A 1,153,433-nucleotide genomic window follows, 5' to 3' on the forward strand; every position below is an offset into this window, starting at 1 on the left:
CATCGAAACTAGTCAGTGGTTACGACCCTCTCGTTGTAATTGAGAGCCATTAGGGATGCCAATTTCAGCGGATTGTCGATGACATCACGTTCTTCGGAGGAGATGTAATTCAATATTCTTCGTGGTATTATCCAGGAAAGTAGTTGTTTCCTCCTTTGAAGAACAGCAAGCCAACATTTCGAATAAAAAAATTCGAAATAATAGGTGGAAGCTTAATTAATTTAAAATACGGTATATAGATACCCAAAATATATCAGAAATATGTATTAAATGGAATAATTTCATAATTTTGTTTCTCATTTCATGTGTTACGAACAAGTTCGCAAAATGGGTCCCTACGCCGGCTCTGTTCAGCTACAATGGAATTTCACACTTTAGCGAATTCACGCGGCGCCTTTCATCTACTTTTTATAAATGTCGGACGCGCCTTTAATGTTTGTTTTTATCACAGCAGGCGGTTTATTTGCAGTATTTCTTTTAAATAATTTCTAGAAAGGTCTATTTATTTATTTCTTGTGTTTCTTTTTGTTCTAGAACTTTGTAAAATTTTATTTAGGTATTTAAATGAATTGTGTAAGCGCAATTATTTTAGTTTTAAATAAATAGTGATAGTGAACAAATCGAGTTGGTAAATTAGTCAGAGAATTTAAATAAATTAATCAAGTGAAAGTGATAAGTAAATTATCATGAGTTAAGTGTATTATAAAGTGTGTAAATAAATTAAGAAAGAAAGCGAAAGTTTATTAATTCACCCTCACGAACAGAAAGAGTGTAAATAAATACAAAAAAAAACATTACAGGAAATAGACAGAAAATTATATTCCTTGTAAAAAGTACGCGGCCTTAAGAACGTGAAATTTAACTAATAAATTCTTTGAATAATACATATATAGACATTATGCGAGAAAGATCGCGCGTGCCTGCGCATATGCATACAGTGTTTGTATATCGTACAGGCGTCTGCGCAAAAAGCCAACCGCAACGATGCAGACGAGGGATTTTAAACGCCTACTAACTTTAAACTCAAGTCTTGTATACAATGTTTGTAGCGATAATAAAAATTTGATTCCAAAGTTTAATATAACGTGTACCTATTTAAATACATAATTGTAAAAATATTTTGAATGATTGTGTGTAATAAAATAATTTAAAACTCACTTTACTAGGTATTAACAACAATTTAGATAAAAAAAATATGTTAAAATGAATCATGCACTTGTACATAAACGAGATCAATGTACCGTCACTTTAAAATCGAAACGAAATTTATTTAAATACTTACGAGACTGAGTGAAATAATCACATCATATTTATTCCACACGCTAAATATGTTACCTTCAACGTGTACCAAATACGTTAAAGACAATTTAAATAAAATAAAGTGGGATTCGGCCGATTGGCTTTAAATTTTTACCAGATATTCTATCAGAAACTAAATCTTTATATCTAAGAGGATTTTTGGCGCCTCGCGAGGGAAAGAGATAAAAAAAATTTCTTAACATAACCCTAACCAACCACGTATTTTCAGCTACTAAATTTTTAACACCTTTCGAGATGAAGTATTAAATAAATGCAACTACATTCTTTAGAGTCTTTTGGCTTCCTTTGTTGTTGCTTTTAGAGGTGGTTAGGTTAGAAAAATAATAAAATTTTGCATTTACATGACCAGTAGAACTTCATAAGCAGTTCGGGTGGACAACTTCTTTTTAATGTTTATAATATATTTAATATACTGCATAAGAAAAATCATATGCCTACTACGCATGCGCGTAACTCCCAGAATTTTGCGAAAATACCGAGGCGTTTCACTAAAAATCAACATCAACAATATGTTATTAGTTATCATATCTGACCTCTAGATGGCGATCGCATCACATCAATATTATGCGCATGTCCGCGAATGAAGCATAAGCACAAGTGGAATTTTATAAATAGATGTTATATGTTACCAATTAAGCATTTTGAAAATATAATTTTTAATTATTTGTTTTTTATAACCGTGTTATAAGTTGCTCTCCCACTACACTTCCCCATTACAGTCCCAGCGCTTGCGCACAACGGATAGAGTCTGAATAAGTGAAATAGAAGAATGCAGTTGCTGTCTCTCCTGTTCGGCAACACTCATATATGAACAGTTAATATGAGAAAAAACGCCCCTACGGTGTTACAATATTCATTTTCTTTCTCGTTCGAGACACTTTATCTATACTGCGCATGCTTGAGAATGCGCAGAACTAAGTTGGAACCTCGGAGGATAGAGAAAGCGTTATCATTTTGTCTTCCTTAGTTAGAACAACTTCCATTTATAGAAACTGTCGATATAGAAGTGAACTAAACTGATAATCTGAAAATGACACTAGAATTTTTGAACATAACCGGGGGAGAAACTCGGAGCATGTTAGCTTATTGAGGAAGGGTAGTTTGTTTTGGGTCGAGGTAAAAATAAATGTATTAAAAAATTTATTATAATACTAATACATATATATTACATTTCTTCTTGATTTCTTGGAGGTCTCAAATAAGAATTCCTTTTAATGCAATCTACTAACCATCGTATTCCTTCATCCACACCATCACTGTAAAATCACAATTTAATAAAACTCATGCGGCAATTGTCAAATTACGGAATAATGACCATTGATAGCTAAACCGTGAAATTTCATGATTTTTGCGTTCTACATTACACGTCAGTTGTCAACTTATTGAACATTGACTATTGACGGATGACACATGATTATGTTTTGATGTTTTCCATCTGTGATGATTAAGATGATACAATTTTATTGAAAAGACAATTTATTTTTGAATAACAATGGATTAAAGCAAGAGAATTTGTTTTCAACATTTTTTTTAAATTTTGACTTGAAAAGAGTGTTAGAAGATTATTGACTAAAATTGACTTTGTTCATGGAATATTTTTCTATTTAGGAAATCAAGTAATAAATTTGGTAATTCTTAGTAAAATATTTAATACTATATCACATACCCTGTCAATGCTGAAACTGGCATGACCATGCAATCTCTTTTACCAATAAGATGTGCATTTTTATTGAAAATTGGTTTAACTTCTCTTACGCCCATACATTCAGGTATGTCTTGTTTATTTGCCAATACTAATAGAGGAATACCTCCTAAGGATTCACTCGCTATCATTTTATCTGGAAATATTAATTTATCAACATAAACATATATTTTAATCACCTTCATAAAAGTTAAAAAATCACAGTTATTTCAAACTATAAGCAAAATCTCAAATTGAACAGAAGCAGAAATTTTGCTGTCATCCAGCTACAAAATGGTTAACTAGATGGCATACCTACATAAGAATAATAATCGATTACAGTTAGATCCTTAGATATGGTATCCGATGAAAAAACCATCCAAAATTTTGAAAAAAGTATTGATTAAAAAAGAAATTTATGAGTATATTATTTTTAAGGCTATAAAGGGGCTAAAGTGGGAGTGCTTTTCTACACTTACTTAAGAAGAAGAGAAAACAGCAATGGTTCATCATTTGAGCATTTACTAGTACCTCAATATAAGGTACAAAATATCTTTATGATGATCCCCAAATTTATATCTCATAATGATTCTAAATCCAGACACTGATAGATAGGTTAAACACAATTATTTAGTTTGGAAAACTGAAAAATAAACGCTTTTAAAGCACATCAAACTAAAAATTATTATTAACTTTTCAGTTTTTTAACTGATACATCTCGTCGAAAATTGAATCGAGCCGTAACTGTGTAATTGGTAAGGTTGTCGAAGTGGTTAATATCCAACATGGAAATCAGAGGTTCGAATCCTCTGTTAAAACAAAATTTTTACTACTGAGTGGAATTACACCACTCCTATCTCTCTACCTCAAATAGGAGGAAAACAATAGTAATTTCCAAATATTTCTGTTATTTTTTTGGATTTTGGGAAACTTTACACAGCCATAATTATGAAATTATCCAGGAACCTCTACGAGAACAATCTTCATACCAAATTTCGTCAAATTCTGAGGGGATCAAGTAATTTTTTTACATTTAATTCTAGTTATTAGATTTAACCACCCCAATGATATCACTTAAATAATTATACTAAGATTGAAAAAATACAAAACTGCAACAATTTCAAAGCAAGTAAAATCGCACTCACCAAATATTTCTTTGGATTCATTTATTCTTTCTCTATCTGAAGAATCAACTATATATATGATGGCATGAGATTCTTCATAATACTAAAAAATACATAGATTGGATGGTTTAATTTATAAATTTTGTATCAATCTGAGAAACAATTACCTTATCCCAAAGGGACTGTAATTCGTTTTGGCCACCTAAGTCCCAAAAATTTAATCGAATTCCCCCTACATCTACTTTACCAATATTCAATCCAACAGTAGTTGTTATTTTACTATGATGAATCGCTTTATAGTTTTTGGTTAATTTTGTTTTTGCAGCTTCTAAATATGTCTAAAATGATACGTTATTTCACTCAACACATAAAATTCTAAAATATATTTACCGTTTTTCCAGCATTATCCAGGCCTAAAATTAACACACAATATTCATCTTTTTGTACCATATGCTTATAAAATCCATAAATTAATGTATACATTGCTTACAGCACGAATTTTATAACAGGTTACATTACTTGTTAAAAAATTAAATTATCCTTTTATTTATTTTGATGTGAATGTGTCAAATTATAACCTATTTATGAATAAACATGATTCTCCTGTCATATCAAATATACATAAATACAAAAAGAAGACAAAAGTTATATGTGGCCTTTTTCTGAAAGGTTATTTGAGACCCAATAATTAGTATTAAATAAATATTTACAACCTATTTATATTGAGGACTAGATAAATGGGATAGCATATTAAGATAAGAAAAGGAAAATTTCTTTATTTACAGAAAATCTTTTTTCAAATAGCTGTAGAGTATATACAAAAAGCGTATTTTTACTGTAAATAAACTATTCTCAAAAAGAAAATGAAGTTATTTGAACCAAAATATACAATTAAATTTGAGATGTAATATTAGTTGTATAAGCTTCAGTTGCAATGCTTGTTTTGATTGTACATGTGCTCTTCGATTAGCCGTTGGTCGTTTCACTCGGTCTCAACATTTCTATACCGTGTATTGACATTGAACGAAACAAGACACGAATCGTTGAACCAATGAAATTGAAGTATTTATAGGTTGAAAGTTATTTTGAGATATTACAAATACCAAAAATAATCAACACTCATTCAAATAAGAGTAATAGACTTTGAGTACGGTAGTTTATTAATTTGAACAAATTCTTAAATTGTAGTTTCCAACAGGTGTGCGGTTTGTTGTGAATGAAAAGTTTGTTGTGATTATACTTACAATGTTTCTAATAATATCACTATTATCGTATGTTTTTCTATAGTTGTACAAATATACTTGCCTAATCGGAAGTTTGATCAATTGTTAATATGTTGATAATATAAGTATTTTAAAAACATTCCTCTTAACTATTTATACACGATGGTGTCGTTAAAATGTAAAAAAATATTTTGTGTAATTTATTCCGGACTTCTTTTCGTAAGTGATAAATAAAGTTTTATAGTATGTTTTGTATTTGGAATATATTTTTTTTAGATCTCTGGAATTATTTTAATAGTGGTTTCGTCCGTGTTACTTTATAGATTTTTTCATCATTTCGATTATATGCCAGGAAGTATAGTTGGTCCTTTGATAGTATCCTTATTATTAGGAATTGGACATTTATTTTTAACTTGGTTAGGAATAAAAGGACCAACTTTAGAACACACATTTCATATAATTTTGGTAAAATCCGAATATAAAATCGGCCTTGAAATTTTTTATTTTTATATATTTGCTTTTAGTTCATTATTTTCACAATTATACTTATTATTATCGAGTTTACTATTGGTGTATGGTCGATGGTTCTACGAGATGCAGTTGGGACACACTCTGTAGATTTATTGACTGAAGCATTTAACGATATGATCCAAGAAAAATATTATAATAGTAATTTTGCCAAAGTACAATCAGAGGTAAGTTTCATAGGTAAAAAAATAATTCTAGTTCAAAGGCAGCGTGGCCGAGCGGTCTAAGGCGCTGGTTTTAGGCACCAGTCCGAAAGGGCGTGGGTTCGAATCCCACCGCTGTCAATTTTTTTTTCTACATACTAAATACTGCAATGACATTACACATTATGTATTCATTTGTAATTTTTATACAGGGTGATTTAGAAACTATAAATATGTTGAGTGTTATTTTTGCTGCAATTTTAAATTAAACGACAATACATATATAAATAAACGATTACGTAATTTCACTACTCCTGTTATATTGATAATCATTGGCGTGAATAAGTATTTAGAATTTGTCAAAAATATTTAACAAAAAATATATGACATAGTCGTCCAGTTAATTTGTAAACGTGCTACTTTGAAAAACATGCAAAGCCACATCACAATTACGAGGGTAGTCTGAAAAGTTAGGAATATTATATTACATAACGAGTTTGGAAGGTGATACATTTTCTAGTTACTGTGTTACACTGAGTGTTGACAAGTAACGAGTGCGGAATACACTTTCCAACGATTTGTGTACACTATTTTTCCTACGAACACGTAAAAAATTCTAATGTATGATTTAAAAAAGAAATTCAATTAAACAAAATCACAAATGTGTTGAAAAGTATATAAAAACGTGTGCTGAAAAGTTAAAAAATTTTACATTAGTAATAACACTTAATTTTAACGTTTAAATTATCTTGCAGACACTAGAATGTATTTGAACACAAATCACAACAAACTTTCAATTTTTATTGTAAACACTAATATAACCTCAAAAAATCATATTGTCTACTTCTTCGGTCTTCTTAAATTTGGACTTTTGCCATCCAGCTAGATTCATATTGTATTCGCGTATTCCCTCTATTGTTCGAGACCATATGTAACATAAGAAAAAGAAGCATTTATTTACATGTATGTTTTGTTATTTTTTAGTAAAAATGAGTGTGTAATCTATCATTTTCATAAGTGGTCCAGAGAAAATATATTTAAGTATGCGTTGAGACATTCTCACTAAAATTTCAGTAATTTTCTACCATTATTTTTTGTATAATTCCTTAGACCCCATCCATCGTGTGACTATACCTCGTGTTATTGCCAAACCTTTCATGAAGTCTGTGTTATAATTATGACCCCGTATAATTAACAAACGTTACAATATATTATAACGACGTTACTGGTGAATGGGGTTGGTTACCCTATGTTTTGGATGGTTGCATATGACGTCTAGTTACCTCCAAAATACCTTATGGTTTCGTCCATGTAACTACACCTCATATATACCCTTTTTCATATGTCTTTTTGGTATCAAACCGCAGCGTTAATATCAGTTTTTTTACATGTCTTCACGACTATACCATGTAGACGATAAAATGTCGTTGTCTTGTTGATATCAACCATCACCATGATATTTTCATTATGCTCCGTATAAGTGATTAACGTCTGCGCCCTGTATACAATGAAATTCTTAGACTATATTTCTAATACCGCCGAATGACAAACATTCACTTTCGTCCAAGGACGAAAAATAGAAACACCTTGATTCAAAGGGACTGGACCATCAATTCGCCAATAAAACTTATGAAGTCAGAGATGTTTTCTATATATATTTTACAAAATTATCGAAGCAATCCAAGGTTAAGTCCAACATCCGACATACCAGGCAAATATGTCGATAAAACAACGACAGATACAGAATAAAACGCAAACGTTGTAAATCAATTAATAAAATAATTAAGCAAAATTTTCTTTGTCCGAATTGATAAGTTTTTTTTTAAAATACGAATAAGTATGTATCTATGAATTACCTAATAATTCACACCAATTCTGTTTAAATTCTTCTTTCGTCTTCTTTTCTAATATAATAATTTTTCGTTATTATATTATGGACATTTTTGTTTCGTACGTGGAGTTTTCAAAAAAATACAAATTATAGCCGTTAAAAATCCTTCTTCAATGAGAATTATACAGTAAACATTGATTTAAATTAAATCAATTAATCAAATATGGAAAATGTATATAAATAATTAGAGCAAATTGCGTCTATGTTAATCAATAATTAAAAACGCGGGCAGCGTGGCCGAGCGGTCTAAGGCGCTGGTTTTAGGCACCAGTCCGAAAGGGCGTGGGTTCGAATCCCACCGCTGTCAACTTTTTTTGATATACAGATATAAAATAACTTAACATGCTAATATCTCAACTTTACAAAAAAAAGTATACAGGGTGCACCACTACTTCGAAATTACATATTAACAGAAGAAATTATGATGATGTGAATTGATACAGAAATCTCGTGGTAATTACAGGGATGTTGTACAAAGTTTTGTAGAAAATCCTTATACATATATCCATTGTAGGAATACTAATCTAAGAAGAATGCAGGATTGATTTTACTAGGAAGATACATCACATTTTAGTATTTTTGTTTGACAAAAAATGAAATAGTTGTATGGAAGGGGCACAATTTACTGATTAGACTTTTGTATCAGAAGATACTAAAAAAATATTCTATACAAAATAAAAATTATCATACTTATCTTATCCACCATAGCACAAAGCATTTTTATACGACCACCTAGTATAATTAATACTGCAGTCGTTCCTGCATTTTTGAAAAATAAACGGATGCGTTATTCAAAATTTTATTGTTATATTTGTATTATGTATTAAAAGTATAGATAAAACTAAGTGTGATTAATCAACGTTTCAAAAAATACTCTTCAGATGGCGCCCTTCCCAATTAATGCATTTTTCGAGGCAATTTCTGAAATTGTCCCTCACGTCATGAAACATTCTCTCAAGATTTCCAATCGGATTCTCTCCTTGAGTTCTTCAGCTGTAGATCGTTCTTCGTAAACTTCGTTTTCCAGGAATCTCCACAAAAAAAATCACATGATGTGAAGTCATCATTCACTGCATGTTGACGAAGTTAAAAAATAAAGATTGACTTTAACATTTACGAATTCCGCTCTGCGTTCATGGTAATAGATTGCCTCCTTTCATTTTCGAAAAATTCCCGATGAGGACATGACACCGAGTGGAGAAGTTGTTAATGAAGTTGAAGAGTATGATCACTTCAGTACCTGAAGTTTAGTTTGCTCCAAATCCCGAGAGATGAAAATGTACCTCGTCACTCATCTAGAGGATGTGAACAAGCTCCTCATTTTCTTCAAACATGTCCAAAAACGTTTCGCTGGATTGCCGTATAACTTCAATATACTTGGGCAGATCTGTTCAAGAACGCGGGCTTTTTCCTACATCAACTTCTACCGCTGCCATCTCTTTTGGTCGTTATTTCATCGATATTTTCAAATATTATCACCCCCAACTTGAATTCATATCCTAATGTAAATTGCCTTATTGGGATTAACTTCAAAATGAATACAAAAACAACTCTGAGCTAATGCTTTCACTGCAAACGCTTGGTGTTGTTTTGACCATTGTTGACAATTCATCCTCTCCACTTGTAACCGAGTTTGTATAGTTTTTCCATTTATAATCGCTGCTATTTTTGAACTTCGGCAACTTTTTCGTTTTTTAGTTGGAGTGTTGTGGTTTGGAAGGACCGATTAATTACGTTAGATACGAAGAAGATGCTATCAAATTGTCATATATGTCTTGCAAAGACAATAAAATACCCAATAATGGAGGAACCATTCAGCCATATCAAGACGGTTGCCAAGACGTTTTTCCGTCCTACGTTCAATTACTTCTTTTGGAATGTGCTATATTGGCATTTGTCTGTATTCTCTTACATGTAAGTATATCTGTGAATTTGATTTGCCAGTGGTAGGTTCAAGAATTTTGTTTCACCTTTAATTTTCATGTTACTTCAGTATATATTGCTGTTATTGTCTTTATCATCTTCAATTTCTTCTGTAACTAAATTCACTGAATATTAATCTTATCAAAGACATTTCAAGGTTATTGAGTTTTGTTTACTTTTAAATAATTGAATATTAGTTTTTTTTTTCTGTAATTTGGTATGAAATCACATACAAAGTATCTGGTAAATTCAATATATTTGATTCCTATCGCTCAAAAAGGCTAACAACATGCTAAGTACGAAAGTAGATGAAAAACTAAATGAGACAATCAAGCAGCTATCGAATACCTTTACATCGGGGTTGCCATATCTCAAAACTTAGGTAGCAACCTTTGTATTTTGAACATTATAAATAATAAGTAATATACCTCAGTAATTTCAGTATTGTAACTTCTGTCGCATACTGTATATATTAAATAGTGTGGATACCATCTACATTCCGGCTTAAACCCTCCAGTAATTTTTCTCATTATCTTTGAACCTCACTCCTCAGCTTGTCTTTATTACAAGGGTTGTCTAAAAAAAGTTTCCGACCCTAACCTGCGAAAAATCAATATCGCAAAAACTCTAAATGAGACAATGTTAAGATTTTTAGAATGGATTGAAAAACATTTCAGACAAACCTTGTAGAAATTGTCGTAATTCACAATGAAAGACCCCGACTATACCGAAATTTATCTAAAGAATCTAGTTATTTGTAATCACATTATAGTGTATAACGTCAAAATAAAATTCTACCGAATGTAAAGCAAATAATTGAATTTGATAACATCATATTGTTGATAAAAACATCCTTGCTTACTAATAAATTTCTATTGTTAATTATGTCTTCCGTTTTGTAATTAGTCACGCTATTTACGGATTAAACGAATTTGTGAAAGAACAGTTTAGTGTGATATATACAGATCGACAAAAAATATGCAATATCTTTTGTATACAGGATGATAGTGATGAGAAGATCATATTAAAAAATTCAAATAATAAATTGAATTGACTATCCATATCGTTTTCTAGTTTATAGTTGTATTTGATAAAATAGAATCAAATTTGAGTACAGAAATTCGTTAAATTTTTAATTGGTATACGTTTTTTCTAACTGGATTCATAAAAATCGGGGTAATTATACACTTTCACGGTCACCTGGTTTTTTGGCTCTAGAAAATCGAAAAATGGATGGATTTTAATGATCTTGGTCTCAAAATGTTCCATTTTACGCCGGATTTATAAAAAAAATTAGTAGAAATAGCTGGAATGAAAATTTCTCATAGTTTTACTGTTTTAAATCGTAAAAAAAACGGTTTTGCAAAATAATCCTTTACAAAAAATTATGGTATTTATACACTTTCGCGGTCACCTGGTTTTTTGATTAGGTTAGGTTAGGTTGGCTCTAGAAAATCGAAAAATGGATGGATTTTAATGATCTTGGTCTCAAAATGTTCCATTTTACGGAGGATTTATAAAAAAAATACGAAAATTAAAAAAAATAAATATTTTTTACAGTTTCATGAAATTAACTTTTTTGAAATTTTTCTTTCAAAATATTCATTTTTTTATGTAAATTGCGAACTTGATTCCACGACGTCAGAAACAGTTACGAAGGATTATATGTAGAAAGTCATTTTTTTTGCATTTAAAGTCATGAAACTGTAAAAAATATTTATTTTTTTCAATTTTCGTATTTTTTTTATAAATTCGCCGTAAAATGGAACATTTTGAGACCAAGATCATTAAAATCCACCCATTTTTCGATTTTCTAGAGCCAAAAAACCAGGTGATCGGTTAACCCTGTATATATATATATTTTCGTAGCTAGCATTTTCCTCTTTAACAAAAAGCATTCACTATAAGAAAAATTCAACCAAAAAACTTTTCACGACAAAGTTAGTTTGTTTAAAACGCCTCAGCAAATTGTTTTGTAATAAATCATGAGTGTTATAATCTAAGTTTTAATTCTAAAAAGGATTAAATTAAATAAAATAACATTGATCCGACGAATTGTTGCACGTAGACGCTTCAAATCGGCCTTAAAAACCATTTGACCCTCTGCCACGAATTCATGGCGATTCACTTTACGAAACAATAAGTATTTTCTTGATTTTCTACAGACTTATGACATCCATTTTTTTTGCTGACTCTCCTTCTTCTAGAGATTCGTTTATATACACTATCATCACTATCCAGAATCTTCTATTTCCTGGAAATCTCTAATTTGCCGTAAACAAACAAATAAAGTCTTTTTAGGAATTTTCTCTATAAAAACTTCCAAAAAAATATAAAGTGAATAAACATACTTTCCAGGAAATACCCGTCGCATCCACCAAACTTTATCTTCGACAACATATTGGAACAGGATCGGCTTCACGGACTTTTTCCATGTACGAGATCGTAACGATTATAATCGCTAATAAAACTTGTTTCTTGTTTCATTACGTTATCAATAATTTCATATTTTTGTTTTTAGTGTTTGGGTCTGTACGTGATTATATCATTCTATAGAACTTTAAGCCAAGAACGATCAAAGAGAGCAGAGAGAAGAGCCCAAATACAACGTCAGTTATCGGGACAGAGCCAACAATCACAAACGTCATTACCTCAGCCTCAAATAGGTGCAGTACCTCCTCCAGCGTGCGTTACTCCATTGTTAAGCACACCCCCTCCATCAGAGATGTCACAACCAGTGCGACCGCCGCGCGAACGTTCAGCTACTCCTCATTCTGCCCCATCAGCGCCACCTAAACATAATTGAGTGCACGGAAAAAAATATTCACCCAAATAATTGATAAAGAGTAGCAGATTTTCATAAAGCACTTGTCTTAGAGATATTTCAAATTGTCGTAGACAACCTGGTAGTCGTCAAACGACTAGATCGAGTCGTTGAAGTGAGTGGATTCTTCATATATTAAAGTTAACCTAAAAGGAACCATAAATAAGAGAGCATTCAAACTTTTTCACGCTAAACCTTCTTAGTGGGTTAATCTAGTTTGATCTAATCATATTTTATTCGATTGGTCAACATGTCTCGTTTCTACTCGGTTCTAAATCTATTATTTCCGGAAGTTTTTCAAATATCCATCTCTATTCTACGCAAAGTTTGAGGCCAACTTTTGGGAATGTTGAGATGTCTTGGAACCTCTTCGATGATCTTCGTCAGTAATAGGAAAAAGGTTCCATTCTATTGTTGCCAAGATAACGAATTGTTCGCAGAGTTTTGAGAATTTTCGGGTAAGTAAGCGTCGTTCGAATATCTCGCCAGCCGGGTCCCTTTAAGCTTGGAGCCCTGGGCGATCGCCCTACCCTATCGCCGCTTCTCACTTTGACCAAAAGGAGAGGTGAAAAATCACCAGATTTCGAAAGCTGCGGACCCATCACAATATTTAGCTGGGGAAACTACACAAGGGATCCAAAGCCGAGAAACCAGATGGACAACGACCAGCAGTACGTTGGTAAAAATCAAAAAAACGCGGAAAAACGACTGAACATATATGTAGGGTTCTGATTTATGTCGTATTTTTGGAATAAAACAGTTCGTGGGTTTAGATGAAAAGAAACACACCCAAAAATAAACGTTAACAATGTTAAGTTTAAAAACACTATGGAGACATAAACGTAACAAAATAAAATAATGGTTTATGTTTTTGGATTTAAGTGATCCGTCGTCTTTACGTCTTCACAGAATATCATAAATCATTTGAAAATCTGCTGCTTATTTTCAGATTAATACAATCTTCACTTTGTTTCCATGACAATATTTTTTTGTAATTTTTAACAGGCTGGTTACTTTTGTTTTTATTTATTAATAAATGAAAATTTTATTATAATTATAAGTTAATTTTAATTCGTCACCAAATACATATCTATTTACCATTTGCATCAATACAAATTATTGGAGTCTTAGGAAACATCAAAGTGTAAGTTATTTTGATCTGATTTGCAGGAGGTCAAACATCCTCTGATCCTTTGAAACCCAAAAAATAACAAAAATTCTTCAAAATAAAAATCCTTTTGATACATTAAGTTTAAATCTGAACAACTTGATTTTTACTATCAGGTTCTAGTACTCTATTCCTAAATTGCATATACTTGCAAAAATCCTTCAACATAAAAATCTCCTTTTGGTACATAAAGTTCAAACCTGAACTATTTGATTCTTACTTTGAGGTTCTAGCACCCATTCTCAACTGCAGTTCATTATCTAATTGTATTAATAGCTTATATTTAAAGGGAATGCCCAATAGTACAAGCTTAGTAGCCCTGCCAAGGGGGTTTCTCAAATTAAGTTAACATTCCGTTGCAATAATACTTTATTGAATAGGAATTGAAATTTTTTGTTGAATCCTATCTTTTTGATTACATTTTACAATGTTTCTTCAAATTAAATGCGATTTAGACAAATTATAATGTTTATGCCTATAATATGCTCTGAAGCTTTAATTTTCTTGTCATAATTGTTTCAAAATGAAGAATATTGACAAAGCAATTCATCAGACACAGTCCGAGGTTCAGTGGTCTACATTATAGAAGACTCTATGTGTACATCAATATGGCTACTCATTTTATGGTCTGGAGTTTGTGCCTTTTTGAAAACAATGAAATGTTATACTTGAGCCCTTTATTGTTTTAGCACAAAACCAAAAGCAGATATTCTACTTCAGAAATATTCGGCTTAATACGGAACCTCGTACCACCATAACACCAAATTTTACAGAAATCACAAACAACTTGACGATGAAAAAAATTTATGGAAGGCTTAACCTGTTTTTTTAAATAGATGATAAAAATAGTGGCCAGATATCAAATTTAGAGAAAATAATTATAAAAAAACAGTACAAGTAAATTAAGTACCTGGGAGGTTTTCTATTTATACTTTTAAATTTTTTTTGTTTTTCTGTTAAATACGTTCAGAAATTATGTATCCAATGGTATCAAAATAACGTATCAAGAAAAAAACGGAGTTCCGTGGTTTGCAACTTTAGCCGACGATAAGATCTAAATAGAAAACCATGATATTTATGTTTCAAAGTACGAAGATTGTACAAATGAATACAAATGCTCCAAAAATTAACTGACATCAACAATTTTACGTATTTGTAGAAGTGTTTTCTTCTTCTTCTCTTTCGTAGATAGCAGGCTCGTTTCCAAGCTTTATTTAGTTCGCACATTACCCATCCCTAGATGACCTCTGTGGAATGACTTGATTATTTTAAAATTTCGTTAATGCTTATCGTTAGAGAAGATAAGAGAGAAAAGAAAAATTGTTAGAGAGTAATTATTTCTTATATAAAAACGATTCTAATTTATTGTGTGAAGCTGGCTTCCTGATTGAGTTGGAGATTTAATTTAGCGGAGGTCTCTAGCTTATAGTCGGGAGGAAGAACATAACCATTAATATCTTTATTGTCAATTTTTGACAGTTGTCTTAAATATAATTGGATATAAGATTTAATATGTCGGAATTTGAACGAATTATTCCTATAAAAATAGAAAAAGGTGAAAGTAGTTCTCATGAAGTCTCAAGTACTAGTGAAACTAATAAAGATTGCCAAAAGAAAGACACTCTTCAGTCCGCTTCTCAGCAAACGAAGCCACATGTTCAGATAAAACCACTTAATGAATCCAAAAGTTACGAGTATTTAAAAAAATATTATGTCTTCGAAGAACGTGGTAAAGATCCAATTGTGAACATAAATGTTCCTGAGAAGATAATCCTTGTAATAGATCGAGCTCAAGATGAACATTGTAGTAACTTTATAGCAAAAAATATCAAATACACACCTATGACTATGTTAAGGAAATCCTTACATCTTTTTGTCAAGTTAAAAAGTATGATTAATAAAAATCACGAATTTGCTATAGTACTTTTAAACGAGAATAACGCTTCTTGGTATATGAACTTCACCTCTGACGTACGAAGAATAGATAATGCTATAGGAACAATTACACAGTGTGAAGTCGAAGATACCTTTGATATAAGTCTAATTTTTGAAGAAATAATACCAAATATAAAAGTACCAGAAGAAACTGTTGCTCCTCCATATATAATTCGAACTGTGCTATTTTATGGGCGCTCCTATACAGTACCAGAATTAAAATTTAGTGAAGACATTCAGGCGTTGTTAGATCGTCCATTTTTTATTTTTGATGTGTTAATGACTCACGAACCTATTGATAAGAGTAATCATTGCAGTAAAATATTTGAACGTTTACAAAATATCGATAAAAAAGGAATTTCATATTTTTTTCCAGTTGGTAGGAATACTCGAAGATTACATAATTCTATTGCAAAACTTTTGGGTCACGGATTACAAAGGCCTTTGCAAAAATTACAAAAAATTTGAATGCATCATATAAGTGTTATTCAAAACAGTTTTTGTTTTAATTGTTTGACTATAATTTCCTTACAACTTATATTTATTATCTATATGTATATACTATAGGAGAAACCTCAGTGAGATCTAAAACATTCTATAGGTTTGTTCCAACCCATTAAAAGACCATTTTGATATGGTGACTATAGAGATTACATGTTTCAACTAGGCAGTTACCGTTATACAAACAGTTCTGTTTTGTGTTCCAACTGACTTATTTATCATTTGTGAACCGTTTCTGGGACAGTCTTTTAGATACTTGGTTGAATGTAAGTATTGTTACAAGAACTGTGAAATTGCACAGAAAATATCATTTAAACGTGTTCCAAGAATGGTCCAGATTAGCAGGTTGGAATAAACCTTAATAACTCTTAATTGCTGATTTTGTAAATTAAAATAAATAACTAAATTAATAATTAATTTCTGTAGACAAGCTTAGGTTTGTTAAAATTGACTGCTTTAGGTCTGCTATCTCCAAAGTTTTTGTAATTCAATTTCTACTATAAACTAAAATTTTGTGATTTTGATTAACGTTAAATTCAATCCATGTGCATAATGCACCCCTATTTCAATAGTGCTAGAAGCACATAAATGCTAATTTTACAGGAAAGCCAAAACTATTACATCGGGGTTGATAATTTTTAAACAAAAAAAATAGTAGTAGGATGAAACCCATTGGAAAAGGGGAAAATATTATAAAAATAAAAGGGAAAGTAATTTACCGCAGATTTAAGGTCGAAATAAACCGTTTTTTACACCTCTATATTCCCTTGCTTTTCTAATAGATTTCATCCTATTATTACATCCTACATACAGTTTAAAGATATTTCTACTGATTAATGATATAAAATGTAATTTTAAACATTATCTTGAAGTATACATTGAACAGAAAATATTAACTTAATTAACCTATTTTCAGATATGGCACTATTGAAATAGGAGGGATGTATTATGGGGCGAAAATCAAATGTGAGGAAAAATATTTGGAATAGGGTGATGTTAAAAATAAATTAAGATACATTTTTTATAGGTACTTTATTTAAATATATTTCCTTTGTAAGAATTTAATATTTTTAAAATTATAATCTACAGAATAAAAACATTGAAATATTTGTACTTTCACTTACAACAAAAGAATGTAAATAAATTGTGTAATAAATATGTATGATCAATAACATGATTTTTTTACAACTATAATAATTAGTGTAAAGTTAATTTTATTCTAAAATGGTTGACTTTAGTGGTAGTGGAAGGATAAGTAAACAACTGAAGATAATGTTAATGCAGTGAATAAGGTCAAGACTGCTAAGAAGGTAAAAAGATTGAAAGAACTATCAAAGATCTTTGATCACAAATTAAATACAGAAGAACGCGTTATGAAGCATCGACATGTTCAGCTAGGTGTTCATGGGTTGCAAGCATAGTGTAACAGCGTCTTTAGCAGCAAATTTGTATTGATTCAGTTTAATCTGCTTCCAATTTCAGGCAATAATCTATGCCAATTTATCGTAAAAGTAGCATTGATGACAATTTCTCAAAAATGTATTTAGTAAAATATATAAATTAGTCGAATTAAAAAAAAAACAATGCTGTTTGAATTGATCTCACGACTTAATTTTTGTTAATTACATTGGACAGAAAACAAAAAAAATATGAAATGTATAATTTATTTCTTGAATACAGTAAAATTTCCTTATTCGCGCTTCCTTCATTCACGTTTTTTTCACTATTTGCGGAGTAAAAAAATGTAACCTAATTCCTATATTCGCGGCTAAAAATTTTTTTAGTTGCGGATCTAATAAGTACATACATAATAATAAAAGGATTCCAATAGATACTCAACCCAATATCCTTTGTAAATGCCCTCTAATGTACTAATCAAAAAGTAAATTAAATAGTAAGTAAAATAGATCTTATAAAAACTTTGCCTAAAGTATGTTGTTAAATGATATTGCCGACGACTTTGACATAAGCCGCCTTTGCTGCAATGTTTTTTAGAAACGTGACATTTAATTTGAAAAATCTTAGTGAAGGTTTAAGAATGGCAAATGAGCTTTGCGATTTCTTAATGAACATTGATGCGTCCATGGAACGAAGCCTTATTTTTAAGTGGCAAATTGCTAATACGACTGCTCCATATCAGTCTGAATTGAAGGAGCTTTTAAAAACTGCCAAGCAAGAGAAAATTACAACTCTACTACTACAATTACAATTAAAATTCTTCAAAACATTGCCTAAGCCTAAAGATAATTAATCAAAATGTTCAAAAACTTAAATAAAATTAATTTATTTTGTCACCTAGGAACGTATCCCCCATAATCCCATACAAATTACCATTCCGTAATCAAGGTTTCTGTATTCGCGGCATATTTTTAGAACCTATACCCCGCGAATAAAGAGCTTTTACTGTATTGTATAAAAAAATGTGTACACAACTAGGGAATGCAATTGAAAATAAGCAAAAGTACACTAAAAACTGAGATCCAAAACAACATTGAAAAGCTCAAATACTAAAATGTAGCATAAATAAAGCTAAAATTAATAAATTAAATTGTTGAATATAACTTATCTTTTGATTACTTCTAATGCATAACAAACTACATATTCCAGCGATATTTTAGTGCAAAGTCTTGTCCATTCACAGAATATGTTGTGTTGAATTTTTGATAGCTCCTTGGGATTATTTCTCACTGACTCTCTGTCGATAAGTAATTTTTGTAATTTATTTTTCAGCCAGATATCTATAAAATTCACGATTAACTTCTTATTATAGTGGTGAAAACAATAACACAGATAGAATTTAATTTGGGACATAGACAAATGAGTTCTTAATTCTTTTATTGTCACTTTTACTTTGTTATGCCAATATTCGTAATCTTCAGTTTCCAAGATCTTCGCGGCACTCCGGTTTATCAAATATTTCTTCAATTCACTATTAAGTCGATTCTCAACAAATTTCACTATATTTTCTTTATTATCATCGATGCAACTTAATGTAGCAACGATTTCGTCTAAAATCGTACAATCTGGAATGTCAGAAACAGGTATTTCATCGTCATTATAATGAGCTCTCTGAATAACTTTATTATAAAAAGTTTCTAGTTCTTGTTTGCGTTTATCTTCTCTCATTTTACGATTTAAAACATTAACTTTGTACTTATATGGACTCATTATTTCAAGTTTTTTAATTCTAAATACATTAAAACACCTACAATTTCAATTCTCGAATTGAGGTTAGATAATTAGAACTGTTACTACTTTGGGTACATTCCAGTAAGCATTCACGACGGCTGGAATACTCTAATGGACGTTCCACATAGCGACTACGATCGTAGTGGTTGCGACGTCATAACTAACGTTCACGACGATCCTTATCATAAGGTGGGTAGAAGTGAGCGTTGAAATAATTAGTGGAAATTTTAAAACTCAAGAAACGCAGATTGCAACCATCAGTTGAGAGAGAAAAAATTTTTCAACCGTTGAAGCTAAGCAAACGAGAAATTTACGAGTTTAACTTGACATACAAAAAAATCATTTGGTCGAAGGTACCTACAGCTAATTATTCCAGCTTGTTTAGTCGGATACAAAAATAAACGATGAATTTTTTCTCTAGAAACACTAATTCAGATTTCAAATAAAATATAGTATACCGAGGTAAACAAATTAATATCACTTTAAACTTAAGCAGTTCATTGTTGAAAATTTCAACGAGTTCCATACAAAATAATTTAGTACATATAACCCAAAATAAATTTACCCTGATACTAATGTGGCGCCATCTTATTATACGTAGTGTTTGGGAAAACGGGTTCAGCCACAAGCAAACATACGAACTTAACAGAAGAAACGGAAACTATTTAATCCCAACTATTGAAGATTACACAGGTTATTCTCCTTCTCTCTACCCTCAGCAAATTGATAACCAAATACGAATACGATGAAAACACTTCTTTGTAACTACGTTTTTCACTTTGGATTACCTCCTTGCACCTTCTTATAATCTTTATTGAGTAATAATCCATATTTCTGCATCCAATAATGTAGAGAATGTTTTAAGTAGCCTGGTTATGATTATAATTAAATTATAATTCTGAATAAATCGAATTAAATGCCTACATAACCTCAATAGACAACCGTATCGTGACGTCACGGCTTTAAAATTGTTATAGTTAACTTTCCAAACAAGTGTTCCAGAAGAATTTTTTGCTAAATTCGTCAAAGAAAATACAAAAAAAACACAAATTAATAAACATATATACGTTCTTCAAAGTACTTAAAACTTCTTTATCTACTTTTTAAAACTCTTGAAGACCAAACATTTATCTAGTATTTGAGGGGTAATGTGGAAACGCAGCTGTTTTTGACGTATAGATTTCAAAAATGACAATTCGGAACATGCGCCGTTTGCAGCATGCGTACGCACGTTGTTGATTGGGTTGTTAAATCGTGCGATTGGAGAGCAATAATGGACTTCGAAACTTCCGTTTGGAAGCGGTCTAAACGACTGTGAAAATTAATGTTGGTAGTCTGTTTTATGTTTTTGTTTCTTTGTATAGATAACAAGCTTCTGTCTCCGGTATATTTAAAAAAACATTATGTAATATTTGAAAAATTATTTATTACAAGTGTACTGAAACTGAATAACTTAACGATATTTTAATTAAATAATTGATGGGGCATCTGCTGCTTTAAGTAATAATTAGTTTATTGTATTATTATTTGAAAATTAAATCAGATGACATTTCTGTATTCTATTTGGCGTATATATATACAGCTTTAGTATATAGAATGAATTTATATACTTCATAGTGACAAACAACAGATTGCAAAGAATACGATTATTTCTATAAACTTTGAAATGATTTTTCTAGTGATACTTTTTATTTTTTATTGTTTGATAGCAGGTTAGTACAAGTTTACTATCTCTCATTAAAGAGTAATTGATGAATATTGCACCATTATCTATGAAAAGTATATTTATAAAGGTCCAATGAGACAATATGTTTTTTAGTCAATAAAATAAAAAAAATGTATATAAATGGCTTTTTTCTATAATTTCATATTCCTTAGACTTTTTGATATGTTTATGCTTCTAAATATTTTTGATTTTAGGTCATTAGTTTTTTTTTTAATTTTTTTTAAAGACAAATAAAGATTTGACGTTTCGACCTGTTGAGGTTTTGATAAAACAAACTAATTTTGAGTCAGAAGAGACCTAAAATCAAGACGATCTAGAAACATAAGAATGATCTTTTCAAGTTTAATCATTTCAAAGTTAAGTTTGATTTAAAATTAGCTTTTTTAAATAAAATTTGGCCAAAAAATGAATTGTACGAGTTTAAGTTGAAGAAAATAGATTTTTGAAATTGGATTTCTAAAGTTCTCTTTGATCAAAACTGTTTATTTTGTATTTGATTGGGTGAAAAAGTTTCTTCTTTAAGTTGAAATTTGGTGAAAAATTGGCTTTTATAAGTTCAGTTTTTTTTTCAAAATTGGTTCTCTTCTACTCAATTGGGTATGAAATAATGTTTTTACAATTCAATATGATCGAAAATTGATTTGTATAAGTTCAGTCTGATCAAAATTGGTTATTTTGTACTTTATTGGGTCAAAAATATGCTTTTATAAGTTCAATTTAATCGAGAATTGGCTTCTATAAGTTCAGTTTGATCAAAATTGGTCCTTTTGTGTTTAATTGGGTATGAAATAATTGTTTTTTAATTAAACATGAACGAAAATTGTTTTATACAATAAGATTTTCTAAGCTCAATTTGATCAAAACTGGTCTTTTATAAATTTAGTTTGCTAAAAATTTATTCTACTCTCCTCTATTGGGTCTAAAATATCCTTCTATAAGTTCAAATTTAATAAAAAATTGGCTTTTACAGGTTAAGTTTGTTCAAAATTGGCTCTTTTGTGCTTAATTGGGTCTAAAATGAGCTTTCTTAAGCTCAATTTAACTTTTATGAGTTCATTTTGGTCAAAATTCGATCTTTTGCGATTAATTAGGTCTAAAATAATCTTTAATAATTCTGTTTGATTAAAAATTGGTTTTTACAATTTCAGTTTGGTAAAAATTGGTTCTGCTTTGCTCGATTTTGTCAAAAATTTGCTTTTTTAAACACAATTGGATGAAAAATTGGCTCTTATAAGTTCAGTTAGGTTCTAATTGGCTCTTCTGTGCTTAATTGGGTCCAAAATAAACTTTTTCAAGTTTAATTTTATCAAAAATTGGCTTTTACAGGATAAGTATTGTCAAAATTGGTTCTTCTTGTTGTTTGGGTCAAAAATAAGGTTTTATAAATTCAATTTTATCGAAAATTGGCTTCTCTAAGTTCAGTTTTTTTTTCAAAATTGGTCGTTTTGTGCTTAATTGGGTATGAAATATCCTTTTTCCAATTCAATCTGATCGAAAATTGGTTTTTACAGGTTCAGTTTGATTAAAATTGGTAATTTTGTACTTTATTGGGTCAAAAATATGCTTTTACAAGTTTAATTTTTTCGAAAATTGGCTTCTATAAGTTCAGTTTGATCAAAATTGGTCCTTTTGTGTTTAATTGGGTATGAAATAATTGTTTTTTTAATTAAACATGATCGAAAATTGGTTTTTACAGGTTCAGTCTGATCAAAATTGGTTATTTTGTACTTTATTGGGTCAAAAATATGCTTTTATAAGTTTAATTTTTTCGAAAATTGGCTTCTATAAGTTCAGTTTTTTTTCAAAATTGGTCATTTTGTGCTTAATTGGGTCCAAAATAAACTTTTTCAAGTTTAATTTTATCAAAAATGGGCTTTTACAAGATTGATCAAAATTGGTCCTTTTGTGCTTAATTGGGTATGAAATAATTGTTTTTTCAATTAAATATGAACGAAAATTGTTTTTTACAAGTTCAGTCTGATCAAAATTGGTTATTTTACACTTGATTGAGTCAAAAATAAGCTTTTCAAAGTTAAATTTCATCGAAAATTTGCTTCTCTGCCAAAAATAGGATTTTTCCAGTTTAATCTTAACAAAAGTTAACTCTTTTCAGTTCAATTAGGTCAAAAGTAGTAATTTCTAAAATAATTTCGTCGAAAAATAGATTTTTTTATTTCAATTTGGTAAAATATTTTCTTTTTTCAATATTTTTAATGAAACGTCTTTAATAAAAAATTTCAAATAATTTTTTTTAATTAATTCTTGTTCTTTCATAATTTAACTGGTCGCTTTTCTGATTTGAATTCGATCAAAAATTGTCTTTATAACTTTAATCTGTTTTCAAATCTAAATGATCAAAAATTGATTTTCCCAACTTTTAATTCAGTTAAAAAAAAGTAAGAGCTAACACTGGACACGATTTTCAACATACTATTTACATAGTGATAATCCACGTTTACTTTACTTCATCTTCATCTAAATTATGAATGCGAATAATTCAAATTCCTCATTTCCTCTTTAACAAATGTTGTAGATGGCGAAAAAAGAAAAACTTATTTTATCTTAATATGATCAAAGGGCATCGTGTTTTAATAATAACATTATTATATATTAGAAAACGTCAGAATCCTTTGTTATTTTTTAATTTTATTCCTTCAGTTGTTGACCTATTTTCGATTTCGTTAGTAATTTCACCTTCAGCGTTATTTTCCTTTTGTTAATAATAGTTTAAAGCCGAGTAGAAACGGAAATGAGCTGATTTTATTCTATTATACGCCTTATGTCAAGTGTCAAATCTTCTTTCTTGATGTAGATTGCTTAGATTTGGAAAAACGTTATGAATATGAAATTTCCAGCAAAAATTTAAGATGTTGCTGTTGTATTTCGTCACGGTAACATCCTACGTTTCTTTTTAATTTTAGGTTGTAACTCGGAAGACCCATTTGTAACAATTCCTCAAGGTCACGTACAAGGATATTATAAAAAATCTTTCAACGGTCGAACGTATTCCGCTTTTGAAGGCATACCATACGCCAAACCACCAGTTGGACATTTGAGATTTGCTGTGAGTGTAATTATAAAATACATAACTCAATAAGCCCTGTGACTAACTGAAAAACTTCTCGTTTCTCCAATTTATCGATGCCTTGCTTGTAGGATTTGTCTTTTGTCTCAAAATAGCCTCCAATTTCAGTAATTGCTTCTTCATTTCTTACCTGTGAGCATTTTTGAGATTAGCGAATAGGCAGTAGTCACTGGAGGTCAGATCTGGACTGTACGGTGTAATTCTTCCAATTTAACAATCGTTGTCTTGGTGAAACTGACAAATGACAAAAGTTGTAGGTAATGAGAAGATTTACAGCTTTTGTATTTTCACTTTTTTCACATAACCTCAAAATTTATGCGAGAAATTCAAAAAATCAAGATTTTTATCACGAAATTTGAGGAAAATTTATTTTCTGATGTCCCAAATATTCATTTGAATTGAAATATTTATTTTTTTCACGTTATTTTGACATATTACGGTAAAAGTACCCTAATTTTCGAACGAAAGTTCTCAGTCAGTCAAAATAACAGATTTTTTTTTAAATGTTGGTGAGATTTTTATTCGTTAAAATCTCTATTTTTTGATGGTGTAAAAAAATATTACCATCACCATGATAAACTTTCTTAGAAAAGGTAAAAGAAAAACGGAAAAAATTCGGATCCGAAAATTCCTTTATGTATAATTTTTAGATGTTTATTAAAATTTGACACTCCAGTTACTTATGTTAAGCAATTTAACATGGAATCTCACGTTTTTCGTGTAATGAGAGTGAAAAAATACGATGAATAACTAAAAATTGTACATAATGATCAAAAAAAAATTCGGGTGTTTTTTTTTGTCTTATTTTTTGCCTTTTCTGAGAAAATTTACCATGGGGATGGTGATATTTTTCCACACCAACAGGAAGTGTCAAAATAACGTGAAAAAAAAGTTTTTTGTGTAAAATAAAAGTTACAAACGAAAAACTTTTTTGAACTTTTCACATGAATTTTGAGGTTATGTGAAAAAAGTAAGCATACAAAAGTTGTAGATCTTTTTATTACCCACAACTTTGCTGTTTGACTTTTTTTCCTAAGACTTGTAGTTTTACCGGAAATCTGTTTCTTACCCTTAAAAACTCACCACCTTTCCTTTCCTAACATCAGATCGCCCGTAAATTATTTTTCCTTTCATTTTTATCATATTCTCCTCTTTTTCCAATGGATTTCATCGTACTATTATTTTTTTTGGTTTCAAAAATTATCAAATCTTGTTTAAAAATACTGAACTGAACCTTCCCTTGTGCCTTTGGATGCTTCGGACCTGGTTCACCAGCTGTAGTCCACTCAGATAAAGATAGTTTTGATATCGGAGTGAAGTGATGGCTTTATTTGTCGTGTCAGTTTTCGTTTTTCGTTATTTTTACAATTTATAATCCAAGTTACTATCTCTTGAACATTTTTTAGGAACCGGAGGCTGCTGATAATTGGAATGGAGTGTTAATTGCCAATAAAACCTACAGATGTGCATGTTATATTCCTATTGTTGGATTGAGGGGCGTTATGGGTAATGATTGATTTATTATCATTTTACAGACAATAGAATATTATAATATTCCACTAGTTTTGACCGATAAATATCCGGTAATTTAGAGGTACTTGGATCTGAAAATTCTTCGACATCTTTATCTTTGATTTCAGTGACTTTATAGACTTCTTGATCGCACTTATTCTAACTAATGAAAGTTTTCCCGGACTTACGGAGTTTCAATCCTTTATCAAGGCTAAAAATATAAGATACATTAACATAAATTTGAAATTTCTGATTGTGTAAATATCGGGTTTTAATGAATATGAGAAAGTTACGACAGGAAAATTTAGAAAAATATATAAATAGCAGGAAGTTGGAAAGGCAAACTCTCTTTGGTCTATTTTGTCTTTTCTGTCTCTCTTTTTTTTTCGTTCTTGAATGGTGTTATTTGTTGTTGCTTGAATGAGAAACTGAGAATTTACAAATCTTCTTTATGGAATTGAATATAAACTAGAGGTTAGTGAGTTTCATTTATTGGTACCAATAAAATGAACAAACACATCGAAAAAATAAATTTCCACTTACATGAAATTCATCTCAAACGCTATGGAATCCTGGTAATCGTTTTCGCGGTTACCGGACTCATCGCTGGACTGAATCCGGTTACAGTCCCTGTTTTTGGGGACTCTCCATTATATCAAAGATACTTGCTATTCAATTTTTTTACAATCATATCGTATATTGTTTGATAACAAAAACCAAATCAATAATAAATTTGCCGAATCAATTGTTCACAATAGTTTTGACGCGGGCAAGAATTTTAAAGTTGCAGCGCGTTTTATGATTAAGTTACTTTAAAGTATTAGTTTTTTTTTAATTACTCTTTTTATAGTTTAATACAAAACTAGAGAATCCTCTGGGCGTCACTACCTTAAAAAAAAAGCTAATTCATCAGGTCAAATCCTAGAATGATCCTCTGAGTGTTGTTAAAAGTTTCACAGTTGCAGATGATATACGTCGTAGTTTACTCTATCTTGTCGTTGATCAGAATAAGGTTGTTGTCTTTTTCCACAACTTAAGGTGTTTTTCAATATGTGAACAATGGATTCCCATAACATTTCGGTTTTTATCAGCACTTGAGTGTCTTCAAGATCGGCTAGGTCATTGGCAATTTCCAGATCAGCGTTTTTCAACCAAACTTTTCACTGCTAGTATTATTTCATCAATAATTTCTTAAATCCATTAGAATGCGTTAATGGGACTATTTTAGTCAGTTGTAACATTCAAATGTTAAAAATCTTGCGAACGATTTTAGGGATGGTCTGCAAGCATTCAACATTCGTCTAGATCTACTAAAATATGGCAAAGCTGGGAAAGCTTCACTGATTTTACTATAAAAGGGCGTCGTAGTAAAACGTCCATTAGCTAGATCTGAATAACGGCCTAGTCAGACGACATTTCATAGTTTCCTTCTTTGTTCTTCTTGAAAATCCTTTCATATCAGAGATGATCCTTGGATTGGCGTCAGATTGCAGTTTGGCTAAAACGCATTTTATAAGATATTCGTCTTAACCAACAGAAGTAGCAATAGAGTGTGTATAAACTATGAACACAACTTGGAACATAGAAAATAGTCAAACAACCATTTAACAATATTCATTAGATCCTGAAACAACTCTTCATTCAGAGGTCCTTCCTGTGTAGTAGAAAACTGTCAAAAATGTTAGTTAACTATTCGTTTATATTATTTGATTGTGGAAACGTCCTGATCTTTACAGTGGATAAAGCTTGTGACTTCTTGCTTTTCTCCATGCCCATGAACTCTTAGTCTAACGTCAAAAAATAGTCGGATGTAGCCAGATCAGGGCTATATGGTGTTCCTTATCATTGAAAAGCGGAGCAGTGTGTACTGGAGCATTGGCATGAAGCATACTCATACCTCAGATGATTTTGCCGCATCTTTTAACGTTGTATGTGATTCCTTTACGTAGATCGAAAAGATACTCAAAATATTGTAGCCATTACTTTTCGTTTCATAGTGAATGAGCATAGTTCAAATACTAATTACAATTGAATTGATTAAACTTTCTTGGTCCTCGTGGCAAAGTTCTGAAAATCGCTCACAACTATCGATTCGACGCTGATAATTCCAGGCCCCCATTTTGCCATATTTTAATGTTCATTAATACTTGTTTTGGAAATATTAGTCTGGGCTGCAGTTGTTTGTGTCATTTAGAACAATTTCTTCCACCAAATGTAATGTTTCCTGGAGTAATCAGCACGTGGATCATCTTTTAATGATTCTAGTCTCCAGCGAAATAACTGGGACAATTTTTTATACTTCAAAACTCATCCTTAATAGTCTCCATTGATTTGCGTTGATGTTAATCCTTTTTAAGTTAAAATTCCAGCTCTGGATCGAAGCAGCAAGGGTTGTGTAAACTTGTTGAAGCTTGTCATTACCACGTGTAAAAACGGTTTCAATACATTTTTCATACCAGAAGGGAAATTTCCTAATTACGTTATGAACAATAATATAATTTTTTTCTTACCAATTGCTCTAATCAATTCTAGGAGACGAAAACTGCTTGTATGTATATGTATATGTGCCTTTGAGGAGAATTGTGGGAGACGAAAATTTGAATGTAATTATTCATATACATGGTGGAGCGTTCATGGTTGGTTCTCCTGGACTTGTAGCCGGACCTGATTATTTATTAGATGAGGATGTTGTGTATGTTTCATTTAATTACCGTTTGGCTATTTTAGGTAAGTTATAGATTGATTCTTTATTTTAATTACGTCGACTTTCTTAAAGTTTGAGTTTAGAAAATAATCACTGGGGACTAAATCTGATAAATGCGGTGGGTGGTCAATCCATTCGTGAAATTTAGTCATGGCGATCACTGAACTGTGACAAGGTGCGTTGTCCTGATTTTTGTTGTCCCATTTTTTTTTTAATATTTGCAATTTTTCCTTTTACCATATATAGCTACAACTATCTCAAAGAACGGTCGCAATCACTTTTCCAGTCTATGAAACTGTCTTTGCATATTTTAGAGCAGATTAGCTCTTTGGTGCCAGTGGAGAAGTTGTTGTGTACCTTGTTTTGGGACAAGAAAGAAGTAATTGCGGTTGATTTTCTCTTGAAACACCGAACATTAACCGCGTAATATTATGGTGACTTACTTAAAAATACAGTGAAGTCTGTCTACAGATCAAAACGACGCCATGTTTTAATCTGTAGTGCGATATTGCTGCAAAACAACGGCAGACCGCATACAGCTCGGTTTAAGATGAAAACGTTGAACGAAATCGATTGGTAAACGCTGGAGCACTCTCCTCATAATCATGATTTGTCCTTTATTACTCATTTGGTCCTTTAAAAGAGGCACTTGGTGGACTGTGATTCGAAAGAAATGCGGAGGTAGAGTCCTGGTTACGTGGCAAGCGTGTGTAGAGTTTGACGAAGACTTATATTAATGAGTACTGACATCTTTGGTTTGAGGCTGGAAACTCTTCAGGCGAATAATTCTTGTTATAAAAATTCACGTAACAAATTTAATGTTCACGCCTAGTTTAAGAAATGCGATTTAAACTTTATAGGATTTTTAAGTACCGAAGACAACGTTGTATCTGGTAACAATGGTTTGAAAGACCAAGTTATGGCTTTAAAATGGGTTAAGGATAATATAAAATATTTTGGTGGAAATCCCGATTCCATTACTTTAACTGGATTTTCAGCTGGTGGCGCAAGCGTTCACTATCATTACCTTTCACCCTTATCGAAAGGTAAGTAAGATGGCAATCATAATATATGTTTAATTTTATCGAAAACTGTTGGGATTATGGATTAGGTAACGATGTATTTATGAAAAAAAAACTATTTACGTTATAAATTCAAAGATTATTTTATTTATGTTCGAGATTCGGAAGTATGTTTTTATAATGTTAAGGATCGGAGAGAGTTAAACTACCTACTACCTAAACTTAATATATTTTTATATTTCCTCGTAGAAACTAATCAATTTTTCATGATTTAGAAAAGTATTTACTATAAATTAAGATTGTTTCAAAGCCTCAAGTCTCAAGCCAAATAATGATATCGAACGAGTAGTACATGTTTGCAGATACCTATCATTTAACATACACCTTTCAGGTTTATTCCATAGAGGATTATCACAAAGTGGAACTGCGCTCGTTCCTTGGGCAATCATAGAAAAACCTTTAACTAAAGCGAAACAAGTAGCGTCCCATCTCGATTGTCCAACACATTCTACCAAAGAAATGGTTGAATGTCTTCGTAAAACTACCGCTAAGGATCTTTTGACAGCAATGTCAAAGCTATTTCTATACTTTAAAATAGTACCGCTCATTATTTTCGGTCCGGTTATAGAGAAAGGGGATAATCCGTTTTTAAATGAACATCCATATACATTGATCAAGCGGGGTGAATTTCAGAACGTTCCATGGATTACATCTAATGTCAAAGACGAAGGAATTTTCGTAGCACTAGGTAAATATTTCTATTCTATTCTATTTCTGTTTCTGTTTCTATTTCCATTTCTATTTCTGTTTCTATTTCCATTTCTTTTTCTTCTCCTTTTTCTTTTTCGTTCTCTTTTTCTTTTTCTATTTCTAATTTCTACTCTACTTTACTCTACTCTATTTTACTCTAATCTACTCTACTCTATTCTACCCTACTCTAATCAACTCTACTCTATTCTACCCTACTCTAATCTACTCTACTCTACTTTACTCTATTCTATTCTTTTAAATTCAATTGGGTTCTATTCTATTTTACTCTATTTTATTTTTCTCTGCTCTATTCGATTCTTTCTATTTCTATTCTATTCAAGTGATAAAATTTATGTTACATTTGTTACATAAATGTTACATTTAAGTCTTTTTCATAAGAAAATTTCCCAAACCCACAAAAATTCGAAGGAGAGTTGACGTACCATAACCATGATTTTCAAATATTGGAATCGTTGCTCAAATTGTTGTCTCAAGACTGAGAGAAAAAGCTACTCGTAGGAATGTAGGAAGAAAGTTTTTGGAACTTCTGCAAAACTCTGCCTGTGCCAAGCTAAGTATAGATGGCGTGAAAATCATGTCGTGCCAAAAAAAATGTCTCATACGACCTCTCCTTTCTGAATTATAGTTATAGACTAGAGGAGGTTTGTGCTCAATGGTTAACAATCCGTAACTTTCACAAGGACAATCTGTACAATCTAAATATAGCAATAATGAATTTTTCAATTGATTTTCAACAAAAAGATATTCTTTGCTTAACTCGATAAAACTTTTGGTTTAGGAGATATGTAGATTTTTAGATCGTCGTACATACTAAGAAAACCGTTCGCCATAAAGAGACATTCTGAAGAAAATTATCATAAATTGTAATTATTTATTGAAAATACTTATAGGATGTTGAGTTGAAGTTTAATTGGAGTTGTTTAGCCTCAACGATTGTTATAGACTCACGACTTCTACGAAGAAGAATAGTCGTCCATAATCTTCTTCTATTTCCGTATTCACTTGTTGCTCACATCAGTTTGTGTTATACTCAGAAGAGTTGATGTTGTATGATGTTTTTTTCTGGAGGTTTCTGGTGTCTTTGAAATTAATCGTTGGTTTTATGTCATCTTGATACTATCGGATTTTCACTCCAAACTGTTCACTTGTCGTTTAATTTTCCTTATTCTGAACTCTGTACTTTGTATTATTATAGTTTACATCGTAAGCAGCTCCTTTTAATAAAGACTGCAACTCTGTACTTTCAAAAATCAATATCTCGAAAACGAAATAAAAAAGGGAATATTCAATTCAATTTCTTAGACCGTTTATGTTTATAAATATTCTTGATATCAAGTCTCTTCTGTTTCAAAATTAGTTTTTTTTTAAAAGATAGAAATAAATTGACGTTTCGACTTTTCTTTAAGTCTTTATCAAGAATATTTATAAACATAAACATATCAAAAGGACTAAGAAATAAGAAATTTTAATTGACTTTTGAAACGAATTTTGTATAACACATCTGACACTGACTTAAACTTTGAATCAACATTTTTAAACGTCATTTCCAGCATTTCTTTTTCGTTCTCGTCTAAATTTCTTCAAGTTTTTAAGTTGGTTTTTATTTTTACAGGTATGATATTAACTCGTGCTACAAACGAGGTAGATAAAAAGTGGGATGAAATTATACCATATTTGCTCGATTTGTACGATACAGTAGATGAAGCTGATAAGATGGCGGTTACGAAGAGTATTAGAAAGTATTATTACGATCATAAACCACTAGCCGAAGACAATCTTTCTTCTATGGTGGAGGTGAAATATTTTTTGATTTATTTAGTGATATGTATAATCAGTATTATCATGTTTTTTGGAAAGCCACACAATTAACAATATTGAATGTTTTGTAATTAATATTTCGTTCATATTTACTCCAATTTGATAATTTAGCAAAGACGTCCGATATAATTTGTTTATTTAAATTATTGAGACGAATAATCGATGAGGACCAGCTTCATACCATCTTGTAGGTGGTTGGGATGTATTCAGTTTTTCTTCCTTTGCAATCTTCACCAACTGTCGTCTGACATTCTGTCCACGTGGTCTTTCCATTTCCTTCGCCGATTTCTCGTCCATCTCACTACATCCTGGCTGTCACACATCTCCCTTATTTCATCATTTCTCTGTGGTTAAATAATGTGTGTCCCGCCATTGATCTCAGCTTCTTAGTTACGATGCTCTCTGCTCTGATCTCTATCGAGTATGTCATTACTGGTCTCACACAGGTCCTGTATATTTTGACTTTGCTCCTGATAGACATAAATGATATTAATAACGCTCCTCTTTAAATTTCTGTTACTTGTAATGCTCGATTCTAGATATTTGATTGACATCGCTTGTTTTGATCGTTTATTACAAGTTTACATCTTATCGGTTCTCTGGATACTGTAGAATATTCAGGGATATTTGCATGTTAAAAGCTTTCGCTATTTATTCAAACCTATACAGCAACCTTTGAAAGTTTTCTTCGTCTTCTGAAATTATTACTGCGTCCTCAGCAAACATACTATTTTTATTTCTCTGTTTCCGATTCGGTATCATCTTCCAGCTTGCTTTACCTCGTTTATAATCTCATCCATTATGATGGTGAACAAGATCTGTCAGTCGGGCTGAGGCTGTCTACTTGTCTGATATAATGTGTAATTAGAGGTATTCGATTACTTTTATTATGTTGGAGTGAATCTTCCTTCTCTTCACTAGAGTGTTACATCCCTTAATCGTACCTTATCAAGTGCTTTGGTGAGATCAATGAAGCACATCTTATTGAAATCTATAGCCTTTTCAGTATCACAAAATTAGCATCTATAGCACAGTTGTTCTTTCTGAATCCTTCTTTCTTCGAGCTAATAACTCGATAATTTTTAATCAACTATTGTTCTAAATGTATTTTCCGCATAAATATGTTTCAGTTAATCAACGATAGGTTCTTTTTTACCGATACGGAACAAGCAATAAGATTACAATCGGCGGTTAACAAGAGCGAAGTTTATTATTATTTCTTCACTTATATACCAACTAATCCATCAATACCGTACTTTGGAATCAAAAAAGGTAAATCTGATTTGACTGCAGTTGTTTTCAGTGAAACTTTACACTAGCTACTTTTCTCCTAAACAAAACTCCAGTAAATAAATTCTTCAGTTTTACGTCCATTTCGGTAACATACCAATAATATGTTCACGATTTTATTGTTTACTCTCTGGATGCTAAACAATAAATAAAACATCCCTTCATGTTTTTCGCAAAACCAGATCATTTTAATACCAATTTATTGCATTTGGCTAGTGCCGATGTTGAAGCCACTACTGTCTTTAAGAGGACATGTCATATGCTGCTAAATTATCTTCCAATCCTGTCCATTCGCTACCACGTCCTTATATACCAACCTCTCCTTGACCTTTCTTTGCTTCTTCTCCCCTTTGGACCAAAAATATTCCCATAGTAGATACCTCACTTACAATTTACAATAAACGTGAATCCCCAAACGTCCTCTTAGAAATTTTGCATAAAAAATCCTGCGACCCAATTTTCTATACGGATGCTTCCAATCGGTTACGCAGACATTACAAACCACGAACTCATAAGTTCTTTCCAAATTTATCCTCCCCAACCATCCAATTGTCCAGAAAATGTACGACAAACTATCTTGATATAACAGTCTCTTTTATCCGGTTCCATCGTACACTGGATTTGCTGGAAACGAATCTGCAGATCGCCATGCCGAAGAAGCCACGAAGAATCCTCCTGAAGGATTTCAGGAGGTTGAGCTTGCCAATGATCTGAAGACTAACTTCAAAAACCTCTTGGCGTGATATATGGAGCATTACATAACATCTACCCATCTACTTCTCACATTTTCCGAAACTTTTTAAATAGGAGAGAAATTGTGACAATAAGATCGACCACGCAAAACTTCCTGTGTCAGTTAAGCACATCCTCAACGACTGCAGAGAATATTCTACCGCATATCAGCAGTTTGATATGGAAACCAATCTCAAGGAGAGCCACCAGTTGAAAACCCCCAGAACTACCTGTGGAGTATGTCCAGTTTACCTAGTTTTTTTATTTCGATTTCTGTTTTTGAGTTGTGTGAATTAATTAAGTAATCTCCTCATTCGATTCTCTCTCATACCCTTCTATTTCGTGGTAATAATCCTATGTAACCCAACTTGGAAACTTATGCTAACAAAAGAACTGAATCTTTTGAAAAAAAGTCATTTATTTCAATGCAAATTTTTTTCTAATTTCGTTGTAGGCGTTTGTCACGGCGATGACGTTGCATTATTATTTAAAACAAGTTTTATTCCATTGAGAAGAAGCAGTAGGGACGAAAAAATGATTAAAATTTTCACACAATTCATTGCTACTTATGCAAATACCAGGTAATTATTGTATTGTATACAATTTAATTTGCACTAAACTAATAGCAGTGCTGCTACTTTTTCGTTAGCTCCTTCAGCAATTCAAAATAAATTCATAAAATTTTCAAGATGAAGATATCGGTGAAGCTAATTTATATCTTTTTATTCTTATTTTAAGTGCTTCTAGAGATTCAAAATTTTCTGAAGTGAATTTTGAAAATTCGGATGCAGAAAAGGTTAATTTATGTCTTCTTTTTCTTCTTTTGTATGTTTCAATAATTTTGATATGAATTCCTGTCTTTTTATTCTTATTTTAAGTACTTCTAGAGATTTTAACTTTTTCTGTAGTGGATTTTGAAAATTCGGATGCACAAAAGGTTAATTCATGTCTTCTTTTTCTTCTTTTGTATGTTTCAACAATGTTGATATGAATTTCTATATTTTTATTCTTATTTTAAGTGCTTCTAGAGATTTTAACTTTTTCTGTAGTGGATTTTGAAAATTCGGATGCACAAAAGGTTAATTTATGTCTTCTTTTTCTTCTTTTGTATGTTTCAATAATTTTGATATGAATTCCTGTCTTTTTATTCTTATTTTAAGTACTTCTAGAGATTTTAACTTTTTCTGTAGTGGATTTTGAAAATTCGGATGCACAAAAGGTTAATTTATGTCTTCTTTTTCTTCTTTTGTATGTTTCAACAATTATGATATGAATTCCTGTCTTTTTATTCTTATTTTAAGTACTTCTAGAGATTTTAACTTTTTCTGTAGTGGATTTTGAAAATTCGGATGCACAAAGGGTTAATTTATGTCTTCTTTTTCTTCTTTTGTATGTTTCAACAATGTTGATATGAATTTCTATATTTTTATTCTTATTTTAAGTGCTTCTAGAGATTTTAACTTTTTCTGAAGTGAATTTTGAAAATTCGGATGCACAAAAGGTTAATTTATGTCTTCTTTTTCTTCTTTTGTATGTTTCAACAATGTTGATATGAATTTCTATATTTTTATTCTTATTTTAAGTGCTTCTAGAGATTTTAACTTTTTCTGTAGTGGATTTTGAAAATTCGGATGCACAAAAGGTTAATTTATGTCTTCTTTTTCTTCTTTTGTATGTTTCAATAATTTTGATATGAATTCCTGTCTTTTTATTCTTATTTTAAGTACTTCTAGAGATTTTAACTTTTTCTGTAGTGGATTTTGAAAATTCGGATGCACAAAAGGTTAATTTATGTCTTCTTTTTCTTCTTTTGTATGTTTCAACAATTATGATATGAATTCCTGTCTTTTTATTCTTATTTTAAGTACTTCTAGAGATTTTAACTTTTTCTGTAGTGGATTTTGAAAATTCGGATGCACAAAGGGTTAATTTATGTCTTCTTTTTCTTCTTTTGTATGTTTCAACAATGTTGATATGAATTTCTATATTTTTATTCTTATTTTAAGTGCTTCTAGAGATTTTAACTTTTTCTGAAGTGAATTTTGAAAATTCGGATGCACAAAAGGTTAATTTATGTCTTCTTTTTCTTCTTTTGTATGTTTCAACAATTTCGATATGAATTTCTTCGTGAATTTATGTCTTTTTATTCTTATTTTATTCGCTTCTAGAGATTTAAAATTGTTTGAAGTGAATTTTGAAAATTCGGAGGCAGAAAAGGTTAATTTATGTCTTCTTTTTTTTTTCTTTTGCATATTTCAACAACTTCGATATGAATTTATTCATTAATTTTGAAGATTTAAATGTTAATGAAGCTAATCCAAGTCTCAACTTTCTTCCTGTGTTTATTTTAAGTTATTTCCAATAATTTAAGACAGTTATTTTTGAAATGAGACATATATGCAGATGAGGTTAATTTATATCTGTTTCTTCTTTTTTTACGAGGTTTCACTTGTTTTTATATAATTTTGTTCGTATGTGATATTCCTCTTAATATGAACGATATTCTTTAGTATAAACGTTTTACATCGTTTGCTTACAATATTACGAAACTTCTTCTACCTTTTGTATTCGTTCCTATTTTTTCCCTACCTATTCTTCATCTTCATCTTTTTCAAGTTGTTTCTCTATTAGTTGTAGTGCTTATGATTTTATTTTTAGTGTTTATAACCAAATTATATTACACTGTTACTCTTTGATAGAAACAATTAATTTCTCTTCAGTAAACCTTCATTTAACAATATTGAATGGCTACCGGTTACACCTGGAAGCAAATTAATAGATACTATGAAAATAGAATCACCGACTAAAATGGAAATGATAAAGATGGAGGCAATAGGATCTTCAAAGTTTTGGGAAGATTTACCAATCAAAGAAAACCGAAAGTTATTTCCTGTTCTTCGTTAAAAAACTGTTGCTTAGAATAGTATTTCAAAAATTGTGAACTGTTCTGTTTATTTTATTGTTATGTAGCAGATTAAAACTGCATTTTGAAACACGAAAACGTTGTTTTTATATATTCACTGCTTCCTCTATCGAATATGATTATTAAAAGAAACGTTTTAATGTTTGTCATATTTCGATAGTTGATATTTCTCTGAACAAATTCCCTCAATAAAACTATAATCCGTCCACACCTGATTGATCGATACAAGATCCAAAAAAGTCCAAGCAATCTTCTTAATATCCAATTAAATTAATCCTCACCAATATATCTGACTTTGGGAAAAACCAGAAACCTTCTACCTGTTCTACCGGAAGTCAGTAAATTCAATTTCTGGTATGCCAAGTTAGTGAGTTTCTAATATTCACAATTACTCTGCCTGATGCGCGTTTCGATAACAAAGTTATCGTCTTCAGAGACTGAAGGTAAACTAAAATCTAAAGCTAAACTTGTCTTATACAAAATTATCCCACCAATAAACCTTCTCCCGCGAAAATTAATACTCGCCAACGGGATTAATTTTTAATGGGAGAAGGTTTATTGGTGGGAAAATACATGATAAAACGGGTATTTCCTTCATATTTTCCTTCGTTTTTATAATTTTCTCATCGTTAGAAAAGAAAAATCAAATTTTATCATGAAATAAAGTTTATTTGATTCGAAATTACATCATAGAACGTCATTATAAGTACAATCATTATCATCATAGCCCTGTTAATTATGTTGTTTGTCTTGGTCTGAAAGTTTTGCCGGAAAATTTTATGATAACGTCTTGAAATCTCATGTTGGGAGTAAGGAATTGCTGTAAAGTATCCACACCTTGTCTGGGCTCTCGATCGAATGGAAAACCCATAGAACGACGGTCAGGATAAAGTCTATCCTTAACACCGCAGAAACTATCAGCATCGTTGCAAATACCAGTAAGATCTTGATTGACCTGCGAAAATATAATACACCAAATTATTTTTTCATCAATTCATGATGAAATATAGTAACAAAAACCAAAATTTGGGGCCTGAAAAGAAAAAATCGCACCTGCACAAATATCAAACAACAAAATTATTAATGAAACTAAAGAAAAAAGATAACGCCAAATAATAAAACAGTTATGACAAAATTTCTTGAAAACATAAAACGCTGCCTTTTGTCATTTACCAAAGACCCATCAAACATCCTGGAAGAACTGGAAATACTATTTAGTTAGTAGCCATGATTCTTTATTTTAATTTTTATTGTATGAAAAATATTTGGATACAAAAGGATAATAACAGGACAAAAGTAAACGTACTATTGGAAAACCCTTCAACTTCAAATGGCGGCATGTGTCAAATTAGTTTTGACATTTAAAAAACGAACATAAATACATAAACACAAGTCATGAGTTGGTTTACTCCGCAAAAACGCTGAATATTTATCTCCAATTTTGTGCAACAATTTGTCGTAAATTTCCTGGTCATTCGACACCAACTAGATAAACACTGCGACAGGAGATTTTCCCAAGGTTGGTCGCCCTCTGACCAGCCGTTTTGCTGAGAATATTCCTTGCTCAAAAGGAGCCCGGAACATCGACCAATTGACATGCCACTCAAATGATCATTATCGACGATTCTTGCAGAATTTGGACAAAAGATTAGAAGATGTTTCCTTACATTGGAAAACCCTATAATTTTTTCAAATATCAGCTTGTGTCGAATCGGATTTGACATCTATGGAGCAAAGAAAAACACAAACCATGAATTGGTTTACTTCGCAAAAACCCTAAATAATTGTCTTCAATTTTGTGCAACAATTGGTCGCAGATATCCTGGTCGACACCAATTGAACAAAAATTGCGTCGTTTGATCAACCGTTTTAAAGATACTGGAGCAACAGGAGATTTTCCCAAGGTTTTTCAGCCTCTGACCAGCCGGAATATCGCTGCTGTTGCTCAAGAGGAGGCTGGAACTTCGGCCAGTCGACGTGTCACTCAATTGGGCATTGGACGGTCTTTAATTAGAATTTTGGCAAAAGATTTGAGGATGTTTCCTCACAAAGTACAGAGACTGTATGAGCTGTTAGCTGTTGACTCCCAAAGGTGTTTAAACTAGGCTTAAGCCATCCTGAATTTTAACGAAGAGGAAAATTATTTCCATTCAGCGGCTAATAATCGTATCTGGAATACCCAAAATCATCTTTGCTAGAGAAGACATCAAAACGTTTCTTTCTCTCCTAGCTGTGGGCTAAATATTGGGATTGAAGCATGTATTTCAATCTCTTTATGTAGTGGAAGGGCACTTCTTGAGCTACAATCGATATTTAAGGAAGGATTTGAGGTTTACAAAATTACTCGTATTGGAAATTCGCACTGGCCGGTCAGATAACCAGACTTAACCATGCTTTTTATAGTTTTTTGAAAGTTGACGCTAACAAGTCTCAGGCTCTTGGAGTTTTTAAGGAAAATAATACGAGAGCCTGTCGCGCGCGAAAATATGGCAAGAGTGATGGACCCGAATCCGTATGGTTCAAATTTTTCAAGCAGAGCCAGAATCTTTCTCATACAATAGTTTGAGTGAACTGAAATTGGAGAACCAACAACCCAAAGTGGAGAACCAATTTCCATGTTTCTAATACTTACTCCGTCATCTGCATAATTAGAAATCATAACGAACAATTCACATCGGAATCCAGGGTTTTCAGTATTTCCTTTTGGAATTAACATATGCTGCGGCCAGCCACATCCGCAGAAGTTGAATTGTTCCAAATTACCACCGCCTTCTGGTCTGTTGGTATCCAAATCGCGGAAGGTTCTTTCGAATGGAATCGTTACAGAAGATTGAGTTGAAGCTCGGATTATTGTATTTTGACCTTGTTTCACTGTAATCAAACGTAAATTTATATTTGTATAATATATCTATGGTTATCAATGAGAATGGTTCCACCATTTAAAAAAAAATGATTATTCAACGAACGAAAACATTTTTAAAGACAAAACATGCCAAAAATAAAATAGCTTGAGGAAACTGTTGGATGTTTTTATCATAATGGCTTGAAAATGAAATGAATCCAAAAAAAATCTCAACAAAATATCCACGAAATTTTTATTTATATTTTTTCTTCCACTTAGTGTTTAAGGCTCTTTTCTAAATAAGAACCATTTGGTTTTTATTTAGAATTTATTTTTATAGAAAAAATTTGATTAATTCTAGACCCTGTCTTGTGACAGGTACACAGCCGTATACCACCTGATTTTTTCGAAGAATTTTATTTTCATTAGGTAGAAAAAAAGTTTGATTTGGATGAGCCAATCATTTGGTATTGTTCAATCTCGAACTTATTATGCAGACTTCATTTTAGATTCATCGAGATCTCTGATTATATCTGAATTTGCTCTATTTTTCTGTTCATAGTTTTCCTTGAGTTACTTGAGATCTATTGAGTATTAAGTAGTTTAGAACCTGGAAGATCAGCTGTTTTTGTGAGAGACGACGTATCTAATTAAATGAATCTAGATGTTTGATCAGATCATTGAGCTCTGATTTCAACTAAGAATTTTTGAGTACTTGGAAATTCCTCTCTACGTCTTTACAATCTTATTCAGGGTACTGGAAGATCAGCTGTTTTTGTCACAGATGAAAACTTTTCGGAAACTACACCCCGGTTTAAGGTAGATCAGCTGATTGAGTATTTCAACTCAACTCAGAACGAGATGTTTAATAATTGTCATTGAGAATTACCCACCGATCTACAAGGGTAGAAATGATCAAATCACATAACTACGATCCAACTAACTCGATCAGTTTCCGAACAGGAAAACGTGATCAGAGTTAGTTTCCGGAAACATCCAGATCATGATCGGGTTAACCGATCATAGTTATCTCATTGAGTTGTGATTAACTGATCAATTTCGGGTACAAGGATCTCTATTTTTCTGATCATAGCTTTTTTTAGAGTTACTTGAAATCTATTGAGATAAATGAGCAAAATAGCACTTGCTCACATGAACCTTTGGTTTGCTCAATATCACACATTAACCAGAAGGTTAATTTTTACTTTAAATATCGAAAAAATACTTACGATCTACTCTGAATCTATCTAATTCAATAAACATGTGCCTTTGGTCTTTGAACAACCATGGGTTACCCCTCTCGTCGAATTTAGGCGCCATAAATATCCTACAAGTTCCCTGTCTGGCTTTACCGCTGTTGTTTACTGTGATTCGGTAGTTGAAAGGCTGATGATTGAGATGGGTAAATCTCACAAATACGGCACCACGTGGTTGGAAGTCCATTCCTCTCGATAGGTCCACGTCGGATTCTTGCCAGAAAGTGTTAAAAGTATTACGAGCCTTTCCTGATTCTACATTGATGCTTTCAACAGTGACTCCTGGGTAGTTCAACTTGAATGTAAAATATAAAAATACAGAAACCGAGACATGGATCAAAGTGAATGAAAAGCAATAGAGCAATGAGAAGAATTGAATGTATAACCAATAGAAAATTGACAGGAAAAAATCAACATTAGTGGTGAGGACAATAACATAGAAAAAATTTGATTCAATTGTCACAAACAATTTTGATCTTTATTGTACTGTTTAGTATTGATACTATTCAGGTAGAAGATTGTATAAACCTTCTTGGTATCATAGGAGGTATCATAAAACTATTGTCTTATTAAAAACAGAATAGGAGGTAATTTCTTCATAGTATGGTCCTTGCCAATGCAGTTATCCTAACGTTGAATGGAAGCATTTTTGCAAGAGTCGGTTGGAGCAGAATATGGTGGAATACCGACAAACAGAAAAATTTTTGCCTGCTAAAAACTTGTAGTAATAGATATTGTCATAATGGAAAAGAATGCGGATGGTTTATTATCTAAGATTTATAATTTACGAGCTCTGATTGTACTGAGTTCATAGACATATATCAAACTTTCATCTTCACTTACAATTTCGGCTTTGGAAGTCTATGATCAAATTTGGCTGTCGCGAGTTTCCATTGTGAATATTTGGGACTCCATCCTGTTAAGTTTGCGCTTCAAACGACGTTGTGTTTTCAAGAAGTTAATTAGTCATTTGATCCATTAAATTCTATAACTTATAACGGTTATTCTCTAGGTGATCAAGACTAATTTATAGTTTCCCTTTGGAACGAATTGCTTTTGCCTCAATCATAGCACATGATCACCAAGACCTTGATGTTTGACTTTGATTGATAGGTCTAATTAGAGCAGGGTGAGACACTTTTCCAATCTCCAGTAACACTTTTGGTCATGGTCTGTATGAGGATGATACTTCAATCCGTATCTATTGAAGAATGATTTCTTTGGCAGTGAATGTCAGAAGTCTTCGATCAAAGTCATTCATCTTTAGTGAATCATCTGTTAATTTGGTGCATCATCTTTTAAGTTTGTGCTTTGAAAGGACTTTACGAAATACGAGCACAAATATTAAATTTTCCACGGAGGTCACCGTATTGTGATGAGTGTCTTCCTTGAATTCGTGGATACGTCAACGTATTTCACCCTTACTTTCGAAATGTATCACCTCCTTAGTTATTCAGGGTGGAATACCAAGTAAGTAATTAACTGAACTCACCTGGAGACCATTAGAAAGAAATAGCACTTTATTCAGAAGTAACAATCTTTGATCAGTCTGTGTTTTCTTAAGTTAATACATGCAAGACTGAGCAAACATTTCAATCAGCACAACCCTTAGAAGTAGAGATATAAAACACATGGATTAGAGATGAAAGCAATAATTGCTGTAATTGCAGTATTTCAATTTTATAAGAAGCGATTTCGATTACTGAATGGAAGATTAATCTTTAAGCTTTAATCATCTAGAAGAAGCTTTCATCCTGGATCAATGAAGACTGATTCTTATTACTTTATATTTGTGTTGAATCGAATGCATGAAAGTGAAATACAAACAGTAGTAATTGAAGACCTGGACCAAGTTAATTGTGTTATAATATAAACCATATGGGTATTGGATATAAAATAACTTTGAAAATTGAAAAAATTGAATCTTATAAAAACAGTAACAAAAACGTTGATGCATATTAAAAATAAGAAGGCCTCGTAGATCTTATTGTAGTCCTCTTGGTCGTACTAGTCCATGGAGGCTCCCCAGAATTGGAAAATCCTTCAAGTGTCGCTGGTTTTGAAGCAAGGCTTTCATACTAAGTTAATCTATAGGATTTTCTTCTGGGTGTTAATAAGAACTTGACAGTAGCAGTTTACCATTCCACAAAATCAGAGGCTCTACCTGTATTTTATCTTCTCCCGCGTTATTCGACCTTCTAGTTTCTTTGCAGCATTTGTACTGCATAGTACGAAAGGTTTGGTCTTACTTATAAATGTTTTGACCTGTTAACTAAGACTAAATGATGTGTATGAAAACAATAAAAGATGCAATACTAGTAGAGTATTATTATCTAAATCTATTTACCTGCTCACTCGTATATCTTGGTAATATAGACTTAAATTGCTGGAAGATATAATCAATGAAAGCGTGCCATCTGTAGAAAATTGGATCACGCATAGCAGTTGCTGAATCTCCAATTACACCAAAAGATTCCTGCGAAAACCATTACGTTAAGAATTTATACAGAAATCAATTTAATTCAAATTATATTTACAAGATGTCTATGGTCAGGATCGTGGATGTAAGAGAGGAATACATGTCCCATATTGTGTAAATCTCCATATAGATCCCTATTTGGTGATAAAATACTAGATTCGATCATGTTTCCCAATACATCAATACCTTCAAATTCTGTCAACTCTGTTGTAGTACCATCAGGCTGAAAAATTTTAGAAAAAAAATGGTTAGATGTTATTCAATCTTCTATTGAATCAATTCTTACATTGGTAACTCTTCTAGAATGGATACACTCAAGAATTCTGTCTCTCCATCTTTCCAAATCATCGACATCTTGAACAATTTGATCTAATTCTCTCTTAAGGTTCGATAATTTTTGATTAGCAACACGAGCAGGATATGATCTGCTTGATACTGCGCTGTCGAGCTTTGGGAAATAGGCTTCCGGGATAGCTTTGCGCCAATCGATGAATCTTTCAACTCGTTTCAATCCAGTACAAAGCCTCTCGAAGTTATACCTGGTAAAAATACCTTTTTTATGATCAAAAAAACTTTTCGAAGGATTTACAGACGTATTGGAAATAATTTGAATTGGAATTATTTCGAAATACGATATTTCGAGAATATATTCCGGTGTTCTTCAAAGGAGAAAACAAATACTTCCCTGGCTAATGACTCGACGAAGATTGTATTACATCTTCTCTGAAGAGCTTGATTTCAATCGACCTTTTTGTCGATATCAACATCCCCAATGGTTTTCGGTTGCAATTAGGGGTTTTGACGTTATTACGTCTCCTCAGAGCGGTTTAACAACCTTCGTTCGGGTCTCAAGCAGTGTATTGAGAATTCTTAGAATAATTTGAATTGGAATTATTTCGAAATTTGTTATTTCGAAAATATATTCCGCCGTTCTAAAAGGAGAAAACAACTACTTCCCTGGCTAATACCTCCCTCGACGAAGATTCTCTGATTTCAATCAATCAATGGTTTTCGATTGCAATTAGGGGTTTCGACGTTAATACGTCTCCTCAGAGTGGTATAACAAACCTCGTACGGGTTTGGATTCTTTTGGCTAGAGCTCAGAAATTAGGAAAAAGTAGATTCTATTTACCTTGCTATAATTTGCTGATGCATGTAGTAGAAAAGTTCTCCTCTTCTGTTTTTGTTAACAACTTCTAGTGCAGCTTCAAATGGGTAAACTAAATGCCAGTGCCAATGATGAAGATTGATACCTAAATCTTCCCTGAAGTAAGCCAAAACATGTTCAGGTTCTAAGTTTGAAGCAGTGAAATCCTTCGGAATTTCAATTGGTGTCTAAAAATTTGAAAATAATATAATCAATACAATATTAATGGATAAGAATTTACCCTTGAACCAGTCGGTACCAGATTGGCTTCTTCTCTAGCTTGCGAAGTAATTTTACTATCGACATACTTGTCCGGGAAAGATCTAATAAAAGAAGGTAAATCTATATTTTTGGTATCCGATCTATGTAGGAGAGCAACAGAAAGGGCGTAGTTGAATAAATACGGATTGACACGATCTCTGGTATATACAGCCACTGATAGAAGATCATCAACAGAACGCATACCTAAAAAAAAACAAGAATATATTTTTTATAATACGCGTTATTCTTAAGTAAACAAATTCGTACCTAAATATATGTTAATAAGTTGACCAGCAATTTTTCTATGTTTAGGTATGAATAAAGAAAAATTGTCGTCTCTCCTTAGTTCCAAAATTTCTCCTAAAGGAGGAATAGAAATCGTTGTGACTGGAATTTTGCCTCCTGAAGCTTCCTCTCCAAAACGAGAAACTATTTGATTGCCGACATTTTTGTATTTTTCAGGCTTAAATAAAACAAATTTGGTCATCATTTAGAGAATATTAAGAAAGCTTTCATTCGACCTTGTGAATGGTATTTGTAGGAATTATGGACTTTACTAGCCTTTCTCTATTCATAGATAAATGTTTGAAACCAAATTTTTTAACTTTTTAGAAAAATTAGAGACAAAGAACATTGGGTTAGAGCATTTCTCTTTCGTCAAAAATTTTTATCACTAAATTTTGAAACATGAACTAAATTTTATTTTTCAAAGTTTTTATTTTCGATAATTTTTTTTCTTTTTTAATTTATGGTAAAGTGGAAAGGTAATTTTATGAATTTTTTTATCCTATATGTGGAGAAACTTGAATTGAATGAAGGTAACATCAGACAGTTCATTCGTACGAATGATCACTCAAAAGAATTCCACACTTATAAATATCAAACACACACAAAATGATCTTCATTTGATCGAAGAATTGGTAAGGAATAAGCAAATACCAGATACCCTCGTCACACACCTTTCCATACGTTTTTCCATTGATTGAAGCAGTGCTGGAAGTCTTCTTTGGTGAAGGCCTTTAGGAGCTTTGCCGTTTTTTGCTTTAGCGATTTCATCGACTCAAATCGGGTCCCTTTCAAAGCCGATCTTTTTTTTAACTTTTCTATCCTTTCAAGGAAATCTAAGCAGACCAGTTGAAGCAAGATCCGGATGCTCATTCGACGATCTGCACGCACAATTTTTTTGTTTTTGGTTACCTGAGCGCTGGTCATCTTCAGTGCTCTCTTGGACCTCACTAAAGCGCTTACACCACTTAAAAACACACGCGGGAGATAGAGAATTGTCCCCATAGGCCCTCTATGCGCGCAGTCTCGTTATAAAATATCCAGACCTCGAAGATCACAGATCTAATTAAAAAAATTCTATGAAGATTCAGAAATATGCTCGGCTCTGTTTTTGGATATAGTAGGTACTAGCATTTGATAGGGTCTAGTAAGAAGAAATTCTTCCAAGCCGGATAGATCTCAAGAAAGTTAAGACCTTAAGTTTAAACAAATAAAAGTAGGAGTGCCACTAGAGAGGGTGTTTGGTTTTATACATACGAAACACATTTAATATACTATTGATATGATTAACATAAAAATCGACATAATAATAGATGATACAACTATGGAATAACCTACACAAAAGCTACAAAGAGCCAATAATCTACCAAAAACTGTAGAAATGACTCTAGATGCTTTGCTGAGATGAAAGTGGCAAAGGAGCTAGATGCTAAATATATGAAAACGTTTTAGAGATCTGGGGCTGTGCTAGATCAATCAAAAAAGTACTTTCTATTATTGTTGATGCTCTATATTATATTCGAAATGCAAATCTGGAGATACCCCAACGTAGCAATAATAATAAAAGGTCGGAACCTTCAGACGCGGTGTAAATACCAATGGAAAACGTAGAAGGAAAACATTGTGATAAGAAAGTTCACAGATAAGTACAAGGGGACACTCAACTTAATTTTAAGGATTGTATTTATAATTTAGGCTGAATTGATCGGTTGCGACCAGGTGTGATGGAAATTCAAAGTGCAAATGATGTTTGCTGAATGAAAAAATCTTACAACCTTGGATTAGATCAGTAAGATCATCAATTTTTTGCTTAGACGTTTCATTATTAATGGAAAATTCGAAATGAATGAAACCTGAACCCTGAACGAAATCGGCAATAGGAATAGACTAGTAGTTAAGAGTAAATCAACTCATTTTGTTCAATTTTCAAGCCTACAATACAGATAATCAAGAATGAGATTTGTCATAAAAATAGTTACAGAAATATTAATATTATTCTTACCAAGTATTCCTTAGGTACATCAAAAACAGTGTTGTCGTCTCCTTTAGGCATAACAACCAATTCCTTTGGTCTGTCAAAGAGTTTGACAAGATTTCTCTTTGTGCTACTCATAATGATGAGATGATTCTGAAACAGATTATTCAATATTGTTCAAAAATAGAAAAGTACAAATAGTATCTTATTTACAAATTTTTTCCAAGCAGATACATAATCTTCAAGCAGGATTTGATTTCCTTCTAGAACTCACGCAATGAAGCTAGAAAGGACTTTTTACCTAGTCTTTAGAACAAATGAATTGAATGAAGTTTTATCTTCGAGTTCCAATTTTACAGTAATATTTCTAGTGAAAAGAATTACATGTGACAAATATCCAACGCAAAATTGAATGTAGTACCAATCATCTGATTAACGAACTTAAAATAAAATTAAATCTGGTACTTGTTCACTAATTTTGAAAATAAAATGGAAAACGTTAAAGCTAAAACTAAATAGACAGATCAAAATTTTAAAAACAGATAAATCTGTTATTATGAAAATATATTATAATAACAAAATTGAAACTATTGATTAATAATCTTATTCGATCTTAAAAAGAACGACTTTTTATTTGGCTATCAAATGCAAAGAAAATTAAAATTCTTGATGGCTTACCCCATAAAATATATGGTCTACTAAATTTACATAAACCAATATGACCCCATTTTCTAATTAATTGAAAGTTAATTTTGAGAAAAAAATAATACCAAAACAAATATTATATTAAAAACACATAAGATTTAAAAGAATAAATTAAAAATATCAAAATTGCTGGAGAATATGTAGTAATTTCGTTTTTTGTTTATATACAAATATTACAATCATGAAAGACATATTGATAAAAAAATGGTACAAAATGAAAGAATAGCTAGACAAACCTCAAAAACCCCATGATACGGCCCGAGGGCCGCTTCCGGCCCTTGGGCCATATCAATAAAGCCCGCGATCGCATTGTGTCACACACAGAAGAATAATGTTTTTTAGAGCTGTTATTCAAGCCTTTGAAACGAAGTGGCTGTGAGAAAATCAGGTAAAAAATCAAACTTTGGACCTTTTCCCTTATTTAAAATCATTGGGCACGATGAACCAAAAAAAAATTGAATGAATATTCTTAACTTCTGTAAAATTTTATTACGGAATTCAACAATCGTTTTGAAGACTTTCACAAAATGAATGAAATGAAATTCCCAATTTTCAACAATCCATTCAGTAATTTGAAAGAGAAATTTAATTAGATTGAACTTACTTACTTCCTCAATCAATTCTTAAAATAACTACAACGAATATGATAACTGACATCAATCAACTTGTCAAAACCAAAAGAAGAGAATTGTCAGGATCCTCGAGCTCAACATCTCAACATCTTTTATAACTTTGATATGATTTTTAACAACCATATATTATATACTTATATAATTTAATAAATAAAACAGTTTTTATTTTCAATCTGATCCACCTACCAATTCAAAATTTAATATTCGGCCCTCTGCAAAGTTGAGTTTGATACCTCTGCTTTAGAACTAAAACTCACAACAACATCTGCAAGTATGAAAATAAAATATACAGGGCGTTTTCTAAGTAATCTGAAATATTGCTATTGTCATAAACAATTGTTTATGATAAATGAGCTCTGACTGTAAATCTAATTTAATTTTCTGGTAACGGCCATACTTATTATATAAAATGGACTTTGAAATAGTTGTCAAATACTGTGTCAAACCTAAAAATTGATGCAAACACGAATAACCAATTTTTATCATAAGGATTTTTTGTGTTAAGTTAACAACGATGTCTGCACATCGTTCCAAATGTATTCAGCGTTATCCAAATAATCTTTATACGTTTATTAAGACACATATTCGTTTATAAGCGACAGGAACTTTTGCTAAATCATGGTATATTATTCTGCGACCCAGAAATGTGAGAATACCAAATTAGGAGAACCAAAATCCAGAAATGTTCAATATTTGCTACCTCTGTCACTGGATTTTAAATAATTCCATTTATACTGCTGATATTCTGTTTAAGGATCAAACCAACTTTTCAAGACATGACATTATGAGTTTTCACACGTGGGCGAACATAAATCCACACGCAACAGTTGTAGCATGATTCCAACACTCCTTTTGGGTCAATGTTTGGCTTGGCACGGTTGACTGGTCATCATTTCCTAGAAAATGAGCTTCCAGTTCACTTATTATTAGAAGGCGCATGTAGTTCATGCATGACGGTGCTCTTCCACAGTTTTTAAACAACGAGGAGGATCTCCCCTAGGTCACTTGGACAAAATCCTATCTAAAATCGCTCATTAAACTCAGGAAATTCTCAAAATTGTATTAAACAAAACGGTGATGTTATTTCTGGTATCTTCGAACGTATTTGGTAATCCAGAATACAATGAACTGACACCATATCAAAGTGAAAACAGGTGAGTTGATATCATTAGCTTAATTTGAAACAAATCAAATCATTTTCAAAGGGAAAGTTATGAATGTTAAGTCATATTTTGATATAAAAACCGAAATAGACCGAAACGTCATTTTAAACTAATTTTTTATCAAAAATCATGACGATTTATTATAGAAAAAAAATAATTTTAAAAACCTCAAGATCAATTTATCGATCGACAGCTGAAAGAAATTAAAATATCTCATAGTTATAGAAAAGAAAGTAAAAAAAAAACAAATTCTTCAATAATGTGAACCAAAAACTAAGATTTTTAGAAGAAATTTAAAAATCAGTACAAAATGAAGACGGGATGTTTGAAATTTGTTGCGAAATTTTGATTTGCTAAATACCAAAAAGGCATCCTTGTACTTGTTGATGAAGGAATTGAATTTTCGGAAAATTTGAAAATATAAATTTAACATAATATATTAAAGAAGACTAAATAATCTTACCTGTAAAATTACGCACGAAAACCGAGGAACTATTGCACTGTGAAAAGAGCCGACAAAACTCGAAATAACAAAAATGTTTCAGGACTTTTATACATAAAATAAGGAAACGATGTCTTATCAAAGTGGTTTTTCAGAATAAGACTTCAAAACATGCAGGTTAGTTAGCGGTTTTCAAAGTAAACAACTTTTGAAGTAAATATGATTATGAAATATTTCATGATATTTATATAGATTGTTTGGTATTTTCTGTTGAAAGCGAAACCTAAATCTTGAATACGTTATTTGCATCTGCATATTTCTCACAATCACTTACATTTATCGTATAGAGCCACAAAGGACTCGTGTAATCACCCATTATAAGAGGACTGCCCTAGAAGTACCTGGCCTGACCTAGAGAAAGCGGTAGCTCCTTTTATTTGAAAGGCCCTAGCCCAACCAATATGAAAGCTGAACTAGATTCTACTCGTGGTGAGACTGCTCCTTCGTAACCAACAGTAAAATATTGTGTAGCACAGTTTCAACGAGACCGTACAACTTACGAAGACCACCATCGCAGTGGTTAACCAAATGAAATAACGACGACTCCCGAAATGTTGAAAAAAAGCACAAAAGGGTATTTGACGTCTAAAGTGCGCGAGCTAGAAGACATAGTAGACATTTTAAAAAGTTCAGTACATCGCATACTATAAGAGAATGAAGATATGCGCAAGACGGGTGCTGCGTTTGCTCTCAATGGAATAAAAACAGCGCCGTGGAGATGTTTCCATCGTGTGTTTGGCAATGTTTTACGCCGTTTCATAACTATGGATGAAATGTGGGTCCACAACTTCTCACCATAAATAAGAGGTTAATCAAAACAATGGATTGAAAAGGGAGAGCCGGCTCCAAAGAAGGCAAAAATCGTTTCATATGCAGGCACGGTTAAGGTTAAGAAGAAAGTATTGAAGAAGACAGTGCACCAGCTCACACATATTTTATTGCAATGGCCAAAATTAATAAATTAAAGTCTGAATTGCTATCTCAAGCACCCTATCCTCCTGATTTAGCCCCCTAGGATTATTTTCTGTTCCCAGACTTGAAAAAATGGCTCAATGGTCAAAGAATTTGAAATATTTGACGTTTCTTATTATAAAAAGGGTATCGAATTTATTGAACATTGCTGGAGCTCAAAGGAGATTACGTTGGAAAACAAATAAATGTTTTTTTTTGTGTTTTTTTTTTGTTGGACGAGATACTTTTCAATTTAGCTTCTTGGATTACGATTTCAATATTTTTCCACAATTCGTTATTATCAGGGTTTCTGTGATTGTTAACCAAATTTGTAACAATCTAAAATAACTGATAAGAATTATTGATTCAAGTTATCTATATTCACACAAAAGTTTCAAATTTAAAATGCAGGCATTCAAAATAAATTGAATTAATGAATACCTTGTGAATCTCTGAAAAAAACTCTACCAAATTTCATAATTTATGTTTAGCAAATGATTGAATTCATCTTTTTGAAAATTTCACTCTAAATTTTCTGATTTTTTTTATATTGATTGCTTACGGTAAAAAATACGCATTTATGACAACACCTTTGAAACTTTTTGTGTCTGATATTTGGGTGGAATCGGACAAATGTCAATATTGGCGTATTATGGTAATGGGGCGATTGCCTGTCAAGCTGTCACGAAGTTGTCAATTCGATGCAAAAAAAATGTATAACCACATTGATAACTTTATTTTATTCAATACTTTTTATCATATAATTATCTAAAAAAACCTTGTCGGACAATTTTTACTGGGTATATACATCAAACTTGCCAATTTTCTTTAAATCTTCTATCTGCTATCATGGGATTATTTCAATTTTGTTTCTTGACATGTCTAATGCATATTGAATCTGTTATTCGACAAAAATAATGAGGCTTTTCGATACAATTTGAAAGAAAAGCACTTTTTCCAACTTTGAGATATGGCAACAATGATATGTCAATATGTCAAACGTACTCATAACGTGTTTAGGATTAATTTCGCCAAGGTCGTTCAAAAACGGCTGTTGTACCAGAAAACATGGATGCTGTGCGTGAACTTGGGCTTGCAATATCGTCATGTGACATAGCGTCAGATTGAGGTGTATTGATTAACCTGTTTCATCCCTGGAATCCCTGGAATCTAATCTGTAGAAGGGATAGGTAGGATTTTTTGGGAAAGATACAGAATTTAATGTTTTTATCACAAATACGTTTAAGCCGCTTTAAAATGCACTCTGGTGTTCAGTTCTTTCGCAAACATTTTCATTTTATCTCAAATCACGGTTTAAGGTTTTGTTTTTATCATTTATAAATGTTAGATCTGAAATTAATATTAATTTTTACATAACCTTTTATTCTACTGACTAGCAACTCAATAAACACGTTTGTAGTGCTGGTTGCCTATAGAATTTAACGAAAATCTATGAATATACAGTGTATGGCAGGTGCTAACGATAAGAACTATTTTTTAACTTCTCAAATTTTCTTATTTCAATCTTCTTCTGTTTTCTTTAGTAACTTCATTACCTATTCACAACATATAAACAATCACACTCTGTTATTTAAACAAATAAAACACCAAATTTATCGTAACAAAAGTTTATTATAGAATTAGTAATCGACAAACGTAATTTTGCAAACAATAATTATATGGTAATTTGGCCCACTCCTAGTACTAATGAGATTTTTAGCTCTATTAGCTATACCCCGGATCAAAGAATCGATCAAATTTTGAGATAAATTTGTCCAGCTTTGAATGACGGCTTCTGCGAGCTCATACGTTTAAGAGGATGCTGTAGACATTTAATTGTCTAGATATCGCCGTTCAAGTATATTCTATGTAAAGGTATGGGGTCAAAAAATTCGTATACTTTTAGATATTTTAGCAAGTAGAATAGGCGTTCACTGAGAATGTTTTTAAATGTAATTTTTTGGGGAGGATACAGACTACAATGTTTTTACCACAAATACGTTTACGCCGCTTTAAAATGCACTCTGGTGTTCAGTTCTTTTGTAAACATTTTCATTTTATCTCAAATCACGGTTTAATATTTTGTTTTTATCATTTATAAAAGTTAGATCTGAAATTAATAATAATTTTTACATAACCTTTTATTCTACAGACTAGCAACTCAATAAACACATTTGTAGGGTTGGTCGCCTATAGAATTTAACGAAAAGCTATGAATATACAGTGTCTGGCAGGTGCTAAAGATAAGAACTATTTTTTAACATCTCAAATTTTCCTCGAATCCTATTTTTCTTCATACTACACATAACAAAAAACCACCAAATTTATTGTAAGAGTAGGCGTTTGACTGAGAATGTTTCTAATTGTTTATAGTAATTCGACAGTTGTCAAATGTTCCAAGTATGAACATTACGTCTTTGTTTATTTTCAAATATGAAAAATATAAAAGAAAACGAACGACGACTCGTTTTATGACACAAGATTAATCACTTATAAGAATGGGTATAGTCAGACAATCAATTTACGATGTCTGTCGGTGTGCTAAGACATGTATTTCGCTTGAAAGAAAGTCAGGATCAGGCAAAAAAAATTGCCAAAAAACAAAACGAAGAAGACATAGGTTTTGGTTGATAATGTTCACGGAAAACACTACTGTATGATATATTCACTAGGAATTTTGCATTTTCTATGTTGATATTGATTTCCATTTCCAATTGTATTCAACTATGTCCAGGAGCCTTTTTGTGCCTTTTACTTTGATATCTAATTGATGACCCTAGAAGGCTTCTTGAAAGATGTTTTCAGACTAAAAGTAAAACAGGAGTGGAGTGAGGACAGATCCCTGTCTAACACCTCTAAGGATTTTCTAGCCGCAGCTGATTGGTTCCAATACAAATTTTCAAAACAGAGTATATCTTACTGCTCTATGAAAAGTCTGTACGTTCATTAAATTTTTCGTTGCGGTATCATCATAACTCAGTTTTGGGATTCCAACTTTTTACTATGTTTATGGATTAAAATCAAACACAGAAGTATACACAGAAAAATCTTTATTATTGTGTCAAACTGAGCAATAAATTTAACTACAATTACAACTCATTTTTTAATATTTCAAGATTATGTTGAGCCATCTTTTGCTTGAAAGTATCAAGAATAAATCTTCAAGAAGCGAAGTATCACGCTATAGCAGTCCCGATCCCTCCTCCCGAGCGGTTTCTACACTAGATCGGTTACAAAGTGCAAAATTTTATAGCCAGCCCTGTATAATTATTATGTTTTTGACGATTGACGGCTAATCATTGTTAATAGATTTAGTATATGTTAATTGACGTGTTATTTCACACAAAAAAACTTTTTATGGTATTTATATTCATATTCACTAACCTAAAAAAGTGAATTACATTTCATTATTTACACGAAATAAAATTACTTTCATCTCAATTTACAACGTCCTAAAATCAAAAAGACAATTAAAAATCTTCTATTTGCATGATGCATTTCATTCCACATTTTTGTAGGGTTAATTTAACTTTATTCTAGAACCATGTATTAAAATTTACCTGTTTCAGGATTTTTTTTAGACTTCACGCTATATTAATGTATACAATTTTTACTTATTTTTAACGCCTTGGATACTATTATAAATTCCAACGAGACCCTAAAATACTTCAAACCAAGGGTAAATTTTAAGTAGGGTGAAAACATTATAATGATCGTTAATGCGCACTTGTTTCTTTTTGTCTTCTTTCTGCTTCTTCCATTCGTTAGTTCTCCCGCCAGCTTTCTTAGTTTGTAAGGTAACACAGAAGGGTCGGAGTAGTTGTGAGCACTGTTGCCAAGCATCCGCTGTTGTTATAAAACAACGAAAACTAAATTGAAAATAACTTTTTCTAGAAAATTTTCAAAAAATATCACAATATTTCAGTCAATAATTTTTTAAAAATAATATTCACATTTGCTCAGAATAATTTGATATGTCTACTTTATTCAAAAAGCGAAACAAAAATCCATCAATGACTAAATTTTCAATTATTTTTTTGTTTATTTTTGCTCTTATTTGATATTTTTGGTTTGACAAAATTTACCGAGAAATTCTGTAGATTCTTAAAAGCATTTAATTTTGATGCGAAACTAGATAAATGGCACAATTTCGAATGGTTTTTTTGGATGTTTTAAAAATCCTATACCCTCTACAAAGTAAGTTTTATCTAATTTTATGGGGTCTGGAAACGATATAAAAACGTGTGTAATTGTTCCGTTTAACCCTCAAAGCTTCGATGACCTTGAAAATTTAAGTATGTTGTAGTATTAGACTTTTCTATTTGTATCATATATTTTCATATAAATTTGGAGCAATTCATTAGGCAGAAAAGTGAAGAATGATTCCACAGTATACATTTTTCGAGCTTATTAGCAATCGCGATGCAATTATTGACCTAACCTAACTTTACCGAACCTAACTTAATCTCACCTAACCTAATCTAACGTAACCTAACCTTTTTTCTTTGGTGTCCCTTAGCGAACATCAACTCACATAACCTAACCACACTCTATACAAATCATCTAATTTTTGATGACTTTATGTTCAATTAGAAACTTAATTGCATGTGTGTATATTACTAAATGTAAAATTCGTTTTGAATTTCCTTTGGCCTCGTTTAAACTTTTTAATAATATATTAAATTGAATAATTTCTTCAATCTCATAATTTCTATAATTAAGTAATTTTCATAATTAATCAATGTTTTCCATAAAATATGATTTACACAACAGTAAATCATAACACATATGAATTCTCCCACTTTCAAATAAATGAGGCAACACTGTGCGAAGTCAAGTTGGTCGAGTAGAAGTTTGGAATTCCACACAATCACTACTTTACATTACTTAGAGAAGGAAGTGTCCGCCACGAGTGTATGTATGTGTTCATCTAACGAACACTAAATTTAGCGGTTATTGTAGTTTTAATAATTTGTTTTAATTATTAAGTAAAAGACTTTAAAGGTGGTGATAAACAGTGAAATACATTAAGTGAAGTGCGTTTTGTTTGTATTTTGGTAATTCTTAAGCCTATAGAAATGAAGTACAATACAATAAGTTCCAGTAGTCTTGGCAACGAACGAAAATCTACATTAACGATATACACTGACACGGATGTATCACCAAACAAGGTAATTTATTTTTTTTTGTAAATATTTGGAATTTCATATATAATTATTTTAAAAACAAGTTCACTATTGAAACGGTTATTTGTGTTTATCACTCATTACGTATTTGAAAAAGTGTGTAAGTAGATAAGAATATAGAACGTACTCAGGTAATTTTAAAAGTATTTAAAATTTTTTTTCATAAATAAAATTATAGGAATGTGGTAGTTTTGTTAGAATGTCCATAAATTTAAAGCAATTACATAAAAGAAGCTTCGTCATTTTCATAATAATAAATACAAATTTGATGGATTTTTTTAATTGTTAACTTATGAATTCATAATCATTAAATAATAACCATTAGTATTTACTTATGTGTAACTTTATGAAATATTGTGATTAGCTTGAAGATAACGTTGGTATGATAATGGTTTTAGACCCATCAGTATTATTTAGCATTTTTCTAATAGTTGAACAACAAATTCCATATTATTATTGTTTAATTTATTAATTTGTAAGTTTTCAATATATAATAGTATATCATTTTTTAATTCACACTATACTTTCAAGGACAAAAATCACTTATTTTGATGATAATAAAATTACTTAATAATATTTATATAAAATATATTCTACTTAAAAAAAAATCCTAAAACCATCATATTTATTTCCGAAAATTGTTAATGCTTTTCTTAGGCAAATATTTTTGTCCAAAAGTACATTCAAAAACGAACAATTTAAAAAAAAACAAAAGCCTGGGAAGATGAAGTTGATCTGATTGTCCATGCAAGATCTTGACATTAAGGCTGCTCTACATGATGCAAGATTAAAATATTTCATAGATTAATATTTCATGTCATTTGACATTATGTCACTGCATCATGGTTGCCATAAAAATTCCAAAAGTAAAATTAAACATTTTCCTAACCTCAAACTTTATTTAATATTTTGTGGACAGTTTAAAATAACAAAGCTACTTAAAGTAAACAAGAAAAAAGTGGCCAGTGCATTACTGGCAATAATTATATCTATATTTGCCTTGCTTTTTGAGTCTGATAGGCAGATTAGCTAGTAAATTAGATGAGAAAAACATAGAAAAATTAGTTGAGAATGGATGAAGAAACATTTGAAAAACTCTTAAGGAAAATGAAACGTAATACCAGCAAAATTAAGAAACTCATTTGCGCACGCTTTTGATCAAGAAATATTGCGTCTTGCATTGCAGTGCACGTTGTCTTGCATCATGTCAATCGGCCTTTATCGGTTTTGTGCCCTTTTTATTGCGTGCAAGCTGAAATCTAGTTACTTTTGTTTTAATTTAACAGATCAGCTGACTTTCGTAAAAATTAGCTTTGTTATTTTCATTATTAAACTTGGTACAAAATATTAGTAAAAATTTGAGGTTAGGAATTTGTTTACTTTTACTGTTTACAGCGTAATTTCTTGAACGTTCTATTGTATGTCAAGCGCCCTTAATAAATATGATAATTTAAGATTAAAAATTTGTTAGGTTAGGATTTCCTTTGTTCATGCTTTCTTTGTAACGTTGAGTTTCACAATGAGTATAAAAAAATTATTTCTTGTTGTTAATAGTAATGATACGATTCATAATATGATTTTCATGTTTTTATCAATCAAGAAAGTGTCGAAATTTTGATTTTCAAACTTGAGTCTCCTTTATATCTTAAATACATTATAATAAGTAAAAAAATGAAAGAAAATTCATGAAAATATTGATTTCTCGATGTTTTATAACCAAAAAATAAGGTTTGACTCATTTCTAAACGTTTACGTGAATTTGACATGGTTGAACATAACCTCACAATAAGTAAGATTATTTGTAGTAGTATTAATTGGTTAGTTTTAAAAGCTTTTCAATAATTTGTCCTGGTTGTACTGGTTTAATAATAAAAAAGTAAAAATCGATAATTGTAAACAATTACATCTTTGACTTTATTTCTCTCTCTACTCAATTCCTCAGTCATGAAAGTCGTGTTCTATTTGTAACGTCTTTATTTCTTTTCTTATTTACTTTTTCTAAATTTCCCCTGGTATAACACCACGTGAAAGGATTGGTCTGTGATTTGTTTCATTTGATCCCGTCTCATAAGAGATCGGTCTCTACTGTTTTCCCTGTACTTCTCCAACCACTATTGCAACAATTTCTTCGTCTACACATCCATCTATGTGGGTTATTGAACCCAAATATGTACTGTCTACATATCTATTGACATTTTTTCGCAAAAATTTAATATTTACCTATTGTTAATGATAGAATTGATAGAACAACTGACATCATTGCTATTTGTGAAAACTGGTGCTAGCAACTTATCTTGTATTTGTAAACAGATGATTAATATTTTCAACAATAAACCATACCGCTTTGCGCAAACATCAACAGACAATCTGAATGTTTAATGAGTAAGAATATAAACAGATTATATTACGAACATACGTGTCTTGTGACGAATAAAAAATTAATTATAATGATGAAGTTACATTTCTATTGAAGTTAATTCTTTTCAATGCATAATAGATTTTATTATCTTTAGCAGACGATTTTGCAAATTTACGAGGATTGCTACTGAAGTATTGAGATATGACAACACTGATGTCACTATGTCAAATCTGACATAAAGTTTGACATTTGAGTTGTATACAGATACTTGTAACATTCATCTTGGTCAAAAATAGATGATTTTCTATGACTCTCGACGTGGATTAAACCAACAGCAGTGTGCCGATCAAATCGCTTCCACTTTTGGCGATTAATCACCATGTCGATCCACCTGGTTTTGCGAGATCGTCCAAAAAGTAATTGAGCTTCCCCGTGTTGTTGTCTGCTCATGACCATTAGTTTTGGTGCCAATTTCATTGATAGAGTTGACTACCTCTTGTATACATGTTGATTTATAAATTCAAAGTTACAATTTTTGGATTTTTCAACTTAACAAAGTGGATTTATTACTAAATTACAGGTAATTTTCTCAATGAATCCGACACGAGTTGTATTATATACTCGGTGTACCTTTTCGGTTACCGGAAATATCCTCGTCCCGAGTTGGGTTAGGTTAGGAATTGGCGTCAAAATAACTTTGACATTGACACGACTACGAAGTACACAATAAGCTGACAAATGACAATCAACTGTCAATACTGACATTACTTTCAATTTCCTCTTGATATACCTACTAGAAATTTTTTATTCGCTACAAGGAATTGTGTAAAAATGAAGACGAAGAAACTTACGAAGAATAAAAAAATTGATTCATCAAGGTGATTATATAAATAGAAACACGTATGAGACTTGCGAAGGATGTGGTCGCTGAATCAATTTGGTTTTAATTAATATTTTTTTTAGAATGTATTCATTCAAGTACATTAATTGTATGAAAATAGAATGAAGAAGGTAACGCCGTATACTTTTCAAAGATGTTCAACTAGCCCAGTCAGATTGGCTTTAAAGAGGGGCGGAGATTTACGAAATCTCTAAGCAGCAAATTTCCTTCGGAATTCGTTGGGGAGGGGGTTGCTGGTAATCTAATTTCAAAAAGTAGAGGTACCAGACTTGTTTTTGCATCCGCGATCTCGATTTAAAGGGTTATTTTTTGTCTCTTGAATAATTCGTTTATTTTGAATTTTACACGAAAAATAGTTTTCACAAAAGTTGTCTAATATTAAATTTCCCACAATTTTGGTTCTCATCAATTTTTTCCTAGGATCGATTTTTAACGATTTATACCCGAAAAAAGGGGGTTAACCTAAGTATTCTATTATCGCGTTTATTATTAATGTTGTATTATTTTTTCTGTTTGTCTTTTTGGGACGCACGTTAGGGGCAAAGGAAAAGAGAACCTAAATTGCAGGAGATTTATCGAATTATTCAATGAACGAAAATTCTCCCCCACCTCTTCGCAGGTATAAAACGAAAAATATCGATCCCACGAAAAATTGATGATTATCAAAATTGTAGAAAATTTAATTTTGAACAACTTTGTTTATTAAAATTTTTCGCGTAAAATTGAAAATAAACGAGTTATTCGATAACCAAAAATTCATCCCCTATTTTCGAGTATAAATCTAAAAAAATCGATCGAGGAAAAAATTGATGACAACCAAAATTGTAGAAAATTTAATTTTGAACAACTTTGTTCATTACAATTTTTCGCGTAAAATTGAAAATAAACGAGTTATTCGATAACCAAAAATTCATCCCCTATTTTCGAGTATAAATCTAAAAAAATCGATCGAGGAAAAAATTGATGACAACCAAAATTGTAGAAAATTTAATTTTGAACAACTTTGTTCATTACAATTTTTCGCGTAAAATTGAAAATAAACGAGTTATTCGATAACCAAAAATTCATCCCCTATTTTCGAGTATAAATCTAAAAAAATCGATCGAGGAAAAAATTGATGACAACCAAAATTGTAGAAAATTTAATTTTGAACAACTTTGTTCATTACAATTTTTCGCGTAAAATTGAAAATAAACGAGTTATTCGATAACCAAAAATTCATCCCCTATTTTCGAGTATAAATCTAAAAAAATCGATCGAGGAAAAAATTGATGACAACCAAAATTGTAGAAAATTTAATTTTGAACAACTTTGTTCATTACAATTTTTCGCGTAAAATTGAAAATAAACGAGTTATTCGATAACCAAAAATTCATCCCCTATTTTCGAGTATAAATCTAAAAAAATCGATCGAGGAAAAAATTGATGACAACCAAAATTGTAGAAAATTTAATTTTGAACAACTTTGTTCATTACAATTTTTCGCGTAAAATTGAAAATAAACGAGTTATTCGATAACCAAAAATTCATCCCCTATTTTCGAGTATAAATCTAAAAAAATCGATCGAGGAAAAAATTGATGACAACCAAAATTGTAGAAAATTTAATTTTGAACAACTTTGTTCATTACAATTTTTCGCGTAAAATTGAAAATAAACGAGTTATTCGATAACCAAAAATTCATCCCCTATTTTCGAGTATAAATCTAAAAAAATCGATCGAGGAAAAAATTGATGACAACCAAAATTGTAGAAAATTTAATTTTGAACAACTTTGTTCATTACAATTTTTCGCGTAAAATTGAAAATAAACGAGTTATTCGATAACCAAAAATTCATCCCCTATTTTCGAGTATAAATCTAAAAAAATCGATCGAGGAAAAAATTGATGACAACCAAAATTGTAGAAAATTTAATTTTGAACAACTTTGTTCATTACAATTTTTCGCGTAAAATTGAAAATAAACGAGTTATTCGATAACCAAAAATTCATCCCCTATTTTCGAGTATAAATCTAAAAAAATCGATCGAGGAAAAAATTGATGACAACCAAAATTGTAGAAAATTTAATTTTGAACAACTTTGTTCATTACAATTTTTCGCGTAAAATTGAAAATAAACGAGTTATTCGATAACCAAAAATTCATCCCCTATTTTCGAGTATAAATCTAAAAAAATCGATCGAGGAAAAAATTGATGACAACCAAAATTGTAGAAAATTTAATTTTGAACAACTTTGTTCATTACAATTTTTCGCGTAAAATTGAAAATAAACGAGTTATTCGATAACCAAAAATTCATCCCCTATTTTCGAGTATAAATCTAAAAAAATCGATCGAGGAAAAAATTGATGACAACCAAAATTGTAGAAAATTTAATTTTGAACAACTTTTGTGAAAACTATTTTTCGTGTAAAATTCAAAATAAACGAATTATTCAAGAGACAAAAAATAACCCTTTAAATCGAGATCGCGGATGCAGAACAAGACTGGTACCTCTACTTTTTGAATTTTGACTACGAATAACCCCCCCCCCCCAACAAGTTTCGAAGATTTGCTGCTTAGAATTTTCGTGAATCTAAATGACTAATTCGATTGGGCTAAATGTAATATTAAAGAAACACGACATGAATTATAAAACTTTTCAGTACATTGTATTGCAACTAATTTATTTAAAAAAAAACTATTACATCACTACATTCCTACGCTGCTCTCTATTATATTACTTTTTAACTATCTTTAATAATTTATTTTGAAACGGCATTGTTCGAAATGAAAAATCCAAGTAATTGTTTAGTCAAAATAGACATAATAAATATTCCCACAGAGCTGAATTTTTGTGTAGACATTCATTTTACTACACTATCAAACGGCTTAATCAAATGCTTGAGGATCCGATCGATGGGCGCTTCAATCAACACTTCAATCTTTTGATCAAAACTCTCATTCGAAATTGAGAAATGGAGGAATGTAGTGCGTATAATTATGTCAAATGTAGATTAGGGGTGGCTGGCTTTAGCATTGGTTGCTGTGAAGTGGAGAAACCCCAAAAAGAAAAAAAAAAGATGGTGGTTTTTATCAATCACCAACAATGCTTGGCTACAAGATACAAACGGATTTCTAAACTATCAATCACGCTTGATACAATCAATTTGCTCAAATATTTGATCAAGCCGCTTGATAATATAGGGTCTACTTTAGAAATAAGTTCCCAGAAGCTCCCCAAAGTTAATGAAAGATCAATATTTGTGCTTTTTGATTTTATAGCAAAGATTTAACGTTTCTAAAATATCTATTTATCACCTAATCAAACTTCTTTTAGTTCCTAAACATTTGAAGGCAATTTTTGTAAAATGTTTAATTTTTCTGCAAGATATATTAAGATAAGGGCTTAAGCTTTAACTATTAAATAATGTTACGTTCATAAATAGGAATTTTAATATAAAAACTCAACCTAAAAATGACTGTTACAATAAGTGACTCCATCATTTCTTTAATCGTATTATTAACTGTATTCTCCCAGTTTTCAGGACTCCCAAAAAAACTGTTTCATATCACTTTTTAAAACAATTATTTTTTTCTTGAAATTTCCCCTTTTATCTATGCCAAACAGATATTACAAAAATTTCGTAAAGTTCTTTGATGATTCCATATTTAAAATCCCTAGCTGCATAATCTTCCGTCACGAGTTGTCTAATCTTCATGACAAGCACGATCACTAGTTGGCACATTGTAACAGAATTCAAAATATTTAAAATGACCAAGTTTCGGATTAGTAAGTAGGTTTTGTACATAAAACTAGACTATAAGAAAGCGTAGGCCTAATCACAAGACACGCGGAAGTTTTTGGTAGGGCCGATGACCCGAATTGCCAATTCCGTCAAATAGGTGAGGAAATTAGGATATCCTAGTGCTTCAAAGCCAATAATGAAGAGCTTCTATTAGCGAAGAGACAAAGGGGACGGATTAGGACGGAAAATGCATCCCCATTCTTAGTTAACAGTAATATTAGAAACATTAGTTTATCGCGGGCAGTTATTACTGTACTATATCTGTCGGCATCATTGAATAAACAAATACGGGTGTTTGTTTAACCTTCACGACTGTTTCAATGAAAATGATGAGTAACATCAAATTTACCCTTATGATTTAGTTTGCGTTTGATATTTTAGATTAATTTTAATTAGGTTCAATTGCTTAGCCGACTGTACTTATTATTTCAATTGAACCGTTCATTGACGCTGGTTTCTTCATAAATGTTAGACCTCAAAAGTTACTACGTTTTTTATCAATCCATAAGCAAAAAGGATGGCCGGGGACTGATGATATAAAAGTTGTAAGCCAAACTAAAGTTGGTAATTAACTTTACCAATACTCTTTTTCAAATTATAGATCTTCAAAATATTAATTTAGTTTTTTTTTTAATTCCAGTATTGTTCATTTTTATATTGTAAACAAATTTACAGTATTACCTTGAAGACAGAAAGGGACTTCTTGTAAAGGTTATTGATTCATAATTTCTGTAGGGATGAAATTATCAAAAAAAGATTTTCCCACGCTTTAAACTTACAAAAATGTACTCTTGTTCACATTTGATGAATTGCGTCGTTTGGCTGATATTGTCCATTTGATTAATGCATTTTCGAATATTTACTTACTGTAATAAAAATAACTCACGTGGAGGTGTGAAAGAGAGGATCATTCCCCATAGTTCTTTTCGCTTATTTCCTGTCTTCCTGTCAGTTTCTAACTCCTACTGCTTAGATCGTCTTCATCCATTTTGTCCTAGGCTTGCTGCGTCTTTTCCTACAACCTGGATCCCATTACATCATATTATATGCTGTAGATTTTGTTCCTTTTCTCCATATGTGCTCCAGTGGAATATTTACCGATTTTCCGCCTCTACAGATCTCTGAAGTTCGATATCTTCGTAGTTTAATTGAAAAACCTTACAACACCTTTTTGCGACATCTTAACTCGCTGAATTTTGATTTTTTTGACAACATATTTCGCCGCTGAGCTCGTCAGTTATTTCTTGGATCGTTCTTACCCTATATTCCCCTTCAATAACGTTTACTGGTTCCACTGTTGTTCTTATTATATTTCTTTCAGTTCTTCTCAGTTTTTCTTCATCAATTCTTCTTAGTGTCAGCTGATTAGGTACATCATTACTGGTTTAAACATCGTTTTATATATATAAATTGTAACGAGCTAGCTATATTATGAGCGGTTTCTTGTGGGAACGTAGCAATGAAACACCAAAGTGGACTAACTTTAATATATTTTCCAAGCTTTCGAATACTTATGTATTCATTGTCTGGGACTGAAATTACAATAATTAATTGAGATTTTCGGTGGCTTTGAATCGTATTCTTGTGAAAAATTTTAAAATTGATAGGTTTCAAAATTCAATATTCATATTGACGTTGATAGAATTATTGATTAATTGAAACATTGTTTCTGGTTATAATAGGAATTTTCATTAATTTTCAATTGGTTAGATTATGAATGACGTTGAATTTTTATAGGTTAGATAAGGGTAATTTGTTGTGAATGATGTTCAATATTGATTGGTTAATTTATTGGTAACATTAAATTTCAATAGTTTATGTCGTTTTGAATGTAGTTAAATATTCATTGGCTAGAATATAAATGACAATAAATTTTATAGGTTATAAGTGAAGTTGAAATTTATAGGTTAGGTGAGGTTAGTTGGTTGTTAATGGCTTCGAATTATTATAGGATTTGTTTTTCCAAAATCTAAAAGATATGCATAAATAACACTAAGGTTATTTAAATCAGTTTTCTTGATAATTTTTTACAATTTGAATAATGAATTTTGAAATTTTTTACAAGAATACAAATTTTATTATTCTTATACATATTTCTTATATTGTATTTGACCATAATTTCTGTGCCAGACGAAGAATACATAAGTATTCGAAAACTTGGAGAATATATTAAAGTTAGTCCACTTTTGTGTTTCATTGCCACGTTCCCAATAAGAAACCGCTTATATATGAGTTTCGGGAAGAGTTTACTTTCCAATATCTCATTAGAACGGAAGGCCTCTCCTTTATTATTAATAATAATGTCAATGTTATTAAACTTTTCTGTTTCTATGAATTTGTACTCGCCAATTTTCATCTATCCGCTTCCCCTCTGTAATTATCTCGTTTAAAATTGTCTCCATTATAGATCTTCTATATCATCAACGTAATCGATTACTTATCCACCACTTAACCTCAAATTTTCTTTATGTAATCAACGATCAATATTATTTTTTTTCCACGAATCTTCTTTAGGAGGAAAGTGTTGATACCCCAACCACCCCATTACAGGCTTCACTTGCACGCGCCTACTAATTAATTTAAGCGCGTTCCTCACCTTTTTTATTTGCATGATTACTCAACTAAATATTACATCAAAATTATCCTTTTTATTCACCATCATCCACGAGATTGTTTATTACCCGTGGGTTGGGGATACCAAGGACACTTATTGTTTATGTATTACATTGACAGGACACAAATAAAACTTCGTCTATATATATGCTAATGTTCTTTATTATATCAGGTCAATGTATTGTACAATGTATTCTTATCTATGACTTATAATTCCGCCTTACAACACCAAACTGATATTGTCGTTTCAACAATATCGTTTCTCTTTGTTTTAGTAATAACCGCAATACAGGATGTACATTGAATCATTCATGTGGGGACATCCACTGACATGTTTTTGGAATCGACAAGTTTTGTATTTGGTTTACGCAAACTGAAAATTTCTGAGAAATTCCAATGTATTGGGAATTCAAAATTCAGTCCCACACTCTATAAATACACCAATTACATTTTGCAAAATACCAAAAAAAAAACTTTTCTTTTGTCTCCTTATATTATATAAAATATAGGTAACAAGTTTACGCAAGAAATTGGAATTTGTTCAATCAATTATCTAGGTACCTACCTTTCCAATAAACACTGATTAGTAAATAAATTACATGTTAGACATGTTACATTTTTACACAGTAGCATTTCAGAAGAAGGAACCCAGTTCCATCCAGCAAATATTTCGATCGATTATGGCTACTTTATAAAGAAAGAGTGTAGAAAATTTTCTGCTAAAGATGCAGGAGTACCGCAAGGAGCAGCTCTATAATCCTCGCGAACTTAGAGACAAGAACATCATGAAATTACTTCAAAACGACGAATAGTCTTTGAACATAGAGATGAGAAACAGTAAAAGCAAAGCCGTCCTCTACAAGAAGAGAACGGTCAACCAATCCGATCAAAACATCGAAATAAACGACGAAGACGAAGAAAATCATTGGAGAGACAAAAAGGTCAAATACTTGGGCGTAACAATCAACCAACGATTCGCTTTCAACTAACACGTGAAGAACATCGTGGACAAAGAGACAGTCGAGTGCATATCTTAGAGGATTGATCGGTAGAACTTCAAACTAAGGTTTGTAAAAGAAGTACTCTCGAACCGATACCACAAAAAGGTTTGTGATCGGTGACTACCGCTATATCGGATAATGGGTTCTAGGCTCCAGCAGGATTGGCTTGACCGGAGCTAGCTTCTGCGGAAGACACCTCAAAATCTTTTACGCTTGAGGAACACGCTACCGCCAAGGTATTCGCTGTGATGGAATGTGGAAGCGCGATACTCAATCGACGTCACAAGATCAGAGTAATCTTAATCTGCTCAGATAGCAGAGCTGCCATATAACGGCCAAAAGGTGTGCTCTGGAGTTCAAGAAAGTCCTACAAAATCTTGTGAGTGATTGCTACACGATCCAGCTAGTTTAAGTGCCCGGTTACTCGGGCGGACTCATTCTTCAAACTGGGATTGGCGAAAATACCGATGTAGCTAAAAGTTTTGCTATCGCCTCTCTCAACGGTCTTCTTACAAGGAGCGTAATCATAGATAGAGATGCCTGGCATAAGACAGCAAAGGCACACATAGATGGACCTTGTGCTTCTCAAAGGACATGAGCCTTTGGTAACTTCAAGTGAGGCACGACGGGCCTATCTGAAGTATGAAGATAAACGGTGAAAGTCTACTAGACCACAAGTTACTAAAAACTGAGACCAAAAAGGAGCTATCAACAGTTTCAGATTCAAAGGAACTACACCAATTATATTAGAAAACTCATGAACGGGGGAAACAACTGCTACGATAGGTTGAATTAGGTTAGTTAGAAGATCCAAAAAACAACAAATTTAAGACATAAGAATGAAAAAAAAAAACAGAAAAGACTCTATAAAATACATGAGAAGGTAGAAGAAGGCGATGGACCACTCAAACTAGAGCTTTTTTTACCAAAGAAGATTAGAGATACGACAATATAAAGAATCGTGATGACAAGGATGTACAACCATCGGAGCTAACTCACTAAGAATCGAAAAAACCTCCTAGAATCCCCCTCAGACCTAAAGGGAGAAGTCTAAGTGCGACAATCCAGACTAAAACCACGATTAGGTCTTGTCAAAATTAAGTTTATGATCGAGATCTGTTTAAGGTAAGGAATATTGTATTTAGGTCCTAAAATTTCACGTATTGTTCCGAGTGGTAGATTTGAAGATGATCTTTCTGAGTTAAGAGATGGACATTCTGCGATTATGTGTTTTATAGTCAATTTGCAATTGCAGATGCTACATTTTAGTACAGTTTTCACATCAAATAAGTAGCTATGGGTCAGTGGCGTATGATCTAAACGGAGACGCTTTAGAAGAACTTCAAGTATGCGATTTTTCGGTAGTATCGACCATGGTTTTACTGAGTCTTTCACTCCAAGAAGTTTGTACATTCAATGCAATTCCATTAATTGAGCAATTTATTCTTTAAGATTGTTTTAATATCGGCAGAAGTTGAAAAGTTCACGCATTCCACACTATCACTATTTACAGCTTCCTCAGTGGCCCAGTCTGCATTCTTCGTTGCCTTTTATTCCAGTGTCTGAGAGGGGATCGGAAAAAAATTTATTTTTTTGTTGTTGTCTGTGTAAATGTGTACAAAGTTTTTGTACCCATTGAGTATGTTATTAAAGTGTCCTTCGATTAGCGTTTGGTTGATGTGGTGTTTATCGAACTGGATAATGAATTTGGTGCCTTCTATTGTCCATGGTGAAGTCTGAGAAGATTCGATAGAAAGTCATTCAGGAAGGAAGAAATTTAATTCACTTGGATGTGTTTATTTAAAAAAATATTTGGGAATTTCTTGGAGAATATAATTAGAAATATTGGATTTTATGGCTCCCCTGATTCGTAGTACAGACTTTCCACTAGTGTTGTTTTGAATGCACCTGTTATCAAACGTAAGGCTGAATTGTGAAAACTGTCGAGTTTTTTCAAAAACGATTTTTTAGCTGTTACATATACAATTGATCCGTAGTCTAGTTTTAATCGAATAATTGTTCCGTACTGTCTTGAAATTGAGAGTCGATATAAATAGGTCGTAGCTGGGAATTAGTCTTTTAACTTGAATATACAATGTGTTGAACAAATTATTAATTACTCCCAGATTGAATAAAGAGGGACGCCCTCACATATGGGAAGAGCTAATTCTTGATTTTGTGAAAAGAGAAGTGAATAAAGCTTTCTATTATTTTGCTCAGAAAATTTAGACCCGGCATGTTCTATATGACAAGGCTACTAAACAACAACTAAACGCCGGATTTACCGCCGTATTTTGATAATCAACTTTTTTACTCGGTTTTTACTTATGAAAGGTTCGGAAAATCCTCAATTCAGCTATTCCGCCCAGCAATAAATTCTAGTTCTCCTACGCTTATCTCGTTTAAAATAAAACTTGTTGTTTATATTTGTTATAAATCTCTCGTACCAGCTGCAAGTCTATCTAAATTTATTTATCGTTATTTTTTGAATTAATTATCTCGCTTTGTAATCCGTTGAAGTAACTAATATCATTTAGATCAAATTTAGATTCCTTTATTAAATCCTGATGATACATTCATAAAGAATCTCGAAGACGATCTTGTACTGTTAAGACTTGTTTTTATATATTATGATGAAATGCATACCAAACTTAAGAATCACGAACACAAGATTATGTAACATATTTGAAACCCTAAAACCAGAAAGCGAAACAAATTTACGATACGAGGCGTGTCCAATATATTAACACGCTTACGAGGATTTATCGATAAGTTCCATGCATAAACAAAATATGGCGGTACCATAGCAACGAACAATAACGTATTAGAAGTGTAAGTGTAAAGTTTGACGTCAAAAAAGTGAACCAGAGTTACGCAATAGATTAAAAAAAAAAGATGTCTACCGAAATTGTGAAAATCGAGCCATCATCAAGTACCTGTATTTAAAAGGGTTAAGAGGTAAGCAGATTTACGAAGATATGCTTAATACCCTTGGTGATGGTGGGAAAAATTGGACTGCAAGCTTCAAAAGAGGTAAATTTCCCATTGAAGATCGGGAAGGCCAGTTTCTGTGTCAGTCCCCGAAAACATCGATGCAGTTCATGACATGTTTTTATTAGACCGTCGAATTGGGCTAAAACGGATATCTGAAGCACTGAAACACGTCAATTTGGACATAGGAAAATTTTCCGCAAAATGGATTCCCAAATATTTGAATGTTGACCAGATCTGTGCTCGATTTGAAAACGAGGATTTATCGATAAGTTCCATGCATAAACAAAATATGGCGGTACCATAGCCACGAACAATAACGTATTAGAAGTGTAAGTGTAAAGTTTGACGTCAAAAAAGTGAACCAGAGTTACGCAATAGATTAAAAGAAAAAAGATGTCTACCGAAATTGTGAAAATTGAGCCATCATCAAGTACCTGTATTTAAAAGGGTTAAGAGGTAAGCAGATTTACGAAGATATGCTTAATACCCTTGGTGATGGTGGGAAAAATTGGACTGCAAGCTTCAAAAGAGGTAAATTTTCCATTGAAGATCGGGAAGGCCAGTTTCTGTGTCAGTCCCCGAAAACATCGATGCAGTTCATGACATGTTTTTATTAGACCGTCGAATTGGGCTAAAACGGATATCTGAAGCACTGAAACACGTCAATTTGGACATAGGAAAATTTTCTGCAAAATGGATTCCCAAATATTTAAATGTTGACCAAATCTGTGCTCGATTTGAAAACGATGTTGACTTCTTAAACCGAATTGTTACTATGGATGAGACTTGGGTACATTTCTACGACCCAGAAACAAAGCAACAATCGATGGAATGGCGACACTCCGGTTCTCTAAGACTTAAGAAATTTCTTGTCCAAAAATCTGCTGGAAAAGTTCTTGCTTCAGTTTTTTGGGATTGTCATGGAGTAATCATGATTGATTTTTTGGATAAGGGTAGAACAATAACTGGAGATTACTATTCGACATTACTGACCACTCTACAAGAAAAATTAAAGACGCGGAAAGCTCTCTAAAGGTGTTTTGTTTTTGCAGGACACAAATCGCATGTTGCCATTTTAAAAAATTCGTGATTTAGGGTTTGAATTACTAGAACACCTCCTTTATTCACCAGATTTCTCTCTGTCCAACTGAAAAAATAATTAAAAGGTCTTAAATTTTCTTCCAACGAGAATATAATAAAAGCTGCAGATGTCTGATTTGCAGAGCAAGAAGAAACATTTTTTTTTAAAGGTCTAGAGACGTTCCAGGGGTTCGCTGTAATAAATGTATCCAATTAAGAGGAGAATATGTTGAGCAATAAAATATTTTGATATTGAAATTTTGTTTGGTTTCGAACCTCCGATCTCCGTGTTGGAAATCAAAAACTTCGACAAACAAAGCGCCCCACACTTTTTAGTTTGATGTGTTTTTAAGTTTTTTTAAATAAGTTTCTACTATCATGGGATTTTGTTTAATACTCTGAACGTTGTGAAAGAAACAACGTATACTCCAAAAGTGAGTAGAATTCGACTATGGGGGAAGCATTCACCAGGCTAAATGCAAACCAAAATTCACGTCTAACGTGATAAGTAAACGGTCAAAACATTGTAAGCTCAATAACATGGGGTTAACAGAAGAAGCTTTGTATGCATTATGTCAATCAGAGGAGGAAGAGGACGTTTCATGTTACTGCAGTAGTTTCCATGCAATTCGCAGTTTTAGACCACCATTATATGTCCAGTCGAAGTCACCTGTATCTGTTTTACATTGTTTTTAGATGTAGTATTGGTGGAACGTTTCCCGTGACTGTCATCCACGTTTGTGGAACGCAACGTCCGCAGTATATTTTCATGTCTCTGTGTAACCGTGTGTGCTTTTCAACGATGTCCAAACACGTGATTTCAAAGAAAAAGACAATCGTTATATACCACCATTCCCTTTTCCCAATATTAATAATAATTGGATTGATTTGGGCTTAAGTAGATACTTCTTGGCAATATTTTTGTTTGTTTCTAAAGTTAAAAGACAGAATCTGGGACTTTTGTACCGAGCAAAATATAATTCAAAAATTCCAATTCAAATTTAGACCCGGTCTTCCTAGTGATAACACCATCACCAATCATCAAACTATCGTAACTCATGCAGTAAACCGAAAACACTGCGCCGTTGCCATCTTCATAGATATCCAGAAGGTTTTTGATCATACCTAACACGTCGGACTAGTTAGGTAACTTGAAATATTGATATATTCATATTTCATCATAGCCCCCTTTCCATGCATCATTTATACGTATGATCCCCCAAATACTCGTCACCAACTAATTGTTTCCGTCCTAGACATACGCTCTCAACGTCAAATCTCAAAATTTCCTGATTCAATTCCCGTTTGGTGCAGGAGGTGGAAGGGGGCTGTGAATTCCCAAAAAAACTCAAGGCATCATCTTGAAACACCCCAATACCCGGAGAAGACCATTTCCGCCTTAAAATTCAACTTGATGTTTTGGGGAAAGAATCTCGAGGTTCGCAGGGAGTAATATTCACTTACACGTTCAGATGGACGGCTGATCTGAATGAAAGCGAGTCATGATAATGGCACATCAAGAAAAATCACCCTCTCATCCTACTTCATACGTGTAAAGCCCACATCTGTTCCAAAATCGAATATAGAGCAAATGCTTACTGCAGTGTACGTAACCATCTTGTTTTACGAGCGGTCCATTATCAGGTACTACTAATACGTGAACGGACCATCGAATCAACCAATTCCTTTCCCAAAAACAACCTTCACGTTCCCAAGATCACCACCCTTTCCTCACAGCCTTAAGAAGAAACTTTCCTATCCCCCCTTCGGCTGCTAGCCTTTCTTTTCCTTTTTCCTTCTTTCTTTTATTCTCATTTCATTTCAAATTTCACCATTATACATTTCTAAATCCACAACCCCAGCCCTTTGGAGGAAAATTGTCCTATATCAGAACCATACCTAAAATATTCCGACCCAACTTAATTTCGGTAATATAAATTACAAACGTGGTTCATCTACCTTTGAATACGATTTTATTTCCATATTTTAGCATGTCCTCTATATTTTATTATAATCAGAAATTTGATAAATGTTACCAATGGAAAAGTATATTTTGGTTACTGATTACACTGGCCGACAAGATTTTCGTATCTTTATATTTATTAAGCTTTAACACGTACCACTTTTCAATAGTTAATTATCCCTGTTTATAAACGGGCGGTTGAAATCGGTAAATTTTATGGCCGAAAAAGTACCCGAACTGTATTATTCAGAATAATAAACATAAAAATTAGTATTTTGTTGAGTTGAGTGGTTCTCTGTTAATAGTGCAAAAAGTGATTATAAAAACGAAATCGAATCAAACGCGCTGCAGCTGCAAAACTTCTCCTCACAAATTTTGCTATATTCGTGGAGAGTTTATGGTAAAATCACAAGCTAGGCCATTTTCAAGAAATGTGAAAAAAGCGTATTTCAAATATTTTGGAACTTTAATTGGAGACCAAAACAAAGAGTCGGCCCCCCACGCGTGCTGTGTAAGCTGTAGCGTGTCATTGGTGCAGTGGATCAATGGAAATGCCTTTTGAAATTCCAATGCTATGGCAGGAACCTACTAACCATGACGACTGTTATTTTTTTCTAAGGTTATTCTAAGAAAGGGAAGCACAAAATCGAGTTTCTAAATTTGCTATACGACCTGTTCCCCATAACGAAGATTTACCACCGCCTTTAGATCCGCAAAATATTGTTTTAGAAGATACTGGAGGCAACGTATCATCAAGAAGCTCCGAAGAACAATGCATCGACTCCAAGTATCAGTTCCAGCGAGTTCAAAGTGAGTTGAATGATTCAGCACGTGATTTGGGATTATCAAAGCAACAGTCTGAACTTCTTGCTTCCCGTCTTAAAGAACGAAACTTGTTTGCCGAAGAGACGAAAATTACGATCTTTAGCAAAAAGAAATGCTGCATTTTCTAAATTTTACAGTATGGAAAATTCGTTGAGTGCGTGTACGGATATTGATGGTCTAATTATCCTTTTCACTGCTTCATGAGGGCCTCTCTCACTTAAATTTTTTGTGCTGAGTATTTCTACATCTAGGTTTAGGTTTTCATTCAAATAATCATCGTTTCTACTGACATTTCACATTTATTGGAAATAATTTCTTTTAGCATTAATTCGATTGAAAAGTATTATGAATCAAGTTCCAAAATTTCATGTAATGTAATATAACCAATAGCGACTTGAGAAAATTTATGGATCTATTTTAGTCGGTAGCACCAGTTGAACATTGAAAATCTTGTGCTCAACTTTAGACATGGTCCGCATCACGGAACTTTCGTCTAGATCTACTAAAATGGACAGTAGCTCTCTGAGAAAGCCTTACTGGCTCTACTATAGAAAGGCGTCGCAGTGAAAAGGTTAAAGAACTTGATATTGAGCATAATCCCAGTAAGTGGCGCCCATTTATTTACTCGTCTATATACAGTTCAAAAGCAGTGTTATTACACAATGGAAATTTAAACCCGTCTATACCAACTGCTCATTCTGTGAGGATGAAAGAAACTTCGCTTGCTTTTAGACAAAATTAACTTCAACTACAGTTATAAGTGGAAACCTGAAGGTGATTTGAATTTTAATGAGACTTAAGAAAGGGTTTACGAAACATTGCAGTTTTCTTTGTCTATGGGACAGTCTTGCAGTAGATCAACACTATGTAAAAAAAATTGGCAAGCAAGAAGTGAATTTCAACTGAGATCTCAAAGTGTTGAGTTTATATTCCTTGTAGATCTCAAACATTTCCTTCTGCCCTCCTTCACATTAAACTTGGATTGATAAAAAACTTTGTAAAGTATATAGATGAAGACGGCGATGGATTCAAATACCTCAGAGAAGTCTTTTCCCAGTTGAGTGATGCCAAATTAAACAAAAATATTTTTATTGGGCAACAAATAAGAAAATTGCTGGATGATGACAATTTCGCAAAAAAAGCTCAACAGACAGGGACTTGGAGCATGGAAACGCTTGTTAGTTAGCAACAATATGGATCCAAACTACCAACAGTTAGTTGATAAACTTCTAGACGCCCACAAATCCCTTGATGCTCGAATGTCATTGAAAATTCATTTCCTCCATTCCTATCTGACATTTTTTCCCGAAAATTTGGGAGCAGTCAGCGATGGACAGGGCGAAAGGTTCCACCAAGATATTAGAACAATGAAAATTCGGTATAAAGGACGATGGGATTTTTTTGTTTTTAATAGATTTGAGGCATGTTTATAAGATTTAAACTATTAATATTGTCAATGTATACGATTTAAAATACGTGAAATTATTTCCATTTTATCACAATTTGCTATTAATTCTTGTCTTACTAAAGAAAATTTCTTTTGTTGACCAGTGTTATTATGTAAAGTATAATTTTTCGTATTCTTTTACGAAATTTTACATTATTCCAGTTATCTAAGCCCCAATCTAGGTCACAACATTTACAAGTAATTAATGAGAAAGCATAAGCAATTAATACTAGTAATCAGAACGTTGCATACTTGAGAAGCATTTAATAATGCGAACACACGTAACGTTCGTAGTGTTATAAAAATCTACACATGTGGGTATATTACGTACCAACGCTATACATAAAATTTCGTTAAAGTACTTAGAGACGTATCGCTATGAATAACAATTGAATAGGAAACTGGAACAAACATTTTCATTGTTAATTGAATTTATATTTTGTCAAGGAAATTGTAAATATTGAATGTTAAATAGTATATGTTTGACAATAAAAACTAACCAAATTAATTTTAAAAACAAAAATTCCTTTTTTCTTTCTTCATACACTTCATTGTTTTTATTTAATTTAATTTTTCAATCTCCAATCTAAACTTACTGTTAACAATAACAGAAACCTTGATAATAACGAATTCTGGATAAACAAAATATTGAAGTCGAGTTTAATCGTAATCTAAGGAGCAAAAACTTTAGAAACAAAATTGTTTTTCAACGTAATCTCCTTTGAGCTCCATGCACTCTTCCCAGCAATGTTCAATACCCTTTTTTGAATAAGAATCATCAAGTTTTTCAAAATCTTTGACCATTGAGCCATTTTTTCAACTCAGGGAACAGATAATAATCCAAGGGGAATAAACCTTGAAAATAGGGTGCATGAGATAGCAATTCAGACTTTAATTTATTAATTTTGGCCATTGCAATAAAATATGTGAGAGCTGATGCACTGTCTTCTTCAACACTACTTTCTCAGCTAAATCCGGCCGTTTTTGCTTGATTTCATCGCTCAAACGTTGCAATAAGTTCGCATAATACTCGCCGTTGATAGTTTTTTCCAAAATTATCCTACGCGCATCTCAAAAAATCGACGCTACGATCTTGCCTGCAGATGGAACGGTCTTCGCCTTCTTTGGAGCTGGCTGTCCCATTTCAGTCCATTGTTTTGATTATTCTTTTATTTCTGGTTTGAAGTGATGGACTCATGGTTCATCCATGGTGCAAAAATTCGGCTTTATTTCTGTGAAACATTACCAAACACTCTATGGAAACATCATCCCGACGCTGCTTTTGTTCCATTGTAAGCAAACGCGGTACCATGTCCAAAAATTCAGTTAATATGCGATGTATTGCACTTTGGTACTACTTTGTGGATTTTTTTTCAACTTTTCTGGAGTCGACCACCACTGCGTCTTCGCAGGTCGTACGGCATCGTTTAAACTCTGCCAACCAATTTCTTACAGCTGATAAACAAAGAGCAGCCTCACCCAGAGTAGAATCTAATTTGACGATGACCAATTTTTTCCATGATTACAAATTCACTGAAAAAGTTCACTATTGATGGCTTCCAAACAAATACTGAACAACGTGGCGTCTTCAAACTTGAAACATATGTTAGATTAGGCCAGGTACTTCAGGGACCCAAATGCAATCTTGTTAAGTTCGTTTCGGGATAGTTTGTGACTAAAAATTATGATTAAAAAATGAAAGTTGCATTCCAACAGAATAATGCGTTTTGGAAAAGTGAAATAGTTAAAATATTATAGCGAAATGATTACTCGGGGGGTTTTCAAGATCGCTGAACACGAATATCGATACGTGAAAGTTTTACGAGGTACCTAGTGCTCAGGGTAAATCACTGAAATCGAAGTTCAATAATGCATTTATCTTTCCACATATTTAATTTATTCTAAATCAAAATTATAAACGAAATATCATAATTAATATATTTCATTTAATCTATATGAAGGTTTTTTAACTGAAATATGACATGTACTTTTGTAATATAAGGAGGAAGGCTTCTTTGCGGTCACTTATGAATGCGAATAAATAATTTAATTAACATAATAATCTAATAACTGCTAAAAGGATTTGAAGAATACGTTATGAGTTGGTCAATATTGATGAATAAAGCCACACGTAAATCACGCTGATTTACTTTAGTTATTTGAATGGAAATTTTGACCAGTGGCTCATCATATCATGTTTGAGGAAAATTTCATGAAAAAAGGAAACATATCCACATGAAATTGTTTGAGAGAATATGCCAAATTTGGATCGTTGTAATTCATTTTTATATGTATTTAAATATTGTCATTATAATTCAAAACTAAATTATGCGAATGATTCATAAAGTCTATAGCTTAACGTTTTATTCAACAGTTGATTAAACGAATTTCTGGTCTGGTTCTGTCCCAGTTTTTGTTCACTTTTCTCACGTTTCAGTTCCGCTACCGCTACTTAGCACAAATTAAAAGCGCTCCCAAACATGGGAGTTTGTAGCGCCAGCGCTGAATGCGGCCATTGCTGATTGACATCTAACGAATTTTTCACATCGTTTCCGTATATTTTGTATGAAAAACGTAAGAAATAATCTAATAATATTAAATCGAACGGGCATATCATTTAGTAGATTAAATAGTGTATCTAGGAGCCTTTAAAACCGAGAAAGGCGGGAATTTCGCAGAGCCGTGGTTTCGACGAGAATTTTCAGTAATTTTGAGTAAGTCAGGCATAGCAAATTGGTGTCGGTATAGCTCGGAAACCTTCCGACTGAAAATAGCATCTTCCAAACGTGTTCTAACTCCCTCGTAACTACACTATTACGAGCTGACGTATCTATGGTAGCTAAACTTGAGAGCATGTTGCAACTTGCTCAAAGACAGTCCTTCCACTCGAGGAATGTTCTTATCCATCACTATATCCGAAGTTGAAATGCAAAACACAAATTAAAAACCATCATGAGAAAGTCTTAAAATCGTGGAAAACTCTTTGGATAACATACTGACAGTCTTTCAATCCTTATCCGAAGAAGTAGAGCCATTACAGTTTCAAAGTGATTAATCCCTAACTCCATTTCTTTTTGAAAACATGATTTTGGTTTTAAATAAAACGAAGGGGTTTGTTGTAGGCGAAATTTCGAAAAAAGATGTCAATGATTCATTCTGCAGCCTCAGCTTTGAAAAAATACATTAGGATCAAAGATAAGGACACGTTGGTCTTTCGCAAGGATTGTAGAAACTGTTTGATGTACATGGAAAATGTTCCTTAACATTCAAACTAACTGAAACAATAAGTTTCCTTAATTCCAATAAAACACCGATCCAGAACAATTCGTGCAACTGATGTCTGATATATTTGACATTTTATTGACTGCAACTAGATGACAGGACTTTCAGAGATATTCTTCTAACGGATCAGATCACTGAAAAACTATTCCAGATGTGATAGATTAGATGATTTTTGGATGGATGTTATCGAAAACATGAAGAGTTGTAGTAAAAAAGATGGTGGAAGTGAAGGTTTTGGTCTCTACAAAAAATTGGTGGACTAAAAGACGTAGATATTTCAAAATAATTTCTTATTTCGTAGACCTTCTGATATGTTTATGTTTCTGAATGTTCTTGACTTCAGGTCTCTTCTGTTTTAAAATTCAAAAACATTTAGATGCATTAATATTTCTCAATATATGATACTGTCTATGAGGAGATATGGCGGAACGAAAAAAATAAAAAGATTTGCTGAAAACTGGAAAAAGAAAACTAGAAAAACTGGAAACAAACAAGAAAAAAAACTCTTGAAGACCTTCAAAAACAGCTGGCACTAGTGGAGCAAGAATAAGTTAAATTAAAAAATAACTATACTGGAAAAAATTTCAATAGTCACATCAGAGAGGCGTAAGCGCTTTAGTGAGGCCCGAGAGCGTACTGAAGATGACCAGCGCCCAGGACGCCCTGTGACTGTTTCCACTCCCGAAAAAGTGACCAAAAGTTACCTAATTGTGCGTAAGGATCGTCGAATTAACATCTGGTTGATTACCGAGGCTGTAAACGCAGATAAATAAACGGTTAGAAAAATTACATATGACAAAAGTTTGTGCGAAGTTGGTGCCAAAAAATCTGATTCCTGACCAAAAGATTTTGCGTCAATGGGTCTGCTCAGATTTCCTTTAAAGGTTGAAAAGGTTAAAAAAAAATCTGCTGTGAAAGGGACCCGATGGAAAGCTCCTAAATGCCTTCACCAAAGAAGACTTCCAGCGCTGCTTCGATTAATGGAAAAAACGTATGGAAAGGTGGGTGGCGAGGGAAGGGTAGTATATTGAAGGGGAGCATTCGAATGTAGAATAATTTTTGTAATAAAACCCTTTTTCGTAACCAGTCTCTTTATTTAATAACCAGACCTCGTAATATAAACTGGTCTCATAGAAATATCTGGTTTTATGCAACAAGAGTGAATTCCTTTGTTATTAAATGTATTCATTATTCATTCATAAAAATGTTTGGGCGGCGTATCAAATCAATTATCTACCTACTTTCTTATACTGCATTATTAATTTGATAAATATCTGTGTCATATCCATTGAAATTGAATATATTTGTTTTATTTCGATTTCAGTAATAGTTTAATAATAATATTGAAGATTTTAACCTAAAATTCTCACCCCCAATATCTCGAATTATGTTCAAATCTGGAAAAAGTACCAAAACGGTCAAAGCGCTAAACATGTATCTGAATATTTAGACTCCTCTTGAGCTCTTCTTGAGAAAATGAGCTCTAGCTCTCATACCAAATTTTGGTGATCTCTTCAACCTCATTTAGTTCTTCATCACATCTCACAACATTCCGAATTCCTAGTCTCCAAAAAATTGGTACCGCATTTTGAAATAACTAGAATTTGTTCTAGGTTTGAACGAAACTTTCAGAGAACATTGAAAAAAAACGATTTAAACGCTGGAATTGCTATTTGAAAGTTATGGGTTTGTGTGTTTTGTCTAACCACTGATTTTCCATGATCGTATTTTTTTAGATAAATTTAGATAAAGTGGAAATCTTTCGGTTGGGCTATTTACAAACCCCTACTAGCTTGAATCTAGCTTAAATCGTATGGCACAACTTTTATAAACCTTCTATGATATCTTTAGAAAATCCAAGAGAGTTCGATAATCGGCTGGTACTGGTATTATATTGGTTATCTGTTATTTCCCTTGTATCCTCAATATCCTACGCAAATGGACTATTTTTGAACGATTTACAAGCTTTGAATCTGCACTATTAACCACTATCAAAACAATTTTACCAACGCTGGGCCGTTAGCTCATTAACTGTGTCTTTCTCTTCATTTCACATATTTTCCTAGTTGCCACGGCTGCAGGAATTTCATCTTTATCATCTTTTACATATTATTTATTGTAAAACCGTCATCAATGAACCAAAAGCGAATGATTTAAAAAGAAAATAAAGTTATTGAAGCCCTGAAAAAACCAGCGTTGGTCTGGCCCCTTGTTTGAACGAGACCATTCATTCACGGATCGGGCGTTCACACGTTTGAAGTTGAAAAATAATTGATTCGCAGCAAATTTTGTTGAAAAAGAAATTTTCATAGAACATATCTGCACTATTACGAGAAGAATTGGTTGATATACTAAAATAAAAGCTAAACGAGTTTGGATAAGAAAATGGAGCTTCTGCTTCTGCTTCTCCGTACAGGTTAGCGTTGCGGGTTACTACTGGAAACTTTGATCAGTTAATTTCACTTGAACAGAGCTCGTATCAGCGCCAAGATGATAATAGATTGTAGATTCATTACCAGGATATTATCCAGTGGCTGTCGTCTACACGCGTCCACAATGCGGGGGTCGACCCAAATAAGACTATAAAGCCTAGTTTATACGAGGCTTGACTTGAAAAACTGTTTACCCAAGGCAAATACCACCACCATAAAAGGTGGTAACTACCAGGATTTAGGAAATTACTATTCAGAAAAAAATTCATTATAAATTGTATCTTCAGAGTTACTAAACACTTGGTGAAGTATTAATCAGCTGCAATGAATTATTCCGGAGTAGCTCTAGACTTGTAAAATATCCTGGAGCATAGCTGTTAGACATAAGTTTATATTTTTTCAAAACTCTCCATTTTGGTATCCATTTTATAGTCTGGATGAATTGATTCGAGTTGTATTCGTCCATCCTTTGCATTAACTTTGTAATCATTTCATCCCCTTCCCAATACGATCACCAAATTCTCTGCTATTTTGGTTCCATATTACGTAACGATTTTAGAGTTTCACATTACTAAATGGTGTCCACGTTGCTATTCGCAGTGATCTCGTTAGGCGCTTACTTCAATTTGAAAACGCTGGTAGGAATTTCATCATTTAAAAACTGACATTACTTATGAAACACACTTTGTAGATATTTCTTATTGCTTATTTGTAATATGAAATTCGATTAAGTATGAAATAATTAGTTTTGTAATACAATATACGTAGTTAACATCAATGTAATGATAGGAAATTTAACGATTACGATAAATACCGTTATTTGAACATCAAATCCGCTAAGTTAGTTTGACCTGCAACAACTCAAATAGTGCTTGTATCACTTTCTCCATTTTCCTATAAGCCATAGAAATTTTATGCAAAATGCAGCATCAAAACGCCGAGATAAAAATTAAATCTTTCTTTTATAGACAGTGTCGGAACATAGAATTTATTTTTCTTTTCATAGGGTTAAACACGTCAAACATTCTTCTTTTCTTAGGGTTGGGAAGGCCTCAGCTGCTAGAGCTATTCGGCCTGTTTTTTAGTAACTCTCCGACTATCTATTTATTCTTCATATTTGACTATACTTACACTGTAAACTTTCAATATTCACCAAGTTTTATGTTTGAAGCAAAATTTTGATATAAATTGTATGTTTCCACTGCTTGGAAATTTAATCTCTGAGAATGGACCGTAAGCTCTATTTGTAGTCTTCAGAGTACTAAAAGAACTGTGGGGAGACATAAGGAGTTGTTTAAGGAGTAGTAAGGACTCTTTGTCAATTTTATTCAAGAAGGACAATGTCGCACAGTGTTTGGATTGAAATGGTACAGAGATAAATTGGCACCCGCGGAAAACTAACGGTTTCTTTTAGAGAATTGATAAATTGCGAGTATAAATTTCCCTTTGACAAGTCAAGTGTTCAAAATGTTTGTCTTTCTGAGAATTAGGATTAAATTAATATTGTTATGCCAGAAAGTTTCTATGTAACAATCATCAGCATCTATTACTTAAATCATTCTTAAAGATCAATTTTACAAAGACTTACGCCAAAGATACAATTTTTGAGCATTTTTCTTACTTAATAGGGTTATAAGCTGTGGACACGAACCATTCAGCTATTCAAGCTATTTTACATTCTGCTCATATAAATTATTCATTTTATAAACAATCTTTGGCATTTATGATGTAGAATGAAGTCGATTAAAAATACTATCACAGAATAAAAAAAAAAATCTGTTACATATAAAAATAAAATTACAAAATTTCTAATTTAATTATTACGATAAAATATTTCATCAATTTTTTATTGTCATCAAAAGCGAGAAAGAATGCGAAATTTCGAGTTATTAAGTTGATTACAAGTTAATGAAAATGTCATTAAAAAATTCCATTTAAACAAACACAGATACATAAGATAAATAACGTGTGGTAAAAGTGCAATAAATTTATTTGCCATTGACAGCTTCCAGAGATGATGACTACAATCACGTAAGTCGAAAAAAGTCCTTTACACATGAATTACATACAATATTTTTTCTACTTGCGAAAATTTAATTAAAGTACAGAAGTTGGTAATTTTACTTTTTTAAAATATTATATATTTAATTAATAAAACTACAGACGAATTGTGTTATTTATATTTAAAAATAATTATTACTACGTAAGTAGAAAAATGAAAAATGGCATCAGCGCGACTTGAACCTGGGACCTCCCGCATATGAGCCTCGTACTCTAGCCACTACATTACAGAGACCTTAATAATACGTTTTTTCACGCACTTAAAGTGTGTTTCTTTCCGCACTCCTTTGGTAACTGTACTTATAATATTCTAAAATTTTGTATTCAGCAACTGTGATTAATTTCTATTATTCTAGTCTTCTGACAGCTGTGATGTTATCAACCAACTTATTGTAAGGTACAAGTGATCCTGAACTTCTGTAGGTTGTAGTGTTTTGTAGCTGATTTGACAGATTACAATTTTTTCACAATTTATCTAATACTGCAAACGATCCAAATATATCTTTGTTTCGTTGACGGTTATATTAACTTCAAGAGTTCCTTTTAATCTTCTATATCTTCAATTTTCACCAAATGTTTCTTCAGGTATTTTGACGTAAAAGTTTTGGCATCTTTAGTCGATGGCCTTTGCTCTGGAGTTGTTAGACTGCTTGCAGTTTCATTTAAATTTTGACATAACGATTGATTGATATAACTGTCATTTCTTTTCAATATTCTCGTCGTAATATAAATACAGGGTGATCTCTTCTCTAGGACAGATAGATACGCCATCCATTTATCCGTAAATAATGATTAATAAATCTAATATTTAAAAACTTATGTTCAATACTATTTGGTACCATTTGTGTAACTGGCGCCATCTATGAGAGTTAGACATAAATACAAATTCATTGGATGTATCAGCTCCGTATAAAATTTCAATACAACGTTGTCGACAAAATCGTAAAATCGTAGAAAAATTTCCGGTTTTCTATCGATCCTAGAGACGGAATCACCTTGTATTATGTGTATAGGTGTATATAAAATATTTTCCTCCGCGCCACTGTCGAAAATGAATATAGAAAAGTAGGTAGGTCACGGCTGGAGGGTCTTTGGGGTTCCACTCTTGTGTCACACTTAAATGGAAAGGAAACGTGATATTATACGTTCATTTTTTATCTGTGGCTTTCATGATTAAAGTAAACTCCGAAAAACTTGGTTCGAAATCGATTCAAATAATACATGTTTCGAAAATATTTACAATCGATCAGAATGGAATTTCATCCAAATAATTTAGTAATTTTTAGTCATAGATACATCATCATCATTATTACCATCAAGCCTTTCATGTGGATTATGGCTATCGTTTTTGGTGCTTTAAATCCTTTTCTTTGAGGTGGATTACTCCTCGTTTTCTAATTTTTATTTTCTTTATAGTTTGTCGTTTGTTTTGGCTGTTTTTGTTATTATTTTCCATTCTTTTCGGTTCCGGCATTTTGCTCTCCAGTTTTCTATATTGAGTGCTCTTATGTCTTCCTCTATTCCATTTCTCCAGAGCTACAAAACAACAGAACTGGAATAAGAGTGTATAGAGCCAGTACCAAATAATCTGAGTTTGAGCATTAAACCAAATATTTTCTTGACATAGAACTTATCGCAAACAAGAGATTATCATTTATTCCGGTAGCCAAGCAATCATTAGAGCTCTGAGCTCCATTATCATAAGATTTAAACTGATTTTGGATTGCACAAACAAGTGAAAATTGCTAGATAAATAGAGGATGTAGAGGGAAATGCAGACCTGCTAAACTAGTAGCGGATAAAACTTTTTCCGCCTACCTCTATCACAAATTATACATTTCCTGGCCTTATTGTAGGGAGCAAAGTATTTTATCCAGTTCTATCTGCTTTTTCTAGTAAATTGCTTGCTCTTCCGAGTCCTCACATGGAAGAGGGAGCTCTGCTCTATTTATAATGCATCTTCAGCGTTATAGGGACTCCCAGGTAAACACACAAACTCAAGAATTGAGTAAAACAAAGCTAACTTTCGAACGTCTCTATTTCCATTAGAGTTTTCGCAAGCTGAAATTTTTTTATTGAATAGGTGACATCCGGAGGTGAAGCATCGGTTGTTGGTACTAATTCGGAGATGAGCCAAAATTTCCAACGGGAATAAATTCTTTCTAATAGATTATACAAGATTTTTCAATTTACTTTAAGTACCTCAATAAAAAAAAATTATATGACATATTTCGAGACGGTTCATAGTTTAATTAAAATTATTAATAATGAAGGTAATGTTTGTATTTGAATTTCCTCCTCTTTAAGAATTTTTATTTTCAATTGTCAAATGTCAAATCTGACTTTGCCATCATAAAGTTTGACATTTTCAATGGACTTATTGTCATACGAATGCTATTTGAGTTGTTTACAAATACTTAAACTAAAACGAACAGTGTGCCGATCAATTCGCTCCCAATTTTCGTGTTTAACGACTTTATTGATTTTACGAATTCAATCTAACCAAATGGTCGCATGTTTTTTTGGAATAACTGGATTTGTTATTCAAAAAAAACTTAAGAACAATTTAGAACGATCAATTCTGGATGGTACACAAGCATTTGTTTTCCAGAAATCAGGAAAACCAATCGCAGAAGACACGCAGTTTAAACAAAAACGTTTTTGAACAGTCAAAATCGGAATGGAAAACTCATGGGCGTAGCCAGGATTTAGTTTTGGGTGGAGGGGGTTTGGTTTGAAGTAAATAAAACAACAAAAATATACTTACATGACATTTAATATTTAAATATTCATCCGAGAAATTTCGACATGGGTCCAGCAGCCAGCCAGAAACTTCCACAAAGCTCCGCTCATTCCGCCTGATGTAATAATTTAACTCTTTACATTCCACGTATTTTCTTAGTATATTAGGTAGTATTTTGCTTATTTCGGAAGGAGTTTGAATCCCCAAAACCCTCCCCTTGGCTACGCCCGTGGGAAACTACTTCGATAATCGGTTCACACATGCCAAAATGTTTTGATCTTAATGGAGTATATTTTGAAAAATAATAAAGCCATAACTAATTAGAAATATTTTTATTTGTCTGACAACTTGAGTGGTAATTCTTGTTTACGCAAAAAACACTATTTTTTGTAGGCCAATTAACTTTTGCGCCCAGTGATCTAGACAACATTCCGTATCGAATTAATTGATTCAGATAATCTTTGTTAAGGTATGTTGAATCGATACAGATTTCAATTTATAGACTAGACTATAAGAGTCTAAATAAAATAGTCGATTATTCGATAAGGGTCGGTCGAGTATAGTCAAATTTAATAAAAAGTTATCAAACATTTCAGCAAATCAATATTTCCATTCGTTACTAATATTTACCCAAACAACAGCTGGCTAAAAATAAGAATACTAAGCTCCTGCCGAATGTCGGTTATTCATATTTCAGTTTTGCCCCTATCTCTTCAATAAAATAATATCCGCACAGCTGTTGTTTATAACTGATGGTTATATTAGACGTAATTATACCTCATAATTGAGGAACACAAAAAATTTCAAGTACAGTTAAGAATAATAGTATTAGTCAGATAATAAATATTTGTGCATTTGAAATTCGTTTTGGAAAATATGTTTTTAATTACGACACTTTCTTAGTACAAAAGGTAGACAGAAAATCTATGATTTCAACGTAAACAGTTAACACAAAGTGTACAGTAATTCTGAGTGTTTTCTTCTTTCCGATCTCCCTGACGTTGGCGATCACCATGGCCAAAATTGCACGGTTCTCTACCAAGCAAACAAAGTTCGTTTGCTCTTTTTAAGCCGGTCCAGTCACAAATATTTCTCCACCACGACTGTTGCTTTCTTTTAACTCCCCTCTATTTTGCCCTTGGAATCGCTCTACTGCTTTCCTCCATCTATTTTTGTTCATGGTTGCGTTCTCTATTCCTATTCTTTCTAAATCTTCTCTAGATGCTTCTATCCATTTTTTCCGTGGACGCCCTCTTTTTCTTTTCGCTTCTTTTCCCCTTAACAAGGATCTTTTCACCCAACTGTCTTCGTCCATCCTGTCTATATCCAAAGGAGAGAACACGCATCCCATCTCTGCGATCGTTCTTCTTTTTCACTCGTTTTGCTCTATTTATTTTGTTTTCTTCTTTTTTGTTCATTATCCAAAACTCACTGTCATACAGCACCGTTGGTTGTATAGCTTGGAGACCCTTGGAATATGTTTTGATCTTAATAGTCTTAATAGAGGGTTCCAAGCGTCAGTCTTTTGTCAGGTATTCGAACTCTTGGACTTTAACAAATCTATACTCCTTGTTTTGCTCTATCGTCACATTCAATTGGTAGCAGCTATTCAGATTCCTTCCCATTTCCATATTTTGTTCATTGAAGCACAGTCCATAGTCTTTTGACGTTGACCTCGGAATTTATTTTTGATCAGCGGTAATACGAAGAAATCCATTGAGTACCAAACAAGGACTGTACGGCGAATGACTCATCAATTTATTGTTTTGACTGTTCAAAAACGTTTTAGTTTGAATTGATGCTTGAGAGCTCGCGTTGTCGTGGCGGAGAATGATTCGTATTCTGCGATTGGTTTCCCTGATTTTGTCAAACATTTCTGGCAAAACGTACCGTTCTACGTTGCTCTAATAGGTGGCTAAATGTCAAGTTATATCGAAAAAACATTATCAGTGATGAATAGCATCTAGTAATGTATCCAAGGACTATTTGGTTTGATTTCATCAGAAATCTTCTACATAAATTATTAACTACGTCACATAAGTCAAAACCACTTTCTATTTACACGATTGTGTTTTGGGATATTTTCCGAGAATAACCAAAACCTTCACGTATATGTTTCGTACTTTTCATTATACTTCGTTTTCGAGAAAAATAATTTCCAAATTTCACTCAATGAAGGTCTAAGTAGAATATAACTTTTTTAAAAATGGACTTTCGAGATCTCAATTTGAAAAATTACATCAAGTTAATATAAATAATTTTAGTTTAAATTTTCCTCTTGTCAATCAATCAATTCCCAAACAACTTAAATTAAATTTGAAGAGTAGGTCAGATTTATAAAAAAAATATGAAATCAATGCCGGACATCGTTTGCTTTTCAATACCAAGTTCATCAAACGTGTTATGAACACGATCTGAACTACCATATGTAATAAGTAGAAAGTTGTATTGGAATTTGTCTTGTACTCGTTGCCAACATCGATTCTTTTTTTAACTAGATTCGATTTCAATATTATTTGGGTGACTTGCACTTGTTGCAGTTCTAATTTTGGAAACAACTGTTAATAAAAAACTATTTATAAAAGTTCTAAACTAAACTAATGGTTCCCATTTCCGAAGATTCAACTTTGCGGAACTCGAAAATTCAAAAAATGTTTACCCTTATATATTTTCTGCTACTTAAGTTTTGACATATGGCAGTACTGATGTGAATATGTCAAATTTGACATTACCATCATGAAATTTGACATTTTTATCGATGAACGTACTCAGAACGTGTTGTCATACGAATTGTTTACAGATTCATCTTGGTGAAAAAGTAGAATTGAATTATTCGTACTTCGTGAAGGTAATCCAGTGCCAGAAAACTTCGATACTTTGGATAAACTGATATTGCATGATTGAGTGAGATTGAGGCATACTTGGGCCTTAGTTCCAATCGCCAGAAGCGGCTCAAGGTGCCAGGTTTAAAGGAATGCAGCTGGCGAGATATTCGAACGAGACTGTACTGCATGCAGCTCATTTTAACAGACATATTCATGAATTTTTGTTTTCTTTATTATACCATGCAAAAATGGAGCTCTTAAAATGAATTTTAAAAGGTATCAAATCGCAAATTTCTACTTCCCATTTCAGTGACTCGACGAGAATAACAAAGTCATGTTTTATTATATGCCTTTTTTTGTATAGATTTGAAGAGCAGTTCTGAGATGCCATAGAAATTTCGTCCAGGGCTTTGATCGTGCTAAAACCGACACTCCATACATTCAATATTGAATGAAGCAAAATATTTGTTCGCTTTGGATATCGCATAATTTAAAAGTCGCTCAGAAAATGTTGTTAAAATGGGAACAAAAAAATGCTGAAAAAATTCAAAAGCGCTACTTCAAAAGAAGTATATAAGATCGTCACAGGCGACGAATCATGGATCTAGGCATATAAAATCGAAACTAAACACCAATCGACTGTATGGGTTATCAAGATGAGCCAAATCCAACAAAAGTTGTTCGCGCAAGAAGCACTTCGAAGCAAATGGTCGTTCCATTAGAGCAAAGTAGAGGGTTAATTCTACACCAGTATTTGTTTGAAAGAATCAGGGAAACCAATCGTAGAAGACGAATCATTCTTCACCACGACAACGCGAGATGTCACACATCAGTTCAAACAAAAACGTTTTTGAACAGTCATAACATCGAATCGCTTTAAAGACACATTCTGAATAAAATTATCATAAATTGTAATTATTTATTGAAAATAATCACATGAGGTATTAAAACACTTAAAGAAAAACTTGATACGTAGAAAAATTTAATTGGTTAGGCTACAATTTATCAAATGAAAGCAAAAACAACTTTAAAAATTGTTCTTGCACTTATACACATTTCCGGAGTCTACTTTGTTTCTAAAACATCCCCGCAAAAATGAATCCGTTGTATTTAATTCAGGCTAACGTAGTGGCCATGCAAATAGACCTCCCAGACCAATCCACCAAATGTTAATAAGTTGATTTTTTGCATCATTTAAAAAGTGGGGAAGGGTCCATCCATCCATCCAATATGGGTGGAAATATGGAAATCCCGTACCCATGCTCTTCATCGATGGTAATTCATATTAATATCGAAATATAATTAAAAATAATTTTCTAAAAGGAAATAGCACATCTGAATTTCTTATCAAGTACGTGTTTGTTGGCAGAGACACATTAATTAATATGACATTCTAATAATAATTATCATTTAAATGTGAATGAATTTGAATGAGATATTAATAACTGCGTCTATGTAGATAATTTAAGATATATCTGAGTCAAATAACTCGTCAAATATTTATGGAATGTTGATTAATTTAGTGAAATTATGCATTCGTTTTTGTTTGAATAGACATAATGAGAAATCAGCTATTTTTTATCGTTATAATTGAAAGGAAAATCGTTAAAACTATTTTCAGTACATTCTTGAACTTTCCCCTCCCAGATTTTTAACCCACATTCAGTACACTAGCCAACAAAATCCATATTCGAAATTGCACAGCTAATTTCAAGTGTACCAGCTCTAATTAATTGATTATTTGATAAATGTCGTTTAGAAAAACACTTTGGGGCGCTTTGTTCCATATTTCTTGTACATCGAGCGCCAGACCCTTTTTTTAATATTATAATACTAATACCTTTCATTCATTATTGTTTTAAACTTATTTTAAAAAAATATCATCAACTTTTTAATTTGTTGTACTTTAACACGTTGACTAACTTTTCCCCACAGCCCAGAGTGGTCCTGCGGATCGCAAGGACTTCAAACCTTGTCCACGGCCCTAGGGACCGTGTGTTTTACAGTTTGGGTCCTTGAAACATTACCCTACACTTTGATTCATTTGATTTTTCTTTCATAATCTTGTTGTAAAACAAAAACCTAACTTTTCATTTTTTTTTTGTTTTCTGGAACATAATTGAACTAATTTTTGATTCAAATTTTCAATTAGAGCTACCTTTACATTACCTGTAGCTATTTTTTGGGAAATTTGGTTTTAAGGGTATTAGAAAATGACAAATTTAACATCAAATTAGTCTTACGAACCCTTTAAGAAAGAGCTCAGACATCAATGAATGGTGAAGAGAAGTAAACAAATTTTTGTTCTTGTTTTTCTTTATTTTTCGTTGTATAAAAATTAAAAAATTGTTTGGGATTAATGGAAACTTCATCAATTTTGTGGTTCAACGTGTTAAAAGAGTGTTTTTTAGTTTTTTTTTAACCTATATTTATTTAATCGATACCACCCTCGAATAATGGCCTCGCTGCTTATATACCTACATCTCGTCGAAACTTGAATCGAGTCATATCGGTGTAGGTTGTCGAATTTTTTGATTTCCAACACGGAGATCTGAGGTTCAAATCCTCTGTCGAACGAATTTTTTATTAAATAAGCTACATGCCCTTAGTCCAAAAACAAACAAGCCCACAAACAAACCTATATACAGGTGAAGCTAATATGACCGTGTTAAAAATATAGAAATAAATGATCAAAATAGGAACTTTCTGATCAGAAATTAATTATAATCCATTCAGTTGTACGTTCAATGTAATAAGAACCAGGCAAATTACTGGGTATGTCAAAAAAGGTGATTCAGTTGTTAGGACAGGTATTATTAACCTGAAAAATGTGTTTTATTCAGTAAAAAATTTTCGTAATTTCATGGAATTTTGTACGAAGATATTTTGGGACCTAATACATCTCTTGAATTTGTTCTTATACCTGAATCTCTTAGAGGGTACTAGTTACACGGTGAGTACTGAATAGTATTGAACGTAACTGTTTTAAGTTCATTCACACCATAAAGTTACTCGATATTGTGTACTATTATCTGAAAATTTTGATTTTTTGTCTCTATTTTTTCTGTAATCCCCTTTATCTTAAATACGTAAAGCGTTTTTTAACTCTCCTAGAAAGGGGATAAACTTTTTTTAGAACACTCCGTATAATCATCTATTTCAGTTTAATTTAATAGTTTATTTCAATTGTATAATTTACAAATATGTCAATATGACAGGAACTAAAGAAATTTACAAGATTTTGAAATAATATATTATTAGGAATGGAGTTGATTTCTTCCATCTTAATATGAAGCTCATTCTGAAATTTTTAGTTTTAGAAAAGATTATTTAAAAAAAATATGGAATTTTTTCAATATAATCTCTCATAAACTCTTACAAACTTACGTTTCGTGCGTTGTCTCTGTCTGTATTGAATGTTTATTTTGTTTTGATTTGACTTGTTTTTTAATTTTTGCTTTGGTCCGATACGTCTATACACAGTTTTTTTTACTACATGTGCTGTTTTACTAAACTTGACCTTGCGTAGTTACCAGCTGATTCGCCCCTCAGATTGGCATCAACAAAAACGCCACTGGGCTCGGAACCCATTTCTGTGTAGTCATCTGTAAGGAATCTGTTCCCAAGACGGAGATGGATGGAAATACTTGGTATGAAACAAGCCAAGGCACAAAGACTGTCTTACCAATCAACTACTCAGGTTGAAAGGCATAAACAAAGATTCGGAATTTCGCAGTTGCATAGAAAAGGACCAAATTGTAACCACGTCATCGGCCCAAATGCGCAAACTTCACAGTTTACCAGTGACTTTATAGGGAACAAAATTAGAGACCTGTTTGGCTTTTGTTTTAAATGGAGCTAAACGGGCCTAACAAGAGACCTTTATGCGTCAATGCTCGTCAGAGAATCAAATCTGGATCCACATGGATATACATTTAATATCCACTAATTATATCAACAAAATATTTTCAAGATAGTATATCTGTTTGTTCATTATAATACTTAATTATGAAATACCTCATGTGTTTTTAACATTTCCATAGTTATAAATAATACTGTTGTATGGCATTTTTTAAGATAATTTTTTATTACTTCCACTAGATGTAGATTTAATGAAAGTTGCACTCTTTGATTTGTCTGCTAGTTTTACGAGTACAAGAGACAGAATATCAATTTAAACGCTATTAAAACAGAATTATAAGTTAATGAGGCAAATATTTATTATAGGTACTTTTAATAAGACAATTAAATTCGTTTCAAACTATTATATCATATATGTAGCAAATTTGGAAGGCTTAATATCTAGCATCAAAAGTTTATTTCCAAAAAGGATACAGGACAAATAAGTCGTGTGACTGACAGACAGATGGCGTTGTCATTGTCAAATCCATATGACGTTTATAAAGTACCAACTTTCAAAAGATTATGTGTAAAATTTTATGACATTTCGATTGGTCAGAAAAAAGTGAAGCTATTTTGTTATTTTTAAAACAATTTCTTGTGTTAATTTATCATTGCTTCTTGATGAGAAAAAATACTGTACAAGCTCAGCAATGGACTCTGTTCCATCGATAAGAACAATTTGTTACTGGTTTGCTGAATTTAAACATGGTCTTTTAGACACCGATAATGGTGAATGTTCTGGTCGTCCAATTGAGGTGGTTACTCCAAAAAACATCAAAAAAGTCCACAAATTGGTCATATCTAATTATAAATTTTGAAATTGTGTGAGATAGCTGAGGCCATAAAGATATTAGAAGGCAGTGAATGAAAATTTGTCCATGAGAACCTTTTTTTCCAAATGAGTGCCACGTTTACTCAGAGTCGATCCAAAAAAAAACAACAACGTGGACAAATATGGATCCATGGTCTTATATATGTCGAAGAAAAAAACCACTGTCGATGACAATGTTGGTTAAATTGAACGAATTAGACTTCGAATAGCTTCCTCATCCACCGTATGGACCTGATCTCAAAAAATGCTCACTTACTGAAGCCTATTTTGGTGCAAAAGACAAATCCTACTAGCACGGCATCGAGAATCGAGAATTTAGAGAAGCGTTGGAATGATTTTATTGATTTGACAAAAAAAAATTGTTTTTCTTAGTTAGTCACACGACTTATGAGTGATATGTTAATATCTTGGACATTATTTGAAAAAAAAAAAACAACCCTTTGACGCCACCGACAAGTAGAGTCTAAACTTTTTTAATTTGAAGCTTTTAAATATCATTCAGGATTATTTAGAATTTTCTCGCAACCCCTTCTAACATTCTAAATTAATATGCCATTGGTCGTATTCTGGTTTTTAGTGTAAAATTTCCAAAAATTTAGTGGCCATAATTGCAATTATCATTCATAGATCCCCCAAAATAAACGTCGTACGATTTATTTTCTTCGAAGTTTCATTTAATTTGATAATGGTAGATTATTTACTACTGAACTTTGATAATAGACTTGTCTTAAGTATCATCATTTTTAGCAGTTTTAGGAAAATAATTTTACTTTAATTTAATACTCATACAATCTTCAATATAGTAAATAAACAAAAACTTGAAGTAAAACCGACTGGATCGGTCACATTATTTATTTTTTGCACATGCCAATTTTCAATTTGGTTAACCAACCGAACCATACAAAAAAAGAAATAAACGTCAGCTGTTCCACTGAGTCGTTTCTTCTTATTTCAAGGCATATGGTTACAGAGGCTTCAGTTCGTTGTCTTCTTTAATGGAAGATAATTACCTATCATTTCATAGGAATATAAAAGGTGTTTTAAGTCGAATTTTAATTTAATTTTGCCATTTTTCAAAACTATAAAGTACTTTTTTCAAAGTAATCTAAAACATTTTAAGCCGGAAAATTGTATGAGTGGGGAGGAACGGACCAAACCAAACGACTGTATCATTACACATTCGAAAATAATTTGAAAAAATCTTTCTCCACTTATACACATCTTCTACCATAGGTGTAGAGGTAATATTTCTTCTTCATTTGGTTATATCTTTTACTTTCGGTTTGGCCCGTCTCCAGTTCAGTTCTCAGATTGTTTGCTATTTATGTATTTCTTTTCCTTCTGCGTCCGCCATTTTATTTTGATTATTTCTGTTGCCCCTATCACCTCAACTGTTATTTACGTCTTCATTCTCACTATGTATCCATCTGTTATTCCAGTTTTCACTTCACTTCGTTTAATTCACCTTCCAACGTTGGCTAAACATAAAAACAAGGTTGGAGCATCTCTTAAACTTTCCCAAAGATAAGAAAATGTGACAAAAAAGTGATGCGTACAAAATGCGTAACAACAAGGACAAGAAGCGTTGGTTCCAGCTTCGTTCCAATGTTAAACGCGGGTCAAGAGAATCTATTTTCCATGGCAAACGTTGGAAGTACAACATTCGTCGAATAACATGCGCACTACGACCACACGATGCGTCCGATCATCAGCGTCTAACCTTAGAAGCATTGGACGCATGTGGTACCGGCTTCAGCTGTTCATTTAAAATGTAGATGTGGATGCAGTTGTTATTTTAATTGTGCGAAAAGGAATTTAATAAAAATAGACGTACTTTGTCTATTTTAGATTGGAATAGTAGGCGAGAAAATCTTGGTGCTTCAAGTACTCTTAAGAAAACTGGTAAATGAACACCACTTCTGATTCCATTTTGGTTTCCAATGCGTCTTTTGAAATGATTACAATCGTTGTATTGAACTTCCAATAACTTAATCATAACACTTACTCCCCGATCTCTTTTCTTATAATTGTTTGTAGCTTTGAATATTACAAAAAATTGTATTACCTGGTCAATGTTGGACTGCAGTTTGTTCTATATTATGTCCAATTTTGGTACTAAATGCTTAACATCTTCGGTTGCCTCGTAAACTTTTATCAAAATGGGAAAATCAACGTTTGCTTAAATTTCAAACGTCTGCTGTTTCTTGAAACATCAAATTTGCTATAATTGCTTTGACACTTTGATTGTGTAAATCCCAGCGAAATGATATTCTTCGATGAAAAGTTAATTGTGGTTCTATTGTACAATAAATATCTGTACTTTCCTTGCTTTTCATAAAACCACCTCGTGGATCTAAAGTAGCTTTAATTACACCATCACGAATTGCTTTATCTACAATAAATTCAGCATCTTCCGCAGCAATATCTTGTGGAGAAATTCTGGAATATGAAAGCACAATAGATTTTATTGCAGTTTTAATTATATTATGATTTAAGAGAATGTATGATGTTGTCTCAATTTATCTCTCAAGATTCCCCATCGTAACTGCTTGGTTTAACTGAAAGTAAGGTGCAAGTGAGTATCTCATTGTAGCTTGTCTAAATATCTGTCTTTCTGGTATAACAGTAAGTTTTCGTACCGTTTGTCTGAAACTTATAGCAGCATTCTGAGAGGGTTTTCTCAATGCTTGCTCGAGATGTTTATAGGTTACACTGTATTCTAATCTTGCAGCCTTAATACGACCAAGGTCTTGCCCACTCATTATTACTAGCTGTTTCAGGAAAAACACACTTGCTCACAAGTTTATCAGCTAGTGTAGATAATTTCTTAATAAGCAATTACATGATAACAACAGCTTGGCTTTCAAAGTCGTTCCAAGTCCAAAAACCATCTTTGTTTTATCATTTGTGAATGCAGATGTTCTATTTTCGGGTCTCATATTAGTATTTACCAACTCTGAAGGAATCTCTCTGTTTTATTGAACTTTAAAGCTCCTATTATTGCTAATTTATGAATCAGCAGGTCTAATTTAACGATAAGCTAATGAATCATGTTTCCATCGTTATGTTTCAATAAGTTTTGAGGTTGGTTATTTCTGATTTGGCAGTCTTCGAAGACAAGTACTACTCATCGACAGACTGTGTTCCATGTATCCAGAATAATTTTCCTTCCAGATCGCTCCACTCCAACTGAATATAATATTCGTACCAATTTCATCTCTTTCACGTTTAAAATTAGACTTCGATGGGGTATTTAAACAGTAAACCGCCACTGTGAACAGTCGAAACAAAACTAAATATTTTATTTAGTTTTTCAAATGGATATTAGAAGGGCTTCTTTAAAACTAATATTGATATATTAGTTATGCTTCATGTTTTATATCCCTGAACGTATTTTGTGTTATAACTCATTCGATGATTTCTTGTTTCAGGTTATATACACCGAAGAAGAAGTCGCGTCTATTAGAGGAGAGCTTGAAATAGTCCAAAAGGCTCTAAAACTTCAAACAAAGCGATGCAGACAACTCGTCACGGAATATACACGTAGACTTCAAGAGAAAGAACACAAATTTCGTACCGAGAAAGCTCTAAGGGATGATCAATTAGCTAAAGTCCTAAGAGCATTGTTGATATTTGAAGCTCGTTTACGTCAAGAACAGAAATTTATAAGTCGCCAGTTGAGCGAAAAAGATACCGTTATAAAAAAACAAACTAGCGATATAAAAAAGTTGTTATCAAATCAGTATTGTAAAAGTTGTAAACAGTATTACTCTTCCAGTCCGGTACAAGAAAGCTTAGATAGTAGTACTGAATACGTCCTCACGGATTGTCAAGAATATCAATCGTCAAATTTCGAATCTTTAGATAGTAGTTGCGAAGCAACGCAATCAGAAAAAGATTACAACAAATCGGAAAGTTCGTATGAAGATAACTCAAAATCCGAAAGCGAATCGAAAATTTATCAAAAAAATAAGAATAAAGATTCTTTAGGACGAAAATCGAAGAAAATTCCACACAGGAAGAGCATCGGAACTTACTTTGAAGTATTAAAGTTGAGAAATGACAGTAACAGCCCTTTATCAAACGAAGATAACACAAGTAACGATTACGACAATTTGGACTCATTACCACCGGAAACTAATAATTATAAAACAAGTGTATTAGCAGAAAATTTGTTTGGTGAAACTGATGATTTAACACTTATTTTACATTCTGAAAAATCTGTTGATAATAGCGAAAATTCCGAAGATACTAACATCGAAGAAGAAAAGAAGCAATCGACTATAACAGAATCTATACCAGTCTTTGAAGGAGGTGAAGAAACTAATGATAACTGGTATGCAAGTGCCAGCGATCAAGAAGACGATGAGCAAAGAGATATTTACAGAAATAATCCCGTGTTAGAATGCATGAATCAAATTTTGCTACAAAATATCAATGATACTTTGAATTCACCTCCTAAAACTCCAAACATTGAAAGAAAACCGGTGAAAAATAAAAGAGTAAAATTCAGCGACGAAGAAAATAAAAGCGAAATTAAAGAAACCGAATTGACACAAGAAAATTTAAAAGAAAATGAAGAAAATAATCATGATTACTACGAAACACCTATACAAAAATCCCCCAATTTTTACGAAACCCCTCAAAGTATATACAGTAATGATTACGAACAGATTCTGAGTAAATGTAACGAAACTTTTAACTCATCCGAAGAACAAAATGAAAACAAAACTAGTCATTACTACATAGATATGGAGGACAAAACTAAAAATATCGATAATGAAAACAGATTAGTCAAAAAAAGTAAAATTTTAAGAACCCCACCTGCTTTACCTCCCAAACCAGTAAACTTGGTATCCAAATATAAGCTACATATTGTTTCTAAATCACCTCCGTCTGAAATAAGCAGCGACAGTACTGCTGAATGCGAACCTGATTATTGTTCGATATCCGAATTGAATTTACCACAAAATAAAAATATGGTTTCCTTTAAAAAGATCAACGTCGTAGCTGAAATAAATGCGCCTACATCTCTTGACGTACTTAACAAAATCAACACGAACGATTCTTCGACTAAATTGGAAAATAGCCCAGAAAACTCTAATTTGATAGTAAAAAAATGCGTCGAAAAATTGAATATTCAACTAGCCAAACAAACCCCCATTAAATCGGAATCTAATTCGCCCAAAAAGAAGATCGATATCGAGATTCCGAAGCTACCACAAGTTTCCGAAATACTAATACCAGAATCCGAAGATGAGGAAAGGGATAAAGAGGACAGAATCGCTCAAGATAATTACATGAGAAACAACACAGACATTTTGAAGCTCAAATCGAACCGAAAACCTATCGTTATAAGCTCGTCCGTATCTAGTCTTATAAATAGTTTTAACAATCATCAAGTTTTACACGAAATAAAACAAAGTCCCGATAAACTTAAATCGAATAAAACGATGTTTTCTAGTTTTGAAAGTATCCAAAACTCAGAAAAACACACAACGACTTCGGTCGATGATTCTAAAACTCCCAATTTTGAAAAATTTGATCTAAGTCAAAATTTCGAAGAGTTTAAATTGGACGATTGCGAAATCGAAGAGTATACCGTCGAAGAAATCAAAGATAATGATATTAGCGACAAATCTAACTCGACCAGAGTGGATCTCATTCGAGTTACAGACATTGCGACACCAGTTTTGAATAGAAATTCGGTAGAACTACTCAAAAAACAATTGGAATTACAGAAAGCGCAAGGAGATAAGGATCATAATAACAAAAAGCCATTTCCGAGACCGAACCAACCGACTTACGAACACTTTTTGGAATGTACGGGTCTAAGTACTAAATCCATATTAACACCATCGAGAATGCTCAGTAATCACAAAGGGATTTTGAAACCTAAGGACGTCAAACTTCGATCGAAAGTTAAAGCAAACAATATGTCAGAAAGGCATAGTACTACTACAATGAAATATTGGTCCGAACCGTACATTTAAATAATATTTTTTTTATTTATTTTATTAACATAGTGTGTTCATAAAGTAACTGGCTAATATTTCGATTTTTAGTACCGTTTAACACAAAACTAGCTTTATCAGAAAATATTACATCGAGAAAAGGTGTAGGATCGATAGAAAACTGAAAAATATTTGAGGTTTGCTCAGTAAAAAATTTTCTTAACAAGATAATTTTCAAATCAAAATATTCCGAAAACGGTTTTATCAAAAGTACATTTTTTATGTAAAATTAAATGATGTACAAGTTCACTTTTGCTTAATAAATCTAATATACAAAAAGTCATATTCAATACTACTTGGTACAAACCGTGTAACTAGCGCCCTCTATGAGAGTCAGACATAAAACAACAAATTTATTAAATGTATGAGCTTCCAAAACATATTCGTATAAAATTTCGATACAATAGTGACAGTAGTTGCGGCAAAAAATTATTTTTTACACGACGCCATCTGAAAGTTGTTCGTTTTGTATTCGTTTACATACCGAAAGTTGCGTTTTGAGTGTTCCGTGTAGTGAAAGTGATAGTTGACAGTTCAGTACTGTAAAACACTTTCGGGACGCTCTGGAGTAGACAATTCAATGTTGACAGTTTCATTTGGAAGATTTTGCATAACTTTCTTCCACCACAAAAACGAATCTATCAACAATTTGTATCGAAATACATATTTCAACTGCATCCAATCCAATAAATATTAATAATTGTCCTGGAGGTGCAATCAACATTACTTTTTGCAAATAATTAATATTGACATTGCAAATATCAACTATTTCAACGCCCTGTATCTTAAATACGGATGGCGTTACGAATTTTTTTTTTGAGCGAACTCCAAATATTTTTCAGTTTTCTATCTATCTTAGAGGCACGGTCACCTTTTTTTGAAACGCCCTGTACGTCAGCAATAATTTTCAAATCAAATCAAAATTTCTGTCTTGAGAAACTCTTCTTTAGGGTCCCAATAAACAAAAGTTTAATTTATACAAGTGCTTATATAATTAAAGACTTTAAAATCGATATTTTCAAGCTAGATCAACTTTTGCCATAAAATGTTTCTATTAGAAAATCGAGACCAATCAAGAACCAAATGCCAACATTTCTATTTGTGATGCTTGGTTCAAAACTAAAGGATTATTTCCTTGTTAGCAACGGATCCAATTATGCTGAATTTTTTAACTCATACACGTCGCTTATCTATCTATGAAAGCATAGAGTTAATATAGAAGATAGAAACATAGAAAAAGGACATCGATTCACTATTAACTTTCCCTGTCAGTTCGAACTTGAAGGTCACGATGTCCATAATAATAATAATAATGCAGGGATAACAAATTTTCTCAGCCTCATTTCAGGACTTTTATCTTGCGAGATTTATTTTGTGCGAAGCTCAATTTTTGTGAGGACGTTTCACTATCAAATTAATCCCTTGTGATGGATCACGAACCTTTCATTTATTCCCTGTTGATTAATGATGATGATTTCACAAGAAAATCGACCTTTTTTGACCTTGTTATGAAATCCTGGCCAAGACGGTCGAAAACCGGACCTACTCGTCGGAGTGTTTGACATTCATCAATACTAATTAAATTTCAATTTCTTAAAATAATATCACGAAATATCTTTGATATTTAAAGCTTGTTTACAGTGTTATTTTTTTGGAAACTCCAAAAAAATGTCGAGTATTGAGGTCTAGCTCTAACAAGAAACGTTTATTGAGATTATTAGCTGTAGCTCAAAATCTGATCAACTGATTATGGGTAACCTTAAAGCAAATATCTTATAAAACTCAAATTTTATCATCAAATTAAAATCTATCGTATTTTATAGCCACCCAATGTTTATTTTAAAAATTGATTCTCGAGAGAATAGAAAGTTATTTGGATTTTTTTATTTTATTAATAGATGAATCTTTTATTTGTAGTATTGCTATATATTTTTTATTTTTTTTATCTTTATTCTCCGAAAATTCAAGTGCTCTGTATAAGAAACTTCAATGTTATTTTAATTATACAACGGCTTATCCTATTTATTTGCGTATACGTTTTTGAAACGTGATATCAAAATGTTATTTTCAAATCAACTTTTATAATGTAATGTTTTCAATTTATAGTCTTATTAAAACATTAAAACACTAACTATTATCATTATATACTTACCTAACTAGAAACCGGTAACTTCATCTCGTTGATAATCAGATAAAAAATGCTAATGACTGTGTACTATTAAAAAATTCATCATATTCAAGCTATCGTCCAAAAATTACTGTCAAAGTGGGAGATATTTTTTAACAAGCATTGTATATCAGCAAATAAGTGCAACAGGGATAATTTTTGTCGCCTAAACTCTTCAAAATATTTCCTGAACTAGCTCTTAACGAACGTTTTTCTCTTAGTCTGAATGAGTTGCGGTTTTCTTTTTATTTTTTTACTTACACAAGTTCTCTAAATGGTGCAAAAGTTCAGGTATACCAAGAAGAACAAGACAGAATCATGGTTGAGACAGCATAATTTATTTTATTTTCATAGAATCATGATTGGCTCTTTCGAATTGTTTAAGAAAAAGATCTGCCTCAACAGTATGGTTCATCACTCCAAAATGAACAAATCTGCATATAACAGATGTTGTTGGATGTTTGAATGCTTAAGAGCTCCTCAATTGTCCGATATTGGTTTATTTTCACTTCTACCCTTGGCATTTCGTTATTTAATCTTGTTGGTCTTTCTGATCGATGCCAAACACACAAAAGCGCCTTTTGGGGATGTAAACTCGACGCAGTACTGCTTGGTAATTCATTTGGATATAGCCACTGCCTTTTGTGTCTGGGATTATCATCTGATATCCACGATATAACGATTCTGCATAAAACCTTTGAAGCAAGTAATGAATTGGTTAACTGTTCGAACAGATTATAAGCGATTCTATTTTGCTGCAGATATTGTTGGATGTTTGAATCCTTAAGAGTTCGTCAATTGTCCGACATGGGTTTGTTTCCCCTTTTGCCGTTGGTCTTACTGATCGGTACCAAACACACAAAACCGCCTTTTGGGGATGTAAACTCGACGCAGTACTGCTTGGTGATTCATTTAGAGATAGCCACTGCCTTTTGTGTCTGGGATTATCATCTAATATCCACGATATAACGATTCTGCATAAAACCTTTGAAGCAAGTAATGAATTGGTTAACTGTTCGAACAGATTATAAGCGATTCTATTTTGCTGCAGATATTGTTGGATGTTTGAATCCTTAAGAGTTCGTCAATTGTCCGACATGGGTTTGTTTCCCCTTTTGCCGTTGGTCTTACTGATCGGTACCAAACACACAAAACCGCCTTTTGGGGATGTAAACTCGACGCAGTACTGCTTGGTGATTCATTTAGAGATAGCCACTGCCTTTTGTGTCTGGGATTATCATCTAATATCCACGATAAAACGATTCTGCATAAAACCTTTGAAGCAAGTAATGAATTGGTTGACTGTTCGAACAGATTATAAGCGATTCTATTTTGCTGCAGATATTGTTGGATGTTTGAATCCTTAAGAGTTCGTCAATTGTCCGACATGGGTTTGTTTCCCCTTTTGCCGTTGGTCTTACTGATCGGTACCAAACACACAAAAGCGCTTTTTGGGGATGTAAACTCTACGCAGTACTGCTTGGTGATTCATTTAGAGATAGCCACTGCCTTTTGTGTCTGGGATTATCATCTAATATCCACGATAAAACGATTCTGCATAAAACCTTTGAAGCAAGTAATGAATTGGTTGACTGTTCGAACAGATTATAAGCGATTCTATTTTGCTGCAGATATTGTTGGATGTTTGAATCCTTAAGAGTTCGTCAATTGTCCGACATGGGTTTGTTTCCCCTTTTGCCGTTGGTCTTACTGATCGGTACCAAGCACACAAAAGCGCTTTTTGGGGATGTAAACTCTACGCAGTACTGCTTGGTGATTCATTTAGAGATAGCCACTGCCTTTTGTGTCTGGGATTATCATCTAATATCCACGATAAAACGATTCTGTATAAAACCTTTGAAGCAAGTAATGAATTGGTTGACTGTTCGAACAGATTATAAGGGATTCTATTCTGCTGCAGATGTTGTTGGATGGATCGAATGCTTAAGAATTCCATGCAAAAGTCACAATAGACTTAAAGTGTCTTCTACACGACTTCAAAGTACATAATGAGCCGACACATGATAGGCAAATACAAGATGTCAAAGGAGGAAACGGAAAAAACAATTCTCGAAATTGAAAAAAGAAAAGACGAAAATAAAAATTCAAATATTTATTAGGTAGGCGTAATCTTTGTCGTTTAAAAGGATGTAATTGAAATCATCAAATGTTTTGCCTTGTAGATTGTTTGTGTCAATAATAAAGCACTAACAGATGATACAATTAGTTCATTTCCTTTGTCCACTGGGTTCCTAGTAATCAGAACTCTCAATATTTGATGATTTAACGCAGATATAATTCTCTAATTAGTTTGACATGATCAAAAAACAAAAAAACTTGTTCATATAGGAGAGACAATACTTTTTGGAAATGTATGTCGACGGCTTTCAATACTATCAATAAAACTTTTCTAACGCTTGTAATAATTTATTCAAATACTCAAGACAAGTCTCATGTCTTTCTTACAGTTTATTAACAATATTCTCAAAATCCGCAAATTTTGAGAATTGAAACTACAGACTATATTAAAAGAGGACATAACGCGACTCGCGAACCATATGCGGTTCCTAACTTGACACACGATTTGGCAACGCCGCATTAGATTATGCAACATTGTACACGTCGCGCGTTATCAGTCACGAAATGCACGCAATCTATACGCAGTTATATACAGTGTATACAGCAGACGCCAGCCAGTTTAACACGTTGACTGCCAAGGCAATTTCCACAATTCCATTAAATCATTAAAAATAATAATTTGAACAAAAACTTATCACTGAAAGGTATAGAAAACGTAGAATTTAAAAAAAAACTTTTATTTCTTTGTTGAATTATGTAGTTATTTTGTAGTTGGCAGTCAACAGATATCGTGGTAGCTTTCTCAAATTGTAGAATTATGAGACTTAAGATAATCGATGTCGCCCAAAAAACGTTAATATAAAGAAAAGAATCGAGATTTTAATAATGACTGGAAAGAAAAAAGAGAAGCCTATGTGTCACATGTCAATCTTTTGAAACTAGTAGCAAGCAAACTTGAAAAATATATTCAATTAAAATATTTGAATATTTCCACGCAATGGGTTTCGGTGGAAACATTTGAATGATTCCATTCTGCTACTTTTTGCGATGTAATGTAATTAGTAATTAACGAAAATTCGTCGAAAACTTCAGTATCTTTATTACAGTCATTATATTGCTTTTCAATCAACACATTCATAGATTTTTGAATATATTCTAACATTTTCTAAATCTGCACAATTAAATATCTCCAGATATTTATTTTTTTTGACATATCCTAGTATTTGTGTAATTTTTTAAACAAAAAATATCAACTATTTTATTCTGTAAATGGTTTCCACACTGTAAGTGGTTCGAAGAAAAAGTCATGGTGTAATATTGGTTAACATGGCTACTTAATATCTTTTACATTGTAATTGTTGTAAATTTTTATAGCTACCGTTGATCCTCGACTATAAAATCAGTAATGACGACATTAAAACTAATTTTTCGAAATGTTTCTTATACAATGTATCTTTCTTATATATTGAAATATTTTTAAGTTTAATATTATAAATTTTTATTATTATACGCATCCTTTTGTTGTGAATACGATGTAAGAAATGTCAAATATTGTTTATATAAAAATAAATTATTGCTCTTGCCACGCTCTTTTGTTTTTCTCTCCGTCTAGTCCTAATTTTGTCGACAGAGAATTTGTTCTAAATCAATTCAGTATTGGGTCACTTCATAATATGTTCCTTGGCTCAAATTATGTCTATCGAGATTAGGAGTGGGCAAAATAATCGATTAATCGGTTGATCGATTAATCGATATATATTTTTGAAAATAATCGGTAATCGATTAATCGAAAATAATCAAATAATCGAAAAATATCGATTAATGGATGTGGAAAATATCCTGTGAGAATTTGGTTTTATAAAATACAATGTTTCTTGCCTATTTTCATTCTCTTCTGTAGGTTTATTATTTGGTTTGTTTTTATCGGGAATCAAACGATAATGTCTTCTGTATGTTCCTAGCAATTTATCTTGTTTTTTGAAGGAATCAAACCATCGTTCTTTTGAAGCTTTATTTTCGATTTTCGAATAATCGAAAATTGATTATTTTCGATAAATCGATTATTTTATATTTTACAAAATATTCTACTACACTGATTTTAACCGTTTTAGAGAAAAACATCATTTTATGACCGTTCACGTGATAATTTAGAAAAATCCAAAACAGTTTCTTCCGATTCAACTTAAACCGTTAGGTTCATGATGTCCTACAAAAAAAATAACATTTACCCAGTGGCGGAGAACTCAGGGGTGGTTGCTGCACGCCTCTAGAAAGTTAGAAATAATCTATTCATGCTAGAACAAGTAGTTTAACAACCTGATAATCGTCAAAAAGTTTCAATAACAATCGATAACACCATTTGAAATTAATCGACAAAAAAATCGTTTCATTTTTAAAACTTAACATCCTGTAAGTTTCCAATCATGATAGGCATAATTTGACCTAAGCACTTTCTCTTAGTACGTAGGTAGTCGAATTTAGGGACACTCTGTATACCTTTTTTGCATTAAGAACGTAAATGTAAAAATGACAGCTGCCATTTTCGTTACTTAACCTAATTTTTGATTTAAACTATTAGGTGAGTGATCGAATGATCTTAAGTAAAAGTCTTCTTCTTCTTATTCATATTTAAGACCTCATGATCTGTTAGTTTTGCAAGTTCTTCTGTATCAGTTCCTGGGAGGTGGACTGCCAGCTGTCCATACATCTCTTAGGTGGTCGTTCGGGTTCTCTATTGCCTATTGGTTTCCATTGACCAATAATAAGACATCTATTTACATACTTTCAGAATGTGCTGCTCTACATGATTCTAAGGTGAGATGCCTGAGAGTGTCTGAGACAAAAACATATTCTTTGGACAATTCTATATTGTTCATTCCCTAAATAAGACTTAAATAAGATTGAGACATAACCAGTATCTAAGTAGCAGAAGGAGGTAAAATCAACCTTCATATGACGGTTGAGCCCTAAAGAAAAGAGGGCTGAATATACAAAAAAGATTTTATCACAAAAAGTAAGGTACAATACAGCTTTAGTCTCCAAAATAATCACCTTGACGATTGAGGCGTTTGTCATATGTGTAAACTATCTTTGCAATACCCTCTTCATAAAATGTGACCACCAATGATGATTGGAAGTGAGTTGTGACGGATTCTTTAAGGTCCACGTCAGTTTGGAAGCGCCGCTCTCCAAGCTACTGCTTCAAATAAGGGAAAAGATAAAAATCGCACGGTGTTAGTTTAGAACTGTATAGTGGATGTTTGTATTTACGATTCGTTTCTTGTTTGTGACTTTATTAACTATAAGGAGTCGCTTGCTCAAGTCTTTTTGGTGAATACGCTGAATGCTACCAATGAGGACCTCACGTCGAATTGAAAAGGCTGCAGCAGGCTGAACTGTTCAAAATAATATTGATGAATAATTTCACTTTCACAAGCTCCATTCATTTTTTAATTTTAATTTAACCCAAGAAAAAATTTGTAAGTATAAGCCACAAAGCAAGAGAAAAACTTTCCTTTCGAATTATTGAAATATTGTATATATTAACTATACTACTAAACATTAAACGTTGAATTTAAAAATGACCAGATTAGCTCAAACACTGTCCTATCTATCATATATTGTTGAAATGAGAAAATATATAAAGTAGTTACATACTGATTAAAATCCTTCATAATCATAATAGAGGGAATGTATGTTTAATAAACAATTATATCTGTACATACAGGTTTAGAACCGAATTACAAAACGTTTAATATCAAACTAATTGCTAATAAAACATTTTATTTTAATTAAAATATATGTTGCCGAAATTAACTTACACCGACATCTATTATTGGGGTACAGAAGCAATAGCATACCAACACTACTTTAATTAGGATAAAGTAGGGATCCTTGTCCTTGAACTTACGTTCGTTTGAAGTATATGAAAGAGATTTATAGATGGCGCGACAAACAAAGCTTTGAATATCCACTGTTTAGTCCTAAAGTAATAAATAGAAAAGACGCTTTTATATATAAAGAATTGAATTATATAAAGTACTAAAATTTATTTGAAATAATGATTTTTAGATGATTAGAATCATGATATTTAACGCTGTATAGATATGTCGAAACATGTTGAAACAATTATAAACTATTATTATACCAACTATATATTACATAATGGTAAATTGAGTAAAGTTTCACGATTTTTTAAAATCTCCACTTTAATTATACTATTTTTAACATATTGAATCATTAGATGTTTGAACGCTGTGTATATGTGATAAAGCATACTAGAAGTTTGGTGCACCGACCATGTTTAGTCCGAAATTCCGAAATCATCATATTAATCTTTCTAAACTAACTATACGAGTGCGTCAATTTTCCTAAGGGTTTTAGAATGGTTTTAAATTGAATATGTTCATAAATTTGGAATTGTTCCAAATACTGGATGTTTATTAATAAAGAATTATTAATATTTGAAATCAACGCTAGATGTCGTAGAATCGCGTTCCGACCATGTTTACTCCGAAATTCTAAAAACACAACAAATAATATTTTTAATGAAGTAAATAATTGTTAAATACATATCAGAATTACTAAGATTCATAAGAATTTTGTAATATTGAATATTCTTTTAAACTTCGTATCATTATCTTAGTTTGAACTCTTCGAGTCAGACTTAACAACATGCATTCCAGTCGAAGTGGTTTTCTTGCAGTCTAACACAACTGCCTTAATTCAACCAATGGATCAAGGCGTTATATCTAATTTCAACGCTTAATATTTATTAATTACAAACTTTTCATGGAATGAGATAACAGAACAATCTTTGAAACGAGTATGGAAGAACATTTAGACAGATTTAAGTAAGAGCGAATGCATTATACACTCTGTCGATGTAGATGAAATAGTGGAATTTAGTTTAGATGAGTGGAAGACGTCGAAGAAATAGTTCAAGAACCAGCAGTTAGTATTTCTAATGATAAGCTCAAGGAATTAACTGAGCAAGAAAAAATCAAAAATATTGATAGTAATTAGTGATTACTAAGAAAAACAAATAGAACTTTCAATGGTGTCTGTAAGAACGAGTTTTACCCTCTAACTGAAATTATCTACCAATTTGTTGAAAATTATCCAAATTTTGATAGTTCAAAAGCAAGACAGGATGCTATAGATATTTTATCCACTTATCAACAATTTCTAACAGAATGGAAAATAAAAACGCAAACTACATTAGATGCCTTCTTAACAAAAAGGCAGAAAATTGGAAACACAAAATAGTCTCAAGGATCTGACTGACTTAGAATTTTATAAGTATATTCGATTATATTGTTTTTATTTTTGTGTGTGGTTTAATTTTTATCAAAAGAAAATATTAAATTTAATAATAATAGCCCCTGCGTTAAGTGTGGTATTACTTACTGTATATTTAAAATAAGACTTGTTTTTTTCTATGGAAATCCGGGATAGTTGCAACCCTCAATTGAATTCCCAGTTGAATTTGTTTGTTTGGGGGATACCGGTTGAGTCCTTAAGATGTGGTTGAAACTCCAGCCTTGCAACTGTACAACTGCGGGAAAAAATGAGGAAGGAAATGGGAACGCAGATAGTGAAAAAAGAACGAGTAGGTAGAATGGATCTGAACAAGAAGGTGGTTATGCTTTAACATATAAAAAAACTGAATATATATTTTTTTAAATATAACCAAATAGAAATCTTCAGTTCTCTTATTGAAATGAATAGAAAATACGAATTTATATGAAAATATTATACAAAATTAACTTAAAATAAAAGGAAATTTATAAACATAACTGGAATTTTTGTGAGCATAATAGAAAAAAGCAAAGAAAAACTTACAAGCGAATATAAAGAATAAAATCACCAGAAATTTGTTGAAATTTACTTTGATTGAAACACTTGTGTTTAGATAGGTAGAGGACGATTTAGAATATATTCGGAGATTTTATTGAACTTCTCGAATCAAGTGAGAGGTGGATAATAGATTAATTTCTTTAAACAGTGGAAAGTTTGAATGAATAGATGAGAAGTGACTACTGTGCCTCAATACGTGAATAAAGGAATATTCAAAATGTTTGAAGAAAAACGTTAGAAGCCGAATGGCATAATATTATTTGTATGGTTCATACTGTATAAGCCCTATTCCTCCGTTGGGATTTGTTTGGGAACGGTGTAAAATAAAAATGAAAAAATTCGGTAGGTAGTTTATTCAGGTTGAGTAAAATACATTTTTCAACTTTTTAATAGAATTTACACAGACATTCGTTATAATCGCCATTTTTACAAGACCATTTATATAAACATAAAAAAAAAACTGATAAAAATAAACAAAATCGAACATTAAACTATGTATATGGCTAAATATATTACAGAATCTTTGGTAAAACTAGCCAATGTATAAAAAAATACAATATTTAACAAAAAAAAAATACACACAACAAGGATGGCAAATGGTAATTTGCACGCAAGTGACTAAACTTTTATATTTGAAGCTGAATATTAATATAAAAATAAAAAGATATCATTAAATTTAAATGTAGATAAACTTTAATATGTATACGAGGACAAACTTCTTCAATGTCTGAAAAAGGAAAAATTACTTTCAGACGGTGAAGGAAAGAACATTTACTATTTACATAATGTACCTATACACAGAAATCCATAGAGTATCTTAAGAATTATTAAAAATTTTTTATGCATTAATATAAATCGTATATATATATAATTTTCTTATATCTCCAATTCTCACATACCTTTTGAGATTCCTAGAATAAATGCTACTTTTTTTTTTCATTTAACAGCGTTACTAAATAAGTTTATATCAAATAGCTACTTTATTGTCAAAATCTTACAATGTAGAATCTTGCACACTGGAAAATCAACATTTAGGTACGAATTTTGGAATGACTCGAATACTTTTCGGCATCTTTTGAAAACCACTAAACATTTAAAAATTGTGTACTAGATAACATATGCCGCTTCAAAAATAAAACATATTTACAGAAGTTCAAACAAAAAATTCACATTTAATATACTAATAACAATGTACCAGTTAAAAAATATTTACTACTCTATATTCGCTATAGTTTTTTAAAAGATTAATAGTTAACAATATTAGAAGATGATGGTATAAAAGAAGCCAAGAAAAAAAACCAAACATATAGAATAAGGAAAAAGTCAAGGTATCGGAAATAGCTTATACAGATGATTTGGTACTAATCTCTAAGGACGAAAGAATTTTAAACAAAAATTTAATAATATATAATGCAACCTTTGAAAACATCAACATAAAGATAAAAAAGTAGAAGAAAGAAAACATAGATATTGATTATAAGTAATAATAAATGAAATATATCTAAATGGAACAAAATCAAATTAAGCTTTAAATAACGAGAAGTAGAAAAATAAAGGACGGCAACGCAAATACGATACAGAGCATGGAGAATTAGACAGGATAAAAAAATACGTACAGGAAAAATCTATAGATACTAAAATAGAAGAGACGCAGGTAAGATTGTTTGGACAGGTTTCAAGAATAGAACAAGACAAAATAGTATATGAAGGAAGAACAGCAAGAAAGGAAGAGAACAGGGACTTTAAAACAATTGTTTAAAAGTAGTATAGACAAAGAATTAAAATAAAGAGATATATAAGATAGAAGGAAATAGAAATTGGACGGGATAATACTTACAGGAAAATTCTAGGGATAAACCCTATAGATTCTAAATAGAAGAAGCACAGCTAAAATGATATGAACATTTTACAAGAATCGGAGGAAAAAAAATGGTTAAAAGAGTGTACGAAACAAGAAAGGAAGACCGAGAAAAAAGGTTGAGAAAGTTAGGATAGAAATATTGAATGATAAGGTTTCGATTAAAACAGTTTCACATGTCAACCTTTTCCAATTGGATCCCCACACTATTTTTTTTACATTTGGTGGGTCAGTCCACCGTGGATACTAAATTATTGAAAATGAAGCTGTCCGGCAGCGTAAATGTATATTAGACTATTTTTTTCTTATTAATATTGAACATATTGTTTGAAATGACGAAAAAATAATCCTAAAAAATTTAGAGCACTTAATATTAATATTAAGAAGTGCCGCGTCGAAAATTTCAATTTTCCATTTGATTAACGTGGGAAATTTTTTTTTTCTAACTTTGGAAATTATTAACTCTTTAACAAGTCATCGGACTAGCTGAGTTAGAACATATTTTTGTAGAAAATTGAACGTTCTACAAAAAATATTCTTATAATTTTTTGATATATTTACTTTTTCAAAAGTTATTCAATGCTAAAGATGTATTTGATTAAAATTTTTCACATTTTTCTAATTTTCCGACGCAACCAATAACTTTATGATAATAATAAATAAAATTTGATATTTTTTACAGATCGTAAGTTATTTATGATGAATATGATGATTAATTTCAAGCATTACAATGAGAACTTAAAAAAAAGCGTTTCTTGCAAATAACTTACGATCTATAAAAAATATCAAAAATATTTTGAGAGATAAGTTATAGGAAATTAAATGTTTTACAAAAAAAGTCCTATTAAATTTTATCGTAAAGTTGATGGTTGTGTCGGAAATTTAGAAAAATGTAAAAATTTAGTTTAGTCTTAAATAACTTTTGAAGAAGTAAATATATCAAAAAATTTATAACAATCTTTTTTTTGTAGAGCGTTCAATTCTCTACAAAAATACGTTTTGACTCAACTAGTAAAAATTTTCCCACAGAGCTCTAAATTTTCAGAATATTCTTTTTTCGTCATTTCAAAGAATATTTTCAATATTAATTAATGTTTTTGAAACAGTCTAATGTATATACATATATTTATTCACAATAATGAGTCTCTTATACATCAATTTCGTTACTAAACATTGAAAAATTTAGATTTAGATTTAGAAAGAAAATAATTGAAAATTTTGTACAACCAAGTCATTCTCACTTTCCACCGCTGTCAGTTTCCATTTCCAATAGTTAATTGAAAACATTGTTATTAGTAATATTATTTAAAAACACTATAAATGTAAATGGAATCATTAAATAGTTCCATAAACAAAAAGCGCTACAATGAAAATGGTTGAACATTGCACAGAATTAACTAAAGAAAAAAAAACATTTAAAATTAATATGTACAAAATAAAAAACAAAATATTGAAGCAAATTTTCAAAAGAGCCTCATACTTAAATTAGACATATCTAAAACATCTGATTGGTAACAAATACACCGTCAACTTACTAATTTATTAAATATTTTAAATAAATGCTTATAAAAGTAACGACTTGCACCATTATATTCATTGTATTGTTGAAAACTATGAGCTCTCTACGTATTGTCATGTAACACCTCGATGCAGAGACCGTTTCGCCTCTTTATTGTACTGTTTATATTAATATATTATAAAAATTAAAAGGGGCTAGGAAAATTTTTATTATATTTCCAATCACGTAACCCAGATTAAGTTACACCCCTAGGATTTTGTTAAAGAAAAAATAACGCCGAACAAGAAAATAAATATAGGGAGCGCAAGACAAAACTTTCAACTTTGAAGTTCCAGAAAAAGAAAAATATTTTATACATCATAGTTTAGCTTCGCATGTCTTCATTACGTAATGATTACATCATGTATTATAAAATTTGCAGAGAATTTTAGTTAAGGGATGGTTTCCGCGCCCTGTACATATTCTTGTTCAGAGTAATTTTCTCTATAGCAAACTGAAATTTTAACGAAACCGGAAGGGTGTAATCTATATAATTAATAATCTAAATAATTACTCAAATTTTTATTGTTGAGTTAATGAATAATTATTTTAAAGTCGAACAAAAACTGGATTTTTTTTAAAGTTTAAACATACAAAAAAGCACCTAATGAAAATCTAATATTGAAAGACTCTTTTCACTACAATTTATATTCGGTGATCAAATTGAAATTTGCAACACCAAATAGGTATAGTAGGACAATTTGAAGAGGTTGAATATTTTGTTTCGAAATTGTTTTTACATCCCTCTAACGCTAAGGACTACATCTTGAAAAACCTTCAACCTTTCATTATCTATTAACTCTGATAATTGATATTTTTGAAACTACAAAACTACCAAAACAGGACAATTTCCATAAAATCAGTTTTTGTATGCTATTTTTGGAAAATATGAAAATCTTTTATGATAATTGATATTTTTGAAACTGCAAAATTACCAAAATAGGACAATTTCAATAAAATTGTGTTGAATCTTTTTTGCAGTTTCAAATTTGTTTGTACATCCCCCTAGTGCCAAAAAAAACTTTTTGGAAAACATCCAAACTTAAGGTTTAGTTTTGAAGCTGCTTTCTTATCTATGCTATTTTAATCGTTTTCATTAGGAAAATACAACATTGTTTTATGAAAATTGGAATTATTGAAATTATTAGTCTTAATTATTGTATTTCAAAATTTTGAGTTAAGTTTTCAATGCAAAATGGAGAAAATGAGGTGTTAAGTTACTTTCCTTGAAATTTAATGTTTTCCAAGCGAAACTAGAAACTGTAACTACTAGAAAATTGAACCCATCTAGGTTAAAAATGACCTATTTTGGTAATTTCCCCAACCTTGTACATAATTTAAGATATTGGGGTAATAAATTTTACTTGTTATTAGGATTTTGGATGTGATAACACGAGGTAGAGTGAGCACCACACTCAGAATAGAATCTTTTAGAAAAAACTTCAGTATAGTGTATTAGTTAAGTAGTTTAGTGAAGTGGTAATCAGTTAATGATAAAAAAATATACAGTATGTTTAATTTTATCGTATCAGTTGAAGTTTATAGTTAAGGATGGAGAGTATGTGATGTTAAGTAACTCTTTTTGTCATTTAAAGTTTTCCAAGGGAAAATATGGATTGGAGCTATTAGAAAATTGACAACTTCTAGATGGAAATTGACCCCTTTTAGAATAAAATTGACTTATTTTGATAATTTCCCCGAACTTGAACATAATTTGAGATATACTACAACTTTAGTTTAGTGGAGTGGTGATCGATTAAATGTAAAAAAATATATAGTATGTTTAAATTTATCGTATCAATTTGAATGGGAATTTGGTGAAAAAATATCACGTTGGTGTTAGAAGTTGTTGGATAATGGAAAAAAATTTTCCTAACCCCATAAACTAAATGCATGTTACCACGCTTATATTTCTAAGTAATCGATGTGTCGAAACCAAAATATATATATATCTACATTTAGGCTATACATTTTTTTTTCGGTATATGGCACTTTGAATAAAGCAATATAATATATCTTACATTATCTACAATTTATGGCAATATTATAAAAATAATATCTAAATCTTCCAATCACAAAATTTTGTTAATATCATACTTTACTAAATACGGTAACTCATTTTGTTCAATTGCACATAATAATGACTAAATGTTTGTGTTTTTTCAATAACAATTGCCTTGGTGCCCCACTGCCTGCTACACCACTGACTAAATAAAGTGGTGGAAGACCTGGATTTTTCAACTGGCACTGTTCCGCTGTATACTATGAGTATTATTGTACAGGTACCAGACAAGTTATTTACAAATTACATAAAGTTTAAAGAGTCCTGAAATTAAAATCTAAACAAGATGTCGAAAAAAAAAATTAATACATTAACAAGTGGCACCACAACTCTAATCACGTGACGATGATCCCAGGCCGATTTTGATGATAATATATCAAAGTTTTCAAAATTTTAATGAAGAAAATAAGGTAATAGGAGGAATCAATATTCAACATAAGAATCCCAACAAACAGTTTCATAGCTTTTATTATAATAATTTTTTGTTATAACCTCAAAATTATTTAAAAAAATTACCAACATAAATTTTGTATTACAAAAAATTTTTTTTGTGTTATGAATATTTTTTTGTGTTATGAGGAGCATCACATCAACAGAAGGATAAAGGAATTTAGAGCAAAGTTTAAAGCAGATTGATATAGAGTACGTTTCGTATTTTGTTAAAAAATTCGGCTCAAATAAAGGTCAGTTCAATTTTATGTAAAAAAATACAATGAGGTAATTTTGAAATGAAAAATACAAAATTAAATGTGAGCTGCTAATATCTGATAGTACATTTATGAGAAATATATAAAGACTAAAGAAATACATAAATAAAAAATGAAAAGGAAAGAAAACAAGCAGAGAAAAAAGATGAGGAAATACATCGATAAAAAAGAAAATAAAAAGAAAACAAGAAGAAAAAAGAGATGAGAAAATACATAGATAAACAATAAAAAGAAATGAAAGCAAGAAGAAAAAAGGAATTAGGAAATACATAGAAAAAAAATAGAAATGAAATAAAACAAGAAGAAAAAGAGATTAGGAAATACATAGATAAAATATAAAAAGGAAAGAGAACAAGCAGAAAAAAGATAGAAATACATAGATAAAAAATGAAAAGAAAATAAGAAAGGAAAAAGAGATGAGGAAATGCATCTGATAGACGAATACAAAATCGGTATATTATTGAGAATATTGTATATGAGACGGGGTAGGTTAGAGAAAACGGAATTTTAACCTATTTAGTGTTAATTGGAAGGCAATGAATCAAAGCATCGATGTGGAGTGAGGTTAAGCTTTGGTACATACGAAAACTCTACCTCTTTATCAGTTTTTTAAAATAATCTAGTACCAAACTATATCCGCCTGATGGGATCCCTGTATTATTAGGACATTTATTCAATATGTGAAAATGCGGGGGGGGAGGGGGCGATTTCTTAGAATAGATTATTCTAGAAAAAAATTTTGTTATATATAACCCCAAAATTATAAAAACATCACCTAAAGAAAATTTTGATTACAATATTTATCAAATTGAATGCAATCCTTCTGAATTATAAATTACAAACAATATTGTTTGTAATGGGATTTAATTGAGCATCATGGATACATTTAAGCGTCGAAAATTTTTTTGTTCATTCCATACGTAATTTTTTGTCAAATTTTGATTTATAAAATAGTCGAAAGTCATTAAAGTATAAACATTATTAAAACTTTTTGAATTTCACCTACAATTTGTCTTTCCAGATTGCTGAAATGTAAAGAAATGGTTTTTTTTGTTTGTTGTTGTTGTTGTTATTCCAAACTGTTTTTTATATTTTTTTTATATTTACAAGATAATTATTTATCATCATTAGCATTCTCTAAAGAAACTCTGTTGGGTTATAAGAATGTTTGTGAAGGTCTGATACTGATTTATTTTGATTAGTAGACTCGAAATTTCGTTTCATTTACAAGATCCTTCTTCAGGGAAAAGAATGTTTAGAGAATCAAATTTTGGATGTTCTATAATTTTTCAATGATTTAAATTTTTTATTGTCACAGCCTTCGATCATCATCTTTGATTATTACATTCGAGTTTGGTCATTTGAGATTCTTTGAAGATCTGAATATCTTTCCGAAGAGTGCTGTACATAAGAAATTCTTTGCTTTCGATTCCTTTTTGGTATTCGTTTATATATAAGATATTTATTCTCTATACGGTTTACAGTAGGAATACCGATGGTTCATATGCTGACTGTAAGAACCAGAATGTGAGAACCTCTTCATACATTTACCGCATTGGAAGGGTTTTTCTCCGCTGTGGAGACGTTTGTGTTCTGTAAGGTGGTGTTTGTGTTTGAAAGCTTTGGTACATTGGTCGCATTTGTGAGGACGTTGGCCTAAAATAGAAAATAAGTTGTTTAACCTACACTCAATTTTACTGTAATTTTTCACAACCATTTTATAAAAATTCAATTGAATGTTATTGGTGCAGATTTGAATTATTTACTTTAAGGTATATGTACAGATATGAAAACGTCCACAGAGATTAAATCAGGGTTCAGCAAATGCTGTTTTCTGTCAATACACTAAATAAATTACAGTACAGTAAGACCCCCCTTAACGCTGTTTCGGTTTAACGCTCTTTTATTTCAATCCCGGGATTTTCCAAAATCGTGATATAAATCGACCTTTTTGTCGATATTAACATCCCCAATGGATGACTAGTTTCGACGTTATTACGTCTCATCAGAGCAGTTTAACAACCCACGTGTGAATATAGAATAAATCGCAAAGACTAGTGTCGAAAAGTTGTAAGAGGCACCTCGCGAGAGTCTGTAGCTTTTTTGATATGTACGTTATATTTCAAGATAAATTGAAAAAAAAAATGACAAAAAAAAAGAGTTTTCTTACCTGAATGTTCATATTTATGTCTCGCCAATGAACTCTGTTTGGAGAAAGCCTTATCACATTGATTACAAGTAAATTGTCCTTCTGCTTCAAGATCCTGGTTACCCAAAACTGGACTGCCGAGACCTTTGAGAACGAATTGCGACATTTTACTCCTACCGGCATTGGAATGTTCGTCCTCTGCGAAATCATTAGACGCGTCTCTTCCGTCTGTCCAAGATCTTTTTTCATTGGGACTCATAGTGGATATTCTATTACTAATCAGCTGTGACAAACTCGGTAAATCGGTTCCTCTGAATTGCATTAATTGATCCATAGGAACTAATCCCATACCGGGTAAACCGAGTTTGTGAGCAGGTTGAGCCAAAATTTGAGCTAATCGGCTACTGTTGAATTCTAAAGGTGATGGAGATCTCCTTGGTTCGGAAGAATTGGAGTTTTGGTAATGGTTTAGGAAAGGTAAATAAGGAGTGGGACTTCTGGAGGTTTTCCTACTCAAATTAACGACTTCGTCATTTATATCTGATAAAGGCCTATTAGGAGAACTGGAAGGAGATGATTCAGCTGAAACTTCTCTTTTAATGGAAAGATCGAGAGGTTGTTCGGAAATATATTGGTTTGGAGACATGGTCATATGTGTTTTTGTAGGTAAATTATATCGAGGAGACGATGGTAATGGACTGTACGGCACTTGTATCAATTTCCCTTCTCTTCTATCTCTAGCTCTAGTATTCTGGAACCACACTTGAACTACTCGAACTGAAAAATTTAACCGCGTGGCAATTTTTTCCAAGTCTTCCCGTTTCGGTCTAGGATTCACTTGGTAGTGGTCTTTGAGTACTTTGAGTTGTTCGTCGGAAATTAAAGATCTAACTCGAACTTTTCTTCCGTCCTCCGAGACATGATCGGTAGTGGTGAATGATTCAGAATCGATTTCATCATTCGTGTTATAATTTCTGTCGTAGTCTTGGTCTTCGCCGCTGATGCTGCCGTTGTGTGCGTCTTCCGATTTGGTAGTAAAGGCGCCTTCTAATTTCGCTGCTAAGCCTTCGCTTTTAACGTCTTCGCATTCGTGTTGTTCTAAATGTTGTTGCGAGTCGAAATTTTTATTACAATTCGTACATTTCAATGTTGGTTTGGGTGATTGAACGGAAGTAACACTTTGACATTCGCTAGATGTGTCTGACGACATTTTTTGCATGTTGGCTTGCAGAAGTTCTTTAGTGACGGTAGCGTTTACGGTTTCTAATATTCTCTTTACTGCTTCTAAATCTCCGGTGTTCGTTTGATTATCGCTATTTGGTTTCGTTTCGCTTTCTTGTTCTCCGTCCTCGTCCATTATTAAATCGCCACTTTCGTTGTTGTCAGAATGGTTACTGGAATTTTCTAAGTTTGGATTGGTTTCGTTTTGTCTAGTACTATCACAGTTTTCGATGAAAGATGGTCTCGCAGGACTCTGACTTGGTTGGTGTTGCTGGTGTTGCTGAAGTTGTTCTAAAATGTGGGTTAACGATGGCATTGAGTACGAAGTCATAGCATGAGCGTTTAGAAGACTAGGAGGTCCTATAAAACAAGGAGGAATCCCAGAATTTTGTAAAAAAGCCACTGCTGCTTCTGGATATTTAGGAAGTATAGACAAGTAAGAATTATGGTTAGGGCTAGTTGCTATGTTATTATTTATAGGACTTATGTTGGACCTCTTTGGTCCTCTTAAATTTTGCTGAGTATTCTTATCTAATAGTGCGTTGCTGGGAGGTGCTCTAGTTCTGCCCAATTTAACGTTCATCACCAAACACTTTTTTGATGTCATGTGACTAGAATATGATCCCGAATGAGAAAAACGCTTTCCGCAGTTGCCACATTCGAAAGGTTTCTCCCCACTATGGATTCTAATATGTTCCTACGACAAAATAAAATTTTATTGACTAGTTTAACTTTGTGCCGATTTTAATTGTTTATTAGACACCGCTTACAAAGGTACTTGCAAGTTCTTGATATAAAAAAATAATAGATTTAATAAAAACATTGAGAAATTGTCTGTTTGATGATTACGACGTTATCGTTGCCGGTAACGTAGCGTGTACTGTTATAATACAGATTTTATTTATTAGTAAGTGAATGAAACTCAATTACTATTAAATATTAAAATAAGTTAAATATGAATTTTAGTTACATTAAAATAATCCTGACAACAGAAATTATTAGATCTCGCAGGATCGTCAAAACGATCGTCGAATTTCTTGGCATCATAAAAATAACTTTATCAGATGTTTTAACCGTGTTATTTTTACATCCTGGTACAAAACACGATTTATAAACCATTTTTCTAATTAATCAAAATTCAGTGTTTATTTTATACCTATAACGTCACGTAATATGACGACCTTACTGAAATGTTTAAACTACCAACAAAATTTTTGAATTTTCAATAATTTTTTCCCTATATTTATTAATCAAAGAATTAAACAAAAATAATAATAAAAGTTGTTATAAACTACCACAAACTATTTTTTTCTCACTACCCTATTAAGAAAATTTCGAACGAAAAAATCGATGAATATCTATTTGGGTTTAGAGAGTATTTACTTTGTGTCATATGTTCAGTGTTTATTTTATTCCTATGACGTCACGTAATAAGACAGCTTTACTGAAATGTTTAAACTACCAACAAAATTTTTCAATTTCAATTTGGGTTTAGAGAATCATGTAGTACCACTGATCAAATATTCACAGTAAAGCAAATCATGGGAAGATGATACGAACATCCATAACTACACAAACAGAAACTAAGCGTCCAAAAAGGCTAAAATTTTACTTTGTCAACGCATCAATTTCTGTCATTTTCAGCTTGTGATAGAAAACTTTTCACACAAACCTCGTATAAATAACGTCAGAAAGAACGGAATGATCAGGTTGGGGTACTACAGTTTTAAAGCAATAACGTTTTAAGATAGAAATGTAGAAAAGGCTTACCTTGAGATGGTGCTTGAATTTGAAAGCTTTTTCGCACTCTGTACATTTGAATTTTCTCAGTACTGCACTTTCGTCATGGCTAATCATATGTCTTTGAAGACGGTAGACGTTGGCAAAAGTTTTATTGCAAACTTTACAGGACTGAAATAGAAAAAACTGATTCAATTTCGTACTGAACCTACCAAGATCGTAACGATTTATCATCCCTAGAAGGGTGATTTGAAACACTGTGGTTTGTCCTTTAAATAATTTTAGTAAATATATTTAAATATAAGTTTTGTATTCCATCCTGTATAAGTGATACTTAACACTATTTTAAGAATTCCTGGAATATCGATTAGATTTTTTATTTTGTGTTCGAGTTTCGGAGGTATTTCCTTACAATGTTAAGGATCGGAGAGCACTAAACTACTTACTTCCTAACCTTAACACATTTTTGGATTTTCTTATAAATTCTAAACATAAACCTATACCTGGTTTTATGTGATGTGATTATTTCTCGTCTTCGAAATGAAATGTGATGAAACGTGAAGAAAATTCAATATGTGATATATGTAATAGACAGTTAGTCCTCATAGAATGTCCAAAGACCAATTGTACATTTGATTTGATCTACCATAGGCGTAGATACCCCATTTTATAAATTTATTATTTTTATAAATACTTTTAAACGATTTAAAAGGCAATCGAATAATTATAAATTATAAATTGGATGGCCGTAATTTATACAGATGCACTTAATTGTAGTCCTACTTGGAAAAATCATTATTATACTTCGTTGACTTGCTACAACTGAATTTTAAATTATAGAACGTAAATTGATGAGTAAAATTAACCTACCGGTAAGGGTGTATGGTTTAAACAGGGTACCAGACGTGAACTGAACCCTTTTTGTACCCCATTCGTCTGTTAGAAGTTCGGTAGTCTTTTATCTGACGCAAATAATCTTGTCGCCATCGAACTATCCTTGACGATTCGGTTATTGCCATTTTTATCAGTTTTTTGCTTATCGCAGACTATCTGGCAGGAATATTTCGAAGAAATTTTGTACATACAACTTCGGCCAATAGAAATGCATTTATGTTTAATATGGTAAACAGTGGAGATAATAAGTCCACGTGGACCGACGGTTTGTTAGATATTTACTAAATTTTATAGGGGGGTAAATATTATTTTTAATTTCTTGGTTTTTTAGTACGATTGTATCAACAGAATTTGTATACAGGCTCTTAATACCACGATATTATCACCAAGTGTTAAATCCACAAGAGTCTCAGTATATTTTATTTATCACTAATTCGTTTTAGGTGTCGAAATTGTTTATATGTTAATTAATATTTCTAATTTATAACCACGCGATGTGAAGGTGACTCTTAAAAAAGTAACAGATATGGAACGGATTTCAAAGAGTGGTGTCAGTCTGTTTCTTACTCATCTTTCATCTCAAATATTTTAACCTGCCTACTGCGTTTTCTCATGAATCGATTTTTATTCGTCTTGACATTCCGAGAAATGTTTTTATCATCGTAGTGCAGAAACCACTTGATGTATCTCAATATACCTTTTTGCCATGAAAGGTAAAGTTACGCAGCATATTGTAGCAATTAAATTTCATATAAACAAACACACAGAGTGGTTTGTGAAAAAAAAAACTAGCGATCTAAATGCGCCTTATGACTAATGCAAACAGGCGCTTAACTTCCATTTAATGCGCTAATTTCAGTCGATTTAAACAGTGGCGCATCAAGTTGTATTCATTCAGGGTTGCCAGACGTCCCGAATTTCAAGCGGCACTCCCGTATTTTCCTAATTTGCCCTGCGTCCCGGAACAAAGTGAAACTGGCGGTGTTTGTCCCGTATTTTACTTTCACGAGTAACAAAATTTAAAAACTGAACCATCAAATCCTACTTTATCAGATTAGTTTGAAAATCAATATTAAAATTGGAGAAAAAGTTTATTTGATTTAGCGGGAAGCATTTATTGTGAGAAGCTTGTGATTAAGGTGATTCCAGGAGCTTGTTGCTTCAATTTCACGTGTTTGTCCCGTATTTTACTTTCACGACCGACAAATTAAAAAACGTAACTATCAAATCCTACTTTATCACATTAGTTTGGAAGTAAATATTCAAATTAGAGAAAAAGTTTATGATTAAGGTGAATCCAGGAGCTTGTTGCTTTAATTTCAATATATGCAGATCCCAGAATGTAACTCAGAAAACAAAGCGTAATTTCAAATAAAAGTAAAACACTTTTACAAAGGATTTATAAAGCAAACAAAATTGTCACACTTTAGAAGAAAATGACGAAACAATCGATTAGAGCTTAGATCGGACCTTTTGTTATTGAAGGAACGGTTAATCAGCATATTTACTTACAAATCCTGCAAACATTCGACAGACTTGTTTCTTTTATATCACGAAAGTGATGTAATGACAACATAGAGCCAGGATGAGGAATGATATCGAAAAATAAACAGAAGGTAGACCTATTATGGAAGGAAGAAGAAGAAAAGCTCACGTAGCAGTACATGCAGCTTTTGGACAATTCCTAAATACTTAAAAATAGGAGACGGATTTTTCAAAAATAGAGGGACGTTCGTTAAGTTCTTTGTGGACTGGACGATTTTTCAAAAATAGTTGAGAAAGAGGGACGTTCGTTGGGTTCTTTGTGGTTTGAAAGAGGACATTATTCATTTCTGAGAAGGGATTTATAAGACTCCTCAGCAGGGCTAGAGTTGTGATGGATGGTAGAATCATGTGTACTGCATAGTATGACAAACAAAATAAATAAAAAAGAAAAAACGCTCGACAAATGAATGGTTCTTCGCAGAATGCGGGTACAACTGTTACACAATTGCTTGACGATGACCATTTGGTGAGCCGATTCGATTCATCAGGTTATAGGAACACCGCAGTAAACGTGAAACACCGACTATTCAAAAATGGAAATACCACGGACGTTACATTCTGTTGGTTATATATTAAAAATTATTTCTCACGCTGATGAAATCATATAGTCTATAATATTTTCCAAATAAGATCGCGATGCTTGTAGAAAAAAAAAATCGATAACTGGATGCTAACCACGGTCTTATATACAGTAACGCGGCTCTTATACTGCTAGGGATTTAAGTGAAGTGTTTGAAATAACCATGCGGTGGCGCGGCTATCTAGGGATGGATACTAAAACAAACTACTTTTCTATAACAATTCATCATTTAATAGAAGACTGCGAGCCTAGGGGGCGACTTGGCGGGTGGGTTGAAAAACGAGTAGTGTTTTGGGTATCTAGATATCTTGTCTATGTACGTCCTAAAACACGTTTCCGTCACTATTATAGTATTTTTGGAGTAGCGGTTTGAAACGAACGCGTTTTTTTCTCAACATGTGTGACGGAAACAAATTGGGGATAATTCTCTATGTCGTGCGCGTGTTTTTGAGTAGTTTAAGCGCTTTAGTAAGGACCGAAATAACAAATCAAAATTCAAGCCAATGTTGATCGTTTTTTTCGACGTATGACTCAATGGATTCCAGAAGGTCAGACTGTCAATCAGACTTACCAGTTGTCAGTTTTAGGAAAATTGCGAAAACGAGTTTGTTAAAAACGGCCCGATTTTGCACCAGGACAACTCACCTGCCCATAACGCGCTATCTGTACTCGCAAACCCACTGTACTCACTAGATTTGGCACCGTGCGACTTTTTGCTTTGAAAGGGACCCGATTTGAGTCGATGGAAGTGGTTAAGCAAAAAACGGCATAGCTCCTAAAGGCTCTTACCAAAGAAGACTTCCAGCACTGCTTCGATCAATGGAAAAAAATTATGGAAAGGTGTGCGGTGAGGGGAGTATATTGAAGGGGAGCATTCGAATGTAGAATATTTTTTATAATAAAACCCTTTATCAGTCTTGTTATTTAGCCAAACCTACTAGTCTGTAGCGATTTAACTTTATTTTAGAATCTTCGTCCACATCATCACAATCATCTGCTAGTTACTAATACATCAAAATGATTTTGTTCGAGGGCCAATGAATAATTTTAATAAAGCTGCTTCTAGTATGTATTTAACTTTGCGACTCATAAATAATACATTGCAAGTGCTGGAAAACCAGGAGAACATAATTAATTTTGAAAAACGTTCAGAGTTAATAGCCTTCAAATCATCCTGTGCTCCACCACTGGTAGTAGATGATTGAAGCCTTGTCTAGGTTATAGCGAAGTTATTAGAACGATCTATGATGTGGTTCTTTGTTTTAGTAAATTTATAATTTCAGTTTAGCAGATTTTTTTTACGTTGGGTTCGTTTTAATAACGATCAATTAGGAATGTCGCCGTCTCTGTTCGACAATTGAACAAAGAACAGAAAAACAACGCGCATCATTACAACCATCACCGTACCACAGCATTTCAAGTAAACTCTTTCACACGCTACGTATTTTACACATGTGGTGTTTCTCTCTCTTTTTTTTGTTATTATTTTTTTGAACCCGCCTGTCAGCTAGCGAGTCGGATATCTTTCGGCCACTCCGTTGGGTGCGATAATTAAAGCTCTTATTTCAAGATATGAAATGTATAAGGCGTAAAAATAGATCTTTACCGGCTCCATTGCTTTTTGCCTCCCAACTTATTACAATCTAATAAAATAACACGGAGAACGGAACGCGGACTCGTTTGGAAATAAATTTTCTAGAGATATGGATGGGTTTTAATTATTTTTAACTTCTAGATTTAATTGTAAAGAACTATACAGAGAACTATACAAAGAATTTTACAGATTCCACGATGTCAATTTAATAAAAACGTTAAGACCGAGAAGATCATCAAATCGAATCATGATTTAGGGTTGACTGACGTCTAGATAGGCGATGTCGTTCCCATTTTTGGGTGTGTTTGAATAAACTTTGTATCAAGAGCAATAAGGTAACAAAATGGAATATTCACATGTTTGATGGAATTTGGTATTATTTGTTTAACTTGAAGTGCTACTTAGTGCAATAAATCAGACAATATGCGCTAACTTTCTGAACTAAAAAGGACATAATTTATAAAAAAATACTATTTTGTAATACCTGAGTGATTAATTTCATGATTTTGCCGAAGAAAATTATAAATTCCAAAATATTTTAACAAATTTAAACAACGAAGTTTAGCTGTGCAATTAGAATTAAAAAATATTTGTTAAATCTGAAGGTGATGTAATTTTGCTTTCGATTTTCACCTATTTTGATAATTTTAGTCCTAATATCTGCTGGAGTCGGATTTCCCGGGGCAGTCCCGATTTCCATTTCCTTATCCAATGTCTTGCCTTGTCTGCCCCAGGGATACAAACTCTCCCGGATTTGGGAGTTAAGCAGTAAAAATTTAACACGAGAATTAATACATTGCTACTAAATCAAAATCATTTTCAATAATCTGCCTTCTAGAGAAAGAGTTCTTGGACTACAATGGCAAGAGCTTGTCAGACATGTACCAGCAAGTGGCTGTCATTACGGATAGCCCTTGAGAAGATTTTAAAATTTTTATCCGCGCTTGTTCCGTATTTTCTCTCTTTTGCGTTTAAACAACTGCTTGGCTAAGAAGATTTCAACCAAAAACATTTTCTTGCTTATATAAGCGCTACCATAGAAAAAGCAAATAGACTTCTTCAGAGAATTAAAACGCTACTGAATTGAAAGAACAATTTTTTGGTTCCCACCGGAGGATGGGAAGAATCTAGCAGATGTAGACGTTGACTTCAGCAATGATAAGAATTAGATGCTTTTCCGTTTCCGTAGATTATCTATTCGACATGGCATTGATTTTTGTCTAATCCTTAACAAGATAATTGCCATACTTAACCAAAAAAAAAAAAATGGGAAAACTAGTGACTGATGAAAAATGAAGAAAATACTGCACTGTTTTCTTTTTCTTTTGGTTCATTTGTTACTTTTTGTGATTATAAAATCTCATTCATTGATTTAGTGTCGCGGATTTCTGTGTCTCGCAGTTGGCCACCCTGCTTTGTATAAATTCAGGATGATCATGAATAAACAAGAACAGTTTTCACAAAACTGTATCTACTTGTTTTGATTATTAACAAAAAAAAGCTTGCATATTTTGTAAGTACCCAGCACTATAAAGATTTATATGTATATCTTTAAAAACGTATCCAAACGGACACCTGGTGTTTATAAATAAGAGATTGTGTTGAAGAAAACTTCGTCTTTACCTGTTTAAAACACCAAATTCAGCATTAAGATTAATAAAGTTCCTAGTTTCTCATTTCAGCTACGTTAGGTATTTTCTCGACAAACATTCCAGAAATAAAAACAAATCTGATATGAACGATAACCATTGACTCAGTTTCGGCGGCATTTTTTCCATATATTCAATGTCATATCATTGTTTGTATATACCTAAATTTTTAAAATGAAAATTTCTATGATAATTACCCAACGATTTTTTTTTTAATTTCTTGCGACATAGAAAAAAATATCAGAGGTTATCGTTCACGGTAATATTAAATTGATTAACGTTGAAGCTTTCAATAAAAGTTCAGAGTTCAATATTCCCTGATATGTAGCAGTTAGTTCTTTGTAACGTTGAAGGAAGTAATTTATTATTCAAATAAATATGTATATTGTTTTAATTATATCTAGATAAAAAAAATATCGAATTGTTGGTTCATTGGTATATTATAGTGTTTTAACAAAAAAAATATTAACTACTACCACTATAACAGATTGTGCAAATTGAACAAATTTTGAAAGATATTTGACAGGTGTTTCAAGAAACAAACAAGTTCCTAAGAACTCAATCTTAAAGCATATTTTATAATTTAATTCGTGCCGTTTGATAAGAGATGGCGTAATTTATATAATATTACATCGTTCCAATATTCCGAACCTACGATAATTTTTTTTTCATTCAAATATGTCAAACTTTGATCCTGAAAAAGTGTTTTTGCGGGGAGTTCTTCTTCGTTACTTTAATATGGAAGTTAGTAAAGTATTTTAGTGGAAGTTTATGATGAACGTGCTGAACGAACGTACCAAAAGTGGTTTGCACAATTTAAAAGTGCTGATTTTGGCTTGGAAGACGATGAACGTCCTGGGCAGCCAAAAATGTTTGAAGATGAAGAACTGGAAGCATTACTCGATGAAGATTGTTGATAAATACCAGAAGAGCTCGCAGAATCTTTGAGTATCACTGAAGCAGCCATTTCAAAACGTTTAAAAGCAGCTCGATATACTCAAAAGCAAGGAAATTGGGTTCCACATGAACTCAAGCCGAGACACGTCGAAAGGCGTGGAACGCCACAGAAGGAAGTCATTTTTGCATCGGATTGTTGCTGGTGATTAAATATGGATCCATTACGACAACCCCAAGCGCAAAAAATCGTATATGAGATTCGGCAGACCAGCCAATTCAACGGCAAAGCCGAATATCCATGTCGCGAAAGGTAATGCTTTCGATTTGGTGGGATCAGAAGGGTGTGCTGTATTAAGAGATGCTAAATCCGGGAGAAAGCATCAATGGAGAACGCTACCGAGCACAATTAATCCGTTTGAAGAGAGCAGTAGCCGAAAAACGCCCAGACACGAGGCAATAATTTTCCATAATGACAACGCTCGGCCCCACGTTGCTATTCCGGTTAAGAACTATTTGGAAAATAGTGGATGGGAAGTTTTACCTCACCCGCCTTATAGCCCAGACCTTGGCCCTTCTGACTACCATTTGTTCCGGTCGATGCAGAGCGCCCTCACTGGAAAACGGTTCACATCAGAGCAAGATATCAAAAATTGGCTTGATTCATTCTTGGCTGCCAGTTCGTTGGGGATAGGATACACAAATTTCCAGAAAAAGTGGAAAAGGTTATCAAACGATCTAAATATTTCCTACTTGAGATAATACGAGTTTTCAGGCTACCTCTTATAACCATGGGCTGTACAGAACAATAGGGTGTCCCAGAAATTGCACGCCAGGCTGACACGGGAGGTAGATCAGCTTTAGATCTATCAAATAAAAGCAACATGACCTCAGTAAAAGTTTTTTAGTTTTCGAGATATTAACACTTTTAGGTTTTTTCAGAAAATCTCTACTTTTTGCCCTATTTTTGTCTGTTATGGGCATAAAAAACCTCTAATTTATAATTCTATGAATATTATACCATTTTTAAAGAGCACTAAGTAGGCTAGTTTTTAAGAACATTTTCTGACTCAATCTGGTACATTTTTTTTTCACAGTCGCTAACCAAATTTTAGTTAAGAATTATAAATTAGAGGTTTTTTATGCCCATAACAGACAAAAATAGGGCAAAAAGTAGAGATTTTCTGAAAAAACCTAAAAGTGTTAATATCTCGAAAACTAAAAAACTTTTACTGAGGTCATGTTGCTTTTATTTGATAGATCTAAAGCTGATCTACCTCCCGTGTCAGCCTGGCGTGCAATTTCTGGGACACCCTGTAGATAAATGCGGGTTTTATTTTTTTAACATTACATCTTCTAAATGTTGGCCGTTACGTCGGACACATTCTCGATATTTCTTGCCACTCGCTGGAGAAGTGCCGCCATTGACGATATTTTCTTTCAGTTCAAAGATTATCACCGGACTTGTTTCGTATAATTTATTTTGGAGATACCCCCATAGAAAAAAGGCCATGGGGGTAAGATCCGGGGACTTGGGTGGCCAAGGGATCTCGCCGAAACGGCTTATCAATTTTCTAAGGGAAGAAATCACGAAGCAGCGCCATGGTCTCCCTATAAGTGAAGGCAGGATGTTGGAAATAAGCAGCACCGTCTAAGGAAATTGACGATTTCCAATAAAATAGAATCCAACTATTCCCTTGCTTGACAATGCACATCAAACCGTCACTTTCGGACTGTGAAATAGCCGTTGATGTTTTAAGCGGAAGTTTTATCTTTTAGAGGACCAATAACGACAATTTTGCTTGTTTCCTTATCCATTCAAATCACTCCAAAAGTGTGCGAAATCGCTCCAACATTTTTTTACAGAAATTTATACGCATATTATGATCATTAAGCTTAAACGCTTGCACAATTTGAATTTGAAATGAATAAAATTCAAGATCCTTATTCAATATTTCGTGCACTATAGTTTTTGGAAGCCCCAGCTAACGGACAGACGCGAATTATCGCGCAAATTCAATGTTTTCATTCGTTTTCGAAGACCTGCTGGATTCCGGAACGTTCGCACCCATGATCAAATCAATTGCACACGAATCATTGAAATAGGCTTCAATTGGAGGAAATGCTAGTTGTTCACCAAAAAAGGTTAGAATTTTTGTTTTATTTTAATTTAGAGAGACCGTAGGTTGTTTTCCACTCAGTAAGAAGGTACAAGTTGTGTAGTCTGAGCAGTAATTATTTCGATAAAATTATTAAATTTTCATCTATGTTCGAGAATTGAATCGATAGCGCTTTTTAAGTTTCTAAATAGTAAAAGCTTGATCCATAACAGTGATGTAGAATACATGGAAAATGTGATGGAATTTTCTTGGAAAAACACGTGCGTAGTATAAAGATTTAATGTTTTTCAGTAAATGTCATTTAATAGTTGTGTTCGCCTTTGATCTAATATTATATCTTCTAGGAAGATCAATAAAACGAGGTCTATTAACTTAAGTACAAAAGCTCTTATCAAATCAATCTATAATCGTAAACATTCCATTACAAATATTTCTTCAACAAAGCACTTTCACGATTACTTTTTATTAGTGTCAAAAGTCACTCGTTGCTCTTAATTGTGTAGAATTTTAAATTTCTTGGCTTGATTAGTGTTTGACTCGTATTAATGTAGAGGTTATGGGGGCTCAGGTCAATTGTTGTGTTTACGTAACATTTTAACGTTAATTTCACCGTTAATACACTCACAAACGACGCGAGGAACAATTGTTTTGTCCTCCCATAGTCACAGCTGTGTCAAAAATTGTCTCTTATTAATAAGTGACGGCTTTTTTCAATTAACCTCTCTTGTTAAAATGATTAACGCAAACCTATTCGGTTTAAGATACATACTTGGTATTTCTCTTTCTCGTGCGACCTCAGACTTTGTACGAAGCGATAATATTATAAGAAACCTTTGCCACAGCAATTTATCCAATTTGAAATACTTGAGAACTTACACAGGACTGTAAATACGAAGAGTTAAAACTATCTGTATATCACAAAATACATATAGTAAAATCATGAAAATTTCTACGTTTAAGTTTTCCAATACGATCTTTTTAACTAAAATATTTTCAAAGATTGCCGACTTTGTTATTTTAAATGGAACATCCTGTATATCAATACATTTTTGAAATTTACGTAAAATTATAGTATACTTTTGTCTTAAAAACTTTTGTCGAAAAATGCATACCCCTGTATATCAATACATTTTTGAAATTTACGTAAAATTTTAGTATAATTTTGTCTAAGAACTTTTTTCGAAAAATGCATACCCCTGTATATCAATACATTTTTGAAATTTACGTAAAATTATAGTATAATTTTGTATAGAAACTTTTTTCGAAAAATGCATACTTTTTGAGTTATTAATTTTTTTGTAAAAAATTTGACCGTTGCAGACCTTTATAAATTATTTTTTCACGAGGATAAGAAAATGGTTTCTATTTGGATGATTTTAGCACAATCAAACGTATTTGGATTGAAAAATTTTTCATTTTATACAGGTTGTATAAAAATTGTTTAAAGTTTAACTTCATAAATATCAAATCTCTTTATTTTTTTAAATAAAACCACTCGGGTTTTTCTATTTTAATACATTCAAGGGTAAAAAATACTTTTTTATTTCTTAGTGCTTGTATAAACAAGTCAAAATAAAATTTAGACCACACATTTAATACCATGAATTTGCCTTATTTTTTACCCTTAGATCCTTAGGCTGGCCCTGTCCAAATATAATGGAATTTTAAAATTCAGCGAATTCGCACGGTATTTTTAATTTGTTTTTTGTAAATGGCGAACGCGCCTTTCATGAACTTTTCGTTCTAGAACTTTGTAGAATGCTATTTGTGGAATATAAATTTTAAGCTTATGTAGAGCAGTATGTTTGGTTTTAAATATTACCAATTAGTAAAAATAATCGCGGAAATTATCTAAGTTATATTTATAAGTAAATTATTATAAGTTAAGTGTATAAATAAATTAAGAACGTAAGAGATAGTGTTTATTAATTCACCCCACGATTAGAAAGAGTATAAATAAATACGAAAAACGTTACAAAATATTTAATAAAAGTCAAAGTAGCTAAAAAATCAAAATTTTTATTTTTAGAAACTACGATTGTAGAAAAAGATAAAACTCACCACTTGAGCATTGGGCGAATGTAGTAATTCGTGCTTTTCTAATTGGTCCTTGGAACTAAACGTCGTTGTACATTGTGAACATCCGAAAGGACCTCCGGTACCGACTAGAGTTGGCGTGGGGGACACGGCGCTGGGGGCAGTTAAGCTGATAGGTTCTGAAACGTTGGAAATCTCCATGTGACAGCATTCCACGTGCTCTTTGAGAGCTTGGAATGTTTGCATCCCTTTCTGGCATTGTGGACACTTTATGCAATAATCGGGGGATATAGGAGTGAGATCTTCTTCTTTTATAGTACCATTCGTGAGAGGAGAAGCTGCAAACAAAAAAATCAAAATTCAGTGAATTAAAAACAAAGTTGAGGTGCTGTCAGTTTTAATTATCATTAGCAGTTAAAGCATAGGCAAACAGCCCCAAGTTTCCCATCGTACATTATGGTGATTGAGATGAAAGTGTGTGAAAGATACCAGATTTGAAAGGTGTATAAGGATAATTTTTTTAGATCTTCATGGAAATTAGAGTAATTTAAAAAAAATCCGATAGGACAAAATCTGACAATGTTCAATGTAAAAAGAGCAGTTTTCTGATACTTTCCAGGCCGTTTTTAGAAAATCGAACACTTTGTTGAGAATGAATGCATCTGGTGGTGGTGGCATAAAGTTCAAAGTTTATTGGGAGAATTATGAATCTTCCAAACATGCAGGTGATACTTTAAAGTTAGAGCGATTTTTGCAAAATTTGAATAGATTTTTAACAGTTTCTTTGGAATGAATGAGTCTGTTTGGAGTTTCAATGGACAAAATTTAATAATGATTATGGTCTTTATGAAATATCCACGCGACTTTTCCAAGTTCGAGGAATTTATGGAAAGTTTGAAAACGTTTTCTATGAAATTCTGAAGAACCTAATAATTTTCCAATACATTTAAGGAAATTATCAAAATTTATGGAAAATTCATGCGATTACTCGGAGTCAAGCGATTTCTGGCAAGTTTGTTAACGTTCTGGAACTTCCTCTGGAAAATTTGAGAAATTCCTTGAGAAATTCCTCAAAAACAAAGTAACTTTCTGATTGATGCTGCAGCAATATCTTGAACATCAAATAATTTCAACATTTTCTTGAAAATAAATGGACACAATCTGATAATGTTCATATTTTTTCTTGGTATTTGATACAATTTGTAACATTCTCAGATATTTGAGCAGTTCCTCGAACACGGGGAGCTTTCTGGAAAATTCCAGCACTTTCACAAAAAACGAAATTTTCTCAAAAATAGTAAGTCTAGAAAAGTTCCACTGAACAAAATATGATAAAGTTCGAGGTACTACTGAAACAATATCTGAGAAAATTCCATTTCATTCCCATAAGTTGAAATTATTTTAAAAAATGTTTTGAATGGTATCATTTTGTTGTCTTGAAAGTTTTATTTATCGTACATAATAATTTGAAGGAATTGCGTTATTTTCCTTTCCTTGTATATTCTCTTTCCTTTAGATTTTTAGATTTTTCAAGCCCTCTTTGTCAGACGTTTTAAATTCTTAGCAGTCAAATGGTGTTCAAGAAAATTAGCTTTCACGTTAAACGTGGAAAAATTAACAAACTAAAAGTTTATCATGGTTCAAAGATCAGAAACTATTGATTACGTTTATTAACCTCGATGACTGACGTCCACTGAAAACTCATCTGGCGCTATCAATATAGTTAATTTATGCAAGGAAATGATCAAAACCGAGAAGCTACCACAATATAAAGATCTACGTAAAACTTATTAATATATATATATAATAAAATAAATAACTGCTGACTAAGCGACCTATGAAACCTAAACATCCTGTATATGAATATACCTTTTTTTGTTTTGTTTTTGCGGTAAAAGGTGGAAATTCTGTTGTGATTCACTTCAGCTTCCCTATTGATTGTAATCACATTTAGATTTGTGGAAAAAATCAACCATGTGATTATACAGTTAATTTTACATAGATTCCGATATTTTACCAAGGAAAAAACTTAAAAATTAAGATGAACGGAATTGGTTAAATCATGCAACAGAAAAAAGCTTATTTATCACTATTTACTCGGTAATTCAATTTTTCTTTTCATACAAAAAGATCTAAAAAACATCAAAGCTGGAAAATGAAAGTGGTAAGGAAAATTTCGAGAAAAATAATGAATAAATGTAAAAATCAAATGTACACCAATTATCTTAATTTATCGTACACAGATTGGATCTGCCTAATTTGGCATTTGAGTATTGTATTATTGACGTAAAACATTTGGAATGTACCTGGTAGCTACCTCTAACATTGTATTCTCAAACAGCACCTGTAAATTGTTAATCTAAATTTGAAATTTTGTTTTAGGACAAGTTTAATTCGTATTTTGTTCAAATAAACTTTAGTGAAGTAATTTTCAGTCTAAATTTGATTCATTTGTAAAAAAATACATTTGGAATGTCTCTGGTAGCTACCTCTGACTTTGTATTCTCAAACAGCACCTGTAAATTGCTAATCTAAATTTGAAAATTCGTTTTAGGACAAGTTAAATTCGTATTTTGTTCAAATAAACTTTAGTGAAGTAATTTTCAGTCTAAATTTGATTCATTTGTAAAAAAATACATTTGGAATGTCTCTGGTAGCTACCTTTAATTTTTTATTTTCATACAGCACCTGTAAATTGTTAATCTAAATTTTAAAATTCGTTTTAGGACAAGTTAAATTCGTATTTTGTTCAAATAAACTTTAGTGAAGTAATTTTCAGTCTAAAATTGATTCATTTGTAAAAAAATACATTTGGAATGTCTCTGGTAGCTACCTTTAATTTTTTATTTTTATACAGCACCTGTAAATTGTTAATCTAAATTTTAAAATTCGTTTTAGGACGAGTTAAATTCGTATTTTGTTCAAATAAACTTTAGTGAGGTAATTTTCAGTCTAAAATTGATTCATTTGTAAAAAAATACATTTGGAATGTCTCTGGTAGGTACCTTTAATTTTTTATTTTCATACAGCACCTGTAAATTGTTAATCTAAATTTTAAAATTCGTTTTAGGACAAGTTAAATTCGTATTTTGTTCAAATAAACTTTAGTGAAGTAATTTTCAGTCTAAATTTGATTCATTTGTAAAAAAATACATTTGGAATGTCTCTGGTAGCTACCTTTAATTTTTTATTTTTATACAGCACCTGTAAATTGTTAATCTAAATTTTAAAATTCGTTTTAGGACGAGTTAAATTCGTATTTTGTTCAAATAAACTTTAGTGAGGTAATTTTCACTCTAAAATTGATTCATTTGTAAAAAAATACATTTGGAATGTCTCTGGTAGCTACCTTTAATTTTTTATTTTTATACAGCACCTGTAAATTGTTAATCTAAATTTTAAAATTCGTTTTAGGACGAGTTAAATTCGTATTTTGTTCAAATAAACTTTAGTGAGGTAATTTTCACTCTAAAATTGATTCATTTGTAAAAAAATACATTTGGAATGTCTCTGGTAGCTACCTTTAATTTTTTATTTTCATACAGCACCTGTAAATTGTTAATCTAAATTTTAAAATTCGTTTTAGGACGAGTTAAATTCGTATTTTGTTCAAATAAACTTTAGTGAGGTAATTTTCAGTCTAAAATTGATTCATTTGTAAAAAAATACATTTGGAATGTCTCTGGTAGCTACCTTTAATTTTTTATTTTCATACAGCACCTGTAAATTGTTAATCTAAATTTTAAAATTCGTTTTAGGACAAGTTAAATTCGTATTTTGTTCAAATAAACTTTAGTGAAGTAATTTTCAGTCTAAATTTGATTCATTTGTAAAAAAATACATTTGGAATGTCTCTGGTAGCTACCTTTAATTTTTTATTTTTATACAGCACCTGTAAATTGTTAATCTAAATTTTAAAATTCGTTTTAGGACGAGTTAAATTCGTATTTTGTTCAAATAAACTTTAGTGAAGTAATTTTCAGTCTAAATTTGATTCATTTGTAAAAAAATACATTTGGAATGTCTCTGGTAGCTACCTCTGACTTTGTATTCTCAAACAGCACCTGTAAATTGCTAATCTAAATTTGAAAATTCGTTTTAGGACAAGTTAAATTCGTATTTTGTTCAAATAAACTTTAGTGAAGTAATTTTCAGTCTAAATTTGATTCATTTGTAAAAAAATACATTTGGAATGTCTCTGGTAGCTACCTTTTATTTTTTATTTTCATACAGCACCTGTAAATTGTTAATCTAAATTTTAAAATTCGTTTTAGGACGAGTTAAATTCGTATTTTGTTCAAATAAACTTTAGTGAAGTAATTTTCAGTCTAAATTTGATTCATTTGTAAAAAAATACATTTGGAATGTCTCTGGTAGCTACCTCTGACTTTGTATTCTCAAACAGCACCTGTAAATTGTTAATCTAAATTTGAAAATTCGTTTTAGGACAGGTTAAATTCGTATTTTGATCAAATAAACTTTAGTAAAGTCATTTTGAGTCTAAAATTAATTCATTTGTAAAATCCATCTAAAATAAATTTCGAAAAAAAATTTATGGGAATTATACTATCCATTTGACATTTATTTCTTGATAAAATTGAAATTGGCAAAGATATTTCTAACTAAAAGACAACCGGAAAAACAAAAATTAAAGTTGGAAAAGACGTTTATGGTCCCAATAGTATTAGTTAAAATTAAATATGGGACCTTATTTTTTTCGACGTTATATATAAAAGCCAAATTAAATTTGGAAGAGATTATTTTGGCCAATAAATTTGGAGAACATAATTTTGAGTTCAAATGAATTAGGGGATGTTTTTTGTGATACTAATAGATTTTAAAAAGCTGTACTCCGATAAACTAAATTCGTGAAAGCCATATTCAACAAATGAAAACTGGAAAAGCCCAATTTCCACAAATTAAATAATAAATTCTTTTTTCCAAAAATTAGAATTGGAGAAACCATATGTTTTTTAGGTTAATTTTAGAAAATCCATTTTGCGTCTAGATTAAATTTGAAAAATCCATTTCGTGATCAATTCAAATTTGGAAAACAGATTTCATCATCAAATTTTAGGTCAAATTAATTTGGAAAATACAATTTTTCTCCAAATTAAATCTTTTATGATAAAATGTTATTAAGTAAAACCATTTACGTCAAAATCAAATTTGAAAATAATTTTTGTCCTTCCTCAATCGGTGAAGCCATATCTGGAAATTTCTTGTACAAATCAAAATTGGAAATACCGTTTTCCCATATTTTGGAAAATTGAATTGGATAAAAAACAGAATTGAATTTTGAAAAGTAATTTCTAGATAAATTAAATCCCGAATAACAGATTCTTTACCAAAAACCTAGTCCAAATTTAATACATTTTATGATAAAAAGTTATTTAGCAAATTGAATTTTGAACTCATATCGAATTTTTCGAAATGCTATCTGGTAAAGCGAATATATGCCGAAATTAAATTTGAAAAAGATTATTTTCTATTCAATTAGGAAAAAGAAAGCTATTTTTGTTCAAATATAACATGGAAAATTCATTTTTTTTATTAAATTTTATTTAGGATAGCTATTTTGATCCAGATTTAATTTGAAAATAAACAATTTTTGTCCACATCAATTACAATTACATTTTCGTCTATCCTGATACTAGTTTTTCTTCTTTTATTTCAAACTTATTCTTTTCATTTTGTCTGTAGCAACATTCCGATTTACTTGTCATCACTTGGAGTGCATAAAATTATTTTATAATTATTATTTTCACAAAAAAAACTCATTCTTTTGAGTCACGTGAGTATATTGAGTGATATTTGACCAATGACTCGACATTTCGTCTGGCCTCTGTTTTGAAGAACCGATTATCCCACCGGCCAATATACCACACTCAACATTTGTCTTTTATGGATTTAATGGTAGCTTTGGCCTCTTCGGTATGTTCATATTTTGTTTATTGACGAACCCATCGAGCTACAAATGCCCATCATAGGTTTTAAGCTGTTAAGAACGGCGACTAATCATATTATATTTGAAAAGAATGAAATCAATATCTCAATTTATTTTGAAATCGAGGAAAACTGTGCTTTGTCAATTCTGTGTCATCATAATCTGAGATTACCTATAAAATTTTATCTGTGGCTTCTCAGGGAGATTGAATAAGTCACGTTTTCACACGTCACCGGAATTCTCATTACAAAAACAGAAATGACCGACTAATTTATCGACTGTTAGTCTTTCTTCCCAAAAACATCAACGTGGTTTCAAGGTTTTTCACGTTAAACGACATTATGAGTGATGCGATTTTTCACTGACGAATCGTTTCTGTTTATACCTTCTACCTACATTTGGACATATTAATTTTAAAACGAAAATTTATTACAGCATTTGTTGATATTTAAATATGCTGGTTTTATTCAAACAAGTTGTTTAGTAAAAAAATTTAGACGAAGTACGCAAGCTAAAAGAAGACAACTGAGGACGTAGTGGCCACAAAATGAGCTGCAAATGTTGAGAAAGTCGGACAGACGTTATGTAACCTAGAACTGGGGATTATACCTGGAAAATTTGGTGTAGCTGAAGTAGATGATCTCAGCAACTTTAATTTGAGTTTCGAGAATCATATTATGGCCATAACATCAGAAGGCGCTTCCGTAATGAGACATTTTGGAAGGGAAACCTCATATGAAATGATATTGTAGCTATATGACTGAACTATTTCAAAAAAGACTGCGGAAAATTCATTTAGAATTACAAAAATTCAGACTCTGGGGATAATAATTTTGCTATTGAAAAAAACGTGGCTGAAGTTACTATTTCTGATGAAGACAAAGTTAGGAAAGTACGATGGTAAGCTGAGATTCTAGGGTGTTAAATTTTCGTAGGAATACCACCTTTTTAAAACATTTTTGTTTTCAACTAAATATAATCATGTTTACAAGGGTTGCCTTAAAAGTTTTTGATCTCAACCTCGGTACCAATCAATATAATTCTGGAAATATATTTATCTCAGTAAAATTTCAGCCATTTTGTGTAAGAGAGTTTTGAGATATGGCAACATTGATGTATGTCAAATCTGACATTGACATAATAACACCGAGTTTCGCTGGTTTTGCGGATTCAATCTTGGTGACACTACGCAAAAGGATGAATTTTGTGATTGTCCCTAAAATCTGCTGTTGTACCAGAAAACTTCGATGCTGTGCGTGTTATTAAGATCGTCATGTAACATACCGTGAGATTGAAGCATACTTGGAGATTAGTTCCACTCGCATATATTCAATGTTTTGGTTGTCAAAAAGATTTGTTCGCGTTGGGTACCCAATAATTTGATTACCGTTCAAAAAGAAGGTTTTCGAAATAAATGGACATTAGAGCAACGTAGAATTCGGTCAATTCTGAATTATCAATATTTGTTTTAATGTTTCCATCTCAAAACTCGAGTAGTATATAATTAAAATGATTAGGGAAAAGAGATGTATGAGGACTTGAAATAAGTGCCGAAAATTCTTTTTGTTTAAAATGCTTGTATCGCCATCTGTTAGTAAATTTTTTAAGTTTATTGTTTAAATTCCCATTTAAACAAATAGAAAATATAATTTTCAAAATTCACATGGTGAAAATAAGGTCTGGCTATTAAATAACGAGACTGGTTACGAAAAAGGGTTTTACTATAAAAAATATTCTACATTTGAATGTACTACATTCAATGTACTCCCCTCCCCTCGCTACATACCTTTCCATACGTTTTTTCCATTGATCGAAGCAGTGCTGGAAGTCTTCTTTGGTGAAGGCCTTTAGGAGCTTTGCCGTTTTTGGCTTTACCTCTTCCACTCAAATGAGGTGCCTTTCAAAGCAGATCTGAGCAGACCCGTTGACGCAATAGCTTTTGATCAGGAGTCAGATTTTTTGGCACCAACTTCACACAGACTTTTGTCATGTGTATTCTCTCGTGTAAAATTTTTCTTTATCGGAGTTTACAGCCTCGGTAATCATCCGGATGCTCATACGACGATCTGAACGCACAATTTGGTTGATTTTGGTCACTGTTTCCGGAGTTGAAACAGTCACAGGACGACCTAGACGCTGGTCATCTTCAGTGTTCTCTGGGCTCTCGCTAAAGCAGTTACACCACTCAAAAACACGCGCACGAGATAGAGAATTTTCCCCTATAGGCCTCTTTCAAAGATTTATAGTACTTAGTTGGAGTTTTTTTTTCAATTTAACGAGAAATTTGAGTTTGATACGTTGCTCCTTCTCGTTATTTAATAGCGAGACCTCGTATTTAAGAATGTTACTATTTTCTAGTTACACCAGTTTCATTGGTCTTACTGCATTAAAATTCCACTTGGAAATATTCCAATTTTGTCGGCTTTTGTTCTGGTGACACAAAAAGTAAACGATTCGTTTAAAAAGACAAATGTTTCTTCCTTCAAAGTAACAAAAAAAATATAGAACAAAACGACTTTTGTCGTTTCTAATCTTTTCTTGGGTAATAAAATAAAACGTGATGATAATAAGATGCAATATCTGTAAAGTTAATAATCTAATAAACGTATTTCACCTGCGATTTAATAAATTGTTGATAATTTACATGCAAATGCTGACGATATACTCACAACATATTTCAAAGTTGACTTTTACTTGTTTAGTTTGGTTTAGATACAAGGCTGCTACGTGATGCTATATCAAAAGATTTTACACGCATTTTATAGGAAGAACGAGTCAACATAAAAGTGATACAAATAGACAATGCTTAGTTTTTCGAAGACAGATAAAAATTGACGTTTCGACTCATTTAATTTCTTATTATCCGAATATTTCACTAAATTGAAATTTAAAACATCAAAATAAGTAATATTATATATCAAGAACTAATTGTGACGCTGTCTATATAGGGCAAACATCTCAGTATTTAGAAAATAGACTAAACGATCATCAATACGATAAAAAAAATTAAAATGCCTTAACGAACAATGAAATATCAAAAAACATAAATTGAATTATGAAAATTCAAAAATTCTTGAAACAAAAAAGACAATTATTTGAAATGGTTCACAATATACGAACGAAAAAGTTTTGAATGATAAAAAAGACCTTAATAAGTTTTAAGAATTTATCTTTCTTTTAAAAACTATCAAAAAAAAACTAATTTCAAAACAGAAGAGACCTAAAATAAAGAACATTTAGAAGCATAAACGTATCAAACGATTTAATAAATTAGAATAAAGAAAAGAAATATTAAGTGACACTAATTCGATTAGATAACTATTCATTTAGTCACTAGTAATATTTTCCAAAAATTACTTTCGCAATGGGAACATCAAGAGAAAAAAAGTACTTTATCATGTGTTAAACTGTTAATTGCCACACAGGATGTCACCAATAACCGTAAAGTCGGTTAATTATTTCCCGTCAAGCATACCTTTGTGTGATTAAATTAAAGGAAATAATGGCAGTATATGGAATAAAATAAAACAGTAACCTGAGAAAACACCGATAATAATCAATTTTGAGGTTTTATATTCCTTGTATTGATATTGTACGATATCCGCTAGATTAGCATTAAACTGGTAGAAATTTGAAAACCGCATTAAATCGAATCATTTTTAGTATAATCGTTAAAGAAAATAATCTGCTATCTTCTTACAGATCTGAGGAAACAAACCGATGATGAATCTACTCATACATAGATTTCTCTTTTAAAACTCGTTCTTCTAATACGCAGTTTTACAAAACTATATAGGGTGTTCACAAAAATTTCATAGTTCAGCCCTACCAGACGTTACCAAAGTCCGATGTCCTTTGAGAAGCAACGAACGTCCATTTATATGGGCCTTCGTCTGTCTCATGCAAGGCGTCTCCATCCATCTCCGTCGAGCCCGCCTTGCGAGAAGGCTGTTAAGAGACGTGATGACAGCGCTTTTGGCCACACCAAGAATGGGTTCTGGGTCTATTTGTGGGCAGATTTACATTCCATTTATTTCGGAGAAGTTGAGGTAAGAAAATCAATTTTTCTCCAAAACTTTCAGGCTTTCCTCACTGAAAAGGTTGCCGATCTCTGCCTCAGCCTCATTTAATTGTGCACTGCATCTGGAGATGTGGCAATATCTTCAATAGCTCTTTTCTTGTGAAAGATACGGCTACAAAAAATGTTGTGGCTTGTTAAAAACTTTTGTAAATTGTAATTTTAGGCTTTCCTGATTGAAAAGGTTGCCGATCTCTGCCTCAGCCTCATTTAATTGTGCACTGCATCTGGAGATGTGGGAATATCTTCAATAGCTCTTTTCTTGTGAAAGAGACAGCTACAAAAAATGTTGTGGCTTGTTAAAAACTTTTGTAAATTGTAATTTTAGGCTTTCCTGATTGAAAAGGTTGCCGATCTCTGCCTCAGCCTCATTTAATTGTGCACTGCATCTGGAGATGTGGGAATATCTTCAATAGCTCTTTTCTTGTGAAAGATACGGCTACAAAAAATGTTGTGGCTTGTTAAAAACATTTGTAAATTGTAATTTTAGGCTTTCCTGATTGAAAAGGTTGCCGATCTCTGCCTCAGCCTCATTTAATTGTGCACTGCATCTGGAGATGTGGGAATATCTTCAATAGCTCTTTTCTTGTGAAAGAGACAGCTACAAAAAATGTTGTGGCTTGTTAAAAACTTTTGTAAATTGTAATTTTAGGCTTTCCTGATTGAAAAAGTTGCCGATCTCTGCCTCAGCCTCATTTAATTGTGCACTGCATCTGGAGATGTGGCAATATCTTCAATAGCTCTTTTCTTGTGAAAGAGACGGCTACAAAAAATGTTGTGGCTTGTTAAAAACTTTTGTAAATTGTAATTTTAGGCTTTCCTGATTGAAAAGGTTGCCGATCTCTTCCTCAGCCTCATTTAATTGTGCACTGCATCTGGAGATGTGGGAATATCTTCAATAGCTCTTTTCTTGTGAAAGAGACAGCTACAAAAAATGTTGTGGCTTGTTAAAAACTTTTGTAAATTGTAATTTTAGGCTTTCCTGATTGAAAAAGTTGCCGATCTCTGCCTCAGCCTCATTTAATTGTGCACTGCATCTGGAGATGTGGCAATATCTTCAATAGCTCTTTTCTTGTGAAAGATACGGCTACAAAAAATGTTGTGGCTTCTTAAAAACTTTTGTAAATTGTAATTTTAGGCTTTCCTGATTGAAAAGGTTGCCGATCTCTGCCTCAGCCTCATTTAATTGTGCACTGCATCTGGAGATGTGGCAATATCTTCAATAGCTCTTTTCTTGTGAAAGATACGGCTACAAAAAATGTTGTGGCTTCTTAAAAACTTTTGTAAATTGTAATTTTAGGCTTTCCTGATTGAAAAGGTTGCCGATCTCTGCCTCAGCCTCATTTAATTGTGCACTGCATCTGGAGATGTGGCAATATCTTCAATAGCTCTTTTCTTGTGAAAGAGACGGCTACAAAAAATGTTGTGGCTTGTTAAAAACTTTTGTAAATTGTAATTTTAGGCTTTCCTGATTGAAAAGGTTGCCGATCTCTGCCTCAGCCTCATTTAATTGTGCACTGCATCTGGAGATGTGGCAATATCTTCAATAGCTCTTTTCTTGTGAAAGATACGGCTACAAAAAATGTTGTGGCTTGTTAAAAACTTTTGTAAATTGTAATTTTAGGCTTTTTTGTGAGGCTTAGAAAAGTTTTTACAGTTTTTGGAAAATTTTAAAAGTTCAAAATTAGTCGAAAAAGCCTCATCATCATCTGCTCGATACTGATATATTACTGCACGTACATTTAAAATGAATGAAAATATTATAGAATGTTTATTTCGTAATAATTTAGATTTTCTATTTATATATTTATTTCAATGAGTCACAATGGATCAAAAATTGCGTTGCGAAGATATACTCGTTGTAGATATGAGAAAATATGTTTACTTTATGGGCCACCCTGTAGATAAAAGTGTTCTTGATAGATGAGAATTCATAACTTTTCTAGATATTTCTCATATTAAGCGTCGTCAAATTAAAAATTCACTCTGTATGTACTAAACAAAAAAACGTTTTTCGGCCAACAAGAATTGAAAAATCCCAAGGTAGGAAGTCGCCGCCGCTGTCGGTATTTTTACCTAAATCTATTAATATCTAACCCAATTACACGAACGACTTGAAATCGGAAAACATTTTTTTTTTCAATTTTATCGTGACTAGGTCATTTCATGCTAATATAACTTACATGTGCCAGGATGTTTGATTGGTTATCCGATAAAAGGTGGAAAATCGGAAATTGGTTACGTATTTATAGGACAGGAAAGGGAAACGCTGAAACGTTCAACGCATACCGGCTTCATGAAATGTTGGTTATCTAAATTCAGGAGTCGAGACACCCGTTACCTAAATATATCTAATTCGCTTCATCCCTCAATCTCGATAGAAATTTGGGTGTATAAAAAAATTATAGGAAATATTTCTATTATATGATTTCCGTAGAAAAAAATGCGATTATACAAATTCTGCTTCGCAAAAAAACAATTAGAATGTAGAAAAGTTATTTTTTATTACAATAAAACAAACTAAAATGAAAAAAGTTTTAAACTAATTGAAGATTTCGATCATTTTTGTTAGTTTAACTTATTGAAAACACCCAGAATTGGTTTTAAATATACGAGGATATTTCTAGAAGTACTTAACCTGACCTAGAGTTGCTTAAAAATACTAGAAAGACGCTACGTTGTTTAGTATTTGTTTGGCAATCATCGACAGTGAAAGTTTTCAGTGAATTTGTCTTCTATTTGGTTCCATTCATGTTTCAGGATATTATATTTCAGTACATTCTTCCTTTCCAATTCTTTCAAATACTCATGCTGAAAGATAAATTTTTTTCCGATCATACCCTGTCCAAAGTGTACTATATTTTCCTTTATTGTTCTTTATAGAGTTTTTTCTTCAAAATCCCTTCAATATTTACCAGATATCCAGTCGCTCTTCCTTAGACCTGTCCTCAAACACTGATCGCTTAGACTCAAAAAATCTCAAAATTTGATTCATCACTCAGTAAAATTTTCATATTTTTTATCTCACTGCAAACTCTCGATTTTATTTTGACGTCTTGGAAGAGAGTCGTTGATAAAGTTAACTGATAAATACAATACGTTTCTTCAGTGGTTGTGGTTTTTCGAGGCCGTCCTGAACGTTTTCTATCGCCAAAGCTCCTGGTTAGGCAATTCTAGCACTTCACAAAGAGGTGTCTTGGAACAAGACGTATAAATTAGAGTCCTACGGGGCTAACTGGGACTAAACTACAATCATAAACACCGAAAAAACCGTGGATGTATGTCGATAACTATGGTACGGTTACTTCTTCCTGGACTATGAAGAGTTGCGATCAAAGCACGAGTTTCATCCTTGGTTTTACCCAAGTCTGAATTTGTAAGAACGAAAACAATTCTTGTACCAAGAGGTGTCTGGTAAAAGAAGTATAAATTAGAGTCCTACGGGGCTAACTGGGACTAAACTACAATCATAAACACCGAAAAAACCGTGGATGTATGTCGATAACTATGGTACGGTTACTTCTTCCTGGAATATGAAGAGTTGCGATCAAAGCACGAGTTTCATCCCTGGTTTTACCCAAGTCTGAATTTGTAAGAACGAAAACAATTCTTGTACCAAGAGGTGTCTGGTAAAAGAAGTATAAATTAGAGTCCTACGGGGCTAACTGGGACTAAACTACAATCATAAACACCGAAAAAACCGTGGATGTATGTCGATAACTATGGTACGGTTACTTCTTCCTGGACTATGAAGAGTTGCGATCAAAGCACGAGTTTCATCCCTGGTTTTACTTAAGTCTGAATTAGTAAGAACGAAAACAATTCTTGTACCAAGAGGTGTCTTGGAGTCCTGCAAGGCTAACTGGGACTAAAATACAATCATAAACACCGAAACAATGATTAATAGTTGAGGAATAAGAATCAAATAAGCCGGTGCTTGCAAGTTTCAACTTGTCAACAAGATGCTGTATAATAAGTCATAGAAATAAATTACTTATTCTCCTGTATAAAATTAATTTCGAAAGTTAATAGCTTTGGATACATAAAGTATTAAAATGTATTTTTTATCGTTACCTACATTTTATCATTAAAATCAGACATGTCATTCAAAAACTAATCGCAAATTTATATTTGCAAAGGTTACACGTGGAAGGAAATTGGCCGATAAAAGCATCATCAGGTGAAAATCGGAAACGGGCAAGGAGAAACGAAATATAATAAGCGATAATAGTCCAAAAGGCATGCTTGCATTTTTCAATATAACGCGATTTTAGCATACAGTTGAAGGATTTGTAGTTAAAAAATATTAAATTTCATTCAGAGGGTAGAAAATAATTAAACACTACCCCAAAAATCACTTGACTTGTTTATTATTGATAACGGTTTGCTTCACACAACCTTTAATATTTATTATCGCGTGAAAAATACAGAATTAAAACTAAAAAAATTAATTTGAACGATTCTAGTGATAGTGACGCAGAATACGTCAAGGACGAATTTTTGATCCCGGCGAGAAAAGTAGGGCATTCTCGCCCACGATTTTTGTCACCAGAGTCGAAGACGTAATGTACTATTTTGAAAATATTTCGAAAACGTGAAAAGATATAATAAAAAAAAAGATCTAAACAAAAAATGTAGGGACTAAAATTTTTTATAAAAACATCTTAAATCACTTTTGACGTATTTGCAATAGAAATCGAGATATTTGCAATAAGGTCGAAATTATAAAAAATAAATAAAAAAATTAATTTTTGAATTGTTTTCTCATAATTTACGTCTACAAAACTTAACAAACGATTATATAGATTTTTTTAAAATTTTTGAAAAAGTTTTTACGTAATTTATTTTGTATTCTATAATAATATAAATGCTGTTTTTGGAATAAATAAAAACAGGAACATTTTTAGTTTAGACCTTTTTTTATATCTCTTCATGTTTTTGAGATTTTTGGGATGGTTTTTAATTATTTTCTACCCCTTGAATGAAATTTTTTAACAATAAATCCTACCAATTTATGCTAAAATCAACTTTATTGAAAAATTCAGATTTGCTTTTTGGATGGTAGTTTAAATCCTCATTTTATCGGACTAAATGTGTTCGAGGATGGAAAGGACCGTAAACGTTTTGAATTTGATACGTTTAAATTCTTAGTAATAAACAAGATATTTCATATATAAAAAAAAAACGTTACTGAAAATGTTTATAAATAAATGTTTCGAAAGAGGTACATACATATCTCTTATCCGTGTAGGATATACAAAATACGTTTTTAATTTGCCAAAATGTGATAAAGCCGTTGAGATAACCTAGTTTCTAGTTTTTCGCATTGCTAAAAATGATAATTTCATTGAACTCTTTCGTTGTAATTTATAAACACATAAATTAATTCATTTAATTAGTTTATTTTTGCGAAAACCTTGACGTGAATCTGTGTCAGTATCAGAAATTTCGTTGAAGAGTTTATCAGACGCCCCGAGAAATATCCTTCTTATATGGCCAAGATTCAAATTTAGGATTATAAGGTGACATTTTTATATTTTTGAAACGAAGCAAGACAACTGTCAATTCACAAAAACTTCGGTACTAAACTATTTTTTTTTAAATTTTCTTCAATCTTCTCTTTGTTAGCGGCTGGTTCTTACCACATCATTGATTAGAGGGATGTTCAAATCGTTATGGATTGTTTGTAACGTACCAGGGAGTTATACTCAACATAAGGAGTGTTTTTTATAAGCGTTTTCCATCAAAATGCAACCCTAAGTACTTGATAACTGGTTTTATAGGAATGGGAATATTACTGATGAACATTTACGGACAGATTTTCTTGTTGTAGTATTATTTGCATTGACGTTAACTTTCCATTGATTGAACCAGATTTTTAAAAAAATTTAGATGGTTTTGTACTTTTTTTGCAGCTACAGTTGGGTCTACATCTGTTGCTATGATCGCCGTGTCGCTTGGAACGTCTTCTGTGAATATCAGATACTGAAAAGGGCCAAATAATTTTTCCTCCATTAAATTACCAAATGAGAAAACTAAGCAACAGTTTAAACGAAGAATTTTTCAAAATTCATTCAAGGAAAAAAGGGGTTGTACATTGGCTAGATATACAAATATACTTCTACAGCATAAGAACGGTTTCTGCGATTGTTGGAAATTAGTATTAGGATCAGAGATAAAACGGTTAGAAAGATATTGAGAAAACACGAATTAGCATTGCATTCACAGATTAGTTTTGGCCATATCTAGCTGGAGAGCAGTTGATTGGAACATGTTCTTTTCCAGATTTGGTCTTTTCACAAATAGTTGTCATCCATAGAGGCGAGGTAAAGAGGTATATCTAATAACACATATGTAGTAATGGGATTTGACCTTATAGAAGAACATAGACGCTAGAAAGAACCTCCAATATGCACTATGAGGATTAAAGCTGATGCAAACTGTGGGATTATTATCTAATCTATTTAAATGGACTGGAATTTTAAATTTTGGAAATCTAAGTCAGAAAGTAGTTCAAATTCTTATTAAAATATCGCACATTCAGGCAAATCAAAACTATTTCAGATTGTCCTCAGAACGAATTTAAAAAGCTTCAATAATTCAGTTGATTTTCATCTTTATCTGCACATGGTTGTGATTAAGATAGATCCAGTATTACTGACACTTCTGACACCATATTATATATCTAGTTTTTTTAGTATTAGGCAACCTATAGAGCAAGGCAACCTATAGAGCAATTTAAACTGGCTATGGCTCGTTGTTTTGCCAGGCACTATACTGAATAATATATTGTTTAAAATACCATTCAAAATTACACTGGACGCGCGTTTCGATTACCAAGTTATCGTCTTCAGAGACTGAAGGTAAACTATCTAATTTACCTTCAGTTTCTGAAGAAGATAACTTAGTTATATCGCCAACGGTTCCGGAAATTCCATCTTAGTTGCACTAAATGTAAAGATCGCTTGCGAATGTATCTAAGTATCTTGGAAGTTATTTAGAACGTTTTAAATGATAAATGTTTGATCGTTTCTTGATGGTTACACTTACATAGTGAATGAAAAATAAATATAAATAACAAATATTGAGCGAGTCTCGAGTCAAAGTGAAAATATTTAGAAACAGAAAACTAGATTGCGAATTGGGCTGGAAATTATATCCCTAACAATCAGTATTCAAGACAGATAAATAGATTTTATTTGTCATTAAAGACACGCATTTATCGATGTTAAATATTTAGGGTCCGTCTAGGATTTACCTAACATAATATAGTGCAATTAGTAAGAAATCGTCGTTTCACTATTAGTAGTATGACTTAAGATAAAACTAACAAATAAGATTATGAAATTAGTAATTTTCTTGTAGTTAGAAAAATTAAAATAATTATGTAGATTGGTCCATAATTTTCACCGTTACTATGAAGAATTTCACTCAATTGAAATACACACATCTCCCTTCTGTTGAAAATGAAGGTTTATCTAATTACCACGTCGCCCTTTGTTTAAATATGTCTTCGGTAAGGACGATAGTGGCCCTTTTCCAGGAAACTGGTAGCGTTGCGCGGGTCGCTTCAAAGGAAACCGATTTATAACGAAGTCACTTTTTGCTAACATACCGAAGGGCAATTTCGAGAGGTACCATCAGAAGGAGATTACACGACGACACATAGCTGCCCGTCTCCAATGGGCTCAAGAGAACAGTGATTGGGTTTTACAATAATAGCGTTTCCACAGTGATTGTCGGTAGGAAAGGGTATTGAGAGGTCCAGGTAGATAGCAACGACTCAATTTTACCAGAGATGTTGTTCCCTATATAATACGGAGCAAATTTCATTATTCAAGATGATTATGCCAGACCACATCGCACGGGAATGGTACAAAACATCCTAGAAGAAGGAGATATCCAAAGAATGAATTAACCAGCGAATTCACCAGATATGAATCCCGTTGAACATGTGTGAAGCATCAGGGTAAATTTTAAAGGAATCGTCAAATATTATTTACGCCCTAGGTAAATTTTTGACATCAATTTTGTTGAAATTTTTGATAATAAATTGCTACAATCAGACCACACACCCTTTGCCTACACCAGCGCTATTCTGGAAGATTTTGGAACTATTATTTATCGTATACAGGTGGACATTTAAGTTTTCAGCCTCCTTAACAGAAGCAGAGAAATGAAATTCTATATAATTAACTTAAATACCGGATGAAGTCGAAAAAAAACCATCCAATTACATTAGATTATTATGCGGTCTTAGCACTTGAATAGATTATAAAAAATATAGAATAATAAAAATATTCGGTTACTATATGAACACACTGTTTACCTTTTGTAATAATATAAAGTATTAGAGCCATTTTAGATGAAAGGATTATTCGTAAGGTGTTTTAATAGATCCTTATTAATACCAATACGTTCATTTATGTCAAAATATATAAGTCGATGTTTGTTTATTATGAACCGTACTATTTTTTGAATTTTATTTATATTCATCTTATTCATTTAGTTTAAAAACATGTTTACACATAAAATGGTTGAACTGTTTCATAAACTGTAGTTATAAACCACCAACTAGTACAATCGAAAATATTGATGTAATTAAAAATATACAACGTATAAAAACTGTTTCAGATACTAAAAAATCGTTAATTATCCTTTTATTTAATAAACAATATTCAAGAAAATACTGGGTAGACTCAGCAACTGTAGTCTCTACGAGGATGATCTCAGAAAGACCTGGTCTAGATATATTTATTTTCCAACGTAATTTCCTTTTTACTTTTCCCAGCGAAGTTCGATGCCCTTTTTATAATAAGTATCGTCAAGTTCCTCAACATAGCAATTAACTGCTAACATCAAATCTTCAGTGTTCTAAAATCTTTGAGCACCGAATCCGAGAACAGAAAATAATCCAAGGCGGTCAGTTTTCCAAATTTTTAGTAAATATGCGACGTACCGCACTTTTTGAAATGCCTACTATGTCTGCTAGCTCGCACAGTGGATTTTCTTCAACATTTCTAGAGTCGTCGTCCTTAATTGGACGACCACTGCGATGCTGGTCCTTGCAGGTCATACGGCATCGTTTAAACTGCTACCGAATACAACGTAACGTCTTCAAACTTGAAAAATATACATTACAGATTGTGTACTTTCTAATATATTCCGGGGCAAGGATTTTTGGGACCATCCTCGTAGTGAATTTTCAATGTAGCAGTCTCGAGGTCGCAACTCCTGGAAGCTCAGTGATCGAGTAGAAAAATTCTCTTGTTGATCTTAAATAACTATTGAGTTTTGGATTAATTGGAGAAAATAACTTTTGACAGCGAAAATTATAATCTGGTTAGATTCCGGAAATTTTCTTTTATGCATCCAACTCCCAGAAGTCATAACTAGCACGTCCATAATATACGAAGCGCGGTCGGTCAAACCTTGATTCAAATATGCATAGTCGTCTCATGTTTCAGTTTCGGCGATAATCTCTTAATCGGCGCAAAATTTCTATCCCGCGACATATTCTTGAAGTATAACAATAAGTAAAAAATCACTGGGAGTAAAATCTGGTAAACCAAATTCGTACAATTTTGATATGGTTCCTATTGATTTGTGATAGTAATAGTGTAATAGTTGCTGTTTTTAGTTATTTCAAGATAATCGATGAATTTTATACCACACGCATCATAAAGTACTGATGCTACTGGACTTTTCCGTTTTTCCACGCTTTGGAATCGGTCCACGTGCAGTCTACTAAGCTGACAATCAATTCGCCTCCGGTATAGAATGATAAAGCCAAAAATTCTGGTTTCTTATGATTAAACAGTTCTAAACATTACTTAGAATCATCAATTCGTTATTGTTTCCAGTCGATTGGGCACCCAAATTAAATAGAGCTTTTCCATACACGAATATTCATTCACTATATCTCTCAAAAAGGTTCTTTCGATATCATTAAGGTCTCAGCTATTCTCAGTCAGCTTCGCTTTATGGTTATCCGAAATTATTGTAGTAATATAAACTTCTTTGATGTTTTCTTCGGTAGCAGTCTCTTTGGAGGGTCCACTACGCGCTTCTTCCTCATTTAAACTCAGTAAACTGCATTTCAATGGTTAATTTCCCTGAAGTAAAGTCAGAATAATCCAGACAAGCTTTGGTGGTAGTATTTTTTTACCAAAAAACAATGCTTCATCAACGCACGAAATTCCTGGACACTCCGTCAGTTACATTTAATGGTATATAAGTCTTTTGAATGTTGAAGCCAATTGAAAATCAGTCTAAGAGCTTCTGAACCTATCTAATACTTCATGATCTTATGACCATGAAAAAGTATTTTCGTTGGTTTTCTTCAACTAGTGCTAAAGATGCATCAAATTCTATGTATGACACCTGCACATCGAATCTGTTTCTTTGACATTATTCCTTGAAGTACAACCTCGTCGTTAGAGAAACGTAAGACGTTTAATGAGGAACGTCATACGATTATTTGTTTGTTTAGAATGTTTTGGAGAAGATTGGTGGATCATGAAGACATTCGAAGCTCCCAAACTTGATTTTTAAGAATTAAATTGTTTCATCCATCCACCATACAGTCCTGATTTAGCATCCAATTGCCGCTTTCAATTCGCGTGCATATACAACAGCAAAAGAAACAGTTTTTGCGTTCAAATCGCATATTTGAGAGTGTAAAAAACGTTTGTCTCTGCTAATTATGAACCCCTAAAGTCTTGTCTTACAATGTAAACGTTAGTTTTAAATTATTTTGTATTGCGGTTTCAGTATCACTAGTTTGGAGTCCTAGCCTTGTTTCTTTTCACTATCATATGAATTTATAAAGATTAAAAGCCTGATTAGATTAAGTTAGTTACCTATTTCATAGTAAAATAACTTCCTTTGTGGTTTTAATTTGCCCCAAATCTTTTAGCAATGCCTACGTTCTAGATTTTATAAACAGATCGAATGAATTCCCCACACGTACTAACTAGGCACTTCCTGTTTTTTTTTCGAAAAAAAAAAATACATCACGTTTTGAAATATTTGAAATAACTGTTTAAAAAGTGTTGTTGCAGATAATTAGTTGGATATTTTGTAGTAATATATCGTTTCGATATTATTTATTGCTATAATCACAATTTATTTGGCACAAATAGGAACAGGTCATCTATTAATGATAAAATATGTTTATCTTCATCACTGTTGCGACACGAACTTTAACAATCTGTGTCACATGTATTAGATTTCCTACAAAAATGTTAGTCAGTACTAAAACATATATTGGGCCAAACCAAACTATTTTTTCTAAATAAATATTATTTGAGATGTTGATAAAATGTGAGTATTTGAGCCCTTGATATTGATATTAAGAAGTCTATCATCGCAGCTTTTGATTTTTGTTTCCGGAGATGGTTTTTGTCTCATAACCTCTAAACCATCAAAGGAGACGAAATTTTTTTGTCAGATGAACCGTTCTCTCATAACCACGCTTTAAAAATTGGTCTGATTTCTGAATTTGATTTATAACTTTGGAATTGGTGTCCGGAAAAAATTCAATAAAGATTCTTGAAGGGAATTTAGTTTTCCACTAAAAACGTTTATTAGCAGCTAAATTCACTCTAAATTCAAACTGAAATTCTTGTTTTTTTCACTGTAGATTTTTTTATAGATAATAATTTTCATTTTATTAACAAAATTATGACGATATGCAAATATTATAATATATTTTGATTTGTTTCTAAATGTTCGTGATGTTATTTTTTAAAAAATTATTAAAAAAAACAAATTTTGAAATAAAAAAAAAGAAATTAAAGAAATTTATTTTGATGAAAATAGCCTTTCAATTCTAATAAATCAAAATATATTATGATTTTTGCATAACTTTGTTAAAAAAAATATTATCTATAAAAGATCAAAATTTTTACTAGGCCCAAATAATTTAAACCTACAGCGAAAAAAAAACAAGAATTTCATTTTGACTCCAACTTTAACTTTGAATAACTTTCAAAAGAGTGAAATTAACTAAAAATGTTAATAGACGTTTTTTGTAGAAAACCAAATTCCCTTCAAGAATCTTTAGTGAATTTTTTCCCGATTCTGATTTTTAAGTCAATTACAAAATTCCGAAGTTATAAATCAAATTCAGAAATCAGACCAATTTTTAAGGCGTGGTTATGAGAAAACGGTTCATCTGAAAAAAAATTTTAATCAGTTTTTTTATAGACTATTACATTCTCTTCAAAAATGTTTCAAGTCAATTTCGTTTACTTTGATGGTTTAGAGGTTATGAAACAAAAACCAGCTCCGGAAAAAAAATTCAAAATTGAGAATATCAATATACGAGCTCAAATTCTCCCAATTTTTTTTGTCATCCCAAATGATATTTTCGATATAATTTTAAAAAAAATAAGTCGAAGAAAATTTGACAAACATTTAGGGCATCGATTTCAAAACGAATGATGCGTTTCATTACCCAAACGTGATTTTTTTTGATGTTATAACAAAAATTTACATCACAATTTTTCGATAAAAGGTTTCTTATTGATTGACTTTTGTAATAGTTAGAGTAATTTTGGAAAAAATTTGGGGACTCGGACATCAAAACGAACGATGCGCGTCAGCGCTAGAACGTAAACTTTTCGAATTTTTTTTGACGTTTTAAAAAAAAAATTACATCACAATTTTTCGATAATAGGTTTCTTATTGATTGACTTTTGTAATAATTAGAGAAATTTTGGAAAAAATTTGGGGACTCGGACATCAAAACGAACGATGCGCGTCAGCGCTAGAACGTAAACTTTTCGAATTTTTTTTGACGTTTTAAAAAAAAATTTACATCACAATTTTTCGATAAAAGGTTTCTTATTGATTGACTTTTGTAATAGTTAGAGAAATTTTGGAAAAAATTTGGGGGCTCGGACATCAAAACGAATGATGCGCGTCAGCGCTAGAACGTAAACTTTTAGAATTTTTTTTGACGTTATAAAAAAAATTTACATCACAATTTTTCGATAAAAGGTTTCTTATTGATTGACTTTTGTAATAGTTAGAGTAATTTTGGAAAAAATTTGGGGACTCGGACATCAAAACGAACGATGCGCGTCAGCGCTAGAACGTAAACTTTTCGAATTTTTTTTGACGTTTTAAAAAAAATTTACATCACAATTTTTCGATAAAAGGTTTCTTATTGATTGACTTTTGTAATAGGTAGAGAAATTTCGGAAAAAATTTGGGGGCTCGGACATCAAAACGAATGATGCGCGTCAGCGTTAGAACGTAAACTTTTAGAATTTTTTTTGACGTTATAAAAAAAAATTTACAAAAAAATTTTTCGATAATAGGTTTCTTATTGATTAACTTTTGTAATAGTTAGAGAAATTTTGGAAAAAATTTGGGGGCTCGGACATCAAAACGAACGATGCGCGTCAGCGCTAGAACGTAAACTTTTCGAATTTTTTTTGACGTTTTAAAAAAAAATTACATCACAATTTTTCGATAATAGGTTTCTTATTGATTGACTTTTGTAATAATTAGAGAAATTTTGGAAAAAATTTGGGGGCTCCGACATCAAAACGACCGATGCGCGTCAGCGCTAGAACGTAAACTTTTCGAATTTTTTTTTAACGTTATAAAAAAAATTTACATCACACTTTTTCAATAATAGTTTTCTTATTGATTGACTTTTGTAATAGTTAGAGAAATTTTGGAAAAAATTTGGGGACTCGGGCATCAAAACGAACGATGCGCGTCAGCGCTAGAACGTAAACTTTTCGAATTTTTTTTGACGTTTTAAAAAAAAATTACATCACAATTTTTCGATAATAGGTTTCTTATTGATTGACTTTTGTAATAGTTAGAGAAATTTTGGAAAAAATTTGGGGGCTCGGACATCAAAACGAACGATGCGCGTCAGCGCTAGAACGTAAACTTTTAGAATTTTTTTTGACGTTATAAAAAAAAATTTACAACAAAATTTTTCGATAATAGGTTTCTTATTGATCAACTTTTGTAATAGTTAGAGAAATTTTGGAAAAAATTTGGGGGCTCGGACATCAAAACGAATGATGCGCGTCAGCGCTAGAACGTAAACTTTTAGAATTTTTTTTGACGTTATAAAAAAAAATTTACAACAAAATTTTTCGATAATAGGTTTCTTATTGATCAACTTTTGTAATAGTTAGAGAAATTTTGGAAAAAATTTGGGGGCTCGGACATCAAAACGAATGATGCGCGTCAGCGCTAGAACGTAAACTTTTCGAATTTTTTTTTGATGTTATAAAAAAAATTTACATCACAATTTTTCGATAATAGGTTTCTTATTGATTGACTTTTGTAATAGTTAGAGTAATTTTGGAAAAAATTTGGGGACTCGGACATCAAAACGAACGATGCGCGTCAGCGCTAGAACGTAAACTTTTCGAATTTTTTTTGACGTTTTAAAAAAAATTTACATCACAATTTTTCGATAAAAAGTTTCTTATTGATTGACTTTTGTAATAGTTAGAGAAATTTCGGAAAAAATTTGGGGGCTCGGACATCAAAACGAATGATGCGCGTCAGCGTTAGAACGTAAACTTTTAGAATTTTTTTTGACGTTATAAAAAAAAATTTACAAAAAAATTTTTCGATAATAGGTTTCTTATTGATTAACTTTTGTAATAGTTAGAGAAATTTTGGAAAAAATTTGGGGGCTCGGGCATCAAAACGAACGATGCGCGTCAGCGCTAGAACGTAAACTTTTCGAATTTTTTTTGACGTTTTAAAAAAAAATTTACATCACAATTTTTCGATAAAAGGTTTCTTATTGATTGACTTTTGTAATAGTTAGAGAAATTTTGGAAAAAATTTGGGGGCTCGGACATCAAAACGAATGGTGCGCGTCAGCGTTAGAACGTAAACTTTTAGAATTTTTTTTTGATGTTATAAAAAAAATTTACATCACAATTTTTCGATAGTAGGTTCCTTATTTATTGACTTTTGCAGTAGCAAAACTATTAGGTTTTGATTCACTGCAAGTGCTTGGCTTTTTGTATTCGAAACAACCCATTTTCCAGTAGCACAAGCTCTTCATCTGAAACTAAAGTTGAGATCCTGACTCTTTTAGGTTAGATTTGCTACTAAATTTTCTCTATCTTCCATAGTTGCAGCATCAAATGACAACCAGCGTAAAGGAGCGTTCGGGGGCGGGCACAAAGCAGCAACATTTGTGTTCTTTTCTTGGCATTGTAACGTAGCTTATGAGGATACTTAGTATGAGTTGACTGGGTATCAAATTATATGCAAATTTGCATAGTAAACATTTGCACTGGAATAGACTCGAAAGATTTGAAAGACTGTGATATTTCTTGGACGTCATTTTATAATTTTTTTCTAGAGTCGTATCAATATTTTTTTTTTCATTTTCCTTATACTGCTAACGTAGATTTGTTGTTGAAAATACTACATCGTTTGATGGAATGGAAGATGTCGTCTCTGCTGTCAACATTGTCACGGTGGAAGGCACTACACCAAAATGATTATTTTCCTGCTTGTTGGTTCGTTTGCTGTCAGATGCTGCTCAAGTGGGAATTGAATATTAAAAACAAAAGAAAATACGATGATAATAAAAGAAAACAAAAACAAATTTTACCTTGATTCTTTAGAACTTTTAGTGTATAATAGTTTTTATTGGTACCGATCCTCTCCAAATATATTTTACATAGAAAAAAAAACCTTAATAATATACCGACCTTGTCGCCAGATGCGAGCTTGAAACTTGTTTGTAGAGTCGAAAAAGTACCAAAAAAAACCTTCACAAGATTGTTTACGGATTTCGTTAGTTTTTTCATAATATTGTATGTTGAAGTTTAATTTTAATAGATTAAACTTTTTTTATTTGAAAATTAGTTTAATTTATAATCGATTTTTATATCAATTCGAATCGTAACCTTCATACAAAAGTCTAAAAGACCGTGATGTAAGAAATAGTTTTTTTTCTTTTTTCAAGTTTGTATTTACAAACAGTCTGTGAATTAAATTAAGAATTTTTTAGTTCAAGGAATTCGTTAATGAGTCTACGTTCATAATTTTGTGGTTTTTATAACAGAAAAAATCGATTGTTGATTTGTATGAGTGAATCGATTTAACGCAAGATATCGATTTGAAAAATCGATTTTATATCGATTCGAATCGCAGCCATCATAAAAAATCGAAGTCTACAAGATCGTTATGTAAAAAATCGATTTTTTTTCAAGTTTGTATTTACAATGTAAATATGAATGCTGTTTATAATAAACAGTCTCTGGGATTTCTTATCAGGAAAATTAAGGATTTTTTAGTTCAAGGTATTCGATAATAACAAGTTTACGGGGATCCGAGAGGTTATGCTCATCACTTGCGATGTTGCCGGTAATTGAAAAAAAAGCGCTTATAAGGAACAGATGACTACGTGTAGAAAGTTACTTTTTAGCAAGTAACGGATGCTAAAAACACAGCCATCTCGCGAGTTTTTGAATAATTGACCGGCAACACCGTAATATTACGAGTACATACATAATTTTATAGTTTTTACCAAAGCAGAAAAAATCGATTGTCGATTTTCACGAGTGAATCGATTTGTAAAGTCGATTTATTTGTTCCGAGTTATCGGTTCCTCGATTAATCGATTTATCATTATGATAAAGTAATAGACAATTCATAAAACGCACAATTTTCATTTTTGAAAAAATATAAAATTCCGTGAAATTTTTTTTATTCCGCGTCTTTTGACATAAATAAGTCATAAAAATACAACGTCAAATTTGTCACTAGTTTATTCAACTTATTCAATTAAGCTTGTTTTTCTGCGATGAATTTATTCAAGTAGAGATCACATAAGAGAAAAAACCAATAAAGTAAATCCCGTTCACTATAGGTATAGATTATGTTTTAATTCGTCCTATTAAGTTTTCTAAATTATCTGGTCGGTTAATCTAGACCAGACTTTTTAAATGTCCCTTACAGAAAAAAATCAAGGGGAGTAATATCAGGTAAAATTTGTGGTCACTCCATTGATTCACTTTTCCTAATCAACTTTGTTTCAAACTGGTTATCCAGAAGTACAAGTTTTCCTAAATACGTGTTTCCAGAATTGCCGAAAATAGGTCCGGAAGCACTGCCATACGAAGACGTTCCAAATATCGGTCAAGTGTTAAATTCCCGCGAAAGAAATATGGACCAATTAATCAGCTCCTGATGATTACTTCCAAATTTTAATATTTGGCGGGTTTAGGTGTGTTTTATCTGAATCCAGAGGGGAATTTCCAGAGCTTGGAACTACTTATTTAGAAGACGATTTGACCCAATGATTACTGACTTATTGGAACATGATGATAATCATTTTGATGATGAATTCAATCTCCTACGAGACAGTTAGGTTAGTCGCATTGTAAAGGTCGAGTTAAAAGTGGAGGTAGACATTGAGGTAATATCACATGATGAGGTGGTTTACCACTCCGTTTTACCAAGACTTGGAGGTCAATGAGTCAGTGTTTACCTAGGTTGTAATGAGAAAGGTTGTTTAATTTTGTTACAGCTACAGCTTGTGAACGGTGGTTGATGGGTACGTTAAGTAATAACGAGTTCAGTGCTCATCACATCAAGTGCGACAAGATCTGGGAGAATATCTTTTTTGTAACTAAAGGAATACCCCGACAAGTTGTAGTGAAGGGGGTGTGATGTCCTTATATGGACAAATCACAGAGAAGTGACGTACCGCGAGGTAGAACGCTAGAAAAGACAAACTAGCTTCTCTTCAAGCTGTCGCGCGTTAACTCCAAGAGACCAAGAGACCGCGAGGTGAACCTGTATATACACCTCCTCACTATCCACAAGCCTTTCAAAACTTGTGGTCGATTACATCACCAGAGTTCTCAATTTTGGATTTATTTTTGTGAATGAACCTAAAACCTAAATAGACGCATTTTCTCCTAAAAAGACCATGAATTGGTTAATCATATTGAATTTGTATATACACGCATTTGATTACTTTGGACCAAAATCGCATTCAAATGAACATTTTTCAGGCTCTATTGACACGGTTAAGTAAATTGAGTCGAATATTTCACATCGATAGTACCTGAATCCACCACTACACTCCTGGTACATAAAAAACCTGTAAGACAGTGGATTACAAATGGGGAATTTGCTACGGAAACGGTAAAGACGATTTCAGCGAGCGGAAAAGGGATGGTGGTAATTTATTGGGATAGTTATATCATTGCTTGATAAGACAAAGGTAGAAATTGCAAAAAACGGCCGCATTTGAAGAAGAAGAAACTGTTTTTTCATCAGGTCAACGCAACCTTCTTACATTTTGATCTACGCTATGAATAATATCAAAAAATTTGCCTCCAAAGACTATTTTCTTTTTCCTAAGCTTGAATTTTGATTCGCGGGATATTTACTCCAGGTGATGACGTTATCGCAAACACAAAAACCTATTTTGAAGAAAAATTACGGTGACTATGGTTTAAAAAGTTGCATCATTGTTGGAAAAAGAGTATAGACTTAAAGGAAAATATTAATTTTTTTATTCATATACTTTTCTAAATGTGACCAATCGTTGTCTAATGGCCTCGAAACTGTAATCCAAATTCATTAATTAAAATCAATTTATTTATTTATTTAGAAATTTTTTTTTTCAGGTTAAAACTAAGAGTTTTGACATACAGATGTTATAAATCAAAACAGTTTATAAACTTTGTTTATAATAAAAGTTATGTTAGTCTGGCTTTTAAGTGGGTATATTTTTCAAACATAAATTTCCTACTAATGGATTTTTTTATAATTCCAATTTTATTATAACCACAATTTATGAAGCTGTGTCCTGTTGAAGTTGGAAATTAGTTTAGTGCTAATATCTTTCGGAATTTTTAACATTTCTAAAACCTCCAACAACTTATAAACAACGTTTTTATGGAATTTTCATCTTATTGTTAAATTAATAGTTAAAACCCCTTTTACATAAAAAACCACAATTATTTTTCAGTTTCATACATATCATACAGACGAAATCACCTTTTTCTTGACACACCTCATATAAATCGAGTTTCCAATTAGAATTAATATTCATCAAATTTAACGATTAATTCTCATAAAATAAAGTTTCTATGTTCATATTCATTCAGTCATAAATTCAATACACACTGTGTTAAAAATCGTGAAAAAAATATTGGAAGACCCCAGTTCCAGATTTTTCGATTTCTTCACTTTATTTTCATATATTTTCCATCAACGGGCAATTCCATCAAGGTCTAATACAATTCAAAATAATTTTTTACCAATATTTGGAATGTAATGTCATTATTTTATACTGTTTTTTGGCATTTTTTTTTTCAAAATTTATTGAGGACATGTTCTCGAGTTGAATTTATTAAATATTTTCTCACAGTTTTATCTTGTAGTTTTTGAGCAAACCTCGTATAAGGCAGTCTGATAAATTTTAGTATCTCATAGTTAGATTTTAGGTTTAAAACTAAGTAAAACTGAAAAATTTGATAATAAAAAATGTCCTCTACGGTCCCAAGTCAAGTACACATATTATATACGAGGTTAAGTCAAAAATGCAGAGTTATTTTAGTTAAGATACTGTTTAGATGCAAAAATTGTGAAATTTTGGATTTTAGAACGTGTAAAATCTCAAGTCAATTGAGCACCTACCATATTTGGCCCTATAGTATACCGGGAGTTTTCAAAATTGATTTAACCGTTGAGTGGTAAGCAACAGACGATTATCTGTTTTCATTTTTCGGTGATTTAAATTTACGATTTTGCCGCAACCACTGGCACCAATGTATTAAAATTTTATGTTTTGGAAGCTGATACATCCAATGAATTTGTTTTTATGTCTGACTCCCATACAGGGCTCTAGTTACAAGGTTCGTACCAAGTAGTATTGAACATAACAAAATTAGATTTATTAATCAACTGTGTACCGTTTTCGGAGTATTTTGATTTGAAAATTATGAGGTGATAAGATTTACAATCTTCGGTATTTCAAAATACATTTTTCGAATCCAAGGTGAATGATTAGTCCTTTTTTGACTGAAATATATCGATTAATATAAATTCTACTGTTAGGAATTTTCTTGAAAATATGTCTCGAACTTCTCTCTTAAACTAATGACTCAACAAAATATATTTAAATAAAATATTTGATTGTGTTAATTCAAGTATAATCAATAAATGTTTACAAAAGTGGGTAATGTTTCTAGATATTTAATATTTTTCAGTTTTCTATCTATCATAGAGACAGAATCACCTTTTTTGAAACACCCTCTATGAAGGTTACCGAAAATGTCACGTTTCCTAATGTCAAGGAGTGATTTAAAGTGTCACATTTGATACAGGAATTAGATAAACTTCTTTTAAATAATTTCCAAATACGCAAATTCGATTATGAGCTTTGATTACAATCATTTAAAATCTAACCCAACGAAGATATAGGCAAATTCAACTCTAAATACAAAGTTTCAAGATCATTTCAGGAACAGATTCAAAACATTGATATCAATAAGTTAAATGAATATTTTTTTAGTAATTCATGTTTCTATGTATGGACTAAATATAGTTTTTAACTATATCCCAAAAATTGAGGTTATGTCACTTGATTTATTAAGCAAGTTGCACAAGTACTGATTTTTCGTGTACGTTTCTTTCCATGTCGATACACAAGTCTTTCTAAAATGTGTATTTCAAATATATTTTTTAACATTCTAACAAAAAGTAAAACTCTGAATATAAATTTCGCATGTAATTGTAGAGTTGATTCAAATTGATATCAATTAGATAGATAGAATTAAAGAAATAGTTTTTCCAATAATTTTACTAAAATTCCTGTTCTATAGTACGTAAGGACTAATTTTTCAACAACTAAATTTCTAAAATTCAGATTATATTTCTTGATACATCCATACATATTTACGACTACAAATACAAAATTTCGCAAGTATTTAAAGATCAGATAGGAATCATTGATACCAATAAGTAATAGAAACAGTTTTATTTATTGATTATACTAAAATTAATGTTTTTATGTACGAACTTAATAATTTCTCCAACAATATTCCTAAAAGTGAGGTTATAAATCACTTGATTCAGTATGCTAGACTGATTTTTCCTGTTCGTTTCTGTAAATGTTGATATACAAATGTGTATTGCAAATATATTTTTGAATACAAAACTAGTTAAATCTTATAATAACAGATAGAAACTTCTAATTTATTCTAACAAAAAGTTTTTCTATTAGTTTTACAAAAATTCATGTTCTACAGTACGTATAGACTAAATTTTAACAACTAAATTTCTAAATTTGAGGTTATATTTCTTGATCCATTACGATCATAGTAATAGACGAAGACAATATTTCGGTTTTGTTTCTATGAATGTTAATCAATCTTTCCAAACATGTTTTTTGTAATATTTTTCAAAAACTGAACATAAGAAAAATCTCATAATAGAAGAATATAAAAAAATATAACTCATAGATTTCTATCTTTTTCCAATATGCAGATTAGATTATAAGCTTCATTTTTCCTAAATTAAGTCAGGTTTAGAAGACATACATTCAACAATACACCCAACAAATTGATTAAATCCAAAATACAAAATTTCGCAATCATTCGGAGTTAAGATTCAAAAAATTTTGAGCGATAAGTTATAGAAACAATTTTTTTTTTAATAATTGTAATAAAATTCATGTAAATTAAAACTCAGGTTTGAAAGATATGATTTCAAAATTTAATCCAATATATCCATATTTTCGACTACAAATTCAAGTTTCGCAAACATTTAAAGATTGAACAGTGAAATCATTGATACCAATAAGTTATAGAAACAGTTTTTATAATAATTATACTAAAACTAATGTTTTTATGTACGGATTTAATAATTTTTCTAACTATATTCCTAAAAGTGAGGTTATAAATCACTTGATTCGGTATGCTTGACTCAATTTCGTTTTAGTTTCTGTAAATATTGATTAATGTTTAATGCAAATATACATTATGACATTTTGACTTGAAAATAATTAAACAATCATTAAATACAAAATTCTGAAAAGAATCTTATTAGAATTGTTTCTTAGAAATTCATGAATGCCTATTCTTCTTCTATTTTACATCTATAGCTACAGATGTTTCCCTACACTTATTGGACAAAAGTTTTTAATTTGATTTATTGCTTATTCCCTTTGAGCTTCTACTAATAAGTTATTAAAATCCACTATCAAAGATATTTAAGAAAATCCAAATTGATAAAATTTCTGTTTCAATATAATTATCAAACTATTCTTTAAACTAAGTTTATATACTCTGAATTTAATGAAGAATGTAGTTTAATCAATATTTTCTGTAGCATCACTAAATTTAGGTGGCAGCTTTTAAAAGTTCCAATTCAAGATTAGAAATTAAAAATTATTGAAATTTAATTAATTTTTTCATAAAAATATAATAACCATTACGTTAGATCACTATTTTTAACGTTAAACACCTGCGCATACGAAAATAAAATCAGCTATGAGTCCAATCTTTTCAAATTACTATATAAAACCATTTTGTATAGATCAACACCTGCCAATGAACAGGTTGAAGATTCAAGCACCACCCACCTGTCCAATCAGGCAAAAACGAGCACAGGTAAGAGGTATCACGTGTGCACAGGTATAAAACCACCTGTGCGGCTTCGATCACAACGACCAATCATAAACTAATGTTCCTAAACAATTTAATAATGATACGGCGAATAAAATCTATATCATATTGAATATAAATGATTGGGTATCGTATATTTATCAAACACATGGTTAATTTTTCAAAACAACAGATGTTTTAAAAATGAGTAGATAATAATGATTATTATTACGTTATGATAGTTTTAGATGAAATTTTAATTAAAAACTTGCGTTAGGATAAAAAAATAATAAAGTAATAACGAATAATAGTAAATTATGAAAAAAAAAATTAAAAATACGTCAAATTAAAATATTTTGGCACACAAATCTCCAAACTGTAGAAATACCTGTGTGTGGGGTAACCCCTAAAGTGACTGACGTCATGGTCTCTCATCAATTGTTTACAAACAACTGTCTTCTTTAATCGGAACAAAAGCAATAGGCAACAACAAAACACGTAAAAACTAAATCACTGATTAAACACAGAACAAAAATGAAAGGCGATCTATGCAGAACAATGGAACGTTTACTCACGTTGACAGGTGTTCCAGACATTGGCTAAACTCCACAGTCTATAGGAGTAACTGTCGTAACACCCAAACATGCTCTCACTACGCGCCACCATGGCAAACTAGTATCGAGAGCGACACGCTCTACAGATGAGAGCTACGTAACTATGTTTTGATCAGGAGCATCTCCATCCCCCTACTTCGCTTCGATGTGTGTGAGTGTGTGCCGTTCCCCCCACCCCACGTTTTATCATTCTATCTCTCTCGCGAAAACGTAGGCGCGCGCCTACTACGTTTCCTACCTACCTACATTCGCCGTGGAGTTGTCGTCCGTACCCGTACACTTGACGGTGATAATCGGAGATGGCCGTGAATCTTTCTCTTTTTACTCTCGTCGCCCGTCCGATGGGACGGACGCGATGTACGATTTGTGAGATGTTGATAACACGTCGATGATATGATGTTGATACTTTTTTTTTGTTGATTTGTTGGTATTTCGTTATACATCGGAAACGCAACAACCGCTGATTGCTATTTACGTAGCTCTTATTGCCTTATGTTTATTATCCACAGAAATAGAAAAGAAAAATGTAATTAACTAAATATAAATCAAGTTAAATGTAAACTGATGATAATGCAGAGGAGACGCGACAACTTATTATACTTTTGTTTTTTTATTTTACTTATTTCTAAGTTTACTACAATTTATCCGAGTAAAACAATGTTAGATAGTTTTCTTTCATCAATTCTTGATTAAGAATCCTTAATCAGGGAAGTGTAGATTCAGTTTTTAAAGAAATCTCTAATGGAAGTTTTGATACAAAACACGATTCACGGCTAGAAACCTGATGAGCTAATTTTGAAAACTTGTTTACGATGGATGTAAATTAATAACTTGACCTGCGGTTTCACAAAAATCGGTTCACTGGTAAATTCATCCAGAAAGTCATAGGTTAGGTTGCTTGATTGTATGCTGTGTAAATTATTTGTTATGTACTTTGCAATGTTCAGTTTTAACAATAACCGATTCAGTTTTTTTCGTTTTGAAATAGCACCATAAAATCTGGCCGAGTTTAAATATACAAATATTGCATTCCAAAGTTTTCTGGCTGAATTTACCATACCTAAAGGTAATCTACTGCTATTTACCACCCCTTTTTTATGTCTTCTGTTTTAATAAATTGATTTTTGATCACTTGAACACAGTTACAGCAAGCAGACATTGATGTCTGGTGAAAAATAAAAAGATAGAGCGGATTGTGTTTCAATAGTTCAGTATTACAAAATTTGATTTTTTCATATTTTAGACTGTGTGAGGATGAGTATTGAAGAAAGGTTTTGAGCAAAGACGTTTCATAGAATTGCTATTGTTAAGTTTGACTCCAAAAATTTTCCATATAATTCCAACAGAGTGTTTGTAAATGTGTGAATTTGAAAGAATCAGCTGTTGGGTGTTTACCAATTTGTACATTACAGAAAAAATTGTTTTTATTTCACTGTGCATAAGTCTTTTGACAATATACGTTATAAGGGTCCATGACCGTGAGTTTTTTCAGGTTTTTCTTCGGGTACAATTCCAAAAGATGAACGCTCTTAGTTGAATATCTGTTGTAACTGTTAATAGTGATCATCACTATTGATTTTACAATTGTACAGTAAAAATGTTAAATAATTGATCGTCTTGGCAGTGACCCCAAATTTTGATGATGCTCGTCGTTGCTTATGCAAAGTTCTGTAAGTGCCCCATTCATTTATATACTTTAGTGTTCTTCAGTATAATTCAAGTTTTCATTTTCCGTTAATATAAGTATTTAGAGAACTTTTCAAATACTGTAGGCTACTCTTTAGACAAATATCATGGTTACACGCTGTTATTGAGAGAACTATTTTCATACTGTAGGCTACTACCTAGATAAATATTATCTGGGCTTTAAACTACTATTTCGACAAGTATTTCAAACCGTTTTAATACTGTAGGCTACTCTTTCGATAAATAGCATGGTTACACCCTGTTATTAAGAGAATTATTTTGATACTGTAGGCTACTATTTAGACAAAGATTATCTGAGTTTCAAACTACTGTATAGATAAGTATTTTCCACTATTTTAGTACTGTAGGCTACACTTTAGACAAATATCATGGTTACACGCTGTTATTGAGAGAACTATTTTCATACTGTAGGCTACTACCTAGATAAATATTATCTGGGCTTCAAACTATTATTTCGACAAGTATTTTAAACCGTTTTAATACTGTAGGCTACTCTTTCGATAAATATCATGGTTACACCCTGTTATTAAGAGAATTATTTTGATACTGTAGGCTACTATTTAGACATATGGGTGATTCCGTTCTAACTGTGATTTTTTGTATTCAAAATTTCAAGATTTTAAAATTTAACTTTTCTAACTTTTTTATGCATATTATTCATCTATTTTACTGTAAAAATAAAACTCTAAGAGGAATTTACTACAACTTCAAAGTATCACGAGCAAGACACAAATGTCGGATTTTGAGTTCCACGGTACTGACTCATTTATCCACGGTACTGACATGGTAACTTAAGATATTAAACAACAAGTGCATCAATTTTCCTCAGTTTGATCATAAACATTAGAATTTATAAGGTAATTAGTTTAAATCATTTGTTACGACAAAAAAAATTAATAATTTATCGGTAAATTCTAGGAATGGACATGACACGGTACTGACATTCAAGTGATGTAGTATAAGTTTTCTTTAAGTGGCAAGTTATATTGTATAAAAATAATGTTTAAATATCTTAAGAATTATTCAATTAACACAAAATTTTTATTAATTGATTATTAATTAATGACTAGTACAAAAAAACAATACAGGACATTGAATATCACAGTTAGAACGGAATCACCCATATACTTTGATACTGTAGGTTACTATTTAGACAAATATCATCCGGATTTCAAGCAGACAACTAATTTAATTCCGTAGTATATCAATAAGACAACTATTGTAACTATAGGTTATTGAAAGCATTTTTTTGTTCTCATTTTTCAGTTGAACAACCCTGTTTATATGATTTAATTTTAGAAGCAAAATGTGTGCGCGAAATTTGTACTCATTTCGCATTGTTCTAGTCAAGTTTAACGCCCGAGCTTGATCCGTGCCATTTCTATCTGTTTTATCAAAATCAAATTTTTGATTTGAGTCTGGGTTGAAGTTGTGTAAGAGAAGTAAAGTACGAGTCCTGAAGAAGATATCTTCTTTTAAAAAATGGAAAGTTCGCATGGATCCTTATGTAGGAAGTGATAATACTTAATATTTTACAGCACCAGGATTCCAAATTACATGGTTTATTTATTTAGACATTGGGTTATTAGTATTATTTCAGAACAAGGTACCAACTCGTCAACTTCGATGTTTGAGTGTCATTGCATCCGGTAGCAAGAGTTTTTTTTCAATTGCTTGAATTCAAAATGCTTCTATAGCACATCAGATGCGAAATCCTTGAATATAAAGTCCTTCAATGTGGTTAATGTATAGAATCTCCTAACATGACAAAGTTCTAAATATTTGTAATCCAATATGTAGCTTCAAAACTCGTTTTATTCACATCTAAGGACGCTTTTAAATTCGAAATTAATTTTGACTTTTATTTTACACTAATTTTTGTGAGTTAGATAGAAAAAAGAACAACAAAGAAACCCAAAAACATAAATTCATATCGTCTATTCCACTAATCTTTCGACCGTTAAGTCAACAAGTATCATACACCGTTGCTGTTTCTTTATACAGTTGAAAGAATGAACGATAGGTGTCACTAGTTGTTTGAAATTCCAAATAAAATTCTGTAGCGGGTAGTTTAATAGGGTTGATAAATTATCAAATCAATTTGAGTGTTGGGAATCCTACGATAACTATCGATATCAGTATAATAAAATTTGATAATTTTAAATTTAAAAAAACCGAGTATAATATACAATTTAATATTTTTTTATATCCATATATACAGAATATAGCGTGAAAAGTTCTATATAAAAGAAATTGAGGACACAGTTATGTTAAAATAACTTTTCTCACGAAGTTTCCATCTTCTTGGGTCTTCATGAAATACTATTAATAGAATTAATTGTACTTAGTGCGATCCTTGAGTACTTAGTCCAACATAAAAAACGATTATTATTAAAAAAACTGATTATTTTTCAATATATTCTCCATTTATTCCCACACACTTTCCAGAACCTCCATAAAGGCATTTATGATATTTCAAACTGGTTAACAGTGGCCAATGAGCAATATAGTTCTAACTTTAGCGTTTCTTAGGTTCTCTCTGATCCTCTTAAGTCTTCTTTCTAGCTTAATATTATCAAAGAGCCGGATAGCCTCGACATTGACATGATGACGGAGTCTTCCTTCATGTCTCTTGGTCAATTTCTTAATGGTCTGGTCCATAGTGGGTTACTACTGCGAATTTACCAAGAGGCATCTACTTGGTTCAATATATTTTTCTTTTATGTCCACACACTTTCCAGAACCTCCATAAAGGCATTTATGATATTTCAATCTGGTTAACAGTGGCCAATGAGCAATTTAGTTCTAACTTTAGCGTTGCTTAGGTTCTCTGATCTTCTTGAGTCTTCTTTCTAGCTCAATATTATCAAAGAGCTGGATAGCCTCGACATTGGTATAATGACGGAGTCTTCCTTCATGTCTCTTGGTCAATTTCTTAATGGTCTGGTCCATAGTGGGTTACTACTACGAATTTACCAAGAGGCATCTACTTTGTTCAATATATTTTTCTTTTATGTCCACACACTTTCCAGAACCTCCATAAAGGCATTTATGATATTTCAATCTGGTTAACAGTGGCCAATGAGCAATTTAGTTCTAACTTTAGCGTTGCTTAGGTTCTCTCTGATCCTCTTAAGTCTTCTTTCTAGCTCAATATTATCAAAGAGCTGGATAGCCTCGACATTGATATAATGACGGAGTCTTCCTTCATGTATTTTGGTCAATTTCTTAATGGTCTGGTCCATAGTGGGTTACTACTGCGAATTTACCAAGAGGCATCTACTTGGTTCAATATATTTTTCTTTTATGTCCACACACTTTCCAGAACCTCCATAAAGGCATTTATGATATTTCAATCTGGTTAACAGTGGCCAATGAGCAATTTAGTTCTAACTTTAGCGTTGCTTAGGTTCTCTGATCTTCTTGAGTCTTCTTTCTAGCTCAATATTATCAAAGAGCTGGATAGCCTCGACATTGGTATAATGACGGAGTCTTCCTTCATGTCTTTTGGTCAATTTCTTAATGGTCTGGTCCATAGTGTCCATTTCCAAGTCCATATGGAGGTTACTACTGGAAGATTGCTAAGCTGCTTGCTTCGTTGCATCCCATAGTCGGTTACCATAGGTCCATAGAGGCTTATACATAGTAATCTTAGTATAAGATTACTATGTATAGACAGTGTGGAGCTTCTTCCAATAAGCCAGTACATTTTTCTATATAATCAGTTCAGTTTTTTTTCTTTTTAACACGAACTTTCCATCGAAGTTTGGCATCTAAGGTAATACCTAAGTATTTTGCTTAATTTGAGTGCGGAATCAGATTATTACTTCTTCTGACTACAATATTATTTGTCCTTTTTGACAACTTTTTGTACCTTGTTGGTTGCTTCTTTTCTATTGCTAGAATGGCAGTGTCATCGGCGAAGGTGTCTATGGAGACAGGTCCTAGAACATTTCCTTTGATACTCCAGCTTTAAGATCGGAATAGGCTTCTTCTTGCTTCATTCTTAAATATCTTTACGATATATATGAATGGATGATGTCGGAAAATTGTTTTGGAAAGAAAATCTTGAGTTTATGTACTAGGCCTTTATGTCAAATTTTATCAAAGGCATTGGTTATTCTATGGACTAGAATGATTTCTCTTCCTTCGATAAGTAGAAGTAGAAGTTTCTCAAATAGTTTGCTTCATGTGGTGGTTTTTCTGGCTTGGGTATCATTTTAGTCTCTGTTGAATCTTTCACCCCTTAAATCGCCATTAACTTTTTGAAACAAAATAGTCGAAATGATCTAGATAAGGATTATTTGGTAAGTGTTCAATATTTGTGAAGCTAAATTCGTGTAGAGTAGCCTTGGAAAGCTAAGCAATGTGAACTGGAGCTTTGTCCAGAAGTTTGGGCATACGTCGGTTGATTTTGCTGCGCCTTTTTATGATAGTTTTTTGACGCAACTGCCTTAGTGAGTCATAGTAGTATGCCGCGTTGTAAGTACTTCTGTCAAAGTCCTAAAACATTGCCGCCCTCACTTTTTTTGGAGTTTTAAAGGAGCTGAAACTTTCCACACCGATTCATTGCTCAATATATTCTTTATTAGTAATATTATTTGATGATAACATGGTATTTCAATATTTATATTGAGATCCGAATAAATCTGTATGGTTATCATTACTGATAGAAATATATATTGTTTATTTTTGTAATCTACACTAAAAACATTAACATTATGTTCTTGACTTGGTATTTGTGATTTGTGATTTGTGAAAATAAGGAAGATAAACAACAGGTTAATAATTGATGTTGGTGTCCTACTACCTAGGAAGATCCTCGGCCCTTTTAAAAGTGTTATCTGTTATCGAAAACACTCCACCTTCACTTTATCTATTTACCAAAGTCAGCGGTGATAAAAAGAAGAATTGTAATTGAAGAAATATGAAAATGAATAGTTTTATTGATATATTACATGCTAATCTACGAGGTTTGTCTAAAAACTTTTCAATCTAAATCTCAAGATGTCAGCAGATATCAATAGGAAATATATTTTCGCAATTTGTACGCTTTCTGTTCGACAATTTTATAAGTGAGTCTTGAATATCGAGTTAATGTTAAATATTTACGTGGCAGTAGTACGTAAAAACAAGTGATATAAACCAAATGGTACTAAACGACCGTCGCGTAGGCATCGGATTTAGATTAGAGAAATCTAAAATCGGTTTATCAAGTCTATTTTTTATCTATTGACTAAAGAATTATGTTATTAGCGCGTGGGGTACCGTGGTTGCTTAATTTGGACTAAAAGAAAATTCGAAAGAACATTTTACTGGTCTTATTGACTCCTTTTAGGTAAAATGTGTTCAAAGTTACCGCATTTGAAGGAAAAGAAAGTAATTTTCCATAAACAACGCACTTTTTTACACTCGATGATCGCCACGATTGAAATAGCATATTGTATTGGTTGACCACCCACCGTATTCACCTGATCTCTTCTTCAGTGGCATTTTCCTGTTTTCAAACCTCACAATTTCAAGTGAAGGAATAAAGTGTCTTTGATTTCAATATGTCCTCCAGTACTTCTTTACAGGATGTGTCCAAATACATGTAGGCAATTATCAAGCCGAAGTTTCTCTTGTTTGGTGTGTCTAGTTATTGAAAATTATATTTACTCTCTTAAATCTCCAATTATGGAAGCGGTTAAAGCAAAAACGGAGAACCTAAATCAGCTTATTGCTTTAAACAATAGAAAACATCAATGGGATTAAGAGCAGTTGGTATATTTTAGTAACTAAACCTTCTACAGCAATTTGTTATTCATAATTTTTTTATTAATTTGCTCTAGTTGCTTAATAATCAGGCATTGTTGATAATTATAACTTTTTTCATCCTTCTTTTTCCCCCAAAACCAACAGCTGCAGAGAAAAAAATAAAGGCCATAATTTATTACCCTGTACATCGACATGCAATCAATAAAGTAAAATTTGTAGTTTAATAGACAAAACGTACAAAATTTTCCTTTGAATAATTAATGTCATAAACAACACAATTTAAAAAAAATCCGCTAAGTACAGCTCTGTACTAATCAATAAAATTGTCCACTTTTAGACATTTCTGGTTCTCGTCTTCCGAGAGTTTTCTAAATGGTAATTTTGTATATTTCAACTTGCACTGTATGATTTTTTACTTTTATTATGATGCCCAAAAATTGTAGTACACCTTTGGATAACGAACTTCGAGGTGAAAACTTAAATTATTTTGATTAAAAAGCACTTTTGAATTAAGTATATTTTGTGAAGATAAATTCAATGATTACAAATGATGATTTTCGTATAATCTTAGCTGTTATTATTCACATCTTCATTAAAAATACGATAGAAAACACTTACCCATATACTACAAAACGATTTTGAAAAATCGACTCGATAAAACGTAACTAATAACTGTGTTATTATTTAAGACAATATTAGTTACCTTGTAAGAATCATGTTTTTATAATATACCAAACTATGAGAGCAAATATACCTTGACGTCGGGAAATTAAGTGAACCCTAGGTCAGAATGATAACATGAACCAGTGGTAGGACTCCAATTTACAATAAATGGGGTTAAAACATAACTTCTTTACAGTCATTTTAGCTAATTTTATAGATACATGTTTTTCCAAATCTTCTATTTTATATTTGGGATTTCCCACCAATTGTTTTGATGTATTGCTGGATTCTAAACCAATTTCAAACCCAATCTGTTTAAAATTCCTTCCAATCCTTTGTACTTACATATAAATAGATATTCAGACCATTTAGGTCCATAGTTTGTCATTTCTCTCCACTTCTTTCGGTTCCTTGCTTTTTCTCTCCAAGGTCTTCTTCTACTACTTTCCTCCATCGTTTTATTGGTCCATTGCATTTCCTCTTGCTCTCGTTTCGAGAGTCTGTCTTCGTCCCTTAGTTCTAAGTGACCTAGCCTTGTTTTTATAAACGCGCTGATTGGTGACTCATTGACAAGTTTGTAAATTTCATGGTTTGATCTCCTTCTTAGTATTTTTCACTCCCAGATTTCCAATTTCTGTTTGGTTTTATTCGCCATTATCCGGGTTTCACAGGCGTATGTCAGATTGGGTCTCAAAAGTGTCTTATAAACTTTCGTAGATCTGGATATGTCTTTCGATGTTAATATTCTTCTGGCAGCACAGCTGTTATCTTTAGCAATTCTTCTTCTTCTTGGCATTTATTATCTAGTAGTACACCCAAATACATGAAATTTTCTACTTCCTCGAATTCTATTAACGTCCCATCGTGTTTCAGTACTTTGAAGTTGCTTTTAGTCCTGCTTCCATATTTATTCTTTATTTCCATAAACTTTTTTTTGTAATTTCTCCAAGCTTTCTTCTGTTTATTGCAGAAAGACTTCTAAAGCTATTGAGTCCAGCTACGTCCCCATTAAAAGTCCTTTCCTTAATGTATATTTCGATTTAAAGTGGAAAGTAGATTAAATGATGTACCAGGAAACGGAGACTGGCCATCTTATGTTGGATGCATGGATATCAAAAAAAAATTTTTGGATATCTTTCAGTGAACTAAGCAATAATCATATCTATACATCTTTTTCTGGTTCCATGACTCTAATGTTAACATTGTAATTGAAAACAATTAACTTAACTTAATTTATCTATATATGGGTTTAAAATTTCCCTTGGGTTACTTCAATGTATCTATAATCAAAATTTATGTTAATAAACAAACACCTCGATAAGCTGAGCAAAGGAAGACGATTGAAAAAATATTTGTTACGATTACGGGTAAATCAAAGTTCTATTTAAACTGATAGTCAACTGATTATTGCAATAGTACTTGAAAGGTATTTCATTATTTTTACATATAAAAAATAATCATTATTTGTAGGAGACTGGTTACAAAACATGTCGATTTTGATGATAGAGTACTCGGTGTTGTACATATTTCGTTGTTATCAGACCAACTAGAACAAACAGGATTAGAAGGCACACAAGTGATCAGCTCTTCTTCAACGTCAACAGGTGGAAATCTTTCTGGACTCATTGTAGTTGTCGCAATAGTAAAAATTATAGGTAAATCCGTCTGTTAGCCAGCTCTACCATAGACTGAGTAATTGAGGATATTACAAGATGGATTCCAGATATTGTTTCATTGGTTATCGCAAGAGGAATATCTGTAGTCAACGAAAACTGACTGGTGGTACCCCATCACGCCCGATTGGATTCAAAACTTTACCTTTAAAAATAATGTTCTCACACACAAACAAAAAAGCGTAAACCTTCATCAATACGAATAAATTTATTTATAATTTGAAAGATTTTCATTTCCAGAGCTAACAAAAAAAATGCTAAGAAAACCTTTTCCTTTTTCCCTTTTCCCTTTAGGTGGTGCTGCCATCTAATGATTTCGCTTACCAATGTGTCAGGTGCAAAAACGATTGTGATTGGTCAATTGGTTTTTGATTTAAGACGGGTACCCCTTTATCTATTTCCTGGATTTTTAATGCACTTTTTATTCGTTTAAATGAGTTTTTAATCTATTTTTAAAATATTAGAATGTTTGTCCTATCTAAAAAGCATCAAAATTATTACAAAAAACTACATATAAGTTACTTTTTTCTTTAAGATACTTTGATTTATAGACTAATGAAATATTGTGGAAATTTGGACTTATTTCTTGAAGACCTTTATATTTTGATGTTTGTCATTTGCGATATGTTTTGTTCATTAATTAATAATAATATTTTTTTATCTTCTGTATGTTGTCCATCATTTTATTTTATCATTCATCATTATTCTCGCATTAGATCCGGAGATGGAAAGTGACTCTAAACACTCAAAAAACTCAAACTATCATCTTTAAATATTCACTTAGACAAAGAATTGTACTATGAGAAATCTTTCTGATTTTTTGATAAGAACGTTTCGATATCCGTTTCATTTGAAATGTCATTTACTCAAACTCTTAATTCTCTATCTCTCTATTCCCTATTTTTGTTCAAATGAGCTCATCGTTTTAATCCATAGGTTATGTACCATGGTGAACTTACCGTAACTATATGAAGGAAAAGTTGGTGGAAATCAGCGTGGACTATGTTTAGAAAAGTTATTTTTCCAAGTAGTCGATGAATATTTAAGCATGCTGCACATTCGGGATAAAAATAAAGAAACAATACGGTTTGATGATGACTCTGAAGTGATTGTCGATATAATCGGAGCGTGTGTGGAGACTGTGGGACGAGAAGATTTATAAGGAATTCTTGGGTGAAATGCGGAAATTTCTTGAGCTTACGTGAGTGGCTACAAAAGTTTTGAGACGAGCTTTTTCTTTGAGCGACTGTCCAACGCCAACAAACAACTCGAATTGCACTCGTATGACAGCACGTTTTGAGTACGTTCACCATTGAAAACGTCAAACTTTATGATGGCGATGTCATATATGCGATATTTCTGATACAACAGCAGATTTTGGACGACCTTCTGGAAATTTATACTGTAGCGAAGTGCGATCACGATTGCATTCGGAAAACCATCGAAAACGGTTGCTCGAGATGGTGTTTCATCACCAAAAGTCGAAGCGAGTTGTCAGCAATCGTGTGACAGCACGTTCTGAGTACGTTCACCATTGAAAACGTCAAACTTAATGATGGCGATGTCATATATGCGATATTTATGGCTCAACAGCAGATTTTGGACGACCTCTACGTTATTTATACTGTAGCAAAGTGCGATCACGATTGCATTCGGAAAACCATCGAAAACGGTTGCTCGAGATGGTGTTTCATCATCAAAAGTCGAAGCGAGTTGTCAGCAATCGTGTGACAGCACGTTCTGAGTACGTTCACCATTGAAAACGTCAAACTTAATGATGGCGATGTCATATATGCGATATTTATGGCTCAACAGCAGATTTTGGACGACCTCTACGTTATTTATACTGTAGCAAAGTGCGATCACGATTGCATTCGGAAAACCATCGAAAACGGTTGCTCGAGATGGTGTTTCATCATCAAAAGTCGAAGCGAGTTGTCAGCAATCGTGTGACAGCACGTTCTGAGTACGTTCACCATTGAAAACGTCAAACTTTATGATGGCGATGTCATATATGCGATATTTATGGCTCAACAGCAGATTTTGGACGACCTCTACGTTATTTATACTGTAGCAAAGTGCGATCACGATTGCATTCGGAAAACCATCGAAAACGGTTGCTCGAGATGGTGTTTCATCATCAAAAGTCGAAGCGAGTTGTCAGCAATCGTGTGACAGCACGTTCTGAGTACGTTCACCATTGAAAACGTCAAACTTTATGATGGCGATGTCATATATGCGATATTTATGGCTCAACAGCAGATTTTGGACGACCTCTACGTTATTTATACTGTAGCAGAGTGCGATCACGATTGCATTCGAAAAACCATCGAAAACGGTTGCTCGAGATGGTGTTTCATCATCAAAAGTCGAAGCGAGTTGTCAGCAATCGTGTGACAGCACGTTCTGAGTACGTTCACCATTGAAAACGTCAAACTTTATGATGGCGATGTCATATATGCGATATTTCTGATACAACAGCAGATTTTGGACGACCTCTACGTTATTTATACTGTAGCAAAGTGCGATCACGATTGCATTCGGAAAACCATCGAAAACGGTTGCTCGAGATGGTGTTTCATCATCAAAAGTCGAAGCGAGTTGTCAGCAATCGTGTGACAGCACGTTCTGAGTACGTTCACCATTGAAAACGTCAAACTTTATGATGGCGATGTCATATATGCGATATTTCTGATACAACAGCAGATTTTGGACGACCTCTACGTTATTTATACTGTAGCAAAGTGCGATCACGATTGCATTCGGAAAACCATCGAAAACGGTTGCTCGAGATGGTGTTTCATCATCAAAAGTCGAAGCGAGTTGTCAGCAATCGTGTGACAGCACGTTCTGAGTACGTTCACCATTGAAAACGTCAAACTTAATGATGGCGATGTTGGATTTGACATATCCACATCAGTATTGTCATATATCAAAATTTAAGTAGCAGCCCTTGTAGAACACTCACTTGTGAAGTGCAAAAACTGTTCAGAAGTATTCAGGGTCATTTAATTTTCAAGTACTAGTATGTAGGTTATTTATAGTTCCTTTTTCTATTTCACCTCTGCCGCATCTTTTTGGTCAATAAAACATCTGGTATTTCCAATGTGAGTACTAAAATCAATATGGGTGTAATTTGTAAGTTTTCGCTGACCAATTCATTTACGACTCATTCCAGTTTCAATGAGAGATTTAGAAGAAACGTACAAATGGTCCATCGATCGTCCTTCACAACAATAATAAAAAAAATCAGGTACAAAGCCAAATAGTGTGGGTATATACATATACATCCTTTTTGAATTGTATTGTGACTGTGAAGAGAAGGAACAGTGTGTGCGACAGATGGTGCTAATAGTGACTGCAATAATAATCGAAACACCTCCGGGACGTGTTAGAAAATGGGGCTGATTTCTCGCTCCCTCTTTCTGTCGAACAGGTCTCTCAAACGACCTGCAAGGGCCCAAAAGCCCATTATAGAATTTAAAGGTATGAACACGAGCCGTCCAGGGACAATTTCAAAAGGGCGTTAGATTGAAACGAAGCAAATTTATGCATAAATTTTTTCTACTGAATAATCCAATCTGTAAATTTACAAATTGAAATATAATTATTTAACATTTACAGATTATCAGACAAAATAATAATAATAATTAGCAGTGCACAACTTCTGGAAGGTTGTTAAGTGACATAGTCATGAAATAGTTCATTATTTTCACATAGTTTTATAATGAAATTATTTTCCCGTCTATACAGGGTTTATTAAAAAATGAAATCCAATAAAAACTGCTTTCGAATATACATTATATGTATATTTATGTCATTATCTACTTTATAATTTGTTTTATACATACAGGGTGTTTCTATATTCGATCGACAACGCTCTACCACAGAGCGGGCTCAATAAATGATCCATTTTGATATAGGATAACGAACTCTTACTGGGCCTAGTTGCTGAGATTCAAAATTTTATATCAAAATCAAAAATATGCCATAAATCGAGAAAGCATCTAAATTTTTTTTTCAAATTTGGTAATCAATATGCTGTTTCATAAAGTAATATTTTGTCACAAACAAACTTTGGAAAAATTTAACCAGTGGCGTGCTGTCAGGTCTAAATAAAAGTCTGCAGGTAATTAAATACTACTCAATATTTCTAAATTACAATCTAGTAGACACTCTGTGTATTTTACACGATTTTGGTAGATTAAATCATAGAATTTCAAATTAGTTTTTACATTAATTTTGACCGATATGTTAATTATTTACGGGGAAGCTCAAAAAAATTGTAGAATAGCAGATCGTTTATACTAAAAAAGATTTCGCAATCGTCGAATCATCAATCTACATTTGCAAGTATTGAAAGAGGGCCGAAAGAAACCGGAAACTTGTTAATTTAAACAAATAATGCTGGAAAGCAACGTACAACAAGGAATGTGCAACTGGAAGAGGCAATACTAAATAATATTTTTGAAAGAACATCTTCAAGTAGTCGAACTGTAGGTCGCTCTTAAGAATTGACCATTTTACTGTATGGAAAGTTTTAAAAAAACAAATTGGTCAGTGTTTGAATTAAAACTTTTCAGGTACGCACGGAATTTTCAAATTGGTATTTACAAAAGTGTCGTGAGAATCGAAACAATTGTAGAAATAGTCACGTTTGGGATGAAGAAAGTCCGCACTTCAGGATAAATATTCGGTTAATGTGAGAAAATCAGCTTCGTTGGTGTATTTTGAGGTAAACATTGAGAAAGCAGAAACTGTTCTAAAACATGTCAACCAAATAGTAAACCACAATCTAATGGAAAAATAAAGATTTATACAGTTTCAATTCACAACATGCCAGGTCTTATAAAACTTTGTAAATAATGCCGAAGGTGGAAATTTTCAATATTTAGAAGGTCAAATAAGACCAATACCAATTAAACATTTTTCCATTTATCCCGCTTTAATATTTTTATAATCAAAATTATTACAATTTGTTTGTAATTTATTTTTATTTATATAATATACCAAACAACAGAAATGTGGGTCGTCCATATACTATTTGTAAAACTAATTTTCAGATTTAATACGCCCCTGACTTATCTCGACTACATTGTAAGAGAAATTTTCTATTACACTTCCTTAAATTTCTTAAAATATCTTACAGTGTGTTCTGTAGATTACGTCTTATTAAAATTTATGATTTTGTATTTGGAATGAAGTAATCATTATCGGTGCTGTTTCGAATTTCATTTCTACAAATCATTAAGAAGAACGTGTAGTTTTTGTAAATATTTTCAAAGTTTTATTACCCACAATAACTATTTAATCTATTTTGTAACACAGTAACTTGATAATGAGATATGCCAAAAATACGTATTTAAAAAACACCTAGTGAAATACTCCAAGTTTATTATTATTATTACAAGGCACCGTTAAATTAGAACTTTCGAATTTTATGAAGTGTGACGGTTTGTAAATTACGATTCTATTTAATTGGAAACCAATATGTTATTGATATTTTTTATTTTAACAAATTTGTGATGAATTTGTTTTTATTTTAAGGCGCAACTTCAGTATAAAGTAAATGCTTTATTGTCAAAAAATTGTTACAATTTGTAGACAAATAAAATAAAATTTCAATATACAGAACAAAAACCACAATGAATAACAAAATTATACTTAATGGTAATAGATAATAACAAAGACTTAAAGAAAAGTCGAAATGTCAATTTTTATCTTCCTTTCAAAAATTTAATAATAATAAAAAAATTTAATAATAATAAAAAAATTATTTACAAAGTAGAAGGCACTTTCCAGGAAATATGCCATCAAATTATTGCGGGATGCGGGATAAGATGATATCGATTTGATTTCTTTTGGCAAGTGATTGTGCATTTTTTTGTATCGTAAAATATTGAGCATTTAACTATTTCTGATCGTGCAACGAACGATCTTTCTGAAATCGCAAACGGATTCAAAGATGAATGAGGAAGTACAGTCAGAATTTTTAATCTTTTGAAAAAGTCCCTGCAGATTCGCAAATTGAGTCGCACTACACGTACCCCATCAGAGATATGACTCAATAAGGGCGTAATAAATTGTTAAGGAGGTGGATAAGTTCGGTTCTTTGGAAACTCATCTTTAAGATATGGCGGCAATATGTAACTGCCATTTCAAGGAATTGTCCACAACAAGCCTTAAGAATATTATAGATTCTATTAATTACATTGTAAAATGTAAGAGTAGCTTAAATAGGGACAAAGGACCAATTCCTTACAGCCCACTCTAAAGTTTAGTACTTAAAGAAATAGATGTGAAGATTCCCCCCAAGGAGTTTTTTTTCAATGAAATTTATTCCATCGGAAGAAGGAAAATTTAGTATAAAACAGGAAAGGTATAAGTCATTAAGCTTTAGTTTACCTACAGTCTAGATTTTGCTAAATACAAGAGCTTACAGATCAAATTACTACACCTAGAAAAAAACTAAGACTAAAACGCAATATGAGCCTCCGGTACCACATAAAGAGTCTGACTATGTTTGATATAGGTAATAACATTTTAATGTAATGGTGAGTTATCAACAACCAGCAACATTATAAAACATCTGTGTCCATATTTTCAGTTTCAGCAACTTCTCATGTAGTCAGTTAATTTACTTCCAGTCAGTTCATCTTCATTCTCTGAAGACGACAACTTGGTTATCGAAACTCGAGTCAGACAGTGTAATTTTGAGTGTTGGTGTAATGGTGGTTTAAACAGTGTATTCAATTTTCTTCTCTTTAAGTTAATTAAGTAATAAATCTGGAAACACTTAATATTGAAATAATTAAATAGTATTGATATTGTACATGGATTGTGTCTAGAATTCAAAAATAGATAATATGCAAGGGGTTACATCTAAAAGTAGAAAGTTCGTATTGGAGACTGTCACATGGAACACCCTGTAGATTAAAATCAACTTGACTAAATGTTTTTTCCAACAGCTACTCATTTATTTATCAACGAATTTTGAAATGTGTTTTACGCGCGAAAATATGAAATCTTTTCGAAAGTAAATAAAAATAAAACTATAACAAGTCGTGTATTTAAAAATCGATTCTACTTACCCATATTAATTCGAAATAACACTACCCGATTTATTGTTCATTAGTTTAGAAATACCCTATATATGGCGATAATTCACCCAACGTTAGGATACACCTTCACAAACCAAGCAAATTATTTAAAATAGTTGCAGGGATACAACCAAATTATGAAACTACCTAAAAAAATAAGGGACCGCCGGATATATACCTAAGGATTTCATATTTCTCTTATTCTTGAAATTGCCAACAACCTGAACTAATAAGAAAAACACGTTGGGAACAGTGTAACATCTTGTGGAGAACAAAGTATATAGTAGGAAGTATCCGACAATTATTATATAGCACGTGTACGCCAAATGTTGTGTATAGCCAAAAACATAATACAAAAACTGCCCTTCACCAGAGGTGTAGTATCTATACAGAATAATATTTCATAGGCGTCACTAATTTATACGGCGAAAACCTCAAAATACATTTTTTTATTGATAAATTAGTAAAAAACAACAGTTGTAATTAGTGAATCATATACTAAAATATATAGTTTGGTTTATGAGTTTTTTGTCTAATATAGTCGCAAAAATATTCATACACGTGTCAGTGACAAGTCCCGATAAGCTTCGATGGTAAATCTCGAGCGACCACTCAGTCAAGTAGCTATGAAAAATGTCTTGAGTTTCGCGCAGTCATTTTTGTCTATCATTTTCAACAATTCAAAGTTGCTTTGGTGCGGACGGGAATCATTAGAAAATGACTCACGTGTAGAAAGTCCATACTCCGGAAAACTTTAATTTAATAGAAGAAATTATTCAGTGAAAAGTCTCAATAAGCTTTACCCAAAATTTCAACTTGCAGCTTCGTTACATTTGTGATAGTAAAGCTCGAGCGACCACTCAGTCAAATGGTTTCGAAAAATGTCTCAAATTGAGTTTCGCGCAGTCATTCTAATGATGTTCTAAGGATTCTACATGAGCTTTCAAATATTATGAAAATTAGTGGGTGCTTCGAATTCTCAGTGCAATGTAGAAGCAGCCTCGAGAAAAAATTTGTGCTGGTCTTCGCAGATCGTAGAACCCAATATTTTACTGTTGATTATGAAAAAGCAGTCTCCCCTAGAGTAAAATCCAGTATAACTTTTTTTTGCTTGTACTAAAGCCTTCCAAATAAAGGTATTCTATCATATAACGATGACCAATTTTTTCCACTTTTACAAATTCACTAACAACGTTCACTATTCAAATACTAAACAACATGGCGTCCTCAAACTTGAAACATATGCCGTATAGTTTATGTACTCTTTAATACAGTGATTTGGTTTTTTTTCAAGCAACTATCGCCATCTTTAGGTCAGGCCAGGTACCTCAGAGACCATCGTTGTGTGTCGACAATGAAGATAATTTCTTTCTTTGTTGGATCGCAAACTAATCAGATAAACCTTGTATATTTGGAAATTACAGGTTTGACTTAAAGACAAAAATTATCATCCAGTTTTGTAATTAATTACTTATTCACTTTAAATCAATCTATAATAAAATGAACTTTGTGTTTCAAATCTGTATATAATTAGTAATTTAATTGTCCACGTGGCCACGTGTATCTGCAAATTTTGCCGAATTGAAAACTTCTTATCAAGAATTAATTAAATTATTCTAATTTCAAAATATGTAAACAATGTTAGTGCGACAATGTTATTTGGAAACTAATAATCGAATAAATAAAATAATAAGCAAAAAATTTAAGTTGAAAAGCCTCAGCTTATAAAATAGACAAAAATTGGAAGATTTAAAATATATACAGTATTGTTTCTGAAAGTAGAATTCTTTTTTAATAAAATATTTATCCATGAAAATTCCTCTATCAATGAGTTTTCCAGTTTGCGTACACTTCCAGGAACGTTTGAAGCGAAAAGCTGGTCAGCATCTGCCTATCGGACCGCCTCTACCGAGCAGTTATGCTTTTTCCTGAGCGTCGATTTCATTCTCAGGAATCTAAACAAATCTATTGGAGTAAAGAAGATTCTGGCTCTTGCGGTACTAACTTCGCTCAGATCCGCACGTTGCTATTCGATAGACGGCCACCCGATCTAACCATGGCAGAATCACCGTATAACTTCTTAATCATGTCGTGAGTTTCATTAACAGTTTTACCAGCTTTCATAAAATTTGATCGCTCATCGTTACTCCAGTGAACGCTCTATGATTTTTTGTCATCATGCAATTCCACGGGTGCTCATAGTACAAGCATTTTTCCCGCGTTTCCAATATCTCCCTACTAGAGAGTCTACACATTCGCTCAGGGAAAAAACTTTTCAGAACATACATTCAATTACAAACATTCAAAAATTCTTAAAATCGAATCAAATACATGAAAAAGATAATTTTCGGAAATGGTTTGCATACATAGTAACGAAATAGCTGTCAATGGTAAAAAACCAATAAAAATAAAATGCATTGTAGATAATAAATAAATAAAGATACATAAAATTAAGATAAATCATCACCGTTTTGAAGTTTTGAAAAATCTGCCACTATCATCAAAAGAAATATTGGGTTGTTTATTTGTTCATTGATAAGAAATGATCCGATTCAGTGATCTCAATCTGCCTACTCCACGCAACGAATCACCCCATTATCCTGGTTGATTCCAATGCCTCAATCTGCCTACTCCACGCAACAAACCACCCCTTTTTCGTGGTTGACTCCAAGGCCTTAATCTGTCTACTCCACGCAACGAATTACCCGTTTTTCGTGGTTGATTTCAAGGTCTCAATCTGCCTACTCCACGCAACGAATCATCCCTTTTTTCTGGTTCTTTTCAAGGCCTCAATCTGCCTACTCCACGCAACGAATCACCCCTTTTTCCTGGTTCTTTCCAAGGCCTCAATCTGCCTACTCTACACAACAAACCACCCCTTTTTTTCTGGTTCTTTCTAATGCCTCAATCTGCCTACTCCACGCAACGAATCACCCTTTTTTTCTGGTTCTTTCCATGGCCTCAATCTGCCTACTCCACGCCACGAATCATCCCTTTTTCCTGGTTCTTTTCAAGGCCTCAATCTGCCTACTCCACGCAACGAATCATCCCTTTTTTCTGGTTCTTTTCAAGGCCTCAATCTGCCTACTCCACGCCACGAATCATCCCTTTTTCCTGGTTCTTTTCAAGGCCTCAATCTGCCTACTCCACGCAACGAATCATCCCTTTTTTCTGGTTCTTTTCAAGGCCTCAATCTGCCTACTCCACGCAACGAATCATCCCTTTTTTCTGGTTCTTTTCAAGGCCTCAATCTGCCTACTCCACGCAACGAATCACCCCTTTTTCCTGGTTCTTTCCATGGCCTCAATCTGCCTACTCCACGCAACGAATCACCCCTTTTTCCTGGTTCTTTCCATGGCCTCAATCTGCCTACTCCACGCAACGAATCACCCCTTTTTCCTGGTTCTTTCCAAGGCCTCAATCTGCCTACTCTACACAACAAACCACCCCTTTTTTTCTGGTTCTTTCCATGGCCTCAATCTGCCTACTCCACGCCACGAATCATCCCTTTCTCCTGGTTGATTCCAATGCCTCAATCTGCCTACTCCACGCAACAAACCACCCCTTTTTCGTGGTTGACTCCAAGGCCTCAATCTGTCTACTCCACGCAACGAATTACCCCTTTTTCCAGGATGATAATGAGTTTTTCGCAATTTTCAGCGAAACGGTGAGTTTTATCATAAAAATACATCAGACAAAAATTGTAGATCATAAAATTATCTACAAAAAACTTATCAATACTTTTTTTCCTACAACACACTGTTTCTGAGATATAATGATTCAAAAAGTTTTAAAAGTTGTATTTAATGGTTTGACCAATATATTTTCATCAGTAAACCTTTCTTACAACATTGAAATGAACCGAGACTTGTAAGTATTTGTAAAAAATTTCTGTTGACTGGTGGATCATAAGTTCAACAAATAAATTATCAATTGACGAAAATGTTGCTAAAGTTCGACGGTGTTGTTTTGCAGTTCTGAAACATTATAACTTTTACAACTTTGTATTGGTACGTTTTTTGTAGATAATTTTATGATCTACAATTTTTGTCTGAAGTATTTTTATGATAAAACTCACCGTTTTGCTGAAAATCGCGAAAAACTAATTTTTTTGACCTTTGACCTTGAATAAAATTTTTTTGCATACATGGGGAATATTAAAATTTTATTTTCAATTGTATATTAAGCAATTTCACTGATTTTCAGCTTGATGGAAATTTATGTAACTTCACCATTATTTTTTAGTCTAATTTGACCGGACTATTACGTTTTCAAACTTCCGCGATTGTGAATGAAAGAACTTACCTTGCTCAATCATCACAAGAAGATTCAGGTATGTATACTTAATATCGTTTTATAGAAATATTCAGAAAATAAATACACAAGTCAAAATAAGATTGGACTGGTTCGATAAAATTCATATCGCGTAAACCGTATCTCAAAGTCAGCTTACTACACACACTCAATTCCTGGTATAGATGATATATTTGATATGAAAAGAAAACAGTATCTGCATCACGTGTTTTTTCCAAACAAAAATACACTTCGGGAAATGAGAAATAAACGGGAATAAAATCTAGGAATAAATTTTCCGCACGAACTCCTTTCAATCGTCGAATCAATGAAAAAGAAATGATGATTCATCGCACGTATACGTTTCACGTACGCACAATAAAAATAAAACAAGGTCATTTTTATTACAATGCTCCGTATTGTATTTGGTGTGTATAAAGGTACGGGTTTTGTGGGGTGACTTTTGAGCACCCCCATCTCATATACGACGGAGACTGACGTCCCCAATCTCATTCAAATGCCAACCGCCCGCATTACGGGGATTCTTTTAATGAATATATTCCAAATACCTGGGGTGAGACTATTAACGGCAAAAATATATAGTGTCAATTTAAAAACCGGTTCTCTTTGTTTTAATTTCTTCTCCATATTCGGTTTGGTAACATACTAGGGCAGTCCGATGCTGAAAATATCGTGTAGTACATTCTGGTAGCCGGCTACTGGAGAAACTCCAAGTAACTTTATTTTTCTTGCCTAATTTTTATAGGCAATCCCAAACGAGTTTGGATTTTATGATATTAGAGCTTAAAGCTTTAATGGGTGCCTGGTTATCGGACAAGATGATAATCTCCTGTTTGTAATATTTCCTCTAAAGATTGAACTAGAGACATTGTTCAATTTCATAAATTTCTTCTTGAAAAATGCTTGATATGTTGCCCAAGCTTTCAGAGTATTTGGTTCTGGACATGGACACTCAAATTCCAGTTCTATCTGAACATTCTAAGTGATGTTTTTTCTGCCACGTTTTTCAGTAATATGTGGAGAGTTGGAAGATTTAGAATCACTTCTAGTGCAGCTGTTGGGTATGATTTCATGATATATGGAATACAGGTACCGAATATTTAGTACCATCCATGATCATGACCAGATTTAAAAGGAGAGATCCACAAATTTCATGCGACGAATCACTTCACCATCTTTAAAATACAATTCAAGTAACTTCTCCTTGGATTGTTCAAAATAAAAGATTTGTACTATTCATCTCTTAAATAATTTTGAAAATATATTCATAGGGGAAAACAACTACTTTCCTCGCTAATGCTTCGACGAATTTTGAATTAGAACTTCACTGAAGAGCGTGATATTGTCGATATTAACATCCCCAATGGCTCGTAATTGCAAGGAGAGGTTGTAACTACTGACTAGTTTCGACGTTATTACGTCTCATCAGAGTGGTATAACAACCCTATAGACACGAACTGAAGACAACGCCTTAAGTATATGTACCAAATAGCGACTCTCTTTGACGTTGTCTTCAGTTTGGGTCTCAAGCCCGAGCGATGGTTGTTAAACTGCTCTGATGAGATGCAATAACGTCGAAACTAGTCAGTAGTTACAACCTCTCCTTGCAATCGCGAGCCATTGAGGATGTTAATATCGATATGACTGGAATTAACAATATATTTACTTAGCGACAGTATTTGTAACCTCATAAAAGTCATAATGGATTCAATGGTTTACTATATGGATTCGATTAATTGTAGACTACCCAGGTCTGAATCTGTATCACCAATCCTCTAAAAATTTTTCTGCGAATCTGATATAAGAATTTTTGTTGGCATATTAATTTTCATTTTTGCTCACCTTCAATTTTGCTGTAATTTTCTGAAGTGGGAAGACAAAGGAGACGTAAATTGTTGGAAGGTACTTTATGGAGAATTTAACCACGTTACAAGCCGTCAAAACTTTGTTCCCGGTGTAAAACTAAAGAGAAATTCCGAGTTAATTTTGTATATTTTGTCTTTCACCGGAAAAACAACTCTATTAGAGTTGAGAGAGTTGAAAAGTCGGGTTTCTGATTGTGAATGTTTGTAAAAGGAAACGGAACAAAACTTTACTTGGATAACAATGGATTAGTGTGAAATAGTTGAAGTTTAAGATTTTCGTACTATCTTCAACCATTCAATTCGCATAGTTTTTTTAATCTTTGATTTATATTTTATTAAGAAAATGTTCATGATTTTGATAATGGAATATAAAAATTTCGAGTTCAAATCTATGATTAAGTCCTAACCAAACAGAAAGATTAAATACAGGAATAGATCAAATATATAACATGATGAATATAGACCTTTCATCAGAAGTAGTAATCAATGACCGTCAAACATAGAGTTGCTAACAATGAAGGAGTGTTCGAACAGTAAGCTCACCAGAAAAACATAAACATTATTTCCGATAGACAAGCGATTGTTGAGACTTTCGAAGCAATAAAAGTATGGGAGAGAATAAATTTGAGAAGCAGTAGCTTACAAAAATACTAATATGGCTACCCACCCACGAGCTTTCCCATGAAGAAGCGGCAGCTCCATAATTTGGACCCAAGCCCTACTGGGTGCTTATCAACAACGAAAGTCTGAGGAAGCTCCCGAAAAAAAAGCCGACATTGGTTCCTATGAAATACCACCTTAAGACGATAGGAATTGCGAAAAATTAAGAGTCATGTACAGAATATCTTTTTGGGTAAAGACAAAATGACTTTTCAAAAAATTTACGAAAATATACAATCTGTAAACGTGTTATAAACAATCCAGCTAATGGATCTTCACTTCTGCACGGTTGTTTTCTTTTAAACTATGAGGTCAAGTTATAAAAAGTCGTTTTCTTAATTTTGGAAGTTGATAATTTTGGCCGTTATATTTTCAAGTACATTTGGTACATAATAATATACAAATTAATACTTATAAACATACGAGGGTTTCTACTTAAGTTTTAAGATAAATAAATTGGATATGACTTAATAGTTTTTCGAAATATTCTCCATTAAGATCAAAATACTCATGCATGCGTTTGAACCAACTGTCGAGGAATTTTGTCCATTTCGATTGATCTCGCAATTCATTTTTGTGAGGACTGTACGGCGTATGACCCACTAATTCTATGCTTTGACTGTTCAAAAACGTTTTTTTGGAGGATGATTCGTCTTTTGCGATTGGTTTCATTGTTTTTGTCTAACAATTCTGGCAACTACATGCTGGATTATCATTCAAAATTGACTGTTATACTTTGCTTTAATGGAACGGTTGTAACTCGTCCATTTATTCCGAAAAAATTGGCGACCATTTGCTTCGGAGTGCTCTGTACAGTCGATTGATGTTTTCTTTCGTGTTAATATGCATAGATCCATGATTCGTCGCCTGCTACAACCTTATTGACCAATGCGAACAAATATTTTTGACAGACAAAATGTTGAGTGTATGACTAATATCAGTTTATTTACAGCATCGATGTTTTTTGGCACAACAGCCGATTTTGGACGACCTTCACGAAGTTCATCCTGTAGCGAAGTGCGACCACGATTGAATTTGAACAACCAGTAGAAACGATCCGGTGAGATAGTTTTTCATCCCAATAAGTCGAAGCGAGTTGATTGACACATTACTGTTGGTTTAATCCACGTCGTAAAGCATAGAAACTCATCGCACGAAAATGTTGACACGTCAAATTTCATGAATTTCATTTAAATCTTATAAAAATAAGCATTTTAGTCTTGAAATCCAATTTGAAGTTGAATAAAATCAACTCGAAACTTTTCTACGTTTTTGTTTTCCAATATGATACAGTAAAATCAAATCATCTTTCGGTGTCGATGGATATTTTCAAGACCGAGTATGATCGAAAGTTATATTGGTATGTTTTCTCTCAATACGGTCCTGACTAACAATCTGTTACACCACACAACGGTGTTCGACATTTTTCAAAAGCTCTTTAATCGCCGATCGAACTTATAGAAACCTGTTGCGGTACTTTGAGGAAATGAACGTCAAAATGCAGAGAAAACATTTGCGAGGTTTCCTGAGAAAAAATCGCGCTTTCGATTTCGTTATTACTAAATGAATTCTAAGTGACTGAAATGTTTAATTTTGTTATTCAATCAAGAATCAAGCGGAGCTATTTTGATATCATTCTATGTTTAATCAATATTGCAGCAACTTTCACATATTTGGATATTTTCTCAACTTTTTGCATTTCTAAAAACGTGCTATTTACGTATTTTTGAAAGAATTTGTGTCGATATGAGTAAATTTTCACTTTAAAAATATTCGCGTTATTCAAGAGCAAAATATTAAAGCACAATTTGAACCTGGTTAATATCTGGATCAGAAGTTAGCCCGAGCTTGCTTACACCATTACACAATGATACATTTTGTTGTTATTTTCCTTCCGGTAAATATTATATGGTCTCCTGAATGTTCAAAGTTCAGACAGCTTAAAAAAATGCATGTTTATAATCTATATACCCACCAAATAAAAAATTTCGGTGACACAACATGTCGGGACAGAACTACACAAGTCAAAATGCAAGAAGATGAATGATTCGAAAAAAATTAGTCACTCTTAGATGGTAGATCGTCCTAGTTAGATGTAAATTTCTTTCTGGCTAGTGATAATCTGAAGTTAAGAAAACAGGAAAAAGTCACTTAGGACCAATTGTTATTTGCTTTCGGATTTCTATGTTTAAAAATGATTTTTCAGTAACTAACTCACTTGTCACCGCCAAAATTGTCATAAAAAGGGGTAGTCATGCTCACATACATTTACAATGGTATTTTAAGACTCGGATACGGGCCAAAATCATATAAAGTTGCAATCATATTGATTGATGAACCAGGAAAGACCCAACCAACATGTCATCTTTTCGTTCAATAATCCTTCTACCTACAATGTCCAAACTCCTTGGATATTACACCTAGAGATAATAACTGGAGATCTATTTCCACAGGACTGGATCCCCTGCCATTTATTTGGATTCCAACAAAAATATTCGACAGAGCAACAAGTCCATTGATTTACGCATAAATAAAGCCCTGGAAGACAAAGAATATTGCTCTGTTGTTTTCGGACGGGCTTTTGACACAGTGTGGCATCAAGGTTTGCTATACAAAACTAAAAGAACTCTTCTCCGAAACTAGTACCTACTTCTGCAATTTCTCACTTCACTTAATGAAGCTATGATTTATCGAAACTTTTCCCACAAATCTTGTATAAAAATACATTATAAAACAAACTTTTGATGAAAAATTGACGGATTCGTCGAAAATGGAAACAGTGAACGACTGGAAGCTCAAATTTCAATTAAAACCTTTTTATTTGTTTTCCACAGAGGTTTATTGTAGCGTTTGTGTGACGAAAAACACATAGTTGCATGGTTTTTTTTTACCGTAATTAAGGTTGGCGTGCAGAAATGTGTCATCAATTGATATTTGCTTTTGGATATCTGTGCTTAAAAATGATTTTTCAATAACTGGCTCACATATTTAAGGTCACATAATCTGAATGTAATTGAATAGAAACACCGGCAGGTAATCTATAAATTTTTCATTCACTCGTTACTAGACGATAAAGTCGATAAAAACGACGACGACGGTAAAGAATTTTATATTACATATTCCAGTTAGTATTTGGAAGTCCTCCATGTAAATTAAAATCTTTATAGGTTTGAACTTCAAGATATCTGGTGATTTGAAAAAGATGAAACTGGACTAAAACACTTTGGGAAGGATCCTCCATTAAAAACTGAAATTTCATTCGTACTGTTCAATCGAGAGGACAAGCTTCTGTATTATTCTTTATATCGAAGAGATCAATATATGTATGTAAATGTTTTATATGTTTCTTTTTCTTTTTAGCAGAATCTGCACGAAACACCCTCGACTAAATTTAGCGTCACTAGGTATCCCTACTGGTGACAATACCCCGACAAGACTGATGTTAGAACTCTCAACTCAGGTTGATACATCCAATAGATCTTCTTTGGTGATGCTATAGCTTAGGTTTCATGTCCTAATTCGCTTATCTTTGATGACTCGCTTTTCAAGTTGACAGATTGAGAATCACTTCTAGCGCAACCCTTGTACATGCTTTCACGACATAAACAGGCCACTATTTGTAATTTCGACATATTGATTCTCGTGGTGTCCAGATAAACTCTATTGCTCTAGATTTCTCCCTCATACGAAAATAGTGGAGTTTATTACTTATGGGAAGTCCAAGATATTTCCAGTCTGTTTTCCAGTCAGTCAGTGGCTAGCTCGTTTCAATTGATTAACTTCATATTGACGTTTTTATTTCTGGTAAAGGTGACTAGAAAGGCCTTGTTTGGATTGACATTCAGTCTCCAGTCAAAATAACAAGGTGAAATTCTGGAGAAAGACCAAAAAAACTTGAAGTGAAAATGTGAAGCAAAATGTTGAAACCCACGGTGATTTGGCTTGAAGTTAAATGAAAAAATAGTACTATAGCTCTATTAGGTCCCAGAAGTACCTGGCGCGATAAAGAGAAGGCGAAAATTTTGAAAATAAATACAAGGTGGCGCAAAAAGAACGCATGAATTTCAAACTAGTATAATTTGCTTTATTTTGATTACATACAAAATGGACTCACATAAATACAATGTTTAGATTATTCAATTTATGATTTTGTTTATTGGAGCCTATTGGAGCTACGAGGAATTTGAAGAATCGACGCCCTAGCTTTGTCGACATTTTGTGAAGTTCGCGATAAGGTATCGAACCATTTCGTGGAACATTGAACTCCGTGCGCGGAAAAGCCCTAACCTAGAAAACAACCAGCCCCCGCTCCTCCCACTTGTACTACACAACCCAAATTCGATGTTCAATAAGTTCGATTCCCTTTTTTATAATAAGAATCGTCAAGCTTCTAAAAATAGTAATTGTTGGAAAAAATTTTTCAAGTCTGGGAACAGAAAATAATCCTAGAGGGCTTAATCTAGCATAAAGTAGCAATTCAAACAATTGAAATTATCCCAAGCGCATCCCAAATAACCGACGGCATGACCTTGCCTACAGATGGAACAATCATCGTCTTCTTGGAGCTGGTTCTCCCTTTTCAAACCATTGTTTTGATTGTTCTTTTTTTATGGGTGTGAAGTGATGAGTCTACGTTCCATCCAATAGTTATGAAACATTACCAAACACTCGATGGAAATATCAGCTTTCTCATCAAAATTTTCAGTTAATATGCGATGTACCGCACTTTTTGAAATGCCAATGCCAATGCTAGCTCGCGTACTTTCAGTCGACGATCATCAATTACCGCTTTGTGGTTTTTCTTCCATATTTCTAGAGTAGTCACCTAATTTGGTCGATAACTGCGTTGCTGGTCTTCGCAGATCGTGCAGTCTCGTTGAAACTGTGCTACCCAATATTTTACTATTGATAACAAAGTAGCAGTCTCATACTAAGCTATGTAGCGTCTTCAAACTTGAAACATATGCTGTATATTTTATGTACTCTTTAATACACTGGTTTAGGTTTTTTTCAAGCAACTACCGCCATCTACTAGGTTAAGCCAGGTACATTCTCATATTATTTGTTTTGATAAAACGGTAATTTTGCTTAGGATTAAATGAATAATTGTGAAATCCACCCTGTAGTCTGCCTCTAATTTTAAGATGTAGTAACGTTTATTTTTCTTGTAGGAGAGATACTTACAGTTGGACAGTTTTGAGGAGGACTAAGACAAATGTAAGCGGTTGTTGTTCCTTTTGTTAATTCCCGTTTTCGTTTCTTTTATAATTAGCGCTTCCTTTTGACTAGGTACATTTTTAATTCCTCAATTCAACCATTATAAACACAACATTAATTATCAATTTCGTCGACAGTTAAAGTTGTGAGGCGCCATTGTTTCCAGTCGGCATTTTTAATTGAGATTATTGCACCATCTTCATTCAAATGAGCATTTCTCTCTAGACGTGGCTTTTCGCATTAAAAGTGTGCATAATTACGACTACGGCCGCCAGAGCGCATTGTCTCTCCAAAATTAGTCATTTGTGCGTTACTAATTATATTCTTAATCTCTTCCTTTTCCCGGCACACCAACCCTATCATTATTTCATTAGCTTGGATTAAAAGTAAAACAAATTTTTGTGCGAAAGAAAACATCTTGTTCCCTTCAAAGAAAGAACTCTCTCAATTGTTGGTTTTAAAACAGATTAATATTTTGGCCGTTGGAAAAATTCTTCGCGAATAGGGGGATGTCATTTTGAAATGATACGCTTCAAGGAATATCAAGTTGGATTCGCTCAAGTAGGATTTAATTAGAGTTGCAATAACATCATCATAATTCTCTTTTCTGTTATTTTATTTCAGCGGTCGTCTTCCAAATTCCACTCCAAGTCTTCAAAATATTTATATTTTTTGGTTTTTTACATTGGTTTCCATACAAACAAGTAATTCTGCACAATTTTAAATAAGAAGCGATCAAATTAACTAATTAATATAATAGTCAAATCATTTGTTAAAATAGTCGAGAAAATTAAAAAAACTTCGAAAAAATTGATATTATCAGTGAAATAAATTGTTTGTGAATACAGGTGAAAAGTTTGGAATTTAACTGTGGAAAAGCGGGGACGCCAGACACGACGGGATTCCAATTTTTTAATTCACAATTTCGAAATATGTTTTTACAAGTAGTAATCAAGTATTTGCTAAAATGAGCGTATGTGTCGAGTACGGATACGAAACATATTGTTTAGTATGAAGGTTAAACGCTTTCTATTGATATAGCAACGTATTAAGCGTGATACGTATTTATATTTTGTTCAGTCCTGTTTCAAAATGTAGCTCCTTATTTTTATTTATTATACATGAAACAACGAGATGTACTTGCACGTACAAACCCATCAAGTTATTTTAAATTTAATTTATGTGTGTTTCAGACCTCAAATTTCAAGATGTCAATACTTATCAATAAAATATCGCTTCGGAAATAAAAGAAGGGTTGGACATTGTCTACGGAGACTGCGCCATGTGTTTTGAATTCAAACGTGGCTTGGGTTAGGTTAGGTTAGGTTCCACTCCTGGGAGCTGTAAGACCTTGAAGTTGGTGGAGTGGCTCAGTACCTTTCTCTCTTCTTGTTCCGTCTTGACGGACTGGTGGAGAGGAGTGAAGCTAAGAAACGGCTCAAAAATCCAAAGGATTAAGTGTTGTACGCTGATGCGATGACAATTTATTGTCCTCCCGGCGTACGACACTCCCAAGGATTGAGGGAGGTGGTTTAGTGGGTGAGAGTCCCTCGCAAACTCACAGCATTTGCACCCGCCCGTTGTGAGAAAGGCATTAGCTTCCATCCCACCTCTGGGCAAAAAGGCCAGGTTAGGTTAGGTTATCTTGACTGACGCCGACAGTTTAGGATGCTTAAAAAGTACGAAAACACTGAGACAATTCACCAAATGAACCTGAACGATTTTGGATTGAGGATAGAAAGATAGAAGGTGCTATAGGTATCTTAAAACGACGCATTTTGCGTATACTGACTGTAGAATTATGTTTTCCTTAATGATAATTTTCCAGACTTTATTGACGTGGTTTAACCATCAGGAGAAAGATTTCAAGAGAAGAGGACGTTATCGCAAACGCCAAAGGTTATTTTGAGTAGAAAGACATGAAATAACATTTGAAAGGGTTAAAAACGTTGAAGTATCCCTAGATTTCTTTAATTTCTTATTTCTTAGACCTTTTGATATACTAATGCTTCAAATTGTTCTTGTTTCTAGGTCTCTTATGTTTTAAAATTAGTTTTTTCATCAATATTTTTGAAAAATTATTAGAAAAACTAAATTTAAAACAGAAGAAAACTAAAATCAAGAACATTTAGAAGGATTAATATCTCTAGATTGAGTATATAGGCTTACAAGTAGACTATGATGGAAAATAAAAATGATTATGAAAAAAATGTTTTGGTTCTTTGTTATATCGGCAATCCTCGTGTTATCTTCATAGATCAATGCGTTGAGTCTACCTCTTCCGACAGTATCCATGGAGTCGAACTGATTTATAACATTTCATACGATCCGAAACTAAAATGTTTAAACCAGTACAACTTATTTTCAACTCAGGGTGTGGAGGTATCCCTTACGAACGAACAAAAAATGTAACGATCTATAATTGCAATCACAGTCAAAAGCCTTGTTTCGCGCTGGTTAGAGTCTCCTCCTCGTGCTCGGACCACGGTGCGAAGTTAGTGATCCACGTTGCACATGGAGCATGAAGGGAAGCAAAGCATCATACACGTAGTAACAGGTGACTTTAAAATGTATACGTAAACCCTGACATCTCTTTAAGATCAAATGAATAATGTTTTTTGTTAACACTAATCTTGTGCGAAGTAATCTTATGATATTAGAGGTTGCATACGATTCTAAATACAGAAGATCTGAGAGAACAATGTGGTAAACAAACTGAAAAGGGAACAATTTGCAAAAATTTTGACAGCACTAAATAGCACGTACTTCCACGTTGCCTAAAATTAAATTCTAGAAGTTATAGAAAAAAATTTTGTGGTAGGACTTTTCTAATTTTGTGAGTTTCTGAAAAAGCATGATATTATGAAAAAATCGTGTAATTTTTGGGACAAATAGATTTTTTCTCACTTTAAAGTAATTTTAAACAAAATACCTAACAAAAATTATATCGTAGACCACGCGCCTTCATCATCATCAAGCCTTTCAATCCTTTGGATTATGGCTGTCGCTTTTAGCGCTTCAAAATCCTTTTTTAAGGTGGATTACTCATAGTTTTCTAATTTTTATTTTCTTTATAGTTTATTGTTTGTTTTGGCTGCTTTTGTTATCATTTTTCATTCCTTTCGGTTCCGGCATTTTGCCTTCCAGTTCTCTTTATCAAGTTCTCTTATGTCTTCCTCTATTTCGTTTCTCCAAGTCTTTCTCGGCCTGCCTGCTTGGTTAGCTCGAGCATCAATAGGCGAAAACGTCCTTGGCTATCTTAGTAGCTCTTACTTTATGTAATAAAATCAAAATAATAATTTGTTCGTACCAATTGGCATGAATCCTTGTACTATAATTCATGGAATATATTCTGAAAAAGACATTGTTTACTAAAAGAAATGTCTATTTCGCTTTTCTTCTAATTATCGAGAGACAGTAGCTGGAACAAGAACAGTATAAAACTGCGAACAATTTACTCATTTTATAAGGGTCCTGGACTAATTTTGGGCAAAGACATTTATAGTTTCGCATCCTTTATATAGCTTTTTAGAAATGTTGAAATTGTCTGTTGTTTGTCCTCTTTTCTTTATGAGACAGAAGACTGGCTCGAGTCTGATAAAAGAAAAACATCAAGAAACTGGAATCCTTTCCGCGATGCTCGTTCGAAATTATAATATTCGGCGTTTCACGTTTCATTTTAGAGCTGTACGCTTTTGTTTCTACTTTATGAAATATACTTTCAAACTAAAATCAACACGAACTTAAATATTGCGAGACCCGCCGTTTGCTCGAAATTCCCAACCTCTTCAGATTAGAAATATCGTATTGTTAGAAATTCAAGTGAATTTAGTATTTCTCCTTAGAATTTAATATGCAAGTCGAGCAATGAGATTACATTTTATTAATATATAGTTGATAATAATAATCCGTGAGAGGGTTCTAGAAGAAAACATTGGCTAGCCTTCCATAATCTCGTTTCCATTGTTATATGGTATATTTATAGATGCTGAAGTTGATTTTAGCTGACGTTGGAAAAGCTTGCGAATCGTCAGTGACCAATATCTTGATGATATACTGGTAGCAAAACTCGTTAGTAAAACCAAAATCACAACCCACAATCAACTAGAGCCGTTTTATCAAAATATCCAATAACCTCCGTAAAGTTGAGACACTATGATTGCAGAATTGAAGTTCAATCTGGTGCTACTATCAAGGAACATAACTGGAACAAATTGAAAGATTACCAAGAACTTATAACTATTATTAAATCTCATAAAAGTAACAGCTAATTGACCAAAATTATATTTTTTGCACATTGGGTAGCCTTTTATAGTCTCATAAAGAATTAAATACAATCCATCATTATGTGGTACGTTTATAGAAGCAGAAACTGATTGGAGCTGATTTTGGAGAAGCTTGCGATTCGTCATTGATCAATAATTTGATGAGATACTGGACAGGAAACTCGTTAGTAAAATCAAAATCACAACCCACAATCGACTAGAGCCGTTTTATCAAAATATCCAATAACCTCCGTAAAGTTGAGACACTATGATTGCAGAATTGAAGTTCAATCTGGTGCTACTATCAAGGAACATAACTGGAACAAATTGAAAGATTACCAAGAACTTATAACTATTATTAAATCTCATAAAAGTAACAGCTAATTGACCAAAATTATATTTTTTGCACATTGGGTAGCCTTTTATAGTCTCATAAAGAATTAAATACAATCCATCATTATGTGGTACGTTTATAGAAGCAGAAACTGATTGGAGCTGATTTTGGAGAAGCTTGCGATTCGTCATTGATCAATAATTTGATGAGTTACTGGACAGGAAACTCGTTAGTAAAATCAAAATCACAACCCACAATCAACTAGAGCCGTTTTATCAAAATATCCAATAACCTCCGTAAAGTTGAGACACTATGATTGCAGAATTGAAGTTCAATCTGGTGCTACTATCAAGGAACATAACTGGAACAAATTGAAAGATTACCAAGAACTTATAACTATTATTAAATCTCATAAAAGTAACAGCTAATTGACCAAAATTATATTTTTTGCACATTGGGTAGCCTTTTATAGTCTCATAAAGAATTAAATACAATCCATCATTATGTGGTACGTTTATAGAAGCAAAAACTGATTGGAGCTGATTTTGGAGAAGCTTGTGATTCGTCATTGATCAATAATTTGATGAGATACTGGGCAGGAAACTCGTTAGAAACACCAAAACCACAACCCACAATCAACTAGAGCCGTTTTATCAAAATATCCAATAACCTCCGTGAAGTTGAGACACTAGGATTGCAAAATTGAAGTTCAATCTGGTGCTACTATCAAGGAACATAACTGGAACAAATTGAAAGATTACCAAGAATTTATAACTATTATTAAATCTCATAAAAGTAACAGCTAATTGACCAAAATTATATTTTTTGCACATAGGGTAGCCTTTTATAGTCTCATAAAGAATTAAATACAATCCATCATTATGTGGTACGTTTATAGAAGCAAAAACTGATTGGAGCTGATTTTGGAGAAGCTTGTGATTCGTCATTGATCAATAATTTGATGAGATACTGGGCAGGAAACTCGTTAGAAACACCAAAACCACAACCCACAATCAACTAGAGCCGTTTTATCAAAATATCCAATAACCTCCGTGAAGTTGAGACACTAGGATTGCAAAATTGAAGTTCAATCTGGTGCTACTATCAAGGAACATAACTGGAACAAATTGAAAGATTACCAAGAATTTATAACTATTATTAAATCTCATAAAAGTAACAGCTAATTGACCAAAATTATATTTTTTGCACATAGGGTAGCCTTTTATAGTCTCATAAAGAATTAAATACAATCCATCATTATGTGGTACGTTTATAGAAGCAAAAACTGATTGGAGCTGATTTTGGAGAAGCTTGTGATTCGTCATTGATCAATAATTTGATGAGATACTGGGCAGGAAACTCGTTAGAAACACCAAAACCACAACCCACAATCAACTAGAGCCGTTTTATCAAAATATCCAATAACCTCCGTGAAGTTGAGACACTAGGATTGCAAAATTGAAGTTCAATCTGGTGCTACTATCAAGGAACATAACTGGAACAAATTGAAAGATTACCAAGAATTTATAACTATTATTAAATCTCATAAAAGTAACAGCTAATTGACCAAAATTATATTTTTTGCACATAGGGTAGCCTTTTATAGTCTCATAAAGAATTAAATACAATCCATCATTATGTGGTACGTTTATAGAAGCAGAAACTGATTGGAGCTGATTTTGGAGAAGCTTGCGATTCGTCATTGATCAATAATTTGATGAGTTACTGGACAGGAAACTCGTTAGTAAAATCAAAATCACAACCCACAATCGACTAGAGCCGTTTTATCAAAATATCCAATAACCTCCATAAAGTTGAGACACTATGATTGCAGAATTGAAGTTCAATCTGGTGCTACTATCAAGGAACATAACTGGAACAAATTGAAAGATTACCAAGAACTTATAACTATTATTAAATCTCATAAAAGTAACAGCTAATTGACCAAAATTATATTTTTTGCACATAGGGTAGCCTTTTATAGTCTCATAAAGAATTAAATACAATCCATCATTATGTGGTACGTTTATAGAAGCAGAAACTGATTGGAGCTGATTTTGGAGAAGCTTGCGATTCGTCATTGATCAATAATTTGATGAGTTACTGGACAGGAAACTCGTTAGTAAAATCAAAATCACAACCCACAATCGACTAGAGCCGTTTTATCAAAATATCCAATAACCTCCATAAAGTTGAGACACTATGATTGCAGAATTGAAGTTCAATCTGGTGCTACTATCAAGGAACATAACTGGAACAAATTGAAAGATTACCAAGAACTTATAACTATTATTAAATCTCATAAAAGTAACAGCTAATTGACCAAAATTATATTTTTTGCACATAGGGTAGCCTTTTATAGTCTCATAAAGAATTAAATACAATCCATCATTATGTGGTACGTTTATAGAAGCAAAAACTGATTGGAGCTGATTTTGGAGAAGCTTGTGATTCGTCATTGATCAATAATTTGATGAGATACTGGGCAGGAAACTCGTTAGAAACACCAAAACCACAACCCACAATCAACTAGAGCCGTTTTATCAAAATATCCAATAACCTCCGTGAAGTTGAGACACTAGGATTGCAAAATTGAAGTTCAATCTGGTGCTACTATCAAGGAACATAACTGGAACAAATTGAAATATTACCAAGAATTTATAACTATTATTAAATCTCATAAAAGTAACAGCTAATTGACCAAAATTATATTTTTTGCACATAGGGTAGCCTTTTATAGTCTCATAAAGAATTAAATACAATCCATCATTATGTGGTACGTTTATAGAAGCAGAAACTGATTGGAGCTGATTTTGGAGAAGCTTGCGATTCGTCATTGATCAATAATTTGATGAGTTACTGGACAGGAAACTCGTTAGTAAAATCAAAATCACAACCCACAATCGACTAGAGCCGTTTTATCAAAATATCCAATAACCTCCATAAAGTTGAGACACTATGATTGCAGAATTGAAGTTCAATCTGGTGCTACTATCAAGGAACATAACTGGAACAAATTGAAAGATTACCAAGAACTTATAACTATTATTAAATCTCATAAAAGTAACAGCTAATTGACCAAAATTATATTTTTTGCACATAGGGTAGCCTTTTATAGTCTCATAAAGAATTAAATACAATCCATCATTATGTGGTACGTTTATAGAAGCAGAAACTGATTGGAGCTGATTTTGGAGAAGCTTGCGATTCGTCATTGATCAATAATTTGATGAGTTACTGGACAGGAAACTCGTTAGTAAAATCAAAATCACAACCCACAATCGACTAGAGCCGTTTTATCAAAATATCCAATAACCTCCATAAAGTTGAGACACTATGATTGCAGAATTGAAGTTCAATCTGGTGCTACTATCAAGGAACATAACTGGAACAAATTGAAAGATTACCAAGAACTTATAACTATTATTAAATCTCATAAAAGTAACAGCTAATTGACCAAAATTATATTTTTTGCACATAGGGTAGCCTTTTATAGTCTCATAAAGAATTAAATACAATCCATCATTATGTGGTACGTTTATAGAAGCAAAAACTGATTGGAGCTGATTTTGGAGAAGCTTGTGATTCGTCATTGATCAATAATTTGATGAGATACTGGGCAGGAAACTCGTTAGAAACACCAAAACCACAACCCACAATCAACTAGAGCCGTTTTATCAAAATATCCAATAACCTCCGTGAAGTTGAGACACTAGGATTGCAAAATTGAAGTTCAATCTGGTGCTACTATCAAGGAACATAACTGGAACAAATTGAAAGATTACCAAGAATTTATAACTATTATTAAATCTCATAAAAGTAACAGCTAATTGACCAAAATTATATTTTTTGCACATAGGGTAGCCTTTTATAGTCTCATAAAGAATTAAATACAATCCATCATTATGTGGTACGTTTATAGAAGCAGAAACTGATTGGAGCTGATTTTGGAGAAGCTTGCGATTCGTCATTGATCAATAATTTGATGAGTTACTGGACAGGAAACTCGTTAGTAAAATCAAAATCACAACCCACAATCGACTAGAGCCGTTTTATCAAAATATCCAATAACCTCCATAAAGTTGAGACACTATGATTGCAGAATTGAAGTTCAATCTGGTGCTACTATCAAGGAACATAACTGGAACAAATTGAAAGATTACCAAGAACTTATAACTATTATTAAATCTCATAAAAGTAACAGCTAATTGACCAAAATTATATTTTTTGCACATTGGGTAGCCTTTTATAGTCTCATAAAGAATTAAATACAATCCATCATTATGTGGTACGTTTATAGAAGCAGAAACTGATTGGAGCTGATTTTGGAGAAGCTTGCGATTCGTCATTGATCAATAATTTGATGAGATACTGGACAGGAAACTCGTTAGTAAAATCAAAATCACAACCCACAATCGACTAGAGCCGTTTTATCAAAATATCCAATAACCTCCATAAAGTTGAGACACTAGGATTGCAAAATTGAAGTTCAATCTGGTGCTACTATCAAGGAACATAACTGGAACAAATTGAAAGATTACCAGGAATTTTTAACTATTGTTATATCTCATAAAAGTGACAGCTAATTATTTTGGGATAGATGTTCTCTAGCTGAATAGATATTTTATGGAGGTCATTCTATGGATTATAAATCTGCAGAAGTATTATCAGAAAACGCAGATTTTAGGAAAATCACACATAATGCTCAAGATGATCATTATATTAATGAAAGAACTGATTTTAATGGTAAAGTGTAATTTATTCATATATCCAAAATTTTTGAAATTCTTTGAAAAAGAATTCAACGTCATCTGGAACAAACTAAATTTGCCTAGCCTATGAAATCTCAACTTCATATGGATTCATATGGACATAACCTAATCTAACCTATAAAAATTTATTGTGTCATAATCTAAACTATAAAAATTCGATGTAATCCCAAAATTTGTCGTATTATGTCAATTTAGAAAACAAATGAACCCTATAAATTCAACAAACTCAATATTTATATCAAGTGTCAATTTAAATGTTGTATTTTGAGTCACATGTCAGTGATTTTCAATATTACTACTTTCTTATACAATGAACAGTCTCAGATGATGAACAAATAAGTATTCGAAAAATGGGAATATATATATTAAAAAGAGTCGCTTTGGTTTTAATTGCCACAATCCCACAATTGGTAAAATGACTCGTAAAAAATCCGAAAATATGGTAGCCATAAAAGGAAACTTTTCCAAAGAATTAGAAACGAAAAAAGGATAAAAGACGATGTGATTCTCGGGGTTAGTGGAATGATTTTTAAAACCAAAGACAAGTATATGCAGATGACACAGTGTTGATAACCAGGAGAAAATAAAAATATTTTTACTGTTTGAATTGAGAGCTTTTGTTTGGCTTACTTGCCAAAGAACAAAATATCAAGAATATGGAAATGGGAAACGACTTTCCGAGCAAAACAAGTTCCAGTTCAATAGACTACAAGATTTTGAACAGTTCCAAAGATTCTAGGTTCTAAAGAGTAGTGAAGATAAGAATTTATATGATACATGATGAATGCAACATGTGAAAAAGATGCAAAAAGAGATCTACGTCGAAAATGATCAGATGCCTGAAAGGACGCAGCCGTGAACAAAATAAATTGGAGAAGACCAGTGCAGAGATTGTTAATTCATTTCCTATTTTTTATTGTACTTTCATAACTTTATATAATTTTTTCGTTTAAGTAATAAATTCCTCTGTAACGTTCACTTTTCCATAGCTTTTCATAGCTTTCACCAAATCGGTAATTGTCTGAATTTTATTCTATTATGTAAATCATATTTGGAATTTCATCTTCCTTCTTAATATTGAACCTTTTAATGCATATTTGACCTTAGGAAAGGGGTAGCAAGATCAAAATTCAATCGCATTCAAAATATCAATACATCAATTTTTGTCCAAATTTAAGGGTTTCAGTCATTAGTTTTGGACACACTTTGCATATTAAAATTTTTATTTAATATTTGTCGCCTACATTCTCTTTCAATTCCTATAGATTCAGAAATTATTCGAGTATTTAGTCGAGGGTTAAATCGAACGGAATTATCGACTTTTTGATGGACACTGTAGACAATGCATTCGAAAAATTAGGCTCGACGCTAAACAGTTGATGGTCATTAACATTTTGGGCATGCAAAGTTTTTCTGTAGCAGCGCCATTATAGTTATTTAATGGCCACAACTAGTATATTCTAAAGTACAAAATATGGTATTGATATCGAAATTATCTTGTATGAATTTCCGTCATTTTATCACTCACTTGTCATCAAGTAAAAGCGAAAATTATAAAAGTTTCTCTACTACTTTTCATTATCCAATGCACGTGATATATTTCCATAGGGACAATAATATACCAATTCATATCCCAGGAATTGTACCAAATTACCTACTTCGTTAAATCAAAACGAAACTTCTCGATATCTGACATTCATCGAATTTTATGAAGAAAATCAAGGTGAATTACGAATCTGGAGCCATCAAATCATCTCCGTCGGTTGCTGAATCAGTGTTCAGAAGGCGCATAAAGTCAATTTTCTAAGGTCGAGAGAATAGCATGAAATAATACGCGCAAGAGTCCCGTATACCCGGGGCGGTTTAGTCGTCTAACAGTCGCATTCCATTCTCTTTCTCACTGGAACATCAGGAATTCACTAAAACGCTCGAACAATAAAACCGTTCTCATAGCCACCTAGTTTTCGAATCTACTCGACGACATTTTTTGCTGATAACAAGATCTGATTATTACTTTTTTAAGTTATAACTAGACAAATAAATGATGTTCCATCCTTTAGCTTTTATTCCCTTAGCTCATATAATTTAATGCGTTTATAGGTTTGAGGTTAATTTTTTACTTGAGCACATTGCGAGCCTCGCCTCTTTCCAATTGGCACACAAACAAAATTTTTAGCAACATTTTATTAGAAGAAATCTCGTTTTATTTTTCATTAAGCTATCTGTCAAGATTTACAATTTTTTTGATATTAATTTTGAGGTAAAATAACCCAAATCCTTTTCAAAATTCAAACACTTAAAGTTCGTTATCAAATTCAGTGACCCTTGATGATGGAACTGCTTCAGTCCACTCTCAACTTAAGAATTTCTTTGGATCAATGTCCAGGACGATTATTCTGATTTGGCCTACGATTCGCTTCTAAAAATTTATGTACGCTAGAACCCTGATCGTCTATTTATTCTAGAAAATCCTTTTCTACTTAACTCGGAAATCCATTGCACTAATCGTTGTTGCTCGCGATCCATTAAAATTGGAGGCAGGTTAAAAGTATGTCCCCGACTAGAATTTTTGTCATGGTGAGCTTAGAAATATCAAATGTTTTATAAAAACGGTGATATAAATTTTTTATTCTCTTCTTTTGATTGTCATGACTCAAAATATCTTGCTACCGCTCGCTTATACGCTTGGAGGAGCTTACGTCTATTTTCAAGAAAGAGGGAGTAATAAGATAATAAAGCATTCGTAATCCATAGGCGTATCACTTATATTTTTTCACCTAATTAACTTGCTTGTAACTGCTGGATGTAGGATAGTGAAATTTATTCTAAAATGTTTAATTTTTCCATCCGGTATGAAGAACATTTGGTCATACTAGTTTTATGGATATAAAGGTTTGATTTCAAGCAACCTCACGTGGGTACTTCTTACAAATCCAAGAAAGAATCTGAATCAGAAGATGATTTATTGTAACCAATATTGTAACAATATTCGATCAGTAATATTGTCAAGTTTAATCGTATGATCAACTGCTTTTTCCCAGTTTTCAGCTTTCAAAAATAACTTTTTAACATTTTAGGAAAATAGTTTCTTCATTAAACTTCTCCCTTTATCTTCGCTCATACCAGTTCAAACGGGTTTTGCAAGTTCGTAATGATTTGGTGGAGATTTAATCACCGTTTTCAACCACTCGGTTGTGGATAATTTTCGAGTGGTAATTTGCATTATCCATTACTATTATTTCTATTATCCTCTAATAATACTTAAAATGACCTTAGTGAGTTTTGGATTAGTAATTAGGTTAGGTTAGGTTAAGTTAGTCCAGCCGAGATATTTTGGGTCATAACGATTAGGTTTACATAAAAATGTATGAGGATTTTTTTTATACAGCTTTTTATTAGCATAATTTTTTGTATCAAACTCTTTCCTTGATATTATCGCAGTTTTTTTTAAGGAATCTGGGTGGGAAAAGAGATTTTTCTTCTAGGGACTATATTCAAAGACAAACTTTGGCAAAAATGTCATTACTACAACTAGTAACGATTTATAATCTGTTGAAATAAGGAGGCGCCAGCTCGGGACAGGGAAATTCCAGGTAAACGAAAAGGTAACCATACATAATACAAAATTAGCATTCTACCTGGAATTTAGAACGTAATCCACTTTGTAAAGTCGGAATATCCAAAAATATAGCCTAGAATTCTTAAACAACATGATAAAGCATACTTCCAAATGGTTAGGTTAAGTTAGGTTAGGTTAGGTTAGTCAAATACAGTAAAAGAATATGAATTTGTGGAACAAGTCTAATCTTCATGTCAACCACGATCACGAGTTGGCATATTCTAACAGAATTTGAGATTTTATGGCAGGTATTAAAATGAAGAGTTGGTTCACACCCAATAGGAGGGTTAATTTTTTTTTGACATTCATCCAGAAACTTATTTATTTATTTTATATGAATCATCCACATTACTGTGAAAATCTCATAAACATCCTTGTTTTTTCTTCAAATAAATCTTGTCCTCTTCTATCTCACTCAAATAGAAGCTTCGGGGTTGAAATAGGGCAGTGAATATTTCTCTCACACCCCTTATATTTTCTGCTTGACCCGTTTATGTAAAGAGGCGATTTTCACCCGATTTTCTTGTCTTATCCTGAAAGACAAGTTTCTGGACGATAGGTATTTTTATAGGTAACAATGGCCCATCATAAAATCATTCCTTTCGAATTTTCAGTTATAAAACGATGATTTATCGACACTAGAGGGTAATTTATTATTGTTTTCGGGGTAAGTAGGGCACAATAAACGGTGAAAAGGGCATAAACTTTGAAATTGCGTTTCACTTTCGATACGGTTATTGAGAGAATGATTAATGTTACTGAAGATAACAAAAACTTTTCTCTATGTTCGATAGAGAAGAGTTATAAACAATAAAAACGTTTCTCGAGGTTTAGGGATCTTAAAATTCACTGTTGATTATTTTTTGATTTTCTGATAATATACTCTGCTTGTCGTCAATGATATGCAACTATTTACGAGGTTTGAAGAAAAAGTCTAAGCACTCATAATGGATCTTCAACATTTAAATTAAATTTTCCTCTAGTGTTAAAGAAGCTTACGAACTGTTAAAATTAGTCCATGGTCCTAGTGTAGTAACTTTGAAGACTATTTACCAGGTGGTAGGAAATATTTAAAAGTGGACTTTAGTCAATTGAGGACTACGAATGTTGAGATGTCTTAACATGTGCAAAAAGTGCTTATCTTCTTTCGAAATCATCCTGTTTTTTGCGTTGGGTTTGTTAGCTATTCGCTATGCAATACCTCTTCAAAAATAAAATGTCTATGAGTTGATAATGTGCCATTTTTCTTTTCACATCAAGTTAAATCGAATAAACATTGCAAAAATAGTTAATTTGATACCCAGACAGTTTATTTCAGTTAATTTGACATCATTGTCAATTAATTTGTTCAATACTACCACTACACCAACACTATGAATCAGGATAAAATTACGCAGAAGTCTTGTTAATGCTACAATGAGATTTAAGAGGTAAAAAAAGAAGAAAATAGGGTTAAAAACATCTCGCAAAAACGACTCAGCAAGTAATAAGCATGACCAGTCACCTTGGCTCTCACTTCTCAAGTTTTGAAACAGACTGTGAACGAGGGAAAGCGAGTGCGAGAGTGTGCACTGGGGCCTCTTCATCTTCTCTCGGCACATTTCGTTATGGCTTCCTTTCGTGTCGATTAGCGGTCAATTAAATAAATCGAGAATGTGGATGTCATGTCGGGAGCCTCTAGGAAGTGTCTCGTGAGAGTCTAGTGTAAGGAAAAAAGTTATTTCTCAATAATCAGTGACATTTATAAGGATTTTCATCAATATGAATTTCCATTCTTTCTAATACATACCTAACGAACTTTTTCCAACGATAAGGTTATATTTCATACCGAAGCTTTATATACAATTTATTATGAAATATATATCGTTGTTTCCTCTCTCTTACGTATAAAAATAAATAGGTATAAACATTATTTATTGTCGAAAGATAATCTTTATAGAGCCGATAGCATGTTTACGGTTGGCTTTTTATCTACCCTCTTCCAAAAAAAATGTAGCTATTATTTTTTCACCTCTGTACCGTTTCAGGTCAAAACCGCCATGATCCAAAAAACTCTTATCGGACGAACGCGGGTCCGCCAAGACCACTAAATCAACCAGCGGTCAGATATAGAGACCGAAACCTGTACAGTTTAGTGTTGTGTATGAGGCGGTTCCTCTAAATAAGATTAAGTAATACAGGATTCTTTAAAACCGAATTACTTTTCATTCGGTTTAGTGTGATAAATCCGATAAATCCATTATTATGGAAATTAACTACAAATTATCATCAAAATATGTATGCTCTTGAATGAATGAATATGAATATGGTAAAAGTGAAAATTTACAAAGGATTCTGCAGCCTTTACGGTGAGGCCGTACTGCAGGATGCTACATGGAGGCTGAATGGTAACGATGGATGGTGGATGGTAGAGTATCCAATTGATACCTAATTCAACATCAATATTGACATCAGTTTTGAATCAGTTTCGATATTAATTTTGACATCAGTTTTAACATCCATTTTGACAACAATCTTCACTTCAATTTTAACAGCAATTTCGACATCAATTTCATTTTGGTGAAATCATCTTTGGGAACTATAGAGGGAATAAAACCGTGGGTGCATACGTTGCAATTTGAAGCGGCATTACACCACTACTTAAATACTAAATAAAATTAATAAATCCTATTTGTACAGTTTGGCAAATTATGTCAGGTAAAATGTTACGCACAGACTATTTACCTTCAAAGTCCTACTTCCAATTTACGCAATTTGAGATTTAGCCTGCAGACCATTTACCTTCAAAATCCTACTTCCAATTTGCGCAATTTGAGATTTAACCTGCAGACCATTTACCTTCAAAGTCCTACTTCCAATTTACGCAATTTGAGATTTAGCCTGCAGACCATTTACCTTCAAAATCCTACTTCCAATTTTACGCAATTTGGGATTTAGCTTGCAGACCATTTACCTTCAAAGTCCTACTTCCAGTTTACGCAATTTGGGATTTAGCCTGCACACCATTTACCTTCAAAGTCCTACTTCCAATTTTACGCAATTTGGGATTTAGCCTGCAGACCATTCACCTTCAAAGTCCTACTTCCAATTTACGCAATTTGAGATTTAGCCTGCAGACCATTTACCTTCAAAGTCCTACTTCCAATTTACGCAATTTGAGATTTAGCCTGCAGACCATTTACCTTCAAAGTCCTACTTCCAATTTACGCAATTTGAGATTTAGCCTGCAGACCATTTACCTTCAAAATCCTACTTCCAATTTTACGCAATTTGAGATTTAGCGTGCAGACCATTTACCTTCAAAGTCCTACTTCCAGTTTACGCAATTTGGGATTTAGCCTGCAAACCATTTACCTTCAAAGTCCTACTTCCAATTTTACGCAATTTGGGATTTAGCCTGCAGACCATTTACCTTCAAAGTCCTACTTTCAGTTTCACGCAATTTGGGATTTAGCCTGCAGACTATTTACCTTCAAAATCCTACTTCCAATTTACGCAATTTGAGATTTAGCCTGCAGACCATTTACCTTCAAAATCCTACTTCCAATTTACGCAATTTGAGATTTAACCTGCAGACCATTCACCTTCAAAGTCCTACTTCCAATTTACGCAGTTTGAGATTTAGCCTGCAGACCATTTACCTTCAAAATCCTACTTCCAATTTGCGCAATTTGAGATTTAACCTGCAGACCATTTACCTTCAAAGTCCTACTTCCAATTTTACGCAATTTGAGATTTAGCCTGCAGACCATTTACCTTCAAAATCCTACTTCCAATTTTACGCAATTTGGGATTTAGCCTGCAGACCATTTACCTTCAAAATCCTGCTTTCAATTTTACGCAATTTGAGATTTAACCTGCAGACCATTTACCTTCAAAGTCCTACTTCCAATTTTACGCAATTTGGGATTTAGCCTGCAGACCATTTACCTTCAAAGTCCTACTTCCAGTTTTACGCAATTTGAGATTTAGCCTGCAGACCATTTACCTTCAAAGTCCTACTTCCAATTTTACGCAATTTGGGATTTAGCCTGCAGACCATTTACCTTCAAAGTCCTACTTCCAGTTTTACGCAATTTGAGATTTAGCCTGCAGACCATTTACCTTCAAAGTCCTACTTCTAATTTTACGCAATTTGGGATTTAGCCTGCAGACCATTTACCTTCAAAGTCCTACTTCCAGTTTTACGCAATTTGAGATTTAGCCTGCAGACCATTTACCTTCAAAGTCCTACTTCCAGTTTTACGCAATTTGAGATTTAGCCTGCAGACCATTTACCTTCAAAGTCCTACTTCTAATTTTACGCAATTTGGGATTTAGCCTGCAGACCATTTACCTTCAAAGTCCTACTTCCAGTTTTACGCAATTTGAGATTTAGCCTGCAGACCATTTACCTTCAAAGTCCCACTTCCAATTTTACGCAATTTGAGATTTAGCCAGCAGACCATTCACCTTCAAAGTCCTGCTTCCAATTTTACGCAATTTGAGATTTAGCCAGCAGACCATTCACCTTCAAAGTCCTGCTTCCAGTTTTACGCAATTTGAGATTTAGCCTGCAGACCATTTACCTTCAAAATCCTGCTTCCAATTTTACGCAATTTGAGATTTAGCCTGCAGACCATTTACCTTCAAAGTCCTACTTCTAATTTTACGCAATTTGGGATTTAGCCTGCAGACCATTTACCTTCAAAGTCCTACTTCCAGTTTTACGCAATTTGAGATTTAGCCTGCAGACCATTTACCTTCAAAGTCCCACTTCCAATTTTACGCAATTTGAGATTTAGCCAGCAGACCATTCACCTTCAAAGTCCTGCTTCCAATTTTACGCAATTTGAGATTTAGCCAGCAGACCATTCACCTTCAAAGTCCTGCTTCCAGTTTTACGCAATTTGAGATTTAGCCTGCAGACCATTTACCTTCAAAATCCTGCTTCCAATTTTACGCAATTTGAGATTTAGCCAGCAGACCATTCACCTTCAAAGTCCTGCTTCCAATTTTACGTAATTTGAGATTAAGCCTGCAGACCAAAGAGATGTGGCATTCTATTATTGACAATGAGCAATGGAATTTTCCCAACTGCCGTGGAAATGGAAACACATCAGCTGCAAATACCGTAATCGTAAGTTTATCCTTATTTTGTTGCAAGCAGTGGCAGACGCTGGCAAGCTGTTCATATAGCTAGTGCTGGAGGACAAAGGAAATTTCCAAACATCATCACTCTATTCTTTAGAAGACGAATAGCTAGATATTCCCGAGTCTAAACCTATCCCATCTAACAAAATACCTCTACTTTTTTGTGCTTTTCGGGGAAGAAGGAAGCCTTTACTAAAATACTTAATTGGCCTTATCTAGCCAGAAACATAGAAGACTAAAAAATTAATTATCTTTGAATGAATGTGGCGAGTCCCGTGCAGGAGAGGAGGTATTTGCGTTTTGCATAACTTTGTATTAACTTATGGAAACATTAATTCGAACAAGACTTTGTAAGGAGAAATTTGGATGTCAAATGCAGCACAGAATATCATTTAGTACAACAGTGTAAATTGATGTGATTCAAATTCAAAATAACTACTGGCTATTCGCTGATTTAAAAAAAATGCTCGCCGGTGAGAAATTTAGCTCAAACTGAGAAGCAATTGCTGAAACTGAATTTTGAGACAAAAGACAAATCCTTCAACAAGCACGGCATTGAGAATCTAGAATCGAAAAGTTAGAGAAGCGTTGGAATGATTGTATACAAAAAATTGTTTTCCTTAGTTAGTCATACCACTAATTAATCCTTTTACTTTGATATGATTTTGATAAACAAACACTAATGATGAAGTAAAGTCCATATATAAAATTTTTATGTGACCCAGCATCTTGATAAAACACTTGTCGATTGATACAATCAGGAACCGATTGAAACGGAGAGAATTGAATTGAATTACGTTACTTACAAATGTTTGCCTGTATTCTCATGTACGATCTGACTGCACATATGTTGTTTAACGTGCTACAAAAATAACGTGTTTCGGATTCAAGCACCGCCTTTTTATTTTCCAACGAATCAGACAAAGAATTTAATGTCGGCGCACCTAAAGAGCCCATCAAAATTCCTGGTGGAAGGAAAGTAGAGGAGGAGGAGGAGGAACAGGTTGTGTCGCCGCCGTCGATGATGTCCGACGCTTGCCGCCGCAACGCCTAGCGTCGTCGAAAGTTCTGAATACAAAATGCACGGTTACGGCGTTTTCATTAAGAGTGAGGTGATGAAGCGCCAGTTCAGGGCTGTACATACCGAAATATTGAAAACCAACTAATTTCATTTCATTCAAATATTCATTTTTGACAGAACTATGAATTAGAATACATTTCCATATTTTATATATTAATTAAATTATTTTAAATGTTCAAATATTAAACGAATGAAACAAGTCGAATACGGGAAGTATTACAATTAAAGATGAAATAATAAACGTACAAGCTGATGCTGAAGAAAGCAATGATGCCAATTTATCCCAAACAAGTACTTGGAATGCATTCAGATGAGTTCAATTATCATTATCCTTATATTAGGAGGAATCTCTACATATAATATACATCAAATCATCTAAGAGAAACGAGCTAAACGAATGGCTGATCAATAGAACAGAATACAACTGATTTATCATCATTGAAATGGAATTCTAGCCGTTCCAATACCGAAATGGTACAAAGATTTTCCAAACACGATTTTCAAGTGTGAAAGGGCATCCATAATACTACAAAAGGAACATTAATTCAATAATCACACATAGATCAGTTCTTTTATATGTAATGTTAACTTCGCCAGCTGGAGATTTTTCCTGGGGAAGTGGTATTCGGCCTCAGCTGAGGGGAGAACAATTAATATTAAAGACGCTTTTCAAGTGTGAAAGGGCACCCATAATACTACAAAAGGAACATTAATTCAATAATCACACATAGATCAGTTCTTTTATATGTAATGTTAACTTCGCCAGCTGGAGATTTTTCCTGGGGAAGTGGTATTCGGCCTCAGCTGAGGGGAGAACAATTAATATTAAAGACGCTTTTCAAGTGTGAAAGGGCACCCATAATACTACAAAAGGAACATTAATTCAATAATCACACATGGACCTAAATTAAAGGGAACGAAAAAGTCACAAACCTGGAAACACCTTATTAATTAAATTGATAAAAACTGGCTTATTTGCTGTAAACAATACAAAAGTCGGAAAATAACGAGCTATGGAGATGTCGAAAACGAGGTGCGACAGCAGGTCCTCAAAACAAATAAAGTAGCAGGATGCTTCAACAGCATTATTTGGAAAAATAAACATTTTACAAAAGAAACAAAAAGCAGAATATATAAAACAACAATTAGACCTATAATGACATACGCAGCAGAGATACGACTAAGATAAAAAGACTACTAGACACGACGGAAATTAAAGTACTCAGGAAAATAACAGGGAAAACACTTTAAGACAAAGAAAGACGTGAAAACATAAGAAATACGTGCAAAGTAGAAAATGTAATTGACTACTAAAACGAAGATAAGAATGGAATAGAAAGAGATGGTGTGACAATCTGGATCCAGGAGGCTCAAACTGAAGAAAAAACAGGTTTAAGCCTACCATAAAAAAAGGAAGAAGAAGGTGTGTAGTGTGCTCAGTATGAAAATCCCGGCTTTCCGTAGAGTAGGAGTAGACAGAGGCCTTGGAATTAACTAAAAAGAGGTACTGAATACAGTTTTACACCACCACTACACCAAAACTGCCTGGAGCGCGTTTCGATAACTAAGTTATCATCTTCAGAGACTGAAGGTCTCTGTGAACACTTTTCCCGAAAAAAGACTGATATTTTTATTTCTGGAGTAAAAATGTATGTGCAAGATACATCCGCTATAATGGAAAAATTAACTTTGATTACGTTTGGTTTGGAGAGCATTAAGTAAACGGTTTTTTCTTTGCAGGTAGCTTTTTAATAGTGACTTATATTTCCTTTATAATCATTTAAAAAACTGAGATAATATTGTAAGCAAAAGTTGGTTTAATCGCTTTAATAGTGAAATTTGATGCTTCAAGATTGTTCGCACTCAAGACATCCACCAATATTCAGATTAAGAAGAAAGCAGTGAAAGATTATCTTAGTACTATGATCATTCTATTAGACGCATTGTCACTTGTGATGAAAAATGTATTCATATGAACAACCCGAACATGGCAAATCAGTGGTTTCATAGAGGACAATTACCAGAGTCCGTCGATTTGAGCGGAAAGTCTTGTTTTGTATCTAGTGAGATTATAAAGGTCCAATTGGTCGAGGTATCAATGCCGAGGTATATAATGAACAGTTGGCGCGAATGTATAACAATTTTTCTGCATCTGAGCGTAACAATGGTTTTACGAAGATCTCAAAGAGCTTGCTGGACGTTTGGTTATATAATATGAAGATGACCGCATCTTTTGTGTTTGATTATGTATGACATTTTAATATTATTTAAAACTATGGTAAATCCTCGGACGGCTCTGGATACTAAGAACCATTATTGCATTATTTGGAATTTCGCCATTTTGTGTGCATACCTAGAACAACGGAAAGCAACGGACCGTATGTGCAGGATACCTTTTCGACCCGATGACCCCCGCTGCTTTTCTATCCGTTTAGAAATTCCGAATAAGCTCTGAGAATACAAAGTTACATTCACAGAAATTGCAACTTCTACTAGTATTCAGAATAATCCGTTAGACATGAAATTTCAAAATTACAGGAATTATATCAGTTGTAGAACTGCATACAAACCAAATATATAAAAAAAATTGTATTAGTTATACTATTTTTAAATGAAAAACGGCCAAACTAATTTGAAAGAAAATTGATGGGATGGTAATTTGGAATTGATAAAATTCATCAAACACGAAAGGGGACAATTTATTAGTCAAAACATGAGTCTAATCGCTCATTTGTTAAAAATGGTATAACCAAACGCAGCTGACACGAAACAACGAAACTCAACTTCTTAACCGTGACCAAAAGTACCGAAGCTTTCCCGACAAGCCGTTAAACAACTAGGATTCGAAACATTGTGATGAGAGGACTCAAAAAGAACAAGAAATTGCACGTGATGAGCGCTTCATTAGTATGGTTCGAATTCAAGCTTCTTAATCAATAGAAACGGCTCGGTTGACAATGTGAAATCGTTCGATCAATAATTAATTTTCGACGAGCAAGAAGGAATTTAAGAAGCTGACTTGAATCGAGCAGCACTGATTACTGCGTTTGCATTGGCATTGAAATTTTCCGGAGAAACGTCAAGTTTGTACTGCTTTAGTGAAATTACCATTACAACATGAGTCATTGCATTCATTATTTCAGGACAAACGTCTCGAATAAAGAAATTTCCTAGCAAACACTCAAAATACAATGATTGTTTCTAAATTACCTAATTGAAGACATTATTGAAGAACGAGAATTAGATCCAAGGTACCATTAACAAATCACCAGGCGAAAGTTTGTGATCTGTATTTGAAAAATCCATGTTAAACTAGGGATTTTTAAAGGCCAAAGATCAAAGGAATATATAGTTCATTTTGAGCGCCATATATGTCCAATAAAAATATTTTCCTCGATCAGTTTTTAAAAGATCTGTATTATTTATAAAATTGTGAATTGAGGTTAGATAATTCAACCTCACCTAACCCAACCTAAACTGGAGGATTTTGAAATTTATAGATTTTCATTTTTGCATATTCCAACTTTACAAAGTGGAACTAACTATATGGACTACCTTTTCGTTTACCTGAAATATCCCCGTCCCGAGTAGGCGCGCTCCAGAAGATTATTCGCTTCATTTGTTCTGGCGCCTGATAATAAAACAAGATGCTGACCAAAAAGAAGTCATTAGAATACTCCTGGTAAGAAATTGAATTAAATAAAATCCGGAATCTGTTCATTTATTGTTTGTAAATATGATAAAAAATAACGTTCAAGCAGATTTTAGTAAATGTCGCTTCTTGTAGTATAACTTTAAATGAAATTGTGAGTCTTGTATTGTAATCATCATCACAGTTTAGATTAAAATGAGAAATTCCTAGTGAATGCATAGCTTGAAGAATTGACTGTTTTCTACCTCAATTATTCGACTGGCAGATCCTCGAAAACACAATCGACCCGTACCTAAAACCAAGTACTGAAAATAGCGTCGGGACGCATTATCAAACGTTACTTTGTCATTTAAATTAAACGAAAGAATGGGCGAATGCCATTAAATTAATAGGTATGAGGGTTCGAGACATAACAACAACTCTAGAGTCGGTGTCGTCGGTCTCTGGCCCGCAACAGAGACCGGGCTTGCGGCTTCGCGATCTGCATCCAGCTCATTACACAGGTAAATTAAACTCGGGATCGTGGAATTACCTGGGGAGGTCTATTCGACTGCAGGGGACGATTTACGGCCGAGACAATTACATGGTGTCGGATACGAAAGCCATGTAGCCATGATTATTTTATTTTCAGTGAATTTGCCGAATTTTATTCTGAACTAAAATGGTAACGAATGATTTCATATGCAATGGAATGGAGGAAGAAGATTTATTGATTGGCCTGCAAAATAAAATCATTCGATGCTCTCAACTATCGATCTCCATTCTTCCCTATTTTATTTTTACTTTTTCCTTATAGTTTTATCATTTCTGTAACATCCTCTTCCTCAAATTTGCATATTGGTACACGTTTTATAATTTCCTCTCGTGGTTTTCAATATGTTGTCTAATATATTGATTTCTGCTTATGTTTTTATGCCTTATGCCATCCGTTTTTTTTACTTGCCATACTTGTAGCTGCTCTTTCTTTTTTTTCTCGACCAATAATTGTAGTAAGCTATTTGCACGTTTATCTTCAAACATTTTAATAATCCTTAATTCATTTATTGTGACCCAGTAGTCTCTATTCTAGAACGACCTCTATCTACTTACATTCTACAACTGAAGTTGAAAATTAAAGTAAATTTATGGTCCTACTATTTTTTATATTCGCTGTTCTTCAGCTGTCAAATCTGGAGGGGGACTACCACCAAGGACCCTACCGGTGCACCATCATCAACATACCAAATTCAATTCCAACAACTTGGAACTCAAAATAGGGCTGCAACCACTCCATAGATAAGTTCTCATTTTCAATAAATGGAAATCTTAACTGTTTTCAACATTATAACTGCTTTTTTTTCGTTGTGACTTCTTGGATATGCAGTGGATGCAAAATTTATTTTTATTCACTGAAACCTCTTTCAATGATTTCAGCCATGAAATTTCATTCGATAAATCGTGTACGAGGATATTAATTTGTTCATAAGTTGTTTTCAGCTTTCTTTATTCACTTTCTTGAGGAAGATTTTCCAGCTGGGGAAATAACTACATCAACTGCATTTGCTTGTTTTTTTACCATTGCCTATCAAAATTTGGATCTTTTCATTGTATTCAATCGATGCTCTTATAATATGTAATGCATCTGCTCTAGACTTTTATTTCCTGAAACCATGTTGACTGTGGAAGCTGTGTATACGATTTTATTATTTTGTAATTTATGCACTTCGCTATATCTTCTTGTTTTATTATTGGAATTTTCACCCCGTTCTTTCACAGTATATAGTTAAAACTAGTAAAAACTAGGAAAAGCCAATCAAGCAGCTTTTAACGTCACTGGGCGAAATATGATGATTCCCAATTGTTGGAACCTCGTACATGTGCAGTTTATCCGATATTACGTAAACGATAAATACATTTAATACATAATTACTTGTAACTTAATGTAGTAGTTTTCATTATCTGACTATGATTAAAAATATTACAATTTCCTGAGTCAACATTTTCCAGATACAATCTTCATTCACTTAGAATCAAATACATAGTAAATATCTTGGATACTTGGTTTTAGAGGCTGCTCTATGATAACTTAGATTGTTTCTAAAGAAAAAATCAATTTTATACCATCAATCAGATTAAAATAATTATCTGATTGCTTTGGTATATAACCATCGCTCAATAAGTCGTGTGATTAACTAAGAAAAACACAATTTTTTGCCAAAAATCGATTTTATTCATCAAAAGCAATACAATCATTTCAACGTTTCATTTCTCGATGCCGTATTTGTAGAAGAATTTGTCGTTTGCCCCAAAATAGGCTTCAGTTCCATCAATTTCTTCTTCATTCGAACCGAATTTCTTACCGGCGAGCATTTTTTTATCAGCGAATAGCCAGTAGTCACTGGAGGCCAGATCTGGACTATATGGTGGATGATGAAGCAATTGGAAGTGGAATTCGTTCAGTTTAATCATCGTTGCAAACGACAATTTTTTCTTCGACCTATGAGGCCGTTTTTCCCTGATTTTTGTCTTCAAAAGATCCAACAATTCTATGTAGTCTTCGTTATTAATTGTCTCTCCGTTCTGAAGACAATCGATGAACAATATACTGAAGCCATAACCTTCCTAACTGACTGTTGTGCCTTCGGACTCTTCGGACGTGTTTCACCGGTTGCAGTCCACTCAGATGATGATCGTTTTGATTCCGGAGTGAAGTGATGGATCCATGGTTCACTCATTATCACATATCGACGCAAAAAATCTGATGTAAACATTACCAAACACTGCTCTGAATCATCAACACGTTGTTGTTTTTGATCGACTGTGAGTAAACTTTGAAAGAAGTTTTCTCATGGTCAAATTCATTCATAATTGTAAATACACTGCCTTCTGATGTCTTTACGGCATCAGTCTTTCATCCAATTTGAGTTTAAGATTCGTGGACTTTTTGATGTTTTCTGGAGTAACTTTCACCATCATCATCATCGGTTTCTGTACGACCACGTTCAAATGCTGCAAATGGTTCTTTTCGATAGATTAGAGTCTGGATAATAGTTTGAAAGCCATTGAAGAGTTTGTACAGTATTTTTTTTTTCATCAAGAAACACAAAAAATAACAAAAGTAGCTTCACTTAAATGGCCGTCACTTTTTTCTGACCAATCGAAATGTCATAGTTTTGTTTTTTATTTTAGTTTTGGACACAGTTTTCTAAATAAATTGGAGTGGAAGTGGCAACGCAGCAATGGAAGGTATCGTGATTTGGCATGTTCGTTTTCGGCTTTCCATTACGAATTACGTCTGTGTTTGACTTTATGTAGCTCGTTATTTCGATGTTCTACCTTCGCATGTTTGAATAAATGCTGATATGGTAATGGGAAATCATCAACGATCGTGATTAAATTCAAAATTAAAAAGAGAGTCTCGTTCGTTTGGCGGTTGACAGAGGCCTAAAAAGTTTATAGAGGGAGGAGTATATTAATGGACCTTTTGTTTTATCTCTGGTCGAAAATATTCATTGATACCTTTTGGCCATCACCATCAGGAACTAATTACAATTTTCATTGTTATTTGGTAATTAAAAAGTTGTTGTGTTTGATGGATATTTGTATGTTCAAAAAAATTATTTAAATTATTATCGAAAAAGTTGATTTTCAAAAGCTTATTGAAGGAATACAAATGTAGATATTGAATAATGATAATAAAAGGAATTGAGAATATTATCTACAGAAATATTTATAGATTCGGAACTAAAAATAAGGTGCAAATAATCTAATAAGAGAGATTTAATAACTGGAAAGGGAAAAACGGTAGTAGAAAATTGGAGAAAAAACAAAATACAAGAAGAAAAAATAGGAAAATGAAAAAAAATTACAGGTAGTGAGAGTTAGGGCTGTAATCAAGATGAGGAGTGAAGAAATTAATGAAAGAGTTTATAATATAAATGTTATTTGAAGTACAAGAAAATATGAAACGAACAAAAGAAGAAAACAGAAGATGCAAGGATATATAGTAAAATTATGTACTTTTGAATGTGAGTACGATACAATGAATATAGGAAGATGATAAGAACAGATTTTTCAGAGTCGATATGTCATCAATTTTGAGGTAAGTCGAAAATAGTATATAGAATAAGGTTGAATGGTTAAATCTTGTAAAGTATTTATAATGTACAACTTATAGATTTCAAAATACAAATTTTATAATTCAAAATCAATTTTTCTTATCGTATAATTACCTTTTAAGTAACTACCCCAAACCCATCATCTTCCCGATCTTTTTGCTGTATAACTTTAACTTTACATTTAGTCCTCTCTTGTTACTCATTACGTTTCACTAATTAATCCGTAACGGCTCTTAATTTTTTCCCTCGTTCAGCATTAACTTCTCGGTTCCCCAAAAACCTCTGAAAATTTGTTTAATATGTAAATGGCACCTTAAATTTACATAACTTAAAAGTGTATTTTTTTGTAACGTCGCTGCTTCTTTTCACTCCACTAATCAGTTAACGTCCCCTTTTCATGATTAAGTTATTCCAAATAGCTTAGAAAGAATTGGGGTTCTAAATATGGAGATATCTATACAGTGTATACGATTTAGTTCAATTCAAATTTGATTTTTCAATAAAATATTTTAAGAACTTCGAGAATATTTGTACCAGGTTCACAATCAATTACATCAAATGTTCCTCTTGGGGAAGAATTTGCTTCGATGTTCGAAAGACTACGTTTTGTGATCTCCCTAGACACAAAAGAATGACGACTATCATTGACCTTGATCTTCTTAAAAGTTACAATAAGAATTAGAAATGGGTGGGTGCTTTTCGACCTGAATACTAGTTCTGCCTAGTCTCAATAAAATGTACCTTTGGAAATATTGAACTCTTGAAACTAAGCGTGTCAAAAGGTCTCTTCATTTTAGTTTTTAACTCGAGATATTGTAACCAAACACCTGTGTACCAAAGGTCATTCAATCCGGTTCAGGTATTATGTCAGTATAGTCAATTCATGACGATTCTACAGCCATTTTGATAACGTTATAAGGGACGATGGAGACCATTCAACCTTGAGGTCTGGAAAATTTAATGTTCAGTAATATGTAAACTTTAACCACCCCAAGTGGCATGTTCTCCATCAAAGTATACAACCCCATAACTGTGCCAAAGCCCTTTATCTGATCTGCTAAATTATGTTATAATTATAAAATATTCTGCTTGTTCGGTTCCTTCTATCTTTTACAGAAAGAAAATGTTATTAAAGCATTATAACGAGAACATTTCTTCATTTTTTATTTGTTTTCCTTTCCTATCTACTTCTTCTGTTGATATTAGCACCGATTGTCTATGAACTCAATTATTTGTTTCCATACCATCTTCTGCGCCTGTATTGTAATTAACTTTAACACTAAGAACCGTTTTTTAACATTAATATTGATTCCAGAAGGGAGACAATACACTTATTATGTATACTGTTAGGTTAGAATCAGCTTTTTGTCAATTTAAGTAGTTTTAGAATGATGTTCTCAGCACTTTCAATGCGACCGCTCGTAAAATAATATGGTCCGATGGGACGATTTTCATTTCAAATTCAAATATTCAAACCTACAAATACACAAACACCCCAAGACAGAAAGATGGGTGGCTGAAGTAGCGAAAGTCATCAAATCTATTACACAGTATCGTTATCACGTAACTAGAATTGTTTTAGGGTAACGATACTGTTAATGACAATAATTCTAACAAAAAAATTGCTCAGTTATTGGAGACTTTTCGACTATGAAAACACAGAAAGAAACGAAACAAAAAACGTGTAAACCTATATTAAGATGAAGAGGAGTATCAAGCAAAATAGAATTAATAAAGACTAAATAAAGATTATACCCTAAATTATTATTTTTTAGTGTAACTAGATTTAACTTCGGTGGATAGATGGTTTTTCTGGTCCCAAGGAAGGGAGAAAAAAGATTTTATCTATGATAAACAGACACGGTGCTCAAAGTATTGATTCCAATTTGATAAAACTCACTAAAGAAGACTTGAAAACATCGAGAATCGGTTGCTAGAATGTGCCATTGATGGAAGTGAAAAATAAATAGGAAAGCGAAATTCCCAGTATGCTGGTTTTTGGCTGTTTTGCACATAAAGAATATTTAATACATCAGCCATAATTTGCTACAAATAATTATCAAGCCAGAAATTTATGCGCTAGACATCAACACACCTTAAAAGAAAAAAGAAAAACGTTCACAGTGACCTACACTACGTTAAGGGTTGAGTACCATTATCGAATAAAGTGATAAGAGTTTGAAATAAAGTGTTGACAAAGAAGTTTTTCAATCAGAATGCTCGTAATGGTTTATTTTTGTGCACAAAAGACCTACGTATAAATAAAACTTTCCACACAAAATAATATATAAATGAACGTTTCAAAATATCAACATTGACTTTCTTTTGATTAACAAAAACGTTGAAATCTCCAATATTTTCGATATTGAAGTGATAAATACAGAAACTGACTTGGTCCAAATTAGATACTATATCTTAATCAAAATACACAAAGAAAAAATATAGAAGTTCAGTTCGGATAAGTTCGATAACGGTATAACGAAAACATCTTCACCAGAAACCAAGGAAATACGAGATTACGAAGTTGAAACAGCTTGGAAGCAAATATCTTAAAGGATGCTGACAGAGCTTTGGGTAATAGATGGAAAGTCTTGTAGTATACAGTTTATGATCTTTGTTGTTAAATGTTGAATAAATGATGTTAAATAATACTCTCCATTTCAAAACAATAAGTAGAGTCATTAGATATAATAATTCTAGCAGAAAAAACACATTAGAAGTCTAAAAGAAATCTATTGAAGAAAGAAAAGACATATATACCTAGTTGGATATTTTTGTGTATCCAGGTAGCGGGTAGATAATCAATTATGATTCAATCGTAGACAAAACTACTCCAGGGATGCTCCCCTGCCAATGCGAATCATGATTTATCTCCCAAGGCCGTATGGAGGAAACTATTGTCTCATCGCAAATTTCTTGATCAAACCTATTGACTCCCTTCAATATCATCATATACGAAGACTACGTTGGCATTGAAGGGGAAGAACAAGGACCTCAACATGGCCCTCCAGGCTTCGGAGCGATGGAAACCATGAATACCAAAATAGATGTATACTGAAAAGAAGGTTTGTGGATCTGGAAACTGGGGTTACCACGATTACTTCTATAGTGTAGTCGACAAAAACCAGTGAGCACAATAGGGAGTGTCTATTTCAATTAGCAGAACGTTGAGGAAATATCTTACTTCGTTGAAAGCAATTAACCAACGCTATATAGAAATTTATCTTACCATACATCCTGAGGAATCATGATATTAAGATACTTCAAATGCAGAGAAGGACGAAATACCAATAAAGATACGTGGAAGCATACGGTGAGGAGGTGAGGAGGTTTTTGATAAAAATGGACAGAATTATCTAAAAATACCTGCGTACTAATAGCCCGGTCAAATTAGACCAAAAAATAAGAGTGAAGTTACATAAACTCCCATCAAGCTGAAAATCAATAAAATTGTTTAAAATATCATTGAAAATAAAATTTTATTGAAGTTCCTATCATTCCCTTGCGTGGAAAAAATGTTATTCAAGGTAAAAGGTCAAAAAAATGAGTTTTTCACAATTTTCAGCAGAACGGTAAGTTTTATCAAAAAAATACCTCGGACAAAAAATGTTGATCATAAAATTTTCTACACAAAATATGTGGATAGTTTTTTTCTACTAGTTATCGATTCTGAGATATAACGATTCGAACATTTTAATCGTTAAAAAATGCAACTCCAACTGAAAAAACTATTTTCTTCTTAAAACTATCTAATCTATTAATTAAAAAGTTTATCTACTATCGAAAAGTGACAAAATCATGTACTATTTTTCACACGCAATAACTGGATGTGACAGGACATCTGCATTTTATAGGAGGGGTAAAATAACAGTTTTAAAAATGTTTGAAAAACAAGATTTAGTTCAAGTTTAAAAAAAATAATTCAACTCGACAAGAAGTTATTACCAACGGCATTCGCTTAATTCTTTCTATGTATGAAGCTCCTAAAAAAACTACCTGCTTAGATAAATATCGATATGCATATTTAGTTAAAAATACTAAAAGTGAAAAAACAAGTTCAATTGGCTTGTCTTCCTCCAACGTCAGTTGCTGCTCATCAACATCTTTTTTGGGTATATTAACAAGTTCTAGTCTTGGTTTGTTATCAGCTAGACCCTACAGACCGGGGTTGGAGATGGTCAACAATACTTTAGAACCCGTTCATACTTTACTCCCAGCACATAAGGGATGTAGTGCTAAGTGGTTGCAAAAAGTCTGATTGTTTTGTTCTCTGGCATGTACCATCTTGTCAAAGCTCTAATATTGAATCACCAACAGTGGAGGATCCGTTTGATTCCAACGAGGCTACAAGAAGAGCTATTTGAAAGTTCCGACTCGGACGATCAAATTTCACAAATTTTTTTTAATTTAAATCCCATTTAATGTGCATATTATGATTACAACTTTTACAACTTTATGAATCATTATATCTCAGAAACGGTGACCCTTGAAAAAAAGTATTAATAATTTTTTTGTAGATAATTTTTTGATCTACAATTTTTTTATCAGAAAACTCACCGTTTTGCTGAAAATCACGAAAACTCATTTTTTTACCTTTCACCTTCAATAGAATTTTTTCCACACAAGGGAATGATGGGGAATTTTATTTATAATTATATTTTAAAAAATTTTATTGATTTTCAGCTTGATGGGAATTTATGTAATTACGAATGTCTAAATTGACCAGACTAAAGCAACTCGTAATCTGATGTTCATAATAGACTATTTCATCGTTAGAGGAAAGACAAAAATGAAAATTCAATTTGTGAAAGCATGTATTATGAATATAAGTGGGTAGTTCAAATATGAACTTTTTATGAATTTTTTAATAAACGCGCGAAAAATTTAGTGTCGTGAAAGTGTTTGCACTGGAAGTTCGACTGGTCTGCTATGTACAGTCATAGTCAAGAGCGACCAATTTTTTTAGTCAAAGTTAATGTAAAATTAATCGAATCCAACAATTCGGGGATGGTTGCTTCTTCAAGTCTCAAATATATGAATGGTGTTACGATTTCCAGCCGGCAGGTGATGTCAAACTTGCCAAATGGGGGTGCCCCGCAGCACGTTTTATCGATGAAAACGTCAGTACTGTAAAAACTTATTTTACGAGCCCGACATAGTTGCGATATGGTTGAGGAATTGGGTATCACCGTAGGTATTAATTTATGTAACGCCAGATGGGTTTCAGTTCGCAACGATTTAAAGAGGAAGGATAAAATTTATTGCACCGAATATTCACAACAAACAAAACTTGCGTATGAAGTAGAGGAAAGACGAAGATGCGCCGGTTACAGCGAAGACTGCAATCTCAAGGGAAAAGTTGTTTTGGTACATGATGGATTTTCTGGAAAACACGACGAAATTTTTCTACAGATAAAAACGATAGAAACATTGAACGAATTGGGTTTGGAATACACTGGAACACCCGACTTGTCTCCATGCGACTATTATTTATTTAGTTAATTGAAAGAGAGACTTGGAGGATTGCGTTTCGAAAGTAATGCGTTCGTAGAATCCTTCGTACGCGAATTTGTAGGTACGTGAAAACCGAGAGATTTTTACTACAAATGCTTCCGAGAAAAGGCAAATGCGTTGAGTGTCATGTGATGTGATTTCAGCTATGTAATTTAATTTAAACCCCCCCCGGTATTAGAACATGTTTAGAAGGAGCTGCAGAAGAAGAACCGGAAAGATACAAGAAACTTTGATTCTTCTTCTTTGATCAAGTGAAAATAGAAGAAAATTGAGTAATGAAAGTGTCGGAATCGATCTAATTCTTGGCAATTTTTATATAGAATGTGATATGTCAATAAGTTTTCTAGTATGAATAGTTTCGTTACCTTTCCAAATGATAGTTCCATTGATTAAACACCTCCTAAGCGTGACCTAAGCTCTTTTACAACCTTCTTCGCCAACAATTCTCCCGCGACATTTCTCGCAACATAAAAACAGTCCTTTCTCTTGTCCTTCGCCGGAACTCCTTTATATTCTATTTTGCATACCGTTTCGCAGGCGGGCTTCGAATGTCTCCTGTACGGAACACGAAAAAGGTGTTTCTCCAACCGTCGCGATTTTAGGATCAACCGATCAAATTAATGGACTACTGTCCACGTGGTATTAAAGCGAAATAATTCACTTTAAGTTGATATTTGCTCTACCTTCAATCTTGCTATAAGATTTCTTGATACAGTGGTAGTTTCCATATAAAATTCGAAAGGGATACTCAAATCTCTTTTGGACAATGGCACATCCTTTAGTAACCGTTTCGACCTATCCCTGCAGCGGATTCTAAGCCGTTGAGTTATGTAATATACATAAAAACTCATTGTGATAATTGTTAATTTTCGTGCAAAATATAATTTAAAAATAAATCTCAAATTCCCATCTCTAAGACAAATAAGTATCTAATAATTTTTCGGGAACTAATGGCACTATTAGATATCAAAGATAATTTATTTTTCCCCAACGGAGAATCAACCCCTTATCTTCTGGCACGTCATGTTCGTCTTGGGAAGGGATAATTAGAGTTCATTAAAAGAATTCTGAGGGTGAAAGTGGGCGAGTTTCGAAAGAGGTACTGGGAACGGACAAGATGCATTGCTAATCTTGAGCTAATTAATTATCTAGTATTTATTCTCACAGAATCAGAAAAGAGTGCGAAAATTAGAAAGATGTGATGAAATAAAAGTAAAATATGAAGAAGCAAATATTTTTACAAGACTATGTGCTAAAAGCAGGTAGGGATTTAAAAGTTTTTGGTTTTTTCAGCTTCTATGATCTTGAAAATAGCTGCGAATCGATTAGATTAGATTAAAGAGTCGAAGACAGTGAATCAATCTTGCTGAAACTTGCTAGTGAAGACTTAACAAATCTTTCTAGTTATAGGAATGTAAGTACTGCAGCTTTTGTCCATGGGCAACATCACTCAAGTGATTGCTCATTTCCTTTGGTTTCTGTCAAACAAGGAAGAAACGGAGCGAGTACGGCGTCACTAATATCATCATAAGAAAGCTGCTCCCGAACGATCTTCCTCGGACCCTTTTAGCATGTGTTTCTGATTTATTGGCGATGTACCATAATGATTAATTTGAACCTTCTTACAAACAAAAAAAATAGTCACAATCTTAGAACGCATCCGTTTTTTTATTAATATACAAACGATAAAAATATTTCATTTTATACTGTGAGAAGTGAGATTCTACTGTCCAATTTTTCGGTATTATACTTTTTCCCTTTTTATAAGAAAATAAATTTTATATTTTTGTATGTTGGAGCTTAACTCTCTTAATGAACTCGAAAATTCATATCACCAAACCCATTACCGACCCCAATTGATGGAAGCAACGGCGACCATTCTATCCATCTACTATTCGATAAAATCTCTTCTTAGACGTGGGGGTAAGGAAAAGGACACACTTCGGAGTTTCCCAACATCCGGCGGAAGTCCATCAGCGGGATCCTCGGGGAGTCGGGAAGGTGATTGCCGTATGCCGAAAACCGGACGAAATGGACGTTGTTTTCCTTTATGTCTGCATAACCAAGGACAAAAGATCGTTTCCCTGATAGCAGTCATATTGCGATGTACAACTGAGGAGTAATAAGGGTTTTTCTTGTACGAAGATTAACTGTTAGAAATAGAATTTTATTCAGAACGATAATAAAAATAGGAGGCTACAAATTAAATCACATATCGCAGAAATTCACATTGTCATAACTACAAATTCGATAGATCAAATGATTCCAAATTATTATTCAATAAGTCATGAAAATACGCATTTTCAGGATGAGATTCACTTCTTATGACTCATAACTGCGTGTTGAATCAATTCTTTGTTATCATATCTCAAAAGAATTGGAATATTACTTGGTTTGTGAGCTATTTCTGAGAATTCTATTCTTTGTACATGAACTTGTCTCCATTGTATTTTATGGTTTTACTCGACGCTCAACTACCTCTTTGGTAAGACAATTCTTTGGACTTATATGGAAAAAATTGTTGTACTACGGTTCCCATATCTCATTTGGATCCAAATGTTTTACCATGAATCTGAATAAATAGTAATCTAACGGTGCAAGGTCTGGACTGAATGCTGAGACATTATTTTTCGATAAAACCTCATATATTTCATTCAGCTATGCACTATATACCTCGGCATTGATACCTCCATCACCTCCTCTTAGCATTGGAGACTACTCTTAACAAGGTACAATGTGAGACGTAGGAATTTTCACATTTCAAAACGGACAAAACTTATGATACACCTCTGTATAATAATAAATAATAATGAAATGTTTTTGATATTTCATAGTTTGTTAATGCAGCTCTAATTTTTTATCGTATTAATGACTTATACATCTAATTTCCAAATACTGAGATGTTTGTCCTACGTTAACAGCGTCGCCATGATTGTCATTTCAGATTTTAGTTTATTGAAACATTCCGTTAGTGTATTATGTTCTCATAGTATCCTCAGATAGTAGCTATATGAGGATCTGGTGGGGTTTGGAGTCCCAATGAAGCTGGTGCGTATGGTTAGAACGACAATGAGAAACACCTCTGGCAGATAGAAGGTATCTGCGACCCACTAACTACTACAATATTCAATTTCTCATTGGAAGGTACTGCCGGAGGATTTATATGCAATAGGCTCACACAGAACCTCGCTCCTACAACTGTAGCAAGAGGACTCAAAGTCAATGAACACAAAACTATGTATATGTGAACCTCAAGGAGATCTCCGACCTCCCAAACCACGTTCAAAGTCAAATATCAAGACAAGAGTTGCTTGGGGGACCAGATGCTTCTGGGCAGTCCAGAGAGCGCTCAAGTTTAAACGGCTCTTACGGAGGTTAAAGTTTACAATTAACAAGACAATAATCCGTCCTGCAGTCACATATGGATGCGAGACTGGACGACAATTGAGCGGATTTTGATCCTACGATCCTCCATAGCCATGAATGGAGTTCCTGGAGGATACCGATTGAGAAGAAGACCGCACCTTCGCTTGTTGAAGAACGTTGAGGTGCACCTGATTCAGCTAGGGGTTAGACTTTGGAGGATAGTGGATAACCTTTCTAGTTATAGGAATGTAAGTGCTGCAGCCTTTGTTCATGGATAACATCACCCAAAGAAATTGGTCACTTATTTTCTTTGGTTCCTAGTAAAAACGGCATTAATGGAGTGAAAATGGGGCGTGGAGGATCCGGAGACATCCTGAGACAGATGTGACAGATTTGGTGGTGTTGATTAGGGAAGCGCGTCGGAGGTGGTTGAGTGTGAGAGGATGCCTTCTGATCGATACCCGCGCATATCCATGTATGAGTTCCTGAAGGATAGCGATTGAGATTGAGAAGACCGCACCTTCGCTTATTGGAGAACGTTAAGGTGGGCCTGATCCAGCTAGGGGTTAGTCTATGGAGGCGTTTTGCACAGGACAGAAAGGATTGGCAGAACGCAATATGGCGAAACGTAAAGATTTTTATCTGTTTTGAAATTAAAATGCAATTCAATTCCAAATCACTCACCCTTAGCAAATGGGTTCAATCTATTTGTAAAAGGTCTACAAAACCAAATTCATCGCTTAACAAAATTAAAGTAGAAATTATTATCTCGAGAAAGACAGGGATAAGGTTTTGATAGAAAGATATAAAATAAAAGTTCACAAACTTCTTTACCAAGCAATTGTTTATGTTTTCCTTCGAAATGTGATACAAACATAATGTATACCTTTATCTGAGTGTATTCCTCCGAACGGGGGACTTCCTGTATCAAAAACATTTTGTTTAGACATTCCTTGTGTATATTCTATCTACAAGCAAAGTCGATGTAACCTTATCGATGTTATCAGAGTCAGGCAACGTCTTCGAGTTTTACGACCCCTCGCTTTCCTCTCCCATTCCGTCTATTATTTCCTGCACAATTGTCAGATATCCTAGCATCACCTTAGTTATCTGTTGTTTTCGCCGAACGACCTGCTCCAGGTCTTTCTCGGATCTCCGGGAGGCCGTTGACCGTTCCCTCAGGATCTAATAGCGGTTACGGTTATCGCTCCAGTTATAGTTTTCCTCCAAGCAACGGAAACCCCTCTTTCTCTCTCTCTCTTTCTCCTTCCGAAGGTACTCCATAAACTCGACTTCAATTTATTTTTACCAATTTTACAAGATGTTTATCATATGTGAATGTGTGTGTGTGTGTGCTGAGTTGATTTAATGGAAAAACCGCCACCGTAGTGAAAGATTTTTTCGATAAAGAAAATGAGAATTCGACGTATTTTTTATAGATATTATGTTTGTGAATGCGTATAGTTTGATCTTGATTACATAATCAAAAAATTACAACCAACATTTCTTGTTATCAAGCTTTTATTTGGAACTAGTTCCAGTTCTCTTAACCATCCGACAGTGTGATCTATTGACAATGTTTAAATTAAAATCAAATATTTAGAGAAGAATAAATCAAAAATTTAAATTTTTCTGTTGATTTTAGGTCTCTTAATGGAAATATTATTAGATTAAATTGAAGGAAGATACAGAGTGGTACACCGATGCTCTGTCTCTCTCTATCAGCAGTTCGGGTTTACCTCAACAAGTTCCCATCTCTATATCTGTAATATTAAATGTTTCAGAGACGTTTCGAATTAAAAATTAGTGAGAATCGATTTAGGGAATTTCTATATAAAGTGTTAAGTTTTTAAATTGACAAACTGTATTATAATAAAGGTACTTCATTTGCTTGTATTAACGGATGTGTGAGCTGGTGCATTATCTTGATGAAACATCACTTTCTTCTTTGCCAAATGCGGCCTTTTTGGCTTGATTTCTTCGCGCAAACGTCGCAATAAGTTCGTATAATATTCGCCATTGATAGTTTTTCCTTTTCCAAGATAGTCGATGGATAATTCACATGCGTATCCCAAAAATCCGACGCCATGACCTTGCCTGCAGATGTAACGTTCATTGCCTTCTTGGAGCCGGTTCTCCCTCGTCAGTCCTTTGTTTCGATTGTTCTTTTGCTTCGAGTGTGAAGTGATGTACCCACGTTACATCTCTAGCTATAAACAGCGCAAAAAGTCAGCTTTATTTTTGGAAAATTTTACCAAATTTTGAGTTATTATATGTTTGCTAGCTCGCGTAATTTCAGTCGCCGATCATCCAGTACCGTTTAGTGGATTTTCTTCGAAATTTCTGGAGTCGTCACCTCATTTGGTCGACTACTGGGATGCTGGTCTTCGCAGGTCGTACCAATAATTTCCATATTTACAAATTAACTGAAAACGATCACTATTGACTGCAAAACAAATACTAAACAACGTGACGTCTTCTTACTTAAAACATATGCTGTATAAACTGTGTGGTATTTTTCGAGCAACTACCGCCATCTCTAGATCAGTCCAGATAGTTCTGGGACCATCCTCATAGTGTAGATGTTTGTTGTAGCATGAACATTGATTTTAACATAAGAAAACCTGAAGATTGTTTGAATATTCGTAAAGAGAAAATAGTATGAGAACAAGAAACATTCTTCAGTAAACAATCATTCCTCTTCTCACAAATCGCACTCCTCAAATCTCTCTCAAACCTTAAAACTGTGTGTTTTTAATCTAACAATCGGTGCATGTTATAAACTTATTTTGTTGCATCTGTTTGTTATTGATAATAATTGAATATTGATTGAACAAATCGTCTATTCCAATATCAAGTTGTAATCAATCAGTTAACATCTAATGTTCAAGGTCTTTTCTGAAATTATTCAGTTATTAATAAGTAGCTTAAACCTGTTAGTGACAGGAGTGAGGTGTCGCTTCGTGTTTCTTGTATAAACTTTCAACACGTTGGCGGTCAGGTCGGAAAATTAGCAATTTCCTTTTACCGGTCGTGGTATGGGCGAGAAGAGAGATATATATCCTCGAGGGAGTTGCTTACTACTCTAGACAACCAATTTATTTGCATAAATAATCAGACAGAATGCAAATCAACGAGGTAGTAGCATTAATTACTTATTATGTATATTTTCTTACAATGAAAATCTTACAAAACAAACAAATTAATATTTACAATTCGTCTATACTCTAGCACAAGGCAGAGGCAATTATTTTTTCATTCCTTACCATTTTTGTAATCGATTTTAACACGATTATTTACTTTCAATTAAATGATTGAACATTAAACGCCAACAAGGCAAATAATAAAAGCATAGAAGTAGCGGAAAAAATCAGAACGGCAAATAGAGTACACTAGATGAAAGGAAAATTTCTGAGGAATAAAGAGCTGAGCGCGTACACAAAATTGAAAATATACAGAAACCAAAGAAAGAACAAAATATTAAGGGAGATGATGGAACCGGTCAAGAAAATATCCAAGAAAGTTAATGAATAACGAAATCTAAAATAAGGTGAAATAGTGATAAACATCAAAAGAATTAAATGGGTTGAAAAAATATAAAGAAGAAAACCGAAAGGTCTGATATGGAAACCAGCCATCAAAGGGCCAAAAGGTCGACCTAATGCTCGCGGGAACAACTGGATAATACCGTTTATAAACCATAATACTGACAAGAGTGTATACTTATATGTACTGAAGATTCAATTAAATGAAATAGTGCTAAAGTAGAAAATTCGTTACTAAGAACCATATCAGACCAAAGTTTGTATATTTGAACCACTCCAGGTTCATACTGGCGAGCCCTGAGGTACACCACTGCCAATTGGTGAATTACTAGAGACCATTTTAAAGGAACACCTCGGATACCATAATAATCAGAATTTCCTGATCAACACAATCGGAAGCTTACACAAAAAACCGAAGCCGTAAAGAATCAATTGAATTTATACAATTAAGTGAGGTATACAAGTTTATTAAATAGAGATTATAATTTTTTGTCACCCTTGTGCAAAGGAACAATTATAGCTAGTTTTACACACCTAGGGAAAAACCCCTTTTTCAAAAGATTCGTTAATCATCACTAATGGAAAATTTAAGGATAACTTAATTGATAAACCATCAATGCCGCAGGATATTTTGTTTTGAACATTGAGTATGGTTTATAATAGCTCAAATCTATCCACAGATCTAAGGAAGAGACTGTAATTCTTTTAGGAGCCTCGGAGATACTTTAGTTAATACTTTTACTAACGTTCACGAAATAATTGTTCGTGTGGGTCGAGATCAATAGACTTTGATGTGTCTGCAAGTTTTTCAATATACAAGAGTGATCTCATATTCTTAGATAAAGTACGTTCCTATCGAATATCTTCAGAAGGATTAATCCAAACATTTGCTCAGCATAAATAATGAAATTTGGTGAAATTTTGTTTAGAGAAAATCCTTACCAACTGATGTTTTTCTTAAGGTGTTACCACTTCGGCGAAAATTACTTCATGGTCAGAGAGACCTGAATTAATTATTAAGTGATTCATATCATGGACTAGAAAACTATATTATCTAGAATTGAAGAAGTCCATATATATTTACCTGAGGCTTTCGAATGATTCAATCATTATTAAAGTCAATGTTCTACTAGTAAAAAGCATAATTTAATATGTAAATATATGTATTAACAAAAATACAAGGGCACTTTTTTTCTAACCTCCGATCGCTCCGTGCAGGCGATACGCGGGCAGAAGAAAGCGGACATGCGCTGTAGGCGACTGCGAAGCTCTCGCACTACATACTCCGCCATTGTTAACATTCAAGCGTCAGTCGGCGTTGTGCTACAGCCACGTAAGAATGCCCGCTATTATTGATGCTTACGCCGAGGGTGAATTGCGAAGTGTGATTCGTTTTCTATAGGCTAAAGGCCATATTGCTGCAGAAATCCATCGGTGAATGAGTCTTATGTACGAGGAAAACTTCATGAGTGATGGTGTTGTGTGTGAATGGTGTCGAAAGTTTAAAGGGCATGATGTGCATGTTGAAGGACGCCAAGGACGCAAATCTGTCGTTTCAGATGACCTTGTTCAACGAGTTGGCAGAATGGTTAAAGAAAACCACAGTTTCACCATTACTGCATTGTCTACGGAATTTCCAGATCTATTTTGTACTCTACTTGAATTCATTGGCGGCAACTTTCTTTGAAGAGGGTATTGAAAAGTTTGTCTACAGATATGACAAATGTCGAAAAGTAACTAATAAGCACCAATCTTTTGTTAATAAAATTATTGTTTTATATGAACTTGTCTTTTATTTACATCCTATCGGAGTTTGAACAAAAACTGTCCTCGAACGAACTAAACAAAAACAAAAGCTAAAACGTTATGTTAACTAAAAAAGCCTTTGATCGTATTCAGAAAGAAAGAAAATTCGGTTCAAGCAATAATAAATGAAGTTCTTACTGATCCGAAAATTGTGGGATGTGGTATTTAATAAGGATTTTCTCCCGGTTCACAATGAAAGCAATAATAAAAAATTTACGGCTACGCAAATGATACAGAAGGGGCGATCATAAAGTTACTGTAAGCGACTGAGAATCAAGACGATGATGTACAGCAACTATTACATTGAATTGCAAAATTATTTAGTACGACGAAATCACCATAAGAAAACTGAATTATTAATATCGTTAATAACATTAAAATCAAAACTGGAAGTTTAGGGAAAAGTTATTTAGCAAAAGATTAAATTTAAGTATTTGGGAATTGAAAGACCATTTTGTGATGACGGTGAAATGTAGGTTAGGGAGCAGACAAGGTTAGGAACCACTAAACTCACTATGGGATATACCGAAAAACTTTAGACAACCTCAATAAGAAAATTTCTTAACTGGAAAAAGCCTCCAAGTGAAGAACTGCAAACCTAAGAAGAGCAAGCAACGTAGAAAACGGTAATGACTTCGTGTCAGGTAGATAAATGTAATTGAACGACCTTATTAGATGGATAGACGAAAATAGAATCACTACTGAGACGTAGAAGCTCAGAATTTCCTCGAAAACGACGAATTGCTTAGTGTAAAGAAAAAATTTGTATATTAAGCATTAAGTTGAAATGAATTTGTTTCAAGAACTAATAGACTCCTTAATAAAATCTATTTGGAAAATCAACTACATGATTTTGCAAGAAAGTCTTGATCCATATTTCATGGTAGATGGATCGGTTGCGAAGAAGCTACCATGATTGTTTGGCCGAGCACCTTAAGACTTCTTCCTAGGAAAGCATCGAAAAATATTCATCATCTGCGTGTACAGAGCTTCAGGTGCATATTTTATGAAATATTATCGAGGATTTCGGGAGAAATTCATCGCTGTTACTTAAATTTTCCAAAGGGAACCAAATATACGTTTTGAAATTGACTCACTATAGATATCGAAGGAGAATCCTTCCAAAAGGAATTGAAAATTAGATTGTTCAAATCTAGTTTGCACTATTTTTCATAAATACATTTAATCAAGTTACAAGTTGTATGTCGAAGTCATTTTTTTAATAATTGACATGATCCTAATTTCTCACCACGTAGACAAGTGTTTTTTTAATTGTGTCCAAGTTTTTTTGTTTTCAATTAGAACTTTTAATTACCGTCAGGCAGTTCATTTGTCAACGCTTCAACGGTGAGGTAGCAAATTAAAATTCATAACAGCGTCATTCTTTAATTAAAGCAAAGCATTTTTCTAGATTCTCAAACTAATTAGTTGTTTACTCGTTCGAAGTTTACAGACTAATCCTTTTATATAAACAACTCCTTGCTTTCCTGTCCTTTCAGTAGAATTCAGTTTCGTCCTTCTTGTAGTGAAAGATTTAAGTGCTTGTTTTTTTCTTGGTTATGGTACAAGGATGCCACAAATTGTTTGGAGTACAAACAACGAGATACACGATTTTGATTTTATAATCTATTAAAGATCTCTTGAAAATTTATCAAACATTAGAACAATATCAAGTTATTGAGATGCCACGAGGGTTGTTTCAAAATTATTCTACATTTTTTTTAAGATTAGGAAGACAGAAAGGGCTACCGGTAGATCAAAAGAATGCATTTGCTATCTACTAACTAACGTTGGATTCACAAAAAGTAAGTCGCAAATTGTAGTGCAGCGGGTATTTCGTGCTGAATTTGGTATTAAACTACCACATTACTCGTTGGTTTAATCAAGAGACTGGAAGCGTGTGTAAACGAAAAAGCACAGGTCGACCGCGTGTATTAGAAGATGAAGACAGTTTAGTTCGCAGCCCAAGTAAGTCTACCAATTGAGCTAGTAGAGAACTTGGAAAACCCCCAACCAACTGTATGGGAAGTTCTAAGACGCCGTTTGCTATACAAGCCCTACCTTTAAGAACACGTGCAGGCTCTAAGCCCTAATGACAAAGAGAAGCGTCTCGAATTTTGCGGTAATGGGCTAGAAATGATGAAGAATGACACATTTGTACAGCTTTCATAACTTTTAGCGATGAAGCAACTTGTCAACAGACACAATGTTCGCATATTGGGGTGGCAAAATCCACATACAACACCGAAGATAAACGTGTTCTGTGCCTTATCACGTACAAAAGTTTATGGACTATTTTTTTTTCGGAAAGAACTCTGAGATTCCCATTGGTATCTCGATGTACGAAGATTTTTAAATGAATCCCTTCCTCAGCGCTGGATTGGTCGCAGGGGAAATGGCTCTACACTTCTGGCCACCGAGATCTCCTGATCTCATACCATGTGACTATTGGGGTTATGTTAAGCAAGCTGTTTTCGTCCCGCCTCTATCAACAACTGTGAACGATTTGTGGAGCCGTGTAGCCAGTTTGGCTACCGCGTAGATGTTTGCCGTGCAGCAGCTGGATTAAAAAAAACTTTGAAACTTCCTATTTTCATTGGTATAAAAACTATTCATGTAGCATTTGTATTTTATTAAGTACGAATTTTTAAAAATGGGTTCATCATTGTGTCCTCCAAGTAAAGAAAAAGTATAAGAGTGAGTTTTAGCTGCTACCAATTTTCAACTGCAAACATATATTCCTTAGAAGTGTCTCACTACTTAATACAATATTGTCTACGCAGTGAAACTTCTTTGCAATCTTATCTCCATTGATAAAATTGAAGACAAACATTAAAAGCCGACTCCCCCTCGAACATCCCCACCGTCAATTACATTAACAACTACAACTCCCCACGGCCTACTACAACAGATCCAAAATATATATTATAAATCAGAGATAAAAGAATGTCGTTTAATCCGAACTGTTAATCATCGTCTACGTTTTGACCGTAGTGGCCATCTTGAAATTGGTAATAAATGAATTGCTGTTATTTTCTTTTTGACTCGAGTTCGAGGATACGCCACGAACTGTATAAAAAGATCCGTGTGCGAAAAGGGTGATAAATCCGCTCGGAATAGATGTCACAGAAATATGTGACTGGTATAGGTGGTATTTTTTTTAACTCTTTATATCGCTACGATAAAAAATATATTATCGTTTTGAAACTGATATTCCATATACATGCAATTAATTACCACTTTCTAAATGATGAAAACAATCTTTTTTTTTCCATTTTTTTTTGTCTTTTGCCTCATTTTGCTAAACCCTCATTCTCACTGTTCTCGTATCTCATCTAACCTTCTATAATCATTTTTTTTTGGTCTTCCTCCTTTTTCATTCTACTTATTTATCCCAAACATTTAAATATATCTGGAAATTTTACATTCCAATATTTCTAAATGATTTCGCTCTTTTTGTTCATACGCAACTGACTGCTGGGTTATTGTTTGGAACATTCTTATTTCAACTGTTCGTAATACATCATTAAAGCCTAATATTTTTGTCCCTATCCCTCTGCTTTGCTGCGTTCTGCTATTATTTCTCCCATTTCCCTTTCGTCATCTTCTTAACTTGTGATAGCAACTCCCAAATGTTCGTTACATGTTTTCCATTAATTGTCTTCTCATTATCTAGTCTATCTTCTCATGCCTTACCTTCCAGTAATTTAAATACACTTTCAACTCAATTCCTGGTTCTTGTGATTTTCTAGCTACGATGTTTATTTCTCTAAATTGAATCTAGGTTTCCATACCAGTTCCTTTTAGTATGATTCCTTGAATTAAGTTGAAGAAGATTGTGGATAATAGATCTCCTTGTCTCAGACCATTACCTATCCTGATTTCGTTAAAAGGATTGCCCTGCAAAGTTGTTTGCTCTCGGTTTTCATCGTATCATCCTATCCATAAACTATTTTGTTGTTTAATCCCAAGCCGTGGGGAGATTTTTTCTCCAAGAAAATCTACTATCCAAATAGATTTTTGTTTGTGAAATTTCAAGTGGATAGATTTAGACTCGTTTATACTTGAATACGTCATATTTTTAACCAGCCTGTCGGGATTTTCTTGAGGAATCTCTGATGAGGGTGATTCGGGTACATGTAGAAGATTAGGTAGCTCATTCAACAAGCTACTACATTGGAGAACACCTGCGTGGATTAGAAGTATTATTGAGTATTCATTTTGGTACTCAACCATAAAATACCGATCTCAGAAGTGGGATTTAAAAATAAAGAAATAATAAATATAGGAATTTACTAATTTCAAATTACAAACAAAGTAGAACCAAGTGCCAGTATTTATCGAAGGCCTGACTAACATCGAGGCAGTGCTGTTTAACTTCCAGATCTTGCATGTTTTTATTTGTTATTTTTTGTACTTGCTTGATGGTAGCATATTTATCTCGGAATCCAAATAAATGCTTCGGAACAACTTGGTTAGGTTAGGTTCCTGATTTATTTTCTAATAATTTGAACCTTTTAACGTACTTCTTTGGAATATCAACTGGATATTTCAAGTATTTTGGTCTGTACGATTTTAAGAATTCGTTAGGAAACAATAAATTCGATTCTTCAACTTTGAAGCACTGTATCTCAAAATCCGGCCAATTTATTACGTTCCTGATTTATTTTCTAATAGTTTGAACCTTTTAACGTACTTCTTTGGAATATCAACTGGATATTTCAAGTATTTTGGTCTGTACGATTTTAAAAATTCATTAAGAATCAATAATTTTCGATTCTTCAACTTAGAAGCACTGTATCTCAAAAACCAGCCAATGTATTACGTTCCTGATTTATTTTCTAATAGTTTGAGCCTATTAACGTACTTCTTTGCAATATCAACTGAATATTTCAAGTATTTTGGTCTGTACGATTTTAAGAATTCGTTAGGAAACAATAAATTCGATTCTTCAACTTTGAAGCACTGTATCTCAAAATCCGGCCAATTTATTACGTTCCTGATTTATTTTCTAATAGTTTGAACCTTTTAACGTACTTCTTTGCAATATCAACTGAATATTTCAAGTATTTTGGTCTGTACGATTTTAAGAAGTCGTTAGGAAACAATAAATTCGATTCTTCAACTTTGAAGCACTGTATCTCAAAATCCGGCCAATTTATTACGTTCCTGATCTATTTTCTAATAGTTTGAACCTTTTAACGTACTTCTTTGGAATATCAACTGGATATTTCAAGTATTTTGGTCTGTACGATTTTAAAAATTCATTAAGAATCAATAATTTTCGATTCTTCAACTTAGAAGCACTGTATCTCAAAAACCAGCCAATGTATTACGTTCCTGATTTATTTTCTAATAGTTTGAGCCTATTAACGTACTTCTTTGCAATATCAACTGAATATTTCAAGTATTTTGGTCTGTACGATTTTAAGAATTCGTTAGGAAACAATAAATTCGATTCTTCAACTTTGAAGCACTGTATCTCAAAATCCGGCCAATTTATTACGTTCCTGATTTATTTTCTAATAGTTTGAACCTTTTAACGTACTTCTTTGGAATATCAACTGGATATTTCAAGTATTTTGGTCTGTACGATTTTAAGAATTCGTTAGGAAACAATAAATTCGATTCTTCAACTTTGAAGCACTGTATCTCAAAATCCGGCCAATTTATTACGTTCCTGATTTATTTTCTAATAGTTTGAACCTTTTAACGTACTTCTTTGGAATATCAACTGGATATTTCAAGTATTTTGGTCTGTACGATTTTAAAAATTCATTAGGAATCAATAATTTTCGATTCTTCAACTTAGAAGCACTGTATCTCAAAAACCGGCCAATTTATCACGTTCCTGATTTATTTTCTAATAGTTTGAACCTTTTAACGTACTTCTTTGCAATATCAACTGGATATTTCAAGTATTTTGGCCTGTACGATTTTAAGAGTTCATTAGGAACCAACAATTGAGGAATAGTTAATAGCCTTTATAACAGTTTAACTAGTATTGGAAGTAAACTGATTGGTTCTTTCTTTAGATTCTTTTACCAGTTCTTCGTGTTTGGGTGTGAGGATTATTTCAGTCAATTTCCACTGGATTGGAAAATAACTAATTCTGAGTATTGTATTATAAATGAATCCTATCATATTAATGGTGTTAGAGGTAGGTAGTTGTTGTAGAAATTTTGTTGTAATCAGGTCGTATAAATTGAAAATGGTAGGGAAATGGAAGTTTTGGATAGCACTGATTATGGTTTTTAGTAATCCATCAACTATTTATTGAATATTTTTTCAATTCACTTGAAAAATTTTATTTAAAAAAGTTTAGTGGTAAACTTTTAGGATTTATTTTTTTTTCATAATTTTTCAAAGAAAAACCTTCATCGACTGGACTTATTATTAATATTATTCATATTCTTCTCCGACAAATGATTTTTTCCAAAATTATTTCTCATACAACATTTCTTGTTCTCTTATTTCACATGATTATTTTTTTAGAAAAAGCTTTTCCTTCACTCATAAAAATTTATTCAAAAAAGTTTAGTGGTACACCTTCAGGATGGATCTTTTTTAATAATTTTTCAAGGAAAACCTTCATCGACTGGACTTACCCGATATTGTATAGTGTGACAATAGACGTATTATTTCATTAGGGATGTTTTCCATAATATTTTGAAAAATGATGTTTTTCAAAATTCACATAGGACTACTGAAAAGTGATATATATTATCGAAAATCTTCTGAAGGGTTACAAGTTGATACAACGCTGTTTGATTAACCGCTGTCGAATGAAAACGTTCGTAAGGGTTAATACCACTTTCGTTTAATTCCTCCAAAAGCGTAAAACAATATAAATTCACTTCCTCTACGTCGTCAATATTATGTTTGCCGATGTGCCTGTGCCGAAGAGCACCACCATCTACTTGATTATGAATATATTAACAGATGTGTGTGCAGAGTATCATCGATGGAAATGATGGAATTCTTAACAACATATCTATATGTTTATTTTAACAGGGATGGTTTCCATTACTATATTAAAGAAGAGCTTACGTTGATCACGAAACAAAATGAAATTATACATTCCATGTCTCGTTCTAGAATTAGTTTTGACTTCAGAGTGAATCTCAAAAACGATACAATCGAATTAAAAATTAAACAGTCAGGTCTTAAAGTTGTTAAATCTATTTCACATCGTAAGTAATTAACAGTAGTATTTACAAAACAAGGTTCCTTCCAGAAACTACCCTCGCAGAATTGATTATAGTCTGAGTATAACGAGATCCGATGAGTCCAGTTCTTTCATTCTTCCATTCCTTTTCTATTATTTGTCTTTAGCAGGAAATCTGGTTTACTTAGATATTCGGTACTAACACTGTGAGTACTTGAAGATCGCGATGGATTATATATTTATCTTAGTACTTTGAACTATAACTGTTAAATTTTCATATGGTTTTTTATTGCTAGCTGTAAATCACGAATCCTATACGTCCAGATTTTCCATAGTACGCTTTGGTGAATTAGGACCTTGTTTTTTGAGATTCAAAACCAATACTTCTTCATGTATTTTCATCCAAATTAAATTCATTTGGCCCATAGAAGTTTTCTCCAGATTAGGTGATTATTCGAATTGATTCCCAAATATTCAACTTGACTTGTTTTACATTCATTCTCATTGTACAAACTCTTTGTTCAATATAGGGTAAAAAAAGCATTCCATTTTGCTCAATGACTTTTTGCGATATTTCTTACAGCTTCGCGCTCATAAAATTTCTGGTCCTTACCAGATCAGGGCTGTATGGGGGATGTGGCATTACTCCCAGCCAAACTCCAATAGTTTTCCACGACTTGCCAAAGCTGTGCGAGTCCTTCCATTATCATGGTGGAACGCTAAACCTTTCCGATTTGACCATTCTAACAGTTTTTCTTAGATTGCTTCATCTAGTTTCATTAATTATTGTTTGCTTCATGATTGTTTTCTAACAATGTTACTGTACAGGATCCATTTTTCATCACCAGCGATGATTCTTTTCAAGAAAGAGTCAGTTTCATTTCGTTTAAGGTGCATATCACAAATTTTTGATTCTTTATGTCAAATGTTATGTCATGAACTTTTTTCAAGTCGTTAGGTATCCAAATATCCAGCTTCTTTACTTCCCCAATATATCTCAAGTGTTTTTCAATTGTTGTGTGCGATACATGTAGCTTCCTCCAAACTCTCAAACAATTATATGACGACCCTCTTCAATTATGACTTTGATTTGGTCAATGTCAACTTCAGTAGGCCGATCAGAACGAATCGCACGGCGCAAGATCCTGCGAATATGGCAGAATAACTACGATTTCTCAGTTATTATGATTTCCAATAGATTTGAGTAATTTGTCTTCAGTTTATGCGAACCTTTTGGTAAAATCTTTAGTGTCATCCACTTTTAGATGTTACCGATTTGCTGTTTATCAGTTTCTAGTTTCAACATTCGCACTAATACTTCACCGATTGTCAAATCGAAGCAAATCACCGATTTTTCTGATTCGTTATTCGTTTTGGCACGAACCAATCAGAAAACACATGCAATCGAAGGAATTTCAAAAATTACTCTCAATCGAATGAAGGTAAAAGCTGTACTGATTTGTTTACTGTGGATAGATGCCCTGCATTCGGAGCAGAAGGTTAGGTTAGGTTAGGTTAAGTAACCGCTGTGGTTTCTCAACATTTGGCGCATGCGCACTTTGTCTGTAACATCGTTATTTCATGCTTTCATACTTTATTTAGGCTTATGTAAATGTCCTGCGAGATTGATGTCTTAGATACAGCAATGTATATTCTCGAATTGCAGCTTTAATGTCAAACACACATTTGTCAAAAAAAAGTTCATAAATATTAAAAACAGAGTAATATACGAAAGTTTTCTGGAAAGCTTCTGACCTAACAAAGAAACAAGATATTTTTTCGATAATCATTTTTATTTTGCAACAATGTTTTCTTTTATTTTAAACAGTTTTTCCAGCGAAGCGTCTCTTCTTTTTCAAGTAACTCTCCAAAAAACGTCTTCGTCTGATAAAAACCTCCCCCTTGGAAGTGAGACATTGAGGTTAGGAAACAAGAAGTTCTTAGGGTGTCAGATCTGGAGAATACGGTGGGTTTTCAACAAATTCTAAGTGCAGTTATTGATTTATAGTTATGGAGATCACCAAGGTGTGAGTTTTTACTTTTTTCTTCTCACCTAACCAAGGTTCTTCTTGGTTAATGTGTTAGACGTAATAACTCCTACATATACCTTATTTTTTATATCTTCCAAACAATTGATTTTTATATAAAATAACTGTTTCTTTCTATATAATTTTGTATGATAAAAAACATTTTCAGTACCATATTATCTCCAAGTCGAACACATCGTTATCTAAATAATTATTTTATCAAATCGCATTTCCCGTGCAAATGTATCCGTTTATTACGATTAAATATATTAGACGTCAACTTGTTCATATCCGAACCTATCACGTATTTAAGTATGGATAAGTTTGAGCCCGATACTGACACAATGAAAATTCTTGACTGGGAATATATTTACTCAATTCCTGTCGAGTATGGCATCAATTCTCAATTCGTATATAAATCGAATCAGGCAGAGGCGCATTTAATTGTGAAAGCGCACCTCTATTCATGGCTTTCAATTTCGCTGCTGCGTGTTTATTTTCACTCAGCAGGACGAATCATTCTGCTCACTGACTGATGTATATATATGTATATATGTGCCTAGTTTAGTTGCGACGATCTCGATTTTCTGTTTGTTTTACGGAAATTTTCCCGCAACTGTGACTGTTGAAAGGAATTTTTACTGGATTATTTTCTTCGTGATTGTTTATTTTTTGCAGATTATATCCGTATTGAGGTTTACGTAATAGTATAGAATGAATGAACGATTTTAGTTGGATTACAACATGTTTAAATTACATGATAAGCATATTTTTGAATATTTATAACAGTGCTTATCTGTAGATCTGCGACGTTATCTGCCAATAAGACATAGCGGAGATTGTTGATTGGTACAACAACAATATTTGTTCTGAGTACAAGTTGAGCAACAACGGCGATAGAATGCAACCCTGCCTAACTCCCCTAGCAATGCCTAAGTCCTGACTCTTCATGTCTCCATATTGGATATGCACTGTTTGATTCCTATACAGATTTTTTATAATCTGAATATCATTGGCGTCGAGTCCTGAACGATATAATAGTTCTGTAAGTTTGTTAATAGTGACAAATGCTTTCTCGTAATCGATAAAGCAAGCATAAACATCTTTATGTTGATCTAGGCATTTTTGAATCAAGACCTGCATCGCAAAGAGGGGCTTCCGTGTCCTATAGCTGCATCTAAATCCAAACTGTGTATGACCTATACGATCCTCTAATTTTGTTCTTATTCTGGAAAGAATAATTCTGGTAAGAATACCTTCAGGGTGTGGCTCATTAAAGTTATCAGCACTTTTTGGAGTTTGCTTTTTTGGGGAGTGGATTTCAACCAGTCGGATAGAATTTGACCGGTGTCGTAGATCTTATTAAACAGGTTTAACACAAAGGGCGGATTCAGGGTCTTGACAAAGGTATCAGGACGAGTCCTCCCTCAAAGACATGGCATTTTAAGCCTTTTACCCACAAAATATAAGTTAATTAAGTTGTTTTTGACAGCACAATGACGAATTTTAAGCAATTTTTACTTTAAACGTCAATTCCCCATCGACTTTGAAACAAAAAACCAAGTTAATTAATCAGGGTTTAAGAGGGGGTTACAGGGTTTAAGAGGGGGGGGGTCATGACCCCCCACCGGATCCACGCTTGTTTAACACGATATTCAGATCGCAATAAATATCGAAGTATTTAACTTGAGGAGCGAAAATTTGATAAGGAAACGTTTATTGAAAAAAGAGAGTCCCTTTAATGCAAAACAGTGCGGACATTTTTGATAGAATATTTCGGTCTTTTATTTTTCTTTAATAGATAAAGTTGTATAGAACCATAGAAAAAGGTTTGTTTATTAGGTTAGATCACAGAGCCGTATCTTAGCCGTATGCTTTCAATAAATAATTACCTATTTGTCAATATAGATTACAAATTTTGTTTTATTTTAATTCCGATGATATCTTCCCAACAAATTTTTCCGAAAATTCGATTTTAGGTTCTTCCGTTTAATAAAAATGTGCAAGTTGGCTATTTTCAACAGTTTAATTTAGTTTGGTCTATTGTGAATTCTAGTGTGATTATGGAAAACGCCACAAAATCCTTTAATAGTCTTATTTTAGTACTATATATATATATATATATATATATATATATATATATATATATATATATATATATATACAGTAGACTGCCACGTATCGTACTTGAAGGGAAACCAATAGGGAAAAGGGAACCCGGACGACCACCTCAGAGATGAATGGACAGCTGGCACCTCCCAGGAACTGATACAGATGAGATCTTAATAATGAAGAAGAAGAAGAAGAAGAAGAAGAAGACGAAGAAGAAGAAGAAAAAGAAGTATATTTATTTATTATAACCAGCATATTTCATCTACCCAATCTTCCATTGTTCGAAACAGTCTTTTTCTGTCAGTTCCTTCAGGACGCGTACCGCTCTGTCATTCACAGCTTTAACAGACTCAAATCTTGTTCATTTTAATGCAAATTTGACCTTAGGAAAGAGCTAGAAGTCGCACGATGCAAGGTCCGGCGAATGAGGTGGGTGGTCTAACATTGTTGTACTTGGCTAGAAACCTCTTGACGGACAGTGCGGATTGAGTTGCGCATTGTTTTAATGAGAAACCATGACTTCTTCTTTCATAATTCGAGTCGTTTTTTTTTTCTTATTCTGTATCTATACAAATTTTTTGCAAACTTCTTGTTGTTCGAATGTGAGGATTTGTATTTTGAATTTACCGTACACATTCAGCAACCGCAAGGATACTTAACTTTCGTTTTTGACGTGGAAGTGATATCCGAACGTGAATCTCTCAAAAACACGTAGACGCGAAAAAAATTCATTGTCATATACTTGTTGCAATAAATTATAAGTTTCAGTTGCAATTCTACAACAATTCGTTGATCTATTTATGATCATCGATCATTTTTACGACAAATCACAAAATATACAAATGAATTTTACTGTAGCATTGCTAATTTTGTTACTTATTACAGTGTGAGCTTTTTGTATGGAACGCCTCAATTATCTCAGAAACGGATTATACGATTTTTATAAATTTCTATGCACAAGAGACTCAGATATTTTCTCTTTCCGGAAAAATAATGAACTTTTTTATTCCAAATGGACAGGAGAGAATAATGTTGTGCTGATCTGGGAACTAGAGCAAGAACAACAAAAATAAAGGAAAACAGTGATAAAAAATCTCTACAGGATCTGAAAAACCGTTATATTATGAGAATTAGAAGTACTCAATATGATCAGATAAATGGGACCAAGACGGCGTTACGACATAGATTATTTATAACGAATGGATGATGATAGGCTTGTTAAGTCGGCTAAGAATAAAAAACTACCACAAAGTATTCAATTGGTACTCCATATAAAGCCAAAAAGTTTTTCTTTATATGTAAATCCACGATATTACCAAAGAAAAAATTGTGCTGACTAAATCTTATCAATAAGCAGAAACATTTTCCTTTTCGACTTTGGAATCAATTTTAAGCCTTTTAATTTCTTTCAATTAATTTTTAGAATCCGCCCCCGAACGAAAGGTCGATTAGTATCCATCTTGATGGATACCTTAATTTAGGATAGCTAATAAAGATCTTTTCCCTATCGGTCTTGCTGGCTTCGACCGTTTGTGCAAAAGAATGACAATTTAATTTCGTACTTGAACTTTTCAAATCTGAATCTACAAATCTTTTATTTCAGGACCGTTCTCCGAAACCGAAAATGTTTTTTGGTAAAGACAGCAATTTCTACAAAAACTTTCTAGATATCTCCCAAACTATTTCCACTTATATACTTTTATATATTCAGACTATGTGTTACGTTACTTTTTACAGAAATTAATTTGTTCTCGGCCTCCTCGACTTAATTCGAGAAAATCAATAAAACCTCGGAATATATTATAAATCGTCCTCTACCTATCTACACACAAGTGTTTTAATCAATATTTTAATTCCACAAATTTGTGGTGATTTTATTCTTGATATTCGCTGTTCTACAGCTGCCAGGTTGGGAGTTTAAAACCACCAAGGACCAACCACCAGACTACAAATTCAACTCATTTCCAACCACCGGGAATTCAGTTGAGGGCTGCAACCATCTCGGGTTTCCATAGATAAATATCTTTAATATATAAATAAATCAGAGTTGTTTTTAAGTCTTAACTGCTTTTGTGTCCGGGGATAGTTGGTAGCGTCCAATATAATATTAATTGTTCACCCCATTTTATCACCAGTTATTTATATACTTTAACTGAATACCACTTTCTGAGGAGGAGTCTCCTGCCGGGGAATTTAAGGTTACAAAACAATATTTATGTTGTCTCATTGGTGAACAGTATGACTCCATTACTGCGTATTTTTTATCAAATTGAAGTCCGGGACACATTCCGATCCGTCTCGGGTTCGGTTTGTCTCCAAAGAACGGATCGGTGCGGGATCGAACGGGGTGAGCACACATAATCTGTTGTGTACCCTTGAAACTCAATTCCTTTTCCAGATCATGTCTTTGTAGTTGGTGTTTCGGTACTGCTCGTTTGTCTGGTCATACAGTACTCACTTCTTCAATAACCTCTTCCGTTTTTACACCAGATTATTGTCAATTTAGTAAAAAAACACTGCAACTCGAAAGGATTATTACAAATCCCAACAGACAGTCGTCCTGCAGCCGTTAAAGGAAGTCGTGTAGGATTGGAATCGGACACGTGTCCGAAAGGTGTTCATTTCCTTCTCTGATACAGTATGATCGTACTCGGATGCATGACAGGTGTTTTCCGGCCTTAGTCTCTTGGTGTTTTATACCTCCCCATCAGAGCTACTTTCGTTGAAGATCTTTTATAGCTCGCCGTTTACTTCCAGGATCATTATGAACTCTAGTTTCGTTGTACTGCATTTTTTTCGACCAAAGCATTTTCTACCGTCTACATTTTGTTTAGTTTAGAGTAGACTCAGTTCGATTAGGTGCTTCCCCACAAATTCTTGCTGAAATGCATCTTTTTGTAGTGGTCTAGAATAATTCCCTTCTACGTTTCGTTGGAGAAATCATTTTTCTCGTACTTGTCTATGCCATAGAAGGTTTTAAGCCAAGTGGAAGGCTTTTGGCAAGTATATTGGCAAATATATGGATTTCCTTGTCACATTTGATTCCAGAAAGACTAAAACCAACTATTAATCTATGAACGATCTGGATCAACATTGAATTGATATTGAAGGATTAAGAATCAACCATATAAGTATTTAAGATGGTCCTAGCAGTACTTACGAGTGAGTATTTACATGTTTATTGGCAATATCCTTGAAGGAAATTTTGACTTCTTTCCGTTTAAAATCAATTTTGGTTATACTATATTGATACTTTTATATTGACCAACTTAGAGACGGTTCTGCTGTATTAGGTATCAAGACGGTATATAAAAAAGGAAGAATGATGCCAAAATTTCGAAAGTAGGGTTTTATTTTCAACAAAAAGTTAGATCGGATAATGAAGAGTTGCAAGTCGCTCATTTGAGGTTTTGAGTGTTCGGAGGAGGGAAAGTTTTACGATACGCCTTGCGTAGGATTCACGGTAGAAAATTAACTGTTCCTCTTATTTCGTATTCATTGGAAAATGTAATTGCCAAGTATCAGATAAAGTTGAGTCGGTGTAGTAATAATCTGAAGATGTTCATTTTAAATGAATAGTAATAAGATTTTAGTATCCAATCGGACTGCGACAACTTGACTTAGAAAGTTTCAATATTTTTACTTTCCTCCGAATAATAACACGATTACATTGAATAAATAATAAGAACAAAGTTAAAAACAAAAAAATACAGTTAGATTTGAAGCGCAAAAGAAAAGGATTGGATCAAAAATAGAAATTTAGAGAGTGAAAGTCAATTCAGATCAGATGTGAGGAAAGATATCTCGAAAAAATTCATTTTGAGTCATAGTATTTCCCGATATAGATAGTAATAGAGACAAAAACTTAAAATACCACAGGAATAAGTTATGCTGCAGATGAAATTATGATAATTGAAGTAGTGGATGATAAAATAATAAATAGAGCTAAAAGCAATATAAAAGAACCGATTACATTGAATAAATAATAAGAACAAAGTTAAAAACAAAAAAATACAGTTAGATTTGAAGCGCAAAAGAAAAGGATTGGAGCAAAAATAGAAATTTAGAGAGTGAAAGTCAATTCAGATCAGATGTGAGGAAAGATATCTCGAAAAAATTCATTTTGAGTTATAGTTTTTCCCAATATAGATAGTAATACAGACAAGAACTTGAAATGCCACAGGAATAAGTGATGCTGCGGATAAAATTATGAGAATTGAAGTATTGGATGATAAAATAATAAATAGAGATAACAGCAATATGAAAAAGAACCATCAAGACTGTCGTTGAGAAAATTAACAAGAATTCCTTCATAGATAATATTTAAAATAATCTGGAAACACTGGAAACTTATTGTACCGAATAAAGATGAAGAAGGAGTGTGAATATTTTGTTCAATACTTATGTAACCTTTGAAAGTTTTCGTCTTCTTGTTCCATCTCTATTTATTTTCAAATATCAGATTAGAATTCTCTGTTTCGATTTGTTTTTGCTGTACTCTTCTCTCTATAGGTAAAACTTTTATAACGTTTAAAGTTTTCTTTTTTCCGTCCTATCTATATCTGAATAACCGATTGTTTTCTTGGGTATCCTCATGACTTTTTATTATTTTGTTGGGTCAATTCTCTCATTAGCTCATTTCTGATTCTGTTCCATTCCATTTTTCTCAAATATCTAATTCATAGTATTACTTAATGATTTATTGAGATTGTTAATTATCTAATTTGTTTTATACTGTCATAAATCTCCGTTTACAACGCTCCCCAATGATTTATAGCCGCGATCTGTTGTAGTCCGTAGTCTTTCTCGCCTCCTTTTACCTTCTGGACCTGTTTAAGACATTCTTTGTACATGACCATATCAGATTAGTTGCTTGGTTTTGATGTCATCATCTCTCGCATTTTATCAATTTTTATCCAGTCCCTTCTGGATTAGTCCGCTGCTTTTCTCCATAATTCCCTTTTGGTTGTCTTTTCTGCCTTATATTTCTGTCTTTGATTGTTGTGTTTTGTGTTATTTTCGTTCCAATGTACCAATATCAGTTTACATGGAGTTTTTGAGTCATGTAGCTTGAATTTTTTCCACATTTTGAGTGCCTGCTTGAATAGCATTGGTTTTGGATCTTTCGTGGCAGTAGACCCATTAGAAAGATCCTGATTTGCTATGATTTCTGAATGTTCTTTGCTCTTCTTTTATTAACTTATTTATGATATTTGTTTGTTTTAGTTATCTACACATTTTACTAAATTGAGCTCTCCACTTTTCTATCTAACTGCTTCTAAATATTCATATCTTGTTATCTTTGTTTTACCTGTCGTTCCTCATGGTTTTATACATTTCTTTCTCTATATCTAGTATCTTTCTTTTATTTTTTGTCTCTACTTTTTAAAAAGTGTATTGATTTCTATCTTCAAGAACTTACGAAATATGTGGAAGAAACTTTACCAAAGTTTTAAACAAGTACTGAAAAATAAACTTCTCAAATTATGGATCTAAAAAGCGGAACAAAAGTTACTAATATATGGAAAAAATCCTTTGTACTTATTGTATTTTTTCATTATTAGTCCTCTGCACACAAAGGAAAGTTGTTCTTTGAGTTGAAATCGTGTAAAGTTCACCCCTTACAGTTTTATAATTGAATCTTCGTCGCGTCGGCGATCCATCGCAATGCTAGTAACGTCAGCCAACACTCACCTGAAACAAGAGAGAAAAGAGTGTTTAATCAAGTGCTACTTTCACATCAGATAATTTACTGTTCATTTCTCTGAAGAACAAATTACGCGCATAACGATGATAGAGATTTTAAAGAGGATGAAATAAAAATAAAATTTCATAAAAATATTAAAGCAAAAATTTGATTGAAAATTTTAAGTTCTGATGGTTTGTTTTTAGTTTATGAGAAAAGTGGTCAATGACGATATAAATCATTTGTTGGCACTATAAATAAAATTCAGTTAACACAATTTTAGTAGCCAATTGAATATTTTTTGAAAATATCAATATCAGTTTCAATCTTTTATTTCTTCGAATTACTTTAGATATTTGGAAATCACGGTTATATGTGAAGAAATAAATATATTAATAGGAAATTTTGATTGAATATAGTCGTCAATCGAGCAATCAAAATTAGAATCAGATTCCTACTTTTGTACTATATTATTTTCTATAGGGTGTCTCATAAGTAATGTCGATTTTCATATAGTTCAGTTTTATGAAGAGTACAATTCAATTTCTTTGTTTTCAATCATTTTTTCTTTGTTTCAGAACGTTTTTGTAATGAATAGTATGGAATGGAATATAAAAAATTGGAAACAAAAGTTCAAAGCAGCTATGGCAGCGAGGAAATTACGTGAAATTGAACAGTTTTGATATGAATGAGGATTCGATGCTTGAAGATCCACGCGCTCAGTTCGTCCACTTATATGGGTTACAAGGGAAACATTAGAAAAACAACCTAGTAGCACTAGGGTCTAGATAGGGTCAAATTGTGCGACCCGAATTAACCGAGACTGAAGCAAAACATCGGGTAGAGATATATAAATAAAATATATTCACAACAGCGATAATCCATAAGCTCGATACCCTTTTTATAATAAGAAGTTCCTCACAACAACCATTAACTGCCAACATCATCTCTTCATTGTTGAAAAATCATTGACCACCGAACCATTTTTACAAGTGAACTGGGAATTGGAAACAGAAAATAATCCTAGGGAGCTGAATCTTGCAAGTAGGATCCATGAGGTAGCAATTTAAACTCCAATTCTTCAATTTTGGCCTTTGCAATAATAGATGTGTGACTAGTGCATTGTTTTGATGAAACAACACTTTCTTCTTAGGCAAATACGGCTGTTTTTTCTTGATTTAGTCATTCAAACGTTGCAATAATACTCGCCGTTCATAGTTTTTCTATTTTAAAGATAGTCAATGAAATTTATTCCACGCGTATTCCAAAAAACCAAACCATGACCTTGCTTGCTTGCTTGCCGGTTCTCCCTTTTCAAACCATTGTTTTCAGCCCACGTGCACGCACAGCTATCTCATGCCCAAATTTTTTGTTAACACGCGATGTATCGCACTTTTTGAAATGCCTACTATGTCTGCCGGCTCGTAAACTTTCATTCGACGATCATACAATATCTCTTTGTGGATTTTCTTCAACATTTTTGGAGTTGTCATCTCATTTGATAGACCACTGCGATGATCTCGTGAGATTTTTCAAACAACTACTACCATCTCTATGTCAGACCAGGTAGTTCTGGGACTATCCTCGTATTCTGTTTAATTTTGTTGATTGCTGTCCATTAGATTCTTATTGATTTCTCCCGATTATTATCCATTGTTATGTTTAATTTCATTTTATTACTCACAAACTATAAAACAGAGTTAGAGAAATGGAAATCACCACTTCTAGTAAGACTTCGGTTTCTTTAAGGCGCGAAACAAACATAAAGTAGTAGTTACGAAACTACTGAATGAAAATCAAGAAGCAACTAACCTAGAAATTCATTGTTTGTTTGATATTTAACACTCTACATGAAACAATCTTTCATTTTCACTTATATATCCCTTAAAATATTGTAAAAGCTTAGAAAATGATTATGGAATGAATGTAAATACTTTGATAAATTATTGTATATTTTGTTAATACCCCTGAATTTAAGCCGATCCAAAATCAGACGAATTTGCATTAGAAATACCTCAAACTGAGTAAAGTCTTAGACCGAGGATAGCAATGCCAAACCATCGCTTGCCGAAAATAACCAACTTTGTTAGAACCGAGAGAAAGGTTAAATAAAGTTTACTCATTTGTGAATGTGTATAACTAGTTTGCATTGTTACATGTCTTATATAATCCCTATTTGTAGCCTTATCACGTCCCCCAAGTCGAGGAGTTTTACTGTTCTATCCGCTACCAGTCTTGTTTGCTTTAATATATTATTAGAAAAAGTTGCCGCAGAATTGGATTAGAATTCGGTTCCTTACCCTAATCAGATATAACAATTTAGTTGTTGTCAACTGTCTGTCTGACTTTCAGTTTAATCATGTAAGAATTTGTTCAGGAAATTTAGGTTAATTCCCACTGTCGGTTTCTGTATACCAGGAATACTTAAATCGATAAGCAACATTCATTTTTTTAAAATTATGCTTACATTGGAGTATTAGCAAACATAGTTAGAGACATACAGAACAAGGAATCGAAGTTTTTTTCGTAACAGCCAACTACTAGAAGCTATTTTGTAAAACATCATACAAATATCACAAACAGGTTAGTTTTAATAATCAAACGTTGTTGTCTTACGTGGCAAAGAATGAGGAGAAACCATGGAGAAGTTACAAAAATATTTTCATGAGGTGTTCCTTGGATTCACTTGTTTTATACTTTCGAAAATGCTCATATGATCGCGGATTACCCTTAACTATAGAAAGTTGCTGTGATGAAAAGCTAGTTTGTATTGAAAAATCGAATTACTATTATTATGACACCATTTCAATCACTGCACTGCCTCAAAAGGAGAGTCGCGTCCCCACTTATGTGGAGCTTAGTAGTAGACGAACTTTTATGCGAGTTGCCTGAGCTCGGCATATCTTAACAAGGATATACAAACGATTATGCTTTGTAATATAGTTGAAATAGGACTCAACTATACAAAAAGGTGGTTTGGATCAGTGGGGCTAAACGTCAATCCGACCAATACCTACCTAATTTCCTTCACTAGGAAGAAAAAACTCAACCTCTAGCTCATCGAGCTAAACGGGGCTGTAACTCAAAGATCCTATGGTGGATGTACATGGCAATTGTGACATAAGGGGTTTGGGGTACTAGAACTAGTCTTAATGCCATGAGGAAGAATCTATATCAAAGGTACAAAGACTGGCTTGCTTATGTGCAGCTGGGGTCATGAAATCTTGCCCAACAGATGCATTAGAAGTGATTCTTAATCTCCCACCTCTCCGCATAGTACTGGAAAGGGTCGCTTAGAATGTTCAGAGACGGAATCATCAAAGAGAACCCGTTTTTAAATAATGACCAACCTTGGGACATGCCTCAGTACGTCTCTACAGAAAAATGGGAAAGAAGTTAGAGCAAAACCAATTATTGGGATAACCTGAGATAGACAAAGACTCTTCTGAGAAATTATGACCATAGTAGATCTGCTAAATGTATCAAATTAAGTAAGAACAATCTAGGAATAATACCAGGAGTTCTATGAAGGCATTAAGGAACTCCAGAGCACTACACAGGAAGCGCTTGAATAGAATCTCTTCCAATTGAAGCCATACCACATTCTAGACTTTTAAAAGGAGTGGAGTAAACACTAGGTTCTCCAGTATCGCAGCAAGAAATTGGGGCACAATAGATCCTTTGGGTCACAGTGTATACGAGATCCGAAAAAAGTACTTACAAGGAAGCAAAAACAGTTATTTTGCCTCGTCAGTATTGGGATTACATAGGTGTTATCTTTATGAATCATTTGGGAAAAGGAAAAACGATTACTGGTCAGTATTATGTCCATTTGATGACAAGTATTGAGTCTGGACTTTAGGTGTTGTGATGTGAAGACAATAGTTGTTAATGGCTGATGATTTTAAGAGTTTCATAACTAAGTCAATTTGAATTATGGGATAGAATTGATAATATTCTTCTGATAGTGTAACAGGATATGTATTTTCAGCTGGAAGGTACATCAAACCATCATTAAAAACATGTTCGTTGTTTAATAAACTAAAAATTCAATATACTCTCGAAAGTAGAAGTATTTTTTGAGCTCATATCTTCAAGGTCGATCAATCGTATATCACTTGATATTTATTTTTTGATATTTATAAAAAATCGTAAGTCTCATAAGTAATTTCGGTTTTTATATGTAAAAATTCCCGCGTTTAATTTAAACATTTCTTAACTTTTTGGGGCTAAACTCTAATTCTATAAAGAATACTATATCTTGGTACGTTTTTATAATAAATAGTATGGAGGACGATAAACATGAAATTCGTGTATTTTTGATACATTATTAAATATAATAATTTGAAGCAGCCGTTTGAGGAATGAAAATGTGTGGAATTTTCAACTAAACAGTTGAGGAAGTCGTAAATTAAAATTTATTTACTCGGCACCTAACCGTAATACGCTAGATTGAATGCAGCGATCTTCTCCAGTTAAATCGCGCCACAATTTTAACCTACGGGAATACGAAGAGCGCGCAGAGATTGGCTACTACGAAATATTAAAAATTATATTTTGAATAAGTGACAGAATATATAATAATTAAGATTATTATAATTTTAATTATCATCATTGCATCGTTTATGCACTAGACGTCGCAATCTTCACCTAAGATAATAGCCAAATCATATATACATAATATAAAAACTAACCAAAATTTTAGATACATTTGACATGCAATATTTCTAGAGATATACGAATAACAGGAGAAATATATAGGAAACTTCCTTGTGGTCGTCGTATCACGAATTCCGCTTGGTGCCTGCCTGCCTGCGCCTTCCGTTTTCCACTTAATGATTTCTCCCTGTTCTAGACAATTAACGAGGGTTAAAAGGGATTCAATTGTACCAACTTAACAGGTGTGGGTAGACTGACCGGAACGAAATTGAACATTTCGACGATGGCAACGAACAGACTATTTATTCTTTAGATAGATGTAGTTAGAATTGTTGACGTCATATAGTCAGTTTTGGGTAATATTGATTGATATTCATCAATGTAATTTATTTTGATAGTTTCTAATTAAGCTGCTTCTATTTCTAGTTTTTTTCAAATTTATCTTTTGACTGTCACTGATACAATTGATTCCTAATGACAAGGAGTGTCAAGTGTCACATTTGATAGCGGATAAACCGTTTCTCAAAGTTCGATAACCTTCGAATGAATTATGGGTGCTACAATATCCTATCCTTGAAAATATAGCTCCTCTGATGATCTGGTATCTATACCAAAGCAGTTTGGATCCACAGTGATTCATAGATACTTCACCGTTCTGGAATATATAAGAGTCATGTGTCTTATTGGCATAATCGGTCTCTTTTGGGTTAATTCTTAGCCTTGCAGGTTGACACCACTGATCTTCATGCTGAAAGCTTTTTGACATTAGATCTCACCAAGCAGCGGCGTCTTTTTCTAGGCAAAGAATAACCGAAGTTTACAAGTTTACCTTGTTAAGATCAACGACTGAATCGTTAATGAACATAGGGCTGAAGACAAAGCTTCATTTCATACATCCAAAAATGTTGTTGAATGTTGACTTCATTATCAATAAAGTCCACCTCTACATCGACTCTTCTATAGCTTAGAACTTCTGTCACCCTTTTTATGTTTTTCAGTTCTATCAGGACTTTTTTAGTTTGATTATTTGCTATACAATTATGTGGTAACCAGGTTTTCCTGGTGGATATTCTCATAATGGACTTTTCTTCTTTCTGTTATTTTCATTTTTTAGTGTTTTCATCGGATCTTTGCAATCATATCTTTTGACTACTGATTCCAGTTCTTCATTGATGTCTTCGTTTTGGTCCACTGACGGAGTATCATTTTTCTGTAATTTCCTCAAAATCTATAATATCAAAAATACTAGAAACCGAGTGCAGGTTGCACCAAATCTTATAATAAACTGAAAAGGAGCCACACAAACCGTGAAAACAAAGCAATGGGAAGATGATAGTTTTTATCTAATATTGAGACAATCCACTTCATGATTCTGTATTCTGTCTGTATAGCAAAATTAGTATCTAATTACGCTCTTAAAGATATCCATCCTAATCCTGCATTAACTTCTTTATCTACTCAGTATTTTTTTAAAAAAGAATTCCAGAATCTTAATCTTCACCATCCTCCTGCAAAACCTGCCATCTTAAGAATATAATGATGGAAACTAATCCAAATGACGAGGACAGTAAAAATAAACGTGAGATCTACTATTATCGAGCTAAAAAAGCTTTAAAAATAGAACTGACACCACAAAGAAAAAGTGTATAAGGGTGCATGACGATTGAGGAAATTTACCTCTCCAGCCTGAAAGTAAGACCCAAAATTTTGGAAAAAAGTTAAGAGTGTAATTGAGCTTGGTTTAGAGAGAGGTAATTTGAAATTAAATTTGGCAACAATTCAGTTCATCTAATAATTTTTTGAATGAACCTTCATTATTTTTCTCAAAATATATGTGGATGTTATGAAAGCAAAATTAGAGACGAATAACATTGATTTTCTCAAAAAAAATAATTACTTATCCCAATTTTCATTTCAATTGTAATGATTGCGTACAGCTACTTTTCGACTTAACCCTATATCATCAAGTTCTACGCGATTTTGAATATATGGATTGATATTGAATGTTCAATTACTGCACAGTACAAAAATTTACGATGTAACAACAGATCCAGTCATAAACCTTTCAGAAATTTACGACGAAAATAAATTTGTATGTTCATCAGCCGTATTTTCAATTTTCCGAAGATATTTTTTCACTTTTTCCTAGTATACGTTCATCCCTTAACCCATAAATGAAGATAAAAATGTTTTCCTTCAATGTATATAATCAAAAACGAGCTACGTATGAAATAATAATTTTTTCTACGTTCGTTATAATATTTACGTTTGAATTTATAAAGAATGTAATTTCAGAATCGGACAAAAACGGCGAAAAGAAGTTTAAAAAGCACATTCATTTCTTGATATTCGTTCAAGATAATCCGTTTTATGTCTAATTAAAAGAAGTGTAGTATTATTATTAGTGATGGAGAGTAATAGTGATGAAAGTTCAAGCTGCACACAAGAAGATGTTGTTGAATCAACAACTGCAGCGACTATGAATCTTCTTCCTGAAAAATCCAAGGAACAGTATTCAAATCCCAAAGTTTCTGTTGCAAGCTCCAGACGATCATTATTTCATGCTTAAGTTAAGACGGCAAAAAATTTTAATGTAAGCTTAAGAAAGGAATTATATAAAATGATATTAACGATATTAATAATACCGAAAATGTTTGAATATTCACAGTATCTAATACAAAAACTCATGTTGAACGTCGATTTACTGTTATTGGTGAAATATCTGATAATATTAATATATAATATTATATATTAAACTTGGTAAAAATTTATAAAAAATATAAAAACCAACGACCCACAAATGTCAAAACAGATCATTTCTTTTTGCAGTAAAGAAACGGAAAATGTTGTAGATATCAATCACAGTTGTACTTTTAATATCATTATTAAAAAATAAAAATTGATAAAAGTTTTGTCGAATTTTGTCTACGGATGTAGAAAATTTTTTGTATGAATTTCGTAGGAATTGCCGCACTCGCTTTCGGCTCGTGCTCATTCTACTCGTGCTATAAAGTATTACTTTACTCACTTGTTGCATAAATAACTATTTATCACTACTTTGAAATTCAATAGAAGTAAAAAGCAGCTACTTATATATATATAATACTAAGTTTGATATGGAAAATTTATGTTCATATCGAATGTAATGATATAAATAAATGGATCAGAATTTACAATCGACATTCGTCGGGATTGTGTAAAGAAACAAAAGTATATGGTAACAATGGAGTCCGACAAATTCTAGCAGTTAAGCATGGCTGAGTATGGATGTGTGATGGTATTAAAGGAACGTGCTTTGAATTAGAAAGTAAGAATCACCGACATTCCTCTCTCTTTAGAACCCAACCAGGATCTCGGAGATAACCTACACTGTATGTACACTGAGAACATTCATTTGAAAACTTAACTCACAGATATATATTCCAAAATTTTATTTGCTCAATCCTTCTCCAATTAAATACTTGATAATAAGGTAAGAATATTCAGTTCATAACATTTGTAATAGATTAAAAATTGAGAAGTAAAAAGTAACGATGAAATTTATAGAGTACATACATACCTAGATCGATAATTTGACTGACAAAAGTAAAATAAGAATCGGAATGTATAATAGAAAACAGACAGACAAGAAATTATAAATTGGGGACGATGTTTCGCAATTTTGTGGAAATTCATAATACAAAAAATTGCACACAATATGAAAAATTTTTAAACAAAAACTATCACATAATAAAATAACGTTAAAAACAATCTCTAAAAGAGAATCGGTAGATGTAATGATGAAAAAATAAACAATTTATTCGCTGTGAATGCTCATATCGTAAAAATTTCAGTTTATTCCGATGGAAGTTTATCAGAACTAGGATGGTGATTCAAATATAAACCGGAATAATTGGATAAACTCGCGAAATATTTATCAACTTGTAAGTGGCTGCACTGGATGTTTTACAGGTGTATTACGGAGCGTAAAAAGTAGAAGGTAACACGTAACCTCACTTTTCGTGTACTTATAACCATGAGCGAAAAAGATGTGATAGTGTCTGTTGCGCAACGCTTCAGTATTTTATGTAAAATTCCTCTCCAAGACTCAAGTGTATGAATAGTGTTCCGCTATCCGAAATGTAGTTTCAGCAAATAATTCCAGTTATCGCAAAATTTAGATAGGTGCCAAGATTGCAACGATATGAAGAGTAAGGAGAAAATTTTTTGCACCAAATATTCACCACATACAGTACTATATTCCGAAGAATAAATTCGTGATTCTGGAGTGGAGGAAAAAAGACCAAGTCGCGCCAGTTAAAGCGTTGTGTACTGTATTTTGGTACATGAGCCTTTGAAATCTGTCTATAGATCAAAACGACGCGATATTCCAATCTGTAGTGCTATATAGCTGCAAGAGAACGCCAGACATCTCGGCTTACGATAAAAATTTTGAAACGAATTGGATTGGGAAACTCTATAGTATCCTATTTATAGTCCAGATCCGTTACCATGCGACTATTATTTATTTGGTGCATTAATAGAAACCCTGCAAACATTTTGTTTGTCGCTACATGTTGATCAGTAAATCTGTTGGAATTCACCGGAAGGTTGTCGAAGTTTATGAGGATGATGTGATGAATTATTGGAATATGTATAAATGCTCTAGGTTTTCAATTAAACGATACTAAAAGTTAATGAGGAAACACACATCAAGACAGAGATGATTTTTTTATTTTGGTCCAGAATAATGGTTCTTTCAAATGTTGACATAGCTCGAGCTGATGCCATGTTTAGAGAAGGACGGAGCTTACGGTAAATAGCTGAATCGCTCGGTATTCAAAGATAGACATTTAATGGCTCCTGAAGTTCGTGGAAGACTTGAAATGGCTCGAAATACACGTCTAAATACAGACAGACTACGGCGGAGACTGATGGAACATGAAATCCTATCAAAGAGACCCGCGACAAGGCCCCAACTTCTGTAAAGACATCGAAGAGAGAGTATTATCATTGTACTCTGGAGAAATGGGGAGAGCGATTTGCTATATGTACCATTCGTGAATCACGGCCTTTTTAAAGAAAATCAGTTATGGTTTGGGGTGGCAATAATTTACACGCCCGTACAGAACTCATTTTATAAATAATGGAGTTCTGACTGCTTGGAGGTGCATCGAGGAAGTTTTCCCAGAGGCTGTGATCCCATTTGCTCCAAATCATTTTAAAATAGGATAATGTTTGTCCATATACCGAATATTTAGAGTGAGTGGGAACCACAGTTCTGGACTAGCCTGCACGATCTCCCGATATAAATCCAATAGAGCATTTGTAGGATAATTTAGGGAGGCGAGTTAGACGTCGTCATTCTCCTCCTAGTGATTTAAACCAACTCTAACTTGTTGTTCGAGAAGAATGGGATTCTATGATGGTGAAGTACGTCCAGAATTTAATTTCTTCGATGCCTGATAGAGCTAAAGCCTTTCGCCATAGCAGAGGGAGTAATACTCGCTAATTTTTTTTAAGAACTTTGTTAATTTTTTTTATTTTGTATTTTTTTTGTAAATAATAGGTATATGGAAATCTAAATTTATCTAGGAAAAGTCTGCAATTTTTATCAGTGTAGAGTAGTAGAAAGACTTGGGCTTTCGGCCTTAACGTGAATGTGATTCATGGTAAGGTTTATCCTAACCTGTTTTTCTTCTCTTCGCAGGATAATCCTTGAGTGGATAAACGACGATGGATGGCGCTTTTATTTCGAAAAAGAAATCAGATACTTACTAACGTAAATCTAGTTTATTAATAGTTTTAATACACTATTGAATCGATAAATTTACTGAGATTTGGACTGTTTAGAATATAAATTTTATCACTTATCAAATATTGAGCGATGTGGCTTTTATACGCTTCAGCAGACTTTTTTTTATAAAATATGTTATAATTTGAACAATTTGCCCTCAACATTTCATTATCTTATTGGCCGAAATGGCCAGTTCTATCCCCCGATTTCACAACAATAGATTTCTTTTTATAAAAAAAATTGAAGGTAAGCTCGGAGAAGAATCTTCTGCACTGGAAGAGCAAGGGCCCTTATCGTAGTCGGAGAGCTGGTCGCCATTTCGACTTTCACAAGACTGAAACTTTTTCTTTATGAGACAATCGAAAAATTCATCTGCCAAATTTTTATGGCCAATGAATCCCGATACTTCAAATTGATCTCAACATACAATGCAAATGAAAATGAACCTTTTATTAAAAAATATGTCAATTATGATGGATCCAAATGACAACCCTGTGAATCAGAAATAAAGCAGCAGCTTAGCAACTAGTTTACAAGATATTTTCTTTAGCAATTAGATTTGGAAGATCGTCTTAGCAATTTTCGATCCAATTTACAGATACTCAAAATTGTCTAATTAAAAATATACTCAAAAACAATTTCACTGTAATTATTAATTCGAGTAATTAAAATTAGTATCTATGCTAGATAGTTAGATTATGTAACTTGAGTTGTAAACATTTCGTTACAAATATATTTCTATAGTTCTTTTTTACACAAAAGTATTTTCTAATGTGGTTGTAGATAAAATATTGTATGATACTCGTGCGTGAAATACTTTCGCTTCACAAATAATTACATTGAGCTCGTTATGTTATTCCGTGCTTCTTTCTCATTTTAATAACTTTCCACATCCAGATCCGAATGATTCCATTAAACTTCCAACTTGTATTCATATGTAACTTCCAATTGGCGAAAGAATTGGCCGCTTCCGATGGTTATACGGTCGTTAAAAGAAGTTCTTCTACTATCAGGTCGTTCAATTCGCACTTAATATTCGAAAATGGAATAGTTGGAACTCCATAAAACGTCAACAGATCGTAACGATGGGATTTCAGCTTTATTTATTTTTTTTTTGTTGAATATACGCGTTGATTTGTTTTATAATAAGTAATTTTATTATGTGTTGTGGATGAATAGTTATTTTTCTATTGAAAGAAGATGGAATAGTTTACTTGTGAAAGTTCTCACCTATTTTATACTAATTTTTCTGATTTTAGAAGAAATTAATAAAGTACATGAAGAAGATAGAGAAACTACGAAAAGTAGTTTGATTCTACGAATTATTATTCATTATAATGAAATTGATCAAGAAAAATGTTAAATACAGTGGGAGTCTTATAAGTAATGTCGATTTTTATATGTGCATTCTTATGCTTTAATTTAAACATTTCATAGCTTTTAAGGACTAAAATCTAATTCTATAAAGAGTTAAATTGCTATATTTTCTTTCAATTATTCTCTATTCTCATGAGTGAACATCACAGCGTTAATTTAATCATCTTGTTAGTGGAGATTTGAATCTAGAAGATCTCAGATCGTCCACCTCTCAGGAAACTAACTTATCACCATAACTCACCGATTATTGGACCTTCTGAAGATTCCATACATCACCTCTTCAAATTATTAAACAAAGTCTATAAAAGTAGAACTTTCTTACGCTAAAAGAAGATGATCAAAAGCAGTGTTTTTCACCAGATGTCTGTTTACAATCCATATTTTATGAATTTAATATAAGTTAGAACCAATTTTAAGAGGACAGCAACTCTTCTTGCTGAAGAAGACTTCTCAGAATCTCCTATAGAACTCAGAGGAGGGGAAGAAGTCTACGCGAAAAACTGTGACGAAAGGAGGATGAGGGTCTGTCGAATTTACAGGGAGTTGGGGGAATGTCATAATTCGCACCCATCCGAGGATTTATCCTGAGTTGGATGTTAGAAAGTGGTGTTCAATATAGTCTTAGAATGGACAGAAACAGAAACAGAAAGAGGTTCAAAGCAAGGACACTCAACTTTTCATTAGAAAATCATCCTAAGTAGCATCTGAATCCAGGGGATGATTTTCATTTACAAATCACAAATCCTTTGCAGATAATGTGTTACTTATGAGTAAAAAAGATAAAAGGAATCTGAATAAGATGTAAGAGTATAGATTGGATAAAGTCCAGGATCACGAATACCTAGAAGTGGAAGTGGAGAACGAAGTAGGCTCGGGAGAAGAAACAAAACGTTCGAGGGACTAGAAGGGACTATTAAGATCAAAAGATATTTCAATTATGCAACCAAGGGAGCTGTATGGCACCATGAAAAGAAAAGAAGAAACTAGAATAAATATATGAGAGATGAAGATATTAAAGAGGATTTTTGGAGGAGTAAAAAAGGAAAACAAGTAAAGGAGCAGACCGAACGCAAAGATCAAAGCTGTATGGTCAAGCTGAAATGGGATATGTAGTCGTAGCAAAAAGACTCTGTTGGATAGACGTAATGGACGAAGATCGTTATTAAGAAGAGAAGGAGTGAGAAGAAATAGAGGTCGTCCATGAAAAAAGTAGATAAAAGCATGTCGATAAGATTTATAAAGTCCGAATAGAAAATCTTACAATGAAACAGCAATAAACAATAATAAATGGATTAAAACAGTACATCGACTCCAAGTTTTATGTATATAAAGCCTGTTGAACTGTTTTTCATATATATTTCTCAAGATAAAACTAGAGCACTGAGTAGAATATATAATTTGGGATGTTCGGAAATGATTTGAAAGTAACCAAAGTGTGTAATAGAATATATGGATAATTTTTGTGTTGTTCAGCGCACAAATATTGCACAAATTTATAACAGATTAGATAATTGTATTGGTCTATAAAATTTGAATGAAAAATTTTCTCTAACTAATGTTTTTTTTTATTGAAATATTCATCGTTAACTTTAAAACCAAAAATAATGATACCTGCCACTACGAGTGACACGCCATTATTTCAATTTAGCCGGTTCTGATATAAATGAGCAAAAACTTCGGGACTTTCTCAAATCCCCGATTTCACTATAAAACAGCGGACTGGTCAAGCGACCTGTCTACGACGATATTTTACTAAAACGACATAAGGAAGACACCTTTCGACCCTCGTTATATATCAATGATCCAGAAATATTCTCTATTCAAATTTACAGATAACTCCAGCAACCTGCTTTCGACATATTAACATTATTTAAGAAAATTGTAGATGAGACTCACGATTTAAGTTAATTTCCATAAACATTACGTGAAATCAAATTAGCATTCGACATTTTAAAAAGAAGGACAGCGGAAGAGTACCCCAAAAGTTAATACGATTGGTGAAACGATTGTGTTAAATTCTAGAGAAAGGATAATGACAAAAGAAGGATCATCTGAGGTAAGACAAGGTAAACACCCATCAGAAAACATTGTTAGGAATGCAGGAAAAAGAGAATTGGGAAAACATCAGAAAAGCCTTCATAGTTTGGTTGGAAAGATCCCTAAGCCTATCATAGTTCATATTTTTCAAAACCAAACTATTTCACGCATTTACCATTCTATAGTCGAGTGTCTGAATCTGAATTTCTCAAAATGTGGAAAACCAAGAGCGGAGATACTGGTAAACACAGCTAAAGATAGAGTCGGGTTTTTCTTAAGAAAATTGACGCGTGAATATTATAGTTCAAAGAGTACCTTATCGCGGGAATTAGCAAACAATGGTTGAAAAAACCGAAAAAAAACGAAAGTGTCCTAAATATACCCCAAACCAATTAGCACTTACACTAAGATGCTGTCGTCAACCAAAGTGGATACATTTTGCTAAGGAGACAGTTCATTGTTATGGATAATGAAGAATATTTCACACTTGCCAATTCGCATACCAAAGGAAACGATTTGTTTTTATACAAAGAAGAGAATGTAGAATATGAAGAAAAAGCCAAATTCGTTAATAAAATCCAGTAAGGGGAGATGCTATAGATTCTGAAAAGAGTGTCGTCCTAAATATATTACAAACCAATTAGCAAGGATACCAAGATGCTATAGTCAACCAAAGTGGATACATTTTGCTAATGAGAGAGTCATGGTTATGGATAACGAAAAAACTACTACCAAAGATTACAATAGAGCAACTACTCAAATTTTCAAACAGTTTTTAAGGTCTGCTAGGTTTTATAATTATTTTGTGTTGTTTATGAATATTTTTCTATCAAATCTGATATAAAAAAGTGTATATTTGCGCGATAGATGTAGCTTGAGTACTTCAACAAAGCCTCGAAGATCATCAACAATATTTTTTCATCATTTTTTACAAGCGGTTCGACCATTATCTTTTGGAATCCTACCAAGTTCTTAATTAATTCTTAAAGTGCTTGTCAAAAATAAAAAAGCACAAAGAACAAATAAAAAAGCCCAGAATATAAATTGCAACTGAGTGGCAAGGTTAAGATAGGTATCATTTTTCTGCGATTTTTATGATAAACAGGCGATTTAGTTCGGCCGCTAATTTCTCAATGCGAAGGCATATATTTGACCACAGAACTGCTTCCTAAAACCTCAGCTTCTTTTAAATATCTAATATAATTGAAGATTCTATATATTAGTATGAAGTATGTCGCCGTTTGGGAAAATTGACCTCAACAATACGTCTTGACATTGATTCCCACTGGTATAATGCACATTGACTTCCTTATTTTGGAAACTAACTTGTATGGATGAAACTTGTTTTCATTTTTTTTTTATTTCAATCCATCTTACTTAAAACGTTGTAGCTATAAGTTCTCAATTGGATTTAAGTATGGTAAATTACCATTCCAATCAAGCACTTCCAATTTATTTTCCCGGATAAAAGTCTGGACCAATTTGTGACCAAGGTTATGTTGAAATATTTCATCAAATGTTTCGACGAATGAACATAAACCGTAGAATTTTGAACTTTTCGACAGAATTCATTATACCTTGAATAATAATTAAATTTCCATTGACATTTGGTGAAAAAAAATCTCCACATCGGTTTAGAAGGATATTTAATAGTATGTCAGATATGGTCTAATGACTTCCACTTCGTCTAACAACATCTAATAGACCTAAACCTTTTGCCATAATTTGCCGAGCTAGAAATTGTTTCTTTCATGTCAGTGGAGCACCATAATAATCATCAATAACACGAAATACTATAATATAACCATCGATCTATTCATAGATACAATCAGAACTAAACTAATTCTTCACGTTGTTGGGTTTCAGTGTGATTTTTTATATTAGCATCTTCTTTTTGATTGTGATTTGAGATCTTCGACCTATTAACCATTACAGTTTACTGAATCTTAGGCCCAATTTGTTTGTTCTCCAAGTTAGTCGTCGGATGAGATGAATTACAAGGTATTTTGCATTTTAATTTTGATGCAGAAGATAACTGTTTAATGTCATAGTTGGCTGTAGGTAACGTGAACAGATTTATTTTCTTTCAATTCAATTGTGCAAGTATTTAGTCACGATGAAATGGTATCTAAGTTTGCTATATTTGGGAAGCAATAGCAGCAATATAATAAGTTGTTGTCGTTGTTGTGTGTGGGAATATCAGCTATGTACTTGAGTATCGGGCCAAGTGCACTCCACTGTGGATGAATTTTGATTTCGCTGGATTAGGAAAGGGTTGTGCGGAAGGTTTCTAAAAAGGCAACCAAACGTTCTTTATATTCAAAAGATGTGTACATAGGTATTAGTTAGCTGGCTTTTAGTATTTATTCTACTTTCTATACAAATGATTTTTCTAGTACTTTCGACATAGCACGTCTTAGACTTATCAATCTATATGATGTCGTTTCGTAAGTTGGTTCACTTGTCTTAGGAATTAGTATGATTTGGACTACACTAGTGCTGGATAGCTCAACCCTATCTGGGTAGGTAATATCCAGTAGATTTTTTGTGATGAAATGATTTTTGACTTGGTTCCCGGCAAATTTTTCAAGAAAGATCTCTAGTTGATACGGAGATTCCAGAATCAACTTTACTTTGAATTTGGAAAACATTTTAGTCAATATCTATTACTAAAATTAAAAAATTGTTTAAAATAATTATATAAATTTATTTAAAAACAACAATATATAAGTTTTTATTAACAATCAGGATATTTTTCACATTCTATGGGTTAATTTGCTGGCGAGTGTTAGATAATCTAACATCTATGTCTTGGTGAGGCTAACATTCAGTGATGCAACCTCTTAAACCTCATATTAGATCGACTTTTGGCCAACTTTTTTTCAGTCTTTTCGCGTTTCGTGGCGCTAACAACTCCACTAGTAGTGGATTTGGGTGGGTTCCTATAATTTTGTGGTATTTGATGATCCTCTCTTGGATAACTTTTTGTACTGTGGGCATTCCAGGTCGACGTAAATGGTGTGATTTGTTACATACCATGAAGCATCTACTAGTTGATGGAGTATTTTAGGTTTAGAGTAATATTTTTATTAGATTTTGAAGCGCAACCCCACAGCTCTAGTCCATATGTCCGTCCATATAGGCTTGATGACAGATTTGTAGATGACATTGTTTTTAAATGAGACTGGATTTTCTTCCTATCAACCAATGCAGCTCTTTTGCTTATATATCAAGTTGTTTTCGTTTTTTTTTGATGTGTTGTTTTCAGTTTTTTGTCTATATGGATTCCTAAGTATTTGGCACCATCTAATAGTGGTATTTCCCTATTGTTTGACTTAACTGGCGGACATGTACCCTTACGTAGCGTGAGTGATTTGGTCTCATTAACTTTAATCCTCCATTATTGTAACCACTCTTTTAATTGGTCAAGATGAGCCTGGAAATATTTTGCTGCTGTTCGTGGCTCTCGACCACCAGAGAGGATGACTTTGTGTTCAACAAAAGTTCCTGTTGTTGTATAATGTATTTCTGGTAAATCTGATGTATACAGTATTTAAAATAGCGGGCCTAGTATGCTACCCTGTGGCACCCATGTTGCCATAGTAAAATTTTCACACTTTTCCTCATTAATTTTTGTTTGGAAGGTTCTGTTGGTTAAATAAGATTTCAGATATGGGTAGTAGTTTGGGGGAAGATTTTTTTTATTTTGTATACCAACCCTCGATTACTCTGTCAAAAAATATAACATATGAATGCGGAATTATGCATCGGTGATTGAGAATTCTTTTTATATTGATTATCTTTGAACATCATGACACTATGAGAACCATATTAAAAAACAATAAAACGCCATTTGGAAACTTACTTAACAATATGATATATAAAATAAGGATAATTAGACAGTTGAAGTGGTGTTTTTCACAATTAATATATAAGAGTGTTTTTATACAAGTTTGAATTATGAAATTTTTCAATAAGCTTCCTCACTATAAAGAATAAGTGTGTTGTTGAACCACATTTTTGAGATAATGTTACAGCGAGAATGGTTGAGATTTCTATTGTTTGATTTGGACCATATTGTAGGGAAATTCATGGAAGCCACTTTTCGAGTCACATTATCATGTAAATTTTCCTTCTTACATTTGCGTCGAATTTAAAAAGACAAGTATAAAGTTGGTGAGGAATAACAAGAACAATAAAGTTTTTTTATATCGATTGAATTGAGCTTGTCTAATGAGTTGGCCCTTCATGTTTAAAATGAGCTTTGAAAGATGAAATTTTTCAATCTTTTCGACATTTGTCTTTAAAGTGAAAACTATTTTATATGGTATTAATTTCCCTCATGAGGTACGATAATTTGCAATAGATTTATTATTTCTATAAACTAAAAATCCGGATTACCCTGTATGGTACATTTTAAGAATAATTTACATGTGCTTGTTGTATGAAAATACTGTATCCAAAATAAATACGCTGGAAAATACGAAGAAGCTTTTAAGTAGAATCAATACAAAAGATGTCCTGCTATCTCTAAGACATTTATCTTAGCCTGCAAGGACACTGCTAGTTACTGGGATGTCCTAGCTCGGAGATTTATAACCGTGGAGAAAACAAGCAAAACAGGTATAAATAAATAAATTGGCGACCGTTTATACACCATGTTTGTATACGAGAAAATAGAAAAGTCAATCTTGTTGTGAAAATATCTCTTTAAGTTCAGTAGCGTGGTTTACACGAAAAATTTATTTCAAACAATTTCAATATTAGTGATTAACACAAATTTTCACCTTCTTGGTCATATTTCCAACGTTTTTATTCCTTATTTCGATGACATCTTTTTTGAAATCCCAGTTAAATTAATTGAGCTCTACTTTACTCATGTATTTAACCATTTCTTAATTAAAACCATCCAATAAATAAAGTGATTCAAACAATAATTGATGCGTGATCTAAACATGATCACCATTCGCCTTTACATCTATAGACTAAAATAAACAAACCTCCTTTCGTTGGCCAATCGGATTTAACTGCAATTGGCTGTTAATTGTTTTTGGTACATCGCTACAGGGTCGGAAGGGTTAGTTTTTATATTTATTTCAATAGATCTTCATTGTATGAAGTTTAATATTTTTAAAATGTCAAATATTGATACAGCTTAAGAAATTTCTAATTTTTGTCACAGTCCATTTGAGAAATAAAACAAAAAATGCATTTTAATATAAATAGAAAAAATTTTGAAATTTCACAAAATGAATGTTGAAGTTAATCCTTCATTTTTAGCCAACGAAAAATTGAAAAAGGTAGGGTGCATTTTTGGAATAGCTCTTTTAAATGTTTATGCAGTGAGAGCCCTCACGAAAGAAAATTATTAATATTGTAGACTGTTTTGAATTAAATGCTATTAAAAGAAAAGTACATCAATATTTTTTTATCTTTTCAAGTTATCCGAGGGAAGCTTTAGGGCTGTTTCGCAGAATATTGGAAATGCTATTGACCATAGGAGTTTTTGAGATAAAACGAACAAAAAAAAAGAACCAATTGAGCTAGCAAAAAATGAATTAATTACATCATCATGGTACTAACAGCGAAGTAACTGAAAATCAAAAGGGAACAAGAAATGTGGAGGAATTATACGAAGATGGTCCCAGAAGTACCTGGCATAACAAAGAAAACACAAAAATTTTGTAAAAAAATATATTTTTCTATTACCGTGCATAGAGTACGTATTTTAGACGCACTTCGACGCACTAATACGAAGCAGTAGTGCGTAAAAAACGTATTATTAAGGTCTCCGTAACGTAGTGACTAGAGTACGAAGCTTGCATGCGGAAGGTCCCAGGTTTAAATCGCGCTCATTCTGTATTTTATTGTTCTATGTAAAAATAAGTATAAATAGGTGGAATTCATGCAGAGATTGATAAATATATTTTATAACGAATCAATAAAAGCGTTAGTGTTTCTTCTAACGAATGATTAAACTTACTTCACGCACTAGTACGTGAAGAAAATCACTATTAAATTTCTTTATTTTGATAAAATTTTTACTAGTAGAGAGAATATTGTATGCAATTCATGTGTAAAGGATACTTGTTACACAAATAAAATAAATATTTTTAACGCAATCTCCCTCTAGATCCATACTCTTTTCTCAGCAATGTTCAACAAGTTTATCATCTTTTATCATAAGAATTGTCAAGGTCCTCAAAATAGCCATGAAGTGGAATATCTTTGACCAGAAGAATTTTTTCAAGTCTGGAAATAGAAAATAATCCGAGGGGGCTAAATCTGGTAAATACAGTGCATGAAGTAGTAATTCAAACTTTTATTAATTAATTTTGGCCATTGCAATAACGGATGTGTGAGTTGGTGCATTGTCTTGATGAAACAACAATTTCTTTTGAACCAAATGTCGCCGTTTTGGCATGATTTCTTCGCTCAAACTTTATAATAAGTTCGCATAGTACTCGTCGTTAATAGTCTCTTTAGAGCTGGTTCTCTCTTTTCAATCCATTCAATCCATTGTTTTGATTGTTATTTTATTTCGGGTGCTAAATGATGGACCTACGTTTCATTCATGGTTATGACTCGCCGTAAAAATTCTGTGAAACATTGCCAAATACTCGATGGTAACTTTTTTTTTCTATAGAGAGCAAACGCGGCACCTGATGTACCACACTTTTTGAAATGCTTACCATGCCATCATCCAGTACCGCTTTGTGGATTTTCTTCAATATTTCTGGAGTCGTCACCTCATTTGGACGATGTTGGTGTTCGCCTCTTTTAAATTCTGTTATTGCTAATAACAGTCTCAGCTAGAGTAGAATATAGTTCATCTGTTAAATTAGTTGGGCTAATCCCTTTCAAATATAAGTAATGATGACCAATTTTTTCAATGCTTACAAATTAACTGAAAACGTTTGACTATTGGTGGAGGCCAAACGAATACTGAACAACAAGTGTTGTATAGATTGTGTACTTTCTAATACATTTCATATATAATTCAATCAACTATCGACATCTCTAGGTCGAGTCAAGCACTTCTTGGATCATTCTCGTAATATCTAAGCTTGGGATCTTCACCTAAATATTATTGAAAACGTTAACACGGGTTGAGTGAATGCCATAACATATAACTGATTTATAAATGATAGATAAAGATATTCATATAGTAATTAACTATTCTGTTGATGTCGTTTGAATCTCAATCACTTAAACTCACTGAAAGTTCTTATTTTTATAAAAAAAAAGAAGTTAATTTACTAGAGTCGATCAACATAATACTTTTTACATGAATATTCTAATCATTTTCTGCTTCTAGTCCCCTTTAACATTTCCAATATCTCCTTCCCCATTGAGTTGAACCACTGATGTACATTACAAATTTATTTCTTGAAATATTTTGACTTCATGATGGAAATCTTTTTATCGAGGATTCCTGCATATCATTTTATTGTCTCTATTCAGCTGACAACGTTGTTTTTGAAGTAAAATAATATCAGTACAGTTATAAAAAGAAAAATGGCATTGTTATCTCCACATGGAGAAATGAAATTTTAAAAAATCAAGATTTATGTTTCACTTACAGAAAGTGATAAAATTCTCCAAATTTACAGAGATATTTCTTGAAATTCACTTGGATTTCATAAGAGGTATATTAAAAAATTTATTACGATACCCATAAAAAATAAAGTGACACCATTAAAAAAGTAAAGAATATCAACAACTCATACAATTTCAAAATTGTGTAATTCTCCATAAAACAGAAGACTGTAGATGATGAAACTAGATCTGTAGATAGATAAATAATTTTATATAAGTGCTGGAAAAAACTAGATCTTTGTTAAAACTGAATTCCTCATGATGGTAAAGCTCTTCGTACAGTCCCAGCTTCAAGGTCAACACTCCTCTTTCAAGTACTTCACCTCGACAAAAAAGCGAATTTATTCAAGTAAGTACCTTCAGCAATAAAAGTTTTTCGTGACTTTTTTTCTACTACTTCAAAATTTAAAACTAATTCATAGCCTTCTGCTAGTCCAAACTATCAAAGGCTGATATCTTTTGAAAATCCATTCTAACATTTCACTGTAAAGTTTGTCAAAATATATCAATCTTGCACCTGTGAGTGCTGGACCTTTGATTTGGTCTGCAATCCGGATCTCCGTGATGCCTAATAACATGAAGATTGCATCTTTGGTGAATATGTGATTGATTGATAAGAAAGTGTGGAAAATATATTCAATTGATTGCAAGAACGATGTGTGATGAAGATGTAACTTGTTGCATTATCAACAACGTGAAGCACAATTTAGAAAGCATGTTACTGATTAGAAAATTATCTAAAAATTACAATGGTATGTGAAGATTTTCGGGAATATCAGTCTACTTCTTCAAAAATCATAAGTAATAGTTTGAAAAACAACGTTTTTTGTTAAAAATTCTATATCAGAAAATGTGATTTTTATTCTGTCTTTATTCAAAATACAATTCATATACAAATGAAGCAGTTTTATAAATACAGACATTGTTATCATATATGATGTATAAATCTCAAATATAATAACAAATTATGATATTGATTAATTCTGTAAAAACAATTTACCTTTGTATATTGAAATGAAAAATGTGACGTTGACTGAACAAACAAAGTATCAACGATTGCCAATAATCCTGTATTCGTTGCTTCCACACCTCTAGCTCATCGGATATAAATGAGTATCAACAACTTTCGGTAGCGACTGTTGTACCGTACCCTACATTCTGTTTTTTATTATGCATCGAACTTAAATACTTGAAATATTGAATATTTTCAGTTAATTTTTGAACATGACAAAAATTATTCATCGTTATGTGATACAAAACTTTTATTTGAAAGGCCTTATCCCAACTAATGTTAAAGCTGAACTAGATTCTAGTTTGGATGAGACTCTTCGTTATCAAAAGTAAAATATTGGATAGCACAGTTCAACGAGACTGTACGATCTGCGAAGACTAGCAACGCAGTGGTCGACCAAATGAGGTGACTACTCTAGAAATGTGGAAGAAAAACCACAAAGTGCTACTGGATGATCATCGACAGGAAGTACTCGAGCTAGCAGACATAGAAAGCATTTCAAAAAGTGCTGTACATCGCATATTAACTGAAAATTTGAACAGGAGAGAGCTGTGCGCAAGATGAGTCCCGTGTTTGCTCTCAATGGAACAAAAACCGCATCGTAAAGATATTTCCTTCGAGTGTTTGGCAAAGACCGTTCCATCTACAGACATCATGGCGTTGGTTTTTTGGGATGCGTGTGGGATAATTTCCATTGATTATCTTAAAAAAGACGAAACTATCAACGGTGACTATCATGTGAGTTTATTGCGAAGAAGTCAAGCAAAAACGGCAGAAGAAAGTTAAGTTAAGTCTTGTTTCATCAAGACAATGCAACAGCTCACACCTATTTTATTGCAATGGCCAAAATTAATGAATTTAAGTCTGAATTGCTACATCATACACCCTATTCGCTAGATTTAACTCCCTTGGAATATTTTCTGTTCCCAGACTTGAGAAAATGGCTCGGTGGTCAAAGAGTGCTTTGTCATTTATAGGTGGTTTGTGGGATCAATATAGCCATAATGGTTTTCTAGCACATTATTTTGCCAACCATTCTTCTCCAAGCCTCAATATTGGGAGTTTCTCTTCGAAACTGCTTCTCAATGTGGCTTCTTGAGTTTGAAATTTTCATTCAGTGTGAAACCGATATGGTACACTCCACAAAAAAAACTTAATTCTGGATGAACTGTTAAAAAATAGTTATTCACGTTATACGTTTTACGTGATTTACGTAGTACGGTACGAGTAGATACTAAGGGACGAGGGGACGAAGGAGCCGGGTCAAGAATATCTAATCGAGTAATAATAACTTCACAGACGTATATGGTAATATGTTATTTTTCATACTGTTTTCAGTTTTGAATAAAAAGCAAAATTATATCAATATATGACATATCATATTTGACATTTTGACGAAAAAAAAAATAAAAATTAACAGAAGACACTAAGGTAACATTGTAAATAAAGAAATACAAAAAATAATTTCCGAAATTATGGCCGATAATTCAAATAAAATTGCTGAGTGCAAATTATTCCAAGTCTTCGAAAAGGTACGACAAAGAATATGGGATGTTTTGCGACTGTCGCAAGAAATACGAGGTATACAACAAAAATCAGACTCTTGAGTTGAATATTCAACTCTGCAAAAGCTCCCTCAATGTCCCTTAGCATAATAAGTAGTTGCCACATCTGACCAAAACACAAAACTTCCTTAAGAATTCTCACTCTTTATAAACTGCATTAATCTAGATCTACCACACTCTTTTTCATATATTTTCGAGTTGAACTTTTTGTGTCTTTTTAAATATACTGCTGAATTTACGCCTTTCTGATAATAATAAGTCTAATTATTTGTCTATGGCTATGAAAGCTTACTTGCTTCGTATTTATGAAATCTAGTAGTACTATTAAAATTGACAACTATTCAACTAACGATCCCAAATAAACTTTTGATCCTGTAACGATTTTTGGTAGAAACGGCTTTGAAAAAAAACTGACGAGTGTTACTTACCCCGTGATTATGACTTGTTGTAACAGGCTCGGGGCAAATTGTAACATTAGGAATTGAAAACCAGTTTTATATTCTATAAATATTTATTTGGCATATTTTACAAACGCTAAAACAGACTTAGACACTTTAAGTCAAATTTTCAATCTAAAAGAAAGCATTCAATAATAAACAAATATGTAACATGTTTTTTATTTACTTAAGCTATTAAGGCATTTTAGGCTTACAGCCATTTATAATCTTAACTGCTTCATTAATCAGACTTTTGATTTATTTAGCATTATAAATTTTAGGTACGTTATAACAAACTTGGACTTTTAAGCTATATTCTTAATCTAATAGAAAAATAATCAAATATTGTCAAAAACATAAACTATAAAGGAACTTTAGGTGTCTAATATATGACTCGTTTTCGATAATGATTTCTAAACCTTTAACCAGCGAAAATTCGTTGTCCTAGAGACAGATAACTTTTGATTTTTGTTCCATTTGTGATTACAAAGAATATTTCAATGCCGATTTTTCAAATACAATTTGTTCCTTTAGAATGTTGCTTACATATTTATTATTGATATCTAATATTCTGCCTAATTTGCGCAAACTAACTCCCAATTTTTGGTAATATACGACTTTTTGTCGATAACGATCTCCAAACTTTTAGTGTTCGAAAATCCGTTGTGCCAGAGACATATAGGTTTTGATTTTTGTTCCATTTGTGATTAAAAAGAATATTTCAATGCCGATTTTTCAAATAGAATTTGTTCCTTTAGAATGTTGCTTACATATTTATTATTGATATCTAATATTCTGCCTAATTTGCGCAAACTAACTCCCAATTTTTGGTAATATACGACTTTTTGTCGATAACGATCTCCAAACTTTTAGTGTTCGAAAATCCGTTGTGCCAGAGACATATAGGTTTTGATTTTTGTTCCATTTGTGATTACAAAGAATATTTCAATGCCGATTTCTTTGATTTTTCAAATAAAATTTGTTCCTTTAGAATGTTGCTTACATATTTATTATTGATATCTAATATTCTGCCTAATTTGCGCAAACTAACTCCCAATTTTTGGTAATATACGACTTTTTGTCGATAACGATCTCCAAACTTTTAGTGTTCGAAAATCCGTTGTGCCAGAGACATATAGGTTTTGATTTTTGTTCCATTTGTGATTACAAAGAATATTTCAATGCCGATTTTTCAAATAGAATTTGTTCCTTTAGAATGTTGCTTACATATTTATTATTGATATCTAATATTCTGCCTAATTTGCGCAAACTAACTCCCAATTTTTGGTAATATACGACTTTTTGTCGATAACGATCTCCAAACTTTTAGTGTTCGAAAATCCGTTGTGCCAGAGACATATAGGTTTTGATTTTTGTTCCATTTGTGATTACAAAGAATATTTCAATGCCGATTTTTCAAATACAATTTGTTCCTTTAGAATGTTGCTTACATATTTATTATTGATATCTAATATTCTGCCTAATTTGCGCAAACTAACTCCCAATTTTTGGTAATATACGACTTTTTGTCGATAACGATCTCCAAACTTTTAGTGTTCGAAAATCCGTTGTGCCAGAGACATATAGGTTTTGATTTTTGTTCCATTTGTGATTACAAAGAATATTTCAATGCTGATTTTTCAAATACAATTTGTTCCTTTAGAATGTTGCTTACATATTTATTATTGATATCTAATATTCTGCCTAATTTGCGCAAACTAACTCCCAATTTTTGGTAATATACGACTTTTTGTCGATAACGATCTCCAAACTTTTAGTGTTCGAAAATCCGTTGTGCCAGAGACATATAGGTTTTGATTTTTGTTCCATTTGTGATTACAAAGAATATTTCAATGCCGATTTTTCAAATACAATTTGTTCCTTTAGAATGTTGCTTACATATTTATTATTGATATCTAATATTCTGCCTAATTTGCGCAAACTAACTCCCAATTTTTGGTAATATACGACTTTTTGTCGATAACGATCTCCAAACTTTTAGTGTTCGAAAATCCGTTGTGCCAGAGACATATAGGTTTTGATTTTTGTTCCATTTGTGATTACAAAGAATATTTCAATGCCGATTTTTCAAATACAATTTGTTCCTTTAGAATGTTGCTTACATATTTATTATTGATATCTAATATTCTGCCTAATTTGCGCAAACTAACTCCCAATTTTTGGTAATATACGACTTTTTGTCGATAACGATCTCCAAACTTTTAGTGTTCGAAAATCCGTTGTGCCAGAGACATATAGGTTTTGATTTTTGTTCCATTTGTGATTACAAAGAATATTTCAATGCTGATTTTTCAAATACAATTTGTTCCTTTAGAATGTTGCTTACATATTTATTATTGATATCTAATATTCTGCCTAATTTGCGCAAACTAACTCCCAATTTTTGGTAATATACGACTTTTTGTCGATAACGATCTCCAAACTTTTAGTGTTCGAAAATCCGTTGTGCCAGAGACATATAGGTTTTGATTTTTGTTCCATTTGTGATTACAAAGAATATTTCAATGCCGATTTTTCAAATACAATTTGTTCCTTTAGAATGTTGCTTACATATTTATTATTGATATCTAATATTCTGCCTAATTTGCGCAAACTAACTCCCAATTTTTGGTAATATACGACTTTTTGTCGATAACGATCTCCAAACTTTTAGTGTTCGAAAATCCGTTGTGCCAGAGACATATAGGTTTTGATTTTTGTTCCATTTGTGATTACAAAGAATATTTCAATGCTGATTTTTCAAATACAATTTGTTCCTTTAGAATGTTGCTTACATATTTATTATTGATATCTAATATTCTGCCTAATTTGCGCAAACTAACTCCCAATTTTTGGTAATATACGACTTTTTGTCGATAACGATCTCCAAACTTTTAGTGTTCGAAAATCCGTTGTGCCAGAGACATATAGGTTTTGATTTTTGTTCCATTTGTGATTACAAAGAATATTTCAATGCCGATTTTTCAAATACAATTTGTTCCTTTAGAATGTTGCTTACATATTTATTATTGATATCTAATATTCTGCCTAATTTGCGCAAACTAACTTCCAATTTTTGGTAATATACGACTTTTTGTCGATAACGATCTCCAAACTTTTAGTGTTCGAAAATCCGTTGTGCCAGAGACATATAGGTTTTGATTTTTGTTCCATTTGTGATTACAAAGAATATTTCAATGCCGATTTTTCAAATAGAATTTGTTCCTTTAGAATGTTGCTTACATATTTATTATTGATATCTAATATTCTGCCTAATTTGCGCAAACTAACTCCCAATTTTTGGTAATATACGACTTTTTGTCGATAACGATCTCCAAACTTTTAGTGTTCGAAAATCCGTTGTGCCAGAGACATATAGGTTTTGATTTTTGTTCCATTTGTGATTACAAAGAATATTTCAATGCTGATTTTTCAAATACAATTTGTTCCTTTAGAATGTTGCTTACATATTTATTATTGATATCTAATATTCTGCCTAATTTGCGCAAACTAACTCCCAATTTTTGGTAATATACGACTTTTTGTCGATAACGATCTCCAAACTTTTAGTGTTCGAAAATCCGTTGTGCCAGAGACATATAGGTTTTGATTTTTGTTCCATTTGTGATTACAAAGAATATTTCAATGCCGATTTTTCAAATACAATTTGTTCCTTTAGAATGTTGCTTACATATTTATTATTGATATCTAATATTCTGCCTAATTTGCGCAAACTAACTCCCAATTTTTGGTAATATACGACTTTTTGTCGATAACGATCTCCAAACTTTTAGTGTTCGAAAATCCGTTGTGCCAGAGACATATAGGTTTTGATTTTTGTTCCATTTGTGATTACAAAGAATATTTCAATGCCGATTTTTCAAATACAATTTGTTCCTTTAGAATGTTGCTTACATATTTATTATTGATATCTAATATTCTGCCTAATTTGCGCAAACTAACTCCCAATTTTTGGTAATATACGACTTTTTGTCGATAACGATCTCCAAACTTTTAGTGTTCGAAAATCCGTTGTGCCAGAGACATATAGGTTTTGATTTTTGTTCCATTTGTGATTACAAAGAATATTTCAATGCAGATTTTTCAAATACAATTTGTTCCTTTAGAATGTTGCTTACATATTTATTATTGATATCTAATATTCTGCCTAATTTGCACAAACTAACTCCCAATTTTTGGTAATATACGACTTTTTGTCGATAACGATCTCCAAACTTTTAGTGTTCGAAAATCCGTTGTGCCAGAGACATATAGGTTTTGATTTTTGTTCCATTTGTGATTACAAAGAATATTTCAATGCCGATTTTTCAAATAGAATTTGTTCCTTTAGAATGTTGCTTACATATTTATTATTGATATCTAATATTCTGCCTAATTTGCGCAAACTAACTCCCAATTTTTGGTAATATACGACTCTTTGTCGGTAACGATCTCCAAACCTTTAGCGATCGAAAATCCGTTGTCCCAGAGACATATAGGTTTTGATTTTTGTTCCATTTGTGATTACAAAGAATATTTCAATGCCGATTTCTTTGATTTTTCAAATAAAATTTGTTCCTTTAGAATGTTGCATTATTTATTATGGATATTGAATATTCTGTTTTTGGTTAGCCGCATCTTTTTTGGCCTCTTTATGCTTTTCTAACTGATCCTGACTTTTTTTCAATCGAAATACCTGTCCCAACAAGCCGCCAGATATCGAACATACACACGAAGTGATTAACCGTAAACTATTTCCCCACACCTTCAATATCTTCTTTTTTGTTGTTTTGTACTTTTTGCTATTTTATCATAAAGTTTCATAAAAAAAGAAATTATTTAAAACGCACCGGCCTAGTAGACACAACCACTAGAAAATCATAAAATCCGTCACAGCCGTAACATGACCAAATGTCAGAGCCGTCGAGGCCATAAACAGGAGTTTTAATCACAACATACCCCATTAGTACACACACAGTACTAAATATACCTATGTGATATTACATCATTCTGTTTGCAATATAAACATTCCTTTATGATTTGACAAATAAATTTCGTACATTTTGCTTTGAAAATGATCATATTGCGCGTTTTCAATTTGATCATAATTAAACGACGACCGACTGGATATAAAACATGAAACGAAATAATTGCTGGCCGAATGAAAATTTGCGCTCGTTAAATCCGTTGTTTACATGCGAATTGCATAATATATACAGAATGTACAATAAACGGTGTGGTTTCTGGATAGCTATTTCCTGTTTCTAATTGCTGTCGTTTCCTTTAAAAAAAACATTTAAATGAATGTACAGTTTCAATGCTCTCGATTATCATTATTCCGAATTGATGACTAGAAAGAAATTATTCTAAGAGGAATGATAATTTATCTCAATTATTGACAAAACTAAAATAACATTAAAGGTACATGGGTTGTTTTTTTTTCACACTCCGATCGCTCTGTGCAGACGCTAAGCAGGCGAAGCTCTCGTACACTCCATCATTATTGACATTCGGTCAGTCGGCGTTGTGCTACAGCCACGTAAACATGTCCGCTATTATTGATGCTTCCGCCAAGTGTGAATTACGACGTGTGATTCGTTTTCTACAGACTGAAAGTCATAGTGTAGCAGAAATCCATCGGAAAATGAGTCGTATGCATGGGGAAAACTTCATGAGTGATGGTGTTGTATGTAATGTATGATGAAGGGGGCCAAGGACGCAAATCTGTTGTTTCAGATGAACTGGTTCAACGAGTTGATAGAATTATTTAAAAAACCGCAGATTCACCATTACTGCTTTGTCTATGGAATTTCCAGAAGTGTCAAGGTTTGAATTTACTGGTGGCAACTTTGTTTGAAGAGGGTATTGAAAAGGTTGTCCACAGACAAATGTCTCAATCTCTCCGGTTATTATTTCTAAAAGTGTATCAAAATTATTGTTTTATATGAAGTTGTCTGAGTAATATGTACGTTCACCATTAAAAATGTTGAAATTTATGGTGAAAATGTCAGATTAGGCATATTCAGATCATTGTTGCCTACAGAGTATGAAATGAGAGGTTTACAGACAATATGAATTGACAGTAAAATGGAAGAAGTTTTGATATAGTCGTTTTTGAAAGGCAGTTCTAATCTTATACAATAATAATTATAAAATTAGATAAATATATTTATGGTTCATTATATTCATAATCAAATAATAAATAATTGAAGATGATACCTTAATGGGGTTGAAGTTGAATCTATAAAACTCACAGAAATACTAAACAAAGACAATTTATAATAACGGTAACTTAAAGCTGTAAGAATTTAGGCATCTGAATTCAAACGTGACCGTATCAGCTTGACTGACGACGAGCGTTCGGGACAGCAAAAATCTTTGATAACCAGTGATATCATAGAACAATACCACCAAATGGTGGTGAAGGTGAAGTAAGTTTTCGAAGGTATATCAAAAGAACGTATTCGAATAAACCTTTCCTAGACATTATTAAAGTGATTCAAGGAAAATTTTTTGTCAATTGTGGATAAAACCTGCATCCAAAACTGTACTTCTAACAAAAATAAAGTGATAGAAAAATTGAAACCACCGATTTTTAGGATACTCGTGATCATCGACTATTACGCATCATTGCTGGATAAAGTGCTGGGAGAAATTGCAGCAAATCGACTGCATTTGAGGAAAAAGAAAGTGCTTTTACATCAAGACAACGCATTTAGTTGATATACGAGGATAAAATTCAGGAACTAAACGCCTATTTTCAGGAGAGCTAAATGAAATAAGTGATAAGGGAATAGGTAAAAAAAAATGATTATAGATTATGATCATCTCTCATAATCAACTGCATTTCTACTATTCTTCACGTAATACGTTTAAATCCATCATTTGAAAGTGTCAACACTCTATTTTCCATTTAAAAAATATATAGTAACCGATTTTCACAGATATTTTTAGTATAATTAAAAATTTATCATATTATTTAACGAAGTAATGTAAACAAAACATTTTTTTTTCTGTTCCAACTTCCACAGTATCCATTACGAGTAATTTGGACTACCTTTGAGAAGAAGAAACCAATATCTATATAAAAAGCACAGTTGCTATTTCGCAATTCCTGTTAAAAATCTACAGTTAAAATTCGACTGGTTTTTTCGACCATTAAACTGCAATAAAACGTTTAAAGTTTCTCAAGAAAGCCACGAGTTGGAAGTTTTCACTTAGGAAATGTCCACCGTTATCATCGGAAAAAAGGAAATGGAAAAGAAGAGCCGTTTTTTAATCATAATTGAGGGTGCTCAACCGCTTTTTCCTTGCTTAAATTCAATTAGTAATTAACGTTGGAATCTGTCTTTATGTAAATGATGATGGTGCCGTCATGGAGCTGTATATTTTATATGGCCCATAACGTTTCCTTCTAACTAGATTTTTAATCATGGTGACACTATTCGAAATTAACAAGAATGAAAATAAGATTTCTGAGTCATCGAAACATTGAGACCTTCATAATAATGTGATTAAAAACAAAACTCACAGTGAATATTGTTTAACAGCATAGAATTATATACGAATTAAATCAATTAAACCTCATATTCTCAGTAAAATAATAAACTTTATTAAAAACATTTTAGCTATTACTCGTGGAAAAACTTGATAAGAACTTAATTAAGAAGAGCTGGGCTTCACAAGATATTAGATTAATTCCCAGTCTCTTTAAATTTAAAATTTAAGTCTGTTTTATATGATGATCAGTTTTCACAACTTACACATGGTTTTAACTAATTTGTTAAAGACAATAATATCAACAAAGTGCTCTAAAATGGTCGTGTCGGTTTTAGAGAGATAGCAGAGGCTCTCTATATTCCTCATGAATATTATCCTCTACACATTTTGGTTGGTGTTTTGGGTACAAGACACTTCAATGTCAAATTCGTATTAAACCAAAGAGTTACAAGAATTTTTGACTATGAGGACGAAACTACCCAGCAAAATAGCAAATGGTGCTCCAAATATGAGCCGAAAGCAACAAAGCCACCTCGAAGTCCATTGGAAATCATCATTTTCTTCAATTATCGTTGTTTGGTTCATCATGAATTGTTTAAATACGTCAAACGTTCAATAATGATTACTAATTGGCTGTTTTGAGGAATCTAGCTTGAGCAATTCGTTATAAACGAACTGATTTATGGACAACAATTCATGGATTTACCATCACGATAATGGGCTGTCAGATTTCAGCATAATTGTGACTGATTTTTCAGCTAAACATGAAACGGGAGTCATCGATCAGCCACCTAAACTAAGTTGAATTTGCACGAAGACCAGGTTGATATAATCCAAAATTATCTAAAACTTAGTTTAGAAATTTATGTAAACAAACAATCTCTATAATTAAACAAAACGTGAATTGTTTGCTACTAGTCTCAAACAAAAACCATGAAAGAAAATATAATATATAGATGATTATTACTCATATAAAACATTTGTATAAAGAATCGTAAATAATTGTGTGTATATAGTCGATAATTGTATTTGATATGTTTATACGTATTCACCTGACTGTAAATTGTTATTTAGTGTATAATTATATACCTGGTGATGTAGAAGATGTCTTTTATTTTCCACCCTGTATTCCCGATTGCGGTAAGACTTTCCATGGAGGTGGCATAAGACGTAAGCGTTATACTTCAACGTAACCATACACCACATACCATATTCGATAGATTTGGTTCCCTGGGACTTTTTCTCAGATATTTACTTTGGGCAACCTACTTAACGTACTAGAGGCCATCCTAGCCATGCTTGTATTGTCTTGGAAGGAGTCTATTTTTAAAACAATAATGAAGATAATAATGTGAAAATTCGTCATTTGATCACATTGTATATCATATCTAGGTAATGAGATTTTTTATTTCAATATAAGAGAGAGGAAAATCCATGAAAACAATCACAGTAAATGTATACAATGCTGGCTGATCTTATGTAGGGGAAGTATATGAGATGATAAAAGAAAAAATTAAATATATGGAAGAAGAACTAATAAAGAACTCCAATCTCTCCAATCAAATCTGCAGATTCGCAAGGAAACTTCCAGAGGGTAGTCCGCCTGACGATGTCAAAATCAAAGAGCAATTTCTTGTACACGGGTGTTGTTATAATTTTAGCCAGGTCAGACTGTTAGTTTTGTTTTATTGTGTGATAAAAAACATTATCGGTACGTGATTGGTTTCTTGTATTTGAAAGGGAAATCACGCATCGATTTCATACGTTTAAATGCCGTATATGTTGACTTTTCTCTTTCGATAGCGACTGTCGAATTGCTTCATAGTATTCATAACTAATTTTTGTTGAGGTACCTACTTCCAGGTGCCCCGGCGGCAACCACCACGTAAGGTAACGTGACAAAAGTTAACAATATCGTATTGTCAGACCGCGGATAGAAGATGCATGAACAATAAGCATTTTAAAAGATCCCGTTCTGAATGAAATTTGGGCATGAAAAAACGTGTTAAGGGACATGACAGTCGACAAAACATGAATTTACCAGAGACCAAAGTTCAAGTTGAAACAGCGAATTCCACCCGGTAAACGTACTCCAATCGGCCAGAAAATTGATGGCCAATAGTTTTATAGAATTCACTACATGGTATATCTGGGGAAGACAAAACGGTTCAGAGCAGTACTATGTTCAATTGTGGCCGCTTTTGACAGAAAAAACCTTCATCCTTTCCACGGTCGAATTGGGTTACGAATCGCTGCCCATTCCATCGTATTTTCCAGATTTGGTTCCGTGCAACTTCTTTATGTTCATTCTTCAGGAGGAAATGTTAATCGGTTAAGAAGATCATCGCCACAACGGATTCCTTCCTTACATACCACAAAAAAAACGTATTCTTCAGACGGATTGAAGAAGTTGGAACATCGTTGGGTCAATTGTATCTAAGTGAGAATTCTGAGAATCTGTTAGTTCCATATAAATCTATATATTTTCAATTGCAGTTTATTCAAAATAATTCATATATTTAATACCATTAATTGGTGGTATAATTAGATTTATTCTTGATAGTTATTTTTCTGTTTTAAAAACAAAACTAGTAATTTTGTTTAATGGTATTTGGAGTACCAAAGAAAATTGAAGATTATGATTTTAATTATTAGACACAAGTTCTATATGTGATATAAGTTTTGGATATTGTCATATTATGACATTACATCAAGCTCGTATACAAGTAGATAAAAAGTATTACAATTATGAACTTTCTAATCAACCTTTTTAATATTCCAACGGCCTAATTACCCGTTAAAACATTCAGAATTTTCCTCTCATAAATAATTCTCACAAAACACCCGGTTAATTGAAAATGAACCTTCATTACGTTCCGTGAAAATTAGGGCCGGACTAAAATTGCGATAAAATAAAAATGAAAATAATATATTTAAAAGCAAAAATTATAATAATGTTTATTCGATCCTATCAAATTATATATTTTTTATTTAATTTCTTTTGAACAAATAATAGTATGATCTATAACTAATTATGAGTTCCATTACCTTATTGGAATAAAAGAGAAAGGGCTGTTGAAAATATTTAGTTTTATGCTAGGAAAACTTGATAATTTAATTAACGAAGTTCCTGATAGGAAATATCTGTCGACAAAGGTTATGGATCGAATCCAAATTTCAGTTTATTTCCAAGAGTAAACTCCCAGCAGTTCATCTTCTCAAAGACATAATAGACCTGGATAGAAGCTTTTCAAAAAGATAAAAAACAATAGTAGTACCGAACCCATTGGGAAAAGAAGAGAAAATAATTAAAATAAAAGGTAAATAATTTAAGGGTAATTTATGGTCGGAAAGGTTATAGTTGTAGGTGATAAGAAGACCTACAACTTTTGTATTTATACTTACTTTATATAACCTCATGGGAAAAATTGAAATAAATAACCAAGCTTTTGCTTTTTTTATTCTTATATTTTACAAAAAACATTTTTTCTTCATGAAATTTCGTGAGAACTGAGCTTTCTATGTCCCACGACACACAGTAATTTATTTGATTTGTATATTCATTATTTTGACTTAATATCGAAAGAGCACCATAATTTTCAAATTCAAAATATCAGCTTTTTTTGAAAAAGCGGTGAGTTTTTTGTTCTTCAAAATCTCTTTTTCTGAATAGCGAAGAAAAATACTACGATCACTATCGTAAATTTTTTCAGAAAAGGCATATAAAAACTAACATGCCAAAAATTTTTCAAGTATGAGTATAATTTTGAGTTATTTATTAAAATTTTACACTCAAATAACTAAAAATTGGACATAATGATGAAACAAAATTTCCGGCTTTGAACCTTTTTCGATTTTTTTTTACTTTTTTGAAAAAATGTACCATAATGATCAGAAATTAGACATATTTTGACCGGGAAAAAATGAATATTTCATATCAAATAAATTACTGTGTGTGTGGGACATAAAAGTAAGTTTTAACAAAATTTGTTGAAAAAACAATATTTTTTGTAAAATTAAAATGAAAAACCCAAAACTTAATTATCCTAATTTTGCACATAAATTTTCAGGTTATGTGAAAAAAGTATAAATATATAAGTTGTAGATCTTTTTATTATCTACAACTTTTCCATAGGACTTGTAACTCCAGCTTTATATGAATACCGAGACTGAAAATGTTGGGTTTCAATAGAAGACATCAGAAGAAGGCATACATTAATAATATATTAATCTAGTCAAAATTGAAATAAAATGATTTTTGAATAATCCGTCCTCATATTAAAGTTGACATTGTAATTTAAAAAAAGAAGGTTGTAATTGGATTTTTTATACATAGGAAGGTACTATTTTTGACCCATCTCAACTTAAATAGGTTCAAATAAACACTTTAAATGTCGTAACTGATATAACTATGATTGAAATCAAGACCCAACATTTTGATGACGAATTTTAAAATCAAAATTCTCCTCGCATTGCGCTGTTTTGTACGTCATTTTTATTTATAATCAACACTTTTCGAATAATCGTAATTGTATGTTATATTTTTACATCCAGTCGTTTTCCCTCGAAATTTTACTACTCCGATCCTGTCTGAAAATGAAGCATGTAAATATGAATATGTATACATATACGCCTACTCCCTTATCATATATGAAGCTTTTTAACTTTTATGACCACAAAAAAATTAGCTTTTTTCTAAATCCATCACTAATTCAATTTTTCTCTCGTTTATCATGAATTTTCACGTTCGGAAAAAATAACTTTCTAATTGAACTCACTTTGTTTTTGTTATAGTTACTGTTTATGTTATTTTAAGTGAGTTTGTTCTCAATTCAATATTCGAAAATTCCAAATGAAAATAACGTGTATCATGATTAGTTTTTCCTTTGGAACCACGTTGACGTCAACAAGGAAAACCTAACCTTAAAATAATGAATTACAGCAACTTTTTTTCAATTGAACTCCATGAGGACTCAAAGTGCGAAAGGTCTTCGATCTTCGCACGAAAATGTTCGAACCGCGAACATTTTCGTGCGATGTTTTCCTATAACTTTCGATGTGGATTATACCAAAAACTCGCTTCGACTTTTTTGATAAATAATCATCTTGAGATACGGTATTTCATTGGTTTTCCGAATTCAATTGTGATCGCTAAAGGATGAATTACGTGGTCGTGTATAAACTGAGGCTTCATTTCAACTTGCATAGATTCAATATTTGGCTATCAAAAAGATTTTCTCGCGAGGTCGATATCACATATTTGGAGGTTGAAAGCTTCTACAATTGGTTCAAACGCACGCAAAATTGTATTGATCTTAATGGAAACAATAAAGACATATCCAAAATTTAAATAATAATATACGGCTTAGAGGTATAGACACTCAAAGAAAATCTGCTCAAATATTTGGAATAGTTTGTGGGTTTATCGCCGTATTTTAAGTTGGATCAATACAGTTAAAAATACCGAGAATTTGAGCGAATCGCAAGGCAAAATAATGTGTAGCAAGATAATAGATCGCCGCATAAAATCATGTTTGAAAAATCTTTGTCAATGGTTTGGGAAATTAACAAATGATAAAACACTGAGTTAAGTATGATTGTCCCTAACGGTTCCAGAAACACCAATTCGATTATCAATATTTTATTTAGTGCCCAACAAAGGGATTAGCCCTCTTAGACGAAATATATAACATACATTCAAGGAAAGTAACTACATGATTTATCAAATAACATAACAGGTAAAGTGATTGTTTAATCAAGCCAAAGTAAGTTTGGATTACGAAAAAGAAACTGTAGAGAGAGATCCGTTAAAGAAGCTTCATAAATTGTCCCATAAAATACACGTCGGAAAGAAAAATAAAGCGTCTTGAAGCGACGATTTCGGGAAAGAGAGCAATCTGCAGGTGATTGAAGTGGGTGCTCTTTCTCGTTTCTTCATCATAAAATTCCGGAATCCTGAAAGATAAACACCAGAGAGTGAATTGATGAAACGAAATAAGTGTTTAATTCCTATTTGAAACGAGAGTTTGAATTTAAAATGCAAATTCAGATTTAGTGAATGGATTAGGGGACAGGGAGAGGTGGATGAAGGAAGGAAACGGCACCTAGTATTTATAATACCAGGGATAACGAATTAATACACAATATAAAAAATTATATTTTTTAAGATGATTTTTTTTAGTATAAGAAAAGAAAAATTTGGTTGATAAAAATTCGAAACGTGAGTTTTTATGGTTTTCAGAAGGTAGTACAGGTATATTTAACTTACCAAAGTAAATTTTCTTCAGTAAAGTAATATCTTAAATTAGTAGGATCCAGTGTTCAATTTGGTAAGTTCAAGTTACAAGTCTTAAATGTGGTTACATGCTAATCATTATTCTTGATCTCACTCTTTGGTTTTAATTCTCACTCGGTTCTTCTTTGAAAATACCTCGGAAGCAAAAGCCACGTGCAGAGATGAAAAAACAACAGCAAGCAGAGCGACAAATGTTTTGAGAGCAGCTGGAGCTCCTCTTTAGATACGACTTTGTTCAAAAAGACATACTACGCTGCAGGCAGCTAGAAGAGCGATATAAATGCAGGCCACGCGCGCCTTTGAAATTGGATTGGTCGATTTTTAATGGTACTAGGCTTCAATATGATCCTTCAATATATTATCGTTATCATCCTTTGCTTTGTTATTGGATCAATTAATGAAAAATTCCAATATTGCGATGCTTTCAAATGGAAAGTTGAAACTATTGGAATGCGTTGTTCCAGTGGTAAAGTTTCACATCCTACTTGGTGAACCAAATCATTAAGAACTTAATTGTTAAGTATTATAAATGAGTCAAAGCAATTTTTAATCAAATTAAGAAAGTACAACTCTTGCTTTCAATCGTATTGATTCGCTAGTATTGCAAATTTGGGGGCTAGAATTTGGTTTCCTCGCGAAGCTATACCATCATATCTTGTTTATAAAATAAACATTCTTGATAATGCAAATTTTCTATAAAACAAATCCACTAAGTTTGGCTGTATCATCCATATGGAACAATCATTTTGAAATCCAATGAAACTCGTGGCCATAAATAACGCACCACTCTTTATTTCAATATCAAAACCTAAAATGTTATTCTTGTGATGCTTGAGACTGCGCAGAACCGAGCTGGAGCCTCGGAGGATAGAGAAAGCGTTATCATTCTGTCTTTCTTAGTCGAAACAGGTTCCACTTAGAAATTGTCTATATAGGAGTATTTCTGAATACTGTATTTGTATTTCTTTCTATATTAAAAAAAAATAAGCAGTTTCTATTGAAATCAAATGTTTTCATTAAGATATTCATGTAAATAGGTGAATTAATCAATTACCACTCGTATATCGAAATCTAGAAGTAAAGCTCCAACAAGTTTAAAGCTTTTGGACAAACATGGACACACCTAAATCTATAACCGCTGCTTTCATAGGATTATCGGTGAACAGATCAAAACCAACTTGCTGGAATTTAATGTTATAATCTTACTTATCGTCAGGACCGGTTTAAATTTGAACAACAAATGTAGAAATTGTGTTCTACTAACTCATTTAAATCTAGATAAATACCACTCAGAAATAAGTTACCGAAAGTAATTGTTGAATAATTATTTCAAGGGACGATTATTATGACTGTATCAAAGTGATTTTAGCTCCTAATTTTGAAATATGTAATCTAAACATAAATTTTGTGAACTAACAGCTGGAATACTCAAGTGGTTTGGTGTAATATAATGACTTATATATACTCGGAGCTAAACCTGTTAAATACCTGTTTTATTGTCGAGATTCGAATTATCAATTTTCATATTGGACAAATTTTGTTCAAATATAAAATAAATATTAGGAATGTTTACACAAAAATATCGCAAGCAAACATACATTTCAGCATAAATCAATTATTAATAGTTATATATATAATCAGATTATCACCGATTTGTTATTAATTATACGAAATCGAATCGAAACAAATGATCCGAATATATAACGGAGTACGTTACATAATTCTCATTAAAATCATTACCATACCCATGAGAATGAATGAAGATTACCAAAAAGTCCTTTGTATGGTTGACACAGACAGCTACACGCGCACACACCAATATACATTTATACAAATACGCCACATTTTAGAAAACAGAGACGTATCTACAATTTATTTATTAGACGACGACGCCATCTCAAAGTTGTTCGTTCTGTATTCATTAACATACCGAAAGTTGCGTTTTGAGTGTTCCATGTAGTGAAAGTGACAGTTCCGTACTGTAAAACACTTTGGAGTCACTCTAGAGTGACTCTAGCCACTTCAATGTTGACAGTTGAAAATTTCACTTCGATGATTTTGCATAACCTTAAATTTTTAATTTTCTGAAATTATTTGTTTTATCCAAAGTTTTATCTAAATTAATGAAAAACGATGAATTATGTTGAAAAAGAAGAAATCAGCGATGAAGTGTTACTCGTATCCACGCCATTTGATGTTTATAATTCTCTATTATTCATTTTCTTTCCTTCTAAAAATAACTATTTATTTATTTACATATTATCGATACAAAAATATTTGGTAAATATGAAGGAATGGCTTTTCCACGTGCAATTCTAATAATAATTGCACAGAATAATAGTAAACGGTTTGGAGTAGCCAAAAGCCCGCTGTATTGAAGATTTTTTCCAATAAAAACTGGACATTTTGTTTTTATTTCGATAACAAGAATGTCTTCCTAAACTTCACAGAAAATTTCAAGAGTTTAATTCAGTTGTAACTTGCAAGGTGTAGTATGAATTCTAGTAGGATTATGGACAACTTTGAAGGAGCGTATAAACGTCAAAAAATGGTTACATTAACAGAGTCATATTGTCAAAAAAAGTATTACAATTTGTATACAAAAGTTTGTAAAAAAACAAACATAAAAACATCTAAATAAAGATACAAATAAACCAGTATGCAGCATGTCCGGAATTAAATATTATTATTAGAATAGAAGTCGTTTACAGATTAGAAGGCACTTTCCAGTGCTGATATCGATTTAATTTCAATTTGCAAGTGATTGTGCATTTTTTGCATTGTGAAATATTGAGCACTCAACGTGGAGTGGGTAGTTGAAGGTCGTGCTAGGCGTTCCGAAGTGGATAGCCCTGCAACAATCTTCTGGAGAAGCCCGCTTACGAATTAGGCAAACTGATTCAAAGATGAATAAGGGAGGAAGTATGGGGATATCTACAGAGTTATCAAAGAAAACAAATTTCAAATAGACCATCATTTGAAAGGAAGACTACGAAGAAAAGTGCAGTTTGTGATGACAAAAATTTCCCTGGAATGAGTCGAGGCTCACTATGGAAATTTTCAAAAGAAATAGGATTTTTGTGGAAAAAGCTTTTCAGTTGGTGAATTTCAATAGAAAGAAACGATATTGTAGTATGCAGAAGAAATTACCTTAAGACTATAAAGGAAATGAGAAACCAAAGAAGAACTTTCTTTCATTTAGATGAAATATAGATCAACGAGGAATAGATACAATTAATTTTGACAAGATGAAACTGCATAAGTCAATACCATCCATTGTACAAATAAAAGGCTTTTGGTCGTTTGTCATCATAGCATTTTGTACACACGCTGGAGGTTCCATTATTATTTTGTATTGTCTAAAACTATATTAAACTACTTTTCTACTAAATTTCACTATAAGAGGAGGATGGATCGTAGAAAGGCCGTGGAAAGGATTCAATAGTTTTTTCATCATCGTAAATATTGTTATCATTCCAGCACCGCATTATGGAGCTTTCAAAAAAAGTTGTGGACTGGCAGAAACTAACACAGACTTTTTTTTGAATAATTTATATACTGGTTCAAATCCCCCATCAGGAAAGGGGCGCAGATTCATAATAGTACACATCGGCAGTTTAAACGGTTTTGTTGAAGGTGGTTTATTGGCTATTGAATCTACTAGTTCCATTGACTAACAAGAGGATATGAATGCTGATGTTTCCAAAGAAAGGAAAGACGAGATTTTTAGAAAAATTGCCCATAACCACATGGTTAAAAGAAGATTTACAGAGTTGGCGAAGTTCAAAAATTATCCCTGGTTCTCAGAAAAAAGAAATTCTTTGTGATCCCTTTTCAAAGAGGGCTATAAAAAATTTGAAATTGATGAAGTCGTAGATGGATAGATCTCCACCATATCATTGCGAACTAAACCCGATAGAACTTATATGGGTACAGTTCACCATTACTCTCAAATGTAATACTGTGGAGTGGACTGTTATTTGTAGCCCTGCGTATTTGACATTTTAAAGTTTTTCTTCTAATTCTAATACTGTATATTCAACATATCTGATTCCCACGTAACAAAGACCCAACCTAACAAAAATACAAGACATTTTTTTCCATGATCGTTTAAAAATTTTTAACATAGTCTCCTTTTGAGTCTATGAACCAGAGATGCTCCAATTTATTTGATGGTTAAGACGCAGGAATAAGTCGTTGGGTACAATAACTGGTGAATAGGGCCGGTGGTTAACCGATTCAAAATACAATTTTAGTCATAACGATCATGGACTATCTCATCCCTTTTCGGAGCAGGTTCGCCCTTTGTAATCGTCTGTCTTGACTGTTTTAGGAGTGTAGTAATGAATCCAGGTTTTCCTGAATCCGCTTAAACTTAAACAACATCTAATCTGCGGATAGCTTCCACATAGTTTTTTTAAGTAATATATAGCAAATGTGTTCTTCTGAGAACCTTTTAGATTTCTTTTAGATAATCTTAATCAGACGGTCGTCCAGTACCATTTAGTTAATTTTTTCTCTGCTGATTGTCATAAATCGCCCGTCATCAGTCAAGTTGATAGGTCACGTCTGAATTCATGTGCCCAAAATTTGAAAGTCATAAATTATTGTGTAAAGTCTCCGGACACAGGGTTTAATTCTTTTTTTCGTGGGAGTATTGCCTTTCAAACAAATATTTAATGCGTTTGTAACGGCTTATAAGGCTGATAAATTGCATTTCTAAATTCAATTTTCCGTAGTACCGCCACTGGGAAAATTCATTTTGTCAGTAAAGCTATGAAATAGTGAGTACGACAACGTAGTAATGGGCAATGACATGCACGGTGCGCTTCAATTGGTATAAAACGTGCTGATTAGTCGGTACAGACTGAAACATGGCAGATATACCGGACTTTTAATATAACATCAGTAATGAAGATCATTTTCAAACAGGTCCGCCGTTCTATAATTATTAGTTCGAATAGCGGGACGAATAATTTTGTACGATATAAACGATGGGTGATGGGATGTTATTAATGTCGAAATGTTTCATTGTTTCGGTTTATATTTTTGCTTGTAGAATAATCACGAGTGAATTTTACGTGATATCAACGAGAGAAGGTGTTAATAAACTTTGGTTTGCTCTTATTGTCTAATAACAAAGCACAAAAAAAAAACTTGGTATAAATGTCCGTCATCAAATATCGAAAAAGTTATCGGAAGATTCTCACACAAAACCATACTGGGCTTACAAATGTGGATGGGGAACTCATCATAAAGAATAGTACTTAATACAACAAGCAAAGATAATTTCGGTACAATTAAATCAAAGAAGAATTTGTTGCTTCAAAGTTTTATTTGTAACTTAAAAAACTGGTAGCAGTGAAATTCTAAAATTTACCAAGTTTTTTCCTTTGTGGTCACTACGATTTAGGAAATTATTCTAAATCACTAGCATCACATTTTCTTCAGAATCATTGACGTTTATATTAATTTCTATCTATTTTAAACTGGTATATGTTGGATTATATTAGTTTTCATTTTTTTACGTGATTTATGACATTTCTCCAATTATCGGTGCTTATATTTGAATATAATTTCATTATAAATTCCATAACGGAAGTGGAATTTTTTGATGAACCTTTAATAGTTCTTGTCTTTTTACTTGGGACCATATTAATTCGTTTGGTAATTAATTCTTTCATCTAGAGTATATTCTCTGGCAATTATTTTTGTTTCTAAGACCTCTAGGAGCTGCTGTATGTTTGCTTTGGAAAAATATTCATTTGGAATTTCAAGGATTTTGTCTTGAATGATACTGTTTGCTTGTAGTGAACCATAATCGAAAAAGGTCCCTTCAATATTAATGTAATATACATATATATTTACTCCTGAAATTCCCTTTTTTTTTCAATTATTATTTTTCTAGACTTTACGAACAGTATAGTAGCTGTTTCATCCAAATAATAGATTTGACTTGCCTCTTTACGACATTGTCAAATTTTTGTTGTATATTCGTTACTCCATTTTATCGAATGACCACTTTCCATTACTGTTTGCTTTTTATTCACTGTTTTACATCTAGAACCATGGTTTTCGGAAAATCTTCGTGTAGAACATACCAAGGATATGTTCGTTGCAATTTTGTTGAATGTAGACTGAGAAGTGTTTGTCAAAAACTTTGTATAACATTTCTTCAGGACATTCCTCGACTACAAAGTCAGTTAAAAACGGTCAAAATCACATTTTGAGCATCTGTTGATAGATGTTGCCGTCTCTTTTCAATCGTTTGGACTTACTTTTTGCTAGGCTCCAGTAGGACGTTTACCGAATCTGCAAATCGACTTGTTGATGGTTTTACTTCATAATTATAAAAAACCTATTTCTAATTATGTATAATATCTTATATACGTTCATTATTCTGGACGTTTTCCAAACAACCAAAACGGCTTCATAGTATTTTTCTTGAAGCTTTGCACAAAAAAATCATTTCAACTTCGCACAATCAATATTTAGTGTCTGCATGTATAAGTGTGATCTGTAATTTATAACGAAGTTATCTTTAGACTGACCTACAACAACTTCTATATATAGGCAAAGAGAAAGAAAGAAAAACTTCACCAACCGATTTGCTAGTTTTTGGTGTTAGGACTTAGACTTTTCTATGTGTTTCCTTCAATACTCATTTCTAGAATTCTGTAATTCCAAGGCAGGATCCCCATCAAAATGACATAAGGACCTTTTCACATCACGTTTATTTTAATAATGTAATCAATCCGCTGTCCACTTGTTTATAATACGTCGAGATTGCTTACAGAAAACATGCTTACGTTTTATAAAATAATGTAAGTACTCCAAATTAATTGAGAAAATAATAAACTTATAAATTAAACATATTATCGTCTTTTTAAGGTTAATTTAATGCTATGTCTACCTTCTTTTTACATTTAATAGTTTCATGAACTTTCTCGTTATGGTTTTAATAATTTCTAATCGAATAAAAATTAGGAATAAAATTCTTCTAAACCGAATCCTTTTAAACGACTGTTTACATAATCAGATACTGATTTTAAACTGTTTTTTTTTCAGTCTCTGAAGACGATAACTTGGTTATCGAAACGTTCGTCAGGTAGTGTAATTTTGAGTGTTGATGTAGTCGTAATGTGAACAGTGTGTTCAGTATGAATATCAACAACGTTTCCAGGAATTCCAGTTTAGATCCCAAATCTATCATATAAACAATTTTTTTAGTTATAAAATTTATAAGACAGAAATCACGTTAGTTATTTTTATTATTATTTGAAATAAAAATTTCAAGCGAAATAATTTAATGACATCTTTATAACACAAAAAAAGGTCTGAGGCATCCCAAATAAATAAAAGATCCATTTAAAAACGAGTCCTTAATGGACAGTCTTCCCTCTAAAACAACAAAATCGAAAAGCAATCAATCTGGGGGCTATCCAGGTCCAATTAAGCTCACGTATAGATCGAATACTATATATATACCTACACTATGTATAAGGTGATGCATTTCGTCAGCGGACGTGCCTGACGAGGTGGACAATCCCCCGATTCCGACGGTGGCTAAGCTTCCAACCGACTGTTTGATGGATTACCTCATCTATTAAAGCCGATTGCCGTACGAAATCCCTGTTTAGCGATCTCCACAGCACTTGTAGTTAACCGTGTGGCAATAGTACAAGAAAATTACGATTTTTCGTAGAAAATAAAAATGGGGGGACCAAAAATCCTTACTACATATTTAAACAGTTTAGTAAGTAAGTAAGCGTGGACTGAGAATGTTATTAATTATTTTTCGTAATTTGGCAATTGTCACATTTCTCTGTTAGGAGTTTAGTTCCAGAAAGAAAGAAAGAAATACCAACGACATTAAATAGTTGCCAAGTTTTATTAATTGAGATCTGAATAAAAACAATTTACGATAACTTTTTTCGTATTGAGATTGACATTTCGATTAGAAGAAAGTCAGGATCAGACAAAAATGCGAAAAAAGGTCAAGAGAGAGGCTTTGATTGAATCGGCCCATGAAAAACTGGGAGTCAGTTTACGAAAATGGGCAGAATTATCAACATTGTCTAAAAATCAAGAAAATCAGCGCTCAAATATTCTGAAAAGCAATAAATTGAACATAAATCATAACTCAGAAGTCGGGGTCGTGATAAACCAAAAAAAAAAAATCAAAATTATAGGTTTTAAACAAGAAAAAAACAATATCCAAACAGGACATCTTCCGGTCGCGTAGTAGGATGAAAATTTGATGAAATTTGCCAAAAATCTTCATTTTAACTTTTTTTTTGTTTAATGTTTGAAGTAGAAGTTTCCGATATGCAATAGTTGATATATATCCTGAATCAATTATGTATTAGTTTGATTTAGGTCATGCCTTAGTTACAAAATACTCCGAATTTAGATATTCTGAGCAAAGCGCTGCATCCAAAATACGTGGACGTTACCCAAAGGAGGCGATTTTTCAAGGTTTTTCGACCTACTTCTCAAGGTGTTAATACTACTACTTTGATCTAAGCTTCTCACCACTCCTATAATGTCACTTCTGTACATCTCGATAAGTTTCCAAAGCTTTTACTTGATAGGAAATATTTTGAATTATCCTGGGACTGGAGTAAGACTAGATCTTTTTCTTTAGTCTTAATATAGTGGCCTGTTCCAAAATATAGAGTCCCTGGTATCGAAATTAATTACTATTCAAATATTTATTCAGATATTTTCGAAACAATGAACCTGAGGAAAATTTGTCTGTACTGGACGCTTATTACATAATCGAATAGAACTCTTAGATTATTTGCAAGTGAAGAGAATCCTTCAACTGAACTTCAAGAACTAGTTTTGTTTATATTGAAAGCGTACATGCTTACTATCAAACTAAGAATTATAAAAACATCACAATCTATGCTAAAACCTTTGCTGCATGTCATCGAATCTGTAGTAGAGAGAAATGGTTTTTTAGCTTACAGTATAAGCCATAACCCACGATAACAGAAAACTCCTAAGAAAGTTCGGACATCGAAGAATTCTAAAGGTACACAGATCTAAGAAGGGAGCTGTTCACGCAGTCGAAAGCTGTGTAACCTTGTCGTGGATGAACCAGGACAAGTTAATTAAGGTTAGTCTCCGAACCTCAGTGCTTTGCTCCTAAAAATGAAAAAATTACTGGTTCAATAGTACGTTTCCATATTTATATTTCTATATTTCCATGCAGTCTTCGTGGTATTCACTAATCGCTTTCTACAATGAACATATGAGGATGCGCCACTCAAATGTTAAGAAACTTTAGGTTGCTGGAACTTTTTCGGTGATCCACTCTATAATTTGATGCATCTGGTCGTGTTCTCAACGTCTTCAAAGCATCAATTCCATTTGAAAATAATAGAATCAAAAACTAGCATCGAATCTGCGAATAATTTCTTTTTTCATTAAAAAGCTTGAGTACCTTGAAGGTGGACATCTAATACATTGGGAAGTGGGACATATAAACCTGAAGAAATTGCTTCCTTAGAGAGGAATCTTGGGAGTATCTTGGGAGGAGAACAATGAGATGTAGAGTCTATTTTCTAGGTATAGATGCAGAGTAAAACCAAAACGGCTACTTTAACCAAACGATTATAATCTTCAAAGTAATAAAGAATTTAATTAACTCGAATTCATTTTATTTGTTAACCTCTTTCGAATAATATTAGTAAATCACCTATATTGACCGGGCTATATACAAGATTTCCTAGAGATCGTAGTTTAAACTGATTGTTACCTCACTCTAGTGTGTTGGTACATCGATTTTAGGGAATTACAAGTAGATATCAGGAATATCTAACCATCTAAAGAGGGATAAGATCCAAATTGAATGTCCGCACCTAGCTACTCTCCAACTCAACTGATTTAAGTGTTCAAAAACTCAAAAGAAAGAAGGTATTTCAGCGAGTGTTCTTAAATCAAAACGAACTCTGTAGCTATATTAGAACCTGAGATATAGATCTTTGAATGTAGAAAAATTGCCAAAAACCTACAAAAATCCATAACTCCACATTGAATGTACGCGCCTAGCTCCTCTCCAACTCAACCGATTTAAGTGTTCAAAAACTCAAAAGAAAGAAAGTGTTTTAGCGAGTGTTTTTAAATCAAAACGAACTCTGTAGCTATATTAGAACCTGAGATATAGATCTTTGAATGTAGAAAAATTGCCAAAAACCTACAAAAATCCATAACTCCACATTGAATGTCCGCGCCTAGCTCCTCTCCAACTCAACCGATTTAAGTGTTCAAAAACTCAAAAGAAAGAAGGTGTTTCAGCGAGTGTTCTTAAACCAAAACGAACTCTGTAGCTATATTAGAACCTCAGATATCGATCTTTGAATGTAGAAAAATTGCCAAGAACCTACAAAAATCTATAACTCCACATTGAATGTCCGCGCCTAGCTCCTCTCCAACTCAACCGATTTAAGTGTTCAAAAACTCAAAAGAAAGAAGGTATTTCAGCGATTGTTTTTAAAGCAAAACAAAGTCTCTATCTTGAATAGAACCTGAGATAATGAGGATAGAACGTGTGTATGTGTAGGGATTCACAAAATTCATGTAGGTTTTTCCACCAGTTTGAAGTCGGCTATTGTGGAAAAAACAACATCGTTTGAAACTCATCCCCGGTATTTTTCCCGTATTGCTCGACGGAATTTCTTAATAATCTCTCAATAAATATGTATATTGATTATTTGGCTACGTGGTAATCATCACAGTCTTCATTGTAGCTTTTCAAAAACTGCCCAACTGTTATTGTTTGTGTTGTTTAGTAAGAATTTTGGGTACCTAACGTGAAAAAAGTTCGGTTTTTCAGTAACAATTATTGATCATGTGATTTTTTGGAAAGTCCATAGCAGGGCAGTAATTGTAAATTCATAGTTTTGCTTTAACTTGTTTTCAATTGCTAGAACCCGTTCATCAGTAACAAAAGACGGGCATCCACATTGCGTACTTAATCACGTTCTTAATTGAACGAATCACACATCTGATTTCCCAAACAGCGACATTTTTAATTAAGGCTGACTTCATAAAGAAGTTGTAGAAGAACTCTCAGCAGTAGCGATCTGAAAATGGCCCTGCTTCAGTCAGATTTACTGCTGCATAGAAATAGAAACGAAACTCAGATTTTTCATGTACCTCGTATTATTATTAATATATATACAGAATTGGAAGTAATTTGAATATTGGTAATTACTTGTGTTTGATTAATACACATGAAAAGTTTGTATTATATCGGGAATTCAGAATTTCATCACATGTAAATATCAATAAAAAATTCATTTGCAGTTATGAAATAAAAGTATGTAAACATTATGGTTTGCACTATACTATTGTATGTAATTTTCTCTCATTTTTCGGCTGAAGTTTTTTTTCCCTTCAAAGAAAGAATGATTTCTAGCCATAATCATCAACCTATCAACGTAGGTGTCTCCTCTAAACCTCTCTCTCTCTCTCTTTCTCACATTTTCATCACTACCCTTCTGAATTACCGCGGGGCTTTCAAGACATCAGAAACTCTAGCGGATGATGACTTCTTGGAAATTGGATGTCACTTGGAGGTGTCACACAAAACAGTGTTTTTCCAGCACAAGCCTGAGGCCACATCCAGCCGCGATGAGAACCAGACAAATCAGCTAGAAACAAATGAGCAGAGCCCGGCTATGCGAGGCCGACTTTTCCTCTTAGAAAACTCGAGGGATTGATGAAAGGTGTTCCTGAATAGGATAGAGACAGACGACTGCCATCAAGATAAAATACACTGAGAAACACCAATATAAAAATAGCTTCTGTTTGTCATTTTTATGAAGTAATATCTATAATTTTTCGTGATGGAAAGTATTATGCATAACTTCATCGAAATACATGTTATAGTTACTTTAAGGTTAAAGTAAATCATATAAAAATTGATTGAATTGATAACTATGAAAATTAGAGTTAGACTTCATTTCCCAGAATCAAAAATACAGTCGACACAAGAAAACTTTGGTTTTCCGAGGAGGAAAGCCAAGGTGTTGTGAAGAAAAATTACTGCTAGTACTTGCCATGTACTTGCTTGGGATATGGCAAGACTGATGTGAATATGTCAAATCTGACATCATAAAGTTTGACTTTCATTTTGGTCAAAAAACGGAATTAAATCGTTCGATCATTTCCTATGATTGTGCCTTTTCGCTGGTTTTTCGAATTCAATCGTGGTCGCACTTTGTTACAGGATGAACTACGTGGAGGTACTTCAATTAGAATATAGAAAATGGTTTCACATCACAAAATTTTAGTAGAAACAAACTTAAAACAAAAATATCCTGTTTGTTTCATCATGATATTGCGCTTCTCCATTCTCCAAATTAGTTCAACAGCATTACGATTTATAGCTTCATCCGCCTTAATCACCACATTTCGCTTGGTTCTCAGTACCGGGCCTTTACTCGCATCAATTTTGATAACTAAACTGAAAAAGATTTTTATTCACAACTCGTTTAACCCAAGCCACCTTTAAACTCTGAGATACCTAGCAGACATGGTAACTTTTAGAAGTAATAGATAATAAAAATATGACTGGAAATGTTATCACAAAAAATTCACTGAACGAATATCTGAAGCTTTGATTCACCTGACACATAATGAGAACAAGTATGTAACCAAACGACCTAAGGTTAAGTTAAGAGGCAAATGGTTATTTTGTCTTGGCCAAAGCTCGGGTGATCATTTGCACGTCCAAGACTAGGTTGGCTAGTCTTGGCGCAAGCTTGGGTATTCAATGAATGGCTAAAGCTGTGCTAGCAGCTCTTGGCCCAAGCTTGGGTGATCATTGGCTTGACTAACGCTGGTTCAACCAGTCTTGGCCCAAACCGAAACTAGGTGTCCCAATACTGTAAGTTTCCTGCATGGGAAATTCCCGTTGTTCTTTATGACTAAAAGTCCATTCAATTATATCGATTAAGCTGATATTTCAGTCAGCTTGTGATTAATATTAATCTAATCACCATTTCTGCTAATCGATTATTCGTTTCTAAATTGAGGGAAATGAAGAAACTGTGACCTCCAAGTAATCCACGATTATTGAAGGTCGAGGTTGCCATTACCAACTTAAACTGATCTAATGTATATGCTTCAATTAGTAGTAGTGTTTTCATAGTCTTACTTTGGAATAATGTGTATCAATTTTCATTTTTATCATAATTCTCAATATTAAATTGATGACACATAACGACGATGTCTTTTTGCCAAAAATCAGCAAAATTTTTACTGGTGTCAGAAACGACGTAAATAACCATGGATTGGAAGGTCCTCTAGTGGGTGGTACTTCTTGTTTTACCATCGTGTCTAGTTTTTTTCTTCTGATACAAACCTCGGCAGATATATTGGGTTTTGTTATACCGAGAGGCGTTCACCACATGCTGATCGATCGGTCGATGTATCGACTTTCATAATTTATTTTCCGATGACAGTTGAGTAGCATAAACATTCAGTTTTATTTACATAAATTTCGGAATAGAAGCTACTTAACGCTCCCAATTTTCTCAGTGTAATAAGCCCACGCTGCTGTAGTGCCAGGATAGGTGCCGTGTGTTGTCGGGAAATTAATCTTCTACCGGCTCTCGAGTTGTGAAATATGAAATTCCGAATTAGAAAAGAAAGTTTTTCAAGGTTGAGACGACCGACCTCGTTGTTTATGTTTGACTGGAGATAGAAATCTAGCGGAAAATTAGAGAAAAATTCTGAGACACTGTATCTTTTGAATTAGATGATGAAATAAATATCAATAATGGATTTTATTCATTAGTCATAAGCATTCATCAAAAGGACTGTTAGTCATATTCTTGATTTGAAATAAGGAAAAAAAACGATAACTTATATATTTACAAAGTCTAACAAATTGAAGATTAAATAGGCCAATTATAATCTATTTTCATTAACGACAGAATCTACTCACAAAATTTCAGTACGGTTGTTTCTAATTTTATCTGAATATATCCTAAAGTTTCCCGGCTTTTAATGGTCTTTCAAAACCATGCACAAAACAATAAGAAAAGGTTTGGATTGGTCAAAAGCCCTGTTATTAAATATTATAGTCGTATCATAAGATGGTGTAACAATTTACAAATGAAGGTTAGGAATTTTGTTTTATTTACCTTTACTGAGATATCACACTTGAACAAAAAAATGTTTCCTTGGTGGTTTCAAACTCCCAACCTAACAGCTGTAGAACAGCGAATATAAAGAATAAAATCACCAGAAATTAATTAAAATTTACTTGATCGAAACACTTGTGTGTAGATAGGTAGAGGACGATTTATAATACATTCTGAGGTTTTATTGATTTTCTCGACTGGAGTGGGAGGTCTATAACAAATTAATTTCTTCAAAAACTTGCTACAATCAAAATTGTAGTGACTAGTGATTTATCATAAGTTATCATAACAAGAAAATATTCAAAATTCAAAAAAAATGTAACTAGCCAAATTGCATGTTACAAATGACCTACACAAACACCTAAATTGAATTATAGTAATCAAAGAACCAGGGCACGAAGTTTGTTCACAATCCTGAATCTTGAAACTAAACGGATTAAAAATGCATTTAATTATGAAAATTGGCTTTCATTAGCATCAAATATAATTATAGTTATATAGTTATACAAATTCAATTTTACTTCATTGAATCCGTTGAATAGTCCATTCAACTTAAATTGTCTCTAACATTTATCGATAAATATTAAAGTAATTAATATCAATTTTTATTATTAATATCATTTTTTAGTGAGCTGGCCAACTTCACAAAGACAGATTTCGTGAATAATTGTTTAAAAATTTAAATCTGGATACCTCAAAATAACAATACGAACGTATTTATATCTTAAATTCAACACTGTAAAAATGTTTCTGATTGGAAATTTTGGTGTAAATTAAATCTAAAGTCATTAACATAGAAATTCCGATTCTTTGTTCCGAGAAGGAACTTCTATTAGTTTCTCATATTTTCGTGATGTGTCCTGTTATGAAACCTGAAATTCCTTCATGAATCATCACACAGAACATTTCATCGAGTCAGTCTGGGAATGTGACGTAATGTCACTTGCCCGGCTTAATGTCCCCACATCTGTGCCGCATATTACGAACTAAGATTTGTATTTATGAACACGGCATGCAAGAGGTGAATGCAAAATTGATAATTTACCTCTATATTAAAGTTTCTTACATATTTCTCGCCCTCGATCATTATCTTCGACTGTCTTCATTTACATTTAAATATTTCATTTCAGCAAATTGATCACTTAAAAGGAAGACCATCGATACTTTATTCTGTTAGTGCTTTTTTAATTTCCTTCCCCTCATTATGGAGTTAATGGTCAATAGGTTCTATATAGAAATGTCCACCCAAATTTGAATGTATATACAATATTTAAAGATCAGATTCTGTAAAAATAAGTTACAAATTTTTAAGTGAGGTTATGGTAAATAAAATTTGTTAAACACATAAGGGTTTTCCATCTCCATCTAGCAATATTCCAGAAGCCTCAATGATATGACAGAGCAAATCTTCTTCGGTACTTGATTCAATTATGCCTAATTAAATAGTGCAACATTATCCATTGCCCAAAAAAATCTAATAAAAACTTCCTTTCACTTGGTATTTCGCATTTTTTTGGAAAAATCTCTTGCTTCAATTTGATCAGGTCTAGAAATCCAGTATTTAGCGGTGCTTCATGTCGGAGCCTCGTTGTCTTTGAGCATACCAATATCAATCAAAGATAACATCTATTCTAGATGCTGAAAATTTAGTAATCATTTGCAATAACTAGCTTTCATTTTAAGCTTAAAATGTATATTTTAGCAAACAGCTAAACAAAGCATCAAAGAAAATAATTAAAAATTTTCTTGACCATTACTTTTTTCTAGTTATGGTAGGTCTGTTTTGATGTTTGTGGATTGCAATTGTAAATTGAGTTCCCATTGCAGGCTTATCATTCAATTACAACAAAATGATCCTGTTGCTATCCTCAGTGCTGTGTTTTAAATAGTTTCTAGTTGGTTTGGGGTAATTTGGGGGACAGTCGCAGACACTATAGAACCATAATCTTTTAACAAGTAAGTTCTTTATATATGTGCATTGGACAAGTAATAAGATCCCCAGGAAAGACTGATGGTCTTTCCATAAGGTTCATACATTTTTGACACCATTGTTTCAAGTGCAGTTTTTGCTGCTTCCAATTAATTTCATGTCAAATATAATTCCAAGAACTTCGATGTTATCGACATAGTTTAAAAATTTGTAATTAAGTTTAAATTATGGATGTGTGGGTTTGTTTTATAGATAATAATATGCATTTGGTTTTCTAAGTTCAAAATTGCATTCCTATTAGTAAGAGGTCTGGCTGTTAAATAACGAGATTGGTTACGAAAAAGGGTTTTATTACAAAAATTATTCTACATTCAAATGATTCCATTGATGGAAGTAGTGCTGGAAGTCTTCTTTGGTGAGAGCCTTTAGGAGCTTTGCCGTTTTCTGCTTTACCGTTTCCATCGACTCAAATCCCTTTCAAAGCAGATCTTTTTCCTTTTCTAACCTTTGAAGGAAATCTGAGCAAACCCGTTGGCGCAAGAGCTTTTGGTCAGGAGTCAGATTTTGTGGCACCAGCTTCGCCAGACTTTTGTCATGTGTAATTCCCTGTGTAAAATTTTCTTCATAGACGTTACATCTTAGGCAATCATTCGGATGCTCTTTCGACGATCTGTACGCACAATTTGGTTGATTTTGGTTACTGTTCTCGGAGTTGAAACAGTCACAGAGTGATGGTTTTAAATATATTATTGACAGCAATAAGAAAAAAGTTGTACGAATGATATTTTCTAGAGAAGTTCAATCAGTGTATTATTTTGAGGTTGAAGTAGTTTTATGGAATCGGACAAGAACGATTTTTTGAAAATTTTGTGGGAATTTAAGAATGTTGCCTTTGATATTTCATGAAGAGTTTTGATGGAGTTATGAAGTCAAGTTGCATTAAAGGCTTTTGTGACATTGATAAAGACTGCTAAGCAATTTTGTTTCCAATTCAATGACAATGTCTAATGCTGATATGCTTAAATGGAAACCGCTTTGTTCTTCTATTATAATATTTCTGTCTTCTAATGTCTGAAGAAATGCAAAAATATAATTAATATCATTGATTATAGAAAAAATCAAAATTCAATATTCGAATTGACGCTTTTTGAACATACTCAGCATATTGATTCTGGTTGCTATATAAATCATTATTAACTTTCATTGGTTAGGTTATAAATGACGATGAATTTTTATAGGTTAGATAAGGTTAGGTTGATGTGAATGATATACAAATTCAACGTCATTCATAATTTAACCAATGAAAATTAATATTGATTTCTATAATAACCAGAATCGATATTTCTAACAAGCTTTAATCTAATATTTTTTTAAATAAATTATAAAATTTATAACAACGCAATTCTTATATAAAAGTATATGGAAAAATGTGTAAATCAGATTAATAGACAAATTTTTTCATGTGAAAATTATAATAAAAAAAGTATATTCGAAAAAAAAACTACAGGAATGAAAACCGCAACGAAGACTGTAAAATAACGTGAAATCAATTTCACGGTGAAAATTTTCTCGTTAATTATTCTTGTCTAATTAAATTAACATCGCAGCTACAGTAAAAAGAAATAGTCGCTTGGAATGAACTGGCTTTCTAACCTCCGGCTATTATATCAGAATTTCAGTTGAATTGAAGCTTAATATCAACCAAAGGAGAAGTACACAGATCAGTTCCAGTTTTAATTCAATTAAGTACGGAACACGTTTCTGATATACGAGAGTTGTCTGAGAAATTTGCGACCTAATAAAGTAAAGAATGAAGACTTTTTTCCATAATTTTAAATCATAGGCGCCTTATAGGTTTATACAATTTTTTTCAGGGATTTTATAGTCTTAGTAACACTTTTAAATGAAAGTAACCGTCTACAAACTAAATAGTTTCAGTAATATCTGGTATAATGATTTTTTCAGAAATCCCCAGGACTATTTTCGCACTCTGTCGCATGGAAGGCGATAGCATGTTCTTCAAGCGAAAACGATTCGCTTGGATCCATTTTTGTACCAGGCTACTCAATTATTCAATATTGCCGTCTTAGGGACCCTCGTTGTTTTCTGTTATTGATGTGTACCTCCAAGCTTTGCGTCATAATTTTGCATGGCCAGTTACTCAAATACGTAACTTGTTGAGAATAATTAACCTCAAGCGTTCTTAGTGTATATATGAACGCGTCAAAAAGATTTGCTCGCGTTGTGTACCACATAATTTGAGAATCGCTCAACAAACAGCTCGTGTCGATAGGTGCGAAGAAATACTGAAAGAATTCAATTGAATTCATTAAACAACAATCGACTGTATAGCTCGTTTTTTTGAAATAACTGGACGTGTCGTCACTGTTCTATTAGAGCAACTTAGAACGGTCAATTCTGAATGGTACATCAGCATTTGTTTGACAGAAGCATTCGAAAAAATCAGTAGAAGATGAATCATTCTCCATTAAAAGCTTTCACACATCAGTTCAAACAAAAACGTTTTTGAACAGTCAAAACATCAAATAATCTTTGAACTTAATGATTTTTTTTATCCCGCAGAGCAAAATTTGTCTGTCTCAAAACTTAAACAGCAACTCTCGCAATCTTGTATGATGGTTTTTTAGAAAATCTTCATATTATAAGAAATATATTATTGCGCTTATAACTATCAAGTTTTTAATAAAGTCGGTTACTCAATCAAAACCGCATTTTGTGCCGATATTCCAATATTAAACCTCTGTAAGGAATTTAGTGAACCCTCCGATGAATGCGCTACCTTTATTCATTCATGTATGCTTTATTGAACAAGAGTGCCGTAATTGAAGTTCTACTAACAGAACATTCTTTGCTACCGAAGTTCTTGCTCTCAATATTATCTATGATGAAGATGAGAATAAGATTCCTGTTTGTTTTTACTCCGCTGCCGGATTTAATATGAAATATTTCAGCTCAAGGCATCCTTACATTGATTTTATAATTGAACTTCGATGAGGGGCTTTAGTAAGCCGGTATTGGTATCTAGAATTTTCGATTAATTGAGTTTATACATTACACGAAACCTTCTAATAAAGAACAGTTATCATTGGAGGTATAATTTTATGGAAACGACGTGAAAAATGGGTTCGAATTTATTATTATGTCAATCAGCAATCCGAATCTCACAATGTAACCAATCCTATTGAGTAGCGCCATCTATCGAATCCAACCGAATCCACCATTTACCTACGTGAGCTCATGATACTCAAGCTTGGCAACGTTGTTTAAACGAGACCTCTTCTAACTTGACATCATAAAGGTTTTTAAATTTCGATTATTTCTTTTTTTCTATAAAGATATATACATATATTTCATTATGATATTTTCATTTTGTAGAACGTGGTTGTGAAGCGCTATTTGAAGAAATAGGTACGTTCGGAAAGCAGTTCATCGTTCTTACAATTCGAAATGAAAGTACAGAAAACTAGTACGATCATTTTAAAGACAAATTGTCTGTATTGCAACAAATAATTCAGGGAAATTGCGGGTAATTGTCAAAATCATTTGGGTATAATTGAATAGAGATGAAAATAACTGAAATTAGTTTAAAAATGTCAATTCAAGTTCCGTTGCGTCGTAGTGGATTTATGTTTTGTTTAACCACTCTGATGAGACGAAGTAACGTCGAAATTGAAAACCTATCCGTGCAATTGCGAGCCATTGGAAGTGTTAATATCGACAACAAGGTAGATTGACATCACGCTCTTTAGAAAAGATGTAGTTCAATATTCGTCTGGGCGTTAGTCAGGAAAGTAGTTGTTTTCTCCTCCCTGGAATACATTTTATGTCTCTTCTGTTTTAAAATTAGCATTTCTATAATTTTTGAAAGACAGATAAAATTTTGATGTTTTGACTACTTTTAAATATTTTGTGGCTTTGTGGCAATTATAAGTACGTTGTGGCATGCAAAATTCTGTGCTTTTCATGAAAAATGCTTGTCATAAATACCCATGCGATTTAGTCCCATGATATTAGAGTTTGCATACGACTCCAACCCAGCTGACCATGTACCCGTTTGGCTAAAAAGCTCAAAAGTGCACAATTTAAAAAAAATTACGTTCTTGTCGTTTTTCTGGTCAGGAAAAATTCCAACTAAGATCTGTAATGCCAATTATCTTATGATAACCGGTCAAAAGTAATTGTCAAAGGAAATTCCTTGAAAATGAGGTTTTGACAGCTGTAGAAAAAACTTCTGGCGTGCGATTGTGATTTTCTGAGAGCTTGCAATTCTAAAGAAACCATGCAATTTTTGAGACTACACCTTGCGGTGGTTGTTTCAGCTGAAATTCCTGCTCCACATAGAACCCAAAGCGTGAATAGCTGAAGCATGTAAAATTCTTCAGTTAGTATGCAGCAAAAACATTCTTTTGATATGACAATATATATCCCTTTTTATCTTTACAACCTCAATCCGACGATCGTTCAGTACCATTAGGTGAACCTTTTCGATGGTATATATATTTGTTGCAATTTTTGATCATTCCGAACGCTCTTAGCACAGTTGAAAGCTTCTAGGCATTCAGTAAATTATTATTCACCATCACATTTTCACATATTATATTTCATCTCTTTTGTAGGTTTTTATATACTTGTTGGTGACATAATGGGTTTCTGGAATTTAAGTTATTTAGCACAGTTTAATTTGTTCGTTTGTTGAACTATTTTTATATAAACAAATTGAATGTTCGGTTTATTTCCTTTTGAGATTGAGTCTTGGTCTACAGGATGCAAGCATTATTCGAAATTTGCCAGACGTGGTATAACTGGTTGCAGAATTAAGTTGCTTGTAAGACCAAAGTTGTTTCCCCTTGGAAGATTCGAGCAACATCTAGTTAACTGTTCACGAATAAAGTTTTTCATGCAGATTGTCGTCATGACGTGTGACCCGATTTTGCTTAAGAAGTCTGCTGCTAACTTCATTCATATTTTCCCTTTGACTGACAACTGATGTGGAATTTTTCATTATGAATTTAGTTATAAATTTTTAAATTTGGCACGAATTTTATATTTGCGGAAGTCGTGATGTTTCCGACTGAGAATTTGACAATTGGGAGATAGTTACCTTTTTTTTTTGGTGTCAGCGATCGTGCTAGCGTGAAGATTAACTTAAGAGATTTCTGCAAAGCGGGATCTTGCCGGCCTAAAGGAGCTTTCCGCCGATTTCAAAATTTCTGGAATATAAAGTTGTTAATTGACTTCTATTAAGATATAGGTTCCCTTCGTTAGAAAAGAAGGGACCTAGATTTGGACATAGAACCTCTATTGGGGCTTAAAACTTAGACGGCTTTAATTTGGATTTAACGCCAAACTTCGACTCGTAGAACTACCAAGTCCGGGACAACTAACTGAATGAACTTCTTTAATTCCTAACCGCATTACACGGATATGGTCCTATTTCTATTCTCCTGACAAGTAGGGAGCCTTATGTGTTGTTAAAGGTCAGATCTACTCATATTAGTCGTGAAATTTACTTCATTATTTTCTGTAAACCGACAAACTCATGAGTTTTGCGGGTTTTTTTATAATTTCAAATTTCAAATATAGATTATTGTACTTTGTTTTTAACGAGTAGCTTTATTCCTAAAGGTACCTCAATCTATTTCTATACCTTTCTCAGTTTAGGTTAAGAAATTGAATGGTGCCCCATTTGGAAATTTGAAAGCATACAAAAATGTTGTACGTATTAAACACAACAAAATCTTGCAATGAACCCTGACAACACACATTAACATGATGAGCTTAGTCGGAGCCCAAAATGTGACCTTTCAGGTTACAGTAATTATTATCATTTTCAATATCTAAAGCTCAGATAAATACAAAATTTAATGTTTAAAGTTTGAAACTACTCAAACAAGAATCTCGCTCACCTACATAATCGGATCTCTTCAATTCTAGGTATAATATATAAACATGACGGTAACGAGCATATAAAACTTAAGTGTATGAGATCTGAAAGCTTGCTCTAGAACGTGGAAATGGCTTTGAAAGAAGACTATTTTATATGTTTGAAGAGGCGTGCGGCAAGAAAATCGACTATCAGGAAGGATTATCTATCTATTTATGAATTTAGTTATAATTTGATAATAGAATGGATTCAGTACGTCAAATTTATGAAATATGTTAAAGGGTAAACGAGATTTTTCAGTTTTTATCATAACTTCACTAGTACGAGGGCTGTTAACTGAGTTTTGAGATCGATAAAAGCGGAAATAATGAGAAATCATTGGGCTTTAGGGCGGATGACCCATCAATTCGAAGTTACGAGTGTTCAAAATCTTTTTGTTTGTGAAACAGCTCGCATTATCGTAGTGGAGAAAGATTCGTCTTCTGCGATTGGTTTTCCTGATTTTTTCGAACACTTTTGGCAAACAAATGCTGGTATATCATGCAGAATTGATCATTATTCGCTACTCTAATGGAATAGTGACGACATGTCTAGTTATTCCGAAAAAACAGGCGACCATTATCTTAGAGGTGCTTCGTGCGCGAAAAACTCGTCTTGTAAGACCCATACAGTCGATTGTTGCCTAGTTTCAGCTTCATATGCATAGATCCATAATTCGTCGTCTGTTACTATCTTGTAGATATCTTCTAAGCATAGTGATTGAATTGAAGTATGCTTCAATCTCACGGTATGTCACATGGCAATCTTGCAACAACAGTTTTCTGGCGACCAAGATGGAATTCGGAAAATCAGCGACACGAGATGGTTCAAAATGGTGCTTCATCACCAAAAGTTGAAACTCGAGTTATTTCTTGGGAAACAAAAGTTACATAATCAAGATTATAATGAGGGTGTGATATCGTTAGAACGCCTATTTTTACCAATAATTCACACATATAAACTGAAGAGTGATTCGGATGGATGTTGTGGACCAAGACCTGTCCATTGATTTCAGATAGTACAAGGAAAAAGTGTCCCATCGACAGCTTCCGGACGATAATATAAAACCTTACTGTTTGACCGTCAGAAATATTTTTGTGATGAACTTAAATATCGAAAGAAAAGTCATAATCAACTGTTCAAGTCTCATCTCCAATTATTAACTCATTCAGCTACTGCCGTAGCTTTGAATGCGAGAGAACAAATTCTTGTAGATTGATTTTTATGTTCACAGGTTAAATTTTGTACACTCGACTTTTTATACTCTTAAAATTTTCCATATAATCAAATTAATATGTTAGAGAGGGACTGGTTATAAGTTTAACTCAATTCACAGTAGATCAGTCTAATGAATCATTGGACTGATCTTTCATGGCATAAAAAAACCATGAGAGATGGTGGTGGAGTCTAGACTATAAAGAAACGGAAATTTTAACAAATTTTTTTTAGTATAAACAATGATATTAATGTAATCTTTTAACATATTTAACCCTTGTGGTACACAAATGTAGAGCAGGTTTTTGCTTATTGGAGGTCTAGATCAACGAGGTCAGGAGGTAGATTGCCAACTATCTTTCCACCGTTTTGTCTTGTTGGTGTCTTCTCGGACTTCCGTGCCGTACGTCATGATGGGTCTGATACAAGTCTTGTAGATTCTAATTTTGCTCTTTGCGCATGTACGGGTTGGACCAGACTATATCTCGTAGGCATCCTGATAGTGCGGATGCTTTGTTAATCTGGCTTCTTAGGTCTTTAACTAGGTCGTGGGTACTTGATATGTCTATGCCCAGATATCTGAATTGCATAATTTGTTCTATGGGATTGTCTTCCACCACCAGCTTACATCTGAGCGGATTGTTTTCTGATTCGGCGATGATTGCTGTATCATCGGCGTAGCATACCATACCAACTCTTTTGTTGCCCATTATGTATACGAGTATACGAGGTTGAGACATGTTACTTTGTTTATAATTTTATCCATGAGGAGATTAAACAAGAAGGGACTTAGACTGTCACCCTGTCTAATTCCTCCTACCTTGACCTTGACAAAAAGAAGATAAATGTGTTAAATGTGATGAACATCAACTAGCATATGACAACTGGCCCCCATTAATCATTAGAGGGAAAACATAGTTATGTCGATTACCATTAAAACAAACACCGTATAATCAAACAAAAAAAAGCTAATTACAGAACGAGCATCTCCAGGAATTATATACGGCCTAGTTAGAACTAAGATGGGAGCTCCACTAGGAGCTAGATATTTGTAGAAGTTAATATAAGCTTCAAATTATCTGAAAGAATGGAAACGAACTAACGCATGAATTTGTGTGGTAATGAATGAAAAAAAATCAGTCAAGTTCAATAGCCTTGAGTTAATTTGATGTTATTTCCGCCTACGCCCCTGCAGACCCGTTTTTAGGAGTCTAAAGAGAGTACCCTTTCTGCAAATATTGTGTAACGATATTTATTACATTTCGAGATTACTGAATTAAACAAAACAAGGACTGTTTCACACTTTACTGATAAGACGTAAATAATATTCTGAGGAATAATGTTTAAGTAACACAAGTGAAGTAAAAGATACTTTGATATTAAGTTAATAGTATTTTTTTATAGTGAATATATAAAGTAGAAACGGTAAAGGGCTTTCATCACGTGACTAATACTTCAGCACAATATTCATATGAATAAAATCAAAATTTCTGACAACTTAGTAGTAATTAAAAATAAATTATAACTTTTATTTAAATATTTCAATTTTACCAACATTTACAAGAAAAATGAATGATAAAAATGTCGATATACTGGGTGTATGATTTACAAAATCCAAAATTAATATTAGCCACGTTGATTTATTACTGGAGAGCTGATTTTTTGCAGGATGACTAAGTTTAAATTCCACTTTATGAACTGATTCATATCAAAACTTTTTGTTGTAACTGAATTTGTCGAATATTCACTAAATTTGTAAGTAAGTATGCTGATTCAACGTTCTTTTAATAAAGAAAGGTTCGAAGATTCCCAGTTTGTATGAATTAGGTAATGACAATTGCTTTCGCTGCAATATCGAATGTTCTGAAGACGGAAGACCTTTTGACTTAAAAAATTATTAATTTATGAAAACTCCTCTTTCCTTAAATAACTCTCTGAAATACAAATAGAACTGCACTCGCCTCGCTTTGTCAACTTCTAAAATGTGACAAATTTTGACTTTGTATGGAGCTTTGTTTGAAAAATTCCAAGTAACATTGTTTTGTTTATATAATGAGTGACAGTTTGGAATCTGCATCTATCGAAATTAAAGCAGCTTAACTATCTGCATCAGTTCAATTGATCGAGGCAAGAAAAATAAAATTACCCGTCTGTGGTATCAGCTACAGAACAATGGAAAAGAAGGTAGACTGGAGCAGAACCAATTATTAGGACAACCTATAAGGGCAGAGACAGGCAAAGACAACCTACGAATATTAAAGGGAGTCCTACCGGGCACTATTACATCAATGACCTAGCAGATAATACGGCGCGCAGATTTTGTTGCATAGTGGATCCACAGTCCCTAGAAGAGAAGAGCTCCAGAGCATTACAACTGGGAGCGCTTGAAATAGAAGACCTCTGGTAATTAAAGCCATTAATGGGTCAGCTGTAAACATTGGTTTCTCCAGTATCATATCAGGAAAGGGAGAGACAATAGATCTTTTGGGACCGAGTGTATACGAGACCTCAAATCTCTCTATACATACATATACATCTGCATCAGTTTTATCATAAGCTTTGATATTTGCTTCTTGTTGGAAGAAATATCTTCGTCAAATACCGTGCTTTACTTTTGTTCGTTGTAGTGTTTGGATACTTTTTTTTGACAAAAAAACCATATTAATCGATCTTTCAGTAGTTCCACAACTTTTATTTTAATACAGTTCAAGTCTACCAAAGAAACATGAGAACAAATTGGTAGTCCATGTAGATCAATGATTTTGAAATTTAGTGAATGGTCTAAATACTGATGTTAAACAACTTATTTTAATAAATATATAAAAATACTAAACGGAAATTTATCTTTAGCCAAGCAAAACTTTTTTTAAGAAAGTGACTAAAAATCAAGACAAATCAACCCGAAGTGAAGAAATTTAATAATACTGGTTAAGCTACGGAAAAGCGAATAAATAGATTTTGAAATTATTTGAAAATTTATACTTAATATGTACCGACAATTACGAAGTTCATATGCTATCTAACACCTCATGAAAATGACAAGATCGAACGTTCTTTGAATTTTTTTTTGGCGTGACTAGTTTTATGTCAATGATTTTCGCATCATAACTAACATTGTTGTATTGCTGTTAAACTAGAAATGTTCAGTGTTTAAAGCTAATCTTTTAATCTCACTTCTTCCATAAAATTCACAATGTGAAATGGCTGTAGGTGCTGAAGATCTTCATCTTCTTTTCTCTTGTAATGTTTTCGAGTTTCGTAGATTCTTCACTTCGAGAGAATACGGATAAAGCTTCCGTTATCTACGTATCAGGACTTTCCATTATTTTTTCAGCTATTACAAATCTTGTTTAACAGTTCTTCGATCGGCAATCACATATCAATATTAAATCCACCTCAAATTACGTGAAACGTTCAATTACTTTTGATTCGCCACATTGCATTTTATCTTGAGGTGCAACTCTCTAAAAAATCAGGCGTAATATGGGTTTACTTGCGAATCTGTGAATTTATCATGCTTTGGTAGTTTTCTCTATTCTATAGTACAAATATTCTATTTTAGTTTCTCTCAATAAAATTTGTAAAATCATCAAATTAATCAACTTTGCTGGTCTCAATTTTTTTTTAATCCGTTACTGTTAAATATTAGTACTGAAGAAATATCAAGTCATCAAGTCACTAATAAGTGAGGGGACGAGTTTTTTGGTATACGTCAGAAACAAAAGCGGTAATTTTTTGCTGAAGCCATTAAGGAGGGCACTTAAGTGGTCCTCGGTGTAACATTGACAGTACATTAAGCATTTGTTTTACTACAATGCATAACAGTATTATTCAGATGATATAATACTGAATTTCTTTTATTTAGATATGGATATAATGTACATCATTCTAAATTATAGCTTATTCCTATTGGAAGATTATTAAAAAAATAAACTGTGGAGAGACTTAGAAATAATGAAAATGAAAACTAGAACTAGTAGGTCAAATAATACAACACCTTGGAATTGACATAATTATTTATGAAGACGTAGAAAACGTGGTAAAGGACAAGTGGAAAGATCGCAGGATTTCTTCAGAACGGAATATAAGACAAGAAAATAGGCTTGAATTTACGAAGAGAAAGAAGCAAAACCATCAGACGATTATCGAATTGGTATCACATACTAAAAAACAAAACATGACAAGAGATAAATCTCCAATTGGAACACGCGTGGAAAGATATCGAAAAAGGAACAAGCATTAGATCTATTATGGAAGAAAGAAGAAGAGAAATGACTGTTATTATGCAAAATTTGCAAATGTATAAAAAACTTGTAACGTTTCAAAGCCTCGAATAGTAAATGCTTTAAAAAAAATTCAATCCTCATATTTTCAAATCACACCTCGTAAGTTTGATTTAATTCCACAAGATTATTTCAGATATGACTTCAACGATCAGTTTTTTGTGTTTAATGGAAACTTGAAGCTTACAGCGTGGTTCAAAAACAAATTTCACTATAGCACAAGATGAGCACCGAAAGGCAAGCAGCACTTTTACATGTATTTCGAGTGAAACCCCAAGTTCTGAGGGTCAACCACATAAACTTCGGAAGCTGCTAGCCAGTCGTCGAGAGTTGTGTAAGTTTCTCTCAACTCCTTTCGAAGTAAGTGCGGATCGTCTTCCGGCCCTCTAGCGCCAACTACAATCAAGTATGTTAGGCATTTCATTGAACATCCACAATTTTCAGGTTAAGTTGAAATTTTGCGAGACTGAATCGGTTAAGTGGATCGGATGTTCGTTCTTAGGATCATTAAGATTAAATTTACAAACTTGTATTTACTTCTAGATTAGCAGTTCTTGCGAAATACTTGACATAATTGATTCCAGTATGGTAAAGTTGAATTATATTGCAAAATTGTTTATATAAACACATTGGTACAGGATGAACAGAATATAGATATTATTAATGAAAATTTCTACAAAATACAAAGAATTTGGAAACAATAAGCGCCAAGGAGAAGTTTCCATTAATTGAAATGTTGATTGTTTGAAGTAAAAATGTATAAAGTTGTGATACAGAGTGAGTTTTATCTATGGAACGCCTCAATTATCTCGGAAACGGCTTGTGATACGGCTGGTAATATGGTGGTATCTACATTGTTGTCAGATCTTTCCTTTTTCCGGAAAAATAATGAAATTTGTTATTTCAAATAGATCAACCAAAATCGTCAACTGACAATTCTTGAACCAATGTATGGTTAGAATTTATTATCACATGAAAATTTCAATACGAAATATCAAGTTACCTTGATATTTGTCCAGTACTCAAGTATGGATCGTTTTCTAACAAGACAGAAACATCTAAAGATTTGTTTTGAGTTGATGCAGTTTTTCTGTGCCATGATTTGGATAAATCTTTTACTGAACCAGTTCACTAATTTACTGACAGTAGATCTTGTTATGGGATTTCGGTTAGGATATAAATTATTAAAGATATTACACCATATCCCAAATAAGAATATCATTTAAAAAGAATATAAAATGAAAGATGGAAGAAAATATAAAATAGAATAAACTACTTGACTATTTGCCCAATGTTTTGCTGAAAATTAACAGATTTTTAAGAGTGTGAAAAAGATTAACTAGCTTCCAATATATTATCAGATATTCCTCAAGTATGTAGATACCACAAAACCGATGATAATTTATATCGTCGTAATATAGTTGTCTGGACTTTTCAATTAGGTTAATGAAAACCAAAATATGATCTAATTAAGTACTTAGAGATGAAAGTTGAGTACATCTGTATCATAAATAACAGCGGTGGTCATTCTCGACAAAAACTGATGCCGTATAATTACGAGAGGGGCAATCGCTATGTTTTATTCTAAACAGACGCAGACATGTGGGAAAATATTTTATATACTTGATATACGTTACATAGTTATGAATAAATTTTCATTAACTGTATTAAATGATGTTTGAACAAAATATGTCTTGTATTCTATATGCAAATTTACAAATATAACCAAAATATTCTGTACTCTTGTTGAGGATGTTTAGTATAAATCAATATTTGTAAGGTTCTACTATTTTTTGTTGGGTTGTGTGAAATTATAAAGAATTATGAAAAAGTATGTCTTGTTTTTCCAAATTTTCCAGACAGCTTCTGTATATTTTGTCAAACATTCCAGATAATACAGAAAGCCTGATTCATAAAACTTTCCCATTTTTCCACAGTTGTCTCTTGAAATTGCAAAATCGTGGTAGATGCTGGACTTCGAGCTCGGATGCTCCATCACAGCTAACTCCACATCTTTCTTGGTCTAAGCTTGAAGTTGCGTGCAAGGTATGACATTATCATGCACGGATCTTCATTTTGGCCTGTGGACACGCCTAGCAGTTTTTACTTGGTATAAAATCGAAATGGATTCCTCTGATAGTGAGTTTGCTGGAAAATGGATAGCTATCAGCCATATGCCGAAATATTCGAAGGCTTTTGTCCATTCAGCTTGAAGCTCGCACCACGAGGTTATCTAAATGGTTAGGTTAGATTAGATTATGTTTCACAACATATAGAGTCTATCCACGCAATTTTCTCTAGTGTAAATTACTGGGTCTTTTAACATTTTTACATTGATCGTTTCCATGAAGGCGTATTCTAGTCTAGTCATTGCTGAACAGTCCCTGGAATGACCTGCGTTTGATAACTAGCTTTCAGCTAACACTATATAACGACTGATATAAACATTTCTCACTTCCTGGAGTTGTTAATTGATATTTTTATGTTGTCCTGAAGAATTTTGCTCTTGGATGGTTTCTTGGTAATGTACCAAATTGTTAAATTATGTCAAGCCCTCATAAAGGTGTTTTCTCTGATGGTTTTTGTATTATATACCGAGAGTAATGGAGAGGTAGTACAATAAAACTATAAAATATCAAAAAAACTATATAAACCAAAATATGTACATCGACAGATAAATCTGCGTCTCCGAAAACGGCGCAGTTTCACTGAGATCTCGGCGTTCGAGATCTGATTGCTATATATAAATAATAAATTTCTCCACCATTCCAAACGCCTCGCTTGGGTTCGTGTAAGTATGGAATAAAGATCAGATATAATGTTTTTGGTTTTTCCCACAGTCAGGTATATTGGAGAGGATCAATTTAATTGTATTAAGAACTTTACTTGGAATTTCCTGGGTATGGTTGAATAATCGTTATATATTCGGAGAAATAATTACCTGTATAAAGTATTTTTAAATGCAAGGCATGACCGCCATCGAATTAAGAGGCTACATCAAAGTGAGGCTCAATTGATAGACAGCCATAGTAATTTAGGAGACTTCTTTCAGATTGGTTCACCACACCAACTGGTGGTAATCTTGATGATTATATTGAATAGTTTGGTTTATTAGAAGTACTCGAGTCCAGATGTATTTGTTGCAAAATCTTTCTAATACTGTGCTATATAATTTTTTAGCGGGAAAAATAATCTAGACCTTCAGAAAAATTTGGATGTAGATTTGGATAACAATATTCTATGAAACGAAGGACTACCTCTTCTATCAACACTCCGAAGATTTTTTTAGCTGAAATTTTCTGCGACTTGATAATGAAAAAAATATTTGATTTCTAGAATTTGTTATTAACATAATTTTTTTGACTTTTTTTGTATATTATCAAAAGTAACACTCACGATTTTCTATTGAATAGAAAAAATAAAACATTTCTTGATAAATTAACCTTAGTTATAATAATAATATACGAAGAGATATTAATGACTATTTTTTAGTACATCCCCACTGGGGTTATGAGGAAGTTAGAAAAGGACAAGAACGAACATAGGCAGGGAAATTCTTGAACTAGAATCTTGAGGGCCAGGGCGAGAGCCTCAAGAGGTTGCGGTGGTCTCGACATCCATTTCTCTGTACATACTCGCAAAAGTTTCTCACTCATGATCTATGTTGCTATTAAATTCAAACATCTTCGGATTGTTGGGAATTGTAATGTATTATCCTTGCCCCGGGACATTTCCGGTTGTTCTTCTTCTCTCACTCTTACCCTGTCATAGAGAAAGATTTATACTAAGTGTTATGTAAGACACCAAAAGGACGTGTTGTTTGTTCTCTATACGTTAACAAGAATTATGAAATATAAAAAGTGTAACAATAAAACTGTGTAAAATGTTTTTAGTAGAGAGATTGAATTATAACAATAGCATTCACGAAATAAAAATTAGAAAGAGAGAGAAATTGATTGAGTGAAAATAACTACTCATTTCTCTAGAGGATAACTTCCGATGTCATACTAGTATAACGAAGCATCGTGGACGTTAGTTCTAGTTTGGTCTAGAGGATGATCGGCGGTTGCCTCCTAATTAAAATATATTCAGTTATTTTCTCTAAAGAGTAAATTTTTTAATTGTATCTTATCTAATACTTCGAAGAAATGAGTAATCAGCTGACTAAAGCATGATGGATGCCAGCTGATGACTCAAACGTAAAAAAACAACGCTCTCAATGATTTTCTCTGTACTAAAAATTTCCCTGATGCAACTATGAATGAATACATTCATAAGCTGGCTAAATTTCGTCAACTGATGCATTTGAAATCATTGCGCAGGACTTAAGCGGAAGCTTCTAGCTCACAAGGTTTCCTTGGACTCGCTGATTTCCAGCTTGCGTGAAATGGGATCCTTCAATCAACTCACACACAACTTTGAAGCATCTCAGTAATTACTGCTTAAGATTAACTTGGTCGTGTGAATCTGTCACAAAAAATTCTGGCTCTGTACTTATATTCAAGAATACTCCATTTTTGTTATTGGGAGGAATAATGGTACTAGAATGATTTTAATACTTCCATATTAAATTGAAATCTATCATCTTATTTTTTGTACTGGAAAAGATGAATTCCAATACTTATGATGAAACAAAATGGATACTTCCATAAATAAAGCAAGTAGCTAATATTGTAATGAAGAATGAATGAAGATTTAAAGGAAATCTTCAGAGTTAGCAGCTGGAATAATATTATAATTAATATTTCAACAGATTGACTACTCTATGGACTGCTACTCTATGCTAAAACACACACCCACACGCTCCAAGTTGTCCTGTCCTTAGTCGTTTCTTTCCATCTCTTGACACCCACTCTATTCGGGTCCTCATCTTCTTTCCTCAACCACATTTATCTAGATTTTATTCTTCTTCTTGTAACACAGGGATCCCATGAAAGCACTGTAAAAGATACTGTGTCTTCTTCCGCACTTTACAGATGCCGTAGCCATTATATTCTTTACTAACTATATCTATCCCTTCAGGTTCCTCCATTATTCCATGATTCACTTTCATCAAATACTTTTGTTTTGAGTCGTACATCCTCAATGAATCCGGTGGGGAGTATATAGCTTTTTGATCCCAAAGAGGGCTCCAAGTTTTTGTGATGCTGCCTTAGCTAATTCGTCCACGTGACGATATCAGAACAAATTTCTTATAACCTCAACACACAACAAGCGAATTTGGTCGAGTTTAATGGAGAGTTGACCTCAAACTTTTCTTAGGTGTGTCCGTCAATAGCGACCAGAAAGCTACCCGTACGATTTTAATATATTCACGAGGTTGGCATGCCACACTCTGTCAAAAGTCTTCGATATGTCCAATGCAATGGCTCTGGATTCTCCATATTTCTCTATGTTTCTAGTTAATACGCTGGTAGTATAGAGTAGGAGATTCCGGTTGATATATGAAACTCGTGTTGATGGTTGTTGATAATCAGTCGTAAGTAGTTTATTAGTTTGGTTTGAACCTGAGCAATTGTTCAATCTACATTTTACCTTTCAGCAACTTTGATTCATCTGAAAATATCAATTTTGACTAGAGTTATCGAATCAATGCAATGCAATTAGCAATCAGTAAATGCTAGGACCATGCACTTCTGGAGTTAAGACTGGAGCTAGTACGTGCCCCTATATCTCATAAATTACTGAATTTTTGATAAAAATTATTAAGATCATTCTTGTAGATAATGAGCTGATTTTTATTTATTTCCTATTAGAAAATTCTCCAAGTGCCTTATTATTTGAAATATTGGTTATTTTTAGAGCCTTTCCGACCTCTTTCATTCAGAATATTTTCGAATTTCAGAATACTAGTGGGAATCTACCGAATAAAATTCGGTTTATGTTGGATTTATTTCAAATTACAGACTATAAAGTTCGTACATTAAGTATATAACATTGTAAACGAAATTAAAGTTAGTATAAAAGAAAAATCAGGTACCAGAAGGTTAATAAACCAATAAAGGTTCACTATAAACAAAAACACATTAACACTAACCCATTTTAACTTATTCGATTTGAGTAATTGCCAATATTCATTATAAAGTGAGGGATTTTATTAGTTCTCGGAGCGTTAAAAATTAGTTGCTAACTTGACAGCCAGACACAACTGATTGCCAATAAGGAAACAAACTCAAATATTGAAAGTTAATAGAGCGCAGCATGATTAAAATCAACGAATGGTGTTGAAACGCAAAGGTTGTAGCGACGAAGCTCGCTTAATGAGGTGTTGAAACATACCATTGTTTGCAGTTTGTTTTTATTCCTCACTCAACTTGCAAATATGAATGACGCTTTCAGTTGATCCAAAAATAAAGTTATTGTGATTAGTTCTAGTTTCTTCTAGTCAACAGCAACTTATGTAGTTTGCAGTAGAATTAAAATAAATTTATCGTAAAGTTAAGTCAATAAACGACATCGACGGGAAAAAATTAGGGTAAAGTTGTATGTTACTCAATTGAGGCTATCACTAAAAGTATATTTTTACAAAAGTTCTTAAAAATCCCTCTGAAGGTCTCCTCAGCCCCCCTCAAGGGATCAGCATTCACGGAAACTCTAATAACTGTTTCTTATTAAATAGTTTATAAAATTACCGTAAAATGGGGCGACTTTGATCATTTTAAAGTTAATTTGATGAATATTTGGTTTGTTTTTTTACATAGTTCAAATTAAAAAATAGTTATTGATAAACTTATATTGTTAAAGTATGAATATTTTCTTAAGAAACCAACGTTGAAAAAATTCAAGCAGAAACAATAAAAAGGAGTTTCAAACTTGTTTTGTCTTCAATGTTTTCAACTTTCCACCCCTAATCTGCGACTGTGAGTTTGTTTTTTAACCACAACTCAACTTGTAAAATGATTGTTGGACGTTTCGGACGTTTGTGTTTTATCGAATTTTTGTTTCAATGTCATAAATCAGTAATATCATCTCTCGTTCATAGAAGAATATTTTTTACAAATTAATTTACAAATTATGTAGCAGTTATCCAGTGTTCTTTTGATGTTGAAGCGTTCAGAAATAATTTGCTCAACTCTAAAGTTTATAGGTTTAAAGAAAGTCCATTTTTTGTTATTTTTCCAATGACATGAAAACAATAAGTGATGTAATATCCAGTCAATGCATGGATAAACAGGCTAATTTTCAGATACAAGGGGTTAATTGTTCTTTTTTGTTTCTTTTTTATAAAAATTTTGGAAGTAAACAATTTTGGGGCTTAATTGCAACTATATTACATAAGTCTTCTAGTGTGGATCGAAAAGTTTAAATATTACATCCATTTTCAAGATTAATCTTATTCAAACTAATTTCGTCAAATTGTCATCCTTGATATTATAAACTAACAAAAAATTATAGATTCCAGACGTTATTATAATCATTTAATACGTCTAATAAAGTGGTAAACATCCCTCCTACTTCTTTTTATATCTTACAATCTTCAGAAATATGCCAAGCGTAGTCATATGAAACATAAGGTTATGGCATCTGGATATCAACCAAACACATAACAGTTTGTCAAAGATAATGATACTGGGATTGGGGATGTTTCGTATCGCGTTGAAAGATTTCATGCAAAAGAGTGGATATACAAGGCCAATTTATATAATCCGGATCTACTAATTTTGGCAAACTAGATACGCCTACTTGCTGGAATAGACGGGATATCACAATGGCATACGAGGAAAATTGCATCCTCTTTTCTTTAAAATACTGTGACTAGACTTATACAACAAACTCGCGCAAATTGAGTAGAAATAAATGGAATTTATACCATAGAGAGACTTTATGACAGGCAATTAGTTTTTATTACTGTTTTGTTTAGCATGTTAATAAGTCGATGCCAAAACTAAGGGTTATTTATTTTTGAATATATTTGTCCTAATAGAAACTAATTTATTACCAATATATTCCGATTCATTTTATACTAGATTTACTTAAATCTAAGATGTGAGCGAGCAAATCTGTTTTATCATTTTATATACAGGTTGCTACGGAACTTGATGCAAAAAATTCGGAAGTGAGTAGGAGACGTGAATATAATACTGTGACAAAAAAAAATTCTCTTTTGGACATTATGAATTTCTAATGGACGATTACTTAATTCTTTGTATTGACTGAAGCTGAATCGATATGTATATGGGAAACACTGCGACTAGTGTTCTGAGAATTTGCTTAAATGAGGTTTCCGAAATGATCGTTTCAGCTAAAATAATGTCAGTTTTCTGGTTATACCGTAAGTGGACTCAAACTTCGTTATTTTATGTTTGGAATCTACAAGAAATTTCGATATAACTTTATATAAGGCATCGTATGTCTAAAGTTAACCATTTTTTAATTATTTCACATTTTCGAAATTTTTGGATACATGCAGCCCTCCACTAAAAAAATTATATTTCTGAGTTTAAGTGAGTCAGGTTTAATATTTTTGAGATTTGGACAAATAACACTTACAGCTTTCAAAATCTGTGAAAATCTTGACAAAAATTCATATAGGGTGTTCAGAAAATGGTGCCGAATTTCGCTATCTAAAAACTTCGAAAACTTTCAAATGGCAACTTCCATTTTTCTCTTTACCATTGAATTCTCCGCTTCGTTAGTAAGTTCATATGTCACAAATTAACGGTTTTTGTAGAAACTTGACAAAAACCGAAATATTCATGGTTTTTAATTGTCGGTTGTCTGGAGCGACCAAAAAAAGCTAACAAAGCAACAAACAAACAATGAAAACAGCTTGACGGTTAAGGGTCGAAGTCTCCTTAATTTAAAGTGTAGAATCCAATGGTGAAGAGAAAAATAGGGGTTGTCATTTGAAAAAATGAATGAAATGTTTTCGAAGTTTTTATATAGCGAAATTGGGCACCATTTTCTGAACACCCTATTTAAGTTTTTGTCAAGATTTTCACAGATTTTGAAAGCTGTAAGTGTTATTTGTCAAAATCTCAGAAATATTAGACCTAACTCACTTAAACTCAGAAATATAATTTTTTTAGTGGAGGGCTGCATGTGTCCAAAAATTTCGGAAATGTGAAATAATTAAAAAATGGTGGACTTTAGGCATACGATGCCTTATATAAAGTTATATTAAAATTTCATGTAGATTTCAAAAAGTTAATAAAAACCATACCATTTTGTTTAAAATAACGAAGTTTGAGTCCACTTACGGTATAACCAAAAAAACTGAAATTATTTTAGCTGAAACGATCATTTCGGAAACCTCATGCATGCAAATTTCAGAACACTAGTCGCAGTACTTTCCCATATACATATCGATTCAGCTCATCGTGAAGGATCCTGTACAATATTAATATAGCAAAAATGTATTTTTCAGTAAATCAGTCAACAAAAAATTACTCTTTGTTTAACTCGATAAAATTTATGATTTGAGGGATCTTTGCATTTCTAGTTCATTATATACGATTAATTAATAATTATTTTTCATCTAGGCTACTGATGATTCATTCACAGAGACTTGTGGCTCAGATACGATGAGGCCCCTCCTCACTTTCTAAATGATGTAAAAAATCATTGGTGGATCCATGGCCACCACAATCCCCTGAATTAAATAGAATGTATTCGTTTCTTTCTGGGATATCTCAAGAGCTTGGCATAAGCAACACCAATAAACACAAGGAAAGAAAACATCGATAGAATAAACTTCCGTTGATTGCCCTTCCAAGTTCCAATATCTTCCTTAGACTCCGGAAGCGTTTAGAAGTGCAAGGTACCCATTTCGAACATTTTTTATAGATTTTTTTTTGTTTTTTTTTTCTTTACATTCTACAACAAGATGTTCGAGAGTTTGCAGTTCCATTAGAAATGATTGATTCTGTTCAAATACCTTGTGTAAGTATTTTTAATAAATAATCACAATTTATGATAATTTTCTTCAGAATGTTTCTTTATGGCGAACGGTTTCCTAAATTATGAATTTTATCGAGTTAAATAAACAGTACATTTTTGTTAGAAAATCGATAGAAAAATTCATTTCTGCTATCGTTAGATTGTACAGGTTGTCCCCGGATTATTAATCATTGGACGTGAGTCGTACCTTGCCTTTAGATAGTATTGTAGAATCATATATTATATCGAAGACAGTACAAAGACATACGTAACCATTTATTAAAAATTTATAATGATCGAATGTCAAATAGAAACTAATCTTTCAAAATGGCTGAAATAGTGAAAATTCATCAAATTATATTGATAAGTACTGATATCTTTAGTTTGAGGTCTGAAACTTTTTAGACAATCCTCGTAAGTTTTATTCCATATTAGGTATACTCGTTTGATGTGAAATTGAATCAGCGATAACGCCACATCTTCAAGCAAAGATTTCTAATATTCATCCTCAATTAATGATACATTAGTAGTCGAACATTTGAAATGACTAATACAAAAAATCACTTTTCTAAACCTTGTCAGAGATAATTATATTCCATCTGCATCCACCAACAATACGAGCTCTTAACAATCGTTAAACTAAAAGTGTACATCCCCGAACACACTTACGATATATCAATCGTTCAATTTCTTCCCACTTAACATCCTCTGTCGCTGCAGTTACGAATCCATAAGTCTTCATTTGTGCCCCCTGTATCCATACTGATTCCTCGGCCCACTGGATGGAGACTAATGGCATCAATTCAAGAAGTTGGCGTTGGAAGTTTCGCTACCTGCGTTCCGCATTATGTGGTGTTTTCGTCAGCACACTGAACTCATTTGTTAAATGTGACGCGACCTGCAAGTTTCCTTTTATTTCTTTTATTTTTCTCTCAAGAGATGAGAGGAATGAAATTTGTTATTGTCATTGTCGAGTAGGGCTCTTAATTATTGACGAAAAGGAAAAGTTTATGTGGATGTGATGAAAAATTTTATGATTTAGGAGAAAGGAAAATTCAAATCCGCAGAAGCAGCTTATTAAAAACAACTTCGTTGTATTGAGTCCGAAGCAACACATATTTCCAAATAAAAAAATTTTTTGCCGCGCTGTTGGAACTGTCTGGTTCTTACTTACAACTAATAGTTCAAATATGGATGAATATGGGCCTTGTAGAGGATTAGAAGCTATTGCTTTTTGGTCTTAAGAGAGGTCCAAGGACCAATTTCTGGGTCGCAGTACCAGACTTTTTTTGTTACCTCATTACAGAATGTTTCTGAGATCGGTATAGATAGTGGTTATCTGTTTCTGCCTACAGATTTGAGTGTTGGCCGAGTTTATTGGAGCGGTTGATTTGAACGACGATAATAGTATGCTATGGTCAGCAAAGCTATAGATCAGATTTGCAATTTTATCCAGTAGGATTCCCCATGTTTCTCTGTAGGAGAAAGAGAGTAGGTGTTAAGATGCATCCCTGGGGAACATCAATGTTGACCTCAAATCTTTGCCTTTGATATGTCCAGTGTAATTGCTTAGGATTCCCCATGTTTTTCTATAGCTTCAGCTCAGGGAATCCCCAGTTAATCTATATTAGCCTTACGAAAGCCATATTTATGGTCGCTGATTCTGTTAACATACTTAAGATATCTCAAGATTTGCTGGGTTACGGCTTTCCCCATGACCTTGGTAATGACTGGGCATAAAGCAATCGAGAGGAACCGTCTTTTTCCTTTTATTGGTATGGGTTGAGCTCAAGCAAGTTTCCAATCTGCAGGGTATAGATTTTTTTTATATAATAGGAAAAAGAGTTTGCATAGGGCGGGATTCTTAGTTCAGCTGCTCATTTTTTAATACGATTGGTGGTATTCCGTCGGTAGCTTCAGTGTTGTTTAAGACTTTGATAACTTTTACTACATCTGGGTGTTGAAATTCTATTTCTGGCTTCGATCAACCAACTTCAAGTAGTTCTCCCAGCGAATCAAGATTTGGATTTAAAGCAAATATGAGACCCAAAAGCTTTCTCCTTTGCGGTAACCGCGATTCTACCATCCTCTCTAGTCAATGGTGAAATTTTTTATTTACAAAAGCCTTGGCTGAGCGTTGTTGTTGCACATCAGAGAGACCTTGATCTATTTGTACGATTTTCGGTACTTGAGCGCCATTTACAATAGGCAGCATTTTTGTTGTTAACTGCTCTAGTGCAGCTTTTATCAAACCGTAAATTATTGTCTGCAAATGTGTTGAAGGAGTAAGAAATATTTGCTTCCATACTTGCCAAAGTACTACAAAAACCTCAATTGCGCACATGAAGGAGCTGGAGGAGCTGAAGGAAACATCATTCCAAATCAACATAAAAAGGAAATCATTTAGATGCTTCCATTTGACCGATCTATAATGCCAAACTTCAGCATGGTCTAGCTGGATACTGAGTTTGGATTTCTAGTTCACACGTTGTTGAAATTAATTTTTGTTCCATGTGATAGATACATGTACAACCGCATTGTACATGCTAAGAGGCTAGCCAAGTCAGCAACTCCATCGAGGATACTTGTTGGCTTGTTGATAAGTTGAGTCAGTCCATCACTATTTAGAAAATCTTCTACATCCCATCCCGCCCCTCATCATCATTTCTCTCTACTTCTCAACCAGCTAACGTAATTAATACTAAAGTCAATAACGTTAAAAATACCTGCTTTTAGGTGGTTTGATCGCAGGTAAACGAGTTTATTGGTTTTATGAAGATCTGTCTATAGCAGGTATCACTAGGAAGTTGTGATTCGTTGAGTCGTTGTTGTAAACCACATCATATCGAATTCTGAAGACGGTGATTCCTAAAGTTATACCTAAATCGGGTAGGAATATCGTATCCAGGATATACAAGGTGACCCTTGCATGTTGTTGGGTTCATCTTCAAAGTTTCTCCACCGCTTCTATAAATGCTTCCAATTTATGAGATATTTATACATAAAAATAGAGTTACATAGCTCCACTAGATGTATAATACAAGAAAACATAATTTCTAATGTCCTTACACAAAATGGTTCTTTCTCAGATTTCTTCGGTCATTATTTGTGTGTAGCCGAAAGCTCCGACACTGATTCCCATTCTGGCGAACGCTCAAAAGGTGCATAATATTTCTCAAGATCCCTGTTCTATTGTGTGGAAACTTCTAAGGATTAAAAACACATCATTAATTTAATATGTATGCTCTAATTCAGCAGAGCGAACGCGCCTTATATTTACATATGAATACAAACGACCTTTCACGTAATATCAATCACAACATCTGAAAGAGTACACCAACGAAAAAATCCTGCTACTCAAGAAGGGCGAAGGTGGCTTAATACGTCTATTTGAATTTAAATCGGGGTGTTATTGTGAAGCTTGTAGATGTGGTATTCATATAAGGATGATTTACTGAAAATATGTAAAGTAAAAATATTGTCAAGATACAGAAATTGTTTCGGGAGGAATCAAGTACTTGAAAGTATGAAATAGAGTGGTTTTAATTATCATCATCATGTACTGTAATTTCTCCATAGAAAACGTAACGTGAAATCGCTTCTGAAGAATACAAGCAACAAAAAATGACCAAATGAGTTGTATGATTGTATTCAATCCTCATGCACCTCGTTGCTATTTCGGTATCTTCGCTGTCATGCTACTTTCCATCCTCCGATTTTTCGTTAGGGACCTTCACCTGGTACGTGCTTTGAGGTACGTGCTCAGTGAGCGGTTTAGTGTATCCTGCCTCTTTCATCTTGTAAATCAAGCCTCGATCGAAAGCTTTGCTTATGTCTAAGAAGATTACTTCTGACTGAAGCCTTGAATAGAACATTCCACTAGTCTCAAGATTTGCTGTGATTCCTCCTAAAGCTGAACTTTCCTCTGGTACCGTATTCAGAGTCCTTGTTAGTTCGTTCAGAACTCTCAGTATAACTAGCAGACTTATCGGTTTATAGTTTTGCGGAAAAGTGGGATATTTTCCGGGTTTTCTTGGCATGATGATATCTGCTTGTTTCTATCTCGATGGGAAGTGTTTCATCCTCATGCCGCTACTTGAAACTCCGTCTATTCTCGGAGCTTTCACTCCCATCGGTATTGCGATTCCAAGGGTTTCTTAAAGCTTCTTGTCTAGGTATTCGTGTTGATGTTTTCTTGTATCATCTCTGAGAACTCATTGTTTTTTTCAGCTCTTCTGCATTTTCTTTGAATAAAAAGTATGTTTTGTAATAAAAAAAGCTTCAATTTCTAATTATGATGAATTAAAATTATTGATTTATTTCTCATATTATCGTCATTGGTTATTGTGATTCAAATTCGTATTCCTTAATGTCCTCAGTGAAACTAAAAGGCATTTTGGGTCACCAATGAGTCGTTTACCTTTCCTATGAACTTTCCAGATTATCTTAAGATGATTAAGTAATGTTATAACGTACGACCTTTGAATTGCAATTTACGTGTACCTTACTTAGGCCCTGGATATTAGTATGCATGCATAAGGGTCTGTATACAAGGCGAGGGCCAGAGTTAAGGGTCAGTTCAAACAGTCTTCATTCCGCCGCAAATCCTGAATTCGACTGCACAATTTAATTACGACAGTAAACTCTGGCTGACCAGTAGGTATTATATGAAACTATCCAAGGATTTAACATCTTCGGAAGTTGCATCTCTAAACTAACATTTAAACTTAGCAACGTCGGCGGCGCTGGTAAATCCGAAGTTATACAACTTACGAAATACTCCTTATTTTGGACCCTTTGAATAAGTTGTTGCACCGCAATTAATTATATTGAACGTATAAACCGGGAGGACGACAGTTCGGTTCTTGCTGCGTTTCAGTTTCAGTTTGGTAGTTAGTGAAGCGAAATTCTCCAAGCTTGTGGCGTGAAAAGTATATTTTTCTCGTCTTCTATAAACTTTCTGAGTCAACTATATGGGTTACCCATATACCCAGTAAAGATGTCTTCAAAAAATGTTCATTTCATAATTGATTTTTTGTTTATCTGATGAATGATCGAGGAAAAATAGAAGAGAGACCAAATGATTTTTTTGACATGAAATAGTTTAACTTTATGTCCTGTGGAAAAATACGAGCTCTGGTTATTAAATAACGTGACTAGTTACGAAAACTGATTTTATTATAAAAATTATTCTACATTTAAATGTTTCCCTTCAATATACTCATGTCCTCTCGCCATACACCTTTCCATACGTTTTTACATTGATCTAAGCAGTGCTGGAAGTTCTTCTTTGGTGAGTGCCTTTAGGAGCTCTACCGTTTTTTGGTTTACCGCTTCCATTGACTCAAATTGACTCTTCCAAAGCAGATCTTTTTCTAACCTTCCAAGGAAATCTGAGCAGACCCGTTGAAGCAGAGCTTTTGGTCTGGAGTCAGATTTTTTGGCACCAACTTCGACTCTTATCATGTGTAATTCCTCGTCTAAAATTTTTCTAATCGTATCTTTATCGGCGTTCAAAGACCTCGGCAATCATCCGGATGCTCATTCCGATCTGCACGCACAAATTGATTGATTTTCGTCACTGTTTCCGGAGTTGAAACAGTCACAGAGCGACCGGGTCGATGGCCATCTTCAGTGCTCTCTCGGCACTCACTAAAGAAGTTTTGTGCACTTTATATAAAATACAGGAAAGTTTTTATAACGATTAATTACAGTTTGTTATGTCCAAAGAATTTTCACTTGAAATTCGTGTTCAAATCACTTTGCATCATCATCAGTAAATCAAGAAATTGATATGAATTGTTTGTACAACCTCTGGCCAAGACTACAAAGATTCCTAATGAATGAATATCATATTTCAAAACTAATTCTGGAAAATATTAATTATCTAAAACACAAGTGACATTAGTGCGCAGATTTAAATTTAGTGATTTCAGTTTTTTTTGATGCAAACGGGCTCTATGAAATATTGTTGTTTTATCTATGAATGGGATAGCAGAGTGCGTTTGGATTATTTTATAAAACAAAACTGTCATTTAAGATATGGTTTTGAGCTTGGCTGCAAAAATGATTAGTACTGTTAAAATTCAATTCATAATATATTCGAATTTAGAATACTGGATCACAAATATTAGAGTTTCTCATTTGATAACTTTATTATTCGACATTTCATTCACTTCCTAGTTGAGATCTCAACAATAATAATAGTAGACATCAATTTCTTTTTCCAATTTCCCCAGGAATGTTATCAAACATTTCTAATGGGTATACTATTTTATTGGCATCACAATGATAGTTTTTAATTCAGTAACTTTTGGTACACTGTCATTTCGAGTAGACAATTTAAACGTTTAACATTGTGGTAACAGATCAGAGCAGCATTTCCTTCTTCAATTGATACATCTTGTAATGTCTCCAACTTGATTATTTACGAAATAGGCACATCTTTCGCGACGCTTTGTTACATAATCCCGATATTGCTGGATTAGATTTTTTTGGATTTCTTCTGGTATTCTTTTTGATTTATTTTGTATACTGAATACTCTGTTTAAGCCACCACTACACCAATACTCACAATTACACTGTCTGACGCGCGTTTAGTATAAATATCGCCAACGGTTCCAGAAATTCCAACTTGGTTATTTTGTATGTTAAATCCAGATATTGCTAATGCGTCTCTTCTTCTCTCTCTCTCTCTCTCTCTCTCTCTCTTCATTTTGGACTTCTTTATACTTAAACTTCCAAAGATTGTCCAATTGTTCAATGTTTGAACCATATTATAAAGCTTTAAACCACAAGTTTTTTAGGTTTTTAGAGCTCGTATCTATGAATTCTAAATCCTAACCAGTCTTTCTTCTAAATTTTTTAAATTTCATAGTTGGACGTTTAATTCTCCTCTTTGTAGTATATACTGAACTATTATTATTCTGAGGCTCTACCAGGTTTCATTAATATTTTCGGGTGAAACTAGTATGTTTATCAGCAATTTTTCTTCAAAATAATAGAGGCTAATGCTTCATCTTTAATATATAATAATTTAATATATAAAGTTTCCATTATTACTGAGTTCAGTTCATTCATAGTTTCATTCTTCTGCTCAAGTATCATCAATTTACTATGGACTTCTATTACTTTCTTTGTACATTCTTGTTTGTTCAGTATAACATAAATCGTATTATAAATAATCGTTAAACTGATATCACGGTCGGCAAAAAATGTATTCTAAAGGTCTACCCTTGTAGGTACATCCCAGTTAATTATTTCCATTGTATCCAACATTAGATGGGCAGTTCCTGGTACTTCCTATTGAAATATACAATAAGGAAAAGACTTTTCTTGAGGATGTAGCTGTCATAGATTCAAGAAATCTCCCGTTCCAAAATTAATGAAGAAGAAGAAAAATTTGCTCTGGTACCTATTTTTATAAAAGGATTTGAGGGAATTTTTAACAAAGTGGGTTTTAAATAGTTTGATAAATCTAACTTTAATTAAAATTAATTATAATTATACTTTAATCCCTAGGATGGAATATAAAATTTGAAAAAGATTGGTATACATGAAAATAGTTGTAACGGAAAGTATGTTGGGCAAACTAAGAGATCTGTTGATGTCAGGTTTAAAGAGCACATAGCTCAACCAAAAGTTTGACCGATCGATAAATCAAGTAAGAAGTAAACATAAATAGTGTGAAGTTGTTGAAAAATATATGCAATAATAAATTTTTGGATGTATTTAGAAGCAATAGAACAGAACAGTTTCGATAGGGGCCAAAGGGTCTATTCCTTACACTCTATAGTTTACAAAGATTCTAGATTTTCATTCATTATCTGTCTATAGGTAATAAATCAGCTATATATTGAGAATTTTGTATTCAAATTTTATTTGATTTCCACAAAACAGAGCTTTCAATTATTTTTAACGAAACATTTTTCATATATAAAAGAAAGAACTGGAAACTCACTGGACTACAAGTATCCCGGCAATCAAAGCTTATTTATAAGTGCAATAATTATTTTATTGTCACTGTTTTGTGAAGCTATAGTCCTATATCTTGATACTTTTGATAAACAAATCGCAACTATATTTTTATTAGTATTTGTTGTTTGTTTGATGTTACAACCGCTATAACCCATGATATACTGAACTTAGGATTGACCTCAAAGGATTTCCAGTCGTCAAACATGAAAATGCACATAATAACCTACGTTCTAATTAATTAAGATGAATTTCATTGCGCTGTTTTTTCCAAACAAGCCATAAAGTATGACGCACGTCCCAAATAAAAGTATTTCCCTCATACAATACACACGACATAATAATCAATTTTAACAACCTTTTGGAGTGTGTCATAAACAAAGTAACGGTCTATAAAAGGATAAGGATAAATTTTAATTATTACACTTTTACATTGAGTAATAATTGAGGTTGTTATGGACCAAATAAAAAGTAGAATGAACCGAATAGAGAGGATAGAAATTAATTTGGATATTACCTTGTACAGCAAAAATTTAATCATCGACACAAGGTTATGATGTCATTAGTTACGTTTTGATGTATTATTCTGGTGCCAGGGATTTCAGGCCCAATTTTAAGCGTGTCTTACATGGCGTTTTTTATTCTATCAACTCCCCTCACTCCATTGTCTAATTATCTAATATTTTGGAACAAACACATGGAATTTAACAAAAAATTAGAAATATCAAAATATATTTATTTTTTAATAATAGTGAAAGATACATTAACAAAAAATGGGACAAAATTAAATAATACACAGACATACTTCAAAACGAATTTATCAAAACTATAGAACTAACATACTTCAAATTTGAGAATGAAATTTATAAACAAATTTATAACAAATTGTTACAAACTCGTCCCCGATATGAAGACGAATTGTTTACATTGTTTCTTTTGAACTAATTTTCAGAAAGGTACATTTATTTATTTGTTTTGTTTCTCTATTTTCTAGAATTTTTGAGAACTTCGTTTTGGATATATAAACGAGTTCATAGTGGACAAAACGAAAGAGAAAAGTAATCGAGGAATTTAAATAAGTTAGTTAAGTACTAGTGATAAGTTCCTCATTTAATAAGTTAGTTAAGTGTAGTGTAAAGTGGGTAAAAAATATCACAATATGAAGTGTTATAGCATGGTTAGTAATGGAAGATAATGGAACTGCAAGAAGTAAACTTTTCATTTTATTCACGCTATGTAGATGATGGCATCACTGCTGTATTAGAAAATGAAATTGAAATTGGAATTAATTGAAATAGAAAACTTCACTTCATAAACCAATTTGAAGAAAATAATAAAATTAAATTTCCTGATGTCACATTATTTAAAATATAACACAATAGTCCGAGAAATGTCAGCAAATTTTCGGTAGGCATTTGAGACCAGCTGGAAACGAAAAAATGAATAGTGGGGCTAAATCAATTTCTAAATTTTCGAGAATTTTTTTTTATTCCACAAATATGTTGAACGAATAAGAAAAAACATAAGCCACGCGATTTAATCAGTTTTTTTAGTCAATAAGCTATCAATTCACAACATTTAGAGCTGTGTTTGGGACACTGGTTATAATTGAAGCGAACTTTTCAAGTTTGCAACGTGATAATCCAGTGGCAGCTGAAAGGTACAAGTACAGACTTAAAGCTTTAGGTGAAGTTAACCTTCTCTCATTAGACGAAAAGAGTTTTATTGAGAATCCTGCTCATTTTCCATAACTCATTCCAATATACTATATTTCCTTCTGGCCTACACTGACCAAACACTGCATAGTGGAAAAAAGACGAAAAAGCCACGTTTCCGGGAGAAAATTTCATAATTATTTTAGTAAGAACTATTTAAGAAGCAATATAAGGTCTAAAATGGAACAAATGAGTTCACAAACCATTCAAAAACTTGAAGCAATAGCATTTATTTACCCCATGGCGGGTATTGTCACAATTAATTAGATTGCTCTTTGTAAACTTTAAAGGTTTAGTTATTTATGAATGGATTTGAGTTTCATATGTTGGATAAAGTTAAACAAGTTTAGTTACTGATGACGATCAATGTTTTGTTTGATTTGTTTGTTCACTGATAACAAGCAATAACAGGTGTTTCTTGTAATTATTTTCTGTTATCAAAACTTTTGCAGAACCATAATCCATAGATTCACGGTCATAAAAAACATGAGAGGCAAACGAGCATCTATCAGGGTATAATTTGATGTCACTTGTGCGAGAGGTTTACCGATTGGTGAATGACCTTTTAGATGGACTAATGTATTTTTCATCACAAGTTAGTTAATATACTGGTTAATTTTAGTAAAGACACGAAACAGACATCATTTTCTTTACTTAGATCTCCTCAATTTTGTTCTCATTGTTATAATTGATAGTCTTTGAATCGAAACCAGCATATTATGTACTACATCTACATGGTGGTCAGCCTTATGCTTTCGGAGGAAATTTTTTACAAATGCTACAAAAGTTTTCCACGCCATCAAAAAAGGACTGTTCTCAAATCGGAATGATTAAGTATCCAACGAAATTCGAAGTTTTAGTTGAATAAAGTTGAATAAATATGTGAGAGCTAGAGTGGAACTTTGTATCAAATGTTCAATACATGAGAGCCGTTCAATTCCGAAAATCACGAGCATGTTTCAAATATAAATCAGAATTTTCGAATAAACGCGCGAAAAATTTAGTATCGTAAATATGATCGCACTGGATGTTTTTGATCAAAGAGTTACAGAGAAATTTCAACCAGATGGATGCCAAGACTTCTGAATTTTGAACAGAAATTCATACGGGAAGTTACACGCATCTCCATAAGGGATGTGAAGAGGAGGGAGAGAATTTATTGTACAGAATTATCACCACAAACGAGACTTGAGTACACTACTATATACAGGAGAGTAAACTCGCGTCTATGTAAGACGAAAGCTCGTCCGTCAATTAAAGAGAAGATTACACTTTCAGCGGAGAAGGTGTTCTGTACCATGTTTTGGGATATGAAAGGAGTATTTGCTGTTGATCTTCTCACTGAAAAATGAACTGTCAAGATGTAGTATTATAATAACCTCCTAAATTCCAATATTCCAATCGGTGGAAAAGTTAAACGATACGAATTGGGAAAAACTAGAACACCCTCCATCACCCTTCCGCCATGCGACAATAATTTATTTGGTCAATTGAAAGAGGCACATTGCGAACTGCAATTCGAAAGCAATTTCTGTTTATATTTGATCTATACTTGTAGTATCAGATAATAACGTTTGTAAGAAAAAAATAATCGATTACTTCATTTGTGATATGTCATTTGGAGCTCTATTTCCGCTTTTGAGAATTATTAAATGTAAATGTAGAGCAATTTAGTCGAGCCACATGAAAGTCTAGTAGTTTATTTGGTATAATCTTTTTAATCTTACTTTAAAAATGAACAAACAGTTTTATCATTAAATCTTTTCTGGAAATCCTAAAAGGTACAACTTCATTAATTTATTTCATAGTTAAAAGTTAAACTCTCCAACAGTTTTATAGTCAGTTAGATACGACGACAGCGCTTATGCTAAAAATCCTCATCTCCGGAAAAAGTTTGCGGCATCGAATCCATGCAGGTTAGCATGTAAGTGCCATAAATATTGTAGACTTATCTCAATTTACACTTATAATCAGCTTAAGAAAAGTGGCGGGTTTTAAAATGTACTCCCCGGATTACGGGGATGTTTTCATCCTCTCTTGCTGTTTTATACAAAGCACTGGTTGGTTTAGGATCATAATTTTGTAACAGTATATCTTGTTTAGTCTCTTGTTTTAGGGATCTTTTCGTATTAGGTGACGGAAACATCGGTTTAACTTGCATAGCTGCAGGTATGGGTGTTGAAACTTCGAATATTATGTTTTCTTTCACATTTTGGAAGCTTCTTCGTATATTGATCGTACTTGTTTTCTTATATTAGGTAACTGTTTTGATTCTATGTTATGTTTCATAGAAGAAAAAATAATCATATTTGAGATTTGTTGTTGTGCTGGGCGACAGATCATCCCCTTATGACAAATATTAAGCTAGTGATTAAAGTATAATAAGAACATCCTCGAGATTATAACAATATAGTGGAGTATTGCTGCGTTTCAATATGAAAATCCTCTGCGTTTGATTTAAGCAGAGTCGAATCTAAGTCCAATTTACATCACCAGCCCGGATCAATTAGAATATTACAAGAGGAGGTTCAAGAAGGTCCTTTATCTAGTGCAAAAGTGAGTATATGGGTGATTCCGTTCTAACTGTGATTTTTTGTATTCAAAATTTCAAGATTTTAAAATTTAACTTTTCTAACTTTTTTATGCATATTATTCATCTATTTTACTGTAAAAATAAAACTCTAAGAGGAATTTACTACAACTTCAAAGTATCACGAGCAAGACACAAATGTCGGATTTTGAGTTCCACGGTACTGACTCATTTATCCACGGTACTGACATGGTAACTTAAGATATTAAACAACAAGTGCATCAATTTTCCTCAGTTTGATCATAAACATTAGAATTTATAAGGTAATTAGTTTAAATCATTTGTTACGACAAAAAAAATTAATAATTTATCGGTAAATTCTAGGAATGGACATGACACGGTACTGACATGGTAACTTAAGATATTAAACAACAAGTGCATCAATTTTCCTCAGTTTGATCATAAACATTAGAATTTATAAGGTAATTAGTTTAAATCATTTGTTACGACAAAAAAAATTAATAATTTATCGGTAAATTCTAGGAATGGACATGACACGGTACTGACATTCAAGTGATGTAGTATAAGTTTTCTTTAAGTGGCAAGTTATATTGTATAAAAATAATGTTTAAATATCTTAAGAATTATTCAATTAACACAAAATTTTTATTAATTGATTATTAATTAATGACTAGTACAAAAAAACAATACAGGACATTGAATATCACAGTTAGAACGGAATCACCCATATGGCAGTTTAGGGTCAAGGAATCATTGGTTCATCGAAGCGAATGGTAGGCAAGTCGCATTTGATCATCAGATAGTCGACTTCCAAGTACTCTGTAATTAGATTTTCAAGATCTTTCTTTTCCCTCTACTTAGTTACAATCTTTCTACCTTTCAAAATGTTTTAAACTTTTGTTTTTTTTTCAAGAGTAATGTTTTCCAATTGAGGTTTAGGCCAAGTCGGCAATTTTACTTTCCCGAATCTCCTGTATCAACGAATCGAAAAAAATCCAACAGTTTCTTCATCAGCCACTCCATCGAGTATGTTATAATCTTTCATAATCAGATTTGAATCGATAGTCACGTTTTGTAAAGCCATTAGTGACGCTGCACTGTCAGTGCTGGTGTGATGGTCTCGTGCAGTAGGCTGAGTTAGAGTAAATATGAAAATTAGCTTGAAACATGAAGCTTTCAAAGGAAATTTGTATAATCCTTCCCCAATCTGCTCGTCTTTGATAGATCAGTGTAGTAGATATGACCAACAGAGTACAATTTGACCTGATTTTGGTCCTATTTGTCTGAAGAAATTAACCTTGAATTTAGATCAAGTAAAGAAATGAAAACCATTTTCTTCAAAGTCCTTCAATAAAATAATAAATATTGGCATGGGAAGTTATAGTTTTCATAGCAGGAGTTCTGTGGTGTTAGTTGTAGGTTGTTTTTTTAGGGAATAAAACAATATTTTATGTCATAATATGATTAACAATTAGAAAACCACACACCACACAGCCATTTTGACTGTAGGCGATCACCACTTAGAGCCAGCAATCATCCTACAGATATCAATTAATAAAACCAATTATTGGACCAAAAAAATGTAGGATAAGCTTAAACAAAAAAAAATTACATGTCAATATGACAAACAAAAAGGGGTATGTAATAAAAATAGATGATGAGCAAGTACCATAAGCTAATACAGCAAAATATCTGGGGCTAACATTAGATGCGAAGTTACGCTGAAAATCTCACATAACAAAGAATCGAGAAGAACTGGGTATTAGATACAAGAGAATGTTGCTGGGAAGACAATCCATTCAGATGGGGATGTGTCAGCAAAATTAACACCCAAATAATCCAAAGATTTCAAAATAAAGTGCTAAGGGGCATAGTTGATACTCATTGGTTCTTTCGAAATAACGATCTTTATCGGGACCTACAAATAGATACTAAAAATCAGATATCTACTAAATTTGTAAAGATTTACGGACAGCGAACATCGAGGCAATCCAGCTCCTGGTTAACAGCATCTAGACAGAAGACTGAAGAGAACGAAGCCTTTTGAGTTAGCTATCTAAGTGCTTAGTGTAAAAGCGGAATTCTATATAGACCCTTGGTTTCCAGAATTTTCGGTATCTTCATTGTCTTGTAGTAGCCTCTCATTAATTGTGGTTGTTCGTTGGGAATTTGCATTCCCATCATTCTATTTGTGTTTGTTTTGTCTTGCTTTCCATCTACATAATTTATTGTCATTTTGGCGTGTGAAGGCATTATCAAAATTCTGCAAAATCTTTGTTTTAATTCAAACTTCATTTATCTATTGATTTGTTTGTTTGGTTTGTTCTTTTGTGACTATTGGACTTTTGGACAACAGTGTGGATAAGTATAATGTTGAAAACTGTTGAAAATCGGTAAATACATTGTATAAACGTCTCGAATTTCCATTGAGACAGTAAAGTAGATCTTTTCCGCTATTCTGAGAATGTATACGTATCTTAATAGAAATTAATTTCGAAGATTAGAACCCCAACTTGGGAAAATAATTTCAATAATCTCGGTAATATCCTTGAAGATATGCGAAAGGCAAGGAAGGCACAGGAAACAAGACGGCGATTTTCCGTCTGTCGTCGGTCGGCCGTTCTCTCTGTTCCATCACGCTCCTCACTTTATGCTTACTTCCCACACTAACGGTCACTGGACATTACGGGAAACCTTAAGATAATGTTTCCCCACAACAATTTCTTGGGTTGTTATTCCGATGCACATTAATCTGCATCTCTAAGCAAAAGGGTGTCTTCAACGACCGGAAGGGCTCACTACCTATATTTACATGAATTCCTTTGCGATTTTAGCAGCGGGCCGGTTTAGCACAGCTAAATATTTTATTTGGAATATTAACAACGAAAAACTATATATTTTGGAGGCTTTTGAAAAAATATGAAGTGTAAAAAGCTCCTTGCCCTGAGAGGAGAAGACGCATTGTTAATTGGGATAAAAAAATAACCCGTTCATGGAAAATCAGTAGTAAGACAAAGGAAAATAACCAGAACCCGCTAAAAACCAACAAAGAGAGATCCATTCGGGCGGAAAGGCTTGTTGTATGTATATCTTGTGGAATTATGAATGTATTAGTGTACCTAGAAAATCATTCTCCACGATGCCCATTAAAAAAACCTCAAATTATCGGTTTTGTCCAAAATAATTCAAATTGGTTGGAAAATACAATCATTTTTGATACACGAACTAGATTTAAGTCCAATTTACAAGTTTAAAATAGTTATCTCTTCACCACTTTCTCAATGGAATTTTAGCAATGGAATTTTTTGTTCAACGACAAACAGTTTCCTAAATAGAGCACTTTTCTTACTTAATTGTCCATCAGGTAACTATGGGATAAGCATTGACAACTGTGAATGCGATCTTATAGTCTACAGTCACTTTAGTGATATATTATTTGCAGTATCTTTCGTGAAACATTAGGACCACTCATATTTTTGTTAATTCCCGATTACGCGCTCCTTTCTTGGTTTGGTAAGAGAGGCAGAAGGTAAATTTATGACTGCTTCCGCTGAGATAGATAGAGACACCTCGCTTGATACTAGTAAAGTCACACATACACCTTCTTACTCTTAAACCAACAGTTGCTATAATTAAATAAGCACGAATTCGACTAGTGACTAGAGTTTGAATCGGACACGGTAATGTTGGACGTAATCTTTATAATATAGACGATCCTGGGTGCTGCTGGTGGATATAACACGACATCGTTGAGTTGCAAGCACATATATGAGCGCGGTTATAATACCTGGACCCACAGCTTTTCTAATGGCATCGAAAGGCTCAAGCCAATGCACGACGGGTCTATCTGAAGGCCTAGGTACTCAACGGGCCTTGGAAATGATGGTGTGATAAAAGATCATGTGAATTGTTTGGAATTTGAGTACAGAGAGATAAGGGAAATCGATCACTCAAGAACGATAACTGTCAGATCTTTGACGATCATATGGAAATGGAGAATAAATTGACAAACATGTTTTTTCCAAAAACGATATTAGTATCATATGGTGTGAGTGATGGTGTCGGTAGGATTTTAATAATTATAATATTACTAGCGAAAAGAAAGTCTGTAGTGCTAAATGCAACGTTGGGTTACATGCGATGCTTGGGGACTACTTTGAAAGAGTTCTTTGCAATTGCTTTAGATAATTTTTAATCACTTCTCGTATTTGGAAGCTATTTATCATAAAATTCTTCCACTTCAACAAATAACAAGCTGGTGATATTCTATTTGACATTCATAAATAAATGTAAAGTTTATTCATTTAGGCATTATCCCTACTAAACAAAAGTTGATTACTAAAAGTAAAAATGTAAAAACTATATTATTGTCTTATTCCAACCAATACCAATTTTTCTAGATTGGAAATTGATTGTTTCCATTTTATATTGAAGCGGAAACCGGCCCTGTCATAGTTATGGAAGATACTAATTCTTCTGAAGTAACTGAAGGTCCAGCACACATAAGGAAATTAGAGTGGGCCGTGCCCGAATTCCTCAAGCGTTTAATTTCGGCCCCGTAAGGTCTCGGCACTCGGCACCAAACATCGACAAAACGAACGAACAATGTTACGGTTGCCGTTGCCTCGCCGCCGTTGTTCCAATAAAGTCCCACGGTTCAACGCACAAATATGAACGTAATTAAAATTGCTAAGGGTGGGTGGGAGGTGGATTCGAGCTCATCCTCTCGTGTTCTCCTTGCTTCTTGGTCGGCCTCCTTCACTTATATTGCCTGTAATAAGGAGACGGTTTTGGTACGCGGCCAGATTATTATTTGTGATGAATATTTTCAACTACACTTATAATATCTTTAGTTCTCAATTGTTGGTAGTAAATTTCATTCGTGATTAGCGATAATAATGATATGCGAGGACGATATGCGTTAATAATTATTTTTATACAAACTCACTACCAGTCTAAATTGATAGACTCGTCAAAATCTAGTATTATTTTATGTCTCTTTCATATTAGAACCATGAGCACTGAAGGAAACTTATTTCCGTTATGGAGCAACAATCGCCAGTGATTTGGATCATATTCAAAATTTAATAATTTCGAAACATTAGATACAATAGACTGAATCGCCTAATTCAGAAAATTGAGTTTTATTGTAGAACCGAAAAGCTCAGACTGCTTTTTAGACAGATTAAAATCACGTACTGAATGGTTTGAATCACTTTGTGTCAATACGTGCGATTCTTTTGGAGTTAACCATATCATGCAACAAGTTTCAGAGTAAAAGACTGACTTTTTGATCGATTCAGAGGCTTTGACACAAGCAGGCACTATGTAGAATGGCTGTTGGCCGATGACAAGTTTGGATACTGGATAATCAGTTAGAACGCCTTTTGTTTGAGGGTATATGTATGAGTTTTTGTTTAGGAGTCTCACATATGCTATATAACAATAATGAGGAGCCCAGGATTCATTACAGGAAATCCGAAATTCAACTAATCTAAATAGAACTGTTCAAATAATGATGAGAAATTCCGAGAAAGTATATAAGATAGAAGTTAATTGAATTTAACAGTAATAGACTATACAAACATCTCAACCTCACAATGCTTCAAATCGTTCTATAACTTTCCTCTATTTATTTCTGTTCTGGCTGCTTCACGTCAATTCTGTATTCCTATTCTTTCTAAATCTTCTCTACATCCATTTTTTCCGTGGACGCTCTCTTCTCTTTTTAACTCCTTTTTCCGTTAACAAGGATCTTTTCACCCAACTGTCTTCGTCCATTCTGGCTATATGCCCCATCCAAAGGAGTCTTTCGGCTCTGACCCCAGAACCCATTTCAGCTTGACCATACATTACAGTATAGCGATCTCTGCGTTAGTTCTTCTCCATTCATTTTTCTCTCGCACTTCTACTCCTCAGTAACTTTCTGTCTCAGATGTTTATTTTGTTTTCTTCTTTTCTGTTCATGATCCAACACTCACTGCCATACAGCACCGTTGGTTCTATAACTGTCTTGTAAATACGTAACTTGGTGGCTCTTGAAATATCTTTTGATATTAATAGTCCTCGTAGGGCTCCAATTGTTTTGTTGCCTCTCGCCAGGCTTTTGTCAATCTCCCTGGTTTCACCTCCTTCGTTTGTCACTGTTCCTCCCAGGTATTCGAACCCCTGGACTTTATCAAATCTATACTCCTTGTTTTGCTCTGTCGTCACTCACAATTGGTTGCAGCTATTCAGATCCCTTCCCATTTCCATATTTTGTTCATTGATGCACAGTTCATATTTTTCCTCTTTATTTTCAAAGAGTAAGAACATTTTTCGTTCTACTAATAAGCACCAGATCATCTGCGTAGACAGAGATCTCAGGATCATTCATAATACAAGGTTAAACAGCACTGTTGATAGTGGATCTCCTTTCTTCAAACCTCTTTATGTTTCAAATTTTTCTGATATGCTTCCTTCGACAGCCACTTCATTCTCGGTGTTATTGGATGTCGTTTTGACCAAATGTAATATTTTCTTAGGTATTTCGTTTGCTGCCAGTGCATGTTTTCTACTTATTGAAGCATACGCCTGCTTGGAATCCTCAAAGAGGAGCTCCAGGTTTAATCCTTGGTTGCCTTGGTCTCCTTAATTAGATCCTTAATCCAACAGATGTTTAGAATCAGTAGGCCTAATTTTCATCATTATTTAACGGCGCGTGATTCAATTGTTAAAGAAACAAGTGCACTGATTTCATGTGCACTTGGACTAGTATAAACTTCGAACAACGCTCCAGAATGCGGTGATGAGGGAGGCAGGGGACAAACCTATCAGTATTAATATTCCGATCTGTGAAGAAAAAAGATATTGCAGCTGGAGCTAGGCAAAGCCATTTAGTAGATTCTCGGATGGATTTCTCAGACAGGTGATCGTTGTTTAAATATAAAGAATGTTAGGGGGCATCAAATTTGCTGGTGCACATAGAAATGTGCACTTATTTAGGAACGTTACCCCATCAAATGTAGTATTTCTCCTAACTATTTCATTCGGATTCACTCAAAAATTGTTCAGTCCTCTGTGGAAGACTGAAATATTGTCTAATTCAGACTAACATAACCTTCTAAACTCCTAAAAAGAAGAATTGATAAAACAAAATGAGACAATTTTTTATGAACGTTACCTCCAATTTCCTATGATTCATCACTCTAATACGTTCTTTCGGTCGTTTTTGTCGTATATAAATATAAAAATTCCCTCTTTTATTTAGATTTAGAGTTGTATTTTCAAAATATATTAGTAGATACTAGAAAAATTTAAAATGTAGCTATAAACGTGTGTCAAATTCTTACCCTCTTCTCATCGTTCCACGTCTCTAAATATCCGTCATCCGGGGCACAATTCGCCAACCTTTTATATGCAAAACGAAAGAATCTGATATGTTTATGGTAGATTATAAAAGTCCATGAGTTGTAAAAATTGTGAGTGACAAGAAGCGCCGGAACACGTCGTCGAGGAAATGAAAACGGGAAGTTAAGTGCGTGGCATAGTGTTCATGGCAGAAGAGACATCGAAGGAGGGAACTGCGAAAGTGAAATGAAATAAATGAAGCCTTAAGAGAAAATGATGATGTCGGCCGTTAATGGTGAGGTAAACAATGAGAAATAAGAAGGATTGGGAAGTTATTACTAAATATTCATATTGGATAATTTTTTTTCACTCATTAACTTTTGAAAATCTCGTTTCGGTCTCGTTTGTTTTGGAAAAAATTAGTTTCAATGCAAACTTAGTCTCATATTTTTCATTTAGTCAGGTCGATTATAGTATTGTTGCGAAATTCTATATTTTATTCGTCCCTTACGTGAAAAACGGAAAGACAGTTGGCGCATAACTTTTTTCATTGTTCGATTGTTAATAGAAAAGTAGGCAGTTTAAGGCTTTGATTGATTAGAGTGAGCAGGTGATGGCTATAATTCTTGAAATTTTCAAATTGATATCTCAAAGGACACTGAACTTCATCACACTAATCAATCACTCTTCTTCATCTTATAGGAATTTTTTTTCTATATGAGTTATCTTCTTATTTTCCCACCTTCTCTTTCCTCCCGTAATATTCTGAAAACTTGTCCTAATCATATTGCTTTTTGTACTCTATTTCAGTTATTGTATAATTCTTGCATATCATCATATATCTTACTTAGTTAGCGTGTGGTATCTAAGAGTCCGTTCAATAACAATGAGTGTTTCCAGGTTTTTAATGTCCATACTTCTTTCTCCAAGCAATGATCTTTACACGGATTTGGTAATGGACATCGTTATACAAACTTCGACAAAATTTACCAAATGTCACGTGGTATGGCTCTTACAACATATCAATATAAGCTTCTCGACAATATGAACCTGATCAGAAGACTGAAGAGAACTAAACCTTTTGAGTTTGTTTAACGTTGTGCTATTTAGTTATTAGAATGTAGGTGATGCCTATAATAAATATTTGGGACCTTTGGGACACTTTTATCAATCTGCGATAGGTTTTAACGAAATGTTTTAACAACATGATATAATTTTTGATATTTTTTCAATATTTCTAAGAATTCAAAAGGAAATATGGATCTTAAATATACTCAAACTATGTTTTCACATACAACTATTCCATTTTAGAATGATTTCTGTATGATTTTGAAAAACATTTCAATTAAAAAAGTTCCAAAGAACTATTCTCACAATGAGGAACGAATTTAATCTGATTATACTATTCCAAATCCTGTGGCTTTTTGAGATTTTATTGTAATGTTTTTATAATTTTATACATTCCTTAAACTCTTGGTAGAAAAGATTGTTACAAAAACTTATTCAAACAAAGTTATATGAAACTATGCAAACATTCCTGACTTTCATATAAAAAAATTGATATTGATCACATTTCGCTTTGTATAAGAAAGACGGAGTTCGAGATGATGAGGAAAAAGACGGTTGTGGAAGGAGGCTAAACCGAATCAAAGTCTAGCGGACTCGAATCGTTTTAATTTTCCTTTACATTTCTCTTTATTCCTTCAGTCGAGAACAAGAATTAAGTTTGGCTTTTGTAAATTAAAACAGCAGCTCAGAGTAGTGGCGGAAAGACTGCTGCAGTGGTTTTTACTCTAATTAATTCTGCTTATAAATTCCGATTTTGGGTGCTGCTTCGGCCCTCCTCGTCTTGAGGGTAACTACAAAAAGGGATTGGTAGAAGAAGAATTTCAGGAAATATTTTAAATAAATAGTCAATTTTGAACAATGACCAACAACTAAAAAATCGCTACAATTGAAGACAAATGCTTGTAAAAACTAAAAAACAAATATAAAAATTAGTAATCTGTGATAATTAGTATATAAGTCCATAGCAAAATTAAATCAGTATGCAGCATGTCTGGAATTAAGTCGTTCACAGAGTAGAAGGCATTTTTCAATAAATATACCCTCAAATTATTGCGGGAAAAGATGATATCGTTCTGATTTCAATTGGCAAGTGATTGTGCATTTTATTCCCATTGTAAAATATTGAGCCCTCAACTTATTCTAAGTGGATAGCCGTGCAACGATCTTTCTGAAATTGGAGGAGCGTGCTTACGAATTGGGCAAACGGATTCAAAGATAAATAAGGAAGGAAAAGTCAGAATTTTTATTCTTTTAAGTTCAGTTAAGTTTAGTTCTTTCGAAACTGATCTCAGCGCGAAGCATGAGGAGCTTAATTTTTTAGATTAAGCGTTTCAAGAAATTGTCTACACAAGCCCTATGAATTTTACAGATTCAACGACGTCAATGGTGGTGTTATCAAATAAAAAAGGCAGCAAATATTTTGATAAAATCTTGGTTGTAGAAACGTTGAAACCCAGAAGATTAGAAAAGCACCATGATTTAAGTATGATTATGTCATTAGATATGATCCTATGAAGTGCCGTGTGATCAGGGTTGTACTGCCTAGTACTAAGCCTTGGGGCACTCCACATTCTATTGGTTTGCAAGAAGACATTTGACCAATCTTTCTATTATCTTAGATAACGTGGAAAAGAGTGAAATTAGGCGATAATTCGATGCTTGATTTTTATCTCTTTTCTTATGCGGAGGTATAATTATAATTGGGAAAAATACCTTGAAATGAGTGAAATATATTATCGTCTTCAGAGACTGAAGGACAGTTTACCTTTACCTGAAGACGATAACTTGGTTATCGAAACGCGCGTTAAACAGTGTAATTGTGAGTGTAGTGGTAGTGCAAACAGTGTTTTCAGTATGAATATCACCAACGTTTCCAAAAATTACAACTTAATTATTATAGAATTTATGCAATAGAAAAATAAATCCCTCATGATGATTTATAATTGACGATACATTTTGTCGCAATTTTCAATGCTAGTTGTTTTCGCATTTCTAGAAAACCTGTCATCTATCGGCATGAAAAATATTGGCGAGTGGTTTTTGACAATCGTCTGTCTGAAGTCGTTAAAGTTTACGATCTCAAAAGTCGAAATATCTCGTAAAGTTATAATATATTAGGGTATAAAATTAATACTTTCATAGTAATTGTAGTAAAATTCTTGTGATACAATTCAAGCGTTTGAAAATTTCAAGTGGGAATTTACGCAATAACTTAGCTCGTAATATTAGGTACATAAACAAGATCAATGTTCTACATACTCAATTTTTATGACACAAAATTATTTTCGAAACTATACAGTAGGACACATTTGTATTGGTAATTCAAAGGCAAAGTTAACTCTCACCTCCCAACGATCTTAAAATGCTAGATTGTTAATATATTTTCTCCTATTTATTACAATTTGTTCCACTGTTTTTGTATTATGATATGTAAAAAATTACTCGTTTGAACTAATTTGATATCTATAATGATACTTTCTATTTTGGTTTGTTCACTACGACTATTATAAACTAATAGTACAGGTAGAATAGGCACGGGTTTTCGAAATTTTGGAACTTGTAACTAAAATGCAATTTTTAAACGCGAATAGCTCGAAAACTAAGAGGAATTCCAAAAACCTGCCCCAACAAAATTTCCTACAAAAAATGTGTCGAGTTATTTTTTCGTTGGAGCCACCATTAAGCCCAATTTACGTTCCATGCGCATATGGAAACTTCTCTATATCTTGGAAAACTACTTCGTTTCCAAAAAATCAAATGAAGAGGTATATTGGTCACATAAGCACTTGAAGTTGAAGTTAGTGTGTTTTGAGCAGTCGTTGCAAGGTTGTCGCAGTTAGAGGTAAGTTGGGTCCCATTAAGACCCCGGACCGGCATTAAGCGGCTCCAAATTTGATACATAACCAAATTTGATACTAGAAAAACAAGAATTTTTTGTAGATTTGGGCTAGAATGGATGAGGAGGAAATAATGAATTGAATAAAGATAGGAATCAGAAATTTACTATGAATCGGATGAAGATTATGATGACGATACCAATGAACTTGTTTCGGAAATAGAGAATAATATAGAAATAAAAAGTGACTAAGATTATTCAGATCAAGAACCCACATCTCAAACCAGCGTTCCAGATTTGAAATTGCCTGTATATAGATCAAAATCTGGTCCAAAATGAAAGAGTTATTTTTTTTTCACACCAACCAAGAAGACCTTAGATACTACAATAATTGGAATGAAAAAAAAAACAAACAAAAACGGTGGTTACCGCTCGAAGAATCAACTCGAGACATGTGGTCCTCAACCGCCATGTCTAGTGAAAGATTTGAGCAAATAATTGGGTTTTTGATCAAACATTTACATACAGCCACATCAATAATAAGTTTTTGTCTTGTATCCTCCAATGTTAAGTGGGATTAAACATACCTAAAAATGGAGACTGTCCATTTTATGATGGATACAATATAAATAATTAACTAGGATGTAGCAGCGTCCTTTTTTAGATACGTCACATTATAATTTATCTCTATTTTTACTACTAGGATATCTAATGAGGACTACTGACCATTATTCTTAATTTCATTTCAAAGATGGACACTAAATTGAGTTCCGATATGAAATTTTTAGTTTCTTCGTATCTAATATGACCCACAAACTATATACCATATTTTGAGTGAATACTGAATATTGAATTGAGTCTAATCTACTTCTTATAGTAACTCTTGAATAGATTAGCCAAAAAAGGTGATTGCCAATTGCTAATAGCGCCCAAGTTTAGCGCAATTTTTTAGATTAACTAATTAGAAGTAATTAGATACTTTAGGAATTAAATAGTTAAGTGCGTTGATTGATTTGATTTATTCCGAGACTTTTAGTTCCAACTGCGATTTACTTTACAGACACCAAACAATTTTTTTCAGTATGCGGATGAAAATAGGTCGTACTTAATAAAAATATATCTACTAAAACCTCAAAAAAGAGTGATTTATTGTACAACATACAAATTCCGAGTTGAAAAATCACCTTAACTCATAACCTAAACAGCCGAGAGTGTTTCGAGTGTGAGCTGCTCTGCCCTATTTCGACAATTGCCTTTCGAATTGGATAAGCGTCAGAGAAAAGTGTTCTATTCCATTTTTTTATATAGACTAGTGAATAAAAAATATCTCGCGAATATTTCAAAGATAAAATTAATAAATATGAAAAATAGTAATAGATTAGAAAAAGAAAAAAATATTAACTTGAGCAACACACTATTTTCCATTTTTTGATACTTTACTCACTTTAAGTTACTTGAAAAGTAATTTATTTTCGAATTTTCTTCCGAAAATTGCCACCCTTGAAAATTATTATGCACGTGCAGGCTTTGGTGCAAGATTGGACCCTGCAAAACCAAGACCAAAACAATAACTAACCTGGTCTTGGTCATAACTAGAAACATCGGACTTCATCCCAGGAACGTTCACATAGGAAAACAAAAATAGTTTTTACCGCAAGTAATTTTATGGTTACAGTTTTGGGATTCTGAAGTTGTGATATTTATTAATATTTCAGAAAACGAAGGAACAAGGTTAGTTAATATTATGATGATTTGCTGATACGTTTCAAAGCAGAACATAAGAAAAAACGTTTCATCAGGACAATCCACAACAATGTTGCTACGAACACTTTTATTATAGAAGTACCTTCAGTCTCTGAAGACGATAACTTGGTTATCGAAACCCGCGTCAGACAGTGTAAAAGCGAGTGTTGATGTAGTGGTGATGCAAACAGTGTGTTCAGTATGAATACCCCCAACGGTTCCAGAAATTCCAACTCAATTCAAATACAGTAACAATATATTTTCATCTTATTTTATGAACTATATCTTATTTGAAATAGGTTGAGGTTTCTATCTGAAGCAACCACAGTTTTTTAATAAAAATAATAACGAATCAATACGATTTATCAACGAAAACAAAAAAAAAGTCTAAGTAACAAAAAATTAACATAAATAGTCAGTTTATACACGTAGAGGGTTCATGAGTTTTTTGCCATATATATTAGTTTGATGTAGTCTTTGTAGTTTTCACACAAAGTTCCAGCTTGATTGAAATTAGTGCAAAGTGGGTGTCTCGAAATCTCAATACAAGCAAAAGGATTGTGGGCGATTTTTTGAGCTTTGCCGCAAGGACCAAGAAAGTATTATCCGATCAATTTTAACAAGGAATGAAACTCTGAAATACGACATATCCAAAAGAGATTTCATTGAGAAGACGTATAAAAAAGAGGAAGTCACAAAAAACAACAACGACAACAACTTTTGATTGACTTTAAGGAATCAAATTGCATCAGAGAATTATCGATCTTGCTTCATGATAATGGTTCTACATTCTCTCGTTGCACACACGAATGGGGTCATAGAGATCGAATATCTACCATACGACCCTGATCTAGTCCTATCCTATCCGACTATTTTTCCCAGAGGTGGAGGGGTAAAGGATTAAATAGCAACGATGAAATTGAACTGGCAATTTCTGGAAGTTTTAACTATAAATTTGTTATTTATTATTTTTTCCTTTTAATGCAGCTTATCATATATATTCAGGATCTTTTTAGTTGGTAACTATATCTAATCACTGAATAATTAAATATAATCACAAAGAGCTTTGATATAGATATAAATAGATATATAAGAAAAAATATAATAAAAGCTAGATATAAATATTATTTTATTATGTTTTGAAAATTTGTTTTGTTTTTGAGAATTAAAATCCATGATTCCAAGGTTATATCAAGTTGTTACAAATTACGTTGAATTTAATATTTTTAATATTAGTTTTTTCAATATCTAAAAGATTAAACTAAATGCAAGTGTAGAAAAAAGTGAAGCATCTCTTTGGAACTCACAGAAATTCCTTTATGAAGAGCTTCTGCCATTTTGTGTAGAGGAAATAGTTATTATGTATTTTGATAATAACGAATACTACAAGAGAAATTGAGAATAGTCGATTATTATTTTTCAATGCTTACAAAACCACTACAACTAAGCTTTCGTGATTTTTGGACAATTATTCGTGAAATAATAAATATTTTCGAAACTCTCGTGAGTTATAACTGTTAAAATTATTGAAGTCATAATTAATAATGTATTCAGAATTCAAGTATGTTTAATATGAACAAAAAATCGTCTTTGTTGACCGTTCTAAGACACATTTCACCGTGTTGAAAAAGTGTCCTATTCCATTTTTGATATTGAAATTGACAAAGGCGACGGCGTTGGAGTATTATGATAATTTCGAGGGCATTGCGTGAAGATTTGTACGCGTAAATGTGAATGCGACTTTTACTTGACTTGAATGTGGCGGCGAGTGGGAAAGCGCTGGTACAGGATTACGTCGGCGACGGTTTTCCGGGCGCCGTCAAACACCGGGAGGCGGCACTTTTTTCCCTGATGAGGGATACTCACGCACTCGACACTTACACAGAAGTAAAAAAAATTGTTTGATTAAGGTTGGAGTTGAAAGTAAACAAACAACAACAATAGCCAGATAAAAATGGCAAGCTGAAATATTTGTTCCAAGTTTGTAGTTTTATAAACTTAATATGTGAATGAACATGGGTAAGGGGTTCAGACGAGACGTTTCGGTCTTGTTAGTTTTCGAAAAAATAAGTCTCGGTCTTATTTTGTCACCAGTTTCTTCTATCATCGTTATAATAATCCACAATAAACAAATTAATGTTCACAAAGATTTTAGATTGTCGATTTTTTTAATTTTCGTCCAACCTGCAATTATACCTAGAAAATTTGCAATAAATAAGTGATTTAATATTCAAATCTTTTAAATTACCAGTTGTTGTTCGAATAATATAATCCTACAAAGGTGTACAGGTTGTAGACATTATAATAATTTTGGAAATTTTTGAGGAAACGTTTTAATGAATCTTTCATGATTGTAAAATGTGAGTCACTTATTAGACGAGGCAACCAGTCAGGCAACCAGTTGCTTACCTCGTTACCCAGAATTGGTTCATATGGAACTTATTACACGAAGGCAGCCAGTTGCGTAGTCACACAACATGTTGTCCAGCCCGGTAACTGCACCGGCAACCAGTCGTCATATGGAAATCGTTGTTTCTGATGTTTGCTGACGTGTCCTAACCTTAAAAATGTCTCAGTATTGAGTGTAGTCGGAGTTCTGGTATACGAAAATAAAAAAGAAGATGCTGAAGAAACTACTGCAACAGGATGTAATGAGAAGAAGAACTGAAAATAGTGCCAGGAGTTAATCGATGAAAATGTGTTTTATGAGGTGGGTCAACACCCTGTAATTTAAAACTGTGTTACTGATCAGTGATCAGTCAAAGTGAAAAAAAAATTAAATGCCTGGAACCAAGTCAGTTGCAATATCATAACGGACTTGGATTATTATCCTTAAAGAATGAAGTGGATGTATAAGTATTTTCCTCCTTTTGCATCCTCTTTTTCAATGAGTAACCACGAAAAAAAATAATATTAATTTCTCATCTCGACTGTCATATTCAGCCAACTTTCTCATCTCTTTTTTCGTCGTCTTTTATAGTTTGTGATTTTCTGGTTGTTCGACTGGTTGCTCGACTGGTTTGGGAAACATCCGCAGCGTCAACGTCTGTGAACAGCCCGAGAGTGATGGATGATATCCAAGAAATATTCGCAAAAAGGGAGAATCCACAATCTCTTATCTACTCTCCATGCATTGTTAGGTATCATGGTGTAAAATGTAAATTCTTCAAATAAGTTTTAGATGAGATTACTTTAAAAAATGGAAGATCAAGAAAAACTGGAAAAAAGAATCAAGTTCGAGCAAAATTGAAGGAAAAACTTTGTTTACTTATTGATCCCTATCAAGTCTAATGACGAAAATACTGGACAGCAATTTTTTGTGCAATAATTAAGATTTAATAAGGCGTTTTGGTGTAATTTCATAAATTATGGTACCTAGTAAAAATGTTGCATGTAATATTTCGAAACTATGAGTTAATACATTCGAATATACTCTTTTATATAGCAGATTCGGTTCATGAAGTTCTTGTACATGGATCTCGAGTAGTTTCAAGGACATAATTGTTCGGAAATTTCGAAAGCTTGTTGGAGTATTGGAGTGATTAGAATTTTTTCTTTGATATTCAAGCCAGTGATCATTTTCGATTTCCAGCGATGATTTATTCTTAGGAATATTCTGCTGATTCTAATACTTGGGCTTCTTGGCATCAATATAAATAATCTAATAGATTCTGATATTGCTGTCGTTATTTTCTATTAAAAATTTGTTTTCAGTACATATTATAAACCCATTTTTTCAAGTCTAAGTACATAGTGATACTCAACTCGATTTGTTACAAAACCATCGTTGTTTGATTCGATACAAAAAAAGTCAGCAAAGCAAGAAGCAGTTTCCTCACCTCGCCAAGCAAATTCTACCGCGGCTATGTGATTTCCATTGCAACCCTTCGGGGGCATTATAATATAAATTTATCATTGTCGTTATTTGTACGGAGCTTTGTTTCCTTTTACAGTTTTCGTCGTATGGAATCTCCAATTCCTTCTACCTATTCAATAATTTCTATAATTGCAAAAGTCCATAAATACTTTCCATTTTTTTGGTATGTTTGTATACAATTTCATTAATTTTCTCGTCCCCAAACGGCAACGAATCAATAAGTCTTTTGCTTGTTTTCTCACAATCTGTGGCAACAGGCATAAATTAACTTCTACCAAAGCCAAAAACTGTTTTTATTTCGATGTTATACACTTTATCGAACAGCCTGATGTTCAAGCAATTGGAACTTGTTGGGAACAAGAAACAGACTAGATGCCGGGTAGTTCTAGTGAAAGTGATTAAAAAAGAAAAAAAAATTATCAATTTTTGAATTGTATTTATATTGTTAAAAGCTTTCTTAGTTACTACTTTTTATTTTGGGCGCAAATTACAGCTTTTGACCCATCGTATGTTTAAATGTAAATTTAAATAAAAACTGATAGTTTTTGAGTTGGAGAATTAGATCAACAATCAATTATTTTCGCTTTTAATATTCATCAAATTTATTGAAATATACTTGTTTCTTTCAATATAACTCTACCAATTACTGCCAGTCGCCACTCGAGTTTGAAAGAAAAAAAATATGGGTGGACAGTTGCGATATCGTTATCAGCGGGGGACCTTTATGTCCGAATCAGCGCGAATCTCAATCAGAAAGATATATAAGCGATTCAGCAGGAAATAAATCAACAAAGAATATCTAATGCTGTTGATCACAGATTATTTTTATTTGCTAAAATTTGTTGTCGTTGGAGTTATATAAGTATTGGAAAATACATTTCCACTTAATTCTGTCGTATTCTGGTATCAAAATCGTTCAGAATTAAAGAGAATTTTCAAATGATATTTTCTCGAATCAAGATGATTATTTGCAACATTTCAAAAATTTCTTGAAGACAAAATTAATTCCAAATTAGTGAAGGTCGGGTTATCAATCAAAATGTGTGATTTTTTGAGAGGTTTAGAATTTGATTTTGAAAAAAAAAACTACAAAAAGTTTTAAAAAACTGATGGAATCTTTATTGGAATCTATATAACGATCAGTATAATTTAATGTTTGACGATGATTTCATGAAAATATTGGCCGCGGCTCCGCTTTAGAGAGCCTATGTGAAGGGTCCAATTTTCAACATATCGGCCGGTATTTCACGAATAAATGCTTCAATATTGGCTTCCAGTGCGTCAATCGTTGCTGAAAACATTAGCCTTAACATGCCCCACGAGAAATAGTCCAAATGCGTTAAATCACTCTATCTAGGCGACCGATTGACGGACCCCAAACTTGAGATGAAATGTTTACCGAAGGCAGCTCTCAATTTGGTCATTGTTTCTTTCCTTTCTACTTACCTAGGCTAGTACATATATGGTTGAAGAGGGAATATATTTAAAAATATTTTCTCGAGGACTCATTTCGATTGAAAAAAATGTTTTATTTCATGTAACAGCCTTTCAATGACTGTTCCACTGTTAACCATTGTATTAATACGTTATTCCTATTTATTCTTTTCGTTTAGTTCCTTGCCAAGCTAATTTTCTCGGCATTTTACATATGTATTTCATTCTCGTATTTGTTTTATTTAATTTGATTTATTAGCACTTTTTTATTCTATTTTTTCTTCGCTGCCCTTATTAATTCCTGTTCATAGCGTTGTTAGTTTCCTACAGACCGTCCTATTGGTACGTAGTTTTTTGTTTCTTCGATCAAAATATGTTGCTGTTCATTCCTCTTCCATAATTTTCTATTTATTAGCAGTTTTCTATAATCTACTTTCATTCGTTTCTCCTTTTCTCTTTCTTTTTTAGTTCTTTTTTTATGTTCTTTCACCTAGTTACTTCATGTGATTTACTAAATAAAAAACAAAACGTATATTTCTTAGAGAAGACACATCAAGACAAGTAAATTTTTATTACAAATTAACATCTATTGTCAAATTTATCACCTTGTAACTACAGTGTGTTCCAGGACTAGATGCAAAAAATTCGGGAGTGAGTAGATGACATGAAAATAATTCTGTGACATGGAAAAGTTTTTCTCATACGACTCCTCGTATTTGAGTATGTCCATAGAGTGTGTTTTACGGAAAAAATTATTTTATACTACTCTCTGATAGTTAACAATCCGTAACATTTACAGGGACAACCTATACAATCTCAAAATAGCAAAAGTTGATTTTTCAATCGATTTTTCAACAAAAAGGTACTCTTTGTTTTACTCGATAAAATTTATGGATTAGGAGAGATGTAGATTTTTAGATCTTGCTCCTGTAAGTAGTTTCAATAAATAATTACAATTTATGATAATTTTCTTCAGATTGTTTCTTTATGGCGAACGGTTTCCGTCGCATTTATATCTCTCAAACCATAAATTTTAGCGATTTGAGCAAAGGGTACTTTTTGGTTAAAAAAAAGATTGAAAAATTTATTTTTGCCATCTTTATATTGTAATAGTTACGGATTGTTACCCATTGGGCACGAGCCGCCCGTGGTCTTCAGATAGTAGTGTAGAATTATTTATTCCCTCAAACAATCTACATGGACATACGTAATTAGTTATCATAAATTCATAATGTCAGAAACGAGGGATCGTATGAGGAAATTCCCGAATGTTTTGCATCTAGTCTTTGAACACCCAAGATATTTTTTATTATAAATTTCCTAAATTTAATGAATAAGATATACGAATGAGGATTATCATGGTAGAAATCCTGTCCATTTATCCAAGCTGAGTATCATCTTCTTACGACGCTGTCTCCCTACGGTGGTTGGCGATCCAAATGGCTATTGTCGCATGAGAAACTGCAACTCTGTCCGAGCCATCTGCGCAAGTCTTTCAGCCATGAATTTTGTCTACGACCGACTGACCATATTCCTTCGATCTTCATTTCTATTATCTCATATCGCTCACCTCCCATTATATGTCCTAGGTACTGCAAGTTTCTCTCCTTGATTGTCGTGAGAAGTTACCCATTTGCTGTAGGACCTCTTTGTTTGTCTTATGTTCCTTCCAAGATATCCGCAGCATTCGTACATTTTAAACGCATCAATTTTCTTCTCTGTTGCCGCATCTTTGTTCCAACTTGCGTATCCGTCCAGAAAAGCTGGAAAGGTCTAACAGCGAAGCATTTTGGTCCGGAGTTCCAGTCTGAAGTTTCGATTTGCCAGAAGTGTCCTCTGTTGTTCAGAGTTGCTCAATTCTTGATCTGATTTCGAGTTTTGTGTCGCATTGTTGGTTGACGAGCGTGCCCAGGTATCTTAGAGATGACACTTGTTTAATGATCTTTCCATGGAGTCTTAGGATGGTGTTTCTTTGTATTTTTGAAAATACCAATAGTTTGGTCTTGGACGCATTCTGGTAGGCTGCTGGCCACTACCACGGTATCATATCATGTTCATACTGTAGCATAACTCATATTCTGATCTTTAAACATAATATTCGGGTGTAGTTATCACATTTATGAGATTGATGACTCAAGTAAGAATTATTTGTTTTAGTAGTGGCACAAACATTATTTCTCTATTACAACGAATATCATCAGTATCGTGATGAAAGGATTTGGTCTACCTAAGATGATATCAACGTGTTATTAATCTTCTCTTATTTTTTTTTTTGGTGAAGAATATTCTAGAAACAATCAGTGGGTAGAACAAATGACGTGAAGAGGAGTTAAAATTAAATGGGGCATGTGCTAGAGTCGACGTAACTCATATTTATGATTTTTAGTCGCTTTTTTCTAAAGAGGAACTCAGCGGGACGCACAAACCCCTTGGTCGTCGTAAATACGGAATAAAAATTATGCATTTTGTAGCGTTTGCTAATCGTTCCGACTGGTAGATTCGCTTTATCGCATTTTTATAACTATGTAGAGGACAACAAAGAAAAATAATATTTTTATAACTAGCAGTAGATAATTGAGTTATAACAAACCACGTCACTTCATCCATACTTAAATTATTATAAACAGAGTTTTTAAATATATCTTTTTTTGCATAAAAAGAGAAAAAAATTGCGATTCATTTGAGCTGACTTATAGTTTAGGTACGATAAATAATGTTTAATTTTTCCGTCCACCAGAAGTCCACGGGAGACTCGAAGGGGGTCTACGTTAGGCGTGACAAAAAAATTGTGGGTCTACAATTGTAAGCACCCGCCGCCGGCCCATCCGCAACGCTTGTTTAGACGTGGTGTATGTTTATAAAGATTTTATTCACTTTTTGACAAAGTCTTAGATTTCTGGAAAGCAGAGATTCTGATTTAAGAGAAAACCTGATCAATTCCAAAGCAGATATCGCGTATTTGACAGATTTGTTTAAAAAATGACCACAACTTATATTGTAATTTTTTGGTAAATTGAAATTTATGAAAGAAAATATTGATGGGCGCGAATTTTCACAGTTTTCAAACTTGTCGCAGATAGAACCCCTTTTAATATTAGATTTGAAAATAGATATACCACCATGGATCATAAATCATTTTGAAAAACGGAAGTGGAGAATGTGACATTACAAGAGGAACTACTTAAGCTTAACTCTAATGATGAACTGAAAGTTATATTTAAAAGGGGATATCAAAAATTTTGGCTGTAGATAAAAGCACCTGGTCTGTGGAGAATCGCGTTTCTCATGTCATATCTTGTCGAAAAATGTTTTACCACTCTGTATAGGAAGTTTTGTGAATGAAATTTTTGAGAATCTATTGATTCTTGTGCAGTGAGTCATTGTAGATTCAAAAAATGTTAAGTTGGATGAAGTAATCTTGTGAATTAAGCGACTTTGATATCCACCTATACCACAATCAATTAATACTTAAATGAAAATTTTTTCAGTTGATTTTATTATGAATAAATCAACCCTCTGAAGCAATCAATTCTAACCTTTTTGTTTTTTGTTTTTGCGTCTTTGACACACAAAGATAAATCTAATCTTCACATTTTTTCTAAATTGGCACGGAGCCAGCAAATTTTTGGAAATGAAACAAATAATTTTGGGAACCAATGGTCTAGATTATTGAGAAATTAGAAATAAACCTACGGAAATTAATCCTCTAATGTATTTGAATTAATAAATAAATTATTTCCTTTTTCTAGAGCATATTTTTAATAATTTGAAAAATTTCATAGTTTACGAACTATGAGCAAAAACCCAAACATTATTTTTTAAAGGTGCTTAATTGTTTATAACTTTGGAAATTCTTTATATGCTAATTAACACAATGATTCAATTCCAAATGGAATGAGCTTTACATAATTTATTTACCATTTATTCCCAAACTTTTTTGTTTCATAAACCACTTCCAAAATTTTGCTGGATCCGTTGGACAATACTACCAATTTCCAAATCTCGAAAAAAAGTGAAGATTATCTTTATCTATGAAAACTAGAGAATTAACAGTTTTTGTTTCATTAATTGCTAGATGTGGTTGATTATTTCATAATAAAATTAACTGAATAAATTTTCAATCAAATTTTGATTGATTGCGCTGTGAATGGATATCAAAACAATCTACAGTGACTCACAACACCAAAATCCAATCAATTATTACAAATTTTATTAAAAATATTTCCCAATTGAGTGATAAAAGGAACTATAACTTCTACAATGGTTATTACAAAAAAAAATATAATTTTAATGAGGGATGTACTTGTTGGATTGGAAATTATCAAAATTTGGCTTAAGTTTTGTAAGGAATAACCGCAAATCTCCCTGTTCTGTTCTATTAAATCTTCCCCTTTTTTGTTAATAAGTTTGTATCGACAAGACATCACGTTTGAACCAGCGTTGCGGGTGGGATGGCGGCCAGCGCGGCAACTGCAAATCACGACGTTTTACTGAATATATAATAAGCAAGCTTTCACAAATAAACAGTTGCTGAGCTTCTAAAAATATTATCTGCTTATACTGATATTCTAGTGTGGATCTTCATCGAGTCTCCCGTGGACCCCTGGTTAGGGAATCACTCGACTAGACTATATAGCAGAGGTTTTAAAAATTTGATAACATAGTATACCCTTTCGAGTGTTTAAAAAAATAAATCGTGATCAGTGTAATAAAAAGTGCACGCGAGTAAAGCCCATCGACACTACTTTATGTGGCGAAATAATTCGATTGTCTCTCCTTTTGAAAAACTCCATCCGGCGTCACATCATTTAATTACCGGTTAACGACACCCCAGATGACGACCGACTATTGTTAGGCCGCCATTCTATTGCCAATAAAAACATTCAGTTGTTAGTTGTATTAAAAAGTCGAGTGACACATTTGCTTGTTATATTTATAACGAGTGGATCATTTTCATTATCTTAAGCATCACTAACGCCATTTACGGCTATACGTTTTGTTTTCTAATGGCAGTTTCGGCATCGCTGTTATTGCGACTTATAATTTTAATGGTTTGCAAGATGGAAATGCAATTATCATGGGTAGTTTGATTGTTCGGTTAATTATAATGAGATTCTCAATGATACTAGGATAATTATAATACATGAATCGAACACGATGTATCGTTCAATAAGAATAACATCGTTAATAAAACTTTACTGGAAAGTAATACTTATTAAATGATCTTCAATAATTACACAGATTTGTAGTACAGCGTCGTAGTTGTTTAAAATAACACGGAAGATGCTTTTGGTTGTAACAGTTTTCAAAAAATCAAATCCTGCCTTAAAATTTATTGTATAGACACTAATGAATCAATCATAAACCGTTTTCGTATGACACTGTTGAGAATCAAGTGACTGCCCAATTATTTTTGTATGCTACCATTGCATTATTGATTTGAATTTGAGCAAATTCGTAACTAAGTTCAAATTACATCACAGGACGATTTCCGTGGCGCCATTTTGTAAATCGATCCAAAATAAGTTGAAAACGGAGAATCAAATTTTTCGAGAACTCGCCTCTTTTTCGAGATATCGATACTTGAAGATGGAAAAATTTATTTCTATTTAATATTTATATATATCAACCTAACCTCACCTAAGCTAACCTAACCTAACATAACCTAACAAAACCTAACCTAACCTAACCTTCTCGTGGTGCACTTTGAGCACACAAAATTGTCTAACAAAATAACAAAAATCTCCTTCGCGTGAGGATTATTTTAGTTTTATTTTATTATTATTATTTTTTTCTCATGGGGGGCTTCGCCCTCTCGATCTCGTACCCTGGTATGCCCAAAAGCCATAGGCCGCGAGGAACGGGTGAGTTTGGAAAGAAGAGATTGGGGGCAGTTGAATTCGGAGCGGTAGATTTGGAAAGATTCTTTACAGTAATTTTTCTTATTCGTTTGATTTTATCGTTAAAAATAGGATAAATGATGCAAAAATAATTGCTAGAGAACTTTTTCAGAATTATTGTGAGATACTACAGTAGTATTTTCAAGTATAAAACAAACGGAAGCATTTGAAAGCATTCAGACCGTACTATTTGCTCGAAAGAGGAAATTTTTACATTAAATTACTAATTAAATCTTCAAACTATCATTAAACACTTTTTTTATTTTAAAGAAAATGAAAAATAAGAGACAATTCTTCATGAAAAACATGAAATTATTCATGTATTTATCGTATGTAAAGTTAAAATCATCACAGACTGATGAAAGTTATCAAAAATCTATTTTTTTTTCAGAATAATTTTGGACTATAAGGATAATATTATAAAAATCAAATAAAAAATAATTTGTTTAATCAATCACAACATTCATATTGAAATTAAAGTGATAAAATATTCATTTGAAACGAAGTATTGACCGCCATCTGTTCAATAAACCGAATTTTGAATTAACGTTTACTTATAACTTTACGTAGAGATATCTCGAAAACCAAGCGAGATATTAAAACATTTAATTCCTCATTTTCGATTTATTTTGACCTAATTAAGCGTACTCTCCCCAAAAGTAGTCGTGGAGAAATGGAAAAAATTTAGTATTGAGCTGTCATGAAATATTCGATTTTTGAGAAGCAATACCTCTACATCAATGAAAGAAAAGTCTTCACCATTTTTTGAAACCGTAAAATTTTGGACCGACAAATCAAACGTGTATTGGCATTGGCATATCAAAAGATCCATCACCACATGCCTGAAATGAACAAAAACATGACGTTGGATTGAGAACTTGCTCTAAAAAAGACCAAAACGATTTCTTAAGCACCACTGGTCTGGAGATATTCCACGTCCTATCCACCTATCAAGGTGTTTTATCTAAAAGCTACAGAACCTATAGAAGAAGTCTAAATATCTTTCTACATTAACACCACGTATTTCTAAGGGCCACTTTGTAACATATTTTTTCCTTGAAGCTGTTCCTGAAATATGGGCAAAGGCCATTTTTATTTACCCACCCGGTACATATTGGCGATTATATATATACATAATACATATTAGGAGGCATTTAGAAACAGATTTACGTCAAAAATTAGACCAAACATTATCCATCTCTTGAAAATATTAAAAAATAAGAACTGGCAAGACATCCTTTCTGAATATTTATATTATAATAACATAAAACGGTTTCTTATAAATATTAACTTATGCTGAAACATTTCTAAATGCGTTCAAACTGTGACAAACATTTTTCACACAATATTTTGAATGTAACATCATATTCGGTGATCATATTTCCCAAGCGAGAAAAACTCTGATGTTGCGCCTCATTTTTATTTTGAAGATGCTGCAGTCACTTGACGTTGATAAAACGCTTGTTCACACTAACGATTTTTGCATCTCCTCAATTTAGAAATGAATTTTAAGTTCGAAACATCATAGTAAATGAGACTTGGAATACCTTTGAGAGTTTGTTTCGCAACTGAGGCTATGAAGCCTTCCACAACAGATGCACTAGATGTGATTCTTAACCAATAAATACAGAAGTGTACGTGTATCAGCCACAGAACAAAGGAAAAAGAACTGCAAAAGGAGGTAGATTGAAGCAAAACGTATTATTGGGACAACCTACTGGGACTCAGACAAGCAAAGACTTTTCTGGGAAACTATAACCAGAGTAAGAACAATCTACGCCTCAACAAACACCTGAAGACCTAGCAGATAATGCGGCGTGTAGATTTTATTGCACAGAGGATCTACATTCTGTCAAAGAAAGGACCTCTAGATCATTACACCTGGGAGCGCTTGAAATAGAAGACGAAGATCTCTGGTAATAGAAACCATTCCATATACTAGAATTTTCAAAAGGAATGGTATTGATGGATCAGATGTAAATACAGGGTTCTGTAGTGTCGCAGCAAGAAATTGGGACACAAAAGATCCTTTGGGTCGCAGTATATACGAGATCCCAAATCTGTGTAAACATACATGCCTCAGAAACAAACATGTCGTCAAGACTTCTTCCGAGTAGAAAGTAAAATCGTTTTTTCTTCCAATGAGGTTATGTGCAAGAGATTTTAGGATTTAAAAGGGAAAATCATTGATTGATGTATTGATTGATATATTCTACCGATTTATTGCTATATTCACTAGTAGTTCACTTTGATTACTTCTGTTCCCAAACTTAGTTGATGGAAAGCGATATCAAACATGAAATATTTTTCGTACGCGAAGAAACTTTTTCAATTGAAGTCACATTTTTTCAAATCTATATTAGCAAAGGTATTCGAATTTCAATCGAATGGATAATTATCAGTGAATAAACATCGATAGATCAAACGGAATTTATATTAGCAACTTTGTATTTTGATTCATTTAATTTCTGTCGTATTCAATGTTCGTCATCGGTTTCGAGTTTGGATTGTTGCTAACGTAAAATTTTATAGTGGTTATTATGTGACACGACCATCGAATTTGAGTGCCATTGAAATTGCAATAATCGAATAATTGATCGTTTCCCTGGTTTTTGATTACGCGTTACTTTAGTTCACTGTGTCGTTTTGATGACTTTATTTTCATAGGGTGTGTAACAGAATACTCTTTTCGGTAATGTAATAAAATGGGATGACGTTGTCGATACGGTTCGGAATAAATTCGCACTTCATTAAAAAGTTTATCGTGTTACGTTTTCTGTTAATTATAATCAGGAAAATAAGGTGAACAATTCGAATAATAGTTAAAGTTTTGCAAAACTGTTATAAAACTGAAATTGTAAATCAGTGTTGGAAGTAACGTGTGAGATCATTTCTAAAGTTACCCACTGAAATAGGGAACCATTTGCGGTTGACCTTCATGTTCCAATCAAGGTTTATGATACACCATGTATCACCTTTACGTGCTGACTTCTTTTCGTTCAGTATCTATCTTATATTTATAACTGACCCGGCAAACTTCGTACTGCCTCAATCGATAAATAAAAGACTTTAACTTTTATACAAAATAAACTTAAAATAAACGAAAACAATTCTTTTTTTATTAAAACAAATAAAAAAACACTTGGTATGAATGAAGTTTTATTATTATTTTCGATTAATTACACATTATGCCTACTTACAAAACAGATTTTTCCTGAAATACTGAATATTTATTTGATGGTTTCAATTTTATATAGACAGATACAGACAGTTATGATAGAGTCTTTTAATCAATTTAAAGCTTTCTGATAAACAATAATTTTTAGTTTGTTTTGTGATGACTAAATAAACAAATAGGACGGTATTCCGACGTATAATTGTCCTTGCGTGAAACAGGGAAAGTCCAAGTTGATTCCGAAAACTTCCAACGACTGGCCTTGCGATTTATTTATGGTCATCGCAAAATCCAGATAAACCGGACATTCCAAACGTTTAAAATCGAATTGTTTTTATCAACCGCATACGCAGGATCAAGATATTCTCAGCTTTGTATTTTCCCTAAGGTAATTTTATAAGAGGGCGGTTAATATCTGTAAATTTTATGGTCGAAAAAATAGCTGAACTGTATTATACAGAATGATAAACATAAAAATAACATTAATAATTAGTTCTCTGTTGAGTTTCATAGTAAGCGTTTCTCTGTTCATAGTACAAAAAATGATTGTAAAGATGAAAATGTCGAATCAAACGCGCCGCAGTTGCAAAACTTCTCCTCACAAATTTTGCTATATTTGTGGAGACTTTATAGTGAAATCGGAAGCCAGGCCATTTTCCGAAAATGTGAGAAAAGCGTATTTCAAACATTTTGGTACTTTATTTGGAGACCAAGACAAGCAGTGGCCCCCCACGCGTGCTGTGTAAGTTGTAGCGTGTCATTGGTGCAGTGTATGAACGGAAATGCCCTTTGCAATTCCAATGGTATGGCGGGAACCTACTAACCATTTTCACGGCTGCTATTTTTGTCTAACAAAGACCGGAGGTTATTCTAAGAAAGGTAAGCACAAAATCGAGTTTCCAAATTTTCTACACAACCTGTTTAGATCCGCAAAATATTGTTTTAGAAGATACTGGAGACAACGTATTATCAAGAAAGTCTGATGAACAAATCACCGACTCCAAGTACCAGTTCCAGCGAGCCACATTTGATTGTTCAAAGTGAGTTAAATGATTTAGCACGTGATTTAGGATTATCAAAGCAACAGTCTGAACTTCTTGATTCCCGTCTTAAAGAATATACCACTTTTAGAAAAAGAAATGCTACATTTTCTGCATTCTACAGTATGGAAAATTATGAAAATATTCGCTTATTCTTAGACAAAATTAACGAAGAGTTTACGAACCATTGACGTTTTCTTTGTCTATGAGACAGTCTTGCAGTAGATCAACACTATGGGAAAAAAATTGGCAAGCAAGAAGTGAATTTCAACCGAGATATCAAAGTGTTAAGTTTATATTCCTTGTAGATCTCAAAAATTTCCTTCTGTTCTCCTTCACGTTAAACTTGGATTGATAAAAAACTTTGTTGGGCTATGGCTATGGCTATGGATGAAGACGGCGATGGATTCAAATACCTTAGAGAAGTCTTTTCCCAGTTGAGTGATGCCAAATTGAAGGAAAGTATTTTTTTGGGCCACAAATAATAAAATTGCTGGACGATGACAATTTCGCAAAAAAGCTCACCAGGCAGGAACTTAGAGCATGGAAGACATTTGTTAGTGTAATGAGGGGATTTTTGGTCAACAATATGAATCCAAACTACCAACAGTTAGTTGATGAACTTCTAGACGCCCACAAATCCCTTGATGCTCGAATGTCGTTGAAAATTCATTTCCTCCATTCCTATCTGACAGTTTTTCCAAAAATTTGGGAGCTGCCAGTGATGGGCAGGGCGAAAGGTTCCACCAAGATATCCATTATGGGTGATTACTGTTGGTGTTTAAAAAGAAGAAGTGAGGCCCTCATAAAAGGAAAATATAGAGCTAATTGATATTTAAAGCGATTTTTTTAAAGTTTTTGTTCTTAATAGATGTGAAACATATTTATTCGATGTAAACTATAAATATTGTCAATATATACGATTCAAAAAACGTGAAATCATTTTTTTTTAAATAAATTTCAAATATTTAACTAATGAATATGTTTCTATAAATGTAATATAAAAATCTTACGTGTTACAATTATTTTTTTTTCATATTTTCGTATTTTATCACAATATGCTATTCATTCTTGTGTTACTACAAAAATTTTTTTTACCAATGTAATTTTCTATACACTATAAATTAACGACTTTTTCATGATGCCTGTTCCTCAAATTTGACAATATGTATTTTTGAATTCAGTAGCTTACCAAAATTTTTTTTTAATTTCCAACAAATTGAAATATTGACATGAAAATATAAGTAATTCAGTTGAAATTTAATTTATGATTATACATTTTATAACTCGAAAAACAATATTAATTTCCATCGGACATAAATAGAATTGATAAACTAAAAAAATGTCCCCTAACTATTTTATTAAAGGAAACATAAACATACCTATAACCATTTTCATTTATAAACCTGTTAGATCGGTTGGAAACCTACCTAAATTAGTCAAGCAAACTTCTCTACGAACTTTCTCATTTAAACGTTTATATTACACCTTAAACGTTTATATTGCACCCTAAATTTTGATAACGTCTCACCTCAGCCTTTCTAGTATATAATCATTAGTATCTTCAGGCACTTGCTTTGTGGTATTTCTCTTTAAGAGTTATTGAAATAAACTCGGAATTTAAGTTCATTATAATTAATGTCTATTGTTGTCTGAAATAATTTAACCGAAAAGAAAATTCTAGTTATATACAGGATGCTGCAGGACTTAATACTAGATAATCGGAAGAGAATGAATGACGTGAAAATAATACTGTAACATAAAAAAAGAATATCCTCCGTGGAATTATTAAGAAATGCAAGGTACCCACTTCTAACATTAATTATAGTTTTTTTTGTTTTTATTTGTAGGCTAACCAATTTAATTTTTTTCCTTAACACGTTGTTTGACAGTATACAGCTCAATTAGAAATGTTTGATTGTGTTTTAATACTTCCTGTAAGTATTTTCTCTGAATAATTAAAATTTATGATAATTTTCTTCAGAATGTCTCTTTATGGCGAACGGTCTCGTTGGCATATATAACGATCTAAGAATCTACATGTCTTCTAAACCATAAATTTCCCTTTTTGTTAAGATACCGATAGGAAACTTCATTGCACAGATTGTCTCTGAAAAGTTACGAATTGTTAACCATTGGGCATTAGCCGCTCCTGGTATTCAGATAGTAGTCTAGAATTTTTTATTCCATTAAACACACTACGTGATCATACATAATCAACTATTAAAAATTCATATGATTTAGTTAATAAAACTAAATATGAGTTCTGATTTCGCAATTTCAAAGACCTATAACTCAAAAGCCAGGGGTTGTATCAGGAAATTATTAGCAATAATATCCCGAATTTTTCGCATAAAGTCCCGAACCCAAGTTAATAAATCGATTAATTAAAGCGACTTTATCATTTGAAATGTTGGCTCGCAATGTCAAAAATATCTTATATGAAGACTCTAACTGTACAAGTATTTTCTTCTGTAATGTGATGGTAGCGAAAAAAAATTAGAATGCCCATATGGCGACAGAGACCCATTTTTGACCAAGGTGAAAACTTAGATGCTTAGCTCTGCTTGGGATCATTTAATATGGAAATCTTTCTGGTGGGATTTATTTATATTCATTGGATTTCGAATTATACAGAAGACAGAAATATGAGAAACATAAAACATACCAGAGAAATAACTTTGCAACAACAAGAGCAGGTCAAAAAGAACGTTAGCAAGCTAAAATGTCTTACGACAATGGTAAGACAAGATAGAGAAGTGAGCAAAGAGTGTACAGACTATTTTCCAAAGAAATAACCAAAATCGTACTAATACTAATGCTGATCTATGGCTGCAAATCCCGTGTGCTAGTGAACCAAATAAAGCAAAAAATAACGCGTGAAATATAAAGATACCGAAAAAAATAACGAGATAAAATGAAGAATGAGGTTATTAAAGATTAAATCTATTGAGTGCCTAACAAAAAAATTAATATCGGTTGAGATGATTGGAACATGAACTAGAAATGGAATACGGAAATAACAAACAACCTAAAAAAAGAAGACTGAACTGGAGACTTGCTAAACAATACGCAAGTGATGAGCCAAATGGACAATATACAACGAAAAAAAAAATTATCTCGTTTATCAAATCATCATCATCATCATCAAGTCCTTCAATCCCATGTGGATTATGGCTATTGCTTTTGGCGCTTTAAATCCATTTTTTTTGAGGTGGATTACACCTCGTTTTCTAATTTTTATTTTCTTTATAGTTTGTCTTTTGTTTCCGCCGTTTTTCACAGCTTGCCTCTTTTCCTTGGCCACAATGGGATCCATTGCGTTATTCTATTGGTCATTTCAATTTGTTTTCTTCCCATTATTTCTTTTTTCGTTTTTCTTTGCTCTTCTTTCTCCTTTCCGTGTTAGGTTTGGGCCTGTCTTTATTTCTGATTCTCTATTTCTTAAATACTGGTGTGATTATGCCTGTACTCCACTCGCCTTGGATTTTGTTTTGTTTCCATATCTGTTCGATTAGTTAATGAATATATTTACTTAGTTTTTCTCCACCATATTTAGGAAGTTCCGGTTCTATTCCATCATTTCCCAGGGCTTTGTCATTACGCATTTTTCCTATTTCGTCTTGCACCTCATTTTTTGTGGGGCATTTTAGCTCTTCATCTTCTTCCTCTGTTAACATTATTTCTTTATTTGCTTCGATTTTTTATTTCTCATTAAGTCTTTCTCTATAGTATTCTTTCCATATATTTTCCATCTCTTGTGGGCGATGTTCTGTTTTGCCGTTTTTATCCGTTTTGTTTTTATTAATGGCTTATAATTTTTTGTAGAATTGTCAGATATTCAAGTTTTATTAAAGCTATAATATGATACATATATGCTTGAGTGGGAAATTTGCAGTTTGATGGTTGCTAGTAGCATTGCGACTCCGTGCATTCTGCAACCCGACGACATTCTACTTCACAGACATATTCTGCCGGAAAGCTAGAAAGGAAACAAGACAAATGGAATGATAGTTCATACGAATTCAGTTACATGTGTATCGCATTGTTTCATCTTTATGTGTTTTCAAAGTGTGCTACGTTCATAGACCAGGAAATTCTCCATATAGATCATTCAATTGCTGCTATAAGAATTAATTAAGTTGATAGGAAATTATGTGTGTACATATATATGAATCAAGATGGAAAAGTTCCAAAATTGAAACTACAATTAACCTTTTCTATTATCGACACGTTTATTTTTGTGCATTGGATAATGCTTCTCGATGATCTGACATATCTTCATCTAGTTCTCATCAAGTATCAAACTCTAATTTTGCAATCATAAAAAAGGCCGTGCGCCAACTCGTGCTTTAAATACCCATCATAAAATTTTAACTTTTGTCACAATGTGCCAAATCGTAATGGTGAAATAACTTACAAAAGTAGGAATGAAATGATCGTAAGTGACGTATCATTGGAATTGGACGTGACATTATTGACAGTTGAAAAATAATACTCGGAAACGGTGGTGTTGAGAAGCAAAAAACAGCTGGAGAGTCGGTAAAAACGAAAGAGTTCAAAAATATTGTGTATTTCAAAAATTTTCCAAGATAAAACTTATTTGAAATAAAAGAGAGAGACTTGGGTTAGATGAGGAGTTATTTTTTATAGAGAGGTAGGTTTATTTGGAGTGGCCCTGATGTAGGAGCTGCTCCTTTGCACTACTCCAGATCGAAAAAAGAAAATAAGCATCCGACGAAACTTGACTCGAAGAAGAAGAAAAGAAAGTTCCAGCCTTTGAAACAAATGGTTCTTTCAAGGTTTAGAGATGGGTTTCAGAGGTTTTTTTGTTTTTTCTTTCTTTAGTTTTGTTTGTTACTTGATAGAAAGCGGGTAATAGGAAGAGAATAGTTTGCTGGAGAGGACCCAGATATAGAAATTGCTCCTCTAAAGGGCTGTGATTGTGGTGGTTCCGTTTGCCAACTTTTCTAGAGGAGGAAAAGCGAATTTTTCGCTATATAAAAACAAAAAGAGAGCTTGCAAGTGAAAATGATTTTTCTCGATTTGGGTTGTTTTTTGATTTTTTGAGAAATTTTATTCATTTACTTTTTGTTTATTTTAAATTCAAAAGGGGGCGAGGTGGTACAGTTGCTGCTGCATTAGTTCCTAACGTCGGCCAAGTGTATTAGGGCTAACCTGACGAGGTCCACGCCAGGAATGCATCAGAATAATCCTATAATCCTATAGAATGAATGCATGTTTCATCAGGTTTCCCTGAACATGTCCAGGAGCATCTTAGGTTACCTATTTTTACGTACAAAGCAAAAATAATAGTGTCCGTTATTTGTTCACTTTATACTTTTAATCTGTGAGTGCGACAAGCTGAAACTTGCAAGTAGCGGCTGTTTGTTTATTATTCTTCAGCTTAGAATTATTTCTTCGGTGTTTATAATTGTAGTTTACTCCTTGTGAGAAGCAATAACGTGCTGTGATTTATACTTTCTGGACCAAGCAACTTTTTTTGAGGTTCGTTTCAGTTCTCGCAAATTCAGACTTGTAAGTTTTAAAATGGGTAAAACCAAGAAACTATCGTTTGAAACTTGTGCTTTAATCGCAAGTCTAGGCAATATTAACGAATTGAAAATATGTTCATATGAGGAGCATCTTAGGTTCTTCATTTTTTGTCCGAGCTTTTTTTCAGATAAAACGGATGAGTATTGAGATTATTGATAATAAACAACGACCGAATATGTTCAATAATATAAATGTGTAGTTACTTTTATATATTACTTTTGATTGTTCAATCCCTGAATATAAAACAGCAATTGTAATAATTCAATATTTAGATACGCTCATGAATATTTTCCATGCAATATTTCTTCTTGTTCCTTATCACCTTATCACTTATAATCGACTCCAGATACTAACAGATTATCAATTGATATAAAACGATTATTTCCTGGTCTATTTATATATTCTATAAATATACCAGGATAAGGAGATGTTACATTTACATGGATCTTTCACAGTACGTTGCCTGGCACTCACGGCACGCGCATTCATACTTATTTCCGGTTTTATTCCTTAGTTTGTAGAAGGATGCCGCTTTCTAGTTTTCGACAGATAAATATATCAACTGTTTTGTGTATATTTGGCTCCATGTGGACCGAAATGCCTATCCAGCGCAACATATTCCAAGATTTCAACTCGATAAGTATATTATGAAAGTGTTTTTCACACGCTTATATTTGCTTGGTATGAACACTACCGGTCAAAAGTTTTTGTCCACTCTATGAACCATTCAATAAATTTCAAAATAATCCACAAATTTTCTTCAAATTGTCAAGCGAATGTCAAAGCGGTGTCTTAAAAACCAAAAATAATAGTATCCGATATTTTTTTACTTTATACTTTTTATCGCTGAATGCGACAAGTTAAAACTTGCAAGTACCGGCTGTTTGTTTATTATTCTTCAGCTTTGAATTATTTCTTCGGTGATTGTAGTTTAGTCCTTGTGAAAAACAGTAACGTGCTATACTTTCTGGACCAAGCAACTTTTTGTGAGGTTCGTTTCAGAACTGTTCAGTTCACGCAAGTTTTAAAATGAGTAAAACCAAGGAATTATCAACGAATTGAGAATACCTCCACCTACAACTTGAAAAAATATGAATTTACCAAAAGCTTTGGGGACAGATGTATAGAGTGGCGTCGAAACACCTTAACCGCTGAAAATAACGTTTTGTATCAGTAGACGTGGTCAATGGAATGTAGGGATCTGACTTGGAGTACTTCTACAGTGAAAAGGAGGTCGAGAGAAGTAGTCAAAAAGGAATTAAAAGGTTGCAGAACACCAAAATTGGACGAATGAAGAGTAAGAGAGAATTTTATGGAGCGATGAGTCAAAGCTTGAGATTCTTTGGGTCTAAGAGAAGAGATCAGTCAAATATATTATGCTCTAAATAAGACAATTTTTGGGAAGTACCTGCGTTAATATATGGAAGTGAAACATGGTTATTGAAGAAAAAAGACACAGAGTAGAATAGTAGCAGCTGAGATGGATTTACTAAAGAAAATAGCAGGAAAAGCGAGGATGGCTAGGATAAGAATGTGGTAATTGGAAAAAAAATTCAAGTAGTAGAAAATAGGAAATACACAAAGAAAGAAACACCACAAAGCCTAATTAGAGAAGTGACTGGAGCCAAAAAGACATAAAAGAAGAAAATAAAGAAGGAAAACTCCTACGACAGGCAGAAGGAAGAAAGGTAAAAACAATGCAGAAAATGAATTAAGTAGCAAAGGATCGAAAAGAACGGATAAAAGGATAATGAAGACTAAAATCTCAATACTCTGACGCTCGAAAAGATATGACAGAAAAAGATGATTAAAACTGAAAATATAAGTCGAAGACAAATCGCACAAAAACAAAATGAATGATTGGAATGATTGAGGATTGAACTGGATACACGATTAACAGATTTTTAGAAAAAGAAGTGGTTTTCTGCATTGGTTAACGATACGTAGAACTTTTATAACAGTATTTATACTTCTCCTTTGATTTTGTAGCTATCAGATTTTCGTTTGTTTGTATATAACTGCAATATATTAGGAAGAGTACACCTGCGCGTTTTGATTTTGATTTTGACTCAAAATCACATATTAAATTAACCAAATAGCGAGGAATATTTCACCAACCAAAGTTTAGATAATGCTAAAATTTTGTATGATAACAATAGACAGATATATTAAGATTTCACTATTTCTTTATTTGGAATTTATCAATAATTTGGACTAATTTGGTGATATTAACATTGAAACAACGTTCTCACTCATGCAAATTGAACATTCCGCGCAATTAAAACAATACATAAAATTACACCGTCATCTCTCATGGTAATAAACAACCCCTTCCGCAATATTAAATAAAAAGTGTCACGTAAAAAAAATGTAGCTGTAGTTCGTTGAACGGAAACCATCCGTTGAATTTCCACTTCGTGACGCAGATTGTAAATTTCAATTAGCATCAGCTAAATTACGTGTGTAACAATTTCATTCAACTACATCGTTTACCGAGGCTCAACGTGTTTTTTGTTTGCAGAAATCGTTTACCTAGAATTCAACGATGCATTAAAGCTCGCCGTTTCTCTGTTCCGTCATAGGTATTGGAGAGTATCTATTTTACATTTCCCATTATCTATGGATAATTTTTAAGGAGAACTTCGAGCTTGTTACTATTTATCGGATTCGTGGATGAAATACATGATTATCATAAAGAAAAACTACGAATCAGAATTGAAAACTAGATTTATGGAATATGGATTGAAGATTATTTAAGTGGGTTGTTAAATATTTGAATACGTGTTTTCATTTATAGATGGACGATCTGTAGATCATTCTTTTTTCAGTTTTCTTGTTTTTTGTCATTCATATGAAGTAAAAATTCCCCCTTCTTGGATAATCCCTATTCCCACCATTAATATTAACATGAACTCTTTGAAAAAAGAAGGAACAAACCATCTTCTGATAACACAAGCTGCAAAGAATACCATTGTCTGTACACCGACGAATCCAAGATACCTAATGACCTAGGAGCTGCATTAGTAGTACTAGAATACAAACCAAACACCCAATAGGTCTTCTCGTTATAACTTAATTACACCCTATCCAGAAATCCGAGTTGGAGGTATCAATTTTTTGGCTCCCATCACACACCGGCATACCAGAAAACGAGTAGATCAACGTGCCAAAGAAGCAGCAGATAACAATGAAGCAGCAATTGTACGCGAAGTGATAGCAAAGAGATAATCAAAACAAAAGTTCAGTGTAAGTAACCAAATAAAAATCGATCACCAATACGTGAATCTCGTGATGAGAATCTAAACGTGAACACTTAGTATTGAACTGTCAGAAGTATAGAACCGGATGTCCAACTAACAACTTCCCAAACAAAATAATTGACTTCTAAAAACATCATTTCAAAGCTCTTTTCTGATGTGCAGAATTTGGAAAATTACGAATTAGAGATCAACAACAGTCAGGCATCATCATGCGAAAATTCTGTTTTTTTCTCATATCAATTTTCCTCTAACCTATCCAGGTGATCATAGAAGAAGTGAGTTTTATGCTCATATTGCATACCATATTTTCAAATTTTCACAGAAGGTCTTCTATAAGCTCAATATAATTCCCAGGCTTTTATTTTCTGAGAAAATTCTCAGGCACAGAAATGAAACTGCGGAAACCCTCAAGTTTCATGATGCCCAGATTTATATTTAGTCGTCAAAAGATGATTTTTTCATTCCATATGCTTCTATCCAGGCTAAATATTTTCTCTCTAGAGTCTAGTTTCTTTTTATCTATCACTTTGTTGGTCTAGAAGAATATTCACTGTTCTCAGATTGTCACCAATTTGCCATTTATGGTCGTAGTATTTGATTTTGTTCATATTGTACTGTTTTCCGTATTTATATATAAGATTTCTATTCGTGGGGGGAGTTAATAAACACTTAGCACTACATCATCTTATAGTATAATTCAATTATCACTATCACTTAGATAATTTATTCAAATTTTTCTGATTACTTTACCCAATAGGTCTTCTCGTTATAACTTAATTACACCTTATCCAGAAATCCGAGTTGGAGGTATCAATTTTTTGGCTCCCATCACACACCAGTATTCCAGGAAACGAGCAGATCAACGTGCCAAAGAAGCAGCAGATAACAATGAAGCAGCAATTGTACGCGAAGTGATAGCGAAGAGATAATCAAAACAAAAGTTCAGTGTAAGTAACCAAATAAAAATCGATCACCAATACGTGAATCTCGTAATGAGAATCTAAACGTGAACACTTAGTATTGAACTGTCAGAAGTATAGAACCGGATGTCCAACTAACAACTTCCCAAACAAAATAATCTCCCACAACCTATGAAGGTGATGCTATAATCATTTATTTAAGAAAAAAAAATGAAATGAATTGAAATATTTCGAATGTTTTCTGTTTATGTGTATTGAATCAATTCAATCGAATATTCGTTGGTTCCCATTGTATATACGAGGGTTGTCTGGAACTTAACCAGCATCAAACAAAAGATATCAGTATCTATAGACATAAGTACATTTCAGTTATTTTAGACGGTTAGTTTTTGACACAAGTCATCAAAAATATTTTTTTTTTGAAAAGTTTTGAGAATCGAGCTGTCATTTTTAAGGAAATATAGGAACAGTAAAACTTTTGGCAGCTGAATTTAAATGTAGTCGTAGGAGTTTGGCTACTGGTAAGCGTTCGAGATAGCCAATGACTGGACAACCAGTGACATTATCAAAAAATTTCCCCAAAAGGTACTGGAATACCCACGAAATTTGGATCAAATATGATCCGAGCCTTATCGACGAGGTTGCAAAAAGAGTTGGATTTTTTGATTCGATTTATATGGAATTTGAATGCACAACTAATCTACTACATAAAATCAGTCCACGTAAATATCATTACTCGATGAGGTAAAAAGGAAGTTTACAGAAAAGCGACCACATTTGAAGAAAAATAAAGTACTTAGAACAACGCATCTTTGCACACAAGATATTTTCATCTGAAGAAGACTTTTTCTCGGGTATAGGGAAAGATTTATTTCAGATATGATGTGTAAGAGTTGAAAATTTGGGATGCAAAATATTTGAGTTGAATACAAACAAAAAGAGTGAGTTTAATATAAGTAAGCTACCACGAAGTAATTTAATATTAACCGGAAATGCTTTATAAGGGATCAAACACATCAAGCATGGTCGAAAAATTATAAATACTATATTAAAGCATTAAACAACTTTTCTTCAAAATATTAAATTTTTTTCTACTCATTTAATGTTTATACTTAGAATTTTATTTATTTCTTGCAATAAGGGGTAGTTTTAACCCCTAAGAGTAATAGGATAGAGGATAGATTTTGAAGACAAGGATAAGTCAAGCTTTATTCCAAATTTTTTTACAAATCGATGCAGGTTCATGGAAATCGGAGGTAATACCTCATTTTCACCTTGGTAGCATAGAGCCTGAATAGTTTTTTTCTCCAATTAACAATCTATCAGTTTTTTTTTTATTTAGAAATAGTACATAAATATTAGTTAACACTCGAAGAATTCCAAAGCTTAAAGTTGCAGGAACGTTTTTGCGTGACAAAGTTTATTCGTGGCATGAACGGACATGGTCTTTCGGTCACTAAGTAAACTGTTAGCAGCCAACATGAAGTTAAGAAAACGGGAAATATAATTTCTCCCCTAAAAAACTCTGGATTCAAACGAGTACAAGCCAAAGCTGTAAAGAAGCGTACTACTCTGTTTGCCAAAGCGGTTTTGTACATTTCAAGTTCAATTAAATTGGTTTGAATAAAACAGGAAGTTACAGGATATATTCGGTTTTGTTATTTTTGATTTTAGTTATTTGTTATTCTCAACGCATCATGGAGATAATTGGAATTGAAAATCAAAGACCATTGAAGATTAGAAATTAGAATTTCAATAGAAAAAGTTTCATTGGAACTTACAAGTGTTGAAGTAAGTAAGATGCTCCTATATTTACGAATTTCTATTAAATTCTTATCAGTTCTGGTTTGTGGTATGTTCAGCTATGTAAGTACACAACAGAAAAAACATGTATTCACTCATAAAAGTTCATTAATAACCAAAAATTAATAATTGACTTCTAAAAACATCATTTCAAGGCTCTTTTCTGATGTGCAAAATTTGGAAAATTACGAATTAGAGATCGACAACAGTCAGGCATCATCACACGAAAATTCTGTTTTTTTCTCATATCAATTTTCCTCTAACCTATCTAGGTGATCATAGAAGAAGTGACTTTTATGCTCATATTGCATACCATATTTTCAAATTTTCACAGAAGGTTTTCTATAAGTTCAATATAATTCCCTGGCTTTTATTTTCTGAGAAAATTCTCAGGCACAGAAATGAAACTGCGGAAACCCTCAAGTTTCATGATGCCCAGATTTATATTTAGTCGTCAAAAGATGATTTTTTCATTCCATATGCTTCTATCCAGGCTAAATATTTTCTCTCTAGAGTCTAGTTTCTTTTTATCTATCACTTTGTTGGTCTAGAAGAATATTCACTGTTCTCAGATTGTCACCAATTTGCCATTTATGGTCGTAGTATTTGATTTTGTTCATATTGTACTGTTTTCCGTATTTATATATAAGATTTCTATTCGTGGGGGGAGTTAATAAACACTTTGCACTACATCATCTTATAGTATAATTCAATTATCACTATCACTTAGATAATTTATTCAAATTTTCCTGATTACTTTGGTAACTCGGTCTGTTCACCACGACAATTTAATATAAACTGAACTAAACTGCGCTACAGAAGCTCCTTAAATATATGTTCCAGAAGAAGTCTCAAAAGTTTTTTTTATGAAATATATTTTAGGTTACGCTTTGAACTATGAATAAATAAACGCCAGTAGTTCGGTTCCTATTAGTTTAAGCTAATTTTCAGCAACAAGTTTTTGATATCAGACCACAAGGTAATACCATTTTTTTTTTGGAAAAATAACACCATCATTCTTTGTCTTATATAAGAAATCATTTAAGTGTCTGAGGAAAACAATTTTTTTTTGCTTAGGTAAGTTTTTTGAGAAAGATTCTAACTCATTTTGGGAGATACACTCAATTGACATATCTTCAAAACCATCTCCGTTTCTGATAACCTTTCCTATCCCTTCAGAAATACTTTTAGGCATCGAACAATTGATTGAACGAAACACTGGTGAGCCCATTGGGAGCCCAGAACTTTTCATTTTTGTACAAGAATATCCCAAACTACTTATTTTTCAGTCATTCAGTCATATGTTTTCTACAATCTTCGAATATGTAGCAAAACAGATTTGCATTGTTTTATGATCTTTTTGAACTACTCAAGTTGCAAAAGCTTTAGATACTACTATAATACCTAATACAGTAAAATATAATCTATTATTATTAATTGAGAGAGATAAGCTTTTGAGTCTGAAGACTAAATTCATTCACACGTTACTCTAAGGGTCAAAAGTAGTATCGATAAGACATGGTAGATATAACTGTACTGAGCATACCACATTGTATTATCTGAACTCTTCGTCTTCACTATATTAAATTGTTAGTTTTAATGCTATATATATATATATATATATATATATATATATATATATATATATATAATTACCTGTTCCATTTGAAGCTTCATCACGATCATTCAACACCACTTGCAGTTTTCCTTCGTCATCACTATCTTCCACAGTATTATCATTTGAGTAAATCAAGTCAACTTGATTATTTTCTATATAATTTATTTTATTATTGATAATACCGTTAACAATTGAATTAGACAAATCAATTAGTGGTAGATTTTTTTCACTTAAATGTTTGGAATTTGCACGTATTTCATTATGGTTGTCATCGGCTGATGGTGTTGTTACCATAGCGGGCGGATCATCGGACATATCAACTGAAAAAGAAAAAATAAACAGAGATAAATATGAGATTATTTCAATAAAAAATCGTTTGGTATATATTGACAGAAAAAAAAACAAAAAAAGTTATGTACACAATTTTTTTATCGGCACAATTTATGTAAATTACATGTCATGACTTAATCCCATTAATTACAAAAAGTTTAGGATTTAGGATGACTCTAGCTTCCAGAGTTCTTCATTTATCTCTCTCCAAGCTTTTTATTGTGTTAATCATAATATTTTAAGTAACAAACCAACAGAAGTCATCTTGTAAGGGTTGATACAACGATGTCTTCTTGCAAGTCAATAAAATGTTCCTCCTGCTTTGCGCTCAGATCAGTATCCAAAGAACTGAACTTATCCATCTCCAGTCTATTATGCCCTTATTGAGTCTCATCTCCGATACGCCCTTTCCTTCTGGGGTACGTGTGGTGCGACTCAATTTGAGCGAATCTTCAAGCTACAAAATAGAGCTGTTAGATATTTACTCGGACTAAATAGTAGACTCTTCTTTCCTAATTCATCTTTGAATCCGTTTGCTTAATTCGTAAGCACGCTTCTCCAATTGGTCTATCCACTTAACACGGAGCACGTCCTTTACCTACCTACTCCACGTTCAAAATTAGTTAAGGGCTCAATATTTTACAACGCAAAAAATGCACAATCACTTGCCAATTGAAATCAAATCGATATTATCTTTCCCCACATTCTGATTTATTTCTGTATATTGAAATTTCATTGTATTTGTATCTTTATTTAGTTATTTTTATGGTTTGATTTTTAGTTTTTACAAGCTTTTGTGTACAAATTGTAATTTGCAGCTCGTTTAATCAACCAATACATTGAAAATTGTATTATGTGATTAGAGCGACTCGTGTTTAAAAATAAAAAAAAATCTTGTTTACAGAACAGGGTGGTGCCTTGATGAAAATGAAAAAAAAATTCACCATAGTTTAAGAACCATTTAAAAATGATAATGAGGAAAAATCCTTATATTTTATATTTCTATGTATGTTGCTGATCTGCGGTGAACTATGTATAAGAAATTTGAAATCGAAACTAAGCGATTACAGTGATTCATACATGGTGTGTTTAAAACAAATTTCCAGAAAACCATTTTTTTCTCCAATAATCTTGATCAAATATATAATTTAGAAATTCCATCGGGTTTTTTCCAGATTCCACAATGTTGTGACAAGTTTTCCAGTCCCTAGCACGAAACCAATCTTTTTCGGTAGTTTAACACCGAGGCCCGATCGCTTTTCACCTTTACTCCCGCTATCAATTTTCTAACACTCTATTACGCCTACGTTCAAGGGGTAATCGTCTACGAGAATCGACGAGGATAAAAGAGCTTCGTTTTTACTCCATAAACATACATGCTCTCGACGCAACCTCCGAATTTCTTCACCGTATAAAACTTTTCTTATTTTAATAATAACGACGTTTATTAAAAAATGTACACATTATAATATCAATAAATCATACTAGAATGAATAATTTTGAAAATTTCGTCGAGAAATCATTTTATTTCCACAAAAAATTTCTAGTAAACTAGTTTTTCCAAGGAACCAAGCATGAGTCCTTGGTTCCTAACCTAACCTAACCAAGTATGAGTACTTGGTTCGTTAGTGCAAAAGGTTTTCATGTCTGAATACCACGAGACAATCTCTCACCATATTACTTAATTGGATTACCGGGACCATGAGAGCATGCTTTACAACTACACTATAAATCATCTACCCTTCCATATATTAATGGAAAACTTCCCATAAAATTTTAAGAGAAAGATTCATCAGCTAAAACATATCGAAGAAAGTAATTCATCATCATCAAGCCTTTCAATCCTTTGGATTATGCCTATCGTTTCGAGCGCTTTAATATCCTTTTATGAGGTGGTTTATTTCTTCCAAAGGCTTGATAGCCTTTTTGCTCCATCTTCTTATTTTCCCTCTATTTTCATATATTTTCTGCATTCATTTCCAGTTCGTAATTGCTTTGCTTCTTCTAATCTATTGATCGTCTTTATTAATTCCCTCTGTTCATTTGCTTTGATAGTTACATCTTCTGCGTATTCTATTATCTGTGTTACGTCTGTTATGATTTTCTTATTTTATGTTGGTGCCATTGGGTCGTTTCCTTGTTTGACACCTTCATTTACGTGTGTCTGTTCTAACGTTGTGCCCTTGAATCTTACTTCAATTTCACTTTTATTGAGTATTATTTCTATTAATTTTCTCATTTGTTTTTGGGATTCCTTGTCTTTATAGTTCTTCTGTTGTTTTCTCTCTTTTTATTGAATCGAAAGACCTTCTGAAGTCGATAAAAACTCTATATGTTTCTTTGTTATATTCCACTGATTTTTCTATTATTTGATCACAATTTGATATACAATATTAATAATACAAAAAAAATTGGAAAAACCTAGATACTAAGGTTAACTTAGTTCTGTTAACTTCTTTTGTTTGAAAATTCCTACAGGCCTCATTTACAAAAATATCGAATTCATATTCTAGAATAGTCTTCCTAAAAGATCAATGAACGAAGAAAAGAATCTAGAATAACAAGAAGAAAGGGATTTCTGAGATATAGTGTGAACAATGTTAAAAAACTTTCCAAAAAAACCTTCTATTGTAAAAAAATACTTACAGACCACATTTTCGAAAATATCGTGCCCATATTCTAGAATAGTCTTTCTAAAAGATCAATGAATGAATAAAAAAATCAAGAAAATCGAGAAGTTGGGGATTTCTGAGATATAGTGAGAACAATGTTGAAAAACTTTCTAATTTATATAAATTCTTACAGACCACATTTTCGAAAATATGGAGCTCATATTCTAGAATTGTTTTCATAAAAGATCAATGAATGAAGAAAAAAATCAAAAATATAGAGAAGCAAAAATTTTTGAGATATAGTGCGATTAAGATAAAAAACTTTCCAAAAAAATCTTCTATTGTAAAAAAATACTTACAGACCACATTTTCGAAAATATCGTGCCCATATTGTAGAATAGTCTTTCTAAAAGATCAATGAATGAATAAAAAAATCAAGAAAATCGAGAAGTTGGGGATTTCTGAGATATAGTGTGAACAATGTTGAAAAACTTTCTAATTTATATAAATTCTTACAGACCCCATTTTCGAAAATATGGAGCTCATATTCTAGAATTGTTTTCATAAAAGATCAATGAATGAAGAAAAAAATCAAAAATATAGAGAAGCAAAAATTTTTATGATATAGTGCGATTAAGATAAAAAACTTTCCAAAAAAACCTTCTATTGTAAAAAGATACTTACAGACCACATTTTCGAAAATATCGTGCCCATATTGTACAATAGTCTTTCTAAAAGATCAATGAATGAATAAAAAAATCAAGAAAATCGAGAAGTTAGTGATTTCTGAGATATAGTGTGAACAATGTTGAAAAACTTTCTAATATATATAAATTCTTACAGACCACATTTTCAAAAATATCGTGCCCATATTCTAGAATAGTCTTTCTAAAAGATCAATGAATGAATAAAAAAATCAAGAAAATCGAGAAGTTAGTGATTTCTGAGATATAGTGTGAACAATGTTGAAAAACTTTCTAATATATATAAATTCTTACAGACCACATTTGCGAAAATATCGAGCTCATATTCTAGAATTGTTTTCCTAAAAGATCAATGAATGAAGAAAAAAATCAAAAATATAGAGAAGCAAAAATTTTTGTGATATAGTGCGATTAAGATAAAAAACTTTCCAAAAAAACCTTCTATTGTAAAAAGATACTTACAGACCACATTTTCGAAAATATCGTGCCCATATTCTACAATAGTCTTTCTAAAAGATCAATGAATGAATAAAAAAATCAAGAAAATCGAGAAGTTAGTGATTTCTGAGATATAGTGTGAACAATGTTGAAAAACTTTCTAATATATATAAATTCTTACAGACCACATTTTCAAACATATCGTGCCCATATTCTAGAATAGTCTTTCTAAAAGATCAATGAATGAATAAAAAAATCAAGAAAATCGAGAAGTTAGTGATTTCTGAGATATAGTGTGAACAATGTTGAAAAACTTTCTAATATATATAAATTCTTACAGACCACATTTGCGAAAATATCGAGCTCATATTCTAGAATTGTTTTCCTAAAAGATCAATGAATGAAGAAAAAAATCAAGAATATAGAGAAGCAAATATTTTTGAGATATAGTGCGATTAAGATAAAAAACTTTCCAAAAAAACCTTCTATTGTAAAACAATTCTTGCAGACCACATTATCAAAAATATAGATCTCATATTCTAGAATAGTCTTTCAAAAAGATCGATCGATAAATAAAGAATACAATCAAGAATATCGAGAAGAAACGAATTTCTTAGAAATGGTGTGAACAAGATTCAAAAATATCCATTCTTTAAAAAATCCTACAGATCACATTTTGGGAAATATCAATATAATTTGAAATAATATTCTCGCAGTATTTTAGGCTTTTACTAATCTCAATCCGTATTCAACTGGGCCATGAGATTCATCTCTGGTTTCTGGTTTCACCAGAAAAAAAAATTATGGAAAATCAAAGCATTTCGGAAAGAATCCTCCTAGAAATGCTCTCAGAGATTAATTAAACGTCGGGATACGTACCTTACTAGCCCGGGCAGTACTTTTAAAATGATAAACCAAATTTTTGATAGAATTATACATCGTACTTTATAATCTTGATTTAAACTTTAATTGCGGTGACTGTATTCAATTATTGTTAAATAAGCATTAGAAATATCTCCAAAATGAGTGATATTCCATTTAAAGAATATATTAAGTTATGAGAGTATCCCCTAATATTTATTTTAACTCGACCGGGTAGAAAATTTGCGAGTATCAACATTTTTATTATGCGTCACCGCTGAACTGATCCTATACGAATCTGAGAATATCTTATAGAGTAAACGTTCTCGAAATTTGGTGCTAGCAATAACAATAATTCACATTCCGGCTTTCCTGCGGGATAGAGGACCATTCGATATTATGTTTATATAAGAAACGAAAATGTGAAAACGGCCGCTTGTCACGCTTATATGATATGCATAAATCAGACTATCCAGACCATCAAAGGGATGTGATGACGTGTTTGTAGGTAACGAACGGTTATTTGACATTGATGTTATGCTACTTTCGTAAATTAAATAAATAAAATTGATATGTTGACGGAAAAATGTTAAATTCCAGCATATATGATCATTGTTGAGTTATAAATCAAGTAAAAAATCTCTCTACGAGATTAGAGTGGAGTAAAGCTAGAAGAACCTTTATACTAGTGGTCCCACAGACGTTTTTGAAAATTTTTTGTTCTTTTTGTTATGTCATTAAACGTAGTAAAACGATGAGGTCATTTTCTGTGTTTATTTTATTGACGAGGGCTCTCCATTTACTTCTGTTTTTGGCTATTTCTGTAGCCTCTTTCAAGTTTATTCACTACAGTTCTTCTTCATCTTCTTCGTATTCTTTTGCCTCCAGTATTTGTTCCGTAATGTATGATCTATCCACCTTCATTTCTGCTTGATATCTTCCTAAACTTTTCATTACTTACCTTGTTTGGCCAAAAAAAATTGCAGATAATCCTTAGTGAAAGTTGGATTTTCCTGTTATATATGGTGCCTAAAACCCTCACAATTCAACAACAAGAAACTCGCAGAAATATTTAATGCAACTGAAAATGACTTAAACTTATTAGAAAAGGTGATAATGTGTGACTGTTAAATCTGCATTAGAAGAAACAAGAATGTTGAAGGTGTGAAAGTAAAAGCGATGCGGTTTCCGAAGAAACTGATAGTAAAAGACTGCTTCAAACCATAGAAGATTCCCATGGAGCGATGCAGGAATAGGCACACCTCGTATTTTCATTCATTTCGCCCCCATACAAGAGAATTGATTTTACATTGGTCTGAAACATCTTTAGATTTGTTAGATATTTGTTGAATTTTCTATATAATGACTTAAAGCGTTTTGCGCTATTTTTCTTTCAATATCCTTTTCAGTATCTTCTTGTGTACTTATTACGGTGAAAACACGCGAAAACCTGCATATGAAACATGGGAATAATGAAAGAAAAATTACATCGTATTTTGATCTACTAGAAGTGATTTATTGTATGTAAAACGGCAAAACACAAAAGGAAATTGTGATTATTGTATTTTTTTATAAACCCAAATTGAATGAATTTGAATACCCTGATGGAATTCCAGATACTGTTGGTGATATTTATCTCTGTTTACAAAAACTTCCAAAATTCTACTGTCTGACGTGCGTTTCAAGATTCAAACTCAGAACTCAACATGAACAGTTGAGAAATTTCGATAAAATTATTATGATCCATTAATACCAAAATTGTTTGTTTTAAATGTCTTTCTCACGAATGTATGGCGCTTTCAGTATCAGTTTTGTCGTGTTTTTTACTGTTTTCAATGTCCTTTCTATTTATTGTTAATCCATTGCTCGATATACGAAAATGGTCGCGGAAATATCTGGTCCAACAAGAAAAATACGAAAATTTTAGCTTTTAGCTTCTTGTACTTTTCCCATCAAGTTTCTTAATAAGAATTGTCAAGTTCCTCAAAATAACCATTAAGTGCAAACATCACCTCTTCATTGCTGGAAAATCTGTGACCACCGAGTCATTTTTTCAAGACTGGTAATAGAAAATAATCCAGGGGGGCTAAATCTGGCCAATAGGTTGCATGAGGTACCAATTCAAACATTAATTTTGGTCATTGCAATATCAGATATGTAAGGTGGTGCATTGCCGGTCGTTTTTGCTTGATTTCTTCGTTCAAACGTTGCAATAAGTTCGCGTAATGCTCGCAATTGATGGTTTTTCCATTTTCAAGAAAATTATCCCACGCGTATCCCAAAAAAATCCGACGCCATGATCTTGCTTGTTCTTTTGATTCGAGTTTAAAGGGATGCTCCATCCATAGTTATAATACGTCCCAAAAATTCGGTTTTATCATCCAGTGCCGCTTTGTGGATGTTCTTCAACCTTTCTAGAGAATCTAGTTCAGGTTTTATATTGGTTGGCCTACGCTCCTCAAATAAAAATAACGATAACCAAAACAGTGGTATTTTCCAAGCAACTGGCGCCATCTCTGTCATGCCAGGTACTTCTGGGACAGATCACATCCGTATCTTACGTCTATTTTGATTTACTGGGAAAATTGCTCTTCGTGCTGTATCCTGGCTGTGCAGTTGTTGTATTTTTCTGATGACTTTATCTAATAGTTGGTACGCTTTTAAAATTTTCCACATTACACATAATAAAAAACAACTATGGAATGCAGTATGCCATTTTGAATTCAATAAAATCTAGATAAAAATGTATCATGTTTGTTATTTAAAACTCTGCTATTGGTATGATACTGATTTTTAGAAATAAATATTCTATCATACCTACTATAAATAAATAATTAATCTGTTATTCACTTCATATGTGCATTCCATAATTATCTCATTAAGAATCTACCTATGATTTCTAGCTTCACCATATCTCTAGATTCTATCCAAGCTCCTCCACTGAACAATTTTTGATAATCTTACTTCAAAGATGGATAGAGAAATTCTCCACAGATTATTAAAACATAGGAAATGTAATGAGAAGTGGAACTGTTTAAAAATTCAAAATATCTTCACGGGGATGAAACAACTAGACAATCAAGCGTTTTATACATTTTTGAATACATTGATTGTAGTTGGTCTGAAAAGAATTCTACTCATAGCACAACCTATTAACAACGAGTAGTAATTAGAAGTTGTTTCTTCAACAAATACGTCTCAAGTAAGATTGCAAAATGTGGACTTTAATTAACGTGTTGAAAATATACATGTAGATCGAGAAGAGATGTCAAATGACTTCTAAGCTCATCTACTATGATCTAAAACTATTTAATAGAGCTTTTATTGATTATTAATTAGTTTTTATCTCGTAATACATATTTTTTCCAGTTTCATCAATCACTGTAAGAAATCGATGTTCATGACTGAGTTATCATCACTACGTGCCACAAAAAAGTTTTTTTCCATCTGACTTCCCGCGGAAAAGGGGCGCTAATCTACTTATTGACTCCAATCTCCACATATCATATTAATACGGGCCGACACGATGACAAGCAACGTGCTACCAATATGTTGAACAAGTGCAAAAGCACGTCACTCATGATAGATGTCTGATCAACACAGATAATTGCATTAATATCTGAACACTTTTACTTATTAAATTAAAAGCAAGGGAAACGACGAAAATTTTCATTTACGAAAAATGTCGATTCAGTTTCCATATGACTGGGTATATAAAAAGTATCTTCCAATAAAAACTATACTTTGTAATTGAGGCGCCTAGAATCAAAGTCCTTCTCAAGAAATTTTCGGAAAATTGGAAATAACTGTCACAAGCAGACCAATCATGATAAATTATTAATTTTTTTACCAAAAAATCAACTTACGAGATCCCCAAAATAGTTTCATAAATATTTAGATTAAAATCAATATTTGGACTTGTCGGATATTGATAGTAAGTTTGGGATTTGGCGGGATTGGAAACAAAACTGAAGCAAATCATTAGTAAAAATTCTTGACCTTCTTGTGGTTTCTCCACCCTTGTCCAAAGTGCTTTGTTAGCAGTTTCGCAACATCCTTTATTTTTGCAGCTTTGAGGCTAGCCCCTTGTTGATAACTTTTGGGTTAATGTGAGATACATCAAACTTTGGTTTTACGACAAATTTTGCTTGACAAGCTTCAGTTCTATGAAAAACTTCACCCTGGACCAAAATTTTATTTTTCTTCTTGTTCTAGCGTAATCCTTTTTGATGGATTGAACTCGAAAGGTCACAAATTCTGGTTTTTTATCACTTTTTCATATCAAGACTTCCAGTCTTTAACCGTGTCAGTGACTCCAACATGATGAACGGTTCCGGAATATCCCGTATATTTATTTTAACCAGGAGCTCTAACTGTTTTGGATAATTTATAGGAACTAATTATTGAATTAAACGCCTATCCAATAAAACGTGCAATTCAATGCAAGACGCAATATTCCTTGATCAGAAGCATACACAGATTAAGTTCGGCTGGTTGTTCAATGTAACATCAACAACCAACAAATTGGTCACGAAATATTAAAAAATAATTGACGTTAGGAGTTTGTTATTTGGGTAGCCATAATGCCAAGCTTTCTTAAGAAGTTATTAATAATGTCACAGTCAATTGTAACCTCTTTGTTTCCACTTAATTTTATGTAACTTGGAGTTTCACACTCAAATGTATACACATTCATAATTATCTGGGTTTTTATACAAATTAACAATTTACATTTTCCATGATTGATGTTTGATTTTGATCTAAATATCATTTCCCTATATAAATTTATTCACTGATGCAAAAAATCATCGAACATTCTCCCACTATATTATTAATTATAACTAAAGTGAATTTCAATATTTGATTGATGTAACCTCGTTCTGATCAAATGATGAATGGTAACATTTAACTCAATTAAGACCAATTACCTACAGATCAGTAAGTTCAATTAAAATACTATCAGATACTGTTTATTATCAAGATATCCATTATGGTTATCTTTAATAAATTTGGAAAAATAGAATGAATTTTGTAGTAGTTTGGAGGCTTAGTTATCACGTTCCTAAAATGTCAATAATCCAATTTTAGTTTTAGTAATAGTTTAAGGCAAGTTTATCAAAAAAGTGCTCATATTGGTACATACAAGACGAAAATATCCCAATTTATGAACTATTTACCAGAACTCGCCGCTTTTGTTTCTTACTTTATGTTAATTATAAACTTGCTGAAAGTACAAATCTAAGTACTGGACATACGATTGGAAGTATGCGACTTTGATTACATCCTTCTCGTGGTGGCACTTTTGGAACTATATCCAGCTAATCTAGACCGGGAGGTCGAGAAACATCCCCCGAATCCAAGTTGGAGGACATCGTGGCGATGGCAGCAGGGTGATTGCTGTCTCAAACGATTTCTTGGGGCACCGGATCGCACCCCACTGTACCCAAATCTTACTCTGGCATGTAGGGCTCTTCTGATGTGTACCAACTACTCGTGGGAACAACCATGAAGAGAGAAAAAACAGCTAGAGCATACCGCAAAAATAGAGAGACCCTCTACCTCACGATAAAGGGAGACAGGGAGAAGAGGGATCCTCCTCTTACGAAAAAAGAGAAAAACATGCGGGAACCTGAACAACCATGAGGCAGAGATCACAGTCTGAGGCGTGAACTCCAAAGGAAACTAGAGCCAAAGCATTGTAGCATATATTATATCCAACCCTTTCCAACGTTCTTTGGCAAGAAAATATCTAGTTCAAGTGGTCATTCGAGTTCTTTACAGCTTTTCACGATATATAACTCAACTTGTTCGAGTGTCCTTTTATACATTTACTTGGCAAACCTAGAAATAAAAAATTAATAATCCCAAAATCAACAGATAAAAAATAGAAAAAACTAGATCTTATCACAAAAGCATTTATGATTGTTCAAATTTAGAAGAATTTATAACTGCCAAATTTCAAATCCGGATCATCAATTCAAATCGACTTGCAGAAAAACCAATGGTATGGAAGCTAGGCGATGATTTAGAAGGTGATGCTGGAAATATGGATCCAGATGACTTATTAGATGAAGATGATATGCAAAAACCAGATCCACCAAGCTCAAGAGTATGTGCAACCACTGGAAAGCGTGAAGCTTACAAGGATTGTATTGTGGGTTAGCTGAAGGACTAGCTGATAAAGCGAGTAAAGGAGATGTTCCTCCTCCTCTTGTTGGAGGGGATGTGCTACATGTCCTTATTTAGGTATGCCAGCATTTAAACCTGGTGAGAAGATTCAATTAGTACGGATTCAACTTCAAGCTGATGTTCAACTTCAGGATTTTTAGTTTAAATTTTGATTCCGAAAAAATGAAAATGTTGATTTACTTTTTTAATATGTAGAATACATCAATGTTGTAATGTGTATGATGTAGATTTCCCAATACTAAACGTTCTACTGATTCCAAGGTGTCATCAACACTTACATCACATAAATGATTTAAAGCAAGTTTCGATGTTTTTTACGCAGCCCTCTATGATTACATTTCAATTCAGAATAGTTTTCACATTGCACCTTGCACTTGGACCTCTTTACTATTGGAAAAACCTGAAATCGTATTTTCTGTGAATTTTGTGGGGAAGAAATATTTAGATTATGCTGTAATAATATTTTGAATAAATGTTTTATTCAGAAATTAGGTTTTATTACTCTGTCGTAATTAAAAATATACTATACAAGACTATATATTTTGGAAAAAAATGTTAAAGGTCATTGTGTTTCCAATTTAATATCTATATTTAGCAGTAAATATTTCAAATCAGCTGCATATTCTACTAAAATAAACTTTGGCAGGAAAACGTGTTTTGTTAATAATTTCTTCTTCATTTGAAATTCATTTAAAACAAATAAAATATATTTTCTCCAAGAAATATGTTCTAATTTTTGCTCGGTACACTTCTAGTATACATTTTGAGAATAATTCAAGACCCTCAAGTGTTTCCGGAACTGTTAGATTTTTCGTAGGTCCATAAAGTATTATTCGCGAGAAAAAATTTGGGAATAATCTCCTATACTATAAGCAAATGATGTTCTTTGATTATTATTTAATTTTTTAATTAATTGATGGGGGGAACGCAAAAGAGTGTCGGCTTAAAAACAATTTGTACTTATCAAGGATCTTTTTGACATTCAAGGATTAGTCGACGATGATATTAAGAAATTTTAAAACGAAACAATAAGATGAAATTGCTTTGTAAGCAGTAATTATTCACAGTTTGTTCATGGAAAAAGGGTAAACAGACGCATTAGATATCTTTTCATATTTTCATCATCATCCAATATAAGTATAAGTATATTTTATATTGTAAAAATAAGAATTTGATTGGGAAGATGGTAAAGGTATAAATATGAAAATTTTCGTTTCGTTCCAAAGAACGTTTACAACTGATATGAAGAAAAAATTTGTGAATTAATTGAACAAACTTTTTTTATCACACGAAAATTCATACCAAATTTTGAATGTACCAAACAATAATAAATCAATGGAAAAAAATTGACACATCACATTTCTTTATGACATATATTTTTATAAAAAGAACAAAAAACATTTAGATTAAAAAATATTCCTTAATCTAAAATCTATAGCTATGAGTTTTGTGAATTTTGGCTTCTGCTAGGCCTCATCAGTTATCTGCAGGAATTTTTTTCCTTGATAGCACTTTTATATCTAGGAAATGTCCTTATAAAGTCTTCCACCTTGTTCGCCACTGACAGCACCCAAATACTCGGGAACCTCAACTTGGTGGGGCTAACCAACTTGTCGATGGGTTGACTTTTGTTTGGTATGGAAAAATAAAAATAATATCAAGAAATTTTTCCAAACATAACAGTACTTCTCGGTGATGTGAATAGTGAATATAAAAAATCCAAAATTAAGGAACAAATGGTTGGAAAGTTTCATGGCTTTTAAATTCATGTGAAGCCGAAAAAAAGAAAACATCACATTTGTTTAAAGATACTTCGGCGTGTTATAATAAAGTTTGATTTCAAGTAAGAAAGGAACAATTATCAACTAGCGTTGAGAAAGAGATCATGGTTGAAGTTGGAAAGAATCAGAGAGCCTCCAAACGTAAAATTAAGCTGGTTAAACAGAGGACTAATGTGGAAAATCCTTAAGGCCTGCATATTATCAGAAAAATATAGCAGGAAAAATTGTCCCAGGGATGTGTGTCGTCGCCAATCCTGTTCAATCTTATAAATTTAGTTTGGATTTGTAAAACTAGAGGACCATCCATTCAATTCAATTCAAGACATATGTCTATTAACAACAAAAGAAACTAAGCAACAAATATAACCAAGCAAGCAAAAGAAAAACTACAGGCTATAAAAACAACAACAATTAGACGAAACCCACATAACGAGGAATGAGGATAGCAACTTGATCGTTTTACCACAGCTGCTGGAATACCGGCATGTATAATCATTTGCTTTACTGGGTTTTATACGACAATTATGATCCAACGCGAAAGGTCCTTGATGGATAAGTTAGCAAAAAGAATTAACCACCACTAAACATACGCATGACGTATTTAAATAGGGATAGGATGATTATAATGAAAGTTGTTTTTTAAATAGTTTTTGCAGAAGAGGAAGACAATAAAATAAGTCTTCATGTTGGCAGTTAAAACAATTTTGTGCTGCAAATATATTGCAGCAAAGAAACCAGTAATAAGAGTGTATGGGCCCTTTTAGCCTGGGCAACACACCAAGCATTTTTCAAGCAGAAATTTGTTCAATTGAAAACTGTGTCCAGTTCAATCTAGAGAAGAATAATCTCAAACTGGATCTGACCTATAGCCAAGCAACTTTGAGCTCCAATATCAGAAAATCCAAACTCGTTTAGGATTGCTTAGAAAAATTAAGCTAGCTAAACAAGAAAAATAAAGTTACCCTATAATAGGAGTGAAGAGAAATGGAATAGACAAGCCCTTCATGGAACCTGAAGCCTTCGGCTGGTATCAGCTATATAGAACCATAAAAAAATTGGAAAGGAAGGTAGATAGGGGCGAAACCAGCTATGAGGACAACCTACAGGGGATTAGACATGCACAGACTCTTCTGGGAAACTATAACCAGAAATCTGTTGAATGTATCATCAACAACAGGAATTCTATCGGGGCATTGTTGCATCTATGGACACATGAAGGATCTCCAAAGCACTACTCCTGGGGGCGTTTGAAATCGAAGACGAAGATCTCTGACAGCTAGAGCCAATATTCTAGACTTTCAAATTGGAGTGGGATGTAATCTACATACATACATAAAATTTATTGCTTCAATCAACTAAAAACTGCTTTTCGAATCCTGCGCTTATTACTACTATGACAAAACCTTGATATTATTTCAAAATTGGTTCAATTCCTACGGAACGAAAAGGATGTTTTGTATATATCAAATCCTATGACCACTCCAGTATCGAAAAGTATTTTGCTTTCCAGTTTGATACCTAGGTAAAATATTTTTGAACATTTGGTTAGGTTATGTTAGAGATTTATATAATAAATTATACTGTAGAGAAAAAATTATACACAAGAAACTAATGAGTACTAAGTAATAAAAGCCTGCGTGGTAGATTTAAAGCAATGAATTGATAATGTACAGTTACTTCATTTATTGATTTTGTAGGGGGTCGAATTAAATGAGATTGTAAATAATTTGGATCAAACATTTTCTCTCTAAGAAAAATTTTCCATTTCATAGAATTCCAATATAAAATCCTATCATTTCATTATTGTTTATTATAATTTTGTTTATTGGAACTTTTTCACGTTGAGTTACTACTACAGTTTATACAAGTTGAGAAAATAAAAAATTTGTAGTAATTTTTTCTTATAAAATCAATCTTCATAGTCTATTTAATTTATTATCGTTTTTACTTGACATACTCGATTTCTATATCACCTTTGTTAATGTTCTTATGTTAAAAATCTGTCACTGTTAATAGAAGGGCTTAGAGAAAGGACCGTTCAGTGTAAATTCGACACAGTTTCTTTTCTCATTCGCTCGACCCCACTTAATTTAATTGTGATTTATTACCCAACTCTATGACTGTTAACTCCTAGCCCAAATATTGAAATACGAAATATTTTCTTTTTAGATTTATGCGTTAAGTTTAAGTTTAGTTGGGTTGACTTGTAGGCGTTAGGGATATAAATGTACATAAATTCGGAAGTTTGAAAAAGTGTTTCAGTTATGGCTATTGTTAATATTTCATCTGTATATTTTTTGGCATTAGTGACCAATTTATAAAATATACAAATACGTTTTGATTTATTGTTAGAGGAAAATACTAATATTTTCCTTCTCTCTTAATAACACAAAAGCCTCAAAGATATTTTTTATTATTATACTCAGCTTAGACTTACATAATTTCTAAATATTAGTGAATCTTGCTTTATAAACCCAAAATTAGAAAAATTCCACTCATAAAAATTAAAGAAATGTTTGGAGAATAATTTTTTGTTTTACATTAGGCTTTTTGCACGTTCTGTAGTTTTGAATTTATAATATTTGACTCAAAAATTCAAAGAAACGTCTTTAATCTGTAATTTATATTATTTGTTTCCCAATGGGTTTCTCCAAACTTTTTCCACTTTCTGTCTTGTCTAATTAAGGATATTTGACTCATGTGTTCAGAAAATATCCAAAAAAATATTGTTTTGTGTCTCTTTCTTACAAATTAGTGCTTTTCCAGATTTTGCTACAAATTTTGATTATATATTCACATACATCTTGCGTTTCCATGCGTTTTCCACATTCTGTATTGTTGATTGGATGATGTTTGACTCAAATATTTAAAGAAACAATGAAAAACTATTGAGACAATGAATATCTCTTGTACTTTATATTTCAATAAAGAAAATACTACAAGTTACCAAAAGTGTCTTAAAACAAAGCGTCATTCTGACCTGTTTGGATATGCGAGTGTCTCAAACTTCGAAAGAATGTGGATAAAGATATGGTTTTATGCGCAGGCTGTATTATCCGCTTAGTCTTAGCATCTTCAGGCGTTCATTGAGGCGAGAGTGCCCAACAAGACCCCTGTTAGTATTCAAAGGCTGCTCTCGCCTAGCTGATACATTCAACAGAACTTCTCTGGCTGGTTATAGCTTCCAGGGAGTGCTTTGTCTGTCTCAACCCCTGCAGATTGTCCCAGTGACTTTCTCGATTGTTCTGTAGCTGATACACCGGACGGGTTCAGATCCTATGAAGGGTTTGTCTGCCCTTACTTTAGCGAGTTTTCAGCTTAGAGCCGATTGGCTGGCGGACAGGATGATGAACTTCTATTTGTGATAATACTTTCTTGATTGAACTGGACACTTTTTTTGATTGCATATATTTCTATTTCAGGAATCAATCCTGTGTTGCCCAGGCTTCCAAAGTCTTCTTTCTAGGCCCGTATACTTCTTTTCCATGTACATTTATGGAGTTTCTGTTCATCATAGTGTCGAATGGGAAATAAATTGTTTTAATGTGATTTTTATCGTCTATTTGTCATACCAAATAGATTGTCGGATTCAATGTAACTAATAACTATAAATTATATGCGGTCAGAATGATACAATTTGTAGTATATGAAATAAAATCTATATCGTAAACTTTCTCGACGAAAATTTCCGATCACTTACAATTGTATTTGGAAGTTATTATCATTGAGTCGTTGTCGTCGCAGCCGAATGCCAGCACGCGTCCCGACGACCTGCCGAGACCGCGTCACCAGTAATTAATTGATAGCATTGTCCTGAAAAGTAATTACCTGGCTTTGCTTCGCCTTCCTATCCCTGCTTGCTGCTTTCGACTCCATATTTCATCCTTCTGTTTCTGGTTGGTGTATAGCTGGTTAGTTGGCTCGCTTGCTGGACGTACTAACGAACAAAGGCCCTTACCTTCTCTATAAAAATGTATTTACGCTTCCATGCACATTGATTAAATACAGTTCAGGACTAAATAGAAGAAGAATTCTAAGATATACGGGTGATTCCGTTCTAACTGTGATATTCAATGTCCTGTATTGTTTTTTTGTACTAGTCATTAATCAATTAATAAAAATTTTGTGTTAATTGAATAATTCTTAAGATATTTAAACATTATTTTTATACAATATAACTTGCCACTTAAAGAAAACTTATACTACATCACTTGAATGTCAGTACCGTGTCATGTCCATTCCTAGAATTTACCGATAAATTATTAATTTTTTTTGTCGTAACAAATGATTTAAACTAATTACCTTATAAATTCTAATGTTTATGATCAAACTGAGGAAAATTGATGCACTTGTTGTTTAATATCTTAAGTTACCATGTCAGTACCGTGGATAAATGAGTCAGTACCGTGGAACTCAAAATCCGACATTTGTGTCTTGCTCGTGATACTTTGAAGTTGTAGTAAATTCCTCTTAGAGTTTTATTTTTACAGTAAAATAGATGAATAATATGGATAAAAAAGTTAGAAAAGTTAAATTTTAAAATCTTGAAATTTTGAATACAAAAAATCACAGTTAGAACGGAATCACCCATACGGAATCTAATCTAATTCAATTAATCAATTATATTATATTACTTGAATAATTCTATAGATATGAAATCATTAATTGATTCGTTGAAATTAAACAAACATTTCTTGGGTTTATTTTTCTACATTTCTCTATTTTTTCTCAAAAATTTTAGAGGAGATATAAAGGAGGAATTGATCAGATCAGGTCTATCCTTTTATGGATTTTAACACTGTATTCATTATTATATAAATAATTTTTTCACGAAGATCGTGATAATTTATCTGGAATCAAAAGACAACAGTCTATGAAAGAAGCCATCTTCTTATCTCCAAATTTAGTAGACAATCTATTGTGAAAACCGAATTGAAAGAGAAGAGGCTACCAAATATCTCAATTGCTTTTTGGAAACCTCAGATCGATTGAATATTTGACAACTTTGACTTCATAATCTACAATTCTGACAAGATATGACAATCGAGAAACCATTTCAATCTATCGAGTTCGTTGAAACTCATTTCATTGGAACTATGTACATATCAAAAATGAAATATGCTAAGTAGTACACGATTTTTTGGGAAATTATTTAGGTGAATGTCAATGTTATTAAACTATAAATCAACAACTAATTTTGTTCTACTTATAGTACAGGTAATTATCATTTAATTCTAATTGAAGAAAAACTATGAGTTTTATCAATTTTAAAAATCCAATTTATTGTTCCTGGAGTAGACGAGATCTAGAGAAAACCAAAAATATTTCAACCGCATTAATAGATATTACAATAAATAGAAAACTCAAAACATTACAGCAAAAATCGGATATAACTCAAAATGTATTTATTTCGTTAGATATAGTTTTTTTGTATACAAATATTCCTATTTCCATTGTGGAAAATATATTAATAAAAAATGAGATAAAATAAAAGAATATTCAGAAATACCTCAAAATGAATTTAATAAAACTGTAGAACTCACACTCGACACGGCAACATCAAATTTGAGAATGAAATATACAAACAAATTTATGATTGTCTTATGGGAGCTTCCATTTCAAATGTTATAACATAATTAGTAATGAAAGATATTGCGGAAACTTCAAAAAGCAAAAACTGCATTGAAAGAAAATAATAATCTCGAAAAAATGATAAAAAACATATTCAAGAAAAGGATAAACTAATCAAACCAGTTTTCAGGAACAAACCAATGATTATTGGGTTATTCTCAACTTTTAAACTTCAACAAGAAGTAACTTCAAAGTTTTTTTTTTCAAACATATGTATGCATCTAAAGACTACGACACAAAGGATTTTTTTAATGCTATATCACAGAAAATACTCAGTGTTTATAACTAATCTATTAGACCACTATTTTCAAGAAGTTTCAGAGATCGTGGATAGATGTTTCGTCCTCGAGTGTCAACTGACACGATGATAAGACATTCTGCATCTTCAAAAACTTCGCTGAAATGCTTAAAACCATTGGAGAGAGTTTCGGTAAACAAGGATACCATCAGTCTCTGAAGACGTTCATTATTTCACTTTCAATACACCATAATGAGCTTTGAACACCAACAGTTTGAAATGAATAACGACTATTGTATTTGGTTGTTCAAAGAAACCTATTGATTCGCTGGTAACTTGAATAACCCGCCTTTCAAAGGTTTAAATTGACGAAGGTTATTTTGTTCTCAATCCGATCACTTCAACAAGTTAGTAGTGAATTACAGTCCTCATTTCATTTATTTTTTATGTAAAACGTATGCACAAGAAAGAAAACTCAGGTGGATATTGATTTTTGACTTCTGTAGGTTGTAGTGTTCGAGAAAGACATGCCTTGGTAGCTAATTCAACAGGCTTGCACTTCTCCGAAGAAGTAAGTCTCGATAAATTCACCTTCTAGGTGTTCATAAAACGTGTCTAGTAAGTCTTGCTTATACTGCTTTAGGTATGAATATGATGGAAGAGCATTTCCCTTAGTAGTATCGGTAAAATATAGTCAAGTCGTTGACATTTCTTTTGTTAAAGTTTCTGGTCAACTTTTTATCATCTATTTATTTAAAGTAAATTGCCTCAAATTAACTATAGTTTATTTTTGAGTAAGTCAGGTTTCAGGTGTAGAGATATGTCACTAATCAGTTGGCAACCAGTGATTTCAGTCACTTTTGAATTCACTTTATTTTTGGTTGTTTCGTGTGTATTGGGCTTAAGATATCTGCTATGTTCTTGATGAGAGAAAATGTGAAGTTGTAGAAGATATTCTGTTCATATGTATGACTGCTTGGAACGTTAAATTATGTGGCACATGAAATTCCACATAATGTTAAACAAGATCAAAAATGAAGTAAAAACAGATCATTTGTGGTTTACGCGGAATATATGAACAATATTTAACAAATAAAAAGAAGAGGAATTAATATTATTTATTAATTTAAGAAATATTTAGTTACAACTACTCTATCTTCGTTCGAGTACGGTCCTGTAAAATTCGACTAGTCACTGTGCTGTACCGGTAGCGCCCATTAATTTTTAATTAAAAAATTAATCTGCTCCAATGAACGGCTCTTTGATGGCTTCTTTTATATTTGGTTGTTTTTTTTAAAAGTAGGGCTTGGCGTTGAAGAATTAAAACCCGATAGAAAGATGACTTTATTTTAATTGCCACAACAATGGTAAAAAAATGTGGATACCGCTTATTTTGAAAAGGTGAGGTCCGAAAAGTAATTGTCATAAAAAAATTTCTACAAAAACATTGGTAAAAAAGGAATATGTGCATCGTGAGAATCATATACAATTTTGCACTGAATAACTTGTTCTAGAAGACATGACACTCATGCTCTATCTTCTTCAAAACTAGATAGAGATATGGTGTATGCAGAAGAGAGAACTATCAGAAGACTTATGTCAAGATAGGGACAGATGGCGATTAGAAATCAGAAGACGTAGATTGGTTTGATAGATACAGTGTGATCCCCCATGTTTGGATTAAAATCATAATTTATAGTCTCAAATACTTCATCGAAAACATTTCTAATTTTTAATGGTATTTTTGACTAAAAAAAATACGAAAATAATACATTTTGAGTGGGAATTTGGGTTTAGCACGACGCCCATTCTTTATCAAGCTATTGTAAACGGAGATTTGTATCTTTTTCGTATTCGACTACGTTAATTCATTTCATATTCCTCTTAAATCTATATATAAAGATCATTTAACGAAAATATAACAGACAGAAAGGCTTGTTGTAATAAAAATGCTGAAAAATCATAATGTTCTTACTAATCAACTTGTTTTGTGTTTTGAGATTAACTAAATCGTCTGTACGGAAGATAGAAAGGTAAGTCACATATCAATAATCGCATTTAGGAGAGAATGGAGCATGGCGGCGCATTATTGCCCCCATTTCTTCAGATGACGTTAATTCAGATGACTCACAGGCTTATCTCACCCTTCCTCGTTATGTAATTAATCCGCTTACGTTTTTAAGTCGACAGTTTTTTTTGGGGAACTTACTTTTTTATTCTAAAAACAAATTAGATGGGAAACAAAACATGTTTGGATTGTCAAGTATTAAAAATTTTCATTGGAAGGTTTTGCCAAAGAAAATATGAGATTGACTCTATTCCTAGTTATAAAATTCTTAGTTCTTTATCACTATTGGTATGCGAAAGAATATTCTGTGCAGTCAGTGAGGATGTGGATGACAGACACAGATACGTAACAGCTTAGTCTTCTTATTGTCACAATTCCTCTCCTACTCAGAAAGATTAGGGGCATGTGAGTAGTAGATGGGTAGATGTTATGTAATGCTCCATATATCGCGCCAAGAGGTTTTTGAAGTTAGTCTTCAGATCACTGGCAAGCTGAACTGGAATTTCAGCAGAATTCTTCGTCGCTTCTTTGGCATGGCGATCTGCAGATTCGTTTCCAATGATTCCATTGAGCGATGAAAGCCAGATGGGAGAGACTGCGATATCAAGAGCAATGAGAGTTTGGTAGATGTCGTGAATGTTTTGGACAATTGGATGGTCGGTGGAAATGGTTTTAATTGACTGTATGGATGAAAGATAGTCAGTCCATATGGCGATATGCGTATTATGGAAAGGAGATATAAATTTGTGAGCTTGAAGGATACTGTATCGTTCACCAATCTAAACACTACACTTATGTCAATGCCCCTTTCAATCTAAATGAACTAAAAGAAGATTTATTCGTATTATCCTAAGAAATAAAGTTAAACAACAAGCTTTCTTGGAATTCTGGTAGTAAAGGATCTACTTTCCTCCATTACATTATTAATTATAACAAAACGTAGGTTTATAGATATGACGTTGGAACTGCCCAATAATATAGTGATGACACGAGTCGAAACCGGAATAAATCACGTCAAAGTTCGTCGAAAATCAAAGTGTGGTTAATCATAAGCTCATTCCAGGTCAAATTATAAACTTGCTTTGCCGTATGAAGCATCTAAGTGGCGCGACTCGTCATTACCGATCCGATTTGAGGACAGAAAATTCAAGGATTTTCCATCACAATAATGTAATACATTCCGGCAGGAATCGTATTCGCCAGATTTGGCTCCTTTTTCTCCTTCATTATTCAACTCAAAAATGATCCATCAAATACACAATGCCACACCTCAATTTATTTTTTTGATATCTTGAACAATATTGAAATTAGTGTAGGAGCTGGTTAGCTTCGACATTGACTCTAGGCGCTCATGAAAGTCACTATTCTGAGTGTACCAAGACTATACTATATTACTTAGTGCTTTGTTTAAGAATCTCTGGATAATTGCTAAGTTGCTTGCTTTGGTTCATCCCCATATTTGAATAACATGAGTCCATACCCTACTGCCTATAAATCTAACTTAGAGACAGACACTAATTTATCAAGATTTAAATGGAACGTTGACTAAAGGTGTGTATACCCAGCTCCTTGCCTTGCCAAAAGAAGATTTTATTAGATGGGTGGTAAGACAAAAAACAATTACCAAAGCCCATCGCAAAGAGTTGATACGATACGAGTCTTGTTGTGTGTCTGATGAAGGCTTAATGTACTTCGAAATAATTCCAGATGGTCGAGCTATCAATGCCGATATTTATAGTGGTCAGCTAATACGAATGTATGAAGTTTTATCAGGGAAATATCCAGGTGAAATTAATCGAAAGCGGGTTGTCTTACAACAAGAAAATGTCAAACCACATATTGAATAATATTAAACTTCAACACCCAACATTTAGTACGGACCTTGCACCTTCAGATTATTATTTATTCAGATCGATGGCGAAAATCTACGGAGGGAAAAGTTTGAATTGGTTTATAAAGTTTACCGAACTTTGGAGACCGAAATTATTTAAGAGACACCGTCTATATTATCACGGTTGTCCATGAATAATTTTAACGCTTTGACGCTTTAGATTTTCAAGAGAATAATTTTATCTATGATTAAAGTTATCACCATTTACATTAATACACTTTTGTAGCCGTAGGAATACTTTCATTCATTGTGATATCTTGTATAAGTTTTTTCGTAACTCCTCTAGTGTTTTACACGAAAGTTGAAGGGAGTGACCCCTTTTATAAACCACCCTATGCCGGTGGATAGATCTTCTCCGTGGAAAATCGCGTCTAAGGTTCGTTATCTCCACTTTACCGTTGATTGATGTCACCGAAGTACGGCACTAATCGCATACCTAAGAGCACGTGACTGGTAGGGCCTAATTCCATTTCGGACACGCGTCCGAAATCCCGGCGCACAATGATTCATTTATATTTGCTATTCTGATTCCCACAGATAGACGAGGAGGATGCTGGACCCCAAAGTTAAGCGATACGGTCTAGCTCGATGTGTGTGTTTGTTCTTTTGTCGTCCATGTGAGAGATATTTTTTATAATTAGATTCTATATTATTACTATTATGCAGTGATCTCTTTTATCTAGTGCGGACTTGCGGGTGAATAACAGGGGACGGACTTGGCTAACAATAATCAAACCCTTTTTTTAACAACAATAAGTAAAAAGATTTCATATGGGAGTACTGAGGACGATTTTGTATCATTCGGCATCTATTCAGAGCCAACCATATTGAAAATTATTGAAACATAATTTAGATAAAACGGTCATTTGATAAAACTAGTATTCTCACTCATCAAAAAACTGCTGTTAGTGAAAATATTAAAATGAACATAATACTATCTGTTGAAGAAAGTACTAATATCGTTGATATCATTAGTGAATTGTAAATTTGAGGGAAACTGGTACCAACAAGTAAAAATCTGGCTGCAAATATTAATAAAAATTTTAATATGGACATTAAAAGTAAAAAATATCAATTATTTCATTCAGTTAATGTTATTTTTCTCACAATTCTTATAATAATTGGTTATAATGATAATAATAATGACATTAAAGGACTTTCATTGAAGCTTATCGTCATTTGATGTTGATCGATGTCTATTCATGTCCATTAGGATGACATTTTGGGTAAATAGAATGATTTTAACCTAATAATGTCCAAACAGAAATTAAATTTTCTTTATATACGATGACCCTCCAGTTTTTTGATGTGATCAAAAATCGAGTTTTGGCAGCCCAAAAATGACCAAAATTTTTTCTCAACATGCCACCATTTTGTCATTTTTTGATTTTTTGTGCGGCCAAGTGTCATATGTTTTAGTTTAACGAGAAGTTTTTTTTGTTATGTTTTTTTTAATTTCAAAAATTGCCTTTCTATAACTTAGTTAGTATATAAATATGGTTTTCTTTTATATATTATTTATTTTAAACCATTTTTTTTCTAAAAAAAAATCGTTAAAACGCAGTCACAACTTTCCATAGATAGTTGCAATCTTCACTTTTTTCCAGGATTTGAAAATTGGTAGTGATGTATCTGATCCAGTAAAATTTTGAGAGTGATCCATGAAATAAAAATGTTTGGGAACCATTGGTGTAAATGTGTCTCAAATTAATACTTAAATATGTTTTTAGGGCCAGTCCATTTCTGATTATAATTCTCATATGATCTCTTTTGTCTCGCTTATGGAAGGGTGAGAAAGCAATTTATTACCTATTTGGATTCTTTAAAAATCCATTTCAGTGTAATGTGATTTGCCGTGAGAACGGTATGGGATCTCGTAGAGCTGAAACTGAAAGAGAACGGTCATACATTCGTTCCCTAATTTGATTATCTCGTATTAAGCGAAGTAATTGAAACGAGGGCTCTTTGCGAAATAGTTGACAAGAAAAAAAATGAAATTGAATTAAATCATTCAAAACATATTTATGTCGATAACATTTATAGGGTTAACTCAATGATTGATCGAATTTAATCATTATACCAAATGATAATTTCATAGAACTTCGAATTATTAATTATATCGGGTATGACCAAAACTTGAGGTGAATTGGGCTTTAGCATATTTATTTTTTATTTACTTCATCCTTCTGGAAACATTTGCCTCACCCACCGCATTTAGTTTGGAGGCTTTTCCGAAAAATTGAATATGGGCTAAAATGGAAACATCTCTAACACTGAGAGGATTGTTACAAAAAAAATCGGTACTTTTATTTAATAAATTAATAAAATAATAACTTAAAATATTTAATTCATTTTAATACAAATCACAAGTGAGGCAAACATAAACTCAAAATTGATTGATTATTATCAAATTTAAAAGTTTTTGATCGATTTATTACCAAGGAAACTAAAAATTTCTCAATTTCACAAACTAGTGGATAGCTCACAATATAGTTCGTTCCCCAACTTTTTGACAACTTTCAAAATTTGTCTGGATCCGGTGGACCTCCTTTCAAAATTCGAAAAAAAAGTGAATTAACAGCTTTCGAAAAAAAAAAGATTGACGTTGATTGCTTCATATGGTTAATTATTTTATTGTTAAAATCAATTAAGCAAATTTTCAATTAAATTTTAATTGATTGTACTGTGAGTGGTTATCAAAAAAGCAAAGCTGGTCCATCGAAAAAGTGACTCTATCTAACTTTTATTTTTTAAAATCGACAGTGACTCACAGCAAACGAACCAATAATTCCACACACATTTTAATTAGAAAATTACACATTCGGAGAGCTTAACTTTTATAAAAGATAACCTTAAATCTTCCCCCTTTCTGAGATATCTTTTTCTTTCTTTTCTTTTCTATTTTCTTTTTTTGTTAATAAGTTTGTAACGGCATTAAAACTTATTTCGTCAAGATATGACGAGGGAAACGCATATAACAAATAGGCAGTTAAGTAGGTAAACTTTTCTTTATAAAATTCCAAAAACGAATGAATAACGTTTATTCTTGACACTCGTATTTATATTGGTGAAGAGTTAAACAAGTTCATGCAAGATTGCAAGCACGTACACCTCAATTCGTGTTAATTTGCACGTTTGAACAAACGTTGCGGACCGTACGGCGGCCGGCGCGGCATCTGCAAATCTCAACGCGTTGTACCGAGGATGAAACATGCAAGTTCTTACGAGTAACAGTCTCTGAGCTGGAAATAAAGTAAAAATAGTCTTCATCGCATTGGTAATAAAGGTAAGAAATAGTGAAGCAGCAATTTTATTTGGCAGCTTGCTATTTTTATTCCAAACGCAGGGCAGTTGCCACAACTTGACATACTAAGACCTTCTCGAAAATGGAGGATACGCCATTTAGCAAACTACTGGTATTTATCTATTTCGAAGAAAAAAAAGATGTTTTAGCAATTTGATTTTGATGATCTATGTTTGTATAATGAATGATTATTTTAAATAGTGATCAGCGAGACTGGTCTTGATCTTGCAAAAAATGCAAGGCTAACTTCAAGACGGAGTATTCAAGATCACGACTAAGCAGGTTAGGTTAGGTTAGGTTAGGTTAGGTTAGGTTAGGTTAGTCTTTCCATTTTCTTCAGCCGGCTCTAGCGTTACCACTTGGCATTTAAGAGAAGTCGCAGCTTTAATTAAAACATAGTGATTGAATTTTTAAGTGTTTTTCTCTTGGAATTATTATAACAAAATAATCAAACTCATATCTATACTATGTTGAAGAGATCTAGTGTTAAAAAAGTGGCCAGAATAACAAAATTCCACCTAAAATAATTGCGTTAATTTCTCTTAAATAGAAATAACCAAATTTGTGTTAATTAGACATACATAAACTAATAATCTGGGTTCATTATATACCGTATCTACATACAATAACCGCTCAAATCTACAATACCGTAATATTGTTCAAAGCAGTTAATAACATTCTGGTTCTTACTGTTGAATCGTTTGTCACTAACCACGAAACCGTGGTAATTAATAACAAACGTACACTAACGGTATGGACGTGTAATGAGATAATTGTGACTCATACGTGCCGATTTGAAGCGTATAGTCTGAGGGTATTGGCGCGTTAGAATCAGATTCGGGCATGTAGATTAGAACGCACCCCGTGGTGTGGATGTACGCGTGTTTATGTGTGTGGACTGTCCGTCGATCTGGCAAGTTATACAGCGATTAGTTCTGCAGGGGTGTACAACCCTTATTCATACAACTGTTCTTATATTTGCTGTCACTTTTGATGACAGTCTGTACCTTACATAAATTAATTTCAAGTTTATGAATGATTTATAATTTAGTTTATTATAATATCGAATTGAATTTTAATAGAGAATGAGACTGGAAAATATTTTTATGATAATTTTAGAATTTGCTTATTTGATGTAATAATTTGAAACTGTACTTATGTTAGTTAAATTTGGATATCCTTGTAGAAAACAAACAAAGACGATTTGCAGTACTTACTCACGTATATATTCATATGAATCGAATAAAAATTTTTGTCAATTGTGACTTATATTCTAAAAGTAGGCTTTTCACGAATTGGCAATCAAAAAAGCTCAACTTTTTTAATTGTTCGTCAATAGTTGATATCTACAAAATCCAAAATTAATATGAGTCATGTTAAGTTGGAATTAAGTTCGAATTTTGGGAACCATTGGTGATATTCATACCGAACACACTGTTTACACCAACATTCACAATCACACTGTCTGACGCATGTTTCGATAACCAAGTTATCGTCTTCAGAGACTGAATGTAAACTGCAATGCTGACTTGTTACTAGAGAGCTGATTTTTTGCAGGGTGACTTGGATTTTATATAATTAGATACATATTCATGTAGTTCACAAAAATCAAGCATTTAAAGCTTAAATGTTTCAATAAAACCAATAAATAAGTTCCTTTTTGTTTAGTTTGTTATTTTCGGTTTTGAAAGCAACATGTTTCTATGAAAAATTTGAATTTAAAACAACGTTTTATTATCATTTTTTCAGTGTTTACATAAAATTACTCCATGAAAGCTAAATCATAATATAAATTATGCCTGTACACTTGAAACAATTTGACACAAATGTTTTTTGTAAATAAGTCGTTTGAAAAACTGATTCCTTAAATTTTTTAACGTTATAAGGCAATCTGTGGGGCTTGCTTAGGTGTGTTAACCTTGCATGCATGAGTCTTGATGCAGTAGTCACCAGTTTCTTCTTCTTCTATGCACCGTTGGCATTTCGGATCCTGCGCGATGCTTATAGCATGAAGATGATATCTCAGATAGTTAGAAGGTCAGTGACCAGTCAAATTTCCTGTCTACTCAAGTAGAGCTATTGATTGATAGGAGAAACCAAGCAGCTTGTCTCATACCAAGTGTTTCCAGTCATCTCCATAGGTTGATTTTGCAAACAGTCCCTTGTAAAGCTGATCCGCACTTAAACTTATTTTTTTTAACGTCATAGGGCAAACTGTGGGGCTTGCATAGGTGTGTTTACCTTGCATGTATGAGTCTTGATGCAGTAATCGGGATTTTCTTCTTCTATGTACCGGCGGCATTTTTGAACCTGCGCGATGCTTATAGCATGAAGATGATATCTCAGATAGTTAGAAGGTCAGTGACCAGTCAAATTTCTCTTCTATTTAAGTGGAGCTATAGATTGATAAGAGAAACCAAGTAGCTTTTCTCATACCAAGTCATCTTCATAGGTTGATTTTGCAAGCAAGAGATTCGATAGCTAAATTTTTAGCTGCAACAAAAATAGTTCCTGTGCCTTGACTTCAACACTTACCAGTTCTTGCAGATATTACTTTTTGGCAGCCTTACTGTCTAAACAGATTGAGATTACTGTTTCTATAGCGATGATGAAGAAGTGTTCATATTCTATCACAGTGAGTACTTTGGCTTAGAAGAAGGTAATATATTCCCAAGCAAGAAAGCTTCACCTATTCACCCAGTTGTCAAATTTATTTGTTTTGCTTTCATATCATTAAAATTGAAATTCCAGATTGTTTTAAATTAATTTTACGACTTGAGAGTTTCGAAGAAATTGCATTATATAAAAATGAATAGTTTTCCAATATACAAGTGCTAAATACTAAGCAGATTCACCAGATAACATGAAAAGCAGCTTCTAACGATACAAATAACATAAAAACTCATTTCTGATGATTTTTATAGTAAATAATAATGCTTCAATTATGGTTTTTTATAACATTTTTTTTTTCAAAATAATTGAGATGACTAAGAAAATATAAATGATGATATGGTGTTACACGAAATATTTAGTTGTATACTTATTGTTGGATATGGACGTGAGTTTTATGGGGTTCCAAGACTTGTCACATTAAAATTCACTCTCAGATTGTTAATAGATGCAATATATCGACCCCTCGTCACAGGAAATTTGGGACTTTTGGTCTGCTATTCCATCTTAATCCCCTCGCATACAGTTCGTCCGCATGAGTGGTTGCTTATTCGTCCACGTGCATCAGAATAGAACTTAATTGTTCACCTATTCTCCTCCAAGTATTGCTCAATAGTCAATAACAATGCCTCCCCTATACACACACGTACGTTCATTATCGACAGGAAAGAATAACAATTTACGAATCCGCACAGATCGATGATTTGCTTAACGATTTATGGGACAAGCGGGAAAAAATATTGTTGTAATCATTAATAAAAGATGAGACCTAACGTAATAGGAGAACGTGGTTTGTTTTTCGTTGGTTGATGAAAAAAATGAGGAAGAAGGAAACTAAAATTAATGTTGCATGATTCACAGTTTACATTCTGTAAATCCGAAACGAGATGGGCGAAAATTAAGAAAAAAATTATTTATTACCCGTTTCCGGAAAAAATGTTTCCAATAACGAAATTCGATATTTCACGAATATCAATGTGAAATTATACAGTGTGTTCATTATCAAAATCAAAATATTTTGATATCTGTTGAAAGTAATTCATGGTACATTATTATTTCAAAATAGCTCACTTATCAAAGTAAACGTAACACCCTGTATAAATTTTCAGTTTTTTATGGAACATTAAATCAAAAATACGATTGTCTAGATCATTACTCTTATTTTTTTCATTGCCAACTTCCATCGTCGCGACTAACTGTCAAAAAATTAGATTCAATTGAATAAAATAATAATTTTCTTTGAAGTTTTCCATACAAAAAACCACCACAGGTACTACACTCGAGTAGTACCTGCCGTGTGAAGATTCCTGCGCATATTCATCTTCAAATTTTGTAGATTGTAGTGTTCAGGAAAAACGTGCCTTGGTAAATGCTTCCGCAGGCTTGCACTTCTCCAAAAAAAAAGGAGTCCCAAGTTGTGGGAGACTTCAGGCGATTATGCTAAACAGCTCGGAAGAGCATCTGCCGTGGTAGTATCGGTAAAAAAGTCAGGTCAACGACTTTTCTTCTATGCTCTAAGTTGTCCCAGTTTCGGTTCAACTCTTGATCGCATAGAAGTCGAATTGATCTCTTCTGTATTGAGTCTAACATCATTGAGGTATGTTTAGGAGCAAAGCTCCAAATATGAGAGCAATACACCAAACATGGACGGATTTCATATAACAACAAAAATCTTTTTCACTGGGCTCTTCATCAAGACCATATTTCTCGATATTTGTGTTGACCTATTATAAACTAGAAAAAAATACTTTGAAAAAGCTTGGAACATCTAAATTTCAAAGTAAAAAGTTAACTATGGTGTAAATCTATCAATTTTATAGCATTTGTAAGACAAACCAAGCTTGGGTTCGCCACGTAAGGGCGTATTACATTTGCAGCAACTACTTTTTGTCATCCTCGTTTTGATGACGAGCATATGGTACAATTTGTCAAGTTTTTATCGCGATAAAATATTTTGCGGCTTCTTGTTTTTCAGTCTCAAATGTCAAACTCGATCTATCACTCCAATTTTTATGTAATAGAAGCGTGTAAGCCAGTTTGAAGTAACCTTTAATGACTTATGGTATACATTGCAGCATAATTCTTGGATTTTTAAGATTTCCACACAGTTCCAGCGTGAAAAAACTTCATCTTTAATAAGCAACACAATCTAATTCATTTTTGAATATTCTTGCAGCTCCAGTTCTGATCTGTATAATGCTCCATGAGCCTTTGTGACCTTGGCTTCAGCGATGACCTTTGATGCTTACCATTTCTGCGAATATAATGTTACATTGGAATTTTCAGTCGAAGTATTTTGCATTGATCTTCACTTCATATCGTACCAAAGAAATTTTATTTTTATTAAGTGATTGATATACTAGATCAACCTCGGTTTGGAATTTTCTTCGTCATTAATAATATCTGAAGAAGCGTATCTAGTGGAGTGGAAAATATTATACGAGATCTGCAATAGATACGGCCAGTCTTTCAAAATTTAAGTTACTTTTTTCGGATTCGCGTAGATTCAGCAAATCAGATTACCTCTAGTAGTTGCGACGTCCTCAGCCAAACGGGGTCCCAGGAATGAAACTGATATATGTAATGCTGAATCATAAATGGTTAACGTATGGTTAAGTTTTAGTAAAATATAACAAAATGTATTAATCTTGAGCAACATCTTGTAAAAAGGTATTTAATTAAAAAAAGGTGTATGTTTTGGTGATAATGCAATGCCAAATCAAGCTCCTTATTTTGTGCAATAAACAATAAACCAATTTATGCTCAATAACAAACTTATGTTTGCTATAAAAATAATTGTATTAGTTATTATAGTATATTAGTATTAGTATTATTTATATTGTAGATAAATATCTTGCAAATATATCAAAAAAACATAATTTTTCGTGATGATTTATCTTCATTTCAGGTCTCTTCTGATACAAAATTAATTTTTATGAAATATAATCACGCAAATGTTTAATGTCAAGTCATATTAGATGAAGAGCTTAATAGACGGCCTCGGACTATGCTACGAGCGTTTTCGTAGTGGGATTGTGACAAACTTAAACATTCTAATATATTTCCGAGCTTTCGAATAAATTTGTATTCATAGTGTCAGAATTGATTAGTTGAGAACTTGTTAAATTTTGTGATATCTTTTTGAGAAAATTAGATTAATCAACTTCAATATTCAATACTCAAATTGACGCTTCATAGAAATATTATCAATACGCAAATCTTTAAATCCGTCTCTAGAAATAATATCACCAAGATGATGATTGACAAACTGTGATATGTGAATGTTATTTTAATATTAATCAAGTCATTTGGGAAAATTAGGAAAGCATTTTATTAACTGTTAAAAATTATACATACTGTATATAAGACTTTCGGTCAAAACCTCTGAAATTACCATTGATTCATTGACTTTTTTCTTGTACATTCAGTAGTTGTATATTTATATAACAACCATGTTATATTTAATCAAATTGTTTAAAATTTTTTGCAGATATTTATATTAATGTACGTTGTATTAAATACCTTCAAAATTACATTTATAATAAAATTATAAGGATAATCAAGAGACAAAAAAATTATTGACGTCATTGCACAGCCCTGGTGGTTGAATATACTGGTATTTTTAAATTAATTCCGCCAATTTTGATGACCCACATGCGGAACAAACGAAATAGCCTCATACACTTAAAATGATTGAAATGAAAAACTCCAACTGTTGCTTCTTGACGTTTTAAATTAGGTATCTCGCACGCGATCTCCCCCAAAAACCACTTTGCTGTGTATGTCTATTTATTTCCGTTACCGGTGAAAGTTATAAGTACATAAGGTGAAGTTTTATACGGGGGTAGATTCAATATTAGTATTCGAATAACTTAGTATAATATAATGGATATTTGTACGGCTAATTATATGAAAATATCATTTTATATGAATCAATATAAATATAAATACTGTTTTTTTCCCATTGAATAAGAAAATGTCATTTATTTAAACTCGTGAACAAAAAAATCGACTCAGGCTGTACCACTGCAATCGCAAAGTCACTGACAAAAAAACTGAACACTAAATTGTATTTTTCTAATTAAAATCTCAAAGTTAATGGTAATACCTTCAGAATGATATGAAGATTGTAATAATTTTTGCTCTCTAAGATCAACAATATGTTATGATCGGCAACCAATCTTTTTATTCTTGTAGAAGTAACTAAACCTTAAAAAAGGTTATTTACTCAACCCACCAGTATCAGTTAGCGTTTAAATATCAACCGATACACATCTCCGTTAATAACAAACAAGAATTCCACCTGAAAATTGATACACTAAGTGATAAAACGGCTCAAGCGGTCACCCTATTGCGACAAGGTTAGTCAGCGAGTGATAGCCAGTTCCAGAAGAAAAATAAACATATTTAAGTGAGATGACCTACCGGCTTCAAACTAAACCCAGTCGAATGATTTTCTAGAGTTCCTTTTCAGACGAAAGCAGTCGTGGTGGCTGTAGAATGATCTACAGAGATACACGCAGTATTGCATAAAAGAAAACGTGGCTTTCAGATGAGGTTTCTGGATGGTTTGCGCTGGTATTCCATTGGATCCAAAAACCGAAAAGAGCGAACTGATACACAAAAAAAAATGGCAATTATGTCGTTTCCTATGCGAGTTTCATCAGCGAAAACTTCATCCTAATGCAGAGCAATGCCCGTCCACATACTGCAGATCTGTACAGCATTATTTACAAGTGTCGAAATTATCGCTAAGGATTGAGCAGCGCGTATCCTCCAAGTACTTGAAGAAGACGTATTTGTTTGTATTACCACATCCGTTAAGGCTTGAAATAATGCGATACAACTTGCAAGGAATTGCATGCAAGTTTCTATAAACAGTAGAAGTAAACAAATTCATAACCTCAAATTTTATCTAATATTTTGTACCTAGTTGATAATGGTACAAAACAGTTTTACGAAAGTCCACTGATCTTTTGATCCAAAGTAACTAGATTTTAACTTGCATGTGATAAAAATGGCACAAAACCGATAATGTCAAGATCTTGCACGAAACAATAAGCTGAATTTCATCTGCGAATGCGTTTGATCAAGAAATATTGCATTGCACGTTGCATCATGTCAAGCGGTCTTAAAGTTTATTTAGTAACTTAATTTCGTATATTATTTCGAAAATGTTTCGTATTTCCCTCGTATTTTTCTTCTGAGATCGCATCAAGGCGCCCCTATGTCGGTTTATACGGGTATATGAACTAATAGTTCTTAAATTGTTCTTGATTAGTCCACATACCTGCAGCTGTCCAACTCTCGTGTTCCATTGTTTCCTTTACCTACAAAGATCTGTAGATCACCCTTCAATTAAACAGGAGACACGATATATACGGGTCAATTCATTCTTTTTGTACCTTTGGATTATAGCACGGGAGCCGAAATGATCGGGAGGTCCTTTTGTGAGAGTTTGATTGGTGCCACTTATAACATTGTCAGGTTAACCAACATTGCAATTGATATCGATTGTATAGTTTACTTTGATGTTCAAATTGAATCAAACAACTTGGAGGTACTAAATGATTTAACCACTCTCTTCATTTTGTAATAGAGATACATGATTTTATGGAATCTAATTTTTTTCAAAACTATGTCATAAGCTCAAATATATACGAAGTGTTCAACTTTCAATTATTTTTTTACCATCGCAGACATTTTGTTTATTCTATCTAGATTCAAAAAACGTTGGGACCATCTAAAATTTAAATCGGAATGTATGATGTGCCTTATATCATTATTGGGAAACATCGATTTGAAAAAATGAAGTTAGGAATTTAATTTAAATTTTACTGATCACGATGCAATCGAAGAAAGTTATTGCTTCTATGTATATATATACAAAGTGTATCGATATTCGATATTAATACCATTTTCCAAAACATTTTTACTACCTATTTATAGAAATGACTCACAACTACTTCGTTGTTGCTTATTGATTTCTTCACTGATCTAAAATTGTGTCTTGCCATGCATAAAATTGAAAAAAAGTCACACGAGGCCACGTCAGGCGAGTAGGGTACGAATACTGTAATTTTGAACCAACCAATAGTTTAATGTCAAAATATTTTATTACTCACTCAACATATTTTCCTCTTAATTGGATACATTTATTACAACGAACCTGCAACGTCTCTAGACCTTTAAAAAAAAATGTTTCCTCTTGCTCTGCAAACCAGACCTCCACAACTTTTATTACCTCCTCGTTGGAAGAAAATTTACGACCTTTGAAACTTTTTTTTCAGTTGAGGAAAGATATGATAGTCGGACGGAGCCAAATCTGGTGAATAAGGGGGGTTTTCTAGTAATCCAAACCCTAAATCACGAATTTTTTGTATAGCAGCATGAGATTTGTTTTTTCTCTTTAATTTTTTTCCCGGTAGAGTGCTCAGTAATGTCGAATAGTAATCTCCAGTTATTGTTCTACCGTTACCAAAAAAATGCAACTGAAGCAACAACTTTTCCAGCAGATTTTTGGACACGAAACTTCTTAGGTCTTAGAGAACCAGAGTGTCGCCATTCCATCGATTGTTGCTTTGTTTCTGGATCGTAGATATGTACTCAAGTCTCATCCATAGTAACAATTAGGTTTAAGAAGTGTATATCGTTTTCAAATCGAGCACAGTTAGAACGCTATGCACTCTTTTGGTCAACATTCAAACATTTGGGGATCCATTTTGCAGCAATTTTGCTCATGTCCAAATTGACGTGAACTATATGATGAACGCGTTTTTATAAAATATTCAGTGCTTTAGTTATCCGTTTTAGCCTAATTCGACGGTCTGATAAAATCATGTCATGAACTGCAACGATATTTTTGGGGACTGACACAGAAACTGGCCTTCCCTATCGGTTATTATCTTCAATGGAAAACTTACCTCTTTTGAAGCTTGCAGTCCAATTTTTCACGGTCGTATACGAAGGACATTGATCACCAAGGGTATTAAGCATATCTTCGTAAATCTGCTTACCTCTTAACCCTTTTAAATACAGGTACTTGATGATGGTTCGATTTTTCGATTTTCTATCTAGATATCAATACATCCTCGTATTTACTGCCAAAAGTATAATATAAAGAAAAACTAATAGGGGACGCTATTAGAAAGTTAGAGAAGCATTTTGGAAAAAATTACGCTTGATCTACTTAAGCATAATATCATCCAATAATACGTCTTCGTTTATAGTAGTAAAGCAATCCATGCAGCTTTCAAATTTCTCAAAACAATGATAAACACTCAGTTATGAGCTGTGCAGAAATCACAGAGACGTTTGATATTCAATGGAAATATGTATGAAACAACCATGAGACAAAAGAAGAGAAATTTAAGATACTTCTACTTTAGACAAACCAACGAAATCTAGAAAGCTGCCGGGAAAAAATGTATACCATTAATTTTATGAGGAAAATAAATTTTTATATGTTCACAGTGGTTTGAGTTTTGAGAGAAGGTTTAAAAAGAATGATGCGTGGCGTCTTGGTGACATTTACCAGACCTGGTCCCTAGCGACATTTTGCTGTTTCCTAACATTGACGTTTCACTTGCAGAAGTGAGATTTTCATCAAACAAGAACGTAGACACTTAAAAACACACATTAACACACTGTTAATGCTAATCTTCCATAAGTTGGTAGAAGCCAGACCTCTAGAGGTTCAAATTACAAAGTTTTTTAGGAAAATACGTATAAAAGTTGAATAGTAACTCTCCTTCAAAGTACTTTCCCTGAGACAAGATGCACTTCTGCCAATGGCGTTTTCATTATTGATAACAATGCTAAAAGTCTTCAGTTGTGACGCTCTTCAGTTGCCATTTTGTTTCTGTCATCTTCCAAGTGCCGCCCCCTAAGACCCATTTTGCATTTTGAGAACAAGAAGACATTCCAAGGAGCAGAATCGGGTAAATGGGGCGGTGATTGAGCTCGAACTCTGATCACACGAGCTCCGAGAGGTCTCAAAACTTCAATATAAAAATTTTCGCTCACTCTCTAGTGAAGGGAAGGGACAAATTCCTTGAAAAAAGTGCCACTAGAAGCAATTAAAACTTTTTGTGTTCGGTTCTCATGCTACTTGTTTTGAAATTTGAACTACACATCGAATTTATAGAACCAGAACTCGTCTCCAGTGATAACTTAGTTTAGAAACTCCCCTCTTTCCTCTGCTTCCAATCAATCCTCCCAGCACCCAACCCTCTTTGCTTTCTGTTCTGGTTTTTGTATTAAAATTTAGTGAACGATTCTTTGGGGAATTGACAGTTCGTCAGTTATAATTTCGATGGTCAATATTCGGTCTTCAACTTTCACTTCTTTCAGGAACCTTTTTAACCACTTGTTTACGCTCGATTTCTCCTTAAACTTGTTCCAAACAATCTCGCGGTCATTCTTGCCTTCTTTTGTAAGAAACTTTATGCTGATGAGCTGTTCGTCAATCAGAGAGAGTTCCAACAAGCTGACACTCACTCCTAGTTACACGCAGAGTGCTCTGACTCGAACAGAGCGTCGATGGGATAGGATACAGTAGTAATGCAACCTGGTGCCGCCTTCAACCTGTATAATAGTTATTATTCAATTTATTTGAAAGTATTTTCTTGAGAAACCTTGTATATGAGATTGTTCTTGAGGTACACCTCTAGTGGAAGGTTTTTTATCAAATCGTCTTCTATTTGGATTCATATAGATGGTAAATTTGAAATTACATATTTGTTGATTCACAATACAACAAAAAGATCGAGTTTCATAATACCTATTACACGTACTGATGCTGGAACAATTGATAATGTCAGAAAAGAGAAGAACAGGACAAACGATAGATCCTGATTGATGTGATGGCAACCGACAATCTGCGGTGACGTCCGGTTCAGGACGATCGGCATATTGAGACTTCCTTCCTGACCGTCTGCTTTCTATAATGCGACTTAATGGTTTTCGCGTGCCCCCCTTCTACGATTCACTTGGTAATTTTATTGATTATAGCTAATAAAAGAAAGAGTAGAATGTATCAAATTATATTACTGAATTCAGAGGCGTCCGAATACTGACCATCACTAATCATATGAATTAATGTTAATCTTTGAAATTGTCACCTCATTGAACGTCTGTTGACACAAAGGTAGGGATGGTTTCTCATAAATTCCTCATTTACTATATTACTCCACGAATATGGTAAAAAAATAATAATTTATTTTCAAATATATCTGTTACTTGCCAAATTTTATAAATTCATAGTTTCGTAAAATAGACATAATCAGTGATTCCCCACATCTGCTCAACCATCGCTGTAGTATTCTCATATCCATTTGAAGATATAATTGACAATATTGTAACAAAAGAGTCAAAGCTTTGAAGGAGAGGTGTTTGGTTACTTCAAAAATCTACCAGAGCTTTATCAGAACATTTTGACACTTTAAAGTTGTTCCACGAAGAGATATTGTCAGAAATTCTCTGGAAATCACAGTATGCAATAATAGGTCGGTGCTAGTTACTACAAACAAGATTCGTTAGGGTTAAAAATCAATTTCTTTACCCAAAGGAAGCTTCAATAAGTCAAGTCCTGTCAGTTGTTGAGTTGATCAGCTGTTCACCTATGTCAGATGTCAAGTTGGAAGATCTATGTTGGAGCTACCATAAACAATATTAGTGGTGATACAAGCGAAGCAAAGAAAATTATTTCATTCTATTTCATATGTAGGAAAAGATTTGTATTTTCAGCCTCTTATTCTCTATAAACTTTGCAGAATTACTTTTAATTATTTTTAAGGATTAAGAATCGGTGTGTAGAAAATACGAGTATCATTTTTAGAAAAAAATATTTTGAATCGGTTGGAATGATCAATATTTCAATAGCACTGAAAGGCATAGATCGTCGCTATTGTCGAAGATTCACTATAAACAGCATATCATAGAAACGAAATTTGCGAATCACTGATCTTATCGTTTTTCGCAACTCCAACATAAATATACCTTTTCCTAGCAATTGTGTTAAGATCTGAAGCGAATAAAGTTTAATTGAGAACAAAATTCAAAAGCAAAACTAACCGAGGATTTAAAAAAAAGTAACTTAGACCAACAAAATCGATTTTGAAAACAAAAGCAAAAGAACTCAAGAAATATTAGAAAACAGATAAAGTGAGAATTTGATATCTGAAGAGTTAACATTCCAAGAAGAAGAAGAAGAAGAATATGATAAGTTGAAGCCAAAAATACAACTACTGCAATAGATTCCAATGAAAAATCATAGTGGTTACCATCTCACTCACTCCTAAATCACTAAGCGGTTATCAATAATGAAGTAGACAATTTAAACGCAGTGAAACCAATTATTTCATCAAATTAGATTTCTGAGGTAGATGTAAGAATGAAATAAGCTACATAAAAACAATTTTGCAATGGAAATTGCTTTGAAATTTCCGAAGAATCTGGCTCATAGTTTTCACTTTCTCATCAGTATGTAAATCTAGAAACTTGTTATAGAGTCTAACGTCAAGTTTGCGTTTGATGCAACCTAGAACATCAGAATGATTTGCCTCATCTCTTACATCCGTATGAGAGCTCAGAAGTGTTCCAAATATCAACATGCAAGGCAATGGCAGGATCCCAAATTCCGTGAAGGGTCAGCAGGAATTTACTCGACTTCTTGCATTGTAAATAATACACAAATCAGTTTTCTGAAGAATAAAAACCCTGCCAGAGGCGCCCTATAAAGGGATACCACTTGCCAGATGACTGTGGATCAACCCCAAGTAAATCGTGTTCATGATAGAAGAGCGCAATTATCTCATTGCAAAAAGTTTTGATGAAATTTTTGAGCACACTGAGTCTAAACACTCCCCCCAATTCATACTAGGATTCTCATATTCCCCTCTGGTACCTCGTTCTTTTGAGCTAAGAGTAATTTTTTTAGTTTTAGCTTCGTTTAATTTCCAGTTGTTAGATTCTCGATATAGATTTATAGCAGAAACAATAGTGGACCCAACACTGAACCCTGAGGGACTCCATTGTTTACACGAATAGATTCACAGCTGTACTGCTCCAGCTCTATACCTCGGAATCCTTAATGTTACGTATTGAGCAATAAAATGTCTGATCTCACAAAGTGATAGGTTATGCTATAATTACTTTAGCATATTATATTATTATTATAAGAGTTAATCCACTCAAAATTTGAAGTTTTTTTTGTAATAATAGATAGTTCGTTCCATTCAGTCGAATTGTGGGAAAAGTTATTTTATCTTTTGTTTCCTGTTTCTATCGGGATGACACTGTCCTCTTATTTTCGCAATAAACACGTTGAATTGAACTAATATTGATTTTTTTGGCTTCGGTTTATTATTAACAGTTGATAATAAAACTTTTATTGTTATTTTCATTGCCTTTGATCAAAAACCACTTTACGACTGTCTTGCTTACACGAAATATGACAACTTTTAGCATTGTATCCAACAAATCTGTCTTCGTTCTTAGGCTATAAACGTTGATTTGCAGGGGATAACATATAATGAAAATCAATTTTGTTTATATCTGTTTTTATGTTTATTCTATTGTTCTTATACTTTCAAATGCTTTTTATATTTTTATGTAATGTTATTTGCATAATGGTAATCATATATTATTTCAAATTGTACATGAACATGCATTATTGAAAAAGTATATTGCTTTTTACATTAATGGTTACACGTGTTTTACAGGTTTAAATAAATTATTATTGTTGAAATGCATTGAGAGTCACAATGGATATTTTATCTGAAAAACAAAGAATTGATATTTTAATGTTATTAGGATATGGTGATAGGCGTAGAGCTCAACAAGAAACGTGTAATATCTTTAATAATAATTTATATCCTAACCGAAATCCCATAACAAGATCTATTGTCAGTAAATTAATAAACTGGTTCAGTAAAATATGTATCCAAATCAGGGCACAACTCAAAACAAATCTTTAGATGTTTCTGTCCTGTTGTGAAATAAATTCCATCCATACAAAATAACATTGTTTCAAGAGTTGTCAAATGACGATTTTGGTAGACGTGAAGACTTTGTAGATCTGATAATGGAACGATCCAAATTAATTTTCAGAAAATAACATTATTCCAAACTACAATATTTGGCTACAACAAGATGGTGCCTCAACGTGTTTCCCAGAAGATGGATTTGAAGTGGTTTTTATCGATTTACCCCTGCGATTATCCGACATGAATCCTTTAGACTATTTTCTGTGGGATCACGTAGAAAACATCGTTTATAAAACAAAACCTCCCCGTATTCAGGAATTATCAGATAGGATTACCACAGAGATATGATGAACTAAACAATCTGGGATGTTGTAAAATATATTGCAAAGTTTTAAAAGTTGCTTGTTGTATTGAAACGAAAGGACAATAATTTTAGAATCTGCTGCAATTGGCTTCACTTTATGTATTTAAAGATGTGTCTTAAGTTGTTGTGGGTTTTCTGCACCATGATTTGGATAAATATTTTACTGTAACAGTTTCGTTAAACTTTTTACTGACTTACCGACACCACACCTAGTTACGAGATTGGTATTAGCACAAAAATTATTAAAGAATAATCAAATTAAACGAGTTTATTCAATCGTGGCCATCTAAATGGCTAAACTTTGGTGGAGATATAAATTTGAAATCATGGAAGTTAGGTATAAGAATATTACATGAAAAATAATCAGTTTATTTATCTGTGGGCACGGGGATTTTCTGGAGTACGTTACAGGACATTCAGGACGTTAATGACTTTCAAATGTTGAAAATTATGGACACAAGTCATCGTATACAGCGATCATTCTGTTGTTGATTTGTGCTGGTTTATCCTTGGTCGGCATACCAATGTATAGATCTTTGACACTTTTCGAGTTAAGTTTCCGCTTATAATTATTATTGAAACGTTGAGTATTTTTCTATTTTCAGTCTTGTGTACCTTGTACTACAATTTCGTTTAAATTTTCTTCGAGTTTCGCATCATTCAACCAACCCTAATTTCAACATTTATTCAACACAAACACAAAACTTGGTGTTATTGAAAATTCTTAACCGAATTATGAGTTTCTATATTTTCTACCTTATTATTATGCAGGCTAGTATCAGTTTTAATTCTGATTGAATTATAACTTGCAATCCTTTTATTCTGTTTGTTATATTATTCGAAGTTGGCGAGATGAGAGAGGAAGAAGAGTTCTTGCTCCACCGAATACCCCGAGATTCTTTTTCATGTTCGAAAATTGATTAAAACTTTTAGACGCTTCAGTGTATTTAAGAGCATAAATTCTATGCATACTTCGATATTGGATTAAAGTGTTGTAATCAAACTCGCTGAGAATATTTTCCTTCGCCTCGACGGAGAAGAGAGAAATTTATTTATGTGTTGTTCATCTTTTCCCTTCCCTCGACGAAATAAAAACATAAAAATGCAATTGACACCACGTCTGCAGGTTTATATTATTTTTATGGCTTTCCTGAAATTGATTGCTTTGCGAATTAAGAACGGGAATAAGGTGATTTATCATTATTTTATTTGTCGAATACATTGTCTAAGATATAGTTTCTTACCAAAAGGTACTTCGATAAAATGAAAACGATGTTTTCTGAGAAGATAATTTTTTTATTGCTTTGCGTGTGACTCAAATTTAATGTCACAGGGAACTAGACGAATATACTACTGGCGAAACTAATAAATAAAATAGTAACGGGAAATGATGTTAAATTGTTTAAGAGAAAAATTTGTTATTATCACTTTTTCCTAATGTAAAATTATTCGAAGTATCAAATTAAAGTTTTGGAATTTCAATATGTATGTTTGTAATTAACTTTTTGTCCTCGAATTTGCTTACCTTGAACGATAAGATTCGATCACAATATCTTATTATCCTGTTTAAATTTGCCAGGATTCATACTTTTTTTGTATAAGTCCCAGATATATAAAATCAAGATGGAATCATCAACGTATTCGTACATATTAAAGACGGGTTCAAAATATCGAATTGAACTGAAAATACGGCTTAAAAACAAACTGACAAATAAATTTCTATATTTTGTTGTATTAAAAAGTAGCAATTAGTTTGGAAAATATAAAAAAACACATTACCGAGAATCAAATTAATAATTCATTACTTGATAAGTCGTGTGACTAACTAAGAAAAACACATTTTTTTTTGCCGAAAATCGATTTTATCAATCCAGAGCTATACAATCATTCTAACGCTTCTCTAATTTCTCGATGCTTCAGTTTCTTACCGACGAGCATTCTATCGATATTAGCGAATAGCCAGTAGTCACCTGGGGCCAAATCTGGACTATATGGTGGTTGAGAAAGCAACCCGAAGTGTTATTTATTTAATTGGTCTTTCTTATTTCTTATTATTCTTATTTTCGTATTCGTTATTAATTGTCTCCCTTTTGGAGATAATCGATGAACAATATTCCATGCGTATCAAAAATTCGTTTGAAGAAATGTGTGTACATAATACACAATAATGAACAACCACATTTTGTACTCACTATTTCTAATCCTGGAAAATGGGACTTGAATATATTTGATGTATCAATAACTATTGAAAAATTAGCGTATAGATTCGACCTAAATAATTTATTTTCAGATATACATTCAAAATTTTGCTTCATTGATAAAAATACGACGGGCCGTTTTCTTTTCAACCTCCGATAGGCTATAAATAAAAGACAAGTTTGGATAAAATAATAATTTTATTACCAAAAGATTGGTACTTTTCGACATGATCACCGAATAGATTGAAACATTTGTCATGTCTGTGGACAAGCATTTCAATGCCCTCTTTAAAGTGTTCAATGAAACTTGCCGTCAATTAATTCAAAACTTCTGGAAATTCCGTAGACAAAGCAGTAATGGCGAATCTGCGGTTTTCTTTAACTATTCTGTCAACTCGTCGAACCAGGTCATCTGAAACGACAGATTTGCGTCCTTGGCTCCCTCCATCATGCACATCTTTACGGCTATCTTTAATCCTTCGACACCATTCACTCACAACACCATCAATAATGAAGTTTTCCCTATATACAAGACGAACTATGACCTTCAGCCTGTAGAAAACGAATCACACTTCGCAATTCATACTTGGCGGGAGCATCAATAATGTTTACATGGTTATAGCACAACGCCGACTGATACCTGAATGTCAACAATTGCGGAGTGTGTAGTGCAAGAACTTCGCAGTTGCCTACAATGCATACCCGCGTAACGTCTGCACGGTGCGATCGGAGGTTGAAAAAAAAACGGCACGCTCATTATTTTGACCGCGTGTAGTGCACGTGCAAAGCTTTTTCAGTGCTTTACGGTATTAGTTCGTTCAAAAAAATTTCACCTACAAATATATGTATAGTAGCATCATTTATAACAACAAACAATATCTGTTATTTTCTATCGTCCTATTTGACCAGACACGCATTTTAGAATGTATGTGATAGCAGTTTTTCATCCTGCCATGAATGAAATATTTCGCCTTGGGAATTCCAGAGGCACATTTATATTAGAGGTAAAAATTCTATACAAACATGGAGATACAAGGATTTTATTATCTGCTGATACTCAGACTGAATTTTAACCTCACTTTCGGAATTGTAGGAAATAAATCAAGTCAGTCACTCATACGCAGTTTATATGATATGATAGTAAACTAATTCAAAGTAGAATTACAATTGTGAAGATAATAATCTATCATTTTTCATGTGCTTGTTGAATTGTTATTAAATTAACAACAACAATCACTATATATTATTTGTGTGAACGCATTTCCGTTTCTTCATGTGTGAAAAACTTTGATCCTGCAATTTATTTTTGATCTGCTGAAATGAGAAATAATCATTGGGTGCCTAACGGCTGATGACCCATCAATTCGATGTTTTAACTGTTCAAAAAAGTTTTTGGACTAGTGGTCAGAAAACCAAACACTAGTTAAATATTCCTGGAAATCTCAAATAGTTTCTCAGACTTCTTAATTGATGTTTCATCAATGTTTTAGACCTGGAATCGGGTTACTAAAAGTCACAAGTGCTTTGTTTACTTCAGTTTCAGTTCGATCAATATTACCAGATATTACTGTTGTCAAAAACGTGGTGGAAATGGATTGGTTACCCAGATTTTTTCCAACACCTCTGGCAAGCAAATGCTCATGTACCATTCAGAACTGACTGTTCTACGTTGCTCTAATGGAACGATGCAGTTCATATGCATGGATCCAGTGGTCAGAGGACTAAAAACTAGTTAAATGTTCCTGGACATCTCAAGTAGTTTCTCAGACTTCTTAATTGATGTTTCATCAATGTTTTAGACCTGGAATCGGGTTACTAAAAGTCACAAGTGCTTTGTTTACTTCAGTTTCAGTTCGATCTTTTCAATTTTTGAGTTTTTTGTGCTTTTGGATCCGTTTTCCATATAAGTTACCTAGGTGGAATATGGCCAGTCGATCAATATGACCAATTACCAGTTATTGCTGTAGGCATAAACGTTTTTGTTTGAGTCTTCAACGGTTGGTTTCCCAGATTTTTTAGGGCAAATGCTGGTGGAGACGATTTGGACGAATTGGTATCTCATCAGATTTAGGAAAAGAACTTGCGGGTCCAATAATGTTAATAAAACTAAAACATGGTATTAAAGATGTTATTTGGTTTCATATATTTATCACAAACCCCGAAGCGTCATAGTTTTTATGCATAATTAAGATAATGGACGTGGAAACGATAATTTTGTTCAAAAGTTAACTTTTGTAAATTACTAACAGCTACGTCAAAACAGGATGCGACATACAGATAAAGTAGGTATCCTATGTTTATCTATTACTAACAGATCGGTATATATCTAAATAGAAGCAAGGTTGTAAAAATATTTTTCAGTAAAATTTACCGGAAGATGAACGTGTATAAATTATCAGTTTGATTATAGTATCCTGGTTATGCGCAAAAATAAATACACTTTGGTTATTGTTATACAAGGTTTTAGTGATTGAAACATTGAGCAACGAAGAAACATCGATTTGAAACATTCTTCACCGTATTACTAATCATTCCATGGAAGTGTACATATGAGAGTGATGTTATTTGTTTTAACATACAGAAAACTATTGATTTTCTTGAAAAAATGATTTATATCCACGCACTTTTGCAACCATTCCACAAATTTAAACCTTGAAGCCAATCATGTTTTCTTGACAAAATGGCAATTCGCTTAGGATTTGATTTGCTTTGCAGCTATACCTAAAAAGATATTTTGATAATGACTCTGCGTCCATTTATCTATATGGTTTGATCGCAGAATATGCAGTGGTCGTCATCTATCACGCCTGCCGTCTTAAGGTGGTATTTAACCAGACAGAAGACCAAACCAAACCAAACCAAATATTCCTGGACGTCTCAAGAAGTTTCTCAGACTTAATAATTTATGTTTGATAAATGTTTTAGTTACCAAAGGGATTACCGAAGTTCATAATAGGTTTGTTCACTTCAGTTTCAGTTAGATCTTTTCAATTTTTGTACTTTTCGATCCGTTTTTCATATATTTACAAATACTTATGGTTGTAGGTTATTGATCTTTTGAACTTTTTTGCTTTCCGACTTAAAAGATTAGACTGTGTATTTCAAACAGTCTTATTTATTGATGGGTTTCTATAATATATTGAATATTTGCCTCGTCGTTAATATCAACTAGTGCAAGTACACACAGAGTGGGTCACAGAAAAAAAAAAGCTCACCAGATGAATTTATTTGTCTCCATGATCTAGTTGAGTTTCTTCAACAGATTATGCCGAAATGTTTGAACATGGTAATATAAGATACGGAAGGAGAGGCTAAGAGAATGAAAATATGGAAAATAAGGGATTAAAATAATATATATAATAGGAAAATATGATGCAGTTGACTGCAGAACAAAGTTCGACCACAAATAAATACATAAAGTAGCATGGATGTCATCAAATTAAATCAGAATAAAATTGATTACGTTTTAATAGTACAGAAGCCTCAGAAGTGAGTACAAAGTTTTAGATATTACAGAGTCAAAAAACAAGTTTCATGGTGGCCAGCGCTGGTTTTGGCCAAAAATAATTACACAAAGGGACGTGGATAATTTCAACCGAATGAGCTAATCGAACAGAAGCACTGAAAGTTAGTGCAAAGTTTTAGATGTTCTATAGGAACAAAACAAAGTCTGATGGCAGCTACTACTAGTCTTGGGCACAATGTAATTTGGATGTTACCAGATCCATTATCAAATGTCTCAAGTTAGTACAAAATTTTACATAATCAAAATAAATTTTGATTATCGCTAGACTTAGCTCTGACTACGAATAAATAAATGATGTAACGTGGGCGACGAAAGGATTCAGAATCAATTTTATTATAAGTTTTTAGAACAGAAACATTGGAAGCTCCAAATGTTGTGATTGCCCAAAACAAAGATTGATGGTCGCTAGCACTAGTTTTGAATCCCGAATCCCGGAAAAAAGATACCCTGGAGAAAAAGGGGTAATTTTTCTGTATCATCGAAGCTCTAGTATTTCACAAAGTGAAAATAAAACAAATCTAAACGATTTATAGTACTTTTTGCTGAGACACTGTATTGACTTATTGACTTTTCATCTCTATTTTTAAATCATTAACTGGTGGTGGGACCTTTCGAAATAAATCGTTTCAAACAAACCGAAATCAAAACTTAAAGGTTTTAGGGTCACATTTTAATTCCGCTCTTAATTTACACTCCAATTTACCATGAAAACGACCAAGAAGTCCTCGGATCCTGCTCAAATTAAAACTTCCTTCATTCTTTCCCTTCTTGATTTATATCAATTCTTAATTATTATCGACTGTAATTACCCACCTAAGCCGGGGGTATTTTCTCGACGTGGACAACTTGTCTCTCTAACTGACGGGGGAAATGTACGGGAAAATTGTCTTTTCCCAGGAATAGTATGCATTTTTTTCTTCGGCTGGCGCATTCTCAATCTTTGCACATTCTTTTGTTCCAGAGAACATTCGTTCAAGGCCGGACGCGGACAAATCGCAGTTATTTACAGTCGGCCATGACAGGAATACTCAAAAAGACAGAATCTAATGTACCTCGAATTCTTTATGTATATAAAAGAATTTCCGTGTCGAATTTATCACATTTTTTTTCGAACGATTTCCTAATAACGAACATCGAAAGTGGACTAATCAATGTACTGGGTGTCCCACGACGAGTTAAAACTATCTGTATATGGCAAAATACTCATAGTAAAATCATGAAAATTTCTACTTTTGGGTTTTCGGATACAGTCGACTGTAACATTGTTATTTTAAATTTATTTTTATTATTTATTAATTTTTTTGTAAAAAATTTGACTAATGCAGACCTTTATAAATTATTTTTTTACGAGGATACCCTTAAAGATATGAAAATGGTTTCTGTTTGGTTGCTTTTAGAGGGTCAGACGTATTTGAATCTATGTTGAAAAATTTTTTATTTTATACAGAGTGCGTATAAAAAGTGTCCGAAGTTTAACTTCATAAATATCAACTTTCCTCATTTTTTCAAATGGAACCACCCGGTTTTTTCTATTTTAATGCATCCAGGGGTAAAAAATAAGGTAAAAACATGTATATTTTCCTATACCTAAACCTTACCGTTCTCCAGATATTAAATGTTTTCTGTTAATTTTGGGAGATACAGGTATTGTTTAAATTTTATTTTGACCCGTTGATGTTAACACTAAGAAATAAAAAAAGTATTTTTCTCTATCTTGTTAAGGTCTGTAAAAAAATCAGATTTTATTTACTAATCCTATTCCAACTTTTAGTCGTTTCCGAGATATTTGAGGTTTCAAATTATAGTTATATTTTTTATGTATATTTTTATTAGGCTTTGTAATAAATGATTATTAAATTATTGAATTATTAAATGGCAGCAAATAAATTACATATTCTTGTAAATACTTTGTCTTATTCAACATATATTAAAAGCAAATTTTATTATAAATATTTTGCCACATACCGATAATTTTAATTCGTCGTGGAACACCCTGTATACACGTACAATGGTCTTCATTATTATGACTAGTATCTATACAGAGTGATTTTTATGTGTGGAACGCCTCAAATATCTCAGAAACGGCTTGTACGATTTTTATAGATGTTTGAGATATTTTTTTTTTGAGAATTTCTTGAACGATATTATTTTTAAGAAATAAATGTACTTTATTTTAAAAAAACATTGCACACGAGGTAAATACTATATCGAAATAAACGATTTTTATCAATTCTCCAACTGCAGAAAGTTTTCGAATTGGCCTCAACTACAAGGACCGGTACAAAATTCTATGCGAATAATTTTTTTTTTTTTTTCGACTCTCTTCGAAGAAGACCAGTCTTTCAATACAATGTACCTATTGTATTATATCAACGAGTAACAGTGCAGCTTTTAATAGAGAGAAACCTCTTCTTTTCTCAAAACAACAACACATCGCGTCGGTCTGCGAAGTTGGCCGGAAACGGCGAATCCTCTGTCATTATCACCTCTGGCGTACAAAAGAGATGATGAAGTATGACTGCGGAGAAAAGAACTGCATTAGGAACCGACGATGTTACACTAGTAGCGGTGGTATATGCCAAATATTATAATATACGAGGGTTGCTACTTAAGTTTTATTATAGACAAATAAAAACAAATATTTATAATTGGATATGGCTTTATTATTTTTCAAAATATTCTCAATTAAGATCCATACACTTTTGCACGCGTTTAAATCTATTATCGAAGATTTTTTTTCATTTTTTTTTGAAGTACCTCCAAAACATGTGATTTGTACGCTTCTTCAGGTGTAGTAAACGTCGACCTCGCAAATTATTTCTAATCTGCGGTAACAAGAAGAAATCATTGGTAGATGACCCATCAATTCGATGTTCTGACTGTTCCAAAACGTTTTTGTTTGAACTGATGTGTGAGAGCTGGCATTGTCTTCTGCGATTGGTTATCCTGATTTTTTCCAACACCTCTGGCAAACAAATGCTTGTATGTATACTATTCAAAATTGATCGTTCTGATAGAACTATTGCAGCATGTCGAGTTATTTCTGAAAAAGAGGCGAACATTTGCTTCGAAGAGAGCGAACAACTTCAGTTGGATTTTGCAGTCGATTGTTGTTTAGATTCGGATTCATATATACATAGATCCACGATCCATAGCTTGTCACAATCTTATAGATCGGTTTGAATCACCGCGATTGAATTTTTTCAAAATTTCCTTATACCAGTAGACACCAACAGTCAAATGTTCATGCAATATCTAATGTGTGCGAGTGGAACTAATGCCAAACTATGATTTAATCTCGCGATTCTCATGACGATTTTGCAATATCATCATCGATGTTATCTAAAGCAGCAAGCAACAGATTTTGGAGGACCTTCACGAAATTCATCCTGTAGTGAAAAAAGTCGAAGCACTCGTATGACAACACGTTCCGAGTACGCTAGTTATATCAGTGTTGCCATATCAAAAACTCACGTATAAATATTAATGAAAGAAAAAGTTTATTTTGTATAATTATGAAATTTCACAATAAACCAGAATCAGTTCCTTCCTATAATATATACAGGATGAGTGTTCAGTTGGGAATACGATCGATATTATCATCATGAAAACAATCTAGGAAAATTATGGATAAAATTTGTATGCTTCATATTTGGAAAATTTGCCTATATCTACATGGTGGCTCATAGCATTTTTCAATGGGACTTCCTGTAAGTTTTCTTTCATTCGGATTTATCCTTGGATCCTCGTTCTAACGATATGCCATATAGAATATTTATAAAGATAAATATAATCATTTCAGAATTAAAATTACTACGAAACGAATACTTTTTGTATGAATTATGAATAGGTAATAAATGACTTTTGGCGTAGTGAGTCGATGAATCAAAGTCAAATTATTTAATTATTTGCAATGAAAAGTCGACTACAGAGCATTGCAGCAATCTAGAATAATGTAACGCTATTGAAAATTTTGATTTATAAATCAATAGCCTCAAATACTCTAGACAGAAATATTTTCAACTTCATCAGTTATTATTGAAGCGATTCTACTTAAATTGTCTTCAAAAAATTTTTGCACGGCATTTGCTATATCTTCTTCTTTTAGAAGACATTTTAGCTACTCTAGCTTTCACTGTTTTAACGGATAATGACAAAGTTTTTCAAGATTTCTGGTTTATTTTTGAAATCACGAACCAAATCGCCGTTCATTGATTCAGAACGATTTTTAAATGCATGTGGCTCGCGTAGTATATTTATTCATCCTTATTTTTTTAGCCCGTAGATTGATATTTTTATTTGCTTTCTATTTTATTTTCTCAACGTTTCGGTCCTCACTAGGGGTATCATCAAATGAGTCCTACTTAATATTATCTAAAACTGTGGTTAAAACTAGTAGAATTCTGATACATTACAGTGTCTTTGAATAATTCAATTCTCATATTACCATAATTCAATGAAAAAACAATGCAGTGGTGAGTTAGTCATGTACCTCTTCTACTATTTACTCATATAGCAATGAAAGAAATCTTTGGGTGTAGCGACAGCGACGTCGTCCAACTAAATATCAGACGGAAGTGCGTCCGGCGGCGACTACTTCCCTACCACGAAACACTGATCGACCGTGGGGAAATAAGGTTATGATCATCTCCAACTTTCGGATATTCTTTTATATGGAAATGTATTTATTAACAATTCCAAATCCATTTTAACACAAATAAAATAATCATTAGGATAATGAGACGTATCTATTTGACACTGTGATAATAAATTTAATCAATAATAACTAAAATCTTACTTGAAGGACCAACACTTTTCAAATGAATGTACAGAAATGCAACCAATTCAAGAAGGCATTCCTCAAGGATCTGTGTTACAGCCTTCTTTGGATCCAACAACACAAACGATAGTAATTCACAAACCCACAAATATAATAGGAATTTGTTTCTTGTAAAATCCAACAATAAACAGTTAATTCACGCAAATTTAGTCATATATCTTGTCAAACAGCTAGATTAGAGCCTCCCAAACTTATTTTGTCCACTGCCCACTTTAAAAACAAATTACCTTTGAGCGCCCCTTCTTCAATTTCTTACCACTATACTATAATTTGATTATAATAGGCAATTGCCTTTTGATAACCAACGGACTTCAATATGAAAAAGCAAATGGTTGAAATCTTCGTCATCTTAGTAACACAGAGCTGATGCTTGATAATTTGATGACATGTTGCAGTGATTGAAATAATCGTTCACTTAAGTTTTTATCAACCAAATGGTATCGATGAATAACGCAATGTAAAGCAACGACATCTGGGATTTAATTTTTCAAGTACGCCATGAAGCCTTTATGGCACCTCGTCTTAGCCGGAGCGCCATCTGTAGCAGCTAATATAATATTCTTCAAGTAAATTTCTTCCTCGACACAAAACTTTTGCAATTAATTGAATATGGTTTCGCCTTGTATCGGTTTCAAGATGTCTAGTAAACAATCGCCCTCCACTTATTTTCTTACGTATTGAGAATTGGCTAGTCCTCAGATGATTGCACAATGTTCAGAATTAGTTGAAGGCTCAATATTTTACAATCCAAAAAAATGCACAATCACTTGCCACATTTAGTTTCTAGATCAATCAAGCGGGACACTTAAATGGAATAACTAAGTTTAATGGTTCTCTTCCCGCCCCCTTTAGGCCTGCAGCGCCCACGAGAAGACGTTATCACTCACTTTGGTATACACAAATTATACTGGATGATTGTTAGAGGATTCTAGTTATCTATTATCTAACAAAGTATTATCATACAAAGTAATGCTTAAGCCCATGTGGATATACGGTATCCATTTATGGGGTACTACAAATTATTCAACTGTAGCCATTTTTCAAAATACTTCCTATGATACTGAACGCCCAGTAAAATATCTCTCTCTCTCTCTCTCTTTCAATAGATGGGGTTGTAAACTACAAAAAATCTCTCATTTTTTGTAGTTTACATCACTCATTTTATTAGTCCACTCGGTATATATTCACCACGAATATCTTAACTTTCATCAACTTTTCATGCCTACATTTTCTATTGTTTTTATATGCAACTTTGTCCTAAATGTTTCATCTTGTTTTAACATTCAATATACTTCAAACGACGTCTTTTCCTCGAACTGATTTTCAACCGATCGTCGACAAAAACGCCTCAGGAACACAGAATAATCTTTCTAATAGATAGATAGTTTCCTATGGAGAAGTTGAGGAAATGGACCTTCCACCTCATTGGCATTGCTTGGGTGTCGATGACGTGTGACCAGAGGTCATCGATCAGTTTCTTTTGGACATGGTCGCGCGCAAGAAATGTCAGTTTTGATCTTTTAGTAACGACGAAAGCACAAGGTATAGTGATGAATGGTTTTGGCAAATATTTTTTATTCAATTCCCTCGGGTTTGGTTTTTTTTTCTATGAAAAGAACAGGAAACGATTTGATAGAGGCGTCAACTTACTTTTGATGTAAAAGGAAAATTAGAGTTGGATGGAAATATCCAGAATATATTCCATTAATCGAAAAGAAATATACGGATTACCTGCAAGTTTTATGCAAATCAGTGAACAGGAAAATCATTTAAACACTCTAGTTACTTGATATGAAGTTTCAAGATGACAGTAAAATTAGATTTAACCTATATTTTCTTAGATATTGAGGCTATTATAACAATAATTAATAAGGCCCCATTATTTTATTATCTAATAATGTTTCAAAATTTCTTTGAAGGAATAGATTCAAATTTCGTTTTTCAAACTCTCCAACAACGCTATGTAACAGTCGTTTTACATGATTTTTCCTTTCCATTTCAAATAGTCAATGAATATTATTCCCTAAACATCCCAAAATACTGATGCTATAATCTTGCCAGTCGACTTTTACGTCTTTCCAAGCTTTGAAGTAGAGTGCATCACGTGCAGTCCACTCGGTTTGTACTTCAATGTGGAATGTTTCATCCATTGTCACTTATCGACATAAAAATTCGGGGTCATTACGACAGATCAGTTGATCATCCACCGTACATTCCTTTTTTGGCACCCAATGATTTCTTATTTTTCCCGCAGATCAAAAATAAATTGCGAGGTCAACGTTTTTCTATACCTGAAGAGGTGGTTGATGCATTTAAATCGCATGTTTTGCATGTACCTCAATCAGAATCGAAAATTGGTTCAAACCCATACAAAAATGTATTGATCTTAATTCTATCTCAAAATTTAAGTACCAACCTTCGTACAACGTATTTTCCTTCTATTTATGATTCCAGAAATGCAAAATTTCATTGTCCCCATCGTATAACATATTCTAACAAAATCATATACAGGATTAAGACGCGTTTGTGTCACCATCAATTCATCATTTGTCTAAAAACAGAAACAGTTGTTTGGAGGAAGCCAGATTAATAAATCAGTCAATCATTTCGACAGTGTTTTTATTTGTTCACTACAATCATGTACCCAAGTTTCGTCTAAATTATTGCGAGTGAGTTTTTAATAAGCATTAAATAATTGTTGTACCTAAAATATTGCACAAGCATTTCGTTTCTTTATTGAACTAGACTTTCTGAAATACTGTTCCCAACAAAAATCTATTTTTTCTAGTTTCTATAGTGTACTCTGAGTTGAACATCTCTCTGAACTTTAACTACCGAGGCAAGAAGTTTCTCTACAGTGTCAAGAAGTTTATTTACTCTCGGAAATTATTTCCAAAGAAGAATACATGCACTTTCCTTTGAAGTTTTTCCCTGAAATGATTTATTCTATTGGAAATTTTGGTTTTCTTGGAAACTCGCCACATTTTTCATCTTTAATAATCCTGTAAATTGAATTTTTTCAACACCAAACGTGGTACTAAATCCACTGTGTTCACGTGCGAAAAAAATTGATTGATTTTGAATAATTCAATATGAATGTTTCTCCTTCAACTATTACTGGACCTTACAGGACTGTGCCAAATTATCCATAACTTAATAGAATTCATTGTTTACACACTTCACTTATCATCTACTTTTTTATTATCTGATATTGTGCATGCGATAATAAAGGACAATCTGTATAGCACGTATATTTATACTGTAAAAAAAAATAATCAAATTCTAAAAACTGTAACAGGCAACGAATTTGGTACGATGATGAATGCTCCTTTATACTTGAACTGATCTACATGGAATTTTAAATTAAACAGGTTGTTAACATGTCTACGTTTGTTATACATCCACATTATACATTAAGATCCGCCTTCTAAAATAAAATAAAGCTTCCTTTCATTTAAATCACGGTCGAACGAAGTTTATGTGTATTAAGCTTCCACCTCTATTGCGTCACACAAAATGGTTTCTCTTGTATTAGGAAACGTAAACTATTCAAATGTCAATTAATTTTACAGATGGTTTTGTTTATTGGGCCACATAATTATTGAGTGCGTTGATCTTTGAAGTAAATGTTAAAAAAAAATGGATACGTAACTAGACAGACTTTAAAAATCTACATATTAATCACGTTCTTAACAGGTGTAGCCTATCGTTTATATTAAAACAATTTTTTTAAAGGTATTTTTAACGCTTGAGGTCTCCTCGTAGGATAATCTAATAAATTGTTAGTTTATTTAAAGAATATAATCTATTAAGCTGATCTAATTTTCAAACATTTGAAATTTTTCTGTGAAGTTATGTGGGTTTAAATATATAATATCCCATATAGGATTTTACGATGGGCTCGGTATACGCCCAGACTTGGGTCAACTATGGACAGCTCTGGCACTAGCTTGGAAGCCATTATTGGCTAAGACTTGGTGGATGATAACAATTGTCCCTCGCATGGTTTGCAGGCCTGGACCAGGATTTTTATTATTCTATTTATTATTTTGTGTCTTTTAAGCATAAAACAAAAATTTATATAGTTTTTCAATGCTCTACCAAGCCTGGCTGACTATAGAATGACCTAAGTCGGGTTCAGCCAAGCCTGGCTGACTGACAAATGGCCGGTGCCGGTTACACAGACTTCAATCAGGCTTGGTCCATTATTGGTTTGCCAAGGCCGGGTTTCCCAGCCTTGGCCCAAGCTAAGCCCCGTCGTTCAAGTCTGGGGGCTCCTACATGGGGTTCAGTATTATATAGTCACTTATTTAGATTGAAGTATTGAATATTGAGAATGTGAAATAATACTTTTCTATTAAAAAAACATGCAACTAATTCTCTAAATGTGTGCAGCTTGTCGGTTTGTATGCGTGCTTTTTTGTAGATATTTCTATTGTTTGATGATATAGGTCCTTGATAGTTGGAGGTCATAACTTGTTCTATTTTTTCATCTATCGCTAATTTGCAATATACTGTACCTCTACTTATTGTCTTAGACTTTGTAATCAGTTTCGACGTACCCAATCTATCTCCTTTCTTTAATTCTATTTTGAGCTGAGTAAGTGCCCATTTCTTCTCTAAAAGATTTGGCTTCTCTTATTTTAGTTCTCGCTACTGACTTTAAAAGTTACTTCGGGCCGATCCATGCGAGAAGATGATGGTCTTACATCAGATAAATAGGTAATAGGTGATGAAAACAGTTCTTTAAGCCAAACAGAATTTTGATTCAGAAATCTTGTTTCTATTCTATGCGAAAATAAGCACGCTGTACATTTGATTGAATCTGGAAAGCAAACAGTGCATTTGGTTGAATCTGGAAAGCACATAGTGCATTTGGTTGAATATGGTAACCACACAGTGCATTTTGTTGAATCTGGAAAGTACACTGTGCATTTGGTTGAGTCGGGAAAGCCCACTGTGCATTTGGTTGAATATGGAAAGCATACAGTGCATTTTGTTGAATCTGGAAAGTACACTGTGCATTTGGTTGAGTCGGGAAAGCACACTGTGCATTTGGTTGATTCTGGTAAGCACACAGTGCATTTTGTTGAATCTGGAAAGTACACTGTGCATTTGGTTGAATCTGGAAAGCAAACAGTGCATTTGGTTGAATCTGGAAAGCACATATGCATTTGGTTGAATATGGTAACCACACAGTGCATTTTGTTGAATCTGGAAAGTACACTGTGCATTTGGTTGAGTCGGGAAAGCCCACTGTGTATTTGGTTGAATCTGGAAAGCACACAGTGCATTTTGTTGAATCTGGAAAGTACACTGTGCATTTGGTTGAGTCGGGAAAGCACACTGTACATTTGGTTGAATCTGGAAAGCACATAGTGCATTTGGTTGAATCTGGAAAGCACATAGTGCATTTGGTTGAATCTGGAAAGCACATAGTGCATTTGGTTGATTCTGGTAAGCACACAGTGCATTTTGTTGAATCTGGGAAGTACACTGTGTATTTGGTTGAGTCGGGAAAGCACACAGTGCATTTGGTCCAATCTGGAAAACATTTATTGCAGGTTGACTTCGTCTTTTATTATAAGCGTGATCTACGTAGCATACAATTTGGAATTTGCTGCTTCCCATCGTGTATCCTCTTCCTACAGTTTTGACTCTATTATGCGATCCATACAAGGTTTGGACTTGGCCGGTCATCCTGTCTAATTCCTGTTGATATTGGAATGTCATCTGTGAGTGTGTTCTTTGACGGCTTAGTGAGTTTTTTCACTATTCGCATTATTTTTTTCTTGACTCGCTATTCCTATAAAATACCTAAAACATTGAGTTTTACTCTTTCGAACGCCCAGGATAGGTCAACGAAGCAAAGGAAGATCGCCTTATTTTTCTCCATAGTTTTTTTTTTTAATTTGTTTCAGTATGAATATTGCATTTATTGTGGAACTATTATGTCTGAAGCCTTGTTGCTTATCATTTATATCATTTTCTTTTCTTATTAATAGGATGGCGATACTTGCTTTCCACCCACTAAGTACTGTCGCCGGCTATATCCTCAAGTTAAAAAATGCTGTCAGCTTACTTAATAGTGAGCTGCCACTATACTTAATCATTTCGTTGTTGATATTGTCAAGTCCTAAAGACTTCCTATTCTTCAGGCTTGAGATCGCCATTCCAGTCTTCATCTAGCTGATTTCGAAAGTATTATTCTCTTGTTCCATCGTGCTAGGAGTATCATCCTGGTGATCTGAGGAGAAGTTCTTAAAATGGGTTGCCCACTCGGTCGGTGTGATTTTAGTCGCATTATATTCTGTAGTTGGTCTAAAGCAAAGACAGTATCCAATACTTTCCCCCATCTATTGACAAACGACAAGTCCATTCTCTTTTTTTATTTGTCCTCAGTTTTTGAAACCAAGAGCTGCTTCTTGGTAGTCCTTAAAATATCACTTACATTCAAACAGAGGTGAGATTAATACCTCCTTCGACTTGACTGCTGATTTGCTTCGGGTTCTTAGCCAAAGCACTTTAATTCATCTTCATTCATGATATTGAACAGAAAATTGGGATCAATTCAAAGCAGTTCTTTCAAAGACGACATACTACAGCTTGATCTTCTCCCTACTTATCAATCAGAGGTTGAGGAACAAACAATCTTTCTCATTCTCAAACTTTGTGATTAAATTTTTGGCATGGAGCTCCAAGATAATTTCCCACTCATTGGCAGGTGATTAATTGTCACTAGATTATAATCTTAATAACAAATTCATCATTTTATTTCTATTTGGAATTCCAACGAGTTTTAGCATTGGTTGGGAGCCTCGCTAGTTTGTTACCAATTTAATCCAACCTTGAATAGCACTAAATAGGTGTGTGTATTTTTTTTTACTTTTTGCTCTTCTCCCAATAACCACAAAGTAAAAAAAGAGATTGGATACATAACTTTGAATTCGTTTTGTTTTGTTTGAACGGGTGTAGTTGAAAAGTTCTCCTTCTTTTCATGCCGTCTTCTCGTTGAAGGTTAGCAACCACGTTTTTTACTTGCATCTCTGTCTCAACATCAAACAATTCTCCGAGGCTGAGATTTGTCTTCTTCTTGCCGATGCTTTTCTTTCCCTCTACTCTGCCCTGCATGTTCTATAGCAGTAGGTATTTGTCGAATTATCTTCATAATTGTCAACAGCTTTTCTTTGCGATTACTTCGTTGTTGATGATTGCTGAGAAGTTGAAGGAACAATTATATCCAAAGTAAAATCAAGTTACGTGGTTTTTTTAAGTCCCGAAGAGATTCATTAATATGAATTGGAGCTCAATTGGAAAAAAAATCAAGTATTATGTTTTGGAATCCAATGAAAACCGTGTCAAACTGAAAAGGGTTATATATAAGTCGAAATATTTGAATAAAATTCCAAAAATTCAAATTATCATTCTTTATTTGCATACGTTTCACTTTCATACGCGGACATAAGCTTTTAATTACTTTTTAGGTGGAACTTTTCCTGTCCCTCTGCAACATTCGGATATGAATTCAAATCGCATGTTGACATTGAGAACTGTACCATCTTTAATAAAGAGCAAGAATTGGAAAATTATTACATGTTTTATAGAAGTTCATGTCTGTCGAATATTTTACTTCTTTATGCATATTGAAGTTTGTGTATATTTGCATTCTACATATAACCAGTAGTATATTATTACACTTTATTTTATACGAGGCATGTTTCTAGTTGGATACTGTTTTAAAATATCGCTTAAAGCATTTTTTATTACTGCTTGCATTTGTTTACAACTGCTTGAAATTACTTCGTCAATAATGAATTCTACCTATTGTTAATTACCTCTTTGGGAATTGGATCTTCCACCCTTAGAAATTGGATCTCACTAAGTTAGGTTAGTTGTAAAGATGAAAGTATGTAACCAGTTTTATTTCGATCGTTAGATATATACATCAATAAACCAAATACAGTATTTATCATTTTAAGAAATAGGTCTTTCGAATACAAACAATACCATCTGTTAGGTATTTTTCATGCTACAAGCTTAAAAGTCTTCAAGAACCATTTAGGAAAAAACGCCTCAGTCATAATTGACGGTTTATTGTTGTACAATTTCTTCATCGCCTAAATAGTTTCTTCAAATTCCTTGAAATGTTCTTGATAAAGCGTTTAAACTATGGGGAAGAAAGACGATGAAACGTGGTTGGTCTACGCCATACTAGATTTAAAAAAAAACAGGAATAGCATCATCCAGTAAATTCAAGTTTTCTCACTCGCGTACCGTATTGTCAAACTTTAAGAAAACTGTGATATTCAAAATAAGTTGGTATACAATGTGAATTAGTGGATTAGCTCGTACCTACCTAACCCACTTAGACGACGATGTCAAAACGGCTATGTTCACAGGCAGAAGACGGAATTCAAAAGGAAAAAATTATATTGAGAAGTAGATTGAATCTCGGGCTTTCATATAATTAATCATAAAGCTCTGAACGTTTGGTTGTTTGCGTCAATCCATAATCATGTAACAAAACTTTGATATAAATTTTGATGTACTACTTCTTGTAAACAATCCGTGTCAAACTCAGATCAACAATTTTCAATCGATAAATATTTATATGAATAAATTGATTTGTTTCTCACTTCTGTTTCTCAAGAAGAAAATCATTATACTTGGTGATCCTGAAGTCCAGTTCTAACTGGGAAAATTAAAATTTCTCCTACAATTAGACTTAGGAAGAAGTTTTTAATTAATATATTTTACAATTACTTCAGATAATAGAAAAGGCTTTCTTCACTATTCAAAACAACGTATGATTATATTTTGTAATGAAACATGGAGGAAAATATGGTAGATTCTTCAAAATGGTCTTTTTTGTTTGAAAGAGTTGTCGACGTTCTTAATTTCTAACACGGAGATCGGAGGTGCGAATCCTGTGTCGAAATTTTTATCATTAAATAAACCTGCTGTTAGATATGCCTCTAAGTGATCAGTACCTCCAATGTTGATTGTGAGAGAGTTGTTTTTTTACCATAAAAGTTTTCATTTTCAAACGTAGTCTCGTTTTAAGTCCATATTTAACATTTTTAACCATTACAAATGATATTTGCCATTTACTTATGCGACAACGTCTTTGTCTGATGCAAATATCTTTACAAGTGAATCTTCGATGTTAGGAAACAGGAAATAGTCGCTGGAAGCTAGATCTGCCGGATACTGTGGGTGGTCAATCAATCCGGGGTGCAATTGGTAAAGTTGAGCTATGTCAATCAACTGTGTGTAGATGTCTTCAGGAGCAGGGTTCGCCCTTTGTAATTTATTGTCTTGACTCTTATTTCGTTAAAGTATTGTAGTCTAATGTACTGGTAGATCAAGGGCTCTTTTACAATCAATGCCAAACATCCGAGTTATTCTGCTCAAATAGCATCAAGAAGGACTGGAAAATATCTATTTGAGTGCGCTTTTGGTCAAAAATTACAAACGGCGCCACTAAGGCGCGAATAGCACTTGCAAGAACAAATCTTCAGTCATTATATAGTTGATCTATTATTTTGTTATACCTTTTATAGACTTTTTTATTTTTTTAGCGGTCGTCCAGTATCATTTGTCGATTATATCGGTGGTTGTCATATTTTTTGGCCGTCCTGAAGGCTCGTCTTCAGCTATGTTTAAATTCAGTTGCCCAAAATTATATGGTTGTCTATGATAGTGCAAAGTCTCAGTACCCAATGCCTAAATTCTCTTTAATTTGCATTGGTGTTTCAAGAACGAATATTTAATAACGGCTCGATACTCAATTTTTTCTATTCTCAAAACAAGCTTCACAACGACTCGCTTATACGATTTGCAAATAGAATCTAAGCGGCTGACATATTCAGGTTGAGGTAGAAAAGTTTGTCTACTACCATGGAGTAAACTTTCCGAAGTGTGAATAGAAAATTGTACAACCCTTGTAATTAATTTATGGCAAATAATATTGTGAGGTACATATCAATGTGTTATTTAATTGATGAAAATCAGATCTCAATACTGTAATTATGTAACTAGGAATTAAGTTCAATTTTATGATTTTCGGTGATTTATTGCTTGCTTTATATGAGTTAATTTTGGTGAAGAATTTCGAATATAGGCTATGGCCTAACCTGATACTCAAATAGAGTAATCTAATTCTAGAACTTGACACAAACCAACATATGACTGCAAACCTTCGTTTTCCGCAATTGATCGCAGCAGTATATGTCTAATATCTTCTCTTGACAAGTTCCGTGCCCAAATAAATTAGAAAATCATCTAATGGAGGTAGAAAAGTTGCTATGACCCGGTTATAGCTTCGTCGCAGTATGAAAACACCATATTACAACAAATAAGAAGAAAATTGAAACAAATAAGAAACCCAAGCGAAAGAAAATAATATTAGAAATAAGAAAACCAAGAACGGGATCACTGAAGAAGGTGAATAAGATATACAGTTTAATTCAGATAGTGTATCAGATGCCCCTACGGGAAGAGAAATTCCTGACATTGCCTATGTTTTACTAGAAACTTTTTTCCTAAAACGCCTCGAGAGAACTGTGGGCCAGAAATTCAATGGGGAATCACTGGGCACAAAATGACGGTGCTGTGCCATAGTTTGACATAAGTATACATGATTTTTGAGTGAATTTAGTAATTTCTTCTGGCTACTATTATAAAATAAACATTTGTATTATTTTCGTACGACATATAAGGTTCTATGTGTAACCGATATTTTAGTTCATGTTCCATATTTAACGTTTACTTCACAAGTTTCTTTAATACCGAATTTAGTTTACTTGTTTCTTTAAAAATATATGTGTGATTATTTTTACGAAAATAAATGGTTGATTGTTGAATAGTTTTTTCATTTTGAAACAAAAACAAAACTATAGTCCAAATTTGGTTACTTTTCTAAAATCCCGTGTTTTCCATCGTGGGGCAATTTGATTGTTAAGGGGGGCAATGGCACACAAAATGTTTGGGAATTGTAGAATACAAAAAAAAACCAACAAACAATTCATCAAGTTTGAATACAGTTTCGTGATTTGTGACACAAGTAAACAAAGAACACTTTTGATACGATTACTGATGATATCAAGTTGTGTTCGACGCAGAAAATTGAGGATTGATTTAGGACACGGAAAATCGAGTTCGATTGAAAGATCTATTATTGTGAAACCATTAAACGAGATAAAATTACATTAGATTTACGATTTTTGATCGTAACAGCTTGTTAGACATATAAATAGTCGGATAGCAAAATAGTTGAAAGCAAACTTGGAGGTTTACCGTTCCATTCAAATTCTATTGGAAATATATTACGAACAGATGCCGGATTTCAAATTATTGTTAATATACAACACACTCATCCTTTATATATAAACATCTACTACTATTAAAAGTAATTTATGTGACTCAAGTTTAAAAAAGGTGTAACTACTTCGAAATTGTTGTGACAGTACGTTTGTATTTCAAACTTCGGCAATAAATTTATTATATGGTTAAATAGCGGACGTAAATTATTACTAAAAATTGTAATTTTTTCGATACCTAAATTTCTACCCGCATTCGTGAAGGATATTCCAAGTAACCCCCACAAATTTCTCTCATCTCAGCGAATTGTCTTATGAATATTATACAGCTGCTGTGTGAGAAATATTGTGGGTTTTTAAGGGTAATTTGGTCCCAAAATTATGTGGCCCAACAAAGAAAAATCTCCATTTCCCAGCTTTAAGTGAAGTAAAGTATTCTTTTTATAATAATAATCGTCAAACTCCTCAAAACAGTCATTAACTGTGGACATCACCTCTTCATCGTTGGAAAATCTTTGACCACCGAGTCATTTTTTCAATTGTGGGAACAGAAAATAATCCGAGGGGATAAATGTGGCCAATTGGTAGCAAATCAAACTTCAATTCATTGATTTTGGCCATTGTAATAACGGATGTGTGAGTTGGTACATGGTTTTGATGAAATGACAACTTCTTCTACTCCAAATGATTTTTTTGCTCAAACGTTGCAATAAGTTCTCATAATACTCGCTGTTGATAATTTTTCCTTTTTAAGGATGAAGATTATTCCTCGTGCATCAAAAAAACCGACGCCATGAGACCTTGTCTGCAGATGGAACGGTCTTTGCCTTCTTTGGAACCGGTTCTACCGTTTCTGGAAAAATTATACTTATAGTTGAATTCAATGGGAAGTTGTCTTTTTTGGACTTAATTCATACAAGTTTCAGAATTAAGTGGATTTGTATCAAAAATATTTATTTTACAAACGCTATGATGGACATTATCAATAAAAAATGAAAAGCAACTCTCTCAATTGATAAATAAAAGCTGGTAAAACAATATTCTTTATTGATATGATACAATTGCTAAGTGGTGGTTCTTTCTATATACATAGTTGTTATTTTGTGAATGTTTTGACCACCTCAATAAAAACGGTCGAGTAAAATGAATGAATAAATAATTTTAATAATGTATAAACGTGTTTCTAACTATTCAACTTCCGAAAATTGTTATGTAAATGTTTATTTTTCGTATTTTTGAATAAAATGCAAAAACACGTCAAACAGTTCTTTGACGTCTCAAACAAATTGGAAATTTGTCCTTCCCTTTTTTAAATAAGAGGCTGTTTTTTTTCACAGTACACCTCGTATCTTTGGGGATGTTTACATGTTTTAGTTGTTTCTCGGTGGGCAAATGTGAAATTTAACGGTTTTTATATAAAATTTTTGATATTTTGCTATAATTACTAACAAGATTGCTTATTCCCTTGTAGAACAATGTATCGACACATAATAATTGATTAACATATATTTATTATTCAAAAAAAGTGTATACGGTAGCTAGTAGAAAGAGTGCGCGCATCGAGCGCACGATGGTTCCAGCGCACAATTGCATTTGAACCTAATACCAAAAATGCCCCCATTCTTAGAAAAATTTATTTTTTCTATCAATTTTTGTTCAATATTTTATATAACATTAAACACTTGTTCATTTTGTCTTGATGATAATAATCATTAAAAATTCGTATGTTTGCTCATCTCTAGGACTCATTTCGGCAGATCAAATTTCGTCGGACGATCTTTCTGATTCTACAGTGTGTGCTCGATGCACGTGCGCTACTCGAACCCCACCAACAAGTTTAAATTTGGAGATGAGGATACAGAGGTTGGGCGACAGTTTGGTCTGTATTGTGAAAAATCGTGATGAAATAATGCTCGAATACCATACCATCTTTCTTTGCCAGAAATAACTGGTTTGGACTATTAAAAAAACGATTGAATTTGCATAGCATTAGTATAACTTTCCAAAGAAGTAAGTGCAGATGCAGAAGCTGCGTCCGAAGTTCACACCCAGCTATAATGTAATTAATTTGGAGTAGCGACATTATTTAAAAGTTGAAAAGTTGATTACATAATCAAAGATACGTGATGTAAGAAGGTACTCGACTTTACAGATGATCCGCATCTCAAATACACTACAGAAAAATAAAAACACAAAAATTCTTGAGATATCAGTTTCCAATTTTTAAAATAGTTTGTTTATATAAAGAATTTGGAGTTTTATTACATAAGATTATCAAAAAGAAAAGTGTAATATATTATTTTCTTTATTTCAGACAACGTTCTGATACGAATCTATACCTCAATAATAAGAAACCAAAAAGTAGGATCTTCCATCTTGTCCCGTTTACCAAATTCGCAAAAAAAGCAGTCAACATTTTTTCCCTTGAACGTTCAACCAAAACCTTCACTTTACGACCGCGAGCGTCATTTCACTATCTATACAAACGACGAAGATACAAAAAAACGAGCCGGCTATTTATCCACCGTCGTATTAAACTTTTGTTTATTTTTTGTGTGACAAGTTGATGTTTGCAGACATCAAGGACCGTGTATCGCAATTTTGGGCGCCTCGACACGCTCGAAAATTGGGATAGTTGCCCGATACCATCTACAATCTAAGAGTTCTCCAGGCCTCGCGTATATCATTTCCAGAACTTAAAGCGTCCGATGCTTTCTGGTTTTTTGCAATGAGGTTTATGTGTCGAAAGTTGGTTTATGTAGCTTTATCTGAAAACGTTTGTTGTTTTGTTATTACTTATTCACTAAAACCTCTTATATTTATCGTATTAACTAGAGCTTACTGTTCGTTATCTCAACATGGAGTCATATAATTTGATATACAGAGTCTTGAATATATCGAGGTATCGTAAAACTTCCATCTAATTTTTTTAAATCAAGGATGCAAGAGAGATACATTTATCAAATCAGGGGTGGGAGAAATGAGAAATATAAAGTTAGTTAAAACCTCCGCACATTTTTCATTAACTTTAAATAAATCTGTAATAACATCAACAGATGTGACAATACATGGAGATACTAGAAAGCTGAGAAACTTTATAATGATGTCTATGGACAGTTCGATATCTCAAGTTGAAATAGATAAACAACTAAGTGATCCATTTAGGATAAAAAAAAGTGAGGCAACGAAATGGACTATGAAGATGGTCCCGGAAGTACCTGACCTTACGTAGACCATGGAAAAAATTGGTCATCGTTATATGACACAATACTTTTATTTGAAAGGCATTAGCCCAACTAATATAAAAGCTGAACTAGATTCTACTCTGGGTGAGACAATTTCTTCGTTATCAACTCGAGATAGCAGAGTTTAAACGAGGCCGTACGACCTGCGAAGACCAGCATCCTAGAAGTCGACCAAATGAGGAGATGATTCCAAAAATGTTGAAGAAAATCCACAAAACGCTACTGAATGATCGTCGACTGAAAGTGCGCTAGCTAGCAGACTTAGTAGGTATTTCAAAAAGTGCAGTACATCACATATTAACTGAAAATTTGGATATAAGAAAGCTGTGCGCAAGATGGGTGCTGCATTTGCTCACAATGGAACCCAAACAACATTGTGAAGATGTTTCCATCTGCAGACAAAGTCATGGCGTCGGGTTTTTTGGGATGCGCGTGGGATAATTCTCATTGATTATCAATATGCTAACTTATTGCAACGTTTGAGCCAAGAAATCAATCAGAAACGGCCGAATTTGGCTAAGAGGAAAGTGCAGTTTCATCAAGACAATGCTCCAGCTAACATATACCTTGTCAGCAGTAGTTATCAACTCAAATAAGCTTCAGGAAAAATGTACGTTTAGGAAGTTTGACTTTCACTCTTTACGTTTCGCCAATACGAGAAGCTGCACCTAGTTCGCTAGCAGTTCAACTAATTGCTCTTTCTGAAGATGCTAACCCCTTATGTCTTGTTTCTTTATCTCATTGATATTTTACGTTCAGTATTAATAGAAAATAAATTATTCAACATTATTTATTCATTATATAAGTGAGGGAGGTCCGAAGCAGTCTAGGATAAAACTCTACCGATGGTGAACATTTCACAAAACTTTGATTTAAATCGCATAATAGTGAACGATCTAAAATAATCGATTATCGAGCATTCTCATGAAGCAAGTAACTCAGTTATATGTCTCAATCTCAAAATGTACTTTTCGTAACGTTTAATTTTTTTTGCGCGGTCATTCCTTTCCAATACCATTCTATGGAATCCCTTTTGAAATATTAATAGACCATAGACCCATTAAAATTGATTGCATTACACTTTCTTGGTCTCCGCGGTAAAGCTCAAAAATTGCTCAAAACATTCTATTCGACGCTGCTTTTGTACTGCACTAATTTTTGTCGTATTCCAATGATCATGTAGGATCCTTAGAAAATTTTTTTTTCGGATTTTCATCTGTGCTACAATTTCTTTTAATGATACTCAATCACAACCAATTTTTAATTGTAGAAAATGATGGATACAAGTCACTGCAAACAGCCTTCATGCAGTTTCTGATTTGTGTTACTGAGCGAAACTCATTACAGTACACAATAAATTTGGACGTAAACAAATAATCATTACGAATATAATATATTTAGCGGCTTGAAAACTAAAATAATGTGATTCATTTATGTCGAAAGAAGTTCAAACTTTCTTGTAGCTAATTTCTAAGAAAGAATGCAATAAATATTTTTCTAAAGAAGGTAGGAAGCTATTCACCATCATAATCAAAGATCAATGAATGAATAAAACGTTTGTTATTGATAATATTAATTTCAAAAAGACAACCTAAAGTGGAATATGCAGAGTTCTGTAGTCCAAGTTTTACTGAAGAATAAAATTTTACCTTCTAATCTAATTGTTGGCTGAGGTTATCAAATTTCTATGTCCAATGGCATTATATTTTATTATAATTTCTGTATTTCTTAGTGTTATCATCATTTATTTTGAAATTAAGGATATATTCAAGTAGTTAATCATCCGTTTTTGAGAAAATATCAATCCTTTAGAAGAAAATATCAATAAAGTCGGTAGTCTGTTTTCCATCAAACAGTTTTTTTCATGTTGACGTGGTCGACACACAGAAAAGACCTTTTTAATAGCGTGTCTATGTCCAGAGAGAGAGACAGATAGATTCAGACAGGATATGAGTTACAGGTTATTGAAATGTTGACTTCATGTTTATGAAAGAAGTAGGTTTTAAGCCATTTCATACCCGTCCACAGTAAACAAGAACGTTGGCCAAATGAGTTTTTGGTTTTAATGAGTATGTTGAGTGTAACGGCCTATTTGTGTTTTTTCTAAGAACTAATAATCGTTTTACCTCATTATACAAATACAAAAAAAATATTCGTGTTGTGGAGTGGAACTATGTTTATCTCTTCGATTTTTTTACTTCGTAGACGTTTTTTTATATGGTTTTGATTCAAAGTCTATTTTAAATGAAAATTGGTTTGAAAACATATGATTCTCACGATATATGCATTTCAAAATTAATTTTCAATTAAAACAGACCAAAAACATAAATTAAACGGGCTTCATACTGAGCTCCAGTACAATCCGCAAGTTCTAATGTTGGCAATAACGACATGTCACTGTCAAGTGTCAAACCAAATCTTGTCAAAGAATCATATACGAGGATGACCCCATAAGTACCTGGCCTAACAAAGATAACACAAGAATTTTGGGAAAAAAATTTCCAGCGATGTACAATAAGTTCGATACCTTTTTATAACAAGAATCGTCAAGTTCCTCAAAATAGCCATTAACTGCCGACATCACCTCTTCATTGTTGGAAAATCTATTACCAACAGCAATTTCTTCAAGTGTGGGAACAGAACATAATCCGAGGGGGCTAAATCTTGCAAATAGGGTGCATGACGTAGTAATTAACTAATTTTGGACATTGCAATAACGGATGTGTGAGCTGATGCTTTGTTATTGCTTTCTTTGGAGCTGGTTCTCCCTCTCCATTGTTTCGATTGTTCTTTTCTTTCGGGTGTGAAATGATGGACCCACGTTCCAACCATGTTTATGAAACGGCGCTTTACTTCTGTGAAACATTGCCAAATACTCGATACAAACATCTTCACGACGCTGTTTTTGTTCCATTGTCAGCAAACGCGGCGCCCATCTTGCGCACAGCTTTCCCAAGAACAAATTTTCAGTTAATACGCGATGTAATATTTTGTGGTCTATTTTAGTTTGTAACCTCATAAAAAGAAATCAAGTAGAGTCAAATTAGGTGACCTAGGCGGTCATTCTATTGCTCCTTTTCGACCTCTTCATTGATTTGGAAAATCGTTGCGCACCAACACTTCATAGTGTTGAAGCGCAACATCTAGCTGTTGGAAAGAACGGGTTCAATTCGGAGAGTAAGAAGGTTTGAAGAAATTCTAAATATTGAAGACCTGTTAAGGTTTCTTCGAAACATTATTTTCCCTCTTCAACTTTCTGTTGAATCATTCATGGCATTATCCCGTGCTACTTGTAGTAAACTTGTAAGGGGATTATCTAGGACAGCTAGCAAAACATCTAGTTGTTTATTTTCAAATATTTTCTACTACCTTTATGGAAGTTTATCTGAATTTCTTATCAATTTCGTTTACAATGTATTATGAAAAAATATTCATTTATTCGAACATTATTTTGTAATGTAATCGTACCAATTTATGTTATTAATATAATTAACTCAACAATTGAATGATTATTGAATAAGATACTAAATATTTGAATGTCTTATCGAATTTACACGTCAGCAAAATGATAAATTCATTCCGTGGCCAAATACAAAGAAGCCGTTCTGTTTTCCCTAAACGGATGTGGCTCTTGAAGTTTGTTTAATGTGAAATTAAGGTGCGTTTCTGTAATTAATTTTCTCTTTCACCCGACACAAACAAAACTGTCGTCTCTCTGTATCAGACAGGCACTTCTCTGTTTTCAAAAGTATCCAACGAGGTTTCTCTCTCGCTTAAGATAATTTTCGGTGTTAGGCACAATGAGGGAAGTTATTTTGGTATCAGTACAATGGAAATCAACACAAATAAAACACCTCTGATATGTTTTGTCACTTTTATTTCACAATTTAGCTGAATCGCTTAATCCTTTTTGCGAGGTCTCTTCATTTTCTACAAGTTCATTGACACATGATTGTCAAAATTCAGTACAATCTTCTCAAAACTTACCTCCAAATAAGTTATATAGTGAACAATAATAAAACATTTCCGGGGTTTTTTTATAATGTATTCCTTGAAATATCTTTTCCATGGCAATGTTTTGCTGTTGGAAACCACAAAACTAATGGAGATAAATGGAATTTTGTAATAAAAAAGCAAAGTTGAAAGATATTTGAAAAACAGCGAATTTAAAGAATAATATCACCAAAAATGTACTGAAATTTAATTTTATTTCAACAATTGGGTGTAGAGAGGTAGAGGACGATTTTCAATACATTCCGAGGTTTTATTGAATTCGTCGAATGCAGTGGGAGGTCAATAACAAATCAATTCAATGAAAAACTCGGAATAAATAAATCAGAAGTGACTTCTGTGCCACAAATGTAATAGGTCGAATGACATTTCACGCTGTATAGATCGTTATTTGGTCGTTCTTAGTTCATGATAAAAATTATATTTCACAAAATTTTTATTGGTTCGTTTTTTCTACTACAGTACAACATGCAGTTGTTTGGTCAGGTTTATACGTAATAAATCAGATATTTTCTTTGATATGTGACATTGGATGAAACATGGATCCATCACTTCACTCCGGAATCAAATCGGTCATCATCTGAATGGACTGCAATTGGTGAACCACGTCCAAAGGCACAACAGTCAGCTGGAAAGGTTATGACTTCAGTATTTTGGGAATCGCGTAGAATATTGTTCATTTACTGACCTCAAAAGTAATAGACAATCGATAGAACACTCCAAAGAGTTGTTGAATGCAAAAATCAAGTAAAAACGGCCTCCCATGTCGACAAAACAACCACAACGGCAATGGCAATGATGGTTAAATGGAACGAATTACATTCCGAATTGTTTCCTCATCCACCTTATAGTCCAGATGTGGTCCCAAGACACTACTGGTTATTCGAGGATCCTAAAAATGCTTAAATGGAGAAGGAATTGTTGAAACTGAAACCTACTTTGAGATAAAAGACGAATCCTTCCACTAGCACGGCGTCGAGAAGAAGATTACATTGATAAATCGATTTTTGGTAAAAAAATGTGTTTTTCTTAGTTAGGCACACGACTTTATAAGTTCGTTTCCAAGGCAATATCAACATACATCTGTTCTAAAACATTTACGCTTTAAAATAAGACATTAAATTGTGATAAGCATTTAGTGTATATGACCAATCTTCAGGGCTGTTTGCATCTAATCAGTAGAAAAACTTGTCAATTTAGATATACCATGAATGTTTGTTATTTTTATTAAGTTATGATGTACACTTTTGTTGAAAAGGACAGTATGATTATACATCTGAAGTTTGTTGCCCACATAATCAATCAAATCATTTGGCTTATATCAGATCCAGGAAACGCATGTTTTTAGGTGTTTTTGGTTCTTCGCTATCATCAGAAGGTTTTTCTATCAATATAAACGACATGGTGGGTTTTAAAATGCTCCTCTGATTGTCAAGTGCATAATGACGGTACGTGAATATATGTTCATTATGCTTCTTCTTTTTCTACAATATTTTGGGCACTACATTGCTTAAAATCGGTAAATAACTTCAGATGCAATTTTAAGTCACACATTTTATATGTATTTTATGATTTCCACTAAATTTTCTATAAGTATTTCAGAAAAAAGAATCTAATGAAAAAACCTGTCATTAATTTATCACCGTTTATATATCTCACCATCACTTTGCCGTAACGCAACACAACACATAACGATGAGATTTTCATCAACTATGTAAATGAGCGAGAAAATTACTTTTCCTATATAATCGTCATTATTTCGACATTGGCGTCAGAGCCGCGTGTGATCACATATATTGCCGTTTTTCCTAACCAAAACCACCGACGGCACGTCAGCATATAGCCATCGCAGCTTGCCGTACAACCATCACGTATCTATTATCTGTAATACCTCTCTCTGTTATGTGTTTAAGTCTTATGTGTGGTTCTTTACCGGGGTTATACTCTAAATACAAAAAATAGCAGATTAAACAGCCATGCGGTGAATCTAGCATATACGCCGAGAAGTCGAAACATATCAAAAGAACTATCGTCACGTAAGCGTGAAGCGGCCTAAAGTTCGAGCTTCTAGAAATCCAGTTAATGTTACATCCACGTGAAAAATGACCTTGTTAGGATGGAATTGCTTGTTTTGATGTATCATGATCTTGAGTTTGACTCTTGAAAGTCTGTACTCGAAAAGTTTCATAGCATAAAAATATTTTGTCCTAAAACATTTTCTAAACCATTGGACTAGATTTCCTAGTGAGATTGTATTGTCAAATTTGGATGATATTCATCGTAGCGATGAGAAACATTTGTTGGACGTTTTCTAGTATCTAGCAGTCACCATTTAATTTAATACGATGAGTGGACATGTGTTTTGGACAAGCGATAATGACACTTGATAGTACTGAAGTAATGAATCAATTTTTAAAGTACAATGTAGATGAAGATGCACTAAATAACTGTAATACGAACTCAGTACTCTGTAAAAAATCTCAATGTCAAGAAAGCTGACTTATAACGATAGTTAGGAAACTTTCATGCGTCTTAGATACTTTTCCAGTATCGACAATCCTCATTATTAATTTCTCTTTGAACTCATAAGTTGTTGAATTGCCAAAGCATTTCGTTCGCAAAATATTCTTCAATTCAAATCTTTGAAATTGAATGCATCGGCAAGATGTTGAATGCTTGGTTTGGCTTTCGAATTTGTTGAAACGAATGTTTCGAATACGCGAACAGAAAAGGGGGAGCTGGATTTGCATCCCCAGGTACTGCTTCTTTGGCAATTAAAACTGCACAAAATTTCAGGTGAAAAATCGTAATAACTTTTAAAAAGCCTAACTAAGATATTTGTCACTTATTCCAACATGACCGATGGCTCTTTGATTTAATGAGACCTGAAAGATCTCCTTCTTCATGCAGTTTTTGAGTTGTGTCACTGAAAAATTAGTTAAGTAGAAAATATGACAAGACGAAATTTGTTGTCTATATAAACGATTATTGAGATAATCTAATTTAAAATTTAAGATTGTTTTCAACTTATTTTATTAGCTTTATTTGCAATTATACGATCTCGTGAAGCGAAAAGTTTAAATAATTCCCAGCACTCACTATATTGGTTAATCTCAATTCTAAATTATCATTTAAAAAAAAATAAATTTTACATATTTTCGACTATACTTGAATAGATTACTGATCAATCAAAAAAAATGTGTCATTAAATTAATCAATAGTTTAACATCAAATCAAGGAAAATTCGAGATGGTTCATTTTCTGATTGGGCCAAAATTATGAAAAAAGTTTGAAAACAGGCATGGCAGAAATATATTAAGTTGACTTACGGATGTAGTTGTACCAATAATATCCACAAAGGTTAGAGCAGTGAAAGGTTTGATGCTTTAAAGGTGAATCACTTAAAAATGAAAGAACAGTGACTGCCCTTTGTTATATCTCAAAATGTATTTTAATTTTTTGATGAAAGTGAAGTACGGCGTCCAAAAACATTTTTCTCCTCTTCATTTTTTATTTAGTTGATCATTAAAGTAATCGATTTAACACCGACAATAAAACATTCGAGCATATGAAGAGAAAATTTGTTCGGGTGGTAAGTTTTGATTAACTGGTTTTATATATACAACAATTTCCTCCCTACTGGGTCTCTTGAAAATTGTTAATACTCTTGATAATTCATTCCAGAACTTCAGGAGAAAAAAATAATAAACTTTTTTCTGGAGATTTCGCATTTTTATTTCACACCGTTTGCAAATGTTTGTTGATAAAACCAGAGCAATTGAGGTTATCTATTCAGAGTCATCAACATTAGATTGTTCCATATCGGTATTTTCAAACCCTTCTTCGGTGGCATCCACCACCTCCAAGTCTAATCCGTCGTCTAAATATTTTTCATAGAAGCCTTATGATATTCGACAAATTCCACAAATTTTTAATAATTTCCTTGTAGTATATACTTTGTAAACAATTCTTCATAGATCTCTAGTTATCGAATGATTTCGTTTGTACGTTATTCCAAATTCCTTCCATTCGATGATTTTATTATTTTTGGAACAACCGTCGTAGTTTACGGTGACGTTTAAGCTTCATGGTTGTGTTGTTGATATCTTTAGACCCGAACGACGCAAATATTACGTTAAAGTAATATCTTTTGGCGATATTAAACTATAATCTCATTTATCAAACATGTCAGGACTTTAGTTTGGTTAAACTATAATCATCTACAGGATATAAGCCAGATGCCAGTTGAAAATTGAGACTATTACGTCTGCGGAAATATATTTGCAATGTTGCTTAATAAGATGTAATACCATTTAGCAGATGAGTTAATTGATTTTCATAATCGAATGCATTAAAATTTGGATTTCAGTAGCGGCAAAGACACATTAAAAAGCACTTTGTGAAATTTTATCTACTATGAATATGGGCGCTAGTCTTAGGATCGAAGATGGAGAAGAGCTAGCACAATAATCAAAGTTCGACAACTACTTAAACTTACTATACACTACCGTTTGTTCGATTTTTTTATTTATTAAAACAAAAGATCTGACGAGAAAGAAGATTACAGTTAGAAAGGCTCATAGATAATAAAACAACAAAAAAAATACGATGCAGAACTGAAGAGAGCTCTAGCAGAGCAACAGAGCTACTATGACGAATGGAAACATTTAGAGAAAACTGCAAAAAAGGCGGTAACTAAAATAATAGCACGAGAAAGAAACCATGGAAAAATAGGACGAATGGTTCGATGCTAAATGTAAAGAAAAAATAATTTAAAAGGGAAAACAGGACAAACAGATAATATTACAGAAGGAACAGATAAAGATAAAAAACGGTATGAAGAACAAAGGAGAATAAAGAAGAAGGACAAGCTGAGCAGAGGAAATTATAATAGAAGAGACCAAAATAATGCGGAGATGGTAGGAGCACTTCCAAGAAATATTAAATTCAGGAAATGATGATGAACAATGGAAGGAGCTTACAATCTAAGATGAGAATAATGACGAAAATATATTGCCAATATTGAAGGAGAAGATACTAGAAATAATACAAAGGTTAAAAAACGGTAAATTCATGGGAGAAGATGCAATATTATCAGTATTAATCTACTCGTAATACAGTATAGACCTACTAGATACGGTATTCAAAATAATGGCTAAAACCATAGATAGAAGTTTGGGATATTATAAAGACTTGTGTTGAGACTACCAATGCGTGGCCAGATCTAGAGCATCAGTCACACACAATATTTTCACTCTGGGGTAAACGCAAAGAATGGGGTATGAATATGAACCGCCAATTTACTCAGTACAGAAATGATTTATACAGCATTAAGAACGATCCTTGTATAGCTAATAAATCTTACAAGAAACACACTCGAACATACAAAAACGATAAAGGCGCACCAGAAACAAAAAATCTACGAGTCAACGAATAAGTTTATGACATTGAAAACACCACAAAGGAAAACGGTAATGAGAAGTTTTTTAATAAAACTGAATGATGAAAAAATTGCTTTACAAGTTCAAAGTTGGGGTGGTTATTAAGAACGATGGTGACGATGGAGGGAATCTAGAAGCAAGGATGACGAGAGAAAGTAAACAATTCGGGGCACTGAATGCGAGTTCCAAAAAAATCACCAGAAAGGTGAAGCTATATCTATACAAAACAATAATAATATCAACAATGAGCTATGAAAGCGAAACGTGGATTCTTACCAAAGCAAAGGAAGGGAAGTTCGATATATGGTAGAGCAAAACACTCAGAAGGACACTAAAGGGTGAAAAGGAGGGAGAATTTTGAGCAGAGCAAATAATGGAATACGGGATTTTTTAGAGGAAGCAGAACTAAGCAAAATAAGAAGATCCAAAAGAGTATAATGGCTGATGATACCAGATTTTAGAGCAACAGAGAAAAATGATGAATATAGAACATGGAGAAATGAAGAAGTGAAACACGAAGACCAAGGAAAAGATGATACGCAGGTGCTAATCTATGGAAATCTGTTGATAGAACTCCATGTGTAACAAATTTAAACTTTAAAAAGTGTACAGAAGGGACACAAACGAACAAGAATGAAACAGGCGTGTTCGACTAAGATTTAGAATGAAATAAATTGTATTAGTTTGGTATTTTTGTGATTTTTATATTAAAATTTACTGTCAGTCACTTTCACCCGTCTATTTCGATTCTTATAAGAAATATATTTTTTCTTCGCTGGTAGTTAAAAAAATATGCAGGATAATCTATTATTATACTATCTATTAGCTTAAAAATCTTTGACTCTTCATAACTTTCTTAGAAATGAATACTACTTATGTCACATTTTGATGACAGGTCTTTGGAGGGATTCTGAATCCAGACTTCCCGTATTTTCAAATGAATGAGAGTTTTTAATCATTTAATATATTACCAATAATGTAACCTTTTTTAAATTAATTGGGAACGAATGTAATTGAGGCCTTTTATTGTATTTACACTAGACCTTAACTTGGATCTAAGAAACTGTCACGTTTAACCGAAGAAACAGATTCTATTCCGTAAAACCGCATTAGGAGAGAACAAACAGTAGAACAACACGCCAATCATCATGCAAGAGAGATAAGTCAAAAGACGTCGGAGTTAAGAAAACCGAAAACAACCCTTCGTCCTTTAGTTCACTATCTGATGGGACATTGAAACTTGTAGAAAGTACACACGCGCTCAGATAGAACCGGACTATCCCAATTTGGATTTATCGTTAAATTTGACTGATTTTTGAATTGTGAGAAATTATCAAAGATAATTTTGGAGTATCATTGAATAAATTTCATTTTCGTATAACTAAATTCTGTTTTTGTTCAATAAACTGTAGGGCTGCAAAAGTCTGTCATTTTTTTTAAGATTTACAGAGAATAAATAGAATTTTATGATTTTATTTGTGTTCTAAATATTTTAGTCTGGGGAGGAATTTTCTTAATAACCAGCAATAGCTTTGGGGTCTCAGCACTACACCCAGTGGTGTAGTGCTGAGTGTTCCATACTTCGAGAGAATGCGGATAGCGGCTTCGTCTTCTGTGCAACAAAATCTGCACGCAGCATTATCTGCTAGGTCTAGCGTCTTCAGGTGTTTGTTGAGACGACAGTGCCCCAATAAAACTCCTGTTAGTATTTGTAGATTGTTCTTACTTAGATTGATACATTCAGCAGATCTACTATGGTTATAGTTTTCCAGTATCAGTCTTCCTTGTCTCAGTCCTTGTAGGTTGTCCCAATAATTGGTTTTGCTCCTACCTACATTCTTTTCCATTGTTCTGTAGCTGATACTACAGAAGGGTTCGGGTCCCATGAACGGCTAGGATAAGTGGGTGATTCCGTTCTAACTGTGATATTCAATGTCCTGTATTGTTTTTTTGTACTAGTCATTAATTAATAATCAATTAATAAAAATTTTGTGTTAATTGAATAATTCTTAAGATATTTAAACATTATTTTTATACAATATAACTTGCCACTTAAAGAAAACTTATACTACATCACTTGAATGTCAGTACCGTGTCATGTCCATTCCTAGAATTTCCCGATAAATTATTAATTTTTTTTGTCGTAACAAATGATTTAAACTAATTACCTTATAAATTCTAATGTTTATGATCAAACTGAGGAAAATTGATGCACTTGTTGTTTAATATCTTAAGTTACCATGTCAGTACCGTGGATAAATGAGTCAGTACCGTGGAACTCAAAATCCGACATTTGTGTCTTGCTCGTGATACTTTGAAGTTGTAGTAAATTCCTCTTAGAGTTTTATTTTTACAGTAAAATAGATGAATAATATGCATAAAAAAGTTAGAAAAGTTAAATTTTAAAATCTTGAAATTTTGAATACAAAAAATCACAGTTAGAACGGAATCACCCAAGTGCTATGTCTGCAAATAACGAGTACACTGTACACTGTCATTGTATAAGGAGGAATTTTCTTTATAACCAGTAATAGCTCATAATTTGTTTTCGGAAAAAAATTAGTTGCTCACAAGCTAAAGGAGGTGATGAAATACATTTAATGACCTAATTTAGGTTCTCTCACTAAAGTCATTAAAAAATTATTTTTAGTAAGCAAATACTTTGTACCAGCTTAAAAACGCCACATATATTTATCTAAATATATTTTATATTTTGGTGTTGTTCAAATATGTTTGGTCCGTCTCTGGTGAATCAAAAAGGACAATCCAGTTGTAAGGGATAGCACCGAACACGCAGGAGTCAGTCAAGACGTTACTGTTAAGATAAATAAAGATATCCTTCTCGATCTGTCGGACTTGAGCTGAAATCCCTCTAATGACCCAAACAACTACACCAAGTGCTGGCAAGTTTGGGATTGATACGTGACGATGGCCAAGGGTTTCTCTTATTATCAAGCATTTCCCTTTACGACAATGAATAAACGGTGGTTTGGAGCATCAAATGTTTAACATAAAGTTATGTAATAGCAAAAATATGTTGTTTGTATAATCGCATTTTTTAATATGTTAGACAATGAAGCATCTATGACTATAAATGTGGTTTTTACTTCCCAGCTTTTACGAGGTGAATCGCTGAAAGACATAGCTAGAGAAAATTGACAGTATTTGGAAGGAAATAAAGGTCAATGAAGCAAAAAGCGAAGATTTTCCCTTAGACATTCAGCTAGTTTATTATTTGAGTTCTACATACTTTTTCCAGCATTTCTCAAAGTTTTTTATGTTTTCTAAAAATATTTCTAGAGAATAACAAAAAATGTATTTGCTGCCGAGATTATTTCATCGTAGCATTCAAATATCTTTGGTTGAGCCAATCGTTTAAGTTTGTGCTCAAAAAATGGCATCTGGAAAAGAATTTCAATAAGTAAAGCTAATAATGGTTTAACATAGGGCCTGATTTATTGATTTCTGGAATTTTGCTCAAGTCATTCCAATAAACATTCATAATACTATATATTATTTGGAGGAAATCACTTTGAAATTTACTACAAAACTAATGTAGTCGCCATCATTTCATTTGCCAAGTTATTCTATGAAACTGCCTAAAAATTTATCCATATTGTGATTGAACAATGTTTCCAATGTAAAGACCTAGACTGCAAGCTCAGAATTGTAAACAAAAAAATTGATTAAACCATTTACCACCACCATTGAAATTAATAGAGCAAATTCATTTTTTATCCTGTCCTTTTCCAGCTTTGCTAGACTCTATCTCGGGACGCGCTGATGTTTCCATTCAAAGCAAAAACATCAACGAGCTCTAAGATGGAACCTAGCAAAGCTAGACAAAGAAACAATTTGAACACAATATCCATAAAGGAAGAGAAACTTGTATAATGTAGAAGACGCAAACTCGTAGTAGTGGAAACCATGGAATCCATCGAGAACAGATTCTAGGAAAAACAGATACAAAACTAAGATCTGCCGTGTACTGGTGGAACGATGGAATGACTAACCTGAGAAGAAAATAGAAACAATTGGACTGAAGTAAATAGACGAAAAAATTGTTTTTTGATTTTTATTTTCTAGACTTTTTGATGTGTTTATCAGTTTAAAATAACAAGTAAACATTGAGGTTTCGATCTACTTCGATATTTATCAAAATATATTTTGAAACGTAAATTTTTAACTGTTATTTTGAACTAAAAGTTGGGAACTCCAGCCCAACACCTTATATCTAGATGAAGAAAAGTGAGAATATGTTAAAGAAGTGGACTTCCTAGGAGTGATACTTGATCAAAATTAACATTTAATTTGGGATTTCCATACAGAATATACTACACCAACACTCACAATTACACTGTGTAACGCGCGTTTCGTTATCTTCATCAGAGACTGAAGGTAAACTCTTCAGTCAAATTGGGAACCCCACAGATTGTATTTTGCTTTGCCACACGTATAGGTGACTAGCAAGTCATTTCTTAATTTTTTTTTCGAGAAAATGACAAAAGAAAAGTTAATAGAGGCGGTAAGGGAATCCAGAGAGTAAAAGATTCATTCGGAAATAATTAGCAAAATCAGTATCATTCATTTTAGTTGTAATTGTGAATTGTTTACTTCGATAGAATAAACTTAAAGAACTTAAGTTCAATAACAACAATTGTTTTGTTCGGTTGTTAAAAATGTGAGACAATTTGGTTAATTTAATTATTAATGTGCAAAATTTCTTTCGTTTTGGCACATCTACAGCTATAAAGGAATTGAATGCAAAATCTCGCTACATGATTCCTGTAATAATAAGTAAAGCGATTTTTTTTGTAAAAAATGCGCTAGAAAGATGCCTTTTTATTTATTTATATGAATATTTCTTCCTCGAGTCAATTATTAATCACAATGTGGACCATTATATTAGATTTTTACCAATTATTATCGATACTATCTCATACATTCTTCATATTTTTCATATCATATTTTTTATGGACAGAAAAATAGAGTAAAATCTCTCTGCAAACCGCAAATTTTTAAATTATTCTCTCGCTAGCTCAGATACTTATTTGAAAACCAAAACGAAACTACAAACCTGGTTCTAAAGACTCGATGAACTGTGAAATAATGAGAATAGATATCTCTCTACTTTTTTTTTGTTATTTTCATTCAGTAGAAACTTTTCAACTTCTGCAATAGAAATATATAAATGTAAATTAGAGAATTGGCCAGTGGTCATTTTATGGAATTCATAAGATAACTTCGATGCATTCCACTTGCTCTAGCTTCAAATTTAAATTACAGTTAGTTTGACAATGAATTTTCAATTTTAATAAACGAATAGTTGTTCAAAAATGTATACAGCATTGTAGAAAATTAAATACGAAAGGTATGGTAGAGGTGCTGGATAATATAAAATATTTGAAATGTGCGGTATTGGTTGATATTAGACTCTAGTTGCTTTAAAACTATCGAATCTGAATCGACTCTCAATTATTAATACTGACTGTTTGGTCTTCCTACCAGCTTCCGTTAGTATATATCATATAAATATTAAGTGGTTAACTAACTCATTGCCCTTCTTAAATGGAGTATTAGCTGCTTTTGGAGAGCCCTTTTCTCACTATGGATCTATCCTTATTTTCTTTCATCATCATTTGCTCTACTTTTGAGTGGGTTTGTTTGTTTGTTAGCTGAGTGGTTTATAACTGTTAGTATATCCCACCACTTTAATTACGAGCGACCGAGCCGATCGGGCTAAGGCGTCAACCTACCGATTAGCTGGTCGTAAGTTCCAGTTCCGTTGACGATGTAAACAAAAATTTTTTTTTTTAGAAATTACCACTGCATATTTTGCCTTTACAACTGCCAGCCCTCTGCCGGAGATTTACAATACTAATGACTAGAACTAAGAAGCTAAAGGAATTTTCAAAATAACTCAAACGGTTTGACGTCTATCCGTTTATTTTTTGATTTTTACCTTTTTTTTTCCTTTCTTGCACGTCCTCAATTCCTCTTTTGGAAACATTTATTCTTTCACGTATAACATTGACCATTTCTAATTTCATTTCAAATTATATTTCGATACCTTATCCACAATAATAATCTGTTACTCAATACAATATAACATTGAAAATGATTTTTTTTCTCAGGCAAATGTGGAAACCTGAATACAAGGGTTGTATGAAAAGAAGTAGAGTATTTAATATTGCGTTTAATCAAATGTTTTGGGATATTGATTAATTAATAATAGAAGAAGTATCAAGGCGTATTTTTTGACGTGTCAATTTTTCGCAACGGATTAGAATAAAATATACTGTAGGTCTTTTTATTGACGGTCCAATTTTTTTTTGTTGTCGCTATATATTTTGTAATTGTTTATTAGGTAAGTACGATGTAATTTCTTTTTTTTTTCTAGAGTGTATGTGTATGTGTGTTGATAGAATTTTATGAACGATTCTCGATATCGTTATTATTATTATTTTGAAATTAATGTACATTTTGTATGTGCAAAAAGCAAAATACATCCTTAAGAAGGATGTTTTTTTAAACTATATTTATTTATTTGTTGTTCCTATGTTTTTGGATCGAGCATAAAAAAATGTTAACACTAGACAAACTATGGATGTCAATCCTAATTCTACCGTATAAATATAATAATAGTACATTGAATAATGAATATTTGAAGTAGCTATCATCAACTTAATAGCATTCTTAGAAATATGTTCGTTTTATTTTGGAATTCTCTATAAGGTGATGGTTATTTATTTCTTGAGCATATTCTGGAAATTCTGCCAGCTATAGACATCCAAGGGATCAAAATCAGGACTCCTAGTACTGTATGGAAACTCGCGGAACCATGCTTTTTTTAAAATAATACTAGTATTTTGCATTCTTTATTTCATTCTTTATTGTTTTCAGCTTATTCTAAAAATTTGTTTGATGTGCTTTGAAAGCGTACTCTTCAGTTTTTTTTTAAACAATATCCATTACATATTTCTGGTTTTATTTTTATCTTGTGACAACCTATTTCAACTGTTTCGTTTCATTTTGGATTTCGTTTTTCCTCTAGGTCTATTTTCGAATAGTCCTAATGATTCTTCATAACAGTGAGAAGTATTTTCTTTCTTTGAACCAATTTAGTATCTGTACTTTAACTTACTTTATTACTATGTATTCTCCTTACACCTGGTTCCTAATTTTTTGGTCCTAGCATCCTTGTCATTTTTTTAATTTTCAGTTTCTCTGCATCTTTCTGTGTTAAGCTCATTACTTCAGCTGTGTAAGTTATTGTATTGTAAGTATTTTTACTGAAATTTCTTTTTTTATATTATAATTGATATTTTCAGTAAAATGCACCTGTTTTAATCCTCTAAATTGTCTTTATAACTCTTCAATTTTTCCTGTGTATTCTAAGGCATTCGAATATATTTTTTATTAGAAAAATATATTTATTTATATATTTATATATTTTCTATATCTTGTATTGCATTTAATATATATTTTGCTTTGTCTTAAATAATCCTGTTTTCCTTGCTAGAGTTGAAAGACCTTTGGAAAGTCTCTGTTGCATGAAACCGAGCTTCTACTTCATATAAATCACAAAAACGAAATTATTGGTTCTAATTCTAAACAAAAAAGTTTCCAAGTCAAGAATTACAAACTACGACATCAAATATGTACGAATATATTGACGCATCTCTTCTTCTGAGGCTCTTTTTTTGCAATATACCAAACAGTCAACTTTATTATAGGGAGTTTTATTATTTGTGTGGCAATAGGAACTTTTCTTATACAGATTATGATTCAAGTTTCTCTTAACGGTCGCTAACAATGATTTCACAAGTTTGTGTAGGAATATTTTCTATAGCTCACTTCAAACTTACCCTATAGCCATTTGTTACGAGAAAAATAAATTGGGACAGTTTATTATTCTGTGCTAAGCCCTTTCCTAAAACTTTACTAATACTGGAATTAAATTTAATTTTTAATTGATAAGGTACGTTTATAATTTGTAAAATTAATTACGCTAAATCGAGTGAGTTAATTTTTATGTATCGTATGTATAAATCGTAAAAATTATAAGTATGACAGCCAGACTGAAAAATAGGGTTTAGTTCACAAACTTTTGTGTTTCATAGAGCACTTTCAAAATATTCCTGGACCTGGTGGACTTCCTCCAGCTACATTACTACCAATTTCCAAATCTCGAAAGAAAGTGAAGTTTATATTCATCTACGGTTTCCAACGACGAATAATCAGTTTTTGAGAAAAAAAAATATTGGAATTGATTGTTTGGTACGATTAGCAAAGAAATGAAATAAACAAATTTTCAATTAAATTTTGATTATGCCGTGAGTGGATATCAAAAGAGCAAAGTTGGTGAATAAAAAAAAATGACTATTCAGCTCTACTTTTTTATCTACAGTGACTCATAATCAATCCTCACAAATTTTATTCAGAAAATTTCCCATTCGGAAGGCTTAAGTTTTGCAAGGGATAACTCTATTTTTGTTAATAAGTTGGTAAGGGCACAAGATAAGACACAATTTCCCACAATCCAGGATAATTTCCAGGTATTTTTACCTGCATCCAAAATTCTCCATACCCTCTTGTAATATCACGCTCTCCACTTCCGTTTCAAAGAATAGATTCATGATCTATGGTGGTATTTCCATCGACAAATTTGATTTTAAAATTATCAAGCAGGGCAATCAAATGTTAAACGTATGCCTGAATACCTTCTTCAAAGCATACTATCTACGTTTGAAAACTGTGAAAATTCGCGCCCATCAATATTTTTTTTTCAAAAATATCTCTTCGGCAAAAAAAGCTGATATAACACTTTTTGTATTTATGGAATTCAGGCTGTCCCCTTGTAATTGTAAGTTGAGGTAATGTTTTTTGAACAAAATTTTCTTTCGAATGAGGACCTTTGTTTCCAGAAACTCTAAAAAATTGATAGACATGCACATTTCGAAAACCCGCGCCGACCAATATTCTCTTTCAAAAATTTCAATTTAGTGTGAAAAGCTGAAATCACACCTCTTTGTTCTTATTGAATTATGGCTGGCCCCTTCTAGTTATAAGTTGAGGTTATGGTTTTTGAACAAATCTATCAAATACGCTGGTTTAATATTGAACAAGCTCTGTTTCGAATCAGGATCTTTACTTTCCAGAAACTCTAAAAACTTGATAAACATGCACCTTTCAAAAAACAGAGTACTACGGTAACGGCAATTGTTGGAAGTCTTAATCATTTCCATCTCACAATTGTGCAAATAAACGCATATTTAATGAATTGCTTTTTATTTTGTTGGCTGCATTAATCGCAATTTGAAGCAGTTACAAATATAATTATTTTATGATGGTTTATAAAATTATGATATCCTCTGGCACCTATGGTAGTAGCTCCATCTGCTTCTAGCGAAATAACGTTTAACAATGACAATTTGAGCTTCTTAAAATATTATCTGTCTATATTGATAGGAGAAATCAAACCACGCCCAACGTAGACCACCGTCAATTCTCCCATGGCCACTGGTGGTCTACCTGAATCACTTTGGGAGTCACAGCTTCAAAGGAAAAAAATAAAATACGTTTCTCACGATTTTGTCAATACTGCATGGTAATGAAAATTAAGAAGGAAATGTTTTCGACTTTAATTAAATCGAAATTCAAGTACCTTGGAATTGACATAACCAATTATAGTAAGATGTAAGAGGACAAGTAGCCACAGCAAATAAGATCGCGGGATGTCTTCAGAACGAAACAAATACTTAAACTAGAAACAAAAGAATGAATTTATAAAGCAACAATTAGATACAGAATGATCTAAACCTCAAAAACAACAGTTCTTGGAGACCACAGAGATAAAAATTATCAAGCGGATTTTGGAAAAAATACTAATAGACCGAGAAATAAGTGAAAACATCAGACAATCTTGTGATCTAATTAACATTAATTGGTAAAAATAGTAGGGATTGAACCACTTATTGGAACATGGAGTAGAGGTCGACCACGAAAGAGATGGTGACAAGCTAGAACCAGGATGAGAAAAAATCGGTTTTTATGAAAACTTTGCACATTCTTATAAGACAACGCACGATTTTTAGTAATCAACAGTGTTTGATAATAGTGATATAATATTAAGAAATACATAATTTCTGAAATTTTGTAAGTTATTACAGTTTGGTTCTCAAGTACACATTAGTAATAAGAATTAGAGTAAGTAGAGAAGACTAGGCAATAGTCTTGGTAATTATACACTGTCGCGGTCACCTGGTTTTTTGGTAAGGTTAGGTTAGGTTAGGTTGGCTCTAGAAAATCGAAAAATGGATGGATTTTAATGATCTTGGTCCAAAAATGTTCCATTTTACGGCGGATTTATAAAAAAAAAAATTAAAAAAAATAAATATTTTTTACAGTTTCATGACTTCAAATGCAAAAAAAATGACTTTCTACATATAATCCTTCGTAACTGTTTCTGACGTCGTGGAATCAAGTTCGTATATTTTTTTTCGCAAACTACATAAAAAAATGAATATTTTGAAAAAAAAAAAGTTTTTCTACTATTTAAGGTTTAAAACTATTAAAAACCGCAAATTCAGCCACTACCCCCGTGTTTTTCATAAATTCGTCGTAAAATGGAACATTTTGAGACCAAAATTGTAAAATTTATCTATTTTTCGATTTTTAATGGTCCAAAAACTATTAACATTGAAGAATATAGTACGAAACTATTCACGAAAATTGATTGTTTTTCATCGATGTCATTTTAAGCTATAAAAACTGAAAAAATCATTCTTTTTGGATTTTTTTAAATTGTTTATTAATTTATGTAGAATACAAAAAAAATATAAGAACTTTATCTGATAATGAGATAGGTTTTTTGTAAAGGATTATTTTGCAAAACCGTTTTTTTTACGATTTAAAACAGTAAAGCTATGAGAAATTTTCATTCCAGCTATTTCTACTAATTTTTTTTATAAATCCGCCGTAAAATGGAACATTTTGAGACCAAGATCATTAAAATTCATCCATTTTTCGATTTTCTAGAGCCAAAAAACCAGGTGACCGTGAAAGTGTATAATTACCATAGTCTTGACTAATAAGTGTGAATTTCTTTTATAATTTTTTTTCATCTATGTATATAAAAAAAACATGTTTGAAGACTGACTTCATGATAAATCCTTTGTAAATTATTCCATATATAAAAGTGACGATTAATTTTGACCAGATTTTTAGTTGTTATACTTATTAATCGTTCCAACATTTATTGGAATAAGTCTTAATCTCCCAAATTAACTCACCCTTCTTGTATGATTAAGTTAAGAATCACCAGAAGAAATTTGATTATGTTTGGTTGATGGTTTTCTAAGAAAAAAAAAAATTCGTTGATCCACCTACACGTCAAACGAATGCATTTATTCATTACTGAGAGGAAGTACTTTTGATAAGACTTGATTTTATTCAGGAAACGGTCTTCGTTCGGGAAACACAGGTTATTGTGGGCCGCTGTCTCTTCTTTTTATGTTAATATCGCTGCCGACAGATTATGGAGGTTACAATTTTTTAATAGGAGTTCATTAGCAGATAACAAAAAGGCGTTATTATGTTTGGGAAGAGCGATTAGATATACGTCTCTACCCGATATTATTATATCTTCATGTTCCGACTATTTTTCTACGAGTTATCATACATATTTTATTAATATATTCACGTCTCGGAATAGGACAATGATTCTTATTCAGTAGCATTGCTTGAAAATAGTTTTTTGTGATAAAAGAATCTAACTAAGACCACCTCTAGTGGTATGTTTGAAAAATTATTTAACGTTAAACCGAGTTAAACATCTCATATAATTTCTTAAGTTGCGCAGCATTCTGAAAAATATTCGCGCGCATTTCCTACGCAAAGATTTTTGTCACACACGACACACGCGTCTAAGGACCATTTCGCACCAAGCCAGTCCAGTCCATTCGCGTCTAGTCAAGTTTTGTTCAGTCAAGTCACGTCAAAATTTGCTTTCGCACTGAATACGTAGCTTGCCGTGACTGAGTCGGTCAGTGTTGTGAAGAATTTGTGACAAGATGGATGCTCTTCTGCAAGCCATAATTTTATTCCGATTATACAGAAGATTAACTGAAAACCCTGCTAATTGATTATAGATAATATATTTCGAATTATCTATAATACCCAATTTACTTCACTTTACTTTACTATTTACTCATTATTTTTTCAGTATTATTCGATTTAATAACCGGTCTAATTGAGGATTCATATTTTGTGTGAGGTTGTTTATCTATACTTTTATATTATTCACTGATTCTATAAATTAAATATTGTAATGTGGACCTGGACAAGTTGTTTACTATTTAGTTCAAAATGGAGCGTCTCATATCTCTTTTTGTATTATAAGATTTTCCTTATTTGAAGATAAGTTTTGATATATTCCGATAAATAATTTTATCAATTATATTGAGAATTGTGTATTTATCTTTACTTTCATTGAAAAAATTTGAGTGTCTATATTTTGCCGATTTTCAATAACCTTTCGGTTTAGGACCCTTCGGGCGAATGCCAGCAAAATGAGAATACACACACATACACCTACAGAGGCCTTTCTCTCTGAAAACATCCGGCCAGTAATTGCATATACATGAGCGAATTTCATATTAATTTCTGATTATACCAAAATGGACGACCACAAAGCTTTTATATTACGAAGCTTTAATAAGACCTGTAATCCGTACTCATATGGAAATAATCAGAGATATTACAAAACGCCTGGTGGCACTTTGGCCCATCCCGGCTATTTGCTCAGACATTTTACTGATTTAACATGCAAATTTTTTTGGCGGGATTTCTCGGGTTAATGAAAAATTTTAATTCGAAAGGGGAACACGCTGGGTATCATGATGAACGCGTCGTATGCTGACAACAAAGGTCAATAATAAAACGAAAACAAAATATTCAATGAAATCGCCACCGCAAACGCTTTTAATAACTTAAAAGTGTATAGGAGTTGCGTGGAATTTGTATAAAATAAAGATCAACGTGGAAAAAATAGGATTATGAGATATGATTTATGGGAATCAACATTCTGATAAATTTCATGTAATTTCCTTTTATGGAACTGTGGAACTCTAAACCCATTCGTATAAACTATTTATTTTAATCCAGTTATTTGCATTTTACTTTATGAAACAATGGTCACACACAGTCGGTTCGTTTGCTCAAAATTCTCTTTCCTTTCCGATTCAAAAACGTTTAATTAGGAACATTCCTAGACTTCTCAATAAACGGAATATTTAGAACTTCAGAAGCTCCCACAATCTCTTTTGTTTTGCATTATGAAGAGAATACAAAATTTCCTTCGATATGCTTTTACTCTAGGAACTGCATTGATCTAGATCTAGCACACTCTTTTTCATATATTTTGGCACAATTTCCAAAAGGATAAACGTATATTGAAGAACGACTACTAGAAAATATCCTCAACCATACGAACACTTTCAACTGCTTCACCCGCATTAAAAGTAAAATATGATTTTCTGGATTTTGCAACTAAATTTTGTTCCTTAAAATATGTATCTGACTTTGAAAAAAGCTCCTCTCTTCTTTTTTGCTTTTCTATATGATCCTGACCCTCTTTCAATAGAAATATCCATCCAACACGCCGACAGATATCATAAATTGTTTATCTGGCTATTCAAATTGTTACAAAGTGATTTCTTTCGATCTTTGTTTTGTTCAGAAAACTTATTCTTCAATTATATTCCGTATTATGTTATTTACCCGAAAATGTACCGTATAAAGAAAGACTTATTGAGAAAAGAACAAATCCTTGGACACAGGTCCTGACATTAATTACCTATATCCGTGTAACGGCGAGATCGGACACAACCTGTCAATTAGACAGCATTAGACCCAATTTCCGGACAATGAAGTCGATTTATCTGCTATCTATTTATAAATCAATCCTTAATAAATACTTGGATGATTTTTACGGTATACTTTTGTTGTGTTACTGATTATTTCTTATGTTACTCGTAATTCTGTGGCTGATGGACTTGCTTCCAAGCCATTTTCTTTCACACACACACACACACACACACACACACACACACACACACACACACTGATGATACTCGTAAGAAAGTTTTCTCTAGATCTAAAAATGGTTGATACCTCTAACGTTTATGTTATTAGTATTCTCTTAAATATGTTATATTATGAAGATGTCTTTTTCTAAGCCCGCTCCGAGATTCTTCTATAGTCTGTTTTTATGAATGAGAGAGTAGTAAAACGATTAAACAGAATCCATAGGCGTATCACTTTGGTGATTATTAAAATTCTTTATAGCTGTTCAGACATCAATAATAATTATTCATATTTTTACTATTAATTGGGCGAAAATATGCTACGCTATAGTTGTCCAATAACCACTTTGAAATGAGCCTAAAACTCTACTCTACTCATACTACCTCGTGTTCACACGCAAGTCTGCATTGTTTTGTTCGCCTAATGTTCGTGCTCTTATATGCATGAGATTTGATTGTTCGACGACTCAAATTGGTTCCTTTAAGTCTTGCTGGCATTGCCGAATGGACATATAACCTGTAAATAAATTTAAAATACTAATTCGTGAGAAACAGTGACTCAATATTGTATTCGTTTGCTTATTATTTCACTTACCTTTCACAATAAGAGAACACGTATATTTATTAAACACGGTTCTGTTCTGATTTAAAACTATTTGTGAAAAATGTTAAGTACAATATGTACAGGTACGGTAATGGCCAATGTTAACACGTATTTATTTACATGAGAGTAAAAACTGTCTTTTCAGTTATTAATAAATAATTATTGTACTGGAACTTTAAAGTTCATAATTAACAAATAAAAATAGGGGTTGTTCCCTCTCGTAGAGGGGTGAAAAATGGATAAAAAAGATAATGTAGAAAGATTTATACAAGAGGTTATTTGCAAAAGTACGACATAATTTACGATATGTTTATAATTTAATATCAAATAAATCTGCTTCTTAGGTTCCAGTGATAAAAGGGATTGCGGAAGCCTGCAGGAAGGCTGAACTGACGTTCCTACGTCAATGAGACGAATTTGATAAAGACACCTGTTTCAAAATTACAATTTCAGGAAACAAAACACACGTTATTCGCAAATTTGTAGACACCACTGGAAATATTGCTGGTGTTCCATCCTATTGACCTCCTCAAAAAGTATAGAAATATTAGACCTCCTGCTGTGAAGCACGACAGATTTTTTGTGCTATATTATATTGCAAATTGAGGCGTTCAACCCATGAGCATAGATACCATTGAAAAATTATCAGCAAAGATTGTTCAGTACTTGGGGCTACCTAATGTTAAAGGATACACAGGACATTGTTTTAGACGTCGTCAGCGTCTCTCCTGGCAGACTTAGGAGCGGATATTCTGAAAATAAAGCAACACGAAGGATGGAAATTCAACAGTATAGCCGAAGAGAAGAATTTCAGAAAACGTTCTGGGTCAAGCCCCTGGCATACATGTAAATATCACAGCTTCAAATGAAACTAGCATTGGAGAAGAAGTTTAAGAGAATATTCATCCAGAAAATGGACTTACTTCAAATAATTGTGTCTTGAATAATGTTGTTTTCAATGTCTATAAATCTTAAAACACTATTGTGTTAATTGTCAGTTCAAATAACGAAACAATTGTCATTTTTCACAGTAATTAATAACTTATTCTTTGGAACTTAAAAAGTTACGTAGAGTTTTTACTTTACTACTTTTCATAACTCATATATGAAGTTTATGGAAAATGTGACATTTCCTATTGTCAAGGTGTGACTTAAAGAGTCACATTTGATAGCGGGATTAGATAAATTAAATTTGGTATGGAAACTGAATTCTAACGTATAAAAAGATCAACAACTGAAAATTGGAACAAAAGTTACTGACGCGGTTACGTCTTGTTGACATTTCGATTAGGAGGTTGTCTTCGTCAGACCACTCATCAATTAGTGCTTTCGGTCGAATCCCCCCGAACAAATCGGTGGAGTTTACACAGAGTAATTTCGATCATGTAACTGTCGTCAGTCTAATGAAATTTGTGAAAAGAAAACGGAATTTAATCTAACAATTTTGTAAAAATATTTAGGTTTTTAAAAATTATAACCATAATGCGTAACTTTAGCTAACCAAATTTATTTAATAAGAAAATAAACGCAGCAATGAGTATATTTTGTCTAAGAGGTTTGATTTATCATATACAATCACAAAAAACTGTTTTATCACGTAAAATATTGATGTGATTATGGTAAACACGCTGCACAACAATGCGATGTAATACACTTTAACAACCTTATCACCTTATTTCAATCATAGTAAAATCTTTCTGTGTTGTCTATCTCTATATCTTCTCAATATCTGGACACTGCACTGATTCTCACAAGTCGATAGCAACGGTGATTAAATTGAACGAATCACATTTCCTTATCTACCGTATCGTCCAGATCTAGCTCCCAGTGATTACTGGCTATTCGCTGATCTCAAAAAAATGTTCGCTGGTAAGAAACGAAAATCTATTTGGGGGCAAAAGACAAATTTTTCTACAAGCACGGCATCGAGAAGGTAGAGAAGCGTTGGAATGATTTACTGCTCTTGAAGGAGATTAAATCGATGAAGAAAATCGATTTTTGCCAGAGAAAAATGTTAGTGACACGATTTATTATATAAGATGTGAGCAAACTAATATTTAATATTGATTATTACCCGATTCATAAAAGTATATCGGATACAAAATGAAAACTAAAACTATTGAGCTTCAAGAAAATTAGATAGTAAATTCCTGGACAATAAGAAGAGCCAGAAAGTTGCAATAGAAGAAAAAACAATGAACATTCTATAAAATAAAGTATGAAAACGAATTAAAGAGGTAAAATATAACGATTATGGAGATTCGATAAAAAAAAAGAAATTTTTGAAACCGCCCCATCAAAAAAATGTCAGTATTATAACAATCATCTTATTTTTAGTTGAATGTTCACCTTGTAAACTACAGATATACGTGATTCAAGTGTCTCTAGTCATTAAAATGTTTCCAAGTATCATAGACAAATACCTTTAAATACTCCAGAAGTCATAAAAGTGTGAATAACGTGGTATATAAACAACTTCAAGCATATACAACAAAGAAGGCACTGAATTTTGGAAAGCTGCTTGCACGTGGACCCCACCGAAGAATGCATATAAAAGACGTTTTAAGACACCTAAAAGAATTCTTTGATCTGAAATCTCACAGCTTGTCAACTGTGAATGAAAAGTTCGAACGGAAAGGGTTTTAGGTAATTAATAGTTCTGAAATGAAAATAATTAAAATGTTTGAAAAAGAAATATTCACTATTCATTGTAATTCCACCAGTTATTAAGTTTGTAATTCCTATATTTTACATACGGGATGTTTCACAAAAGTGTAATTACGTTGAAGGATAAATCCGATTATTAATGTAAATCAAGACTTACCCCAATCGCGAATACAGGGTCGAAAATAAACGATATCTTCAAGATTATTCGGTTTATAATTATCTATTAATTTAACTACATATATTACTTCTATTTACATTACTATATATATTTTCTTTCGTGGCTTCTGTTTTTGATTATCTAAGACTAGAAGTGAACAATTCGCGCTTTGTTTAATTATACACCTTGTTTGTTTACATGAACTTCTTAATTTACAATAACTAACTTTTAAATGTTTAAAAATGTTAACCTTATACTCGCGTCAGTTCAACTCAGTTCCCATTGGTCTTTTTGACCTTCGGGGTTAATAACCACCACATACTTATGATATAATACAAAATTTCAAACGTACCAGTCTTAATATTTCGATCCTTATAGAAGTAATTGAACATTTCATAGGCTAGTTTGAATTTAAATTACATGACGTACACAACTCCTAAAATCTTGAATAGAAAAGAAGTTGTCTGATAACATATTTTAAGGGTGGTTAGGTCTGGTGAACATTGTGATTAAGTTGTAATAATCAAAAATAATTTGTGGTATTATTTTGAAAATTTCAGACCTTTCATTTTAAACCAATCAGATGTTTCATGTTTGACAGGTTGCTATTACAACAACCTGAATTTTTAGAAAATTTCATTAGTGAAAAATATTTTTAATATATGTTTTTTTGATCTGAAATATAGGCACATACATGTTATTCACTGGAGACTCAATTAAAAATTCCAAGTGTGCGCTAAAACTCGTGACAATTTTTAATCGGTTGAGATAAGGATGAGCTAATTCGGAACGATGATATTTCAACATTAAAACAGGTGCAAAACAATATACAATAGAAAAATGTATTTTGAAAATTAGTGGAAGTCGTAATTTGTGAAACATGATAATACATAATTGCAATTGGTTAAAATTCTACATCCAATATTGCCACAACCCTCAGCTTAGGTGAGTGTCAAGAACTGCATAATTTTCCATCACGAGTAGTCTAATATTCATGTACAACCATGATCACGAGTTGGCGCATACCCGTTCTTCATTTACTTTTTTCCTCAACGACGAATAAAGTAAAAAGCCTTGGATTCAATCAAGTTGTACAAGGATTTCACCTTATTCTTCTAGAGTACAAGGAAGTAAGAGGAAAGCTACGCCTAGCAATATAGATAATGCCACTTAGACTTTTGTTAGAGTAAAAATATACAGTGAGAACAATTTTTTCTAAATACTTAATACAAACGAAACAAATTTATAAAAAAACACAGGAAACTTATATTCTTAATCTGGCATGGGTGCCAATTTAATCATTGGAGGTATTAGTTATTTTGAACTATTACTATCTGGATGTAAAGGCGTTGTTTTTACTAAAAAGAATTTATTATTTGTGAGGTAGTTTCATTTAATATCGAGATATCATATCTCGTCGCTTCAATTAAATTTTGGTCTAAGAATCCATTTGAAGATAAGGTTTGATGGAATTCGTATTGACGTGCCCATTAATCTCGATGCTCTTCTTGCACCCAATCTTTAGCCACTTGATACTATTGTGGATTTTTCAGCATGATTTGTGATTTTGGTTATTTCAATGGTTATTTTTGTGGCGGATTTTTGCTGATAGAACTGCTTTCGAGAACTGCTGATTGCAATTAGCATTCGAATTAACAAATAATCGATCTACTTGAAGATTTACATGGTTTTCCATATACTTTTCGAAACAGTTTACGAGGCAATTTCTCTTATTCGTTATCAGCCACTCACTGTAAGAAATTTTAGTGAAAAAAGGAGTGTATTCAATTATTTCTGTAAAATTTTCCTGGTGGTTAGGTTTAGTTTAGCCATAACCTCTACCTTCCCAAAGCCATTTCTCGTGAAATAATATGAAATAATTTTCGATGCCAACCTACAGGTTCCTCATAGCCCTAACATTTTTATATACTTATATATTTTTGTTTTGCTTATAAAAGAAACTGCAATTGCTTTCTTTTTGTAAAGGCTTTGCATTTCGCGTGGAATTTGCTGAATTCCATATGTAAAATTTCTGTTTAACAATTGAGTTACATATAATCTGAAACAAGAAACTCTTTTTTAATTCATTTGATAATGATTTAATAATATATGGGTGATTCCGTTCTAACTGTGATATTCAATGTCCTGTATTGTTTTTTTGTACTAGTCATTAATTAATAATCAATTAATAAAAATTTTGTGTTAATTGAATAATTCTTAAGATATTTAAACATTATTTTTATACAATATAACTTGCCACTTAAAGAAAACTTATACTACATCACTTGAATGTCAGTACCGTGTCATGTCCATTCCTAGAATTTCCCGATAAATTATTAATTTTTTTTGTCGTAACAAATGATTTAAACTAATTACCTTATAAATTCTAATGTTTATGATCAAACTGAGGAAAATTGATGCACTTGTTGTTTAATATCTTAAGTTACCATGTCAGTACCGTGTCATGTCCATTCCTAGAATTTACCGATAAATTATTAATTTTTTTTGTCGTAACAAATGATTTAAACTAATTACCTTATAAATTCTAATGTTTATGATCAAACTGAGGAAAATTGATGCACTTGTTGTTTAATATCTTAAGTTACCATGTCAGTACCGTGTCATGTCCATTCCTAGAATTTACCGATAAATTATTAATTTTTTTTGTCGTAACAAATGATTTAAACTAATTACCTTATAAATTCTAATGTTTATGATCAAACTGAGGAAAATTGATGCACTTGTTGTTTAATATCTTAAGTTACCATGTCAGTACCGTGTCATGTCCATTCCTAGAATTTACCGATAAATTATTAATTTTTTTTGTCGTAACAAATGATTTAAACTAATTACCTTATAAATTCTAATGTTTATGATCAAACTGAGGAAAATTGATGCACTTGTTGTTTAATATCTTAAGTTACCATGTCAGTACCGTGTCATGTCCATTCCTAGAATTTACCGATAAATTATTAATTTTTTTTGTCGTAACAAATGATTTAAACTAATTACCTTATAAATTCTAATGTTTATGATCAAACTGAGGAAAATTGATGCACTTGTTGTTTAATATCTTAAGTTACCATGTCAGTACCGTGTCATGTCCATTCCTAGAATTTACCGATAAATTATTAATTTTTTTTGTCGTAACAAATGATTTAAACTAATTACCTTATAAATTCTAATGTTTATGATCAAACTGAGGAAAATTGATGCACTTGTTGTTTAATATCTTAAGTTACCATGTCAGTACCGTGTCATGTCCATTCCTAGAATTTACCGATAAATTATTAATTTTTTTTGTCGTAACAAATGATTTAAACTAATTACCTTATAAATTCTAATGTTTATGATCAAACTGAGGAAAATTGATGCACTTGTTGTTTAATATCTTAAGTTACCATGTCAGTACCGTGGATAAATGAGTCAGTACCGTGGAACTCAAAATCCGACATTTGTGTCTTGCTCGTGATACTTTGAAGTTGTAGTAAATTCCTCTTAGAGTTTTATTTTTACAGTAAAATAGATGAATAATATGCATAAAAAAGTTAGAAAAGTTAAATTTTAAAATCTTGAAATTTTGAATACAAAAAATCACAGTTAGAACGGAATCACCCATATATAATAATAATTATAACCAACTCTTTATAGTCCTCTTGATTTCTCTTTCTCATGCTGAATCCCTAATCTAAGTTCCACAACAGATTTTGTTTTCCAATTGCGTCCTTTCTTTCTTCACAAATTCTTAACAATTTTGATTTCCTTGTATTGGACATTATTTAGTTTCCACCTCAACTTCTATTTCTTCCAAAATCTGTCTTTTCCAAAACGCAACAGTCACTTTAATTTATTTAAGTGATAAAACCAAAATTATATCAAATCTGTCACAAATTCTATTTTTTTTTCTTAGTATAAAATTTCCGTATCGAATCTCTCACTAGTTTGAACTGATCTTCGTAAATAAAATCTTGAATATGAATGTTTTAGGAAAATTTGCAACTCAAAAAATTTTTCAGGAATAATTTAAGCTCTAGAGAAATTATAGCGATAATTAAAAATGAAAAAAGAAAAAAGGAAAACTTATGTAAAGATAAATTTTCATTCATTCAAATTTTTTTCATTAATCTAGACCTAATACTAGTTTCAAATCACTAGAACATTCGAAAACTTTTGAAAACATTGTGAAACTAGGGGTGTACTTTAGATATGAAAATGTTTCAGTAAAAAATTACGAGGATATGAAGTTGTCAACCAATCTATGTTTTTGAAAGGCTGAACGTCTTCGCAAATGAAGAGGAAAAACTCTGTATACGGACACTCTGCACCACGGCCGTAAAATTTTGACCAGCTAATGTATATGTCACTGTATCAACTCGTAAAAAGGGTAAAAAGCTTGAATTCGCTTCTGTTTATAATTCTAAAGAATTTTCTTTTTTCAAATCAGTTGGAAATAAAAATACAATCAAGATCAATTTAAGAACTAACTTATTGTAAATAAGATACACAGATTTCTCTATTCTTTAGACAGTAACTCGAGATAATTAACTCAATATTTTACTCTTATTTCTGAAGCTCAATATAAACGAAACTTTTCCTATGTAGAGAGAAAATATTTCTTTCGACGGACCAATCAAGTGGCGGTTTTACCTGTCCGATCGATTAAAATGGGAGGCGCCGCCCTATCACATGCACCTGCCTGACGAGTTCCAGGTGAATGAGGATGCGCGTTCGTAAAACATATTCACCACCCTCTACCGACCAATCGGCGCTGAAGCACCTGCACATTTACCTGCCCAGGTGGGCGGCTCACCTGCCGCTATCCAATAAAGTTTCAAGACAGAGATTTCAACTTTTCTATAATGGAAATGATATTTGATAATAGGAAATTTGGTTTTGATGGAGGATATTTATCATGAGCAAATATTTCATTATATTTATAAATGCGTGGAAACAAACAGTTTTAGATATACAATAACAATCCATTTAAAAAATTATCTAGAAGAATTGAAGGAAATATACAAAAAAGGGTAGGTGTTAAATCTCCACGATATGGCTCAAATAATACTAAAATCTTTAAATAACTATGAAATTGGGGATTGAGGTAACTTACAAAATAATTGTAGAATGGATTATTGAGATATGGTTATTTCTCAATTGATCCTTAAGCCAGGAAAATCTACTGAAGAGACCACAACACACAAATCATGTAGTCTGTTAGTTGCTATGTCAAATCTACTAGAAAAAGTACTGATGGAAAAGAGAAACGATTCAGAAAGTTAATTGACTGATATCTAGATATCAATTTGGATTTAGAACGCAACATGCCCCTAACTGCTGTCGCCAATGCAGTCGACAAGATCTGGCACGGTACATCATTGGGAAAAACCTCTCCTAATCGTCAAACCCTAGCTTCCGGGCAGACATTTTTAAATCAAAATTCAATATATCAACTCTGCCTCAAATAATGTCAAAATACCTTGGATTAGAGTCTTATAGCAAAAATACGTCAGATCTAAAACAATTTGAAATATTCATTACCACATCAGCTAAGTCTGAAAAACTTCTCGTGATGCCCGGAAACGACATTAAACTATTGGTTGGACTTCTGACAGGTCACCGGCCCCCACTTAAGATGGTAGTTATGTCAGAGGATGATAACCAGCCGTGGAGACTATGCTGCAACCGTCTTCTTGGGTACCTTACCTAACAACCCTTAAGGGAACAATAGATGCAGATGAATCAAATATCTTCCAAGTGGTTGGAAAGCCAAACCGACTACAAAATAATAATATAATTGTCTAGTATACATTCTTTTACTATTCATTAAAATATTATCATATTGGAATATCAACTAAACCGATCCAAAACAATGATAGAATGTGGTAATGATTTTTCAAGTACTATTTTGAACTTACTCAGTTTATTTTTGAAATGAAAATTGGACCTGAGGCCATTAAATTACCTTTACAGCTATGTAGATGGTTAAAATAACGTTCCTTTTTTCAAAAATCGTGAAAATAATTATCATATCCATAAGGACTTTCCAACAGTTTTTTTAAGCACATTTTTGGTATTTAGGAAACTGCATTTTACTATAGCTAGGGTAGTAGTTGTTTGTTCCTAGTTTGCAGCTGCACAATGAGTCCATGAACTCGACTTCATCATTATTTGGGTGCATGACTAAGATAACTTATTATAAATAGTAATTATTTAGTCATTTCAAAAATATATATTCAAAATAAAAAATTCAAATATTAAAAAAGTCCAAGAAAAGCTTCAGTCAATCAGAAGAAAAATTAAGGCAGCTAACCTCGAGCCAAAGGGGCAAGCTACTGACCCCAAATTAATCCCAACCCACCGAGCATCCTGTCTAAGATTTACCAGAGACCACGTTAATTGGACTGATGAACAATGAGGCTCCATTCTCTCTTCAGACGAAAGCATAGTGTGCCTGCATGACAGCGATAGAAACCGACGAGTCTAGAACATACCTAGAGAGAGATACGAGCTGTTTACATAGAAGAAAACGAGGCTATTGGAAGAAGATCCTGGACTTCAACTTCAACTTCAATGGAAACAAAACAAAAGTTGGTTTTTATTAAGCTGGCGGTAGAGTTAGGTAGAGTTATAAATTATATCAGTGTATAAAATTCCTTTTCATTTTATATTTTCTCTTTAGCAAGTAAATAACTCAATAACAAGATGTACCACTCATTGTGAAGCTAAAACTAATGGATTTGAGATGCTAAAATCAGAAAATGAATGGAATGGATTTTTTTGCTAGAGCGCGCGACTTGAGACGATTTTTTTGCTCACGAGTGTGTGTATCTAATTTAAGACAACTAAGAAGATATCGATATTTTGGGTGCTCTTGATCGAAAGTAGTCTTCAACACAATATGTATAACTAATATCGTAAGAAGTAATGAACTGTAAATTAAGATTTTGAATAACAAATCTTTGACATTTCCAGAAGATCTCATAAATAAAAAATTCACAAAATCTAGTCCACTTTTATTATGTCCTTTTGTGTACGTTCTCTCATATTTTCTTCATAATGGGACTTTTCGGAAAGTCTCTTGATTAGATAGATCACCTTTCACTTAATTGCGGATCTTAACTCACCACGAGATTTTGATCATAGTTTCTGAACATCGCTTTCAATTCTCGGTGGACATTTCAAATGTGACAAACCTTTGAGAATCTATTGCATGATTAACAAAAAGTCCAAAAAGACATGAACTAACGTCAGCTGATCCCTTTTACTCTGGTTAACCATCATACTTTCTAAAAAGTTGTAACGTGACGGCTTTGTTATAAAATGATTTATAACGTTTTGAGTTCGCCCTTTTTTTCCAATACTGTACTTGCATTTTTTAAAAAGTATTTATTTTTTTGTTTATTCTTTAAGTTATTAATATGAAATAAAGTCAGAAACTGAAATATTTAATTTAAAGTGAAAAAGTAATATCTAAATATTCAATTTATAATAATTTAACTACATAAGAGAACGATTCTCATTGGTTTTCAGTTGTGACCTCAATAAAAACATTGAACAGTTGTCTGTTTGAGGTTATCGTTGCCGGCAACGTAGCATGTGCTGTTATAAAACAGTCAAATTTGAATACTTCATAAAAATTATCCCGGCAGCAAAAATAATTACATCTCTCAACGATCAATACTCAAATCATTTTTGTTGTGTATTAGAATTTCTTGGAATCATATAAAAACTTTATCAGATGTTTTAGTCGTGGTATTTTCACATCCTGGCAGGAAACACGATTTATATACCATATTTCATGTTGGTCAAAGTTTAATTATAACGTTTATAATAGAATAACTTAAATTTTTAAACTACCTATAAAATTTTTGTATTTTTCATACATTTTTCTCTATAAATATTGATTGAAGAAGTTATAATCAAATTTTTATGTAAACTATCTAAAACTATTTTTTTTCTTAAACCATGCAAGTTTATTTGTATTATTTAGAGCAGTTTCTAAAAAGACTAATTCAGTTCTTGGGCGAAAGGATCCCTATTAAGAGAAGAAAGTTGGAGTAAAAAATAAATAGAAGCATGTAGAGAAGATCTAGAAAGAATAGAAATAGAGAATTGGCGTGAAGCAGCTATAAACAAAAATATATGAAGGAAAGCAGTAGAGCGACTATAAGACTTGCACCTGTAATGCCTATTGAGCTGTTTTATATGTATAATTTAGTTTTCTTTCTTCTTCTATTTTTGTTAAAATTCTTTTTCTACAAAATAATTTTTAAATTGAGAATAAAGTACGATCATATTTCATTTAACACTTGCACAGCAATTATCACTAATTATTTTTTGTATTATTTTGTCTAGAGTCGAAAAATGTCTTGATTATTTCATAAATAACTTTTCCTCGAATTCCAATAATCGCAAATTTAGGTACATAAATCAATCTAATAACTGTTTATTCAACTATGTAGGTGAATACTTGACGAAACGCCGTGGAAAGAGGTAATCGACGGCAAAATATTTTCATCGGCCTTTCCACATCATCATTAGAATAACGGTAGGTAATCTATAATTAACGAGCAAAGTGAAAAACATAAAAACATCGCGGTGAGGTGAAGCGTGTTAATTTCAATACTGGCAAGAGGTGATGACGGATATTAAAAGCAAATTACTTCGTACCTCAAACGCCGCCGTCATATTGCAAATTAAAAAATTCGGCGTAGTTACAACCAAATAACGAGAATATTCAAAATATTTCACGCAATTTTACTTTGATGGAATATTACAAATTTAACAGTTATTGGAATAGTTTTTTTGTAGGTATTGAGTCATTTTGCAAGATCTAGTGCTACAAGTATCATTATAACAATTATAAAAATATAGGGTGTTCTTGGAAAAAATTCGGGAGTGAATAGACGAAACATAAAAAAAGTTCTGATACGATCCCTCGTTTAAGTTTCTAAATTATACATTCTAACATTATAAATTTTTAATGGATGATTACGTCCTCTTCGTTTAACTCGATTAAAGTTATGGTTTAGGAGATATGTAGATTTTTAGATCTTCGTACGAGACATTCCAAAAAAAATTATCATAAATTGTAATTATTTATTGAAAATACTTACAGGACGTATTAAAACACGATCAAATATTTCTAATTGAACTGCATACCTTCGACCATCGTGAGGAAAAAATTGAAATTTAGTTTGTTAGTCTACAACTTATCAAATAAAAGCCAAAAATATTATACCTAATTAAATGGAAGATCATTCAGTTATTCAATAACACATACAATATCAGTTAACCAAAACCTGACAGAGGAAATACAAACACCAACGGGTATCCCACAGAGAGACTCCTTAAGCCCGCAACTGTTCAACCTGTTAACGGACGAAATAATAAATCATGTCAAGAATACAGCAAGAGAATATTCAGACATACAGCAGCTCCTATATGTATTTTACGTAAAAGCTAAAACCTTTAACATGGAAGTATCCACCGCCAAAACTAAAACCCTTGTAATCTCTAAAGAACCAATGAGGTGCAAACTCGCTCTAGAAAATAAAACCATAGAACTTGTGATGTCATTTGATTACCTAGGCACACAAATCAGCGCAGAATCAGAACGGAATAAATGAAATAAAAGAACAAGCAAACAAATTCAGCCGAATACCAGGCGCATTCCGGGACATTATCTGGAATAATACCAGTATGAAAAGGGCAAAAGTTAAAATATATAAGAACTGCGTTAGACCCTATAAAAACAAGAGCGGACAACAAAAGAACTAAAAACATCATTCGAACATCAGAAATGAATTATACTCAGAAACATATGCGGATACACACCAAGAAACAGAAAGAGAAATAAAGACACGAATGTGAGGTGGAAGATATATTACTGTTCATCGTAATTTTCTTTATAACATACTAAAATTTTAACGAAATCAGAGGGGTGTAATCTAATCTAAATAATTACCTTTTTTCTTATGCTAATAATGTGATCTTCAATGTTATGTACAACAAATGCTTATTTATTTTTCGTTAGTTCTCCAAGAATTAGAGTTTGATTGTGTTCTGTAATTATTTTCAATGAATAATCATAATTTATGATAATTTTCTTCAGAATGTCTCTTTATGGTGAACGGATTCCTTAGAATGTACAACGATCTAAAAATCTACATATCTCCTAAATCATAAATTCTACTTAAACAAAATATACCTAAGACTGGGATATCGTTGAAAATGGCAAGAGAAATTATGAACTTAACTTGAAATGTGGCCTTTGAATTTCCAAAAAATCCTTAGAACTAATATCTTAATCAATCAGATCTTTCACTCGATTCACTCGTTAAAATAATCAGAAAACAAAGCACCAATATAAAAAAACTATGTTAGTGGAGATGATGGTGTTCTTTGTGGTGTTCTACAGGGATCGGTGATTGAAGGCGGTACGTTTTTATAATAAATTGTATGTGCACGGTGAATATGGAATTCTTTTCTTTTGATGACATTATTGGAAACAAAAGTTTGACCTTGACATCAAGAAAGTGATGATTTTTCCTGCATGGGTTATTGAGGTTAAAAGGAAAGCAGTAGTAAAGAAAACTAGCAAGCGCTCGCCGATTGACCGACTCCCTCCGAATTTCTAGAGGTATTATACATCGCTATTTTAAATCATTGGATAACATCTATTAAAGTTATCGAAGACGGTCAAACGAATTAACCGAGATTCAAGCGAAACATCGAGTACAGGTGTGTAAACAGCTCCTTGCCCTGCCGAAAGTTGACAGTTCATAAGACGTATTGGCGGTTTAGTGGACCTCAAGCGGGTTCTCTTACAACAAAATGATCCCAAACCATATACCGCGGAAGTTACGCGGAATAAGATTGATGAACTTGGTGGTATTGGTCTATTTATTCAAATCCCTGGCGAAATTTTTGTGCGGGAGGAAATTTGAATCCAAAGGAGAAGTTGGTAATGCAATGGGACAAGCCCATGGTCTCATAGAAGTTGTTGAACATTCGATTCAGTCAATATGTAGTAGATGAAAAATAGCAGTTCAATCTGTTCGAATTTTGGAAGAACGCATGGTCTAATGGTCCAATCGAAGGTAAAAGAAAATTAAGACCGGAATGTAGCTCAGTTGCAAAAGCGAAACATCGTTTTTCGAAACTAATTTGGAAAGAGCCAGAGCGACTAGTCAGACAATCTTTTGTCAAAAGAATCGTTTCATATCAAGGGAAAATAGTGATGTTTTGGAAACTCATAATGCATGGTCTTCGTACGCAGCTTATGCCCATTCCAGACACTTTATCAGGAGATGAATGTGTTCGAAACATTATTGTAGTTACCCTTCATTTATTCTCCGCTAAATTGGAGTTAATTTCATTTTGAAGGATTTCAATGCTATGCTCTAGAAGAGCACCAAATGCACTATAGATTTGAGATATTCAATGGACGGATACCGGTCATATACAAATTTTTTTCGGTTAATATTTGCCTCGTCCAATTTGCATTACATTTTAACAACCATGATCAGTTCGAAACACTTTGGTGATGTGTATACAAGAACTTTTAATCATGAAAAAAAACATGAAAGCTGTTTCTTATTCTGACCCTGTACTGGAGAGCCTTCCTTTATTTGGTTAATCGATTTATTACTGCCCATAAAATCCTTGAAGCATAACGATGTGACAAAAACATTCGCTAGGTGCATCCGAAAGGACCTTATGCGTTAGTATCCTGTGTGATTCACGTAGACAAAGCGACCATTACATTCCCCTCTTTCCCCGTCCGTGTCGCCAGTCGAATCGTGAAGGGCTAAGAACACAACACCCCTTCTTTCCTTACTTTCCCTGGTCTAGCCTGAGTCACCCTTCTTCCGTCGAAATGTCACATGGTCGCATGTGCTCTCTTTTTATTATTGTTCATTTAGAAAGGTAGTGGCTGGACCCCTTTATATGTCATTAATCAATGACAATTGACTGCGGGGGTACCGCCTTTTGCCTACTTTACTATTCGGAAGAAGGTATAAGTTAAAACGCGAAGGGTGAGGGATGTTTATAATTCTTTAGGTTCTCAACGGTGGCAATGTACCATGAAGCCATCTATTTGTCGAATAAAAATATACAGTGAACAAAAATGATTATGTATGAAGGGATAGGAAAATTTAGAAATACTCCAAAGCTTTTGCGACGTACTGTATACAAGGGTAGAGTGATATAATCACAAATTTATGTTACGAGGGTTGATACTTAAGATTTGACATGTGAATATACCAAATCTGATATTGATGTCAAAAAGTTTAACATAAAGGTAAAAAGTTTACCTTCAGTCTCTGAAGACGATAACTTGATTATCGAAACGCGTTTAAAGTTCAAATTTTTATTCTAACGAACTGAAGTAATTTGACAAGGTGGATAAAAAAATCGATCATAGATACGTGATATACATAAAAAAATAACGTATTTACTTCTTTACTAGATAATTTCAGCGAACAAAACCGAAATATCGGAATTTATGACTTTATTTTTGAAAATTATTGTCTTAACTTATTGAGAAATATTGGAGAAAGTACGAAATATCTCGGAAAGTTTATCTGCGATTATCAAGAACAATTTAAAATACCGTCAAAGTATTATTCCAAGATATTCAAAAGTTGTGACTTGTTCTATTCTTTATTTTGTTGCTATTGGTCTGACTTTGTTTCTATTTGTAGTTTTTCTATCTATTGAATCCAAATTTATCGTATTGTTCCCATCTTTCTACTATTTTCCACCATAATTACGATATCGTTTGCATAGGAAGTCTTCTAAGTTTGTTGGGATCATTTTGAGTATCCTATATTCGTTTGCAGGTGTCTCGTCCGTTTCTTTATATAGTATTTCATCCATTATTAGTATTAACAATAATAGGCTTATCTCCTTGCTTTAACCTTTTTTTTTTATCATAAGGCCTTCTGATCTTTGACCATCCAGTTGTACTTTTCCTTTTACTCTTTTATATAAGCTTTTTCTGATAGTTATTATTTTTTCATATTTCTAATTTATTTAATATCTTCCACACGTCGTTTCTTTGGATTGAGTTGAATAATGTTGTTCTTTCTATTATATTTTTTAGTAATAAAATATTATCTATTGTTTGTCTTCCTTTTCTGAACGCTCTTTGTTCTCTTCAACTTTCTTGTCTACTTCTTCTTTCAGTCTTCCTTTCCTTTCCTCCCAATCTTGTGGTATTGTTTCTGACCTTCATGCTTCCTCTACCACGTCGTACCTTTATCTTCCAGATATTTAACTTTTTTGAGTTCTACCTCATCAACTTAGAACAGAAATTCAATACTGAAAACTCCCGATTAACTCAATCAATCACTAATATGTATTTTCAAGAGCCATTATTAAAAAAAACCGGTTAGTCAAAGATAATGTCCAAAAATTTTTAATATACGTCCAATACTTCTTAGCAGAATTGCAAAAATTCGGAATCGAAATAAAAATAATACCATTTGATGATGTGAAACATGGAGAGCTGTACTCAAAGATTTCGTCGTTATACCATCATCATATCTCATAATTTTCTTTCAACGGTTTTATCCATCAAATGTAATGTAGTTACGCATTTAAAAGATGACCTCAACACCACACTGAGCTCTGCTTTAACAAACATTTCAGCACCTTAATTGCATTTTGAAAGAAAAATAACTCCCACTCTCTCTCTTTCTCTCCACTATTGGGGAGCTGATTTGCTTAATGCTTTGTCATGTGTAACGAAAGTATAATACTTCAATTTAGTTGGCTGTCGCCGGCATGCATTTTTCCAGCCACTACCTTTCTTACAACCAGACGACCGCTAATTAGTGAGGGAGCCGGGAAGATATTAGTACATTTTTATATTGCATGTCTAGAAAATATCTGTTGATATTTTGAAATACATAAATAAAGAATTTATTTAAGATTCTACAGATCGGTTGGTGCTCAGAGATACTTACCGAAAGAATCTAAGCAGGCTCGACTGGTGCTACCACACAAAAAAGTGACAAAAGTAAACAAGCTTCAGAAGAAGCTTCTTCATATCAACCTACCTATACTACATTACTCAATAAGTCGTGTGACAGATGGCGCTGCCATCATCAAATCCGTTTATGAAGTACCAACTTTCGAAAGACTATGTGTAAAATAACATTTGTAAATGGTTTGCTAAATTTAAGCGTGGTCGTACAGACACCGATGATGATGATGATGATGGTGAATGTTACTACAGAAGACATCAAAAAAATCCTCAAATTGGTTCAATCTAATCGTAAATTGGAATTGCGTGAGATAGTTAAGGCCATAAAGATATCAGAAGGCAGTGTATTTACAATTATTCGTGAACATTTGACCATGAGGAAGCTTTTTTCAAAATTGTTACTGCGTTTATTTACAATCGATCAAAAACAACAACGTGTTAATGATTCAGAGCAGTGTTTACACGTAATAAATCAGATTTTTTGTTCGTTATGTGACGATTGATGAAACATGGATCCACTTCACTCCGGTATCAAATCGATCATCAACTGACTGACGATTAGATATAACCACAAATTCGTTATATCTAATAGGAAATTTGAATGGCAATGCACCGATTCACGAAGCGATAGCAACGATGGTTAAACTGAACGAATTACACTTTTAATTGCTTCCTCATATACCTTATGGTCCAGATCTGGCCCCCAGTGACTACTGACTATTCGCGGATCTCAGAAAAATTATCTTCTATAAGCAATTCAGCTTAAACGAAGAAGCAGTTGCTAAAACTGAAGCCTATTTTGAGGCAAAAGACAAATCCTTTTGGAATTGCTCTTGAAGGAGATTATATTTATGAATAAAATCGATTTTTGGCCAAAAATGGTTTTTTTGCAGAGAAAGCTGGAGCTGAAGAATATGGCTTTAGAAAAAAGGAGCAAACCTGAGCAAACTAAATAATAAAGGAATTGATTAAGCTCCATTTGGGCCCATATCTTTCTGAACGAGATTTTATAGTCGAGGAGATGAAAGAGAATATAGAAATAAAAAGCGGTATCCCACAGGGCTTGTATACTTTGAGAGAGGTGATGAGCTTTACGTATAAAGCGAATATGATTGTGCCAAATTGGATGAAGAATAACTCCCTTAGACTAGCACCAGAGGACACAGAAGGTGTGAAACTGTACACTAAAAAAAGTAAAGGAAGCAATTGACGCCTTGTTCAGTGTTATGTTCAATGTGGGTGGCCCAAAAACTTCTGATATTTATTACTGAATCTCAAATCTTTTATGCTTCTCCTGTGTGGGGTTACTAATAATAAAATATTGATAAGAAGATTGATAGAATCCATAGACCTACGTCAATTAGAGTAGCTAACATGTGTAGGATAATATCGGCAATGGTATTCCCCTTAAAAAAACCTCTTACTTGATAAGAGAATAGTCATTTACAATGGAGTAGATGGGAACAGTTAATTATTGCATACTTGTTAGCAAGAACGCTAAGAAATTGCTACGAACGGAGGATGGACATACCAATCCCAGTTATAGAAGTGTGGATGAGAAAGAAAAACCTTGTTGATACATAACAAGGGATGAAAATTCATGGCTACTGAATTGAGTATAATATATCTGTGATTGAATCGAAGTAATGCGAAAGCGGTTCTAATGGAGTGAGGCATAGGAAATGAGGAGAGGTTTTTAGTAGGTAATGATCCGACACTACTTGCAATAACAACACAACTGTCTTATGAAAGATTCCCTTTCTTTTTACGTAAATAAAATTTTATAATAATGGTTTTTTAATAATTAGTTTTGGGTTCTATGAATATAATAAAAAAAATACATATTCCAAGTCGAGCTCCCGCTCTAAATACCAAAAGCTCAAGCGAAACAATTTTGCAACGCGTCAAAAAAATTGTCATTTTTCTATTTGTTTTTTTGTAACAAACTCGAGTAAACTTATTAATACGAACTAACTGGTTATGTCAAAGCCAAACATCGACATCGTTAGGAACTGCTTCCAAGATGGAATACTAATAAGGAGAAGCCATGCCACTTCTGATTGATATGGACAGAGAATGATAATAAGCTAAGATTAAGGAAGAGAATTGCATAAGGATCCGAACGTTCATAGCTTTTTGGAACAGTAGATTTATATAACTTCGAAGAATACTAACCATCAACACAAAAAGTAACATTGGAAAGATCATAAATTAATGGGTGATTATAACTAGAATGAATAATACCCTTCAACATAATATGTTGGATTTAAACTACAGCATTTGAAGCTCATCTTAATCAGCACAAACAAGCCATAAGTTATACATCAAAATTCAAATAAAATATTTACAGAATGTGTAGAGTATGATTTTTAAGAAGACAAGCAGCACTAATGATAGGATAACGGTGTTCCAAAATTAACGCAAAGTTTAAATTTGTCGTTATTTAGGCAGTGAAATATTGGCAACCCAAAGTTTGTGGTTGGTAAAAATGGTCGTGTCTTCATTTGAAAATTCCAAACAGAAGTGGCCGTCCAAAAATAAATCGTGCAAATGTCAATATCGAAGCAGTAGCCGAAAGTGTCGATGACAAACCAGGAAACTCAATTCGTTGTCGTGAACATGAAGAATTGCGAATTTCACGAAGCTCTCTCTCTAGTGCATACTCACTAAAGATCTGCGTCTTTATGCTTACAAAAATAAGATAATGAACGTATGAACCAGAGAAATAGAAAATATGAAAATGGAGCTGAATCCTCGTAAAACCAAAGATCTAGAGGTTGGAAGGATAGAGGTAGCAATAACAAATATGAATTAACTGTACTACATAATAATCCACAACTGTGATATAAAAATATTGATATACGTAAGTGGAAATTAGAAAAAACCGACGTGACCAAAATAATCATGACTAAAATAAAAAACCTAAGATGAATATAGGATAAACAAAGTGAAGAGTTAAGAACAAATAATAGGAACAATAAAGAAAAAACAGCTTAATTGGTATTGACATATCCTCAAAACGGAGACAGAGTTCCAATAAAAGGATTAAAAGCAGAAATGATGAGATACTCGTGGAAAAAATAGAAGATAGACCAAATAAGGGAGAAAGGAGAAATAAAAATGGAATAATTATAATGTAAAAATAAATAGAAGACAGAGAAAAATGAAAACATATACTACAAGAGGAGAGAGAATCAAACTAAATTGGTAACTTTTTTGATGTATAATAGATGTAATAGAGTTAAATTTTTGTATTTAAATTCATCATTAGGAATTTTTTAAATGTGCTATTTACCAATGCATCTACAACAAATTAAAATTGCAGAATTGCTCTTCGTATTATTTTCCTTTTCTGTTTAAGCTCAAAAACAATAGGAAGCACTCCAGATTTGGTACATTTTTACCAAATAACCAATCCAATTCTCACGAGGCGCCTCCTAGAGCCTTTCGATATAAGGCGATAGGAGGCGAGCGCTCGTTCACACTCTCGCACTCGCTTTCCCTCCTGAAGCTTCGTGTAGACTCTAGATCGAGCTTGAAAACCTTACCCAACAAAAAATGATACAATCGCACACAAGATTCACAATAATGGATTTGAAATGGTAATATTTTTCTCCACTTCTCATCTAAATTTTAGATGATAGTTATATTCTGATTATTGGGTTTGGGATTGATTACATCTTATGTTTTCTTACGTAAACCTCACTTAAATATTTCAAGGGAGAATTAAGATTAAATTCTAAACATATTACAAGAAGTTACGGCTAGTACTTTCATGTTGTAGTAGCTTGGTATTGCAAGATTTAAGTTAGAGTAAGTATCCAAGACCCATGCGTCTTTTTTGCAATTTTTATCTGTTCCTACTTGTAGAATCGAAATTTTTTGAGTTTATAGGGAAAAAATTTCGTTTAAACGTTCATCAAGAATTGATTAATTAGATGTTCAAAAAGAATAATATTGTAGGTATTTGGAATCTTAAGAACTCAAGATTTTTCTCCGGACAATTGACTCCTATAAAAATCTATCAAAAAAGTGCAAACTAAAAGCTACATTGGGCCCTTCAAGACTGAAACTAACCTGGCGTTGATCTTGCGTTTAACCATCACCAGATAAACAGATACCAGATACCAGATAACATTAATTAATTAATTTTGAAAAAGAAAAACAAATAGAAACGGGAATCGTTCCTTGTACTATTCCAAACAGTAGGTTAAGGTTTCAGTTTATCTTCTACCTCTGAAGACGATGATTTAGTTAACGAAACACGCGTCAGACAGTGTAATTGTGAGTGTTGGTGTATTGGTAATGTACAGGTATGAATATGAATAGTAAACACATAAGAAGATGATTTTGATTACAAAATAGAATACAAAACGCCTCATTATGAATAAATAATTGTGTTTACACTGATACAATAATTAGTTAATGAAACTGTGAATAGATACGACGAAAAACGTAAAAGGTTGGTTGTTTTTAATTTAATAAGAATTTATCAACAATCTATACATAAATATTAGCAATCTTCCTAAATATAATAAATCTAGAATCTTATTTTGAGGCACTTTTAGGATAACATCCCTGGAAAATTTATATTTTTCAATTATAATTTTTGGCTCTTAAAAGCGCTTTTGTATTTCGCCATTAAATAATAGACCGTCTGAACGGAGACATTATGAGAACCACAACATCATAACATAATTTGAATTCGAATTATGGGAGCATTTACGTCAAATTTTCTCGGTGTCGGATTGCTTGCAAGCTTGTGTACTAATCATAAAGTATCAGCTAAATAGACCTCTGACATTCTTTGTATTCTTCTGGAGCCACGGTTCACTAAGTTTCCAGGATCGTATTGGATCTATTCTAAACGAAATATTCGAAAAGTTGAATTAATTTTTTTAATAAATTAACAGATCAGTTAGACTCGATCAAAATCTTACATATACTGTTTATGATGCCGAATTTGGAAAATTTCTCGTTCATTTCCTAGAAAAATCTTCAAAATAAGAAAGGGTTTGATCCCACTCCAATGACTTTCATTATATATTAGACCAGGCGCTGGATGGACTCGAGTACGCAAAATTTGTATGGTTTTTAACTCAGAAAAGCAAGCGGATTATGATTCTGAACGTTGCCCGGAGTCGTTTTAGTCCATTTTCTTTTTACACCTCACCCCCTTATACATCTAGTAAATAGACTGAGCATGTGCTTTGGTATCATTATAACGATTGTTTTAGTGAGAATATCCAATTTATTTTTTCTTCAGCTTTAACATTTATAAGAAAATCATCATTTGGTGATTTCCTCTTTTTCTATTTCATTTAATCCTAAGCCAGATTATCATGAGATATGGTTCTTTGATGTGTGGGTATAAAATAACCTTTTTTCCGTGTTTCTAAATCTTTTATTTGATCTTCTAAACTGCTTGTTTCATTATTCTCGTCTTTTTTCTCCATAATTTGTACCAGATTTTATAGATTTGAATATTCTTGATGGTATTCTGTTCATTGAAATCCGGAAAATGTATTCCATCCATTCCAATAGTAATTCTCCATTAAACTCAGTACATTAAATGCAAAACATGTGATTTGAATGCATCAAGTGAAGAAAAACGTTGACCTCGCAATTTATTTTTTATCTATGGGAATTAAAAGATGTAATTGAGTACCAAACAAGGAATGTACGGCGGATGAGATACCAATTCAATGTTTTGACTGTTTAGAAACGTTTTCGTTTGAACTGATGTGTGAGAGTTCGCATTGTCGTGGTAGAGATTGATTCGTCTTCTGCAATTAGCCCAATATTGGCGAGTTATTCCGATAAAAACGGACGACTTCTGTTGGATTTGGCTTCGTCAATCGACACGAGTTTAATTTGAGCAATTGTCATATTATCCGGTATCCAACGTGGACAAACCTTTTTGACAACCAAAAGTGAATCAATATTGAATGTATACGAGTGAAATTAGTGCCAATTTTGAACGACCATCGCACGAAAATTTGATTCCAATTTTTGACCAAGATTGTTCCAAGTATCTGTAAACAACTCAAATAGTACCTTCACCATTAAAAATATCAATCTTTAGATGGCAATATCAGATTTGACATATTCACAACATTGTTGCCATATCTCAACATTCAAGTAGCAACACACATCTTGTTTAGTAATTCTGCCATTTATTTTTCCCTTACCTTTCATATATTTTATCATATCAGCAGTTATATTATCTTCTGCTGTTGTTTTCACTAGCTTTAATATCTTTTGCTTTTCTAATTTTCTCGTCTTCTAAATAAACAAGAATGATTACACCTTTTAAACACAAAAAATGTGGTCCTCATGGTTGTATAAAACAATTTTTGTTTCATGATATAGACAGATACCTCGAATGAAGTTTCATTTCTTATTATTGACAACGTTGTTGATATTACTTGACATACTATTCATTATTAATATTAAAACAAGTCTCAAAAATACACTGTGTCTGACGCACTAGTCACAGCTCAACTTCGATCTCTGAAAACGATAACTTAGTTATCGAAACACCCGTCAAACAGTATAATTGGGGGTATTGATTTGGTAGTTATGGTGAATAGTGTATTTAGTATTATTATTAATAATAATAATGTCTATTCTTACTATAGCAGAAACATCCGTATACTAAATCCAATTCCTGGTGTCAAATATTTGTAAATGGGCTAATTCCTTCCTGGAATGTTTGATATGTGTTTCCTGTTGGACTTGCGCCAACACGTCCTTGATTTATTTTATAAAATATGCAATGATGAGATAATATGCAATCAACAATTTTTCTTTTTGTAATTCTTATTATGATATATTTTATACATAATACAGGTACACTACCAGTCAAAAATTCATACCCTCCCTATAATTTGCTTTATAGAAAACAAATTAAAACAATACCATCAATTTTAGTATTTATATTTTAATTAACATAAATAGATAAGAATATAGTAATAACAAAAACCACAGTCTGTATTTAAAGTTTGGATTCATCGATGTAACCTCTTTTTTATTATGATATATGTGTACAATTTTTGGCATTCTATTCGTCGGTTTTCATGATATTCGAAAGATGTGAATTGGAAGTATGACAACCACTCAATCGGGTCCAAGCTGGGCGACTGTTACGGACAAATTATTACTTTTAGTACATTCTTCGTTACCAATTCTTTCAAATATTTTTTACACACATCAATGAATGCTTGGGATCGATATCATAGTGGAAGATAAGTCGATAAGCCCTTCAATTTTTAACAGATTTATAGTAGCCCTTTCTTCACAACATCCCTGAACCGTTTTCCACTTTTCATGCGTCCAATTTTCATGTTCTGCACCCAATACAACCTCTTAATTTTATATTGATATTTACTGCTTCCTTCCCACAAAGATCAGCAGCTTCCTATCTCCTTTTTAGTGTAGTACTCAAAGGCAGATCTCTAGATTAATTGATCTGAGCTGCTATGTCTGAGCCGTCGATCTTCAGCAGTTGTGGTTTTTAGATGTCTTGGTCCAAAAAGTATAAATCAAAGCACGTCCTTGGACACTGTTTTTGGTTCGTAAGACACCGGCACCGTTTAGACATATGCTTCAAAATATCAAAGAGAAATTTGTTAAAATGTATTATTTCGAAATTAAATGAATGGATTATGGGATATAGAAAGTACTTATTAATATTTTGTTGATTGATTTGAATCGAAATCAAAAGTAAAAACTCCAGTCACGTAGAAAAGATATGAGCTTTTCAGACAAAGAAAAGTATAATTTTGGAAAAACAATTCTCTCTCTTTGTCTTTTGAATATACCCCAAATTATATTTGAATGGATTTAAGTGAATAGTGCCAAGACAACCATCGGTCAGTTTTTTTTTGGAAGTGTGCGGTATCTGCAAATTATTCGCTATAATTTTTCTATTCCTGGACCGACTAAACCACCAGTTTCGGTATATACTATGTAGCAAATATTAGAATATTGTCCAAGAGCTTTCCGAAGTAGCTCAATGATAATATTTAGTTTCATATGTATCAGCTTAACAAACAACTTAGATAGGATACATACTATAATCCAGTTTCATATATGACAGAGTAATAAAATGATGAATCATTCGTAATCCATAGGCGTATCAATAATTTTCTCAAGTAACTCCTTATTATTTTCGTTTCAAATAATATTTTTCTGAATATAAGGAATATATCGGGGGTACACTTAATTAATCTGTTTATAAATAGTTGAAGGTATAAAAATTCAGTTTATTCTAAAATGTATTATTTTTCCACATGGTATGTTAGGATCATTATGTCCATACTCGTTATTAGGTATAAGGGTTTAAAATTATTTTTAAATAACCTCATGTTCATAAAGAATATTTTTAATATTCTGTCCTGGTAGTCACTGAAACGGGTACATTCAAAAATCAATAAACTACATTTAACAAAACCTCATCTAAATATAATTCGAGGTCTGGCTAATAAATAATGAGACTGGTTATTATAAAAATTATTCTACATTTGAATGCTTCCTTTCAATATACTTCCGTCCCCTCGTCAGACACCTTTCCATACGTTTTTTCCATTAATCGAAGCGGTGTTGGAAGTCTTCTTTGATGAGTGCCTTTAGGAGCTCTTTGCTTTTTTGCTTTACAGCTTCCATCGACTGAAATCGGGTCCCTTTTAAAGCAGATCTTTTCCTAACCTTTCAAGGAAACCTGAGCAGACCCGTTGAAGCAAGAGGAGTCAGATTTTTTGGCACCAGCTTCGGACAGATTTTGTCAAGTGTAATTTTTATAGCCGTTTCTTTATCGGCCTTTACAGCCTCAGCAATCATCCGGATGCTCATTAGACGATCTGCACGCACAATTTGGTTGATTTTGGTTACTGTTTCTGCAGTTGAAACAGTTACAGGGCGACCCCTCTAGGCGCGCAGTATCAATATTTAATAACCAGGCCTCGTATATTTTTTCTTTGGCTCCTCATTTATTCTATAGTTCTTAAGTATGTTATTTTTTCTTCACATTATAATATCAATTCTTTCTATCAAAATAGATTTTCTGAAAAGCTTTTTCCAGCGAAAATCTATTTCTTTTAAACATTTCCATAGTGTGCTTCCACTTAGTTCATGGTAATCCTCACCATCTCGAACTGCAAAAGGAACTTTATCTACGATAGAAAATTCTTTCCTGAAGAAGAAAGCACATACTTCACGTACTTCAAAGTAATGAATCTGTAAATCGTAGATTTCTCAACATCAAACGTACTACTAACTAATTGTGACATCAACATAAATGTTTGAGAATGATTTAAAATAATTGAATGTTTTTTCTTCCAACATCACACTGGAATTCACACTATACTTTGCAACTTACAACTTACAACTGTTAAGAATAAATAACTTGCAGTTCATTATTGTATGAAAAAACCTAAAATCTATTTCGTTAGAACTTGTCGGGTATATTTTTTGAACTAGAATAAACCAAAATTTCTAACTTTTATTAGCAATTGATACTTGTAGATATTCGGCTATATAATCATTAATAATTTTGACCATCCAAACTTCGTGAAGAGATGTTGGCATCCGGAAAGGGATTATATAAGAATATAAATAATAACTAGATTCAAAAAAAGTCGTTTTGTTATTTTATTATCCACAAATTTTGGTTTCCATATTCTTGATGTTTTTTTTTATTAGAAATAAAGAAGAATGAGAATATTAACTGCTCTAGAATTCATTATTTTCCAAAAATGGCCGTTTCAAGTAAAAGTAATGAATAAAAACGGTAACATTAATTTCGAAAATTATACCGAAACGAAACGGGTAGTTATTAATTATAGCAAACAGATATTATTTCAACGTAATTTGCCGAAAGTTTCTTAAATTAATTAGAGAGTCGTCATATTTCTTACGGTTCTTCGTAATTAAACAATAATACACATCGGGTATTTACTTTTTCAAAGTTGGTGGATTCCAAGGCGTGGAAATTGTGGAAAAGGGTTTCGCTTCATTTCCTCCACCCTCGGAAAAACTTCCGAGCATTCGGGCCAACATCTTTTATGCCACAAGGTAATTTTACAAGTAATTAGAGGCAATTACACCATGTCATTATACCGCAATGCTCAGAAATATATCTTCCGAGTCTACTTGGAAAGTTTAAGCTGATGCCGTTGGAAAGAAAAAGGAAAATATTATCTTACGACTCAACCGAAACTTCACACGTTTACTCCAATTTTATAGTTTCGGGGTTAAATTGAGGAGTCAATTTTTGGAAAGTGGTAATAAGTTTAATGGAAAAGGAAAACTATGCCGATGAAATTAATTAAAAGCTCAAGTATAAATCCAAATGATCATTTGAAAAAAGTAAACCCATGTCGCAGATATAAATAAGCTTAAACTGCAGACAGGCCAAGATTCATCATTGTTTCAAATCCTATTTTGATTCCGATATCTTTTGGAATAGATTCGATTATATACTCATCACGATTTGAGGAGAGTTTTAAAAAGCTCACTCAATTCCAGCAGGTATAAGCAATAACAAGTTTTGCCACGATAGGACGCAATCCAATATCATGGTGGAATGTAAATTAGCAATCAAAAATAATAAAATAGCTTTTCATAGATATAAATCAGCACAGAAACCACTATCAACCTTCTTCTCGAAGTGTGTAACACTACGGAATATCAGAACACTACATCTGGGAGCGTTTGAAATAGAAGACGAAGATCTCTCGTAGCTACGGCCATCCTACATTCTGGACTTTCTAAAAGGAGCAAGCAAGAAAGGGAAACGCAATAGATTGCGCTGTATATGACACCCCAATATCTATCTACATACATACCTCAGCTTACTAATTGGCACTACAGTCCTTGAAAAACCTTGTCCTTCATTCCAGTCCAGTCAAGTCCATATTGTACTTTTTCCTTCAGATTCGGATGCATACGATCCTTATATCCCAATATATATCTATTCGGATACCTACTTCTTTCAGATCGTGTACTCCCTAGTCCTTTCATCTTATGCTTGGTCGTCCTGGTAGTCTTCGGCTTTTGCCGATATGCAAGACTTGATCCCAGGCTCTCCAAATGGGGCGTAAATCTCAGCGTTAGTCCTGTCCCACGAGTTGAATGTCATTTCGTGTTTAGCAGTCATTGCGCAGGTTTCAGAAGCATCCAGGACAACTGGCCTTAGTACAATAGGGTAGATACTCTCCTTTGAGCGGTCTTTAGAGTAGGCGGGATTTTAGCATCTTCTGGGCACTGTAATAAGGCTTTTTTTCAGCTTTCATTCTTTCCCGAATCTCTAGTGCAGATCGTTGTTATCATTTATGAGAGATGCAGTGTTTGAGGTTGTGCCCTGCTCCATTGGATTTTTCTTTGAATGTCTGGAAGCTCTATTTCCTTTCTCGTTAGAAGGTCAATATCGTTTGCGTAGGCCTATCTTAATCGGTTGAGTAGGGTTCTTTCCGGATTGATCTGCGATCTTCTAAATATTCATTCCAGGGTCAGGATGAAGAGAATACAAGATTCAACCAAATAGTGGAGTAATTTAGTGAGAAGGTATCTATACCCTTTCTATATATAATATAAAGTCTATGACAAATAGTAAAGATCCAAAGCGTTGAATAAAGTAAAGTAAAGTAAAGTAATATCAAGCAATAAAAACATCTTCAAGAAAACATGCATACAAGTCATCAATGCCGCCAGAATTACCAGGAGTTTGCGCTACAAATTCTTTTCGCGCAAGGTACAACTGAAACAAGGGCGGATACAAGCAGAACAAAACATTTTGTCCGAACAATAGGGATGGAAACCCTTAGATCAATAGACGGAGTAATCATCTTGTACAGAAAACGCAGTTCCGATATCAGACAAGTCTGCGACCAGATAACAGATGTAGTCAGATGGGTACGGAGGAAATGACGAGAGTGGAAAGCTCATGTGAATAGAGTAGGGAAGGATCGGATATTTCAAGATCGATATTTAAGATCATAGGGCAAGCCCTAGAATAAGTGGAAGAAGAAGGAGATGAAGAAGATGATGATGATGAAGAAGAAGAAGTTTCATAGTGTGTTACTGGAGTTATTGCTAGCGTAGGTATATTAAAAATAAGTTATGGAAAGTGGAAAATATTCAGCATCTCAAAACCAAAAACATATATAGAAAGAAGGAAAAAAAATAAGCGAATTGTTTTCAAAATAGACAGATAGATAAAAATCACTGTGTATGTAAGTTTTTCATTCGTTAACTTTCAAGAAATTTTTATTCTACTTTGCTGTATAAAGATCAAGTAAAAATTTGGTCTGTATAAAAACAATTGATTATAATTTCTACCTCGTACATAAAAAAAAACAACATTGATGGTAGGTTCAGAATTCTCAGCACGTAAAATATTATTTTTTTTTCTTTATGTGAAAGGTCACTTTCCTTGTAACGTAGTGTCTATTATTCACCGCTGCAGTGGACCTTGTGATTTTATTGCTCATCTTTTCTCTTTTGTCCTCATGTGGTGGTTATATCTGTAGATGTAGAGTGTGGTTCATAAATAACAAGAGAACCGACACAGATAATCGAGGACATTAAGTTTTGTGTAAACAAACGTTGAATTTCAGGAGTGGATGATCGATGATTAGCAATTCGGTAGTACTGCGAAATTATTTTGTAGTTTCGTATTGGTATCATTCAAAAAAATGAATTAGTTAAAATCGTACATGTAATAGTCAGCTTTGATTATGTACAATAAAAAAAATTTACAATGTAAACGTGAAATTTGGAAAAGATATAAAGAGGACACAACCTAACTTAACCTAACCAAATATGGAACACATTCATTTAAAAATATGTGTATTGAAACATTGATGTAAAATCTTCATTTTTTTTTCAAAATTTTAACGTTTATTTAAGAAAAACATGTACAATAGTATTATTCAAAGTATTGAAGCTATGACATTTTCCCATCTTTCTAGCAATTTGTGGATTCCATCTTAAAAGAACTGCGCCGGCTTGGCAACCAAGAATTAATCAAGCTAATATTTGATATCTTGCTCAGATGTGAACCGTGTTCTCTCTTCACACGGATTAATTGTGTTCGGTAGCATTCCACATTGATGTTTTTACCCGGATTTAACAGCTCATATTTCATTTTTATAACTATTGAAGCTTTTGAATTCTTTTCAATAGCAAAGTATAGCTAATGTCAACAACTTCATTATCTGTATCCGTGCCAGACATGTTTAAGAAAATAATCCAACAGACTTCAGTAATGCAGCGCTCGCCTCTCTCCTTTTATTTGTGGTGTATTATGATTGTTTTGGTTTACTATTTTTCTTCAATAAATAAATTTTAGTTCCCAGTCAGATAGTCTTTCATAAGAATTGATATTCGGCCTCATTTAAAATAAAAGCATATGATAGGCGTTGATAAGATCAACTTATATTATGGCTCAATTATATTTTGTTAAATATATAGAGACATAATGGAAATGTGTGAAAGAGTAAAGATATATCGTCAAAAGTTATTAATTATAAAGAAGTTTGTTTGGTATTGGGTATTTAACATGACACGATAAAAATGAAATTTCCGATATTCTACTCTCTTTTACGTTTTCACAAAACAGAAAAGGAACTAGAGGAGCTTAATTTTCTAGAAATTGTTGCCATTACTTAACATTGGATAAATAATAATGAGCCTGTTCTCGTCAAAAGCTATACCATAGTAGCCAGATTCAATAGAACTAAATTATCTCATGTGGCGATCTCAAAATTGATTATTCCAGCTGGTCAAGAATGTCTTCATTCAATTTTTGATTCTTTTGGTATGGTCACGCAATCAAAATAACTAAGACCAATTCTAATACTATATACGTTGTGTAATCGTTAGTCTTAAATTATCAAATTTTTTTCATATCAATTTATAGGAATTTCCATATTCTATAATTAGAATTTTTTATTTTTATAACCGCATCAGCATTCGTCGTTCAGGAAGCATTTACTTTGGAACAGATTAGAAGAAGAAAATATTGAGAGCCAGCCATTTTAATTAAACCACCGATGGTAATGGGTTGAACTTTTCCAGTTGTTCCGCAATTACCGTCCCCCGCCGAACTAAATTGGAGTTGGCGTTATTCTTTCCATTTTCAGGTTATTCTAAGAGTGTTACTGTTGATCTTTGGTATTAACGGAAATTTTTCGTACAACTACCTATATGAAATTTGTCATTACATTCCAAATAAAGGAAAAGAAAGTTAAGGACTCGTTGATGTTGATTAGAAAGTTGTTAATTGAAAGTATACAGTATATCAAATGGTAACGACAGTCAACAAACTTCCCAATCAACTACAATATTTGAAATCAGCAAAACTCGTATGATTTTTCTTAAACCTATGGTAGTCGTGCAGGATCTATTTGAGCCAGACCGTGTAGTTTGTTTTGTAGTTTGGATGCGCAACATCCTGGAGGGTACATTCCTAGCGCGAGCAGCCTATGTATGTACATCATCCCTGAATAAACTACGGTAGATAAAAACCTTTCGGCATCCAGATACAATTGTAGATTTAAGCATTTAATATATACCAGAATGGATCCAGAAGAAGAAATGAAGATCAGAATTGAAATTGATCGAAAGACATTTATCAAGTACTCTTCAAACAGAAATCTAAACCTCCACGTCAGAATAGGATTCATGGAATGTTATGTGTGGTCAGTACTGATGTACGTAGTAGAAACTTGGACCTTGAAAGCTTAATTTATCAAAAAACTTGAAGCATTTGAGATATGGCTCTATAGAAGATACTCTGGACTGACAGAATCACCAACGACGAAGTACTAAGTCGCAAGAAAAAGCTGATTAAGATAAGAAAAACATCTTAATCACGCAACGACAAATACCTACTGCTACAAAACATAATGCAGAGCAGAGGAAGGGGAAAAAAGGCATCAGCAAGTAAAAGGCCCTGAGAAGAAATAGAGGATAAGAATTTAGAGCTTGTGGACGCCAAATTGTTTGATACATAAATTCGGAAATTTATGTTGGACAACAACCCTATAAATGATGCAACCGATTTCTGGAACGCGAAGAAATATTACGATTGTTAACTGGTTTACCAGCTGTGAGCTCGTGAATAAAATACTTTGGTGTCATTTGTACCAATTTAAAAAAAAATTGTATATGTTTTTTAATTCAATAACTATAATATGTGAATAGATATATCAGAAAAATGGTAATTTTCAGAGTACGATTTGCCTTTTGGCAAAGGGTTCACGAAAAATCCCTTAAATAGTTTCATGTTTACAAATATGTTAAAGATCTCAACTTTCTATATGCTTTCAAAAAATATGATTAGTTCTAATTTCGTTTAAAAAATCCCAAAATTAAATCGGATTTGTAAAATCGATTGCAGCCTGTTTGGATACACAAGCTGTAGAATAATTTATTCCAATCATTTTAGAAAACTCATGGTAACAAAAAAGAAAATTACAATGGGGTCCACAAGACCCCAGGATTATGTTTCCGTTTATTCTTGTAAGTAATGTACATGAAGGTTGAGCTCAAATATTTAGGCAGCACATTTTTTTCTACCAATCACATTAACGCCATCTGTGATTATTTATATTGTAGATTTTCAATTAAATTTTTATTACCATGCAGAGATGTTTTTCATCTCTCATCTTATGGACATTGCCGAATGTAAATCAGTTATTCAAATGCAATCCCATTACATTTTCTATGATTTGATATGATCATATATCTCTGCATAAATATAAACAGGGAACTAACTCTCACCTCCCTCGAGACTGTACGTGTGAGATTACATCTTGATTCTATGAATAGGTAAATTTTTCCTCGGCAAACAAACTCCAAGAAGGTGGTTTATAACCTGACTGCCCGTGGGAGCTTGAAGCTTATAAAAACCGTATAAACCAACCATATGGGACAACACACACATCACGCAGATAACACATATGCCTGTTAGTTAGACAGTGTTGCCAAAACCAGAGGTCTAAGAGACGATGGATACGTTAATCAGAAAAATTCAGAAGATAAATAAATTTTCTAAATTATTTCAAATATCCACTTAGTTATCTATGTTTTATTAAGAATTTATTTATTCGTTATTTAAGACAAGTATTGAAATTTAAATAATAAACGGAATTGGTCTTTCTTCGTAGTATTTAGAAAATAATAAGGAATTCAAGAAGGCGGGCATACTTATAGTGTATATTCATGAATCAGAGAGTCTTCTTCTTTTTCTTCCTCTTTCAATACCAGGTTCCCTTCAATCATGTACATTTGGCCCTCTTTCTGGATATTCCAAAGAAGCTGAACTCCAGCTCTCGTACCACCTCTTTGGTCTCTGAGTTTTGGCCCACTTTGCCTATCTGTCTTCTGGCATTCTCTCAACGTGATCCCTCTAAAATCTTTTACGTGCCCTGACCTATCTCACCACATCCTGTACGCCCAATTCTTCTCTTACGTCATCACTCCTTATTCAGATCCTAAGGATGATTCCCTTGATGGTAATCAGTCAGTTGAACAGTCGCAATAAATAATTGGCCCAATCATTTCATCTGTAATATTCTCCTATTTTCACATATTCTCTCCATCTTTAACTGTATAATCTCTCAGTTTCCAGGTTTCACATTCTTCAAAAGTATCTACATCTGCAGTATCATAAGACATAGTGTGAGGCTCTCCACCGTCGAAAGCGAAACCTTATTCTGGGACACTGAATGTGAAGGAATTTCATTACCTGAGCTGATCACCAGCACATATAGATTAAATTTCGTGATGGTTACGTTGAGCAGTGGACTTAGATGATATGGTGAGGATATGAAAGAGAAATATAGAAGGAAATTGCACGCATTCGGTCACATTATCCTCCAGATTTGGCCCTTAGCGATTTTCTACAGTTAATGAGATATATGTGCGGTTAATAAGTTATACGTGCGGTGAATCAGTATTTTGCAATAATCTTCGATTTGAATTAAAAATATCAAAACATACAAGAATGTATTGACATAAATGGAAACTATATTGAAGAATACAAATTATATACTTATTATATTTATGTTAGGGGCGATGCAAAATAATCATATTGTTTAATTCCATCTTCTTAATTTTGTATTGAACATAGTTTTGAATTTTTACTAATTTTTTTTATTTTTGTTAACTATATCGATCTTCAATAGCAGTATTTATAATTTCTCATGAAGATAATAATTTCTTGTCACGGAACTATCCGCATTTTGTAATGAGATGATTCTCTTGGTACAACAGAATTACAGTTTAATAACAAACCTAGAGAAGGTTCTATAAAAGTCAGTTAAATTACTGAAATCATCGGTTTCCTATATTAAATTTCATTCGACACTAAAAATCAGATGATTCCACTTGTCATAAAAAGTTGTGGCAACGTTGCTTCAAGATATAATATTACCTTTAGGAAAATACCAAACCGAAGCCCCAGGTGACCTTAAACTTGAGGTTATGTTGTTTCAAATCTACTGCAGCAGATTTATTGCCATTCTTGACGCCATTTCGATTTTTATGTGGATGAATCAATCTTGAAAATAACTTAATTTTTGAGAGATATATGATACACTAGGAACTGAAGGTGAATAATATATTTTGTAAAAAAAAACTGTGTGGGATTTCCACCGGGTACTTGACGATTCCACAACAAATTTTTTATTGCGAAACAAAAACAGTCAACGAATGATATTTTTTCGAGATTATTCTGACTTTCATCATTTCCGAAATAAATACAGAAAGAGTAGAAAATAATTCGTAACCATGGTACAGAAACTTGTACTTTACTGACACATAGATAATACAAAGTATATAAAAAAATTTTGCATCACGTATAAAGTTTTAATAGAATTCAATTTCCTTCCTTTGTCCAAGAAATTCAAATAGGAGAAAAAAACATCTCAGATGTGACCATATCAGGAACTGGGATAGATTGAGCATGGACGGCCAACATTAACACAAAGAGGATCTATTCAATGTTTTCTTTTGAAAAAAGAAAACACGTTGATGAGTTTGTCAAGTTTTTTTTTCTTGTGTATAATACTGAAAATCCAACATCGCCTCAATACCAATTTGGATTCAACTAGTTACCATGTGGTTGGAATCATTTCTCATCATTGATTCATCATGTAGAACAGAGACATTTTATCTCCCTCGAGGTGGTTGATTCTTTTCTGCTTTTTGGAAACCATTCAATGCCAATGCAAAATAGAATTTGAATTTAAGTATTTCATTTTTGCGAAAAATTGTGCTTAATCTAATTATGCATGGCTTGCTCCATTTACCTGACAGTATAATTATCAAAAAATTAAATACTTAAATTAACAATTTTTGTCAATATTGGTCAATCGATGCTGTTATAACTTTTGTAATTGTAAGTGAAAATTTCTTCGTGTATACAATTCGATATTATTAAGACATAAACAATTATCAGAAATTATCATCTCTAACTTCAAACTTATTCAAAATAATCCATCAATTATAATGGAAATAGGTAGACTTGAGCGACGTTATTCACTCTGATGTCTCTTTGAGAAACCAGTGACGGAACTTGAGGAAATTGAACCAAAACTTATAAAAGGTTCCATTATTAATAATTTTAGAGTAAATTATTTGACTTATAAAATTAGTAAATGAAAATTTATTTATTTAGAGCTGCAGCTGCTTAAATTGAGCCCCTTTGAGTCCGTATTTTGTGAGAGATCAGCCAACAGTTCATCACAACTTATTTACAATGCATAACATATTTTGCAGCGCTGTTCTCAATTTTTTCCTGTACTAAATCTGTTTATTCCAGTCATTTCCATCTATTTTTTGATCTTCCCGGCAATCTCCTCTCCTTCGGTTTCTATTCTGTAATTTTTCTTATTTCTTGTCGTTTATCCATTCTTTTTATGTGTCTGCAACATCGTAAACTTTTTGATTTAATTGTGTTTCCTATCTCCTCATTTCCTAATATATTCTTAGTTTCATAGTTTATAAGTTCCCTATACTTACTAATTCCTTTGTTTTTATTATTCTTTGCTTTATATATTCTTCTTCAAGATATTTATTTCGTAATTCGGAAGATTATGAAATTAGTAAATCAAAATTGCAAATTAATATACATTTTATTTGGAACTGCAGCGGCTTAAATTGAGCTCCTTTGAGTCTGTGTTTCGTGGGAGGTCAGCTAACATCTCTAACAGCTCCTCTCGTTCGGTTTCTATTCTGTAATTTTTCTTATATTATTGCCTTCGTTTTTATTATTCTTATTATTATTTCGTAATTCGGAATTTGTCTTGTATTAATTTTTAACAATGTTGATTGATCCTAATATTGTTCTTGTTGTCTTTATTTGCACTATTGTTAACTACTTTTCTTCTCTGGTTTTATAATTTTATTATACATATTCATTGTATTCTTCTTATTTGGTATTTCGCTCTTTAACTTCTTATTTGCATAATGTACTATATTTCTTGTTAATATTTTTTATTTTACCTCTGATCTCATTGCCCCATTACTGGTAACCGTTATTCCCAGATATTTGTATTAATATTAAAATCTTTTGCTTATAATTTGGAATTATTTAGTGAAATATTTTTCTCAATTTGTAATATTTTTTAAATTTTCTTGAAACCCCTTTTATATACGTCCTTGATCAAAGATTTAGAAACAAATTAATGTTTCTCCTTCTACACGTAAATACTCTCCTAACAGTTAATTCAATATTTGAATCATTTATCTTCATTTACCACCGTCTCCTTCACTAAGTGAAGTTTTTTAAACGACTGCCAGGTTTGTCGCTTTCTCACTGTTCCGGTTTAAAGTTAATTTCAATAAGAATCATCATCACCCCATGCCACATTGAATGCGCATTTCACACGCGCGCACATCATTTTGTGAAAAGTTACTGGGACTAGAAATAGAAACAAAATAAAGCCAATTAAAACAAGTTTTTGTAATTTGCTATGCTTTTCATAGATATTTTGTTCTAAGTCTAATAATACATTCTTATTGAGATTTCCAAGACGTCAAAGTTTCACCATGTAAGCAATTTTAACAGCGTAAAATGGTCCGTCGCAGTCGTTCGTGACCAAAGGTAGGTAGAAGAACACCAAGAAGACTAAATGGTCAAGCGAGGCCAATCACCGAGCGGAAGGACCAATTAGCTATTCAATAGTTTTGCTATCAAAATTAAAATTGCTGTCCAACGGTTTTAACATAAAGGTAGACATCTTAATAAAGTGTACTAGGGTTTTTGGACTTTCTTATACCGTCCACGATTAGTACTTCCTGGTGAATACCGATAGATATAGAATCCGTGCGATCGCAGGCTTTGACGCTTGAGCATCCACTATACTTTCAAAAGTTGAGGTTAGTTACGTCATTTCTGAAATATTAGATTATTTTCTTAATATCATGAGTTAAATAGGAAATATTCAGTATAATGAAGCAAATTTGTGATCAGTTGAAGATGGGTATATGAATTATGTCTATTATGTCTAAATAATTGCATTTGAAATAATAAATTTGTTATTGGTCTGTCACATGATCCACCCTTTATGAAATTTTTTGAAAAAAAATATATCACAACGTTTCCAAGCGATACAATCTGTTCTACACTGTATGGAGTCCTCCATGTACTTTTCACAAAGTGATGGGACGTTTCTTGATTTCATTCCAAGTAACATAATAACTGCGGGAGGTTCTTAACCTATACTGACTATAATATTCGAAAATTTCTGCTTACATTCTGATTAGTAGATAAAATAATTGATAATCGTTGGCTTTAACCCGCAGTTTTTCATAGAAATATTACTGAACGCCTTTTGTACTAAATTGATAACAAGTCTTGTTGAATGAATGTTTGATTATGTAATTGAGCTAACATTTTACCCTTTTCTTTCGAGAGATGATGAACGAGCATGCTGGTACTGGTTAATTACATAAAATACAATAATTTTAATGTTTAATCCAAATATTTATTTTCGGTTTCTAACCATGTGTAAAAATTCTAATTTCTCCATAGAATATCGGGATTTAATATTTTGACAGTGTTTATAATTTTTGTTTAATATAACCAAATTAACATAACTGAATAGCAAATAGAACGGACTCATTTTTATTTCTTAAAGTTATCGATATCCCTCATTATGAATTTCTTAAAAAGTCGTTCGGAACAAAACAAATATCGGAAAAATTTTAGTTATATATCCGCGCTAGTGGCAACTGACAGAAAAATGTCTGCTTAACCATGACCTATTAGATAGAGCAATCTTGTTCATTCTTGATTTAAGCTAGAGTTTAAATCTTAGTTCAATCTCCAGTTTTACTCTAGGTTATGAAATTGACAACAATTTTCTCTGCTTGATACTTGGCGTATTCTTTGTTGGTGTAGTTATTTCTTCGAATATTCTCCTGGTCGCTTCGTATATGATCTCTACAACTTTTTTCTGGTTTAATTCAAGGTAAACTTGCTGTGTTCTGATGTACCAAGGTAGTGTATCCTTAAATACAATATGCTGGAAAGAAGTATGTTCCTGATGAGGTTTTACTCCTCATTTTCAGTTTGTATCGTCTTCCGATGAGCTCTGGGTCTTCCTTGCCTTCCTCGTCATGTCCATTAAGTAGTCGACGTGGTCCTTGGTCCGAAATGTGTTCCAGGTATATTTTCTTATTGAAAAATGATTGGACTTTAGAGTGTCCACAATATACACCAGTTTAGTGTTTGGCTTCCTGCAGCGTCTTTCGTCTGAGTAGATAGTGTGGAGTGTTGGGAAGAGAAATGATCTTTGTAATACTTCTGACTCGATTCATCTTAGGATTTGATTCTAATGATCTCGAAACTTCAGGTAGTTGCGCAGCAGATTCGTGAAAGCGCTACTGAATTCTGAAATTCTTATCTTTGTTAATAAATCTTCATTTCATTGATGATATCCAAGATGGGTTCTGAAGATTGGTTCCTACTGAAGCCTTGGGTAGCGTCTTCTATTTTATTTGGAACGCCGTCTCGGCGCTAAATCTGTACTGTTCTTCTAGCAAGATCTCGTTGGTTTCTGTTTCTTATAACAGTTTTTTCTCCATAGAATATTGGGATTTAATATTTTTACAGTGTTTATAATTTTTGTTTAATATAACCGAATTAACATAACTGAATAGCAAATAGAGCGGACTCATTTTTATTTCTTAAAGTTAGCGATATCCCTCATTATGAATTTCTTAAAAAGTCGTTCGGAACAAAGTTTTTATTGCCATAATTCAATGAATTACCGAATTTAATAAAGGAATGGCGGCCTATCAATTAATCTAAAAGTTGTTTTAGTCCTCGCTTAACTTATTGTATTTACATTTCGTTTGTGAAAAAGTTCTTTGTGCATGGTTTTAATTTCGTTTCTCGATATTTATTCTCGCGAGTAATAAAATCACCGTTTATTCTTTTAAAAATAAAATTTTGTACAAAGTTTTTGAATTTTTAGATTGTTTATGTAGAAAATCATTCAAAGACGTTTCAAAAAAAATAATAAAGGAAATAGGAATATCAATAAATGATTAGAGATTGAGAAAAACGTTTAAATGTTATTTGAAATTGATAAGTAGAAGAAATCAAATACTTACACACATTTAATTTTATTTAAGTGAAAGTGATAAAAATAAGGTTAATTTTCATAAACCATAACTCCTAATAATAGTTTGAGTACTTTGAGTTAAAGATATTATTTATTCAAACCAATACCGGGAAAGAAGTACGGTAAATATGTATTTAAGTTGGAATTTGCATTACCACTACATCAACATTCACAATTCATAATCTTCAGAAACGGTAAACTAAAACCTTTTAGCTTGACTCACAATTTTTATACTAAATTTTTGGCGGGAAGTATATTGGACAGACTAAAAGGTACATTAATATTTGGTTTAAAGAGCACATAGCTCATTTATGCAATTACCGTTACCAATTGCCGATTACGTTGCTAATTATAATCATAAAATTAAAAATAAATAATGTAAAATTGTTAAGAAATATATTCAATAATAAATTGTTTTAAGCATTGAAATTCCTAAATGTATGAACAGCTTAAATAGGGTCAAAGGACCAATTCCCTTCAGCCCCCTTTATAGTTTAGTAATCAAGGATTAAATGTAAAGATTTCCGCCAAGGAGATTTTCCCGCTTGGTACATTTTTCGCGGGAGAAGGTTTATTGGTGGGATATTTAGTATAAAATCGTGAAGTCAAGGTAAAAAAATCAGTTCACCTTCAGTCTTTGAGGCAGGGGGTCGAAAGTTTTCTGACAACTATTACTAATTAAATTATTATTCTATTGTTTGTTTCTTTGGTTATCTTTTTATTGCACTTATACATATACATAAATTAAAAAAATATGTAACGACACATCAGAAGGGCAGAATGTGACAACTTGTGACAAGGACGAGGGGAGACCCCTCAATTGAAGTTTTAGTTTCAAATTTTTGTAAGAAAAACGGCATCAACCACAAATATTTTGTCAAACTTTTGTACAATAATTCAGCATCGACTGGCGAAACATAAGCATAGTAAACTTAGTTTACCATCGGTTTCTGAAGACGATAACTTGGTTATCGAAACGCTCTCTTAGTAAGTGACTTTTAGACCCTTGGTTTCGACTTCCTTCACCATTCTTCTTCATCAGATAATGTAATTTGGTGAGTTTATATAGTAGTAAGTTTCATTCTCACATTTTATACTAATCTACGTAGACAAAACTGTAGCGATTTGTGTTTTCCGCTGGAGGAATGGATTATAATTGATTCCTCACGTTGTCATTACTAGTTTAATCACCCTCTTTCCTAGCTTCCACATTCATATAAATCTAGAAATGTTTTAATCATTAAAGAATCGGTATATATTCTATTTACAGTTTCCGCCTACTTTAATTGATATGTGACTAATTCACGTACATCTGCTTAATTGTTTTTGTAATTAAAATAGTATTCAAATTGAATACAGAGCACTTTTAACGTACGTTAATAAGATTGATGACATATTAGACCATACTACCGAGTCAAGGATTAACTTATTTTTAGGAACGAAATTTTTACTATACTTAACCTCCAAAATATCAAATTTTATCATTTATATTTAAAAGGAAAACTAGAAAAAAATTAGTTTTGGAATAAAAAGGAAATTTCCAATCACCTAAGCCTATTATTTTTGCAAACCTACTCTCTCCAAAGGGTTTTTTGGTCCATGAAGTGTGTTTGTGAGAAGTAGTCGGTGGTTTAACTTCCTTAACCTTCTTGAATTTCTTGTGAATCGCATATCTGATTCAACAAGCTATATTAGCTTCCTCTTCCACTTCCAAGTTCATCAATTAAGAAAAAGTTATAGAAGGTCGATAAATAAAAACGATGATAATGCAAACAACAATGAAGAACAATTTGATTTACCAAGATTGTACTTGTATAGATTGAAAATACTATGAGAAATATTCAACCATTTTCAAGAATTAAAACTAACTTTATCTAAAAACTTCCACACAACATTTTATCTTTTTATTAATAACCTAAGTTCAAGAATCGAAATTAGATTTCATGAAATTATAACTTAATTCAATAAATTATTTTGCATTATAAATCACTCCGTAAAACCTAAATAAGTCATAACTCAAAACTCAAACTTTTCCTATAAATAGTTGTTAAAAGATTACAATTAGACAGACGATAAGTTTTTGTATATTTCTCAAGTCTATACAAAACCTACCAAGGCAGCGATCAGTAATTTCTATTCGTTTACGAAGGTTCTTACTTCAGCTTTGAAATGTACTGCTGACATCAGACTGGAATTGGAGCTTCTTTTGATAGCTTTTGACAGTGTAACAGAGACAAGACCACTAGGTAGTTGTCGAGCTCTTGAGCGTTTATCCTCAGTCAAGGTTGACTCAGAGGTATTTTGTTCAGTTCAGCTGATTCATTTTCCAGCGATGTCAACGTTTGACTTGATGCTGACGTTATGGTCGAATCGTGGTCCAGGTCTTCCTGAAGTATTTGTGTTATCTTCACTAGCTGGGTCGCAGTCATTGTCATAATAAACATGAAAGCTTGAATAGGGTCACTTTATGTGAAAACTACTCCTCGACTGAACCAACAAATTTCGATAATATAAGGGACATCAGAAAATTTTTCGTCCAAATCTTGTAAAAATTACCAGAACTGTCGATGATTTAGTCCTCTGTCTAGGTTGCATGATATGATTCATTTTCAAATGTTTAGATGCCAATGATTCCTGATGAATTATACAGTGAAATCTCACAAAATTCTCTGATGTCTTCTGTTTTAATTTAATTACAAAGCACGAATGTTTACATTGCAGGAGCGCCATCCGTAGTTGTACTGCCAAGTTTATTCCAATCGAGTTCATATTCTGCTATCAAATTCTCAATTGCAGAATGAATATAATTTGCTGTTGTAGTATCTGTCAATTGAACGCACTTAAACAGTTCCTCAGTTATTTCAAAGTTTCTCTCTCGCTTATCTAGGCACGCACTGTCCTTGAAATTACTAATAAATATCCGTAGACTTGAGAGTACAAGTATTTAAAACACCCGTAGAGGAATCGAATGAAGTTTAAAATCTCTAAAATACATTATTCTTCTTTCTGTGAAACATAGCAATCAATCAACCTTATTAATGCGGCCCAGGGGCCGAAAGCGGCCCGCGGGCCGTATCTTTAACATGACTGTCTTAGAGTGAGTTCAATTTAAGCTTGAACTTATAGAGAATATAGAGGTCGAGTTGTAGAATAAAGAGAATACATTAATTACACTTTGAAGTAGGTTTGAACAATAATTAATACAAAGTAACCATTTTGTCCTATTTCTGTATTGTCTAATGGTTAAGGATGGGATAGTCTTCCAGCAGGTACTAGAGTTGTATGCAAGAAAGAAAATCACAAGCAGTTCTGGATAAAAATATTATTTCTTACGATAAATTGTTAATTGAAAGTTTTATCCTCAGAACTTGACTACTCATCCAAATCACAACTCTATTTGGAGATATTTGATTTTGTCGCCGGTTTATAGAAACGCGCAGTACAGATTGTAGCTCAGTTTATAAAATAGCAGGAGTTATTAAAATTTCAAATTAGTAGGTAATGGCAAAATTAAAATCTAATGTATAAAACAGAAGTATAAGATCTTCAAATAATTCAAAGTTTTCATATTGTTTGAAATGAAGAGAAGTATGTCCATTTTAATTTAAATGCAAATTCCACTTTAACCGTGCGATTTCCATAGCAACCAACGGAAACGATTTAATCGCACTAAATACTTTATCTTCTTATTAAATTTTACACCTTTTTAATTCTCGTCATGATGTAATGCTCTTTGAGATGAATTAAGAAATAAAAATGAGGGAGATTCCGATTCTATTTTTGAAGGAAATAAAAATGCCTTAAGAATTTATACGAAACTAAATGAAAATATTGATTTGACACGGAATGTTTTTATTTTTGAATAAATTTTGCTCCAGTAGAAATCCAATCAAATAAATTAATGTTACACCTTTATACGTATGTACATATGGTCATATGATATGGAAGAATACTTCGCTAAGTTACGGTGCCGATAATATTCATTTCCTCTCTCTTTCGAGACACTTTATCTATACTGCGCAAGCTTGAGAATGCGCGGAACCGAGCTGGAACCTCGGAGGATAGAGAAAGCGTTATAACTAGGCTGTTTTCATGTTGCTATGATGATATTTCAAAATGTCACGATTTGGTTGTAATACTGACGAGAATATTAATGAAATTATAGAATCAGACATACCAAAAAGTACCGTTTACAGTAAAAGAATTTGTACGGAAAGCATTCGTGGACTTTTCCAATGATAGAAATTGATGTTGATTTTAATGGATTGGACTGTGAGCACGAGAGGAAAAGATGAGAGTTTAAAGAAACTATAGTCATTACAAGTGAACTTTTACCAAAAAACTATTATGAAGAAATGATAGTTATTATTCACCTATTAAAAAGTGTATTCCAACGAACGCGAATACGACGAAAAGGAAACAAAGTTCGACAGAATTAAGTTCCGTGGAAATAACAAAAACTAAATCATATAGCCGCAGTTGAATTAGCTTGGTGAGATGAGGAAGCTGCTGTTCGCTTGACTAATTTTTTTTGTATGCAATCAAGGATGTAAGAAATCGAGTTAAAAATAATCCTGTATTCAGCAAGACTTGCCAAGGTGGTTCAAGAATGTGTATTGTCAGAAAAATTGATGTCAAAAGGGGCCAAAATATTAGAATATCCCCGTAATTAAGAGTCAACTAGATTGCTAACAAATATTGACGAAGAAAAACTCAGGATATATGAGAATAATAGGAGAATAATTAGGAAAATTTAAGGACCAAAGAAAATTGGGAATAATGTGTAACGAAGAATTATGAATACATTAGAAAATAGAAAATCGACAGATGATAAGGAAAATCACAGCCTGGAAATCGAAGGAGAAAATATGGCTACGAAAACCAAATAAATAGATGGAAAGATCAGATTGTACAAGGTATGTGAAGTCTGGGAGTACGTGACTGGAAACAACAAATAAAACGCAACTTAGTTTATTCATAATCGTCGATTTCTTATTTCTTAATCCTCTCAATTACTCATTTTTAGATTTTTTTTTATCAAAATTGGCCTCACTGAAAATCTACTAAATGAAACAAAAAAAATAAGACTAAGACTGGTCCATGCAGGACTAAGACCAACTATTACTCAGCAAGACCATGACTAACTTAGTTTTGGTTTAGCATTTTCTTATTATTATGTATTATGTATAAACTCATGCTATGAACTGTTTTAAACGTTAACCTGAATTCGTGGGAGTAATATCTCAGGTTCAAATTGGATCATGTTGAGTAACGCGAGGTGGTTGATTATTAAATACATTAAGGGAATTTACAGCATAGTGACGAGGTCAAGTTGTGTGTTTAAATGTGTTAGACATTCTTGTACAGTGTTCCAAGATAAGAAGAAATTCGAAAAGGCATGATTCTACAAAGCACGACAGTACGCTAATTGGAATGGGAAGTTGTCTGCCTACTCTCAATCCAATTACCACCTGTTTTTAGTTCAAAAAATCATATCTTTTTGGAAAACGTTGCAGTAATGAATAGAAATCCGAAGTACGTTGTACTGATCCTGATACAGTTTGAATAATTCGAAAAAAAAATCATGTATTCACTAAAGCGCTATAGAAAGACGTAAAACGGAATTGAGGAATGACATTACTGGAAAAAATAAAAAAATCATAGTTCGCCACAATAACAATTCCATCCTTAACATAAAAAGAACAATAAAACCGTTAGCATAAAGAAGTAGCTCGTTATCATCCGTGTCTGCATCTAATTCGTAAAATCCACAATTTCAGAAATCGCTGTTACTGAATATACATGAAGAATTAATTAACATACATATATTAGGGATAACAAGGACGAACTAACATCGGAAAAAGGGTCACACAGGATAATTTACTTTCACAAGAGAATCAGACGTTTTTCGGAAACGAGATTTTTTGTTGCATCTATCTTTCTTGAATAATAATATATTTGAATCGATAGAAACAGTTTTTATATGGGGTATCTTAAAATTGACACTTTGGAGATATGAATTAAAATATTTTCAATTCGAAAGACGTATGGTATACGAGGTTAATATACAAACTAAAAGCTAACATGCCTCAAGATCTTTACCTAATACTTAGGTTTCATTTAACTGACAGAGTTAGTTATCAAGATGAATTCATCGCTGTATCCTATATTAGCTAGAGTGCCACAGGGTAGTGTGCTGGGCCCCGTGCTCTACACAGCTGATCTTCTTATAACCTCACATAAATCACTTGCTGCATACGCCGATGAGAATCTAATATTTTCATCCCATGCCAAACCAAACATAGTCTGAACATAATCCAATATTGGTTAAAAAAATGGTGCGTCAAAGACAAGGGTAAAGAGAAGGGTAACTTGCCCTGAATTTAAAACATGTTGACCAATATATAACACAAATAGATGACGTTAAATACCTTGGTTTACATCTAAATCGAAGAGAAGAAACACAAATGGACCAAAAGTAAACAACTCGGTTCAAAACTAAATTTGTTATGGACCTACCACTTCATTCCAGAAATTCAATAAAAACTGGAATTTTTGTGAGAACAATAATGAAAAAGCAGAGAACAACAAAATCACCGCAAATTTACTATGATTTGAAGTGAAGATAGGTAGAGGACGATTTAGAATACATTACGAGGTTTTATCGAATTTCTCGAATGGACTAAGAGATCCATAACAAATTAATTTCTTTAATAAGTGAAATGTTCCAAGGAAATATAATACAAATTTTCAATAATTCTCTTTATCGTTTTATCCTAATGTATTTACCAAACACTAAGAACCTCCATATAAACTAAATTTGTTATGGACCTACCACTTCATTCCAGAAATTCAATAAAAACTGGAATTTTTGTGAGAACAATAATGAAAAAGCAGAGAACAACAAAATCACCGCAAATTTACTATGATTTGAAGTGAAGATAGGTAGAGGACGATTTAGAATACATTACGAGGTTTTATTGAATTTCTCGAATGGACTAAGAGATCCATAACAAATTAATTTCTTTAATAAGTGAAATGTTCCAAGGAAATATAATACAAATTTTCAATAATTCTCTTTATCGTTTTATCCTAATGTATTTACCAAACACTAAGAACCTCCATATAAACTAAATTTGTTATGGACCTACCACTTCATTCCAGAAATTCAATAAAAACTGGAATTTTTGTGAGAACAATAATGAAAAAGCAGAGAACAACAAAATCACCGCAAATTTACTATGATTTGAAGTGAAGATAGGTAGAGGACGATTTAGAATACATTACGAGGTTTTATTGAATTTCTCGAATGGACTAAGAGATCCATAACAAATTAATTTCTTTAATAAGTGAAATGTTCCAAGGAAATATAATACAAATTTTCAATAATTCTCTTTATCGATTTATCCTAATGTATTTACCAAACACTAAGAACCTCCTTATAAACTAAAATTTCTCCTGTAAACAAGAAATATATTGCAGTTAAACTTTTTAAGGAACTATCGAAGAAGAGTTGGACTGATTTTTGGACGTAACCTCCGTTTCAGAAATTAATTTTGAACCGACTGATATATTCATTGAGTTTATCGTCATTGGTATTGTTGATTTGTCTTCTTTTTGTTTTGTTCCTCGTAGTATTTCAAGTAACGGAGCCAACGAAGCAGGAACAATGGGCAAATTACATTTTTTACGTACGTCAAGATACGTGAACCTCCATGATTTATGACACCTCTTGAAGGAGTAGAAGACCTTTTGTCGTGTCAACCAGGAAACACAATTAGGTAGATAAATGTAAAAAAAGTCGAATAATTAAAGACTACAAAGCTCGAAATTTATCATATTAAAAATAAGCGTTAAAATTGTGACGGAAGTGAGAGAAAAACAAAAGGGGCGTTGGTGTGAACGGGTTGTCAGTTGAACGCTTAAAAATCGCGACAAAAACAATGAAAGAGTTTTCTATTGTTTCTCTACCGCTTGCCTGGATTCCTGGATTCCTTCTACAGTTTTCTTATTCGACAATCGTTCATTTTCATGTCATCAAGTTTAACGCCCGAATATATTTATTAATACAAAACAAGGTGGAGATTAAACATTATTTCTCTTTTATTTATTACATAAATACAATCGAATACAAGGTTCAGTTTAACTTCAAAAATAAGTGTGATGTGGCTTTTCTGAAATATGGAACGTGATATATTTATAAAGAGAAAGCTATTAGTTTCATAAAATCAATATCATCTCAAAGGAATTTCTCATATAAGTTGTAACATGCCATCCGGCTTGTTAGGTTTTTCTTCAAACATTTTGATTATCATTTCCGATTCGCCAGCAACGCAAATTGTGTGTTTTTTAGGTGCTAATTAGATGCCAAGTTCAAAAATTAAGTGCTCTGTAAGTTGCAGTGCTAGGAAAATGTGATTATAGCAACGCAATAAAAAAAATTACAATACATTGATTGTTGAGATAATAAAATAAGGTGCTTATTAGGTGCTGAATATCGCTAAAGTTTTTTCTATTTTTAGTAGGAAGAGGTACCCAAAAATAACCGGAATTATTTTTTAAATGCTATATATTTACAAATATTAACAAAACAAACTCATCACCTTCAAAATAATCTACATTACAAGTAATACATTTGTCCTGTCTGGCTTTTTTCTTGATGTCTTCAATGTTTTCAAATCGCCGTCCTTTCATGCCCCTTTTCATACGTGAAAACAAGAGCCAGCCAGGTCAGGCGAGTAAGGTGCGTGGGGCAGCGGAACCATGTTGTTTTTTAACCAAAAACTGGCTAACAGTGATGGCTGAGTGCGCAGATGCGTTGTCATGGTGGAAGAGCCAGTCACCTGTTTGCTGAACCGAGCTCCAAGATATTCCACTGATTTCAGACAGTTGATCAATTGTCTGTCGACGGTCTGTGCGCACAAGCTCTCGAATTCTTCCAACATTTTCATCGATTCGGGCAGTTGATGGACGTCCAGAGCGAGGTTTGTCATCAATCGACATGTCGCCATTTTTAAATCGAGAAAACCACTCATACACTTGAGTTTTCCCAATAGCATAATCTTTGTAAGCAGTTTTCAACATCAAAACAGTTTCAGCAGCGTTTTTATCGAGTAGAAAACAAAATTTCACATCGGACGATGTTCACTAAATTTGCCGTCATAAAAAAAACGAAGCAGCAGTGAAACAGCACTAGCAAAAACGGTCACTATTGATAAACAGAACATGGCAGATCAACATCCCGCGCGGCACCGAACTGGCGACGAGTTGCGCTAGGCAGACCCTAGCGACAAAAGCTCCACCCATGGCAATGCTATTCCTTATATGCTACACCTCGGACGGCTTCTACTTTCATAACAACTAACCTAACCTAATCTAACCCAACCTGACCTAACGTAACGTAAACTAACCTACTACTTTTTCGTTAATGTTATTTCTCGTACTTTCATAACACCTAATCTATCCAAACCTAACGTAACGTAAACTAACCTAACTTAACCTAACCTACTTCTTTCTCGTTAACGTTACATCTGGGACGGTTCCAAGTATCATAATCCCATTTTTCACTTTATTTTGAGTATTCTGTTGCTGTTAAAATTACAGAGCACCTAATTTTTAAACTTACTATGATCCTAAATTTGCTGTTCTTCTTAACTCTTTTTGTCTGTTTTTCACGGGCTTGTTACGACTAGGTATTCGTCCATTTTCGTCCACTACGTGCTTTTTTTTATTCTGTCCAGTTCGCTGCCTCGTTATCTCGTACTAATTTTTCACTCAAACTTCACAATTTTGTATTGAGAGTTGATTTGGTATGAATTGTTAAATAAATAGATAAACCTACGCCTGGGTTATAACAATTTAACCCATAAAAATTTTCCAGCAAACACTGAGTGAAACAATAAGACGACACTAGAAAAAAAAACGATATTTCAGTGAATGTACTATCTTCTTGGATTTATTTTGTGTGATTATCTAAATTACTCACCTTGTATATAATAAACTACATTATAATCTTGATAAACTACTCAAATGGCTTCCAGCTGAGTACTTTTTTAAGCTGAGTTTTTTCAAAAAAATATCAAAGCTCCGAAACACCCTGTATACGTCTATTTTGACACTAAGCTAGTCACTATTCAGTATACTAGATTTATTTTTATTGTTATGAAGTTGATGATAATTGAAATTTCAATCAAAATTTGTGAGAAAACTTACATTTTCTTGTATCGTTTACCTATAAAAATTTTATGGTCTTTGTACCTAGAGCGGAAATCCTCAAACCGCGTTAATTAAATTATTTTTACATCGCACTTTCTTTGATATATCCAATAATAACTTTTCTTCAAAGTGATTCGCTATTTTATGAGAGCAGTTAAATGAACAAAATTATATTACAAAATGATCCACGAATAGTGTTTAGCCTAATAAATATATATATTCAAAATATATTACAATCAAATTTGATAGATAATTGTTAACTTTCTTTTTCAACCAATGAAAAAATGTGATCTAAAAACATAGAAAATGATTAACAATTTGATATCTGCGTCTTATTCTTTGATTTTACGAAAAACATAAAGTAGATTACGCCTCTAGGGAGAAAAGTAGGATTCCACGATTTCTGTCAAAATCGTGGACCATCAGAGCAACCTAGAACGGTCAATACTGAATGGTAAATCAGTATTTGTTTGCAGCATCAACAAAAAACATTTAATAACAATCAAAACATCGAACTGAAGAGTCATTCACCGTATAGTCCTTGTTTGGCACCCAATGATTCTTTTTTATTTCCGCATTACCTCAATCGGAATGGAAAAAATCGGTTAGGTTAAATCGTTTTTGCTTGATTTCTTCGCAGAAACTTTGCATAATACTCGCCGTTGATATTTTTTCCTTTTTCAATATAGTCAATGAAAGTTATCCAAGGAGTATCCGAAAAAACCGACGCCATAACCTTACCTACAGATGGATGTCCTCTTGGAGCCGATTCTTCCTTTTCAGTCCGTTAATTTGTTTCGGGTGTAGTAAGAAATAACCCTGTATATTATTTGCCAGATCGTTGCTACTAAATTTCAAAATTATAAACATCTAGATATCGATCTCAATTTTCGAGTCGTATGAAATATAATATCGTATTCTTTTTTTTTAATTCCAGACTCCTCGATAGTTTTTTATTTTTACGACTCGAAACAGCGACCTACTGTTCAGTGTCGTCATATTAAAAAAAATCGGGAAAAAAACAGCCATGTCATTGAACTAACAACGTAATTTGATGAGATGCCACATTGAATTCAGACATTAACAGATGCATGTGGTCTTATCATAAAATACCTTTTTTTTTAATTCTTACCCGTAGAATTCAGTCGTGAAATTAATTAAAACAGTTTATTGCAATTTCGCTTTTTGTATATATGGCACGAAGGGGCTGGTGATCGAGGGGCCAATAAGATGTCATCTTGTTTCTTTAAACTGATGTCTTGTTAACAAGAAGTTTAATTTTATGGTGTGAAATACAAAACAATATCCAGGGTTTTATCGCTCAATAGATCTAAAGTATTTGGATAGTGGTCGTAGTTACATAAACTGCGACCGGAACTTCGGCATCATTGAAAAACGACGCAAAACATGCCAAGCACTAGTTCCAAAATATCTTGAACATGTATTGTTATATTTTCTACAAACTTGACATTCTAAAGTAAAAAACCTATATTTGGTTACTATATTACTCTTTTACTGTTTACTTCAAAGAGCTTGCTAAGAAATACCTCAACTCTAAAAACCTTGGAATCAGTAAAATTGCACATTTTCCTATTTCGCAGAAGAATCCTGGTATTTCAAGAGTGGAAGGCATCAGTTCTGCCAAAAAAATAGTTATGGTAAGAATGAAGAAGAAAAATGCTAGTCTTAAACACCTTCTCTGTATGGATGAGATCAAAAATTCATGTAAGATATCTCAAAACAAGAAAATGATCTAGGAAAAGATAAGACTTTCTACATTCCACACACCATCGTTCATGGAGTGGAGGAGCAAGAAGAAGACGACAATCAGAAGGATGGAGAAAACCACATCTAGAAAACTAATAAAACGAAAAGATGGGGGATAGGGAAGAAAAAAAAAGTGACGATATGTATATGTGTCTGTAATATTCTGTAATATTTGTCAAAAACTTGACATTTCAAAAAAAAGGAATAGGGAAGAAGTTTGAAAAATTAGACCTTACAAATTAGGTAATATTTAATTATTTTTGTATTTTTCGAAAACCACTATGAACATTCATCCTTTAAGTGTAATGATGGCTGGACTTCCAGCCTTTTAAATAACATGGCACTTACAGTCCCAAAAAAAGATATGATAACACTTTCAGCTTTTTGCATGCAAAATCTATATTATGTATAATAAACAAAAATTTGAAAATATATTTTTCTACGACCGTGCGTTCTTCAAAGGAGAAACAAATATCAAAACTGGTTTGATATCAGTTACTATGACAACCCAAGCGTGTAATTGTTACTAAAACGTCAAAGTTGTTCAAAACGTCTTGGAAGTGACCGAATAAGAACAATCTTCTTTTAAATTAAACCACATTAAACCGAATCCGATACAATAATATTAATGGATTCATCCGACGAATAACTTCCCGAAGCCGTTTTGAAGGCTGCAAATGAAGCTAATTCCGAGCTGTTACCTGCCAAATCCAGACTAAAGTATGAGAAGCAATACGACCATTTTGTTACATGGTGTAAGGAGAAAGGGGCCAAAACTTATAAGGAAGAGGTATTTCTGGCGTATTTTTCAGACCTAAGTAAGGTTTTGAAATCTAATACATTATGGTCCCGCTATTCGATGGTAAAAAGTTTCTCTGTACTACAAATGACTTAAAACCGTTGCCGTCACCGTCATCGTCATCTTTATGCGACCTGCAACCGATGCCATCTTCACCGACGTCATCTACCTTCCAGTTGAAACCAAATAACTCCACTGGGCCGGCAACTCTTACTAGTCTACAGAATACAACAAATTGTGTTTTCAATATTAATATTTATAATAATTAGTAGTTTTTAGTTAAAATTTTGTATATTATTATGTTTGTTGGAATAAAATAATTTTTGAAAAATGGGTTGGTATACTTTTATGTATATACGGTCGTAGAAAAAATTATGTTCCTAACTCATGCGTAAAGTGTCTTTCCCGCACTTGACCGCTTGCCCGAACTCCGCTCCGCGTCGTTCGGGACAACTGCAGTCGCGTGCGGGAAAGTATCACTTTCCGCACTTGTTAGGAAAATAACTATTTTAGACGACGTCATCTGAAAATTGTTCGTTCTGTATTTATTTACATACCGAAAGTTGCGTTTTGAGTGTTCCATGAAGTGAAAGTGACAGTTCCGTACTGCAAAACACATTCTGGACGCACTTCAATGTTGACAGTTGACAGTTTCAATTCGATCATTTTGCATAACCTTAAATTTCTAGTATTCCGAAATTATTTGTTTTATCCCAAGTTTTGTCTAAATTAATGAATAACAATGAATGATGATGAAAAAGATCAGCGATGAAAAGTTACTCGAATCCACGCCGCCTGATCTCACAGAAGAAAAAAATGCGGCCTTTCTTAATTCGTTGCCGGATAAATCTCGTGCAAGGTACAAAAAACAGTCTTTATGAAGTATAAATAAAATTTTTATAATTCTCTATTATTTATTTTCTTTCCTTAGTGTAATTGAAAAAGTTTTGGATCTTATGCGTCGTCTGAAATACTACTTTGTTGGACTCGTTTGTTGCTCGGCTCGCTTCGCTCGTGTCGCAATTTTCAGACTCGTCCAACAAAGTAGCACTTTCAGTCCTTGGCTTACAAATAACTATTGTTTTCCATATACTTTTGTAAGATAAAATAAAAATTCATTAGATTAGCTAGTTACGTAATAATTTAAAGCCAGGAGTTGTCTTAAGTAGGGACTGAATAAATCAACATACTTAATATTACATGGATATCACAACTTTTTAGTGCAGAAAAACTGAGTTCCAAGACGGATTTTCTTAAAGCCTACTCAGTGTCTTATTTTTGTTTCTTTTTGGGTACTATTTCTTGAGCTTCAGCTACAGTTTTTCTCGAAGCCCCTGTCTCTATGGACTTCTTTGCGGAGGCTTTGATGTTACAATTTTCGACAAGTTTAGATAAATATTCTCAATCTATTGTATTCAATACTTCAACATTAATTAGATGTAACCGTCCCAAATATGTAACTTTAGAAAATACCACGTAATCTTGACCAGATGTGAATACTGCTGAACCGATATCCATCAGCACATTATTGAGACTTAGGCCTAGTTATAGCATATGCTATACATATGAAAAAAAAAACTGTTCGATAAACATTAGCTCTATTAATAATTTCTAATTTAGTTTCGACCGGACCAAGCTCCTGAATATTTTCTTTATTCAATGTAATGATATTCTCTTAATTATTTTCGTATTTTCCAGATCAACCTTCACTTTTTGTACTATACCGATAAAACCATTAACATTTAAGCATCATTTTATTTTGTTATATGGGTTTACAAAGTTATTTATGCAGTTGGTGCATGAAAAACTGGACTGTAACTGAGAAATATTTTAGTTTTTCCGTAATTTATACCCTAAATACTAATTGTAAGCTTGTATGTTTACTGGAAGTGCTTTAAAGTTTTGATGATCACTCAGTGAGAATTAAGAACTTTGACTAGTTATAATTCTCAAAATACTAGTTCAAATTGAATGAAATTTGAAATATACCGTGTTTATACAATGCTTGCTAGGTTACTAGAATTATAGGCTTCTAGTTTAAACCACAACGGAGTTATAAGGGATCGAAAATGGCCTGAACTGTTTCTAGAAAAGGATGGGGTAAAGCATAATTTTTGCTCGAATTGGTTGGGACACTGATAAAAAATAGAAATGTCTGTTATCAACATTTCTGTTTATCTTTCAGCTTAACGATTTGCATTTGTAAGTGGATATTCTGGATTTTTCATTTGCAAATATGGGTTTGCTTAGTTATAATTTAATGTATTTCCATTAGATCTGAAATCATTTGAATACAATTGTTGTTTAAGTTGAAATAAAGTGTTTGTTACATTTACAATGTAATATAGATAAAAGAGAGTTCCTCAATGGATATAAGCGACAACACGGCGACGGTGTCCTATCTCTTATATTTTTATTAATATTGCTTCTTCCAATTTACGATCAGTTTCCTACGACACATCGACAATCTATCTCCACCTTTTCGTCTAAAAAAACTTCGAAGTGTGGATCATAACGGGAACGGTGAACGTTTCAAGCTCCGATATTCTTTTATGCCTCCATGATAAAGGTTTATAAAAAACCGCAGATAAGAGAAACATAATACAAGGGAAATGCATATGTAATTTGATTTCTTTTCAAGATCTTTCTCGACCGACATCGTTGTTGTAACGCGCGATGTTACGCACTAACACATTTTTTCGTTCTCTCTCCAAGAAAATGTGATTGGAATATCTGAATCCCTGTTTTTGTCCATTGGACGATTCCAGAATCATAGAAGGTGTGATAACGAAATGAGTCATAAGCGTAATATATTTCCATAAACTGGGGATGTAAAAGGTAGATAGAAACGCAATTAGATTTTCTCAATTTACGAATATGTTGATAATAGGAAATCCCATCCACTTTGTATTACTTTTTCATAATATTATTGATTCCAATTTCTCATTATAGTAACAACTTTATATTCATAAAATGTTTTTAACACAACGGAAAACAGTTATCGAAAAGTATGAATAGATGTAAGGTTAAAAACCATCGAGATTGAATATATACCATGACTAAATACCATATTCTAACTAAGCTGTCACATTACAAGGGTTACTGGAGAAGTCTGACCTAACAAAGAAACCAGACGTCATCATTTTCTTTAAATATAATCTATACGTAGTGCGTTCCATGTGTTTTTTGTCTTATATAGGGTGTCCGAGTTAAAACTATCTAAATATGGCAAAGTATTTATAGTAAAATCATGAAAATTTCTACTTTCGTTTGGGTTTTTGGATAAAAACTTTTTAACTAAAATATTTTCAAAGATTTCTACTGGAGGTCGACTGTAACTTTGTTATTTTGAATAGAACACCCTGTATATTAATATATTTTTTAAATCCACGTAAAATTTTAGTATACTTTTGACAAAAAACTTTTTTCGAGAAATGCATACTTTTTTAGTTATTAATTTTTTTGTAAAAAATTTGGCCGTTGCAGACCCTTCTAAATTATTTTACCAGGATACCCTTAAAGATATGAAAATGGTTTCTGTTCTATTGCTTTTAGCAAGATCAGACGTATTGGAGTCCATGTCGAAAAATTTTTCTTTTCATACAGGATGTGTATAAAAAGTGTTCAAAGTTTAACGTCATAAATATCAAATTTCTTTATTTTTTCAAATTGAACCACCCGGTTTTTCCTATTTTAATGCATTCAGGGGTAAAAATAAGGCAAATTCATGTAAACCTATATCTCAACCGCACCGTTTTCCAGATATTAAATGTTTTCTGTAAATTCTTAGAGATGCAGTTATGGTTTAAATTTTATTTTGACCCGTTGATACAAACACTAAGAAATAAAAAAGTATTTTTCTTTATCTTGTCAAGATCTGTAAAAAAAATCAAATCAAATTGTATTTGCTAATCCTATTCCAACTTTTAGTCGCTTCCGAGATATTTGAGGTTTTAAATTATTATTGTATTTTTTAACAATACCGAATAAACAAAATTTAGACCACACACCTGTATATCTAAAAATTTACCGTGAATATTTAATATCTGGACAACGGTAAGGTTTGGGTATAGAAAATTATACATGAATTTGTCTCATTTTTTATCCCTGAATGTATTAAAATAGAAAAAAAAACGGGTGGCTCTTTAAAAAAAAAAGAAATTTGATATTCATGAAGTTAAACTTTGAACACTTTTCATACCCACCCTGTATAGAACGAAAAAATTTCCTTTATAGATTTAAATACATTTGACCTTGATAAAAGCAACCGAACAGAAACCATTTCCATATCTTCAAGGGTATTCTCGTTAAAAAATTAATTTATAAGGGTCTGCAACAGTCAAATTTTTTACAAAAAAATTAATAACTCATAAAGTAAGCATTTTACCAAAATTTTTGGTCGAAAGTCACTGAATTGCAGGTAAAGTATCAAATATGAAATTTTAGAGAATATTCGATAGTTTGCAATGAAATTTCATGGCAATCATTTTCTATACTTTTTACATTCAACTGGGATACAAAATTTCTATAAAAATTAATAATAATGGATGAAAAGATACAGAAAAAAATGTTTTTTTCACTAATAAAAATTTTTATTGAACACAAGATAATGGAAAGTAAATAATCCGGTAAGTAGTATAGTTACATTTTACAAACGATTCATCGAAAACACATAATACATAAAAAATAAATTATCGGGTTCTGCCAGAGGAACTCGGACTGATTTGGAACTCGGAAGATGCTCATAAAAAAACTTGTATGCCCTGGGAACTAGCCCTTGATTGCATAGTTGCAATAAATCCTTTTTTTCACCTCCGATATACAAATCTGACCATCGTATGGCATAAAAGGTTCAGGAGGGCTATCATTGGGAGTAATGAATTTTTTCCCTCGTTTTCGGAACAAAATATCGAAATCAAAGTCATCAAAATTACTTTTGACAAAAATTTTATTCAGTTTAGATTTCCGGTATTGAAAACACACACAAGAATTGGAATTTTTGTGTTTTTTTTGTCTTCATAAGGATTAAAAATTGAAAAATATTCATGCTGGAGCCTAGTCACATCGTATGATTTGGGTTTTGTACGCGCCAATCTGATCAATTGGTCCCAGTCAGAGGATACGTGTGCTGTTATATTTTTTGCTTTAACCTCAATATTGGACCGAGTCACACTCCATTTGCGAATGGCCTGACTCAAAATAAATATGATCAATAGTTTCTAAATGAGGGTGTACTGGTAACGCATACAGACACTTGCAAGAAAATTTAAAATTTTTCTACTGCTCTCCGCAACCGCCAGACATCATGCGAACTTTCATTACTTCAGGGTGGTCAAAAATGAATTTGAAAATGGATGTAGAAATTTCAATACTTCTGCGTTCCGCAAACTATAAACTTGCGTACGTAAAAAAAGGCCCAGCTGCTCCTTTAGGCGTTGGCAAAACAGATTGAAGGTCAAATAGATTATTTGATATACAGAAGGTGAAGGTTGAGAGGAGTTAAACCTTTTACGGCTGAAAAAAGTTCATGCTGTGGACATATTGGAGTTCCTCCTGAAAACAGATTTTTAGCGACTGAAGGTTAACACTTATCTAAAAATGAATGTATTGATATTAATACTAAAGACAATTCTACAAATAACCGGATAAAAGTAGGCTATTTCCATTAATAAACCAGTTGCGTAAGGTAATTCTCTTAGAGAATATAAAAATTTCGTGTTGCCATTCTCATACGGTATAAAGAACAAGTAACTAGTTGGTCTAAATGAAATAAGACTTCAATTTGAGAGAAACATTGTTTCTAAGTAACAAAAATACATTCTTTTTCATGAATAATTATGCACAAACAAAATTACAACGTATACTATCGATGTGTTATATTTGATACATCACAATATGCGAATGCAACTGTCTTAGTGGTAATGATAATTAACGAAACTAGCATTTTCGCTAGTTTAGATTATAAGGTTTGGGAAACTTTTTTTATTTGTTTAACTGTGTGAACTGTTGAATATCATATTCGTAAATATAGCATAAATTAATCGGGCAATTCGTGAATTCGTAAAAATGACATTGGCTTACGACCATCTAACAGATTCAGCATTTTAAGCATTCAGGAGCTTGTATCAAGCAAAACTTTTAAACGGTAGTATATATTAATTATTATAATAATGTTGACAGGTAAAAAAGTTTTCAAACAACCTTCTTAGATATACTCGTATTTTATATATGTATAAAAGTAGGTCTGAGAATTTCTCACTGTTTTGTCGTTATTCATTAATTACCTTTTTATATTATTAACATCCTTGTTATTTTAAACTCCCCACATGTAACCTAGTTTAATAACTTTGATGAAAAATAGTGTTAAATATTCTTAGCAAAATTCCAGATGTGCTGTATATATCGTTATATCATTTGTTCCTGTTCTCACGAACTGGTTACCTCTTTAACGTTGTGGTAGAGATTATCTGCAATACATATGCTGCTATTTATAAAACAAACAATCAAAAAAATGTCAAGTTTTTATATCGGTATTTAAACGGTAATTACGTCGTCCCACGTAACAATTTATACCCATCTGGTGGACACATTAAAAGGTGTGTTTGTGTGTCTACCCAAACAAAGGTTTACCAATATCTAATAAAACTTCGATATTTCTGTCAGTTACGAAATACCAGTTTCAATGCTTCTAAAATGCGAGTTGTAATTATTAACTTTTCTGGTGTGGCACATTAAAGGTGAAATGGAAGAATGAGACGGTTTTCAAAAAGTCGTAAAAAGAAAACTGAACGCTGCAGATGGAAATAATGGAATGTCTTAATGACACCTTTCACCCTCGTTCTTACGTTTTAATACGAAATTGCACCGGGATTTATAAAAGTTTTAGTGAGAATATAAATACATGACTGACTTTAATATCAAGATTGCGCAAATTTAGAACAGATCCGTACTTTGAGATAAATACTAAACTAATTCTCTATATCGATGTTCCTAATACCTTGTGTAGATATTGATTAACGCTATAAAATAATTCATTGTGAATTTATGAATTTTTATTCATCATCTTTTTGACTATACCTAATACTCTTCATCTATATATACAACGTTCCATGTGAAACTTCATTGGAAATAATTCATCAGCTTTCGTTTTCACAGCTTCAACACAATCAATTCTTGTTGCTTTTATTATATATTTTAGCAGATATATATCACAAGGCACCAGTTGTGACGAATAATCTTTTATTGGAATTAGAAACAACTTGACAAACAAATTAACCAGTGGTTGATAAAGAACCCATGACTTATCTTTCCACAGTAACGATTGTTTTTTCTTCTTTTCTAAAGGACCACTGGGCCTAGAACCCATTCTTGGTGTAGCTTATTACATCTATCAACTGTCTGCTTACAAGGCATGCTCTGCGGAGATGGATAGAGAAAGGAGGCATGAGATAACATAAGGGACACAAAGATGGGCTTCCGGCATCTATCACCAATCAATTGCTCCACTAAAATAGGCACAAGGTTCGACTGGTTGGTTACTAAATTTTTAAACGGACACTGTCATCTGTGGCGCCATCTCCAGACTATAGGCATAATAGATTACTCTGAGTGTCGCTGATGCAGACCAAGACTTTAAAGGTTCTTGGCCGCCCACTATCCTACTACGAAACATCAGTGAAGGTATGATTTTCTCGATCTCTCCTGATATTGGTGAACATGGTTAGCATAGGCTTTTCCATTCGTTTATCTGTTGTCTTCCTGTTAAGGTTTTTGTTTGAACGTAAGAATTCTGGACATCTAATTATCCGATTTATTTGAAATATTTGAAATTGACAATCATTTTAAACGTGGGAATAGTCTAACAGATAGAGTCGAACTTTCTACTTCAAGGTGTTGAAAGGAATGGTTTGAAAGGTTGCTGTACAGCTCTCTGAAAACAGCAACTTTGGATTTAGTCTTCTTTAACCACAAATTGTCCAATTTGTGACAGCTACTATGAGCTGTCAGCAACCCTCCAAACGATTCCTAACAACACCCAAAGAATAGTACCACTGTTTGATAACGTGCAAAACTCGTTTCTATTTTTTTGTCTAGAGGGTAAGGCAGAATCATTTAGAACGTCTTCTCAGCCATATTAAAAACGATTTAAGCACTTAAAATAACGTGCAAGTTATCTACACTTACGCAATACAATTCTTCCAGTAAATCTTAAGTTTTCTTGCATATTACATGAAATGTATTGCTTTATGATAACAAAGAAGGCTACGGTTAAACTGATTTGTTTACTGTAAAAAGAGATACTGCATTTGTTACAGAAAGTTTCGTAGTAAAGGATGTAGGTTGCTACCGATTGGACATGGACATTTCTGTATGTTCTTTTCGATTATTTTTTAGAGAAGATTCTTCAAAACTATGTTTGTAAACAAGCCGTTTCTTTTTTTTTTTGAAACTAGATAATAATATCTCTCATTTATTTGTTCTGCAGTTGCATTGTAAGATCGACTACTTAATGTGACAGACACATTTGAATATTGATTAGGACGGAAAGATTACATTTGGTACCAGGAACATACGATAACGATAAAAATGTATTTTGACTGAAAAACTACGCCGGATCTGTGATATTTTGTTCTACTTTATAATCGTTGGAGGGTTGACTTAATAGTTTCACCATTTTCACCTTTATTTAATGTCGAAAAAAGTAATGTCGTCTTTTTGTAGAGGTTTTTATTAAATTCTCTACTTTATTGGAGACATTCCTTTTTAATTCGAAACAAAAAATATATTTTACTTGTTCTCTTTTCCCAAAACGCGTTTAAATTGATATTGTCGAAATATACTTAGAAAAATGACGAAAATAATAATGAATTAAAAAACTTTTTTGTTTTGTTAGTCAATTTGAACGCCTAGAATTCGAGGAGTATTTCATCTAGTGAGTTTAAGATACATACAATTGCTTTATTAGGTGAAAGGAGTTTATCGATGAGTGTTGTTTTCCAATATAACCATGGATCTTACTATAACAAAATATAACGTGCGACAGTGTGACGAAGTGTATCAAGTTTGAAGAAATAGGAGTTTTGGACATCCTATAGTGGTAGAGAGGTACCATTTGCTTCAACTCAACTTTTTCAATCAACATAAAGTGACAATCGACCTCAATCGACTTCAATGGATGCAAATCGACAATATCTGACAAATGTAATTGCCAAATCACTCAAATATATAATAGTTGATGTGATTCGACTTCAATCGGCGTCAATAGACTTCGAAATTTTTCAATCAACATAAAGTGACAATCCAGCAGAAAGAGGATGTCTTGGATCCACAATATCAACAATTGGACAGGGATAAGAGCCACAGGAGAATAAATTCATCCCACCAAAGACAGTATAAATTGGTCTAATGTCACTGGGACATGTGATACAGAGCAAGAGATACCATTTGTTTCAACTCTTGATAAAAGGAAAGATAGAGGACTAGAGGAAGATTGGGCGGAAAGAGGAAAGTTAAACCACCATAAACAGGATAAATTGGTCAGAATTGTTCGCAAACATCCATTAACACATAGCAGGATAATAAGAAGGTAGCAACTACGGAACAACAGAAATTATTGATAGTCTTTTGGCTCTCTCAAATGAGCTTACCCACACTTGAGCAATAGAAAAGTGTGTGCAAACTGTATATCAAAGAATACGAAGTTTTGGTTATCCGTACTAGGAGTAGTTGTTCACAGCTAAACATCCTGATATAGAAAAATAATTCCGCAGAAAAATTGATTCATATTCAGTAACGAATCGCAAATCGCACGATCTGATTCCAGTTGCAGTTTATTGAGTATGTAGTATCCTTCATAGACTTGAGTAGCTCTTTGTTATGAAATGGAAGTAGCTTGGAATTAAATGCGATTAAAGAAGATACCGGTATAAAATATATAATCTACATACACTTAGTTTGTTTAATAGAAAAAAAGTTAAAAGGCATGAATCATCAACAATCATTATATGTCAGTATGAATGGATTGCAGAGATTGTTCCAAGCCTTGTTTCAATGTTGGAAATCTTTAAGTGGAAATTGCGACATCACATGTTTGTATATCTTCGATCGATCCAGAATGCGTTCCCTTTACGTTTTGTTCTTTCTATTTTTAGTAACAAGAAGGAAGTCACATCCAGAGTACATTCTGGTGCAGCACCCAAGTTTATCAATCTTGACGGATTACCCTGCCCACTTCGACTGGTCTTTTTCATCGAGCTTTGTCTTCCAATTTCTTGAACATTTCATCCCAAAAAAACAACATCAAATATTTAAAAACATCGTTAGTTACCAAATGAAGCAGTGAAAGTTTCTTTGTTCGAAGGTTCAAGTCTCATTACTTACTTAATAACTAGATATCTACTTTTAGCTGAGATAGAATTGGATATCTTTACTACAAAGTAATAAATGCATTAATAGATTATTTTTGTCAAAATTTGCTACGAAAATTGAATCAACAACGCAATTAATAGAGAAATTAACGAGACACTCTATGGGGAGAATAGAATACTCTTTACAGTATGTGAAACCTTCAACAAAGTACTTATTTTTGGAAAAAAAATATTTTTAGAAGTTAATTAAAGCGTTTACAAAAATGCACAATACGATTGAAAGTGAGTGGCACATTTCACGTGAGAAATATGTTACGTCAAATATGAAGAGACATCATGGCACGAAATGCCACTTCGCTTGCTAGGTACAAAAAGAATAGCTTGTAAAAGCCTGGTCCTGTGCCAAATTGAATCTCTCAATATGTTAATGTCATAAAAAAGATACCTGTTCGTTATATTTCTGAATGATACATTTTCTATTTTCCAAATGAATGTCTAGACATAATAAAAATAATACCACGTCATGTTAAATCTTGGACGCCTAAGTTTTTTATTTATATTAGAAATTTTAATCGGTGTACAGTTTTCAAAAATTCATATTTTGAACTGCTTTTCCTCATACTTTTGACCTCTATTAATGTTGATTTTTACTCTCTCTCCAATTCATTTAGCAGACAATTTCTAGTTATGTAAATTCATTCTGTTGGGTTCTACTTCGTTTTCTGTATTATTTTTCGCAGATTATGAACATTTTCTGTGAGATATGTGATAATAATGGATAAATAATATTGAATCATTCAAACGAAGAATACAAAGTGCGATTCATCAGTAACAGGCACATTTTTTATTACCAACAATGGTCCTACTGCTCAAAGAGATACACGATGCATGTTAAATTGAAAAAAATCAAATAGAATTTTGTAGCCTCAAAACAGCAGCCAATTCAAAACAAAATAAACCTTCCATGGTTTTTACGAACAGTCACAACACTGTAACATGTTGCTTGTTCTTCTTATTCTCTAGAACTCTTTATACCTTTTCGAGTATTCGGATTCCAGGTTTCACTCTCCTTGTACCCATTCTTTCCACTCTTTCCTATCCTTTTCTATTGTATTCCCTTGTCCTCCCTCTTCCAGAGCTACTTGTTATAGTCAAGTTTTTCTTTGTTGTGTCCATACCAGCTTAAACATCTTTTAACTATTTTGTTTTTAACATGTTGCTAGAAAGATAGAAAAAATTTGTTCATGGGTCCTCTGAAAGACAATTCATGGATCGGAGTATTGAGAATATTGTAGATTCTCCAAAGTCTTTAGGTACATTCCCGTATATCAATAATCTCAAATAAACTAAATATTCAGCTTCAGCTAATGTCTCCTAGTACTTTGGATGGACTTCTGAAGAGGGATTTGATTTGTCACTTGGTAGTGGTTTCCAGCTATTTCCAAGTCTATTACTTAGTAGGCTTTTGATAGAGCCATCGGGAAAAGGATTGACAACACGTTTCGATAACGGTTGCTAATACACAGAAGCTTGACATAGTTATTCGTGGACACCTTCTCAAGTCGCTCAAAACATTTTTGTATTATCATTAAGGAGATAACTACTGCTCCGAATGACTCTGAGTCTATCAGCTATCGCAGTTAGAGATGGGATTGTTTCTGTGCTTTTACTTGATTATGTATCCAGCACAGGCCTAACTTACATACAACTCTGCTTGAAAGATTGTGGCTAGGGAACCGAGCCACAGAGTCTCTTGCTTCCAAATGTGTCTTAAACTCAAGTCTAAAATGCTAAATTTAGAAAATTAAGATACCCATAACCTAACCGAACCGCCTATCAAGAAATATAACTTAAAACTTAGGTTCTGGAGTTGTAGTAGCTAGGACGACAGTAATAACTAAAAGTAGGAACTCTTAGAGGTCCCCGTCCTTCACTTCACAGCCCCAATTTTTTATTATAGTCGAATTTCTGTGTCCATATTGTCAAGGAAAGCTAATATCTTAACCTTATCAAAATTTTAACATAATTTGTCTCTTCAAGACAGTCGTCCATACGATTGATGCGTAAATGATTTGTGGATCAAAATTTTTGTAAAGATCCGTCTAACTACAACGTTTTCCAAGCCTCATGTTTTTCGAGTCATTCTTCTGAAAGTACAAAAACTGGAAGTTACCTTTCCGGTTTGCTTTTCAGTGGAGCTTCGAGTGTGCAGAATCTCTAAGAGCAGCGTAGCTGCATTAAGATCTAAGCATTCGAAAGCTGCTCGCTTCAGTACCTGATGAATTTTTGGCCTTGGTTCGTGTAAGGAATAGAAGGTGATACCATGAAACAATGTAAACAGTAGTGGGATTCAGGTATATTGATTTTTCCTAAAACTTGTACCAGGTATATGAAAGAGGATCAAGTAGGTAACTTGGAATTATCAAAAGTAGACAAATTGGGATTCCTCGGGGATTGTTTTATTGATAAATGTATCATATATTTTTAAATACGAGGGGACAAACTCATGGAGCATATATTTGTTTTGTCTTTATTAGTTCACACCAATTCTAAAGATATCATTTCGATAAATAGCTGCTCTATTCTGATTCTAATTTAATATGCATTTTATTTTTGTCAATATAACACCTTGCATGTCACTAACGAGCAGCTCGAGACTTTATAATTCGAAGTTATTGTTATAATTTTACTTATTTTTTATGAATCCCCCTATATATAAGGTATATAAATATGTGAACTGTCAAGAATATCTACTAAACTGAAGTGATTAAAATTTTAATTACCGTTTCCTTCCTATGCAGTTTTCTATTGGTGTTACTTAAATTTCTTTACTTGCACCTCATTATACATCCAAATATAAACAACTGAAGTATGAATTACATACTACCATTAGAGTATTTAATTACTAAAGTTGAAAGAGAACGGAAATATAAACGAGTTAATTTTTAAAACGTCACCCTATCTATTGGTACTGTTGCAGGTGCATAAAAACTACTTTGCCACATGTTGCACTGAATAAATAATTGATGTTTTAAATAAGAACTTCATGTGTTCAAGTCGGGATATCTAATTAAATTAAAATTATAGTGGAAAAAATGTTGAAAACAGTCATCTGTATTTATTAGAACCATCAATAAAACGAGTGAATAAATTAAGTTGAAAAACCTAATTTTATTTGAATCATCGTTCTAAAGAACTCTGGATCAAAATGGTTCCTCAAAATAAAATGCATATTCTTGATAAGAAGATGAGTGAATTTATGGTTGAACAATATTTCAATCTTAAAAATGGACAACAATGGTCATTAATATCATATTTGGTGCTAAAAATAATTTTAGCAAACAACAATGTATTTCCATTGAAACTAAGAGTGATGTTGACACTTCACGATATTCGAGGTCTTCGATTACCTCGCCACGAAATTTACTGAAAACGCTCTCGACCGGGGTCCTTTAGGATCACGAAGTTTCCTTTTTTATAGGAGATCCTTTTGCTGTGGCGTGAAACCAAATCGCTTCGGCCATAGACAATATATCGCTTGTAGGATTTGGAAATATTTTCGAAACCTAACACTCCTTTTGTAGATTGTAGATTGTGTTGGCTTTACAGCCACTGTGCACCTATACGTAGAAGATATTTTGTACAAGACTCTACATCTCATTGTTCTGCTTTAAACATAAATAGATTCCCCCAAACCACTTCCATAGGTGTTAGTCTTTCAAGGTACTTAAGCATTTTAGCGAAATGAACAGGATATTCGCAGAGTTGAAGCTCTAATATTTCAATGGCTAACTCGTTAAATCTGCTGTAGTCGTCTACTGCCATGCCCATCGTCTTAAGATGGTATTTGACGGGGCAGTGACCTATCAGAAGATCGATCACAAGTTTCATGTCGTTTCTGGTCATCACCAGAAGTTCCACAGACTTCTTAACTGATCTGGTTATGAATCTTCTGAATTGTCTTAGGCTTGAAGTTGTTCTCCAGTAAAACTCCATCTGATTACTCAATCATTCGTTCAGTTAGTTATTGAAGTGGCATTTTGTAAGACCACAGCTGGGCTTTGCTCCAAGGTATGGAGTCGTTGTCCCTTTTTGGGCAAGGCTGCCTGTTTTCTCATTTCTTGATATACCTTGCTGGCATGGAAGCCACATTAGTTTTTGTTGGTTAGCTTTCAGGACCTGCCTATCTAAGACAATGTATATTAAGGTTTTCGAGAGGTTTCTATCCCAACACTGCTGAGCACATTTTGTTTATTTCTAGCTTTTCTACCTGAAAAATGGTGAATGATGTTTTTAGAGGTATGGAGAGCTCTTTTGATCCAGAAATGCCCGGTCCAGCTCCTTGCGCTAGCTACGAACCGTCTGCGTACCAGAGAGATATATTTCCTGTTGCAGAAGATTTTTATTGAGCAATGATTGGCGGTTATTAATTACCATTTCGTTGGTATCTTTGTTCAACATGCTATGCATTTAGTCCACTGGTTTGTCACGGCTTTCTACTTTATTAGTCCTAGAATCCTTACGTGATATGTCAGATTTCCTCGCTCTAGTTTTATTGTCTGGATTAGCCAGTGGACAGAGTTGAAGAGGAGGCAAGTTCAATAGTGCCTCTTCCTAGTGACTCTGCATAGCTGCGAAATCAGTGTTTATTACACGTTATATGAGATACTTTAAGTCAGTAATTATTTGTAGTGCGGTATTTGACATTGTATCCATATTGAAACTATATGATCAGTTATTATTGTTAATGTTATAATAACAAATATTCCAGTAAAGTATTTTTACATTTAATCAATTACTACCAAAAATAAACATCCATCTTGTATGGGTCTTTGTAATAATAAACCGAACAGTTGTTTATTATGTATATGTTAGGTGTTTATTTTCAACGTTCCTGACCTGTCAGAGCAAATTACATTTTTGGGTTTTCTAACCGGAAATGACCACTGAATCCCTAGTAAATTGAATCCCTCCCACAGCAAACAGTCCGATGTATAACGATATACCAATTAATTGTCTAAATAAAGCAAATGATAAGGAAATAATTCTCTTTGGGTATTACATGTAAAATCGTACTTTATATTTCATTAATAAGATGTATTTGTTCATAAATAAACTTGGTGATTTGAGTTTTTTGGGAAAATCAATTTTATAAGCTTAATATTTCTTATACTTATGAAAATTATTTATAAAGTAAGGAAAGAATTTACAGAAAATAACGGAGTACTAGACTATATTTTTCATGATAGGCACTGGATTGAAAAGTGATTTTTACATCACGACAATTACAACTAGTGTAATTCATTCGAATTGAATGGAGTTATTCCACCAAAATGTCAATATTATTGACGATTGTAAGAATTCACTATAAAACGATGAAAACTTTTGATGAAGTTATCTAAAACGCACATCCTTTACAACTTTGGTCCAGATCCACCAGGGTTCCATGGGAAACTACGTTGGGCGTGACAAATAATGGATTTCCACATTCCCAAGGCGGGGGTTCATGAAAATGAAGAACTTGGCTTCACTTTCCCCATCAATGTAAGCAGATAATATCTTGAAAATCTTAGCGACTGTTTTTGTAAAAACTTATATTCAATATTCAATAGAACGAATCAAGACCGTTGACGCGCCGGCCGCTATCCCGTCCGCAACGCTTGTTCCACACATGCAAATACCACTCGTGGTGTATGTGCTTACAATTTTCCTTGCACTTGTTTGATTCTTCACTTGGTTGGAGTAAATTCTCACGATTTTCAAATTTGTTGAAATTCTTCCTTCTATTTAGACATACGCTCAGCATTTGGTTGCCCTGCGTGATGATTTTAAAATCAGATTTGAAGATATTCTGTTGCTGGAAATCCATCAAGTACATTCCTTTCATAAAAAGATAATTAAAGTTCGATGAAGTAACTTTTTCGATTGACCAACTTTGCTTTTTTATATCCACTCACAGCATAATCAATTAAAATTTAATTAGAATCTGTTTAGTTGATTTTATTATGAAATAATCAACCCTCTCAAGCAATCAATTCAATCCTCTCTCTCCCCACCACAGTGGAAATTTCCATAGTTAGATCTAATCTTCAATTTTTTGAGATTTGGAAATTGATAGTAATGCAGATGTAATGTCCACCGGATCCAGGAAAATTTTGAAAATGATCTATAAAACAGTTTGGATGTAAATCGACGTTCGGTTAGAATATGCAAAGACTGGTTACGAATTCGAACCAAACATCAAGTTACTCTTTCCACAAAACCTAAGTAAGAAGTTTCAGGTTCACACTCACTGGCGAACACAACCTATCCAATAAGATCATAGATCTTTTGGACCATTGTACACATAATATTTCGTTTAGTCTGGTTTTTTATTCTACACTAATAATCATTAAAATTAGATTTCTGTTAACAACAAGAATAACAACTGTCATTTATTGTCAATACTTTCTTACTAAACCTTAGATTATGTGACAGAATGGAATTCGTGTAGATTTTATTAAGACATTATTAGAAACAAAAGTAGCAGCCTTAGCAGCAAGTAAAATTGCAAGTGAAATTGCAGGAGAAGATACTGTTAATAAGTGAACAGCACAGCGTTGGTTCAATTGCTTTAATAATGAAGACTTGACACGTTTTTGTTCGTGCTCAAGTCATCTTCCGACATAGTGTATCTAGAGGTACATATATACGTTAACAGCCTCACGCCTTACCGTACTTACGATGAAAAATAGATTTATCCAAACAGTTTGAACATGGAAAATTAGTGATTAGATAGCACAGGGATAACAGTGGATAATCTTGTGTGTTAGGTGGAATTATGAAGGTTTCGTGTATTAAGAAATCGTTTCAAATGATCGAGCTGAGGTATATAGTGGACAGCTGAATTTGTGAGGTTTTATCTGAGGTTTATATAAGTGTATTTAACCGAAAACGGGTTCTCTTACAACTAGGTAATGCTAAACCACATATTACGAAAGTTACGTTAAATAAGAACGAAAGACTTGGTGGTATTAAGCTCGTACTACATTCAACATTTAGTCCGGATCTTGCAGGGTCAGATTAATATTTATTCAGAGGTATGGCGAGATTTTTGTGTGAGAAAACAATGGAATCCAATGGAGATATTGAAAATACATTGTAGCAATTTGTTGTACCTAAGCACAAGAATGGTTCTACCAAGGAATCAAAGAACATGCTGAATGTTGGGTTAATTTGTTCACTCTAGCTTCCTCTAGCGTAACCTTATATCTATTGGATATACTTTAGGAATGCTAGTATATCGATTATATGATATATTTTGACCTTAATGGCGACTAAATTTAAAAATTAAAGATGCTAATTACAAAAAATTTTTATTTTTTTTTGAATGAGATATCTATTTGAAATATTAACTAAACTGCAACACTCTGATTTAATTAAAGAGATAAGTAGAAGACATAAAAGTTCCAATGTACGGAATTCAAATTAGCGTTTGCTAAAATCGATGAGGATTGAAAGGAAATTGCCAATAAACTCGACTTTATTTAACCGAGGTAAAAGCTTTCGTCCTTCATCTTCTATTCAAATAAGGTTTGTAGAACCTCTTAATATTTGGTGCAAAATGGAATAACTTATTGAAATCTCCAGCCAAGAACAGAAAAATAAAACGAAAATCTACTTTGGAGAAACATGTGCAAATGTAAATGCAAACAGCAATTTCTTGAAGTGGATCTCCAATAATTGCATTTAACTTATCTCGAAGAATATATACACCTTCTTTATTGAAATCCAGAGAGCATTTTTTGCATTAATTTTAAATGTTTACAAGATAAATTGATTCAAACTACATGTACAGGGAGATAAAGCTCAGTACCTCCTTTGACCTTTAATGTATCAATTTGAAAAGTCGATGGATTAGAACCATTTTAAAATTATTTATAATCTTGCAATGTGCTTCAGCCCATATTTTATTGCATATTTGGAATCAGCAATAATATATTGTTGTTTTGTGTTCTGAAGAGTATTCTAAAAGTTTTAACCAAATTTCCAAAATCGTAACAAGTTCAATGAAGATCTGTTGCACCACTGAGCTTGCCGGAGGATTCAAACCCTAAGAAAGAAGAGAACCTTTTCTAAAAAGTCACATATCGTTCTTAGAGGACCTCCAACACCAGATGATTCTTTAGTTAGAATAGTGACAAGAGCAAATGGCCGTATCCATTTTGGTACAAAAAAGAGAGTTATCTCCTATTGACGATGACCTCCCGAAGACGACGACAACATGGAGCCCAACAAGTGGGATCAACCTACTCCTGAAGAAGAAAGCGAACATCAACTCTATACCACTGAGCTTGCCAGAGGATTCAAATCCTAAGATAGAAGAGAACCTTCTCTAATTAAAAGTCACATATCGTTCTTAGATAACCTCCAGCACCAGATGACTTTTTAATTCGAATGGAGACAAGAGCAAGTGGCCTTGCGCAGCACCCTAAGAGGTTCGTATCCATTTTGGTACGAAAAAGAGAGTTATCTCCTATTGACGAGGCCCTCCCGAAGACGACGACGACATGGTGCCCAACAAGTGGGATCAACCTACTCCTGAAGGAGAAAGCGAACATCAACTCTATACCACTGAGCTTGCCAGAGGATTCAAATCCTAAGATAGAAGAGAACCTTCTCTAATTAAAAGTCACATATCGTTCTTAGATAACCTCCAGCACCAGATGACTTTTTAATTCGAATGGAGACAAGAGCAAGTGGCCTTGCGCAGCACCCTAAGAGGTTCGTATCCATTTTGGTACGAAAAAGAGAGTTATCTCCTATTGACGAGGCCCTCCCGAAGACGACGACGACATGGTGCCCAACAAGTGGGATCAACCTACTCCTGAAGGAGAAAGCGAACATCAACTCTATACCACTGAGGGTTCCGGAGGGTTCCAGCCCTACGCAAGAAGAGTTCACTAAACTTCAATAGAAAAGATTCTTCCGTTGGGGGAGATGTCGTGCCATTGGAAACCAGAAAGGCCGAATACTTTAAATACGCGACCGAATCGATCTGCAGGTAGACTGGTTCACCTCTTCAAGCGAGAACTTTCTCGATGAATTCTTGAAAACAAAATGCACCCTTTCCACATTTACTCGGAACAGGAATTAACTGGAGTTGATTTTAAAAAAAGACTTGCATTAAGTGGGCTCTATGTTAAGTTAATCAACAGAGAGAATTTTTCGACTTTATTTTATTTGGAGATAAGACCACGTTCAATAAAAATGTTATAAAAGGCAAAACTTTCACTATTATTTATTAACTAATCCATATCATATAGTGACACATAGTCAAACTAAAGTGGGAAGGTATTATTGGTGAATATGTAGTAGAACTATATTTTTTAGAGAAACATTTAAATTCTGAGATGTATTTACATTTTCTAGCCAACTAATTACCTCTTTTATTGGAACAAGTCCCATTTCGTACACGTGAAAGGATCTAGTTTTTGCATGCCTGCTCACGCTAATTGATGTTGAACAAAATGAATATTTTCTAGAAGATGGATCGGAAGAGGTGGTTCAATACTAGTTTACTATTCTATTCAGTATTCTAAAAGCAAATTTATAGTAAAAACAAGTGTGATCTGTTTCGAAGAATGTTGCCCAATAAAATTTGGTGATTGGTAAAGCTAAAAATCTTTGAGAATTCAAGGGAATTTGCCTGAGAGTCTACCAATCAATAATTTCGGTTAAAAGAAAAGTATTTAGTTAATTCTCCATAAAAATTTCCTTCCAGAATTGACGGAGTGCTTGATTACTTATTTTAGTCTTAAAAACAAAAATTTGGGATGTTGTTCAATTCTCTCTCGCTTAAACATTAAGTTGATTGTCTAATTATAATCATCATAGACTACATTAAATGCGTTACAAGAAAAATAAGGGAGATAATTCAGTTTACGAATATGGAAAATAAAGGGCAATACAATCAGATGTGCTTTCGAATGAACCAAGACAAATTTAGGTCGTAACACCTAAATTTACCTAATTTAATTAGTGAGATACACAAAAAATACGTGTAGAACATACATACACTCTAATTCTTTTATAAAACGTCTCAATATTATTTTTCTATACAATCCATCTTAATATTTAGTTTTTAAAAGAGTATCAACACGTTTTTTGATATAATTATTTCCAAAATAATCCATTCTGGAGTAGAACCTGTTCATTCCGATCTTACCGCGATTACTATAACAATTGATTGTTGCTTATATAAGCGTGTGACAGATTCAGTGGTTTCAGCTATATTATTCATAATATCGTTTAAGTTTTCATACTGGTTCTTATACCAAGTACTAAATTAACTATTTGTGTAATTTGTAGATTCATGGAGCAAAACCGACCCTGCGTGTTCCTTTATCGAATCTGGAAGTCGATTAAATGATGCCGCTAAATTGTGAACACACACATGTTCACTTGTTAATTAAGTTGGAGATTCAGGCAAAAATATGCGTCACAATCGTTTCGTTTGATTTTTTTGTTCCAATACGATATTGGAGAGAATTTTAATACTATTACAAAACGTTTTGCTATCATTTGAAAACCAGCTGAAACACTATTCGCTTTCTTCATTTTCTGTTAATTAAAATAATATACAAAGAGATTTATGCAATTATTAAGCTGCGTAAATTCACTCGACATGATTAATGATATTAAGTTATCAGGTCAGTATTTAGAAAAAAATTAATAAACTATAATTATTGCACCAATCTTGTCCAGCCAACTCGGGTAAATCTCTACCATTCAAACCCATTTGTTCGCTACAAGGTATGATTGGGAGACTTTTTCTTCTGGAGACTACTAAAGCGCAATAAGTCCATCACTCACTAATACGAAAAAGTTTCTTTTTACCCTTGTAGCAACAACAAATACTCACAAATAATTGCAAGGATTGATACAACGATTTCTTCTTGCAAACCAATAGAATGTGGAGTGCCCCAAGGTTCAGAACTAGGCCCTATTTTGTTTATTCTGTTTATAAACGATATCACTGTTTTGCGCTAAGATCAGTTTTCAAAGAACTGAACTTATCCACCTCCTTTACAGTTTATTATGCCCTTATTGAGTTGCATCTCCGATATGCCCTTCCCTTCTGGGGTAGAGCTGTTAGATATCTACTCGTTGCACGGCTAACCTTTCTCTACCTGGGTGATTCCGTTCTAACTGTGATATTCAATGTCCTGTATTGTTTTTTTGTACTAGTCATTAATTAATAATCAATTAATAAAAATTCTGTGTTAATTGAATAATTCTTAAGATATTTAAACATTATTTTTATACAATATAACTTGCCACTTAAAGAAAACTTATACTACATCACTTGAATGTCAGTACCGTGTCATGTCCATTCCTAGAATTTACCGATAAATTATTAATTTTTTTTGTCGTAACAAATGATTTAAACTAATTACCTTATAAATTCTAATGTTTATGATCAAACTGAGGAAAATTGATGCACTTGTTGTTTAATATCTTAAGTTACCATGTCAGTACCGTGGATAAATGAGTCAGTACCGTGGAACTCAAAATCCGACATTTGTGTCTTGCTCGTGATACTTTGAAGTTGTAGTAAATTCCTCTTAGAGTTTTATTTTTACAGTAAAATAGATGAATAATATGCATAAAAAAGTTAGAAAAGTTAAATTTTAAAATCTTGAAATTTTGAATACAAAAAATCACAGTTAGAACGGAATCACCCACCTACTCCACGTTCAGAATTTGTTACGGGTTGGATATTACACAATACCAAGAAAAATGCACAATCACTTGCCAATTGAAATCAAATCAAATCAAATCGACTTCTATTCTAATATCAATATTTAATTTCGGGCATGCTATTTACTGGCTTATTTTGGTTTTCGTATTTTGTTCAATTCCTTTCTTTTTGGTCCTTGAGGGTCTTCCTCGGCTCCTTCTATTCTGCGGTTGATACATCAATGCTTTCTTCGACCATTTGTTCTGCTCCATCCTCATCACATGTCCGTACCAGAGTTGTTTAATTTGTATTCTCTCTGAAATAGTGTAAACTCGTCGTATATCTTCATATCCTGGATATCCTGCACGATCTTCTCAAGGAGTTCATTTCCACAGCGTCTATTGTTTTCTCCTGTCTATCAGTTATCTAACCTAACAAATGATTTTCTTCTGATTCTGATTTTTCAAAATCCTACATATTAACATTGAATAATTTCCCATACCATTAAACTTTTATTTTGCTCAATTTGAAATAGAAAATAAATAGTTAAAATCATAAAAATCCCTAAACAAATATAACATTCCTAAAAACATCCCATCTCACAGTTTGCCCCCTAAATTTGAGGGAAAACCCCTAAGCTAGGAACTCTGTGTCTTCCTGACATGGAAATCATACTTATTATAAAATTTTTCGAAAGTTCGAAGACTCAATTTTAAGAATATAAATTGTTTTTTGTAAAAAATAATCAAATGGGAGACTAGAATAGATCTAACGACCCCTTAGAGTTGAGCTACAGGGGGCATCTTTTTCTTAAGCAACCTAGTGACCAGTTTCCCTATTTTACCGTTTTTAAAATTTGAAGAAATATTTGTAATGGGGCCAATACGTTTCTGTATGAAATGGAGGTTCAAGGAGCTTTATCCACTTGGTCCATGTATCTCTCTAATTGGTAGTCCTGGTTTATGCAATCGTAGAAATTGGATTGCGGTAAAATACGCCGAGCGGTTTCTGTAAACTCCGCCAGGACCTGTCTCTACATCTCAATTACTGTGCTAGAGGTAATATATTGAATTCTAACACCGAGAAACTATATTTTATTCCAATCGGTTTTAGTTTAATACAATTATTCAAGAACCAATCCAAGAAATTCATTCGTGTTTACATCTACGTTCGCACATGTCTTCCTTGGTTTACGGTATTTCTGTTTCTACAATAAAACTAAATTTGGAAACTTGAGGAATTGGTGGAACTGATACTACAATTAGGGGTAAATAGAATGGTTCTATTTTATCTAATACTCGTATTCGAAAAAAAAATGTATAAAGTAGAAAATAATAATTAAAGAACGAATTCATATACTTTTTTAAATCAATTCTAGTTCTAGACATTCACGTTTATATGAATATTCTCCTCGTCGACATACAAAGTGTTTCTTCTTCGTCGTAACTTAGCTTGTTACATTCCTAAATGGAAATTTTTGCTATACACCAAATGTTTGAAGTTTGAAGACGTCACGTTGTTTACCCCAACTAATATAAAGGCTGAACTAGATTCTCTGGATGAGACTGCTCCTTCCATATCAACAGTAAAATTTTGGGTAGCAGAGTTCAAACGAGGTGTAAGAGCTACGAAGACCAGCATCGCAGTGGTCGACCAAACGAGGTGACGACTCCAGAAATGTTGAAGAAAATCCAGAAAGCAGTACTGGATGATCGTCGACTAAAAGTGCTCGAGCTAGCGGACAAAGTACGCAATTCAAAATGTGCAGTACATTGCATATTAACTGAAAATTTGGACATGAGAAAGCTGTGCGCAATATGGATGCCGCGTTTGTTCACAGTGGAACAAAAACAGCGTCGTGGAGATGTTCCCATCGAGGTTTGGCAATATTCAAAAGAAGCAAAGCCGTTTTATAATCATGGATGAAACGTGGGTCCATCACTTCACACCCGAAACAAAAGAGTAATCAAAACAATCGACCGAAAAGGGAGAATCAGCTCCAAAAAGGGCAAAGATCGTTACATCTGCAGGTAAGGTCATAGCGTCAGATTTTTGGGTCATAGCGTGTAGGATAACTTTCATTGTTTATCTTGAAAAAGGAAAAACTTTCAACAGCGAGTATTACGCGAGGTTATTACAACGTTTATGCGAAGAAGTCAAGCAAAAACGACATTTGGATAAGATGGAAGTCTTGTTTCATCAATAAATGAAAAGGGAACTGATTTTTAAACATGCTAAAAGTTTTGGAATTGGATGAAAAATAACATTCAGCAAGAGAAAAGAAAACAATACTGAAGCAATGGTTAAAAAATATTAAAATAACAATAACAAAAAAAAATTCACGTACCCACAATTATTATTTATGTGATAACTGAATAGTAACTTAAATTTGAATATTTCATATATACTATAATAACAATTCCCATATATATAAATCCTTCAGAAACCATTCAATTTAAAGCATCGAATCTGGTTTCAACAATGGAATTTAATACATATTTTTCTTGGTAAATCAAACACCCCAACGAAAGCCATCCAATACATTTCATTTCATATCTGTTCAGAAGTTTCTCCCCTCGACTATACATATTTTCCCCCAAATAAAAATTCATGAAAGGTCAACTATCCGGCATCTGGTCCGTCAAGGGACCGTCACCACGGCCAACTATTAAGGTTTTCCCCGATGCTTTTCCTCTCTAGGTGAAACTGACATTTTAGTTGTAATATTTCAACCGTTATCAAAAGTTTGTCTAACGCTGTTGTAGAGGTGAAAAGGGGTAAACGTAATGATAAATATACGTGGAATCGATAATCAACCCTTTAATAAATCTTTATTAGTTCGAAGTAAATTATAAAAATTCCAAATGCATGCATTCCATTTATTCAATTATATGTTGTATCTTTAGATACTAATATTCCTAATACATTATATTTTTCAATTTAGGGGTTCAAGTTTGTCGCTAAAACACGCATTACAATATGGCGGTACATCATAATATAGTGAGCTGGTAAATAGTTTCCATTAATGTTTATTGGTTCAGTGTTCTAATACTTTCTTAAAAATCCCTGGAAAACTATTTATTCACATGCCTCGAACAATAAAGTACCGAAATAAGTGGTTACAGCTTGCTTTAATGATCCAGATAATAAAAAAATTAATAGTATATTACACACCAAGATGGTGAAGACTTTTATTATTGGCCGAGTCATCAAGATGTCTTCACCATCTTGGTGTATAATGTACGATTTCCTACTACTATCCAAATTTAAGGCAAACATCAAAAATAACATTTATGAAAATCAAGTCGCACAAGAAAGCAAAATGAAGTTCACTTTTTATAAAAATATTATGTAGGCTAAATCAAAACTGACATACAAACAGTAAATGTTTTTGCTTGGTGTTATCATCGCGATTTGAAGATGATTTCTTAGCGTAATTGAGTGATAAATGATGTTAAAGGATAAATTGTTCTCTTTAAATGAGAGTTAGCAGCTTCTAATGGACTATTGCATCGAAGGGTTTGTACCTTAAAACATATAACACTTTTAAAAACTGGTGTAACAATAAAAACGTGCCTGGAATTATCGAAAATGTGCTGCTAGCTTATTTTCAATAATATTCAAAAGTCAAAAAAGCTTTTGTGATCTCGATAATCGATGTTAAGGACCAAGATTTTGATGAGAGGAACTTCGACATATCCAAGTCTGAAAAGTCTTCTGTCGTCTCACAAGTTGATATCATAAAATTATTAATACAAGCACTTGGTGAATGTTATATTGCATTTAATGTATTCAATAATTTCAGGTTGTTTTGGCAATAGGAGTAGCCGGTGCTTAACGTGGTTATGAATCATGTAAATTGCTTCTTTTCGATGTGATAACAAGATGACGTAATTGTTGTCAGTATTAGAACGAACGAAAATCTTTCATCACGAGAATTTGTGATTATGGACGCTCTATGGACACAAAAAAGTAAAATATATTCAACTATTAAAAATTTACCTACTCTGTTTGTTTTGTGTTCGAAACGGAAAGGGGATAAGGCAAAATATTGGCTCATACCACAATAGAGTAATAAGATTGCAAGTTATTTAAAATTAGCGAATCCCAAATATTACACAGGCTACAGTTTCAGAAAGTTCTCTACTAGTGTTTTAGTTGCTGGTGATGGAAATATTCTTCATCTAAAACAACATAAAGACAGCCTTGCTGTTAAAAAAACAATTACGAGAATGGTGCAATCAACTTCACTGGCTACATCATTAGCTAGAAATACTACCTTAAACTTCTAATTCAATTGCCGTTGTACCTGATTCCGACAACAGATAATTGCACTTTCAATTATAATTTCTGTAAATAATAATCAAAATCCTTTTTTCTCAGACCTTATCAGTCCAAAAATTTCATGTTTCAAAATCGTCTATTCTGTTAAAAATTATATGAAAAAACTAATTTTAAAACAGAAATAACCTAAAATCAAGATGATTTAGAAAGATAAACATAATAATTGATGTACACATATTGTTGTGAATAATAACTAAATATTCTTTTCTGTTGCTCACACAAAGTATTCATCTAGCTTAACATAACCTCAAAACGAGCGTGATTCGTTATTCTTAATAGAAATATCAATGTCCTTTATTAGAGATATGTTCAGGAGGCCGTACTCAAAATGCTACTGGAAGTTTCAATTCAACTATTTGGCGTATGGGTCCAAAACAATCATGTTTCTAAATCGTCTTAATTTTAAGTCTTAAAACTCTTAAAAATTATACGAAAAAACTAATTTTAATACAGAAAAAAAAACTAAAATCAAGACGATCTAGAAACATGAACATATTAATTAATATACATATAGTATTGTGAATAATAACTAAATGTTCTTTTCTGTTGCTCACACAAAGTATTCATCTAGCTTAACATAACCTCAAAACGAGCGTGATTCGTTATTCTTAATAGAAATATCAATGTCCTTTATTAGAGATATGTTCAGGAGGCCGAACTCAAAATGCTACTGGAAGTTTCAATTCAACTATTTGGCGTATGGGTCCAAAACAATCATGTTTCTAAATCGTCTTAATTTTAAGTCTTAAAACTCTTAAAAATTATACGAAAAAACTAATTTTAATACAGAAAAAAAAACTAAAATCAAGACGATCTAGAAACATGAACATATTAATTAATATACATATAGTATTGTGAATAATAACTAAATGTTCTTTTCTGTTGCTCACACAAAGTATTCATCTAGCTTAACATAACCTCAAAACGAGCGTGATTCGTTATTCTTAATAGAAATATCAATGTCCTCTATTAGAGATATGTTCAGGAGGCCGTACTCAAAATGCTACTGGAAGTTTCAATTCAACTATTTGGCGTATGGGTCCAAAACAATCATGTTTCTAAATCGTCTTAATTTTAAGTCTTAAAACTCTTAAAAATTATACGAAAAAACTAATTTTAATACAGAAAAAAAAACTAAAATCAAGACGATCTAGAAACATGAACATATTAATTAATATACATATAGTATTGGGAATAATAACTAAATGTTCTTTTCTGTTGCTCACACAAAGTATTCATCTAGCTTAACATAACCTCAAAACGAGCGTGATTCGTTATTCTTAATAGAAATATCAATGTCCTTTATTAGAGATATGTTCAGGAGGCCGTACTCAAAATGCTACTGGAAGTTTCAATTCAACTATTTGGCGTATGGGTCCAAAACAATCATGTTTCTAAATCGTCTTAATTTTAAGTCTTAAAACTCTTAAAAATTATACGAAAAAACTAATTTTAATACAGAAAAAAAAAAACTAAAATCAAGACGATCTAGAAACATGAATATATTAATTAATATACATATAGTATTGGGAATAATAACTAAATGTTCTTTTCTGTTGCTCACACAAAGTATTCATCTAGCTTAACATAACCTCAAAACGAGCGTGATTCGTTATTCTTAATAGAAATATCAATGTCCTTTATTAGAGATATGTTCAGGAGGCCGTACTCAAAATGCTACTGGAAGTTTCAATTCAACTATTTGGCGTATGGGTCCAAAACAATCATGTTTCTAAATCGTCTTAATTTTAAGTCTTAAAACTCTTAAAAATTATACGAAAAAACTAATTTTAATACAGAAAAAAAAAACTAAAATCAAGACGATCTAGAAACATGAACATATTAATTAATATACATATAGTATTGGGAATAATAACTAAATGTTCTTTTCTGTTGCTCACACAAAGTATTCATCTAGCTTAACATAACCTCAAAACGAGCGTGATTCGTTATTCTTAATAGAAATATCAATGTCCTTTATTAGAGATATGTTCAGGAGGCCGTACTCAAAATGCTACTGGAAGTTTCAATTCAACTATTTGGCGTATGGGTCCAAAACAATCATGTTTCTAAATCGTCTTAATTTTAAGTCTTAAAACTCTTAAAAATTATACGAAAAAACTAATTTTAATACAGAAAAAAAAACTAAAATCAAGACGATCTAGAAACATGAACATATTAATTAATATACATATAGTATTGGGAATAATAACTAAATGTTCTTTTCTGTTGCTTACACAAAGTATTCATCTAGCTTAACATAACCTCAAAACGAGCGTGATTCGTTATTCTTAATAGAAATATCAATGCCCTTTATTAGAGATATGTTCAGGAGGCCGTACTCAAAATGCTACTGGAAGTTTCAATTCAACTATTTCACGCATGGGTCCAAAACTATCAATAGTATATCTAAAAAATTGAGCATTCGAATTTCAAAATATAAATCAGATTTTAACATATCAATATTAGAAGCAATACTCTCTGTTAACCGTTGTTGTATTCCGAACCACTTGTGAGTTGCTTATAGTCTATTTTCATGGTTTTAGACAGTATTAGAATAATAAACCATTCGTAATTCATAGGCGGATCACTTGTTTTAGTATACAGTAAAAATAACCATGGCTGTATGTTATTACTCATCGTCAGCCACAATAAGCTGATAAATGAGAATCAAATATCGACATTACTTTCTTATCCTTCAAATATTTCTTTCTCTATGTAATAAAAACCCGAATATTAACTTGACATCATCGTCAAATACTTCCAAATAAAGAACTTCGTTTCCACTGTTCAAGTTATACAGTAAAAAACTAAAATAAATTATTTTCCGATGTTTTTAACAATAGATAACTGATTCGAAGTATGGTATCAGTAATATTTGTATTAAAAATTCTCCATTTACCTGGCTCCACCTGTTTCAGTTCCATTTGCCAACCACTTGTTCGATTCCACCTACAGCGAGGAGGGATTTCCCGTGTTCGATTCACCTGAAGGGTTTACCTGTGCGTCTACGAATACGGTTCGTTGGGTTTGTCTCGTCTAGTGGGAGGATACCGACTAGATTCGATTAAATTAAACATTTCGAAATGGTTCATAAGTTTTGTAAACAATATAATGATTATGCATGCTGATCCGTGTAAAAGCAGAAGCGGATTTACAGATTGGCCACCATTAGGTTATTCATTCTCTGTAAATTGGATCTTACTTCACAATTATTCTCAAAAAAATTTCAACATTATAATTTAGAAACCAATTGTTTGTGAAAGATCCTTGATTATTGATACATATTTTTGATTTCACTTATAGTTTAACAACAAAATCATTAATTATATTGTCATACAAAATCTGTCTCTTTCTGTATAATCTTATGCTGATGTGGACAGAACAATAAGAAATAGGAGTTAGTAGCTTAGAAAATGAATGCATTCCTGAATTAATTCCGATTCTGGATCATTAGGGTACAAATTTTCTAGAAAACTCTCTCTTCTATTAGAATCGACGGTAACATAATGAATAAATATATAATAGGTGTACATACACTTATATTTTCACCAAATTAACCTGCTTAAACAGATGAAGTTAAAAAAGTGCATGTATTTCTAAAATGTTTTATTTTTCCACTGGTTTTATAGGTATGAGATTTCAAATTTTGACTTTTAAGTAATTATACATTCATAAATAATAATTTTAATATGAAAACACACTGTAGAGCTACTTCTTACAAATCCAAACACAATCGGAATCAGAAGATGAAATGTTGCAATGGCAGTAAAATTTTCCTAGTTCTTTAATCGTATGATTTACTGCCTTTTCAGGTTCAAAAAATGTTCAACATCACTAATTTTGAAATAATTATTTTATCTTGAAACGTCTCTCTTTAACTATGCCCAGTTCAATCGGGATTAATTCGCAATTATATGATGGAGATGAAACCACCACGATTTAATTTCTCTTTTTAGAGAGAATACAAAAAAATAGTTCTTTTCTCGAAGAACTGGGATCAAACTTGATATTCTTCGAATTTTACCAATTCTGGAACTCTTGAGAGCGCGGCGTGTATAATTTTACCAAGTTCATTGCAGCGTCACTCATCAAATGGATACGGCCTGGTATAAAGCATGTAACGACTTTCAAAGAAGTGCAAAAATGAATAACAGAAGATGCATTAATAAATTTATTCACCGTGACAATTACTCGTAAAATATTTAAGTACATCTAGCAAGGTCAAAATTTACAAAACGTTGAAAATGTCATGACGATTGTCATTGAGACAAAAAATTATCAATCCACGAATGAAGAGAAATTCATAGACTCTGCATGAACGTAAGATATCTGTGGACTACAAAACGTAAAATAATCTAGAATAAGAAGAAAATAATCTAAAAACCACGTGTTTACATACATATTATTTAAAATAGCAAAATAGAACGCCCAGCGCTGGGTTTCAATTTCAATTCAATAAATGAAGAACATTACAGAAAACAAAGTTCTAAATAAAAAGAAGATAACGAGGAAACTTTTTCCTTACAAAATGATACGTTTTTGTCATGAAATAATGATGTCCTGCCACATGTACCTTATTAAATGCAAGATTTATTATTTATACAGATAAATAATTCATGAAATTAAGACAAAAGTATTTGAAATTGCTTAATAACCACCCTGTATAATCATTGTTCATTCAAAACTCAGTAAAATTGAGAAATTGATTGTCGTAGCACCATCTTTACATAAACCATCAAATTTCGAAGCAGGTCTTGAGCAGGTTGATTGGAAAGTCCCACTGGGAAGTCGACCCACCCCTTATTTAGAGGTGGACGTTTTATTCAGTTCTGATTGATGATGTGGCTTGTTCAGAGACAGAAGATATGGGGATACAAGGATACAAAGACGGTCTGATAGCTTGTATACCTACCAAACGCCGGTGGGTGGTCATTATATAAACTTTGTGAGAAATGATTTCTGTTTAGGATAACGATAACTGAATATATTTATCCTACACTATTTGTATAGGGTAATGATGGTTGTTGTTGTTTGATGAGGTTGATAAAATTGTTTTCGGAAATAGACGTCACAGAAATTCGTCTGAATTGTTTTGACTCTAAATTCTTTGAATTTGTATATAAAAATACGTTGCTCAATATGTTGCTAAGCGGAAAAGATCTTATCGAGGGATACATTGGGGAATTTACTTGAGAAACCGTCAAAAGTTCACTTTACGTTTCCTCTTACTTTCCATCTGTTATCATGAATTAACAATAGGATTGATTTTGATGATAACTTCATACGCCCTTTCTCAATTTTTGAAAGTACAGATTACAGATTAGTAAAGGGCTTTACACTTCCGGTTATACTTTGAATCTGTGAATCTTGCTTATGTTAAATAGAAAATTATTAATACAACGAATTTTGGTTAAAGTTTGAGTTGAATATTTCTGAGTTTTGAAAAAACTAAATAATAAAAGATTGTGCTGCAGTTTATCGAAAAGACTTGACAGCATATCAATTTTGAGAACTGTAATCGAAATGCAATTTCATTTTTTGATATATCAGTTATTTATATACCGAAAGAAAAATGGAATATTTATGTTAAGTTTCCTTTAAACAGTTTCATCAAGATTTTCTTCTACTAATTCTGCTATAATAATCAATTTATTTATATATTTCATTCTTAAATTTATTGTGAGACTTAGTTCTATAGCTTTCATAAATTCTGTTTAAGGTAAATCTGAGAAAGTTGAAGAAATTTATGATAATATAGAGGGTGTTTCAAAAAACGTAATTGCCTCTCTAGATTAGATAGAAAACTCGAAAATATTTGGTGTTTGTTCAGTAAAAAATTTTCGTAACGCCATCCGTAATCAAGATAAAAGACGTTAAAAAAAATTTATACGAATATATTTAAGAAGCTGATACATTCAATAAATTTGTTTTTATGTCTGATTCTCATAGAGGGCACTAGTTACACGGTTCGTATTGAACATAACATTTTCAATATTAGATTTATTAAGCAAAATTTCAAGTGAACTCAAACATCAATTAATTTTACACCAAAAAGGTACTGTGATGAAAACTGTTTACGGAATAATTTGATTTGAAAATTACGAAGTAATAACCGATGCTGGGAATTGTATAAAGTGTAAATAAGACCCCATCGATAACACGTTTCTTGTAACGTTGTAACGTTCCAGGAAAATCCAGTCTAATCAGTATAGGATTTTGTTTTTCAAAGTTAAATAAGTATGGGCACTGAGCTATTGGAGGCTTTAGTATAAAACAAACAAAAATTTGATGATCATTTATTACGGTTCTGGGACTCAAACTGTTGTTTGTTCCATACTAAGGCCCCCAGGTATAAAATCAAATTCAATGGATGTATCAGCTTCTAAAACATAATCGTATAAATTTTTTTTCTTCAACGCCTTTTACTGAGCAAACTCCAAATACCAAATACCATTATAATAAATAATTAATAAGTATATTCATAGTTGAAAATAAAAAAAATCTTTCAATTAAAACAAAAATGGCATGAATAATTAAGTTTTTTGTTTTTTATAATATGGTAATATTATTCTGGTGAAAAAAAAGTTAACAAAAAACAACCCCTTTTAGTTTGTTTCATTTTTCATCTAGTTTTAAACTTCACCCCTTATTTCCTAATGATACATCCAATTCCTGACACGAAATATTTAAAAATAAACTGATACTATAATTTTAAATAAAAAGTAACGTGAAATATTTACACAAGTGTTGCCTTTCCTATGATAGGTTATACACTATACTGTCACTATGCAGACGTAGAAAAACACCGGTTCTCAAAAATTAATGGTTGGAAGAAATTTTTTACCGATAATTAATTTGAAGGCACTCCAGAAAAACAAGCCATCCATTAAGGCAGTAATATGAGGCCAACACATAGGGCCATTAACAACTTTCCTGAAGCTTATCTGGAGTGATATTTGATCACAACATGTGTCATCGTAAGTAAAAGTTATAGAAAAGGATGAAGCGAGTCACTGTCATGAAAAAAATACATATTTTGACCTGTCTACGAATCTATTTCTTCGTCAACAGGAAAATTCAAAAGTAATCCGATATAGAAACGCGGTGATGAAAGATACGGAGTACCGAGGCCAATGAAAAAGACACATCGGATCTATACGAGGTTTGTACGGAAGATACGATTGAAAATTTAAATAATGACTTCTACAAACGCCGTTTCCATTATTAACAACATTGCTAAAAGTCTTCAGTTTTGATGTTTTTCAATTGCCATGTCGTTTTTTTATTGATGGCTTCCACATCTCCCAATTGCCGCCTCCGAAGCACTATTTCGCATTTAGAGAACAAGAAAAAATTACAAGGGACTAAATCGGGTGAAAAGGGTGGGTGGTTATCAAGGTAATTGAGCTTCGAGTAAAAAACTCAACCACAACGAGCGACGAGTGAGCGAAGGCATTGTCGTTATTAAAGATTCATTTGCCCCCTTGAGCTAAATCTGGTCGAACTCGAGCCTCATGAGCAGTGAGACGTCTCAAAACTTTAACGTAAAAATTTAAAGAGAAATTTATGCCGAAGATAAGTGGAAAAAGTTAATATTCAACAAACAACCGCTCCTACTTACACGCAAAGTAAATAAAGTTATTATTCATCTTTTATACAGTGACATTTTCTCGTTTCTGAGTTATAGGCTTTTAAAGTTGCGAAATCAGAGCTTATATTTGGGGATATTTTCTAAATTATTCATTCGAATATTAAGAATGTCTTTGCAGTGAAGTTTTCAAGGATTTTTGTATTTTCCTCCAAGAAACTGATATTTTTCTTGGAATCAAACCCCACCCTTATGCACAACAGTATTCTGAATATATAAAATAACTAATTTCTGAAACTACCCAGTTTGAAACTAATATTTATTACAAAACTTTTCCTAGATGTTCCTACTCATTTTTCATATGAATTAATTTGCTCGGTATCTAATATACGAATAGTTATTATTATTTATCACCATAGTTTTTGGTTCACCTCTTCGGTTCTGGACAAGTTGGTTTTAATAAAGAAATACTGTGGAGACCTGCAAGACGTGCTCTCTTGAGTAGAACATAACTTCGCTTATAAAGAGAAACACATTATACCTTAGAGGAATTTCAGGGAATTACCAACACGGTGACCGGCGTTTCTCGACTCAAGTAACATCTTGCTGGGTCAAAGAATAATCTAGAGGGTAGCCGGAGATATATAATAGGATCTCCTGAAGACTAATCTTTATATATTGCTCTTGAGAGATTTGGCCGCTAACAAATTTACCTTCAAATAATAAATTTAGTTAGAAGTGGATATTTATTTTAGGTATGAATAAAAGGCGAAAATATATATGTTTTATATATATATATATATATATATATATATATATATATATATATATATTTAGGTATTTTAGGATAAAAGATTCAGTCCAAACTGTTAAATGCGGATGAAATCAAGCGAGGAGTCAGACAGGGGTGTGTTCTTTCTCCACTAATTTTCATAGACTAATCAGTGGAGCTGATGGGGTCAGTGATCAAGAAGAGTACAGGAGAGAACGCTCATAAGTAATAAAATAACAAAGAAACGATACGAAGAAGAATTGGAGAGAGCCCTAGCAGAGCAACAGATCTATCATGTAAACTACCAATGGAAACATTTAGAGAAAACTAGAAAGAAGTAAAATAAAACAGGGAAAAGAGACGAATGATTCGATGGTAAATGTAAGGAAGAAATTGAAAAGATAAAGAATGAAGAACTCATCTCAAAATATCCATCGCCTACGAAATCGAATTGAATAGAGACAAAGGGCCAATTCCTTACAGTCCAGTCTATAGTTTAGTAGTCAAGAAATGGATGTGAAGATTCCCACCAAGGAGGTTTTCCCGTTGGAATGAATTATCGCAGGAAAAAGATTATTGGTGAGAAAATTTAGTATAAACAAATGATAAATGTGAAGAAGAAATTGAAAAGAGAAAGAATGAAGAATTCATCTCAAAATCTGCATCGTCTACGAAATTGAATTTAATAGAGACAAAGGGCCAATTCCTTACAGTCCAGTCTATAGTTTAGTAGTCAAAGAATGTACATGAACATGGATATTCCCGCCAAGGAGGTTTTCAGTCTCTGAAGACGATAACTTGGTTATCGAAACGCGCGTCATATAGTGTAATTGTGAGTGTTGGTGTAGTGTTAGTGTAAACAATAAACAATTAGATAATGGAGTTTCAATACTTGATAGATTTGGTAGGTTTTGGTAGACCATGTATTTTATAGTCTTTCGAATCTAACAGTTCCATTAGGTAAGTAAATGTGTAATGTCTACTTAGCCTTCTTTGCTTGGGTTTCTTGCTAGATTGTTGGAATGGTTGTTAAGCCTTAGAGATGACGATACAATGAATATTACTTTTTCTACTCTTTTCATTTGAGTGTCTTTAGTAATTGCATTATCAGTTTCATACCAAGAAGCTTTTAAAATGCTAAAAAAAAACTGAAACGTTGGACGCTTTCAGAATCGCTTTTCACACCAACAATTTATTGTTAATTGTGTGTAATCTAGTCTACAATTCAGATATAGCCTTAAGTAATTGACGTGTTCTTGTATTTGTAAAAAATGACTGTTAAACTTGACACATGTGTCCTTTATCTATGTGAAAGAAGAGACACATTAAGTAATAATTATTTATTTACAGTTATTCGGATGAAATAATATTTTTGTTTGTTAAGAAAAAAATAAATAAATTCGCCTACAAATTCTCTTTCTTGAAGACAATTTCAATAAAAATATTCTTCGGCCTGTCTACCGACCAAGACGACGAAAATACTCCTGTCACCGTTCAAAGAACTGAAAAATATTATTTCAGAAACTTTCTTAACAGTCACATAAAAATGCAGAAACACGAGTTGGTAAGATTCGATGTAAAAAAGGACTCCGAGATAATGCCATTGTGATGTCCACTCCGTGGAAAATCCTTTGTAACTTGAGTGTTTTGCTGAAAATATATATAATTCAATTTGAAATCAATGTGACGTTGATACTGAAATTTTTGTAGCAAAAACTATTATACCTTTTTTCATTAAATAGTTTCATCTACTTTTATGGAATGAATGATCGTTCTCAAGGTCAAACAAGTACATAAACAGGAAAAGAATTAACATTTCATCTATAAAAGTTGTCTCAAATTTATCTTAGCTGCCATATTAGATTTTCACCATACTGGTGACTTTTTAAATTCAAATTATTTTTTTAATGTTTATTTAATAATTTATTTTAGCTGTTTTTCAACGGTCTTCTTCTTATTTAATCTATTCAAGCACTTATCACTAATTTGATTACTACTTATATTGATAATTCTTCATTATAAACTAACACTTGCTGCTAAACAAGCTCGAATATATTTCTACAATTCTAGAAAGTGAACAATCAAACATAAATTAGTTCTAAAAAAAATATTATTAACAAATCTCCCCTGTTTTTTGAAAAATATCAATTCAAACGAACCGGCGTGTTTTAGACTTCCATTATAAGCGAACAGAACCGTCTTCACGGTCCGTGTCGTGGACGAGCTCGTAACATTATTTTAATAATAATCCTTAACTCCGATTACCGCGTCTAAATCTTATGGTATTTATATTACCTAAAGTTAAAACTAACTGCCACGCCAATGTTATAATATTTTCTCTCGTATTTTCGTAAATAATGGGGTTGGACAAATTTTATTAAACCCATGAAGTAACACAAAACCAAAATTCAGATTTCCCGGCCCGCGAGAAAAAAACCGATAAATCAGTGGAGTACGAAAAGTGTGAAGGCAATTAACATCTATAAAGTAAATCCCTATATGGAGTTTTAACACGTGTTCCATAAGATATTAAACAATTAATACGCTGCGATTGTACTGTATAAAGGATGCAGCATCAGGTTTTAGTCCTTTTTTTTATTTAGCCATCGGATTTTATGCGGATTTTGGTTTCGGAATTAATAGGTTTATCAATGAAGCCTTGCCACAAAAACAAAACACTTTACTGGCTGATTTTGCAACCACACACTCTCTCGTAAGTACAAAAATTTGCTAATAAATTTGAAAATATCTCTTAATGGGTTAGAATTTTATTTGGAAATAAATGTCGCTTACCGATTTTTTTTAATACGATCTTATTTATGTAGGGGTGAATACAAACCGGAGTTAAAAGATTTACTGAGGATTATTGGATAGTTAAAAATGATATTGAAAAAGCGATATCTCAGGCAACAAATATATGAAATTAATGGGAGAACTGCACTTCTAAAGTAAAATTTTTACAAGGATTGTATTCTAGTAAATATTTAAAACAAGGAGGTCTTCGAAACAGCTTGACCATATAATAAATTTTCTCCAACTTTAGACCTTTAATATTTCGAAGAAGTTGTGTACACACGGCATCGGCCAATAGAAATGCATTTATGTTTACGATTCGATGTTTTCATTGGTAAACAGTGGAGATCATGAGTCCACGTGGACTGACGGTTTGTTAGGTGTTTATCGAATTTTATACGGGGAGTAAATATTATTTTTCATTTGTTAATTTGGTATTTTAAACTTCAAGATGGCAATGTCAGATTTGACATATTCATATCAGTGTTGCCTTATCTCAAAACTTAAGTAGCAACTCTCGTATACAGAACACGCACCTCCATGGTGTCAAGGCGTTAACTAAGATATTATTTAACAAATACCATCGCATATGATAAAACAAGTTTGTCAAATACATCAAACCAGCTAACACACTTCCAAAAAATTTGATTAGTACTAATAAAGATTTGACAGATTATTTGACCCTGTTGGGGACTCTTAAAATTTGTTTTAAGAGAATTTTTTTCTCATTAAAAACGAAAAACAAACTTTTTTAATTATTTTCAGCATATTTGTTCTTATTCTACCAATTTTCTACAAAACATATATATCAGTACTTGTTAAACGATATAAATATACCCCTATTGTACATCCCTCGATGGTCCGCGAGACCAACAGACCCGCGTAATGGATTGTTGACGTAACTGACCGATGCAGGTACTGAGACGTCGATTTCGGACTGCAATATTTGCATATTGGCCGTGTTTGGTTGTGATAGGAAGCGGGAGTTTCGTCGTCGTTTCTGCCAAACTTACGCCGAACTTCCGAAGGTAAACTCCCAGAAATTTGAATAGTGAGAGATGCGATGTCATACACATGGATATCTGTATAAGCTCTTCGCTATCGTAGGAGAGTAAATTACCATTCGAGTAGAAATTTATTACTTTGTACGTCTTTGCCTGCATAAACATTTCGGGTGAACGAGATAGTTATGTCGATTCCGAAGGCAACGCACGTATGATTTAAAGAAGTTATAGATTATTAAGTAGACGTTTCGATGCTATATAATATTGTTGAAATAAGTTATACTTGAACTTGTTTAGGAACCCTACATCAATCATCACGTTATTTTTAAAATTTAAACTAATGAATTAGTAATAAAATATTTAGATAATTCGAAACACTTGTTCACACAAATACCTAATAAAACCACACGGAACTGAAAGAGACTGAAAAAGGTGTACAACACATGTGTTTGTGTGTGTATTCGACCAGGCAGGAGGTAAACGATATAAAAACTAAATACCGAGAAAAGAAAAAGGTTTATAGTGAATAGGGAGAGGGACGAATGGGTGTTAATGGTTGAAAGGTCAGGTAGCAGTCAACTAGGAGACATATGCAGGTGGTACGGTTAAACAGTGTTGCCACAAGCACGAAAATGAATTATTAGATTATTAACGCTTATTTGCCTGACAAAAATTTCATAATTAGAAGCAGCAATTTGTGAAGAATATGGATGTGTTAAAAAAATATTTGACAATAGTTTTCCATGAAAACTATGGTAGAAACTTTTTATTACAAAATAAAAAAACAAAATATAAACAAAAAATTCAAATTCTTATTCATCAACGCTGCATTTTTTACAAATGTTTCCGCGGTGCTCCATGCTTATCGGATATTCACATTTTCCACAATAAGTTCTCTTTTTTGACTTGGGCAGTGGAAAAAGTTTTGCGCTTCTTTTTTTAAGAAATTTTATTTTTTGAATCATTTTGAATATTCAAAATTAGAGAAATTTATTGGCGGATATTTCGCCTCAAAGTTGTGGTCACTAATCTTGTCCTCATCCATGGCTCAGCAAGAAGAACGATCAAATCTATCATGAAGATACTGGGGGTTTCTCTTCCCTTTATAAAGTATTAATCGAATAAATCACAAAAAAGTTGATACTGGCCGTATTAGTCATGCCATATAACATACACATTTTTTCTGCTGCAGCTCATTTTGTGGCACAATTGATCGAATGTATCGACACCACCTTTAGTTGTATCTTCTGAAATTTCACCTCTCTGATGCATTGTAGACATTAGCAGTACAACTTTCTGCTTTCTAGGCACGTACGAAAGAAATACCTCCTCCTGATCATACCAGAACATTGATGTAATCGTTGTCTTGTAGCCAGCAGTTGTGGTGGTATTTCTCTTTTATTTTTCCCGAGAGTTCTAATTATTGTTAGTTTATATGAATCTTCGAGTAGTTCATCAGCCAAATTAACTGAACTAATCTCATTACTTCCTTGGATGGATTTTGTAAGCTTTTTCACAAAATAGTTAGCAAATGGCAAACCATTTGTATTGGACTTGCATCTTTCATATAACACGTAGAGGAGTTGCACCAAAAAACACTTTTTATATCATACTTTTCAGGTATGGGCATCGTTCACGAAATCCCAGGAGTTATTCTTCAATGGTCATATAAGATGAGGGTGTATATGATGATCCGCACGTTTCAATGGAAACTCTCAAGAACAGGTGCTAAAGGATCATTCATTTTTTTTACTGCATTGTTTCTCTTGAATCAAACCTCAAACAATACAGCAAAATCACAAATCAATCACAATTCATGCAGGCTCTGTGAAGGGAACCAGAAATTGTGGTAGATAAATGGTTGACGATCAAAATTGCAACCAAGGCTAGCAATTCTTCTTTAGTTGTAGGTGACCAATGTTTGTTACCATTGAAATTTGTGTGAAGTAATATCATATTAAGAAACTGTTCAGACACATATTTCTTTGCTTCGCCTTTCGGACCCGATGTCAAAAACGAAGCCGAGATATCAAAAAGTTTTTTTCTTTATTTTCCTCATATTTTGGACATATTAAGCTAAATTATGTCAGATTGTGGAGCCTTGGAAATCGTACTTTCCCCCAATAGTATATTATTCGACACTAATTTTCGAAGATGAGTTTGAACGAAAATGTCTTGGAAGCAATTCCATCAGCCACATAATTTTTCAATCATACTATTGAAATATTAATTCTAATATCGTTGATCAAATTAACAGTAGTTTTGTTGAATGAATGAATAATAAAAATCTGATTGAAACATACAATGATATAACCTGAAGTCATTATTAATTGAATAAAATGTGTAAACGTTCCTTATTTACATTAGTCAACGAGAATCTGTTAACCTTTAATAATTTGTCACTCGCAGGTCTAAACGATTTGGCAACTCCGGCGTTCCCACAGTCGTTTTCCTCTTTAAACATAGTAAAGTTTGTTAATCCCGCATGTGTGATACAGTTAAACCTCAATTTGGCGCGGTAAGTTCAGGGTCAGGCCGAAAATTAGGTTCTTCGGTCTACAAAAGCCCGCTTGTTTGACTTACCTGAAACAAAAGAAGAGCTTTGATTTAGTTGTTCTTGCAGTTGAAGAGAAAATTTTTGTTAAATCATCATTTTATCATCTTTTAAATAAAATAAAGTGTGAATAATATAATAAATACTAGTGTTTACATTAAGCTTGCAAATCATGAATTAATCGTTGGGGAAGAATAGAAAAATATTCGACTATCACATTTTATGACGTATAAAAAGATTTTGTGTTGAAATTATATTTCTTCCCATCATCACAATGTATTTGATCGCAAATCTGGTGTTATTTCAACACTGCCACACATTCTTAACATTTTATTAGCTATTTCTAAATCAAAATACCCTTCAGCGACCCTTCATGACTTAACCAACCACCATGTTTCTTCCTTTGTCTCATCAAGTTTCCCTTTCTAAAAAATCTTCGAAATGAATGACCTGCATTTTCAAGTTGAAAAGAATTAATTTTTATAATACTGTTTTTCATCCACAATCTTATTTTCCATTGTGTTATCCATAAAACAGGCGGCGGTGATCCTTTGCTGCTGCTGGACGAAGGACTATGTACATACGTTAAAATTTAACATATTTTTCATTAATTAGAAATTTCCTGTCTACATCCTTCTTTATACTTTTAAATTCTACAATTAAATAACGTTGATGAATCTTCAATTCCATCTAATGTTTCCTGGCTGATTTCACAAATTCAATCGCAATCAAGACAGATATAAATTTTTTTAAAATAAACTGGATCATATTAGCAACTTTGATTTTTCATACAAAATACAAAGCATTCACTGATAAAAGAACCAGAAGTTTTAACACTAGTGTTGGTTTCAACTTTGTACCAATGTTGAGTCCTCCGGATCGAAAAAATCAACTTTCCATGGCTAACGTTAGAAGCAAAATATTCGTCAAATGCATTAAGGAGGAGATAAAAATCAAGCATCGAATTTGGGTTTTTGAGTAAAAAATGCACAAATTATACTATATTCTCCCTTATAAATCATGTCTAAGGCTTTTTCCAAGGTTTTCGATTGGGTTAATAGTAATATTTCAATTAACAAATTGTAGTACTACGGATTCAGGAAAACAACTCTCGCATGGTCAAGTCATAACTTACAAACAGAAGTCAGTTTGCTATCCAATAGAATGTGGAGTGCCATAAGGCTCGGTACTAGGCCCTATTTTGTTTCTTCAGTTTATAAATGCCTATCTAGACATCAGTGGTAAAATATGTCTATTTGTAGACGATCTTTGTTTCCCTTGGAGCAATCCCCCTGATCTCTTGGCAATTCATAAAACCACATCTAGTGACCTTAAACTAAAGTTTAATCATATAAAATTACATCGCAGCTTTTTTTATAAAGTAACACCACCACGTTGTTGGATCTGTAAAATTCTTAGGGCTTGTTGTGGACAATTCCTTGAAATGGAAGTTCCTCCTGTTTTGCGTTGAGATCAGTTTCCAAAGAACTGAACTTATCCACCTCCTTAACAGTTTATTATGACCTTATTGCATCTCCGATATGCCCTTGCCTTCTGGGGTACGTTTAGTACGACTTAATTTGAACGAATCTTCAAACTACAAAAGAGAGGCTGCTTTGAAAGATTAAAAATTCTGACTCTTCCTTTCTTATTCATCTTTGAATCCTTTTGCCTGGTTCGTTGCACTTGGGATCGCGGGGCACGACCTTTACCTACCTACTCGACATTCAGAATTAGTTAAAGGCTCATTATTTCACAATTCAAACAAATGCACAATCACTTGCCAATTGAAATCAAATCGATAATATCTTTTCAGGTATTTCGTGATAATTTGAGGGCATATTTACTTGAAAGTGCCTTCTACTCTGTAATTTTTTTCTGTATATTAAAATTTGATTTTATTTGTATCGTTATTTAGTTATTTTTTTTTTGACAATAAATCTCTTTCTCTCTCCAATCATACCAGCATCCATCGTTGGAAGCCATGGATGTATCGTGTGGTACAGGCTTTAGATTGTTCTACCCGACTATTTTCACAGTATTGGACATTATTCTTCGTCTTATTCCCGTGTAGTTATGTTAATCTATATATTTCAACAGTTTCGCGATAGAAAACGTATGAACTATTATTGTTGTTTTTGTTATCATAACATGAAAGATTTTTATGTTTCATCTGACTGTTATAATAGATGAGCAACATCAACTCCACACCTGTCTGTACGGAAAAAATAACAAACAATATCAAAGTTGAATCAGTTAAAGTAAACAAGAAGATCCGTCGTTTGCTATTCCAAAATTTCAACCTCTTTGAGACAACACATATTGTGTCATCCTCTCATCCACCCAACTTCGGCACTATTTATTTTTTAACCAAAACAAAGGTCTACTTTTAGCTAAGAACAAACGTTCGTAGGTATCTTATACGGACATACTCTTGTAAAATTAAATCCTATTTAAATAAACTGTTCTTTCCTGTGCTTTGCCTATGACTACCTACTTTGTTAAGTGATGGATGTATTCGACTCGAGATAATTCCGGAAAGAGGAACTTGAAAGGAATAATAAACATTGACCATTTGTTCAAATTGGCAGTCTTAAGATGTATTTTAAAGTGTTTCAATTCCTCTACTAGCAATATATATTAATTTTGATTAATATTAGTAATTATTTTTTAGAATTTAGGTGATTTTTATATCAATTTAGCTGCAAATAAGTGGTAGAAATTTTGGTAGATCGTCAATGGTTATGGACAAAGTTAAAACTTGTCGAAACATGCAGCAAGCGTAAACTAGCACCGTCGAATTTACCGGAATGAACATGCTTGTTACATAATGATAGATTTTCTTCTAATACAGCTCAGGTCAACGCTTGTTTAACATGAAATGTAAATAAAACTTTAGTCACGTAAATAATTATGAATGATAAAGAAAAAGCGCGTTTTCCATAGCTTCCATTAAATATATTTCTCATCTTAAAACGGAATCCCTTTTAATTACTTGACTTCCGAAAGTCTTATATTTTCATTTAGCGATTATTGTTTTTTCGACGTGGCTCTACTCGGAAAACAACAAAAAACGAAAGAGACATCTGGCATTACTTCCCATCAATTCGTCGATTAGCAATCAACACTTTGTGTACATAGTTTCCTATTTTCCGAGGGCAGCAATTAGGAGAATTCTCTTAAGAAATGAAACAAAAGTGATTGGAAGGTTTCGGTTCTTTGTTTATTTTTAAAATAGTCAATCATTTACACAGATATTGTTAAATGTAACATATTACATATACCGAACACGACATAAAGAATCCAGTCTCTATTTTCTCATAAAAAAATATAAATCAAACTATTTAATGCATCAAAAAATTCAATTATAAAAATTCAAAAATTTTGTTGGAACGGAATCTAATACACGATAAAGAGAATTTTTAGAAATAGTTCACATTCATAACAACGAAAAAACTATAAATGATAAAAAAAACCTAAATAATTCAAGTAAAATTTTAGCTTTATTTAATAAATTCTAATAAAACTAAAATAATTTGATTTATTAAGACTGCTACATATCAAAATGTAAGACTTAAAGAAAAGTCGAAACGTCAAATTTTATCTTTCTTCCAAAATTTTTTAAAAAAACTGGTTTTAAAGCAGAAGAGACTCAAGAACGTTTGAAAACATAAACATATCGAAAGGTCTCAGAAATTAAAGAAATTTGAAACCATTTAATATATACCAGGATATTTTTTTCAACTTCGCATCCCCCCAGGTATGCGGCAAGTAGGGTCAAATACATCATTTCCCGTTAAAGAATAGTCACAAAAACATTGCTGTCTGTATTGATTCCACCATTTTTCATTAGTTTCTTGTAATCAGAAGTCGAGCTTCATGACTTGGTCAATTAATTGTATCGCAAAATAAAAGATGAAACAACTTCTCTAAGCGATTAAAAAAAATTAACGGTGTATTATGAGAGTATCTAGATGAGCTACAGAAACATTTTCGACCGCTGGATCCCACAAATGTCCATTAAAGACCACAAAACTTGCCCATGGGTTACAGCGTTGATGTTTCTTAACTGTTCCACAACGGATTCCTTTTTATCCAATGTGACAAATGGTAAGACTTGACTCACAAAATTTATGCAAAGATATACAAGAAAGGCGGTTTAACATTTAATGATCCACGATAATGTTAGTCCTTAGAGTATTTTTGTAACTCATTGGCTATTCTAGCAATATAAATGGAATACCCACCCAAAGGTCTTGATTTAGTGCTGAGTGACTGTCATTTTTTTTTCCTAACTGAAGTAGAGGCGTTTCAAACTAACGTGGAACTCAAAACAACCGCACACGCTTCGATGTAATCACCGTCTGTTGTTCTATAAATAATCGGTTGTTTCTTGATAGTTCGATAAGAGGTTCTTCAGACATACATTTTCACATATGCTTTTCATTTAATTGAAAATCTATTAATAAACAATTTGCTACAAGCTGATTCAGCTCTGTCTCTGAGTATTGACTAACGTCAAAATCTTTTATTTTTCATATTATACTAGGTATAAGATGTAAACCATCTCTAATCATTTTATGGAATAAAAACTATGTTACTAACAATTCAATTCTCCCCTCTATTGAAGATTTAAAAACAAATTCATGGGACGCTTCCGCTTCCAAATCATATTTGTATACAATTTAATTACAACGTTGTCAATAGTTTCGTAAGAAATGTCTATAAATATATTTTCTTCAAGACTCTTTATTATCTTCTATATATCTATAACTTTTTTTGAAGCACCCTGTATATGATTTTATCTTCGTTTCTATTTCTGTCGTCGTAGTACTACCGTATTATTGTTCTCATTTGTATTTCAAAACTGTTTCAATGTCTTCTTAATAGAAAATCTGATTGTTGATATTTGCCAAATTGGTTGAAGCCCTTTAGGGTCGAATAAAAGATTTATGTATGAAAATTTTCAATAAAGTATGACCAGTAAGTTTTTTAAAATGTGCTTTACGTATTTAGATTTAAGGAACACCGATAAATTAATTATAAAAATTAATAAAAAAATCCGAAGTTCGTTCCTGAAAAAGGTATCAAATGTAGATTATATTTTTTTATTGAAAAAGCAATTATTTTGATCGAAAAAGAGAGGAGGTGATAGAAGAAAAAAAGGTTTTTCAATTAAAGGGTCTTTAGTTCTTTGCTTGACAATGAGAAGAGTCCTCGATGGATCTTTGCAGGAAATGGGACGCTTTCATTATTTCTACGTGCTTCGCTTAATGGAGTTTCCTTGTAAAAAAAGCCTAGGTGAAACCTTTTATTGAGCAATTTATTACTTAGGAATTTTCAAAGAATTAACACGTATTGACACCCCGCCGCGAATTGGCACATTGTTTGGATAGGGAGAGGGTGACATTTTTCAGCTTTAAGTTCACGTATTTCTACTTAACAGATTCTTTCGCTTGTTGAAAAAACGATATTAAAAATATGCGAGTAAAACATTTTCAGAAAAATATTTGATTAAAATATCCGTTACATTTATGTTTTTATATATAATTATCCTTGCGGTACTAACGCTTACTGTCTTATGAGAGACTTCAAAACTATCTATTTCTCCAAAAATAATGCGGTATTAAAATAGTTAGGAGAAAGGACCAAATCCTTTTTTTCGTGATAATTCATCTTAATTTCATCATCTAGAAATATACGAACTCAATCCTCAGCCTTGTCTCAATTCTTCTGTGGTTAGGAAAACCTCTGAAATTATGTTTTTACTTATAAAATGGTTGTTTTGTATAAGTTCATGTTTGAACTTATACAAACAATTTATACGAACAATTCTTACGATCATCATCATCCACGACGATCATCATGAAACTCTATACATAGACTATTGATTATCTCAGGAAGGCTAACAGATATCGAACCATAGATAACTTTGTTCGATAGATCTCATCAAGATCTATCTGTATGTGAAAAGCCATGATGATTGACGCATGCACACAAGAGTTTCTGTTAAAAAAGTGTAATTTTTATCAAAAAAAGGACGTCGCTTCACAAAGCATAATTCATACAGATAGCTGACTAGTATATCGATGCCTCAGTAATCAAGGCTGCACTCATGAGTGGGTCAATAACAAAAAAATAATTGTTTGCGATAGCGGGATTCATACCCAAAGAATTGATGCCACCTGAAGACCTCTGAGAGCATTCTTCCGCGATGTACCTTCAGAAGATTTGGAGGACAGAATCATAGAATATACATATACACAATAGAAGAACTCAAAAAAGATTTTCAAATGTAAATGTTATAGATTCAAATCCAATTAAAATATTTGATTGAAAAAATTATTTTCGTTCACCTTTATTTCAGTCTCTAACCTAACCTAACCTTACCTAACTTAACCTTACAAAAATTAGTGAATTTTCATTTTATTTATTGATTTTTCGTGAGAAATATATCAAAACTTATACATTCACGACGTAAGGAACTACTATAAAGAATACAGAATGAATATTTTCAATTTTATATTTCCAATCTCGAGATTTTCTTTTTACATAAAAGTTTGTTTCTAGTGGGAAAACGAAAATACGAGTTGCACGTGTCATATCTTCTGATATCTAAGGGACGAATATAAAGAAACCCCCTTCCGCAATTTCTATACCTATATATTCTTGCTACGTGTGTGTAACCTATGTCCGGTGGCCAGCGTCTTTCACCACAGATATCGGTATTTTTATTAGGCAAAGTGTCTCCCAGGATCGCTTCAAAGGCCGCAGGCTGCTGTATGTGGGTAAGGGTCGAATCGTTGGATGTATATGTATGCATATATAGGATCCACCGACCGCCTCCGGTGTCTGCTAAAGAGGCGGTCATTTATTGCCTGGACGACTTGCGGCGATTCTACCGGTTCTTCTATCAGCGACGGCGGATTCTATTTTGTTATAAAGGGAAAATGATTCAATAGATGATAGAATAGTGACTTTATAATCAAAAAAAGTTAGAATAAATTTTTTCTGTTTTGAAACCATCCCTTTCCACAAAACAATTTTTCGAATTGTGGAAAGAGTTGACTTGACGGGCCTTCATCGACCATGAAGTATTGCCGGCCTATGAGAAGAAACTTTAACAGCTTTCTAATGTTAAAGGTTTTTGATTTTATGGAATAAAAGTTTTTCAGTTAATGACAACATGTGCTGCATACGAAAATGATGATGAAAATTCAAGTTAATCCATTGATTTCCAATTATTGAAGTTTTTCCAAAACATTACATGTAAAACCTATTGATCCTTGCAGTTCTTCTTCAGTGGAAGGTCACTGATCGCTTTGCCTACCTTTTGTATTCTATTGCTGTTGATAGCCTGATGTTTCTATTGTCCTTGATGTTCAATATGGTGAGAAAGGTCTCCATGTTCGAGGAAAAACTTCAGGAGTAAATGAAAGAAGAAAATTTAGAGACATGACCCAGTCCGTCATAGCATTTCAGAGGATTTTCACCATGGGGTATCGTAGTCGTTTTCCTCCTCATGATTCCCATGGAAGTTTTTGGATACAACAAAAGGATATTAGGCTAATCTCTAATCACCTTTGAGAATCTCATTAAAATCATTAAACAGTTTTTATATTCGTAAATCAACCAAAAAATGATATTCCATCACTTTTTCGAAGTACTTCAAAACTTGATTTGAAAAATTTACTTGATTGGGTTAAGATTGAAGTAATTGACGCTATCCATCCTCATCCTTGTCTATAGTGAAGTGCCCTTGCAAAAAAATTAACAACATCTGGTATAAACTTGTTGCAGGTCAAGTAAACTTGTAATATTTTATCGTGTATAGTAAATTTTTCATCTTTTCTAATTTGCAACTTGCCATTAATAAATAGGAAATTATTTTTGATATGCAGGATATTTTTGACAGCCAAATGCTCATGCCGTCTTAAAGTATATGAATGGAACTAATGCTCACTGTATGTCATTTGACGAACTTGTCAAAATAGCCGTTTTTGGAAGACATCCTGTTGCAAAATGCGACCACGATTTTATTCGGAGAACCAGCGAAACATGGTTGCTCGAGATGTTGCTCCATCATCAAAAGTCGTAGCGGGTTGATTGGTTTTAACCAAGATGAATGTTAACAACTCAAATAACATTGAGAAGACAACAAGTTGTGAGAAAGTTCACCATTAAAACTGTCAAAATTTATGATGTCATTGTCACATCAGTGTTGCCATATCTAAGAATAGAAGTAACAGCATTCGTACTTTACAAAACGTCCTTTTTTACATTGTCGTCAATTCTGTCATCGTATATATTGAATTATTATTATTATTATTATATCATATTTGATTAAAGACTAGAAGAATTCGAAACGACAAATTTTCATCTGTCTAATTAACTAATTTTAAGTCAAAAGAGACCTAAAATAAAATTAAAAATTAGAGCCAATCTAGCATTTTCAAAATCGTGTCGTAAGCAGCAAAATTTTCAGCACGACCCTGTTATATTAGTCATTCCAAATAATTTAAACTAGTAAGTATTTTTGGTATGTTGAGAAATATGTATTTACCAAGAAGAGAGATATTAGTTGAGATGAATTTTAGCATAAACAATTTTATTCATTATCATTTAATTGGGTCAAGTTAGATTATTTTGAAATCGCTTACTAATTACTGGAACAAAACGTAATTCATTATTATTTTCAAATCATACGTAGTATCTTATGATCTGGCGTGAGAACATGCTACAGAATGAAATTTTTAAGATGACAGACTACTAATAATTGAGTAGAAGTAGTAGAAATTATTGAGCAATGAGAAAAACTAAATCTATGTTTAAAGGATTTAAAAGGGTTTGATTTTAATTCAGTTTTATCACACGGTAGGTAAAGCGAAGTGACTTCACGCGCAATCAATAAATACCAAAAACTTTTGTTCTGCTCACTCTTTCATCATAACTCGTTGAAAAACAATTTCATGTTATAGAGGTTGTGGGAACATTTCTTTAAGTTACTGAGGCTCAATACAGAGATTACTTATTTAAGTTATGGGAAGGGAACATATTTATTTTTTGAAGTTATAGAGGCTTTTAAGTTACCGAAGCTTGAATTATCTACTGTATTAGAAAATGAGGATCAGATTGTGTAAGATATGCAAAATCTGGGAGTACTTACAAGAGTACGCACGGAGTACGCACCCACAAAAAATACAGCGTCAAAAGTGCGGTTACAATTCGCAATAAAATATATAGCAGAGTGCAGCCACAGATGCAAGTTTAATTATGTCACTAAGTCACTAATTTTCATTTTTTATCAATCAATAGGGTACATAATAAAAAACCGTTTTAAAACGTTTTAGCGTAAAATATACTAAATTTATTTTTCCTAAATTCCTGCACAATTAGCTTTTTAGTTTTCAATTTATTTGGATAAATCACTCATTTTCCAACGCTTGTATATCTTTTTAATCGGAAAATAATGCTCAATATTTCCAGAAAACGAGCTGTTCACGTTTTATTAGTTCCGTACTTGGAGTTTTCTTTTGAAATATCCCTCATATCGTTAATCTAATACTCCTCAAGAATTTCATTTGCGATTAATTTGAAGGGACCCGACTGGCGGTCTTCAAAGTATCCGCCGTTTTCGAATTTCGATATAAAGTAGGTATTTATAAGTAGAAAGCAACAATGCAGTCTCAAATGGACCGACGAAGGCTTCATAAACGATGGATAATACGGTTGTTTTTCCGCTTCAGAGGTACGCTCGCTTCAAGATGATTGGTCTATTCCGCATATTGGATATTTTTCAATAGAAACCATTGGCGTGGAACTCTCCTCTGACCGCTTAGAAATTATGATTAAAGACAGTTTTATTGAATTTCATCGATATTCAATTTAATACATAATATACATTTCTTATACTGGATATGATATTTACAATATATACGTGAAAAATATGAAGCGTTTGATTAAATTTGAAACACCAAATGAACAACAACCTCCTTAAATCTGCTTAATCCAATCCAGCAGCCTCATAAGCTAGTGCACACGTTTCTTCATTACTCAATAGTAAATATACGAATGTTGCTAATTGAGTTTTGAGATATGGCAACACTGAAGTGAATATGTCAAAACTGTCATTGCCATTAGAAAGTTTGACATTTCTAAAGGTAAACGTACTCAGTACATATTCAATCGTGGTAGCACATCGCAACAAGATGAAATTCGTGAAGTTGCTCCAAAATCGGTTGTTATAACAGAAAACATCGATGCTTTGCTTAAACATATCGTAAGATTGAAGCATACATTAAATATGGCTGCCAAAAAGATTTATTCGCGTTAGATACAGCATAATTTGACAATTGTTAAAAAAACTCGTGTCCGTAGGTGCAAAGAAATCTTGAAATAATTCGTAAATGCGACGAATCATAGATCTATGTATTTAAGCCGAAAACTGAACACCAATCAACTGTATTAGTTTTTAAAGACGATCTGAATCCAATAAAAGTTGTGGGCGTTCGAAGCACTTCGAAACAAATGGTCACTTGACTTTTAGGAATAACTGAAGATGTTGTTACCGTTTCCAATGGCGCAAGGTAGAATGGTCAATTCCAAATGGCGAACTTCACAACTTAAGTAGAAAATTCAATGATTTGGAAACATGCATCAGCATAATTGAGCTTCATAATATATCAATTTGTGAATGAGAGAACTATTTCTGATTTTGACGGATGAAAAAACCTTCTTCCTCTATGAAGGTACGATCCTACTATGCAGATCGAGCTGGTACACATCTGCATGGAGAGTACAGCTCCACTAATGTCATAACTATCGAATGAGCTTGCTGCGAAAGACTGTTTTAGATCCCTGGTTCTAAAGGATCTAGCCAAGATTATAACCAGAGCAGATGGTCGCCTGTTTTTTAGGAATAACTGGACATATCGTCACCGTTCCATTAGAACAACGTGAAATGGTCAATTCTAAAGGTACATCCGGTTACCAATTGCAGAAGAGCAACCACGAAAATGCGAACGAACTCTCATAAATCAGTTTAAACATCGGTCTTTCGTCGTACATTTATATTTTGTTACCCAATGATTTCTCTTGATTCCCACAGATCAAAAATAAATAGCGAGCTTAACATTTTTCTTCACCCGAAGAAGCGGTTGGTACGTTCAAATCACATGTTTTGAAGGTACCTCAATCAGAATGGAGAATATTTTGAGAAAAAATAAAGCCGTATCCAACGGCAGTAAATCGAAATTTGTAGAATAAGAATGAAATACAAATATTCCGTAACGGTAAAGTTAAATATTATGATAATTAATCAGTTTAATCGAAAAAGGTTTCACCTTCCAAAACACATACAACTTAACGCGTTATTTACGAGAACATCTGAACCTGCATAATTATTTTAATAAAGTTAGAAATGCTTTCAACTCACGACCGTTAATTTAAGGGATCTGGAACGGAAATAAAGCTTCACAGTCGTCGTTTGCGAACTAGACTATCATTTATTTCCTCACGTAAAATTAACAGGGGCCGAAGCTGAGACCATTCAGAAACTGACCCTTTTGAAAATTATGTCGAAATTTAATTATACTTTAATAAGGAGTCAGCATGTCCTGCGTTTGATAAATGATTGCATTTAACTAATTGCCTGTTATCAGATTACACCTTTCATCAGAGGCGTACTGAACATAATCAAGAAAGCAACAATACCAGCAAGAAAGGGGGGTACTGTAGATCCTCTGGGAAGCAGTATATACGATACCCCATCATCCACATACATACGAGAAGGTGAATATAGAAAAATGAACACAATAGAGGAATAGGAATTGAAACTGAAAGAATTGATAACATCAAACAACTAGGAATCGGGAAAATTCCTTCAAAAAAGTGTAAGATAGCTCAAAATTGACATACACTGAATATAGTATAGTACAGAAAATTATGTGGAGGAATATAAGAGAATGGAAATCATCTCAAGACAAGGTTTATGCGTGGTAGTGAAAGTTAAAAATCTAGGAAGAGGAAGAACTTATACAGAGTTGTCACCAGTATCAAGAACAATCCAGAAATAACGTCTTGAATGTTTTGAACATCCCTGTATAATAAATAACAACCTACTGGTATAGAATATTTTTAAAACTGAAACTGGCGAAAGGACAATAAATCACGTAAAATAAAATGAAAAGTAAGTTTGGTAATTATCCATATTAGGTTAAACCCCTTCGATTTCGTTAAAATTTTAGTATGTTATAGAGAAACTTATGCTGAAGAATTTGATATTCATATATAGGGCATGAAAATCATCCCTTCACATAGTTTTTCAACTACGAAGTTCCAGAAAAAGAAAAATAATTTGTACATCATAGTTTAGCTTCGAATGTCTTCATTACCTAAATCATTTGCAGAGAATTTAGTCTAGTTTATTTACGTACGACTATCGTTAGTAAATCTATCAATATTTGTTTTCTTTTTGATTCGTGTTTGACCATGAAAAAGATAAAATTCTATGAATTGTTGTGTATTGCTGTTTATTGATTGATATTCTATCAATATTCTTAGTTAAAATTAGCGGTTAGGTTAGGTTAGGTTAGGTTAGGTTAGATTAGGTTAGGTTAGGTTAGGTTAGGTTAGGTTAGGTTAGGTTAGGTTAGGTTACGTTAGGTTACGTTAGGTGAGGTTAGGTTAGACATGCGAAGCTAAACTATGATGTATAAATTATTTTTCTTTTCCTGGAACTTCAAAGCTGAAAAACTATATGAAGGGATGATTTCCGCGCCCTATATATAAATATTAAATTCTTCAGCATAATTTTCTCTATAACATACCAAAAATTTTAACGAAATCGGAGCCTAATTTAGATAATTACCGAAATTTTTCTACACATAAAAAACAATACATAAAACGCAGTGTATTCCGTGGAACCCACTTTGATCAAGAGTCCGTCCATAAGTTATTATTCTCAACCAGAATTACATTATGTATATGTATTGTTACATAAGAAATGTCGAAGCCTTAAAAGAATGCCAGGATAGATGATATAAGCTTGTTTCACAAAGTCATAAACTATTATTATATCATTTTATTATATAAATAAGAAAGATAAAGCCTTGTCTTAATTGCGTGGATAATACCTTTGCATTTATTGGCCCTCGTTTTAGCCCTATCTATGTTGTAACTGTCAATAAGTCTACCAGATTATTTGCTTGCCCTCAACTTAGCTACTTTATTTCTAGTGTGTATTCTAAGGAATTTCCCATAACTATGGAACCTGTCTATACGCGTATGACTCACAAATTAATTCGAGTAATGGATTTCTACAGATAAATTCAGGTCGTGTCAACGGTTGAGAGGTTCTAGAAGGATCTAGAACAGTCCTTCGCTTGCGAGCTCATTCGATGGTTATGACTTTAGTGCCACTGCACACTACATGCAGATTTGCACGTACATATTGTGATTGTCATGTACACTGATCTGGACCATGGTAAATATAGCCACCAGCTATATCTACCATAGATCTCTCAACGCCAGAAATAGTTCTCAGTTCTCTTCGGAAGCATACTCACTCAAAAATTGAGTATTTTGATATATTATGAAGATCATTTATGCTGATGCATGTTTCCAAACCGAAGGAATTTGCTTCTTCTTCTTCCAGTACCTGCTTCATTCTCATGAAGGTTGGGAATCATCCTTTGGAATTTCTCACGATCTTCAGTCATCTCGAAGGTTTCTTAACCATGATAATGTCTTTCTACTAAGGTCGCGCCTGTCTTCTATCATCCCTGCCATGATCAGCTGTAACAAGGCATATTTTTTATTTCTAAGAATGTGGCCAAAGTAGGAAGCTTTCCTTCTTTTTACAATGGTTAATAATTCTCTTTCTTTGTTCATTCGTCTTAGCACCTCGTGGTATTTTAATGATCCGTCTAAAGAGTCACATTTCAAAAACTTCCATCTTTTCAAGTGTACCATTTGGAATTGTCCTTTATATCTTGTGGCATTTGGAAACGGTGAACATCTTTAGTTATTCCTAAAATACAAACCATTTGCTTCGAAGTGCTTCGAGCGTCAACAACTTTTATTGAATTTGGATCATCTTAAGAGAACCATACAGTTGATTGCTTTTGAATTTTGGGTTAATATGCATGGAATGTTTTCATTAACACGTGGTGGATTACTTTGAATTGACAAAAATATTTACATTTACATTTAATCAGTTTATTGGCTTGTGTGAGTAAATTGCGGATTCAGTAGCAGATACTCACATTATAGTTATTCCAAGTTTAATCTGAATAGAAAAGAGTGGTTATCAATCTTACTTTCGCTCCTCGTATAACCGACACGGTAATATACCATTGAGCTTTTCCACAACACCATAGTCGGAGTACAACTCATCGGTGTACGGAAAAGGCGTTTTTGTCTAGATGAACGCCATATATATTTCCTAGGCTAGATGGGCAAAAACCCTCACAACACCGCCCAAATTCAATACAGTAAAGTGCTCCCGTAGCCGTGAGAAGCGGCTTATACACAATGATCCGGAGATTTTGCCTGTTGGATGAAGGCCATCATTCAAAATAGTTGCAAAAGGTTGCGCGAATTATCAACTTTGACTTTGACTCAACTTTAAATATTGACCATACAAAAGCATACCGTTTCGATCCATCAGTTACTATATAAGATTCACAATCATTTGCTCCAAATGTGTAAGTGTTATATGAGGGGTTCAAAACTGAAGTGGACCAAATCCATAATAAGTGATTTTGAGAAAACAGCATTTCCCAGCTTTAAATTAAACATTAATACTAGTTCTTAACCGATAAAGATATTTTTTACACCTAATCGATATAATTCTTTATCATTTTACTGGATTTGGTTCACTTTTCCAGTGGATATTTTGTAAAAAGTATAAATAAACAGACAAGTTTAATTTGCATGATTAAGGTTATATACAACGTGGAAAAGTGAACATTACAACTGAGGTTTATTATTAATTAGTATCATTATCGAAAACAATTTCGTCTTCAGCGAGGTCGATAGTTGTTGTATTGCGCTTCTTATGGAAGAAACTTGATGTAAGTTTCTAAAATAACCATGGTGTACAGTGGGAATGTAAGACAGAATATCAATCATATTCTTTTTAGCAGCAGTTACAGGTCGCTGAGTAATGTAAAGACATTCTTGGTTGGCGCGATTCAAAGATGTAATTTTTTTCTTCGAAACTGCGAAAAATCGTTCAAAGTTTCTTTAACTCTTATTTTGAAATCATGGTCCCTTTGAAAGCGACGCCAACGTATCTTCAGCCAATTAAAAGGCTGAAATTAAAAGTTATCTGTGTCCTCTCTTTTTCTATTTGTAATACCACCAATCTTCTGGAACGAAAATTAAAAATTTCAGGTCAATCGTCTCCGCAGCCATTGTGGACAAGTTTAAGGAGCATAAGAGACAACTTAATGTTGCGATTATGACCAGTGCAAGAAACTGAGAACAAAATTATATTCCTATTCCTATGGTTAGGGGCGTTTTCTTTAAGATGCTTCCAGATACACGAAGCTACATCTTGAGAGCCTGTACCACACTCGATTCCATCCCAAACATACATAAAATCTGTTTTTATATATAAATTCCTTCAATAGTAGGCAAGAGATGTGGATAGTTTGGGAAACAGAAGCGCTTTTTGGAGGTCAAATGTGCAGATGTAAAAATCGTCAGGAGTCTTCTGTTGATCGGTCTTAAGAACACTTCTTGCTTGCTCAGCACGAGCTAAATGCAGATTTCTTTGCAATTCAAGTTCCTTTCTCTTTTCATCTTGCATTTCAGCACGCATATTAAGGAATAACTCATCGCATTGGCGACAGGTATCTTTGCTGGGAACTTTAAAGTGAAGAATCAATTTTGTTGAGAAAACCTTTTTCCTTCACTGGCTAATTGTTTTCCAGAGAGCATTGTTGAGCATAAAGATCGTACATTTTCCATATGCTCAAATTTGGATTAATGTATCGTCTTTTTCCGTTATCCGTCCTGCTATAGTGACTCTGATAAGATGGAAATGATGTATGCAACACCATTAAAATCATCAATTTTATTTATTGGGACATTCTTTCCCCGGAAGTCTATGACTGCAAAAACCTCTTCTTTAGTCAAACAACGATACAGCCGACACCAACTAATTTGTAGTGTATTGAGGAAAAACTTTTTGCATACAGTTTTATCGCTTTCTTTGATACGTATCGATTAAACAAAAGTAGAATTCTTTTCACGCCTTGAACCATCCCTAGTTGGCTTTCTCGCGGTTCTCGACATTTTCACCAAGCCACGTAGAAATATATTTTGTTTACTAAAATCAACTAATTTCCAGAGCGATACGAAAAACTTGGATAAATCTTCCTTGTTGAAGCTGCTAGCACATTTTTTATGTATTTGCAATCAAAATTTGGATGAAACATTTTAGCAGGAATACATTTTCCTTTCTCTGTTTTATAGGTTTTTCCACTATTTCTAAAAAACTTTCGTTTATTTTTTGCCTAGCTGGCTTTGTTTCTAAATCTTTGCCTACCTGATTTGTCATTTTCAGGACTTTCTAAAGCAAATAAAAAACCTTTAAAGATTGTATGGTAATGGTAGTTCGTCTTCAGATTCCCAATCTGAGAAGAGATAATATTAATTGTTTTATCATGTAACTAACCCCAAACATGCTTATTTTAGACGGCGGAAATTATAACCTTAAAATATTTTATTTTTCCAGAATCTTCAATATTATTGTTGAAAATTGTAGCTAAATATCATTGCTATTATCCTATCTTATCATCAGAATTTATTTTAACACTCAAAAATTATTCGAAATAAGCAATAAAAAGTAAAAACAATTAAAATCCTGGCGACAAGACACGCGGGAATTTCAAAAATAGTGCTAATAGACTTGACCCATTGCAAGAGAGAAAATTTATTAAGTTTTTTTTTAGCTTGGACAGGAGATTAATTTCTTGTACAGTGACCAAAATCAGTATTATAAGCTGGAAAACAAAAATATTTTATCACTTTTTCGTTACCTTCGACCGAAATAATAATTACAGATGAAGAATCTACTTGTTAAAAGCGTACGGACGCCATCTATATCCTATTTACGGCACTCTGGATAGGTATTGTTCAAGCTAATCTTAATTGATATCCCTGAAAGTTATCCATCATCCAAGGAGACGTGGAGGGACTGAAACAGCCGACAAGGAGCAGCATGTACATGATTTAACAAGGACTACGAAAAATACATTTTTTGCATATTATATATTAAATGCAAAATAAAAAGAGTATATTGAATCAAAAACTTATGTTTAAATGGATAACTGATAGTGGTTGCACGCTCGAGGTCAAAAGTTTCTAGAAAGAAATCTATATCTTCCATCTGCCATTTGTCTTAGCTTTATAATGAGTGGTCTATGTTGTTATATAACAAAATATCAAACCAAAAGTAATCTCAAACAATGAAAAAGGATTATAATTACCAGTAATGAGAATACAAGCTCAAATTCGTCGTTATCATAAATGCTCAATACAATTGAGGTCTGGACTACGTGCTGGCCAATCCATACTTACAGTTTAATGGGAACGGGCGTCAGAATGAAGTTTTCCTAGTCTTATTTACAAGTTTTTACAGCTTCTCTCCTCTTCTAACTTGAAATCGTTCTTAATGTCATTATATCAATATCATTTTCTGATGTACAGTTGGTTATTCTAAACTCTGTCATTTCCTGGATTAATTTTGTCTACTATTTTTTTAACTTTACTAATTCATTTATTATTTGTCAATTTGCACAGTGGGCGAAATCGCCAAAAAACTGGTGAAAATTCAGAAAATGCGTTAGGACATTGTTTTACCAGGGATTCTTCCCCGAAACATACCGTATAAATAATTTTGTTATTATTAATCATGAAATGGAGGTAGTTTTTGTACTATACTTTTTTATTTTTATATTATTGAAAAACTTTCTTGAATTTTTTGTTCTTATGATGTTCTATGAATGTGCAATATTCGAAAAATAGAAGAATTGACTGTGCTAATTTGCAACCTTGAATGTAATGATACTTTTTGTACCATGGTGTCACAAATAGCGGCACGTTAACATCGGTTTTTTATATTCATTAAGAAATTCCATTCCATTACAAAAGTAACCAAAAGTCTTTTTTTGCATCGTGTTTTGAATTGAATATTGTCACAGTTCTGCAGAGACAGAATCGATGACTTGGGCTGTATGACTGATAAACTTAGGAAAAACCTTCCAACGTAATTCAGAATAAAATCTATATTTTCATAAGTGCTAATTCATTTGTTTGTTAGTTAGTTTACTTTTAATCACTAATTTTCACTACTAATAATCAGTTTTGTCATTTTTTGTTCGCCATATTGAATCCGCCATTTTGTTTTTCGAAAATAATTATCTACTTCGTACTCAGCGATCCCGAGAATCTTATTTAGATAAATTTCGTTGCAAACTAAGAGCTATTTCATCATTCTGGTCGCCATATCGGAATCTCCATATTGTTTTCCAAAGACTATTGCCTAATTCGTGATCAGCGACCCCAAAACACCACCAATTTTTAATTAATTAAATTTATCCGAGTTTTCTAGTTTTGACCAGCTTTATGACCCAAACTTACTAATTCAGTTCAGTTTGATTGAAGGCATTTTGATTCTTTCAAATTTGATAAAACACTTTGACTATTTGTCATATTTTTCCGAAGAACAAAATATTAGATCCATAGTATTTATCTTTAGAACATCCTGTGAAGATATATGCGGTATAGATAAGAAGTAAACTTCCAAGCATTTCTCCATTGGGACAATCCATAGGTGTGAAGAATAGAAACGATGTATGTATTCATAGCACTACACCGCACCGGTGAAAACGCTTCGGATAATGGAGAATGGAGGAGTAGGTATATAGAAAAGTTCCCCAGAGAGAGAATATAGCGAGCAACAAGGATGTTCACCATCATTCGCACCCTTCTTCACAAATCGTCGCCACTACAAAGCCAATTCAGATTCACTGTTAATGGCACATTATATTGTTACCTTTCATAGCCTCGTCTAGGACCCTACGATTCTACTCACGAATATATTTGATCCTACACTGAGAAAATTGTAGATATTCCTAATATTTTGAATCACACAACTGTTGGTTTGAGTAAATCTTGCTTCTTGCACATCTTGAAAGTATTTACAATCTTATTAATGAGGATATCCCAAGTTTTGTATGAAATTCTACTGGAACTGAACTTTTTTCTTTTTCGTGAGCATTTCAGTATAATATTTAGGTAACTTTTCTCGGTTTCTTCAATTTTTTTATTTTATATGAAAAATAATGTTGAATTAACCCTCAAAACCTTCTCATTCTTCATATTTACTCAACGAAAAAACCGTTTTATTTGTAGGAGTATTGAAAGTAATCAATCTAAAAATTTCGATCAGAAATATGTTTCGAATGGATGTGATTTATACTTATTATCTTGTTTCATGCAAGATCTTGGTGCCTTGGTTTCTGATCTGACCGCCAAGGATTCTTTATTTATCTTATGATTTATTTTCCTTCGCAGTTTTTTAAATGTTTCTTCATCTATTCTGAACTAATTTTTCTATATTTTCTCGTCAATGTTTCCTGTTGTTCTATCTAGCCAGGGCCTGGCCCGCCATCGCCTGGGTACTTTTTTCTATCCATCCATCCATCCATCCAGCGTTTTAGGGAACGAGAAAAACTGAATGCATTATTGTATCAATGTAGTATCTATATGATGCAAATAATAAAATTAGCAGATTGGATTTCAATTTATCGCTTCAAGATTCCCCTTTTACAGTAGACGTCTCTAAATAAAGTTAACTTACCTTAAACCATAACCATTTATTCTCCCCCGTTGACAATCTAACCGAAGTAGTTAGTTACCCTCTTAAAGTGTAGTGGTAGTGAGACACAAATATCGTCCATAATTCATACAATTCAATCCATTTGTGTTATTGACAAAGAAAAAATCAATTTAGAAATTATGGAAGGTTAGCGAAGGGCTGTACATTTCGATAGATTTGTTACATTTGTAAGATGAGTCACATAATAATAAGAGCCTAAGATATATTTTATGTATCTTATTTCATAACTACTATAAGCTATGCCAACAATTACACACAGTGTTGGAGTGTCATATACACAGCGAGCCAAAGTATCTACGAGGTTCCCTTTTCTTGCTGTTATACTGGGGCTCCCAGTGTTTAAGTTGATCTGTTAATCTAGCATCTTCAGGTGTTTGTTGAGGAGATAGTGCCTCTATAAGATACCTGTTAGCATTCGTAGATTGTTCTTACTTAAATTGATCAGAGGGCCGTATCAAGTTTTTTTGACGTTGACGATAAACATGGCAAAACTCTCTATCTTGAGTTAGTCTAAATAGCTGTCCTGCTTCTCTTATCCCAGTCCATTCTCTAATATTCTTCATGTTTCCTTCCAATTTCTCTACGACCTTCAACTTTACCCATCATAATCAACTGGAGGATATTAAATCGGCTACCACGCATTATGTGTCCCAAATAAACTTTATCTCCTCTGGTTTTAGTTTCCCAGAAGAGTCTTTGTCTGCCTCATCCCCTGCAGGTTGTCCCAATAATTGGTTTTGCTCATATCTAATTTCTTTTCTAGTGCTTTTCCCATTGTTCTGTAGCTAATACCACTGAAGGGTTTAGGTACCATGAAGCCCTCACTTTAACCCTGAATACATTGTAGGGTAACTTTATTTTTCTTGCCTAGCTCGTTTAATTGTCGTAGGCAATCCCAAACGAGTTTTTATGATATCGGACAGGATGATGATCTCTTGTTTACAGTATCCCAGTCAATATAGAGACATCGATCCGTGCATAAAATCCCAACAAGCTCAAAGTTAACAAGAAGAAAAAATAGTTTGTAGATCAGGTAATTACCTATTGTAATGGTTCTTATACTTTTTTTTCTATATTATTTCTAAGAAGAAGCCTTGTGGATAGTCGCATGAAAACATGAATCGACGCAGTTCTGAAAGAGATGATGATTTCAGAGACTGCTTATAAAGACAAACATCTGGTTAGTATATGTACAATTAAAACTTAGCGCGTACTTCAAACAAAGATAGGAAGTTTCAGGTGAAACCTGGAAACGAGTCGACGGGGAGCAGCAGGCGGGAGTACCGCAAGGAGCGGTTCTATCACCAATGTTGTATGAAATATAGACAGCAGACATCCCAAAAAAGGAGAACAATCACCATGACAGCGGTATATGCGGACGATACCGCAAATAGCAACGAGGTAAAAAACATCTCGAAAAGACCCCAAAGACACTAAAAATATTCGATCTATCGTATGAATTTGGAGTTTTTTATTTACCGATGATATATTTAATTTTTGATTTTATTACATTTCATATCATTTCAATTGTTTATTGTCTGAAATTGTCATTAGTTGAACTTTTAATCCCTACTTTCTAGACATTTCCAAAAATTGACCCTCAACGCTCATAAGTTTGCCAACGCTGTCGAAGGAGATTGAAACGAAGCATGTTCCTGCCTCAGACAGTTGTGCCTTTGTCATTAGAACACGTGCTCGTCGACTAGATGCATTTTTATAATGAATAACCAATACAATTTAGCGCTTCAAGAGTTTTTTTTTCTTACGTTGTAACTGCGTACGAACGCGAATAACGAGGCCATGTTAACCAAATTTCAACAACAATTTCCGAACTCGCCGTCTAACAGTGTGGAAAACGTACCAGAAATTCTTAAAATCGGGCTCTGTTGCCGACGTGCCGCGTTCTGGACGTTATTTCAACAGCCGAACCAACATCAAGTGCGGGAAAATTTCAAAAATTAGATCGTTATCCACAACGAATGCTGAAACGCATACACTATCGAGTTTATCGTCTGCCTCTCCTCCGCGCACTTAACGAGGATGATTTCAATGGCACAGTTGCAGTCAGGATGATCAGTAGTTCCAGCATTCCATTTTGTGGTCGGATGATGAAGCCTTCAGGCTAAATGGTACGATCAAACGGCATAACTGCGTGTACTGGTACGACCATAATCCTCACGTCTTCATTGAAGAATAATTAAACCTGCCTGAGGTGTGTGTGTGGGTAGGTATACAAGTGGGAGGTCTTGTGGGCCGGCACGGTAATGTGGCCTGACACCCTGTGATTTTTTTTTGTGGGTACTTCTCAAGAACAGCGTTTTTGCAAGAGGATCACGCACCCTTCCGAAACTCCGAATTGCAATTGAAGAAGAATTTGAAACTCTTCGCGGACAGCTTGACATGCCTTTCCGTTCAGAAATGTTGCTGAAAATGCATTGATCAAGATGGACATCAATTTTAACATTTATAGTAACCTTTGTTCCTTTCGTAATTTCTTTTAATGGATTCATTTTTCTTTCAATGCAAATATCTTGCTAACCTCTGTAGAACAATATTTAAAAATCCCATACAAAGAAAATTCGATCATCAAAAGATTTGAGAAGATCAATAAGAAAATGTTGGAATTCTACAAAGTTTAATCAAATCGACGTTGGATCGACTAGAAATACATTCACACAATGTTCAATAAGATTCGTTAGGAATGGAACCAATATTGTCCTTGTTCCTTGATTTCTGCATAATGCCACGCTTTTTCCCGCATTCTCGTAAAAATGCCTTTCGGGCCATAGGGCGATAACTTAAATTTAAAATCGACACTTATTGAATAGCGATGGAAAAGTGATTCGGTGAAAAAATGTGAGTGAAAGAAGTTGAATACATTATCCGAATTGAGATTTCCAAATAAATAATTTAAGGTTTTTCTTCCATTTTACAGAGCTACTATTTTCCAGATAGTTTTCCGTGTTATAGTCATCAACTTTTGTCAAAATTGGATGCATTAAGTTGAAACATTTTCGCAATCCTGGAAAAAATCGCAAACATCTCGTACAGAAGACAAGAGAGTGAATATACGAGAGTAGTCTGAAAAGTTTTCTACATAATTGAGTCGATGTGATTTTTTTGACTGTGACTGTCCCCCATTAGATCATCAAACTCAATTAGACAACACGTTGGGTGCAGTAAACACTTTCTGTAGGAGAAATTTCATTTAGGATACTAAGAGCGCTTGTAGACGTCCGTTTTTTTCACCGCACAACGGACCGTGTTTTTTGCCGGATTCGCGGTAGTGTATGACTAATAATGGATGTATGTACATGCACCGGACATCAGTCCTGCGAAAAATATACGCCGGATGGACCACCGCATCCCCTCGGCGCGACGGACGGACGTTCGAGCGCTTGTGGACGTCCGTTTTTTTCACCGCACAACGGACCGTGTTTTTTGCCGGATTCGCGGTGGTGTATGAATAATAATGGATGTGTGTACACGCATCGGACATCGCTCCGGCGAACATTATACGCCAGATGTACCACCGCTTCCTCCCTACAATGATCTTTCACGTTTTTCTATTTCTTCTTGTACAAATAGTGATCCAATATGAGTTTTTTTCTTATTATTTATGTCACACGTGCGTAATCTCTGACTACCAGTTTAAAACTATCAACTAGCGCATGTAAGACGGCAGTCCCAGGTAATATCCATCCGGTAAAAAGTATATGTATACAAGGATAGCTGTTTATTGACGGTCCGTTGTCCGGTGAAAAAAAGGTCGTCTACAAGCGCTTTCTTCACATTTTTTCACATTTAATAAATTGCCAAATAATTATTAACCACATAACTTTGATTGTCGATTATATGTTTACAATTTCTTCACCCAGTAAAATCTCAGGAAAATAGATTCCCTTGGAATGTACGTATGATATGATATTTAGAATATTAGAGGACACAAAAAGTTCGACAAAATTTCGTTAAGCGACAAATTAAGAATTAGAATAATATAATTTCATAATTTACTGGATTATAATTTTAGGGAACATGTCAAATATTAAAACAGATCAATATCCACCCCCGTGAGACTGAATTAACAAATTTATGGCAGATATGCTAGAATGATAACAGTTGCATAAATTCAGGTTCCTAGTTCTCAATACTTCACAGAAGGCAATAAACAATGTAGCTCGAAGAACAATCGATTAATGACTGTATTATTACATTCTTTTGTTCATTTGCTTTGTTTTTTGTTAATTTTTTTGGAAGGCATGCACAATTTCGATATGAATTTGAACACCTCAAAGCGTTTTCAAATTTAATACACACTTTTTTTCAAAAATACATACTTTAAAGAGTTAGTTTCGAGGCTTTCAGATTTGATTATAGAAGTATATCATATTTAGAAGTAATTTTAGGAGGCAAATTTCACGTGTTATTTATTAATAGAATATTTGCTTTCAAAGTTTCTAGAACACACAAAAAAAGGAAAATAAATCAGCCCATAGATATTTCTAAAACATGTACGATGCTTTCTTGTTTGATATGTTTATAAAAAGGAATACACGGAATAAAAATGATGATTATGATGTTAATATTAATGTTGATAATGTTAATCAACAATCGTCTAAATTATTGAAAAATTTACTTAATAAAAAAAGCCAAACTGGAATGAATTTTCCAAGTGTTTTTCGATTTTCCAATTCAGTTTCAGCACCTTTGAAATTGACATTCTTGCTTTTAATACGCGTGGAACCCAAAATGGGGAGCGAAGGGCTAGTTTTAGAGTTGAATAAAAATTATGATTAATCAAGGTTCTAAATTTTTTAAGTAAATTTCTTTCTCCTTAAGGGTGTTTAATTACTTATAACTTTTGAAATTTTTTCATGCAAAAGGATCGAAGACGAAGGAGAAACTCTCGAAGGAGAATAGATCAGTACAAAGAAGAGTTTGTAAACAGAAGCCAATAATTATTTGTGTAAAACAAAACCAGCAAGAAAAGAGAATTGTTAATATAGTAAAAATGAAAGTCAAAGCAAGATGAAGATGAAGACGAACAGAGTTGAAGTTAGAAAACAATACGAAACTATTAGAGGGAAGAATAATAATCTGCTAAAGAAAAGTAAACGTTATTGGATGGATAATATTGTTAGAGAAATGGAGAAGGAAAGTTCAAATGGAAATAAAATAAAAAGATCTTCAGAAAAAAGATTCACAGAATGTGAATGAAAGTAATAAATGATGAAGAAAGACAGAAAAATATCACCTTTGTAAATAAATATGGGTAGATTAATTTAAGAATTTTGTCATTAAACCAAGCACAGAAGAGGACGAGAAACAGGGAGAGAATTATCAAAGAGCCTTATTAGAAAGAATAACATTGGAAGAAGGTAGAAATCATAAATAAATTGACGAATAGAAAAGCAGAAAGTTTATAAGTTTGGAGGATCAAAATTTTATGAGAGATTAAAAGAATAATTAGAAACATGAGCTCAAAATTGAGATACAGATGCTGTTCATCGATTTTCAACACTAAAAACTTTTTTGGGTAAGTTTCCTCCTCTTTAAGGACCTTTTTCAAGAATTTAAAAATATCTATACTTCACAAGATAAAAACGAAAAATCAAACATTATGTTTTTAAAGGTGTTTCATTACTCATATCTCTTGAAAAGCCAAACACTATGTTCTTAAAGGTGTTTCATTACTTATATCTCTTGAAAAGCCAAACACTATGTTCTTAAAGGTGTTTCATTACTTATATCTCTTGAAAAGCCAAACACTATGTTTTTAAAAGTGTTTCATCACTGATATCTCTTAAAAAGCCAAAGAAACACTATGTTTTTAAAGGTGTTTCATTACTCATATCTCTTGAAAAGCCAAACACTATGTTCTTAAAGGTGTTTCATTACTCATATCTCTTGAAAAGCGAAACACTATGTTTTTAAAAGTGTTTCATCACTGATATCTCTTGAAAAGCCAAACACTATGTTTTTAAAAGTGTTTCATTACTTATATCTCTTGAAAAGCCAAACACTATGTTCTTAAAGGTGTTTCATTACTTATATCTCTTGAAAAGCCAAACACTATGTTTTTAAAAGTGTTTCATCACTGATATCTCTTGAAAAGCCAAAGAAACACTATGTTTTTAAAGGTGTTTCATTACTCATATCTCTTGAAAAGCCAAACACTATGTTTTTAAAAGTGTTTCATCACTGATATCTCTTGAAAAGCCAAAGAAACACTATGTTTTTAAAGGTGTTTCATTACTCATATCTCTTGAAAAGCCAAACACTATGTTCTTAAAGGTGTTTCATTACTTATATCTCTTGGAATTTTTTATAGGCTTTTTTATGGACTTTTTTTAGGAATAGTAAGTTGAATCAACACAATGTTGAACTTCTAGACTGGACTATATACCAATGTTGAATTTGTGTACGTTTTCATATGTAATAATATTCTTATAAATTATATGATTAAAAAAAAATCTCACGCTCTTAAATTTCATGGAATTAAAATACATTCAAAAATTGATAAAGGTTACGAGCGAAGTCTAGATGACTTTCAACTTTATGTCCAGAACATGCACGGGAGTTACTCTTCCGAGTTACAATATCCGGCCAAGCGCCATGTGCTGCCAAGGTACATCTCCGTCGGATATTGGCCACTTTTATTACTCTTACTGTCCAGAGAACGTGAGACGATGACGTCAAATCTCTATTTTCTAAGAGAATAGAATAAACTCGTCGACTTGAAGCGACGTAGACAGAAATTTTTAATAATACCCTCTAGACTATTCTTTTAAAAAATAAAAAGCATTTACTTAGAGGTTACTAGAGAGGTAAAAATCAGATTTATTTGATTATGAAAATTCTCCATAATACACTCAAAGCTTATTTTCTTCTCGTGTTCTATATACATTATTATATTATATTCTGTATTATATAATTCTAGAAACTGAACCAGCAAACAAATAAATGAACAGACCTTCCTAGCTATTGATTCTAAAAAAACAGTTATTCAGGTATATATAAAAACATGTAGAAAAATAATATTTAAACAGTTTTTTAAAACTACCGCATTTGCCAAACTTAAGACTCTTCCATTATAACCTAATAGGACCGGTTTCATGATTTATGTCGTGGACGAGTTCGTAACATTATCCCCTCCTTAAAAGGAAGTTTAAAGACCGTATCTGCATGAATTCTGTTAGATGATCTTATCTAGAATAGCCATTTAATCACAATGACTATTACATATAAATTTATAGCAGTTTTTTTTCTTTGGTTATTTTACTCTTCCTTGAAAATTACAGAGTTTTGTGGAGAATTAGGAGAAGTAATAAATTTTCAGTATGAAATTTTCCATGGTATGAAACTAACATTTTCCAAATCAATTAACAGATAAAAATCTTCTGTGAAATTTAAATTTAGGTCAAGCTTAATTAACCTCTCCAGAATGGTTCGATCGTCTTCTACTTAATGCCCTTAGAGTCTCATACAGTACACGAAATTTTTTTGTAATTTTGGGCCCTTCTTTGATTCCATATAACTCTTTATGGATGCAGTTGAGTATAGAGATAAATTACCCGATATTTTGAGCTTGGAATGGAAGTAGTTTCAAATTGATATGTTACTTAACATATTTTGACAAAAGATTTTCGATTTGATGATATGTATCAATTATAGTATATTTGATTTTTTTAAGCCAGGAAGTTAACCCAAACATAATATAAATCAGTTACGGAGTAAAACAAAATAAAATAAATAATTGGATAGAATGCTGTTGCTACAACTATGACATAATCTACGGATTTTTCTCCAAAACGGCATCGAATAGGCCCTTTTATTCGGCAAACTATAGCCTTATGATCATTTTACCGTTAGGGCAATCTCATTTGGAGCTTGTTCGCCGCGTAAAATTCATTGTTTTGAGAGTTCCTTTTCTCTAAAAATTATGGACACTTCTACATACGGTTGTATATATTGATCTTGAAATTCTGTAGGTTGTAGTATTCGAGAAAGACGTGAATTGGTAACTGATTCCACAGGCTTGCACTTCTCCAAAGAAAGGAGTCCCGATAAATTCACGTTCTAGGCGTTCTTGAAACGTGTCTGCCTCTCGAGTAGGTCTTAAAAATGCTGCTCTAGGTGGGACTTTTCTTCTATGTTCCAAGCAGTCCAAGTTTATGGTCAATTCTGGGTCACCCATAAGTCGAATTGCTGTCGTCAGTATTGAGTTGAGTATCATTAGGATATGCTTGAGAGCCGATCTCCAAATGTGCGAGGAATATTTCAAAGAGTTGCTGAGTATACAGCTTCTTCTTCTGAAAGATGTCTCCATGTTTTTGTGAAACCGCCTTAGCTAATTCAGCCACGTGACTATGTCAGGATATATTGCTTGTAACCTCAACAACCAACAAGCTAATTTGAGATAATGGTGATATTCTTTGTCCAAGCAGGACGACCAAAACCTGTGCTGCAGTGCCAGCCTTCTTTGTATAAACACACCAGCCCGTGTCTCTGCTGTATTAAACTCAATCAGATTGCCTCCATCCTACTTCAGAATTTTTTCAAGTTCGGTATTCAAAATAGTGATCTCATGCTGCAGTTTTGGTGAATAAATAGTTTATGTATAAAAGATAATACGTGAAGATGCATCACTGGGGAACATCAGTGTTGACCTCAAACTTTTCTGTGGTGTTTTCTTTGATAGCGAACTCGATGGATGCCAAAGCCTTCGATCTGTCCAGTAGGATTGTTCTTCATCATATTTCTCTATAACTTCAGTTCATACGTTATTGACTCCTGCCAGAAAATCTCCGGTTGATCTATGTTCACAAAAGTCGTAATGATGGTCGCTGATGATGTTAGCAGAGTCAAGAAATCACAATATTTGCTGGTTAATGGCTTTATCCATAACCTTGGCAATGGCTGGGTCTACAGACATCGGAATGTAGTTGTTGGGAGCTGAGTTTTGTATGGATTGAACTGGAGTACTTTTCCAATCTATAGGAGAAAAACTCTTTTATATGATAGAGAAAAAAGTTTGCATAGCGTTAGTTCAGCAGCCCATTTCTTCAATAGTTTTCCAATTTTGTAATTTCCTATATTGATACTTGTTTATTTGATGATACTACAAACAGTATGAAGGCTTTTCAAGAACTCGATAAACGTACCAATACTTCTCCTAACATATTGAAGTTGGCCACAAGATATTATTGCTGTGTTAACAAGAAATACAAATGATTTTACAACTACTTGATGTTTTAAAATGAATATTTTGATTACAACGATCTTTCCAGTACTTTGGCTCAGATGAAATGTTTCCTATATATTGATTCTTCTTCTATTTTATCCCAAAAGTATCTATGTCTTTCCAATCTTTAAGATTTGTTTTTCCTAATTTCCATTTCGTACAACCTCATAAAATTCGAATAAATCTTGTGATAGAATATAAATCCCTACATAACGTAGCGACTGTTTAAATAAAACAACATCTGATTTCCAATAAATATCGTGTGAGGAATTCTATCGGTTTTCATCCATTTTCGAACCCTTATAGGTACGTATAACCAATCGCAGCAACAGCAATGTCCAAACGGAATTCACCAGATGAAAATAAAAGTAATCTGCTTGTAAATGTGTCACAGTAAAGTCTTCTTTGCACGCCAATAACATCGGCTATCGCGCGACACGTGATATATGTGACACGGTACAGAGAAAATTAGTTTTCTCGACGAGAAAATTGCGCATACCAACGGTGTCTACGGCTCAACAAATGCCTTCGACTCATATATATACCGGATTGTTTTAAATGGAGGGAAATCTATCTGAATAAAGGTAGAAAAAAAAATTTCTGTCGCCTATTAGGAAAAAAAAATTATAGACTAGACATGATTAGTCGATATATTCTGATCACACTACGAGAGTTGCTTCTTAAGTTTTGAGATGGATAAATGAAAACCAATATTTATAATTGGATATGGCTTTATTGTTTTTCAAAATATTCTCTATGCCTCAATCTATGGTATATCACATGATGTTTTCTGGCACAACATTAAATTTCGTGAAAAACAATTTTTATTCGTAAAAGATAAAAATAAAAAATTAACAACTTGGTTAATTCAATTTTTAACAAGAATTTTGAGGTTATGTGAAAAAAATGTGGGATCAAAAGTTGTAGAACTCTTTATCGCCTACAGCTTTGCTATTTAACTTCTTCCATAGGACTTTTAGTTTTTAGGGAAATCGAGATAATTGGAATAATTAAATGATTTTTGCCATAAAAATAACTGAGAAACAGTTTTGTAAGAATTTTTGTTTTGTTTTAGTTCCCACGTCTTTAATATTGAAATACCTTGTATATTTAGGTAGAAATCATTTTCCCTCCTAAAGACAATTCATGAACAAGATAGATAAACTAAGTTTTAACCATAACAAAAATTATATATCACCGTTGTGCTTGATGAATATGACCTAGAGGTCAATTGATCACCTTGTATATACCTATGAAGAAAGAGAGAAAAATAGTCATCAAACCGATGCGGGAGCTTGGCAGGTGTGGTCCATTACCTTCACTTAGGAACAATTAAAATTGAAGGTCTTTTATGAAAGAAAGAACAGTTGATAAAAGCGGAGGCTCTTTATTACAAGTAGTCCGGTGAAATTAGACCACAAAATAAGAGTGAAGCTACATAAATATCCCATCAAGCTAAAAAACATGTAAAATTGTTTAAAATACAATTGAAAATAAAATTTGAATGTTACCCTTCATTTCCGTGTATGGAAAAAATTGACAAATTTACAGTAAATGTTCAAACTGTTGGCCGCTTACTTCAATAAACTTTTTTGTAATTTATAACCATGAAACCTATTTTCGACGTGGTCTTTCTTTATATGGTGTTGAGTGACTACAAATTTCTTAGATGTGTCATCCTGTAAGTCAGAAGCCCGCAGGAAAACAATTGCCTTTTATTGGAGTTTATTGCACGAAACAATTACTTATCAGGTTGAGATATGGCGTTACTGAAGTGCAGTAATAATGGTTTTTTTATAGCTATGGCGATATTTAAGTTTCGGCGTTTTTCCATTTACTTTGCTCTTATTTTTGCATTTCATATTTCAATTATGACTAGAGTGGTGCTATAATTCAACAGTTATTATTAATTATTATCATTACTAATTATTGGAATTAAAATTGTAAGTGAATAAGGAAGCAATTGAATAGCGTGTGGATTTTGGGAAAATGAAAAAAAAACAAATCGATTCCTGTTTCTAAAGTATATTTTGATGTTCGAGAAAGTGATAAAACCTACTAACTAATCCTTAACTAAATAAGAGTTCTGTCCCTCGGCTATGAATTGCGTCCCGAAGATCTTCCAACAAATGCGGTACTAAATATTTCTATAAACTTATTATACTTACCAGAATTATCGATAACTAGAGATTGAATTCTGGTTAACTATTTTCTTACCTGGAGCTTATGTAAAATACATATTACATAACCTAACCTAACCTAATCTTACTTAACATAACCAAACCAAACCTAACCAAACTCAACCTAACCTAAATCAACTTAACCTAACCTAACCGAATTAAGATTTAGATGTAATTCTTAGTATTATTTTGTATATTGTCAACTCAAACGCAAGTACTATCCAGTGGTACAGAACAATAGAAAAAGGTTAGGACTGCTTAGGTTTTTCCTTATAGAAGGCAGGTCAAAGTTTTGTATTCTAAACAGTTTAGTTTAGTTGCAACTGGCAAGGTACATTGTGTAAACTATTCTAGTGTAAATAAGGAAAATTTAGAAAGGACATGTACACGCTAAAAACGTTTCAGTTCGATATAAGGATTAACCTGAAAAGAGTCGAAGCACTGTATGAACACTTGATGAAAAAAGCATTCTAGAAAATCTATGTTGATGATATTGGAGTTTGGAGAAGAATTGATCTGGGGACTACGGAAGAAATGATAAACCAAAGAAGAAATAAATTTTTTTAAGAAGAAAGGTGAAACTGTTACAAGTCGTAGACAGACTTTTTCAAATCATTTATTTACTGGTTTAAATCCACCAATAGGAAAATACACATCGGCAGTTCAGACGGTTCTATTTACTGGTTCCAAGTGCAAATGTTTACATTGAATCAAATGGAATCCTGCTACACTACGGTAGTTAGCAGAAAATTAACCGCTTAGGTTAGAAAAACAATTTAGGGCACGGAGGCTTCTGTAAAGAATACGGTGGCTGGCCACCGGGGCCGTAGCTGCTGCACGATGTGGAAGTGCACTGTTTATTATTATTAGCAGGAGAGCTAGCAGAAACATGTACTCAATGTTTGATGGCATCATTACAACTAGCAAACTGAACACGTCATGAAGCATCCACGTGTTAAGCTAGGCGATCGCCGACGAAGGGCTGTTCGCTGATTGACTTGTCTTCACCTTCAATTTCACACTGTACATTGAGGATTTTGTGTAGGTATCGTTAACAAATTGAATAAGGTCTATGAGTATTTCGGCTTGATAAAATAAAGTTCCAATATAATGCGTCTAAGCTTACAGTTTTGATTGGTACATTCCCATGCAATTAAAAATTATTTTGTATACAAAAAACAAGTTTGATTATGTAACTACTGTACTTTATGCAATAAATCTACTAATAATTCTCTTAAATAACCTCCTACATATGCAGACAGACTTTTTGAATTTAAATAATTCGGAATAATTTAATAAAGACGAACCAAAAAGTCACACAGGATACTATTAAGTATTAAATAGAAACGAACAACTACTAGCTGATGTCTGCTAAACGGTTTAACTGTGATTTATGCCAAAAGAGGTCGCTTAAATAACGTGCTGTATAAATCAGCGGAGAGTTTAATGTGATTATTTGTGTTTAATGTGATTTGTTGATCTGACGGCCGTGCACCTCGCCGGCATCGTTGAGTCGTTGTTGTTGGCGTTGACAGTCGCGTGCGTCCGAAAACCAACTACTAGCTTTACGACAAATAAACAGGGACTGATCCAGCAAATTGTTTACCCTTAATTCGAAATTCGATGGGTAGTTACCTGCGACAAGCGTCAATTGTATCATATAGCTTCGTACTCATAGTTACGACAACTTCTTAAGCTTCATCTAATACAAGTATCGCACTCTGAATGAATTTATAATCAGAAAGATTTTATTTTTCTACTTTTAAATGTACACACTTAGTATTGGCTGGTATATGTACAACTCGGACCAAGAAAATTCCTAACAGCTGCAACAGAAGTGATACTAATTGTTCTATATATTATTGGAACACGTGGCAGAAAAACTTGAGCTAAGAATTCCTAGAGAAGGAGTCATCAGGTCCGAAACTCTCATCAAATCTAGGACATATCTCGGGATGAAATTACGAAATAAGAAGCTTTCAGACAAGTCATACCCCAAAACCGAGATGTAATTAATGGCTCCAAAATGGTAAAAATAAATATAGAGTTCAGAGCTAAATACTCTGAAGTCGAAAAATCTATCAAGTTAATTTTTGAAAAGAATTATGGCCAACAAGAGATTATAATCTTGTTCTATAGTCAAATAGCCATTAGATCTTCGAGCTCTGGTGTTATGACCTGAGATTGGAAGGAAATGGAAAAGTAGACAGACTTGATGAAGTAGGAATGGGTAAACCCTTCAAAAAGTTGTTTTGTGGAATGGGATACAGACTATTAGAAAAGGGGCTATAACATTGCCCCCCCCCTAGAGGACCAAAACTTTATGTATTCCGTTTCATTTAAATATTTACATACCTTTGAAAAGCATCGCACCACTTATAAATCGTTTTATTAAATAATTTTTCTCTAGTTTTTTTACAGTTATTTTTTCATTTTCTAATTATTTTTATGTGATAACAAAATCAGTTTAAATGATATGATTATTAAACCTAATGTATATGTGTCAGATTTATGTAAAATTTCCTCAAAAACTAACAGTATAAGTACTGCAGTTCTCTGAAAAAAAAAACAATATTTTTCACGATTCATTCATATATATATTATCATTTGAAAAAATGTTTATAGATAAAAATAAAGTTCTGGGGAGTTGCCAAAGCGGCCAGTCCTATTCTGCTCTGGACCTGTCAGATCGGGCGGAACTGCCGAATGACAAATGCACTCGACGGTGGTCCTTCCATTGCCATCTATTCGAGTGCAGGATTATATAAAATGTAATTGAATCAAGCAAGCATTGCGATTATACTCATCGCTGAAAGTGATGCATTCGAATCATGCGTCGTCGTATATTTCGTTATTTGCTTGTTATTTAGGGTTAATATCCTTGAAGGACACTACTGACTACAAAGGAAACTATACAATGTCACGTCAACAGTATGATCAGTATCTACAACGTGTCGAATTGACTTTTATTCGGATGGAATTTATGGAAATAACGAAGAATTGATAGGGTTGGGTTTGATCTATTCGTATTGGAATTTGACTTCAAATTTATACACGGTGATAAAAAAAAGGAAAAGATCTTGTTATAAATAAGAGGATGATAAACGAAGGGAATGTAAAACTGGCCGTGCTTAGAAGATTAACGCTTCCTTTTTCTCTGTTTTTGATTATACAATGAACCCAACTTGGAAAGAATAAAACTAATATCACTTGTATTTTTAAAGGTTAATTTCTACAAACAACATTTATCTCATCTTAAATAGTTATCATATTAAGGTCTAGAATAAATAAATTTTCACAATAACCTAATGAACAAAAAATACAAGGAGAATTAGTAGAATGATTATAATGACTGTAATTCTGCGAATTAGAACCAACTGAGCGATTTTAGTACCAAAAGGTGGCGCAGCCTAACAAAGAACAAAAAATTGATATTTCTTGATATCTACCCTATCGAGACTCCTCGGGCGTGCACCCGTCGCTTTCAAAAATACATAATATAGAAACACTTTACGACATTTTCCACCCTTCGACCGGTTTCTCAAACAATTTTCACAAAAAAAAGATATTTCTTCGTCGAATAACCGAAGCCTATCCCAGAGAAGTTACTTCTTTTGGTAATTCCATGTCACTTTTCTTTAATATTCTCTTCAATTTTCCAATGGTATCGTCCGCAATACACCTGTTAGCAAGTTCCGGGAAAAACCAATATACCTACCTTCCACCTTGTTTCATGACACCCCCATCGATCCCAACTGAGAGATTTTGATTGAAATCACTCGTTCACTGGGCATCGATGCAGCTTTGGTGGAACTACACTATATCTTAAGCTGTACGGCGGCCTTCGTCCTCTAATAGTAAATCCAACTTTGATTATGTTACCTCTTCGTCATTCTTGACGCTAAAACTCGCTCTCATAACTGACTTAATCAGGAGAGGACACGAGAAAATTTTCGCGGAGGGTTTAAGTGACATGCGGTGCTAGTTTCATTAGCGGGTTAATCGTAAAAAGAAAACCACAAACAGGAAGAATGACTGACGGTGTAAATGACATGGGTTCGGTAGCTTCACAACCAGCAAATAGCCACTTTTTGTCACGACTATCCGCATTCATATCCTCAAAATCGGTACTCTGGTTTCGCTGCATACAATATAACGGACGGAGAAGAAAATTCGCTTACACAATCGAGGTGCTAGACCTGATATACAGCGCCAAAGTGAACGATATAATCTAATGGGTTGCCACGTTTATTCCAGATAAAACAGAAGTCGAATCCATCGGCGATCGGAAGCCCTATCAGTTTTTGGGTTCGTTCTTTCAGCGGTGGTGCGTTGCCGGAAGAAGATTTACGCTTGATCTGGATCAGCTGGTTACACGAACATAATTCGACTGATAATAACTAGAAAAATAATTACTCAACAAAGCTGCAGAATTCGATTCGATTGACTTACAATAGTGTCTGCAATCACCTAGTCGGAAAACTGGTTGCCACTTCGACTAAAGCTGTAACTTTTTCTATATGCTATTTAATATATTTAAAGTGAAAAAATCAACTTTTGGCAGGATTAGTAACTTTCGATCCATTTTATAGATACTTGCAGCCGAGTAAATCATCTGGCAATTTGTTTTTAAACGCAAAATTGTCCAATCGAGAGCCAGATTTGTGAGGATGCATTTTTTTAAATAAAAAATTTATAATATGCAAAAAACAGTGGATATTGTTGCAATATGCGCTCACCCAGAAGTTGATTGTTCTACTTTAAATATATTAAATAACATATAGAAAAAGTTTCAGTCTTGTGAAAGTACCTTAATGGAAGTGACGACCGGCTCTTAGACTAATCGATTAAAGCCGAAAAATCGAAGACCAGCTATTTTGGAGATGATTATGTTGATGGCATGCCGTAAGGTTAAAGGTAACTTGGAATTCCCGAAAAAGGCAACTTGGAATTCCCTGGTTCAAGTATCGTTCAATCAAGGGACTAAGTGTGCGTTCACATTGGCAACGCTCAATCGGTGAGCGTCGAGCGATGCCGTCGAGCGGTGTTAAAAATCTTGAGCGTCGCCAATGTGAACGCACACTAATAAATATTGTTTATTGAGGAAGTTGTCGGGAAAACGATCAAAGGATGGTGCCTATATTATATATTTTTAATTACGACGGGAGGGATGCACAGACATAAAAAGGAATCCAAACTATATCAGATCTTAATTTAAAGGCTTGAGTTCAGGAAATATTGAACGACTTCAATTAGAATACTGTTAAAAATTATGCCAGAGGGGATCGTTGTCTCAACATAATGATGATTCTCCATTTGCCTAAATACCAAAAAGTTTTTGGTCGAATTAATTTGGGACAGACTTAATAAAAGTATTGGATGTTGTTAAGTAGTTGAAGACACCATACAATATCCAATAAGATTAATTTTCCTGAACTGACTGCCTTTGTATTCCCAATGGAGTTAAAAAGCGGATTGAAATTCGTATGAATGTCTGTGAATTTTAAAATTATGATCTTTTTTTATGAATTCAAATTTTCCATAAATTGAATTTATCAAATTAGAAAACGAGTACAGGTTGTAAGGTAATCTTGTAATCAAAAATTTAAAAAACATTTCACGAACCGAGTTGTTCCCCAACAAGGAAAAATGCAAATAGAAATCTCATTTTCCCAAACTGGTCGTCGGAGCGGCGAAATTATTGACAAGGGCCGTGATGCCACCGAACTGTGGACGGTTCCGACTAAATAAACAGTGGCCACTCGAAATTGTCCCAAAGGAGAGATCTCCGACCGCAATCCAAACAATGAATAAAGTGTTGCAAACATTTCAGCTAATGTGTACTATCACCCTTTAGGACGTTTTTTATAACTTCATTGGCAATGTTTTCCAATTTTGCTATGACGAACACGGAAATGTATATAAAATAATTATCTTATTGAACAAATAGAAAGTTTAAAATTAATTTTTGTTTGGTTTTAATGCAGATTAATTCTTCTATTTATTATTAAAATATAATTTCAATATTTGTTCTTATATTTCATTACAACTACAAATAAAGAAGGTCAAGAACAGGCTTCTGAGTTTTGATTCCTAGTTTGTTATATAAGTTAGAAAGAAACTACTAGAGATTCTCAGTAATCTGGCTCATTTGTCAGCTAGTTCTAAAGGTTCAGATATATTTTTAGGCACTGAAGATCGAATTTATTAATCGTTAAAGTATTTCAAACAGACGTTATTTAAATACTCCAAAATTGCAGATTATAAAAACTCTTGCCGACAATTTTGTTTGATCTACCATAAGCGTACATACCTCTTTTTATAAACTTATTATTTTTATAAATACTTTTAAAAATATGTAGATCTTATACGAGTTAAAAGGCAATAGAATCATTATAAATTGGACGGCCATTATTTAGACAGAAACACTTCATTGTAGTCCTCCTAAGAATTTAGAAAAAAATCATTATTATACAGTAAATAGTAAATACACGACTAAAATGTACCTGCCTGTAAGGAAGTTTGGTTTAATCAGGATACCAGACGTGAACTGAGCCCTTTTTGTACACCATTCGTTTTTTTCTTTCTGGAAAACGAAATTTCAAAGCAAAAACCATGAATGGAAATAAATTGAAACAAAAAAAAACATTTCGATTCCAAAGTATCTTCATGAATAATAATGGTAGTCAGAATCGTCTGAGCTAGAGTCATTATTTGATTGAATTGTGTTGTGAAAAGGGTGATACCACATAATCATCTTCTTTGATAACACAGTTTTTCCAATGCTCTTGGCGGTCTGCTAGATAGAACTTTCTACAACCTCTACTCAGTTCTGGAGACTAGTAGGAGTAGTAAGAGGGTAGTTTGAGAAGGGTGTGTCCCTTTTCTTTGTAGAGCTTGTCAATATAATAAATTTTCTCCAGCTCTAGACCTTTAATAACAGTAAGCAATTCTTTGTTTGTTACTACTACTATTTGGTATCTTAAGTAGTTGTTGCAAGTGATAATATGCGTTGTCCATAACGATTTCTGATTGTCGTAGGATATTAGATGAAAGCTGTTCATTAAACCACTTTCCAAATAATTCTGCCATTCATATCGTCATAATAATCAGCTCCGCACTTTTCAATTTTTTTAGCAAATATTAATAAAGCATTAGGCACGAAAACGTCTTTCATAGTCTTTTATGTGACACAAATAATCTTGTCGCTATCGAACTACCCTTGACGATTCGGTTACTGCCATGCGTTTATTCAGGTTTTTCTGTTCAAAATCACATGCTGACAAAACTTGACTCAATATTTCTAAACTGGTATAATTGTATTCTAGATAATTTGCTACTTTTTGCTTTATTACTTCTAATGTCGCTCATAGTCTATTAATTTAAAGAAATTTATGAATTAAATGAATCTCATCATGCCACGCCACTGCTTATCGTAGACTGTTTCTGGCAGGAATATTTCGAAGAAATTGTGTACATACAACTTCGGCCAATAGAAATGCATTTATGTTTACGATTCGACGTTTTCATTGGTAAACAGTGCAGATGATGAGTCCACGTGGACCGACGGTTGGTTAGATGTTTACCGAGTTTTATACGGGGAGTAAACACTATTTTTCATTTCTTAATTTGGAAGAACTAAAGCGCGAGATGTTCAAAAAAATTTGAAATAGATTCGACAGAAACATATTCGCGGCAACAGATATAAAGTTAAGTTCAGTAAATTCATATTACCAAATCTTTTGGACTAAAATCACTTTGGTATTTATCAATTGGTCCAATTGGTATTTATGTCTAAACATCTATTTCAATGTACTAAAAAATAATGTCATAAATAGATTAAAAATAACCTAATTTCAATGTGAATATGTACAAAAAATTTTATCACCTAATGACTGTATTGCATGTAAAGAAATCTTATTTATTTTATAATAGAGCAACATATTTTGGTTTAAATACGTTGAACAGATCGTAAAATGGATATTCCACATGATTTACTAACCTTTAAACAAGTGGTCTATTATTTCGTAAGGAAACTTTCGAGTGGGATAATAAATTATAAATTTCTATACCTCCTGTTTGGAATCTACACCCATAAATTCTTAATATAAATATTCCTGCTAATGTTTTACGACTTAAATCACTTTCGAAATTATACAATGTTGCAAAGCAACATTTTAATTTTGAAAAGAAAAAACATATACATACTTCTCCGTTGAGTGAAATCCAGTCATTACATAAAGTCAAACACGCTCGTAAACAATACCTTAGAATTTTGTTCTAGTTAAATGAGACTCTATTCAAAAACAAAAAGCGTGCGTATCAATTTTTGACAGGGCTATAAACTTACAAAAATTCATTAATTAATAAATAGTAATGCGTGTGGTAGAAGTTTTTTTCACGAATGGAAAAAGTTGATCGGCGATTCCATGAGTGAAAAAAATATGCTATGCGTATGTTACATACGTTATTTTTTCTACGACGCAACAAAAAAATTTGAATAGAAATTTGTGATATTTCAATTGAGCTCGTTCGGTAAATTACAATTTATAATGATGATAGAATTAGAAATTAACTGTTGACAAAGGTATTAAGAAAAAATTGATCTTTTTAACTAAAAAGTTAAAAATAAACTAATTCTAAAAAGAAATATAACAATTAAAAACACTTAAAGGAATAGTTCAGGAGCTGGTAACGCCGTCAAAGCGGAATCAAAAGATTTTTATTTGAATTAATAAAACATGAAAAATTATTAAAAAAAAGGGAAAAATGTTCCACCATCATCGCGGATATTAATTTTTTTAATGTATTCGACAGTAAATTTTATTGATTTATAGAAAAAAATCACGAAAATCACTTTTTTGCCGGAAGGGTCTGGCATACCTATTTGAAGTGTGTGACAAGGACTAAAATTTCTCCTTCATGTTGGAAACTTTTTTTTTATTTTATTTATTTCATATAATTTTCACAAATTTCTTGGTATGTGCGCTTATAAGCCCCGCATATCACCTTGAAGTGCATAAATTACGAGGTCTGGCTGTTAAATAACGAGACTGGTTACGAAAAAGGGTTTTATTATAAAAATTAGAATGCTCTCCTTTAATATACTCTCCTCCCGTCGCCACACATCTTTCCATAATTTTTTTCCATTGATCGAAGCAGTGCTGGAAGTCTTCTTTGGTGAGAGCCTTTAGGAACTCTGTCGTTTTATGCTTTACCGCTTTCATCGACTCAAAACGGGTCCCTTTCAAAGTAGATTTTATCTCCGGAAACAAAAAAAGTCGCACTGTGCCAAATCTGGTAAGTACGGTGGGTGTTCGAGCAGTGGAGTGCGCTTACTGGCCAAATATTGCTTCAAAGATAGCGCGTTATGGGCAGGTGCGTTGTCCTGGTTTTTTACGTCTGGTTGACAGTCTGACCCTCTGGAACCCGCAAGAGCTGGAGTAGTGGCAATAGTTCATGGAGAATAACCTTTATACTCTCCATGGTTTCTATGTATATCTTTATTACTTTTCTCTAGTTCAGGTAAAGAAGTCTTCGAGTATTTTAGAAGGCAAAGAGAATAGATTCTGTTCCTTCAGTCTCCTCCACCTTCAAGTGTCGAATGTTTCGTCATTTCGATTTCTATTTTGAAAATAATTGTTGCATCTTCATATTTTTGAATATTATCAACTCATATTGTTTTTTTTTTGGACGGTGTCTTAGTGACAATTAATTCAATGTGTTTGTGGTGACACCTTTTTATATCTGTGACAAATCAAAATGAAGTATTTTATTTGTAATTCATCTTCTAAGAGAGATGATTACTCCGTTCTCATCGAAAGATAAAAAATGTGCTAGGCTTCAGCCGAATTGAAAACTAAAAATATGCGGATTCAAGTTTAAATTTGAATTATGTGAATGGTAACGGCAGTTAATCGTAGAGAAGAATATGCCTTGTGGATGCTAGCTGTGAGTAGAAAATATTTTGTTTATTTTAATTAACGTTCAATGTTCAATAATAATGCTTGTATAACTGAATCAAAAATTTATTTTAAATTAATTCTTGTCAACAACTAATGTATTTTCATGAGTTATTATTTATTACATTTGGATTTTCAAAAAAAGCTAAGATCGCGATTCTTAGTCAAGAAACTGAACTTTCTCAAAATTGCTGCATCAGAGAATTTTCAAGTCTGGCAGAATACGATATTTTGTACCTTCATTTAACAATAGGTCTAAGAGGGTCGTCACAACCGGGCATTTAATCCAAAATAAATTTATTGAACATCGTACATTTTGGAGTAGATGCAGATATAGTTTACGCGGGATTTTTCCGGCAGTTTTTGAGCGCCCATACCAAGATATTTCTAAGAATAACATAAAAATAAATAAAATAAAAAAAGTTTCTGGCATTATGGAGAAATTTAAGCCTTCATCACACTTCAAATAGGTATGCCAGACCCTTCCGGAAAAAAGTGGTTTGCGTGATTTTTTTCTAAAAGTCAATGAAATTTACTGTCGAATACATCAAAAAAAATTATCCGCGCTGAAGGTAAAACATTTTTTCATTTTTTAAATAATTTTTTAAATTCTATTTATTTGAATAAAAATGTTTTGATTCCGTTTTGACGGGACTTTCAGTGTTACCGGCTCCTGGACTGTAAAGTTTTTTAAATTTGGTGTAATCATAACTGAAGAAAATCAATTTTGATAATGTCTCTATTTTGATTTTGGGTAATACATGTACAGAAAAGCCATTTCATGTACCATTTCACCTTGGCATCTTCTAATTTATAATAACTAATTAAACAATACACCCTAGTATTTAGCTCCCACTTAATTTTCTAACTAATGCCCCATGTTTCATAAACTCCCAAATTTTCTCTTCACCTTACATGAAATCACAGTTTTCCTAAACTGAACATTCAGTGCTAGAAATTTTATTAGTACATTCTGCTTCACGATTAAAACTCAGAGAAAGATTATAACTCTCCAAGGAGCCATCAGGAATAAACTTTTAACGAACTTATAAATGTAATCCGTCTTTACGTTTATTGAAATGAATAGAAAGTACTCGAGAAACATGTATATTTCTTTTTCTCCAGTGTATCATTCAATATTTCGGCTCAAATTTCAGAAGAAGCTCGAAAAATAATTCAGAAGCAACTATAAAATGAAAACAAATCGAGTTTGCAGGATTTATATATCGTTTAATTGATATTTAGGAAGCAAACAGAAATGAATAGTAAATATCAGAAATTTGGGCTTGCTAGATACCAAAAGCAACCAATATAAGTTGTCCACTATTCATAACAAATTTTTCGATTGAAGCTCCAGTATTCCAGTTCTGTTTAATATGTTCATGTACACTTAACATTCAGTTCAGTTTTTCATATAAGCACTGTCATTTTCGGCTAAAACTGTAACAGAAGAAATACCAACAGATTGAAAGATAATTTTCTCTGTTTCTGTATTAGAGCAATCGATCAATACTTCCAAAGTCACTTGTCAAACATGAATCAGTGATACCAACCGACCATCTAAGTTACGGTGTAATTCCCCTAATGTATATTTTTAACAATATTTCTATGAATAAATAATATGAGACAAGCCGAATCAGAGAAAATAGTATAAAACGCCCGTAGCAGGAGGCAATTCCAGTAATCGTACCTTCAAAAACTCGCGCCACACGCGTTTGTGTCCGAATTTGGGACGCTTACTGGAATGAAAGGACTTCTGTTACTTATATTTTATTATACTATTCTCAGTTTAGTTATTAAAACAATGTTATTTTCGCACGGCTTTTCGTGTAAAAATAGACTCTATTCTTAAATGATTTTTGCTAATTTTCTGTAGTGGGTTGGTGCCCCTAACAGTTTCATTTTGACTGGTCGATGCATTCTTAGGTAATGTGTGAGGGTGATGTGGGGTTATTTCAATTTTATGATACTATTTATAATAAATTGTAATGAGTTTTCAGACAAAAAATTTATACATGAGATATGGACTAAACATACAAATCTACCATGGTGTGCGGAAATGGCGTCTTAGATGGCAGGGTCCGGTTAGAAGTCCAATCACTAGTCAGATTTACCGCCTGTTTAATTGGAACAGTTGGATCTATGATAAGTGGCCCCTTCATCCGAGCACCAAGCCCTAAATTTCTCATATTCATAATTTTTATTATTGCTTTTTTATTTTATAACAGGTAGTATATGTTATGACGGTAGCATAAATTGAAGTTATTCACTTGACATTCCGCTTTCCAAAGTCAACTGTCAAACATGAGTCAGTGCTACCAACCGTCCACCTACGTTAAGGTGCAATTTCCCTAATGCACAGATTTCTTATTCCGAACGTATTCTGAATACGTCCAATGTCTCCCTGGCGCATGTACATTCATATTTTTTTGATATTTATCACGAAATAATCTATAAATTATGTGGTTTTCTACGTAATTGTATTTAAAAAGTTAATTATATACATATAATTCTCCTATCTAGTTTTGAGTTCAAATTATCATTTTAGATGTTCATAAGTCGTTTGAGGTCCATGGTACCTTCAATTCTGAGGATTGGACAATGCCTTTCCAATAAAATGTTACAGTACTTCGACAAGTAATAATAGCAAATGGTCAGAATAACTGGACATTTCACCATCGTCCTATTAGAGCAACATAGAACGGTCAATTCTGAATGGTAGCTTTTGTCATCAAAGGGGTTCAAAAGAATTGAGGAAACCAACCTTAGCAGTTCAAATAAAAACGTTTTTGAATAAATGCATTGATCCGATGGGTCAATCGCTCTACAGTTTTTGTTTGGCACCCAATAAATTCTTCCTATTCTCGCAAATCAAAAATAAATTGCGAGTTCAACGTTTTTCTACACCTCAAGATGGTGTGATGTCTTTAAATCTCTACCTTAAACAGTATGATGAATATTTTGAAGAACAATAAATAAAGCCATATCCAATTATGAATATTTTTTTATTATTATTTGTCTATCTCAAAACTTTAGTAGCAATCCTCTTATAACATGATATTAAGTTTCACCTTTTATATATCAATTTGTGTTGAATTACCACCAATTAATCCATATTACATTGTAAATTGTACAAATGCTAAAATCGAACGGAAATCGTAGTCGTTGAAGAGTCGAGTAAGACACTCGCACAATCACGACAATCCTCAATCGTCCCCACAAAAGTCTATTATCGTCAGCAAGCATTCAACAGAAGTAATTTAGAGATGTAGGTAGAACGTGAATGAATACATTCACCTGTTAAAGACAGGATGTAACCGGTTGAGCTAATTCAAGTCAATTTTAATGCCTTTCTGTAGGTTTAAATTGAGTTTCAGTTGTAGACCGGGAGATAAGAAACAAAAAAGCGTAGCGCAAATCTATAATATGAAGATCTTTAATGTTGTAAAACAGACCTTCAAATAGTAACAATCATTTTGAGATTTTGAGCGTCAAAATTCACTTATGATCTTTTCCCATACAAGAAGAAACAAATAGAAAACAAGTTTAATATTTAGGCATTAGTCAAATTATATTTTGAATATAGTTTCTATTTGGAAATGGTATACGTAATTTTTTCTGAAGATTTTTCTAAAAATAGAAAATATTGGGTTTAGGTTGATCAATTCGACCGTTGATGCACGTTTTATGTATAACTGAGCTCCAAAAAAAATATTTCTCTGCTCACAGTTTAGGGAGAAGAATCAGTACGTACACCAAATTAGCAGTATCTGTCTACTTTAAGATCACAATGAAACAGTACCCTATCAAATGATGACGAATTACATACAATAATTCTGGAAAGCATGAAGAAGTGTTGTAAACTATCAAAGAGAACAGAGATAAATTGTAAGAAAAAACCTCATTTTACGAGAAGAGAGAGCTTCTCTATCGGGATTAGTTGACCATCCACCGTATTCATCAGATCTGACCTATAGCGAGTTTTTCCTGTATCCTAACCTTGAAGGAGAAGACGTAGAAGTTATCATATACTCACATTTCTATTTTGAAAAGACAGCTATTATTTGAAAGAGCTAGAGTAAGTATATAGAGTTGGAAGGGGACTATGTTGATAAAAGATAGAAAGGATTGTGAAATGAAATATCTTTTCAAGTTCAGAAACTGTCCGTCGTAAACACCAAAGCAGAAATGACAGATGCTGCTTAAATATATTTGTTTCTTCACTTTTTTATTGACTTGTGTTTGATTTTTTTTGAGTTTATCACACGTACTAAATGAGAGTATATAGAATTAATCCGATTCAGAGGTGTATCATTACTGTCTATTCAGATCCCTTCGCGGCGATGAGGTCATGCGAAATAACTTAAATTTGCTTCTGACGCTTACCTAATTTCATTATGATACAAAGGTGAATGGGGTTATTTTCGTTAGATGAAATGTCGTATAACCAACTCGATTTGATCGGAAATAACAGGAATTTGATTATATATATATATATATATATATATATATATATATATATATATTCAATACGAATCAGTAATTCAATAATTTAATAGTTTCTCTACGGTACCGGTCAAAAGTTTCCATCCATTAACTTTCAAAATAATACTTTTTCATATTATCAAGTGAAGGTCGAATGGTGTCTTAAAAACAAAAAATAATAGTGTCCGTCATTTGTTTACTTTATACTCTTTATCGGCGAGTGCTTAGTGACTTATTCCTAAACTATTAGTCATTTTTTCGGTGTTTATGATTGTAGTTTAGTCCCAGTAAAGCGAACGCGTGAATAAATATGTATCCACCGGTAGCTTTGGCAATAGAAAACGTTCCAGGCAGCCTCAAAAAACCACACCGCTGATCTAGGATGTCAAAATAAACTTAGGCTGCACTAGGCTAAATAATATACAAATTAGACGCATTAATAATAGGAGAAAGTTTAAAAAAGTTATGAATTAAAGTTTGAGGTCTAAGAGTGTTTGTGCGCAGGCCAAAGGAAGAAAGTATGTCTGTAAAACACGGTGGAGGCTCGCTGAAACCAGCATCGCAGTGGTCTACCAGCCGACAACTCACATAGAAGGCAATCCATTAAGTGGGGTACATCACATATTAACTGAAAATTTGAAAATGAGAAAGCTTCGCGTAAGATGGCTACCGCGTTTGCTCGCAATGGAACAAAAACAGCATCCTCAAGATGTTTCCATCGAGTATTTGGCAATGTTTCATAGAATTTTTGCACCATTTCATAACCATGGATAAAACGTGGGTCCAACACTCCAGACTCGAAATAAAAGAACCATCAAAACAATGGACTGAAAACTGAGAACTTGCTCCAAACAAGGCAAAGACTGTTTTACCTACAGGCAAGGTCAAGGTTTTTTGGGTTGCGCGTGGGATAATTTCCATTGACTCTATGGAAAAAAAGAAAGAGTATCAACTTCGAATATTTTTGGCTATTTGGCTAAGAAGGAAATGTGGTTCCATTAACAAAATGCACCACCTCACACATATGTTATTGCAATGACCCAAATAAATGAATTATTGTTTGAATTGGTACCTCATGCACCCTATTCGCCAGATTTAGCTCCTTCGGATTAATTTCTGTTGAAAAAATGGCTCGGTGGTCAAGATTTTCCAACGATGAAGAGGTGGTGTTGGCAGTTAATTGCTATTTTGAGGAGATAGTCGATTCTTATTATAAAAAGGGAATGGAACTTAATGAACATCACTGGGAAGAGTATATCGGACTAAAAGATGATTGCGTTGATAAATAAATATATTTTTTTCCAAACTTATCATCATACCAATAGTATTCAATATCATTAAAGGTATTCACTTCAAAGTTATTCCACAATATCTTCATTGTTTCAGAACCCAGACATCTTTTCAAAAATATACATTGTAGAAAATGATTAATGAATTTAAAACTTCTTGGAAATAACAGATTATCTGTCCTCGATGTAGTTCGCTTTATTTTTGCATATCATTAATATATTATGCAAAAACTTTTCGCTAATGTGTTTTTTAAATGGCAAAGAGTAGAATGAGGAATTTCAATTATATCAAAAACTTCGTTGGGATGGATGTTTTCAAGGATACATTGTCTCTTCAAAATAAGAATCCACTAACAGTAATTGAGAATATTTTTTCAATTTTTTCATAACAAACTATGTGAGTATTGAAGGCTGAATCGAAATAATTAAAAACGTACTTCAGTATATTAAAGTAAAGTGAAAAAAAATAGAATCGTTTTTCAAAGATCAGAATGACCTGGAAGGTGTTCGGAGTGGATGTAAAATCGTACATGTACAAGTAGAATAGTTTTTCTAATGGATGAGAAAGGTGAATAGTAATAAGATAAGATAGAATAGTAATAAGATCGATTGGTCATTTTGATCGCACTATATCACTGCTTTGAACCTCCTGTGGAAACTCTGGACGATCTCGTTGGCTTGAATCGTATGCTGATATGCTTGGTTGGTGCACTGTTTACGTCAGCGGCGTCTCATAGTCTCATAGTTGCTGATCCAGCCTTCCCAGAAGGCGCGATCGACCGTCCCGGCTTCCTGATTCATCATTGGAAGAGCTACTGGCCAGCGAGATAAACGGTCTACGCAGGTCAAGCAGTATCTTTTTCCCTCTGACAGCGGCATGATAATAATATCCATATGCACGTGCTCGAGTCTTGCTTTGTATTCTATTAGGACTTTAGCAAAGTTTGCTGACAATACCATAATATAAACTGATGGATCTAAGACGAGGCTTGGAGTTGGATGTGCAGTATACATTCAGAATTCATACGAATCGAATTACCCGATATTTCTAGCATATATACTGTGGAGCTGTATGCTATCTTCCAGGGTTTTTCTTGGTTGAAGTCAAATAAAAAAGATGATGGTGTAATTTTATCTGACTCAACATTGTGTGCCTTAAAATAAACTCAAAGTTTGGTCGGAGAAAAGTGTTAAGTATTTTTAGAGGCAAGGGCATTTGGCGTACATAGTCAATTTTACAAATCATTCTATAAATTAATTAAGCAGAAGAAATTATACGTCTTAGTAGCCTCATCCAAAAGTATTACTCACCCTCATAAATAATATTCAATGCTAGTGTCTCATATATCCAGAATAGTTTTCCTTCCAAAATATTCAGCTCCAGCTAAGATTAAGATTTCAAATATCTCAATCAATATATTCGTAATCTCAGCTATTATATCAATCATTGCAAAATGGAGAAAAGCTGAAAGACTTCTCTTGAATCCGCAATTGGTCCTGATATTTTGAAAACCCAAGTCAGGAGCTCTGGTTCTTGACCGTGTAGGTGGAATTTGATCCCACTTTATTATCTTGTCTTTACCCATGAAAAATGTATATGCAGATTCTGATTGATTGGTAGAACTTTCTTCACCTTCATTTTCATCCTGGGCTTCTTGATTGTGCAATTACATAGAGGACTAAACTTCTATCCACATTATCCTGAAGTGTGGGAGACTAAGAAGCTCCAAAGCATTACACGTGGAAGCGATTAAATAGAAAACGAAGATTTTTGGCATGTAGAACTATCCCACATTCTGAACTTTCTAATAGTGAGATCAATATATCAGTTATAGAGGATCTCTTGTACCCCAGCAAGAAAAGGAATAGTTCCTTTTCGTAGCAGAAAAGAAGTTTTTTGTTTTCCGCAATATTAACAGACACCAATTCATTTTCTACAATTTCAAATTTGGTTTTATGAATAATATAATTTTTATCTTCATATACTATATTGAAATGAAGTCAACATTTAAACGTTTGTCTTCAGTCGCTTTCTCATTGTTACAAAATAATGATACAGACAAAGAGCTTCTTAAAATTTACGATTTTCTGATTCATATAACTTACAAATGCTTATAAGGTCTACTTTGTATAGAAACAAATAAGGCGAACGTGACGTGCCCTTTGATGTAGATCCCTTTCTCATATTATTCAGAAATGAAAATTTTTGATAACGATGAACAACGATCACGTCTGTTTCTTCGAGTAAATTGGAAAGTTGAATATATGTATTTACTTACAGGGACGATAGAAATATAAAATTATTATTCTATTATTATATATAACAATAGATATATGAGATCAGTTAATTAACCCTCCAGTTAACCTATTTATATACCTCGTTTTTTCGTAGGGATTAACTTTTTATTAAGGGCAAAAAATTGTTTTAAGGAAGAGAAGAAAAAAGTATCATAAATTACATAACATACATAAAAAAAATCGAAGACTTGGTAATAATATCAGAAGCAGAAATAGGCACAGACACTGGTGAAAACAGTACTGAAGATGGAGGGAGACGAAACGAGGGAGAAGAACAGAGGATACGAGAGAACTTCCAAACATAAGTTGAAAACAAAAAATTAGAAGGAAGTACCGAGAAATATTAAAAAAAATAACATATGGAGTAGCAAAGGAGATATGCAGGAAGATGACGATGAAAACAAAGAATCGTGAAACTAGATGGTGGACAAAAGAAATGAGGAAAAGCGAAGAAAATAAGGAGGCATATAGAACCATAGGAGATAAAGTGATGAAAGGAATTGAAGAGGCAAAAATAAAACATCGAAACAATTAGGTAATAACTATAAAGACAATAATAGAGCAATGAGAGTAAGAGTAAGAGATGGAAGAGGGAAGAAGAATTTGAGAATGAAGGGGAATTACTCGTCTGTTGAAGGGTAAGAGGAGAAATCGCGGAATAAGAAGTGGAAGAGGCGGTAGGGAATATCAAAATAGGAAAAGAGTGTGAAGGAGACGGCATAAAAGCGGAAATGATCAAATATTTTATGAAAGAATGAAAATGATATTTTTTTGATGTGGTAAGAGTAGTTGTTTTTTAGCAGCATTCTTTTCAATCCTTAAATTTTCAGTCAAAAACATCAAATAGTTCTTCATTATGGTCTAAATACTCGGTCAAATCAATGATTATGGTTAATGAAAAAAGTTAATAGCGCCAGACAAAGACTATTTACTGGTGAAAGTTATCGCATTAATTGGCATTGCCCTAAGTTGTCGAAGGAGAGACATTTACAATTTAGAAGTATTCGATGTAGAGGCTACTGGTTCTCAGTTAGTGGTTCGTACTAATCACACAAAAACACATGTTCGACGGGTTTTTACTGTGATCAACAGCAATACGGTGTAATATTTGGATGTGTTCGGAAAATATAAAAATTTGCGAGAACTCCTTTCACTAAAAGCACTTTGGTAGGCTACAGACAAGGAAAAATTGCTGAATTCCTCAATCTTGAGCATCCAGAAAAGTACACTGCTACAAAAGGACTCGTCAACGTTGTTGGCCAACATTGGGGCTGATATCAATGTTTAATATAGCATGGTGGATGAAAGAGTTCATCAGAGAAAATTGCGTCGAGAACAAACAGAAAATTATAGAATTATACAAGGGGGTGAAGCTTTTGAACAAGCGTTAAACCAAAACAAGGCAATTTTGAAAATAAAGTAGTACACCCAGTAATTACTACAATAAATGTTTCTGGTAACAGTAGTTGCATCATTACTGTTAACATTCAAAAATTAGAATAAAAATAATTAATTTTTTATTTCCAATTATTTCAAATGGGATCGGGAGAATTTAAGAGTACAAGTATTTCGTAAAGTACCATTTTACGGACTCAAATTAGTACTGTAAAGTCGAATTCGCAGTACAGTATAAAAAACTACAATTTGGGACGAGAGTATTTAAATTCCACTGGTCTGTTAAGTATTTCAGAATATTCCAGTTATTCTTGGCATTGTTTTATACAAATATTAAAAGGGAAACATCTGCCATGGCGGGGAATTGATAAATAGATAGGACTAAGAAGTCCCCATGGCGTCCGCTTCTAGCTAGCGGAAAAAAGTTCATTTGTTAGAGGTCAGGCGGAAAAGTAGCAGAAGTTGTCTCATTTAAAAAGACAGGAGATTCTTTCGAATGTTACTGCAGCAATTGCGAACTAATCCTGTGTGTTCCTTGTGCTTCCTCTTCTACTGCAGACATAAATATCGAGCGGCCTATTATATAAGAAAAAAACGCGGCAATGGGTAGTGAGTAAATAACCGAAAAAACGGAAAATTCAAAAATATTGTATGTTCAAGCCCAAAGTACAGTGGAGTAAATTTTAATACTCCAAAAATGAAATTGTATGAAATAAGAATCCAAAAAAATGATTAAAAAGTTGAAAATAATCGATATAAAAATTTATTTTGAATAAAAACAACTGAAAGAAAAAAGTTGGATAGCCTACAGCTTTTAAGTAGGTGCATATTTTTTTTATAATAACCTGAATGGTCAGCGGTACTTAGAATGTCTCCAAATCATTTCCCACCCAAGTTAAGCGATATTCCTCTAAACATTCGCAGAGATATGTGGTACAAGCACGATGGAGCCCCCTCCTCACTTCCTAAATGATGTAAGAAATCATCTTAAGAACATTTTTCCTAATACCTAAGTGGATTGATCGGGGAGGTCCATTAGCATAGCCACTACGTTCCCCTGAATTAAATACAATGGATCAATTTTTTTGGGATATCTTAAAAGCTTAGTATATGCAACACCGGTAAGGACAAGAAACGAAATAATCGATAGAAATATCCGTAGACTCCGGAAGGTGTAGAAGTGCCAGCTTGCCACTCCGTATATTTATTCTACATACAAAACACTAATGAGACTTTACTAATCTATGGAATTGACAACAAGAAAAGATACTTTTCAAATATGATATAAAAAAATGATTTACGGAAAGATATAGTTAAAATAATAAAAACACCAAAAAGGGGGAGTTTGGGTAAACCTGACAATGCTACAGTAATATCTAGAAGGAAGTTAAAATGGAGGAAGGCCCAGAATGAAATGGTTGATGGAGTAGAGGAAGACCTGAGTATAATCTGGTGCTTCAATGAAATTCTAATCATCTTTATTGAATACCTGTACCATCGTGGTTACCGTATTCTGGCTATTTACCTCCAGCTCATCTTCAATATACCACCTACCTCCAGGGTTGATTAACCTTAATATAAATAAGTTTTATGTTCCATTGATCCAAGTTTAATCTGCGGAAATTACAAATCAATTTTGTTTTTTGAGATTAATCAGAATTATTGCCACAGATTTGCATCCGTTCTGATTCAGGATAGGTTAATGTGATAAAAGCTCAAAGGACCGAGCCCTTCACAGTAATATTTAACTAGGATAATATCAGGTTTGTTCTGGTTTGATTAGGTTCGGTTAGGCTGAAATATGTTAGGTTAGGTCAGGTTTGTGCGATTGAATGCATCTTATCCGTTGCCCTTTTTCAGTGTTCTATCTCTACATGAAGCATCTATCAATCGTTTGCAGCGTTATCAATGAAGACAACTGCTTTTCTACGTAGACCCCTCCCGTAATCTGGGCCCGTAAAAAACTTCAAATTATAACTTTCATATCTCGTAGTTTCCGCCGAATGTGGTCAATGTGGTCAATCATTTATCATGTGTTATCTATTAGATTATATTCAGCATCAATATTTGGCTGTCAGAAAGAAAAAATGCCGAAAAATAAAATACTGGTGCTTCAGAAAAAGTCGATAAGATCATGACAGACGAAGAATAATGGATCTATACATATGAACCTGAAACTAAACATTAATAGACTGCATGGGTCTTTAAAGACGAATCAAATCCAACAAAAGTTATTAATAAGTGGACCAGTTATTCCGAAGAACTGAAGAGCAACTTAGAATTGTACATTCTGGATGGTATACCAGCATTTGTTTTCCAGTAGTGTTCGAATACCAATCGCAGAAGACAAAAACGTTTTTGAACAGTCATTCGCCCTTGTATTACTGTTGGCTTTTTCGAAATATAATCATTGATAAAAGATATAATTCCAACTGATATGGTTAAAATTAATAAACTTTCGAAGGCAGTATGTCGGTTACACAGCCACTCCAAAACTAACAAAATTCTCTTCCACTTGGACAGAATTACACAAAACAACAGACAGAGACAATTAGTTTCGTGTTCTGTACAATTAAGAAGTCCTGGCGATCATTTTTATTTCTTTTATGTTTGTAGCACCTAAAATTTTCTCATTTCTTTGAATCGGAGTTGAAAATAATAGTTGAAAAGATATTTTTAAAAAGGTATTTCATTAATTTATTGAAAAAAGATAGAAAACAATTTTTGATGATACCAAGTACAATTGAAAAAATACTTTCTTCTTGTAGCTTGGAAATGAGTGGTCTTATAAAGATTCAGAATCATCAGCACATGAAAAAAATTTCGAAAATTTTTGATAACAATCCATGTTGTTATTTGGTTACTTTCTAGTGAAATGTTACATTATTTTTCAGGGCATGCGCCAACTCGTAATTTAGATACTCACCATAAATTTTTAATTTTTGTTACAATGTCAACTCTTGACTGTGTTTGTCATGAAGATTAGACAACTCGTGACTGATTATTATCCAGCTCGGGATTTCTATTATGTACGTTGTTGAAAGTTTATTCGATAAAAGGCAAAAGATCAACAGAATAAAATGTTCATTGCGAACGCCATGTATGGTGACCTGGAAACATTGTTTTGGACAGGACCATGTAAAATGGTGCTGAGGTTTATATACAATTTAAATTTATTTCAAATCCAAATGTAATTGTTAAATTATTGTCCAATAAATAATTATCTACGCGGTCAGCTTTTAAGAGATCTGTTTTATTCCTAAAATTGTGAAATTAGATTAGGTAACTCAAAATAACCTAACGTAAAGGATTTAGAAATTTTAGGTTTTAATTTTTGGATTCTCCAACTTCACGAATTGGATAAAATACTAAATTTCATGTAATACTCTTAATGGATTTATCAGGACTTGTATTATGTACAGGGTCCTTCACGACGAGCTGAATCGATATGCATATAGGAAAATACTGGGAAAATTTGTTTGTACAGGTTTTCCGAAATGTTCGTTCCAGCTAAAATAATTTCAGTTTTCTGGGAAGTGGACCCAAACTTCGTTATTTCAAACGGAATGCTATGGTTTTCATTAAATTTTTGGAATTTACGTGAAATTTCAATATAACTTGATGAAAGGCATAGTATGCCTTAAGTCGATCATTTTTTAATTATTACACATTTTCGAAATTTTTGGTCACCTCCAATAAAAAAATTATATTTCCAAGTTTAAGTGGGTCAGGTCCAATATTTTTGGTATTTGGACAAATGACACTGACAGCATTCAAAAACTTTGAAAACCTTGATAAAAATCTATATAGGGTGTTCAGATAATGGTGCCGAATTTCTTCTCTGACACGTTTCAGGTAGAATGATATTTTTATTTCATTTCATTTTTGAATTTAAAATATCTTCCTAGCTTTGAATCATAAACTTCAGCAATATTTCCATAGTAAGTCAAATTACAATTTTTTTTTTGTAAATAAACAATCTTCAAACATAATTATCGAAAAGTAATGAACATTCTGTATAATTAGTATCCAAGTAAGATTTATACTCATTGATCATAAAATTAAACCTCGTCTTAGAACATTTTTCGCTATCTAAGAACTTCGAAAACTTGATTTTTTCAAATGGCAGCTCCCAATTGTCTGTTGTCTAGAACGACCAAAAAAAAAGCTAATGTCAAGCTATTTCATTGTTTGTTTGTTGATATGCTTTTTTTGGTCGCTCCAGACAACCCACAATTAAAAACCTTGAAGATTTCAGTTTTTTCAAGTTTCTACAAAAACCTTTAATTTAAGATATATGAATTTACTAACGAAGTCCCCTCAATTTAAAGCGTATAATCTAATGGTAAAGAGAAAAATGGGGGTTGCAGTTTGAAAAAATTAAGTTTTTAAAGTTTTTAGATAGCGAAATTCGGCTCCATTTTCTGAATACCCTATATACATTTTTGTCAAGTTTCTCACAGATTTCGCAAGCTGTAGGTGTTATTTGTCCAAATCCCAAAAATTTTGGACCTGACTCACTTAAACTTATAAGAAATATAATTTTTTTAGTGGAGAGCTGCATGTGTCCAAAAATTTTGAAAATATGTTCGTAGATTCCAAAAATTTAATAAAAACCATAGCATTCCGTTTAAAATAACGAAGTTTGGGACCGGAAGTTTTAGAAAATTGAAATTATTTTAGCTGAAACGAGCATTTCGGAAAACTCATGCAAGGAAATTTTCAAAACACTGGTCCCAGTATTTTCCCATATACATATCGATTCAGCTCCTCGTGAAGGACCCTGAACTTGGACTACCTTTTCGTTTACCTGGAATATCCCCGTCCCGAGTTGTCGCATCTTTATCTCAACGGATTACAAATCGTCAAGAGTTGCAGCGCGCCCATTTTTCATCATTTATCGCCAAAGGCACAAGCCAACTCTGCAATCTGTCTCTACAGAACAGAAATATTCTAAGTTGAATATAGATTTTTGAAATTATGCCTATTATGTTTCCTAGTTGACTATATAGATAAAAAGTTCCTCAGGTTCCTCAGGGATCCTCAAGTTAGCTGTGTAAGTTGCAAGATGGTTCTTATTCAGTTGATGATAAACAAGATAAGATTTATGCCATTGACTACACCCACGATGAAGCAACCACGAACTAATTATTTTGATAACTGTGAATTCGATCTAAAGAACATGGAACCATAATAAATAGGAAAGAAAATCAGTATTCTTTGCTAGTGAAATGGAAAGATCAATATTCAAGACGTAAATCACACCTAAATGGATATAACTAAAGACAATGTATTTGGACCCTGACTTTAGACCTGAGAATTCCATTTTATACGTTAACATGTAGGCCTATAGAAACAGACGGCGCAACTTCCTCTCAGGTCTTATGGAATGAAAGGTTCAGGTTGTGTTTATTTTCCATACAAATTAGTTAATTAAGGGATAGATATTCAGGAGACGTCTTCAAATATTTGTTGCTCATAATGTTTGACATTTTTGATAATGAAAGAACCCAGAAAGTGTTGTTCTACGAGTGTTATTTGAGTTGTTTACAGATACTTAGAACATTCATTTTGGTTAAAAAATGGAATTAAATCGCAAACATTTTCGTACGATGGTTTTTTATGACGTTAATTGAAGTAACAGCAGTGTACAGATAAACTTTTTTCGACTTTTGGTGATGAAGCATCGTGCTTCTCTGGTTCCACAATGAATTTCGTGTAGGCTTTTCTAGTAGGAAACATCGATGCTGTGTGCTGGAATATCGCCACCATTCCATTAGATTAGAGCAACGTAGGATGGTACCTCTGAATTTGTTTACCAGAAGTATTCGAAAGAATCAGGGAAACCAATCGCAGAAGACGAAATTTCCTGCTCGGTACCTTTTTCTTATTTCCGCAGATTGAAAGTAAATTGCGTGGTCAACATTTTGTCTACACCTGAAGAAGCGTTCAAATCAGATGTTTTGCAGGTACTTCAATCGGAATGGAAAAGATGCTTCAAAACTTAAGTAGCAACTCCCGTATTGTCGTTAGTGAGTGCAGATTAACCTTTTCCGCCATTCTAACGTTTACATAGATAAATGACAGAAGCGTTACATTGAACAAAATCTAGTATAATAGTTTAAATAATAATTATAATCCTTAGAAATCTTATTCTCGTTTTCTGTAATTACTAGAATTCCTTAAAATATTTAATTTATGATTGTTAACGTTTGCTATTCCTGCATTTCCTTACGAAATTTGTATAAAAGCAAGGATAGTATTTAAGAAGGATTATGAGGGTTGAGCCGTATAAAAGGGCTCACAAATTTTATATACAAACGTTATCCGGTTTACTTTTAAGAGTTTAAATGCCAGCAGTTTAATTGCTTATAACAGAGCTTAATATAATTTTATTAGTCAGAAGAAAAGTGCAAATTTATTTATTTTTCTATAATTACTGGAATAATCGAGGAAAAATAATAAATATAGAGCATGTCCCTCAATTTGTCAACAATCAATAATTCTAAATGAGGAAGAAAACGTTTGATCGTCAATAAATATCAAATCAGTTCATTATTTATTAAGAATGGACTCATATGCGAAAACTTGATGAAATATGCTCAAAATAAACGGAAAAAGTCAAAAATGCACATTTTGTATATTTTCTAATTTGAAAGAATACAATTCATTTCCATTAATTCAGGAGGTTGGAGACACCAGATATAATTCTATCAAAACTCAAAACATTTATGAGATGTCTATTTAGAAATAATGCCTTTTATGTGAATATATTTTCAAAATTCGGAAATATCCTTTCAATATTTACCGAGGTAACTCGGTTTGAAGTTTGAACCATTTGAAGTGACTGAAAATTCTATACCTACATTAAGTTCAAAGTTTCTATTCAAAATTTCGTAAATTTTATCTAAGCTAACATTCTTTATTTACTGAATAAGGGTAACTCAGGGTGATATGGCCAATTAAAAAAATTACACAATTAAAAAGGCAAGTTAAACCTAACTTAAACTTGAAAATTGTTAACACATGTTAATTTGTGAACCTAATTTCATGATCAATTTTGTATTAATTTTACTTTTATCTTGTAGTTTGATACTTTGTTGTTAGTATAACTTGAAAATCATCAGAATTATTTTACTTCGTCAGAGCTTTTATTTAAAGTCATTTTATCCTTAAGGTATGGTTTATATATCAATATTTCTTTAAGCTTATATGGCCATACTGATTTTATTTGTTGACCAATTTATTTCTTATTTTCAGACACCGAACCATGGTCACTGGTCACAAAAACAGCTATCAAATGCACGAAATGCCATTGAAAACTATAAGGCTACAATAAATTTTAACATTCCAAGAAAAACTTTGGAACGAAGTTTAAAGGAAAGTAATCCTAGAAAGGAACATTTGGGTACTACAATCGGTTTTGAAAGCATCATATACAGAAAATGCAGTCTGGGAGTTTCCTTAATCAGGAGAGATCTGGGAACAATCGTATTTAAATTTGCACAGCAATCAAATTTCTAACAAAAATTCGATACAGACAAGAAAAAAGCTGGATATGACTTCGTGACTGGGTTTTTAGACAAAAATCAAGATATTAAAAATCGTAAATCGAAGGGAATATCAACCTTTGGTAGACCGTTTCGAACAAATTGTTTACTAAGCATTCCAACATCTTTAAAATGAATGAGACTGGTCTCCAACTGAATCTTCCTGGAGTACCTAATAAACCCTAACCACAATAACGTCGACGAAAAGAGAAAAACTGTCCTCCCTCAAAAATAAAATAGCAGTCCATGAAGATGGCTCACCTCCAGGAGACGTTGTCTACATGTCATTTGGTTCAATGACCATTTTATTCTTCGACTTTATTCAACCAACTGGTAAGATCCTTCGGTACTTGATCTAGCCCAAGCAAATGACATTATTCTTTTTTTTTCGCCAATCCTTTTTCAGGTCTCTAAAATTGTGTTTTTATTGAAAATGTCCTAATTGACTTAATAATCATCCAGGTCGAAGGATTCCTCGATCACAATTTGACACAATTTTGTCAGAATCTTGGAGAAAATCCACCTCTCAAAAGAATACTTTTTCGGGGTTAAGCTCTACTAGGATATATCCATTTAATCGTCGATGACTCCTGATTATGCTTTCAGATCAGATTTATATAAATAGCAGAATGAAGAACCAATACCACTTAAAGTCTCTAATGAAAGTCAAATCGCAGAAACATTGGATAGTGAGTCGAGGGGAATTCAACCAGGAGCCTCAAATTCTGTTACAGACACTATCGAAACTTCTGCTAAATTAGGTCCAGGTACAGAAATTGATAACACTGTAAGAAAAGGAAACGTGCAAAACAAGTAGCGGAAATACTGAAAAATATTAAAAAAAGAAAACAAGAAAAAGAGAAGAAACAAAATACATATTAAAAATATCAATCCTCGTTTGTATAAAAAGAAAGTAGAATCAACTTCTGTACTTCTGTAGAAGAATGTAAAATAGAATTGGATAGTGAAGATTCAGCTGGAGAAGATAATAATATGATTGTGTAAGATGTGGAGAAAACTACTGTGAAATTGAAAAAAATACGAAGATTAGATTCAGTCTTAAAGGATTCATGACAATTGTACTTTGTTTGAAAATACTTGTGACACATATGGAAAAAAGGCAAAGGAAAAGACTGAAGTCAAGAAAAATCAGAGCAAGGGAAACGGAAAAAGGATGAAGAGATAATATGGCGATCTTCTACTACTTGCTATGGCCATCTAACACGGATGAATTGGATAAGATAGTCACTTACTTAGTTTAAAATAAATTAAATACTAAAATATCAATTGATGAATCGTCACCAAAGTCTGTAAAACCAAAATTGATTAATAAAAGATTAATTAGAAGGTACAGTCTTTCCTTTCTTTTTAACTACAAAACTTCAATGCAATTTGATACAGATTAGTTGGTTTGTCAAGAAGGTTTTGTTAAAATATGTTGTGCCTTCGTAATATCTTCAACATTAAACTTTAGAAATGCTAGAGTCACGTGTACTCAATTTCGTTAAATTATTTCAAGTTGTTGTCAGTAGTAACTATAATAGAAACAAGAGAATTATAAAACATTGAATAACAGATCTTGCAATAGTTAAATTATATAGATGAATTGTGTTAGTTAAACAGTTAAATTCCTAAGGAAAACAACCTGATGATTTTAACAGTCCCTTGCCATACATCTCATCCCATCAACACAGTGTAGCTGAGAACACAGGAAACTCGAAATTCAAATGCACAAACCGTTAATTAATCCTAATTATCTAGTTCAAAAGAGGGTTTGGGAACGGTAAAAGACCACCACGTTCCAATAGACAGATAAACAAGTGTAACATGAAACTAGTCTCGTATACTTTAACCAAAAATATCGAAATGACATAAATTGATTGATGACTGACAAAAATACTTTTCGTTTTATGTTTAAAATTCAAAAGGCGAGGGTGACAATAATCGTAGTCCTACTTTTTTCCCTAGTTGCGTATTGCACTAACTTTAATATTAATCAACTTGAACATTCTTTTTCTTAGCTTTGATCCGCGTAAAAACCTCGATTATATAATCATAATTAATTTCTTGGACTAGTTAAGCGAATAATCTTCGCCCAAGCTTCCGCGTAAGTATATTTTTACCATTTTTCTAGAGTAAAAACAGATTTTCATCCTGAGAAATTTGTAGCCGATGTACTGAAAAGATTTGCTCATTAGGTTAAACATCTTGATCTGTTTTTGCTACGGAATCTTTGAGTTGATAACGAAAACGAATACATTCATTGCCTAACGTCTCTTCCAAATCGTCAGGATACTTACTGATTAGGTTATTAGCAATTTAATTGCAGCTTTTCTGTATCTATCTCAGATAAATCATCTAATTTCCTTGTCTAGAGAAAGGTGTTCTTTCGTTTACTCTGAGTCATCTGAGAATATTTCTGGTTTTTGGCGACTAATACATTCATTGCCTAACGACTCTTCCAAATCGTCAGCATACTTACTGATTAGGTTATTAGCAATTTAATTGCAGCTTTTCTGTATCTATCTCAGATAAATCATCTAATTTCCTTGTCTAGAGAAAGGTGTTCTTTCGTTTACTCTGAGTCATCTGAGAATATTTCTGGTTTTTGGCGACTAATACATTCATTGCCTAACGACTCTTCCAAATCGTCAGGATACTTAATGATTAGGTTATTAGCAATTTAATTGCTGCTTTTCTGTATCTATCTCAGATAAATCATCTAATTTCCTTGTCTAGAGAAAGGTGTTCTTTCGTTTACTCTGAGTCATCTGAGAATATATCTGGTTTTTGGCGACTAATACATTCATTGCCTAACGTCTCTTCCAAATCGTCAGCATACTTACTGATTAGGTTATTAGCAATTTAATTGCAGCTTTTCTGTATCTATCTCAGATAAATCATCTAATTTCCTTGTCTAGAGAAAGGTGTTCTTTCGTTTACTCTGAGTCATCTGAGAATATTTCTGGTTTTTGGCGACTAATACATTCATTGCCTAACGACTCTTCCAAATCGTCAGCATACTTACTGATTAGGTTATTAGCAATTTAATTGCAGCTTTTCTGTATCTATCTCAGATAAATCATCTAATTTCCTTGTCTAGAGAAAGGTGTTCTTTCGTTTACTCTGAGTCATCTGAGAATATTTCTGGTTTTTGGCGACTAATACATTCATTGCCTAACGTCTCTTCCAAATCGTCAGCATACTTACTGATTAGGTTATTAGCAATTTAATTGCAGCTTTTCTGTATCTATCTCAGATAAATCATCTAATTTCCTTGTCTAGAGAAAGGTGTTCTTTCGTTTACTCTGAGTCATCTGAGAATATTTCTGGTTTTTGGCGACTAATACATTCATTGCCTAACGACTCTTCCAAATCGTCAGGATACTTACTGATTAGGTTATTAGCAATTTAATTGCAGCTTTTCTGTATCTATCTCAGATAAATCATCTAATTTCCTTGTCTAGAGAAAGGTGTTCTTTCGTTTACTCTGAGTCATCTGAGAATATTTCTGGTTTTTGGCGACTAATACATTCATTGCCTAACGACTCTTCCAAATCGTCAGGATACTTAATGATTAGGTTATTAGCAATTTAATTGCTGCTTTTCTGTATCTATCTCAGATAAATCATCTAATTTCCTTGTCTAGAGAAAGGTGTTCTTTCGTTTACTCTGAGTCATCTGAGAATATTTCTGGTTTTTGGCGACTAATACAATCATTGCCTAACGACTCTTCCAAATCGTCAGCATACTTACTGATTAGGTTATTAGCAATTTAATTGCAGCTTTTCTGTATCTATCTCAGATAAATCATCTAATTTCCTTGTCTAGAGAAAGGTGTTCTTTCGTTTACTCTGAGTCATCTGAGAATATTTCTGGTTTTTGGCGACTAATACATTCATTGCCTAACGACTCTTCCAAATCGTCAGGATACTTACTGATTAGGTTATTAGCAATTTAATTGCAGCTTTTCTGTATCTATCTCAGATAAATCATCTAATTTCCTTGTCTAGAGAAAGGTGTTCTTTCGTTTACTCTGAGTCATCTGAGAATATATCTGGTTTTTGGCGACTAATACATTCATTGCCTAACGTCTCTTCCAAATCGTCAGCATACTTACTGATTAGGTTATTAGCAATTTAATTGCAGCTTTTCTGTATCTATCTCAGATAAATCATCTAATTTCCTTGTCTAGAGAAAGGTGTTCTTTCGTTTACTCTGAGTCATCTGAGAATTTTTATGGTTTTTGGCGACGAAAATTATAATAATAAATCCATTAGCAGCATCAAAACGATTCCAAACAATGACTAGGGTTACTGTTACTAAATGTTGTGATTTTGCTGCAATTCCTTAGCATCAGATCGTGTAGTGCATGCAATGCATTTATTTTTCTATGCATGTCGTGCAAATCAACGAGTTTGAGAAACACCAAAAAGCATCATCAATTTGAGGAGTTATTAAGATTAAGGTAATACACAAATGTTAACTTCATGCAATGAAAAAAATGTTGAACCAAGAAAACCATTTTCGTGAACCAGTCGAGTTTTTCCATTCCAAATTCCATGGAAAACTTTTCATAAAAACTAATCTGAAACAATTTTTGAAATGTATTGTCTATACTTTTTTCGTCCCTGAAGTTCTGGTATTTCAAAAATTGCGCTAGAACTGAATCCATCATTGAGTGCAAACCGAGATTCAGTCTACTAGATTGGTAGAAACTGGAAGATTGGTATGGACTGGTCACTGCGTGTCTTATGAGGACACAGACAAGATATTCCATTGATATAATTTGCTTCCTTTTACCAGTTTGCATCTCTGGAGCTTATTTTAAGTTATATTTAGTCTTTTCGATGGAAACAGGCATGTCGCATGTAAATGTTTTTCACTTTTACTAATAGATCGAATCCGCATCTCTGGAAACTTTGCCAAATTCTGGAATAAAATATTGTAGCTTTGTCATATCCATCAATTAGCAAATATTGATTGAGAATAATTATCTAGATTTATTTCAACTTATTGTTCTCTATTGACTGGCCTAAACAAGCATTCCCAGTCGAACTATTAATTGTAAAATCGGTAACAGCTGTTTCGTTCAAACCGTAACGTAATACATAAGGTATTCCGAAAGATTAGAAGGTGAATTTTAGTGTTTAACATTCCTTGATGTTGCCTACAACTAATAGATCTATTTTTGAATTTGATTGCTTTCTCGGAATTATAAGAAAAGACTTTTATTATGTGGTAGCGTGTTTTCAAAGCGGTTCGTTGCTAAAAGACTCCTTTTGTAAAATTAACTCTGCTATTTGTAGCCAATAGCCTTAAAACTGCTTTCAAAAAGTATTTAATTTTATTCACTTGTCATTACTTCGTGAATTAATGTTAGCTTTAATAAAAATAGACAAACAAAAAAGAAATGAAAAGGAAACTCAAAGACCAATACTTAATATTGAAATTGGAGGTATAATGGAGATCAATCAAAGTTGGTGAGAGATATGTCACCAAAAAGGGCCAAAAACCACTCATGTTGCTATTACATCTCTGAGTACTTTGCTCGTACGACAAACTCCGTGGATATGAATGGAAATACCTGGAATAAGACGATCTAAAGCACACATAGCTGGTCCTTCTGCTTCTTTTGCCCATCAAGTGCAACTCAGGCGCGAAATTTGACTGGCCTTCCAACCAGTCATCTAAGACTCTCTATCCAATAGGCATCCACAACCTAAGTTGTGGAAAGTTGCTGGTGCATAAAGAAGAAAGAAACAGACCACGGCATCGTTAGCGTACACCAACTACGAGTTCGAGCACTTGGACAAGCCACACAGTTTTTCTGATGACGTTAAAGGGTTGAAGCCCGATCACCATTTTAAAGTACCAAAGAGTAATAAAATAAAATGCTACGTGTATTTTCATTTACAAATGTTTTGGACTAAAAGTTTTTAAAAAGAAAAAAGCAACAAGCAAAATTATTTGTATTCAAAAGACGAAGCTACATAATTACAGCAAAATAATTGAAGAAAACAGATCAAAGAAAAGATAATTTGGAGTAGTAGGAAGATCTACAAGAGCGGAATATGAAAAAAAGGGAAGAGACAAAGAAATAATGCTCTTGTGGATTGTGACCTTCTATTACAAATGTGATGCTTGTAGCTACTGGAAACAAATCAGTATAACCTTAGCGCTCATTCGTATCAAAGTTTCTCTAAAGTTTTATTTGCTGAAAGTTAAGGAATTCATAGGAAATTCCCACAAAAAGGAAAATCATAAGTTCTACTCCAAACTAATGCAGTTATTCAGTGTTTCTTATCAAAATGTTTCTTTCCCAATGCTAGATCATTCACCGTGCGATTTTCATCTGTTTGCTAAGGTGAAATCAATTCATATTTGTGTTCGTCGAAACTGTTAAACGGAAAACATCATGCGTCTTGAAGGATCTTACTGAAAATTTCTTGCAGCATTGTTTCAAGCAATTCAGTGATGTAAGGATAGAGGAATCCTTTGTCGAGAATTGAATTAATTAAATGTTCCGTACCTGAAGAGTATAATGGATGCATTACATTACCTAATTAAAATTCCAGCTTGTTAATGGATTCACTACCATTCTTTTGCCGGTATTATAATGAATACAAGAAATATGCAGAATCCATACCTGAAACAAAACATTCATTTGAAAGTATTTTCACATAAAAATATATATTCATAGATGTATGGTTCAACAATTTGGTTGTCTCCAAAATGCATCAAGAAGAATACGAGAAGGTAGAAATGTATATATGAGTTCTGTTTAAAAAGTTAGATGAATGGATAGAAATTTGAATAGTAAAGTTTGTCACACGGAAGCGTGTGAACCTGTTGTAGAAAGTCGAATCTAATTAATCTGATAGATAGTGTCCAAATGACGCAACTGATGAACATCCAGTTGGTGAAAGTTTACGGGAAGGAAGCTGTCACCAGGTTTTAAGAAACGGTTCGTATCATTCTACTATTTGGGTAGTAGGAACATCTCATATGCTGTCAGATGATCATAAGGCAATATAAATAGAAGCCTTCGCGGAAAGTGTTACATGATACTACTAGTTCGAGTCGAATTCCAAACTAAATCGATGGAAAGGCGTTCGTCGCCTTCTCCATTACCCTAAAAGTACCGCTGTTAAAAATCTATGGTCAAGGTCTTCTTCAACAACGATGAAATCATCTATTAGTTTCTTTGTGCTAGATCGCAAATGCCATATTCTACTACGAGAGCTATCTAAGTTTTGGAATATGGCAACATTGATGTGGATATGTCAAATCTGACTTTTTTGAATGGTTAACGTACTTATAACTGTTATTTGAGTTGTTTACAGACATTTGAAACATTCATCTTAGTTGAAGAATAGAATCAAATCGTGAACATGACTTTCGCCATGGATTAAACCAACAGCAACTCGCTTCGACATTTGATGATGAAGCACCATCTCGAACAACCGAGTTTTGTTGGTTCTAAACTCAATCTAAGATTTGAAAAAATACTGAAAAATAGGCCTTGCTGCACAAAAACGCGTGTACAACAATCCCTGTGCGCTAATTCTTGATTCAGCATGGAGTAACTATTCTCGATCATCCATCGTATTTCCCTGATCTGGCGTCATTTCTTACGGGGATTATTAAGCATAAACATAAGAAAAACTAGTAGAATTCACTACTTTGATCGTGAGAATAGGTATTACAAGCGTATTTTTAGAACTAGCCCTGGTATATAAGTTTTGTAGTTGGAACTTTTTTTTAAAACCTTGAAGTAAGAATAGATAGACTATACTTGATATTACGTAAATTGAAAGCAAACATCAAACATTTCGAAAAATGATTCTATATTATGCTGTTGTACAAATTCCAATGATTTCTTTAATTCGCTGAAATAGCGTACATAAAATCGAGTTTCGCCATATGTTCGAGCGATTGAGAATCATACATGAATAAATTCAACAGTGGCAGTATGTTTATAAACTTGTACCACAAAATAAGAGGCGCCCGACTCGGAAACATGGTAGCAAATAACGGTAATGGGAATGATTGGTTTAAAATGAAATAACACGTGTTTGCAGGTTGTGCGAGATGATAAATTTTATAGTAACTGTGTCGAATGCGACAAATATTGATATTATATAGTGAAAATGTTTTTAAAGACATTTTTTCACGATTTTAGTGAACAAAAATGACTCGAATAAAATTGTTTTCAAACCCTAACAATAATCGTGATGGTTTGAAAATATTGTCCACGACATTTTAGTGCAAAATTCTTTTTTAAGTCAGATAGTTTCCAAAATACATTTATTACCACCTTGTATATGGTGCTTCTATCTTTAGTAAAGCTTCTTACATGCCATTCGTGAGGATAGTCCCAGAAGTACCTGGCATAGTAAATAAAACACAAAAATTTTGGAAAAAAATATATTTTTCAACGTAATATCCTTTCAGCTCCATACACTTTTCCCAGCGATGTTCAATAAGTTTTATAAGAATCGTCAAGCTCCCAAAATATCCATTAACCGCCAACATCAACTCTTTATTTGATCATTTTTTCAAGTTTGGGAAAAGAAAATAATCTGAGTGGCTTGAAACTTTTATTTTGGATATTTCAATAACGGATGTGTGAGCTGGTGCACTTCTTCTTAACCAAATGTGGTCGCTTTTGCTTGATTTCTTCGTATAAACGTTGTAAAAGTTTAGTTTAGTTAGTCAATGAAAATTATCCCACGCGCATCCTAAAAAAATCGGCGCCAAGAACTTGCTTGCAGATGAAACAGTCTAGGCCTTCTTTGAAGCAAGTTCTCCCTTATCAGTTCATTGTTTTGATTGTTCTTTTATTCCGGACGTCAAGTGGTGGACCCAAGTTACATCCATGGTTATGAATCTGTCCAAAAATTCGGCTTCATTTCTGAGAAACATCGCCAAACACTCGATGGAAACATCTTCAAGGTGACAGCTTTCTTATGTCCAATTTTTCAGTTAACATGCGATGTACCGCACTTTTTCAAATGTCTACTATGTCTGCTAGCTTACAGTTGATGATCGTACAGTACCGCTTTGTGGATTTTCTTCAAACTGTCTGTAGTCGTCACCTCATTTGGTCGACCACTGCGATGCTGGTCTTCGAAGGACGTACGGTCTCGTTTAAACTTTACCACCCAATATTTTACGGATGATAAAGAAGGAGCAGTCCCACCCAAAGTAGTATCTAGTACAACTTCTATGTTGGTTGGGCTAATGCCAAATAAAATTATTGTATCACTTAACGATGACCAATCTATTATTGTTTACAAATTCACTAAAATCTTTCACTATTGATAGCTGTCAAACAAATACTGAACAACGTAGTGTTCTCAAACTTGAAACGTGTGATGTATAGATTGTATTATTTCTAATACATTAGTATATTTTGTGCAACTACCGCCATCTCAAGGTCAGACCAGGTACTTCTGAGATAATCCTCTTAAGTATATTAAGTGAACATTAACACTTTTTTCTACATACGGCTGGACAACTACGAATTATCGTCGTCCATATATCAGAAATGGATGATACAACAGCTTTAGGAAACTGAAAATTATCACCGAAACGGCCGTATAAAACACGTGGTAATTATTTACATAATTTCAGACCCAGATTTTATATCTTCAAATACGCCCTCTAGTAGTGAACCTAACATCCTGAAAATAATTTCCACGTGTGTCTCGGGGACACCTTTGTTATAATTTTTGATCCCTAAAGCTGTAATAATACGGCTGACGACCGTTCTTAGTTGCTCACCTGGTACATCTGATGTATATTTTTAGTGGAATGAATATTGAGTTTAATACAATTATGATCAAAATTTTGATTTAATATAATGTGTACCACGAGTAGATATTTATAAATTTATATAAATATAATGACATTATTTTGCATTTCATTTGTCATCAAAAACATAAAATTATTTTTTTAAATTTATTACGTAAACGAAAAGCGGAGTAAGTTATATATATCCTATCCGTTCAATCATCAAAACGGGAATGCAGGACCTCGTTCGAACTCCTGTTAGAGAACCGAAATGTGGCGGCATCTAGCGACAACCTACTTAAAAAATCCCGTAGGACGTCGCTTTAGTACAGGAATGTGCAGATATATAAAAAGAAGTTTCTCTTATTCTTATTGGATTTCGGAGAAGGATGCTGCCTTTTTGAGAGTTTAACTTTCTGCTTTATGGATGGAAAAGATGGTTTATTATTTTTCAATCATCTGAGTTATATATACAAATAGAAATTTTTAATAATAACTACCATGGAAATAAAAGTTTTTATGACGGATTTCAAAAGAATTCCCATAGAAGAAACTCGAGACATATTCCAGGATTTAATGAACAAATGTAATATTTGTTATTTAAGCTTTTAAATATATAAATTATACGAATGAAATACTATGGAATGGATAGCAACAGAAATTTGTATTCCAATCACTAGTTGAGATTTTGAAACTAAAATCGATTTAAAAACAAAGAATTTAACTTTGAGAAAATACTTTAAACTTTTATGAAAAGTAAAAATTGATAGAGAAAGTACCTGTTGAAAAATTACATAAACTCTATATACAGAGGATTCCACATATCTAAATATTGTTACGCCTCAATTTAAACATGTCGTGTCTTGTTAAGACTAGTCTATAATTCTATAACGACTACAATTGTTTTTTAAACTGAGCACACTGTTCACAGTACCACTACACTCACAATTAAACTGTCTGACGCTCGTTTCGACAACCAAGTTAACGTCTTCAGAGATTTAAGGTGGCCTTCAGTGTATGGACGACACATAATAAATAGTATGGAGTGCGATAAATATGATATACGTATATTGTTGAGACATTATTGGAAACAAAAATTTAAGGCATCCGTGGTAGCAGGGAAAATATAAGAAATTGGAGGGTTCTCTATCAATGTTAAACCACACATTGCGGCAATTATCTGGAATAAGATTGAAGAACTTGATGGTATTTAACTCCTATCACATCCAATATTTTTTGCTATTGTTTCATTTTTCTCAAATTCAGGATCACGCTCGATTTCGTATAAATTTTTGGACTGCTTAGGCTGAAATTTTGACTGTAACCGTCGATACTAAATTGCATTTTTGATACATATTATTATTATATTTTGATGTATTTTTAATACGATTTTTAGAAAAAAGATAGTTTAATAAAACCCTAAATTTTTGTTATTTTCGTATAACTGTTGTCGGTTATCGAATTTTTTGAATTTTTTGTCCATTTCTACGGGAGACCGAACAGTATAAAACTGATACGACGCGATGTCACGAATCTACTTGGTAACGTAAAATATATTTAGTATGCTCCTCCATCGTAGGTAAATACGGAAGAAATACGGGAATTAAGTTAAAGCCACTCTCTTTTCATTCTCCGCCTAATTGCAATTAGAACCTTCAGAATAAGCTGTACTTTCCTGAAAGGGAGACTGATTACTCAACAAATTCGAAACAAAAACGTTACATAGTGGGCGAGATACCTACGTACCGAAGAGGAATTCTATTTATTTTTGAGAAACCCGAAAAAGGATTTGAAAATTAAAGTGAGTATTTTAGTTGAATTTAAACTGGAATCTAATTCGTTAGGACTGCGAAAGGACCTATTTTGTTCCATGAATAATTATACAAACATAAAAAAAGGAGTTCAGAGCTCTACTGTATAACCACAGAAATTCTTTTTCTATTGATAAACCTCCAAAATTTTAATTCTAAACGGGAAACATCTTCATCTTAACCAAGTGCACCGGGTGTGCAATTAAAAACGGCAGTTGGCCATGTTTCAAGCACGTTTAAATATGAAACTGCCATCATAAAGTTTGATATTTTTAATGGGATCAGCTCCAAATTTTTTTAATGAAGCACCATTTCATGTAGGTCGTCCAAATCGGCTGTTGTGCTAGCAAACATCGATGCTGTGCGTAATCTGATATTACAAGATCCTAATGTAACATACCATGAAACTGAGTTACACTTTGGCACTAGTTCCAATCTTATACTTTCAATATTGTTTGAACATCTGGTTGTTGAAAGATTGGCCGCATAACTTAACAATCGCTCAACAAACAGTTCGTGTCGATTGGTGCAAAGAACTGTTGAATCGCGTTGCTTCAAAATACGATCGTGAAAAGCGACAAATCATGGATCTATCCATATGAGCCCCTGAACTAAACAATAATCGACTGTGTGGGTCTTTGAAGACTCAACAAAAGTTGTCGCGCACGAAGCATTTCAAGGCAAATGATGGCTTGGTTTAACTCGACATGTTTATAAACAGTTAAAACATGGAATTGATGGGTCATCCACCGTACAGTCCTTGTTTGGTACCCTATGATTTGCGTAAATTGCGTTTTTCTACGATCAAACGTACGCAAAATTGTTTTGATCTAAATGGATATCTTGAAAAACAATGAAGCCATATCAAAACCGTCACCGGTCACCACTCAGGATGTTTGGAAATCTACATTTTCCTCGATACCTTAAAAAGATATTAATTTTCCCCAATTTTCAATACAAGATACTTTTAAAAAACAATAAAACACATAATCGGCAGTGAACGTGTTAACTCTATATGAGTAATTATTTATGCGTTTCCACGTTCTCTCCTTCTTGGATTTTTTTTTGTTTCCAATTCCAATAAATACATGATCGAGGAACAGGTTTCCTTTACGTCAAAACAGCAAATCAAATATTAGTTACGAAAAGTTAATATTTGCCCGGAATGGAATATCTGAGCTTCGCGTGCCCTTTAACTTTTACTCTTCAAAATTATATGGAGTGTTCTCACACTTGTTTGCGCAGTATATGCTGTTAAAGGAAGGAAGTAAACAATTGCTTGAAGGTATACAGAGGTAAAATTCGAAATTGCCACTTTCATCCCTTTTATTAATAATAGAAGATAAAGTAAATTGTTTATTTCTCAACAGCTAATAAATATTACGGATTAGTTTGTTTTTAGCAATCATTGGCATCTAATGAAGATAATTATGTTGAAGTTGAAAGTAAAATCAACAAATTTTTAGTATATTTACTCTAGTTTAATAAATTGGAGCTGTTTAATCTCATACTTCATCATGTATTTCAATGAAAATTGAGATAATCTCTGGGAGCAGCGTGGCGTGGCTCCGCTGAAACCTAGGCGTTCGTAATCTCTTCGCTTCGTATTCCCGATGAAGAATGAACTTCTTTTCGACCCAAAACGTTTCGTGTGGGTTCGTATAATTATGAAATAGAAGGAGGTGCCATAAAACAATATAGAAGGTAGAGGTAGAGGGATGTAGAAATGTTGGTGTGACTTAAAACGTGCAACCAGGTATATAGGTGAGGATTAAGCTAATTGCATACTATGAGAACATTTAAAAGCAATTGGAATCCTCAGAAAAAAGAAATTCACGGGATTAAAGGATTATTGTATTATTGAGTAAGTTGTTCGATGAAACTGTCGAAAAATATACATAAATCCCTTTCCAGTAATCCAGTGGAGAGCCACGGAATTTTGTTTGTATACATGTGGGTGTAGTTGCTGCTGCTGTGGTTTCAAGTTTTTTTTTACCGATGGAAGACGTTTAAAGTAAGTTTAACCTCCAATATGTACCAGAAAACTTTCCTTGAGGATTCGATGAGCTTACAAATAAGCAGTGAATTTTGCTATACTAATGTATAACCTCTAAAGTATCATTACCTTTTTCTTCTCCTTCTTCTTCTCCTTCTTCTTCTCCTTTCGAGTCGGGAATTCTTGAAAATGAATGATTCGAAAATGATTCGATGATGATTCGAAAAGGCTAGTTGCTCAAAAAATGGAGGAGACTGTAGCTGCTGGTAAATGTACTGCCTGACTCGTTCTTGCTATAAATTCTGATAAAAGAAAAAGGGGTAAAAGGGGTTGTTGACGGAGAGACATTTTCTAACACGTAAGAAACAATGGTAGCCCTGCATTTTTGTGAGAGACTTTTGTAAAGAGAGTTGGATTTTATAAGAAGGTACCTACGGATCAAAACTGTAGAAATATGGCAACGAATGGGAATATAAGGCTTAAAAATAGGGAAAATTACGAATTTTTAATATTGAGTTAAATATTCATGAAAAATCTTGGAAAAAAATTAGTATCGGCGTATCAAGAGAGTAGGTACACAACACTGCAACTTTCACATAAGTTCTCATGTCTCATTGGTCTCATCTAAAGTAAGAAAAAGGGTCATGAAATCGGTTATCCAAGCAAGAAATTTTTCACATATTACATGAAGAACTGCAACTCAAATGGAAACGTCGTAAAACCAGGCACGACTGTCAAGGTTTGGGTGCAGTGCTTCAACTTTTTTGTTAAAAAGTGCCTTTGTTTTACGGCAGTTTTGAATTTTTTCGCCATAAATAATTGTTAAAACCATCAAAGGAAGATCATATTGCTAAAGAGTATTTTTTTTAATGTTCCCATTTCATTTGATTGTGTCTGAATGAATAGATTTCAATAATAATCCAAATTATACTGTATTATGCATCAGAAGATCTTGAACTATACGCACGCTCATGGAAATGCTAAAAATTGAATGTCATTATAGTCTATTTTAAATATTATTACCCAATAATCTAAATATTTCTCAAAATTTTCATCAAAAGTACCTGAGCCAATTCAAGATCTCTGGTTTTTATTGGTATTTTATAACCATAAGCTGTACAGAACAATAGAAAAAGGTTTGGATTGGTCAAAAGCCCTTTGTATGAAAGATAAAAGCTAAGAATTTTTTTTTATTTTTTCATAATATAGTGAAGAGGTCCAAGTTATGTAATCTCAACAGTTTAGTTGCAGCTGGCAGATGCAGTGAGCAATCTATTATGGAAACATCTTCCAGTTCCATCCTGGTTCTGTGAGGAATATGCGAAATTGATGAAATAGCAGAATTGCGAACTGGTATGAGCACAGATAAAGAGAGAAGTTTCAATAACAAATAAATCTTTCAAAATGAGGGATGTGCTGAACAGTTGTTTTTGGAGGCTTTAAATAATGTCAAACCTAGAACTGTAAAAAGGCAGTAAATCATACGATTATAAAAGAAGGGAAAATGTAGAAGCTGGCCAATATTACTGATCAAATTGATAAGCTACTCAAATATCAAAAATGAATTCATTATACTTGAATAACCGATATAACATAATGTTTAATATAACTCGTGAAAAAATGGAACATTCTAGAAAATATTGCGCCTTTTTACCTTCAACTGTTTGGAAGTAGTTAAATCAGATGAATATGTAAGGGCCTTATCATACAAGTGGATTGCGAGCGTCTTCAAAGCGGAGCGAGCGCGCAACGAACACGCCGTGCAGGTGCAGCCAATCCATTCTTCATTCAGTTCGTAATGAGACGAATGTGAGATAATTCGGATAATGATACAGAGTTAGTGAAATTCGTTACGTATTGTGTGACCAAAAAAGCAAAGAATTTAGTGATCGGCATGGGAAAAAGATTAAATAATTACAAAGTTAATGCAAAGGATGGATTTTGCGTTGTCTCTGGTTGAATCAATTCATCCAGATTATAAAATTGATGCCAAAATAGAGATCATGGGAGATCATAAACGAGATGTAATTTGAAAAAATATTTCAACGGTTTACTAAAAGAAGTGATACGCCTATGGTTTACGAATGCATCATCATTTTATTACTTTCCCATTCATAAAAATAAACTATAGTTAAGGGTTAGTGAATTCAAGATTCTTTTTTCGGGTATATTAAAACACCAACAATGTATTGTTAAAAGTTATCATTTTTATTTCAATGTTTACGTTTGTTCCATTCACTAGAACTAAAATCTCATTAAATATGTAGAAAAATCGCTGTATTTATTGTATAATTGAACAAAATAATTTTCTGATGTAACCACGTATACGCGATTCATTTTCCGCATACATGTTTGGTTAAATTTAGTATAGATCATTAACCCAGCAAAATAGTTGCACCTATATCGCTGTTCGTTCATTATGGAAAACGTAACCAGGGAAATGTCTAAACTAACTAACGAATTAGAAATTCAGATTTCAAATGAACCCCCAAAATGTAAACAATGGTATAAATCTGGAAAACAAAGCCAAGAGGAATCCGAATGAAGAGAAAGGTGAATTATTTCGAGATTATACATCACTAAAACAGGAATAAATGCTCCCTCTATCCTTTCTGTACCTTATTTTGAATGAAGGTAATAATTAAATTGATACAATGTCAGAGTTAGTTAGGATGGATTGGCTGAATCTCCAATATACATAAAGATGTTTCAACTACAATTATCGCATAATCTGTGGAATAAATTGTTAAGAGAATATTGAAGAAACTGAATAAACTTCTCGATGAAGCAAGTACCTAAAAGTAAAAGAAGGCCTTTTCATTAATCATTATCTAAGAATATTTCTGGACACTGTTGGCTGAATTACCATTTGGAGAACATTGGAGAAATCCTCCACAGCTTTTGTCATTTTTACAAAGAACCAAAAGAAACAGCCACACATTCTATGAAGCTGTTGGTTACATGATATCTGCTCAAAATGATACACCATCACAAGAGGCTCTTATCGAAAAATATATGTTATTACCTAATCAGGTAATTTGATTAATTTTTATTAGACATCTCAGGTGGAAACTGACCCAGGTTTGGGAAGATATCATTAGTTAGGCTAGTAAGAACATTGAAATTTTTAAAGACATAGAAATTGTCAAACAGTTAGCAAGTAACTGTTATGTTATGTTATCCAGTAACCCTTCAGTGATCTTGGGTTTTCTATATCGATAACCCAATCTTGTATTATAACTGCAAATCTGGAAAGATCTATTGTGTTGCCTGTCCTAATACAAATTTTAATGTATACATTCCTTTGTATGTGCGAGGCTGTCCATAGACACAGGCTACAATAACTACCTGACTGGTAAACAGGCCAGAAACTAGATATAGTTCTAACATTGAAAGATCCTTGTGGGAACAGAACTGCGAAAAAATAAGAAAAGTGGAAGTAAAACCCATATGCAGACGGCTACATCGACGACAACATGAATAATAGGTTAGAATGAGGAAGATAAATTGTGATAGTAATTAACAAAAATTACTGTAACATAGAATATAGTATTCTATTTGCAAATAATGCAGTAATTACTCAGGAAAATGATTTTTGAACAACGAACTGATTGAATAATATACTATTAAATGAAAACAATAATCCTACTCTCTTAGGCGATAAATCATGTAAATACAGGCAATGAGATATCCTATGAGACGCCTCTAGAACGTCTTTCAGTTACATGCTGCACATTGTGCACTTTATTTCTCGAAATAGGTTGCGTTAGGTTCGGTTATGTTTTTGGTTATGAAATTTCAAACAATTACGTTTAATTTATCCCCATCCATGGTACTTATCCCAACATGAGAAGAGGTGTTACGATTAATAAAGTTGGTAATAAGTATTTTTTAAAGCTCCGTGTGAGAAAATGGTTAACCCGAATTCAATATTTAGATATTGATAATCGATAATAAAGTATAATTAGTTTACAGAAGTATTCAGTACCATATTTATCATCTTCCTTTACTATTACTATTCGTTCGTCCGGAAAATTTCATATCAAATAAATCAAATTGTACCACGGCTACTATCAGAAAAATTCAAGACGATAATTGACTATTTGACTATATCAGTTTCACCATCATTAACCCTATATCGAGAACTTTTGTTACATAAATACAACTGTTATATTTTTTTAATTATAAAAGCGAACTACCCGAATCGGAAACTCCGAGTTAGAGGAAACGTTGATCGTTAATTAAAACATGAATTTGAATTACCTTTGACATGACGGTGTTGGCCACATTTTGCACAATGAAACTGAATATTTAATTTAAATCAGTGAAGTAGATCATGCGAATATTCTTATGTCATTGTTGATAATCGATAATTGTTTCTTCATATTCATGGTCTGATCAAATTTGAAACGAACTGTTGCATTTAAACTTGAATTTCAATGCCAGCATTGGACTCAGCATGCCCAAAAACCGAGAAACGATTTTTCCGGATTTCCAATGGTTTTGTAATTGTCCCAGAAATTAGGTTAGGTTAGATTAGGTTTGGTTAGATTAGGTTAGGTTCTAAACTTATTTCCTTTATATATAAACTAAAAACTCTTTTTTATTAGGATTGTTTTTTAAGAATAGACCATTTAACACCTTTATTTAAACCTTTTATTCATAATATGACAAAATCTATAATCTTTTGAGATTAAATAAAAAATCAAAATTTGATTTCAGTTCTAGTACGTCACTGGCCCACACAGAAGTTAATCTTGCAGAAGGTAATGTCGAAGTTCCCGCAGAATTAATTGGAAGTGGATTATTCCAATTAGTGCTCGGGGAGAGCTTTTGCCTGCCGCCTTTATAAATATTCTAGCTTTGTTTAAATTTCAGAGATGCATACTAACTTCTTTACTTTCTGTAGATCACGATTTGTGCTGCTAACTTGACTAATATCTTATGGAAAAATTTTATTCAGGCTTAAAATTGAAATAAATACAAATATTTATAGTTGGATATGACTTAATTGTCTTTCAAAATATTCTTCATTGAGATCAATGCACTTTTGCAAGCATTTGAACCAATTGTCAACGCATTTTTTCCATACCGATCGAAGTAGCTCTAAAACATGTGATTGGAACATATTAACCGCTTCTTCAGGTATACAAAAATCAATGCTTCCCTTCAATATACTTCCCTCCTCGTTACACACCTTTCCATACGTTTTTTCCATTGATCGAAGCAGTGCTGGAAGTCTTCTTTGTTGAGAGCCTTTAGGAGCTTTACTGTTTTTTGCCTTACCGCTTCCATCGGGTCCCTTTTCAAACAGATCTTTTTCTAACCTTTCAAGGAAATCTGAGCAGACCCGTTAAAGCAGATTTTTTGGCACCAACTTCGTACAGACTTATTCGAATGCTCATTCGATGATCTGCACGTATAATTTGGTTCCTTTTGGTCACTGTTTCTGGAGGTGGAACAGTTATAGGGCGACCTGGGTGCTGGTCATCTTCAGTGCTCTCTTGGTACTCTCTGAAGAGCTCACACCACTCAAATAAAACGCGCACCTGATAGAAAATTGTCCCCATAGGCCTCTTCCAACAATTTATAGCACTCAGTCGGAGTTTTTTCACACGTTCGATTCAAACGTGTTTTGGGAGGCGCATAAACAAGATATCCAGATACCCAACGCACAACTCGTTTTTTAGCTCACCCCTCAAGGCGCCCTCTAGGTGCGCGGTCTCGTTATTTAATAGCCAGACCTCTTATTCTTTTTGAAATATTTTTAGTTCCCCTACAATAATATTTTTTAATTAGTACATCCAACTTTCTAATTAATGAGGTGATATCTATCTGGTATATTTGAAAGAAAAATTTATGACTGGTGCCTGACCAGTTATAAATGTGGATTTACACCTGTCGCTGCAGTCTACATCAAACACTAACTAAATCTTTTCCATAAAGCATATGATAGAGAAAAAATGGTTTCATGGCTCATTCAACTGAAACAACATTGACACTTTTCTGGAATCGTTCCCGAAAATAAATGGAGTTCAGTCTTATATTTCTGTTATAGTTTCAGACATAAAGAATTAGATGAAAATATAATTAATAAGAAGGAAAAATCTGAGACATAATCATAATTGGAGGGTGTGGGTATTATTGGCAGAATAGATTGACAAAATAACGAAAACGCTGACGACTTTTATCAACATAACGTTAAAAAAGTATCACTCAACTAATTTGATAAGAAAAAAATGAAGAATATGAAGCTTAGAGAAAAATAAATGCACTAGTATTTGCTTGCCAGAAACAGGGAACAGTCAAAACATCGAATTTATGGGTGCAATCCTTGTTTGGCACCCAATGATGTTTTTCTACACCTGAAAAAGCGGTTGAGGCGTTCAAATCACAAATTATGGAGGTTTATCAATCGGAATATCTTGAAAAATAATAAAGCCACATCCAATTATAAATATTTGTTTCTATTTTTCCATCTCAAAACTTAAGTAGCATTCCTCGTATAGTAAACTCATTTTATGTCAACTATTCACTGGTTTTAACTATTAATATTCATCTATCTTTCAAATTATATCATAAAATCAACTCCGGAATCCCGAAATTAATTACTTAAAAGAATGAAATCATGTATAAATAAAATATTCTTAGAATGAGAACAATCAGTCCTTCTTTCAATGATTAGATGGTGGAGCACTACACTCCGTGGCTCACAGAGATACAGAGATTAAGCCACAAATGGAATGAAAGAAGAATAACAACAAAGGCGATGTGCAAATTCAATTTAGTAAAACTAGGTAGGATAAAAATCCCGGAACGAATAAACAAAACCTGCCTGCACTCTCCACTCTACAAACTTCAAAGCTCTATAGCTTTGATTTACCTTTTTGATTATTCGAATCCCTTTAAAGAGAACAGCATTGAACCAGCCCAACGATATTAAATTTGAAAAATATGACGTGAAGAATAAACATACAATCAAACGTAAACCTTATTTTCTATTCGTGCCCAATATTAACAATTGTCTAAAAGTTTAAATTGTAGTTTGGTCAACAGAGGTCAATTTGAGTTAGTATTTACCTTTTTATCTCACCAGTAACTCTCATCCAAATTGGAAACTAATCCTGCAAACATTTTGATCAAGAAACTAAATCTAATATCCTAGAAGGACAGGACTTTTCACCGTTGTCTAATATTCTATAGAGCTTTCGTTTGTAGTTCCTCAGATTCAATATAAAAGCAGCACAGAAGTTTACAGATCAGAAAAAAATATGAGTAAATAGTTCATGGTAGATCTCAGAAAATAGTTAGAAATCATTTGTAGTCAATCACACTATTTGTATTTTCTACTTAAGATCGATCCACATACAATTTACTTTTGGATTAACACGATTGATTTCCTCTGAAACATATCGAAGGTAAGGACAAAGATTATTCGGTACCAGAAAGTTATAAGACTCTGAAACCACTGAGGAGAAAGAATGTGTCGATCAAATATGAAGAACCGATGACTGTTCTCATGGATTCATCAATTCTAGTTAGGATAACATAAAGAGGTTCTCAAGTTAGACAAATATTTTGTTCGATAGTTATATGAGGCATTCAGGTATAGGCAACATTGAATGAAGATGCAGTTGGAGAAATGTTCAGATCCGATACCTAAGAAGTTAGGTACGAGACTGGTCTTGGTTTTGCGTCACTCCAAGATCAAAATCAACCAGTATGGAGCCAAAATTCTCTTTCAGCTTTTCAAAAATGGGTTCTCATTTCAAAATAAATTCGGAATGAATAAGAAAGTAGGTATTCGGGTTCGTTCCATCAATTTCTTAATACAATTCCATTTAAATAATTAATTAACAGCAATTTTATAATTTATAATAATGAATCCATCAGAAAAGTGCAAGACTTGCAACAGTCTTGGTGTAAAACCAAGAGTGCATCCTACAAGACCAAGACCACTTATTCCACGGCAAGAGCAAAACCAAGACTAATCTGATCTTGGCCTTGGCTTTGTATTTACTCATCACTATTCTCAATACAAGTATCTGTAAAGTTTTTGTTAATAATGACATGGAATTGCAGTTGACTTGTTTGATTGTAAGAAATGCAGATAAAGTTTAGAATAATGTTCAAATTTAAATTAATCAATCACGATCTCGGTTAAGGGGGTCGTCCCATGTGACGGCCTGTTTCTTTAGGGGTTTTTTAGTATTTTTTTTCAACGAACAGTAAATAGAAAGAGCTTTGAGTTTATTATCATTTATTAACATATATTTCGACAGTATAAATATAAATTTTAGCTAAAAATATTGTGTAGCGTTCTGAACACCCCCGCTTCGAAAAAATGAGTTCGCACTTCCTCCAAGATTCCGTCTGATTGGCTTATCTGAAGCAAAAATCAGCGTTCTAGTCTGTAAGCCTAAATGCACGGAATGGACTATTATCAAATGAATATACAAAAAATTGGTAGACATTTGAAATAAGAGTTGCGAATTTTGAGTTTTTTTTTGTTTTTTACCATAAAAAAGTCGAAATTTTGGTAATTTTCGATTGATAATAGTTCATTCCGTTCGTTTATATGTGTTGAGTGTGCCCTATAAATTTTATGTCATCGGTCAAGCCGTTTTTGGATACGATGGAGGAAAGTTTGAAAAACACAGTTTTAAGAAAAACGCGTTTAAAGTTTCAAGTCCATTTAAATCTATGAAAATCTCAACTTACCTGCACTCTTCGAAGTTCAACCAAGACTAAAATATTTAATAACTATAGGAATTTCTGTTCAAGTCTGCAGAAACTTGCCGACTCAGCGCTCCGAACAGCTCTTTCTTCTACATGCTATATCTTTAAAACGACTTCGAATTTTCAAAAATCACTTTACTACCGTATTCTAGACATGTTAAGAAAGCAATTTATGATTTTTTGAGCCCATCACATGGGATTATCCCCTAAAATGTTTAATATTTTCGTTACATACTCAAAACTTCGCCTAATACAATATTTTAGGAATCGAATATTTCATATCTGATAGTCACAAATACTGTGACGAGGTTTATTATACAGCTTCGAGTTCAATTTTTCAGTATTTAACTGAAAATTCGTCTTCATTTTGTTTTGAAACTTATGAGATCTTGTTTGTGAATCTAGTTAGAGCCGATCCTGACTAAGTGGGAGGGAATTTTCAAGAAGTAAGGGAAGTCAATCTACTTGCCTACCGGTGTCTCTGTTTTGTTCCTTGTTCGGTAAGCTACATTTATGACAACATCAAATTAATGCAAATCTAAGGATACACCTTGTTTGTCTCTCCTGCGAGGAATAAGTTATAAAATTTTAAGAAAGGCGCGTTTACTGAACGACTTAAACTCTAACCGGTTGCCAGTGCTGGAGAAATAATTCAAAATACAACAATACACGAAAATATCAATGAAAAAAGCGGTTGACAAATTATAAATCATCAAGAACCTTCATCAGATTGTTGTTTTTTTATGATAATGATATTATTTTTTTGCTATAAGAAGCATACATCCTTGCTTTACGCTTTCTGTTGTTTCGAACATATTCGATAAATTTTTTCTAGCTCTAAAGTAATTTATCTTTAGTTCATAAATCTTCCTTCAATGATAATTAGTTTTTCTTTTATTTTTCTGTATCGTACTATTTTCCATATCATTTCTATTGACTCTGTCGATTGCTGTTTAAAGATTTATATTTATTTTGCAGTTATTTATCTAATCATACAGTTTTAATCAGCTGTTTGTATTAATTCTTGTTGTGAATATTCTCTTACCAAAATTTTAAGCGCTTCGTCTATGTCATTTATGTATTTCATTATGATTTTTACTGCCTCGTTTTTACAAATTTCGTCAGTTTAACCATGTCTATTGTTATTCGTTCTATTCTGGGTACCTTCTCTAGTTTTAATTCCTCTATTGGCAATGTTATGTTTTGTCCTGTTAATTCAAAAGCAACGATTACAGCTGCGGAAAACGTTTTATTTGTATGATTCTCTCGAGTATTTTCAGTATAAATTTGATAACCAAAATCATGCGTCTTCATCTAGATCTCATTAAAACAGGGTTAGTTCTAAATTCGTATGAGGACAACAGTATATTTTTGTTTTTGGTTGTGAAGTAATTTGAAGATGTAGTAAGAGACCTGCGCCTCTGTAAAAAAATTTACCTTAAGTCAAACACCGTCATAAAAGTAGTTTTCTCGCGATTTTGGAGGAATATGCAAAGTGTGAGCAGTATTTTAGGGTTAATATAACAAGAGGCGGCATCGTTGAGCGGCACTTCTAATCGGATTTCGGTGTCTGCTAATTAAAATACTTCAACGTTTAAAGTACACCAAAAGCATCAGCCGAATCTTTCTAATTGCTAATTATAACTCTGTGTATTCTATAAATTGAGATTCTAATCGTCAATCATGATAATGAATTAATCGGGGAATTGTGGCCGACGACGACAAAATAAACAACTTTTAATTACTTGCTGAGTTTTCTTAACTTCTTATACCGATTGTCTTTCTTTTAAGGTGTCCTTATCGTTGAAATCGTAATTTTCTTTAATTTTCAACTTCGTCTAAAGTTTCCTCAGCGTCTTCTGGATTCCAAGACTTAGAGATAACTTATATAATTATTTGACAGCGGTGGACAAATTAAACGGCACGGAAAACAAACAATCAAATCCACCAAGTTTATTGATATGAAGATTTTGAAATAAACTTATTAAATATCAAGTTTAGATTGTAATATTAATCGAATAATACGAATAAAACTTTTTGTAACAAATTAACAAATAAAAATCACTCTGATTAATACATATATGTCCAGAGATGGACATAATGGATAAATTATTTTTTTTAATTTTGAGATATGGCAACACTGAAATGAATATGTCAAAAGTCAAAACTGACGTTGTCATCATAAAGTTTGACACTTTTAATTGAGAAAGGGCTCAGAACGTCTTGTCATGCTATTTGAGCAGATACTTGATGAAAAAATGTATAATTTGAAAATCGCTCAAAAAATTTAGAAAAGTCAATTCTGAATGGTATACCAGCATTTGTTTGCCAAAAGTTTCGAAAAAATCAGGGAAACCAATCGCAGAAGACGCATTATTCACCACCACTATATTGGAATCTCTCGCAAATCAGTTCAAACAAATACGCTTTTGAACAGTCAAAACATCGAATTGATGGGTCATCCGCCGTACAGTTCTTGTTTGGCACCCAATGATTTCTTCTTATTACACGCAGATTATAAATAAATTGCGAGGTCAACGTTTTCATACACCTGAAGAAGCGGTACCTCAATTGGAATAGAAGAAATGGACAATTGGTTCAAAGGCATCATTTACCCAATTATAAATAATGATTTTTTTATTTTTCTATATCAGCAGTCCTCGTAATACTATTCGAATATTCATTGTCCTCATTATTTTTTTCTCATTGTCATTTTACTTTTAGTTTTATCATATCCTTAACAGAAAAACAGAAGGGAAAGAAGAAATGAGAAAAATTTATGGACAAGGAAGAGGGCTATGAACAGAAACAGGAAAAGAGAGAGAAAAAGAGTGTCATAGAGAGAAAGTAATTGAAATTGAAGAAAGAAAAGAGGTAGAAGGGAGAATAAAAATGAGGCAGAAAAAATTTGGAAATAGAACAAAGAGAGAAAGAGAAAAAAAAGAGAATGATATGAATGAGGATATACAAAATGAATAAGAGCAAAAAGTAAAATTAAAGAGGAAGAATGGAACGGAAAGAGTGAAAAAAAGGAAAAGAAAAGCAGAGAAGAAGAATGGAAATTAAGAACAAAAAAATAAGGAATATGAGTCAAAATGTAAAAGAGAGAAAGAAGAAAAATATAGGATATACAGAAATAGGTGAAGAGAGGGCAATAAAAAGTGAGACAGGGAGAAATAGGAGAACATGAAAACTAAAAAAAATAAGCGAAAAAGATGAATCAAACTAAAAAGTATGATATCGAAATGATATCGAAATGTGAAAGAATTAAAAAGAGTAGAGGAGAAGAAAGAGGAAGAACATGAGAGATAGGAGTAGGGGAGAAAAAGTATAATACAAATAAAAATTGGAAAAATTTCAAGAAATGGTAGATAAATATGAATAAGCATTGAGAAAAAAGATTAAATAAAGAAAAAAAATTAGTAAGAACAGAAAAAATGTAAAAAAGTATGAAAAGAGGGAGAAATATAAGAAAGGGGATGGAACACAAATAGAAGAGAAAATAGTGAAAAAGAAAAGGAATATGGAAAAGTAAAAGTAGGTGAAAAAAGAATAATAAGGTAAAAATTCAAGCGAAAGAAACAGAACATCAAGAAAATGAAACGAGAAGGAGAAAGATAAGAAAATAAAAAATGGAGGAATGCGAAGAAAAAGTGAAAGTAGTCGCTGAAAACAAATGAAAATTGAGAAAAAAAATTAAGGAAAAATAAAGGAAATTCAAACGGTTTTAAGGAAAGCTAGTGCAATTATATTTGAAAAATGTCGACATATATTGCGATATTTTCGTATCGAAATTCTATTTCTAATCAATAAGGATAAAATTTCTCATTCGGAATCAGATGTTGCCACAAATCCCAATAATCATGTTGTATCTCTCTTCTTGATATTAAAATTTGAAAAATGCTTGTTGGGTTGGGTTATAAGAGTTATAAAAGAATTATTCTTCGAAAAAAGCATTCAATGTGGTTTAAATTTCAATAATTTTCCTTATTTTGGTTTCACCTTTAATTGTATCTTAACTTTAAGACGCAGTAAATTTCTAGTTCGTTTTTTCAATAGTATATATATCGCAAAATTATGCAGATAACATATGTTTACTTTTTTCATCATTGTCTCCGCCTCTGTTGAAATACACTGGAAACAATTTAACTCTTGTATGCACCTCTATTTCCAGACGACGGCACATCAATCTTTTCCCATGTGTTCAGGTCGAAAATACGAACGAAGTGTCCCAGGTGTTTGATCAATCTGTCGGTAAAATACTTTGTGATTGCTCCGACGCGTCGCGCCGCTCCCGTACAACCTTTGTGTTGCATCCGTTTCAAATTTATTACATTTTCTAGTTCCATATGTTTCACTTGCTAGGTACCTTAACATGTTTCCAGATAAAGTGGTAGAAAACGACAAAGTAGGAAACATATAGGACGATTCATACGGAATTTGCCAAATCGTAACTACGTGTTCAGAACGCCAACATTTTAATATCTTCATTAGCATCAGTGGGATCAAGTCTGAGTTGGAATTTCTAGAACCGTTTATCATTTTTATAATTAACACTAACACTCACAATTACACTGACTGACGCGCGTTACCGTCCTCAGAGAATCAGTGTACTGAAGACGATAACTTGGTTATCGAAACGTGCGTCAAACAATGTAATTGTGTGATGTTAATATGAAGAAAATGTTAACAATGCGTTAATGAGTTGAAGGTTACTGAATTGAAAAAATGAACTGGTTTCAATGAGGTTTCCATATGTGAGAATATAAATAACTTTTAGATGTCAATGCACAATTAGATAATATCAGCTACCAATATTTTATTACTCGCAAATTTAAAACTAATTTATTCAATTCTGTTAGCGTGATATCCTGTAGGAAAAGGAACATCAATATCATCAAAATAACAGCATATGGTGGTCGTTCGTGGACATATTTTGGTCTATAACTTAATTCGTGCGGTTTTTTTTAATTTGAACGTTTATTTTAGAAAAACTTGTACAATAGTATTGTTCAAAGTATTGCCCATCTGAAGCCATGACTTTTCCCATCTTTCTGGCAATTTGTGGATCCTATCTCCAACGAACTGGCAGCCAAGAATGAATCAAGCCAATTTTTGATATCTTGCTCTGATGTAAACCGTATTCCAGTAAGGGCGTTCTGCATCGACCGGAACAAATCGTAGTCAGAAGGGGTAAGGTCTGGGCTATGAGAAGAGTGAGGTGAAACTTCTCATCCACTGTTTTCCAAATAGTTTTTAACCGGAATAGCAACGTGGGGTCGAGCGTTGTCATGATGGAAAATTATTGCCCCGTGTCTGGTCGCATATTCCGGCCGTTTTTCGGCTACTGCTCCTATAAACGGATTAATTGTGTTCGGTAGTGTTCTCCATTGATGGTTTCACTCCGATTTAGCAGCTCATAATACAGCACACCCTTCTGATCCCACCAATTAACCAAATAGAGAGTATTACCTTCGCGCCATGGATATTCGGCTTTGCCGATGAATTGGCTGGTTTAGCCGGATTTCACATATGATTTTTTGCGCTTGGGGTTGTCGTAATGGATCCATTTTTCATTACCAGTAACAATCCGATGCAAAAATGACTTCCTTATGTGGCGTTTCAGCAGCATTTCGGACATGCAAAACCGCCTTTTGAAAAACGTTTTGACTTGAGTGACACTTAAAGATTCTGCGAGATCTTTTTGTGTTTGGCAACAATTTTCATAGAGTAATGCTTCCAGTTCTTCATCTTCAGCCAATTTTTTGGCTGCTCAGGACGTTTATCGTCTTCCAAGCCGAAATCGCCACTTTTAAATCGTGCAAACCACTTTTGACACGTTAGCTCAGCTAGAGCATGTTCATAATAAATTTCCACCAAAATACGATGACTTTCGGCAGCATTTTTTTTTATATTAAAGTAATGAAGAAGAATCCCCACAAAAACATTTTTCAGGATCAAAGTTCGACATATTTGAATGAAAAAAATTATCGCAAGTTAGGTTCGGTACAATGTAAAGGTAGCAAAATTGATTTTTTAATCGATTTTTCAACAAAAAGATACTGTTTGTTAAACTCGATAGAATTTATGGTATAGGAGATATATAAATATTTAGATCGTTGTATATGCCAAGGAAAAAGTTCGCCATAAAGAGACAATCTGAAGAAAACTATAATAAATTGTAATTTTTTCATTGGAAAAACAAAATCAAGCATTTCTAATTGAACTGCATACAATCGAACATCGTGTTACATAAAGAAAAAATTGAAATGTAGTAAAATTTAATTAGGATATTTCTATCTAGGAGGATCTACGAAAATGTATAATGCTTTGATTCTGGCAGTTGGAGAAATTCGGCAACAATAGAGGGCATTTCTTCGAATGTTTTCATACTTAATGAACTGACAGTGTTTTTATCATTCATGTATTTCAGAAAAAAAAACGGCTATGTTTGATAACAGAACATACGAGTGACTTTCGTTAATAATTGGAACGTTAATCATCAAATATTCCACATCTGGTGACTCCTTTATAAACTATTAAGCTAGTGAGAATTTTTGATTTTTTTTGATGATATTCTTCACATTTCTGTTTTGAATACGCCATTACCATGAAATATTTACTAAAATCAACACCATTCTAAAAAATGGCAAAGTTTACCTCCATATTTTTGATTTTTCGTATGCTAAGAAAACATTTTTCAATTCTCACCAGGCCAGGAAATTGATATATTCAATATAGTACTCTATTGACAATTGATCAAATTGACGACTGACCCGACCTAACCCAACCTTGACTCTATCCTTACCTCACACTATTTTGTTTTATATAGAGTCAAAGTTGGTAACCATGTTCAGGTTAATTTAGTTAAGTTGGCAAACGATAAGCACTTTTTGATATGGTTCACGCGACAGCGAAAAAGCGAAATGAAATGGCGACAGGCAAACGTGCTCAAATTTGTGATTTCAAGAATTGTTAAGTATTGAGCAACAATCAGACGATTGTTTATTATTAAGCTTTATTTTTTTATTTGTATTTGGATTAAATATTTTCGCATTTTTTAAGTCCTTTAAATCTATTAACCAATTAGTCTAGAGGAAAGCTCAGTTCAAGCTACGAATTTCTATTTAGTTTCTTAGAAAAAATGAGATACTAGGCCAGTTCAAGAACAAGGCTACTTTCAATTTCCGATTTAGTCACGAGAGGGAGCTCGAGACCAAACTCTGCCCCGGCGCGCCAAAGGTCTCCAGGCGGCCCTGTACTTTTCGTCTTTATGTTTTCCTCTGTTCAAATAACAATTCTTTATTCCATTCCCTCGATAAATATGCCTCAATATCATAAGATTGACCTAAATGCTTCAGTTTCTGTTACTTATTTAATATCCGATAAACTGGTCGCTTTGAAGGCATATTCGTTTTGATATTCATTATATTTTCTCATCGATATATCCCACCCCAAGCATCGGTATCGAAAAGCTTTACGTTTCGTCCAGACAGGCGTAGATTCATTTCCCCATTATCAAAATAATATATTCATATTTCCGAAAACGACAGAGTTACTGCTGGCACGTCCATCTAGTTACACGTTCAATAAACGTTCATCAGTATTTAGAATAAATTGGTTTTGTCTGTACAAAGGATACAAAGCGTAAACCGTTTGATTGGCATAGTTACATATATATATTATGTAATGTCGGACGTCTAGTGTTTTCTCTCTCATACCAATCCCTTTTCAAAGCACAAGTTGTTTTTAATATCGTCTTTATACAGAGTGGAGCTTTTAATTAATCTTTAAACAACCTACTAATTGAGTTTTGAATATCTCGGAAACAACTATCATGATTTTTTATGAAATTTGGTTTGTGAAGGTTCTAATAATAGTGTCGATGTTATAAATGATATTGATATTGTTGTCAGATTTATCGTTTTTCTAGAAATATAATGATTTTTTTGTTTTTAAACGATTAGATTACGGTTGTCATCTATATATGTCTGCTTCCAAATCAGGCCTCCACCTCTACATCCAGTGCATAATATTGGATCTCTGTCTAGGTGCTTTGCGATCCAGCCATGTTGAGAGCCTTTATTGCGAAGTTAATAAGCTACTCTTTGGGGATAGTACCATTTCCGTGGCGCCGGAAATTGACTTAACTAGGCCAAAATAAATCGAAAATTAAGAATGCGCTTCGTTTTTGCGATATCGAATTTGGAAAACTTTATTTTTATTCAATGACGCCACGGAAATACTCGTGACTACTCTTTTCGATAAGTGACTGTCATCTTACTGCTTTTGTAAAATATAACACCAGCAATCTTATGTAACCTCTATCTTCAATAATGAGTACCACTCATGAACCATTATAAGAATAAAATCAAGCCATCTTGGTGGCATAGATCTTTCAAAGCGAGCACTTTTCCTATTCCATCGGCTCCACCAATCTTCCTGAATTCAATACATCCCTTAAAGATACGAGAAATGCCATCGAAGAAATAAAAATTTGATGTAACCACTATTTAATTTTATTTACAGATATATACATAAATGAAACAGGAATACTTAAATCAATCAATGACGTACTCTCTCCCTATAATCTCGTTGGAATATGTACAAACTCACTGAGATCAATCTCATGAATTCACCAAAGTAACATGGCAGGCAAGCACAGGGAGCAGCAGTCAATCCTGCATTCTTGAAATGACTACAAATACGTAGAAAGTGGTCGGAGCGAGTTGTCAAGATTTTTCTTATGTTTCCCAGTTCAAAATATAACAGTCGCCATGGAACAGTGGCGAAAACAACACCAAGCATTTGCTGTGAAAGCGGGTTACCAAATAACTCGTTTTCCTACTAATTTCAAATTCCTAAGATTGTTGAAAGTCGAGGGTAGGAAGAAGCCCGCGTAGGTCAGGACGTCAGCTGAGTGGAATTATTTTTGTTATATGTGTCAGATTTGCACCGTTACAAAATTCAAGTAGGTCAGGCATTGAACGATAACGATTTTGCTGCACAACGGCAATCCAGCGAAACATTTTTGAGCATGGTTAAAGAAAATGAGGAGCTTATTCAAACCTCTCAACGACGAAGTACATTTCAATCTCTCGGGATTTGTGGACAAACGATACTTTAGATACTGAAGTAATGAAAACTTCATCAATAACCTCTCCACTCCAGGGTAATTTGATGTGCCATATCCTCTTCGGAAATCATAAGCCCATTTTTTCCACAAAGGAATTGTGAACGCAAAACGGTATTCGAAAATGTTAAGGTGAGTCTTTATTCCTCAACTTCTTCAACATGCAGTGATTAATCAAACCTTATTTTAATAAGACGAAGCCACAATCCATACAGTTGGTGTTAGGATGAATATTGTTGAGTGTGATATCCCAAAATGGATTGATGCCTTGGCTTGGATTTCTTCTTGTTGGGATTCCTGGAGAGTAATGTGTAGGAAGAGCTTCGTATAGTTAAAGAACTCAAGAAAAGAATACGATTGACAATCCTGGAATTCCTCAGCGCATATTTCATGACGTGATGGATAATTTCAGATATCGCCTGCAAAAATGTATTAATCGGTGTGTAGTAAGAATTGTCCAGTAATGGTTAGGTTCGGTTCAAATCTGCGGTTCAAATTGTTTATAAAATTTTGACTTTGTGTGATAAATATGCCAGTCTAAGACAATAGTTTGTACCTACTTACAAGGATTTTCTAAACGATTTGGAACAAATTAATCACCTATTTGCTGCAATGGTATATTGTTAATGCATGTTTATAATAATACTTGATCTAATAAATTTTAAACTAACTAGTACAATTAAACTAGTACAACTTTTGTTGATGTTTGTGTTTAAGCGCCATGTAAAAATGATGGTGATGATCATCGTTTTCTCCCAACACCATGAATTTCAGAGGATCAATGAGAATTATCGCTTAGCCACCGTATTCGTCAGATTTAGCTCCCTGTTACATTTTTCTTTAATCGATATTCAAAAATCTGCTTCGAGAATTGCGCCATTAAGCTATAAAAAGTATTTGGTGAAAGGTACCGTAGGCCATTCCAACCATTCCGTTTTTCTATTTGTATTTTTGATATATCAGTTGATTTTTTCGACTGTTGATAATTGTGAATACATCTTGTTTTTACATTTTTACACTTTTTCATTTTCGATTTAACGTAAAACTTTATACATCGTTCGTTAAAATGTGATGTATACTAGATATTTCTAAACAGATACACCTTGTATACATTTACATTATATTAATCGTTGAGGTATTCAATTAATTTCAAATAAAACACTGTCTTTGTATTCTTCAGAGAAGGTTTTAGACATTTATATATTAATAGTGAGGAAATTTGAATCTCATACGGATTGCGAAGCTAAGGGTTGTTTATTTCGAATTTTTAATTGTTTTTATTTAAAAAAATGCATATAACACTGAATACAACTGAAAAATTTTACATAGAGCGGATAATGTTCTTATATTCACTCACTCGCGCACCCTTTAGTCATACCATAAAAGCAACCAATAAATCCCTGAATACAATAGGTGGAAAATTTTTTTCAATTCCCCACCCCATGAGAGAGAAACTTTTATTGTTATAGGTAGGAATTGAATACATTAGCCAAATTGCCTTTCTCCCTTGTTAGATACCGTACCTATTCACCTGAAAAAAACTCTATATCATTGACGTAGATATTTTAATTTTAGAAGGATTGTGATTATAAGTAATAAATATGCAGGATATTCCGGGATGCGAAAAATTCAGGAGTGAATAGATGAGGTGAAAATAATGCTGTGACATAAAAAAAATTTCTCATACTAAACTACGATTCTGAGTTATAGGCATTTAAAGTTGTGAAATCAGAACTTATATTTAAGTATTCGAAGGTTGTAATAAATAATTCTACACATCTGTACTTGCCATCGAACCGTTCGCCATAAAGAGACATTTTGAAGAAAATTATCATAAATTGTGTTTATTCATTCAATCTACTTACGTTCCTTATTGAACTGGATACTTTCGAAACATAGCGCCGTAATTCTTTATCATCCATCTAACTAATTTTGGAATGGGCATTTGACTTCAAAATCATTATGCAATGCCCAAGGCCACTCATTTTTATCCAAAACTTTTCTACAATTTTTAAACTCATATTCTCCGAAATCTACAGCAACAATCATCTGAATTGTTTAGACAATATTTCTTTGAACAACTCGTGACACAAAAATTTATACGAGGTTAGTCCCGGAAGTACCCGGCAAGATCTAGAGATGGCTTGCATTAGAAAGATTTCAGTGAATTTGTAAACATGGAAAAAATTGGTCGACGTTATGTGATACAACACTTTTATTTGAAAGGTTTGGATAAAACGTGGGACATCAATTCAAAAGCGAACAATCAAAACAATCGGCTGAAAAGGAATAACCGGTTTCAAAGAAGGCAAAGACTGTTTTCCATCTGCAGGCAAGACCATGACGTCGGTATTGGATAAGAGAAAGCTGTGTGCAAGATGTGTGCCACGTTTGCTCACCATGGAACAAAAACTACATCGAGAAGATGTTTCCATCAAGTGTTTGACAATGTCTCACAAAAATAAAGTCGGAATTTTGCGACGTCTTATAACCATAGATGAAACGAGGGTCTATCAGTTCACATGGACTGAAAAAGGAGAGCCGGATCCAAAAAAGGCAAAGACCGTTAAACGTACTGGTCGTGGCGTCGGTTTTTTGGGATGTTCGTGGGATAATTTCCATTGACTATCTTGGAAACCGAAAAACTATTAACTGCGAGAGTTTTGCGAACTTATTGTAACGTTTGAACGAAGAAATCAAGTTAAAACGACCACATTTAGCTAAGAAGAAAGTGTTATAGCAATAGCACAAATTAATGAACTGAATTGCTACCTCATGTACCCTTTTCGCCAGATTTAGGCCCCTCGGATTATTTTCCGTTCCGAGACTTGAAAAAATAGCTCGGTAGTCGAAGATTTTCCAACAATAAAGAGGTTATTTCGGCAATTAATGATGCAAACAAAATTGATAAGGATATCAAGCTATCAATAATAAAATTTTTGTGTTTTATTTGTTGGACCTGGTATATCTGGAACCATTCTTATATACTAATCTCAACACAGTAAAATACGCCTGTTATTGATTAGTTCATACGCTTAAATGATACGAATCAAAAACAAAGTAACTCAAGCTATCCAAAAACTTACTACAACAGATTAATGAAGTAGCAAAGAATCGAAAAGAGTGGATAAGATCCCAATACTTTGACGCTCGAAAAGGTGTAAAAAGTTCTAGAGAAGAAGAAGACAAAAGCAAGTTATGAGTGAACATTATCAACCAAAATTGGCAGCAACAGAAGTTAAATTTTGTAAACTAGAGTTATATAATTCAATAGGTGATGAATTTATGGTTTTATATCAAATTGTCTTCTCTTTGAAAGTTAAAAAACATATCTTTTGTATATCAGTTTTCTATATAACAATCATAATTTTGTTATTTCAAAATTCATCCTTCACCTTGTTTCTTCTGATTTTTCATGTAGGTTTTTTGAAACTTTGATGAATTCTTAGCAAATAATATCAGTATCTGAAGTTAAAATTCAGAAAACGAAGCGGAAGTAGATCCCCTAAAGCCACACCTCTGTTTAAAATGTTTCCAATCTCGCGAAACGCTATTTACCGACTCGCTGAAATCCTACCATAAAGAATTTTTCAAACTGAATCCGAATGTTTATAATGTGTATGTCTTCCACCTGTTCTTTGCGGTTTTTTACCGAAATTGCTCAAATTGCTCTCCAGGGGTAGTAGAGGGTGCTACGAATACCACCTTCTACAGATTTTCATTTTTATTTTACGATTAAATGGAGATTATTATTGCATTTTTTCACAAAGAGATATTGGTTTTGTATCGTTAAAATGATATATTCAATTACATTTTGGAGAAGGGGGATAACCAGAATAGATATTAAAACATAAATTCTCCAGAAAAGAATCGAAATTAGTATAGAAAAAGATCCAGGTTAGTAGATGATATATAGATATGAAATTTTGTGACTAAAACATAAATAAAATGATTTTAATGATAAAGGAGGAGACGTCTTAGATATTCTCCAGACGATAACTGTAGAAGAAACTGATGACTCCGAATAGCTAAAGAAGAGGTTGGGCAAACGATATGGTAACACCTGTACCAATCTCAGCTGAAGAACCGAAGGGAGAAGCGTGACAAAACTCTTCAAAAATATGAAGTAGACATTGCCCGATTTGTCCGATTCGCTTATCCATCTGCACCAGAGAACATAATGGAATCTTAGAACATCCAAGCATCCATTGATGGTTAATATGATATGCAGAGGATGCCTTGTTTAACCCATCCAAAACCTTTGACTGCTGCTGTGATACGTTACAGCCACGTCTTCGGGATATAATGAGACAAAAGTCATACAAGAAGAAAATGACGATAACAAATGAAACCAGATCGTTAACAGTACAACCACTTTCGAAAGAATTGCTTCAAATATCTCTGGGCCATTTCCGAAGACAGAAAGTGGTGGTAAACACATTCTAGTTGTAATAGATTATTAAAATGTGGGTGTAAATTCACGCGATCCTGTACACAACTGTCGCGGAGGTAAGGTGGAGTCAGCAACGATCAAATTTCGAAAGGCTTGTGTTCCTGGATCTGGATCTGTGTTCAACTGGGAAAGAAGAGAGCCATCACATCCATAAGATAGAATGGTCGCGAGAATGAGCAGGATCACTAGCAAATATCTGTCCAAAGTAGTTTCTAGTCACAAAAGAGATTGGGACCAGAGAAAATCATATTTGGACGTCAAGTGAAGCTTCCTTGTGACCTATAATTTGGGTATTTGGGTAGAAATGAGTCCAGTTGCCGGTTTAAACATCCACTCCTGTCCATTTTGAAATTTGGTAGCCGTGCTGGTAGAAATTTCCAAGGACAACAAACCTTTAAATTGTTTTGATACATTATTTACAGTAGGTTATGGTCGTTTATATAAAATAAATGTTTAGGAAGGCCTTTTTGTTTGTTTATATTCTGGAACCGAATTATCGAGAAATCCGATTTGTATAAAGGATCTTATTTAGTGTTTAGTAATAAGTTTTAGTGCATAGTTTAATAAATAGTGACTAGTTTAGTGTATTTAGTGTAAATGTATAAATTGATTTAGAATGGGGGGCAATTCACCTCTATACTAAGTTGGTTCACTAAGGAGTTATATATAGGGCATCAAAATTTCTAAAAAGAAAATCATCTCTGCAACATTTTCACTCACAAATAACAAATTTGATACACTGTTAAGACCATTTAGTAATGGTAAGTAGAGGATGGCCATTCTGGAGAGAGGGCACCATCATAAAAAGACAAGTTTACTCAATTTATTCAGTTCCTACTCAAGAAATTAGCTAACCTCACATCTTATGGTGACCATATCAATATTAACCCTTCTAAAGTAAAGTTGGGGTTGGATCTGACTCAGCGTCAGTTTTTTATGAACAGCAATCGCGCAATAGCTTTGAAGGTCTCTGCAGATATACTATGAGTCATACTTATTTCTCATTTTACCAGAGTGAGTTGTCCAAAAAGTCACTTCCTAGTAACTTACTTTCGACCTTCCCCAGTTAGTTGAATCTTGAAAATATTGTTTAATTTTTTGATCTTATTCATCTGAACTACTATGGGGATAAAAAAGTATATTTCAACTCCAGAAGAAGCTTTAGAAGAGATGCGACGTTAGCAAGAGGAATTCCAAATTGATTTCTAATGAATCGAATTCCGATTATGAAGATTGCGTTCTAATTAATATAGAATATGAGTTACTAACTACTTCATAAGAACCAAAAGTTTCGAGTTCCAAAAATTTTGTTCTTCATTTACCAGAACCGAAAGAAAAAGCACGAGGAATCAGATGTGAATTGGAACTTTTTTTGTTATTTATAAGCAAATAAATCATTGTTCATCAAGCAAATGAAGAAATAATATTGAAATCAAACCCTCAAAAAAAGTTATTTCTGAAAGTACTGGGTCGAATCCGATCTCACCATGTTCGAGTCTGAATTGACCTTAACCAAGGAGGGTTAAAAATGTTTTGAATGGATAGATGAACTTTACAATCGTATTAAACAATCTAGTTAGTGAAAACATAAGAGATTTCCAATATTAATACGGTCACTATGAAATGTTAGGTTAGGTTAGCTTATTATATAATAACTTGAAGCAGAAAAACCCACAACTTTTCACTATAGATTAACTAAGTTGAGTACTTGGTTTTTGTTTTGTTTTAAATGGCATAATTTTCATACATGACTCCGCTACTGGAACGGTTTCAGGTTAAACGGTAGCCGAAGCTACGTAACATCCTTCAGGTCTGCCAACGCTATTTATCACACCTTTCTAGACACAGCATGGTCTTAATCACTGCTAGAGAAATATGGAATTCAACTGATTTAAGGATTCTAGTGACTAATTGGCTCACGGTACACAATTTAGAAACCAACAAAAGATCAAAGGAAACCGTTTTAGAAAATAATTAGTTGAATTATGTACCGATAATCTAAAAATAATAGGATTCGATTACATCGTATCTTATATAGTTTGGTATATTTTGAATTAAATAAAGCATGTCAAATTTACTTACACTGAAAGCTAAAGTACATTGAAAACGAGAACATTTACTGCTACATATTAACATTTATTTGTAAGGGTTCTTTGGAGTTTTCATAAACTGAGACGGATAAATGTTATACCACATGGCTAAATCATTGAAACTGAATATTATTTAAGCCAACTAAATCACACCTTCAACATTAAGGCTATCAACTTCGACAGAATCGTTGAATGTCAATCCCCTTTCTGGAGTAAGATTGACTATCATCAGTTTAGTTACTTATCCTTCCTGCATTTCCTTATCCATGCCATTTTTCTGTTGTTTCTTACTTTGAGATACCCATACATTAATGTTATCTCTCGTTCCAGCAGTATTTTCCCGAAATCCGCTATAGAAATTTCATTTATTTTCAAGAATTACTTTTTTTTACGTTTCTTGCATTATTTTTGATGTATGTCAAGTTTCATCACAACTTTGTAACTTTCTTTGTTGTTTTGTTTGTTTTGCGAAGCTACATCCTAATCTATCCAGCTTGGTCGTGGTCTTCTTCGTCTCCTTTTCCCTTGTGGTGTCCGCTTGTTTAAGTATTTTGTTGTCTGACATTCTGAAAGAATGTTTCCGTTTTTTGTACCTTCATACACAGTTTTTGCAAACGTTTCTTGTACATTCAGCACATGCAGATTAGTCACACTTCATACATTTATATTCTGCCTTCCTATTCTTTTGGTAATGGCAAAATCGGAAATTTACTCTGCGTTGAAGTTTATCTGCTCGAGATGCGATGGAAGAAACATCTTCCATCTTGACGTGGGTTTGAAGCACCACTATCATTATTTGTTCTAATTTTAGTTGACCTGCTTCTGAATTATGTTACAGATGGAGTATCGGTCATAATAACCCACTAGGTTTCTGCATGGTCGCAATGAACCAACTCAAGCTGTCACAGAATGACAGCTCGCTGGCACCGACCATATCCGTCAAATGACGGATGTTCCGGTCAGAGGGTTAACATCAAAAACCACAAAACTTTATTGGCGTTGCATAACCTCTTATTATTAACGAGTTTCAATATATTTTGCTATATGAACAATACGTATGAGTGATTCGAGAATTGTAGAAAATGAATATCGGGAATTAAAACCAAATTTCCAGTTCTTATTTATAATATTTATAACATCTGAAATTATAATTAACACGCTTTTATAAGCTTCACATGCATGTGGGTTTTTGAGTTTGTTTGTGACTCTTCTTTGTACCAATAGCAAGTGGCTTGTTAATGTTAGTATATCCCACCACTTTGATTGCGTTCGTCAGCCGAGCGGATTAAGGCGTCAACCTCCGGGTACGCAGATCGTGGGTTCATATCCCGTTTTTTCAGCAAATTTTACGACTGTTTGCTATCTGTTGTTTTTACTATACTAATGATTAGATCTTGAAGAAAAATTTTATTTTTGACAATAAATCGAAGTAAAAAGTGAAAAATAAATATTGTTTAAACAAACTAAAAAGCGCGTTTTTGAAGCGAATCAAACTAAAAAGTGTTTTTTAGTTTTTTTAAACGATATTTGTTGTATATCTTTGCGTATACTTAGCTCAGATCTGTCACTGGAAACATACCTAAATTCCTTTGGTTAAAACGACCACTGTGAGAATAAAATTAATCACTTCACGTTCTGAACCACATGCTCGACTGAAATTCTGACAAATCTATTTTCTTGGCAAATTCAAATAGGTAATTCGAAATTGTGAAATTACATGCTATTATATATGAATAATTTTGTGGCAGGATACCAAAAAGGTGGATGTGATGATTTATGAAAAGGTGAGAGACTGATGTTTGTTAAATTTAATTAAGTGAAGTTAGGTGGAATATAAATTATTGCAGATTAAATTAAACCAAACATTTTAACACAATAATATGTAATTGTGGATTGTGCTTTCTCTAAACTTTTAATAAAGATATATGTAATTATATACAGTTACCCCTCAGATAAAGAGGACTTCCATGATTAACTTTCATAACAATAACATAAAAATTTCCAAATAAGTAGTGCTTTTAAAGAGTTCTTATCCTCAGATAGATATAAGGCTCAGAAATTCGACTTTGCTAATAAAAAATAGTCGTATGAAGCCAGATCAGGGCTATTTTGAGGCTGTTAAATCTCTTTAAAGCCACCATCGTGTACAATCGTGTAAGATCCTCAGAAAACTTGGTTTCTGGAGTAGTTAGCGACTCGGGATCTCCAAATTTCAATTGTTAAAAACGGTAGACACAAGTCAACGTAAACAGCCTCCATTCCGTTTTGATATTTGTTAATATGAATACTTCTTAGGTAAAAAATTTTATAACAGCGCGAAACCCAATTTGAGACATTTTCCAAAAATACTTGACTTGGGGGTTGTTCGAACTCTACTATAAGAAAATGGACCGCAATACGTATGAAGACCAAAACATTTTAGTAGAAAAAAAACAGGCTAAGAGTAGACTTAGATAATAATCTTTATATAAATGACTTGGATAAAAACCTTTGGAAATATTGGTATCATAATTTGAAATAAAATTTCAGAAACGTTTAAATATAATTATATAATTATTAAGTGAATGGTAGACAGAGAATTGCTTTTGAAAACGTCTCAATCAGTTATTTAGGCAATCAGGAATGTGACATCTACATTAAGAACTATCTAATAATAGTTACCAATGCTGGTATTTTACCATCAAATATCAGAAGAGGCGACCTTGTTATATCTGATAAACGTCTCTAAAATTCTTTTTGGCCACTCCCTTAATTATAAGTTTTATGCCACTGGTGAAGTTACTCCGGTCAATGCTACAGAGGAAAATAATTAATTACAAGAACTTATAAGCAAAAGTCAAATATGTGATGAATCAGACCAAAAATCCTCTTGGCAAAAATTATGTACTTGATGATAAATCCGGCCACTCTCAACTATCGAAAATTTTAACGACAAAAAGCTAAATACGACGTTACAAACCTAATTTTTAATTGAAATTACTCTGGCAAGCATATCCGAGCATTTTTTTTTGCTTCTGCAAATATAGCACTACAATATAGGATTTAGATTGATAACCCCTATGGATTATACCAAAAAATAAACACCCTTCCGGGGACCTATAGATTATGACTCAATGTAGAACTAGAATATTACCAAGATAATGTAAATAATAGAAATTATGTAAAAATCACTTGTCCTGAATAGTTTATTATTTGTTACAGCTAGAAATAATATATTACATAACGAGTTTGGAAAATGATACATTTCGCACTATTTACTTACTGTACGAGTGCGAAATACACTTTCCAACGAATTGTGTACACTATTTTTCCTACGAAAACGTAAGAAATTCTTCAAAACAAACGTATTTTTTTTTTATAAGAAAGTCAATTAAACAATATCACACGTGTGCTGTAAAGTTAAGAAATATTTTTTATTTCGTAGTATTAGAGATGGCAAAAACAAAGATAATGATTATGAAATATTTTATAACTAAAGAACATTAAAAGAACCAATTTTTTGTAACTATATTAGATACCTAGCAAGAACTAAATAACTATTAATGTTTTTTGTTTTACTTTGTTTCTGAGACGTTATAAAAGTTGAATGTAAGGTTGTTATTATAACAATTACTTGATTGCAGTTGATTTGTAAATCATATTTTGTACTTCTTCTTGATTTTGGCCTTTTGCCTTTCGGCATCCAACCAGATTCATATTGTATTAGCGTATTCCATCTATCGTTCCAGACCATATATAACATAAGAAAAAGAAGCATTCTAATACATGTATGTTTTGTTATTTTTTAGTAAATGTGTGAAATAAACTACTTTCTTAGGTAAAAATGAGTGTGCGATCCATCATTTTCATAAGTGGTCGTAGGAAAAGTTATTTAAGTAACTGTTTAGAAAATAATTGTATTTTATCCAATTATATTTTAATTCACTACTTAAGTCTCCATCAAAATTATCTAGATATTTCAACTAAAAAAAAAAACATTTATTTTCTAGTTGAAACATGAGTTGAAAGTTATATTTAAATAAAACTCTTGATTTAATAGTTTACAACGGCGCCGTGGCTTAGTTGGTTAAAGCGCCTGTCTAGTAAACAGGAGATCGCGAGTTCGAATCTCGCCGGGGCCTATGCGTGTTAATTTTTCTTTTTTAATTTTACAAATTAAATTTTTACATTTTTACATTAAAGCAAAATGAAAAATCCAAAAATTTTAAAAATAAATGCCAATATTTTTCTGCACAGCTGTCAAAACTAATATTAAACGAAGATCACTACGAAAGAGCCAAGAATTTCTAAAAATGTTGATATATTCATATAGCAAAAGATTTTTCAACAGTCGAAAGGTTAATTATATAAATAACAAAGTAAACATGAAACTAGTCAGTTATATAATTAGAGTTTGAGGGCCAGCGACTAATAGTTTATATTATTAAGTACGAAAATACATTTTTGTTTATATAGTGTTAATGAAGTATTTTCAATGAAACAGCGTACTCGTAAGTATTGACGTTCCGAACTAGTACAAGAAATCACAACTAAGAGGATACACTACATCTGACGATTTTTGATCTGTTGAAATAAGGATGCGCCAACGCGGAATGGGCATATTTCAGGTAAACGAAAAGGTAGTCCAAGTACATAATACAACTCGTAACGGATTCATCAAAAGTAGTACCTGGAAATTAGTATCTAATCCACGTAAAAATGGTAAATCCAAAAATTCTAGCCAGATATTTCTAAATATTTTAAATCGCGTTTTATCGTTAGGTAGGTACGGTTTCAATAGAAAAATGAATTTATAAAATTTGCCGAAGTTGTAACTCATAAAATTCCATATAACATAATTATGCATACTTGCAATTAGTTAAAATTCACCCTCAATGTTGCCACCACCCTCAAGTTAATTTAGACTGCATTAATTTCTGTCACGAGTTGGCGCAGGCTCTTTAAATCCCGAGCTGCATAATCTCCAATCACGAGTAGTCTAATCTTCATGATAACCACGGTCACGAGTTGAAAATGACAGGGACATAAGTGTCAACTTCCACCAATTATAAAATCGTACTTAAAAACGAAGTTGTACTGATGTTCGACACATATCTGAGAGAGAAAATTTGGTGAGGAAATTAGCTTCCAAAATCGCAAAATTTACTATTAAAACGAGATATTGGTGAATTTCTACTAATATCACAAGTAGAGTTTTGTCAAGGTTCTTAAAGTTGAAGAAGAAATTGATTAAAACAAACAAGTTGATTAAAATTCAGAGAAGAAGTCAGCACGAGACTTCGCCGTCCTAGGAAGAGTACTTGAGAATTGGTTATTGAAGACTTTACTAATTGTTATATTAGACATTCAGACATTTTTCTTCTGCTTTCATATTTGTTTCACAACGAAAGCACTCAAATTCTATTCATCAAGGTGGTATGTAATAAGTAGTATGTAATTATTGAAAGTTTTTTAAGGACCTGCACGTTTATTAAAAGAAGAAGACATCATATTATAAATTTCCATATAAATTTTACTTCAAGATCACACTAAGCGACTTTGAACTAAGGTAAATTTACTTAAATTATGATGTAAAGGATGTGTGTTGAACAAGTATAAAAACAGTGTTTTTAAAGGCATGACCAAATAAGGCAAATTTGAATATTTGATCAGGAGAACATATTATTGAGTAGAACACTTGTTGCATCAACTCGAACTGACTTAAAATTTTTACAATTCATTATCAATATTCAATTAAATATACACAAAGTTATCATTATTTATTTATTCAGTAGAAATTTCACATAATTTAGTCCATTACGTGATAGAAAGGATTATCAGGAACATAGGAATGTAAAGAATTATTTATTTGGACGTAAAAAACATTAGTTTATTTATATAGGAGCCAATTCTTATTTTTTAAATTCATTATTTGAGAATTGAAATCTTCAATATTTTACATATCATTTATTGTAAAAAGAAATTGTTCCAAAGAAAATGACTATATCAGAAAATATATATTCTTCACCCTGTACATGGTACTTCTCGTGAATAAAGGGTAGTTATAAGGAACTCATATTATTTAAAAAAAAATGATGAAAATATTGGTGATAACTCAAATTTTTTCTGTTTGAATTTGCTTTATATTATATCATACAAATAAATAATTATTATTATTTCACACACTATATATAGGAAATTATTATTGATTCCAGCTACATCCTATATTTTTAAACAAATTTATTATAATATTAACAATTATTTTCTGCTTGTTCGATTGAACCATTGTATTTGAAATGGAAGTTGAAGAAGAAGAGATCCACGTCAATAAATAAAGCCTTTTGGGTTCAAAGGGTATGCTTCAAAACAAAAAATGATACTAGGAGCGCATAATATTGGAGAAAGTACCAGGTACACGTGTGAATACTATGAATCGATGAATGGTACTCGAGTAGTTACGTATTTGGTATACCTATTTTTTGATTTATGATTTATGCTCGCTATAAATTTGAATACAAATGTAGAAAATAAAGAAATGAATTTAACAGATTTATCTTAGTCTTAAGTATTCAGTTATCTTAAAAGGGATTTTCTCTCCAGTTGTTGTAGTATTTACATTGTTGTCAGATCTTTTGTTATTGATAAAAGTGCTGATAAAAGCGGTTTTTTTGACAAAAATCGAGATTTTTTTGTTTTTTCTTGGTTTTTATTTGTGTTTCTTTATTCTAGCTGAAAATATACGACATTTCAACAGCTGTTAGTCTGTTATACCTTTAATTTCTTATTATGTACTTCCAATATTAAACATATGAAATTCCTACGGCCATATCTGAATTTCATGCTATAGGAAAAGCGAAAATCTCCAAATTGAAGAAGCCTTCTATGCTCCAACAACAGAGAAAGAGATATGCCCCAATTTCTGGAGACATTCTAAAAGAAAAAAATCAAATTTTTCACCAACAAATTACGCACAAAGATGATTTTCGCGTTAATGTTTAGCATTGAGGAATTATCTACTGAGAAGGCAGCAATTTATAGTTTTATTACAAATCTAAATGAAAAAATCACTGAACTGCCAGCGAAAACATTTTTAACATCGGATGAGCATCTGGTCGAAAAATCCAAGAAGAAGAATTACGTTAATAGTATGTGCGCAAAAGGTTCTGGAAGTCCTATGCTAAAACTGCTAGTTGTGGGTAAATCCAAAAATCTCCGAGCATTCAAATCACCAAAAAATTGAAAACCTTCCAGTTGTTTATAAAAACTGCCGATAAAAGCCCTTTTACATCCAGATAACGCTCCTGGATATCCAAATATGCATGACTTAAAAGTTGGAAATTGGCTACATACAGGTAATTCTTTTTTGGATGATCGGACATAGTTTCGAAAGTTTTAGGTTACGTATTTGCCAAAAAACTCAATCGTTATTCTCATGCGATGTTTGGTGGGTTTGGACCAATACTGTTGACGAGTATTCTTCCTGTTTTGGCTATTTCTGTAGCCTCTTTCCATGTTAAGTTGATCTGTTATAATTTTTTCTCGATAATTTTTCTCCTTGTTTTCACAGATCTGTCCTCTTCTTGTTTTGCCTTTGGTATTATAATTTAATGTTTGTATGGTTAAGTTTTTTGTTATCCATCTTCATTTTTCATAATCTAAAATAATTTTTTCTTCTTTAATTTTTATATTTTTGGTGTTTAGGATGGGTTGAAAAAGCCCGTCGTCCTATGTATGATTTATTGCGCGATACGCTTTTTATTTAAACCATTTATGTGACTGGAATCGAGTGAATTGATTTAAAAAATCAATATGTTAGGTCGGTTTCGATTAGGAAATCATAAGTTTGTAGCTGGTAGAAATCTTCTTCAATCTTCAGTAGCGAATGAATCATAATTTTTAGCATACCATTTCTATAATTTGTCGATTGGGCAAAACCGTAAGCTCTAACCGCAGCGGATAAAAGTTAGGTACTTTAAATTCATACCTGTGAAAGTTTAAGAAAAAAAAAAGGAAACAAATAACGAACACAGATTTGTTATCAGTTTTGAGTACTTTCAATTTCGTTTTCCAGATAAGAAATATTGTCTATAACTGTGATGTTACAAACTTATTCCCACTAAATTAACTCACAATTATAAAATAGGATCAAGTTAAGAGTTAGAAACCATCAAACCGAGTACAACTTGAATATGGCAAATTTCATCATCTCTAATCGAGACGTTAGAAGTCACCTCAAAAGATTTTTAGACTTATTTATGCAGATATATGCTGAAACATTAGGTTTCATTTTATACAATGTCCAATCTCTTCTGAGATAAGGTTGTATGTAACCAAAACTTGTCAACGTTGAAGGTACTGCGGGCGATGCCTCCTGAATCTGTTAAATTTCAGAAACGTGGATGACAGTCAAGCCAAAACAACACAAAACTACGCAGGAGTAATTAATTCAATTTCAAGAAAAAAAATTAAAAGACATGTTAATTGGATTTTGCTTCTTTTCAGTTTTTGTTCGATACAGATCATGTGTATTTCATTCCAAGCACCTAGGCCATCACCATATGTTTAAAAAGTAAATTGAAATTGAAAAATCGAATTTCATCGAATCATTTTCATTTTGTATTCATTCAATTAATAATAAATTAATGTGTCGAACTGTATATTAATAAAAATATTTTGCAGTGTATTTTTAAAGTTCCAAGCAAACTAGTTTTTTCTGTGTTGATCTCATTGATGATTGATCATGATGATTTGAAGAATAAAGAAGAAAACATAAAATGATGATCGTCCTCGGTTATCAGGTGAACAGAATCGTGACGCAGGTAGAACAGGTGTTTGGTAAAAGTGAGTACCAGTACGCACGTGGTTAGAATCACGACTAATGTTAGTCAGGTACAAAAAAAGTGGTGGATCTCATGTTTTTTTTACGTTTTTTCATCGTTGTTTGTTTGTTTGTGAATTCGAAATCTACTAATTTAGCCAAAAAATAGATGCAACACGTGAAAATGATGTTGTTCAATCAAATACTTACTTTTGAAACTTTATATTAGGCCTTTCACATTTGACAGTCAGTTGATATCATATGTTTTGGACTAATTTTACCAAGTTTACTTCATTAAATTCGTTGAATTAACTTATGGAGAAGAAGGAATATCGGAAAAGCAATTTTTATATATTTTTGTTTTAGGGCTATTATTGCATGATTAGAGTACCATAATTAAAAGATTTTGTTGATAATGTCAACATTTCTACACAAATAGTAATATTTAACATGAAAAAATTGTAGTCCAAAAATTTTTGAGTAATAAATGAAACAATTTCCGAGATATTTTGAGTCAAAATATAAAAATTGGTTTTGCTTTTTCCTTCAACGCTATTTGGATCAAGCTCTAAGTCGTACCATTTCTTAATATGTTCTTTAGATCGTTTTCTCTATGCTGGTAGTAAATTTTATGTGTATTTCTAACCAGGAAGATTTCGTATAATTGTTCTGTTTAGTTAAGAAAACTATTAACGAGAAAATTGGCAAGTTATAAACATCGTTGTTATGAGATTTCTCCTGAAAAGTTTGTGGAGAATCCACGGTGAAGTTGCAAGCTAAATCGTTTTATTAAAATTTGAAGCATTCTTGGAGTCTAGAGACAACGCTGTTTATTACATAATAAAACTAAATAATCTAAACCAGTTTCTCATTAAATGACTATAAAAGAAATCTATGTAAATATGCCCCTACCACAATAAAAGTGGCTTCTAAATTCATGTGACAAAATTAAGGAGATAATTTTTCAAATGAAATTAAATTTTTTGGAAATATAAAATAATACGGATATTTTTTATATAACCATGATATTGTTACTAAAACGTCAAAGTTGTTCAAAACGTCTTGGAAGTGACCGAATATGTTCAATCTTCTTCTAAATTAAACCACATTAAATCGAATCCGATACAATAATATTAATGGATTCATCCGACGAATAACTTCCCGAAGCCATTTTGAAGGCTGCAAATGAAACTAATTCCGAGCTGTTACCTACCAAATGACTTAAAACCGTTGCCGTCACCGTCATCGTCATCTTTATGCGACCTGCAACCGATGCCATCCTCATCGACGTCATCTACCTTCCAGTTGAAACCAAATAACTTCACTGGACCGGCAATTCTTACTAGTCTACAGAATGCAACAAATTGTGTTTTTAATATTAATATTTATAATAATTAGTAGTTTTTAGTTAAAATTTTGTATATTACAAAATAATATTTTAGTTAAAATTTTGTATGTTATTTGGTTTCAACTGGAAGGTAGATGACGTCGATGAGGATGGCATCGGTTGCAGGTCGCATAAAGATGACGATGACGGTGACGACGTCATTTGGTAGGTTAGGTTTCATTTGCAGCCTTCAAAATGGCTTCGGGAAGTTATTCGTCGGATGAATCCATTAATATTAAGAAGATTGCACTTATTCGGTCACTTCCAAGACGTTTTGAACAACTTACATGGTTATATAAAAAATATCTTTATTATTTTATATTTTCAAAAAATTAAAAATGCTACAAAAAGCTAGAAAAGGTTTAAATTTTATTTGATGGACTATTTCGTAAATATTTATTTACCTGAAGTAACAATAGTTATAATCTCAGAAGTAAAAAACTATCTAATAAGGTCAAAATTTACATAATTTTACTTTCCCGCACTAGTGTGACATTTTCAAAACTAAAATGCGTGTGGGAAAGTGGGTTAAAACGCACGGTCGTAGAAAAAATATATATTTATTCTTTAACGTAATTTTCCTTCAACTTCCTAGCGAGGTTCAATAAGTTCGATACCCTCTTCATTATTGACAAATCTTTGACCACCGAGTAATTTTTTTAAATCTGGGAGCAGAAAATGATCCGAGTGGGCTAAATCTGTCATATAGGTTGTTTGAGGTAGCAATTCAAAATTTAATTCATTAATTTTGGTCGGCCAAATGTGGAGGTTTTTGCTTGATTTCTCCACTCAGACGTTGCAATAATTTCGTCGTTAATAGTTTTTAGTTTTTCAACATAGTCAATGACAATTATCCCACGCCCATTCCAAAAAACAGACGCCATAACCTTGTCAGCAGGTGGAACGGTCTTTGTCTTCTTTGAAGCCTTTTCTCCCTTTTCAGTCCATTGTTTTGTTTCAGATGTGAAGTGATGAACCCACGTTTCATCCATGGTTATGAAAGGCGCAAGAATTTTGCTTTATTTCCGTGAAAAATTGCCAAATATTCCATGGAGCGGCACCCATCTTGCACACAGCTTTCTCTTGTCCAAATTTTCAGTTAATATTTGATGTACTGCAGTTTTTGAAATGCCAACTATGTCTGCTAGCTTACACACTTTCAATCGAACGATCTTCCAACATTTTATGGATTTCTGAAGTTCTCACCTCATTTGGTGCTGGTCTTCGTAGGTCGTACGGCCTCGTTCAAACTCTACTACTCAATATTTTACTGTTGGTAACGAAGGATCACTCTCACCCAGAGTAGAATCTATTTCAGCTTTTATATTGGTTGGGTTAAGATCTTTCCAATGGAAACTTGTATCACATAACGATGACAAATTTTTCCATGTTTACAAATTTACTAATACAGTGGTTTTCTTAAGCAACTTCCGCCATCTCTAGGTCCGTCTAGGTACTTCTGGGAGCATTTTAATGGTTTTGGATTAGAAATTGCTCAGTTAATTTTACTTCCTGTCAACTTTATTTACAATCAATTATTGATTAATGCTTGGTTTATCGACATCAGCCACGGTCATTCTAAACATTCAAAATTATTTATTCGGAATAAATAAATCGGTAAAATACTTCAAGAATAAAAAATTAGGACATTTTTATTATATCGGTTGTCCAAAATTGAAGTAAATCCAGTGTAACCAAAAAATCTAAGGTGGTATGTTATAAAACACCTCAATTAAAATAATAATAGACGGGTTCGAAGATCGAAAGGGATTATACTCAATATATTCATCGTATCTTTATAATAAGAGAAATGAAGCATCACCTGAAACTCAATAAGATTTTATTTTGAGAACGGAAGTGGACGTGAGAGGTTTATGAATAAATAATAGCGATTCTCAACTGTTGTACCAATTTGTTATAAGAACCTATATTTCAAAATAGATTTGTATAGGTAGAAAGAAACACGAACGAAAACCATTAGATATTTATAGAAACATCTTTAAAAAAAGTTATTTCAATTATGAATATACAAACAACAATTTCCTGCTATTTATTTTCTGCCTACGGTCGTGTTTTGTTTTAATTTTATGTTTCTGACGCTACCTGGATTATGTACGTTTGAATGTTCTGATATTTTTAGTTATACGATTATTGCTGGCGTTTCCGTATGCTGTAACATTTTAATCAAAAACTAGTACAGCAAACACGTACCATGTACTAAAACTAATATGTGAAATTGAAGCGATAAACGAATTCCGTAGTGTACACATAATCAAAATTGTTGTTTTCCGCCGATTCAGTACGAAAATTGGGGGGTGTATAATTACAAAACTAAATTTCTATCATAATGTTAGTTATTTTACCATACTCCTCGCAAACGGTTTGACCGATTTTTATGAAATTTTATATGCATATTCAGTAGGTCTGAGAATTGGCCGATATCTATTTTTAATACACCTAAAAGTTAAGGGTGGACAACACTGAACGTTCTCCTAAATTTTTTTTATATTGTAGCGCTAGAAAATGCATACAAACGTAAATTTTCACCTTCCTACGATCAATCCTGATTTTTTATTTGTTAATCATAAATTTTTTTAGCAAGATTTTTATTTTGTCATGACAAAATTCATACTTTTCTCAATTTTTCACCTATTCTACGATCAACCCCTATTTTTCCATCGCGTTTTTTTTAAAATTTATCCGTAGATTCGAAATAAGGTTGCAGGATGGCAATCGACTATAATAATTGTAGTACGATAAATTCTTATTCAGAGTTTATAATTTCAATTTCCTTTAACTATGTTTTTTTTTCTCAATTTAATTCAATAGGTTTCACTTTCTTATAAACACAAGTCTTATGGGCTCCCACCAACAACGGCCATAATCGTATCTGTACATATTGTACTTAACATTTTTTGCAAATAGACTTAAATCAAAACAGAAACGTTTACCACGTGTTTTATTATTGTGACAGGTAAGTAAAATAATACTATAATAAGTCATTGTTTTTCACTAATAAGTATTTAAACTTGATTTATTTATATGTTCTATGTATAGTCAGCAATGTCAACAAAACTCAAAGGGACCAATTTTAGGCGTCAAACAATAAAATCTAGAGTCATGCAAAATAAAAATTCAGATGCGCGTGTGAGCTCGGCGCAGTTACGTGATACATAGCGCAAGAGGTAAGAGACGAAAGAAATTATCAGAGACAATTAAAACGAAGAGTAACGCACAGATTCATAGTCAAAAGACGTAGAGGAATTGACCAACGAAGCCAAGAAGTTCTTCGAGCATTTACAACAGATTTATTTCTAATTGGTCTATGTCAAGTCATGTTTAAAATATGACTTGACATTGACAATTTCCATGATCATATTAATCAATCACTGCCGTTAAAAGTGACAGTTTCAATGAGAGCCGTTACTAGAATTCCCAGTGTCATAACTAGTGGAAACCGGAAATACATTATTAGATGATGACGATCTAGAATCTGCTATGTTGTTAGATTTTTGGTGAATTTTTTGTACCAAGGCAATTCTATAAACAATATAATGGTCAATATAGCTCTCAAATACCATAGGGTACAATGTAGTGTATTCACGGAAATAGTATGGGTAAGTAGCTGTGACTTACAACCATAAAGTACAGTCGATAAACATTTTTCGAAACAATTTCTACAAATAACCGTCGTATCGTCTTGATGGTTCCATTCGTTTTTTAGGATATCACAAAGGTGTGTGATGCTAGCTAGTTGAACACTCCTTTCTGACTTCCCTGTTCAATTTGTCAACAAAATCTCAATCGAGTTGAGGTCGGGCGATTACGACGCCAAAATTATTACTTTTAGTAGATTTTTCCTTTCCAATTCTCTCAAATACTGATTGAGATCGTTATCATGCTAGAAGATGAACTTTCTGCTGAACAAGCGCCAGCCAGAATGTACAGTTGACATTATACATAGATCTAGCATCCGTTACTCCTTTGACCTGCGCACAAAAACTCTTTTTTTAGATCCAAAACCTAAAATTTTGACTTATCTCTCCATAAAGTTTTCTTCATGCATCCTATTTTTATGTTCTTTAGCCTACTGCAGCCTTTTAATTTTATTTTGACGTCTTGAAAGAGGTTTCTCCACTGCGACCCTTCCAAAAAGGCTCCTCTCCATCTCTTTCTCACTGTGAGCTTCTATCTAGACTATGAATATTTATGATTAATGCACTCGCTCCAACTGACAGTTTCTTGGTTTTATCTATTTTAAGACTTAAAAGTCTGAATTTGAGAGAACGAAAAAAAAATTGTATACGAATTTTACAAAAAGATGTCTTGGCCAAAAAGTATAAATCACAGCACGTTTTTGCTTCTCATAGAGCTAACTATAACTAAACTACAATCAAAAACAACGAAGATATAAATCAGAGTTGAAGAATAGCAACCAAATCCGCCGGTACTTGCGAGTTTTGAATTTTCGCACTCACCCTTCAAAATATAAACATTATTTTTAGTTGGTAAGACGCCCTTTCGACCTTCGCTTGACAACACGAAAGAGAAATTTGTTAAAGATTATTATTTTGAAAAAAATGAATGGATTATGGTGTGGGCAAAAATTTTTGACCCGTAGTGTATGTATATAAATAGAAAGTCTGTCTTCAATTTGTAATGATAAAAACTATTAAAAATTTCGAATAATATTTTTTATTAGGAAAAAAATGTTTCAATTTTTGTGATAATGGTGGTGTACCATTGTTAGGTTAGGTAAGGTTTGTGATAATGGTAGTGTACCATGCTTAGGTTATGTTAGGTTTGTGATAATAGTGATGTACCATGGTTATGTTAGGTTAGATTTGTGTTAATGGTGGTGTACAATGGTTAGGTTAGGTTAGGTTTGTGATAATAGTGATGTACCATGGTTAGGTTAGGATAGGTTTGTGATAATGGTGGTGTACCATGGTTAGGTTAGGTTAGATTTGTGATAATGGTGGTGTACTATGGTAAGGCGTAAAAAATGTTATCAATATTTAACCGTTCGGAGTTTAATACCACGTAGTTTTATATGATTTTACTCTACATAAATGAACTTTATTTCTCTTTAGCTAATAGTTGATTCTGATTAATTTATTTCAATTAAATTTTCGTTTTTGCTTATACTATGTCGACTTCAGTATTTCTGCACTCAATAAATTTCTACTTCACAGATGAACAGATACGTCTGTCTGGTGATTTTACTCCAGCTGTTCCTACCTGGTATTAACTAATTAATCAAGAGGTAAAAATATCTAAAGTACCGTGTGTGTTGTAAATAAAATAATTTTAAACAAAGCTCTTGTTGAGGTTGTATATATTCGAAAAAAAAGGAAAATTTTAATTTATCTTGCTTAAATGTCGACACCTATAAAACGTTACAAAAATAGTCGATGTTAATTATTTTGGCACCGACTTGTTGTCTCACTAACTGGTATTAACGTTGTAAACGATATGCCACGCCTCATAAAATACCTGGTGTTTTTTTTTTGTGTATTGCGGTTTGAGGAACATAAATTTAATAAGTAAACACTAACTCGATTCATTCCTAATAGTGTGAATTTACTTAGTTAGAAACGATCCATTTCCTAAAACTAAATGTACTGGGGAGAAACACAAACAAATTCTATATTTACATCGTTAGTAGCGTCATTTCTTAATTTTTTTTGACCATAAGAATAAAGGTAATTTGGAATTATCAACCCTATAATCCACTCATGCAATAATTATGTAAAAGTAAGGAATTCCATTAAAATCTTTTATTATATAATTTCATACAATGAGGATTCGATTTTCAAGCAAAAGCAGGCCTGCAACTGTCAATATAAATTAATTTTAGTACATATTTAATGTATTTGTAGTTGAGAAATGTTGAATTATATTTGGGGACTAATAAATAATCAAAAACTACTAAAAAATCATTTTTATGGAAATACTAGCTGACCCGGCAGACTTAAACAACCTGAACTTTTGTATACAATAAACTTAGAACAAACAAAAGAAATCCTTTCTTTATCAAAGCAAATAAAAAAGTTTGATCTGAATAAAGTTTTATTATTATTATTATTATTATTATTATTATTCAATTAATTACACATATTTTTTCCTGAAAAACTAGCTATTTATGAGGTTTCAATTTGATATTGACAGACACACACAGTTATGATACAGTCAATCGATTTAAACTTTTCTGATAAATTATATTTTTTGTTTTGTTTTGTGGTGCGTAAATAAAAATAAAGATTTCGGTTTGCCGACGTATAATTTTCCATGCCCAAAACAGGGAAACCAGTTGATTCCGCAAACTTCCAACAACTAGCCTTGCGATTTATTTATTGTTATCATAAAAGCCAGACGTACCGGAAATTGTAAACGTTTAAAATCGAATGGTAAATCCGTTGGATTAATCGGTATACGCGAGATCAAAACATTCTCTCCTTTGTATTTTCCGTTTATATTTGTTCCCTTGATGACGTTATTCATCACATTCTTCACAGCCAATCTTGTTCCATTGCACAGTCGAGGTTCAAACCAACCATCCCGGAAGAAAATTCTGATTGTTCGCATTGAGATCTTCGAAATTTTTTTTCCTACGTTATAAACTGCAGAATGTCATATTTTTTACCTTCTTTCCATTTTAGAATTAGGACGTCCTCTATTTTTCTAAAAACATCAACATTGGTCCAATGATTTTTCCATGATATTCTCAGAATCATACGGTCTAGTCTTCGTTCGCAATATGCGTTGAGGATCCAAGCTTCTAAATCATACAAGACGACTGGACATACATATTACTTGAGCCGTGTTCCGTGTTCTGAGTTTCAAGCTGAGATCGCAGCTATAGAAAAGCTTTTTGACCTTCATAAACGATGCTTTATAGCTTTATCTATTCGAAAACGTAATCCACTGACCAGCCAACACTTGTTTCCAGGTAGTCCTCTCGATTATTCTGCAGTTGTTCATTGGGCATCATATTTGGTTTCTTTAACGTTAAGTATCAGACCATATTCTCGATTATACTTGTCGACATTGTTCAACATGTTTTGTAGAGAAGTACGAGGATGATTCCCGAAGTACCTGATGACAGTAGTTGCTTGAAAAATACCACAGCCATCAATAATGAATTTGTGAACTAGATTCTATTCTGGTGAGATTGCTCCTTCTTTATCACTTGTAAAATATTGGGTAGCATAGTTTGAACGAGGCCGTATGACCTGCGGAAACTAACATCGCATTGGTCGACCAAATGTTGAAGAAAATCCACAAAAATTTGAACATGAGAAAGCTGTGCGCAATATATGGAGGGTAAGGCCAGCATTCATCAACATAAATTAGGAAATCTTCACAAAAGTAAAACAAAACTGCATTTGATAAAAAGAACAAAATGCTTTTACATCAAAACAACGTACTTTCGAATTGGTTGACTACCCATGATACTTACAACATCTTTTTCCCAACCTACAAGTTTTACTTGCAGAGGGATATTTTCAAGAGATTGAGACGTTATCGTTTGCCCAAAGGCCTATTTTGAGAAAAAAAATACGGCAACTATTACTTGTAAATATTAAATAAATAAGAGTATTTTCTAAAAAATTATATAGTTCAAAAAATATACTTTGTTAATAAATGAAAATGCTTCTGGAAAATATTTTATTTCTTTAAGTTCTAAAACTTTTCAAACAGCCCTCGTAGCTATGCTCGTCAACTAAATCTATGATTTTCTATATATACAGTTGTAAATATGTTGACGTTCGACGTTCTAATCAATTTATCTTGTATCTACTACTTAAAAAACATACTTTCACTGGAAAACTTTATGTTATAAATATGACAAAAGTTATTAGAGGAGAAGTTATTTGGCTGTCAAATATTGACATGTGAGTCGGGACCTCTTTTTATAAGCTTTTATTCAGTTTATGCAATATTTTGACATACAGTTGTTCTGATTATGGAGCTGGAGGTGGTCATAGGAACTCCATCATTTAATAACGCAATCCAATAGAGTTTGGACTGGTTTGAATCGCCTTGACGAGTATCTTGATTGGCGTGAATATACAACTCCAACAAATCTGAGAAAAAAGCTCGTTCCGTTCGTTATGAATATGGATTACGTCTGATGGATTAGAAGGATAACCAATGCCAAGGTTAGCACGTGGTGAGCTGGATGGTATGAGGTTCTATAAACATTTCAAATATCTACGTTGTACCACAAAGAAACACGCTTTTATTTATAAAATTGGGACGAATTTCTTGAAAATAAAAGGTCTGGAGAAAGCAATTTAATAAACTTTCAACATGTCATTCATTACATTAAATTGTCATCATATCTCTCAGTTTACCAATTAACTTTCTGTCTACCAAACAATTAGAAGCGGCTCTCTCAGTGGAGGTGTATATTTCAAGGCGCCAAGGGGTATTTTTATAGATTCCCGTTGTCCAGAAACGCTATAACATAATAGAGATTTATGTAGGTGATTTCTACGTTATTATTCAATAAATTACCACTCGATATAACAAGGGACTCACATAGACTCCTTAATTAGTGCCTCAAACCTGACACTATTGCCTGCCGGCGAACGGACATTGCCCGTTTACGGCCACTTGATTAGTTTAATTTGTATTCGAGAATCTGGTCAAGTTGACAGTTTCCTTTCAACCCTTATTTATATTAATTCTAGGTCTAACTAAGTTAGATAGAAAACTTCTAGAATACGGGGTGAGGGAGCTCATATTTGATTATTTTTACCGAACGCTACTAAATTGTAAGACAATTTTATTATTTTTTTCAACGAACAATAACTTATTAGAAGTGTTAGTGTAAAGTTTGACGTCAAAAAAGTAAACCAGAGTTACGCTATAAATTAAAAGAAAAAAAATATCCACCTTCATCAAGTACCTGTATTAAAAAGGGTTAAGAGGTAAGCAGATTTACGAAGATATGCTTAATACCCTTGGTGATCAATGTCCTTCGTATGCGACCGTGAGAAATTGGACTGCAAACTTCAAAAGAGGTAAATTTTCCATTGAAGATTGCAGTTCATGACATGATTTTATCAGACCGTCGAATTGGGCTAAAACGGATAACTAAAAGCACTGAATATTTTATAAAAACGCGTTCATCATATAGTTCACGTCAATTTGGACATGAGCAAAATTGCTGCAAAATGGATCCCCAAATGTTTGAATATTGACCAAAAGCGTGCAAGGGTAGAAGGTTCGATCTATTCTCGATTTAAAAACGATGTAGACTTCTTAAACCAAATTGTTACTACAGATGACACTTGAGTGCATATCTACGATCCAGAAACAAAACAACAATCGATGAAATGGCAACACTCTCCAAGACTACTGGAAAAGTTCTTGCTTGATTATTTGGAAAAGGGTGGAACAATAACTGGGGAATACTATTCGACATAACTGACCACTCAACTGAAAAAAAAGTTTCAAAGGTCGTAAATTTTCTTCCAACGAAGAGGTAATAAAAGCTGTGAAGGTCTGGTTTGCAGAGCAAGAAGAAACAATTTTTTTAAAGTTCTAGAAACGTTGCAGGTTTGCTGTAATGAATGTATCCAATTAAGAGGAGAATATGTTGAGTAATAAAATATTTTGACATTGAATTTTTGTTTGGTTCTATAGTAGGCTCAGAATTTTTCAATATATCATCGTAAGTTTCTACAAAATCCTTAATTTTAGAAATCATTTTGTTGTGGGTCATCTAATAATATCCTATATAATCATGGAACAACTTTTCTATCTTTTTTTGAAGCAAACACCTTAGTGAGTTAAAATAATATTAATAATCAAAAGGATATTTTCGTAGTCTCAAAATATTGTAAACTTCAGTTTTTTCTCGTGCTTTTCGTGGCTTCAGATTTTTTTGGTACGGGATCTCCTTTCCAATGATAATCCATGGAATCTTCTTTAGATGTCGGATCATAGTAAAAACTATGGTTTCATCACCTGTTAGACTTCAGTCAGATTACACATTCTTGGTCTCAACGGCACTAATTTTTGTCATATTTAAAAGCTCATGTAGGATCCTGAAAGAATTTTTTTTGGAAAAGCCAATCTGTACTAAAATTCCTTTTGTCCATGAGCTACGGTCATTTAGAACAATTTCTTCCAATAATTGAATATTTTCTGAAGTAGTTATCGTCTGAGGACCTCCTCTGATTTGTGTTGGCGTCAATTCTTTAGTCAAACATTTTATAACAGCTCAAAACTGGGACAGTTTGACAGAGTGGTCGTTCGAGCTGCACTGAAATAAAATCGATCGACGCTGAAAGTTGAAAGTTTGTGTAAAGCATCGCTAACTCCTGCATACATATTTTTGCGAACTCACTAAATTTTTGACACTATAAGTCAAAAATTCTTGTTTCGTACGTAGTTATAGTCAAGTCCTAGAATTTCCTATTGAAATCGAACCAAGTGCTTTATATTTTCTTGTCTTATTATCCAGAATCACTAATCAAACAATAGGTGGTAAGTGAGAAGTTGTAAAATAAGGTTTGACTTCACATTTTATATTATATTTATGTCTGTAAAGACATTTTTATGTCGCGATTTTTGAGCATTTTGTTTCCATAACTTAGAAGTGGCTATAACGACAGTACAGATATTTATCTATGAATAGCCACATTTAACCAGAATTTGGCTACATTTAGAACAATGTTTTACCGAATTTACCCAAGTTTATTTTGCACAAAACGTCTCCTTTTAAAAAAAACAAGAAAATAGGAAAGTAATAATACTAAATCTATGCAAAGGCATAAAGGTTCTAGTCATCATTAAAATTAAACTCCAAACCAAATTGTACAAGCAGTGGACTAAAATAGAATGGTGGTGGAAAGGGCTATTAGAAGTTTTGTTGTGGTATTTGAGACTAGATTTGTTTCTTAAGGACTACAACAAAAATAATTGATTCATAATAACAATTAACAAGTTATAAAATTGTATTGAAACGCCTGCCAAAGCATCTATCTTTATTTTTAGATCGAAATTTCAAAACTTGAGCCAATTTGACATAAAGTTTGACATTTTTAATGGTGAACGTACTTAGAAAATGTTGTAATACGTTTTAGTTTTTTACAGATAGTTGAAGCATTCATCTAGGTAAAAAAAAAATGATTTTCGACGTGGATTAAATCAACTCGCTTCACATTTGGTGATGAAGCACGTCGTCTAACATCAGCTGTGCGTAAACTGATACTGCAAAATCGTCATGTGATATACTGTGAGATTGAAACATATTTGGGCATTAGTTTCCACTCGCATACATTCAATATTGCATCAAAATTCGGCTGTCAAAATGATTTAATCGCGTTGGATACCGCATAGTTTGACAATCACTCAAAAAAAAACGATCGCAAAAGCTTTGTCAAAACATCGAATTGATGGATCATACCTAGTTTGACACTCAATTATTTCTTCTTATTTTCGCAGATCTACACCTGAGAAGCGGTTCAAATCACTACCTCAATCGGGATGGAAAAATTGCTTGAACGCATGCAATATTGATCTTAATGGATAATATTTTGAAAAAAAAAAATGAAGCCATATCAAATTATAAATATTTGTTTTTATTTCTTTAATCTCTAAACTTGATGAACAGGACTTGTATACGAAATATGCGCTTTGGGTTTCCTTAATGATAACATTTATATTATTTAACTTTAGCAAATTGTTACAACTGGCAACAATGTACATATTAGAACGACATCCGTGACCTCCTGCTCGAAGAAACATAACCTAATTAATTGCATTATCAACCATTGTTATTTTTTTGACAACAATGTTTATTAGCGTTCAGAATATGATTTCAACATCATATTGAAAGACAAATACCTGTTATAATCCTCCTGGTGACCTGCTGTTTGAACCTCATTATTCCAATTATACTTGTACAACGCACTCACTAATAACTCACCATCACCACACACGCACTTTTTATAGAATAATTAAATTATTTATCGAGAAGTACTAATTTGATTCTAGTTTATACGACACGAGATTCTGAGTTCGTATAAAACAAAGCACTGCGAGACAACATAAATAATTAATGATTATAAATTTTACTAAAATCCCTTATCAGTTTCGTTTAATGAAGAGTAATGTTGTTTCCACATTCAACCTATATTTATTATTACACGTTGATATTCTATATTGAGGGACTTCATTATCAGTTTTGTTTGTTGCGTAAACTTCAACATATTTTAATGAAGCATCCGTATCAACTTACACCGTGTTTTTCAGAAAAATCAAGGATATAGATAAATTATTATTGGTCATTATTTTAATTAAATCAGTTTCTGCTATCAACGGAATATGAGATTCGAATTAAACAAACTCCTGCTGCGGATATAGTTGTCGACAGAAAAATTCACGCTCAAGATATATTATTTGTAATATAAACAGAAAAATAATATTGGTTGCAGTGCCGTAAATTGTCTTTTCTGCGCCCTGTGCGAGATTCTATAACTGCGCCCTTGATATTATAATTACCCTAGTCAGAGCACCCAATTCGGGGTTATAAAATAAAGCACAAAGACCTTGGTGTTGGTGGACCAATTATCTAATATTGTGAAAGAAAAATCATTCTTTTTCTTTTTACATTTCGAAATCATTTTCAGTTGTTGTCTTTTTTATGTAGAAGGCTGTTTTTAAGTAAGAACTATATTAACTATATTGAACATAAAATGATAATTGAACCATATAACTAAGGCGCTCACCATCTTTAGCTACATAAGGAAAGCGCCCACACAGATATTTGCTCTAAACATCCACTAATAATCAGAGTGTGCGGAGTGCGGATCGGTGACCGCGGGTGGGTGTATCTGCTTAAACTCGCACCGCTTGACTCCGATAAACATTAATTTGTCTAATTTAACAAACGTTTTTGGTGCTAATGACACTGGTTGATAATGTTCACTTACGATTTGTTTTTGTCAAATCTACACCCAATTTTTTAGAGCTCCATCAAACCAACAGCCAAATATTTGGAAAAATTAGAAAAATATATGAATCGAAAGAATTTTCGATGCTCGTTCTGAAAATCCAAACCCCGAATTTTCTCGTTGAGTCGATAAAAAAATATTAATTAAAACCGTGGTCGCAAATTCGGAAAAATATTTTTTATTTCCGGCCCAAAGTGTCCTCTGGAAAAACTAAAAATACCTATCAAATGCTCCTGATTCTCTCGTTTAAAAAAATATTTTCATTTTTGTCGAAAGTCTTAGGGAAACCTGAAAAAAAGAATAACTAATTATTCTTGATGATTCATTGCGCATAGACGAGTTTTTGCGACAAGAGTAGTTCGAAGAGACGTCTAAATAATCTAAATCATTTTTGATGTATTGTACGACTCGTCGTTTCTGAGTTACAGGCATTTAAATTTGCTAAATCAGTACTTTTATTCAAATATATTTTCTAAATTATACATTCGAACGTCATGAAATTTACGGTTTAGGAGATATGTGGATTTTTAGAACGTTGTACGTACCAAGGAATTGTTATTATCTATTGAAAATACTCAAAACACAATCAAACATTTCCAATTAAGCTGTATACTGTCGAGCCTCGTGTTACTTACATAAGGAAAAAATTGAAATGTAGAAATTTCAAGTAGTTAGCCAACAAGTTATTAAATAAAAAAAAAACTATAAAAACTTATCGAAATGCATCCCGGACCACCCTGTAGACTAAAAATATCTATTTTTTCCTCAATCATATTTTTGATATATCTTAAAATAACCCACCACAGATGAGGTTTACCTTATATGGTTCTTATCAGAATTGTACCATAAGATCCTTGTCAAGATTACTTTACATGGTCATCATCAGGATTACCTGGGACTGCTCTAATCACGATAACCTAACATATTCCTGATTAGATTTTCCTTCTGGTTTGTATGGAAGGAAAATATTCACACGAGCACAAATTATTCATAAAAATACTCTATTGATCATAAACACATAAATTTTTTTTTGAATTATTCACATTACAAAAACATCATTGAATATTTTTTTTTCAATTATTTCATTTTTTAATTCATTTTCTTCCCCTTCAAAAAACCGAGATTATGTTACCCATTAACTAGTACAAGGACCGGCTTTATCGGGCAAATTTTCAAGAAGCTCCGGTTTGCGTGAAAATTTATTTAAGGGGTTATTTCTCCAGGACCGTCTGTGAGGGGGTGTCGTTGAATTTTGTTCTGTAATTTATGATTTATTTATGGGAAATCCAATAGCAATATCAGTTTCACCATCAGACTTCAATGACATGGTTAAAAACAATGTATACCTCAAAAATTATGGTTTTCGCCGTTAAAAAAATAGTAAATTACTCATGGTTTCGACAAAATTTCGAATTTGAAGTTAATAGGTGATGAGAATCCTCTAGAATATGATCAATTTTTGGCAAAAATGTTTTTCTCATACTTTACTTGAAGAATTTTCAGAAAATATTATTTCCCATTCTTAACTTTGAAAATTTTGGAAAAATAGCTCCGAAATCGATATTCTCGTATTAAAATACATCATCTACCATTTTTTTTTATTACAATAACCATAACACTTAAATGCTAATCCAATTAGATTTTTAAATTTTCTGTGAAATGTATCCCTCGAAAAATTATATGTTCCACGTGAATGAAATATTAATGTAAAAATATACCCGTCTGTGCGAAGTTGGTGCCAAAATATCTAACTCCTGACCAAAATGTCTTCCGTCAACGGGTCTGCTCAGATTTCCTTGAAAGGTTAGAAAAAGATCTGCTCTGAAAGGAACCCGATTTGAGTCGATGGAAGCGGTAAAGCAAAAAACGGCAGATCTCCTGAAGACCCTCCCCAAAGAAGACTTCCAGCACTGCTTAGATCAATGGAAAAAACGTATGGAAAGGTGTGTGGCGAGGGGATTGGAGTATATTGAAGGGGAGCAATCGAATGTAGAATATTTTTTATAATAAAACCCTTTATCGTAACTAGTCTCGTTATTTAATAGCCAGACTTCGTATTTATGGGAAATCAATTGGGCTGGAAATTATGAAACGAGCTGAATATTTATCGCATACGAGTTTTCAAATAAAGATAACGAGTAACTGAAAAAAGTTAGACAAGTCATTCCAACGATTTTAGGTGAAGAAAAGATATTTGTAGATAATAATTCGCATTAGATTTTTCCAAAACGGCGTTTATAGAAATTATTTATTAAAAATAACACCATAAAATTTTTCGCTCGATAATTTATTATTAGTGAATAAGAAAAAGAATCTTAGGTAATGTTATAAAAAAATTATACCTGCTTTTCCTTGATTATACAAGGCGAGTTTTTGAACTTTGAATTTCAAATTTTGAGACAAAATTCAACATTTTTCAGGGTAGAATGAAAATGGCCGGAAAAACTTTTGTCTCCGATTTTGAGCAAATTGTGCACATGGCGGTTCAATGATATGGACATTCCAAAACAGTTGTCTGTATTATGATGGTAAAATTCGAGAAAATTAGTCATTCCATCAGTAATTTGTTCTAGAACTTAAGCAATTTTTTTCTCTGTAGGCACGAGTGCTTGTTATATTTCCAAAGCAATAGCTCGTTCACCAACATACATTCCTACCGAAATAATTTTGAGATAATACAAAAAATATAATTTTTTAACCACTACACTGGAATATTTTTAAAAAAATTGTCTAATTAGAATAGGAAAATATAAAAACCGTCATCACCTGACTACAATCATCTTGTTCGATTTCAGAATCGTGAACCACGATATTCGCTGGAGTGACGCCTTGTGGCTGTGCCTGGAAGTGTGGAAATTACCTCATTTATTAGGTAAGGGTGTGCGGCCCCTGTATCTGACACCTCTCCTTTGCACCTGCTGCAGACTATTATTGAGTTTCCAACAGAAGATCCTTCCAGGGTCGGATCCCAGGAAATTCGGTGATTGCTTTCTAATTAACTACCATTTCCTTTGATAGTCGACAGTTCTAAAAGGAAGGGATTCGCGGTCGTTTGTCCTTCAACAGAACTCGAAAATAAAACTAAAAGGGAAATTAAATTTTGGACGTGTATTAATTGTTGGTTTTTTCAACATTTTCAATTTACAAATTTACAAATTCAAAAGACGACGAAATTTTTATGGATAGTTTCATCGTTAATTTTAATAATAGTTTCAGTTTCAGTTAATTATTTTGGCACCGACTTGTTGTCTCACTAACTGGTATTAACGTTGTAAACGATATGCCACGCCTCATAAAATACCTGGTGTTTTTTTTAGTGTATTGCGGTTTGAGGAACATAAATTTAATAAGTAAACACTAACTCGATTCATTCCTAATAGTGTGAATTTACTTAGTTAGAAACGATCCATTTCCTAAAACTAAATGTACTGGAGAGAAACACAAACAAATTCTATATTTACATCGTTAGTACCGTCATTTCTTAATTTTTTTTGACCAAAAGAATAAAGGTAATTTGGAATTATCAACCCTATAATCCACTCATGTAATAATTATGTAAAAGTAAGGAATTCCATTAAAATCTTTTATTATATAATTTCATACAATGAGGATTCGATTTTCAAGCAAAAGCAGGCCTGCAACTGTCAATATAAATTAATTTTAGTACATATTTAATGTATTTGTAGTTGAGAAATGTTGAATTATATTTGGGGACTAATAAATAATCAAAAACTACTCAAAAATCATTTTTATGGAAATACTAGCTGACCCGGCAGACTTAAACAACCTGAACTTTTGTATACAATAAACTTAGAACAAACAAAAGAAATCCTTTCTTTATCAAAGCAAATAAAAAAGTTTGATCTGAATAAAGTTTTATTATTATTATTCAATTAATTACACATATTTTTCCTGAAAAACTAGCTATTTATGAGGTTTCAATTTGATATTGACAGACACACACAGTTATGATACAGTCAATCGATTTAAACCTTTCTGATAAATTATATTTTTTGTTTTGTTTTGTGGTGCGTAACAAAAACAGGGAAACTCCAAGTTGATTGCGCAAACTTCCAACGACTAGCCTTGCGATTTATTTATTGTTATCGTAAAAGCCAGACGTACCGGAAATTGTAAACGTTTAAAACCGAATGGTAAATCCGTTGGAATAATCGGTACACGTGAGATCAAGACATTCTCTCCTTTGTATTTTCCCTTTATAATTGTTTCCTTCATCAAGCAACATTTGTGCAAACATTCCAAATATTAAACATTGACAGTTTTCTCAAATAGTACTTGTAATAATAAGAGCAAAAGAAGGGAAAAGAAAGAAGAGACAAAGCAAAAATTGAGTGGTGTAACTGGGGTAAAATAAAAGAAAAAAGAGAGAAGATACAAGCAGCGATCAGAGTGTTTGGTCCAAATAAATTAGAATGAGGACAAAACTTAAAATATATGGAACAAAAATAAGATCCCTCTTTTTAAAACTGCAGAGATAATGACAAAGAAAAATAAATAATAATAATAAAATAATATTGAGTATGAAAAGAAAAATTATACGTAATATTATGAGAGTGTACAAAAGAATGACAATTGACTAAATAGAAGAAATTCCGGGGGAAAAGAATGTGATAAAGATTATAAAAAACCAAGAGTATACTAACTGGGATATACATAGAAAGCTGGACCTGAAACTGAGATAAGAATGATGATATAGAGGACGCAAGGTGGAAGAGGAAGACCGAAGTCGAATTGCTTGGATTAGCTGGAGAAAAAAAGAAGATGTTCCACATAAAGGACGTTCACGTTCATGAACAAGTCGAAAAAGACCTCGTTAAATCAAAGCGCGCAACAGGAAAAATTTAGTATACATCGACGTAATAAAACAGATCCGGCCTCACAGTCTATATCAATGGACGAGTTTGTATTGAATGATATAAGGATGAAGTAGATTGATATGTCTCCATAATTAATTGTCACAATTACTTGCTTCCACAATTGAATTTCGTTTTCGTTCCAATAGATAAAAATATTTACGATGCGTATTCGATATTGTGCGAATTTCATCACGAGTTCACTGACCTGGCTGATAGATATTTTTGGAAACCTGATTCGATCACCTAAAAACAAAGTACAAGATTGTATAGTCCCGACATTTCAAAAACAAACAACTTTTATCCTACAAAAAACTTCAAAGGATTCGTAAATGCAACCAGTAAAAGCTCGTGGTTTAGCAAGACGATCAAATTTATAATTAAAACTGTGAAGTAATTAACTAAAAATTCGGACGTGACATCATTCCTTCATATTTACATACATTAGAAATCGTGTCAATAGAAAACTTTTCATTTTCACTAGTGTTGCTTAACTATAATTAGTTTTTCATATAGATTTACAACAATTAACCAAAAACGTGAAAAGACCTTACATCAAATTGCTGGGTAGACATACGAGAGGTATTTGTGAAGAGGTTTTAATTAACGTAGATAATATCCGACTAGAATTTTTTCCTCATTTCCTTGAAATATCAATAATGACCTTATCAGGTTAAAACAAGGTTAAGTTTATTAGCGCATTAGAATAACCCTATTTAGAATAAACCAATTTTCTATCAGGTTTCCCTGATCAAGTCCTTATAAACAACAGGATCACCTGGAAAGAAAATTATTTCTTAACAGGTTATCCTGAAGAAGGAATCTCTCAGAATCAACTATTTCTTATCAGGATCTGAGGAATTTGTCTCTTTTATTGGTTTAAATCAAGTCGGATAACATTACAACTGTCAAATGTTGTCGATTCTAATAATTTTCTTATTTATTTGAGATTGAAAGTATTATTTGTTCTATGAAACAATAGAAAACCAAGTTCATTTCATCCAAACAATATAGAAAACCTTATAGTGATGAGTGGGTTTCAAATCCATTATATACAAATTTATGTGATGCAAATTCATCGAAAATGTGAAAAGTGACATAACATCACCAATAAAACACAAGATCTATTTCGTCATAGCAAGAACATTGAACCATAATCCTTCCCAATATCCTTGATCATACGAGGTTTGTTTTTTCCATTGGCTGTGAAGAAAGGATTGGTGAATATACAAAAAAGATTTTATAATCATCTAAACGATTAAAGCTTTTGTCATATCTGTATAAAAAAATTATTGGAAGTGAATTATAACGATTTCTATGAGATCCATGTCAGTTTGGAAGCGCCGTACTCCAAGCCGCTGTTTCAATTCGAGGAAAAGATGAAAATCACTTTCGGAATTGTATGGTGGGTGTTCAAAAATGTCCCATCGAAATTGCTGAAAGAGTCGTTGGGTTATAGGAGCGCTGTGGGAACGGGACGTGGTTCAGAACAATCCCAGAAATCAGCATGCTTCTTCGTTTGTTTTGAATAGCTCTTCTTAAACCTCGCCAAGTTTCACAATGTAAATCTGCCTCATGTGTTGTTCTAGGTTGCATAAACTCCACAAGCACCACATCTTTTCGATCCCCAAAAAACAGTGCATCCATTGTTATGATTTTTCACACTGGATTTTTCAAAATCTTGTCCAACAGTATTGTCAAGGTCACGAAACTCCAAATCTTCATCTATTCGTCGAGTTTTATGATTGTCAAATTTTTCAGTACCGATATAGTACAGGGTAGATCTTGAAACTTCGAGTTTTCCTAACCGCTTGGTCAACTTGCTGAACAATGTCGTCTGTAGCGACAGACTTGACCCCTTCATCATGAACATCAATTCGGCCATCACTCATAAAGGTGTCTCTATACATTCGACTCGTTCTTAGATGAATTTCTGCTGCTTTGTTTCCTTCTATCTGCAAGAAACGAATGACGGCCCGCAGTTCACATTTAACCATATTTATGTGACTTCAATTCAAGGAGAAATGGGCTGTTAGAATGATGTTTGTATTTATTATTTTATAGTGCAGAAGGAAATTATAATTTGATCAACACTTACTAAATATGGTTCTTAGCATAAAGTAATTTGACCATAGCCTTAAAGTTTATATATAAGATTATTGAGCTCTATAATAAGAAAATAAACAATAAAGAAATCAAGTTGAATCAATGAAAAAGTTGTTACGTCTTGTACCTCACTGATATATTCTCATTAAAACCATTTATTGACAAACAAAGAGATTGAATTGAGTAATTTATTCGTACTTAGATCAACGTCCATATAATTCATTTTTGAATCAGTTAGATATGATACAGCTTCCATATATTTAAGACAACAAAGGAAATCGATATAACATAAGTAAACAAAAGGTTTAATCGGCTCAATTACCTTAAAAAATTAGTTGACCATTCAATATCACAACGTAAATTTCGCCATGTGTACCCTATATGAATACAACGAAAAAGCATCCCTCACACAATTCGCTCCAGTCACCGACCTTCAATACCTTCCGATCTCCTCAATCCTTTTCCACCCCCCGTACATAGAACGTGATTAATGGCTCGTTTATCAAAGTAATCAGACGCTTTACAATGTATTCTGACTCCCGTGTGACTGCAAATATACACGGAGAAACAGTTTTTTCATAGTAACCATATATTTTTAAAAATTATTACTTTCAGGTTAATTCATCATTTTGATTAGATGCTCAATGATTTATGTTGGAAAGTGAGCTAAGAAAATATGATAGAAATACTATTAAAAATAAAGGAAACTGATGATAAGCTTTAGGATCAATTATGTTAAGAGTCGTAAAGAATAACACAGACCTTAAATTTTTGAGGTCCTTTCCAAAATTTAACATGAGGTAGTTCAAAATAATATAGAGAATTCTTCAGTGAGCGTCGTTTTGAGGTATGATTTCGTGGCTGGTGCAGAATTTCTAGCCTGAAGTTCATTCCATAAATGCTAGATAGATCTATATACGAAACATGCAATATGTGGACGGGCATTGTCCTGTTTTAGGATGAAGTTTTCGCCAGGGAACGGAGTGATTCCCTCCCAAACCATCCAGGAGCCTGCGCTTCCATGTCTTCTGTAGACTCGCCCTATTCTATCGTTACCATGAAAATACACTCTGCTGTCGTCTGAGAAGGCAACGAAGCCCCATTTGTTTGTTAGCAAGTCGTAGGTGGACTGCGATTAATCTAGAAACAGTAGATGACCTTTAGGCTTGATGTTAGCTTCCTTAAGTATTCCTCTGATTCAAAACTACTCTTCGCGTTTCACTGAGTTCTTGTTGTTGAGGGCCTCATTTCTCAGAGATGTGCTGACAATGAATCGGTCATGTGCACATTTTTTTCCGGAACTGCATCTTCGATGAAAGTTATTAGTCTCTTTGTATCGATGGTAAACTCTGGAAATAGCAGGATGATTCATGTTCACCGCACTGGCCACTTATCCTGTACTGTGTTTCGGTTGACATTTGATGACTGACTGATAGTGGTAGGTCAGGTTAGCCCTAATTAGCATTTTTTGCGTTTCTTGGTGTTAACAATTCCTTTAGTAGTGGATTTGGGTAGTTTCGTGGTGTTTAAATAATATTATTACACTGTATTTCACTAAGTTAGAGTTGATACGAATTTCAGTAGCTCATGATGATTTTTTTCTTCGTGTAACTCTTAGTAGGGAAAAAAATAACCGTGTGGTGCACCTTGCCTTCTGTAAGCGCGTGATTTAATCCAACCGAGGGCTGACACCTGAGTATATTGTCCGCCAGGCATTACGCCAAACTAAAACTAAATAGAATCAGAATTGTTCGTTGTTGAGCACTGATGTGACTACTACTCTGGGAGTAGTTAGTAGTTCACGTGGGCACATCTGGCGCGACATAGGTGAACAGTGGCGTGCGTTCTGATCTAAAACACTCGGAGAGGTTCTTTTATGTTCAAATATTGATATGTAATATTTTATTTGCCTTATTCTTTTAGGAATCATCAACAACCACTGTAGTTGATCGGCAACTGCCATAGCATTTCGGTGCATCAACATCTAATAAAGATGTTAGGTTAGTGGGACGAAAGGATAGAGGAGAACCAATAGATAAAAAAAAACTTTAGAACATATCACAACTATAAAAGTCAGCTAACATTATGGACTAAAAATAAATGAAGAGAAAACAAAGTTAATGAGTAGAAAGTAAAAAATTTAAGATGTAAACAAAAGAGAAGAGAAAATATAAGATAGAGAAAAATGCATAGTGATGTGAAATATGGGCTCTAATAAAGATGGAAGAAACAAAACTGTTCACGCGGAAAACGAAGGTCTGAAGAGCTTACCAAGGATAATAGAATTTGTATAACTACCCACTACCCAACTACAAGTTTCATGTAATCCCAAGAAGAAGAAGGTAAAATAAGAGAAAACAGTTTGAAGAATAAATAGTGGGATGCATTATTGAAGGATAGTGTTTGGTTCTGAGGACTGAGGACTGAGGACTGAGGACTGAGGACTGAGGACTGAGGACTGAGGACTGAGGACTGAGGACTGAGGACTGAGGACTGAGGACTGAGGACTGAGGACTGAGGACTGAGGACTGAGGACTGAGGACTGAGGACTGAGGACTGAGGACTGAGGACTGAGGACTGAGGACTGAGGACTGAGGACTGAGGACTGAGGACTGAGGACTGAGGACTGAGGACTGAGGACTGAGGACTGAGGACTGAGGACTGAGGACTGAGGACTGAGGACTGAGGACTGAGGACTGAGGACTGAGGACTGAGGACTGAGGACTGAGGACTGAGGACTGAGGACTGAGGACTGAGGACTGAGGACTGAGGACTGAGGACTTAATGTTCTTACTGCTATACCAATCAGAATTTTAATATTTGTTTTTCAATTTTTCCGGAAAATAAAGTTTGCTACATGTCTTATTTCCGAAGGGATACTATATGAATATATATGAATTTATAATATTTGGGTACTAAATTAATTTGAAAACGAATGATTCAATTCACATCAACACTTTCAGTAATAATAACGGAAAATTCCAAATCACCTACAGAAGTACACAGCAATTTTAATATTCGGTTCGTAAATAATTCTAAGAATCTGCTCCAATTATTATTACAGTTATTTGTTTATAGATACTATTAATTGCACGTATAGAGTTGAATAAAATCAATTTATAAATTAATGAGAGTAGATAAATGATTAGCATGGAATATTTTTATTTTATTCTTCACAGACTTGAAGTATTGATAATATACTTTCATGAAAAGAAAAAACAAGATTTATAAACCATTATTTCTAAGTACTGTTTGATAATTTGTCCACCTATTGTAACAACCACGTTTATTAGAAGATCACATGCGTTGTGATACGAAATTTCAATTTTTTGTAAAATTGGGCAACATCAAACCTATTAAACATATGATTTATATCATTTAATGACATTTACAGTCCCTCCAATTCTGTTTTTCGTTAGTTTTTATCAAAAATAATATGATATTTCACTAAAAATATTTACAGCATCCACCACTGGTTAGGTGGAAAGTTATCAAGGGTGGAGGAGTAAAATTAAACAGTCCTCTTTGTCTGGATGCATATGTATTGTGTATGTACTACCTCAAGTAACCCTCGTCTGCTGCCATCTGCCAGTCACCGGTGTTTCCCCCCTCACCACTCCACTTTCAATCCAATTTCGAAGTGATCGCAATCTGTCCTCCTGTATACTCTGTATCAAATCGATAATTGTACGAGGTGAGGAAGACGTTGGGGACGACTAAAGATATTTGTATAGGAATATAAAAAAACGCGGTTAAAAAAATGGGCTTGGATTCTAGCATATGAGTAGTGGAAATTCTTTGTAACAACATTTGAGTTTAGGGCTTTTACAGTTTTTATTGCAAGCAAGCTTCTTTAACATGCCTTTATTAGCTGTGCGGTACAGCGGAATTTTGATCTAAATAACGTGAGACTGTGGATAGAGGTTTCATTTCCAGTGCAACAAAGCCTGCACGCCGCAGTATCTGTATCGCAGTCTAGCGTCTTCAGGTGTTTGATGAAGCTACAGCGCCTCGATAGAACTCCTACAGTATTCGTAGATTGTTCTTACTTAGATTAATTCAGCAGATCTACTCTGGTTATAGTTTCCCAAAAGAGTCTCAGCCTGTCTGTCTCAGCTTTTGTAGGTTGTCTCAATAATTGGTTTGCTCCTATCTACCTCCCTTTCCAGTGCTTTTTCCATTGTTCTCTAGCTGATACCCAGAAGGGTTCGGGTCCCATGAAGGGCTTGTTTGCATTCGCTTTATCGAGCTTATCAACTATTTTCAGTTTCCCTCCGCTCCGGTGTGTCCCGGAAACCATTGTAGGGTAATTTTATAATTCTTACCTATCTGGTTTGATTTTTCTAGGCAATATCAAACAATTTTTGATTTTATGGAGCCTAGATCTCTAATGCCTGCTTGACTATCGGATGATAATCTCCTGTTTGTGATAGTTCCTCTCTAGATTGAAATAAAAACATTTTTCAATTGCATAAATTTCTGCTTGAAAAATGATTGGTGCGCTGTCCTGACTTTCAGAGTGTTTAGTTCATAACATCCATAAGAATAATAAATATACCTCTGTGTAGGCCTTAAAAGATAAATAATATATAAGAAAAAACACTATTCGAATCTCATGAATTGAACAGTTCCAAAAACTAACTTCTTCGTTTCCAATTTTGTTTTTCCGTTCTTTTTTTGTTTACAGCTTGTTCTCTGTGAATGTTATTATTGTCCTGGTTCTGCGGTATCATCTCTATTTTCTTCTCCCCTTTCTATTTCGCGGTTTTCTCCGCATTATTAACATCCGATCTCTCAACATTTCCTGGATATTTAAATGTCTAATAGACGTGATTATATACAATCAAGAGCCTTTGGACTCATTTTCTTGTGTTGAATTAAACCACGTTCTAAACATTTTACTATTTTAAACTAAAGTTCATTAAATGTTTTGGCTTTTTTCGTTATTTCTCTTCATTTTTTCCTGTCCTGGATATAAATTCCTCATCCGTGGACTTTTGGTCTTCCTCTTAGCCAGTTTCCTAAGGGCTTCGATTGTGTTATTTTTTTAACTGCATTACTATTTTTGATTCCTCATATTATGTTCTCATCATTTTCTTTCGAAAATGTTAACTTTTTCTTCATCAGATTCATCATTTCTCTTTCATAGGTTACTGTTGTCTTTAGTGCTAATTGCTTTTCCAGGTCCGTTTCGAATTCTATCCGCTCCATAACTTTTTTGATTCTGTTTTTAAGCGTATCTCGATCTTCGTCTTTATGCTTAGGTATACCTTGTGATATTTTCTTTTCCCTTTATTCTTTAGTCTATTTCCAGTTACCCTAACGCCAGCGTCCTCTGTACAGTTTTGTTACTAAGCTTCTACTGAATTAGAACTCTGGACCACATAGAAGCTGACCTTGTATTTGTTTGTCTAGAGTTTACTTTGTAGTTTATTCGGTTTTAATTGATTCCGAATGCATAGAATTATTCTTTATTAACTCTTCCCCGCCGACTGTCTCCTGCGCTTTTGTTTTCCTTATCTACCTATGACCTTTTTTAATATAAGTTTCATCGGCCATCTTTATCGTCCAGATTTGGCAATCTAGCTTCTGGTTTCAATTATTTTATTACTACTTCTACATGTATCTAGAAAATGTTTGTTGCTTTCAATCTATTAGGAATTCCAAACAGATCCAATATCAATCTGATGCAGACGATTGAGTTTTAAGAACAGAAAAAAAGTGGTTCTGTAAACTAGAAGATGCTACAAAAAATTATGGATTCTCATAATAAACCAAGAGAAAACAAAGTATATGGTGTTAAGTCAGAATTTGATTCGTAGAAAGAAATATAAAAGAAAAATTAAAAATTTTGTGAACTCGAATACCTGGGAGCAGCACTGTCAAATAAAAATGAAGAGCGGACAGAAATAAATAAAAGGAAGTAAAGCCGTGGAATGATAAAGTAAATTAATAAAATCAAACGAGTTATATAGAACAGTGAAAGTTACATACGAAAATAGAACATGGTTTTAACAAAAGCCGAAGAAACAAAACTGATTATATGGCAAAGGAAGTTGTTGAGGAGTATTTGTGAGGGAATAAAAACTAGTGAAGGACTATGGAGAAGAAAATCTAACAAAGAACTGAAGGACTTATATAAATAAGCATAATAAGATACATAAAAGCACGAAGAATAAAGTGGTTGGAGTATACTAGAAGGATGCCGGGTAAAAGATGTGCAAAAATGATCATTAAAGAAAAGAAAGGAGAAGGATACCAAGGCAAAAATAGTTGGATGCAGTGTTAATGGAAATTGAAGAGGTAGAACCGGATTGAAGCACAAAAGTATAGAATCGCAACTTGTGGAGAGGAATTGTGCAATCAGTTGAACACCTATGAGAAATGAAAATGGGCCTTGAATGTCTGTAGTACTGTATTTTTTTATTCCACTATTTTCAGTTCTTCCTCCTCTTTTTCCGTTATTTCTCCAAGCGTTGAAGCAAGGCTCTTAGGTTTTTTCTTGGTGCGTTATTAAGAGCTTGACAACCCTACCAGAGTATTTGCCCTCCGTTTACTTAGCTACACTCTAAAGAACTTGTTCTACCTGTTAAAGGTTTGGCTAGTCTGCAACAATACGAATTGGAGCCATGTCTTTTCGTTTTTTTTTGCAGCTTAAGGTTTTTATTTCGCGAGTAAAGGATTATGACTGCTAATTTGGGTCATGTGAGCGGGTGTGGGACTCCAAGCTTGACCAGGTCGTTAGCAATTTCATTACCACTGCTGCAGTCAGCAAGTCTTTTTAGATAAGAGATATACCAATTTCCTATTCAAGGATAATTTTCTTTCGTTCATTGGAGTTATCAAACTTTCGAAGAAAGTCGATGACGTTTAACCGGAAAAAACTTTTCTAAATCAAGAAAATAAACACTTCATTTATGTTCAGCTTGAACGATTAATATCAAAATCCCTTACTAGTTGATGTAAATATTATAGCGAAGGGTTGGTTTTATCTGAAAAGAGATGTCAGAAGCAGGCGGAAAGGTATAGGCTATGAATACGCACCTTATTATCCTACCTATATTGCGTATATATCCCTAATAACCTAGTAATCAATCATCGGAAAATCCTGTTCTACAAGGAATACGCCGTATAATAATTTGTATAAGGGGTTAGTTACGATTGAATGATGGACGGTCTTGACGTTGATGCGTGTTATTTTTCAATAAATGTTTTTTATCCAGGTTTTATTAACTCAAAACGATATTTATTGGATGTTTCACCTAGACGGGTTTATAAAAACATCAATTTTGAATAAAAAATAACTTAAAAATAGATTTTTTTTCTTCACTTTGCGCCTAGTTTCATTAAAAACACTTATTACAAAAATATATGGTGAAATATTTTGTTTCAAAAAATTTGAGATATACGAGAGTGGTAAACAGCCCTGTAAAGACATACAGTAGTGTTTCGAGATTCATATTTTTCTTGTTTCGCATCTTTAGCAATCCATCTTTTCACATGTGTCGATAAAACAATGAAAATTTGATAAAGACTGCAAAGCTTCTACATGTTAAGTTTTCTTCTTGAAATCTGTTACCATCAGCCACCATTGGTACCATAAATTATGACTGCTATCAAATACCGAGATAGAAGTAATTGAAAATACTGTTTCGATAAAGAAATATGCGTTATAATATTACCGAAATAACCTATATACACTGCCCAACAATGATAAATACAATTTTTCTAAATCATGTTTTTTTTTCCTTTAATTTGCCTTTATAGAGAATGTAATTTTTGAATCGGTCAAAAAGCGTTAAAAAAAGTACGCAATCATAAAATTGTTTTATCAAAATAGTGGGCGGTGAATAATAGTGAAGAAAGTTTAAACTGCACACCAGAAGATGTTGTTGAATCGGCAACTGCAGCAACTATGAATTTCCTTCTTGAGAAATGCAGTGAAAAATACCTTTAAATAGTATTCTTTTATGGACTGGCGTACTAGAAGAGGCATAAACAGCTTCACAGGAAGAGTTTTACTAACTTACTTTGAATCTAAATTCAAAATGTGTAAGTCTTCAGCTCTTTGGGCGACTTATTCAAAACTGGAAGGCACACCAATCGTAAATAACGACGTAGACATCAGTAAATACTCCAAATTCATTGCATATTTGGAAAATAAATCAGTTGGCCATAGACCCAGAAAACTAAAACATTTTCCCGTGAGGAAATTAATAAGTTTCTGTGAAAGCTCCAGACGATCATTATCTCATGCATAAGGTATGATAGCAAAACATTTTTATGTAATTTTAGATATTATTTGTAACATATTTCAAGTTGCCCTAATATTCGAAATCTTAGCTCTGCGGAAAGAGGAATTACATAGAAAGAAGTGTAACGATAATAATAATGCCGAAAATGTTTTAATTACCACAGTACCTGATGCAAAAACTCATGTTCAACGACGATTTATTTGGTGAAATATCTGACAATAGATTAAACTTGGTAAACTTTTATAAAAAATATAAAAACCAACGACCCACAAATGTCAAAACAGATCATTTGCAATATAGAAATGTAAAATCCAAAACCCAAGTTGTAGTTACATTTTCAAAAATTCCCTCGCTTTGAATTTCGCTATTCCTCGTCTTTATTACTCTGGTGGTGATATAATTCAAGTAAAAAATCACGGTGGGTAGAAATCCAACACAGTTGCGGAGGGTTGCATAGACGAATCGATAAAAATTGTAAATGTTCAAGATCCTACCAACAATCGAATAAGGCAATTCAAGTACCAATAGTAATGTAACTTCTTCTTCACTTCAAATTAATAATGCTCACAGATGTACTTTTGCTATTACTATTACAAAATGAAAATTGATAGAAGTTTTGTCGATTTTTTTCCAAGTTAACGAACGTAGAAACAATTTTGTTTGAAACTTGTAAGTGAAGTAACTTTTTTCACTCGTAGAAAACCGTTCTACACGAGAAAAAAAGTATTACTTTACTCACTTGTTGCATAAATACCTATTGATTTTGTCCCTTTTTGCTTTTCCAAATCACTTTTACCTAAAAGTAGCAAACCAAACTTTGATATGATGTTTATTTGTTGCCTTTGATTTAATACAGTTATTTAAATGTTTCAATTCCCGATTCAGACTTTCGCCTACTGGACGCTCTTGACACTTGGCGATTGGAGGAGGCAGAAGTGCTAGTAATCCACACTCTCGATTTATTCTAATTCTCCAACTGATTCGACGCGTCAATCACTTCATTTTCATTCTCAAGTTCTTTGACTTGTGTCCGGGAAACCGACACGGAGTGGCGCGACAGAGAGTCAAGGCGAGGGAAGGTGACTCGTGCCGAGTCTTGTTATCGATTCCTTTGTAAAATATGTCCCGAAGACATTTGGATGATATACCGTAACGTGCAACTCAGAAGAGTAAAATGTTGTAAAGTTGGTAGTGAATGGTGAAATAATAAGTAGGAAAAGCACAGATCTGCTTGCAACATCTTCGTTAAAAGATTTAAAGATCTCCGTCAAAGACTCAAATCAACAACGCAGCTATTCGCGCAGCATTAAATGTAGCAATGATAGTTAATACGATAGTCAACATGAAAGCCATTGAAAGAGACTGGTTTCAACTTGACAGACAGATTAGAGATATAAAGATATGATTATTGAACCAGTTGCTGATGAAATTGACGAAATTTTTGATTTAACTAGTGACAAAAAGATTATGTCTCCCCAGTCATCAGATATGATCATAGAATGTGCTCAATTCGCAAAATCTAGAAAATTGTTTGTCTTAGAGAATCCATCGATGCAAAGCTGAACAAGTTTATTTCGAAATTATATTAAGTTACAATGATAATTCTGCACCCTTACATGTGATACTAAATGGAATATTTCTATGTATTGGTAGCGATGTCCTTCTCACCCTGTCCTTCTGTTCTTTCGATATTGTCCCTGTTATCTGATCCATTGTAAATCAGGACTTCGTTCAACCGATGTTATCGAGATGCAATAAAGCAGTAAATTTCGGCAGTTGCGAAACGGTCTTTCCGACAAGTAATTTTGTAGTCAATAGAATCGTGACATGTAAACGAGTTTCAGAAAATCAGCCTGTAAAAGATTGAAAGAAGTAGTGCCAAAGTTCTACTGTAAATTTATTCATACTAAAAATTATTAGACGATTCACACTAGGTGTGAATGTTAGTTCTTATCTTTAGACAGGAAATTTGCTTCAATAAATCATGGAAACAATTTTAATGAGGTAATTATTCCAGTTACATCCTGTATAATAGATATAATTTTTTTATTTTCGATATTTTTTAGACGACGCATATTATCAAGAATTTTTTCAATTACACTTAAGTTAAAGTTTTTGATTTTTTTGCAGTGTACCCTTTGTTTTGTTTCTTCAGGAAGTTGATAAGTTTTGGATATTTGTCGATGTGAACATCTTGTTTTATTGCGAGAGTACTTTTAATCATCGATAATGTAGACCATAAAATAGACCTTTTCCAGATTTTTCTGTGAATTAAGCGCCATTTCATAAAGAGCTCTGTTTTTCGCACCTTCACGAGATTTATCGGTAATTATACACTTTCACGGTCACCTGGTTTTTTGGCTCTAGAAAATCGAGAAATGGATGGATTTTAATGATCTTGGTCTCAAAATGTTCCATTTTACGGCGGATTATATAGAATACAGAATATAGTACGAAACTATTCACGAAAATTGATTGTTTTCCATAGATTTCGTTTTAAGCTATAAAAACTGAAAAAATCATTCTTTTTGGATTTTTTTTAAATTGTTTATCAATTTATGTAGAATACAAAAAAATATAAGAATTTTATCTGATAATGAGATAATTTTTTGTAAAGGATTATTTTGCAAAACCGTTCTTTTTACGATTTAAAACAGTAAAACTATGAGAAATTTTCATTACAGCTATTTTCACTAATTTTTTTTATAAATCCGCCGTAAAATGGAACATTTTGAGACCAAGATCATTAAAATCCATCCATTTTTCGATTTTCTAGAGCCACAAAATCAGGTGACCGTGAAAGTGTATAATTACCGATTTATCCAACAACGAATTACGAAAGGCCTCATTTTTTTCTTCGGCGAGATCAGGTGCCGTGAATTCGAGTAACTCTTCATTGCTGCTGATGTTTTCTTTTTCATCATCATTCATTGTTATTCATTAATTTAGACAAAACTTCGGTTAAAACAAATAATTTCAGAAAATTAAAAATTTAAGGTTATGCAAAATCATCGAAGGGAAACTGTCAACTGTCAACTTTGAAATTGTCTACTCCAGAGCGTCCCGAAAGTGTTTTGCAGAACGGAACTGTCACTTTCACTACATGGAACACTCAAAACGCAACTTTCGGTATGTCGTCGTCTAAAAAATGATTTTCAATGAAAACATAGAGTATTAAATTTGAAACAATATATCTAAAAATAATATTTTTGAGTGATATAACAACTGTTCCATGACATTTTTTTCGGAAAGGTTCCCATCTGCTTTATCGTCTGTTTTAGCGAATGAAAAGGTCGCATGGTGCTAAATATGGTAAGTGAAGTGAATGATGAAAACTTCTTCTTCTCCTTTTTACCATGGATGATCGTATTAATAGGCTACTGGTTGTTCTTTGCCAGTCTTCTCCAGAAAACAAAGTCCAAAATTACTGTCTTCCATTATTTTTATAAGTTTGTTTCAGAATTTACGTTCTTCTACTGTGTTAAAAAGGTTTTCATGGCTTGTTCCAAGGTATTTAAATTCTCACATACGATCCTTTAGATATCACTAGGCATTTAATCTTCTCGGTCTTGATGAATATTTTCAGTAGTTTTGATCTAATGTTGAAGGAGTGGAATAGCATTTGGAAATTATCTTCAGCATAGTCAGCATAGCAAACGATGTAAAAAAAATATATTTTTCATTTTGAACCCCGCAGTGTTTGTCACAATTCCTAGTATTTGATCCATTACCACATTTAATGAAAAGGGACTGAGTTAGCGCCCTTATCGAATTTCTTTGTTTACATTCACATCTTCTGTTGTCATATGGCCTACTCTGATTTTTGTTTTGCACTTCTTCATGGTCTTGTAGGATTTTAAAATGTTTTTATTTGTGAGTTCTACATCTTAATCTTCCCTATATTCTTTTTATATATAATCTATGTCTTGATCTTCCTCATGTCTCCCTCCAAGCCTTTAGTGAATTTTTCCCAATATATTTAAAATGTTTTCTAATTCAATTGGTTCTTATATAGTTGTTTAGTGCTCTGGTCTTCTACTGATTCGACATCGAATTTACTACTTTTAGTTTAGGTTTCCAGGCCTTAAGCATCTCTAACCTCATTTTTAAAAGTACAAGCTAATGATCGCTTCTCACATCTAAAGTCTATTTATCGAAGAAAAATAGTAAACCAAAACAATTATCCGTGCGTGATCAGCACGTGAACATCTCGGACGAAACGCGACGTGGCAAATTGGTCCAAATCAGTGGGACCATAATATACAAACCAGTCACTTAGAAGGAACGTTAGAAAGCCGTTAGATCAGGTGTAGTACAGGTACGGCATCATGAAATGCCAAGAAGTTATAGTTATCAAAGAATTGAACTTGATAAGTGCAAAAAGAGTATTCAATATATCCAGGATAATGTTGATATGCAAGTTGAGCCCCTTATTATGAATTTTGACGTCAGTGGAAGCTCTATGAAAGGTGTATGAAACCGCAAATTATTTCTCAAGTTCGAAGTGCGGTATGGAGCCTTCCATCTCACATCGTTTAACAAACGTTCCTTTCTAACTGTTCTCACATCGATGGTAGTAGCAAACGTTCAAACTATAGAATTAGTACTATAATAATCAACTCAGTCACTTCATTTTTTTATTCATCCGTTGTGCTACTAATTTGAGAATTATCGAGTGAACTTACTGCAATATTCTTTGTGTGTATTGAGCCTCGAATGAATACAATACAAACTGACAGAACTTAATCCATCATTCGATAACCATGAAACCGCGTGTTTGACCTCATTTTCACACCACAACCGATGCATTTCCAACTGTACACTCTGCAATTGACCTTTTTTTCCACCTATTTAATCCTATTTAACCTGTGCGACATAACTTTGCCATTTTCCAGCGGGCCATTCCGTCGCCCTCTACGATTAACTTTACTGGCTATGATAACTGTCATTAAAGGCTCTACTATTACGACTCTCCGGGTTGAAATTGATTAACTAAAGTTAGCGAAGTGTTAATAAAATTGTTTTTAAGGATATGGTTTCGGTTCAACTTAAAACACTGGGAAAAATAAAACAAGTAAATATAATACTAGTATAATACTATTTATGAAAACGAAACGAAAGTTATAATTGATAGTTAATATATAAGCAAGAAAATTCTATCACGAGTTACTGCAATTCTTCGAATTGATAAGAAAGACTGATGATAGATAGACCACATAAATAACCCATAAAACATTGAATTGCCCAGAAGGCAGTACTGCCCGAATCTATCCCCAGGTCTTCTGAAGACTCATCCTGTTCCATTGCTACCATACAGGCACACTCCACTTTCGTTCGAGGAGAGAACGGAGGCCCATTCCCATGTAGGAGCCCCCAAACGTGAACGACGGGGCTTAGCTTGGGCCAACGCTGGAAAACCCGGCCTTGGCAAACCAATAATGGCCCAAGCCTGGCCGAACTCTACGTAACCTTATCTCGGCCATCCCCAAGCCTGGCTGAATGCTGGGTAACTATATAAAGTTTTGTTCTTATCTCTTATTCATGATAGATATCTTGACATCAAAAGTAATAATGGGATGCAGGCCAGACTTTGGTTTATCTAAGCAACCAGGCCTGGTCAAGGCTTGCAAACCAAGCGAGGGATATTGTTATCATCCCAAAGTTCCACCAAGTCTGGACCAATAACGGCTTCCAAGCTAGGGCCAGAGTTGTATATATATATATATATATATATATATATATATATATATATACTTGGTCCAAGTCTGGGTCTATACTGGTTTGTTCGTCATTTCAATTAACGTGTTTTTTGGCAAATTCTTCTGACTGTCCATCCACTTTTAGTGTTTCTTTGAGCTCTTGTTTAACCACTGAGAGCCCGATTTCTTAGCGATGTGCTGACAATGAATCGGTCATCTTTTTCTACCTGAACCGCGTTTTTGATAACATTTAACAAACTTTTGGAAACGACGGTAAACTTTGGAAACATCAGAATGAGTCATGTTCAGCGCACTGGCCATTTCTGGTGATAGAAAGACAGCTTGAGCAGCTTTATCACTTTCACGTATAATCTTGTTTGTTGTTAACTGAGATTTGTATCGGATGACGTTTGATGGCTAACTGCTAGTGGTTGGTCAGGTAGATAACCTTTTATAAGTTATCAGTTACCTTCAATTAGCACTATTATGAATAAGCATACAAAAAGGTGGTTTCAGATCACTATACCATATATTTTACATCATTTATGTGCAGTTTTTTTGCTAGTGACTTTCGATTGAAGAGGTGTCAATTATTTTGCGGACCAGTGTAATTAATAGTAATAGGTACAAATTAAAATAATTATATCATCCGTTAAATAAACCTCTGTCTAAACAGTGGAAATATTAAATATTTTCTCTGGTGCAAATAAATCGGCGATTTCTTTAAAATAATCAACCGACTAGAACATGTTGTTTACCGAGATCCAACCTCTATACTGGAGTTACTAAGAATATTTAAACTAGTGAAAATCTCTACTAAGAAATTTTCTTATTTTCCATAGCCCTTCAAACAAGAATACATACATCATAATTTTTCTATGTCCTATATGAATCAAGTTGCAATTTTCGATACTAAAGTATGTTTCAGAAATATTAAACTACCATTTTGAAAAAAACAAGTACATTTAACAAATAAAAAAGGATCTAATTTGGTACTACGGTTAACAAATAAATTTTCTCAGTGTATAGTATGTTTCCACTTAGTTGGCGGTCCTCGTTACCTTGGTCTTTATATCTGAGTAGTGCAGAGGACGTCTTATCTTTTAGTATAAGGTAACCGCTTCTACCTCTGCACTAATCCTGCAGCGTCCAGTGTTTTGTTACGGACGGTAATTCCAGCGATTCCTGTTATCGGTTGGAAGCAGGATCCTAGTATCCTGAGATTCTCTCTCACAGCCGTGAGCTTCACACTCCGTTGGTCAACCGAATGGATGGATATAGATAGATGGTTGAATGCTTACTCCCGATCTTCCGATAGTGCTCAAGATTGGAGGTATTCAGTTTAGTGGAATAATTGACTTGATTATCTTGAAAATATAGCATTTGATCAATTTATTATTATAGAGAAATTAATTATTATTAAATCCACAAACTTAGAGCGGTAGAGCCTTCAGTAAATTAGGAAAAAGGGAATTTTTTCTTTCTGTTATTGATTTTACCTCCAAATCAAACGAATTATTATTATATTATTATTTAATTCATAAATTAGAGCGGTAGAGCCTTCAGTAAATTCGAAAAAAGGGAATTTCTCGTTTCTGTTATTGATTTTACCCCCAAATCAAACGAAAAAGATAATTTTACAACTTATTTATTATTATAGAGAAATGAATTATTATTTAATCCACAAAATAGAGCCGTAGAGCCTTCAGTAAATTCGAAAAAAGGGAATTTCTCGTTTCTATAATTGATTTTACCTCCAAATCAAACGAAAAAGATAATTTTACAACTTATTTATTATTATAGAGAAATGAATTATTATTTAATCCACAAAATAGAGCCGTAGAGCCTTCAGTAAATTCGAAAAAAGGGAATTTCTCGTTTCTATAATTGATTTTACCTCCAAATCAAACGAAAAAGATAATTTTACAACTATTTATTATTATAGAGAAATGAATTATTATTTAATCCACAAAATAGAGCCGTAGAGCCTTCAGTAAATTCGAAAAAAGGGAATTTCTCGTTTCTGTTATTGATTTTACCCCCAAATCAAACGAAAAAGATAATTTTACAACTTATTTATTATTATAGAGAAATGAATTATTATTTAATCCACAAAATAGAGCCGTAGAGCCTTCAGTAAATTCGAAAAAAGGGAATTTCTCGTTTCTATAATTGATTTTACCTAAGATAATTTTACAACTTATTTATTATTATAGAGAAATGAATTATTATTTAATCCACAAAATAGAGCCGTAGAGCCTTCAGTAAATTCGAAAAAAGGGAATTTCTCGTTTCTATAATTGATTTTACCTCCAAATCAAACGAAAAAGATAATTTTACAACTATTTATTATTATAGAGAAATGAATTATTATTTAATCCACAAAATAGAGCCGTAGAGCCTTCAGTAAATTCGAAAAAAGGGAATTTCTCGTTTCTATAATTGATTTTACCTAAGATAATTTTACAACTTATTTATTATTATAGAGAAATGAATTATTATTTAATCCACAAAATAGAGCCGTAGAGCCTTCAGTAAATTCGAAAAAAGGGAATTTCTCGTTTCTATAATTGATTTTACCTCCAAATCAAACGAAAAAGATAATTTTACAACTATTTATTATTATAGAGAAATGAATTATTATTTAATCCACAAAATAGAGCGGTAGAGCCTTCAGTAAATTCGAAAAAAGGGAATTTCTCGTTTCTGTTATTGATTTTACCCCCAAATCAAACGAAAAAGATAATTTTACAACTTATTTATTATTATAGAGAAATGAATTATTATTTAATCCACAAAATAGAGCCGTAGAGCCTTCAGTAAATTCGAAAAAAGGGAATTTCTCGTTTCTATAATTGATTTTACCTCCAAATCAAACGAAAAAGATAATTTTACAACTTATTTATTATTATAGAGAAATGAATTATTATTTAATCCACAAAATAGAGCCGTAGAGCCTTCAGTAAATTCGAAAAAAGGGAATTTCTCGTTTCTATAATTGATTTTACCTCCAAATCAAACGAAAAAGATAATTTTACAACTATTTATTATTATAGAGAAATGAATTATTATTTAATCCACAAAATAGAGCCGTAGAGCCTTCAGTAAATTCGAAAAAAGGGAATTTCTCGTTTCTGTTATTGATTTTACCCCCAAATCAAACGAAAAAGATAATTTTACAACTTATTTATTATTATAGAGAAATGAATTATTATTTAATCCACAAAATAGAGCCGTAGAGCCTTCAGTAAATTCGAAAAAAGGGAATTTTTCCTTAAAATTATTTAGAATATAATTCAGATAAAAAATATGTGAAGTCAAACTAGTCAAATATATTATAATCATAAAATTTTATATTCTAAAGCATCATCTATAATCTAGAAATAGAAATACAGCGCCTTCTACCGGATATCTGTGTAACTTACATACCAAACCGCCATCTATTGGGATTTTATAAAACTAGCAGATGAATTTACAATGAATTTTTATAATAAATATTTAATTTGCAATAAAAATTATTAAGATCAATAATTGAGATAAAAATTGCCATTTCTCCCAATTTGGACCAATTTACAGATACTTACAGATCAGAACCAATTCATTGAGCTCAAGATTTGTATTGACCACCCCTAATAGAGTATTAGAAAAGAAAAAGTTTTGGTAAAACCAACAACTATCAACCCTCTTTGTGAAAACTATTTATTCGTTGGAAAATCAGATCGGTCAATGAAAACAAAAATATACTGCCAATTGATTTTATCAATAGTTTCACTGTATTTGTCGGAATTGGAATTTACCGAGAGTTTATTTGATTCATCCTCCCATTTTCCTCTGGGAATTGCAACTAGACTTCTGGGACGACTCGCTTGCTCTCGCCCTTTCTTTACTTGGTAATAAAACCCTTATCATTCGATGGATAAAACTGAAGGTAAATTAACTTTGATATTTTTATTCACGGGATTTGTATTGCGTATAACGTGGTTATGCATTTTATATACAAGAGTTCCAGCAAAAGTTATGACAACGTAGAACGGGCAATTTTGAACGATACACATTTTTTTGTCAAGTGGAAGTAGAGGAAGAGATCAAAGAAACCAATCGTAGGAGAAGAATCATTAACGACCACGACTCACACATCAGTTCAAACAAAAACGTTCAAAATATCGATTTGAAGGGTCGTACTTGTCCGGCACCGAATAATTTCTTGTTATTTCTGCAAATTAAAAATAAATTGCGATGTCTACGAAAATCACATGTTTCGAAGATATCTTAATCGAAATGAGAAAAATACTTCGAAAATTGATTAAAATAAAGTGATATCCAATTATAAATATTTAATTTTATTTGTCTTAAAACTCAAAACAGTAACCACCTTCGTATACAGCGCAATATACTGACAAATAATGTCAAAATAAATGTTTTCTTTTAAATAAATGTTGTTATTAAAAATACTCAAAATAATTAACTAATTCCTTAACCAAAATTATTTTACTTTTAACAATAATAGTGTTGCGAACTGCATGTGCAATAGAGGTATTTGGCGCCATCTCTTGACAAGATGAAAAATTATCATTTTGTAGGTTAAAAATTTGATGATGATGATGATCAAGATTATTTTAAACGAAAATTCTAGATGAGAAGATTACATATATTAAGCTGTGTGGTGAGGACTCAGAGTCAGTTACTCATTTTTGATTCGACAGCGATACAAGTGAAAAGTGAAGAAGAATCGAAGAATAATAAATAGAGCAATTATGGCCCGTATATACTAGGCAATTGTGTGCAATTTAAGCCGTTAAGACATTGTAAATATTAGTGTGTATATATCGGTTTCAATTTTTATTCAATGATCGAATGAACAGTCGCCCACGCCCAGCAACAATAGCACACATCGAAGCTTCTTCATAACTGACTGTCAAAATGCTGTCAATTCAAATATTTTCAGGTCGTGATTATTAAATTTGAATCAAGTTTCTGGTTAACAATAATAAAAAGAATTATTTCGAACGTAGAAACGTGGGAAAACACATAAGGACCCTCAAAGTTGTTTCCTGTGTCACCATAAGCTGTTTTTTTAAACCTTTGGACCTGGTTCCTTTTCTCGGGGCAAGGGAATTTCATTGTGAATGTGTTGGTCATACTGTTTTACGTCTAACGAAAGTTACATTTATCAACGAAAACCTAAACCGGCAAGATATCAAATATGATACATATGGTTCAAAAATTGAACATGTTACTTGAAGTCTAATTGATAGAAAATCATGAAAAAAAGTCGTTGGTTAATATCTTGCCAGTTTAAGGGTTAACATTTGCCCACAAGTTGTGTTAACCGCAACATCTTTTGGTGCTCTGCATTAGCAAAGTTCTCTCGTATTCCAAAGTGCCTAACCAATAGAAGTTCTCCTTTTCAACACAGCCTCACGTCGCAACAGCTGCCCTAAACACTCCATTTTATATAATCTTCGTTACCACGGAAGATTTATTACGATTGCTGCGTCATACTAGTTGTACCAAGAAGCGACTATGACTGTTCCTTGTAATAATTATATAAGTGCCTTTTTGGTTTGCGGTCCCTCGTGCAGCATTATCTCCAAATTTAAATTTACAATTTTAAAAGTCCATCTATACAGAGCTATTAAAAAACAAATTCGGAAGTTGTTTTATTCTAATTTAAATAATCATTGTGGTAATTAAATTCTGAAACATTTGCACTTACATTTTCTAATCCAAACCTATCAGTTGAAAATAAAATGGTTTTAGCGTTAAAAATTCAGAATTCGATTCGTTCTAATATAGATTGTGAAGCTAAAAATTTAAAAAAGAAACATATTGATTTTTTTTATTAATACGAATCAAAATTTTTCGATATATTTGATATTAGAGAAGCTTTTTTATAAACTAATACTGATACGTGGATTAGAAATGATAATTATTTATTTTAATGGACTGGCAATTGTAAATAATTTGCAAGTAATAAACGATGTAGCCGGAAGAGGTCTTCAATTAACACAAGAGTATATCAATAGATTAACTACTGAAGAAGATCAAAAACAATATTTGATTCAAGTTGTAACTGAATTCAGAGTCAATTATCCTACTGCAACCTAAAAGCTTTGATAAAAAAATTGTAGGAATTGAAAAAGTATCTCTGTATATTTAAGTTTAATATATGTTTGTGTTCTACAACTTGATTCGTGCGATTTTTTTCAAAATTTGTCCGTTTATTTAAGAAAAAGCAGCACATCCTTCTGATCCCTCCAAATAGAGAGCATTACCTTCGCGCCATGGATATTCGGCTTTGCCGTTAAATTGGCTGGTTGGATTTCACATATGCTTTTTTGCGCTTGGAGTTGTCGTGATGGATCCATTTTTCGGACATGCAAAACCGTCTCCCGACGTCTTTCGGCTTGGGTTCATGTGGAATCCAATTTCCTTGCTTTTGAATATATCCAGCTGCTTTTAAACGTTTTGAAATGGCTGCTTGAGTCACACCCAAAGATTCTGCGAGCTCTTCTTGTGTTTGACAACAATCTTCATCGAGTAATGCTTCCAGTTCTTCATCTTCAAACTTTTTTGGCTGCCCAGGACGTTTGTCGTCTTAGAAGCCAAAATCACCACTTTTAAATCGTGCAAACCACTTTTGGCACATTCGCTCAGCTAAAGCATGTTCACAATAAACTTCCACCGAAATAGAATGACTTTCAGTAGCATTTTTCTTCATATTAAAGTAATGACGAAGAACTCCCCACAAAAACACTTTTCTGGAACAAAGTTCGACATATTTGAGTGACAAAAAAATTATTGTTGTTAACGCTTCAAATGAATGACATATACTGAAAAGACCTACAATAACAGTAGCTTCCCAAAGCAGGTTCGGAGTATTGGAATGATCTAATATTATACAAGTTACGCCATCTCTTATCGAACCACACGAATTAAGTTATAGACCCATGATGGAAAATTATTGTGGAAATTTAAAAAAATGATGAATTTAACAATAAATATCGTTGAAAAACGGTGAATTTTATCGAAACAAACAATCAAAAATTTTTTGTAGAGTGTTAAATTTCCAACAAGAAATAGCTCTCTTCAAGTGTATTTTACTGCTAAAAGTGTAATGTTATTTAAATGGGAAATGTATTAGGATTTAGCCACGGGTTAATGTGAATATTTTTTTTACTTTGGGTCTGAAATTATTTTAGGTTATAACCTGAAAATTTGGGAGGCGTTTGCAGGCGTACTGTTCCTCGACGTGGAACAAAGTGGTGAACAATAATTCCCATGACGTCCTACGAAACGATCACCATCAGTTTGACTGAACAGGACTTTTCTATGATCTATATTTGGAATAGGTATTTTTCACCAGCTCTGATATGTTTTCTACAATTTTCAAATTCATATTTTCCGCAAAAACTATCTAAACACAGTGATATATGTTAACATGTTATGGATTAATATATAAGCCTAAATGTTAAAAATCGAAAACTTGAACTGTCAAAAGTTTAAACTGATAAAAACAAGACGCTAGTCAACACTATCAACTACAATAGCGAGGGCCGACAAAAATTTTGTAAACTAGTGATATATTTCAAAATATCTCTTTTCTATCTATTTTTTTCATAAATACTTTTTGCAGAAAATTATCCAAGGGGTTTACGTTGAAATGCATTATGACTAAGTTGTATCCCTCAAATTATAATGCTCAAAAGACGTAAATGAGAGAAAAAATTCACGCCATTATATTAAACCGTTAATCAATCTTTCAGTTTCCAGCTGCCAGTTACAGTTACAACCCCGCAAAAAAAACGGTGTTCGGTGAGAAAAGGTGACAACGATGGCTGACAAAAAATTTGCATGATAATAACCTGCATATATTTTCCTCCGGTCGTCTAATTAATCAAATTAAAGTTTCTTACAAATTAAAAAGAGTCACCGACGTGAGCTCCCGTCAAGAAGTTGTTGTCAAGCACAAGGCCGGCTTTGTGGTATTTAAGAGCCCTTCGTCTTTTTGAGTACCCGCCTCTTAAATATCTTAGCATGGAAATTAATATTGATTACCTTTACCTGTTTAGAATATGTACTATAGTCGGAACGTTTATTCGAAACTCATTTTAGTAGACAATTGTCATAAGTACAAATAGAATAGACTGAAGTTTAATATTAACTACCCCTGATCCCCCTGTTCTTAAGTTGCGAATGCACATCCAGAATTTGGAAAACCACCGCCAAGAAATATTGAAATAAGCTTCATGTCTGCGGGATCAGAATAAAGTAAATGTATCTGTAATGTTTCTTCGGGTTAACCAATTATGGTTGACCATATTCGTTGTGTTAAAACATCAAAACTACTTTGAAATAAACCACCCAACCATTTGAAATAATTTGACGATCATACTCGAACGAACTCCATCTGTTTACAGACTTAAATACTTAAAAAACCTATTGTATGAAAGGTTATAAATATCTACGAGTATGGTACAAGTCCCAAGGGACAACCGGAATCTATCATCTATGATGTGGGTCCCCATTAAGATCGTGTACCATAAATCTTAATGAATACAATAAACCTTGAATTTCAATAGATAAATTTAAGATTTTTCACAGTGACATTAGTAAAAGACGGAAATTTATATTCGTTAATGGAGGGGAAAAATAAGGAACATTATTGTATCCTTCAGCTAGCTAATAGATTTATATACAAGATATTGTATCTTTGACTGGTTTACATTTGTGCAAGGTTTTTAAATTTGAATAATTCTAAACGGGAAATCATTATGTTGGACCAAAAAAAATCTCCATTTTATGGAATAAATTAACATGATCTTAGAGGACCTATTCAACATTCGGATGAGGAAATAGTGAACTGAGAAAGAATTTGGAATCACTCTCGAAAGGATTTAATGATATTGATCCAAAGAAAGATAAACCAGATCTTTAGTAAGTAAGTGAAGGTTGTTTTAAGTTGGCCTGGAACGATTCTAAGGGAAAAAATTACTCAAAAAGTACCTCATTGGTATCAATATTAAAAATTTTCGAAATTTTTCTCAATACGTCAGATACAAGAAAGTATTTCATACCTCATGAATACATTCAGTTATTGGTAAATACACTAAAAATTCTTGTATCAGTAAATTGAGTGATGAAAATGTTTGTCCGAGAAAAAAATGTGATTTTCTTAGTTAGTTTTCGTCTTAGATATGAGTAACAGTTTTGTTTTTACTTATTTAACTAGTTATTTTTGACACTAAATAACCAAGATATAAATCATACAAATAAATTTCTTCACACTGAGTTCCTAAATCTAGTAAAACATGCATCAAATTTTTCCCCAAAACAAAATAATATTTGATCATAGTTTTGCTTGAAAAGTTCTAGTCTTGGTCTTGATTTTTATTATTTAATTTTCCTCTTGGACTAGAATTAGCAAAAGATTTGTTTACTTTTTTGTAACGTATATACAGGAAGAGATGTTTTGATTCAATAATAATAACACTTATTTTCAAATTAATTCTACCTTATCTTCACCTCCGAACTACATTTGTAAATATAACTTTTTATTTTACTCAACGAGTTTACTTAGAATGAAGACTGGTCATGAAAGATCTTGCTCAGCCTATACGGATGCAGCAGTCACATTCATGAAAGAAACAATTTGTTAAAGTCAAAACTACTCGCTACCTCTAAACCTCACACACCTTTTAAGCATAGATAACTGACATACTTCAAATCCCATAACAAATTTGGCTTGAAATATAATGAAACAACTTGTTTCGTAATTACTGCAAAAGTTCTGCTTAATCAGATCACCGTTCCACAATTTTTCTCGACCAAAACTCAGTGGTTTTTTAAATATAGGTCGACGATTACAAATTGAAACCAACCCTGTAATTTTTGTGAAAAATATATTAAAATATTTATGGAAAAGTTGAGAAGAGGCTTAAATAATTATAAAACTTTATCCTGCGGCTAATATTAGTAGGATGATGAAGATGAGGAGGCAAAAGCTTTGATGTGAACCGTTACGTCCAAAGGATGAACTACGTACCTACTTTGTAATTATATAATTTGCATCCTAAGTGATAGGTAGGCGAAGACTCTCCGGTAAAACTTCCTATATTTTCAACTTTCACGTACACTTGGGGCTTTCCTTTAATATACGAACTTGAAATTTTCGTAGCAGAAAATGAAAATTACCTAACCGAAGGAAATTTTGTTTAGGAAATTCATAATTTGATTATGAGGCAATATCACTACATTTCAACTTATTAATTGAATTAATATTATTTGCATTGTATGAAATTGTAGGTGATATTCACACCAACACTCACAATTACACTGTCCAACGCGCGTTTCTATATATAAATTATCGTCTTCAGAGACTGAAGGTAATTATCATAATTAAAATCGTCAAAAGTCAAATATAACATATACGAGTATCGGACACCCCAATTCCAAAGCGATTTAAAGAACCACCAAACAACTGATAATAAAATAATAACAAGAATGATGAAGATAAATATTGATGCTGACGAATCAGTCTTCAAAATAACCTTGGACCTTAGACAAAAGAAAAACTTATGATGATTTAATTCTAGATATAAACTACAAACTTCAAAAAAACACGAAATCAATGGAATTTTTTCACATTTTAATAATCAATTAAGCAAATCAGAATATAGAGAATACGATAACAAGCTTGTCTCGAAATTGTATGAGGGTTTGAACTTCAAATTTCTCCGTAAATTTCCACAAAACTTTCCACTAATGAATCTAATTCATTGAATGATTCAACGATTTACCTATCAGAAGAAGTACCAAAGGTTTACGGTGGAAGAAGACATATCCAGTCTGTCGTTAGCTTTATACAGTAGGTGGTTAGGTGTACTTTACATATAAGAACTACAACAATTTTAACATTGAAGTGCTTGAATAATGAAAAAAAATGTCTGCTAGTGGTAATTCAATACTTTTGTATAAATGTGAATAAAAAATTTGTGATTACTTTACAGTCCGTTCCTGTAAAATGTTAAAAACTCCGCTTAAGATGTTTCCGACGATCTATTCTGGAGGTCAAAGAACGTGTCCTGTATCTCGTTTGCTGCTGAGTCTCACAGAGAAGGACTTACGTGTGAGTTACTAACCAAGGATGTTACTGCACAGATTAAGGATTAAAGTGGACTATTCCCTGCTCCGGAAACTTTACTTATTCTTGAATCAATGGCCAAAGCTAGGATTAAAGTTACGAGATCCTTACACCTAAGTTACCTTCATAATATAAGTGAAACGGAGCTAGATCACCGGGGATTGAGATTCCGTGTTTCCAGTGACGGAGAAGAGGTTATGTCGTAATAGAAAATGGGAAATATTCCATATCATATTGAATATTTTGATACAAATTCATGTAATTATCTAATTATCATTTTGTTTTCGGTAATTAGTCAGTGTGCAAGATTTCAAATTACGTTTTAAAGTGTTCGTAAATCGAAATTTTCAACTAGAATATAGAAGAAATGTTATGAATGAACGCTTGGTTTCAAGAGAAAAAATATCATTCATCTACCATTACCTCATAAGATTAGGGCTAATTGAAAAAAATTGTTGAGGCTTTCGACAAAAATGGTCAGTGTTTTTAGTTTATTTCATAAAAAATTCTTTCTTTCATAAATGATATGGAAAAGCTTGCCTTGAAATGAGGTACAAAATTTCCTCAGATAGCTTTATGTTCACAAGACATGCTGGTTAAATACAAAAATCTAGACTGTAATTGAGTAAAGTCACTTAGATCAATTCCAAGATGGATAGCTACTACTAGGGAAACATACGAGATTGCACGGGTTTAATTCGAAAAAACATTCAAGAAATGATAATTTCTTTTTGTTATAGCCATATAGGATGTGCCTAAAATAAGGTCTAGAATCAACACCAACATGGTTGTAGGTTAGTGCAATATTGCAGACTTGATTGAATTCCACCGATTCATCGATAGTTTCCAATTGAAATAAGTAAAAACTTTTCATCACTTGTCAAATTCTTCTTACCAATCCATACATCATGTTCACAAATATCTAGAATAAGTGGATTAGATTCAAAACTTTAGACTGTAATTGAGTAAAGTCACTTAGATCAATTCCAAGATGGATAGCTACTAGTAGGAAAGTATAAGACATTGCGCGGGTTTAATTCGAAAGAAGTACTCAAGAAATGATAATTTCTTGATGTGTAATGTCAATAAAATGTATATGAATCACTTTTTTGTTATAGCCATATAAGATGTGCCTGAAATAAGGTCTAGAATCAACACCAACATGGTTGTAAGTTAGTGCAATATTGCAGACTTGATTGAATTCCACCGATTCATCGATAGTTTCCAATTGAAATAAGTAAAAACTTTTCATCACTTGTCAAATTCTTCTTACCAATCCATACATCATGTTCACAACTATCTAGAATAAGTGGATTAGATTCAAAACTTTAGACTGTAATTGAGTAAAGTCACTTAGATCAATTCCAAGATGGACAGCTACTACTAGGAAAGCATAAGACATTGCGCTTGTTTAATTCGAAAAAGGTACTCAAGAAATGATAATTTCTTGATGTGTAATGTCAATAAAATGTATATGAATCACTTTTTTGTTATAGCCATATAAGATGTGCCTGAAATAAGGTCTAGAATCAACACCAACATGGTTGTAAGTTAGTGCAATATTGCAGACTTGATTGAATTCCACCGATTCATCGATAGTTTCCAATTGAAATAAGTAAAAACTTTTCATCACTTGTCAAATTCTTCTTACCAATCCATACATCATGTTCACAAATATCTAGAATAAGTGGATTAGATTCAAAACTTTAGACTGTAATTGAGTAAAGTCACTTAGATCAATTCCAAGATGGATAGCTACTAGTAGGAAAGTATAAGACATTGCGCGGGTTTAATTCGAAAGAAGTACTCAAGAAATGATAATTTCTTGATGTGTAATGTCAATAAAATGTATATGAATCACTTTTTTGTTATAGCCATATAAGATGTGCCTAAAATAAGGTCTAGAATCAACACCAACATGGTTGTAGGTTAGTGCAATATTGCAGACTTGATTGAATTCCACCGATTCATCGATACTTTCCAATTGAAATAAGTAAAAACTTTTCATCACTTGTCAAATTCTTCTTACCAATCCATACATCATGTTCACAAATATCTAGAATAAGTGGATTAGATTCAAAACTTTAGACTGTAATTGAGTAAAGTCACTTAGATCAATTCCAAGATGGATAGCTACTAGTAGGAAAGTATAAGACATTGCGCTTGTTTAATTCGAAAAAGGTACTCAAGAAATGATAATTTCTTGATGTGTAATGTCAATAAAATGTATATGAATCACTTTTTTGTTATAGCCATATAAGATTTGCCTAAAATAAGGTCTAGAATCAACACCAACATGGTTGTAGGTTAGTGCAATATTGCAGACTTGATTGAATTCCACCGATTCATCGATACTTTCCAATTGAAATAAGTAAAAACTTTTCATCACTTGTCAAATTCTTCTTACCAATCCATACATCATGTTCACAACTATCTAGAATAAGTGGATTAGATTCAAAACTTTAGACTGTAATTGAGTAAAGTCACTTAGATCAATTCCAAGATGGACAGCTACTACTAGGAAAGCATAAGACATTGCGCTTGTTTAATTCGAAAAAGGTACTCAAGAAATGATAATTTCTTGATGTGTAATGTCAATAAAATGTATATGAATCACTTTTTTGTTATAGCCATATAAGATTTGCCTAAAATAAGGTCTAGAATCAACACCAACATGGTTGTAGGTTAGTGCAATATTGCAGACTTGATTGAATTCCACCGATTCATCGATACTTTCCAATTGAAATAAGTAAAAACTTTTCATCACTTGTCAAATTCTTCTTACCAATCCATACATCATGTTCACAACTATCTAGAATAAGTGGATTAGATTCAAAACTTTAGACTGTAATTGAGTAAAGTCACTTAGATCAATTCCAAGATGGACAGCTACTACTAGGAAAGCATAAGACATTGCGCTTGTTTAATTCGAAAAAGGTACTCAAGAAATGATAATTTCTTGATGTGTAATGTCAATAAAATGTATATGAATCACTTTTTTGTTATAGCCATATAAGATTTGCCTAAAATAAGGTCTAGAATCAACACCAACATGGTTGTAGGTTAGTGCAATATTGCAGACTTGATTGAATTCCACCGATTCATCGATACTTTCCAATTGAAATAAGTAAAAACTTTTCATCACTTGTCAAATTCTTCTTACCAATCCATACATCATGTTCACAACTATCTAGAATAAGTGGATTAGATTCAAAACTTTAGACTGTAATTGAGTAAAGTCACTTAGATCAATTCCAAGATGGACAGCTACTACTAGGAAAGCATAAGACATTGCGCTTGTTTAATTCGAAAAAGGTACTCAAGAAATGATAATTTCTTGATGTGTAATGTCAATAAAATGTATATGAATCACTTTTTTGTTATAGCCATATAAGATTTGCCTAAAATAAGGTCTAGAATCAACACCAACATGGTTGTAGGTTAGTGCAATATTGCAGACTTGATTGAATTCCACCGATTCATCGATACTTTCCAATTGAAATAAGTAAAAACTTTTCATCACTTGTCAAATTCTTCTTACCAATCCATACATCATGTTCACAAATATCTAGAATAAGTGGATTAGATTCAAAACTTTAGACTGTAATTGAGTAAAGTCACTTAGATCAATTCCAAGATGGATAGCTACTAGTAGGAAAGTATAAGACATTGCGCGGGTTTAATTCGAAAGAAGTACTCAAGAAATGATAATTTCTTGATGTGTAATGTCAATAAAATGTATATGAATCACTTTTTTGTTATAGACATATAAGATGTGCCTAAAATAAGGTCTAGAATCAACACCAACATGGTTGTAGGTTAGTGCAATATTGCAGACTTGATTGAATTCCACCGATTCATCGATACTTTCCAATTGAAATAAGTAAAAACTTAGCAATCTATGCATTATGTGATTGTTTTCGATGAAATATTTGATGAATTATATTTTATAAGATAATGTCTTTCATATAAATGGTTTTTCAGGTCAGCGCCTGTATCAAAAACAACATTAAATAGGTGTTATGCGTTATTTTGATTGTTGCCGTCATTGGAGAAAAGCTCTGGCGCTGAAAGTCTTTCAGATTAAGTGCATCGGTATCGGCGTCGTTTCTTTTATAAGAAGCAAGTTTATGTTCCTTTCGTAAACAATCACTCATCTTTTAATAAATGTATGCTGAAAAATAGGATCGCTCTCTAGACAGACTCTACTAAAAGCACCATGAGAGAATTTAGTAGGATTTATTTATTTTCCTTTGGATATGCACTTTTTAACCAATTTACCTATCTTAAACAAAATGCTATATAAGAATTGAAGTTTGTAATTAGAAAAGTATTCATGAATGTAATTCACTTAGTGAGCTACTAATAGAATTATTCAAATGATGTAAAACTATTTGTCTTCCATAATCAAAAATATCGAAATTTAACATCGAGCTTGTTGACATCAAGAGTTTCAATTATGAATCGCAAAGAAGCGTTTTTCTTCCATGCATCCATGATAATCTTGATATTCCTCTCTTCCTGTGGGATATAAATCATTATTTTCTTCCCAATCGTCGGCACGTGCTCACACCGAAACAACTGCTTTTATTTCTTTGAAGTGCATTTGCTCTTTCATTGTGACGTTTCTGAATCAATCTAAACTTGACGTTCTATTTGCTCTTTTTAAGACAACTATTTCCATGGCTTCTATCTTTTCCTTTAATTGTTTTTTTATTCTTCGCGTTTCCGATCCATGTACCAACGTAATCCTAATTTTATTATATTGTAGTTTTCCTTGTTGTACTATTTCAGAATTCCATTTAGTGATTATTGTTCTTGCGCTGTTCATTCTACATTTTAGGTCTATCCCATCTTTATCAAAAATAACTCCTAGTTCTCACATCTCGTTATAATTTCGTTGTATATCGTTTGTAACCTCTCCTATACATAAGTACAGTGACTTTTCTACGTTCATCTGCAGTTTCTATTATCTTTATATAAATTCTTGATGGCCTTTGTGAAAGTATAGTTATTATTGGTATTCCCAAGAGCTTTCCATAACTTTGATATTGGTATGTTATCTTGAGACTTTTGTCCCTTCATTCTTCTTTTTTTTTGACTTAAGAAGGACTATAATATATCTCATAACCATCAGACTTTAGGGATTTGGATGATGACCATATTTTGTAAGACATATTAATGAAAATACTACGTTTTAGAAGAATCAAGGATCCTAATTTGGAGGGAGTTTCTTGTAATTTGGTAGAATGTAGATTTTTACTAAATATCATTGCTACTTGAACTATAAACGACTAAAGTAACATTTCGATTAAACTCCAAAGACCACAAACACCGTTTGAATGCTTCTTTTATAACATCGTATATAGACGTGGTTTTCTAAAGATTGTTTCAAACAAGAACTTTCAGACTAGACCAACAATGACCTGTCCAGAAACTACAATTTATCGTTTGAATCAGGATTTATTCGAATTTGTATTACATCGATATAGGATTTTGCTCGTTTGCAGTGTTTGAGTTGCAGATTTGAATGTTGATACTCCGCATTTGTATGCGTAAAGGTGAGGTACCCGCAGCTGAAGTAGAGGTTAGGATAGTTTCCTCTTGGAATTCCAAACCTCTGCTAAGACAATTGGCGAAAAGGAATAACATGTATAAGCCAAGATAGCCACCAGAGTGGCTATCTTGGTGCCCATCTAATTAAGAGACTACTGACTTCGAGGTGTTCTCCTCAGAGTACAAGGCGTACATCTTGTAGAAGTCTTCTGATATCGGTGCTGAGATGTTTAAAGAAAATGGTTAAGGTTCGTTCTTTGTTGAATCACTACCCATCTCCGCTACTAATTCGAGAAGATTTAGAAAAAGAGGCTACGCAATATGTTTTTTAGTCAACTCAAGTAAGTTCGAATTTCTGGAACCGATTGGTGATATGCATACTGATTACACAATTTACACCACCACTACACCAATTGAGAGACTCAAGGTAAACTCAAGATTGTTTAAAAAATTACTAAATTTTCTTATAGTCCTCACGAACTTGTTCTCTTTTGAGGCAGTACGGGTAGTTTCTCGTGGTGTTCCTTGTTTATTTTCCTATTGTACATCCTTTCAAGAATTACTGCCATGATATTTCATAACAATTAAATCAATTCAAAATAAATGGAAACCATACAAATATAATACTTAGATGTTGGTAAAATATTGTTCTAAACATCAAACCATTCAAAACAACAACGTTTGAAGCTTTCTATTGATGAATTGATTGCCCACTAACACAGTATATTTGGCGCGTAAATTAAAACGACAACTGTTGTAACAATCGTTTCCTCTACTATTATTTACCCGAATCCAATAAATTCGAAGATATCATCACGAAAATAATAATTTTGTGATGAATCCTGATCGATTGGAAGTCACTAAATCATTGGTAAAGTTACTTAAAATACGGATATGTTCTTTGAATGCACAACACATTGTATATGCAGCGGAAATTAAATATACCCATAACGTTGAATAAGTACGTACTTAGAAACTATTTACGAGTAGTTGCAATTTCCAGTTCAGCACACGGAACGAATAAGTCAAAGCAAATATGACATTATTTCAAAATTATTTGCTGTTAGTTGTTCTCTGCATACGAATAAGTTGCTGGTGATACATTAATAATGATCCTAATACAAATATAGTCAGTGACATAGAAAACCCGAACACCCAGTAAATATTATTTCGAAAATTATTCACATACATGTTTATCATAAAAATTTGAATATGAAGATTCATTATTTAACGCTATCACTAAAGTTTTTATATATTATTAAGTGTAAATAAATCCCCAACTGCAATACCTCGTGATGAAATTTGATTCGGACTGAGAAGAAACAGTATCATTATTATCGATCTAAAAATAGACTTATTTCGAAAAAATACTAGCCTGCCAATGCATAACCAAAATTTTCAGACATCTGTTTCAAGTCTCTGCTATATTTACCTTCAATACCCTAATCAAATTACTTTTTATAGATTTAATTGACTGATGACGCCTTCTCTGAAGCGGATTTTTGACAGTCACAAGGAAATGAATCTGGCCAATACGGTGGGTGAGATTTATTCACGTAAATACCTCCAAATCGTCAAGTGACACTCCACAATCACCGTACGACCTTCCACAGTAATCGAAGATAAAGATTATTCGATTTTCTACCGACTTTGACTTGGTTTCTTCGGTTTTGGGCTCATTTTTAAAGCGCCATTGTTTGGCAGTCTCAACATTATAATTATTAACCCACTTCGTGTCATCAATGATGATGCATTCGATGGTCTTGAGGTACTATGCAGAGCATCTCTTCTGTTTTCTCTACTAGACGTTGTTTTTGCAAAGGATTCAGGTATTTCAATCAACCAAAATATGTTGAATCGGTCCATAGGAGATTATAAGAGCCTATGTTTTCTTTAGGATGCCGACATGACGATTTTCGAGCACATGAAGCAAGTTTTTGAAAACTCAGAAACCTTTTTTTATTACAAAATTCGTATACTGGTTAATAGCGATTAAATTTTTTTTAATAGTACACGTTAGATGTTAGTATTTTATCTACAGATATTTGTTAAATTAAGTTTAAGATCGAGAACTGTGTGAGGTAATTTTTGTAGTTAGAGATATTGTCTCTAAAATCTTAGATATTGTACAGAGTGGTAGATTTGATGATTATCTTTCTGCAATTATGTGTTTTATAAATTAAAATTGCAGTTGTCACATGTAGTTTCAGATTTAGCACCAAATAAGTAGCTATGGATCAGTCGCTTATGGTCTAGACGAAAATGTGTGAGAAAAAACGATTTTTCGGTAGCACTGACCATGGTTTCACGGAATCTTTTACTTTGTTCTCTCATTCATCGAACACTTTACGTTTTAGGTATGATTTGATATAGGCACTAGTTGAATTCCTTATTGATCAAGTCTGTCTCTTCGTTTCCTTTTATTCTTGTAAGTGAGGGAATTCAAACAATGCAATTTTTTGTTGTTATTTGAGACCTTTGTTTCACTCAAATACTTGCGTTTGCGACAAAGTAGACTATCCGAAAGACTTGTGTAACATTTTAATTAATTCTATAGCCCGGTAAAAACACACATTTACAGACGAACTCGTTGCTAAACTTTTCAACAGCTGATAAACGCACAATATAGAGATTTAGTTCTCAAACTTTAGAAGAATATCTGAAGAGATTGTACCAATTTAAGAAAAAAATACCGATTCGATTTATGTACTTTGTTTGATCAGATCAGAACTGTCTAATTTTCATCTCTGTAATTACGTATTGGAATGAATTTCAATTCTAATTGTACAGATTTTTGTATTTTCGTTATCAATATTATCACTTTTAAGAGATGTGGAAAAAGAAAGATATCACCGAACTCCTGTGAGATGACAGTTCTAGTATGTTGCTTTGACGGTAGACTAATTAAAGAGGGTTTCCTCTCGAGATCACCTGAATATCCCACAGCGACATAAATAGCTTCTACCAAAGTATTCTCCTTTTCAACGTTCTCTTTTGTAACATACTGCACACATATTTCGAAGGTAGATTGAGGTGGACGATCCCGTTTCTCTAACAGTTATAAAAAAACTGCTGTGAACTAAATCACGAGAGAGATTCATATTTCATAGTTTTAGTGGAAACGAAAAAACTCTTTCTATAAATTAATATCTCCTGGGTCGCACGAAAGCGTAGAAAAAAAAATTTAAAGATGCAATTTCAGAAAAATGATACAATTTGTAGACAAGAGCTTGAAAGAAACTATAAAGTAAACGCAAATAAAATAAAATCAAAATATAAAGTGTACAAACGAAAAATTAGTATTTACATCAACGAAATGTGTAGAATGATCAAAATTAAATCTTAGTATCACAATACGAATCGCTTAAAGCGTAGAAAAAAATGAGATTTCAATTGAAAAATGATTTTTTTGCATTATATAGTGTTCATTAATACTTTTTCTATTCTTGGGGTGAATTAATAAAAACCGTCTTCCACCTTCTCACTACACTTAACTAACTTACAATATTTCATTTATAACTATCACTTAACTAACAACAAATTCGTTCTGTTCACTACGACTATTTAATATAAACTGAACTAAACTGCGCTACATGAACTCCTTATATATCGGAAAATATTTCTCAATCGCGGAGATGAATTCGTATTGAGTATTGAGCTCTTAACTAATTCTGAACGTCAAGTGATAAAAATCTTGTTCCGCGTTTCTAAATGGATAGCTATGTGTAGTTCTCTAATAGGAGAATCGTGCTCCGAAGCAAGCAAACGGATTCAAATATGAATAAGGTACAGTCAATATTTTCAATCTTCGCTAAGAAATCCTAGAACATAATCCAACTGTGTAATCTGAGTGAATACCTAACAGCTTCCTTTAGTTAGTTATAGTTACTTAAGTGAAAATTCAATAAATTGATAGAAAAGGAAAACTTATGTGCTTGTTTAACAACAGAAAGGTCCGAAAGTATCAGATAGTTTTGAAAAACTTGAAATTTGGTTACAGTGAACAGCTGGAATGATGAATAGCAACTCAACCTCTAGTTTTTATGAACATTTAATGATAGGAAAACCATTATAGAGTAATTTTCATGCTATGGCTATATTCATAATCAAATTGATGATTCTCTGCACTGTTTGAAGCTGTGATCAGAAGTTAAGAACAGAAAAATCTTCTTCTAAAAAAATAGAGTTCAAAGTGTCCTTGTTGTCGAAAGCTACTTAATCAGAAATATCCTGACTTTCGTCCTTCCTATCTCTGACTTTCATAGAACGATCTGATATGAATTTTCCAATGTAACTGAATTTTGTGAAATGATCGGAGCTTTTTATAATTCTGTAAATGCTTTTCTATTTCTATTTCGATTTACTTCCATTTCATATCTCTAATGTCTTAGTTCCTACAAATTTTTTTACGATTTTATTCGTTATTCAATTATTAATGCCGTTATATTGTGGAAACCTCTGCTGCTTAACTTTTCTCAGAAATAAATCCAGTAGCGACGTTGATTGATCACACAATAATGTTTATTAGTACACAGACAACTTGCTGCAACGATTGAGACAAGTATATAGAAGAGAAATTTGTGTATAGCGTCCATCTCTATACGTTGACACTTTCCAACCCGACCATTGTCTCTTTGGCTTTCTATTATAACTTTCCACGAAACTTGACGCATATGCCTCACATGTACTGGAAGATTGAAAGTAGCTGTTTATATACCTACATCTTTGTGTTCCCGAGAGCTAATTACGGAATGGGGCACATATGAATGCAGGTGCAAGGTCTGTTGAAAAAAATTACAAAGAAACGTGGATTTATATAGGATGATGAATAAAATCAGGACTTTTGACAAGATTTATCGAATAATTCGTGTCTATTTACTTACTTTACTTTAATTCACTACAATTTTAAAGTAGGGAAAGATCAATGAATATTAGATACAAATTTATGTAACTTCAATTATAGTTTTTCCTCATGAACATTCGTGCTGAAATAGAATGCTTATAATAGACACCCCTCCGAGATTTACTCCACAAAGTGATAGAAATTCAACGTACAGGATAATTTTCAACGAAAAGGATAATTTTATTAATAGAAAAAATTAAGCGGAAAGGTTTTAAAACAAAATTTTTCTTGTTTCAAGATTATGGTTTATGGATATGTTATGGATTAAGAATCGATGTCAACAGAGTCTAAGAAACGTTCATTTGAATGCGCTTTCAGTCATTATAGGCCAAATACATTCTTTTGATACACAAATAGTGTTTTCCATCTCTCTTATTTCAATCCGAAGTTGTCCAATAACATTTCGTGAGCTTTTTCGCTAGTTGTCGCAGTTTTTGACCTTCGTGAACGCTCGTCATCAGTCAAGCTGATACGGCCACATTTGAATGCGCGAATATATTTCCCAACTCCAATTAATAAGTCCCCACATCCTCAGGTTGAGGTTTGGAACTTCTTAAAAAACACTCGTACATCAAACTTCCATAATGTATGGTATCACATTTTACATATTTCAACCATTTTAACTTTATCTTATTCTAGCAGTTATTTTCAATTTAATAGCGGAAGGTCAAGCTAATTATTTGAAACTAAGAGCTTTTATAAGACAAATTTTTATTTACAGTTCTGTACCAATACTGTGTGGATTAGCTAGGAAGAAATTCGATCCGCGTTTGCTCAAATTGGACCAAAATCGCAATTGAACAAACACCTCCCAGTCTTCATCGATAGGGTTCAAGCGAAATGAGTAGAATTTTTGCTTCGATTCATAACTGCAGATGAATCTTGAACCCACCACTACACTCCTATAAAGAAAAAGCAGCCAAGACAATGGATTGAAAAAGGCGAAACTGCGAAAAAAGCAAAGACTATTCCATCAATCGGATTTACCAGATTTAGGTCCCGGTGACGGTATTACAGTTTCCTAACCTTAAATGTTGCACTTGCAGCGAGAGATTTTCATTAGATGGAGATATTAATAGATTAGACCATTGCTACAAAAAGTGTATTATAGATTTAAAAAGAAGCTTCGTTGAAAAATGAAAATAATTAAGAAAAAAATCTCATGTTACTTAGTTCGGAAAGTTTTTAGACAATCTTCGTAATATCGTTCATGGATCAAATATTAGATGCTAAACGACAAAAGCCAAGTTTTCGTTTTATGAAAACACGTAATTTCCTCTAAACGTATGAGTGAAATAACTTAAAATAGACGCCGGTTTTCCGAAGATACTCTAACAGAATCCGTCGCCACCCCACCGTCATTGTCCCTTTGGGGACTTTTCAATTGTAATAACGTACCGTTGATTGCCTGGGGCGCGCTGGGAGTTCGTTTCAATCGTGGGAATGGGATCCCACCTGGTCTCACCGCGGCCGATCTCAATACTGACACGTGGGGATTTCGAAAGGTCACGTGATATACGCCGGTGAATATCGGCTCTGATTGACCCTTCAATGGAACGAAGGTGGAGATGATTATCGGTGAGCGCGTGCATTTGGCCACTGTTTGTCTTTGGTTCTTTTCGAATTCAGTCGGTTGGAAGAAATAATAAATCTTTACAATGAGATATTAATTGATTAGGGAACGTTTTCATGAAAATTTAACTGTAAATATCAAATATAAATGTTGTTTTTGTGAAAAGTTCGGTGACATAGTAGAATGAATGCCTAAATCATTTAATTAAATAGAATAAAAAACATCAAAGTAGAAAAATCGTTTACTTGAGGCGAATAAACTTTCAGATGCTGATACCATAAAAAAATGCCATCCAGAATATAAACTACCATCAAGTTATTAAAGACTATACATAGGTTTTTACAAGCTAGAATGGTTTGGTCTTAGTTTTCCCGCAAGAAAAAGATCTTTGGATTGATAATAACATGGGAAAGCAGTAATATCTGCAGTTCATAGAGATGTTCATAGTCCAGGCGAGATAGCCCAAAAATCATCATTTTACGTAGTTTTCCACGATCAGTATGAAACTTTGTATTTAGGTGGTGGATAGCGTGTACAATGACATATCTTTATCCGTGGTCTGAGAAATTTTTTTGTCATTGTCAAAAGCACCGATATATGTCGAATTTTAAGGAAATTTCTCATTTTTTGCTTATAACTTCATTGCTAGTGGCTTTACCAAAAAAAAGTTAAATGCTTTTTTTTTGTCATTAAAAGACCTACAAAAGTAGACGTCACGCGTTGAAAAATATTAATTTGTTAAAGAGATACAGTAAAACACAATAATAATTATTATTTTTATATAAACAATGATAAAGTACCTTAATAATTGTCATTGGTTCTTGTAATTGTGCAAAAATACTCTGAACTATCAATAAATGACGTGTGCAAAAGCTGGAGATTCTACGTTTAATGGTTCATGAGTTATGGCCTTATAAACAAATTAACAGCAATAACAAATAACTTGGTCTGTGCGTTGAATGTGGTTGTGCTGATTTTTTTATGAGTAGATTTCATTATTTTATGTAGGAAGTCGACGTTCATTTAAAAAAAAATTGAATTTTGCAATCAAGGGAATTTATTTTTGAAATCCCCTCTAAGGGGATTTCAAAAATGAAATCTCGTGCGGATTCGTCTTTTTTTCATAATTTTTTTTGACGTAGATCGAAAGTGCATAAAAATAGCTTTCATTTAAAAAAAAAAAAATTGAGTTTCGTTGGAAAACCACGGAGATACAGACCTGGAAAGTGAAAAATTAACTGTACAACAAATTTAGCGAGTTGACGAAAAAAAAAATACCACATAATTTGTTATTTACAGTATTGTCTTTACATGAAAAATCACGTATCTCGTGGAAATTTCTCCCTGCAAAAAAAATTAACAAATGTCAGCGGAGCGCTCGGTTTTCCTTGATCGCGCGCGGTGGGGATAGCGGATTCAAGCGCGAAAAAAAGTGGTTTCGAGCGTTCAAATTCGACCGCGCATCTTTAGCCGTACTTTTCTCGGGAACTAATTGCTATAAATGGATGATTTTTTTTTTAATTTGATACCTCGCCTCGAGAGGAATCGATTGGCATAGCTAAAAAATACTCAATACACAACCACATTCAACGCACAGACCAAGTTATTTGTTATTGCTGTTAATTTGTTTATAAGGCCATAACTCATGAACCATTAAACGTACAATCTCCAGCTTTTGCACATGTCATTTATTGATAGTTCAGAGTATTTTTGCACAATTACAAGAACCAATGACAATTATTAAGCTACTTTATCATTGTTTATATAAAAATAATAATAATTATTGTGTTTTACTGTATCTCTTTAACAAATTAATATTTTTCAACGCGTGACGTCTACTTTTGTAGGTCTTTTAATGACAAAAAAAAAAGAATTTAACTTTTTTTTGGTAAAGCCACTAGCAATGAAGTTATAAGCAAAAAATGAGAAATTTCCTTAAAATTCGACATATATCGGTGCTTTTGACAATGACAAAAAAATTTTTCAGACCACGGATAAAGATATGTCATTGTACACACTTTCCACCATCTAAATACAAAGTTTCATACTGATCGTGGAAAACTAAGCGATTTTTCCTAAATTGCCTGGACTATCAAGCAATATTCAGTGTCAGTCTTAAAATACCAAGCCTAAAAATTTTTTCATGGAACCAGTTACGTTTATTACTACTCGGTACCAACTGTGTAACTAACGCCCTCTATAAGATTCAGATATAAAAACAAATTAATGGAATGTATCAGCTTCCAAAACATATTGTTATAAAATTATTGTTATAAAATTGCAATGTTGCCAGTAATTGAGGCAAAATCGTAGAAAATGTGTGAATTTCTCAGTAATCAAACCAAAATTTATTTGTCTATCCTACAGATTTTTAAATACATGACATCGTAGCCTGGGAATACCCAGCTTGGTGCACCTGGAGATTAAATAATTTGTTATTTTCAATTAAGGATAAAAAGCTAATTGACCTGCGCGATTGCACTTTCATTCTTATTAAATTTTCGAACCCACACGTATAATAAATACTGATAAGAACTTGGGAAAACAAAAGGAATTGCAAAAGTAAAGTATTTCTTCCAATAAATTTCGCCCGATAAATTTATCTACACCTACTTATCACGTGCATAGTACCTCTTTGTTGGTTATAATTACAAATACGTCAATTCCAGTCAAAAGGTTAAAATAACAAGTTTGTCTTTGTCTGACAATTAAATGAGTAGTGCCGATTTCCGGTTAATGATAAAACAATTATTTGTATTCTGTTTGTTCAGTATTCCTTTGTCACACTATTTATATAAAATATTTCGTCGGTGAACCTGATCCCTGCCTCTTGAGTCATTTATAAACATTATCACTGTCACTAGAAAGATTCGAATGTACGAGGTGTGATCAACAAATACGGCAAATGAAGTTTTGCCGTATCTATTTACACCATTTTCAATTTTCAAACAACTTTACAAGATGTTGAAATCTGTTTGTCTGATATTGGAAAAGATAACTGGAATTCGTGGTCATAGTTTAAATTATAGTCAACATTTAGCAGCGTGGAAAATTTTGCTCTCTGGCCATTTTAACGTTGATGTAAATTCAGTTCAATCACAAATTTTGATAATATATTGGTGTATATACAATACTTTTATTATTTTCATCTCATTTCTGAGCATAAAAATTGATGTACCAATAAAAAAGGATGAAACTAAAAAATTTACAGGAAATATACGAATCAGTGTGTGAAAATATTTCCTTTATAAGCAAAAGAACAGTTCAAAAAGGATAAGACCACTTGTCCTGGAAATAAGGAAAGCTATATATAGATGGTACAAATCCAGAAGATAAGAATTTCTGAATGGATTGACCAGCAATGAAAAACAGGAATAAAAGATTTAAATGTTAATAACTACTCAAGAGAATTGAATAATGATCCTTAATCTGACACCTTACGGAAAACGACAAACGTTTAAATTAACCACCAACCTACGAACAAGTGAAAGAAGATGGGCTAGAAGTAAAGCAGAATAAGTTGATTCATACCTTGAAGACATATTTGAACATTAAATAGTTATTGAAAGATATCAATTAACAGATATGAGAAGAGTAAGATCGAAAGAAGTAAATGAATATCAATCCCAACAAATCACAAGGTCATAAACTTCTTCTTCTTCATAAACTAACAAAAAACCAGGACTAAAGTTGTCACACTTGATAAATTTAGATATAAACTGAGACATGGAATATGTGTGGTAAATAGTTGAACTAATTATATATATATTTCTTTAATTTCTTATATCTTAGACCTTTTGATGTGTTTATGTTTCTAGATCGTCTTGATTTTAGGTCTCTTCTGATTTAAAAATGGTTTTTTTTTAAAAGATAGTTGAAAATTTCACATATTTACTTACTTCGGTCTTTATCAAAATATTGCTTAATTAAGGAGAAGACTCAATAGCTTCGCAATATAAAAATGTCAAACTCTGGCTCAGCAGATTACACTCAACAATCTGACCCACAATTCTTCTGCTGCGTTTTCGGAAAAAAGTTCCTGGCAAAACATATTCGCTGCATCGACAATGCCAGGAGCTTTTCTTCCTATAGTGGCTTCTGATTTATTATCTGAATTAAACTGAATATCTTCTTCACCTTCACTTTCTTCAGTGACCCTGCTCTTGCTTTTCTTATTTCATATATACATGTTTCTTCAATTTTCTTCTCATTTGTTTCAATAATGTTATATAACCAAGGCCGCAGCAGCTTTTCTACCTCTATTAGACGTCTTTCTTTGGTGGACGGGACTCATATCATAAAGAGATACTAGACCTAGACTGCTGCCATCAATTCCGGAGGGCTGTCATATATTGGTTCATGTCCAGTTTCAGAAGTAGATTCTTCTAGTCCATATTTAGGACCCTAGTCATAGACACAAACATAGCCCACACTGGCGACAGCTTGCGCCCGACTCTGAGTGAGTGAGTACGATGTTGAAGCGAGTGACTCTTCGTTTTTAGCGTCTTTCGATTGTTGGTTTTCGAGAATCGTTACTAGTCTATATTGAGGCCCTCATTCAGATACTCTCCTCTAAGCTTGTCCAGTATGCACGTCAACAAATGAGTAAGAAACTATAATTTTAATTGCTGAGATTGTCTACTGTGGTCTTTCCAACTGAATCTTTTGTCAAATACTATCTGTGCAGTTACAATTTGATTATTGGGTATTGTAATCATGATATTTAATAACTTCGTAATGAGAAGTTCTGTTGGCTACTGTGGTAGTATTTCTGCAGAAAATTAATAGGTCATTAGCGTAGAAACCAAGACATATACGTGGATGATTTCTTTGTATATGTTAATGGAAATAAACAATTTTGGGCTTAGAGCCCTACCTTCATGAAGGTAGACTATTTTCTTGTACGAAATTTTCCCATTAGCTAAAACCCTAAAACGTCGCTTTGCAGATCCCTTCAGTAGAAGCGTTAAGTGGACTTTATAACCTAAAAGGTCACATTTTGGGCTCCGACTAAGCTCATTATGTTAATGTGTGTTGTCAGTGTTCGTTGCAAGATTTTGTAGTGTTTATGATGTTCAAAAAAATATGTTTTAAATTTCTCAAATGGGGCGCCACTCAATTTATTAACCTAAACGGAGAAAGATAAAAAAATAGGATAAGATATCTTTAGGAATAAAACTAATCGTTTAGACAAAGCACAATGATTTGTATTTGAAAAATTTCTTAATAAGTATACATATAATAATTTAAATTTAAATAATTTTGAAACTGATTATTCTAAAGTATAAAAGAAAATAATATAGTAAGTGAATTTTACTACAAAAAAAAATTAATATGAGTTGATCTGACCAAAACTTGAACAGAAAAATATATTTGAATAAATTTGAATGATAGAAATTCATTTATATAAACTAATTTTGTTTATAATAAACGTTAATGGAATTCTACTTTCTCAGCGTGGACATATTCTTTGATAAAAGAAAAATTGAAAATAACATTGTTTACTTTTCCAATGACTTTCCGTTCCACTTATCTTCGAGGACGCCGTCGCATTAATTTTAGTCACGTTTCACGTCAACTCTACCTTGATGTATTAGAGATGACAGCAAAATTGACAACAGTTTAGAAAAAGAAGATGAATTGTGTCGGTGGAAATTAATATTTTTTTTTCTTTTTACTTACTCGCCTTAGTTTAAGTTTATAAGATGTCGCGTCTTGTTTTCACTTTGAAGTATGTAAAATGAATTTAAAATGCGGTTTTCGTTGGAGGATCACATTAGGGTTTGGTAACTCATTTATTTCTTTTCACGTAAGGGAAAGTGATAAATGTCATGGAAATTTATACACTTCTCGTTGAGGTGAGTAAAAATTATTAAACAAAAACGACAAATGCAACGTAAATTCTGAAAAACTACAATTACAAATTACAATATAATTAGTTGGAATATGATTCTGAGCAATGGAAATAATCGAATAAATTGATGGAACTCCTCAAGCAGTTCTAACTGAAATGAGGTTTCCTGTGGATATAGAAAATCGGGGATTGTTTGCTGTTCATAGCTATCAACAACATGTCAAAACATATCAAATCTAACATCCTTCTTAACGACGATTATGATGATGATTGAGTTGTGATGTGTTCTAGGAAGTATTTGAAAAGTTATAACCAATTTTCCATAAAACAAGTTTAATACCCTGTACATTGTATGAGAAATTGAAGAATGAACATACTATTTATTTATAGTTATTGCAAAGACCAGACGTACCTGAAATTGTAAACGTTTAAAATCGAATGGTATAAGCGAAATCAAGACATCCTCTTCGTTGTATTTTCCCTCTAGATCGTTGCTTCAATGATCCTACTTGAATTATTGGACATATTAGTTGGTGGTTAAATGTCAAATATTATTGTTGTGTTCAGAAATTTAATTTGTGACAAAACATCAAGGAAGACAGAAATTGTTATTTTTATTTAATCCCGTGTATTTGCATATTTACCTTTTGAAATTTCTCTGGACTTTTTCAAATAATTCAAGACCAAAATTAGCTAAATCGGTCCAGCCGTTCACGAGTTTTAGCGAGATTAACGAACAGCAATTAATTTTTATATATAGATATAAATAATCAGTGATAATAAGTTTGGGTGCTAGATTTATAACTATCAGATTCTGAATTTAAATGCTTAGCTATTCAAAAAGCAGAAACTGGAAGAAATTGAAAGAAAATAATTATCCGGAAAACATGATGAATAACATATCCAATAAAAGGATAAACAGATACTACAATCAATAAAAAAATAAAACAGAAACGAAACATCAAAGCATAAAAAATTTTTCCTTACCATATGTACAAGGACTATCCCAACAATTATCAAATTATTTCAATAAATATGATATTAGTATAAGTCATAAAGAAAATAAAAGAAATATTTAACAAAATTAAAATCTAAAACACCAAAAACCAAAAGAAGAATATTATATATAAAGTGCCTTGTACTAATTGTGGCGCTGTTTACGTAGGACAGACATCTCAGTATTTAGAAAATAGACTGAGAGGTCATCAATACGATAAAAATATATAACTTCATTAACAAACCATGAAATATAAAAAAAAACATAAATTCAATCAAGAAGATTCAAAAATTCTTGAAACGGAAAAGAAAATTATTAGAAATGGTTCATAATATAAGAACGAAGAAGTTTTAAGTTACAAAAAAGACCTGAATTAATAAAGTAAAATTTATAGCTCTATTTTGTAAATTCTAATAAAACTTTTAATAATTTAATTTATTAAGTATTGGTACGTATTTGAGATGTGAGGACTAAGGAAAAATTAATTTTTCTCTTCAAGTTCTAGTTTGATTTTATTGATGCTGAAGGTGATCTATTGATTAATATAAAGACGCAAATTGTGAGTGTCAATATCATATTTTGATAAAGACTTAAACGTTAAATTTTATTTATCTTTCAAAAATTATTAAAAAAAAAATATTTTGAAACAGAAGAGACCTAAAATCAAGAACATTTAGAAACATAAACCTATCAAAAGTTTCAAGAAATAAGAAATTAAAGAAATTTAAACCATTAGGTGCATAAATAACTCTGAAAAAACACGTGTTTTTTCAAACCCCCCTCTCTAAATTGGAATAAATACTAATAGAAAAGAAACAATGCAAAAAACAAATAATTTCATTATTTCTAGTAAAATAAATGTATCCCGTCTCCCCTACGTATGAATCGAGGTGCAGAGTCCTCTTTTTATTCCCAATCAACAGCAAGCACGGGGATAAAATGTCCGTCGTCATCGTCAATCTCCCCGTGGGCGCATAACCTCTCTTTGTGCGATCACCGTTATTCCCCCAGGTTCATTACGACCTTCAATAGAAAGGAGGCTTACATCTAATCCATAAGTAAATTTGCACGAATTGTACTACTTTATCATATGGCGGGCTACCGGCCATATGCGAAATAAAAGGTGAAATTAGAGGGCGCTCTCAATTGGCCATTGTGATAATACAATCATTTCCGATTTCAATCCACGTGACTACCTTCGGGTGAAGTATGGTGAATTAGTTAAATTATGAAAAACTAACATGAGAATATTTTATTCTACGGTTCTATATTTGCTATGGACTATGTTGCAGCTAAATACTCTTATTATAAATATAAATTCATGATAAAATGTATACCATCGTTTTAAAATAATTTAGAGATTTTCGATTCACAATGTCAGCTAACTTGAAAGCATTGATAGCTGTCTCGGGAGTTTAATTTTTCGTAAACATATTGGTCAAGATAACTGCTCAACTGCTTATATTCAAATATTACACTGGTTCACATTATCGAAGAAAAATAGTAAACTACAACATATTCACATATGAAGGCATAATATGATGCAAAAATGGCCGCATTTGGCCAAGAAAAAAGTGTTTTTTCATCAAGACAATGTACCAGCTCACACATCCGTTATTGCAATGGCCAAAATTAATGAATTGCTACCTCATCCACCCTATTAGCTTGATCACTTCGCTCGAACGTTGCAATAAGTTCGCATGATACTCGCCGTTGATAATTTTTCCTTTTTCAAGATAGTCAATGAAAATTATCCCACGCGCATACCCTCTTTGGTGTTGGTTCTCCTTTTTCAGTTCATTGATTTGATTGTTCTTTTGTTTTGGGTGTGAAGCGATGGACGCGGTACCCATTTTACGCACAGCTTTCTCATAATCTAATTTTGAAATGCTTACTATGTCTTGTAGCTCACGCACTTTCAGTCGGCGATCATCCAGTATCGCTTTGTGGATTTTCTTCAACATTTCTGAAGTCATCACCTCATTTGATCGACCACTGCGATGCTGGTCTTCGGCCTCTTCTAAACTTTTCTTCTTATTCTGTCCCTCGCAACATAAAACAATACTCCGACGCTGAGATTTATCCATTCTTTCTCTAAGATGTGTCCTATGTAAAATGTTTTTCTTATCTTAATAATTTTCAACAGTTTTCTTTTGCCACCAATGCGTCTTATTACTTCGTCGTTGGTGATTCTGTCAGTCCAGGTCTAAGTTTCCACTCCGTACAACAGTACTGACCATACATACCATTCCATGAATCCTATTCTGACATGGAGGATAAGATTTCTGTTTGAGGAGTACTTGACAAAAGTCTTTCGAGCTATCTCAATTCTAATATTGATTTCTTCCACTCAATTCATTTGAGCGTTTATGACTGAACCAAGATACTCATATTTTTGCACCCATTTTAAACTCTGTCAACAAATATTTTAATGTTAATAATGAAGGAACAGTCTCGCCCAGAGTAAAATTGATGGCTTCCAAACAAATACTGAATAACGTGGCGTCTTCAAACTTGAAACATGTTGTATAGATTCTATTGATTTTGTTTTTAATAAACCATAAAATATATAGACAACTTCATTTTTGAAACCTCCATTACATGCTATTGATGTTAATTCTAGACTCCTTAGATATAAATAATTCGGTTTCTTCTCAGTATTCTCAGTAACAATGGTTACCAGCAGCTAGATGCGCTTATCCACCGTAGAAGTTTGCCTGTAAACATAAACTAATAGGATCTCAAACTTCTCAATGAATGGGTTGTGATAGCAGCTCTTTTCTTGATAATACCATTTTAGGAATTTCGATTAGACGTTTGATTAGGTATGTAGGCAGATACCGTTTTCTGTAGCCTCAAAAGCTTGTTTAATAGTTTCAATGATTCAGAAATATAAAAAAACCAACACAGTAGTGCAAAGTGATCCAGTATAGAGGTGACTGCTATTGCAGTTTCAGAAATCGTGCTTTTAGCTTGCTTCCACGACAAATCTATTGTATTAAAGTATCTATGAAGCTCATGGTGTGAATATTCCATGCTGAAGTCCACCATTCACATTCATAGATATTTCCAAGTAAAAATAACACGATTTTAGCAATAATTTTGTTAGAATCCCTATATATATATATATATATATATATATATATATATATATATATATTCTGAGAGGTTTTTAAGATAAATTTTGTTTTTCCGTATCTTCACTTTATGTGTAAAATATTTTGTTCCAATTGTACATATTTTATCTTCTTCGCGCTTCGTAGTTTTACATCTACTTCAACATCTTTTCTAATAAAATTCTTCTTGCATAACTTTTTTTTAATTTTTGGTTATTCTCTTATTTTCCAAAAACTATTTTCTTCTTCCTTTGGACAGACTCCTCTTTCAGTTGATTGCTTATTCCTCTCTCTTTGTTCCTTCTTGTGTTTCTCGATTCGTCCTGAATTTTGTCGTTTTTTCCCATCATGGTAAATAATATTTCTTCTTTTTTGCTACACTTTTACTAGGAGTTCATTCCATCATTTTACTTATTTCTAGCCCTTGGTCTAATTATCTTTTCTTATCATAAGTTTCTTTAGATCCTTTTTATTATAAATCAAAAAAAATTGTTGTGAAAACTCATTCGGACTAATACGAAATACCATCGACTTAACAGTTTTCGAATATTCCATTAATAGTAATTGGAAAATGTTCACCTTTCATCACGTACCGTTTATTATCATCCCCCGACCAAAATCCCCGTACACCGGCGACATAAACACAGTTCGTTCATATAATGGATGTATTCTCTGGTTTTGCAATTACATAGTTTAATTCGAATGTAATTTATAATTCTGCATTGTCATGCATGTGATGTGCACAGTTTGCTAAATGGTCGAATGTTTTGCATCGAGACGAACGAATGAGCGAGAGGTGGATGGGCGATGGCAAACGAAACGTAGGTAAATTGGAGGTACGCCAATCCCCCAAAAATGCAGTTTGTTAGACCGTAAATATACGTGCCCTACACGTTGATCGAATTATAACCGAAGAGGGTGCGTGCAGAATTAATTTGAAAAGTACGTGCAAATTTCACCTATTTCCAGAAATTAGCAATCGACAACTATGAACGTGGCTAAATTTGGGTCTAAAATGATGTTTTATAACGATTTTATATCAATTCAGAGCAATCGTTCTGTAGGAAGTGCGCTGCTCCGAAGATACTAACGTCTTTGTTCGCCCATTCTTTATTCAGCGTTACTCGAGGTTTCATCTAAATAATAAATCTTACCAATTTCTATCCAGAAATTTAAATCTTCCTAATTTCTCGCCAGAACTTTAAATCGGAAAGCTGCGATATCGATACTGTCTTTTGAAAAAACTTTTTCGTCTACTGCCCTCAAATGGCATACTCACTTAATATACAGCTCAACCACTCAGATTCCAAAAGTACAGCAACATTCTTGGATAAAATTGGAAAAAAACTAGCCTTTAAAATCTGCAACACCTTCCGGACAGTATCTGACTCACTTAAATAGATCTACTGGTGAGGGAAAGAAGCTTGACATGTGGTGAAGATAATGTAACTAAAACAAAGGAGAAAGAAGGATCCATGGAAAGCTACCAAAGACGATGGGCCAGTATGACAGACAAATGTAACTGGACAAAAAGATCAATCCCTAATTAATTAAAATTTGACTCAATAGAAAACACGGATGTGTAAGTTACCAGCTACTCATAAGAGATGGATGTTTTATGGTTTATTTTTACCATTTCAAAATTACAGAATCACCAATTTGTTGTATTGTCCTTAAGTGAAAGATTCTACAGAGCATACCTTTTTTTGCATGTCAAAGATGACAGAAGGAACGTAGAGCAATCATACAAAAAATCAGGAGCTTATTGTAACCAGAAAATATTATTTAAAAAATCAAAGCTAGCGAGGAAGTTTGGAAAACCCTATCTAATATGGTGACAAAAATAATAAATCAAAAACAGAAATATTCAGTAAACGGATCGAAATAAGTTTAAGCAGTATGATGGAGTTATACCTTCTGGTGGTTAGTGGGTTTAGTGGGTAAAAAGAGTGCGCCCTTGAATATCCATTGTGTCCCTTTTTCTTGGTATAGCACTGAGGATATTCAATGTTTACAACTTATCCATTAATCCTACTCCTTTTAGAAAGTTTATGACGTGGATTATTTCCAGTTGACAAACAAAGGTCCAGTAGTCCTTTACATATGCGTCTTCAAGTTTCACTTGAGGAAGCAATGCCCTGAAAAGATGCCTAGTAGTATTCTTAGATTATTTTCACCTTTCTCACATTCAACAGAATTTCCATAGCTACTTTTTCCCAGGATTATGTTTGCCTATTCCAGCCCCTGTAGTTTCAGTAAACAATTTTCCCATATCTTTCTTTTTTTCCCATGCTTCAGGGTTCAGGTTAATTTTTCATCAGGCATTCCTAAACTAGTTTACACATTATAACATTATTATTGTTAAAACACCTTAAAAAATTGCTGAATGGAGATATGCGACTAGCAATGATAACTTACGCCACGTTTTAACAAAATATGTAAATCCACAATGTTTAAAAACAACTTGCCTGGCAAAGATTGCAGAAGAAGTTCTGCTTCATAGCATTTGACACTTATTTCGATAATCTTGAGTAATCACTAAAAGGCGTTTCTTTATATATTTATAATTTCGACGAGACTTACTCAAGCGACGAGCTCAGGTCACGAAAATGTTTTTTTTTTTTTTAAATAAGAGTGAAGTACCCAGAGAGGATTATGAATTATTTCAGATCAAACGTACTACCAATGCTTCGTGAAAACTCAACAGGATAATTCTTTTCTTCATATGTAGAATAAAATGTCGAAAATATGTGGAGCCTTTCGACCGAAGGAGGTCCAGATATATGTAAGTTTTTCTAAGGAGGTGGACAAAGAAATTACATTTGTTTGGTACCCTTAATAATGTAATGATCTGGACTTTTGTCATCTCACAATTTTAGATAAATATTCCGTGCTCTACATAGTATACAGATCACTTTCTCTTGTGAATCTAGCATCTTTAAGTACCTATTGATACTGCAATACACCAATAATGGGTATGGTGGTATTCGTAGATTGTTTTTGCCTCATAAATTTAACAGATCTTTCCAAGTTACTGTAGACTCTTCCAGTAACTGATTAAACTTTTTTTCCTGAGTTTCAGGCTTATCCACCCTTGGCAAGTATATCAGCTATTTAATTATCCATGTTCCAGTGTCTCCCAAATGCACAGAACTCTAATTCTTCTTATCTAGCTCATTTAACTTGTCTAGATATTTCTAAACCAGTTTAGATATTATGATATTGGAACTCAAACCTCTAATGGCTTGTTAGCTGTCGAACAAGATGACAATCTCCTATTTGCGATAATTCCTGTCTAAGTTGACCTGGACGCATGTTTCTATTATATATATTGTTATTTCATCCACTAAGCTTCTAGAGTGTTTGGTTCTGATCCCGTTGTGTCTGCTGTCTTAAAACCAATCTTATACCATTTGATGGCGTTTCTGCTCTTTTCTAGTATGTTGTTTCGATCCCATTTGCTTCCATACACGTGGAAGATTTAGAATCACTTCTAGTGTAGTTGTTGGGCAAGTTTTCATGGTACCAGTGGCACATATCCAGTTTTTGTTTGGTTTCCAGACTATTTTTAGTTTTCCAGGACTGGTACGCTTTTTGCTTTACGAAGATACGTAAGTATTTGTTACTAAAAATTCAATTCCTTCTTCAACAAGTACAAGGAGATTCTTTTTTAGTACTCTTTGAAAAAGTGCTTTAAAAATCATTAGTTTTACACCCACTCATTTCAAATTTAAATGGTTTCAAGTCGACAAAATTCACGAAATAAATTCAACTTGTACGGTATTGAATATTTGAACGGTATGTTCAAATATTCTGCAGTATGAGATCTTATTCGTGATTATTATATTGGTTGACTAAGACTGACTGGGTGTCGAAGACTGAATCGAATTTATGATTTGTCTTTAAAGGTTTGTGTAGTACTTAGAAAAGAGTTGTGTCGAATGTCCATCTTCTGAAATATGTGGGAAAAACCAGGGTAATAAACTTAATAAATAATGGTTGCAAACGTCCCAGAAAGGAATTTTAAAAAGCCTGGAAAGAATTTGTCACAAATTATACTGTACACGTGTATACTGTACATGTGTTGACCACCATATGGTACGAAAAAATGTTTATTTAAAATACTTTATGTATGCGGGAATTATAAACTCGATTTATAACTCCAACTTTCAACAATTTCTAAACACTAAGGAACCAAATGAAACAAGGAATAATTTTTATATGTAATAATCGACTGATCGAACGTATTCTGTGCGAACTATTCCTATTTTTTATCATTCTACGTACTTCGATAGACACTAAATTTTCCCATGTAAAGTAAATTATTTAGTTTTGTATTAGCAATTGTTCTTACTCGATATAATTAAGGAATATCATTTTTTTATAATTAATATTAGTGTATATTTCGAGTTACGTGAAACCAAAAGATTCTGAAATATAATTTTCTCATAGCATAACCAAATTTTGTTTCTTTAAAGCAAATTGTATGATTACTTTCCAGAAGAAAAATGTTTTTTTCTTGAACATGGCATGTCGTTAGCTCTTTTGATAGATGAAAATTATTAGTCGACCTTCTAATGAATTCAAGCAGGGCTGAAACAGGTAATTTTCTCAACGATTTGGCGGTTGTTTGTTCAGTGGCTGGGAAGCAATTTGTTTGTTTCGAGACAGAATAACTAATCTCACCTGTTTTGTATCGGTACTGTGATACACAATCATTAGAAATTAAGTTAATCATTACAAAAAATATATATTTCCACTGTATTTTGTTATTTCATCCCCAAAAATAGTAGTATACCAATAAAATGCAAATTGGGAAGGAAATGTATTCGTCAATATTCTCTACTGTGCGCCCTTCTTCCAATTTCCGTGACATTGGTTGAACTACCTGGTTATCCTCTTCTTTTATTCAGGATAATGACTTTCACTACAATATTTTATCTTTGGTTCTCATTTCTAGAAGTGATTAGTTCTTAGTTGACTCATTATAATTGTAAATTCATTGCTAAAAATTGTCTCTACTTGAAATCCTTTCGATCCTCGGATTGCAAGGATAAATAATCCCTTTTCTTTCCTTGTTCTTCTTTTTCTAGCTTATTCGCATCCGATATCAGTTGCCTCAGTTAAATGCTGGGGTGAGTCTTCGGCTCTAGAAACCTTCTCTCAGCAGTTTCCCAGATTGTTATTTTGCTGGACCGAATACTTCCTTTGATGACTTATGGTCGTCTGTCTTCACGTTGTAGATCCACAAAGTATGATGAAATAACCATCATGAGGTAAATCTTGGTCATCATTTCCAGCTTGGATCGTCTATTATGGGGTCCTCTTACCTGCCTCGTTTTTTCCGTTAAGTAATATTGAATATTTGGATTTGGTGGTCTAGTATCACCTGGTTTGGGACGCGATGGAGGTGATTCAAGATTTTCGGACTACAAAACATTTACGCATTATCAAAGTAAACCAAATAACAGATATTATTATCAGAATTTTGAAAGTCCATTTTTGATTCTAGATGGTGGTATATGTTGTTTAACATTAATGTATCTTTTCCCTAATGTTCTAATACGCTTGACTCTTAAAATTAATAAATGATACTATAGTGAAACGTACTAATTTTCACTATCACAGCCATCAAACAGCAAAAAATACTGTTTCGAATCTCTTTTAGTTTTGTGCTTCGAGAAGGTTAATATATCGTCGAAAATTACATCCAGGTATTTAGTCTTTTTCTGTGGGATAATGGTCTGAAATCAAACCTCAGGTGATCCCGGTTCCCATAGTATTATCACCTCAGTCTACTGCCAGTTGTAGGTCCATCTTCTCTATCCAGCTTTTTATTTTTTCGACGTTTTTATCAACTGATTCCTTGATGCCCCAAATTCGTATCAGAGCAGAGGGTATAACTTCTCGATACCGTTCATTCCGTTAGATGGACACCAGGCCTACAATTCCTCCAGCATTTTGAAAATGATAACGAGTTAAATACGTTCTTTATGTCCAACATTATCAGTACCAACCATCACTTTTTTGATGTTTTCGCCGCATCGTGTATGGGATGTTTTTGAGCTTCTTTTTGATTAGTATTAACTAGATTTTCCAGGCTGTTTGTGGTGGAAGTAGGAATAATATTTACAAGGGTAGTCTTCCGATAAACCACCCTTGTATAATTGGTATTATAGAAGGTTACGTAAGCAAATTGAACATTATGATTGGTGTAGAATCGCAAGAAAGAAAAATAATCATTCATATTTACGAAATCTTGCTAGAAGCTTAAAAATTTATTCAAATATATTCAAACCACGGATAATTTAGTGAAAACGAGATTTCCTCATGAATATAAAAAAGCTCTATTCACATTGTGAGAGAAGAGGAATACTTTTCTCAACACCTGCACAAATTAAAACCGAATTGCTCATTCACACCATCTGCTCTTCCATTAGAGGCGTCACTCAAGGGCCCGTCACATCCAGAAAGAACACCTTTCCTTATTTCTTTACAAGCAAAATTTAATTTCCTGAACTCGTCGACATCGTCCTTCTTTTCTTTTATATAGACGCCAAGCCGCCATCGACGCCACCTAAAAACATTAGCACCTTGACTCCGACGCCGCTTTTTTAATGCTGCCACGTCAGAAACAATGTCTCGTTATAAAACGGAGAAAATGAGATTTTACCTCAGACCCTCTATTTAGCAATTTTTTCATTAGGCTATTATTCCACGCTATAATTGTGCACTTCTGGAGCTGGGATAACGTTTTGAAAGATTTTTTCAATTCGAGCCATTCCCTTTATTAGAAAAGTATTTTAGATTTTATTGATACCATTTACATAATCATGTTTTAAATAAAAGAAGTGTGAATTATACAAAAAAAAACATTTTGGAAAAAAATTTGCAGAAGCACGAAACATTAAAAAAAGTTGGTGAAAAATAGAAGAAAATTTTGTTTCCAATTTATGAACAAAGCTACATAGTTGAAAAAAACGGAAAACTTGAAGCTTCCCGATAAGAACAACTGTATTTTAATCTTACAAATAGAGTAATATTATTCTTATTGCTCTTCGAACTAGAAATGGGAATAGCGAGGGATACAAAATCTGCAAGACCAGGAATGCACGATGGAAATAAGGTATCAGGAGTAAACCGTCCCGTAATCACAATTCACTTTTTAGCTGTAACTGAATAAACAATATATATTCTATCAAAAAAATCAAAATAATTTCAAAAATAATATTTGAAGTATCGGTAAAATTTGGCTTGTATTGAACGCAGTTAGTTTGTACGGCCTGGATGACGTCCAGTATTTGTTTATCTCAAGTATTACAGTTACTTTATAGGTTATAATATCGATAAAAGTCATGGACAAAATTAAAATCCTATAGGTATTGTATTGCAGCCAGTTTCCGACAAGTCTCCAATTAAACTTTGGTTTGGTCATAAGCCGAGCGTCAAACATCTTCGCACTATGAGTTCCAAATACTACGTCCATCTTCCTGCACAAAAGAAGCGCAAAATGGATGGTGATAAACACGATCGAATTTACGTTTCTGAAAAAAGAAATGAGAAAGTTTGTGATTGTGATGAAAAACTAGTCTAGCCTCTCAAGGAAAACGGGTAAAGAGCCAGATCCTGACGCTCAAGTTACCGAGATCGTTTTATCGGGAATTATTATTTCAGCCCCTCCTTGGCTGAAATACTACGTGACTCCCCACTTTGCTTAAATTCTTCCCATAGAGGATGAGTCCTAGCTATCCAGTCAGAAGATGGTAGCGAATGGCAAATTGACAATGAGTGTGCGAGAAAGCTAACTGAAAACCCAAATATGGTAGAAATTTGTGCAAATACACGAGTGAGAAAAGTACTTCTTTTACATGTTGCACACTATACTTTTCCTACAACTGAACAAATTGAAAGAATAAAAGTAATAGAGCTCGTTATTTAATTTTATGATTAGTAAAACCACAATAATATTAAGTGTCCTCTTAACTGTTGAATAATATTATTCAAAATTGTAGTTGATTGTGAAATTTTTACAATTTTGTATACTTAAACTCGGAACGTCATTTCTTTTTATTAAGTTTTCTGCCATGTTAATTTTCTTCATTTCTTCATTTCTTCATTCCTATAAGTTCCAGTGGTTTTTCAATGGAGTTGACGATTTTATTAGCAACGTTAATTTTATTTTCGGCGTATCTTTCCGCCGCGGTACTGGATTGTCATCCTCCATGGGGCTTTAAGGTTAATATGTCCCCTCCTACATTCACTAAAATTGTTGGGGAAGAATATCTGAAGCAGTAACCTGTGTATAGAGGGAGGTTTTCTAGTTTTAAAAAAATTGCAATTGTTTTAGTCATACTACCGAATTTTTTTATGCCAATTACCTGTCTAGTACATTTTCCGTGTTGGTAATTTGAAAAGAAATGTTTTTCTGGCAAATCAATCGGTCGAAGAGCGGCATATTTTTTTATATATCTTTATATACTCTCCCATTACAGTTAACGTTCTTTCCTTTTTTGTTTTCGTGTAATGCTGAATTTAAATCCTCTAAATTATCGATTCTTAACTTCCACAATCTTCTCTACGACATGTCCCTGTCACGCTAATAGAATTTTTAATGATTATTTAATTATTTTGATCTACTGGAAAACCCACTAATTAGAAAAATCTAATTCAAGGAAAAAATGGGATTAATTCTAAATATATTCTTCGTCTGGAGCTTCGTTTAAAAGTCTCGCAATTGGTCTGCTGTCAAAATGTTTGATTTTTTGGGAACGTAATTGTCGTACTTTTTTTTACTCAAGTCCTAATACGTGGATATATCAATGTTATTTTTTATACTTAGTATAGTATTTCGCAACATTGACTATTACGACCAAATTGTAGACGCCTTTAAAGTTTTCGACAACTCTTCAAACTATACTAAAAGTACAGTTTCCGAAAAAGATTACATTTTTTGAAGTTTCAAAAGTTACTTTTCGATATCTCTGAAGAAGTATTATCAAAATCGTCACTACTCTCAGTATACATATTAATTATAAATTGATATAATTATGTCCTACTGAAATAATATTCAATGCAAATTCTAATTTTCATCAAACCACGAATGAAAACTACCTTAAAAATTTAAAAAACATCTATAATCTAAGTTTTTATTGATTCCTTCATATGTATGGGGTGTTGGCAAAGTCAGTGTGAGCAATATGTGGTTTTGAAATCAAGTTAGCTTTGAGAAATACGTCCCTTTTCATAACAGTTTTAGAAAAATATCATTTTTACATATTTAGCGAGTGTTTTTTCACGCGAGATCTAATCAATAAAGGAATGCTAGCTATGGAGCACATTGGAACCGAGTACAAACTCGCAGACATTCTTAAGAATCCCATACGTCCACGACTTCATGTTCCACGAGAAAGTTTGGGTCTACTTTGTGCCAGCTCCATCAAATAAGGAATAATGTTGAAGAATTCCGACTCTACAGATATTTTTGTAGCGTTTGTCTGCGCAAATCGCAGTTTTTCATTATGAATAGTTGGCGTTCCTACCATTGACATTTTTCAAGTGCTATCATTTTGAACACACTGTTTACACCACCACCACTCCAACATTCACAATACACTGTCTGACGCGCGTTTCGATAACGAAAGTATCGTCTTCAGACACTAGAATTAAACTTGACTTTCCCGTTTTATACCTATATTCCTTGGCGGGAATATTCATATTTATTCTTTGACTACTAAACTATAGAATGGGCTGTAAGGAATTTGCCCTTTATCCTCATAAAGGATAAACTTGAAATTTTAACCTTAGGATTGTCCAACAATTGTTTTAATGTATTGTTGGGTTTATAAACCAATTTAAAACCCAATCTGCTAAATATTCCTTCCAACCCTATTGTATAAAGGGAATTGAAAGGTACCGGAGCAAATTTTTCTTTTTTTTCATTTTGGGTTTGCAAAAAAGTGATTTCGCACACAGCTACATACTCAATGAAGGACTTTTCCTTATTGTATCTCTCGATGGAAAGTGGATTAAATTTTGTACCAGAAAATGGAGACTGGCCATCTTAAGTTGGATACAATGAAAAGAATCAGCCGGGATGTACTCGCACGTAACGGCGTTTATCCTAAATTCATCAAATTCCAACCTATTACTATTCCTAATTACTATAGTATCTGAAAACGGTAACTATCCATTATTTTCCATTTTATAAGTGAACTTTCTAGATGGATATTTCGAGTTGAGTTCCAAAATGAATTTTTTGGAACGTCCTGTATAAATTGTGTGTACGTAATTCTAGTTCCCGCACCTTTAAGTAGAAAGATCCATTTTAATTTGTATCATTTAAACTCACATTCTGTTAAATAGATAAAAATCTAGTTCTAATAAGTCCAGTTCTGTATCTTTCTAGTTAGATTTAAAAGTCAGTATTAACAAAAAGTATGATATTTATTGATAACATTCATTAATTTGAAACCAACCAACAAAATCTCAAAAATATTGATGCGAGTAAAGTCCAGAACGTAAAATGTATATCGCTAATCCACGTATATCTGGAAACTTCCAGAGGGGTGGCTTTAATCCCATCATAGTAAGGTGAGTATGGCACCTCATATATTGTCGAAGACCGTTCCTCCGTGCATAGGCAGATTACCGACCATGATTAAGGTATAGAATGCGTCACGGCAGACAATGGTTTCGGTCGACGTGGGGCTTTTTGTGGAGGGTGGCCATTTAGATTGTCGGGGAATTGATTTCGGTTGACGAGGACCGACCGAGCGCGATAATCTCATCGTCTTTAGTATCAAATGCAATCGATTTTATATTTGGGAAACTGAGTATCACTTTATAGATTTTTGAAAATAAATCAGATTAAAATAAGTGGTTAATTAAACTAAAAAGTGAAAAATATTACTCAGAATAATAATAAAATGATTGACGAGAAAATTTCTGTTATTGTACACATATATTACGGGTGTATATGCTACCTTAAATACTAATCCTATTGTATACAAAAACTCTAATTAATTATATTTAAGATCGTTAGAGTCACATCAATAAAAATATAAGGATAAGTAATTTGATAAGTTAACACAACAACTAGTGTCTAGAGGACATATGGGAACGCTTGAGTAAGACGTTGGTTCCCGTCAAGGGACGGTCAGTTTACAATAAGTACAAAGAACAAGTACGATTTTTCAATTTTAAAAAATGTTCAATTGGTCAAAAGTTATTAACATCGTGAAAATTGTCGATTTTTCGGTGTTCAAAAATTTATAAATTTTTAAAAAATCATTATACTTAGAAATTACAAGAGACCTTATCTTCTTAAAATGGGCCATATTTGCATAAAAAAAATTGTGATTTGGATATTTGGATTTAGCGGTTCAAAATTAATAGAAATACCACTGTTTTATCCTTGTCCGTTGACCGCTCCAGGATTAAGATAAGCTACTTTTCTCTTTGAATTTTTTGTTTCATATTTACCAATTTAGAGGACTAGTTCAGGTCGCAAACCTGAACTAGGGTTGTGGAGCTGCTCTGATGAGAAGTAATAACGTCGAAACTAGTCAGTAGTCACACCCTCTCCTTGCAATTGTGAGCCACGGGGATGTTAATATCGAAAAAAGTTCGATTCACATCATGTTCTCAAGAGAGGTCGTGATTCAATATTCTTCGAGGCTTTAGCCAGGAAAGTAGTTGTTTTCGAAATTATTTCAGAGATGAATAGAAATCCTTTATTTTGATACATTTTGCATACCTAGTATACCATCGTTTCTTATTGGTAACGTGGCAATGAAACACCAAAGTGGACTAACTTTAATATATTTTCCGAGCTTTCTAATACTTATGTATCCATCGTCTGGGAAATAATTAGTTGAGATTTTCGGTGGTTTTGAATTGTATTAATTTTTGTAAAAAATTTTGAAAGTGACGTTGATAGAAATATGGATTATTATCATTTCCCATACGATGAATACATAAGTATTCGAAAGCTCGGGAAAATATTAAAATTACTCTACTTTGGTGTTTCATTGCCACGTTTCCAATAAAAAAACCGCTCATAATATAGGGTAAAGACTATAGGTTAGATTTTATATAAAAGTATATATAGTTTTATATAGAATTATTATAAAAGAAACGAGAAAAAAATATTTAAATATGCGTCATTTTTTACCTCAACGAAAAGTATTTACACAAAAGAAATTTTTTGGAGAGAAGTAGTTTGTAGCATTCACCATTATCGCCGTTATCCGTTTGAGACATTTTAACTAGACGAAAAACATTTTTATGTACTTCTAACTACATTTTAACTTCTTCTCTTCAGTATAATTTTGATACTAAGTTCCTTGACACCTTCTTCGAATTAAAGTTTTATTGAAACGTCTTGCTGATCATATTTATCTCGAAGATTATCATTCTTGGAAACAGTACAATTTAAAAGTTATTATTTTCATTTCAGTTTATCCAAAAGAAATAAAGGAAAATTTCGTTGGACAATAAGAAAGATGAAGGAGAGCGTCAGTCTGCCATCGTTGATGACAAATGTAGATAAAAGAAAAGTTTCACGTTTATATCTGACGCTACGACAATACACTTATAACAAAAGGACACAATATATACTCCAGAAAAAGCAATTCTATGCTACTTAACAAGGTTGAGACTGTCGAAATAATATCAAATCTTTGTATTTTCAGTTCTATTCGAGGAGATTATAATTAATACAATACATTCGGGGTGGTCAAATATTGATCATCGTCCGCGATATATGCTACTTCAATTTAATATTGTTAAATTATTTATAATGCTTTCTATCCAAATCGGTTAAAAAGTTTATACATAACACGAAAAGTACAAACCAATCAACAAACCAAGTCTCGCAACTTTTTTGGAAAATTGGAAAATGGAAATTCCAACACACAACCGCGGTAGAAGTAGCTTGGAGAGATGGGAAACCTGCTGCTTGCTTGACTATTTTTTTTTGTATCGAATCAAACTACGATGGTTCTGTAACAAACCCTGTATCCACCAAGACTTGCCAAGGTGGTTCAAAAATGTATCTGAAAGCAAATAGAAAACAACGACAGAGCAACGTTTGTAATTCAGATTATTTAATGCCAAAAAGGAGCCCAAATATTAAAATCCGATATAAACCGGTGACATTTTGACTTAGGTATGGATGGATCTGTATACTTTGCGTTGTCTGCGGTATTGATAATAATCAATCTCGTCTTCCTTATCTGAATACATTGAAAAATGATGTTTCACTGCTGCAACAACTGATTACGAGTCGTATCCGTGTGCGCCCAAAAGTTTTATTTTGATTGCAAAACTGTTGCAAGATCAACTGGTTTGCAACATTTGTTTTGAAGCAGTTGCATCGTGTGAGGTCGGCCTAAGAAATCACTGGAGATCCGATAATGATCACTGGCATTATGGTATTCCCAGTTGAAGAGTGACTATTTGGAATTAGATGAAATCGTCTGCCGAAGCGATTGGCTTGAATACCAAGGCCTCTTCACATAATGCAAATCAACGTGCAATGCAAGACGCAATATTTATTGATAAAAAACGTTCGCACATGAAGTTCAGATGATTATTTTATGCAAGATTTCGCACTTGCAACATCATCGGTCCGGTGCCATTTTTGTTACGTGCAAGCAATTCTAAGGACAAATCTAGTTACTTGCATCAATTTCAAACCGGTTATAAAAGATTGAATTAAATTTGAAGTAAGATATTTGTTTAACTCAATCATTGAATTTTTATTAGATGCAATTACAAGAGACATGCGACGTGCAATATTTTGACCTCGCAACATATTTCATGCAATTTCTTGCACCATGTTAAGCGTCCTTAAACAATCCAATAGATCAACCGCAGTGATTCGATTGGCCAAAAGTGTTGTAGAAGATCAAGAGCTTATAAAAATTACAGATCACGATATTAACGACGAACATCATAATTATTATCAACATAAATTATAGAAACTGTCTGGATCTTCACTTGAATTTTCTAATTGTTCTTTTGTAAATTGCACTCTTAAATAAATTGTTTTTGCTCTGTATTTTTCTATAATAAGCAAAAAATCTTCTATACGAATAACCCTCGAACGTCAATAAATGCTTAGAAATTTGATAGCAACTTTCTCAAGCTTGTTACTTATCGAGGGATGTTTCCAAGCAACAAATTTTGGAAATCTATCGTAAATTTTTTTCAAACAATTATTAATGTTCTTGAATTATTACTATTGATAATTGTTGGAACGAAAATTTAACGTTTCAATATTAATTTATTCGTGGAATAATACAGAAGGGGTGGTTTCACCGTTATTTCCAACGCGTGTATCTAAAAGTATAGACAAACTAAACAAGTGCATCTTGATTACTTTGATCCGAAGGCATATACACAGATGCTACAGTATCCGGTAACTTTAATAGGGAAAGGTAACGTCCCCTCGGACTCTTGCTGACTCATTCTGCAATCAGAGGGTTCGTCGGTAGCAGTACACACATTTTGAGGTACATCTGCACTAAGGAGTAAAGACAAATGGGAGGTGATTTCCTTAGTTGTAAATTAATTTGATATTTCAATCAGAATCTCTTCCACTTATTTTTCTGAAAAAGTAATCATGACTACTATTGATTCACAGTTACTAATGATTTATGTCCTCAAATTATTACGGAATGCGGAGTTCAATTGGCAAGTAATTGTGCATTTTTTTGCATTGTAAAATGTTGAGCTCTTAAATAATTCTGAACGTGGAGTAGGTAGGTAAATATCGTACTCTGCGTTGTGGCAAACAAAGATGAATAAGGAAGAAAGAGTCAGAATGTTGAATATTTTAAAGAAATCCCTGCATTGAACACTGCTGTTTAGTTCGAGTAAATATCTAACAGCTCTCTTTTGTAGTTTGAGGATTATGCCGTCTATTTATATATCGCCTAGGTATTCGAAAGGTCTGGCACGATGGACTACTATATATAAACAGGAAAAACCTTCTGCACAATCTTTTCCGAATCTTAAAATCCTACCTGCATAAAAAACACTTTCAAGTCAAAATCCAGCTCTACATTCAATTATATCAGGAGTTCCACAGAGAAGTGCACTTGGCCCGATCCTCTATTTTATGTACACAGCTCATATTTCCACACACACAACAACGAAACTACTGCAACATATACAGATGACACTGCCGCGCTAGCATCTTACCAGGACCCAGATATGGCCTCTCATATATTTCGCAATTTCGTTGTGGCTAAAAATTTGGAGAATAAAAGTAAATGAAGATAAATCTGTGAATGTTACCTACACCCAACGAAGAGGAACCTGTCCAGCTGCGACAAAAAGAGAATGCGAATTACCTTGGAATTCATCTGAACACACATTCTAACGAAGAGAAAGCAGTTGGTTTTAAAACTCATCAAACTCTACTGGTTAATAGGTCGAAAATTCCAACTAACAATCGACAACAAGCTGTTAATATACAATGTCACACCAAACTCCATTTGGAGTTATGGTATTCCACTATGGGGCATTGCATTCAACTCAAGTATGGCAATTCTAGAAAGATTTCAATCGAAATTACTCAGAATTATTGTAAAAACAGTGTTGTCGCTTGTGACCTTCAAATTAAGTCAGTTAAAGGAGAAATATCTGACTTCTTCCGCATGGAAACCTAACCCAACACATGGCTCAACCTCTAAAAAAACCTCCGAGCCTACCAATGCTTAGAAGGCATCTTCCGTGTGATCTGCTTGACAGATTTTAATATCATGTGTGGTTATCCCTTAATCAAACGTTTTTTTAAGTGAAGGGAAATTGCCACTGGGTAATTCTCCTACAAGACTGTTAATATTGCTTTAAATCGTTTATGAAATTTGTAAAATTTTACAGATTGTAAATAAAAAAATATTTTATCAAATACTCTATCAAAATTATTCATAATATATGAATAATAATTGAAGTTTTGATAATTATATTATTTATAAAAACTTTGTTGACATCAATATCAGTTCGAGAATACTGAATCCTGATTGTTTTTACTCCTTGGGTGGCACGTAAAGTGCACGTAATGGCTCTTGGCTACTGTTGTTTGACAAGTGGATTTCGATTAAATGAAAGAGGTTATTAATGAACGTATATGCATCATTCTGAATCTAGGTACGAGTTTTAATTTTAAAATGCAAATATATTACTATAGCTAGAGGAAGGGTAGTTAAAATTAGATAAGATGAGAATAATTGCAAGCTGTCACATCAATTTCATTTTATTGACAAGTCTGTGGATCTAATCTAATACGAAATATATGTAAATAAAAAAAATTGTTGGACTGCTTTCATTATTTTGATACCTAGTCCAGGGAACAACGGTGACAATATGGTATCACCTCAAAAGACGCATGGATTTCCGTGAAATTTTCGTATTAAGTTCTTTCTACTGTTCACTTCAAAGTTCACCCTATACCAATATTTACAAATTATTGTAAGGGGTGAAAACTACACTTCATTGTCGAAATTCAATGAAATAGAAGTTGAAGATTTAGAAAGTTATAAAAACATTAATGGGATTAAAATAACGATCGTTTTATGAACCCTTAATCAAGTCGTGTGACTAAATAAAAAAAAACCTTTTTGGCAAAAATCTCCTTCAAGAACAATACAATTATTCTAACGTTTCTTCAACTTCTCAATACCGTGCTTGTAGAAGGATTTGTCTTTTGCCTCAAAATAGGCTTCAGTTTCAGCAATTGATTCTTCATATGAACTGAATTTCTTACCGGCGAGTATTAAGATCAGCGGATAGCCAGTAATTACTGGGCGCCAAATCTGGACTATACGGTGGATGAGGAAGCTATTTGAAGTTCAATTTAACCATCGTTGCCATTGACTTATGAATCGGTGAATTGTCTTGATGATACAGTGATTTTTCTTTGTCATATGAGGTCGTTTTACCTTGATATTTGCATTCAAATGATCCAACAAGTCCACACGCATCCCAAAATACTGAAGCCATAAACTTCCAAGTTAACTATTAGGCTTTTGGACGCTTCGGATGTGATTCAATGGCTGCATTCTACTCAAATGATGATCGTTTTAATTCTGGAGTGAAGTGATGGATCCACGTTTCATCCATTACCAAATATCAACGCAAAAAATCTGATTTATTACGTGGCCAAACGCGGCATTTTCGAGAAAGCTTTCTCATGATCAAATATTCATGCATAATTGTATAAACACCGCTTTATGGTATCTTTATGGCTCAGATATTTCATTAAATTACAATTTATGATTAGACATAACTAATTTGTGAACTTTTTTTATGTTTGCCGGAATAATCACCTCAATTAGACCACCAGAACGTTCACCATCATCGGTGAACGTTTAAATTCAGCCAACCAATAATAAAAGGTTGTTTTCGATTGAGCTGAGTCCGGATAACGGTTTAGAAGCCATTACTGACCTTGTACAGTACAAGAAGTTATAATAAATTATTAAACGAAATTGTTTGGAATCCATTGTTTTGAAAGTAACAAAAGTTACACGTAGTCTTTTTAAAGTTGGTACTTCATGAACGTCATATTGATTTGACAGTGTCAGCGCCATCTATGTGTCAGTCACACGACTTATTGAGTGATGCAATATTTCAACCCATATTATATCCTTGTATATGTAGAAAGTCTCCATACACACACACGTTTCATATTTCTTAAACCATAAATTTTATCGAAATAAACAAAAAGTACTTTTTGTTGAGAAATATACCTTTAGATTGTACAAAGTTACAGATTATTAACCATTGGGCATGAGACACCCCAGGCCTTAAGATAGTAGTTTATAATTATATATTACGTCAAACATACTACATGGACATACGTAAACATCCAGAAAGAAAATATACTTAAATATAAGTACTGATTTCGTAGCTTTAAGGTCTTAGAAACGATATTTTTTGCCCGAAGTACCCTTATATTTATATCAAATAGTTATGAAGGTTCCTTTTTTGTGTAGATAAATGTGTATAAAAACAAAATCTACATCTACTAAAGCACAGTGTTATGTTAATAAACCTCTTCGTTAACAAACTCAAACTTCATCATTTCTGTCAATTTGAATGTGGAGTTCCTTATTGCCGACAATTTGCTATTTATTTCAGCTCCCAAGTTGTTAAAACTCAACCCGCCGATCAAAGAGTGTATTGTGGCAAATATTAGCTCGTTAAATGATTTCAAAGCTTGTATTAGCATTCGTTTCAAGAGTATGATATCCATGCGATAATTATTTGCTCAAGTTGTTTTATTTGTTATAGGTGTCACTTATAACATCGTTCTCTTTGTATCATTTATCTTTGATCACCGATGTGATAATTAGTTACTAGAAGAACATATTTCACGTTAAATGCGGAAATCACTGTTTTTCTTTTTCTCTTATTTTAGGATATTTTCATATATATAAAAACCTATAATTAGAATTACACACAAATTAACATTGTGAACTTCCTATTGAACTGAACGTTTAGTTGAGGATCGTACAAAACAATAAACTGATCAGAATACTAATTTGAGGTAGTCTACATATATTCGCAAACACTAGTCGTTCGCCAAACGGCTCGCGACGACGTTTTTTATTGTGCTTTAACCACCAAAACAACCAAAACCAAAAGTCGTAAATTTATGGCTATTTATTGAGAGGGCACTGTGCAAGGTTGCACTTGAATCTACTAAATGAATACTATGTATGAATACATAGATATGAGTCAAATTTTTCACCTGTTGAATACAGTGTCTCCAGTTTTCAGCGGTTATATTTTTAACTTTCGTTCTATATACCTAACAATTTATTTTATATAGAAAAATATAAATATTTACATAACTAACTCCATAACTTTAGGTATAGGTAATGCTTTATGAAAATAGAAATATGTTGGGTACTACTTTTCGATACTCACTCGAAATACAGGGTGATTTATTTGAAAAAAACCAAGAAGGAATGTATATATGATGTCGGACCGAAACAAAAATTAAAAAACAAGTTAAATCAAAACAAAACAAACATACGTAAACGTAGACTCACACGAATGCCATTATTGTACTGTAGTATTTTGATTCACCCCTGATACTATTCGAATAATTTGGCCGCAACAGATTTTCGTTTATAAATTTCTGTCATATTGTGGAAAATTGGTTATAGCTTTTTAAATACCCCGTAGAATACATCACAACCCTGTATTATTGTAATAAAGAACTCCGTTTAAAAAAATATAACTTTGATATGGCACATCATTTTGGAATACATTGTACAGATTGTAAATAACATGTGAAAACTAATAATCGGTGTTATCCATCAAATTTATAACTTTATCACCCTGTATACACATTTTTTTTTACAAAAAATGGCCAAACTGTTCAAATAAGCATTGAACAAAGAATTCGCTTTTCACTCATCAGTAATTTTATCGAATACCAATAATTATTTTTAACTTTTTACCTTATTATTCCTAAATGCGGGATTTCAATTTTTTCAAACCTATATTTCATTTTTAAAGACATGTACCCGATTATGTGGACCTTTATGACTGAAAATTTGTTATATTTACACGACAGTAACATCTCTGGATATAAAATATTTAATAAACAAAATGAAAGAATTTCTTATCCGAAATATATACCAAATATATAATATCTCGAATTGAAACCGCATTTTTACTGCTTCTGAAAGTGTAATTTCGGAGATTGCGAAAAATTACAAAAGTCCCCGACTAGAAAATGGGACAAAGCTTACCTCTTATCTCCTCTAGAAGAGTTCAAAGTACTTGAAAACGAGGTAAGGAAGGGCGAGAAGACGGGATCTCAAACATCAAACCTATGATTGTAATGGATTAAATACATATCTTTGACTGAATCTGTACCCTAACGATGTATCCCCCGTAAAGTAAATTAAATGTGTAGTCAAGTACCGCTTCTTTCGGTAAAGAAACCAGTGAAAACCAAACAATAACCGTACATTCAGTTGTTTTATTTTTTTAGAACACGCAATTGAAAGTCTATTTTTGTTATTAAAATAAATTATGGATAAATTACGAATTTAAAATGGCAGAAAACTATGGGGAAAAGTAATTTAATATATATATAAATATACAAAACAAGGAAAGAAACATAATCACGGGGTAAATAACGCCCACATCGCTAAACAAGTGTAAAAAGCTAAATAGCAATGGGAATTCTTTATCCTCTTATTTGTATATATCGTATGTACAGTAAACTTACTCATTTGTTAGAACAAACCCATTTTAACATACGCAGCCCCAGTCTACTACACAAGTACCAAACAAAATTTCCGCATCCTGCAGGTGGTACAAAACAAGTGCCTCCGTAGGGCTATCAAATAAAATATTCACGCTACCCAAAACTTCCTAAGACCTCGTGGTTACATGACATAGCTGTACTACCCACTGTCAAAGACAAATTTTTGCAATTATTGTCCAAAATAAGTAGAGAAAAACTCAAAGACGCAAATTTCGCGGGAGATATCCACGACAGTGGGTGTAGATTTCTGCATAGTTTACTAATCATATAATTTGCTTATAAAATTAAAAATTTGATATCCAAACATCATAAAAATGGTTTTATTTACAGTATAGTAATGTAGTGTGATAATAAAGGGGTTAACTTGTCAACTGGAATTTGTCTATGATTCGCTTGCTGAACTACCCGGTAAAGTGGCCAACGGTAATCCCCCATCATGTTATTGGTGTTCCAGCGGCCCCGGTAACGTTTTTCCATCACTTTAACATCCTGGTGAAAACGCTCACCTTGCTCCTCACTAACATTTCCTAAATTGTCCGGGAAGTAATCGAGGTGGCTGTTCAAAAAGTGAACTTTCAGGTTCATCAAACATACTAACTCTTCAAACTTTTTTAGCACGTTGGCAACAATATTCTGGATCTTTTGCATTTCTCAAGAACTTGGTGACAACTTGCTTGGAGGATACCTATGCTTCTTTTTCATTTGAGATCACTGTAGATTGAATGTTAACGTCAAACATCATTTTTCTATAGGTAAAGACGCCTTCTTTCAATTTAGCTTCTGTAAGATGTGCAAATTTCTGACAGAGATATTTGAAACAAGGCCCGTCTTTAGGAAAAGCCTTTACAAACTGTTTCATAAGGCCTAACTTAATATGTAGTGGTGGTAGGAGCACGTTTTTTGGGTCTACAAGGTTTTTGCGTAGAATTTTCTTTTCGCCAGGCTTTAAAGACCCTCTAGTAGGCCACTTCTTTTTGCACCAATGTTGATTCCTAGCTCTACTGTCCTATTCACACATGGAAACTTGGTAAAACCACCTTGCGGACCAAGGACCATGCACGTTACTTTCAAATCACCACATAACATCCAACCATATGCGGAATAACCTATTTTATTTAACACTATTTCTAGATTTTCGTAGCTCTTTCATATGTACAGAATGACCCCCAGGTACAGAAGCATACACGTTACCGTTGTATAGTAAAAGAGCCTTCAAACTAATTTTAGATGAATCAATAAGCAGTCTTCTTTTTTGTACTCAATTCCAAACTCACTCATTAGACCAGGAATGTCTGAGCAGTACACCAAATCACCCTCTTGATCAAAATACTTTGAAAATTGCTGTTGTCTCTTCCGATACACATGAAAGCTAGTTCCAGCCATCAACAAGTTATTTTCTTTTAGCCTAGAGCCAAGCAGTTCAGCTTTTTCTTTCGTTAGGCCCAGATCCCTAACTAAGTCGTTAAGCTCGACCTGAGTAAACAATTTAGGCTCTACATTATCTGCAACACATTGAAATTCTTTATCGTGTTCGTCTAACTCCGACTGTACATCAGAAAATTCTTCTGTTACAATATAATTTAACTCCTCTGGTGGTTCTGGTACCGGCAAATCTACACCTTGCCGTACTGGTCGGATACCGAACGGAAAGTTAGGGTAGCTCATTACCTTCTTATTTTTAGAGTTATGACCACTAATATCAACACTGCAAAAGTAACAGTCATCGAAATGATTTCTTAGTTCCCTCCATATCATAAAAACAGCAAATTTGAAGTGTTTTTTTCTCTTTTTTTGTCCATTTTCTAAGGTCTTCAACACATACATAACAAATCTTACGCGGCGCCCAAGATTTAACCCGATCTCCAAGTTTAGTTTCAAAGTATGCTAGATAAACCTTTTTTACAAAGTCTTTAATGTTTCTTTGGTGTTTTTTAATAACTAACTCACCACAGATATAACAAAAACTGTCAGCGGAGATTTTACAACCGCGATTAGGCATTGCACTGAGCACATGTACATACAGAAGACGGAAACGTGAAACTGAGGTTAGGTTGGAACAAAACTAAACATCAGCTGTTTAGCATGTGTTTGAGCAGTACTACCAACATCATCTTTGTTCATTAAATACCCCTAGATAGGTATTTCATTTTAACTATAGAAAAGCTGTTAAATTCTAAAAATGTTTGTTGATTTCATAAATGTGAATAAATGGTGGGTGATACAGCTTTTTAAGCATCATATTTGGATTCAGCAACCTAAAAAACATAAGAATAAGGTGTTTTCAGTAAAAAATTATCATCCTCAAACAAATCACACCGAGAGAACAAATAAGGCATTTGTTACTGTTCTTAACCGTTATACGAGGGTTGCTAGTTAAGTTTTGAGATATGACAACACTGATGTGTATATGTCAAATCTGACATTGTCATCATAGAGTTTGAACGTACTCAAAACGTGTTATCATACGAGTGCTATTTGCGTTGTTTATAGATACTTGGAACGTTCATCTTGTTTTTAAAAGTTTTTGCTCACCGTACAGTTAGTAGCAAATAAAAACAATGCAATTAATTTTGATATTTACTCGTATATTCAAATAAACATACTGGTATATAGATGAGAATATAATAATATTGAAGCTACAGTTTGTATTTGTTAAATATTTAAATTTTTGATTCATCAATATAACTATTTTTTGCTTTGATTACTTTGAAGCAAAATTTGTAAAAATTTCGAGAAATAATCGTCTTGGAAGGATGTAGAGTGGAAATAAGACATTGCTTCCTCATCACATCATGTATATTCTTCCTTTCCAATTATCTCAAATACTTTTTGCTCATCTTCGAGGCATGCTTGGGATTATCATGCTAAATTTTCCACCGATCAGGAGCTGGCCAGAACGTATCACATCTTTTAATACTTTTTATGGCCATTTTAATAAAAAATCGTTCCAATTTTTAAGAGTTTTCCAGTGGCCCTTCTTCCAAAATATCCTCGAACCATCAAGATTTGACTCACCACTCCATAAATCTTTCTCTCACTCAAAGCCATATCTCTAGATCAATTGATTTGAGCTGCTACCTCTGGACCCGTGAAGACTTGCGATTAATGCATGAGTTTCAACCGATAGTTTCTTGATTTTACCTAATTTAAAACTTGAGGTTCACAAAAATATTTGTTGGTCCAAAAAGTATGAATCACAGCATGTTCTTGCATCTCACAGGGTTAACTGGGACTAAAATACAATCATAAAAATTGGGATTTTCGTTAAATAGAGGATTTGATTAATTTTGTTTGGCTCTGATATAGGATTAGTTTCCTCTGCATGGTTGATGAGTATTTTAAATGAAATTATTTCACACGTGTATATTTAGTTTCTCCGATACTTTGGTTGAGAAACGGTGCGTCATATTAACCTTATTAAAAATAAAAAATGATTTATATACCTGTAAACAATTTTCAAAATACAATTTGTCCGGCTTACGAAATATTCAGTGATAATTCACCTGCCTTTAGAAAATATATAAATACACCTTGTCGAAATGTCCGAGTAGCTCAAACTATCGTTTTTCAAATGGCGAAATAGATTAATTTTTAATTGCTCCAACATATTTATATGTTTCAGTCTAATTTGATGCATATTATATGTAAAGCAACAGCACAGGCACATTTTTCTTAAGAAAAATTAGGTCAGGAATAGTAGGCAAAACTAGGTAGTCAAAAATAACTAATTATCGCACTAAATCATAGTTCCAATTTATAAAAGTCACTTGTTGGTCTGGATTATTAATCTTTGATGAATTTTAGTTTTCCTTCCAACTAGAATAATTAAGATAGAGTGTTGAACCAATTTCTTTTCGAAAAATATTAAATCTCATTTTACAACTACAAATTTTAATGATAGTGGTATATATTAAAAGCCTAATCATATAATTAATCTTGAAATATTGGTAATGGATGAGGCAAATATAGATTCGAGGATGGTGCCAAAACTAGTACAGAAAAAAACAAATTTATTTATTTATCAATTTAATCTCCTTTTAGCTCCATACAATTTTTTGTATCGTCAAGCCGTTCAAAATAGCTAGTAATTACCAACATGAACTAATCATTGATGGAAAATCTTTGATCACCGAGCCATTTTTTCAAGTCTGCAACAAAAAATGATGAAAAAAGGGGATAAATCTGGCAAATGGGGTACATGAGGTAGCAATTCAATAATTTTGGCACTTGCAATACGCGTTATTTCCTTTTTCAAGATAGTCAAAGACCAAAGCCATGACCTTTCCTGCAGAAGGAACGGTCTTTGCCCTTTTTGGGAGCCGGTTCTTTCTTTTCAGTCCATTGTTTTGATTGTTATTTTATTTCGGGTTTGGAGTCATGGATCCATGTTTTATGCATGCTTATGAAATGTTGCAAAAATTCTGTGAAACATTGTCAAACACTCGATGGAAACATTTTCACGACGCTGTTTTTGATCCATTGTGAGCAAACGCGGCACCCATCTTCTCACAGCTTTCCCATGTCCAAATTTTCAGTTAATATGCGATCTACTGCCCTTTTTAAGAAGCCTACTAGTTGATGATCCACCACTTTATGGATTTTCTGGAGTCTTCACCTCATTTAGTCGACAACTGCGATGCAGGTTTTCGCTGGTGTTACTGCTTCGTTTATACTCAACATTTTAGTGTTGAGAATCAAGGAAAAGTCTCATCCAGGGTATAATCTAGTTCAGATTTCATATTGGTTGGACTAACGCCTTCGAAACTGATAAAAAATATTATAATAGTTATGATAGAATTTTCTAATACAAGACCGATGAATATTCATAAAAAAATCAATCACTGGAATGGTTGAAATTCAGGTATAAATACTTATAATCACAAAACACAAGAAATCTCCAAATTTATCCGTTATAAAACACGAAAAAGTTTAGATTAGTAAGAAAAGACATTTCAGAATCTCAGAAGGATTCATAAATATTACATCAAATACCTTTTCACCCTAATCAACAACCTTTTGCTTTCTTTTCGAGAAGATATGAGTCTCTAATAAATTTATGAAGTGATATTCCAATCTTTGACCCGAAGCCGAGATGATTTATAGTCGAGAAGCTTGGTGCTGGAATCTCGCAATACGGTTAAATTATATGCCAAGCTTTTTAAAAGCTACAAGGAAATTAATATCGAATTACAAAATAAAGAATACGATGTAAGAAGGAGACGTATAAGCATAGAGATCCAGATGGGAGGCCGAATATACATACGAAGACCTGAAGGTACTGGACACAGCGAAGTTTGAAGATAGTACACAAGGTGTACCATTCTATAGCATGTATAAGTAAAAATAATTCGCTTTGGTCCAACGTGAAGAACGAATTTGAAGTTTTCCAGGAGCAGCTTTTACTCCTTCTAAGGAATTTGATAACGTAGATATAAATAAAATTTTTATCGTGATGATTTTTCTTTTTGTAGGTCATATTTTGATAAATAACGCAACAGGTCGTAATTTTAAATTTTTATCTGTTATTTTCTATAAAATAAAACCTAAAACCACCACGAAAAACATATAAAAAGGTATAAGAAGTAAAATTTGAAGGGAAACAAAATTTTCCTAAAATCTCGTCGATATAATTGTAAGTACATATAATATCTAATCTAACTTAATAAGACCATGTTAAACAGTATAAACTGATCAACATATTATTCAATTCAATTCCAATTTGAATGAAAATATTGAAATTTCGAACTTTTACTGCTAGTCTACCAGTTTTCCAGAAAATATTAATTAAGCTATGTTGTTATTAAGAATATTTTATATACACAGCTCATAAACACAATCCTCTTGACTATAATATCCACAATCTGTCTTTTTTTACTTACCTCGAGTTTTTTTATTCTCTTTTACTTAATAGCACCACCTCAAATATTGACTCTGGAGATCAAATATTCTGTAAAATCTTCCCCACGGATTTTCTTAACAGAACGACTATATATATGACGAACAGATTGTATAATGAGTTTGAGGTGCCTTTTGCTTTTATAAACAATAAATTTGACATAAAAATCCTTCGGATATAAGTCAACATGGGGGAGATACGAATAATAAAATATTAGATAACTGAACTAGAAATTTCTCAGCATAAGCGAACATATAAGAATGATTTGCAACGTCATCTTCAATCCGCGTGTTAAAATTTCGATTTCTAGTATTGGGATAATAATACTACACCTATTAATTGACCAAGTAACATATATTTTAACGCTTTTTTGAACTGTAAACGTGTAAAAATGTGAAATTGTGAATTTGATTAAAAAACGTTTTTATCTACTACCGTGCGTAAAGTACATACTGTAGATACATTTTCGAATTTGTAAAACTTTACTTCACGCAATAATGCTTGTAGAAACATACTTTAAGCAGTAGTGCGTAAAAAAACGTATTATTAAGGTCTCCGTGGAGTAGGAGGCTCACATGCGGGTGGAAGTCGCGCTGATGCCATTTTTTATTTTATTTTTTTGTAACTATGTAACTATGTCATGCGCCTTTCGGAAGTCGATTATAAATATCGGCAATTTATATTTGTAACTATTGTCGGTATCTGCTTAAGAGTGAGTAAAAGGTCTGTTACTGATCTTTTAGGCAAATTTTCTCTTAATTCCTGATCTAGACACTAAGCTATTATATTGTACACTGTGTCCAAAAGTGCAATTCCTCGGTAATTTGCACAGTCCCATTTTACTTTACAGTTTGGTTTCCTATTATTTCTGTTACTGCTTTCTTAGACGGTAGTGGGATTTTGTTTTCATTTTGCTGCAATTTTCTTCTCTTTTTACAAGTTTCTTCCGTCTTTCAAGAATGTTGCACTGTGAGAATTTTTTATAGAATGCTAAAAAACCAGAAACCAAACACAAAGACAACTGTATGGAAGCTCGAACTTTTTCTTTTGAAAATATGGATAGAATGGAATGTAAATATATACTAATCAACCTAAGAATACAAGAAAAACTATTACAAATTAATAGTCTGATAACATATACCAAATAGCAGCACTCTTTGTATTCAATTGGGGTTATAAACTCCATACTCTGATGGGATGCAATAATGTCAAAACCGGTTAACGGATTACACGTACGTAGTCTTGCAATTGTGAGCGATTTGAGGTCAAATAGGAGATTTAATTCAATATTCATTAATAGGAATGAGATTAGATCTTCTCACCTTCAAGAACCAAGGTAAATCAAGTTTCCGAACTATTGAAATTTCTAAAAATATCGGAGTTGAAAGTAATGATGATATTTTGATATATTGTACAAACCTCGTATATCAACTAAATTATACCATAACTGTACCCATTCTACCTCCTATCCATTCCTATTACGTCGTCTAAACTTCTGTTTTAAGTGGATATATAGGTAGAAGATAGGTAAGTGCTCCCGAAGCGGGAATACGTGATATACATATACCTAACCGCTTCTACCTTAATTAGTCTTCATTAAAATCCCGTTTTCCTCTTACTTGTATATCGGCAAATTATAGGTGCTAGCAGAGTCAGCGAACAAGACCTTCACTACAACATCAGCGACGTTTCGTCTATCCCGAATAATTCACCTTGATGAGATAAATGCCGCTTTCAATTAGGCCCGTCTTAATTGCGTTATCTTAGCGTACGACTAATTACAATATTCATGTATTTTGTATACAGTATAAAACGCGGGCGGGCGTTGATGATGCTATGGACGCCACGACGACGACGGACTGTCGCTGTTTACTACAGTTTTAAATATAGGACAAGTGCATATACATTCGATCAAATTGATCTTCACACTTATATGATTAACACGGCTCCCTTAAATAGAAAATTCGGGCCAAAAAAATAAGTATAATGAATCCAGATACTTTTTAGACTTAAGCTTCTATGATGTTATAAAATTATGATGAATCTTGAGAGTCAAAATTTTCTACCTGTTTGATTTCATCGTCGTTATTCAAACTTTTACCCCTTAACTCGATCTTTAGCAGAAAATAGATATACAGAGCAGGATAAAGGCTATATGAATCATATTCATGTTCAGTAGCCTTGGAAAGCGGAGCAGTGTGAACTGGAGCATTGTCATGAAGCAACCACACATCTCGGCTGATTAAATCGCGCTATTTTTTGACGCAACTGCCTTAGTAAGTCAGGTTCTATTTGATTCCTTGAGTCAATCTAAAGGATACCTTCGCAGTCCCAAAACCTATTCTCCTCAGAATTTCTTCGTTGGTTTTTCTTAACATGTAAAAGTGATTGAAAAGAAAAATTCTATTTTTATGCGTATATAGCCAAGTTCAAGAGGTCTTGGCCTCATACAGTAAACAGAGAGCGATCAGAAAAAGCTTTATACACACCTCAGTACCAAGTCTCAACAATCTATACAAAAAGTTCCAACTTGATGTTTAGATTTATTTTATTATAATAGGGGCTTTTCCAATAAGGACTTGACAACTTTTTTTTCAAAATAAAATGAAAACCATTTGAGATATTTCAAAAACTTTATGATCGGGTTGAAGTACATTCAAAACATTTATGAATTGAATTCGACTTCGCTCATATACCCATCGCGGGCACGTTTGCAGCGGTTGATTCGTTGGACCAAATTTTCCATGACTCGGCCACACATTTCTGCCGAAGCGGCTGCAATTTCGCGTTCAATGTTGGCCTTGAGCCCGTCGGCTTATTAGCATAGACAAATGACTTGACGTAGCCCCAAACAAAAAAATCTAGAGGCGATAAATCTCACGAACGAGGAGGCCAATCGACTGGTCCAATCTCATCAAACTTATCCTTCAATAAGTAGATTGTAACGTGTGCTGTGTGGCTTGTGGCGCCGTCGTGTTGAAACCACATGCTGTCCAAGCCGATATATTCCAAATTGGGGTCAGAAATAATCGATAATTGAGGCGCGATAACGATCACCATTCACACTAACGTGGCGAACACTATTTTCGACGAAAAAATATGACCCTATGACTATGACTATGATTTTCACCCGCCCAATACCGCATATTTTGTTGATTGACAACCCATTGAGCCAAAAATGAGCTTCGTCACTGAAGATGATTTTGTGATGAAATTGATCATCTTGGCACATCTTTTCCAGAGCACAATCGGAGAACGTACGTCGCTTCGATTTTTGAGTGAAGTGTAAAGTAAGATCCTTACGCAAAATTCGCCATAAAGTGGTCTTGGGGATGCCCAACTCTTGAGAACGCCGTGGAATTTACTGATTTGGAGTTAACGCTCTTAAAGTAGCGGCCACCGACTCCGAATTTCTGTAGTAAATTTTTAAGTTGTTTTGAAAAATGTCTCGAATTGAGTTTAACTTTGTGAAATTTTTGACTAAAGCGGGTTTTATACCGACAGAAACAAAACAGAATAGAAGCTGTTTCGATAGGGACTATAATCATTAGATGACCCACTAACGAGAAGTCCTGTACCTGTGACGGAGACGGAGCATTCATTAGTGGATGGAAGTGACTGGCGCCTAAAAAGAAATTGCAACATAGAGTGGCAATTTAAAAATAATTGTTGTAAGAATCCTAAATGAGCATTTAAATATAACAGAAATTAGTAGAAAGAGTCGATGCTCCGAATTCTTAGCTCTGTATAACAGAATGTTGTAAAGGATTTTTAGAGCTTTGTCGTGAGGACCAAGAGAGTGTAATCTAATCAATTATAACGGATTACGATAATATGGTCTTTTACTAAGATCGGACATTCAAAAGAAATTCCATGGAAAGGAGAGAACGTGTGAAAAAAAGCGAAAACCATGAAAAGCACGAATTGTATACAAAATTTTAGGATTGCGAAGGTATCTTTTTGATTGACTTCAAGGAATCAAATATAACCGTGAACGCGGCATACTCTGACTTACTAAGGCAATTGCGTCAAAAAATTAACGAAAAAAAGGCGCGGCAAATCAACCATAAATATGGGCTTGCGTCATGACAATGTTCCAGCCCACATCGCATTGCATTCCAAGGCTATTGACTACGAATTTGGCCTCACAGAGAATATTCACCATATAGTCCTGATTTGACACCTATTCTTTGTTCGCAGACCGAGTTAAGGTGTAAGATATTCAACAGTGAGGATGAAATTAAAAATGTGGGTTACATGACATAGAAGCTTTAGTCAGACATTCTGAAAAGTGTGTGGAAATAAAAGAAGATCATTTTGAGAAATAATCACAGTTTTTGTTTTATTTAAAAACTTTCTACGTTAGTCTAAGACCTCATGGACCACAACACGTATATAGTAAGTGGTTAAACTTATCATAGAAATCATTTTATTGCTCCTCATTCGAAGGTGAAATTCCTAATGTTCCGTTTCACTCAATTTACCGGTATAAACATTATTAGGAAACTAAAAGACAGGCGGGTCGAGTAACATTGACAAGATTATGTATTCGGTACTTGTTTCGTACACGACTATCACTAAAAACGTTAAAAGACTTCGATGCTCGAATGTCAAGTTAATTATATTTGTCTTGTTTGCATAAATTTTCCATGTTCTTTTCATGACATTGTGTCGTATGGAACGCGAAAGAAGTATATTCTTTTTTTCTAAAAATAGAGAATTTCAGCGTAAAGCAGTGGTTCTCAACATCTACGGCTCTGCGAACTCCCTTTTTAGGTGGTCCAACTATAATGCACGATGTTTTTTCCCAACTTAATTTGACATTTCTTTGTTTCAGTGTTTGACAAATTCAACCATGGAGAGGTACACACTTGAGCAGCGTGTTAAGATTGTTGAAGCCTTTTACAAAAATGGGCTTTCAAATCAAAATGCATGTCGTGCACTTCGTGATTTTTTTGGTCAGATTAATCGACCAAATGTGTCCACAATCAGGAGAATTGTGCGCAAATTTCAACAAACGGGATATGGACCTGGACTATATGTGGTTCCAACAGAACGGTGCTACTTGCCACACAGCCAAAGAAACAATGGCTCTTTTGCGCGAGAAGTTCAATGGTCGTGGCGACGTCAATTGGCCGTCACGATAATGTGATTTGACTTCTTTCTTTGGGAATATTTGAAAGAAAAATTGTACCTTAATAAGTCAAAAACAATTAAGAAGCTGAAGGATGAGATATTTCGGCATATGAACGACATTGAACCTCAATTATGTCTCAGAGTCATGAAAATATGGACCATCGTATGGCACCGAAGCCGTGGCGAGCATTTGGCCGATATTTTGTTTCACACATAATCGTCATAGATCCTTCTATCATTAAAAATATTAAAATAATTCTCAGAAAACTTTTCGTTTTATTTACAATTAACATCGTGCATTTTGGTTGGACCACCATTTAAAAAAGATGTACTGGCTTCTAGGAAGAAAGTCCAAAACATGTCACTCAAGCTTTCGCATTAGATTTCCAAATGACACACAAACCAACTTTGGATTTATTTTTCAAGGCATTTGGATTTTCTGAGCGATAAACTATGAGATGTTTCAATATAAAATCTCTAGCTGCATTCTTTTAGGCATTTTCTTCCAAAAAAGACCGGATTCATGGTTTGGCTAGTGTAGCCACCTTCATATATCATTGTTTTGAGGTTTTCTGGCTAGAGAGATGCGGCTTCTTTATGAGCGCTTGCCGCTTTTCCACTCTCTGCGATGCTATGCAAATTACAACGACTCTTAAATCGGCTGAACCAGCCGTTACTAGCTTTAAACACTTTTTTAGCCGCCTCCCCAGTTTCTTCTTTTAGTTTTTCAAAAATCTGCTTCGCTTGAAAGCATACTGTATTTTGAACAATGTTACGGATGATACTTGAATTCAAAGATTGAGAATCTTTAACAGCGTTCATATTTTTTTCTTTACTTTTTATAACTGTCCGGACTGTTGATTCCGGTAGATCAAATTCCTTCGCCAATTTACAAATTTTAATTTTTGCTTCAAAGTCTTTAATTACATTCAGTTTACACTCCAAAGGCAGTGTTTTTCTTTTCATGTTAGGCTCAAATGACTCATGGCAAATGACATAATTAGAGATTATAAGTAAGACGCACTGCGCACGTAAAACAGTTCCACGCGGAACACGTTTGAACCTGTCGCAAATTGAACACTGAGAGGTCCAGAACGAGGCGCTAGGCAATCAAAATGAAAAACCGCGTATCTCCGAATTCGCGAAAAGCGGGGTAACTTAAGTCGGGATATTACTGTATTAGGAATAAAAAAAGATGTTTTTCCTAAATTGTGAACATTTAGAAAGAATTACTTCCACATAGCGAACGTAGAGCAATATCTGCGAATAAGATGTTCACAATAGTGGAAAGGAAACAGATTTTTGCACAATAAATATCAGTCGCAACTTTCAGAATTGGCAATAACATTTTGTAGTTCATCGAAGTTTTCAGGAAGTTTTACAGTTCCACCTAGTGAACCGACTAGTAGTAATGTCTAAATGATATCACATTGTAAACGAAAATGTGCATTTACTTAGTTACCAATAATTTAAATATACTTCCACCTCATGAATACATATAGTTTTGAACTAGTTTTTTATATAATAATTTTATAAATTGTTCTAATAAGTCTAATAATGTCTGAAATGGAGATACTGAAAAAAATGTTTAGGTTAGACGCTAGTTAAACCAAAACAAACAAAAAGAAGAGTAGAAGCAGACACGGAAGGACTAATGACTAAAGAGGACTAAACTGAAGAAGAAACAATTGATATAACCAAATGGAAAAGAAATATTATTTCCACAGCTATGGTAGAAGATGTTGCTGATAAGTTAGTGAGTGTTTGATATGAAATAATACAAGTACACCTTTTCCAATATTTTTGTTTTACTTCTTAATATACACCCCACAAAAATTATGGCATCACTGGTATTTTAGGATATTTTTAATATTTAATTTCAGTTTTTTGGGAAAATCTGTGTATGTATCAACTTAATAGATATTTCTGGTTTCTTATCATGAGCAAATTGTTTATGTAACCCTTTCATGTATATTTCTGTCAAAGGGATGAACGTATTTGTTTATTTAAAATCTTAAGCTTAACAAACCTTTCAAATTCCATATTAAATATTCTTTCAGTGTTTTGATACAGAACGGCGTTCAACTTACAAATGGTAGCTCTATGCAAATACAGGGTGTATAACCGATTACCTACTTTAAGTTTTTAACTTTTATGTTAATATTTCATACATATTATAATAATTTTGACCAATTAAGCAATTTCATAATCCATAATCAATATGAATTAGTTATAACGTACAATTTTCAACAATCGTGAATTACTTCAGAACATCTAAGAATTCATCCTTAAGAGCTTCACATTATAGTTCAAGAAAAAATTCTTATATCCAACACTTTTTAAACATTTGATGTTTTTTTTTTCGGCTTGGCAAATGAACATTCGCTACTGCACAGCTCTTCTAATAGCAACAATTTGTCGAACTCTATCTACTTAGACAGCTTTTATAATAGCAGCTTATTTGTAATCATTTTTTCAACACGCTTCTATTAGTTTCACCTGTATGTGAGTTTGTGAGTATATAAGCTTGTGTGTTTGTTTGTAACTCTTCTTTGGAGTGTGAACAAGTAGCCTATCACTGTTAGTATATCCCAGCACATTAATTGCGCCCGTTTAAGGCGTCAACCTCCGGATTCGCCAATCGTGGGTTCAAATCCTGCTCACGCTATATTTAATTAATTATTGTTCAGTTTGATGTGCTTTAAAAGCGTATTTTATAGTTTTTTCGAACTATATTTATTTGCACTAGTGGATCAAGAGTTAATAGCTATTTACATAAGTGATGTAAACGTTGAAGAGTGTGTTCTGTTTGTCTCCACAATAAGTATTGATATAATAAACAAATTTGGTACATTAAATACGTTAAAGATCGATCAAAATAACTCGAAACATAAATATACAACAAAAACTACTTAAGAATTTCAATATGATAAATATTCAAGTGAAATTTTGTGTCACAAACATATTATGCTGTAGCTACCTTGAATTTGCGTAAACATTGTAAATATGTCTTTGTAACACATTTATACAAGCCACTATTTATTTGTTTGTGACTGTTCAGTGGTAGATCAGTGTTGAATTTCTGAGAGTGTCAACGCAATATTTTGAAAGGAAGGTAACATATTTATCTGTAAGGTAGATGTCGCAATTGGATGGACTTAATGCGAGAAGCTCGTTCTCAAGAAAGTAAAAATCGTTTTTTCGGCCAATATCTTAATTTTTCTAATAATGGCTACTTAAGTTTTGGGGTATTTAGATACGGCTTTATTGTTTCTGAAAATAATCGTTCAGATTTTGCATTCGTTTGAACTCATCGTCGAAGCAATTTTTCCATTCCAATTGAGATACCTCAAAACATATGATTTGAAAGCATCAACCGCTTCTTAAGGTGTAGAAAAACGTTGATCTCGCAATTATTTCTAACATACCGGATTAAGAAGAAATCAGTGGGTTCCAAACAAGGATTATTCGGTGGACGACCCATAAATTCGATGTTTTGATTATTCAAAAACGTTTTTGTTTGAACGTAGACAGAGCGAGAGAGAAAAATGCTTTATTGTCCTAAAATTGTTACCATTTGAATATAAAACCTTTGGAAAACTAAAAAACAAACATAAAAATAAGTAAATAAAGATAAAACAAATAAAATAAAATTTCAATATGTAGAAAAAAGCCACAATGAGTAAGAAAATTATAAAATGAGTAACAAAATATGTGGAAGGTCGTATTTTCGTAGTGGAGAATGTTAGAAGTTATTCCGAACAACTTTTGTTGGATTTGGCTTGCCTTGAAAGACCCATACAGTCGATTTGATAGCCAAATGTTGATGCAACATTTAATGTATGTCAGTTTAAATACAGCGTCGATGTTTCATGGCACAACAGCTGATTTTAGGCGACCTTCATGAAATTTATCCTGTAGCGAAGTGGTCCTCGATTAGATTCCGGAAACCAGCGAAAACGATGGCTCGAAATGTTACCTAATCACTAAAAGTTGAAGCGAGTTGATCGACAAACTGTTGTTGATTCATTCCAGGAAAATGTTAGTGATTTAATTCCATTTTTTTGACTGTATCTGTAATCTGTAATCAACCCATATAGTACGACTGATTCTGAGTACGTTCTGCATAAAAATTCATGATGACGCAGTTTTATAAAAAATATTGTGAGACGGAAAAATTGGGGATACAATCCATCATTAAATATAAATGATTAAAATTTTAACAAATTATAAAAATGCTATGAATAAAAACAAACCGACTGTATTAAGTACCCACTTAAAATTTTATAAAACTTTCTCCATTCCCACAGAAAGACTAATTGATTCTTTCATTGCCTCTATCAATATATTTGTGAAAATTCTGACAACGTCACTTAATATTTGACAAACATATTAGAGTCTAAATGTATTATTTCTCGCGACACATTTCTGTTCCCAATCCATCATCATCTTCCGTCTTAAAACAAACAGTAAAACCTCAATAAATATACAAATAACATTTTTTTAACCAAAAATTTATCAATTATTTCGGTAAAATTGATTTTTCCAGCCAAACAGAGAGGTACAGTAAAAAAAAGTTATTGAAATCAGAATAATAGAATGAAGAGTTATTTGATCGAGGTATTCTGAAACAACTGGATCAAATTTGGTAAACATCTCCACTACATTACATTTATCTTTATGATAAACGTTTGTACTAGTCCCTCTCAATTCCAAATTTTGAGAAAATTTTTGCTTGATGCATAAAATTACATGCCTACGACTGCCTATTGTTTTGCCCGCACACCTGCTAGGTAGTGATGGCGATTTGAAATCGATTAATCAAATAATCGATTCCTCGGACCAAACCAATCGATTTTTTGCATCGATATGTTGTACTGAATCGATATTTCACCTTTGAAAATCGATTGTTTGTATTGGTGAAAAAAACATTAAACATTTATCACAAGTAGTTGTGCATCTAAAGTATGATCCTATACTTTACTTCCAAGAACAAAAAAAATATATTTATCCCCTTGTTCACTCAATAGCCATGATCTAAATGAGTATCGTGAGACCATATTTTTCTTGTGAGCGCCTTTTTTCAATTGCCGGCAACATCGCAAGGGATGAGCGGAACCGCTTTGATCCCAGTAGACAGACTGTGGTTTTTAAAAAGCTTAGCATTGGAAACCATAAACTGTATTATCTATTTTTCCAACTTTTCAATTTAACAAATACATTTAGAAAAAATATGTCTTCTTTTATAACTTAATCTAATACTTTAATATGGTAATAAAAATAAATGTTATTATCGAATTCTCTGACTAAAAAATTCCTGATTATACTGATAAGAAATCCCAGAGATTGTTTATTATGGTATCTTCTTTTTTCATAAAATGGATTTATATTTACATTTTAAATACAACTTTCAAAAAAAAAATCGATGTTTTAGAAGTCGATCTTTTAGACCTCGGTTTATTATGAATCGATTCATCAAGTCACGATTCGAATCGATTTAATAATCGATATTTGTGTGGATTACAAACTAAAGAATCTGTTTTAATTTTTATATTAAATGCAACGCAAGAGGACCCGCTACTGAACTTATTTTCCGATGTGAATATAGAATTACCACCATCACGTTTTATTCTTGAAAATAACACATGTGCAATGTTTACCTGTAGGCCACATTAATCGTCAGTAGACTTTTATTTGCGTCTATATTTCACTTCAAGATTAGTTACTCTATTTAAAAAGTTGAACAGATATTAATGCCAACAGTAAAATGCATTTTGACATTATTTCATCCTATTCCAAGTGAATATTATGTATTAAAATTGATAAATTGAAGTAGTTTAATAAGTCCTAGCTAAGGAATAGAAAACTACATATTCATAATCAATAATTTCGATGTGAACTTTATCCTTGGCACTGCAAGTAAAAGTAAACATTCATAAAATCCAGTATCTAGATCATCCCATACTATGTCTTAATGACTTGAAAAAATGATCAAAATATAAATATTACATTTGATACTGGATAATAAGCATTAATCGTTTTGAGAAAACATTAAAAAAAATCAAATTTCTCATATCAACAGTATCTAAGACAGTTGAAACTATCCGAATCATTTATTCAACCTACAACTATAGTAGTACCTAGTAGCTTGGTTCTACTTGATAATTTTGAAAATTGTCTTCCAAGATCTATAAAAAGCTTTTGATAGTACGGACAGCTATTTGACATAACCTAAATCAGATTAATGTACCTGAAAGACTGATAGAAACAATCAAAAATATTTGAGAAACAACCATTTAGAATCTCAAAGCTTCATAATAAAAGATGGACTAAGACAGGAAAGTTGCTGAGCTATCTAAGATTTTCTGACCTCAAGGTAAACAACTCTGAAGAACTACAGCATTAGATCAACGAGCTCAACATGATTAGCCTAAATCAGATGAATGTACCTAAAAGAATAATAGAAACAATCAAAAATATTTAATGAACAACAATTTAGAATCTCAAAGCTTCATAATAAAAGATGGACTAAGACAGGACAGTTGCTGAGCTATCTAAGATTTTCTGACCTCAAGGTAAACAACTCTGAAGAACTACAGCATTAGATCAACGAGCTCAACATGATTAGCCTAAATCAGATGAATGTACCTAAAAGAATAATAGAAACAATCAAAAATATTTAATGAACAACAATTTAGAATCTCAAAGCTTCATAATAAAAGATGGACTAAGACAGGAAAGTTGCTGAGCTATCTAAGATTTTCTGACCTCAAGGTAAACGACTCTGAAGAACTACAACAATAAATCAACGAGCTCAACATGTAGTAGGCCAAGAGATAAACCCAAAGAAAACAAAAGTTTTGGACAATGAAATAAACAAAAGGATAAAATTAGATGATAAATATTCACAGCGATTTTTTGATCAGCTGTTAGCTGATCTCTCTTAGAGAAACTCCAGGTTACGCAACGATCTATGTAGCGATGTCAACACATAACAAAGTTTGACCATGGAAGAATTTAGTGGATTAGACGAAGGACCAATGCAGCAGACATCATCTACAAAATCAAATACCTCAAGTTGCAATGTACAGGGCATTTAGCATCAACAATACAAGAAACCATGAGGATAACACATTGGTTAGATTAGGTTAGGAGGCGTCAAAAGAACCGAATGAAAGATGGAATTATGATAACAGGAGTAGAAACGAACTGATATCAAATTGTTCAACAACACAACAAAATGACAGGTATTTTGAAGGGATATACAGTTGCACTATCAATAGTTTAACATAATAATGATGATGATATTTATAGAGTTGCCTTTAATTTACGAAATTGTTGTTTTGACAACGTAAAACTTGAAACCCAACTTTGTGGAGGAGATGTGCAGCACCATATTTCACAGGACATTTAACAGTTAGTTCTATTTCATACTATCCAATTAAAATGTCGTCAATATGTTTTTAAGACAGTTCGAAATTGTTTGTACTACGTGTCTATTTAATTAGTGAAATCGTTTCCAAGATCATCGACGATATTCATGGGTGGTACACTATGAGATGAAAATAAACTTTAGAACCAGGTTCGTTAGTTTTGATGTAGGGTATGGTCGTAAATCCTTTATGAGATTTATACCCATTGGCTAAAAGAATAACGTGAAGTATTATAAATTAATTTAATTATATTTCAGAGCAAAAACTTTATTTTAAGAAAAGCGATTAACATGTTTAAGAGATCATAAAATAGATATTAACGTTGTTCTAATGTATATTTTTTACGTTCTTTTTTAGAATCTAACTGCGCGTTTTTTGGAAACAAAATCTAAATGGCAAACATTAGGTTTCTGTTTATTATGAAGCAACTACTAAAATAACTATTAGTTTCTTTAATTTCTTAGACATTTTGATATGATTATGTTTCTAAATGTTCTTGATTTTACGTCTATTCTGTTTCAAAATTGGTTTTTTTAATAATCTTGGAAAATAAATTTGACGTTTCGACTTTTCTTTATCAAAATATGATATTAATATTATAAATCATAGAACTATCAATTACCGAATCAACTACTTTATTAAGTAAATTAGAAAATGATATAAAACTTAACAGTTAAAACAAATGAAGTAATTCCTATTAATATTTTCCAAAAATTTAAGGAAAAATGTCGAGAAAGAACCGATTCACTTTTTAATATATGCAAAGAAAAAAATATCAAGAAAATTGAAAACCTAATATTGAAACAACAACCTACGGCTGAAAATTCAAATGAAATGAAATCAAAATGAAACGAAAATTTAACTGATACTGTCAAAACAAATGAAGAGAAAGAAATTTTTATCTTTAGGTCCCAATTTTACACGAAATATTTCTAGTGACAAATAATTGCCTGTGACAAATATCTTATGTAATATTGAATGCAACACCAATCATCTTAATAACGAAATTCAAAATATAATAAATTGAAAAACAAACAACAACTGAGCAATATTAAAACTCAAAATATAACTAAAACCAAAGAATTCATAAGGTATCATTGCGAAAACAACTGGGGTATGTTTCAAAAAACAACAAATTCATAATTTTCCCAGTACTTTTACTTGTAATTCACATTGAGTTCAACTCTACAGGTCTTCTTTAACTTCTTCATTATCTTTCTCCATTTCCTTTGCTACTTCTTTCCACTAAAATCTTCCTACCTCATTTATCTTCCGGTTGACTTCTTAAAGCAATTTTTTTGAACGTTCTCTTCTTCTTTTCTCTCTTTCACATCTCTGGCGATTTGACCACAGGTCTTAAATATCTTGCTACGTATGATCTAACTCGCATATAGCCCGATATAAACATTACTGGTACTGGTACAGTTTCTGGTAGATCATCATTAGGAATCGGTCGATAATAAACGGTGTACAAGCTTAGTAAAACGGGTAATGTATTGTGCCAACGAGAAGGAAGCTCAAAACGTCCCAGGACAGTTAAAAACAATAACCATGAACGTGTTTTTGAGCGAATATTAGAAAATCCGAAAGCCAGCAAGGTGCGTTATATCTTGCCTTAAAAAGAACTTCTTGCAAATAATCATAGATGAGCTGGGTGTATCAACGATCGGGATTATCTCAGTAGAGATAGTTTTCCGGCGCAATAGATTTCTGATCTTAGCCAGGCCAGTTTCGGAACACGAAATCATTGATCAGAACTTTATCTAAGAAAATGATAGGCAAATTACACTCAATCAACAGAGGAAAGCATAAATTCTACCACGCTTTATTCCTGATCTAAGTCTATTCTGTCGTGCATGTACTTTGGTATTTCAGGACTAATTTCAGGACTTCAGGACTTCACGAATCATCATTACAATTACAGATATCTTTATTCCCATCTTTTTTGTCACCTTCCATGTTTTTGAGGGATACGTTTTGATTATGACTGCTCTTCAGTAGTAGATTCACCAGTAGGTTTTAGCCTAGGACAGCAGATTTCAAGGGGCGGCAAATTTTGTTCTACAAAAAGTTCAGAGCTGGCATCTTTTTCAGGTATACTCCACTCCATTTATAACCAAATAAGTTTGAAATTATTGCTTCACAGTAAGGGTTTCACAAACGGCAATATATGAGAAAAGTTTCTTGGTGACTACTCAAGATGATAATTTTGTAATTAACCAAGAAAAATTATTTCCTCTGAAAATATGAGGAAGAAAGCTAAAATACAACATACGCTTAGTTCTTATTGTCCTAAATACAAAAAAAATGGGAGATTCAATCGCATGATGGTGAAAACTACCCCTAAACTTTTAAATAAATTTTTATGACTGAAGGGATGATTAATATTAATAACTATTCAGAATTTCAGCTCATTTTTCGCGATTTCAGTCGATTGTGATTAGGTTAAAATATTAATCACTTCAAAATAACTCGATTACAAAAATTTAGATACGAGAATTTGTAGTTTCGTAGCAATTTTCTCAGACTATAACCACGTGTAGTATTTTTTTTTTTTAATTATAGTACGTGATTCTGAAACAATAACAGTTTTATTATTTTAGCATATGTTAGAAACATTTAATATACCGAATAAAATGATATTCCACTGCTTTTAACCACACCGTTTCATAAATTCTACCTGAAGGGTTTCCACAATGAAGAAACTTCTCTACTTAACTTGCTTGAAAGCCAGCCGAGTATGAAGGTGTGATAAGAGCAACGACAAGGTAACTTTAGTGAACTTCGTTTAATCGTAATTGTGAAAACTGAAAAGTTAACACCTCAACCAACTACTGGAAATAATTAATGTTTTTGTAAGGTATACGTCAACAAGTATTGTTTCAACATTCGTTTTTATAGTACACATCATTTAGGTTGTTAAGTAGCAATTGCACAAATGATGCTATATTCTTCCTCTTAAATAATGTCTACTCAAGCCTAAACAGCCATCACTCCACTACAACAACTTTTTGTGATTTTTCGATTGTGTTAATCATAATATTTCAATCAAAAAAATGCAGTAGTTTCAGGGAAACACCCCTTGCATTGTTTAAGTCATAACTTACCAACAGAAGTCGGATTGTAAGGATTGAAAAAGAGATGTCTTCTTGCAAGTCAATAGAATGTGGAGTGCCTCAAGGCTCGGTACTAGGCCTTATTTTGTTCCTTCTGCTTATAAACGCCTATCTAGACATCAGTGGTAAAATTTTCAGACGACATTAGTTTCTCTTGGAGCAATGGCACTTCATAGGACTACATTTAGTAATCTAATCACCCTCAAATTATACTGCGATTCTAATCTAGTCTCAACGTTTCTAAAATCAAAGTTTTATCATATAAAAACATATTGCAGCGTTTTTTATTAAATAAGACAATCACGTCATTGAATCGGTAAAATTCTTAGGGCTTGTTGTGGACAATTCCTTGAAATAAGTTTCTCTTGTTTTGCGATGAGATCAGTTTTCAAAGAACTGAACTTATCCTCCTCCCTAACAGTTTATTATGCCCTTAATGAGTCGCATCTCCGATGTGCCCTTTTCTTCTGTGGCACGTGTGGTGCGACTCAATTTGAGCGAATCTTCAAACTAAAAAAGAGAGCTGTTGGATATTTACTCCGACTACACAGCAGGGCTGACTGCAGGGACTTTTTTAAAAGATTAAAAATTCGGTCACTTCCTTCCTTAGTCATCTTTGAATCGGTTTGCCTAATTCGTAGGCACGTTTCTCAAATTTTAGGAAGATCGTTGCACAACTATCCACTTAGGAAGCGGACCACGACCTTCAACTACCTACTTCCCGTTCACAATTAGTTAAAGGCTCAATATTTTACAATGCAAAAAAATGCATAATCATTTACCAATTGAAATCAAATCGTTATATTGAAATTTTATTTTATTTGTTTCTTTATTTGATTATTTAGTTTTTACAAGCTTTTGTCTACGAATTGTAACAATTTCTCATAGGACCTGCTCAAAAAAGGTTAGAAATAAAATAAAAACGATGTCTTCGTTCAAATTGAGGAGAAAATTGATTCCCGATATCTGTTAACAAAATCAGGAGTTGATATAAATAGATATGAAACGTGCAATGTTAATAATTGTTTTTGATGTCTACGAGATGTTTAATCGCAAATATACTTTTGCCAGACAAACAGTTCTATATTGGAATTGTTGAGGGCACGTGCTTCCCTTGAAAGTGAAGCTGGATTTTAAACCACGACAACGCACCATCAGATTCATTGTGCACAACATTTTGGCATAATAAGGCCCAATGTGTTACACTTCGACGAAGCTTATCATGGTGACGTTGAGGAGGTCAAATTTATCCCTAGCCTCAATTGAAGTTTCATACTCGTTATTGTAATTGCATTAGCGAAATTAGTTTTCCATAGCCATTGAAATGACTTAAACGACGATACTGGACATAATCCTTAGAGCCCTAATATTTTGTTTCTTTCCATTTTTGTTTTTTATAACAAAGTCCAATATTTCATCAGTTTTTCTCACATAAAAGAATCATATCAGGAAAAAGACGTCCTATCAATTTCAAAGGTCTTGGTGTTTTAGATTTTCTCTCTCAATTCATTTGTGGTTTCCCATAATCTGACTACTGTTCTTTTAAATACTAATCCTATTGTATACAGAAGCTGTAATTAATTATATTTATGGTCGTCAGGGTAAGATCAATACAAAAATGAGCGTAAGTAATTTGATAAGTTAAAGGAACTTCAAGTACCTAACGGACATATGGTATCGCTTAAGTAAGACGTTGAGGACGGTCAGTTTACAATAAATCTTAACGAATACAATAGTAAGTAGAATATCTTTACAATCAAATTAATATAAGAAAGAAATTAAGTAATCTAAGACTATACGTTGATGAAGCTTAAAATAAGAGACATATTGTATAACTTAATATATAGTTAACAGTATAAATGGGGTTTAGTTTCAAATGATAAAAATTAGTGCATGATAACATGATAAATAGATCTGGACTGATTTCTGGTATTCGTCTTTTGTCTAACAATTGATTTTTCATGTTTAAGTTTTTTAGATACATCCAAAAATCTATTTACATACCTCTAATCGACGTTCTGCTTGTAATCACGGTCAATTCGTATGGGAGTATTCGAGACTTGTATAGATCTTATCTAATGATTTTAAATGACGATGTATGGTATTTTTAGAAGACACAATGAAGTCCTATAAGCGATTAGGTTAGTTTTCAACTGTTTCCCTTGTAACATCAATATCCTACGCAGATGGACAATCTGAATGCAAGCGATCTTCAAGTGCCTATATCTCGAAACTAAATTTTTCAATCTATTTTATCCAAATCATGAATAAGAATTATTATCCGTTAAACTAGAAAAAAATTCTTTTGTCGCCTATAAAAAAATGGAATTAATTATACCGCCTCCAGTTGCCGTTACAATCCTTTTATTTGTAAAGTCTTGTATAGCCTGCAAACTTTAGTTATTAACGCATTCCGCACCTCAAAATAAGAGCCTTTAACAAAAACTTTCCGGGACCGGGATTTAAAACAATAATCCTGGCGTGAAACAATTCGGGCAAAGTGAAAAAATAAAGGTGAGTTTCTGCGCGAAATTATTCACCGTACCATAGCTCAAAATACAAATCAAATGGAGGTAAAGAAATGCGTTGCTGGAAGGGACAAAGCACGACTCAAAACTTAGTAGAAAACTTTTCTTTCATCAGTCGTAATGGTTTTCAATTCTTCACAACCGGAGGCATGACCTTACAACCTATCGGAATGAAGTATTTACAGAGGTGTAACATTAATTCATTTTAGGGGATCTTGCCTATAAAATTGATTATAAGAAGATAACTCACCTTAGAAAATATTTTGTGAGCAGCATGCATGAATTTTGATTTAGAAACTGCGAAAATTTGGGGTTTTAAAATCAATCACTGCTCTTATTCATTAATTTGACAGTACCAGGTTTCAATTACAACCTCTATCTTTCCCTGCAAACTTAACATTGGAAATAATTTACAAAAATGACAATTTGAAAATGACGACATGTCAATTTGTAACAATTCTCGCTGAGAACGCATATAAACTGTCTACATTGATATCGATTTTCGACTCACATATCATTGAGTGACAATAATCAATTATCCATGAGTAGTTGTTCATTTGAAAGCTCTGCTCAAGCAATTTCATCAGAAGATTTAGGAATGAAACGAATTGTGCCAAGTTTGTCCCTCGAGCTCTTAGGTGCCGACAATCAGAAAAAAGATCGTGTCGAAACTTGCCGTGCTTTGGAAGGAAAACTCGAAGCTGTTTTACATTTTTTGGGAAAATCATTCATAGTAGATCCTCAAGTGCAGTAAAAATTTTGATAATTCCCTTCATATACCCAAAAATAAACCGGAATTATATTTTAAATGATATATATTTACAAAACAACCTTATCCCCTTCAAAATACTCTCTATTTCAAGTAATACATTTGTCCCAGCGTTGCTTCCACTGTTCGAAACATTGTTTTAACTCATCTTTAGAGATGGCTACAGACTCCTGGCTCGTTATTTTCTTGATGTCATCAATGTTTTCAAATCTCCGTCCTTTCATGCCCCTTTTCATGCGTGGAAACGAGAAAAAGTCGCACGGAGCTAGGTCAGGCGAGTAAGGTGCGTGGGGCAGCGGAACCATATTATTTTTAACCAAAAATTGAGTGTGCTGGAAAAAGCAGTCACCTGTTAGCTGAACCGACAATTGATCAATTGTCGACGATCTGTGCAAGGTTTGTCATCAATAGACATTTCAAATCGAGAAAACCACTCATACACTTGATCTTCTCCATAGCATCATCTTTGTAAACAGTTTTCAACATTAAAACAGTTTAAGCAGCGTTTTTACCGAGTAGAAAACAAAATTTCACAGTGGCACGTTGTTCACTTAAATTTACATAAAGTAGAGTTGTACTAGGCAGGCACTAGCGGCAGAAATCAGTACTACAGAAGCTCCACCCATGACAATGCTATTCCGGTTACTTTTGGGTACCTCCTCGTATATCCTTAGTCCTCCACCTCTAAATTACAATGATTTTCACGAACAACATCTACTTCAGTGGAAATCTGTATGGTTCTTACGTCGATGTGACTACGAGATAAAGTATATTCTGGATTTTCTAATATACAGGTGCAACAACTGATGTCAAAGATATTACAGACAGTTGTGACATTGGGGAAACGGGAAATATCCTATACACAAAATGAGAACCAATGCTTATTAATACCAAACTGTCAAATGGTGAATTTCTTAAATACTATTGTGACGGCTATGAAATTACAATAATGGGCAATGGTTTTGCCCATTTTCTCAAGTGAAATTTCTCTTTTTTACACGTATTTATGAATGAGCATATATTATAATTAAGTACGTTCTTCCACAAATTATTCAAGTTTAGTTAAATTTTCTAACATGCAGCGCTTTGGTAATATGGTGAATTACAAATTTGTGAATAAAAAAAAAACCTAATCATTCAAATTGCTTCGTATTCGAATGAGTTTAACGTCCTCTGTATATCGTGGCAGCGTAGGCACTCAATAAATGCCTGGATGCTCAAAAATTCTTTCTTGTTTTCTGGTGCTAATGGATGAGCGATTCGGACAAGTCGAGCAAACTCTTGGAGATAAATGAGTTTACTGCTTTTTTTATTTCACATAATTGGTTTATTTGTCACTATGTCGTTGTGTTCACTATGACATTGAGCTGTTTACTAAATCCTACAGCTACTAGAGACTAGTTTTATATACTATAATCACGTTTTCAAACCTTCGTTTTCGGGAAATATCCAATTTTCCGTGTACAAACAAAAAGGGAGCGTCCATAAATTACATTTCTTAGGATTTTTCGACTCTCCCACCCCCTGATGAGATTTCGTAAGATTTTTTTCACTACCTCCCCCCTCTCCCGATCACACGTCAGATTTTTTATAATGTGTTTTTGGCTGTAAAATTCATTCCCCCCAAAAAAATTTTTATAAATCGTTTTATGAAAACAGGTCATGAAAAAATGTAGTGTCATAGAAAATACAAACAAATAGTCGTCACACAGAACCTAATATCCAGCGCATCCACCTTCGATCAAAACAATGGAACAGGACCGATTTCACGGTCTATATTGGTGGGCGATTTCTAAGCAGTTTGAAGATTCGCACATCGTATTTGTTATACTGAATTATTAAAATCTATCATTCTTATAAAAAAAATTGTCGTATTCAACAGAATCTTGTATCTATCAAAAATATACTGTCAAAAAATGTTAGTTTAGAAAGTCACATACATATAAAATAAAAGTATATAATTAGGATGATGATGGAAAGTGCTTTAATTATGGAAGCAATTGATTAAATAGTTTGATGTACACATTTCAATTGAACAAATAGGCATAAGGTTCTTGATTGTCAATGTCCTAAACGTGATCTAAATTCATTTTGAACATTTCTAATGACTTGGAGCGACATATCTTATTCATTATTTTAACTTTTCAACATCTGACTTTATTTGCTTTTCTCAAGCGCCTTTATTAAACCCCCAAAAAGTAGAAAGGACTGAGATCTAGGATTTCGGTTGCCGTTATATACTCGTCGTATGAAAACCGATATCCTTCAGGCGTATTTAAGCCTTACAGATTACAAAACTTATTATGGGAGCTGTTGCAAACATACTTTTTCATCAGTTGAGTACATCCGCAAAAACAATCAATAGTACAAAAAAGTTTATTGAAATTTAAGACATTTTTCTATCGCAGAAAAACTGCGCATGGTTCTCGACCAATGCTTAGAGTTGAGTCGACTTAACTAGATGTAAATTTTCGAAACCTTCTATTTGATAGTAATTTTTCCATAATCTTTATCCTCCATATTCCATAGAGTAGTAGATTTACACTTAATGATATTCAAAGAATTATTTCATGATCGGATATCTTTCAAGTTTTCAGGGTATTACGACTACTATAAATATTCGAAATGGCTTTAAACTAAACTCGTTCTTTCACATTTTATAACCCGTATAATGTCGGAAGCAATCGACATACCTACCTAAGCTGCCGTCTTCAGGTTTACGAGATAGAAAAAACACACACACGAAACAGACACACACAAATACTGCGAGTTTATAGCCAACCAGAATAGAGGGCGAAAACGATTTCGGTATGAGTTATAGAGGCATTATCTACCTATCTGTGAGCGAAAAGTAGGGTTATATTGTGCAGGTGTGTATGGCGAGCGGCACCAACGGTAAGGGGAAACGTGTGTGAGGGAATTGATCGTAAATATCGGCGGTTAGCATCGTCATCTGTTACTCACTGCCTCCCTTGTTTTTTTTTCTCTTGTTTTCCTTAGCATTTAACGTTTCTGGCGTCTTTTGGTCGTTCGTCGTACATGTATAGATTTTTCACATAAAAGCATTTAAAACATGGACGTCGATATGCAACTTTATTTAAGGTATTTGAATTATACAAAATTATTTTATTAATTATTTTTAATTCTAATAATATTGTGAATATTTCAACATATTTGAGAGTAATTTAACAACTCAGAACTAGTGTCATCATAATTTCTAAATACGAGATCCTCTGCGTAGAAACAAAAGACACTTTCCACCCCCTGCAGGTGGTACAAAAAAAAATGTATGGTATTCAAATTTCTCTACTAACTAAATATCTCAAAGACATGATTCTATCAAAAAGTTGACAAAGTAATTTCGATTTTGTAATATAAAAGAAAACAAGAATAGTTTTTAATCAATTATATATTTTACATTTTGCTCAATGATCTTTTGCCATCTTTCTTTCAGCTTCCTAACTCCGAGCTCATAAAATTTATCGTACTTATTAGCAAAAAAAACTGATCCAGGTGCGATTTAAGGTCATCGTCATTTGTAAACCTTTGACCATTCAAAGAATTCTGCAAACTTCAAAATAAATGGTAATCAGTTGATGCCAGATCATGGCTATATGGGGGATGTGACATCACTTCCTAGCCAAGGTTCAATAGCTTCCCACGAGCTGCCAAAGATGTGTGAGGTGTTGCATTAACATAGTGGAATACTAAATCTTCTCGATTTGATTATTCTTGCCGTTTTTCTTTGATTGCTTCATCCAGTATCTTCAATTGTTGACACTAAACATCAGAAGATCGTTTGATTCTTTGGAAGCAGCTCAAAAGACACAACATCTTTGTTATCTCACCAAACTGAGAGAATGAAGTTTTTTTGTTGTTTTTAAGCTTTCGATGTGGTAGTGTAGTTTTCGAACTATGTTACTGTACAGAACCCATTTTTCATCACTAGTGATGATTCTTTTCAAGTTTCTTAACTACCCTAAGATATTTTACGTGTTTTTCAATTGTGTGAGACGCATATAGCCTCCTCGCAAACTCTCAAACAGTTATATGATGATCCTCTTCAATTATGACTCTGATTTGGTCATCATCAACTTCAGCTTTCCACAAAAATGGGTGTAGTTATCGCAGATCATATAAAATAATACCGAAAACCGAAAGAAAATTAAGAAACTCACAAAACAATTAACTTAACAGGATAATCATTAAAGATGTTGCCTTTTGTACAAATCCCACCCTTAGATATAGGACGGTATCTCACTAGTCGTAAAGACGAGTCCATTTTAACAAATTGGTCCTTGGAATACAATCAACATCTTTTCATGAAACAATTGACACATTGAGAGTCTATTTTTGAACACTTTTTCAGTGATAACCAAGTCTAAAGACACTGACTGTATTTTGAAATCAAACACATCACTGGCTGCAATAAAATAGCTGAAGTCAAATACCAACACATACACAATTTTACAGCGGGTATAGTTTACCAATAAATTGCAAAGCAATTAGATTTTCACCCTTTCACAATTACAACCCGATAAGATAACTGGAACATCCTTATCATAAGCCAACACAAAATAAAAGACAACATAGGTTAATTAAAATAAAAAGAAAGTTAACCACATCGACATCTCTCACCCAAGCAAACACAAACTTGGTAAAGCGTAACAAATACTAAATACTGAAATTGCTAGTAATAAAACGAAAACCAACCACTAACTTTTGTATACGCAGAAGACTTGGTTTCCCAGGATCTTTCTTTATGTTGTTGGCTTTATAAATATTGTTTGAGGAAATCAAGTGTATACAAATGTTTTCTAAGTTTAAACGAGACCAAATGATAAATGTGGACTCAGTAGACGTCCCAAAGAGGTTGTCATCGAAGGAAACATAAACAAAGTCCAAAAAATAATTTCGGATAACCATAAAGTGTAGCTGATTCAGATAGCTGAGATTCTGAAGATATTTAAAAAACGTATCTTGCATAAATATTTGGATATGCGAAAGCTGAAAATTCTAAGCAGCGTTTGGAGCTGGTCAATAGGAATAAACCCGAATGTTTGCGTCGTTGGACAATGGATGAAATATGGGTGATGAATAAATTCCAAGGCGTGAAAAGATGGAAAAGTTAGTTGGCAAGATTATGGCATCAAAATCTTGAGATGCGCTTGGTATAATATTTGTCGACTATCCAAAAACATTAACAGCTTTTGCAAGACGAAATTACGGAAAAAAACTCCATTTGATAGAAGAGAAAGTACTGTTTCTCACAAATCAATGAAATAGATAGGGATTCAGTATTCTCCAGACCGGTCCTCAGAGACTTTTTTCTAGTCTTAAGACCTCAAGAGGATAGTCGCGCTAATGAGGAGGTTATCGCCGAAGCTGGAGCCTGTTTTGCATTTAATGACAAGACAAGTAAAAATGTGGAGAAAAGAAAACCTTGAATCCTTCGATTCTCCTTCTTCTCGTACCGTCTTGTCATTGTAGGCTGGAAACCACGTTTTTAAATGCGTTTCTGTACGTCGGAACATGAAACAATTCTTCAACGCTGAGATTTATCCCTTCTCTCTCTAAGATTTTTTTCTCATCTCAATAATTGTCAACAGCGTTCTTTTGCGACCAATGCGTCTTAGTACTTCGTCGTTGGTGATCCTGTCAGTCCAGGGTATCTTCAAAATGCGTCCACAGAGCCACATCTCAAATACCTCAAGTTTTTTGGTCATTTGAGCTTTCAAGGTCCAAGTTTCCACTCCGTACATCAGTACTGACCACACATAACATTCCATGAATCCTATCTGACGTGGAGATACTTATTTTTTTGCACCCATTCTATTTGTTTCCCATTCAGTGTAAGAAAAGCGTTAATATTGATATTTTTGTTTTATTTATTACCATGAATTTAGTTTTTTTAATATTTATAGTGAGTCCTACATAATCACATTCTCGGTTCCTCCGATGTTTATCCCCTCAAGTCTCTCCTCCAGCATTTTGATTGATGTTGAATAAAGTTGATACGGTACTCAAACGAAACCGATACAAGACTTTTTAATCTTGTCTCTTATACAGTCTTGCTCTGTGCAACAAAGAAGGTAAATAGATGAAACGAATACTTCTTTTTTATAACATTAAGGTGTAAAACCGTCTTATAACATTAAGAGTATTACCACGTATGAAATTTAAAAGATCTTTCTGGTAGCAATCACACCGACTTGCCCCTTGAATACCTGAGTGCGCTTGAACGAGAAAAGATGGAGAATGATGTAAGATCTTAATAGTTTCCTTTATACAAGGTGTTCAAAAATCAAAAACCAACATTCCTGTATTTGGATGGGTCGACTAAATTTATCTGTTATAAAATCTCTGATAACACCAAAAGAATAAGTGAGGTTATTGAAAAGGCACGTTTTAGATCCTTTATATTTCGCGGACGTAGAACAAAGGACACTTGTCCTTAAACGACACCCTTCAGATGCGCGACCGACGACAAAGTGAGGTAGATTGATATAAATCAATTTTTACTCTTGATGGAAACATATATCAAAGATGACGAGGTGCTTTTTTATTCTGCTAACGTAAGGTGATACTTTCTAAGGGTGAAGGTTTAAAACTCGAAACTAACGACTTTTTCTTGTAGTTTTATAGCAACAATGGAAACAGTTTAATACTGGCAATTGAAAATATTTTCCAAAGATAAAAATGAAATATATAATATTAAATTAATCATTGATCGGCAATATGAATTTATTTATAAGATTTCTATTCGTGTGGTGTATTAATAAACACTGTCTCTTACGTTCTTAATTTATTTACACACTATACATACACTTAACTTATAATAATTTACTTATGAATATTACTTAAATAATTTCCGCGATTACTTTTACTAATTCGTTCTTTTCACTACGACTATTTATTTAAAATTAACTAGCTGCGTTTACACAAATCATTTATATACCTAAATAAAATTCTAAAAAGTTCTAGAACCAAACGAAAGAATAAAAATAAATAGACTTTCCTAGAAATGATTTAAAATATACCGCCTTCTATAATAAATATCAAAGAAACATCAAAGGCGCGTCCGCCATTTATAAAAAACAGATAAAGGCGCCGCGCGAATTTACCGAATATTAAAAAATGATGTACATAGTTGGACAGGGCCGGCCTATGGAACCATTTTGCGAGCTTGTTTGAGGGTTTTTTTATAATAGACTAAATCATCTGCTTTAGTAAGGTTTTATTCTATCGTCACGATTTGGAAATAAGGAATTTTCGTTTAAGGAGAAAGTGAATTCTGCTTGTTTTTTAGACAAATTCAATCGTTTAAATCACTTTCTATAATGTGATTGAAGATATTCAATGAAAACAGTTAGCAAAACATCATTTAAATAATAATTTTAGACAGAAAATTACTAAAATGGTCCAATGGTTTTGCAAATGGCGGATGAATAATAATTGACCAATTAGACGTCTCCCAGTTCACTGATATGTTTTTTTTTTCTATCAATAAAGGGGTCACTCTCTTGACATAATTTATCGGGTTGACCAAAAATAAATTTCGGACTTGAAACATAATCCTGACTTGATTTGGAGGCTAATAGACAGTTTGGAGTTGGATAGGAAGTGAAGGTCCTATTTCAAGGCTTTTAAAATCACCTGATTTCAATCCTATTGAATAAATTACTTCGAAAATTAATTTACAGAATTGTATATTTATTTATGTGAAGATCGTAGGTTAACCGACGCTCTGAAGCTCACGCCATGTTGAACAAACAAATTTTTTTTTCATCCTAACAGTGTTTTTTGATATAACATAATATCTCCGTATCTATTTGAGTTTTATATATTTCCTCTTTTGTTAAAAGGACTTATACCTCCGATTTTTTTCTTTTCTTAGAAAAAACAGGATCTTGGTTTTACAACAATTTTCATCAAGCATTCCCTATATCCAAAGTTCATTATAATCATAATTTTATCTCAGCATTCTACGTTAGTATTCATGGCAATGAACTTTATACCAGTTTTTCATTATTCTCAATAATCTTTGTTAACTTTGTCATTATCAGTATCTAATGATTGAATATTACTATAAATAATTGTATAAAAATAGTTTTTATTTTGATAGAAACTTTCTCGGTTGAAAATAGTGACAGAAAGTCCAAATTAGATAATGAGTGTAACAAATTTAGAGAAATCACCGAGTTAAAGTTCGATGATATTACAAATCAAAATTCGTGAAACTGATTGCAGCCGAAATAAAACTTTTATTTCTTTGCAATTGGCATTATTTGAAAATATATAAATCAACCATAAAAACATTGTTTCTCTTTCTCAATACACTCCTGAATGTCATCCCATAAAATTTACAATCACAATAAAACAGAGTATATATAGAAGTTTCGAGATTCTTCGTCAAGCTGTACCACCATTAAAGTGCTACTTCTGCTAGGTAACGGCTAGAAAATAAATGTATCCTAAATAATATGCCAAAAAACGAAAAACCCACATCCTAAATCTCCCGCCCTATTGTGGAGCTGACCTCCATATTCCGACCACGGCACATTCGATGGCTTAAGCCGACAATAGCTAGCAGACGTTATGGCCACAGTTAAAAAGTAAAAATCCCCAGGTCAATATATGGATGGTGGTGATGGGCGGTCGGTCGCTATATACACTACAAAATACCAGAATCCTACAGCAAAACAAGATTTATAACTGGATGAAAATTTACTGACGAAACTGCATGAAAAACACTTTATAATCTCACGATATTCTACTATTGTTTATTAAATTATAATTATCAAATCAGTACTTAACATCATTCACATTACGTATTTTCTAAAATAAAATAAAAGAACTTTGGCAAGAAAACTCTTAAACTCTTAGTAACTAATATTGATTTCGTGAATCCCTTCGATGCGTGTCAGTTTCGCGTTCTTTTCAAGTTCCTCCTCTCGCCCCTATACCTGCTTATCGACATCGTACACCTGTCAACATTTTTCTCCATTTCCTACCTGCTTACCTTGCTCGATTCCGTCCGTTATGTTGTGTTCGCTGACCCGTTCAGAAACAACCGAAGTCGTTAAAGATGGCGGATAGATGGGGGACTTCATTTCTATACGGATCAGTGGCGTTTTTGCAGAAAATATTCGTGAAGTTATCAAAAGATTTGTTGATATTTTCGTAAATAATTTGTGTGAAAATTGTAAAAATGTATGGCATTTTATTTTTTTATTGTTTTAAATACATAGTTTTAGAACTTATCGCACATCTCAGTAATTCACAATCTTTTATTTAAAAACTTCATACGCCTTACCACAAATACAAATGAAATACTCATTTCAAGAAAGTCTTTGTCTTCTGATTTTTTTTCATAAATCACTTTGAAATTTATCAATTCTGAATATAAATTATCCACATCAATATAGAGCCTATACAAATTTAGACTTTCTCTAATTTGCCAGTTGCTAGGAAAATCGATAGCAGCATATTACACCGATCTGATTATCAAATTAAAGTTAAATGAAAATAAAGATTATTTCATTATTTGGTGGTGGTATAGGGATCGAAAAATCGGTCCCAAAATCCGGTTGTCTAATTTTTCAATTTGAAATATTGCTGCGAGGAAATATGTGCCACTGAGAGGTCCCAATTAACTACCCCATTCGATAAAAAAAGAAACAGCCATAATATGGAAATCCGTGGATTGGGAAGGGGAAAATGAACCGTAGCGTCCTCACTTGATTCATGAGCACAACTAATACGTTTATTGATTCGACGATAGGTAACATTAGAGGCTATAATGTCAAGCAAATATTCAAAAATGTTGGAACGGAATCTAATACACGAAAAAAAATAATTTTTAGGAACGGTTCACATTCATAAGAATAAAAAAACTATACATAATAATAGAACTGAATAATTTTTAGTTCTATTTTGTAAATTCTAATACAACTACAAATAATTTGATTGATGGCTGTTACATATTTTGATGAAGACTGAAAGTAGTCAAATCGTCAAATTTTTAACTGTCTTTCAAAAATTATTGAGAAAAACTATTTTTAAAACAGAAGAGACCTAGAATCAAGACATTTCAGAACTTTAAATTAATCGAAACGTCAATTTTTTTATTAATCTTTTAAGAATTATTGAAAAAAACTATTTTTAAAACAGAACAGACCTAAAATCAAGACATTTCAGAACTTTAAATTAATCGAAACGTCAATTTTTTATCAATCTTTTGAAAATTATTCAAAAAAACTAATTTTAAAACAGAAGAAACCTAAAATCAAAGCACATCAGAACTTAAAACTCGAAATTAGTAGAAACAGCAATTTTTTATCGTTCTTTGAACAATTATTGTAATAAATGTTCTAGATTTTAGGTCTCTTCTATTTTAAAAATAGTTTTTTTTTATAATTTTTAAAATATTGAAAAAAAATTTTGAGTTTTAAGTTCTAAATTGTCTTGATTTTAGGTTTCTTCTGTTTTAAAACTTATTTTTTTTTAATAATTTTTGAGAGACAGTTAAAAAATTAACGATTCGACTCTTTCAGTCTTTATCAAAATATTTAGCAGCCACCAATCAAATTATTTGTAGTTGTATTAGAATTTACAAAATAGAGCTATAAAATTCTACTTGAATTATTCAATTTTATTTTTATCATTTATAGCTTTACGATTAGTTATGCAGTTTAATTTTTTTTATCTTATTGATGACCTTTTAGTCAATTTTCTAAAAACTGTGATGTCTGCCCTATGTAGACAGCGTCATAATTAGTAAAAGGCACTTGATATATAATATTTGAATAGTTGTCTGCTATACAAAAAAAACTTTCAATCATGGGGATAGCAGTCATGGAGAACTTTTAATATTGTGAATTATTTTATACTATACACAGCTTTGGAACGACTTTCCATCCATGTTCAAGGTTATTTTAAGATTATTAAACGAAAAAATTTCATAGGAAAACACATAATTGGAATTATATCGTGAGCTACATTATTTTTATATATTTTAATTTAAATTTCGTTTGAAAGCATAAAATCTTGACGTTCTGACTTATCTATACATTAGGAGTAATTTTTTCTGTTACACTATTATCTTCATAAGTTCTGTCAAGTAATTCTTTATTGAAGCTCATTTCAAGGGATTAGGTATATGTCATTCAAAGGGTCAGCAACCCTTCTAAGTAATATTTTAAAATAAATATTTCATCATTTAAATATTATTATAACACCTTTTAAATTCCAACTAACATAAATCAATCATTTTGTTTATATTTTCTAAGATATCCTACTCAAGATTAATAGTAAACTAAATAAACTACATGTCAGAAATACACCTGAATGACAGGAATTTATTTTCAATTTTAATGTTTTCAAACATCACTATAGAAATAATAAATGCCGAAAATAACGTCAGCAGTATTCCTCAAATTAAAAATACAAGTGCGAACAGAATTTGATAAAGCAAAGCTGGTTCTTCATTTAATTTAATGCATACCCAAACAAACAATCGATTCACAAATTTTATTAACCAAAAGATTGTGTTTTTATAAATAATCGTATTATCGCTTTCAGACAGTTGCTTAACCTGATGTCAAATCCTCTCCCACATCTAACTAATTCGTTCTAAAGATATTTTCTATGGGAAATGATGTAGTGAAAAGCAAAATAATTTTTTATAATTCAAGTTGACATGATTAAAAATTAAATTTTATAATAAATAAATACTTCTAACAATAATTGAAAGAAGACTTTTGTGAAATATGTATTAATTTATAAAACATTATTTAAAAAATTTAACAGTAACTTGTTTTATAGAATAAGTTTTATTAACTTTGTATACGATAATATTAACACTGCAATTAGAACAGTCGATTATGCAAACTCCTTGTAAAGATAACGAATTTCTTAAATCTATTGACATGTATTGTTGCTACTTGAAGATGCAACAAGAAACTTATTTCCAATGGAGTCCTCAATGTTGGATCTTCGTCAGATCCGCTCCTGAAGTCGCTGACGATCTTCGGAAGCAGTGACCAGTAAAGAGCTTCGGATCAGGAAATTTTGAATACGAGATGTCAGCCGGCATCTTACCAAAAGTGTTTATTCCAACTGGTGGGATAGTGAATTTGAGGTTATAACTGACGTAGTTTGAAGGTATCAAAAATCTCTGTGGACGTTGGTTTTCGTATTCGAAATAAGTATTAGTAACGAATTTTCTAATTCTTTTTTCCATCTAATTTCAAATTGCATAGCTTTTGTGACATGCATCAAATACACCAATAATTATTACCACTTTCATCATGAAATAATCGTTATCTGGAGCTTCATTTAAAGAAGATTTATTATATTGTAACTGCCATGCAGTTCTGGAGGTCAGCATCAAACTCGAATATAGAAATTATCGAAAGGTTTCAGGCAAAAACTCTTGGAGTAATCACCGATGCTCCTTGGTTTGTCCTAGTGATATGAAAGTTAACTCAGTTGAAAAAGAAATAAAAAAGTCAAATGAAAACTTCTTAAAAACCTAGTGTCGCATTGTATTATTATAAGACGTAGACTCAAACGATCCAAACAATTCAAAAAATCGTCATTTGACTTTTCCGTAAGTGGGTTTTGATTTACATTGCACGCAATTTCTGCAATTTCATTAGGAATTTGATCAGTTTCTTCTTCAGTGTTTTACCAATGAAAATTTGTGATTTATTTTGCAAAATCACGATGACGTTTCACATTTCTTAGTAACAGTACATACAGAACACCAAATTATCTAAGATAACTTCATAACTATACAAATAAACAAAATGATTATCCCATTGAAAAAGGATTCTACTTTTTTGCACGCTTTTAGACTTATGTATATATGTAATTTCACATATTTATATGAGTTTTTAAATTCATAATTCGATTATTTCATTATCAAAACAGGACAATTATAGAAGACTTTCTAAAGAACATTTCCTAGTACTCAATGAAGATGTTTAAGCGACATAAACTCTATGATGATGGATCCTAAAGAACCAAATGGACGTACTCTCTAAAAACCACCATTGATAAATTTTTATTCAAAATTTAACAAAAAGGAACAGATCAAACTATTTATTGGAAAATATTACATATCATTACAACGCAGTGAGACGGTATTAGGATCAGAAATATCGTCCAATTAGATGACGAGGTTGAAGGAAATTCAAGCTCGATCAAAAGATCTTCTCCATTTCGATATTTTTCGAATCTGGCACTATTGGCGTTTGGAAACATAAAAAATTATCATTCATAGGTTGTTATAACCCTTAATATTGAGTTTTCAAATTTCTGCTTAACGGCGATAACAGGAAAAAATCAGGCATCAATGCTTGCTAAGGTGAAAAGAGAAATGACAAAAAAGCGACCGCATGTGAGAAAAAGCAAAATGTTTGTACATCAGGACAACCCACCTTCTCACATCTTCATTGCTAAAATTCACGAACTGCACTTCGAATTGGTTAACCATCCACCGTACACACCAGATCTGTCTCTCAGCTACATTTTCTTATTTTCTAACCTCTTAGATTCACTTGCAAGTACGTCACTGCCTACTTTGATTCGAAAGATTATTCGGAAGGATGAGTCAGTGTATATACATGAAAAATGTATATGATTTTGCAAAAAAAATTTGTTGTTTCTTGATCGGGTCGTAAACTTCATAGATAACTTCCAAAATTTCGAAATATGATTAAATTTTATCGATAGTTAACTCGAAGTCAAGAGAAATGCCAAAGCAATGAACCAGTTTGGTGCTTCTTGGGTCTCGTCAGTATGATTGTATTATGACTTAAAATATAGGAATTGAATCAAGTAATCTTTGTATCATAGCATAAGCGAAATTTGAAAAATGTTCTCATTAAAAGAAATGAAAAATGTATTTGTGGATTTCGTTTATCACAAACTTGAGAGTTGAGTAAATGGCACATCCACTCGGTGAAATTTATCGATCCTTTTAAAAGCAAAGCGAATCTTGTGAAACATTAGAAAGCATTTTTAAGTTTTCAACAAGACCTCAACATTCATTAAAAAAGGGTACAAAGAATGCGCATTATAAATGACTAGACAGGTTGTTCTAAAAAGTTTTCCTTTAAAATAAAAGCGGAATGTTACAAACTCCTAATTCTTTTAACCTGAAGCTAGAATATTATTGATGGGATTCGAGAGTGAGTAAAACTTTTATTACATTTTAAACATTTCCAGGAAGTTTTTATCTACTATAGAAATATTGAATTGGTCTATAACGCGTGTTTCAAAAAAGGGTGATCCCGACTCTAGGATAGATATATACCTGAAAATATTTGAGGTTTGCTCAGTAAAAACAGAGTATTGATATCCGTATTCAAGATAAAGGGCAAATTATACAGATTTTATACGATTTTGACTCAAATACTGGCAACATTGCATTGAAAATTTATAAGAATATGTTTTGGAAGCTGATACATCCAATGAATTTGTTTTTATGTCTGACTCTCACAGAGAGCGCTAGTTACACGGTTCGTACCAAGTATTATTCAACGTAACTTTTTCAATATTAGATTTATTAAGCAAAATTTCGAGTGAACTTTTTACGCCAAAAATGTACTTTTGATTAAACCGTTTTCGGAATATTTTGATATAAAAATTATGATAATAAATAATAACATGCTGGAAAATATGATTTTAAATTTACTTGATCCTACATCCTTATCGTTACAAATATGTCCAAGAACAAGTTAATGTTTGAGCAGCAGCTTTAGGTTAACAAATTAATAGGTTATCACATCATACCTGGAAATTTAAATACTTATATGTACCTGGATTTATTATTCGACATATTAGAAGATTTAGTTCTAGTTTTTATACACGATGGAGGTCCACAAGTAGCCCAATATTGCAGTAGTCGTTCAGATCAATCATTATTTCTTTTTATAAACCCAACAATCAAGTCAAATAGAAAGTTTCCATCCAATACTCTTTCGTAAAGGATGGAAATCCCTCGAAATAATAATCAATTTTTTTTCATTATCATGGTTCTATAAATCTAAAGTCAAACGATTCAAATTAGATCATCTATCTGACTTCAAATTAGATATATAATTATCCTTACAACACAAAATCACCTCACTTGACGTTTCTAGAGCCTATGATACCTCGTGAAGATAAAGTATAACCTCAAAAAACAAAAACCTTCAAGTCAATAAATAAAGTTCCTTCTCCGTTAGTACAAATAAACCTTCTGTTTCGTTCGAAACCAGAAACCCTTAACCTTTTCACTGCTAGTATTACTTTATCGATGATTTCTGAATTCCATTAGAAAGGATTTACGGGACTATTTTAATCAGTTGCAGCAGTCAGATGATGAAAACCTTACGCCCCGACTTTAGGGATGGTCCGCAAGCACACGCCTAAACCTACTAAAATGGGGCAAAGCTAATCTGGTCCAACTATAGAAGGGCGTCGTAGTGAAAAGGTTAAGGTTCTTCTGTTAACTTTTCATCATATCTGTCAACTCTTTTTCTAAATATATTCCCTCGTCGATTTCCTAAAGAATGTACTCAAACAGAGACAAATTAATTTACGTATTAATAACTTACACAAAAGAACTCTATTCATCAGATACGTTTTCGCTTTATAAAACTGAAACAAAAACAAAAATGAAATTGAATTACTACTTTTCATCAAGAGTCGTCACTAGATCAACATCCTTAAATCTTTATTTTATTATACTTAACGTTATCAGTGAAAGAGGGATGAAAAAAGTTATCGAGTGGTACAAAAATTGATTTCCATTATTTTGGTAACTTTCCCAGATTGAAATAATTCTAGATATTGAAAGAATCAAATTCTATTGTTAATTTTGATGGTCTATTTGTTTTTGAATGAATTATATTCTAAATATTAATTCAATCAACGTGCATTAAGTTTTTCTATAGTGGACATTGACCATTTTATGTCCCACAGAGACATTTAAACCTCTACTCTTGTCGACGAACTGCAGGCGGCCACTTACACCTCTAGTTTTTTTTATTCGTGAGGCAGACTTAGTCACGTGGAGCCCTGCAGGAACGATCGTAGTCGAAAGAAGTCTTTTACCTACCTACTGCCGAGCCCTTAAGAGAAATCTCACAGGGATTGAAAATTGAGAGTAATAAAGTGCGACGCATATTTTATGTAAGTGCAATGTAGTTAGACAGGAAAGGACTTGGACGAATGCATATAATCGAAAAATATACATGATTTGTTATTGTTTATATATATAACTTTTTCTGCTGGTAAACTTTGATCGCAATATCTCAATTAGTATATGTTTGCCAACTGTTTTTTTTACGATACAAAAAGTTTGTTTATGGAAAATTGTTTGAAATTTTTGTATATCTAATGAAAATTGTTGAAAATATGCAACCCAAGTATTTTTTGTAACACAAAGTTCAGTCGGGAAGTCGTCGAAAGTTTGTCTCATGCGAGTTACTTATCGACTTCTGATAAACTGCCCTACATTCTAGCGAAAGGCGCACTAAAAATTCTGTAGAAAATCCAAATGATGCTCGTAATTTTCTTCGATTAGCACGCAGCGGTTCACCATACATTCGTTCCAGAAGGTCAAATAAGGACTACACCGTTTTGAGGCGTTCTCTTTAAGCAATTTGATTCGTGGGCCAACAATTTATGGCCGTCACATTGTTCAGCAAACACAAAACGCCTAAGAAACCAGAGCCGAGATATCAACAACAAAAAGAATAATGAGAACCATCAAGGGAGTCACTCTCAGGGACCGAATAAGGAGTGATGACATAAGAGAAGAATTAGGCGTACAGGATGTGGTGAGAGAGATCAGGGCACGGAAAATATTCACGGAGGGATCACATAGAAAGAATGCCAGAAGACAGATGGGCAAAGTGGGCTAAAACTCAGAGACCGAAAACACGCAGACCTGTAGGCAGACAACCAAAGAGGTGGTACGAGAGCTGGAGTTCAGCTTCTCAGGAAGATCCAGGAAGAGGGCCAAACGTAAAGGATTGAACAGGACCTGGTCCTATTGAAAGAAGAAGAAGACAAAGCGCCGTCTCAATCCTCTAACGTTAAGGTGGGGGTCACTCAACAAAAGGTGGTGTAGATGTTTTGGAAAAGCTTTGCCACGATAAAACAACAAAAATGAAGAGCAGGAGATGGCCCATGAGGTATTTTTTTGGAATGCTCGACATGGCAGGTGTAAATGCATTTGTAATATTCAAATGGAACTCTGGTTCACGCTCGTGCAAACTTCCTCAAAAGCCTTGCTTTTGGACTGACTGAACCGCCACCATCGTTAGCTACTGCTTCATCAAGTAATGTAGAGCAGAAAAGAAGAAGGTGCAGTTATTGTAATACTTCAAAGGACAGGAAGGGCAACAATTTTTGTGTGTAGAACACAAAATGATTTTGTGTCCCAAAAGTACTATAGCTAGTTAGAAAAATGTTTTGCAAAGTACTTCACTTTGTTATTTGATAAAACTGAATAATGTATAATAAATGTTTTATTTCTGTTACCAAATAACAATCGAGGGTTCCTAAATAGATATTATTTTTGCTTCAATGTAAAGTTAAACTTTTTAATTATGAAACTAAATTTGATTGTTCATAGGTAGAATAAAAACTACCAAGTGACAAGAGTTCGTTATAAAATAGTCACTTTGCGTTGGAAAAAAATTAAAAAAACATGTTCCTCATTTTTAGAGTTAGCAGATTAGTGGTGGAAAATAAATATGAATGTTGTAATTCGACTGATGTATTGTTCTATAGATAATAAAATTATTTAATTGATTCTAAACTATTTTTTAAAGAAAACCCCAGATGGGTCGGATTCAACCTCTCCTTACTATTTATGATGATACACTCCACCTTAGAGGCTTAAAAGGCCGAAGGTAAACTCTTCACCTTCAGTATCTGAAGACGATAACTTGGTTATCGAAATGCGCGACAGACGGTGTAATTGGAAGTGTTGGTTTAGTGGTAGTGTAATCAATGCCTTCAGTGTCAATATTACCATCAGTTCCACAAATTCCAATTTAGTTAATGAACTCAATCTGTTGCTTTATTTCCGTCACCATGATGTCCAATCGCTGCCGCGCTAAAGTTTTTTTTTGGGGCAAACTAAAAACAACTTCCCCCTTTAAAAATATCCTACGTTGCAATGCAGGGGGAAATAAGATGAAAATTGAATTTACGCAACAGTTATTCTGATTTTTCAAAATTTCAAATTTCCAACTTTTTATCTGTAGAAACATTTGTTATATATTTCTGTATGTTATCAATTCGATTTTGTTATTTGATCTTTAATTGCCTAATGAAGAGATTTTCAAATTTTTGATCAAAGATATACGAGAAAGCTCCCTTTAAAAAAATTATACGGAAAGTGAGGAATGTTTGTGATTTATTAAAATATATTTCTTGGAAATTTCATCGTCCGAAGTTCCGCTGCCATCTTCTGACAGATATATTCTTTCAATTGTGACAGATAAGTCGCTTTGTTAGCATGAACTTTGTATTCGACATAAACTCATAAGAAAAAGTCCAAAAGGTATTGAATTGAGACTGCGTAGAGGCCAACTTATGTCACCTTTCCTGGAGATAAATTATATAGAAAAAATTTGTTGTAGCAGTTATCTATCGGACGTGAGTCTTACTGGAACCATCTGGTTATAACCATCAAAGTTTTGTTGCATATGTTAGACGACGACGTTAGACTGAATTCACTGTGCGTCTAATTCGTCTCCAAAAAAGTAATGGGACATTGAATAGCGCCAAATCATCTGGTTCACGCAGTCAAGCCTCTGATCAGCGTTTCAATTCTTTTACCAACCTAGTTTTGTGAGGGTGCAGCGCCTACTCTGATTTGTAAGCCTAGGGAAACTGAAAACAAGAGCGTACTAAATTTTGTCAGTCCAGAAGTCCAATTTTACCCATTTATTCACTTTAAATAGATTATAATCCGTTCCTGTTCATCCTCAGTAGAACTATATCCCTACCGGTATCTGTCAATTAGGTGTGAATTACCGCCCGTGTCTCCGGCTATAAACTTAGCTGTGATTATTTTTCTTCTCAAATTTATTAGCTTTTATTAGTCGCAGGAAAAGAAAAGTGGGTTATAATGAGCTCTACGGAAAATTTAATCCGTCAGATAATGTCTTCTTTGAAAATTAAGAAAAAATAATTTGTTTACAGGTTTTGAATTGCATCCTATCACTGTAGCATTTTGATGTTGAAGTATAGATAATATAACAGATAAATATATACCAATTCTAGGAAAAAAGTCTACATATTTTCAACCCCCGTTTAGAATTTTTGACCGTTTCCTCGAACAACTTCATCAATAATACAGTATTTCTTCGCTAACCAACCAATCAGAGCCCGACCCAAAGATTTACCGTTTTGTAACCTTTTTAGTTTCCTAACAGCATGCAATTAACCCCTTCCTCTCCCAAATACCTAATAACGTGTTTCAGGAACAACCAGAACATCTAAACTGCTCTACCTTCCACACTACTTTTTAACCCCTCTTAGATTTCTTATTCACATGAACCCAAGGTATACAGTTTTGGAACCAAGTGTCGACTGAATCAATTCTCCATCCAACTTTGCAGGGAACGCATCTCTATGTCGACTCTATCCGAGCTACTCTACCTTTCAGTGACTACTTGGAACCTTATAGGGGTTTACGGAATGGATATTAACAAAAGCCATAGATGGTGCTAAAAAATTGAAGACATGGACATTGTTTTTATCCAAAACTTATTGTAAAAAGTGTTCGACACCTTAAGTAACTTTTCTAATAAAAAAAAACTAGTTTTTATAGAGAAAGAGTTACTTTTGTTCAACATCATGAGGTACTAACTTCAGCTAGAGTTGTGGAAAAAGTAGAATTTATCATTACTTCTAATATTACTTCCATTTTTCTCTAATTTTTTACATTTTATACAGAGGTCTGCATAAATCAGAAAACGCTTCGAAAAATCGGCATAAGTTTGGCAACGCTGTCGAAAAGGATTGACGAAACATGTTCGTGCTTCAGACTGTTGCGTCTGTGTCATGATAAGGCGTCGTCGAGTAGACCCGTTTTCGTAATGAATAAACTAAGTTTACCGAATTTCAACAACAATTTCCGAACTCGTCGATACCAAATCGACGTATCAGAATCCTTACGTCTTCATTGAAGAACAATTGAACCTGCTTGGGGTGCGTGTGTGGGCAGGTATTCATGCGGGAGGCCTCGTGGGTTCGTACATTTTTGAGCATCAGGTGCCAAAATTTGTTAGCGTGGAAATGCTTAAAGATTTCATGCAGGTTGGAGCTTCGCCATACGGGAGTACCTTAATGTTGATTTTGGAGAATGGATGGACAGACGAGTATTCGTTGAGTGTCAGTGTCAGAGTCATAAACGTTGCCATAAATGCATTGGTCAAGATGAGCATCATTTTGAACACTTCCAGTCACCCTTCTTCGAATCCCTATTGTATTTTTAAATAAATTTATTGTGGCGCAACATTTTTTTTCTTTTTTATGGAATAAGATCATTTAAACCTGTGGAATTTCATAACTTTCACTATATCTTGCCCTTCTATCAACTCTTTAAGTTCCCTATTTATATATTCACTTTTTTGTCCCTGATATTCTTCTCAGCATTATTCTAATGTTTTCTTCTTCTCCGTGTGATAAATATTTGCTGCGGCTTAAGTGACAACGGGTCTAATAGCATATTTTCAATTTGGCGTTGGTACTTAAGATTTTACTGATCACACAAACTGTCTAAGACGCGCGATTCGATAACCAAATTAGCATTTTCAAAGATTGAAGGTAAACTGTTCACGTTCTTTGTGTAATTGTGAATGTTGGTGTAGTGGTACTGTAAACAGTGTGTTCAGTGTGAATATCACAAACGGTTCCGAAAATTCCACCTTGTTAAGTTCTTGTCGCTTATAAATTTATTATATTACCAGTATGATCTATTTCTCGATTTATGCGGTCTTCTATCTCTTTTAATCTGTGATTTCTTGATTAGGATGATAATTTGTATAATAACACGTGACAGAAAACATGTTTTTATTGGTTACTGTGGTTGTGACGTAGAAAGTAAGTAAATACTGAAACGTGGTTGCCACGTGTCGACCTAAAGTAGATGCATTCGTGATTGTTAAGTTCTTTAATACTAATAAATTATTTTCTTCGGTGAAAATACGTAAGGTAAAAGCAGATACGTAAATACCACTAATTAGACTTCATTAACAAAAAATAAAAAAAAAGTTAACATTTTTCAAATACCAATAAGTAAAATTCACATTGAAATGATCTTCACAAACATATACTGGGCTGCCAGGTATGACGCTCGCATAATCCCTTCTTATAGCTTGGAACCATTGTTTTCGTCGCTTTTCCTCTCGAGGGACTTGCACGAAAACTTTACATTCTGGTACAATGCATCAACGATACGTCATCTTTTATTATACAAAATTGAATACTCACAACCGTGCGAGTGTTTTTTCAAAAGAATCCCAACGAATCTGTTTAAACTGTATTTAATTCTAACCTCACTTAAGTCTGTTTACATACTTTCTACGTCACAAATTAATATATCGTTTAAAAAAAATTAAAAAATGGTGTGTGATTACGAACGATATACTAAACGTAGTTAAGGTATAAAAAAAGATGCAAGGACCCTAGTGTCACTTCATAAATCGAGACTATCAACATCAACTAAAGATTTTACTTTGTAGAAATAATGGGGCGGCGTTCTTCAAACTGAACGCTTTCAGGAGCATCGATTATAATTTCCTTTTTCAATGGTTAAGTTAGGTTAGGTTGGGTTAGGTTAGGTTAGGTTAGGTTAGGTTAGGTTAGATTAGGTTAAGTTAGGTTAACTGCTTCTTTGAAACTCGCCCTGATATACCAGTTTCGCGGTGGGATCTCCATAATACTTTTCATAGTTTCATATCCACTTATTCAATTTTTATTACGATTCTGTAGACAAATCAATTAAATTGCAAAGTATTGTACCGAAATTCCTATCGATATAATTAACATTATCTCTCAAATATACGATATATAATTGTCATTTAACCTAGTATTTACTTTATCTGGAATTCACAAACTACGTACGAAGGATACTTCAATTTAATGTTAATTAAAATTTGTTGATGTATTTGTTGAAGTTAGTTAATTAAATTTCATGTTGACAACGTTTAAATAGAAATGAATCCAGAGTATTTGTAGTAAAGAGATCGTTACTCGGATTGTTAGCTATTTAGGTATTTCATGCAACTCGGGATTTATAGTATCATTGATTCATTTTCTGTATCGAAATTAGCAAATATTAGCAAACGTAAATAATCTGAATTACTCATTAATTCAATCGGGGCGTTCGAAATAGTTTTGATTCCTGCTGTTAACGACGAACATTTTTTAACAAACGTCAAACAAATTTCAATCTTTTATCAATGATTTTCAATATATTCTCCCTGTATTTCCACAAACTTTTCAGAACGTCTGACTAAAGCTACTGTTCGTATATCGCCTGTTCAATTTCATCGGCGCTATTGAATCTTCAATCCTTAACTCGGCCTCCAGTTTGGGATAAATAAATAGTCGAACGGGGTTAGATCAGTGGTATATGGTGGGTGTTGAATCTCTGTGAACTTACATTCGTGTATAGTAGCGTTGGAAAGTCATGAAGTAAGCACAAACCTTATGTCTGTATTACATATATGATGTTACCGGGGATACGATGGGTTCCTTTGGCAGTGGACTTGTTTGGTTCGATGGTACGATTCACATAGCAAGCTTGGAGGTCGTTTAGATGATTTGGGATGGAGGTTATGTCTGTATTGACATAAATTATGTTACAGGGGATACGATGGGTTCCTTTGGCAGTTGACTTGTTTGGTTCGATGGTAAGAATCACATATCGAGCTGGAACTCATTTAGATGATTTGGAATGAGGGTTATGTCTGTATTGACATAAATGATGTTACTGGGGATACGAAGGGTTTCTTTGGCAGTGGACTTGTTTGGTTCGATGGTACGATTCACATAGCAAGCTTGGAGGTCGTTTAGACGATTTGGAATGAGGGTTGTGTCTGTATTCACATAAATGATGTTACAGGGGATACGATGGGTTCCTTTGGCAGTGGACTTGTTTGGTTCGATGGTATGATTCACATAGCAAGCTTGGAGGTCGTGTAGACGAATTGGGATGAGGGTTGTGTCTGTATTCACATAAATGATGTTACAGGGGATACGATGGGTTCCTTTGGCAGTGGACTTGTTTGGTTCGATGGTACGAATCACATATCGAGCTTGGAACTCATTTAGATGATTTGGGATGAGGGTTGTGTCTGTATTCACATAAATGATGTTACAGGGGATACGATGGGTTCCTTTGGCAGTGGACTTGTTTGGTTCGATGGTACGAATCACATATCGAGCTTGGAACTCATTTAGATGATTTGGAATGAGGGTTATGTCTGTATTGACATAAATGATGTTACTGAGGATACGAAGGGTTTCTTTGGCAGTGGAGTTATTTGGTTTGATAGTACGAATCACATAGCGAGCTTGAAGGTCGTTTAGATGATTTGGGATGGAGGTTATGTCTGTATTGACATAAATTATGTTACAGGGGATACGATGGGTTTCTTTGGCAGTGGACTTGTTTGGTTCGATGGTACGAATCACATATCGAGCTTGGAACTCATTTAGATGATTTGGAATGAGGGTTATGTCTGTATTGACATAAATGATGTTACTGAGGATACGAAGGGTTTCTTTGGCAGTGGAGTTATTTGGTTTGATAGTACGAATCACATAGCGAGCTTGAAGGTCGTTTAGATGATTTGGGATGGAGGTTATGTCTGTATTGACATAAATTATGTTACAGGGGATACGATGGGTTTCTTTGGCAGTGGACTTGTTTGGTTCGATGGTACGATTCACATAGCAAGCTTGGAGGTCGTTTAGACGATTTGGAATGAGGGTTGTGTCTGTATTCACATAAATGATGTTACAGGGGATACGATGGGTTCCTTTGGCAGTGGACTTGTTTGGTTCGATGGTATGATTCACATAGCAAGCTTGGAGGTCGTTTAGACGATTTGGGATGAGGGTTGTGTCTGTATTCACATAAATGATGTTACAGGGGATACGATGGGTTCCTTTGGCAGTGGACTTGTTTGGTTCGATGGTACGAATCACATATCGAGCTTGGAACTCATTTAGATGATTTGGAATGAGGGTTATGTCTGTATTGACATAAATGATGTTACTGAGGATACGAAGGGTTTCTTTGGCAGTGGAGTTATTTGGTTTGATAGTACGAATCACATAGCGAGCTTGAAGGTCCTTTAGACGGTTTGGGATTGAGGGTTATGTCTGTATTGACATAAACGGTGTTACTAGGGCTCTCTTCTATATCCAATTTCACACATCTTCTTCAATGTCTTTGTTCTTTGTTATTATTCAAATTGTTTCCTTAGGTAATAAATTGATGTTACTAGTTCCACTAACAGTCAAAAAACCTGATTTTTGAGTATCAAAACTAGTAATTTCCTCTTTAACCATGGAGTCTGAAAGTTCACTTGAATGGCTTTTCTTTAGGTAAATTGCCAAATGTTGAGGCATGTGTCTATCTTCTATACCAGTATTCACAGCATTTGAATTCACAATCATGTACTTTGGCGCAACTATGATCTTCATAAATGAAGGTAGATGAGAGGTAGGAATAGAAGTTTCAAAAAATTATTTTCACACAAGGAATAATTTGATATTGAGCATTGAATGGTTACCATTTGGAATACATGACCTGAAAGCGATTTGGACATTAAAACAAATGATTATTAATCTTGACAATTGACATTGACAGTAATGATACACTTTTATTACACTAGCGCCACGATTGGTAAGTGGCAGAACCAAATTTGTGTTGCTGAAATTTAGGCGCAAGTTGACTTCTTATTGTGTACATGTTTTGTGATGTTTGCATTGTGAAATAATTATTTAATACGAAGTAAACACTAATAATTGAACTTTCATCATTTATCGAATAAAATAAAAAAGAAGGGCAGTAAAATATTTTCTCAAAATTTCGATAGAAGAAATTTGAGGAATGATACCACGGACTAAGTCCGTAGTTATATTATTCCAATAAAATGCCTCTATTCATCAGGTGAAACTTCTCCCTTAAATCTTAATTAGTGCAGTTAAAATTCTCCGGCAAACCTCAAGTCTATAATTTTGATAAGGCGCGAAGGGTAACGCAATGTGTTTACATATTCCTGTGGAATAAGGTGCTCTGTCGGTGTTTAGTGGGTAACAAATTAGAAAGGGGGGTATTAATTGCGACACTTCGTTTACCGGTATTTGCGTGTGTGTGCTGCAGACAGGATTTTCTCGTTAATTTTCGGAGTTTGTTGGTTTGTAAAATATTTTGACTCCGACGAAGTATTTAGCTAAATATTTCTTGTTTCATTCCAACTTTCATTTACCACGATTCAAAGATATAATATGCAGTTAACAAAAATAAAAATACACCATTTTACTTTCTTCATTTTATATCAAGAATAATGGATATATTAAAATTCCTTCTTACCATCGATGGATACATTTTAGAAGCGTTTGAGGTTAATGCTAGTATTCCCCAGGGATGTAGCGTGTCACTCACCCTCTACTTCCTATACTTCAACGATTATTCAACAAAACTGCCAACCCTATCTATAAATTCGCCAAAGATAACACAAGTAGTGTCGAAATTTAAGTTAGCCGCTTCATTGACGATTCTATAATGAAGTAAAATCAATCTGATTGAGTTTAACGTAGCGAAGACACAGGCTGCTAGCAGAAAGCTAGTACCACCAAATTTGGTCATGCCTGGACATAAAACAGGACCATAATCATAAATCTACCTATTGATATGTCCTAACATATTCATGTGGTCGAAATATCTAATTTGAAATTAAAAAATCTCCTCAAAAACTTCCAATCTTCAAATAGATTCATCTGCAGCTCGGCTCCGAACCATATCTCAATAATGCTCAACTCAATACTGAGGATAGCAATTCGACGTAAATCAGAGTTGACCAGAAGCTTTGACATCGTAGAGCTGGTAGAGCACAGAAGACACGTCGCTGAATTGACCAAGGCTCATTCGAGCTGTCCACTATAATCCCAAATGAAGGCATCTCCACACTATTCGATTGTAATGGGGTTTTGCTCACATAAAAAGATCCGATCTTCGATCTGTTTTCAGTCGAAACGAACAAGTTTGATGTTATTCTATTCGGGAGAGCGATATGAAAAAGATTTGGAATAATATATGAAAAAAATCGAATTAGAAAGTTTCAAATTCAACCTAGTGCATTCAATAATATTAGTAATATCAATAAATATTAAAAAAAAACTAGATGCAGTAAGGAATGATAAAAATAATAACAGGTGATTTGACAGCGAAGTAGGTAGAGATAAAAATAGAGTCGTGGGATGCTTGGCAGAAAATAGAGAGGAAACAATAAACAGGAATACAAAAAAGATGATAAATTTTTGTAGAACAACGGGTCTAATAATATGATATGGTATCAAAATATATAGAAGTACATTCGTGGCTAAAGCTTTTTGGTGAGGAGATGACACAAATACAACAAGTTAATAGTCGTGAATTTTGTATATAAAACGATATTAACTGAAAATAAGAGAAAAAACTCAAAACGGAAAGATGAAAATGATTAGAGCCTGGAAGTTGAATATGTTAAGGATAAATTTGATACTTAGAGATAGGAAGAAACAAGGAAAATAAATTATAGAACTAAATAAATAGAATTATGAGAAGAGATTGATTGAGATTATACATAGAATATGAACCGGTATGAAAATAGAAAGCATTCAAATCAGATAGGCACTTTCTGGATGTGGAATGGGCAAAGAAGTTGCTCCTGGAGAATCCTATAAATAGTTGTCGTTGATACCTTAAATTTTACCGACATTTTGCGTACGCTAGTCGTGGTATCAGCATAATCTCCATCTAATACATTTTGCATTTACAATTTATGATAATTTTCTGCAGAATATCTCTTTATGGCGAACTATTTAATTGGCAATACAACGACCTAAAAATCTCCATAACTCCTAAATCATAAATTTCATCGAGTTAAACAAAAAGTACTTTTTTGTTGAAAAATCGATTCAACAATTGATTCGAATGAATAATTTAGAAAATATACCTAAATAAAAGTTCTGATTTCGGAACTTTGAAGGCCTATAACTTTGAAACGAGGGGGTCGTATGAGACAATTTTTCTTATGTCACAGCATTATTTTATATTATTATATACAGTTAAATTGGTATTAAAAGATTCACAAAATAGAAGCGGGGAGATAAACAAAAAGAATGATGGAAGCATCAGTTTACGTTTGACTAATAGCAAATTGATACTCGTTTCTGAAAACTCTTTCATGAGAATTTTCACCAAATATTGTCCTTGTATGTAATGTTCCGTTGTATTGTTATAATTTTTAGACAAAAGCTTGTAAAAACTAGGATAAAAACATAAAAACAACTAAATAAAGATACAAATAAAATAAAATTTCAATATACAGAAAAAAACCACAATGAATAATAAGATTATAGATAATAGTAATAGATAATAATTAGTTTGTAAGTCCATAGCAAAAATTAAACCAGTAGCAGCATGTTCGGAATAAAATATTATTATTAGAAGTCGTTCACAGAGTAGAAGGCACTTTCCAGTAATAATTCCCTCAAATTATTGAGAAATACGGGAAATGATGATATCGATTTTATTTCAATTGGCAAGTAATAATATAATAGTCGAAAGAATCTACCAGGTCTCTTATTAAAATCAGAAAACAGGAAAATAAACAGATATGCCTTAGAAAACCGTGAGTTCCTGGTCTGGAAATCGCCCTATATATTATTGTGGTTACGTCCTCTACTTATTAAATGGATACCAAATCATATATTGCTAATGCGAGATTTTTCTACTATAAAAAATCCACGCTGATTCGACCGACAAACTCGGTTCCCAAATCACGTCCGACATATGTAAACTAACGACTTGTGTCTGGAATCCGAAATAAAATATTTAGGGTGTACGGAATATCGATAGGACTTCCGTAAATAACAGAGGTAGAGAATAAATAACAAGATTTTTATTATGGTTTAAACATTGCAACTTAAATACATTTTACAAGGTGCTTTCTCTCGAGTCGATCGATTTAACTTGATGAACCAAAAGTTTTTGCCCACCCTATAATATAAAAACAATACGATCAATTTTTGATATTTCTAAGAACATATATAGATAAGAATAAAGTATTAATAAAAATACAATCTGTATTTATGACATATTTAAACGACCCACAGTGCAATTGCCACAAATGAGAGTCTGGCAATCAGTATTCAGAAATCTTGCCTTACTTACTTTTTTCTCGGTCATTTACCGCATCTAATCTGCTTTTTCAAGGACTCTGGTAAGCTACATGGTATGGGTTTATCCAAAATCCTTCCAATTATTTGAGTTAAGGCAAGACAAGATTTTTCGCGAGGCTATTGGGGGGCACTTTTTTGCCAATCATTCCAACGCTTCTCTAACATTTCGATGTCGTATTTGTCTTTTGCTTAAAAGTAGGATTCAGTTTAATCAATTGCTTCTTCATTTGAGCTGAATTTCTTATCTTCGAGCTTCTTTTGAGATCAGCGAATTGCCAGTAGTCCGGGCAGCCGGATTTGGACAATACGGAGGATGAAAAGCAAGTCGAAGAGGGATTTTCAATTTAATCATCAACGTGTGGCTTTTAATTTTCTCTCCATTTTGAAGATAGTTGATGAACAATATTCCATGCGAATCCCAAAATACTGGAGCCATAATTTTCCCAGTTAACTCATGTGCCTTTGGATACTTCGGACGTGGTTCAGCAACTGCAGTCCTCTTAAATGATGATCTTTTTGATACCGGAGTGAAGTTATGGATCCATGTTTTATCAATTGTCATATATCAAGGTGTTTATTGAGTTCAAGTGCATTGATCTCAAGGGCAACGGCCTTAGTATTAGCTTTGCTTTCTTTTAATATACAACTTCTTGTACTTTTAGCAGCCACATTTTGAGTTTTGGTCTTTTAGTGATAGAATTTTGATTTTTTTTTCCAAAAGGTACGGACGAAAACATTTGGTAGCCCATATTATTGCTAGCATTTTCTTTTCTATAGTCTACTATTTCATTCTTGCATCATTTAGAGTTCTGGATGCATATGCGATTGGCTTCCTAAAGTGTGGATATAGCAATTGTTCATTGATTATAAGGTTGTTATATGTTTTATATTACCAAAAACTGCTTTGAATCATAAATACGTTGTTGTTTTTGATCGACTGTGAATAAACGCGACATAAACTTTGTAAAAAGCTTTCTCATGGTCAAATGTTCATGTAAAATTGTGAATACACTACTTTTTGATGGAGTTTTTTTTTTATATTTTCTTGAGTAACAACCTAAATTGGACGATCAGAAAGTTCACCATCAGTCCGGATATAACTTTTGAAGCCATTGCTTACGTAGTCAAGAAAAAATGATAAACTAACATACGATACGATAGTTTTGAAAATAACGAAAGTGGCTTCAGTCAAAAGACTGTCACTTTTTTAATTTCACAATGGCAGTGCCATCTGTGTGTCAATCGCACGACTTATTGAGTGATTTTTATAGTTCAACATGTCTCTAATAATGCGATAAAATTTACAATCGAATACAAATGATAGTAAACCGCACACGAATTTAACTCATTCAATTGCATCAATCATAAAACTGTTAATAATCGCCGTGGCAGCGTTTTATGAAAACATTCAAATCTATTATTAACGTGGATGTTATAATTTCGACAGAAAGCAGACGAGTTTGAAGCACATCCGTTCCGGTTTTATTCGCATGCGTTGTTGAAAAAAGCTTTTAATCGCATTATGGTATTTATTCCATAATTCCACTACATATATGCAATATGAAATACTACAAAATATTGTATTAACAAATTGTGGGCTGGAATAATCTATTTCTGCAAGTATATTGTTTTCGTAATTCGTTTATACACATTGTTTTTTCGATATAAAAGGTATAAAGGATTGATTTGTTTCATAAATATTCCATACACCACGTTCTCAATCATTTTTGTACATAGGGTAACTCAAAATTCATAGATATTTTAATACAGAATCATTCTAAAATTAGGCAAAAAATTATTGCAGTCTTTAGCTTTGTTTATGCTGCCAAAATTAAAACTAAATGGAAATTATATGATTATAAACCATTTAATCGAACTTTCTTGGGTCCTATACAACTGCGGAAAGCTTCTGACACTGTCAGCTCATAACCTCACAAAATTAAGGAATTAAACAGAGAAGTTAAAAGTTTGCAAACCATTAGTTTCATTAATTTAAATTTACTGCAAGAACTACAAGTACCATTTTAGTGTCCCAACAAGTTTCAATCAAAATATAATTTTTTATATAGCTTCGTTACTAAATTACTTTCATTTAGGGTTTCATTGACATTTGACATTTTGATAAAGACCGTAAAAGGTCGAAACGTCGAATTTTAACTTTTTATTTTCAACTGATTTTCACAGAAAATCAAAAAAAATCATCAAGAAAAACATGTAAAAAGGTTTATGGAGTTAAATGATGGAGAAATATTTTTTGTTGATGATTTTTCTCGTTTTTAGGTCTCCTTTAATGGAGAATAATTCTAGAATCAATTAAAAAATTGACCTATTGCAATCTCTATCAAAATATAATTTCTTAAATGGCTTTGTTAATAAATTATTTTAATTTTGGGTCTCCTTTCAATGACGTTTCGTTTAAACACGTATAAAATCTTGTCTCTTCGATTTATCAAAAAATTACATTTTGATAAGGACCTTAAAAGGTCGAAACGTCGAATAATTAATACGGAATGATTAGTATATAATCACAAAATCTGAATTTTGATAATAAATCGCTGTAATTGCATATTTGAATATAACTTTCAATTTAAAACAACTTTATATTTTACATTTTTCTAAATTGTGAAAAATAAAGATACTTTACTCTTGCACAAAATCAAATTTTTTGACAAACCTCGTATACTGCTTTGAAAAATTGATATCTGATGGTTGCAATTCAATTTTTGGATCATGCAGAACTTTTTATCAAGAATAACTTTCTTTCATAAAACTACTCATAAAAAAGTTTTCCATTTGGTTCCTACTTAAGTAGACACACGGTATATTCTTTCAATGCAATAAAATCTATGTATACAGGGTGTCCCAAAACGAGTTAAAACTTTCTGTATATGGTAAAATAATTCCAAAGATGGCCAACTTCCGGTTCTACAGGAAATCGAATGTTATTTTAAATGGGACAACCTGTATATTAATAAATTTTTCTACGTAAAATTTTAGTATGCTTTTGTCTGAAAACTTTTTTCGAAAAAGGAACAATTTTTTTGTGAAAAAGACCCTTATAAATATTTTTTTTACGAGGTTACCCTTAAAGATATGAAAATGGTTTCTATTTGGTTACTTTTAGCAAGGTCAGACGTATTTGATTCTATGTGAAAAAAATTTATTTTGTACAGGGTATAAAAAGTGTTTAAAATTTAACTTCATAAATATCAAATTACTTAATTTTTTTATATAGAACCACCCGGTTTTTTCTATTTTAATGCAATCTCACCATTATCCAGATATTAAATGTTTTCTGTAAATTTTTAGAGATGCAGGGGTTTTTAATCGTCGTGGGACATTCTGTATATGTATAACCCTCTAAAAAACAATAGTCGAGATCGGAAACTGTTCAGACAAGCTTGTTACGTGCGTACATCGAAAGTTAAATAAAAACTAACAGTCCTTCAGCATGCCAAAAGAACATGAACGGATTATAGCTGTGACAAAACAGGAGCTAAAATAATTCTTCCTCCTTCTAATCCTCCGCATTCATTACATGTGGATATTAAGCTACCGCAAATGAGGTAGTAATGTCGCCTTCGTTCGTTTCAGTTGAAGTTTCAATTTTACTAAACCCACCTTGTGAGCTACTCCAGAGTAAATCCCCTGTTGTACATACGTCAACTTCGAATCAAAATAGAGCTCCTTCCCAGTAATAACATATTCATTGTGTTTCATTCATTTATTCCCCAACTCTCGAGTAAAACTTAATCTCTTCTTCAGAGGGTATACATAATTTTATCTTGCCAACAATAACTTTACTTATACTTGACACAAAGACGCATCGCAAATCTCTGTCATTATTCCAGGTTGAACTCGAGTGGTGTGTGTGTGTATTTATCTCTCTATCTTTAACGAACGACTGTACCTTAGTTGAGTTTGTGATATTGTATTGTTCTGGTGCGTCACTTCTACCGAAAGGACTTTATACGTGGATTCGCGAGCATTATAAATGATATAATTCTCTTTCGGACCATTTCTGTTGGTTAACTTCCGTTTTTGACAAAGACGGGTACATCTTGGGATTCTCGTTTGGTTCATTTAATGTACTCAAGCTATTATAGTTCATACATTTGCAAAAGTTTAAAAGCGGCATCGATTTTTCAACAGCATAGATAAAAATTCTGTATTCCTTCAATTTTTCACTTTCATGACTTTTTCTTGATAAATCGTATTGATTTTAGATGTTTTTAATACTCGTAGATATTTGGTTAGGTTTGATTAGGTAAACAAGGTAAAAATTGACGTTTGGATTTATTTCAGGCCTTATCAAAATATGACATTGACAATTTGTATAATTATATCAATCAATAGATCACCTACAACTTGATTATCAAAATAAAAATTTTATACTTTCGCGGTCCCCTCGTTTTTGTTTTTTTAAATCTTCGTTTTTATGGCGGATTTACGAAAAAAATTATGGGAATAATAATAATAATAATAATTGTTGATAACCTTTTTCCAAATAATCGAATGAAGTTATTATATTTTTTTTCATAATCTACACAAAAAAAAACGAACAAAATGGAAAAAAATTATAGAAAAATGTTGATTTATCATGTTTTTAGTCGAATTTTTCTTCAAAGACAGGCATGACTAGAAGAAAAATGGGGAGCATCATTTTTCCCATGTTTTGAGACCTCCTGAACACGATTATGATGGTTTTTCGAATGTCTGTATTTTATATATATATATCTATATATCTGTTTAAGCTACAATTCTTATTTCCGTCTCTCGAGCAATTGCTATGGGTCCGATTTGGTTCAAAATTAGCATACGTGGCTTTTTTGGCGGCGGATTGATGTTATTAGAGTTTGGTTGAAAACAAATGAGTATTTTGAGGGGTCGCAGTGCAAAAAAAGTGGTTTTTGACCTTCGCTCACCTCTATAGGTCAAAAGAAAAGCGACTGAAAAATGAAATTTCACATGTAGGTTCAATTAGTTGCGAGATGATTTCCTGTCTAAGGTCGAAACTTTCCATCTCCACCGCTCTCCATTTTATGGTAATTTTTGTTATATTTTCTTATTTTTTGGCCAGAAAAAGTTTAACTAGAGGGTTCGAACTTCACATGCAAGTAGGGGTGATGTTGAAGAATTGTCTTTCTCAAGTTCAAAGTTTTCTTCTAGCACAAAACGCCCGAAATCATTTTGATCGTTGTAATTGTTGAACTGGGTGCTAGGGTAATTTTTTTTTCTTCTCATATCTTGTCATTATGACAATTTTTTCTTTGTTGTCAATTGGAATTGGACAAGAGGGTTCGAAACCACCGGGTCTATTGAAATTATCAATTTTCATTCGAGAAAGAGAGAGTTAACTTGTGCAATGAAAAGTTATTGAGGAATAGCAAATTTTCCATATAAAGATAATGAGATTGAGAATTGATATCATTTCCAAGAGATTCATTTTATTGAAAGATTTGTTTGTGTATTAGTTAAATTCTTCATTCGACGAAAAATTCGACTTTCGTGATGGAGCTCTGCTGCTCACGGCTTTTTTACAATTGAAAATAATAAGAATTTCTCTTAAAATTGACCTTTTCTCACATATAATCGTTTGTACCTTTTTTATTGAGTAATCATCAAAGTTACTTGAACAAAAACATTCTTAAAATCACTTATAGATAAAAAATTAATAAACAAACATTTTTCGATTTTTTTTTCCCAAAATGTTCGTTTTTTATGTAGATTAACAAAAAAATATATGAACTGCATTTGATGCTATGTAAAAAAGTTATAAACGATTATATGCGAAGAAGTGCGTTTAAGTACATCTAAAGTCATAAAACTATATGAAATCTCCAAGTGAAATATTTCCCACATTTTTAAAAGATTTAAAAAAAAAATATATTGAAATCGGATGATTTTTCGATTTTCTATATGCAAAAAACGAGGGGATTGCGAAAGTATAAAATCACCTTAATTTTTATTTGAACCGAACTTTTTCTGAAATTATTTTGCACAATAATTTATCTAGTGTTAACAACACAAATATTTATGTGAATGTAAGTACAAAAACTATCTAGATAATGTTCAAAGAAATCACAACAACAAATTAGATAATATTGAAATTGGATTAAAAAATTTTTCGAGTGAAATAAACGAATTAACGAAATTAGTTTGAAATTGAATGAAAGTACAAATATATAGTAAATTATGAGAATAATAATAAAAAGTAAAAGTACATTCCGTCACCGATGATGCAGTCTAAAGCCGGGTGCACATTTCACATAAATCCTCGTCTAGCGTAGTTTTCGGTAAAAATTTTTACGACGTACATTTTTTCCCACACAAAAATTTTGGTCCACACGAAACACGTTATGCAACAGTTGTCGTTCACTTTTCACTATTTTGGTCGGATGAGATTTCCAAGATTGGTCTGGTATAAAATTACCTAAAAATATGTTTTAACCACAACAAATAATTTCCTTAATATATCTACAAAGTCTTTCTCCACAATTAACAAATTATTCCAATATTAATATAAGTCATAAAGGACATATTACGTTATTCAAATATTTCGCTGAATCAAAATCTAAAACACCCATAAAAAATTATATTATACGAGAATGGACCCAGATCAACAAAGAAAACACGAAAATTCTACGTAATCTGTTTTTAGCTTCATACACTTTTTCCAGCGATGTTCAATAAGTTCGATACCCTTTTTATAATAAGAATCGACTATCTCCTCAAAATAGCTATTAAATACCGACATCACATCTTCATTGTTGACAAATCTTTGACCACCAAGCCCTTTTTACAAGTCAGGGAGCAAAAAGTATCCGAATAGGTTGCATGAGGTAGCAATTTAAACTTTAAATCAATAATTTTGGCCATTGTATTAACAAATGAGTGAGCTCCTGCATTATCTTGATTAAACAACACTTTCTTCTTAACCAAATGCGGCCGTTTTTGCTTGATTTCTTCGCTCAAACGTTGCAATAAGTTCTCTTGTCAAAATTTTCAGTTAATACGTGATGTACCGCACTTTTTGAAACGCCTGCTATGTATACTAGCTAGCGCACTTTCAGTCGACGATCATCTAGTCCAGTCACCTCATTTGGTCGACTACTGGAATGCTGGTCTTCGCAGGTCGTACGGCCTCGTTTAAACTCTGCTATCCAACATTTTACTGTTGATAATGAAAGAACAGCCTCACCTAGGGTAGAATCTAGTACAGCTTTTATATTGGTTGGGATAACGCCTTTTAAATAAAAGTATTGTATCACATAACGAAAACCAATTGTTTCAATATTTACAAATTCAATGAAAACATTGGTCTTTATGCGAGTACCGTACCCAAAATAAAGAAGCAATGGGAACAAGATGGGACCGAAAGATTAGGTCTGGAGGAATGAAAATTTTAAATATACAACATGTTGCATTGATTATTTTTTTAATAGAACATCCCTCTGACCGGATGCTAGTTCTACATATGCAACTTCCCAGGATCCTGTCTTACGACATGTAGACGAATTATAGCTTAAGATTTGGAAAACTGTGCTAGTGCTAGGAAAGCATTGCTTTAAAATGAGTGCAAGAAATCTAGAGTTGTGTTCGCACTTAATTATGTGTATGGTAATCTGAATTTTTTGGACGGAATTGTCTTCACAGATGAAAAAACATTTAAGTCTTACAAAGACGGACGTATTTCCGTTCACAGACCACCAAATTCAAGATTTGAAAAGCAATAAGTTGACAACAGTCAACATTTTCAGTTTTTAACGATATGTTCCCCATATCGATTCACAAGCAGCAACATTGATCAAATTAAATAGCAGCGTACAAAAATCTGTATTAAATGAAAACTGTTTTTTCGATTGTCGTCACTACAACAACTGTTTTTTTTTAAACAAACGAAATTCTACACATACGTTATGGTGGGTCCACACGATACAGACATTTGTTCGTACAGATACATTATTATAAAAAAGGTATCGAACAAAATTTTTGTGTTTTCTTAGTTTGGGACCATCCTCGAAGTATAGAATAGTTAAGTCTATATGGTAAATTAGGAGTAGGTTTTTTCCATCACATTCACTATGTTTCTCAAATTTTCACCCAATACCTTTCTTTATATCCTTAAAGAGATATGCGATTGCTTTAAATCCTATTTTTAAAACAAGGATCCTTGTCGACAATATAAAACACTGCACGATTTCACCTTGACAAGATTTGAATTGCCAGTAAGTATTGATTTAAAATTGCGGTCCCTTTCGCATTCGTATTCGTCTCCTCAACCCTCTTTTTTAGTGACGATTCTCCCTCAGGAGTTCACTGATTGCACCTGTCCATATATCTCCCCATTTATAACGTAGCCTCGACACTGTCGGACATCGGCGACGTTGCCCTTTTTCGCTGAAGCGACACAAACTGTCTTTTAAATAGAGAATCGAATGCCGATAATGTCACGTTACCTTCAGATTTATTCAACCCGTTTAGAAGTTATTGAAAAGAAGAGAAAAGGGTTGATGGAGTTGTTGCGGTCACGATAATTATCGAATTTCTAATTAAAAACGTGTCGTTTAATATTTTGCATAAAATAACTGAAACTACGAGAAAAAATGATGAAATTTGATTATTTTTATCTCGAATATTCGTTTTGGAAAACAATGATATCGAACGCTACATAACATCGGCTAGTTCTCACAATTTTATTTAAACAATAACTATATTAGATCAAATCAAAATTTCGTCTGATCGAATATTGAGATTATATGTATTTAAACAACAAGAATCACTGATTTTCCTAATACAATTGACCCTAATGCTGATACCAGACAGTGCCACAAAACACACCCAATTCTTCTGGGGTTATAACGTAGTAGAAACAAAAATATGCCCTCCGTTAGCCCAGTACTTCATGGAAAATTTTCCTTTTATATCCCAAAGAATAATTGGTAAAATGGAAAAGCTACGCGTTTGGAAAATGCATCCCTATAAAAGTATAATTACCCAGGAGTTCATGGAAGATCCTCGAAAGGTTAATGTTGGGGTAGGAATTGTCATTGAGGCAAATTTGAATTCCAACTTTGGCAAATTTATATCTTGACTCACGAAACCCTGCAGTTCCAGTAAATGCGATATAGTTTGAGCATCTTCAAATAACCAACGAAATATCGTGGATAAGGAAGCGAGAATCAATAGTATGGCCGGCGCGATCGCCTGATCTTATATTATTAGATTTTTTTGTTTAGAGATAGAAAACGGAACCTTTTGATTCAGTTGTCCCAAGAGAACGAATAACGCTTGCCTTTAATCCAATCAAGTTTGATATGTTGAACAATGTCAGAAGATTAATTTTATTTAAACTTTAAAAGTACACATCAAACACGATAGTGCAATAATTTAATCAAAATCACTGAATATTCTGATTAGATTCATACATTTCTTTGTAAATACTAAGATTCCAAGATACTAAGATATAGTTAATAGAAATAAAGATTGAAAAGATTGAGAAACTAGGTTTGGCTTTCGCGATGAAATTAGTAAAAAATTATAATGATTAACATCGAGTCCTGAATTTTGATATCAGCATTTTAAGCGAAAAATAGGAATAAGAATCAGATCTGTTGGTTAGGCTCTGTAAAAAGGAAAAAAACTGATTTTCTATAGACTAGAGATCTACAATCAAGACGATTTAGAAACACAAACCAATCAAAAGGTACAAGAAATAAGAATCTTGATTTCAGCAATCTTTCTAAGTGTCCCAGCCATCCCAATCTGCTAGATCTTAAAATTTTGCTAATTTCTAGTTCATCATACAGGTTCTTTATTTCCTGGTTTGTGCGTCTCCTCCATATGTCGCCCTCGTTTTTCCCTCCCAATATCTTCCTAAGTAATTCAATGTCCTCAGTTTTATTTAGTATCTATAAAGTACTGTCGGTCTGGGAATGGTCTTGGAGATTAGTACCTTGTTTATCGTTCCCGTCTGTGTGCTTCTGTCTTGGTATAACAGTTGCAATATCAACCTGCCCTACTGCAGTCTTAGAGGCGCTACAGAACCTGCCACATCTTCACCTCTTAGTGAAGAAGACATTTAGCGACGTCCACAGGCTAATCCAGACAGAAAATCTGATAAGTCTTCTAAAGATTCTAGACCTAGTGAAGGTAGAAAGCTGGGAAAACCCAATCGAGTAAATGCTTAACATTCTGGACAAAGTTATACCATTCGAAGTGGTAATTAAGAACCGCGAATGATGGGTCATAAAAATCTCCCGCAAGCTCGAGAAATATATCTCTCTGATACACAGACGATTCTCAAAATGCAAGCTCTCCAAAAGTATAGGAATAGCACTAACTATTTTTAAGGTAAAGTTGCTAGCAATAAACAAAAGTCCTCAGGATAGAAACCTCTCTAAAAAGCACATCCACGTTCTCTTAAATAGCCAAGCGGTCTTGAAGGACTTGAAAGTTATTGAGTGCACATCCAAATTATTGTGGAAGTGCTAACAAAATCTAAAAGCACAAGATAACAAATCCAGGGTATACAACGAAATGAGGATGCGGACAGCTTTGTCAAAAAAGGAGCAACGACTCCATACCATGGACAAGAACCTTACATCGATAACGAACTGAATGAATAGCTAAAGAATCAGATGAAGGCTTATTAGCTTTCTATTTTTCTACTACACTAAAATATTGGAATCCTTCTAAAAATTCGATAAAGTTTACAGATGAATATATGTGGTAGGTTGGGGTTTTAGCTAATATCCCAGGATAATAGGCAGTTGGCTGATGGCGCGCCACGCATGCCTATTCTCCTGGAGTATTAGCTAAATTCCGGACAATAGATTATTCGTCGAAAAATGACGAAGCGTTTGTTTATTCTCTTGGTACTTTAGCTAAAATTAAAACTAAAAATAATAGAATATCTATTGAAAAAGGCCAAGCGTTTATTTGCTGTCCTATATTTCTATCGAAAGAGCCAATACCGAAGCCAATTTCAATGTTTGTTTTTATTTTTGAGTTCACACTGGCACTCTCTTGACTTTCCGTATTTTCTCAAGAAAAAAATTTGAGTTCAGAACAAGAACCCGTGTATCAAACGCTGGAAAGTACTTCAAGGCAATCAAAGGATTGTACGCCCCAATAGTCTGTTATCCGAATTTTAGCTAAAGTCCCAGGAGAATAGACAAACAAATCCCAACTTGTCTATTGATCTACGACATATACATTTGAAATTCCACTATTCTATTAGTATAATTTCGTAGAATATAACCTATAGATTATCTGTGGTATAATCCGAACGCTCCACGAATCCGAAAGGGGGATGAATTTTTGTAATTGGGATTAAAATGTACCATTTTATAATGAGAAATGAAAAATAAAAAGTAATTTACACCTTCGCTCCTAAAGTTTCTTCGTTTCTAAATTAATCATTTTACACATTATTTTATTCGTATAGATTATTTTGAAAAAAATGAAATATACTTTGATATTTCATACCATTAACACTGAGATTGAATAATCCATATGTATGTGATAACAACTACATACCACAATGAATAATCCACCACGGTACGTGTTCCCAATTTACATGACGCCGTAGTGTAAATTTTTAATTTTCCGATTCCTCGATAAAAGGAGTGTTTTTATTGTATTGCTTTACATGCGGCCATATTTATGATGTGAGAATATCCCGATACGGTGTTGGAGCGCCATAAGGCCGAACCACCAAACACCTCACTTGGAGTGAGATGGGTTTGCGATTCTCACGGCGAATACAGATGTTACATTCAACATTCATAATACGATCTGAATCTACACTCAGAAAAGTATAACTACATTATATTATACATACAAGATTGACAGCACGCGAAGGTGTTACTTTCCAACATGTTTTAGATGTCCTCTGTGATATTTCAACATAAATCTGATAGATTAGATCTAATATATGCAAACTTCTTTCTTAGATGGCCAGAATAAATCCAAAAAAACTTTTGAAAATGATCTTAATTTTTGGAGTTTACTCCTTAAGAATCGATTTGCATATATAAGGGGCCCGGTATGAGAAAAATGTGAGGAGTAAAATCTATCGATGAATGACCTCGTTACGTTTTTGGTGCGCACCCTATGATGCGCAACTTTCTAATTTGTCAGTGTCAACATACTTATATTGCTGTCATTGTGAAATTTTATTCTCATTGTGTTCCGCTAAAGTGAACTGAAAGTATTTTCAAATAACTATGGCAGAAAGAGGTGTAGATGATATTGCCGGAACATCTAACAAACACGTGGTTGCAAGGTACGTTATAATTCATGTATTATATGTATGAGCATGTGCAATTTGTATTTATTAAATATTTTAATAATTATCGATGTAGTTCATATAAATATATATTTGAAAACAACACATAAAATTAGATAATCAACCCAATATGAATTATCGAGCGCATCAACATAAAATAGAAAATTTCTAACCTAACCAAAAATTAATTTTTTTGTCGATGTCTATAAATTCTTCCACGTTATTATGATTTATTTTATAAATAATTTTTAAATATTAACAACTGTAGTCAATAATTCGATAATATTATCATAAAAATCGACAATATTTTTTCATTATAAAAATGTTTTTATATAATTTTCTTTCGAAAAGTTATTTTTTAGCTTATTTAAATAATTTTCATGTACTATTTATTATTGTATGTAAAAGATTTAGTAACATAATTATCTTTTTATAAAAATTTTTGTTAATTATTAAGATAATATTATATTTTAAATAAAAAAGTAATTATAATAATTTTAAAAAAATGTTTATAAAAACCTTTTTTTATCAATTTTCTTAAAGTCGGTTAAAATTTTTATAATTATGCATTTATAAGTTTTCTAATTTTTTTTTATATTTTTTGACTAGGAAAAAATCTAAACCTCCAAAAACTCCAGCCGATATACAGCAAGCTTACAGATTAAAAAAAAATTAATGAAGGAAGCCCAAAATATTCTGGCAATCAACCAATCTTTTTTAAGTTAAATAAACTCTTTTTGCGTCTGGTTAGACTATCGAACTTAAGGAGTAAACTCCAGTCGTGCGTCGGAGCTGACACACACAATTTTTATTGTATTTACATCCGTCTGACCCAAGTCTCGATCAGAGTTACCAACCTAACCTCTCAAAATTCCCTTTCTAGAGCGCGAAATTCAAGTTGAAATATAAGAATGTTTATATATAAAAAATAATTACGAGCTATCTGCAAGATTAGTGTCGCGATCGTTTAATGCTGATTAAAAGATCTCTCCCAATAAAAATGATTGTTTATACAAATTCAATCGTGATTTTTTCCATCCAGTACATGAACTAAACAAAAATTATTTATTCAAAGACAAACTTCATGTAGTCTTAATTGATTGATATTACTCTTAGCAGTATACGAGGGTTTCTACTTAAGTTTTGACATAGACAAATAAAAACAAATATTTATAATTGGATATGGCTCTATTCTTTTTCAAAATATTCTCCATTAAGAGCATTTTTTCCCTACCGATTGAGGTACCTCCAAAACATGTGATTTGAATGTATCATCCGCTTCTTCAGGTGTAGAAAAACGTTGACTTCTCAATTTATTTTTCATCTCCAAAAATAAGAAAAATCATTCGGTCCCAAACGATGAATTACCCATCATTTCAAGATGTTTTGATTGTTCAACGACGTTTTTGTTTGAATTGATGTTTTCAAACAAATGCTGGTGTACCAATTTAAAATTGACAGTTCTAAGTTGCTCTAATGGCCTATTGGAAACCTGATGACATGTCCAGTTATTAAGAACTTTTGCTGGATTTGGCTCGTCTTGAAAGATCTACATAGTCGATTGTTTTTCAGTTTCGTTGTCTGTCACGATCTTTTAGACATCTTTTGAAGTACTACCATTGAATTTTCATAGCATTTCTCTGCACCAATCTACACGAGCTTTTTTTTGAGCGATTGTCAAATTATGCGGTACCCATCGCGAACAAATCCTTTTAACAGCCAAATGTTCATGCAATATTGAATGTATTCGAGTGGAACTGATGCCCAAATATGCCTCAATCTCACGGAATGTCACATGACGATCTTGCAATATCAGGTTACGCACAGCATCGATGTTTTTGGACGACCTGTAGCGAAGTGCGACCACGATTGAATTCGGAAATCCAACGAAAATCGCCTTCTGCATGTTTCAGGTCACCTATGAAAGGACATAGTCTCCTCATAACATAGTTAATCATTGCTGATTATTGATTGATGATGATACATCCATGGTGTTTGTGTGTTTGTTTTTTGGCTCCCCTATCCTTGTGACACCCGTTTCGTCAACGTTCATTCAAGCATCGAATTCATGGTTTTGGAATAAGCCTTGCAGTTAGTCATAAAAATCTTCAACGTTGGTTATGTTGCTCGGCGTTGCTCTGCTCAAAGATGTAGCTTCTAATGTTGATATACATATTTGAGGATTTCTATCCAAAAAATTTACGACTTAGCCGTATTATTTTGGAGCCAGCTGGTTTAGTTTTACACCACAATGGTAAACTAATTTCCAGACTTCTGTTGGTAGTAAACCAAAATATATTTCTGAACTTTTAAGTAGATAACCAAGTTATCATCTTCAGAGACTGAAGGTACCTTGTGGTGTTAACAGTTCAGTATGAATATCACCAACGTTTCCAGACATTCCAGCTTATCTATTTCTTGTGAGAATACTAATCTAGATTTTACGTAACCCAATGAATAATTTTAGTTCTTTTTTCTGTTTTTTCCGACATCGGAAACAAATTGAAGATTTCACTTGCTTTACAAGTGCTCGTTTTGTTCTGCAGTACTTCTCCTGAAGTAGATTCATAAACTTGATTAGTTGTACTTATTTATTACTACTTTATTATTTTGATCTTGTTTTATATCGAAATATTACTGATCAGACTAGGAAAATTTAAGATGTTGAATGTTTTCTTCGTGTATGTGATATGGTTTATGTCGCGGTGTAGAAAAGCAATCACAATCGGACGAATCGTCTCAATATTGCAATCGAAATTGGATTGGAAAAGTGGAAAGCAGGATCTAGACGGAAGGAAAAATCAAACGATGAGCTGGAAGAACGAAACAGGTGTATCAATCAGGTGACGGGTGTACATATCGAAATCGAACACAAGAATATAAATTTTTGTAGCGTCCAAATGGAAATGACAGTATCGGCTTGTTATACTGATTTCGACTATGGGATTTGTTTAAAATTTTATAACCGGGCTTATATATGTATTTTAAAGATTCACCCTGTAACTCGTTATTGTTATTGCTTTTGGTGGAATAATTTGAGGCATGCACAAAAATATTTTCAGCTAAATACTTTCGATTTATTTTTAATAAATCATCTCCCAGAAATCTGACTAAAAAAGTTACTCAAAGTCAAAGATAATTTTTATTGTAAAAATTGATGAATCAAAAATTGTAGATCACAAAATTATCCACAAAAACTGTCGTTAGATTTTTTCGCTAGGAATTGCTAATTCTGAGATATCGCGATTCTCAAACTAAGAAAAAATTATTATATATAACAATTGTAGTGAATGAGAATGATATTTCAGTCGATATTGAAGCTCTTTTCAAATAAGTCAATAGTGGCTATAGTTTTTCGAATATCAATTGCAGAAGACAATTATGCGAGGAACAATCAATATTTCATAAATACACACGTTACTAATACGAAATTAAGAAATGAAAAATAATGTTTATTCCCTGCATAAAATTCGGTAAACATCTAACAAACCGTCGGTCCGCGTGGACTCATCATCTCCACTGTTTAGCAATGAAAACATCGAATCGTAAACATAAATGCTTTTTTATTGGTCGAAGCTATCGGAAGGCGTATGTACACAGTTCCTGCCAGACTGTCTGCGATAAGCAGTGGTGTCGATTGATGAGATTCATTTAATTCATAAATTTCTTTAGATATATAGAAATATGACGAATGAAGACCATGGGCGAATGAAGACAATGAAATTGCACTGTGTAGTGAGAATAAAGACATGAATTTAATAATAACGATTTAGATATACAAACACAGTAAGTTATTTTAAATATATTTAGTCCATTGAAATGGACCTTGCGTTTTTCTGAGGACGCAATTTTATTTTATCGATATGTGAAGGGATCAAGGAAAATTTGTGGGGTTCCACCCGTTGTCGCCGGTCGCCATTTTAAATAAAGGGATGAAAAGCTATTTTTGACGATAGCTCGCGAACTAATGTCCCTACAAAAAATTCGTGGAGACATAAATTGTGGCAAATCGCTTAGCCTACAATTTTTTCTATGACACTTTTTGCCATTAACCGCGAATTTAAAAAGATATGAGCAAAAGAGTGCAAAAATTTTATCAACAATTTCTTTTTTCGCTCAATAGCTTTTTATTTTTTGATTTTTCAATAAAATTACTTCAATCTCTTAGATCGTTCTTTGAGGATTAATTTTATATGTGAATTTTTTGAATAAAAGATAGTCCTGAGGTAATTTTATCGAAAAATCAAAAAATAAAAAGTAATTGAGCGAAAAAATAAATTGTTGACAAATTTATGGCACTTTTTTGCTAATAGCTTTTTATATTCGCGGTTAAAGGCAAAAAGTGTCATAGACAAAATTATAGGCAAAGCGATTTGCCACAATTTATGTATTGACGAGTTTTTTTTAGGGAGCCGAGCTCGCGAGATATCGTTGAAAATAGTTTTTTACCCTTTTATTTAAGATGGCGGCCGGGGGACAAGGGGTGGATCCCCACAAACTTGGAGTAAACTTTCCTTTATAAAATTGCATCCTCAGAAAAACGCTATAGATTCGAAAAATTTCTTTTGAGGTATATTCTTCAAGTTTGAATATTTGACACAATTGTCAGTTTTGTTAGTTTAGGGGGCACGGCATTATAACTTTTCAACCTCTTTCTGTTTGATGGCGAAATAAAAAGTTCTTCCCAAGATCGAAGATTCTGAAAATACAAACTTTAAGTCCATTGATTTTGAAAAACATTTTCTCCAAACATGAGTTAATGGAGATTTTTTAAAACTACTTCCTTCACTAAAGCTATGTGGGTGATTCCGTTCTAACTGTGATATTCAATGTCCTGTATTGTTTTTTTGTACTAGTCATTAATTAATAATCAATTAATAAAAATTTTGTGTTAATTGAATAATTCTTAAGATATTTAAACATTATTTTTATACAATATAACTTGCCACTTAAAGAAAACTTATACTACATCACTTGAATGTCAGTACCGTGTCATGTCCATTCCTAGAATTTACCGATAAATTATTAATTTTTTTTGTCGTAACAAATGATTTAAACTAATTACCTTATAAATTCTAATGTTTATGATCAAACTGAGGAAAATTGATGCACTTGTTGTTTAATATCTTAAGTTACCATGTCAGTACCGTGTCATGTCCATTCCTAGAATTTACCGATAAATTATTAATTTTTTTTGTCGTAACAAATGATTTAAACTAATTACCTTATAAATTCTAATGTTTATGATCAAACTGAGGAAAATTGATGCACTTGTTGTTTAATATCTTAAGTTACCATGTCAGTACCGTGGATAAATGAGTCAGTACCGTGGAACTCAAAATCCGACATTTGTGTCTTGCTCGTGATACTTTGAAGTTGTAGTAAATTCCTCTTAGAGTTTTATTTTTACAGTAAAATAGATGAATAATATGCATAAAAAAGTTAGAAAAGTTAAATTTTAAAATCTTGAAATTTTGAATACAAAAAATCACAGTTAGAACGGAATCACCCATGTGGGGTTTTATTTAGTTTACTAGCATTTTTGGGTATAATTTAACCGGACTATATATACTAGTCCAATCTAACTTTCCTATCGTGATTCTAGTAGTCGTTTTCTGCTTAGTCATTAGAAACGAATTATTTTATAATATACTTTTTAGTATCGACTATAACAGGATTTCGGTTGTGCCGTTCGAGCGGTGAATTTTGAAATAATTTCGAACTTCTCATACAAAAAGTGCCCTTAGTGTTGTCTAACTGCTTTTCAGAGACCGGTAATGAGTGCTTGTGCTGCAGCTTTCCTGTTGCTAGCTTTCGTATTTTAACCGTGCGGCTTTTCTCTCAACTTTCCAGTTTCCATGGATGATTTTCGACGAAGGCCGAAAGTCAACGTTCACGGTTAATTTCCAGGTATTTCGCACAGAGAATCGCTTTGAGTTCTCGCTCATTTCGATGCTCTTTGTCCAAAAATAATTATGGTAACTCAACTTTTAGTTGAAGAGGTGCTCTGTGAAGCATTCGAAATTTATTTTGCCAGTAATTGTGATCGAGGATCCCAATTTGGATACTTCAAAGGAATAAAAGTCTATTATTTTGAATGCAAAAAAATCTCTTTGTTTTCTTTTTGTCCGTCTCTTCATTCTAACAAATCTTCTCAAGTTTTATTCAGTATTAAGTACAATTAATTGTGTGGAAAAGCTCAAGTAAAACTCGATACTTGAAATTCTGTGGCTACAAATCATGACAATATATAAGATGATTCGCAAATAATAAGTCAAACTACACGTTGAGAATACAAATAATGTTTTCTAATGACATACATGATGTTTAATTGGATTGAATGAAATAGTTTTTTTTCAATAGAACACTCATTTTTCAAAACAATAACTTGTTGTTAGATATGAACTGCTGGCCAATATCCAAGGAATAATTTTACAATCTACAAGTTTAAACTATGGTTTGAACTCTAGATTAAACCAAGAATAAACTAGATTGCGAAGTTTTTTTTAATTGGGAGAAGTTGGTAAATGAAAATAATAAAAAAGGTCATATTTTTGATATATTCACACTAAATTAAAAAAATAATGGACAATTTAAAGATTCGCTTTAGAACGAATAACTTCTTGTTTTCCCAACGCGTCGATGTTGATAATTTCTTTATCACCATCGCCAGGTTCTTCAAATCTTTAATCATTCTATCGAAACTTCTCATAATATTGGTGGAAACGTGGGAAATTTCAAAAATTTAGGTTAGGATCATCCGTTTCATGTTAAATTGAAGTTCAAACTACCTCTAAATCGCTGGTAACGTTTAAATTGAAGTTGGTTTGTTGGAAGTTGGTTAGTAAACGCCATCTATAAAACGTGAATGTGAAGATGAGGTTTAAACTTCACTTGTGCCTAAAGAAATCCAAAGAGTCGTCTGAGCATTAAGAAATTTCACAATCGGAGAACTGCTAATCTCCCAAATTATATTCGAATTTTTGGATACTTCAATTAACGATTTGTGTGAATCAATTCGAATAGATGCTTACCTAGCATATATTTTCTAAAATTTCTATTACAAAATATTAAACAGTTTATGAAATATTGAAACAACTTCATCATCATTTCGTAGGTACTCTTTAAGGGCTTTCACTTTCTAGGTGTATTAAGGAAAGTCAAGATATTATACGTGATTGATATTATGACCTATCTTTCTGTGACACTCTGTATAACATTGTAATTGCATACCAGTTGCATCCCGTAATTAAATTTCAATCCGTTTTACATGGTCGTATATGAATTACGTTCCGAAGACTTTCCAAGAAATGTAATATGCAATAAATACTGGCGCTTAAGTTAAATATACAGGGTGTCCAACGACGAGTTGAAACTATCTGTATATGGCAAAATACTTAAAGTAAAATCATAAAAATTTCTACGTTTGGGTTTTCGGATACGATCTTTTCAACTAAAATATTTTTCAAAGACTAACGACTTCCGGTTCCACCGACTGTAAGTTTGTTATTTTGAATGGAACACCCTATATATTAATATATTTTTGGAACCGATGCAGACCCTTATAAATTATTTTTTTAAGAGGATACCCTTAAAGATATGAAAATGGTTTCTATCTGGTTGCTTTTAGCAAGATCAGACGTATTTGAATCTATGTTGAAAAATTTTTCATTGTATACAGGGTGTGTATAATAAATGTTCAAATTTTAACTTCATAAATATTAAATTTTTTTATTTTTTTAAATAGAACCACCCGGTTTTTGCTATTTCAATGCATTCAGGGGTGAAAAATAAGGCAAATTCATGTATAATTTCTTATAAACCTCACCGTTATCCAGATAATAAATGTTTTCTGTAAATTTTTAGAGATTCAATTCTAGTCTAAATTTTATTTATTCGTTATTAAATTGAGAACTAGCAACTTCAACGATTTATTTAAGTATCAACAATTGATTAATAACAGTTAAATTTATTACAAAGGCTACTAAAAGTATATATAAAAAATTAAAACTTGTTGAAAATTACGATAATAATTTAAATCCTCAAATATCTCGGTAGCGACTAAAAGTTGAAATGGGAAATACAATTTGATTTGATTTGTTTTTAGATACCTTGACAAAATAAAGAAAAATATTTTTTTATTTCTTAGTGTTTGTATCAACGGGTCAAAATAAAATTTAAAATAAAAATATACATAATTTCCCCTATTTTTTACCACTGAGTGCATCAAAATAGGAAAAACCGGGTTGTTCTATTTGAAAAATTAAAGAAATTCGATATTTAAGAAGCTAAATTTTTAACACTTTTTATATACACCCAGTATAAAATGAAAATTTTTCCAACATAAATTCAAATACGTCAAACTTTGCTAAAAGCAACCGAATAGAAACCATTTTCATATCTTTAAAGGTAACCTCGTAAAAAAATAATTTATAAAGGTCTGCATTAGTCAAATTTTTTACTAAAAAATTAATAACTCAAAAAATATGCATTTTTCGAAAAAAGTTTTAGGACGAAAGTATACTAAATTTGTACGTAGATTTCAAAATTGTATTAATATACATATCGATATCGATCATCTTTGAAAATATTTTAGTTAAAAAAATCGTATCCGAAAACTCAGAAATTTTCATTATTTTACTATAAGTATTTTGCCTTATACAGATAGTTTCAATTCGTCATGGGACAACCTATATATTACATCTTATTAATCATAACACGTTGGGATAACTACCATATACGGGAATAAATTTAAAGTAATTGATTTGACTGAAAACATAACCTTATATAACCTAACTTTAGATAAGAAAATGGTCAACCCGGACGCAACTAGTATAGACCTTTACAAGTCCGGTTGACCGCGGGACGCATCTAGTGTGAAGCGAATATCATATATTAAATTTTGAGAAAATCTCGTGCCAATTTTGGTACCAGTTATTTCCATTAACAAATCATCTTATTATTGATGTATCCACTAAATAAATCTTCAATTTACAATAAATTGAACGTACAGGCATCAACTATCGAAAAGCAAGCTTTCCCCCTGAAAAGGTAAGCACGTGCCATAAAATAACGGTCCTTCTGATCCGCTTTTTTTCTATTGACAGTAAATGACGGAGTACGTCAACGTGAGGCTTTTATTTCACGTCGACCGGTGTGCAATTTAAATCTTTCTACCTCGGTATATAACAATAGCCACGCGCGGTTTGACAACTCGCACACATCAACGCCTCGATGCAATGTATTTCGATTGTAATCACTCCACCCTAAATGAATAAAAATTCATTCTTTAATAAAAAAGTTTTAACAAACAAAAATATTAATTTTTTGATTATTAGATTTTTTTTCTGCGCCTTTACTAATAAATAATCTTGATTTAAGGCCACTCTAAAAATTAAAGGCTTTTTTAATAGATTATCAGTCACGTTTCGACGAGATTTTTGTCTTTATTAAAATATAAAATTTGAATTATATCAATCCGTTATTATATCTTCCTCTTCCTCTTCCTCTTCTTCCTCTTCTTCCTCTTCTTTCTCTTCTTCCTCTCCTTCCTCTTCTTCCTCTTCTTTCTCTTCTTCCTCTCCTTCCTCTTCTTCCTCTTATTCTTCTTCGTCTTCTTCCTCCTCTTCCACTGTTTTCTCTTCAATCTATTGCTAGTAAATTGCATCAATTCCATCTCATCTCAATTGTGTTTAGCGATTTTTCGGACGCAGGTGGAAGAGTTTGAACTGGTTCTTACGTATCATCGAACAATTCCCAACTCCACTCTGCAGGATCTAGCTTATAATGGAGCCATTCTTGATCTTGGTAATATACTCGAAAAAGATGTTGATAAGCAGCAAGTGAGATAGGATGAAGGCAAGTTAATTGAACTGTCTGAAGAAGAGGATATTGAAAATCCTGAAGATCTATGACGATGAAATTTTTGATGTTGTGAATTCAAGAGATGTTGTGTTTACCGGTGTTGCATATGCTTTCAGGATCGTCCCAAAATAATTATTCGATTGTATTTAATGCAGCCGAACGTGAGGGCTATGCAAATGGATTTCCTCAACCAATCCACCTATTAGGAAAAATGTTATTAAGATGATTTTCTACATCAACTGCGCGAGTTAGTAGACCTATTTCAAAAAGTGCGTAAACTATCAAAACAGTGGATTGAAAAAGGAGAACCGGCTCCAGATAATGCAAAGATCATTCCATCTGCAGGCAAGGTCATGGCGTAGGTTTCTTTGGATGGATGTGGGATAATTTTCATTGACTATGTTGAAAGAAGAGAAATGGCGAATATTATGCAACGTTTCAAGCGAAGAAATCAAGCAAAACGGCCGCTTTTGGCTAAGAAGAAAGTGCTGTTTCATCAAGACAATGACCGTTTTTGCAATTGCCAAAATTAATGAATTAAAGTTCTAATCGCTACCTCAGATATAGTCCCCTCGGATTATTTTCTATTTCCAGACTTGGTGACACCTCGGTGGCCAAATATTTTCCAACAATGAAGAGGTGATATCAGTTTGAGTAACTTGACGAAGGGTATCGAATTTATTTAACATCGCTGGGAAAAGTGTATGGAGCTAAAGGGAGATTACGTTGAAAAATATATTTTTTCCAAAATTTTTGTGTTTTCTTTGTTGGGTCAGGTACTTCAAGTCTATTTTCATAATAGTCCTGACAAGAACTGTTTCTATATTTCAATAAAACAAATACGATAACGAATAAGAACAAAATGGACACTGATACAATTGTCAATCATAATATATGTTAAAAGTGCTGTGTAAAACCGGCTGCGATTCGACCAATCAGTAATCTACAGAATTGCCAACTTAAATTCAAATCAATCCTCCTAGTATAGATGAAATAAATTGAAATATTTGCTGCTGTTAGTTCATTCATTCTCTTATTTGACTGATTTACAAACTGAATTTTATTATAAAAAAACTAAAAATAATGAAGAAGCGGATGAATTATTCAACAATCCTTTATCTAACGAATATTTATCGATAATAATTATTCGCTTCGTTTAGAAACTGTCGTGAAATAGTGAAAAGAATCGAGGTTGGTACACGTAGATCTCACGTCGGTTAGAGCAGCCATTTCATTTGACAAAATAAATAAATGGTAATAGTCGGTAGGCGGTAACCGGTTGGGAGACTCTGTAGGAAAGAACCGTGAAACGAAGATAAATTACCTTTTGAAAAGATGAGTTTTTTAGTGTTCATCGACGTGAAGTTAGTATGAATTTGTAAATATATCAAAGTCTGAACAACCCTAACCCACTTTTCATTATGTTCTCCCCTCTCTTTCACCTTTTTCAGAGACGTACTCACAATTGAAGCACTAGATGTGTTAATAAATTAACGATTGTGTGAAGCTTCAATCAATTTATTTATTACCATAGATCTGTATAACCACAGCTTATTTTTGCACAATACGAACCGAAAATCTGAAGCAATATAACTCGAAATATATACTTTGTACATTAAGCATATAACATGCAATAAAATTTGACCCTGATTGACGAAAAAAAAAACATTTTTGCATATTTAGATACAACAATACAAGCTGATTATTGCTTCAATAGACTTACCGCGCATTTCTCGAAATAGTTTTTGAGCTTTACAAAGAGGAAAAATTCGCAAGAACCAATTTTGACGAATACGGTGGCCGAGTGATGAATATGGTTTTTGTGTTTGGCCAAAATAAGATCCTCTCGAACCAATAGACGCTTTTCATTGCTCCAATGGACTTGTGGCGTTTTCCTCAAAGCAGTTTATCGATTTTAAAAGGAGAAAATATTCGCAAGGAGCCGAATATGGTAAATAAGATGGCTGAGTGATGAATATCATTTTATGTTCGGCCAAAATAGAATCCTTTCGAGCCTTAACAAGCTTTTTATTCCTCCAATGCACTTAAGGGGTATTCCTCGAAGCGGTTTTTCGGTTTTTGAAAGGAGGAAAAATCGCAAGGAGTCGAATCAGATGAATATGGTTTTTGTGTTTGGCCAAAATAAGATCCTCTCGAACCAATAGACGCTTTTCATTGCTCCAATGGACTTGTGGCGTTTTCCTCAAAGCAGTTTATCGATTTTAAAAGGAGAAAATATTCGCAAGGAGCCGAATATGGTAAATAAGATGGCTGAGTGATGAATATCATTTTATGTTCGGCCAAAATAGAATCCTTTCGAATCATAACAAGCTTTTTATTCCTCCAATGCACTTAAGGGGTATTCCTCGAAGCGGTTTTTCGGTTTTTGAAAGGAGGAAAAATCGCAAGGAGTCGAATCAGATGAATATGGTTTTTGTGTTTGGCCAAAATAAGATCCTCTCGAACCAATAGACGCTTTTCATTGCTCCAATGGACTTGTGGCGTTTTCCTCAAAGCAGTTTATCGATTTTAAAAAGAGAAAATATTCGCAAGGAGCCGAATATGGTAAATAAGATGGCTGAGTGATGAATATCATTTTATGTTTGGCCAAAATAGAATCCTTTCGAGCCATAACAAGCTTTTTATTCCTCCAATGCACTTAAGGGGTATTCCTCGAAGCGGTTTTTCGGTTTTTGAAAGGAGGAAAAATCGCAAGGAGTCGAATCAGATGAATATGGTTTTTGTGTTTGGCCAAAATAAGATCCTCTCGAACCAATAGACGCTTTTCATTGCTCCAATGGACTTGTGGCGTTTTCCTCAAAGCAGTTTATCGATTTTAAAAGGAGAAAATATTCGCAAGGAGCCGAATATGGTAAATAAGATGGCTGAGTGATGAATATCATTTTATGTTCGGCCAAAATAGAATCCTTTCGAATCATAACAAGCTTTTTATTCCTCCAATGCACTTAAGGGGTATTCCTCGAAGCGATTTTTCGGGTTTTGAAAGGAGAAAAAATCGCAAGGAGTTGAATCTGATGAATATGGAGGCTGAGCGATTAATATGTTTTTGGCCAAAATAGAATTCATTCGAACCAATAAAATCTTGTCATTGCTTCAATGGACTTATGTCACATTCCTCGAAGGGTTTTTTGAAATTTGAAAAAAAAGCACAATTCACAAGGAGCCAAATCTAACTGGAACTTGGAATTAGGTAAAAAATATTTTGTTACTTTTAAAAACAAATCAAGCTCATAAAAATCTTTCTCCAATGGATCATTTCGTTAACAAATAGTCAGTAGAAAATGATTTTGGTCCGTGTGTTTTATAGAGGAAGTTATAAAAATAATAGACGTGTCTTTGATCCTTATTTAAAAACATCCAAAATAAACAATCTCAAAAGTTTTTCTTTTTACACCGCTTGACTCTATTTTCATTGCATTTCTCGAATTTTTTTTTTATTTTGCAAAGGGAAAAAATTCATAAGGAGCCAAATCCAACAAATACGGTGGTTGAGAAATGAATATCGTTTTATGTTCGGCTAAAGTCAGTCACGGTGATACTGGAATATGGAGACACATTTTAGTGTTAAAAAATTCAAGCATTGTCTACCTTCAAATCCAGTGTTTTAGGATGAATTATTCCTTCATGTAGACACCTTAAAAGGATCAAGTACCGCGTTGATATTCTGTAAAGATACTATTAATAGCTTAGAAGCAGTTAAATCATTAATATATAATTAAATGGGAGTAGATTTAAGTGATTTTTTACACTCATTTGTACCACCAAGAAATAACATACTTTATACTTTATTTAAGGAACGTTTATTTAACTTATTGTTTCTTAGATGCGATATAAAAGTTTATGAATATATCAAGTCCCTGCACATCTTCGGGTTTTCTTTTCAAATCAATGACCACATTTTCATGTCTTCATTTGTATCTCCTTGTTCTTCAACTGTTACTTTATCTTCCACATATTTTGTGTTTTATTGTATAAATATCATCAATTTTGTATCTCTTTGATTTCTTCTTGGCTTCTTAATTCTATTGTTTCATTACATCTTCATTCCACATACTTCTAATATTCCTTTTACCATGTTTTCTGATATTTGCTAATATTTTGATTGGTTGCTTCTGTTTCCTTGTGAAAAAATACAAAAGACAAAACAAACCATATTGAAATGTGTCTTTTGACTCAATAGACAAAGAAACGGAATGAGATAGTAAAATAGAAATCCTCAGAAAAAGTTAGAGGAAAGATTCAAATCTAGATCTGGAGCATTTGGGATCGAAATGGTGGTTATGTAAGAAGACAGTCTTGGTCAACTCTTGTTGGTACTGGTCATGGATATACTAACCTAGAATGAGTTAAAAGAGAAAAATAAGTATATCCAGACTATATAGTAATAGCAGATGATACGTAGAAAAAAATAGACAAAGACCTGAGAATAGAAGTAAATATCAGTACTGTGAGTATGATAGTATACCAAAAAAGGAAACAAGAGAAAGATTTAATAAGAAAAGAGTGTAAATGGGCTATTATATGTCTTTTTGTTGACTACCTATATAGATTACTTACTAATTATTAATATAAGTACTGTTTCGAGATCTATACCTTCATTTTTAAATTTTTGCCTATTTCTTTTTTACCAAATTTCATCTCATTAAGAGCACAGTATTTGTTTTGCTTTTATCCCTCTGTTTGCTACCTCGTTGTCCGCTTTGGTATCTCTTTTTTGTCTTATCTTTTCTTCATGTTCTCTTTCTATGTATATTATCATTTACTGGTACTATATCGTCTGAATATACTTATGTTTCTATTTTCACTTGTTCTAGGTTTTTATATTCCCACCCGTGACTTTATTATCATCTCCATCTTGATCTTTCCTATCTATTTTCATCGGTTTTCATCTTCTTTTTCATGACTAATATACTCAGAAGTGGATTAAGACTGTGTCTTTGCTTCACCACCTTCCTAAACTGTAACGGTCTTCTTCAATCATCCATCTCAAGTTTTCATATATTTCTTTTATTTTTTGAGTTTTTGAATGCACTTTGTTTCCTTTTCAATTTATTTCTTTCATCCCTTTGGCGGTCGTATATATTTATAAGCTAACTGTATAGTTTTGAGCATTAGATCAACTACTTTTTTATGTAGAAAGAAAGAAAGAAACTAAACGTGTACAATCGAAGTCCGTGCCTGTGTTGTATCTACCGTGCAGCCTGTGGCGCCTGTTAGGCGAATATAGAAAATTTTGTAAGCGTCATTCATAAAACGTAAACTGTGATCATATAGAAAACTCCAATTAATTTATGTAAATGACAGAAACATAGTATATGTTGCACGCAAATTACTTCATCCATTTGACCTATTTTTTCACAACATCTAACGAAAGTTCCGAAAATACCTTTTCGCCAAAAGGCTCATTAAAACATTCTAACCGAGTAGCGTGAAAATCATAATAGCTGAAACTGAACTTGAGTATATTTAGATTTTTATTTGGTTACCTCTACTACTAGGTTGCCAGATTGAAGTTTGAAGAAATTATTCCGAAATCGAAATATTTTAATGAGAAACACGGTTTTCATATTTACAATTAAAAACATAATTGAAAAATCCGGATCCTATCTATCTATCTACCACTTGAAACTTGAATAATTACTTCAAACAAAATGTCCTTCCAAAGTATTTGGAGAGATAAATTCGTGTTATTTCACCGTCTACAAAAATAAAACTACAACATTTTTCAAGGGTAAAATTCTTTACTCCGTTTCTTTAATAACGAGTAACTTTCGCTACCGTGGCGTTTCGGACGGAAAGGATAAATGAGGGAGGCGATTATTTACATTGAAAGGTGGGTTTAAGACAATCGCTGTGTGTACTTATAAGGGGACCCACCCCTCACAGAATAAATTCATTTCACATAAACTCATATCAAAAAAAATATTATGTAAGAGATAAGGATGTTTGTTAATAAATGAAATACTAACGATTTATTAATAAAAATAACCAGACACGACTTATAATAATGAATTTTTGTCGATTAGTAATTACAGTCTATCAGTTATCTCAAAAGTTTCCGACCTCAACCTGAAGATGTCAGCACTTGTCACTTTAGAAAATATATTTTCATACAACTGCCATTAAAATTGACAGTCATGTGACTGACACGGAGATGGCGCTGCCATTGTTAAATCCATATGACGTTTTTATGTTTCGATTTCGATTAGTCAGAAAAAAGTGACAGTTATTTGAGTGAAGCTACTTTTGTTATTCTCAAAATAATTTCTTGGTGTTGATTTATCTTGGTTCTTGATGAATTGATTTGCTGCATTTAAACGTTGTCGTACATACAACGTTGATGGTGAAAGTTCTGGTAGTCCAATTGAGGTGGTTACTAAAGAAAACATCAAAAAAGATCACAAATTGGTTAAATCTAATACTAAATTTTGGAATTGCGTGAGATAGCTGAGACTATAAAGTTATCAGAAGGCAGTGCATGAACATTTTTCCAGGAGAAAACTTTTTTCAAAATGGAATCCGCGTTTACTCGCAGTGGATCAAAAACAACAACGTATTGATAATTCAAAGCAGTTTTGGCAATGTTTACACGTAATTTTTCGCGTTGATATTTGACAATGGATAAAACATCACTTCACTGCGGTATCAAAATCCAAATCCTATCATCCAAAAGCACATGAGTTAACTGGGAAGATTATGTGTTTAGTATTTTGGGATGCATTGTTCATCCAAAAGGAAGAGATAATCAATACTACATGGATTGTTTGAATACAAAAATCAAGGTAAAACGGCCTCATATCTCGAAGAAAAAATCTTCCTAATCCACCATATAGTCCAGATCTTTCCCTCAGTGACTACTGGCTATTCGCTGATTTCAAAAAAAGCTCACCGGTAAGAAATTTGGCTCAAATGTAGAAGCAATTGCTGAAACTGAAGCCTATTTTGAGACAAAAGACAAATCCTTCTACAAGCACGGTATTGAGAAGTTGAAGAAACGTTAGAATAATTGTATTGTTCTTGAAGGATATTACATTGATGAATAAAATCGTTTTTGGCAAAAAATGTGTTTTTTTTTTCAGTTATCGACACGATTCACTGAGTGATGTATCATTAAAATAAATTTTTATTTGTTGATAACAAAAGTTCTGTGTTATCTATTTATACTTTGTATCAGTACTATCATATTTAATCTATTATATGCTCTTATTTTACTTGACAGTTAACGTTCTGATCATAATTTAGTATTTTTCAATTTATGTAATTGCTTCTTATCGATTACAATAAAAAATTGAGCAGCTTAAAATGTAAATTAATTCTATATGGCGACCTCAATATTGACTATTCTAATGTGTGCTGCTGAAGAATGTCTTCAGTCAATTTTTGCTTTGGTATGGTCATGTATAATACCTAACCAACCAGAATAACTAAAATCAGTTTTAGTAGTGTAGACTAGAAGCAATGTTAACAAAATTTTCGGTAAAATCCAATACTAAAAATGATTCTCGCAAATTATGCCGTATTTTTTCGGAAAAAAAATTTCAAAACTTCAACCACTATTGTCTGACAACTGACTGTTGATGTGGACGAATCTTTCAGATTCATAAAAACACTAACTAGTCAGGCATCATCAAGGATCAGTTTGTTTCTTTGATTTATCAACGAAATTGATTCTAAAACTACAGTTCTATCATTTGAAAATACCTTGTAGCCTTTTGCACTCAATTACACTTGGGGCTTGTTGTAGACAATTCTTTGTAATGGGATACGTGTGGCGCACTACCGGAAAATTCAAAATATTTACTCTTCCTTTCTTATTTATATTCGAATCCATTTGCCTAATTCATAAACACGTTTCTTATTTTGATTGGGCATCCTCTTAGAAACGCGGAGCACTACTTTCATCTACCTACTCCGAGTTCAGAATTACTTAAGGGCTCAGGACTTCACGTTGCAAAAAAATGCACAATCATTTGCCAATTGGAATCAAATCTTTTTCCGCTTTTCGCAATAATTTAAAGGCGTATTTACTGGAAAGTGCCTTCTAATAAATAAATGAATAATACTAATATTTAATTCGGAGTATGCTACGCCCTGGTTTTATGTTGTTATTGATTTTGATACAAATTATTACCTATTCTAGGATTTCCGTATAATTAGTTTTATAGATGCAATCAAAAGTTTCACATGTGCGTTTCAAAATGTTATTTCGTAATCTAGTGTAGTTTTCTTGTGTATATTTCCTATTTAGATTTTATTTTATTTGTTTCTCAATTTGGTTATTTGTATGTTTATCTTTTTACTTTTCCACAGGTCTTTGCCTATGAATTGTAAACAATTTTCAGACAAAAAGGCATTTCTCACCTTTTGTTTTAAAATTGACTATTCGATTATTGTATATCATTCTTTATGGTGTGACTTCCTGTACATTCCGCCATGTCTATAAAATTTTCTAACATTATCTCAACTTCTAGGTGCAGTTATTTAAAAGTAGATCGCTAACGATCGTTTATTAGGATCGTTTACCTCATTAAACGCGGTTATTATTTCAAATTTACAACTGTTACTTATACAGAGTGTGTCACTAATAATTCGAGATGTTTCAACTGTTAAATCTTCAGCTTTTTAACGCTCAATTGACGGATCAAAATCATTTGTTCAATGAGTAAACTTATGTTGTTACTTGGGGTATTTAGAGATGCCTCAAACTAGAGAAGTTACAACTAGTAACTAACTAACTAGGGCCCCAACTGCCCCGTACGATTTAACAATCGAAATATGGATTTGTCAAGATCTACAATAATTTCAAAGGTGGCTTCAAGTTAACAACAAAGAGGTGGGATATCCCTTTGGTGATGAGAGGCGTGCTAGCAGACCGTGTTAGTCACTTACTCTTGAAAATCAAATCCAAAATGCACCAAGATGGATCCGCAACGGTAAATCCATTTTTACACGATCAATTTGTTGCTAATTCGATATAACAACCGCTTAACGATTTCCAAAAGTCAGAGCGAGCGAAGCGCAAGAAAAGTTGGAGTTTTTAAATATTGGGGTACATGGTAATCGTTGATGATACAGGTGATGAAGCATACTTACAATTTTAAGAAATTTCTAGCCACAACCTTGGGTTGAGACTCACTAAAGAGAAAGTTGTGAAAACATTTTCAATGAATGCTGATGAAGATGTATTGGTTAATGGAAACTTCTAGCAATATATATATTACACTGATGATACTCTTTAAATAACTAACTAGTTTGAAGATCTACAGATGCTCATAGAGTGTCTTGTTGTAGTCTGCTACAGTTAAGACCTAAAATTTCTTCTTACGTGAAACTTTACAAAAAGATTTATCATAAGACAATAAAAGCTGCCAAAGATATTTATTATAATAGGAGACTCGACAATTCTCCTAATGTTTCTAAAGAAACAATGTCCATTGTAATAAATAAGACTTCTTCATCGGTACAAAGACGTCTTCTTTCAAGCCACTAATTTTATTAGTGGTAAAATATGTCTATTTTCAAATGACACTAGTTTCTCTTGGAGCAATCCTTATCTTGCAGTACTTTATAGGACCATATGTTTAAAATATTGAAAAATCTGACTCTTCCTTCCTTATTTATCTTTGAATCCGTTTGCCTAATTCGTAAGAACGCTTCTTCAAGGCTATTCACTTAGGAACGCGGAGCACGACCTTTACCTACCTACTCCACGTTCAGAATTAGTTGAGGGCTCAATATTTTACAATGCAAAAAAATGCACAATCACTTGCCAATTGCAAATCAAATCGATATCATCTTTTGCCTCATTCCGCAATAATTTTATCAATATTTTTACTAGAAAGTGTTACAAATTGTAACAATTTTTTCGACTATACAACATTTATCTCTCTACATATTTTTGTGAAACGTTCAACTATACTTTCTCATTTACCCCCACGCAAAATGAAAGGACTATAATACATCCGTAAGCAAATCAAAACGGCGACATATAATAACTGTCATCAGCAGAACTGAAAAAAAAAATCTACTGCAATATTAATTTCTTTGTTTCGTATTAAAGCTATCGTGATTTGACACCCCTCTATCAGTCATAATCTACGCGCGTCTATATTATTTTCCTCCCTACGTGCAAATATAACGGCGTGCCACGCTGTTTAAGTATACACATTTTTCGTGTGGCACACGTTGTTTATGAAAGGAGCAGCTGATTCTGATTTAGTAACTACCTAATACGTGGAACTCAAACTCTTGTGCTACCTATACGGGGAAATAGGAGCCGCATGTGTTGCAAAACAAACAACTTTTTCATCGGTTTGGATACCTGATCCCTTCGGTAAAGAAAGCTCTGATAGGGAATGTATAACTATTAATTCAATACTTGTTTCGATGGATTTTATTCTCTATTGAAACTACGTTCATTCAAATTAATACTTTGCGGTCTTATGGGATACTTCAAATTAAAAAAAATATGTACTTAAAACATATTTATACATTACATCACTATCATCATCAAAATTACGAGGGATTGTCTGCTTTTTTCAACAAATTATATCTCGAATATTTGAAGCTTGCCTCCTAAGAATACCATGAGAATTATCGACTCAGCACTGAAGATAGCAATTTGACTTATCCAGAGTTGAGCAAAATTACCAAATATTACCTCGGAAAATACATTTCCGAACTGTCTCACCTAGAGCAATATTTGGAAGATATACTCCACAGACAGACGTGGCTGATGAATACCTAGTTTGCTTGCAGATACTCAGATCGTCAATTAATCAAGACTTATTCCTCTTGGAGAACTCTTTGGAATCAGCTAGCTACCAAGGCATGTCTTTCTGAGCATTATAAGTTCAAAATGAATATCCACAGACATCTTTTTATGGCAAGCGGCCCTCGAACTACTTGAGTGTAATAGGGTTTTCCTTCTTGTGCTTGCTTTTTATATAAAAAACTTGTTTATCTGAATTTTGTATACCGATGAACTTTATTGGCATTATGAGGCTGAACTCTTCACAGGATTTGCAAACTTCCACATCAACATGTTTAATTTCATCGTAGACTTTGATGTTGAATGCCTAGTCTGCTAAAAATCGTTATTTTGGACCGGAAGATTATTAATGCTTCTAAATTGTCTTGATTTTAGGTCTCTTCTGTTTTAAAAATGTTTTTTTTTAATAATTTTTAAAAGATTGATAAAAAATTGACGTTTCGACTAATTTTTTAGTCTTCATCAAAATATCGAAATTAGTCGAAACGTCAATTTTTTATCAATCTTTCAAAAATTATTAAAAAAAAACCATTTTTAAAACAGAAGAGACCTAAAAATAAAAAACATTTGAAAGCATTAATATATCAAAAGGTCTAAGAAATAAAAAGTTAATTATTTTGATATAATATAATTAATTAAGAGTTTTAGAATCCCCCAATATTTATTTTAGTTCAGATGGAACATATTCGAGCGAAATATACACCTAATTCAAATCATTGTAATATTTTGAGTTTTCAAAATAAAATCTTTCAATTCGACACAATTCAAGAGAGGAAAATTATCCAAAAAGAGGTTTTCGGAACAACTGGACATTAGAACACCGTAGAAATGCTTCAAAAACCATATCCGATTATCAATATTATCAAGTTTTTATTTTTCCACCTCAAAACTTGAGTAGTAAAGACTTAAAATGATTAGGGAAAAAGATGTATGTGGACTTGACATAAATGCCGAAAATTCTTTTTGTTTAAAATGCTTGCATTGCTATATCTGATAGTAAAATTTTCAAGTTTGATTTAAAAGTATAATCAAATAATTTATGACCTTTTTTGTAAAATAATATATTGTCATAAAAAGCTATAAAATATGTAAAAAATCGAGTCAATTTAATGAAAATTTGGTTAGAAATTTCCATTTAAACAAATAGAAAATATAATTTTCAAAATTCACAAAGGGAAAACAAAGTCTGGTTATTAAATAACGAGACTGGTTACGAAAAAGGGTTTTTCCATTGATCCAAGGAGTGTGGAAGTCTTCTTCGGTGAAGGCTCTAGGAGCTCTACAGTTTTTTGCTTTACCGCTTCCAAATCTGGTACCTTTCAAAGCAGATTTTATCTTCGGAACAAAAAAAGTTGCATGGTGCCAAATCTTGTGATTACGGCGAGTACAAATAGCGCATTATGGGTTGGTGCTTTGTCCTGGTGCAAAATCTACGAAAAATCGTTCTCGCAGTGTTGCCAAAACTGACAAATAGTAAATCTGGTTGACAGTCTGACCCTGTGTCATCTCGATACCGTTAATGTCAAAAAAAAACCATCAACATTGCCTTGAATTTTGATCTCCTTACATTACTCAAAAGTACGCGCACGAGATAGAGAATTGTCCCCATAGGCCTCTTGAAACAATTTAAAGCATTCAGACAGAGTTTTGTTCAATTTAACGAGAAATTTGAGATTCATATGATTAATGTCACGCAAGGTTTTCGGCACGTGGTGAAAACACGTTCTTTTCAAACCGCTACTGCACAAATACTATAATAGTGACGAAAACGTGTTTTGGGGCGTTCGTAGACAAGATATCTAAATACCCAACGCACTGCTCGTTACCCGTCTAGGGCGCCCTCGTTATTTAATAGCCAGACCTCGTATTTTCACAAACATTATCAATAATCTATGATTATATACATACTAAAACTTCATTCATAAACATTTGTCGTCGTAGTTAACTCATAAAGACATATAGACCTTTGTTTTTAGCGCGGTTTTTTACAATTTGGACTAATATCCTTTTTTTAAAATAATAAAACGCAAAATTATACAGGTATAAAATGTGACAATAAAGAATTCAAAATAATTTACTCTGAATAGTCAAATTACCGTATTGGATTATTAATTTATACCGTTCCAATAGTGAAGTAATAACACACCTTCACTAATTACCTCAAAGTTGTCAATAGTCACTGTTGTTTCCGAAACCATCGAATGTAAATTACGCTAACACGTGAATATGCATATTAGACATGTCAAACTGGACCAATTAACATCTCTCCCAAGGCAAACGGCGAATGTTTATCGGCAAGTTATACTGCCGGTAACGTGTCGCGATGGAGGCTGGCTGCCTGCCCAATGTTTGCACCTCAACATCCTTTCGCAAATATACCGGTATACTGTTAATCTGCAGTGGCGTTACCAGATATTTAGTTTACCAATTTACGAAAAATACAAAGACAAAACTATCTGTGACTTGGAATGAATACAAATTCACATTTTTAACCATGTACGGTTAAATATCATCTTAAAACATGACATAAAGATTTTCTTTCGTCATACGGCTGCAGTTTCGATTATTACTTCGTATATACGTCCTTAAAGGCATTCGCTAATTCTCATTTCCCTTTCAACCATGGCTTCAACCATCAATACATTTTGGATTTAAGCGGACACAACACTTCTGGAGGTTTTTATTACACTGTCCGACGCGCGTTTCGATAACCAAGTTATCGTCTTCAGAGACTAAAGGTATCCTCAGATTATGTTGAGTGTTCATGTAAACAGTGTATTCAATATGAATATCGCCAGAAATTCCAACTTATTTCCCACATGTCAAAGTTTGGTTAATATCTGTCGCTTCCGCAGATTTTTCCGTATTTATCTTTGTCCATTTATTGAATTCTCCCATCGTGACTGATGATGAAAAGGGATATACTGTTCATTACTGAGGTAGACAGAGACAAGGGAGGGATAGAACAAACTTTTTGATATGAAAATATGAATTGGAGATATGAAGAATTCTAGGCGATCAGCGATAAGCCCACCAATGGGTTATAAATGAAAGGAAGAGCTCAATAAACACACTGGCAAGAAAGGAATCTACAAAGGATGAAAGAAACAACAAATGAAAACCCCAAACACCATGACCTAATCATCTATAGTTTTTTTAAAATTCTTTTATGTTCGTATTTCGTTTATTTGTACCATACAATTTTTTTTATACTTCTTCGTGCACGTTTCATCAAACTTCAATATTGATTCCTTTTAAACTTTCATCTATTTATTAACTACGAAATTTTATATGACCAGTTCAATGGTTTGATCCATCCTCAGATTATGTTTAGTAAAAGTGAGATACTTTCTTTACTATATGATCTTTTGATAGGCAACTACTGAATGGAATTTCAGATCAAAGAAGAACCGTAAAAAAAGGATTTGGGAACATGATAACGTGAAATCTGGTCAATTTTAAAGTACAATATCCACGGGTTACTTTACAGAATATCATACTCTAAATATGTAGAATTGGAGTTTCTCAAAGCTAAGGTGACAAGAGGTAATTTAAATTCATGTATACTAGCTTCGAATCCATTAAATAAGTATCAGAAATCATTAAAATAGAAAACAACGAAAATTCCATAACTCCGCGCCTAGCTCCTCTCCAACTCAATCGATTGAAGTGTTCAAAAACTCAGAAGAAAGAAAGTGTTTCAGCGAGTGTTCTTAAACCAAAACGAACTCTGTAGCTATATTAGAATCTGAGATATAGATCTTTGAAAGTAGAAAAATTGCCAAAAACCTACAAAAATCCATAACTCCACATTGAATGTCCGCGCTTAGCTCCTCTCCAACTCAACCGATTTAAGTGTTCAAAAACTCAAAAGAAAGAAGGTATTTTAGCGAGTGTTCTTAAACCAAAATGAACTCTGTAGCTATATTAGAATCTGAGATATAGATCTTTGAAAGGAGAAAAATTGCCAAAAACCTACAAAAATCCATAACTCCACATTGAATGTCCGCGCTTAGTTCCTCTCCAACTCAACCGATTTAAGTGTTCAAAAACTCAAAAGAAAGAAGGTATTTTAGCGAGTGTTCTTAAACTAAAATGAACTCTGTAGCTATATTAGAATCTGAGATATAGATCTTTGAAAGTAGAAAAATTGCCAAAAACCTACAAAAATCCATAACTCCACATTGAATGTCCGCGCTTAGCTCCTCTCCAACTCAACCGATTTAAGTGTTCAAAAACTCAAAAGAAAGAAGGTATTTTAGCGAGTGTTCTTAAACCAAAACGAACTCTGTAGCTATATTAGAACCTGAGATATAGATCTTTGAATGTAGAAAAATTGCCAAAAACCTACAAAAATCCATAACTCCACATTGAATGTCCGCGCTTAGCTCCTCTCCAACTCAACCGATTTAAGTGTTCAAAAACTCAAAAGAAAGAAGGTATTTTAGCGAGTGTTCTTAAACTAAAATGAACTCTGTAGCTATATTAGAATCTGAGATATAGATCTTTGAAAGTAGAAAAATTGCCAAAAACCTACAAAAATCCATAACTCCACAGTGAATGTCCGCGCCTAGCTCCTCTCCAACTCAACCGATTTAAGTGTGCAAAAACTCAAAAGAAAGAAGGTATTTCAGCGAGTGTTCTTAAACCAAAACGAACTCTGTAGCTATATTAGAACCTGAGATATAGATCTTTGAATGTAGAAAAATTGCCAAAAACCTACAAAAATCCATAACTCCACAGTGAATGTCCGCGCTTAGCTCCTCTCCAACTAAACCGATTTAAGTGTTCAAAAACTCAAAAGAAAGAAGGTGTTTCAGCGAGTGTTCTTAAACCAAAATGAACTCCGTAGCTGTATTAGAACCTGAGATATAGATCTTTGAATGTAGAAAAATTGCCAAAAACCTACAAAAATCCATAACTCCACATTGAATGTCCGTGTCTAGCTCCTTTCCAACTCAACCGATTTAAGTGTTCAAAAACTCAAAAGAAAGAGTATGTTTCAGCGAGTGTTCTTAAGCCAAAACGAAATCTCTATCTTGAATAGAACCTGAGATATTGAGGATAGAACGTTTGTATGTGAAAAACTCCCATAAGTAATGTACAGGGGGAAATCGCATTTGAGTATAACTTGAGAATGGTGAAAATTAGATGAAATCTGATGGTTGATGGCTGATCTGTGGATCAATACCTTTCATTGAAAAGAAAAATTAAGCAAATCGGTTGGGTAGAACGCCTGAACGGACTCGGAATGGAAATCATCAATTTTTTTAATATATAAGATAATTATTTAATTTATCGTGAATATACACCTTCAACTAGTATTTCTTGTAAAAGTTCACACAAACATATTCAAGTTTCAATTTATTCCAATCTCTCTGTTTGATTAAGTTCAAGTTTTGTTTCAAATTATAAAAAGTGCCAAACAAGCTCATGAAATGATCCAATGAATTTATTAGAATTTTTTCGAAGCATTTAATGTTTAATTGAGTTTAAAAAATGTTTGTCCTTTTCTCAAGGTAACGCTCTTTGTAATTCTGAACTATAAATATTGCCTCCAGTCCCGATTTCTTCTACTCTTGACTTAGTTCTTCATTAATCATCGTTTAGAACTTATATCCACGTCACCTGTAGATGCGTTTCGAATATCTTTTCTCCTGTTTTTTGATGGAACCGAATATCTATCCATCAACCTCCATTTTTGCTAAAAGAACTTCATTATTCTTCTTCACATATTCTATCTATGATATTTACGTAGAAAACTCTTGAGATCTCAAGTTTTTTTCTGTTGGTATTGGATGGGCATCACGCAATATGCTTGATATCCAAGATGCAGCTGCGCTTCTTACCTTCGAGGGCACATCTTTGCAAGGAGCGCAAGAGATTCAATCAATACCAAGGATGAACCCGATCAATCAGCCTTATTCGAATCGGATATAAATGCGTTCAAAAAAGGTTTTGGCGTGTCACATACCGTTGAAAAAGTTGGATCGAGCTCTGATCTTTAGATCGGCGATGAAGCGTGAATTGAAGATACCAGTAGAACATCCTTAACAGCTCTATTCGATCATTCATCTTCCTTTTTGTAAAAAGTCGAACCCATACAATCTTAACAAAGTTAACCGTAGATAACGTCTTAAAACGCTCAATGTAGTGATGTGAAAGGTGATAACTACCGCCCTGAATGCTTTTGGAATAGTTCTATTCCAAAATGTATGTTAAAAGCTTGGTGGTCCGCTATTGAAATCTGTTGGTTATGCCGCTGGTCATTGACGGCGTAGCGGTAAGCGTCGCGAGAGGGCTGCTAATGGCAGCAATACTACAACTATTAATCACGTCAAGTTTAGTACAACATGGCCGCTCCGTACATGGAACATCCATCCCAGATAAACATATTATGTATGGATCCGCCGGTATCCACCGATAAACAATACCCACAGGCAGAGGTGATGCTCTTATCGCACACGTATACACAACGTAGTACATGTATGCGTAATGTTGTGTTTATGTGTTCTAACTAGTGGGACACTTCAGAAAAAGTTCATTTAAAAATAGATTTTTATTGTATGCGAAAAAATTAAAACTACAACTTACAGTGCCGTGTTTGCTATGAGCAAGTAAAAACTGGTTTACGTTTATTAATTTTGTCCGTGAAAAGTTTATTTTGTATACTGTTATCTGCAAATCCCACATAATCTACGGATTATTAAGAGAATATTAACAAGCATTCACAATTCAATACTTTTTGCATAAAATTATGTTTACAATCATTTTAAATGTATCAATAACATTAAGAAACCTCCGCTCAAGTGCAACGACAGCTCCATGAGGTGCAAGAAATGACTATCGGTCAGTGGACAGTAAAACGAAGACTGGGATTGGTTCAAAAGTTACTCCAAGTCATCTAGATTGGATGTTGGAATAATGAGGATCTGTTCTGTTCTCAGAATATGCCTCCATGGTAGTAACCAAAGAAGGAAAGTACCGAAGACCTAGACAGCGATTTGCAGATTGTTGCAGGTGGTTCCTGCATCTTTTATAGGAGCATGAACCGACGAAAGAAGAGTTTTAACAACTGATAGATGTATCGAGAAGATTTTAGCAATTACGTCGACTATTTACCTTTTTCCTTGATAATGCTAGGTCGCATAACGCCAGAATCGTGCAATATTACATAGGAGAAGTCAGTTTTCGGGTTATGGAGTTATATAGTTAAAGTCAAAACTTCCCAGTGTCTATGCACGACGAAAAAATATTTATATACCTTTATAAAGTTCGAAATCCCTAACTCATTAGTTCCAACCACTTTGCCTTACTCACGGTTGATGAACATCTTGTATAAATTGTCAATAAAGGTTTTCTTTGACAAATTATAAACATCGATTCCGAAAACGACCGGTCTGTTTGATCAAAATGCATAAACGGTAAGCACTTGTTCTTAATTGCTGCTGTTGTCCATCGGCCGGCATTTTATCCTTCCTGCTAATACAAAATGAACAAACTCCGACCTTCCTAAGAGTACAAACCAGTGGTGTAGACAACTTTGATGATTGAGCAAACACATAAAAAATTGAGTACTGGTTTATGAAATACTATTTAAAATCTGTTTTAAGAAAGAAGAGTTATGCTTTTTTAATTTAATGATAAAATTAGAAAATTAAATACTGATCCTCCTTCTATAAATTGTTAAAATCATGTTTCGGAAAGATCTTACTAAATATACTGGAACTAGAAGGCTACAATGTCTTCTGGAAAACTATAATCAGACTAAATTTGCAGAATTTATCAAGAAAAATATACGAATACTAACAGGATTTCTATCGGGGCACTATCGCCTACAAATTTTGTTGCACAGAAGATAAAACCTCTATCCACATTCTGTCGAAGAAGCTCCAGAGCACTACACCTGGATGCTAAGAAATAGAAGACGAATATCTCTGGCGATTGAAGCCATCCCACATTCTGGACTTTTTGAAAAGTGTGAGATTAATTGATCAGCTGTAAACACTGGATTCTCCAGTATCGCAGCAAGAAATTGGGACACAAAAGATCCTTTGGGTCGCAGTGTATACGAAACCATAAATCCATCCATACATACAACGTTTTTTAACAAGGAATCTTTACAATCAAATCAAACAATGTAGGATGAGTTGCTGCATTTAGAAATGGTCATGGAAGTCTTAAAGACGATCCTAGCTCAAAAAAAACATTGAATCAAAACTAAAACATTCTCTGTTTTCACCAGGCATGATTTGAGGCCAGTGGATAAATACGCTTCCTTGGGAATGGTATTGATGTTAATCCCACTCTTCTTAGAAATTTTAGAATGTGGTATGGCTGCCAGAGATCTTCAACTTTTATTTCATGCGCTCCCAAGAGTTAGTGCTCTGGAGATCCGTAGTGTATCCCACTTCTGTGCAACAAAATCTGCCCGCCGTATTATCTGCTAAGACTAGCGACTTCAGGTGTTTGTTGAGGCAACAGTGCTCCGATAGAACTTCTGTCAGTATTTGTAGATTGTTCTTACTTATGTTACTATATTAAGCAGATCTTCGTTGGTTATAGTTTCCCAGAAAAGATCTACTGAATGTATTTGACAATAGACTGATAGAAATATTCCTAAAATCGTCTTCTTATTACTTCATGTACTTTATTGATTATTTTAACAAATCTTCTGACATGATTTTCCCTAAGGGACATATTAACGAGAAAAATCATCTCTACTATAGCGATAAAAGTCCACTACGTTTAGGTTCACCCAATATCAAAAGAAAGTGAATATTAACACGTTGACTGTCAACTACGAAACAACTTATAACAAATTTTCCCAAAAAAAAATTCTTATAACATGTTTCAACTAAGGAATAATGGAAACTATATATTTAAATTAGAATTTTTATTGATACAATACGATTGAATAAAATTGGGAAAATTGCCTTGGCAGTCAACGTGTTAAGGCTGGTATTATTGGGAATAGAAATCAATCTCTGGAATTGATTATGCCTAAACACAGCCTCAAGATGCGGAATATTTGGAAATAAGAATAAAGCAGTGTATAGATAGTTTTAGATAAAAGGTTTTATTTTAGAAAAGCAAATAGCATATAATTCCAACTTTGTATGCTTACCTCTTGAAGAATATTTGTGACGCGCATGAGTTTATGGATAAGGTCTAATATACAATGGTCTGTTAGTCGCGCTTGTCTCAAAGACTTTTGAATTATTAAGAAGAAATCCTTGTGTGACTATAAAGAGACCACTTTGGGCCATTTCGAATTCTGTTATGCCTTTTACGACTTTCTATTAACTCGACCGTTAATTATTAATCTGATGAAAATCTTGTGTGACACACCATATTTTGATCATTATTGATTATTAGGGTTGGTTTACGATTAAGATAGGAAATATGCTTGTAATCTATGAGGAAAACATTTTTTATTTGCTCAAAATTCCATTTAAATCATTGTATAAATTCGGGAGGAATTTTAAAAACCTTAAAAAATTATAATGTAGCCCAGGGCATTTACGTGACAAAATTAATAGTAGAAAAAAAAACAACGCCATCGTGTTCTAGGGGTTAAATAAAAGTTTCAAGTGCTTTCAAAGCACATCAAATTAAAAAGTTAAGCCCCCGATGTACGAGAAATATGGAAAAAAACACCCGACGCTTTTTTCACAATTATACTAGTATTTTTAAATCAAGTTCATTCTACAAATTATCTCTAACTTTCTAGTTTTGACTTTAAGACGTGTTTTTTTTTAGTTTGATTGATACCACCCTCGTACAATGGCTTCGTTGCTTGTATACCTACATCTCTTCGAAACTTGCATCAAACCGTAACGGTGTAGTTGGTAAAGTTGTCGAGGGTTTAATTTCCAACAAGTAGATCTGAGGTTCGAATCCTCTGTCGAACATTTATTTTATTAAATAAGCCACAAAGGATGGTTACAAACAAGTTCACTAGCCCAGCGATATTACGAAAAAAAAAAGGCTTTTGGTGACAAAATTAATAGTAAAAAAGAGCCAATAAAAACAACAAAAAATCGGAACAAATTTTGCTTTTTGCGCTGAACCTATGCAAGAATTGTCTTTGTTATTATGAGCAATATTGTGGAGAATTGAAAAATCTTCAAAATAAGCTTTTATAAATGAAATTTCGAAAATTTGTTGCTTAGATAATTTAACCGGAAGGTGAAAATTTTTTATTTTTTAAATTATTTATAATTTAATTAATTTTGAATATATAGGTTTCTTATTCACTGAAAACGTATGTACTTAATCAATGCTTTAAAAATGGGCCCTGTGGCCCCAATAGTATTTGCAAAATGGCAATTAAACTATGAGAGGCCCTTTTTTTCACTGGATGGTCCTATCATCGTTTCTAACTAAACGAACTAAAAATCCCTTATCTCACTTTTTTGAATTTTTTCTTTGACCTCAAAAAAGTGTTTATTTATAAACAATTTATTGTTTTTTAAACATTTCATAAAAATATCGTAATACCAATGTTATATTCGGAAAGCTGGCAATTTAATTTGAGGCGAAGTTGGTAATTTTTTTTAAATTCACTGCGGCTTTGTTTTTCAATATTAAGGAATGTTTTTTGCGTCATTTTGTAGGGGAAGCTTGAAATTTTTATCAATAAAAGTTTCAATAATCTATTATTGAAAATGTGCATTTGGTAGCAGTAAAAGTGACACTGTTTATCTCCGCTGCTCCGCAAAGCCGCGCCAGCGGAGGAGTGGGCGCTCAAAAATCCTCCGACAGACTTCAAATCTGCGGAGTGCTGAAAAATATCAATTATCTCAGTAACTATTGGGCCGATTTTGATCTTTTTTTATTAACTGGGCTAACTCGTTCAGCTAAAATTGGCTGTCACATTAATTTTTTGTTAAAATTAATAATTTTCCCAGAATTTTCCCCTCTATGAGTTTGCGATTCAAAAAACTGCGATGCAAAAACTATAGGGGCCAAAGGGCCCAACTTTGGAGCATTGATTAAGTACATCGAGATCTCGGTTTTCAGTGAAATAAGAATTTATAATTAAATAAATTATAAACAATTTAAAAAAATTTCTCCTTTCTGTTAAATTATCTAAGCAACAAATTATCGGAATTTGATTTGAAAAAACTTATTTTAAAGATTTTTCAATTTTCTACAATATTGTCCATAGTAACAAAGACGAGTCTTACATGGGTTCAGCGCAAAACGCAAAAATGAAAATTTGTATCGATTTTTTGTTGTTTTTTTTGTTAAAAAAAATAACACATAGACAAAAAATGTTGAATTTCATGCACATAACTTTTATTTAACCCCTAGAAGACGATAGCGTTTTTCTACTATTAATTTTGTCCCCAAAAGCCTTTTTTTCGTAAGATCCTGGCCTAGTGAGCTTGTGAACTTGTTTGTAACCCTCCTTTATTTAATAAAAATTTTGCAGCAGAGCCATTATACGAGGGTGATATCATTTAAAAAACTAAAAACACACGTATTAAAGTAAAAACCTAAAGTTGGAAATAATTTTTAGAATGAACTTGATTTAAAAAATACTAGTATTATTATGAAAAAAGCGTCAGGCGGGTTTTTCCATATTTTTCGTACATCGAGCGCTTAACTTTTAAATTTGATGTGCTTTGAAAGGATGTTTTTTAATTTTGTAAACAATATTTATTATTAGGCTAATAAATTTGGTAGATGTGATAGATTTGGTTAGGTAGACCGTTCTATTCTTTGTGAAAGATGAAAGAAAGTTTTTATAGTATAAACCATAAGCTCACACTCAAATTTTTGACACTGAGAAGCTAAAATTTCCATTTATTCATTCATTTTCTTAATTAGATCTAATTTCCTATATACACGTCAAATTCAAACATTGCGCTCTCAACACTGATGTGTACAAGTGAATTAACTCTTTTTCGTGACAGCTTATTTGGTTTGTCCTTTATTTAACGACCAAAGTAATAACTAACAGAGAATATTACAATAATAACATCCATGTCTCTGAAATCTTCTCTGCACAAGAGTCTCCACTGTCCACAGGTTCTATTAAGGTCTCGGCTACGGTAAGGTAACTAAATTATTGGAGCTGTCTACTAACATTACTCCAACTCTCTAGTAATTATCTTTCAAATTTGACCGGGGAATTAGGGATTTGCAGACCCAGCTATCTAAAGACGCACCTCCATAGGTCAGGTGGTAATGGAATAATGGCCATTCTCTCGAGGGAATGTTGGAAATTTCGAAGTAGTTGCCCTCTAATAGTTTTTAAGTGGGACAAATCCAATTATGTTTCCGATTCAGTTGTTTGCACTTTACGGAAATGGTACATGTGGATATATCCATTATTATATTTCAAGATTCAAACATATCATTTAGAATATAGGTACACAATGGGTTTTATCTATAGTATACTCCAATTATCTCGAAAAACGTTTAAAGCATTCGGTTTCTAAGGTTTTTATAATGTGGCAGATATAGCGATATTTATTACATTGTTGTCAAATATTTAGTTTTTCTAAAATTGAAGGAATTCTGGATATATACAGTTATTCAATTCTAACAGTTTATATTAAAAACATTTGGTCATATTTTAAATTTATTGAGGGGAATTTTTCAAAACAATTTTGCGTTATTTGATATTAGAAGTTTCAGTCTATCTACTTAAAAAATGAAGAATTGGGAGAAGGAGGAAGAGAACTTTTTTGTGAAAATCGTTCATAATTCCGATTCTATTAAATCGATTTCAGCAAACTCTCTTCTTTCCACCAATAATAATGTTGATTCTACGTAATCAGTAACATACAGTTTTGTCGTTGACAAATTGTTTTGATTGAAACTTTGTTTCAAAACCGATTAGGAAAACGATGTTTCCAATGTCATTTCGGCCTCTTCCAGTGCCAATTATAGTAATACTCTCTCAAAAATCCTCTGATAAGTCGAACTCCACACACATTTTTTACCAATCCCACCTTATAACATACTACCCATTTCCGCCCAGAGGGCTAGCTCACCAGTTAACTCAAGACCATCAGTGAGTGTTAAGAGTCCACGTTTTTTTCTCGGTGAAAGGAGTAGGCATAATGAGGCCTTGGAATTAACCAAAAGAGGTGAAAAGTTGCGTGGAGTAGGAAGAGTGAAACTACTAAATCTTGACTCTTTTGGTAACTTTTCAAATAACATTGTTAAGAATATGTCTTTGGTTAATCGACAATGACAAAGTTTTCAGAAATATTAAAAACTTTTGTTAAATTTTAAGGTTAAGTCACATCTAATTAACCCCCTAAAAAATTTCGGGTTACTTTCCACTTAATATTACTCAATTCCCTTAAGAGTCTCATACAGTGTACAAAATTTTGTATGTTAAGTTAAAAGATTAAAAAGAAATTAATTTTTTCGAAATTTTGGTTAGGTACTATAACTCCTCAGGGATGCAAATTGGTATAGAGGTTAATTGCCCTCAATCGTCATATTTTGTGCTCCTCTAAACGCCTCTGCTTTGCCCACACTGTATATATATAGTGGAACTGTGGCAAACACCTGAGTGTACTTATCAAAATAAATTTTCTTATATTAATTTTAGTGAATAAGTAAGTTTTTGAAAAATTTTACTTGTAATAAACGTTTTAAAAGAAAAAAGTAAAATGTTGTTTATTTATTATATTTCCTACAACAATTTTATTTGATCGACAATAAAAAAAAGGTGAAATATGTATATGATTTTAAGTAATCATTAACGTAATTGATATACAAAATTACAGTTTTTGAAAATGTCGTTTTTGATTTTTTTATTGTTACTTTAATTTCTGGGTCTAGGAACCAACAACGAATTAGTTACAAGCTAAGTCACGAAGTTAGGCTACCTGCTACACAGGTGAACTGATCCCTTTACCACTGACGGAGAACGTGCCGAGACGCATCTGCTTGATTATCGGAAATACGACCTTGGGATTTTTTCATTCAAATTATTATTAGATCAAATAATTTATATCAAAAAAACTTTCCCTCTGAGCCAAAGGTTTATGTCAAATAGCCCCGTACTCACTGATAATCTGTCAAAATGGCTGCCGTAATGAATGGGTTAAAATTGTAAATTTTATAAGGAGCAGAGGACTAAATCACCGACAATCAGGCAATTTTTACAAGATTTGAACGAAAAGTTTTCTGAAGTTCGTTGGCTCGGTCGAGGAGTAGTTTAAGAAAGATTTTTTGCATTACGTGACCCTATTCATGTTAGAAAAAGCCGAACCAATCGATTATGACCATGACTGGTGGATTGATTGTGCTTTTTTGTTAGAAATTAATAAAAACTTGACTAATCTGAATATGAAGTTACAGGGTGAAAATCTGATTGTCACTCAAATGTATTCATATATTCAATCCTTCGAAACAAAGTCAAGGCTGTGGGAAAATCAAATAAAAAATCAAACTTTGGACCATTTCCATCATTTAAAATCGTTTGGCACAGTGAACCAAAAAAAATGGACAAAATTTGATTACGGAATTCAACATTCGTTTTGAAGACTTTCACAAAATGAATGAAATGGAATTCATTTCACAAGCACCAGTTCATTTGCGAATGGAGTTGTTAGATCTTCAATAGGACAGTATTTTGATAAAAGAAATTTAATGACATTATAATCGATAAATCGTAAATTCAACTTTCAATATAAATTTTGGGTAATAATATAGAACGTTGAACAACTGCTGATGAATGGTGACTCATTTAAAAATCTGCCTTTTTAAGGTTAAAACGGACGACATTCAATTCACCATTCTCGCAACCTGAACATTGTAGTTTGCACGATTCCAAACGGTGCTTTACCAAAAATACGATTTAATTTAGAATGCGCGCGTTATTAATCAGAAAATAAATTAGTAGCGAAATGCAACAGCCGCGTGAGTGTAGGGCGTAATGCGTTTCTAATGTAAATTTTACGTAGCGACCAACGAAACACCGACCATAAATATTCGCTAACTAACCGCTTCATTCTTTTGGCTTACCTGGCAACTAGCGGCCATTCTCTTCGCTCTTACGTCGTGATTAATTTCCTGTCTGGCATTGTGTTAGTTAACAAATCTCATATCTATATTCGTAACAGAATCGTTTTAATTGCTCGACTTGGATTTATAAATTTACACTAATTAACACTAGACAAAATAATGAGTGTCTCATTTAGTTGTTTACAAAAATGTAGGTTAAAATGAAAAATGATATTAAGAAGAAAAATAATAGCAAGAAATAATAATAAAGAACAAAAAAAATGAGTTGAATCGAGGTGATAACACAAAACAAACATATTTAGAAACAAACAACGCCATGAAAGAAGCCGCATTCGATGCAATAGAAGAAATAGAAGAATCGATAATAAAATGGAGAAACAAATTGAATGATCATCGCAACGATAATGGAGAAGAAGAAATAAGATATGGCTAATCACAAAAACAGAGAAAGAACAACAAAAATACAGAATGAAAAGGAAAAAGCGAAGAGCTTGACTATAAAAGAGAAAAATGATCAATGACAAACGAGATGCTAAAATTTTTAACAACAAATAGGAGGAGTAGGTTGTATAGAATCCTGGGAAGTAACCAAGGCATTGACTACAAATACTTAGAAAAGATAAAGCTCATATACTCCCGAAACTTCCTCATGGAAAATAGTGAGGGATTTATAAACATGGAAAATATAAATATGGGCGATCCGGAGGAAAATCAAATCTCAATAACTTTAGAAGAAGTCCGTAAAACAGTAAAATCACTTAAAAATGTGAAAGCGCCGGGCCAGAAGGAATCGTATCGGAATCAATCAAATACGGATCCGAAAATGTACTATGAAACATGTTCTGGAAAAAAAAAATATTCCGAAAGAAAAGCAACAATGATTCATAACATCCCTTTTTGAAAAAAAAAAAGAAACGTGAGAACTATCGTGGGATATGCGTCATTAATGGGAAGACTATATGGAATAAAACGTTGAAAGAGAATTAAGAACAAATACAACGAAAAATGGGGGAAAACCAGGCAGGAATCTCAGTAAGGTCGATGTACAATCACATGTACAAAATTCAAGAGCTCCTAGAAAAAGAAAGAAAGATTAAAAATGTGGAGAGCTACGAGAAATCTATATAACTCAAACTCAGTTACTGTAGAAAAATTAGCAATAGTTTTTTAACAACTAAAGAACTTCTACGGGGATTATCTACTCTATTCAAAACTTTCATGGCATTAGAATTGAAAAAAAATAACGAAATGCGGACGACCAAGTAATCTTAGCGCAGGATGAGAAAGATATGATGGATATGGTAAAGGAAGAGTATGAGATAGCAGAACTTGAAATAAAATTTGAATGAACAGAATATCTAGTAATGACGGATCAAATAGTGAATAACGAAGCTAAAATAACCTGAAAGCCGTTTTTAATAACCGTAACGGGTTTTGGGTCTTTCAGAATATCCAAAACAGGACGTGGACGATCAAATCACGTCGTGACCATTGTAAAAGAACCACAACGCGTTCTGAGCATATAATATTTGCCATTAAAGGTGAGTCGTCACACGAATTATTTGAGGTTAAATTGAAATGAAACAACTATCTAACCTAACCAAGATTAGATGGTACTTGATGTTCCATTTCAATTTTAATTCACATAATTCGTGTAGCGTCTCTGCCAAAACAGCTACACCGGATCCTGACAAATAACAAACGGTCAGATTGCGCTGTGTCTCTTTAATAACGGCGATATTAAACTGGCCATTGGCCGTTTCCGGTCTAAGGTCTGTAGATCAATATAAATAAGCAAAAACTTTTTCGAGGTTGAAAATCTAGATAGGTTAGGTTAGGTTAAGTTAGGTTATGTTAGGTTAGGTTAGGTTAAGTTAGGTTAGGATAGGAAATTCTAGTATGTTATACAGTTTGTTACGCCGAAAAAGAAGATATATATATATATATATATATATATATATATATATATATATATATATATATATATATATATATATATATTGTGCGCGGAAATTATTCCTTCACATACTTTTTCGAGGTTAAAAATTTAGATAGGTTATGTTAGGTTAGGTTAAATTAGGTTAGGTCAAAATATTGAGTGACTTTTGCGAGATATTCGTGATTCATACATTGTTATGGAAAAACTAGATCTCATTATCGTATTATGGGAAATTTCTATTCAATATACATCATTTATATTCAAATAGAATTAAATCATTTATTGAAAAAATGTTACGAATGTATCCAATAGAAATTAATGATTATTTGTACGTGTAAATAAATGATTATTGTTAGAAATTGATTAGTGTCATTACATTAGTCGGAACTAATTATATTTAATGTTGGAGAAGATTGGGGGCGGGGGGAGGTGTGTTAAGAGATAGACTAAATTTTTAACAGACCCCCTTCCTGCCGCTAATCCTCTCCCACATCAAGTATTTGCAAAATATCTATTATCCAAGATAGTGTATATTCTCCAATGTTGGTTCAAACCTTAAAAACTATGTGAAAGAATGTTTTCCGCGCCCAACATATGCTGAGAAAGAAGATTTCGAATTTCAAAAAATCTTCATTGTTCACAAACTTTTATTCACGAATAATTTGACCTTTAATACACCATACACTTGCACAGCTCACAATTAACTACCGACTGTGCACCGGAAACCCTTCTAGAAGTACCTACCTAATGATTTTATAAAAAAATATTTAGAATTACGTATAATACAATATTTGCGTTCATCATTTTCTCAGTATTATTCAATTTAGTATCCAGTTTTATAAAGGATGAATTTTTTTAGTAAAGTTGCTGTTTATCTATACCTTCAAATGATTCACTGATTCTGAAAATTGAATATACGGACCTGGACAAGTTATTTACCATTCAGTTCGCAGTTTGGCGTCTCAGTCTCCAGTAAAGTTGATATTTTCGGTATTTGATAACGGCATTCTTTGAATTTATAATTATTTTTATTATTTATTTCTGGAATTAATTGTCTTTACTTTTATTTATTGTCGTTAGTTTTTTCAGCAACCATTTCATCATATTTCTTCTTTATCATTTCATTTCATACTTCCTCATTAATTATAATTTCTCCAGTTTCCCCCTTGCTGATTAGTACAATTGCTTTTAATTCTTTGACCTTAATAAACCTTTTACTAAATCAAAAACTTGAAAATTCAGAAACATCGATTTGGTAATCATGTGTTTTTTTCTTTATATCTTTAATTGTTAGTATGGAATCAACTCTGGATATTCCTTTGTTGGAATTCATATAATTTTTTTCCTACTATATGATATGCTTCACTTTCCAAACGTATGTTTTCAAACTATGTATTCAGTCGACTTTTTTCATAAGCTCCTCTGTAATTTTGATCTCCTTTTTGTGTATTATTCCCAATTTAAAGAAAACTATAGCTCAATTAATACTCTGAATTTTGCTCCAAATAAATGATAATGGAATGCAATGAATTTATAAATGCAGATGTTAAATACATTTCTTAGTTATATATCACAAATTTTTCATTGTGAGATTGTGGTAACTGATATGGTCTCAATCTATTAAAAAGAATATATACCTTATATCTGCAAATATTCACTGAAATCTTCGCACGAATATATTCGGCAAGTATTGCCTCGTTTCTCTGGAAATTACCTTCCGATAGAGTGGAGACACATTCGAAAAGTCATTCGGAACATTCATGTGTATTCCATTTAACTCTATTTACGATATTACGACGAAATTTAAAAATTTAAACGAGCACTTGGAATTACGCTCACTAGATTTCAGAATCGGAATAAATTTTTTGATTTATTTGCATTAATTTTGTTCGTTTACTTAGAAATCAAAAGATATTGAAAGTTTTTAAATAAAATTGACAGCAAAAAGAAATCAATATATTGAGTCTAAAAGTTTTATTGGAGTTTCTCTTTCGAGGAATACTCAAATTATCCTGTTTAATATTGGTTCACCTATTAGCTAGGGGAGCGAAAGAAAATGCGTTATTGCCATAGAAAATTTTACAGTTACCATCACTCCAGATAGTTTTTAATGTGACTGTATAGTAGCAAATGTTGATTGATAATTGGTATGTTCAAGCTATTAACCTGTACAGTTTGTACAGTTTACTGATTTTTAGTCCCAACCGCTTTTCTTGGTGAGTTTATACCAACTACCAAGAACCAAAAGAAAGTCATAAATAAAAAAATGGGATTATTTTTCAATATATTTCCTCTTTTCATCATCGCTAATGAATCTTTTACACTTTAAGTCTGCCTGCAGCTTCGAAAAACAAAAAATTACCAGATCGGGGTCATATGGTGGATGTTCAATCTCTATAAAGCTACATTTGTGTACTTGGAAAGCTGAGCAGTGTGGACTACAGCATTTTCAACTACGCAACTACTTTAGTAAGTCAGAGTAATATGCCGCGTTCACAGTTGTATTTGATTCGTTAGTAGACAATTGACCTTTACGTCTTTTGGAACGGATTCTTCTTTTCGATGCCACTTCATGGAATCTTTTTTAGATCTCTTTTCGGATCATAGTAGCCGTCGGTCAACAAAAGTTGCCCGATTAACACCAGTCAGACAGGTCCTCTCCGTTGGGTGCAACCACTAGAAAATAGCGGCCAAGTTTTTCTACATTATTTGGGAAGCAACAGCAAGGTATTGATTTTGTATTTTTTTCGTTAGTAGGCTATTAAAAGGACACTCTCGCAATACCCAAAGTATTGTAGCCATCACTTTTTTGATGCTTTTCGTGACCTTTACTTCTTTTGGAACGGGTTCTACTTTTCGATGCCAATTCATAGAATCTTTTTTGGATCTCTTTCCGGATCGTAGTGCTCGTCGGTCCAGATTAATTCCAATGCATTCTGCATTTTTTTGCTACAGATGATGCCCGATTAACACCAGTCAGACCAGTCCTCTCCGTTGGGTGCAACCACGAGAAAATAGCGGCCAAGTTTTTCTACATTATTTGGGAAGCAACAGCAAGGTATTGATTTTGTATTTTTTTCGTTAGTAGGCTATTAAAAGGACACTCTCGCAATACCCAAAGTATTGTAGCCATCACTTTTTTGATGCTCTTCGTGACCTTTACTTCTTTTGGAACGGGTTCTACTTTTCGATGCCAATTCATAGAATCTTTTTTGGATCTCTTTCCGGATCGTAGTGCTCGTCGGTCCAGATTAATTCCAATGCATTCTGCATTTTTTTGCTACAGATGATGTCCGATTAACACCAGTCAGACCAGTCCTCTCCGTTGGGTGCAACCACGAGAAAATAGCGGCCAAGTTTTTCTACATTATTTGGGAAGCAACAGCAAGGTATTGATTTTGTATTTTTTTCGTTAGTAGGCTATTAAAAGGACACTCTCGCAATACCCAAAGTATTGTAGCCATCACTTTTTTGATGCTTTTCGTGACCTTTACTTCTTTTGGAACGGGTTCTACTTTTCGATGCCAATTCATAGAATCTTTTTTGGATCTCTTTCCGGATCGTAGTGCTCGTCGGTCCAGATTAATTCCAATGCATTCTGCATTTTTTTGCTACAGATGATGCCCGATTAACACCAGTCAGACAGGTCCTCTCCGTTGGGTGCAACCACGAGAAATAGCGGCCAAGTTTGTCTACATTATTTGGGAAGCAACAGCAAGGTATTGATTTTGTATTTTTTTCGTTAGTAGGCTATTAAAAGGACACTCTCGCAATACCCAAAGTATTGTAGCCATCACTTTTTTGATGCTTTTCGTGACCTTTACTTCTTTTGGAACGGGTTCTACTTTTCGATGCCAATTCATAGAATCTTTTTTGGATCTCTTTCCGGATCGTAGTGCTCGTCGGTCCAGATTAATTCCAATGCATTCTGCATTTTTTTGCTACAGATGATGTCCGATTAACACCAGTCAGACCAGTCCTCTCCGTTGGGTGCAACCACGAGAAAATAGCGGCCAAGTTTCTCTACAGTATTTGGGAAGCAACAGCAAGGTATTGATTTTGTATTTTTTTCGTTAGTAGGCTATTAAGAGGACACTCTCGCAATACCCAAAGTATTGTAGCCATCACTTTTTTGATGCTCTTCGTGACCTTTACTTCTTTTGGAACGGGTTCTACTTTTCGATTCCAAAACCATAGAATCTTTTTTGGATCTCTTTCCGGATCGTAGTGCTCGTCGGTCCAGATTAATTCCAATGCATTCTGCATTTTTTTGCTACAGATGATGTCCGATTAACACCAGTCAGACAGGTTCTCTCCGTTGGGTGCAACCACGAGAAAATAGCGGCCAAGTTTTTCTACATTATTTGGGAAGCAACAGCAAGGTATTGATTTTGTATTTTTTTCGTTAGTAGGCTATTAAAAGGACACTCTCGCAATACCCAAAGTATTGTAGCCATCACTTTTTTGATGCTTTTCGTGACCTTTACTTCTTTTGGAACGGGTTCTACTTTTCGATTCCAAAACCATAGAATCTTTTTTGGATCTCTTTCCGGATCGTAGTGCTCGTCGGTCCAGATTAATTCCAATGCATTCTGCATTTTTTTGCTACAGATGATGCCCGATTAACACCAGTCAGACAGGTCCTCTCCGTTGGGTGCAACCACGAGAAATAGCGGCCAAGTTTGTCTACATTATTTGGGAAGCAACAGCAAGGTATTGATTTTGTATTTTTTTCGTTAGTAGGCTATTAAAAGGACACTCTCGCAATACCCAAAGTATTGTAGCCATCACTTTTTTGATGCTTTTCGTGACCTTTACTTCTTTTGGAACGGGTTCTACTTTTCGATGCCAATTCATAAAATCTTTTTTGGATCTCTTTCCGGATCGTAGTGCTCGTCGGTCCAGATTAATTCCAATGCATTCTGCATTTTTTTGCTACAGATGATGCCCGATTAACACCAGTCAGACAGGTCCTCTCCGTTGGGTGCAACCACGAGAAATAGCGGCCAAGTTTGTCTACATTATTTGGGAAGCAACAGCAAGGTATTGATTTTGTATTTTTTTCGTTAGTAGGCTATTAAAAGGACACTCTCGCAATACCCAAAGTATTGTAGCCATCACTTTTTTGATGCTTTTCGTGACCTTTACTTCTTTTGGAACGGGTTCTACTTTTCGATGCCAATTCATAGAATCTTTTTTGGATCTCTTTCCGGATCGTAGTGCTCGTCGGTCCAGATTAATTCCAATGCATTCTGCATTTTTTTGCTACAGATGATGCCCGATTAACACCAGTCAGACAGGTCCTCTCCGTTGGGTGCAACCACGAGAAATAGCGGCCAAGTTTGTCTACATTATTTGGGAAGCAACAGCAAGGTATTGATTTTGTATTTTTTTCGTTAGTAGGCTATTAAAAGGACACTCTCGCAATACCCAAAGTATTGTAGCCATCACTTTTTTGATGCTTTTCGTGACCTTTACTTCTTTTGGAACGGGTTCTACTTTTCGATGCCAATTCATAGAATCTTTTTTGGATCTCTTTCCGGATCGTAGTGCTCGTCGGTCCAGATTAATTCCAATGCATTCTGCATTTTTTTGCTACAGATGATGCCCGATTAACACCAGTCAGACAGGTCCTCTCCGTTGGGTGCAACCACGAGAAATAGCGGCCAAGTTTGTCTACATTATTTGGGAAGCAACAGCAAGGTATTGATTTTGTATTTTTTTCGTTAGTAGGCTATTAAAAGGACACTCTCGCAATACCCAAAGTATTGTAGCCATCACTTTTTTGATGCTTTTCGTGACCTTTACTTCTTTTGGAACGGGTTCTACTTTTCGATTCCAAAACCATAGAATCTTTTTTGGATCTCTTTCCGGATCGTAGTGCTCGTCGGTCCAGATTAATTCCAATGCATTCTGCATTTTTTTGCTACAGATGATGCCCGATTAACACCAGTCAGACAGGTTCTCTCCGTTGGGTGCAACCACGAGAAAATAGCGGCCAAGTTTTTCTACATTATTTGGGAAGCAACAGCAAGGTATTGATTTTGTATTTTTTTCGTTAGTAGGCTATTAAAAGGACACTCTCGCAATACCCAAAGTATTGTAGCCATCACTTTTTTGATGCTCTTCGTGACCTTTACTTCTTTTGGAACGGGTTCTACTTTTCGATTCCAAAACCATAGAATCTTTTTTGGATCTCTTTCCGGATCGTAGTGCTCGTCGGTCCAGATTAATTCCAATGCATTCTGCATTTTTTTGCTACAGATGATGCCCGATTAACACCAGTCAGACAGGTCCTCTCCGTTGGGTGCAACCACGAGAAATAGCGGCCAAGTTTGTCTACATTATTTGGGAAGCAACAGCAAGGTATTGATTTTGTATTTTTTTCGTTAGTAGGCTATTAAAAGGACACTCTCGCAATACCCAAAGTATTGTAGCCATCACTTTTTTGATGCTTTTCGTGACCTTTACTTCTTTTGGAACGGGTTCTACTTTTCGATTCCAAAACCATAGAATCTTTTTTGGATCTCTTTCCGGATCGTAGTGCTCGTCGGTCCAGATTAATTCCAATGCATTCTGCATTTTTTTGCTACAGATGATGCCCGATTAACACCAGTCAGACAGGTTCTCTCCGTTGGGTGCAACCACGAGAAAATAGCGGCCAAGTTTTTCTACATTATTTGGGAAGCAACAGCAAGGTATTGATTTTGTATTTTTTTCGTTAGTAGGCTATTAAAAGGACACTCTCGCAATACCCAAAGTATTGTAGCCATCACTTTTTTGATGCTCTTCGTGACCTTTACTTCTTTTGGAACGGGTTCTACTTTTCGATTCCAAAACCATAGAATCTTTTTTGGATCTCTTTCCGGATCGTAGTGCTCGTCGGTCCAGATTAATTCCAATGCATTCTGCATTTTTTTGCTACAGATGATGCCCGATTAACACCAGTCAGACCAGTCCTCTCCGTTGGGTGCAACCACGAGAAAATAGCGGCCAAGTTTTTCTACATTATTTGGGAAGCAACAGCAAGGTATTGATTTTGTATTTTTTTCGTTAGTAGGCTATTAAAAGGACACTCTCGCAATACCCAAAGTATTGTAGCCATCACTTTTTTGATGCTTTTCGTGACCTTTACTTCTTTTGGAACGGGTTCTACTTTTCGATTCCAAAACCATAGAATCTTTTTTGGATCTCTTTCCGGATCGTAGTGCTCGTCGGTCCAGATTAATTCCAATGCATTCTGCATTTTTTTGCTACAGATGATGCCCGATTAACACCAGTCAGACAGGTTCTCTCCGTTGGGTGCAACCACGAGAAAATAGCGGCCAAGTTTTTCTACATTATTTGGGAAGCAACAGCAAGGTATTGATTTTGTATTTTTTTCGTTAGTAGGCTATTAAAAGGACACTCTCGCAATACCCAAAGTATTGTAGCCATCACTTTTTTGATGCTCTTCGTGACCTTTACTTCTTTTGGAACGGGTTCTACTTTTCGATGCCAATTCATAGAATCTTTTTTGGATCTCTTTCTGGATCGTAGTGCTCGTCGGTCCAGATTAATTCCAATGCATTCTGCATTTTTTTGCTACAGATGATGCCCGATTAACACCAGTCAGACAGGTCCTCTCCGTTGGGTGCAACCACGAGAAAATAGCGGCCAAGTTTGTCCACAATATTTGGGAAGTAACAGCAAGGTCTTAACGAGATGCTAGCTCAGCAGAATCGTCTTCATACGTTTCGATAGTACGTTGTTATAATATTAACTGTGTAAATAAGTAATTTTTCTAGTAATTTCGACAACTAATTGGTATTTGAATTATTAATAAACATTTGTAATAAAACACTCTGTATCTTAATAACTATATAAAACACTCTGTATAGTCGAAATTAAAAAATTGATAAAATCCTTTGTGGTTTTGCAACTTGTTTTAAAAAATGTATCAACAATTTCTAAGATATAATTCAATGTCTACTGTTAATGTAAATTAGGTCGTTTTTCATTTAAATTACTTTATCGTACGAAGGTGTTCTGCAACAATGGTCACTAAAAGGATAACAGGATAACGGCGACACTACAATGGCCCGCGGTGATATTCCGCATCACAAAAGTGTTTATGATGGCGCCTACTCGACGGTCATCGTCATAGCAACGAAAAGACGCGTCGTCATACGTGTATCACCTATGCGGGTCGAAAGTTGTTTGGTAGTTATTGTAATAAATATTCCTAAACTGCACTCGAGAGTTTAAGTTAATCTTTAAAACATACAATTCATAAATAAGCAGTTTTTTAGCGTAAAATAACTTTTTATCGATATTTCCTTACACCTAAATGCCATAATTTCGGAGCTCTAGCTACATTTGCTGATGTAGTAAAATATTTTTTCTACGCTTATGTCTGTAAACGTCAAAAATCGCACTGACAATGACATTTAGCAATGACAGGCACGTAATGAGATCTCACAACATTCACGTTCTTTTCGAAAAGAAAACTTAAACTTCTTAGTTTAATTGAATTGCAGTCAAATTTTCATTTACATAAGACTTTATTTGATCTATTTACACAAATTTAGTCTATTAAAAAACATAAAAACTTTTAGCATTAGCGAAATATATTTAGGATTGAAAGAGTGATGCCCCTAAATGTAGGCAGCACATTATGCAGTTTCTTTAAAAATAGGACACGTTATCTTAAGTAGCATGCTATGAAAATAAATGTCATGTCATTTATATTGTTAATTTCTTGAAAAAAATATGATTGTATCCGAACATTTTATCTACGAATATGTCTGATGGTAGTGAAAGTGATGAAATTATGAGAACTCCATCCGAGATTTTAGAAAAACTCACACATAATTTTTCTACCGCTAAAATCCAAAGAAATTTACGAAATTACCTATCAAAAATCTATGGATTTTCGGAGAATACTTCCTTTATTTCTCAATTACAGACATGGAAAATGCATCCAACGAGGATTGTTACATGACCAGTATCTATGATTACTTGAAAAATTTGATTGTAACATTTTTCCATAATTAAGTCTGCAAAATCTTCACATTTATCAAGATCGTCATCTGACAACTCATGTACCAACGTTACTTTGTATGGATGGAATTTATTATCACGTATCACCATCAAATAATCCAAAACATCCACGACTCTACCAAACTCTCATTGCACTTGATATAACAGTTTCTTTCATGTGGCTTCCATCACACACTGTAATTGCTGGAAACTAATCTTCAGATCGCCAAAGAAGCCACGAAGAATCCTCTCAAAGTCCCGAATCAGTTTGAATAGGAGAGAAGTTGTGACAATAAGAAGACTTCGCATCGACCATACAAAACATGCTCACGGGTTATTTGATGTCGTCAGAAAGTCTGTCAAAGTTGTCACGTTCCTGTTAAGCACATCCTCATTGACTACAGAGAATATTCTACCGCATATCAACAGTTTGATATGGAAACCAACCTCAAGGAGACACTTAACTTGAAAGCCACCAAGCTGTATGTGAAAATATACATAATTTACGTATTTTGTAACAGTCCTTTATTTAACTTATGTATCATATGATTGTTTTTGAGTGCCAATGAAATAAAAAGAAAAAATCCGTATCAATCAAGAAAGGATTTCGTTGAAACGAGCAGAAGTCATTCGGTGCAGTTATTCACGACCGTAAATAGTTGTGTTCTCTTTGCCGGACATCCAGCGTACACCTCCGGTCATGTCTCCTCAACGGTTTTAATCATAGTTGGAGAAGTCGTAAGGGGAGATTTGCGACAAGAAGAACGAGACAGAAGTCTGTGGAACGTTTTAGATTGCTTTGTTGCCAACACAATTTTTGCTTATATTATATAAAATATAAAAAGAGAAAAAATAAAAAATGACCTATTTATATATTATTATATAATAAATATTCATTCATATTTTGATTGAATTTTTTGCTTCATTAGTCCTACACATTTCAGGAATTTACTGGTTCCAGCACTTTCTAGTTTTATTTACGTGGTTGAGGTAGGAAATCAAAATTTTCTAGCTCTTTCTACAGTTTTCTACAGTCTTTCACCAAACAACTGCTCCAGCTAGACCGGACTTCTAAGCGGACACTGCCATCTGAGACATCATCTTAACACCATGGGCATCACGGATGATCCGGAGTTCCGTTTGTGCATGGAGGATACACGTGGAGGACACACGACATCAAAGGGTTCAAGCCAAAGCGCCTGATCGACTTCACAAAGGACATCGGAGTTTGGTAACGTCAAGTGGGGCACGACGGAGCTATCTGAAGGTCTATGTGCTCATCGGTTTCACAACTATGAATTATGAGAAGGTACTGGTAAATCAACTACTGTATTGGAACTTGATTATTAACACGTTGACTGCCAACTACGAGATAACTCGTCCGGTATTTACTTGCCATTTTTGTGCAGCTACGATTAAACTCAGAATATATGAGTGCTAATATTGATAGATGGCTTCTGCGAAAAGAACAGAAAATCAATGCTGGAATGCATGAACAAAAAATTTAGAAAAAACGAACAAAAAATATAATTATAAAAATTGTTTGAGGAAAGAAATCTTCCACACAAAGGGCTGGCTTTTCTTCCTTTCTCTACGTTTTTTGGGCACATATACGTTTTATCCGAAACTGGTTGAATCTCTTCTCCAATCAACGCGACGACGAATTCTTCTTCGAACTTGATCAGTTCTATTTTAGAATTTTTGAAAAATTTTGTGAGCATTGTGTATATATATCTCTATAATATGTAATGAAATCTTTTTGAGGCATCTAATAGTCTTTCTTAGATTTGCGTAGTACTCAATTTCATTTTGAGTCAATGGTCTTTTCTTATCCATATTGGATTCTTGATAATTTAATTATAATAATAATTATAAAACAAAACACTCAAGAAAGACGTAATGTAATGCATTCGACAATATCTGAGATACTATGGAAGCGATAGGTCGAATCGTGTCTGCGTACGATTTAACTCGTAGTTGATTTATGTTACGTAAATCAAATGTTATGTAAGTTAATTAACGTAACACCTTTTTTAAAAAAAAAACGAATTTTTATTCTTTTCATGATAGCTATGCACTACAATTTGAGTTTTTAATAATAATAATTAAATCAAATTGTCATTTCAAACGGAATTCTGAACCTTACCGTGGCAGTCAACGTGTTAATTTCTATTCTTACTTGAAGAAATAACTTACGTTGGAAAGATGATGAGTGCTATGTTGTATTTTTCCTTCACTTAAATTTAAAAAACTCGGTGCACGATAGTTGTTGTTTTCAAAACTTAACCTAACTTTCGATTTATTCAAATTCAAACAGTGGCTGATAAAATCAAAACGTTGTCAAAAGTAAGGAAAGTATGTAATATGAGACGTTTTTATTATTGTACATTAAAGGGGTAATAATTTAATTGATTCAAATAGTTTTATACGATAGAACGATAGAACGCTGTGTATACATTTTACTTTAAAATGTTTAGTTTATTTGAACTAATAATTATTTCTTGGAAGTAATAAAAACTAAACTTTTTTTATTTTCGAAATGGAGATAGTGTGGGCTCCTAATAAAAGGCTGACTCATACTCGTATTAGAGGATCCAAAATGAAATTATTGTTATTATTCTGCTGAAAGTAACAAATATAAGAATTAAAACTGTTATAATACGAAAATCTTTTTTTTTCTTGATTTTTCTCGCACTTTGGTAAACAAATTGTGTGCCTTCATCCTCGCCGCAATCCTCGTGGCACCACATAAAACAAGCCCACTTTTCACCTCAAGTATCTTCGGAAAATTTTACCTAGCACTGTTCCTAAAGACTTTGGTTTTTCATTTTTGTTTTTATTTTTGTTTCTTCCAAGTTTTTCTTATATAGAGTAAATGTTAGTAAACTAGGTTTGACTTTCCTTTTATTAGAATTTCCACCATAATTTGAAGAGGTTGATGGTATTGGACAAGCCTCTTTTGGAGAGACGACCCAATCACATTTATCAGACTTGATCTTGGTAGAATATGATAATGTAATCTGTAAAGGCAAGTTTTGTTCTTCTTCCAAAAAGTCGGTGTCCTCAATACATTTTAATTGCAAGGAGAGAGACCTGTCTGTCTTTAGGAATTGATCCAAGCTTCCATGGTTGCAGCCCCATTATAAGCTTTCCCAAATAGTGAGCAAATGTTGTTGTGTGTGTTTCAGGGGTTGCTTTTTAAAATAAGTCTCTATGTCTTGAGGTTTTTGATAGTAGCAAGTAGCTGCATCTTATGAGTAGCATAAGGCGTTAAGCACACAATTGAAACATAATTCTCTCTGGCCATGTCTATGATAGCTGATTTTTTCAATGAATGAAAGAGAGAAGAGAAAAATGCTTTTTTGTCAAAAAATTGTTACAATTTGTAGACAAAAGCTTATAAAAACTAAAAAACAAACATAAAAATAACCTGTTGCATGATCTTTAACTGAATTTACCATCGCCGAAGATAAAAAAAGTGAACAGTCACTAACTTTCCTACGAACAAACACCATTCCAAACAAATATTTGCTCAATTATTTCTAAAAAAGATATAAATCTTCGGAGGTAATCTAGGAATTTAATTTGAAAAAAAAATATTTTTGATTTGTCTACCTGATTCTAAATTCACAAAAGAGAACGCACCCCTCCTCATCTGTTATTCGTGAGGTAGAAATCAAAAGAGCGAGTGCCTTCATTAATAGCCCCATCAACATTCACAAAGATTTAAAGATATAGAGAGCGGAACGAAAAAGTGGAAATCAGTGTCAGCAGACCATGAACCAATTGAATTTATTGCTTTCACATATGCTTTTAAAAGCTTTCCGTTAAACAAATCCAATCAGAAATTCCATAAGAATGCGTGATTGTGGGAGGACGATATTTATCATAACGAACCATATTTTTGCATGCCATGAAAATATTTTACCAAAGTAATCATCTTATAACGGTTATTAAACTAGAAAGTCGTTAAAATATAATAAGATTAATTGTAGGCCTCGATAAATCAAAAACGAGTAATTAGACTCGATTAACAAACACGTACCACTAGAAAAAATATAACAAACCCTGTATCTATAACATTCATTCTTGCAAAAACATGGGATATTTCATTTGGAATATCTCCTTTGGATTCAAAGTTTTCACATGCAAGAGTTCCGACGTGGTTATGAATGAATAGTCATCAGAAAGTATAAAGTTCGAACTAAATTCTGGATATTGTTGGAGTTCAATATCACCAAGTCCTTCGATACTATTCCGCAGTATGTGGGTCTTGTTATAATCCGCTTTCAGTTACTAAACCTGGATATTTCTCCTCAACTGTCTACTATATACTTCGGTATTGATGGCTCTATAATCTTGAATGATTTCGAAGTACAATAAATCTTCATAATACCACCAGACACAGGCAAACTTACCATTCGATTCGACCTCTATTTGCAAGGGGTTCTAGTAATTATCTTTTATCTTACCGCTGATTTTCCGCGTCTAATAAAACCTCTATTCGACATTTCGTTTAAATAGATTTCACCTAATGAATTCAAATAGCGATTTATGGGATCTTTGGGTCCAAGGAAGTCCAATAATTCCAGATCGTCGAATTAGAGGATTATGTAGGCCATCATTCTAATACATTGTTATTAATGATTTATTGAGATCTTGCCTTGCAGACTACGCCCTTACATTAGAGATTCTTTGATTCTTGAAGTTTGTGGCAAGAAATATTATGAAAACATAACCGTCATCAGTTTATATCCACATCTTCTATATTAAAAAAATTTGATGATTTCCATTCCGAGTCTATCCTCAATATCTCAGATTCTATTCAAGATAGAGACTTCGTTTTGGTTTAAGAACAATCGCTGAAACACCTTCTTTCTTTTGAGTTTTTGAACACTTGAATCGGTTGAGTTGGAGAGGAGCTAGGCGCGGACATTCAATGTGGAGTTATGGATTTTTGTAGGTTTTTGGCAATTTTTCTACATTCAAAGATCTATATCTCAGGTTCTAATATAGCTACAGAGTTCGTTTTAACATCTAATTTCACTGTCAGTCAAGTTCTCTTCATTGGCAAAAGTAGACCAATTTCTGTCAGAAACCAGCAAGTTTTCAGCAGTGAGGAAGAAGTTAATTTCTCTTTGGCATATTTTCATATGTGTACTCCACCGATAGCAGTGAAATATAATCTCTGGAACATCCATGTCCAGAGAGTGCCTGTGTAAAGTAGAAATTCATTTCCGCCGCGTTTCCTCTGAACAACTCAGGTAAGTTTGATTGAGTGTTCTCGTTGAATTATTTGTGTTTTCCCAACCCAGTTGCCATCCAAGCATAAGGGTATTTCGTGTCGTAGTTTTGTCTGTTCCTAATTGCTTTTTATTCAAAAAAACTTTCTTTATTTTATTGTCCTTCTTCACCACACCACTATTTCCGTATTTTCTCTACTTGTGGCACACTAACAAATATTTTATTTGGTGTAGTTATTGTCGTATTTGTACATTTTGGTAAAATAAAATATTTATTTCGAATATTTTAAGCAAACATTTCAAAAAATTGGTATAACAGCAACGGCTAAATAATAATAAATTCGACGTGAAACTGAATCTTTAATCAGGCGATAGGCGCTGATGACGTAGCTTACCGGCCGAGCCGCTACAAGAAATACGAGTTAAGCAACGTAAATCCCGCAAACCATGAGCTGTTTACTGGTCATTGTATACTTAAAGATGACAGTGAAACAAATTGTCTCTGAGTGTCCAAGCTACGTCATCGGCTTGGAGTAAAATCGAACTTTCATTTGAATTTAAATTCAGCATGTGAAGCATGATCCCTTAAAGTTCGAAAACTCAACTTTAAGAATGTAAAAGGGAGTTTTATATGTTATTCAAATGGAAAACTAAAATATAAATAGCGATCACTTAAGAGTTGAGCCGCAGGGCTCATCTTTGGTGAAGATTTTTTTTATATCAAATAGAAACATTTGAGACGAGAAAAGTTGAATTTTTTTCAGAAGACATCACCTAATTCAAAAGATTGTGAGTTGTCCATTAGTAATTCTGAAATTAATTTATTTGTCCCAAACCTTCTAAAAAAAATGAAAACACCGTTTCTTTGTTATTCAATGTGTAATATTGAATGGCATGTTATTCGTTACACGTCCTATTGAAGCCGTAGAAAAAATATAGTATATAACTGGCATGGAATGGTAATTTCCCAATCGTATGATTTGCAATTTCATACTCGTGGGAAACGTCTCTGTAGATCAATACAATTTTTTTTATTTCGGAATAATATTTATACAAACTCAAGTTATGAATTGAACCTGACCTAAATTTGATACGTATAGTCAACTAATAGTTTAGGAAACTTATTATTACCGCAATAAAATTGTTTACAAAGTGAACTAGTCATATCTTAATATACCTAATTGGGTACCTTCATGAAAATACAGCGGTAAATAAAAATTTCATTTAATGAATTGGTTTGTTTACCCAGCAGTCTTTTAATATCATCTAATATTTGTCAAACTTGACTCGTAAATATTCGAAGACGCGGTTATTTGAAGTTTTTCTAATAGTTCATTAGTTTCTATTCAGAAAAGTGTTGTAGATCAAGAAAACTGTGATTTCATCTTTATTTTATTTTCATTGTATGAAAGAAAATTTATTAGATTAGATTAGATTCTCTAAGCAATTTTTGAATTATTAAATTTCCTTCCAAAACAATTTACTGTTTTCGGTATTTAAAACAATATATAGTATAGAAGTTTATCGTCTCATAAAGTAAATGAAAACGATATTTTAGAAGATGCATTTGAAGCTATAGGCTCCTTTTTGGAAACAATACTTCTAAATACCTAGTAGTTTTTTTTGAAATGTTACTTGAGTTGAATAATTTTTTATTTATGGAATATCTAAGGGGGGTCAATACAAGCTTAAACCCAAGTTTGTGAGGTTGTCGCCATTGGAAAAACGTATGAAAACACGTTTTTCGCGATATCTCCGAACCTATTAATCTTGTAAAAAATTTTTGATGGCATATTTTGTAGCAAATCGCCTTGTCCACAATTATTTTTATGTGACTTTTTGTCATAAATCCAAAATTTAAAAAGTTATGATCAAGAAAGTGAAAAAATTTCCTTATTTTGCGTAGTAACTTTTTTCTATCGATTTTTTTTACAAAAAAATATATCAATAAATATCAATTTTGTAGAGGATCTCTTCACGAAGATTTTCTTCTGTATTTTTTTTAAATTTTCTTCCTAGTCCAGACTGTGACTAAGAATCTAATTCAACGTCGAATGTTAAGGTTTGGGGAATGGCAAAAGTTAAAGTTGGAGGCAATTCTTCTTCAAAATCATTTTCTTCTAGTAATTTTGTTATTTTCGTAATGTTGGTACAGGTTTCTTCAGAACAATGCAGAAGTCTGTTTTGCTACAACCACACATGCTTCCATAATTTCCTTTACATCTGCAGAAAATCAATTTCATAAGATCGGGGGTGCTGGAGGCTTCAAAATTTGGTTTGGAATCCAAATATTTCAATACTTTTTCCAACCCCAAACCCCAAGGATTATAGTATTTTCTGTATCAATTTTTTGATACTGTCTTGAAGAATCGTTTGTATCTCATAGCGTCTAAAGAATTGTCTTTGGTGCTACTGTATAAAGCACATATGGGCAACCACCGGCCCGCGGGCCGGATCCGGCTCCGTGTAAGATATGATCCGGCCCGCGAGACAATTTGGAAACCCAATTAAAAAAATATTACACTAAACTAAGTACTTATACTTAGTACTAGTACATATACTTATACTGGTACATATCTTTAAAAGAAAACACTTGTTTGTGGTTTTTATCTTATCCGGCACCGGATATGATATGAATAGACTATAAGAATGTGGAGTCATCAATAGACTAATGAATCCCATAGCCTACACAAGTTTCCTTGTGTTTCCTTAGTTTACTCACGGGAGTGACGGTGAGGCGGCAAACATCAAAACCTTCGATGTTTGCTGCTTCACTCTTTGATAATCACCGCCACTCGGCTTGCTCGATCAAATTCTTTGAAGTTTACCGCCTCACGGGCTACACATCAAAAGATTTTATTTATTGCTTCTCGATTATTCTAAACTAGTTTATTCCAGATTATTCCTTCATTTTGTCTATATAAGCGGGTAGATGGCCCGAAAGTTATTTCAGTTCTATTTGAGCTACCGAGGTGAAAACTCAGACAAGCGATATCCTAGCGAACGGCTAGAGCCGTCAACTTGCTTTGTGAATTTGTGTGCATCTTGAGTGGTTACTAACTATAGTTTGTTATTAAGTTTATTGAACGAAAAGTAAAAAAAAATGATGTCTGGTGGAAAGAAACGAAAAGTAGATACAGAGGGTCGCCAGTTTCAAGAAAAATGGACTGAAGAATTCTTTTTTATCTTGCACAATGGTAAGCCTATTTGTTTGCTTTGTAATGAATCCATTTCAGTAATGAAAGAATTCAATATAAAGAAGCATTACTCAACTAAGCATGCTACACAGCACTCACTGACAGGACAATTAAGAACAGACAAAATCCAGAAGCTTAGAGCAAATATTGAAAAACAGCAACAAATGCTCAAAATTGGTTGGCAAAGGCATTAAAACCATTTGCCGAAGGAGAGTTTATCAAGGAGTGTATGTTAGAAGTTTGCGGTGTTTTGTGTCCTGAAAAGAAAAATGAATTTGAAAAAATTAGTTTGTCAAGACGAACTGTTGTTCGACGTATAGAAATGATGGCTAATGATATAAAAACAACATTGACTGACTGACCGTATGGCTGGTTTTGAATCATTTTCCATAGCATTAGACGAGAGCACCGATTTGTCTGACACAGCTCAACTGGCTATATTTATTCGAGGTATTGGTAAGGAGGAATTGCTAGCTTTACAGCCGCTAAAAGCAACCACTACAGGAGAGGATATTTTTAATGAAGTTCAAAAGGTATTCACAAGTTTTGGCCTGCCATGGTCAAAATTAATTGGAGTATGCACTGATGGTGCACCTTCTATGGTCGGCTTACGAAAAGGTTTCATCGGATTTTGAATGAAAAAGCAACAGAATTAAATGTGCAAAAAGATGATTTGATAGTCCTTCATTGCATTATCCACCAACAGAACTTGTGTTCTAAGTCCATTCGACTCCACAATGTTATGAATGTGGTAGTAAAAACCATCAATTTTATTCGATCCCTAGGGCTTAACCATCGTCAGTTCAAGACGTTTTTGGATGAAATATCAGCTGAATATAACGACGTAACATATTATTGTCAAGTCAGATGGATGAGCAAAGGAAAAATGTTGAAACGGTTTTACGAGCTTAGAAATGAGATAGCAGATTTTATGAAAATAAAAGATAAGCCACTATCTGAATTGAGTGACCCAAAATGGATATGTGATTTAGCATTTCTGGTCGATCTTACAGGCTATTTGAATGATTTAAATTTGAAACTTCAAAAACAAGGACAGTTAGTAAATGATTTGTACAGCCATTTGAAAGCGTTTCAGATCAAACTACGCTTTTGGGGAGTCACAGATGCAGTCTGGTAACAGTTACCATTTCAACACGCTCTCTGCGTATGAAAATATTGCTTATGCTCAATATGCTGAAGAACTCAAGTTACTGTCGGAACAATTTTCGAACGGATTTAGCGACTTCAAAAACATGGAAGAATGTTTCAATTTATTTGCTACTCCTACAAAATGTAATGTACAAAATGCTCCAATACACTTACAAATGGAGTTAATCGAGATTCAAGAAAACTCACTCCTAAAATCCAAATTTGAAGACGTAGAGTTGTGCGATTTCTACAAAAAATACCTAGAAGAAGACAATTTTCCGCAGCTTAGAAAATTCGCAAGAAGATTGATTTCTGCGTTTGGCAGTACTTATAAATGCGAACAGTTCTTTTCATTGATGAAAGTTAATAAATCAACACATCGTACAAGACTGACTGACGATAATTTTGAAAATTCTTTACGTCTTTGTATCAGTGGAATTCATCCAAATATCGATGGATTAGTTTCCCAAATTCAAGCTCAAGTGTCTCATTGATTTCAGTGTATTTAACTTTTGTAGTTTGTAACAATTGCAAATGTAACTATTTAATTATAATGTTGTACCATTTTTTAAAATTTCATTTTGTTATTTTAATAAATACAATAATCACATTGTCAATATACACATACATGTCAATAATAAATACATAATATTTCATGTCTAATATCTATCGCAAAAAAATATTATCACTACTTTAAAATGCACTAAGTACTTTTAAACGCGGCCCGCGAACGTTTTGCACGCTAAAGTTTGGCCCTCAGCATGTCAAAGGTTGCCCATACCTGGTATAAAGCAACGAAAAAACGTTCGCCAACTAGACTGAGCAAAGGTGAATCTATTTTCTTATTTAGGAATAGCCCCAGCTGGGATGTTTTTCCAGAATTTCTTTGAATTTTAGTTTGCCCATATTATAGGCTGCTGATGTAGCACAACTAAATGAATAAAATGAGGAAGAAGAAAAAGCTGAACCTTCGAAGATAAAAATAATAATAATAGTTGTAGAAGGCAGATATTCATTTATCCTCAAACGGTAACTCGGATATTTTCTACGTGTTTAACATTCTTGAAAATGTACACCCCCTCAAATTGGGGCTGAAAAAATATGGAAATATTTGGATGCCAATCCAAACTTCGAAGCCTCCAACACCCCTCAATCTTTGAAATGAATTTTCTGCACAGGTAAAGGAAATTGTAAAAGCATGTGCGGTTGCAGGAAAGCGGGCCTCCATTACTGTGGAGAAACTTGTATCAACATTATGGAAATGACAAAATTAATAACAACGTTTTAAATGAATGAAATTTAAAAAAGTATGGAGGAAAATCTTCGTGAAGAGACCCTCTACAAAATTGATCTAACATAATTTTTTGTAAAAATCGATAGAAAAAAAGTTTCTACACAAAATAAGGGAATTTTTTCACTTTTTTGCTCATAACTTTTTAAATTTTCGATTTATGACAAAAAGTTACATAAACATAATTGTGGAAAAAGCGATTTGCTACAAAATATGTCATCAAAAATGTTTTATAAGATTGATAGGTTCCGCGAAAAACGTGTTTTCATATCTTTTTCCAAGGGCAGCAACCTCACAAACTTGAGGTTAAACTTGTATTGACCCCCCCTTAGATGTTCCATAAATAAAAAAATATTGAGCCCAAGTAACATTTCAAAAAAAACTACTAGGTATTTAGAAGTATTGTTTCCAAAAAGGAGCCTATAGCTTTAAATACATCTTTTAAAATATCATTTTCATTTACTTTATGAGATAATAAACTTCTATACTAGATATTGTTTTAAATACCGAAAACAGTAAATTGTTTTGGAAGGAAATTTGATCATTCAAAATTCAAATTCAATTTTTTCGTTGCTTTATACAGTAGCACCAAAGACAGTTCTCTAGACGCTATGAGATACAAACGATTCTTCAAGACAATATCAAAAAATTCATTCAGAAAATACTAAGTCCCTATAAGATTGGGGTTGGAAAAAGTATTGAAATATTTGGATGCCAATCCAAAATTTTAAGTCTCCAGCACCCCCGATGTTATGAAATTAATTTTTTGCAGATGTAAAGGAAATTATGGAAGCATGTGTGGTTGCAGCAAAACAGGCTTCTGCATTGTTCTGAAGAAACCTGTACCAACATTATGGAAATAACAAAATTAATAGAAGAAAATGATTTTGAGGAAGAAATGCCTCCAACTTTAACTTCTACCATTCCCCAAACCTTAACATTCGACGTTGAATTAGATTCTTAGTCACAGTCTGGACTCTACCTCATAGGTGACGGGAAAAGAATGAGCAATAAATAGGAAGAAAATTTTAAAAAAATACAGAAGAAAATCTTCGTGAAGAGATCCTCTACAAAATGGTTCCGACATAATTTTTTGTAAAAATCAGTATTGTTTCCAAAAAGGAGCCTATAGCTTTAAATGCATCTTCTAAAATATCGTTTTCATTTTCTTTATGAGACAATAAACTTCTATACAAGATATTGTTATAAATACTGAAAACAGTAAATTATTTTGAAAGGAAATTTAATAATTCAAAAATTGCTTAGAGAATCTAATCTAATCTAATAATTTTCTTTCATACAATGAATATAAAACAACGACGAAATCACAGTTTTCTTGATCTACAACACTTTTCTGAATAGAAACTAATGAACTATTAGAAAAACTTCAAATAACCGCGTCTTCCAAGTATGCCGTGGGAAAAGAGCAGCAACCTCAAAAACTCGGGATTAGGCTTGTATTGACCCCCTTACATCTTCCATGAATAAAATTGCGTCCTCTAAAAATGCTGTTAATGGTGATTGTTATCCTTCGATGGGAATTGTCAAAAATTACTTGAAGCAATTTCAAAGTGGTCGCACTTCGGTTTTCAATGAACCAATCCAGATGCTATGAAAAAACGGCTATCACAGAGGGCAACTTAACAAAAATTCAAAACAAAACAAAGACTTTTACTATACAGGGTAATTGATTAGTATGATAAAATTCAGAGCCTCCTTTATCCTTTGAATTATCATATTGAAAATTTGAGGGATTATATCCATCATCAGTCTTCCAATTTTAAAATTATTTACAATCTTACAGGATGTTCCAGACAGCTGTGCCATAACAAAGTTACATTATTTTAAATGAAACACCCTATATTTTATTGCAGATTTGTAATTAACTTGAGTTTACATTACAATAATATAGAGTTAGATGTATTCTGGGGTATTTAAAGAAGAAACAAAGGTCCCGGAGAGCATAAAAAAAGTTATGGCTACCATAGAAACTACGGGGGTACCACAGTTATTTATTCACGTTCTTTCTTTCTATGAAAGAAGAACTCATGGATCGTAATTGTATATAATAAGCAATAAAACTCTTCTACAATATAACCACCTGCGTTTGAATTTTTCACGACGTTTTAATCAAATTTGTCCTTTGATAAAACTTCAAACCAAACTTCTCCTGCATATCAATTCATATGTAAAATTTATTCAAGGCAATAAATTCATTGAAACGGTTTGAAATCAAGGTCAATCGAGCAATACATCAAAGTTTGAACTGTAAACGATAATTTTAAAACAACTTTAATAAAACAATTTTATTAGAAATATAAAATTACATTCTAAGGATCACATAAACTTGTTTACAGAAAGGATTCCACCCATCAACACTCCAACAAATTGTTATTTCCATCGTGAACAGTAACAGGAAAATCAATCGAAGACGATAATCGACTGGAAGTTGGACCTTTAAAGGTAGGCACAATCAATCAAAGTCGCAATAAATCAAAAGAAACGTGGAAGTGATGCTCATAAATTGAACTGCTCATAGTTTTTTTCCATACATCATTGACACGCGTTTATAGAGAGCAAATCAGTGAGGTCCTTATTAAAATTATGAAAGGGTTGCAGAGCAACATCAATAAAAAGAAAATATGGTAAAGAAGAAATCTTGAAGGAATATTGGGAAAATGTTTATTCAATTGTATAATGACGATACTAAAAAATGGTCTGAATAAATAGTAATCTAAGAGTGCAAGGTCAGGACTAAATGTTGTTTGTCGTTGGAGCTCTTCAATATTATTCCGCGTAGTTTCACAGTATTTGATTTAGCATTGTCTTGTAAGAAAACCCGCTTTCGCTTAAATAAACCTGGATAAATTTGATCCATTCGCATCAGCTGCCAACTATATACCCTGGCATTTATAGCTCTACTATCTGGAATGATTCCGATGTAGACTGAACCTCCACAAGACTTTCTTTTCCTGATAATTCTGGAAAAGTTTAACCCGCAACTTTAAAATTACTCTTAGAAAAATCAGCAATGCCCATTAAAGACTTGATGCAATGATCAAAGTGTGACGAAAGATAAGGCAAGAAATTTTCTGTCTTGTAAGGTAAGGCAAGACAGAAAATATCTTGCCTTACTTTACCTTATTTATCAGAAAAGGTAATGAAGCCACCTACGGTTTGATCTATCAACTAGTTTTTTTTTACTATAAAACTATAATGCGTTTTGATGAAGGTAAGTTGAAGCTTTTACGAAAAGTTCAGCATTAAAGCTTCCAACCAAGTTCTCCACCGAATAAACTCTGGTTCGGGAGCTAAACGTACATTTGGTAATCTTTCCTTGTAGAAATGAATCCGTAGAGGACTTCCACAATAATATTATTATTTTAACTTGCTCTAATAGCGTGTTTTTCTCTTTAATTTTCATGAAATTGTTTTTTTAAGTAACGAATTTACTACAATTAAAGAAATGTGGGAACATCGAAAACTTTTATCAGTGTATCTATTATAAACTGGAAAACAAATTACAAGTATATGAGTAATGTTGCTTGAATGAGTCTCCACTTCATCTAATGTTCATCAAACATTTTTATTATGGTCGTTATCCTTGTAATTAACCTAATGTAACAGAGTCACAGTTCGTGTCTGCAAATTTTAACAACAGGATCATCATTACAGCAAATTAACACGTACCGGGACACAATTTTCTGAGGTGGATGATAAGGATTAGGGATTATAATTTGCTCATCTTGACTGACGATTATTTTGGTTGCTATATGGAAACTCGCTGTTAATCTAGCTAATTTATTTAAAGAAAGAAGGTGAACGATCTTGATGGATATGTTTATTGAAATACGAGGAAATATAACCAGGAATACTTGTCTTGACCTAGAGATGGTGGCAGTTGCTTGAAACATACCACTGTATAAGAAATAATACAATCTATACATCACATGTTTCAAGTTTGAAGACTCCACGTTATAAGAATTTGCGCGGTACATCACATATCAACTGGAAATTTGGACATGAGAAAGCTGTGCGCAAATGGGTGCTGACTTTGCTCCCAATGGAACAAAAACAGGGTCCAGAAGATGTTTCCATCGAGTGTTCCAATCGAAAGAATGGACTGAAAAGAGACCACCGACTCCAAAGAAGTTCCATCTCCAGGCAAGGTCGTGACGTCGGTTTTTTAGGATCCGCGTTGGATATTTTCCATTGACTGTCTTAATAAAGGAAAAACGGCGAGTATTTTGTGAACTTATTACATTGTGGCAGAAATACGAGAAGTAATTAATAAAGAAATAGTAAAAAGAGTGCGGTACATCGCATATCAACTGAAAATTTGGACTTGAGAAAGCTGTGCGCAAATGGGTGCCGAGTTTGCTCAAAATGAAACAAAAACAGCGTGCAGAAGATGTTTCCATCGAGTGTTCCAATCGAAAGAATGGACTGATAAGGGAGAACCGGCTCCAAAGACGTTCTATCTCCAGGCAAGGTCATGACATCGATTTTTTAGGATGCGCGTGGGATAATTTTCATTCACTATCTAAACGAAAAAGGGCGAGTATTTTGTGAACTCATTACATTGTGGCAGAAATGCAAGAAGCAATTAATAAAGAAAGAATAGAAACAGTAGATGAAAAAGTAGAAGATACAGTAGATGAAGAACAAACTTCTAAAAGACAAGCTATTCCTCCAAAACAGAAAGTTGCTGAAAGAGAAGTTACCTCGAGAAATAGATTTTACCCCTGCAAACTTGATGTCTGTTTCAAATGCTTTAACTATTATTATTGAAAAAAAAAACGTTCAAAAAGTGGACAAGCTGCTGTTATAACTAGCACTCCATAGAACAAGGAATTAGAGGTCAGTATAGAAAAAGGAATTTACCCCAAACTTCGGGCGTCAAAAGAAAAATTAATTCTATTTGCAACTATCGCATTTCTGTATAATTTGTTTTATATTCTTCCTATATGATAATGTTACAGAACTACTACAATTTATATATATATATATATATATATATATATATATATATATATATATATATATATATATATATATATATATATATTGTGATGACTTCATCAGTCATATAACAGCATTGAAATTCCCTTTAGTAGGATAATTACCCTTGTGACATATCCTCTATTCCGGTATCTAGCAATTTTCAGTCGACAATACTCGAGACGCGATTTTCGAATCCGATTCCACATTAAGATAATCCACACCAACGTTAGTTAATGTTCCCTTCTCCTTTCGCCGGATAAGTTTCCACCGCATCGCTTTATGTACTTTCAGGTGGAACGTATAATAGAGGTGGATGGCTTTCAATTAACCTCTTTTCTCCTTTATCCAGGATCGAACTACTCAACGTTTCAGATTTTACCAGTAAATAAAGTCTTCATGTTGGAAATGCAGCTATTTTCGCGGAAATGCACACAATACACAAATTTTGCCGGGTCAGCCAAGCGATGAAAATCCAACGAAAAGCATAACCTTTGCTAAAGAGCCCGTACGATGTAAGCTGGTAGTTCAGGACAAAACAAATCTCACAATTTAAATACCTGGGTATGGACCTGTCGAGTTATCACGACCCAGTGAAGGACCTAAGAAGCCAGATCAATAAATCGACTGCCATATCGGGCTGCTTAAGGCAGATAATATGGGCGGATGAATACATGCTAAACGATAGCAAGGTTAGGTTCTATAAGACTTGTATCAGGTCAATCATGACATATGGAATATAAACCAGAGAGGACACCAACAAAACGAAAAGTATGCTACGGCTAGCCGAAATGGAAACGCTCAGGACTATAGTGGGAAAAAACAATAGGGAAAAGAGAAACCGGACGACCATCTAAGGGATGGATGGACAGTTGGCAGTCCACTAACAGATCATGAGATCTTCAAAATGAATAAGAGGAAGAAAGAAATTTATACAGTTACAACTGACATTGTGTTTGCAGAATTACTTTTCCATATTTATGGTCACAACTGATACTGATAGTTCCATTCGTAGCTATACCTTCTTGCGATTCCCAATCGAACATAATTTTTCTATGTATTTGTATGTTATCTTCTTACTAATAGATTCGGCTAAAATATTGATTATCTCATTTAGAGGTTGCTTTAGTAAGCCGACGGCAATATGAGGCTTTTGGCCTGAAAAGATTATTCCGCCAGTAAACCATTCCGTTTAAAGCTTTTTTGTCTATATGCGACTGGTCTAAAGCGTGCTAATGTCTTCCATGTAATGTTTTTCTTCTATATCTGTTATATATCAATTTCAGGATTCCAAAAAAAAAACGTTAAAACAGACGTGACAAAGGTGTTAATTACCTGGGCTGAATTTTCTGCATTTAATTTGGACTTCATAAGTGATTATTCTCTTTTCGTATATTAATCCTGGATTCTAGCTTTCGCCTCTTCGTATTCCAATAAACTAACCTGCTGAAATACCAGGTATTTATATGTTTCACCGTTTTCCATTACCTGTACGATATCTCCGTTGCGTATTTGCACATTAGACAGTCCAAACTCCAAATGTCCATCAGTAAAGAATCGATGTGTTGAATAGAGAATCCCGCTCATTTGCTGCGTATAGGTTGATGTCATCGAAACAGAGAAGATAGGAAAGGTACCTATAGCTGGTCGCAATAGAAAATAGAATCTTCATGAGAGTAACAACATTCAAATAACTTGGGAATCTGATTGAAGACAATGCAAACCGCTCAACACCCATCAAGGAGCGAGTACAAGCTGAATTCAGGACCCAAGATGATCATCTAAGTCTACCGAAGAACGAACTTGGCCAAAATGCCAATCTACAAAACTACCTTGTAATGTTTTTCTTCTATATCTGTTTTCATCCATTTCAGAATTCCAAAAAACAATAGGTGTTAATTACCTGGGCTGAATTTTCTGCATTTAATTTGGACTTCATAAATGATTATTCTCTTTTCGTATATTAATCTTGGATTCTAGCTTTCGTCTCTTGGTATTCCAATCACCTAACCTGAAGCTGAAATACCAGGTATTTGTAGGTTTGTAGGTATTTGTAGATTAGGTAATTATAGATTAGCTAGGATACAACATAATAAAGATTCAGTTGTATCGTAGTTAAGTAAGAAACTTTAGTTAATCTTATTGATGGTGAAACTACTCAAGTGACATTCAAGATCAAACTCTAGTTTATTCTTTTTTTCTTTAGAGTTCAAACGTCCAACACTGTAGACCTTGCAATAGAAAACAGAATCTTTATAAGAGTAACAACATTCAAGTACAATAGAAATCTGATTTAAGACAATGTAAACTGCTCAACACCCATCAAGGAGCGTGTACAAGCTGGATTCAGGACCTACGTTGGTCATCTAAAATTAAGAAGATTCGAGTGAAAATCATCTAGAAAATATGATAATATATGGAGGCGTGGAAAACCAATGGTTTGGACATATTTAACAAATGTTAGTTCTGAATGTTAAACTGTATAATGGAGAGGAGGGAGACCAAAAATGAGATGATTGGAGGACGGGCTTGAGGTCAAGGAACAGGATGATATGGGAGATCCACTGTTGAAGATGCCAACGCCCACACAGGGCTGTAATACCGCGAGATCAATCAAAATAAGTCTGAAAATCAAACGCTTCCCCTATATCCATTTTTCAACTATTTTCTTTTCTAATCGATAATCTCATTGTGAAGATATTTATATATTTTTATCAGTTAATCTTGTGAATATCTGCTTCATTTAATCCTTTTCATTTGCTAAATTGCTAGAAGCCGAAAATTTGGACATAGATTGTTTTCAAATTGCTCCAGAAAGCATATACATAAATCCTCTTATAAAAAGATTTCACACTAACCAAAAATTGCTTCTACGTACTGTAGTACTTCAAAAGATCCCACTGGATAATCTGCCCAGAGACCAGAAGAAGATGCTTCCTGTGTAAGGAAGAAACCACTAAAAAGTGCGTGTGTCCAAGGGGTTGTTAATGACCCAAAGATTTTTCAATAAAAAAAAACATTGACTGTAATCATTTTAAAACATTTCCATAGTTCTAGGCATTCAATTAATGCCAAATTATGAATTATTCTATTTTTTTGTAACATTAGTATGATTTTAACATAAATTGAATCCTACCCTGTGTTGCATCCCTAAACGCAGATCTCAAAAGCAGACGAGTAACTTACACTGTTATAATCTATTATGTACTTACCTAGTTCTCATTCGTAGTTAAAGTATCTACTTCGTAAAGTGCGCCATCTTGAAGGTTAATTAAACATAAATATAATAGGCGGTTTTGTCTTTGGTTGAGAATGTAGCTTTTGGAGGTAAATTTCACATTTACAATTTAATGTTTATGCTAGTGAAAGTAATACTCTACCGTATGCAAATACCAAACATATTTCTAACAACAAGTTTAAAAATACCCACTAATATCAGTTCTAATAGTTTTTTTTTCATTTATTTAAATACTTTTCACTACACTAACTTATAATATAATTCACTTATCACTATCACTTAACTAACTTAAATAATTTATTTAAATTCTTCGATTACTTTCTATTTCGGTCTATTCACACAACTCTTTGTATATATTTGCCAAATGAATTCTCAAAAGTTCTAGAAAGTAAAGAAACAAAACAAATAAATAAATAGATTTTCCTAAAAATTATTCAAAAGAAACATTGTAAATAAACCGACTGCTATAATAAAAAGTTATATAAAAAAATAAACATCAAAGGCCGAATTTTAGAGTTCCACTAAATCCAGACAGGGCCGGCTCCAAGGCGGAGACGCGTTCGTAATAATAAAGTAGTTTTTAGTTAGGTGATTAATTTATATAGGTTATTCTTCTTTCCCATGTAACTTGGCCATTACTTATATGTTTAAGCCGTTATCTAACATTCTGGAGACTTCTTAAATATTCCATTTCTGTTATTTGAACAATCTTCAGAGGTGATTGAGAATCGTATTGACTATAAAAGTAACTCGCGATGAGAGGGAAAAAAGATGTTGACAGATATGATTTTAAGAAATCAGAAATCTCAGTAAATAAGGATCGCATGAATAACGCATTGGAAGACCGCCAGTTTCGTATGTGATCAAAAAAGAGTTGCTCAAATGGTCAGTTAACATATTGACCGCATTCCTGAAGCCAACGTTAGATTTTCGAAAATTGAATACTCGCTTGGCATCCGGATGTTGACTGATGTACAAATGGAGCAATGTTTTGATTGTACTGTACTGACCAACACCAACACTCATAATTACACTGTCTGACTCGAGTTTCGATAACCAAGTTGTCGTCTTCAGAGAATGAAGATGAACATTTTAGTTTTTCCAAAAATGTGAGAAGGTAGGCAACTAGGAGAAGTTGTTGGACTCTATCGTCATAGGAGATGACGGAGACTGTGTTTTTGTATCGGAAGAGAGTACACCGAATCGGTTTCGTGGATCCTGCAATCCAGAATCACCGGAGAGAAAGACTGAGAGCCCTTGAAGACGTCCGTTTTTTTCACCGGACAACGGACCGCATTATAATTCATTAAAATCCCGTTGCCCGGTGAAAAAAACGGACGTCTACAAGCGCTCTGAAGGAGGTGCTGCTTCATGGCCACATCCCCAAATAGACAATTGATAACTACAAACACTGTTTTCTATTTGTAAAATATATGGGAACATTGAGTGGACAATTTCATATACAGGGTGTTCCGGGAGTGAATAGACGACGTGAGAATAATGTTGTATCTCATACGACCCCTCGTTTCTGAGTTACATTCGAACATTATGAATTTCCAATAGATGATCACCTTTGTCTATGTTAAAAAGGAGAAGTCGTATGAGAAAAAAAAACACCTTGTATTATTAAAACATTTAACAACACATTCGATTTGCTAAAATCGGTATACAATTACACAAAGTAAGCATTTATCTTTCGAAAACGCAATTATTATTGGAAATGCGCGACGCTCGGCGTCGTGGTGGCGACGGTAATAAACCTTGGAAAAGTAGTCTTTCGCTATTCATCAAATTCACCTCTAATAGCATCAATAAAAATGCCCGTCTCTTTCATACACTCAAATCTATAGTTTCCTATAACTTCCTGGGTTGGACATCGTGGTATTCTTGTACATATTAGGTAGTCTATAAATCGATACAAAAAAATTCCTACCAGTGGTGTCGGTAATTTTTTTTTAGTACAACAAACGATGTGTAGAATACATTACTATTAAAGGATTTTTCCCAAATATCGCCGTTTCCAACGGTTATATTTTTGTCTATTACAACATGTAAGGCGCCTAAAAACAAAATCCGCCAAGTCCTTTGAAAGAAATATTCGGATAACTGTCACAAACAGAATAAAAAAAGGATTTATTAATATTTTAGAAAAAAATCAATAAATTTAACTTTATAATAGTTTCATAAATATTTAAATTGAAATCAATATTTGGACTTGTCGGACTTTGATACTAAGATCGGGATTTGGCGGGATTTGAAACAAAAATAAGCAAAAATTTACTGTTTTGGAAAAAGTGAACAAAGCCTTTATTATTATACTAGATCACACTATATCTATATCAATTTCTTCATCAAAAATAATGTTTTGATCTTCTTGGTTTTCCAAACTTTTAGCGTCTCATGGTTTCTCCACCCAAAGTGCTTTGTTAGCAACACCCTTTATTTTTGCAGCTTCAAGGCTAAGCCCCATATTGATGAATTTTGAGTTTATAGACACATTAAACTTTGGTTTTGCGACAGATTTTGCTTGACAAGTTTCAGTTTTCTTCTTGTTTATTTTAGCATAATCCTTTATGATGGATTGAACTTGAAGTGCCACGGTTTTTTTGCACTTTTTCAGATTCATACTTCCAATCTTTAACATGGACAGTGACTTCAACATGATGAACGGTTCCATATTTTCCTAGAACTTCTTCATAAGTTTGTGTCCTTTTTCAAATCTCTCTCAATCAATTTAAACACCCTATGGAAAATAAAGCATAAAAGGTAAACAACTCGCAGAGAATCATGGGTAGTCACGTGACGAAACTAGGCGCTCCTATAGGACGATTTGGATATGGGCAACTAAATCTCAATTCTGACCTCAAAATACACTAGGATGTGGCGGAATTTGCTACAAAACAACAGTTGTAGTGAATTCAGCATGGAAACTCAAACTTAACTTTTAAAAAATATGGATTCATACCTTTTTGTTTCGGTACGGTCCGAAATTCCAAAGAAATTGGACAAAAAAATCATTTAATTCACACAAATTTTAGTATAATACGATTTTGGAAATAAATGATTGGAAATATAACTGAAAATAACTGAAACCAAGTTTATGATACAATCCTTAGATTTTTTGGCAATTTCAGAACAAAATTATTAACAAGGATTACAGGATTTCCAATAATTAATAAATATTTTAATTATGGAGTTACCACGGAAAAATTTGTAGTAAAACATACTGAAAATAAAAAAAGGCGCCAGGAAACATTTTATGAATTTGTAACAATAACGAAAATTTATAGTAGAACTATTTATAATTTATCTAAGGAAAACAGGGTTGCGGAATTGAGAGTACAAACTACCGGATTATACTTAAGCCATTGTGGTTAATTTCCAATAAGTTTTTAAACACAACTTGAACTTCTATAATTTTTGTTTTGTTTGAAATTAATTGATGCGGATGTGGTGAAAGGAATATAATAAAAATCAGTTTTATTTCGGGTAGTGCAATAACCTAAATACGTGTATGGGCTATCAAAAGATATTTATAAATCTTTTCTTGGGACTTGAATTAAAATAACAGACGACCGCTTCTCCTTGCTTATATTACCTACGTCAAACATGTTATCCACTTCATTTTGATTAATTTAACCTTGCGCTCGCTCTAAAATTTTTCAAGGTATGTTGACGTTTTTTATAAATTGTGCGTAAGGATCTTGACCTCTTTTAACATATTAAATTTTTTATTGGTACCTCATTTTGCTAAATTTGAGTACGTCTCGTACTTCTGCAAATAGAAATAACTAGTGTCCTGTGGCAGAATTTGTATTTCGAATTTCTCCCTGGTTTAGTCGCGATGTTGGAGTGGACGGATGAACACGCGCGTTTACAATAATCCAAGGGGGCTAAATATGGGGAATAGAGTGTTTGAGACACCAATTCAAACGTTAATTCGTTAATTTTGGCCATTGCAATAACGGGTTTGTTAGATGGTGCATGAAACAACACTTCTTAGCCAAATGCGGCCGTTTTAAATATGTTTTCTTCTTCTTTCTTTATTGTAAGTAAAGTGCTTGTTTTTCTTCGTATCCTCTGCCGTTTAATTATTAGAAAAGTTGTCGCTTCATCTCTTGCAGGGTTTTACAACACTTCGGCGCCCTAAGGGCGACTTGTCTCTAGCTATTTTCGCCTTCATTCGATATATCTAACGCAACCTCGTATCTCAAAAACTACTAATTTTCAGGAATGGCAAAAAAAGTTTTGTAATGAAATTGGAAGTTGTTTTAAACAATTTTTTTCATTAAAGTTTAAAGTTTAGTATTTAAAACATTTATTCATTATTTTTTCTTTTATTTCATGAGATACGTGTCTTTCATCCACTTTCCTTTTTCCATTGCCTATACAGAAAATACAGATTTTAAAAAATATCATTTTTATTTTTCATTATTCACGTATTTTAAAGTTTCATAAAAAGAGTGACAGTACTTAGATATTAATGGTTTGAGAGATAATCAAATCTATGTATTTCTGCTAAGTTAACGCGATTTCTTTGAAATATAAATCCTTCATTTCAGTATTGACAAAAATTTTCTTGTTCAACCGTTGTTGTAGATCCCAAAGGATAACTTAAACATTATCTTGTCTTGACTATATTTTAATCCTCTCAACTTTAATATTAACTAAATCACACTGCTGAGAGGAAACTTGTTTATGCGCCGTATTGTATTTTAAGATACGAAGTTGCGCATGACACAATTTTTTGTATTGAGATACGAGATTGTATTTTTTAAATAGAAAAAAAAATAGGATGAATATTCTTATTTATAACTTTACAGATCGATGCGACGATATTTACCGATTAATTTTCCGTCTAAATCGAGTAAAAATCTAGTTACGTGGTTGCGTTAAAAAACCATCAAATTGTGTTCGTTCCACTCTCTCTTTCGTCCCAATATCCTCCCTGTCAAAAAGTGTTTTTCCACCGATTCTGCTCACTATTTTCATTTCGGTGGTTTCTAATATTCTCTTTGTTTTCGATGTATCTGGTCTGGTTTCCGCTGTGTATGTTAATATAGACCGGATGACACTCTTGTAGATGCGGGATTTGGTCTCGATTCCGATATATTTGTTTCCGAAGATTGTAAGCTAAGGTTGGGCTGTTTTTGCCGCTTGGTTTCTTCGATATCACCATATCCTGATATTTCTCTGCCTAGATATTTAAATTCCATCTCTTGTTGTATAATTTCATCATCTACAACCAGTTGGCACCTGATAGGTGTCTATGAAGTGGTCATGCATTTCGTTTTTGCCGCAGATATCTTCATTTTTAAACTTTTTGCCGTTGTGTTGAATTTGAATAGTTATCTCTATGGATCATCTTCGTTTTCTGCAATCAGAACAGCATCATCGACGTAGCATAGGATCTTGACGTCTTTTAGATCACGAGTGCTTTTTATCCATAAAGATTTGGAACAATACAGGACTAAGAGAATCTCCTTGTCGAATACCATTGTTCACAAGGATTTCTTCGGTAGTTATGCCATTGATTTTGGCCTGTATTTTGTTTCTCTGGTAAATGTTTTCGATGTTATATGGGATTTGCCTCTTGTATAGAAGATTTACCATGTCATTCAGTTGTATTCGGCCAAACGCCTTTCCAGGTCTATAAAACACATGAACGTCGGTTCGATGAATTTTTCAGTTATTTGTCGCGTCTATACAAGATCCTCCTGATCGAAATCCTTGCTGTTCATCGCTCAATTTGATGAGTTGGACAGTAAAATTGTGGTATTTAGGCGCCATTCATCCGGAATTTTTTGATTTAATAGGCTTTACCCGCCGTATTTAAGAAATTCATTTGGAATGCCGTCTTAGCTTGGAGTTTTTCTATGCTTAAACTCATCAATGCTGTTTCTATATCTCTTTCTTCAATTTCAGCAACTTCGTTAGTTGTAATTTCTGGAGTGTCCGGTGTGTTTCTTGTAATATGAAACAAAATTTATGGTAGACATAAGTTTCTTTGGTTAAAAGAGTATTCATATAAATAATTTGTGCTTTTGTGCACTCCCATACAAACCAAAAGGAAAAACTAACCAGGAATATGTTACATAATCGTGATTAGAGCAATCCTGACAAGCTACATGTAAAGTAATCTTGATCAGGAACATCGGGTAATCCTGATAAGCATTTTATGAGGCAATCCTGATCTAGACCGTACAAGGTAAACCTGATCCAGGACTTCATTATTGATCTGCATTACATCCTCATCAGATCCTCGTCAGGTTATCCTGACCTATACCTCACAAGGTTACGGAATTACCTGATAAGGTCCTTATGGGGTCCTCACAAAAAATTCTAATCGGGAAGTAGCGAGCTCGATTTTTTTCTATTTAATTCCTGTCTAGCTGGTAGATATGTCGAAACGAAATAAATTTTGGGCTTTATTAGGACAAAATTAGTTTTTTTAAGTAAAGCTATCAATTGAATTGTTGTAGCTGAATCTATTAAACGTGTATAAAATTATTCTTTGTGATAAAATTAATTTATGATTCATCGAACTTCTTTTCTCAGTGAATGCTTAACTTGGAACGTCTATGCAGTCACCTCATTTGAAAGATAACACATCTATCAACCGGAATGACATTCAGGGACTGGCGGGTTATTCCGGAAGTAGTTACACCGCTCTCTCGATGCGTTTCCTTCTGACAGGTCTTCTCTTTACCTTCGAACTCTCCCAGAGTTGCGTTGATTGCTTCTTTGATGAAAGCAATGGGGAGTTCATCACGTTTCGGTTTCTATACACATAGAGGAGTTCTGAGGCGTCTACAACTTCCGATGTTATGAACGTTGTGCATTTCTCTATCAAATTTATTGTATAAACTATCGGCGGCGGTTTTAATAATTAGTGAAAATACGGTGGAGAGATCTAGGGATTTTTTTCTCAACAGTTTTCTACATATACCTTCATACAGTAAAACTACATACGTAAATCAACATGTGAAATCAACAATTTTATGTAAAGAGATGTGAAAATCTCGAACAACGTTCCGAATGTTCGACAATTCTGCAAAAGTTCGGATAATAAATCAATATCTGCATATGTGAAGTTGAGTTGTTATGAGATTATTCGCTAAACCTGTTACATTTATCATCTAGTTTCCCAATGTTTCAACTTCCTTTCAAATTTTATTTCTCTGGTCGGTTTGCGGACTTGTTAACCGCAGTGTCGATATCGGAATTATAGACGTTAATAAAAGGATCATAAATCAGTACGTTATCTGTTGATTGATTTTTTAGATATATATCTTTAGGTTAATTACATTGGATTTCAATCGAGGATCAGAAATAGAGTTTATTTAACAAATAGTGGCTTTCAAATTACTCTCCATTAACATAAATTTACTTTCGCATACGTTTGAACTATTCCGATTGAGGTACCTACAAAATATGTGATTTGAACGCGTTGTTGTGACTGTTCAAAAACATTTTCGTTTGAACTGATGTTTGAGAGCTCGCATTTTCGTGGTTTTCCTGATATTTTCCAATACTTCTAGCAAACAAATGCTGGTGTACTATTCGTAATTGACCGTTTTACCCTGCAAGTCCAGTTATTCCATCATCAAATCATTTTCTTCGAAGTACCTCGAGCGCGAACAAAGACCCATTCAGTCGACGTCGCCTGTCACGATTTTTTACAGAATTTCTTTGCACCAATCGACACAACTGTGAAATTAAACGCATATAAATATTTTTAACAGCCAAATGTTCATGCAATATTGAATTTATGCGAGTGAAATTAATGTCCAAGTAAGTCTCAATCTGCACAGTTGTGTTCAGCCGATCTTTGGCGAAGTGCAACTACGATTGGATTTAATCCACGTGGAAAGCCACAGAAAATCATCGCACGAAAATTTTCAAATGTTTCAAATAACTGAATTTAACTCAAATAGCACTCGTATGACAACACGTTCCGAGTACGTTCAGCATTGATAATGTCAAGCTTCATGATTGCAATGTCAAACTTGACATATTCACATCAGTGTTGCCATATCTCAGAACTTAAGTAGAAACCCTCGTACAATTGATTATAGCCCATATAGTAAATATTTTGCATGAAATGAAAATCCATATCCATACCAAAGTGGTAATTCGACTGTCTCTGCCTTGCATATTATAACCAGGAAACTGGATAAAGCTGTAAAGCGTATGGAGATAGCGCCTTTATAGATATTGAAGGTGCCTTCTTCACAAAATCAAGACATTCCATCCATCAAGCACTAATAATGAGTCAAAACATGGTGTTTGGATTATGTCAACCCTGAATAACTACAAAACCGTGATAGTGCTGCCCATAATGCATCTGCTTATCCTCATTACTGTGGTTGTAATCGATTGTCTGCTTATAAATTTAACCAACACAGGATATGGACTTGCGGATACGCTGATGATCTGCGATAATAGTGCGGTGTATCAATGAAGGTGTGGATATAAACCCCTCAAATAGAACTTTAGTTCAATCCACTAGGACAACAAGTACGTTCAACGTGGTAGAGCTAGCACTTAAATTAGATATTAAATATCTCGATCTGAGACTGACATAGAGACATCTTCAAGCAGTAAGCCATAATGAACGAGTTGCTTTATACAAATGCTGCAAAATGGTCGTAGGAGAATTTGGATTTGAAATCCAAAATAATGAGATACAAATTCTTCATGCGTCCTATGTTTTGACTTTCCTGATGGAGTATCATTTGCATTTTGCAAGTGAGAAGAATCGAACAATGTTTGTGATACTTTTGTATGGATTCTTCTATGTTGAACGAAGGTGTCTGTATAGAGTGAGGAAATCAGCGATGTTTTCCACTAAGAACACCTTAGCCCATTGGTCGGCAAACTAAATAGCCAAAGAGCCAAAATACTATTCCAAGCGTTGGAAATGATCCTTCTCCAGGTCATTCAAAGCAAACCAATGGTGTTATGAACAAAGATCATATTTTTCCTCCTCTGATATTTCCAATTCAACACAAAGACGTTCGTGTTTAGAGTGCCATATCTCCTTGTTTTAAAGTCCACCAATTGTATATCAATGTCTTCTTCTTCTTATTCTTATTTCCTTTAGGCAGATTGGCTGTTCATTCTTCACAGCATTAGTAACGCATCAATTGATGGTAAGATTATCACTTCATCTTTTTCGTCGTCTTCCCATACTTCTTCTCCCCAGTGGTTAGGTGCTATCCTAACTATTCTTTTCTCGCTCATGGTACTTATGTGTTCGTTCCATTCGCGCTTTCTGCTCAGTATCAATTCGTTAACATTCTCCACTCTGCATTTTTGCCTTATGTCGTCGCTACGTTCCATTAATTTTTCGTAGGACTTTCATTTCGCTTGTTTCCAGGAGCCTTTTTGTTTTTGCTATATCAGGCCGAGTTCCTGCTGTGTACGTCATTATGGGTCTGATTACAGTTTTGTAGGTTCTTGACTTGGCCTCAATACTTAGGTATTGGTTTTTCCATATAGTATAGTTCAGACATCCGGCTGCTCTTGTTGCTTTAATTTTTGCTGCTTCATCTATGTCTCAATATCATCATATCCGGATAGTTCTATACCCAGATATTTGAATTTCATTTATTGCTGGATTATTTTGTCGTCTACGACCAGCTTGCATCCAAGAGGTATTTTTGTTGTTGTCAGACTTTTTGTTTTGGAGGCAGAAACCATCATATTTAGAGATTTTGCTGTGCAATTAAAGCGATATAGCAGCCTTTGGAGGTCGTCTTCGTTTTCCTCAACCAGAACAACATCGTCAGCATAGCACAGGATTGTAATATTGCGGTCACCCATTTTGTATCCGTTCAATCTGCGTACTCGCTTCATTATTTCATCCATAATTATGTTGAAGAGGAGTGGACTCAGTGAGTCGCCCTGTGGTACACCTCTTTCCGTATTTCAACGTCAATTTCAAAAAGAGAAAATTTCAATACGGTTATTGTAGAATTTAGAGACTTTTGGACCGTTACTAAAGTTGCTCTGGTGTTTTCAAATTCCTGAAACCTGCTTCCTTATATTTAAAATTATTATTTTAAAACGGTGTTTATCAATAGAGGAAGTATTTTCTTGGGAATGCTTCAGCAGAGTCGGAAAATGAAACAATGTTTTCCTTTCAAAATCTTAAGCATAATGGATAATTTCTTCTCGAATATTATTACTAATATCGAAAAAATTAAGTTTCCTTTCCCTACCAATCTTTTAACTTGAAGGAAAAATTACACACGCTCTCGATTTATAGAGGAATTTAAATTTATCAAAATGAGATGTAATTTTGTTCTTACCAATTATTTTTAATGGAAATATTATTGCATTTTGCCTTAGACCACAGCCTTAGGAACAGCGCCTACATGTTGAGCGTAGCATCTACGATTTTGATATGCAACAAATATGACGAAGAACATGATAATTTTCTACTTTCACCGTCCCCTCGTTCTTTGACTCTAGAAAATCGAAAAATCAATTTTTTTTAATTTTCGTTTTCACGGATGATTTTTGAAAAAAAATATGGGCATTAAAAACAATAAAAACTTATATTGGTTAGGTTAAGTAAGATAAGGTTAGGTTAGGTTATATTGAGATTAGATTAGGGGACGTTGATGATATGACAACTCCCAAGGATAGATGAAAGAGGAGGGTGGTTTAGTGAGGTGAGAGTCCTACACAAACTCATAGCATTGCACACATCCCGCTGTGAGGAAGGCATTTGCTTCCACCCCACCTCAGGGCAAAAAAAAGGTTAGGTTAGGGAGGGGGTGCTAAATATTCAAAACAAATGTCACATTTGGCCTGCTTTTCAAACATTTTCAATTTTTCATTTGTATTTTTTTGTATTTGTTCAAATAACTTGAATGATTACTCAATAAAAAAGGTACAAACGATTATATGTGAGTAAAGGTCAATTTTAAGAGAAATTCTTATTATTTTTAATTGTAAAAACATGATAAATCAACATTTTTGTAAAACTTCTTCTAATTTGTTCGTTTTTCTGTCTAGATTATAGAAAAAAATATAACGACTTCATTTGATGATTTGAAAAAAAGGTAACAACAATTATACGTGAATTAGTGCATTTTGATGAAACTTTAAAACCCTGAAACCAATATAAGTTTACATTTTTTTATATCTATAATTTTTTTCGTAAATCCGAAGATTTAAAAAAAAATTCATCGATTTCGAAGGATAATTCGATTTTCTAGAGCGAAAAAGCGAGGATACCGCGAAAGTATAAAAATACCCATTACTGTAAAGAGATTTTTCACTGAAATATATATGAAATCTCCGCCACTGACTTTAACCCGAAACGTGAGATGAGCAAAAACACTAATTACTTTCCGACTGGCAAATTGCAGGTGTTACAAATGTACGCGATATCACTAATTTCGTTGCAAAAAAACTCGCATCTGACACACCGAATACCGCCAAGCCGGAACACCTCCGATTTAATTTATTATCAAAATTACGTTTTTTGTTCGACGGATTTGCAACGGAAACCCGTAATAGCCGACTTTTTATTTCAACTAAAGGTATACCTAAACTAAATTCCGTGGTCCGAATCAAATAAACGCTTCCCAGTTTACAGCATATGAAATACGAAAAATCCATAATTCCATATAAAGGGTTATGATGAACCAATGCGCAAAACTCTTAGAAAAATGTTCGTTTTTGTAAAAAATGCGAAAACTTATTACACAGTTAATTAGTTAATATTTTGTTAAAATACAAAGTTGACTTTTTCTACATTATAAACAAATAATCTAATAGTCCGGGAGCCGGCAATATCAAAAGACCCGTGATGGCGGAATAGCAAAATTTTTATATAAATCGACAGCTATTAATTAGAGGAACAAAATGCACTCGGTAAGCGTCGATTTATTCGGCCGAAAATATGAAAAAAAAATAATTATTTAAAAAATAACAAGAATGTTTGTGAATTAATGAAAAAAAAAAACGTTTTACCAATTTTTTCCAGCAAGAAGGGCCTATTTAACATGTGTGATTGGGGGATCAAATTTCCCCATCATTTCGGAAAACTTTTTTGCTTATTTTTTTGTAAATTTTAAAAATACCCAACGCACTACTCGTTTCTTACCCCACCCGTCTAGGGCGCCCTCTAGGCGTGCAGTCTCGTTATTTAATAGCCAGACCTCGTATATCTCGCACGTGCTAATAATTTCAGATCGAAATAAGAAATAACAACTCTTATTACAAAGTATTTCGGCGTCGAAGCTACGGTCATTCAAAGGGTTTTAGTTACAAAAGCAAAAAGTTTGTCGCGGTATAAATCAACTGAATAAATCATCAAAAATGGACAATGATGAACCAACTCATTCCAATTATTCAAAACACTGAATAAGGTAATAAATCATTTAAAAGGGTTTTAATTCCTTCATATTAGATTGTTCCATTTTCCATTCCGTACATAACCTATATCTTTCTATTATTATATTTCACCTTCATTTAAATTTCGCCCTTATTATCAATTTTCCTCAATTTTTGAGTGTAATTATGTATGCCGTGACAATAACCATTGTATTAATCCAGTGTTCGCCATTTTGATAATGACCTTTATTAGATTAAAACATCACGGGGCCGTTTAGAAAGATTAAGAGGAGTTGGGCTTAATGGGTAACAGGTAGAGAAGCGACTAATCGAATTTCTTAATTTTACTAACAACTTAAAAGTTTAGTGCCCTTTTAAATTCTCCATTTTGGAATACGACATCGGGGTCTTTGCGATTCAATCTAGTTAAATGCAATTAATCTCATCTTTTAAGGTCTAATCTTAAGAGAAATAAACATTAAAATTATTGTTTATTTATTTCAAGAAACCAACAAAAACTAACGACTTCGCCGAATAATTACAATGGTGATCGAAGTTATCCTTCTAATTTGTGTGAATAAATTTACAAAATTGAATTTTTCGTATGTTGCCGAGAAATTTGTGTTCACTTAAGACTTGTTTTTGACGAATCTACCCTAGGACTTTTCGGAAACTATGACCGACTTAACCCGATCAAGATCATGTTCAGATACTAATCCGGATCACTTTCATTGATGGAAACTGATCAAGTTAATCGGGTTGTAGTCATATGATACGAACCTTTCTGGTAGACATCGGAAAGACCCCAGCAGCAGAATTATAATTGATATTAAATTGAAATCGCTTCGTTTTTATTTGTACTACCAGAAAAATTGTATCAAATAATTTGCACCACCCAAAGTAATAAGGAAAATAAGAAAATGCAGGTGGTAAATTAGCATCATCCAATAATATCAAATTTACTATTTGCACCTCTATAAAAACCGATAAAACAATGATTTTTTTAAGGGCGGGTCAGCTCATCCAATGGCCACACTTTCTAGGCACGTGCCGTAGAAAAATTAATTCAATTTAAAAAAAAATAACAAATTATTCGGTTTGTTGTACTGCCTATAAATTATAATTAACTAAATTGCATCCTCAAGTAAAGTGATGAAGATGATTCAAAAATTATAAGGGTGTATCGGAGTTATTCAATGAGAAAGGCCGCAATGAATTTTTATTTGATCTAATTTTGGTTTTAGAAATGTTGAAACAGAGAAGTTTAGTACAGCGAACCAAGCAAATCAACTCACAATTTTAAAGGCCTTCATGGATTAGTTTGAAATTTTGACTGAAGCTCAAAAATGATGCAAATAACAAACCTGATTTGGTGCCAATGTATGCTTCTACCCCAGGAGTGAATGCCACCCTTACTCGGGGATGGAAAATGTGGAATGAGGTTTTTTATTCAACTCAATAATTTCTGAGTTATTTGCAATTGAAAATTTAAAAAAAAAACGCGTTTTTCAACATTTTTTCACGAATAACTCGAAAATTACGCATTTTCTGGAAAAAATTATTCCTATCAAAATTGAAGCTTATAAAAAAACAAAGTAATTAGTCTGTTTGAATTAAATTTTTTGAATAATATTCACCAAGTTATGAGTCACGGAAAGAGCCAATTTCTACTTTTTCGTAAATTTATGCAGAGGTTTGAGCTCAAATAACGGAAAAACGATCAATTTTTCATAAAAAATCGTGAAAAACATTTTCAAAGTACTTTTTCAGACCTTTAAAATGAGCTTTTCTAAAACCGTCTAGCATGAAAATTAAGCGAATTGTGACGAAAATAAGTTAAATAACTCGAATTTGGAAAAAAAAATTCGCTAAATTTGAAACCATGTGCGGTAAAATTAAAATTAATCGTAGCCCACGTAAAATTATCTTTGTTTAAGCCCTAACAACACGTTCAAAAAGTTTGAATGGTTTGGAACACGTATATTTTGAAAAAAGTTGTTCAATGTGAAATTTTTTTAGACGTTATTTTTTCAAAATATATCAAAAACTATTGGTTCAAAGAAAGAATTTTTTTGTAACTTAAGTTTAGCTTTTATTTCCCTGAATATTTTGCTTTTTTTTAAAACTCACGTACCCAGCATGAAAATAAAATGATTTCATACTTTCAGCCGTTTTTTAAATAACTGTATTAGGGTAGTTTTCAAAGGTAGTTACATATAAAAAATAGAAATAGTACTTACATTGTAAAAAAACAACAATCATTTCACATGTTTGAACATAATGAGCCCTATAACCACTTCCATTTAGTAATTTGCAATTTTTTCCATTCTGAGGGGTGGTTTTTGGTGGTTGCATTATAAAAAAATTGAAGATCAGATTTCCTATACTTGAAGAAAAAAAATTCTCCTATTACGATCCAAAATAAAAAAAATTTCATGTTTTTTACCACATTTTTTAAATAATCTTTGTATGAGGGGTTGTTTTTAAGGGTGGGTGAGATGTAAAATATCAAAATATTAAAGTCATGATACAAAACAATCAACATTTATTATATTTGAACATAACTATACCTCATTACCGCTTTAATTCATTAGTTTTCAATTTATCGGAGTAAGGGGTGATTTTCACCCCTTAAAAATAAAAAACATACTTTGCGACTAATTCAGGTTTCAAGAGGTGAGTAAGATGAACTTAATTCCACATTTTCAAGAAGATCGATGAAGGTTTTTAAAATTGCGAAGTTTCGGTCGATTTTAAGCTTGAATGGCTGTACTAACCATGATTTAAAGGTGATTAGTTCACTAGATATGGTCCTATGAATGGTGAGATCAGGATTGCTCCAAGAGAAACTAGTGTCGTCTGCCAAAAGATTTATTTTACCACTGATGTCTAGGTAGGCGTTTATAAACAGAAGAAACAAAATAGGGCCTAGTACTGACCCTTGGGGCACTCCACATTCTATTGGATAGCAAGGAGACATCGTTGTATCAACCCTTACAACCTTCTGTTGGTAAGGTATGACTTAAAATACGCGAAAGGTCTTCCCCTGATGATGTCATTAATTGTACTGCGAAGCTCTGCTAAAACTACGGACGTAAAGAAGAAACTGTAAATTAGCATGAAAAGGTGTTATAGAATTTGATTAATTTTTGGTTACATTCACAAAGTAATTATTATGGTTGTCAGGTGGAGGTAGAGATTATGCTCGATGAAGGGTTCGCATCAGGGTTGCCATATCTCAAAACTTGAGTAGCAACCTTCTTATAATAATAATTTTTATAAAATAATCGTTAATAACAATTTTTCGTTGGAAATTTCCATGTCCAAGATATTCGGACTAGTTAATCGATTTATAACTTCATAATTTTTATATCCGTTTCGTAAATGAAAAGATAATTTTTCTAAGAGAAAAATAACTCAAATTTCAATTCCTTCGATAAATTTATTGTAGTAACATCCATGACACTCTCCATTCAATAACTTCTTTTAAATGTAAATTATCAACTCTTGTTCCTTTTTCGAGCCTTCGTACCGCATTTAAAACCGTATTCTGCCACTTCTTTGTCTAATGTTCAATGGCTATTAAGGTGCATTTTCCTTTGTGAGAGAAAAAAATTATGTTGAGTATACTTCGCATATCTAGACTTTTTAAAGGGGTAGATTAAGATTTTCAGGTTAAGAGAAAGTTGTTAAAACGCTGTGAATTATCACTATCTGGTACCAATTGGATCGGAAACAGCGTTGGATTAAAAAGTAGTGGAGCTTGGCGAAAATCGACTAGGGATCCACTTCAAAATCAAAAAGAAATCAAAAACAGCTTAAATTATAAATAAAAATAAACCAAATTTGTGAAAAAAATGCAAATTTTTCTATGGATCCAATATTGCTTTTGAATGATCAAATTAGTAATTTTGCGAGGCCCCTACCTTCTTGAGGCCTAGAGCCTTAGCCCCCCTAGACACTTCCTAAATCCGACGTTGATTAAAAAGGAAATTTTTTCTTTTAAATCGAATTTATTAATAAATCGTTTTATTTTACGTTTGATGAAGCGATTTTAATTTGTCTTTGTCGTCGTTTTTTTAAGTCACAGTATTATTTCGACATCATCTTCTCCCTCTCGAATTTTCTGCACCAAGTGCCGGAACACTCTGCATAAACATTTTAGACGTTTACTTTTCTATTTATTTGATGTTACTTGTGAATAACTAGATATAATTCAATCGTCAGATAAATAGAATGTAATGAAAAATAGAGTCGTTCGCTAAATTTAACCCGATTTGAAATATATTCTTCAGCAATACTCATTTATCAAGATTCTAAACAACTGACAAATATCAAGATAATTTAAATCTCACGTTTCGATAAGCGTTGGCGAATAACTCGACTTGAAATTAATAGTCAAACTCGTTTCAAATTCTAAATGTAATTCAGAATTTAACAACTACAAAATTTATTAGTTCCGTGTAGCTATTTAAAAAGTTCTCCATTATTTTGACAACTTGTAGCTTACGAAGATCGGCCTATTTTCCTATTATTTTATCTGTTTTCTCTTTGATTGAGCATTACATGTATGCAATGTCGAAACAAAGCAAATTCCATGATGTGAATAGTCCGGTCATTTTAGACATTCGAAGTTACATACATTCCCATCAAGCTGAAAATCAGTAAAATTGTTTAAAACACAATATGGAAAAATTTTATTCAAGGTTAAAGGTTAAAAGAATGAGTTTTTCGCGATTATCAGAAAAACGGTAAGTTTTATCATAAAAATACTTTAGACAAAAATTGTAGATGATAAAATTATCTACAAAAAACATATCAATACTTTTTTTTGAACGAGCCACCGTTTCTGAGATATAATGATTCGAAAATATGTAAAAGTTGTCGTATTTAATGGTTTCACCAACATATTTTCAGCAGTAAACTTTTCTTACAACATTGAAATGAACCGAGACTTATTGTGAGTATTTGTAAAAAATTATCAATTGACGAAGATGTTGCTAAAGTTCGACGATGTTGTTCTGCAGCTTTGGTATTTCTCGTGCAATCATTAAAATACTACAGCAAATCTGAAACATTATAACTTTTAAAACTTTTTGAATCGTTATATCTCAGAAACGGTTGCTCGTAGGAAAAAAAATATCGGTACGTTTTTTGTAGATAATTTGATAATCTACAGTTTTTGTCCAAAGTATTTTCATGATAAAACTTACTGTTCCGCTGATAATCACGAAAAACTCATTTTTTTGACCTTTAAATTTTTTTCCACGCACGGAAATGATGGGAAATATTCAAATTTTATTTTCAATTGTATTTTAAACAAGTTTAGTGATTTTCGGCTCGATGGGAATTTATGTAGCTTCACTCTTATTTGACCGGACTATGAAACTGTGTGTAGAATGTTTAGAAATAAATATTAATATTAGAATACAAGTCGTTAACAGCCACTTTCTAGTACATATGCCTTCAAATTCTTGCGAAATGCGGTAAAAGATGTTATTCAATTGGCAAATGATTGTGCATTTTTTCCATTGTACAGTATTGAGCTTTTAACTAACTCTGAACGTGGAATAGGTGGATAGCTGTGCAATTACTTTTTTAAAAGAAGAGAAACGTGCTTACGTATTAGGCAAACGTATTCAAAGCTGAATAAGGAAGGAAGAATCAACATGTTTAATCTTTTAAAGAAGTCCCTGTTGAGACAGAGAATGCTGGAATCGCACCAATCTTAACGGTGATTAGGTTACAATATATCGTTCTAGGAAGTGCCGTGGGTTGCTCCAAGAGAAACTATATCGTCTTTAACAAGACATATTGTATCACTGATGTCTAGATAGACAACAAGATATCAAGAAGAAACAAAATAGGGCCTAGTAGTGAGTCCTTGAGGCACACATTCTATTGGCTTGCAAGAAAATATCGTTGTATCAACCCTTTCACACTGACTTAAAGCATGCGAGAGGTGTTAATGCAGTGGAGTGGTGGTTGTTCAGGCTGAAACGAACAGATCATAAACGTTTCATTGATCATACAGGTTTTTCATTTAATACAAACTAAATAATTCAATTCGAAAATACTCCCAATTAAGATGTAAACTTAAATCACTTCTATAGCATTAGAATGAAGTTGTTTTCCATTTCCACCTGCCCGTACATAATCTTGAAATTCTCATTTCCGCATTTCATTCCTGAATATATATATATTTATAATAAGTCAACTTCCATTTTCCCCGTTTTCCTCAATATTTCCCAGGTAACTTGTTCGGAACCACTCATGTTTTATGCATTAGATGTTTTCCTTATTTACGTTATAACAGTAAACGGCTACCTACATAATTCTTAACGAGTTTGTGAATTCTACTAAAAAGTTTGTACATCGTAAAATTTTATGGATAAGAAGTTTACATTTTTCCTCTTTGCACAAATTTGATTTAATCCTTTTGTGTCGGAATGTATAAGAAAATTTTGCACAGTTATAAGAAATGTAAGTTTTGGTCAAATATTTGCTAATGAAGATTATTCAAATTCATCGTAATTGTACAATGAAACTACGTAAAGAATCTAATATTTAGACACCTGATTCCAATACGATGATTCTTTGGGTCAATTCTTTTCTTGTAACAATCAGTTATATATAAAATACTAGTTGATAATTCCTCCCCAAAAAAAGGGTCAATTCCTTACAGCTCACTCTATATTTTAGTACTCAAGAAATAGATTTGAAGATTCCCGACAAGGAGGTTTTCTCGCTGCAATTAATTTTCCTGGGAGAAGGTTTATTAGTCGCTCAGTGGGAATGTCACCAATGGTTCCAGAAATTCCAACTTAACCTTCCACTACATTCGAAAAGTTCAATAAATGGAAAATTGGAACTCAGTTTAGGGCAGCAACCATCCCTTCTTATCCATTACATCAAAAGGCTTGAGTATCTCGAAGGAATAGTAAGAAATCCCATAGAGGAAAGTTCCAAAGACCCAAGCTTGGCCCAACTATGCAGAACTCTAGGCCAAGCTTGTAAGCCAGGATTGGCCCAGTCTTGGTAAAACTCTGAAGTGACAACGATAGGCCAAGCTTGGTGGCCAAGACTGGGCCATACTTGAATGCCAGGGCTGCCAGTACCGGTCCAAGATACCACAAGTCTGTACCACTAACGTTAACCTCACTCACGGAGATGATTAAATTATTTAAGCTTTGCCCGTCCACAATTGAGTTAGTTTTTTTTTCTCTATTCAATGCACGCCATCTTTGAACTCGAAGATACGCATCAGACATAGTTACTTTTAGAAGTAATAAATAATAAAAAATGTGATAAGGAACACACACATTGAATAAACTAGAGATCGGATTGATCAGACTCATAATAAAAAACAGCTAAAGTTTGGGTCCCCTATGGATAGCCAAGGCTGGGTTAACCAGGATTGGCCCAACCTTGGTCCAAGGCTGGATGTTAACGAGTGGCCAAGCCTGGGTCTAGGCTTGGCCCAAGCTTGGTTAATCATTGGTAAGGCCAAAGCTGAGTTAAGCAGCCTGGCCCATGAATGGGCCAATAGAGGTACGTCGAAGCTAGGCTTCCCAGGCTTGGCCCCTTTATCAACTCTGGGGTTTCCTGTATGAAATACCTTAGGAAGCTGAACTACGAAATGTACATCTCCCAAACAATCTTTTGTTATTAAATCAAATTAATTTTAATAGTATAGTATTGAATACTCTTTCTTTTTATGACTCTTAGACTTAAACTCTAATTTTTTTCAATCGTTTCGGTCTTTAGCTAGTAAATATTCAATCCTATTGCCTATTTGTCACCCCTAAAGAGCGTCTTCTACGTTATTTTCGTTTATTTTGATGATTTTTTTGTTAGAATTTACTCTTTGATGTTGATTTTTTCGGTAATTTCGCAATATTTAATGAAGTTTTGAGAATAAGTGATTTTTCTGTATCGGGCAGTGTATATTTATCGATAAAGCCCCCTGAGAAACCACTTACAACTAACGCTTGGATCAAAACATCATTTGCAGATAGTTTGAATATCTCTTATCAGCATCATAACGTGAATATTTCCGGTCTTCTTCTTAGCGTGCCGAATCAAGTCATCTTGAAGTTGGCGATCAGCATGGCAAAACTTTCTCTATCTTGAATTAGTCTAAATAACTCTTATCCCAGTCAATTCTCTAATATTCTTCAACCAAGAGGCTTGTTTCCTTCCAATTCCTCTACCACCTTCAACCAACACCAAGTCACGAATCGCATTTGCTCTGTTAAGATCTGCATCGTTTGTTTGCGTAGCTGTCCATGCGTCTATATAAACACATTTCAAAAGCATCTAAGTGATTGATGGTAGATATTTTCAAAGTCCATGCTTCGACACCATATAAGAGAACTGACCATATGTACGAGCTACCTCAATTCTACATTTTAGTTCTTTATCGGGATCCAGTTGATAAGTAATGTAGCAACCAAGATATTTGGAACTGGACACTCTTTGAATCGTTTGTCCGTTTACCTGTAGCTGTGTGTGATGGTACGGTAAGCGACTAAATACCAAATATTTTGTTTTAGAACAGTTAATGTTTAGACCCATCTCTCTTCCCACTCTATCAATGGCGTTTAAAAGGCATTGCACCCCATTCAAGTCCAACTGCGTATCTGATTGTATTTAAAAGTTTATCGTTAATCTTTACACCATATAAGTTGTGTCTAGCTTGCTTAAAGATCTCATCTGAATACAAATTAATCAGAATTGGTGAGAATATGCAACCTTGTCTAACTCCTCTTAAGATTTTGTATTTGTTGTACTCGATCCAATGCCTTTTCGTAATCAATAAAGACTGTAAATACATCTTTCCTTTAGTCCCGGCATTTTTTCTAAACCCGAATTGAGTTTCGTCTTGATCTTCTTATTTCTTATTCTATCTTGGATGATTCTTAAGAATATAATCATAAGACTTTTCAGTCTATAGTTGCTACAGTGCTTTGGACGTTGTTTTTTTGACCAAGTTATAAATTCGGATTTTAACCAGTTTTCTGGAATTTCACCGGATGAATAAACACGATTGAAGAATTTGACTTTCCCTACATAAGTCTTATCTTTTATACATACAAGATGTCTCAAAAGAAAATTCACAATTGAATTACTGATTGTGTAAACGCGGCGCTTGGTGCTGGACTGATTTTAAAATGAGTCGAAAAATTTTGAGAGATCCGATCAACACTGGATAAACAAAAATCCGGGAGTCCAAGGTCTGTTCGTGACGAGCCTGATTTGTCTAAAGAGTGTTTTACGCAAAAATTTTTCGCTGCACCGTTACCGAATTTAGTTGGTGCTCAAGTCTCAGGATTCTGGTCGTAAACCAGATGATTGAGCGCTTCGCAACGTTTACCAACATCTTGTTTATGATCCTAATTGACGCGTCAATAAGCAAAATTGCCACTACTAGAGGGCAACCACAAAACCAAAACACAAATATCAGAATCCTCTACATTCGCCTAAATTTACTGTATGTCTAATACCCGCCATGAAATTTTAACTTTTAACCCGTGATGGAAGATTATGCAGCTAGGGATTTTAATTATGAAATGAAAAACCAAAAATAATATATATTTACAGTCTATTTTAACAAATTTCGTTTACCTGAAATATTTCCGTCCCGAGTTGTAGTGCCCCGGCTGCGATGTCAGCTCGAGGAATATTTATTTTTGAAACTTCTTCGTGCTTAAACTACACCGTCTATGCCGAGTCGTCTCGATTGAAAAAATGCCGTAAACGCAACGGTTTACATTTCTTTTCAGTTTTTTTCGTCATAATATTGGTCACTATATCTATAATACTCTGTATAATTGAAGACACCACTGAATGAGTTCGACGAAGCGAAACAAAGTCAAAACATAATAGCGATAATAAAGCTGAACACCAAGCAAAAAAAAGGAAGGCGCGGTGTAAGCTACCGGTGAAGCAAAGGTAATTAACTTAGGTCCATACGAGGCGAGAAGGCGTAGCGAAGGTGAGAAGTATTATAGACGGCCAGAAAGTTCTTTGAGGTTGAAGAGACGAGCTCGGGGCCTTCCGGAGACTTAATTAAAGTGCGGTTGCTATAGTTACTAATAGATTGTAGGAAATGACCTGTACGGTCACTTCGTATCTTACACCTTAAAGTGTCGGTGGTCACAGGGTTAAAATGAAAGTCTTAATAGTTTCCCATTATCAACTTTTTAATTATAAACGATATTTCATCAAGAATTGAGCACAAAATATGCAAATTTACGATCTCAACATCAAATTGTCAACACGCACGCAGTCAACTGGTAGTCCCGATGCGAAGTTTCTGAAACCTAAACCATATCATTCAAATCTAATTCATACTAACTACTTCTTTAATAAATGAAAATGATGGAAATATGTGGTGGTCAAAATTACAAAAAAAATAATTTCGAAGAAAAAGTTTTTTCTCCTTCATCTTCGTTGTATTCCAGATTCTGTAAATTCTCAAGGCCATGATCGTTTTCAATGACATTTGTCTCTAATTCTTCTATGATTTCTGGGTCTGTTTCCTGGTTCTAAGAATCCCTTACACATTGTCCATTTCAATTCCTGGGGTTCCAAATCGTGCCTTAACCAAGTATGAACATGATGTCAAATTATCAAGTTGGTTTGTCGTAGCTATAATAATGATGAATTGCATTCTTCTATATTTCCAAAGTGTTACTTGGTTACCAGGTACTATTCATGGAAATAGCATACAAGTCTTGGGACAGATTTTTGCTATTTTTCAAGCCGTGTAAATTTACTTGACATTTCTTGTCATATTTACCAATATTAAGTTATCATTACAAGAAACTTTCATTATACCGTAATTATTAAACCTTTCTATCCTGGTCTATTTTTCTTCTGAAGACTACTAAAGAGCAGTACCCAAGTCCATCACTCACTAATACTATAAAATCTCTTTTTCTTTAAACAACAAATACTCTTTTTACCATCTTTCCGAATCGATCCAGAGGAGATGGAGTTGATATAGACAACTGGTCAAAAACTGTGTTCCTTGAGCTTCAGGAAAAATGCTCATAGTGCACAGAGCTACTGAATAAAAACATTGGAACTCCTGGAATAATTTGGCAGATAAATCCGTCTCCTATACTTCAAGAATTAAGATAGCCTTCCACGACCTGTTATACTACAATCTGCGTCATGAATGAAACAAAAAAATCCATAATATAAATTGAAAATACTAATGATGATGATTAAACACTAGATAACAGAAGAAATATTTGAAAATAAATAATTGAATAGGAAAACAAATTTGTTAGTAGTTAATTAGAGCTCCATTCTTTTAAATCACTTCTTAAATCTTATTAACAGAAAGTGAATTAAATTTTGACAAATATTTTTCCTTTTAAGGTCTTCTCGAGCTGTTTCAATGGCTTCCCATAGCTCTTCTTGATTTCAAGGGCGAAAATTCCTTCAATCTTTTTTTTATCAATTACCCCCATAAATTTTCTATAGGATTTATATCAGAATTGAAACTTTATCGTGGCTGGTAACCACGGTTTAGTCTCAATATTGTTTTGTCGAAACCATTGTTAAATTACGTGGCTAGTGTGGACAGGACAATAATGTTGGTAAATAAAATAATTTTCATGAGTTTGATTTACCGATAGCAACATAACGTTGTTTGAAATATTGAAGTAAACTTCGTTAAGTCTTGCACCAAATACAACTCTGGATTTCGTGTACTCATTCGAAAGCAATGCTTCCCTAGCACTTGCACAGTTCTGCAGATCCGAAGATAAATTCGTCTACATTCCATTGGACGTGGTCCTGGAAAGTTTTTGCATAGGCAGCTCGAGCACTAGATTCTGTTCTCTTAAAAAATGAATCACTGCTACATACTGTGCGTCATTTGAAATTCCTCCAAATCCAACCTTTCGGCTCAAGATCCCACAGCTTCTTCTAGATGAGTTGTCTGTCTTCTGAGACCAGCTATCTTCCAATTTGGAAATAATGGCAGCTTTCTGAATTACACTTAACTGAGAAGGTACACTTTTACTTCAACTGAACTCAAATTAATTATTGAATTTTGATAATGACATTAGGTAGAAATTCTGAAAATACACTTTTTAAAAAACTTTAGTATACACGATTTCTTATATACTTTTTTACGATTAACGAACTAACTAGGAAAATGATTATATCTGATTGTAACTAACCACAACTGACTATCTAGAAAATGTTGAAGAGGTCCCCGTGGAAACGGCAACTCATCGGTTTCTGTGGGAACGGTCGAGATAATGCAGCCACTTTATAGCCCCGATTTTATTCATTTCCAAAGATAGTCACATCTCATCGTCGTATATAGTTAAATCTTGATAATAAATTTTTTGTGGAACTGTATTCGCTTTTTTTATGTATAAATTTCCATAGTATAGTTGTTACAGCTCGTATACTATTATTTTCAGTATACTTCAGCTCTCGCTTTCAGATTTTACACGAGATAACAACATAAAATATATTACGCCATATCGTAGTCGGAAAGTTGTATATTGAACTTCCTCACCTGCCCAAACCCTTCGGTCATCGCCATGGAAACTGGTGATACCAATTTGCATATTAAACTCTTTGTCGGTGGTAATTGTAGTTGGACCATCCCTTAAGGTGCGGATTTTCACTTCTAGAAGATTAAGTCGGTAATCAAGATACTATCCGCTATAATTAAGTCTTATTCAAATTAACTATACAAAAGGAAGCTGTAGAAATGTAGGTATTCATTTTCATTCATTAATGAAAATTTGGAAATATTATGTCTGCATATACTTTACAAATACTAGTAAGCCTTCTATTTCGAATGCAGAGCTACTACTACTGAGGCCACTCAAATCAAAGTTGATTTTTGGCCTCGTCAACAGTTGCATCCATACTTTTCTATCCTCAGCCATGTCTACTTCTCCACCAAGTTGCCTTACATCTTGACCCACTTGGTCATTCCATCTTGCTCCTGGTCTTCCAGGTAGGCGCATCTCCACACTCTTCTTATTGTTGTCTCTTCATCCTTCCTTCTTACATGGCCTAACCACCTAATTCTTCTACTTCTTATCACAGCCACAACATCTGGTGATCTGTACCGGATCCTGAGTTCTCTTTTTTTAGTATTCTCCATACTCCTCCTTCGAAAACTGGCCCATATATCCACCTAAATATTTTATTTTCAAATGTTATTAACTTCTTGTGAGTGTGTTTTGTTAGTGTTAGTATTTTGACAGCAGTTTACTTCTCAATAATTTCGATACGCTCCTAAAACATCTACTGGCTGCATTTAACCTCATCTGTATATATTCTTTTATTTTATTGTTGCTGTTCATAGTGAATTCTTCAGTAATTTTAAAGTTGTATCCCATAACGTCCAGCGTCGAATGATTGGGCTCTTCCCAGTTTCACATATTCAGTTTTATCTTCATTTATCTCGAATCCTACTTTTCCAGCTTCTTCTAAGAATACTTATGCCAGTATTTTCATGACACTCTTACTGTCCGCTGTTAAAACTTCATCATCAGCATAAGGTAAAATATTTAATTTCCCTCCAATATTAACTCCTCTTGGAATAGCTTCAGTTGCTTTTTATAGATAAAGTTGAACAGAAGGGGGGACAACCCCTCGAATGTATCTAGTATTCGTGCTTCAGATCAGCGGAAAGCTATAGGGACAGTAACGTAGTTTGTCTAATTTGAACAGGTAACCGAGGGCTAGCCTCACTTTTCTGTACGAACGTATTAACTTAACAGTAAGGAGTACTTGGCCGTTCATAACCATAAGTTGTACAAAACAATAGAAAAAGGTTTGGAGTGGCCAAAAGCCAGCTGTATTGAAGATTACATAGTCATATTTTAAGATTTTTTTTCAATAAGTACCTACCAGCTAATAAACTTTGAAAATTTTGTTTTATTCCAACTCCAAGAATCTCATACCGTCGATGTTAGGTTTCCTCATATAGTAACGAAATTCAAGCGGAGTATTCTTAACACTTTAAGTCCTGGTGCGGTCCATAGGCCCACAATTTAACTTTTCGCACAACCCAAAGCGATCCTATGGACCGCACGACATATTTTATTCCGAACCTCCTTCACGCCCAAAGGGACCTTATTTAAATATATTATACAGTTAGGTTAGACCGTCCTGGGTCTTTGAAACATTACACTACCCTTTTGTTGGAGGTATTAAGTATACAACAAACGAAAGAGTAGCTCAAGTAGTTTCACATTAAAGCCTACATGTGTTCTAAGTGTACACATCAAGCGATGTGCGAGTTCTTCTTAAAGTTTGATTAGTACCTCTAGAGTAATTGTTGCAGCACCTGCTTCAATCACGTTTCGGGAAGGTGGACCTCAAAGGTGGAAATCACAGCGTCAGAACGGCTGACAGTAGAAAGCAAAACCTGCCATCAGACTTCATGCAGCTATTGCTGCAATCTTCTTCCAACTGACCAAAGAGCTATAGCTGTGGTGTAGCAAGATGATAAGCACAAGTTGATTAACCAGAGAAGAGGCTCAAAACCATTTTCTACGATATAGGACTCTTGTTTCAGTGTGTCTTCAGCAGAAGATGTCTTCAGCATGTCCTAAAGTAAAGCACTATTAACCGGTGAAGACGACATCGTCATTGAGCCACATCTGTAGGTTTCAGAATTTGTAATAATCGCAAATGACTAAAATGTAGTCTGGAAGATCACAACTTAAAGCAGACTACACGTTCCAGATTTCCAGATTTCGTCTTTGGAGGATAGAAACTTTCTGTTTTCTGACGGTCACCCCCAGAAGGGTTTAATCAGTTAAATTGTTTATCATATGAGAAAATGCCTACGCCACAATTAAAAATATGTCGTAATTTGTTAAGACTAGTCTCTAATTCATGCTTTACTTCTTTAAATCATTTTCTCTTTGTTTACAAGGGTTGGTACTCAAGTATCGAGAAGGGCAAATAAAAAGAAATGTTTATAATTGGATATGGCTCTATTGTTTTTCAAAATATTCTCAATGCATCAACCGCTTCTTCGGGCAATTTATTTTTGATTTGCGGAAATAAGAAGTAAATCATTTGATGCCAAAACATGGACAATTCGATATTTCGACTATACAAAAACGTCTTACTTTTAACTGATATGAAATAGTTCGCAATGTCGTGATGGAGAATGATTCGTCTTCTGTAATTGGTTTCCCTGTTTTTTTTTTGACAACTTCTGGCAAAAAAATACAGTGTACCATCTAGAATTGACAGCTCTACGTTGCTCTAATAGAACGATGGCGAAATGTCCAGTTATTCCAACCATTTGCTTCAAAGTGCTTAGCTTGTTTTCAGCATTTCTTACACTAATCAACGCGAGATTTTTTTTTGAGCGATTGTCAAATTATGTGGTATCTTTTTGACAGCTAATTGTTCATGCTGATTTTGGATGAACTTTCACGAAATTCGAGTTAGAAACTGCCATTATAATTTTGGTTTTAGTAATAAATATTACGTAGCTATAAAAATATTTTATAAAAGTTAGCGAAAAGGATAAATCTAGTCACAAAAGAGGTTTGAAATTTTCGAAGCTGACAACGCATAAAAGAGCAAAAAGTAATTTACCGTGATAAACTCAACTATCCTTCAGTAGCATCCCTCTGAAATTAAGGTGTACACAACACACCGTCAGCCTGTCGGTCGACCTCGTCCGGTCATTCTCCCACACCCGAAATCCCCCCCGAATTCGGACAGGATAAAGGATGAAAGTGCTTCGATGGACTTGATAGGATTTGATATAAAAGAGAGAGCTCTTTACAATTTGATGAAGGCGGTTAACTCGAAACCATTGCCTTCGTAGAGTGATTTTAAACGACTCCGACGGATATATGGAGGTAGAATAATACCTACGTGAGAAGGATTGGATTCAATAATACTCGAATTACAAATTCAGATTGTGCGGTGTTGAATTCCGCTAAAAGCGGCGAAAGGATATATATTTTTTTTACTATTGCATTGATCACGTAAACCAAATTTACTAGTTACTTATTAGGTGAGTTTGAAACTCGCTTACTAGCGAATTGTTAGCTATATTTCATTCGGAAAGCAATCTCGCAAATAGAGTACATAGTTTGAGAAAAAAATAGTTTTCAACAGTTCATATACAACTTTCATCATAATTCTTTGTTCAGCATTCATAGAGAAAAAAGTTATTGAAAATTCAAAAATTTTGTAGATAGTTTAAACATTTCAGTTAGGCCGCAATATCGCGTGATTTCATAGGTATAAAATAAACACTATATAAAAAAAATACGACAGTTAAGTTTATTGTGATGCTAATTTTTAACGTGATTATGTAAGAACTTAGCTTATCAAAAGTTTATTCACTTTATGCTTATATATAGAAAAATGTTTTATTTATACGTAACTAATAAATACAAACTGTATTATAACAGCACACGCTACGTTACCGGCAACGATAACCTCGTGATCATCAAGCAGACTGCTAAAAGTTAATCTATGTCGTCACAACTGAAAACCAATGATAATCGTTTTCTAATGTAGTTAGAAATTTGAAATTTTTGACATTTCCAATTAAATATTTAAATAAAATGAACAAAAAAATAAACATTTCTTAAAATTTGGAAGAACCCTAGTGGGAGGAGCTTTATTAAGCAGTTTTGAATTACTTCCATTAGCCATCTCACCCTTGTTAATTGTTAGGTGGCGCAAGGCTTTCCAACTGCCTTGCATCAATATCCATTACAGGCCATACTTTACTCAAGTAAAAATGACGTTTTTAGATATTTCAAGAATTTCCTTGGACTTTTGAGTTGATATGATTACAAATTTCTGAAAGTGTGTCTCCAGTAAGACCCAGTCAGTTAGTTGTTGATTTGACAACCACAGAATTATTATTTTAGTTCGATATATTTTCGAAAAATGGCGGGAATAAAGCGTTTCGTAACTACTTCAATTTTGAAGTAATAAAAAGGGTAGAAAAATTGTTTTTTTGTGAGGAACTTTTCTCAACTCAAAACGTTCTTATGAACAACTACTATGATTTATATTAGATAATCATTATATGATAAAAAAAAAAGAATTAACATTCATTTGAACTACTTTTACAATTTATTGCGTTATGAACGTAGAAAATGTTGATTTGAACTACTTACTACTATGATTTTATTTAAACTATCATTAATATGAAAAAATTGAGTTCATTTGAACTACTTTTGCAATTTATTGGATTATGAATGGAATAAGACGTTCATTCGAACTGCTACTATGAATTTTATTAGGTAAACATTATCAGAAAAAGAATTAACGTGCATTTGAACTACTTTTGAGGTTGATTGGATTATGAAAGGAGCAAATCGTTCATTTGAACTACTACTATGATTTTATTTAAACTATCATTATTATGAAAAAAATTGAGTTCATTTGAACTACTTTTGCAATTTATTGGATTATGAATGGAATAAGACGTTCATTCGAACTGCTACTATGAATTTTATTAGGTAAACATTATCAGAAAAAGAATTAACGTGCATTTGAACTACTTTTGAGGTTGATTGGATTATGAAAGGAGCAAATCGTTCATTTGAACTACTACTATGATTTTATTTAACCTATCATTATTATGAAAAAAATTGAGTTCATTTGAACTACTTTTGCAATTTATTGGATTATGAATGGAATAAGACGTTCATTCGAACTGCTACTATGAATTTTATTAGGTAAACATTATCAGAAAAAGAATTAACGTGCATTTGAACTACTTTTGAGGTTGATTGGATTATGAAAGGAGCAAATCGTTCATTTGAACTACTACTATGATTTTATTTAAACTATCATTATTATGAAAAAAATGGTGTACAATTGAACTACTTCTGGGTTTTACTCTGTCTACAATATGGAGTTATTAACCTAATAATATCCAAAATTTCTTTCGATTCGCCAAATTTATAGCTATACGGGAATTAAATGGGAAAAGCCGAGCAATCTTAATATTCAAATGTTTCTGTATAAGCAGTTCGATGAAAGATAGATTTGAAATGGAGTAGCCACCTAAGTCAACTGATCTTAGCCCCTCGATTTTTTTCTGTGGAGACATTCAAAAAGTTCGTTTTCTTCTAGATTTTCTATACTTTAAACTGAATTTCTAGAAGATACGTAAAATTATCCTTCACAAATATAAAAATATTAAATAGTTATGACATAATTTTTAATTGATGTCAATAGTGCGGTCATAAGTAAAAACATTTAAATTTGATAAAAAAATGTTTCAAGAGACATAAAATCGATAAATAGAGAACAGTTTTCACATTACTTTGTAGATAATATGTTGCACTAATAAAGAAGAATCAAATTCACATCAAAAACACCTACAGCGTTACGTTTCACGTGGTTTCTCCCGGTTTTTCAAAGTTATAATTTCAAGATGAAATGGAAACTAAAAATAATTCAACTTACACCTGTGTCTCTATAATTTCGATATCATAAAACGTTCTGGTTAGCAATTAACGACGTTAAATATGTTCTCAGAAGTTGGGATAACGTGATCAGAAAGCCATCGTAAATTTCTATGACATCATCATTAGTTTTGGGAATGAAATAATACGTACAGTTGATTTAGATGTTATTTGTATTTTGCTAAAATCTATTTCACCCATAAATTTTAAACCACTTAGAAATCTGGACGTTTGGCAAAGTCGGATAACTCATTTTTATTTATATTTACCTTATATTCGATGATAATGGAAGCTTTACAACCAAAAGATTGGACGTATTTCCACGTATAGGAGATGACACAATCTCTCCACCCATTTTCAGGAGAAAACATAAAACGAAAACGGCAATACGTTGATCGAAATAAAAAGAAACAATGAACTAAAAATAAACAAAACATACTTTGATGAAGTACAATATAAATACACAAGATCGAGGATTATGTACCTCACCAAAGATCGACTGGATCCTCAACAAGTTCTGGACGTATCTACTAAAGTTTATTTATCGAAGAAAAATAGTAAACTAAAACAATGATCAGTGACGCATTGCTGCAGAAGCCGCTAGATCAGGTGTACAGTGCAGGGATAGCATCCGGCATCGTATTATCAAACTGAAATGAGATTTTTCATTGTTTTCAGTCGCGTAATTTTCCTAAACATATCTGACACGGATACAGCTGATAAAGTTGTTGACACTGCCTAGGAAAAGAGCTGAAAAGCTTCATTATAATGCAAGCGAAAAACAAATGATTGTGAATATTTATAAAAATGAAATGCCAAGAAAATGATGACAAGACTGTTTATGACGGCAAATATTTCTTCTTCAAGTGTATACCGAATCCTTCGTGAGTACATAGCTAATCATTCAGTGGGCAACCCAAAAAAGTATCCATCAAGAAGAAAGAAATGAGATTCCAATACAAAAAAAAAAAGTAAGGAACAATTTATTATCAGGAAAAGAAGAAATAATCGTGAGGAGGCGACAAAAAAGTTAAAAACTAAAAATAAGGTTTGGGTGGACTCTTCCATACAATCCTCATGGCAAGCATTCTTGGATGGGCTTTCCACCGGATTTAAAAGGTAAGAAATGAAGGTAAACTGTTCACCTTCAGTAGACTTTAGCACTAACATTTGCGGAAGTAGTGACAATATAATTCAGTTATTTGCCAATAACAATCAGAAGATATGCGAAATAATAAGAAGAAACCAAATTATGTGATAAAATTCAACATAGAATAGTTAAGGGATGACGGCACAAAAATATCCAATAAGGGAACATATCGCGAAAGTCATAGTGAAAGAACAGTAGACACCAACGGAAAGAGAAACGCCAAGCCGTGCCCAGAGAAGAAGGAATGAAATACGAGGGTTGTACAAGAAGATATAGGTTGTTGTCTATATTTCAACTTCAATATTTTTGAAGAAGTGTGTGACCTCGGATTTCATCGTCGCTCTTAAAGCTTTTACCCCCTAAGTTTTACTTGTGGAAGAGTTGATAATCGCTGTGGGTCATTTTATGAACATGAACAATTTTGAGATGCGGTTTATTGCAATCGACAGGTCAAGAGTTATAGTTTAATAAACAGTATGAAGAATAAACTTACTAAAACTACATTTACATGTTTTTTCAACATTTTATGAAGATTTAGTGATCGAAATCATTGCAGATGGTCGAGCTATAATAACGAGGTATATAGTCAACAGCTTATGCGAATGCATGAAGTTTTATCAGAGAAATATCTAGGTTTAGTTGAGCGAAAAAGGTTTTTTTACAAAAATGCAATGTTGCACCACCTACTGCGAAAGTTCCGCGGGATGAGATCGAAGAACTTGGTGGTTTAGAGTTTCTATCAATCCAGCATAATCAGATTACTATTTATTCGGATCCGTGACGAAATTCATGCGTAAGAAAAAATTTAAAGATATTGTCAATGCAGTACGACAATTTTCTGCTTCTGAGTCCAAAGAATGATCCATCGGGCGTCAAATAGTTTGCCAAAGGTTGGATTGCAACCATAAAATACGATTGGCTACAATTTAGGCTCTTTTTTATTATTTTATATATATTTATTATAATTATCCAATCCAAATTATCCAAAGAATTGAACATTAGAAACAACATTATTCATGAGACACACTATATTTATAAAGTCAGTTTACGGGACCACCATTTTGGATTTTCAAAACCGGAAAACAACTTTTTTAGAAAGTTTTTCGCTATTTCCATGTAATAGTTTCATTTAATTTATTTTTATTAAACTTTCAGCAGAGTTAAAAAAATTTCTTAAATTTAACGGTTGAAATTTATATAATGTTATAGAACAGAAGATTTCCTTCAACTTTGATGTACAAAAATTTTTTTGTTCATAGTTCATAGGTGTGGGCAGCCGTTGAAGCCGTTGAGCATATAGGCCTTCAGATAAACCTGTCGTGCTCCACGTTACCAAAATCCGATGTCCTTTGAGAAACCGATCAGGCGTTTTGACTTAAACCATTTGATGTCGTTAGGCAGGTTGTGGGGTTTACCCAGGTGTTTAAACCACGCCCGTGTGAGTGCAGGGCACTCACAGGTAACGTGGTCTGCAGTTTCATTCTCCTCCATGCACCAGCGGCATTCCGGATCATTGGCCATGGTGTGAAGGTGACGACTTAGATGGCAGTGTTCGGTTAAAAGTCCAGTCACTAGTCTGATTTCGCCCCTATTTAGTTGGAGCAGTTGTTTGGTTAGAGACAAACGAAGTCAATCTATGGCCCTCGCCCAGATGGCCAATTCTTTGTGGATGTTCAGCCTGTACGTTGTCGAATTGTATCGCAAGATCCAGAAGTGGAAGGTCTAGTAAGACCTCAAGAGCCCTAGTTGAGGCTTTCTCCGTGCAGAGCCACCAAACGATGACCCCATATGTAAGAAGAGGTTTGACCATTGAGTTAAAAGACCCCATGTACAGCCAAAGGCACTTCTGCATGCCCAGAGAGCGCAGTTATACAGGTATAAGAGTTTAAACTTTGTAAATCGTACTGAACACACTGTTTACACTACCACTACACTAACACAATTTCACTGATTGACGCACGTTTCGATAACCAAGATTCACCTTCCGTTTCTGTACAAATGGCTTGGACTTTGTATTATTCTGTGTAGCTTATAGTTCTAAAAGACCAATAAATTTTAGGAGATCTTTTATCGATTATTCTCTTATAATATTCAAAATGAGCGTACAAAGTTTTTGAATCTAAAAAATATATTAATGATGATTGTTCTAATAGACATAAGGTCTTAGATAATGACTTACTATCTTGGAAGTGAAAATTGAGAACTGAGTATAGTGGAACTACGTAAAACGAAGAGGAAGAGGACCCCTCTGATTAAGAACGGATGATTACTTTTTAATTTATCGCTTCGGAGGATAATACTTCACCGAATGCCCCAAAAAGGAGATTTATATTATGATTAGGAATATAATGAAGATTCAGACTCAATACTTTTGTCTTAAAAATCGGAAACAAGTTTCATTTTGATTTATCACCGAGAAAACTACTTTTTATTAGTTTACCGACATAACATGTGAGATTAAATTTATCCTGATGCTATTTTCTTATTCGTAGAATAGTAGTTTCGTGTTTTTCTTTGTAGTTAAAAGTAAACACACGTTTCGGACTTGTTTTTTTGCTTATTTGACAGAAACATCCCACGATAACGGGGAGGGAAGCTCGTACACTATTTCACCTGTGATAAATGTTCCGTAGCGGAATCTGTTTTGTTATGACTGCTCAAGATTTACGATCTTTATATAAATAAACTGGAAATCCAGAGAAAAAAAAACTTTCTGCTGACGGGTTTATTTCAATTGAGGTGTTGATTGTTCAACCTCCCGTGGATTTAAAGTAAACCGGAGGTGAAAACTGGAAAACAGATGCCCGTGTTTTGTTTATACTTACCTTTGAACGATTAAAGAGAAATTACCGTTGGAAGTGAGAAATAATAAATGAAAATTGATATATTTGTTTATATATTTCAATTGGTGTTTATTTTAATAATTTTTATATCGTATTTTTCAATACAAATTATCACTTTAGGATGAGTCCCACACCAACACTGGTTTTTGCTCACTTTTAAGAAACATCCAGTATAAAAAACGTTGAGACAAAGAAGAAAAGATTGATTTGATGGAGAATGTAAAAACATAAATGAAGAAAAGCCGAAAAAGAATATATGAAAAAGAGAAATGCTTTATTGTCAAAAAATTTGTAGACCTAAGCTTGTAAAAACTAAAAAACAAACATAAAATTAAATAAATAAAGATACAAATAAAATAAAATTTCAATATACAGTATGCAGTATGCAATGAATTTTATTTTTAGAATAGAAGTCGTTTATATGATATCGATTTGATTTCAATTGGAAAGTGATTGTGCATTTCTTTGCGTTATAAAGTATTGAGCCCTCAACTGATTCTAAACGTGGATTAGGTAGGTAGAGGTCGTGTTTCGCATTCCTAAGTGGTGCATTTTACATATTCAACGACGTCAATGATTTAAGGGGGATTTTGTCACTAGATATAGTCCTATGAAGTGCCGTGAGATCAGGGCTGCTCTAAAAGAAACTAGGGTCGTCTGCAAATAGACAAATGAGATGCTAAATTTATAAATTCATTCATAAATTTATAAAACTGTGGAAGATTATTGGACCAGAAGGTCATTGGAAAATGAATAAGGTTACTTGTGAGCCATGATTTATCAAAAACGTGTAATTCTAGTGAATTAAATCACACGATTCATTATGGTTTTATCATATTTCCACGTAGTGGAGGCCCCTCACTTTCAATCATTACATTGGTTTGTCCCAATTCGGATTTCGAAGGGGTCTCGGTACGAGAAAGGCACTAATTACAACCCAAGTACTGGTTCCGAACTGCTACGATCAGAGGCAAGATATAGTTATGTGTTTTATAGATCACGAAAAACCTTGTGACAAAGTGCAATACCATAAACTCGTTCAAATACTGAGGCGACTTGACATAGACCAGAAAAATTTACGCTGGATTGGAACCAATCAGCTGCAGTTAGAGTTGACAACGAACTTTCAAACACCCATAAAATCCTTAGTCCTGTTTAATCTTTAAACGGAAAACGAATGCAAGAAGCAAAGTAAATGGCACATGGATCAACAACGTACGATATGCCGATGAGACAGTCCTAATAGCAGACAACCTGAATATATATATCCTGGACATAATTGGAATACGCAGTCGGCTTAAGGGAATCAATATCAATATATGAAAGATAAAATTCCTGGTGATCACCAGCAAATTAGAAGAGTTCCAAAATGTAAAACTAAAATACAGTAGTGAAGATACTAAACGGGTAACAAAGTTTAATTATCTGGGAACTTGGTTATTTGAAGACTTGGCCACAGACGTATAGATCAAGTACAGAATAGAAAAAGCATGAAATTCAAAAATGTATTCACGAACTCTGTATTTAACCTCAACCTCAGAATAAGGTACTACGTATGATCCAATATGGAAGGCTGGACACGGAGAGTTAACACTATTAACAGATTGGGGGGATTTGAGATGTGGATTTACCGAAGAATTTTCAGAGGCAATAAAAAACAACGAAGAAATTCTGAAGAGAATATGAAGAGGACGTGAATTGCTGAACACGATAAAACGTAGAAAAACAGCTTACCTGGGAAATGTGATACGTAGCGAGAGGTATCATTTGCTTCAAATCTTGATAGAAGGAACTAGGGTATTGGTTAGAAAGAGGATGTCGCGGCTCCACAATACCAAAAATTGGACAGGGATAACAAGCACGGGCGAATTAATTCGTATCAACACAGACAAAATAAAATGGTCAGAAGTGATTGCAAACATATATTAATGGATACCAGAAGAGGAAGAAGAAGAAGGAGCTTCGCGTGCTGTTTGAAATACGTCACTTTCTTCTTATTTAAATCGTAGATTTCACACCAAGCGTACTACTAATTGCACTGTGTACACAACAGTTTTACATACGAGGATGTATTGATATCTAGTTAGCCTAGACCAGTTCCATGGATAAACAAAATATTGCGTTGCCATAGCAACGAACAATAACTTAGTAGAAGTGTCAGTGTAAAGTCAAAAAAGTAAACCAGAGTTACGCAATAGATTAAAAGAAAAATGATATCCACCGAAATTGTGAAAATCGAAAAATTGGAGTATCGAGCCATCATCAAGTACCTGTATTTAAAAGGGTTAAAGAGGTAAGCAGATTTACGAAGATATGCTTAATACCCTTAGTGATCAATGCCCTTCGTATGCGACCGTCAAAAATTGAACTGCAAGCTTCAAAAGAGGCAAATTTTCCATTGAAGATGATGACCGATCGGGAAGGCCAGTTTCTGTGTCAGTCCCCAAAAATATCGATGCAGTTCATGACATGATTTTATCAGACCGTCGAAGTGAGCTAAAACGGATATCTGAAGCACTGAATTTCATTTCATACGAACGAGATCATCATATAGTTTAAATGTTGACCTAAAGCGTGCAAGGGTAGAGGCATCGTGCTCGATTTGAAAACGATGCAGACTTCTTAAACATAATTGTTACTATGAATGAGACTTGGGTATATTTCTACGATCCAGAAACAAAGCAACAATCGATGGAATGGCGACACTCTGGTTCTCCAAGACCTAAGAAGTTTCGTGTCCAAAAATCTGCTGAAAAAGTTCTGGTTTCAGTTTTTTGGGATTACCATGGAGTAATCATGATTGATTTTTTGGATAAGGGTAGAATAATAACTGGAGATTACTTTTCGACATTACTGAGCACTCTACGGGAAAAAATTAAAGAAAAAAAGGCACGGAAAACTATCCAAAGGTGTTTTGTTTTGCAAGACAACGCCTCTGTACACAAATCTCATGTTGCCATACAAAAAATTCGTGATTTAAGGTTTAAATTACTAGAACACCCCCCTTATTTACCATATTTGGCTCCGTCCGACTATCATCTCTTTCCTCAACTGAAAAAAAATTTCAAAGGTCGTAAATTTTCTTCCAACGAGGAGGTAATAAAAGCTGTGGAGGTCTGGTTTGCAGAGGAAGAAGAAACATTTTTTTAAAGGTCTAGAGACGTTGCAGGTTCACTGCAATAAATGTATCTAATCAAGAGGAGAATTTGTGGCTGATAAAATATTTTGACATTGAAATTTTGTTTGGTTCTATAGTGGGCTAAGATTTTTCAATACATCCTCGTAAATGTTTGTATGTAAATGATTTACATATATTAGATATTGATAGATTGCACACAACACCTTGCAAGTTTCAACTTGGACCCACTTATCAATATGAAAAAAAACGTATTTTCGGTGAATTTTGTCGGGAAAAGATTCTTGGAATTAAAATATATCAAAATTTGTAATTTTTATTCGCAAATACGACTTTTAACTAATCCAAATATTTAGATTTTTCTGTAATAATATTCAAAATGAAGTTTTAGACTAGTAAGGGAGTTTTATTACTCTCTCATACATAAAAAAAGACAACAATTTTCACTTTTCTTAGATAACAATTAACAAATATATTTATTACAACCTTTTAAAAAGTATCATTAAATTTTTCTGGTCTAGCTCTTAAAATCGAATTTAAGCAATATCATTAACTTTTTAGCAGCTGTTCCTTTCATTTTAGTTGATGCAAATTTTAGTTCAAAAAATCTCGAAGGCCAACCAAGTTCTAATGTTTTTTTATACGGTGTTACATAAAAAAATTGTTTTCATTATTTTGTTCTAGAATAAATGAACAGGATACGTACAAATATACGTCGATATAAAAGTAGTAAGATAACCTTTCGACATCAAGGGCCATTTTCTTATCTACCGCAGTTAATAATGTTGCTTCTACCAGAAGGCAGGTTCTTGGACTTCGACATTTTGCTCTTTTCCTACTTTTTATTACCACCGATGGCAGTTTTATCTTATTTGTGGCAGCAATAGTTTCTTGACATCAATAAATTATTTATAGTTATTCTCAACAGGAATTGATAAGTAGAATAAATTCGCTGTTGCCAGTGTTAGGTAATTTATATTTATAAACTACTCTAATACGTATATTTTATACAAGGCAAGTCAAATTGACACCGTGCCAACCTCTATACAAGGTGTTGACGGGACTTGACGCAAACAATTCGGTAGGCAGTAGATGACGTGAAAATAATGCAATAAAGTCAAACATTACAAACATTAATGCCGATTGGTCGATAAAAATCAACAGTTATACCACTTTTAAATACCCAAAGCCGCACACATGAAGGCAACAGATTATCCAGAGCTTACTGATGAAAACCGGCGCCGGTTTTTTTGCTGGTGCATGCACAAACGAAGCTGCCAGTGACAAATTCGATTCTATGGAGTCAGGATGTCGAGCTCATCTTCAGATGATGAGTTCGTGCTACTGGAAAAAGTGCTACTGCTATAGTTCTTTTAGGTCTCTGGCATCTTCTTTTCTTAAACTGCAATATGGGAAGAGTTGCAGTCCGAACATATGCCTATTTCAACGAGACAGCTGAAGATTTTTATACTTTGTGGAACTTTATGCATTAATCGCTTAGATGCTTTTGAAATGTTTTTATATAGACGCATGGACAGCTACGCAAACAAACGATGCAGTTCTTAACAGAGCAAATGCGGTTCGTGACTTAGTGTTGTTTGAAGGTGGTAGAGGAATTGGAAGGAGAAAGCTTTGCCATGCTGATCGCCAACGTCAAGATGACTTGATACGGCACGCTGAGAAGAAGAAACTTTCCTCAAGTAATAAGTGCCATTGATGGAAAGCATATCCGTGTTATTTGCCCTAAAAATTATGGATCTATGGTTTTTAATTATAAAAAATATTTTCCTGTTGTACTCCAACGAATTGCAGATGCAAATTATGAACTAATGACGATAGATATAGGCGGTTACGGAAGGCAAAGAGACGACGGAACTTTTCAGTCCTCCGACTACTCTTTACAAAGGAAATCAAAATACCAAAACCTTCTAATCTTCCAGGGAACAAATACGAAAGCGCCATATGTTTATATCTGGCCTCAATAAATGGAATTTTTACTTAAGCTTTTTGTAGGGAAAAATTTGCCTTTAAATCAGGAATGTTCTAACAGCAGACTCTCTAAAGCTCTAAGAATAATAGAATATACTTTTGGAATTTAAAATGACGTATCTTGTCTAAACCTATCGGAACATTATTGAATGTATTTGTGTTTTATATAACACCCTTGTTGGTAGGGGAGGTTTTCAGAAACACCTAACTGAAGTACCGTGTAAATCAGAGCCCTGGAAGACAGTCAAATATCTTTACAAACTTTTTCTACAATAATCCATTAATTTTCCACAACTAACACAAATACTTCATCATTATACTGTATTTTTGTTTATGTAATTTACTGTATGTGTTGTTTACTTTTCGTATAATAATGGGAATAAGCAGGCTATTATCAATGAGAATCTTTTCATGTAGGAGTCCACAAACTTGATTGACGGGGCTGAGCTGAGCTGAGAAACCCTGCCTTGGCAAACCAATAATGGCCCAAGCTTGGTTGAAATCTGGCTAACTTAGCGCCGGCCATTTTATAGTCAGCCAAGCCTGGCTGAACTCTGGGTATTCACACCTCGGCCATCTTATAGTCAGCCATCTTATCCATAATAGATATCTTAACATTAAAAGTGATAATTTTTTATAAATAAAATTCTGTTCGACTTTTCTTTAAGTCTTTATCAAAATATATTTTGACCTAAAATCAAAAAGATTTAGAAACGTAAACTATAATGTTGTTAACAATATATTAAAAATATATTTTTACAAGCAACCAGCCTTGCCCAGGGCTGCAGACCAGTCTTGGGTTTATCTGGGTAATCAGACCTGGTCCGGGCTTGCAAACCAAGCGAGGGACATCCCAGTTATCATCCCAGAGTCTCACCAAGTCTGGGCCAATAGCGGCTTCCAAGCTAGGGCCAGAGTTGTAGATACTTGGCGCAAGTCTAGGCCTATATTGGGTCAATCGTAAAATTCTATATGAGTTACCATCTATCCCCATTTCGGCTGCTTTTGCGTAACATTTCGAATGTATGTTCGAAAATTCTAACTTGTCAAATGTTCTAAATTAAATCCTACAATTAAAATTTTGGCAACAGTGTTAATATATAATCGGTTCTTTTGTCCACTGCTGACCTATCAAAGAAACAGCTCTTTCGACGTTTCCGTTATGTCCTGGGATAGCGAAGAAATACTGACAAATAGTAAGAAATTCTGAAAAACAATCTTGACTTAGATCAGGCTTCTTGAAATCAACATTCTATTTGTTAGTGTTCAGAAAACTTTCAAGATATTGCAGTTGGTCAAAGGATTTCTGTTTTTGTTTTCAATATCGTCCATGAACGCAGTCATCTGTACAGAATTCTCTTTGAATTACGCAAAATGGAAGTTACTTTCAATGGACAAAAATCTTGTTCAATTCCTGCATTTATGTTATTCATTATCTTAGAAGAATTTTCCAAAGCCTCATTAGAAACATCAGTCTTATCTGTACCTTTGATGTAGTTTTGATAAGTTGCCATGAAATAATGAACAAATAGCATTCGTTAAGGTCATTTCACACAAAATTATTCTTTTCCTTTTATAGGAAATACGACAAGAGGTTCAAACATTTGTAAAATCCTTTCTATCGCTGGAAAAAGACTCAGCCAGGCGTTTCTAAAGAATTTGTTTAAAATGAATGTCTAATTCTGAGCTAATACCTTTGAGTCTGCGATCGGCCACCGCCTAACAAAAACCGGACATTTATTTTGGCCGGAAACGCAATTAAAAAGCCTATCAACGTCCGGTTTTATCCGGACAATTTGGCAACGCTATACGCAACACGGACTAAAGTCTGGATTTTATAGAAAATAGACTAGATATGAACGATTTTAGACATTTAATATTGATGTACCAATGTAACAATAATTGATATACCTCTGTAATTAACCCTGAACCATTTATCGAATTTCCAACAACAATAAATTTGTACACGTTATAAAGATAACGTTGGATTTGCTGTTATATTTCAAAATAACTGACAAACAGTACAGATAATAATTTACGTGTAATTAGTATGATTAAGTATCGTTTACCGATTAATATTTCCATCATACCAATAAAACGTACCTAGTAGAAGCGCTCTGATATCTTGTAGTATACGAGAGTTGATCAATAAGTACTGGGTGGGCAAGGTCAATCATATCTCAGGAACAGCTTAATCGAACTAAAAATTATAACCCCCAAAAACACGTGGAAATTATTTTCAAAATGTTAAGATGTATATATACAGATTGCTGCTGCTCCAGGTTCAAATCAAATACCTATAGTATTCGTACAAAAACCCGAAGTTTACGTATTAAAACTTTACATCTACATTTGGACCAATACAGTCTTCCCTTCAAGCTGTCGCGAAGCCGTGATAGCCGTGATAACTCCCCTTTTAAAACCCGACAAAACGAGAACCAAACCAGACCCATATCAACCCATTTCGTTAACTAACAATAAATCGTAGACTGCTTCTAGAACACAATAATTTATTTACAACAGAACAAAGTGAATTTCGTCAAAACACAGTTGATAATCTGATAAACCTTGAATCAGAAATAAGAGAAGGATTTGACAACAATGAATACATAGCAGTAATTATTGATATCTCCAAAGTATACGACGTGGCTTCTCAAAATTACATCAATGGTGTCTAAGAGGAAACATTCTACATTTCATTAACAATTCTCTTACAGATAGATACTTTAAAGTAAGAATAGATAAAAAACTACGGAAGAATGGGATTCCACGAGGTTCTACAATGAGCTCCACCTGAGGTATCAACCTCGACGAATGCTCTGCGTTAGTCAAAGGAAGACTTTACGCTGATGATTTGGTACTGCAAAAGGTAAAAATATGCATTCGACAAATCAAACAACTGGTTTATCACCAACGGATTGGAATTCTCAGAAACCAAAAGTGTATTAATATTTCCAGAAAATACATCCAAGAAAGGACCGTACTAACATTAAAAGACCTTAGCCCAACCAATATAAAAGCTGAACTAGATTCTACTCTAAGTGAGACTGATCCTTCGTTATCAACAATAAAATATTGGATAGCAGAGTTTAAACGTGGCCATACGACCTGCAGTTTCCAGTAGAGGCCGTTCTATCTGCAAGCAAGCTCTTGACGTCGGTTTTTTTAAATGCGCGAGGGATCATTTTCATTGACTATCTCCAAAAAGAAAAAACTCTCAACAGCGGGTATTATGCCAGCTTATTGCAACGTTTGAGCGAAGAAATCAAACAATAATGGGCGTATTTGGCTAAGAATAAAGTGTTGTTTCATCAAGCAATGCACCAGCTCACACAGCCGTTGTTGCAATGGCCTAAATTATAGAATTAAAGTTTAAATTGCTACCTCAGACAACCTATTCGCTAGATTTAGCCCCATCGTATTATTTTCTGTTTCCAGATTTGAAAAAATGGTCAAATATTCCTCAACAATAAAGAGGTTATGTCGGCAGTTTATGGCTATTTTGAGAACTTGACAATTCTTATTATAAAAAGGGTATCAAACTTATTAAACATCGCTGGGAAAAGTTTTTGGAGCTGAAACGATACTACGTTGTTGTTCAGTACTCATTTACATACCGAAAGTTGCGTTTTGAGTGTTCCATGTACTGAAAGTGACAGTTGACAGTTCCGTACTGCAAAACACTTTCGGAGTAGACAACTTTAACTTCCTCCAATGTGACTCTAGCCGCTTCAATATTGACAATGGACAGTTTCACTTCGATGATTTTGCATAACCTCAAATTTTCAATTTTCTGAAATTATTCGTTTTATCTGAAGTTTCGTCTAAATTAATGAATAACAATAAATGATGATGGAAAAGAAAATTAATAAATTAATATTGACATGTGTTGTTGGACTCGTCTGTTGCTCGTCTCGCAATTTTCAGACTCGTCAAACAAAGTAGCAATTTTAGTCCTTGGCATACAAATAACTATTTTTTCCATAATTTTTGTGTTTTCTTTGTTGTGCCGGGTATATCTGGGACCATCCTCGTAATTCAATAAAGTCTGCCAAAACGGCCTCAATGTATTAGTAACAATGGCCAGTTATACATGGAGGTTCGTGACGGACTGAAAGCCTTTACTGTCTCACCGGAGAATCACCCCTTCGATTTAGAAAAATGCAAAAGGCGTAGTTAAAAATATAAAATTGAGTCATTTTATTGAAAAGTCTGGCCACGAGATATAACATCCAAGTGTAACAGAGAGAGAACTATCTTTTTCTAATGTCTCTTTTCAAGTAATTAATGGCGCACACATTTGTCACGTCATCTCGCGAATGTAAACAAATTTCATGACTATAAATGTTATTTCCTTCATAAAAATTTGAATATATGTCCTAATAGTCAATGAATTAAAATCCCTGTATTAAAAAGTTGTTTTAAAATCAAAGTTTGAGCCCTTATACCAGATATACGGATAATACTCGAGATATATAACCTCAAAAAAGATTTTGACAGTCTATTAAAATTTATATTTTATTTTAATACTCTTTCATTTATAAAAATAGCCTATATACCGTTTGACAATCAAACATGAACATGTCCCCCGATTGTTATAATCGTATATAACCTAAATTATTATTTTGGTAATGGTCTGAACTTCATCTGCATGAGTTACGGTTGATTTATAAACTCTTAAGTTCGCGCTCGCGCTGACGCTCTCGTTCGCTTAAAGATAAAAATTTGTGAAAAAATAAACCAACTTTTGGGTTCATCTGACGAGCATACTCTTAATCGAGAATCGATAGAAGTTTCACTTGTTACTATTCGTTCTAACTTTAACCCTCTCGATATCCCGATAAGAAGAAAAGAATTTAATTCAAAATACTACAAGGGTAGATTACGATCACCAATCAGGTATTAAGTTATTCCTTATAAGCTTTGCAAATTTAATGACGGTATTCATCCTATCTTAATAACAGATCATTTATTATATTTTAAGCTGTAAAACCGGTTTAGTTTAGGAGAGATTACACCACGCACAACTATGGATGATACGAAGGTTGCTACTTAAACTTGGAGATATGGCAACATTGATGGAAATGTCATAAATCTGACATTGCTATTATAAAGTTTGACATTTTTTATGGTGAACGTATTCAGAAAGTGTTGCCATACGATTGCTTTGACTTTTGGTGATGAAACACCCTCTCGAGCAACCGTTTTCGATGGTTTTCCGAATTCAATCGAGGTCGCACTTCGCTACAGAATGAATTTCGTGAAGGTCGTCCAAAATCTGTTGTTGTGAACTGAGAACTGATCATGTGATATACCGTGAGCATTAGTTCCACTAAACTACATTCAAGATTGCATGAGCATTTAGCTGTCAAAAAGATTTGTTCGCGTTGGATACCGTGGGGTCTTTAAACTTGAAACATCTGCTGTATAGATTATGTACTTTCTAATACAGTTTCAAACAACTACCGCCATCTCTAGGTGAAGCCAGGTACTTCCTCGTAATATATTTCTCTTATAGTTCTTAGGCCATTTCTTCTCCATCCTAAATAATAACTTCAATATAAATTTCAGGAAATATTTACATTATTCTATAATGATATTTAAAATGACCGTACTAAATTTTTGGTTCAGTAAGTTGGTTTTAGTACTCTCTCATACATAAAAATAGACTATTTCAAAAAATGTGAATGATTATAGAAAAAAGAATGTTTTGTATTCTTTATTTGGTCGGAAACTTTTTAGACAACCCTCGTATATATTACTGAGTGTGAACAGGAAACATATGAAGAGGAAAAGGTTAGAAAGCTTCTAATTTAGGTTAAAAACGGTAGAAACTTAGAAAAAGCTTTGAGCTACATTCGAATGTTTTATTATCAATTGCGAGGTAATCTGTGGTAGTAATAAACAACCCTCGTAGGTAAAAATTTTTGTATAGTATAGTTGTAATGAAATAAATTGAGTTTAACACATTTTTTTTGTTATACCTTGTATAAATCAACACTGAAACACCGAATTTTCTTTTCGAAAAATTAATGCCAATGTTTAGCAACGGATATCCCCCACCACTCTTCAACATGGCGACGAGGTAAACACATGGTTTTATAAACTTTGAAAAGTAATAAAACAATAACGAATCATAAAACGAACACGAAACGTTTTATTATATACTAATTTTCAATCAAATTATCATAATAAGTAGTTGTCATATTGATAAACATAAATATGTCACACACAATAATTTACCTTTTTTTTGCGGTTTTGCTTGTTTTCTCCTGCCCCTGATACCTTCCGATTCCATAACGAGTCGCACGTTCTTTTACAAAGACTCCCATTAAATCCCAGACGATGACAACTACACTTACACAGTCCTAGGTCAGGTGAAATACACAAAACCACGTGAATATAATCGGTGGAAATCAACATTCGCATACGTTCCGTTTTATTTAAAACGTTTTGGAAAAACGCCGTACAAGTTGTGCTGACACGCAACGTTGTACACCCCCGTGATCGTGAACGAGACTCAACAACAAATCTTACAAATCTAGCCGGCGGCAAACGTCTATACATCGCTATTGGTCGCCGTTCACCGGAATTTTCATTGGTGCACCTGTAACAGTAGTGAACACCTACCTCTACCTGTGATTACCTCAACTCCATCCGTTCACAACGTTGCCAATAAGCAGGTGAAACCGGTATAAATCACGCAACGAAATCAAGTTTTGACGTAAAGTACATCATCAGCTGATCGCGACGGACATTTTGAGAAGTGGATGTGGGGTAGAGGAAAGTCGGCCGTACGGCGGTAATGTTGATGGAAACGGCCATGTGATAGCAGCGTTGCCGATGACTAAAATACCGTATATACGAGTCGCTCAAAAAATTCTCCAATTTATTTTATTACACTCAATAATTCGTATTAATTTGATAAATATTATGAGCACATACAGGGTGGAACAACCTATTGGAATAATTAAGGGTATTTTTTTTAAAATTACACAGGGTGTGTCATATGACAGCGATCAATACCAACTCTCTTATTTTAAATGCAACCCCTGCGTATAATTTTTTTAGGAGTCTTCAAAAAATGTATAATTCACGTACAATGTCCTCTACCTATATTCAACTGTTTTTGAAATACTAAATTTACAGATATATTATGAACACACTATTTTCATCAACACTCATAATTACACTGTCTGACGCGCGTTTCGATAACCACAACTTAGAATTAGGATCTGATTTGTAAGTGCTGATATTTGGTTTCTTAAATCATGCCGTAGGTTAAATGTTTTTCCAGGATTTATCAAAGTTGTAAGTGTTGGTGTAGTGGTAGTGTAAACAGTGTGTTCATTAAGTAAGAAAGTCGTTGCACTCTCGGCGCGTAAGACTATAGCGATTTGTTTATCGTTAGATTAAGTTTATAAATAAACAAATTACAATTTAATCAGCTTCGAGCGAACTAAAACAGAAAATGCTCAACCTCACCTTATATACGAGGTCTGGCTATTAAAAAACGATGTTTTATTATTAAAATTATTCTACATTCGAATGCTCCCCTTTAATATACTCCCCTCCCCTCGCCACACGCCTTTCCATACGTTTCTTCCATTCACCGAAGCAGTGCTGGAAGTCTTCTTTGGTGAGAGCCCTTAGGAGCTCTGCTATTTTTTTCTTTGCCCCTTTCATCGACTCAAATCGGATTCCTTTCAGAGCAGATCTTTTTCTAACCTTTCAAGAAAATCTGAGCAGACCAGTTGACGCAAATGCTTTTGGTCAGGAGTCAGATTTTTGGCGCCATATTCAACTTTTGTCTTGTGTAATTCCTGGTGAAAAATTTTGCTAACCGTTTCTTTATTGGCGTTTACAACCTCGGTAATCATCCGGATGTTCATTCGACGATCTGCACGCACAATTTGGTTGATTTTGGTCACTATTTTCGGAGTTGAAACAGTCACAGGGTGACCTGGGCGCTGATCATCTTCAGTGCTCTTTCGGCTCTTACAAAAACGCTTACACCTTTCAAAAACACGCGCACGAGATAGGGAATTGTCCCGATAGGCCTCTTGCAACAATTTGTAGCACTTATTTCGAGTTTTTTTCAATTTAACGAGAAATTTGAGATTGATAAAAACACGTTCGTGTCAAACCGCTACTGCACAAATACTATATTCTTTCAATTTATTATTTCTTACAACTTTTTTTAAGGCATTCTTGTCAATCTCAAAATTATTCAATTATTAATCCAAAATTATTTCGTTTAGGCACATCTAAATAGCTCTATACAGCTCTACAGGAATATAATGAAAAAAAGCCGAGCCCACTACAAAAACTTCCTGTGAGGAGGCAAAACGCTAATAATGACGCATTTTTTGTAAAAAATTTAAATTAATAAAAATTTAAAAATAAAAATAAAAAACACATTAATGCCAATGTAGGAGATGTTCAAAATTCTAACCACGAACGTGACTGATATAATCGCAAGCGTGATTCGTCGTTTTTGTATACAATAATTTTGACATATTCCCACAAAAGAAGTGTAATGGCGTCATGAGAGCGTGATGGCCATTTTATCGAACCGCGCTCGCAATCGAAATTAGTTCAGGTTCTGCTAGACATTGATTTGGTAATGGAGCCGTGTTCCAACTCGTTGAAACCATATTATATTCGCTGGAACTTTTAGGTTTCCTGATTCAGGATATAAGTGTGTCAAATTAGCGTGACATTAGAGAGAGAGAGAGAGATAAATACTTTATTGTCAAAACATTGCTTACAATTTGCAGACAAAAGCTTGTAAAAAAACCGAGAAGCAATCGTACAAATAACTGAATAAAGACAGAGTAGAAGGCAATTTTCAGTGAATATGCCTCCAAATTATTGCTAAATGCAGGAAAAGATGTTGAAGATTTGATTAAAATTGGCAAGTGATTGTGCATTTTTTTGCTTTGTGAAGTATTGAGCCCTTAACTAATTCTGAACATGGATTAGAGAAGCGTGCTTACGAATTAGGCAAACGGATTCAAAGATGAATAAGAAAGGAAGAGTCAATGTTTTAAAAGAGTCCCGACAGTGAACTCTGCTGTTTTGTCTGAGTAAATATCTAACAGCTCTCTTTTGTTGTATGAAGATTCGCATAAATTGAGCCGTACCACATGTACCCCAGAAGGGAAGGATATATTGAAGATGCGACTCAATAAGAGCATAATAAACTGTTAAGGAAGTGGATAAATTCATTTCTTTGGCAACTGATCTTAGCGCCTAACAGAAAGAACTAAATTTTTTAGATGAAGCAGCTCCCATTTAAAAGAATTGTCCACAATAAGCCCTAAGAATTTTACAAATTCAACGACGTCAAGGTGGTGTTATTTAATATAAAAGGTTGTTATGTATTTTTATATAACAGGACTTCAGTTTTAGAAACGTCGAGACCCAAAAGATTTAAGGGTTATTAGGTCACTAGATATGGTCCTATGAAGTGCCGTGAGATCAAATTTGCTCTAAGAGAAACTAGTATCGTCTGCATAAAGACATATTTTCCCACTGATGTCTAGATAGGCATCATATCTCAATATTCCTACAAATTGCCCAAACATTAACTTTTGCAGTATCTTGGGGATTCTCATTCGACCAATAGCAGCAATTTTGATGAAAACGTTCACGATCACATTGTTATCTCAATATTTCCTTCATTTGCTCATAAAAACGTTCTTCCATGAGCTCATGAGCTGGTATAATTTTATGTGCATTCAATTTTCCTTCGACATTCAAATGATTGATGTGTGGCTAACGTTGAACGGTGGGGCTACTTTCCGATCAAACTTAGGTGGTTTTCTTGAAACTCAAGCATAATATCCAATTGTTAATAACGCGAAACTGCTTTTCTCTTTTGCTAATTGTTCCTCGGGATACGGATAGATCAGTGAACAGAGGTTTTTACCTCAGATTTCCATCAAGACGCATCGATTTGCTTGAAATTTCAAATTTGAAAAGCAAAGTCCACCCTATGTGCTCTTACTCTGGGGATGAATACCGTCCCAGCTAGGGCGTGCTAATTTTTTGTTGAAACTAACCATAGAAATCGATAAAATAATAATCTAAGCACTAATTACTCTATGGAGTTTTTACGATAAATCAATGTTTTTGATTTATTCGTAATTGAAATTTTTATTGATTTGAAACATATTTTCAAACGATACTTCACAAATAACTCAAAAAATTTAGATTTTATCGAAAAATCTGCGAGGAATTGAAGGTAGGTTTTAAAAAAATGAAAAGAATTTTTTTTTTTGGTTATAGACCTAATACAGTGTTATGATTTATTGAAGGTGGAACTTATTTAGTAAATGTTAAAAAAATCAAAAATCGAATAAGTGGAAAACGGTCAATTGTACGAAAAAAATGTATTATATATTTTTTAAAAGACTTCAAAAAACCATTCAAATGAGACTTTTTAAAACATAAAATAACAGACTTATGACAAAAATTTCTTCGTTTTATGGAAAAAAACGTTATTTCTACCCTTCAAATTGCCACCCTAATTGAAATAAAATGATATAAAAAGTGAAATAAATTTTGGATATCACTTCAATTGAATAAAAATAATAGAATTAAGAAGTTTTAATGCTTTAAGGAGCTTGATTCTGAAAATAATTATGATACAATGGATGGCATTTTTTAATTTTTTAAAAAAATTGTCTTTTATTAAAAATAAGTGCTAAAATCGCCTTAAAAATTAACGGAGATATAACCTTTCTAAGTTCACAGTAACGTGTGACTGGTACCTTTTTGAAGCCCTTTGTACATATCTCTTTTAAAAATAAAAGGTATTCCAAACCTTTTAAACCTAATAGATAATAAATTTTCTTACCTAAAGGTTTTTTAATCGATTAGTTAGTTCAAAAGTTAAGACCTCAAACAAACTAATCGGAGCAGATACATTTTTGAGTAAAGTAATTTTATGTCACAAAAAAGATCAGTGATAATAAGTTATGATAGCTATTCGAAAAGCAAAAACTGCATTAAGAGAAAATAATTATCCGGAAAAAATGGTAACATATTCAAGAAAAAGATAAACTATAATCAATTAACGAGCAAAACAGAAACTAAACATTTCATTACCACATGTACAAGGACTTTCACAACAACTATCGAATTATTTCAATAAATATTAGTATCAGTCATTAAGAACACGATAAATTATCAAAATATTTCACTAAACTAAAATCTAAAACACCAAAAAACAAAAGAAGTGATATTGTATATCAAGTACCTTGAACTAATTATGAGCTGTCTACATAGGGCAGACATCTCAGTACTAAGAAAATAGACTAAAAGATCATGAATACGATTAAAAAAAATTAAACTGCATTTACGAACCACGAAATATCAAAAAAACATAAATTCAATTATAAAGATTAAAAAATACTTGGAACTGAATCTAGTACACGAAAAATAGAATTTTCAGGACATTCATAAGAAAGAAAAAGCTATAAATATTTCCTCTATCTTCGTGAATCCCAACATGGTCCAGGCAGGGGTCTACCAAAGATTCGACGGAGGTCTACGTCGGGCCTAACAAAAAATGGGGGTCCCCAATCGTAAGCGGAGGTCCATGAAAATTTATATGGTTTCGATAGTGAAGAGAAGACTTCTCGTATCAATATTTCAAGAAACTCTGCGACTTATACTTAAAAACTTAAATATTCCATATTCGTCGAGTCCTGTCCTGAGTGATTATTTTAAGAAAAAATCGATTCGATTCACAAACGTTATTTCGGTGGCAAGAGATGGAGCTCCAGCCATGGTCGGGCGATATCGTTTATAAGTCATCTTGAAAGAATTATACCAGAGGTAACTGCAATAAACTGCGTTATCCACCGACAACATCTAAGTAGTAGCGATAGACCAATCGCTTGAATTTATGATTAATGCAGTTAACAAAATATTGTTAACTGCCGTTGACTCCCAACATATGCTGTTAGATACCGGAGTAGGCTGGTTGTTGAAAGGTGCAAGATTTTATTCACTTTTTGATTCAGTTTTGGGGTTTCTGGAAAGTAAATATGCTGATTCAACAGAAAACCTAATCATGTTATAGCAGACATCGTATATTGGACAGATTTGCTCAAAAAAATTTTTGTGTAATAAATATCAAAAAATCCGGTCATTTCACAAATTCATTCTCAATTAGTTTTCTATATGTATAAGCAATATTTTATTATGAAATTAGTAATAATTTAGATTTTCATTCTATTGAGAATAGTATAAATAAAATTCAAGTCAAAGTTCTACATTTTAGTTTAGTTCAGTTATTTGTTTCATAGTTTCTGACTACCCCCGTAGATTCTTATATTTTTGATATAGATTGAACAAATTTCAATAGCCCTCTATATAAAACTGACTATATCAACTATTTTACAAATAAAGAGACAAACTTTGGAAGATATAATATAGTTCTTATAACAACATTCATCTGAAAATGTATCTGATATTTATCGAAATTTAAAAATAAAGTGACAACATCGCATAAATTAACTGTAGTTCAAATTAATTCTACTGATGGCACCACCTGACAGACAAAATTTGTGACAACAGTCGATAAAAAAGAGTTATTCAATTTATATATAAGTTTTCCAATAGATGACTCTGTATATTTATTTTATTATTTAGTAATAATTTTTAGAAATGTAATTTTTTATTTCTGATATATCATAATTTGTTCAAGATGACATTGAAATTTATAATTATTGTGAATCACTAAGGGGACTGCCAATCCATACTCTATAAAGATCCATAACGTAGTAAAAAGAGAAGAACATAACATAACCTTTGAAATAAATGAAATTTAAAAACAGAATGTGTATATAATTTTTGAACAGAATTTTCAAGCTTACGCACATTACTGTTATACTTTTTATTATCTTATTCGAATATTTATTATAAAAAAGTAACAATTTATAATGGATGATTCTCTACAAGACGTAGCAGCTGAATTCGAAACAGATTTTTTTGTTAATGAAACCGAGCAAACTGCTAGTAAGTACCTAATTGTTATATTTTTTGATTATTTGAGGATACAACTTTCCCTTCGCTCAATGAGATTGGAAAACTGAATAATTACAATATAATCAATAGCTGATTTATAAATTAGCTCACAATCAATCATATCAATTACATTTTTCATCAATAAAACATAATTTGAGAACTAAGATCGTGTAAGATCCTTGATTATTTTCACGAATAGAATGGTTAGAAAACATTATCTCATGTTAAAAAAAATTCATTTATATACTACTTATATGAATAAAGCTTATGGGAGGAAAAACGTCAATACTCATTTCTTATTACTCTCAGAAAAAAATATTTTTTTTTTTGATAATTTGTTAATCTTTCTTATTAACTCATTAATACCCAGAACTATGAAAATGTTTTGAAATGATTGAGTAAATGTATGTATTGCGGTAATTTTTTAAAAATCTTTGAATTGTAGTTTATGATATTTATCATGGGTCGTTTAAGACCCCCTAGGGCCTTATGAAATTAAAGATAACACAATGTCATTTTTATTTAATTCTATGTATTAATGAAATTCATTAAAACATTTATTATGTAGTGGAACTAGACAACACTGTTTTAGTAGTTTTATTCTCATATGTGGGAGCAACTTGTCTATAGACAAATTATCCAGTGGGACTCTCTAAAAGTAGTACAATACACGAAAGCTCTTCAGGATCAGGAATTTTTGGTGGAGTTACTGTGAAATTGTTTGCTTCTTATCATTTTTTTAATCAACTAATTTACCTACATTCCATAGTATGTTCTTTCCACTTCTTTCAGTCCCTTGCTTTTTTTCTCCAACTCTAGATGTTTTTGTCCCTAAGGTCTTCTCACACTAATTCTCTCCACTGTTTTGTTGATCTACCTCTTTTCCTCTTGCCCTCTGGTATCTTCTATGCAACTCGTTTCAAGAGTCCTAACTCTATCTGCTTTCCTTCAAAAATTTTTCTAGTATTTATATTACGGGCATATGACAGGGTGAGGTGTCTTATAAATTCTAACATTAGTATATCTGTATATCTCTTTCAATGTTAATATTCTTCTTAGGCTGTTACTTTTGGCAAATAAAAATACACCTTAAAAATTAAAGGCCTTTATATGATAAATTTCATTTTATATGGATGATATACGTAAAAAGTTTGTGTATATTTGAATTTTAAAGGTACATCTAAGGAAGTTAATGTAAATATCAAGATACCTAGTAGCAAAACTCATTGTATATTGGTGAATCCAAAACAACGTGGAAACCCTCTACTGAAATCAATACACAACGTTCCTTGGGAGTATGAAGATATAATACCAGATTATCAAATGGGATTAACAACTTGTGCTTTATTTCTTTCTATTAGATACCATAATTTAAATCCTGATTACATTCATGAAAGATTAAAAAAGTTGGGGCAAATGTACCAGCTAAGAGTTCTTTTAGTTCAGGTTTGGATCTCTCACTAATAATTTAGCATATCATTTAATAAGAAAATAGAATATAAGTAAATCAATATTTTTTAGATTGATATTAAAGATCCACATCACGTTTTAAAAAATTTAACAAGAATATGTATTTTGGCAGACTTGACATTAATACTGGCATGGAGTCCTGAAGAAGCAGGAAAAATAATAGAAACTTATAAAATTTACGAAAATAAACCAGCAGAAAGTATTAAAGAAAAAGGGGAAGCTTCACCATATTTAAGGGTAATTATTTTAATATATTGAATCATAAAATTCTGATTTCTCATTATGTCTTTCTTTTATATTTGTTTGATTTTATGTACCATTAACAAAAATTAAATAATATACATATGATTTAAAAACCATCACAGAAGCTGATAGAGGAGTATATTTCCCAGTACCAGACACTCATCGGTAGGCTCCTATCTGAGAATCTTTCAGATAGAAACTAGGAAATTCATTCTGCTATCAAAGTATCCTTGTCATGGAATCAAATATCAACGTTAGACTCTAGTTTGAGTTCTTCACACAGAAATCAAAGAGCCCAGAATATAAATACAAATCAACCTTATTTGTACTGGTTTGTCTGTGGTCTAGGTAAAAAAAAGTTACAAAGTAGGATAAATGGACTTTCCTAGAAATTATTCAAAAGAAACAATGTAAATAAACCGCCTGCTATAATAAAAACTAAACAAACATCTAACGGATTCCGGGTATTTCCAACGTACATCAAAGGCGTCAAGCTTCCGCCGAATTTTAGAATTTCACTACAATCCGTCAGGACCGGCTCTAGGATCTATATAGCAAATGTTCTTTTTTCCTACATTTAATCATCCTACTTTGGTGTTGATTTTTTTTGGATACTGTTATTCTTTTTTAAATTCTTTCTGTTTTTAGTTGATACAAGTTTTAACATCTGTGAGATCAATAAATAAGTCTGACGCAATGGCGTTAATCGACAAATTCAAAACTTTGAATGGCATTATACAGGCATCAGAACTACAGTTGGCAGAAATTCCCGGTTTCGGTTTGAGGAAGGCTAATAAATTGTATACATGTTTACATGAAAGATTTTGTAGGTGACACAATAATTAAGAAACTATTTAAATTTGTACTAAATATATTTGAATATTTCATTTTTTGTTAAAATTAAATTTTATTTTTACAAGTGAAAACAGGCGCAATGGAAAAACGCAAAGTTTTAAGTAATTTTTATACTTGGATTATTGTTTTGTTGGTTAAGTCCATTCTGAACACACTATTAATTCCAACGGGAAAATTTCCTTGGCGGAAATCTTCACATTTATTCCTTAACTACTAAACTATAGGGTGGACTGTAAGCAATTGGCCCTTTGTCCTTATTTATGCTACTCTCACATTTAGGATACAAGCTGTTTATTCTGTCATATCATTTTCTGAGACTGAAGGTGAAATAAAACTTATTAACTTAACTTACCTGTTTTATACTAAATTTTCCCACCAATAAACTTTCTCCCACGAAAATAATCCCAGGGGGAAAATCCTCTTGGCGGGAATTGTCATTTATTCCTTAACTACTAAATTATAGAGTGGGCTCTAAGGAATTGGTCCTTTGTCCCTATTAATGCTACTCTTACATTTAGGATACAAGCTGTTTATCCTGTCAATTCCTAAATAGTTGAATATTTATCTTTTCCGATGTTATTTCAATTGTTACTGTTTTCGTCAAGTCTTTCTCATTCCCTTGGTTGTAGTAAAGTTACTTCTGTTACTTCTTCTTAACCAAGTTGAGTCTATGTATCATATTATTACTTATCCCATTTCTTTGGTGTCTTTTCTATTTTTACTCTCATTTTTAATCCAAATATTCTTATTAGTTTTCTCTCAGTTAGTTAAGACATTACTCTTCCTGTTTGTTTATTATTGTTTTACACGATTTCATCCATGTAAAGATATGACATTTGTTTTTATTTCCGAAAGCTTGTTATCCTATTAAACTCATTTTCTTTGACTGTTTATCCTGTCAATTCTTCCTCTTCCTTTTTTATTGTCAACAATATCATACATTGTTTCATCCATGTCTTTAATACATTTACCATGATTTTATACATTAATTCATCTGGCTGCTTTTATTATTTTTATCAATTTCATTACTTCCTTATCTTCCTTTACACGTTTCTCCAGGTTCTTCTTTACTTTTGTTACTATTTATGTTGATGCTATTATGCGTCTTTTCAAGTTTTGTTATTCATATAGCTCAGTTCTTCTTCTTCTTCTCTTTTGTTTATTATTATGGTTCTCATTCCATATTCGAACAATGATTCAATAAAAATATTACATTAATCCTTTCCTTTCAGTTTTTATCATGAACCATAACTCTTCTACTTTCTTTTGGTCATCTTGGTTGCTTTTATTATATTTGTCAATTTTATTACTTCCATATTTCGTTTCTCCAGGTACTTTTCTGATTGTTTCTGTTGATCTTATTATGTGTCTAGCCCAATTGTGTTTTTATGTAACTCATGTTTTCTTTCCAGTTTCTCTTCTTCCTCTTTCCTTTTATTGATATCCTTTTATACTCATTTTCTATGACTGATTATCTTGTCTATTCTCAAATCTTTGAATATTTATACTTTTTCAATGTTATGTTACTGTTATCAAGTTTTCCTTGCAAAGTTCATTATTTCTTGATATGTTTTGCCACATTTTTATTATAGCCCACAATAATTGAGTAAAAATATAATAGAGAAACTTAAACTCTGTAACAAAAACATTTATTTATTTTTAACATTAGCTTTATATTTCGTTTTTGTAAATATACTAACAAATACTCCTAGGCAAGCAGGAACAACGGCAATCAACATCACAGATTTTTCATTGAAAATATCACTAGTTAAACCGGTGAAAAGTGGTGTCATGAACCTCGCAATAGACATGACACTATTCGAGGCACCGGAAAAAGATCCTCTGTGCAATGCTTCGATTTTCTGGAACATCAGTTCCATACTAGTCACTCTCATTGCGGAAGCGGCAACAGAAAGTGGTATTAAGAAAAACATGAATATGAAAATATTAGGTGATAAATAAAGCGATATAAAACATAAAGCCAATACCCCGAACCATAAACTCATCTTTGAATATATATCCGTATTCAAAAAGTTATCGATCTTTTTGAGAAACAACCCAGATATTACTCCTACAGTACTGAAGAATGAAATCATGTATCCGATATGTTTTTGAGACAGATGAAATGTTTCTTTTAAATATATAGCTTGATTTGAAAAATATACTGTTATCGTCAATCCTAATAAAAATTTTAATAAGAAAGTATCCCAATGCACTTTCCAATCGATGTCCTTTATTTCTTTAATTGATTTTTTAAATTCATTTGTTACCATCTTCCAACTAACATCACCGGGTTTGGTCGTTTTTCTGTCATCTGGTAGATAACAAGCGCAACCTAAGTAAAACAAATTCCAATAAATATTTTTTTTTTAATCTAAACTTATTTAAAAATAAAACAAGGTTTAAAAGGTTTTTATTTAAATTTTAATGTTTTTCTGGAGTAACCACTTCAAATGTACGACCAGAACGTTCACCACCATAGGTGTCTGTAGGACCAATAACAAGCAGAAAGCTTGTTATTGACAACAGAAGAAGCAATGATAAATTAAATTTTACACATAGTATTTTAAAAGTTGGTACTTCATAATCGTCATAACGCGAAATCTAATTCGAGCATAACTTGAAAGAGAAATTTCAACTGTTGCATTAAAGTTTAGATATTAAGTTTTATCAACCACGAGTTTTTAAGGTTGCATATGAAAAGAAAGAAAAAAAAATTTATAGCTTTAAGTGGAGTTGAACTACTAGTGAAACATTATTAAATTTTGTTTTTATTATACAAGTAGAAGAAAACTGCTTTAAACTACGTTCCTTGCCTTGTGTTTTTTAATTTAGGAAACAGGAAAATCAAGTTTTGTTTTTCAAATCTTTAGATTACATTGTTTTAGGTAATTCAACTTTGTCTCTGCTGATTCTGGCTTTAAGTAGAATTTATATTTTTGGAATATATACAAAGTGAATTCATCTAAAATCTTCATACCTGTTCACATACTTTCATTCTCACCGTTCCTCAATTTTTTGTCTAATTGAGAGAAAAATTTGATACTAAGTGACAGGATGTTTCGTTTGAGAAGAAATTCAATAATTATTTGCCTAAGAATTGATATAATATATGAACTACAGAAATTTTGATGCATATAACCATAGGTTTCAACTCTTTCAAGGCCAAAATATAAGTAAAAATAAATCTTTTTTTACTCAAAATTTAAAAACATAACATGAAATAGAAATTACTCAGAGTCTTATGTCACACATTCAATTGATTACCTGTATCATCTTAACATATTTAAGTGATAGAATGAAATCATAAAAACCAAATAAATTATTAGATTCGACAACCTTTCCAACTAGCTCGATAAAATATCCTGTTAAATCCTTTTTATTCAGTTGTCAAAATAATAAAACTGGGATACAATTTATTTAAAAAAATAAAAACTATTTCAAGTAATTATCTTATTTTCACTTACCATAATTAATGATAAATAACATTCCAGTAAAGAGACAGACATAAGTGAAACCATTTTCAAATTCTGATATGTGTCCCCCAACAAAAGGTCCTATAATGAAACCGAATGATGCAACAGCAGCAGACCTTGCAAAAAATTCATTTTGTTCTTTCAAAGGCACTAAATCTGTTATCACAGCCTTGCAAATACTTTGAGTATGTTTGAATAAACCTAATAAGAAAATTAAATATTTATATAATTAATATTACACTGGATAGTGAATGTAAGACATCATTTTGTATTTCAAATAACTTTGTCGTTTTATACTGATTTTTTGCCCTTTGAGCTAAAAAGGAACATCAAGTGTTGGTACAGTTAGAAATAATAAAAAAACAAAAATGAGGGGAAAAAACTAACAATCCAACAGGGAAACGGCAAATAGAATTGGAGTTCTGGAATTAGGAATGGACAGAGCTCATCAAAAAGAACCATTTCATGATTAAAAAAATGGATTGAAAACAAAAAAGTAGAAAATATCATAGATAGATAGAAAGGGATGAAAAAATATTGAAAAAAATACCAGGACCATCAGGAACTTTACACAAAAAGGATTAAAATGAAGCAAAAATGGAAACCAAGAAGTAATCAAAGAAGTAAAGGGATTGATTTTAATATACAGTAAAATTTAAACCTGAACAAGAGTTGTTATATCACTCTAATGAAACGTAATAACGTCGAAACTAGTCAGTGGTTACAAACCTTGCAATTGCAAGTCATTGGGGATGTTAATATTGGCAAAAAGGTCGATTGACATCACGCTTTACAACAGGAGTTGTAATTCAATATTCATCAAGGCATTAGCCAGGAAACTAGTTGTTTTCTCCTTTGAAAAACGGCAGCATTCATTTTCAGAATATTAAATTTCTAAATTATTTCAGGAGTGAATAGTAGAAATCATGAAACAGTTATTTAAAATACAAGAAGAGTAGTTTACAGGGAACATACCTAATACACATCTTACAGCTGTTATGAAAATAATTGATCTAGTAATTCCTAAAAGTGCATAACATAGAGCACATATCACAATTGTAAATTTTAAAACTGATTTTCTATTTCGCACATCACTCCAGCCGCCCTAAAAAACATTAATCATAGATAGTTGTACCTTGAAATTGTAAACTTTTATTGAAACAAAAATTGAGACACCTTCAAAATCATAACCAAGTCATTGTCTTCAGAGACTGAAGGTCAAATAACGGATCTCTTAGTCTGCCCAACACAATCACCACAACCAATTTCACTCTTTTCCAAATTTGGTATTTTACTGCAGTGACAATGTTCAGATATAAAATTTCTTATTTGCATTCAATACTTCTCAAAATACAATTTTTATTCATTAAAATAACAATTTTTATTGAGAAATGTGTAAGACGAATGCTTTTATGAACCTGGCATAACTATGATCCTTGGTCGCTTGGTATCATACTATAAACCTGATATTAAGGATCCTTGACCATCCACTATGTTACTAATAACCTGGTATTAGGAATCCTTGACCACCCACTATCCTATTATGAACTTGGCATAATTTAAGGATCCTTAGCTACCCACTATCCTACTATGAACATGGCATAAATTGAGGATCCTTAGCGGCCCACTATCCTATATGAACCTGTCATAAATTGATAATCCTTGGCTGACCACTATCCACTATGAACATCGCATAACAAGTCTAGAGATAAATAAATTATTGTAAATGTATAATACTGCAAACAATGCAACATTAAAGTCATCCATTAGAATCATTAAAACAACCTAGTCACACCAGAAATAACGATGGTTTCATTCAAGGAACAATGTTGTTATATAGGTTATTTTTAAATTGATACAAAGTATTATTTGAAAGTAGGTGCCTGTTTTTGATCAAACTTACAATAAAAGGTCCAGATAAAACTTGAACAGCTGAATACGTTGAAGAAATTAGACCTACAGTGGTATGGGAAGCTCCTATATCTCTTAAATAATTGCCGACCAAAGGAAAAGTCAATCCCACAGCAAACAAATCCTGAAAATTTAAATAAACACATATTTAATTTCAATTGTTGCTCGCCACATACCAAAAATGATATTGCATATATTAAATTGACAGTTTTTATTGCACCCATTACATAAATGTGTCTATCAAACTCCACTAAAATTGGTAAAACAAGTATTTGATATCGCTCTCAATGTCCCATATCTATCTACTACTAACTTTTGATTAAGGTAATTCAACGTCCTTCGCATTTACATATGTTCTGATAAAAAAATAACAATCATGGTGCATTCCACTTCACGGCGCCAGAAATACTCCTTTGAACGTTCCACATAGCAGCTACGATCGTAGTGGTCGCTCATGACGATCCTTGTTATGAAGTGAGTCGAAGAATGAGCAAGAATTAGCGGAATTTTCAAGCTAAGCACTCCACAAAAAAATTCAATAACTTACAAATTATAACATAACCTTTCAAAGCTTTCGCTTTTTTTTCTATTTCGCTATTCGTTAATATTTATTTCAACGCTTAAAATGCCTCGTAAGTCATTCCACTTTATGGGTTTATGATTATAACGCTCTGGGCTAAGTGGAACGAGAAAGATCAGGAACGTGATTATCTTGAGTGCTTAGTGGAATGTACTCATGATAGGTACACGTGTTTATTTTCGTTGCACCGTGCCAGAAATTGACATAAGCGAACAGTTCTTATGTAAACTGTTCGCACGGTGACACTAGTGACAGGAGCAATTTGAAATGTGTAAACAAAATAAAAAATTCTAGTGTCTTTTCCATGCTCAAATTTTTATATATACCCACTACTTGAAATTGTCTATCTAGAATCATTGATGTCTAAAACCGCCAAGGTCCTTCACAAATTAACAGATATGCTGATTAACGTCTCGAATCATTGAATATCTCCTTAATGTATAGAAAATATGTTCATTTAATAAAAAATTGCCAATTAGTAGGAATGGAACCCTTAGATGATATTTTTACGTTACAACTCATAACTTTATTCGTAAGTACAATTTCTAATTTATTTAATCTTTTAATACTACATAGGTCTGCTTATATCTCGTGACTTTTATAAGTGTGTACTTGAAATAAATATTTAAACAATTAAAGCAATTCAAATTTTTTTAAAATATTGCGTACATCAGGATAAAGAATTTTCATTGCTTTCCCACATCTCATACATCATATTGAAAATACAAGGAATGGGGAAAACTGGTAAAATATGATCTTCTTGTGGTGCATATTGATGAAGAATGTTTTTAGGGAAGAAGATTTTTTCAAATTTCTAATTTAAAATTTTCGTTTCGCATTAGGTAGTCGAAAACATTAATTTAAGATAATAATAGTTTAAATAAAGAACAAAGGTACAATTGTAAATTATAACAATTTGCTTAGAAGAATTCATAGAGGTACCAAGAGGAAAAAACCAGTATAGATTATAGAAAAGGATTAAAGATAACAGATTAGGTGGCAATTGGCAAAAAACTGAATTTACACTAACATAAAATGATTATATTCTCAGTCTTAGATGGTGAGAAATGGAAATTAAATTGTGATTTCTATACTTTTTATGCCTAAAACGCATTAAAGTTGATATATCGTTTTCTCATTACTAAGCAGCAATTGTTACTATAATATTAATGATGTTAAGGTACTTGGAAAACTAAGATAAAGTGACAAAATGGAGCACAAACTAGATGATATTCAAAATCTTCATTGGTATAAAGGATAATGCAGAGCCGGCCTTAAATAGGGGCATGCAGAGCAGACGCGAGGAAAATATTTTTTTTTATTTTGTCGTTAGATTCCACACGAAAATTTTGTCTAAATACAAATATTTACAGTAGCAGGGACCCCGCCGTTAGAGACCGTGGCTGTAACCCCAGTCCTCGTCTCCTCAATACTGTAAAATCATTATTAATAGTTTAATTATGTATTCTTATTATATAGTTAAAATTTATGGCCATTAGATTCCTATGAATATGTTTACTAAATAATATAATAGGTATCACACTTACGGCGACCCACCGATTCTAGGGGGCCCCGTTGCGAGGCTACGCCACTTTAAAATACTTACACGTTAACGCAGTTATAATATACCTAAATGAGATGGGCGCTTGTTTTTGGTCCCATTCAGCACCAAGTATGACAACAAAAATGGCTTACAAGTATTAGCAGCATCAGCGATTTATATTCAAGATTTCTATTATTGTTTTGATTTTTGCTACATTTGAGTAATGATAGGTGTCGGGGGCGGGTCATACTTGAATTCAGTAGGGTAGGACCAACGATGAGAGAAGCCCCGTACCCAAGGAATCTAATGCCTGCCCAGTGCCCTGCAATGGCTTAGACCACCCCTGGGATAATGTTTAAAAAAGAATTTTACTAATTCATTTAAAACACCGTTTTAAATAAACAATTTCTGGAAAGACACCTTGATTGTAGTATTTTTTTATATATATTTGTTTATAAAATTATGACCTAATTTCGACACTTCCTAATCTGTTTATAAAATAGTTAAAAACAAAGTAAAATTATTTCCTAATACCTAATCATCCAAATTTGTTTGTTAAATTATTAATTACAAAATAAAAGGATGTCCTAGTTTTACTGACTTGTAAATAGGAACTTTTTCATTAATTGCTCCAACTAATATGTATAATCATTATTTCAGGATTCATTAAGTTTTGGATTGATATATGCATTTCTGCCTCCGTATATATTTGTTCTCGGAGGAAGCCATGTGACTATTGGATTTTTAGCTGTTACAACTTTAATTGCACAACTTCTGTCTTCCGATATTATTGTAAGTTCAATTTTCTTTACTAAGTCTGCTAAATTGCATTTTATTTAATTGAAAAGTTTCTTATGCCACCTTAAATTGAAAGTTTATACACGTGTTGAATTTTACTTATGGAATTTATTCATACAATAAACTATTCACTATCCACTAACAATTAGTACTGAATAATTTATTTAAATTCACTATTTAGTTTACTTTTTACTATTTCGATGTGTTCACTATAACATCAAATCATTTACTAACTCTGGCTGCTAAACTATTGTTTATATCCGATAGCTTTCTAGATAATTCGGATTTTTAAATTTCCAGAATATCGTATACAAAAAAAGGTCTTATCTCTATGAAAACAGTCAAAATATAATACAAACACTTTATAGAAAATTCATAGAAAACCATATTTGAAATTCTAAATATATATGCGCGTTCGCCACTTTTTTATAATTTAATTGTTTAATATTTGTTACAGAGGGATCTAATACATTTTCAAGGCAGAAAAACTGCTCTTTATACTATTTTTAATATTGCCGCTATATGCCACGCTCTCCTTTTCCTCACTAATAGCTCTTGGTTTACTATACTTGCCAGATGTATTTTTGGTAAGTAAAATTATTATACAAAACTCAATACAATAATCTGCACTGAAGATATTTGAAAAATTAATTAAAATCTTTCACAAATATTTTTCTGAGTGTAGTTGTTTCAATCAAATTTGAGGTTATTGTTCAATAGCATTGAATCATTATAAACATTGCATTCGAATCTAGAAGAGGCTTCTCAGTTTGGGGGGGGGGTCCTGAAATAAAAAATAAAAATATATATATAGGAACAGTAAAACTCAGGACTTTCTGTACGCGACTGCTTAGTTGTCTTGTTAAACTGTACCAAAGCTTGACCCCCGTGACCTCCCGTTTATCAACAATTGGATTTTTGACCAACCAGAAGGTCTTGTTGATAGGCCATCCACCACACAGGCCTAATTTGACATATCTTCTTTTTATTTAACACCAGAAGAAGTCGTTTTTGCATTTGAAGTGCTTATTTGGAAGCTATATAAGTTAGAGAGGAAAAATTCTTAATTAATAGGTTCAAACACATGGAAAGATGTAGATATTAATCTTTATAGAAAATAGTTTGAAAAACACTAGTGTCGACCAAAAATACTTGTTTTTTCATTACCATTACATAAATGTGAATAGCAAACCTTGTAGTACTAAATACTTGTGGAAATAATTAGAATAAACAGAATTGAAAATATATATTTACGCAATGAGTTTACTCTTTGATTGTTTCCAGCTGCAACAAATCAATCTAGCTCTTTAACCAAAGCGATTCTAATGAAAAAAGTTCCTAGCGATGAGACTCAATACCAGTTGATAATATTCAACATCTTAAGTTCTTCTGGATACATAATAGGACCTATATTGGCCGGTTGTCTATTCGACATCAGTTTTGCCATTTCTTGTTTCTTGGCATCGGTTTTAACTATAATAAATATATGTAAGTAGTTTTTCCTTGTATTATGAATAATTTGTTTTTTCGAATTTTCTTTTTTTTTACTTGTGTCCTTGTGTTTTTTTTAATTTCCATAAGATTTATTCCATTTATCTTTTATGATGTTGATTTTATCACCTACAAGATATCTTGTTGAAAACATGATGGATATTTTTAATTCAAGCATTTTTTTCTGTTATTTTTAGGTTTATTGGCGACAGTTTCTCATGAAGATGATGATTCTCCATCTGAAGGCAGTGATTTGTCAGTAATGAATAGAACAGCGCAATATATCAAAGATGCAGTCCAACATTTTAACAATTCGGATTACAAAACTAACTGGGACTTGATTTCGATGAAGTATATGTTCACTGCAAGCACAACAATATTTTTTTCAAAATTCACACAAATTTTGAAGTACAATTTTCAAGCTGATTCGGTAGCTATCGGTTACACAACTTCATACATGAACGCTCTAATGTTTATTGGTATCTATTTGTGTAATAAGTTCAAATCTAAAATGTCACAAGTACCTATCATATTGATTATAAATGGTGGATTCATCGTACTCTTGGTATGCACTTTCCTTGCTTGTTATTCTCCCGTTTATTCCATATATGCTGCGTTGTGTATTCCCATAGTTCTAGCAAGGACTTTAATTCTAGATTATTGGGAGGATTTAGTGAATGACAGGAAAAATACAGATTTGAAAGTACTGGGAAATTCTATAAGTATCGGTGCTGGATTAACAGTACCTATTGCGTTTGGTATTTTGTGCAACCAAATCGGACATCACGCTGTTATTATATTCTCAGTATTACCATTAGTTGGATCTTTGATTATTTTAAACCGTTACATGGCTTCCAATCATTACAAAATAAAATGATATAAATCAACTTTATATTTTTATAATTATTTTAAATATATATAAAATCAAAACTTTAATTTCTCAATGGAAGGATCTTTGTAATCTTTTTTTATTACAACCAAAATTGGTAGATTCTTAGTTACCCTAAGGGGCATCTACTATTTTTTATTTATTTATTCAAATTAATATGTCAGAATTGTTGTTTGTGCAATTTTTATTTCTTTAACCTGCGTTACGGTCCTATGAGATCCAGGGCCTTCTCAATAATAGACTGCCAATCTTTTCTGTTCTGAGCATAGCGCCTCCAACATCTAACCCCTAGCTGGATCAGGTCCGCTTCAAAGTCCTTCAACCGGCAAAGGCGCGGTCTTCCAGGAACTCCATATATGGCTCTGCGCTAGTCTCGATCAGAAGGCATCTTCTCCGCATATCCCAGCTACCTCAGACGCTCCCCTCCCGAGATTAACGCTACGATCTGCTTCAGCTCAGCATTCCTCTGGATCCTCCATGCACCGTTCTCACAAACAGAGCCAAAAATCTGTGGTCGTCATGTCGATGTCTCCATCTACGGGATGGATTATTATCTTGTAAATTGTGGAACTTTGATCATCATGAAAGCCATCAAAACTTGAACTCTTAAACTCTGGACTACCCAGAAGCATTTGTTCCCCGTAGCAACTCTTGTTGTCACATCATTATCTTTAGTTATCAAGACCCCAAGATATTTGAATTGGTGACACACTGAGAGGCGATATTGTCTGACTTGGAACGTGGTCTGGGAGGTCGGGGCTCTCCTTGAGTATCTCAAAATATCAAAATATAAATGTTTGAAAAAGTTAAAGAAATTTAATCAAAATGTTACTAAATGTCTCGTTAGTTGAAATTGTTTTAAATAAATTTTATCACAAATTATTTATTTTCGTAGTGTATTTACAATATTTTTTTATTACTATCTGTTTATTTTTTAATTATTTACACCAATCTCACTTAACGTAACTGGAATACGCTGCCTGACAAAAAAGGTTAACAATCTGTTGAAAATAGTACAATGGCGGATAATTGGCTATATCTAATGTCGTTTCGCGCCAAGTCAACTGCTGTTAAGGTCTATATAATTAGCTGCTAATTCAACAGTCTGTGATCAATTATGTTAAATTGGAGACAAATCAGTCGAACTTGGTGGCCGTATTGATCCACGTTCTCTATAGATTCTCTGCTAACATGTAGTCTGGCATTAGGTGAAGATATGGAATGGAACTTACGGTTTTTGAATAAAGCCACTAGCTTTATATAACCTCTAACATTGATATGCTACCATATGCAATAGCATGTCATAATATAACCTCAAAAAGTAGATGTGCAATCCTCCATGTTGATTTCTCACCCTTACTTGACGATCGTACATCCCTAAAGCGGAGCGGAGTACAATTGCCCAGGGGATTCTAGCCTCAATAGACGATTTTGTCGTTCTGTAGTCTCTCTATAAAGTCCAGAGCTTCTGGTTCTATGATCTGGGTCGTCTTGAACCCACTCACTTTATAAGAGGCAAAGAACTGTTGATCCAATTCGAAACTTATCGCTAATTTCCGGTAGTTCAACAATCCGACTTCTCTTAAAGTCACTTGGCTGTGACACCTGGGAATTCTAGGCATTTTGATTGAACAGATATGCCTAAAAATTCCATTGTTTTCACCTATTATTGTCAGTCAGTATATGTATAAACTAAGAATTGAGGAGTTAAGTTGAAATGTTGCTATGACACTGTTAATACTACTTACAAGTACACTTACACAGTAAGATTTGAGGTACTGCTTTTCTTTTGCTTCATCCTGTTTGGGAAAATTGTTAAAAAATATGTTTATAAAAGTAAAGAATCCTTAATTCTTAGTGTATTTAAATTATTAAAACTACTATCAATCATTACTTTCCACATTCCTTGTAGTATTACTAGTTAGTATTTGATTATATAAGGTTTTGTTACTTTGAAAAATTTGGGGATATTTGAACTTCAATTATTGTAATTCCATCCCTTTAATACGTACATACGTCATATTTAAATTGATTTTATTTTTGTTAGGCATATAATAGAGAAATTGGAAATAGCTACAAGAAACGGAAACACTTCTGTTTCTCTTATTCAAAAAGAATCTGTTAAATCAAACAATTTTTTTTGGTTAATTTCGTTTGAAGATATTTGAATAAAACAGCTTTTCTTGTTATAATTTTCAAAATTTTATGTATTAATGCTAGCAAAAAACCTTAAAAGGCCAGAAATATATCTTAGAATCTCATCGAAGCAGAATACATCCGTATACCTTTCAATTCAACCAACTAATTTTAGTACATTAAAAAAATTTTCTGACTGAATTTGATCTACATTCTCCTCAATTTTCTATTAGGTCAGTAATTTATAATTTTTTTCATATTATCATTTCCTCAAAACCATATCCAAGTATTCCAAGATTTTTTATAGTGAATTCTCACTACAAAAGTGGCAATGTCACTCTGAAACCAAGAAACTCCTTATTCTAACTCATTTTTTATTTGGCTGGGTGTACTCAGGCTTCATATTTGAATTTATTCCATTACTGTTAGGCATGTTAGTAAAAACTAGAGAAGCCATTTACATTTATGACTCTTTCCTTAAGACAATTTAATTCGTATATCTTCCAATTTTGCCAAATCTTCTGTTCTTTCTAATTTTAAGAAATACCCTTTAACTAGATCACGTTTTCTCTTTTCCCTAGTGAGTTATCGCTTCGTGGGTAGAAATATCACTAGAGATACACAAAAATCTCCAATCTAACCCTTCACCTTCGGTTAGACTAGCTGCATACAGTTAACAGAAGTTTTTGATCGTTGTTATTACTAACTCTCTTCTCTAAATTATATCAATGATCATATATAGTTGAATAAATCTTATATAATTGCGGTCATCTGTAATTGGGTGGGTAAATAGATTATGACAACTAAAAAGTATCATTTTAAAACGTATTGGTTTCAGAAATGGATACTTCTTACCAATAAAATCTTCCACTCATTCAGTCTACTTCCACTTAAGACCTTTATTCTTATTTTGTAAACCTTTCTTATCATTCTATAATTATCAAGCAACCTGAAGTGTCCACTGCTTCCCTTTCTGTCCTTCTCGTTCCTGTGTCACTTAGATCCAGTTTCCTTTAATATCTTTAGGTCATCTGATCATCATCATCAATCCCATTTAAGTTATTTTAGCACCGATTTGTCTCTTCAGGGGAAAAGTTACCTTTATGTGATTCTGATGGTCTATTCTTGCTAGATATCATTTCCGTATACTTTCTATTGAAGGAGCATTCTGTTACTCCTCTTAAACATAGCTCCACAATGCTTTGACTAATACTGAGGATAAATTATATTCCAAACATATCGCAATATGTTTTCAATTGATACTTAATTTCTTCAGCAACTTCTTTAGGTATACTCAGGCAACTCATTAATTTCTCCTAATACGATCTGATTTTGCAAATCCTTAGTTTATCAGGTACTCTATAAATCTGCTTTTTGAAGATTGTTCACAACCCCAGCTCTTCATATTTATTATTGGGTATTGCAACTTTAGGTGAACTCTTGATATTTCAGATCTATTTTCTCAGTTTTTGAGTGACAGTGTTTTATAACTTGGTGCTTTAGTTTTACAATAAAACAAAGTTGATATTAATTCAATTTTTTTAATGTCATTAATTGATGCAACTATATTGTGATTCAAAACAAAAATTGTTGAATAGCTCAATTTCAAATTTTTGTATGATTATAACAATTTAATATTCTTATGAACCTGGTATATACTCATGTTAAAAAATTGTTTATATTTAATAAAAATTATATGAATTGTTCTCGTTATTTCCGTTCCATTTATTAAAAAGCAATTTCATTTTAGTTATAGTCCGTTCATCCAAGTAATGAGTGAATTAACAGACTCCTATAGTAGCAATTTCATTTCAATTATAGTCCGTTCGTCTAAATAGTCAGTTACTCTATGTATTAAAGAAATTAACTGACTCCTGTAGTAGCAATTCCATTTTAATTATAGTCGGTTCATCTATGTAGTGAGCGAATCAACTGACTCCTGAAGTTGCAATTTAATTTTAGTTATAGTCCGTTCATCTATGTAGTGAGTGAAATAACCGACTTCTGTAGTAACAATTTCATTTTAGTTACAGTCCGTTCATCTATGTAGTGAGTGAATTAACTGACTCCTGTATCCTAATATAATTTTAGTTATAGTAAGTTCATCTATCGAAGAAACTCAGCACTTACATTGAAATATAATAAAAAAAGGTCATTCACAAATTCAACTTGGAACAATAAAAGACTAATTACTCAGATCCAATGGATATAATCCTAGAGATATGATCATAGGAAGTATATAATCTAAAATAATAATATAATATAGTTACTAGAAAGGATAAGTTCGAAAGTAATAGAAAAATCGTGTTTAAAAGGCCATTACACATGCCTAATAAATAGCTCAGAGTTAACTGTCTGAGTTGAAAAGAAAGAAATAGAATTCAATGTAATAGATTCGATAATCTGTTGACGCACAAAATATTTATAGAGAAAGGAGAAAAATTATTTTAGGTACAGTGGAATAAATAGAATGTCATCTAATAACAGAGAATAAAGAAATGCATAATTTTCAGAGCAAAACTATCATAATCGGCCTGGGTCAGACGGTCTCTTATATTTCATCATTTGTTCCAATCAGTTAACGGCTCTGTAATTGAAATAAGAGGATATTTATTTTTCTCATTGTATTGATTTCAGCTTATTTTCTTGATTTTATTGTACTTTACGTCAAACGGCGTCACGTTTTGAAACTCATTTACTGTAAATGAGTTATGTAAATTTTACATAATGCTATCCGTTTTCGCTTTTGTATGTAGATTTTCTAGGGTAATAATTCCGATACGCCTTTGTTCTTTGTCGAGAGTTCGAGACACATTGTATACACATCGTTTAATTGTCATGTTGAAAATAAGTGAATATAGAGCCGACCATAGACAATTAAAAAAATTAGCTAGTTTATGACATAGAACAGCAAATCTTTTGCCATATGGAACCACACAATGATTTGACATGCATATTGAAATTAACCTTTACATCTGGTATGAAGTTTGTTTACAAGAAGTACTTAGTAAACTTGGATTTATAAATATTACAATTTGTATTTAAAGATGACAAAACTTGCATTTTCATCAAATGAAACTACAAGTATAGAAAAACCTATTGAGCTGACACGTTCTCCTGTTAACACGAATCCAGATGACTTAGACGATGTATATGAATTAAATCGATGTGCCCAATGGATTCAACTCAATAAATTTAAAAAGGTAATTAATATATTATAATGTGATATAGCTTTACATTTTATATTTTTATCAATAAATGCACGACAATTAACTATTATATAATTATATTTTTTTTATCATGTACGTAAGTTATAAACACCAGTGGCAGACACTTTAATGATTAATGCTGCTAAACTAATAAAATTAAAATAAATAAAATGTTGGCAAACAAAATAGTATACTTCTAATTATTTAGATAGAACATACAAAAGATTATCAATATCAGTATCTGACAAATGCAGATTTTACATAGATACTTAGTAAAAATTATTTTTTTCAAACTTTTAGAGAAATTTTTGGTAGTAGACTTGGATAAATTTGGATGGCTTCTTCTTTGCCGTGAATTTAATCAATTCAACATTTTTTTCTTCATGTTCTGAACAAAATATTGGGAAAGGTCCATTTTTTCCAATTGGGATATTTTCCATGAAATTTTTCCCAAAGGATGGTTCTAACTGTTATACAAATCAAAAATATGTGTACTTAAAGTAGACACACCTCATTTTGAAAAATAAAACAAACTAATTTGGATTACAAGCCCCGCAGTTTAATGGTTATTACTCTAAAGTCACACAAATTTACACTATCAAGTATATACTCTCAATTTGAAATTTAGGAGCCTGTATTCAACAGTACTTACCATGGCAAAATCTTATTAGAATTCACAGAATTATCACGATTTAGTCAAAGAACATTGCTTACTCGTGTGCCACCAATTCAAATATATTAGGGCCTTGATAACTGAAGATAAGGACGTGATGACAATGGAGATCAATGCAAGAGTTGCTGTGGGAAACAGATGCTTCTGGGCAGTGTCCAAGGAGAGCTCCAGTTTAGGGTGCTCTCATGATGGTCAATAATCTGCTCCATAGTCGCATACGGATGTGTAACATGAACTATGATGACGACAAGTGAGCAAATTTTTAACTGCTGGGAACATGAGATCCTACAAAATATTTTTGACCCTGTTTGCAAGAACAGGATCCTGAGGAACACTTGGCTGATAGATTTGGTGGCGCGACTTCATTAGTTGGGGGATCCAGTTAGGGATTCGACGTTGGAGACACCATGCTCAGGACAGAAAGGATTGGTAGTTGATTGTTGAGAAATCCTGGTTTTCATAGAACCGTAGCGCCGGTTAAAGTAGAATTTATTGATATATATTTGATGATTTCTCAAAATAATTAACGGGAAGTTTTGTTTTCTATAGGTTTGTCTTCAATTCCCAGACTATTTACTTCCAGATTCCAGTAATGTGATTTTGAAACTCCAGAGTATTTTAAAAACAACATTGTATTTATTAGGTGATACTGCATATGAAAGGCAAGTACAAAATACATAGAAAAATAAAATAAAGTCTGGAATGTTTATATAAAATCAACAATTTCATTATTTCAGTTGTTGTGTAGATTATATTGCAGCTGCTCATATAAATGCCGATGCAATAATCCATTTTGGTCCTGTTTGTTTTTCAAAATCGTCTGCAGCAATTCCATTTATAAATATTTATGAAAAGCTTCCACTTAATATTGACCAATTGAAGGATAATTTTAAAGAAACTTTTAAAGATGAAAACCAACAGGTGGTGGTTATAATTGATGTCGGTTATATCCATTTATTTGGTAAGTCTAAGTATACATACACAATCTGTTCAATCATTCAAGTGTTTTCAGATTTCCACTTTTTTAAATATGAAATTTGTATTAGGGTCCATAGTAACTATTTGAATCAGTGTCTCCCAACCTGAGTCCCACGCCACACAGTATATTAGGTATAATTTGGCTTGACGAGACCAAAATATCAACTGGGTATTTGGCGTCGTCAAGTGATTCTCGCTGAATGGCCCATGGCAACTTTTGTGATGTTTCACAGCAGTTATTTTGTGATCATTTGAAACAAGTGTCCAAAAAAACTGTTACAGATATAGCAACTTTGATGTCAATATGTCAAATCAGTTATTGGCATCATAATTTCGACATTTCTAATGATGAACGTACTCAGAACATATTTGAGTTATTTACATATGACATTCGACGCGGATTAAACCAACCAAGCAGTGTGACGATCAACTCGCTTCGACTTTTGGTGATGGTTTCGCTAGTTTTCCGAATTCAATAGTAGCCGCACTTCGCTACAGGATGAATTTCGTGAAGGTCGTCCAAAATCGGCTGTTGTACCAGAAAACATCGATGCAACAAATGGTTGTGTGTTTTATACAATAATAATTGGACGTGTCGCGATTGTCCCATCAGAGCAACGTAGAACGATCAATTCTGAATGGTACACCAAGTTTTCGAAAAATCCAGGAAAACCAACCGCAGAAGTTATAAATTAAAAACAACTCAGATTCCTATAAATTAAAGATCAGATTAGAACTTATCTATGGAAATCCGGGATGGTTGTAGCCCTCAACTGAATTCCCAGTTGTTGGAGTTGAGTTTGTTTGTTTGTGGTGTACGTGTACCGATTGAGTCCTTTCGGCAGCTGTAGAACTGTGGGAAAAAATAAAATGAGGAAGAAAACGGGAACACGGATGGAAATTAATGGTGAAGGAACGAGTAGAAAGAACAGATTTGAATAAAAAGGAGCTTATTCTTCAACAAAATAGAAAATACAAATTTACCGAAATTCATTTTGATTTGAACCTTCGAATCAATTAAATCTCTCAATTTAACAATCAGTTTTTTAATATTGAAAATTTGTACGTTACACAGGGGGCACAGAAATTTTAGAAAGGCCAAGTTGAGGCATTGCACAGAAAAGATTGGGAAACACTGATTTAAATAGATTTCACCTTTTTAGACAAAATAAAAAGTATTTTGGAAAGCTATCCGAACATTATGTTACAAAGAATTGACGAGATGGCGACTTGTTCCTCTGGACAAACAGTTTTCTTTATAGGCAGTAATGAAATGAAATTATTAAATGTAGCTCTAAGTTTGAAACGTAAGTAACATCTTACATTCAATATTATAACTTAATTATCTTCAATTTTTCACTTCTTAGACCTTATTCGTGGTAATTAGTCTTGATTTTAGGTCTTATTCAATAAAAAATTAGTTTAAAATGACATGTAAAAATTGACTTTTCCACCTACTTCGGTCTTTATCAAATATATAATCAATTTATTTAGCATCCGGCTAGAAACATTTCACATATTTATTTTATAGGAACAGATTATAAATTTATATTTTTTTATTTATTTTGCTTTGAAGAATCATTGTTGTCCCTTTATTTTTTCCTCTCATATTTCTAGCTCAATCAGTTGCTATTGAAATGTTAAATGTATCTTAATGTCTTCAAGGCACTTTTGCACAGTTTGTCTCCAGAGTGGTAGCAATCCTAGAAGTTCTTTTGGATCTTAGGAAGGCATTGGTACCAACTGATAAGGCAGAAACTTGAATATATTCTAACCGGAAATATTTTAGATATTCTTTTTCAAGATTTCCTTTTTGTTTTCTGAAATCACATGTCTAGCACTTCGTTTTGAGTGACTTTAACTGTGTTAGAATCTGTGGAGTGTAGTGCAAATTAGACCCCATCATATTCCACTATTGGATGAGATTTAAATCTGGTAACTGAAGTGGTTAAAACTAGTAGTAGTAAAAACTCGACGACAACTGTATTTTTTGAGATATAGTATGTAGAAGTGCCTTGTCTTCCTGGTAAAGGACAATGCAGTAAAGTAGTTTATAGGGCATTATCATCATAATGATGAGTTGTCATACAGCCATATTGTTGACTTCCTATACAGCTCTTGATATCTTAAACTCATGTCTTTGCAGGTGTTTAAGATTTATTAATGTCTTTATTAGTGTAATATGATGGAAAATGTTTTTAATTGGTAATCGAAAACATGAGAACTAGTTTGAGAACATTTTTGTATAAAGACTTTCATTTTTTTTCCTCATTTACAGTGAGTTTAAAAATATAATTAGAAAATACAACAAGCAATTAAGTGGTTAATCATTTGATGAGCATTTATAAAAAATTTTCTTTTTTTGTTCTTCTTTATTTTAGCCCTCAATCTATATTATTATGAGGGAAGTATAAAACTATTCGAAGCTACGAATAAAATAATAAGAAGAAGGAATTACGTCGTTGAAAAAATAAAGGATAGTGAAACTATTGGGATAATTATCGGTACATTGGGAGTAAAAAATTATTTGAAAGTGATAGAGAGAATGAAAGCATTAATTAGTCAAAGTGGGAAAAAATATTATCTTATTAGTGTTGGGAAACCTACTGTTTCAAAACTGGCGAATTTTCCAGAGGTAAGAAAAATTTTCTTCAATCTTTTATTTAACATCTACTGTAAATTTAACATTTCAAAGTATGCATAAATCTAAATATTCATATAGGATGTTTAAGGGAGAAGGTCCAAATATTTGCCCCCTTTTATATATTTGATAATAACAAAATAAGTACTCCTATGAATATCAAATTCAGCTGTATCTCGTAGTCAAATGCCATTTAACATCTTTATTTTTGTTTTCATGTGCCCAATTATTACACACACACCTTTTGTGTCATCCCTGAAATGACCATTGCAAAACTTGCATACCGTATCTTCCCCGTCTGAAAAGCCACCAATTTCTTCCATATCGTGATCCTCTTTAGCTGGAAAGAAATCATCCGAGTCTTCATTATCCTCTCTTCATCCGACTGAGCAGTTATTTCTGTCTTGGTAGCTTTTGGATTTTATTTCCCTTTGAAGTTTTTTTCCCTTGTTACTTATATTTTGTATTGATGTTTTCATTTGAGATTTTGAAGATTTTTTTCCTAAATTCCATGTTTTTTTCTCAATGTTAGTATTGGCAATATGTGGAAAGTACATATTAAATTTTTCACGGGCCCTGCTTTATTCTTTGAAATACATTCAGCTGCACCAATTTCCTTTGACCTTCCTGCCATATTTGCTGCAAATTGAGGTCCAGTGTTGTCTTCTGGTCGAGGCCCTATATCATTCGAGCAGCCTGGTTGAGGCTCTATGTCCTTAGAGCAGTCTGGTTGAGGCTCATTGTCCATATCATCCTCCAAGCGTTTCTCATGTTTTGGCTGTCTGCTTGGAATAGCACCTCTATAAAAAACTGTAGAATTATTTACATTAATTTCTAGGGGATTTTACTTTATACACAATTTTTTTTAAATTGGAAAATAAGATAGTTACAACCCTTTTAAAGATTGAATCGAATCATAGATTTTTAGGCTTAGTATCACCCCTAGAGATTAACATATATAATTCTGGATCACCTCGTATAAAAAATACTCCAATAAAAATTATATTTTGTTTCAGTTAGACGTTTACGTGGCGATAACATGTTCGATGAGTGAAATTTATTGTAACAGAGATTTTTATAAACCAATTGCTGTACCTTTTGATGTCGAAGTAGCTTTAAACGCAGACCCAGAAAGGCATCAAGATTTCACATTCAATTTTAACGATTTTATCGACAAATGCGGCATAAAAACTAGTTCAGAATCACGCGGAGATGTCAGTTTATTAACAAATAAGCTACGATTACCTAATACAAAGGAATCTACAAATAACGACGAGGACAATCAGTCTTTAGCTTTAAAAAGTAGCGGTACATTAGCACTACAAAGTTCCGGAGCTGGGTATTTGGCTCAAAGGTCTTGGCAAGGTTTGGAACAAAAACTAGGCCAAACTGAAGTAAGATTGGCTAAAGAAGGACGTTCGGGAATAGCGTCGCAATACGAAAATGAACAGTTTTAGAAAAATTCTTAAGGTATACGCAGCCAATATGGCCATGCCAAGACATTTAATGTTTTTACATTATGATATTTCCAAAATTTAGGATAACCTATAGTATAAAGTATATTATTGTAATAGTCCAGTCATTTTATGCTCTTTACACCTTAATATTCGGAAAAATTCCTGATGGGCTGAATTTTTGTATACACCTTTATTACATTGTTGTAATGAACATGTGAAAAATCGACATCGATTTAGTGTTGTAAAGGTCATAAGGTCACAAAAATCGGTATTAAAAATAAATACAATTGATGGTATACAATACTATATGTGGGTGCATCCTGTTGAGACAATCAAATGATATATTTGTATTCTGTGTTATTTATTGTTTGACATATGTCAGATGTTACTTCCTGTAATGAATAAGATATTAGGTTAAGGTGTGTGAATAAGTACATGTGACTAGTGACTGGATTGAAGATTAACTTCAGTTTATCAGAAAGAATTTTGTCAACAAAATATAAAATAAACTTCCATGGTTCTCAACACATCCTAGTTGCTTTCCCAACGTTCCACTCCAAAGACAATTGATTTTACACCTAACCTAACAGAAAAATTTTAAACAAATTTAAATATTAAAAAAATGGCCAAAGTCACCCAACTTTATGGTTTAGGTAGTTACCGAGCTGAGGAATTGACTACATTACCAACTTGGGCTTATTGGCTGCATGTACCTTAGTTGAAAGGTTTGCGATACTTACTAATAGATTAATAACGATTTTACATCTTTCAATAAATCCGTTAATCAATTTTTTTATTAATGATACAGACTCAAAAAATAAGTAATTTATTTTCTCATATTTTTATAAACACCAAATAACAAAACAATGTGACAACAGTGTAATAAAGCACTTGAAAAATCGGTGCTTGGATATACATTCCAACAATATTCTATCAAAGCTAACAATAAAAATTTTAATGGTACATTGTATTCAGTACAAAATACTAAATATGGTAAACTATGAAAATACCAACTATAAAATTGATAGTGTAACGATCTGGCACAAGCAACGCCAATTAAATTAGCAACGAAGAAAGGCAATACGAATAACTGAACTATTTTAGATAGTTTATCTTCAATTTTAACAGTTTCTGATTCTTCTTTTACTCTTCCGCTGTCTTTTAATTGTTTTTCGAAAGAACGTACGAAAGCTCTTTGACTTTTAGTCATTTTCTTTTCTTCCTCTTTCGATTGTCTCTCAGCCTCTGTTTTCTCTCTAATAATTTGCAGTCTCAATTCACCAGTGACCATATTCAATTTAGCATAACTACTCAGATATTTTTTCAAATGGGGTAAAAATAATAACAGCAACGATACGTGTAATACCAATAATCCTATATGAAATAGTTTGTTTTCGAAAATTTCTCTTGATAAGAATCGGTAGTTTACAGTCCATTTGTGTTCGAAAACGCGACCTAGATCAAAACTACCCTTTAAATATGACACTGGATTCCCATATAAAAACGGAAAACCAAGTACTAATTGAATTACCCCACAAATAAATAAATTTATAAACGTATCAACATAACTCAAGTTCGTTAAATAAGCTAAAAGAAGACACGGGGCGTACAATAAAATATTCATTTTTACAGAAACTGCTAATGAATAAAATATACTACCGAGTAACCATTTGTTATCTATGAATAAGTTTAAACTTATGTAAAACAATAAAACTGCTACGGGATCATTGAAAAGTCTTAAAATGAATATAGAATGAATCCTATATGATGTCAAAGTTGTAATAATCAAGGCATAAGGTGGTAATTTCATAGTTTTTCTAAATATCCTTTGTACTAAATAGGTTTGTATCAAATAAAAACCTAAAAAAATGTATTGAGCTAATAAAATATTTGTACCTTTCGAAGTTAAGTAATAGAGTATGGTATAAATGTATACAAAACCAGCTGGGTATACCAAAGGTCCTGTATCACCTGAAATATGAAACACAGTTTTTACTATTTTTATTGAATCATAAAGTACATATAGGATACTTAATTGTGGGAGACCAAGAACTGTTGAGCACATAGACCTTCAGATAGGCTCGTCGTGCCCCTTGGGAATGAAGGGAATTGTAAAATTGATTTGTCATTTTTCATACCTGAAGTCTGTGATTCATATGATGTTTTGATTAAGACAAAAATAGTAATCATAAAACTGTTTGAAAATTCAATGCAGAATTAAATATTCAAAGACCTAAAAATTGTTGACCAAACTTTCTTAGAATAATTTAAACAGCAAGTTTTATTCAAAATTTCTGCAACAAATTTTAAATGATATATTTCTGTTTATTGCATCTGATCACCTAGATCTTTACTGGGGATATCTAATAAATTAAATTGCTGTTAGACCTGTAAAGTAAGGAAATTACAACAAATAAATCCAAAAAGGTTACATAATGTACGGGAAGCTTTTGTGGTCTAGAATACAATTTTAAAATACCTCATAATATATACTAAATTGTTCTTAAGACTACAAAAAATGCAACATGATATTTATTTTTTGATGTTTTTTATATATAAAAGTAGCACTTTCAAATTCATATAGCGTGAAAAGTTGTTTCCATTGACATGTTTGATTTAGAAATTTTCTTGAAATGAATTAAAGAAACTTTTCATTCAATACTTAAATAAAAAAATATACCTTTCAAATCTTTATAGTCCAATGTTCCATTTAAAAATCCTTCAACTTCTTGCATATAGGCAATCCAATCGATCTCCGTGTATTTCACACATTGGATAATAAATATATTCAGTATTGTTTCAAAAATTAACAAAATTAAACAGACTGGCCATAGGTAATGTGGATCAAAAACAATTTTTAATAGATAATCTTTTTGTACAAATTTTTGAAGTTGTAACATGATGGTTCCTGATTTTTGGGATTTGCTTTGAGCTTTTTTATTTTTAGTAGTTGGAACCATCTCAAGTTTCGAACATACTGTTTATTGAAATCGTATGATAAATTTTGGAAGATAACCTAAATATCTTCTTTTTTGATACAATGCAACTCGCCTACATATAATGACAATAGATAGAAAAAGAATTAAAATTTATGCAGGACCACAGAACTAACAGTGTTGAATTAGTTGATATATGCAAAGCTATAGTTTTAACTAATCAAAATTTAAAAATATATATTTTAATTATCGGAAATAATTTAATTGTTAATGATGTAGCTTATTTTACTAATATTACACATATTTCGTTAGAATGTATTCTTTGTGGTTCTATAAAAGTCATTGCATAATCTACTGTTGATCTTTTGAAATTAATGTGAGGTTATGTCATAAAGATAAATTAATGAAATATTTGACTTATTTAATAATAAATGTCAACTAAACTTTCCGTATCCAAAAATGGCATATAATTTCAAATCAGAAAGTGAAGTAAAAGAATATATTAATAATTTAGGCATAGAATACAGGTTTGGTTGTTACAGCGAAAAAAAACCAGAAGGTAAAATTCAAACAAATTACCTACATGAAAATTAAATCTATTATTTCAGTGTGTCATTTGTTAGCCGATTTTTTAGAATCGATTAAAAAAGATTACGAAAAAGCTGGCAAAGTTTATAGAACGAACTGCGATGATTATAAATATGGTAAAAGTTGTTTAAAATATGGAACTTACAGTTTATTAGGCAAAGGTTCGAAAACATCAGATTACAAATTGGCTTACGATTATTTCGAAAAAGGATGCCATTTAGAAGAACCCGATTCTTGTTTGAATCAAGGATTGCTGCTAATAACAAAAAATGATAAACCTGAGTTGAAACAAGATGTTATTAAAGTAAGCATTTGATTGATTTAACTTATATTTAAAGAATTTTTAAAACCAGACAACTCACTTCAGAGGTATAGCTTGGAATAATATAGTTGTAGGCAAAGTATCCCCTTTTTCTGCTTCCAAGATCTACTTAATAAATTCATTTTTATCTCCATATAAATGAATGAGGAGAATTTTTGAAAGCATATAGATTGAAAATTTTTCTTAAATTGTAAATTTAGTGATATGATTTTTTACAAGTTTAAGTTCTTCAGCTTTTTGTTTTATCGAAGTCTTCTACTAAAGATTTGTAATTGATTTTTACTGGTAAATCTGCTTCGGTGAAGAGTATTGCTATAGGTCCTGCTTCATATTGTTTTTTTAGTAGTTTTTAATAATTTTTAAATCAGAAAAACTTCTTTCCAACTAAGCTGTACTTACAAATATAGACAACATAATTATAATAGCAATGTATACATTAGGATAGAAAACTTCCAGTTCCATTTGACTGGCATTTTTAATGGAGTTTTGTAAATTAGGCACTATAAGTCTTTGTAAAGCTTTTAAGATTTTATGACCTTGCTTTATTCATCTTGAAGTACTAGACCCAAATCATTACAGTGCTTAAAAAATTCAATATTTTAAATTATTCTTTTCATATGGAATCCAAAATTGTTGTAATATTCAGGGAGTGCCGTAAATTTAGTGTTAATGTCATCTACAGCTTCAACATTTTTTTGTGAAGCCTTTTTTTTAAATGATTAGAATCCCACAACTGCTATTTTCTATAAATTTATAGGCTTTTGCAGTACATTAATTAAAGTCTGTTTCTTGAAATTTGTGAATCCACTTACAAAAATTCTCAAAACCGATTCATTAATTTATATCTTACTAATATTTCGAACCATAAAGTGTATTGAAATAATAAATTCCAGAGTTAACATTTCAATTACAATCTTCTCTGTTCTGTATGAAGTATGTGTATAATGAAACATTTTGCAAAATTAAGCTGTGTTGCCAATCTGGCCCATATTTGCTAGGTTTTTATTTAATTTAAAAATAAACGAAGATTTTAAATTTGATTGACATTGCAAAGAGGCTTCGCGAGGCTCCTTTAAGTGCGAGACTGTGGTTAAAGGCCCACTTTACTCACTCCTCACACTCACGCCACTGACTCTCTTATATGTTATATGTTCACATGAAGAAATTAATATTGATAGATTATCAAATGAAAAATCATAACAATCCATATTCAATTTTACTATTAATAAGTCTTTAGAATGGCAAATTAACTTGAAAACATTCACTGTCATCCAAACACATGATACATCATGACACCAAAATTAATACAACAGGTGGTTGAAATGTGCAAAAAATTGATCTTACTGTCTTTTATTTTAATGAATGATATGCTGCATTTTGAACTTGATAGTTTACTTTCTAATTTTAGGGTATGCAGCTATTAGAAAAAGCATGCCAGCACCAAAATGGAAATGCATGTTACTATTTATCAGGAATGTACATTGTTGGTGTAAAGAAGGATAATCTCCCAGGTTAGATTCACATTTTTTTAAGCAACATATTTTTATTTATAACCGAACATTAAGTTTTTTTATTATCGGTTCCGTTCTAGGTATATTTCCTTGAAAACTATCCATTTTAAATAATCTCAGCAGTATCATTCTATATTCAGTACTATTATTCTCCTGTTATCCATGATCCATACTCATTACATTAAGAAGCAGCTAAATAAATTAAAGAGAAACTGTATTAACAAGAAGCCACCAATGACTATCATATGTAGAAGATAGCAAGGAAAAGAACTAAAGAGAAGATTTAAAAAACTGGTGGTAGTATTAGCAGAAACTATGGACTTGAAAAATGAAATGAATAAAAAATGAAAGAACCAAAATTGCTACAGTTGAAATTACATAAGAAATGATCAATGATAAATGTGATGAAGAAGAAGAAAGAAATGGAATTTGGATTGGTTGGGGCTACACTACCATCTTAATATACAAGCAGTTTTTTAGAAAAATGAAAAGAAGGGTGTACAAAATATTTAAGGGAAGCAAAACCTGGATTCTTAATAAAGAATAAAGAAAAAGTCAAATAAGGGTGGATGAAGCTTATATTTAATGACAATCATGTTTTGTATGACAAACAATTATAGACATAATCCAATCTAAGGGGTTGGAAAAACTGAAAAAGGTATCAGATAAGAGGGAAGTAAATCCGTATATTAGAGAATACTAGAGGAAACAAGAGAGTACAGAAGATCTCTTATTGATACTTTAAAAATTATGTGTGCTATTCATTAACTCAGCAAATACATAAATAAGTTTGTGATATCACAAATACTGTGGCTACTAACAACTATATTGCTCAATCTAGCTTTGGAGATTACAAGATGAATAAATTGAAAACAAAATGTTTCAACAAAAAGCCACCGATGACTAGCATTTGCAGAAAATATATAAAAAACTAGTGGTAGTAGTAGCAGCAAAAACTATGGGCTTGAAAATAAATGTATGAGATGAAATAAATATGAAATGAAAGAACCAAAAATGGAGTGGAAATTACATAAGATAGAAGAATAAAAATAGAATAAATAAAAAATGTATAATCAATTGCAAATGTGATGAAGAAGAAGAAAGAAATTTACTTCGGATTGGTTAAAGCAATAAATATGTAAAAGAGAAGGAGATTACAGCACATCTTAATACCTAAGAAGATTATCTAGTAAAATGAAAATAAGGATATACAAAACAGATTTAAGAAGCAAAATCTACTGAAAGAAAAATAGAAATAAAGTATAGATGAAGCAAACAAATAATGAAAGTTGTGAGTTATAATACTAACAAATCATTATAGACATAATCTGATCCAAGAAGTAACAATGGTTAGGAAATCGAAGACAGATAGTAGATAACATGAAAGTAATATGATAGTTTGGAGATTACCAGAAGGAAAAAAGAAGAGAGGAAGACTGAGAATAAATAGATCTTCAGAGAAAAGATTTGTTATTGACATTTAAATAATTATTTGTGGTTTAATTTGCCTAGTTATTAAATTGGAATCATTTCCAAAATATTGATTAAACACCTTACACAATTTTTGAAACCTACTATCAAAAAATGAATTTTAGAAAAATTTGTTTGCTTGAAAATTATGGTATAATAAAAGAGAGGTTTATAGGTAATGAAATAAACTCTTTTAATATTAATCAATGGGATAGTTTCCACTGAAATGGTATTAAAAATTCTCTATATAAGTCACATGAATTTTAGGTAGTCTTTTCCAAAAAGATTACAACCCAGAAGAGTACCTGGTTCAAAAAAATATGAAAAGAGCCTTTGAATTTGCATTGAAGGGATGCGATATGGGAAATATGTATAGTTGTGCAAATTTATCCCAGATGTATGCAAAAGGCGATGGTAAGTGAATCATTTATACCAAGAATGTGTATATAAATAGTCAAAAAATATCTATCTATTTTCATTTCTAATGGTTTTTCTATTATTCTGTATCTGATCCCGCAAAAGGGCTCATGCAATATGAAAGGTTTATCCACCCTTACTTCAGTAAGTCTGTCAAGTGTTTCATTTCCTTCCACTCTACTCCAAATTGTTTCAATAATTGCATTACCTTTTTTATAGTGTTTTCGGTTCGTTGGGTACCATGTGGGCTTCACGAGAACACGTCTCTTTATCTTCATTTGTCATCCAACTATCAACAAATTATCATTCAACTGCCAGTCAATACTTATTGTTATAGGAAAACTGATCTTTGTTATGTTATGACAAATTTCTTAACCTTCATGATGACTTTGCTAAAAAATAAGTATGACTACTTGGTAATAGTATTTCCTTGTTATCTCGATACATTTCTTATTCATGCCCAGCTGGAATTGAACTGGGACAACGTACAGAACGTTGTCGCATTTATTTATTAATTCAATCTACCTTCTGACTACATGCCAATGCCATGTTGTGGTTATATTTCATTTAGTTTGGTTACACTGCACACTTTTTGTGAGAAAATTTTGTTTATTTTGCAGGCGTTGAGAAAAATGAAAAGTTGGCGGAAAAATATAAAACCAAAGCGATGGAAATGCAAAAGGATGCCCAAAGTAATAAAACTTTAACCTTCCAAGAAGGTTTAAATCCAACCTAAATTCAATTAGTAGCAGAACTAGTTTATATTTCGAATTTGTATATAAATAAAACAATAAATTATTACTGAACTGGTTTATTTTTGAAAATATTTGATGATTTGATGTAATTCGATGTTAGTAAACAGTTAGTGGCACTTGAAATTAACAATAATGTTATTAACAGGGTGTTTGACAATAATTTAGTTCCTAACTTAATGGGGACATTTAAGTCCCAGATGTTTCGACTTAAACAGAGATACAATTTCTTGAGTGTAATTTAACTCAACCCCGGTGCGAACCATTGGGATCTGTTGAAGGATACAATAACGTTTCTTATTTTTACCCTCCATTAACGTATCCTCTCGGATTACCAAATTTCTGTCTTAGTGTGACTGTGAAGAATCATAAATGCACCCACTTAACTTCAATTTGTTATTGCATTCATTAGGATTTATGATACACGATCATAAATATAGAGTATTGATTCCGAGTGTCCCTTGGACTCTTAACAATAGGATTTTTTAGTATTTAAGAGCGGTCTGTAAACAGACAGATGTCTTAATATTCTGGCGTTCGTTCGAGTATGATCGTCGGAAACAAAGTTTAACTACTCATTTTGTTATTTGATAAATAGTTTACTTTAAAGTAGTTTTGATGTTTTATTATAATGAATATGGCCAACCATCATTAGTTAGCCCGAAGATACACCAGAATTGAGTAATTTTTTGGTAGTTATTGAGTATCATTTCGAAAAGTGTAAAGAATCAAAACTCAGGTCATGTTTTATCTATTTTAAGCCACGAGGAGTCTAGTTTAACTCTTTAAAGGCTGACGTCCGTAATAGTAACTCAACTTTTTGTTTATTTACTTGCTTACTTACTCCAGAAACCACAGGATTCAGTTAGTTTCTTGACAACTATGTGGACTTTACGAAAATACCAATTATGCCTCCCCCTTTAATATCGTTTTATGTTTAACTATCAGCTGATTGTCGTGCAACTGTCAACTAATTATCGTTCAACTGTCAACTAATCGTCGTTCAACTGTCAACTAATTTTCGTTCAACTTTCAGCTGTTTGTTGTGCAACTGTCTGCTGTTCGTCGTCCAACTTTCAGTTGATGGTCGTTCAATTGTTGATTGCCAATGTTGTGGATGAAAATCGAAGGAACTGTGTTCAAAACTATTTGCGTACACTTTTATGATGGGTTTGTTGATAATATCAGTGATTTTGAACTAACTCTGAAATAAAAGATTAGAAAATCCCTACTAAATATAGACATTTCTTTAAATTTGAGATGATTGACAGTTTTTTTTACATAATTGATATTCGAAATACAATATCTGTAGTATAAAAAGTTATTTATAGATATCTTTTAATTGACTCTGCGCAGATATAAGGAAATTTTCGATATTATAATGGAATTCTACTTCTTTCGATAAATATTTTGAAAATATGCCGTGTCCCATTTACATGCATCAAAAATTGTATTATTGAGAAAACTTGATCACTAAACTAGCAAAAATTTTCAGTATTTTTATTTAATACAAAATCATGCAGCCTATTTCGAAAACATTTTCAATTGACAGTTCGATTTAAGTCAAAAAAAGTATTTGGGTGGCTTCTTACTTCGATAAGCCTTCTGAAGAGGTACCTCAAGTTGAACATCCTGTTTTTCCCAATTTATGTATGACGATAGTAATAGACACCCACCAACTTTTTTGTGATTCACTAGCTTACTATTATTCCAAAAACTACTAAATTCGACCATATTATTGGAAACCATGTAGACTTCTCGAGAATACCGATTATGCCTGCCTATTTAATTCCGTTTGCCATCCAACTGTCGGTTGATTATCGTCCAACTGTCAGCTGATCGACGTCCAACTGTCAACTAATTGTCGTTCAGCTGTTTGTCGTCCCACTGTCAACTAACTGTCGTTCAACTGTCAAATGATCGCCAATGTGACTAGCATCGGTTTGATGATTATGTACTGTTTTTGTTTTAGTTACATATTCTTTACTATTATATATGTAAATATAAAGAAAAATAATCGGAGCCGTGTGTTGTTAGTAGCGATGTACGTTTCGTTGACACTGGTGAGTTCCTTTTATTGTAAATGTTGTATTATTTGATTCACTACGTATTTTAACAGTTTTGCATTGATCACTAACCAAATTCAACTAAATTATTTTATACTCATTAGCATTCTTGTTTTGATACATTTTTTATTTACATTTTTTCATTAAATATAATACATTTGATATCACAAAATAGTTTTATTAATGATATTTATAAAAATTCCAATTGGTTTAGTCTTTCTTTATGATTTTTGACGATGTTTGGCAATGCTTCAAGACGAAATGGTCTTTTGGACTCGTTATGATGATTCGATGGTATTCCTAAGAAATATATTATAATTAAAATGTTTAATATTACGTAGCGTTCTTAGAACTAACATAGATAAACATAATTAAAATAAAAAATAGTCGAACGGGTTCAGATCAAGGCTACATGGTGGGTGTTCAATCTCAAAGCCACATTTATGTATAATAGCCTTGGAACACGAAGCAGTGTGGACTGGAGTATTGTGATGAAGCAAACACACACCTTAGCTGATATTGTAGTCATCACATTTTTGGTGTTTTTCGTAACATTCGAATTTTTTTTAATCGTCTCCCATTTCCGATGCTACTTTATGGAATCTCTTTTGGATGCCGGATCTTAGTAAAAGACTCCATCTCCCGTTGCAATTGATCGCATTACATTTTTTTGATCATCGCTGCAAAGCTCTATAAATCACTCACATCATTCTATTAGACGTTTCTTATTCACTGCGCTGAAAATTCTAGGCACCCATCTAATTATCGTCATATTCAAATGCTCATGTAGGATCTGGAGAAGACTTGTTCTAGAAATGCCGACCTGTGCTTCAATTTCTCTTGTTTGTAGACGCCCATCAATTTCTTCCATTATATTGATGTTTTTTGGGCTAGTCACCATTACAGACCTTCTGCCCATGGAATTTGAATGGGATGTGATTGATTATCTTCCGTATAGTCCAGACCTCGCTCTTACACCTAAAATATTTCCTTGGTGGTAAACAATTCGACTTCATGTCGCATTGAATAAGCCCGACAGGCATTCTTGAGGTTTCGAATAGCGCTTACTTCTCCCGATGTTGATCTTAGCCTACGACTGAGGTTTGTGAAGTGGAACGTTTGGTCGGCGCTTCTCTACAGCATGGGAGACTGGACATTGAGAACGATTGCGATTAACAAGTTGGAGGCTTTCGAGATGTGGCTGCACGGCAGAATTCTTAAGGTGCTTTGGACGGCTAGAATAAAACACGAAGAAATTCCGAGACGCACCGGTAAACAACCGGAAACAACAAATATCAATACAAATAATGATTGAAGGAATATCTTGGCTGCAAAACATCAGGCAATGGACAGGACAACATGATATATGCAAGGAAGCGTAGAAAAATGTTGTCGCGAACATCCATTAGTGAATATGCATTGAAAGAAGATAAAACACTTGAACGATAATAAAGAGTTGAATCCCAGGTAGCAGTCTTCTATGGAGAAGAAATAAACAAACGGAATTTACTTTGTGGATATATCTAGTATGTTTTATAAATTGCAAGTTCTTTTTGTTCAAGTTCAAAAAATTGAAATTTTTTCATTCTTGCGGAATAGCGACATAACCGTAACCTAAAAATCTTGTTTATTGATTGAAATCACTTACCATTCAACCAATTGTTTGTTCCATAATTGGTACTATAATTAAGGTTCACTTTTGTTGGTGATTGTCGTCGATCCGTATCCTCAGTTGATTTGTTTCTTCTCGCAAATTCTGAAATAATTAAACGACCATTTCGGCCTGTTTAAGTTAGATGAATTGTTCTTTCAATTACTGGATACTATCCAATTTGATTACCAATTTTAAAGTAGAACCAAATGAGTTTTTGATATAATAAGGTGGCGTCTAAGATGCCCATTTATTAGTTGCACAAAGGAATCATATAGAGTAATTAAAAAAAATTAATATCTGTTACAACCAGTAGGAAAAACGTTGGACAAAGATTAGCACTTCATCATTCGGATTTCAATCCCTTTGAAAAAGTGAAAGACGGCAGTGAAAAATTGAAATGCCAGATAATATTCTAGCAACTTGAAGGCTCCGGAATGTCCCGAAAATATCAGTGAAAGATTGAAGTGAAGGAGTAAGAACCTCCAAGTTCTCCACTATAAAATTTGAATTATGAAAAATTGTGCAACTTCTGAGTCCTTACACGAAGTTACTTTTTCATTTTCATCTTACTTTCACTTTACCTAACATTTAAACAAATTTATTGTGAGATTGGAAAATTACCTTTCCAAGTTTGTATAACTTTAGCGGGATCCATTCTAGCAGACTGCCTAAGTAACTCACTAACTCTTTTAGTAGCAGGTTGAAAGTAATTGGTTATCACATCCTCTCTGTCAATTCCTTCCATCCGCTGCCAATAAAAAAAACCATCTAAGAATTATTTAAATAATATCGCTTCTTCTAGATTGGGATAAAAACAAAAAAAATTACTAGATCTAGTACTTCATCATTTGATCTTAAAAATGGGTGTCTTCTAGTTCAATTCAATTCAAAACATCTTATATTGTCTAGAAATAAAAAATTAAATTAATGTTAGATAGTGTCAAACAAACCAGAGAAAGGATAAAGGATAGGATACGAAAGAGCATCAAAAAAAAAAACAAAAGCATAACCAAACAAAACAAAATAAAAACATACAAAACCCTAATAAAACAGTAATAAATAAAAGAGAAGAAGAAGAACTTAAAAGAACCGAATAGAAAGGATAATGAGAACTATAACAGGCCCAAGGAAGGAGAAAGAAGAGTAAAGAAAAACGAAGAAATAGAGAGAGAACTGGGGAAGGAGTATATAGTGTGAGATACATAAAGGCACGAAGATTCAACTGGGCCGGGCACATAATGAGAAGACAACCAATTGAAATGATCAAAAGAATAACGCAACGAACCTCATGGTGGCCAAGGAGAAGAGGCAGGCCGAGAATAACTTGGAGAAACGAAATAGAGGAGGACTCAATATAGAAAATTGAAGAGCAAAATGCCGGAACCGAAAAGAATGGAAAATAATAACAAAAGCAGCCAAAACAAACGACAAACTATAAATAAAATAAAAATGAGAAAACTAGGAGTAATCGACCTCAAAAAAAAAAGGATTTAAAAATCCAAAAGCGATAGCCATAATCGACATGGGATTGAAAGGCTTGATGATGATGATGATGATGAAGAGGATGTCAAATGTTTTCACTACTTCATCATCGCTATAAGCTTTGATTGTTCCACTAAAGATAAAGGATCATTTAGATCATTCAATTCTGTCTTATTTTTTGAAATTCTTCTTACTCTACTCCAATGAATGACATAATTTATTATCAGTAACCAAAATAGAGCATTTGTGGTCGATCACGGTTTTCTGGGTTGCTTCACGCAAACTTTTACTTGTTAATATCAAAGTTTTGAAAACATAAGGAAAAACAAACCAAATAACTTTGAAAGATATTGTTATTTGCTCTTCAGGAAATATAACTCAACGCCATTTCCAATCCATTCGTATAATATTGAACAATGTATACAAATTTCAAAAGATTTGACGTCCTCAGCGTGAAATTGATTACACCGATTCATAGTTTAAGAACTGTCACTAGGTTAGGTCATGTGTTTGTAACACGCGTGTGTGATTGCTGGGCACTCACCGATAACGTCGTCTGCAATTTCTTCATCTCCAAGCACTAGCGACATTCCGGATCGTCGATGATGTCTATAGCATGGAGATGACGAATTAAATTATCAAGACCAGTCATTAATCCTCTTTCGCGCCTGTTTAAACAGAAAAGTTGATTGGAAAGACAGGCAGAAGGTATATCTATGTGTGTCTTAGCTTATCTTATGTCAAATGTTTTCATTCTACCCCTGTAGAAACTATTGTACGAAAAAACTTCGTAGTTATGTGGTTGCTAGACCCATTAAGGCTTTGTTGATAATCAGTCTCTTGATCCAATGATCGGATACGAATCTTTATGACATTACAACCTTTATCTGTTTCGATTTCTTGCTAATTTCATTCAATTTTTGATGTTGTTATCCTTGAGTCCTTTTGTTATATTGTTCCATCATCAACATCGACATCGTTCAAGGGATTTTTCTACAATTGAGGTTTATTTCCAGACGATTTTTGTTGTTTTGTCTTCTGAAGTAGTCTTTCAATCACCCACTAGAATCTTCCGGATTTTTTTATTTAACTAGATTGGGATTCTAACACAGTCTTCCAGGTCTTTGTTGGTATTTATTTTATTACATCCTTCAGTCATCTCAAGCGTGTCTTTAAAATTTTTCCTTTTTTCGACTCACAATCGCTCTTTATCTGCCACTATCTCTCAAACCGAACATATCTAGTGTTTTCTTCTTTAGGTGCTACGATTTCAAGAAAGTATTTATTGTGATCCATTATTATTCCAATTTTATATAGTCCAATTCTGTTTCCGATTGTTTTGAAATCTTATATTGTCTCTTCTTTTTTCAACCCGTTTCGAAGTTACTCCATTTTCCAAATTCTTATCAGGTCGTCGACGCTTTTAAGTGATGATGGAATATAGAGCTTGGATTTCTCATAAATGATTTGAACGTTGTAATGAAAATACATCTCGTGGCTTAAATTCATCGTATTGTTGTCCAGTCTTTAACTTCCATACACATCCGTATAAAGTTTTTTGAGGAATCCGTTTGAAAATGGAAAATACACCCTACCACTACACCAACACTCAGAATTACATTATCTGACTCGCTTTTCGATAACCAAGTTATCGTCTTCAGGGACTAAAAGTTTAGAGTAATTGGTGTGTTCATTATGAATATCACAAATTTAGTTATTGTCATTAAGTGGTGAATAATGTTGCTTCTTTATATACGAGGGCCGTTTTTTTTTCAACCTCCGATAGGCTATAAATAAAAGACAAGTTCATATAAAACAATAATTTTATTACCAAAAGATTGGTACATTTTTCGACATAATCACTGAAGAGATTCAGACAATTGTCATATCTGTGGACAGCTTTTCAATACCCTCTTCAAAGGAAATTGCCGCCAATGAATTCAAAAGTACAAAACAGATCTTAAAACTTCTGGAAATTCCGTAGACAAAGCAGTAATGGTGAATCTGCGGTTTTCTTTAACCATTCTGTCAACTGCGTCTTTGGTCCCCTTCATCATGCACATCATTACGGCCATCTTTAAACTTTCGACACCATTCACGCACAACACCATCACTCATGAATTTTTCTCCATACATAAGACTCATTCTCCGATGGATTTCTGCACCATTACGACCTTCAGCCTGTAGAAAACGAATCACACTTGGCGGGAGCATCAATAATGGCGGACATGTTTACGTGGCTGTAGTACAACGCCGACTGACGTCAACAATAGCGGAGTCTGTAGTGCGACAGCTTCGCAGTCGCTTACAGCGCATGCCCGCGTAGCGTCTGCACGGAGCGATCGGAGGTTGAAAAAAAAACGGCCCTCGTACAAATAATATCTTTGATTGTGAAGTTTTATTGAATTAGATTGCAAAACTAAATCGTGCATAATGTGAAATTGTGTACCTCGTTATTGTTCAAATATGGACTAGATGTGCTAGATTCACTCGAAGACATTCCATTGTTGTTATGATCTTTATGAAGCAGCAGCATGCAAAAACATCAAACAAAAGTATTATAGCAATTTTATCATACAAGTTTTAATTTTTTTTATCAATATAATAATGATTTCCCAAACGTTTTCGACTATATACTGGTGTGTGTATTTATGGATATTACTAAAAAATTGTTGTTTAAACATACTACCTAATCTTTTTCACCGTTAAGCAAAGTTTGTACCCCTCCATTTATTGTTTAAGCACCGAGGAGGAGGAGGAGGAGAATTTCAATTCTTTACCTTGGTTAACAAAATTTGATAAAGAATGGATCACACAAACTTTATTTGGTAGTATTGATTAGTTCTTTAAAAAATCTGATGAGCTAGCCATAGAAACGGCGGTAGAAACGCTGGCAATAGAACCCGAACTTCCAAATCTAGCGGATTGAAGAACACATTAAATTGTGAGGAATTGAGAAAACTAAAAGGCACTTGTCATATTTCTGTATGCAAGTCAAAATTTAGAGGGAAGGTAAAAACTCTGGCAGGCCCAATTACAAGTAGTTTATCATGGATTCAACACATGCAGAGTTGTCAATTAGAACAACTGGTTCCATGAAATTTGCAATTGTCAATCTGTTATTTACACAATAAGGAAAAATCTGTAATTTGATCATAGACTATAGTAAAACTTGACTGCGGATTTATATACTTTCTATATTGAAAAGCTGTGCTAGATTTAGAAAGAATCAACTTTTGGTCTAAGTTAGAGATATCGTCGCTACATTGTACGATGACTTGTAAAATGAGATAACGGCTTAGAGAAATTACAAGTGTTGTATTACACTAAGCAGTTACAATAATCACGTTCACGACCACGCGCTTTCACGTTTCACTTTGATCAGATCGTTATACTAGTGGAATGGATTATGAAGCTTTTTAAGCATCAATTAATACAACGCTAACTTCAACTCAGTTAGTCATGACGTCATTAGTGATTTTTTCGCCGCGATTACAACGATCCTAGTCTCCATTTGGAATGGTCAAAAGATTATTTCAGACGCTGGGAATGCTTAGAGAAACGTAACGAAAGAGTAATTCTATCAGTTGACAGAGAGATACATTAACTTTATTTTTATCCCGTTCTAATAATGGAACACGAATTTCTTCGAATACGCAGTTTAGTATTACTTTGTCTATGGATTTGAATTAGTAGAAGATCCTTGTTTTAAACTCAGCGACATCTAGTAGAGAAGAATTATTGAAACAAATCGATGTTTTTATAACAGAGTTTTTGATGAGTTGAATCATTTATATTTCATTTTGCATCGAATTCTTATTCGCCTTGAAGCAGTTTTAAAACAGAAAATACTTTTTAAATTTGTGTTTTAATTTTTATTTGTTTATTCATTATAACTGAAAATTTCTCCTTTTGTTACTATTCAACAATATATCCCAGAAATTTCAGCTAAAAAACACTACAATCATGCTCTTTCACAAAATTCGAAAAATTACAAGATAGAATTTTTTTCTAGAGCTGTCAAAACTTAATTTTTTTACTTTGACAATCACTTTTGAACGGTTATCGTGTTGGTGTCTTTACATCAGGCATTACAGAAAAAAAGATAGATGACTTTTGGGAGTTCCCGACTGGTAAGTGTGCAGTGGTGTCAAAATCTTTGAAAATTGTGCTCTTTTTAGTTTGCTTGCAAAACAGGCACATTTTCACTCTGTTCATCTGCAGTTGGAGAAATATGATACGCTGAGGCTGTTGTATGACACAGGAAGTAGGCATAAGTTGTGAGAGAAGAGGTAAGAGAAAGACAAAAGGTAATTTGATCTCAGAATCAGTGGTAGGAAGGTAGAATGAAGAATATTCGACACATTACACATTGACTTGGTGAGTTAATGCTATATTTTTATCAGTAGTGACAAATATAGATTCTAGGTTCGTCTCTTCTTTTTTCTATATATTTATATATGAAGAAAAGTGATGTCAAGAATAGTTTTGTGGCAATAATAAGTAAGTACCAATATTCAGTGCTTTGCACGAAAAATGTAGACAAGACTAGTCATATATAACCATGCAACGTACCCTTTTGATGTTAGAGGTTGCAAATAACTCCAACTGCAGAAGACTAAAGAGAAAAATGTGACCGTTTGGAAAATTAAACCAAAAGATTACTATTTTCAAAAATTTTGATCGAGAATGTCCCCGTGGTCGCTCCTGAAAGAGTATGATATTCTGATCAAACCCTGTACTAATATTATAAACAACATTTATTATAGCATTAATCATTCTTTATAATTGTGGTATTACAACTGTCGTTAATTTTTGTTAGTATTACTAAGCATATTATCATCTATTTTTCAAAGGTAGAGTGTTGTGTTTGCAAAAGTTCGATATATCAGTCTTACAAAATCATTAATACTGTGAAATTAAACTTCAATTACTTTTTCGAAATTCAAATGCTGAAATAATAAATACCGATTACTAAACTTGTATGATGTTGCTATATATTTTTTCAAATACATGTGAAAACACAAAATTCAATTTGTCCCAAATATCCAACACTCAAACTCAAAGCCAAACAAAATAAACTAAATTTTTATTCACCTTGAAAAAAGAATTTCTCATTGGATAATCGTCTTCTCGACTGTCTTCATCACTTTCCAAACGACCGGGGGCTGTTTGAGTATCGCAGTTTCGACCTACATTTTTTATATGTTCATGTTTTAGAGTCGAAACTTAAGTATATAAACTCCTGAATAAAATTTTTGCATTTTACAACCCTTAACAATAAATCGAATAAAGTGATCATTTCATCGTCTTGTTGACTGAGCTAAAATATGAGCTGTATCTTCCACAGATATACCTGTCGGGTTTACCGGAACGTGTGTTCCAGTCTTTAAGAAGCTTTTGTTGATTTTTAACGATTTAAACTTAGTACAATCATCATTCTAATAGCACAGAAGGCTGAGGAAATACTTGATTATCAGGTTAATTTTAGTTAGTTAAAAAAAACAAAAATAATATAAAAACCAAAAGGATTCTAGGACTCGATTCGATGTGTAAACTCAATACTAGGCTGCGAATAGGATTATTTTCTTGTTTCTTGGTCTCGAGTCCTTGAATCCTTTTTGGTTTTTTTTGTATTCTTTAACTAAATAAAATTAAAATAATACGTATCGTATATATAAAATAAGTATCGTGTTATACATCGAGGACAATAATTATAAAAAAGGCAAAGGATTAATGGAGCTAGAGCTTTTATTACCTTAGATAATTTTTAACTGGGAGGATAAGGGTGCTAACTCTCCTCGGAAAAAGATTTCCTCAAATCTCTCAATGTAATATCGAGACCAGAAATACGATGAGATCTATTTGTGGACCTCATCAGCACACGCTTGTATTTTTATCCAAGAGTTCATATGACATGAATAATTATTGAAAAACCGGATATTATAAAATGAATTTTCATTTCTATTTGTGACAGCTCATAGATAGACATTTACTACTTTTTATTATATAAAGAGATTTTATAATCCAATCAAATTGAACATTTACCCTACAAAAATTATTAAATAAAATACCACTGAAAGGAGAAATATTCAATAATAATTAATAAACAAATTAGTTACTATACATTTTGGTCTACTTTTAAACTGGCAGAGACAGAAATTGTGATACATACGATGGGAATGAAGAAAACTTTATGATCGTTTAAAAAATATTCATATTCAATTCATTGTGTACATCGTCGTTAGATCCACAGCATTTTAATATCCCTGAGTAAGCTAAACCTCCTTACTAACTTTATAAAGTAATCTCTTCTCAATAAGTACCTGATGGAATTGGGTTCATCAGATTTTGCGGGGACGAGGAAATTTCCTCTCCATTGTAAGCAAGCACAAGGGGTGCTACTTACAAAGACAAACTGTAAACAAACCAGTGTAGCCGTTATCTTCGTTTGTATAGCGGATGTTTTTTTTGTTTTGCTGTCAAAATACAGCGTGATTGCCGTGAAATTTCACATGAAACTTGGTAAAGCTGAAACTGAATCTATTCTATTGAAACAAGAGTATGGCAATCAGTTTTCAAGATAGCCGAGAAGATATTGAAGATGATTGATGTTCGGTCGCCCTTCCACTTCAAAAACCGATGAAAAAATCGAAAAAGTCTGTAATCTTGTTCGATCTGACTAAGTATTCCTGTTATTGGTGAATCTATAGGAATTGACAAAGAATGTCTCTTAAGAGTTTTCTAGCCATGTACAGTTTGCAAATGTTAAACCACCCACCTCATTTGCCTGATCTGGCACCGTGCAACTTCTAAATCTTTCCTAAGTTTAAATCTGCATTAAAAGAAACAATATTTGATTCTGTTGAAGTTGGGAAAGAAAAAGTTGCACACGTCCTGAAGAAAAACACTGTTTCGAATAATGGAAGATTCTCATGGAGCGATGTAGGGATAGAGGAGGGATACATATTGAAAGCGATAATAAATAAATTTACATAAAATCATAGACTCGATATTTAATAGCCACACCTTGTATACATCTATATCTAACGCACGTCAGAAAGAAGATCTGGAGAAAACCAGGTTCTCATTATTAAGGGATCAGTATTCTTGGTACGAATAATGCTTCTTGGTCGTTTGATGAGTCTTCAATCGACAATATTTCATAGAATTCATTCCCGAACTGAGATATATTCTTCAACGATTTCTCCTGTTCGTTTTTTAAAAGTGAATACAACCAAAAGTAAGAGAATCAAGTCTGGTGAATAGGGTAGCTATTGAAACAATTTAATACATTTTTTATCTCACAAATTTCTTCAACCATACTTTGCGTTTATGGATTTTCCTATGTGGTGATAATAAACTTATGCTGCCACCATCTTGTTGGAGCACAAGTTCCGAATAAATCAAATATGAAATAAGACCAAGAGAGATCAGGATGAACGAAATCAACAAATATACTGAGAATAAAAGAAAGAAACTACAAGAGGTACCACCACAAACCAAAGATCGAAAGAAAATGACAGAGAGAAAGAGAAAACTAGAAGAAAAAAGAAACTCAACCCCAAGTCTTATACCTGTCAGTGTAGAAAGACCTAAGTACTAAGTGGACTCAATAAACAAAAAAAATTAATATATACCTGGCGGTGGTAGTTTCGTCCTTAGTATCACTAATTCTGGAAGTTTGTATTTTTGAGAATCTTCTAGCCATATTGCTTTGTCCTTGATGGATTCCAAATCGCTATATAAAAAAAGTTGGTTAATACACACGAGGGTGGTTTACATATATACACACACGTTATTGAAAATTATCAATAAATCCTCCATTCATTAAGCTGAGTTCATACAAAAATAACAATAAGATAACAAAACAGAAAATAAAATATTAAAACAAAAATGAGAGTTTACTTTAAGGGATTGCATGATGACTGTAAAATAGCATAACATAATTTAAGGAAAAAATGATTAGCTTCTTATTTTATCTTAGGCATACCGCACAAGGTCGTGATGTCATCCCATACATTACAAACCAAAGCAGTTGTCTGTGATTAAAAACAAATTTGCTTTGTGAACGTAACCTTAATTTTAGTGAACAAAAAGATAAACATGAAAAAATTCCATCACTGTATGTATGTTACTTGGTAGGTAGGCTTAAAGGGAAGATATTTTTAGGGGTTAGATCAAATAATTTGTAGATCTTGGCCTGCATAAGGATCAGGAGTTAAAAGGATAACACCATTAAAACTTCACCCTATAAATGAAGGGGTAAAATTTATAGTGTTTATCATGAGAAATGGCGAAGTAAACGACATAGACCCATTTTTTAAATATACCAAATACTCCAAATTAGTTACTGGCTAGTAAGGATATCTCCACAACAAGATTGGTTATGACGTTGCTGTATTTGACTTTGTTTTATAGTTTTTTCTGTCTACTGATTGGAGCTGGGTAAAATTCCGGTGTGAAACATCTCTATTGGAATTCATCAAATGTATTATTCCATGATCCGAGCTATTTTGTTAAAATAAAACTAATCTGTTAATGTAACACCACGTGTATTTATTAGAACCTGTTAACAAAACCCGCGTATTGGAATCGTCTTTTCTCAAGTCCAAAACACTGGCCTCAGCCCCCCATGCCTGTTGAGCCAATTAATTGTAACTTTTAATTGACTCGTACAAAGGTGGCAGGATAGCTATGAAATAAATATATAATTGATAACCTATATAATACATCAAACATGTAGAAAATTTTTTTGAAAAACAGTTGAAATATTATGTAAAGTCTGTTATATCGGGTTTTTTGTTTTCTCTATGACTTAAACAAGTTCAAAAAAATTCCTAAAGAGGAAATACTGAAAAACTGTCAGGATTTACACACAGTCGTACAAGTAGGTGAGAGCAGTGACTTAAAACCTTATAAGTTGCACGAGGATACCAAATTTACCCAACTCCATTAAAGACGTGAAACATCTGCTCCAATATATCAGAGAGAACGATTTAAAAGAAATTTATCCAAATATAAACATTATAATTAAAATTTTGTTATCAATACCTATAAGTACTGCTTTCGCTGATAGGAGCTTTCCAAAATTAAATCTAATTAAAAATTATTAAAGAAGGACTATAGGTCAAGAAAGACTTTCAGATTTGGCAGTTTTATCTATTGGAGCAGATATAGCAACTAAGATAAATTACGAACCAATCATTAAGGAGTTCAGTAAAATCAAAAGTAGAAAATGTCTCTTTCTTTAATTATTTCTTTTTTTTTTCATTTTTGTTTAATGTTCCAAGGAAATATAAGTGAAAATTAAGTTTTTTCTCTTCACTTTTTATTAAAATTTTGTCAATTTATATATGCACCTTCTATCCTTTAAAGCTTGTTTAGCTCAACAGATACTACATCAATCAATAAGTCGTGTGACTGACACACAGATGACGCTGCCACTGTCATATCCATATGACGTTTACCAGTACCAGTTTTCAAAAAACTATGTGTAGAATTTCATGACATTTAAGTGAAGCTAATTTTGTCATTTTCAAAACAATTCAAAACAAATGTTAATTTATCATTACTTCTTGATGAAAAAGCACACTGTACGAACTCATCAATGGTCTCAAAAGTGCCATCTGAACCATTTGTTATTGGTTTGTTGAATTAAAACGTGGTCGCATAGACACCGATGATGATGAACGTTCTGGTTGTCCAAAATTCCACAAATTTGTTATATCTAATCGTAAAATGAAATTGTGTCTTTACAATTATGCATGGAATTTTGACTATGGGACAGCTTTTTTCAAAGTGGGTGTTGCGTTTACTTACAGTCGATCAAAAACAACAACGTGTTGATGATTCAGAGCAGTGTTTACAGATTTTTGCGTCGATATGTGACAATGGATGAAACATGAATACACTATTTCAATCCGGAATCAAAACGATCATCATCTGAGTTGACTGCAGCCGGTGAATCACGTTAAAAGGCACTACAGTCAGTTGGGAAGGTTTTGGCTTCAATATTTTGGGATGCGCATGGAATATTACTCATCAAAAATGCAAAAATCGAGGAAAAACGGCCTCATATGTCGAAGAAAACACCACTGTTTCACCAAAATAAAGCACGGATTCACAAGTCGATGGCAACGATGGTTAAATTTAACGAATAACACTTCAAACTGCTCCCTTATCCACTGTATAGTCCAGTTCTGGCCCCCAGTGACTACTGGCTATTCGCTGAACTCAAAAAAATGCTCAAATGGAGAAGGAATTTTTGAAACTGAAGCCTATTTTGAAACAAACGACAAATACTTCTACAAGTACGATATCGAAAAGTTAGAGAAGCTTTGGAATTATTGTATTGCTCTTGAAGGACATTAATATGTGTTTTTCTTAGTTATTCACACGATTGAATTAGTGATGTAATATTTATTTTTAGTTTTAGTTATCTTTCTGAATATTACTCAATCCAAGAAATTGCATGTTATTGACAGCTTCTGCTACTGTTAGAACTCACTCGAACAATAGCCAAGCAAAAATTCTGTATTTTTTTCTGTAAGAACCCAACTTTGGCAAACAAATTTATTGTTTTAATAATAATGAACTACATTTCTATTACCTATAGTTACATTCCTTTTTCAACGTCCCCGCTAATTTTTCCGCTATCTGACTCAGCAGTTTATTATTTCTTTCTTGTTTCCTTATAGTTTCCAAATAATCACCGCGTTCAGTTTCGAATTCGCTTTGAATGTCGGTAATTTCTTTTTCCAATATTTTCATTTTATGCCTGTATTTTCTCAATACGTCCGTTTTTACTCTTAATTCGCAACTTATGTCCTTGTATTGATTATATAGTAGTTCTCTGTCTTCGTTCATTTCGATTTTGGCCAACAAGTGAGCGACGACTCTTAAAAAACGAAACAAACAATAATTAAATATTGTTTAAACTAAAAATGATATTTATTGTTAGAGTAAAACAAAAGTAGAAATCTCAAAGCTACGATATACAAGGAAAGTTTGATGGAAAAGTGATTTTTCAATGCTTCGAAGCACATTAATAAATAAATCATTATTACTAAATGATTCGGATTATTTTCAAAGTTTAGAATTAACGAGAATCGACTGTATTATTAGTAAAATTATTACGAGGCTCTTTCCTCAGCGGCTTGTTTTTTTCTTCTCCTTCTTTCTGATAATTCCCTATCGTCTGCCTTCTCGCCACCAATAATAGATGCTTTTAAAACTTCTATTCTATCCATTATTTCTGCTTCCGATACTTCTTCTTTTCTTTTCAAACCTATTTCTTTGTTTAACTGTTTGATGTTCTCGTCGTATTCTTCTTTTATTTTTTGAATCTGTTTCAATATATTTTCTTTTTCTATTTTTTCATTTTCATGCAACGATTTCAATTTTTTCATTTCCTGTTGATACTGAATGATCAGTTGGTCTCTTTTAACGTCTAAGTCCAAGTTTGTATGATTATAAAGTTGATTCGTATCAGTTTCTTCGTTAGACGTTATTGTTAAGTCTTCTACTTTGATATCGTTTTTGTTTGTTTGTTTATTTTCGAGCAGACTTTTTAACCTTCTTATTTCTTCTTGATACTGTCGCAATATCGCATCTTTCGGATCCTAAACAAGAAATATTAATTATTGATACTAGATAATGTTTTGATAGAGACTTAAAGAAAAGTAGATACGTCAAATTTTATCTTCCAAAAATTATTAATGTTTTAAAAAAGAAGAGATATAAAATCAAGAGCATTTAGATGCATTAATAGTATTTATTGATCTCACCTCGTTAACTTTAGGTTTATTATGAATATTCTTAGCTCTATTAGCATATCTTAAAGTGGATAAAGTTTCCATGTAGTCTCTGCAAGCTGGTCCGATACAAGCTATCATTAAAGTTCTAGTATTTCCTCCCAAGGAATCCTGAAACAAAATTTAATATAAACAGAATGGGCAACGAAAAACAGTACATGTTTCAAAAATTCTTTATTTGTCAACTTCAAATACTCCAAAATCTTATTTTTAGAGAATATACTACGTATGGACACCTCATGCTTATAGAAAACTATTTTTTGTGAAGCATTTGTCAAAATTCAAAAAAAAAATGGAATCCTTCACAATTAAATATTAGCATAATATAATTTGCGCCCAAAACAATTTCTTATTTATTTCTTTATTTCCTACTAACCTGTAAAAGTCGAGTGAGTTTGGAATCTCGGTAAGGTATATGTTTTGCCTTACCATCTACCAAAGCAGAAATGACATTTCCAAGAGCACTTAAAGACAAATTTATTTTAGTTGCTTCTTTCAGTCTTTCGCCTGTAGCGCCTGTTTTGGTTTGCCTTTCTGATCCGGCTAAATCCACAAGATTCAATTTACCTAAAACCCATTTTTTGAAATATCTAATTTACAATCTAAAGTGCTGCATTTACAGTTTAATAAAAATAAATAAATAAATTGAATGATTAAATATATACGAAAAACTTTGACAATATAAGCACATTATTTGAAAATTAGTAGCCATACATCGATTTCTCAAAAATTAGCCACATTTAGAAAACAAAATCATTAGTTTAGCTTCGCTGTCGAGGTAGACCTCGATATATAAATTTTAGTGGTGCAGCTTTGCCAAGTTTACATAAATTTACCTATTCTGAAGGTATAAACGTTTTCATGGAAAATTGGTCTCCAAATATTGAAAGTTTCAGAAACCCAAAGTTAATATGGTCAATGATGAAACATCAACTAGACACATAAAAATTTGTCATATGAAGTTGTCGAGAAGAGATCAACGGAAATAAATGTCTATCCTACACAAGTTTTTACGTGTTGTAAATAAGGACGTGAAAAGACACCCTCGATTGCCTTCAACTACAACCGAATCCTGGATGATTTATTAAAACATCCGTTCTGTCTTGCCTGCGGAATCATTATTCGCAAAACTACGAACCAGAGTAGGGTTGGGTACAAAATTTGCAGGTTATGAAATAAAATAGAGCGAGGTTCTCATAAAACTTATCCGAATCGTTAGAAATCACCATGGGGACTCAATAATAACAGGAATAGCATTGGCGGATACTTTTTAGTAAGACAAGAACATTAATTTTTATTATTTATGACCTGTATACGTAGATTTACCACCAAAGACTATTTTTTAGGTATTTTTAATATGAAAAATATGAAAGAACCAACTGAATATATTTGTATTGAAACAAATTATTAAAAAACATATTAAGGCTTACCTTTCCTAATATTATCATTATTATTTACATTACTTATATGTTCTAAGCTGATTGAAAAAATACTATGGGATCTTGAACTATTTTGGTTCATAAGAGTGGCACCAATCATCCTGTTTTTTGAACCAATGTTTAGTAGTCGTTCACATTCCATCGCATTTTGTACTGGTAGCAGAGATAAACCTTAAAGTTATAAAAAAACTCATTTCAATATACCGCTTCCTTCATCAACAATCTGACAACATTGTTTCTACCATTGTTCCTTGTTAAAAATATGCGTTACGAAAATTACAGTTGGTAGCACTGATTCATGTTTGACAGTTGACTTTGGAAATATTATAATTTATTGTACATATATGAAATTGAAATAACCAAACACATAACCGAATATTGCATCGTCCAGTCAGCTGTCAAAATAAAACTGTTATTCAGGGGAGCCAACCCACTACAGAAAATTACCAAAAATCGCTTAAGAATGTAGTCTATTGCGTAAGAGAATAACTTTGTTCTAATATGGAAAAATAAAATACCACTTTTATAATCTGAGAACTAAGGTTTCGTGTAAGATATTTGGCCTATTTTAGAAAGCATCTAGCAGTTGTATTGTCATTAGATATTACTTACCAGGTACAGTTACACCTTCATTGGGAGATTCCTTAAGACATAAAGGTGTTGGAGTTTTATTAGGTGGTAGTAGCAGATCTCTGAAATACAATTCAATCAAATGTTGGCAATTTTGTTAGTATAAAAAAATGTATAAAAGGAATTTAGACTGTTGATAAAGAATTGCTTCTTGGCTACTTTCGAAGCCAAAAGCAAGCTGTGGACACCTCAAGTCCATTAAACATTACAAAAAGTCAAGAAAATAATTTCGGATAACTATAAAGTGAATTGATTGACTTAGCTGAGACGCTAATAGTATTGATGAAACGAGAAACATATCTTGAATGAATATTTGAGTATGCGAAAGAATGTGCCGCGTGAGCTCTTACTCGACCAAAGACAACGACAAATTGATGATTCCGAGCAGTGTTTAGATCTTTTCAATAGCAATCAACCCGCATTTTTGCATCGATATGTAACTTGGATTTATCATGTCACACCAGAGTCCAATTGATAGTCAGGCACGTGATAAATCGACTCCAAAGCGTGGAAAGACGCACAAGTCGGCTGACAAAGTTATAGCATCAGTATTTTGAGTTGCACATGGTATAGTAATAATGAAATTATGCAAATTATCAATTTCATATAAAGATCGAAATACATATTGCGATACGTGAGCTCTTGGACTCATATAGTAAATAGAGTGCGTTCTCAAAGTCTTTACACGAAGATAATTCGATCCATTTTATTATAGTGGAGCTCCAACGACCACTCAGTCAAGTTGTTTTGAAAAATGTCACAAATTGAGTTTCGGGCTGTTTTAAAATTTTTGACTGAAGAAGGATTAGCACCAACACAAATCAAAAATAGAATGGAGACTGTAAATGACTGTCGAGCATTATTTCCAACAATTAAAATTGATGAAAGTTATTTCACTCGAGACAAGGTTAATTGGAAGATGATTCAAGTGCTGGTGGCTCAAGTGATCGGTGCCTAAAAGCAAAAGAAATTGCAGCACATATCGGCATTTAAAAAAAAAAGTTTTCTAACGCAAAATTAGTGCAAGGTGGGTACCTGGAATTTTCAGCAGTATGCCATATCAGAGTCGAGTACAATGTTGTCAACGTGTGTGTGATCTAATCAATTATAACCAGTGGTGAAACTAAGGTCTTTACTCAGATCCGACATCCAGATAAGATTCCTGGGAGTGGCATCGGAAAGGAGGGACTGTGCCAAAAAAGCAAAGGTCACAAAAGCTACAAGATTTCGGGATTGCGAGCATATCCTTCAGATTGACTTACTAAGACATTTGTGCTAAAAAATTGTCGATAAAAAGTCGACAAAACCAAGTGGCAATGGTTAGGTTAGGTCTAATCCACACTGCAAGGCTACTGTATACAAATGTGGCTTCACAGGGATTGAACACCCACCATATAGCGCTAATCTAGCTCCGTCTGAATTAAGGGGTGTAAGATTTAACAGCAACGATGAAATTAAAGAGGTGATGTACAAAAATTTTGACTAGTTGCAATGAAGATTTAGTCAGACGTTCTGAAAAGTTTGTGGAAATAAAAGGGATAGTATATTGTAAAATAATCACAATTTTTTTTTATTTATGACGTTTCTTCCTATTCTAGGCTAATATTTCATTGACAGCACTACAAAACATTAATTATTATGACCTTTCTTGACGCCATTTTATTATGACCTTTCTTGACGCCATTTTGTCGATTTTTTTCCTTATAATTATATTTGCTGCGTGAGGTGGGGTGGTTATTATGAAAATTCCTTGAATCACTTGATGAATCGCACGATTTCCCGCCTTCCTGGACGTGCTAATTGTGTGTGAAGTTAGTTAGTCAAAGTTGTAACTTGAACTTTGTAAAACCCAACTAAAATTGGCGAGATAATCAAAGTTTGATTGTTAAATAAATGTTTCCATTACATTACTTTTGCGTTTTGATATATTTTTAAAACAAAATTTAGTAAATAATTAATAATTCAGTTTGTAGTTACTACTAAACCTTTTACATATGACTTCTACATTGTTTTATTACCTTTATAACGGTTTATAATTATTTACCTTATTTGTTCGTTGTATATTTCTAGATAGCTTACTAGAGCTAAATATTTCACTCCACTAGTGACTGAAATTGCTTCGAAAATATGTTCGAACGCCCTGGAAATGACGCCCTTCTGAGGACTGTCCTCCGATTTTATACCTTCCATTGTAAATGATTTTCCACAACCTGTTTGTCCGTAAACAAATATCGTAGCATTGTAACCTTCTAAAACACTCTAAAATAATGAATAAATAATCGACTCGATTAATTAATAATACCTACTTAAAATAGTCCAAGTTGTATTAAAACTATTTGTAATAAAAATTCTTACTTCTACTAGCGGATAACATATATCGTTGTAAATCACTTCTGTTGTGGAGTTTTCTCCGTAAGCAGAATCGAAGGTAAACTGTTTCGCAAAAGCTGGACCATCGTTGGGATCCCATGTTTCCACAACACATTTATCTACTTTAACAGTATGCTGTAAATAACAATCAATTATATATTCAAAATTCGCTACTTCTTCAACAATTTTACAGCATTTTGAGCGGAGTTCTTTTCTTTTACTTACTTGACAATTAAGAGCTGTTTCCGTTTTGTTCATAGGCCGACATCTGACTATAACTTTAACGTTTTCTGCCATAACTAGCTACCCCAAAAGTATTCAAGTCATCTGGAAATTACAAATATTATTTTAATAGCCGATAAACAAATGAAACTTGTTTGTGTTGGTTTATAAAGATAATATTGAAATTATTGCGTTTGTAACAGAAATTTGCATGTTATTCATTTTTTATAATCTCGATGGTGTTCAAGTGTGTTCAAGTTTAATGCATACTACACCACAAAAGCCATCCAAGTTATTGCTTCAATCGAAAATGGACTTGGTAAGCGATCTGTTCGGCTTCCAAACCAAATAGAGTTGCCAATGGTTGTTTGTGTACTTTTGATTTAAAGTATGCATGATAATGATGAAATCGACAGGCACCAAGAAGCTAGGAATGATTATGACTTAAAATACAACCGAAGGAATTGACACTGTCAACAAATTATGCGCCGGTTACTCGGCGAAAAGAGTAACAAAATGCCCGATGGTAAGTTTCATCATATAATGAACGTAGCAGGGATCAAAAAATAGATATTGTTCAAATCAGGATTACCAGTAGAAGCTCCTACTTCAAGAAATATTTTTCTCAAAAATCTGGCTTAAGACTTAATGAAAGAACAGTTGTATGCCAGATCAGACATAAAAAACCTTTCCATAGATGTGAAGCCTTTATTATCAGAAAAGAGCTGTCGAAAACTTCAAAGAGAGAAAATCAAGCTTTATAAAATTGTGTAAAGAGTGTTTAGAATTTGTGTATTGGAAACATTCCAAAATAATAAGCGAATATTATTTGAATGCCATGGAAGGTGTTTGCGACGACGTTTATTTTTTCATAGCAAATCAAATCATCATTAAGAGTGAATTACAAAGTGAAATGAAACAAAAGTTGCCGACCATCATACGGCTACCACCTGGGGGTGTTGCAAAAGCCTAATCGCCTGGCGGAAGGCTAAACAATTTGATACGACTCACCGAGCGCTTTGAAGAGTGTGTCAGCGTCTAGAGGCGACTGGATCCTCTCATAGGAAAAGTCAATCGTCACCTTAATGTCCTGCATCGACAGCTCTGTGAGGTGCGAGATGTGACTATTAGTCGTAAGACAGCAGGAAAATAACCTTACCCCTAAAACACCTGCGATTGGTTCAAAACTTATTCCAGCTCATCGGCAAGCACACCTGCGTTTTGGTCAGGAACATATGAATGGATCAATGGGCATCTGTTCTGTGAAAGTGTACAGAAGACCAAGAGAGCGATTAGCAGATTGCTTCTTTGAATAGTGGAGCGCTTATGGAGGTGGTTCCTGCATGATCTGGAGTGCAATATCTATAAGAGCACGAACCGACCATGTATTCATTTGTAGAGGCGATCGCGTACACGAAAGAAGAGGTATAACTGCTAATACATATATCGAGAAGAAGTTTCGGGATATGGAGTGTCCAACATACATTCTTCACATGTATGAAGTAATCCTTGACGTGTGTCACGAGGTAGAAGGCTTAAAAAAAGCTCGTACAAGTTGCTGATAGAATCGATGCCTAGTACTTGTTAATTTATAATTTTTTTTGATAAAATCAATAATATTTGCGTTTGGAACTAAAGAGCCGCAGCCTCACATCCATAGAACCGCAGCTGCACGAATTTTACGAAGTGTGTGTGTGTGTATCGGAAACCATTATGCACTAGATACGTATAACCTCAAACTACGTGAAACATAACCTAATTAAACATTATTACTACCAACTTAAATGCTGAATTTCCATAACCTTGCATCATGCAAATCAGTTTAAACATTATATTTGTTTACGAAACAAATTTAGGTAGGTTAAGGTAAACAAATCGTGACAAGTATGTGCGCAAAAGGGAGCAAGGTTATTGGGTCAACTGTATTTCAGTTATTAAAACGGTAAAATATCGATTCATTCAGTAAAAGTGGCGATTCCCTCACCGATATAATATATGAACTTGAGCATTAGGGTTTCCAGGGGATACCCAGTTAGTCACAACAAATACGTCACGATTTTTAAGAAATGATAATTGAATTGCATGATAAGTAGATACACAAAATGTTTTATTTCGATTTCTTAAATTACATTCACTAACAAAGAAAATAAAGAACGAAGGGGAATATTCAGTATTCAAGAGAATTCAAAATCCCATTCCTTCAATCCAAATTTTTTGTTCTAACGTTTAATCACTGAGATAAATTTGGTTCCAAACAGATAATCCCTCTTCGAGAATCCCAAAACAGCATGTCTGCACGTCGTAAATAAAAATTTCTATAAAATGTATTCGAAAATCTCAGCTAAATCCGATTAGAATTGAAAAAAAAATCATATCCTAGGGGTTTACTGAGAAAATCTCTATTTTTAACTCCAAACATAAATATCTCGACTCCTAGGGGTCTAATGATTTCTCCTTTATACATTTGGTGATCAAAAAAAGAAAAAATAAAATATATTACCCTTCGTTGATTTGCAATTCAAGGATTAATACATTTGGTATTAATCACCCGATTAACAATGATTACTGATGCTGTTTACATATTTGTTTTCGTCCCTTGGGCAAGGATCGACAAAATAATAATTCCACGAATCACACAAATCGCATATCATTTGATGTGTCATTGTAATTCTTCATGAATTGATAAATTTCGGATTGAAATATCCTTTTAAATATAATGGAATGCATTATATTTTTCATATTTGGAAATCAGAACATTTGGGGGTTGAACTATGATCATGTTTTATAATTAAATCAAATAAAGATCTAAACAAATGTTATATAGGGTGTTCTGAATCTTAACAGGGCAGAGGCCTACAGGGAAGCTCAAAATATGAAGATTGGGAACGATACACCTCTATATCAAGTTGTATCCGTTTGAAATTAGAACGTTCAAAATTTCGAAAAAAATTAAGTTCTTTGCAGCCCTTAAACGTGAAAATACCAAATTTGGTACACTATATAAGACTTTTAAGGGCGTTGAATAATGGTAAATAAAATGCGATAAAACAATTCTCTGGAGTTAATTAGAGGTGACCTAACCTTAAAATTTTACAAAATTTTTTGAAATTAAGCAGCTTAACCCCTTTACCACCGATCACATTGAAAATTTAATAAGTTGTACAGTTTTTCACGTAGAACTAAAACATATATATTTGTTGGACGCGGAAAAGTCCTCTTCACAGTTTTTTTAGGTTGAAAGATATAAATATTAAATAGTGTGTTACTTATATTTTATAAATGTTTGATGCAAAAGGAAGTTGTAAGTAAGGGCGGAAGGATGAGGGATATGTCCAAAAGTTGTCTGGAAAATGATTATTTGACTAGTTCTTCAACACAAGTTAGGTTAGGTTATGTTATGTTAGGTTATGTCAGATTAGGTTAGGTTAGGATATGATATTTGGTGTAAATTCTTCGCACGTTAATGTGATTTTTATCTTTAGAGTTTCAAAGATAAAAAACTATGTGAAGACATTATTTTAGCGCCCAAAAAATCAATTTTATAACCAAAGATATGATTGTATTCACGAAAATTTGGAAGCAAAAAGATACAAAATGTTCACCCTAAGATACGATCTGGGTAGCATCATCAGATTTTCTCGAAACGTAAAAAACAATTCTCTGGAGTTAATTAGAGGTGACCTAACCTTAAAATTTTACAAAAGTTTTTGAAATTAAGCAGCTTAACCCCTTCACCACCGATCACATTGAAAATTTAATATGTTGTACAGTTTTTCACGTTGAACTAAAACATATATATTTGTTGGACGCGGAAAAGTCCTCTTCACAGTTTTTTTAGGTTGAAAGATATAAATATTAAATAGTGTGTTACTTATATTTTATAAATGTTTGATGCAAAAGGAAGTTGTAAGTAAGGGCGGAAGGTTGAGGGATATGTCCAAAAGTTGTCTGGAAAATGATTATTTGACTAGTTCTTCAACACAAGTTAGGTTAGGTTATGTTATGTTAGGTTATGTCAGATTAGGTTAGGTTAGGATATAATATTTGGTGTAAATTCTTAGCACGTTAATGTGATTTTTATCTTTAGAGTTTCAAAGATAAAAAACTATGTGAAGACATTATTTTAGCGCCCAAAAAATCAATTTTATAACCAAAGATATGATTGTATTCACGAAAATTTGGAAGCAAAAAGATACAAAATGTTCACCCTAAGATACGATCTGGGTAGCATCATCAGATTTTCTCGAAACGTAAAAAACAATTCTCTGGAGTTAATTAGAGGTGACCTAACCTTAAAATTTTACAAAAGTTTTTGAAATTAAGCAGCTTAACCCCTTTACCACCGATCACATTGAAAATTTAATATGTTGTACAGTTTTTCACGTAGAACTAAAACATATATATTTGTTGGACGCGGAAAAGTCCTCTTCACAGTTTTTTTAGGTTGAAAGATATAAATATTAAATAGTGTGTTATTTATATTTTATAAATGTTTGATGCAAAAGGAAGTTGTAAGTAAGGGCGGAAGGATGAGGGATATGTACAAAAGTTGTCTGGAAAATGATTATTTGACTAGTTCTTCAACACAAGTTAGGTTAGGTTATGTTATGTTAGGTTATGTCAGATTAGGTTAGGTTAGGATATAATATTTGGTGTAAATTCTTAGCACGTTAATGTGATTTTTATCTTTAGAGTTTCAAAGGTAAAAAACTATGTGAAGACATTATTTTAGCGCCCAAAAAATCAATTTTATAACCAAAGATATGATTGTATTCACGAAAATTTGGAAGCAAAAAGATACAAAATGTTCACCCTAAGATACGATCTGGGTAGCATCATCAGATTTTCTCGAAACGTAAAAACTCGATTTTTACTGTTTCTTTCTAATGTTACTTGTACCCTTTTGCATCTAGCCCTTCCAGTTATTTTGAAGTTAAAGCAAGAATTAACAATGTGAGTATGGATTAGAAATAGGAATACGTTGGAAAATTGCAATTTGAAGATCGAAAGCTTTTTACAATTTCCTACGAAGACAACTCACACTGTAGAGTAATGAGTGACGGCACTGTATCAGAGAAATTGACTGTTTAAAAGGAAGATCCAATATCGAAATTTCACAGTGGGGCGAACCTATGCATTTGAATATACGACCAATATCTGAAATTTCGAATTTTCTCATATTTTTTGATTAGGTTGTTCTTCTTAGTTTCTATTATCATTGCTCATCGTCGGTTTTTTTTTAATTAAAAATCTCCACCTAATACAACGACAGTCCATGGAAAACGTCCTTTTTTAAAAAAAAAGTACCACAACTACTTTGATGAACCATATTTAATTTAATGAATAATCTTTATTACGATAATTCAACTTCATTATCATAATTTAAGTCAATGCAGTTTGAACTTTCATAGACTCTCAAAGTGTTTTTTAAATGGGAAATATAAGAAAAATTCATAAAGAAAATCGCTCAAAGTCGCTCAGAAATGTACCTCCCCAGAAATTTATCTATAAGGTTTATAGTTTACTTTCCATCAATAAATACATGCGGAAAAAAATGTTTAAGCTTTTTTATTTTATCTTAAATTTTCTTTTCGAAATTTTGTCCCTATAAATACCAATTTCTTTGCTTTAAATGTTCGTTTATACTTTATGAACGCATTATTATCTTTACTCCTCAAAAATTGTTGAAACAAGAAGGTCAATAAAGCATTGATAGCAATATGAAAAAAAAATCGCGAAGTTTTTGATTAAAGTTTCAGACATGTAGACAATGGATTTACGATCTTCGACTCGAAAATATTCCTAATTTCTGTGTGCGCAAAAACTCTATTGTAAATTGAATGGTATCTACTTCTCTCATATGGAAAAGTAGGATTTTAGTTTGCCGAAAAACCCCGTAAACTTTTAACACGGTTACTCCGATAAAAAAAAGTGACCTAAGTAAAAGTTTCTGGAAATAGGGTGTGGAATCAATTTCCGACGTCAAATACTAGACTCCCAATTAAAAAAAATGTCTTCTGGGCCACCCTAAAAACCAAAATTAAAATTTGAATACAGAAATCGGTTCCTCGTTAAACAATAATTGGAGATTACGTTTAACTTTGTGTCCAATAATTTGATGTTTCGCCCTAGTGCGCATTGACAATATAAAACAAATATATGAGATAACAAAGTAAAAACAACCGCGTTCTGTAAACTAGAAAAAGCTGCAAAAAATTATAGACATAATAAACCAAGAGAAAACAATTTATATTATAGCAAACAGAATGTGTTTGACCAAAAGGAATATGTAGAGCTTGAAGCGGGAAAGTACAGAAAACATATCATAGAAAAAGCTTGTAAATTCGGATACCTGGGAGAAAAACTGCCAAAAAAAGGTATACACTCTTGTCTTCTTGGTTGTCTGAACGTCTACATGTCTAAGCGTTTTCGCGGCCTCTGGTAAACTCTTTCCAGCCATCTTCGGCAAGAAAAGATCTAATCCGAGTGGTACTTCAACTTCTCCATAGATGTCCTCGATGTATAACTCAGCTTTTGCTTATGGAATGCGATTTGAGTGTTCATAAAGACAGTAAAAAACTGGTTATATTGGAAAGAGATGTATAAAGGAGAATTTTCGACGGAATAAAAATAAAATGGCAAAATTTGGAGAAGAACAACTAACCAAGAACTGAACAAGGTGCATTAAAGTTAAAGAAGAGGTAGGTCAAAAAAAACTTTCTCTTTTTTACCTAATAAGTCTAGCAATACTTATTTAATTAAATATATATTATGGAAACTACATCTTTTTCGACACAAAAAATTTAATTTACCGAAACAACGTCAAACTTACCATTTACGTGGAAAACACGAAAACAGTACAACGAAAAACTCGTGAAAACCGTAGAAATGTTTAAAACAAACTGACCGATTGACCGTATAAAATAAAATGACCTGCGCTATTCCTATAGGTGCATACTTACGGTTCGTCGTAACTTGACCTCTGTTTAACAGAAAAATGTACGCTATCAAACTAATTTTCATCTTTAAGGACTAATTCTTGCTCATTTATTTTTCCGAAAACATGAAATTACTGTAGAATTAAAACATACACGATGTTTGGAAAATTTTGGAAACGGAATGTACAAAAAAACGTTGATTTCTTTGACAACTATCTAAATTTTGAATTTTGAAATTCTAATTTCATCATGTACAATCGTTCCGAAGATAAAAGGGGAGAAAAGGACTATAAGGATTCCACTTTTGGATGATTGCACTGATCACTTTTACATCGCTCATTTCGTGTAAAAAACGGTCATCAAATCTAATAGATCTTTAGGATACAATGATCCTAAAGACGCTCGTAATTTTATAATATCAGTGTTTCTTCAATTTCTTCTTCCACTTTAGTATATTCACTGTATTCTCCAATTTCTTCAGACTCGATCTTCGGATGTCGATGATTCGACACAACTCTGTGGAGATCTGCCTGCTGATCTTCTTGAATGCTTTTTTCGCCGGCCTATTTGTCGACGTGTGCTTTCCTCTCTGTCCCAAAGGGTTACTCCAGCTATTGATCTAAAGGTTTCCATCACTGTTGTTCGGACAAGTTGTTTTGTCCTGCTTGAATCTGCTCTAGTTTCAGCTACATAGGTTAATATGTGAGGTTTACCTTGCTTGAAGTGGACATGAATTTGTTGTGCTTCCTCATGGATGCTCCTATTGCTTGATTTTTTTTATGTATAAAGCTAGCACAAGAGGGTAAGCTCTATTGCACTCCAATAGTTCTAGTGGTGCTTCTCGTGCGAAGATGCCTTTAGATATTGATGTTGAACTTCCGTAGGTTGAAGTATTCGGGATAGACGTGTAGTTGATTCCACGGGCTTGCAGTTCACCTAAGAAAGGAGTCCCGATAAATTGGCGTCTACAGGCAAACTCGATGTTCGTGAGCCACGTCTGACTATCAAATACTGATCTAGGTGGGATAAAGTTCCACAGCTTCAAAAAGCATTTGCCGTGGTAGTATCGGTGAAGCGGAGTCAGATCAGCGACTTTTCTTTTTTGCTTTAAACTGGTCGACTTTAGGTCGCCTCTAAGATGAATTGCTCTCTGTATTGAGTCGAGCATCCTAAGGGTACGCTTGGGAGCTTAGTTCCAAAGGTTCTGGACCTTTTAGAGGATCAAAAGCTGTCTTGAAGAGGGCTCCAAGTTTTCGTGAGGCTGCCTTAGCTAATTCGGCCACGTGTCTTTATTCTCTTCTAGATATTTCTCCCAGCCTCAACATTCAACAGTATTGGAAAAATCTGTAAATTCATTCGATCTCGTTTCCGATAAAGTCTTTTCTTAATACTTTTCTTGTATTTAGAGAATCAATAAATTTAAGATTTCTAGCTGATTCGTCCACGTGACATATTGCTCCCAACCTAAACACCTAAGAAGCAAATTTGCGGGGATGGTGATATTTTACGTCCAGGCACGTCCAAATCCTGACATGTCTTCTTTATAAAAACAGTATATAAATTAATACTGTAGTTCTGATTTTTATTTTTGACGACAATACTCAAAATATTATCGTCGACAAACATTTTACTTTTCGTTTTTTCGTTTTTTGCATTTCGGGTAACTACACCAGGCAATTTTCTGAAATATTAAGTCTGTTTTTGCCTCCAAAGCGTTTCAACTTTCAGAAAACAGTTGACTAATGTTAAATGTTTGCCTACCAATATAATAATTATTGTCTTCTTTATCTTCCATTGCCTCATCTTAATCATCGTCCTCGTGCTCAGTATCAGAATCGTAAGACTTAATTCCGATATTATCTTCAATATCCGCGATTTCCAAATTATCATCAATCAACAGAATGTTTTCTTCAATTTCGTCGAAAGCCAATCGATTTAGTTCACCAATATCGTTTGGGTTATCAAGATTATAACGTCTTCTATTCATATTTGTACTGTTGTACTTCTATTCGTCATTATTTATAAAAAATATACATCAAAGGTAATATAAAAGACGCCGCCAATCTGCGTATTCCTCAAATTATAGATTTCCATTATAGCCGGCCAGGACTGGCTTCACGGTCTAAGCGGAGGACGAGTTCGTAATAATATTTAGTCGCGCTGGGACTATTAGTCCTAAAGCAGGTGGCGGAAGATTTGTAAACCAATAAAATTAACCCTCTTTATAAAATACCGGGCAAAGAGTTCACAGAAAGTAAGTTTTAGACGCACGATGATCTAGATGTAATAATTTTTATTTTATGAAATTGTAATGGGAGTCCCAGTTCCATGCGCGACTAACCGAGATTTAAAGAAAGCTAGAGAAAATGTTGAAATTGATTTCGAAATTATTTATTTACTCATTGTCGTGGAAAAAATTAATTTTCGTTAAAAAATTATAAAGATATGCGTTATTTTAGAATTGAACTAGTACAGGAAGAACAAAATTATACTACACGCTGTATAGACAATTTCTTATACGCTTATATGAGTGGTCAACACACAAGGAAGAAGAAGAAATAATTGAGAGTTATATGCGCAAAGATTTGCTCTGTTGAACACCGAGTTTACATTCACGCCTTTTTTTTATAACTGTACGGTCGTTCAGTGTGAGGTTCGAATATCTCGAGATCCTTAAGTACAAAGAATGACGAAGTGGTGAAAGTGTTTCAGAAGCACAAAAAATTGTACATATTAACATCAACAAGTTACCAACGAAAACAGGTGAGATTAAATTAATGATTTATATTCGAAAAAACATGAGTAGGTAAAAAATAAGTGAAAGGTTAGTGAAAACAGTTAGGTGATGTAAAACTCAAGGTTAAAATATAATAAAAAACTATACAAAATATTGTAGAAATGTTTTAGTAAAAATGATTTTTTTTTCAATAACTTCTATAAAAATTGTTGCTAGGATAGAATTAAATTTCTAAATTTTTGAATGACTTATGTGTGCGTGGTAAAAAATATTCAAATTACCTTAAATGGCTTCAAAAAATTCTTCTCTAATATCTAGTAGTATAAAATTTAAATTAGAATTTTCATTGTTTCAGAAAAATGAAAGGCGTTATAACATTTTCATTATGTTTACTCGCAATTTTCGTTAATTGTGAAAAAGATATGACAAGAAAAAGTATTATATACGATAAAAATACACCAGATGTTTTTTATTGTCCAATTCATAAGTATACGGGACTTGACAAAATGATTGTTAAGTAAGTATAATGAATTTTTATTTATAAATTACTGAATTTTCCACGGATTTTGGATTAGGATTCACAATTAGTTAATCATATTTTCCGAAAAACAAATATAATGACTCACAATTCTTGATATTATACAGGGTGTCCTACGACGAGGTAAAACTATCTGTATATGGCAAAATACTCATAGTAAAATCATAAAAACTACTACGTTTGGGTCGATCTTTTTAAGATGAAGTTTAGATATAGAAGAATAAACATGAATTTGACTTATTTTTTTTTACTCCTGAATGCATTAAAATAGAAAAAACCGGGTGGTTCTATTTAAAAAAAAATTTGATATTTATGAAGTTAAACTTTGAACACTTTTTATACACACCTTGTATAAAATGAAAAATTATTCATCATAGATTCTAATACGTCTGACCTTGCTAAAAGCAACCGAATGTAAACCATTTTCATATATTTAAGGGTATCCCCGTAAAAAAATAATTTATAAGGGTCTGCAACAGTCAAATTTTTTACAAAAAAATTAATAACTCAAAAAGTATTTTTCGTAAAAGGTTTTTAGATAAAAGTATATTAAAATTTTAAGCAGACTTCAAAAATGTATTAATATACAGGATGTTCTATTCAAAATAACAAAGTTACAGTCGACCTCCAGTAGAAATCTTTGAGAATATTTTAGTTAAAAAAATCGTATCCGAAAACCCAACCGTAGGAATTTTCATGATTTTACTTTAAGTATTTTGCCATATACAGGTAGTTTTAACTCGTGGGACATCCTGTATAATATACATAATCAACCTCAAGAAACACTTCAAAAGCACTCTTTCTTTAACTATTTTTTCACGTGAAAAATACCGTATAATTAAAACTTTTTCCACTATATTTACTTATCAACGAAAAGTTTTCTTTATTTGAGTAATATATTAATTAGATTCACGTCAAATTTTGACAGATGACATCAGAAATATAACGAAATCTAATGATATAATCAGCGTAAGTGAAATTTCAATTAAATCGCCTTCATATAGGGTGTTCGGCAGATCGTTGAACACGGGGCGTAGGCGGGGTCATTTTCTATCTATTCAGGCAATAAAAAAATATCCAGTTCTTAAAAAAACTTTTTATAGAAGTTTTTTTTAGAAATTTTGTCATTTTCGTACCTCTGACCTCCTGTAACTTTTTCATTTTTATAGCTAGGCCTAATTTTTTTTCTTTATTAGAATCTTGGTGAATGGCATGGCCAATAAAAATTAATATTGGTCGGGAATTATTGCTATTGAATGGTAAATTTCGCAAAACATTTAACTTTGAACATTAAGTCGAATTTCGTCGAAACGGTCCAACTGCGTAAAAAAAATTCCGGTTAGGAGAAAGATATCGAAACAAATTACATACCGTTAGAAAGCCTACACTCTAGCGATGTTTTTATAAAATCAGAAGCTTCCTATCACTTCTACTTTTTTTTTAAACGCAACGCAATGTTGAAGTTTAAAATCTTTTTTAACTTTTCTTTGGAGTTCGGCGGCCCACAAGTTAGTTTCTAGCCATAATTCGCGACCAATATTAATTTTTATTAGCCATGCCATTCACCAAGATTCTAATAAAGAAAAAAATTTAGGCCCCAGCTACAAAAATGAAAAAGATACACGGGGTCAGAGTTACGAAAGTGACAAAATTTCCAAAAAACTAAAAAAAATTCTATAAAAAGTTTTTTTAAGACCTGGATTTTTTTATTGCCTGAATATGTTCAATGATCCGCCGAACACCCTATATATATATTTGATTATGTACCTGTACCCAGGTTTTATTAAAGTGCATCATATTGTATATCTCACTTCAAAGTATACTCACACAACATTAAAATCCGCAATTGTTTAGAGCGATTTTATAGGCCAATTAAATTAGACAGTTACCCTGTATCAAAAAGTCGTTAAATTTTTGAATACCAACCAAAAGAGAAGCATCGGCGTGCGTTAATTGAAAAATAAGTGGGTTCTGAAACAACAAACTACAAAAATAAATTTTTACACACTCTCGAAAGTCTATACGTTCAAATAGTTTGATAAAAATTGAGAAAATCTCTATCTCTATGTCTTCTTCTTCTTCTTCATCGTACGTTAGGACGTTAGTCCTGTGTTTGCATCAATCGTTGCCTAGCTGCAGCTTGGATGATGAAGACCAGCGTTTTTCTTCCTTTGCAATCTTTGCCAACTTGTCTTTGACATTCTGTCCACTCACTACATCCTGGATGTCAGCTTAATTATGGTGATCTCTGCTCAAATCTCTATCGCATATGTCATTACTGGTCTTGTTATGTTCGCTCCTAGATATTTGAATGACATCACTTGTTCTGATCGTATATTGCGAGTTTACATCTTCTCGGTTCACTGGATACTGTAAAAGAATTGGTTTTCTTCAGGGATATTTGCATGTTAGAAGCTTTCGCTATTGGTTCAAACCTATACAGTAAGTTGTCTTCGTCTTCTGAGATGATCATTGCGTGATCTTTGTTTCCCTTTTGGTATCCTCTTCCAGCTTGCTTCACCTCGTTTATAATCGCATCCATTATGCTGAACAAGATCGGGTTGAGGCTGTCTCCGGTCGTCACAGGTATTCTACTGCACAGTTTATTTTATTTTTATGTGTCAGTGTTCGAAAAAATTTGGGAGACCAATCGTAGAAGACGAATCATTCTCCACCACGAAAATGCGAGCTCTCACACATCAGTTCAAAACAAAAACGTTTTTGAATAGTCAAAACTTCGAATTCATGGTTTATAATTGGTTCAAACTCATACAACAGTGTATTGATTATAATGGAAAATATTTTGAAAAACAATAAAGCTATAACTAATTATAAATTTTTATTTGTCTTTTTCAAAACTTAAGTAGCACCTTATAACTAATTTATTTGTCCCTGTTGGGGAAGTGATTAATTGTTTATTTTTAAACTGTTCAAATTTCTTCTTGGCAATAAAACGTTCAATGCAAAACGAACCGTAGTCAGATTGTATGATTCAACTTGAAGGTACCAACAAGTCTTTCTATATCAGTAGATAAAATAGTCGAGATCAAATTGACTTCACCAATTGAACCTACGATATTGCAACATCGCAAACGTCCAGGTGATTTCTGTCAGTTTCATATACGTGCTGTAGTCTTTCGTAAAGCAAGAACCGAAATTTTTGTGTTTTATTAGCGAAGGAGTTTTTACTTTTAGTTTCGTGCAGTACTTATCCTCGAGACTCGTAAGTTTTCAAGTATTGCAATAAACATTGTTTCTATTTGATCGCGAAAAAAGAAGTTTTATCTTTTTGATCTAATGGAAATATCCCTGAAAATATCTGAAAGAAATAGCAGGGTTTTGAAGAAAGGGTAGAAAAATATATTATACAAATGAAACCTCGTTGAATAAAGGACATATCGTTACAAAAATTTGGCAAAATTCAAATGTAAAAAGAAAAATATCAAGCTTTTGTAGATGGTTTATCGAAAGGTTTAAAAGCCACATCTGGAAAGTAAAAACGCCTTAATATGTCCAGAAACACAGAAAAATAGTTTTTATTACTGCACATATGTATTACTTTTATTAGAACAGTTTCTATAAGTGGAAGCTGTTCCGACTACGAAAGACAGAATGACAACGATTTCTCTATCCTCTCAGGTTCCATAGATAAAGTGTCTCGAACGAGAGAGAATATGAATATTGTGACCTTAAAAAGAAGTTCTCTGTACTTTTCAAGCAAAGAGCTGTTCAAACACTCATTTTCGAGGCGTTACTTTTTTCTTTCTAATCGAAGTGTCATGAAATTTCACAAATAGTCTTTTCAAAATCGGTACCTCATACACGTCATATGGATTCAACAATGGCAGCGCCATCTGTGTATAGTATTATTGAGTGATGTATTATGTTGTACATACAATATTTTAATTTTTTATCTAATGTTCTCTATGCCCCTTTAAACATTAACTAGGATATTTCTCATAAATTTTAGGGCAAGACCTCTTAAAAAGTTGTGTGAATTTGAAGGTAAACCACTACCTGAAGATTACAAAAGTGATTGTTATCAAAATGTTGATGAATCTAATTATGCCTGCAAAGAAAAATACAGGATAATGGTATGTGGCTGAATTAATTATTGATATTCAAAATTAATTTTTTTGTATAAAGGGATTCAATGCATTTTCAAGGTTTTTCTTGTGGTCAATTTTCATTTCATGTAAATAACGATCAAATTTAATAAAACAAATATATTTGAACAAATGATTTAAATTATATTAAATGCTTTTTTGAAATGTGTAAACAGGTAAGGTCAGTATTAATAATAATAATTTATCAAAAAAAATTATATCCAAATAATAACATAACGAAAAAAGGGAGAAGTTTTACATGTATGTAAATGTTGTAAAACTAACCTAACCTTAAACCTCCAATACTAACAGGAATTCAACAAGGTGACAGTCGGATCCTATTCTTATTCAATTTAGTTATGGATAAAATAATAGTGTAATAGATGATTTTGGAGGATACAAGATGGGACGAAGATCAATAAAGATATTATGCTATGCCGATGACTCAATATTGATAACCGATAACGATGATGATGCTAACAACAGCCGAAAACCTTAATATGTAGATATCTGTAAAAAAACAGAATGAATGACAAAAGAGCCTACAAGTTATGAACTAGATGTAAACGACAACCCCATTCATCAGTGTATGCAATGGCAGCGTCTAAAACTTCATAATGGTTTATAGAGTCAAGTGCCTTTTCAAATAGATAAAACAAACAAATAATTCAAATTAATCGAATATTCAAAGAATGACTTTCAACCACAGATTGATTGAAACATATTCTTGTTTTCTCTTACTATACACGCAGGTGTAAACTAATTTGGTTTGGGTAGGTTAGGTTAGGTTACTAGACACTGGAGGCTGCAATAAAGTATCGTCTCAAATTACTTATATTTATTGATGTGACTCTAAGCGACCATAAATATCTATTTTATAATTAATTATAGTTATTGTATACGATAAGATTTAGTATTTAAGACCACTTGTACACCGATACTGGGTATTTAATAGTTTGACATTTGTCGAGTACGCTAGTTTAATTAATCATAAATAGTTTTTTCTCAAAGTTGTGAATTGAATTATTACATACATATTACATATATTTTGAATTTAGCTGTTACCTGCTGGTATATGTGCTGTAATATAGAAATATAGCGGTGGTCTATATGGCAGCTTTTAAAACTTCATAATGATTTATAGAATCAAATGCCTTTTTGAATAGATAAAACAAACAAATAAATCAAATCAAAGATTCAAAGAATGGAGGAGTCGAGATCACAAGCGCCAACAACTTACAACTAGAGGTAAGAACCCAAGTAATTAAAGCCTCAAGAACCTCTGGATATCTACGGGACTTCATATGGAAAAACAAATATATGTCCACCTATACTGAAGTTCGCATATACAAAATAATCTTTTAAGACCTATATTTACATAGGCAGGGGAAACTCGAGCGGACACAACAAAAACGAATAACATGATGACGACAGTAGAGATGAAAACGTTGAGAACCATGAAAGGTGTGAGTCCAAGAGATCATTTAAGAAAATAAGCATAAGAGATCTGAAAATTCGGGATATAGTACGATTCCCGAAATCAAAACGACGATATTGGAGAAACCACGTCAACATAATGATGGAAGATCGATGGGCTAAATGGACAAAAGATAAAAAACCAAATTAAAGGAGACCTCCCGGTCGACCTTTCAAGAGATGGTACGAAAGCTGGACATCTTCTTCTCGAGAGGTTGAATAGTACTGGAAACACGTCTTTAGAGAAAGATGAAATATTTGGATAATGTATTAAGTCCTTTATGACTTATACTATTATCATAATTACTGAAATAATTCGATGATTATTTTCTTTCAGTGCAGTTTTTGGTTTATGTTTCCAACTATTTCATTGATTTGTGATTGCCTAGTAACTTATAGTCCAGTTCTCAGAGGATTTCACCTTATAAAAGGTGGGGTAGAAGATTTTATTTTTTTATTTCGTTTTAATGGGTTCAAAAAGTAAAATATCAAAAATGTGACTAAACTTTTGGTAGCCGAAAAACCTCGAATCTTTCGGACATTTTCGGTTTTTTCGCAATATCTCGAAAAGGAGTGGTTCTAGCGAAAAACTATACAAAGTTGTAGAGCAATAAATTCCCTATAAATTTTATACTCAACTGTTTCTTCTACGACCAATAGGGAGCGAGCTACAGCACTTCAAAGATGTACCATTTTTCTCAAAAAGGTCTGGAGAACCTTATTCGACAAAAATCTAAGTAAAAAATAGAATCAAAGAATGCATGGGTCGCAATAACACACACACAAAAGAAGGCGTTACTTGACTTTTTTACCGTTTTGAGAAAAATGGTCCGTCTTTGAAATGCTGTAGCTCGCTCCCTATTGATCGTAGAATAAAAAGGTGAGTATAAAATTTATAGGGAATTTATTGCTCTACAATTTTGTATAGGGACTGTTTTTCGCTAGAACCACTCCTTTTCGAGATATTGCGAAAAAACCGAAAATGTCCGAAAGATTCGAGGTTTTTCGGCTACCAAAACTTGTGCCGAGCCCAGATTTACTCACATTTTTTCAAATTTTACTCTTTATACGCATTAAAGCGAAAAAAAAAATAAATCTTCTACCCCACCTTGTAAGGTGAACCCCTTTTTTGGTCTCTGGAAACTTGACTATTATTTATTATAAATAACTCGAATTATTTAAAGTTTTTATTTATTAGAAGGTAGAGAAACAAAATTTTTGATTATCCAGTGAATAATAGTAAGGATAGGACTTAATTGAAAGGCTAAGAAACCGACCTTTAGTCTAGCTAGTTTCCGGATTTATTTAACCATTAATTCAACGCGAATTTTTATTTAATTATGTGTAAACTACTGCGATCTATCAAGTTAATCAATTATAGTAGATATTGATTTTGTGTCTTTTGTGTCAATTCTATAAATTAAAATAACTACCTTGGTAATTTTTATGCATTTGCTCATATGTATTAAGTCATCGTAAAAAACCTTGAAAGTGTATTTATTGATTAATAAGTGGATATTTTATTAAAATAAACTTTCAATCAGGGTAGGCGTTAGGCTATTTATGACCAAATGCTAAATACGTAATCACCAATTGAAATAGAAATGCCGAAAACACTATTTATTATTTTCTCTTTCTTATTATACACGGTGGTTTTAAACTAAACTGAAATGTATATTGGGGTGTTAATATCGACAAAAAGGTCGATTTAGATCACGCTATTCAGAGCAGTTGTAATTCAATATTCGTCAAGCCATTAGCCAGGAAAGTAGTTGTTTTCCCCTTTGAAAAACGGCGGAATACATTTTCGAAATATTGAATTGCGAAATTATTTCAGAGGTGAATAGTAGAAATCCTTTATTTTGATACACTTTACACAATTTATTTTCCATGGAAATCTATATTATCGGCAACTACGTTAGATTTCTACCTGACCAATGGTTCGCAGTTGGACTTATCGTTCGCTCTTTGACGTTGTCTTCGGTTCGGTTCTCAAGCGCCAACGAGGGGTGTTAAACCTTCAGATGAGACGTAGTAACGTCGAAACTAATTAATAGTTACACCCTATCCTTGCAATTGCGAGCCATTGAGGATATTAATATCGACAAAAAGGTGGATTTACATCACGCTCTTCAGAGGAATTGTAATTTAATATTCTTCGAGGCATTAACCAATATATATATATACTAAAGAAGTTGATCCTAATCCCCTCCCAGGCAAGAGGGAAATTGCAAATATTGCAAGAGGCGCAAAACATGTTATTTTTGCAAAATTGTTTATGTATGGAACATACGATGGCTTGCTAGCAAGAATGCGTTGTAAAATTGAACATCTAAGTTCCATCTCCTCCCATTTATCCATTTATGTACAATTTTTTCAAATATATATTAATATTTTTACCCTTATTGGAACATTTGGAACACATAGTTTATCACTTATGATCTGTTTTAAATTGTTATTCCTCTCAGTCCCTATTAATCTGAATGTGTTACGATCGATCACCCGTTAACCTACAAATCGATGGTTTCCATGATTTTTTTTGAGATTATTTTTGTTGATGCTTCCAATATCACTATTTTTGAATTTGGTGTTCCTGAACTTAAACTTTCTCTGCAGCCATGATTTGAAACAAAACAATTAAAAATGGTTGATCCATGACTTTAGTTTATAGATTACGAATTTTCCGTCGATTCTCTATTGATTATTAAATGTTTCTTCAGCAACCTTGAACACTTTTTAGACTGGAATCCTTTTCTCTATGAAAGCTTGTGACTGACGTCGATGGTGTGTCTACACATAATCTCTCACCTAAGCATTCAATAATTTGCTCACAAACTTTATATTCTCCATTTCGATTCAAGAAATAACTTCTTTCAATTAGACTCCCGAGCATTTTAATCTTGTTCAGATCATAAATCCAAAGTTGTATGGATTAAATTCAGTTTTAGCGTTATTATGTACTACGTAAAAAACCTGGAACAGATGAATTTGTATTATTGAATTGACTATTTACAGTATGGGAATATTATCCCCATCCAGCACTCCATCTGAATGATAAGCACTCCCTCGAAAATTTGAAATAAGTAAGGAGGTCGTGTGTCACCTTGTTGGAAAGGGATTTCTGTCCTACGTTCAGCAATATGAAGTTTTTAAAATTTGGTGCAATCTTAACTGAGAAAAATAATTTTTAAGATGTACAATTTTGATAGCGTCTTTAGTTATGATTGCACCAAATTTAAAAAATTTATATCGCTGATTCGTTTTCTGCGATTGGATTCCCTGATTTTTTCAGGCAATCAAATGCTGGTGTATCATTCAGAATTGATCATTCTACGTTGCTCTAATTGAACGTAATTACTCCGAAGAAACGGTCAAAGTAAGCGGTATCCATGATCTTATACACGTCTTTTGAAGCACCGCGATTTTTTCGGCCTATCTTTGCGCCAATCGACATGAGCTTTTTTACCAAATGATGATCTTGCAATATCTGTTTACGCAATGCATCGATGTTTTCTGGCATAACAGCCGATTTTCGACGGCCTTGGTGATTACGTAGTCATAAATTTGCTATTAAAAAAACCAACCCTGTTTCGAACAAAACTAAACGGTAATATTTTTTTACAGAAACGTCTCAAAAAAGCTTCAGCTGAGGACTAATAAATGGGAAAGAAACGAATTAATCCTAAGATATAATTAATAACAGCTTAAGACACTGCCTTAATCATAAAATCAATTGCTTAATTTAACTTATTCTAACACTTTTAATTTTTGTATATTTTGCTTCACTAACACGATTATTAAAGTTACCTGTATATTTCGTGTTTTTTATAATTTTTTTTTTGTATTTCCATAATTTGTTAAAACTATAGGTTATAAGTGAATAAAACATATTTGCAATTTCATAAATTTATTGTATATTGAAATATTTGCTACCAGGTCTGGCTATTAAATAACGAGACTGGTTACGAAAAAGGGTTTTATTATAAAAATTGTTCTACATTCGAATGCTCCCCTTCATTATACCCCCCTTTCCTCGCCGCACACCTTTCCGGGGCGTTTTTTACGAACTCATTCTCGATGTGTTGCCAAAACTGACAAATAGTAAGTCTGGTTGACAGATTGATCCTCTGGAACTCATTCAGTCATCACGATATCGTTAATGTCGAAAAAAACGCTCTCTCGGCCCTCACTAAAGCGCTTGCAACAATTTATAGCACTCAGTCACGTTCGTTACAAACCGCTACTGCACAAATATTATAATTATGACGAAAACGTTATTTGGGTGTACATAGATAAGATATCTATGTCTAGGGCGCCCCCTAGGCGCGCAGTCTCGTTATTCAATAGCCAGACCTCGTATATTAAAATGAAACGTACAATGATTTACATAATTAAGTTGGAAGTTCTGCAAACGTTGGTCTGAAGTCCGTTTCGATAACCAAGTAATCGTCTTCAGAAAAAACGTGCCCCAATCAGTATAATTCTGAATGCTGGTGTATTTAGAATGAATAATATGTAGTACAGAGTATGACGAATTTAAGCAAATTATTTTGATACATATTCTTTTCTGTATGACGTTTTTTTAGTCCCACTTTGGCTCATCTTCAGTATACCACCCACCTTGGATCTTGATGAAGTTTCGAATATATAATGCATCAAAATTATGTGAGTTATTGATAGAATTTGATCCTACGTGAATTAAAAATTTCGGAAATTTTATATAGCTGGTGAATACTTTTTTATTTGAATTTACAATTATATCTATACGAGTGATTTCACGGTAATATATCTATAGTCCCATACAATCGATTGTTTAGCTTCATAAGCATAGATCCATGATTGAAGCACCACGATTTTTTCGGTATATCTTTGCACCAATCGACAAGAGCTTTTTTGCCACATGTTTCCTGGTACAACAATCGATTTTGCACGACCTTCACGAAATTCATCCTGTAGCGAAGTGCGGCCACGATAGAATTCAAAAAACCAGCGAAACACGGTGGCTCGAGATATTTCTTTCAAACGTAACCATAAACAGCTTCATCCTCAATAACTTTTTCTTATTTTCTTATCTATCGATATCCACCAATCTGTGTACATATTAGGAAACATATCCTCATATGAAAAGATATTTATATGCCAGAAAAAGGGACAGATTCGTTACAGAAGTATCACACTTTATTTACTTACATCAAGATTTAAAAAAATGAAAGCTTCACATTATTTATAATTCACGTACGTTTCATGAAGAAAGAAATTCAAATTGTACAGACTATAATCAATAAATTCTTGGAAGTACTGAAAACACTCACAAATACACTGACTGATGCGCGTTTCGATAACCAAGTTATCGTCTTCAGACACTGAAGGTAAACTACTAGTATGAATATCGCCAACGGTTCCAGAAATTTCAACTTAGTTAAATTCTTGGAAGGTTAAAAAATTTTCGAAATAACTTTCTGTATAAGAAAGAGCATCTCTGACAAAATAATTTACTTAAATCGTCATACAATCCCCAATAGTGAAAAGTGGTTGTAATAAACTTTGTATTTTTTCCTCTTCGCAAAATAGTATGATCCGATATGAACTACATCACATTATTGAGGCACAGTACAACGTATTGTCAAAAAATGTGGGACAATTTAGGAATGAATATTTGAAAAAATACAAGATTTTCTTAATAGAGTTTTGAAGAAGCGATATTATCAATAAAAACTGACGCTTCAAGAAAACAGAACATTAAAAACCATTTGATGTTGTTAATTTAAAAAAATAACGTATCGGGTCATATTTAATATTTATTTACTCACTTACTCAACTCATTGTATAAGACGCGATACAATTTAAAAAGATAGAAGATGCATATTCATATCAAGGTAAGTTTAGTAATTATAGAATTAATATGATTTCTAAGGTAATGATAATCAACTCAATTGAACTCGAGTTCGAAAAATAGATTGCCAATCATTAGTTCAAACAATAATTGCCTTTTTTTACTATAGTTAAGCTTTCCCAATATATTTTAAATAAATAATTTTGAATATGCAGCATATTTTGATGTAGTTCATGGCAGAATTGTTTGTTAAATACCTGGTAGGTTGGGGTATGATTAATCATACCCAACACAGGGAACGCAGTAGTGTGAATTCGTTGACAGGTGACATATAAGGTTTGTTCTTGGTAGCTATACCGAACTGGACCAGTGCAGGTCAGTTCATGAGTGTATAGAATTAGTTACATCGAATACACAGAACGATATAATGCAGAGAACAATTCAGCATTTGTTGATTGTTGTATTTGAGAGGTTATTTGAAGTGATTCAGGCCTTGTAGTATTAACAATAATGCAAAACGATTTAGAACTTTTTGATATTTTGTCCGATGACGAGGATATAGTGCGACCGTTTCCAGATTACAATTAGGTTTGTTCTTGGTAGCTGTACTGGCAGAACTAGTTTAGGAAGTGTACACTATAGCGTTTTTGTAGCATAACAGCTCAAGTGTAATCTGGAAACGGTGGCATTACATCTTCGTCATCAGACGAATGTAAAATATCAAAAAGGACTAAATCGTTTATAAACATTGTTAATACTTCAAGGCCTGAATCACATCAAAAAATCTCAAATACAACATATAATAAATGCTCCATTGCTCTCTGCACTATATCGTTATTGGTATTCGCTCGAAGTAATTCTATACACTCATGACTTGGCTTGCACTGGTACAGTTCCAGTGCAGTCACCAAAAACAAACCTCTTATTGCACTACTACAACTAGTTCTCTTGCACTGCTACTAAGAACAGCGAAACTACCGTTGCTTCTGCTATAAAGAACGCTTTAGTGTACACTTCCTGAACTAGTTCTGTCAGTGCAGCTACCACGAAAAAACCTATAGTAACATCGTGATTCTAAGGGCGCGTTCAACTAAGACTACGATCATTGTGGTCGCGGCGAGAACGCCACTTATGACGTCGTGACTAACGTTCACTATGAGCCTTGTCAAAAGTTGAGTCGAAGTGAGCGTTGAAAGAATTGGCGGTATTTTCAAAACTCGAGCATCGCAGATTGCAACCATGAGAATATATCTCATTATTTGATCTGGTATGGGATATTATAAGTACTTTTGAAGCATTTTTGTGACGCACCATCAATTTTTTACCATCGTCGCAGAAGATATTTTGATTTTACTTTAATGTAAATCAGTTAAACACTCCATTAAATCCACTCCATTCCACTTATATCCTGAACGTGATTATCGTGAGTGCTTAGTGGAATGCACCCTAAAGAAGATTTTTTTGTATTTTTATCAATTAGAGTTTGCACATCATTATTCTAAAGTTATTTTTTTTTATCATTATACTTCTTCTCTAGAAGAAATCTGAATAGTTATGTGAAATCTAATGGTTGTCATACACTTTACGGTTAACCGGAGATGTCTTTCATCGCGGAAACGGATCTGTTGTTTTCTAGTGTTTGTCTGGGAAGGTTGTTGCTCGAGTACCAATCCATCATTCGAAACCACCAGATCCAAAATATTCTATCGTAATTATGAAAATAAATGAAAATATTTTGATCACTAATCCTCAATTGACGTTTTAGAGAAAGGCTTTGAAAATGTTTATACCAATGCTGTTTTGGTCCAAAGTGAGCAAACACGCAACCTATTTCTTCAATCAGTATTATGCCATTGACATTCCTATAGCTTTTTCTATCTTTCTAACCTCAATCCGACAGTTTTTGGTCGTCCCGAATCTAAGTCGTCATTCGGCTGCCCAAAATTTCACGATTATAGGTTGAGGTAGGAATTTTTTTAAAACAATCCTCGTACATTTTCTAACCACCTGTCACTTTGATAGTTTTTTTACGGGCGATTATTAATAAACATTTCAATATATCTAGTAATTTGAAAATAATTTTTCTTTGGAATTTATTGTAAATAATGTATTTTTATAAATTTTAGATGCGAATGCACCCACCAGGATCAGATTCTCCATTTGATGGTAAGCGAATGGCTCGTTTTACAGATGTTGATAAAGAGTATTACATTATGAAAATGGACAATAAATTCGCCGATTCCAAACTAGTTGCAGAAAATAGGAACATCAGAGTAAAAAAACGTTTAAGGAAAAGACTAACAACCAAATTTTAGTTACTCATCGTCTATTAGTCCAGTAAACTAACGATTTGTATTACCATCCAAAAGACAAGCCTGCATTTTACTTAGTAAAAAATAAATGTCTCTAAAAAATAGAAATATATGAAAAAAGTTCCAAACAAAAATAATATTAAAATTTTCTATACAATTGCCCCTTTAAACATTTTTGACGTATTTGCAATAAAAATTTGATCAAAAAATCGGAAATTTTGGACAAGAATATTAAAAAGACAAATAGAGGAATTGAAGAGGCAGTTAGATAGAAACATAGACAAATGAAAGATACGAACTGATAAATAGAAAGACATAAGGAAGAAACACAGACAAATAGAGGAATAAAAGGGGCAGACAGATAGATAAAGATTGTAGAAACATAGACAAACAGAGGTATAAAAGATAGATAGATAGATAGATAGAATGAGAAATAATTAGACATACTGACATATACACGGATAGATAGACAGGGATTGAATTTTTCCTATTAATTTTTTTAAAAAGACAATATTTATATCCCTATAAAAGTTTATAATCACCGAAGATTTTATTGTTATATATGTTCACAACTTAATAACTTAATATAATGTTACCTCAATCTTCTTTTTTATATATTTATTATAATTTTGATATATTTTCAAAAAAGTTGTTTTTTAGTACTTTTTAATTATTTTTCATCCCCATTCGGCAGATTTGAGCTACACAATCTTTTAAATATTTTATGCTAAAACCAACTCACATTAATGCAGTTTTTTCTTTTGGGTAGTGGTATACAAGGTAAATTTTTCAAAAATTAATAAAACCGATATTGAGATCAAAATTTAATATGAAAAACTGAAATATTAATCAATTTGTAATTGTAAGGACTCACAAGTTAACACATCATACATTATGCATATTGAAAATATTTACAGTCTTATATTAACTTACTAATAGCAACAAAAAATTGATTTCGATAATTTAATGTAGATTTATTGTTCTTAAAATTACTGTAAATTTTATAATAAAATTTATTTTACTAGAAATGTATTTTTGAATAACCAACAAATTATTACGAAAAGAAATTTATATAAAAATATTTCATCTAAAGTCTATTTATCGAAGAAAATAGTAAACGAAAACAAAGATAAGCACGTGAATATTACGGACGAAGCGCAGCGCAGCATCGTTATTGGTCTAAATCAGTGGCACCGTAATATACACACAAATAAAAAACCGCGTGGGATGGCGAGTGTCGCATTGCTGCAAAAGCCGCTAGATCAGGTGTACAGTACAGGGATAGCATCCGGCATCGTATTATCTTACTGCTGTAAGATATGAAATAACGCAAGGAATAGAGTTTAACAACATAATTCATTTGTTTAAATATTGTAATCAGTTGCTCATTCCCCTGACATTGACTCTAATTTCCATACTTTGTTAACAAGTGCAAATATATTTTCCTCCTTGTATTTTTAAAGGTTCATTGTTGTCCTGATGTTTTATTGTTTTTTAGAAGTCTTTCCATCCTTTCAAAGTATTCGCAGTAAGGAATTTCTTCTCCCGTCCTCATTTTCCTTTCCGTTTCTTCTAGTTAATCTCTACATGCCATTGAAATGTTTTTTTTCCAATTTTCTCGTTTTATATTAGGTTATGTTTTCTAGACCGGTTCTATGTTCACGAGTTCCTATTAATTTCGTATTGTCCTTCCATGTCTCATCTAATTTGTTTGGCCTTGTTTTTATCATTTACACTTTCGCAACATTCCTTATCAAACCATTTTATGTGTGGTTTTGAATTTTTCCATTCTATCAACTTTTTTTGCACATTTGTCTTCTATTTTTCGTGTTTCGTAAAACTTTCTTATATTTTTTTTCTCTTCTCTTCTTTTATTAGTTTTATATCCCATGTTCTTCTATTAATTGCTTTTTATTTGTCACTTTTCATCCTTGACACCACAAAGAAATGTACACATTCAGTCAGGTTCCTCTGCACTTTTCTTTATTATTTTTTTTTCCACTTTCTAGATATGAGGACATGGTCTATCTAGTTTCCATTTGTTGTTTCCGGTGTGTTGTCATTACCAGGAAATGATCTGAGTACACATTGGCTCCTCTGTACCCCCCATCTTTATTATTTTTTCCCACTTCCTAGATACAAAGACATGGTCTATCCGGTTCCCATTGTTGTTTCCAGTATGGTCCATGGTATTTATTATGACTGCTATGCTGCAAACTCTTTTAACATTCTCGTTTGCATTTTCGTATGCAGTTTCCTATCCTCCCATATATCTGTTGTCTTCTTTCTCCTGTTTGGCATTAAAATTACCGAAAATAATAAGTATGTATTAGGTGTAAAGTAATGAAATAAAGAAAATTATTTATATAATTAAATTAAAAATTTTGTTTTTCATAAAAGAAAATCTTAAACATTTAAATATTTTCATTCCTTCTCATGTTTTCCAATGAGGGTTTCGTTCCACTTGTATCTTCCTTATTCCTTCGTTTTTAATGTTTCCAGCCTCCAGTCCTTTAGCTATTATTCTATCTCTCAACTGTTTCTTGTGTTATTATTTCTTCCATTGATTTCTGTCTTCATGGTGAACTAATTTATTATATCATCAATTCGATTTTGTTGTTTCGGCCACTGGGAGATAGATGGTGCTGTAGTAATTAATTAAACCAATTAAACTAAAAGTTTCTTCTTAAGGGATTTTGTTAGAACTTCACACTAAAATTTTACATTAGTTAAAATGAGCTGTCGTAATATTTTTTTATCGGGTTAGGTTAGGTTCGAAAATTTAATTTAAAAATATTGATCAGTATCTCAAGTTTTATTATCATACAAATGAAACAAAGTTTTTAAAACATCGTGATTGTACAATAAATGTGAATGTAACGTCATACAACATAAAAAAAGTTTTAATTGTATTACAAAAAAATTTGTTTTTCTATACCGTAACTTCTACGCGTATTCAACTATTTTATCATTAACAAAACTGCCTTTGGACTTTAAACTATAACATTTTTCCACAAAGTTGAACCATACTTTTCGGTTAATTTGTTATAAATAATAATAATTAACTGGACCAATCCGTTGCTGCTGTAATAGCGCTTAAATATGGTGGGCCGCTTACTGGTGAATCGGGAAATCTCTGCATGTAACGTTCCAGACGTAAATATTTCACAGTCACCAAGTGCCCCGCATACCTGAAAATAAGTCAGTTGTCAATTATTTTAATAATATTCAATTGTTTTTATCCATCCAATCAATTATCGAGAAAACCATTTTGTATAAACATGAGCTTGTTTATCGGCGAAGGAGTTAGTGAATAATCTGATGGTTCCCCAAACATATTGGAATAGACAAGTAACGGTGTGCTTAAATAAATTAGTTTGTTAAGAGTTAGATAAATGTTTAGTAATCATTCTTAGTGTAAAGTTCAGTGAATAGTAAATAGTGTGCTTAATGCAAACTTATAAATAAGAGTTTAAATAAGTTGGAATAAACCCATTACAATATCATTTAAGAAGAAAACTTACCACCATCCATGTAAATTTCTATACGCTATAGCTGCATCACTGGTATCGGCGCACTTTAAGTAAACTGCAAAGGTACTAGTATCTACCCCGCAATGAAGAATTCTACATTGATGTGCGCATTTACTAAGAACGGCTTCTCGGATCATATTTGTATTTCTATCACCATCTTCGACCATTCCACGAATTTTGAGACAAGGAGTAGGCGAACACGGCAGACTATTCACCGAACCTACTTGAGTTTCGAACGCTTGTCCTTGCCAGCTTTTGTTTTTCGAAGATCTGAAACTGATTATTATTATCATATGGATTGGGATTTAACAGAAACTATTGAAATATCATGAGCTCGACCTTTAAATAAGTAACAGATAAGAAATAATTATTTAGTGACACCGTCTTCACTTTGCTTGACTTTAATTACAGTGATTGAGCTTCTAACTTGAAGACTTTCGCTTTGTTTATAAACCCTAGCCGTAAGCCCATGATTCAACACCAATCGTAATTCAGTTTTTCCAAGATTAAAGCAATGTTTGATGCAAATTATTCGGTAGCTGCGAATACCATGGAGTGCCTGAAGATCTATTAGTGACGCCCATGTCTCACAAATGTCGGTAGGTCCGGTACTTTTAGGACAAACCTTGTATATTTACAATTAAAAATTTTTTGATCAAAAATGTAATTAAAACACATTACAAGAAAAAAATATATATTGATATTCTCCATTGAAAGAAATATATTAAAATTGTGATCGATTATTTGTTATTGCATGCAAGAAAAAGTAGCAAAATACATTTATTGTTAAACAAAGTTAACTATAATAAATATAACAATAAGTTCGGTTATACAATATCACATATTATTATAGCTCTATATTAGATTGAACTGTTGCTAAATAAACTAACCAGGAATTTTAAAGACCTGTCAACATTTTCCCATCATGGCGTCTGTGGGCAAATAGGAGAATTTAGTATTCAAAGTACACATTGTTTTTTGACCCATCTACAGTTTTTTTTTATTTTATTGACTGGAATCGATTGTACGCTTGTTGTTACTCAACTCCAGTTAGTTTTGACTACAATAGGCATTTTATTACAGAGAAAACAGGAAAACGTTCTCAATACTAATGCATACATTGAAACTGTTTGCCCACAAACACCATATTGAATCACATGGTTTGGAAAGTCTATGGAGACAAGTTTCCAAATTCGAGGCTATATTTTTGACGTAACCTAGAGTCCCAACTTCAGTTTTACATAACTCTTTTATTTTTTGGGCGATTTTATGTATTTGCAGAATTTTTATTAAATTATTTTTTTTTCATAAGATCTAAATCGTTGTTATTTTTTATTGAACTAATTAGATTAATTCACAGTGTGTTTGTAAATAGAATGACCTTAAACAGTACAATATTTATTGGAACACCCTGTGTTTGGATTATCAAAATTTATTATTTATCAAATTAAATGAGCAAAAAAACATAAAAGCATCTTTTTAAAATTTTTCCATACATAATTTTAAAAAACAGAACGTAAATAAACCAATTAGGACACCGAGTAATGGCTCAAACATAATAATATTTAGCTATGTTGAGATATATCAATATATTGATAATTATAAAACCTTGTTAAAAATAGGGTGCAGTTTTTATTTGTAATTAACATCAATATGAAAAAAAAAAATGAATACACAAAGCCAATCATACTCAACCTAAAGGAAATGTAAGAATCTCTTTCATATATGATATAATTCATAGAAAAGATCACATAAGCATAGAATCACGAAAGAGCCAACTGTAAACATAAACTGACCATGATAGTCTAAAAATTACTTTTTTTTATAAGATGTAATCATAGAAAATAATCACAAAAGTTTAGAATCACAAATTACAATGGAGATGATCATACCATGTAAAATAGCTGATCCTATCTGGCGATGATAACCTAAGAATCAATTTTCTAAATAATATAATGATAGAAAAAAATCACAATGTACCACGGAGCCAATGACACCAACAGGACTATCAATGTTAATCCAAGAATCACTTTCATACGGGTTGTGATCATAGAGGATATCACAAAAGTCTAGAATAACAAATCATACTAGGTAGAACAGATGGTCATAACTTTTCATGAAAATCTAAAAATATCTTTCTTACAAGATGTAATCACTTTCGTACAAGAAGTAATCATAAAAAATAATCTAAAAAGTCTAGAGTCACAAAGTACTACCAAGGCAATCAGACCATGTAAAATAGCTGATCCTAGTCAACAGTGATGATCTAAGAATCAGTTTTATACCATATGTGATCATAAAAAATAATCACAGAAAATAGCTGATTCTAGTTAACAGAGATGATCTAAGAATCTTTCATACCAAATGTAATCATACAAAGAATCACATAAGTTTAGAATCACAAAGTACTACCAATCATACAATGTAAAATAGCTGATTCTAGTTGACAGAAATGATCTAAGAATCACTTTCATACGGCATGTAAACAGAAAGTACAACGTAGCCAATCATACCAACAGATGAGCCTGACAATTCATATTAATCTAAGAATCACAAAGTAAAAGGGTACCATGTAAAATAGCTGATCCTATCTGGATGTAATCTAAGAGAAAATCATAAAAGTCTAGAATCTCAAGAAACTCTGAGCTTTAGAATTATTCTGAGATTTTTATATTCAATTAATAATCTTTCAGAAGAGCAGGTAAAACATGATCAAAATAAAAAGTTTTCAATTTGGGGAGCATCTTTTCTTCCCAAAATTGAGAATCTCGACAAATTTTTTCGTACAACAAACCGTATGGCGTCCACACAACAAAATAACAAAATTCTCTGTCGGTTATGGAGAGTTGCCCTTGCACTTGATAAAAATATTTATCGTCTCTTTTCAGTTTGAAAATTCCATTTTCTAAAGTAGCGAATTGTATCAGTTTTTGCTTTATCCCCTCTTCTGGTGACATATCTCTACTTTTGTAAGGGCACTTTATTTCAATAAGAGCATTATTTTCAATCAATCCATCGGGAGAAGCTGCCAAAAATGGATAATCATAGCTTATGAATAATCCGCAACAAGTCACAGATAATCCTATTAAATTTTCAAAATCCTTTATAGCAAACTTTTCGTTATCGTTTCCATATTTCGTAAAAACGTTTCCGACAAAATTAGAATGCAATAGACTTTTTACGATATTCTTTCTATTGGTCGTATCTAAAAGTTTACAGATACGTCCAAAATTAGAGGCAGTTAGCCTCTTTCTTCTTTCTTGAAACCATACCGGATTATCTTTTTGATTTACGGTCAACTTGGATATTTCTTCTATTTCTTTTGGAGTTTTTTTCAATTCCTCAAGGAATTTATTTTTCTTAATTTCATAAAAACTGATATCGGTCTGATCTGGAGTAGAAGACGAAATAATATCTGTATCTGAATCATCAGGATATTTTAATTTTGGAGTAGACGATATCAAATGCACTTTTTCAAAACTAGTATCTCCATGTTTCAGTTTATCATAAGTGGAGTGATCAGTTTCATTATAAATATCAAAAATTTCTTTCAAATAGTGTTTGTAACTCTCTGCTGATATTAAAGGAATGTGTAAAGAACTACAAAGTTCATTCAATTCGAATAAGTTCAATCCTAAACTGACTATTCCGGCAATAAAAGCCAAATTGGCACTTAGTAAATCTGATTCGGGTTCTTCACTACAAATCGAATGTTGAACTTTGCATTTCCTACATTCCAATACAAATACCGAAACGAAACCCTCTCTGACTTCATTTTTTATTATAACATCTGAATTTTTGCAGAATCTTAAAAATCCATGGGAAAATTTAAGTGTTTCGTTTATTAAATATTCCGGATCTACAATTCTTCTTCCTTGACGATACCCAAAGCTTGAATCGTTCCTGCAAAATAGACAATATTAAAAATTATCAACCTTATAATAAATTGTTAAATAAAATTTAATTACGTTTCACACGTGGAGTTTATCCAAGGTTGTTAATTTTTAAAATTATCCACTCATGGAACGGAAGTTTTGTTTTCGTCAACTTTGGTTATCAAAAATGTTTCACTAAGGTTTAGATTCCAACAAAAAAATTTATCCATACATATTTTGATTACATAAACTGGTTTGGAATAAATAAATATCTACATATACTTAGACTTCAGTTCAAACAACTGAAATGAGCAGACTTTATAGCAGTGTCCAAGCCAGGTAAAAACCCCAATCATGTAACCTCCTTTAGTATTTTGGAAATTATATTCAAATGTCCATAATATACATCAACAACTTGGTTTCAACAATTCACACTCTGCCATCCTGCAGTGCCACATAATTATACATAAGATCAACAAATCCCCCGAAGAAAAAAAATTGCCCAACAGTATTCCTTGATATAAGTCAAGCCTTTGATATAGCGTGGCACGAAAGCCTCTTTTGTCAAAATAAAACATTTTCAAATTATCCCGACTTAATAAGCAGACAGTCAAGAACCAGAATAAATAGAGAAATCTCAGACATTTTGCCGATCAAGTCTGGGATATCACAAGGCAGCGTTTTGGGGCCATTATTTTATTCAACATATACATTGCAAACCGGCAAAATGGAGCAAATAGCAGAAGAAATGATGCATAACAACATAGATTACATGAAACAAGATGGAAAGGTGAGGGGAAAATCGTAGGTGAGAACTGGGGCACGGAAAGTCAAGAAAAAACACTTCTTTAATGATTACTAAATAATGAGCAGGCGATCAAAATTTTTGTAAATGTCTACGAGTCAACCGAGGATGCTAACCACGAAGTTAATGAGGAGTTTTATGGAAAAATAGAAGGGATATGCGAAGATATAACAGTAATATGGGAGGACTAAAACGCCCAAAGCGGGAAGAAGCAAATAGACGAGTACATAGCGGGAAAACGTCTTAACAAATCATAATGGAATAAGTTTCGTCAGTCTGGCGACAAACACGAATACCTTCAGGTCTCAATGCAGACTAGGATCCTAGTGGAACACAGAGCAAATAAAAATGAAATCATGAAATCCGTAGGGAGTACCAGTAGGGAGAGGAACTAAAAGAGGATCTAATGCAGGATGGTCTTAGTTCAATTGAAGACAATTGGAGGATTATAAAAGAAGCAGTAATAAACGCAGCAAACAACGGACTGGAGGAGAGAAATGTTCAACAAAGGAGAGCGTAGTGCAAGAGATTTACCATGAAGGAAAAAGGCATTGCTGCAGTGGCTTACAACAAAAAATAGAAAACAAGCTGCGAGTTACAAACAACAAAAGAATGAAGCACTAAAAGGTGATGAAGGAAAAAAAAGACAGTGGATAAATGCAATGCTAGAGGCTAGAAAAATGGAGGAAAACATTTATCAAGAATATAAATTATGTGGTGCTGTAAAGAATAGGCTCTTTGTTCTAATTTAAACTGTTCTTACATTTAACAATCTAAATACGTCCAAATGGATACATTTTTTAATAATTTTATATTATTTATATTTATTTCATAATTATGCCTCGATTTTTCGGCCCGTCCATATTTTAAATGTGCTCTTTAAACCGAACATTCACGAATCTCTTAGTCTGCCCAAGATATTTCCTGTCACGATACCTACAGCTAATTTAATCGATACCACTCCTTTCCAAATCTGCTATTTTATCCATAAAAGAAAAAAATGTTGGGAAAATTTAATATAATTTTAGTTCACCTTTAGTCTCTGAAGATGATAATTCGGTTATCGAAACATCAGACAGTGTAACTGTGAGTGTTGATGTAAACAGTGTATTCAGGATGAATATAACCAACGGTTATATTCAGAGAAATTCCAACTTTATTTAGAAAATTATTAATTATTGTTAAATGTGTAAAATCTTGTAATAAGGTCGTAACGTTAAGTGATTAAACGAGGTCGAAATGCCACTGAAGCAGTTCTCGGTGCCTCATAAGCAAACATTCCTCCTAGTATAACTCTTACCTACTGTTACTAATATTCGGATTTCCTATCCATCTCCATACTTCGAACGGTTCTCCTTTTACTTCTCGTACTTCCGTTCTTACTCTAGATTCGTGTTCGTTAATAAACTTGACAGCTTTGGTCCAAGTACTACTTTTATCTACAATTAATTAGAAAATATGATTTGTTATCGATTTTTAAGGAAATATCCATTTTAACTTACTTTGTCTTTCTCCAACTGGTAAAATCATGTCCCTAACGTGGTTAATAACAACAAAATTTTCTCCATTCAAGTCTTCGCTAGCATTAGATTGTAATATGTCGATAATTCTTTCAACCATAAAACCGATTTCGTCGATCTGTTTTTGATTATGATACTTGTAATACTTATAACCTAAACTGGATAAATATAAACTTCCGAAAACCAATACAATAAATATCACGCTATTCAAAATGAATGAAAAACTGTTATAAAAAACGCATTTCCAAGGTAGTGGAGGATTCAGCATAATCAAACTTGTCGTCTTTTTATCCTGGTTGAATATCACTTGTTCCTAAAAAATAAAATTTTCAAATAAAAATTGAGGCTCAAATGTATTGCTACAGTTTTTTTCTATCCACCGAATATGAATTTGGTACATACCATATTTTTCGAAAGATCCTTTTCACTAACAACCCCAGTATTGTCTTCGGTTTGTGCAACATGTAAATTCCACTGGGGATTTTTGAACGTTAATATAAATAAATTACGTAAGTCATTTTTGATTTGTTCGTGATCCTATAACAAAACCTGTGGTTAATCTAATAAACATTTAAGAATGAAAAAATAGGATAGTGAAATGTGAGACACTACGAAACTCCAGATCATTACACCTGGAAACGTAGTTCTTTGGCAGCTGGAGCGATCCCACATCCAGCTTGCTCAGTGCTACAGCAAGAAAAGGGGGTCACTATATATAGGACACCCTGAATAACTAACAAAGAAACACTGTAAATATTGAAAAATTGGTGAAAAAAATTTTACAATTAAATGTTATTTCATGAGTGAAAACTAATTTTTTTCAACTTTTGCCTTCTTAGACCTTTTTATATATGAATTGTCTTGATTTTGGGTCTCTTTTCATAGTGAATCGGTTTAAAATATCAAATAAAAATTTTGATGAAAACCAAAGTCAAATTTTTATCTGATGTTTTGAATCAAGACAAATCATCACAAAAGTGAAAAATAATATGATATACATACCTTAATGGCATAATTCGTTAGACAAAAACTGATAATCTCATAATCGGTCATTTGGGGTTTGATTTTGGGATCGAAACAAGTATGCGCTACAGCCCTTTTAGTTAATTCAGGTTTAATGACGTTTAATAAATGGATAGCTGTATAAACATCGTTTTCCGAAACACAATTAACCATCTTCTTTGACTTGGGGTCGTCGTTAACGCAATGTGGTACATTATAATCTAAAAATTGGAAAATTTTAAATAGAATGATTATTATTTTTTCTAGGTTAATGCAGTAATATCCTCAGAGAGACCAATAACAATAATTCTTTAATAAAATTCATAAAAATTGTCTGATAACAATATAAAAATAAAATTAATGTTTGATTCACACACACATATACGACCACCTCCTGTCATTTCTACAAGTCCTCTACCTCGTTCGCGTTTATACTTCTTCTCTTCCCCTGAGTTCTATGGGAGATTCTAGGAAGTTTTATCTTTTTGTTAAGAGTTAGCCTGTTGGCTATACACTCTTGTTTTCTTGGTTGTTTAGTACACTGTGTACACTACCAATTTGTGTTCAAAACTTTTCAATTGGTAAATTAAGAAACGTAACAATTGATTTAGGAAGTATAAGATGTTCTATAGTACGGTTATGGTTTCGGTTTCTTGCAAGTGACCCATGAAACAATGCATTTAAACAAGGGTAACGGAGAAAATGTATTTGTACAATACAATAAGAATGGTGAAACCGACTGAATAGAATTGAGATCAATGTAGTGCCTGAATGAAGGCTATCAAACAATTAATAAGGAAACAGAGGGCTGAAGTAAGGGGATGTCTTATCAAATTTACTTTTTAACTCGACATTGGAAGTAATCGCAAATATAGACACAATATTTAACATTTTCATTGCTACGCCCTCCTATAGTCGGGGCGGTAAGGCTCTCCCGTTTTGTAGTTGCGGACCACCCCTTAAGTCGGGCAACAGTTAACTGCTGCAAGTTTATTGGAAATATTTTACTTTTATGTCCGAATAAATGAGAATTTAGATTTACAAACAATTTACTGTAATTGAAATAAATATATGAAACTGTTATTGCTTTTGAAAACTTCCATAACTGGACGAATTTCCTTTGGCGCGTAAAAAAAGAATTCCGGACTTTTCTATTCCAAACATTAAGGGTCATAGGTCCTAAGACTGCCTACCTGCGCACCTTTGTTACCGTTATCTGTTTGCTTTTTGTGTTATGATTTCGTGAATGTTTGTCTTAAAACGTAAAAAAATTCCTAAAACGTATTCGATCGACGAAGTGCGAAAAAAATTGATGGATAGTGAATTTGAATTTTCTTCATCTGAAGATGAAGTTCTGGATTTAAATCGACCTTCAACTTCAAGTTCTACTTCTACTAATAAAACAGATTTGTCTCCACTAATTCATCCATCCAAATGGTGTGACAGGAGAGATTGTCAACTATGTACACTGCCGAAATGGTTGAAACCGAAAAAATCGATAGGGGTTCAAAACAAAAAGTAAAAAAATCACTAGCAATAATCTCTAAAGTCTTGTCTTCGCCACACTCTTATAAGTTTATTTGAGTCCGTAAGATAAAATCGCGATTTATCGGAAAAAAATATGCGACTCCAATCCGTTATTGTACAAGCAAGATGCAAAATTCAACCTGATAATCCGGTGTTCACGGGAAAGCGACGGTCCAATAGCTCTTGTTCGAGAAGATGATCCAAAAGGATGAAGTTGCTTCCTAATTGTTCACTCACTTCTTGCAAATGATTTCGAAAGGGAGACTGCTATGAGCGTTCGGTTTGTCAAAGGACTAGAAACTAGGAAGCAGTCATCTGAAGCTTTTGTAGTTCTACCTCAAGGAGGTCTTCTAGTGAGCAAACCAGTCTCTTCGTATCCCCGAATTTATGTTCATTGGAATACACACATGGTTTTTAGGAATTCAGGCGAGGGTACTTTACCATTTTCCAAAACAACAAAAACTTTTTGTTTATTCAAGCAATCAGGAAACTATCACACAACTGCACAAAAAACAAAAAAAAATTGAAAGTTCTAAAATAACTTTTACGGGTGACTCTAATTTAATGCTGGGTAGTGTATATAATCTGTCAATTTCGTAAAGAATTCTCAAGGAGCCCCGGCTACCTTGTAGTCCTTTTCTGTAGTGATATTCTTGTTCAGCGACCTCGAAAACCATCAGAGTACTAAACTTGTACTTATTTCCGGTAATATTTTCAGAATTATAAATTTTCCATTTTTTAACCATTCGAGATGCACTTTTTGAATCGAATTTTTCCTTGCACAAGCCCAATCTTCATTCAAAATTTTTGTTTACAAAATTTCCTGAGGCTCTTCCAATTTTTGTTGAATCTTAATCCGTCTTACTGTTCAGAAATTTCTAAGTTTTGTGTTATTTCCTTAACTACTAGGTTAATTATAATTTATTTGTATATTTATATATTTTTGATACAGGTTAGTACTACACCGAACACGTTTTTAATTGAGTCTATTATCTTATCAACCATTTATAATTATTTCCATGTTCGGTGTCAAGAAATGTCCCCTCTTGAAATGGTTATTTAAATATTGGAAATTATTACATCGATCAAAGTTTACCATGTACAAAATGGAACAACCAAAGTTGTTTTTGTCCTGTTCACGTTGGTTTGGCATAATGGAAAAAACACTGTTTTACGTGAAACAATTTGTGGTAGCTGTCAATAAATTCCCAAAAGTTTCTTTTCTTAATGGCTAGAAAAATCGAAAAATAAAATACTACATTTAAAACCAAAATGTGATTAATGAGAAATAGTGGGAGAAAGAAAAAACGATAAATATTAAACAAGTAGGATAATATCATGGTGACATTTTTACTAATCAAATATAAATTAAACAACTTGTTTTCCATTGGGCCAAAACAACATGAATAAAACAATTTCTACCATTACACTTTTTTTACCTAGAACCACTTTTCAGTTAATGAAGTTCCCCATTTCTAATACATAATTTTTTCCAATATTTAACATCCAATAAATATTTTGGTCTAAGAGTAACAACACAAACAGGATGATAATAAAGGTATTGACACATAAAAATAAAAACAATTTTAATAAGAGCAAAATATTTATTGTTTATTAAAATTGTACAATTGAAAATTATAATAAAAAAACCATATTAGTTTTCACAAATTCCTTATAAAAATATATATCAAGTTACCAACCTTAACCAACTAACAAATAATCAATAATTAAAACAAGTTTAAAATATAGGACTTCACTGGAATAATAACATGAGAATTTTTCAAAACTGGGAATTAACAATGTGACATCCTTTAAAGACATTATTAGGTTTGTTTAGAACAAAAATTTTATATAAATGGGTAATTATCATGAAATCTTAACCAAACCGTTTTTTTTTTCAAAAAACATTATCAAGGCTAAAAATATTGGTAATAACTTTGGGATTATGGGATTGAGGAATAAAAAATATATAATACTCTGAAATTCATTCACTGACTATGTTAATATCCAGAACATTGTCTAAGAAGTTTTTAAAAAATCTGTTTGGAACTATGATCTGTCTATGATAAACTTTCAGCATTTCCCAGAATTTAGAATCATAAGTCATTAAATACTTGTCTAATGTTAACTCAATATTTTCAAATATATATTCTCATAATAAAATAATTTTGTACACAGAACATAAATTGCAGTTGCGTCTTAACAGAAAACTGACATTTCTTAGAGGTTCAAAATACTTTCCAATCTATTTATTAGAACAAATTGTAATTAAAAGTCATAGAAAATAATTTTCAAATGGAAGTTTGTAAGGTAATGGTTCAAATATTTATCCACAATTCTAATAACAGAACATTCATTTAGGGGTAATAAAAATTACAAAAATAAACAATTTTTTTTCCATTCTTTATATTAACTAACCTCAAATATCTTCAAAGTTATTACCTAGATCTAAATATTAAAATTCAAGTGCAACAGTGTGACATTCAAAAATTTGACTTCCTTTAAAAATTTGGAGTGTAAGGATTACTCTTACCGGATGGAATAACAGAAGTATCAGATCTCATGCCCATATACATGATAGCTAAAAGCACAAAAAACAGTGCAGCTCCAGCAAGAACAGCGAAAGATACGAAATTATTCTTAAGAATGTTGTTTCTATTGGTTCTGTAGTCGTAAGTTGTTTCCCTGCCTCGAGTAGATCTGTAACTTAAAAGAAAATCAAATTTCTAAAAAATAATCCAACTTTATCAACCCTTCACTAGGTTTTTCCCTCTAAGGCAGAATTTTGCTATTTGGAATATAAAAACTTTTTTTCTTTCTGGACAGTTTTGTCATAGTTTCTATTTGCATATATGTAATATTTCGCTTGACTCATTTTGAGGCTAAATAGTTTCTAATAAAATTTATTAAAAATCGACAAACCAATCAGAAAGGAATATTTACGAGGTAGGATGTAAAAAATATATTAGCATCATATGTTGAGACAAACAATGACAAATTTGAACCCTTAATGGTTTGTCAGTCTGCTACTTGATCCACTTTGTTAGTTAAACATCAAGTTTTGTTCTAAATTGATAAATTTACCAAAAATGCCGAAGAAATATTAAAATCAATTTATGGTGTTAATATAGTAACCTCTAAGACAACCAGTACCAACAATTTAAAAATTAAAATCAGTTGCAAACTGGAAACGGCCCTATAAGCTCAAAAACAAACGAAAATGTGGACATACAGTCTTGTCTACTCTCATCTGCCATACTTCCTAACAATAAAATGGCAATGATTGAGTAGCTGAGAGCCATTCCAAAAAAAGCCTTTCCGAAATGCAGTAGCTACAGTTTACATTCTAGTTTGAGATTTACTGAACTGTAGTAGATCTAATGTCTTCCCTATCAGAACTGTTTTTCGGCATCTACAGTATACCAATGAATTCTAGTGCCTATGGTGGTTTCTACGAGGTTAGATCCTTTCTCTTACAAGTTTGTTTATAGAAAAATAGATTCGAATCAATGACTGAGCAACTGGAAGCCTTCCAGAAATGCACCATCTACATTTGCCTTATAGTTTGAGTTTTACTGAACTGTAGTAATTCTAATTTACCTCCTTCCCTATCAAAATTATTTATCAGTATATCTGCTACACTGCTATCTGTAGATGCTTTTCATGGATAACTTGAACAGGACTTCTTCTAGGGTCATGATTGTATATGAGATATGAAGTTATTGAAATGCTGGGTTGGGCAAAGGATCACAATCAAATTAGAACTTGTATGAATATTCAGATTTTATATTAAATACGAAACTTACCTGTTCAACTGACTTCTAATAGACGCAGTTCCAGATGATCCATTGATGTCATGTTCCTTGATAATGTCGTTTTTGTAATCATAGTCATTTTTCTGAGAGGACAGATTTGATAGTCTCTTTGTAAAATTACTCAAGAATGGTGTTTCCTCCCTGTCACTAGTTAAAGAATAAGATGTTTTTTCATAACCTGAAAGTAATAAAACATGATATTTGTTACTTATATTTATAATCAAAAGTAACTAGAACCATCAGAAAAAAATGTCAAAGCAACAGTGTGTACAAATGTGTGATTAAATCAGATTTAAGAGTTAAAACCACTAAGTATTCCCAATAAACCCACGCAATTGCATACAAGAAATTCACCTCCATTTTAATTAATAAAAAAAGTGCAGAGACCCTATTCTATGGTACAGGAGAATTTTTCTATATGAAAGATTTCTTGAAAAGAAGGAAACTGGAAGAAAAGCACTCTGTTGGAGCTTTTCTTGGCTAGGTTACTAAAACAAGTCCCTTCAGAACATTCGAACCACTAGGTTCAATATGTAATTGGATTTCAGCAAAACCAAGCCACTGATAAGTGTAGATTTCAGTTGATCTAGTCCTAGAATGGCTCTTTATTGCTAACACACAAATAATGCTTTGGACAAGAAACTTCTAGAAGTGAAGATCTGACCTGTTCAAATGCAGTACTTGTACTAGAGTTCATCAGAGCTCAGTTATACTCAAAGTATACCCAGGCAAGAAATGGGGTTTAGTATCAAAAAAAAGATAGGAAGAAAATAATAGATTAATGAAAAAATTTCTATTTCGTGATCTAAATTGGAATTTCTATATCAGTATAAAATGCCTGTTATTTCAAACTTGTCTACTTACTTGGATTATTAAGACTCAGCCTGGAACGGATCTGGTTCAATTTATCAGTAGCGTATTCTGAAGCTAAAGAAGGTGAATTGTAACTAGTAAGTCTACTAGGTGACACATTTGTATTGAAAGATATGTTTCTTGACGAATATGACGTTTCCCCAGATTTCGGCGGTGAATATTTGATAGAAGAATTCACAGAAGATATTAATGAGGAATTTAATCGATCAGATCCTTTGGACTGGTAATTAAGATCTGGCTCCGAATCAGATCCAGTATCAAACTCATCTTGTGTACTTCTAACAATCTTATGGGATTTACTGGTTGTAGTAGTACGGATTTCCTTTCTTATCGGGCTATCTGGCACCTGAAAATGTATGAAAAAAATTTTATATAATGGACAATACTAATGAGCTTATAATATAGTCACTGGTAAACAGCCGCACGCCATATAACGGCGCGGGTCATAATTTAATGTAATGAGTGGCTCCATCTATTTTAGGATAACAGTTATATAACTATTATTCCAAATAATTTTTAAAAGAATTTAGCCTTAAACTGAGGATTAATCTTATAAATTAAAATCAAATGTTTCAATATAACAAAAACATTACCTCTAATTCAGGTTGTTCATTAAAACGGCTGTTCTTTTTAACCTTCATACTCGGAGCCGGTGGTTGCATCAAAGGTGCTGCCATAGTTACCCTTCTGTTCTCTTTTTTCTTTGTAACTTTAACATCATTATCACTTTCATCTTCACTGGAATACCTTCCAAGAGACCTGAAAAAATACATTTATATACAAACTGTTTGGATACTCCCAATATTTCTGGAAGTTTACCTATATTGAGATAAATGTTCAGAAACAAAATCTGAAGCTATACGGAGGATCTATTGTGCGCCCCTTTCTTTCCACAATACTGGGAAACCCAGTGACCATGTACACCACAACCCAAAGGATCTATTGTGTATCCCTTTCTTGCTTCAATACTGAGAAACCCAGTTTGTACAGCTGATCTATTAATCCCACTCCTCTTAGAAATTTTAGAATGTGGGATGGCTCTAGCTGCAAGGGATCTTTGTCTTCTATTTCATACACTCCCAGGTGTAGTGCTCTAGCGTCTTCAAGTATCCAATGAAGTGACACTGCCCCAAACAGGACTCCTGTTAGTATTCATACATTGCTCTTGCCTAGGTTGATACATTCAGCAGATTTTCCAGGAGTGTCTTTGCCTGTCTCGGCCCCTGTAGATTTTTCCAGTAAATGGCTTTGTTCTATTGTTCTGTAGCTGATAGTACAAAAGGGTTGAGGTCCTATGAAGGATTTGTCTGCTCTTACTTTAGTGAGTTTGTCAGCAATTTTGATGTTCTCCACTCCAGTATGTCCCAAAATCCATTGCAGGGTAACTTTATTTATCTTGCTTAGCTATTTCAATTTCTCCAGGCATTCTCAAACTAGTGTGGATTTGATAACATTGGAGCTTAGAGTTGTAATGACTACTTGGCTATCCTATTTGAGATAATTCCTTTTTAAATTGAACCAGACACATTTTTCAATTGCATAGATTTCTGCATGGTGTGTTGCCGAGGCTTTCAGTGTGTTTTGTTCTAGGAGCGTACTCTCCCATTCCAGTTCTGTCTGCTGTTTCAAACCCATCTAATCCATTTGATGGCATTTCTGTTCATTTCTCATATGATGTTCTGATCCCAATTGTTTCTATAGCTTAGTATTAGCATTAAAACTATAAGGAGAGATAGGAGATTTAGAATCACTTCTAGTTCTGCTGTTGGGCATGATGCCATTGCCCCAGTGGCACATATGCAAGCCAGTACCTTTGAGAGATTGTTCCCCATGGTATTCAGACTAGTTTTAATACCTTTAAATATATATATATATATATATATATATATATATATATATATATATATATATATATATAAATAAACGAAAACCAATACTCAATAGTTTATAGGCGTTCAAAACCCTTTCTCACTATGTTACAGCTAGACTATGGATTGTACCTTAACTAATACATACATACGGGATTATTTAAAAACAAAAACTTTTAATTAGCCTTACCTTCTACCTCCCTCATTCCCAATTTTATTTTTGTTTTCTAGCAGCATTTTTAATTTCTTTGCCATAACCTTTCTAGTTGTTCCAGTTATGGGCATCACTGGAAAACCGAATTCAAGGAGCTTAGTACGGAGCTCCGCATCAGAAAGTTTATCAACGTCCACTACCATCTAAAATTTAATATAACCAATAAGTTTAAATCACATTTAAGAGCATCAGTACCTTACATTTAATGGTCGGTTACAACTGATTCAAATAAAAGTAAATGTTTCACAACTTTTATAGTGGGATATAGTTACATTTGGAAATGAACCCGTTTGAGAAATAAAGCGACCTTGAAACAACGAAATATACAATATACCGAACAAATAACTAATGAGCTCTGTGTTCATACACGACTCACGATTGTATATACAATATAATTCAACTATTTATTGATCTTAATGACAATTATAAGGCACACGCACAAGCCTAACTATTACTTAAACCTCACACCAACCGCCATAAATAGCAATGACGAATGACACAATCCGTTTACATAGCAGTGTAACCACAACTAACGGTTTACTCAGGTTTACCATATATTGTTCAACAACTTTCTATAATTTTGATTTAAATTTTTTGGTAATTTAGAAATTTTTGAAATTTTTATAAAAAACTTAGAATAAGCCATATTATACCAACATAAATACTTCCCTTAAGAAATATTTTTTATCTATACTAGACTATATTGGTAAACGCGCCTACTGTTTGTAATAGAGTTCCAGAAACAATAATAGTCTCTAATAGAACAGATTGAACGCAGTCTTATGAATCAATTAGGTGATTTCTTCTACCTCTATTAATAGAAAAAACTATATGAAAATTATATTTTAATGAATTTAATAAATTTGAATTAACAATGTCTCTTAAACATGATTTAAAGCTACTAGTTAAGCCATATTATATATTCAATATTTTATTGAGTATTTCTTACATAGCTCTCAAGAGAATATCTGGTGTATGTAATTATTTATTTTCCACAAACAATTGTGAATTTGAGGGGGTAAGTGATTCTTTTACTCTTGAGTATTTTTTGATAAATGACACATTTTTTCACGTAGCTTTTGTAGTGTCTGAATACCATATTTACGAAACGACTATAATTAAGTGACGAGTTTACTATTTATTTTTAATTCTTTCAGAGTATCATTACTCTTAACTGAAGCTCATCCTTTTCTAGCATTTCTAAAACTTGATTTTACCATTTCTGTTGCCACCCTATCCTGTTTTATTTTGCATTTGGGCCTCACAGAGTTTATTCTCATGCATTCAAAGTATATGGTTCAACTAGATTAGATGTCTTTCTCCAATTATCATGCCCAGGGTCTTTATTTTTAGGGCAGTTGTTGTTGCCTCATATTTTTTCCTTCTCCCTCTTCTTAGTTGTGTCCTCTCGTTCCCATTTTCTGTTTTTCTTTTGATTTTATTAAAAGCATTTGTTAAATCTATGAAGTTTCTAAATGCATCTTTTCCTTTTCCCCTCTTCTTAGTTGTATCCTGTCACCTGCATATTTTCCTTTTCCTCCTTCTTAGTTGTATCTCCTCTCATCTGCATCTTTTCCTCCTTCTTAGTTGTATCCTCTCATCTGCATCTTTTCCTTTTCCCCCTTCTTAGTTGTATCCTCTCATTCCCATTTTCTGTTGTTTCTTTTGATTTTGTTGAAACTCTGAAGTTTATGTATGTATCTTTTACCCTTCTATGTTTTTGTCAGTCTATTTCTTATTATTCTGGTAATAACTCTATTCCTTTTTTTTCAGATAGTGGTTTATTATTTATTAAGAACTATTGTCTTTGAATTCTCAACTTCTCCATTATTTTTGTCTCCTCTTATTTGCATAATTTTGTTTTAGAGGGAAACTGAAATATTATTTTTCCTTATAATAGTAATAGCTATGAGAACAAGGAAAGCTGGAAGTGTTTCTATGATTAGCTATCTTTCATCAAGTTTCATTTATACCAAAGTAGCTAATTTAATATTATGGTTTAGCGCCGATTTCTTGATGGGTATGGTGTATGGGATTATATTTATATGTAAGTAAATATATTTTTCCATCAAAAGTTAATTATCACCTCACAAATCATACCCAGTTGACTACCCCTTATCATATAGGATACCAATTGAAACTCTTTATTTGATCTATTATTTTCTACATAGTAATAATAAAGTCTGCCTTCAAACCCCTCTCAAAATTTAAAAAATCACTACTTGCAGCTGTTATTTTTCGCCTCAAATTTTTCAAACATCGAGGCAATCAATTTTACATCTTGGCCTTAGAGTGTAAAGCTGCTATATCCATTCAGAAGAAAAAAATAAAGACTAACAGCGTATAAAAATGTGTGACAAGTAAAACTGCTAAATCCATACAATTCAAACTTCCAATCCATCTTTCAGGACATTTATCATTTAACTATGTATTTTAGATTTTAATACTTGTGTCCACCTTCCCTAGAGATTTGATGTAATTTAGATTAAAACCAGCATACAAGCTGTCCTCAAAAATAAGTTTATGAAGATTTGTATATTTTTTAATTTCCTATGGGGGTTCAAATATTAAAGTTTAAAATTGACACCTTTTATAGGGAAACTATAGTGGTCTGTAATAATCAGTTTTATTTTTCTTAGATATTTTAAGCAGGAGTTGAATAACATGTTTATGGATGGATGATTAAGATAGATCCTTCATTGTCTAACTTCTATTTCCATCTTCGACATGTCATTGTCTTAATTATCAGTAGGGTTACAATTGTTTTATACTTCTAGACAACATATTTGGTACATAACCATCAAGTAGTTTTTTATCTTCATTTAAATATTTTATACACTAACTCTCCTTTTATTATTGAAAACATTATTTCAGTAGGAGCATTACTATTTCCTGAACCCACTTATAGTGGTCCAGATAAAGTGACGTACTTCAGAGGTGTCCAAGCATTGGATGAAGAATTACAGAGGGACAAAAAGATAACATGGATAATAACTTTTTATGCAGTTTGGAATCCGGCGTGTGTTAATTTCGCACCAGTTTTCGCAAAACTGAGCTCGGAATATGATCTAGATAATCTCAAATTTGGTAAAGTGGACATCGGACGGTATCCTGATGCAGGCAAAAAATATCAAGTTAATGATAGCAGTGTGAGTAGGCAGTTGCCAACGGTAATTTTGTTTCAAGAAGGAAAAGAAGTGATTAGGAGACCGATGGGTGACAGTAAAGGAAAGTTGATTAAATTTTCTTTCACAGAAGAAAATGTTATACATGTTTTTGGACTCAAAGATTTATATGTTAGATGTAAAAGTCAAATAAAAAGTAAAAAACATACAGAATGATTCATATTTCGGAGGTAATAAAGATTTTAGCTTTGTTGTGCATGTTTTTAGTCACTTTTTAGGATTTATTTTATTTTTATTATAAAATAATATGTTTATTTATACCTAAATGATATGAGTCGTGCCAAGATTTAACTATAATCATAACTATCTCATTTCAAAAGTTTTTTTTTCTAATTTCATTTTTATATGTGAATCTCCAATAGATTAGTCCTCGTCCTTATTTAATCGAATCACTATTGTGTCCATATTTAAATCAAAAATTTCATTTCATTGTTTTTGTTATGTTGTTAAAAATAATTTTAGTATTAATATTACAAAAAACTTTATTCTTAAAAAATTCCCCATAGCCTATAACCTAAATTGCCATCATCAGTAGCATACAAGGTTTATCAAAAAGTATGCATTAACCTAGAAAGTACCAACATTTTTTATAATATCAAGAAAATTTATTTAGAATTATAAACTTGTATCTGATAAACAGTTGAGTAGGTAAAACTTATTTTTTAGCAAAAATTTAATGAGGTTCAAGTTTTCCAGTGTTTGATAGGCAGCATTGAAACCAGACGGAAAAATTTAGATGGAAACCTAGGAATGGAAATCAGAAAGACATATAACACTATAAAGACTAAAATATAAATATCAGAAATAAAATGAAGAGATGATACTAAAACAAGAATTAATAATAAGAAAAATCAAGAGAAATTAGCTAAGTTGGTATGAACATAACCTCAATATGAAATCTCAGTCTTACAGAAAATTGATGGAAGCAGAAAATACTACCAACAGAAGAAAAAGTGGACCTAAAAGAAAGTGTATAGACCAAATATTGGAGATAGAAGATAAGAAAGGAAAATCCCTAATTAAAAGAACCGGAAACCTTCTCTGACACCTGAAAAGGTAAGAGAAAAGAAGTTTCTCATTGTAATTCCAAAAAATGCTAGGATTCACTAAACATGTCCATCAGTAAGAAAAATTCAACATTATAAATAATCAACAATTTCCGTCTGTCCTAATGTGGAATATACTTGTGGGTGTAATACAAATTTAAAAATAAGGTAGATAAGACTGGAAGAGAGGCACAAGTTCCCAAGCTACAAAGATTCATTACTGCATGGAAGAAATTAAAAAGTAGGAATGAATTACTAATTGCACGTTTAGCCAAGCAGCTTCACACAACTCTACAATAGGAGTATACTTGAATTTCCATAGTTAGATCTGATTTTTTGACGAGATAGTAATATGGTATAAATGTATCAACGAACACTAGTAATAAGTATTTTGAAAATGGTTTACGAGTAAAAAAGTTCTGTTCTAAACATGCTGGGTGACCTTTGTAAAATCATTGTGCCCTGGGGCTAAAAAAGCTGCATCAGTGCCATTTGTTGACCGAAACCTTTCTGCGGCATTGCAAAATCATAACTAAAGCGACCACTAAAAAATTGTAGGAGTATATTTCAAGGTTATGGTTGAAGAATTCACCAGGTCAATGACAATCATGAGAATTTATTGCTGACCTGATAAATGGAAACTGAAAAACAATTATTTCTGTTGTGAGTCTGTTAACAGGATGTTGTGAGCTTATGTAAATTATGTTGATCAGAGAAAGCCCATTTCGGTACATGGGCTTCATAAAAAGAATATAGTTTGTCTATGTAATTTAGTATGTGTATAATTTTTTTTGTAATATTAATTATAAAAAGTTTCATGTTTACTGGAAATTAAAGTAGGTACACTACTGTATAAGCTATTTTTTATTTCCTTTATAGCCGTATTTATTTTTAGTGTAATATTTTATCATTATATTGTTATTTGACTATTTAAAGTGTAACATCATTATTATTGAATTTTAGTTTATATTACATGCTTTATAAAGTATAAAGTTATTAAAAGTCTATTTGTTTCATTTATAAAACATTTAATAATAATTGTGGAGTTCATATTAAACTTTTAGTTGATCTTTCTTCAAACACTTTCTAATTTTATTAATTATTACGAAGTAGTCACATCTGTTCAATAGCCACTTCCAATTTTATCAATTCCACAGTGTAGTTCGATTAGTTAAAAGTAGCAGATTGAATTTTTTTTTAATTGGTTTTGCGGACACCAGAAAAAGAATTCAAAATAAGGTATGTACAAAAATCTTTTCAATTTTGTTAAAAATGTATATTTTTTTTATATTCGCCATGTTAAATTACAAATATGTAAATATTTCATAACAAAAAATTCCGAAAAGGTAACAAAAGTTAAACAAAACATCAATTGCACTGTACCGGGCCTCTATTTTCAATATTCCATATTTTAGAGAATTTATTTTTCAGATGCCTAATTCATAAAACAATCGATAGTCAATTGGACCTTCCTTATTTTATTCAAACCTTTATTTTAACGACAATTCGTTGTTATTGTTTCAAAATTAATAGCAGGGTACTGTATTTATTACATTTATAGTTCTAAATGGCACCAGTAAGTTTGTTCACACAATGTTTTCGATGAATAAAAAAAAAAGATAATTTTTTTTGTGTTTTACGGTTTGCAAACCACAAGCTGCAGTGGAAATCCCTTACATATTAAGGAACATCTTAAGCTCTGGGAAAAAACAAAGAGGCATGACGCAAGTTGCAGACCTAACCAAAACGTTCATAGTTGAGACGAACCCTCACAATGGGTGGCGGAAATACTAGTAAGACTTGTAGTAGGCCTAATCACAGAACACATGAAAGCCTGTTTTCGTGGATAAAACACAGACAGGACAGGGCCTCCAATCCGGAGTTCTGGTTCGGTGGAATAGAGGAAGCTACTATGGTACCACGTCTTCTGTAATGTCAAGCTCATTGGCAGAAGATGGACTAGATCAGCAAGACTTAGCCAATACAATGACAGAATGAAATACACTTTTTCTATTACCTTCATGGTCACCTGTCCTAATACCGTATAATTTCAGACAGAGGATTTGACCTAGTGGAAGAGCATTGTTTCAAAGCCAGCGACTCTTGGAGGATTCATCAGATCTGGAAATCCTCACGATATGGTACAAATACAACGAATTTTCTTTGTGCTATATTCCGGTGAATAGTTTATGGGCTTCTTATTATGGTTTAGCACCTTATCTTGCTATACTAGGAAAATATGAACTAGATCAGCATGATGATGAGCCAATTCACTGACACAACAAAGTACACAGTTGGATAAACCTCACTGAATCTGGTAGTTGGCTAGGTCGCAAGGAGATATTTTTCTATCATTACACCTTCGGGGATTAATACTCCTGAAACAGGATTCAAACAACAGTGAATCATTCCAAAGATCCTGATCAACGTTTGGAAAGAACTCTCGTATCGTTTTGACATATGATACTTTTATATGTAAAAATGTTGAATTATTTATGATGGACAGTTTAATGTAAAAAATATTATAAAGCGTTCGAACCCCTCTATTTAATTTGAAACATTCTGTAGTATCAATTGAATTAAAAAAAATTAGGCTTTTATTGTGTGAATTAACCTCAATAGGCGATTTTTTTTATTGGTATCAATATACGATACCAACATTATAAGCGACAACAGTTACGTGATCTAATTTTCCGGGTAAATTCTGTACTTTTTCTAAACCCTTTTTTCTACGTAATTTTTTCTCTTGGTTACTAATTTCCACCAAAACACCATTTTTGTCATCAAAGTACAAATCTTGATCTTCGAGTGTATGACGTTTCGCAGATGTTATACTAATAGTATAACTAATTAGATTTTCGCACAATTGTTTAGCAGATGTACAGGGACCGTCTTTACCTGAAATATCAATATTTCATTAATTTTAAAAGTACTATTTCCAAAAAAAAAATACCAAAATTATAAATTGTTCGTTTGAATAACACATCTATTATAAACAACTCTTTGCAAATACTTTTACAAAGTGGGATAAAAAAATATTCACGCTTATCAGTCTACAAAAAACTCAAAAAAATAATGAAATTTGACGAAATAATTTGACAGTACATTAACCTAAAATATGAACCAATCGCTAGTTTACAACATCCACGTTACGCAACAGATTTAGTACTATGTAACTTCTGGCTATTTATATGACTGGTATTGAGAAGGCCACGGTAGATAAGTCATTGTGAAAGAAATTATTTCCGTTATGGATTCAACGTTGAGATAATTACATTTCTAGCCAAGGACAGAACTTTAAAAGAGATTAATTCGAAGGAATAAAATAATTCACTATACTTTTTACACATTTTGCATTCAATCGTAACCCCAATGAATGAAATACACATTACTGAAATCAGGTAAATCTTGAAGTTATTGATTCACTAAATTCAAGAAAAGTATTAAAAAAAGATTTAATCGGCAGCCAAATCGAATGAAATTACTAATATTTTCAATACTGTTGAGCGTTGAGGTCAAAATGTCCTGACATGGTCACGTGGCCGAATTAGCTAAGGCAGCATCACAAAAACTTGGAGTTCTCTTTAAGACCAAAAAGCTGTATACCTCGCAACAGCTTCTACAAGGCCCAGATTTATCCATTTTTGAAGTATCTCTCGCACATTTGGAGCTCAGCTTCCAAGCATACCTTGAGAATGCTCGACTCAATACAGAAGAGAGAAAAGGGGATACAGCGTTGATCAGAAACTTGGACAGCTCAGAGTATAGAAAAAAGGTCGTAGACCTGAATCTGTTTTACAGATACTGCCATGGCAAATACTCTTCCGAGCTGTCCAACATATATAGCAATGTTTACAAGACCTACTCGACAGGTAGACGTGGCTCATAAACACAGAGTTTCGTCTGCTGACGTCCAGGACGTCAATTGATCGGGACTCCTTTCTTTGTAGAATCAGCTAGGAAGGTACGTCTTTACCGAACTCTACAACTTACAGAAGTTCCAAGGTCAATATCCACAGGCATCCCCATACGGCAGGCATTACTTGAGTGTAATAAGGTGCTTGCTTATTACATAGGAAAAAACTGTCATCAGTTTGTGGCGTGAAAGAGCGACACGCAGTGGGATTATCTAAAACATCTCACAAAAGCGTGCACGCGATTAACATTCATTCTCATACATTTTTTCCACTAAATTATGAGTTACAGTTGCGGTTTAAAGTTTTTTAGGCAAAGCAAAACGACAATTTAAGAATACGGCTATACGGATTTGTTTAGAAAAACAAAAAGTACTGCATTCGTAATTACGATTTTGAATGAATGGAGAAAATGGCCAAAGACAGTGGAGTAAACAGGTAGAACAGAAATCGAACCCCTTCATTGAGGAAAAGAGAAGAAGTTTTAGAATTATTTTTAATAGGATTCGTCACATATTGTATTGAAATCGCTACCAATTTGTATTTTCATAAAAAACCTACCCGATAATCCATTTTTCAGAATATCTTCCATCAACAATAACTGGAGATCATATCTTTGATTTGGAGTAATGTAAGGTATACCATCTTCATTTCTCACTATAGGTTTTGCATTTGAACTTCTGATATCTATAGCGGTTTTTGATCGTAAAAATTTGTAACCTGCCTCAACTCTTCCCGACGTTGTACTACATTTTTCTCCAGCAGATTTTTTCTCTCTATTCGATGGGGTGGCGCGGGGTGATTTCGATTGCTTCAGATTAGATCCCACAATATCTTGACGAGTTTGATTAGCAGCTTGACGTCTCAAACTGCTGGCTTTATTTTCCGCTACTGCGGATTGTTTATAACCTAAAAATAGTGTTAGGTTCAGTTGTATATAATGATATTTGGAGGTTAGGTATTTTAAAATGAGAAACTATCATACTAGTAAAAAATTTGACAAAACTAGTTAAGGTTATAAGTGTACCAGTTATATTGAAAATGAAGAATATTATGAACCAGAGAAGTATAAATGGTGGAAAGAATACTCGCTTAAATTATACATGTGGGAGAGGTTAGGATAGAAATAAACAAAAATGAATAGAATATACTAGAAGAAAATAGTGTAATAGAAAGAGAATAAAGGAAAAAATATTAAATTAAATGAATAATAGGAAGAGGCTAGGGAAGAATTGACTAATCATAGAAATGTTAAATGCATGTCTAGGGTGCTGTTGGGATAATCTATTATAGAAGCGTGGATTGTTTACTATTAATCTCAGATAAACATAAACAGAAGCCATGAAAGAAAATATATATAGATAGTTATGTCATATAAAACAGTCCATTGATTGGACTTGGTACAAACACTGCTTCAGCAAATCAAGGATAAAAGGAATGACGCTAATTTTGAGATAGTGAGCAAATAAAATATTGTTCTTGGTTGGACACCCAAAAATTTTGAATCTTGAAAACTGAAACGTTTCCCTTCGAATAATTTAAAGAAGTCGTCTGATGATATAGCTACGACAGTTTGGACACCAATACAGTACAGCGACATAGTCCACTGAGAACAGAAAGAGATGCAGTGACAAAGAAGATGATTTGGACACAATGAAAGAAGAAGACGTTTACTACTCTGAAAGTAGACATTGTTTCCAGTATTTGACAGGTGCTCTTTGTTTTTTTTTTCGAATTCACACGATCTGTTTATCAGCTAGTATATTGCATATACATTTTTTCTCACTATACCTTGTACCCAAATCACATTCGAAAGTTTTTTCTAAACTTAAGCGGTCTTTGGAGCAACATCTTAAATTCAGTTTGCTTTCTATTAACGTGGAAAACTTAATTCTAAGATTTTGACGACGACGTTAAAAAGCTGGTGGAGTTCAAATTAATATTATTGTTAGTAAATTTGTAGTGATTTTATTCTTTATATTCGCTGTTATACAATTGCCAGGTTGGAGTTTTAACCACACCCAAAGGACTCAACCGGTACACCACAAACCAATTCAACTCAATTACAACAACTGGGAATTCAGTTGAGGGCTGCAACAATCCCGGATTTCCATAGATAAGTATCTGTCTTATCTTTAATATATAAATAAATTTGAGTTGTTTTTAATTTATAACCTTACTTCCCCGACTGAGGACTCTTTCTCAGGAAGTGGTATTCAGCCTCAATTAAAGTAGATATAAATAACTGATACTTAGATGGGGCGAACAATTAACTACTAGCTTTTTAACGAACGACGTCTATGGAAATCCGGGATGGTTGCAGCCCTCAACTGAATTCCCAGTTGTTGAAGTAGAGTTGAATTTGTGGTGTACCGGTTGAGTCCTATGGGTGTGGTTGAAACTCCATCCTGGCAGCTGTAAAACAGCGAACATATAGAATAAAATCACCTCAAATTTACGTTTGCTTGAAGTGTAAATTGATAGAAGAAGAATTCGAATACATTCTGAAGTTTTCTTGAATTTCTCTAATGAGGTGGGGACCGATAAGGAATATTCAAAATGTTTCTTATTGTAATAAATAATAAAGTAAATAAAAGTCGAAAATCATAATAACTAGCTAAATTTCTTCTTCTTTATAAGTGCTAAAATAACCTAAAAAACATTTTCAAAAATTTTTCACACCCTCCTGAACTTTCTAAAAGGAGTTGATACCGCTGTGAGGATGTCAACTACATAATTTTTTTAGGAAAGGAATATTAGATGGTAAACTTTGCATGTACTGTGCAAAAATAGGTGATACTGAACTTCCCATTGGTTTTCTAAAAATTTGTAGTATTGATTATTGAAAGCAGGTGTCGTTCACGAAATTTACAAGTTCTAAAGATAGATTTATGTTTAATCTGCAGGTATTTTGGAATGACTCCCGATGTGATGAAGTGCTATTTTTTATCAGGTCAACCAAAAGTGATGATTACATGGTTGGTAGCTGATAGTTTTGAATAACACTTCAAAATCAAAAGGATCCTTAACAAAAAACATGTTGTAAACACTGAGTACTTCCAGTGCTAGAGCAGTTGAAGAGTATACAATAGATCATTTGGGTCTCAGTGTATATGACACCATAATCATAACATACAAACACCGTTTAGGGTAAAGGGTCTCGATTCGAACCTAAAAATCAATTAAATTTCAAATAACACTTACTTTTTTCACTTTTTGGTGTTCCATCCAATGAATTCTGGCTCATAAATGCAGCTATAAGTGGATTATTATATTCGGATTCGCTATTCATAGAATCATTTATGCTGTTTTCTTTAGGAGAATCATTTTTAATTTCCGTATTTATATCCTCACTACTATTATCGTCCTTTTTAGGTTGATTGGAATGACTAATATCGGAATGTTTAACAATGGAAGCGTTTTTATCCTGTATTGGACTATTTTTCACTGAAGACTTATCGGGTAAACAGTTACTATTTACTGTACTTCTATCCATAGAATTCCTACTGGAAACATATGTAGTTTTAGATTTCCTAGGGGGTTTCATTGGAGGTTTTTGTCCTACAGGTTCCGTTTGTCTAACAGGCTTCGTTAAAGATTGTTTGATTTCTTTAGGTTCTTGTGGCTGTTCAGTTTTTTGTTTGGTACGAACATTTTGTTGATCACTTTTTATATTTACAGCAAATTTACAAACATTTGGATCAAAATTATCTGTAAGTCCATCGCTAGCAACCATAACGATGTCACCTTGTTGCAAAGTTGTAACAGACAGTGTTAGATTGCTTAGTTCCGGATTGATACCGTCCACGGGACCTAAAGCTCCTAAAGCATCCCTCATATCTCTGTTACAGTTTATATCGTGTGAACCTGAAATATATTAATAAAGTGTGGTGAATCAAGAATACCTTTTTTTTTAGTTTAGAAGTGAATTACCTTTAGTGAGCTCTCTAATTCCATATTTTCTAGAATAAATGTAAGCCAAAGTATCACCAACGTTACAAACACAACACACGTACTGAATTTCAGTTTCTATTTTTTCTCCATTAGGTGTTCTAACTCTCCTTTCTAATTTCTGTTTCAATGGTAGTACCACTGCAACCGTCAAAGTAGTCAACATGCCCTTGAGTAAAAAATAAATAAACAAAATGAGATTTTGTGACGTACAGAATCGAAATTTGTTTAGAAGCAAGAAACTGGGTGAAAGAGGGCACTAAATCCCAATCTGATGTTTAAAAAGGCCAAAGAGAAGATGGAGAAGATTTTGAATTATATAAAAAGTACCTTATTTTCCAAGATGAGATCATGAGCACAATTAAAGGCTCTTAAAAGACATACAAACACCTCTCTAGTACTACTGACAAGATTTACTTTTTCATCCAATACTGCACTTGACAAAGAGCTCTCGTCAGTCTTTATGGTGAGATTTTCGAAAGGTTTTGTATCATTAAATATAGTTTTATTTAAATAATGTAAACTACCATGTACTGCTGACTTAGCTGCTATACTGGCCTTTTCACCTAAAAGAAAATTAGTTTACATTATTAAAAATATAAATATTAATCATCTACATGGCAAATAAGATAAATATACATGATATTTTTTAAAATCAAAGAGTTTAGTAGATGAAGCAATATTAGCATAAGTAAAAATCAATCAATGACTCCTTGGAGGTACTATTTTTCAAAAGGTGACTGTCAAATTTTGAGTTTATTTTCTGTAGATTGTTTGGTGAGTCACCGCACCTATACCTAGAAGATATTTGGTACTAGAATCTACATATCATTGTTCTGCTTCCAAAATACATAAACACCTCCCAAAGAAGACTATTTTTTTGGGGTTTTCGTGTCCACTTCCCAAGGTACTTAAGCCTTTCAGTGAAATTGGGATATTTACAGAGTAGATGCTTTGTTTCCATGTCTTACAGTTAATCAGTGCCATATAAGAAGACCGACCACCAGGTTGATGTTTCCGGTCATCACGATAAGTTATGAATCATTTGGATTGTCTTAGGTCTGCAGTATTTCTTCAATAAGACTCCATCTGATCCTTTGGTCATCCATTCAGTTCGTTATTGATGTGGCATCTCATGAGGCCACAGTAAGGCTCTGGTCCAAGGTATAGAGTCGTTGCCTCTTTTTTGGCAAGGCTATCTGCCTTATAACTTGTTATACCCTTTCGTTTGCACTCCCACACTACTTTGGACGTTTACTCAATAGTTTTCAGGACCTTCAAGGTTGCTTGTCCAATCGCACTGCTTGCACTAGCTCCGAACTGACTGTGTACTAGAGAGATACATTTCGAACGCCAGGAAATTTTTTATTGACCAATGTTTGGTGGTCATTAATTAGCAATTTGAATGGAATATCTTTGTCTATTATGCTATGCATTTGTTCCATTGGTTTGTCACTGCTTTCTAGCCTCATCAGTTCTAGAATTCTTCTTAGGTGACTTAGATTTAATTTTACCGTCTGGATTGGCTTGTGGGCGGCGCAGAATGTATCTTTTTTCACTAAAAGGTTAAGAGGAGGTACGTTTAGTAGGGCAGGTTGACATTGCCCCTGTAATACCTTTGAATCCTATTCAATTTTTTTGAGCACTGCGTTTTTGATCATGGGTTTGATGAGTGTTTGGAATACCCAGTATACCATCTTAGGTTTTAGCCCCCATGTCTTGCCAACATGGCTGCGACAATTCCATATAACCGTAGTGGCTTTTGAGATTACTTTGTCTAGGTATTTGTTCTAAGTAGAATGTTTTCTATATATTTTGCTACTATCTGTGATAGTTTGTTGATTAGAATTTTTTAAAGGGAACAGTCTCTCATATTTTTAGAGAACCAATGGTGTGTTATTAAAGAACTGTTTTAGATGTGACTCTCCTGATGAAAATTAACCTTAATTTACTTTTATACAGATGCGTAAGACAGAGGTAGGAAAACCACAAAGTGTAATTGAGATTTTTACATTATTTTGAACAAATACGAAAAACAATTTTATGCCTCAATATCTAAGAGTGGATGAATCCACTATACATTTAAACCAAAATGGCAGTCATCTAAGTGGATTTAGTTCTCCAAAAGCTAGTTAGAACGCAACTTTCGTCTAGGAAAGATAATTATTTGAAAAAGGTGGAAAATTGATTCCACATCTACTAAATTTTTCAGATCTGATACCCAAAGACTACTGGCAGATTTCAGATCCGAAAAAACTACTTTTAGATAAAAAATATTGTACAAATGAGGTAGTCATTGCTGAAACAGCAGCTTATTTCAAAACTCGAGAAAATCCGTTCTGGAAAAGTGGTTGTAAAAGCATTGAACTGATTTGTATGAGTTATTTTTAGACTGCCTTAAAATATAATTCAAATTTGACAGTTCTTAATATCCTTTAATAGCTGTCAAAATAATGAATTTATAAAAAGAGCAACAACAAAGTATCAAAGTGAGAAATATGCTTGTTGTTTAGGAAAAGATGGAATAGAATACAAAATGAGCATGTGAAAAAATCATTTTGGAAAAACTTTTCCTTGGAAATCTTAGAAAAGGTTAAGAAATTATACAAAAAAAATATAGAAAGGGTGGGTCTTAAATTACAACAATCCTTTCAGAGAAAATTGAAAAAAATAATTTTGGAAAATGATACCTTGGAAAAACTTACGAAAACTTTGAAGCACTGCTCTCACACATTTAAAGCAGAGCAGATAATGAAGAAGATATGTTACATTACAACAAAAAAATACCCCCGGACAGTCCTCAAGTGAATTCTACAATTTAACATACCCCAATTAACTCCATCTGCTACGGCTAGAATAGCAGAATCTTTTCTAGCAATTATACCAAAACAATCAGCAATAGGATTTCCATTTTTATTTTTAGTGACTTGATTTCTGTCGTAAAGGGAATCGGAAAGTCCATAAGCATATTCAGATTTCCTTCGCCATTCTTTCGGAAGCAACAAATCATCATTTTGTAGCCTAGAGTTATTCGTAACGTTTTCATCACCTAAAATAAATTAAAGTTAAATATTGTTTTATAATATTCATTATTCTTAATGGAACTTTTCCAATAATTTCATCAACGCAGAATTTAGATTATTTACCAATTCAAGCATGGTTTGTTAAGGGCAAAATGATTATTATATATTAACATTTGTAATGTTTAATATATTTATTATCATTACATGGTACTAATTAACTTTTTTCTTTTTTATCCAGCTTTCTAAAGATAATTCCAAATCACTAATTTGAATTCATCAAGGATTTTCCACAAACCAATAATATTAAAAAATAATAAAAGACTGGAAAAATTGATGAAAATGTATCTAATTGACAGACAATTTAGAACAATAATAATAAAGCTTCTCAATATCAGCCCTTTTTCTCTCTATCGTTCGAGACACTTTATCTATACTGCGCATGGTTGAGAATGTGCAGAACCGACATAGAACCTCGGAGGATAGAGAAATCGTTGTCATTCTGTCTTCCTTAGTTGGAACAGCTTCCACTTATAGAAACTGTCTATATCAAAGTATTAGATATATACCCTCGAGGCAGATAGTACTGTTCTGGCACATTCATCAGATTATACAGTTGTTCTATCTAGCCATAAAAATTCCTGAGCACCTATTTGGTACACGACGTTTGAATTCATCACCGAACGGAATTTCTGGCAGTTTGTTTTCCTCGATGAGAAATTTGCCGGAAAAACTGATCAGGTACACGCGTGAAAGTTTTTTTCATACTTCTGTTAGACTGTGCAATAGTACCAGAAATGTATCTGGTTGGAAAACCGCTGTTCAAAGTTCCGGAAAATCTATACCGAAAAACCGACAAGGTACAATCGTAAAACTTTTTTCATATTTTTTTGAGGACCTTAATTAAGAGCGCAGACCAAAGGACAAGCAAACAAAGCCAGCAGAAATCAGATACACTCCGGGACATTATTTGGATAATACCAGTTTGAACAAAAGGGCAGTTAAAATATACAAAACCTGCGTTAGACCCATATTGACATATGCTAGAAAACAACATCATTCGAACAACAGAAATGAAAATACTCAGAAACATATGCGGATACACACTAAGAGACAGAAAGAGAAACAAAGACACGTTTGTGAGGTGGAAGACATACTCAGATGGGGATGTAGAAGAGCTTGGAAAGGATGACCAGAGAAAGATTAGCAAAGATCCAACGAGACGGTAAACCATGGAAACGACGACCTTTAGGAAGACCTCCAAAAAGATGGATAGATCGAAAGTTCGGAAATTATATGGTACACGCCTGAAATTTTTTTTATACGTAAATGTCGACGTGAAAATGAAGAGATAATCAAAAGTAACCTATCAGATGAAGAGACAGACAATGCTTTGGATGCAGAGAATGATACTGATGATAGCGAAAATGACATGGAAAGCGAGAAAGAAAGATATCGATGATGCCAGACGGACGGTGTAATTTCTTCAATAAATGAGCGAAATTAGCGATGATTGAGAGGAAGAAAGTGGAAATAATCATTCGAAATTTTGTTTATATTTTGAGTATTATTATAATTGCTCGAGGAAAACCGAAATAAATTTAATTTAACAAACACAACAATTATAGTTGGTGAAGATGTTAAGTACAATTTACTGCAAGGTCTCCAATGGATAAAATTATTTATTTTCTGAAATCTGGAAGGGTTCAACAGCGAACAGAAAAGTATTTTTCAAAACGTTTAATTATCTTAAATGCCAAAATTATATTTAATTTTTAGATGCGATAAAGTATTGCGGTAAAGTATTTACGGAAATTGATTCCATATAAATGTCTTCCTCCAACATTATCATCTACTATTCAACACTTTTATCGAGTATAGTGTCAAATTCAAACATTGCTAGGCAATCAACTGAACCCACAAGTTGGAAATTGATAGATAATAGTCTAGAACCGATTAAAACTGCTCCAGAAAAATTTCTCAATTGTAACAAAGGTTGTAGAGCCAAATGTAGAGGAAGACTGCTGTGATTTTAATGAAGAGACCAATAACTGAACTACATTTGAACAATTTATGAACATCCAGCAAGAAGAAGAAGAAGATGAAGAATAAATCGAAGAAGACATGACTGTTGAAGTAGACTTTCAAAAGTATGAATCTGATTAAAATATCTAAAGAAATCAAAACTTAGGGTTGGTTGAAAATATCAACACCGGCAAAGATAGTTTTATTCAATAATTGTCAAGGAGGTGATATGATTAAAAAAATGGTGAAATATTTTTTTAAACATAGCAAGAAGGAATCCATAAATTAAAGCATTTCTAGAAGGCTTTGATCTGTTTTGTCGTGGTCTCGTCAATGCCAGAGATGGCTTTGAAACGTTTCCCATTCAACACATTTTATTATTTTCGGTAAAGTGACATGGTACCAAATCTGATGGGTTAGTCCTAGACAGATAGCGATCGAATAAAAAGCGACTTGTGACTCTGCGAGTTATTATGATGAAGAAAATAAACGTTTTCAAAACGGGCTGTCATTACTTCAATAACCTGTTTAAAAGAACAAGTGTGTAGCCTTTTTGCACAATTTCATCATTACTGAAATTCATTGCCAATTTTAAATCGCTCATACCACTTGTATACAGTCTCAAAGTTACTAGATCGTCGCCGATTGACAGATTTTAACCTTTCATGAGCTAGTTTATCACTTTCTTCAAATCAACATAAAATTTGGAATCCGAAGATGTTACTTCTTGCCATTTTCATGCCTATTTCTTTGTTTTGAAAACGTTCCATTACCTCAAAGGCATGTTCAAAACAACAAGTTTGTAGCTTTTTAGCACAATTTAATCGTTGCCGAGATTCATTACCAATTTTTAATTGCTCATACGACTCGTAAACCGTCTCAAAGGTAGTAGATCGTCGCCTATTGACAGATTTTAACCTTCCATGAGCTAGTTTATCACCAAACATGTTACTTCTTGTCTCAACACATGAGAGTAAGAGGTATACTAATTGAAATAGATACACCATAAGTAAATGCTGATATAAAAACGTGTTCGCCGTATTTTTTTTCATCGCACTTGGTCTATTAGCAGTAATAAATAATTTTTCATGTTAATAAAGCACATTATTAGAAAGTAAAGCTTAAATACAGTGTTAAAAACGTAACGCCAAATAAGAAAGTTAGTGAAAATAAATAAACAGATAGGAAAACTTGATTATTTTTGCTATTTATAAATCGAAATATCTTCAACATGCACATGCAGTACGAAACAAATCTATAATTTTAGCTACAAGTAATGATATATTTCAAATTCTTGTTATATCATATGAAATAGAACCTCTTTTTACTCACAGGTACTCTTTATAACTAACCCCCTTTCTTCTAATGTTGTGCGACTAATATTTTTGATAACAGTAGCACCGTGCGAGAGTTGAGAACTTTTTGGCGCTAAGTTCATTGGAAAATTTCCTCGTCGAATGATGAAATACTGTTGTCATTAGAAAAAGACGACGTCGACAAAGAATATTCAACGTGCATATTGAGTACACCCTTATTGGCGCAAAAATGTTGAAAGAATCCAAAACATAATCACCAAACAGCTCTTAGAACACCCAGAACAGTTCCAGAAGTTGTACAGCATAAATCCAGACACGTGACATTCTGAGAGACCATTGTGACATAAAGAATAGTAGATGGCGTGATTCTGTTGGTGTTGAGCAACGACTCAGTATTTCCTTAAGGTAATACATTCTCAACGCTGTACACTGGGGGAAAGAGAGCGTCAGAGTTGCCTGCGTATGGCCGTGAGACTTGGAAATGTGTTTTGCGCATGTTCCAACTTAAAACTCACGCTGCCTAAACCGACTGATCGGTTCCTAGGAACGTTGCACGCGACTAGTACACGAGCTGTTCCACACCAGTCGCATATGTGTGTTAGCTCCACGTGATTAACACATTTTGGTTTTCCAGCTGCGTGCTAGTAAAAAGAAATCGTCACTGACGAATAGGTGTCTGCACAGTGCGTACCTTCTAACCTAATTTCAGAAGATCTTATCTCTTTAATGGCTGTCTATTATAGAAATGATTACGAGGTTTGCTGCGCAAGCACCATCTCGAGAAACCGTGGTTTTACGATTTCAATCAAGGTCGTACTTCATTACAGGATGAATTTCGTGAAGGTCGCGCGTAAACTGATATTACAACATCGTCATTTGACATACCGTGAGATTGAGGCATATTTGGGCATTAGTTCCACTAGCAAACATTCGATATTGTTTGAACATGTTCGCGTCGGTGCAAGAAATGTTGAAAAAAAATCAACAGCGGTGTCTATAAGATCGTGATAGGCAATAGCAAATTCAATAAAAGTTGTTCGTGCTCGAAGAATCTTCGATACAACTGGTCGTTTGTTTTTTTGGAAAAACTGGACATGTCACCACCTTTCCATTAGAGCCACGTAGTTCAGTCAATTCTGGATGGTACACCAGCATTTGTTTGCCAGAATTGTTCGAAAAAATCAGGGACACCAATCGCAGAAGACGAATCATTATCTATCACGACAATTCGAGCTCTCCCTTAGAGTTTTTCCAAATTTTACAGTCTTTTTTTCCAGTCTCGTACACTACTGTCCCACTTTTTTTGAATAACATTTAATGGTAACACTTATTAATGGTCTTATGTTCACACTCGTTTATTTTATATTGGATGTCTTGGGGGAAATGGTTAAAACGAGTATTTATCAGTAAAAAGACTTCTCCCTTTATATGATTTTACCATTTTTTGATAAAAGTAAACATTTTGGGTGTTATTTCCATCTTTTGATGGATGGATGATGGATAAACGTTATTAACAAAAAATTTACTCATTATTTTGAAACTCTTTTTGCAATTTCTAGATATAAAGCTATACAAAAAAAGATAAAAACATCAATTTAGAATTAGAAAAAATAGAAGACATCATTTCAGATTCTATATATTTGACTCGAATATTTGTGTTAACTATGGTGTTAATAAACCAAACGAGCTGCTACTAAACCCTACAAAATTCAATGCAATGTTCGACAGGCACATAAGGGGCGAAAATCAAACAAAATATGTAGCAAAAATAAACATTTCATGACATAAGAAACGCACAAAATGTGTAATTTGTGGAGCAGATGAAATATTTCAACATTACTTGAACAGTTTAACAAAGTATAATAAACAATTTGATTAAACGATTTCTCTCATTTTTTATCAGTCCAAAAATAATTTTAATTCCATAACTTTTCGCTAAGTAGCACAATCAATATTTTAAAAAATATTTTGTGTTACTAAAAAATTAGCTGTACTTTCAAATTTATTTTGATTGCATTATATCTCAAAATTACATGCACAAGATGCTTTTGTAATGGCCTCGTTTTGTGCAACATTTTGATGACGATAAATTGCAGATTTCAAAGCAGCTACTTTTTTTTTGGTTTCATTATTTCAAAGGAAACGCATCAGTGAATGAATTGTGCTTAATACCGGTTAGAGAATGGAATCCTGACTCGAATCCCGAAGGATTACAAATATAAATCCCGCGGGAGCCCGGAATTTTCGGGATCTCGTGTATTTTCAAAATAAGTGAAATTTGGATGACTGAAAACGATGCGAACTGTTTTGAGTTAGGTTAGGTTATTTAAAATAAAATTTCATTTGAAAGAAAACAAAAACCTTTGTATTCTTTAACTAAATAAATAAATAAATAAATAAATGCACGCACATGATCGTCAACCCACTCCCCCCACAATGTCACACTTCGTCGACCCTCTCCCCCTCACAATGTCCCACTCCCACCCACAATGTCACACTTCGTCGACCCACTCTCCCCCCACAATGTCACACTTCATCGATCCACTCTCCCACCCACAATGTCACACTTCGTCGACCTACTCCCACCCACAATGTTATTCTTCGTCGACCCACTCTCCCACCCACAATGTCACACTTCGTCGATCCACTCTCTTACCCACAAAGTCACACTTCGTCGACCCACTCTCTTACCCACAAAGTCACACTTCGTCGACCCACTCCCATCCACAATGTCACACTTCGTCGACCCACTCTCCCACCCACAATGTCACACTTCGTCGATCCACTCTCTTACCCACAAAGTCACACTTCGTCGACCCACTCCCATCCACAATGTCACATTTCGTCGACCCACTCTCCCACCCACAATGTCACACTTTGTCGACCCACTCCCACCCACAATGTCACACTTCGTCGATCCACTCTCTTACCCACAAAGTCACACTTTGTCGAACCACTCCCATCCACAATGTCACACTTCGTCGACCCACTCTCCCACCCACAATGTCACACTTCGTCGACCCACTCTCACCCCCTTAACGTGTGACGTAATTTATGGATGAACCCTTGTGAGAGGAGTGAGCTAAGAATACGGACCCTGAGTACCAGTTATTCATTTACTTTAACTGAGCCCGGGGAAGTAAGGTTATACTCGTTTCTGTATTGTTAGGCCAACTTAACCTAACCTAACATGTGAATAGAAATACTTGTTTATCTTCAAACATCTATTCAATTTAAATATTTTAAATTAATCTAAAGCATAATGGACTGTGAATTAAGTCAAATATTAATAATTATTCTATTTGAATGTATACAATTTGACACATTAATTTTGACTCGCTCTGTAGGTGCAATATAATTTATTTCATCGCCCCTATACACAGTTATAGAAATTTTTCGAATATGCGCAACAAATTTATTTTCTCTTCTTTTTTTATTTTTGGTTTAAATTGTGTATTGTGCATTTCTTATAAAATGGAATATGCCAAATCATGCTTGAAAAATATTTTACCCCTAGTATTTGGCCTTTCGATTTGGATAACTTTTCCTCTTTTCTGATGGCGAAAGGGATTACCCTCACTTTTAGATTTAGAAAGATTATAATTTTCATTTCTTTTTTCCGTTTGTCGTGGATCTCTTTTCACAGAAGAGACATTTTCCTTTGAAATTTTCTTCTGAGTTGTGTCTTTGGGAACATCTTTTTTATTATCTACTTCCTCATTCTTTTTCCGATCCGTTTCATTGTTTTCTACTAAATTATTTTTACGTTCCGGAGGTTGGGAAACGGTATTTGAATAAAAACTTTTGTCGATTTTAGTTTTTTCGATTTCTATATTAAAATCCTTGATGCTACCTAAACTATGACTTTTGCTATGTCTCTTTGGTCTGTTTATAACACAGTATTCATTTCCAGCAACTTTTATAACCATTGTTGTATTATCTATTGGTTGTCCTGGGCTGATTTGGTTAGGAGATTTTTTTGGTAAAGTAGGTTGTACTGAAAGAAACCCATTACAAGAATACTACAATTACAATTTAATCTATCCACCAAAAATCAACTAAACTACTAAATAAAGTGTATTTACATAATGTTTCACCAATTTTGAACCATCACAAATAAAGAAGAATTAGTTCAGTATGACATAACAAATATTAAATAACATTTAGTCTTGGATAGACCCATTGAAACGATTCTTTTTGTTCTTGAATAATGTTAATTTCAATAAATAGACACCGAACAATTTGATACATGAAGACAATAGGGAAAAAAATAGTTTTGGATAGTTTATATACAACTTTTATTTGTTATTTTTTTTTTCAATTCTTTAATCAATATTTATAGAGAAAAAAAATTATTGAAAATTTTGTAGGTAGTTTAAACATTTCAGTAATGCCACCATATTGCGTGACGTCATAGGTATAAAATAAAAACTGAAGATATGATACAAAGTAAATAGGACAGTTATTTTAAAATAAATTTTGGTTAATGTGAAAAATGGTGTATAAATCGTGTTTTGTACCAGAAAGTAAAAATACCACGACTAAAGCTCCTGATAAAGTTTTTTTATGAAAGATAATTCGAATATACTACAACAAAAATAGTTTGAAAGTTTTGGTCGTTTTGACGATCCTGCGAGATGTAATTATTTTTGTTGTCAGGATCATTTTAATGTAAGTAAGATTCAAATTAAACTTTTATTTTAATATTTTATAATAATTGAGTTGATTATGCTTTTAATTTATAATGTGATTATGTAATAATGTAAGAACTTAACCTATAAATAGTTATTTACGTTATAAGTCTGGGAAGTGATTTAGTAAGGTGCGAGTTAGATGTTTATGAACGAGGACGTTTTTTTTCATACTATTTTCGGTTTTAAATAAAAAGTAAAATGAAATTAAAATATGAAATGTCATATTTGATAATTTTACAGAAAAATAGATTATTCTTATTATTAAAAAAAAATTACTGTTACTATTTGCAAGTTTTGACACAATTTTGTAGTTGATTTACTACAATATTCTGACTTGGAGGCTGAGCAATGTACTATGGAGACCTTCATAGAAAGTGAAGCCATGAAGTGGGTAATAAAGGCATACAAGGAATAAAATCATTAAGTCCCGCGACCTGACTGGGGATCTCAGCAGCTTCTAAAGGAATTCAGAGATAGCTTTCCCATGAGGCTCATTAATATTCCACACTGATGGCTGGAAAACAGGAAATCGACAAGTATAGGCATAAATATATGGCACAGGATTCAAAGTCACTATTTCAATTATCTAATCTAAAGGAATAAGAAAAAAAAGAAAATATACGGCCTGTCTCAAAGTGAAATGAATTGAAGGGTAGATTATTTTATTAGATTGAAGTAAATCAAGATAATTTAAAATTATTATTACCAGGTTCACCAGGAAAAATGAAAAGTGTCAACAGTGAATTTTGAAATTAATATATCATAATTACGATTAAGATTTACAAATATAAGGAATAAATGTATGAATAAATAGGAAATAATCTAATCATGGAAAAAAATCAAGTATTACTTCAAACCTCGCTCAAAAACAGTGTTAATGACCTAAAATATGCAATTTATTGTTATTTCAACCATTTTTTCACAGATAAATCAAGTTTTTAAGTGGAATAGCTAAGAATGCAGTTTACTGATTGGAAATTTTGGTGGATTGATCAAATTATAACTATTCAGCTCTTCACACAGTTACCAAATTGTATTGAGATCAAAAAAAAAAATAATTATCAGCACTTTTAATGAATACTTACTGTCTGTTTCATCATCATGTGTATCAATGTAATCGATATCTTCATCCATTACTGACAAATGTTTTTCAATTCTTTTAACAGTAGTTAAACCTCCGTTTGGCCCTGTGTAGCAACCCACAACAGTATCCGGTCCATTGTTATAAATACCTAGATCATAATTGGGTAAATCGGTAGGATTTTTTCCGTAAATGATCGGAGGGCCGTCGGTTATGGAGATATGGCTTTATAAGAAAGTTAAAACATCAGTATGACTCTAAAAATGAAGTATTTAAAACTTACCCCTGTAAATATTTCGTTACGAACGAGTTCTCGTTAATGTTGTGCCTTCGTCTTTGTTCATTGTGGAAACTTAGTTGCCTGAAATAACTAGAAACTCTCTTTCTAAGTGATGGCATAGCTAAAAGAATACTAAATGTTAACTAGTTTAAATTATCCATAATTAACCTCATTTTACCTTTTTCGATTATTACTGATTTTGGTTAATATCTGTTTATATTATTTAGGATATCATTTTTATGGAAATAAAATTATTACTATATTATCTGTCGATTACTGGATTAATAAAAAAATAATGGTCACACCCTAAACTAATAACAATTTTTGTAACTTGTTATTTTTGCAATGTTTTCATAACCTCCAGGAAGTTCTTCTTTTATATCTTTTTGATGGTCTTGATCATTAGACTACTCTCCCAGTTTCTTCTATTCTATTCTTTTATTGTCTAAAATTTGCTCAAAATTGTATATAAACGGTAAGAGTAAAGAAATATGAATCATCTATAAAAGATACAAAAGTGAAAGATACGTTTTAGCGATTATGTTATTCGTAAGAATCGTGAAACTTTTATATCAGAGTCTCTTCTGATGATTCTACAATAAGAAGACATGTAATATTCAGATTACGGGGGTTGTATGATAGGTTTTGTTGAGCTTCTGGCTGAAAATTGACTTTTGAAACTCAAAAATCTGTAAATCCATGTGTCTTTAAAATAAAATTCTATGATAATACTATAGTTTTCCATAAAATATGTATAACACTCAAATTTCAAGGCATGCATAACTAAATAAACTATTTGCCATTGACAACTGTATTGATCCGTCAGAGTGTGAAAAGCTGGTCGAATTTTTTAACTGTTTATAGGAAACCTCATAATGGACCTCTTGCCTTTAGTTCCAAAAAATTTCACTAATCACGAAGTTACACCAAGCATAAGAGCGGCTTTACAAACAGAACTAGATGGAAATATTTATCCAAAAGATATTGCGGAAAATTATGTTCAGAACATTCATTATGAAGAAGGGGATTATTTACTTGAAAATGCAAAATCAGTAATAGATGTAAGTAATGTCTAATAAGTGTATTTTCTTTTCCTGAGGCAATTATTAATTCGAAAAGGAATGATCATCTTTAGCAATCAATTTTTTGATATCTCGTAGACATAGGACATACGTAGGACATACCCGCTCCAGAAACTCACGAGGCGCCGATTTATTCAGTTCCTCGCTTTGTTCATCTGAATGCACCTGCTCTTTGGCAATACTTTGATTTCTTACTGGGATTTTTCCTTTTTTGACAACCACAGGATCAATAATCGTTTGTCACAAGATGATCACGAGCTCAAATTGTCATATTAATATTGAAAATGAACTCTTCAAGTTAGAATAAACAAATTATATCGTATGTTGTCCACGAAACATCGGTCGCATTCGGCAGACGACGTCGTACAACTGTTGAACAACCTTAGAGGAATCGTTCGATAGCGCATACGCTAAAAATTCGATACGTTCTGGAGCGAACGCCATATTCCAAAATGCTTTTAATTTGTTCTTGGTAACGGTAGCGGATCTGAAACATGAGAACAATGAACAAAAACTGACACAGAACAAGACCAGAAATTTGTTGGATGAACAGTGTTCTGTGATCAAACGTTAAGCTGTAGCCTTCTTAGACGGAAATGATTGCATTTGGTCAAGAGGATGAGAAAAATGAACTGGAGCTCTATAAATTATTCGTTTAATCTAGTTTTGAATTATAACATTCGTTTTTATATACAAACAAAAGTGAGTGAATGCTGGATATACATCGTAATTAAAAAAAAACTAGACGAAGTACCACTAGCACAAATTAAAAGCGCTTCGAAGTATGGCGTTCGCTCCAGAACGAGTTGAGTTTGTAGTGTATGTGTTACCAAACGATTCCTCTAGGGTTGTACAGTCGTTCCATATCAAATTAAGAAATGAAAAATAATGTTTACTCCCTGTATAAAATTCGGTAAACATCTAAACAAACCGTCAGTCCACGTGGACTCATCATCTTCACTATTTACCAATGAAACCATCGAATCGTAAACATAAATGTATTTCTATTGGCCGAAGCTGTTGGAAAGCGTATGTACACAATTTCTTCGAAATATTCCTGCCAGACCGTCTGCGATAAGCAGTGGAGTCTGTTGGTGAGAAAAATTACGTCAATTTTTTTCAGCATGTGGTTTGAAACACAAAAAACTAATGGCAATAACCGAATCGTCAAGGATAGTTCAATGGCGACAAGATTATTCGCGTTATTAAACTATATTAGATTGAACAAATTATGTCTAAAGCCGATTTTGTTAATTCGGCGAAGAGAAAAAACTTTCAATGGGACATTCGATGTCGAGTAATCAATATTTTTTACATAACTTAACCAATTAAGTTGGGATTTCAGGAACCGTTGCCGATATTCATACTGAACACACTGTTCACACGACCACTACTCCAAAACTCACAATTACACCGTCTGACGCGCGTTTCGATAACCAAGTTATAGTCTTCAGAGACTGAAGGTAAAGTTTCTGAAGTCTCTGAAGGCGATAACTTGTTTATCGAAACGTGCAATTGTGAGTGTTGGTGTAAACAGTGTATTCAGGATCACTTAACCAAACCTTAATTATACATAATCCCACCTCAATTGGTAATTTAACTAGAGGTTTCTTTAAATTGAAGGGCTCTTTAATTTACTTGTTAAAGTGAAGTGGTTCCATAATCGATTTGCAACGATCTCTCGAGTAAAGGCTCTTTTAAGACGTTGAAAGTAGGTTGTAGAATTATGTGTCGTTAGAAAAAGAAACAAAATGAAACGTTGAAGTGAGTGTGTTAAGTTGGATTTACAAAGTTTTACGTTCGCGCCTCACTCAAAATCGCGTGGCTTTACGTTCGACTTTACGTTGGGTAGGTGTTGAAACGCGAGCGCGGGCGTTTGTGTTCATTATCCCATTTCATAATCTGTTTAATTATTGTTGAACGCGAACAATCGCGACAACGCGAGCCGAGCGTAAAAGTTTATAAATTGACCTTTTCTTTGTCGCTAATATTTCTTTTCATTTGAGATCTTCAGTGGCGTGTGGTTGTGTTTGGTATTTGCCAAGTTAATTCTTCTATTCTATCATTATTTTTATCATTTTTAATCAAAGGTTTTACATTATTGATACACAATTTTTGTTTCTACGACGTTCCTCGTTCACGTTTTCCAATTTTTACACGAGGTGTCTCTAAATGCTATATCCGCTGTCAAACATTAAAAGATGTTTTCCAAACAGTATATTATGATAACTAACTTCAATTTTGATTATGTTTTCTTTAGATTTACGTGGAAGAAAGCAAAAATATCCGCAAAACGCAACTGGCATCTGTCGACATTATGGTTCAACAAGCCAAATATTTAATTGAAAAAGAAAAAATAAATAGTAGCTTTACACTAAAAGAAACTATCAAATTGAAACGTTGCGATTTGTTTAAAAAATTGGAAGACGAATTTGTTGTAGAATATAATTTAATTCAATCCTCTGATCTGTTACCCGATTTAATTAGAAGATATTTAGGTCTGTAACTTTTTTATTAATTAATCATCCTTGGTTTTAAGGCCATTGAATTTGAAAAACAATTTTATTTTGTAATCATGGTGGCCACAAAATTGAAAAACCTGAAAAATCTGGAAACGTTAGGGGATTTTCAATTTACTGGAAAAGTCAGGGAATTTTTCTAAAAATCTGGAAAAAATGAATATTTTCAATTAGGATTATTTGAAATTAATTAACTGCTAGAATTTTTTCGTTTCCTTCGAATAAGATTGAAAAATTGGCGCGCATACGATTGTCATACCATCTAGCGTACTTTTTATTATACTATTCACAACCATTTGTTTTATCTTTCGGAAATGTGTGCGTAAAAAATATCAGCTGATCATTGAGCAACTTAACCCTACAAAAGTGAGAAAGAATATTATGCTTATAACTTTTTGGATACTCAAGTTGTTGGATTGTTAATAAAAAAAAAGGTTTAAAAATGTTTCGATAAATACCTTGACACATCCTATTTAATCTATTTTAAAAACTCTGTGATCACCATGTAGTTGCTAGTGCAATAGAAGGCAAGTTTTTGAAAGCAAAGCTAACTTTTTTTCAATTTCTTGCTTCGTTTGTTGAACCATTCTTGGTTCAATTTCAATCAGATGACTGCTTAGCAGCTTTACTTTATGAAAGTATTGCATCTTTATTACACGATATCTTGCAAAACTTTCTATCAGCGAACCTTTTTGAATCTATAAAATCTATAGATTTAAAAAAATCTCAAAATTTGATTTTTTATAATAACATAAACATTGGTTGTGCGACTAAAAGAGCTATCAAAGAATGCAAAAACATCAAAGAACGTGATGTTCTGGAATTTAAAAAAGATTGTCGTCAAGCATTTACTATTTTGACTGAAAAATTACTTGAACGATCTCCAGTAAACTACGAATTCGTGAAAGGAATTTCTTGTTCAGATCAAAATGTCGCACAAAATTTAGATATTGGAGCAAAACGTTTATCAATTTCGCTCGATATTTTATTCGATAATAATTGGATAAGCGGGGTTTACACTGATAAAATACTCAATCAATACAAGAAGTTATGCAGAAGATCATCCTTTCAAGATGAAATCCTAAATTATTTCAAGTCAGATGCTAAAAAACTAAATTGTTTGTGGTTAGATAATATTGTGGCTATGCCAGATGATTTTAAAGAATTGACCAAATACATCAAAACTATTTTTACATTTTTTCATGGTAACTCTTCTCTTGAACGAGGATTTTCGATTAATAAAGACTGCTTGGATGAAAATCTTCAAGAAGATTCGCTCATCGCCCAAAGATTTATTTACGATAAATTGAGAAATGTTGGCTTTGAAAATATTGAAATATCGAATAGTCTGATTCAGTCGGTTAAGAATTCAAGAAGCCGTTACGAAGAATTAGATGACCTTGATAGTAAGAATAAATATTTAAAGAAACAGCAATTGAAAAATCTAGAAAGAAAGAAAGTTCTAGTCGAAAATAGTCGTCGAGATATTTCATACATGTCATACTTATTAACTACACTTTTTCTAAGTAATATTCTTTAAATACATCTATTAATTATACATATAATCGAATATTTTTAAACCTGGAATTTTATCTTAAAAACTCTGTGGTCACCATGCTAATGTTTTCTTTATTTATTTAAATTATTTCTATTTAACAGTGTGGTTAATTTATACACAATGTCTCGTACTTATTTAATTTATTTACACACGATAAATACTATAATAATTAATTTTATCACTACTTTTATAGTTTATTCAAATTCAACAGTTACTTTTTACCCTTTCAGTATGATTTTAATTATAAACTAACATCATATTTTTTAAACATGTAGTAATTACACCCAAAAATAATTTCGCAATAATTCTAGAAAGTTAACAAATAAACAAACAAACGATAAAATATTTAAAGAAAACAATGTAAACAAATGATAAAAACATTATTAAAAACAAGCATTAAAGGAATTCTGCGACTGGCGTATCCGCCAAACTTTAGATTTTCATTATAACCGAACATGTCTTGGACGAATTCCTAATGGTGACCAGTGATTATTGGCTCAAATATAGAAGCAATTGCTGAAGCTGAAGCCTATTTTGAGGTAAAAGACAAATCTTTCTACAAGCACGGCATCGAGAAGATAGAGAAGCGTTGGAATGACTTTTGAGTGATGAAATAAGATAATAAATCAGATACATCCAAATGCAAGACTTTTTTATTTATACAATCAGACACTCACAATACTTTTGGGGGTGGTCTGTGTTTAAAAATGTTAACACGTTGAGCCCCAACCAAAATTGATAAAGTTTCCCCAGGGTTCAAAATTTTTTTTGTGTTTTTACATTCCATATGGGATGTGGATCCAAGGAAAAATAATAAAAAGATTTATTTCGAATAAAAAGTACAAAAAATGATGTTTTTTGTGTGTATTATACAAGTTTGGAGTTAGCCGGAAAGCTGCAAGGAAACCAATGGGGACATTGCGAAAAATAGGACTAAAATGAAATTACTTTCAAAGAAAATGATAAAGGAATAACAATACTAAAATGGAAGGATAATGATGCTTTCTACAAAATATGCTGAAGAAACAATAAGCATTGATAGACGCTCAGGAATGGTTATAAAACGATAAACCGTGGTCGACTATAACAAAGGCAAATCTTCTATAGATCTGTCTGATTAAATGACAACACTTCTTTGAGAAGGACGTTGATGGGGCATAGAAAAATTGCTATTTCGCTATTATTTGGTACAGAAATGGTAAATGCCCATATTCTTTATAAAAGAATGAAAAAAGAATATAGCAATTACTGATTCTCAAATCAGTGTACCAACACAAAGGAAAGAAACTACCGCCGCTGGTGATTAAGAGACGCCATAACTAAAAACAAACCAATGCCTAGTGAAGTAAAAAGGTTCAAGTCACAAGGTAAGAAGAGATTGTGTAAGGTAACGTTTCAAGGACTTAGGAAGGTTCAACCAAACTGTAAAACACATTTAAATATGGTCTCGGAGAAGCTTCGAAGTAAACTAATTCTTGCGGTCCATAAGACCGCTCTGGGCAGTGGGGAAAGTGCAGTTGCGGGCCTATGGGGAGCTCAACGTGTTAAAATCGAGACTGTCCCGCAAAAACCCGGACGAATGATCCCTTTACCTATAAATCCTCAGGGATGCAACTTGGCAGAGAGGAAAATGGTCTGCAATTCGTCATATTTTGACCTCCCCTACACGGTTTCGGTTCTTATGTAAAAAACCATGTATAATTATTGAGGAAGGGTTGATCCAATTTGTAGAAAAAGAATATTTTTTCCAGATATGTTGTAAAGTAAAGACAGCTTACATTCATTAAACGAATATGGCGCGTCCAAAAGAAGACAATCTTTTCATTCAATTCATTATTTTCCTCCAATCGATCTTGTGTTTTTTTTTGCAGATTTCAGAGACGGAAGTGATATTTTATGTTCATCCTGTGACAATAAAATAAAAACAGTGGTTGATAAACATCAAAAGTGAGTCGTGGATTCATTTTACTACAAACAAAACCTTTTATAACTTGACATGCACACTCCTGTGACTCCTGATGACTTTTCTGATAGCTTCTTTCATATTTTTTCAATTTTATCCACCGTCTGTCATTTCCCTTCTTCAGCTCTCGGCTTCCTTTTCGGTAAACTTATATTCTCAAATGTTACCGAATATTAATTTTTTTTTAGAAATACTTGGTACCTAAATTAACTCATTTCAACGTCATTTCTTTTCAGTTAGCTTATTTCTATAGTCTGCTTTTTTGTTTTTGTCCAAGATTAATTTGCTTACGTTAATGTAGATTTTATAAATTTCTATTTTTATAATAACGATTTAGATTGTTACTAAATCTTATTAATCAGTTCCGATATTTCGCTAGTTCATCCATAATAGTTTAATTGTTCAAAAAAGAGAAAGAGGATTTTTGAATAGCTCCGCATATATGTTTGTCGTAGGGAAACAGAAGTTAAGACAAAATTCCAAGATAAGACGGCGACATTAGTAAGGAAATACTCAAATAGTTATAAAGTGGTTCCGTGTAATGTTATATTCCACAATTATGAAGTTGGTCAGATATATCACGTAAGTTATAACTCAATTTGCGTTAAAGGTAATAGCGAACTTATAGTACAGTGAACCAAGCAAATTATGAGGTTTTTCAGATGAGTTTTCAGGCACTTTCGATCACTTCTTACAAGGGTTTTCCGGCCTGCAAAACTTCTTGCGCTATTAAACCGTTGTTATTTGAGGTTTAAGCCCCACGTTACAAAAGGTGGTTTCACGGGCGCCCGTTACGAGGTATTTTAGCCACTTTTTTCGTTCGGAAAACCGGCTGGTATTTTCATATTCGACCTGTGCTGACCTTAAGAAGTTGCGTTTGGTGATGTACTAACTTGGGGCCGCCAGTTTACAAGCTGAAACCTTTACGAGTTTCCCTACGCATGCCCATATATTTTTCCCAAGTTGAATTGATAAGTGCGGATATCTTCGAGTGAAAAACTTTTCAGATAACTCTCGTAAAATCGATTAGGTCTCTATGTCAAAATTGCTGACGATATAATATTCGTATATTATCGGTAATCAAAATTAAAAATCGATCTTTTCCTTTTTAGAAAAAAGTTAAAATCATTAACACCAGCAAATATTTGCAAGCCATCGGATTAAAAAACTTACCGAAATTGTCGTGTTTCAAAATAATGTTTGACAACAACAATAAAAAAATAGCTGCTGGAATGAGCGTTACTGCCACTATCACTTTCAAGCCGGAGGTATACAGGACCCTTAAAGATTATGTTCGATTCAAGAATGAATTTGGTAATACTTTTTATATAAAAAAAACTAAAAGCGCTAATCAAATCTATTCCAATCGTTTTCTATTCAAATTAGAAGTTCTGGTAGAGAGAATTTCATATGATGATACGACCTCCGAAGAACGAAACCGGTCTATAGCTTCACTAACACGTTTTATGTATAATTAGGTCCTACTAATATCTGATGACTTTAAATTGTGTACAAATTGGATTCATACCATATAAGAAAACGGTGTTGGGGGTAGGATGGATGCTGAAAATCACAGTACAGCAAAACGAGACTTTTAGTAATCAAGAAAAACTTGATAAACAAAAAATCTATTGTTTATATTTTACTTAACCTCAAAAATTCCGATAAAATGCGAAAACTATTCAATTTCCCTCAATTTTTTTTTCGTTTTGAAATGTATTAATATTACTCAAAGGGAGTCAAGCTGCTTCTAAATATGCAATAAAATATAGGGTGTTGTATTTGAGGAAAATGTAACTTTAATATGGCACAGCATTATGGAATTGTGAATAATTTTAGATTCTAAGACTAATGATGGGTATGATTAGTCAAATTTTTAAATTGATATCTCAAAGGACAAAGGGGGCACTGAACTTAATCACACTAATCAATCACTCTGTATATTATGTTCTATATGATACGACTATATCTAATGTTTTATTTCTGCTCAAGCAATACGAGGTCTGGCTATTAAATAACAAAACTGCGCGCCTAGAGGGGGCTCAAGTCGAGTTGGATATCTAGACAGAGATATCTAGATATCTAGAGTGCTATAAATTGTTGCAGGAGGCTCATGAGGACAATTCTCTATCTCATGCGCGTGTTTTTAAGTGGTGTTTGCGCATTCGTGAGGGCCGAGAGAGCACTGAAAATGACCAGCGCCCAGGTGGCCCTATGACTGTTTCAACTCCGGAAACAGTGACCAAAATCAACCAAATTATGCGAGCAGATCGTCGAATGAGCATCCGAATGATTGCCGAGCCTGTAAACGCCGATAAAGAAACGGTCAGAAAAATTTTACACGAGGAATTACCCATGACAAAAGTATGTGCGAAGTTGGTGCCAAAAAATCTGACTCCTGACCAAAAGCTCTTGCGTCAACGGGTCTGCTCAGATTTCCTTGGGTTAGAAGGTTAGAAAAAGATTTGCTTTGAAAGGGACCCGATTTGAGTCGATGGAAGCGGTAAAGCAAAAGGAAGAGCTCCTAAAGGCACTCACCTAAGAAGACTTTCAGCACGGCTTCGATCAATGGAAAAAACGTATGGAAAGGTGTGTGGTGAGAGGTGGGGAGTATATTGAAGAGAAGCATTCGAATGTACAATAATTTTTGTAATAAAACCCTTTTTCGGAACCAGTCTCGCTACTTAACAGCCAGACCTCGTAAATATATAATTACAGTAGCGTATGAAACTAGTGAGGAGACTTGAAAGTCAACTACATTATATATAAAAATTGAAAAAGTTCAGGAGGTTTCTGTTTCCTGGAAGTTTTCCTTATAACCGTGGCAAAGTCGCTAATCGGGCGTTGAAAACGCTGCTTGCGTCTTCTCTTTTCTAGAAAGGTTCTTGCTGGATCGAGTTACGTTGTCAGCTTTGGTACATGTCTATAGATTATTTAAATGTACAGTATCATTAACATTGATTCTTTATTTTATTGCTTTGTTTCAAAATATTATAAACCACTTTTGAAATGATTGTCGGTTTGAACTGCGAGGCGTGTCAAGTCTGGCAGACGTACCGTTAGTTTACAAACTCTGCTCTAGACTGTGCTAGCAAGAAATGTAGCTACAACAAGCAGGCCTAAAATGTTCATCAGCATGTAAAAAGTGTGTGAATGTTTGAAAGAAGAAGAAGAGGAACTTCTGATCTTTTCCCTAAAGATGTCTGATAAAAAAAAATTGATTAAAAAGAAGAAAGGATTCAGAATTACTTAGGACCTTTAGGTTCTTGCGTTTGGAGTCTTCTAAAGTCTATTGTTTATGAAAAACGGCTTCTATATTTGGAAGACTTTGAGAGAAATAACATCTGCGTGTAGACCGCAACAGGCAGAATGTTTCCATGAAGTTTAAGATGATTTTGACAACAGACGGAAAAATAACTAGTCCTGACTTAATTTGCTGAAATATGGCTTTTACAAATTTATTTGTCTCACAAAAAACATCCCCTAATTCATTTAAACTCAAAATTATGTTCTCCAAATTTATTGGCCAAAATTATCTTTTCCAAATTTAATTTGGCTTTTATATGTAACGTCGAAAAACATAATATCCCATATTTAATTTTCACTGATACTATTGGGACCATAAACGACTTTTCCGAATTTAATTTTTGTTTTTTCCAATTTTTGTTTTAACTTTCACAAATTCTATTTTATCAAAAAATAAACGTTTTTTTTTCAGAATTAAATCCGGAAAAATGCACTCTCTAAATAGATTTTGGACAAAAATAAACCTCGCCAAATTTAATTTTGTCGAGGATTGGCTTCAATTTGGCTTAAAACTGTCAAATCGACAATACAATTCCCATAAATTTTTTTTTCGAAATTAATTCTAGATGGATTTTACAAATGAATTAATTTTAGACTCAAAATTACTTTACTAAAGTTTATTTGAACAAAATACGAATTTAACATGTCCTAAAACGAATTTTCAAATTTAGATTAAACAATTTACAGGTGCTGTTTGAGAATACAAAGTCAGAGGTAGCTACCGGAGACATTCCGAATGTATTTTTTTACAAATGAATCTATTTTAGACTCAAAATTACTTTACTAAAGTTTATTTGAACAAAATACGAATTTAACATGTCCTAAAACGAATTTTCAAATTTAGATTAAACAATTTACAGGTGCTGTTTGAGAATACAAAGTCAGAGGTAGCTACCGGAGACATCCCAAATGTATTTTTTTACAAATGAATCTATTTTAGACTCAAAATTACTTTACTAAAGTTTATTTGAACAAAATACGAATTTAACTCGTCCTAAAACGAATTTTCAAATTTAGATTAACAATTTACAGGTGCTGTTTGAGAATACAAAGTCAGAGGTAGCTACCGGAGACATCCCAAATGTATTTTTTTACAAATGAATCAATTTTAGACTCAAAATTACTTTACTAAAGTTTATATGAACAAAATACGAATTTAACATGTCCTAAAACGAATTTTCAAATTTAGATTAACAATTTACAGGTGCCGTTTGAGAATACAAAGTCAGAGGTAGCTACCGGAGACATCCCAAATGTATTTTTTACAAATGAATCAATTTTAGACTCAAAATTACTTTACTAAAGTTTATATGAACAAAATACGAATTTAACATGTCCTAAAACGAATTTTCAAATTTAGATTAACAATTTACAGGTGCCGTTTGAGAATACAAAGTCAGAGGTAGCTACCAGAGACATTCCAGATGTATTTTTTTACAAATGAATCAATTTTAGACTCAAAATTACTTTACTAAAGTTTATTTGAACAAAATACGAATTTAACTTGTCCTAAAACGAATTTTCAAATTTAGATTAACAATTTACAGGTGCTGTTTGAGAATACAAAGTCAGAGGTAGCTACCAGAGACATTCCAGATGTATTTTTTTACAAATGAATCAATTTTAGACTCAAAATTACTTTACTAAAGTTTATTTGAACAAAATACGAATTTAACTCGTCCTAAAACGAATTTTCAAATTTAGATTAACAATTTACAGGTGCCGTTTGAGAATACAAAGTCAGAGGTAGCTACCGGAGACATCCCAAATGTATTTTTTACAAATGAATCAATTTTAGACTCAAAATTACTTTACTAAAGTTTATATGAACAAAATACGAATTTAACTTGTCCTAAAACGAATTTTCAAATTTAGATTAACAATTTCCAGGTGCTGTTTGAGAATACAAAGTCAGAGGTAGCTACCGGAGACATCCCAAATGTATTTTTTTATAAATGAATCAATTTTAGACTCAAAATTACTTTACTAAAGTTTATTTGAACAAAATACGAATTCAACTTGTCCTAAAACAAATTTTCAAATTTAGATTAAACAATTTACAGGTGCTGTTTGAGAATACAAAGTCAGAGGTAGCTACCGGAGACATTCCAGATGTATTTTTTTACAAATGAATCTATTTTAGACTCAAAATTACTTTACTAAAGTTTATTTGAACAAAATACGAATTTAACTCGTCCTAAAACGAATTTTCAAATTTAGATTTCATTATTAATGGATATCATTCCGAAAATTTTACTAAGTTAAAATTTCTGAAAACTGAACAAACTGTTTACACCACCACAATTGCACGTTTCGAGAAACAAGTTATCGTCTTCAGAGACTTCAGAAACTTTAACTTCAGTCTCTGAAGACGATAACTTGGTTATAGAAACGCGCATTAGACAGTGTAATCTTGAGTGTTGCTGTTTACGTTTTATTCATTTTTCATGTTTAATTGAAAAATAAAATAATATAATATATTAATGCTTCTAAATATTCTTGATTTTTACGTCTCTTCTGTTTTAAAATAGTTTTTCTAATAATGTTTAAAAGATTGATAAAAAATTGACGTTTCGACTTCAGTTGATAAAGACTGAAGTTAAGCCGAAACGTAAATTTTTTATCAATCTTTTAAACATTTTTAGAAAAACTATTTTAAAACAGAAGAGACGTGAAAATGAAGAATATTTAGAAGCATTAATATATCAAAAGGTCTAAGAAATTAAAAAAAATCATAATATAATATTGATACTATGAAATGAAAAGGTACTTAAGCAACGTTTATCATGAGGTAAAATCAACCCCATTATCCCGATAGAATATGATTCAATTTGATTGAAAAGCAACTTATAAACAGTCATCTCAATGTATAAAACGCGGTACGTTTTCAAATTGATTCAAATGAAAATTATTGAAATTATATTTAGGAGAATTTGTGGATATTGAAATTTGCGCTACTAGAGACGTACCTAAATTAATATCATGTGTTTTCAAATCGAAAACTCACCTTGGGCAACAAAGCGAAACGTACCTCAGATTTGAAGAAAGAAGAAGAGAAGCTCTAAATTCCACCATAGACTGCGGTAGTTGTCTTGTAAGTCAGTACGTGCTCGTTTCCGTAATATTAGAGAATAAAGGAATGCCGGGCAAGTTCTTTTTTATAACTGAAGACGGTTGGTTCTTCAAAGATATCGACGTAAGTACTATTTTATGTTATCTTATCATTTTACGTTGTTAATTTCACAATTTTTAAACAAACGCAAGAAAATTATTATTATAAATCGATGCACTTTAACTATTGATCGCCAGCTCAACATTATATAGAAGCCTCCATCTCTTATCTTTCGCGTGAACGTATTAAGTGGGGCGTGCGTCAAATAGTACCCGCCATAAAATTTTAACTTGTTTTACAATATGTCTACTCGTGATCGTGGTTGTCATGAAGATTAGACAACTCGCGAAGGAAGATTATGCAACTCGCGATTTTAATTATGAAATGAAAAAAAGAAAATAAAACATATGTTCACGGTGTATTCCAGTAAAAAATATTCTACATTCTCTACATATGAACAAACAATGAAAAATATCACATTTTGTTCTAACCTAACCTAACTTAACCAATTGAATTGAATCTTAAATATGTATGACTAGCTTTTACCCGCGGCTTCGCTCGCATCGAAACCATTAAATAAGTATCAGAAATCATTATAATAGAAATATATGATAACTTCGAAACATGTTTTATTGAAATACAATAACAAATGTTAAAATATATATTTCCTGTAAACTACGGCCACTGCTATTTTCTGGTCTTTTCTGACGGACATTAGTAATAAGTTGAGCAAAAACGTTTTTGCGGTTCCTCCTGGTGCGTCGAGAAAGAAGAGTCCACCATTGCCGGAGTCTATTCTACGTGAAACTTGATGGACAACATAATTTTGCTCTGGACGTAATTGAGGGACTAATTCTGTCACTTGATGTTGTGGTCCTATGAAATCATAATCTAGCTCTCGAGCAATTTTATTTTTATTGACATTTTTTATTCATTGAGCCCTTAACAATTAGAGGATGATTGTGATAATCCATTGATGAAATTTCGACGGCGCGTGGTCTGCATTTCTGCTCGAACAATTCTGGGTCTGGACGTTGGGTGTGAAGAGGTGTTTTAGCAGCTCCCAAATCACTTTGTCGCCTTTCTTGCTCTTGTCTTCTCAACTCCGCATTAACTGAAGATTCTTGATTTCGTGTATCTTTTGCTGCACGGGCCCCAATTTTTAGACATACGCTTTCAGTGACAATTGTAAATAACAATGGTACCTAACCTCAAAAATTCTAAATAGCTGAAACTATAGTCAATTGAATTGGGGGTTTGAACTTCATTATTGTATGTTAGATGGCGCTGAAGTAGCAAAATGTTGATATTTGTTGACAATTTTTTTTTATTTTTGTGATTTTTTGTAATAAAAAGTATACTATGTTACTCCTAGTACCTCCCAGAATATGTGTACAAAGTTTTATGATGATTCATCAAGTTGTTTTTGCGTGAAAGCTTAACAAACATCCACGCTTTCACATTTATAATATTAAGTAAGGATGTATTCGGGCTACCTTTTCGTTTACCTGAAATATCTCTGCAAAGAGTTGGCGCAATCGTTATTTCAACGCATTAAAAATCGTCACTTATGCGTTATATGTGCATATATGAGCAGGACGTTTCGTTTTGACAAAAATTTTGAAAAAACTGCTTGGCAAATGATGGAAGACTTGTTGATTCGCTTTCCATCAATTTTTGCACGAAACTTTTCACCTTTTCATCATGGTAATCTATGGATATTTTGAAAAGAAATCGTAACAATGTTCTTAAGATCATATTCTTTCATTGCTACCAATACCATTTCAAATTGGCAAATCATATTGTGATTTTAAGGGGAAAATCTCAATACGCCGTGATCCTTAGAGTTAAAAGAAAAATATAATTAGGACTTAACCATTCCTGCATAATGATTTTTCTTGTTGCAGAGGTTGATAATGCCTCTAATTTGTTGTGAATAGGCACATTATCAATAAGAACTAGTATTAGTCGTAATTTTTCAGTTCAAAAGGTTTTCTCAGTTTGCCAAGCTGTAGATGTCCAAGTTAACCACCATATTCTATTTGATTGGAAATGGTAGTACGGCAACTCTCATAAGTCTGGCAACGCTGTCGAAAAAATTAAAACGATGCATGTTCGTGCCTCAGACAGTTGTGTCTGTGTCATGATAACACGTGCTCGTCGAGAACTACGAACGCAGATTACGAAACTACGTTTATCAAATTTCAACAAGAATTTCCGAAATCGCCGATATCAAATCATGCAATATTGTAGAAGACGTACCAGAAAAACGGGCTCTGTTGCCGACGCGTCGCGTTCTGGACGACCGGTATCAGTAACAATTAACGAAAATATGTGGCCCTGACGTTAGCTGATCAGTCGAACCTATTTGCAGTGCAGCTATCGGGATCGCAGATTGGAAATTTGTGAGTGGGACCTTGGTTGCGTACAGGATCATCAGCATTTCCAGTATTTCATCTTGGGGTTGGATGATGTAACCTTCAAGCTAAACGGTCAATCAGAATGCTCGCGTCTTCATTGAAGGAGAATTAAATCTGCTTGAGGTGTATGTATGGGCAAGTATCCATGCGGGAGGTTTCGTTGATCCGCTCATTTTTGAGGGTTAATTGTCAGACCAAAGTTAATTGGAGAAGCTCGAAGAAAATGGAAAATGAACAATGATTCACCACTCGCGAAGATCCATCATTTCATGCGCATTTTGGAGAATGGATAGGCAGAGGAGGATTCATTGATTAGTCCGTTCAATCATGTGGCCTGAAACCTCGTTATTTTTTCGTGTGGGGTCTTCTCAAGCATCGCGTTTTTGTAAGAGCACCACGCACGCTTCCCGTCCTTCGAACTACAATTGAAGAAGATGAGCGTCAATTTCAATACTTGCAGTAATCCCTTTTGTAATTTCTTCTAATAAATTCATTGTGACGATGCATTTTTTTTCTTAATGTATATCTGTTGTCTGACTTACGCCGATCTCTGTTTAGGTTTTTATATTTTCAGGATGTTTCTTCGAGTATGGAATTATTTAAATCGGACTTTTGGATCTATCCAATATATTTTGAAATAGAAAAAGATGAAATAGTAGAAATAACTACGATATTTCAACCGACTAAACCTGGACTTCATGTAGAAACATTATACCTCATGTGCGACAATAATACTTACCAACAGATAGAGTTGGTAGGAGACGCCATCGAATTTTCCAAAAATTTAATAGAAATAATAGTAAGAAACTTTCATGCTCTCTTATAACAAACATCAACTTTTTTTCGGAAACTAAATAAGAAAAAGGTTTCACACTTACATACACACCGTTTTAAAAACAATATTCAATTGGTAAAAGAAGGCCAGAGTGGAAAATTTAGAAAAATTTATGAAAATTGTTCGTTTTTCATCGCTGATTTATTGAATTCAAGAATACAGCGTGAGTCATATGTACGAGGATGGTCCCAGAAGTACCTGGTCTTACCTAGAGATGTTTATACAGCGTATGTTTCAAGTTTGAAGACGCCACGTTGTTTATTATTTGTTTGGCAGCCATCAATAGTGAACTTTTTCAATGAATTTGTAAACATGGAAAACAATGGCCATCGTTATGCAATACAAGATTTTATTTGAAAGGCTCAAGTTCAACCAATATGAAAACTGAACTAGATTCTACTCTGGATGAGACTGCTTGGGCAGCAGGGTATAAACGAGGTCGTACTTCCTGCGGTGACCAGCATCGCAGTGGGCGACCAAATGAGGTGACGACTTCATAAATGTTGAAGAAAATCCACGAAGCGGAACTGGATCGCATCTTAACTGAAAATTTGGACATGAAAAAGCTGTGCGCAAGATAGGTGTCGAGTTTGGTCACAATGGACCAAAAACAGCGTCATGAAGATGTGAAACAATGGATTGAAAAGTTAGAAACGGCTCCAAAAAAAGACACAGATCGTTCCATCTACAGGCGAGGTCGTGGCGTCGGTTTTTTAGGATGCGCGTGGGATGATTTCCATGTGTGATTCTAAACCATGCTAAAATCCTCTAGAATAGACACAAAAAATCACATTAAAATCGGTTCAGCCGCTTAGAGTTTGGACACATACAGACAATTTTCATTTTAACAATTATTCAAATTCCAAATGAATTCTGTTTGTTGATTTTCATAAGTTTAAATCTTGTTTTTTTATATATAGATACCTCCAGATAAAAGTGGAATAATCAATGAAGAGGGTTATACTGTATTTCTGGGCCACGTCTTTAACAAGACTACCGCATCATTTATAATAAATATAAGAAATAAAAGGTATACTATAAAATAAGTATTAAAAGGTTGAGCAAATTTGATGTAAATCATTTCTTCGAAAAAATCTGTTGTCATTTACGTAAATAGTTTTTAGTCCGAAAAATAAAACGTATTTATACATTAACTATTCACTAACACTTACACGCTGAAATATTGACACTTAACAATTAATTTATTTAAATAAAATTTTTAGTTCAGTTGTCATTGTCCCGATGTATTCGCTATGACATCAAATTGTTGACTAACTTCGGTTACTAGACTTCCTCTTTATATACAATTACATTTTCCACACCTTCGAATGATCGAAATCTCGAGACTGTCGTTAACAAAAAAAGGTCTTTTTGTAAGTAATCTCTTTCAAAACAAGTCACAAAACTAAAGTAAATTAGTCAAATTTGTGATCAAAGTTTACATTTATGCACTGTATAGATATTTTAATTTTTTTCATTTCTTTTTGACTGTTTTTTTTTGTTTTTGTTTCCATGTTGAACCTATTTTCTCAAGTTTAGTACCAATAACTTTATCCCATGTCGCTTTAAATTTTCCTCTTTTTTATTTTTGAATATTTTTGAGACTCATACTCTCTCCACTAATCTTCCATTCTTTCTAAATAATCCCACCAACCTAACTGTTTTGGTCAACGAATTCCATGAGTAGCATATCTTTAGTTCTTACACGTTTTTTGCTTTTTTTTGTAACACCTCTCACACACTTGAGATATTTCATCTTTACACTTTATTGTATAAAAGAATAGTAGGAAGTAGTAGAGAAAACTTACCAATAGGTAGCAACGCGCATTTGTATCAATATTATCAAAAAAGCCTAAAAGGAAGCTAGATGATACGATCTATACACGATTCTAAGAATGCTGTAAAGTAACTGAGGAATCTCGCCAAGAGAAAGCAATGAATTTTACACCAATCTTATAAAAAGTGCTAGACGATACTCACCTTAAGGAAGCAGTGGAAACTTCTACTAACTTCTTCACAATAAACTGATCGTAAGCTAGATAATGCGAGCTATAAAGGATTTTAAGGATGGTAAAAAGTAATAGAGGAAATGCACCAAAAGGAAGTAGTGAATTTTGTCTCAACATAGTGAAAAGTATAAAAAGAAACTAACTGGAAGAAAGCAATTAAAATTTCTACCAATTTCTTCACAATAAACTGATCGTAAACTAGATAATGCGAGCTATAAAGGATTTTAAGGATGGTAAAAAGTAATAGAGGAAATGCACCAAAAGGAAGTAGTGAATTTTGTCTCAACATAGTGAAAAGTATAAAAAGAAACTAACTGGAAGAAAGCAATTAAAATTTCTACCAATTTCTTCACAATAAACTGATCGTAAACTAGATAATGCGAGCTAAAAAGGATTTTAAGGATGGTAAAAAGTAATAGAGGAAATGCACCAAAAGGAAGTAGTGAATTTTGTCTCAACATAGTGAAAAGTATAAAAAGAAACTAACTGGAAGAAAGCAATTAAAATTTCTACCAATTTCTTCACAATAAACTGATCGTAAACTAGATAATGCGAGCTATAAAGGATTTTAAGGATGGTAAAAAGTAATAGAGGAAATGCACCAAAAGGAAGCATTGAATTTGGTCTCAACATAGTGAAAAGTGCTAGAAGAAACTAACTGGAAGGAAGCAATTAAAATTTCTACCAATTTCTTCACAATAAACTGATCGTAAGCTAGATAATGCGAGCTAAAAAGGATTTTAAGGATGGTAAAAAGTAATAGAGGAAATGCACCAAAAGGAAGTAGTGAATTTTGTCTCAACATAGTGAAAAGTATAAAAAGAAACTAACTGGAAGAAAGCAATTAAAATTTCTACCAATTTCTTCACAATAAACTGATCGTAAACTAGATAATGCGAGCTATAAAGGATTTTAAGGATGGTAAAAAGTAATAGAGGAAATGCACCAAAAGGAAGTAGTGAATTTTGTCTCAACATAGTGAAAAGTATAAGAAGAAACTAACTGGAAGAAAGCAATTAAAATTTCTACCAGTTTCTTCACAATAAACTGATCGTAAGCTAGATAATGCGAGCTATAAAGGATTTTAAGGATGGTAAAAAGTAATAGAGGAAATGCACCAAAAGGAAGTAGTGAATTTTGTCTCAACATAGTGAAAAGTATAAAAAGAAACTAACTGGAAGAAAGCAATTAAAATTTCTACCAATTTCTTCACAATAAACTGATCGTAAACTAGATAATGCGAGCTAAAAAGAACTTTAAGGATGGTAAAAAGTAATAGAGGAAATGCATCAAAAGGAAGTAGTGAATTTTGTTTCAACATAGTGAAAAGTATAAGAAGAAACTAACTGAATGGTAGCAATGGACCTTTCTACCAAACTTGGACTTTTAAAGTAATTTGATCACAAGACATTAATTATAAACTAGTTGATATGAAAAGGACTCTAAGGATGACAAAAAGTTTTAAAGGTTTTTCACCAAGAAAAAGCAGTGACTTTCGCATAAGTAAAAGAAACTAATTGAAAGGAAGGAATGAACATTTTTTTAGGTTTCTTCACAATTAACTAACCACAAACTAGATGAAGCGATCTATAAAGGACTTTGAGGATAGTAAAACGTCATGGGGAAATTTACAAAGAGGAAGTAGTCTCTTTTGCAGTATAATAAGTAAAATACTCACTGAAAAAAAGAAGCGAACAATTCCTCGAAATAAATTCAAAACTAGTTGATGTGAGATTCAAGGACTCTGGAATTGTAAAAAGTGACAATTCACCAAGAGCAAGCAGTGACTCTCACCAAACTAGAGAATGTTAATAGAAGAAACTCACTAAAAAAACAAGGAACAGTTTTACCAATTGTTTCACTATAAACTAACAATTAATCAGATGCTGCAAGCGTCAAAAACTCCAAGGATAGGGAAAAGTGATACTCATAGGACAATAAAACAGTGCACCAAACACCCACTAGGTTTTGTCCAGTATATATTTCAAAAACTATTTGAAATTGATTGATATCGAAATTTGCCCGAAATTTAGTTCACATTTCGGGTCACGTGGTATCATTTTTGAGAAAGAAATAGATAATTTTGATTAACTTTGCAGCTCTTTATTGTTCTGTTGTGAATGGAAGTTTAGAAATAATGAATTAGATGGAATCATGAGTATACAAGAAAATTGGATAACACAAAAAAGTTTCTGTACGAACTTACCGCCATATTCTACATCTGAATTTGATTTCGACATACATTTAGACGCTAATACATTTGGTTACCACAGCATCTTCTTCTGGTAAGCACGTTCGTAATAGTACACGGTGTGCCAAATAAGATCTATTAGTGTTGAACAAGGATAACTTTCAGAATAATTTTATTCCTTCAATATATTTTATGCAAATTATGTCCATGTCTACAAATGTTCTTTATTTCTCTCGATATTGGCTCTTTTTAATGCATTTTTAATTATATGGTTGATTTCGCCTCAAATAAGCTGAAGCTGTTTAATAGTCTCTGGTTCAACAACATACTATTTACCTTTTAAATATCCCCAGAAAAAAGTAGGGCCCAGTTAAATCTGGCGAACAAAGTGGCCGAAGAAAAAAATGAAATTTTTGAAATCAGAAGTTCGCCGTAGTTCTCATGTTGTATTAATCGCTTCTAAAACGGTTAACCAATGAAACCAGTTCGTCAAAACGACTGACCAAACTCCTGATCATGAAGTCTATGGAGACTGACATTAAAGTCTCGTTCAGACGGTGACATTCATGTCGTGGCATCAAATGCTGTGACAGCGTTTGACATTCGACATTATTGCACTATGTGTTCACACGTACCAACACTTGTGTTGCGACATTCTATTATCAGAAATGGCGGAGCTCATAACTGCAGTTGCGGAACTAATTAATTTGAAGTCGAGGCAAAAATTAAAAAGGCGAGTGTGGGTAAGAGAGTGGATTAGACGTAGAAACACATTAGGTGCATCAGGAACACTGATGAGGGAATTGCAATTGGAGAACCCCAAGTCTTTTTGCAATTTGCAGTTCAAATTCTTCGGAAAGGAAGATGTGAGCAAAATTTTACTAGTGGGACTTGGGCTTATAAATTTCATCAACACCAGAACCAGTTGTCATTAATTTTTTCACCTTTCGAAATTCATTGTTGTATGTTCCTCGAATTGATGTAATTTTTGCCCTTAATGCTTTCACATGTTCTTATTTAAAAATGTTCAGAAGCGCTTCTTCCGCTTAATCCCGTTTATTTCTATCCTTAAATGCTGAAATGGACTTATCCCATAGACAATGGTATTGCTGGTAACATTCCAGAAATGTAAGTATATCAAACGAAGACATGATTGAATGACAAACAGCACATTCGCGCCAAAAAATACGTATTGTAGTATCGCACTCTCAGTAGTACTGTCACCGTCCCGATGTTCAAACGATGAAACAAGCGAGACATTTGATGTCATTGTCGCGAATCGCCGGTGTCACGATGTCGTATATCAAAAATTTTTGATATGCGGCACTAGCGTCAGGACACCATGACATCGAGACATTCAACTGTTCAGACAATGCATTGTTGCGGCATTCACGTCCCGGCATTAGGTGCCACGACATAAAATGTCATTGTCTGAACGAGCCTTAAATCAAAATATCGTTGGGGTTTACGTAGTTGATAATCTTGTATATAATCCAAACACAATTTCTCCTGAATTATTTTCATCACAGCCATTTTGTAGGCTTAGTTTCTGAGCTTAGTTAGAAAAAAATAAGTTAGACACTGTATGAGGTGTTCACCAGGGGAAAAAGTTCACCAAAAGTGCTGGACGACCGTTGGAATAAGATTAGAGATAGTGAAGAAGTCATCGGCATATCAAAATAACGAATTTGTCATATAATGGTTGAAGAATTATACAAGTGTACGTTTTTCGTGTTTTGGGTACTGCGTTTGCTCATTTTGGACTAATAGCGCATTCGATTGAATCATTCCCAAGCTTTATTGACGCAGTTTTATAACTATAGATCCACCTCTACCATCTTAAAACGAAAAAACCATCAATACGGTGGATTTCAAAGGGTGAACATACTTGGAGACGGTTTTATTGTTCAGAAAAGTGATGGCTACCTTTTTTTGGGATAGTCATGGGATTTTGTTCAATGACTCTCTTCATACAGGAAAACAATAACAGGAAAGTGTCGCGCATCATTGCTTGATGAAGCAAAAAGAGAAATTGTAAAGAAACTACCGCATTTGAAAAAAAGAAAGTGATTTTCCATGAGGATAACGCACTTTTTCACACTTCAGCGATCGCCGTGGCTATAACACTTCGAATTTGTTGACTACACTCCGTATTTACCAGATTTTGCCCTCAGAGACTTGCTATTAATTCTAATCTTAAGGTTCCACTTACAGAAGAAAGATTTCCTTTTGGAAGGGTTCAAAAGGCTAGAACATCAGTGGAAAAAGTGTATAGGATTTAAAAGGATTTTACGTTGAAAAATAATTTAATCCCTCGTAGATTCTGACATTAGAAATTCATTGTTTGTGGTTAAATATTAGTTAGTTGAATATAGTCATGCTAATTGTTGTATAAATTATTTTAAATCAGTCTAATGTCAATTTTTAATCAATGAAGTTCATATTAGAAAATAGAATTCCGTTAAAAATGATAAGATTTGTATTTGAGAATAATAAGTTTGTTTCCAAGAACAAAATCTGGATCTAGAGAATTCTGTCATTTTGTTTTGTACTATACGGTTCTATAATAACGAGTGAATAAAAAAATAAAGTCCGTTGTAGACGAAAACTTCAATTTTTACCTCTTTTCGCAACTTTCTATCAAAAGAGACCTAGAATCAAAATAAAAGAAAAAATAATCAAGAAAATAACTGTTTTGTTTTCATTTTTGATGGGTCTTATTTGCCCCACCTGGTACTCTAACTAGTCGTATCATCAATAACTTGAAACAAAGTTTCAAGGCAGATTCATAAACTTGACTTTCCGATTGCCGTTGTCGTTACCGTTTACAAAAACTAAAAACCATGAAATTCATGAGACCGCTTATAGTTGCCGTTTGACGTCGCCGTTTTCCGATGGTGAATTTCAACATAAATGACTTTTATCTTTTTCCGTCATCAAATGGTAGCAACTTTCGTAGCAATAGAAAAGTGCCAATCACATTCATTTGCGTTTGTCACGTGATTTGTCACGTATGACGTTAGTTATTTCTCTTTCTATTTGTTTGTTTATGGTGGACTTTTGACTTGTTGTAGAATTTGATAGAAACGTCAAACGGCAAACGTCACCCACAAACGGCAACGGCAAACGGGGATTCAAGTTTATGTATGCAACGATTATGTTTTTAGTTTTTATATTATGAACATCCCTTTAATCAGCTTGAAAGAAAATGAGGATTTCATTGTGGTTGAACAAGAAAATATTTCAGGAAAAACCCTCAGCGAAGTATAATCTTTAGTACAATAAAAATTCGAATGAATTCAATCAAAATTTTCAGGCAGTAGACGTTCTTTGTACGGAAATAGAAGTGTGTGTATCAATCATCACTGAAGAAGATATACCGAAGTAAGAATTAAAGAAGAAGAAAGTTTCTTCTCTGCAGTTATTTCATCTATTTAAATAATATTTAACTGACTTACATGAGCATTAAATACAGGGTGTTTCTAAGTTCATAAGACATAATTCAGGAGGTGATTGCTTGTATGGAATTAAAATCGGTCTCTCTTATAACAAAATTTCCTCATCCCACCCCTTTCCGAGATATCACCTGTAAAAGGTGGTGACTATAATTGAGTTTTTATTTTTTTAATATCAGTAGAGCTAGGGGGTGGTATTAGCAGGCCTTACTTTATTTCATATCGAAACTTAAGCGATGAAGTTTTATGAAATAATATGTTTGTCCGATATTGGTATATAAAATTCCATTCAATGGTTGAGGGAGAAATTAACTCATCCCCCAAAAATCCATACGTTCACTGAAAAAAATTTTGAAAATGCTGCCCTATAATCTTATGGGGATTCTCATCTGCGTTGGATGTGGTAAGGATATGAGGGTGATTCCATTATAACTGTGATATTCAATGTCCTGTATTGTTTTTTTGTACTAGTCATTAATTAATAATCAATTAATAAAAATTTTGTGTTAATTGAATAATTCTTAAGATATTTAAACATTATTTTTATACAATATAACTTGCCACTTAAAGAAAACTTATACTACATCACTTGAATGTCAGTACCGTGTCATGTCCATTCCTAGAATTTACCGATAAATTATTAATTTTTTTTGTCGTAACAAATGATTTAAACTAATTACCTTATAAATTCTAATGTTTATGATCAAACTGAGGAAAATTGATGCACTTGTTGTTTAATATCTTAAGTTACCATGTCAGTACCGTGGATAAATGAGTCAGTACCGTGGAACTCAAAATCCGACATTTGTGTCTTGCTCGTGATACTTTGAAGTTGTAGTAAATTCCTCTTAGAGTTTTATTTTTACAGTAAAATAGATGAATAATATGCATAAAAAAGTTAGAAAAGTTAAATTTTAAAATCTTGAAATTTTGAATACAAAAAATCACAGTTAGAACGGAATCACCCATGAGGTAATGAGCTTTATGCTGGGAAATATGTGTCTCCCTCACCTATAAAGTACTTTCGGAGCACTAATAAACAACCCTATAGGTGCGTCAAAAAAATTGGAGTAAGTTTGGGGTAGATCCTCACTTCTAAATATTTTCCTACTCCTCTTATGTCCCAAAACACCTTTCAGAAGTCTTGGCATCTATCAGCTGAAATTATGCGTTAACCATTCATAAATTTTTGCTCAATATTAACTATTTTGATGCTCAATTTTTGAGCCATGTCGTGTTGACGTTCTCATTGTTCTGTCTTGTTCTCGCTCATGGCGATAAGTACACTAAAAAGAGAGATAACGCTTCGTATCAGACCAATCTACTATCCAATGCAGCAACTTTTATTACAATAAATTTTATATCTGAACCACCTTAGTAAATTTCAGATGCCTCTGTGATCAGACAAGCGCTTCCACTAAACCGAAACAAAGGATGGCGTTCTCGTGTCCTTTTATTAATTTTTCGATTTTACCCCACGGCCTTGAGGTTCAAAAAGAATTCTACATTAGAAACGATTCGGAGCAAACATTATCGTGGAAAATATTGGAAGTTAAATATAACATAGATGTACCTCCTCATATGGAAATAATGAAAGAAGCCCAACAGTTGAGCTTTACTTATGGAACATGCAATCCTTGGGATTATAAGAAATTATATTACAAAATACAGAAAAAGGTAGGCAATAATGAGGGAAATGTTTGTTCGATTTTTATTTTAAATCGTCATTATCGTTATAAAACAGATTTGAATCGTTATTTGCCTAGATAAGGGACAAAAATTCTTTTTGAACAACATGGAGCAAACATTTTTTTTTGGTCTCGAAAGAAGCTTATATTCCAGCAACTACTTTACCAGATATTTCTTTACTTGGATCATTTTTTCAAGTCTTAAAACACTTACTATTAACTGGAGGACAGATCGGGAGAATATGGTGGCTATGGAAAGAGAAAAGAGATCAATGTTAAATGTTTGTATTCAAAAAGTAATACGAAAATTTTTCATTTAAAGTATTGAAAATGTGTATTTTCAATACTTTCAATATTTCTTTTTTGTCTTCTTCGAAGCTACAGCTACACTTATGAGCTTTAGACTGTTCAAGGACACCATTCCAATTGTATTCCAAATGTATTCTTAAGATTATTGTGCTCAGTCCTTATCCCGAACATTTTGAGATCCAATACCAGGCGCTTCACCCACTTCAACCTGTGACTTTCACCATTGTTATGATCGCCAGCTTCATATTATATCAACGTCTCTATCTCTCACCTCGATGCTTTGCGACAAGAATGTTATATAGCAGTAGGTATAAGCTATGACCATTGAAGTTTAACTTATTTTCTTTTTGATTAAGAACGGTATGAATAATAGTTTTCATGTACTTGATTTTGTTCTCGTTTCTTGATGTTTGAGCTTTTAGGTTGTCGAAGTCATCTACAGAACCTAGTACTTGAACTAAACCAATTGCTACTCGTTGAAATGTCGGCTAGCCTTAAATCTATTGAGTCAGGTTGAAAAGTTTCTCTGAATAATCAGATATTATTTTTTTTTTCATTTCGAAAGAAGTTTCTTAAATACACGAATGTAAAGGGATGTAAACACTTATAATACGATGTATATCCACGTTCGGTTTTATAAAAAAAAAACGTTTGTAGATACAGAAATAATATTTTTTATACCAAAATCTACAACTGTTGAACTAGTTTTCGACATAGCTTGCGAAATTTTGTAGAAACTTGTGATCATCGGTGAAGCGAAAGATTTTAGGTGTAAGAAAAGATGAAAGTCGCTAAGAGTAACATGAAATAGTTCGTCAGTAACGAAAGACGGGCTTCCCCATCGTTCTTCTATGTGCAATTGATTTCGTCCTACATTGAACTGTCTGACCGATCTTCTAATCATTGAATAACTTACAGTATTTTTCTGTAAACCTCGCAAATTTGCAAATCATGAAGATTCGTCGACAACAGTGAATAAAAATAACGTACATTTCTTCTGGTTGAGTTTAAATCACTGCCGCGCTTGCTCGGAACTGCGGCTGATAGAAATGGAACTGACATTGTGGATATACTTTGCATTATCGTGATCTTTCAATTTCACTCTTTAGTTTCATAATTGTTTCATGCTTTCTGATGAAACCACATCTTTTCGACGTCCTGATTTATGATAATCGTCGGCGCTTGTACGGCCACACACCAGTCAATATTCTTAGAGAAAAGTCCCTCTAGTATTTGTCAAATCAAGTCTATGCCTTTAACAATGTTCAAAACACTGAATCGACACAAATAATAATTACATTTTTCGAAAGGAACAGACTATTAGAGAAAATAGCCTAAACATTTAACACCTGTCGTTTAAAACATAGTTTTCAATGATTGATGATTGGTGGTGGCAGTTATTCGACATGCTGAGGACTCATTGATCACTGTTTTATTATATAGGACCAAAACAAACATATAAAGGGAAACTCGATTTTATGATATGATCATTTTTTTAGAAACCTATGAGCTATGTATCAATCTTAGTTCTAATATCGCTAGACTCGGATGTTAATACAACAATTGAAGATATTTGCATTATCACTTACGAAATTATTAAATTTGATATCCAAATAAAAACAAGGGAAACAACTTTTCCTATATTGTGTCCATTGGAAATTGTATACAAAGGAATACCAATAGATATACAATTTGTTGTTGAGAACCATAGTCCTATCATAGGTAAGTTTATTAGTTTCTGATTTAACATTGAAAAAATTCTACCGTTGACTGGAGAAGATGAGTCAGCAAAAGAAAAAGCTGACTTGTTGGGTCACATATTTGCTTCAAATTCAACTAATGATTCACGGGGTGAACTACCACCTCGCCTGCCAGGAGTTTGAACATCAATGAAGCCACAGGTCCAGATGAAATACCACCAATCGCATTGATGAAATGCGCAGCTGAATTTGTACGCTACGTAAACTCTTTTCCCTATCATAAGAAAGTGGTCTCTTCCTTGCAAATTCGTCGGGTTCAACCCATATAAAAAAAAGAAAAAAGACGGTTCCCAACAACTACTGTCCGATTGGTCGTCGGGTTTTTTCAGTTCTGACAGAGTTGGGCATGCAACCTTCTAAATAACTTAAAATTGTGCAGTTTGTCGTCCTCACTTATCAAATGACTTAGTAGCTTCCTCGAAGATCGATCCACCAAGGTCGATGGACACACCTCGGAAAGGTCAACGCTGGTGTTCCCCAGGGATGCATCTTATCACGTACTCTTTTTGTCCTATACATCTACGATCTACTCAAAATAACTTAACTATAACTATCACTTATGCCTTGTGAAGAAGACAATCGATTTTATGTTAATTATGTTTGATTTCTATAGTGTTTGATAAATCGTAGATTGAGTCACGTGATGAAAGACCTCCTCCGATTCTACAATACAATTTACTCTATACAATTGACGCAAAGAACTTCTGATTCTTTCTGATTGAAAAAAAAATAAAGCTTTTGTTTATCAAAAAAAATCCGAGTGCTACCAATTACTCGATCTTGAGGAAATGGTTTAAAAAGTGTATACACACTTTCGACGTCGTTAGCTATTAATTAATCAAACGACGAGACAAACTGAATAATTTAATTTGGTCTTCAGGTTTCTTTCAGTTTCTTAGACCCACAGGAGAAGATGTTGATAAAATGGTTGTTAAATTGAATCCATCGTCGTCAGCAATTAAACCCCTAGAGACAATCACAGTTACAGCTACATTAATATGCACAGAAACAGGTAAATTATACAGTTTTATGCTCGTAGGAAAGAGATTGATAAGTTTTATACAGCTAAAACTGTGAACAATGAATTATTATACAGTTTCAAACAGAAATCTCAATATTTCCGAACCAGTTAATAATAGGTATAGAACATGAATTATGTTGAACAGTGATTTCCTTTTACTTTGAAACTCTCCATTAACTCCGGAGTTATACTATAGTTACTTATGTTTTTTAACGTATTATTGTCTTCTTTTCGGTTGTACAAATTTAAAAGTATGGGAGAGTTGTGCGATTTAATCCCTATTCCAAAATCCGCTCATGAATGATTTTATGACAGAATATCATTTTTTGTTGTTTCTAAAAGATCAACGAGGGTTGTTTGAAGAATTTTTAAGCTCAAACTGAAGTTATAAGCCTTCGAGAATTACAACTGCAGGTATAAAGATCAATGGAATACCGTGGTAGTGGCCAGTAGCCTACCAGAACTTCAATCTCTTATGGACGTTTTTGCAGAATATAGCGAGCATTTCGGCCTTTATATGAATACCTCCAAGACCAAACTATTGGTATTCTCAAAAATACAAAGAAGCGCCATCCTAAGACTCCATGGAGAGATCATTGAACAACAAGATACCTGGGCACAATCGAAAACTCTGATCAACAAGAGGACACTTCTGGCAAACCGCAACCTCAGCCTGGAATTCCGGACCAGAATACTTCGCTGTTATATCTTACATGTTCTTCTGTACGGATGCGGCTACGGAGAAGAAATTTGATCTGTACGAATGCTGCGGATATCTTGGACGGTACATAGGACAAACATAGAGGTCCTAGAGCAAATGGGTAACTCCTCACGACAATCAAGGAGATATATTTGCAGTACCTATGACATATAATGGGAGGCGAGCGTTATGAGATAATAGAAGGGAAGATCGAAGGAAAACGGTCGGTCGGTCGTAGACAAAAGACTTGCGCAGACGGCTCGGACAGAAATTTTCAGAGCAGCGACAATAGCCATTTGGATGGTAATATATTTGAACATGTGTTGAGAGATTTTCACTAAAATTTCAGCCATTTTTTAGTTTGACAATAGTATAATTGAATCGTTTTGAATATTTTTTAAAAATGGACAAAATTGTATTACGAGCTGTCATTAAATGTTTGTTTCTGAAAGGCAATAAGCTTACGCAAATGAAAGAGAAGTTAGACAAAACATAAGAAGACTCAGAAAGGTATAAAAGGTATCTCATGAAGATGCTGCTGAGAGAGTAGAAAGAGATTTAGAGTGTGTGTGTGTGTGTGTAAAAAACTCATTTGCTATATATTTAGTGAAGAAGTAAACTACCCGCGCGTTGGGAGCCGCGTTCGCTCCTCTGAGCAAAAACGGCATTTATATGAACTTTTTCTAGGCCTTGTTACCGCGATTTAAGCCAAATTTTTGCGTGGATTCATAACTGTAGATAAAACCACTACAGTCAAGATTACAAAGTGCGAATAAGGCAAAGCCTATTCCATCATAAAAGTGACTATTTTTTTAAGATAATTATGGAGTTGTGCTCATCGACTATCTTTGAAAAGGTGAAATAATAAAAGGAGAGTATTATGCATCATTGCTTGATAAGGTAAAGGAGGAATACCAAAAAAGCGACCGTATTTGGAGTAAAAGATAAAAGTGCTTTTCCATATGGTGAATCTACCAGCTCCATTTCGAATTGGCATCAACAAATCTGGCACCCAGCGACTGGTTCCTGTTTCTGATCCTTAAACTGTCGTGGCAGACCATCCTCTGAGCCCGAACCGGGCTATATATATTTTGGAAGGTGTAAACTACCCATTATTGCAAAAAATTCAAAATTTCAGATTTTATGCATGTTTCGGGTAAACTGAAATTTAAATTTTATTCGTAAATCTGTTGACATTTTCAAAGAAGTTTATAATTAATCAGACTCTTGCAACCCCTCCAAAGACCATCCTCTGAGGTTTGTAATCAGTGGTATTGTCGAGCCGGAACGCTCCGGAACGTCGTTCCGGTACTTCCTTTTTGGATAGGAACGCGTTCCGGAACTAAAGATGATTTTTGATAACGAAAATTGGCTGACGTATCGAAAATAAAAAATTAAAAAGAATTGCTGATTTTTTTTCTAGTTTTTGACGAATTTTTATATGTATTATTATAAACAAGGGTTTGAATCGAACCTGAACCGGAACAAAAACTGGAACGAACCGGCTTGTTTTTCCGTACCGTGAACCGGAGTCCGGAACGTTTTTTTCTGCTAAACCGGAACTCGAACCTAACCGAAGCAACCGGTTAGGTTTTTGAACCGGTTCAACGGGAATTAAACTTTATTTATAATATACATTAGAAGAAAAAAATATAAAATTTTAAAAAAGTAAAGATTTCATACATAAATTTTAATGCATACACCACTGGTAGTAATATTGAAAACTTTTTTTAAAGAAACTTATAATCTCGATATCCATAAAAATTTGAATTTAAGCTCTACTTACCCTTCTCTACGAAATCTTCCCTCTGCCGAACCGGGCTTCTTATATTTTGGGGGGTATAAATTACCCTTTATTGCAAAAAAATTGAAAATATCAGGTTTAATGCATGTTTCTGGTAACCTGGTAAAGTTTAAATGTATTATTCGTAAATCTGTTGACATTATTAAACAAGTTTATGATCAATCAGATTCATGTAACCCTTCCAAATCATCCCCTAATCATATGGAAAGTTGAAAAATTATCTCAATGATTCTTTTATAGTTAAAAAGTGGATTTATATTGAATTGAGAATATTTCGTCATTATTTTTAGGAAGTGTTGCTTTTTAAATATTTCAACCCTTATGAAACCCACCTTCAATGACCAAAAATTTTGAAAATTGCACTTAAAATATTTTTACAGAAATAATAAAAAGATTAAAATATTTTCGAAATCAATAAAACTTTTTATTTAGAAAATAATATGGAAAACAATTTTGAATAATTATATTTCATCATCACTAATATCTTCTTCCTTTTCTCGTTGGTGCCTCGATTGTACGCTTCATGTTTCTCTTTTTCAAAATTGGTGCCCCGAAATTTTGAAAAAAAAAGCAGTCAGTTGGTTATTCGACAATATTTCGCTCAATTTTCAAGCTAGAAACATTTTTAAAAAAGCATTTTGTAGAGGATTTCAAGTACTTCAACGTTATATCAACTAAAACCCCTTATCATTATCAACCCCTTATTTTGAAAAGGGTGTACCTCAAAGGTTTCGCATAAGCCACATTTGTTACGCGGATGCAAATTTTGAACTAATGTATCTCCTTCAATTTTTATTATATATAGATTTCAAAAAGCTCAAAACTTTTGGCAAGAAAAACCCTACAATTGATATTGGAAACATTTTCTCATAACATGAATAGTTTTTGGTTTATTTAAGATAAATTCTTTTTTTTCCATCATTATGAAAATGCAGTGTTTAGCTTTAAAACAATTAGTTTTTCTAAAATAAGCATTCAAAACTGATCGAATCACTTGGATCATATCAATAATACATAAATGAAGTTAATTACAAGTGGATTAGGATTAATTTCAAATAGGGTGGTAATGGCGAGGGTATAATTATCACATTTTTCCAATCAGTCAACTTTCATGCAAAAGACTTTTGACAGTGCTCATTTAAAGGGTTTTTCTATGTGTTTTGTAAGAGTTTTCTCGAGTTTTTTCCGAAAATTCCATCAATTTCAAGTTATTTGAGGTTTTCGACGAAAAAAACTTTGTAGAAAGTCGTTTAGAATTAGTCAATCATTCCGGGGCAAAAGCACCCTTCGGCACAGGGTAGATTTTAAATAAGGTTATAAATACTAATTTTTAATAAAATCGATCTTGATTATCAAAATTCCACGCGAAATCGGCTGGTACCTGGCCTATATATTGAAATATGAAAAATTATTATGAAAGAAAAATGTTTCAAACAACCCTCGTATTTGATACTTAAAATACTAAAAATGTAAATGCTATTCACGTGGTTTCAAACTGAGCTTGTGACTTATTTCTTCGAATACATCGGAGAACAAAACCAATGTTTTCCTTTATAGGATTACTAGAAGATTTTTACATTCCGTGTTTTGTTGGTTTGGGTCAAGAACCAATAACAATCAAAGTGTTGTGTATGGTTGAAGGTCCACGGTTAACTTTTTATTTACCGGTAAACAGTTGCTACTTCAAGAAGGTGCCTTGGCCTCCCACGGACAAGGATGTTTTCGATGTTGATGTCTGTTCTTGTACCGAGGTAAGTCAAGCGAATAAAATACTTAAAAATTACCAAAATAAAAATAGTGACAATCTTTAGAGTGAACAGATGTTACTCGAGGAAGTTTTATTGGAAATGAATCAAATGTTTGGACATTTAAACATAATGAAATGAAGACTGATTCCTTTCTTAGATTTAAACACAAATAACGCGTGTCGAACAAGCCAGATGTATTCATTTTGTTGGGGAGATTCCGATCTCTGTGGCCCTTAAATTTGATCGTGGTTCCTCCCTGGAAGTATGGGAAAATAATATGATAAAAATTTCATAATAATAATAAAAATTCACATCACCTCTGCACTTTGAGTTATCGGTCGTAACTCGAAAATGTGTTACTATATTTGAATGATCTTAACGCCCTTTTTATGTTCTCGCATATGAACAACACGAAAAAAATAATTGAAAAATTGTTAGTTACGCCCTTATTCAGTCGCATCTCCCTTCTGGGGTACGTGTGGTGCGATTCAATTTGAACGCATCTTTAAACTACAAAAGAGAGCTGTCCGATATTTACTCGAACTAAACAGCAGGGCTCAATAAAGAGATTTCTTTAAAAGATTAAAAATTCTGACTCTTTCTTTATTCTTCTTCATTCTTCTTTGAATCCGTTTGCCTAATTCGTAAGCACGATTTTCAAATTTCAAAAAGGTCGTTGCACGCGGAGCACGACTCCTCGTTCAGAATTAGTTAAGGGCTCAATATTTTACAATGCAAAAAAAATGGACAATCACTTGCCCATTGAAATCATCTTTTCCTGTATTTCGCAATAATTTGAGGGCATATTTTCGTTTCTATGTTCCAAGTTATTACTTGAGCTTTGAGATATGGCAACGCTGTGAATGTGAATGTCATAAATTTGACATTACAACTATGAAGTATGACATTTTTAATGGTGAACGTACTCAGAACGTGTTGCCATACGACTGCTATTTGAGTTGTTAATAGATACTTGAAAAATTCATCTTGATAAAAAAATGGAGTTAAATCTCTATGACTTGTATTAAATTAACAGCACTGTGGTGATCAACTCGCTTCGACTTTTGGGGATAAAGTTTCGCTAGTTTTCCGAATTGAATCGTGGCCGCACTCCACTACAGGATGAATTTCGTGAAGGTCGTCCAAAATTGGCCGATATTGCAAGATATGCATACTGAGAGATTGAAGCGCACTTTGAAGCAAATTGTCGCTTGTTTCGTCGGAATAATTAGACATGTCCCCATCGTTCCATCAGAGCAACGTAGAACGGTCAATTCCGAATGGTGCACTAGCATTTGTTTGCCAAAAGTATTTGATTAAATCAGAGAAAACAATAAGAAAAAAAGAATCATTCTCCATCGCGACAATTCGAGCTCTCGTACATAAGTAGGTAAAAAGGAAACATTTAAAGAAGCAATCCCCGTATTGATTTAATCACAAACTATTAAACTTATTAAAGCTATAAAGAATCGTGGTATATATCATATTAATAACAATTTAGCTCGAGAGTTAAATTTGTATACAATTATTTACCGAAGAATTTTATTTTCAGTGTCCACTAGAAGAAGAAACAGAAGAAAATTTTTCTCGTCCAAATTTTTTGCCAGAAGTGAGTCTATTATTATTCATTTGACGAAGAAAAACTATTGAGTTTATGTTGTAGTGCCAGGCAACATTCCAAATAAAAAAAGGCATTTTTTAGGACCAATAATTCACTGATTTTTGATTTCTTTCAGATTGTTTTGTGCTGCACTTCATATATCCTGCCACACACAGAACACTGTAGATTTAATTTTACATTTCATGTCTTGAAAAGAAACTTTGTCTATTTAGAGTCCTGTTTGTTTATTACTGATCGGGTTAGCTGGTCTACACCCTAATTTTCCTTTTATACCATTTTTTAAGTACGCTATTTCTGAGTTAATCAGTATGACGATTGGATTTTTAGACTTTTTTGATTCTCTAGTATGAATGAGCTCTTGTCATATAACATACTCAATAAGAAGCATGTAAATTTCAGCAACACAAATTTAGTTCTGTCAATTACCAATCGTGACGTTGGTGTAATAAAAATGTGTCATTACTGTCAATGTCATTGTCAAAATCAATAATCATTTGTTTCAATTTCCCGAACGCTATCTTGATGTGTGTTCGGAATTAGAAGAATTTCGTAAATTTTAAAGTTCAACATCAAATTATCGCTTGTGTGAAAATCATTTTCTGGAAAGTGATTTTACAAATTTCAATAGAAGTGTAAAGTTATCCCATCTATTCCTGCGTTCATTGTCTCCTTCCATTTATAAAGATCACAGTTATGCCAAAATTAATGAATGTTTGATAGACCAAGAACGTTCATATGCTGCAAATACATTGTAGACACTGATATGATCGTCGAAGAGCTTCAAGTTGATAGTTCATGCTTTAAAATTTCATAATTTATCTATAGAAGAGCCCTTAGAAGGTGTGACAAACAAAAATCGCATTCTTTGACTGTAACTGGAACTAGCGAGAACAATTTAACACCTACGGATATGGTAACGTGTCAAGTTCATCGGAATACAAAAGCCAAAATATTAAAATTGACAAACAGTTTGAAGAATAACAAATAGCAGTTAAAGACATTGAAGAAGATGTGTGAAATCGGAATATTTGAATGTATAAAAGAAAGTTTAAATAATGCAAAGAAAGGTTTAATTCACAGTTAAAAACTATTAGTAGACAAGGTACAGGAAAATGATATACAGGATAAAACTTTTGCTATTTCTATGTACAAAACAGTTTCTTCCACCTTTTATTACAACTGTGATAAATTGAAATAGTTTAATTTAGTTTACTACTAAAGTACTGTGATAATTTATGTATCACTGATATCAATATTGCTGATTTTTGACAGTTTCAAAGACGTAAACTCCAGTCTCTGAAGACGATAACTTGGTTATCGAAACGCGCGTTAAACAGTGTAATTGTGAGTGTTGGTGTATTGGTTGTGTAAACAGTGTGTTCATTATGAATATCATCAACGGTTCCAGAAATTCAACTTAATTATTTATCTACATTTTTCACTTTGTTAGTTGCGAGGCTTACTGGCACAAAATGAGCTCTCGATATATTCCGACCGGCATGACTATCGCGCATCTAAAACTCAAGAATTTAAATGAACCGCGAAAATGGATTAGTTCTGCCACGTACCCTCTAGGGCGCTGACATCGGAAATTCGCCATGTTGTTTCCAGTGAATAACAACTGTGAATATCGTATAGTGATTGTGGTAGCTTTTTATTTTATTTAAAAAATCTTTGTTGTTTCAAATCTCAACTTATATTATCTATTTCCACGTTTCGACGAGAATTAATGAAATGTCATAAAACCAAGCGATACATGTTAATGTGATCTGACCAATTTTCAAATTGAAATTATTTAAAACGAAGTTCGTGGTAACCTTCTACGAAATATTGTAGACGTCTTTCTCTAATTAATAGATTAGTAGAATCCGAACGAATTGTATATCTCTCGTATTCACTGTTTTTACATTTCTGATTCTAGGAAATCACTGAGAGATGTCAAAAGAAAACAACTGCTTCCATGTCTATTAAAAATGGTGTAGAAACTAAATTAGAAAAGATATTGAAAAAAGAATTTGGTGATGTGTTTTTGCATGAAAATATTATCGAATTACGTAATGTTCCTGTTTTCACCCGTAAGTAATTTGATACTTGGAAATAAATTTAAAATTTGTGGTAGGAATGTTATTTAGACGATAATATTTATACGGTTATTCCAATAATTTTTATCATGCATACGGGGGCCCTGAGATTTGACCTAATAATAAATAAGGCCATCGTAAATAACGTGCAAAATAGCTCAGTGATAATGAGATCTAAACCAGAATAACCAGTGCACAAAGTAGAATCCTGCAAACCGATAAATTATTTGGGAAGATATTATTACGAGGGACATTTTTTTTCAACCTTCGATCGCTACGTGCGGACGCTACGCGGCACTAGAAAGCGGGCATGTGCTGTAGACGACTCCGCCATTGTTGGCATTCAGGCGTCAGTCGGCGTTGTGCTACAGCCACGTGAACATGTCCGTCATTATTGATGCTCTCACCAAATGTGAATTGTGAAGTGTGATTCGTTTTCTACAGGCTGAAGGTCATGGTACTGCAGAAATCCATCGGAGAATGAGTCTTGTCTATAGGGAAAACTTCATGAGTGATGGTGTTGGGTCAAGGACGCCAAATCTGACGTTTCAGATGACCTGGTTCAACGAGTTGACAAAATTCACTACAGATTCACCATTACTGCGTTGTCTACGGAATTTCTAGAAGTTTCAAGGTTTTGTACTCTAGTTGAATTCATTGACGGCAAGCTTGTCCACAGATATGACAATTGTTTCAATCTCTTGTCTTTTATTTATAGCCTTTCGGAGGTTGAAATAAAAACGGCCCTTGTAAAATGAATACAAATCATTATTGGCACTCCACGATAGATCGAGTATATCGTTCTATAAATATAATAGAGACATCTCATAAAATATGCCCAACTGTTTTTTTAGACATTCCAAAAGCATTTGATAAAGTGTAGCTTCAGGTTATGTTACTAAAAACCGGAAAATAATTATCTGCTCGTTAGGTTCAGCTAATAGAGTCGTACCTGATAGCCGGTACAATCAGAGTTGAAGAAGAAACCGAATATTTAGAGCTCCGACTGATTAAAACAGGGGTTCCTCAAGAAAATGTTTTGGGATCAATACTGTACCTGACAACATTACAATATTAGCTGTTGAAGAATCAATAGGAGAGGACTTCTACGGACTCTTTTATGCACGCGTTTTTTATCGCTGGACGCGGGGAGACAAGAAACGCGACGTTTTCTAATAGCACCTTGGTAAATTTGTGCTTTTATGCATCGACGTCAATCAGCAACTCGCCGCCTGTGTCGCGACGTACTGAGATCCTGTCGCGTGGAATTACAAAACGCGTCGCGACAGGCGTTTCAAAAATACATTGATTTCAATTGGTGCTTTTATGCAGCGCGTTTATTATCATTTGTCGATGTCATTTTGAACAGTCAGCTTGCAGAGTTGTGTTGATGTGTGAAGGAGTACCATGGAAAATCTGGACGTTGAATTTTTTATTGACGCAATAAAAGAAAAAACATGTTTGTTGGATTCATCATCAGGAGATTACAAAAACAGGAAATTGAAAAGAGATGCGAAATTAGCGAAATAATTATTCCCGAATTCAGTAAAAACTGAAAAAAAAAGTAGGAAATTGGTCAACATGTATTTTATTAGTGTATTCGCTAGGGTTGTATTTTAACAACGCTTTCTATATCTATTCATTGATCAGCAGTATCATCATCTGAGAAGTTTTGTACTATTAATTAGAGGCACATCCCAACGTCTCTGGCGTGTTTTTTCAATGAAATTTTTATATATCAAACACGTAAAAACACACGGATCCATTTGTAATCACTGCCGTTGTGTGGTCCACTTGAAACAGATCACGCGACAAGAAACGCTTGGATATTGTTTAATAGAATAACGCCGCGTTTCTTGTTGCCCCGTTACCGGCGACAAAAAACGCATGTATAAAAGAGGCCTATCCAAGCGTTTCTTGTCGCGTCCTGCTTTCAAATTTGATCAGTTTCAACTGTTGCAAGTGGATAATACAACGGCAGTGATTAAAAATGGATCCGTGTGTTTTTACGTATTTGATATATAAAAATTTCATTGAAAAAGACGCCAGAGACGTTGGCATGTGCATCCAATTAATAGTACAAGATTTCTCAGAGGCGCATATTATAGATACACAAATGGTCGAGAAAACCACAAAAGTATTTAGCTGCTGCCGCATTTTCGATTTTTAATCGCATGCGGACGTTTCAAAAGACCCTGTAGAATGCGTTATTAAAATACAACCCTAGCGACTAATAAAATACATGTTGACTAATTACCTGCTTTTCTTTTTCAGTTTTTTTATTGAATTCGGTAATAATAATTTCGCTAATTTCGTATCTCTTTTCAATTGCCTGTTTTAGTAATCTTCTGATGATGAATCCCACAAACATGTTTTTTCTTTTATTACATCACTAAAAAATTCAACGTCCAGATTTTTCATGGTACTCCCTCACACATCAACACAACTCTGCAAGCTGACTGCTCAAAATGGCAACGACAAACGATAATAAACGCGCTGCATAAAAGCACCAATTGAAATCAATGTATTTTTGAAACGCCTGTCGCGACGCGTTTTGTAATTCCACGCGACAGGATCTCAGTACGTCGCGACACAGGCGGCGAGTTGCTGATTGACGTCGATGCATAAAAGCACAGATTTAACAACGTGCTATTAGAAAACGTCGCGTTTTTTGTCGCCCCGCGACCAGCGACAAAAAACGCATGCATAAAAGAGGCCTATGGGTTGGTTATGATATGAAACAGAGGAACTATGATTTCGACTCCTTTTTGAGATAATCTATAGGATTGATATCCTGACTGTTTAAGTGGCCACTCTAATAAAGGAATATTGACATAGCCAATAACCTGTCTATCTACGTAGGGACGAGCGTTGTACGGCATGAATGGAAAATTAGGTCTTATGATCGCGAATATACAATCAACTGATTTGTGGACTGGAATTGTGGAAAATAATCAAATTTTATATATATTCAAATAGATATACAATAGTACGGAACTTATCAAATTTGTATATTGAATTGATTGCAATGGTTAAAAGTATTTTGTTTAGATTTCGATATTTCTTTTTATCTTAACGATACTTTTGAAAACTAAATATTCTCAGTACGTTTATTTTCAGCAACTAACGTATGTATATTCGTCGAAAACATAACTCCAATGCGTATAAAATGTAACACGGGAGTAAATAATTTTCCGGTCAAGCAAAATTTCGATCATGTAACTATAAGACTTCGTTTAAAAAAGAACGGTAAGTATTATCGACATCTGAAGCATTTCAGTTTCTCATTTCGAATCACCCAGATATTAAATATTATTTTCAAAACGTATCAAAATATCATACATGGTATAATAAAATGAAGATGCTGTCGGTTTTGAGATAAACACAAAAAAAACAATCTTTGTTTCTATAACCTCAAACTCTCGACCTTCATAGCTTGACCTTGGAAATTTCCATTCTTATTGATACTGGAAACAATTCCAAATTTATAATTGGATATCGCTTTATTGTTTTTCAAAATATTTTCCATTAAAATCTATTTGCAACACATTTTCATCCGTTTGAACCAATTTTCGAAGCATTTTTACCAATCCGATTGAGGTACCTTCAAAACAAGTGATTCGAAAGCATCAACCGCTTCTTCCTCGCAATTTATCTTTGTCCTGTCGGTATACGAAGAAACATTGGGTATTAAACGAGAATTGTACGGCGGATGACCCATGAATTCAATGTATTGACTGTTCAAAAACGTTTTTATTCGTCTTCAGTGATTGGTTTCTTTCGAACACTTCTGGCAAACAAATGCTGTTGTGCCATCCAGAACTGACTGTTCTACGTTGCTCTAATGGAACGGATGCGACAAGTCAAGTTATTCCTTAAAAATAGGTAACCATTTGCTTCGAAGTGTGCAGACAACTCTTGATGGATTTGGCTCGTCTTGAAAGACCCATATAATCGATTGTTATTCGGTTATGGGTATCCAACGCGAACAAATCTTTTTGACAGCCAAATATCCATGCAATATTGAATGTATGCGAATGGAACTAATGCCTCAATCTCACGGTATGAAACATGATCTTGCAATATCAGTTTACGCACAGGATTAATGTTTTCTGGCACAACAGACGATTTTGGAGGACCTCCACGACTCCATCCACGTCGGAAGTCATAGAAAATCATCGCACGGAATTAGTATTCGTATGACAACACATCATGACCTATTCACATCATTGTTGCCATATCTCAAAGTTTAAGTAGTGATCCTCGTAAGAAAACCAAACCTCAAGCTTCAGCTATTATCAATACAATAGAGGATACAATCGATGGATAGGGAGGGAAAGATCAATGGAATTACTATCACAATCATCTGATTTTGCGTCATTTATTTTCATGGGAATATGTGGAAAGAATTGGAAAAAATACTAAATTCATTGATTCAAATGACACTTAGTAGACATTTTATCTAAAATATATAAGACGTTCGTTGTGAGCATATGGAACATTTTCAGGTCCCTTTTTGGATAGAAGAATTTCAATTGCTAATCTCATGTGTGATCTTCTCCCTTTTCTACAATCCCAAGCTCTCCAATGAATCTTTTTATTCCGATGTTATGTTTTACGATTTTCCATTTCTGTGGTGCTTTGATGCAGTTTCCAGATTGAACTGCTCATAAAACTAAACCTTGATCAGTATACCGTTAGGTATAAATCAATTTTTCATACTAATTTTAATTGACAGAGGAAATATGGAAAGACTTGATGGGTACCAACCATGGCATTTTGGTGCAACCTGAAGTTGATAGCAAAAAAATTGAACCTCACTCGATAGTGAGGTTAGATTTTTGGATTTACGCAAATACTTTCGGGATCTACACCGAAGAGGTGGTGATAGAAATAGAAGAGCTACCGATGTATTATTTTTCTTTATTAATAGAAATTGTTGGATGCCCCATACAAGTGCCCATGGCGTTAAATAGTATCACGAAAAATCCTACTATCAGGTACAGATATAATTTTCAACAATAATTGACAGCTACCATTAGATACGTGATTTTAATATATTTATTTGACTTTTTTTCTTCTTTCGCTTCTGTTTTTTGTTAAATCTTTAACGTCATATCCCCTCATTGATCTTGTCATCCTTTTACATTAATTCCTAGTGATTGTGTTTGAAATATTTTCTTACCAACCTTTAAATCGGCATATTTCTTATATTATCTGCATTGGTACCACTTTTAACAGTCAGTTCTTATAGCATATTCCTTAAGATTCTCAAGCCTCTATTTTGAATTAACTTTTTTCCTTTGATGTACATGATGGATGGTCATGTATTAATAAGAATTCAACTTAATTTTTGGGTGAATTTCTATTCAATATCTTCTTGTTTCCCCCCTAGGAATATTGGATACATTGTTCTTTCTATGTTCAACTATTCGTTTATTCCTTCATACATTTTTTCTTTTGCTTTTATCATTTCTAATTGAAATCTTCAGCTCGTTTTATTGTTTTCCATTTATTTGGATGTTATTTATTACTTTGTTCTTCTATGTTATTCTCAAATTCCTTCGTTGAGTGAAATCAAGCAACGACCATTCCAAAACTCTGGTTTTATGTTTACCATCAATCTAACGGATTCAAAAAAATTTTAGATCTCATATTTTTTATTTAGGATCGGTGCAATACCATTCAATGCAACGGAAATTAAGAGAAGACTTAAAATACAAAACGTTAGTTCGATTCCTGTAAATATTTTTTGGCGATCACACCTGAGAGAATCTATCGAACAAGATTTTGATAAGAATGAAGCGTGCGACTTCCTTTTGAAACTTACTAGAGAACAGGATAACAGGAAAATGAACGAATTTAATTTGGACAATTGTGTTGTTAAGGAAACTGAGCAATTTCTTGATGTAAGCATCATTTTGTAACTTTCAAAAGAATCTATATATGCTTTGTTTGAATATTAAATGGTTCAATATTAATATAGTGAGTAATTGGTAATCTTGTAGATTATTTTAATGGTTGAATGCTCTCTTAATTGAACGTAGCAGCTGCCTTGATAATTTGACCAGTATTAGAAAGTACTGAATACACTGTTTACACCACCAACACTCACAATTACACCGTCTGACGCGAGTTTCGATAACCAAGTTGGAAAACTAATTCCAGCGGAAAAACCTCCTTGGCGGGAATCTTTAAATTTATTCCTTGACTACTAAACTATAGAAAGGGCTGTAAGGAATTGGCCCTTTGTCCTTATTCAAGCTGTTTTTACGTTTAACAATTCAAATTCTTTCAAATGCATCCAACAATTTATTATTGGATACATATTTTACATTATTAATATCTATGACATGATTTTGACTAGCAGCGTGGTCGGTAATACCTGATTTACCGGTCCGTCTATCTTTCAAATGAGCTAGGTGCTCTTTAAACAGGACAATAACGGATCTCTTAGTCTGTCCATTATACTTTCCGTCACAATCAGCACAGCTAATCTCATACTCTTTTCCAAATTGTGTACGTTTATGTTTTAATATGATTAAGTTGCTTTATTTCATTCCAAGCTTCTTAAACTATGTTTAATTGCAGACATTTTCAATTATCTTGTTGAAAATAGGGTCTGGTACGATCTCAAGGAACATAATTGCATAAAATTTGACGACCTCCTGAACGTAGTACAAGGGTGTCATGTATTCTCTAACGGAAACTAATGATGATGTACTACATTCAATATCATAACATGGACAATGTGGCGCACATAACGTTCTCAACCAGACAAAAATGGGATTCGTTATTTGAAGATGACCTAGTTCTATTTCTGGTTCTTCTTAATCTCTCTCTGTACCAGAGCAAACATCAACGTCGATATTGAAAAGGATTAAAACTTTTTAACCGAAGCTTCTTCTTCTTCCTTCTTGTAGGGTGGGTTTAAAACCTGTTTCTTCTTCAGTTTCAGTCTTCTGGATCCATATTGTCACACCATCTCTTTCTCGGTCGATCAATACTTCTTCTGCCTGTTGGCAATTTATCCTTTGTCCTTGTCACTCTGTTAATGTGACTATTTCATTCTTGTTTTCGTTTTGGTACCCAGTCAATTACATTTTATACCTTGCACGTATTTCTTATGTTTACAATATCTATAGCTCGTTATGTCTATTTCTAAATATCTAAATTTTAGTACCTGTTCTATTACATAACCATCAATTTCTATTTTCCTAGGGTTTCTAGGTTCCTTAGACGTTGTCATGAATTTTATTTTCTCAGCTGAAAATATCGTATTGTAGTGTTTACCTACTGTGTTCAAGATGTGTACTAGTTTCTGGAGATCTTCCTCGGAAGTTACTGCTACGATCTTTAAATCGCTGTGTGTTCACACAACGTTCGACATTCGAGATTCGTTATCACGCAGTCTGAATATGCTGCTACATCGGAGGATTTGCTTGATTGGGTCTGTGAAAGTTTATGGCCTTCTGCGTTCCAGCCTTTTCAGTCGAAGTACGCACAAAGTTAAGAAATCACGTGTTGTTATTGCTGATAGTTTTAAAATTTAAGATTTAGTTTTGATGATTATGATTGGATATTGCTTTACTGTTTTTCAAAATATTCTCTATTAAGATCGATACACTTTTGCAAGCGTTAAAACCAATTGTCGAAGCATTTTGTCCACTCCGATTGAGGTACTTCCAAAACATGTGATTTGAATGCATTATTTGCTTCTTCGGGCATAGAAAAACGTTGAACTCGCAATTTATGTATCGAATAAGAAATCATTGAATGCCAAACAAACAAGAACTGTACGGCATATGACCTTTCAATTTGATGCTTTCACTGTTCAAAAACGTTTTTGTTTGAACTGATGTTTGAGAGCTCGCATTGTCGTTGTGGAGAATGTTTCGTCTTGTGCGATTGATTTCTTTTGTAATGTTTTCGAACAGTTCTGGAAAACAAATGCTGTTGTACCATTCAGAATTCACCATTTCGAAAAAACAGGCAACCAATTGCTTCCTGGTGCTTCGTACGCGAACAACTTTTGTTGGATTCACGATCTCATCGACGTCGTTTGAAGCACGGCGATTGAAATTTTTCAGCATTTATTTGCACCAATCGATAGAAACTTTTTTGGAGCGTTAGTCAAATTATGCGGTTCATGCAATATCACATGACGATCTTGCAATATCAATTTAAGCACAGATTACTGGTACAACAGTTGATGTTTGACGACCTTCACAAAACTCGTCCTGTAGCGAAGCACGACCACGATTTAACTCGATATGGTGCTTCAACACCAAAGGCTATCGGTTTAAACCATGTTGAAAGTCATGGAAAATGTGTCAAGTATATGTTCACCATTAAAAATGTCTTGACGTTTGATTGTATCTACTAAGCGATACAGCAAAAACTCGAAAGTACTTGTGGACATACGAGAGGAATTGAAAAAAAAAATTATTATCCTGTCGCAATTTATCATACAATACATAAGATGATTGAGTTGAATATTTCTCCTTTAGAAGAGGATGTGTCCACCATTGTATTAATTTTCTATGCCGTCGTATAAGAGACAACAATGCCAGCAAATATAATTTTAGCTGCTCTATTATTTGTTTTGATTTATTTGTATAAATTTTCGTTATAATGTATTGAAAACTAACTAACTAACCATAATTGGTGAGTTTTCAATATAGCATTTCAATCTATTTCAGATCGAATCAAAAGAAACACATATGGAACCATATTCTAGTAGTTATTTGGATATCATACTCAAGCCCCAGTATTTCGGAGAAGAGGATGAAAACAAGGATGTTACAAATGAATTCTTTGGAATCATCCAAATCGATCTCGATTACATGTAAATATACTGAATGTATATAGAAAAAAACGTTCGTTGAATTTCGCGCGGGTAAATCGAAACTGAGCGTCGTAAAATTTTTTGCTGCTAGTTAATAATGGGTTATTTGACTAATTTTGGAAAAGTTTTCAAAATTTCGGTTTAAATTACTCGCTAAAATGCTCATTATCAATAGGGCGGTTGTTGTGATTGTCATGGTGAACGTCAGTCTTCATCCAATTCCACTGTTGTGTTCGTCTACACCTTAATAATGGCGACATTGCGCCATGAATGCCGATTAATTCGTACAGTTTCTAGCTGCGTTCAAAGAGGAGCAGAAGAAGCTACTGGACACGGTGATTCAACAATCTACTGTCGCTTCGATTGCCATCGTTCAAGCTGCTGTTTCTGGTGATGATCCTCGTCCTTTAGATCAGTTCAATCTTGCTCTAATTCAATCCTTCGAACATTTTGACTCAAAGAAGGAATCCTCCAAATCTATCTCCAGAGAATCGAGAATGAAGAATAGGTACTTCAACCTTACCTTAGGTTTTGTCTTGCGACGCGAGCCCTGTAGGGGTTGCTGACGTCTTATCACATGAGATAGACAGTAATTTACACCCCATTGCTTATGTCTCAAGGGCATTTACCCCAGCAGAGCAGATTTACTCTCAATTACAAAGAGTAGCTTTTGCTGCCGTTTTTGCAGTTATTTCAACTACTTATTTGGTAGAAATTTCAAAATCGAAACAACAAATTGTTGAGCAAAATCTTAAGGTATGCAATATGCATCTTTCTGCGTTCAACTGCAACGTAGTATTCAAGAGCGGTCGTCTAAATGCCGACGCAGATTGTTTTTCCAGAGCTCCGGTTCATCAGACGACAATTTCATAACTGCTTCATTCTGCTGATGGTGAAATTCAAAAGATAATTGCTGAAGTCGAAAGCATGAGAATACATTGTTGAAGATGGTATATAGTCGAATCGAAATCTCTACAACAGGCAATCTTGGACCAAATTAATCGGACTCATTTAGACACAACTAAAATGAAACAATTAACCCGTCGACATGTGTACTGGCAAGGAATCGACAAGGAAATTGACCGTCTTTCACGAACTTGCGAGCCTTGCGCCAAACATAAAACTAGCCCCTCTAAAGCACAATTTCACCCTTGTGGGATGAACCAGAATCAAACTGGGAACGTATTCATATATTCTGATTATAATCGATGCTAAGTCAAGATGGGCGGAAGCAAAACTTTGTAACTATAAAATTGCTGAAAGACATATTTAGCACTCATGGATTCTCAACCATGGTGGTCTCGAGTAATGCGTTAATTTTTGTGAGTGAAGAATTTAAGCGGTTTTGTTCCGAAAGTGGGATGTTTCAAAAACTCATTGCGCCGGGTCATCTAGCCACGATAGGTCTGGCTGAACGTAATATTCAGACCCTTAAGCATCGATTAAAAACCATGGCTGACAATCCAGATCCCATGTATGCAAAAAAGTCCGCCAGATCTTGTTCAGGTCCACTCCACGGGCTTGTGGAAAGTCTCCAGCAGAGCTTTACCTTGGAACAAACATAAAATGCAAACTGGATGTACTTTATCAAATCAATCATACGCCAAACGTCGATCATGGTCTCCAGAGCTGCCAATTAAGCGTGGGAGATCGCATGTTGTTGAGGTATTATGGCAACAACCGGAATCTAGAGATAAAGCGCAACATTGACCAGCTTCGGCGTTCAGAAATTCCAAAGAAGAAGGTACACTTTGCCCCAGAACCAGAGGGAGATGATATGCAACCTACCTCGACTGCTCATTCTACTCCAAACCTCCATGAGATTGAGCCTATTCATGATCCAGATTCTGACCATACTCAACGGGGGAGACCTTCAAGTTCCGGCACGAGTCAGACTCCAGCACCAGAGGTTCCAGTTGCAGGGGCCGCTCCAGAGCCTCCCACAACTAATGTCAGGCGCTCCAACCGTCCTCTCAAAGCGCCCTCTTAGTTGAAAGACTATATAACGTCTTAATAAGTGTGGGAGAATGTTAGAACATTAATAAAGATGATACTGCATCTGCATAGTTTGCAGTGTCTTTTTAGTACATCACTTTTTTTCAAGTGTTCGTCTACACCTTAATAGCGGTGCAGTGACGTCAGTATATAGTAAGATGGTGAGCAGTTAACAGCATTCCTTGGTATTTATGTGTTTTCGTGTTATAAAATCTTTTTTAAAACTTAAGAGTGGTATATAATCCTTCAGTGTACTTAAAAACAAAATCTATTCATGTGCTTATAGCAATAAAATAAAAAAAAGTCGTCACAACTTGCTCGAAGAATTACAGCTTCTATTTATATTTGTGAAGATCATTTTGATGCCAATATAAATTGTTATATTTATTTTCATACCTTGATAATAGATATTATCACATATTTTAATGAAAATTTCACCAAAATATATATTTACGTTGAAATTTTAACATCCTGTGAGTTTTGTGACTCATCTACAACTAGAAATTATTCATTGTCGAAAAAATAAAAAGAATGATTGGAGTGTACTCATATTTGTTGTTAGGTGAGGGTTTTATCAATTTTCGGCACCCCTTCGAAAACCCCACGTGTGCCATTGCACACGTCGCACACGCCTCGTGTTTCAGAATAGTGTCAGAATATTTCGTTTAAAATAGTTCTTAGGCGACATCTATCAAATTTTTGGTTCGTAAAAGTCTATCTCCAATAAAATCATCAAACGAACCGACAGCCGTAATTTTATAACTGCATATTCCGTTTCAAACACGAAACGCGTGCCTATTCTTCAAAGATTGTAAACTATCGCTATGAGAAACTCTTCAATTTTTATTAGTCTTATTCTTACCCTCAATAAAATCCACCTTATAAAGTTGTTAACTCGTGCAGATGAAATAACTTTTGTTATTTATGCAGTTATAAATATTCTTCGTGTCCTATTTTGGAAATAATATTAATATCGAATGTATTGAACTCGCTAATAACCCTGCGAGGTTAATACGAATAAAAAAAATACAAATTATAACCCCAATACAATGACGAACTTATAATATTTGTTTAATGTTTAAAATTCTTAAGATGTGGCTTAGCTGTGATAAAATACTTATAATTCGTTTTAGTCCAGTGAGTACAGTCCAATTGGAGCCAAAACCTACGAAAATTAGTTATATCGCTGATTTTATGGATACAGTAAAAGTTAACATTAAAATTTTGGCCGCTAACTTTTGTTTGTATTTTCAAAATTTCGAATTTTGCAAATAACTCGGAATCTATGCCGAATTTCGAAAAAAGTAAAGAGATCAAAAATGTAGTCTAAAAATTTCGTACATAAAAGGTCGCTTGTGATTTTTTCCTAATCTCAAAATTACTCTTACAAAACGCGAATTTCGTGCTACTGCATTTTTTTCGGATAACTCAAAAAAGAATTGAAATTTAGAAGTAAATTTCTGAAAAAAAAATGCCGGAGCAGGAAATTACCTTCGAAGAAGTTCAAATATGATTTTTCCTAACTTACAAAAAACTAAAATGCCAGAAATCCTCTTTTAAAATCTTGATTGTTGTAAGGACTCTAAACATAACTATAGGACAGGGATAATCCTTAAAAACGCTATTCTTGTGAGAACTTTATTTATAATCGTATAATCGTAGGAACTATCAGTGGCTATCAACGATCTTTCATTGATCATTCGATATAAGCATCTGCGCTGTAAATTCCTTCATATTTATCACAACAGTTATCCAAGAAATTTCTAGATGTCATAAAAAAACTCGCTTTAAAACTAGTAATACTACTGCATACGTTTGTCCATCATATAGGGTAGGTTAGGTTATGTTAAGTGAGGTTAGGTTACCAGACTATGACTATAATCACATTGATGAGAAAGTATTAACTCTTTTCTTCTTTTATTTAAGCTAATAAACATTTTAAGCTAAATACAGGGTTTGGAGATACCGCTGACCAAATAACAGTGAATGTTTTTTGATCTTTTAGAATGAAAGGCTAAAAACTCTTAATGAGCGTGAAAAATAAACCCTTAATAGAAAATTTTCAAAAAATGACCAATCAATAAAACCTTTTATGGCCAATTTCTGACTTTTCAGATGGTATCATTGATCTATCGAACCCCACACCCCACATATGGGGTGCTAATATCGTTGAGCACGAAGATTTTCAAACGTCAAATCTTCCCTATTATAACGATTAAACCAACGATGTACAGCATATTCACAGTGTTTTCTTGCTGCTTTAAACGTTCTTTCTCAACTATTTATTTATAAAAAGTTATTGCGTCGTCAATAAATCAAGAGAAAATTATAAAAAGGAAATAAAACAATTGTACCTCTCATAGAATTACAGTTATGAAATGTTTAATTTGAGGTTAAGGGATTTTTACATATAAAAATTGATATAACTTATGAAGCACCCTCTTTGATTGTCCTTTAAACTTACACTCGAAGCGTTGGAAGCCTGGACTTTCCCTTTCAACAAGTGCGATGTTAACATTATAAAACGTCTTCTTTCGAATTCAAATCGCTTCTTCAAAACACGCCCTGGTGTATCAGTTTTGAGGTTATAATTTTTTATACTGTGATTTCAATTTCAAATTTCCATTTTAGGAAGAACTCAAACTACTATTTCAGACAAATCCAACCCGAAACGAATATAATTCAACTCGAGTGTTTGACTCGGTTAGAAACGCCATCGTTGAAATTCGATTTTTTCGGAAAAGAAGAATTTTCTTTAGACATTTATGTCAATGATATTCTATTAAAAAAACAATATGGTTTCAAAGAATACGGCGTTCTTATGAATAAAAGTGGAATCGGTTTTGAAACAAAACTAACAGTTGATTATCCTTTTTATTTTAAAAAGTGTAAAGCGAAAACAGTCCAAACGAAAGAAGTATATTTAAATCCATACGATATTTCAGAGGTATTTGATTATAAAAAAGTCATTATTTTATTCATTTAATTCTATACACATTTCGTTTATTCATAGGCCACGTAATGAACTAACTAACATAAAAGTCAATTCGCATTTTACGGAACGTCAACTTCACGTCACTAGTATTTCGAATGGCAACTGTCACTAGTCGTCATATGCGTAATCTGACAACTACCACCAGCCCCATCTGTTACTAATATCACTAACCACCTTGTTACAATGGGTGCTTCTAAATTCATGCGACAAGATTCAGGCGGCGATTGCTCGTAAGAAATTAAGATGGATCTTAAAACGTGGTGACTAATTTAAAGAAACTTCACGATGCAACTGTTTGGAAACGAAGGTTGAAAACTTGCAACTTTTTGGCAACCTCGGCAACGTATAACAGCGAAGAGCCGCACACGAGGTGACTCGAATGAAACTAGATTGCAATCGATTGATTGTATGTGTTTCATTTGATTATCACATGTTTATTTTGATTGTTTTTAATATGAGTGATCAAGAAAAGAACCTCGAATTTGTGGTAAAAGTGGAAAAACTTTCGATAAAAAGCTATAAACGCTCTATCCGTCTGAAACAGTTCTTGTGCTGCTACGAACAATCTAAAGTTGACATTTTGACTTGAGTATGGATGGATCCAATATTCTCTCTGTACTCGGCGTTGTCTGCGGTATTGATAATAATCAATGTCGTCTTTCTCATCTGTAAAATTACGTTTCACTGCTGCACCAACTAATTTAATACTGATTAAGGAGTCTTATCCGTGTGCACTCAAAAGTTTCATTTCAATTTTAGTTAACTCTTCAGTGTCAATTTAATCCCGATGATCTGCTGGAATTAAGTTATATATTATATCAACAAAAAACTTCATATCCCGAAGAATACAACCCAAAACTTCTCAAGGATTTGGATGAAATTACTACTGATAAGGAAAAGAAAATAATTTACATTACGAAAAGTCTAATCGCTACACAACTCAATAATATTTTACAGGTAATAAGTATGTGTATTAGCTAAGTGAGTATTCCTCAACCACATAACGGATTTAACTAACCAAGTATGCGTCTTCGATCTTTTGTATTCAAATTCATTCCACCAAGTGGAGTGTAGAATCCATATCAGCAAAATGAGCAACGCGAAAATGAAACAAAGAAGTTTTGACTAAATTAGGAAAACATTCATCAAGATCATGCACAAATGGAAAGAAATGTGTACGAAGAGGAATGTTTATCGACTCTTCGTGTGAACGAATTGGTAAAGCAGTTTAGGGAAGGTTGTAAGTGCAAGATTACCGAGTTCAGTGCAGACAGTACAACAGAGTGTTAGCCCGTTTGACTGGCTGTATGATACGATTGCGAATATGAGGCCAAAGCTGTAACACGAATGGATTATTCCCCAAGATAATCCAGTGCATATGCTTAGTAGTTTTTGGACAGTAGTCAATCCGTACAGAACTGATTTGGTTTAGTCGACTTCTGGCTATTTTCTAAAGTGGAAATTCCAATGATAGGGAATCAGTATGAGTTTATTTTAGCCCATTCATCAGCAGACGACGGCGAGGTGTATTTGCCCAGTTCGTTCTGTAGAAGACATTATTGCTATTCACGATAGAGTAGTAGAAGAGTCATTAAAAAGTTAGATTGATTCAAAAACTGGAGACTATTGACATTTCATGCTGTAATATTCCCTTTACCACGACTGTGCAAGGTATTGAGGTCTTGAAATAATTTCAATTGTCTTAAAACATATTTCTTGTTACGAGGATGGTTCCAGAAGTACCGGGCCCAACAAAGAAATCACAAAATTTTTTCCTAGCGATGTTCAATAAGTTCGATACCGTTTTTATAATAAGAATTGTCAAACTACTAAAAACAGACATAAACTGTCTTCATTGTTGGTAAATCTTCGCCCACCGAGCCATTTTTTTTAAATCTGGGTACAAAAAATAATCCGAAGATGCTAAATCTGGCGAAAAGGGAGCATGAGGTGGCAATTCAAACTTTGATTCATTAATTTTGACCGCTGCAATAACGGATGTGTGAGCTGGTGCATTGTCTTGTTGGAACAACACTTTCTTTTGAACCAAATGTAGCCGTTTTTGCTTGATTTCTTCGCTCAAACGTTGGAAGAAGTTTTCATAATAATCGCCGTTAATAGTTTTTTCTTTTTCAAGATAATCATAGAGAACTATCTCACGCGCATCCCAAAAAAAACGACGCCATGACTTTTCCTGCAGATGGAACAACTTTTGCCTTCTTTGGAACCGGCTCTCCGTTTTCAGTTCATGGTTTTAATTGTTCTTTTGTTTGAGTGTGAAGTGATGGACCCATGGTTATGAAACGGTTTTATTTCTGTGAAACATTCGATGCAAACATCTTTATGACGCTGTTTTTGATCCATTGTGAGCAAACGCGGCACCCATCTTGCACACAACCTTCTCATGTCCAAATTTTCGGTTAATACGCGATATATTAACGTCGGCTAGCTCGCGAACTTTCAGTCGCGAAGCACACACACACACGAAGACGTCCAGAACAAGAAGCCAAGAGTGTATAGCCAGCAGGCTAATCTCTTAATAAAAAGATAAGACATCCCGGAATCTCCCATAGACCTAAGGGGAGAGGAGAGATTCTACACGCGAAACTGCGACGTGAAAGAGGATGAGGACCTGTCGGAATTGACAGGGGGTGGTTGGAATGTTCTTCTTCGCACTCACTCGTGGATTTATCCGGGGGTGGATGCCTAGAGGGACGGGCTCGTCTCAAGGGAAATGTGTGTGTGTGTGTGTGTGTGAACTTTCAGTCGACGATCATCCAGTACCACATTCGGTCGACCACTGCCGTACTGGTCTTTACTGTTGATATGGAAGGAGCAGTCTCACCTAGAGTAGAATGCCCTTGAACTAAAGTATTGTACCACATAACAATATATATTTCAACAAGTCCAGAAGCCTTTTTACGCGAAAACTCAGTCGTAGTATCATTAATTTCACAAAATGTAGAGTTTACTATAGTGAAAATCTTAATAATTTTAATCTAATAATTAGTGTAATCAAATCAAGTGTTTTCTTTGTTCCCGGTTCACAACAAAGCGTCCTAAATACTCCGAATGTTCGGTTGAACAGAAAGAAATGTGGATGTTTACGAAGAAAATTATCTTCATCGATGACGCATCTCTGATTATTCTCAATAATCGAGTTTTATTTTTTTAGTTGCCTATAAAAATGACTCTTTACTATCCACATATATCAGTACAACCATCCAGCGTTGAATTTGATAACGTGTTAATAAACCAGACCTATAAAGATATGATAACCGTTTTCAACCACACAGGTAAGGTCAAAATGAATTCTCTAAACTACAGCTCAATTCAAAAGCGAACTGTAAATTTTTGTTTATGTATGTAAGCGCTTCTTTGAGGTTACAAATCCAAGATAATACTCAATCCCGTGTTCAATTACTCTTTTTGTTTATAAAAAAAAATCGAATCTCAAACTAATTATTACATGTTTTTCTATCCACTTCATTTCTTTGTTTGTCAATTTTTTTTAAATCTCTTTGTTGGGAAGCAGTGGCGATCATATAGCTAATATTTTGTTTCGTACATTGTGGTCTATAACTTAATTCGTGCGGTTTTTTTTTCAAAATTTGAACGTTTATTTAAGAAAAACATGTACGATAGTATTATTCAAAGTATTGCCCATTTGAAGCTATGACCTTTTCCCATCTTTCTGGCAATTTGTGGATCTCATTCCAAAAGAACTGCGCCGGCTTGTTAGCCAATAATGAGACAACACAATTTTTGATATCTTGCTCTGATGTAAACCGTACTCCAGTGGGAACGTTCTGCATCGACCGGAACTAATGGTAGTCAGAAGGGCCAAGGTCTGGGCTATAAGGGGGGTGAGGTAAAACTTCCCATCCATTATTATCCAAATAGCTCTTAACCGGAATAGCAACGTGGAGCCGAGTGTTATTATGATGGAAAATTATCGCCTCGTGTCTTGTCGCATATTCCGGGCGTTTTTAGGTTACTGCTATCTTCAAACGGATTAATTCGGTAGCGTTCTCCATTGATGGTTTCACCCCAATTTAGCAGCTCATAATACAGCACACCCTTCTGATCCCACCAAATAACCAAATAGAGAGCATTACCATTACAATTGGATAGTTGGCCGGATTTCACATATGATTTTTTGCACTTGGGGTTGTCGTAATGGATCCATTTTTCATAACCAGTAACAATCCGATGCAAAAATGACTTTCTTCTGTGGCCTTCCAGCAGTATTTCGGACATGCAAAACCGCTTTTTGACGTATCTCGGTTTGAGTTCATGTGGAACCCAATTTCCTTGCTTTTAAATATATCCAGCTACTTTTGAAATGGCTACTCGAGTGACATCCAAAGATTTTGCGAGTTCTTCTTGTGTTTGGCAACAATCTTCATCGAGTAATTCTTCCAGTTCTTCATCTTCAAACTTTTTTGGCTGCCCAGGACGTGTATCATCTTCCAAGTCAAAGTCGCCACTTTTAAATCGTGCAAACCACTTTTGGAACGTTAGCTCAGCTAGAACATGTTCACCATAAACTTCCACCAAAACACGATGACTTTCGTCAGCATTTTTCTTCATATTAATTTAAATGAAGAAGAACTCCCCGCAATAACAGTTTTTCAAGAACAAAGTTCGACATACTTGAGTGAAAAAAATTATTGTTGTTAATGCTAGAAATGAACGATATATACTGAAAAGACGTACAATAACTGTAGGTTTCCAATGCTTATAAAAATTAAGATTATTTTCTAATTAATTTTGATTTAATTGAAAATTTTTTCTCCTTTAAAACTCCAATAAAATCAACTAATTTGAAGTCATCTGATTGAAGACAACCAATCAACACTGAAAACAGATCCCACAGGTTGTTTTCACTTTATCACGTTGCCATTGATTTATTTCGATTTTGACGTTTCAAATATTTAATATTTCAAAATGTCACGATTTGATTTCAATACTGACGAGAAAGAAATTTGTATGGAGAGTATTTGTGGACTTTTTGCAATGATAGAAAGTGTCGATCAGATGAAAATCGGTCGTCGGAAGAATTAGCGTTGACTTTAAGGGATTGGGCAGTGAACATGAGAAGAAAAGATGGTAGAGAATTTGAAGAAGCTATAGTCAAAACCATGTGGAACCTAACAAGTTATTATTGACCCATTCAAAAGTGTTTCTATACGAAGAAAAATCCAATCAGTTCCACGTAAAAAAAAGTTCCATAGAATAACGAAAATGATAAATTCTACTACATAACCGCGCTAGAATTAGTTTGGCGAGATGGGGAAGCTGCTGATTACTTGAGTGGCTACTGAACTGTAATAAATAAAGTTTAAAAAACCATATACAAATGAAATAATCCGTCAGCTGATCTACCAGGGTAAAAAAAGATCATATGACTACAACCCGATCAACTCGATTAGTTTCCGAACAATAATGAACGTGACCAGTGTTAGTTTCCGAACATACCGACATGTTTTCCAAAAATCCTATAGACGAATGAGAATAGGTGTTGAGCTCTGGTTGATTACGTACCAAGGAATGCCAACTGCGTGCTTTCGATTCAGTCTTACCTTGGAAACAAATACATTTCATGGTTTTGAGAAATGCCCTCGGATTCCTCCAAAGTTCTGTACTTCTCCTACTACTTCTCCTGTACTTATCAATATATCATATTTATTCACAAATTGAATTATTTTATTTGAGTAATTAGAAAACAAAAGTGATTTTTTAGGTTCTATTGTGAAATTTGAAATCAGTAAATCATGCGAGGCAAATTGTTTCGTGGTTACCCCACATTTCGGAGAAATACCACCCTCGACAGGAACAAATAAACAGAGTGTTAATATTTTCGTTTATTTTTTTGCGAAGTAAGTATTTCTAAAGTAAATATATGAGAGGGGATCAATTAAATGTAATTAAGTGACATATCTATCACACGACCGAACTCGTAGTGGTAGAAATCAGTTTTCCCTTCATTGATCAAGATCTCGACTAATAATCACTGGGTGCCTAATATGTGCTATAAAAGTGTTACTACACATTACCTACTACCTTAAACCGTCAGAGCTCAGCAGTATGACACCAGGTACTGCCAACATTAATATCTAACTATTTGCTTCGGATGATTTCGCATATTTTGTCATAATGACAAATGGAGGATATGCATCAAGCTCTAAACTTAAAGTTGTTTTATCATTGATTAGTCCATACTTCCTTTTTTGCTTTTTGGAACGAAATGAAACGATGAAATCGATAGAGTACTGGACGTCAGAATGGTGCAGTTGTAGACGAGATTTTACGTAAATTTCCGAATCGATTAGTTGAATCAATTCGTTAAACCGTGCTCTTCCTACAACATCTTATTTTCTCATTGCCTTTTTACCACAAACTTCCACATTATCTATTATCTTAAACCGTCAGAGTTCAGCGGTGTGCCAGCAGGTACTGCCAACATTAATATCTAACTATTTGCTTCGGATGATTTCGCATAATGACAAATGGAGGATATGCATCAAGCTCTAGGTACGCAATAAAGCTAACAAATAGCAGACTTTTAGCAACAGAAGATGTGAACGTAAATTTGTTTTATCGTTGGTGGTTCAAACTCGCTTTTTTGTTTGTTGGAACGAAATGAAACGATGAAATCGATAGAGTGGTGGACGTCAGAATGGTGCAGTGGTAGACGCAACATCCATGAAAAAAATCTGCAGATCTTGGTGGTATCTGAATGAGTATTTTCCTACATATGCATTTGCCTGGGAAAACAACATCGAGATATTCACAAACAAACAATAAATTATTCGGGTTATTAACTTGTAGGGGGTAGGAAATAAGTTTATGTATAAGGTACGTTTCCAGTTGCTCCTACCAGTTAATTTACAAGATAGATGTAACAGTACTGGAGCAAATACGAGTAAACTAAGTATATTTTGAGATACTACGGAACTAGATAAGTGGCAACACTGCATTTCATGAATTCATAAATATTCACCAACACTAACTGTGATGAAAAAACAAAGAATTATCAAAGAAGTTATGTACGCAGTTTAAATATTAACCTGCAGCTCGCGAGTCAGTCGATTTCCATCCTATTCGCTTGATTTGGACATGTTTGATTTCCTGTTATTCTTTAACACGATCTCAGAACTCAATATTTCTCTATGATATTAGAAAAATCTCTTAGGGGTTGGTTATTATTGTTATTTATTTATTTATTCTTGTGGCAATTGATTTTGATAGTTGTTTTATTTTTCAGTGAATGCAAAAAATATTCAGAATCTTTTAGGGTGTTGACGAATATTCCCAATTATTTTATAGAAATTCCGGTGAAAGGAGCTGGCACAATCAACGAAAGATTCTCAACAAATTATAAAACATAAAAAAATTCTATTGTTTTTATACGAATATATTTATCTGCCATTGTTGACTTTTTCATTGAACACATATTTAACCTTTAACGAGTGCATACCTCATCTACGAGGATATATTGAAAAATTCTTAGCCTACAATAGAACCAAAGAAAATTTCAAAGTCAAAATATTTTATTATTCAACATATTCTCCTCTTAATTGGATACATTTATTACAGCGAACCTGCAACGTCTCTAGACCTTTAAAAAAATGTTTCTTTTTGATCTGCAAACCAGACATCCACAGCTTTTATTACCTCCTCGTTGGAAGAAAATTTATGACCTTTGAAACTTTTTTTCAGTTGAGGAATGAGATGATAGTCGGACGGGGCCAAATCTGGTGAATAAGAGGGGTGTTCTAGTAATCCGAACCCTAAATCACGAATTTTTAACATCGCAACATGAGATTTGTGTACAGGGGCGTTGTCCTGCAAAAACAAAACACCTTTGGATAGCTTTCCGCGTCTTTTCTCTCTAATTTTTTCCCGTAGAGTGGTCAGTTATGTCGAATAGTAATCTTCTGTTATTGTTCTAACCTTATCCAAAACATCAATCATGATTACTCCATGGTAATCCCAAAAAACTGAAGCAAGGACTTTTCCTCCAAATTTTTGGACACGAACTTTTTAGGTCTTGGAGAACCAGAGTGTCGCCATTCCATCGATTGTTGTTTTGTTTCTGGATCGTAGAAATGTACCCAAGTCTCATCCATAGTAATAATTCGGTTTAAGAAGTCTACATCGTTTTCAAATCGAGCACAGATCGAACGCGATGCTTCTATCCTTGCACACTTTTGGTCAACATTTAAACATACTATAAAATTTTAAGTGCTTCAGATATCCGTTTTAGCCCAATCCGACAGTTTGATAAAATCATGTCATGAACTGCATCGATATTTTCGGGGTCTGACACAGAAACTGGCCTTCCCGATCGGTCATCATCTTCAATGGAAAATTCACCTCTTTTGAAGCTTGCAGTCCAATTATTCACGGTCGCTTACGAAGGGCATTGATCACTAAGGGTATTAAGCATATCTTCGTAAATCTGCTTACCTCTTAACCCTTTTAAATACAGGTACTTGATGATGGTGGACATCTTTTTTCTTTAAATCTATTACGTAACTATGGTTTACTTTTTTGACGTCAAAGTTTACCCTTACACTTCTAATAATTTATTGTTCGTTGCTATGGTAACGCAATATTTTGTTTATGCATGGAACTGGTCTAGGCTAACTGGATATCAATACATCCTCGTATTTTTTTCATTGTGTATGCCAGTTATTATTCAGCTCTTTTTTAAGAATTCGTATTATGTCTTGGGTGTTGTAAAATTTTTCTATATTATTTTTTTCAATAGCTTCTTTTGCGAGTTTTGTTTTGAATCGGATAAAGTAATATTGAAGATAAGTGGGGTTCACATTTATCCACAAATGTAGTTAATAAATGCATGGAGTACCTCCTCTTATAGTCTCCTTGGACTCTTCAGAGGTTCCGTGGGGTGGTGGTTGTTTTTGGTAGGTTTATAAGGTTTCGTACCCCTTGAGACTTTTAATCAGCTTGCTCCAAACTACCAATGTGTTAAGTTTGAAAAAGAGTTTGAACAAATCGAACACGACATCACGACTCGAATAAAAAATTTCTATGCTTCCGTCTTTAGGTAGACGTGTGCTCTCACGCAAATATACTTTTCGTGGAACATCATAAATATTGTATAATACATAAAATACTGTTATTGAAAATAAGCGGTATGTCTGTCATTATATTTGATATTTTATATTGGGCAATATTACAGTATATTTCCTAAAAGTCCCTTTGTTGAGCCACTAAAACGCAATCTGCAAAATATTATGATTTTGGGTAATATACCATAACGGTTATCCTATTTTATGCAAAAGCTGTAAAAATTGCACAAATTACGGTTGTTGCTATAACGGCAAATATTTTTTGGCGTAACAAATTGGTAATAAAACCATAAAAAACTTGACCTGAGATTTGAAAAAAATTAGAATATTGTTGTTTGGAATTCTACAAGGAAGTACATTGTGCAAATAAACTAAGAAAAAAACTTGTGTATACAGTGTATATATATATATATATATATATAAGCGGTTTTCATATTGGGCACGTGGCAATGAAACACCAAAGTGGACTAACTTTAATATATTTTCCGAGCTTTCGAATACTTCGAATAAGTTAGAAAACTCAACAAAAATAAAATGGTTTTTTGTAGAAAATTGCGTGAGCTACGTGTAAGTTCAGTTTTAGTAAAAAAGGAAATTTTCTCATGTCAATCAAATGAAAAACTAAAATAGAAATAGGGACCTCTTACAGTTGAGCTACAGGGCCCATCTTTGGTGAGGATTCTTTTTATATCATATAGAAACATTTGAGACGGTAAAAGTTGAAAAAAAATTTTTTGGAGCACCCCAATAGGGTACCAATGGAAAATTATTTTAATCAATAAAATTCTTGACTATTATTTTTTCTAATAACATATGTTTAATAAAAATCATTGATCAAGGGGTACGACAACGTTCAAATTTTATTTCCACTGTAATTGAAGCATGACAACACGTAATTTGTAAATATCATAAACTCACCATCCTTTAGTTGCGTAAAAACCCTTTTTGGTTCAAAAGAAATATTTACTTATTGTACAACTGACCCGTCAACGTCCTTGCTATTTATTATGATAAATAACCATTCAACATGACGAATACCACACTTTTATATACAAGGAGTGATCAAAAATACAATGATTTGTTATTATTAGTAATAAACTTAAAATTTGAATTAACCTTCTTGGACTACTATTAATATTTCACTGTAATCCCTTAAGAAACGTCCTTCAAAGGCTTTTTCCATCTGCTCCGTCGTAGCTCCCTTAAAATCGAGAAGTAGCATCATATCAAAAAATTTCACCTTTTCATTCGCCGGCTTCTGCAGTTTTCTGTAACCTTGAGAAGTCATTCATCAGCTAAATGGCTGACGACATTTCCATCTGGTTTCTACTCTCCATAAAACTTTTTGTTTCGTCAAGCTATTTTGTTTTATTGCATTTTATTCTCTTTTTAAACTCCTATTTCAATGCAATAATTGCCGGACAAACTATGAAAAATTCACATCAAGCCCCAATATATCTAAAACAACTCATATTTCACCCCAAAAATTCCTCTATCTCCCCCAAACACGAAATAACAACGATCCTCTCTCTGTAATAACTTCGTTGGTATTATTTTTTCTTTTAAATACATTGCTTACAACCCTTTTGACGACGGTGAGACAGGGCTTAATTCTTGAGCCAGCCAAATGAGACAGGTGAAGCAAACCTAAACCTAACCTAACTTTTTTGCCTTAAGAGGTGTGGTGGAAGTTTATCACAGACCTTCACCAAACTGAAGCACCCCCATCATTTTATGAAGGACAGTCGGATTGAAGTTTTACATTCATACCTATATTTTTCTTTAACAACATATGTTGTATACATATTATTAGAAACTTTTGTAAGAATTATTTTGTAGTCAGTTACACTATTTAATGTATTTAGTGAATTTTACGTAATCAGTAAGAACTGATTAGTTGTTTAAGTCAAATATTTATTGTCAACGGCAAGTAGTGATTCTTGGTGATATTTTCTCCAATCCACTACCTGGAGAGGAGTCCGATAGAGGGCCAGTAACCCACTCGAGCACTTAACCTAACATAACCTAACTTAATCGAACATAACCTATTTTTTTTTTACAACATATGTTGGCTACATATTATTTGAAACTTTTGTAAGAATTATTTTGTAGTCAGTTACACTATTTAATGTATTTAGTGAATTGTACGTAATCAGTAAGAACTGATTAGTTGTTTAAGTCAAATATTTATTGTCAACGGCAAGTAGTGATTCTTGGTGATATTTTCTCCTATCCACTACCTGGAGAGGAGTCCGATAGAGGGCCAGTAACCCACTCGAGCACTTAACCTAACATAACCTAACTTAATCGAACATAACCTATTTTTTTTTAACAACATATGTTGGCTACATATTATTTGAAACTTTTGTAAGAATTATTTTGTAGTCAGTTACACTATTTAATGTATTTAATGAATTTTACGTAATCAGTAAGAACTGATTAGTTGTTTAAGTCAAATATTTATTGTCGACGGCAAGTAGTGATTCTTGGTGATATTTTCTCCAATCCACTACCTGGAGAGGAGTCCGATAGAGGGCCAGTAACCCACTTGAGCACTTAACCTAACATAACCTAACTTAATCGAACATAACCTATTTTTTTTTTAACAACATATGTTGGCTACATATTATTTGAAACTTTTGTAAGAATTATTTTGTAGTCAGTTACACTATTTAATGTATTTAGTGAATTGTACGTAATCAGTAAGAACTGATTAGTTGTTTAAGTAAAATATTTATTGTCAACGGCAAGTAGTGATTCTTGGTGATATTTTCTCCTATCCACTACCTGGAGAGGAGTCCGATAGAGGGCCAGTAACCCACTCGAGCACTTAACCTAACATAACCTAACTTAATCGAACATAACCTATTTTTTTTTAACAACATATGTTGGCTACATATTATTTGAAACTTTTGTAAGAATTATTTTGTAGTCAGTTACACTATTTAATGTATTTAGTGAATTGTACGTAATCAGTAAGAACTGATTAGTTGTTTAAGTCAAATATTTATTGTCAACGGCAAGTAGTGATTCTTGGTGATATTTTCTCCTATCCACTACCTGGAGAGGAGTCCGATAGAGGGCCAGTAACCCACTTGAGCACTTAACCTAACATAACCTAACTTAATCGAACATAACCTATTTTTTTTTAACAATATATGTTGGCTACATATTATTTGAAACGTTTGTAAGAATTATTTTGTAGTCAGTTACACTATTTAATGTATTTAATGAATTTTACGTAATCAGTAAGAACTGATTAGTTGTTTAAGTCAAATATTTATTGTCAACGGCAAGTAGTGATTCTTGGTGATATTTTCTCCAATCCACTACCTGGAGAGGAGTCCGATAGAGGGCCAGTAACCCACTTGAGCACTTAACCTAACATAACCTAACTTAATCGAACATAACCTATTTTTTTTTAACAACATATGTTGGCTACATATTATTTGAAACTTTTGTAAGAATTATTTTGTAGTCAGTTACACTATTTAATGTATTTAGTGAATTGTACGTAATCAGTAAGAACTGATTAGTTGTTTAAGTAAAATATTTATTGTCAACGGCAAGTAGTGATTCTTGGTGATATTTTCTCCAATCCACTACCTGGAGAGGAGTCCGATAGAGGGCCAGTAACCCACTCGAGCACTTAACCTAACATAACCTAACTTAATCGAACATAACCTATTTTTTTTTAACAACATATGTTGGCTACATATTATTTGAAACTTTTGTAAGAATTATTTTGTAGTCAGTTACACTATTTAATGTATTTAGTGAATTGTACGTAATCAGTAAGAACTGATTAGTTGTTTAAGTCAAATATTTATTGTCAACGGCAAGTAGTGATTCTTGGTGATATTTTCTCCTATCCACTACCTGGAGAGGAGTCCGATAGAGGGCCAGTAACCCACTCGAGCACTTAACCTAACATAACCTAACTTAATCGAACATAACCTATTTTTTTTATCAACATATGTTGGCTACATATTATTTGAAACTTTTGTAAGAATTATTTTGTAGTCAGTTACACTATTTAATGTATTTAGTGAATTGTACGTAATCAGTAAGAACTGATTAGTTGTTTAAGTCAAATATTTATTGTCAACGGCAAGTAGTGATTCTTGGTGATATTTTCTCCTATCCACTACCTGGAGAGGAGTCCGATAAAGGGCCAGTAACCCACTTGAGCACTTAACCTAACATAACCTAACTTAATCGAACATAACCTATTTTTTTTTAACAATATATGTTGGCTACATATTATTTGAAACGTTTGTAAGAATTATTTTGTAGTCAGTTACACTATTTAATGTATTTAATGAATTTTACGTAATCAGTAAGAACTGATTAGTTGTTTAAGTCAAATATTTATTGTCAACGGCAAGTAGTGATTCTTGGTGATATTTTCTCCAATCCACTACCTGGAGAGGAGTCCGATAGAGGGCCAGTAACCCACTTGAGCACTTAACCTAACATAACCTAACTTAATCGAACATAACCTATTTTTTTTTTAACAACATATGTTGGCTACATATTATTTGAAACTTTTGTAAGAATTATTTTGTAGTCAATTACACTATTTAATGTATTTAGTGAATTGTACGTAATCAGTAAGAACTGATTAGTTGTTTAAGTAAAATATTTATTGTCAACGGCAAGTAGTGATTCTTGGTGATATTTTCTCCAATCCACTACCTGGAGAGGAGTCCGATAGAGGGCCAGTAACCCACTTGAGCACTTAACCTAACATAACCTAACTTAATCGAACATAACCTATTTTTTTTAACAACATATGTTGGCTACATATTATTTGAAACGTTTGTAAGAATTATTTTGTAGTCAGTTACACTATTTAATGTATTTAGTGAATTGTACGTAATCAGTAAGAACTGATTAGTTGTTTAAGTCAAATATTTATTGTCAACGGCAAGTAGTGATTCTTGGTGATATTTTCTCCAATCCACTACCTGGAGAGGAGTCCGATAGAGGGCCAGTAACCCACTCGAGCACTTAACCTAACATAACCTAACTTAATCGAACATAACCTATTTTTTTTTAACAACATATGTTGGCTACATATTATTTGAAACTTTTGTAAGAATTATTTTGTAGTCAGTTACACTATTTAATGTATTTAGTGAATTGTACGTAATCAGTAAGAACTGATTAGTTGTTTAAGTAAAATATTTATTGTCAACGGCAAGTAGTGATTCTTGGTGATATTTTCTCCAATCCACTACCTGGAGAGGAGTCCGATAGAGGGCCAGTAACCCACTTGAGCACTTAACCTAACATAACCTAACTTAATCGAACATAACCTATTTTTTTTAACAACATATGTTGGCTACATATTATTTGAAACGTTTGTAAGAATTATTTTGTAGTCAGTTACACTATTTAATGTATTTAGTGAATTGTACGTAATCAGTAAGAACTGATTAGTTGTTTAAGTCAAATATTTATTGTCAACGGCAAGTAGTGATTCTTGGTGATATTTTCTCCTATCCACTACCTGGAGAGGAGTCCGATAGAGGGCCAGTAACCCACTTGAGCACTTAACCTAACATAACCTAACTTAATCGAACATAACCTATTTTTTTTTAACAATATATGTTGGCTACATATTATTTGAAACGTTTGTAAGAATTATTTTGTAGTCAGTTACACTATTTAATGTATTTAATGAATTTTACGTAATCAGTAAGAACTGATTAGTTGTTTAAGTCAAATATTTATTGTCAACGGCAAGTAGTGATTCTTGGTGATATTTTCTCCAATCCACTACCTGGAGAGGAGTCCGATAGAGGGCCAGTAACCCACTCGAGCACTTAACCTAACATAACCTAACTTAATCGAACATAACCTATTTTTTTTTAACAACATATGTTGGCTACATATTATTTGAAACTTTTGTAAGAATTATTTTGTAGTCAGTTACACTATTTAATGTATTTAGTGAATTGTACGTAATCAGTAAGAACTGATTAGTTGTTTAAGTCAAATATTTATTGTCAACGGCAAGTAGTGATTCTTGGTGATATTTTCTCCAATCCACTACCTGGAGAGGAGTCCGATAGAGGGCCAGTAACCCACTCGAGCACTTAACCTAACATAACCTAACTTAATCGAACATAACCTATTTTTTTTTTAACAACATATGTTGGCTACATATTATTTGAAACTTTTGTAAGAATTATTTTGTAGTCAGTTACACTATTTAATGTATTTAGTGAATTGTACGTAATCAGTAAGAACTGATTAGTTGTTTAAGTAAAATATTTATTGTCAACGGCAAGTAGTGATTCTTGGTGATATTTTCTCCAATCCACTACCTGGAGAGGAGTCCGATAGAGGGCCAGTAACCCACTTAAGCACTTAACCTAACATAACCTAACTTAATCGAACATAACCTATTTTTTTTAACAACATATGTTGGCTACATATTATTTGAAACGTTTGTAAGAATTATTTTGTAGTCAGTTACACTATTTAATGTATTTAATGAATTTTACGTAATCAGTAAGAACTGATTAGTTGTTTAAGTCAAATATTTATTGTCAACGGCAAGTAGTGATTCTTGGTGATATTTTCTCCAATCCACTACCTGGAGAGGAGTCCGATAGAGGGCCAGTAACCCACTTGAGCACTTAACCTAACATAACCTAACTTAATCGAACATAACCTATTTTTTTTTAACAATATATGTTGGCTACATATTATTTGAAACGTTTGTAAGAATTATTTTGTAGTCAGTTACACTATTTAATGTATTTAATGAATTTTACGTAATCAGTAAGAACTGATTAGTTGTTTAAGTCAAATATTTATTGTCAACGGCAAGTAGTGATTCTTGGTGATATTTTCTCCAATCCATTACCTGGAGAGGAGTCCGATAGAGGGCCAGTAACCCACTCGAGCACTTAACCTAACATAACCTAACTTAATCGAACATAACCTATTTTTTTTTAACAACATATGTTGGCTACATATTATTTGAAACTTTTGTAAGAATTATTTTGTAGTCAGTTACACTATTTAATGTATTTAGTGAATTGTACGTAATCAGTAAGAACTGATTAGTTGTTTAAGTAAAATATTTATTGTCAACGGCAAGTAGTGATTCTTGGTGATATTTTCTCCAATCCACTACCTGGAGAGGAGTCCGATAGAGGGCCAGTAACCCACTTGAGCACTTAACCTAACATAACCTAACTTAATCGAACATAACCTATTTTTTTTTAACAATATATGTTGGCTACATATTATTTGAAACGTTTGTAAGAATTATTTTGTAGTCAGTTACACTATTTAATGTATTTAATGAATTTTACGTAATCAGTAAGAACTGATTAGTTGTTTAAGTCAAATATTTATTGTCAACGGCAAGTAGTGATTCTTGGTGATATTTTCTCCAATCCACTACCTGGAGAGGAGTCCGATAGAGGGCCAGTAACCCACTCGAGCACTTAACCTAACATAACCTAACTTAATCGAACATAACCTATTTTTTTTTAACAACATATGTTGGCTACATATTATTTGAAACTTTTGTAAGAATTATTTTGTAGTCAGTTACACTATTTAATGTATTTAGTGAATTGTACGTAATCAGTAAGAACTGATTAGTTGTTTAAGTAAAATATTTATTGTCAACGGCAAGTAGTGATTCTTGGTGATATTTTCTCCAATCCACTACCTGGAGAGGAGTCCGATAGAGGGCCAGTAACCCACTCGAGCACTTAACCTAACATAACCTAACTTAATCGAACATAACCTATTTTTTTTTAACAACATATGTTGGCTACATATTATTTGAAATTTTTGTAAGAATTATTTTGTAGTCAGTTACACTATTTAATATATTTAGTGAATTGTACGTAATCAGTAAGAACTGATTAGTTGTTTAAGTCAAATATTTATTGTCAATGACAAGGAGTGGAACTTAGTGATGTACATACTTTCTTGTCCTGTCAAATTCCTGTGCTTCAGATATTGTCTCACCATCATCAAACATCAACCTTACGAGCTGTACGCGATCTTCTCTACATTTTGTTTCTGTAGGTTCACAAGTTGATTTGTTTTTGATGTAATTATAAATTGTTTTTTGTTGTACTAATTTGGTATTTACCTCGAAGCTTTTCAAAAGAATGGAAGTGAGCTGTGCTAATCAATAGATAGTGGTTATAAAAATAAACAATAAAGATAACAAGAAATTATAAGAATATAAAAAAGTAACCGCTACAAACAAACGGAGAACACTACCAAGAAAGCAAGGAAGAACCACGTTGTTAATATTGCTAATAATACATTTTTTCCAAACGCTTATGAGCATGGCACACAAGAATCAAATTGAACAAACTTCGGTAAGTTTTTTGTTCGAAATAAACACGTAAATCTAAATAAATCGTAATTAATTTGGAATGAATCACAGATTTGAAGCATAGATTTTAAAAACGACAATTTGGAACATGGGTTTGAAGCATTCCGCATCCATGTGCTCAAATTGAGTAATTTGAAAGCGACTATTTTGGTTAACTTCGGTATTATGAAAAACATATTCAATCATTAAGACAATGATCCATTGTAATATATTTTTTTATATTAAAATTTTTAGCTGTTAGAATTAACAATGATAAAACGTTCTTATCAATTCGAAAACTATAGCAATAACTTTTGGTTCCTTGAAATTCCAAAATATAGCAATAAATTTTATTGGCAACAATTTCTTGTTGATAAAATCTAATTCTGAGTACCCTTTAGTTGCGTAAACCCTTCCGACACAAAGAAATATCTACTTATTATACAATGCTTTCTACAAACTGGTCCATAAATGTCCTTGAAGTTATGTCATTTCTATTTATTATGAGAAATATAACCTTTTCTGTATGCCTGTATCATAAACAAAAGCAAAAGCGTGGATAATCGCAGGACATGCTTGAGAAAATCCTTCCGCATACATAACCTACAATAAAATAATAAATTATTCAAAATATTGTGCTGTAGTATGTTTATTTAGGAAGTTGTAGAGCTAAAAATTATACAAAAAATTAAATTTGTAGTGAAAAACCAAAAAACTTTTTTTGGAATTGACTATCGAAGCACAATTTTCAATGCAATGAAAAAGTAGCAGATATATTTAAAATCTACAGAAAAATTAGAGAATCTTTTGATTTAAATATAGGCTTGTAAACATAATCCTCAACTAAGGTCGCCATTTGTGATATACATTAGTAATTCGGGCAATCAAAAATATTTTTCTGTGTGTATTTTTCATTAATTATTCAAACTAGTATATCCCAACGTGTTTCATGCAATATTTTTTCCAATTTATTCATTAAACCTTTTCTTTACATTGTGAAGATGATTGATTGATGATGAACTTTTAAACTGTTGGACTCTTAAACTGTTTCCAACTAGCACTGAGCTATTGAAATACCTCATGAAATGGACTTTCCTGAGCAACCCAGCATCTAATCAGGTACGACGGTTCATACTTAAGTTTTGAGACAAATAAAACCAAATATTTATAATTGGATATGACAAAATATTATCCATTAAGATCATCGAAGTATTTTTTCCATTTCGATTTTCGAGGTACGTCAGAAACATGTGGTTTGAAGTCATCAACCTCTTCTTTAGGTATAGAAAAATATCATTGTGTGCCAAACAAGAGCTATACGGCGCTTTATCTATTAATTCGATTTTTTGACTGTTCAGAAACATTCTTGTTTGAACTGATGTGTGACAGCTCGCGTTGTCGTGGTGGAGAATGAATCTCCTTCCCTGATCCACTTCTAGCAAACAAATGCTGGTGCACCATTCAAAATTGAGCATTCTACATTGCTCTAATGGGACGGGAGCGCGTGTCCAGTCTTTTCGAAAAAACAAACGATCATCATTTGCTTCAAAGAACTTGCGTGCGCGGAAAACTTTTCTTGGATTTGACTCGTCTTGAATGACCCGGTCAATTGTTCTTTACCTTCGGGTTTATATGCATAGAGCCATGATTCGTCGTCCGTAAAGATCTTATAAACATCTTTTGAAGTACCGAGAATTAATTTTTTCAGAATTTCTTTGCACCAACAGACACGAGCTTTTTTACGATCGATTGTCAAATTGCCAAGTATTCCAGTTTAAGCACAACATTGTTGTTGGTTCAATCCACGTCGAAAATCATAACAAATCATCGCACAACAATTCCATTTTTTGACCAGGATAAATAAACTTTATGATGGCAACGTCCAATTTGACATATTCACATCAGTGTTGCCATATCTCAAAACTCAAGGTACCTCAGTTTATTTAATTTTTCCAACTTGAATCTTAGGGCTCATTGAACTGGAGACATATTTCAATTTATATATTTCTGCTAATGAAATACGTAGTCCAATGCTCTCCTTTCAGAATATTTGGCTTTGGACTCGTACAATCCTATTCCAGATCTGTCTGCCGCTTTTTTGTTTGTTTCCAATATGGTGTTTTCCTTCAAAAATAAACATTTTCGGTATTTCACTTTGAGGCATATTCCAGATTTGATTAATTTGTTTCAGAGAAATTTACCATCTAGAACCGTTATCCCATTGTGGTCTACGTAAATTTTCTTCATATTGTTTGACAAATTTCGAATATATGGTGAAAATGTATCAGCAGGGGGTATCCTTAAAAAATATTTCGAAGTAAAAAAGTTTGTGAACTTAGGATCTGCAGTTTGTAGTTTACTATTAATTGTTGATACATTTATGTGCGAACCCTGTATATTTTTCGGAATATTTATTACTCTCGACTCCAGTAGGGTTAAAGGAATGTAACGTAGCAGCCGGTTATGTAAGGGAAGTAGTTTTAAAACAGAATAAGTGTGCCCATTAAGTTGAACCCCTTATTATTTATTGCTATGGTCAATAAAGTATAGGGATTGTAAAATATTTGCCTGCTGAACTAGAAATTGAATTTGTATATATCATAAACCATTTTTGGTACCCTTTAGTTGCGTAAAAATCCTTTCTGCTCCGAAGAAATATTTGTTTATTGTACAACGTCTTTCTATGAACGTCCTTCAAGTTAGTCACTTCTGTTTAAGATAAATAACCTCTATATAACTTTTAAATTGATAAATTTGACAAAGAAAGTAAAAGTTGAGTAAAAGTAAGAAAGAAAGTACACTGAAAGTGAAATTTTGAATTGTATAACCTAATTAATGTCTCGCATTTAATATGAAGACACTTTGAAGTGTTTGCTATTTTGCAAAAATCAAATTTGAGTTGTTTTGGGTGATGGGCCTCATTTCTAAATATAATAAATACAATATTTAGATGTTTTTGGTTCAAATGTTAGTGATAGTATTTCAAAAATTATTTAGTAAATTTGAGGAAAAAAAAAATTTGCCCAGAACTGTGTGTGCTCGTGAAGACATTAAATGATTTAAAGTTTTTGGGCTAAGCTGTTTAGAATCAAAATATAGGATCATATACCAACAAATCAGTTGCCAACTATAATTTTGAAATTTTTCTTGTAATAAACACTTCACATTTTTTTTATCACCACTTACTTAACACATTTTTTTTAAACGGTCTAGAAATTATTACTTTCTGATTTATTTTTAAATCAGAAAATCTCATTTTGTCGGACCGAGCCAGATAATTATTGTGATAGTCCGATAAAAGCTTTTACCGGACTCATTTTTATTTACTTTCCGACCCATCTTGAATGAAAAAAATAATAAAATAGTTAGTCTAAGATAGTGGTCAATAGTAACCGAGTTTTCTTTTACAGTAAAAGCTCTTTATTCGCGGGGTATATGTTCCAAAAATATGCCGCGAATACAGAAACTATATATATACGGAATGGTAATTTGTATGGGATTATGGGGGATACGTTCCTAAATGACCAAATAAATACATAAAAAACAAATATATAAAAAAAAACAATTTTATTCGAGTTTTTGAACATTTTGATCAATTATCTTTAGGCTTAGGCAACGGTTTGAAGAATTTTGTAATTTTCTCTTGTTTGGCAGTTTTTAAAAGCTCCTTCAATTTCGAATGATACGGAGCAGTCGCATAAGCAATTTGCCTCTTAAAAATAAGGATTCGTTCTATAGACGGATCAATGTTCATAAAGAAATCGCAAAGCTCATTTGCCATTCCTAAACCTTCACTAAGATTTTTCAAATTAAATGTCAAGTTTGAAGCCTCTTCTTCAATGGGCTGTGAATTTAACATTTTCTCCAATTCGGTTTCAGTCAAATCTTCATCTTGCGATTCAAGCAATTCCCCCACTTGATTCTATTTGCTCGAACCCATCTCGTCCTATTCCATTCGCGATTTCGGCTATGTTTGGAGTCATAGTTTGAACTTCATCATTTTCCGCAGTCAGAGCAGGCCACAGTTTTTACCAGCATGACTTCAATGTGTGTGGCTTCAGTTCTTCTAATGATTCTTTTATGTTTACGATGCATTTTGCAATGTTAAATTCCTTCCAGCATTCCATAACATTCATATCAAAATTAAATTCCATATTATCCAATACGATTCTGATGTAATAGAGCTTAAAGGCCTGTATTATTCCTTGGTCCATAGGTTGAAGCAAAGCCGTCGTGTTGGGAGGTAAAAATGACACTTTTATATTTGGATGCACAGTTTCAAGTTCACGAGGATGACCTGGTGCATTATCCAAAAGTAAAAGTGCTTTAAAGTCTAAATTCTGTTTTTTTAAATAAGTTTCAACTTCAGAAACAAAACATTTCCGGAACCAGTCAAAAAAAATAGCGCTTGTAACCCATACTTTCTTATTAGCACGCCAAAACACTGGCAGGTTGTCCTTGTTTTGATTTTTTAGAGCCCGAGGATTAAACGATCTGTAAAGCATCAGTGGCTTAATGACACAATCTCCAGATGCATTCGAACATAGCAGCAGTGTAACTCTATCCTTTGCTGCCTTAAATCCACGAGCAGACTTTTCACTTTTAGAAATGAATGTTGTGTTTAGCATTCTCTTCCAAAAAAGTGCAGTTTCGTCTGCATTAAATATTTACTCAGGTTTGTATCCTCCATCAACTAGTAGGTTTGCAAATTCTTCTGGATATCGCTCTGCTGCTCTGCAGCAAAGTAACTATTGGTAGTAGGTAAATATTATTACAGAATAATCAGAATATTCTTTAAAATCATCGTAAATGCAGCTGAGCTAATACAAGTTTAGTGCCTTTATTTTATAACCATGAGCTGTACAAAACAATAAAAAAGGTTTGGATTGGTTAAAAGCTCTGTATATTAAAGGTAACCTTTATATTAGTATTTGTCAATAAATTTTGAAATTTTGTTTTACTTTAATTCCAAGAATCTCTTCCCGGTCAATTTCACTCAAAAAAAAAACAATTTTTTTCCAAGTCCAAGTTCATTTTGAGGACACAGTGGAATAAGTTAGTCACACCTTTGGTTTTGGGAAATCTACGATTTACAGAGTTATTAAAGAAGAGGGATGTAGTGGATTTCAAACCGCACTTAAAGCATCAGGAATACCATAACCTCAAATAGAAAATCACTTGAAAGAAAGACATTGAAGAAAAAGATAATGATAACACTGAACTGATTGGAAGCATACTACTATAGAAACTCTAAATAAAAAGGTTTTCGCTAGACAAAGCATTCCATTTCAATAAGTGATTTGAAGTATAAAGAAGATATCCCCACTATAAAAGAAATAAGAAACCAAAGAAGAAATATATTTTATTTAGATGAAACATGGATCAATAAAAGACGTACATCCAAATAAAACAAGTCGAAAAAAGACAGATTTTTCAAAAAATCCTGTTGTTTCAAATCCACCAACAGGAAAGCACATATCGACAGCTGAAACGGATTTGTTTAAGGTGGTTTATTGACTTTTAAATCTACTCGTTCCCGGTGACTACCATGATGACATCTTGACCAATAATTTGTGGAATGATTCACCCAGTTGTGTGACAAAACCTCGTGCACGTCAACTGCGGCATCAGCGGTGGGTTGGCCAACGACAATCATCAAATCACGTTAAAAAAACAAATTTTATAATTTCATCCCTGTAAAAAGTTTGTGAGTCAACAGTTTTTATAAATTGGAAAAAAAACGTCAGCTGGCTGTAACGCGGTTCCACGTCAGATAATAGTCGACTTAGTACTTGAACTAAACAAATAAATCAGCTGGTTGTATACCGAGGGAAAATTCGTCAGCTGACGATTTTTCCACTCACATATTTATAGCTGACGGTTTTTTTCATTCGATGAATCATGTCTATTATCATCCGACAAATTTTCAATCAAATACTTTTTTCTCACTTCAGTATTATAAAAACTATTGACTAACAATTTTATAACCAAGATGGAATAAGAGAATTTTCCATAAAAAAGCAAAAATTAGTAGATATTAAATATAGTTATTCAAATTGTCATTGTCAAGTAAAATTTTGATGAAATTCGAAACAAATCCAAACGTCAATTTTTTATTTGTTTTTTGAAACTAATTTTCCATCAAAAAAAGACGTAAAATCAAGGTAATTTATCCAGGAAAACATATAAAAAGTTACAAAAAGTGGAAAAGTTCAATAAATTACTAGATATTAAATATAGTTATTCAAATTGTCATTGTCAAGTAAAATTTTGATGAAATTCGAAACAAATCGAAACGTCAATTTTTTATTTGTTTTTTGAAACTAATTTTCGATCAAAAAAAGACGTAAAATCAAAGTAATTTATACAGGAAAACATATGAAAAGCTCCAAAAAGTGGAAAAGTTCAATAAATTAGTAGATATTAAATATAGTTATTCAAATTGTCATTGTCAAGTAAAATTTTGATGAAATTCGAAACAAATCCAAACGTCAATTTTTTATTTGTTTTTTGAAACTAATTTTCCATCAAAAAAAGACGTAAAATCAAGGTAATTTATCCAGGAAAACATATAAAAAGTTACAAAAAGTGGAAAAGTTCAATAAATTACTAGATATTAAATATAGTTATTCAAATTGTCATTGTCAAGTAAAATTTTGATGAAATTCGAAACAAATCGAAACGTCAATTTTTTATTTGTTTTTTGAAACTAATTTTCGATCAAAAAAAGACGTAAAATCAAAGTAATTTATACAGGAAAACATATGAAAAGCTCCAAAAAGTGGAAAAGTTCAATAAATTAGTAGATATTAAATATAGTTATTCAAATTGTCATTGTCAAGTAAAATTTTGATGAAATTCGAAACAAATCCAAACGTCAATTTTTTATTTGTTTTTTGAAACTAATTTTCCATCAAAAAAAGACGTAAAATCAAGGTAATTTATCCAGGAAAACATATAAAAAGTTACAAAAAGTGGAAAAGTTCAATAAATTACTAGATATTAAATATAGTTATTCAAATTGTCATTGTCAAGTAAAATTTTGATGAAATTCGAAACAAATCCAAACGTCAATTTTTTATTTGTTTTTTGAAACTAATTTTCCATCAAAAAAAGACGTAAAATCAAAGTAATTTATACAGGAAAACATATGAAAAGCTCCAAAAAGTGGAAAAGTTCAATAAATTAGTAGATATTAAATATAGTTATTCAAATTGTCATTGTCAAGTAAAATATTGATGAAATTCGAAACAAATCCAAACGTCAATTTATTATTTGTTTTTTGAATCTAATTTTCCATCAAGACAAGACGTAAAATCAAGGTAATTTATTCAGGAAAACATATTAAAAGTTAAAAAAATTGGAAAAGTTCAATAAATTAGTAGATATTAAATATAGTTATTCAAATTGTCATTGTCAAGTAAAATATTGATGAAATTCGAAACAAATCCAAACGTCAATTGTTTATTTGTTTTTTGAATCTAATTTTCCATCAAAAAAAGACGTAAAATCAAGGTAATTTATTCAGGAAAACATATAAAAAGTTTCAAAAAGTGAACAAGTTTAAGAAATTAGTAGATATTCAATATAGTTGTGCAAATTGTCAATGTCAAGTCAAATTTTAACGAAATGAAGACAATTTATCCAGGAATATATTTAGGTTAGGTTAGGTTAGGTTAAGTTGGGTTAGGAGACTATGACTCTAATCCCATTAAAGAGAAAGATACCGTCTTTATAGCTGTAAATGTGCGCTCGATAAACCCTCGTATATAATCTGTGCGCTGTGAAAACATTCTTAAACACAAAATACATTTATTATTAATTGTATTTTTCATCTTTTAGTGCGTGCTTTCAGGAAAAATTACCTAATTTTTTATCATTGCCTATAATTACAGAATTAATTTTTCTTTTACAATGACAAGACTATTGTATTGTGTAGTAAATTTTTAATTTACAATCTTCATAACACTTTCTGCGGTTTAGAAATTGTAATCCCTTTCTCAGAAAGTTAAAGACTACTTAAATTGATCTTGAATTATGAATATTCTCTACCTGTAGAGGTAACAAACTTACCTTATATTTGTTGATTAAAACGACTAGAAAATTTAAAGTAAGTTTTGGGATGAATTAGTAGTTTCATAAATTTGTACAGTGCGCCCTTTTTAAGATGATATTTAATATTTAACAGAGTTTGTTTTAAATTGGTTTACAAATCCAACAATACATTAAAACAATTTTTGGGTAATCCCAAGTAATTATGACATAAATATTGATAATGTAATTGTTGAAAAGTGTATCCAATAATGAATTGTTGGATGCATTTGAAAGAATTTGAATTACTAAACGTAAAAACAGCTTGAATAAGGACAAAGGGCCAATTCCTTACAGCCCTTTCTATAGTTTAGTAGTCAAGGAATAAATTTGAAGATTTCCGCAAAGGAGATTTTACCGCTGGAATTAATTTTTTGCGGGTAAAGGTTTATTGGTGGGAAAATTTTGTATAAAGCAGATAAGTCAAGTAATTAGATTTTAGTTTACCTTCAGTCTCTGAAGATGATAGCTTGGTTATCGAGACGCGCGTCAGACAGTGTAATTGTGAGTGTTGGTGAAAAATGTTTCCCTTCAGTGTCTGAAGACGATAACATCATTATCGAAACTCGGATCAGACAATGTACTTGTGAGTGTTGGTGTAAACTGTTTACCTTCAGTCTCTGAAGATGATAGCTTGGTTATCGAGACGCGCGTCAGACAGTGTAATTGTGAGTGTTGGTGTAAAATGTTTCCCTTCAGTGTCTGAAGACGATAACATCATTATCGAAACTCGCATCAGACAGTAATTGAGAATGTTGGTGTAGAGTGTTCAGTATGAATATCACCAACGGTTCCAGAAATTCTAACTTAGTATAGACCAAATGTTAAAATACTTGAAACAGAATAAAATACAAATACAAGAAAATGAGTAGATATGGTTCACATACACAGGAACGAGATATCTGTCAATGATAAAAAAAAAGATTAACAATTTGAGTTTTTTTATTAATTTTATTAATGGTAGCATCACAATCATTGCAAAGTACTTGATATATAATATTACATATTTTGTTTTTGGGTGTTTTAGATTTTAGTTCAGTGAAATATTTCGATAATTTATCATGTCCTTAATGACTGATACTGATATTTATTGAAATAATTCGATAGTTGTTGGGAAAATCCTTGTACATAATTGATTATAGTTTATCCTTCTCTTAAATATGTTGAATTTTTTCTGAATAATCTTTTTTGTGTCAAATTATGACATGAATTAAAGTTTACGTATACTGAGGACCAATTCAATCTCTCATACCTTTCTTTTTCTATGTTATTGTCAATTTTATATAACGTAACAACAAGAATTAATTGAAATTTTTTATGAAAAGAATTGAAATGATATTTTCAATTTCATTTTTCCATTTAAAATGAATAATACGACGAAAATAACCGCGTTAACTACTCTTAATTACATTATCTAGAATTCTATTCAACAAGTTTTGATTATAAATTGTTTTCCAAAGCAAATCGTACGCAGTTCCACCTATCGCGTAGGTTCTGAGTATTACTCTATATTGAATCGTCATTTTTTTTTTAAGGAAGTGTCGCTTTAACCAACCCATTACAAATTTTAAATATGTTTTCAAACAACGGCACTATTATATTTCAGCAGCCTTACCACAAACTCAATCCATGAACCTTTCCAGTAATTCTAAGTTTCAAAAAATTCTGAGAAAAACCAAATTTCAATTTGCACACCCTTTTAGAAATCCACTGTAACTAATGTCGGCTCATCACATTGCTTTAAACATACAAAAATACCCAAAATATTAAACCATTACAACATTACCTCAGGTACCAAGGTCATAATTGGGATCATAAATATTCACCCCCAATATATTTTTATTGCACCCACAGACCAAGTCAAATTGGGTTGTACCATCCCCATTTGGAAGGGGAAATAGGCGTATATTTATAGTTCTTGTCGAAAACTGTCCATATTTCATTCTTTACTCGCAATTGGGTACCACAAGTCGTACTGAATTAATTTGACTAATATCGAAGTTAAAATGCAAAATCAAAATAACGTCGACGACAAAAAATACAGAAAACCATTGATGGAGAAGAAAAGAAGAGCTAGAATAAACGACAGTCTCGAAAATTTGAAACAAATATTATTAGAGTGCGATCCACAAAGTGTTGGAAAGAAAAGTGCTAAGCTGGAAAAGGCGGACATTCTGGAAATGACTGTAAGTTACCTTCAAACTATAAGAAAAACACCTGCTCCTAATAGTTATTATCAATCAACTAACTACGGGAATTGCTCAACGAATAAATACAGTAGCAACAGTTATGTAACTGTCGCCTCTAAAACCGGTAATGTCGGTCAATATTGCTACGGTGGTAGTTCGAATAGTTCGTATTATTCAAAAAATCAATCTACACAGAAAGCGGACAAAAGCGGATTGTGGAGACCTTGGTAATTAAAAATAGTGTTTAATAATTTAATTCTTTCTGTGATAATGTATATAAAACTATGTAAATACGATTTTTTTGTAGAAGTTAGTTGACGAACTACTACAACTTTTTATTTGTATATTTATTGTGTTTATATGTTATATTTTTTGAGAATTAGAAATACTTTTATTGATGAAAAAATTGTAAATTATTGTCAACAATTTCCCAAAGTTTTTGAAATATTTTTAAGTAGTAAATTTACGATTGTAAATGAAATTGTTGTCAACAATCTGTCATCATTACAGTAGATTTGATTTTACAAACATACATAATTTACATTTTTTTTTCTATTATCTTCTGTTACTGTTTTTATATGCATATTTGTTCATTTTTACTATTTGTAATTGTAAGCGTAAAATAAATTATTTTCTACTATATAAATTTATCTTTCATTATAGTATTTTTAGAACCCACATTTATTTCATCCTTAAGAAACTTCATCCTCAAGAACGAACCAGTAAATAGTTATTTATGTATTTAATGTGTCTTTTTTCGACGAATGTGAATAGTAATTTTTTTTTAAACTTCGGTAATTGTTTCTTTAACCCTCACAGCTCCGATGACCTTGAAAATTTAGTATGTTGTATTATTAGATGCTGATTAATTTGATATGCGTAGATGGGGCGCGGAAATCATATCTTCACATAGTTTTTTTATGTTGAAAATTGAATCAATTTCTTTACCGCTTGGATCAGAAATATTTTCATAGTAAATACCTCACTAACCATCGACAATAAACACGAATCCCCTAGCGTCCTTGTAGAGAAAGCATTCTGTATAAAAAATCCTTCGACCTAATTCTCTATACGGATGCCTCCAAAACTGAATCCGGTGTGGGTTGCGCAGTCACTACAAATCACGAACTCATAAGCTCTTACCCTCGACGTGTAGTGTTTACACTGGTGAAATATACAGTATCCTTCAAGTTTTCAAATATATTTCTCCTCCCCATAAACATATCACCATATGTACTGACTCTCTTTCATCCATACAGTCAATCACAACCATATTCATCGACCATCCAATAGTCCAAAACATTCATGATAAACTACCAAACTCTCATTGATCTTGATATAACAGTCTCTCTCATCTGGCTTCCATCGCACACTGAAATTGCTGGAAACGAATGAGCAGATCGCCAAGCCAAAGAAGCCACAAAGAATCATCCTGAAATCCCAGTTCAGCTGGCCAATGATCTGAGGACTAACTTCAAAAACTTCATTCAAAAATCTTTTCCTAAACTTTTTTAATGGGAGAGAAGCTGTGGCAATAAGAAGACTTCGCATCAACTACACGAAACTTACTCACGGGTTATTTGATGTCGTCAGAAAGTCGTCCTGTCTGCCAAAGTTGTCAAGTTCCTATGACTGTTAAGCACATCCTCATCGACTGCAGAGAATATTCTACCGCATATCAACAGTTTTATATGAAAACCAACCTCAAGAAGACACTTAACTGCCCGATGGACATGAAGAAAAACGTGGAGGTTCTTGAATACAGAATAGGTTAGGCTAAGTTAGGTTAGGTCAATAAAAAAAATATGTGAAGATATGATTTCCGCGCCTCATATATGCTTATCAAATTAATCAGCATGATAACCTCTACAACATACCAAATTTTCAAAGAAGTAGAAAATCATTCACATATTTTTGGTTCAATAAATCATTAGGAGCATTCTGTGATACGTCTAATATGTTTGGTAGTATATTTGCGAAATAATCTTTTATTTTCAATTTTAAATGTTAGATTTAATGCACGAATAAAATGTCAATCACTTACAACCAACTTATGGATGCAATAATTTTTAATTTCTCATAAAAAACTTCAGATTTAATATCTGTTTATTATAAATATATATTTTCATAAGACTAGGTATAACTACATATAAATTGGAACTTTAGAAACTTTGAAAAACTCTTTACGCACTAGTTTATAAAGTAGTACTTTACACACGGTAGTAGAAAATAGTTATTTATGTAACAAGTGAGTAAAGTAGATTTTTCTTTGACGATTGTTAATATTTTTATCACAATCACACGAATCAACTTATTTTGTGTTGATTTTTAAACACGGAAATGGGGAATTCATAATTTAATATAAAGGAGTGAAAGTTTTATTTTATTATCGACAGCTACCACCTGTCACTATTGAAAAAATTGAAAAAGGGATGACGAAATGAGTCTAACGTGAAGTAAACAATTGTGCAAAAATCAGCAACCGGTTCTGTGGATATCCAGATAATTTTGATTGTTGTTGTGAATATTTGATAAAAACAAACATTGTGAACATGAAACCAGATGTAGTTACACCCTCTCCTTGCAATTGCGAGCCATTGGGGATGTTAATATCAACAAAAAGGTCGATTTACATCACGCTATTCAGAGGAGTTGTGATTCAATATTCGTCGAGGCATTAGCCAGGAAAGTAGTTGTTTTCTCCTTTGAAGAACGACGGAATACATTTTCGAAATTAGAGATTCAGAGGGGAATAGTAGAAATCCTTTGTATGTATATATATATATATATATATTTATATATGCCAAATTCGGCGGATTGTCCATGACATCAATGTTCAATCACGTTTTTCGGAGTATATGTAATTCAATAATCTTTGAGGTATTAGGCAAGTAGTCGTTGTCTTCTTTGAGGAACGGCAAACCAGTATTTGAAATCATGAAATTCGAAATAATAGGTGTAAATAGATATTTTAAGTCTCTTCTGTTTTAAAATAAGTTTTTTTTTATAATTTTTGAAAAACAGATAAAAATTTGACGTTTCGACTTGACTTCAGTCTTTAATATGATTAATCAATAAATCACCTACATCATGAATATCAAAATAAAAATAAAATTAAAATAGAAATCTGTTTTAACGAAAGAAAATAATTTTTCCTTGATTTCTACACCTCAAAAATATGTAGCAGCCATCAATCAAATTATTTGTAGTTTTTTTTATCATTATAGCTTTTCATTCTTACGAATTTCAAAAATTCTCTTGTTGTTTTAGATTCTGTTCCAAGAATTTTTGAATCATTATAATTGAATTCATTTTTTTTATATTTCGTGGTTCTTTTTATTTTTTGTTATTGTCTTGGTGATCTTCCAGTCTATTTTCTAAATACTGAGATTTCTGCCCCATGTAGACAGCGTCACAAACAGTACAAGGCACATATAATATTACATCTTTTCTTTTTGGGTGTTTTAGTTTATTGAAATAATTCGATAGTAGTTGGGAAAATTCTTGTACATATGGTAAGAATAAATGTTTTGTTTCTTAACTGATTATAGTAACTGTTTATCCTTTTCTTGAATATGTTGTTTATCATTTTCTCCGGATAATTATTTTATTTCAATGCGGTTTTTGCTTTTCGAATATCCACACATCTTAATTCAGGACCTGATAGTTGGATAGATCTATCAGCCAAACTTATTATCATTGATCTGATTTTTTTATCTGTTTTTCAATTATTATAAAAAAACTAATTTTAAAAGCTAAAATCAAGACAATATGGGCACCAGGTACCTCATAGACATTTTCTATCGTGATATTCGCATTCAATGATCTCGAAATCCCCCGAATAGTAAAATTGTGATTGGAGATGCACTTTTTGAAATGCCTCTTTCCCCTGCATAAATGCAAGTTTCATTTCTTATTAATAATTATTTTAATCCACAAAGTTTCCTGAAACCAAAAAAAATGAAAGTAGAATGAAATCCATTGAAAAAGAAACAGAATATAACAAAAAATAATTTAAAGGTGATCTGTAGTCGAGAAGTGAGTTTTTTAAGGTTAGAAAAATTATTTTAATTAATTTATTAATGTCAACACTGCCTCAAATACTTTAATTAAATTTTCAAAAACTATCAAATATATATTCCAAATGGATTAAAATATTCAGATACTAAATATCGAAACTCGTTTATCTATTTTTGGGTATTTAGTACTGAAAATGGACACGTGGCTTTCTTATAGTACTGGTTACTTTGAAAAAGAATATAACGGATTATAAATTTGTTATTATTCTTCAAATTCCTATCCTTATAGAAGTTTTATGGTGGTTATTCCCTTAATCTCCTCAACTACAATGGCGCTCACGTACATGATTGAATTCGATGGGTAAGTTCAATAAATATAAATTTATTATTTTAAGGAGAATATTGAAACATAAATTCAACTACACAGACTTGTACAAAAAAGAACAAGTTATAATAAATATATTTGTCGATCACAGAAAGTGAAATATTCAAATGAACATTAAACAAGAATCAATAAAAATTCCATTGAGCTAGTTCGAGGAAGTTGTGGATCGTACTTGAGAGAAAAACTTTTAAGAATTGACGTGACTGCCTAAGAGTTTATATTTAAAATTTATATAAGGAGAATAAGTTGCTACAATAGAAGTAATTCAGTACTAGTTTTACCAACAGGCGGAGTAGGCTATTTTTTAATTATTTTGAGCCTAATACCAAAAATTTCATCAAAATTTGACTTGACATTGACAATTTGCATAACTATATTTAATATCTACTAATTTCTTGTACTTTTTCACTTTTTGGATCTTTCCATATGTTTTCCTGGATAAATTGTTTTGATTTTAGATCTTTTCATGATAAAAAATTCGTTTCAAGAAACAAATAAACAATTGACGTTTCGATTTGATTCGAATTTCGTTTAAATTCGAATTGACATTGACAATTTGCCTAATTATATTGAATATCTACTAATTTCTTAAGCTTCTTCACTTTTTAGAGATTTTTATATATTTTCCTGGATAAATTGTTTTGATTTTAGGTCTTTTCATGATAAAAAATTCGTTTCAAGAAACAAATAAACAATTGACGTTTCGATTTGATTCGAATTTCGTTTAAATTAGAATTGACATTGACAATTTGCATAATTATATTGAATATCTACTAATTTCTTGAACTTTTTCACTTTTTGGATCTTTCCATATGTTTTCCTGAATAAATTGTTTTGATTTTAGGTCTTTCCATGATAAAAAATTCGTTTCAAGAAACAAATAAACAATTGACGTTTCGATTTGATTCGAATTTCGTTTAAATTAGAATTGACATTGACAATTTGCATAATTATATTGAATATCTACTAATTTCTTGAACTTTTTCACTTTTTGGATCTTTCCATATGTTTTCCTGAATAAATTGTTTTGATTTTAGGTCTTTTCATGATAAAAAATTCGTTTCAAGAAACAAATAAACAATTGACGTTTCGATTTGATTCGAATTTCGTTTAAATTTGAATTGACATTGACAATTTGCCTAATTATATTGAATATCTACTAATTTCTTAAACTTCTTCACTTTTTAGAGCTTTTTATATAATTTCCTGAATAAATTACCTTGATTTTACGTCTTGTCTTGATGGAAAATTAGATTCAAAAAACAAATAAACAGTTGACGTTTCGATTTGATTCGAATTTCGTTAAAATTTGAATTGACATTGGCAATTATATTTAATATCTACTAATTTCTTGAACTTTTTCACTTTTTGGATCTTTCCATATGTTTTCCTGAATAAATTGTTTTGATTTTAGGTCTTTCCATGATAAAAAATTCGTTTCAAGAAACAAATAAACAATTGACGTTTCGATTTGATTCGAATTTCGTTTAAATTAGAATTGACATTGACAATTTGCATAATTATATTGAATATCTACTAATTTCTTGAACTTTTTCACTTTTTGGATCTTTCCATATGTTTTCCTGAATAAATTGTTTTGATTTTAGGTCTTTTCATGATAAAAAATTCGTTTCAAGAAACAAATAAACAATTGACGTTTCGATTTGATTCGAATTTCGTTTAAATTAGAATTGACATTGACAATTTGCATAATTATATTGAATATCTACTAATTTCTTAAACTTCTTCACTTTTTAGAGCTTTTTATATAATTTCCTGAATAAATTACCTTGATTTTACGTCTTGTCTTGATGGAAAATTAGATTCAAAAAACAAATAAACAGTTGACGTTTCGATTTGATTCGAATTTCGTTAAAATTTGAATTGACATTGGCAATTATATTTAATATCTACTAATTTCTTGAACTTTTTCACTTTTTGGATCTTTCCATATGTTTTCCTGAATAAATTGTTTTGATTTTAGGTCTTTTCATGATGAAAAATTTTGTTTCAAGAAACAAATAAAAAATTGACGCTTCGATTTGATTCGAATTTCGTTAAAATTTGAATTGACATTGACAATTTGCACAATTATATTTAATATCTACTAATTTCTTGAACTTTTTCACTTTTTGGATCTTTCCATATGTTTTCCTGAATAAATTGCTTTGATTTTAGGTCTTTTCATGATAAAAAATTCGTATCAAGAAACAAATAAACAATTGACGTTTCGATTTGATTCGAATTTCGTAAAATTTTGACTTGACATTGACAATTTGCATAATTATATTGGATATCTACTAATTTCTTAAACTTCTTCACTTTTTAGAGCTTTTTATATAATTTCCTGAATAAATTTCCTTGATTTTACGTCTTGTCTTGATGGAAAATTAGATTCAAAAAACAAATAAACAGTTGACGTTTCGATTTGATTCGAATTTCGTTAAAATTTGAATTGACATTGGCAATTTGCACAATTATATTTAATACCTATAATTTCTTGAACTTTTTCACTTTTTGGAACTTTCCATATGTTTTCCTGAATAAATTGTTTTGATTTTAGGTCTTTTCATGATGAAAAATTTTGTTTCAAGAAACAAATAAAAAATTGACGTTTCTATTTGATTCGAATTTCGTTAAAATTTGAATTGACATTGACAATTTGCACAATTATATTTAATATCTACTAATTTCTTGAACTTTTTCACTTTTTGGATCTTTCCATATGTTTTCCTGAATAAATTGTTTTGATTTTAGGTCTTTTCATGATAAAAAATTCGTTTCAAGAAACAAATAAAAAATTGACGTTTCGATTTGATTCGAATTTCGTTAAAATTTGAATTGACATTGACAATTTGCACAATTATATTTAATATCTACTAATTTCTTGAACTTTTTCACTTTTTGGATCTTTCCATATGTTTTCCTGAATAAATTGTTTTGATTTTAGGTCTTTTCATGATAAAAAATTCGTTTCAAGAAACAAATAAACAATTGACGTTTCGATTTGATTCGAATTTCGTTTAAATTTGAATTGACATTGACAATTTGCATAATTATATTGAATATCTACTAATTTCTTAAACTTCTTCACTTTTTAGAGCTTTTTATATAATTTCCTGAATAAATTTCCTTGATTTTACGTCTTGTCTTGATGGAAAATTAGATTCAAAAAACAAATAAACAGTTGACGTTTCGATTTGATTCGAATTTCGTTAAAATTTGAATTGACATTGGCAATTTGCACAATTATATTTAATATCTACTAATTTCTTGAACTTTTTCACTTTTTGGATCTTTCCATATGTTTTCCTGAATAAATTGTTTTGATTTTAGGTCTTTTCATGATAAAAAATTCGTTTCAAGAAACAAATAAACAATTGACGTTTCGATTTGTTTCGAATTTCGTTTAAATTAGAATTGACATTGACAATTTGCATAATTATATTGAATATCTACTAATTTCTTAAACTTCTTCACTTTTTAGAGCTTTTTATATAATTTCCTGAATAAATTTCCTTGATTTTACGTCTTGTCTTGATGGAAAATTAGATTCAAAAAACAAATAAACAGTTGACGTTTCGATTTGATTCGAATTTCGTTAAAATTTGAATTGACATTGGCAATTTGCACAATTATATTTAATATCTATTAATTTCTTGAACTTTTTCACTTTTTGGATCTTTCCATATGTTTTCCTGAATAAATTGTTTTGATTTTAGGTCTTTTCATGATAAAAAATTCGTTTCAAGAAACAAATAAACAATTGACGTTTCGATTTGATTCGAATTTCGTTTAAATTAGAATTGACATTGACAATTTGCATAATTATATTGAATATCTACTAATTTCTTAAACTTCTTCACTTTTTAGAGCTTTTTATATAATTTCCTGAATAAATTACCTTGATTTTACGTCTTGTCTTGATGGAAAATTAGATTCAAAAAACAAATAAACAGTTGACGTTTCGATTTGATTCGAATTTCGTTAAAATTTGAATTGACATTGGCAATTATATTTAATATCTACTAATTTCTTGAACTTTTTCACTTTTTGGATCTTTCCATATGTTTTCCTGAATAAATTGTTTTGATTTTAGGTCTTTTCATGATGAAAAATTTTGTTTCAAGAAACAAATAAAAAATTGACGCTTCGATTTGATTCGAATTTCGTTAAAATTTGAATTGACATTGACAATTTGCATAATTATATTGAATATCTACTAATTTCTTAAACTTCTTCACTTTTTAGAGCTTTTTATATAATTTCCTGAATAAATTTCCTTGATTTTACGTCTTGTCTTGATGGAAAATTAGATTCAAAAAACAAATAAACAGTTGACGTTTCGATTTGATTCGAATTTCGTTAAAATTTGAATTGACATTGGCAATTTGCACAATTATATTTAATATCTACTAATTTCTTGAACTTTTTCACTTTTTGGATCTTTCCATATGTTTTCCTGAATAAATTGTTTTGATTTTAGATCTTTTCATGATAAAAAATTCGTTTCAAGAAACAAATAAACAATTGACGTTTCGATTTGATTCGAATTTCATTAACATTTGAATTGACATTGACAATTTGCATAATTATATTGAATATCTACTAATTTCTTAAGCTTCTTCACTTTTTAGAGATTTTTATATATTTTCCTGGATAAATTGTTTTGATTTTAGGTCTTTTCATGATAAAAAATTCGTTTCAAGAAACAAATAAACAATTGACGTTTC

The 1,153,433-nt window shown here is 32.9% G+C and overlaps 20 protein-coding genes and 3 non-coding genes across 38 annotated transcripts; 15 read left to right on the forward strand and 8 right to left on the reverse strand.

Moving 5' to 3' along the window:
* Nucleotides 1–2,447: 2,447 nt before the first annotated feature.
* LOC130901806 (ADP-ribosylation factor-related protein 1) lies at nt 2,448–4,713 on the reverse strand. The gene is made up of 5 exons (XM_057813412.1): nt 4,516–4,713; nt 4,293–4,463; nt 4,147–4,228; nt 2,987–3,158; nt 2,448–2,576 (listed from the first exon to the last, which is right to left on the reverse strand). The coding sequence occupies exons 1-5, from the start codon at nt 4,606–4,608 to the stop codon at nt 2,486–2,488; spliced, it is 609 nt and encodes a 202-aa protein (XP_057669395.1). The 5' UTR covers nt 4,609–4,713; the 3' UTR covers nt 2,448–2,485.
* A 415-nt stretch (nt 4,714–5,128) lies between these two features.
* On the forward strand, nt 5,129–13,711 carry LOC130901807 (uncharacterized). The gene is made up of 5 exons (XM_057813413.1): nt 5,129–5,567; nt 5,625–5,813; nt 5,873–6,043; nt 9,609–9,824; nt 12,355–13,711. Exons 1-5 carry the CDS (start codon nt 5,511–5,513, stop codon nt 12,637–12,639), a joined length of 918 nt encoding a protein of 305 aa, XP_057669396.1. The 5' UTR covers nt 5,129–5,510; the 3' UTR covers nt 12,640–13,711.
* Nucleotides 6,081–6,160, forward strand: Trnal-uag (transfer RNA leucine (anticodon UAG)). The gene has a single exon. It is a non-coding gene; the product is annotated as a tRNA-Leu (tRNA).
* Nucleotides 8,138–8,217, forward strand: Trnal-uag (transfer RNA leucine (anticodon UAG)). Its single transcript has one exon. It is a non-coding gene; the product is annotated as a tRNA-Leu (tRNA).
* Nucleotides 13,712–15,282: 1,571 nt separating the features above from the next.
* On the forward strand, nt 15,283–17,430 carry LOC130901289 (BRISC and BRCA1-A complex member 1-like). The gene is made up of 2 exons (XM_057812514.1): nt 15,283–16,527; nt 17,178–17,430. Exon 1 carries the CDS (start codon nt 15,338–15,340, stop codon nt 16,226–16,228), a length of 891 nt encoding a protein of 296 aa, XP_057668497.1. The 5' UTR covers nt 15,283–15,337; the 3' UTR covers nt 16,229–16,527; nt 17,178–17,430.
* Nucleotides 17,431–21,054: 3,624 nt separating this feature from the next.
* LOC130900737 (venom carboxylesterase-6-like) lies at nt 21,055–37,111 on the forward strand. Its single transcript, XM_057811548.1, has 10 exons — nt 21,055–21,162; nt 24,098–24,240; nt 25,668–25,767; nt 28,306–28,500; nt 29,338–29,523; nt 29,891–30,247; nt 31,883–32,064; nt 33,219–33,360; nt 34,565–34,691; nt 36,831–37,111. The coding sequence occupies exons 1-10, from the start codon at nt 21,117–21,119 to the stop codon at nt 37,012–37,014; spliced, it is 1,662 nt and encodes a 553-aa protein (XP_057667531.1). The 5' UTR covers nt 21,055–21,116; the 3' UTR covers nt 37,015–37,111.
* A 570-nt stretch (nt 37,112–37,681) lies between these two features.
* Nucleotides 37,682–50,297, reverse strand: LOC130902373 (phenoloxidase 1-like). The gene is made up of 11 exons (XM_057814475.1): nt 50,242–50,297; nt 47,306–47,431; nt 45,286–45,481; nt 44,999–45,222; nt 44,743–44,945; nt 43,897–44,149; nt 43,669–43,833; nt 43,479–43,607; nt 41,105–41,426; nt 39,666–39,904; nt 37,682–37,988 (listed from the first exon to the last, which is right to left on the reverse strand). Exons 2-11 carry the CDS (start codon nt 47,414–47,416, stop codon nt 37,770–37,772), a joined length of 2,061 nt encoding a protein of 686 aa, XP_057670458.1. The 5' UTR covers nt 47,417–47,431; nt 50,242–50,297; the 3' UTR covers nt 37,682–37,769.
* A 5,798-nt stretch (nt 50,298–56,095) lies between these two features.
* LOC130901330 (uncharacterized) lies at nt 56,096–101,612 on the forward strand. Its single transcript, XM_057812635.1, has 2 exons — nt 56,096–56,402; nt 96,899–101,612. The coding sequence occupies exons 1-2, from the start codon at nt 56,310–56,312 to the stop codon at nt 99,458–99,460; spliced, it is 2,655 nt and encodes an 884-aa protein (XP_057668618.1). The 5' UTR covers nt 56,096–56,309; the 3' UTR covers nt 99,461–101,612.
* An 8,311-nt stretch (nt 101,613–109,923) lies between these two features.
* Nucleotides 109,924–684,524, reverse strand: LOC130902807 (zinc finger protein 1). Of its 3 annotated transcripts, XM_057815138.1 has the most exons (6): nt 684,183–684,524; nt 382,108–382,389; nt 132,219–132,532; nt 120,912–121,052; nt 117,942–119,838; nt 109,924–117,427 (listed from the first exon to the last, which is right to left on the reverse strand). In XM_057815138.1, the coding sequence occupies exons 1-6, from the start codon at nt 684,220–684,222 to the stop codon at nt 117,234–117,236; spliced, it is 2,868 nt and encodes a 955-aa protein (XP_057671121.1). In that variant the 5' UTR covers nt 684,223–684,524; the 3' UTR covers nt 109,924–117,233. The 3 variants fall into 3 exon arrangements, with proteins under 3 accessions (XP_057671121.1, XP_057671122.1, XP_057671123.1); XM_057815139.1 differs by lacking the exons at nt 382,108–382,389; nt 684,183–684,524 and adding an exon at nt 165,429–165,620; XM_057815140.1 differs by lacking the exons at nt 382,108–382,389; nt 684,183–684,524 and adding an exon at nt 165,242–165,620.
* Trnat-agu (transfer RNA threonine (anticodon AGU)) lies at nt 666,181–666,254 on the forward strand. The gene has a single exon. It is a non-coding gene; the product is annotated as a tRNA-Thr (tRNA).
* A 259,101-nt stretch (nt 684,525–943,625) lies between the features above and the next one.
* On the forward strand, nt 943,626–948,235 carry LOC130902809 (DNA excision repair protein ERCC-1). Its single transcript, XM_057815143.1, has 4 exons — nt 943,626–944,012; nt 945,196–945,467; nt 945,543–945,728; nt 946,383–948,235. The coding sequence occupies exons 1-4, from the start codon at nt 943,937–943,939 to the stop codon at nt 946,566–946,568; spliced, it is 720 nt and encodes a 239-aa protein (XP_057671126.1). The 5' UTR covers nt 943,626–943,936; the 3' UTR covers nt 946,569–948,235.
* LOC130902808 (major facilitator superfamily domain-containing protein 9-like) lies at nt 948,223–952,548 on the reverse strand. Its single transcript, XM_057815141.1, has 5 exons — nt 952,153–952,548; nt 951,969–952,100; nt 951,041–951,170; nt 950,057–950,266; nt 948,223–948,924 (listed from the first exon to the last, which is right to left on the reverse strand). The coding sequence occupies exons 1-5, from the start codon at nt 952,198–952,200 to the stop codon at nt 948,239–948,241; spliced, it is 1,206 nt and encodes a 401-aa protein (XP_057671124.1). The 5' UTR covers nt 952,201–952,548; the 3' UTR covers nt 948,223–948,238.
* A 247-nt stretch (nt 952,549–952,795) lies between these two features.
* LOC130901812 (uncharacterized) lies at nt 952,796–961,119 on the forward strand. The gene is made up of 5 exons (XM_057813419.1): nt 952,796–953,088; nt 954,760–954,891; nt 955,355–955,484; nt 956,182–956,385; nt 956,586–961,119. The coding sequence occupies exons 1-5, from the start codon at nt 952,993–952,995 to the stop codon at nt 957,263–957,265; spliced, it is 1,242 nt and encodes a 413-aa protein (XP_057669402.1). The 5' UTR covers nt 952,796–952,992; the 3' UTR covers nt 957,266–961,119.
* Nucleotides 961,120–962,334: 1,215 nt separating this feature from the next.
* LOC130902778 (2-(3-amino-3-carboxypropyl)histidine synthase subunit 2) lies at nt 962,335–969,160 on the forward strand. Its single transcript, XM_057815064.1, has 6 exons — nt 962,335–962,616; nt 963,845–963,957; nt 964,033–964,256; nt 965,437–965,580; nt 966,655–966,908; nt 967,931–969,160. Exons 1-6 carry the CDS (start codon nt 962,461–962,463, stop codon nt 968,369–968,371), a joined length of 1,332 nt encoding a protein of 443 aa, XP_057671047.1. The 5' UTR covers nt 962,335–962,460; the 3' UTR covers nt 968,372–969,160.
* A 21-nt stretch (nt 969,161–969,181) lies between these two features.
* On the reverse strand, nt 969,182–971,422 carry LOC130902776 (lethal(2)neighbour of tid protein). Its single transcript, XM_057815063.1, has 2 exons — nt 971,052–971,422; nt 969,182–970,342 (listed from the first exon to the last, which is right to left on the reverse strand). Exons 1-2 carry the CDS (start codon nt 971,329–971,331, stop codon nt 969,198–969,200), a joined length of 1,425 nt encoding a protein of 474 aa, XP_057671046.1. The 5' UTR covers nt 971,332–971,422; the 3' UTR covers nt 969,182–969,197.
* Nucleotides 971,423–971,566: 144 nt separating this feature from the next.
* LOC130902779 (cytochrome c oxidase assembly factor 7 homolog) lies at nt 971,567–976,421 on the forward strand. Its single transcript, XM_057815065.1, has 5 exons — nt 971,567–971,866; nt 971,916–972,199; nt 973,626–973,728; nt 975,466–975,612; nt 976,236–976,421. The coding sequence occupies exons 1-5, from the start codon at nt 971,767–971,769 to the stop codon at nt 976,349–976,351; spliced, it is 750 nt and encodes a 249-aa protein (XP_057671048.1). The 5' UTR covers nt 971,567–971,766; the 3' UTR covers nt 976,352–976,421.
* Nucleotides 976,422–978,548: 2,127 nt separating this feature from the next.
* LOC130902775 (kinesin-like protein KIF17) lies at nt 978,549–1,004,950 on the reverse strand. Of its 2 annotated transcripts, none has more exons than XM_057815061.1 (15): nt 1,004,879–1,004,950; nt 998,050–998,151; nt 997,810–997,959; nt 997,499–997,713; nt 995,437–995,516; nt 994,816–994,995; nt 993,762–993,952; nt 993,359–993,496; nt 992,709–993,193; nt 992,182–992,469; nt 989,210–989,310; nt 984,019–984,086; nt 980,709–980,835; nt 980,082–980,216; nt 978,549–978,733 (listed from the first exon to the last, which is right to left on the reverse strand). In XM_057815061.1, the coding sequence occupies exons 2-15, from the start codon at nt 998,119–998,121 to the stop codon at nt 978,624–978,626; spliced, it is 2,340 nt and encodes a 779-aa protein (XP_057671044.1). In that variant the 5' UTR covers nt 998,122–998,151; nt 1,004,879–1,004,950; the 3' UTR covers nt 978,549–978,623. The 2 variants fall into 2 exon arrangements, with proteins under 2 accessions (XP_057671044.1, XP_057671045.1); XM_057815062.1 differs by lacking the exons at nt 984,019–984,086; nt 1,004,879–1,004,950 and adding exons at nt 986,667–986,761; nt 999,206–999,741 and having other exon boundaries at nt 980,082–980,189.
* LOC130902780 (uncharacterized) lies at nt 985,301–1,023,014 on the forward strand. Of its 5 annotated transcripts, none has more exons than XM_057815070.1 (6): nt 985,301–985,702; nt 985,751–985,949; nt 986,036–986,072; nt 1,008,077–1,008,238; nt 1,012,230–1,012,353; nt 1,021,801–1,023,014. In XM_057815070.1, the coding sequence occupies exons 4-6, from the start codon at nt 1,008,081–1,008,083 to the stop codon at nt 1,021,987–1,021,989; spliced, it is 471 nt and encodes a 156-aa protein (XP_057671053.1). In that variant the 5' UTR covers nt 985,301–985,702; nt 985,751–985,949; nt 986,036–986,072; nt 1,008,077–1,008,080; the 3' UTR covers nt 1,021,990–1,023,014. The 5 variants fall into 5 exon arrangements, with proteins under 5 accessions (XP_057671053.1, XP_057671051.1, XP_057671052.1 ...); XM_057815068.1 differs by having other exon boundaries at nt 985,330–985,702; nt 985,998–986,072; XM_057815069.1 differs by having other exon boundaries at nt 985,330–985,702; nt 985,751–986,072.
* Nucleotides 1,023,015–1,024,780: 1,766 nt separating this feature from the next.
* Nucleotides 1,024,781–1,041,549, reverse strand: LOC130902485 (inner nuclear membrane protein Man1-like). 6 transcript variants are annotated; one of them, XM_057814669.1, is made up of 12 exons: nt 1,041,219–1,041,549; nt 1,040,995–1,041,161; nt 1,039,530–1,039,695; nt 1,038,928–1,039,282; nt 1,038,055–1,038,241; nt 1,036,782–1,036,948; nt 1,032,722–1,032,942; nt 1,032,122–1,032,256; nt 1,031,702–1,032,032; nt 1,031,500–1,031,638; nt 1,025,511–1,025,795; nt 1,024,781–1,025,177 (listed from the first exon to the last, which is right to left on the reverse strand). In XM_057814669.1, the coding sequence occupies exons 2-12, from the start codon at nt 1,041,159–1,041,161 to the stop codon at nt 1,025,048–1,025,050; spliced, it is 2,283 nt and encodes a 760-aa protein (XP_057670652.1). In that variant the 5' UTR covers nt 1,041,219–1,041,549; the 3' UTR covers nt 1,024,781–1,025,047. The 6 variants fall into 6 exon arrangements, with proteins under 6 accessions (XP_057670652.1, XP_057670651.1, XP_057670650.1 ...); XM_057814668.1 differs by having other exon boundaries at nt 1,025,511–1,025,789; nt 1,036,782–1,036,954; nt 1,041,219–1,041,534; XM_057814667.1 differs by having other exon boundaries at nt 1,036,782–1,036,954; nt 1,041,219–1,041,531.
* A 207-nt stretch (nt 1,041,550–1,041,756) lies between these two features.
* On the forward strand, nt 1,041,757–1,046,251 carry LOC130901003 (thioredoxin-related transmembrane protein 2 homolog). Its single transcript, XM_057812044.1, has 3 exons — nt 1,041,757–1,042,036; nt 1,042,885–1,043,065; nt 1,043,893–1,046,251. Exons 1-3 carry the CDS (start codon nt 1,041,893–1,041,895, stop codon nt 1,044,357–1,044,359), a joined length of 792 nt encoding a protein of 263 aa, XP_057668027.1. The 5' UTR covers nt 1,041,757–1,041,892; the 3' UTR covers nt 1,044,360–1,046,251.
* Nucleotides 1,046,252–1,046,510: 259 nt separating this feature from the next.
* Nucleotides 1,046,511–1,065,913, reverse strand: LOC130901002 (PP2C-like domain-containing protein CG9801). 2 transcript variants are annotated; one of them, XM_057812041.1, is made up of 10 exons: nt 1,065,709–1,065,908; nt 1,065,534–1,065,651; nt 1,065,255–1,065,475; nt 1,062,987–1,063,472; nt 1,055,942–1,056,163; nt 1,053,445–1,053,680; nt 1,053,097–1,053,283; nt 1,052,368–1,053,030; nt 1,049,725–1,050,072; nt 1,046,511–1,048,147 (listed from the first exon to the last, which is right to left on the reverse strand). In XM_057812041.1, exons 2-10 carry the CDS (start codon nt 1,065,647–1,065,649, stop codon nt 1,047,891–1,047,893), a joined length of 2,736 nt encoding a protein of 911 aa, XP_057668024.1. In that variant the 5' UTR covers nt 1,065,650–1,065,651; nt 1,065,709–1,065,908; the 3' UTR covers nt 1,046,511–1,047,890. The 2 variants fall into 2 exon arrangements, with proteins under 2 accessions (XP_057668024.1, XP_057668026.1); XM_057812043.1 differs by lacking the exon at nt 1,062,987–1,063,472 and having other exon boundaries at nt 1,065,709–1,065,913.
* A 420-nt stretch (nt 1,065,914–1,066,333) lies between these two features.
* Nucleotides 1,066,334–1,123,986, forward strand: LOC130900858 (uncharacterized). 3 transcript variants are annotated; one of them, XM_057811767.1, is made up of 26 exons: nt 1,066,334–1,066,591; nt 1,068,873–1,069,110; nt 1,072,561–1,072,636; nt 1,073,108–1,073,234; nt 1,073,765–1,073,966; nt 1,078,886–1,079,154; nt 1,082,065–1,082,289; nt 1,083,246–1,083,355; nt 1,086,434–1,086,619; nt 1,089,693–1,089,789; nt 1,089,842–1,089,909; nt 1,091,369–1,091,657; nt 1,093,477–1,093,699; nt 1,094,618–1,094,749; nt 1,098,820–1,099,013; nt 1,100,563–1,100,619; nt 1,102,553–1,102,706; nt 1,105,833–1,105,961; nt 1,107,451–1,107,712; nt 1,108,381–1,108,621; nt 1,111,415–1,111,560; nt 1,116,187–1,116,502; nt 1,117,310–1,117,507; nt 1,119,726–1,119,846; nt 1,122,297–1,122,432; nt 1,123,821–1,123,986. In XM_057811767.1, exons 1-26 carry the CDS (start codon nt 1,066,406–1,066,408, stop codon nt 1,123,942–1,123,944), a joined length of 4,506 nt encoding a protein of 1,501 aa, XP_057667750.1. In that variant the 5' UTR covers nt 1,066,334–1,066,405; the 3' UTR covers nt 1,123,945–1,123,986. The 3 variants fall into 3 exon arrangements, 2 of the variants coding, with proteins under 2 accessions (XP_057667750.1, XP_057667752.1); XM_057811769.1 differs by lacking the exon at nt 1,086,434–1,086,619; XR_009060226.1 differs by lacking the exons at nt 1,116,187–1,116,502; nt 1,117,310–1,117,507; nt 1,119,726–1,119,846.
* A 20,127-nt stretch (nt 1,123,987–1,144,113) lies between these two features.
* LOC130900570 (transcription factor HES-2-like) lies at nt 1,144,114–1,144,527 on the forward strand. The gene has a single exon (XM_057811269.1). It carries the CDS (start codon nt 1,144,114–1,144,116, stop codon nt 1,144,525–1,144,527), a length of 414 nt encoding a protein of 137 aa, XP_057667252.1.
* The last annotated feature ends 8,906 nt before the right edge of the window (nt 1,144,528–1,153,433 follow it).

Source organism: Diorhabda carinulata, chromosome X, assembly GCF_026250575.1.
Source record: "Diorhabda carinulata isolate Delta chromosome X, icDioCari1.1, whole genome shotgun sequence".
Lineage (NCBI taxonomy): Eukaryota > Metazoa > Arthropoda > Insecta > Coleoptera > Chrysomelidae > Diorhabda > Diorhabda carinulata.

Bases quoted from the DNA above. Each gene is read 5' to 3' on its own strand.
- LOC130901806 (XM_057813412.1), bottom strand. From the start codon at position 4,608: ATGTATACATTAATTTATGGATTTTATAAGCATATGGTACAAAAAGAT. The intron at 3,159-4,146 runs GTGAGTGCGATT...TAATATTTCCAG, and splicing joins TGAATCCAAAGAAATATTTG to ATAAAATGATAGCGAGTGAA. The intron at 2,577-2,986 runs GTATGTGATATA...GTGATTTTACAG, and splicing joins CCAGTTTCAGCATTGACAGG to TGATGGTGTGGATGAAGGAA.
- LOC130901807 (XM_057813413.1), top strand. From the start codon at position 5,511: ATGGTGTCGTTAAAATGTAAAAAAATATTTTGTGTAATTTATTCCGGA. The intron at 5,568-5,624 runs GTAAGTGATAAA...TATTTTTTTTAG, and splicing joins TTTATTCCGGACTTCTTTTC to ATCTCTGGAATTATTTTAAT. The intron at 9,825-12,354 runs GTAAGTATATCT...TTTTGTTTTTAG, and splicing joins TTGTCTGTATTCTCTTACAT to TGTTTGGGTCTGTACGTGAT.
- LOC130901289 (XM_057812514.1), top strand. From the start codon at position 15,338: ATGTCGGAATTTGAACGAATTATTCCTATAAAAATAGAAAAAGGTGAA.
- LOC130900737 (XM_057811548.1), top strand. From the start codon at position 21,117: ATGATTTTTCTAGTGATACTTTTTATTTTTTATTGTTTGATAGCAG. The intron at 24,241-25,667 runs GTGAGTGTAATT...AACATTTTTTAG, and splicing joins TTGGACATTTGAGATTTGCT to GAACCGGAGGCTGCTGATAA. The intron at 32,065-33,218 runs GTGAAATATTTT...AATATGTTTCAG, and splicing joins ATCTTTCTTCTATGGTGGAG to TTAATCAACGATAGGTTCTT.
- LOC130902373 (XM_057814475.1), bottom strand. From the start codon at position 47,416: ATGAGTAGCACAAAGAGAAATCTTGTCAAACTCTTTGACAGACCAAAG. The intron at 45,223-45,285 runs GTACGAATTTGT...GTTTTTTTTTAG, and splicing joins ACTTATTAACATATATTTAG to GTATGCGTTCTGTTGATGAT. The intron at 44,150-44,742 runs GTAAATAGAATC...TATTTTTACCAG, and splicing joins CATCAGCAAATTATAGCAAG to GTATAACTTCGAGAGGCTTT.
- LOC130901330 (XM_057812635.1), top strand. From the start codon at position 56,310: ATGAAGTACAATACAATAAGTTCCAGTAGTCTTGGCAACGAACGAAAA. The intron at 56,403-96,898 runs GTAATTTATTTT...TTCTTGTTTCAG, and splicing joins CGGATGTATCACCAAACAAG to GTTATATACACCGAAGAAGA.
- LOC130902807 (XM_057815138.1), bottom strand. From the start codon at position 684,222: ATGAGGTTCAAACAGCAGGTCACCAGGAGGATTATAACAG. The intron at 132,533-382,107 runs GTAATTATATAT...TTTTGTTTGCAG, and splicing joins TGAAGCTTCAAATGGAACAG to CTTCTCCTCTCACGAATGGT. The intron at 117,428-117,941 runs GTAAGAAAACTC...TTTCTATTTTAG, and splicing joins ACATAAATATGAACATTCAG to GCCAACGTCCTCACAAATGC.
- LOC130902809 (XM_057815143.1), top strand. From the start codon at position 943,937: ATGGATGATTCTCTACAAGACGTAGCAGCTGAATTCGAAACAGATTTT. The intron at 945,468-945,542 runs GTTTGGATCTCT...AATATTTTTTAG, and splicing joins TAAGAGTTCTTTTAGTTCAG to ATTGATATTAAAGATCCACA. The intron at 945,729-946,382 runs GTAATTATTTTA...TTCTGTTTTTAG, and splicing joins AAGCTTCACCATATTTAAGG to TTGATACAAGTTTTAACATC.
- LOC130902808 (XM_057815141.1), bottom strand. From the start codon at position 952,200: ATGGGTGCAATAAAAACTGTCAATTTAATATATGCAATATCATTTTTG. The intron at 951,171-951,968 runs GTAAGTTTGATC...AATGTTTTTTAG, and splicing joins TTTTATCTGGACCTTTTATT to GGCGGCTGGAGTGATGTGCG. The intron at 950,267-951,040 runs GTATGTTCCCTG...TTTTCTTATTAG, and splicing joins AGCTGTAAGATGTGTATTAG to GTTTATTCAAACATACTCAA.
- LOC130901812 (XM_057813419.1), top strand. From the start codon at position 952,993: ATGTATAGAAAATATGTTCATTTAATAAAAAATTGCCAATTAGTAGGA. The intron at 953,089-954,759 runs GTAAGTACAATT...TCATTATTTCAG, and splicing joins TACAACTCATAACTTTATTC to GATTCATTAAGTTTTGGATT. The intron at 954,892-955,354 runs GTAAGTTCAATT...TATTTGTTACAG, and splicing joins TTCTGTCTTCCGATATTATT to AGGGATCTAATACATTTTCA.
- LOC130902778 (XM_057815064.1), top strand. From the start codon at position 962,461: ATGACAAAACTTGCATTTTCATCAAATGAAACTACAAGTATAGAAAAA. The intron at 963,958-964,032 runs GCAAGTACAAAA...TCATTATTTCAG, and splicing joins GGTGATACTGCATATGAAAG to TTGTTGTGTAGATTATATTG. The intron at 966,909-967,930 runs GTAAGAAAAATT...ATTTTGTTTCAG, and splicing joins AACTGGCGAATTTTCCAGAG to TTAGACGTTTACGTGGCGAT.
- LOC130902776 (XM_057815063.1), bottom strand. From the start codon at position 971,331: ATGGTTCCAACTACTAAAAATAAAAAAGCTCAAAGCAAATCCCAAAAA. The intron at 970,343-971,051 runs GTATATTTTTTT...TTCATATTTCAG, and splicing joins GGACTATAAAGATTTGAAAG to GTGATACAGGACCTTTGGTA.
- LOC130902779 (XM_057815065.1), top strand. From the start codon at position 971,767: ATGGCATATAATTTCAAATCAGAAAGTGAAGTAAAAGAATATATTAAT. The intron at 971,867-971,915 runs GTAAAATTCAAA...CTATTATTTCAG, and splicing joins CAGCGAAAAAAAACCAGAAG to TGTGTCATTTGTTAGCCGAT. The intron at 975,613-976,235 runs GTAAGTGAATCA...TTTATTTTGCAG, and splicing joins GATGTATGCAAAAGGCGATG to GCGTTGAGAAAAATGAAAAG.
- LOC130902775 (XM_057815061.1), bottom strand. From the start codon at position 998,121: ATGGCAGAAAACGTTAAAGTTATAGTCAGATGTCGGCCTATGAACAAA. The intron at 993,497-993,761 runs GTTAGTAGGAAA...ATTTTGTTTCAG, and splicing joins AACTCACTCGACTTTTACAG to GATTCCTTGGGAGGAAATAC. The intron at 984,087-989,209 runs GTATATATTAAT...TGCTTCATAAAG, and splicing joins GACGAAACTACCACCGCCAG to ATCATAACAACAATGGAATG.
- LOC130902780 (XM_057815070.1), top strand. From the start codon at position 1,008,081: ATGAAAGGCGTTATAACATTTTCATTATGTTTACTCGCAATTTTCGTT. The intron at 1,008,239-1,012,229 runs GTAAGTATAATG...CATAAATTTTAG, and splicing joins CTTGACAAAATGATTGTTAA to GGCAAGACCTCTTAAAAAGT. The intron at 1,012,354-1,021,800 runs GTATGTGGCTGA...TATAAATTTTAG, and splicing joins AAGAAAAATACAGGATAATG to ATGCGAATGCACCCACCAGG.
- LOC130902485 (XM_057814664.1), bottom strand. From the start codon at position 1,041,161: ATGGTAGTGGACGTTGATAAACTTTCTGATGCGGAGCTCCGTACTAAG. The intron at 1,039,696-1,040,994 runs GTAAGGCTAATT...GTATTTTTTCAG, and splicing joins GGGAATGAGGGAGGTAGAAG to GTCTCTTGGAAGGTATTCCA. The intron at 1,029,423-1,031,499 runs GTAAGAGTTATA...TCTATTTTGCAG, and splicing joins CCGAATATTAGTAACAGTAG to GAACGATTCAAGCTTTGGGT.
- LOC130901003 (XM_057812044.1), top strand. From the start codon at position 1,041,893: ATGTCTCTTAAACATGATTTAAAGCTACTAGTTAAGCCATATTATATA. The intron at 1,042,037-1,042,884 runs GTAAGTGATTCT...ATTTTGTTTTAG, and splicing joins ACAATTGTGAATTTGAGGGG to AGGGAAACTGAAATATTATT. The intron at 1,043,066-1,043,892 runs GTAAGTAAATAT...ACATTATTTCAG, and splicing joins GTATGGGATTATATTTATAT to TAGGAGCATTACTATTTCCT.
- LOC130901002 (XM_057812041.1), bottom strand. From the start codon at position 1,065,649: ATGCCATCACTTAGAAAGAGAGTTTCTAGTTATTTCAGGCAACTAAGT. The intron at 1,053,681-1,055,941 runs GTATGTTAAATT...ATTTTCTTTTAG, and splicing joins AGCAGATGGAGTTAATTGGG to GTGAAAAGGCCAGTATAGCA. The intron at 1,048,148-1,049,724 runs GTAGGTTTTTTA...TTGATATTTCAG, and splicing joins TCTGAAAAATGGATTATCGG to GTAAAGACGGTCCCTGTACA.
- LOC130900858 (XM_057811767.1), top strand. From the start codon at position 1,066,406: ATGGACCTCTTGCCTTTAGTTCCAAAAAATTTCACTAATCACGAAGTT. The intron at 1,073,967-1,078,885 runs GTAATACTTTTT...AATTATATTTAG, and splicing joins TCGATTCAAGAATGAATTTG to GAGAATTTGTGGATATTGAA. The intron at 1,100,620-1,102,552 runs GTGAGTCTATTA...TTCTGATTCTAG, and splicing joins GTCCAAATTTTTTGCCAGAA to GAAATCACTGAGAGATGTCA.
- LOC130900570 (XM_057811269.1), top strand. From the start codon at position 1,144,114: ATGCAAAATCAAAATAACGTCGACGACAAAAAATACAGAAAACCATTG.